The following is a 1153433-nucleotide window of genomic DNA, read 5'->3' as shown; positions in this document are numbered from 1 at the left end:
AGACTGAAGTCTGGAGGGTCGGAGCGACATGTACCTAAACCCTATCTAGTATCTGATGTTTAGGAAACATGTTGATATAAACTAGAAGTCAAGAGGGCAAAGGCTAACAGACACTAAGACTGGAGCATGCATTATTCTACATGTAGTGCGTGATGAAGAATATTAAATGACCATTAAATGCAGTATTTCTCTAACGTGGAGACGTGAAGGCTAGACAATGACGGAAACTATTGATGCAGTTCAGTAGCTTAGGAATGCAGAGAAGGAGGACTGAACTGATAACTGGAATCATAACATATTCTTGGCAGACTCAGAGACTGAGCCAGGCTGGGCCGGGCACTGCGAGGCAGGAAGTAAGTGAAGGGTCGAGGATACAGGTGGGGGCTGTATCGCTCCTCAGCGAGGCTTCAGGAGACAGGAGCTGAATCTGGTGTCCAGGCCCTTTTGAAGCCTAGAAACGGGGACTTTATAATAGAATAACGTGCACACTGAGAAACGTGGCAACGTAGCTTTACATAGGCCTGATATTCGTAGTATTCACGAGGACTGGAAACTGGCATACTAGAGGTGGACACAACTGTAATTGCGTCATTAATCGAACATGGGGAATGCATAGGCATATTTAATCATGCACACATAATATATGATGGATGACACGTAGGGACACAGAACATAGCAAAATTTACTTTTCCACAGTGTGCACGTGCCTAGGTATGTCTATCTAAGTGTGTGTGCTTCATAGTAATAGTCTATGTGTCACTGCATCTTAGACTGTGTGCCACTTTAAGCATGTAACAGTGTGAGGGTATGCACTACTGCGCTTGTGAGTCACGCTGTTTGCGAGTGGGTTTGTACCTGACAATTACTGACCTTGCAGTTGTGTGTGACTCACTCTGTGTCTGTGCCACTTTATGCGTGTGCATTTAACCTTGAGTGCCTGTGTATGTGGAGCGTGATGTACTGCGTGTGTGTGCGCGTGTGTGTACAGCGAGTTACTGTATGTGGCCTATTGTGAGTGTGCGTGTGTGAGCCACTGTGTTTGTGTGCGTGTCCCACGCTGTGCTGTGTATCTATCTATGTTTGTTAGTGTGTGTGTGCTGCTGTGTAGGTACCACTGTATGTGTAAGCGGGTGCTGGAGTGTATAGACAAACACACGTGAATCCTCAGTTTGTATGCAATGTACGTCACACGTAATTTACGGTCCTGTTCCGCTTTATTTTATTTTGATTGCAGTATAAAAAATGCTTGTTTATATTAGACTGGGGAATACAAACAGGAATCTAGTCTTCAAAGGGAGAGCTGCATGCCAATGTAGAACAAGCACCGGCCAGCTTATAACCCTACTCTGCGATGTTCTTGACTCCCATGCCATTGTTCACCATTTGAGTGAAGTCATGACCCCGCCTACCGAGCGGGGTAAGAAATGCTGTTCACAAGTGTGGTTGTAGCTGTCTGGGCACTTAAATATGTTGCAGCTGTCACGTTACTTAAAAACATTGTGAGAGCCTAAGTAAAACTAGAGTGAATTATCGCATGGCATTTTATGTACAGCCCTAATGCTGCTGCGGCAGAATGTCACCATGTCCTGGAAATACAATAACAGAGACCAGAGCGTCTGTAAATGTCCATGAATCGGGCACCACGCTGAGCCAGGGAAACACTCGAACAATAACAAGGAGAAACACGAGAGATGGCCTGCGGCCGTCAAAGTGAAAGTACGGCCGGCGGAGGAGAAATGCGACACGGCGGGCAGGGGAGGGGGCGGAGCGGGGAGAGCGGCATGAGGGTGTGAAGCAGCAGGGGCCTGAGACGAGGCCGCCTTGCCTTTGATGTGGTAATGCGAGGCAAGCGGCTGGTGGCATTGTGCATGCGCTTTCACGTGCACTGGAAGAAATCGCCTGGGAATCGCCTGATCTCGGTAAGCTCTGTTTAAGCTGCAATAGATCGAGCTCCCGATCTCAATGCGCACATGCGCATTGAGATAGGTCGCTCAACCTAAAAAAGAGAGTATAACATTAACAAAGAAGAGTTTCTTGGAGAATGTGAGTGAATGTTCAAAATAAGATTAAAACATGGGGAATAACAGAGAGAAAAAATAGAAAACAGAAAACAAAAAATAACAGAAAAAGATTAATTGAAACAGCAAAGAAATGTAAGTAACATAGAGCCATATCATCAACATAGGCAATAAAAGTTTTGCAGCTTTTATTGGCAGAAATGTGTCGCTAAAGCTGCTTTTGCGGCAGAAAACTGCCATTAAAACTACTTTTGCACCAGTTTTCTGCCAATAAAAACAGCAATAATTTTATTGGCTGTGTTCATAATATGCCCCTTAGTGTGCTTCAACTACACAGAGAAAGCATTATGAACAAATAGTGATACAGTGATCAGTCAAAGACACTAAGAGTAATAGAGACGGAGTGAGTGAACAAGAGTGAGGAACTATGAGAAGAGAGGGACTGAGAAAAAGAGTGGAAGGAGTTGAGTAAGTATGTAATAGAGAAAGGAATGAGGGAAGTAGCAAAGGCAGGAAACTGAGGATTAAAGAAATGAAGCAGTGGAACTAATAGTAGTTCAATGTGATAGAAATGTAACGAAAAGAGTACAAAATATTTACCTTATAATTGTCGTTAAAATACTCACTTTTTGTTTTTATACTTTCAATCTGTGAAAGAGAGAACAAACATTTGAAAAATATTAAAACATGTATTTAAAAATTACAAAAGACAAGGGCAAAGATTGAAGGACAAACAGTTTTTCAACAACTTTGACACTTACAGAAGCTTCTGCTTCTCCAGGCCCCCTACACAGTCCTAAAGATATACATTTTAAACTAACAGTATCTTGATGCAGATGAAGTGAGGCCTATCTTAAAACATGGTGCATATTTTGCATTGCTGTTGTTTCAGAAAAGTGTCGCAAGACACTAAAATTTTAAATAATTGCTTCAGGATGCCAATAAGATGTCTACTATCCAGAGTTTTGTTTCAGGTGAGGCCTACTCAGGGTTGCAGATGAAATTTCGAGTTGTTGAAGAGAATAGAGGACATAATACATGTGAAGGTCTACCAATGAAGTGAGTCATGTCCACTGCACTCTTCAACAAAGTCCAAACCTCCTATGTTTCCCTGGACAGACCTAAACTTGATCTGCACAATGTGATTCGTAATGATAGGAAACACAGGTGATCTAATTGAAATACATGCAATTTATTTTGCTCATTTCTCAATCACATCACTTGCGTTTCCTTTGCTTAGGTATCTCATTGTGCAGATGTAGTCTAGCATATGAAAGAATACGCAGAAGTGCAGCACTGCATGCAACAACTTTGACACTTACAGAAGCCTCACCTTCTCCATGCCTCCTACACAGTTCTACATATACATCATAAATGCAAACAGTACAGAATTAATTATACATGTTAAATGGTTTATTTTTGCTGTTCTCAGAATGTATCAAAATTCACTAAAAACAGTGACTTGAAGGTATTCATCATGTAACAGCGGGGAAAAAAAACCACAATCAAAATGATTGTGTTTAAAAAACCCATACAACATCAGAAATCAAAATTCAGAACTCCTTAAAGTTAACTTACTTTCCATGACGTACAAGGATGTCCTATGAACAGCTTACACTCTTTTGTGCTGTGATTACTTTCAGCCCGCCACTTTCTGAAAGAAAATCTCCATCGTTTTTAAAAACACGTTACATGCAATAAATGACTTCTTGCTCTCTACCACAATTTTCCACAAGGCCAAATCTTGTCAGAGCCATTTATAACTCTTGGATTTCTTGTAAGCCAATCCCGTCATTTGGCATTTCCGCAACTTTCAGAATTAAAATGTTGAAGATCATTTTCACAATCCTGGAATAGTAATATCTTCCCCTTCTTGCTCAGTCATGTTCTACTTTTCCTATGACACTGATACAAGCAGACTTACACTACCTCTATGACTACTACAATTATTTAATTCTCTACATCACTTTTAATCACAAAGCAATGTAAAACAGTAGACAGCATTGCAGACTTACATTCCCTCTACTCCATGTTTTGATTGGCTGCTTCAATTAGTTTATAAAAAGATACAGTTTTTCTGAACTCATTCAAAGTGCACGTATTTCTCCATAATGTCCAGTCCTATGGTTAGAAGTTATGTCTCTGAACTACACTTATCCTCAAGGCCAAATTGTGTAGGAGCCATTAGAACTTCTTGAAATTCCACAGAGCACATCCCGAGATTATTTCCCTAAAATTTTGGTTTTAAAAACACCAGGTAAGAGTTTTTAAGGTCATACGGCAATTTTTTTTTGAAAATTAAAACAGAATCATTGCAGAATGACCAGCCATTTCTAGACTTTAAATAAGCTGTGTAATGTCCTGATGTTATTGAAGGGCCGTCATGATATATAATTGCTGCAGTTACAAAAGTCCTTCCTGATATTGACAACTGCGAAGCTACAAAATTTTTAATTAAAGTTGTCAATTTTGTTCCATCAGGCCTACATCGTTGGAACATTAAAATGACATACTGGCCATATGTTCGTATAAATAATGTGGACATCATTTCAGATTTACATTGGCTACACTCCATGTTGTGATCAGCTGCTTTTACTAGCTTATTAAAGGAGACTGATTTACTGTCTGGCAAAGTTAAATATATAAATCTTTCTGAGTCTACACTAGTAGTACTTGATACCATACAGTTCTCGCAGTCATGCTGCCATTGATAAGAAAGCCCAAACAGCTGATCTACATCTACACCTTCAGCATGTAATACATCAAGCATATACATTAAAAACTCCTGACAATCTTGCTGAATATTTTGAGAGAATTGTGTTTGGCCTGAACATCTGTCTAACAGATTTCGAATTTCAGACACACTTTCTATGTTTCTTCTATCAGTGGTACATTTCTCTAACACAGAATTTAACAAACTGCAAAATCTTTGATCAGAATTGACCACAATCTCTTCTTTTACATTTTTTAGAGAAAATAAAACATTAACCACTACATTAGCATAGCAGTTGACACCAGAACTGTTTTCAAACTGAAAACCAACAACATCTTCAACAGAATCCTTTTTGTTTCTGCTTGTAATTTTAGGTTCATTGACTTTTTGTCTTTTTGCTACAACCTCCCCAGTATTGTTCTCATTTCTTCGTTTCCGGCCTACCACACGTTTCTCAAACAAAGGATACTGAGGCAAATGTGGCGCATACTCTCTTCTTAACCTATTGTATTCCTTAACACAATCTAGATCCGCACAAATGTTTGTGACATCACACTCAATCAAGTACAATCCCGATAAAGTTCTAACTCGTGACAATGCCACATATGCCATACCCTCCTTGAACACAGAACTGCCAATATTCACCAATGCACTGTCTACACTTAAACCTTGCGATTTATGAATTGTCACCGCATATGCCAAGCAAACAGGAAACTGCTTACGGCGAACATATAAGTCTTTTACAAGCAAAAATCTAGCAGAACAACGAGCAATTAGCTGTACTTCCTCAATGCCATCAAATTTAATTTTTAAAAATTCAATTCCATCTCTATTTCTGTATTTCACAAAATCAACAACATTACCCATTGATCCATTTACCAGACCTCTTTCAACATGTAAATTCCTTCTTAAAATTATACGGCAGTTCAAGCACACATTCAGAGTCTTTTCAAAACCTGCAGTTTTAGATATACTCTTCTCTAATGAATCCAATTTTGTTTTCAGATTCTCAGACAAAATAATTGTTGATCCCATATGCTCTACTCTATCAATAGCTTCCAGTTTCACAATCTCTTGCTTTTCTAAATGCAACATTTTGTTGTTAAATTTGGCACATTCTGCAAGAGTTGGCATCAAACATATTCCAGATTTCTTCTCAGTAATTTTCTGAAAAATATTCTCAGGCACAACATCTTGTTCTGGATATAAATTTGACAGTAATCGTGCATGTAAAGCTTCTTTCCCATGCTCGGTCACTTTTCCAATTCTAACATCTTGTAGAATAGTCTTGTAAACTTCATCCTTCGCCTGACGCATATTTTCATGCAGTTCAGCATAATTGAAGTTTAACCATATATTGACGTTGCCAATGCTGCCTAGGCACTTCCTGGTATCTTCATGCGTGAGCATTTTGAACACAGGTTGCCCTTTCACTGGTGTCAGCTGCAGAAGATCTCCGAAAACAATGATGTGTTTGCCACCAAATAACACATCATACTCTGTTTTGAGAACTTCTTGCATCCTCAAATGCACAAACGCAAGCATGACATTGGAAACCATGCTTACTTCGTCAATGATAAGAAGTTTCATTTTCCTCAAGATTCTTGAAACTTCAAAACAAGCATCTCCAGATAGCTTGTGATATTGTAATTTGTTGTCATGCTCCACTGGCAGCATCAGTAAACGATGTAAAGTAATCCCTTTAATGTTATGTGCTGCCAGTCCAGTTGGAGCGGTGACAACACAAGACAGCGATGACTCTGTCCTTTCCTGCAAATAGCATGAAATTGCTTTAATGAGGAAACTTTTTCCAGTTCCCGCTTCTCCACTCACGTACAGTCGGACAGGCTTCAACGACGTACATGAGCACTCTTTCTTGTCATGACTTAATCCATGATCAATTTGCATGGTAACTTCGTCATATATTTTCCTCTGCTCAACGTTGAGTTGTCTTTCCAACTCTTCTAAGTTAACCGCATCCTCCTGAGCATGTGCCATGGCTCTTTCCACTTCATTCATAGCAGTGGCAGCTTCATTTTCAATAACAGGTCCTCCTAGTGGATCCTGACTCAATGAAGCAGAACTCTGACTGTCCTGAGAACTGTCTCTGGCAATCTCGGCTGCAATCGTTGCTTCCTGCTCAATTTCCGCATTCAACATTTCTACATATTTGGGAAAAGCAGGACATTCTATGGTCTCCTTGGCGGCATTGAAAGAGTCTTCGTAACAGAGGAAATCTCCAAGCAGTTCCTCTTCTGCACGCCAAGGCTTGAAAAGTTGCAAAAGTGCTAAATAGAAAAACTCCTTTTTTTCAGGAGATTCACCACTCAATTTTCGATGGTTTACCAAGTGGCATTTTCTTTGCTTGACCAGACATCCCTCACTTCCTATTACAGCATACACTCCTTTCTCAGTATCTTCTTTGATGTTCCTCTTGAATATGTAATTTTGCAGAACCTCATACAGACAAACATTCTCGAGGTGACTGCTTCGATTTGGATAATATGTATCCAACATGTTTGTCTTCAAAATGTTGGTACTGTTTGGCTCCTTTTCCGCCAAATACTCAATTTCCCGCACAGGTTTGAGAACTCGATTACGCGTTGCTGCAAGACCAAGACTCGCCCAAACGATACTCCTGGACTTGGCATAGAGACTTGCTGAAGACAACCGGTCAGAACATTCGTACGCTCCGATTTCTCGATGCGACAACATCTTCAGACTGAAACTGTACAACTTCTTGCTGAGGCTCTTTTCATGGGAAATGTCCTCCCACATATCCTTCAATTCTGTCTTCTCTTTTTTGGTGATGTAAGACGTCACATACCGAGCCACAGCCATACAGTTATCAGCCACAAACTGTATATCCATGTTAGCATTCCACATGGACAAAATCACCGGGTTGTAGTCGTTGATGTACTTGGACTCTTCGTTCCTCTTCAAATTGTAAGTGTTTTTAGGTGATTTCTTCATGACATTGTGTCGCAGCGAAGACATCAAACTGTTTACTCTTCCTTTAGAAATCACCGGTCGTGGAAAGCCGAAACGACATTTAGTGTAGAACTTGTCTTTGTTTCGGAATTTACGACGGCAGTACTTTCCACATCGATGGCTTTGGAAACGCAGAACTTTTTCTCTTAGGTTTTTCTTCTCCTTTGCGTTTGGAAGAGCACACGTAGAATACTGTTGGATGAAACTCATCACTGAGTCTTCTGGATCCGTTCCAAATTTAGGTGCATCCTTGATCCACAGCAACATATGTATATGAGGAGCACCTCTTGCTTGGTACTCTTTTCTCCAGAAGAAATCCAACACCTCTCCAAGAGGTGGATTCTTCTTATTCATGATGAAAGACATCATAGCTTCAAATCTATGATTGAAGTACCTACATACATTGACTGGATCCAAAGAGCACAGTTCTCCGGGTGTCTTGAATTCGATGTTATCTACGTTAGCATTTGCCTCTCGTAGAAATTCAAGTAAGTCTTCCCAGCCATACTCGGCACAGCTCAGAGTGAGGAACCATGTGGGAGTACCTAAGTTCCTCAGCATACATTTTAAATCACCATGACGACGGTACCAGTACTCATTAGTACCACGCTGACACGCCATGAGATTAATCAGGTGAGAATCCAAAATACTATCTTGGACATTGACTTTATCCACAAAGTCACTTGCCGAGATGTTTTGCATGTGTATACCACTTTTCAAGATGTGGTTCACTGCATATGACAGTCCAGACAGATCGCTTTCAAACAGGAGATCAAACAAATAAGGAATGCATTGTCGAAACCTAGCATCTCCTGCATACAATCGCAAAGTCCGGTATTCAGAAGCAGGAATTTGATGAGGTCGCTCATCATATCTTCCTCCCTGACCTGTTGGAAAAAGCTGTGGGAAACACCGAGCTTCCAAACTTTCCTCCCAAACACTAATGGGACTCCCTTTGGCTTGTTTCATTTGAAACAACTCAATAGCATTCCCCATGACTTCCTTGGAATGCAAAGGATGAACACTATAATGTTCATATATTTCTTCACTAGTAGAGGGTTCTACTTTCTCAATTTGACCAGCACACAAATCGCTATCCTCTTCCTCACTTACTTCCTCTTCTGCAACATATACATTCTTATAGTATTTATTATTTTTTTTCAAATACAATGTTGCCTTTTTAACTTTCCTAACATCTACTAAATCTTGCCATATTTTCTTATTCTTTGTCGGAACCCCATTAACTAAGATAACCAGAGGTTCCTCTTCCACTTTTTCTACTCCAATTGTGTTAATGTTTTTCTTCAAATCTAGAGGCAAATAAACAACTCTTCCCTTTAATCCTCTCTGTAAATCTGATGGAGGCAATTTCCCTGTCTTTGGCTCCATTCTTACAATAGCCTGAAAGGGATGGATACTTTGAATCAAAATAGATTCATAAGTATTTAAATCCTTCAATTCAGAAGGAATCTCAACCAATTCCAGATTATTATGAACTGCTCTAGCAGGCATCTGGTTTTGATTTAATTTGCAAGAACAATAAGTACACACACATTGATCCAATCCCAAATCAAAACAATTTTCTACCATCAAGTATGTTGCAAAATCCTTCCATTCACTATTATTTTCCCTTTCACTTTTTGCATATAAATCCACTAACTTAGTCTGATTCTTATAATAAGTGCGTCGACAACACACACAAGTGAAATTCGGCCTCTCACTTGATTTCACCTCAAACGTCGCAATTTCCCTCTGGAAATTATCTGTACTGGAAACCTGTACACTATCTTCCACAAGACCCTCTTCTTCTTGCTCAATTTCAACATTCTCCTCTTTACTTCCAAAGTAACAAAACTCAATTTCTTCACATATGTTCTTCACATCTATTTCAGAACCATGCAAAAGAGCAGCGCATAATTGTTTAAGCATAATTGCTGGACTCTTAGCATAATACAACATTCTAACTAATTTCCTCACTTTGTTATGATGCACTGCTAGCATCCTGAAATGATGAAAAACACTCTGGCATACTCTCCTGGAAAGACAAGCCAGTGAATGTCCATGCAAACCTGTCACTTCTCTTACTCTGCAAGGATCTAATTCTTGCAACAACATCATTTTCTGCTTCAAACTTTTCTTATTAAATGACCGTACAAAATCACAAAGCAAATTGATGGAATCCTGTCGCACACTGCAAATACTACTACACTTCCAGGTGTACACAGGACCCTTAGCACGTCTTCCTAAAACCTCATTACCTAACACCTCTTCTGCCTCTGTTGTCACAAGTTTTTCTTTTTCAACTGGACAACCATCTTTCACTTCATAAGCACGACCACTGGTGTCAACTGCATGCACCAAATCATTATCCTGGAAATAACTCTCCTCATTAAAAAATGCCTCACAGCTTGAACTATGCATCCATTCTCCAGAAAAAACTTCACAAAAATTACTACGATTAACTATTCTCTTCCATCTACTATTTCTTTTGAAATCAAAAATTGCCTTGTTTAGCTTCCTAATTCTATTGATTATCAAAATAAATAACTTACGTTTAATTTCAAATGCCTGATCAATAACTTTCTCAACTTTTTTTTTGTCTTATAAAAAACTAGTTTATGTTGACCTTTCTTAATATTTTTTAACAAATTGCCAATTATCCTGTTCCGGAACATTCGTTTACGAATCTCCCTAAACTGTTGTTTCCTTCTACTATCATGCACAGAGTTATCTCTTGCTCTAGCAGTAACATTTTTCATTGGCCTTTCTTTTCCATTTGATTTCCTTCTCGTTTTATGGACTGAAACATTTTCTGTAGTAATATTTTTTTTATTACACATATTTCTTATAAAGTGTTTTGTGCTCTTACCCGGTGCTTTCTTCGTGACTTGACAAATCTTTTTGTTAGAGGACTGCTGCGTATTATTTTTCACCTGCTGTCTTTGACGTTTTGCAGCCTTTCTCTGTCTTTCTATTGTAGGCATGGTGAAATCTTGAAATGATCTGCAGTTGAATCTGTGGAAAAATATAATAAATAATGTTATTAACCATTATTACCAAACAGTAAATCAGTAACAGTGATAAAAAACTTAACACACTACTTGACATTTTAATTAGAAGATTTTTTAGTCGTTGGCAAATTTACAATACAGAAATACCAGAAAAGAAATGACATTTATATTTATGTTACCTATGCTATTTTATATGTGAATCTGATCTAATTTTATGAGCATATTTTAATATTTTATTGAAGACACTACACATAACCTGCTTTTGAAGGTGTCTTTATTTTTAAATTAAACGGTTTACCTTTTTACTTTTTATTAATTATAAATTTTAAAAATAAATGTTTATATTTCCAAAGGCTCAAGCAGGTCAGCTTCCCATCCTATATCATATAATTCGGACAAATCTGCATCCTCATCACGCTCTTCTTCATCCTCAGGATTTAAATCATCCAATGGATCAACATCCACTGATGTTTCAATTACAAGTTCAATGATGAGGTCAAAATCAACTGATTGCAGATTGTCGCTCATGTTGAGGTTGTCTTTATCTTTAAAGAAAGATAACAACAATGAGATGTTGCAGAGTAAGAGACAAATCTCACAGATTATAATAGTAAAATTGTTTAACAAGAGTAACATTTTGCAGCTATTATTTAGCCATGTCCAGCGATGCTGAGCAGGTGAAGCCTATGTCTAATTTTTCACTGAACAGGACTCATCTGTTCTTAACCTTGGATAAGCCTCACCGACTCTGTGTCCCCTGCACATACTTAAATGTAAAGGGGCAGATTTATGTTAAATGGCACATCCCCAGGCATGCACCAGTTAACGTGCACCACTGCTCTGCCACCCATGGTGTGCCGCATTTACAATCAGATAGGAGAAACCTGTGTCAAAACCCTGCGCCTGCTTGAAGCAGGCATAGGTCTTGACGCAACATTGTGGAGATGGTGCACCCCTGAGCCTTGCTGGAGCTGCATCGCACTTGCGATACAACTCCAGCAATGCGCCACCTTAACGGCACAGATGCGTCAAGCATCTGTGCCGTTTTTGCCCCATGCTGCGCCGCATTGTAAATGCAGCACACCATGGGTGGCGGAACAGCGGCGCAAGATGACTGGCACATCCCTGGTGATGCACCAGTCATCATAAATCTATCCCTAAGCTTCTTATCTTGTTAGAGATGAACTGCCATATGTATCATCAAAATATTTTGCATTTCCTAAATAGCGAATTTTAAGGAATAAATAGCGATTCTTTACCATTCCTAATTTGCGATGAGCAAATTGCTAATTGCAAGTTACCCATTCATTTCCATGGGCTAGGAGGCTCATAGGAATGAAGGTTTATTTTGCGATTAGCAATTTGCTCATCACAAATTAGGAATTTTTCCAAGGGTGCAGGGGTGTCTCAAGAACACCCTGGCGCACCCCTGAAAAAGAAATTTGGGGGCATATGGCACACATACATGCCCTAAGGGCATGTGTTGGCGTCATATGGGACCTTTTGTTTTTTTTAAAAAAAGCTTTTTGAAAAGAATTCACAAATTACCACCAATTTACCACAATAGTTTCCAAATCCTTAATGTCATTTTTTACATATTTTTTGTTTGATACATTGCATTTAAGTAGTCACAAAATTTGCAAATCCTTCAGTGCAATTGCAAAATAAGGAATAGCAAATTTTGCTACTCCTTATTTTGCATCAAACTTGTTTGATACATACCATTTGTCTAATTAACATTCGCAAAGGCCAAAATTCGTAGAATTTTGATCTTTGCGAATGCTAATTAGCTTGATACATATGGCCCCAAGTGAGGCCTGTCTTACGACATGGTGCATCTTTTGCATCACTATTGTATTGGTTTCATGTGGTACGTTTTTTTTACACCATGACATATCTGCCTAAATGCATCAATTTGTAATGTTGTCGCCTCATAGCAAATCTTTTGCACCACCGCTGCATCATAAAAGTGACGCACAGTGGCACAAAAGAGGCATACACCTATCATAAATCTGTCCCTAGCATTTTAAATGATTAATCCAGGATGACGATAAAGTGTGGCCTATCCAGAGGTTTGTTTAAGGTGAGGCCTACTCAGGATTGCAGATTAAAGTTACGCTTGATGAAGAATACAGAGGAGATAATACATGTAAAGGCCTACCAATGAAGTAAGTAATGTGCACTTTATTGCGCCAGTCATCATAAATGTATCCCTAAGCTTCTTATCTTGTTACAGATCAACCACCATATCTACCATCAAACTATTTTGCATTTCCTAAATAGCAAAATTTAAGGAATAAATAGCAATTCTTTACCATTCATAATTTGCAATGAGCAAATTGCTAATTGCAAATTAGCACCGCCGTTGCATCATAAAAGTGACGCACAGTGGCACAAAAGAGGCATACACCTATCATAAATCTGTCCCTACCATTTTAAATGATTAATCCAGGATGACAATAAGGTGTGGCCTATCCAAAAGTTTGTTTAAGTTGAGGCCTACTCAGGATTGCAGATTAAAGTTACGCTTGATGAAGAATACAGAGGAGATAATACATGTAAAGGCCTACCAATGAAGTAAGTAATGTCCACTTTATTGCGCCAGTCATCATAAATGTATCCCTAAGCTTCTTATCTTGTTACAGATGAACCACCATATGTACCATCAAACTATTTTGCATTTCCTAAATAGCAAATTTTAAGGAATAAATAGCAATTCTTTACTATTCCTAATTTGCAATGAGCAAATTGCTAATTGCAAATTACCCATTCATTTCCATGGGCTAGGAGGCTCATAGGAATGAAGGTTGCAATTTGCGATTAGCAATTAGCTCATCACAAAATAGGAATTTTTTCAAGCGTGCAGGGGTATCTCAAGAACACCCTGCTGCACCCCTGAAAAATAAATTTGGGGGCATATGGCACACCTACATGCCCTAAGGGCATGTATGGGCGTCATATGGGACCTTTTGTTTTTTGGAAAAAAATGCTTTTTGAAAAGAATTCGCAAATTACCACAAACTAGAAGTTGGTGGTAGTTTCCAAATCCTTAATATCATTTTTTACATATTTTTTGTTTGATACATTGCATTTAAGGAATCGCACATTTTGAATTAAGGACATTTTAAGTCATTTCCACATGTGCAGTGTTTTCAAATTATGATTTGAAAATCGTTTTTGGGGAAAAGTAATGGTTTGCAAATTTATGACAAGGACATAATGGTGTATGCTTCTCTATAAGGCATTTCAGTGTCTCTGATGTCATTTTTCCCATATTACATTATAAGACCTTTCCCCATGGAGCACATTCCTTGTAAATATGCTCCCACCTGTGCATGGCGAATTTAGATTTTGACTGTTTGAGTCACATAGCCATGTTAAAAGTGACCCAAAAAAATTGCAAACGTTTTAAAAAAACACATTCATGTGTCTTAAGGACATTTTAAGTCATTTCCCCATGGACAATGTTTTCTAAGTGGCGCAAAAGAGGCATACACCTATTATAAATCTGTCCCTAGCATTTTAAATGAGTAATTCAGGACAACAATAAGATGTGGCCTATCCAGAGGTTTGTTTAAAGTGAGGCCTACTCAGGATTGCAGATTAAAGTTACGCTTGATGAAGAATACAGAGGAGATAATACATGTAAAGCTCTACCAATGAAGTAAGTGATTTCTACTTCATTGCGCCAGTCATCATAAATGTATGCCTAAGCTTCTTATCTTGTTAGACATCAACCGCCATATGTATCATATAACTATATTGCATTTCCAAAAAAGCGAATTTTAAGGAATAAATAGCGATTCTTTACCATTCCAAATTTGCGATGAGAAAATTGCTAATTGCAAATTACCCATTCATTTCCATGGGCTAGGAGGCTCATATAAATGAAGTTGCAATTTGTGATTAACAATGTGCTCATCACAAATTAGGAATTTTTCCAAAGCTGCAGGGGTGTCTCAATAACACCCTGCTGCACCCCTGAAAAAGAAATTTGGGGGCATATGGCGCACATAAATTTTAACAACATTCCTTTACCTCAAAAACGATTTTCAAATCATAATTTCAAAACACTACACATGGGAAAATTACTTAAAATGTCCTTAAGACACATAAAAGCGTTTTTTGATTGCCTTTCCTGCATGGTTGGGTCACTTTTAACATGGCTATGTAACACAAACATTCAAAATCTAAATTTTCCATGCACATGTGGGAGCATATTTACAAGCAATTTGCGCCACAGAGAAAGGTCTTACACTAAAATGAGAAAAATAACATCAGGGACAGTCAATTGCCTTATAAAGAAGCATACACCATTATGTCCTTGTCATGAATTTAAAAACAATTCCTTTACCCCAAAAACGATTTTCAAATCATAATTTCAAAACACTGCACATGGGAAAATGACTTAAAATGTCATTAAGACACATGAAAGCGTTTTTTGATTGCCTTTCCTGCATGGTTGGGTCACTTTTAACATGGCTATGTAACACAAACATTCAAAATCTAAATTTTCCATGCACAGGTGGGAGCATATTTACAAGCAATTTGCGCCACATAATTCATAATTTTCTCCTTAAAGCTCACTATTCTCTATCTAAATTAAAGAAATATTTTCTCACCTTAGCAAATACTTTGAGTTTGAAAACAGTCTCAGAAACACACCAATTTGTCTTCAGCAGAGCAAAAGGTATGCACTCCAGAGTCTGCAGCTATCAAAAGCACAGAAATGCTGTAATTCTTCACACATATTTCTCATGTCACCCAATCAAAACTCTTCCCTCACTTTTTTTCAAATGAAAACCCTTCCCCCCTCTGCCCTTTCTGTCTTTTCTGCATGGCAACCACCTCTTGGAAGACTTCTGGTGTTTGCAAGTTCACACAACTTTGTTGCAATTGAACTCTGAACTCTCAGTGCACCTGCATATCCAGTGCATTCTTTCATTTAATGATTTTTTATTGACCATTCAAAATACATCTTTCAAAGAACACATCCGTGCACCCTAACTTTCTGTTTTCAGCAATCAAAATCCACCAATCACTGTTACTGCTTCATGAACACAGAAACTCCACAGTTTTTTTCATTTTAAACTCTCATTTTTTCAACTGCCATTTCATTGCCACACTTCATCTGACTGCAGGAGAACCTTCTCTCACCATGTTTTCTGTCTGGATTGTTGGACATAGTTATATTCACTGGGCTCAAAGGTACGTTGAAAACAGGAAATTACCTAACCTCAATTTACAAGATGTGGAAATTAAGTGGTTTGGCCACAGAGGATTAAAATGTCACCAATTGATACCATTGGTGAAAACCTTTATGCATTTGCCCAAACCTGACCTGTTAATTGTGCACTGTGGAGGTAATGACTTGGGCACTTTGACTGGTGTAGGTCTGGAAATGCTTTTAAAGGACACCTTTGAGCAATTGATGGCACTTTTTCCTCAGACTGCCTTGGTATATTCAAATATATGCCAAAGACAGAAATGGAGGTGGTCAAACCAATTTTGTCCACAAATTGAGAAGTCGAGGAAGCATGTAAACAAATCTGTTTCAGCTTACATGAGAGACCATGGAATGGGCTCCCTGTACAACAATAACTTGCGTTACTACATGCAAGATATCTACAGAGGAGATGGAGTTCACTTCTCAGATGAGGGCAACAGAGTTTTCACTCTGAATTTAAGAATGTGCATTGGTACCTACTTATAAGTACCTAAATGTACCATAAACCCAAAAGCTCTTCTCAGAGCTACCCTACATCTGATCACTCACAATTATTATTTGACTCTAACATTTTTCACTAATTTCCAACAAAGTACGCTCCCTGGGGCGCTACCCGGTACGCGAACCGGGAGCTAACCTCGCGAAATTTTTTTTAAAAATTTTTTTTTTCGCACATATAATCCTCCTCAGCCACCCTCAGAAAACCTAGGGGGTCAAGATAACTCTACCGTGCCCCCTTCTACCCATTCTGAACATTATTTGCCCTCCATCTTGTATCTTAATTCGACCGAAACACAAAATGGTGGACTCCCGTTACGCTTAAGGTTCGCGAACCGGGGCGCTCAACGGTTCGCGTACCGGGTCGCTCCCTGGGAAGCGCACCATCAAAAAAGGTGGGAAAGTAGTTCACAGAAAAGCCACTGGAGACAATTTCACCAAATATAGATTAGCTCATACTACATACCAATCCCTACCATTTTCACAAATTTGATTGGAATTCCATTTAGTCATTTAGCCTGTAGACCTCTCTAAATACCCTGAGGTAAATTACTTCACAAAACACATCTGAAGTGTTGGAATTGACAACCAATGAAAATGTTACTTTCATTTTCTATTTTTTTTACCTGACATTTCATTGGTTATATACCTGAATATATATAAAGGAAGAGAAGAAAACACAGCCATTTTGACTACTACTTCTTGCTGTACATTTCAATAGTATTTTCACTAATTCCTTCAACTTCTTTCTAAAGGTAAGTTTTTATTTTTAAAACTGAAGTATATTGTGCACTATAAGTTAATATGGTAAACTTTTTCTGATAGATATATACTATCCCTCTGTAGTAGTTATAGATTTAGAGAGACTTCTCTGTTATAGTTATGGATGGAGTTAGGCTTCTCTTGTATAATTATGAATTTACTTACGTTAAATCACATACACATTTTTATATTCCTACTTCCACTCTGATACTATACACTGCCCAAAGATAAATTCACTGATAAAAAATGCCTATCTAAAATTATTCCCAACATTGCCCTATCTCTACTAATATATATATTTTTTAATTCAAATTTCAGGCAAAATGGAAGGCGAAAACCAAGTTTCTTTTGAAATGGACCTGCAAGAGAGCAGCCAAGAATTGATTGATACAATTGATCAAATTGACATTGAATTTTTCGATGAAACTTGGGACAATGAACTACTGCAATGTGTACAAGCAGTAGATAACCTCCTTGCAAATGAGGACATTTTACACCCTCAGAGACTACAATGTATATTCCATGATAATTATGAAATTTCTGACAATGAAATGTTAGAAAGTTTAATAAATTATGAAACACAATCACATTAAAAAAAATGCTTAAAAAATAAAAAAAATAAAAAATAATCAACAAAAACAACAATCAATTAACATACAGCATTTGAAAAGTCTATCATTCATTTTTCATTGCAGTACGCTGCCCAGAACGCTTCCCGGTTCGCGGACCGGGCGCTCCCCACGCAAAAAAAAAAAAAATTTTTTTGTTTTTTTTGCCCCGCGGGGCCCTTTTAAAACCTCCACATTAAACCTAGGGGGTCAGGGAGGATCTAGTATGCCCCCTTATGGTCATTTTCGCCTTTGTTTTGGCCTCCTCTTCTCAATCCTACCGAGAGACAAGATGGCGGCCGCTCCGGACTGTTTAGAATGTTGACAGACACCGGAGAGCCAATCAGCTTAGCTACGCGAAGTTCCGGTACGCTTAAGGTCCGCGGACCGGAGCGCTGCCCAGAGCGCGCTTACAGATATATATCTTTTTTTAAACGTTAATTTCTCAAAATCCACTGGAGCACATATATTGAGACCTAGAAAAGGCACATCGGGCTACCAGTCCCTACAATTTTGCCAAGTTTCATGGAAATCCATTCAGCCGTTCGGGCTAAAAGTGAGGCCAACCGCCCTATGGAAAACTCAATGTTAAAAACACGTTTTGGGACCCCCCTTTTTTCTCGGCCCCCTCTTGACGAAACCCCCCCAAATTTCCAAGGGCTGCTCAGAAACAAAATGTTCCATTTTCCAGAAAATTTCAGCCAATTCTGTCCACAAACGCCAAAGTTATTAGACATATCCTAACTATATATACCTACTGGCGACCGCCAGTAGGTAATATATATATATATATATATATATATATATATATATATATATATATATATATATATATATATATTTAATCTAATGTTATTTTTTTAAAGTTGCTAAATGTTTTAAAGCTAATATAGTGTATAAATGTTAAAATTCAATTCAATATACTTAGCCATTTTGTAAATTACATTGTGGTCTTCCATATTGCAATATTCTTCAGACAACCCTGATGCAGAGATGGCAAGGGAACTAGTGCATATGTATTGGAACATCTCCACGTGAGGGATGCCACGTTCAACTGAGGAGAATGAGTAAATCTCCAGTCAAAGCAGAATGCCTTTCCTAGAAGTGGTGGCTAGAAACATCAATAATGGAAAGGGTGTAGAAAGCTCATATGATCCGGGAAGTGTGCCTGGCAGAGGAAAGAGTAAGGGCCTGCATTGTTTTCGAGTGAATATATTTGATTGTGGTTAATGTTCACATAATTTATCTGAGAGTGACATGTTTTTTCATAACTTTATACTCTCACAGCATCATCACTACATATCTGAAATGGCAATTATGAGTTTATTTTTTGCAAGTTCATATAGCACATGTGAAGTGAAATAAAGGTGGCTTAGGGCCTTGTTTTGACTACAGCAGTCCATGGGACCACCGTAGTCGTGGTGGCGGCTCAACCGCCGCCACACTGCGAGACCGCCCGTAGTATTATAAGTGCAGCAATCGGACCGTCACTGAACCGCTGCTACCACCGCCGAGGATATTTTGAGTTGCCTCTCCCCAGCCCTTCTCATGGTCGGTCTCACCACCATGAAAAGAGTGGTGTGAGGCCATTGTGCACAGGGGTGCATGCAGAGGGGAACATGTTGTGCCCCCTATATTATTTCTCCCCCTGTTCCTTCACGGGAAGGAATGCACGACAAGGTTTTGGGGGGGGGGGGGTTACAGAGTTTTATATAGCACGAACTTGACCCGAATGTATTGGGTATCAGAGCGCACTTTACATAGCACCAGTTGCATTACTTGTGGACATATTCTTTTTTGTTAGGCACGGGGAGATTAAGTGATTTGCCCAGATTCACAGGATGTTGAGCCTCATTGCCAAGACTCTAACCCGGTTTCCCAGATTCAAGGTCGACAGCCATAGCCGTTATGCCAGCTCCTCTACCCGTTCATTCCTTCCTGTGCAGGAACATGCACTGGTGGTCTGGTGGCGATGCTGTTTAAAGCACTGCCGCAGGACTGCAATACTGCTCGCTAGGCCACAAAATTACTTGTAATCTGGCGTACAGCAGCAGTAAATTTCAGCGGTTCTGAAGCAGAGAGGTGGTGTGCCGCCCGCTCCAGTATCGCCGAAACTCGTAATCAGGCCTTTAGTGAGCCAATCACTCTGTGATGGCATCCACTGTGATCTGAAATTCGATAGTTTGAATACTAATGCACAGTGTAATTGTAACACCTGCTATTTACAATGCCTAGACATGGCAGAAATACAGTAAGATGTGTTATCTACAAAGCCATAGATTGTGCACTGTGTCATTTTTTAGGTGATTTGGCTTCACCAGCTTTACCAGTTTCTGACTTCATTTAATTCCTTTCTTCTGTAGGGCCTACTACTTCCTGTCCATTGGGTGCACTGATCTCATGTCATCTTCCACTTTCAAGCTCCTTCATATGCTGTGTAACAGGGCATATGTTGTGACTTTTCGGGGTCATCCACAGAGACGATCTGGCCATTCTGTCACTCTGGCATTTCCCCGGTGGGTAGCAGCAGGGGGGCTGCTCTCAGAGCAGCATGGCGCCCATGACCTACACTTGCTTTTCTTGCACCTTTTAAGTCACGGCCTCCTGTAGTGTAGTGTGGGTATGGTTTGAACATTTATCCCTGGGAGTAATTTGGTGATCAATCTGACTACGGTCATTCAGTAGTGCTCATTTTATTTTACGTGGGATTTAAGGATTCCAAGAGTGCACCTCTTCACAAACCCAGTCTGCAGATATGCTGCATGCAATCTCTGTCGCTTTACCTCTCTACAATTCAAACATGATGTCAGTATCCAAGGATGAATGGCACACACAGTGGGGAAACATCCTTTACAGCGAAACTTTTACAACGCAGTGCTTTTACAACGCAGGTTTTACAACGAAAACCATTACAACGCATTGTGCTGGGGGGCGCTCTAGGATAGGGAATAGATTTAATTTACTATCCAACACCTTCCCTAGTGTCCACGGGGACTGGAGTTGGAATAGTAAATTAAACTATTCACTATCCAGCACCCCAAAGCGCTATGCGTTGTAAAGGTTTGCGTTGTAAAAACCGCATTGTAACAGCATGCGTGGTAAAAGCATGTGTTGTAACGTCATACATCCCACACAGTGGCACCTAAATGTGAGAAAGGAAGGCAAGTGTTCAAGCGATTGTAACATGGATTATGTAATAAAATTCATGGCATTCTTATGTGCTAAACCAGCCATCTCCGAGGTGACCTCCCTCAAGGTGAGCACGAAGGACACTACTACGGGAAATTTAGGAATAATGTGCATTTCCAGGACAAGGTGCCACTAAATCAATGAAGATGTTGCCAGATCTGAAGACCAATCTAACGTTCATTGAATGATGGCACGTCCTGTTTTAAACATAGACCTTTTCTGCTGGTGAAGATCAGTGTGTGGGACCGTCCATACAATCAACACCATTTGGAAAATATACGTCATAAAATTTCTCATTGATTTTCTCAAATTCTACATATGTTTCTCAAGCGTCTGTATATTTGTGTTGTTTTTTTTTTTGCAGCAAAGCATGAAGAACAGATTACATGTCTCTGATAAGGCACTTTGGGGTATTGCAATAACGTCAACGATGACTGACCTTCCACACGTGTCCTCTTTATGCTACGGAAATACAGCTGCCAGTTCATCTATAAATTCTCTCGCATGAAGAACCGCCATTGTGAAGCTGTGAATCACCATGGATTTGTCTTTTATAGCCGGCACCTGGTCTCCATCTGTTCTGAGGTGCTTTTAAAAAAAACAAATTGTGACTATTCACAATTTGTGAATTCGTGTCACTCTAGAATTGTGTTACTTTAAAATATGCATGCTTACGTACATTCCTATGCACTGAGTCGTTGATGCCTTATTCTAATGCGTCCTGTGGCCCCAATCTTTAAACTGTTATTGTAGCTTGATGAAATTGGACATTGAAATGAGAAAAGGATAAGACACCCCTTCTCTTTTTATGCTTCCACCGTCTGCAACAATATCCCCCCTTTGTAATCGGTGTACCTTCAGAAGAGACATCAACACCTTCCTCCACTTCTACAGCCATACTCCCTATCTCCCCTTTCTAGTATGTATTCATCGATATTTACTTTAGGGGTGTTCTACACGGGTCCACGAGATCGTGATCCATGCCACATTTCCAGGATATCCGCGACTGTGTCAATGGAGTTCATTCATACTCACTTTATTTAAATGTTATATTAATATAATATATGTGAGCGCCCACTAACCCTGTATAAAAGCCTGGCTCTAAGGGCCTGATTGCGATGTCAGTGAGTCCGACACTGCCGGCTCGTTGGTGGCGGACCCATCGGGCCCTGTGATCCGCCCGGCGCATTACGATGCGGCAGACGGAGGCATCTGGCGGAGAGACTATCCACAGGGCTTCGGTGCATTGGAGGTTCCGTAATCCCTGTAAGGAGTGCGGTGCCTGCTCAAGCACTGCCGTAGGGATTAGAATGTCTCTTCCCGCCTGCCCTTTCATGGCGGTTCACCAGCCATGAAAAGGCAGGCGGAAAGTGACTTTGGTGGCCCCTAGTAGGGCCCCCTCTCCCCCTGGCCCTCCACTATGGGATCTGGGGGGCACCTATGGTGCCCCCCTAAACATCCCTGCACTATGGCAGGCCACACATGGTGCTTGCCACATAGTGTAGGGATGTTTTAAATGTGTTTATTTGCTATTGGGGCGAGTGCTGCAGCCCGCAGCAAACAATGCAATAGGAAATATACACATTGCGACCGCCGTGAAGGTGGTTTCATTCGGGCAGTGGGACCGCTGACTTCTAGTCGGGTGGTCCTGCTTCCTCCACAGGGCAGGTTGGACGAGAGTCCGACCGGCAAAGTAATCAGGCCGCAATTTCCTTATTACAGGCAAACTATGGCGTCTACAGTCATCTGTGATCATGAAATGATGTAGCTGCTGAACTGTAATAAATGATTGCAGTTGAGTTGTAAAGTCATAACGCCTGAGGCCAAAGCCCGCATCCAAGATGAAAGGCAGGTCACGGAGCATCATTACAGCTGCAGTTTAAACAAAACATCGAAATGAAAACTTGATTTTCAGTCTTCTGAGCTTTTTTCTCAAAGGAACAATGAGTATCAGAAAGGAAAATATTTATGGGAACTTTTTTACTTTTATGGACTGGCTTGACAGCGCAGATGTTGCCAGGCAATTATATGAGCATCACTACAGAGGGTCTTTGGCTCTGCCCACTTGTTGGGAGCCAGGAGTACACATTTTCATGAGTAGAAGTTGTGTGCTTCCACAAAAACAGTGCTTGACCTCCACACATCTATGATCATTTTGCTGATTTATCCAGTTGCCAGAGCTTGAACCTTCAAGGTCACACACAAGATGTTGTAAATCTATTACAGTGTTTTAAATAAGTAGATCATTTAGGGTGTTTTTATCTGCAAGTAGCATAGATAGGGAATAGGACAGTCATTAACCTACATGGACTTTTAGGTCTGGCTTAACAGTGCACCTGTCTGACCATTTAACCTATACCAATATTGTTCTACAATTCTTTGCTTCTACACAAATACACAACTATTCCCCTACTTTCTACTCATAATGCTTCACGTTACCATACAGCATTTCTTTAAAGGCAGACTTATTGGCATTGCAAATGCTTGTTTTGTACTTTAAATACCATTATAGGAAAAACAGAATACATCCACATTTATCTACATATTGTGAGATTGCTCATTTTTAAATGTGACATACACTAAATTGATTCTGATATCTTTTTGCAACAAATGACTGTTTTTTGATGTGTTTAATTTCACACTGGAACCTGCTATTTTTCTCCATGTCTGCAAATATACACTTTCATATGAAAGAGCAACACCCAAGGACGATAGCGGTTTGAAGGAAGGAAGGCATGACCATGAATTATAAGGAATAAAATACCCTCTGTTGTACATTTTAAGGATATTACAAGTCATTTTAGAGTTCCATAACCTTATAAAGAAACTTGGCCTTCGGCCTCAATCCTCTATATGGCCAGAACCTCCTCTGTGACTTGCAATATCCTTACAGTGTACAGCATCAGTTATATCCTGAAAATCCAGGTCTCCTCCACTAGGTTAGACACCAATGGCTGATGCTAATGTGCACTAATAAAAATCACATTTCCTCACTGCCATGCACTTCTAAAAGGCCAGCAGTCATGCGAAGGGTGCAGTCACACTTTTAGGAATGTAATTTACAGGAGGCAATTTCCTATACTTTTCTTCTAATGCTTTTCCTCATTAAAAGTGTTTGAAAGGAACAAAGATCTGCTCTGAGGCCCCAGGGTTCATCCTTAGCCATGCAGCTTTTATAAAATCAAAAATGGCAGATTTACTGTAGCTAAATGAAGCAAGTACCTTAGGAGCTGGTTGTCAAAGTGGAAAATACAGTGAGAGTGTCAGACAATCTATGCTGGTAGCACAGTCCTTAAATTATCTAAAATCACCTGACAAACTAGTGCTGCCTAGGCATCTGACGCAAATATACTTTCTGTGCCGCCCTTTTTTTTATAACCATTTGTTGAAAATAGGTCGACAAGGTGTGTAAAAATTGAAATATGCATTAAAAAAAGAAGACAAAAGATAGAAAACTGCATCCACCAAACCGCACCTTGCAGACTCATAAACGGACAATTACAACGCCTACAATAAAATGGCTGCCTAAGAATCCAGCATGGCTGAGAATTGTTAGCAGTGTGCTGAATGGGAGATGCATGCGCAGAAGAATGTGCCAGCTGCCTGAACTGCCAAGTGCCTCAAGTGAAGACACATGGGTGAAGGCCACAATGATCTGTACACTCTTTTCACCGTGCCAACGTACCAGTGTTTGTGGGAAAGTGTCATCACTGTGTGCGATGTGAAAGAGGGACAGGAACTAGACTGATTCCTTTTTGTCGCTTAAATGTTGCACTATTTAATAATTATTGATGGTGACACATATGACTGTATTAAGCCTTAACACTTCCTTTGTTAAAACCGGTATGAGTTGGATTTGCAATGAGAACAGGATGGTGAAACCTCCATGTCCCCTGTGCTAACCAATCACAGTGCGAGATTCTACTGAAACTGCAAGGTTTTTAGTGTAGTCAGCCAAGAATTAGGGTATAAATATTGACCCCTTAGGGGGCGTGTCAAAAGAGAATGGACTTGGACGAGAGATGAGGAGAGGGAGCAGATCTGACCAGACATCATTTGGGTTAGGTACGTGAACGTCACAGGTGCAGCCTGGGAGGAGATTGCGTCCGAGGAAACGAGGGAGGAGGGGCCCTTGCTCACATTTTTTTTTTTTAGAGAGGCGTAGGCAAGCCATGCTCATCATATTTTTGGCAAGGCACATCACATTCTTCTCTAGTCTTGTGAAGGGAGGGCCTTTTCAAGGATCAGCCTCTCTGTCAGACATAGAGAGGGAGAGAGAAAGATGAACAGACCAGGGCATAGAGAGCAGCTGATAGAAAATGTTTAGATTTAGATGCTAAAACTCTAAGTTTATGCTTTGACTAACTAACTAGGTTTGAAAGGATTTATTTGTCTTATGCATTTATTTCTCTTTCTGGGAGATTTTTGCCAATTATTAATTATTGATTAGCCTTGCAATACTCACCCTTGAATTATATTTTCCTGAACTCTTTAAAGAATTCTGACTTATATTTGATGCCTTATTTCTTTCCTTTATGGAATGCCGTGTATTCAATCTGTAATATGTTCTGTATTAATTCTATTTTTCCTATTTTCAATTCTGTAACCTGATTGATATTTGACTAATGAATAAAGGGTCAGAGAACCTTAACTTTTAACAAAAAAAATAAAACCCTTTAAAAATACTCACAACTCTCTTTATTGGTTTAAATACTAATTGCATTTTGATTTTTCATGTTTACTTAAAGTCTCCTGAAGGTGATACACGGTTGCAAAGGTCCATCACCTTTAAAGCAGTAAACTAGAGGTAAATGATGTTTTGCATTGAAAAATTACCGTGAAATTACCGCTGGATCACTTCCATGTCCATGGTGCCCTACGGGGCACAGGGACAACGCCTTGAGTAGCCATTCTTGAGAACAGCTCTGGGGGAGTACTGCGCAAATATATTATGGATCAAAATGTGATTTGCTTCTGTGGCACCAGAATATTACTGGCTGTTGGGCCAGAACCTGAAATATTGAAATATTTCATGGGTTGCGCTTAAGTATTGACTTTTTGCAATATATTTGCCCAATTGTACTGTAAACGCTACCTCTGTTGCCCTTTAAATATGTTCTTGAGGAAGCCCCTCTTAATCCTCCAAGAGACACAGGGCCGTTTCTACAATTAGGCAATACTAGGCGGCCACCTAGGGCGGCAAAAGGGGGAGGGCGGGGCAAAAACATGAGTTTGGGAATCCCCTCGAACTGGGTAACTCGTTCTTCAATTCGACGTGACGTGATGTCACGTTCCTCTACAATTAGACGTGACATAATGTCACGTTTGGCGGTACGGGAGGGGGCCGTGCGTGCCTCTAGCTCTCCCCATGCCCCAACAGTACACTGTTTGCTATACTCCAGGCAGTCTGCCCTCTCCACCCGTCAGAATGAAAATCCTGCTGGAGCGGCTGCTGGTCACCCTGAATGTGCTCTGGGCCTTCGCGCAGGCAGCATGTCGCTGGCTGGTGCGCCCCCGGGAGAAGAGAGTGGCGGGCAAGTTGTGCCTGGTGATAGGTACCGGCGGCAGGGCCGGCTCTTCGCCCTGGAGCTAGCTTGGCATCAGGCTGTGCTGGTGCTGTGGAACATCAACAGCCAGAGTAACAAGGAGACGGCCGAACTGGTTTGGGCCGTGTATCGGGACATCCAGGCCAGCGACGCTGGGTCAGTGGCAAGGTAAGGAAGGGGTTGTGCGCTGGCCTATGTTTTCCACATACCACACTTTTTGTGAAAGGCACACTTGTAACTGCCAGCCTTATGGGACTCTGCCGCAGGGCACACTGCAATGCACTGGCTTTCAAGTGTCACCTGGCAAAAGTAACCCTTGGAGCCGCTTGGGACTCTTCACCTAAGACATACTCCGCCATGCACTGACATGCAAAGTGTGCCACATGACACACCTCCTGGCACAGGGTGCACGAGTAATTCTGCCAGTTTTATCAGACGGCACGCACACTGCTTTGTACACAGGAAGCTTCGCACTAAACGATATGTTCTGCCTTGCACATGCCGACAGTATCACAAAACACACGTATTGCCACATGGCATATTGACACGTGCATGCCAACTTTCACTCACACGACGTTGTTCCAGCACATTAACAACCCACCTGCTGCAGCAATGCTGACTGCTATGCTTAGGTATTCCTTTAATTTCCCAAGGCATAGCAGGTACACAGAGCACTTCTCAATAGGCTGTTGCACTCTACCAGAAACCACAGCATCTGGCAGGGGTCAAACGAGTAACTGCAACCGCTGGAAACTCTGCACCTAAACTACACTGTTGCAGTCACTTACTTGTGCATTGCATAGCGCAACAAAACCGTGATTATAACAGACCACACAAAGGCACTGATGCCTTCATGCCACACTGCAGCACTGGCCTGTTGCACTCTGTACTGAAAGAACACTGGCCTGCAACAATAAACTGTATGCTGCATTGTACAATGTAGGCGCATTGCACAGAAAATGCTTGCTATTTCCACAGCGGCTGCACAAAATCACACCGGAAGCAGGAGAGCTTGTTACTGGCAGTCTGCGCCCACCGTTAAATGTGACCGGCATTATGTGCGATATTTACCACAACTTGCTCTACCAAGCAGAGGGTAAGCTGTGAAGAAGTCACGTTGATTGACATTTGGCACAGACTGACTACTTGTAGTTTGGAGTAACCTATCCAGAACAGAGCACCTCAGAACCAAGTGTTTGGTTCTACAGTGGCTGCTGCTCGGAAGATAGACATGTACGAAATCATCTAATCAGTCACTTAGTTATGTTCCAAGAACTCTTTAGTTTTACGTCACTTCATGCGGCGTTACACCAAATGATGTAGATTTGAAGAAAGACAAACACGCACATTTTCATTGCCATGGTAATAGGCAATGGTGACAAGTGAACGTTTGGGCAATTTGTGAAATTATTTTCACGGCATGCTAGGAACTCCTTTAAATTGTGTTTAACAGGAGTGTAGCGTTCTAGTGGTCCGAGGGTCTCGGCTGAGCCCCGGAACCACTTGCACACATTGTAACACCTTCAGGCCAGGCGTGGCCGGAAGGCTATAAATAAACGGGAGGAAGTCGCTCGGGACTTCCTGTCCAACCAAACTCATAGTTGTGTCAGTTGTCCCTTTTGATTATTGTTCCTCAGCGATAGCCAGCCCCTACATTTTGGCGGACGAGGGCGGGATCGTACATATCCCTACCTGCAGGCGACGTCTGTGGTGAGTCCGGATCCGGAACGACGAGTGGCCCGCGAAGTCCTCCCTGAGGGCGTCGAAGCTGTCCCCACCCGAGACTGTGTGGCGCTCCTCAGCCCACGAAGGAAGAAGGCACGCGAGGAAGACATCCCGGTAAGCAGCGTGAGCGGGAGCTGCGTTAGGCACCGGGCGGAGGAGAAAGCGAGGGAGAGGCTCAGAAACGCCTCAGGAGCCGCGCAGAGCACGCGCATGCGCAGAAGCAAGGTCCGGCGCCCGACTAGGCCCCAAGCACGCAGAAACTGACAGGAACACGAGCGCAGAGCAGCGCTTTCAACAACGAACGGGGAAAAGCATCGGCGAAGCCGATTTCAAGTGGAAAGAAACCCCAGCTGCCCAAAGCACATTACTAGAAGAGGAAAAACTTAAACTTTAAAAAAAAAAAAAAAAAAAAAAAAACATTGGCAAAAACAATAAAGTGAGAAGCAAAACAGACAGTTGGCAGCCATATCTTAAAAAAAAAAGAAAAAAAAAAAAAAAACAACAGAGGGACACATAAATGCCAACAAGCACTAGCAAAACCTACAAACAATCCAACAAGCATTGGCAAAGCATCACACTAAAGCTAAAAGGGACCATCGGCACCCACAATGTCTGACCTACCAGAGGAAAACGTGAGAGGAGGCCCTTCTGGTAATGCAGGTAATGCTGCGCTTCCACAAAATGCAGCAGTGCAGCCTCCACCCCAACAACATGTACCAGCGCCGATACCAACCCAACACTCATCGCATGCGCAAGTGCAAGCATTACCACCATTCAGTGGACTGGCGGACCCGTCGACGGCGGCACCTAGGTGGGCTACATGGCTAGGGAGACTAAATAACTATTTTATAGCCACCAGGGAAAAAGATGAAGAAGTGAAGCGTTCACTACTGCTTCATTTTGGTGGTGAAGAAATATATAAAGTATTTGCACACCTCCCGAACACTGGAGAATCGAACAACTACGATGCCGCAGTGCAAGCTCTAAATGCACACTTTGATCCTCAACTTAACCCACATTATGAGAGATTCAAATTTAGGCAGTCCAGGCAAAGGGAAGGAGAAAGCATGGATGCATTCCACGCCCGCCTACGTGAACTGGTCAGCACGTGCGCAGAGGATGATTCGAATAAGGAAGTCACAGCCCAGCTCATACAAGGGTGCAGAAACAAACCCCTAAGGACGCTGATCCTTCGCCAACCAAAGATCACCTTAGAGGAAATCCTCCTACTGGCAAGATCATATGAGTTGTCGGATGTACGCTCTTCAGCAATGGAAGCAGTCTTGAACGCCAACGCGAACAACGGATCGACAATCAAGGAAGAAAGGGTTGATGCAATCAGCAAATCCAGCCGAGGTGGAAGAGGCAGATGGCCAACCAGAACACAGAGACAACCACAATGTGGCTATTGTGGGCGTGAAGCACATGAAGCAGGGAGTTGCCCAGCACGCGGAAAGACCTGCTCAAACTGCGGGATCCCGAATCATTTCTCCAGCGTATGCCGAGGAAGAGGCCGAGGAAGAGGATCGTTCAGGAGGAAGTCACTATCTGGGGCGATCCGCCAGCTGGAAATTGAACAATCACCACGAAGCGTGAAATCAACATACCAAAGGTGTGACAGGCTCGACGATTCCTCGGAAGATGAAGATGGTGAGTGCTACTTCGTTTCATTCACAAATGAGCTGAAACAAAGACGACGGCCGCAACCCAAGTGTAACATATTCATAGATGGGTCCCCGGCAACCGGGGTGATAGACACAGGCGCTACAGTGAATGTCATGGGCATCCAGCACTATAAAGCTTTAGATCCTAAACCAAAACTGGTTCCATCCAAGGTCCGAATATTCACATACGGCGGGAAAGAGCCACTCCCGTTGCGAGGCAAGATGGTAGTACAGGTAAAAGCGGAAGAACACGAAGTCACCACAACATTCCACGTGGTGGACAAAGAAGCCGACCTCCTAGTTGGAAGCCACACGGCCGAAGACCTACACCTAATTGCATTCGCGAATGCCGTCAAAAGCATCCAAGTTGACGAGTTACTACAGCAATTTCCATCGCTGTTCAAAGGATTGGGCATGATCAAAAGACCGCCAATAAAGTTACATATCGATAAAACAATACAACCCATCGCCCTCAGGCATAGAAGAATACCCTTCCATCTCAGAGCAGCAGTAGAAAAGGAACTGGAAAACCTAGAAAAACAAGACGTAATAGAAAAAGTCACTGGTCCAACCCCATGGGTTTCGCCAATGGTGATCGCCGAAAAGCCTCGTCAGCCTGGGAAGATACGCATATGCATAGACATGCACATGCCGAACAAGGCAATCAAACGAGAGAGGCATATTACACCGACAGTCGATGACATTCTAGCTGACCTCAACGGAGCACAATGGTTTTCTAAGCTCGATTTAAATGCCGGATATCATCAACTCCGGCTAGCGGAGGAAAGCCGCTATATCACAACATTTTCCACGCACCTGGGCCTGCGACGCTACAAACGCCTGAATTTTGGCATCTCGTCAGCTGCCGAGATTTTCCAAAACACTGTTAAAGAGATCTTATCGGGATTGCAAGGCGTATTGAACGTCAGCGATGATATTCTCATCCACTCAAAAACAAGTGAGGAACACCACCAGCGACTACGCGCAACACTCAAACGACTATCGGAGCACGGAGTCACACTCCATCAAGAAAAGTGCAAGTTTTTCCAAAAATCAGTGGAATTCTTTGGATATGTATTCGACAACAACGGAGTAAAGGTGGATCCCCGCAAGTCACACGCTATAAAACATGCACCAGCCCCATCCACAGCGTCAGAGGTGAGGAGTTTTCTAGGGATGGCGCAGTATTGTGCCCGGTTCATCCCTGGCCTAGCCACCATAGCAGAGCCGCTTCGCAACCTGACGAAGAAGGATGCACTTTGGAAATGGAGTACAGAAGAAGAGAACGCATTTACAAAAATCAAGGCAGCTCTGTTAGACACAACAACGCTTGCATATTTTGACACCTCCAGAAAAACGGAGATCCTAGTCGACGCTAGCCCGGTGGGGCTCGGAGCATTATTGACGCAGGAAGCAGAGCCAGGTGTGTGGACCCCGTTGGCGTTTGCCAGCAAAGCGCTAACAGCCACAGAGTCCCGGTACTCACAAATTGAAAGAGAAGCGCTGGCAGTGAAATGGGCCTGCAACCATTTTCATTTATATGTGGCAGGATGTCCATTTCGATTAGTCACTGACCACCAGCCACTGATTCCACTGTTCAGAGGAACCGCTCCACATCCACCACCTAGGATAGAGAGGTGGGCAATTCAAATACAACAGTATCAAATGGACCTAATTTACAGACCTGGTGAAAAGAACCCAGCTGATTTTCTGTCCCGTCACCCAGCTGCAGATGGAATGGTCCCTGAAGAACAAGAGACCCTGTTTGAAGAAGAAATCAATCTCCTGGCTCAGAGCGCATGCCCGCAGGCCATGTCCATCCCAGTGATAATTGAACATTACCTTCAAGACAAAGTGTTACAAAAGGTGGCAAACACCATACGAACAGGAACATGGAATGGATTCTTAAGGGACAACAATGACTGGTCAGAGAATGAGCGTTCTAGGATAGGTCAAATATGGAAAGTTCACAACGAACTAAGCATGGCAAAGAACGGACTGATTCTCAGGGGACGCCGCATAGTAATACCACTCAGCTTGCAAGAACAAGCCACCATGTTAGCGCATGCAGGACACCAAGGAACGCGGCGGATGAAGAGCCGAATGAGAGAGAAAGTGTGGTTCCCAGAGATGGAGGACAGCATCGACACCCTAGTAAAGAACTGCAGACTGTGCCAACTCACCAGCACTCCTGAAAACCCAGCGCCTGTCATCACAGAGGAACATGCCCCTACACCCTGGTCTTGGGTTAGCATGGATTTTGGAAGTTTCCCAGATGGGAGAACAACGGTTGTTCTCATAGACTCATTTTCCAAATATCCCATCGTGGAGTTAGCTGAATCCACCAGCTTCAGAAATGTTCAGCCTATATTGAGCAAAATATTCGCCATGTTTGGTCGTCCCCAGATCCTTAAGACGGACAATGGGCCTCCTTTCCAGGGGAGTGAATTCCATGACTTTATGAGTACATTAGGGATCAGACATCACCGCATAACACCACAGTGGCCGCAAGCCAACGGTGAGGCCGAAAGGTTCATGCGAACCATCAACAAAGCATTAAGGATAGCAAATATTGAGGAAATCGACCCAGAATCAGCACTACAACAGTTCCTAGGAGAATATCGAAGCACGCCACACAGCACAACACAGAGAACACCGTGGTCGTTGATGTTTGCAGGAAATCGGCAAGACAGTCTCCCGATGACAGAAGGCTGGGCACCAGAACCGTACAAGTCCAGTGAGACTAAGCGGAGGAGAAGACTGAACAATGAACGGATCGACAATAGGAGGAGAGCACAGAGTAGAGACCTAGCACCTGGAGATACGGTGCTACTGCGGACACGAAGACCCGGGGGCAAGTTCAAGACACCATATGAGCCCGAACCATGGGTCATCAAGGACACCAAGGGCACTGCAGTCACCGCACACAGAGATGGAGAGGAGGTGACCCGCAATGTATCCTGGTTTAAACGCATCCCAGCGGAATCAGCAGAGGCTGAAGAAAACGCTGAAAGCCACAATGATGACCGGCCAGCGGGACGGCGTGAAGAACAACCCAGGACAACATCACATGAAGGGGAACCGACTCTACCGGCACCAGTATCACCAGTGCAATCACCTGTGCGAACAGCAACGCCAGCGAGAGGAAGACAGATGTACCATCTCCGACCTAACCCTAAGCCAAGTCAGAGACTAGCAGAATATATGTGCTACTCGTGAACCATGTATGAACACAGCAAACAAGGACTAACTTGGGAAGGGATGTAGCGTTCTAGTGGTCCGAGGGTCTCGGCTGAGCCCCGGAACCACTTACACACATTGTAACACCTTCAGGCCAGGCGTGGCCGGAAGGCTATAAATAAACGGGAGGAAGTCGCTCGGGACTTCCTGTCCAACCAAACTCATAGTTGTGTCAGTTGTCCCTTTTGATTATTGTTCCTCAGCGATAGCCAGCCCCTACAAGGAGCTTCTTTTAACTGCTCTGACCACATCCACGGCTCTGTTGTAGGGAGCTCTTCGATCCACAAAGCAGCGCGCCCTGTTTAGACGCATAGGGCTTCTTGCCCCTTCCATCTGCAAGGCAAAGGGCACATAAATCAACTCGGCACTGCCTTCATTAAGTTATGTTGCCTTGCACCGGCACATAAACCATCTTTGCTCTCCGCTGTCTTGCACTAGCTGTGCTGTGCTGCTCTGCATTGTGTCCCATCCCTGAGCTGCATTGCCCGCGGTGCCATTTATAAGCGTTTTGCATTACAAATCCACTTAGCATGTATGCTGACCCTGCTCATATTGCTGCCCACAAACCACAATACTGCAAGGAGAGCGTTATACCACCACCCGCAAGCCTGCATTCTGCCACACATTGTCTGCCCATGAAACAATTAGCACAACTCTGTCCAACCTATTGCATAAACGGGCATCACATGCATACCCGAAGATTGTCATTAAAAAAGGGACACTTCTTGCTTTGATGGGTCATCCATCTTACAAGTTCTTTTAGATCAAATGCATTAATTCTTCTAGCCTGGATGACAGGGGGAGGGAATGATGGTAGTTAAAGGGAGGGGGCGGCATTTTTCAATTCTCGCCTAGGGTGGCAAAACACCTAGAAACGGCCCTGAAGAGACAGGATCGAACTAGCTCCTTGCAATTCGAGACTGGTATTAAAACATTTTCCAGTGCTGCTTTGAACCCCCAGCCTTGTCTGCCTTCTGGAAACTGCAGGAGTTGGGAGGGACTCTCTAGGTTGTACAAAGCCATGTACAGCAGGAACTCAGCAGGGGGTGCACACGTATAAGGTGATGAGAGATACCTAAAGAGGTAATTTCTCCTGTTCCGTAGGTCAAAAAAAACAAGGGCATTCAAGCCTTCAAGTGGGCAGGGTCCTCCGGGTCTCAGACCAGGTAGTATTATACAACGGACATTGAAACGGGTCCCTAAGAGGCCGTTTATTAATTTTCTTAATATTACTGGTAAACACACTGATTTTCTGAAAATAATGTAATAAATGTCCATGTGATCCAAGTGAGTTTATTCCCGTTTTTATTTCACTTCTTTTACTGAACATTTCTCTAAATAAAAGGTTTTTTAGCTGTTCCCAGGATGTTGTGTTTTTGTATTTTTATTTCGTGGAGTAATTACTCTTGTAAAGTGCATGCTTAGACCAGAGTTGCCTCCAGGTGTTTATAACTGGCCCCGCTTGATAGCTCTGGAGTAGGGGCTGAAGGCCGTGCGAGTTTCTCACAGTGCCTGTCAGTGGATCAAAAAGGTGTTCAAAATACATGGTCATCCCATCCTTGGCCTCTCTGCAGATCGCACAGAGACAACTATTGGCAAAGCCAGTAGTCTCGACAGGTTTTAGGTGTCTGTTAGTTGTGGTGTTATTATATCTGGATGCAATAACAGAAAGATCACAGAGACACAGAAATACCGGTCTGGTGGCCCACTATGGGAATCACAGAAATTTAGTTCATGTGGTTAAGCCATGGCTATAACTACATAGGACACGCCCCTTTTAAAAATCCCCTACTTTTCCATCCAACTTAAAGCCCTGAACATGCCAATAGCACTTATCCAGGTGGACAGGCTGACACTATGTCAGCTGTACTCTTGGGCCTGGATTCCACAAAAAGCCAGGTGTAGCCAAAACAACACCATACACCCTTTGACCCCCAATGACATCATATGGTTGACCGTAAAAGCCTACTTCTGCTCAGGCTATAGTATAGAGTGGAAACAACAGAAGGAAATGGGGCTCCTGCATCCATTTTTAGTTTATTTTCCTGTCGCTTCCCTTGTCCTGAAACCAGAGGTAGAAAGGGAGTGCCAAAGGTATCAAAGGGCATGCCAGGGGTAGAAGGTGCTAGGTCTTCTTACCCCCGTTTAACCTCCTTGCCCCTGCTGGCATTCCAACGCCACACACTCCATGATCTCTTTGTAAGGGCCGTACAGCTTCTTTTATCAGTCATTTCTCATTATATTGCATTTTTTTATTGGCACCACCTCTGTTTACTGGCTGTGTGCGTCTTGGCATTTTAAGCTGTAATTGCTGCTATGCTAGTTATTTCGCCGTCACCTCAGTGACATTCATTTGTCAAGTCTGCTTCCAAAATTCTTGGCAGGGTTGGCTTGGCATTCTCCTTATTGGCTGGCAGCGGCACTGCAGTTCTTAATTGTACTTCTTCTTACACACCCACAAGCATTCTTAATTGTCTTTCTTCTAATACATACACACGTATGCACGCACACGCACTTCTATTTTTTTTAGATAAATTGCATGATGAGTGAATGTTTGATTGGGAGTTTGGCAGTGATGAGCTCAATCAATCAATCAGGATGTCTAAACTGCGGCAAATCACCCGTGAGGGTCTCAAGGTGCTGGAGTTGCTAGCTGCTTCAGGGTGCTCTGTTCATTCAAACAGTCAGGTCTTGAGTCCTTTACTGAATTCCCGGAGCGATAAGGCTGTCCTGAGGTGCAAGGGAAGGCTGTTCCAAGATTTGGCCTCCGGGTGTGAGAAGAAGCGCCCGCCACTGATCCGAGGGGTTGTTTGCGAGGAAGAGGGAGGCAGATCGTACATGGCCGGTGGTACTGGTTGAGTGCTGTCGTGAAAGTGGTTTGATCCCATCACTTTGCTGGTGGATCATCCATTTAACAATTGCAACAAAGGTAACAGCAAGTCAAATTATATGTTACTTAAAATAGAGAGCAGCAGGACAGCAAGCATCCCTAGTACAGGCAGATACAATACAAACAACAGTGCCACAAGCTTCCTAAAAGACATAGAACAGATATAGAACAGACAGCAAAGTGCAGCCTTACCTGACACACAGAACTGTTAGAGTGAAGATAACAATAGTGCATGCTTTCCTCACATATACAATCCATACATCAAAGGCAGGTACTTCAGAGCAAGCTTTTCTCACATAAATAACACACACAGCACAGGCAGCAGTCTGGCAAGCTTCTTTATCTCAGAGATTGGGTTTAGCACCTACAGCTGGAGAGCAAGATTCCCTCCACACATAACTTATACAGCCAACAGTAGTTACAGTTTTCCACACACATATGATGGGTATCTCCAACTCAGCATCAGAGAGAGTGAGACACACACACACAGTGGAGAAGTGTGGCTCACTGGTTAGAGGAGGCAGACCCTGATGCAGAGGTCAGACCCGGGACCAGGGTTCAATTCCCTACGCGGCAGGGTCTTGAGCCCAAATGTCCACGGACTCGATAATTCTCGCCTAGGTGCCTACTCGAATCATGGGTTCACACTCTGCAGCTCTGGGCAATAGCTTGCTTAATCTCCACTACGGCCCCCCCGCGGCGGGATGCCTGGTCTTCACCTTGGGGATGCCCAGTAGGGGTAATCTCGCAGGGAAAGCCAGGACGGGTTCCCAAAGCAAGCGCTAAGAGACCTGTCGGTGATTTGGCGCTATATAAATCGAAATTAACATATGGGTACTGGATGTAGGGGAGGGGGTGCTGTACTACCCCAAAAATAACAATGTTGGAGGTCCAAAGAAAAATGAACAATAAAGATGCCTGTGAAACTTGGTTTTAGTTTGTCAAATTTTCTGTGCTTCCAAAGACAGGGATCAAATATCAGACTACGTCTTCTGACAAATTGCTGCTTATTCTTTTAACATAGAACTTGGCATTTTCTTTCTGTGAATTCAAAGTGACAGGATTTTGCAAAATGAACTATATGAGGTTTTTGCTGATGTGAAAGGAAAGACATCATGCAGTATTTTTAGGAACATAAAATAAAATGTAAATACCTATAAATTAACCTAAACCTGATTATCGCTGTACTTTATAGCTCATATAGCACCCAGGTGAACCTTTTCCTACCTTGCATTAGAGACATAACATACCAGTAAGAAACAGATTAGAAAAGAACAAATGAAGCCCTTTTATGTAATTCTAAAGTGTGATGGAGACAAAGATTTGAATGGGAACAAAACAAATCAAGACACGTGGTGATGTGCAAACGACAAATAGTCGCTGAAACCCAAATTTCCACACTTTGTGCACTATACAGTGTTATTGGTACAGCTGCATACCTATGCAAATTTAGAGGCAATTTTAAAGGAGAATGTGATAGCTGTAAATGACAGTAGCTACCACACCATGGTTTAGTAATATATGTGCCATAGTGTGTTCCAAAGTACACCACCAGCTACATCCTACAACCTTACTGCTCTGTTGCTGAATGTGCCTGGCTCATTTGCTATACTTGTTCTTTTGATGATGCTTGGAGAAGTAACTCCACTCCAAAAATTGTTCCAACAACACCACTGACAAACATGCACACACGTTCTCTCTCTCTCTCTCTCTCTCTCTCTCTCTCTCTCTATCACACAGAAAGTAGCAGTGCAAACAGCTGTAGTGAACTCAGTCAGAAAAGCCATCTGAGCTGAAGACTTGTTGAAGTGCTGAATTTGAGCCGGTGGGGCCAATGACACTCATCTTTTTGGAGACCAGCACTTACTTTTGATCATCAATCATTTCCCGAGAGCAAGAGAGGGAAAAACACGCAAATTGTACAGAAAGAGAAAGATGGAAAAGACAGCCACCAAGGGAGAAAGCAAAAACCTGCTGAAGTGAGATAGAGGTAGGTAGTGTCTGGTCGTAGATTAAAGAGTTCTGACGTGGATTCAGGACTACGCAGACTTGGTATTCTGTGCGTTGACATTTAATAATGCTGCCCACTAGCTTGTCATCAGAGCTTTGGGCACTGTAACTCATTATTTGACAAATTAAGGACTGCTCATTGAGAGGTTCAAGCAAAGTTTATAAGTTATGGATAAGTACTGGAAGAGTAGTGCAATGTAAAATAATCTGGAATATTTGGACACTCATGTAGAGCATTCTCAAAGATTTTAAATTGCTGCCATGAATAAGAAGCTTTCATGAATAAGAATTGTAATTGTGTGATTGTGTAGTCTCCACCAGTGCTGTAGGTGAGTTGTAAAAGGTGTGAGGTCTCTAATGCCTGTTTGGATAAGAAGTGTTACAGCAGTACCTTTACATGAGCCTCCATGGGGTAATACACGTGGACAGGAGTCATAAGTTTGATAGGTCCATAAATAGATACTTTGGGGCAGATTTATGTTAACTGGCGCATCCCCAGGGATGCGCCAGTTAATGTGCGCCACAGTGCGCCACAGCTCCGCCACCCATGGTGCGCCGCATTTACAATGCGGCGCACCATGGGGCAATGCGCCACCTTAACGGCACAGATGCGTCACGCATCTGTGCCGTTAAGGTGGCGCATTGCTGGAGTTGCGTCGCAAGCGCGACGCAGCTCCAGCAAGGCTCGGGGGGTGCCCCATCTTAACAATGCTGCGTCAACACCTATGCCTGCGTCAAGCAGGCGCAGGCTTTTGACGCAGCATTGGCCAGAAAGTGACTGAGTGAAATCTTATAGATTTCACTCAGCCACTTTTAGGAGGCGTTCCTGCGCAGGAACGCCCCCCCTGCGCAGGAACGCCTCCTGATGGCGCAGGGCTATGCGTCACGTTGTAAATAGGGCACATTGTTTGCGCCGCCGTTGCGTCAAATAAAGTGACGCAATTGCAGCGCAAAGAGGCGCAAGGGCCTCATAAATCTGCCCCTTTCTTTACAGAAAAAAATAATAGGAAATTATTCACAACAACAACATATTTATTTAACAGTGTTTTTTATCTTGCATGTCCACACTTTACAACTATTTTCTCAGATTAGCCTCATGCATTTGGACTATGACAACTGAGTATATTGGGTGTTCCTCACCACTCAAAGCTCCAGTGAATCTAGAACATGGCCTTCAGGCTGGCATGTGGGCTCTACAAATTTAACAGTATATAGGCATACAGATGGTCCCAGCTCTGGCTTCTGGAGAATCGCAAATACATTTGGTCGCCGGAACCCTTCTGCTGAGCCTGCATGTTCTGAGCTGAAAGTGGGCAAGTGGTGTCTAATTAATGTTCCTCACTTTAATGGTACTCACTTCCGAGGCGGAGCATACCTGGTATCTTTTATTTTTATTTTGTTTTTGCAGTTTTATATAGGGTGAACTCAAACCAATGACATGGGAGCTTTACATGATCACCAGATTACATTACGTAAGGTCTAATTAACTTTTCTATGGACAGGGAGATTACTGATTTGCCCAGTAATGCTAAGCCAGGACTCAAACTTGGTTCCCCAGTTGAAAAGACTGCAGCTCTGGCCATTAGGCCACATCTCCTCCCTAAGGGGCAAGCAACCTAAGATGTGGAATGGTCTGCCCCACAGACTCCATCTTACAGAAAATCATAGTAAATTCTGTAGCAACCTAAAGACTCATTGATTTTCTTAGTCTTATTAGGTCTGCTTTTGACAGGACAGTTATCAAACAGACTTATTGCATATATATATATATATATATATATATATATATATATATATATATATATATATATATATATATATATATATATATATATATATATATATATATATATATATATATGCAAGCACGTTGAAAGAAATATATATATATATATATATATATATATATATATATGTGTATATATAATTAAAAACAAATATTTATATACAATATTTTATATTATATATATATATTTATTTTTTTAAAGAGTGGGCTTTGTGTTCACCCTTTTCAACCACTGGCTTCCTTCATCAAGTCTCTTTCAGCTATTGCCTGGAGACTTTGTCAAATAAATCTTGGCTGGGCTCAGTGGAGTATTCACCTTTCACCTAATGCTATTGGCTGTTTGGATATATCCTTCCACCTCCACTCTAGTGCTTGCATTGAATCACATGAGGGACTGCTTTACAACTGTAGCTTTCTCTGTCTGCTCATGCTGGCTCCCTCTTTAGCCTATCACTCTTTTGTGCTAACATTGCACAATTTAGCACATTAAACCCAGACCTATTGGCTATGTCATACATATTTGTGTACTTGTTTTTTCGTATGTCTTTGTTCATGTTAGTAAACACTGGTATACCTTGCTCTTTAGGGGTGAATTGACCACAACAACAACAACCTATTCTCTTAGATTTTAAAATCTGTACATTTTATTTTAAAAAAGCAGCCTTTTTTTAGTCTTTCATCGCAATTCACTTGAGAGTGGATTTGTTTAATCAATCAGTTAAAAACAAAGTCTCTTATTGTGATAGTAAAGCCCTACACGATCAACTTAATTGTAGGCACACAAATCAGCTCAGAAGATATCATTGCATATTAGCCAAGGAGGAATAGGAAGATTTTATCACCTTAATTACAAGGAGCTCGTGGAGGAGGCCCTTTCTCTAGTTAACAGGTGGAGTTTCTCTCATTACTGATAATGGGACGGGGTTCACTAATAAAAATGTCTGTCCTCGCACTTTTTATCTTTTCAGTCTCTTTTCTTCCAAACGTCTTGCATGCTAAAATGTTCACTCAAGTGAATTCTGCCTTTAGTAACTGTATTTGGAATAATAAATGCCCAAGGCTGGTTCTGAATAACATTTGCATCCAGAAAGAACATGGGAGCCTGGCCTTGCCAAATATCGCATTTTACTAATTTGCAGCCGTTGCAGGTTAATTTAGTCGATAACATTTGTCCGAGGTTTGCTTATATGCGACAAAATCATATTTAACGTAAAGCTAAAAGAAGGGCTGAATATTCACTGTTCTACTAAGACCCCCAGAAACCACAAAAGGGTTAGATACAAGCAGGGCTTAATTTGTAAACAAATAAGTGCCAGGGCTCCTGTCAGGAGGCCACTGCAGCTTGCACCACCCTTTGCCCCTGACATGCTACTAATGATAGTAACAACACAACTACTAACCTTCACATTCCAGGGCCCCAAAGCTATACGAATGGCTTGGGCAGCAGATAATAGTCATTTTGATATATAGTGAAGTTATAATTAACTGTTATTGTGGCCGTCTACAAATTAACCAGACAGCGCCACCTTGTGGTAGACTGTCACAAGTGCCAGTGTTGACAATTAAGTGCTGGTGCTAAGCACCTGAAACCACTGGCTCAAATTAAGCACTGGCCATACAAGACATTATTATGTTTGTTGTGGAAAGAATTGTTATTTTAGGGTTTAAGATTCTGTTTAAAAACTTTGCAACGAGATTAATGACTTGCACTGTTAATTCCCTTTCTTGATCTTACCATTGACAACTTGCTGGGAAAATCATAGAATTGTTTTGCAGATGACTTTCCAAATAGTTAGTGCTCTTAATAGGTCCAGGAACTGCAAGTTACATGATGCAGTAGAGAGCCATCAAATGCTGTTTAGAGAAGGCAAAAAGCGGCATAGGCTTCTGGTACACACATTTCCAGCAAACAGCCAGCTTTAGTGCAAGAGAATAAATTATTAATACATTGATCAAAGAGATGAGAATAGCATTTATTAATTTATGGGAACATATCAGAATTTTGAATTTTTCAACACTCAAGGGCTCAAATCCTCGGAGCATGCATTACCACTGTAAATGTATGCTGTAGGTAACGCCTACTTTTCTCCTAGAAATCGGGGCTAGTAAAGACTCTGGTGCTCAAGAGGTTTGGATAAGGCACTGGGAGTTTGGATTCAAATGTTATGGAACTGTTCCAAGTTAAATAAATATTGGAGCGAGATGTTCAGTTCATTAGTCAGCAGTTGGAACATGTGGTCCAATTAGATTCAGAAATAGCTCTTTTGCGATATCCCATCTTGAAAGGCACGCTCCATTATTAAATCTTTATTGCCATAGCTAGTGACAAATCCGTGATCAAGAGGAAGTCTCCTAGACCGCTTGGTTTGAAGAATAGTTGAAAGAAATAGTTAGTCACTTTTAGCGAGAGCATCTATCCTGAATATACGGGGTGGAAAGACAATATACGTGCCTTTCGTAACACCTTATCTGACGTGATCTAGCCACAGATTTCTTACCTTTGAATTTCCCAGGCATCAGACTGGATCCAGAAGATTTTTCATCGAGCAATACGCTTCCGCGCCATTAGGTAACATCGGTCGGCTACCTGTGATGTCATAGGCAGCGTATCCGCTGTTGTGACATCCGCATCACCAATATAGGCAACCACCTCGACGCTCTGACGTCAGTTACTTTTCACAACTTTCCAATACAGAAGCGCAGAGCCATAAAGTGCACTGACAGTGGGGTGTTTTGAACAACTAGTGCCCTGAAAGGGAACAGCCCTGACCCTAAAAACCTATCTGCTATGCCGGGAGGATGGGTGGGTCGGTATGGAATCTGCAGCTAGAACATGTCTCTACCAGATATGGTATTACGGTAGGTAAGTAACTTGTCCATCTGACAGACACATCCAGAAGCAGATTTCATACCTTTGAATAGATATCCAAGCAAAATCATCCCCGGAGGACGGACTGCGGACAAGTTTAGACCAGGAAGTCCTGCAGGACAGAGCAGCCAAAAAGGCAGTCCCTGTGCACTTGACCGTCCAGGTAGTAGTGTTTGATGTCCATGTGGAGTGTTGTCCAGGTTGCTGCTTGAAAAATGTCGAGGACTGGAACTCCACGTTGCAACTCCATGGTAGCAGCCTTTGCTCCAGTAGAATGAGCTGTATGCTTTCAGGAAGCTGCTGTTTGGCCAGAGCATAGCAGATTTTGATGCAAAGGATGACCCATCGAGTGATCATCCCTTTACTGCACTGCACAACCCCTCTTCTCTGCCGCGTACTCCAAAAAGAGTTGATTGTCCACCCAGAACTCTATTTTGCAGTCATGGTGGAACGGCAATGCTCTTTTTGGGTCCAGATGGTGGAGACTCTCCTCTTCTTTAGAGGCGTGCAGTGAAGCGTGACAGATTGCCCCAAGTGGAATGGTGTAACCACATTCTGTAACAAAGAGGCCCTAGTGCGAAGCACCAACTTATCAGGGAAGATGGTCAGGTAAGGAGGTTCAGATGACAGAGCTTACAAATCGCTCATACTCTTGGCAGAAGTAATAGCCACTAAAGAGGCTGTTTTTGTGGTAAGCAGCCAGAGGGAGCAGTTCTAGAGAGGTTCGAACAGAGCACACTTCAGGAAGGAGAGAGCCAAATTAAGGTCCCACTGAGGCATGGTGAAAGGGGAGGTGGTAACATTTGTACAAGCCCCTTGAGTAATCTAATTACAATAGGCGATGTAAATAAAAAGAGTTGGTCTGGCAGCTTCAAAAAGGTAGACAAGGCAGAAAGGTACCTTTTAAGAGTGGCCAGAGCAGAGCCCGGGTGGGCAAAGGTCGAAATAAAAAGTATGACCTGAGATAAGGAAGCAAAAAGAGAATCAGTAGATCTTTCTGTACAATATTTTACAAATGTTTGCCACTAGCAGGCAAAACACAATCTTGGTAGAGGGACGCCTGGCTGCCAAAATAACATTACAGATTCAGGAGGAAGGTTGAATGATGTCAACTCCAGCCGCTCAATCTCCATGCAAGAAAGCATAGAGAAGACAGGTTCAGGTGGAAGATCCCTCCCTTGCTACTGCGACAGAAGATCAACCCGAAGGTGCAGCCTGATCGTGAAGTACCGGGTTATTTAGAACCCAGCGGTGCCAGGGAACACACCCTAAGACTTCGAGTCCTTCCTGTCCCAGACTACAGAAACACGGAGTCTTCTTGGTGAAGTCAAAGATCGAATTTATTGGCTGCAGCCAGTAACAGGTATCCTAGAAGTACAACACGGTGTATATTCTCAGGAGACTGCTCAATCTTACAAAGCCAGCCATCCCTTTTTATACAAAATAGTATGCTGTAGGCAAACATTCCTTATTTTACAGTTGACCATTCACATATTTCTACGACAATGAAAAAGTAGAGTCATGATGACAAGCCCATATTTTAGTTTGTCCAGCCCACAATCAATTTCCCAGCAAGGCCCACACTTTTCATCAGATATCGGACGGACCCCTAATAAAATCGGGCACCTCCTCATCGTAAAGCAGGTCATAAAGAAAGAAACAGAGACAGGTGTGTGTAAGATTAGGCATAGTTGTGTGCATTGAAGGGTTTATGGTATGCTGTGCCTTGATTCTAATCTCGATCGGCCACTGGGAAAAGAACTGACCGAACAGGTTTGGCTTCGGGCAAGGGAGTCAGCTTGCCCAGGTCACACAGAAGTCAGCCAAAGGTGTACGTGTCCCAAAAGACTCACTCGGCCTTAGTCATCGGCCTATGTGTGGGCAACCACAAAATGACTGCCGCATACAAAATGGAACCCGAAGGTTCAGAACGAAATCTCTGGTTTCATATTGATGTCGTCACTCGAATGTGACGAAAATACTCGTATATAGTATACTCGTCATTCTCGGTCTGCTGATACCAAAATCGTCATGATACGACGATGTTTATGACACGGGTCCAGAATTTCAGTACCACAGACCCTCCTTTTGCCCTTACATAGGCAATTAACCTACACTCACGCTAATCTGAGTCCAGGTCTATATTCATAAAATCATTGAGATGTTGCTGTAGCATCATCCTATTACTTAGCTCATCTCTCGATACAGGTTTCCTTACACATAGTGTAGCGCAGAGGCCACATATAGCAGGAGCACACTGCACGCACAGACAGAACAGGAAAAGAATGGCTAAGATCATCCCAATGACCATCAGAATCTTCCATCCCCGGGCGGATATTAGTTCCCAGAACCATCCCATCAATGACCAATCTCCTTTATCCATGTGAATAGATTCAGAGATCTTATGTAGTTTGGAAATGGCTTGGTACACTGTCGGAGCGTTATCTGGAATGAAAACACAGCAACTTGATTGGATCACTTTACATACCCCACCTCGGTCTGCAAGTATGACATGTAACGCAACTCTATTCTGAAGAGTCATAAGACGATCCGACTGGAGCTCAGCAGTCAAGTTACTAAGGGCACCGGCAGTTTCAACTACGGTGGGCTCAACCACCCTCGTCAATTGCCTTATGTTCCTGCTGTTAACCATTGGTCCCCAGAACGGCAGAAAACCCTTAAAGAAATCTCCTGATTCTTGTCCTGCAGTATCTTCTTTACTGAAAACACCTCTAACTACCCTTGTCTTGTGGTAATCTGCCGCAGCTGTGTAAGTGGGAGGCAACAGGAACGAAACAAAACGTGTGCCCGAGAAGTCAGGGGGCAACCATGTGTAGGCTCTATCATGGCAGATGAAATAGGTACCCTTAGCTGCTAGGAACGAAGGGGAATTCTGAGACGCAAAGACATATGTCTCCATGCAGATACTCTTTCCTAACTGAGCTCTTGGATTCTTGCCATTACCTTGCAGACATAGGTGGCCCTGATGGGGTACAATCCAAATCGGGGAGGATCTTTTTGCTTGCTTGTTCTCATTCAGAGTAACTCCATATCCGGTTACATTCCATCCAATATATGCTAGTGTCTCATCTCTCGGGATAGTCTCATAGGGAGTAGCTTCTCCAATAATGTCTACTATACCCTTAACTAGAGCACTATTCTTTGGATTATCTTTTATAGAACGTAGGGGGTGGACTTCACGAGCATAGATGAACATTGTTCTGTATGCCCACACAGAACCATTATGGCTGAAAGGCAGGACCAGATAAGGAATACCTTTATCAATAGTATGAGGCATAAGACCACACACCCAACAGTTAGTCGTGTTCACTACTAATTGGTGTTGGTGCAGAAGCTGAACGAAGGAGTTATTGATAAAATCTATTCTCCTGACGGTCTCATGTTCAGGTAGGGGGTGAAAAGAATGTGAGGAAACAGTAGAAGTAGGTATGGGCTGTGTAGTGGGTGCAAACACCACTCGAAAATAAAATAAAACATATCCTATTAAAAACATCATTACACTAAACAACATGAAAATGCATATTATCAAAAAACGTTTTCTGGTCATCATTGTACACATTTTGGCTTTAAAGTTCATCTCGTTGGCAGGTCTCTCCATCTTGAAAAACTCCATCCTCTAACGTTGCTACTCGCGGAGGTAGGGTGTTCCGTGCTAAGGAATGTGCCTGTCAGTCCAAGGGAAACGCCCAAGAACCAACCAGAACCGATGACCTTGTGTCTTCGGCTTGCACTCCAAAGACTTGTCGCCCGCGACCCTACAGCTGAACCCGGATGGTGGTTCGAAAAACAAAAATAAAAAAGTTTCTCAGATGGGAGAGTGCACTTTCAAAAATAGCAAAGTATTTATTTGTCCATAGTTCTCGGCCTCAGATTATAACAGCTTTTTCCAGGTAATGTCTGGTCTTGGAACAAGAGTTCAGGCTCGGTAGTGTCCAATCGAATTGACTGTGGCACAGCTTCTTGCAAAATATTGTCACTTTCACGCTCAGAACGTGTTCCTTTTACACGTGCGTCGCTGAAAGGCAAAAAATGAGGCACAGTCTCAGTCTCAGAGTCAGCAATACCCTCCTGGACCCACCGGTCATACGGCAGAGGCAAGGGGACCCTCTTACAGTGTACGCCATGGATCCAGTTCCTTTTTCCTTCCACTCGCACGGCTGATCTCGTTGACAAAAGGACTAGGTGGGGGCCGGTCCAACGGGGCTGATCATTCTTTGTCCGCTGGAAATTCTTAACCAAGATCCACGAACCAGGATCGATAGTGTGTCCTGGAGATTCAGAGACCTGAGGCAGAGTATCGTGAACCTGTTGGTGTAAAACACGCAATTTAGCCGTCAAATCATACAAATAATCAAGCAATACAGGGTGTTCAATCTCACTGAATTTTGTCGGCCTTGGCACTCCCCATATGTTGGCCGGGCGGCCAAACACAATTTCATAAGGACTAAGTCCCACTCGCGAATGCACAGTCATTCTTGTCGATAGAAGTGCTAATGGTAAGGCATCGGGCCATTTAAGGCCAGAGCTTGCTTGTATCTTGGCCAGTTTAAGTTTTAGAGTGCCATTGTAGCACTCTACTAGTCCAGCTGATTAGGGGTGATTTGCAGCGTGAAATTTCTGTTGGATTCCTAGCCCTTCACATACTTTCCTCATCACTCGACCCACAAATTCACTCCCATTATCACTCCAGACCATTCTCGGCAAGCCGAACCTAGGGAAAAACTCTTTGACAAGGGCTTTAGCTGTGGATAGGGCAGTGTTGTCTTTCAGGGGATATGCTTCTATCCATCTCGAAAAGGCACAAACAACAACGAGTACGTATTTCAAGTTGTTGCACCTCTCCATGTGGATGAAATCTAGCTGCAAAACCTCAAACGGATACGTTGGAGGTGCAAAATGACCAGCTGGAGTTGGAGTTCCCCTACCAGGATTGTATTTCAGACAAACCATGCAATTCTTGACCACATTCTCTGCACACTTGGTTATTCCAGCATTTTGCCATACTGGAGCCAACAACTTACAGATCCATTTCACACTGATGTGAGCCATTCCATGCGCCATTGTAACCACTGCAAGCATGTACGCATCGGGTAACAACCATCGCTGATGTTCTGACAACTCAATCCAACAACCATTTGCATCCAATTTACCCGTACTCTCTCTCCACACACTCAACTCTTTCTCGGTAGCTTCGGCTTGAATGGACTTCACACTTTCTATCGTATCTTCACACATTCCAATGTCACCAATCCATCTTGCAGGGCCCGCAACATACATTCGACTCATCACATCCCTTGCTGTCTCTTTTGCGACTTCATCAGCAAACGCATTTCCACGACCAACGTCATCAGTAACCTTATTATGTGCACTGCATTTCACAAACGCGACTTGCAACGGCAAAGTAAGTGACTCAAGAAGCTCGTTCACCAACTGACCATGCTGTATCTTAGCTCCATGCGAAGTCAGAAACCCACGTTCTTTCCACAATCGTCCAAAACTATGGGCCACACCAAACGCGTACTGGCTGTCAGTATATATGGTCACTTTCATTCCTTTTGACAACACACACGCTCTTGTAAGTGCAATCAACTCTGCTGCTTGGGCTGAAGTATGTGGGATTCGTGCAGCTTCAACAATTTTATGCAAAGTCGTAACAGCATATGCCGCAGTCGTATCACCATTCGGAAGCTTGAAGCACGAACCATCCACCCATGAGGTACCATCACACTTCACAAGAGGAGTGTCCCTAAGATCTATTCTCCCTTTCGTTTCTTCTTCTGTCTTAAGAAAGCAGTCATGCTGTTCAGAAACATCTGTCTCTGCTACAATCGGCAACAACGTAGCTGGATTCAACGTGTTGCATCTTTTTATGTGCACATGGCTCGCTAAAAGTGTCAACTCATAACCTGACAATCGAGCACTAGTTAAATGCTGTGTCTTGGTCCTGTTTAGCAAAGTATCCACTGCATGTGGAACCATTACAATCAACGTATTGTTCATTACCAAACCAGCAGACTGTCGAATAGAAACGGCTGCTGCCGCAGTAGCTCTCAAACAACTCGGCAACGCTCTAGCTACCGGATCCAAAGTCGACGAGAAATACGCACATGGGCGCTGCTTGTCCCCAAAAGACTGTGTCAGCACTAACAACGCACAACCTTATTTCTCATGGACATACAGTGTAAAGGGCTTACTGTAGTCGGGGGTACCCAACACAGGAGCCGAACACAACGCATCGCGCAATTCCGAAAAACTTTTCTGACAATCTTCAGACCACGGAAGGGGATTTGGCGTGTCTTTACAGGTCAATGCCACCAAAGGTTTGGCCAGCAGGGAAAAATTCGGTATCCATTGTCTGCAATATGACGTGATACCCAAGAAAGCACGCACTTCTCACTGTGTCCTTGGCACACTCAATTTTGCAATTGCCTGAATTCTTTCTGGGGTCAATCTTCTTCCCTCCTTCGATAAGAGATGACCTAAGTACGTCACTTCTTGTCGACAATACTGTAATTTCGAAAGAGACACTTTGTGATGCAAAGCAGACAAATGACGCAACAACGATAAGATAGCTTCTTTACAAATCTCTTCAGTATCTGCAGCAACTAGCAAATCGTCAACGTACTGAATAAGTGTAGCACCATCAGGTAAAAGAATCGTATCAAGCTGTGTTTTTAAAGCCTGACTATATATTGACGGACTCTCACAGTAGCCTTGAGGAACGCGTTTGAACCGGAAGCTTCGACCTCCTAAACTGAAGCCGAAAATATCCCTACTTTCCTCGGCAATCGGGATGCTGAAGAAGGCATTCTTCAAGTCAATCACCGAGAACCAAGTCGCGGAAGCTGGAATCATAGTCAATAGGGCAGTGATGTCAGGAACAACTGGAAATTGTGGCACAACGATTTTGTTCACCTCTCTAAGATCAATCACAAACCTGTAAACAGGTGGCTGAGAAGGGTCAGTACGTTTCAAAACAGGCAAAACAGGACTATTGCAAACGTTGCCTCTTGTCTCCTCAATTACATCTTTTTCAATCAAATCATAAATGATCGCTAACAACGCCTTTTCGCCTTCACTAGATATCTTATACTGGGGAATTCGTGGCATTTTAACGTTGGCTTTCAATGTCACGACATATGGTGGTATTTCCAAAAGACCCACATCATTAGGACCAGTAGCCCTAAGAATATCAGGAAGAAACGACAATTCTTTCGGTAGTTTATCTTTCGACAAATACATTGGGGAGACCACTTTCTTACCTAGTGTAAGTTGTACTCCTGAAGGAGAACAATACAATGTCGCATACAATCTTTTCAACAGATCCATTCCCAACAAGTTCTCACCACAACCTGTCGTCAGAATAAGGGGTGCTTCGAATTCACATGGTCCAACAGAAAGAGACATAGGACTAGAAATCGGGTTCCTAACCGGGGCGCCAGAAAAACCTACTGAAACATTTGTTTCGCCAGACAAAGGTGCGCCAGGGAGTTTAGAGTGCATAATAGAACTCTTCGTAGCACCAGTATCCAACAGAAAAGGTTCTGACACACCTGATGTAATCACCTCAACATGAGGTCCACTCTGATCTACTGGAACTGAAACAACTCCCTCTCTTTGTCCATGGCTGTCCTAGCAATCATCACCTTCCATATTCTCACCTTCGACATAGTAGTCATCAGCATAGTACTGAGTCGTCCTTCCGGACGTGTTATTTTGCTGATCAAAACTATTCATTGAATTTTGAGGAGGAAATGGACCCGCGTTCTGGGGAAGTTTCCATGTCCTCTACCTCTAGGTGTTTGTGAAACACCTCGACCTCTTGCGCTAGAAACACCATTCATATGTTGTAGCAACACAGGGCAGCTACTCTTAAAATGACCCTCTTCTTTGCAATATGCACACTGATTAGGGCCTACGGGGAAACGCTGTTGAGAAAACTCGAACCTTTGCGAGTTTCTCTGAAACTGCTGGGGTTGCTGATAATCACGCTGACCATTACGAGGCGGATACGCCTGTTGTAAAAGAACCTTCGTCTTTAATTCTTTCGTTTTCTTGTCTGCTCTATCCTTCTCATCCTTATCCCTATTTTCATAATACTGTGCAGTAGCCAGTATCTGTGCTGAAGAGGAAACGGCCCACGAACTCTCCGAATCTTTCAATTTCTTACACAACTCTGGAAGTAAATTGTGCACAAACTTATCAACAAACAACCGTTGGCCACCTTCGGTGCTCATGTCTTGACCACTATGGTCGATAAACGTTTCTTCAAACCTAGTGAAGAAATCAGACACTGTTTCATCTTTCTTCTGCTTACAAGCAGACAATTTATCCCAATTCACACGCATTGCAGGCATTAAAGTCTTCATGTAAGTAACGATCTTACCAGGGAATTCTGCTACTAAAGGCTCAGGTTTAGCACCACCAACTTGTCGTGCATCTGCAGCAGCAATATTAGCCCAAGTATCACCTAACTCTTGCGCATGGTCCATATGACGAATCAAACACCATAAAGGCTGTGGAACCACATTTCCAAACAACATGTCTATATCAGCTAAGTTCATAATGCATGAGTCTGCAGGATGTGATAATTCTTTATAGTACCCTGCAGGATTTTTACGGGGGTCGGGCAAAGTCTGCTTAAGGGCCAAAACTTCAGCTCGCTTCCAAGGAACATGTACCCAAACACACTGAAAGTGTGCCGGTACAGCATCAATGTTAAGACCAGCATCAGCCTGAACTGCTTCTTTCCACACCGGAGGGACTTCTCTCATTGGATATTGTCGCACTTTCCTCCTAACAGAGGGATCAGGCTCAAACAACGACTGAGAAGGGTCCTCTCTTCTAAACGACAACAATGTCGCAACCGCTTTCTCAACATCGGAACCCACTATAGTTCCCTTCGCAAACTCGGACTGTACACGGGACAATTCAGACGGAGTCTGTCCCAAATCACCATCTTCCAATTCCTCACGAAGGAAAGTACACATCTTATCAAAAACATATCTTTGCTTCGGTGCTTCCCATTGATGGAAGACATGCATGACAGAATCTACGTCATATCTTAGAGGGCGAGTAACCCATTTATGCGCCATATGACCCAATACCTCCCGCTCTCTAGAGTCAGGCAGTTGACTACGCAACTGTTTACGCTCTGAAACAGGGGTCATACTTAATGACCCAAAGAAAGGAGACAGAAGACTAGTAACAGTATCCGTCATTCTCTGTCGGACAGAAGGAGAAGTTGACAGAACAGGAGATAAAGCAAATTGAGAAAAAGTTAATGTAGGAGCAGGAACAGGAGAACCAGCGAGAACAGGCGAGAAAGTCGTAGGAAGTAAAGGCGGAGCAGGTATCAAAGTTGGCGGCCCTTGAGGAGGCTGCGCCATAGTAGTAAGAGCCAACTGAAGAGCAGCTGGCGGCTGTGGGAGTGCTGGCTGTGGAAGAATTTGCGGCACAACAACTGGGTGTTGCACAACTATAGGTTGGGGAGGTGCTGTAGCACTCTGCGCATATAGAGGTGGTGAACTCAATAAATGAGACATTAAAGGATCTTTTTCAAGTTCTTTTGCTGCATCTTGCTGGAGGGGCGACAAAGCTGGGTAACATTTATCGATCGCCATTTTACGTTGCCTGTGCAACTGCTCACTTGCTTGTTCTTCTTTGTTATCTTTAAACTGTATAGCAGCTTGCATTATCGAGATACCCTTTTCCCTTTTATTTTTCTTCGCTAATTTAATTTCTCTCTGTTTGGCTTCCTTTCGCCATAGGCGGAAAGAGTCGAACATCGCCGGCCGGGCTTTCTTCTTAAAGAGTCTAACTTCTAGATTATCTAAAATCTCGGTGTCGTAGCTACCATATTGGGGCCACTTCAAAACACCATCCTTCCTAGTGTAGCGGACCCATACTTCATTATTCGTGATGGGGCCCACGCCGTGTTTCACATAGAGTTCATAGGTCGGAGTTCCAACCGGAGGAACCGGACACGAGTCCTCCAATCAGGAATCCCTACTACAACCAAGACAAAACAAATTTCCAAGTCTGCTAAGACCAGGCATCTTCGCTCTCTAGTCTAGCTTCAAACTTCAAAGGATTATCGAATACGATAGTCTCGTGAATACACGAATCCCTCGGCTTTGGTACTTGCAAGTTCCAAATCAAAGATCCCAAGGGGATACCCAAACTAAGAACCAAACTAAGGACTGGTAGACGCTCCACTTATACTTAACTGAGGTATCGATGACGTCACCAGAGGACTCGTCTATCGTTTCGTTCTACAAATCATCAATGGGTCCAAGACAGGGCGATAGTCAGGGCAGCAGTCCTTCGTAGCCGTCGGAAAGCGGGGAACCTCGCAGCAAAGACTTTCGGACCACGAACGACATGCAGGAGTGGATGAAGTGGTTGGCCTTCCTCCAGAATTTTTACACGAAGCTCCTCACGAACCTCTGGTTTGGACCGGTACTGCTGAAATCGCCCCACGTTGGGCGCCAACTGAAGTACCGGGTTATTTAGAACCCAGCGGTGCCAGGGAACACACCCTAAGACTTCGAGTCCTGTCTGTCCCAGACTACAGAAACACGGAGTCTTCTTGGTAAAGTCAAAGATCGAATTTATTGGCTGCAGCCAGTAACAGGTATCCTAGAAGTACAACACGGTGTATATTCTCAGGAGACTGCTCAATCTTACAAAGCCAGCCATCCCTTTTTATACAAAATATTATGCTTTAGGCAAACATTCCTTATTTTACAGTTGACCATTCACATATTTCTACGACAAAGAAAAAGTAGAGTCATGATGACAAGCCCATATTTTAGTTTGTCCAGCCCACAATCAATTTCCCAGCAAGGCCCACACTTTTCATCAGATATCGGACGGACCCCTAATAAAATCGGGCACCTCCTCTTCGTAAAGCAGGTCATAAAGAAAGAAACAGAGACAGGTGTGTGTAAGATTAGGCATAGTTGTGTGCATAGAAGGGTTTATGGTATGCTGTGCCTTGATTCTAATCTCGATCGGCCACTGGGAAAAGAACTGACCGAACAGGTTTGGCTTCGGGCAAGGGAGTCAGCTTGCCCAGGTCACACAGAAGTCAGCCAAAGGTGTACGTGTCCCAAAAGACTCACTCGGCCTTAGTCATCGGCCTATGTGAGGGCAACCACAAAATGGCTGCCGCATACAAAATGGAATCCCGAAGGTTCAGAACGAAATCTCTGGTTTCATATTGATGTCGTCACTCGAATGTGACGAAAATACTCGTATATAGTATACTCATCATTCTCGGTCTGCTGATACCAAAATCGTCATGATACAACGATGTTTATGACACGGGTCCAGAATTTCAGTACCACAATCGGAGGATAGATGCTCATTTGGAGAAGCTCGGGATACCAAACTCTCTATGCCAGTCTGGAGCCACAAGAATAACTTTTGGTGGTTCATTCCTGATCTTCTTGAGCACTCTAGACAGGAATGGTATTGATGGAAAGGCGTACAGGAGACCTGAGCTCCACTTAAGATGAAAAGCGTCGCCGAGTGCTCTCTTGGAAACTGCTGACCTTGCACATTCTTGTCGGAGACAAACAAATCAAACCAAGGCTCTCCCCACTACTGAAAGAGACCATGCGCCATCTCTGGATGGAGCCGCCATTCTTGATCCGCTAGGCATCGATGATTGAGTTTGTCCACCTGGTGTTCAGAGAATCTGCCTGGTGTTAAACCACCAGGGAAATGCCCTGCTGTTCCAGCCACATCCATAGATGCAGGGCTTCTTGAGAAAAGGCCCACAATTCCAACCCACCCTGTTTGTTTCAGTACCACATGGCAGTGGTGTTGTCCATGAACACTTAAACGAAGGAAGAAATGCTTTCATAGACAAGCATATCACTCGAAGCTCCAGCAAGTAGATGTGGAGTCTGGATTCAGCCGGAGACCAGAGTCCTCTGCTCTCTACCTCTCTGAGATGGCCGCCCCATCCCAGGAGTGATGCATCTGTCACAATTGTGTGGTCTGGTTGTGGAAGGGAGAGGGGTCTGCCTCTGACCCAATCGCGTTCTGTTAGCTACCACTGCAGGTCCTGTGCAGTTCTCTCCAATATATGGACCAAATCAGAGAGATTCCCCTGATGCTGCGCCCACTGGTACGTCAAGTCCCACTGCAGGGCACGCATACGCCAACTGGCATGTGTCACTTGCAGGATGCAGGGGACCATGAAGCCCAGCAGCCTCAGAGTCATTCTAAACAAATTCCAGAACAGAGGTTGAAACAGTGTTATCATAGCCTGAATATCCTGGACTCGCCATTCAGGATAGACCTGAAACTGCACCATATTCAGAACAGCTCAGATGAAAAGGAGCATCTGAGAGGGAGTCAAGTGTGACCTCGACACGCTGATAGAGAACCCGAGTGAGTGTAGAAGGTTCCCCCTAGTCTAGCTGACAGCCTAGGGCTAACTCACCTTCAACAGCCCGTCGTCCTGGCTGGCTGATGAGGGGTGAAACCCCAAAACCAGTCCTTGGATGCTTGTTACCGGTCCAGGGAGGACCTGGCTTCACAGTTTGGGCTGGACTGTTCCCATGAGCCCAGGGTCAAAACTGATTTGCATATGGCCAAGTCTAAACTAGGGTGGCATGGTGAGCAAAAGAATGATGGATTAACCCAGACCTCTTAACTGGGGGTGAATGTTTTGATTTGTACTGCATTCCGTCCATCAATTTGTGTCTTTTGCTTCCTTGCCCTAAGTGCGCCTGATATGCCAAGACCTGGGTCCTGGGCTCACTGCGCCACTGGATTCAAGCTATCCTGGCTGATGAGGGGTGAAACCCCAAAACTGGTTCTAGGATGCTTGTTAGTGGTCCAGGGAGGACCTGGCTTGGTGGGACGAGCTGGACTGTTCTCAAGAGGCACAGGGTCAACACTGATTTGCATATGGCCAGGTCTAAACTGGGGTGGCAGCGTAAGCAAAAGAATTATGTAGTTTACCCAGATCTCTTCACTGGGGTGAATGTTTTGATTTGTTCTGCATTCTGTGCATCAATTGTGTGTCTTTTCCTCCCCTTCCCTAAGTGCGCCGGATATGCCCAGATGTGGGTCCCGGGCTCACTGTGCCACTGGATTCAAGCTATCCTGGCTGATGAGGGGTGAAACTCCGAAGCTGGTTCTAGGATGCTTGTTACCGGTCCAGGGAGGACCTGGCTTGGTAGTTCAGGCTGGACTGTTCCCACGAGGCACATGGTCATGACTGATTTGCATATGGCCAGGTGTAAACTGGGGTCGCATGGTGAGCAAAAGAATGATGGATTTAACACTTATCTCTTGACTGGGGTGAATATTTTGAACTGTTCTGCATTCTGTCCATCAATTATATGTATTTTGCTACCTCGCCCTAAGTGCGCCGGATGTGCCCAGATGTGGGTCCCGGGCTCACTGTGCCACTGGATTCAAGCTGTGGTGGCTGATTAGGGGTGAAACCCCAAACCCAGCCCTAGGATGCCTGTTACCGGTCCAGGGAGGACCTGGCTTGGCAGGTCGGTCTGGACTGTTCCCAAGAGGCACAGGGTCACCACAGATCTGCATACGGCCAGGTCTAAACTGGGGTGGCAGCGTGAGCAAAAGAATGATGGATTTAACTCAGATCTCTTCACTGGGGGTGAATGTTTTGATTTGTTCTGCATTTCGTCCATAAAATGTGTGTCTTTTGCTTCCACGCTCTAAGTGCGCCGGATATGCCCTGTCGTGGGTCCCGGGCTCACAGTGCCACTGGATTCAAGCTATCCTGACTGATAAGGGGTGAAACCCCGAAACCGGTCCTAGGATGCGTGTTACCGGTCCAGGGAGGAACTGCCTTGGTAGTTCGGGCTGGACTGTTCCCATGAGGCACAGGGTCAAGACTTATTTGCATATGGCCAGGTCTAAACAAGGGTCGCATGGTGAGCAAAAAATTATGGATTTTTAACCCATTTCTCTTGACTCGGTGTAAATGTTTTGATTTGTTCTGCATTCCATCCATCAATTGTGTGTCTTTTGCTTCCTCACCTTAAGTGCGCCGGATTAGCCCAGACGTGGGTCCCGGTCTCACTGCGCCACTGGATTCAAGCTATCCTGGCTGATAAGGTGTGAAACACCAAAACCGGGCCAGGTCTAAACTGGGGTCGCATGGTGAGCAAAAGAATGATGGATTTGTAACCCAGATCTCTTGAATGGGGTTGTATCTTTTGATTTCTTCTGCATTCCGTCCATCAATTGTGTGTCTTTTGCTTCCTTGCGCTAAGTGCGTCGGATATGCCCAGACGTGGGTCCCGGGCTCACTGTGCCATTGGATTCAAGCTATCCTGGCTGGTGAAGGGTGAAATCCAGAAACCGGTCCTAGGAGGTTTGTTACTGGTGCAGGGAGGCCCTGGCTTGGCAGTTCGGGCTGGACTGTTCCTATGAGGCACAGGGTCAAGACTGAGTTGCATATGGTTAGGTCTAAATTGATGTGGCATGGTGAGCAAAAGAATGATGGATTTAACCCAGATCTCTTGACTGGGGGTGAATGTTTTGATTTGTTCTGCATTCTGTCCATCAATTGTGTGTCTGTTGCCTCCTCGCCCTAGGTGTGCCGAACATGGCCAGAGTTGTGTCCCGGGCTCACTGTGCCACTGGATTCAAGCTATCCTGGCTGATAAGGGGTGAAACACCAAAACCGGTCCTAGGAGGTTTGTTACTGGTGCAGGGAGGCCCTGGCTTGGCAGTTCGGGCTGGACTGTTCCTATGAGGCACAGGGTCAAGACTGATTTGCATTATGGCCAGGTCTAAACTGGGGTTGCATGGTGAGCAAAAGAATGATGGATTTTTAACCCGGATCTCTTGACTGGGGGCGAATGTTTTGATTTGTTCTGCATTCCATCCATCGATGGTGTGTCTTTTGCTTCCTTGACCTAAGTGCATCGGATATTCCCAGATGTGGGTCCCGGGCTTACTGTGCCACTGGATTCAAGCTATCCTGGCTGGTGAGGGGTGAAACCCAGAAATCGGTCCTAGGATGCTTGTTACCGATCCAGGGAGGACCTGGCTTGGCAGTTCGGGCTGGACTGTTCCCTTGAGCACAGGGTCAAGACTGATTTGCAAATGGCCAGGTCTAAACTGGGGTGGCATGTTGAGCAAATGAATGATGGATTTAACCCAGATCTCTTGACTGGGGGTGAATATTTTGATTAATTCTGTATTCCTTTAATCAATTGTGTGTCTTTTGCTTTCTCGCCCCAAGTGCGCCGGATATGCCCAGACTTGTGTCCCGGGCTCAATTGCCACTGGATTCAAGCTATCCTGACTGAACCCGGTGCTAGGATGCTTGTTATAGGTCCAGGGAGAAGCTGGCTTGGCAGTTCTGGCTGGACTGTTCCCATGAGGCACAGGGTCAAGACTGATTTGCATATGGTCAGATCTAAACTGGGGTGGCATGTTAGGCAAAGGGATGATGGATTTAACCCAGATTGCTTGACTGGGGGTGAATGTTTGGATTGGTTCTGTATTCCGTCCATCAATTGTGTGCCTTTCTCTTCCTCGCCCTAAGCGCCCAGGATATGCCCTGACGTTGGTCCCGGGCTCAATATGCCACCGGTTCCAAGTTATCCTGGCTGGAGAGCGGTGAAAACCCGAAACCGGTCCTAGGATGCTTGTTAGCGGTACAGGGAGGACCTGGCTTTACAGTTCAGGCTGGACTATTGCCATGAGGCAAGTCAAGACTGATTTGCAAATGGCCAGGTCTAAACTGGGGTGGCATGTTGAGCAAATGAATGATGGATTTAACCCAGATCTCTTGACTGGGGGTGAATATTTTGATTAATTCTGAATTCCTTTAATCAATTGTGTGTCTTATGTTTGAAAAATCTGCACTCCAAAAGATTTTTGACAAAATGTCAATAAAAACCAAACAGTGACAGGGTAGCTCTCTTCCCGGTATCTGTGCTGGCTAGCGCTGAAAGAAAAGATCAGATGTCAGTGCACTGAGGTGGTGTCTACATAAGTCACGAGGATGTCACAACAGCGTAGGCAATACCAACTATGTCACGTTGAGCTAACTAACGCTACCTAATGGAGCGCAAACGTGGTGCTCGATGAAAAAACTTCTGGATCGAGTCTGATGCCTGGGAAATTCAAAGGTAAGGAATCTACAGCTAGATAAAGGAAAACAAAAATCAAGAGTGAAGCTGCAGGTTACACCACTTCACAACTTTGCACACCTCTTCTCCAGGCATTAAAGTTCGTTGTCCGTATAATAGTTTTTTAAATATGAAATATAACCTTATGTTGCCAACACTTTGGAATGGGAAAGTGGGAAGTGTTGAATAGGGGGAGTGCATTTTCCACATTCACTTATAGTGAGGCTGGATTAATTTTAGGTGAAAGACAGGTAAAAGAAAGCAATTTTTGGCTTCAAAAATTGGGAGTCTTCCGCCCCAATCGAGTCTGTTGGCATGTATTAATAAAGAGCATGTGGTTAGTGACAGAGGACCAGCTATAGCCTTTGGCTATTTAGTTTCCCATTTCCATGCTACTTGCGTGTTTATGTGACATGGGCAATGGCGTTGAAATAACTGATTAATACTCTTCTGTTGCTTGATCTGGCTGCTATTGCCAATTGTCATTTTTGGTATGATAACAGTGCAGGTCCACTTGCCATGCAGCAACCAAGATTTCAATATACTTAGTAGTGTTTAAAATGTGGTGGTACTTAACTGGTTTTCAGTCCTAGAACATCCAAGTTTTCTCATCTCGTGTACTATTTTTTCCCCTTTTTTTTCTTTTTTTTTTAGATCCGAGTGCATCATTCCACAAGAGCTGGCCTGGACTTGCCATTTCGGGCATCGGCTATTTTCCCGGTGAGGGTCAATTTTACTGATCACGGCTGCTGGTTTTGTTGCTGAGGGGCAGTCATGTTTCCTGCCTACATTGCTTTAAAAAAACAAAAAAGCAAAACAAAAAGATTTTAAGAGCGCCCAGCCAGACCACGCTTGGTTGATAACCATTGGTTGCTGGACGTTCGTGTCTTGGGCAGGGTCACCAAGAGCAGCAGTGACCATCAGGGAGAAGTGGCCGAGAGGGCTGCTGCTGCTTCCTCATAGGTGAGCCACTCATATATCTGGAAGTATAATGCAGACACAGAGTCCAGTACACATATGATGAAGACTCTTCAAAGTTGAAACCCAAGAATTTCTTTATAGTGCAATTAATTTCAGTGTAATATTCAAAATGTCACCACTGCATTGAGTAGTGCTTGTTGGAAGTTGTTGGAAGTGATGGATTCTAAACATGAACTTAGAAGCATTCAAGCCCCCAATCCCACTGCCCGAAGACAGTGCTATTAGGGAGCCTAGAGGAAAGGCAGTTGTCTTTTTTCCTCATACCTGGACCTGGGTGTTACTATAAAGGGAGCACTGTTTTAGTCTTTTGTATTTGTGCAACTCACAGCCTGAGCTGACAAATTTCGAGGTGCTCTCATGTGATAAAGGAAAAAGAGGCACAATAAAAAAAGTATTTGACTAGAATCACACAATGTGCTTAAGTGGAAGTGAGGATTGATGTAAGGTTTCCTGGTTTCACTTTATGAAAGCTTAATGCTATCTGTTTAATTCTTTGAGGCTCTACTCAGTACACTATTGAATACATCCGTACTATGCATGTTTCATAAGGATTGCTGGTGGTAGTGATGTTTTAATGCAGAAGCTAAAGTGAAAACTAGAGCCCCCACCCTTTGTCAGTGCATTAAGACAATTTGCTTCACATAACTATGTCTTTATTCCTTGTCATCTATTATTGAATTCATTCATTCGCCCACTTCTCACCAACCCAACTATTCATTCATTCATTGAGCCATCCAGCCATGTCTCTCATCTCTATCCATCCAATGATTTGACAAGGTTCTATAATGAAAAATGTGTTTCAAAACACGCCGTGTTTGCAATTTTTTTCAAAAATGTCTTGAGGGGAGAACGCCCAACCATAATCACCTTGCAATGATTGCACTCTGCACTCGCTAAATGAAATATGAGGACTGGTCTGGCAAAATTGGACAGGGCGGCTTTTGGTTCCCAGCTCGTACCTGCACAAGAGAAGTTGCAAATAACAGAACAGCTATGGGCTGATGTGTGACACATGCTCCCCACCCCCAGCAGGATGCTGGAGCAACACAAAAACAGTGATAAATGCTTTGCTACATTGCTGAAGGCTGGAAAACAGCTACTGTAGAAAAACCATTCAGATATTAAAACCGCTCACTGTCTACTGTGATAAACGTTTCATTTGTTTCTTTTGTGAGCAGCTAGTTTATTGCCTCTCTCCAGTAGCGGGTGTTAATTTTACCATGGAGGGGGACCAAACACGCGGGTACACACACACACACACACACACACACACGCACACACGCACACACACACACACACACACACTCATGCATCCACATACACACCCATTCACAACACTCACTCGCACACACATTAAAACATACATGCACACATGCATCAAACATAAAAAAAAACACATGAAACTTACCTTCACTGTGGAGAGAGAAGCATCGGAGGTCCAAGGAGGGTTGGGACTGCTGCCTTCTGAGGGAAGCAAGCAGCCTCTCACTTGAGTGAGATGAGGTCTGTGAAACTGCTGACCTTATCCCACTCTGTGATGAGGTGGAACTGATTGACACTCGGCCCTGGGCACTTCAGGACTTAAAACTGAAGCACCCAGGTCTGAGGCAATCGGTGACTCTCCCTCTCATCATGAGGGGCAAAGCCTTAAGGCACTTTTGCCAGACCAAGGAGGTCACACCCACAGGTCTGTGAAATCCTCAGCCTGGCAAAATTCAGCTCAGGCAGCCAGGAGCCTGCACTTTTAGCACATGTTATCTCCTGGCTGCCTGCCCTGAATAAGAAGAGTGTCTGTCAGGCTGCCCTTTGTTCAGCCACAGGGACACTCTTCTTGCTGGGTAAAAGGTGAGAGGGCATGGCCCCTCAACCCATATGGATGGGCCGCTGCTGTTTCTCTCTCCCTCCCCCACCCCCAACTCTCTGAAAACCACACAGGCAACAACAGTCCTCCTTTTTTAGGTAGGTCTGCCTTCGTTCAATGCTTTTTTACTTTCACCAGACTTATCTCCTCTACTGCATTTTTCAAAAAGGAAGTAAAAGCGATTCTCATGGCAAAATTCACATGATCATTAATTAAGGAAACTATGAGATCATTAGTACCTTCACCAGTATTCCTTTTATGACATGGGTCCAACTAGAAAACTTAGTCACCACAGTTGCCATTGCCATGTCTCAACGAGACCTTCCTGTTTTGCACCTTTTTGCTTTACGTTGCACACTATGTTATGTATACTTGATCTACCTGCTTTTTTTTTGTTGTATAATGTACATCACTGATTGTAAAGCGCTCTGATATCCGCAAGGGTCTTGTTCGCGCTCTATAAAACTTTCAAAATAAAAAATTAAAATAAAATTAAAATTATTTGTACAATATACTTATAGGACCTTTAGGCAGTCCTCAATGGATAACTTCGGTCTGTTATTGTGCCATATCCATTTTTCTTCCACCCACTACAGCATAGGGAAATGGGTCAGCTCTCTTCAGCCACTGGTTAACTTCACTGTGAGCGACAGCATTCTGCCCTTTCAGAAGGAAACCATCCACACACCAAATAGTACTATTAAGTGCCAGGGAGTACTGTTACATAGAGGTGGGCACACAACTGAAAGCTTAAACCAGGCTAAATCCAGGTGACTGCTCTGGCTGAGCTCAAGGTCTCCGTGAATCCTTGTGCACAAACGGGCGAAGTCTTCATGTGGCTTCTGCCTGCCACTCACCTTCTAACCTCATTGTTTAAAAAATCTTTTTCTTGGATTTTAACACAAGTATAAAAAAAAGATACAAACAGTGATGACTGAGAGTCCAAATGCACCCCATTACATATAGCTTCATTGCCACTCATCGCCTTACGTGGTATACAACGAGAAGAGTAGGTCGAAGCGGCAGCTGGAGAGAACATTCTAACCAATGTTCCCTCTAATTTTTTTTCCCTATGTGGCGGTGAACGGTCTTTGTGCACTGCAGTCAAGGCCATGTGCATCAAAGACATGTGACAACTCACTAACTAAGCGAGTGCACTACCATAATCAGTGGTATTTGCCAGAAGTGAGATCACTCACCCTTTAGCCCAAGATGACACCTCAGGGCTGATCCCTTGTCTGACTCTTAGCCCTTCATCTGTCATCTATTGATGAATCAATAGGGGTTGGAAGGACCAGGAGTGGACACTATGGAAAGTGAACAGATTGTTTATTGAGTATCGTATTGTGATTACATTTATATAGCATTTATTATCCCTAACAAGGTGTTGAAGTGCTTTATGCCAATCAGCACTTTGCTCTGGAACCAAGGTAAGTGGTAAATCCAGTGGGTATTTTTGTAATAGGTTTAGCCTAGTTCTTTCAAGGAGACCATTCCATGTCTCCATGTCCACTCTAGCGTCTTTGAAGTGGATTCAAATTAGCATCAGTTTGGTATCATCCTTAGTGAGGGTGGGTTCATGCAGATGGTTGGTGCAATCAGTAGATGAGATAGAACACATTAGGTATTGCTAGGTTACACTGTCTGATTTCCCATGAAAGGAGCAGTTTCAAGCTTTGAGATGAGGTGTGAGCAATTTGCACAATAACAGAAATTGAGACAAACATGCACATGACTCAGAAGTAAGGCATGCACAAGATGGACAGCAAGGACACGGTCATTCCAATGAAAAAAAGTAGAGGTGACAATTGGAAGTTTTAAGTTGTAAATCAAGGTCAAACTTTTCAGGGAGGGTTTTAGGCACATGGGGCCAGATGTAGGTAGGCTTTTACCGGTCGGTAACGGCCGATTTCGGCCGTTACCGACCGGTAAATGGATTTTGAGATGTAGGGGGCAGAATCGGTAAATTTACCGATCGGTAAATTTACCAATTCTGTAAATTACCGAATCTGTATTTTTACCGATTCGGTAATTTTGAGATGTAGGTGGGACTCTTCTGAGTCCCACAAGCCTTTCCGAATCGGTATTTTACCATCAAATTCAATTTGATGGTAAAATACCGATTCCGGTGTTCATGCACATGTGTGCATGCACACCTGTGCCATATGACAGGCAGACCTGCCCTTAGGGCAGGTATGCCTGCCACATGGCACCCGAACCTGTTTTGGGGGTGCTAGAGGGTGTCAAAGTGACACCCCCTGCACCCTTGTGAAATTCGGTATTTACCGATTCGGTAAATACCGAATCGGTAATGCCAATTCATTCCTATGGGCTTCAAAGCCCATAGGAATGAATGGGCATTACCGGTCGGTATTTACCGAATCGGTAAATACCGACTTTTACAGATTCGGTAAATCCACATCTGGATTTACCTACATCTCTCTCCTAATATTTTACCGATTCATAAATACCGAATCGGTAAAATTCGGTATTTATGAGTCGGTAAAATATATTTACCTACATCTGGCCCATAGAGTAGACATTTGACATAACATGCACTCAAAAGATGCCAAACGGTAAAAAGAAACATCATTATTTACATGTGATATGGTTCTATATTAGCAACTTTTGATAGGCCCTAGAATCAGGTGAACAGTAAGTCCACTTCTAGGCTATTGTTAGACCACTGATTCAGCATGGACAGCAGATCTGCTAAGGGGTTGGAAGTGTAAAATAATGTCTGGAAGCATATATATGGGGAACCATTGAGTAATTTAGGTTATGCTAGAATGATGTAGTTTCCTCCTGAACAAAGCAACATGAGAGAATATACAGGGTAAATGATGCAAACAGAATGGAGAATTTACAAATGCGGGAGCCATGTCTTCTGATGTTTACCCTTAAAATGTGCCTCACAAATGCTTTGCCTAAGTATGAAAGGAAAGCATTTGGATGCCCCTGGTTTGGCATGGCATAGGATTGTGGTGAGAACAGCTCCCCGGACAGTAGAAGTGCAATGCCTGCATTTCTGTAGCTGGAGGGAGGAAACCAAGACACAGAAATGAGGAGGGGGAAGCCAGACTACCTTAATAAATTCAATGGCACTTTTCATTTGACATGAAGATGCAGATTAGTCTACTTGAGCACTGCCATTTGGTGAATGGCAAGGGGAAGAGATTTGACTGTAGTTTTTCAAGGTGAAGAAGTTTCTATGTCAGGTATATCCTTTATCTGCCCCTGATTACAGCTTTGGGAAAGATGATGAAAGCCAGGTGCTGAGATCTCATACTTCCTTGTGCCCATCTTGTAGGTGCTCCAGGTTACAGACCGCTACAGTGCTTCCTGCTGTGAGAAACACTGCTATGGACAGATTATGTTTCTCCGTGGCAGCTGAGTAAGATACGAGAAGTTCCAATTTAGCACAAGGCTCATGTAGGGGAACACGCAATTTGGTGTGCAGATTTAATTGCAGCTCCTAGGAGTGAAATCCTTTACTTGGGCCTACTCAGGTGTGGTACGGGTGCACTGTGAGTGGAGAGGCAAAGACTTTCTGCCTTACCAATCCTCCTGTGAAGAACTTTCTTAAGTTAGTCCTGATCAGTAGTCTGCAAAACAACACTGGGCAAGTTACACACAACTGACACACACACAAACGAGCTCTTTGGAACATACTGTTTTAACTTGTGCATGAGGTGAGTATTGTCAGGGCTGCACTACACTACTTGCATATGGAGAAACAAACTCCAACAGCTATACAGATTACTACATTTTAAGAATGACATCCTCCAGAGGCATTTTTTTCAACATGGTACGTATGCATACAAATCAACCAGTAAATGTTTTTTAAAAATACAAGCAGAATCTGCTTGTTTTAAAATTATTAGTAATATAACCGAGGAGCAGCTTTACGAAGTCATTAGGTCCCAGGAAACGCATCATCCTTTAGTTTTCTAAGCCAAAGTATAAGCAGCCTGCATATCAGTTATGCACAGACACAGATCTATTTGCAGACTAGTGGTGATAAACTTCCCTCTCACAACACAAACATGATGTGTCTTTATGTTCTTAGGAGGGAATAGTTTAAAATGACATTAAAATAATAATGAGGAGATAACTTGTACTTGTACATTTTATTCCCAGAAACTCTAAGGTCAGGCTACTCAGACTCTTTCACACTATTTAGGGTAAACGTGGGTTAGCCAGCATATTAAGAGGTAGAGCAAAACCAGAGCCTAGCCAAGGGTTTGGCTTGGCTCTTAAACTGGGGTGGAGGAGTGAGCTAAAGAATGATGATGGAATAAACCCAGATCAGTTGACAGGGGGTGAGTGCTTACAATGTTCAACACTCCATCCATCGCCCCTTTTGGTTTTGTTTTCTTAAAGACCGTCCACAAGCCAAGCCCTGCAAATGTTTGCTATGTAAATCATACAACAAAAATCTTTAACCTGTGAAAGCTTTGATAAGAATGCATCATATTATAGCAATGCACTGAGAAGTACTTACAAAATTGATCGTTTTTAAACATGAACCACTAGTGAACTAATAGGCAAGACAGTTGTGATGTAAATCCTGTTAGTGACCCAGATTGTTAAAGAACAACATGATTTACTATTAAATCACACACAATAGGTTTTTGTACAACTGGTACTTTGAACTCACATATTTGAAAGTGCTTTAATATGCAATAATGAAGGAAAAGGAGCTTTGGAAAAATATTTGCCTAAAATCACACAAGTTAAACAGGGAGGCTGTGATTTTACTAGGTTTTACTTTGTACAAATCAGCCACTAAATGTGTATCTATTTGTCTTTACTCTTTTATGCTAATGCTTTGATTTGACCGTGTTGTTCATTGTTCTGCTGTTTTTAGCTAGGCAATGGTATTGCAACATTTTTCATGAGCACCAGTTACACTGTTTTTGTAAACATGGGGAGATTAAGTGATTTGTCCAGAATCACAGGAAGTTGTGCAATGCCGAGAATCAAACCTAATTCATCAGCTCCAAAGTCAGCAGCTCTGGTCATAACCAACATGAAAGCTTGCTGACAAGGAATAAGGTTGGAAAGGGGTTGGAAAGGTCTTAAGATCATTTACATAAAAATGCACTTCACAACAGCAGGGGAGCAGGCAGCATTGGTAACAGCTGCCTGCTCCCAAAGTGATCTTTTCCCCTTCCAGAGGCCCCCAATAAAACAGTTATGGAAGAACTTGTGCACTGTCTGTATAAGAGAAGGCTTCCTTTGGCATTAATGATTTGATAAGCTCAGCAAGTCTTTCTCTTGATGCAAGCTTCAGCAGAGGCCACGTGTGCCTGAAAAGAGTATGTGCACTTTACAGGGAAGATAGGGCCTGATTACGAGTGTGGCGCAGTGACGCCAGCTCAACGTTGCCTCTGCTGCGATAAACCCACGCATGGACCGCCGGCTGTATTACGAGTTGCAAAAGCAAAACTCCTAATACAGTCAGCAGTCCTTTGGCCTTTACCATGGTGGTGCCTTGAAAACAGGCACAGCAATTAGCACAGACAAAAAGTTCCAGCACAGCATGGACGGTGATATCCATGCCGTGCTTGAACTGGGGGAATATAGACTGGGGGGGGAGGGCACATGTTCTGCTCCGTTAAATGTATCTCCATGGCGGGATACATTCCTGCGCTGCCAGCCTTTTCATGGCGCGGCTCCACCATGAAAAGGTTGGCGGTCCAGGAACTCAAAATATGCTTAGCAGGACTGCGCCAGACCCTGCTCAGCATAATACTTTGTGGCACTTCTGTGCCACTGCCAAGGAATAACTGTTCCCTGGCGCAGTGGTGGGTCCACTGCGGATACGACTTACAAAGTCGTAAACGGCAAAACAGTAGACCGCCAGTCTTGTGCCACCGCGTGTCTGGCAGTTGCAAGGCCGCCAGACTCGTAATCAGGCCCATAGATTCTAACCTCATGGAGCAAGAATTAAAGACAAATTATTAACCTTTGATTTAAAAAAGAAGAGGAAAAGAGACACCCATCTAGTTGCTGAATTGCACACTGTGAAACCAGACAAACTGAAATCAATCCCAACTTCCCCACTTGACCAAACTGTGTGATGCTATATTATTCCACTAACCTTGGTAAGTTGGGTTTGTGAGGAGCACTCCGCTTTTAGACTCGTGTTTATTTGGTTATCTAATGGTGCTGCGATTATATAGGGTTGTCAATCCTTGAGTCAATAAATGGTTATGATGGGTTTTGTTGCCCACCTAATCGCGCACTGTTCACCTGGTGCTCCGCACCTTGTTTGTTTTATGTTTCTATCACCATGCTTTAGACAAACTGTTTTTCCTTGTTACTAGTTTTATTTTTATTCGTTTTTTCTTTAGCATATCATCTTGTTATTCACAATATTCATAACAATTTGCATTTATATTCTTTTCTTTGTTAATATCACATTTTCTTTAGTACATTGTAACATTATACATGACACATTTGATCAGTTTTCTTTTGATGAGCCCAATGCATTTCGGCACCTATTTGGCGCCTTCATCAGGGGATATTCTGCAAAAGTAAAAGCCATCTTTTTAGTCATTATCACATACGAGAGCACCTTCAAATTCATGAGTTCGGGATGTATGCCTTACTAAAATCGCTTATATTTGTTTTAATAGGCAATAATGTTGCTCCGTGGGTAGTAAGAATCTAGGCCACTTGTAGAGTACATACAACAACTGACTTGCCTCTTAGTGCTCGATTATCATTGCTCTCAGTGGGGGGAAGGAGTGTTTTAAGTACATTTTTAAAACTATCACTCTTAATAAATGCCTCTCAAGGCATGTGAAGACAGCTGATGTACTAAGGTGAAATGCTTTTTATGTTAAAGAAATACATTTTGAATTTTGAAGAACCTATCATATTTTTATATAATATTTGCGGCACTATTTAGATGCCTATTATTTTCATGGCGCGGCTCGTGTATGCACTCCACGAGCTAAACTAGACCCTTGGATCAACTCTTGCTCGACTTTGCTTGCTAATTTGTCGGCTCGCCCACCTTTACAATTGCAATCTGTCATTTTGAGACCCAAAAAATATTTTGGCTTTTAGTCAATTTTTTTCTTTTATAGTGATGAAGGCCCAGCAGCTTCCCAGAGAATTAAGGTTTGTAAAAGCCATAATTAATTTAAACAAGCATTGACAAAGCCAAAAGGGTGCTGGAAATTCCTTAACTATTGGTTTTGCCAATGCTTGTTTGTGAATAAAGTAAAGCGATTTTATTGAGGGAAGCTAGGAATGTGCTTAGGCTTTAATTATGTATCTGTTGGTATTTCCCGGCTGCCTCTCTTTACGAATAGAGGCTTGATTTCAAATTTGCATCTATTCTGCCTTGTTTTAACGCCCGGTTCAGCTTTTATAATTGCTATATTTAAATTCATACATTTTGACTGCACTAGAAGTTTGAACAGCTAGCTTTGTCCTGCTTGTGATGCACAGTTCTGTGCAGCAAGCTGCCTCGGGGCATTTGTCAAGGATTGGAACTTGTTATATGAAATGTATTAGTTAGTAGGTCTGTGAAGCAGTCACATTAACCTTGATATGCAGGTAAATACATTTTACAGTCAGAACATTATGAAGCACAGCTACTTTGCTCTAATGCGGACATGTTACCTGCAGATTGCACAAAACCTCTCTGCAGCAGGCACATTAACCCCATGAGCAGTTTTACAGTGATTGCAATTGCCCAGTTTTATCTGGGCATCTAAGGGAACCAGAATATCGTGGAAGAAAATCAGAAGAAGAAAAGAACAAGGAGGTATAGCTAGCCCGGATCTGTGGGAATACTATAGAGCCTTTTCATTTAAAAATATAAGACCATTGTTGAGAGCTTATCAATATTACCCTGAATATCTTCAAGCAATGACCATGAAAACCGACCACTTCCTGTATAAATTTGGCCACCCAAAATTTTTCAAAAAGGTTAAATTGAAGATTCTGAAGGACGCGGCCAGAACATGGGCTCAGGTCAGAGGGACTCTAAACATCTCATACTATAGCCCTCTGGCTCCCATATGGGACTCCCCAGGCACCCCAGACTGTCTGAAAGATAGCCTGGCAAAACCGCTAAAATTATCAAACATCGAGCACTGGGGCCAGTTACTAACTGGAACATCACTAATTTCATGGGAGGACCTTCAAATCAAGACCAACTTTACTATCTCCAAATTTAAATACTACCAGCTTTCCAGTTGGGCAAATACCCTTACAAAGCAGGAAAATGATACCGAAGAACTGGAGAAAGAAATGCAGAAAGTTATTCCCATAGAAAAAGAGATAGCCAGATGGTATTGGGCTTTAATAACATCAAATGAGGAAGATGCCCTGATTGCAGAACCAATTTGGGGGAAGAACCTCCAAATTCTAAATCTTGAAGAGGTGTGGCTCAAATCAATTGAGAAATGTTGGGCTACATTAAAATCAGCGGCCTTAAAAAGGAATCACATCTTCACGATTCATAGAGCCTACTGGACTCCTAAAAAACTGTCCAAATTCAAGGGAGCCCAAATCAGGAAATGCCCGAAATGTGGTGAGGAGAAGGCAGACGATATTCACATCTTTAAAGAGTGCCCATCCCTTGAAGAGTTCTGGTACGATGTGGGTAAGAATTTAACTTCAGTCCTCCAACAGCAAATAATTGTAAGTACCTCTCTTGTACTTTTTAGGATTAATAGTAATATGGGAGCGGGCAAGCTAACAAAAGAGCAAGAAGATCTAGTTTTTGTGCTGATCCTTCTCGCAAGAAGGGAGATTTGTATTAAATGGGTTGGTCCAGTATCTCCAACGATCGGGGAATGGATGAATTCGGTCATAAAAATAAACAAACTAGATAGAAGGGAAAAGCATACGAAAAGAAATAACTTTTGGGGAATTTGGGAAAATCACTTTAACACTAATTAATGGTCGAGATGGATTGATGAAATGATGATCCTATGATTAAGCGATGGTAACATCTGTTGATGGGTATAATACTCATCGAGTAGTCAATGGTGGCTAGCTCTCCCCGACTTACGAAAAAACAGACAAGTTACATATGTGTTGGTTCCAAAGGGGAGTCCTCTGCTATACCATCGGTAGGGAAACTCCCCTAGCATACTCGCGTTTTGGGGCAGTGCTGGTACACCAATTGAGAGGCTTGAACCCCTAGGATTCCCAAACAAAACATAAAAATCGCAATATGAGGATAAAATAAAATAAAAAAAATAAAAAATAACTCCAGGTGCCTCTCTAGCTGAATTAGGAAAGTGCAACCTACTGGGTACGAACAAACATCTGCAGTAGGTGCATTAACCTCCCATTCGATCACACCCGGATCATTCAGAATGTGTAGCCTTCGGGTCATACACTGCTGCAGTAGGTATATTAACCAAACAATACAAATGGCATTGGAACGCCTGGCCTGCAAGTTATCCACATATTTTAGGCTCAACTCCATGAACACATTTATTGGCCTGTAGAGTTCTACGATCTGCAGATTAACAAGTTTTATAGAGTATGCACTTTATTCACTGATACAAATTCTGGCATACTCCTAACTCGGTTTTATACGACACAGAGGGAGTAAGATGCTTTCACAAATTGTAATGCTTTTTTTACTACTTTGTGGGAAAAATATAAACGGTACTTTAGTCAAGGGCTTGCAGCACAGAGATGAACTAGACAGAATATGTGTAGTGCGAGCGTTGGAAGTGAACTGTACATAATTTGGAAAAAGTAAGTGCCAGGGCTCTCGGCAGGAGGCCACTGCTGCTTGCACTACATATTGCCCCTGCCGTGCTGGCAATGATAGTACCAACACAACTACTAACCATCACACTCCTGCAAGTGTGACAATTGGAACTATTTCAGGCCCCTCAAAGCTATACGAATGGCTTGGGGAGCAGGTATTAGTCATTTTAATGCATATTAAATTAAGAATTAACTGTTGTGGTCATCTCTAAATTAGCCAGACAGCACCACCTTGTGACAGGCTGTCACAAGCGCCGGTGTTGACAATTAAGTGCCGGTGCTGAGCACTGGAAACCACCGGCTCAAATGAAGCACTGGACATCTTATCTACCACTGAAGGATAAAAAACTGAATTGGGTCCTCTGAGATTTTAAAACCTATGAACCTGCTGGGTGCGCAAATCTCTGAGATGTCTTAACCCCATGAGCTATCTTATCAGAAAGAGTAACTTGCTGCAACCGGCTACTTGAATCTATTTGGCCAATGGCATTTTAAGAGTACTGTGAGACATGTCAGTACTGAAGCTTCAGCACACAGTGTAAATTAAGACAGATCTCTATTATATGTACACTGCAGGGCTATATACATGAGTTGTAAGTATTGTGGATATCTCAGTACTGTGAAGAAATATTTGACTTTGTGTTACGGCAAAGTGGTACAGTGAGGGCATAGAAGTCATTTGTAAGGACTCCAAATATATTGGTCCTTGGAGGCTGGTATATTAGAAAAATGAATGTTTTTAAGAAATCTCTAGATTCAGTTCAGTTCAGTAAATCTTTATTCGATGATTAAAAACATCATACAAGTACATATATACAATTTTAAAAGAATTCAATTAAATAACATGTCTAAACTTCATTTAAAATCACCAATACAAATAAAAACTGGTTAACAAGGATTTTATCTGAGACCATTGATTAACCCTGTCCTCTTGTATTTCTTAAACTCACCGAAACTTTAATAAAATTCATAATGCAGCATAGTGTACGCATGTCAGTTGCTCTTTGTAAAAAGAGCAAAGCAGTTTTAGCATGACAGAACTTTGCCTCTTTTAAAATATGTACCAAGAATTTCCGTCTAGGCATTTTATAAAAAGGACATAAAAGTACAAAATGAAGGGTGTCCTGCAGAGACCGATTGTCGCAGCCGCAGGCACCCTTCTGCTCAATTGTTAAAGTAAAACCTGGTGGGTCAGCCAGTATATTCTGTAATAAATTGAGCCTAAAACGACACATTAAAAACCTATCCTGGGAGTTAACCATCCGGTACAAATAAGGTTCCATGCCCTCGCTTTTCTTGATGAGACCATGGGTACTCACTGACCGTTTGGAAAGTTCTATTCCTGCTGATTTAATATTACATTTGGGTTGGTAAAAAGATCCTCCCGGTCTAGATCCTTTAAGGTACTCTTAATGTATTTTAACCATGGGATCTGTAAACCTTTATCCCTACTTAGACAATTCCTCAAGATTAGTCTACCTAGGACTGCCTTAGGGTTTGCCCAAATTCTTAACCATGCCATAATGGGGCTAACCCTGATCTGATCCTCAATAAATGGTCTGCCCAGTTCTCTGTGCGCGGGTGCTCTAGGGGATTTTTAGAATCTTTCACAGGTATTTGTCTTCCTCTAGTTGTAGTTGCTTAGTATCCACAAAGCCCCACACTTCTGAACCATACGTGGCTTTCATAGTGCTTATCAAGCCATATAGGTTCATGACCTGTTCCGGGGACCAACGACCCAGCCTACGGGCAAAATTTGTTATAGCACCATTTGAGGATATCATTCTTGAGCACCGTTCTTCTACCAACGTTTTAAATTTCAAAGCCCCATCAAATAGTAGCCCAAGATAAGAGAAGGACTTTACCTTCGCTAGGGTGTGAGTCCCTACTTTATAAGCAAAGTTCCTACAGGGCTTCGTTCCAGCCAACATCACGAAGGACTTACTCAAATTCACTGATAGATCTAAGGTGCCCATAAAATTTACAAATCCATCGATTAGGCACTGCAAGCCCCTCGGAGTATGGGCAAGCAGGACCGCGTCATCCGCGTACAAAAGCACCGGTACATGGCGCGTTCCTGCTTTTGGGCAATCAGTGTTCAGAGCAATCAGGGATCTCTCCAGAATATTAATGTAGAGTGAGAACAAAAAAGGGGCAAGAATACAACCTTGTCTTACCCCACTGGTACAAGGAAAGGATTCTGTGTTCCCCCCCTCCATGTTATAGCGTACTTTGGCAGTAGTATCCCAATGTAGCTCTCTAAGAATATCGATCAAACCTGGGTCAATTCCCATGTTATTCATCATGACCCAGAGCTTGTTCCTATTTACGTGGTCAAACGCAGCTGCTAGGTCCATAAACCCCAGGCAAATAGCTTCATTGCTGGCTTTCGTGTATTTAGCTACCAGCAAATAAAGGTTAAGACACTGGTCACTGGTTGACCTTCCAGACCTAAAACCATACTGGGTGTCCGAAATAGTATGATGCTCTTCCGTCCAATCCATTAGCCGTTCCGAGATTACCCGGCCCAGGATTTTGGCTGAGACATCAATCAATGATATTGGTCTATAGTATTTGGGGTCGTCCCTATTTCCCTTCTTAAATATAGGGATGATTGTTGCAGTAGACCAGGACCGGGGTAATCCAGTCTTAGTAGCTGCATTTAACACCCTTGTAAGGATGGGAGCCCATAGGCCTACCTTTCTCAAATACAAATCAGGTGGGGTTCCATCAGGTCCTGGGGCTTTATTGCGGGTGAACCCTTGGATCGCCTTAGTTGTTTCTTCCAGAGAGAATTCTTCAACCGCTCTCCGCTTACCATCCCACGCCCCCTTCTGGGCAGAATCCTGGTTATGATTATAAAGGCCCTCAAAGTGTGTCACCCATTGTTCGGGTAAGATGTTCGTTGCAATCACAGGGGCACTACTATCTTGAAAACAAGGCCTGTTAATAATCCTCCAAAATTCTTCCATATCTCTTCTTTCGCCAGCCTGCCTTAGATCTGCCCACACTTCAGCTTGAAGAGAAACCTTTCTCTGCTTCAGCACAGATTTATATATCTGTCTACAGAGGGCTACTCTTAATTTATCCCTGGGATTAGCTTTAAGACTAGATTTTAGGTCTCTCAAAGCTCGAGAGCAGTTGGCATCAAACCATCTAGGCTGTATTATATTTCCCCTAGGACCCTTTACCTTTATTAGCCCCTCTACCAGGCAGGTTATTGATCTAAATGCCTTGACCAGAGAACACCCTTCTATCGTCAAATCAAGGCATTCGTCGAACAATTCTTTGCCCTTAACTATTAGGGATTTATAGTATGCCTCACTGTCAATTTTCGACCACCTCAGCCGTCTTCCCTGATCGGTTGGTCTCAGCTCAGTGCACGGCTGTAAGTTCTTCTTGGGACGACCTCGGTATAGGAATTCCAGGAATAAAGGATTATGGTCGCTAAATACACTCCAATGGATCCCTACCGAACGAATCCAGTTTTTGGAAAAACTCGATACTAGAATGTAATCTATAAAGGCAGAGCATCCTCTTCCTTTAAAAGTTGGTGTGAGAGACCCATCTTTTCCCAAACTAGCCAAATCGATGGTATGTTCTAGGGCATGAGTCTTTAAGAGCTTGTTAAAAGCTGTTCCCTCAGCGGTATGTTCAAAATGTGGACCTTCCTGAATTGGACACCCGGACCAGTCTCTATTTAGGGGAAACAAGCTTGGGCATAGGTGGCAATTTAAATCACCCATAACTAGTACAGTGGGTTCTACAACCCCTTTCCTACAGGCTAGCTCCTGACTGAGTCTATGATCTAGTTCCTGGAATGCAAAGTTATTTCCTTTCGCAGACCCTATGTTGTAAATATTGAAAATGATCAACCTCAGCCCATTACCCGAAAATCTTACCGCCTGGAGAGTATTTGATGACCAGGATGGAAGAGTCCAGACTCCTTCCAGATTAAGATCTACATATAGTGCTAGTCCTCCAATTGCTCTTCCTGATCTAGCATCTTGTGCTGGTACAAAAAAACACTTATAGCCTGCTATTTGAATAGGGGTACTGTTGACCGCCCAGGTCTCCTGTAGACTTATTACCTGAAACCCACTGATATACTTTTGCCATTCATTATTATCAAATTTCCCTGCCAAACCCGCTATGTTCCAGGATAATATTTTCAGACCTCCCTCTATAAATTCTTCCCTATGTGAGACCTCCCTACTCGAAGTCTCAATAACTAGCTCGTCCTCCAATAATGAAGGTACCAATTGTGCCTCCCGTCCCTGCCTCAACGGGAGTACTCTGGCCAGCCCATGCTGGTGTTTCCCTGATGTTTCCTGTGGGTTAATGTTTACATCCTCCTTCTCAATTGAGTTGTCTAAGTGGTCCGACGACCTACTTAGTCAGTCGTTCTCGTCAAGGGACAATAAGGGGCTGAATCTATTTGTCCAGTCCCATAAACCCTGTTCTTTTATCATCAGGTCATCCAATGTGTAGTTCCTAGCCCTGGGGCCATTTAGACCCATTCCCGTTCTACCAAAGGTGTACCTTGGGTCGTGAGTGACACATTGTACAGGGTAAAAGTAACCCAGTGGCAGCGGTCTAATAGTGCTTGTCTGATTTATATTGCCACTATTTAATATGTATTCTACTAAACTGGTATCCCTGAAATTCACAATGATGCAATTGCCCACCGTGTCTTTTCTTGGACTGCCTAACCAGTTGACCCTTCTAACATGTAAAATCTCCCCACTTTTTTTGTCAGGTAGTGGTCTATTCTGGTTAAACCAATTTATTATCTTATTTTTTAATTCTGTATGTGTCTCTTTCTGACCAGACTTCAATTCCAGTACCCCCACGAGTACAGCTACATAGGGGCATGCTTCAGGTGGTAAATTTATCGTTGATACAGGGCTGATAGTTCTTCCATTAATCTCCCGAATGATTTGGTGAATCTCTGCCCGATTAGGAGTTGGGAGCTTTTTATTTTGGAATTGTGGTGTTAACTGACACTGCCCCCTGTCTAAGCCCGTAATTCCTGCTCCCGTCCTATTATCAGCAGCCACTTGTGTAGGAGGGTTAGAAGGAGGTGATACCTGTTTGTCAGTGTGTTGCTTGTTACTAACACAGTTGTTTTGTATAGGGGGCCGGAGGTCCGGACTAGTGACCACCATGTCGCTGTTACATAATACTCTAGTGTTCAGAGTGGTGCCCTTTTTCCTTTCCTGCTTATTTAGTTCATTTATAACTTTGTCTAGCCTGCTAACTAATGGTTTAATGATTTAATCTGGCTAGTAATAAACCGTTCTAAGTGATTTTGTAGGTCTATGCATACTTGGGCCATTCAACTTGGTGGAACTGAATGCTGTGATCCTTGTACTACAATAACCTCATCCTCTATACTTCTTGTCTGTGGGATAGGGGGGCTTAACTTTGTTTTCTTTGTACAGGGCTTCTTGGGGCAAGCTCTTCTCTTTCTACTAATGGGGGCTTTCTTTTCTGCCAAAGGTATAGTATTTTCTATTGTGACGGGCAACTGCGCACAAGAGATATCATGAGCAGGTGATTCCAGAATAACGTGTGGGGAAACTGCCCTTATCTCGATATCATTTACCTGTGAAGAGGCAGATAAATCAGTTACTGGCGTCAGAGATAGGCGTCTCTCTGTGCACTCAATTTCACAGGAAACAGCTCCAATGGCTTTCCTCAGCATGAGGTAAATCGCAGTGGGCTGTACGTTGAGGGGGTGCGAAACATTAGGCTCACGTACTGTTATCCAGGGTGTGAGAGGGATATGAGGTTTGCCCTTTGTTGATCGGGTTTGCGCTTTACTGGCCATATTATCTATGATCAATCTAGTAGGCCAGGGCTAATCCAAATGCCACTCTTGAATACACCAGTATTTTGCCAGTGCCCCCAACGTCTAACCATATAGCATACAAATCAGACCCCCTTCCTGTCCTGAACAATTAGCTTACTTTGTAGAGACCAAGCGTTCAGTCCAGAGTGTCCTATACTCCCCGACGTCTTGCTTTCTGTAATGTCCCAACTACAGCAGGATGTCCAGGTTTCAAAATCCCAATAGGCCAAGGGAGGTGGCCCGGCCTGGCCTCAGTCGGCCTCGGACGGCCACAGACGGCCTGCCCTTTGCCCGGGCTTCTCCCGGGCTACTCCGGCGTGCGTCCCGTGGGACGAGGGTCCAAATGGTCCTTTATGCGCCTCCTGGCGCTTACAGATGGCGTATGCGGCGTCCCCGCCCCAATCAGGGTTGCTGGGAGATGTAGTTCCGGCGGAGCCAAGCCCGGCCAAGCAACGGCGGAGCAAGGCCCGGCCCGTAAATCACCCCAGGGAGGATAGAGGTCTCGCAGGAAGGGACTCGGCGGAGCCAAGCCCGGCCAAGCAGAAGAGCGGAGCAAAGCCCGGCCCGCAGATGCAGCCATGCAGGGGGGGACTCGGCGGAGCCAAGCCCGGCCAAGCAGAGGAGCGGAGCATAGCCCGGCCCGCAGGTACAGCCCAACAGGATATAAGTCTCACCAAGTACTCGGCCCCAAACGGTCCTTTATGCGCCTCCTGGTGCTTACAGATGGTGTGTGCGGCGTCCCCGCCCCAATCAGGGTTGCTGGGAGATGTAGTTCCGGCAGAGCCAAGCCTGGCCAAGCAACGGCGGAGCAAGGCCCGGCCCGTAAATCACCCCAGGGAGGATAGAGGTCTCGCAGGAAGGGACTCGGCGGAGCCAAGCCCGGCCAAGCAGAAGAGCGGAGCAAAGCCCGGCCCGCAGGTACAGCCCAACAGGATATAAGTCTCACCAAGTACTCGCCCCAAACGGTCCTTTTTGCGCCTCCTGGCGCTTACAGATGGCATGTGCGGCGTCCCCGCCCCAATCAGGGTTGCTGGGAGATGTAGTTCCGGCGGAGCCAAGCAACGACGGAGCAAGGCCCGGCCCATAAATCACCCCAGGGAGGATAGAGGTCTCGCAGGAAGGGACTCGGCGGAGCCAAGCCCGGCCAAGCAGAAGAGCGGAGCAAAGCCCGGCCCGCAGATGCAGCCACGCTGGGGGGGACTCGGCGGAGCCAAGCCCGGCCAAGCAGAGGAGCGGAGCAAAGCCCGGCCCACAGGTACAGCCCAACAGGATATAAGTCACTAGATTCATTAACCACAGACTTCTCTGAAAACAGCCTTCCGGAAGGAGTCCATGGCAGTACTCTTGCATGGGTCACACTACTCTTTCGTACCCAGAATTCCCTGCAAATTTCAAACTTTGAATAAAATCATAGTTTTTATTCACATTTTTGTGAAAAGAAAGTTCCTGTATTTATGGAGATCATAAAAGGACATATGACCAACTAATTCCACACTTCTCCAGATAAAAGAGTTACTCCACTTGTGTGGGTGAGCCTATGGACTGGAACAGGAAAAGCCAAAAAATACAACATAGAAACACCAACATTTTCCTTCAAATTTCAGTTATTCAGCTGCGTAACTATGACATTTTGACTTGGGGCTAGCACCCAGAGAATCATGGAAGCCCGGACATTTCTGAAAAATAGACACCTGGGGAGTCCAATGTGGCATGGCTTCCGTAGTTCACTCTAATTTTCCTTCCTCAGAATGCCCTGCAAATATCAAACTTTGGAAAAAATCATAGTTTTTTCCACTCATTTTTGTAAAAGAAAGTTTTTGGAATCATGTGTGGATGGACAAAAGTCCTATCACCCAACATTCGCCCTTTGAATTTCAAACATTCTGAGCACGTCGTAGCTGCTGAATTTAGGGCAGTAGTTAGACAGCACTTAGGGAAACCTACCAAAGCCAGACATTTCTGAAAACTAGACTCCTGTGGGGAGCCCAACGTGGAGTGGGCTCCTTGTATACATTCATACCCAGAATATCCTGTAAATATCAAACTTTGGTGGAATTTCAGATTTTCTTCACCTTTTAATGAGGGAAAGAACCAGAATCAGCATGGATTGACAAAAGTCCAATCACTAATCATACTCACACTTCTGGCAATAAAGCGTACCCCACTCATGCAGGTGGGCCTAGAGTACCAGACAGAAACATATGGAAATTGTGACCCTGAGAAGTCAATGTTGTGTCAATGTGGTCTTTGCATGGTCATAGTTTTGGTAAATTCTTATTACAGACCATAGGCCCACCCTTACATGTGGGGCACCGCTTTCTATTGGGAGTAGTGGGGTGATTTTTAATGATAAGGCTTTGCCATTGCTGTATGTCTCAAGATTTTCTGACCCATACATTTGTGGAAATTGTTTTTTTTATACATATATTGACATTTGCGGGCATTCTGGGTAAGAAAATGTGTAGTGATCCATGTACACCACAATACTGTGGCCTCTCCTAGTTTTATAGTATTTGGAAATACTGGTGGTAAGTGTGATTCCCCAGGGGCCAGCTGACCAAGGCCCAAACACTGCAGCCACCTCCTATGGAAACAGAGAGGAAATCGTTTTTTTAGATAGATATGACATTGGCAGGGTATTCTGGGAAAGAAGACCTAGTGGAATCCATCCAAGCCCGGACTCCCCTAGTTTACCAGAGCAGAAAGGCTTAACCTAGGGCAATATGTAAAGGATTTATGAAGTACCAAAACCATAGCAAAGTAAAAAAAACAAAATACAAATTACAAGCCAAAGTAGAAAATGGAGCAAATGTAAACAAACAAATTACACCAAAATGCCAAAAATCCAATAAGGGGATCCGTAAGTATTATTTTTTAAGTGTTAAGTAAAAATTGCGCTAAAAAGCACTAAGCGCCAAGGATAGTCTGTGGAAGGTGTAGCGCAGATTTCCAGCCGACCGTGATGGAGCACGGGTCGGATGCACCAAGCGTGTTTATCCCAGTCAAAAATGTAACCTTCTGATGTCACTCTCCAATGGCGCCTCTCTTCCAGGATCAGTTGCCTGGAGGGTGGAAGCAGGCCCCAAATGCAGGCTCAATGAAAAAATGGCCCCTAACATTGTCCCTGTTGCTAGGATACCATTTCCCTTCCCTGACTGGGCCTGATCAGCACCCCTGGGAAGAAAAAAGGATATGAATTATTTTGGGCCCTTGAGGGTAGCCCTTGAGCTGAAGTGGGGGGAGGGGTGGGGGGAGTAGCACCCTTTTCAACCAATCGAGGTGGCCAAGTGGAAGGATTCCTGCATGGAGGCTGAGGGCTGGCCACAATCCCCGAGGAGGACTCGTTTTGGAAGGGACACCATTGGAAAAGCCCGCTCCTTTCAAACTGTGCCTCTCCCATGCTAGGGTTGCAGTGCACAAGGGAAGGTTTCTCCCAGATGCGGAACACGAGACCTATCTGTCTCCAATGGTCACGTCTTCCACCCTGGAGCTGATGTTGGTACGCCCCCTGCAGGAGGGGCGCATGCGTGATGAGCAAGAGCATCCGTGCCAGCCCCTGGACGGCAAAAAACTGATTTTTTTACCTATGCCTCTACTGTTTATTTCAAACAGTTAATGCAATCTCGAGAATAAACACAACTTTGTTAGTTTATCCTGACATTTTATTTGTCGTTTTGTTTTTAATTATTTGATACTCTTGATTTATAGTTTGTCAGAGAAAGAACGTCATCAACTCAACGTCTTGCCATACTATGAGTTCCAAAACATAAATCATACAGGAAAACACATAAAGTGAAATGTGAATCAACAAAAATGCAAAAACATGAATTGTAACAATTTATACAAACATTACTAAACAGTTACCAATGGACAATAAAAAAGACAAACAAATATGTATTTCAATTTCTGAGGGATGAGAAGAACTTTTTGCAATCACCCCACAAAGACCCGATCTAATGTCACATTTAATCTTTTATATTAGATCAGGGAGCAAATCTTTATGGCAATGAAATGCCATTAACTTTATTAACGGATGAAAATGCCGTAGCCGACGCGTTTCGAGTCCAGCTGAATTAGTCACAGGACTCTCATCAGGGCTGAGTAAATCGTTTCCTTATGGAACTGTTTAAGATAAAAAAACGAGGACAATTTTTAGCAATCATTCCTCCATCCATTGTGAATTAGTCAAAACATGGGTTGCATCAACAGATGCTTCATACCTTCTATATAGCCAAGGTTGCGCTGATCTTTAGAATGTCGTCAATACTGTGGGTGTCACACTGCAACAGAGTGAAAAACATGGGTCAAAGGGCAATTAAACCCAGTGTGTTTGGCGCCCAAATGCACTTGGAAGACCCAGGTAGTTCTGTTACCTGAATATTATTTGGCTAGGTGACGTGCTGCGTGGTTGTCATCAATTTCAATGGGCTCGGAATGCAGGTTTTAATTCACAGCTCTGAAAGGAATTACAGAGCCTGACATGAGGAACATGCGGGGGGCTGACAGCACTTCTATGCTGGTAAAGTAAATGAGGACTTACTCGTTTGTGGTCGGAGGGAGCGTGGGAATGAATGCCGATTTTTTTTCAACAGTCGTGTTGCCTGTGAATAACAACAGGGAAATTACTCGACCGCTCGGTCAAGCCATGAATAAAAAACAGCGGCGAGTACCGTTCGCGAGTCTCACCTTCAAATTATCAAGCTCTCCGCCTCCACCATGTCATGTCGATCACGGGTGTGTGCAAGCAGCCTGGCCCGTTAATGCAAGATGGAGTTCAACAGTCAGGTACTAATCACGTGGTGTCACTTTAACCAATCGGGACACTATTGCTAATTGCAGTGCATTATGGGAATTGTAGTATCAGCTTAGTGTTTATGCCTCACTGAGTCTGGTTATCATAGAGAGGTCATTAGAAATTGCCACTTATATTGACCACTCGAATAAAGCTGGTCTAAGCCCTATTTACTTCGGTCATGCAATTCAGTCCTTTATTTACACTGTCGAACTTCATAATTAGATATGCCTCTTTGCGCAACAATGCGCTCTCAATGCATGGCGATTGGATTTTAGGGTCAATCCATGTTAGTACTGCCCACTTGAAGTCATTTTCACCATGGTTCTTATTCAAAAAATGTTCAACCATTGGTGCAGACAGAACTTTTTTCTTTATTCACGAGCGGTGCTGTGTAATCCTAACGTTAATAGATTGACAAGTTTTGCCAATATATACTCTGTTGCATGGGCACACCACAGCATAGACCACGTTCTTGGTCTTACAATTTGTGAACATGTCATGTTTCCATTTGACTCCTTCATGGTCGAACACATTTCCTTCAAGTGTCGTAGAGCAGGACACACAATTGCCACATTTATGGTGCCCACATACAGGTTTAAGGTTCCACTGTGCTATCAGGTCGCTCTTCTGTTTAGGGATGTAACTATCCGCCCTCACAAGTTGCTGCCCTATGCTTGTGTTTTTACGCATAGCGAAAATGGGTTTCTGTAGGGGGTGCTCAAGACTTTCCAGTAAGTGCCAGTTTTTCAAGATAATACGTTTGAATTGATTAGTATGTGAACCAAACGTTGTTACACAAACCAATTTGTCTAGCTCCCCCTTCTCTTTTATTTGTAGAAGATTTTCTCTTGGAGTAAATCTATCCTGTTTTTTAGAGTGTTTCAATAATTTTTTGGGGTAGCCCCTTTTATCCATTTCCGTGCAAAATGTTGAGGCATAGGACTCAAAGTCTGCCAAATCTATGCAGTTGCGTCTTATCCGCAATAGTTGCCCATAAGGGAGATTCTCTTTTAAGCACTGTGGGTGGGAACTTCTGTAATGAAGAATAGTGTTTCTGTCTGTTTCTTTTTTGTATATAGTAGATGTCAGCCTTTCTGCGCTGACGCCTACTGTGACGTCAAGGAAGGTCATTTTACTTTTACTGGATTCCATGGAGAATTTAATGTCATTGTGCCGGGAGTTGAGCCATTCATAGAAATCTTCAAGGTCCGTCTGGCTCCCCTGCCACAGGAGCCAGACGTCATCAATGTACCTGAGCCATTTGTTTATATTGCCGCAGAAAGGGTTGTTCTTGTATATGAATCTTTCTTCATATTGTGCCATGTACAGCACTGCCATCTCAGGCGCATAGGGACAACCCATTGCCGTACCCTTTATTTGGACGAAGAAATCATTTTCAAACTTAAAATAATTACTACGTAATGTAATCTCTGCCAATGCTAGAATGAATGAAGTGGGTACCCTGTGTGGTCTAGCCCATTGGTCTAGGTACAATTCCATCACCTGTAGTGTAGTGTAGTTCCTATTATCCCAATAGGCTCTGCGCATTGGAATAATACCTTCAATAGTATAGGCCTAGACCAGACGTTAACTAGGTCTACTACTGTCGATATTAGACTTAAAGTTTTGGGTTTGCCAGCTAGCTCAGAGTTCACTAGAAACTTTCTCGAATAGGCAAGGAGGAGTTGAACCTCCCTAGATAGACAAGAAGGGATTTAGTTTCTGACAACCATAGAACATGACAACTTTGCTCTCCCCTAATCAAGAGTGTATCTCGAGAGTCGTGTGAAAACAAAAGGCAATTTATTTTACTCAGTCAGTACGTGCATTCTTAGTCTCATCAGATTGTAGAGAAAAGGAAGAGACAGGCGTGTTCAATAAAAGATGTTATTTATTGATCAGTCTCTTTTCTCGTACAAGAGAAATGGATCGATATTATTGCAATACTTATGATTAAGTAAAGTGCATACATTAAAAGCAGAAGTATAAAATAATACTGTAAAAACATTGATATGGTTTCTAAGCCATTTGAAGGTTTAAAATGAATAAAATATATTACATACACATATACATTTGACTAATCGTACTCAACTGGTGTTTCTAGCTACGCCTACCCCGTGTACCTGACCTAAGTCTAATGCGTGGGCGGGAATAGAAAGTTACAGTTTAAGTTAAGTTTGTTTTGCCAAGTGACTGAGTAAAGAATTCTCTGTGAGGGGTTATTCAGTTCTGTACCTGGAATCTAGGATGGATGTGGGATGGTATCTCTCGTCTCTGGTCTCGATATTACAGGCTGCCTGCGAGGGCTACCCGGAAGCGCCGGAGCTGGATTTCTCGGCAGGAAAAAAACGGCTTCTCGTTCTCAGCGCGTCAGGAAGGCGGGGCTGCGCCAGCGGGGTCTGCTCTGCTCTGGGCTTCGGCAAGTCTGGCTGCTCCGTCCTCGTCACCACCGCGTGTGTTTGCATAGGGCAATATCGGTAATATTTATACCTTTAAGGTGCCGAGATTGACGTAAGGATGGACATAGATACGTCAATAAGGATGTCATACGACCAGGTCGTTAGCACATTCTTTTGCTGAAGTTCTCGGTGAAATCAAAACAATGGCCGCAGGGTTTTTCCCAAGGTGTCATAGGTTTGATTTGTTATGAGAACTCCGTATGCCTTATCAGGGGCTGGAGGAATATCGCTTGTCTAATTAGATGGCAAGCGTTATGACCTAATCAGATAACACGCTCCTGTGCCGTAGTGTGGCTTTATCAGATAACGGTTCCTGCATCATGGGGGTTTTCTGCCTCATGGGATGGCTGCTAGTTAACTTGTTAGTTTGTTAACCAGAATAGGGTCAGGAATAGGGGGATCGATACAGAACCTATAGGAATACATCACAGTAGTGCCTCGTCCTGGGGGATTTGGGTATATAGCGAGGTGACATCGAGTGTCACCATCACCTGCGTTTCCTCATTGAATGTTTGCCCTTCTATTTTTGTGATGAAATCAGTAGTATCCCTAAGGTACGATTTGACCTCCAGTATGAATGGTTTTAAAAAGAAATCAATATATTTAGAGACTGGCTCTAGGACAGTCACAGCCCGAAACAATTTGTCTGCCTGGGGGTATCTGATCATTTTTATGAATTTTTGGCAGGAAGTACAGGATGGGTGTTCTTGACGATTTTTTATTTAGGTATTCAAACTCCTTGGGACCTAGGAATCCTTCCTCCAATCCCCACTTCGTTATTTTAGCAATATTGTCTTGAATTGCATGCAACGGGTCTTCCTTGACCGGTCTATACCATTCTCGATTGTTCACATGTGATTTGCCTTCATCAAGATACATAGAGCGGGGCCAAATCACCACTGCCCCGCCTTTGTCGGCCTGTTTTATTACATTCGATGTATCTGCTTTGAGATCATGAATTGCAGATGTGAGGCCCTTATTGATGTTATTCTGTGAAAATCCTTTCTTCTTTTCTAGTTTGGTGAGAGAAGATATGACCGCCTGTTCGAATGCAAGGATGTTTTTAGGTACATTTTGTGTGGGGGTAAACCTAGATTTAACCCTGAGTCCAGTCGTTTCCTGGCTTGACGTCACCTCAGCGTCTGCGAAAAAGGCCTTCAACCTGATTTTTTGGCAGACGTCTAATGCCTCTAGCTTAAGTTTAGTAAAATCCGTTCGTTTATTTGGAACAAACTTGAGGCCCAAGTTCAAAACCATTTCCTCATCGTTCGTTAGCTGTTTATTTGAAAGGTTGACTATAGTTGACTTCTCTAGTTCTTGTAGTACTTGTAGTACTTGTTATGTTATGTTATGTTATGTTATTAAGGTATTTGTTAAGCGCGCTATCACCAATTGGTTTCTTGGCGCTGAGATCAACAGTAACATAACGAAGATGAAAGATGGAAGATTATTGGAGTGCTTGTCTGAAGAGCCAGGTCTTCAAGGCTTTCCGGAAAGAGAGGAGTTCCTGGCAGTTCCGAATCTCCAGAGGGAAAGTGTTCCATAAGCAGGGGGCAAGTGTTGCAAATCTACGACCTCCAGCGCGCTTAAGTTTAAAAGAAGGCGTCTGGCGGAGGCCCTGATGGAGTGAGCGTAGGTTGCGGGGTGGTATGTATCTGATGATTAATAGGTCAATGACATTGGGGCTTTTGCAGTGCAAAGACTTGAATATCATACACCCTGTTTTGAATGCACGGCGCTGGGTGACTGGAAGCCAATGCAATTTCCTGAGTAGGGGAGTAGCTGCGTGTCGCCTCGGTTGATTCAGGATTAGCCTCGCGGCATAGTTCTGTACCATCTGGAGACGTTTAAGTAGGTAGTTGGGAAGACCTAGATAGATGGCGTTCGCGTAGTCCAGATGGGACAGAACGGTGGCGATCACGACCTGGGTGATTGCCTCGGGCGTAAGTAGACGCCGAACCTTCCGGACTTTTTTTAACTGGAAGCAGCATTTGGAGACCACCTGGCCCACTTGTGCCTTTAATGAAAGGTCACAGTCCACGATGACTCCAAGTGTTTTGGCCGATGGGGAGGGTGTCGGGGCTTGACCTAACTCCGGAGGCCAGTAGTGGGGGCCCCAGTGCTTGACGCTGTCCCCAGTAAGGACCAGCTCGGTTTTTCCTGGGTTCAACTTCAGCTGGTTTTGGTCCATCCAAGATTTGATGAACCTCATGGTTGACTGGAAATGCAGGATAGAGTTTTCAGTGTTGTCGATAGTAAAGAGTAGCTGTAAGTCATCGGCGTAATTGTAGACCCTCACCTGTTCATCTCTAAGGGTCTGGATCAAAGGAAGTATGTATAGATTGAACAGGTGGGGTGACAGGGAAGAGCCCTGTGGCACTCCGCATGTGATGGACTGTTTAGTGCCAGTTAGATCTCCAAGACATAATGCCTGCGTGCGGTTCTCCAGGAAGGACCTCAGCCAACAAGCCGCCGTGCTCCGTATGCCGGCCTGTCCGACACGGTCGATCAAGATGTTGTGGTCGACTGTGTCAAACGCGGCCGACAGGTCCAGGAGCACCAAGGCCTGTGGGGAGCGTTTGTCAGCGCAATCTCGCAGCGTATCCAGGACTGTGGTGACTACTGCCTCTGTGGAGTGTGCCGGCCGAAACCCAGCCTGGTGGGGATCGAAACAGGAGGAATCCTCAAGGAAATTAGAGAGGCATTTGGCCACGTGGGCCTACAAGACCTTAGCCAGATAGGGCAATAAGGAGATGGGCCGGTAATTAGCCTTACAGGCTGGGTCGGCCCCGGGTTTTTTCAGAAGCGGTATGACCGTGGCTTCTTTGAACGCTGAGGGAACTATACCGGAGGACAGGGAGTCATTTAGGAGTGTGAGGGCGGGGGCCGGGTAGGTGGAGAAACATTCTTTCAAGATATAGGGGGGGGGGGGCAGCAGTCTGAGGGGGCGCCGGATTTTACTCTTGTCAGTAGTTCCAAAAACTGGTCCTGAGTAATAGGCGAGAACCTACTGAGGGTGCTGGGGCTTGATTTGATTGCCATACCAGTAGTGAGTGGGAACGCTGGTTGAGGAATGCTGGTTTTAATATCTGTTATTTTATCGCTAAAGTAGGTGTTGAGTGAGTCGCAAAGTGACTGGGTGGGAGTTATCTTAGGGCGGACATTGTCCAGGTTCGTCAGTTCATTAAGGATAGAAAAAATATCCTTAGATCTATTTGAGGATTCTAGGATTCGGGACGAGAAGTAAGCCACTTTTGCAGCAGAAATGGCAATCATGTAGTCCTTCCTGGCCTTAGTATAATTAATTTTTAGCTCAGGGTCGTATTGACGGCGCCATTGGCGTTCTAACTGCCGTAGGGCCGATTTCCTAGTTTTTAGATCGGGGGCGAACCACCTGTTGGCATCGGCCCGCCGTGACAGTCTGATTTTTTTGTAAGGGGCGTGGAGATCGCTGGCCGCTTGTAGCCAGTCTGTGAGAGAGGATACTGAGGAATTGATCTCACTCTGAGGGAGGGGGGGGGGGGTAGTATTAGCTAATGACTGTAAAAAAGCAGTTTTGTTCATTGCATTCCAATTCCTAGCTAGCCTGCCGGCGGCTGGCGCGGTAATTCTAGCGGGGACGATACATACTTTGAATTTAAGAATAAGGTGGTCTGACCAGAGTCATGGCAGAGTAGTCGGCGTTGTTACACAAGTGGTGTTAGACCACACCTGGTCTAGGATATGACCCTTGCGGTGAGTAGGGGAGGGCACTAAGGGCCAGATGTAGGTAATTTAGATTTACCGACTCTTAATACCGACCCATACCGAATTGGTATTTAAGAGTCAGTAAATTTGAAGGAGGCAGATGTAGGTAAAAAATTACCGATTCTGTAAGAGTCGGTATTTACCGATTCTGTAAATACCGAATCTGTATTTCACATTGATTCCTATGGGCATTGAAGCCCATAGGAATCAATGGGAAATACAGATTCGGTATTTACAGAATGGGTAAATACCGAATCCTGCAAGTGTGCAGGGGGTGTCACTTTGACACCCTCTAGCACCCCAACTACAGGCTTGTGTGCCATGTGGCACACATACATGCCCTAAGGGCATGTCTGTGTGTCACATAGCACAGGTGTGCATGCACAGATGTGCATGCACACCTGAATTCGGTATTTTACCACCCAATAGGATTGGGTGGTAAAATACCGACTCTTAAGGGCCTGTGGCACTCTCAGGAGTGTCATCTACATATGGATTTACAGAATAGGTATGTTTACCGATTTGGTAAAATACCGAAGTGGTAAATTTACCAAATCGGTAAATATACAGATTCTGTAAATTCCGACCCACCTACATCTCAAAAGCCAAATACCGGTCGGTAACGGCCGAAATCGGCCGTTACCGACCGGTATTTGGCTACCTACATCTGGCCCTATGTGGAAAAGTAAATTTTGCCATGTTCTGGGTCCCTACGTGTCCCCCATCTTATGTTATGTGTGCATGATTAATATGCATATGTATCCCCCATGTTCGATTAAAGACGCAATTACAGTTGTGTCCATCTCTAGTATGCTAGTTTCCAGTTCTCGTGAAAGCTACGAGTATTAGGCCTATGTAAAGTTACGTTGCCACGTTTCTTAGTGTGCACGTTATTTCATTGAAAAGTCCCCGTTTCTAGGCCTCAAAAGGGCCCGGACACCAGATTCAGCTCCTGTCTCCTGAGCCCTCGCTGAGGAGCGATACAGCCCCCACCTGTATTCCTGACCCTTCACTTACTTCCTGCCTCGCAGTGCCCGGCTCGGTATGGCTCTGCCCACGAGTCTGCCAAGAGTATGTTATGATTCTAGTTATCAGTCCAGCCTTCCTTCTCTGCATTCCTAAGCTACTGAATCGCATCAATAGTTTCAGTCATCGTCTAGCCTTTACGTCTCCATGTAAGAGAAATACTATATTAATGGTCATTTAATATTCTTCAACACGCACTACATGTAGAATAATGCATGCACCAGTCTTAGAGTCTGTTAGCCTTTACCCCGATAACTTTTAGTTTATATCAACATGTTCTCTAAACATCAGATACTAGATAGTGTTCAGGTACATGTTGCCCTGACTCTCCAGACTTCAGTCTCTGCTCCTAGCGCAGAAGTCATAGCCCCCAGCTTCTCCTAGTAACACGTCATTGTCAGTTTGCGCGCACCACTAGGTTAGAGGTCCCGGCTCCTTAGGTAGCCCCCTCCATGTTTCCGCCCCATTTATGACATATTCTGTTACGTTTACATCACATGTCTATGTATACGCCTCCTGTTACACCTACTTTCACCCTTATCTTTCGCGACTGTTATTGACCACACCCACTGCTCCGCCTATCATATGTATTGTAATGCAACTGTTTTAGTATATATACTTGTGCACTGTTATTAAATGTTACGCCAACGCCGATCCTGCCCCCGGCAGCGCTGCCATCCTATTCCTGTGCAGGTTGTCCTGTTCCTGTCCTTATGCTGTATTAAACCTGCAAACTCCTACTACCTCGAATCTTGACTCTTATTTATTGAGCTATCTGTTATTGCTATGTCCAGTCAAACCTAGATCCGGTATTATTTATTTATATACCACATAATGGCGCCCGAATAGGGACTTGCCCTTTCCCCACGCGCCGGTGAAGCCACGTATGCCCCCTGATCCTCTGCAGCCGTGACGGAACCATACCGTGCACGTGCAGATATTTCTGCTTCAAGTATCCCTCAGGCCCACGGAGGAGACGGAGGTTGCGGTCCAGCATCCAGACGAGGCGGTGGAGGAACGCGGCGAGTCCCGACCAGAGCCCAAGCCGAGAGTCCAAGGTCCGAGGTATCCGGAGGCCCACCCGTAACAGAAGTCCGAAGTGTGTCCGTCCGGCGTCGAAGCAGTCCAGTCCAGTCCGAGGCCTTCCGTTCTTGCTGCCCGGTGAGTACCGTTGCTGGGGTAGTATCTAGACAGGGTCAATCTAATTGACTCTGGTCCGTGGGGTTTGGTGGTACACAAACCCAAAACGAAGTGCCCACTCCGGTGGATGCGGGTCCTGACGTGTCTCTTTATGAGACCGGTAAGTTTCGTACTGTTTCAGCAGTGCATCTAGTCTCTGTTCTAGTCAGTTCTGTTCTCGAGAAAATTCATGTATTCTGTTTCCAGTATTCCAGGTAGTATTTTGTCAGAACTGTTATTTTAAAATGTCATTCATGTATTTTAATGTCGTGGTATGAAAGTGGTGTAATTATCGTGTTCATTGTGTATTGTATTGTGTCTAGATTACAGCCCAGTCATGCCCTTATTTTCCAGACTACGTCAGTTAAGAACTAGAAAAGGTCTGTTAGAAGAAGCAGTTCCTGTCCCGCCTAGGGACAGTCCAGGTCACTTTATGTATCAGAAGCATGGCATAAGTGCCATATTGTATCTAGATTTATGGGTAGAGTACACCAAAGAGTTAGAAGAAAAGTATAGATGGCCCGTATCAGGTACGTGGGATGCCGAGTGCATCATGCGAGTAGAAGAAGCATTATGGAAAAAGAAAGCCAGACAGTCACAGAAAGATGCCATCGAGTTATGGCGCAAAGAATCTCATAAAAGAACTGAAAAAGAAATCAGAAAGTCAGAATTAAGTAGAGAATCCTTAGAAAGAGCGCAAGAAAGGGAACTAATCGAGATAGGTGAACGAGTTAAAACCGAACAGTCAGACAGACAGAGGAATGCCCTTATTAAGGGTATGTACCCTCTTCTCGCCGAGGGCTTGCCAAAAGCAACCCCGGAGGCATCCAGTAATTTTCCGCCACCATTAGTTCCGATCAAGCTACGTCACAAACCGACCGCAGCTGATATTTTTATTTCGTCCTATTTGGACGACACAGTCCCGGAATATGCAAATCCTGTTCCGCCAGTTCCTGTAAATAATGTAAATCCTGCTCCTCCAGTCACCGGAGTGCCTGCTACGGTACCCCCGGTCCAGTCCACATTACAATTTCCCGCCGCACCAGCACGAAGAGTATCAGTCGGCGATTCCAGTATAGGGGCCGCAGGAGGAGGTCCTCCTGGTACCCCGCCGCCACACCAACGTGTAACGTTAGTCGAGTTACATGAACGTGCGTTACAGCGTACGCCCAAATATAAGTCCGTTGCAGACATCCGACGAGCTCTTACTGAATGCCGCTATGATCCAGTCACAGGCGATGATAGTACTGTCATATACTCCATACGTGTAAGACGGGTGACCGGGTATTTGGACACCCTACCGAATATGAAAGAAGATCTAGACAGAATATATCGTTTCATCCGTACAGGGGATGATCCAGAAAGTATTGGCGAAGCCATGTCCCAAAGGAAAGCTGAGATCCAGCTCATGATATTAAAGTTTCTGATTAATTGTTTAATAAGGGAACAAGATTATCCGACCAAAGATCCGGCCGAAATGAGAACACTAACAAGGTGGAGTGATAATATAGCCGAGGGTAAGCACAGAACCATCAGTAGTATAGAGAGTATGTACAAGAAAATTCGTAAAGAAATAATAAGGTTACACGAGAAACGCAAAGAAGCACTAGTAAACGAGAAAGAAAATGACTCTTCTACTGAAGAGGTAGACGAGAATCCCACTAGAATAGCGTATGTAGGTAGAACTAGACTTTCCGACCGACATTCACGTCTAGACTACAAGAAAACTGTTCCTCATCCAGCACCAGAACAAGGTTCTCTAGAACAAGTATTTCAAGCTACCGATCACATTTTGAAATCACGAATCGGTTATAGTGAATTAAGTACTATGCATGAACAAGAACTAGCCCGATCAGCAGTCCGATGGACTACTGATTTTGCCACTTTTCCAGACGAAATAGTGGCACAAATGTTTCTGAAATTGCCCCCAGCCGAGCAGCGACTGGTGGGTATGTATATGATTCAGCACCTCATCACATTGTATGAGGGTCAACATTCTGATCCAGGTCCGTTACATGATGTCCTGAACGAGTTACTCCAGTATAGATGGAAAGGTTTAGGTACCGATTTAATTAGTGTTATTCTAGAACAGCGTCACAAATATAGTATGTTTTTGAACCCGCATTTTGTTCATGTCTCACCTCCAGAAAGTAAACCGTTTTACATAGATAGACAGAATCCGTTACGAGAAGTACACCCAGTCAGGACAGCAGATGGTGAAATGCAACGAGTATTTGTCTACACCCCGATTACAAAGATGGAACTCTTAGAGATGAAGAAATTAATTCCTTGTCACGACAAAGATCCAGCAGGGTTCCACCGAGAATTAAAGGACATGCTCCGTATGGGAGAATATACGTATCCAGATATTATTAAAATGTTAAAAGTCCTGTTGCCCGCAGGCATATATGAGAAACTCAAGGAAAAAGAATGGGAGGTGGGAGAGAAAAAGATCGATTGGGCAGTTCTAGAAGCTGAAGATAAGATACGAGTACCAGGTACCGGTCTTGGAGAGAAATGTAAAGAATTACCAGAACTGTTAATACAAGTTTTGCCCAGATTATTAGCCACTAAAAAGGAAGACTGGGATGCAATCTCAGCCTGTAAACAGAAACAAGATGAAGACACTAGTGATTTCTATTCTAGATTCGAGAAATGTTTCATTATAAACAGTGGCTTGAAGACGAGTAGCGAGTCATACCCTCATCTTTTTGTTACTAAATTAGTCGAGAATTCAAGTCCACAAGTTAAGAATCGAGTTTTGAAAGTCGAAAGTACATGGCAAGCTAGTACCCCGTCCCAAATGTTACAGATGCTTCAGTATCACCAGAATAGAATCAGAGAAGAGCAAGATCATGAGAGAAAACGTATGAAAGACACGAAAATGAAAGTACTAGTTGCACAATCTATTCCACAAGACAGTCAGAAGAGGGGTCCGAATCAAGCCAGTCATCCTGCAGCTCCCGTTAAAGGGACATGCAATTATTGTAAACAGCCAGGTCATTTCATAAACGAGTGTGCAGTTCTGAAACATAATATAGCTACTGGTAAAACTAAAGAAAGACCACGTCCGCCTAGACAAGAACAAGTTTCACAGACTTCTCAGCCACAGAATGCACAACAGACAGTTCCAGCACCGCAGCCTATTGCTGCAACTCAGCATGTTACACAGCAAATGTACCAGTATGCTCAGACAGAGTATCCAGAGTATCAACAGTATTCATGAAACAGCCTAGAGAGGGAGGTAGGCTTGCCTCTCATCGAGATTCCTGTAGATCAAGAGGGTCCCTATGTTCATAGTCAAGTATTAGGGAAAGACAGAAAGTTTCTGATTGATACAGGGGCAAGTAGGACCACTATAAGTCACGCCGAAGTTCCAGGGGCTCCGCTCTCAGGCTCTAGAAATGTTTCCCTTGGATTTTCAGGAAAGCCTATTGCAAACGAGATATCTAAGCCAGTTACTCTAGAAGTAGGTCCATTGTCCCGCACTACAGATCTATTACTTACGAAATCATGTCCAGAAAATTTGTTAGGCATTAAGACACTGAAAGAATTAGGTGCAGTCATTTGCTGTTCCCCCGAGGGAATACGCTTGTGTTTACGTGACTTCAAGGGTCACTATGTATTACGTGATTTTGATCCGAGATTGTCTAATGTTCCGCAGCATCTATGGGCGCAAGGTCCAACTGATGTAGGTTATATGCAAATCACACCCCATCGTGTGACTCTCAAGCAAGGTATAGTCCTGCCACGAATCAGACAGTACAGATTACCACCTGAGGCTGTAGCAGCCTTATCCAAAATTATTGACGAGCTCATGGCTCAAGGTGTAGTTATAGAAACTGACTCCAATGTATGTAATTCTCCGATCATTCCAGTCATGAAACGTACTGATCCAAATGCACCCCCAGTATATCGACTAGTGATTGACCTTCGAGAACTCAATAAATGTATTATTCCCCAGTATCCAGTTGTCCCAGATATCTCTTCCCTATTGACAGCCATCGATTCCGAAGCCTCATTTTTTACAGTCATAGACCTCAAGAACGCGTTTTTCAGTGTCCCCATTCATCCAGATAGCCAGTTTCTTTTCGGTTTTTGTTTAAATGGAAGGAGCTATAAATTCACACGAGCTCCTCAAGGATTCACAGAAAGTCCTAGCATTTATAGTCAAGCACTTAAGAGACAACTAGACAATATTCACATGCCAGCTGACACTGCCCTGCTCCAGTATGTCGATGATCTACTGATCACAGCCCGTTCTGAACGTGCTTGCGAGCGAGCATCCCTTACAGTCTTGTATTTCCTTGCCGAGATGGGGCACAAGGTGTCCCCTTCGAAGCTTCAATTCTGTGTCCAGCAAGTGATCTACTTAGGCCACTTGCTGTCCAAGTGGGGTAGGCAGTTGACACCAGACCGTATCCAGTTAATAGCGAGTCTTCCTCAGCCCAAGACCCAGAAGGAGGTGCGTGCTTTTATCGGCCTCACTTCTTACTGCAGACAATGGATTCCTCAGTATGCATTCCTAGCCAAGCCACTGATACAGTTAACGACACAGGAGGCAGCCGTATCGACTGTCCTCCTTTGGACATCTGAACATACACTTAGTTTCAATGAGTTAAAGAAAGCTTTATGCCAAGCTCCTGTTCTAGCTACACCGAACTACAGTAAGCCTTTTACACTTTTTGTCACAGAACGTGATGGTACAGCATTATCTGTTCTTACACAAGATCAAGCAGGTCAATACAAGCCCTGTGCTTATTTTTCTAGCACATTAGATCCTGTAGCCCAGGCTCTGCCTGCGTGCCTCAAGTCAGTTGCAGCCACAGCACTAGCTATCAGACAAAGTGATTCCATAGTATTAGGACACTCCTTGACAGTACAAGTTCCACACTCCGTGGAAGTTCTTTTAAACCGAACACAGACTCAACACTTGACAATTGCACGTTTAACAGGTTATGAACTGACACTGTTCCAGCCACACATAGAAATCAGACGCTGCAACGTTCTAAATCCTGCTACACTGTTACCGTCAGTTAATTCGAATCCTGCCACACACGACTGTGTGGAAGTAGTTAACACTATGACTAAGCCAAGACAAGATCTGACAGATATTCCATTACCAGATCCCGACCTGACACTTTATGTGGATGGTTCATGTATGAGAACAAATACAGGAGAACTAGTAGCCGCGTATGCAGTGACTACAGACACTGAAGTTATAGAAACACACCGTATTGACACCCTGTCTGCTCAAGCAGCAGAGCTAGTTGCTCTGACACAAGCCTGCATACACGCCAAGAACTTGAAAGTTAATATTTACACAGATTCACGCTACGCATTCGGAGTTGTACACGACTTTGGAGTGCTCTGGCAGGAGAGAGGTTTCATGACTTCTCATGGAACCAAGATTCAGCATGGTCTCCTTATTCAAGCTCTGTTAGATGCCATACATTTACCGACATCTATTGCTATCATGAAATGCAAAGCACATACGAAAGTTACTGACATTATTTCTCAAGGTAATGATCTAGCAGATCGCACAGCCAAGCTTACAGCACAGACTCCAGACATGTCAGTTAATCCGACACAGACACATACTCCAGATCCGACTACCTGTATGACAGTTAAGGACCCTACTCAAGATGTCATAGATATCCAGTTACATGCTACTCCCGATGAAATCAAGAAATGGTCCGAACAAGGAGGGGTCCAGACAGATCAGGGATGGGTGACGAAGGGAAAAGCCACATGGTTTCTCCCCGACTCTATGGTTCAAGTCATTATCAATACTGCACATAGTCCAGCACATTTAGGAGAAAAAGCTATGTTAGATAGTATCCAGAACATTTGGTTCAACAAGCATTTACGAGCTGCAGCCAAGCAGAAGGTCCGTACCTGTATGATATGTTGTCAGTTTAATCCAGGTAAAAGTGTCCCGGTGGAACAAGGTGGATTCCAGCCCCCTGACCACCCTTTTGAAGTCCTCCAGATGGATTATATTCAGATGGAGCGATGTCGAGGTTTCAAGTATGTCCTTGTAGTTGTATGCGCTTTGTCCAGGTGGACAGAAGCATATCCAGTCCCAGATTACACAGCCGCGACCACTGCCAAGCAGTTGGTTCGTGAATTCTTCCCCCGCTATGGACTCCCTAGGGTCGTATATTCTGACAACGGCCAGCCATTCTCATCTGAGCTCATGAAACACATCTCCCTTTTGTTAGGGTACCAGTGGAAGTTCCATTGTGTACGCCATCCTGAAGCAGCCGGTCTCGTAGAGAGACATAATCAGACCCTGAAAATCCGCATCGCCAAAATATGTAAAGAGAAAGGTGTGGACTGGCTAGTAGCTCTGCCAGTCGCTTTGTTTTATATGCGCATGGTCGCACATTCCAGATCAGGTCTGTCCCCGTATGAGGTCGTATTCGGCCGCCCCCCTAATATGTGGGGTACACCTAGACCTCGAAGTATTACAGATGTTTCAAGTAATATGCTGACTGATTACCTAGCTTCCTTGATGTCTGCCCTACACTCTTGTCGTTCACAGGTTGCCGCCGCATTTCCAGACAATACCGAGGTGGCACCGCATGAAATCGTTCCTGGAAATCTGGTTCTCGTAAGGAACTTTGATCGTTCAAGTCCGCTGGAGCCCCGCTGGAAGGAGCCCAAGCAAGTTCTCCTGGCCACCCGTACTGCCGTCAAGCTGGAAGGCAGGAAGGGCTGGGTACATTTGTCTCACGTAAAGAAATTTTATGGACTAAAGACTGTTTCCAAGAACATTTCCCAGGATTTCAAAGACTGCCAAAGTACTATTCTCAAGAACTGTCCCGCAAAAGACAATGATACAGATTCCTCCCTGTCAGAGAAACCTCCGCAGCAGGAGTATAAGTTAAAGTTAAGGTCTAGTAAAATAAGTCAGCCAGTTTGATTGTCTAAGTCCTCCCCTAGGTGAAACGGTTAGACCGGTTTCTGACATGTATATAATAGACCCCCACAGAGAGAGAGTTAGTGAGAACTCTAAAAGTTGCATTATTATTTTATGTTTTCTGCTATATCTCAGCCTTATGATTACCTGCACGAGTTATGCATTGTATTTATATTTTCCAGTTTCTCACGTAAATATGTCCTCTAATGCTACAGTAGAGCATACGTTTAGTGATCTGCCTCCTCATGAACTATCTTATCGTCTTGCTATGCGAAATAATTCCTTTATCCGCATGTTACATTATTCACACCAGACCAGCAATGCCACTAATTGTTGGGTGTGTGGTCGACTCCCCCCTTTCCAGACACCGAAGGGAGTTCTGCCACTCTTTCCTTATCCATTTTCACATAACGGTTCATGTGGAGCATGGTCCACGTTAACGTCATCCTTAACAGATATGTCTTTTCTTAACAGTAAATGTTTTCCAGACAAGCAAGGTCTTCCCCACAGAACAGGGTTAGATCTAGAAAATGAAGTTTATAATTTGGGTAATTATTCTTCGAATTTCATGGTCCTGAATGTTCAGTCTGATACTACTCCAGACTTACCCTCTATGTCAGTATTACCAGTTAAAGGTGAATTATGTGTCAGAAAGAATGGTTCCGTACATGTAGGACATAGTGATTGTACTACTATTGTCAAGTATAGTGACAGTGGGAAATCTATTTTCAAAGCTTCACGTCATTCTTATTTTGTTTGTGGTCAGACCGCATATGTTCGTCTGCCCCTCGATTGGGAGGGAATCTGTTACATTGCCTTCCTACTGCCACCAGTTTTTCTAGCCCCACCTGACTATCATAGGAACTCCCACCTAGTACATACTAGACACAAGAGAGACCTCCCGATTGTTGATTACACTGAAACTGCTCTAGAACAATACATAGATATCAATAAAGGTGTCTTTCCCTACTTAGGTACTGTCGTGAATAGTAAACTGATACGTAGATTAACCAGAACACTTGAAGCAGTAGTGATTGAGACTACCTCTGCCCTAGGTAACTTAACCGAAGAGCAATCTTTTATGAGAATTGTTGTGCTCCAGAATCGTCTCGTCCTTGACGTCATACTGGCCGATAGGGGCGGGGCATGTAGAGTCATCGGATCTAGTTGCTGCATTTTCATTCCTAATAACGCGCCGTCTGTTTATTCAGCTATAACCAGACTCCATAAAATTGCCCATCTGTTACACCAAAATCCAGGCACCTGGACATGGTCCGGTTGGTTCTGGAATATAATTTCCGCCTGGGGATGGAAAGTGTTGTCCTTTCTAGGTATTGCAGTAGCTATCATATTCGGTTGCTGCCTCTGTATACAATGTGGCCCTGCGATTTGCGGCATTTGTGCTACCTCTTGTATTCCTAGCCCCAAGTCCCGTTCTAAATCCAGTTCCAAGACAATTCGAGACGAGCAAATGATACTGTATGAAATGATAGAGGGTATCATGAATATTGATGTTTCCTGATGGAAACGTAGTGACAAGGAGGGAATGTGGAAAAGTAAATTTTGCCATGTTCTGTGTCCCTACGTGTCCCCCATCTTATGTTATGTGTGCATGATTAATATGCATATGTATCCCCCATGTTCGATTAAAGACGCAATTACAGTTGTGTCCATCTCTAGTATGCTAGTTTCCAGTTCTCGTGAAAGCTACGAGTATTAGGCCTATGTAAAGTTACGTTGCCACGTTTCTTAGTGTGCACGTTATTTCATTGAAAAGTCCCCGTTTCTAGGCCTCAAAAGGGCCCGGACACCAGATTCAGCTCCTGTCTCCTGAGCCCTCGCTGAGGAGCGATACAGCCCCCACCTGTATTCCTGACCCTTCACTTACTTCCTGCCTCGCAGTGCCCGGCTCGGTATGGCTCTGCCCACGAGTCTGCCAAGAGTATGTTATGATTCTAGTTATCAGTCCAGCCTTCCTTCTCTGCATTCCTAAGCTACTGAATCGCATCAATAGTTTCAGTCATCGTCTAGCCTTTATGTCTCCATGTAAGAGAAATACTATATTAATGGTCATTTAATATTCTTCAACACGCACTACATGTAGAATAATGCATGCACCAGTCTTAGAGTCTGTTAGCCTTTACCCCGATAACTTTTAGTTTATATCAACATGTTCTCTAAACATCAGATACTAGATAGTGTTCAGGTACATGTTGCCCTGACTCTCCAGACTTCAGTCTCTGCTCCTAGCGCAGAAGTCATAGCCCCCAGCTTCTCCTAGTAACACGTCATTGTCAGTTTGCGCGCACCAATAGGTTAGAGGTCCCGGCTCCTTAGGTAGCCCCCTCCATGTTTCCGCCCCATTTATGACATATTCTGTTACGTTTACATCACATGTCTATGTATACGCCTCCTGTTACACCTACTTTCACCCTTATCTTTCGCGACTGTTATTGACCACACCCACTGCTCCGCCTATCATATGTATTGTAATGCAACTGTTTTAGTATATATACTTGTGCACTGTTATTAAATGTTACGCCAATGCCGATCCTGCCCCCGGCAGCGCTGCCATCCTATTCCTGTGCAGGTTGTCCTGTTCCTGTCCTTATGCTGTATTAAACCTGCAAACTCCTACTACCTCGAATCTTGACTCTTATTTATTGAGCTATCTGTTATTGCTATGTCCAGTCAAACCTAGATCCGGTATTATTTATTTATATACCACACCTCATTGAGTAAAATTTAGATTGGATAAAAGATCAGTCAGTTCGGCCGATTGGGGGCCCTCCAAGGGATCTTTGTACCAGTAGTTAAAGTCACCTACCAGGAAGATCCTGGCGTGGCCGAGTGCTAAATTAGCCACTTGGTCGCTCATGGACATAGGGACCGATGTCATCAAGTTGGGGGGTCTATACAAGAGGACACATGCTATCGTCGTGTGAGAGGTGGCAATCTTTAACACTAGGTTGTCTGTGTTTTCTAACATGAGACAGGTCAAAGTGGTGACGACCAGTTTTGAGCGGATAATTGCCGCCACTCCTCCCCCCCCTTTCCCCGTGGTGCGGTCTGCATGGATAATATAGTAGTTAGGTGGGAGAGACGCAATTATATCGGGGGCAGATTCAGGAGTTAGCCACGTTTCCGTAAGTAGGAGAATGTCCGGTTTCTCCATGTCCAACAGAAGGAAAATGTCCAACTGGTGTTTTACAAGGGAGCGGGTCTTAAGATACAGAATGGTAAGCGAGGGGGAAAGTAGATTAGCCTGTACCTGGTTGATTGAAGGGGTAGTCCGATGACATCCCTGGCTCAGAATGCCATAGTTGCAGAGCCGACTGAGTGTATCCATTGGAAGAAGGCCCTGGGCATTATTTTTGTACTCTATCGGGTCGGCCCTAGGGTAGTGGATAGGACGGGCGGCGTAGTCTGCCCCTAGTCCCGGTTGGTCGCGGACAGGCGCAGACAGGCTTGTCTTTGGCGCGTCTTTGGCGCGCCGTCGACGCGCCCGCTGCGCTCGTTCGCTGCGCTTCCTAGGTGGGGGGACATTTTGTGGCTGTAGAGGTGGGAGGGGCCGAGCGCTGTGCCGCTCGCCTGCTCCTCACCTAAGATGGTGGCTTACGCTCCAGACCCCGGCAGCGCCTAATCGGCTGCGATGGGGCGAGCAGGATTAGTGGGGCGGGAACCGAAGAAATGAAAATGAGTGCCCAGAGTGAGCGATCGGTAAGTTTTAAAATACAAAGTACACAATTACACTTTTAAAAAGTAAATCTTCTAAAAGCAATTCATTAGCAATTCATTCGCTCACTCACGCAGCAGTCCCGGCTTCCGCCTCAGGACCTCAACATCCGCGTGCACACTGTCAATCCGAGTCCGCATCTATCATGGTTGCTTGAAGCGGACCCTTGAACGTCCGCCTCTGTCTAAAAAAGATGCTGCAGGAGCCCCTCGCCTTTTGGAATTATCCTGCCTTGAATCAGAGGAGGAGTCAGAGGAAGTTGTGTCAGAAAAAGTGAGAAACCTATTTCTCGACCTTCCTTGAAATAATGTCAATGCACCCCTTGATTCCCCTGAAGTGTAGAAATCTTCTTTTAGAAAGGGATACACTTGGTCCAACTTGAACGATTTAGAGTCCCTTTCAAATTGAGCTGCTTTGACATTGATAGTGTTATCTTTGAAAAGCTGGATTTCTTTCTCTATCTTTTCTAGGAGTGCCTTAGCTTCTGTCACCGTTTGGTTATCTCTGATGGTCTGAATGAGCTCCTCTATTTCTCTCTCTTCTTGACTACAAATTTGTTGTGCTGTTTCTATAGTGTGCACCATTAAGTCTCTGCTGCACTTCGTGTTTATATGACTGAACCCTTTCTTATATTCTGCATCTTCAGTGAAGATGACCGGAATGTTTTTAACCTGGAGACCCCAGGGGATGGTACCTGCCTTCAGATGTTTAAGTAAAAAATGACCATGAAGCTCAGTTCGTATATGCTTTTTTTGGAGACGGGTCAATTTCTCTGCCTCATTTTGCTGTTTAGCTGAGGCACTCAATGTTATAGTGGAAAATGGAGAGGAATCTATTAAGTTCTGAATATGGCTTTCCATAAAGGATAACGTGTCTTTCTCTGCCATGCTCAGCAGGGGACGAATCCCCTACTGTAGAGTAAATCTGCGTTTTTAGTAACAAGGAAGACACACTGTGTCATTCCCTATCCACTCGGGTAAATACCCGCTCTGAAACTTTTTAGACTGGGGGTGGTTGGGCCCTGTGGGAAAGAGGGTAGGTTGGGCCACTATATACTGCAAAAAACAGATTTTTTACCTATGCCTCTACTGTTTATTTCAAACAATTAATGCAATCTCAAGAATAAACACAACTTTGTTAGTTTATCCTGACATTTTATTTATGTCGTTTTGTTTTTAGAGAAAATCTTCTACAAATAAAAGAGAAGGGTGAGCTAGACAAATTGGTTTGTGTAATAACGTTTGGTTCACATACTAATCAATTCAAACGTATTATCTTGAAAAACTGGCACTTACTGGAAAGTCTTGAGCACCCCCTACAGAAACCCATTTTCGCTATGCGTAAAAACACAAGCATAGGGCAGCAACTTGTGAGGGCGGATAGTTACATCCCTAAACAGAAGAGCGACCTGATAGCACAGTGGAACCTTAAACCTGTATGTGGGCACCATAAATGTGGCAATTGTGTGTCCTGCTCTGCGACACTTGAAGGAAATGTGTTCGACCATGAAGGAGTCAAATGGAAACATGACATGTTCACAAATTGTAAGACCAAGAACGTGGTCTATGCTGTGGTGTGCCCATGCAACAGAGTATATATTGGCAAAACTTGTCAATCTATTAACGTTAGGATTACACAGCACCGCTCGAGAATAAAGAAAAAAGTTCTGTCTGCACCAATGGTTGAACATTTTTTGAATAAGAACCATGGTGAAAATGACTTCAAGTGGACAGTACTAACATGGATTGACCCTAAAATCCAATTGCCATGCATTGAGAGCGCATTGTTGCGCAAAGAGGCATATCTAATTATGAAGTTCGACAGTGTAAATAAAGGACTGAATTGTATGACCGAAGTAAATAGGGCTTAGACCAACATTACTCGAGTGGTCAATATAAGTGGCAATTTCTAATGACCTCTCTATGATAACCAGACTCAGTGAGGCATAAACACTAAGCTGATACTACAATTCCCATAATGCACTGCAATTAGCAATAGTGTCCCGATTGGTTAGAGTGACACCACGTGATTAGTACCTGACTGTTGAACTCCATCTTGCATTAACGGGCCAGGCTGCTTGCACACACCCGTGATCGACATGACATGGTGGAGGCGGAGAGCTTGATAATTTGAAGGTGAGACTCGCGAACGGTACTCGCCACTGTTTTTTATTCATGGCTTGACCGACCGGTCGAGTAATTTCCCTGTTGTTATTCACAGGCAACACGACTGTTGAAAAAAAAGCGGCATTCATTTCCACGCTCCCTCCGACCACAAACGAGTAAGTCCTCATTTACTTTACCAGCATAGAAGTGCTGTCAGCCCCTCGCATGATCCTCATGTCAGGCTCTGTAATTCCTTTCAGAGATGTGAATTAAAACCTGCATTCCGAGCCCATTGAAATTGATGTCGACCACGCAGCACGTCGCCTAGCCAAATAATATTCAGGTAACAGAACTACCTGGGTCTTCCAAGTGCATTTGGGCGCCATACACACTGGGTTTAATTGCCCTTTGACCCATGTTTTTCACTCGGTTGCAGTGTGACACCCACAGTATTGACGACATTCTAAAGATCAGCGCAACCATGGCTATATAGAAGGTATGCAAGATCTGTTGATGCAACCCATGTTTTGACTAATTCACAATGGATAGAGGAATGATTGCAAAAAATTGTCCTAGTTTTTTTTATCTTAAACAGTTCCATACGGAAACGATTTACTCAGCCCTGATGAGAGTCCTGTGACAAATTCAGCTGGACTCAAAACGCGTTGGCTACGGCATTTTCATCCGTTAATAAAGTTAATGGCATTTGATTGCCATAAAGATTCGCTCCCTGATCTAATATAAAAGATTAAATGTGACATTAGATCGGGTCTTTGTGGGGTGTTTGCAAAAAGTTCTTCTCATCCCTCAGGAATTGAAATACATATTTGTTTGTCTTTTTTATTGTCCATTGGTAACTGTTTAGTAATGTTTGTATAAATTGTTACAATTCATGTTTTTGCATTTTTGTTGATTCACATTTCACTTTATGTGTTTTCCTGTATGATTTATGTTTTGGAACTCATAGTATGGCAAGACGTTGAGTTGATGACGTTCTTTCTCTGACAAACTATAAATCAAGAGTATCAAATAATTAAAAACAAAACGACATAAATAAGATGTCAGGATAAACTAACAAAGTTGTGTTTATTCTTGAGATTGCATTATTTGTTTGAAATAAACAGTAGAGGCATAGGTACAAAATCCGTTTTTTGCAGTATATAGTGGCCCAACTTACCCTCTTTCCCACAGGGCCCAACCACCCCCAGTCTAAAAAGTTTCAGAGCGGGTATTTACCCGAGTGGATCGGGAATGACACAGTGTGTCTTCCTTGTTACTAAAAACGCAGATTCACTCTACAGTAGGGGATTCGTCCCCTGCTGAGCATGGCAGAGAAAGACACGTTATCCTTTACGGAAAGCCATATTCAGAACTTAATAGATTCCTCTCCATTTTCCACTATAACATTGAGTGCCTCAGCTAAACAGCAAAATGAGGCAGAGAAATTGACCCGTCTCCAAAAAAAGCATATACGTACTGAGCTTCATGGTCATTTTTTACTTAAACATCTGAAGGCAGGTACCATCCCCTGGGGTCTCCAGGTTAAAAACATTCCGGTCATCTTCACTGAAGATGCAGAATATAAGAAAGGGTTCAGTCATATAAAAACGAAGTGCAGCAGAGACTTAATGGTGCACACTATAGAAACAGCACAACGAATTTGTAGTCAAGAAGAGAGAGAAATAGAGGAGCTCATTCAGACTATCAGAGATAATCAAACAGTGACAGAAGCTAAGGCACTCCTAGAAAAGATAGAGAAAGAAATCCAGCTTTTCAAAGATAACACTATCAATGTCAAAGCAGCTCAATTTGAAAGGGACTCTAAATCGTTCAAGTTGGACCAAGTGTATCCCTTTCTAAAAGAAGATTTCTACACTTCAGGGGAATCAAGGGGTGCATTGACATTATTTCAAGGAAGGTCTAGAAATAGGTTTCTCACTTTTTCCGACACAACCTCCTCTGACTCCTCCTCTGATTTAAGGCAGGATAATTCCAAAAGGCAAGGGGCTCCTGCAGCATCTTTTTTAGACAGAGGCGGACGTTCAAGGGTCCGCTTCAAGCAACCATGGGAGATGCGGACTCGCAACAAGTACTACAAGAACTAGATAACTCAACCATAGTCAACCTTTCAAATAAACAGCTAACGAACGATGAGGAAATGGTTTTGAACTTGGGCCTCAAGTTTGTTCCAAATAAACGAACGGATTTTACTAAACTTAAGCTAGAGGCATTAGACTTCTGCCAAAAAATCAGGTTGAAGGCCTTTTTCGCAGACGCTGAGGTGACGTCAAGCCAGGAAACGACTGGACTCAGGGTTAAATCTAGGTTTACCCCCACACAAAATGTACCTAAAAACACCCTTGCATTCGAACAGGCGGTCATATCTTCTCTCACCAAACTAGAAAAGAAGAAAGGATTTTCACAGAATAACATCAATAAGGGCCTCACATCTGCAATTCATGATCTCAAAGCAGATACATCGAATGTAATAAAACAGGCCGACAAAGGCGGGGCAGTGGTGATTTGGCCCCGCTCTATGTATCTTGATGAAGGCAAATCACATGTGAACACTTGAGAATGGTATAGACCCGTCAAGGAAGACCCGTTGCATGCAATTCAAGACAAGATTGCTAAAATAACGAAGAGGGGATTGGAGGAAGGATTCCTAGGTCCCAAGGAGTTTGAATACCTAAATAAAAAATCGCCATGAACACCCATCCTGTACTTCCTGCCAAAAATTCATAAAAATGATCAGGTACCCCCAGGCAGACCAATTGTTTCGTGCTGTGACTCTGTCCTAGAGCCAGTCTCTAAATATATTGATTTCTTTTTAAAACCATTCATACTGGAGGTCAAATCGTACCTTAGGGATACTGCTGATTTCATCACAAAAATAGAAGGGCAAACATTCAATGAGGAAACGCAGGTGATGGTGACACTCGATGTCACCTCGCTATATACCCAAATCCCCCAGGACGAGGCACTACAGGTGATGGAATTGTACCTAGACCAACGGGCTAGACCACACAGGGTACCCACTTCATTCATTCTAGCATTGGCAGAGATTACATTACGTAGTAATTATTTTAAGTTTGAAAATGATTTCTTCGTCCAAATAAAGGGTACGGCCATGGGTTGTCCCTATGCGCCTGAGATGGCAGTGCTGTACATGGCACAATATGAAGAAAGATTCATATACAAGAACAACCCTTTCTGCGGCAATATAAACAAATGGCTCAGGTACATTGATGACGTCTGGTTCCTGTGGCAGGGGAGCCAGACGGACCTTGAAGATTTCTATGAATGGCTCAACTCCCGGCACAATGACATTAAATTCTCCATGGAATCCAGTAAAAGTAAAATGACCTTCCTTGACGTCACAGTAGGCATCAGCGCAGAAAGGCTGACAACTACTATATACAAAAAAGAAACAGACAGAAACACTATTCTTCATTACAGAAGTTCCCACCCACAGTGCTTAAAAGAGAATCTCCCTTATGGGCAACTATTGCGGATAAGACGCAACTGCACAGATTTGGCAGACTTTGAGTCCTATGCCTCAACATTTTGCACGGAAATGGCTAAAAGGGGCTACCCCAAAAAATTATTGAAACACTCTAAAAAACGGGCTAGATTTACTCCAAGAGAAAATCTTCTACAAATAAAAGAGAAGGGAGAGCTAGACAAATTGGTTTGTGTAACAACGTTTGGTTCACATACTAATCAATTCAAACGTATTATCTTGAAAAACTGGCACTTACTGGAAAGTCTTGAGCACCCCTTACAGAAACCCATTTTCGCTATGCGTAAAAACACAAGCATAGGGCAGCAACTTGTGAGGGCGGATAGTTACGTCCCTAAACAGAAGAGCGACCTGATAGCACAGTGGAACCTTAAACCTGTATGTGGGCACCATAAATGTGGCAATTGTGTGTCCTGCTCTACGACACTTGAAGGAAATGTGTTCGACCATGAAGGAGTCAAATGGAAACATGACATGTTCACAAATTGTAAGACCAAGAACGTGGTCTATGCTGTGGTGTGCCCATGCAACAGAGTATATATTGGCAAAACTTGTCAATCTATTAACGTTAGGATTACACAGCACCGCTCGTGAATAAAGAAAAAAGTTCTGTCTGCACCAATGGTTGAACATTTTTTGAATAAGAACCATGGTGAAAATGACTTCAAGTGGACAGTACTAACATGGATTGACCCTAAAATCCAATCGCCATGCATTGAGAGCGCATTGTTGCGCAAAGAGGCATATCTAATTATGAAGTTCGACAGTGTAAATAAAGGACTGAATTGCATGACCGAAGTAAATAGGGCTTAGACCAGCATTACTCGAGTGGTCAATATAAGTGGCAATTTCTAATGACCTCTCTATGATAACCAGACTCAGTGAGGCATAAACACTAAGCTGATACTACAATTCCCATAATGCACTGCAATTAGCAATAGTGTCCCGATTGGTTAGAGTGACACCACGTGATTAGTACCTGACTGTTGAACTCTATCTTGCATTAACGGGCCAGGCTGCTTGCACACACCCGTGATCGACATGACATGGTGGAGGCGGAGAGCTTGATAATTTGAAGGTGAGACTCGCGAACGGTACTCGCCGCTGTTTTTTATTCATGGCTTGACCGAGCGGTCGAGTAATTTCCCTGTTGTTATTCACAGGCAACACGACTGTTGAAAAAAAAGCGGCATTCATTTCCACGCTCCCTCCGACCACAAACGAGTAAGTCCTCATTTACTTTACCACCATAGAAGTGCTGTCAGCCCCCCGCATGATCCTCATGTCAGGTTCTGTAATTCCTTTCAGAGATGTGAATTCAAACCTGCATTCCGAGCCCATTGAAATTGATGACAACCACGCAGCACGTCGCCTAGCCAAATAATATTCAGGTAACAGAACTACCTGGGTCTTCCAAGTGCATTTGGGCGCCATACACACTGGCAGTATCGAACATTTACATTTACATTTATACACACTGGGTTTAATTGCCCTTTGACCCATGTTTTTCACTCTGTTGCAGTGTGACACCCACAGTATTGACGACATTCTAAAGATCAGCGCAACCTTGGCTATATAGAAGGTATGCAACATCTGTTGATGCAACCCATGTTTTGACTAATTCACAATGGATGGAGGAATGATTGCTAAAAATTGTCCTCGTTTTTTTATCTTAAACAGTTCCATACGGAAACGATTTACTCAGCCCTGATGAGAGTCCTGTGACTAATTCAGCTGGACTCGAAACGCGTCGGCTACGGCATTTTCATCCGTTAATAAAGTTAATGGCATTTGATTGCCATAAAGATTCGCTCCCTGATCTAATATAAAAGATTAAATGTGACATTAGATCGGGTCTTTGTGGGGTGTTTGCAAAAAGTTCTTCTCATCCCTCAGGAATTGAAATACATATTTGTTTGTCTTTTTTATTGTCCATTGGTAACTGTTTAGTAATGTTTGTATAAATTGTTACAATTCATGTTTTTGCATTTTTGTTGATTCACATTTCACTTTATGTGTTTTCCTGTATGATTTATGTTTTGGAACTCATAGTATGGCAAGACGTTGAGTTGATGACTTTCTTTATCTTACAAACTATAAATCAAGAGTTTCAAATAATTAAAAATAAAATGACATAAATAAAATGTCAGGATAAACTAACAAAGTTGTGTTTATTCTTGAGATTGCATTAATTGTTTGAAATAAACAGTAGAGGCATAGGTAAAAAATCCGTTTTTTGCAGTATATAGTGGCCCAACCTACCCTCTTTCCCACAGGGCCCAACCACCCCCAGTCTAAAAAGCCCCTGGACGGGGCATAAAAGGTGAAAACATCGTTTGTAAAGAGAGGAGGCCTCCCCACGATCAAGTCAGAGGAGGTGATGGGACCTTTCTCCACAGTGTAGTTGGTGATTGCCTGTCATTTCCCCCTTTTAAAACATTTGTGCCTAAGATCACCAACACAAGATGGTGTTACTCAACTTCAAACGACCTCAATGTATCCATTAGCTGCTTACTGTAACAAACCCATCCATAGTGGAAATCTGTAGCGTTTATTTTAAAACGCAGTCAAAATGATGTATATAGTTTACTGAACATCAGCGTCACTGCTTTCATTCAGAGTATCAGAATTCTGGAAAGAATAACATAATACAACTTGACGTGCTTTAGATGGGTCGTGTTGAAAGTTGAGTGTGCTGTTGTAAAAAGCAATAGAGTCATCATTTACTACACTTTACCGCTATTTCAAGGCTCTTCTTAGCTGGAATTAGTAAGAGCACTTCCCGCTTAACCTATATACATTCTTCAATGGACTTAATACCATGTGGAGAGACCCCTCCTTCCCCCACCCAAAACAATGTGCCTTTTTATTTCATTTGACATGATTTATTTTATGACAATTTTTCCTATTTTCAGTCTAGCAAAGATTTTCTCATAAGTACAATACTTCAAATTCATGCATACCTTTTTGTTTGAGGGTCATATTAGCTTGATGTCATTTAGGCCTTTTGTGGACGTTCACCCAGCAGGGTATCTTAACGCTGAAACAGATGTTTATTGTTACCCAACTCAATGGTACTCATTTTATCGACCTTAGAAGGATGAAAGGCTGAGTGGACCTGCCGAGATTTTAACCTGTAACCATGAGGTCAAACACAGGCCCCTACAGTGGACAAATTAGTCCATTAAGCCACCATACCTCCTTTACAGGTTGCTGTGGCTATACAGACCAGGTTTGGACTGGCCATAATGGAATCAGTGAAACCTCCTGATAGGCTGAAGGCAGAGGGTTGCTTGTAGAGATGGATGAACCGGCACCAGCAGCTAACCAGCCTGGCAAACAGCCCGGAGGGAACGTGCATTGGTTTCTTGTAGACACATAGACAAATCATCCTAGAGATGGTTAAACACATTCACTACAATCATTCAACAACATTCTTACACACACTCAGTAGTACAGCACAAGCAGCTGCAATGCTAGCCTCCATAATGAGAAGAAAAGGTACTGCATGGGCGCTGCAAGGACATCAATAATGCAAATCCCCTTCTCCTACTGAGTAATACAGCATAGGCAGCTGCACTGCAAGCTTCCCTCATCAGGAGAACAGGTACTTTGTGGGAAGTGCATGGACATCAGCAGCGTGACATTCCTTCACACACTGAACCGTACAGCACAGGCAGCAGAGTGTGTGCAGTGTAGGGTCCAGGAGTCAGTGCAGGAAATGAAGGGGGATCCCGTCGGATCCCAGATCCAGCAGCTGTAATCGAGCAGGATCAGGAAACTGAGCTGGCCCAGTGATACATGCTGAATGTGTCCTGGTGTGATTTGTAGACACCAGAACACATTTAGATGCGCACGTTGTCTTTCTGTTCCGAGCAACAACCTGCACGTGGGGTAGGTCCTTTCATATTTTCACCTCCAGCTGGGACCAAAACAAAAGCCTGATTTAAAGGGCCATCAGCCTTACTTTTGTTCGAGTGTCATCCCTGCTAGGAGCTATCTGGAGTCTAACACATAGATGCTGATGCAATGGAGGGAAACAAAAGCACACCCCGTGATGCCCCTTCACAAGTAATTGAGCTGTCTGTACTATAAGGCATTATTACTAAGCAAAGAACCCTTTTTAGCATCCTTAGAATTATGACAGATTGAGAAATCAAATAATATGGTTCTAAACCCATGGCTTGCAGTTTTAAAATAGCTCCTTAATACCGGCTCATAGCTCACTGTGCTATTGCAACATAAGAATTGCAACATAAGAATTGCCTTTGTGCCAAAAGCAGAAACTCATTCTTCATAAAGTAAAATCTGTGAGACTATGTGTTTTGCAGCAGGCACATTTACACTCTATGGGCCAGATGTATCAACATTGTATTTTGCGAGTCCTTAATAGCAAATTTTACGATTCGCTATTATGGACTCGCAAAATGAAAGTATGTAGGTTTCGCAAATAAAATTGCGATTCCTATGCATTCCTTATTTACGACTTGCAAATTGTGAGTCGCATATAAGGAATGGCTTCCCATTCATTCCTATAGGCCTAGAGGCCAAAAGGAATGATTGGGAATTGCATGCGCAATTTGCAAGTACCCAATAGGTACTCAGAAAATGCGCATGCAATTTCAAGGGTGCCAAATGGACAACCTGTTGCACCCCTGAAATATGCATGTGTGGCCATGTGGTGCACATACATACCTAAGAGCATGTATGTACAGTGAATGTGGCATGTTACAACTCGTGTCTTTACAACGCGGTCGTTACAACAACCGCGTTGTTACCGCGCGTGGCATTATATCGCAAGTCATTTCAACAACTTGCGCTAGGTGGCGCGCAGGACTTAGGAATAGTATAAATTACTATTTCTACTCCAGATAGCGCAACAGCAGGGAAGGCATTGGATTTAAAATCCTACACATTCCCTGGTGTTGCACGCCACCTAGCGCAAGTCGTGAAACGTCTTGCGATGTAATGTTACATGTGGTAACAATGCGGTCATTGTAACAACCTCGTTGTTAACTACCTGCGTGTTATTGACAGCATTGTAAACGCTTTTTCCCATGTACGGCATATGGCACCTACAAGGATACAAAAAAATGAATTTTTCTTGGAATTTGCAAATTACCACCAACTAGAAGTTGAGGGTAATTTGCGATTCCTTAAACCCAGGTCACAATTTTTTTTTGCTTTCTGCATTGCATTGCATTTAAGGAATCGCAAATGTAATCGCAAACATTGCGATTCCCTATTTTGTGAATGCCTTTTGTTATGATACATCCCAAAAGGCTTTTTACCATTCGCAAATCGGCCAATTCTGCAAATTGGCCCGTCTGCGGATGGTAAAACACTTGATACATCTGGCTGTATGTTACTATATAAGTTAAAACTGTGGTTAGGCAAAAAATAGATCTCACCAACAAGTGCAGTAAAGTCTAAAGTTATCATACCATTATCACTATCCTCACAAATATTGCTGGGTACACAAATGTCTCTGCAGAAGGTGCTATAACCCCATAAGAAATTTTAAAATGCAGTTTCTTTGTGACCATTTTAGTACACCAGAGCAAAGTTAATGTCATGTTTCTCTTTGTTGCCAAATTCTGTGCAACAGATTGTTTACAAAATAAGGGCCTCATTGCGATGTCAGTGGGACTGCAACCAACAGGCTGTTGGTGGCGGTCCCACGACAGACAGCCCTTCGGTCCGACTGCGACATTACGATGTCGGCGGTCAGACCATTGATGGATGGGGGACAGACCGCCGCCTCAGTTCAGGATCTACTGATCCAGATGGAGTGGAGATCGGAATCGTGATCCCGAATAGATGCAGTGCCTAATCAGGCACCGCCATCAGGAGTATGATGTCCCTTTCTAACAGCCTTTCGGGGGGACTGACTGCCATGAATAGACTGTCTGAATTGCACTTTTGGGGCCCCAAACAGGGCCCCCACTCCAGTGGGCCACTGTAGAGTGGCCCTGGGGGGACATGTTGTGCCCACACACATCATCCAGGCACTACATGGTGCCTGGTACACGGTGCATGGATGTCCCCAAACCTCTCCTTAACACTGCGGCTTGTGCTGCAGCCCTTTTCCTGGGCCGCTGCTCAAACTGCAGTGTTAAGGAGCACTTTGCAACTGCCAGCACAGAGGTCGCATTGTAATAGGGCAATCAGGCCGCACAGATCATTGTCGGTGGTCTCCTGACTGCCGCAACTGCGGTCCAACTTCTGGGCCATCGTAATGAGGCCCTAATTGTATAAGTGGACCGTCATATTTTGCTTTTCATGATTTCAATCCTTGTAACTCCACCCCCTCCACTGCCACACACTGATTCCCCATTATTGGCTTTCCAGAATACATTTTTCCCAATTCTAGTAGTGCAAGAAATGCTAAGTTCCCTCACACATACAACAGGTACAGCAGAGACAGCAGCTGTCTCATCGTGGGGCACATCAAAGGAAACAACAATGCAAGCTTACCTCAAACATTGAACTGACACAGTAGGTGCAGCACCAGAACACTCACAGCACAAGCAGTAAGAGCTGCTATTGTCTGTGGATTCACCTGGTTGGAACTCTGTGACCAGGAAATGAAACTATTGGAACAATATGTTGAACCTTTAGGCTTTACATTAGAAATAATTTTTTAGGTTTGCCATTAGCCAACAACTTTTGATTTTGCCAGAATAATGTGCATAATTGTACTTAAAGGGCTTTCCAGCCACCTTTCTTCACCCATTGGTCCCATTCCCATTCTGCTTCCGCCCACTACAGCATACAGAATGGGGCAATGTGTCACCCTATTTAAGCCTCTAGTTAACTTCACTCTGAGTAACTGCATTTTACCCTTTCATACGGTGGATGTCCGAAAAAAAGGTAGTTTGCCTGTGGATGTGATAGTAGAATATATTTGGAGTGAGGGCAGGGCACATTCCAGCTTTATCAGTTCTTGTCTCTATACAAAGCTGTTGTAAATTCCTTTTGAAGTGGACAGCTGCTATTTCACAGTATACTATATTGTGTTCCTGGACTAGGTTTCACCAATGGTTGCTGACAAACTTTTACTTTGGAAGAAAATCAAACTTTATCATGTTTGATTTCAGCACACTTGAAACTTTTTTATTTAAACATAGGTGGGGCGTAATTTGCCTTTTAGCAGCTAGAATTATATACTGTGAACCATTTTCTTCCTACTGTCAATCTTCTTTCTTTTCTTCCTTCCTTCCTTCTTTCCTACTTTCTTACTTTTTTGCCCTCTTGTTCCTTTTCACCTTCTTTCTTTTTTACCTTATTTCCTTTTTCATTCCTTTCTTTCTTTTTTCCCTATGTTTTCTTTCATTCATTGTTTTGTTCTATCATTTTAGACTTCTTCCCTTTTGCCTTCTTTCTTTGCATTCTTTGAATTTGCATTTTTTTAAAATATATTTTGTATTTCTTTATTGAAGATACAATATGAACTAAGTTACGTAATACCTTATCTGAAACTATAGTACTCTGTGATTCAATACAGAAATCAATTCTACAACACGTGTTTACTACAGAATTCCATTTTAATTTTCTGACTGCCTACATCTTAAAACAAAACCAGGCACAGGCAGCAAGGAAAGCCTCTGCGAGTCCTCAACCACGAATATTACAAAATCGCAACCAAGGACTCCCAAAAGCCTACAGGCCCATAGGATTGAATCGGAGATTGAAAGCGCAACCCGCGAGCACCAATAGGCACACGCAAACTGCACACACAACTCCAAGGGTGCAAGGGTGTCCAAAGGACACCCTCTTGCAGCCCCGGAACAGCCCCGTGCACTCATGTTGCGCACACACATGCCCAAGGGCATGTGTGTGTGTGCAACCTACAACTTCGAAAAATGCACATTAGTGCATCCTTCCAGTTTTTTGCAAACCACCATCAAGTTCAACTTCATGGCAATTTGCACACCCTAGTAGCAAAATCGCTATTTTAAAGTGGGGCTTGCATTGCATTCAAGGAATCGCAAATTGCGATTCCCCAAATGCAATTGCAACTTGAGAATTCTCAAATGCGAGTGCCTTAAACCTTGATGCATCGTAAATGCCCTTTCCGCGGGAGCAAACGGCCGATTTTTGCGATTCACACCATCTGCGCTCACAAAAATGGTTGATGCATGTGCCTGAACATCTGTTGTCTAAATGAAAAAATAGCATTTGGTATGAGGACCTCAAACGTTCACAGGCAGCCAGATCTCAGCCATCTACCTTCTTTTATTTCGGAAATAAAAAAAAATTCCCAGATTGAAATCTGAATGTTAATAAACCTCTGAAAGGAATTTCTTTGCATTCTTAATTTCTTCCTTTTATGCCTTCTTTCTTTCATTTTTTTTGCATTTTTTGCATTTTCTTTCCTTCTTTCTTTCCTTTATTACTTCTTTCATCTTTGCTTCTTGCTTTCTTTTTTTCCTTCTTTCTTTCACTTTTGCTTACTTTCATTCATTCCTTGCTTCTTGCTTTTTTCCTACTTTCCTTTTTTCTTTCTTCCTTTCCTTCCTTTCTTTCTTTTTTGTCTTCTTTCCTTCTTTTCTTTCTTTCCTGCCTTCTTAACTTTAATGTTCCTTATTTTTGGTTTTCTTTCCCTTTTTGTAGCTTTCTTTTTTGCCCTCTTTACTTTTTCCTTTCTCTCCTTTTTTGCTTTCTATCTTTCCTTCTTTGTTTCTCCATTTCTTGATCTATCTTTCTTGCCTTATTTCCTTTTTCTTTTCTTCTTTCTGCCTTCTTTCATTCAGTTGTTCTTCCTTTTTGCCTTCCTTATTTCCCTTTTTGCCTCACTCCCTTCCTTAATTTGTCCTGCCTTTCTTCCTTCCTCTTTTGCCCTTCTTCCTTCCTTGCCTTTTTGTGTGCCTTCCTTTCTTTCTTCTCTTCTTTCTTTCCATCTTCCTCAAAGGCGAAGCTAGCAGCCACTACTAGACCAATTACTTTTTTTTAAATGTATGTTAGCCAATATCTTTTGATTTAAATAAATGTATGGCCAGAAGAAGAGGTAAGCAGTTCCTATGAGGAGAGGAAGGTGGTAGAGGCTAGGTCGGTTTAACACCCTCACCCTTAGATGGAGACAGGGTGTCTCCCTATTTGGGAAATGGGGACCCTCACACACCTGGCTGGGTGTCATGCTTCATCATAGGGCATACTCCTCATCAGACCGGGGCTGCACCAGAACATGGGTTTCTATGGGAATTCACAAGGGCATATTATCAAGCCCATGATCTCCACTTTAGCTGCAGTTTCCTGCCGCTAAAGTGGCGATAATTTTAACGCCGTTCTTGATAATATACCCCCATGTTTTAAACTGTGCCCAGCCAGACCACGCTTGCTTGATAAACATTGGTTGCTGTACGTTCATTTCTCGGGCAGGGTCACCATCTGGGAGAAGGGGCCGAGAGGTCTGCTGCTGCTTCCTCACAGGTGAGCCACTCATATATCTGGAATTTTAATGCAGACACAGAGTCCAGTACACATATGATGATGACTCTTCAAAGTTGAAACCCAGGAATTTCTTTATAGTGCAATTCATTTCAGTGTAATATACAAAATTTCACCACTGCATTGAGTAGTGCTTGTTAGAAGTTGTTAGACATGATGGATTCAAAACATAAACTTAGAAGCATTCAAGCCCCCAATCCCACTGCCCGAAAACAGTGCTATTAGGGAACCAAGAGGAAAGGTAGTTGTCTTTTTTTCCTCATACCTGGGCCTGGGTGTTACTATAAAGGGAGCACTGTTTTAGTCTTTTGTTTTTGTGCAACCCACAGCCTGAGCTGACAAATTCCGAGGTGCTCTCATGTGATACAGGAAAAAGAGGCACAATAAAAAAAGTATTTGGCTAGGATCACACAATGTGCTTAAGTGGAAGTGAGGATTGATGCAAGGTTTCCTGGTTTCACATTATGCAAGCTTAATGCTATCTGTTTAATTCTTTGAGGCGCTAAATCAGCACACTGTTGAATACATCCGGACTATGCATGTTTCATAAGGATTGCTGGTGGTAGCGATGTTTTAATGAAGAAGCTAACATGAAAACTAGAGCACCCATTCTTTGTCAGTGCATTAAGACAATTTGCTTCACATAACTATGTCTTTATTCCTTGTCATCTATTATTGAATTCATTCATTCGCCCACTTCTCACCAACCCAACTATTCATTCATTCATTGAGCCATCCAGCCATGTCTCTCATCTCTATCCATCCAATGATTTGACAAGGTTCTATAATGAAAAATGTGTTTCAAAACATGCCATGTGTTCAGGGGAGAACCCCCAACCATAATCACCTTGCAATGATTGCACTCTGCACTCACTACATGAAGTATGAGGACTGGTTTGGCAAAATTGGACAAGGCGGCTTTTGGTTCTCAGCTCGAACCTGCACAAGAGAAGTTGCAAATAACAGAACAGCTATGGGCTGATGTGTGACACATGCTCCCCACCCCCAGCAGGATGCTGGAGCAACACAAAAACAGTGATAAATGCTTTGCTACATTGCTGAAGGCTGGAAAACAGCTACTGTAGAAAAACCATTCAGATATTACAACCGCTCACTGTCTACCGTGATAAACGTTTCATTTGTTTCTTTTGTGAGCAGCTAGTTTATTGCCTCTCTCCAGTGGCGGGTGCTAATTTTACCAGGGAGGGGGACCAAACACGCGCGTACACACACACACACACACACACACACACACACACTCATGCATCCACAAACACGCCCATTCACAACACTCACTCACACACACATTTAAAACATACATGCACGCGAGCATCAAACATAAAAAGAAACACATGAAACTTACATTTACTGTAGAGAGAGAAGCATCGGAGGTCCAAGGAGGGTTGGGACTGCTGCCTTCCGATGGAAGCAAGCAGACTCTCACTCGTCACAGAGTGAGATGTGGTCTGTGAAACTGCTGACTCTGTGATGAGGTGGAACTGATTGACACTCGGCCCGGGGCACTTCAGGACTTATAGGAGCTTTTAGACAGTCCTCAATGGATAACATTGGTCTGTTATTGTGCCATATCCATTTTTCTTCCGCCCACTACAGCATAGGGAAATGGGTCAGCTCTCTTCAGCCACTGGTTAACTTCACTGTGAGCGACAGCATTCTGCCCTTCCAGAAGGAACCCATCCACACATGAAATAGTACCATTGAGTGCCAGGGACTACTATTACATAGAGGTAAGCACACAACTGAAACCTTAAACCAGGCTAAGTCCAGGTGCCTGCTTTGGCTGAGCTCAAGTTCTCTGTGAACCCTTGAGCACAAACGGGTGAAGCCTTCATGTGGCTTCTGCCTGCCACTCACATTCTAACCTCATTGCTTAAAAAAACTTTTGTATTGGGTTTTAACACAAGTACAAAATAAGATACAAACAGTGATGACTGGGGAGTCCAAATGCACCCCATTACATATAGCTTCATTACCACTCATCGCCTTACATGGTATACAATGTGAAGCAAAGAGTAGGTCGAAGCGGCAGCTGGAGAGAACATTCTAACCAATGTTCCCTCAAATTTTTTTTCCTATGTGGCAGTGAATGGTCTCTGTGCACTGCAATCAAGGCCATGTGCATCAAAGACATGTGACAACTCACTAACTAAGCGAGTGCACTACCATAATCAGTGGTATTTGCCAGAAGTGAGATCACTCACCCTTTAGCCCAAGATGACACCTCAGGGCTGACCCGTTGTCTGACTCTTAGCCCTACACCGGTCATCTATTGATGAGTCGATAGGGGGTGGAAGCACCAGGACTGGACACTATGGAAAGTGACCAGATTGTATATTGATTATTGTATTGTGATTACATTTAGATAGCACTTATTATCCCTAACACGGTGTTGAAGTGCTTTATGGCAATCAGCACTTTGCTCTGGAGCCAAGACAAGTGGTATATCCAGTGGGTATTTTTGTAAGGGGTTTGGCCTAGTTCTCTCGAGGAGGCCATTCCATGTCTGCATGTCGACTTTAGCGTCTTTGAAGTGGATTCAAATTAGTATCATTTTGGTATGATCCTTGGTGAGGGGGGTTCAAGCAGATGGTCGGTGCAATCAGTAGATGAGCTAGAGCACATTAGGTATTGCTAGGTTACACTGTCTGATTTACCAAGAAAGGAACAGTTTCGAGCTTTGAGATGAGGTGTGGGCCATTTGCACAAATACAATAACAGAGATTGAGGTAAACATGCACATAACTCAGAAGTACAGCATGCAGAGGATGGACCAAAAGGACATGGTCATTCAAATGAAAAAAGGACAGGTGACAATTGGAAGTTTTAAGTTGTAAATCAAGATCAAACTTTTCAGGGAGGGTTTTAGGCACATAGAGTAGATATTTGACATAACATGCACTCAAAGGATGCCAAACAGTAAAAAGAAACATCATTATTTGCATGTGATATGATTCTATACTAGTAAACTTTGATAGGCCCCAGAATCGGGTGAACAGTAAGTCCACTTCTAGGCTATTGTTAGACCACTGCTTCAGCATGGACAGCAGATCTGCTGAGGGGTTGGAAGTATAAAATAATGGCTGTAAGCATATATAGGGAACCATTGAGCAATTTAGGTTATGCTAGAATGATGCAGTTTCCTCATGAGCAAAGCAACATGAGAGAATATACAGGGTAAATAATGCGAACAGAACAGAGAATGTACAAATGCGGGAGCCATGTCTTCTGATGTTTACCCTTAAAATGTGCCTCACAAATGCTTTGCCTAAGTATGAAAGGAAAGCATTTGGATGCCCCTGGTTTGGCATGGCATAGGATGGAGGTGAGAACAGATTACCAGACAGTAGACGTACAATGCCTGCATTCCTGTAGCTGGAGGGAGGAAACAGCTGGAGGGAGGAAACCAAGACACAGAAATGAGGAGGGGGAAGCCTGACTACCTTAATAAATTCAATGGCACTTTTCATTTAACATGAAGATGCAGATTAGTCTACTTGTGCACTGCCATTTGGTGAATGGCAGGGGTAAGAGATTGACTGTAGTTTTTCAAGGTGAAGAAGTTTCTATGTCAGGTGTATCCTTTCTCTTACAGCTTTGTGAAAGATGATAACAGCCAGGTGCTGAGTTCTCATAGGTCCTTGTGCCCATCTTGTAGGTGCTCCAGGTTAGAGACAGCTCCTGTGCTTCCTGCTGTGAGAAACACTGCTATGGACAAATTATGTTTCTCTGTGGCAGCCGAGTAAGATACTAGAAGTCCCAATTTAGCACAAGGCTCATGTAGGGAAACACGCAATTTGGTATGCAGATTTAATTTCAGCTCCTAGGAGTGAAATCCTTTACTTCGGCCTACTAAGGTGTGGCACGGGTGCACTGTGAGTGGAGAGGCAAAGACTTCCTGGGTTACCAATCCTCCTGTGAAGAAGTTTCTTAAGTTACTCGTGATCAGTAGTCTGCAAAACAACACTGGGCAAGTTACACACAACTGACACACACAAATGAGCTCTTTGGAACATACTGTTTTAACTTGTGCATGAGGTGAGTATTGTCAGGGCTGCACTACACTACTTGCATATGGGGAAACAAACTCCAACAGCAATACAGATTACAAAATTTTTTTTTTTTTTTTTTAAACCTTTATTAGCAAAATTATGGAAGTACAGATTCTCGCCTACAACCCTACGGGCCGGCCAGGAAAACATCACAAGGTATAACATAATACACAGCTCATCAGCCGACAACCAGGGGTCCGGCAGCCACGGTAAGAAGATCGTTAAGTTCCAAATGACAGGATACGAGCGGTTTCATTTTATAACATTCAAACAACAAAAGAAACAAGGCTGCACTCCGATCATGATGGTCGTTTCGTGTGTGGCAGGAGGAGGCGGTCAGGAAACAATAAGGGAGACAGGAGATGGTACAGGACAGGAAAAAGAAAGGGAGGGAGGGACAGAACGGGAGCCCAGAGCCGGTGAAAATATTGATAAATCTGTACATGTGGGAGCCGGAGTGTACAGTCAAGGGGAACAAGGAGTATCAGGGGGATCTACGAAGGGGGGTACACAGATGTCCCCACGGAATGCATTCCACTGGTTCCATATCCTACCCCACTTTTGGGGCCTGCCACGGGAAAGGTAGACAATTTTCTCTCTGAACATGCACCAGTCCATGTTGTCTTCCCATCCAGAGACCAAGGGAGCCCTATGAGACCCCCATAACTGCGCAATGTCCCGCTTTGCGATCATGTTGCCTAGAGTCACCCATTGAGTCTGAGCGACATTACAGTCGGTCGGTTCCCACACATTCAAGAGACAGCGCCTAGGTTCAGGTATCAGTCGAACATTCGTGACTTCATTCATCACTTCATGCACTCCCCTCCAGAAGGACTCAACCACTGGGCACTCCCATACAATATGAAGGAAAGTAGCAAGCATACCACAACCCCGCCGACACAGTCCATCATCAGAAAAACCCATATGCATCAGTCGAGGACCAGTGACATAGACACGGTGCAGGACTTTCAGCTGAACAAGTGGCAAGCGCGCCGGAATCGCGACCTCTTTAGGAGAGGACACCGCAGCCTGCCAATCTTCATCGTCTAGCTCCAGCCCATCGGCAGTCCAGGCGTCACGCAAATGGACCAGCAAGTCCGATCGAACATTAATGAGTTTTTTATAAATAAGAGAAATAGTGCTGTCCGGAACATGACCGTCCAGCACCCTATCCTCCAGGGGGGAACTCTCCGGAATATCAGAACCGGCCGGAAAAACCGACCCAACGGCGTGGCGAACCTGAAGATATCGAAAAAATTCAGAGTCATGCAGACCATACTCCTGCTGTAGTTCCGCAAAGGTCTTCACTCTATCCTTAACCCAAAGATCGCTCAATTTACTAATCCCGATGAGATCCCATCTATCGAACCCCTTTGACGTCCATAGTTCACCCAGCCTCTCCGCAGCAAATAAAGGGGTCGCCCTGGTAAGCCTATCTGTCCACCCGGTAGCCGCGGTCGCGCTGCTCCAAACCCGCGCCGCCACTGTCGTGGGACCCGTCAAGTTCCTCCTAGCACTCCTAGAGTAAAATGCCCTATAGTAATCCCCCCCAGGTAAAAGCCATCGGTCCATTTCAAAAGCCGGATTCGGGACAGGACCATACATAGCATGGTTCACGGCACTCAACTGGGATGCCCAATAGTATCGTCGTATGTCAGGTAACGCGATGCCCCCGTCATACCAGGGTAGCGTGAGTTTGGCCAATGCTATACGGGGCCGACCAGCCCACACCAGCTTCCTCTGGAGGCACTCTATTTCACGAAAATAGTCAGCCGGCACCAAATGTAGCGTGTTTTGGACGGCATACAAGAACCGGGGGAGGGACATCATTTTGAACAACGCCGCACGTCCCAAGGGGGATAGGGGCAGATTACACCACGCCGCAACGTCCGACCGGAGCCGAGCGAGCGGAGGCAGCAAATTCCGATCATAACGCAGCACAGGGTCAAGTGAAATATAAATCCCCAAATATTTGAAACCATCAGTGCAGACCGGGATCGGACATATTCGGGGCAGAGAAAGAGGGTCACTAGTAAGCGGAAAGATACAGGATTTAGACCAATTGATAACCAACCCGGAGTTGCGGCCAAAAGAGCGCAATACGTCGATGAGAACTCCCAGCGATTTGCGGGGGGACGTCAGATATAACAGGATGTCATCGGCATAGAGAGAGACTCGGTCTTCAAAATCCGGAGACCAACGAATACCTTTTAGAGAGGGTTCCCACCGAAGCCATGCGGCCAGCGGTTCAAGCGCAAGCGCAAACAACAACGGCGACAAAGGACAGCCCTGCCTCGTGCCACGCCCGAGGGCGAAGGAAGCCAGGCGGCCAGCGGTTCAAGCGCAAGCGCAAACAACAACGGCGACAAAGGACAGCCCTGCCTCGTGCCACGCCCGAGGGCGAAGGGCGCCGAGGCTCTGCCATTAACCACCACCTGCGCAAGCGGCTGTTCATACAGGAGTTTAACCCAGGTGATGAATTTAGGGCCAAAACCGAACTTGGCGAGGGTGGCCCACAAATACGGCCACTCAACCGTGTCAAAGGCCATCGAAGCATCAAGAGAAACCAAGATGGCCGACTCACGAAGAGATCCCGCCCTCGCGATGACGCCATGCAGACGGCGAAGATTGAGAGCAGTATTACGCTGGGGGATAAAACCGGACTGATCTGGGTGAACCAGTCCGCTGATCACCGTGACCAGTCGATTTGCCAGTATTTTTGCCAATATCTTAGGTTCAGCGTTCAGAAGGGAGATTGGACGATACGATGAGCAACGCTCGCGGGGCTTACCATCTTTATGAATGACCACGATGGAAGCCAGCCTCTGGTCCCCGGGAAGAGAGCCAAGATCTCGCGAGGCCGCAAACATACGCAACAAATACGGCGCCATTTTGTCTGGACACAACTTATACAACTCAACCGGTATACCATTAGGGCCCGAAGCCTTCCCCGAACGAAGGGAGCGAATGGCAAGCGCAACCTCATCAGCGGAAAAATCAGCCTCCATTAACACCCCGTCAGACTCCGAGAGACAGGGCAGCGCAAGGTCGCGAAGTAACAAGCACGAGTCCTCCTCCGGGAGGCCCGAAACCGGGGCATAAACGACCCGAAAATGCTGAGCAAACACCTCAACTATCTCCACCGGGTCCACGACTCGCACTCCATCATCTCTCTCAATCACTGGCACCACACGATTCAATCTGTCTCTCCTGTCCAGCCACGCAAGCAACTTCCCGGCCTTATCACCCACATCGTTAAGTCGCCCTTGCTGCATGCGATGCATCGCCTCAGCAGCAGCAGTCACAAGTGCCCTGTATTCAGTTTGCTTAAGAGCCAAAACATGCAGAATCTCAGGCGTCACTCTAGCCTCCAATCGCCCCTCAAGCACCGCAATCTCAGATTCCAAACTCACCACCTCCTCTTGGTTGTGCCGTTTCTCATCGGCCACAAGGGACAAGGTCTGACCTCGGATCACCGTCTTATAGGCCTCCCACAATGAAACAGGGGAGGAGACAGATCCCTCATTTTCTGCAAAATAATAGTCCACACACTTGATCCCCTCGGATCTGAGTCTAGGGTTCTGGAAATGCCACGGATTGATCGGGGCGATACGGCCCCCCGTCCCCAAACAAACGTCTAAGTGAAACCATAACGGGGAATGGTCCGAGATCCCCCTAGCCAAGTGTCTGATTTCACGCACCGAGGCCAACTGCACCATAGGCACGACAATATAATCAAGTCTCGAGAGACTTCCGTGAGCCCCCGAATGAAAGGTATACTGAAGTTGGCCAGGGTGCAGCTGCCTCCAACAATCGGCCAACCCAAAGGCATCAAGGAATTTCCCCAACCACAACTGCGATGCAGGGAGGAGCCGGGGGGGGCTACGATCACTCTCACCATTTGCCACCGAATTGAAGTCGCCGCCCAGTACAAGCAAGCCTTCGGGCAAGCCCAGAATGACCTCGCCCAAGTCAGCGAACGTAGTAGACTGCAGCCCAGGCGGAACATAAATAGACAGTATGGAGATCAATTTCCCCTCCCATCTCCCGGTAATGCCAGCATAGCGGCCCCTATCATCTAACAGTGTGGTATCCACCTCCAAGGGAAGGGAATGCTTGACCAGGATACCAGCCCCTCTCGATCCCGAGGTGAAGCCGGAGTGCGCCACCATACGATAGCCTCTCCTGTGCAAAGCGTGGCACGTGTTGCCCACCAAATGGGTCTCCTGAAGCAGGACCACATCTGGGGAGCACCTCTTCAAGTATTGCAGCACAATCCCACGTTTTATCCTGTCCCCAAGACCATTGACATTCCAGCTCAAAACCCTAAGCCCCCTACCCCCCATCCCTGAAGCAAACCGACCGCACCCCCCACCTCGAAACAGTCAAGTGAAAGCAAGTGAAAAACAGAGCACAGCCTCGAAACAAACAAGAAGAAAAAGGCCCCCCCCACCCCCAAGGAACCCAATAGTAACAAACCCCCCACCCTGCACCCCTGCGGTAGACCCAAAAGCCACCCCAACTTGCAGTGTGCCTGTCGCCCCATTAAACTAACCTACAGAAAGAGAGAAAAAATCCCCAGAGGAGGAAGATCCCTCAGACCCCCCCACACCCCCGGGCATTCACATAATACTCAAAACACAGTCCAGCAGCCCCTGCGATGCATTCCGGCTGGCCAATGCAGACTCACTGCTCCTGGTCCTCCACGCCTCCCTCGGCTCCTCTCGAGTCTTCCGGACCCTCGGTACGCTTCGACAAAGTGTCCAACCAGTCACTCACCACCTCAGGGCGGTCGAAGAAAAAGGCACGCTCAGCATGTTCGATTCTCAGGCGGGCCGGGAAAAGCATGGCATATTTCAGTCCCAGGTCCCTGAGGCGCCTCTTCACGCCCGTAAAGCCCATCCTCTGTTTCTGGACAGCTTGCGTGAAGTCCGGATAGAAACTAATCGAAGCGTTCTCAAATTTAATGGGCCCAGTGGTTCGCGATGCTTGCAGGATAGCGTCTCTATCGCGAAAGTTAAATAGTCTAGCTATAATAGGCCGTGGAGCGGCACCCAGCTTCGGCTTGCCTCCCGGAACACGATGGGCCCTTTCGACCGCAAAAAATTTACTTAGGCCCTTCGCCGCAAGATGCTTCAACACAAGGTCCTCCACCAGGATATCAACAGGCATATCGGCAGAATTCTCCGGGACACCAACGATGCGGACGTTGTTGTGCCTGGCCCGGCCCTCAAAATCCTCCAACCGATTGGCAAATAGGTCACAAGTGGTCCGAAGATTACGGACCGTGGTCTGGAGGTCCGAGACATCCGTGGTCAGACTAGCGGTCTTAAGATCAAGAGACTTGACACGCTCGTTTGTTTTCCCAAGGTCCGCTCTGATGAGGGAAACATCAACCGCCACCGTGTCTATTTTAGCAGCCAGGGTTTCATACTGCTGGCCCATACTGGATTGAATACTCGCAATGGCGCCCATCACGTCTTTCAGAGTAGGCTCCTCGTCATCAGGAGCACCATCCCCAGCTTCCTCCAGGGCACCACTCGATCCGCCCGGGGAGCCCTTAGGTCGAGTAAAGCGATCAATAGTCTGAGAGTGGGTGGCCCCCCCTCGGGACGAACCTCTAGCGCCGCGTCTCTCGACAATTGTCCTGCCCGTCATGACTGGGGAGAAACTCCAACTGGAAGTGCGAAACTCGGGCAAAACAACCTTCGTCGTGGCAGGCACCGAATTGCGAGTGAATAAGGGCACAGCACAAGCACTAGACTGGCAGTTGCAGAGTAAGAACTCCGATCGGGAAGTGGGCTGGCACAAGGAGCAGAAACGAAACCGAAAGCACACCAAGGGCAGAGGGCGTGGCCTACCAGCCGTTGTTGTTCGATTGCCACCTGGGTACCTCGGGGACTTGAGCCCCCGGTTGGCATATGTGGTAGGCCTCAAAGTTCAGGTCGCAGTAAGTTCAGCGTGCGACGGCCAAAACAAGTCCCGAAAAGAGCGCTGGCATCAGCAGGGCGTCAATGAAAAATATCCGTCGTCAGAATCAGGATAGATGACAGGATAGTCGCCGGAGGTGGAAGGGGTCCCGGGAGCTCTTAGCTCACGCATCCATCTTGGAATCGCGCGAAGCTCCTCCTCGATTACAACATTTTAAGAAAGACATCCTACAGAGGTACTTTTTCAACATGGTAAGTATGCATACAAATCAGCCAGTAAATGTTTTTTTAAATCCAACCAGCATCTGCTTGTTTTAAAATTATTAGTAATATAACAGAGGAGCAGCTTTACAAAGTCATTAGATCACAAGAAATTCATCACCCTTTATTTTTCTAAGCCAATGTATAAGCAGCCTGCATATCAGTTAAGCACAGACACAGATCTATTTGCAGACTAGCGGTAATAAAGTTCCCTCTCACAACACAAATATGATGTGTCTTTATGTTCTTAGGAGGGAATAGTTTAAAATGACATTAAAATAATAATGAGAAGATAACTTGTACTTGTAAATTGTATTCCCAGAAACTCTAAGGTCAGGCTACTCAGACTCTTTCACACTATTTAGGGTAAAGGTGGGTTAGCCAACATATTAAGTGGTAGAGCAAAACCACCAGAGCCTAGCCAAGGGTTTGGCTTGGCTCTTAAACTGGGGTGGCGGAGTGAGCTAAAGAATGATGATGGATTAAACCCAGATCAGTTGACTGGGGGTGAGTGCTTGCAATGTTCAACACTCCGTCCATCATCCCCTTTGGTTTTGTTTTCTTAAAGACCGTCCACAAGCCAAGCCCTGCAAATGTTTGCTATGTAAATCATACAACAAAAATCTTTAACGTGAAAACTTTGATAAGAATGCATCATATTATAGCAAGGCACTGAGACGTACTTAAAAAATTGATCGTTTTTAAACATGAACCACTAGTGAACTAATAGGCAAGACAGTTGTTATGTAAATCCTGTAAGTGACCCAGATTGTTAAAGAACAACATTATATACTATTAAATCACACACAATAGGTTTTTGTACAACTGGTACTTTGAACTCACATATTTGAAAGTGCTTTAATAAGCATTAATGAAGGAAAAGGAGTTTTGGTAAAATATTTGCCTAAAATCACACAAGTTGAACAGGGAAGCTGTGATGTTACTGGGTTTTACTTTGTACAAATCAGCCACTAAATGTGTATCCATTTGTCTTTACTCTTTTATGCTAACGCTTTGATTAGACCGTGTTCATTTTTCTGCTGTTTTTAGTTAGGGAATGGTATTGCAACATTTTTCATGAGCACCAGTTACACTGTTTTTGTAAACATTGGGAGATTAAGTGATTTGTCCAGAATCACAGGAAGTTGTGCAATGCCGAGAATCAAACCTAATTCATCAGCTCCAAAGTCAGCAGCTCTGGCCATAACCAACATGAAAGCTTGCTGACAAGGAATAAGGTTGGAAAGGGGTTGGAAAGGTCTTAAGATCATTGACATAACAATGCACTTCACACCAGCAGGGGAGCAGACAGCATTGGTACCAGCTGCCTGCTCCCAAAGTGATATTTTCCCCTTCCAGAGGCCCCCATTAAAACAGTTATGGAAGAGCTTGTGCACTGTCTGTATAAGAGAAGGCTTCCTTTGGCATTAATGATTTGATAAGCTCAGCAAGTCTTTCTCTTGATGCAAGCTCTCGCAGAGGCCACGTGTGCCTGAAAAGTGTATGTGCACTTTACTAGGAACATAGGGCCTGATTACGAGTTTAGCGCAGTGACGCCAGCTCAACGTTGCCTCTGCTGCGATAAACCCGCGCATGGACCGCCGGCTGTATTACGAGTTGCAAAAGCACAACTCCTAATACGGTCAGCAGTCCTTTGGCCTTTACCATGGCGGTGCCTTGAAAACAGGCACCGCAATTAGAACGGACAAAAAGTTCCAGCACAGCATGGACGGTGATGTCCATGCCGTGTTTGAACTGGGGGAATATAGACAGGGGGGGGGGGGCACATGTTCTGCTCCATTAAATGTATCTCCATGACGGGATACATTCCTGCACTTCCAGCCTTTTCATGGCGTGACTCCACCATGAAAAGTTTGGCGGTCCAGGAACACAAAATATGCTGAGCAGGACTGCACGTGTCCCTGCTCAGCATAATACTTTGTGGTACTTCTGTGGCACCACCAAGGAATAACTGTTCCCTGGCGCAGTGGCCGGTCCACTGCTGATACGACTTACAAAGTCGTAAACGGCAAAACAGTGGACAGCCAGTCTTGTGCCACCGCGTGTCTGGCAGTTGCAAGGCCGCCAGACTCGTAATCAGGCCCATAGATTCTAATCTCATGGAGCAAGAATTAAAGACAAATTATTAACCTTTGATTTAAAACAGAAGAGAGAAAGAGACACCCATCTAGTTGCTGAATTGCACACTGTGAAACCAGACAAACTGAAATTAATTCCCACTTCTCCACTTGACCCAACTGTGTGATGCTATATTATTCCACCAAGCCATCTTTTGAGTCATTATCACATACGAGAGCACCTTCAAATTCATGAGTTCGGGATGTATGCCTTACTAAAATCGCTTATATTTGTTTTAATAGGCAATAATGTTGCTCCGTGGGTAGTAAGAATCTAGGCCAATTGTAGAGTACATATAACAACTGACTTGCCTCTTAGTGCTCTAATATCATTGCTGTCAGTGGGGGGAATGAGTGTTTTAAGTACATTTTTAACCCCTTCCAGGCTGATGACGAGCTCAGGTCGTCATGAGCGTAACCTGCCGTGCGCTCATGACGAGCTGAGCTCGTCATGTAACGCGGTATTTTTAAAATTACCACGCACAGTGGGAAAAGTCGCCGCAGCGATGCGGTTAAAACTATCACTTTTAATAAATGCCTCTCAAGGCAGTGAAAACAGCTGATGTACTAAGGTGAAATGCTTTTTATGTTAACGAAATACATTTTGAATTTTGAAGAACATATCATATTTTTATATAATATTTGCTGCACTATTTTGATGCCTAATATTTTCATGGCTCAGCTTGTGTATGCACTCTACGAGCCAAACCGGACCCTTGGATCAACTCTTGCTCGACTTTGCTTGCTAATTTGTTGGCTTGCCCACCTTTACAATTGCAATGTGTCATTTTGAGACCAAAAACATATTTTGGCTTTTAGCCAATTTTTTTCTTTTATATTGATGAAGGTACAGCCGCTTCCCGGAGAATAAAGGTTTGCAAAAGCCACAATGAACCAAAACAAGCATTGACAAAGCCAAAAGGGTGTTGGAAATGCCTTACCTATTGTCTTTGCCAATGCTTGTTTATGAATAAAGTGACGCGATTTTATTGCGGGAAGTCAGGAATGTGCTTAGGCTTTAAGTATGTATCTGTTGGTATTTCCCAGCTTCCTCTCTTTAGGAATTGAGGCTGAAATTCAGATTTGTATCTATTCTGCCTTGCTTTAACGCCCGATTCAGCTTTTAGTATTGCCATATTTAAATTCATACATTTTGTCTGCACTAGAAATTGAACAGCCAGGTTTGCCCTGCTTGGGATGCACAGTTCTGTGCAGCAAGCTGCCTCGGAGCATTTGTCAAGGATTGGAACTTGTTATATGAAATGTATTAGTTAGTAGGTCTGTGAAGCAGTCACATTAACATTGATATGCAGGTAAATACAATCTTACAGTCAGCACATTATGAAGCACAGCTATTTTGCTCTAATGCGGACATGTTACCTGCAGATTGCACACACCTCTCTGCAGCAGGCACATTAACCCCATGAGCAGTTTTACAGTGATTGCAATTGCCCAGTTGCAGCTATGCAACGGTACCTGCCTGCAGGAAATGCATAAATGCAGGAAATGCATAACTCCAGGTTCCTCCCTAGCTGGATTAGGAAAGTGCAACCTACAGGCTACGAACAAACATCTGCAGTAGGTGCATTAACCTCCCATTCGATCACACCCGGATCATTCAGAATGTGTAGCCTTCGGGTTATACACTGCTGCAGTAGGTATATTAACCAAACAATATAAATGGCATTGGAACCCCTGGCCTGCAAGTTATCCACATGTTTTAGGCTCAACTCCATGAACACATTTATTGGCCTGTAGAGTTCTACGATCTGCAGATTAACAACTTTTATAGAGTATGCACTTTATTCACTGATACAAACTCTGGCATACTCCTAACTCGTTTTTATACGACACAGAGGGAGTAAGATGCTTTCACAAATTGAAATGCTGAAAAATATAAACAGTACTTTAGTCAAGGGCTTGCAGCACAGAGATGCACTAGACAGAATATGTGTAGTGCGAGCGTTGGAAGTGAACTGAACATAAATTGGAAAAAGTAAGTGCCAGGGCTCTCGGCAGGAGGCCACTGCAGCTTGCACCACACATTGCCCCTGCCAGGCTGGCAATGATAGAAACAACACAACCCCTAACCATCACACCCCTACAAGTGTGACAATTGGAACTATTCCAGGCCCCCCAAAGCTATAAGAATGGCTTGGGGAGCAGGTATTAGTCATTTTAATGCATATTAAATTAAGAATTAACTGTTGTGGTCATCTCTAAATTAGCTAGACAGCACCACCTTGTGACAGGCTGTCACAAGCGCCGGTGTTGACAATTAAGTGCTGGTGCTGAGCACTGGAAACCACCGGCTCAAATGAAGCACTGGACATCTTATCTACCACTGAAGGATAAAAAAGTGAACTGGGTCCTCTGAGATTGAAACTATGAACTTGCTGGGTGTGCAAATCTCTGAGATTGTCATGTATTCCTATAGGTTCTGAATCGATCCCCCTATTCCTGACCCTATTCTAGTTAAACAAACCAACAAGTTAACTAGCAGTCAGCCCATGAGGCAGAAAACCCCCATGATGCAGATACCATTATCTGACGCAGTCACACTACGGCACAGGAACGTGTTATCTGATTAGGTCATAACGCTTGCGATCTAATTAGACAAGCGATATTCCTCCAGCCCCTGATAAGGCATACGGAGTTCTCATAACAAATCAAACCTATGACAACCTGGGCAAAACCCTGCGGCCATTGTTTTGATTTCACCGAGAACTTTAGTAAAAGAATGTGCTAACGAGCAAGTCGTATGACATCTTTATTGACGTATCTATGTCCATCCTTACGTCAATCTCGGCACCTTAAAGGTATAAATATTACCGATCTTGCCATATGCAAACACACGCGTGGTGACGAGACGGAGCAGCCATACTTGCCGAAGCCAAGAGCAGAGCAGACCCCGCTGGCAGCAGCCCCGCCTTCCTGACGCGCTGAGAGAAGCTGCTTTCTCCTGCCGAGAATCCAGCACCGGCGTTTCCGGGTAGCCCTCGCAGGCAGCCTGGAATATCGAGACCAGAGAGAGAGATACCATTCCTCATTCATCCTAACTTCCAGGTACAGAACTGAATAACCCCTCACAGAGAATTCTTTAGTTATTCACTTGGCAAAAACAAACTTAACTTAAACTGTAACTATCTATTCCCGCCCACGTATTAGACTTAGGTCAGGTACACGGGGTAGGCGTATCTAGAAACACCAGTTGAGTACGTTTAGTCAAATGTATATGTGTATGTAATATATTTTATTCATTTTAAAACATCATATGGCTTAGAAACCATATCAATGTTTTTACAGTATTATTTTATACTGCTGCTCTTAATGTATGCACTTTACTTAACTATAAGTATTGCAATAATATCGATCCATTTCTCTTGTATGAGAAAAGAGACTGATCAATAAATAACACCTTTTTATTGAACACGCCCGTCTCTTCCTTTTCTCTACATTCTGATGAGACTAAGAATGCACGTACTGACTGAGTAAAATAATTTGCCTTTTGTTCACACGACTCTCGAGATTGACTCTTGATTAGGGGAGAGCAAAGTTGTCATGTTCTATGGTTGTCAGAAACTAAATCCCTTCTTGTCTAATCAGGGAAGTTAAGTCCTCCTTGAACATTCCAGAAAGTTTCTAGTGAACTCTGAGCTAAGCTGGCAAACCCAAAACTTTAAGTCTAGTATCGACAGTAGTAGACCTAGTTAACGTCTGGCCTAGGCCTTTACTGCTGTAGGTATTATTCCAATGCGCAGAGCCTATTGGGAAGATAGGAACTACACTACATGGCGCCCAACGCGTTTGGAAAGGGCGATAAAACTAACGTAAGACATTTAGAGTAACTCAGTCGTGCTTTCTCACTCAGACCCCTTTTCCCAAATACTCCAAAGACGTCTGGAGTGGGTGAAAGGTTATATCCGCCAGACCTCGCAGGAGGGAACTCCTATGTATGGTTCTTGGTATAGTCAACGTTGAAGGATAAACAGTTCCAAAATATTGTGCATCTAATCTTTGTTTCCATAAGAAAACTGATCTGCAAACAAACAAAATAACCATCCTGTCGGTAAAATGGCAGACAGTGATGAAGAAAGAGAGGCAGTTAGATTAGCAGCTGACATAGCAGAAGCTGATACTGCACTACAAAATGCAGACCCGGAGATAATACTCATCCCGGTCATTAAAAGAAAATCTATAACCTTAAAACTTATAGAAAATGGACTGACACCTAGAGGTGGTACAGTCATATTCGTAATTGAGGCACACGAATATCGGCAGACAGAGGTATACTATTCATGGATACATTTTCCAGCAGCAAATGCTGTAACAAAGTACTTCCACTATTACAAAATAGAGGAACCTCCTAATGAGTACACTCCTTTCGAGGAGGTGGAAGTACCACTCAAATTCCAAGAGCATTTGCTCTTATTTGATGGCGCCCTAAAACATAACAATCACATCACCAGGCTCGGTCCTTTAGGTAGACCAGGAGCAACGTGGCCGGTCCTAGCCGGATACACACCACACCCAGACATCAATGGGATGTCTGCAGCAGAGCTGTTAACACAGCTAAAACAATTAATAAAAATACATAGACAATTAGTCCAATATGTGATGCGGACTTCAACAATTCAGCCAGCGATTAAACTTCCACAGCTGACCCCTCACCAGGGGAACACAAATAAAATTACACCACAGAACATCCAATCCTGCCTAGGTAAAGTACCGGCTAAACGGGAACAAATACCATTTTGGCTAGCGCAAAAAATCACCCAAATAGAGGCGGTGTTTCCTGACACCACCCCGCTAGAAAAGCACAGGATTCTGACTATCTGTCTCCCAATGGGAATCGCACCACACATTGAGGACTGTGACACTTGGGGTACAGTCTTTGCTTCCATCTACACAAAAACGCACGGTGTTCCATCCATTTCGGTGATACCAGATGTGCTAAAACAAATTCAAGACGAATATGGTCCTGAACCCGCTTTAACTCTTGGTTAACCCTGGGCGAAGAACTACGCTCCGTTCGCGGAGCTTGCGGAGTTTTGGCAACTCCGCGTTCTACGGAGAACGCGAAGCTGTCGATTACTCCGCGATCCGGTGCGTAGCGTAGTTCTCGCGCGCTGAATAACATTATCGCGTACGCCGGGGTAAGTTCGCGCGATATTTGACGCGATCACGCACTTTGGAAATAAGGGAACGCAAGCGGGCGGGACAAACCTCTTGAGTAACTTAGCGCGCTAGCTATCTCGAGCATGCAGGCAGCGCCCCGAACACGTGCACCGCGCTCCCGAAGACGAAAAACGGCACGCGAACGGGTCTAGCAAGCTACTACGCATGTCCGCGGAGCTACGCGAAGGTCGCGGAGTGCAACTGCGTCTTCGCGTAGCTCCGCGGAGTGCGGCTCCGCGAACTACGCCCAGGGTTACTCTTGGTATGAAATTACTGAAAGACTTCAAGCAGGTCTCGGCTATACTATTAGCCAACATAAAAGGTGAAGCAGCAAACGTGGCGATCCGCCAGAGGTTAAAAGAGACAGATATAGCAGACCAACCAGCTGAAATTGCCAGAATCATAGAAAAATCCTATGAGGAACTAGGTAGAGATAGTTTAGGTGGAATACCAGTAAAACCGCAACTGACTGAAAGTCCAGAAAAAATATTTTTTTATAATAATTCACCAAAAAAGAACTGGGATGGAAACAAACAATCCAATCCTAAAGAAAAGAAATTCCAGTCCAGAGAGAAATCTCCGAACCAAAGACACAGGTCACCCCAGAGTGACCCCTCTGGGAAAAGATATAACCTTAGAAATAGGGATAATATTAAAAAGCCTGATAGATATCAAGACATTGATACACGTCCCTCTCAATCTTTTCAGAATTCCTCGCAGAAATCGGAAAGAAGAGGACTATCAGAACAGAGAGAAGAGCACGCCAAGTCCAAAGACAAGGAACCTGCTCAGCTAAAAAAGAAATTACAATTTCCAAAAAAGAAGGTAGCCAGTATCAAGGTAGTTAACAATGCCGAGAATACTGAGGACACAACTGAATAACGGGGAATGGGCTCAGACAATGCTAGACAGCGCAGCAGAAGTGAGCATAGCTCGCAAAGTCCTTATGAATCATCTGGAGACAGTGGACACGAATGAATATCTTCAAGTGGAAACTGCAGACACCAGGGTTAGCAAACCTCACAAGATATACGAGATAACATTACATATAGAGGGAGATAAGACTAGGAAAATAAGGGGACTATTTTGGGATAACCTCTCCAAGGGTTATGACATCCTTCTAGCTGAAAAAGACTGGCCACCAGAGTTTGTCAGGGAGTGCCCTCATGGCGAAGAAGTAATTATGCCTGCCTTCTCAAATCAAATTCCAATTCATAAAAAATACACACTTGCCAGAAAGTGGGCAGTGGCTCTAGCACCTGCTTTATATAAAAATCATGTAGGATGGGATGAGGACTCCCCTCCTCACAAAATCCAGTTAAAATCACAACCTATTGCACAAATGCAGTACCCAATTAAGCAAGAAGCTAAAAAACAGGTAAATGAAATACTAGATCAGCTAGAATACCAGGGGGTGATTGAAACTTGCACCTCACAAATGAACAACCCTTTGTTTCCGGTCTCCAAACCAGACAATTCATATCGTCTAGATTTGGATTACCGACACCTTAACACATGTTGCAAAACTTTTGCAGTGCAAAACTCACACAGTGCTGCACTAATGAATAACATAGTGCGCAAAAAATACAAAACAACATTAGACATCTCTAATGGATTCTTTTGTCAAAACATAGCACCAGAGAGCAGATATTTAACTGCATTCTCAGTAAATGGCACTCAAAAACAATTCTGTCGGTTAGCCCAGGGGTACAAGAACAGCCCGGGGGTATTCTCAGCGAGAGTAACAGAATTACTACAACTATATGATGATGAAGCATTATCTTATGTCGATGACATTTACTTAACAGATGATGACTTGGAGACTCACTTGAAAAGAGTGAACACCATAATACTTGGGTTCGCAGCAGAGGGTTACAAATTCAACTTTAAAAAATCCAGAATTGCCCATCTGACAGTCCTATTCTTAGGATATGAGTTATCAAGTGAAGGTAAAAGCCTGGCTGACAATTTCCTAGAGAAATGTGCCGTAATCCAAGCACCTAGAACACTAAAAAACCTACAGTCGATTCTAGGCTTCCTAAATTTCGGAAGAACATACATTGCAAACTACGCAGAAAGGGTCAAACCCCTTTATGATCTAATTAAACCAGATTTTAAAAAATCCAATTGGACTCAAATACACACAGAAATTTTGAGATCCTTACAAACAGACATGCTAATTAAAACAAAATTAGAAACACGTGATAACACACGCAATCTTGTGATTCGAGTCATCCCAGGGAGATGCGGATTCACATACCTGACCTCTAATGAGGGAGAAAAGGTACCAATTGCATTCAAATCACACTTGTACACAAAAGCTGAACAGAAATTCAGCAACAAAGAAAAAATTGTTCATGCAGTTCAAACCGCAATAGCTAGAGAAAAAGATCAAGCAGACGGTAGACATATCACAGTCAGAACAGCTGAATCAGCCTTTGAGGCATTAACAACACCGTGTAATTTACCAACAACAACATTGGATCCAGAATGGTTACAATGGGTGAATTCAATCACAACGGACAAAGTATACTACTACTTTGATCCAGAACTAGAAGAATTGAAAAATCTAGCATATGAAGAAACATATCCTCTGCCAATCGACATTCTGCCTTTACGACATTACGCCTGTGTAATCTATACAGACGGACATGCTCAACCCTCCGTTTGGGGAGAACAAGCATACAATCCCACATGTGAGATTACAAAAGAAGTGTGGCACGGAGGTAAACTAAAACCTCTATTAACAAAGACACACTCAGTAGAAACTAATTCAGAACAACAAACTGAAATATTAGCTTTGAAAATGGCGCTAGATAATGCGGATCGCGAATTCCCGACACTTATAGTGTCAGATTCATATTACTGCGTCAAAACATATAACAGCGATTTGCAGACACGGATTCAAAACGGTTACAAAGATGACACAGATGCACCAATAAAGCAAAAACTGCTCTGGGAACAAATAGCTCTTTTACAGAAAGAGCTACCAAAGACTCACGTGACACACTCACTGAGTCATCAGCGTGATGGCGTTCACGTTGTAGGGAATTCATTGGCTGAAACAGCCGCAGCGGCAGCCACTAAATCGGCTCCCGTAGTTCGAAAAAAGCGTACATTAAAATACATTGACGGTGAAACAGTGCTGGCGGTGAAAACGTCATCAAAAGGCGACTGCTCAGCGTTACCGATCAACTATCCACTCAATTATACATACATAATCGATGCAAACTCCGTCCCTTTTGCTCGAATCCCTGGAGTGGGGGATAGGGTGATTCTAAACATGGACAGGAGAAACTTGTTAATCGCAGACGCACATATGGGCGAGGGTCTCAGACACCTCAAACTAAAAGATTCTCTGGAAGAATTACAATCACGGTACTGGTGGCCAGGCATGAGCCTGCGTCACACCATGTTTGTAAAAAACTGCCCAAACTGCAACAGAGATCGCAGTGGGGAGAGAAACAGTTTAATACCTCGTCGTTCTACTCCAGGAAAAATCAGGAGTAAAAAGGAAGGGTTGCGATTAACATATACAGGCTAGTTTCCACTTATAATGTAGACCACCAGCACTCGGCTGACGTCCGGACTGTTATACAAAGATTTGCGGGTCTAAATGGCATATACGCTAAGCGCATGCTACGTTTGACTATTGTTTTCACCCAAGCCCTCCAGCCTGGGGGGAAACATGGCCAAATGAGCATAGTCCAGCGGGAATCTTCTCACTTCCTTCCTGAGGGTACGGGACGGTGTAAAGAAAAAACCAAGGCATAAAGCAATCTATAACGGAAAGGATATTAGGTTCGGGAGCTGGGTGGGTCAAACATCTAATAAGTGTCCAACGTAGTCTCAATAACTTGCCAAGAAATTCTCTGAAGGGATTCAGTGCGTACGAATTATTATTTGGAACTAGGATGATGATCTCTGACATTGATAGTCAGACTTCAGTGGTGAAAGAAAAAAGCTTTGATATCAAAGACCGTTTGGCTATTTTGCAGGACTTAAACAAAACAAGAAAAGACCTGAGCAACATAAAGTTGAAACAACAGCCAACAACCACTGAAGAACCACCACCTGTCCCAGCAAGACCTGTCTGGATTCCAAAAGTCGGGGATCTAGTCAGGGAAAAGATTGCGGTAAAGAAGGAATTTGGGCCTTCTTACAGAAAAGCAGTTCCTGTCTTGTCTGTCAACGGGACAAGATCAGTTGTACTACCGCCACTTGCTGGAAAAAAGGAGAACCGAGTTGTATCCATCGACCTGGTAAAACCACAACATGTGGCCGATAACAAACAGTAGGCCAAGTGGACTCCCAATAAGTAGCAGAACACCAAGGTTTGCTACCAGTACAGAGGTCCTAACGAAGAGGCTCATCACATTCGAAACGCCTACAGAAGAACAACAAGGACTATGCAACAATGCAATAGAACTCAGACCTCTGAAAACCCAAATAAAAACATTTAGCAGAGACACACCAATCTATAATGAAGTACCAAGTGAAAATGCAAGAAACAGTAATCCTGAAGCAATTGGAACAATTGACAGAACAGCATCTGGCTACTTCATAAACTTCGATGATTCCTCTGAAGGCTTCAGTGAATCAAAGACACAGCCATCATCAAAAACCTTTAAAGATAAAGCCAAAGAACTTTTGAAACAACTGAAAGAAACATATCTGATTTCCCCATGGATTGAATTTTGGGTGGGTTTTGGTGCATTTATCCTCATGCTTTGGCTCATCATGATACTAACATTGGGACGCTTTATTGAGGGAAAATATGCAAAAATGGACACAGCAAGTCAGAACATCAACTTGATCCTCAAACCACACACATCTTCACACGTCGAGAAAAGAGAACTTTCTTCAGCCAACTTCACAGCCAATCCGATACCTGGTGGGGTAGCTTGGGACAACACTGACTATGAAATTTATGGTCCGGTCGAGATCCTGAAATATCCACACCAAATTAAGATCTCATTGAGTGACTTTGCAAAACCAAACTCATTTGCTGATGATTGGGACTTCGAAAGCATTAATAATATGATGTCTGACTTAGTAATGTCTGCTAAATTTACCAAACATGATTATTTGCAGGGTTCTACAAATTATGACAGTATGTATTGCTATAACCACTATGGTAACCACTTTTTACATAGATCTGCACAACCTAGAAATGTTTTAAATTATAATCAATGGGAACATTGTGCAACACCTCCAAAAGGGAGCTCAAGAACCGTTTACGACAAATATTCATATTTTTCAGGTTTTAACACAAGTAATGCTGAAACATTTTATTTTAAATTGTCAAACAAAACAGGGACCAAGACCATGATAACCAACACAAAATTGTTATATTCAGACTCATTCTTTGAAAAAATGAATAATTTTGGTTTTGAATATTGGGACAAGAATGTTGAATTGAAAAGTGTTTGGGGTACAAAAGAATGGCAAGTACAGGGTATAGAAGCTTTGTTTAGAGCCTGCATGATCCCAGAACAAATGATATTTTTAAATGACACTGTTCAACAAACCACCTGTCTTGGCCTAGCCAAAATCAAAGATTCAAATAAACCGTCTACTCCAAAGCCAACAATGTTTAGCAACACTTCTACAGATGAAGAGATAGACGTAAACCATATATTAAACCAAAACAGAACACATCCTGATTGGAAACAGTGGTTGATCTGGCCCACAGATACTAATAACTGTCAAGACAGATTCCTGAACAAAACACAGGGGTTCAAAATGACCAGGCCAGACCCTAGATATCCTCAAAGACATCACCCAGGGATAATAACCACCTACAGTGTGGGCAAATTATGCCTTCAATGGCTGCAAACTTCCACACTGGCAGAAATTAAGCAACACCTAACTTTACTTACTGATGGTGCTGACTTGCGTGATTTCACTTTGGGACCACGCAAACAGCGTCAAAAGCGTTTCATAGCAGCCTCTGTATATGCAGCATACAATGAGGCCTGGAAGGTTACTCAAATTGAAACAGCAGAGAGAATACGGGAAATTGACCGTATTAATTTGGAAAAATCACTTTCTGTAGTGGACAATGGGTTAATGACTCTGTCCTCCAGAATTTTTTCTTTGGACAGCATTGTGTCGTCAGCAATCGATATATTATTGCAAGACTTACTGTTATTACAACACGGTCAGTCTCAATTGCGTTCTATTGTACAGCTTGGCTGGACGTTACAAAATCTGCGTTCAGGCTATGTGCCTTGGCGTTTAATCAACACAACGTCACTATTCCAAATCTTTAACCTTACTGATAGACAAATCAGTATGGCACAAAAGGGTGCTGATTATACAATCTTGAGCATTGAAAAACTCGAAAGATTACCAGTGACAATGTCAGAACGACCTGTCAGTGAATGGATAATACATGGGATAATAAATATTCCAATCTCAACCTTCAGGTTTCAATACTGCCAAAAATATATACAGGCTGGCATGTACGAGAAATTGGGAAAGGGGTACCTTAAAACAACATGGAGCCTGCCCTATTCACATGCATGTGTCAGTAATAAAGGACAGAAAGTGTTTCTTAGTGGCAACAATTGTGCGATGTCACTAAGTGGCACACTTCTGTGTAACGGAATTAGTTTGCATGGAGCCTGTGAAGGGAATTCATACAACCTTTCATGTCACCAGCAAGGCGCACCTGCAACAGAAATAGAACCATTCTTTCAAAGACTCTATAATGGGAGTTACATTCTTATTGTAGACCGTAGATGTTGTAGTCTTATGCCCGGGACTCCTTATCTAGTAACTACGACTGCGAAGGTCAAGTGCTGTGGACGCTCATTGTTCCCCAGCTCCTTCCCAGACAGGGAGGCAAGGGCATGGCCCGATTTGAAAATTACTTCTATTCGAATAGATACTTTAAGCAGAATGAAAACAGTGCTTCTTCAGACGCCTACCAGGCTCTCGTCATCAAAAGAAACGTATGATCTACAAGTCGCAAGGACGACTGCAGAGATACATACATTATTATCAACTAATTCCCCCGTACATTTCGCGGAAATCCTGAATGAAATCTTAAATATTTCTGATACCAATGGGGTCTCAAAGGTATTTAAGACAGTATTTTCGATGGCATTAACACCATTCAAAGCCATACTGGGTATTTTTCCAGATTTCGTCCATTCGATTTTTGGCGGACTTCCCCTGATCTTGGGACTAATTGCAGGAATCCTATTCTTAGTCCTTATTTTTCGTTATGGCAACCCATGTCACAGACAAAACTCTTGCGACAAGGGAAGAAACAATCCTAGCCATTGGATACCGGGACCGGATATCAAAAATCCTGGGACTCTCCCGGCTTAGAGACCTGAACATGACTTGGTTTCTATCATTTCGACCAATGTGGCAAAGATGTGTTTTACCTGTATTGAGGTGTCTGCTATGCGGAGAAGAATGCGTGTTAGACACCTGTCTGACGCTACAATCGGATGCGCCGATGGATGCAGAAACATTGTTGAGCCCGATCAAGGTTCATGCTTTGTGCTGCCCTCAAAGGCTACCAATCCTGATGACGGCATTCGTGGAAACTTCACCACTGCGATTGATGGGTAGTGAAGTTCAAGATGAAAGCAGCATCGAACAGGTACGACCTTCTGTCAGCAATGCAAATCAGAATGTCAATGGAGACAATCATGCACAAGAATGCATGATTACACCTATTTCCGAGTTAGTGGAACTTTCCCAGGAAGCTGTTGACAGTTTTTTCGAAAGCCTAAATGATATGATGTTCTCACCCGAACAGAAATAGAGACTTTTGAACAAGCCCGCACACGGCGTTCCCTGAATTCGGCCTTCAACTTTAAATAATAAAGTCACATGAACTATTTTTCACTCCAGTTCACGGACAGCAACTCTTTCAGAAGCCCAAATTAATTTTTTCGGTTTTTCGGGACACTTATCTTCTGCTTAAAGTAAGAAACTATTCCTAAAGAACTAAGATTTCTATTTTTTAGATACTTTATAGACTTTAGCTGCCCGCTGGTATGTTCATAAATATTTTATTCTGTGATGGAATGGTCTCGAAACTTTTTTCTGTATTTAAGAAACCATTTCATGTGTAATTCACATATACCATACAAGCAATAATGTATGCAAATGCGATTACTCTGGCATTATTCTACAGCTTGAGTGCATACAATATATATGTCTGCAATTTTTAAGTATATTTGAAAATTTCAAAATGCATTTATGTATTTTGGGGTGGTAAGGTATACACACTACTCTATAGTATGTTGTACTATGTTATACTATGCCTAGATTAGTAAATATGTCCATAGTTAGCGTGGAGTGGGTGTCATGTATTCCTATAGGTTCTGAATCGATCCCCCTATTCCTGACCCTATTCTAGTTAAACAAACCAACAAGTTAACTAGCAGTCAGCCCATGAGGCAGAAAACCCCCATGATGCAGATACCGTTATCTGACGCAGTCACACTACGGCACAGGAACGTGTTATCTGATTAGGTCATAACGCTTGCGATCTAATTAGACAAGCGATATTCCTCCAGCCCCTGATAAGGCATACGGAGTTCTCATAACAAATCAAACCTATGACAACCTGGGCAAAACCCTGCGGCCATTGTTTTGATTTCACCGAGAACTTTAGTAAAAGAATGTGCTAACGAGCAAGTCGTATGACATCTTTATTGACGTATCTATGTCCATCCTTACGTCAATCTCGGCACCTTAAAGGTATAAATATTACCGATCTTGCCATATGCAAACACACGCGTGGTGACGAGACGGAGCAGCCATACTTGCCGAAGCCAAGAGCAGAGCAGACCCCGCTGGCAGCAGCCCCGCCTTCCTGACCCGCTGAGAGAAGCTGCTTTCTCCTGCCGAGAATCCAGCACCGGCGTTTCCGGGTAGCCCTCGCAGGCAGCCTGGAATATCGAGACCAGAGAGAGAGATACCATTCCTCATTCATCCTAACTTCCAGGTACAGAACTGAATAACCCCTCACAGAGAATTCTTTAGTTATTCACTTGGCAAAAACAAACTTAACTTAAACTGTAACTATCTATTCCCGCCCACGTATTAGACTTAGGTCAGGTACACGGGGTAGGCGTATCTAGAAACACCAGTTGAGTACGTTTAGTCAAATGTATATGTGTATGTAATATATTTTATTCATTTTAAAACATCATATGGCTTAGAAACCATATCAATGTTTTTACAGTATTATTTTATACTGCTGCTCTTAATGTATGCACTTTACTTAACTATAAGTATTGCAATAATATCGATCCATTTCTCTTGTATGAGAAAAGAGACTGATCAATAAATAACACCTTTTTATTGAACACGCCCGTCTCTTCCTTTTCTCTACATTCTGATGAGACTAAGAATGCACGTACTGACTGAGTAAAATAATTTGCCTTTTGTTCACACGACTCTCGAGATTGACTCTTGATTAGGGGAGAGCAAAGTTGTCATGTTCTATGGTTGTCAGAAACTAAATCCTTTCTTGTCTAATCAGGGAAGTTAAGTCCTCCTTGAACATTCGAGAAAGTTTCTAGTGAACTCTGAGCTAAGCTGGCAAACCCAAAACTTTAAGTCTAGTATCGACAGTAGTAGACCTAGTTAACGTCTGGCCTAGGCCTTTACTGCTGTAGGTATTATTCCAATGCGCAGAGCCTATTGGGAAGATAGGAACTACACTACAAGATGTCTTAACCCCATGAGCTATCTTATCAGAAAGAGTAACTTGCTTCAACCCGCTACAGGAATGTATTTTGCCAATGGCATTTTAAGAGTACGTTGCGACATGTCAGTACCGAAGCTTCAGCACACAGTGTAAATTAAGACAGATCTCTAGTATAGGTACACTGCAGGGCTATATGCATGCATTGCAAGTGTTGTGGATATCTCAGTACTGTGAAGAAATATTTGACTTTGCATTACAGCAAAGTGGTACTGTGAGGGTTCCGTAGATGACAATGTGTTTTTTACAAATACACTCTATGAGCCAGCATAGAGGTCATTTGTAAGGACTCTGAATATCTTGGTCCATGGAGGCTCGTATATTAGAAAACTGAATGTTTTTATGAAATCTCTAGATTAATTAACCACAGACTTCTCTGAAAACAGCCTTCAGGGAGGAGTCCATGGTGGTACTCTTGCATGGATCACACTACTCTTTCTTACCCAGAATTCCCTGCAAATTTCAAACTTTGAATAAAGTCACAGTTTTTATTCACATTTTTGTGAAAAGAAAGTTATAGTATTTATGGAGATCATAAAAGGACATATGACCTACTAATTCCACACTTCTCCGTATAAAAGCGGCACTCCACTTGTGTGGGTGAGCCTATGGTCTGGAAAAGGAAAAGCCAAAGCATACAACATAGAAACACCAACATTTTTCCTTCAAATTTCAGTAATTCAGCTGCGTAACTATGGCATTTTGACTTGGGGCAGCACCCAGAGAATCCTGGCAGCCCGGACATTTCTGAAAAATAGACACCTGGGGAGTCCAATGTGGCATGGCTTCAGTAATTCACTCTAATTTTCCTTCCTCTGAATGCCCTACAAATATCAAACTTTGGATAAAATCGTATTTTTTTCCTCTCATTTTCGTAAAAGAAAGTTTTTGGAATCATGTGTGGATGGACAAAAGTCCTATCACCCAACATTCTCCCTTTGAATTTCAAACATTCTGAGCAAGCCGTAGCTGCTGAATTTGGGCCAGTGGTCACACAGCGCCTACGGAAACCTACCAAAGCCAGACATTTCTCAAAACTAGACACCTATGGGGAGCCCCATGTGAGTGGTCTTTTTGTATACCTCTGCATTTTCATACCCAGAATGCCCTGTAATCATCAAACGTTGGTGGAATCACCAATTTTCTTCACATTTCAATGAGGGAAAGTACCAGAATCGGTTTGCATTGACAAAAGTCCTATCACTAATCATTCTCAGACTTCTGGCAATACTGGGCACCCCACTCATGAAGGTGGGCCTAGAGTACCAGACAGAAATGTATGAAAATTGTAACCCTGTGAAGTCAATGTTGAATGTGGTCTTTGCATGGTCATAGTTTTGGTAAATTCTTATTACAGACAATAGGCCCACCCTTACATGTGGGACACCGCTTCTATTGGGAATAGTGAGATGGTTTTTAATGATAAGGCTTTGCCAATGCTCTATGTCTCAAGTTTTTCTTACCCATACATTTGTGAAAAATGTTTTTTTCTACATATATTGACATTTAGGAGTGGGGTGGGCGCACACTGCCTCACACTCCAGCACTCCAAGGGTGAAAAACTAAAGCCTGATACCGAAAAAAGTGTTATCATGCACTGCATTTATTATGATGCTTTGGGGCAAACAGTGCTGGAGTGTGGGGCAGTGTAAACCCACCCCCTCCTATATATTGACATTTGCAGGGCATTCTGGGTAAGAAAATATGTAGGGATCCATGTACACCACAATACTGGGGCCTCTCCCAGTTTTATAGTATTTGGAAATAATAGTGGTTAGTGCGGTTCCCCAGGTGCTGGCTGACCGAGGCCCACCTCCTATGGAAACAGAGAGGAAATTGTTTTTTTAAATAGATTTGACATTGGCAGGGTATTCTGGGAAAGAAGACCTAGTGGAATCCATACAAGCCCGGACTCCCCTAGTTTACTAGAGCAGACAGGATTAATCTAGGGCAATATGTAAAGGATTTATGAAGTACCAAAACCATAGCAAACTCAAAAAACTAAATAAAAATAACAAGCCAAAGTAGAAAAATTGAGCAAATGTAAACAAACAAATTACACCAAAATGCCCAAAATCCAATAAGGGGATCCGTAAGTATGATTTTTTAAGTGTTAAGTAAAAATTGTGCTAAAAAGCACTAAGCGCCAAGGATTGTCTGTGGAAGGTGTACCAATTTCCAGCCGACCGTGATGGAGCGCGGGTCGGATGCACCAAGGGTGTTCATCCCAGTCAAAGATTTAACCTTCTGATGTCACCCTCTAATGGTGCCTCTCTTCCAGGATCAGTTGCCTGGAAGGTGGAAGTAGGCCACAAACGCAGGCCTCAATGAAAAAATGGCCCCTAACATTGTCCCTGTTGCTAGGATACCCTTCCCCTTCCCTGACTGGGCCTGATCAGCACCCCTGGGAAGTAAAAAGGATATAAATTATGTTTGGCACTTGAGGGTAGGCCTTGAGCTGAAGTGTGGGGGCAAGGGGGGAGTAGCACCATTTTTAACCAATCCTGGTGGCCAAGTCGAAGGATTCCTGCATGGAGGCTGAGGGCCGGCCACAATCCCTGAGGAGGACTCGTTTTGGAAGGGGCACGGTTGAAAAAGCCAGCTCCTTTCCAACAGTGCCTCTCCCATGCTAGAGTTGCACAAGGGATGGTTTTTCCCAGGTGCGGAACACGAGACCTACCTGTCTCCAATGGTCACGTCGTCCACCCTGGTGCTGATGTTGGTATGCCCCGCTGCAGGAGGGGCGCATGCGTGAGGAGCAAGAGCATCCGTGCCAGCCCCTGGACGGGGCATAAAAGGTGAAAACATCGTTTGTGAAGAGCGGAGGCCTCCCCACGATCCGGTCAGAGGAGGCGATGGGACCTTTCTCCACAATGTAGTTGCTGCTTGCCTGCCATTTTCCCCCTTTAAAACATTTGTGCCTAAGATCACCAACAGAAGATGGTGTTACTCAACTTCATACGACCTCAATGTATCCATTAGCTGCTTACTGTAACAGAAACATCCATAGTGGAAATCTGTAGCGTTTATTTTAAAACGCAGTCAAAATGGTGTATATAGTTTACTGAACATGGAATGGAATGGAATAGGAATTATAGAGCGCATGGATACCCGTACGCGTCCCAGCGCTGAGAAAAGAGATTAGACCCGGGGCTTGCGGAATTGAGGGTACCTCAGGGAAAGAGGAAGGTTTTCAGAAGCTTGCGAAACTTCATCAGTGTCACTGCTTTTATTCAGAGTATCAGAATTCTGGAAAAAATAGCAAAACACAACTTGATGTGCATTAGATGGGTCATATTGAAAGTTGAGTGTGCTGTTGTGAAAAGCAATGGAGTCATCATTTACTACACGTTACCCCTATTTCAAGCTGGATTTAGTAAGAGCACTTCCCGTTTAACCTACATACATTCTTCAATGGACTTAATACCATGTGGAGAGACACCCCCTGCCCCCAAAAATGTGCCTGTTCATTTAATTGACATGATTTATTTTATGACAATTTTTCCTATTTTCACTCTAGCAAAGACTTTCTCATAAGTACAATACTTAAAATTCATGAATACCCTTTTGTTTGAGAGTCATATTAGCTGGATGTCATTTAGGCCTTGTAAATCAATTTAATATACATAAAGGGCATTTGTAAAGCGGGCGTTCACCTAGCGGGGTATCTTGACGCTGAATAACAGATGTTTATTGTAACCCAACTCATTGGTACTCCTTTTATCGACAATCGCAATGGAGCGCACACCGCTAGCCCCTCCTCCGGATCGCCCCTCGGGAATCTGGTACATGGAGTTCTTGAGTGGTTCACCCATGTGGGTGCAAGTAGGTACTTGTAAAACTGATGATCTCTAGACCCGATACATGTCCCGGGTTTTTGGATATCGCCCGAGACATGGCTCGGGTTTCGGGATAACTTCCCTCATCAGTAGAGAAAATGGTTAGGGGTGGAAGAGAAGGCCGCCAAACAACCGTCAATGGCCTCGATGCCCGAACCGGCACGCAGGTGCGTCGTCCAGGAGCCCGTCGGCTCAAAGCTCAAGGGAGCCAATTTGTATAAGCAATCGCAATGGAGCGCACACCGCTAGCCCCTCCTCCGGATCGCCCCTCGGGAATCTGGTACATGGAGTTCTTGAGTGGTTCACCCATGTGGGTGCAAGTAGGTACTTGTAAAACTGATGATCTCTAGACCCGATACATGTCCCGGGTTTTTGGATATCGCCCGAGACATGGCTCGGGTTTCGGGATAACTTCCCTCATCAGTAGAGAAAATGGTTAGGGGTGGAAGAGAAGGCCGCCAAACAACCGTCAATGGCCTCGATGCCCGAACCGGCACGCAGGTGCGTCGTCCAGGAGCCCGTCGGCTCAAAGCTCAAGGGAGCCAATTTGTATAAGCAATCGCAATGGAGCGCACACCGCTAGCCCCTCCTCCGGATCGCCCCTCGGGAATCTGGTACATGGAGTTCTTGAGTGGTTCACCCATGTGGGTGCAAGTAGGTACTTGTAAAACTGATGATCTCTAGACCCGATACATGTCCCGGGTTTTTGGATATCGCCCGAGACATGGCTCGGGTTTCGGGATAACTTCCCTCATCAGTAGAGAAAATGGTTAGGGGTGGAAGAGAAGGCCGCCAAACAACCGTCAATGGCCTCGATGCCCGAACCGGCACGCAGGTGCGTCGTCCAGGAGCCCGTCGGCTCAAAGCTCAAGGGAGCCAATTTGTATAAGCAATCGCAATGGAGCGCACACCGTTAGCCCCTCCTCCGGATCGCCCCTCGGGAATCTGGTACATGGAGTTCTTGAGTGGTTCACCCATGTGGGTGCAAGTAGGTACTTGTAAAACTGATGATCTCTAGACCCGATACATGTCCCGGGTTTTTGGATATCGCCCGAGACATGGCTCGGATTTCGGGATAACTTCCCTCATCAGTAGAGAAAATGGTTAGGGGTGGAAGAGAAGGCCGCCAAACAACCGTCAATGGCCTCGATGCCCGAACCGGCACGCAGGTGCGTCGTCCAGGAGCCCGTCGGCTCAAAGCTCAAGGGAGCCAATTTGTATAAGCAATCGCAATGGAGCGCACACCGCTAGCCCCTCCTCCGGATCGCCCCTCGGGAATCTGGTACATGGAGTTCTTGAGTGGTTCACCCATGTGGATGCAAGTAGGTACTTGTAAAACTGATACAAATTGGCTCCCTTGAGCTTTGAGCCGACGGGCTCCTGGACGACGCACCTGCGTGCCGGTTCGGGCATCGAGGCCATTGACGGTTGTTTGGCGGCCTTCTCTTCCACCCCTAACTATTTTCTCTACTGATGAGGGAAGTTATCCCGAAACCCGAGCCATGTCTCGGGCGATATCCAAAAACCCGGGACATGTATCGGGTCTAGAGATCATCAGTTTTACAAGTACCTACTTGCACCCACATGGGTGAACCACTCAAGAACTCCATGTACCAGATTCCCGAGGGGCGATCCGGAGGAGGGGCTAGCGGTGTGCGCTTCATTGCGATTGCTCCTTTTATCGACCTCAGAAGGATGAAAGGCTGAGTGGACCTGCCGAGATATTAACCTGTAACCATGAGGTCAAACACAGGCCCCTCCAGTGGACGAATTAGTCCAATAAGCCACCATACCCAGTATACCTCCTTTACTGGTTGCTGTGGCTACACAGACCAGGTTTGGACTGGCCATAATGGAATCAGTGAAACCTCCTGATAGGCTGAAGGCAGAGGGTTGCTTGTATAGATGGATGGACAGGCACCAGCAGCTAACCAGCCTGGCAAACAGCCCGGAGGGAACGTGCATTGGTTTCTTGTAGACACATACACAAATGTCCTAGAGATGGTTAAACACATTCACTACAATCATTTAACATTCTTACACACACTCAGTAGTACAGCACAAGCAGCTGCAATGCTAGCCTCCATAATGAGAAGAAAAGGTACTGCATGGGTGCTGCAAGGACATCAATAATGCAAATTCCCTTCTCCTACTGAGCAATACAGCATAGGCAGCTGCACTGCAAGCTTCCCTCATCAGGAGAACAGGTACTTTGTGGGAAGTGCATGGACATCAGTAGCATGACATTCCTTCACACACTGAACCGTACAGCACAGGCAGCAGAGTGTGTACAGTGGAGGGCCCAGGAGTCAGTGCAGGAAATGAAGGGGATCCCGTCGGATCCCAAGATCCAGCAGCTGTAATCGAGCAGGATCGGGGAACTGAGCTGGCCCAGTGATACATGCTGAATGGGTCCTGGTGTGATTTGTAGACACCAGGACACATTTAGATGCGTACATTGTCTTTCTGTTCCGAGCAACAACCTGCACGTGGGGTAGGGCCTTTCATATTTTCACCTCCAGCTGAGACCAAAACAAAAGCCTGATTTAAAGGGCCATCAGCCTTACTTTTGTTCGAGTGTCATCCCTGCTAGGAGCTATCTGGAGTCTAACACCAGGCCCGGACTGGCCATTGCGGGCACCGGGCAATTCCCCGGTCGGCCGCAAGGGTGGGGGCCGTTTTTGGGCCCCTGGGGGCCGTTTTTGTGACAGGGCTGTTTTTGCAGCAAAGCTGCAAAATCGGCCCTGTAACAAATTCGGCGGAAAAGCGGCCCTGGTAAAGAGCTTGGTGGCATCCCCCCCCCTCCCCCAGGGGGAGGAGGGGGGGCTGGCCGAGCACTTTGCCAGGGCCGGTTTTGGTTCCCAGTCCGGCCCTGTCTAACACATAGATGCTGATGCACTGGAGGGAAACAAAAGCACACACTGTGATGCCCCTTTACAAGTAATTGGAGCTGTCTGTACTAATAAGGCATTATTACTAAGCAAAGAACACTTTTTATAGTCCCTACAATAATGACAGATTAAGAAATAAAATAATATGGTTCTAAACCCATGCCTTGCAGTTTTAAAATAGCTCCTTAATACCGGCTCATAGCTCACTGTGCTATATTGGAAGGATTGCAGCATAAAAATTGCCTCTGTGCCAAAAGCAGAAACTCATTCTACATAAAGTAAAATCTGTGAACTGCATGTTAGACTATGTGTTTTGCAGCAGGCACATTAACACTCTATGGGCCAGATGCATCAAAATTGTATTTTGCGAGTCCTTAATAGCAACTTTTACGATTCGCTATTATGGACTCGCAAAATGCAAGTATGGAGGTTTCGCAAATAAAATTGCGATTCCTACGCATTCCTTATTTGCGACTCGCAAATTGTGAGTCGCATATAAGGAATGGCTTCCCATTCATTCCTATCGGCCTAGAGGCCAATAGGAATGATTGGGAATTGCATGCGCAATTTGCGAGTACACAATAGGTACTCAGAAAATGTGCATGTAATTTCAAAGGTGCCAAATGGACACCCTGTTGCACCCCTGAAAACTGCATGTGAGCACCATGTGGCGCACATACATACCGAAGAGCATATGTACAGCGAATGTAGCATGTTACAACACGTGAATTTACAACGCGGTTGTTACAACGACCACGTTGTTACCATGCGTGGCATTCTATCGCAAGTCATTTCAACGACTTACGCTAGGTGGCGCGCAGGACTTAGGAATAGTATAAATGACTATTTCTACTCCAGTTAGCGCAACAGCAGGGAAAGTGTTGGATTTAAAATCCAACACATTCCCTGGTGTTGCACGCCACCTAGCGCAATCCGTTGAAACGTCTTGCGATGTAATGTTACATGTGGTAACAATGCGGTCATTGTAACAATCGCGTTGTTAACTACCTGCGTGTGATTGATAGCATTGTAAACGCTTTTTCCCATGTACGGCATATGGCACCTAGAAGAATACAAGAAAATGAATTTTTCTTGGAATTTGCAAATTACCACCAACTAGAAGATGGGGGTAATTTGCGATTCCTTAAACCCAGGTCACAATTTTTTTTGCTTTCTGCATTGCATTTAAGGAATCGCAAATTGCGATTACTTAAATGCATTTGCAAAATATGTAATCGCAAAATTGCGATTCCCTATTTTGTCAATGCCTTTTGAGATGATACATCCCAAAAGACTTTTTACCGTTCGCAAATGGGCCAATTCTGCAAATTGGCCCGTTTGAGAACGGTAAAACGCTTGATACATCTGGCCGTATGTTACTATATAACTCAAAACTGTGGTTATGCAATAAATAGATCTCGCCAACAAGTGCAGTAAAGTCTAAAGTTATCATACCATTATCACTATCCCCACAAATATTGCTGGGCACACAAATATCTCTGCAGAAGGTGCTATAACCCCATAAGAAATTTTAAAATGCAGTTTCTTTGTGACCATTTTAGTGCACCAGAGCAAAGTTAATGTCATGTTTCTCTTTGTTGCCAATTTCTGTGCAGCAGTTTGTTTACAAAATAAGGGCCTCATTGCGATGTCAGTGGGACCGTTGGTGGCGGTCCCACAGACAGACAGCTCTGCGGTCCGACTGCTGCATTACGATGTCGGCGGTCAGACCATTGACGGATGGGGGACAGACCGTCGCCTCCGTTCAGGAACTACTGATCCAGACGGGGTAGCGATCGGAATCATGATCCCGAATGGATGCAGTGCCTGATCAGGCACCGCCATCAGGAGTATGATGTCCCTTTCTAACAGCCTTTCGTTGGGGGACTGATTGCCATGAAAAGACTGACAGAATTGGTCTTTTGGGGCCCCAAACAGGGCTCCCACTCCAGTGGGCCACTGTAGAGTGGCCCTGGGGGGCACATGTTGTGCCCACACACATCCAGGCACTACATGGTGCCAGGAACACGGTGCATGGATGTCCCCAAACCTCTCCTTAACACTGCGGCTTGTGCTGCGGCCTTTTTCCTGGGCCGCTGCTCAAACTGCAATGTTAAGGAGCACTCTGCCAGCACAGCGGTCGTATTGTAATAGGGCAATCAGGCCGCACAGATCCTTGTCGGTGGTCTCCTGACTGCCGCAACTGCGGTCCGACTGTGGGCCATCGTAATGAGGCCCTAGTTGTATAAGTGGACTGTCATAGTTTGCTTTTCATGATTTCAATCCTTGTAACTCCACCCCCTCCACTGCCACACACTGATTCCCCATTAGTGGCTTTCCAGAATACATTTTCCCAATTCCAGTACTGCAAGAAATACTAACTTCCCTCACACATACAACAGGTACAGCTGTCTCATCGTGGGGCACATCAAAGGAAGCAACAATGCAAGCTTACCTCAAACATTGAACTGACACAGTAGGTGCAGCACCAGAACACTCACAGCACAAGCAGTAAGAGCTGCCATTGTCTGTGGACTCACCTGGTTTGAACTCTGTGACCAGGAAATGAAACTATTGGAACAATATGTTGAACCTTTAGGCTCTCCCGTGAAGAGCAGTGAATGACCCTTATGGTGACTGTTCAGTGCCTAGTACATACCTCAGGCTCCATTCCCATATTGATCAACTCAGCCACTTATCTTTTGAAACTCAATATTATGAGCTTCAACATCCATTGGCTAATAATGCTTCATCATAAAAAGTATTTTGGAAGTCCGCACCGCATAAGAATTAGATTCATATTTTAGTTTTTCTGCTGTATAGTGCCTGCTGCCGTGTCTCATTTCCTTCTTTCTGTAGCATTCCCTCAACTTTAAACAAATGCTTCTGATAATGCACCTTTACAACGCATTAGCTTCAATGCATGGCACTTCTAATGAGTGTTTCAATACATTTACCACTACAACGAAGTAGTGTATAAAGAGGTAGGCTAAAATGCATTATTTAGAACTTATTATTAAAGGTAGGGGTGGGGGTAGGTTTCTTAGGGTTCAAAGATGGGTGGTGTTTAGGGGTAGTAGGGTGTTTTTAGTGCTCGAGGATGCAGGATACAGTTGCTGCTTGGTACTTATAGTCATGACCATGTTTACATAAGAAATAGATTTTTAGGTTTGCCATTAGCCAACAACTATAACAATGTGCATAATTTTCTTACTAAAAGGGGTTTTCAGCCACCTTTCTTCACCCATTGGTCTGTTGTTGTGCCATTCCCATTCTGCTTCCGCCCACTACAGCATACAGCATGGGGCAATATGTCACCCTATTTAAGCCTCTAGTTAACATCACTCTGAGTAACTGCATTTTGCCCTTTCATAAGGTGGATGACCGAAAACAAGGTAGTTTCTTTTAGTGCCAGTGGATGTGATAGTAGAATATATTTGGTGTGAGGGCAGGTCACGTTCCAGCTTCATCAGTTCTTGTCTCTATATAACGCTGTTGTAAATTCCCTTTGAAGTGGACAACTGCTATTTCACAGTATAGTATACTATGTTGTGTCCCTGGACTACGTTTCACCAATGGTTGCTGACAAACTTTTACTTAGGAAGAAAATTCAAACTTTATCATGCTTGATTTGCAGCACACTTGAAACAGTTTTATTTAAACATAGGTAGTGTGTAATTTTCTTTTTAGCAGCTAGAATTATATACTGTGAACCATTTCCTTCCTACTATCCATCTTCATGTTTTCTTCCTTCCTTCCTTCTTTCTTACTTTTTTGTCCTCTTGTTCCTTTTTGCCTTCTTTTTTTCTTTTTTACCTTATTTCCTTTTTCAATTCTTTCTTTCTTTTTTCCCTATCATTTTTTCTTTCATTCATTCTTTTGTTCTATCATTTTAGACTTCTTCCTTTTTGCCTTCTTTCTTTGCTTTCTTAATTTCTTCCTTATTTGCCTCCTTTCATTCGTTTTTTTTTTTGCATTTTCTTTCCTTTCCTTCTTTCTTTCCTTTTTTACTTCTTTCATCTTTCCTTCTATCTTGCTTTTTTCCTACTTTCCTTTTTTCTTTCTTTCTTTCTCCCTTTCCTTCCTTTCTTTCTTTTTTGACTTCTTTCCTTCTTTTCTTTCTTCCTGCCTTCTTTCCTTTATTTCTCATTATTTCCTTTTTTATTTCCCTTTTTGTATCATTCTTTTTTGCCCTCTTTACTTTTTCCTTCTTTATTTCCTTTTCGCCTTATTTCCTTTTTCCTTTCTTTCCTTCTTGTTTGCTTACTATCTTTCCTTCTCTTTCTCCATTTCTTTGTCTTTCTATCTTTCTTGCCTTATTTCCTTTTTCTTTTCTTCTTTCTGCCTTCTTTCATTCAGGTGTTTTCCTTTTTGCCTTCCTTATTTCCCTTTTTGCCTCACTCCCTTCCTTAATTTTTGCCTGCCTGTCTTCCTTCCTCTTTTGCCCTTCTTCCTTCCTTGCCTTTTTGTGTGCCTTCCTTTCTTTCTTCTCTTCTTTCTTTCCATCTTCCTCAAAGGCAAGGCTAGCAGCCACTACTAGACCAATTACTTTTTTTTAATGTGTGTTAGCCAATACCTTTTGATTTAAATAAATGTATGGTAAATAAAATATATTAAAACCCAGAGGCGCCTGTGTCATGTCCTTGCGCTTGAATTGAGAACCATAAGCTCACAACGCAAGGACATGACACAGGCGCCTCTGGGTTTTAATAGTTCAAGGAAAGAAGACTGAACGCTTTATGGGGCTTAATTATTTCGGAATGCCCACATTCAACGTTTAATGTCCCAACACCAGGACGATTTTACTCTTAGCCAGATTTTACGATATTAAATGGATGCATAAAGCTAGCAAATCTCTCTGATATACCACATTTGGATTTGGATAACAATTGATACCCATCAATTTCCGAAAAGCAAACCCTCGGACATCTTTGTTGATATACTACATTATAGAATACATAATTTAGGTGTCAAAAATAGAGTACGAATATACACCCAGTATTGTACGAATCCAATGTCTTACTTTTTTCAGTCTTTTTGTTTCAATTTTGCTGGTCAATATTGAAATTTAAGTGTATCTTTTATTGTCATTTTCTTATTTTAATAAGTGGTGAGTGGTCTCTTTACTGTCCACTTTTTTAATTGTTTGCATTATCAATAAACTGTAAGAATTCTTTTCATACACATGAATCTTGGTATTGTTTTTGACTTTTTAGCTTAAGTGTTACTTTGTCCAGTTTAAGGGAATCTCTCCTTTATTTACGGTTGGTTAACCCTAATTCCCTTAACTTTCGTTTAAGGGGTACCTCTCATTTTCATTCCTTAAATAAATGTATGGCCAGAAGAAGAGGTAAGCAGTTCCTATGAGGAGAGGAAGAAGATCAGTTTAACACCCTCACCCTTAGATGTAGACAGGGTGTCTCCCTATTTTGGGAAATGGGGCCTTCACACACCCGGCTGGGTGTTATGCTTCATCATACGGCATGCTCCTCATCAGACCGGCGCTGCAATGTCTGACAGGCACCCTATGAGGCAGGAAACATATTGACCACCACTTTGTAGCCACCTCTGACCAATATTTCAGCAGTGACACAGCATTGCTGTTTTGAATTGGGACCAGTGAGCTTGTTGATTACATTGATTTTGGAACACCACAGCGCCTCATTCTAGTCTTTCCCATACCATCCCTTCACGCATCCCATCCACAGCTATACCTTTACCTCTCTCTTCTCCTCATAGGAACTGCAGCCTCTTCTTCTGGCCTGACCCTCTGGGGCTCGTATGCTGGACTTACAAGCGCCCCATGTCCCTCTCTTGTTATAGCATTAAATAAATGTATAACATAGTTACACGCAAGGGTTTTCAGCCAGACTTCATCCATCAGTCTGTGAGTGTGCCATTCACATTTTTTTCAACCCACTCCAGCAGGTATCAATGTTGCCTACTTCAGTCATTGACTGACTTCACTATGCCTGCTCCTCTTTCATGGGGAACACATCCTCAAACATCAAACAAGGTGGTTCCCTTCAGTGCGGTGTGTAACATGTTAATGAGTTCTTTTTTGAGACCAGAAAAAAACTTTTGCCTTTAGCCAAATTTCTTTTAGATTCAATGAGGGCCTGGCAGCTTTCTGAACAATAAGGTTTTGCAAAACCCATGACAAAACAAACCAAGAATCGCCAAAAGGCCGGTGGCCAACACCACTCCTATTGCTTTGCCAATGCTTGTTTTGTTTACTAATAACATCTTGGCACCATTTGATAAATCTTCACAAAACTTTCCATAAAAAGTATCATTCACCTCAGCTCCTTCCTGGAAAGTTTTGGGTGATCCATCAAATGGGACCCAAAAAGCAGGAGGGCTCAAAACACGTTTTCACCATGCAATTACATAAGAAAAGTAAACACAGCTGCAGCCAAAACAGCGGAACACAATTACACCAAATTTGACAGAATGATTTGGGTGTAAATCCCTAAATTTGTTTTTGAAAAATTAAAGTTTAAAATGTGTGTGTGTATCTATATATTTTCACCAAATTGCTGCATAAGCAGTTTCCCTTCCTGCGACGTTGCTGCCAGCCAGTGGCAGCAGCAGCCACTTCGTTATCTCCAAGTTTCTTACTCCACAACCCAATGGTAGAAAATCAAGAGGCGGCACACCAGGAAACGGCAAAACAGATTTATTGTGCACCAAACTTAAGGATGAAGCGTTTCGGCGTTGGCCTTTGTCAAGTAACTTCCCATACTTCCATTTCCCTTAGAAATAGGCTTAACAGTTCATGGACATGAAAGAAATCTTTCTGGACATCGTTAAATTCATGCATATTTACATTGTGCAAAACATAACAAATTCATGCCATTCAGGAGGAACGTTAAAACTCTTCTCTCTGAAGGCTGAATGTTACAGCTACCATTCTACAGGCACTTAGTGGCATACTACAAGAATCTAAATCAGGGGTCTTCAAGCTTTTCTGTAATAACAGATACTTATTAGTGACGACAGCTGTCAAATGGGGTGGTGGGGCATGGGCGAATGAGAAAAACGAAGAAAATAACTTATCTGGGTGTAGCGGGCCACCACCTCTCTTCCGTCCTCCTCTTCTTCCTTTCGCAAGTCCCGGTAGCACAGAAGCGCACAGGCTGCCAGACTTCCCTAGCCAATCATGATGCTGCTATCACCAGCATGAAAGCAGCATCGTGATTGGTCTGAGCACCAGGGCCGGCTCTAGGGCAGTGCGACCGGGGTGCTGACTCTTAGAGGAGGCGCTGTGTTTGGAAGTATTTTATTGTTTTAAAAGCACCTGCTGCTGCATTGCTGGCCTCCCAATTTTCATACAACAATAAAAATTACAAGATAACTTGGTGATTAACGTTCTTCCTGGAAAGAGAAGGAGTTTTGTCAAGTGGAAGTTTTAGCTTATTTTATGGAAGCACAGAGGGTTAATGTGCCTGCTGCAAAGAATGTCTACCATGCAGATTACAAAGTGCATATAGTTTAAATACGTCAGTGCTTTTGTCAGAGAGATCCTTTTGTTTTTAGCAGTGTAGATGTTAAAATCCTAACATGGAACAATAAGCTATTAGCTGTTATCAAAGAGCTGCAAGCAGACTGCAAGGTATAGATTAGAGAATTATGATTTTTTTCCTCCGTCTTTCATTATTCTAATGTTTCAAAAAGGGTTCATTTCGATAAAAAACAAATCCTCATTATTAAATGTAACCCCCAGCCTTGGGGTTATGTTTTAAATTCTGAATCTGTGCTTCTCCAGACCAAGCACCATTAAAGTACACTGTCTACTAGTATGAATGACATGTGACTCAGACTCACCTTGTAGTCTTCTGTCTTATGTAACATTTCCTATACACTGATTCACACACATATGATTGATTGTCTCTGTGTAATATGTGTGTGATGTAAAGTGCTCAGACACCCTACACTGGTATAGGTGGCACTATATAACTAATGAAATACATCTGAGAGACAGAGTGGTTATGGAGACTTTTGGGGCCACTGTTAAAGGGTGGTAGTGAGCGAGTCCATTGGGGCGCCACCAATGCTAAAGCCGGCCCTGCTGAGCACTCTAGTTCTAACTAAAGAAAAGAGGATGCCAACGGTATTTTCTTAAGGAAAGTTATTTATAGAGACAGATACTACTAATTATCTGTCTCATCACACCATAAATTGTATAGTATCTATCTATCATCAAATATAACGTTCATCTAGTGGCTATTAACACCAACTTAAAAAAAGGAAAACACACAAACAATAAATCTGATTTGTAATTTTCTTTTAGAAATCCTTTTTCATTTTTTACATCATAAATACAAATCAGCACATCACGCAATATTTAATCTTGTGTGAAAGTACTTTTCAAGATCCAAAAGGCAATATATCTTATTGTTGTGGACCCTTAATCCAAGGGTTGTGTAAGAAGCCCAATAGTTTATATACAAGGAAAATACTGGCAATGTCTTTTCTTGGCCTTATTTCCTTTTCGAACACCAAAGTAACAAGGAGCATAAGAAGCAAAAAACAGTGTCTTTATGGCTTCTAATCACAATAATGCTCCTAGGGATTATATCCAAGCAATTTCCAAATCAAAAGAGGTGTCGAAATTGGTGATAACTGTCGACGCGTTACGGCCTGTCAAACAGTTTCAGGCCTCATCAGGACAAAGGGCAACATAAAATCATACAAGTAATCCACAGAATGGTATTACAAATTTTGAAGCCGTTTTCAACTTGGGTGGTCAGGGGCTGCAGATGTAATACTGGAAATCAATAGCTACAGGCAGGAAGAAATTCCTTTACTAGGCACGCCTGTGCTTATCAGAATTTCTTATGCCTCACCAATCAGGTAATCCAAACACCTTGCTCACTGCTTAAACGAATATTCAAGGCTTAGCTGCGTCCGCCAGAAGATTTGACCAACACCGGTATTCCAAAACGCGCCCGAGTCTTCTACTACTCGGCACTCAGACAGGAGGCTGTGCATGTTCTCCCTCCAGGCTGTACAGCACAGCTGGTTGGAGAACATGCTAAGTGCGCATGACTGTTTGGCTGGCCCAGGACAGCTGGCCAAATGTCATGAGCACTTAGAGAGTGTCACCACTCCTTCCCCCTGTTCTGGCCACTCCAGCCCTGCCCTGCCTGCATAAAACTAATTGAGCCACTGCAGTACAGAAAAATAAAATGCTAATAACGTTGCATTAATATCATTAATAACAGCACCGAGACGCCCTTGGGCATTTGTTCGCGCTATACAAATCGCATAATAAATAAATAAATAAATACATTTTATTTTTCCTTTTTGAAATCCTTGGAGAGCAGTGGGGCGACGCTCCTCCACCATAGCGGAGAAGCCGCTACTGCAAATACTTATGTTCAATGAAAATCATCCTGAGGTACCATTATTAGTCTTGAAATAGTAACCAGGCCAGACCCGATTACATTAGTGCCCACCCCATGCAAGAATACTGGTAGGGGCTACCTCAGTGCGTCCAGTAGATTTGCAATCAGAACTTTAAAAAATAAAGCTTTTTTAATTTGGAATGCCTCTACATGAGTAAAACTTGACATCCACAGTTGCAATGCCCCTAGCAACAAGCTAATGCTATTTGTAACAAGTCTCCCCAACATTGCATGATTTATGACGCAAACATCAGCTTTAAATATATTTTGGAAATCCTTTTTTTTTAAACATCACTTTATAAGCACATGCTTTCATCCTGAATACATGTTTTTCAATTTTAGGATGCATATATTAATTCAACAAAGCGAAGGCTCCTAACTTAATAGCCTGAATTGCATGCAAGAGCGCACTTTGCAGGGAACCAGTGAGCTGCCAGTAGCTCACGAGCTTCTCATTGGAGAAGCCTGACCTAAATAGATAAATATATTTGCTATTGTGCATATAAAAACTATACAAAAGGTGAATTTCCATTGAAATATTATGCTCGTAATTTCCTTCTTGGTTGGGTTTGAATTGAAAATAATCTCACATGGTGAAAGATGAATTTACAATGGCCAGAAAACCTTGGAAGCAGAAATTCTGTGCACCTTGTTAAGGGTGAAAGCTTTGAACTTAAAGCTTTACAGTGAGAAAAAAAAACCTTGCACACAGCGTGTCCATTCAGCACATGCAGGGATCAACAAGGGGTTCTACGAGTGCCCTTGTCAGCGGCGGTACACTGGTGGTGGAAATTAGACTATGCCTTATGCATCATGGCTCCAAAGGCTGGAGAAGAATGAGTCTCATATCGGATGTATGACATCACAACGCATACTTTTACATCGCATGCTTTTACAACGCGGTATTTACAACGAATACCATTACAACGCATAGTGCTTTGGGGCGCTGGATAGTGAATAGTTTAATTTACTATTCCAACTCCAGTCCCCGTGGACACTAGGGAAGGTGTTGGACAGTAAATTAAACTTATTCCCTATCCTAGAGCGCCCCCCCAGCGCAATGCGTTGTAATGGTTTGCGTTGTAAAAGTTGCGTCGTAAAGGCACTGCGTGGTAAAAGTTGCGTTGTAAAGGATGTTTCCCCTCATATCAGACACTAAATGACAAGTGACGGACTCTGCCACCTGGGACCCTCAAATTCACCCTGGGACCCTCACAATCAGTTGCCTAGCCAGTTTATAATGGGCCCTAGTGCAGGGAAGGAAATGGGACCTGGTCGCCGTTTCAACTGTGAAATACAGAAATAAGCAAGGTCGAGTGGGCCCCACAAGCCCATGGGCCCCGGTGCAACTGCATCTGCTGCACTAATGTAAGCTGCTCCCAGTTCAGAAACACCGGCCTGTCTGGAGTTCTCACTCCATAGTTCACCACGTACTGCAGCAGTCTCCTTCCAACCAGCTCTCTGTAGGGTGACCAACTGGCACGGGTACAAATTCAGGACGGTAAGTGTAAATATTCAGGACAAAGGGTCAAAATTCAGGACAACAATTCAGGACTGAAGGTCAAAATTCAGGACAAAACTTTGGGACAAAATGTAAGTTTTACAGACACATTAGAGGAAGTTGCACGATAGTATAAAAGTAACTAAATAGACAACCACTTAAGTACAAGTCAAAATAAGCTCACATTAGGTTGACACAATTGTGCACTTCATGGTTTTTCGGTATGTGCGAAGCTTTGAACAACTGTGCAGGTCTTTTAGCGGTATTTCATATGATAATGATCTATTTATATGCTTACTGCACTGAGTTGTCCAGCTTGATATTTTGTTTACAACTCATGGTCCTGAGCAGGCATGTTTGGTGAGAGAAGTAATCAGGAAGATCTGCTCAGATGGACTTTCTTACTAGCATCTCATGTTTGAGTGCCATTGTGAGATGTAAAGCAGCACGCATAGGTGAACTAAAGGGAGGAGTGCGGTGACGAACCCACTATAGGGAAAGCATTATGGGTGTTTTAGCAAGTGGAACTTAAAATATGGAATCTGACTTTGCTTATGGGGGCTTCACAGAGAGTTGCACTAGCTGACGGCAGTCACGAAAGTGTTTTTCTTGCAGCTTTCTTAAAGAAGGCACTGCTGATACACTATTACATAGTTTATTTTTGACACCTTGCCTATTGCTACAAACACAATATACATCTCAAGCACAGCTCATGGCACTATGAGGCTCTCCCTAAAACCTTACACCTAAAACAAAACATGCAAACATTTACAATTACTAGTGTAACATTCAACTAGCAGTTGGGTGTCATTCAAAATGTCATATACATGATGTATAGATCCCATACATAAGCACACAGCAAATACAGAATAGTAACACATAGGCAAGGGAGCAGCCAGAAAATGTAAATACCTCCCACTTTGAACTAAAGCTCTTACGGCACCAAGAAAGCAAAGTAAGTCATCACAACCCTCCCCAGAAGAGCTCTCTTGCCCAAGTATCTAGCCATTCTTCCTTCCATCAAACCCCTGATATCCACCTTTTCAAATTTACATTCTGTCTTCTATTAATTCTTTCATCCGTCATTCATTCTTTCACCATTTATTCTGTCCTTCCATCTGTATGCCCATACATATTCAAACCTTTACACCCATTTACAAACCTATCCATCATCTATCCTTCCAGCCATCATTTCAGTCATCCATCCCTCCATCCACAGTTTCACTCATCCATCCATCAACCATACACCCTTTTGCCCAATCCATCCTTTCACTCATCCATCCATCCTTTCTCTCATCTATCCATCCTTTTGTCCACCTACCCTTCCTTTCACTCACTCATCCATCCACTCTTCCACCCATCCATCCATTCACTCATCCATCCAACCATTTACCCTTTCACCCATCCTTTCACTTGCTCATCCATCCACCCAGTCACACATCTTTCCACCCATTCAACCTTTTACTCATCCATCCATCCTTTCTTCCAGCTCTCCACCCTCTCTTTCACGTATGTATGCATTCTTTCACTCATCTATCTTAACATTCTTCTTTTCACTCATTCATGCACCCATTCGCCTATCTATTCTGCCAGTCATTCATCCATGCTTTCCCTCATCCATCTGCCCTTTCTCCATTCCCCTTTCACTTAACCACCCATCCTCTAGCCAACTTCACCCATCCACCCACTCATCCACTCATGAGTCCATCAATTGACCCTTTCACTCATCCATCCTTTCACTCATCCATCCATCACTTCTCTCATCAATCCTCCCTTTCTCTCTACATTCCCCTTTCACTTAGCCACCCATTCTTCTATCCAAATTCACCCATCCACCCACTCATCCACTCTTGAGTCCATCCATTGACCCTATCACTCATCCATCCTTTCACTCATCCATTCATCCTTTCTCTCATCCACCCACCCTTTCACTCATCTATCCATCTTTTTGTCCATCTAACCTCCCTTTCGCTCACTTGTCTATCCTTACATCCACCCTTTTACTTATCCATCCATCCATTCAACACTCTTTCACTTATCAATTCATCAATCCATCCATCATTTCTCTCATCCATCCACCCATTCACTCACCCATCATCCACCCTTTAACTCATCCATCCATCCTTTTACTGATCCATCCACCCTTTTACCCTTCCATCGACCTTTCCACCCATACATCCATCTATTTACCCTCATCCATCCTTCCACTCAAGGCATCCATCCATCCTTTCTCTCATTATCCATCCATTCACCCTTTCACTCATCCATTCATCCTTTCACTAATCCATCCAGCCATTAACTCATTCCTTCACTTATTCACTAACCCACATTTTCACATTAATTATGAACAGAGCCTTTGTCCACTGAGTTGCAGACAGAAGAGGCCCATAAAGAACTTCACCCTCTCTGTAGTTCCTATAGCAAGGGGTGAAGGAGGGTACATATGCCCCTGCACAAAGGCAATCTGAAAACTTGGAATTCATGAGTCATGCATGATGATGTTTCCAGGACTTGAAGTGGGATGAAAAAAAACTGGGGGTCTCTCCAAGGGCCTTGCCTGATGTAATTAAGGGTGTGGCCTAAAACACTAAAGCTAAAAATGTTTGCTGAGCATAATGTGCCGCCCGACTGGTATTTTGCTCTTTCTAGCATTGCATCCAGTAACATTAGACCTACAACAAGCCATGACTATTGGCTCTGTCAATGGATATTAGTTGCATAAAATAAATAAAAAAGCAGCAACTATGGCTTTGTTGTCTATAATATTCAAAAAGATTCAGCTCTGAAATTATGAGACTGTGTAAGAACTATAACCTCTTCTTTTTAACTTCTTTCGCCAGCTTCTTTTTATGAACTGGCACATAGCAGCATGGGCGTCTTTGTACATTTGTTTTGTTCATTTCTTCCATCTAACCCTAACAGAATGCCCTGCCCCAGACCATGACAGGAGGAGGTCACCACATGCTGTAAGAGCTCAAACTGGCCCATTGTCATTCTGTATGTGACAATCAGCCGGCATACAGAATGACAATGGGCAGGGTGGGGCTATTCTTGTGCTCCGAAGAGGCGGCCCGATTAGGGAGCTGGGGACTCTCGCAGGGAACCAGCTCTGCTCCCTGCAAGGCCCAAAATTACGGACAAAAGGCATCCGTAAAAGGGATCTTCACGGACAACGGATGTGAGGTCCAAATTACGGACGGTCCGTGAAATTTACAGACGGTTGGTCACCCTAGCTCGCTGTGACACTACATACCAAGGAGCTGTCCAGGGATTCTAGGGGCGCAGTGTGAGCTTTAGAAGCCAGCCATTTCCTTGGAAAATGAACTAATCTAGAAGGTTCCCGTCGTGTGCCTTTCCAGCCACCATCTCATCTGCCAGGGTGCCACCTGTAGCCCAGCTGGCACAAGGTGTTTGGCTGTTGTCTGCTTCGCTCCAACCAGCCAAGCGAAAACGTTCAAAACTTGCTTCAAAATGAAAAATATGAAAGCTGAGAAGCCCTGGGGCCTTGTGAATCTGATGTGCAGATCAGGCAGAATGAGACATGGGCGTCAGTGAGACTGAGCGAGAGAGTGGGCTGGCGCCATCTTCTCAGGGTGAGTCACAAACTACAGGTGTGCATGATCGGTTCCATTATTGCTTTAAGGGTTCAAAGGCATGACGTCAGCGACACTAGACACAAAGCCATGGCTGTAATCCATGATAACCGCACCTCAGTGGTCATCATGCACAAGACAGAGATGTGGCATGAGGGTCAGAGCTGCCGACATTAGAACTGGGAACAGGTTTGAGTCTCAGCATCAGCTCAAAACATCCTGTGATTCTGGGTAAATCACTTATATGGCCAGGGAGGCACCAAAGTCACTGTTTTCAAATTAACGTTCTGCCCCCGTACTCACCCAACGTGAACCAAATGACTTCGCCTGAGACCACCGTATTGTAGTTGAGATCGAAAGTATTTGTATTCATTACATACAAAAGCATTAATGCATATGAAAAAACATATTAAACACCACATCAAATATTTGCACAGTTACCACATTTCCTATTTACATGACTGTTACAAGCTGGGTCTGACCATAACTGAGTCTCTAATACACTGGAATCTCCTAACCCTAACTACTTTGTTCCTTTTGAAACGAAGCGAAAAAACAGTGCCTGAGTGAGATCATGACTGGCCCTGTAAGCCTTCCTTTCCCTTCCCCGACCAGCGGGCAGAACCCTCCTTATCGGAGAGGCCCTTCATCCTGCTCCCTTATAACTCTCGTGCAGGGGGCCCATTTGCCCCTTGGATACCTATCTTGGGCACCCCCTGTACCCAAGTCTTCTCTCCCCCAAAGTGTCAGTACTATGTCGTGCCTCACTGCGCCTGCATAGGAGGTGACAGGTAAGGACTGAGCGTCAGCGATTGACCCCACACCCTGCAACTTCCTTACGCATTGCTGCCAGCACCCATTTGAGGTTCCTCTAACACTGTTGTTTTACCAATTGTTTTGATATAGCAGGATGCCGCAGAGGACCCGAAGAGTCCCCATCAATCATGACCTCACCCGCCACAGGCCAGCATAGTTCATCTACCTGCCCTTCCAACATAGTTTGTTAGGTGAGCCAAGCCAAACAAATTTCCAGAAACATTGTGTTGCCCTCGTTGGACAAGTGCAACCCATTCTGCAAGAAAAAATGCTTGTCTTTCATGCCACCATGAGGTATTGAAGCTAGCCTAGTGGTGTTTAATAGCATACCAACCTTCCTGTTTAGACCTTTTGTAGACTCATTAATGGCCTTTACCTACTTACCACTTCTTCACTGCCTCTTCAACACAATGTGGGACCAGGCTTTCATGGCCTCAGAAAAATTCCTTGACAGCCAACCCACTTTAGAGACTATTAATTCAAATAAATTGTTGCGACCTAAGTTGGTCAGGTCATTGCCTCCCAAATGAATGACTACCACCTCTGAGGTCAGAAGCCTCTGTGGCAACAATCCATCAAGGAACGATCTCCGGTCCACCAAACACAGCCCTCCTTTACCGCAGAAGGTTAGATGAAATCCTGCCTGTCCCGCCCCTATTGTGTAGTCCCCAGCTGCATACCGGACCACTACTTGTGTTACATATGAATGCCCCAACACCAATACTTCTCTAGGGTGCCTTCCCCCTGTATCAAGAGGGGCGTACCGGAAAAAAAGAAGAGCAGAGGAATAATGCCACATCATCATAGCATGTTTAGTCTCACATACCAATTATAGCAATCGGACTTCCATCATATCTTTTGGACTGATTGGCCTCCCAGGCCCAAGCTTGCTGCTGCAGAAGCTGCACCTATCCTAAAGGGGTGAGGACTGTACTCTTTAGGTGCCAAACCAGCCGCAGCCGCAGTCAGTGCCAAGCTGAGGACCTGGGTGAACTAATACCTAGTGAGCCGTGAATCATCTTAGTGTATAAGCAGTGTGCTCGCTGTCCCCTGGATATGTTATGCCATGTAAAACTCCTAGTTGTGTAGCGGGCCACACTAATTTCTTGGTGCCCGATTAATCATGACATGCTCCCCTCTACCTAACTGGTCAGTTTTTGAGCGAGTAATGGTAACTGCCATGGAGCCGTTTGGTCATCCATTATATCCAACTTGAAGACTCCCTTGCACATCTCTCTTGTTACTTGCCACCAGCTCACTTACTTGCAAAGCCCCACAGATTGCGAGAGAGAAAGCTGCTCTGAAAAGGCATACTCCTGCAGTTGACCTGCAGACCTTGGCCATGCTGGCGAGGATCTTCTCCACCTTCAGCGTGTCCATGGGACCCATATTATTCTTTTTATTCCATTCTAGCCTATGCCAGTACTTCAGTGCTTTCTGTACAATTAATACCCTTAGGGAGTCCACGCATTCTGGCACAGAAGGAAATGACAGTCATAAGGTCTAGTAGTCTAGCTCACCAAGCCTCCAGAGTTGCTCTGGGAACAGTGAACGGAGCTCTGCTAATACTAGGTGGTGGTATCTGAAAACCTGTGTCTTATAACGAGACAGAGCATCTACTGCATTGTTTAATACTCCAGGTACATGCTTGGACTTAAAAGTGACATTGAGTTTTAAACATAAGAATGTGATTTATTTTCCAACCTTAGGATTGTTAATGCACTTGACCACTGTCATGTTGTCTGACCAAAATATTTCCGACTTATTGAGAAACCATTTAGACTAAATTGTGAGGACCACTAATATGGGAAACAGCTTCAAGAAACCTATGTTTGCTACAAGTCCTGACTGCACCCATTCTGAGGGCCAAAGGTGCGCACACCAAGAAGTGCCCAAAATGGCCCCAAAATCTACACTGCCTGCCGAGTCTGTAATCAAACCTAGCATGCCATTGGTTTTCGTGGGGCTTGGCCACATCACTGAACCATTGAAGCCCCTCTAGAATTCCTCAGAGATCTTCATGTCGTGCCTCACACTTTGCTTGATAACCTGGTGCTGCTGCTTCAAACCAGATACGGCTTGTGCAATGGACCTGGAGAAGGGGCGGTCTATGGGTATAATGCGCAATGAAAAATTCAGCTGACCCACTACCACCTGAAGCTGATGTAAGGTCACCTTCCTGGCTTCAAGCACTCCTTTAATGCATAAAACTATTATATACACAGCTATTTATGTGGGATATTTCTTCTAGACAAATGTTGATGTTTTGGGCCACAACTTATTTAAAAATATGGAAATGAAGGAACCCGATCTTATTTGGGTTTCAGTTATCATATAGCAGGATCAATACGATATATTTAATTTTGGCACTGCTTAATACTACCAATTATAACTGTATTTGTTCTACACTCATTAGGCGTCCCACTGAGTATATACGGACTACCATAACCATGGGTACTCACCTTAAATCAATATTTAATTAATTTTAACAGTGGGTTGACTGTAATCATGATAGTAATCTGATAATAAATAACGTTTTCTAAGGAATGGGTTTGAAAATGGAGACATATTCATAATATTGAAGCCTCCATATGATGCTTAGATGAATTTGAATGCATAGAGGTATGTGCTTTGACCGTGTTATAAGTAGGTCCATTTGGGTAATGCAGCACTGAGGGCGCAAATGATGCAGTAGGTTAGAGTAAATTATGCAGCAATGAAAGGCAAATTATGCCACAGAATGTGGCATATTCTTTAGGCGTGCTATGTAAATACTGAGCAAAGATGTAATTAATTAGTTTAACACTTGAATAGAACAATTAACAGACGAAAGGTGTTGTTGTAATGAACACAACATAAGTCAGAAATGTTGATAGTAAAAGGAGTTTATTAAAGAAATAACTCCAGAAATATAAACCCACAAAGAAAGGAAAGATCTAGATGCGATGCTGTCCAGTCCAGTGTTCAAATCAGAAAGACTTGACGGCAACTCATCTGGAAAGGAACTCAGAACATGGAATATAGAATTCAGAAGGCATATCAATCTAAGAAATTAAAGACATACAGATACAACATCTCCTTTCCATAAAAAAACAAGTAAATTAATACAAATAATAATAATTAAACTTTGCTGGCATTACAATATTTCTTTGTCCATTAATCAAGTTAGAATTACATTCTGAATTTGAAATGGAGTCCTTTTGGATTTCATTAAACTCATTAACAGAATCATTTGAAACATCTTGTTGATTATGACCATTACTGTCGTTCTCCTGAGTTTCATTTTGAACACTTTGTTCTTCACCATCAGAAATGTCTGTTTGTGTGTTCAAAGACTTTTTACACTTGTTAGATGAATATTCCTCAAAACACAGAAATGATGAACTCTTCAAATTCTCCCTCTCACGTATATTTTTTCAATAATGTCTTCTTGAAATGGTTTAATCTTTATTACGTCACTCTTGTTCCACCAACCTTTATTTTTAATCATCACAGATGAATGTGTAACTCTTACACCTTGTTGTGGAGAACTATATTTAGATTCTCCTTTATTTACTTTTTTAGGTTTTTTAATAATAACCCAATCTCCAGTTGCATAATCATTCTTTACTTCAATAGGAATTTTTGATCCTAGTTTGTACCTTTTCTCAAAATTATTTCTAACACATTCATCAATACATCTTTCAGATTTATATTCTTCAATTTTTTTCAATGAATCAAAACTGTTATCAAACAAAGGTTTTAAAACATTTTTTGCATCTCTACCTTTCAATAAGAAAAAAGACGTAAAACCTGTGATGGAGTGTGGAGTGTTAAGATAACTCCAAACTTTCTCTTTAATATGTCTTCTCACATCCAAACCTGATGATAAAGCTGTTTGAATTCCCTCTTTGAAAAATGTATTAGCTCTTTCTACTAAACCATTTGCAGATGGAAAATATAATGGAGTCTTCTTATGCTTAATATCATACTTTTTAAGAAAATCAACCATTTTTTTAAACAAAATATGTGCCGTTGTCTGAAACCAATTTTTTTAGTAATCCTTCAACACAAAATATCTTATCCAAAAAATCAATTACAACATCAGTTGTTGGAAAACTAACAAAATCATACACAATCCACTTGGAATATTAATCTGTTAAAACAATTAGATATTTTATATCACCATTCAAAATATTATACGGCCCTGAAAAATCTATTGCCAATTTTTCCCAAGGCTGATCTGGCAATGTATTAGTTGATGTAGCATTTGTTTTTGTTTTTCCAATGTTTATCTGATAGTAAACATTCAGGACATTTGTTTACATATTGATCTACATAATAATCCATACTTGGCCACCAGTAATATTTTCTAATTAATGTTTTAGTTCCTGACATACCCAGATGACCAATATGTGCTTTTTTAATCAAACTATCGATAATATTCTTTGGGGGAACAAAAAGTCCACTTCATGTCACAATATCATTTTCAAGACTTAACTCTGAAGACACTTGTTGGTAAGGAACAACATTTTTCTCTAAGTTTCTTAATGATGGCCACACATTTGCAATATCCTTCTTGATTTTAACAAGTACATCATCATTCTTATACCCATTTATCCAATCATTTTCAGAAATCACTCCCATTGAATTTTCCGAAGCATCTATTGCTGAGACAACAACACATTCATCATCATTAAATTCAGATTTTTCTATTGTGTTGTTAACTGGCAATCTAGACAAGCAATCTGCTCTAAAATTCACTCCCCCAGATATATACTTATTATCAAAGTTGTATTCCTGCAACCTTGAAATGATTCTTACCAATCTGGACGATGCTAAACCAGTTCCATTACCATTCATTAAAAATATCAATGGTTTATGATCAGTAAATAGATCAAAATGACTGCCCCATAAATAGCTTTTGAACTTCTCAACAGCCCATGAGCAGGCCAATGCCTCCCTCTCTATGGCCCAGTAGTTTGATTCTGCCTTGCTTAAGGTTCTTGAAATAAATGCAATGGTATTTTCTTTTCCTTTAAAAGCTTGGGTTAGAACACCACCAAGTCCTACAGAACTCGCATCCACAGTGACTGTGCATTTTACTCCACATGTAAAAGGTTGTAAAACTGGTGCATTTTTAATCATTTCTTTTATGTTTTTAAAAGCATCATCATGTTCCATTCTCCAACCAAATTTCTCATTCTTTCGAGTCAAACATCTAAGTGGCTCATCAGCAAATGCATATACATGCACAAAACGTGCATAGTACTCACTAAGTCCTAAAAAAGACTTAAGCGAGTCTTTGTCAAGCCGTGCAGGTGCATTTGTGATCGAATCAATAAGATTTTGTTTAGGTTTGATACCCTCCTTTGTAATAGAATGTCCCAAATACTCCAATTCATTCACTAAAAAATGAAACTTTTTTTTAAACCGTCATACCTTTTTCATTTAAAATACCAAGAACTCTAGCAAGGATTTTATTATGCTCTTCAATGCCTTTTCCAAAGATGAGTATGTCATCTTGGAATGCTTGTACCCCTTTGATGTCTCCAAATAAGGAGGCCATTAGCTTCTGAAAACCACTAGCTGCAGAAGCTAATTCAAATGGGAGTCTCATATATTTGAACGCACCAAAGGGTGTTACAAAGGTAGTGAGATCTTGTGACTTATCTGAAAGAGCAACCTAATGGTAAGTTGATTTTAAGTTAATCAGCGAAAAATGAGTAGATTCTCCAATAGCCATTAAGATTTCTTGGATAAGTGTAAGGGTGGCAATCCACCAAAATGTTCTTATTTAATGAACGTAAATCGGCACACAGGCGCAATTTTCCATTCTTTTTTTTAGCCAAAACAGCCGAAACCCACTCAGAAGAATCAGTGGGTTTGATGATCCCATCTTTACATAGATTTTCTAAGTGTTCTTTCAATTCCTGCCTAATACTAAGTGGAACAGTTCTAACCTTGTGTTTCACAGGTGTTGCACCTTCTTTTAGCTTTATCTCATGCACAACTCCTTTCACACATCCTATCTTGTCCTCAAAAACATCTTTATACTTATTTAAAATCTCATCTAATACACATGGAATCTTGTTGTCAGTGCACAAATCGACTGTTGAAATAGGAATCTCCCCAAGAATTATTGGAGCATTACTCCCAGGTTTAAGCATTGCTCCCATTTTTCCTAAATCACGCCAACCAATTATATCACGTCCTTTTTTTGCTACATAAACTTCAGTTGTTATAGATCTCCCCAAAAGTTCTACCTTTTCATTAAAATATCCTCCCATGTCAATTTCTTGTCCTCCAAATGCCTTAGGATTAACATCTGTAATGAAAAGTTCATTAGAAAATCAATTTTTATAATAAGTAATGTCATCCAAAATAGTTATTGGCGATCCAGAATCTGCCATGACCTTTAATTTTACGTTTTCTATTGTAGCTTCACCTAAAGGTGTTTTGAATGAAATATCAGAATCAATTATATTCACAATTACTACAAGATTATTAATGTCATCTTGCAATTTTTCTATTGCATTTACACGTGTGTGAGATACATTTTTGTATTTGAAATTTGTTTTGCATGAGCTTTCAAAATGACCTACTTTCTTACATTTTGCACATCTTTTCCCATGTGCTGGACAAATTAAATTATTTCCAATATGAGTTTTAGAGCCACATCGATAACAAGTCAAATTTTTCTTAATGTTAAAACTTCCTCTACTTTTACAATTTTCCTGTGCTTTAGATTTGCTTGAGACAGCACATATTGAATCAGAATTAGTCTCACATCCAGATATAACTTTTGTTGAAACTGATGATCTTTCTATTGCAATATCAATGTCACTTAGATATATATCAAGCAGATCCCCAAATTCACATTTAGATGCTAAAATTCGTAAATTTGAAACGTAATCTTCAATGCTTTCATCAGCTAACTGTTTCCTTTTGTTAAAACTGTGTCTTTCAACCATAATGTTTGGCTGTTCATAGAACCTTTTTTCTAATCTTTTAACTGCTTCTGTGTAAACATCCCACGGTATGAATTGTCCAGGTGGAGGTTCACTCTCAGGAATGTTATCAAAAATTTCTCTACCTGCATCTACTAACGAACCATAAAGTACTGCTTTTTTCCTGTCATTAGAATATTCTTTTCCATCTATCGCAATAATGTAGCTTTCAAAAGATTTGAACCACTGTTGCCATTTAACAGGCGGTTTTCCTTAATTCTGCAAAAATTGATTTATTTGATAAGGCTGAATCTGATATGCCATACGTAAATCACTTGTTTTATAATCAAGTACTTTTATGTTACACAAAACAAGTTTTCTTTTTTTAAATAAAATTTCTCTCACCTTTAAAATAAGAAGTTTAACTTTTTCATCCTTAAAATGTAGAATTGTTTCTTAAATTGCTTTTCTTTTATATATTTCCGTGTTTAGTTATCCAAAACTTTGTTAATTGTAAGCTTGCTGACGTAAATTTGTCTTAAATGCTCTTCCTCCGTGTATCGGTGATGGTTGCTAAGGTGTTACTAAGATATACAAAATCTAAGATGGCCACCGCGTCGGGTCACGGTGCGTGACCTAGCGTGATGACGAATCCAATATGCAATCACTCTACACTCGCACTCTTTGCTCCCAGTGCGTCTAAGCGTAATGGCGTTTTAAGTTAGAATCAGCACGGGTACTTTTCCACGAGCACTCTTCTCATGCTTCGCATCTAGAATCCTCTCGCTCATATAAAACTCAACAAGCGGCAACTGTCATCGTCGCGGTCTTCTGAAACATTTAAAAAGGTAACGCAATCTTACCCTATGTTTCTCGTCCGCAACGTTGTTCTTCTGTTGCACAATTGATCTTCGTAATTTTCCATTTTGCTTTAAATAATTTTCATTCTTCGGTGGGTTTTTCAAATATTTGTACGTTATTCTCCTTTAAAGTCCACATCCATAGTCGACAAATTTATGTTGTAATGAACACAACATAAGTCAGAAATGTTGATAGTAAAAGGAGTTTATGAAAGAAATAACTCCAAAAATATAAACCCACAAAGAAAGGAAAGATCCAGATGCGATGCTGTCCAGTCCGGTGTTCAAATCCGAAAGACTTGACGGCAACGCATCTGGAAAGGAACTCAGAACATGGAATATAGAATTCAGAAGGCATATCAATCTAATAAATTAAAGACATACAAGTACAACAGGTGTGCAAGTACACTTTTCAAAGCATCTAGGGTACAAGCACTTTTTGTTGTATCTTTTGCTCCGCTTAAGCTAGAAAAATGTTTTTGTTCTGCCTTGCAAATTTTGTAGCAGGTGGTGAATTATGTGCCTAATCTGATCATTTCTTACTCATGCAGAAAATGTGCAAGCTGCAGAATTGCTTAAAACAGCCAGGTCATAAGTTGCTTCACCTGCATAACCTTGGAGCACATGGAAGCCTTGAAAATTGCCATAGTAAAACACTATATTAAAAAACATGAATTCATGTGCCCCAGGGCACCCCACCATCTGAGGGGAGTATGAATGAATACAACAGTGTCCAGTCCTTCAAATGACAGCAGGTCCGCAGCCCAACGCACTCTCGCAGTCGCCCCCCGAACAGCCAGATATTTGCCCTCCTTGTGCCTCGTTTCCTTTCTTCTTTTCTTTGCCTTTTGTGCCTTTTCCATTACCTTATGCCTTTCACTTTTGTGCCTTCCTGTGCTTTGTTTTTTTCCCTCCTTTATCTCTCGCTTGTTCTGTTCCCTCCCTTATCTCCACCTTGTTTTGCTGCTGTCTATTTTCTGCCTTCCAACAGCCCCACCCACTGCCATCCAGCAGTGTTCAGTCCCAGAGAGAGCTGGGACTGAACACTGCCACTTTTGTGGCCAGGCCTGGGGCAGGAGGGCATTGTTGTCAAGTAATTCACGGCTACAGCCATCTCAATCCCAGCAGAAACAGAAATGACTGTATCAAAGTGGGTGGAAGGCTTAAGAATTTCTTTCATCAATGGTCGGAAGTAGCGGGGGTACCCCTCACGTTGCCCTCAACAAATGTTTCCAGTCTACCTACTGTGGAGGCATTGCAGTAGCAGACATTGAGTCATATTATCTGGCAGCTGACCTCACGATTATAAACAATTGGTGGTTTGATGCACAGGGTGACCCGGTTTATGCATTAGACAAATGGTTGATGGGTACTACTCCACTGATAGCAAACCTGTATGGAGAGGGAAGAGATACTAATCTTTCCCCAGTGATAAGTCATCCTAAATTTACAGCGGTCAACACTTAGATGGAGAAAATGGTAGAGTAGACTAACGGAGCAGATGCAGTTATGGAGTGGAAATCTAATTCTTCATGTGGCTGAGTTAAATGGATTGCAGAAGTGGGATCTCATTGGGCTCTCCAATTTAAGGGACGTTATGCAGGGCACAGCTCTCTAATCATTCCAGACCCATCAGACTGTATTCCAATTACACCAAGGTCAATTTCATAGATATCTCTAGCTCAGCCATGTGTTGACCCCTTACATAATCGCATTATTGGACCGTCTAAAATGTAATCCCCTGAAAGAAAACTTATTATGGTTGTCAATAAAATCACAGAAATCTATCCGACACTCATATCTAATCAACTAGATGTGTTTGGTGCCCTTCGCGCATGCTGGGAGACTGATGAGGGAGAGTTGGAAAATGAAGATTGGACGGAGATCCTGGGCTCATCACGGGAGGCAGCCATAGCATCCCGGCTTCTATTGATTCCATTTAAATACATCCACAGGGTCTATCTTACACGTCAGTAGCTCTGGTGCATGGGTTGGTTGCCTCCCCTGCCTGTCTCCGCTGTGGTACAAAAGAGGGCACTTTCATCCATATGGTATAGAGTTGTCTCGCCTTAGATGGATTTTGGCAAGTGGTGATCACAGGTCTGAGTAGGGTCCCACAAAATCTGAGTTTGGCCCTCCTCCACCCTACAGAAGACTTGGGTGGGAATAGATATAAAATGTCCTTAGTCTACAAACTCAGCAAACTCGATATTGCCAGAGAGTGGAAGGCGGCGGCCCCTCCGTCGTTGACGGTGTGGAAGAAGGGAATAGACCACTGCATGGTAATTGGAGATAGTGGTAAACAAGGCAAGGGGCAGCCCCAAAAACAAGCCAACAATGGAAAAGATCTCAGCCCTATGAGAAAGGAGGTTTCATCATACCTGAATTCGAAACCTATTATGTTGCTGCACAGGCACAGTACGCTTATCACTGGATTAACCCCACGCCCTTTATGCCACAAGTCGCTGCAGAAGACTGGATCGCACGGCCTCTGCCACTTAGTGGCTTGATACTCGGATCGGTGCGGGACATAGACACACCGTTCACTACGGTGACATGGACCATAGACGCTTGGACTCGCATTGCGAGGAATCTTCATGCCACGCAGCTGTATTCACCTGCTATGCCCCTTACGTATCACCCTTGTATACCGCTCCTACAGGAGGCAGGTTTTCAACTGATGTGTAAACGCCTAAAGGTGGCCACGTGGGGAGACATGTTCCTCAAAGGGCAGTTCCGTACCAGGGAACAAATGTTTCAGGCTATTGAGCCCACTCCTCTAGAGGTTTTCTATTACGTCAGGCTTTGGCAGGGGCTTAGAGTGCTCCTACCTGACTTCCCAAAGGAGCCCGATGTGGTCTTGCCACTACACGCCATGCTGATATCCGATGGCCGCCATCTCGTCTCCAGGTTGTACAACAGTATCAGACTACAGCGCCAGGGGCCTGAGAGCTCTGCTCGAAGCCAGTGGAGCGAGGACTTGGGTAGATCTGTCACTGACGCTCAATGGCAATATTGTTGTGCCATCACAGCCAGGATCTCGGCTAGTAGCAGATTGAAGATTATTCATTTCAAATTCTTACAGCGATTTTACTATACGCATGTTAGAAAGCTACGGTTTCGTTTAGCGGACAACGATAGGTGTGAACGCTGCAGGGCGGAGGGAGCAGGATTTGTCCACTTGGCGTGGGAGTGTCCTGGAGTATATGAATATTGGTTGCAGGTACAGGATGCTTTGCAAACTATGACTGGAGAGGGGATCGGCAGCGATCCGTTAATAATGCTGTTGGGATACACACGGGATGTACCTAAGACGGTTCGCAGATTTGTAGAGGTTGCGCTACTACTAGCCAAAAGACGTGTAGCGTGCAGGTGGGGCAGGGGGAGGGCTCCAAAGTTCAAGGAGTGGCTGGAAGATATGGTTTATTGCCAGGATCAAAACAATGTCTATGCCGATTTGCTACCAGTGCACAGCAGGCCAGGTGATATTTGGGGTCCATTGCAGAACTACCTATTGAAGGATGCGGCGGCATCAGCGGACTCGGATAATGGCAGTCGAGAGTAAGGGCTGCAGCAAGTGCCCTGCTAGGGCTGCTGAGGAAACCCCTTAGACTCCTGTATGGGATACTATGTCCATCTATTCCTGGGCACGAGGGCACTCTATCCTAACTGCTGATTGCTCTGTGTGAAGATTGCGGCAGCATACGAGTTGGGATGTGTGGCTTAGACTGATGCGGGTTAAGTCTCGCAAGGAGGCAAGATTGTCGCTAGGCACAGTCTTCCTGACACTTGTTGATTTATAGATATGTTGTTTGATACCCTCCAAAGACGATATACACTGCTGTAATGTCTTACTATTGTATAAGGGATGGGCCATGTGATAAAGAACAGCTTAAGAAATGTTGTATACGTGTATTTGGCCTGTTCGGACTCGCCGGCCGCCGTATTATATTTATGTATATGACTAGGAATGCAATGTGACCATGTGTAACCTACCTGAATGCCGTTCTATCTTGCTGTCTGTCAAGAAAAATTTATAAATAAAGATTTTTAATTTTTTTTTAAAAAAAACAATGGAAAAGATGGGTGGAATGCAGGGGAATAGTATTGGAACTGGTCCGTCCGATACACCAACTAATTGATGAAGAAATGAGGGCATTTCAGGGAGGTGGGAAGATCGCACAGGGATGAGAAGATGAATTATTTTTTGTGTTGAATCCAGGATGTTTTTTTCTGCGTCAGTAGATGGGGGGAGGGGGGAAGCTCAGCAGGACAGTTATATTTCATTCATACTGTTTATTTGTTTGTAATTTTCTTTTACAATATGGGCAGTATTGGAAGTGTTGGAATTCTCAAATGCAACTTAATAAAATGCGTTTAAATGAAAAATGGTCGGAAGTAGTTCAGGACTGTTGCGTCTTGTTGGAGATAAAGGAACGTTACCTCTTGCAGTTCAAGAGTGAACCCCATCAATAGTGTTGAAAATTATAACATAACTAAAAGATCCATTAAAAAGGGACTTGATGTTACATGGCCCCCAAGATCTCATGAGTCCCAAGGAGTCAACAGACTCAGGGATTTTATGCCATTCTTTTTTTGGTGCCAAAACAAGACAATACTTTTTATCTCACCCTGTCCTCAACACCAACACTTTCTGAATGGTTTCACTAGAAACCATAATTCACTTGATTTCAAATGGCAACTATTTAGCAACCTTTAATCTGGAGGACGTTTATTTTTGTGTCCCCACCCACCTGTTTGCAATACAGGACAGCCGCTATCAATTCCATGCACTCCCATTCAGCCTTTGTGTGTCACCCCGAGTATTCATGACGGTTATAGCACCAGTAGTTGCTGCCTTAGAATTGAAGGGGGAATCTATTTTTCCCTGTCTTGATGTTTGGCTCTTATGTGCTTCCTCCTTCTCTATGGTGCAGCAAGACGTGAACATAGTGTGTAGTTTTCTTTCTTCTTGGGCCTAATTATTAACACAAAGAGATCACGCTTGGTGCCTGCATAGCAAGTGACTTTAATAGGGGCTGTTTTTGACACAAGAGCAGGAAAAGCTTGTCCCCCGCAGGAAAGGATTATGCCCCTTCAATCAAACTTAAATCCTCTGTTGAAGTAGCAACAGGCTTCTGCTCGGACTTGGCTGAGAGTACTGAGTTTCTTAGCAGTCACCACAGCTTTGCCCCTTGGGCTTGTTTCCACATAAAACCCCTTGTGAATCATCTTATGAGGTGCTGGGAAGAGACAACCCAGAATTTAGAGTACATGATTCCAATCACACCCAACAAGCCATGAAATTGGCCTGAACGATGATATTCCATGGAATACTCTGAATAGGTTATGATCAGGTTCTAACAATACTTCACTTACTGATTGGACCTAGCCATGTGAAGGGACATGTACAGAGTAACTTATCCACCTGCTCCAAGCAATACTGGTCAATAGAGGAGGGGTTGATACACTTTTTTGACTCTTACTTCCCAAAACCATCTGTCGTGAACACAGTAGTATATTTTAGAAAACACAGGTCCCAGGGTGAATATTTTCAACATACAATGAAATTATAGTCTGGAATCAGTCCTATATGTGATTTTCCAGTACCCAGCTGGGCAAGGAAGTTTTATTCAATATATTTAGCAGTTTTGACGACCGCAAGGGTCAAATATAAACATTTGATAGGGTACAAGCCTGCACCTAACCAAGAGGAAACAACCAAACAGTAACCGTACCAATTACTGGCAGGATTGTGTAATGTCCCTGGTCAATGGTACTGGTACCATTGTGTCCAACGACCCCCGCGATAGAGCCCGACTGTGGAGCACTACCGTCACCCGCAAACTGATCTCAGTAACCGCTGAAGTTATATCGCCCTACGCAGATACCTCATATCGCGAATAACTCACCCAAGGAGGACTGATTCACAAGGAACATCTTGTCCTCAAGCTACCCGTGTCCCAACACGGCCACACGAGGCATCACCACCACTGACCAAGGACATTACACAATCCTGCCAGTAATTGGTACGGTTCCTCGTAATATTTTGGAAACCGCCAGGAGCTTTGTTACCAAAAAAGGCAACTTAACTTTTAAGTCCTGATGATGGTCCCGGTTCATTAGGAGCCAGGGGACCGAAACGTCGACTGTTTAAACAACTCTGTAATATATCCATTGTGACCAATTTTTACAGAGGTTGTGTGTCTGAACTTGCGTTATCATTTACTTATTTTGCAAGAGACATTTGGCTCCCATGTCTTTTTGCCTGATATTGTTTTTCTTCTTCTGATTTCTACCTTTCCCTCTTACTGTTTGGTTGTTTCCTCTTGGTTAGGTGCAGGCTTGTACCCTATCAAATGTTTATATTTGACCCTTGCGGTCGTCAAAACTGCTAAATATATTGAATACAACTTCCTTGCCTGGCTGGGTACTGGAAAATCACATATAGGACTGATTCCAGACTATAATTTCATTGTATGTTGAAAATATTCACCCTGGGACCTGTGTTTTCTAAAATAGATTGTTCACCCATGGTCCTTTGGTATCCATCGGGTGCCCTTGTTATAACTTAAAGACGTGAACACAGTAGTAAGCAAGGACATACCCCTACCCCTGAACAGTCCCCAATAAAAGGTGGGAAGGAGAATATGCATTGAAGCTTTGAGAAGAAATAAATATATAGTGTAGGTAATCCGACCGCTTCCCTCCAGCCTGACCTACACAAACCCTTTCTAGAATCGGAATATCAGGATATAGGCATAGACACCCACCTTCAGCTCGCCCCGGAGAGCTGGAGGTATTTTGTGTTTTTTTATGTCGGTGCAAATACTTTACCAAGGCGGTGGGTGACACGCTTAACACGCATCAACCTATGGTTGCATAAGGGTTAGCGGCCTAGTCTTTTGTGACAGAGACCGGGGCTGGTCTATTACGCACTAACACTCAAGGATTACTGTTTACTGTCTTTCCAAAAATCCACTAACCTAAGATGGCGGAATGGTTAGCACCATAGTCTTTTGAGAGAGGGACCGGGGCAGGTCTGTGACGTATTAACACACGAGGGTTACTGTTCTAGTCTTGCGAGCGTATTCTGCCACACATGTGACACACTCCCGTGACCACGTGGCAGGAAGTGGGTTTCCTTTGAATAAGCCTCAAGCAGAACCGCTTGTTACCTACTCAGTCCCGGGAAGGACATTGAGCCAGAGGCAAACCCACCTTGATGAAGTAAGCGGTGCACTTGACAGGGGGCAGAGAATGAATGCTTTCAGCAGAAGGGCTTAGCTCTTCAGTTCACTATGGGGAGCTGACGCCCAGGGCTAGAGCGTGCATGAAAAACTTAGGGCACGTCCATCGCAAGAGGCACTTGAAATAACTATAAATGCATGAGACGTAAACAGCGAAAGGGGGATAACTTTGTTGTAGATGTGTGTCTCTCTAACTATCTAAACATTACCCCCATTTTTAAATCAGTGGGTGACTAGAGGGTGTCGCCCTCATTCCTGCGCCAGTTCAAGCTGGTACTACAGTGAAACTCTGTAAGATTAACCGAGTTAATAACTTAATGCCCACAAGTTTCCATGAAGAGCACATGTACGTGGTGTTTTCTCTGAGTGATGATCTGCTTGACATAGATGTATATATACAAACAAAAATTATATTGATGATTATTCTTGAAAGGGACCGTAGACTTTACGTCCAATGAAGGGCACTGCTCTGGTAAGCGGCGATTAAAATAGAATGATCAATCAGCTGCATCGCACCAAACAGGTTGAGAGGAACAAAGTAAAGATTTCTTTTTCACGTTAAGGCACATGATGCATTTCAATTGTAATGGCTTTCAGTTTTATCTTAACTTGTGCATATATTTTTTATCACTTACAGATCCTATATGGAGTGTTATTACAGGACATACGTAAAATTGCAGGTGTTGTAATCAATATACAAATTAAGGTAGATAAGAAAGGTAGTAAGAAAAGGGATCTAACAGTCCTGAAGAAAGCTGGAGAAAACACAATATCAGGCTGAAACATGTCAACGTCACTGCAGAGTGGAGGGGTGTATGGTGCATAATCCCCCCGCTTCACCACCATGCACTGGTATTGAGATACCTTTTAGCCCTGACCAGGGAATCCATGAATAAAAAAGATATTGGGATATCCTTGAGTTAGTTTTAATTAATTTGTCTGCCATTATGTCCTTTATGATCCTGACTGTTTCTATATATTTGTATTGTCTCCCTCACCCTATTGCTCCACCTCATGCATTGGTCTGCACAGAGGTGTGTCTAGCAGTCCAATGATGAAGCATGCCACAAATGTTTGTGGGTGAGGACAGTTTTTCAAAGAATTGTACTTTGCCAGTTTTACCTCTCTTAAAAATCTCTCTCAGTGTGTGACTAGATATACCCAGAGGAGGTTGAAGTAGGAGATCTCCTCCGTCCCCTTCTTTGTGTATGGTTCACCCCTAGGTAATGGCAGATCTACAGTGGTGGTTAGTCAACTCCAACCTAGCTAAGGAAGTTTTTTTCAGTCTACTTCTCCCACACATGCTAAGAACCATTGCCAGACTGTGGATTTGGGGTCTGTATGTCAACATCAGGAAGTAAGGGGTCAATGATCAGACATAGAAAGCACTTTCTCAACCAATTGGATGGAGCTGGTAGCAATTTGGCGTTTCAAACTCAATTAGAAGGGGTGAATTTGGTGGTAAAAACCAACAACCGGGTTTCAAGATGCTACCTGAATTGTTGAACAACATCTACTGGCACGGAGGGTGGTATATATTTTGGAGAGAGCAAATTTACAAGGAGATGCACTTAGAGGCAACATACCCTTGTTGGTAACCTTTTATATATCCTGCATTCGTTTCCAGCAGATATGTAAGTAGTTGGTCACCCCAGTCTGGACTTCTTTGCATCAGCATAGTATGCAATGCTTCCACAATTCTGGGCGGAAACATGGTGCTCCGGTATATGCAGTGGATGTCCTATCTATTCCCAGCACACCAGCTGTTGTATATCTTTCCGCTAATTTTCCTCCTTCCAAGGATGCTACATAAGATTTGGGAGAAGAGGTCATGTTAATAACTTAATTCTGGCCAAGGCGCCCAAGTTTTCTCTTTCTAATGCAGATGGCTCTAAAGGAAACTACCTACCTCTTGATTTGCCTCTACAACAATTTCCTAACCTTCCATTAGACTTCTTTAGGACAATACATCTGACAGCCTGGAAGTTGAGAGGCAGGGGTTAGAAGGTTGTTCCAAACAGGTAGCCTCAGTAATCCAAGAATCTAAGAAGCCGGCCACTTTGAATTCGTACCAGAAACAATGGGATCCTTTTAATCGTAGTGCAGAGACAGATCAGCAGTTGCTGATCTGATAAATCCTTTCAAATCATTGAATTCTTGGGAGACCCTTCCTAAAGGGTTCATCTCCGACCCCTCTAGTGACGCACTGGGCAGCACTTACGGCTTTTAGGGGGAATTCAGAGGATTTCTAAAATAATTTCCCCTTGGTTGTCCGTCTTTTTAAGAGTTTTAGATTAAAAAGACTTACCCAACAACCTTTAGTTCTTACCTGGGATTTGTCAGTAATATTGAAGGGGCTACTAGAACCCTCATTTGAACTGCTAGACATTGCCACATTTCAATGGCTAACATCAAAAATTGCATTTTTTGCTGGTAATTACTTCTGCTGGGAGGTTGAATGAGTTGTTCGGATTAGTGATTTCTTATCCATGCCAGTTCTTTAAACGGCTGGTACTGCCCGGTACTGAGTATCAGCACTTTTTTATTTTGAGAGGGAAAGTACCGGCACTTTTCAAGAATGACGTAATACATTTAATTGGAGAGTACCGGCATTTTTCAGAAACAAGTATGTACTCTGGTTCAGAGTAACTACCCTTATGTTTTTCCATTTCAAGCACTGACCCATACCAGATAGAGTAGTTCTCAGACTGGATCCTAAATATATCCAAAAGTTAGTTTTAGATATCATTGTTATCAGGAGTTAGTCCTTCCGGTGTTCCAATTTTCTTCATCCTCTGACGTTCCTTCCGCCATGGATGTGAGAACATGTTGGCAACATACTTAGAGAGAACAAAGTCTCTAGTTCTTTATTTGTTTCTTTTAGGGCAGCTAACAAAGGGGGGAAGTCTCTGCTCCTACCTTGAGAAGGTGAGTGAAAGAGGCTATATAGCAAGTTTATAGATCGACAAATGCTGAGTCCCCACACAATACGCAAGGTTGATCAACAAGATCCATTTCAGTCTCTTGGGCAGAGACCGGTGGTGCATCCTTGTCAGAGATCTGGAGGGCCACGACCTGGTCAACTCTGTAGACATTTGTAAATAACTATGGATTAGATTTACACATTCTGTTGACAAGAATGTTGGTTAAATTGTTATTGACACGGCACTAAAGTAATTGTAATATATTTCATTAAAATGGCTTTCTGTTCAAAAACATCTTAATTGGTGTAGGTGCAAATCACTGTGTTTGTTATATCCTCAACAGTGTGAGGGCTGGGAGGAAGCGGACAGATGATGGGTAATGACACTATTCCTTGCCAGTAATCTTCATAAATCAGAATCACAGTCCTCCGCCCACATTTTTTTTTTTTGCAGATGTATATAGCGCGAACACGACCCTAAGGTATCAGAGCGCGCTTCACATGAGCACCAGTTACGTTACACAAGGACACGTTCATTTTTGGCAGGCACGGGGAGATTAAGTGATTTGCCCAGATACACAGGATGTTGAGCCGACGCCGAGGGTGGAAAGTGGTTCCCCAGCTCCAAAGTCTGCAGCTCTGGCCATAAGGTCACATCCTCTCCCGTCAATTTACCACCCTCCCGCCCTTGTTTTCTCGTTAGTATTCGTTTTTGGTTTGATAATTAACAGGGGTGGGAAGTATGTCACAGGCTATGACAAAAGCCATAGAAACGAGACCCGTGTCCTTTTTTTATTTCTAGCTTTCAGCTGTGTGAGGACTGGCACGAGGAGGACTGAATTCTGGGGTAACGATGATTATCAACAAGTAGTCATTTCATTTTCCGGGCCACTTCTGATGAGGGCCTAAAAGGAGTACACCCCTACTGAGAAGTGCCGGTACCCTCCATTTCAAGTTGCAGGCACATGACTGCACTTGCCCGTTTAAAGCAACAGCTGTGTGCTTCTACCAGGTCATCCGACCTACGGGGACCCGCTCACAGCATCCCTTCACTGCTATGAGCAAGTCACCATTATTCGCACGCTCTGCCTGCAAAGCCCCGCTGAGGAGAGGGGCTTGTCCTTCCAGAGACAATGACGTTGGATGTCTCCTTTTCAAGATGACGGATCAGCCAAGCGCATAAAACATTGTGAATCACTCAGATCAATCCCTCTCGGCGGGTTCTCCATTCTCAGGCAGTCGACGGCAAATATCGAATGTGGCTACTGCTGTGGCAACCGCTGCCAGGCGTGAGCAGGGGCTCCACTTGTGAGCCCCCTCCCTCCTCTCTCTCTCTCTCTCTCTCTCTCCCCCCTCCCTCTCTCTCTCTCCCCTCCCTCTCGCGCGCGCCTCCCTCTCTCACTCTCTCTCTCTCTTTCTCTCTCTCGCGCGCGCCTCCCTCTCTCTCGCGGGCTCTCTCTCTCTCTTTTATTTTGTGCCTCTCCTTTTCATTCAGAAAAGAACCCAAATGATCTAGGTAGAACTTCCCACATCTACAAATCCTCGTTCCACAAACCCAAAGGCTGAGTTATTCTGGGATGCTATATTTCTTGAGGCCTACCCTGATTCAGGAAGATTTTGTTTATGAGTAGATGTGACATACTCTTTTAGTATTCCCTCGTGGCTTACTTCTGGAATCCAGTTATAACCATGTTCTACCACATGAATAAATTACAGCAAAATATTTGTGAAATTGTCCCTTATTCACTGATCTAGAGGCACACAAACTTTATCAGTCTAGGCAAAAATACAATTTTGGTGTTTGAAGGAGGCCCACATTTACTGCATGCCACTGATTCCTTCGACACACATTTAAAATATCATTATAGGTGACAGTACAGCTCCCAACATATACAGATTTTGCTACTTCTATCTATTGGGAGTGTGTGTGTAAATAAAACTTATGACTACATGAGCTGTAATATTTGCAAAAATCTGCGAAGATTGAACAGTTTCTGTATAGGTGGGTTGGGAGCACCCACTACCTGCTCTGGAATTTTTCGGACCAGCACTGCCAGACAGTGTATTGTACAGCACATTGAGCCAATAGTATTCATATAACATGACAGGAGTCAAAGAAAACTTGGAAGGGAAAAGACGTTCCACCTCCTGTGATTCCTGTGGATTTTCCCCGTACAAATAGTGCCAAATGGTGCAGTGAAAGGTATACTTAACAATTAGCATTGCTAAAATATGAGATGATATAGTCTATGCCCACTAAAATTGTAATTACGCTGGCGTAATTTTCTCATTTTGGGAATCTCGTGTTACGATTGTTATATAAAATTCCTGAAATTACACCATATCGCGAGATTAAGCCACATTTTACTTGCGTTTTAGGCAGTGGCAGCAAGTAATTCAAGCAGGGCCGGACTGGGAACGAAAACCGGCCCTGGCAAAGTGCTCAGCCACCTTTCCCCCCCAGACCCTCCCAGTTAGGGTGCGACCGAGCTCTTTGCCGGGGCCAATTTTCGGCCTATGTTGTTACAGGGCCGATTTTGCAGCTATGCTACAAAAACGGTCCTGTAACAAAAACGGCCCCAAGGTGAAAAAAAAACGGCCCCCACCCTTGTGGTGCACCGGGGGATTGCCCGGTGCTCGCAACAGCCAGTCCGGCCCTGAATTCAAGCGGATTGTGGGCGGGCCACACATGCACACTCACTCACACCCATGCATTAACACATGTGCACACATTCACCCACCATTCACAAGTACATACAAATGCTCTCATTCACAGCACACACTCACAAATACACGTACATTCAAACATCCACACACCATTAAAAAACAAGCATTTGCAATGCAATAGGTCTCGCATTATGAAAGTTTGAGCTATTGGTCTTGTAAATGACAATTTCTTTATTTATGTGTTGATTTTGAAAATAGCTAAATTAATAGCTTTGTCATTTTCAATGCCAATAGTTATAACTTCCGCACATGTGACGACTATAGCATTTGTAATGCAACATGTTTTGTATTTACGTGACTTAGATGTATTGATATTACAAATAGCAACGGCTTTTAATTTTTTTAAATAATTAATACTTAAATAAAAGTGATTGTAATTTATATTGGCAATAGCTTAAACTTTTGTAAATAACGTTTGTGAAGATTATGTTCAGTGTATTTTATTGTGATGAAAATCCAAGAACAGAAGTGAAATAACATCTTTTTGTGACATTTGTAATAAAGCTTGAAACATTGAGAGAACATAATTGAACCAGTTGTTGTTGAATGGTTGCACAGATTGATGCTGTGGTGGTGCTGAGTGATGCTGTGGTGGTGCTGAGTGATGCTGTGGTGGTGCTGAGTGATGCTGTGGTGGTGCTGAGTGATGCTGGGATTGCGCTGAGAGGTGCTGTGGTGGTGTTGAGTGGTGCTGTGGTGGTGCTGAGTGATGCTGTGGTGGTGCTGAGTGATGCTGTGGTGCTGCTGAGTGATGCTGTGGTGGTGCTGCTGAGTTCTCTCTGCAACTGCACTCTGCAACTGCACTCTGCAACTGCACTCTGAATCTGCACTCTGCATTCTGAATCTGCACTCTGAATCTGCACTCTGCACTCTGCACTCTGAATCTGCACTCTGCACTCTGCACTCTGAATCTGCACTCTGCACTCTGAATCTGCACTCTGCACTCTGCACTCTGAATCTGCACTCTGCATTCTGAATCTGCACTCTGCACTCTGAATCTGCACTCTGCACTCTGAATCTACACTCTGAATCTGCACTCTGAATCTGCACTCTGAATCTGCACTCTGCACTCTGAATCTGCACTCTGCACTCTGAATCTGCACTTTGCACTCTGAATCTGCATTCTGCACTCTGAATCTGCACTCTGAATCTGCACTCTGAATCTGCACTCCGAATCTGCACTCTGCACTCTGAATCTGCACTCTGCACTCTGAATCTGCACACTGCACTCTGCACTCTGAATCTGCACTCTGAATCTGCACTCTGAATCTGCACTCTGAATCTGCACTCTGCACTCTGAATCTGCACTCTGAATCTGCACTCTGCACTCTGAATCTGCACTCTGAATGTGCACTCTGCACTCTGAATCTGCACTCTGAATCTGCACTCTGCACTCTGAATCTGCACTCTGCACTCTAAATGTGCACTCTGCACTCTGAATCTGCACTCTGCACTCTGAATCTGCACTCTGAATCTGCACTCTAAATGTGCACTCTAAATGTGCACTCTGCACTCTGAATCTGCACTCTAAATGTGCACTCTAAATGTGCACTCTGCACTCTAAATGTGCACTCTGCACTCTGAATCTGCACTCTGAATCTGCACTCTGCACTCTGAATCTGCACTCTGAATCTGCACTCTGCACTCTGAATCTGCACTCTGAATCTGCACTCTGCACTCTGAATCTGCACTCTGAATCTGCACTCTGAATCTGCACTCTGCACTCTGAATCTGCACTCTGAATCTGCACTCTGCACTCTGAATCTGCACTCTGAATCATCCTCTGCACTCTGAATCTGCACTCTGAATCTGTACTCTGCACTCTGCACTCTGAATCTGCACTCTGAATCTGCACTCTGAATCTGCACTCTGCACTCTGAATCTGCACTCTGCACTCTGAATCTGCACTCTGAATCTGCACTCTGCACTCTGCACTCTGAATCTGCACTCTGAATCTGCACTCTGAATCTGCACTCTGCATCTGCACTCTGAATCGGCACTCTGCACTCTGAATCTGCACTCTGAATCTGCACTCTGAATTTGCACTCTGCACTCTGAATCTGCACTCTGAATCTGCACTCTGCACTCTGAATCTGCACTCTGAATCTGCACTCTGAATCTGCACTCTGAATCTGCACTCTGCACTCTGAATCTGCACTCTGAATCTGCACTCTGAATCTGCACTCTGCACTCTGAATCTGCACTCTGAATCTGCACTCTGAATCTGCACTCTGAATCTGCACTCTGCACTCTGAATCTGCACTCTGAATCTGCACTCTGCACTCTGAATCTGCACTCTGAATCTGCACTTTGAATCTGCACTCTGCACTCTGAATCTGCACTCTGAATCTGCACTCTGAATCTGCACTCTGCACTCTGAATCTGCACTCTGAATCTGCACTCTGAATCTGCACTCTGAATCTGCACTCTGCACTCTGAATCTGCACTCTGAATCTGCACTCTGAATCTGCACTCTGCACTCTGAATCTGCACTCTGAATCTGCACTCTGAATCTGCACTCTGAATCTGCACTCCGAATCTGCACTCTGAATCTGCACTCTGCACTCTGAATCGGCAGTCTGAATCTGCACTCTGAATCTGCACTCTGAATCTGCACTCTGAATCTGCACTCTGCACTCTGAATCTGCACTCTGAATCTGCACTCTGAATCTGCACTCTGCACTCTGAATCTGCACTCTGAATCTGCACTCTGAATCTGCACTCTGAATCTGCACTCTGCACTCTGAATCTGCACTCTGCACTCTGAATCTACACTCTGAATCTGCACTCTACACTCTGAATCTGCACTCTGAATCTGCACTCTGAATCTGCACTCTGCACTCTGAATCTGCACTCTGAATCTGCACTCTGAATCTGCACTCTGAATCTGCACTCTGCACTCTGAATCTGCACTCTGCACTCTGAATCTACACTCTGAATCTGCACTCTGCACTCTGAATCTGCACTCTGAATCTGCACTCTGAATCTGCACTCTGAATCTGCACTCTGAATCTGCACTCTGCACTCTCAATCTGCACTCTGAATCTGCACTCTGCACTCTGAATCTGCACTCTGAATCTGCACTCTGAATCTGCACTCTGAATCTGCACTCTGCACTCTGAATCTGCACTCTGAATCTGCACTCTGCACTCTGAATCTGCACTCTGAATCTGCACTCTGAATCTGCACTCTGAATCTGCACTCTGCACTCTGAATCTGCACTCTGCACTCTGAATCTGCACTCTGAATCTGCACTCTGAATCTGCACTCTGAATTGGCACTCTGCACTCTGAATCTGCACTCTGCACTCTGAATCTGCACTCTGCACTCTGAATCTGCACTCTGAATCTGCACTCTAAATCTGCACTCTGAATCTGCACTCTGCACTCACAATCTACACTCTGCACTCACAATCTGCACTCTGAATCTTCACTCTGCACACTGAATCTGCACTCTGCACTCTGAATCTGCACTCTGCACTCTGAATCTGCACTCTGCACTCACAATCTGCACTCTGCACTCACAATCTGCACTCTGCACTCTGAATCTGCACTCTGCACTCTGAATCTGCACTCTGCACTCTGAATCTGCACTCTGCACTCACAATCTGCACTCTGCACTCTGAATCTGCAATCTGCACTCACAATCTGCACTCTGCACTCTGAATCTGCACTCTGAATCTGCACTCTGCACTCTGAATCTGCACTCTGCACTCTGAATCTGCACTCTGAATGTGCACTCTGCACTCTGAATATGCACTCTGAATCTGCACTCTGCACTCTGAATCTGCACTCTGAATCTGCACTCTGCACTCTGAATCTGCACTCTGAATCTGCACTCTGAATCTGCACTCTGCACTCTGCACTCTGAATCTGCACTCTGCACTCTGAATCTGCACTCTGCACTCTGAATCTGCACTCTGAATCTGCACTCTGCACTCTGAATCTGCACTCTGCACTCTGAATCTGCACTCTGCACTCTGAATCTGCACTCTGAATCTGCACTCTGAATCTGCACTCTGAATCTGCACTCTGCACTCTGAATCTGCACTCTGCACTCTGAATCTGCACTCTGCACTCTGAATCTGCACTCTGAATCTGCACTCTGAATCTGCACTCTGAATCTGCACTCTGAATCTACACTCTGAATCTGCACTCTGCACTCTGAATCTGCACTCTGCACTCTGAATCTGAACTCTGCACTCTGAACTCTGCACTCTGAATCTGCACTCTGCACTCTGAATCTGCACTCTGCACTCTGAATCTGCACTCTGAATCTGCACTCTGCACTCTGAATCTGCACTCTGAATCTGCACTCTGCACTCTGAATCTGCACTCTGCACTCTGAATCTGCACTCTGCACTCTGAATCTGCTCTCTGAATCTGCACTCTGCACTCTGAATCTGCACTCTGAATCTGCACTCTGCACTCTGAATCTGCACTCTGCACTCTGAATCTGCACTCTGAATCTGCACTCTGAATCTACACTCTGAATCTGCACTCTGCACTCTGAATCTGCACTCTGCACTCTGAATCTGCACTCTACACTCTGAATCTGCACTCTGCACTCTGAATCTGCACTCTGAATCTGCACTCTGAATCTGCACTCTGAATCTACACTCTGAATCTGCACTCTGAACTCTGAATCTGCACTCTGCACTCTGAATCTGCACTCTGCACTCTGAATCTGCACTCTGAATCTGCACTCTGCACTCACAATCTGCACTCTGCACTCACAATCTGCACTCTGCACTCACAATCAGCACTCTGCACTCACAATCTGCACTCTGCACTCACAATCTGCACTCTAAATCTGCACTCTGCACTCTGAATCTGCACTCTGAATCTGCACTCACAATCTTCACTCACAATCTGCACTCACAATCTGCACTCACAATCTGCACTCACAATCTGCACTCACAATCTGCACTCTGCACACTGCACTCTGAATCTGCACTCTGCACTCTACATATGGTATGTTATGCTTACATACGTTCCATGTATATGCCACATTTAGTTAAGAATATATGTTCTGTTAGTTACATTACTTTGTTTGTATACCCTTTTATGCTCCAGTTGAGGTGCACGTAACCACTACCAGTATGCACTGTTAATAAAAACAAACTTTTTATCAGAACATGGTGTCTCTAATGATGTGGACTCACCTGGTAATGTGTATGCCTTCCGGATGCTTTTAATTCTGTTTGTGAAAATCCAGGTTAGTTCGGGTAATGAAAGGTCTCACTAAAGTTTCAACAAACCGGTTGCGCAGTTTAAAAACAAGACAAGTCTGAGGCATGAAAGGAGCCGAGGCATCGAGCGACCATATGGAGAGGGAGGGGGTGGTGATTAGCGAGCGAGAAGAAAAGCCAGAAACACCAGGGGGGCGGAGAAGCCGAACCCTCTGAAGTAGTTCACGGCCTGGCGCCCGTGAAAAAAAAAGCAATTAGGGGGGAGGAGAAGGGAGGCCAGCACACTGCGCACGCCAGGTAAGCCCTTTGATGTGCTGGGCTGGCCGTGAATGCGCGTGCTTGTTTGCTCACGTGATTCACGTGAACTCTAAGAAAACCTCAGTTTGACGAGGATTTCGAGCACTTGAATTCTCGATCCCTCAATGCGCTTGCGCGCATTGTAGGTCACGAGACCTAATAACACTTACCGGGTCACAGCAATGATCTCGGGTGGCGGAAGAGAAGCCTCAGTAGTTCCTGAGGATTGGGAAGTCAGCCTCTTCTTATTGGTTTACCTTCAGCCAATGAGAAGAGGTGGCAGTCCCTCCGTTGTCACAGAGTGGAATGGGGTCATTGAGACTGCTGACCCTACTCTGTATCGAGCCTCGTTGATAGACACTCGGCCCTGTGCAGTTCAGAGCTTAAAAATGAAGTGTCCATGTCCGACGCTATCAGTGACGCTCCCCATCGTCATGAGGGTGAGGACCACAAGCGCTTTACAAGGATTAGGAGGTCATGCCCACAGGCCTGTGACATCTTCAACCCAGCGATGTTCAGCTCAGGCAGGCACTCGTGCATTTAGCATAAGTACAGCGCATGGATAACTGACCTGAACATGAAGAGTCTCTGCCAGGCTGACCTTTGCTCAGCCTGTCCAGTCAGAGTGGCTCTAGCGATGTCACACAGGAGTTAGTAAACATGCAGAGATTATTAGAGACCATGGAGCAGGCCAATGCGGAAAGAGCGGCTGCCATGACTGCACACCAGCGAGTGGTAGCTGGGTTCCTCAATGACCTCAAGACCATCCTCATGGCATTGCTGCCACAAGGCCAGGCGCTGATGCATGCTGCTGCTACCACTCCATCCACATCTCCGCCCCTGAAGTATCAGTGCCACACAGTGCGGCAGACATTCCACCTCCGGCCACAGAGGTGTCACTGCCACACAGTGCTGGAGAAAGACCAGCACCACCCACACGTGAGGCACATGGAACAACAGAGGACGAAGATGCGGATGAAACCGCCTTCGTGGTAAGAAGGGCGCAGTAGCATGCATATCCGCCATATGGCCGGTTTCAGCTTGGTTCTGCCTTCTGCATCATCACCTTCCACTGTCCCCCGATGCACTCTGCGACACTTACCTTGGACCTCGCAATAGACTGCCATACTCTGTTTGATTGCCATTGACACAGCAATCAGACTGCAGACTGAACTCTTCCTTGTCCTTTGGACTTGTCATTCCCTGAAGGACTCTGGCTGGCCCTCTACGGGCCAACATCGTCAAGTGGGATTTGCATGGCCCTGTACTGCTCCAGATGCAACATTCCACTAAATGTGCATTAAACATTTCAAATCACACAGATGTGTCGTGCCTATGGTCTTTCAAGTGTGGTAGTATGGATGAATGTAGGGTCAGTGAATTCCTCCGACGTCCATGGGGCTCATGTCTTCGGACTTGGGTCACAGGGTGACACATTGCCGAATGTTGTCCGGGTGGCACCGACGCAACAACAGAGGCATACGCATTTGTTACTTCCTTGTCCAGCCCCATATGGAACAACGCCTAGAGCCCCGGGGCCATCGTTTAAACCCTTATGCTGGACTGGCATATGCCAGGCAAGCCCACTACGCTTACGCACATACAGAGGACAACAACGCTACATATGCCAGGACTTCCCTCTAGTGATCTGCTGACCACAGGTCTAGTTGTCAGCATGCCACAGCCACTCCATCACGGCTGGTTTATACCCACAATACATCCATCCAGCACACGTGTCACAGGACATGTGACCCTGCCAATAAAAAGGACCGGGCGCACGTGCTCAACACCATTTCCAACCTCTCTCGGGGTGTATCCGTGTGGTGTGCATGTAGGCATGGGGGCCCAGGGACCTGCAACATTACATTCCGCCAGTCCGGAGGAGACATGATGGCGTCCGCACCACGATGCCCAATCATAGAGAGTCCATGACTTGCAGGTGACAGACTTGGTGGCACCGGATGCACTGCGGCCGGCACAGGCACACTGCCACAGGATAGTGACTTTCGGTGCAGCGAGGTAGGGGCACCTTAAGTGCTGAGCGGGTGTGCAGCCTGCGATGATGCCCTGTCCCGGCGGTTCAGACTGCTCAGGTTTTGTGTGCCCTGCTGGACCACAGTGTAGGCCGGAGCCAGCGGACAGCGCGGGACTACCGCCATTCAGCGCGGCCTTGTTGGTCACAGAGTTAGTGGCACCTCAAGGGCTGAGCAGGTGTGCAGCCTGCAATGATGCCCCGTGCACTGGTATGTCCTCTGCCATGCCAAAATCAAGACACAGCACCAAAAGTGAGACATGGTGGCCTGTGGAACGGGGCTGCATGATGTGGAGGTTGCCATTTCTGCAGGCCCTGGGCTTGGGGTTTGCAGCGGCACATGGTGAGCCCTCTTTTCTACAAGCCGGTGGCTGTGAGCAGTGAGGCCTGGGTGTGCAGGGGTGGGCAGGCACCGCTGGGCAGCGGGAGGGGCTAGGGTGCTTCTGCCTGGGTGCGCAGGGGTGGGCATGCACCGCTGAGCGGTGGGAGGGGCTGGGGTGCATCTGCCTGGGTGCGCAGGTGCAGGCATGCACCGCTGGGCAGCGGAAGGGGCTGGGGTGCAGCTGCCTGGGTGCACAGGGGCGGACAGGTGATTATGTTGTGTGCAATTGTATGTACTGTGCCATTCATGTATCTGGACTCTGTTTCAGATGCCGGGCCTGTCTCAGATGTGGGACCTGGTGAACTGCACTACATACCAGCACGTGATTGGAGACACACTAGTGGCAGCAGGTGTGCAGTGTGGCCTGGGTGCACAGTGTCGGCACTTTCTCTCCCTGTCCAACTCTTCTTTTCTCTGTGTCTCTCTCCCTTCTCTGTCCTTCTATCTAACTCTCCCTCTCTCTGTCTGTCTATCTTGCTCTCCCTCTCTTTCTCTCTTCTTCGCGCTCTCTCAGTCCATCTGTCTCACTCTCTCCCCCTCTCTGTCCATCTAGCTCTCTCTCCCTCTCCCTGTCCATCTATCCCTCTCTCCCTCTCTCCTTCTCTCTCTCTCTCTCCGTCTGTCTCTCTCTTTCCGCCTCTCTGTCCGTCTATCTCGCTCTCCCTCTCTCTGTCCATCTATCTCTCTCTCCCTCTCTTTCTCTCTCTCTCCTTCGCTCTCTCTCTGTCCGTCTGTCTCTTGCTCCCTCTCTTTCTCTCTCTCTCCTTCGCTCTCTCTGTCCCTTGATGTGCACAGAACACACCTTCTCATCATGATTTTTGTCTTGCTGGCTGTGACCTATGGATTGTCCCGAGGGGAGTCCCATGTGTCTTCATTTCTGTTCTGTGATTCTTTTAATACATTTTCATTTGTTGATTCGAAGGTGAATGTGTGTTGCTCATTTTTGTGACGACACATGCATGTCACCAGATGTGATTGTGAGAAATCAGGCGAATTATTTGGTAAATTATTCCGTGTAGTTGATATGGCATGTCTTTGGCCGGGGGGGGGTGCAGGGGGGAGTCCTGGGGTGGTAGCGGTGGGTGTTGTGGCCCTCTTGGATGTCCGGCCTGCAAGATCAACGGCTCCATGGCATCTGTTGCCCATCAGGTGTGGCTCTTATCTTGGCTCCCTTTTCTGGTTCAGGCTGTGGTCCGACTTTACACCAGGTCAGAGCAGGTGTTAGGTACCTGCTGCTAATGCGCCTTATTGCATGTTTTGTGGTCGTATCGCAGATCTGGCTGACCGTTGAGAATGTTGCAGAGTGGTGTTGTCGCGGCTTTTTGCATGGGAACGCCTACTCTGCATTTCATTAGCGATAGTTGCTGGGGTCATCTGTGGCGATGTTTTTTGCGGCTACTATCGCAGGTAAACTGGTGCTCTGGGCTGTTAGCACCAGCTTGTGAATGGGGTGATACATTTTTCGCGACTTTGGCTGCGATAAAGTGCAGTTAACTCAGCGATAACTCCTTGAGAATATGCCCCTCTGTCAGTAACATCAACCAAAACGTGAAGGCATTTTTTTATTTCTTCTGACTCCCAAATGCCATTTTTGTGATAAAAATTGTAAAATTGTGCATTTAAACACATTGGGCAAGTAATGTTGATTAAACCTGGTGTGACTTAAATATGTCTTTACAAAGGTGGTTGGGATTTCTTCTCATTTCCCAGTTGAAGCAGCTGTAGCCATTGTCTACATGTACTGTAGCAAGTAATGCCAGTTGTCACATCACCAGAAGGGGAAAAAACGTTATTGCTGCATGTCTAACAAAAGGTACCTTAATACTAAAATGTATAGGTTTACTACAGAAACTAAATCACTTACTTCAACAGATGCAGTACACTAGTAGTAGCAGTATTTGCTCTGTAAAACAGCATTCTTTTAGTCATTCAAGGACATCCCAGGATCAAAAATAAACAAGTATTCAAAGACACTCGATTAAAAACAAGCATTTGCAATGCAATAGGTCTCGCATTTGTTGGACTTGGAGCTACTGGCATTGTAAATGGAAATGTTTTTTATTTATATTATTTTATTTGTAGCGGAATTATTTTAAGAAACAAAGTGAACACTATATCATATTATAGGTTTTATAGCAACTGTACAGTAAAGCTATGGCTATGTTAACGTAAAGGGGTGTGAATGGATGAATAAAAATACAAAAAAGGATCTTAACATGTAGGATGGAATGTATATGAGGATACAGGGACTACCTGTTTCTTAATAAAAAAAATATTTGGGGCAAAATAAACAAATAAAAATAATATTTACCAAGTGACTTTTTATTTGCCTTAACTAATCCACTTCCATTTCAGAAAATAATGGAACACTACACAGAGTGATTTTGCAGCTTTAACCCTTTCTACCCCACAGCGTTCTCCTTAGTGTCCTGGGTAAAATGATACCTCACTTGTGTGGGTGTCCAATGCAGAATTGGCTAAAAATATGTTTTTTTTTAAATGTAGCGCTTAGAATTCTCAGTGCTATACCCTTAATCCCTATGTTTTGGGCTCTTCCCAGTCACAGGCCCTTGCCCCATCCACACAAGTGAGGTATCACTTTACTCCGGAGACTGAAGGAAACGCTGTGGAGTAGGACATTTGTGACCGTACAGTGATTCCCCACAAAAATATGTGGCAAATTTGTTGTGGTGCGACTGATGACCCTAGTCTGACTAGTGAATGGGAGGGGTGGCTGAGCTCATGAAGGGGCGCACAAACCAGATGTGCCCGGTTTTCCCCCCCACCCTGCACCTTTAGACAAAGGAATTCACTGTATAAAAAGGGGCTGTGTCCCATTACAAAATGTTCTTGTTTCTGACTTGAATCCTGCCAGGGGCGTGCTGCTGCTTGGGCCCAGGGGAAGGATTGCCTCCCTGGGCCCTGCTCAGCCCCTGGATACCTGAAGGACCTGGATGCCTGGAGGATCTTTGCTTTCTTGGGGTCCTCTTTGCTTCACTTTGCCCCCAGGACCTTTTTGTCTTTGAGTGCTGTGTTTTTGGGACCCCTTCAGGTTGTGGGGGTCATTCCTGTGGGCTTGTCGGTGCCCCAGCGCCTTGAGGGCGCTTTAATTCTCATCACTGGGCAGAGCGCTGTCATTTCCCCGAGGAGGGAAGCGCTCCTGCCCTTTCTTTGCCCCCGAGTGTGCAGGTGCCACCCTGCTTCTTGACTCGCATTTATTTTATTTATATAGAGGGTGCCACCCCTTTTGATAGGCGCCTTAACGGGTGCCCACCCTGTTTCTACTTTTATTTCGTGCACCGAGTGTGCCCACCCCTCGGTGCAGCCCCGCGAAGAGAGTGCGCCCGCAGCAGCGGCAAAACCGGATGTCCGGCCCACGCCCGCCTGACTGTGGGCGGGGCCGGGATTGGCTCACTTCCACTTCCCCCTGCCTGGGGAAAGCCGTGGCGTGGTTGCCGGTCTCCCGTAGGGAGAGGGAGACCAGAGATGCTGGCTGCCCCCCACCCCGACGAGAGGAGGAGTGTTGCGGCCTGTTGCGGGGCTCCCCTGTGCCGAGGGAGCCCCACGGTGTCCGGTGAAGTCTGGACCAACGCACACGCGCCGAGAGAAGGGGAGGCAGCATGGAGCTGCTGCCCCGCCGCACGTCGGAGAGCCCGCAAGGAGACCCGCCAGAGCAGCCGGTGAGTGAGACAGGCTGGGGCGGGCTCCGTAGGCTACTGCTGGTGCGGGGGCGGGCGCAGCGTGGAGTACCTTTAGGGCGGCCCCGGATGGCAGCGGGCCGCCCCACCATTGCAGGGAGAATGTTCCCAGAGCCTTCGTGGCTCCCAGCCCGCATTAGTGTTTCTTGAGCCCTGAGAGCTACCAAGGGGGTGAGCAGGGGTTATCTTGGCGTGTGACCCCCTTGCCCTGACTAGAATGGTGGTTTCTGCCTGGTTTTGGCGTAAGCCCTAGCCAACCAGAAAATCCCAGTTTTAACAGGTAGGGTTTCCGCTCTTTGAGGGCTGGCCCCCTCTGTGGCCCCGAGTTTGTTGTTCTTATTCTCAGAAGTTGGCTTCGGATTTATTAACTCAGCTTGCTTCTGTGTCTTGATGGTAAACATTTTCACTGGGGGGACCTGCATTGAAGGTACCATTTTTACAAGGTTTCCAGGTCCATGTGTAACTATTTAGGCCAGTCTGGGCTTGTTTCCTAGAATCTGGGACTCATAGTTGTATACCCACTGAAAACCAAGACTAAAAGCCCCAGAATTCTGAGAAAGGAACAAGCATGACCTAACTTGTTACACTTGGACCTGGGAAACTTGGCAGCTATAATACCCAGATGAAAAGTACTTAAGTATGATAATAGCAAAGAGGACAAGTATAGAATGTTTACTTAGAGCTGCACATTGTTATCTAAAGCCGCCCCAGTCCCCCTTCCCGCCACAGACCTCCGTCGAACCCGCCCCCCCTGCTCATTGGCCGCCCCGCTCCCCCCACCCAGCTGACCCGCCCTCCCGGCTCCTTCTTATGACGCCCCCAGAGCGACCGCGCAGCGGACGCACGCAGCGGGACCACCGATTGAGCGCTGAAGGTGCACCAAAGGTAAGCCCGTCTGCGCCCCTCCGCGCCTGGACCGCGCCCAGCGCCAGGACCCCTGGCCCCCGCAGACACCAGCCCACCCGCCGAACCTACGACGCCGCCGAACTCTACTCACTCAACGCTGGTCGAAGCCCGGCCTGCTATCGAGCCACCCCGAGGCGCACCAACGGACCCTTCGGTTGCCACTCCTGCAAGTTCACCTGCATCCGGACCTGCACTACACCAGCACCGAGCACCAAGACGAACAACAGCAGCAGCCACCTGAAGTGCATCCTGCTCAACACCCGCTCCGTCCACAGACACGCCGTCGAACTCTGGAACCTGCTCGACACCACAGCCCCAGACGTCGCCTTCCTCACGGAAACCTGGATGAACGCCTCCTCAGCGCCCGACATCACCATCGCCATCCCATACGGCTACAAGATCATCCGGAGGGACCGCATCAACCAGACTGGAGGAGGCCTCGCCATCATCCACAGGAACACCATCCGCATCACGACCAACACCGACGACACCCTCGCACCCGCCGAGCACCTGCACTTCCAGATCCACACCAACCCCAAGACCACCCTCAGAGGCACCCTCATCTACAGACCCCCGGGACCACGCACACAATTCAGCGAGGACATCGCCGACTTCGTCAGCCCGCACGCCCTCCCCTCCGCTGACTACATCCTCCTCGGGGACCTCAACTTCCATCTGGAGAACAACAACGACCGCAACACCACCACCCTGCTGGACAACCTCGCTAACCTCGGACTCAAGCAACTGGTGACCACCCCCACCCACTACGCCGGCCACACACTCGACCCCGTCTTCTCCTCCAGCAAGGACATCGCCTTCAGTCACGCCACGGGACTCCACTGGACGGACCACAGCTGCGTCCACTTCAGCTTCAGAAGGACCACGATCCACCACCACCAGCAACATGTCGCACGCAGAAGCTGGAACAAGATCACAGCCGACCAGCTCGCGACTTCCCTGAGCAAGAACCCAACCACCAGCACAACGAACCCCAGCCAAGCGGCCACCAACCTCACGAAGTGGATCAGCAACTGCGCAGATGACCTCGCCCCTCTGAAGACCCCGCCGAGCAGACCCGGCAGCAAGAGAGCCCCATGGTTTAACGACGAACTCAAGAGCTCCAAGAAGAACTGCAGAGCACTCGAGAAAGCCTGGCGCAGAAACCCAACACCGAACAACATGACTGCCCTCAAGCTCGCCACCCGAAAACACCACCAACTGATCCACGCCACCAAGAAAACTGCATTAAAGGAACAACTGGACAACAACGCACACAACAGCAAGGAACTCTTCAACATCGTTAAAGAGCTCTCCAACCCCAACGCCGGAAACAACGACGTCACCCCTTCACAAGACCTCTGCAACTCCCTCGCCTCCTACTTCCACAACAAGATCGCGGACATACACAACAGCTTCAGCACTCAACCAACGCACGCCACGACCGAACCACCGCCCCCCTCCACCACCCTCCACGCCTGGACCCCGGTCAGCACCGAAGACACCGTCCGTACGATGAACTTCACCCACTCCGGATCTCCGACCGACCCCTGCCCTCACCACATCTTCAACAAGGCCGACGTGGTCATCGCACCCCACCTGCGGGACATCATCAACACCTCCTTCGACACCGCCACTTTCCCGGAGAGCTGGAAGCACGCCGAACTCAGCGCTCTACTAAAGAAGCCATCAGCCGACCCCACTGACCTCAAGAACTACCGCCCCATCTTGCTGCTCCCGTTCCCTGCAAAAGTCATCGAGAAGACCGTCAACAAGCAGCTGGCCGCCTTCCTCGAGACGAACGGATCCCTCGACCTCTCGCAGTCTGGCTTCTGGGCCAACCACAGCACCGAGACCGCCTTGATCGCAGCAACCGATGACATCCGAGCCCTGCTCGACAACGGAGAAACAGCAGCCCTCATCCTCCTAGACCTCTCCGCGGCCTTCGACACTGTCTGCCACCGTACCCTAGTGCAGCGCCTCAGCAACGTCGGAATCCGGGAGAAGGCACTGGAGTGGATCTTCTCCTTCCTCGCCGGAAGGTCACAGAGAGTCCGCCTCCCCCCGTTCAGATCAGAAGCCACCGAAGTCATCTGCAGCGTTCCTCAAGGCTCCTCGCTCAGCCCAACACTCTTCAACGTTTACATGAGCCCCCTCGCAGCCATCGCACGCCAGCACAACCACAACATCATCTCCTACGACGACGACACCCAGCTGATCCTCTCCCTCACCAACGACCCCGCCACCGCCAGAGCCAACCTTCTCAAAGCGATGAAAGACGTAGCCGAATGGATGAAGAACAGCCGCCTGAAACTGAACTCGGACAAGACGGAAGTCCTCATCCTGGGATCCTCACCCTCCGCTTGGGACGACTCCTGGTGGCCCCCCGCCCTAGGCAGCGCACCCAAACCAACAGACCACGCACGCAACCTGGGCTTCATCCTGGACTCCTCCCTCTCCATGACCAGACAAGTCAATGCAGTTTCCTCGTCGTGCTTCAACATCCTGCGCATGCTACGTAAGATCTTCCGGTGGATCCCCACCGAGACAAGGAAGACGGTCACCCAGGCCCTCGTCACCAGCCGTCTGGACTACGGCAACTCCCTCTACGCCGGAACCACCGCCAAACTCCAGAAGAGACTCCAGCCGATCCAGAACGCGTCAGCACGACTCATCCTGGACATCCCCCGTCGCAACCACATCTCCAGACACCTGAGAGACCTGCACTGGCTCCCGGTCAACGAGAGAATCACCTTCCGTCTCCTCACCCACGCACACAAAGCCCTACACAACCAAGGCCCAGGATACCTCAACAACCGCCTCAACTTCTACGCTCCCAAACGCCAGCTTCGGTCGACCGGCCACGCCCTCGCCGCTGTCCCCCGCATCCGTAGAGCCACCACAGGGGGAAGGTCCTTCTCCTACCTCGCCGCCAAGACCTGGAACTCCCTCCCGACCCACCTCCGCCTGACCCAGGACCACCTCGCCTTCAGGAAGCAGCTCAAGACCTGGCTGTTCGAGCAGTAGCAGTCCCCCCCCCTAGCGCCTTGAGACCCCCCGGGTGAGTAGTGCGCTATATAAATGCTCCGATTGATTGATTGATTGATTGATTGAAAGGTGATCATTTCAAACAGTGCACAATTGAATGGCACGAAGGCAGACGATGTCTACCAGACTCAGAAGGACACAAATGGGGTGGGACAGCTAGAGGGCAGTGTATAGTAGACTCTACTAAAAGGAGACCAGGGTGGGGATGATTTGAACTAGAGGAAAGTTGGAATTACTGACCAGAGAGAGGTGAAAATGAGGGAAAACTGCAGAGAAGAGAGGCCAGGATTCTGTAGTGGCTGGGGGAGAGGTGTGGCGCCACGGCCAGGGTGACTGACTCCAGAATCTGAGGATCACGGTTCGATCCCTGGGGCCGGCGGCAGATTAGCCTAGCACCATGTGACTCTGGGCAATAGCTTGCCTAATCTTCCCGACAGCCCCCAGCGCCTAGAGACCCTAACGGGTGATGGTTCGCGCTTTACAAATGTGGATTATTATTATTATTATTAGCATGTGTAAAACACATGCAGCACACATATAATGCACCTGTGCATTTTCACGCCTTACCACTTTGAAAAGTCACCATCCGCCACTGTCTGGAGACAATTCCTGCATTGTCGACAAGAGGACAACAGCAACTTAATGAATAATGAAAAAGTTTTTAAAAAGCACTATGACGCAGCCAGCATTGACCACGTAATAGTGTTTTTTGTAATTTTACCGACTGTGCTGCTGTGCGACGTGAAGTGCAAACGCAGGGGGGATTTGGGTCTGACAAACAACACGATTAAGGAAGGTGGGGAACAAAGAATGTGCAGCAGACACACACATTGTATTCCCTGCCATCTGACATGGTGGTCAGACTTTGATATTCTCCCACATCTTCATCCACTGAGTTTGTGCCACACTGGGTGTAAGACGGAAAATTGCAAGCGCACCATGGCTACTTTATTGGGTTGGGGTCACCGTCCTCTTGCACGGACAACAGTATGAGTGCTTCACACTCTGATCAACCAATAGGCATAATATACATGTGGCCTGCATTAGCTCCACCTGCCTAAAACTTGTCACTCACTACCCACAGAGGGGTAGGAAGCGCTATACAAATATCTTAATACAATACAGTGCCTTGGATACTCTGCATAATGGGGGAGCACCTTCCCATGTTGTATTTGTTTGATCCCCCTCTGACTCACACCCTAGCTACATACATGGCCACGCCTTCATGACAGGAGCCTGAATTTTATTGTGTAAGCCCACTCTGTTGCCAAAAAAAACCAGTATTTATCTGTATGATCTCCTGTTGTATCTTCTCACATTGCCTCTGCATACTGATAATCTCTCTATTGGCATTCAATAAAGCACTTCAAAAGAGGGGCAACCTTCCCACTGCTTGCAAATAAGTGTATTGTTTGCAGTGCAGTATGATCACAACACGTTTACTTGAAGTGATTGTGGACATCATATGCAATAAAAACAAGCATTTGCAATGCAATCGGTCTCGCCTTTGGGACCTTATAAGTATTTAGCCATGCACACTCTCTGGCACTGGTAGAAACCATTAGTTTTGACAGGGGGTGAAGGATTTGAGGTAACAACAAGCATTAGCAAAAGCATGCAATAAAGTCACATTTGAAAAGAGACAGCTGCCAGACTGTACTCAGACTTCCTCTCGTTACAGCTCAGGGAGTTAGCACCTGCTGCACAGAACCTGCAGGTCACATGTGCTTATCAGAGGGACTGGACATGTCTTTCATCATTCCAATGTCGCCGAAAGCAGTTTCCTTGATTTAGGCAGTGCTAGTAGCACCTGTGCCTTGCGTGAGAAAGCGCTATGAAATATGGAATTAAGAGTGGCGGTGTGCAGGGAAGTATCAATTAATTGACTTAAGTATGGAGGGGTCAGTGGGGAAGGAAAATAGCACAGGTTTTCCCGGTGGAAGCAGGTTGACAGGGGGGCATGGAGAGTCTGGTGCAAGTGTATGCGCTGCTGGGGGGTGGAGCACAAAGGAGGGCAAGAGGAAGTTTGGGGCTTTGGATCAACACTAGTGGAGATGGCTTGGGGATGCTTGCAGGATTGTGAGAGAGATATTGGAATGCAAGGAAAAGGCAGAATGGAAAAAGAAAGGAAAGAGATGGGAGCGTATGGCGGGGTTTTATTATTGCAATGTTCACAAGTTGAGAGTTTAAGGGAGGGGACATTACAGGAATGTAATGTATTAGTGAGGTTTGGTTGATGATGTCTACTGTAATGTTATGAAGTCAGGTAGTCATAGGCTCCAATAACCAAGTCGGCAGGCAGTATTAGTATCTAGCAGAAGGATCTTTCCAGTGAAAAGAATAGAAACTTGTTGCCACGGTAGGACCGGAAGAGAAGTTGTAACCCTAAAGTGACAGTAGTGGGGCGGGAGCACTGTACAGGTATATTCACTAAGGGAGGGAAGGCTCAAGGAAGGGAAAGAGTTAGTTTTAGGTTTTGAAGCAAAATAGGGGAGTTCACATGAGGGGGGTCGCAGAAGTGTGAAGGAGTCTGGGCAATGAAAGGAAAAGGCTGGCATGGAAAATGAAACGAAAGAGGTAGAAGCATATGGCGGGGTTTTGCAATTGCAATGTTCACAAATTTGGATTAAGGAAGCGGGGAATGGCAGGAATTTAATGTATAAATCAATCGATCAATCAATCAATCAATCAATCAATCCATTTGTAAAGCACACTATATACCCGAAAGGGTGTGACGGGGGGGGGGGGGCTGCTACTGTTTGTAGAGCCAGGTCTTGAGGAGTCTTCTGAAGGTGTGCAGGTCATGGGTCTGCCGCAGGTGGGTAGGGAGGGTGTTCCAGGTCTTGGCGGCGAGGAAGGAGAAGGATCTTCCGCCGATGGTCATTCGTTAAATGCGGGGGACCGAGGCAAGGGCGAGGCTGGCAGAGCGGAGCTGGCGGGTGGGGGTGTAGAAGCTGAGTCGGTTGTTGATGTATGCTGGTCCGGTGTTGTGGAGGACTTTGTGTGCATGGGTGAGTAGCTTGAAGGTGACTTTTTTTTCGACGGGGAGCCAGTGGAGGTCTCTCAGGTGGGGGGTGATGTGGCTGCGGCGTGGGATGTTGAGGATCAGTCGGGCGGAGGCGTTTTGAATGCGTTTTAGTCGTCGCAGGTGATTGGCCGGGATTCCTGCGTAGAGTGCGTTGCCGTAGTCCAGTCTGCTGCTGACAAGGGCCTGGGTGACCGTTCTTCTTGTTTCAGTCGGGATCCACTTGTAGATCCTGCGCAGCATGTGGAGGGTGTTGAAGCAGGAGGTGGAAACGGCGTTGACCTTCTTTGACATGGAGAGGGAGGAGTCGAGGATGATACCCAAGTTGCGTGTGTGGTCAGTGGGTGTTGGTGCTGTTCCCAGCGTGGTCGGCCACCAGGAGTCGTAAGATAAGTAAGAGAGTAAGTAAGATTTGGTAGATAGTGTTCTCTGTAATGTTATGAAGTCATACTACAAACCGATCTTAATCAAGTGCCTTCTTCTGCTAACAAAAGTTGGTGACATATGGGGTTAGCACGTTGTATAACCATGTCACTGGTTCTTGTCAGCACGTCCAGTAATATCTGATCATTCTTCTGTAACATAAGTGACGTCCACATTCCATTACCAACGGGCAGACTTTTGATGATGCAAACGTCTGCCAATGGCTTTGTAACTTAACCCCTTCGGTGCTGATGACGGCTCCCGGGCGTCATGGGTCATGGTGGGCTTGTGCTGATGACGGCCGGGAGCCGTCATGACCACGCCCATGATCAGAATGTCCAGCACCGGCGCGGAACTCCAGCCGCGGCAAAGGTGTTAAGCAGACCAGACAAGGTTGATGCAATACAAAACTTCCCCCTAACCACATCCAGCATACACACTACGTACGATTTCTAGGCAACATCATTGGCGCATTCACAAAATAAATATGGGTGTCTTCAGCCACTGCTGTATCACGAAAAAAACATCACATGTATACGCTTTGTGTCTTACATCGACACGTGCATGTGCAGCACCTATATGCTAACCCCATCAAAGCATCCAAATAAATCAAACTTGATGCTGATTTTCAAAAACACAAAATAGGATCTTACAAAAACACAGAAGTCTTAGCAAACAATGTGATTCAATTATGTAAGCATCAATCATGCAGGCAACAGTGGTGTGAGGAAATACTGAACACAAAGGGACATCCTGCACATCAAACGCAATAAGCACCTCTAGAACCTACGTGATGCTTAAATATCCCGCCTTTGCTTAGTTTCTTTGAACGCCACAAGAGGATGCTTAGGTTTGATCACCTCAGCCGAACCCTCTTAAGAAAGAGTGTAGTGGAAAGGTAACAAACGGAAAGCGACCCTAGAGAATCAGCTTGCGACCCCTTCCTCACTTTATCAAGCTAACTCTATAACTTTCACAGGAACGGATCCCCTTTTGTCGCATGTAGCACCGACGAAAACTCAAGAAAGAGGAAGGAAAGACTATGATGCAGTGCGCTTGAATTTTCTCGCGCCCGCTTGTCATTGGCTCCTGGCATTCAATGGATCCCTTCTACAACACAGGTACAAAGATGGCGTTGGCCTGTCGAAATGGACCGTACTAAAAGAGGACAAGGAGGTAACAAAAAAGCCCAATTGCCAATCACGCACCAGCGTTTAACATAAACGCTGACGCAAGCCAATGAAAAAGAAGGGTGTGGCTTAAAGTCCTTTTCTCAAACTTTATTGATTCCAAAAACCCCTCGCAGAGTAGGCAGCGCATGCGCTGCAACACCAGGCAACACCTAAAAACAGTAGTCTGGGGTGTCAACGACACTAAAATGATGTTCAGCTACAGTACAGTTTGAGAACTCTCGACCTATGGTAATCATGTCAAAGATGCTGATTGCTTCTGTGGCCGGCCCATTTGTGATAAGTAGGAAAACAAGGAATCCACTACACAGGAGCGGCAATCGGAGTGAAAGATGATAATGAGAGCAGCCTTAACTCCGCCCACTCAGGCGTCATGAATAACTGAATCGTCCCACTCCTACCAAAATTAATGTGTCCTTTTGTAACCTATTTCAATACCCAGACAGGAGAAGGGAGGAGGGGCCATCACATGCTGTACAGTGTGATGGCCAACGAAAATGTTCTCTGAGGGAAATCGCCGGAAAGAGAGTGAAGCACACAAAGGAGGGACATTTTCAGAAATGCATCAGTAACAAGCCAGCATTTCTTAATACCACATTAAACATCCAATGGCAAAGGTGGGTGTGCCAACCCACAAATACAGATATAATAGGTCGATCAAAGCTCGACTTAAAAAGCTTGATTCTGTTAAACATTGCAACAACAGCCAAAGATTCACCATGGACCTTTGTGTAGGTAATGAAAAAGGCAATCACATGACAAAAAGGAAAGATTACAAGCACACTTGTGATGTGTAGTGCAATCTTCGAAAGCACCTCCATAATACACACCACTAGAATTAGGTGGTTCTGCGCAGGAGATGTGTGCCGCATAATACAGGATTTATCTCAGTTGCAGCATACTCCACCATCTGCTGCTTAGTTTGCAGATTTCACCAAAAAATGTTTCTAGCTCAACCAGATCAACAGTTGCTGAAAAAAGTGCCGCTGATGCGTGACCGCTTGGAAACTTTAATTGGTCACATTTCAGTTGATGATTGCTTCTTTCAGGTGTTAAAAAGACACTAATTAGGTAAAGCTCTTGCTCTGACATTATTAATATGTGTTAAAAAATACAACACAGTATAATAATACTAACACCGAATGCACATGCATTATGAAGCATAATTTGCATTTCCTTCCCAAATAATGTAGTCGTCTCTGCTACAAATTTTGGTCCTTCAATTAGTATATTTCTAGGGGGACTGTCTATAGAGTACTTAAGGGCATTATTCGTTATCTGTAGCTATTTTTTGAACCTGTCAGTGTTTTTATAATTTACATTACTTGTTGTAAGGAAATAAGTAATTAGTTGTGCGGCCTGCATAAGTAATGATTCCACATGCACTCTCCACTAGGAACCAAACATCCCATTGTAGTGCTTGACGCTCTCAGGGTAGCGAAGCAGAGCAGTCCAAGGCCTACTCAAGGGAGGTGGTGTGAGCTAGTAATCCCCCCATTTGCAGGCACACAATGATAACACTCAACAAATAATTGTCCAGTTTGTGCTTTTTCTTTAGAAAGTTAAAAGTACATTTATTACATACACTACTCAATGCTACGTAGCAATTTACAAATATACAATAAGCTACTGGAAATACCTTTGGCAACATTACATTTGACACCTAACGGGTCATGCCCCCACAATTCACAGTACACCCCCATTCATGTACAATATAGTACATAACTATGTATGGGCGGTGTCAATGTACATTAGGTCAATGTTCTCACATTTCAAGACTAGAATCACATGTCATGGTAATACTTCATTCCATCGCTGACTCCAGTAACCATAATTCCTCTGCATTTATTATGAATTGTCAAGCACTGCAATCATGTGCCCACATTATCAGTAATAAAGCATGACATCTTGCATTATCATAGTATCATATCCACTTCTGAATATATTATAGGCAATCAGGCACTGTAATAAGATGCTCACTTCATCAGTAATAAAATATTGCAGCCGCTCAGCAATATGAATTACTGTCAGCATTAACAGCCCTTTAGATAATGCGTTCTCGTTGACATCTTTGACAAAAGCATTGCTTAACTCATGGTGAATAATACTTCTAAAGAACGCATTGCCAAACGTTCATGAAGAACATTTTTCAATAAAGCATTGTTAAAACCCTTATGACAGCCGTCTATAAGGAAAGCATTTTCCAACATCCACGATGTCTCTGTGTCTTCTTTAACAACCTTTGGCCCACAGAACCTGCAGCCATAGACTCCGTTTTCAGAGGGCGCTGCACCCCCAGCTGTAGAGCTCCAGCCTGGGGAGTGCTTGAAACCTACATAGGAAGCCAATTTGACCCCTCTAACCTTGGGTCTTCTTTGTAAAAGGGCAATTTTAAAAGAGTTATCAATTCCTTGGGATTGGGGACTGCTGCACTCCTGCAGCTCCCCAGTGCTCCATTTCTGTCCTGCCATCCTGAGGATGCCACCAGGAATAGAAAAACCCTGACCAGTAAACACCCCGCAGGGCATCAGTGGAGGCTCCCTCACGGGAGTGTGCATATGAGATGAGCGGCTCTGGCTGCTTTTGTTGACGGTGCCATGCAGCTTGCCTTTTTTTGACATCTTGGGGGTGGCCAGCCCAACCCGGCTCCTCACGTGCTCTCAATGTTGGGGGCATCCTAGGGCGCCCACCCCTAGCTGCTCGCAGGCTCCCGTGAGGCAGCCCCTCTCCTGCTGCCACAGGAGCCGGCAGCTCTTTTCTCCCATGTCTGTTCCTGCGGGCAGGGTGCTTGTGCTGGTCACCCACTCCACCAGACATGGGCACGGGGAGCAGAGCAGGCTCAACATGTGTGGAGGTTGCAGCGGCCCCCCCAGCCTTCCTTTGCTTGTGGGGAGCACGGAGTTGTGGATCCCGGGCCCAGCCTCTCGCCACTGGCGTAACAAAAAGTGAGGGGGCCTCCCTGCACGGTACTTAGGGGGAGCCCCTCTAGGCTCAATTAGGAGCTCTCCCAGGCAGAGTTCAGTGCCGAGGAGGCCCCTTGGAGCTAGGGCCCCCCCCCGCACCGCGTGGGCTGTGGGGGCCTGTGTTACGCCCCTGCCTCTCGCTCTCTGTCTCGTGAGTGTGCAACAACACTCCCCCTTCTTCTTAGGCTATCTGGGGCCCAGAGTTGAGGTCCTAGGCTACAATCTATAATCCAGCCTGGGGCTTTGGGACCCCAGGTCCTCTGAGCACTAGCGAGGGAGCCCCATGCATGCCCCCTACCAGGGATAATATGGGACAGGTCCTTGCAGCGACCCCCCAGGCGCTGGCACACCCTAGGCGTTTGGAATATTCTGATAGCAGAGCTCCACTAGCTCCATGACTGCGCTTGGATGGTCAAGGGTCAAATCAGTTGTCTTTCAATATCTCAGGCCCCGTTTGGCCATTTGGCTCCATCTTTGGCTCATTGTGCTCCTGGTTGTGAGCCCTATTCACCTGAAGCATTCTCACTTAGGCCTCCTGGCCTCCAAGCTGGCAAAATTCACAGCAAGCTGATTCCACTGGCTCTCTGCACCAGCCTTTCTCCTATTCCTCCTGTGGGGCTTCTCTCCTCCTTGGCTTAGAAGTCCAATTCTTCCCACACCTAGTCCTTAGGGAGTATAAGGGGACCAGCTTCCCTGATCCTGGGGAGAGCCCCACTGGTTCAGTGGGCAACTACAGTCAGAGTCCTTAGTACCAATGTGCATTTACCTGCAGATATTGTGTCCCTCAATAAAGTGGCAACAATATCTTGTCCCGTCAATATTTGGGATTTGATATTCAATCGCCTTGACTTGAGAGCTCAAAGAGATACAGTTAAAGCCCCTAAGGCTGAGTTCTTCCCTCAAAAAATCTTGGGTGAAGTTCACCTAGAAGAATGTGGGTTAAATCCTGGATGATTTACAGCTCTGAAACAGAGATGGAGCCCCTTTCAGGTATTCTTCCTAAATAAATATGAAAAGTTTGCCATTAAACAGTAAAAAGGGAAAGAGGTATCACAGGGCACTTCAAACTCACCAATTTGATATTCAAATGCTCTTTTCACAATGGATAAAATAAATAGGGAGAAACTTTGTGGGGTCGGAATAAAAAGTGAGCCATTGACACGACCTACTCTAGCCTTTGTGCTTGACATGAGGTCCTCTGACCCCTGGAGAAGCAGAAAGCAAGGGCCTAAAGTGTAGACTTACATGTTTCCACTCTCTGAAAAAGGGAGTTGAGATAAGTTTATGACTGTAAAGTTACTACAGTCAAAAAGAACCCAAAACATTAGTAAATGTACTCCAGCTCAGACCTCAGAACTACTCATGGCTAACCACTGGCACTGCAACATCCTCCCATAGAAAATAATGAATGAATGAATGACAGAGCTCGTAAAGCACATAGCTACTCGGAGAGTGTCCCGGTGCTGAAGTGTGTGCAGATTGGAAGCTTGAAGTTAGAGGCTGAATAGATGTGTTTTCAATAGTTTGAGAAAAGCGGTCTTGTTTGACATGTTTCTAAGATGAAGTGGAAGTTGTTCTAGATCGTGGCCCAATGGACCAAGAAGGATGAACCACCATGTCTTTATCTTTTGAAGCGAGGGACCACTATCAGTTGAGCCTTTCCCAAGCATAGGGCCCTGCCAGGGAAATAAAGCTGAATAGTGTGGCCCTACAAAGTGCAAATCACGGTGGGAAAGCAATAGGGCTTTAAACATAATTCTCTTATTGACTGGTAACCAGCAATGCTGTTTTAAGTATGATAATATCGGAGTGCGACTAGAGAGACTGAGAAGAAGGTGAGCTGCCATATTCTGCACTACCTGAAGTTGCAGAGTCGAGAAGCCGGTAACCCCAAGTATAAGGCACTGGAGTAGTTCAAAGTAGATAAAATAGAAGCTTGGACAGTTATTATCTGGGCTTCCCAGGGAAGAAAAGTCAGCATTTATTTAAATTCCTTCATTAACCAGAGGCGCACTATCACTACGGAGAAGATTTTGCCATTGAAGGAGAGCTGGCTATCAAATACTACCCCAAGGTTTCTCACAATTTCAGTGGGTGGGGGGTGGGGGCGGGGGCTGAACCATCTCCTGGCCAGCATCCAGACCAACCAGCAGAAGGATTAGGACCAAGGAGAAGAATTTACGTCTTATCCGGATTGCACTGCAAGTAGTTTTCTTTCAGCCAGCTGACGACAGTCCTCATACAAGTAGAAAAGGTTTGAATAGCTGAGTCAGAAGCATCCTCATATGAGAGTAGTAGCTGAATATCATCCGCAAAGGAAATAATTTTGATACCATATGGTTCCACTATGAAGGAGAGAGGGGACATATACATGTTAAACAGCGTGGGGCTCAGTGCTGATCCCTGAAGTACTCCACATTTAAGACTTTTTGTGTTGGAAAAATGACGCTTCACCCACACCAGCTGCTCTCTAGCAGTCAGAAAAGAACCAAGTCACTGCATAGCCACACCACAGAGCCCAATATCTGCAGACCTTGAAGCAGAATATCAAGGGAAACGATGTTGAATGCCACTGATAGGTCTAATAGGATTAGGATTAGGGCAGTATTATGGCCCCGGTCCAAGGTCATCTTAATGGAGTCTGTGATTTCCAGCAAGGCAGTTTCCGTGCTGTGACGGGCACAGTAACTGGATTGGGATGGATGAAGGAGATTATGAGTTTCAACAAACTCAGAGAGTTGTCTGTTGATGATGGATTTAAATATTTTTGAGTGCGCAGAAAGGAGGGAGATCGGTCTGAAATTTGAAAGGACTGTGCTGTCGACTATGTACTGTAAACTAAAACCTGATAGGAAATAATATTAAAATTAATTCATTTATTTCAACTTTTGAAATATATATATATCGCTGTACCCCCTGCACTGACTCTTGACAAACTGTTTCTTGTTCGCCCCGCGCACAATTCCCAAGGGTCTCACTGTTGGATTCTGGGAAATGAAGTCCCTCTACACAACGGGACTCAACCCAGGTGTGGAAATTGGCTGAAAGGGGGAGGAGCGTACCTGCTCCAACAAGGTACATGGGGGTTGAACTCACCACTACGCTGTGAATGCACAGTTGGGACGCTTTGGGCGCTGAGGAAGGCAGTGGTCTGCCGAAATGCATTCGCCAGTTTTTTCATTAAAGTTGCTTCCAACTGCATCCTCCTGGGTCTCTGCCTCGTTCCTCTGGAGGGAGTTTGGTGTTCATTCAACAGGCGTCAGCCAGAGACGCCTTTTCAGAGACCCCTGCCTCGCTTGTGGCTCCAGACCTTACTGGTACTGAACTCGTGCAGTTCGTTTGTTTTCCAACGGTAATTGGTTTGTTTGGAGCTCGCCACGGACACTGGGAGAAGAGACTGCAGTGCTGGGATTATGGATCTCACCTTGGGCGAGTGTGCATTGTCACACCAACCCCTGCTGAAAGGACTCCCAGAATACGTGGCTGAGGTGGTATTGGGGGACCGGAGGAAGCGCATTTCTTGAGGAACTTCAAAGCAGGAAACTTTTCCTTTGTTCCAGTGGTTGGACATTGTTCGCTGTACCCCCTGCACTGACTCTTGACAAACTGTTTCTTGTTCGCCCCGCGCACAATTCCCAAGGGTCTCACTGTTGGATTCTGGGAAATGAAGTCCCTCTACACAACGGGACTCAACGCAGGTGTGGAAATTGGCTGAAAGGGGGAGGAGCGTACCTGCTCCAACAAGGTACATGGGGGTTGAACTCACCACTACGCTGTGAATGCACAGTTGGGACGCTTTGGGCGCTGAGGAAGGCAGTGGTCTGCCGAAATGCATTCGCCAGTTTTTTCATTAAAGTTGCTTCCAACTGCATCCTCCTGGGTCTCTGCCTCGTTCCTTTGGAGGGAGTTTGGTGTTCATATATATATATATATATATATATATATATATATATATATATATATATATATCTTTGAGATGTCATCAGTGATGTCACTGACCATGTCATGGATGATGTAATATGTGACATCATCAGCAGTGCATTGCGGGGGCGCTCGTTATAGTTAGCTCAACTATAACGACCCAATATCCCAGGTTTTGTACGAGTGAAATGTCCAACTAACTATAACGTCCCTGAAACCTATGTTTTTTTCAGTGAATTTCTATGGTTTTTTAAATGCTAATTTTTAACTATAATGTCCCTGAAGCCTATGGTTTTTTCAGTGAATTTCAATGGTTTTTTAAATGCTAATTTCAAACTATAACGTCCCTGAAACCTGTGTTTTTTCAGTGAATTTCTAAGGCTTTTCAAATGCTCATTTCTAACTATGCCTAAGAGGTAGGACATGTGCAGAAAAAAGGAAAAAAGGCGCAGAATGAGGCAACAGAAGTCCACAAAGCAAGGTGCAGAAAGAAGCAAGAGATATGCAGAAAGAACCAACAGAGGTGCAGAAAGAGGCCTTGTTGCAAAGTCTTTCTGTGCCCCCAACTTTTTGCTTGCTGACTGGTACTGGTGGTAACTGACTCTGACTAACCAAAGACACTTAGAATACAGTGAAAACACCTACATACATTAGGGTATACTATGGGTTGGGGTACCCCTGTGATTGGCATGATCTCCCCTGTAAGGCCCTAGTATATAATAGGGCAGAGGGATTTAAACTACCTCTAAGTCAGAGGTGCAGAAAGATGCTTCTTTAAGTAGAAGTCTCATTTGCAGAGTGGTGGAGAAAGGGAGCTGGGCCTCCGACCAGCAGTCATGAATTCCCCTGCTTAGGACAGGAAGTACCAGGAGACTTTTTGGCCCTCAAAGTCCTTCAGGAGAAAAATGGACTTCATCCCCCATCCAGTAGTCTGCCAGGATGTGTGTTTGCAGAGTGGTGGCAAAAAAGTGGCATGGCCTCCGAGGACATCCCTGGGGACCAACTACCCCTCCTATTACTTCCAGTAAGTCCTACACAGCAGGATTGCTAAATTCTTATAGCAGGTCACGTCCCCTTTGCCCACCACTGTACAAACGTGCTCCCTGGCGCGCTCTTGGATGGGGATTGAAGTCCCCATCGCTGCTGGGGGTCTTTTAGGAGCCAACTAGCCTACCTCTTACCTCCAGTAAGCCCGACACTGCGGGATTGCTGAGAGGTGGACACAGTCCACACCCCCTTCTCCACCACTCTGCAGATGCACCTCCTGGCGCGTTCTGGGTTAGGGGATTAAGTCCCCTTGAATCCTTAGGGTCCCTGGGGGCCAACTAGCCCACCAGGTATCTCCAGTAAGTGCCACAGAGCTGCATTGCAGAGAGGTGGTCCAAGGTCACGCCCCTTTTTACACCACTCTGCAAACGCGGCTCCTGGCGCACTGCTGCTCGGAGGATGAAGTCCACTTGTGTCCTGAAGTCCTCAGGACACAAGAGGTCCTCATCGCCCCACAACAGGTGCATTTGCAGAGTGGTGTAAAAAGGGCCGTAGCCTCAGACTGTGGAAAATTAGTACGGTTTGGTAAACATTATCTGCGCCATCTTGCCTTTTTCCCTGATGCCACACTTTTGTCGTGTGCACCCGCCATTTTAGGTGCCTCGGTCAGAACCACCCTCTGCACGCCACTGACCCCCAGCATAGCCCTTCGCCCTCGCAAAGCCCGCACGCTGACAACCCCCCCGCTCTCGCATGCCTTGGGTCATAAACCCCTCTTCAGCGCAGCTCTGCCCCAGAACCCCATCCTGTTCCCAGCGCGACACCTCCCTTCATTCCTTTCATGGTCCCAGGCCCTTTTTTGATACAAACCCCCTTTCCTGTGTGCCCGTTTGTCTTCCTCGTTCCCAAGCCGCCACCTAGCTCTGCGGATACTGTTTATTGCCCCCCCCCCATACAGTAGGAAGCTTCCCTCATCAAAGGACCCTCGAGTTGATCAAAGCCCCCACCCTATGAGATCCGATCAACCCCCCACATCCGGTGAATCGGCGGGATGTCCAGCTGCGCGATAATCATCACCTGTTGTGACCGGGGTGGGGACTTCAACTGTAAATGTGTGTGGGAACGGGCCTGAAGGGGAGATTCAGAGGATGTCCTTTCATACTTCAAAGCATTACAAGAATGTGTTACCTGCAATAAAGATCATGAAAATGTGTATAAGAGGCCAGGCCTCAGAGATGCGGGTAGAGCACCTCGTGACGATACTGGCTGTCCGAACTGATGTGTTCTCCTCCGGAGAAAATAAACCTTGTTTCCTGCCTTCCAGTCTCCAGCGCCTGCCTCTTCATTGATTAATATTTTGTGGGTTAAAGAGGCGATACCGCCGGGCAAATATTGATTGTCCATGACCTAGTTTTTACAATTGGCATCCCAAGCGTGGGGCCCATCAGCGACACGTGGATCCAGTGGGAGAGGTCCTGACGACAGAGTGAACGACTGCAACGATCGGGAGAGCTCTTGCCCAATAGACCCTCGTCTGGCAGCCGATCATCCGAACTTCACTAGTTCCGAACAGACCTCTCTCGAGTGATCTACGGTCCTGACTGGGAACCATCAGGAGTGCTGCGAGGAATACGAGGAAAAGAGGACGATCGGGCGCTGGATTCGGAAGACAAGAAACTGTCCATACGGTCCGGGTAAGGTCGTGTAAACACGACGAATTGCGAAATGATTGTTTAATGGTTCAGAAAATACTAGTATTACTCTTTGTTGACTTATTTGGAGATTCACTGTCTGCACACGGAGAAACAACAGGCTCTTTCTCTTTGCAAACAGTGAAGGATAGGTAACGCAGCCAGCGTGCCTACCTTTCTCCCCCACTGATTGATTATTTGTTCACGAATTGTTTTCGGGAGATTCCCTCTCCCACACTGATTAACTGTTTTTGACCCCGAGCTACTGTTCGCGGATTGTTTTCTGGAGATTCTCTGTCTGCAAACAGGAAAGAACAGGTTCCCCTTTGCAGATAGTGAAAGGGTAGAGGACGCAGACCTTTTGCGGACCTACTTATTCTCCCCACTGGTTGTTTATTAATTGTTTTGATATTGGTTCATGAGGTATTCACTGCCTGCAAACAACGTAGAATAGAAGTATTCTGTCTAGTCTTTGCACGCAGTGATAAGATAGGCAGTGCTGACTTTTTGTCCTCGTTGCGAGCCGTCATGTCTGTCTTCTCCCCACTGGTTGGTAGTTGGTTCAGCCCGGACCGTTTATTAGAGGTGGATCATCTAGCTCCGCTGGAAGGCACCCCTAATAAAGACATGTTCATAAACTATGGATTAGTTACCATAGCCTATAGTAAGCTGTGGCACAGGTATACCAAAGAAAATCAAGAGAAACAGTGGCCACTGATAGGATCCTTCGATCTTGATAAAATAGAAACGTTAGAAATAGCCCTTCGTAATAATAAGACAACACCTATTATGCTCGACAGCCTCGGTATGTGGCGCAAAGAAGCAATGCAACGAAAGAAAAGAGACGAGGACAGAGTAGGTAAAGGAATATATCGACAGGACAACCCCAGGACACAACGACCCGAAAGTAATCCCCCGACACTATGCACAGGACGACCAGACTTAGGGCAAAACCAATGTGCTTTTTGTAAATATGCCGGGCACTGGAAAGCCCAATGCCCGACTCTACTGAACGAGAGTAGGAGCAGAGGGCCGACAGGAATAACAGGCCGGCAGAAAGGGAAAAGGCGCGAGACAAAGATGAATCAGACTGACATGGACAGGCCAGATAGAACCACCACGTTTGATTATGCCCGATGGCACAGATTTCGCCAGGCCGATTTCAGCGACATGTTCGAGTCCTCATAGATCAGACAACGCTAAGACGGGAAACACAGTCTAGCCCTAAATTACCCGGCGGCGAACCCCGTACTACCACTACTGTTCCCTAACAAAAAAAAAAAAAGCCACCCTTTTCGGAGAACCTATAGAAACAATACACAGAGTAGTCTCGGACAGATTAGTATACATTCCATTAATGAACGCAAACTTCGAGTGCAATGGGACTGATTACTCTCTGCTGCCCCCCCACTCTGTAAAAAGAAAGGAGCAACTACAGGCATGCATAGACAACCCCCCCATTACCCAGACATGCCTGTCCAAACAAAATACCTACCCCCACTCCGGAAGTTCCCGAAATGTCGCAGGTCACCGGTCACGCCCATCCGGAAGGTGAACCACACAGCACGTGTGGGGCGGGGCCTGCTGACAACCGTCGATCGAATCGCCAGTGGGATGTCCAGGAGGCACCACGGGCCCGGCATGAAATGGCTGTCCCATCCTCTTCTTCGCGGAGTGGGCTGGGAGGGAGAGGCGACGCGGACGAGCCTCTCCCACCTCCACGGATAGGAGGCTTCCCAGCCCCAGTCCGGCCATCACAAATACCTCCGCTGAAATTAGTCCAGGTTGGGCTGGGAGGGAGAGGCGACGCGGACGAGCCTCTCCCACCTCCTCGGATAGGAGGTTTCCCAGCCCCCGGCCCGGTACCGAAATCCTCCAGTCGGACGGCGCCCATACTTGCGCAGCACCGAACATGCAACGGTGCCCATACTTGCGCAGCACCGAACATGCAGCGGCGCCCATACTTGCGCAGCACCGAACATACAACGGTGCCCATACTTGCGCAGCACCGGACATACAACGGCGGCCATACTTGCGCAGCACAAGACATACGATGGCCCTCAAGAGTACATGTGGAGCACGGGATGTGGAGTGGCCATCATGTATGCCTGTGAGAAGGGGCGGCGTGGGGTGCACTGGGAGAGGGAGACGGCGCGAACGAGTCTCCCTCGCCCCCGAGGTGGGGGCGCCACAGCTGCACCCTAGCCGAACGTCCTGCTCCTACGGCACGGAGTTCCATTTCTTTCACCCCAAAAGGTCTCTTCCACTCTTGCAGACTCGACGAAGGGCGGCTGCTGCAGGGCCTCAAAATGGCGTCTGGACCCCTGGAAGGCGGGTCTAGGCCGCTAGAGTGACTTTGACCAGCAATGTAACTCGGACGCTTGCCCACCGGGGCACGAGCCCCCACCTCCGACAGCACCTCCACGGCCTTGAAGATTCTACAAAAGTCCCCGGAGCCCTCGGCCCCTGCCGGCTTCCAGTGAGGAACAACTTCCTTGGTCGCTAACGAAATAACCACGACATAGCCATCCCTTCTGTTGACATGAATTTTTGAACTGCCGAAAAGGACTCTGGTCCAACCGCCGGTTGTAGGAAACATTTTTTCTGATGCTACTTCCGGACTAACCCGGCCCCGCCCAAAATGGCACCGGAATCAATGAGAACTTACAAACACCTCGTGGTGTTTTTAGCTAAAAAGACTCGATGTTCTGAGATATGTATATGATCCTTTGTACACTTGACGAAAAAGAGGGAGGGTTCACCCGACGAACATGTAAAAGGATCACGTTAAAAATGTTGTTTTCAATGTACGATTTATTATGATATTATTGTAGCTAATACGTAACCTCGCTTGTGACACACGCCCACGGTATGCATATAGCAAATTTGATTACAACTAGCCTGACTGTGCTTCCAATTATGAAATGAATGCCCCTTGATCCCTCACCTATTGATAGACCTTTTTAGTTTCCTGCAGATGACTAAATAAACCCTTTTTAATGTTTTAAATGCTGCAAAATAGCCCCCCCTTACTGTACGTACTTCAGCCATCGCCGTGTCCGGCCAAATACGATTGCACCCTCATATCTACATGCTGAACGATTGTGCAAATAAAGGTTTTCCAAATTATGAACAGGTATTGCATGTTTTTTTATGTGGGATCAGCGGGAGAGTTTTTCTGTGCACCCTGCTTTGCTCTCTCTTTAAGGTTATTAGAAGATGGTTGCTCAGCCCCAGATGGAAGATCGAATCTAAAACACGATACTCTGCCTCCAGGTATGCGACTGGCTTAGGAACTAACGCATGGAGAAGGACCTCGGCTTCTGAGGACGGGTAAAGTGAAGCGGTGTAAATAATAGAATGTTATAAAGGTACGACACTAAAAGGTACTAGGGAGCAGAGTTGGCCGAAGAACTGATATACCTTAGAACATCACAGCGTAGGAAAAGATTTAAGGACCCCGATAGCTAGATACACCTACCAACTAGATACCTCGCACTAAGTGCTTCTGATTTTTAACGTTTCCCTACACACGGCCTATAAGGACACACTGCCCCCCCCTGGCTTCAGAAACCAAGACACCAGGGATTCTACCCCAAGGAGATAAGACGAGTATGAGGTAAGTAAAGGACTTTCGTGCCCATGCATTTGGTATGCTCGAATGTTGTCCCCCTCCCTTCCCCTCTTTTTCCTCCCTCTACAGGTTACATTGGAATCACGACCGAGGTACGGTGAAGATCTGAAGCCTCGCTATGTCTGATACATGAAGCGGACTAACGCTGCAAGGTGGCACCTAAGCACACCCACAAACTGCTCTCGTAACGAAAGAGCCAATGAGTTGTATGATATGATGACACACGGTCACCCCTAATCCGTGTTGCGTGAATGGGCACGTGTCACGTATGTCTGAAACTATGAACAAATGTTTTTGTGCGACTGAGGCGCTGACTTGACTGGTCGAAGGACCGAGAGTGCGAGAAGTGCGATACAATGGTGTCTTCTACTCAATACATGTCCCCTGTACCCGGCCTAATGCTCGTCCGTCCCAAACTGCATGCTTTCGAAATTCTAACACAGACCCGAAATGTCTTATGTTGCGTAAAGCGCTGAATAGCCTATCTTAATACACGGCCACTCCCCACGTCGCACGTGTACTATTTCGCCTATTGTTGCACATCTCTCTCTCTCTCTCTCTCTCTCTCACTCTCTCTCTCTCTCTCTCACTCTCTCTCTCTCTCTCTCTCTCTCTCTCTCTCTCTCCCTCCCCTCCACACTCTCACTCTTCCGAACGATTAGCACCTAATTGGCAAACCGCCACCCCTGGTGCACCACCCAATTGGCTCCAAATACCGCAAGTATTTGCACAAAATTTGTCTTAAATAAAATCACCCTGATGCCGTGTCACTACCTCTCCTTTCTGCTAAAAATTGATGAAACCTAGAATTGGCCAAAAGGGAAAGGACAGGTAAGACGACTGAGGTTCCCTAATCTGACCCGTAATAAGGGAACTACATGTCAGTGGCTTCTATGATAAACAAAAATGCCTCAGATAACGTGACCTTCCCCGTCCCGAATTGTCTCAATACCCAAACAGTAAAGGTGATCGAAACATCCCCATCTTCCCAGAACGCCCCCAGTTTTGTATCAGCTGCCCCAGGCGAGAGTTTTTTAATGTCCCTCACCCTCGGTTGTAAGAGATGTGTCGTCTTACGACTAACACAGGCCAGCCGTTGTTCCTAGAAATGATTTGTCGATGAGCAAGCTACAGAGTTTAGAATTCGAGAAATGTCACTGAACGCTTACCAACTGAACTGTGGCCTTCTGCTAGATAAACGCCCTCATGACACAAAGCAAGACAATAGTCCCTCACCACAGTTTGCTATGTTCCTAGTTGTCTTCCATAAGACCTCGTTTTTTAATGAAGTAGTCAGGTTGTAAGAGACCATGTAGGAATTAGAAGGATATTTGCAAAAGTTAAGATTAGACCAAAATGAAGAAAAATTGTTGCAATAAACCCTGTTAGAAGTAAAATGTTTAGCTGAAAGGTAGGATGCGTTGATCGAATGGAAAATTGTTTAGCCTATGTTCGTTCCTCATTAAGATACCTATCAGACCATGGTGATAGCACGTTGCACTTTTTTCGTAAAATATAAAGCCCTGGAGAACGGTATAGCTTCGTAAGGCTCGTATTAGGAAAGTGGGTCTCTGCCAGAAGAACTGACGTAATTGTAATAAACAAAAGGCAATGAATAGGTACCAGATCTCGTACCACGACAATGAATGTAACACCAACAAACACCAAAGAAATAGTTACGAAGGAAAGTTATAATAAATCCAGCAAGCCCATCGTCAATTATTTATATGTTGGTTGTGAACCCCAAAATAACGGATGTTTCTCATTCACTTGGAGCTGGGAGAGAAATAGACTTATGTGATTACCTTCCTCTGCCAATTCTCTAAAGACTGTCTTTTTAAACTCATTTAAGGGTACCACTGTCGGAGGAGAGAGAGACCGGATGTGGGAGCACGCGGCCTGACTACAGATCGTGGAACATCTGCGACACTGGCCAAGGCGAGACCGCAACAGTAAGGAGTCGCAGGACGAGGCACCGTTTCCGACAAAATAAGAGGAAAGGGCTGACCTGATGCCCCTGCTCGATGTTCAACGTGTGCCGAAAAGTCCCCGCTCTCTGAACTCGGTCATGAGCCCGCCTACCTAAAATTTTCCGTCCCCCTGGTCTGTTCCCGATCTGGCCCTGCTCCATCCCCCTTTTTCTCCGACCTACCCTAAGGACTACTTACACACACTTCTTCCACCTGAACTTTTTGACAATCGACTCAAAGGGACACAGGGCGAAAAGGACCTTTTTGACCAGAAAAGCGAGGAAAAGGTCATGCCCTGCAACGCGGAAACTAGAATAGAGCTGGACCCATAGCTCCACCGTGCCAACAGAAGACGACAAAGAATGCTGAGAACTCGCTAATGATGGTCCATGACAATGGGACCTCCCCTTCGAACAATGACACCCCTGATTATTGTTTTTTACTACGTCTCATTTCTCTCCCAGCCACCATTGTATTGATTATGCTCCCACCAAAAATGAACAGAACTTACATATGTAATAACCTATCAGTTCACATTCCGAATGACTACAAGTATCTATGAAATGTACTCCATGCTCTCACTACAGAATCGTTTTTGCCCGATATTGCATTACTATGACTTTCCTGCAAACGAGTTTATCGATAGACCCGCCTCCTAAGACGAAAGATTTTAAATGTAATGTTTATAGCTCCTTCACCTGGGTTCCTACTTCTTTACTTATGACCGCCACAGTAGACATGGATAGGAAATAGGCCAGCAAGATGTCTTGGATATGTTAAAGGGAGGACTGTGGAAAATTAGTACGGTTTGGTAAACATTATCTGCGCCATCTTGCCTTTTTCCCTGATGCCACACTTTTGTCGTGTGCACCCGCCATTTTAGGTGCCTCGATCAGAACCACCCTCTGCACGCCACTGACCCCCAGCATAGCCCTTCGCACTCGCAAAGCCCGCACGCTGACAACCCCCCCGCTCTCGCATGCCTTGGGTCATAAACCCCTCTTCAGCGCAGCTCTGCCCCAGAACCCCATCCTGTTCCCAGCGCGACACCTCCCTTCATTCCTTTCATGGTCCCAGGCCCTTTTTTGATACAAACCCCCTTTCCTGTGTGCCCGTTTGTCTTCCTCGTTCCCAAGCCGCCACCTAGCTCTGCGGATACTGTTTATTGCCCCCCCCCTTACAGTAGGAAGCTTCCCTCATCAAAGGACCCTCGAGTTGATCAAAGCCCCCACCCTATGAGATCCGATCAACCCCCCACATCCCGTGAATCGGCGGGATTTCCAGCTGCGCGATAATCATCACCTGTTGTGACCGGGGTGGGGACTTCAACTGTAAATGTGTGTGGGAACGGGCCTGAAGGGGAGATTCAGAGGATGTCCTTTCATACTTCAAAGCATTACAAGAATGTGTTACCTGCAATAAAGATCACTAAAATGTGTATAAGAGGCCAGGCCTCAGAGATGCGGGTAGAGCACCTCGTGACGATACTGGCTGTCCGAACTGATGTGTTCTCCTCCGGAGAAAATAAACCTTGTTTCCTGCCTTCCAGTCTCCAGCGCCTGCCTCTTCATTGATTAATATTTTGTGGGTTAAAGAGGCGATACCGCCGGGCAAATATTGATTGTCCATGACCTAGTTTTTACAATACCGCCTCTCTGCAATGCAGCTCTGTGGTGCATACTGGAGGCTGCCTGGCCCCCCTCCTCAGGCCAATTATGGCCCCGGAGACCTCATCCCACATGACCGGCCTTTACGTTTTTTTTTTTCTTTTAATTATGCCCGGGCCCCGGGGACCCCATCCCCCGGGGCCTGGCCTTACCTTTGGGGGCCATGGGGGGAGGCCCCACGGTCCCGCCGGCTCGCTGCGCCCTGCGGGAGCTGGCATTGCTTTTGCACAAGTGGACCTGCTGACATGCAGCTCCCCTTGTGCAAAATCAATTCTGCTTTAGTTTTTGGAAGCAAGAGCAGGTTTCCGGCCATGCTCCCGCGTGGGCCCCCTCCCTTCATTTCAAAGCCCCAGAAGGTGATGGTCCCTTTGAATTGGGGGGCATAACAGAAGCTCCGGGGAGGTGGTGGTCCCCAGGACTTGGTGGGAACTGCAAGGCCCCCTGCCCCTGTTATATAAAAGCCCCGGGGAGGTGGCAGTCCCCAGGGCAGCGTGGGGGGTTGGGACACCCCCATCCATTTATTATTGAAGCCCTGGGGAGGTGGTGATCCCCGGGGCTGCGGAGGCCCCCACGGGCACCTGACAAATTAATTACGCATTGCCCCCGGGACCTGGCCCACCTGGGGGCTTACATACAAGGAAGCGCAGGAGCCCACTCTTAGTTGTTTTGGGCCCTGGGGGTCCCTGAGGGTCAGGGTGGGTCTACCCTTTCCCCTTTTCTTGTTTTTGATCTTTGTTTTACTGTTTTCTTGTGACTCAGTTACCGAGTCACAAGATGGCTGCCAACACTTCCTGGTTTGGAGTGCTGGCAGCCAATTAGAATGAAGCTCGTGCTCGGGAGCAGTCACGACTCCTCGGTGCTCAGATATTGATATTTTTTCTTCTTTTAATGTCTCAGGAACTACTAAACGGATTTGCACCATTTAAAAGAAGGGCGCTTTCTGAATCAAGAGCTACCTTTTTGCCAAGTTTGATGTAATTCCGTTCAGCAGTTCGGGCTGTAGCCTATTCCAAAAGTTTCTATGGAAATCAAAATGGTGAAAACGCGCTTTGGGACCCCCCCTTTTTTCTCAGCCCCCAGCCTGACGAATAACCCCAAAACTTTCAGGACATGAGCTGACCGGAGCGCCCCACCAGTTTTGAAAATTTCGTAAAGATTTGTCAAACGGCTCCAAAGATATTGGCAAAAGAGAAAATGCTTTTTGAATAGAAACGAGGTCCTAACTACAACTACCTACTGGCGACCGCCAGTAGGTAATATATATATCTATCTATATTAGAGATGCGCAAATGGTGGGAGGCACTTCCCTCCAGAGTTATATTGATGTGGACAGAGTGCCACGAGGGTTGCACATCTACACAGTACCTGCCTATGAGAACCCAGACCCCCTCCTTTTGGAGGAATGGGCAGAACATACCGCATGTGTTATATATAGCCATAAGTATGATGAAAACCTCCCAGAATTTAGTGTCACTACAGAAGGACGACGGTCAGAAAACGGCAGAATAAATAAGTGACCGAAGTTAGAGTGACATATCAGAAAAAGGCACGAGTGGCCAATTAGACATTAAAGACTGTGGCAGAGGAAAAGTGTGCAGAGGCAAAAGTATAAAGACACAATGAAACAAGGAGAGGACGATGGAACTAAAGCAGCAACAACCTCCGTGGGAATAGCAACAAGGGGACAGGAGTTGGGACAATGATGAATAAGTTTAACAGTGCACTAAATTTGTCTAAATGCTCACCTTCATCCAAGGAAAGAAGGGATGAAAAAACACGAGTGTAGGAAATTATAGCTACATTTGGATGTTTTGAATCTGGGGCATTATTTCTATCCTGTCAATGATTTTAAGAGCAGAATTGATTATTTTTTTAATTCCATAACATTTTTTAAACCTTACAAGTGGTTTAAACTGAAAGAGAAAAGAACCCCAAGAAATAAGAAACAAATTACACAGAGCAATCTAGACATTGGCGATGTTGACATACCTTTTAACTATGTGGAGCTGGATACAGAAAAAGGCTCCACAGGAGATATGTTTCTAAATCTCGAGATTGTGGGCATAGACTTGAGAAGTAACTGCCCAAGTGACTGCAAGCCTAAATCCCACCTTTAACCCCACTATTTCCTCTGATGCTAAAGATACTTTTGAGGCGCGGGTTATCAGGGATTTCAAAAAGATAAAAAGATGTGCAGGTGCAAAAAACTGACAACTTAACCAAGGATGAGAGACTGGCTATGAGGACCCTTCAGGAGAACAGCAGTATTGTCATCTGGCAATCAGATAAGGGTGGCAATGTTGTTGTTCTCTCGATAGAAGTTTTCTTACAGAAGGGATATCGTCAACTGAATAAAAAAGAATATTATCAATAGGTTTCCAAGAGTGAAATAGCAACATTTAATGCTAAATATTATGGTATACTTGCAGACTGAAAAGGACATGGTCTCCTTAAGTGGGAAGAGTGCTCATTCCCACTCAACAAATTCCCAAGAGTACCACTTCTTTACTAACAACCGAAACTACAAAAAAAATCCTCCAATCCTCCTGGGAGACCAATTGTTTCTTCCACAGGATCTTTATTGGAAAATACATCCAAATATAGCGATAATTTCCTATGCCCATTTTTTTCATCCCTTCCTTCCTATATTGAATTGAATTGAATGGGTTACTTGTAAGGCGCAACTTTCGCCCTGGAAAGAGCCTCCTAGCGCTGAAACGGATAGAGGCAAGCCCAGACTCTGATCGTGAGGCCTAGGAACCTAGATAAGGGCATGACAAAGTTCATCTGAGGCTCCAAAGATCCAGGATTTTAGTGCCTTCCTGAACTGCATTTCTGTCACTAGGAATCTCAATTTGCTTGGCATGAGATTCCAAGCTCTTGCTCCTAACACTGCTGCAGATTTCCCTCACTGCGTTTTAAGTCGGAAACCAGGGAATTTGAGGAGGTTTGCCTATGAGGAGCTAAGTGTCCTTGTTGTTAGAATATGGTTTAAATCTTGCTGAGAGATACACTGATCCCAGTCGGCGAGCTGCCCTGAAGGTGGTGACAGGAAGCTTAAATAAAATTCTCTTATGTAGCGGAAGCCAATGAAGATATTTCAAAAGCAGCTGAGGCCGAGGCCCTATGAGGCAGTTTCAGTACCAGGCGTGTTGAACTACCTGTAGCCTCTTCACTGTAGATTTGTTAGTACCCGCCAGGAGGCTATTACAGTTGTCCAGACATGAGAGTATCAATCCCACCGTGACTGTTTTCCTGGCCGAGAGGGGGATAAGATAAAAGAATTTGTTTTAAGTTTTAATTAAACCAAAGCAGGTCCCAGCTACTTTGAGTACATGCGGCTTAAAAGAAAGAGAGGTATTAAATAAAACTCCCACATTTTTTGCCACGTCCACAATGGAGGGGGGGCTGCTGCCTCCTCTAGCCACCAGGCCTTTGGTTGGAAGGGATTGTCTTTTCCTATCAGCAGGATCTCTGTCTTATCTGTTTTGCAATGTAGGTGGTTGCTTTTCATCCATAGGATAACCTCCTTAAGGCAGAGTTTGAAATTTTCTTCTACACATGTGGAATTGTTAACCAGGGACAGGATCAACTGTGTGTCATCTGCATAGGATGTAATCTCATTCCCAATTGATGCAATGAGGGAAAGGAATGGGGACATATATATATATATATATATATTGAACAGGAGTGGGCTAAGTGAGGAGCCCTGTGGCACTCCTGCTGTGCTGGAGCGTTCGGGGATAGAGAGGTGACCGTGGGAAACTGCTTTGCTCCGGGTGGTCAGGAAAGAATTGATCCAGGCCAGGACAGTGTTGGATATGAAGAAAGATATTAGTCTGGCCAAAGTATGTCGTGACAGATGGTATCAAAGGCAGCAGACAAATCAAGCAAAATCAGTACTGCCTTTCTGCCACTATCTGTAATACATTTGAGAGTGTCTGTTATCTCAAGGAGGGCAGATTCTGTAGAGTGTTTGGGATGGAAACCTGACTGGTGTGGGTGCAAGGTCTGAGAGTTTTCAAAAAAGTTTGAGAGCTCCTTATAGACCATTCTTTCAGTGATTCTGCCCAAAATTGGCAACAAGGATATCGGGCGGAGGTTTTTTGTTTTTTCTTTAGTGGTTTTACTATATCGAGCTTCCACTCGTCAGGCACCTTACCGGAGTCTAGAGAGGAGTTCACAATATGGTTAATCACTGGATTAACCATATCCATAATTTGGTGTAATATCACAGGTGTGCTTGCATTCAGTGGTGAGTCTGATTTACAGGCTATGATTGTGGCTTGTGTGGTCGAGAGTGTGACAGGTTGGAAGGTATGTAGGGAGGGCCTATTGTACGTACCACTTCCTGATCATTAACAGGATCTTGTGGAATAGGTGTTACAAAATCATTTTGGATGTTCTCAACCTTGTCCTCAAAGAATATCGCCATATCATTGCAAAGTGTCTGGGGGGGGAATTACAGAATGTAGCGCTCTGGGGTCAATGAAGGATTTTACGATTGAGAATATCTCGTTTTGATCGTGCTTGGAAAGGACTATTTTGTCAGAAAAATAGTATTTTTTGCTAATTTAATAGCAGTATGATATTCTTATCTGTATGTTTTAAAAACATGGAGATCTGCTTAATCATAGCCTCTTCTCCACCTACGTTCTAGTTGTTTACAACGTAGGTGTTACTTTGCAAAATCTTTTGTAAAGCAAGGGTCACTATGCGATTTTGCTTTACTACTACTCATGGAGTGTTTAGACGGAATTAGTTCCTCACTTATAACTGTCATCCATGTGTGAAAATAAGACGAGTCCTCTATAGGATCACCAGTCAAGACTGGCTTACTTTCTTGGGCAACCCGGGGTTAGGGGCTACCAGATGCCACTTACGCCTAGGCATCGCTATAGTGGATTTCTTATTTGCTAATACAGTGTTAGGCACTGAAATGGTCAGGGGGATAAAGCTAAGATCTGACCCGACCTGGGTGGTGGGAGTGTCTGCAAGGAGTAGAGAAAAGTTGGAGCAGACTCCATCCAACATATGCCCTGCCCGCTGTGTTGGTGCCCTGACTAGTTGACTTAGGCCAAGGGAATTAGTTATTTCCAGAAAGATGGCCGCCCCTGGGTCGTTGCTACAGTCTAGATGGAGATTAATATCACCAAGCCTGGTGAAATTGGCGTATAGTCATGAGAGCAAGGACTTTTTGCGCATAATTTATGATATCCCATGGGAGAGTTATTACTTTTTAATCATTCTCAATGTGAGTAATCTGTACACCAGTATTAGACATAGTGATGAGATACACACATGCAGACACTTTTTGAGGGCACACTCACCTTCTCTATTACTCCATACAGAAATTATCTTCTCCATGATAGAGTTTTGTCTAGGGCATCTTCTTTTTTGACGTACTCAGGGTATATCTATGGGAACGGGTTTTGCTCCCAGTTATGCCAACCTCCTGATGCGGTGGTAGGAGCAGCAGGTGTCTGAAGCCCTGGAGGACTATAACACATATTGTGGACACGCTACAATGACGGACTGTTCCTTAACTGGAATGGTGAGAGGGAACAAGCATCTAATTTCATTGCTAAACTGAATGACAACACACACAATTTAACATTTGAAGGGAACATCAGGAATGTCACGTAGAATTCCTAGACATCAAAGTAATGGTAAATGGCAATAAGCTGATATCTAAGCCACACAGAAAAAGAACAGCAGGCAATACCCTGTTGCATGCACAGAGTTGCCACCCCAGAAACCTGATGAATAGCACCCTCTATGGAGAGTTTCTTATGGCTCGCAGAAATTGTAATTCTGCTGCTACCTTCCAATAGGAATGTAAAGTTATGACTTTTACTTTGAGATTCAGTGAACGTGGTTACAAGGAATCTTATTTTCAATAGGGCACTAGAGAAAGTACAAAATGGCTGTAGAGATAATTCAATAGCCCCCAAACCTGTCTCTAGTTCAGAGACCCCATGGTGGCAAGATTCATTCCAACTTTCAAAAACAAAGTCATAGAAGTGATGAACACTCTTAATCAACCCTGGAAGATTTTGAAAACGGAAAATACTCTCAGATTTATTAGACAGCCACCCTAACATTACTTTTAGGGAAGGGACCTCTTTAAAAGACAGGCTATGTAACAATAAAGTTGTAATGAAAACTAACAAGCCTGGCATAGTAACTGAGGTTTTCTATCAATGTGAAATGTTTATGGCTTTTAAATACAGCCACAATGCGAAACAGCACTTTTCGCCACTAAGTGAGACACAAAAATGCATTGATAATAAGTTTCTTTCTTGCCCGTCTGGTTTTTGTGTATGGGCTCTCGTATGCCCCTGTAAAAAAATATATATAGGGGCACCACACACCCAGTAAAAAAGTCCTGGGAAAGAACACATGTGAGCTATAACACATGGGGACAAGCAAACCCTGTGGTATGCCATTTTGACACACTTCACAAAGGTTTTTTGTCCTTGACAGAATTTCAGTCTCCGTGAGAGGTAGGAACCTTGCACAAAAACTTAAACGGCTGGAGTCAAAGTATATATTAGAACAGGATACTTAGATTCCAAATGGCCTCAACTTGGATAAGGAGATTTTTATTCTTTTGGGTGATTAGTTATGCACTATGTTATGTTAAAAGTACTTTTATAGCGCACTTACACCAAGCGGTTTCATGGCGCTGTGAGCACAGGGTGAGCAAACATTCGACAGTGTAGAAAATGTAAGAAAGGTTAAGAGAGAAAATGCTTATCCATGGGCTTGACAAAACAGTAAGGTTTTCAAAAGGGATCTAAAGTGAGGGTAAGAAGAAGTAAGTCTCAGCTCCAAGGGTAGTGCATTCCACAGGAACGGGGTGAGAGAAGAAAATCTGAGACCACCATGTTTTTTGCGGTTAAAGGTGGGAGTTATAAGTAGGGCCAGGTGAGAAGAGCGAAGATTACGCGAAGGAGAGTAGCGATGAAGAACAGCGGAAATAAAAACGGGGCCAAGGCCAGCCAGGGCTTTAAAAATAATGCAGCCAAGTTTAAATTTGCTGCGTTTAGCCACTGGAAGCCAGTGAAGAGCTTTAAGTAAGGGACGGACATGAAGGTGTCTGGGCTGATGGAAAATTAGTCTCGCGGCCTGATTCTGTACCAGCTGTAGGCGATTTAGCTGGTACACCGGGATGCCAACATAGACTGAGTTGGTATAATCAATCCTAGAGACTACAAGGGCCAACAGAGCCAGGGTCAGGGCCTCCGTGGTTAGAAATCGGGAGATCTTACAGATTTCCCGAAGATGAAAAAAACAAGAGGATACCACGGCGCTAATCTGGGGCTTCATGGAAAGGTCCTTACTAATAATGACTCCTAAGCTTTTTACTGAATTGACAGGGCAGGGGGGGGAACCAAGGTCGGGAGGCCAAAAATTAGAATTCCAGGGATTGGAGGTACCTCCGACCAAGACCAGCTCGGTCTTGTTGGGGTTAAGCTTTAGGTGGTTGTCTTCCATCCAATTACTAATGAGACAAAAGGTAGACTGAAAATTATACATTGATTGATCGGAGGAGTCAATGTCAAAGACCAGCTGGAAGTCATCAGCATAGTTAAGTGCAGTGACATTGCAGCCCTGCAAAGCCCGGATGAGGGGAGTCAGATATAGGTTAAAAAGGTGGGGGGGGGAGGGAGAACCCCTGTGGGACACCACATGTCAGCTTAACTTCATCCGCTGAGTAGTTGGAGAGACGAACAGCCTGATGGCGGTTCCCTAGGAAGGAGCGGATCCAGCCAAGGGCTAGCCCCTGGATGCCGGCGTCTCCGACACGGCCGACCAAAATATCATGGTCGACCGTGTCGAAGGCAGCCGACAAATCCAGGAGCACCAAAGCCTGGCTGATCCCAAGGTCCGCTCCTCTCCTCAGCTCCTCCATTACTGAAAGGATGACTGACTCAGTCGAATGGGCCGGCCTAAAGCCAGCCTGGTGCGGGTCGAGGAACTGGGTGCGTTCGATAAACGAGCTCAAAAAGTTGGTGACATGGGCCTCCAGTACTTTACTAAGGTAGGGGAGCAGGGAGATGGGGCGAAAATTGCTCATTAAAGAGAGGTCCGCATTAGGCTTTTTCAAGATGGGTATCACTTCGGCTGTTTAAAAGGAATCAGGGACCAGGCCAAGCCGGAGGGAATTATTAAGAAGTGCCAGGGGGGGTTTGGGACAAACAGTAAAAGCCTCACGTAAAATATGGGGGGGGGCAGCAATCTGGGGGAGAGCCAGAGCCCACCTTTTTTAATAAGGCAAAGAATTCCTCCTTTAGAAATCGGGGGTATCTGATCCACTGTGTGAGGGTTTCTGGTGTCAGATGTTGTGGCAGGTGTGAGTATGGAGGGTGGTGTGCGAAGGGGAATACTATCTTTAATTTTCGCAATTTTTTCCACAAAAAAGGAATTGAGAGAGTCACAAAGTTCTTGGGAAGGAGGGGGTTTGATGGTAACTCTGTCAGGGTGTGAAAGCTCTTCTACTATAGAGAAAATATCTTTTGCCTTGGTGGCGGAGTCAGTAATCCTCTTAGAGAAGTACAGGGTTTTAGCGTGGAGAATGGATAGTTTATAATCTTTAAGCTGGGCCATGAATAACACTTTTTTCTCTGGGGCGTAGTTGCGCCTCCAGCTACGTTCGGCCTGTCTGAGTGTAAGTTTTTTGATTTTTAATTCATCCGAAAACCATCTCTGGGCATCGTGAGGGCGCTTTAATTTAAGACGTCTAAGTGGCGCCACAATGTTGCTAGCTGATTCAAGCCAGTGCCTCATGCTAGTAGCCTGAGTGTTTAGGGAATCCTGTTCGGCGGGGGAGGAGGCGCTGAGTAAGGAACAAAATTCATCAAGATCAGCCCTGTTCCAGTTCCTGGCCAGGAAGTTCCCCGTAAGTGTTTGACTAGTATGGGGGATAGAGGCCAGGGAAAACGTAATAATAAAATGATCGGACCACGGACAGGGAGAAATAAGGGGTAGGGAGATATCCAGGTTGGACGTCCAGACCTGGTCTAGAACGTGGCCTTTAATATGCGTTGCCGACTGGATATGTTGAATACAATTCATGCCCGCTAGGAGATCCGTGAAGGCAGAAGAGCAAGTGCTCTCCCTAGCGTCTGAGGGCAAATAATTAAAATCGCCGATGATCAACACTTTCGAGTTGTTGATCACCAGTTGGGAAAGCATATCGCCAAATAATGACGGAAAGCCAGGCATGTGTTGGGGGGCGATAAACAAGAACACAAATAAGAGAGGACAAAGAAGAATCAAGTCTTAGGATGAGGCAGTCAACTGATGGAATACTGGCAGCCTCTAGAGACGAAAACCTGATTGGGTGTCTAACAATGGCTGCAACCCCACCAACGGGCTTACCAGAGGATCTATTGGTCTGGAGGATATAGTAGCCCGGGGGCACCGCCGCCAGAATGTCAGGGGTTGACTCCTCATTGAGCCAGGTTTCCGTCACTAAGAGTATGTCAGATTTCTCTGAGTCTAATAAATGGAAGATCTCTAACTGATGTTTAACCAGCGAGCGGGTGTTTAAGTAACTGACAGTCAGGATAGGGCTGGCTACTCTTTTGGCTGGGGGGGTAGAGAATCACGAGGGCCATGCAGGGCAGGAGGGGACCGGGCAACAGGTAGGGAAGATGTGAATTCCTGAAATTCAGACCTGGGACTAAAAATACCCAGTGAACTGAGTCCAGTTAGTAAGGTGGGGGTGAGAGGCCAATGATTATGAAGGCGAATCAATGCCGAGGCCGCATAGGAGATGAAATGGGCAGAATTCCCTGCCCCTGGCCCCAAACGGCCGCGGACGGGCGCAGACGGGCTTGCCTTTGGCGCGCCTTCGGCGCGCATACGGCGCACCCGCTGCGCTCGCCCGCTGCACGTTCATGGTGACATGTACAATATGTAGCCTAGCCCCGCCTCCAGCTAGACCGCAGCCTACGGTCCTGCCGGGCTCAGGGACTGACCAAAGATGGCGCCCTGCCCTCCACACAATCGGCCATGCAGCCGCGATGGGGCAGGGGGAACACACCACACAGCAAGTAAGTAGAAGAATAAAAAATTAGTAAGGAGCAGCTATTTTAACTATGCCCTTACTATACCCTTATCTTCCTGATTATAAATAGGGGTGTCTAGGAGTAGATTGTTTTTAATGGATAGGTAGCTGATTTGTCTGGTGATCTGTGTCAACATCAGAATATTTGATTTTAACACATATGTTTTGTTTTTATGTTAATACAGTTTGGAGACCTCCTTCCTCATCAGCCATCTGCGTGTATGCTGTGTTGGCTTGACCTTGGGGCTGGACTAGTTTCTTCTACTTCATTCCTTCTGAATCCAAGGAGCAAACAAACACAAACGAGCTGAAATACCTTCTCTTTTTTCTCTTTCTCTGCAATTCTACAGTTCTTTCTTCTTTTTGTGGTGTGGGAAGATTTGTATTTTGGTCCACCCCAGGGGGTGATTTTGAATTATCCAGAAGTAGGGGTTATGTCTCCTACAGATTACAGCAGGGATGGTGCATGTGATACTAACATTTTATTATGACACATCCCTTGCTAGTAGGCCACTTCTAATGTAGCACAGACACGTAGCACAGACACGTAGCCCACTGGGGCGTGATATTATAACCGTGGAGATATATTAATTTATGGACGATGTACTTTGTAGAAGTTCCTATGAGACATGTCTCATAGTAGAAGAGACTAGTAATCTTTATCCCACTAGGGCATGACGGCAATGAGAGACTAAGCAATCATATTACACTTACACCCATTAGGAATGCACATAGGAAGATAAATACTGTATTATGCAATATTTGTATGAATCACTGATGATTTGATTGCCCACATGGGCACAATGCTGTTATGAGTTTAAATTATGCTTTGAGAAGGGACGGAATGCTGTCACATAAATGTACTTTCTAACAAAATACCACTTTACCAGATGTTGCTGTGACTTACAAGAACTGTACCACATACACGAATGAGAGTGTTGCCCATTCCATATCATTCTCTTATTAATCTCAGAATAATTATTGCCCACTTGCCCATTTGGGCATTATGTTGGTATTAATGTCCTTTTTTTTATTTGACTCTTTGAGAAAGAACAAGGTGATGTTATATTATTGTATTTTCTAACAATGGGCCGCCATCCCAGTTTTGGCCATGACTCACAAGAACCGAATGAAACACACAAATGAGAATACTGTTTATCTCATTTCATTTTCTGTTATTTCAGGATATGCATATACTGTTATGATATATGAACGGCACGCTCACGCTTGCAACCTCGTTTTTGTACACTGCAAATGTATGCAATAACATGTCAATACTAGCAAGGGCTTTGATAAAATGTTGGTCATGTATTCTGAATTGGTGGTTATACATGTGAATTTAACATGTTCCAATATGGACGACAGCCATCAGACGCATAGAAGTCCTCCTTACCCCCTTTCTATTTTTATTATTATTAAAAAAGCTTATATAGCCCATAAAGCTACCCACTACGGGGTTTCCCAGTGCTAGAGACAGCAGATATGGTCCAGTCATAACTCACTACTCAAACAAGCAGGTCTTCAACAATTTCCGAAAGGAGGACAAAGAAGAGCAGCCTCTCAAAGTTAGCGGAAGACTGTTCCAAAGCTTGGGGCCCATATAGGCAAAGGACCGGCCTCCTGAGCGAGTCGGTTTGACTACAGGAACTACACATAAAGAAAGATCACTGGAGTATAGTGAATGAGTCAGAAGATACGGTTTCACTAGTCCATGGGAATAGCAAGGGCCAACTCTTGATCTAGCAGGGTTCACAAAGCAGAGATGTTTTAATTTGAACACGCTTCTCCACCTTAAGCCAGTGAAATTCCTTCAGGAGAGAAGAGGCAGATGCACTTTTTGGGAGTCTGTAAAGTAGCCTGGCTGATGAGTTTTGCACCATCTGCAACCTTTTTAGAGAGGCTCTATCAGCTCCCAGCTAAAGGGTGTTGCTTTAGTCTAATCTGAATAGAATAAGGGCCTAAAACTGTCCTTTGAAAAGAGAAAGGAGGAATCCAAAGGATTTTTCACAGCAAGTTCAGAACCCCAAAACATGTCAGACCACCATATAAATGCAGACATAAAGGGACATCGTAATCCCTATGGCAGTGCCTGAGAAGATACCACCCTTATTGTAGGGATTACATTCCGACCGCTGGCCCGATGGGCTCCTTGAGCCCGTCAGAACAGCAGCGGTTGGTCCCTCAGCATGCTGACTCAGACCGCCGCATCATAATGCTGGGGGCGGAACGCACGGGCAGATGTCTGTCGGATTGAAACCGACAGGCCTTGGGTTGCGATCCAACCTACATCATAATCAGCCCCTATATTTTTAAGCCTTTTAAATAAAGTACATTTAATTTAATTTTTTAAGATTTATTTATGAAAATCCCACCTAAAAAAGGTTGTATATACTTATTATGTCTTACAAATGTTAAGTCTGGTATAGAATTAATTGAAATTAATGTAATTTGTTTTTTTTAAAAAGGTTACATCTATTTTTAATTTTTAAAAGTTTGATCATAAAATAATATTTTATAAACATATATACTGAACAACAAAAAATGCTCCCTTTGCAGCCTCTCTCCCTCTCAGGAAACTGACATAAACAATCCAATATTATTTTTCTTCCTCCTAAAAGTCCAAAAAAGCGAAGCACACTCAGCGGCTCCAGCAGTGCATAAGTATTTATTCACAGGCAACTTGAGCCTTTGCCTGTGAATAAATACATATACACTGCTTGAGCCGCTGAGTGTGCATCGTTCTTTCTAGACTCCTAGGAGGAAGATATTGTGTGTGCGTGTGTGTGTAAAAAAAAACAAATATTATATGTATATATATATTTATATATATATTCACTGAAAAAACCATAGGTTATAGACCATATATAGTTAGGAATTAGCATTTACAAAACCTTATTTTACTCACACAAAACCATTGAAATTCGCATATATAGTTAGTTGCACTAACTATATATCGCGCACCCGCAATCCACTGCTGATCATGTCACATATTACATCATTCATGACATGGTCAGTGACATCACTGATGACATCACTGATGACATCTCAAATGACATCACTGATGACATCACTGATGACATCTCAAATGACATCACTGAAGACATCACTGATGACATCACTGATGACATCTCATTTGACATTATTGATCACATCACTGATGACATCATTCATGTGATAATACGATGAACCTCTTCAGACTCTAATATAACCTTAGATACACTCAGTGTAAACAGGCACTCACAGACTGTCACTCATCCATGGAGTTACTCACACACCTAGTCAGTCATGCAAAGAATCAATCACACCTCCATTTCCTCAACTATACAGTTATACACACCTTACTTATTCAAACATATACTAACACATATTTACTCTTATACAATCCCTGATACAAGTTCACAATGATCCATACAGCCACTCACACATTCACTGGCTCTTATGCACAGTTATTTATATATGTCAACTCTCACATGTACTGTGTTTTACATATGTACTTACTTTGACATGTAGCACTGAGATATCCATTCACTCACCAATACACTCATGCACACAGTCAACCGCCCATACAGCTGTTTCCACATGCACTTTTGAACTCATACATCTAGTGAATCAACTGCTCACACATCTATGCACAGAGTCATACACCTCCCAGCCACCCACACACACACTTAGTCTCCCATACAAATACTTGGGCAACCAATCAATAACCCATATAGTTACTCATATAGCTACTGATCAACACATGCAGCAGTTTACAGAACAACAGACATAATGATGCACAAATTAAGACAGTTTAGTCACTAACCCATGCACTCAGTGAGACACATTTAATCACTCGCTCATACAGTCAGTCATGCACCTACTAAATCCTTCATCCAGACACTTATACATCCACTCATTCTTCAATATGTAAGACATATTTTAACTTTACAGAAACATACAGTCACTGGATGTTGTCATCAGTGATGTCATTTGAGATGTCATCAGTGATGTCATCAGTGATGTCACTGACCATGTCATGAATGATGTAATATGTGACATCATCAGCAGTGGATTGCGGGTGCGCGATATATAGTTAGTGCAACTAACTATATATGCGAATTTCAATGGTTTTGTGTGAGTAAAATAAGGTTTTGTAAATGCTAATTCCTAACTATATATGGTCTATAACCTATGGTTTTTTCAGTGAATTTTCAAGGTTTTGTAAATGCTAATTCCTAACTATATATGGTCTATAACCTATGGTTTTTTCAGTGAATTTCAATGGTTTTTTAATAGCAAATATCAAAAGCTGTAAAATGTATTCTTCTTTTAAAGGAAAAATATATTTTATATGTATTTAATATAATTTTTTTATGTATATAAATTTTTTGAGGGAACGAATTTATCAACTATCATGCTGAAGAAGAGTGTGGGGAAAAAAAACAAAGAGGAGGACTAAGAGGAAAGAACAATCAGTTCAAAAATACAATTGCTTTAAAGCATGAAGTGCTTTTCCACACATTTACATTTAAATAACCCATATTAGAACATACAAAATATCTACAGAGGAGACGGTGTACATTGAATTTTAGACTCTTCATTGGTACCTACATGTTGGTACTTACATCACCCACACAACACAACAACCGGGACGCTGTCACAGATATATATATTTTTTTGAACGTTAATTTCTCAACATCCACTGGAGCACATATCTTGAGACCTAGCAAAGGCACATCGGGCAAACAGTTTTTACAATTTTGCCAAGTTTCATAGAAATCCATTCAGCCGTTCGAGCTAAAAGTGAGTCCAACCGCCCTATGGAAAACTCAATGTTAAAAACACGTTTTGGGACCCCCCCTTTTTTCTCGGCCCCCGCTTGACGAAACCCCCCCCAAACTTTCAGGGGACGCTCAGAAACAAAATGTGCCATTTTCCTGAAAATTTCAGCCAATTCCGTCCATCAACGCCAAAGTTATTCAACATAGAATTTTCAGGAATCCCTATTCAAAAAAATCCTAACTATATATACCTACTGGCGACCGCCAGTAGGTAATATATATATATATATATATAACATTTCTATGGCAAAATGAAACCCCTCATTTTGTTCCTTTTCAAATTAAATGTATTAAGTGTTACCACTTTAATCCAATCAAGATGACTTCAGGTGTGCCATACTTTTGTCATAAGTAAGACTGTTAGCGTTCTAGTTGTTCTTTAGAACACTCTGGGACATTCTGTCATTGGGCTATAGTTGGGCTACATCTGGCTGATATTTGGGCTACATTTTCTTACAAAACAGCCAGGGTTTGATGGATTCATCCAGGAAAAATTATAATTAATTGATGTAAAATACATATGTATATATAAAAATATAAGGATGTAATTAATCAATGTTAAAAATAATTTATTGTTTTTAAATTGTGATTATGCCAGTACATCGTAAATCAAATCTATACAAACTATTTTTGTTTATGTCTATGATCATGTGACCTGAAAGAGAAATGGCGGGCTAGCACTGCATTATAAAAAAGAAAAAAAGACGTTGAATCTATGCATGTGAACAAGGGCTTTGGCAGCCCGAAACGCGTCTTGCCCTCGCTATTTTCAACCCCCTGCACATTAAACAGCTGTGTATCCAGTTTGTGGTCCGTCTCCTTATTGCCCGGAGGGTTCCGATGTTTAAGGGAACCAGTAGTGGCTGTTTTTGGAGTTTGCGCAGATATATATATATATATATATATATATAACATTTCTATGGCAAAATGAAACCCCTCATTTTGTTCCTTTTCAAATTAAATGTATTAAGTGTTACCACTTTAATCCAATCAAGATGACTTCAGGTGTGCCATACTTTTGTCATAAGTAAGACTGTTAGCGTTCTAGTTGTTCTTTAGAACACTCTGGGACATTCTGTCATTGGGCTATAGTTGGGCTACATCTGGCTGATATTTGGGCTACATTTGTTTTTTTTTTGTCTCTGGTGGCCATCTTTGGGCTACATTGGGCTACATTGGGCTACATTTGGGCTCTAACATATATATAGCCCAATGTATCCCAATATATATTTTTCAAAGTTAATTTTCGTAAAAACCACTGGAGCATATATCTTGAGACATAGCAAAGGCACATCGGGCTACCATTCCCTACAATTTTGCCAAGTTTTGTGGAAATCCATTCAGCCATTCGAGCTAAAAGTGAGTCCAACCGCCCTATGGAAAACTCAATGTTAAAAACACGTTTTGGGACCCCCCTTTTTTCTCGGCCCCCGCTTGACGAAAATGTGCCATTTTCCTGAAAATTTCAGCCAATTCCGTCCATCAACGCCAAAGTTATTCAACATAGAATTTTCAGAAATACCTATTCAAAAAAATCCTAACTATATATACCTACTGGCGACTGCCAGTAGGTAATATATATATATATATCATTCAACTTCTGAACCCTTGGTTAACCAATGTGTTATTATGTTTATACAACCCATGTGAAAATGGTAAGTAAAAGTGCATCCAGGTTGATGCCTGTACCTCTAATTTCTCTCTGGTATTAATTCCTGATGGGGTAGAGGATGATCACATTGTCACAAATTGTACTAGAAGTTAAAGGACGGCATGTTCTGCTTCTGCTTTTGTTTTTGTAAACTATTTACCCATGCTCGGCAAATGTATGTTGTTTGAATAGTCTGCAATTAAGACTATTGCATAAAGGCACTTACACTGATTATTTGATTAGTCCCTTTGCACTTGGTTGCAATATTGTGGGCTCTCCTGGCACTGACTCGCAGTGCCATTGTGTGTAACTAAAGTGTACAATCTGTATTATTTCCAGCCCTGATGAAGCCGTAGTTAAACCCTACCACAGAGAAACGCGTTAGCACTAAGGGATTGGAGTGTGGTCAAAAAAATAAAAATAAAAAAAATCAAGAAAAGAACAACAAGAGCCCCACTGACTTTCTCTGCGGATTTCTTCTTATATTAATGAACTAAGACATGGGCTGTTCTTTGTGTGCTCCAAGGAGTATTGTGCAAATGTTTTCAATCTTTGATTGAATTAAGGGATGAAGGGTGTTCTCTTCCCTACTTTTCTTTGGATGCACCAAACTGATCTGTTTTTCTAGAATCATACTAAGTGATACCGACTATATGAGCGCCCTTGTATCCCATACACCCAAAAGCTTTGTCCAATCTATCCCACCCCACTCCACCCTACCAATCTCCCCCACATCAGTCTACCCCAATCCAATATATCCATTCCAATCTACCCCAGTCTACCATACTCCACTCCAATCCACCCCAATCTGCCACACTCTACTTTGCCCATATCTACCCAACTCCACACCACATTACCCCAATCTGCCCAATTCCATTCCAATCTACTTCACTCATCCCCAAAGTACCCCACTCTACTCCAGTCTATGCCACTCCACTCCATTTTACCCCAATCCACAACACTCCAGTCTACCTCATTCAACTCCACTCCAATCTATCCCACTTTGATCCATTCCCCACAACACTTCAATCTTCCCAAATCTATCCCACTCCACTTCATCCCAAATCTACCCCATTCCACTCCAATCTACCTCAATCTATGCCACTCTCCACTCGACTCCATTCCAATCTACCCCACCCCACCCCAATCTATTCCACTCTAATCTAATCCACTTTAATTTACCCCACTTTAATCTATCCCACGCCAATCTATCTCACTCCACTCCAATCTATCCCATTACCATCTACCCCAATCTACCCTAATCCACTCCAATCTACCCCATTCCACTCTAATCTACCCCAAACTATCCTACCTCACTCTACCCCAGTTAATCTACCCCTCACCAATTTAATCCACTCCAATCTACCCTACTCCAATTTACCCCAATCCACTCCATGCCATTATAAACTACCCCACTCAAATCTACCCCAATCTTTCCCACTCCACTTGATCCCACTTTACCCCATTCCATTCCACCCCACTCTAACTCTATTTAACCTACTCCAATCCACTCAATCAATCTACCCTACTCCACTCCAGTCTACACCACTTAACTCCAATCTAGTCCACTCCAACCTAATCTACCCCAATCCACCACAGTCTATCCCACTCTACTCCAATCTACCCCACTGCAATTTACTCCAATCTACTCCATGCCATCCCAAACTACCCCACTCCCCTCCAATCTACCCCAATCTTCGCTCCCTCTACCCCAGTTTACCCCACTGTATCTTAAATTACTCTACTCCACCCCAGTCTACCCTACCCCACTCCAGTCTATCCCACTTCACGCCAATCAACTCCTCTCCACCCTAATCTACCCCAATCCACCCCAGTCTATCCCACTCTACTCCAATTTACCCCACTCCAATTTACCCCAGTCTACTCCACGCCATCCTAAACTACTCCACTCCCCTCCAATCTACCACAATCTTTGACCCCTCTGCCCCAGTTTACCCCACTTCACCCCACTCTACCTTAATTTACCCTACTCCACTCCACCCCAATCTACCCTACCCCACTCCAATCTATCCCACTACACTCCAATCTAATCCACTCCACCCTAATCTACCCTACCCCACTCCAATCTACCCCACCCCACTCCACTCCAATCTACCCCACACCACTCTACCCCACTCCAATCTACCCCATTGAAATCTGCCCTAATCTACCCCACTCCAGTCTACCCCAATCTTTCCCACTGCACTCTACCCTAATCTACCCCACTCCACTCCAATCCACTCCACTCCACCCCAATCTACCTTAATCTACTCCACTCGACCCCACTCCAATCCACCCTCCACACTCTACCCCACTCCACTCACCACAATCCACTCCATGACATTCTAAACTACCCCACTCCAATCTACCCCAATATTCCCCCCTCCACTCTACCCCACTCTACCTCAATTTAACCTACTCCACTCCACCCCAATTTACCCTACTTCGCTCCAATCTAGTCCACTCCAACCTAATCTACCCCAATCCACCACGGTCTATCCCACTCTACACCAATCTACCCCACTGCAATTTACTCCAATCTACTCCATGCCATCCTAAACTAACCCACTCCCCTCCAATCTACCCCAATCTTCGCCCCCCTTGACCCCAGTTTACCCCACTCTATCTTAATTTACCCTACTCCACCCCAGTCTACCCTACCCACTCCAGTCTATCCCACTTCACTCCAATCAACTCCTCTCCACCCTAATCTACCCCAACCCACCCCAGTCTATCCCACTCTACTCCAATCTACCCCACTCCAATTTACCCCAGCCTACTCCACTCCATCCTAAACTACCCCACTCCCCTCCAATCTACCCCAATCTTTGCCCCCTCTACCCCAGTTTACCCCACTCCACCCCACTCTACCTTAATTTACCCTACTCCACTCCACCCCAATCTACCCTACCCCACTCCAATCTATCGCAATACACTCCAATCTACTCCACTCCACCCTAATCTACCCTACCCACCCCACTCCACGCTACTCCAATCTACCCCATTGAAATCTGCCCTAATCTACCCCACTCCAGTCTACCCTAATCTTTCACACTGCACTCTACCATTAATCTACCCCACTCCACTCCAATCTACTCCACTCCAATCTACCTTAATCTACTCTACTCCACTCAACCCCACTCCAATCCACCCTCCCCACTCTACCCCACTCCACTCACCGCAATCCACTCCATGCCATTCTAAACTACCCCACTCTAATCTACCCCAATATTCCCCCCTCCACTCTACCCCACTTTACCCCATTCCACCCTACTCTACCTCAATTTAACCTACTCCACTCCACCCCAATTTACCCTGCTTCGCTCCAATCTAGTCCACTCCAACCTAATCTACCCCAATCCACCACAGTCTATCCCACTCTACTCCAATCTACTCCATTGCAATTTACTCCAATCTACTCCATGCCATCCTATACTAACCCATTCCCCTCCAATCTACCACAATCTTCGCCCCCCTCTACCCCAGTTTACCCCACTCTATCTTAATTTACCCTACTCCACCCCAGTCTACCCTACCCCACTCCAGTCTATCCCACTTCACGCCAATCAACTCCTCTCCACCCCAATCTACCCCAATCCACCCCAGTCTATCCCACACCATTCCAATCTACCCCACCCCACTCCATGCTACTCCATACAACTCTAGCCCACTCCAATATACCCCATTGGAATCTGCCCCAGTCTACCCCAATCTTCCACACTCCACTCTACCCTAATCTACCCCACTCCACTCCACTCCAATCTACTCCGCTCCACCCCAATCTACCTTAATCTACTCCACTCTACTCAATCCCACTCTAATCTACCCTCCCCACCCTACACCACTCCAAACTACCCCACCACACTCTACCCCATTCCATTCCAAAATACCCCATCCCACTACAATCTCCCTCATTCCACTCCATTCTACCCCACTTCACTTTACTCTAAACCAATTTACACCATTCCACTCCACCCCAATCTACCCTACTACACTCCAGTCTACCACACTTCACTCCAATCTACTCTGCTCCACCCTAATCCACCCCAATCTATCCCACTCCACTCTTATCCACCCCACCTCACTCCACTCTACCACATTCCATTCTACCCAATCTACCCCACTCCACTCCAGTCTACCACAATCTACCACACTCCACTCTCCACCAATCTACCCACCTTCACTCCACTGTACCCAATCTACCCGACTCCACCGCACTCTACCCCACTCCAATCTACCCACCCCACTGTACTCCAGTCCACCCCATTCCAATCTAACCCACTTCAATCTACCCCAATACCCCACTTCACTCCAATCTAGCGCATTCCACTCCACTCTACCCCAATCTACCCTACTCACTCCACTTCAATCTACCTCATTGCACCCCAACCTACCCCACCCCACTCTACCACACTCCAATATATCTACCAGATTCTAACCCACTCCAATCTACTCCACTCCAATATATCCCAATCCAATATATGCCACTACAATCTATCTCAGTCTATCTCACTCAACTCCACATTATCTCATTCCAATTGACCACATTCCACTCCAGTCTACCCCACTTCACTCCACACCCCTCCAACCCACCACACTCCAATCTACCCCACTCCTCTCCATTCTAATCAACCCCACTCATCTTAAACTATCCCACTCCACTCCAATCAATCAATCCACACCATTCTTCCCCACTTCACTTCAATCTATCCCAATCTACCCCACTCCAATGTAGCCCAATCGTTCCCGCTCTACTCCAATCTACTATCTCCACTCAAGGTTTCCCTAGTCTATCCCACTCCACTCCACTCCAATCTACCCCACTCTACTCCAATCTAACTATCTCAACTTAAATCTACCCCATTCAACTATAATATACCCACTCCAATCTACCCCACTCCACCCAAATTTACCCCACTACAATCTAACCCAATCTACCCCAATCTTGCGAACTCCACTCTACTCCAATCTACCCCCCCCCCCCCCGAACCCCACTCCACACCACTTTTAGTCACACTGGTGAACAAGATGGTTAAAACCATTGCCAAAGCCAAAAGCTGTCACATAGGGAAGGCCTATTGGGTTTTCCAATGTGTGTTCTGTTTCTCCTCACCTGATTCAACGTTATAGGTTTCACATCAGTGGTGCCACCCAGTGGTCTCTTTAGGTAAGCTCATCGTGGTTGTTTTCCCATTCCTTGCATGTGGTCAAGGGATAGTTTGCTATGGTGCTGGAAGAATCCTTCCACCTGCATAGCAAAGGGAAAAAAAGAATTCCTCCGGCTAACCTTTCAAGCAAATGGAATCCCCAGAAAAGGAATCCCTCTGCCAGAACGGACTTTAAGCACCAAAGCTTCTTGCACTGGCATGAACTACAGCCTCCAGCCACAAGGATGCCAATAATTGTTTGATTGCCCCTTCCTGGCCATCCAAGCACTCCTGCTACCCCTCCGCTGCATGTGGCACCAAATGACCTCCCTGTACAAAGCACTGTCTCTTACCCACACCCTACAAAGTACTCCTTTTTGGCTTGACCCCTGAGTCCCTAGGCACTAGCACCCGTCTCTCTGCCTGGTTTCCCGAAGTGCTTTAATAAGGATCTCCCTCCTTTGGAGTGTACCGTTCAGGGAGCATCATCTGGGTTGGGAGCACCCGTGGAAGTAGGGAAGACAGCTCAGTAGAAGGAGGTAAGTGTAAAAAAATATTGATGCTTAGCATCTCTGTATGTATGTGAGAATACATGTATGTGATTGTATGAGGTGTGCACGTATATGTTCTGTGTGTGAGCATCTGTGCATGTATGCATGTGTGTGTACATGTATGAAGAGTATGCTTGCACTACTACTCACTTAGGTGGAATTCTGGTCCTTAAAAGGTGATGGAATTTCTTGGCAACAAGTGAGCATCAATTAAATAATGCTCATGGCATGTTTGTAGTAAAGTGTTTGAACCTGCGGGATTGTGTTAATTCTTTTCATCGTTTTTTTTTTTTTTTTGGTAAGCACGGGGAGATCGCGTGATTTGCCCAGAGTCACAGGATGCTGAGCCAGTGCCGAGACTCGAACCTGGTTCCCCAGCTCCAAAGCCGGCAGCTAAGCGACATCCTCTCCCCTACATTAACCGCCCCGCCAAAGCCCCACACCAAAGGCTCAGTAAAAACTAGACACGGGGTTTTAATATTCGGAATTATTGGAACAATGAGCACCGAGGCCCGGGTGAGGCTGGAGAGGGCCGCGCTCGCTTCTCACCGCAGCCGCCTGTGCTGCCTCCCTGCGGCCAGCAGAGGGCGCCCTCTGCCCGTGCTGGGGACGCCTCGCTCTCTCTCGCTCTGCCTGTCCTGCTCCTGCCTGACGTCAGGCCGGTGACTGAACAGATTTCAGCTCCAATCAGCCTCATGTGGTATTTTTTCAGCTGGAGTTGAGGCTGCACTGCCCGGCTGCTTCCCCGGGCAGCCCAGAGCGCGGCAGGAGTCGTGCAGCGCCTTGTATCCAGGACAGGAGCCCCCAGAGCGGGGCGGGAGACCTCTCTCTGCTGCACAGGACACCTTCCGTCCAGGACAGGACACCCCCGGCCGGGCAGGAGACTTCTCTGCGGGATAGAGCGGCACACAAGACCCCCAGCCGTTGGACCGGGCACTTCACACGGGACAGGGGAGAACCCCCCCCCCTTTTCAGGATCGGAGACTAGGAGAGACAGGAGATCACCCCCTCTTCTGCTCAGGGGAGCAGGCGGGGCAGGGGCCCCCTCGCCGGTCAGGAGACCCCCGCCACAGGTGCGAGGAGTACCATGCCAGCATGCACGCCTGCACCCCCCTCCTCCTGGCCTTGACCCTGCAGGTCTGCGCCCTGGACACGGAGACTCCCACAGGTCAGTGCGGGGGGCTCGCATCTGGGGCCGGGGGTGCGGGGGACTTTTAATCTACTTGTTCCCCTCGTGCCTAGTGGAATTCACTGCAGACTCTTGTGCGTAGTAAACATCTTACTTACAACCACTTTGTCCTGACCTCTCACCATCCCCCTCGTAGCCCTTACACCCCCCCCCCCCCCTGTCAACCACGATGGGAGTTTTTGCTGTGATTTAGACACTAGTCTGGGGGGAGGGATGCGAGACCTGCTGGGGGAGGGAACAGGGCAATTAAGTCCACCGAATTGTTATTGCTCGTATTTATCACATAGATAGCACCCAGCCTGGCAGTGCGTCGGTTTCGCAGCGCTTTCGGGAGTCCGGGGAGGACTTTCCGAAGAGTTCAGACCGTCTCCCCAACGGTACCTCGGTGGAGCAGTGCCCGGGAGCGGCGGTCGCCACAAGTCCGTGTGGGGAGCGGACGGTCCATACTGCCGCCCGCACTGTGTCTAGCGGAACACGGGCGGCTGAGCCCACTCCAGGCGCTTTCTGGCTTTGGAAGTGACGGGGTGCCCGATTCTTGATTACGGCAGGTGTTCTTCTCAGCAGGGATGTCCGGGGAGAGGCGTTCGCTGTCTCGGACCCCTGCGAGCATGTCGGGAGCTGTCGGTCCTTGGATGGGAATGGATAGAAGGGACCCCCCTCACGTGTGCTGAGTGCCAGCTGCACTGTAGGTGCGCAGGAGCTGTTCAAAGGCTGGCATGCCTTCATTCCGTGGTCAGGGGTCTTCGGGTGTGCCCGGTCTCTGGGAGGGGGTTGTGGGCTGGCCCAGGAGCACGCCCGTGGTCGGCCCCCTAAAAGCACCGTAGTCTGACCCCTGGGAGCACTGTCCTCAGCCTACCGCATGGAGCCCGTTCATGCTCTTCTCACAGGGGTCGTGTTACAATCTCTGCTCCCTGAGAGCACATTCAACTGTCTGTCGCCCAGGGGCAGGATCCATAGTCTGCCCCCTGGGCTCGGGTTCTACGGTCTGGCCCCTGGGCTCGGGTTCTACGGTCTGGCCCCTGGGCTCGGGGTCTATAGTCTGGCCCCTGGGCTCGGGGTCTATAGTCTGGCCCCTGGGCTCGGGTTCTACGGTCTGGCCCCTGGGCTCGGGTTCTATAGTCTGGCCCCTGGGCTCGGGGTCTATAGTCTGGCCCCTGGGCTCGGGTTCTATAGTCTGGCCCCTGGGCTCGGGGTCTATAGTCTGGCCCCTGGGCTCGGGGTCTATAGTCTGGCCCCTGGGCTCGGGGTCTATAGTCTGGGCTCGGGTTCTATAGTCTGGGCTTGGGTTCTATAGTCTGGCCTCTGGGCCCGGGGTCTATAGTCTGGCCTCTGGGCCCAGGGTCTATAGTCTGGCCTCTGGGCTCGGGGTCTATAGTCTGGGCTCTGGGTCTATAGTCTGGGCTCGGGTTCTATAGTCTGGGCTCTGGGCTCGGGTTCTATAGTCTGGCCTCTGGGCTCGGGTTCTATAGTCTGGCCCCTGGGCTCGGGTCTATAGTCTGGGCTCGGGGTCTATAGTCTGGGCTTGGGTTCTATAGTCTGGCCTCTGGGCTCAGTAGTCTGGCCCCTGGGCTCGGGGTCTATAGTCTGGGCTCGGGTTCTATAGTCTGGCCTCTGGACTCGGGGTCTATAGTCTGGGTTCGGGGTCTATAGTCTGGGCTCAGGTTCTAAAGTCTGGCCCCTGGGCTCGGGGTCTATAGTCTGGCCCCTGGGCTCGGTTTCTACAGTCTGGCCCCTGGTCTCGGGTTCTACGGTCTGGCCCCTGGGCTCGGGTTCTATAGTCTGGCCCCTGGGCTCGGGGTCTATAGTCTGGCCCCTGGGCTCGGGGTCTATAGTCTGGCCCCTGGGCTCGGGGTCTATAGTCTGGGCTCGGGTTCTATAGTATGGGCTTGGGTTCTATAGTCTGGCCTCTGGGCCCGGGGTCTATAGTCTGGCCTCTGGGCCCGGGGTCTATAGTCTGGCCTCTGGGCTCGGGTCTATAGTCTGGCCTCGGGGTCTATAGTCTGGGCTCGGGGTTTATAGTCTGGGCTCGGGTTCTATAGTCTGGCTTCTGGGCTCGGGTTCTATAGTCTGGCCCCTGGGCTCGGGGTCTATAGTCTGGGCTCTATAGTCTGGCCCCTGTGCTCGGGTTCTATAGTCTGGGCTTGGGTTCTATAGTCTGGCCCCTGGGCTCGGGGTCTATAGTCTGGCTTCTGGGCTCGGGGTCTATAGTCTGGGCTCGGGTTCTATAGTCTGGCCCCTGGGCTCGGGGTCTATAGTCTGGGCTCGGGTTCTATAGTCTGGGCTTGGGTTCTATAGTCTGGCCCCTGGGCTCGGGGTCTATAGTCTGGCCTCTGGGCTCGGGGTCTATAGTCTGGGCTCGGGGTCTATAGTCTGGGCTCGGGTTCTATAGTCTGGCCCCTGGGCTCGGGGTCTATAGTCTGGGCTTGGGTTCTATAGTCTGGCCCCTGGGCTCGGGTTCTATAGTCTGGCCTCTGGGCTCGGGGTCTATAGTCTGGGCTCGGGGTCTATAGTCTGGGCTCGGGTTCTATAGTCTGGCCCCTGGGCTCGGGGTCTATAGTCTGGGCTCGGGTTCTATAGTCTGGCCTCTGGACTCGGGGTCTATAGTCTGGGCTCGGGGTCTATAGTCTGGGCTCGGGGTCTATAGTCTGGCCCCTGGGCTCGGGTTCTATAGTCTGGCCCCTGGCCTCGGGTTCTATAGTCTGGCCTCTGGGCTCGGGTTCTATAGTCTGGCCTCTGGGCTCGGGGTCTATAGTCTGGGCTCGGGGTCTATAGTCTGGGCTCGGGTTCTATAGTCTGGCCCCTGGGCTCGGGGTCTATAGTCTGGGCTCGGGTTCTATAGTCTGGCCTCTGGACTCGGGGTCTATAGTCTGTGCTCCGGGTCTATAGTCTGGGCTCAGGTTCTAAAGTCTGGCCCCTGGAGCACATCTCATAGTGTGGCCCTGGTAGGCACCTAGGCGCACGTTCCATGGTCTGGCTCTGGGATCGTGTTCCATAGTGTGACCCCTGAGTGCACAGTTCAGGGCCTGTCACCTGGGGACTGGGGTCATACCCCACAGTGTGGTCCCGCGCCACCTAGAAGCATGTTCCGTTGTCTGCTCCCTGGGTCTGCGTTCCATAGTGTTACCCCCCCTCCCCCGATTGTGTTATAGTTTGGTCCCTGAGAACACAGTCCTCGGTCTGACCCCTGGCAGCGTCGCATAGTGCGCGCCCTGATAACAACCTCTACAGTCCGTCACCGAGGGCACGACTCGTCGGGTGCTGCCTGGGAGCCTGCTGCCTGCCCCATAGTGTGTCCCCAGAGTGCACAGTTCACGGGCTCTCACCTAGGGTCATAGTGTGTCCCGGTAGCCATGTTCCGCGGCCTGCTGCCAGGGTCGTATTGCCCCTATGCCAGTGTTACATGGTGTAGCTCCTTGCAGCGCCGCCCATAGCCTGGTCCCGGGAGAACGCCTCTCCCCGGGCCCCGGGGAGCACAGTTCTCAGCATGTCACCGAGTGCGTGTTCCGAGGTCTGGTGCCTGGGAGCACAGCCGGCTCCCTTAGGTCGCGGCGCATTGTCAGGTCCTTATGCTCTTGTTGCATAGCCTGGAGCACAGTCCACAGCCGGTACCCCGGGGGCATGGTACATAATCCCCGGGAGCACATACCTCGGCGTGGCCGCAGGGAGCACAGCCGGCCCCCTATGTTCGTGCTGCACTCTCAGCTCCCGGGGATGGGGAGCACGGTCCACAGCGGGGTGCCCCGGAGCACAGGCGCGCTATACCGCGCGTTCCGCCTTCACGTCCCCTGGGGCGCGTTGCACAGCGAGTGTCCCGCGAGCCCCTGCTATACGGAGGTCCGTGCAGTGAGTTGTGCGGTGAAGCTCCGTGTGCCCCTGGTGCACAGGTGCCAGCAACCACCGCAGCAGGGACTGCTGGGGGCACTTTACAGCCTGGCACCGTGTGAGCGTGCTCTGCCAATAGGCCCTCTGCACTCGTGTATCGGTGCCCGTGTGAGCCTGCTCTGTCACTAGGCCCCTTCCCAGCCCTCTGCACGTGTGTCCTGTAGCAGCCCGATATGTGGTTGGGTCTTATAAGACATTTGTGTATCGGTGCCAGACTTTGGGGTCTGTATAAGAGTGAATGAAGGCGCCGTGTGTCCGTAGCTCAATGTAGGGTTGCTCTGTGCTGGTGACAGGCTTGGGCATGGACGTGTCTAGGGTCACTGTATCCAGCGCCTCACTCTGGGTCCATATAATCCTGCTCTGTGGTCGGGTGCTGTTTGACACTGCTCTCTGGTGCGTCTGTATGAGTGGGATCTCTGACTGCCCCCCTACACGCCTGCTCTGTGACGGGGAACCAGGTTTCCATTGGCCCTATGGTCACGGGACCCCCGCTGGGCTAAGGGCTGCTTTTCGTATGGGTGTGAGATCACCGTCTACGCAGCCTGGCAAATAGCCCAGTGGAACACGCACCGTGTATGTGTAGAGACGTAAATGCCCCCCGGAAATCCTTCTGGAGATGGTAGGGACCATCGCTCGTGACACCTTGTCCCCCACTGCCGGGTACCTAAGAAACGGGTTCCTTAGTCAAGTTCATTTTAAAACTACTTGGTCTTCGGGTTCCTTACAAGCATCTTCTGTGATCTCCTCCCTTACAAGTGTGCTCGTTTAATGGGGTTTCTCCCAAACATGCTCTGTAATTGGGTTCCTTTGGGTGCCCTGTAGTCGGTCCCTTGCACGCATGCGCTGTTGTCGGGCTCTCCTATAAAAGTGTTCACTATGGAACTGAGCTCCATTTAACGATGGCTGCAGTCCGGTTCTCTGAGCGTGCTGTGTTCTCGAGTTCACCTCTGTGGTCACGTTCCAGTGTGTCTTCTCACCATGCTCTCTAGTCAAGCTCGCCTAAGCTAAAAGCGTTCTAATGCCAAGTTTATTCATGCAGTGCCACCGTATCCCCAAGTGTGCTTTTTAGGTGGGTGCATTAGAAGCCTGCTCTCTGGCCGGGGTCCTTATAAACCTGCTGTGTATTCGGGTTCCATGCACGTATGCTCCCTGGTCTCATGCTTCCGTTTGAGCAGCAGGTGCAGTCGCACCGAAGCCCACCGAACCCTGATGATGGCTGTATTTCACAGCCCAGACCGCTGCCAGGTGGACCGTCTCCTACGCTGCACAAGGGTCAATGACACACACCCCTACAAACGTGCTGTGTATTCGGGTTCCATGCACGCATGCTCCCTGGTCTCATGCTTCCGTTTGTGCAGCAGGTGCAGTCGCACCGAAGCCCATCGAACCCTGATGATGGCTTTTTTTCACAGCCCAGACGAGGGTCAATGCCACGCTGCCTTCCCACTGGCCTGGCTCCCTACAAACGTGCTGCGTGTTCGTATACCCTCCAGCTCGGTTCCTTGTAAACCTGCTCTACGGCCAAGTAACACGTAAACGCGATCCGGGTTCGTGTACAACTGTACACGTTTCTCACTGTAAACCAGTAGCCGTGTTCATCTACGCGGGCTCTGCTTTCGAATTTCGGGGGGCATCAGTGGGTTCCGTAGGGGTGCGACGGATGGCTCTGTATGGATTTGTTCTTACAAAGGGTTGCCTCACACTGAGCTGAGGGTCTTTACCCTTAGGACTCACCAGCCGCGTGTATACAGCGCTCACTCCCAAGAGGGAGCCCCATGTGCTGGGTTAGTGCTCGGTAAGTGCTCCCAGGTCAGGGGTGGGTCTGCATGCGCCCATTCTCGGCTGTTCCTCGGTATTCCCTCGACCCCCCTGTGATCTGTGACGTTCTCACACCTCTTTAGTGCACTCTACTCCGTATAAGGTTATATCCTTTGACACAGTTAGGGTGAACACACGGAGATATCATTTATTTCCTGTAACAGATCAGAATTTACCAAAATCGGATGGCAAACAGTGCCGGAGGGTGCTTGGTCAAGCAAGACAAACGGACTCCGCCTACCCCAACAGGGTAGTAAACTATAACGGAGGTGTAGAAGGTTCCTCTCCCTCATAGGACCCGGTGCTGCAGCACTAATGTTAGCTGCTGCGCACTAGAACCAAGACCGAGCTTTAATCTCGACGCATCCTTGTGCGCTCTGTGTGAAACCTCTGCTTCACACCATGGTCTCCCATGGGAAGTTGTTTTTTAAACCTCTCAAATGTGCACTCTTCCGGTCGGCCCTTTAACGGCGGCCCCAAGCCGGGTCCGCCGAGGCGGGGCCCCCCGGAGCAAAGGCAGGACTTCATTATTTCAAACCCGGCTCAAATCACTCCCTCTGGGCCGTTGGGAGGATGTTTAAACGGGTCTGAAGGGGGAGGGGCGCGAGGGCAGGAATACCGAGGAGGGGCCGGGGTTCAGAGGAGGTGCAGGGGCGGGTGGTGTTCAGAGGAGGGGCTGGAGAACTGGGAGGACAGGGTCGGCTTGGCGACCCCATAACCAGATCCCTCATTGCCACCCCCCCCACCCTCATCTCTTACTAGCCCCCTTTCACATTGATTTAATTTCTTTTATAGCGCTGTTCACCCCAAAGTAGTGAGTCAGAGAGCTTTATATCAACACATATTATAAAGAACAATGAATCATTAAAGTGTGTGAACTAATGTATAAGGCAAGTTATATAAGACATTGAGGGTTGCAAAGGTGCAGGGAATACATAGTCATCCGCCGTACTGATTGGCATATGTTAAGAGTCCTTAGTCTGGAGAAACTCAAACACAGCCCTTTAAATGTAGGGAGATTGAGAACATTAACTGTGCCTTTCGGCGCTGCAGTTTGCAGCAGCTCTGATGCTGCTTCATGGCTCGCTGCCCTATATTGGAAGGATTGGCATTAATAATCTGTAAATAACCAGGATCGCTGTGGCAAAGACAGACTGGGCTTTAAAAAAATGAGATCTGCATGCTGAGGAGTGCTGTGGAGCAGGAACACCAACCCTCTCTGCTACTTTATTATAATGAGTCAAGCTGTGGCTAGGAAAGGCTCGGATCCCTCCAGCAAGCTAATTAATCACCAGCGTTATCTTAACATTTTGTTACGTTCTGACAACGAGCTCTGCCGCAGGTGCCTTAACCTCTGTGAGATATATTCAAATGGAGCTCAGGGTGGAAAATACAGCAGTAATCGAGGTACACTTGGCCCCGGTGCCACTGCACCTACTGCATCAATGTTAGCTAAGCCCCGGTAGAGGGATTTATTCATTTTTCTTTTTAATCAAACCTGATAATTCATGTTTTTACAAGAGAGTGAAAGACTATAGGTTACATTGTAAGCTTTCGTGCACAGGGACGGAAGTAACACCCTTGAAAATACCCAGTAGCCCCAGGCTACCAAAGTCTTATTTACCTTTGGAATTTGAACCATCGGGTGGCTAAGAGCCAGCGTGAACTGTAAGCGTAAATTGTGGTTTGTAGCGCGACAATTGTAACTCGAGTTACCTGATTTTTACTGGTGTGACCAATATTTTAATGTCTTGGTTGGTACAAAACGTACGACAAATCACCTACATTTGTTTTTCCTCAAATCAGTACATGTTTAAAATGTATACAGAAAACACTTTAACATGTGTTCCAGAGCTGCCTTAATGATCCATGACTGATAGATAGTTAAAGTAACAGACAGCAAAGCTTGTTAAAAATGGATACTGACGATTTTATATACCATTCTGCCGAATTTATATAACGTCCTATTAACTATCAAATCTGACCCTTTGCAAAATCTTAAAGATGATTAGCTAGCCGGTATTTTTCTCTGGGAAAGGTGGCAACCCTATTTGAGACCCAAACACAATATATATCACTTATGACACCGAGATATTGAACGTTTATTAGGATGGGTTGGAGGGGTGTGTGTGTGTGTAGGGGGGGGGGGAGTACATGGGCTCAATATCCCTCTCGTGTGCTGTGAGCAAATGCCAAGCTTGACACATCTCCCTGTGTTACCCAGACTCGTCCCTAGCGCACAGAGACTGCCTGTCCTAGCACTCTCCACTAACAGGAGAAGCACCATTCACCTGGAAGAGAATCTCCTCCCCCTCTGCCCCCCCCCCACCCCTAAGTCTTCTGCCGCAGGTACCATTCACCTTGTAGACAGCGTCACATCCCTCTTCCCAGCCTACTAAATTAGATGCTTTGGCTTGGTTGAATTAATAAATGTATACCAAAATAGAAAAGCGTGTATTCAAGATGAAAATGTGTCTAATTTCATAACTCATAAGCTGATGTTTGGAAAAAACATGGTTTACTTTGTTATATATATTAAAAGTTGTTATTGGAGATATTAATCCCGAGACGTTGGGAGACTTATTACTGATATGTTTGGCTTGGTACCAGGGGCATTCCAGCAATGGCTGTTATATGTTACCCATGTCGATTAATTCAAAATTGACAAAGCATGTTTACATTGGTGGAGGCAGTAGGGTAATCACTGCTGATAATTTTGCATGGGTTGGCTACTAATGTAATCTTGTCTGATATGGTCACTGTTACAACAGTAGCTCAGGAGGATATTCCTTCAACATAAGTAGCTCTTATTACAAAAAAGGTTGGAGGCCACTGTTTCAGTCCTTCGTATCAGTGGACCCGGGGATCCTTCATCATGTGCTCAAAGAAAAGCTCGGGATTAATAAGGCTGCAGCTAGCTGACTCGAATAATACCTCTTACAGGTGTCAACGTGCACAAATTGGATTGGAGAATTTCTCTCCAAACCCATCCCTGTAACTTGTGTTGTAAGGCCAGTGTTTCATTTTGGCACTCTTATAGTTCAATATCTCTGCTGAACCCCTTGGGTCACATCTAAATGATCTCGCAATTAAGCATCATCTCAATGCAGTTGTATCTAGTCATACATCAACGTAATCTTAGATTCCAAGCATTCAATCATGTCCTCCTGCTTACTCCTATACAAGGGTGGCTGAAAAGTAGACACTTGAAACTAAATTAATACAGAATTTCTTCTTCTCTCACCTAATTTATTTCCAGATCCCTTTTAATCATATTAGACAAGAAACCTACTTGAAGCCGCATCTAACTTCTGGTAGAAGCGACACATTCCCAACTAAATCTTAGAAACTCTGAACCTGCTGACCTAAAAGTACATTTCAATACCTGTTCCGCTCCTGCCTTAACTAAGTCCATACACTTCTCTCCTGTCTTCCAAATGGCACACTGCTGCATCCAGGTTACTCTCAAATTCCTGTAAATTAGACTACCTCACACAGGTCCTGTATTTCATACAATGATTCCTAATTGAGGCAAAACATTTAAATAAGATTGACTGTTTAACAGGGGAGGTGCTGCACTTAAATCTCCCTAAATGTCTTGTCCAGAAACTGACCATCTCTGACGGATCTCATAGTTAGAAACAGAGGAAATGATTGCCTTCAGATCCAGGGATTTAAGAAAAGATCCTGTCATCTCTCGACCTTTCGCAAGTCACGTGCCTTGCTTTTAGAACTCTTTCTGCCTCCAGTAGGATATTACATGATTTTGAGAAATGTATTTGATCTCATGGCTCATAGGCAATTGATGTATCTTGACAGTCTGTTATTCATTGTTGAAAATGACTTGTGACCCTGAATGATGCAGGTATAGCTTGTTATCTTCAAGACTGTTTCAGTAATCATTTAGAAAAAGGCAAACTCTTGTAATGCCTTTAGAGAAGATGACATCATTTTTAATGAAGGAACCTGCACTTTTATTGTGCACTTTTTTTGTTAAATTCAACCGAAACTACTATATTACCAGTGACTGTGGGAGGTGATTTGTAGTAAATTACGTACCATCAGGTTGCTGCCCTCTTTCATGCCAACCCTTTCTGTTTAGGAGAAAATAAGCATTCCTCTATATGAACAATTGTTACTTACCTGTAAACAGGTGGTTCTCCAGTATTGGTGTCTTTCATAGATTCACATGCTTGAATATCCCCCGTCGTCGGAGTGGGAGTCCCACGGTAAATAAAATAGCAATAATATACTATATATATATATATATATATGTGTAACATAAAACCTGAAATATGTAATAGAAAAAAGGCATAACAAGCCTACACATATTTCTACATAGGAATGCATGGAAAAGGAAAAACCATTTGCAGTCTATCATTGTCATTATGTTGGTCCAAACTACAGCCAATCAGGCGCCAGCAACCCTCTAGAACCTTCTCCTCAGAGCTCAGCACCTCAGATTTTCGTAGCACAAGAGTGACCACAGAGTCTATGAGGAGAAGAGAGCCTCTGAGGGGAGGAGGGTGGGTCGCATGTGAATCTATGAAAGACACCAATACTGGAGAACCACCTGTTTACAGGTAAGTAACAATTGTTCTTCTCCAGTATTAGGGTGTCTTTCATAGATTCACATGCTTGAATATAGAATAGAAAGCAGTAATATCCGAAGAAAACTTCCCAGCATGATACACATGCATAGACTTATAAAACCAAATATGTCTATAGTCATGCAAGACGTACAGTAATAAGGTAAACCATAATGGAGGAGGGAAGACAGAGGCTCGCCTTATTGAAATAGATAGCGAAGCATAGCCTGTCCCACTGCAGGTCTGCTTTGTTAATGGTACCTAGGCAGTAGTGTTTCATAAACATGTGCCTGCTTGACCATATGGCTGCTCTGCAGATCTGATGCGGCGGCACACCGGCAAACAGGGCAGTTGAAGACTACATCGCCCTGGTAGAATGGATCCTCACTGAAGACTGTAGAGGCTTGCCTGCCTGTGGATGGCAGAAAGCAATGGCCGAGGAAACCCCACGAGCAATTGTAGGTTTGGGAACTGGACGCCCTTAGTGGAAACGTCCATAAGCTATGACGGTGGCAAATGTCAGCAGCCGCATAAATCCATCTAGCTATGGTGTGTTTAGACACTGCTTGTCCTAGCTGTATATTTCCATAGGCAATAAGTTGATCGGATTTGAGAATGACAGAGGTCCTTGCAAATAGAAATGTAAAACATCTTCTGATGTCAAGAGTATGTAATGCCCTCTCCGCAGGGGATTGCGGATTAGGAAGAAACGTCTTTCAGATAACTGGTTCTTTCAGGTGAAAATCCGAAGGCACCTTAGGCATACACCTTGGGTTTGTACGTAGCACCACAGAATTGGGCGTGAATCGTAAGAAAGGTGAATTGACAGTGAGAGCTTGAACATCACAGACTCTTCTAGATGAAGTTAATGCTAACAAAGAAAAAAAAACGTTGCATGTTAGGAATTTGAAATACATCCTGAAAATTGGCGCAAATGGGTGGCGCATGAGCTGCGCTAATACTACATTATAATGCCATGATGGAGGCGGATGACGTACAGGAGGAAACATTCTGAGTAGTCCCTTAAAGAACTGTTGTATTCTTGAAGAATAAAGAGAGATGGACCCATCCTGACGTTACCTTGAAATGGCTGCCAAAAAGACCTTCAACGTTGTATGAGATAAGCCTGATCTTGCAGGTGCAAGAAAAAAGGTAATATCTGGTCCGGCATTGCAAGAAATGGGTGAACCCCAGCAGATGAACACCAAATGCAGATTATCATTTATTTATTTATTTATTTATTTATTTTTTTTTTTTTATGATTATTTATTATTATTATTTTTTTTAAACTGTATGTCTTTAGTAGGTGCTCTCGCGTAAGCCAGTACCTCTTTACAATCCGCCGAGATAGTCAGATGAGCTAATACAAGGTGCTCAGGCGCCAAGCTGCTAATTTTAGAGAAGCCGGAATTGATGGCAAATTTGACCATTCTGAATGGAGAGGAGATTAGGAATTGGTCGAAACTATATTGGATCGTACTCTGAGAGGAGAAGAAGTTCGGTGAACCAGTATTGGCGAGGCCACCTGTGGGCGATGAGAATCAAACGATAAGGCTCTTTGTTCATCTGACGGAGAATTCTCGGAACCAACGGTATCGGAGAAAAGGCGTAAGCATATATTTGAGACCAGTTTATCGAAAACGCCTTCCCCTGCGAGTCCCTGTGGGGATGCCAGCTGGCAAAGAAACAGGCATAAGCTGTTCTTTTTTGTCGCAAAGAGGTCCAGATCGGGATGACCCCACTGCTGGAAGATTCGATCCGCCGTTGGCTGATGCAGTTCCTATTCGTGGGTGGACACCTATTGACCTGCTGAGGGTGTCCGCCAGCACATTTGCAACTCCCGGCCATGAACAGTCAAGAGTTTGATCCTGTGCCATATTGTCCAAGCCCATATCTCTTGGGCTTTCTGAGATAGAAGAACCAACCTCGTTCTTCCTTGTTTATTAAAGTAAGGTATACTTAAAGTATTGTCTGTACAAACCAATACTGTGCTGATTGTATAATTTGGCACTTCTGGAAGGAATAACGCACACCCCTTCTACAAATTTCTTTCTTGGACCCACCAACAAAAAGGGGGGGCCTCTTGCATCCGAGGATTGATTTGAATGAGATCTTCTAAGGAACTGGAGACCTGCAACCAACGTAGAAGAACCACCAAGTGGGAGATGCAGGCCCGTCGCTCGTGTGAGACAAACACCTTTGCTAGGTTTGTATTGATTGATGGTCCGAGAAATGTTGATATCGGAGCTAGTACTAGTTGGGACTTGTCATGATTTATTGAAAATCAGGTCTTGAAACAGTGACTGACAAGTCTGGGTGTGCTGGACTGCTTGTAAATAAGAGTGAGCCCTTATTATACAGTTGTCTCAGGAATGAGAAATTTGTATGCCTTGCAGACGTAGATAGGCTGCCACTGGTGCCAGGATGTACGTAAAGACAAGTGAAACTGACCTAAATCCAAGAGGTAGGACTTTTATTGAATAAGTTCTGTACCTATTGTAAAGCGTAGCCACTTCCTATGCTTAGGAAGGATTGGCACATGAAAATAGACATCCTGGAGGTTGAGAGTAGTTATAAACTCGTTCTGGCATAAGAACTATAGGATTTTGTTGAGGGACAACATATGTAAAGTTTGCGCAAAGATCTAAAATTATGCGCTACTTTCCTCATTTGCTTGTTGATGAGGAACTGAGAGTAAACCCTAACGCTGTTGGTGATTCGGAACCACTCCGACGGTCCCTGTTTGTATCCATATAGACACTTGTGAAAACGACACCCGTAGATGAGAAGGAGGAGGTCCCTTTGGAGGTGTAGAAAGAGGGAAATTAGACAAATTCTAAAGTGTGCCCTTGGGCATGACGTTGAAAAAAAAACCCAACGGTCCTCTGTCACCTTTGACCAAGTGGAGTAAAAGTGAGATATTAGAACTCTGACGTTTTTGGAGGGAATAAAGGTGTGTTCCCGGTAATCCATCGTTTCTTAGAAGAGTTTGCCTAGGCTGTACGATGATTGTCTATGTAGGACCTGTTGGTAGTGTGCCTATGTGACTGCGTTTGATTTGAGTAATGCAGTTGGTTCTGATTGTAGGAGCCAAAACTGGATGGAACTCCCTTGAAACAAAGGACGTGGAGCTACGTCCTCGGCACCACGAAAAGGCTGCGATTCTATATCCCGAAGGTGCGGGCAGTATCTGTGTCCTTTAGGATGGTCTGCAGTGCCTCATCAACATGCTGGCCAGAAGGGCTCCTCAATCAAAAGAACAAGTGAAGTATAGAAGTCTGAACCTCCTTGCGAAAGACGCAGCATTGAAGCAAAATTGTCTTTCCCAGACTGCCCCTATAGTGAGCTGTGGAAAACCTGTACACGCAATGTCCGCTTCACAGTGTATCCTTTCTGATGCACTTCTCTCTCTCTCTCTCTCACTCCTGCAGGATCTTCAAAGCGTGAGGCTTGGAGGATTCTGGAATAAGTGCTACTGGCGCCAACATGTCAGAGCACATATGGCGGCATACCTGCCCAACTGTCTTGCAAGATAAACGCTGTGCCGCCTGAATAATGACTGAGTCAGGGTAGGCTGAATAGTGGGGAGCTTCACATTTCTTTTCGAGGCGTGAAAAACAAACCGCCGGCACAGAGTTTGACCTCTGCATGAGTCTAACACCTTCTTGCTAAATAAAGTCTATGATAGGAACTGAACGAACTTGTTTTTGTGGTTTCCCCCGGACGAGGGGAAAAAGGGAAACGCGATTCGCCACTCTCTTCATAAGGAGGGGATAGCCTCCAATATTCACCGGAGGTGAATGCAATAGAGCTCCAGTTTTTAGAAGAAGATATAAAGGCAGGAGTAAAAAGCCATCACGCCATCACGTGGATGTAGCAGAAAGCTGCAGTCGACGAGATAAATCGTCTACCAAAACACATTGTGCATAAAAGACAACCGTGTGTGAAACCAACTGTCGACGGGCTCAACCGTCGACGAATCCAATAGTTGACAGGGTCATCCGTCAACGAAGCTAACTGGCGTCGAGGCTGAATGTTGACGAAGTTCACCGTCTACGGAGCTCACCATCTACGGAGCTCACCGTCTAGGAGCTCACCGTCTACGGAGCTCACCGTCTACGGAGCTCATCGTCTACGGAGCTCACCGTCTACGGAGCTCACCGTCTACGGAGCTCACCGTCTACGGAGCTCACCGTCTACGGAGCTCACCGTCTACAGAGCTCACCGTCTACAGAGCTCACCGTCTACAGAGCTCACCGTCTACAGAGCTCACCGTCTACAGAGCTCACCGTCTACAGAGCTCACCGTCTACAGAGCTCACCGTCTACAGAGCTCACCGTCTACAGAGCTCACCGTCTACAGAGCTCACCGTCTACAGAGCTCACCGTCTACAGAGCTCACCGTCTACAGAGCTCACCGGCTACAGAGCTCACCGGCTACAGAGCTCACCGGCTACGGAGCTCATCGTCTACGGAGCTCACCGTCTACGGAGCTCACCGTCTACGGAGCTCATCGTCTACGGAGCTCACCGTCTACGGAGCTCAGCGTCTACGGAGCTCAGCGTCTACGGAGCTCAGCGTCTACGGAGCTCAGCGTCTACGGAGCACACCGCCTACAGAGATCACCGTCTACGGAGCTCTCCGTCTACTGAGTTCACCGTCTACGGAGCTCATCGTCTACAGAGCTCATCGTCTACAGAGCTCATCGTCTACGGAGCTCATCGTCTACGGAGCTCATCGTCTACGGAGCTCATCGTCTACGGAGCTCATCGTCTACGGAGCTCATCTTCTATGGAGCTCATCGTCTACGGAGCTCACCGTCTACGGAGATCACCGTCTACGGAGATCACCGTCTACGGAGCTCAGCGTCGACGAGCCTACCGTCTACGGGGCTCACCGTCGACGAGCCTGTCGTCTACGGGGCTCACCGTCGACGAGCCTACCGTCGACGAGCCTACCGTCGACGAGCCACCGTCGACGAGCCTACCGTCGACGAGCCTACCGTCGACGCGCCACCGTCGACGAGCCTACTGTCGGCGAGGCCACCGTCGACGAGGCCACCGTCGACGAGCCTACCGTCGACGAGCCACCGTCGACGAGGCCAACTGTCGAAGAAATTACCATCGACAAAACTCCCAGTGGTCTACGAGCCTGTAGTCGACAAGAGGGCACTGTCCTCACTGTCGTCGACGCATGCCTGGAGGCGTTGTCGCTGCAGAGCAACAGTGACGGCAAGATTGTCGTCAGAGGATACATAGACCGTATCGTCGACAAGCTGGCACATTTTCACGTAGAAAAGTGCGCAGTGTGAGTCTAGACGCCTGAGAGTAAATCTCGTGGGCGTAGATGTGGGAGGCAGACTCAAAGAAGGCCAGAGACCCCTTAATTGTGATGTGCTTCAGCTGGTGAAGTAGAGGAGAAGCATCACTTAAACGTGAATGTGCAGGACAAACAACACAAATTCCTCCCACATCAGAAGGGGGGGTACAGTCTAAGCACAAGAACAACCCCTTCTCCTCTTACCATGTCAGAGACAAGCAGAGTGTTTCCATATACTCTTCATGAGGGTTCACAGGAAAAGGTCACAACTTCCTACAAGTGACACAGGGTCTGAAAGTAGACTTCATGTAAGAAGACAGTACAACACTGTGATATTAAGAAGAAGAAATTGAAGAAAATTGAAGAAAATTGAAGCAAATTGAAGAAAATTGAAGAAAACTGAGCAGAGCTCAGGGAGACTCCCTTCACACGACGTGCGGTAGAAAATCTGAGGTGCTGAGCTCTGAGGAGAAGGTTCTAGAGGGTTGCTGGCGCCTGATTGGCTGTAGTTTGGACCAACATAATGATAATGATAGACTGCAAATGGTTTTTCCTTTTCCATGCATTCCTATGTAGAAATATGTGTAGGCTTGTTATGCCTTTTTTCTATTACATATTTCAGGTTTTATGTTACACATATATATATATATATATAGTATATTATTGCTATTTTATTTACCGTGGGACTCCCACTCCGACGACGGGGGATATTCAAGCATGTGAATCTATGAAAGACACCCTAATACTGGAGAATCAGGTCGCTTCTACCAGTAGGAACTTGTTGATCGCCATTGCTCAGTGGTCTACATTTTCTATGTTAGGCACCATTCTTTGAAATTTGCTTAGTTTGAAATCCATTCCCTACATAAAAACCTGGTCTGTGTGATAGTCTCGGAGACCTACTCTTCCCCTAAGATGTAAGATAACTGCCATCAGCTGCATGAATACTGTTGGTCACCTTCGGTTTATAAACTCCAAAACAAAGTCAACATCCAACCTAGGAAGCACTTATTGGTCCCAGATCTTGTGTGCCTTGACAGTAATCTAGCTCCAAGTAGGTCAAGAATTGTGCTTAACCTCGTACCCAGCATGGGCTGTGTCCTGCCGCCTAATTGAACCTCTTGCGGCATTCAATCATGCATGAGCGAAAGGTCCCAGCTAGGTGCAAAATCTTAACCGCCCCTAGGCCAGCACTGTATGGCACAGCACCAACAAATCAAAGAGTGAACACCTCTAAAGCAGTTCGAAGTCCATCTGCCCTCCAGCCCATATGCTCCCTTACTTGGTTCCCCAATCTTTCTGTGTTTTGCCACACACATCTGGAAGAGCATCCCTGTGGAGATCCACCTACGTGCACCTGATGAATCATCTGGGAGTACCTCAAACCCAACTTGACCCCATCAACCCTTTCTTTCTCAACCGGGGGTGAAGTCAGTTGTACGTGCCCACTCTGGTAAATTTATGATTTGACTCCAACGGCCACAGTAGACATGAGATGTAGACGGACACTACCCTGATTTTGTATCTTGACTATTGGTTGACTTGGAGGGAGGGAGGAAACTAGATTAGTGTTGCTGGGAAAAAGATACGCAGAGGGCCACACCAGATGCAGGAGTGGGGATTGTTTCAGAGTGAGGAGCATTGCACAAAGAATCCTCACTCCTCTCTACCTCCCTTCATTGGAACAGGTGGTGAGCACTTTGGTGCTGATTTTTCACTGGCATCATTGTGGGCAAGGTGTCAGCCTGCCGCTTGTTAGTCAGGCAAAGGATAGGTTAGCCACGTACCATGCACTAACTACTGTAGCCTGACTGGCTGCCTCTTGTTAGCCCGGCGTGGGTCAGGCTAGCCCCATGCCATGCTTTGACTGCTGCAGCCTGATTGGCCGCCACTTGTTGGCAACGCAAAGGATAGGTTAGCTGAGTACCATGCATTGACTGCTGAAGCCTGATTGGCTGCCACTTGTTAGTGAGGCAAGGGACAGTTTAGCCCCGTGCTGTGCTTTGACTGCTGAAGCCTGATTGGCCGCCACTTGTTGGCCAAGCAGAGGATAGGTTAGCTCAGTACCATGCATTGACTGTTGAAGCCTGATTGGCTGCCACTTATTAGTGAGGCCAGGGACAGTTTACCCCCATGTCGTGATTTGACTGCTGAACCCTGATTGGCCGCCACTTGTTAGTCACACAAAGGATAGGTTAGCCGAGTACCACGCATTGACTGCTGGGGTCTGATTGGCTGCCACTTGTTATCTGTCAGGCAAGTGATAGGCTAGCCGCATGCTTTGCATTAGCTGCTGGGGCCTCACTGGCACATGCTGTCTAGTCTTAGGTGCTGCCTCGAGTCACGCCTCTCTCAGTATCGAGCTAGTAACTGTGAAGCTGGCTAGTGTGGTCTGAGATCTGTTCTACCGTTCCAAATGTATGCATCCCCATCCACAACACACAGAGCGAGATGCCTTCACGAGACCTGTCAATAACACCCCTCTGGGCGAGAGCATGAGTGCATGTCAATATTACCACTGCTGAAGCTTGACATCGAGTTCTTTCTTCCCCTCGAAAGAAAAGAGCTGGTATTGACTGTGTTTTGTGTCCTTTTCCTCCGGCATTGACGTTCAAAGAACCTGTTGTGCAGTGACTCACAGGCGAAGCTGCACTGTGAAAAGGACGTGAAGTCTTTTTTTGTGTCTTTGCCCTGTGGTTGACCCTCCCTGTTCATATACTATCCATCAGTTTAATATTATCTATACAACGCTGACGCACGAGCTACTGGCATGATGTACATCTAGTGTTCTGTGTTTGGTGGCACCCAATTTATGGGGGCGGGGCATTTATTCAACAAAGGCTGGGTTTGGGCTATTTTCAGGCACTTTGAGTCATATCCATGTGCAACGAGCACTTTTCAGATAAACTAACACAATCATTGGAACCTATTCCTTACCTTTCTTCTCACAGATACCTGTTTTCCAAGCTTGGTGAATTGATGTGGATCTCAGTGCAATGCTGCCATTTGTATTTGTATGTAATGTACTTGTATGCACTGAATCCTCTTGGCTGGTCATGCACAGTTTACCACAAACCACATTGCCACTTGACACTTACATAGCGGTGTTATTGTCCCTGTACCACGTTTTATACATCTCGAATGATGGAAAGACCGATCTTATATATTTGAAAGACCGATCTTATATATTGTGTTCCAGCTGCTTGCTCACAAACAAGTGCATTGACACAAAAATACTTGCTCCTAGAGATACAATAAGACCTTCTTCTAAATTCATGAAAGAGACAACTGCACTTTATCACAGATCTCAATTCAAGCAGAGCTGGCAAGTCATAGGAAATACGTGTGAGATATTCAACTTGATTATACAACACAGGGTATGCCATGTGAAGCAGGGGGACATCAGGAGAAGTGCCAAGAACCTTAAATGCATCTAACTCCTCCTTACCTTGGAGAACAGATCCCCTGCAGGTACAGCTCTTGTCTCTTTAATTAAGCGTTTTGCACTTGCCCAATATTTGCTGTAAAACCCGCAAATTATCCTTTCGAGCCACCATACAGCTCAAGTCTTTTTTAACACGTCGTCCAAGCCTCGTTATCAAATGAAAGGGAGATGGTAAAACATGCAGAGTAGGAGGGTGATCTTGTTCCCTCAAAATGCCTTGTTTATGACCTCAGGTATTACATCACTCATGACATGTTCTATGACACCATTGATGACATCACTGCAACATCTGAAATGACATCATTGATTACAACACTGCATTGTGGGGCGAAAGTCATAGTTACTTTAGAACATGAGTTATAGTTAATTGAAAACTATAGCTGGTGAATTTCATATATATATATATATATATATATATATATATATATATATATATTTACACACACAGAGAGAGAGAGCGAGAGACATACAAATATAGATTAATCCTTCTCGTCTCCTAGGATAGGTGTCATGTCCATTGCTGGACAGAAGAATATGTGTAAAGGTAATAAGTACTAGTGGGTGTTGCTGGGGGCTTGGGCTGAGTAACAGTCCTTTCATTAATAAAAACGCCCAGCACACAAGTTGTCCACTGGCTCCATCTACCTCTCTTTGTATTAATGTAAATCTCTGTTCTCTGAACTGTTTGCTCCTGAGAACCGCTTCGTTGATTAAAAGCTGCAAGAAGGGCCCTCCAACAGGGTGGGGCCCAGGGGGTGCTTCAAAGCAGGACTCTCTCTATGCTGTTCTGTGGTAATTATTCTGGCGCTGGAGACGGGAAACCATGTTCTCCCGAGAAGTCGAGCCAATAAGGGGGGAGTATTTATGGTGGAAACAGCTTGCCTATTTAAACATTTGAAATGAATAGAAGGGATATGCTAGGCTCCAGGGACATGCTCTTTCAGTGCCAGTGAAATGCTTGCGAGGGTGTAGATGACACACAGGCCGGTGTGAGGCCTTCTCTGCAGTGCCAGGTGCCCGACGAAGTAGATGCCAGGGCAGAGCGAGAAATAAATCTATACATATTTATATATATACACACACACACATACACTTAAATACTTCATATGCATTCACTTGATTCTGTTGTTCCACAGTTTTTCTGCTTGCTGTATGTAACATATAATGACAAATGTTATGTCTCTGTCCACACTAATATTGCTTATGTCAATATATTTCTTATGCACATTTTGTATCAGTCCTTATTAAATTACTGGTATCATAGATGTGTTATGGTAGCTCTACCACATATGTATCTAATGCACTGGGAGAGAATGTTACCAAATGTCTGGATGCTGTTCTCCAGTTATTGTTTTTAAGATACTTCTTATGGTTTAGCGACCCTGAGGAGGTGACGTTAACCTGGCAAAACGCGTGTTCGCCTTATGCCTGCTGCACAGCTGAAAAATTCTGAATTATACAGATTAATGGAAAATATACAGAATCTAATTATTTAGGATTTTCAATGAAGAAGTTTTTAAGGAACTTCAAACTCAAGCTGCTGAAATGTGATGTTTGATTTGAACGAATTAGGATGGGCAAACCGGTTTACAAAGAGGGTGTTATGATGTTGGTCAATATAGTTGGTATTTGCCTAATTTATTGTTATAATCCATCTTAAGAAAGCGGTCTCCGCATAACGTGTATTGGCTCCTAATTCTAGAAAATTATGAATGATATGTAGCTTATAATTCTAGAAGTTTGTGAATGACGAGTGATTAACTGTCGACTAGATTTTGGAGATTTGAGCATTAAAAGATCACAATTTAACAAATGAGAAAAAGCTTGTGAAATGTCATCCTCGGACTGATGAAACATGAAATTGACCTGCCCAGAAATGTAAGATTTGTTGGACTATAAAGAAGAAAAGATAAGTGGTGCTTCGCACAAGTTTAAACTATGTATATAAACTGTAACACTGCTGGATGCCAGACAGGTGTAAGTGAATGCACCAGATATAAGCTCCTGGCTATAATCTATTTGCTTCATCCATTGGAATAATACTTTAAAATCTCTGTTGTCAAGAATCATCTTGTGAATGTACATAGCTGGGGATTTCTTTGATTCTTCTGATAGGCTGCTTTGTGTGCCTGTCGGGCCTGATGTTCCAGCTGTGGTGCACTTGACCGCCCATTGTTCTCAGCCAGCACCGCTTATACAAATGGAATTAGATTGTCTGGGAAATGAGGCATAACAGGCCGTAAAGGGGCACATTGCTGTTACTCACACTAAACACGCGGATGCCACAGCCCTGCCAGTGGTGGCACACTGCACCGGGAAACAGACTGGATTGTTTACAGCATCATCTTGTCCTAGCTCAAGCGTAGATGCCAGATCTGGACTCTGGCTTGTTCCTCCTCTTTTCGATCACTATGAGAGTATGAATATGATGGGCAGTGGGCGGAAGGTGGGGGGGGGGGTCAAAGACTGTATTTGGAGAGACCAATATAAAAGTTGCAGGTGAAAGGGGTGACGGTTTGACTTTGGTCAAAGGCTTGCTGTGTCTAGGGAGGGCAGGGGTAATCATTTTAGCAAGGGTCAAGAGATAGGGGTTGGAAGATGAGTTGTATGAAAGGGGTGGAGAAAGTAAAGGGACAGGTTAGAGTCGTGGGTAAGTGGTGTACATGGGGCACTGTGGTAATTTAGGATTGGTTGAGGGCTGGGGTTAAGAATTATAGGTTATGATTTTGGGTACATCATACATGGGGTGCAGATCAGGGTCGGACAGGCCATTTAGGGCAATCAGGCAGTGCCCAGTGAGCAGGTCTTTGCTGGTGGGCCGGTTTTTAATGTTTATTTCACTGATATTAAAACAAACATTGCTACTGCAAACACAAATGCATGTAGTTTCCCATACCTTGCAAAATAAATACCCATGCCCACGTGCCTTTCCAAGTACAAAGCTGGCCTGCTTTCCAAATGTGGAGCATTTTTTTTTAGCTAAATGGTTAGCTTTGGGGGGGCACTTTTTTTCTGAGCCCAGCACTAGTTTTTGTCCCCGTCCGACCCTGGCTTGGGCTGTGAGTGTTTAGATGTGGACTGGGGTTATAGGCTGTGCTCCGGGCTGGATCAAGGAATGAAGGTTGGGGCTAACGGTCGTAGGCTGGGCCTGGGGTAAGAATCATTTTAAATCTGCTGTCGGTGTTCGGTGATTGGTCCCCGCACCCGTCCTGATTGCATCCGCCGCGCACACCTGCTCGCTTGTGTCTTTGCAATAACATGAAAGGGGGCCGGGCACCTCTAATAATGCGTCAGGAGGATAAATGTGGCGCGCGCAGGAGGCGCCTCCGATCCATTCTGTCTGGATTCAAGAGCAGCGCCGAAACGGAAGCTCTGGCGCACATAATTAGGGGTGTGCAACTGCCGAGGCCTCGTGCTCTGAGGAGGATTAATACCTGCTGAAAAGACGGCGCCCGCCAGGCCCAGATGGAGTCGCCGTTGAAAGGCCCCGTGTTTCTCATGTTTGAATTTGAATGATGCTCGTGATGTACAGCAGTGGTTCTTAAACTGGGTTCAGTGGACTCCTGGGGGTCCCCGACTGTAGGGTAAATTTAATAATATATGCACATTAATTAAGTATACATACATAAAAAAAATAAAAGTAACATTGAAACATTTAAATGTTGGGTAAAGGTGATCAATTTTTAAACTGGTGGCTAGAAATTGAGTTGGTATCCTCAGCTTCAATCTTGGGAGAAACACAGGTACAAGAAATAGAATCTAGTATGAACTATTGGTAGCGTCAGCTTAAGCACAGGTAGGCGCTGACACATAAAAAAATACATTAAAAAAGCATGCTTTTGGAGCAAAAAAAGACAAAGTGATACCCAGGAGCGTGGGCATCTTTTAAAAATAAACCCGCATTTTGAAAGCACTAACCTTCCCATTAAAATTGACTTTTCGATGTTCGTACATTTTTTTTTATTTTTATACGAATGCATTAAAATGTTTCACATATTTGTGTAATGGTTTGAAGTATACTTGTATCTGTATATTATTCTGCTGCTCAGACAGACAATGCAAATGGATTGGGCCACAGAAATCAAACGCTTTAGAACTGCTGATGTAGAACACGTAGGAAACGTTGTGACCCGTGGGAGAGCCCAAGCCCACTGTCCTTTTGGGAAGTGGGGGACTGTGGTGGGAGAGGCACTGAATGAATGCAAGGCAACAGCAGGCCCTCTCGCCTTGTAATGGGGTCTGTCTGTCCTATGTACGTCTGTCAGATGTAATTGTAGGGCGTCTATATGTCTGCCATATGTACTGTTGGCCTGCCACTAGTCTGTTTTTATATTTCATAATCTGTAAATCTGTCTCATCGAAGGTGGATATGTCATAGCCTCTACAAGTAAGGCACTGTATGTGTGAATCTATAGGTGGATGTATGGATCTGTGAAAAACGGTAAATCTGTTGCGTGGCATGTGGGGAGATGGCTGGGACAGTGGGGCTGTTTCACACTCTGTAATAAGACGGCAACAAGATGCATGCAAGTCAGGTTTTTGAGCTATTTTCCCAGATAATCACCAGTGCTGTAAAGGAAAATAATTCCCCCTTGCAGAATATGATGACCGAACCCCTCCCCCATATGAGACAAATATCCCTTGGCCATGTGCTGAATGGGCAACCCTGAAGCGCCCCCCCTCTCCCCGACCCAGGGACTTGCTTCGGGCCCCTGATGAGTGAAGGCCATTGCCGACTGGATGAAGATCAGCCGACTGAAGCTGAACTCGGGCAAAACGGAGGTCCTCATCCTCGGCTGAAACCCATCAGCCTGGGACGACTCCTGGTGGCCGACGGCACTGGGGGCAGCCCCGACACCCACCGACCACGGACGCAACCTGGGAATCATCCTCGACTCAACGCTCTCCATGACCAAGCAGGTCAACGCCGTCTCCTCCTCCTGCTTCAACACCCTCTGCATGCTCCGCAAGATCTACAGGTGGATCCCGACAGATACAAGAAGAACAGTCACCCAGGCCCTCGTCAGCAGTAGACTGGACTACGGAAACGCCCTCTACGCAGGAGCCCTGAACAAGCTCATCAAACGACTGCAACGCATCCAAAACGCCTCGGCACGACTGATCCTCGATGTTCCACGCCGCAGCCACATCACCCCCCACCTGAGAAACCTGCACTGTCTCCCCGTCAACAAGAGGATAGCCTTCAAGCTCCTCATCCACGCACACAAGGCACTCCACGAGACCGGCCCAGCCTACCTCAACAGACGACTTTCCTTCTACATCCCTAACCGCCAGCTCCGCTCTGCCGGCCTCGCACTCGCCACCATCCCGCGCATCTGAAGAACAACCACTGGGGGGAGATCCTTCTCCCACCTCGCCGCCAAGACCTGGAACACCATCCCACTGAGCCTGACAGACCCAAGACCTGCTGACCTTCAGGAGACTTCTCAAGACCTGGCTGTTCGATCAGTAGAGGCCCACCCCTCCCCAGCGCCTTGAGACCCTCACGGGTATGTAGTGCGCTCTACAAATGGTTGATTGATTGATTGATTGATAATCATAGATCTGTGGGGCCCCACAGGGTCTGGGCCTGTTGCAGAGTCTGTGGTATAGATAGTATTACGGGTCCTGTTGCTGCTCTGTGTTCGAAGGTCTGTGGAACGTTTGCTGCAACAACAACAAAAATTCGCTCAGGTTCTTAGAGTGCATTCACAAAAGCAACGAGCCTGACTGGTGTAACCACACTTACAAGCAGTCGTATGCACCGACAGGCCGTTGCAGGCTGGCGGTGTATAAATGGTGCATGCACCAGTGGAGAGAGTAACGTTGCAATCATCTTCCCAGTGCGAGAGCCGAGGGGGTGCATGTGCCCCCTCACTGAGCAGTGGAATGGGGTCTCTAGCAGTACGGCAGCTGGAGACCGGTACATGTGCTGCCTGGAAGGGAGGGGGGGTGCATAGACGTCACCTAATGTCACACTCACCTCAGCGAGTGCTTGGTGTGGCCCCCCCAACAGGGCGTGAAAGAAAGGTTAAATGGCGCCTCTCTACTCACGCAGATATCGATTACCGTATATCAATATAGAGTATTATAAGCACTGCTTAGATTGATTGCCGCGTTTGATCTCAGTACAGCCATTCACAATGGCCATTTGTTCTCATAAGAGTGGCGAGCGTGTTCGCCCCGTCTTGGTAAGAGCAAACGCGCCTCCATAAATAACGGTGCTCTAATGAAATGCAAAGCCACACTGTGCATCTCGGGCAATCTGAGGGGAAACGAGTGAGAGACGGAGGAGGGAAGGAGGGAGGGAGCGGCGGCGGGAACGAGGCCAGAGCACGAAAAGAGAAAGGAACAGGTCTGGTGTGTGTGGGGCTTGGGGTAGGAGGGAGGGATAGATAAAGAGAGGACAAGGTCAGAATAGAGAAATAAAGAGAAGGGAGAACGCGTGTAGGATCACAGGATTGAGTGACGACGGTCGCACTTTCAATGCATTATAAAGTGGGCGTGGCTTTCATGACCCAGGAACGGCGGTACGTCTTTGCTATAGGAAGGTGGGCCTTGTGTTTGGTGTGATTGGTTATATGTAGTGTGGGTTGTGAGATTGACGTTCATGGTGAGGGAGGCACGTTTCTTACCTCCAGGGTCAGTGCCCCTCCTCAATGTGCTTCTCTACCACCCGCACATCTTACCGGTCTTCGCTCTCTTTGCCCTCTTGCAGCGAGTGTTAGAGCGATGGTGAAGACATGCGCAAAATGACAGGACCAATGGGCACCGACCTCTACAAAGACAACTGTGGGGGTGAGGGGCTGACTTTCATGATTGGATGGGGTGGATGGTCGGATGGCTTACATCCAATGGCTCCTACTCCCTAAGGCTTTCAGAGGAAGTTTTACACCAACTGAGTACATTTTACCCAAATTTAGTGTCAGCCCGGCACAAAATCAAGTGGGCAGACCTTGACTTTGGTGGACAGGGTACTCCGTTGCCACAGAGTTACGGCAACAGAGTACCCTGTCCATCAAACTTTAACTCCAGAGGCCCACCTAAAGGAAACCAGTACTGACCGCTCCTCACGGGAACTGTCCACCCTGAACCATAATCATCTCACCCATTCACTGTGTCACCTGTTGCTTTTCAAGTTGGGAATTATGTGACTCACAGCCCCCCCCTCACACACACACACACACACACACACACACACACCCACTAAGCCATGCGCTTGGACCCCACTTCAAGTGTAAATAGTCTCAAAAATGTATTTCAGAAAAACTGCAGACACAAACCCTTTACAGACAAACTGCAAATAAAGAGATACAGAGACCCACACACTTATCACAAATACACTGCAGACAGACACTTACAAAATTCACTACAGGCACTGCAAACACCATGAAGCAATTGCAAATACACTTCAGGGAGGCTGTAGTACTAGCCCATAAAATCAACTAGTGTGGACAGAATATGCCACAAGCCTGTTGCAGAAACAGACCAGGCAACCTCAGAAACTCACTTAAAACTTGCAGATCTGGTCTGTCCAACAGACCCACCACAGAAAGACAGCAGGTACTGTACACCAATTACAAAAAGACTTCAGACACAGAATAACCATATAAGTATCTGGACTGACTAACCTTGACTGACATCAAGAAGCAACTCAATCCACCTCAAATGTCACAATCTTCTCGACAACACTCAATCAGGATTCAGAAAGAACAATAGTACCAAAACAGCACTCATCATGCCACAGATGACATTCGAAAAATCCTGTACCGAGGAAAAACCGTCCCTCATCCTTCTCGACCTCTCCACGGCCTTCAACACTGTCTTCCATAACACCCTCATCAGAAGACTCCATGATATTGGCATACAAGGATCTGCTCTCAAATGGACCTGTTCCTTTCTCACAGAAAGAATCCAAGGGGTCAGGCTGCCAACCTTCACATCAGAGAGCAAGAGGTTGATATGCGATTCCCACAGGGATCGCCCCTCAGCCCCACCCTTTTTAGTATATACATGACACAGCTTGCCAACCTCATCCAATCACATCGCTGTTATCTCTTACGCCGATGACCCTCAACTCATCCTTTCCCTGATGGCAAGACAACCAACACCAGGACCAACTTCACCAACTGCATGACTGTTGTAGCATACTGGATGCAAACCAACTGCCTACAGCTAAACTCCAACAAGACAGAAGTACTGGTCTTTGGCAACAAGACCTCCCCATGGGACTCCACCTGGTGGCCCTCGGAGCTAGGACCAACACCCACAAACCACGCAAGTAATCTAGGGATCATCCTAGAAGACAAGCTCAACATTGTGGCTCAAGTCAACACAGTGTACACCTCCTGCTTCCGCATCATTTACATGCCACTAAAGATCTTCAAATGGTCGCCTCACAACACCAGACAGACCGTCACACAAGCACTCATCACCAGCAGGCTGGACTACGGCAACACTCTACGCTGGGATCTCCAAACAACTCCTACAGTCTCTAGTCCATCCAGAACTCCACTGCAAGACTCACACTCAACCTCCTTTGCCGCATCCACATCACCCCACTCCAAGAAGCTTCACTGACGCCCCATTCACAAGCGCAGCAAAATTCAAACTTCTCATGCACACATACAAAGCCCTACACAAAACAGGATCAGAATACTTGACAGATGCATACACTTTCACCAGACATCTATGCTCTGCCCCATTCATACACATTCCACGCATCTGCAAAAGCAAATCCGGAGGTCGCTCATTCTCCTATACCACACCAGGCTTTACCTGCAGTCTCTCAGTCAGTACATCCAGCATCACGCCCAGTCTCTCAGCTGCACACCAGCCTTCACCTTCACTCTCAGCCGGCTCACCAGCCTTCACCTTCACGATCAGCCAGCACACCAGCCTTCATCTTCACTCTCAGCTAGCACACCGACCTTCACCTTCACTCTCAGCCAGCACACCAGCCTTTACCTTCATTCTCAGCAGGCAGACAGCACGCCAAGGCTTGACCTTCAGTCTGTCCCGCTCCTACCCCCACTCCGTGCAGTTACCAAGAGACAGACACACCCTACAACTACAACATGCACAGGCCTTGTCTAAGTTTAGTTGAGGCTTTACAGAAGTGTTCAGGACCTGAGTTATAATCCCCAAAAGGGCCGGTGAGGCCTAGCGATTGAACTTAACACAGCGCCAGAGATGGACTCTCCACAGAGCACTGCAGTATTACTGGGCCCGACACCGGAATGACTGAAAGTGGATCTGAGGAATACAGCTTCAGCCGTAGGGCGGCGGCTCCTCCGCAATGTCGCCCCACTGCCTGGTTCAGAGACAGCAAATGAAAAATAAAACGATGTTCTAGCATCGTTTTATTTTTCATTTGCCGGCTCTGAGCCAGCATTGTTGGGAGGGAGGGGCTGAGGCATGGGAGGGGGAGGAGGAGTGCTATGTGCTCTCCTTAAGTGCGCATATGTGTTTGGCCGGCTGTTTCACGCAAATCCTGACCTCCCTCACAGCTGTCCTCCCTCTGATGGTCGCCGAACCTTCCCCGACAAGTGCGATCTACTCTCGAGCTTACCTCATGCTAACCTGACCAGGCATAAGCAACGAAGCCTGTGCATACAATACCCGGTTATAACCGAGGCCTTGGAAGGGTGATCGTCAGGGGGGAAGCAGTGATACGGGGCTCGCCAGGGAAAGGATTGACACCAGCACAGGCGAAGGAGCACCCCCCTCCCACCCCCCAAAACTAGTGAAACTCGAAGGGCAGCTCCTGTCTCTTAAGCAGTGCAGTCCTGCTGCCGACTGCTGCTTTTCATTGGTTGCACATTAACCATTCAGGGCCTCCAGGTCTGTCTCAATTCTTGGGACTAAAGCTTGTTGTTTAAAAGTTGAGCTGGCACGGGGCACCTTCTGTAATGAAAACCGCATGGCAGGCTCTGGGCGAGAAGCTGCCCTGGGCCCCTCCCGCGGCTGGATCCGTATCTGGGCCCTGAGAGGCGACGTCACCCAGAGACGTGCCAGGGACGGGTGCCCTCTGGGCTCAGTCTGATGGCAGAGGGCTTCTGTCTCCATGCTGACATGTCCGTCGCCGCACACGCTGCTCCTGTTTCTCGCAGCGCACATGGCCCGGCCCTGCCTGCAGCCACTCCAGGCCTTGCACAGCTCTGAGGAACCGAGGGGAGAAATACGAGAATGTTTACATTTACTGCCAGCGTGCGTAGGCGGTGACTCAGAGCGGTGCCTCCGCCCTGAGACGGGTTCCAGGTTTCTCGGGGGTTGTAGGGGTGTTGGGAGTCTCAGAAAGTGCAACTTTAAAAAAAAAAGCATAATAATAATCGGAGACATTCCGTGCTCGCATTGTTCAGACCCTGGAGCAGTGTATTATTATAAGAGGCATGACCGAGTATGCAGAACACCATATACCACTTGTCCCTATAACATATCCTGCTTCATCTCTCTCTGCTTATAATGCAGAGTCTTTAAAACGATTATTTCACCAGGAACAGCTCCGTGGCTTTTCCCTAATAAATAATAACTTGTTTTCAGACATCGCTCCGTAACCCATGTTGTCATCTATAAGTATTCCAAATGACAGCCGTTGTTATTACCCAACGAATGGTGGACCTCGGAGAATGAAAGCTAGAGTTGGTTTTGCTCTGGTGAGCTATACAATACCGTATATGTCTGTGGTGAAGGCCTAACTCACTTAGCCATGTTGTTTCTCATTTCTTCTGGGCCCAGCAGCCTAGTGCAAGGTTCTCCAAAGTCGGTCCTGGAGGGCCTGATCCATGCCAGGTTTTTAAAATAACGACATTTATCTAAATCAGGATATTTAAAAAATCTAGCATGTGTCCGGCCCTCCAGCACTGGCTTTGGAGAACCCTGGCCTAGTGCGTGTGACGCTCAATGGCGGGCGGGATGCTCCATAACGTCTGTTTGTACGCCTGAGATGACAGTTCCCTTCATATGCCATCTTACCTCCTTGCCTTTGCTCCTAGGATGGATGAATGGCTCTGTGAATTGTGCATCACTGCAGCTGCTGTTGATCATGATATGTGCCAGGACAGTTAGAACCCTGCCCTCGGAGACAGGTGCGAATGTGCCTCTTTATTGGGCACAACTATGGGAAACGTCGTTTACTACGCGGTCGTTACATCGCGATGCCATTACATCGCGGTTTTTAGAACGCAAGTCGTTAAAACGACTTGCGCTGGATGGCGCTGTAGGACAAGGAATAGTATAATTTACTATCCAACACCTTCCCTACTGTATGTAGATTGGAGTTGGAATAGTAAATTATACTACTCCTAAGTCCAGCGCCCTCCAACGCAAGTCGTTGTAACGACTTGCGGTGTAAAAACCGCGATGTAATGGCATGCAATGTATTAGCATGCGCTGTAATGTGATACAACTCACAACTATACTTCCTTGCGTGCCCAGATGTGCCACTGTGAGGCACTTCGTGCAGTTAAAATGGCGCGTGCATGCGCTTTTTTTCAGCTGCGACATTTTGCCAACGGTCCTGATTTTCATCTTCACAAAGTTTGCCAGTTGGACTTCTTTGTCAGGTGTGAAATTCTCTTTTCGCATTGCAAGATAATTTTCACTTCATGACGAAGGGATTTTCACACTTATCAAAATCCCGCTGAGCTGCAAAATATATGAGGCTTACTTCTCTGCAAGCTTACCTTTAGCAAAGCTTTTGAATGCACCGTGATAAATGCTTGCCAACTTGGGTCTACAAGTTTACCCTTTGCAGAGTTTGTCTACGCACAGTTGCATTTAAGAGCAGAACCATGTTTCCTTTTCAATATATCTTATGCATGACTATTGCGTTGAAAAAGGATTTATAATAAATTGTTGCAAAATTCATGCGAGTGGAGCTAAGCAAAACAATTGCAACCTTAAAATTGTCAAGATTTCCCTAGAACTTTGTGAAGGTTGTAGAAAAAAACTCTTTTGTTATTAGAAGCTCTTTCGAGCCAGAACTGCTGTCTAGATGCTGATCAGCATTCTCGTATTGTGTTCTCTCCAAGGGTTCAAGAGAGTGATAGGGGACCTGTAGGCTTCACAAGAGGCCAGAGCCTTTGAAAGGCTGGTGCAGAGCCTATCGGTGTTAAGAAATATCTTTAATCAGGATCCAAATAATAATAATGTGGTATTGTCAGTGTTTCTGATCTTGTACATGGATTATTTACTGATGCGGGTGGTTACACCTGTATAATCCAATTGGGTTTGCGGAAGGTGTTAATGAGTCCATATAAGGCACCGTTTATTGTGTGGTGTTTTCTTATCACGAGTGCCTAATTCTTCATGATGTGCAGCGGAGTCCAGTCAGACCAGCCTCCTTAGATGCTACCGAGGGGACTTTAGGGTGTTGGAAAATGCATATTATGTTTTACCAAGTGTTCTGAAGTCAGTCCCCTCGGCAGCATCTAAGAAGGCTAGTCTGACTAGACTCCGTTGCAGCGCAATTACTAATAAATAACTTGGTTTGTATTCTCTACTGCTTCACCGACTCTTCATTTCTTGGAAGGCTGAGAGGTGGTCGCGAGTGATCCAGGTGGCCCAATTCGTGTGACTTCCTTCAGTATCCAGGTCCTATGGTTCTGAGAGCCATTAACAGTGATAAATCCGCACAGGGCAATGGACAAACATGTGACGCGGGGGAGTGAAGACAGGAGGAACGGACGTTTTTGGCTCCTGAAAGCATCAGTTCTGTTTTCATTTCATTCCTTTTCCTCACCTACTAACTCTTTGGAGCCATTCTGCCACCCGCATCTCGCTGAAGCGCAGAGATACCCCTTCGGGGGTCGATTCTAGCGCTATACAAACAAGCAAATAAATAAATAAATTCAGTTTAAGGCAATTTGCTCCTAAACATTGTGTGATCCTGGTCAAGCCAGAGCATAGTTTAGCAAGTAAGACTTTCAAGTGGATACTGCCTGGTGGAACTGGGTGTCATCATCCATGGCCTGTGTGCTTGTGCACAACAAGGACTTTTTAATATTCCCAGTTGTGTCTGTGAGGTAGGCTGATTTTAGGTGTGAATGGGACATAAGGGGACATTGTTGTTTGAACTATAAGGTTTTGTCGCCATGATGTGCATGTGTGAACACTGCGAGGTCAGGCTGGTCTGGCTAAAGTGGTAGGTTGTAAATTTTATAGAGGTATCATTTTCGGAACACATGCACTTTATAAGACTGATGTAATGCATTGAGCTCTATCTTTACTTTGCATCGCCTTGCACTTAAATAGCATGTAATGGATCAGTGCTTAACTTGTAAAACATAATAATAACAATAATAATCATAATCATAAACAAATACAGGTGCTCAGAGTATTTCTGAGGTGTCTTCCCGGTGCTGGGCCTGCCGAATACCAAGGCTGTCTAGTCCTGATGCCACCTCTTGCCTTTTTCTTCCCTCACCCTACCCTTCCTTTCTCTGTCTTTATTTCACTCCTGCAGGTTCTTTTTCACCCCTCCTTTCCTCCTTTCATCCTATCTTCCTCGTTTCCTCCTTTTCTCTTGATCTCTCTCTTGCTCGAGGTCAAACTCTGAGGACGAAGAATACGTTTTTGGTTATAAAAATTGTTTGCTTAGCAACACCAGCAGCAACCGGCACAAATTAAGCACTGGTAGGGTGCTGCCTTTCACAATTGCTTTGTCTTTGATTATAACAATTATATTGTATGTTGTGAACTATCTTTTAGAATGTAGACAGATCAATGCAGAGAGAGAGAGTTGTAGTCTATATAAGGTATATGGTATTAGTGCAGAAAGGGATAGGCAGTTATTAGCCAGGCCTTTCTATATGCATCTAAAAACTGCTGTCGACATAAAGAATCTCCGACGTCCCCCTGGGGGGCTTGTGCAATGTCTGCGTGTCACCAGCTGTCATCTTCTCTCCATCACGTGTGGTGGTGCGACATTGCTCTCTGATGCCAAGAACATGCCAGGAGTGGTGTCGGTAGACAAAGAGATCCCTCCTTGAATTAAAAGGCAGCTCGTGAAACCAGATAGGTTGGGAACCAAGTAACCGGGCCCGGTGTGCGTAATCTCCAGACTCGCTCCTAGGATGGCAGGGTCTCCTCTTTCCAACAGTAATCTGCGCAATATTCACCGTCAACCCAACTGTCGCTCCTGGCGCTCACGTGCGGCTTTGAGAAGGTTCTTTTTTGGCCGCTTCCTTGGAATTCACAGGGCATGCATGGCTCGGAAGCACCTGCTAGAATCTCGATGGAGGCCTCCAATGACTCGTGAGCAGAACCAGGGCCTAATGATGACTTCTGAAAGGGAGAAGTGTGGCTCATCGATTAGAGCGGCAGACCCTGAGGCAGAGGTCTGGCCGGGACCAGGGTTCAATTTCCGACGCGGCAGGGTCTTGGGCTCAATGTCCACGGACTCGATAATTCTCGCCTAGGTGCCTACTCTAATCATGGGTCCCACTCTGCAACTCTGGGCAATAGCTTGCTTAATCTCCACAACAGCCCCGAAAGCGCTAGGATGCCTGGCCTCACCTTGGGGGTGCCCAGTAGGGGGTATCTCACAGGGAAAGCCAGGAAGGGTTCCACAGCGGTATACAGCGCCAGGATGCCTGAAAGGTGATAGTGCGCTTTACAAGTATACATACATTTACATTTACATTTACTTGTTCAGAAATTGCCCCCTCAGACTTCCAAACTGTAGTCCACTCCCTTATACAAACTTGTCATGAGTCTAGAAAGCTATACTCCCCTGGCAGAAAGCAGGAGTCCAATGTTACGCCTCCTGGAGTATGCTCACCCATGTCCCCCCCCCACCCCCCCCACCCCCCCCCTGCAGCAGTACAGTGCTTCCTTTTCCCTGGCTAGAGTCGTAGTCTGGTGTTCGCCTTGTACGAGTCTAGTGGTGTGCAGTGCCCCTGCGGTAGGAGTCCAGGGTCTGGTGTCCTATGTTCCCCGGTGAAAGTCTAGAATCTGTCTGTAGGTGTTTCCCAGCTGAAAGTCTAGGGTTGGGCGTCCAAGGCTCTCTCTCTGGTAGGAGCTGGGTGTCCGGGGTACTCAGCTGGGAGTCTGGCGTAGGGCGTTCCTCCATGGTGTTGTGTGCTGGAGTCTAGTCTCATGTTCTCCCTGCAAGAATTTCATGGCCAAAGCACTCTCAGTAGGAATCCAGTCCCCAATAATCACAGAAAAATACCGACGCCCATAGGGGTCTTGGCCAGTATTATTTTTTCAAGGCTAATCGTATTTGCCGCAAAAAAAAATACATACAACACATTACATAGATCGATGCGCTGCATGTTTTCCTCTTGCATAATTTTTGCTGAAATGGAGTCATTAATAGTGGTTATTCATGAAGTCAGTGGACAGACAAATGACAGGAAATCAATATTTTGTAATGGCTAGATTTAGCGGGAAGTACCAGTGAACAGTCAGTGGGGCCACCAAGAACACGTGCAGTTTATCGATTAAGAATGAATAAATAAAACCTGAGGCGGGCATGCAAAATAGTGCATGTGAAACTGACTATGTAACCTATGAGCACGAGTCTTCATTCCTGCTCCTCAGTTTGACCAACTTGTGTGATCATGTGAAAATGACTTGATCCTGGCTAATATGCTTAAAATTAGTAGCCCTTGCAAACACACTGGACATTATCTCTGTAAAATTCTGAGCATGTACGCTACTTGTCCTCGAGCCACCTGATATAGTGAATGGTGGCTTTGCTGCAGAGGGGGAGTAGCCTGTCTGCATGTTCCTGTTGGCTCTCCTAGGTGTCAGTTATGCGCATGGCCCAGTAGCCCATGGCTAGCAGTAGGAGCTCCTGGTGACAGAAGGGTGGCTGCATGAACTGCATGGCAGGATAGTGTACACAAGAGGAGGGTCTAGGTGGCCACGTGGGTGGATGGTGAGACTCAGACTGTGCATGAATGGATCTTCTGTCAAATGAGTGAGGCATGAGAGAGTGTCTGCATTGGAGGTAGCAGCTCTGGGGCTGGTACATTGACATTTTAAGGGGACTCCTTTTGGGGTCTCTGCAAACAGCCCACGCAGAAGTAGAACAGGGTACATAGTGGGCAACCTAGGCACTGACAAGTCTTCTCCATGTGTGGCCTTGCCCCTCTATGCTCTCAGTAGAAGAAAAAGCCTTGATCCTTTGCACGCTAAGGGGAACAACGTGTTAGGGATCACACTAGGGAACCCTACTCTGGGCAAATGTAGGCACCAGCCAGCGCCCGACTTAAATGGGAATCTGTTCTGGGCCTAGGTCTCTCAGCTGGCCTACAGCTAGCCTTGACTACTTCAAGCCCCCTGGTTTGTTTTCCTACATAACAGAGAAGGAGGTAGAGTTGTGCGCACAGTACACACAGGCACTTGATTATCCAACCTCTCTTCCTACCAGACCCTGGAAGGTCAAGATAGGCCTAGCATCTTTGAAAGGAGACAGGATAGGCTGGGTGGTCTAGATAGACCTAGAAGCTGTTCTCAGTGACACTATCTGAACCCACAGTTGAAGAGGCAGTTGGAGTGCTGGGAATCCTCAGCGTTAATGACTATCTCTTGCATGACCCAGGTCTAGTTATAGTGTGTCTCAACTGGCCCTTCTCAACCCCCATCTCAAATTCAAGAGAATACAAATTTCACCCACTTCAGCAACTAGCCCATTTTCCTGCACTTATTAGGTAGCTTACCAAGCAGATTCGTTCATCTGTGAGGAGAGAAGCATGAAGTGCCAAAAATCTGGATGGAATTGAGTCGTGAAACACACGGCTGGCCAAACACTGAACCAGGCATGCCAAAGTACAGAACACCAACTCTCGGCAATACTCAGTACGCTGTTCTCTGTGCTAACCTGTCCAAGCTCTTCAAAGCGCTGTTCTCTGCATCAGCCTGACCCACCCTTCGAAGCGCTCTTGTCTGCGCTAACCTGTCCCAGCCCTTGGAAGCGCTATTCTCTGCACTGTTCTTTGTGCTTACCTGTCCCAGCTCTTCGAAGCTATGCTCTCTGCGCTCACCTCTCCCAGCCCCTTGAAGCCCTGTTCTCTGATGCCTGCGCTGTACCTGCCTCGACACAGCTTCCCCTTTCGAAGAGCCGACCTGTGGATGCCAGCCTCCCCCCAGCCGGCGACCGGCCGGCGTTCCCTTCTGGGTCACGGGTGACGCACGTCCGGTGCGGGAGAGGGCAGAGACTTGGGCCTATTTAGGCTCTGGGAGTTGTGGTCCCGGTCTCTTTCCTCGCCTGCACCGGACCGGCTGATTCATCCTGGACTGCGCTTTTAGTTTAACTCCCACCCACCCGTCTCTTAGATCAGTAGTCTGGGGGGGGAGCGTTTTGCGGTAAAGAGGCCTTAGAACATTGACATGGACTTACAGAATGTACGGGAGTCCGCCTTGCGTACTCCCTAGGCCAGCTCTGAGGGGAGAGACGGTAAGCTCTCCGCAGGGAGAATGTGGCCACCGGCTGGGGAGGCTAGGGCGCCAGTTTACGAGCCTCCTGGGATCCTGGGCAGCCTGGTGGTCGAGGGGTGGGCCCCGGAGATGGCGGACAAGGACCAGAGGGCAGGGGCCCATCACTCAAGGACGCAGGTGGGTTGCGCCTTGCGTGTGGTGCTCAGATTTGGAGATGTGAGCCAGATGGCCCCTCAGTGCTGGGGGAAAAGTAACTAGTATAACTGAGAACTTTGAATGTCAATATTAAAAATGTGTTATTGATTTTATCAATTTTAATATGTATTGTTTAGTCATGTTTATGAATATTGATAATTAAACATGGCCGTTTTCCACCCACTCTCTCTCTGTGGATGATTTTGAATGTGGGTTGTACCAGCTGTCTTGGCGGGCGGGGAGCATGCTGGGGGGTCCGGGCCCTAGTTAATAATCCTATTCCCAGGCCAGGGAATGGATGCGCTAATGATGGCGCGCGGGCACGCCGCGCGCCAGCCTGGTGCGCGTCCACCTCAGACGCACCTGCTTGGAGCACGTCTCGCCTCGCGGCACTCTGCCACCTGCAGCCAGACTCCATGATTTTATTTTCATTTTTATTAATTGTGTCTTCCAAGAAAGGAAAGAGATTATCGGCTCCCGCGGTGCCTAACAGCCTTATAAACAGACTATTTTGAGAGCTGTTAAAAGTCGCAGAAGCTCGAACAACCTTTCCAAACCATTTAATGTAAAGTTCACTGAGCCACAACTTTGACAGACGCCGTTTGCCTCCATATTTAGAATCTAGAAAGGAGCGTTTTTGTTAAGAATTTACATCAAAATGCTAGCAGTGTGAGGGCGCCTGGAAAGACAATACAGTCTTGCTGTTTGCAGTGAATTATTATTTTTATTTTTTTAAGTTCTACTTTATCCCAAGTAAAAAAGGCCCTGGAAGAGGCCTCTGGGTGTGAACATGTTTGATGAAAGGTAACCAGGATTAAGACATATAGAGCATTTAATGTAGAAGGTGCCTAATGAAGAGATTCTGAAGGGCGATAGTGAAATCGAGCAGACATTAAGAGCTGATAGTTTGCCGCCATGATGTCCACCCCCGCATTCATTTGCAGAATATGGAGGTGCAGCCTGGGGGCATCTGGTAAGTGGTCTGCGCCACCACCTCTGTTTTATCCGAGTTTAATTTGCGCCAGAGACTTCCCATCCACGCCCGCGAGTGTCTGCTTATTGCAGCTCACCCCAAAACACAGGAACAGCTGGGCGTCTCGCGCACACAGGTAGGACAAGAGTTCATGGCCGCAGCCCTGTCAACCGGAAGCTCAGCAGAGGTTATAAAAGTTAAACGGAAATGCCAACCCTTGGGGAACTCGAGTCTAAGAGGGGAGGGCTCAGTGGCTTAGCTAGGATGTCAGGGCCCTTGTGCAGGGAAGGACGTGCCCCCTCTATCTGAACTGTGAAATACAGCACTAATCAGGCCTTTGGGCACCTGCTGTGCCAATAAACGGCAGTCACCACCCTGGAAGGTCAATAAGAGGGAAGGCCACCCTCCAGTACAAAAGAAATGACCCACTTTGGTGCCATGGGTAATCCAGACTTAGAGGATGGGTGTCTTTTGTCTTCTGTTCTAATAACGCCCCCTCCCGCCTTCTCTCCTTCCCGCCCCCCCTCGCCCAGCCTGGTATTTCATAGACTCTACTTCCTCTCCCACAACTTCCTTCTTTGTTCGAAGCGCTACATTTTCTTTTCACCTTACCCTGCGGAGTGCTGCCTGTGATGTGTTGATGCACTGCTGGGCGAGGCGCTGTGCACATAGTTGATGCTTGGTATTTTGTCCCTTGTAGGGGATGCTCAGCTACCCACCATGTTGCTGTTTGTAAAGCGCGTTGACGCTCTTGCCGGCGACTAGGCGCTATAAAAATGCACAATGAAATAAACACGATCAGCGCCTTGAGATTCTGCTGCCATCAAGTTCAGGTGAAGGTTGCACAGAGCAGTAAATAGACCAGACTCTTTGTTAAGGTCATCCAAGGGCACACCTGCTTACTGGTAACACCACACCTGGCCCTTAACATAACCAGCCTTTTATTCTGACACGGTCTGGACACCGAAGGGGTACGCAGGTTCACGTGCATTTAGGGTAGGCTGGGGTGTGATGAGAAGTGTCCGCGTTGGATTCAGTGCACCGCCTTCGAGGTCAGCCTGTTCTGTGCATTGTCTCCGGTGCTGGGAGGCGCCGACTTCCCAGAAGCCACCGGATGCAGCGGAAACATTGTAGGGGAGTCGAAGGACAGTGACGGTCAGCTCAGGGTGCCTCCGGATCCACAGGGGACAGTGTGTGCCAGGCTTTTCCGCCAGGTCCGGGATATGGAAACACATAATGTCCTTCAGCGATTCATTGAGGGTGGTAGTGTGTCTTGGCCTGCTCGGACTCCCGTATGGGCAACAGTGGCATTACGAGTCTTAACCCCACCCCCCCTGCAAAGTACATGGGCGGGGACCCCCACGCTCCACTCCCAGTCAGGAGCTCCTAGGCCAGCGGCCTGCCTCCCATGCACAGTGCTGAAGGGGGCCCCTTGGAGCTCACCCCCCCTTCTGCATCACAAGGGCTGCAGGAACCTATTGTTACATCCAGCCACGGTCTGTGCAGGTAACAACGGTGGGGCCACATTGGGAGGGGGATTTCGAGGGACGATGCCGAGGGAAAATTGGGGAGAAGAATTGGGTTAACGGCTAGGCTGGTCAACCTTAAATCTGGGGAACTGGGTTGGAGTCTCGGCAAAGACGCGCAGTATCCTGTGATTCTGGGCAAATCACGTTATCTCCCTGTGCCTAACAAAAATGAATGTGTCCTCATGTAACCCAGCTGGTGCTAGTGTATAGAGCTCTGATACCTGATACCTTTGGGTCAAGTTTGCACTATATAAATCTCCGTTAAAAAAAAAAAAATCCTCAGCAACGTCCTTCGTAATCCCCCCCAACACCGCCCTACCGCTGTTACCTGCACGGACCGCAGCTGGTTACACCACTGCTGTGCACTTTGAGTCTCTGGCACACACATGGGCCAATATTGCTCTCTGAAGGGTATAGATTTGTTGAACCATGGGGCAGAGGGTGTGGGTCTCTTCTTCTTGCTTTGTAGAGAAGCAACATTGTCTAACAAGATAGATAAACAAGTAAAACAGCAAGTGGCCTGCTTGTTGATGTCAGAGTTGGGGCTGATGTACTTCTTTTGTGGTGTGGCTGCGATGGTTAAAGTTGATGTCCTTGGTGTTTCGAAACCAGGTAATTGCCCTTTTAGGTTGGCCTAGGTTTGCCATATATGAGAGAGGTGAGTGAGAAAGGGATGAGGGAACGGTCAGACCAGTTTACAGGAATGGGATCAGCTGCTGTGAGCAGGTCATCTCTGGAAATAATAAGGTTGAGCATGGAGCCTCTGGGGTGTGTTGGTTTAGGTTTGTGTTGTGTGAGATCATTACTGGAGAGAAATATGGCAAACTGGTTGGCAGCTGAGACGTCCAAAGAACCCCTGGGAAGGTTAACGTCTCCTAGGAGAATCAGTTTATCACTTTGTGAAGTTTGCTCACTTGCAAAGTCAATGAATTCCTCAGTAAAGGCGGAGTTGTCACCAGGCAGGCGACATGTAGTGTTCATTGTGATAGGGGAGTTGTGCTGGACATGGACTTCCAGAGACAGGCATTCGAAAGTAGAGAAGGAGCTATTGGGTAGTTCCCTGCACTGAAGTGTGTTTCTGAACATGGCGGCAACGTCTCCCCCGACTCTACCTAGCCCATCCTTCTTGATAATGGAATAATTAGGGTGGGAGGGAGAAGATCGAAAATTGTGTGAAAAATGTCATCGAACAAGGTCACAATGAGGATCAGCAGATCAAGGTTGTGGCGAGTGCTTGTATCAGCTATTTGTAGCTTGTGTTTAGTTGCAGATCTGCAGTTGTGAAGCATACAGCATAGCTCTGAGGTGAATGTTCTGGTGTAAGGGGTGTCGGGGGGCAGTGGCGTAACTAAGGCCCCCGCAGCCCCTGTGGTGGGGGGGGGCAAGTTCTCATGGGCCACTTCAGCACAATACTCTGGTGGGAGATCTCCTGATCGAGTCCGGAGGGGTCCCCTCCACGTGCCTTGCAGGGTGGGGGGGCTCAAGCTTTGTTACGCCAGTGTGTCAGGGCTTTGGTGTTGGTAGTAATGATGTTTCTGTAAGTCAAAGCCGGATTTGTAGGAGTCTGGCGTTTGGAACGAGTCAAGGAGATGGCGGGAGTAATGCATTGTTCTGTGTTGTCTGAAGAGGGGATGGGTACGGTACGTTGTTTAGGGTTTTCTGGAGAGGAAATGGTTTAGCAAGTCATTTAGTGATGTCACTTGGGGAGAAGTTGGGCACAGCCCTTTTGGGTTCGTGGGAGAACCTTGGGGTTAAATGCTTGTGGCATTGTATTCTTGTCGAGGGCAATATGGAGTCCGCCATAAGGGACATTTTAGAGTTAAAATGAAAGTCGGTGACTTAAAGCTGGGAGATAGTGCCGTCGAGGTGGTCACGTTTGTTCTCAAGGCTATGTATAGTTCATTGGGGAATGTTATAAAATTCGGTACAGGTGGCTGGTTCAGAGGAGGAAACCTCTTGAGAGGCCGAGTGGGCAGGGGAGGGAGGTAGGGTATAGGAGTGAGGGGTGGAGGGTGAGGGGTCGGTTGGTGGTGAGTAGAGATATGTGAGGGAGCTCCTGTGGTGTATATGAAAAACTCAGGGCATTCATTGTGAGAGGTATATGGAAAGTGTGGTCGTTTGGGTGAGCGAGGGATTCTGGGTTAAGACCAGTGAGGTATTCCAGCACTTTGGGGGAAAGTAAGTGCGTCGTACAAGCGGCCTGCCTCTTCATTAATGGGTTACACCAAACCTGGCGAGCAGCCGGGGATGTTACAGTGGGCCATCCCCACCCCTCCCAGGGATTCCTTTCACGACAGGGCCTGGAGTTGTTATGTTATCCTTTGCACGCCTGTTCTCAGCAAGCACAAGAATGTTTGGTATTGTTATTTAAAAAGCCGGTGCCTCGCCCCCCTCCCCGAGTCCCCGCCCCCTGCCTGCACTGATCAGGGCCCGGCCTGTCAAAGGATTCCCATCTCCACAACCCAGGCATGCAGAACCCCACCTCTGCCCCGACACCTTCCATATGTATTTGTCGTTAGCGCCTCCCCCACTCCTTGGAATGTTCCAGCCCCCACCTCATCACTTCCCATCCCCTTTCATCTTCAAGGGAAGCCCCAGGCCTGCTCAGCCCAGGGGCAGCTGCATGAACGGCCCCTGCTACCGTGAGGAAGGGACCGCCACTGATGCAAAAAACAAATCACAAGAGGCCCAGGCAGACCTCGGGGTCCTAAACTCAGACAATATGAACAACACAAGTAGTGGCACTGGAGATAAGGATGCGGAAGCAGCTACAACACCCTCTGGTAACACGGAAAGAGTTCAGAGGCAGAGTAAACACACACCAAACAAACAAGAGGCCCAGGAGGATTTTTTTTTCCTTCAAAGACTGGAAAATGTCACGCAAACTCTTTTGGCAGACTGCTGGCCTTATTTAAACACAGAAATCTGCATTTTATTTACCTTTCTCTGACTGAAAAATGTACCTTAAACACAGCCGTGCTCTAGAGCAGTGTGCGGAAGGAGAATGCCAGGGCAGACCGCAGATTTCCAAACAAGTATATACATAAAGCCATATGTTAGGTTTGCAAACCAGACTTTACAAGTGTTTTCTAAACAACCAGAAGCACGCGGAAAGTCGAGAACAATATAAAACTCTGCTCAATACCTATAAGAAGCTCATTCTGGACACTAAAGCTAAATACTATGAAAATCGTATAAAGCAAGCTGGAAATGTCCAGAAGGAAACCTTCAAAATACTAACTGAATTGAGCAAAAAACCTGAAAATATGGAAATAGATATTAGCTGTGATACCTTCCAAAGCTATTTCCTAGAGAAGGTAGAGACCATTTTACAGGATATTGGGAATGGTAATGTGACTCAATCCATCAAGCCGCAGGCCGCCCAGATTCCGGTAGAAACCTATATCTCAAATTTTCCTCTGATGGATGCGATGACTCTTGAGCAACTCATGAGCAAAGTTAAATCTGGCTCCCCGGCGGACCCATGTCCTCCTAGTGTATTTCGTTTAGCACGTCATATTCTGGAAGACCACATCCTCTCTCTCCTGAATAACTCATTAGTTACAGGACGGCTACCAGCTAGCTTCAAAGAGGCTCGAGTGAAGCCGCTAATGAGGAGCAAACCCTAAGATTCTGAAAAACTATAGGCCAATTTCTCAACTCCCGTTTCTGTCAAAAATCCTTGAGCAACATGTATTGAAGGCCCTGGCCTCGTTCCTGGAGTTACACCACTCTCTCCATGATCTGCAAGCGGGGTTTCGTGCACACCACAGCACCGAGTTGGTGATGCTCTCGGTGCTGGACGAACTTAGAGGGATGGCTGACAGCAAGAAACCGAGCGCCCTAATACTTCTAGATCTATCGGCGGCGTTCGATACTGTCAGCCATACCCTGCTCTTGGATAGACTGGCGAATTTCGGGATTCGAGATACGGCCTACAAGTGGTTGGAATCTTTTCTAGTGGGGAGAACACAGAGGATTCAGCTGGGGGACAAGATATCAGAGGTGGGGAATCTGACATGCGGGGTCCCTCAAGGCTCCGCATTGTCCCCACTCCTTTTCAACTTATACCTGCAGCCACTGATAAGCTCCCTGGCAAAGATGGGATGTCGCGTATTTAACTACGCTGATGACACCCAACTATTGCTGAGTATAGAGAACACAGTGCTGGCACAAACCTATGCACAAGATGTTCTAAGATTTACAGTGAGCTGGATGACTAGGAACCTTTTGAAGATCAACCCTGAAAAAACAGAGGTGCTAGTTATATCATCTACATGTTCCCCATGGAGTGACTTGTATTGGCCCCAGGAATTAGGTCCAACTCCCACACCAGTGGATAAGGTGAAGAGCTTGGGCATAAAGATTGACAGTGAACTTTCAATGTGTAGTCAGATCTCCTCTATAGTAGGTACTTGCAATGGTCTAATTAGACAATTGCGTAAGTTAGTCCCCCTTTTATCCCAGTCCATGCTTCGCACTGTAGTCTCTGCTACGATAATCTCAAGGCTGGACTACGGAAATGCCCTTTATTTGGGCCTTCCAAAAATCCTGATCAACAGACTACAGGTGGTCCTAAATGACGCCGCACGTCTCATTTTTAAGCTCCCAAGAAGATCCCATGCCTCCACACTGTTGCAGAGTCTCCATTGGTTGCCTATTGGGCAAAGGTCTATCTTTAAAAGCTTATGTATAGCCCATAAGGCAATCTATGGACAAGCACCCGTTTACATAAAGGAACGGTTGGAGATATATAAACCGGAACGAAGACTAAGGTCCTCAGATGCACAGCTGTTGGTGTGTCCCCGGTTTAGACTGGCCACAAAAGGGGGGAGATCTTTTTCTGCTCTGATCCCAAAAATCTGGAACAAATTACCTGAAACCCTCCGTAAAGAAGGTAATCTCCTTCGTTTCAGAAAAATTCTAAAAACCGTTCTGTTCAAGGATGTGTTGAGCTCAATCTAAACATGATATTGTTTCTTTCTCTGATAATGATGTAATTGTTGTCTTTCGGTCATAAGCGCCTTGAGACCTGCCGGTGAGTTGGCGCTATAAAAGCTGGAATTAACAATAACAATAACAATAACTAAACATAAATACATTAACTCTTTGGGCGCAATTCACTGGAAATTTCCGCACTTGTAAATTGAATTTGCACACACAGATGGCAGGACCTGTAATTGTAATTTCACTTTTGAAATGTAATAATTCTGGATTTCCACTCATACAGGGTTTTGCTCATGCAGTATTTCCCTAGTATGGCTAAAGAGTATGTTTTCTCACCGGGGAGTGGACATTTAAAGGCCATGTTGTCCAAAATGTTGGGGACACCCATAAATTCACACATTTGTGGTTATTCGAATACTTTGCCTTTACCTATTTGCACACTGGAAACGGTTTAATTTTACCCCAGCCAAGTGCAGGTTTAAATATGTTTCCAGGGCAGAATGGGAAGAGAATACCACCAAATCTGGTGCGAGGGTTGGAGATGGGCTTCCCCATAAGAAAAAATCCAGCGGAAAAAAAGACATTAAACAAATTGATTCACAAGAATTCTATTACAAGTAGGTGTGACTTGGTCTTGTAGTACATCTGGCTTACTCCTGATTTCCAGGAGTACCATGGGAGTATGTCACGGCTCTCAACTCTTAGTCAAATCGTTGTGAATCGTGCATACAATATTGTGTCAAATATAACAGATGTGTCCAATACTGCTGTTTACACATAACTTGGGCCCATTTCGCAACGTTTTCTGTCACCTACTCCTGTAGTATCTCTGGCATATTCATAACAGGCAGCAGCACACGTGCCTTACTCCTGTATTCCAGAAGTAAACCAGAGCTACTATGAGAGTATGTCATAGTTACTCATAGCCAAATCTTTGTAATTCAGGTCCTATGAGTTCCGTGGTAAAACTGATTTTATTGTAAGCTTTTACCACATTAGTGGCAAGGTCAAACTGAATCTCTATCCTCCATTACCATCTGCAAAAGGTAGTGGTTAAAAATGGAAGTAAAAAAAAAATATATATATTTATATATAGATAGAAGCGGGCTATGCTGGTTTAGACGAGTGTGGGGCTTCTAGCAAAAAGCTAAATTGATCGGTCGAGCTCAATGAACATGTTTTTTTTAAATTTTGCTGGCGGTTACAGCTCAGCGCATGAGCAAATTATGTTTTTGTTTTTTTTAATGTTGTGATTTTCGAGACGCCATAATATTTTAGTGTATTGTATGGTATGTAACTTTGTGACCTACAATATGTGTCTTTTCTCTTTTATTGAGGTCTGTGCAGTCTGTAGAGCAGGCGCTTTATCCCACTGAACTACCTTACCGTTAATGGGCCCCTAACCTAAATCTGACCAGGCCCGCTAGAGCGGAACGCATTAACCCCGGCAACTCCAGGGGCTGTAAATAAATCACAAAAGAGCTGCACCTGCGTGCCGCAGTGCGAGGGCTACATTTCAGCTTTTTAAGAGTATAATGTAATCGACATAAAAACGACACTGCTTAACACGTCAAAGAGTTCACACTACAATTACTTTACACGCGGGAACACCTTTACTGTTGGTCAGAAGGCCTCGGTGTGCTTTTAACTTGTCGCGCAAATGTAAACCCTTGCATTCATGTTTTTGATTTATGAATATTGAAAAAAACTGATGTGCGTGAAAAATGCCACGTCATAAACCTTATGTGCAGATGAACAGAGTATCATAAAGAAAATTATTCAAATTGTTCTGGGAGTGGAGGGGCGTCTGGACACATGTTTAATAGATAGCGTAAGGCACACTGGACATATGCATATATAACATGTGCACACACCTGACATACAGAAAGTGCTATATGGAACAAAGCGCTATGCCAATATTGTTGCTATTGACCTCCCCTTCCCCCTCCTCTCTCAACCAAGGAGCCCCTTCGCCCCCGCCCCCCTCAGGAATCCATCTGACTGTCCCCGGAGGGGTGATGGTTTTGTTGGGGGTGCATCTGAGATTGCACTTAGCCTCTCAGACCTGCAGCCCATGGGGGTTACTTCAGAGCCCCTGGTTTAGACATCCTTTTATCTTCAATTCTGTTTCTGTGCCGTGGGGGGAATCCCGCCCCCCACCAGTGGATGGAGGGGCTTAATTGACTTCCCAGGTGGCCGTGGCCAATGTGAGGACGAGGTCAGCGGAGCCGTAGGGAAGCAGAGGGGAGGGGTGGAGGCGAAGGGGTCGTCACCACTTTACAACAAGTTCTCTATCCATCTACACCCATCCGCTCTGTCCAGTCTCTTGCTGCTTCCCCGCTCCTTTCTTAGCACAAAATAAATAAAGTTTCACGAGGGCTGGCCAGTGTCTGACGGGGTCACGTGCAGGCTCGTGCCCTACCTCCATGGCCGGACTGGCCATAGCGAGCACCGGGCAATCCCCCGGTGCGCCGCACGGGTGGGGGCCGGTTTTGGGCCCCTGGGGCCATTTTTGTTACAGGACCGTTTTTGTAGCATAGCTGCAAAATCGGCCCTGCACCAAAATCGGCCGAAAACCTGCCCGGCAAAGAGCTTGGCGGCACCTCCAACCCCCCCCCCCCCCCACCCCCTGAGTGGGGAGGGGGCGGCCGAGCACTTTGCCAGGGCCGGTTGTGGTGCCCTGCCTACCTCCTTGTCCCCTCCCCTTCCCCTGCCTACTGCCCCTCGAGCTCCCTGGAACCTGCCCCTGTCTCTTATCCTTCTCACCTCTCCCTATCTCTTACCCCCTCCGCCTCCACGCGCTGATGTCTCCTTTAACCCCTTGCTCCAATATGGGGTCTCACGGCTAGACTGCCACCTTGGAGCTGGGAAACCAAGGGAGACTCCACAGCTTGTAACTCTGGGCAAATCACTTAATCTCCCCGTGCCTGAACATGTCCTTGTGTAGGGAAACATCCTTTACCACAAAACTTTTACAACGCAGTGCTTTTACAACGCAGGTTTTACAACGAAAACCATTACAACGCATTGCGCTGGGGGGCGCTCTAGTATAGGGAATAGATCTAATTTACTATCCAACACCTTCCCTAGTGTCCACGGGGACTGGAGTTGGAATAGTAAATGAAACTATTCACTATCCAGCACCCCAAAGCACTATGCGTTGTAAAGTTTGCGTTGTAAAAACTGCGTTGTAACAGCATGCGTGGTAAAAGCATGCGTTGTAACGTCATACATCCCCTTGTGTAACATAACCGGTGCTCATGTAAAGCGCTCCAATGCATTCGGGTCTGTTTCACGGTATATAAAGCTGCAACAACAACAAAATAGCCTTTCCCTGCCTCTCCTAGATACCTCCCCGCCCTCGTGGTCTTTTGTCTCTTACCTAATACTTCTCGCATTCCTCCTTTTTTCTGTCACTACTATCTCCTCCTCCTCCTCTCCCCCTTCTGCTCTCTCTTACCCCCTCGTTCTAACCTTCTCCTACACCCCTCTGCTTTTTGATGTGTTTTAGCTCAGCTCTGCGTCTTTTACCCACTTCTCTGTTTCTGTTACCTCCCTGTCCCTTACCACTTGCTCCACCCCACCCCCCTTGGTTTGAGTAGTACATTACAGATTTACAATTTAGGAAAAAGTTATCTGTAATTTAAGTTAATGTTACGGTAATCACATGGGGAGCAGGGGAGGGCGGTGCGGGGAGCGGAACTCCATTTCCAGCACGACGCCTGGGGTGACCTGTAGAATGGCCCTGCTCTTCTCTGATTGGACACCCTCATGCCTGTCACATCTAGAAACAAGATGCGGGCCAGCATCAAACAACAATGAAACGGTGGCTTGCTCGCACAGGTTTAAAATACCTAGAAATAGTTTACATAGATTCCTTTTAGGACGAGGCTTTTTACTTCTCTTGCACATATGTGATAAGAATAGCGAACATAAACTGCATTAGCCTTGTTGTAAAGCGTTGGCAGAGCTTGACTGTGTCTGCTTGTAATAACTTTTCTTCTTTTCCTTGGCATCTTATGTTGATGGGTCAGGGGCAGCACGGACCTTAATTTTCTGACCAGTTGGCAGCTCTGGAGACCTCTTCTTGGATGGTCAAAGAACATACAGCCAGATTCATCAAACAAAAATCCGCTCGCAAAGGGCCAGATTCTGAGAATCTGGCCCTTTGCGAGCGGTATTTTTGCATTTGGCATGCATCATCCCAAATGCAAAAATCGCTAATTAAGAATTCGCTAAATTGCGATTCTTTGCATTTAAGGAATCTCAAATTGAGATTCCTTAAATGCAATGCATGAAAGTGAAAAAATTGCGAATTCCCTATGAGGGCACGCAAATTACCATGAAGTACAACTTCATGGTAATTTGCAAAAAGTTTGAAAAATGCACTAAAGTGCATTTTCAAAGTTTCATGTTTCGCACTCACATGCCCTAAGGGCATGTGTGTGCGCAACATATGTGCACACATCATTTCAGGGGTGCAACAGGGTGTCCTTTGGAAACCCCTGCACTCTTGAAATCGCAATCTCAATTTGCGAATCGCTAATTGCGATTAGCAAATTGAGATTGTCTTCCCCTTCATTCCTATGGGCCTCTTGGCCCATAGGAATGAATGGAGAGATATTCCTTAATTGCGACTCGCAATTTGCGAGTCGCAATTAAGGAATTATTAGAAATCGCTATTTTTTTTTGTGATTTCTTGATGCATAGCATTTTGCTATTCCTTAATAGCGATTCGGTATTTTTCACTATTAAGGATTAGCAAAATGTGTTGTTGATGAATCTGGGGGATAAACTTCGACCTGCTTTTCTCCAAAAACACTTCTTAGCTTTGCCACCTGCACTCTGTTCACCCCTCAGTAAGACAACTCCACCTCAGAGGTCAGGCCTGTGTCTCAGTGCACAGTAATATAGTATGTGTGTCATGTGAAGAGCAGCCAACTAAATGGAGCTGCTTGGCCATATCTAGGGTTATTTTATGTACCCAGTCTTGATAATCTGCTTGGTACTTATCTAAGCTTCTTTTCGGCGCCTAGACATATGCTATGCGTGTTATTGTCATCTGTGTGCTAGTCCATGATCTGAACTGGTATGGAATTTCAGTGTTTTTGTTAGTCCTGGGTTCACCTTACTGACTGTCCAGAATTTTTTAGATTTCCATTACATACTGGAATCTGATTTGCTTAGTTTGTACTGTGTTTTTATTTTTATACACGTTTTACACATGCCCAGCGAGGCCTACACATCTTTCGTAAGTGGTCCCATTGCATTATTTATATACAACATTTTATCAGGATTTTTACAATAGATATGAAATAACAAGACTCCACCCATAGCTATCTCATTTTAAGATAATACAGTTATTATTCATTAAGTCCAAAGTGTTTTAGACGTCCATTCATGCACCCCCGTATCTTATGATGTGTTGTGCTATTCTCCTTGCTTCGTAAATAGGTTCTTCTGGCATTCTGTATCTCTGTCCATTCCCCTTTTCCGTTGTAACTGTTGGGGCACCTCAGCTGCTCTCAATTTTAGCACAATATCTCTCAGCTACTGTCTATCCCAGGCCAAGGAATAGTCGCTTATATCCGTAAATGTCTAATTCGTCCTATAAATTGTCCGGTGATGTCGAGGTGTCAGTGTAACTGCTACGTCTAATTTTTGCAATTTAGTAATATATCCGGTGCAGAGAGTGAACGTGTATTACTCTAAAAGGGGAAACATCCTTTACCACGCAACTTTTACCACGCAGTGCCTTTACAACGCAGGTTTTATAACGAAAACCATTACAACGCATTGCACTGGGGGGCGCTCTAGGATAGGGAATAGTTTTAATTTACTATCCAACACCTTCCCTACTATCCACGGGGACTGGAGTTGGAATAGTAAATTAAACTATTCACTATCCAGCACCCCCCCCCCCCATAAAGCAATGCGTTGTAAAGGCTTGCGTTCTAAAACTTGCGTTGTAACAGCATGCGTGGTAAAAGCATGCGTTGTAACAACGTACATCCCTCTAAAAGTAGTAGATATGATAATTTTTATTGGGTTAATTAAAACTGTACCCCAATCCTCACCATCTAGTGTACTTACAACTGCTTTGCAAGCTTCTCTAAGTTTTGAAAATGTATAAAGGTTGTGTGTAACTTCGGTTGCATTATTTGAATTGCACTTCATACATCAGGAGAGGTCTCCAGGCACTTCAATTTGCAATTGTTTCCTGAGCACCCTTCAGTGTGCATGGTTGAAATGGTTATTTGTGGTATGGCCTATATGGGACTTGATGACAAGGCTTGTGAAGATGTAAATGTGTATGACATGTCAGTTTCAGTGATTTGTGAGTGAATATTCCTTTGTTAGATGGGCCAGACTGGTGGGCAGTGCCATCTTCTAGGATGGTGGGCATGTCCTGTGCCCTGCAGATGGATATGCATGTATGTGCATTGGTTCGGAGTGATGCAGATTGTCGTTATACCCAGCCAATGATATGTTTGGTTCTGTGTTACGCATTATGCATTTTGTCTTGACATGTTCTGTTGAACAGTATGTGGGATCAGTGCTTAATCTGTGACAAAATAAATGCCAAGTCCCTGGGTCAGGAGGCCACTGCAGCTTGGACCCCCCAATATCCCTAACAGCGCTGCCAATTTCAGTACCAGCACAACTACTAAGCATCCCACTCCTATAAGTGTGAAAATTCAGACTATTCCAGGCACCACCAGCTTTAAGAATCGCTTGGGTGGCAGGTATTAGTCATTTTTATTGTCTATTGAATGCATAAACAACTGTTGTTGTGCTTACTTCTAAATTAGAGTGCGCTAAAGAACGGCGATGGATTAAACCCAGATCTTGTGAGTATTTGATTGGTTCAGATGCTCCGTCCATCACCACCCCCTTTTGTACCGCTTTGTTCGCCATAAGTTGGCAGGGTATGCTCAGACGTGAGTCCCTTGCTCACTTTGCCACTGGATTCAAGCAAGCCTGGCTGAAGACGGCTGAAATGCCAGAAACCGGTCCTCGGAAGCTTGTATCCGGTCCAGGGAAGGCATGGGTTGGCAGTTCGGGCTGGACTGTTCCCATGAGGCACAGGGTCAGACTGATTTGCATATGGCCATGTCTGAACTGGGGCGGCAGAGTGGGCTAAAGAACGGTGATGGATTAAACCCAGATCTTTTGACTGGGTGCGAGTGTTTGATTGGTTCAGATGCTCCGTCTATCACCACCCCCTTTTGTACTACCTCTAAATTAGGCAAACAGCGCCACCATGTGACAGACTGTCACACGTGTCAGTGTTGACAATTAAGTGCCAGTGCCAAGCACCGGAAACCACCAGCTCAAATTAAGCACTGGGTGGGATCAATTCATATTTTTATGTTTGTTTAATATTTGTTGCATGGCGCTCATGGCAGTGCTGCCCTCAGTTGGAGCTTGTATTGAGAAGATTACACTGAATACATGACACAGAACGTATCCTGGGCCTTATGTATGTATTCAAGTGATCACATAGACAGGCAGTGAGAGAGGCGGCACCTCTACAGTGAGTCAGGTTCGCCTGCACCATACTGCCTGAGGCTACAAATACCTTGGGACTACATAGAAGGATACTTGCAAAAATGCCTTTACCTGCATATTGTGCCCATCTAATGCCCTCCTGAGGGTTTTACATACCTTGAATTGTGCCTATTTGCTAAGGGATGGAGGTAAGCTGCCCTCTGCCAACTGGAAGACCCCTTGGACGTGGGCAGTTGTGAGGCCTGTGGGCCTGCGTTTACTTCTCTGGAAAGATGAGGAGAAGAAATCTGGAACTGGCCATTTACCGTGGCAAGGGCCTGTCCACACCGCACTACATGTATGTCTTTCTGTGTGTGTCTGTGTTGCTGTGTATGCCTCTGTGGCTGTGTGTGTATATGACTGTTGGAGTGTTTTTCGGTTCTTTGCGTCAGTGTGCATGTTCATGTCTGCTAGTCGTTTGTGTGTTGGGTTTGTGTCTTTGTTGGTATATCTGTCTGGGTGTGTGTCTTTGTGTATGTGTATATTTGTGTCAATCTCTCTGTGTTTGTGTCTGTATATGCTCTCCAAAAGGATAGGAATGGCAAACCCTAGGAGCGGTCCTGATTGGAGACCATCACTTCCGGGTCCAGATTTTTGAATCTAGATTGGCCATGAATGTACTAACAGCGGGTAAGAAATTTATATTTGCAAAGGAGCAAAGGATGAAACAAGCCTCTAGAAAATATGTTTACTTTTATATAGGCACTAAGGTGCATTATGTTTAAAAATTAACCTTAGGGAAAAGAAATGCAGACCTAGATTTACTAAGGCGCTCTACCACCGCAAAGAGATGCCAGGCAACGCAAGTGACACAAAGCATGCAGTGTATGTATTATCTAGTGCAAAGGTTGTTTTGTGCTGGAAAGGTGCCATTTTCTCAATGAAAAAAAGGCTTTGTGTTGCTTTGAATTTTTTTTTACTTTGGGTTCAGTGCAAAATACCCTGAGGTTTACTCAGAAAGCCAGACCAGGATTTAAATGAAAAACTCCTTGAAGGAGGCACAAAAAGGAGAAATGTGCTTATTTGTGTAAAAAACTGATGCACTGTATGGAGGATTCAATGAACAGCCCATATCCAAAATATGTGAACCTTCTGAGTTTGTCTACACATAGGGATTTGTATTGGAAGGGTTCACCTGTACTAGAGATTCTATGCTGCGCAGCGCACATTTACTTCTGCACTCTGATGCGAGGCTGTCCATCACCCAAGGCAGCATGTTTGTGTGCTATCACAGGGAATGACAGCAGCAGCAAGCCAATCGTCGTATATTGCTTGGTTGGAATCTTTCTGAGTGGCGCGTGAACTAGTTCAAACGACCAATCCTTTGATGGTTCTTTAAAAGCAAGGGCTAAATCGATGCTCCAGAGCACGCTGAGCTTTCTTGTAAATTATCAGATATATATATATATATATATATATATATATATATATATATATATATATATATATATATATATATATATATATATATATATAGGCGTTATTGGATACTCAGTTAACTTTTAGGCGACTAAGCAACCTATCTAGTACTTGACCGGTACTCTGAACGAGCTGGGTGATATATTGTCACTTGTAGAAACATCCTGAAATTTAGGACTCTTACCTTATTCTACTGGTGCCTCCTACAAATATTCCGTCCTGATGATGACCCGTTTCTAATTAATTTTGCATATTGGGTCGAAACATCAACAAAAATCGTATTGTGGACTGTTTTAGAAAAAGTTTGACTGTGGTTCTACAACACTTGTACACTTGTACCACAAGTGTCGGTACTAACATTGTAACATCTCAATCAGTCATGACATGTATATATTGCCATTGTAAATAACACTGGTGCACTCAATGCTCACTTGATTCACTTCCACTGCGCCGTCATTTGCTTTATGTTGCTGTTTCAAAATTTAAGTTATTACGCCATAAAGTTTCTAGTTGAACATAAATAAAATGCATGAAAAGCATATAAAACCTTACCATTGAGGAAGGTTACTTATTTCTAGTACTACAAGGGCTACACTTCCCCCGCAAGGACCATTTTTCCATCTTGAAGCAGGCACAAGAAGGATAAATGTGCTTATTTGTCCACAAAATGGATGCATTGTATGGATGATTCAATGCACAGCACTTATCCAATATATAGGAACCTTCTGAGTTTGTCTACACATAGGAATTTGTATTGGAAGCGTATACCTCTAGTACAAATTTTATGCCAGGCATCGCACATTCACTTCTGCACTCTAATGCGAGGCTGTCCATCAAGTAAGGCAGCCTGTTTGTGTGCCAGCGCAGGGGATGGCAGCAGACCAATCTTTGTAGATGTTGCTCTGCACAGTGTTGTCAGTCACCCTTGTGCAATATAGCAGATCGAATTTGGATGCTGCGCTGCGTTGTGTGAAAAATGAGTAAATCGGTGCTTCTGAATTAAACCAGTAGAGCACTTAATATTGTTATGAAGGGCAAAAACTGCATATCACTGAACTGCTCAGGGCCGTTAGTAAGCACATGAAGAACAAAGATTTGGAGGCTTATTGGGTACAGCACAAACTTCAAGCACGGGGAAGGCAAAGATGCAACATCATACGCTCTAATGACCAGAAGTCCTAGAGGTACCTTCACTCCTGCTCACTTGTGCTACCAGGGTCACCCGCAGCTCTTTGCATGCCTGAGGCATTTGAGACCCTTGACTGCCTGACCTACCGTTGCGACTCCTAGGCTTCCTACAACTCTTGGGCTATTACTACCGGTATACACCCGTTACAACGGATCTTTCACTCCGCACTACCATTACAACGCGACTTTTACTCCGCATACCATTACAACGCATTGCGCTGGGGGGCGCTCTAGGATAGGGAATAAGTATAATTTACTATCCAACACCTTCCCTAGGGTCCACGGGGACTGGAGTTAGAATAGTAAATTATACTTACCACTATCCAGCGCCCCAAAGCGCTATGCGTTGTAATGGTATGCGTTGTAATGGTCGCGTTGTAATGGTAGGTAGTTGTAACGGTATGCGGAGTAACGTCATACATCCATTACTACCGAGCCTTGTTCCCGCGGCTGCTCCTGGGATGAGGATTCCCATTAGCCTCAGCCTCAGGAATTATGCAACTGACGAGGGCCAAATTATGTGGCAGGGTTGACTAAATTATGCAGCAAGAAAAGGTAAATTATGTGGCATAAAATCTGCACATTTTGTGACACTAATAGCATATTATTTTGTCATTTTTCAAATGTTACCATTGGGCTAAGGTTCCCCCTGTCTAGTAACAGTTTATCACTCATGTACAGCAATAGGCATTTGAAAGGTGACCGTCAACTTTTGCAAATCTCCATGTTTTTAGTAACTTTTAAGCTAGAACGATTTTTAGGGGAAGGTATATAATTGTATGCAGCAGATAATGTGTGACAATTACAGTGAATCCAAAATTAAGCAGAGGATTTCCTGCAACTCCTGCCGTCGCTGCAGTTTCCTGTCCCCTGCATCACCTTTTTCTCTGTTCGGTGGCATCTAATGCACACCCAGCCTCTTTAAAGCTTCTAGCCAGAGGCATCTCTTCCCATCTGTGAGGCACTGCAGCTCTGGGATTCATTGCTCACCTACATTACACCCTGCAGTTGCTGGTGGTCTTCCTGTAGCTCTTGTAGTGTGAGTATATCTCCTAACACCCACTTCAGCTCCTGGGCTGAGAACTCTCTTCAGCTGTGAGCATCCCTGCAGCTTGTGAGCTAAGGGCTCCCTTCAGCTGTGAGCATCCCTGCAGCTTGTGAGCTAATGAACCTCTTTACTTCTGAGCATCCTTGCAGCTCACAAGCTGAAAACCCTCTCTAGCTCTGAGCATCTCTGCAGCTTGTGAGCTAAGGGCTCCCTCCAGCAGTGAGCATCCCTGCAGCTTGTGAGCTAAGGACTTGCTTTAGCTGTGAGCATCCCTGCAGCTTGTGAGCTCATGTCCTCTTTACTTCTGAGCATCCTTGCAGCTCACAAGCTGAAAACCCTCTCTAGCTCTGAGTATCCCTGCAGCTTGTGAGCTAAGGGCTCCCTTTAGCTGTGAGCATCCCTGCAGCTTGTGAGCTAAGGGCTCCCTTTAGCTGTGAGCATCTCTGCAGCTTGTGAGCTAATGAGCCTCTTTACTTCTGAGCATCCTTGCAGCTCACAAGCTGAGAACCCTCTCTAGCTCTGAGCATCCCTGCAGCTTGTGAGCTAAGGACTCCCTTTAGCTGAGCATCCCTGCAGCTTGTAAGCCAATGACCCTCTTTACTTCTCAGCATCCTTGCAGCTCACAAGCTGAGAACCCTCTCTAGCTCTGAGCATCCCTGCAGCTTGTGAGCTAAGGACTCCCTTTAGCTGAGCATCTCTGCAGCTTGTAAGCCAATGACCCTCTTTACTTCTCAGCATCCTTGCAGCTCACTAGCTGAGAACCCTCTCTAGCTCTGAGCATCCCTGCAGCTTGTGAGCTAAGGGCTCCCTTTAGCTGTGAGCATCCCTGCAGCTTGTGAGCTAAGGGCTCCCTTTAGCTGTGAGCATCTCTGCAACCTGTGAGCTAATGAGCCTCTTTACTTCTGACCATCCTTGCAGCTCACAAGCTGAAAACCCTCTCTAGCTCTGAGCATCTCTGCAGCTTGTGAGCTAAGGACTCCCTCCAGCAGTGAGCATCCCTGCAGCTTGTGAGCTAATGAACCTCTTTACTTCTGAGCATCCTTGCAGCTCACAAGCTGAAAACCTTCTCTAGCTCTGAGCATCTCTGCAGCTTGTGAGGTAAGGACTCCCTCCAGCAGTGAGCATCCCTGCAGCTTGTGAGCTAAGGACTTGCTTTAGCTGTGAGCATCCCTGCAGCTTGTGAGCTCATGTCCTCTTTACTTCTGAGCATCCTTGCAGCTCAAAAGCTGAAAACCCTCTATAGCTCTGAGCATCCCTGCAGCTTGTTAGCTAAGGGCTCCCTTTAGCTGTGAGCATCCCTGCAGCTTGTGAGCTAAGGGCTCCCTTTAGCTGTGAGCATTTCTGCAGCTTGTGAGCTAATGAGCCTCTTTACTTCTGAGCATCCTTGCAGCTCACAAGCTGAGAACCCTCTCTAGCTCTGAGCATCCCTGCAGCTTATGAGCTAAGGACTCCCTTTAGCTGAGCATCCCTGCAGCTTGTAAGCCAATTACCCTCTTTACTTCTCAGCATCCTTGCAGCTCACAAGCTGAGAACCCTCTCTAGCTCTGAGCATCCCTGCAGCTTGTGAGCTAAGGACTCACTTTAGCTGAGCATCTCTGCAGCTTGTAAGCCAATGACCCTCTTTACTTCTCAGCATCCTTGCAGCTCACAAGCTGAGAACCCTCTCTAGCTCTGAGCATCCCTGCAGCTTGTGAGCTAAGGGCTCCCTTTAGCTGTGAGCATCCCTGCAGCTTGTGAGCTAAGGGCTCCCTTTAGCTGTGAGCATCTCTGCAGCTTGTGAGCTAATGAGCCTCTTTACTTCTGAGCATCCTTGCAGCTCACAAGCTGAAAACCCTCTCTAGCTCTGAGCATCTCTGCAGCTTGTGAGCTAAGGACTCCCTCCAGCAGTGAGCATCCCTGCTGCTTGTGAGCTAATGAACCTCTTTACTTCTGAGCATCCTTGCAGCTCACAAGCTGAAAACCTTCTCTAGCTCTGAGCATCTCTGCAGCTTGTGAGGTAAGGACTCCCTCCAGCAGTGAGCATCCCTGCAGCTTGTGAGCTAAGGGCTCCCTTCAGCTGTGAGCATCCCTGCAGCCTGTGAGCTAATGACCCTCTTTACTTCTCAGCATCCTTGCAGCTCACAAGCTGAGAACCCTCTCTAGCTCTGAGCATCCCTGCAGCTTGTGAGCTAAGGACTTGCTATAGCTGTGAGCATCCTTACAGCGGGTGGGCCGAGGGCTTTAGCTCCTGCTGCAGAAACATGCAAGGATATAGATGTACATATGTAGAGATCTGTTGACGTCTATAAACATACGGGGCTCTATACATAATTGTAAACTGCCAGGGCCTGTTCTTAGAAAATACAGGGATCGGTTCACAGAATTATGTACATAGCCAATTACAGGGGCCTATTCACAGATAAAAACATACGGGCACCTTCACATAGAAACTCGCAGAAATGCATTCATAGCTGGAGCGATGTCCACACATAAAATAGATGGCTCTCTCCACTAATGAATTATACAGAAATCTGTATACGGGCTCTGTTCACATGAAGGACCCTACAGGGATCTGCTAATGGGCTAAACATACATTTTCAAAGATGTAAAAATAAAGAGATCTCCTCCTGGATGTAAACACAGAGGGCTCTTATCATGATTGTAAACATACAGGGCTGGATTTGTAGTTGTCATCATACAGGTACCTGTTGGACGAAACATAAAACACATATGTTCATGCATACAATCACACAGGAATCTCTTCATAGATGGAAACAGACAGTGCTTTGGTCACTGACCGAAGCATGTAAGATATGTGAACATATAGGGATCTGTTCAGAGAAACATACAATAATGTGGCCACAGATACACATGGAGGGACCTGTTCCTAGATGGCGGCGTACGGTGACGTGTTTACTGATGGAGACATGTCAAGATGTGTCCATAGGTGTAAAGGTGCAGTGACTCCTGCACCCAGGAAGTTTCACCAGGGGACTCGGGGTGCGGAAAGCGGCTGGAATCACCAGGTGTAACCTCGACGGATTCTGGGAGGAATTGAACCCTAGAGTCACCTAGCGTTGATGCCACCTCGTATCTCTTCCCCCATGATACCACCCTACCTGTCTCTTTATGTCACTCGTGCGGGCCCTTCATCAAGTGCGGAGAAGGGCTGGTATACTCTTAAAGGCAGTACTGGCAATTTCCAGCAGCGCTGCTAGGCTTACCCAGGTCACATAGAATAATTTTGTAAATAGAAGGGCAAATCTTTGATTTTGATCATGTTGGAAGATATACAAACCTGGGAAATTTGTTGTTTTTGAAATTATGTTTTACTCTTCTGTCGTGTAGACACTGGGACCTTTATGTAGTATGGTTGTTTGATGTATGAATGAGGATTGGATGTTTTTGGCCAAATTTGCGGAAGAGGATAGTTGTGTTGGTGTAACGATTGAAGGAAGTTTGGATTGTAATGTATATATTTTTTTGTATATAGTCTGTTTCAAGTATTTTTTATGTATTGTTATGCACAATAAATCACGTCTTTTGCAAAAATAATGAAGGCAAAAAAAGTTGAATAAATCATTGGATGGAGCAATTTAAAAAGCAGACTATTATGTTTTATTCGTCAAGAATCTGAAAAGAATTTCTAGGAGTTATTCTCAGTATTGGCAATTGTTTTGTTCTATAGTTATTTGGCTCAGCCTTACTGAGTCCGAGTCAAGGCCCTTTGCTGTTTTCTAGGCTTACCATAGCAGCGCCTGTACTGGGGAGCAGGGCTGCTGTCCTCGTTACATGCAATACCCGCACCTCCACATTTGCGGTAGGCTAAAGATGGTGGGCCACATTTTCAATGGGTCAGATCCAGCATCTCCTTCCAGGACGTCCTCTGCCCCCTGAATTCAACCCCAGTAACCATACTGAAATGAAGCCACCCTAAAAGATGCAATGCAGCCAATGATATTAAGTGGCCCATGCCAAGCCCATGTAGTGGACAGGTGTCTTCTGGCCATTCCACCTGTGCCACCAAAAGATTATTCTTATGGTTGTCGTCGGTCGCTATCATCGTCATTATTATCATTTGCGTGTGCCGGTGAAAACAATGGCTGCTTCGAATCCAAATTACTATTAGAAAAGCTGGCTTCAGGAAGCAGATACACAAGTGGATTGACCAAGTCATTGAACTCCACAAGCTTGTTGACAAAGGCATTCAAGCAGGTGTTTGTGGAATATGCTCAAGCCCTACACCCCCTACTCCCCCCTTGCCCAGAGGGCACAGGATGTGTGCTCCAGAGGAAGTACTCTTGAGTGTGCAGCTCTCAGCCTCCAAACCCTGTGAGGTGCATGGCTCAGGTTGGACTGGAAACAGGTTTTTGGTTTGGCAAAGGTGATCACACTACCCTACAATCATTCACGCCACCTGCATGAGAGCAGAGCCCCTACCAGGCTTCATCAATGCAGGAATTACCAAGGGCAGGCTCGCCACTCCACAGGCAGGCGTGCCTGCTGCATTCTCCGGTGATGGGCCTGGCAGCCGCTAGACCCCAGCAGCACCCACAATGGGACCTCCCGCTCTCTCTGGAATCCATCCCTGAAACAACTACTGCAAAAAGGGTGATCCTAGGTGTTACGGATTAATGTAAGCACCAGCCTCAGGCCCCCTGCTACGCTGCTAAAGGCTCGGGTGAGTTTACCTATATGGGCTTGTTTCACAAGCTTTTAGTAGACTTTGGCCCATATTACAAGTAGGTTGCAAACTTTTGAACCCTGAAAAAACCTCTGGTTCAGCAGATATTGGAATTATGAGTTGTGTGGAGTCTATCACACTGTGTAACTCCCAGGTATGATCACCTCTACAGTCCACATTATGTTTCAGCAGGTAAAACCTGCCAGAATGTGGCAGAGGTACATAAGAAATAAATAAGACCTGATAATTAATGGAGCACGGGGATGTGCCGCCCTTGTTTCTCCATAGACACAGAATCTGTGAAACCCTTTAACACACCAAGGTGCTGATGTATCAAACACCAACATCCATGTTATGCCCCATTTTCAGGTCAAAACTTGAAATAGGTGCCACAGTCGCACCAATAAATTCCATTACTTTGATCTTCATAGGCATTGGTAAACACGGCTTTTACCTTTTACTGTTGATTTTCAAAATGCAGAAAAGCTTGTTGCTTTAGGTGTGACTCAATGTGATTCTGTAACTAGCTCTCAGAAACAAAATTGCAGGTTTACACCTTTGTGTCTTAACTGTTCCTGTGAAAACGTCTTTTTTTTAGGTCTGTATGACCTGTGCGAGATGCTGCCCGCCCCCCTCTTCTGGGTGCTGCAACCAAGTTAGGTCGAAGCTCAGAAAAAGCTCAACCCTTGACAATTGTTCTTTTACAGTTTAGAATGATTTCCACTCTAGAGTCTAGCAGGGTTCTAGAAGTAATATTACTTTTTTTGTAAGTACAGTTTGTAAAAAGTGAGCAACTTTTGACTTCAGTCATGTTCTGTTCAGTGATGGCCACACATTGTGTTTCAGCTCTGACCTCTCCCCCATTGCTAGCCTTGGAAAGTAACTCAGGTCTGGAATGAGGCACATTGGCAAAGCTCTGTGTTTGAGAACTCTGGATATGACTGAAATACCTCTGCAGAGATAGATGGTGCTTGAGCTAGGGGTACCTGCAGTTCAAGGCAGGGGTGCAGGGTCAGAGATGCGTGCAGGGCCAGGTATATCTCCAATTCAGGACTGGGGGCACTGCCCAGCTGTGTAGAAGAGGTGGTCTCTTCTGGAGGGTGTGTCGGCAGGCGGTTTGGTATGGACTGTTACCAGGAGTGCAGGGTCAGTACTGATTTGTATAAAGTGGGTGGGTATTTTTCTATAAGTAGCATGGTGGGTGGAAAATGATGGAATATGGCCTGAATGACTGCCAGTGGCTGAGGTTAATTCAAGAATACCATCTATTCTATTGTATTGTATTGTAATTGTATTTATATAGCGCTTACTACCCCCGACGAGGAGTCAAAGTGCTTTTCGGTGAGTAGCACGCTACTCTAAAACCCAAAAAGGATTAGTGGTACGTTAGTATAGTCAAATTGTAGTTAATTAGAGTGGTGGACATGTGACTCTGTTAGTTGGATTGAAAAGAAGAATGGAGGGAATGGGGTGGATAGAAGAGGGAAGAGTCTGGAAAGTGTTAATTGGGAGATCATAGTAGTAAGATGAGGTTTGAAATGAGTCGGACAGTGGAGGTGGAGGATATACTGAAAGAAGTATAGGGTGAAATATAAGGGTAGTGCCTTGTTGTTGTTGCAGCTGATGCCCTAAGTGCGACAGGTATGCCCAGACGTGGGTCCTGTGCTTAATGTGGCATAGGAATTAAGCTACACACTACTGACAAGATCCACTTAGGGCAAAACTGGTCTGGGGTTGCTTGTGGCTTCTTTGAAGGGGGCCTCTTCAGGCAGTACGGGATGGATGGTTCCCATGAGAAGCAGGGTGAGTACTGATTTGCGTAAAGTGGACTTTTGTCTGAAGTGGTATGGTGGGTGAAAAACAATGGACTGGAATGTGGATTGCAAGTGGTTCAGATTAATTCATGCATTCCATCTATCGCTTTGTTTTTTTTGTTGCACGTGATGCCCTAAGTGTGGCAGATATGCCCAGGCGTGGGCCCTATGCACACTGTGCCATACGACCCAAGCTACACCCTACTAATGAGTCCGAAGTAGGGTGAAACCATTGTGGGGTTGCTTGTGGTCGCTTCTGGAGGGAGCGTTCCTTTGTGACAGACTGTTACCATAATAGCAGGGTCAGTATTGATTTACAGAAGGTGGGCCTTTTTCTAGAGTGGCATGGTGAGCATAAAAAAAAGAAAAGGGAAGTGAAATGCGCCCGAGTGATTGACAGTGGCTCAGATTAAGTCAAGCATTCCATCCATCCCCTTGTTGCTGAAAAAGGGCCCCCTCAGCCAAGAGGGGGGGCATTGCCAAAGCTGTTAAGAGCAAGGCTGAGACACCAGTCAGGATTAAGGTGTATTGGCTGCTTCAAAGCCTCAGGCCAGGATTGAAGTGCATAGCAAGAACTGCAAGGAAGCAGGGGGATCCAGCCAGTGCTTCATTTGTGCCCTTGTTGGCACATATTTTTGGGGAAGGAGGAGAAAGGTAAGAAAATAGGGACGAAGTGAGAAAGCAGGAATGAAAACCTCTAAGAGTGAGATAAACAGATAGGAAGTGTAGGGTGGTGTAAAGAGCAGGGGGGGAAGTTGAATCAAGACTGTGCAGCTCTGGTGTTCAACAACCCCAGCATTCAGCAGCACCAGCAGATGGCGCTGTCACAATGCTTTAGGCACCAGCAATTTTTGCTTAGAAATTAAGCACTCGGTGCTGTGGCAACAGTGACATGAGCCCCAGGGCGAGCAAGAGAAATGTCACCTACTATGCATAGCAATAATCAGGGTTTAGGGGCCCAGTGCTATTGCATCTGCTGCACAATTGATAGCTATGCCCCTGTATGCAGTGGAAGCCACCCATCAAAATGAAGGTGTGCGCCGAACACGGAAGGCTCCGGGTCATGCCTGAACTGCATGTGTGTAGGGTCATCCTCTGAGCTAAAGTCTGCAGGCCATGGTTGAGGCCCGTTGGCAGAGGTGTGGGAGGGTTTAGGGCAGTGATACGCAAAGTACGGCCCGGGGGCCACTTGCGTACCTCTTGACTTTTACATGCGGCCCTCCTGGCGAACAGCAGCACGAGCTGCTGTTTAGTTGCTGAACACTAACAGGCAAGCATTTATTAACCTGCAAATAAATGCTTGCCTGTTTATTTCACATATTTTAGATTTCCTTACACAATCTCTGACCCACCCAGTCCCCCTATTGCCTCCATGCTGGTATCAGTGCGGCCCTAGGTCACACCACAGACCGTACTTTGTGGCCCCTGGGCAAATGTTTGTGAGCCATGGGGCTTAGGGAGTGCGGCAGCACTAGACTTTGCCGCTGTGAGCTCCACAGCTTGACCTGCTGAGTCCCCACAAACAGTGGTGACACTGTAGGAACACAGCAGTCAGGAGCCAGCCCCCCCCGCAGCTAGACCGCCAATGAAGTAGGCCCAGGCCGTAGATGTAATAATTGACGTAATTGCAAATAAGCTGCTACTCCTGCGCCTCAGCGACAGAGCTAGGGAGCCCCAGGTTTATCCTTGCAGCACCTCCCAAACATGTTGCTGCTGCCCCGTTGGCATCGCTGCCCCTCCGCCATCTTGGTCAGGCCCTATGCTGCGCGGAGTTGACCTTCAAACACTACTGTCATGGGCACCTCGACAAAGCTGCCCGCTGTTCAACCTGGTGTCGATGACGAACAGCACTGTGGCGTCCTGGAAATCCGACAGTGACCGGAAGGTGAGAGAAGGAGCCGAGCGCCCCGGCGTGACGCATCTCGTAAAACACGTTCTTCGGATCTCGACATGTTTCTACCCTATCACCCTCTGTGCTTCGTCAATCATTGTTGCAAACCTTCACAAAACTAAATGTAACTGAAATGTACCTTAAATAAACTACAAAAAGGTCTTGAAAAACTGAGACTATCTTGGCAAATCCAGAAAGCTAGACCACTCTAGAGAGGACACTGTGATATCTCAATGCAGGCAGAACATTATTCCAGCTCTTTTAACTTTGGAAGGAGTGAGAATGTTAAAGAGTGGGCGCTCAGCTTCCCAAAAACATAGCAATCATACACTGAAGAGGGGTAACCCTAAATGTTGTGTGAAAGTTGTTTGTTCCCCAAGTGAGTGAGCTGAATGCAAAACATTTGCTGGGGTCTATATCCTATTGCCAGACATGAAGCTGGGTCTGGTGGTTCAGTGGACTAATGCATCCACTGCAGGGGCCTGTGTTCGACCTCATCGTCACAGGTTCAAATCCCAGTGGGTCCACACAGCCTTTCATCCATTTGAGGTCGATAAAATGAGAACCATTGAGTTGGGTAACAATATACATCTGTTATTTCAGCGCCAAGATCCCCCGTTACTGGGGTGAATGTGCAAATACACATGTTATGTTATATGTCTGTCTGCTGACAAATCCCTGTATTATATATATATATATATAAGTATACTGAACCTACTGTGCTAACTCGCAATGCACTTATTGTGTAAACCAATTAATTTATTGGAATAGTATCACACTGTGGTTCTCTTTCCAGGGAGCTGCCCTTTATTGGCATCAGTGTGTCTAGGTTGGGTCCAGATGTGGCCCACCATTTTATGGGATTGCCTGTAAAGCGCTCAGTGCAACTCTGAGATTGCCTCAAAACACTGGGAGAAGGAGTGGAAAGGTGGGCGGTGGGGACAAATGACCGTCTTCCCTAAGTCCTGGTGAGCTGGAATAATGCAATCATACACTAGAGAGGGGTAACCCTAAATGATGCGTGAATGTTGTTTGTTCCCCAAGCGAGTGGGGGGAATGCACCCAAGTAAATTAGTGCCTGCACCACATTTGCTGGGTTCTGAATCCTATTGGCAGATATGTATGGGTCTGTCTGCTGACAAATCCCTGTATTACATATATTATGTATTATATATATATATATATATATATGTGTGTGTGTGTGTATATATGTATGTATGTATGTATATATATATATATATATATATATATATTCATTCATTCATTCATTCACGCTAGTGCTATACAGTGGAGCCCCCAGAGCCTGTGCCAGATAAATGGATTAAGCATGACAGCTGCGGAATTTGAGGTTGCGGAGCGGGCGGTTTTCGAGACTGCCAGCACGCGAGTCTGTCTTCTAAAGCACGAAATGCCTTACCTGGGATGCTGGCGCCCTTTGGTGACTGGGCACTGTGGATGCTGATGCGGATACTGTGAGGTCTGTCCTGGCATGTCTAGTTCAAAGTTCATCGGTCTCCTCCGACCTCGTTGATGTGCCCATCATGGAATTATATCTCGAACTGCTTGCTGATGAATTTTCTTAGGTGACATTATTCGCACTGCCTCATTACTTGATGACTCACTTTAAACCACCTGTTTTTCGATAGAGTAACCGAATGAGCATTTGAAAATTCGAACTTTTACTAATGGCATTACAAGGCCAACAAAGGGAATTATGGGTCCTCTAGTTAAAAACCGTGGGGACAGCAGCGTTGAAGTACCACGAATATCGGACTACCCTGAATATCATGCCATTAATGTGTTCGTTCTTGTTGATGTTTGCAGGTTGCAATTTAATTTAGTGAGGCTCCATTGTTAACCGGATTAGCTGTTCAGAACAGGATGGTTGTGTCCCGTGTTTTTTATTTAAGGCACAGCGTTTTGTGTTCATTATTTTTTACTAGAATTGCAGCTCAATTGTGTTTACTGTAAATGTTCAGTTTTTTATTATTCATAAGTAGGGCAGCACGCACTGAGAAGAGCGGCTCCATATCAAGTGTTCATATGCCTCCACCCCGGGTAGATGTTATGTCTAGATTGTGTGTCAATACATAGCAGGAGTTTTGAACTTTGTTTTAATCATACAGCAGAGCATGTTGATGGTAAAGAGCATTATGCCGACAATTTTCTCACATCAACTTTGTGCTTATATATACAGTATTGAGGCTGGGTTAATTTTCATTGTGAATGACTAGTGAAATTATGTACATAGTCTTTCTTTTATGTCTACCCATGCTTGATGAAGAAAGGGGTGGGTTATATATACCTTTGAATGTTTGGAGCCATTCAGATTGATAAAGCCTGCTGCGCAGGTGAAACGCGTCTCTCTTTATTGCGGATTCGGGGTGACCTGAAACAACAGTAAATTTGCCCCATACCTCCAGACCTGAGTACCTGAGTACGTGCCTCCTCTTATGGAAGATGGATTGTGGTTGTGGATATATATATATATATATATATATATATATATATATATATATATATATATATATATATAGGCAGTGCGCCTGTGAACTCCCACTGGGGCGGGTCTCACAAAGGATACCAGGTGCTGCATAAAAGTGCAAGGCGCTGCTGAATGACTATCACGCCCATGATTAAGTGCAGGGTTGCACGAAACGTGTCGGACTCTTAAGACTTTTGGATGTGTCCTGAATTCCTGCTGCAGCCTTTCTCAATAAAGCGGTGAAAACATACCTCTTGCGTGTGGCTTCCTTCAACGAGGGCAACCTTCATTTTTGGATATATATATATATATATATATATATATACATATATATATATATATATATATATATATATATATATATATATATATATATATATATATATATACATATATATATATTACATTGTGTTCTGAATAAAACTGCACCGAAACCTGAGGCCACAGCTCCATTGTTATTTCTTTCAAAGGATTGCGGAAAGGATTGCGTTGGTGAAACCGTGTTGATATATGGGGGTGGCTACCCCTGCCGTGTGCCCGCCGAGGAAAGAGACTTGGGAGAGCTACTAACTTTGTGTTGAAATATATATATATATTCACTGAAAAAAACATAGGTTATAGACCATATATAGTTAGGAATTAGCATTTACAAAACCTTGAAAATTCACTGAAAAAACCATAGGTTATAGACCATATATCGTTAGGAATTAGCATTTAAAAAACCTTATTTTACTCACACAAAACCATTGAAATTCCATATATAGTTAGTTGCACTAACTATATATCGCGCACCCGCAATCCACTGCTGATGATGTCACATATTACATCATTCATGACATGGTCAGTGACATCACTGATGACATCTCAAATGACATCAGTGATGACATCACTGATGACATCATCCAGTGATTATGTGTTTCTGTAAAGTTTAAATATGTTTTACATATTGAAGAATGAGTGGATGTATAAGTGTCTGAATGAAGGTTTTAGTAGGTGCGTGATTGACTGTATGAGTGAGTGATTAAATGCGTCTTACTGAATGCACGGGTTAGTGACTAAACTGTCTGAAAGTGTGCATCAGTATGTCTGTTGTTGTGCAAGCTGCTGCATGTGTTGATCAGTAGCTATATGAGTGGCTATATGGGTTATTGATTGGTTGCACAAGTATTTGTATGGGAGACTGAGTGTGTGTATGGCTGGCTGGGAGGTGTGTGACTCTGTACAGATCAATGTGTACTTGTATCAGTGATTGTATAAGAGAGTAAGTATGTGTTAGTATATGTTTCAAAAATGTAAGGTGTTCTGTGTTTAACTGTATAGATGAGAAAATGGAAGTGTGATTGATTCTTTTCACGACTGACTAGGTGTGTGAGTAACTCCATGGATGAGTGGCAGAGTGTGAGTGTCTGTATAGGTGTATGAGTGCATATGATAGTGTTGTAAAGATGAGTGATTGTATGTATGAATGATTGTATGGGTGAATGAGTGAATGTGTGTGTAGACATAGGAATCAGTGAGTGCGTATGTAGTAACTAGTATTGGTGTGTCAATGGTTTCAAAAATTATACTCTGTATTTAACACTGGGTGTAACGGAGGTTATATTAGAGTGTGTGGAGATGCATTGTATTATCACATGAATGATATCATCAGTGATGTGATCATTGATGTCAAATGAGATGTCATCAGTGATGTCATCAGTGATGTCATTTGAGATGTCATCAGTGATGTCATCAGTGATGTCACTGACCATGTCATGAATGATGTAATATGTGACATCATCAGCAGTGGATTGCGGGTGCGCGATATATAGTTAGTGCAACTAACTATATATGGAATTTCAATGGTTTTGTGTGAGTAAAATAAGGTTTTTTAAATGCTAATTCCTAACGATATATGGTCTATAACCTATGGTTTTTTCAGTGAATTTTCAAGGTTTTGTAAATGCTAATTCCTAACTATATATGGTCTATAACCTATGGTTTTTTCAGTGAATTTCAATGGTTTTTTAATAGCAAATATCATAAGCTGTCGAATGTCAAGTACGTGGTAAGTGAAAACATTTTCGTGTTTATGCACACTGACCTGCTTTGAATGGTGCCCCCCCCTCATTTCTATTAGGAGTACTCTCTCTTTGCAGATAGTGAAAGGTAGTTAACGCAGGCCTTTGCCCCCGTTGTAATCCGTCGTGCCTGCTTCTCTCTCCATTTGATTGATTGTTATCCAAGTATTTACTGTTTTAGATTTAGTTCTCTTTGGTTCATTCTCTATTTACAAACAAACACAGAGTCGCAATACTCTGTTTAGTCTTTGCAGATAACGAAAAATCGTGTAAAAAAAAAAGAAAAGGAATCGAGTAAAATCAGTAGGCCACTAATGGGATCTCTTTTTGACCTCGCTAAAATAGAAACATTAGGAACAACCCCTCATGACAAATACAAAACTAGTGAGATGAACTGAACTCCACACAATGATGGCTGCAAAACAGCTCGGCTCCGCCACCCACCCCGCCCAAAATAACGATAAAGAGCGGCTGCCATGATTGGTTGCGGAATGGCCACAACGGAGCTACGAAATGGTGCTGCTCTCATGCTAACCCCAGCTTCAGTCTGAAACATCCAGAAACACTGTAGACTACCAATTCGATCAGTTCCGGTAGCGCCCCAATGTAACCCGGTAGAGAAGAACTAGCCCTCCCCTCTTTGACTGATGGTTCTTGTTGCCTGTCCCTTCTGTTGTCATTTAACAGAACTATTTAGCCTGCTGAAAGGGGTTGTGTTTCGACCGCTGGTTGGTGGAGACATTTTGACTATATTCTGGACCTGCGTTGTCGCGTAATGCGTCATATGACGCGCCGCGTTAGCGCATCCGGAAGTCATCCGGGGCGCGCAGCGCGTAACGTAAGCATAACAAGTCATGTGACTTGTTAATAAAACTTTTCATTGGTTCATTTTACTTTTCTTATTGTAATGATGAAAGGCTTGGTCATATCACCTAAAAATTACGCTTTTAATTACTTCCGAACATTATTTTTTCTTAAATATATGTTATAATGTTCCAGGCTAATGTACTTTCCCGGAAATTTTACAACTGTCCTGCAAGTAAAATATATTCTTTTTTCGAGAAAAAGAGCGTTTCTTCGTCCCATGACGGAGCCGTTGAGCAAAAGAGGGTCGACCTGCTGTCTTAGTCGCCGATACGCCTGAATATGAGATTCTTATCGATCACTTTATGTTGCAGGAATAGAAAACACAACAGCCCTTGACCATTTATCTTTACTGCGTTCCTTCGTATTATACCTTTTACCCTTCATGTAATTGGTCTGCTTTATTTCACTTGCCTTTTAATGATTCTAAAACAGTGACTATTATTAAAAACTTTACCAATGTATATACTACTACCATGTTTTCTTTTAAAAACCTTTATTGTGAAAATTTCATTATACAAATACGAGCCTATAACCACGTGGGCCTGCCACGGAGCAAACTGTAATCGTATATGATGAATAGACATTTACACTGTAGAGGAACGTAACGGGCGGGCCATTAGGTTGCAAGAACTAAGGTGTCTAACAGTTACGGAATCGGTGGACGTACATTTTATAATTAAAATACGACAGGGCCAGTTACAATAAAATTATCTAGATATACATTTGCGGGCAAGTACCATGGGTGACGTTAATTCGAATTTTCAACAGTACAGTAATCAATAACACATCAGAACTTAATATCAATAGGGATGTCGAAATATTCAATCAATTCTCGTCCCCGCCCGCCATGTGCTTCAAATCTGCATACGTATCTCGTGATTTCAAGGTTCTGCAACCAGTACACAACAAGGAGTTACGAGTCCCATTTATTCCGGCGCCATTTTGGGCGAGGACGGGCAGGTCCAGGATATAGTCAAAATGTCTCTACCAACCATCGACTATGATGATGTTCATATGCTGTATTTATTAGAGTAACACTCATCTGTCCACATGAAATTAATTTACCACAATCTAAACATGTCATTTTAATCTTTCCAAAGTTCTTCTAAATATTTGGGACCGTTTCCCTTGCCTCTGAAGCTCTCAGTGCCACTTCTTTGATGAATGTACTAGCAGGTCAGGGGTTCTCCTCCAAATCTCTCTTTTATGCAGCACTATAATTAATTGGTGCCACCTCTCCATATGACGATGCATGGTATAGTTACCACAACTATATATTTTTTCGGTTCCTCTGGAGAGTTCATCGTGGCAGATGAAGCGTGTAACGTACCGGGCATTTACCTTTTTTTGCATGTACAGGAAAGGAAAAAAAAATCGAGCGTCCGAGTTCTAAGGTGTCCCAGGGCCATTTTAGTGGACTAGGCCCAAATCCAAAGACCAGGCCGCCATTTTGAGAGTCCTCTTGCAGCCGCCTGTCGCTGTAGCATCAAGAGCAGCCGAAACTCAGCTGAATGGCAACTGAAATGGTAAAGGGGCGCCCCACTACATTTCAGCATTGTAGGATGACCACACCAGTACAGCAACTTGCTAGACATCACCTCGGTGCCATCCGGATCTCGGCGCCCCACTGCAGATGAAGTGCCTCTCAACTATGAAACCACCACGGTGACATCCGGATCTTGGCGCGTTGTGCTGCCTTCGGCCTATTCGCACATCGGTCCGCTACTGACGCCATCTCACAGGCTAATGGGGCGACCCACGCCGAGTTTCAGCATTGTAGGATGACCACACCAGTACAGCAACTTGCTGGACATCACCTCGGTGCCATCCGAATCTTGGCATCTCAACGCCTAGTGGTATCTTCCATACAGAAAATATTGTTACGCTGCCTTTGGCCCCATTCGCACATCAGTCCGCAACTTAGACATCACCTCGGTGCCATCCGGATCTTGGCATCTCAGCGCCTTGTGGTGTCAGTCAGAAAATATTGTTGCGCTGCCTTTGGCCCCATTCGCACATCAGTCCACTACTGACACCATCTCACAGGCCAATAGGGCGCCCCACGCCGACTTTTACCATTGTACGATGGCCACACCAGTGGCACAACTTGCTAGACATCACCTCGGTGCCATCCGAATCTTGGCATCTCAACGCCTAGTGGTATCTTCCATACAGAAAATCTTGTTACGCTACCTTTGGCCCCATTCGCACATCGGTCCGCAACTTAGACATCACCTCGGTGCCATCCGGATCTTGGCATCTCAGCGCCTTGTGGTGTATTCTCTTCAGAAAATATTGTTGCGCTGCCTTTGGCCCCATTCGCACATCGGTCCGCAACTTAGACATCACCTCGGTGCCATCCGGATCTTGGCATCTCAGCGCCTTGTGGTGTCTTCTACTCCGAAAATATTGTAGAAAATATTGTTGCGCTGCCTTTGGCCCCATTCACACATCAGTCCGCTACTGACACCATCTCACAGGCCAACGGGGCGCCCCACGCCGACTTTCAGCATTGTAGGATGGCCACACCAGTGCGGCAACTTACTAGACACCACCTCGGTGCCATCCGGATCTTGGCGCGTTGTGCTGCCTTCGGCCTATTCGCACATCGGTCCGCTACTGACGCAAACTCACAGGCCAACGGGGCGCCCCACGCCGACTTTCAGCATTGTAGGATGGCCACACCAGTGCGGCAACTTACTAGACACCACCTCGGTGCCATCCGGATCTTGGCGCGTTGTGCTGCCTTCGGCCTATTCGCACATCGGTCCGCTACTGACGCAAACTCACAGGCCAACGGGGCGCCCCACGCCGACTTTCAGCATTGTAGGATGGCCACACCAGTGCACCTTACTAGACACCACCTCGGTGCCATCCGGATCTTGGCGCGTAGTGAAGCTGCAGCAGCTGCAAATAAGCTTCAGACAGTGTTACAACCGCTGCTCAGAACTCTCAACTATGACACCACCTCGGTGCCATCCGGATCTTGGCGCGTTGTATTGCCTTCGGCCTATTCGCACATCGGTCCGCTACTGACGCCGCCTCACGTGCCAACGTATTTTCTCCGCATTTTATACCCTATGCCGCATAACAGGTCATGTGACTTGTTTATAAAACTTTTCATTGGTTCATTTTACTTTTGGTTTCCTAATGATGGAAGGCTTGATCATGTGACCTAAAAACAACACTTTTCATTGGATGAAAACTTTTTTTTTTTCCCAAACGATGAAAGCCCCACCTTGTTTCTGGATGTTTCAGACTGAAGCTGGCGTCAGCATGAGAGCACCACCATCTCGTAGCTCAGTCGTGGTCATTCCGCGAGCAATCATGGCAGCCGCTCCCCACCAGAAGCCTGCAGGAGTCGGAGCCCCCAAAACTTTTGATGAATTCTTAAGGCGGAGGGGACGCTTTCGAGAATGGGGTCCAAGACCTAGCAGACAAGCGTCCGATTTCCAAGGTGTCCCAGGGCCATTTCAGTGGACCAGGCCCAAAAAGGAAACAGCCTGCCGCCATTTTGAGAGTCCTGTGACAGCCGCCTATCGCTGCACCGCAAGACTGGGCGCAACTCAGCTGAATTGCGGCTTTTGACACAGTGGACCAAAAACGGACGGAATAGCAACTGAAACGGTAAAGGGGCGCCCCACTACAACAGATGACACTCCACCTGGAGAGGCCCGTTCACGCCGCCTCCCCCGGGGCGCCCCACGCCGTTATTCGGAGCAGCATTGTAGGATACCAAAACCAGTGCGGCAACTTACTGGACATCACCTTGGTGCCATCGTTCTGCTGCCTTGGAACTATTCGCGCAACAGTTTGCTACTCATGACCCACCCCCCGCGACGCCCCATGCCGTTATTTGCTGGGTGGCAACTTACTAGACATCACTTTCGTGTCATCTAGATTTCAGCGCGTTCTGCTGCCTTGGAACTATTCGCACAACAGTTTGCTACTGATGACCCACCCCCCGCGACGCCCCACGCCGGAAATCTGGACGTTGTGCTGCGTTGGGACTATTCGCACAGCCGACCGCTACTTCGTTGTTTTTCCCTAAAAATGTTTATATGTTATTACTATTTTTGTTTTCTTGTATATATTTATAAATTATTAAAGTTTTATAATCTTACTACTTTGTCGGAGTGCTATATATTTTTAATGTGACACATAATTGTAAAAACTTTGATGTACAAAGAGTCATCCCTGGAATCTTCCGCTTCAGGCTCGGTCCCCTCCCCAATCACAATACAGGATGGTTTTCAGATAATAGCAACGCTTCTGCTGTGACGGATCTCATCGAGTGTGGGCCTTGATCTACTATAACTCCTTTGAAGAGGGGTGATTCTTTACAGCTGTGGCCATAAACTACATCTGCAGGGCTAGCTGATACCCTAGGACCAGCCTGGACAATTGGACACAGAGGAAAAGGAGTGTCAGAGGGTGCGGTAGTGAATAGGGCGAAAGGGAGGTGTCGGGCGGGCACAGGGTGTGATTCTCAGGGAAGAGCAGCGCAGATGGGGGGAGGTTTATTACCCATGCATAAGACAGAGAGCGGGGGTGACCACTGCCTGGGGGAGATGCTTGCGAGGGTGGGGAGCCATGCTAAGGATCGACAGCGTGCACAGAGTGGGTCTGGTCAAGGCATCTAAAATGGCTGCCGTGCACGACAAAAGTGTGGCATTTGAAAAAAGACAAGATGGCGCAGACAATGTTTTTCAACACTTCCTGATTTCCTTCGAATCGAACGTTAACAGACGTTGGGGCATATTACCAAAGTTAAGCGATATTTATCCCTAACGATGCTTAGCAACGATTTTTTTACCGTCAGAAATTATCGCAGATAAACCTTGCTATTATCAAGGTTTATCGGAAATACGATAAAAAACGACCGCAATGCATTAATATCGCTGAAAACTCAGCGATATTCATGCATTACCGAGCTAATGCTCTTAGCCATGTTATCCACCTCCCATTGGATAACATGGCTAAGAACTGCTCAGGGCAGGTGGTAGCTTTTGGAGATATTCGCGCTTATCTCGAATATTTCCAAAAGTTGATAATAGGAGATAGCGATGTTAGCGACTGTTTCCAGTCGCTAACATCTTGGCATGCCCACTTTGCATGTCATTAGTGATAAATATCACTCACATGCAAAGTGGGGCCCAAGATGGTCGCTATCTTCTACTAGCCGTCGCTAACTGGTGTTAGCAACAGCTAGGTAATACACATATAATTTTATCTCCGCGAAGCGGAGCGCTGTTACAGATATATATCTTGTTTTTGAACGTTAATTTCTCAAAATGCACTGAAGCACATATATTGAGACCTAGCAAAGGCACATCGGGCTACCAGTCCCTCATATTTTACCAAGTTTCGTGCAAATCCATTCAGCCGTTCGATTATTATTATTATTATTTTTTTTTGCCCCGCGGGCCCTTTTAAAACCTCCACATCAAACCTAGGGGGTCAGCGAGGATCTACTATGCCCCCTTATGGTCATTTGCCCCTTCGCTTTGGCCTCCTCTTGTCTCTCGATCCTACCGAGAGACAAGATGGCGGCCGCTACGGACTGTTTGGAATGTTTACAGACACCGGAGAGCCAATCAGCTTCGCTTCGCAAAGCTCCGTAACGCGAAAAGTACGCGAAGCGGTGCGCTGTTACAGATATATATCTTTTTTTGAACGTTAATTTCTCAAAATCCACTGGAGCACATATATTGAGATCTAGCAAAGGCACATCGGGCTACCAGTCCCTACAATTTTGCCAAGTTTCGTGCAAATCCATTCAGCTGTTCGATTATTATTATTATTTTTTTTTTTTTGCCACGCGGGCCCTTTTAAAACCTCCACATCAAACCTAAACGGTCAGGGAGGATCTACTATGCCCCCTTATGGTCATTTGCCCCTTCGGTTTGGCCTCCGCTTGTCTCTCGATCCTACCGAGAGACAAGATGGCGGCCGCTACGGACTTTTTGGAATGTTGACAGACGCCAGAGAACCAATCAGCTTCGCTTCACAAAGCTCCGTTGCGCGAAAAGTACGCGTCCTGGGACGCTGCCCGGTCCGCTGTTACAGATATATATCTTTTTTTAAACGTTAATTTCTCAAAATTCACTGGAGCACATATATTGAGACCTACAAAAGGCACATCGGGCTACCAGTCCCTACAATTTTGCCAAGTTTCGTGCAAATCCATTCAGCCGTTCGGGCTAAAAGTGAGGCCAACCGCCCTATGGAAAACTCAATGTTAAAAACACGTTTTGGGACCCCCCTTTTTTCTCGGCCCCCCCTTGACGAACCCCCCCCAAATTTTCAAGGGCTGCTCAGAAACAAAATGTGCCATTTTCCTGAAAATTTCAGCCAATTCCGTCCACAAACGCCAAAGTTATTAGACATAGAATTTTCAAAAATCCCATAGAGAAAAAATCCTAACTATATATACCTACTGGCGACCGCCAGTAGGTAATATATATATATATATATATATATATATATATATATATATATATATATATATATATATATATATATATATATATATATATATATATCCAAAAATGAAGGTTGCCCTCGTTGAAGGAAGCCACACGCAAGAGGTATGTTTTCACCGCTTTATTGAGAAAGGCTGCAGCAGGAATTCAGGACACATCCAAAAGTCTTAAGAGTCCGACACGTTTCGTGCAACCCTGCACTTAATCATGGGCGTGATAGTCATTCAGCAGCGCCTTGCACTTTTATGCAGCACCTGGTATCCTTTGTGAGACCCGCCCCAGTGGGAGTTCACAGGCGCACTGCCTGCTGGCCTCTGTAGTGCTGGTGAGTCCTTCTCATGTGAGCTGCATGGCGCTCCCTCTGTTTCCGACTAATAAACCACAGTGGGTGAGGAAAAGAGTCTTTGAAAATCATGCTGCACTGTACCACTTTCTTCAGCGCTCCCTCAAGCCTCTTCACGGCGGAGCACCCCCAGATGCTGCCACGAGACCAACTTTGTGGCGGAGCTTCCTCACGACTTTGGATATATATATATATATATATATATATATATATATATATATATATATATATATATATATATATATATATATATATATATATATATATTTTACAGGGATTTGTCAGCAGACAGACCCATACGTATCTGGCTATAGGATACAGACCCCAGCAAAGGTGGTGCGAGCACTAATTTACCTGGGTAAACTAGTAATGGGCATACACTTTGTGCAAATTAAACTTGTGATGCGAAATTATCTACGTGAAAACTGTAGACAAAGTATATTAGCCTCACGTACAAAAGTGGTCATGTGAAATACCTACTGAATTTATTTTTCATGCACCTTCTAAAGTCACACGTTGAATGTTGATAGCACAAAGGCACGTGCCGTGACACACATACAGTTTGTGGGAGACATTTCCTACTCAAACCAGTCACCTGCGAGAGAACATTCATTAAGCAAACTTTATGAGCGGAAGAGCAGCAAAAATGTGGCTTCATATCCAATAATCTTGACTTGTATGGCATTTCGCGTGCGAAAACAAAAAGTTTGCTCAGGTGTTATCAAAACATAATGCAAGGTCTTTTGTTGACCACAATGGTGACTTGCATTTGCGGGGCGGTCCCTTGTTCCACCTGTGCATGTTGAGACAGTGGAATCATGGCCGATGATAACATTTATATCAGAAATCGCTTTTTTTAACTGTTTTAAAATAACAAAATATTCGTGGATGTCTCAAGGTCAATAATTAGTGTGGGCAGACTGAGTTCTTGATTTATCAAATATTTCGGCAACGCTTCTGCGTCACAACGCGGTATGTACCTTTTAATATGGCAAATAATTTGAGCCAGTCTTTTGTATGGTATGAATACAATCGCAAAATTTAAATGAGGGTCTTTTTTGGGAGCTCCTTACTCAGCCTTGGAAAAATAGTTTTTTGACTGAGTTCTTCCTGTTGGACCTGAACTCCTTTTTCGGTCCAGGGGGCATGGGCACTGAAATGATGCACCAGGGGAGGATCGCTTTATGCGGCATGGTTGACTAAACTGAGCAAGATCAAAAGGTTTCCTATGCAGCATAATTGGGCATAATTTCTGATTCTATTACATCATAATTTTTACACATGCTAACACTGTCTGTCAAATGGCTTCCCCTCATTAGTACCAAGTTAACTCCCAGATCTAGCAATAAACAACCAAAAAGGTGTCAGTTAACCGGTACAAAGGGACTTTCACTGGACAGCAACATGTTTTGCAGAGTTTTTGTTAACTTTTGATCTATTTAAGATAAAAACAATGTTTGTCTGCTAAAATGTGCAGATTATACGGCGGTTGATGGCTTATTTGGTAAATGCGGCAAATCCATATTTATGCAGATAACAAAGCGGCCGCAAAATTTCATAAGTCCGGTGGCCCTGAAGAGAATTGATATCCGCCAGTGCCTGGTCGGAGGCACTGTAAAAGGAGGACAGGGGGCGGTGGGGGTGGCAGGTAAACTCAGAGGAGGTTGAGGCAAGCACATTGGGTGGCGGCAGCTCTGAGAATGGCCCGCGTAAGACATGACAGGGGGCTTATGCCTTTCACTTGCTTGGGGTTCCTTGACTTGTCCTTTATTTATTTAGTGCAGTTTTATATAGCGCACACTTTACACCTAGGTGTCAGAGCACTTTACAATTGAACCAAGTAAGTTACATAAGGAGATTTACACACTAACAAGTTACATATACAATCAGGATAATTAAAATAAAAGGTGGCAAAATTAGGTTAATACAGGTATAGAATACTTATTTACAAAGTTGAGCTCAAGTGAATGCCAAGCGCCCATGAGGGTTTTGAAATGGGTTGATTATTCCTGGAAGAGTCTTTGGAAGAGAAGAGTTTTAAGATCTGTTTTGAAAGTTAGGATAGAGGCGGTGGTTCGGAGGATTGGAGGAAGCGAGTCCCAAATTCTAGCCACATTGCCTGACAAGGATTGAGCCATACATTTTTCCCTATTGAAAGTAAGAGGCTCGAGCAGTAAGTTTTCAGCATTGCATGAAGGTCTAGAGCGGCCTGAGATTTTGAGTTTATTCACCAGAGTGTGAGGGGTGGATGTGTGAAAGGCTTTGTGGGTGATACAAGCAGTCTTGTAAATTGATCTTGCTTCGATGGGAAGCCAGGGAAGAGAAAACAGTATGGGTGTGATGTGATCATTTTTTTTTGGCCCCATATACGAAACGTGCCGCTGAATGGAGAATGGATTTAAGAGGGGAAAAGCGGGTTTTGGAGAGGCCAGCAAGGAGAGAGTTGCAGTAGTCCAATCTAGAGAGAATCAGTGATTGGACAAAGGTTTTTAGGTCTTGCTCAGGAAAGAAACGCCTAACCCCCCCCCCCCCAAGAAAAGGCGCAGTTGGTAACGCAGGACCCCCCTCACCCCCCCCCCCCCCACCCCCCCCCCACTTACACACCCTCCCCTCGCGGACAGCTGGCAGACCGCGCCAGTCCGGCAGTATTTCTAAAACTTGGGTTCATAATAAGTATTCAAAAATGTCCCCAATTTTTTTGGGGAACCAACTGTTAGGATTTGGCGGCATGAAGGGGGTGAGTCAAAACTCGGCTTTGTCACGAATCTGCAGCTCAGGAGGCATTTAGCGTGGCCTTCTTTCTTTCCTCTTCACGCTCTGATTAGAAACACTTCCTGTTCTCTCCTGTGAAGCTTTTTTTTCTGCAGCAGGTGGGAGGCGATAATTGAAAGTGTCGAGATTTGAACAGCGGGAGCCGTTTGTTCCGTTGGCGGGACCGAGCCTGCCGTGGGCTCTGGGCTCAACAGGACTCTCGCTGCCGCTTCCTAAAGCTCGGCGACGGCAGTTTAAAGCCCGGCTCCAGTCTTGAGCACGAATAAAAAGTGGCTTTGACAAGAGTCCTTTGTAAACAGGGGAGAGTTTAACCCCTTCCACACTCATGACGAGCTGGGCTCGTCATGAAGTAGCCTCCTCGCACGCTCATGACGAGCCCAGCTCGTCATGAATAATGGGAATCAACAAATCTCAGCATAGGAGGGGAATACCATCAGCATTGATGTGGTTAACATTAATCCAGGCCGCAGTTATTTTATGCATAGGCAGTTTTTGCAACTCGTGCTCTAAGCAGGATGAATAAGGTGAGGGGATCTTTGAAAGGGGTGGTAGTATAGGGTGACCAGGCGTCCCTGCTTTCCCAGGACGGTCCCCGTTTTTAACCAGCTGTCCCAGCAAATTTCAAGAAATGTAGCTCATGTCCCTGTTTTTAAAGAGGGTCGACTGAAAACGGTGGGAGGTGTTTTTTATGTTTTACAAAGCAGGGATAGTTAACAGTTGTTTCAAGAAAGATATTTAATTAACAGGCAAGCTACTGGGTTTAAAAATGGCATTTTATGTATGTTCTTACTGCCTGTTTTGTAATTCTCTGCTGAGGAGCGCTCTCATCGCTTGATGTAAAATTGTAGTCCTTCGTCTATTTTTGTGAAATGTCCCGGTTTTTGGCTTTAAAATTCTGGTCACACTACGGTAGTAGGAGTTTTTTCCATGTGGCAAGTTAAAGCATGCGAACTACATCCTGTGCTGCAACCATTTTGCCACCTGACCTGGCCAGTATGCTAGTTTTCTGTCATTGTATCCAGACATATCGCACAACAAACATTCACCTAAAACAAGCCGCGCCTATTGGTCTTGTCAATGCTTGTTAGTTGCATCTAGTGTTTAATTTGTAAAAGAACAAGTGCTGGGGACAAAGTTTTGTTTAGAAGCCAGTGGCTGGCGCTACACAATGCCAGGGTGTCGAATAATGCAATATCGCAAAAAATATGACACAAACTGACTCAAAGTCTTGATAAACTATTACTTTTTTGTTCAAAAAATGTCTAAAAATACCATAAATAACATTTTGCTCTGCTTTGCATAACTTTGTATCAAGGGGCCATTCCATGGATGGCACATGGCCATTTCCATGCTACCATCTATGATTTGTGACGCAAAACCATACTACTAACATTTGTAGACAAGTCTTTGCAAACAAAAATACGCCTCCGAAGGTAGGCAAACAAAGGAGAAAAAAATTATTTTCGCCAAACTTTTCTATCTTAGCACACATGCTGTACCATACAGAACACATACAAAGTAGAAAAAGTTTAAAAGTAAGTCCAAGCATAGTATTTGTACTGGAAGCCTTTCCTTCCAATACAAAACCTATGCTAGACTCCCACAGACGCCTTTGCACAATGGGGCACGGGTGTGCGCAAGGCGATGCACAGTCATAAAGTACGCCTGCGCTCGAAAGGAGAGCAGCGGCACCATATGTTTCTAGATATAGGCCTGTCCTGCCTCTCCCCTTCATGCATGCCGTGCAGCAACCTTGGCTGCTACTGCTACTGCTGGTGGTCAGGGTTCTTGTGAATTGGCTGCGCTGTTAATGGCTGCTAGGGCTGCATCCGGTCAGGTGAGAGATGCTTTAAGACAGCTATGGTGGTTGCCAATATGGGGGCTGTTGCAGGTCAGGCGTGAGGTGCATTGAGAGAATTATAGGTAGCTGTTGGTATTTGTGTATGCAGGACTGCCCCGAAGTACACTGTGAGAGCTGTGGGTGGGTGCCAGTACTGCTGCTCCCACTTGTGAGGGTGCAGATGCATTGGGAGAGCTATGGGTGGTGGCCAGTACTGGTGTATTGAAGAGAGCTGTGGGTGGGTGCCAGTACTTGTGCTCCTACTTGTGAGGGTGCAGATGCATTGGGAGAGCTATGGGCGGCTGTGAGTTGCCAGTACTGGTGCATTGAGAGTGGGTGGGTGAGTGCCAGTACTGCTGCTCCTACTTTTGAGGGTGCAGATGCATTGGGAGAGCTATGGGTGGTGGGCAGTACTGGTGTATTGAGAGCTGTGGGTGGGTGCCAGTACTGCTGCTCCCACTTGTGAGGGTGCAGATGCATTGGGAGAGCTATGGGTGGTGGGCAGTACTGGTGTATTGAGAGCTGTGGGTGGGTGCCAGTACTGCTGCTCCCACTTGTGAGGGTGCAGATGCATTGGGAGAGCTATGGGTGGTGGCCAGTACTTGTGCTCCTACTTGTGAGGGTGCAGATGCATTGAGAGTGGTGGCCAGTACTGGTGCATTGAGAGAGCTGCGGGTGGGTGCCAGTACTTGTGCTCCTACTTGTGAGGGTGCAGATGCATTGGGAGAGCTATGGGCGGCTGTGAGTTGCCAGTACTGGTGCCTTGAGAGAGCTGTGGGTGGGTGCCAGTACTGCTGCTCTCACTTGTGAGGGTGCAGATGCATTGGGAGAGCTATGGGTGGTGGCCAGTACTGGTGCATTGAGAGAGCTGCGGGTGGGTGCCAGTGCTAGTGCTCCTACTTGTGAGGGTGCAGATGCATTGATAGTGGTGGCCAGTACTGGTGCATTGAGAGAGCTGCGGGTGGGTGCCAGTACTAGTGCTCCTACTTGTGAGGGTGCAGATGCATTGAGAGTGGTGGCCAGTACTGGTGCATTGAGAGAGCTGCGGGTGGGTGCCAGTACTAGTGCTCCTACTTGTGAGAGTGCAGATGCATTGAGAGTGGTGGCCAGTACTGGTGAATTGAGAGAGCTGCGGGTGGGTGCCAGTACTAGTGCTCCTACTTGTGAGGGTGCAGATGCATTGAGAGTGGTGGCCAGTACTGGTGCATTGAGAGAGCTGCGGGTGGGTGCCAGTACTTGTGCTCCTACTTGTGATGGTGCAGATGTATTGAGATTGGTGGCCAGTACTGGTGCATTGAGAGAGCTGCGGGTGAGTGCCAGTACTAGTGCTCCTACTTGTGAGGGTGCAGATGCATTGATAGTGGTGGCCAGTACTGGTGCATTGAGAGAGCTGCGGGTGGGTGCCAGTACTAGTGCTCCTACTTGTGAGGGTGCAGATGCATTGAGAGTGGTGGCCAGTACTGGTGCATTGAGAGAGCTGCGGGTGGGTGCCAGTACTAGTGCTCCTACTTGTGAGGGAGCAGATGCATTGAGAGTGGTGGCCAGTACTGGTGCATTGAGAGAGCTGCGGGTGGGTGCCAGTAGTAGTGCTCCTACTTGTGAGGGTGCAAATGTATTGGGAGAGCTATGGGCGGTGGGTGGACAGTACTGGTGCATTGAGAGAGCTGCGGGTGGGTGCCAGTACTTGTGCTCCTACTTGTGATGGTGCAGATGTATTGAGATTGGTGGCCAGTACTGGTGCATTGAGAGAGCTGCGGGTGAGTGCCAGTACTAGTGCTTCTACTTGTGAGGGTGCAGATGCATTGAGAGTGGTGGCCAGTACTGGTGCATTGAGAGAGCTGCGGGTGGGTGCCAGTACTAGTGCTCCTACTTGTGAGGGTGCAGATGCATTGAGAGTGGTGGCCAGTACTGGTGCATTGAGAGAGCTGCGGGTGGGTGCCAGTACTAGTGCTCCTACTTGTGAGGGTGCAGATGCATTGAGAGTGGTGGCCAGTACTGGTGCATTGAGAGAGCTGCGGGTGGGTGCCAGTACTAGTGCTCCTACTTGTGAGGGTGCAGATGCATTGAGAGTGGTGGCCAGTACTGGTGCATTGAGAGAGCTGCGGGTGGGTGCCAGTACTAGCTAGTGCTCCTTCTTGTGAGGGTGCAGATGCATTGGGAGAGCTTTGGGCGGTGGGTGGACAGTACTGGTGCTTTGAGAGAGCTGCGGGTGGGTGCCAGTACTAGTGCTCCTACTTGTGAGGGTGCAGATGCATTGAGAGTGGTGGCCAGTACTGGTGCATTAAGAGAGCTGCGGGTGGGTGCCAGTACTAGTGCTCCTTCTTGTGAGGGTGCAGATGCATTGGGAGAGCTTTGGGCGGTGGGTGGCCAGTACTGGTGCATTGAGAGAGCTGCGGGTGGGTGCCAGTACTGCTGCTCCTACTTGTGAGGGTGCAAATGTATTGGGGGAGCTATGGGCGGACAGTACTGGTGCTTTGAGAGAGCTGCGGGTGGGTGCCAGTACTGCTGCTCCTACTTGTGACGGTGCAGATGCATTGAGAGTGGTGGCCAGTACTGGTGCATTAAGAGAGCTGCGGGTGGGTGCCAGTACTAGTGCTCCTTCTTGTGAGGGTGCAGATGCATTGGGAGAGCTTTGGGCGGTGGGTGGCCAGTACTGGTGCATTGAGAGAGCTGTGGGTGGGTGCCAGTACTTGTGCTCCTACTTGTGAGGGTGCAAATGTATTGGGGGAGCTATGGGCGGACAGTACTGGTGCTTTGAGAGAGCTGCGGGTGGGTGCAGGTACTAGTGCTTCTACTTGTGAGGCTGCAGATGCATTGAGAGTGGTGGCCAGTACTGGTGCATTGAGAGAGCTGCGGGTGGGTGCCAGTACTTGTGCTCCTACTTGTGAGGGTGCAGATGTATTGAGATTGGTGGCCAGTACTGGTGCATTGAGAGAGCTGCGGGTGAGTGCCAGTACTAGTGCTCCTACTTGTGAGGGTGCAGATGCATTGAGAGTGGTGGCCAGTACTGGTGCATTGAGAGAGCTGCGGGTGGGTGCCAGTACTAGTGCTCCTACTTGTGAGGGTGCAGATGCATTGAGAGTGGTGGGCAGTACTGGTGCATTGAGAGAGCTGCGGGTGGGTGCCAGTACTAGTGCTCCTACTTGTGAGGGTGCAGATGCATTGAGAGTGGTGGCCAGTACTGGTGCATTGAGAGAGCTGTGGGTGGTTGATAGTACTAGTGCTGCTGCAGCTCAGGGTGCTATCTTTTCTTCTGATTATAAAGCACGTGACCCTGGACCCTTGTGCAATGTATGCGTGTCCATGTATTCATATATTACAGTGCATCATTTTCATTTATAAATGTGTTTCATTTAGTATCAAATGCACATTTATCATATATTGCTTGATTTATTATAGCTTAATGGTGCGCCAATTGCTCAAATGTCACGTATTACTTCATTATAATATGTAGCATATTTTAGTGAATGTGTAATAGAGCTCCTTCTAATTCTCGCATTTTGCATCATCAATCACATGGTGCAGCATAATAACCACAAAAGGGCATTTAAGTCTGGTTCAGACACATCTTGAGAGGGAAACATCTTCGGCTTTCCTTGGGTGCTTCGTTCGAGGTGTGTCCTGCAAACCTCTTCAGTGAAGGCCAGGCCTTATCTGAATATATTTCACAGCCGGGGAATGGCATAATTTAGATAGACTGTGGCCTTCTCAAAGCCCAGCAGCTGATTGGAAACAGTTTTGGTATTAAGCAATGGTATGTAGGCTAGATGCCATATTAGGGTACGCTAGGGGCTGAAACAGGACGGATTTGATTAATCTGTTTTATTGCTTCTATTTTTTTTCTCATTTACACCCATTCATCAGTGACGGGCAATGGCCCTCGACACTGGAGGGCGTCGAGGGGACTGAGAGCCAAAACCAGCTGGGTCCAAAAATATAATTAAAAAAATTAAAAAATGTACTTACCTACTCTCTCCTCTGTGTTTTCTTCCTTCTTTCTCTTTGGATGCCGTCAGCACCTCATGGAGCCTCAGGCATCCTGCCCCCTTCTGCAAATCTCAACGCTGCTCTAATGCTGCAGATGAGCACCATGAGAGCAGCGCCAGGATTGGCTGCAGCGGGCTGCCTCGATGCTCCAGCAGGCACAGGCTGTGCTTGCTCTCTACTCAGCTGTCTGAGACAGCTAGGTGGAGAGGTTTACACTGCGCATGTCAGGTTGGCCGTCGCAAGACAGCCGAATAAAGTGACATGCGCAGTGTAAACTGGAGTGAGCACCACCCTAATTGGGGGGCGGGACGCTACTGCCATTCATATAATCTGCACTAGTTTAGGGCATTCATGTTTTAACAAAGCCTTCGACATATATAGTGGTCATTTTGTGTGTGTATCCATCCCTGGGAAAAGAGGCTTATGAACTTGCTAATATTAATAATTGTGTAGACTCACAGAACTGATTGTTCCCTTATGTGCACCATCCTCAAGCAGAGTGTCGGAAGTGTGTGGGTTACAGTTGACCAGATTCCCTGTCTTAATTTAGTAAATTAGCTAAACATGCACTTTGCCAGACTGTTTAGAGTGTATGAAGCTGGGCTGTATTTGCTTGCAAGCCTGCAAAAATGCATCAAAAAAGTAATGCATATACAAGTATCCTAAAGATGTCTGTTTGTCATGAGGTTAGCTGACGGGGACATGGGGACAAGAGTTAATGGAGCAAGATGGGTGAGATCTCTTGTTGGGCACTGTTTGCAAGCCTGGATCTCTTTAAGATGGCTGGGGTTTTTTAACATTACATTCTCTCTTCAAGAGGCACCCTCACTAGAGGAAATCTGCCTTTTTTGTGTGATTAGGACAGATTTTCACTGTTTGCTGGACCCTACATTTTGCTGGCTTTAGAACTCTGGACCTTTCCTGCTAACCAGCAATAAAGTGTCTGTGCTCCCCTTTTACATACGGTTGAATTGGCATACTCCTAATTTGTATATTTAACTTGACTATATGTCCCTATTTTATGGTACGTTTATACCCAGAACCTGGAAGATAATTGCCACCACTATTCTGCAACACCTGTTGTGCCATCCACTATGGGGAAATGCAGCCGTGGCTTCAGATCTACCATTGTAGCCTAATCGGAACAATGCAGAACATGCACAGGGACCTGTCAAAATAAACAGTGTTTGACGTCCTTTTAAATATTAATAAGTCATCATTCCTATGTAGGCCTTGTAGCCCACAAGGCAGAGTGCATGGTATTTAAAAGTAGGACATGTAGAAAACTAATAGTAACATGTAACCCCGGGTGGAGAAATGCGTGCGTGCACATGTGCCGTTTTCCCAGACACGGCGATGAAGAGGAGGAGGGCAGCCTAGGGACGCCGCAGCCAAGGCAAGTGGTTTTTATATACTTCAAAGTAGTTTTATTTAAGTTTTCAGCAATTGTTACTAGAGGGGGTGAGAGGCGGGTGGCGTAGTGGAGCTCCACGGAGTTCCACAGAGTTTGTTCTCAACTCCGTCGCCCTCCGCGTAGACTTGCTACGCTCACTACGTCCAGGGTTAGTAACGTCCTTACAGGGACTAGCAATCAAAAGCAGTCATTTTTAATAGTTATTAAAAATCCAATTCAATGGTGAAGTCAGATTTTTTTTTATAAATATTAAGGAAAAGTAACTTTTAGAAAGTTACCCTCTACCTGGGGCCAGAAGGCTAATTAACATAAGCTTGTGCCAGCTGCCAGCCAGTAAGAATCCTTGAAGAGATGTGAAATGTTTCTAGGAGGAAACAATAGGCTGACGTGCATGGGAACAGGTTACTCCTCTGAACACCACAGAATGTGCAGGGTGAGGCTGTGGGCTTCATTTTTGACACTATAGTGTTAAATTCTGCTTGACAGGTCTACTGGGTTCGCATATAACACTCGGGGCACACTTGAAAGGTAAGAAGAGAAAAGGATGTCAAGCAAATTCTTGTGAATCCACTGTTTCGTTTCAGAAGGACTCTGCTTTTGTCCTACCAGATTTCTGTCTGTGGGTTTACATATAAGCCTTGGGACACACTTGAAAGTGGAGAGGGCAGGATGCCAAGACAATTATTGTGGATCCACTGCCTGGTTAATGAAGGACTCTGCGTTTTTCTTACCAGACTTCTGTCTCTAGGTTTATTGTGGGTACAGTGACTGCTTCAAACTGGATATTGGTGTAATATATGGGAGTACACCAGGGTTACTATAGTACACATCTCATACACCCTCAGCCCTCACAGCCCAAGTTCAGTTTGACTGAAGACTTTCACCACCTTGTAAATGCCCTAAGTAGGTGGGGATGGCTCTGGAAACTTTTTCTCCATTTTTCAGGGTGTGCTCAGGAGTCATTCCCATCAGCTAGCTTGTGCAAGGTATACATGCGGCACCACCAGGCACACACTTCAGAGCACTTCCGGGATCTGCAGGGGATTACAAGAGGACTGGACCTGCTGTTTTAGGTCTGAGAGGTGACCTGAAGGACTGTATATGCTCCCTCTTGTACCCTTGACAACAAAGTGGACTCCAAGGGTCATAAGGCTTTCTTACCCGTTCAAGCTATAGGGATACAACACACTACAAGAGGCCTTTTCCATGAAGTACCCAGGTGAGCAGTGGCAGCTGGATCTGGATTAGACCCTGATGTTGCCATCTACCCGACTCCCTGCGAGTCTCTAAGGGCCTTCCCTGAGGTTTGGGGGGCTTTAGAAGTGTACTCCTCATGTGGACAGGGACTTAAGGGATTAAGTCAGAAGTTCAAATCTTTGACCGGAACAAACCTGATTGAGTATCCGATCCACGGTCCATCTCAGTCAGGCTCAATTGCGCCTAGATCCCGATCTAATGTGACCTTTGACATGTTTTGCTTTTTTTGCCCTATTCCTGCTTCGGACTTTAAACATTCATATGTCTGGTTCCCCTTATTGAATTTGTGTCATTGTATGGTCATTTTGTTCATTAAGTTCTGCTCTATTTTCCTATTTTGGTTTGTGATTTTTATTGTTTTGCATGTTGCCATTGTTACTGTTAAAGCCTTTCTGCTCCATGCCATAGCTACCAATGGGTTGAGCACGGTGAAGTTAGAGACTTTGAAGGTTTACCCCGATATGGGTTGTGATTATTCCTTGAGATGGGTAGTCATCCCCCCAAATAATAATCCAATTTCTTACATCCACCATCTAGAACCCACAACTCAATTCCCTACTGGCTGGTGAAATTTAGCTACTGTCACATTTCTGTTGTGGACATTTCTGATAGGTCAGAATTCTGTTAATAATTCAGGTATAAATTGCTGTGTCTCAGAAACATCTCACAGAATCAGGTGTGTGTGAACTAACTCACAGGATCACATTATGTGCAAAAAAACTCACGGGATCAGGTGCGTGTGAAATATCCCATGGGTCAGTTGTGTGTGAAATATCTCGAGGATCAGGGTGTGTGATGTAACTCACGGAATCGGGTGTGTGTGAAATAATTTGTTGAATCGGGTGTGTGTGAAATCCACCATGGCAGTACATGATTCAATTCATTGGATTAGGTGTGTGTTTTGGGGAAGTACCACTTCCGCTGCATAACTCAAGTGCGAGTTGAGTGAAAATTTGACCTGTTCATGTCTCCTTACTCTTCCCTCTACAATATTTGCTATGCACTAGTAATCTTGGATAGAAAGTCAGTTTGAGCTTCTCCCAATCGACCAGCTTTTGACATGAAGCAGGTCCCCAATCGGATAATCAATAGCTACTTACCATTACAATGGTCAGACCGTTCTCTCCTTCAGTTTATCCAGCAGGATTACTTATTCTATAAAAAAAGTTCTGAAAGTCTTCCTTCCCCGCATTCTAGATAAAAAATCTTGCAAACTTGCAAACTAAAGACTTCCTGCACACTCTTCTTAATAAAAAAAGTTGCACCCATCGAGAACATTCGTCCAACAGCTTTGATCACCCACTTTCTTATCACTGGCTGCACTGGACAAGCTTGGGTCTCTAAGTTTAAATCACACAAAGTTAAGAACAACAAATGGTTTTCTCAAGAGCTTCTATACTTAAAAAGAAAAGGTACAACTTTCAAAAGTCACCAGTAAAGTCTTGCCTCTCATCTGATAAAATGTCTTGCTGAATTCACGAAAGAAGCTTCAAAGCCGTCATGGAGTCATAGGCAGAGCAAAAAAAAGCTTACTTCAAGTCTTGTATCATTTAAGCCAACAACACCTCAAATGAACTATACCGGATGTATCAAAAAATGATCTTCAAAGCAGCCATCTAAAAAGCATACTTCCAGCCTCGTGTCTTTTAAGCTGACATCTCCTCAAAAGAACTCTTGAACATTGCAAGAAATGGTCACAATCCCGCACCCAACCTACAAGCGAACCCTTCCCAACATCTTTGTGAGGACCTAATGTCCTTCTTCAATGACAAAACTTTCAGGCTCCTTTTATATGTAAAACTTTCCTTTCCACCAGCGTAAAATTCTAAATCCCTGCCACATGTAGCTCTTCAAGGGTTTCATTCACCCCAGTTATGGCAAAGACTGTCAACAAGATCAACAATGAACTCAAGCTAGTCACCAATCCTTCTGATCGCTGTAAGACAAAGCCCATCAAACATGGGTAATCAACCACTAGATTCGTAAGCACTTCCCTGCCGTCAAAAGTTGTATCCGCCAAACTCAAACTTTCCATCATCACACTGTTACTCAAGAAGACCAGTGATAACTCAAATAATTTAGCTAACATCAGAGCTACTTCTGGTCTTGCGGATATCACCTAAATGATGGAAGCAGTAGTCTCAACTAACTCGCCCTATCTAAATGCCAAAAACGCTCTCAGTGACCTCCAGTCAGGCTTCCGAGGGATGAGAAGTACCAAAACTATCGTTATAAACATCAGTGAAAAATAGCTTTTCGTCAGAGAATGTGGACACAGCTGAGCCTTGATCATCTTAGGTCTGTCATCAGTGTTTGATTTGCTTGACTACAAAACTCTGCTGTCCTGACGTTAGACTACATTTAAGTTTGGAGGTGTTGTGCTCCAGTGATTCAGGCCTCTCCACTCCAACCACATTCACTGGGTGAAACTCATTCTTTTGTTATACAAATTCACGCATATGACTTGCGATTAACTGCCCGCAATCACCGGGTCGCTTACATTCAAGCGGACACACCGGCAGTCTGGAGCATTGTGGAGAAGTGTGGCTCACTGGTTAGAGGAGGCAGACCTGGAAGCAGAGGTCAGCCCGGGACCAGGGTTCAATTCCCGGCTCGGCGGGGTCTTGAGTCCTAAAATGTCCATGGACTCGACAATTCTTGCTCCGGTGCCTACTCGATTCACGGGTTCACACTCTGCGACTCTGGGCAATAGCTTGCTTAATCTCCACAACGGCCCCTCGCGGTGGGATGCCTGGCTTTCACCTTGCGGATACCCTGCCGGGGTTATCTCACAGGGGAATACCAGGACGGGTTCCCTAAGCAAGCGCTTAGAAACCGCTCGGTGATTTGCGCTATATAAATTCCTGTACATTTACATTTACATTTACATGGAGGTCCTCGACCCCACTTGCAGGCAACGCGGTACGTTTGACCGCCTTCCCAATACTAGCTGAATTTAAAAGACTTCTCAAGACTTCAGAGGGATATACCTCCACCCAGAATCAGAGCGCTCGTAACAACTAAGCGTCTCCTTGCCCTGCGGCACATGAAGCTTGCCCGCCCACAACCCCTCCCCCTGTCCTGAAGAAGACCCGCCGTGTAAGGGACATCAACCCTACTTATTTCGGGTCGAAACGTAGACTACTACCTCATTTCCACCTTCTTAATACAAGTGTGATTTGTAACACTAATCAACAGAAGTATGGCCATGTAAACCAATGCAATATATGATATCTTCCCATCTGGCTCCCCGGCGAAGCCAGCAGTAATTATGCTCCGCATACCGAGATTGTATGTTTGACTCTGTCACATTCCTTTATTTTCACAACCTTCAACCACTTCACTACCTTTCCCCCAACCTACCTCTGTGCACTATAATAATTGAAAATGACTTACTAAATGCAATGTACAGTATAATGTTCATAACACTATGTGATTAAATAACATGGTGTTCTCAAATGAAAAATAGAGCACTTTGCATATTTTCAGAAATTTGTTCTTTTGTTCGCTTGTTCTGGACCCTTTCTTTCCATAACAATCAACACCCAGGTCCCAGTGACTATTTGGGTAGACCTCCTCTTTTATGCATGTTTTTCATTGGCTTGTGTCACTGTCCACTGTAAACTGTGGCTGTTCATTGGTCAATAGGCATAGTAGTCCCTTCTTAGTACTGCCTTGTCTCATTTAGTAACCTCCCATGGCGACACCCCCTGCTACGTGTGTTGTTACTCAGTAGGCTTTAATTACAGCCTCTGAGCACTATTTTCTCAGATAGTTTTGTCCTGCTTGCTGTTGCTGAACTCCGAACCCACTAAGGATTCGGCGGCCGAAATCCTACGGGTAACACAAGAGGGTCTGCAACAAGGTTTCCTTACGGATCAGGAATACCAATATCTCAATCTGCAACATCCACGCACCCCCACCATCTACACCTTACCCAAGGTGCATAAAGACATCCAGAATCCCCCAGGGCGACCCATCGTCTCCGGATGTGGTTCCATCCTGGAGCCACTCTGTCGGTATGTGGACTTTTTCTTAAAACCTCTAGCTGAAGGAACTGCGACTTACCTGAGAGACACTACACATGTCATCAACTTGGTAGATGCCAAACCTTTCAACCCTGAAGAGGAACTATTGGTAACTTGCGACATTGTGTCGCTATATACAAGCATTCCCCAAGAGGAGGCACTGATTGTGGCGACTGCAGCCCTTGATAGCCGGCCAGCCCCTGTACAAGTACCGACCAGCTTCATCATCCTTCTGTTAAAAATAGCAATGATGAGGAATTTTTTCACCTTTCAGAATGCATTCTATCTGCAGACAAAGGGCGTGGCAATGGGGGCAGCCTTTGCCCCGGACCTGGCAATTCTGTTCATGTCCTTCTATGAAAATATCTTTGTCATGAACGTCAGCAATCCCTTTCAACAGCAGATACGCATGTGGATGCGATATATTGACGACGTTGTGTTCATTTGGAACGGAAACAAGGAAGATTTGAACCGCTTTCATTCATGGCTCAACCTACAATCCCCTGATATCCAATTCACAATGCATGCCAGCAACACCAGGATTGATTTTTTGGATATTAGTATAATAGCGGAAGAGGGAAAACTGTACACCACACTTTATAGGAAGCCTGCTGAACGCAACTCGCTGTTACTGTATTCAAGCCACCATCCACTTAGTTTAAAGTGATAATTTACCACATGGGCAGTTCCTTCGGGTCAGGAGGAATTGTAGCAGGAAGGAAGACTACATGGCTCAATCGGATGTATTGATGACACGCCTAATCGAAAGAGGCTATCCCAAGCGGTTAATCAAACGATCACGGAAAAGGGCATGGTTCAGCCATCGTGAGATACTTCTTGAACCGTCTTCACGCATGGACCAAAAAAGAAAACGCATGATATGTGTCACCACATTCTCTACAAAAAGTCAAGAAATAAAAAAAACAATCAATAAACACTGGGGCATAGTCGGTAAGGAGTTGGAAATCCCCGAGGTACCCATGCATGCTTTTAAAAAAGCTAGATGCCTGAAGGACTATGTAGTTTCATCCTTTTTGGAATGTCCCAAAGCTCCTACCCTGGCCTCCTGTTGGAAACAACCCCCTATAGTCGGACACTTTAGATGTGGTAGCTGTAAAGCTTGTCCCTCAACCATCCAATCAAAGGACTTCACATTCAAGAACCACCATCACACTTACAAGATCCACACTAACTGTAACACCACTAATGTTATTTAAAGGGATAATCTGCCCGTGCAATTTAATATACGTAGGCCAAACCCAACAACGGGTGAAAGTTAGATTTCTTACACATTGCAGCCGCATAAGATGCAAAACACTGGGAGCACCATTAGTGGAACACTGTAAAAGAGAAAATCATCTCCCCGAAACTCTGAAATGGGCGGTCCTTGAGCATGTGACATTAGGCCCCAGGGGTGGTGATATATCTAGTGTATTGAATGTCAGAGAACTGAAGTGGATTCATATCTTTAATTCTGTATCTGAGGGTTTAAATGAATCTGAAAGCAGTTTCGCACAGTTGGCGAACCTATGAATTGAAAAGTTCTTTTTTGGTTCCTGTTTGAAGCATGGGTTTTCCGCAACCATGTAGGGTAGTGCCTTTCACTAACCTGCGAGCATTGTGCGCATTACCCGATGGTTGCCTCTTTGTCAAAACTGTTGTGACACTGAAACTGTGATGTCTCTACATTATGAATACATGTGTTTCAGTGTATGTGAATTCTTAACATTTGGGGCTATTTTTCCAAACGTCCAGCCCTTGGGAATATGTACAAATACCCGATGGACACTATTAGTATTACAAAAAATACTTAATGGCTAACCCTGTGCATCAATTGCTGTGTAAATGATGCATTATACTGTGTTTGGATGTTGTCTATGTATTTTGAGTAATATGCAATTTGCATCCCCCTTGCATCTACTGCTGGTTAAATGATGCACTGTATTGCTTTTGGATGGTGTCCAAGTATTTTGACTAACATGTAATTTGCACTGCAGATTTTCAACTGCCAATGGCGCCACCAACAAATTTTGTGTACATATATTGCCAAGATTGCCACTGTCTAAATTTATATATACCTATAGTAATCTAGGTTAATGCTATTTCGTGCGTGATAATTTGGGCAACCTTTCGATAAACCCATTTCTAATGTCCCCGCAATTATTTCTGCCCGATGGAATATGCCTTTGTATTTGGGCTCAAATAACAAGCCACTGCTTATTTCACTTGCCGTGTGAGGTAAGAGCAATCTTTTTTCCATTTCTTTTTAAAAAACTCGGGAGAAGGCCCCGCCCACCCCGTTCCAACCAGGAAGTTTCTCTCTACATTGAGCGAACGCTAGTGACTGCGCGACTAAGTCTGGAAGTAGAACCGTTTTGAGCCCCACGGCGGCGGTGTCAGGTGAGAGGCGGCAACACAGTGTGCCAATGATTACGATACCTAGGATTAGGAGCCCGATTATAACACGGGGGTCATTTGATTTTTTGCAGATGGTCACCGCCGATACCCTTTTTTCTGGTGGCGATTAATTGAAGGTGAGCTGCATTCTTGATGCACTATTGAACACGCTATGGCTAGCATACTACGTTTTTGCATCAATAGTTTACCCTTTTTCTGTTATCTCGACCCCTTTAATTTTCAGAATTATACCTCATGGGGATCCATTGATAATACAGCCCATGCGCTATAGGACAAATAATTTTCTGACTTGTTTTCCAGGTGAGACTTTCAGGTTTCCCAGGTTCACTAATGATCACAATGTAATTAAGTAAAGGTAGCCTGTATTTGACTATGTCTCCGTTTTTTAGCAGGGCTCTGTTAAGAACATATAGGAAGATATAAAACCATCACAATTTTTTTAACTCAAGGTGCGGTATATATGTTTGTTGGCCCTTGAAGCAATATGCTTATAAGATGTTCCCTTTAATAAACTACGATAATAACGCTAGTGTGGTTTTTCTTTGGACTAGCAGGCACTTCAGTGAGCCGCCTAATACGATCCTACACTAATCGTGAGCAATATAGTCCACCTGTCCAGTAAAGCCAAGACAGCTCACAATTTAAATTGGATACTCGAGGTACGATTATCTCGGTGTGCATGGTCACAACAATACCGCGGCAATACAGGCATATTGGGGATTGCACGGTGTATTTAGATGCAGTATGATTTGTTTAAAAATCTTTTTTGAATCATACTTCACAATAGGTTGTTGAACAACACGCTGAAGCCCCCGCGGCTGAATTATACTCCGTTTTGAGATACGCACCTGGCAGGCGTATTCCCTCGTCACCGGCATCAGTTTACTCATGGGTAGGTTGGCAATCCCAGCTGGCATAACCCCAGTGATAGCATTTACGTTAAAGTAAACCCAAGAGAGGTGATTGAGAGAGCTTTGGGCCGTCTGTGCATGACCCGTTAATGTTCATGATTTCTTTTATGATCTCCACTTAGGAATACAACCTTAAGTTCTGGGAACCATCAGGATCAAGAATCTAATGTGGTTCATCTCCCTGTGTATGTTAGGTGAGTTCTCACTACACTTTAATTGACTATGGAGGTCGCCTCCAATCGCAGTGTTCCACACTCGATATGTTCAGTGGATAGAAGACAACATGTCCTTCCCCTTCCCCCCCCTTTTTTTAATTATCCACCTGCCTTGTATGTATCAACAAGGTAGCTGTGTACTAAATAATCTTTCAACTGTTTTTTAGGAGGTTGCCCACCCACAACCATCCCGTCCTGAAGAAGACCCCGTTGTAAGGACTAACATCCTACGCGTTTTGTGGGTCGAAACGTAGACGCCAATATCTTCACCAACTCCTACCCCCAAGCTAGACTAAAGCAGCTGAAGGCGAGCTAGGTGGTCTACACCAATTTTATCGTGGACTCTATAAGAGCACAGTATCGTGGACCTTGGATCAAGGAATCACATGAACATTTGTTTTTGAGTTTTGATGAATACGTATCACGAACGAATCTGACCATTTCCCTATTCCTTCTTAAACCTTGGCACTTTCCCTCACTTCACCCCCCTCCTTGTTGTGTATGTGGGCACATATATAAGAATTTTGTATTGTGATGTTGATGAAATTCAACCAATGAATGGTTACAATGCAAATTTGAAATACATTTTTTTGCATTCATTTATCTGTCTTTTTTGGAAATAATTGTTTAAAATTGTAAATATCAGTTCTCTGTCTGGGACCCCTTTCTTATATACCTGCTGTTGCAAGCAGGCAATGCTCTCTCCTAACACTTTGTTAGAAAGTTTTAAAGCTCGGGCGCTGAACGCATTTACAAGGTAATAGGTCTCACATTTACAAGAGTTTAAGCTATTGGCATTGTAAATGACAATGCCTTTTATTTATCTGTTTTAAAAACAACACACAAATAAAAGGCATTGTCATTTACAATGCCAATAGCTCAAACTTTCGTAAATGCAAGACCTATTGCATTGCAAAACCTATCGCATTGCAAATGCTTGTTTCTCGTGCTTCTGCTGCCTTAATGACCCTTGATACAACGGGTAGCAAGGGTAGCACCCAGGGTACCAAAGAGCAGCATTCACACCTGCTACCGGCACAAACAGGTGTCTAGGGATAGGTGCTCGGAGATAATGTTAATTTTACCATTTAGTTAGTGTTAGATCTTGCATAGAGTTTTTGAAAATAACTGAGCACAACAACAGAAAGCGTTGGCTGTTGTCATTTTCGTATTTAGGTAGCACACGTGAGTTCTTCCCACTATCCTAAGGTTGGTATTTGCTTTCTTTAAACCCTGATCATGGTTTTTATAGCATAAAATCGAACTTAGTCTTACGCTTTTGAGCTTTGATATTTTGGCCAGATTTCAGCATCACTCATGCAGGACAATTTGGAGTGGTTTTGGAAGAAATATCTTAAATGTTCAATGCTGGGGTAGTTGGTGACTAGGGTTGAGGTGCTTTAGAAGAGTTCTGCATGGCATTCTGTACTGTGACCTCTGTGGTGTGGGTTTAAGTGCATTAGAAGAGCTTTGTCTGGTGCCCAGCACTGGCCCTGCTGCCATCCACAGGGAGGTGCATTAGAAGCACTATATGTTGTTCCCACTAATGGGGTTGCTACTGGTTGGGATGGAGGTACATTAGGAAAGCCAAGTGTGGCAGTGAGCGTGAGGACTAATGCACTGCAGGTCAGGGTGATGAGGTGTTAGAAGAACTATGTATCGTAGCCCATGGTGTTGATGGCGGCTAGTTTTGGGGTGCCTTATCGAGTGCCAGATGTGGCAACCAGCACAGGGTCTCCTGCAGAATGAGGTTGAGATGCATCAGAAATGCTGTGTGTTGTGGTCAGCACTTGGCATTCCGCAGGTTGGGGTTGGTTTGAACAACCATATGTGACCGCAAGTAGTGGGGCTGCTGTGCGGCAGGTATGGGTGTATGCGCTTTAGAATAGCTATGTGTGGCAACCAATATGGGCCAGACATGGGTATGTGGTGATGGGCGCTAGGACAGCCATTTATCATGCTATAATTGCAGATGGAGCTTCAGTTTAGGAATGAAGGGAAATGACAGAGTAAGATTTGTGAGTATAGTTCTTGGGATAACATAAGTTGCTGGTCGATATCTGGAAGATGCTTGGGCCGCAGCCAGGCTGCAGGACTAACAGTAGAATACAGTAGTTTCTTTGCTTCTGTGTCAGACCAGGAGTTCAAAAGTACCTACAGAGGCTGCAGGGAATGACATAAAAGAATTGTGTGTTTTACTTTTACCGACTGTTTCCAGCTAAGTGCTGCTTATTTGTGTCACGCCTCTTGCAAACTTGTATAAACTCAGCGGCCCTGGCAATAGAACAACTTTAGCTTCTCAGGATGTGCTGAATTCACTGCTGACACCTGGATCATCCCAGGGCTAACCCAGCCAGTGCAATCAATAAACTTGCAACATATGTTCTTATTTGCTAAGAGTTGTCAGTGTCGTTTATTATGCCATTAATCATTGTTTTTTAAGCTCTGACTGTTCCTCACAGGTCCTCCCAGGGCTAGTGGGAGCAATGCTGTCTTTGCATTTGGGCTAGTGAAGGAAAGTCTGTCTGGTCGCCTCTGCTCCTAGCTGTCATTGCTGCAGGCTCTGGCCTCTGTGAATTTTTGGTTAGATCTGTGTTGTCCGCGCTGTATTTCCAGTGTGTGGTCACTTGGTCCTAATATAAACTTGACTTTGGTTTATGTTTCAGACTATTCTCATGTATCCTAAAAGCTTGCTGTCTTCCTATGTTAAATTATGTTATAGTATGTTCTGTTATGTTATGTCAATTTCTATAATCTGGGGGAGTATATTGGCACTTTATGTAGGAGGAAGTTTGGTCTGGCTTAGAACTAAGCTGGGAAGGCCTATTCGAAAAGCCCCATCTTCAGCTTATTGAGGGATATGAGAATGGAAGAGGTGGCTGTTCCTGGCTTGAGGAGAGATTTAGGAGAAAGTCCGAATTCCTTGTCTGGTTCTCTGGATGCGCGGGTTGTGTGTGGAAGTAGGAGTGCGACCGAGCGTAGGCGCCTGGGGAGTTTGTAAAATGTTAAGTGTTTTTTGAGGGTTTAGGTAGGCTAGACCAATATTGTTTTTTCCGTGCTGCGGTTTGGCCTGAATTTGGCCTGAGTGGCATCAAGGAGATGTTTTTTGTTGAGGTGGTTGGTTAGGCGCCTGGTGATTAGAAGGGCGATGGGCCTGTAATTCGCTAAAGTTGCCGGGTCCACTGAGGGCTTCTTGAAGTGGAGGAGCACTGTGGCATGTTTCCAGGTATCCAGGTAGGTTACTTTAGTTAGGGTGGTTCCAGGTAGGTGGCTTCAGTAAGGGTGGTACCAGGTAGGTGGCTTCAGTGAGGGTGGTATCCAGGTAGGTGGCTTTGGGGAGGGTGGTATCCAGGTAGGTGACTTCAGTGAGGGTGGTATCCAGGTAGGTGGCTTTGGGGAGGGTGGTATCCAGGTAGGTGACTTCAGTGAGGGTGGTATCCAGGTAGGTGACTTCAGTGAGGGTGGTATCCAGGTAGGTGACTTCAGTGAGGGTGGTATCCAGGTAGGTGGCTTCAGTGAGGGTGGTATCCAGGTAGGTGGCTTTAGTGAGGGTGGTATCCAGGTAGGTGGCTTCAGTGAGGTTGGTATCCAGGTAGGTTGCTTTAGTGAGGGTGGTATCCAGGTAGGTGGCTTCAGTGAGGGTGGTATCCAGGTAGGTGGCTTTAGTGAGGGTGGTATCCAGGTAGGTGGCTTTAGTGAGGGTGGTATCCAGGTAGCTGGCTTCAGTGGGTATCCAGGTAGGTGGCTTCAATCAGGGTGGTATCCAGGTAGATGGCTTTAGTGAGGGTGGTATCCAGGTATGTGGCTTCAGTGAGGGTGGTATCCAGGTAGGTGGCTTCAGTAAGGGTGGTATCTAGTAGGTGGCTTCAGTGAGGGTGGTATCCAGGTAGGTGGCTTCAGTGAGGGTGGTATCCAGGTAGGTGGCTTCAGTGAGGGTGGTATCAGGTAGGTGGCTTTAGTGAGGGTGGTATCCAGGTAGGTGTCTTCAGTGAGGGTGGTATCCAGGTAGGTGTCTTCAGTGAGGGTGGTATCCAGGTAGGTGGCTTTAGTGAGGGTGGTATCCAGGTAGGTGTCTTCAGTGAGGGTGGTATCCAGGTAGGTGTCTTCAGTGAGGGTGGTATCCAGGTAGGTGGCTTTAGTGAGGGTGGTATCCAGGTAGCTGGCTTCAGTGGGTATCCAGGTAGGTGGCTTCAGTGAGGGTGGTATCCAGGTAGATGGCTTTATTGAGGGTGGTATCCAGGTAGGTGGCTTCAGTGAGGGTGGTATCTAGTAGGTGGCTTCAGTGAGGGTGGTATCCAGGTAGGTGGCTTCAGTGAGGGTGGTATCCAGGTAGGTGGCTTCAGTGAGGGTGGTATCAGGTAGGTGGCTTTAGTGAGGGTGGTATCCAGGTAGGTGTCTTCAGTGAGGGTGGTATCCAGGTAGGTGGCTTTAGTGAGGGTGGTATCCAGGTAGGTTATTTTAGTGAGGGTGGTATCCACGTAGGTGGCTTTGGTGAGGGCGGTATCCAGGTAGGTGGCTTCGGTGAGGGTGGTATCCAGGTAGGTGGCTTCAGTGAGGGTGGAATCCAGGTAGGTGGCTTCAGTAAGGGTGGTATCCAGGTAGGTGACTTAAGTAAGGGTGGTATCCAGGTAGGTGGCTTCAGTGAGCGTGGTATCCAGGTAGGTGACTTCGGTGAGGGTGGTATCCAGGTAGGTGGCTTCAGTAAGGGTGGTATCCAGGTAGGTGACTTAAGTAAGGGTGGTATCCAGGTAGGTGGCTTCAGTGAGGGTGGTATCCAGGTAGGTGGCTTCAGTAAGGGTGGTATCCAGGTAGGTGGCTTCAGTGAGGGTGGTATCAGGTAGGTGGCTTTAGTGAGGGTGGTATCCAGGTAGGTGTCTTCAGTGAGGGTGGTATCCAGGTAGGTGGCTTTAGTGAGGGTGGTATCCAGGTAGGTTATTTTAGTGAGGGTGGTATCCACGTAGGTGGCTTTGGTGAGGGCGGTATCCAGGTAGGTGGCTTCGGTGAGGGTGGTATCCAGGTAGGTGGCTTCAGTGAGGGTGGAATCCAGGTAGGTGGCTTCAGTAAGGGTGGTATCCAGGTAGGTGACTTAAGTAAGGGTGGTATCCAGGTAGGTGGCTTCAGTGAGCGTGGTATCCAGGTAGGTGACTTCGGTGAGGGTGGTATCCAGGTAGGTGGCTTCAGTAAGGGTGGTATCCAGATAGGTGACTTAAGTAAGGGTGGTATCCAGGTATGTGGCTTCAGTGAGGGTGGTATCCAGGTAGGTGGCTTCAGTAAGGGTGGTATCCAGGTAGGTGACTTAAGTAAGGGTGGTATCCAGGTAGGTGGCTTCAGTAAGGGTGGTATCCAGGTAGGTGACTTAAGTAAGGGTGGTATCCAGGTTGGTGGCATCAGTGAGGGTGGTATCCAGGTAGGTGGCTTCAGTGGGGGTGGTATCCAGGTAGGTGGCTTCAGTGAGGGTGGTATCAGGTAGGTGGCTTTAGTGAGGGTGGTATCCAGGTAGGTGTCTTCAGTGAGGGTGGTATCCAGGTAGGTGGCTTTAGTGAGGGTGGTATCCAGGTAGGTTATTTTAGTGAGGGTGGTATCCACGTAGGTGGCTTTGGTGAGGGCGGTATCCAGGTAGGTGGCTTCAGTGAGGGTGGTATCCAGGTAGGTGACTTCGGTGAGGGTGGTATCCAGGTAGGTGGCTTCAGTAAGGGTGGTATCCAGGTAGGTGACTTAAGTAAGGGTGGTATCCAGGTAGGTGGCTTCAGTGAGGGTGGTATCCAGGTAGGTGGCTTCAGTGAGGGTGGTATCCAGGTAGGTGGTTTCAGTAAGGGTGGTATCCAGGTAGGTGACTTAAGTAAGGGTGGTATCCAGGTAGGTGGCTTCAGTAAGGGTGGTATCCAGGTTGGTGGCATCAGTGAGGGTGGTATCCAGGTAGGTGGCTTCAGTGGGGGTGGTATCCAGGATCTGGATGAGCACAGAGCTGAAGGGTTGCAGTCCTTTGATGAAGGCGTGGTGGGGGCAGGAGTCCGAAAGAGGTGGATGGACTCCACTCACTTGGTTGGATTGCCTCAGCTTTGTCCCCAAGCTAGTGAGCAGGGCTGAGGCAGTGGGGCAAGGCAGCAGCTATGAGGCTTTCCTCATGGCCCTACCTATCCTGAAATAACAGAGCAACTTCCTATGAAAACAGCAGTTAAGTGAAAGAATCGGCACGGAGAGTTCCTTAGCTAAAGCCCTCATAAAAATACCGTCTCCGTGGGGTGTGACGTTAATTGCTTGGTCAGGATTACTATAATTGGTATTTATGTGTTTATTTTACTTCCCTGGGGCCCAGGGTCAGGCCTAGGGCTCCCGCAGCTGTAACACAATGTACAACTTCCTGCGAGAGTCCTCGTGCGTCACAAGCAGGAGGCAGACAAGAGAGGCATGTTGCAAATATAGCACTTTATCTTGGCGAGAGGGGCAAAATGGCGCTGATGATCTGTGCGGTGCTCCTGGACTGGCCTGGGCTGTTTTCTGGTGTAATCAAGTTTTTATGCAAAATACATTTTTTAGCACAAAATACATTTTTGCATCAAAAATGAACGAAGAATCTATTACGCACTAATATAAAAAAGATTTTTCGTAATTACGCAAAATAATATTATTCAGGTTTTGTGCACCCCTTATTTTCACCCTTTCATCATATCAGATGCTTCCCATATACTTCTTTACGGTCACTCCCTGTGCAATCTATGTTCCACCCTCTAAAATAATAGTTTCTTATTTGAATTCAGTTGGATCAACCGCCACAAACTGCGTTCTTCACCAGACTTGCGGTCCCAAAAAGTTGAGCTGCCTCAAAGCGCTTTAGCCTTGATTGTTCTGGAACGTCTCTATTTGATATAGTCTCTGGGTTGTTTGTAGCAGGATCTTGTCTTGCTTTAGTTTGCAAAGGGAATCCTAAACTCTGCGTCTCTCTTGCCCCTCTTCACCCACCACACTGCCTAAGCGGTACCACTTCTTAATTTGTAAAATATGAAGTCCAGGTGCTCAAAATTTTTGGGGAGGCCACACCCACTTCCTCCCTGGCTCCACCCACTTTCTCTACTGGCTCCACCCAAAAACTATATTGGCTCCACTCACATCCTCAACTGGCACTGCTGAAAGTCAGATGTAATACCCGATCTGAATTTAAGCAAGGGGGCCACCCCGAAAGTAAGGATTTGATACGAGATTCCCCTGCCCTCTGAACATTTTGAAACCGATTAAATCAAAAGTGCATTTAAAGCACAATTTTGGAATAAATTAGATAAACCAACTAATCCATTGGAAAGAGACACTTGAAACATTCTAGTGCTCTATGTGCATATTTCGGGAAAGAACAATACTGGGGTATTCCATTTTTAACAGAGACTAATTGTATCATGAGTTTGAAGATACAACTATTACATATCTTATGCGACAAAATAAATCAAAATGTTCTAAAAACACTCTAAACAGAAAAATCGGGGAGGGAGCACCACAATTAAGACTGTCTTACCTGCGGACCATGGGACATTTGGCATCCTTGCATTTGGGCACACTACCCTGTTGCAACGCCAGTTGGAGTTAACATAATTCCTCACTTTAATTGTGATTCTATTTGAGTCCAAATATTTTGCGCCATTTTAAACACTGTGCATTTATTAAGCACAGTTTAAGTAATGAAAGACTGCACTCCCTACTTAAAATCGGTTTAAAGCAATCAATGGTGTGTAATAATCTGTTCTAAATACGTGTGTTTCAGTCTACCAGTGCTAAGGTCCCGAGGTGTCAGCGAGGCACCTGCCTTCGAAGCTCCTGTGGAATTCTGTGTGAATGTCAGATGCTGGCCAGTCAGAGTTTCATCGGAGAATCCCTTTACATTTAAATTGCTTTTATTTACACCACCCCGTTTATTTCCTACCGGCCTCTGGAACACTGTAGTAAAAACCCAGCCCAGCACAACGGGGCCCTTAACTAATGTGCCGATGTTATCCTGCATAAAACCTAATTTCGCTGGTACAGCCGTTATTCTGGCTGTAATGAGAGCGCTGTACATGCATACACTATGCTGGAAGTAGGGCTCTTGCGATGCACGCTCCTTTGAGAAGTAGGGTGTTATTTCTGTATTGTGTTAAAGTCCAGACGAGAAGCTGTGTAAGCGTGTGAGTGTGACTGGCTGTGTGTGGAAGTGGACAGTAGCTGAAAGACTCGCAAAGGCTTGTTTTTTCTGTTTGTAAGAGGACGTGTGCTTTCAGTGAGCCCCCACCCAATTCATCCATGTCCTATTGTGTATTTCACATTTTGGCCTACTGAGTGCCCCCCGATCAGCGCGCTGTTACTCAGTCTCAGGCAAGGTCTCAGGGCCAAAGGAATTCCATTGCAGCCTTGGAGCACCGGCCCTGCCTGCTTTCTCCAATCTGGCAGGCACACAGTAATTGCTGAAAGCAGGGCTGCGCAGCCTGCGCTGAAGTAATGGATTATGAAAGGCTGCCTCGGAGCCGGACTGGGCCGGGCCAGGCCTGAGCATTGCACATGTGTCCCGCCGACGCCAGTGGCATGATTGCTCGGGCCTGGGGCGACAGGCCTCTAACTCGGTTCAGGTGACACCACACGCAAAAAAAAGCAGCGGGAGCCCGAGCATCAGATTTTTTATGACATAGATATAAACTTACTGCAGTCGTCAGTCAGTTACTGCTGGACTGGTGGCACAGCACTTAGGACCCGGATCCCCCAGCATGCTCCCCGCTCCCTCCCCATAACTTTACAACCCACATGAAATCAACCACAGAGATTTGTGTGGGTGTAAAACGGCCATGTTTAATATTTTGACATTTCATAAACATGACAAGGCATTTCAAAATTCAATATATACAGTTATCAACACAATTTCATTCTTGACTTCGTGATCTTCTTCCGCCAGGTTAAGATTCTAATCCTCCAACACTAAGGGGGCTTCTAGCTCCCCTATTCCATGCCGTGCATCCGCGCGAGGTGGAACCCACCTGCGCCCCATGAGAAGTGGGCCCCCAACCTCTGATCCTTGTCCGCCTTCTCCGGGGGCCCACCCTCCGACCACCAGGCTGACCAGGAACCCAGGAGGCTCGTAACCTGTCGCCCTAGCCTCCCCAGCCGGGGCCCTATTTCACAGCGGAGAGCTTACCGTCTCCCCCCTCAGTGCTGGCCTAGGGAGTACGCAAGGCGGACTCCCGTCTATTCCGTCGGTCAATTTTATTGTTCCAAGGTCTTCCTACCGCCACAAAGGTGATCCGGGCCCACAGGTCCGTCACCTTCCCCACCTGCGCTCTGAATGAAAGACCCTCATCCTCTAACCCAGCTATGTGTACCGATGTCCAATAACTGCACTCCATCGGTGCGATACCATACGAAAACCATTTGGTGCGGAATGTGATACCAGCGGCCCTTCACTGAGCACATCTTGGCTACTTCCCCCCTGGGCTGCTTCTCGCAGCCCTGTAACTGTACTCCAACCTTGTGATACCTCACCTCACCGGAGACCCTCCGGGTGGAATGTTACACCAGCGGCCCTTTCCTGAGCACAACTTGGGCAATTCCTCCTTGCGCCGCCTCACCGAGACATTCCAGGCTGTCGACTTCTTCCCGGGGCCACCCGTCTCGGGGACAGCCGTCTCGACACAGGAACATTGTTCCCCTCAGGCCTACCGGCCATACCACTCGCCGCTGACATAGTCACCTCGTAGCCTGACGCACGAACGAGTGCCCCGTGCCCCCGCTACCTTCTCGGGCACACTACTGAACAGGAGAGAAATAGAAAAGTCAAGTATGGTCATTGGCAAATCATCAGCATTTCTGACACAACCATTCTGGCCAAATGGGTCTCATACAATCGTTGGACGACCAGCGCCCGACCTATTCCATTGTGCTGTCTGGTACGCCTGCCTCAGCTGTTAGCATTGCCATACCTATCCTGACAGGGAGGGCCGAGTGTCCCAACGCGCTCAGTCCCAGTCCCACTAATGCTAACCCAAACGGCTTACTTTGGTACTGCCACACATAGATGACCCACAACCCGTACCAGCCCAGGCCTGACCCACTCCTGCTGTGCGCCTGGGAAACTGTTCTATACATTCGTATGGAAACGGACAGCCCGTTTTAATTCCGTGTATTCCTAAGACCAACTAAGTGAGCACGAGTGACTGAGAGAAAGGCGGTGTACAACTTCCATGATCATGGGGGCCAGGGCTGTCCTGTTCCGAGGATGCTAAGACTAGGCGGAGATTCAGGTGACCCCGTGCGCTCGCTGATCCCGGCCTTAATGTATACGGAAGGGGGGGAGCATGGAGGCTGTCTGCCTATAAAACCTAGTCTATGATATCCCAACCTGACGGACGAGTATAGGGTATATGGGAACTACCCGCTAATTACAGGTGAGGTCCTATGTTATCAGACAAGGTGACAAGACCAGTGAACTCTCGCTACTTCTTATTAACCCGAATCTGGCCTACTTCCCAGGATGATATTTGACATGAAGTGAATTAATAACGCAGTTCATCTTATGGTTTCCACTCTTGAATTACCAGTACCGTGAAACCGTAAGTACACGATAAGCAAAGTGTAGGCCACTGAGACCACTATGCAAGGTACCCAAATGGCGCTACCCTCATTTTTCTCAAGCACTACCCATAAACCTCTTTACTCGATGGTAAAGAGGGGGGGGGGGCACCTGCCCTCTTTTGATCCAACAAAGCGGTAGCAGTGAAAGCCTGACACGGGCACTTTGTGCCAGAAGAAGGATTATACATGTACACAGTCATTGCGGAGTCCCTTGCAGCTATCCGAACTTCGACTCTTGTATGTTCTGCCCCTACTGATCCCTTTGTTCACCACTACATACCCACTGACAACCAGTATAGACTTGCACCCCCACGAGAGTCTGTTCCCATTACGCTCTTCTCTGGTCTTATCGTGGATCTGCAAACCATATGCACTTACCATCCAAACCCGGCCATCGGGAGCAAGATGTGAACAAAACCATTGCCCTTCATTATATCCAGGTCATCCATGTCCTATTGTGTATTTCACATTTTGGCCTACTGAGTGCCCCCCGATCAGCGCGCTGTTACTCAGTCTCAGGCAAGGTCTCAGGGCCAAAGGAATTCCATTGCAGCCTTGGAGCACCGGCCCTGCCTGCTTTCTCCCATCTGGCAGGCACACAGTAATTGCTGAAAGCAGGGCTGCGCAGCCTGCGCTGAAGTAATGGATTATGAAAGGCTGCCTCGGAGCCGGACTGGGCCGGGCCAGGCCTGAGCATTGCACATGTGTCCCGCCGACGCCAGTGGCATGATTGCTCGGGCCTGGGGCGACAGGCCTCTAACTCGGTTCAGGTGACACCACACGCAAAAAAAAGCAGCGGGAGCACGAGCATCAGATTTTTTATGACATAGATATAAACTTACTGCAGTCGTCAGTCAGTTACTGCTGGACTGGTGGCACAGCACTTTCTTTACTGAGGCCTGGCCTGTTGCGTAGCTGAATACAAGTGCCGAGCTAGTGGTCGTGCTGATTGCTGCTCCTACTCATCCACTGCAGTGCTGTGTGTGCGGGGGCGTGGTCCTCCATCCGTTGAAGGGTAAATGTTACGCTCGGCACACGCAGCCCGCCGCAGCCCCCTACCAGAACCAAATGCAGCCCGCTGCCCAATTTAGTGGCCCGCCCACCGGAAACACTCCATTTAACATTTGCTTTCAATTGCAGTTTTTATCTGGCTGACTGCGCGCGCTCTCAGCTGCACTGCATGTCGTCATTAACACTCTTCTTCTTCAGCGAAGGACTGTCTGGAGACTGTCTCAAACTGTAGCAGAGTGTTGCACAAAACTGCATGCAATAAACCGGCTATTATATTTAATTTTTACTTTCACATGACGTGCAGACTGCAGTTATGTAAGGTGGCAGTGTAGACCCGGCCCTACACCGGCCCCTAAAAAGGTGCCGGTGCTTAGCACCGGCACAAATTAAGCACTGCCTACCATAACACGATAACCGCATCCAGGGGGTCATCACGCATGAAATGGAAGCATTTTTCACATAGGATCAAAAAACAATGAAAACCCCTTCCAACCACAAAACCTACTTGACGTAGGTTGCTGCCCATGTAAGCAAGCGCTTCAGAGCTCCACATAGCGCTATAAATGCTGTAATATGATATACTTTAGCCAGGATGACAACTGTTTCTGTCATATCCTGCCTCTCCCTAGATGCTGCTTTACTGATAAAGTGCAAAAAGGCTTTGCCAGGGTACAGCCATTTCAGTGGCAGGAGCGGCTTGTGTCAGGGTAAAGAGGTAAGGCGGGGAGGGTGGGTGGGGTAGGATAAAAAAATAAAATAAATAAGAACTTACCTGCCGCCTTCCAGCATCGTGTGCTTTTCAGCTCCTCTCCATTGCAGGCACAGGCTTCTAGACTGCCCTGTGGCCAATCCTGAAGCTGCTCTCATGCATGAGAGCAGCTTCAGGATTGACCTGAGCGCCGAGAATTTGTGCTCCCAGACAGACTGGAAGCCTGTGTCTGCTGTCTCCAACCTGGCAACACAGCTCGTTTTGGAGAGAGTTTCAGTGTGCATGAAGTTTTGGCCCTCCTGAGATAGACAGCCAAACAGTCATGCACACTGATAACAGTGCCCACCACAACCCCTCCAGTGCTGTCACCCTCCTGGCCCCGCCCCCATAATAAAACAGACTTTAACCCTTTGGGTGCTCATGACGGTTCCACACCCCCGTCATGAGTCACAGGCGGCGTGTGCTTATGACGGCGTGGAGCCGTCATGCCGCTGCCGCTCTGCCTACGCGGCACTAATTCCCCGCCTGTGCAGGCGAATTAATGAGTGGGCGGGGTCATGGCGGCTCCACGCCGTCATGAGCTCACGCCACCTGTGAGTCATGACGGCATGGAGCCGTCATAAGTACTGGAGCGCCAAGCCCACCCCAACCTGCGCCGCAATTCGCGGTGCCGCGGCTCAGGGAAGGGGTTAAACCTGTTTCATATTAATTTACTTTTCAAGTTTTTGAGGGTGCGGGGGGGGCACGGTCCTGAGTGGGTGAGCTGTTCGGCTGATGTGGATCAGAGCCTTTCTGGTGTTTTGTAGGAGGGCTGCCTCTAGGCCTTTGAAGTACAGAACGAGAACACTGGCCTGGCTGCAGGTGAGTATGAGGGTAGCATGGGGGCAGCCAGGACACCAGAGCGCCTGTTGGAACAGCAGTCAGTACTGCTGCGCCTAAGGAGGGGGCGGGCCATGCCTTTGATCCGCCTGCACTCTGAACTCCTGACATTACTTCCTGCTTTGCCAGAGGCACCTCCCCTTCTAGATGCCCCCAGGCAGCAGCACAGCTGCCAGCAGGGGGCAGACTAATAGGGGGCCTCAGGCCTGTTCAGCAGGGAGTGGGTCACAGGAGCCTTTAATTAGACTCAATAATCTCCTCTCAGTCTTACAGCGCTTTAATTTAACAACAAAAGACATACACGTGTTCCTATTTGCGACAGAGCTCTGGAAATTGCGACAAGGTGTGGATCATAAATGTAAGCTCTTTTTATTAATGTATTCTCATATTCGTGTCATCGAACGCCTCCTGGAGGTGTCTATGAATAGCTCCTCCTTTGAACAGAAGGGGCGTCAAGGCGAGGAGATTCCATTGTTCTTAACAGCGGGCGGTGTTCTTGAAAACTGCTTCTGAGTGTAAGAACAAAGAAATCCTGTAACTTCAGAGCTCAGCTTGGAAAGTTCCAGAAGACGCCGAGCTCTCAGTTTGTTTCATGAACTGCGAGCTCGCGAGTAGCGAGCACTGTCGTCTTTTCTCCTTTGAACTTCTTTGCATTTTGGTACTTGTACTTTCCTTCTTTTACATATAGAGAGTGTCGAAACTCATATGCATTGCTGTATACAAGTAGCAATATCACACTGGAACTAATGCAGCTTCAGAGAGCATTTCTGAGCTGGGTTTCTTTCAGGTTCTGTGTTCAGTAGGGTCCGTGCTGAAGGCATGTAGTATAGTATTTACGTAAATTGGGAAACTGAGTGTTAAGCTCTATTTTGATTCAATTGTAAAAGTGTGTGTTCTAAGTGGCGTTTTGTCCTTTTAGAAATGGGGGCTGTAGTTGGCAGAGGTATGCACCCTGTCCAAGTAGGGACCCACACTCTAGTCAGGGTAAATGTAGCACACACTAAAAGCTTGCATGTGCTCACCCTCTTGGCACAGGCGGTCAGGCTAAACTAAAGAGGAAGTGTGTAACACAGTGAAAACACTACAAAAGTACTCCACACCGGTTTAGAGAAATAGCCAATATTTATCTGAGTAAAATAAGACCAAAACGACAAAATTTCATTATACTCGAGTCAAGATATTAATTTTTAAAGATTAAATAAAAAATGCAGTGCTTAGAAGTATGCAGCTCCCAATGGGGCTACCTGGTTGTGCTTCAATACCTTGGCGGTGGCGAAAACCAAAGATGCAGTGTCGGAAACCAAGGGCATGCCATAAAAAACCAAGATGTAACATTGAGCATTGAAGGTGTCGCGGTTGCAGATGAGGCGTCAGTTCCTTAAGGCAGTGCAGGTTTGGTGAAGCTTTTGCCGCTCCAGGAGAATGCATTGCACTGAGGAGGTGATGTGTCAGTTGCAGGGGTGAGACCTCGGTTCCAGAAGGCAATCGGCAATGTGACATCGAGGCGGCTCCGATGTCAAGAGCATGGAGCATTGATTCCTCTGCATCGAAGTTTAACTGCTGGGCCCAAGGCAATGCGTCGATCGGGAGTCACGTAGGGCTGAGGATGTGCGGCAGTTAGGATTGGGAACCACAGACATCGGTGGCGCAGTGGCGAGACTCACACTGCAGTGATTCTTCAGAGGCACTGCAGCAAGGTTGAGGGTACATTAAAGTCGAGGTTGTGGCATTGCACACCCGGCGAGGGGTATCCACAGCTTTGGTGCAGGCACCGGCGATGCATTGATTTTGCAGCAGGTTGTAGGTTCTTACTGACACTAAGCATAGATGTTCTTGGTTGCATCACCAAATTCACCTCCAAGGGCCCAGGACTGGGTTTGGCACCACGTGGCAGGTCAGGACTTACAGCAGAGGATCCCCAGGTGTTGGTTGCAAGATGCAGGTGAAATCTGTGATGTCTCTGAGATTTCAGCAATAGGAGGCAAGCTCAGTCAAGCCCTTAGAGAACCTTTTAGAAAGCAGGATACAGAGAGCAAAGTCCAGTCCTCTCACTCCCAGGAAAGTGTCCAGAGTCCTAAAACCAGCAAAAACAAAGCCAAAACAGAGGAGGAAGAAGGCAAAATGTTTGGGAGTAACCCCGCAAAAAGGGCCATTCCAGCATGCCCAAGCAGTAAAGTTTATTGAACTGAGGACAAAGTCAGCATTACAAATACCATAGTGAAAAGTAAAGAAGCATTGTGAATTCCAATAGGTCTGACTTTAAAAGAATGTTGTATGGTGATGTGAAGCATTATAAGTAAATAGCATAGGAACAAATATGTATTTGTGAGGAAGCAAAGAACTGTAGAATAATGTTGGTGTGGGTTAAAAGTGCCAGTTGCACTGTCAAGCCAGACCTAAAAATCCATGTAGGTTAATTATTGCCCTCCTCTCACCTGTTCAGCTGCCAGAGAAAAAGACTACACATTATCTATTTTTCTAAGACACTTTAACCTCTTCCACGCTCATGACGAGCTAAGCTCGTCATGAGCCGCGGCGCTCCGGTGCTCATGAAGAGACCAGCTTGTCATGAGCCGTGGAACGCTCGCATGCGGGGATAATTCCCCTGCTGTGCGAGCGTTCCACAGCAGGTAATGCACCTGTGACGAGCTGATCTCGTCATGAGCACAGGAGCGCCGTGCCTCATCGTCATGAGCGTGCGGGCGCTGTGCGCGCCCCCCTTCCACCCCAGCACAGCTGGAAAATACCCCCCCAGCGAAGGGGTTAATACCATTACAAAGTCATGTGTGTGGCTCTGAAAGTTCAAGTTCAGACAGCTGGCAAAATAAACAAAATGATCACAGCTGGCGGAGGGCAAGCACGTTTCCTGTGGAAGTAAACAGCGTCTGCCCAATCATAACATGGCTCCTGACTCCCAACATATGGGCGGAGACGAAGCCCCTCTCTAGTAATGCTAACATAATTGTCTGGCAACAGATGTGCTGTTTACAAACAATGTTAAAAAGAGTTGTGATCTTTTTTGAAATATCATACCCTCATTACCCCAATACTTCGACTGCTCATTGTACAGCACGTTCCCGTCCTGCACCTTCCAACTCCTCTCTTACCGCACATACCTCTCCTGTTTTTTCGTGGTCCCCTAGGGAATGTCTTCCCTTTATCAAGTCTTATCCAGTCACACAACATTCTTAAAGTGTTGACTATTTCCAAGGGCTATGCATTTATACTTTGAAACTTCTCCCACTCTACATTTTTCAGTTTGATCATTACTTTTGTGTGTGAGCATCAGTGTGTATTTACACAACTGCGTGGTCCGAGTACTAGAATGAAAGGGTAGGGGTGGGTCAGGATTGAGGCCAGCCACGGCCGGTGGTAGGTGTAACTGCAGGGCGGTGACGTAGGGAGGGGGAGGGACAGGGTGGGGGGTTGTAATGTATGGATTACGGACTTTAACAGGTAAGTAAACATATAAATAAATAAAACTAATTTTGTTGCGCGCACTGCATCGCATTTGGTGATGCAGTGCACACAACGAAATTCGTTTTATTTATTTATATGTTTACTTACCTGTTAAAGTCTGTAATCCATACATTACAACCCCCCACCCTGCCCCTCCCCCTCCCTACGTCACCGCCCTGCAGTTACACCTACCACCGGCCGTGGCTGATTGAGGCGCATTGGTAGCGCGGCGCTGTTTGTGGTAAATGGAAGTGAAGACAGTGGCAGAAGTGCATTGGTGGAGATGTGTGCCACTGCGAGGCAGCAGGAAGGCAGGTCAGGATAGAGGTGCATCGGTAGGGCTGTGCGGAAGAACAGTGCAATGGAAGTCAGGATTGGATGAGCTTGGGAGTTTGCGGGTCAGGGCAGAGAAGGATCCGCTGATCACTGTGTAGGAGCTGGGGTGCAGATCAGGAGGACTGTGTTATACCGGCACGCCTATGTGTGCCGGAGTAGGTGAGAGAATGCAGGACAGGACTGAAGTGCAGTGGCGGAACTGTGTGATGGGGTAAGGGTACAGATCAGGAATAGGGTGCACATGCAGAGTTGTGTGTATGAGAAGAGGACACACATGACCACTGTGGTCAATTGGCGGATTTGTGTGATGTAGCAGGAACACGCTATTCCAGGTTGAGGTGCATTGGTAAAGCTGTGTGTGAAAGTAGGGTGTAGAACCTGGCCAGGACTGTGATACATTTGCCGAGCTGCGTGTCGGTGTAGTGGAATGCAGCAGTAATGAGTACTGTTGCTCTCTCTGGCTCAGTGTGCTTAAGGGCAGGGTTTGTAAGTCTCTGAGGTTCATTGATAGAGCTCAGCTGTTTGCAAGACTGGGCCACTGGGATCATTCAGCAAGGAAGGGTCAGGTAGACTCAATTGTGCATCAAGGAAATTCAAATTATGCAACATAATGCAACACATTTTATAATTCTATTACTTCATAACTTTGTCGTTTTTTCACGTTAACATTGTCGGGTAAAGGTTTCATCTCATTAGTACCAGTTTCACATCCAAATACAGTAATAATCAACTGAAAGATGACCAGTCAACTTTTCCATTGGGCCATACACTGCACGGTAATGTGTGTTGTTTCAAATGTAGTACAAATTTTAGTAATTGTGATTTCCTAATTGCGATTCTTTGTGAATCACAATTAGGAAATCGCAATTCTTACAGTATGACACCCATTTAGTTTATTTTAGCGATTCTTTATGGATTCGCAGTCAATCTACCTCATGAATATTGATGAGGTAGGTTGCAATTTGCGACCCATTAGGAATCGCTTCCATCACAGGGTTTTGGGCTTGCTTAGGTCAGCAGATCACCATGTCTGTGATTGCTTTTAATAAAGAAAACCTTTTTATTTAAATGCAGCCAGTTTTCCTTAAAGAAAAACATAATGTGTTTAACGAGAAAAAAATAAATTTTGATGTTTTATTTTTTAAGAGTAAGCAGTGGTCCAAACCACTACCTGCTCTTAAAAAATATGTGTTTCAACATTCAAAAATGGGAAGGGGTCCCTTGGGAACCCCTTGCCGTTTGCGAATGATTACCATCACGCATGAGATGTTGTTAAACAATGGATGTTCTGTGACTGTTATTTGGCCACAAGACATTCATACATACCACTGCGATACGGTCTTAGGAAAGGGTGCCCTAAACACGCCCCTTCGAAATACCGAATCGCTGAACACAAATTGTGGTTCTGTAGCATGTTAATGAATTGCAATTTGTGCTCAGTACAAATGGAAAACCATTTTCTGCAAATCTGGACTTTTCCAACCGCAAAAGTGCTTTTGTACATATGCCTCATACCAACGTTTGATGCGTTTGAGCAAAAATTATTTTTTATAGTTAAAATCTGCAAGTTATGCAACAGATGAGTTGTATGCCAAATTTCCTCAATTCCAGCATTATGCGGAAAACGCTGCTGCCACAGAATTGCATAATCTCAGTGACCCTGGTGTAAGTCAGCAGAATGCAGAACGAGCTCATTGTCTCTGCACATTGCCCCTGGGTGTTGAGGAAAGAGGGGTTCGCAGGTCAGGGTAGGGGCGAGTTGGCAGAGCTTTGTTGGGGCAGTGGAATGCGGCAGGAGTGGGTGCAGTTGCTCTCTGTGTCTCAGTGTGGGCTGGAGCAGGGGTTGAGGTGGATTGGCAGAGTAATGTGTCGACTCAGCGCAGTGCAGCTGGGGTGGGCGCCGCAGCACACAGTGACCCCGGTTGTCCGCGAAGGGTTCGCGGATCCGGGTGGAGGTGACTCGGTGGAGCTGTGCGTAGGAACCGTGGTGGAATGCTGCGTGAGCGGACGCCGCAGCTCGGCACAGTGACCCTATTGTGTCTGCAAAGAGAGAATGTTGACGTTGTGTTAAAACATCAGAAAACGCAGGGATCAGCGGGGAGCGATCCGCGCTGCTAAATACCAGCATTAAAGCGAACGCCCCGCTCGGGAGCGGCGTTCATTGCCAGTGCGGGATTCTAGTAATTGCTAGTTATTGTTTTTAATCTGTTATTTACATCGCCCCTTCCTGCTCCTGGCGCTCTCCGCCAGCCTTCTCCCAGTGCAGATGGGGGCACCGCTGGTGCCTGCGGTTTGTGGGCCTCCCCTGTGTAGACAACACTGAATGGCGCACGGCGGCGCGCATTTATGGGCGACGCTGAGGGACGCTCACGCTGCTGCCCTTGCGAAACCCGGGCTTTAGCGTCTAAGCGGCGCTATTACCCGTCTCGTAGGACCTTGAAGGGTGTTGTTTCCTCCACTCTGCCTTAATGAACTTAGCAGATGAAAGTATATTGAGGATACGGCCTCCTTGGTAGTGTACGCACTACACGCTGCCCACGCAATGACCCCACTGCCCCTCAGACCGTTATAGCCCTTTCAAAGGGTCCGGTTGGCCTGTGTACACTAAAGCATCTTTGCAGTGGCTCTCGCTTATTTTATTTTATTGTATGCGATTTTATATAGCGCGAACTTTTCCCGAAGGTGCCAGAACGCTTGACATAAGAACCAGTTGCAAAACATTAGGACTTCGGAATACATGCATTACATAAAAGATACAAACAGACAAAATTGCAAATGTACAAGATGTAAAGTCACACAAGAAAGAGATACAAACAGAAAGAAAAATTGCAAATGTACAAGTAGTAAAGTCACTCAAGGAAGATATACAATTGGATATACTCTAAGAGTCACATAGGAATGGTAGAGTGCACAAAGGTCTACTGCATATGCTAGTGATTAGAGTTATCTCTATATACATAAGGAAGGGATACGAATGGATATGCTCTAAGAGTCACATAGGAATGGTAGAGTGTACAAAGGTCTACTGCATATGCTAGTGATTAGAGTTATCTCTATATACATAGGGAAGAAGGGATACGAATGGATATACTCTAAGACTCACATAGGAATGGGAGAGAGTACAAAGGGCTACTGCATATACTAGTGATCAGAGTTATCCCTATATACATATATATACACATAGTAGATTTTCTCAGGTCAAGACCCCCCCAAAAAAACAGGAGAGCAGAGTTCCATTAAGTGGGGTCGGAGGGGGGACGCAGTCACAGCACCAAGGGAGGGCTTAGCCCCTGTGGGTAGGGGAACACCCTGAAAGTGCCCAGGTGACTAGTACTCGGCAGGGCCTTTTATGATGCGTATTTAGCCCCACGTGCAGGATGGTGTTTTCTCTAAGCTCCACAGCTGCTTCCTTAACACCAGAGCCCGTTCTTGGCCCCTCCAGACGAGTTTTGCAGACACGCCCCTCTTGGGGCGTGTATACCGAGGCTGCTCTGTCCTCAACACTGTAGTGTTTTCACTGTGGCACCCTGCAGAACTGCCTCACTGGCCCCCTGAATGTGAGTGGGGCTTGGGACTGAGCCCACGTGTCCCCTACACTGTCGACGGGGGTCTGCATGCCGTTCCAAGCAGGCTCTTGCAGTTGACGCGGCCTTCTAAAACTGACTAACCTGGCACCTGCTGGTGATTACACCCTCAGAGGGGTATTCAGGGTACCAGCACCACCCTGGGAGAGGCAGTCATGGTTTCTGCTCGCAGCGCCTCTGGCTCTGACCCAGATAGACTGAGGCGCTGCGGGCCTCTGCACACTCTCACAGTAGCCTTTGTATCAGCCCAAACAGGAACCAGTATCCATGATTTTTGTTGAGTAAGGAGCCCGCGACGAGCGGTGTTTGGAAGATGCCTGAAGCTATCACATTATTGTATGGTGACACTTAGTTGTATGTATCGCATTTGAATGCAGCAGAGAGGGCATTGCACCAGGAATGTGTGAAATTCGTTAAATTTATGTAATTACGCCGAATTTCGGAAAAATTACATGAAATGCAAAGCTGCCTCTTGGTGCTATTTTTTTTTTATGTGACATGCATTCCAACGCTCTGGTCATTTGTGTTGTTCCTCTGCATTGGCGCTGCAAGCAATATATAACTATGTGATGTAACATAATATACTTTTGGGAACTTAGCTTTACGTAAAATGTATAAAATTATGCGAAATTACGCCGTTGTAAAGGCAGTTTTGCCCAGGCCTCCATTGGACCCACATGGGCTCAGGCCAATTTTCATGCATTGCCTTACTTGCACTTTAATGACTTCCGAAGCGAATCTAGCTGAGGAGCAGTGGTGCTTTGTGTCTGTTGACGTCAGTAGAGACAGGCCTAGAGCCGGGAACCCAAGTGCTGTCCAGGCTTGAGTCTGCCCTGTGACCAGGCAGATCTTTGATTGGATGTTATTCTAGAGCCTATGTCCATGGCGGGAGCAGGGTTGTTTTCTCATCTTCTCAGTGCTAACTTTGTAAAGAATATGATTGAAAAGGATGTGGCCTAACTGTCAGAGCTGCCGACTTTAGAACTGGGGAACCAGGTTCGAGTCATGGCGCCGGCTCAACATCTTGGGATTCTGGGTAACTCATTTAATCTCCCCGTGCCTACCAAAAAATGATGTGTCCTTTTGTAACGTAACTGGCACTCATGTAAATCGCTCCAATACCTTCGGGTAGAGTTTGTGCTATATATATTTTTTTTTAAAGGATAGCTTATGGGATGGGTTTTTGGGGTGCTGCATATGGCATCGGCATCCATAGGTTTCAGGAGGCGGTTATCTGGGCTAGCTTCTGTTGGGTGACTAGAAGCATAGCCACAGCAACAATGCCATCCTGGCCCCTGCTTTCAGCAGTGGTTGGTGGTAAATACTGTTGAAGGCGGCTAACACATCCAAGAGGTCCCGGAGGCAGGGGCTGCTGCTGTCCCTGACCCACTGTGCACATGTGATTTGAAGTCTGAGTGGTGCAGGAAAGTGCGGTTGTTTCTTTTGTTGTGCTTTATTGATTATCGTGGCAATAGTGGGTAGATGGGTATGTATGGAGGCTGTAAATTTGTGTTTGGTAGCACTATATGCTTGTCAGCGTCACGTGCCATTAGGAGTCCAGGCAGGCGCAGTGTTTGAATGAAAGAGTGGTCCGTGCATTGGCGCCTGCAGTCGTAAGCACTGGTGACTAACTGACTATCTTTTGTTTTCGGTCGTAGTAAATACCTGATACAGGTTTTTTGTTGGGATTGCCTGTTAAGTGACAGATCTCACCCGATCAGGGGTTCTGGAGAGGGCCTGTGCTTCTGGGGACGAGAGACGAGCCTTAGTCCCCTTTCAGCAGACTTGGAACAGTCACGACCAGTCGCAAATCAGTGACGGGACATTTCCTCAGACTTTCCTGGTTCTGAAATGGCGGTGTTTCGGTGTGCGTGTTTGCGGTTCCCGCGGCCTGCATGGCGCGCCCTGGCCTCCTCCGCAGGTGGGTTGCCCCAGCACAGCCTCGGTTCTGAATTACCGGGGACTTTCCACGGGGAACCGATGAATAGAGATGTTTTCCTGGGCAGTGTTGGTGCCTGACAAGATGCGAGCCGTTTCCCTTTCAGCCCGAGAGATCACATTACATAGTCGAGCAGTCAGCGCCGCCTGGTTATTTGTTCGCCGCTCCCCCCCCCTCCAGTTTTGTACGAGAGTAGATAGCTCCTCATTTCCCAGAAACAGCGTCTCTTGTCCGACGTGTTTGGGAGGGAGAGTTTCGACCCTCAGAAGCCACTGGCAGCAGAGCAGAGGGCGCGCGCGATCCGGGGTCGGCCATTTTATTGTATAATCACATACAGCAGCTCGCTTGTTTATAAGCATTCACTGAGGGTAGCTAGAGTTCTAGGTCACAGGCATGACCTCAGGATGTGAGTGTCAGGGTGTGTCAAGCCTCACCTCAGGCTGTCTGTCAGCCATTTCACTCAGGAAGCACACAAGCATCAGGTATTAAAAGTTAACTTGACCTCAGGTTGTCTGTCAGGCCTCTCATAGACATGAACTCAGGAACTATCATGTATGTGAGAACTCTCATGGACATGACATCAAGGTGTGTGTCAGGCCTGTCATAGACGTTATAACAGGCCTTCAGACCCTCATCCACATACAACACCTGACATTGCGTATCAGGCCTTCATCATTCACACACAACCTCATGCAATTGGCCATTTGGTGTATTATTCCGCCCTCCAGGAACTCCTTCCATTGGAATGTATGAGGGGCAATTTTATATCTGAAAAGTACACTTCAATGTCTCACTATTTGTCACATTTAGTTCTTTATCTTTTATATGTGTTCTGTACAGAAAGCAATTATTTTTTGCTGTTTTTCCCCCACCATTGGTAAAGCCACTGGGTCAACAGAATTGGTTTATGCGTAGCATTCAAGAGCATTTGTGCATGCTTATATTTGCTTTCATTAGCACAGGCAAGCCTTAACCAATGGCTTTTGCAGGTGTGTTTTATCTCTCTCCTTTGTCAAACAATCACTATTATCACTATTCAGTAGGAAGACTTGAGGTTGTACTTCAGGACTTTCCTACAAAGCCTATGTGTCCGGCCTCTCGCAGGCATGGCTGGGGGTTGTTAAGACTTTTAAAGCGTTGTATGTCTGAATTTCAAGTTTTAAATATTGTGCTACCAAAATCTTGTAGCAAAAACATAAGTGCAAGTGCAAATAGGTACGAAGGTAGAATACAGCTAAAAATGGCTTGTATCACACACAAAGCGCTTCACTACAATACTTCAAGATACCTTGCCCAGAAAATTGAAATATCTGGAGAAAATAGACCAGCCCGGAGTGCTAAGGAGATGGTTCTGAGACCACCCATCTTCCGGAAGAAGAGAACCTATGATAGGGCGTTCTCAGGAGCAGCACCTAGAATCTGGAACTCTCTTCCACCAAACATTAAAAAAATAACAAACACAGCAACATTTAAGAGGGAAACGAAAATGTTTCTAAGGAGCAAATTCCTCACATAGACAAATCGACTCAGCTTTAGCACCATGTCATAGTCCAGAACAAAACTTTACTCATGGGGAGTGAAAAGAAAGTCGCCGGTGGAGTTGGACATACGCGAGGGCAGTACTACATGTACCAAGACCCAGAGCTGGAGAAGATGGTTTATACAGGAGGAATCAACTGAAATTCTTTCTCACTGAGATGTTGTCTAATTTACCGCCGGTCACTGTGTGTGTACTAACATGTTATTTATAGGACACAACTAGTGGGAGACAGCCTCGTCCAGTACTATACTAATTCCAACACACATATAGTAGAATATAGAACACAGTGGAATATAGCGCAATCAGGAAGGCATAGCTTCCAACATAATGAGTATTATTATAAAGCTGTATCTGACACAGCATATACTGTGTTAACCCTGTAATCGACATTCGTCAATTTGTATTTTCAACTTCGTCATTTAACTGTGTATAGATGTACTATGCAAGACATATCTTTATTCTACCTCATACAATGTAAAGCGCTCTGATACCTAAGGGTCTTGTTCGTGCTATACAAAACTCTTTAAATAAAAAATAAATAAAATAAAAATAAGTATAGAATTACTCTTCTTAACTCCACTTCTAAGTACCTTGACCTCTCTTGCCTGACACCCACCCAATCACTCCTCTCTCTGCACAGTCACTCCTCTCTCCTCTCGCTGCACAGTCACTCCTCTCTCCTCTGGCAGCACAGTCACTTCTCTGTTTCTTCCCAGTCACCCTTCTCTAGCTATACACCCCCCACTTTCTTACAGTCATCCATCGCTTGATGCACATTTCCCCCTCTGTACATTCACCCACTCACTCTTGCACAGATTGCACAGATAGTCATAAACACATCCGCACACGCAGGCTTACAAAGCACACACACACCCCACCCCCTCCTCGCACCGCAGGCAGGCCTCTCCCACAAACTGCCTGAAATGAATCCCTTATGGCCCATCCGAGGGTGGGTTTCATTCTGCCCCCCTCCCTCAGCCCTAGGCAGGTAAGCCTTTATGAGGCTCGCCACCGGAGCTAGGAGGAGACATGCCTGGGGATGCCTCGGATGAACTCCTGACCTTGAAACAGAACAATACAGGGAAGAGGCGCTGCCTGCACCTCCAGTGTGCCCAGACCTGCAGGGAGGCAGGCGCGGCTGTGGCACACAAGCCTCCTTGCCTCACATTTCTTTTCTTGTCCCAGTGTTATTATTTCTCTTCATAGCGGCTGTGTTTCCCCCTTTCTCTCTGAAGCTCTTTCAACGCCCAGGCTTCCGATCTCTGTTCTGCTGTCCCTGCTTCCTCCCGCCTCCCTCGCCCCTCCTCTTCCTCTCTCCTTCTCCTTCTTCCTTTATCATGGCTCACAGGGGCCTCGGCAGCTCTGCAGGCGCAGCAGACACAACAATGGAGACAGGCATCAGCGGCGTCCACTGGAGGCTCTTACATCCAGGGTTTGTATTGTGAGCCTGTTTTGTTATTATGTCTTGCACACCGGGGCCTAACTCACCTTTACTGAGCGGCGGGAGGGTTTCACGTGAATCTAGAAGAGTTTCAAGCTTCAAAACTATCGTTACAGGCAGTAACTGCCTCTTTAAGAAGCAATACTGCTTCCTTTTGTGGGGTCCAAGTTGTTTTGAACTGAAGAACACTTGAACACTTGAAATTTCCAGGCTCAGGTCTTACCTAGATGAGTTGCATAATGTAAGAAGCTGTCGCTATATATAGTGCACTAAAACGAAGTATACTCAGCCGCGGCCCGTGGAGGGAGTTCGGTGGGGCAGGGAGGCCGTGCGGGGGAGGGGCAAGGTGGACATTGGTAAACACCGAATATAGACAATTGCAGGTAAGTAAACAATTAAAAAAATAAAACTAATTTCGTAGCCCGCGCTGCATCGCATTTTGAGAGCACTGGCTCTCACCCCATGAGGTCAGAAACATGTCTGGTGGTGGCAGGCTGGCTAAGACTCGTCAGAGACCACACCAGTGCTTGATGGGTTAGCTGGGAATCCTCCGAGGTGTCTCCTGTGTGCATTTATTAATAAATCCAACACTGGCATCAGTGATGATTTATTAAGATGAGATGTTTGGTACCAAACATTTTAGGGCACAGTGAAGCCATCATGGAGCTTGTAAACTTGTGATCACAAGTATCCAGCCTGTGTATTCTCTATGGCTTCCCTGTGCAATAACAGAATCCAAGAATGGACTTAGATATCATAGGGCCATATCTTCTCATGCAGATATGTCCACACATGGGATATAGTGCACCCTGCCTTAGAGTTGTAAGGCCTGCATTCTGCAGTAGGAGGTGATTTATCTATACCTCGTGCAGTGTATGGGGGCATAGAGCTGGGTGCCATGTTGACTCTTTGGTTTTCTCTGCACCAAGACGCGCAGCCTGCAGTAGCAGTTTGCATAGTCTGGGTGAGGGGTCTCTGGGTGGCACAGTTTGTGCTGCAACCCTAGTGGACCCTTTTTAGTCCCAATGCCCTAGGTACCAGGGGGATTTACAAGAGTTGCTGAAGTTGTGCCAATCGTGGTACACTTTTAGAAAAGCGATCCGGCACTGGGAATCTGGTTAGCAGAGACCCATGCACTTTCAATTCGAAATCACATCATGCACCAGGCAAAAATTGGAGGGCTAACCATGTCAAAAGGGGCACTTTCCTACATATCAGACTTTAGAATTTACTTACATGTGTGTTAGGCTGAGACAGCTGAGCTATCGCAGGCCACAGAACATTAAATTCCAGGACAAGGCAGCGCGTTTTCCAGAGTTACAGATATGCCAGGCTTCCAAGAACAGATTCCCTCTACTTTTCGAGTTCGGGTCGCGGATAGCAGAATCTTCTCTCTAGTTACATATTTTTTTAGGTCCAGCGCTTTTTCAGCAGAGTTATACTTAAGTTTACAAATCAGCAAGGATGTAAAGCTATCTTCGGTTTGCAGATCTTTTAAAAAATGATTTAAGGCATGGGCAAAGTGATCGATTGACTCACCTTCCAATTGCCTCTCTGGGAAAGACAACATTGTCCTTGTCTAGTACACCGGGGGCTAGTTCCATATTTCAACCTCTCTGCCTTCTTCTAGCTCTGAGTCTCTCCCGCTTTTCCTAGTGGCATCTTAAGGAATTTTGTGGGCCCTAAAAAGACGTATTTCAACAGTTTTTCTGTGAACCCTCTTTTTTAAAAGTTTGTTTGACATCAAGCAAGCTTAAATTGGTAGAAAATGGGCAGTTAAATTACGAGCCTGGGCCCCAAACTATGTTTTGCCCAGGGCCCCAAACATTCTTAAGATAACACTGGATCTGTTACACGCAGGCCCCTTCCTGCAGAACTATCCCAAGGCTACAAATGATGAGGTCCCGTCCTCCGACAACAGAGCTTTGCCTTTTGTTACAGATCTGCTATAATGTTGACCTCATGTAGTAGGACGGATGTATTATGATTAGGGTTTACTGGAATTATATGATTCTGCCGCTGCAACGTCTTTTGCATAATTATGGATTTGCCACACTTGCCACATAATCCTTCATCTTCTGCATAATTTGCAGGTTTTGACAAAAAAATGCTTCTAGCTCTAAAGGATCAAAAATGACTAAAATGCTGCCACGCGTATTGCTTGCATGGCTCCTTAGCTGAATTCCCTTTGCTGTACAGCAGCATGTCACATTTCTGTTGCGGATTGCTGTATGAAACAGATACTAATGAGGTGACACCTTTACCCAGGCTGTGTTACCATGTAGAAACATTACTAGCTAGTTAGTGGCAGTGTACTGCCACAACATGTGCCATATTATGCTGCATAATTTGCTTTTTCTTTACATGATTAGGTCCTCCTATGCCACATAATTCAACTGGCTTTGGTTATAAGTGCCTCTAACAGAAGAGTCATACCTCTGTCTACAGATGTGCTAGCATGCAGACCTCGGCAGTAGGGCTATGGTTCTAGTTACGGATCTGCCAGGATCCAGGCCACAGGTAGTAAAGCTATCCAATGATTTACAGATCGGTTAGGACCTTGAAAACTGGTTCCAGTGACTTTTCAGGCTCTGGTCTCACTCTCAGACATTATCCTTCTAGCGACAGATCTGTCAGGTACTGGCTTCAAATAGTAAACATTTTTCTATGGTTAGCAATCTGTAATATAGCGCGGGGGCCTGTGTTACGCCCCTGTATAGACGAGTAATCTGGACTAAGCTCCTAGTTGCTGGGTGTATTTTGATGAATAGCCTCGAGCTGGGCTGTCCAGGTTCCTGGAACTCTTTTTAACAGTTATCTGTTTGAGGAACACTTGAAAGAGATGTTTGGTGAACCCTAGAAAGGGACATTTGACAGGCTCGACCAAGGAAAGGCTGTCCTTTTTGTCGTAAAGTCCCAGCACCGGTGCCAAGCTTCTTTTTTAAGAAATTGCATGGTAGTCTCGCCTTCCTTTGTCTCCAGCTAAAAACACATTTACCTATCCAGTTTCCTAAGAAAAAATACAGAGCCTGGACATAGGTTCGAAACACCCCAGAAGAGAGTTTTTCAATTAGGCCTCACCAGAATTTTAGCCTTTGTGAAAATGTTTTGCTTCCTAAATATCTACACACCTCGTGATAAAGGCAATAGTTCAAACTTCTTTGTGGTGGCAATGTATTATTTAAAAACTCTGTTGTTAATTAACATGGCATAGCTGGGTGAGCTTATATTCGGATTGTCGAAAGGATTCACATCGAAGGGAAGGGACAGGATTAAATCACATTAGCCAAATGCATTACCCATACCTGCTGGTAGATGTTAAAATCTATTTAAAACTCAAATCCATAAAAGCAGGATTATGGGTCTTCATCCTCTGCCTACCAAGTGCACCCACATCTGGGTATCCTCTTTGGAAGTTAGCTTGTCTTTCGAGACCCAAGTACCCCAAATTGCTGAGATCTTTTAGCTTCAATTGAAGATATTGAAGCCACTACACTGCCCTGCCGTCGGCCGATACTACGTTTTCCCACGGATACCACATATGGTGGTACTTAGAACTAGTCACCCACTACCCATCTGGAGCAGAATCACCTTCAAATCTATGACCATCATCCTTGGGGCAATCTATGATACCAAGTTCAAGAGACTTATACCAGGTCATGTTTGCACACCGCCCATCAGTTCTAGCTTTATGTTTACAAACCTTAAGAGACACTTTTACCAAGAGGGCATTTTCAGTGCCTTCAGCAAAAGGGTGGAGTGTGCGCCCCTTTGCCCCATGAGCTGAATTAAGTCTGAAAAGGTTCAGGAAAGGTCTGCAAATCTGGATTTGCAATCCCCTTTCATTATATCTGATTATGTGAGTTTTATAGTTCTAATGTATTTACCTTACTTCAGCCATTAGTTGTGTCATGTGTTGTATTTGCAGTGCTAAGAAGGTTTACGTGCATGTGCTAAATTAATACATATAACATAACACAATGAGCAAGTATCTAATCAGTTTGCATGTCCTGGTGACGATTAATGGAACAGAAATTACGTCTGCCTAAATGATTTTAGTAACTAGGTTGACTCTTTATAAGCAGGGCCACTGGAATTTTGCGGCTGAAGAGGACCATGTTATGCAGCGGGGGTGAACCAACTATGCGGCAAGGAAAAGCCAATTATGCCGCACAATGTGCCACATTTTGTGATAGTATGACTTTAATATTTTGTCATTTTTACACCTGGTAACAGAGTCTTGCGACAAGATCACCTTGTTGGTATCAATTTAACATCCAAATACAGCAATAAGCAACGTAAAGATGATCAGTCTACTTTTGCAAAAAGTGTTTGGTGCGCAGAAACCCGAGTCAACATATTTTTTGTAACTTTGATCCACTTGAGCTAGAAACAATAGTTTTTTTTAAAATCTGGAGATTAAGCAGCAGGTGATGGGTTATGTAACAAATGTAGCAAATCCATAATTATGTGAAAATTGCCACAACCGCATAATTGCATAATTCCAATGGCCCTCTTTATAAGCACCTGCATAGATATCCATACATTTTCACGTTTAAGGCTTCGAGGCTCATCTCTGGGTAACACGGACCATATATGTTCTCACCGCTGACAGCAGAGCTATCTCTTACGGTACTGGGATCTTAAACGTTGGAGATTCTGGCAGCAAAACTGCCTACTTGGCTGATGAGATATTGAATATTTAGGTATTTGGCAGCTGAGCTACCTACCAAATTACATGAATGTTATATGTGAAAACTGTCAAGAGCTATAATACTGGTTGCATGAATTTTCTATGTTCAAGCCACCGTTTCACCTTGGTTTCTCCTCGACTAGAAAGACTGAGTACGTTCTAGCCTCTGACAGCAGAACTATCTCCCAGGATGTAGAAATCTCGACTGTTTAAATCTCTGGTAGCAACACCAGCCCCTCGCTCCAGCGATCTTCTGTGGTCCGGCCTGGATCAGCAAAGTAGTTTCCTGGGTTAAGAAGGTGGTATATTTTCAAACCGCAGGAGTTACAGAGACCGGGTGACAAAGACCTTCATTTCCGGTCTGTGACAGCAGAACTATCCATCGGGATGCAGACCTCCTCTGTGTTCAAGTCTCAGCCATCAGTGCTGTTCTCTGGGTGACGGGGTTGTTCTGCGTTCAAGCAGGGGCGGCTCTAGGCTCATGGCAGCCCTGGGCAGGGAGCGTAGGTAGGGGGCCCTGGAAGCGGGTGTATCCATCCTCAGAGGATTATTATATTAAGGATATATATTGGCGTGGCAGCCCCTGGGGTTTGGCGGCCCTGTGCAGGTGCACAGCTTGCACATGCCTAAGGCCGCCCCTGGTTCAGGCCTCTTGACGCAGTCGTCTTGTGGTTTCGAAGGAACTTCCGTGACCAGGCCTCTCTCTAGCAGCGGATTTTAAAGAGTATACAGGCTCATATTGGAGTACAGCAGAGGCAGAGCTATCCCATAAATTACACAGATCGTATATATTTCAATCCTCCAGCAGTAGATGTCATTGACCTTACAGGTACAGGTTTAAGTGAACGGAGGTAGGCCTCAGTGTGAACACATCCCACAGGTTCTAATAGCAGGCCTAAGACAGCAGAGCTGGCACTCATGCTGCTCAGATCTTGCATGCTCAAAGGCTAGTTCTCAGACAGCAGAGCTATCCCTCAAGCTTCGAACATGTCATTGGTTGCCCGCAGACAGCAGTTCTGTCGCTCATTCTGCGCACATCTTACATGCTCGAGCTTCGCAGATGTCGTAGGTGCTATTAGTTGCCCTCCGACAGCAGAGCTGCCCCTCATGATGCGCAGACCTTACACACTCTTAAGAATAGCTCTCAAACAGCAGAGCTATCTCTCAACCTGCGCAGATCGCATGTGTTCTAGTGGCAGCCCTCGGGGCAGAGTGCGCTGGGAGCATTCCATTCTCTTGCACAGGTGCCACCTTCCTGGCATGTTGGGCCTGGCAGGGCGGGGCAGCTGCCTCGGCTTGAGTTACCCCTGTATGTGGTGATGGCCAAGGGGCCAGGCATGTTCAGCCGCCCCTCCCGTCTGACAGTCTGCTGGGTGTCGCGTGAATCCAGGAAGATGCCCAGATCAGCAGTGTGGATTAATTCAGGCCTCTTCTTGGCTCAGGCGGTGCCTGGAAAGTTGGACAGTGTGCAGAGGAGCGCCCTGGGGGGTCCACAGGACCAGGCTTGTGCGCAAGAAACTGAAACTGACTGCAACTGCAGTTTTCCCTCCCACCTTAGGGTGTTAGTAGTCCCTGTGCCGTCCCTCGATGTCCCCATCACAGCGCCCAGTGTGCACAGGCTTTGGGTAATGTTAGACTGAGCCACAGGCGTCTCACAGCATCTCTTTATTGACAAAGATTCTGGGAATTTAGCGCACACACACCCTGCTTCTCATTTGTGTACCTGTGAAAATGGATCTCAGTGGGGTACTGCAACATCTGAACTTAAGATGCTCACACCTGGCAGGTGTGGGGAATGAGGTGAGCCGGAGACCTCTGCAGACAGGCAGCAGGGGTGAAGGGAGGAGGCGAACCTGCGAAATCTGTGCGCGTGCCGCAAGTGGTAAGAGAGGGATTGAAGCCGCGACCACTGCGTACAGCCACCAAGGGAAAAGACCTGCTAAGCCAACCCTGGCGCCAGCACAAAGACCCGCTCCTCCTGGCTGAGCTGCTGATGCCCCTAACATACCAGCTCTGGTGTTGATCTGGAAACCTCCTAGAAGCCAAGGAGATGTTCTGATGGCCTGGTGGCATCTGCCTTGTGGACCCTGCTGAGCACCTCAAACCCTTCTTGAGGTCCGACTGGAGCTCCGCACGCTCTTCATGAACTGGAGACCTTCTTGAGATCAGAGGGGAGGTCTTCCTCATCACGGGAACTACCGCTGGAGACTTTCTGGTGGTCAGAGGAGAGCTCCTCCTATGTCTGCCGGTGTCTAAACTGTTTATTGGAGCAGGTCGAAGGAACTAAAATATCTCTGTGGGAATCTTGTGTGTAGACAGAGTCTTAATAATCTTTACTTTGTTCAAGGAAAGCGATTGTTGGATCTTTAAACTCTTTTAGGGAACTTTGGAGCTTCAAACCCTCCCATCCCAAGAGTGGATTGGTTCTTGGGGGGCTCGTTGAACATTCCAGGAGAGGGGCACTTTCATCACGGTCAGTAACAGAAATGTGGGGTGCTTAAAAAGAGATGATCCCCAATGAGACGCAGGGACCTGAAGGACCCCGAGTGAGCACGCGGTCCATCAGTCCACACCTCCCTGCCGCTTATTGTTGCTGCCACCGAGCTATTCTTTCAGGCGGGGTGAGGTGCAAGGCTATCTGGCCAAGAACTTATAAGGATGAAAACAAACCAGGAAGCCACAATTGCTTGCACTGCCTGGGCACCCGCTTCTCACCAGGAGCCACAAATATGATAGAGTTATCATTTCTAGGTAACTCATTAGCAAAGATACAATCTGTATTAATCGTCGGGGCGTGCCTCTACTATCTGCACTTTATTTATATAATTAATACTGCTGTATTCTAACTTTTCCTAAAAACTTAAAAACACGTAAACATGGTTAATATAATACACCACAGTTATAATTCAGAAAATATTGCAAAATGTTGTGAGCACGCTATGTCTAAGTTGAACATCCACCTCAATGATCCTCTCTGACAACATGTGTTGGGTCAGTACAAAAAACACCAGGTAATAAGAGACCACATAATTAGGGCCTTATATAGAGTTCTAATGTTTTGTAATCTAAAGGTGGGGCCATTTCTCCTGAGGTCCTAAATATCGTAGAAAAAAAAAACAAAAGGAAAGTCAGCTCAGTTTTACATTTTTTATTTTACAAAAGTTGCAGATGCCCAAAGTTGAATAAATCTCAGTCCACTTTATGAAATCAGTAGGGGACCCGTTGGGAAGGGGTGCCAGGGAGGGTAAAAATGGAGATTTGTTTAATAGGATTTTAGTACCTAAATACTACTTTATGCACTCCAGGTGGGCATTGGAACCCAATGCTGTCTTAAGCATCAACTGTAGTGTGGTTAAAGTGCTACCCTCACATATAATAACTCATTTATATCCCCACCGTCATAAGAATTATCTTTCAATGGAACTATACTTGCATGCCTCTCAATCAACCCTCATCTGGAGGGTGTCACCCTCTATGGACCCACTTTCACCCGCGGTGTTGACATTTAAGTGCCGTGCTGAGCACCGGAAACCACCGGGTCAAATTAAGCACTGCTCCAAACAATGCCAAAACCCTCTCTAGTGCGTCTGGTTTATGGGTCAGCACCACCACACTTTTCTCATTCTGCTTTATGCCACTGTGGGTCGTCACTCAGTCCAAGCCCCAAGTAGTGGAACTCAGATGCCCTCTCCGCTAAAGATGCACCCACGGAAACCCTGGATGTGAACTATTTAAGGGGGGTCAATGACAGCAAGCTGTAAAGAAATGGTTCAATTATGAATGTATGGGTCTACACCGGGAGGAAAAGAGTGGTATGCATGGAAATGGGATGGGGCACGGATTTCATTAATTTCTCAGACTGGAACGATGACAAAATACCTTGAAAATTCACCAAATATAGGACGCAAAGCCTTGACATAGAGATGCACAAGTTGACAAAGTGGGAGCATGCCAGGTGCTGGAAAGGTGGTACCATAATGCCCATATAATGCCCATATAATGAGAAAGTACATTGTAATGAACCGGATGAGCTTCGCCCGCTCCTTCAGTGGGCCTATGGTAGTGGGACATCATCTCACTGCTCTTATTCTAGACCAAGACAAGGGGCTAGCTTCAAACTAGAAATACACTCGACCCCACAGTTATGACGAATGACAAGTTAGAGTTGTGTTGCAGTTATTTTATCAATAGTGGGCTCCTGGGTGGAATACACTGACGTCAAGTATTCTGTCGAATACCGATGTCGTGAAATTACTGCTTGTGTTTTTCTAATAAACTGAATAATACAGTTTAAAAACTGTATTCGGAGATTAAAAGCCATATTTACTTATCATGTATCTATTGATGAATCACCACTTTCGTTGTACCTAATGTTTGTGTGAGGGAATCCTGCATTGCTCCTACTTATGCCTAATATTTGTGTGGGGGAAGCTTGCATTACTCCTACTTGTACCTAATCTTTGTGTGTGGGAAGCTTGCATTGCTCGTACTTGTACCTAATCTTTGTGTGTGGGAAGCTTGCATTGCTCGTACTTATACCTAATCTTTGTGTGTGGGAAGCTTGCATTGCTCCTACTTGTGCATACTCTGTGTGGGGGGAAGCTTGCATTGCTCCTACTTGTACCTAATCTTTGTGTGTGGGAAGCTTGCATTGCTCCTACTTGTACCTAATCTTTGTGTGTGGGAAGCTTGCATTGCTCCTACTTGTACCTAATCTTTGTGTGTGGGAAGCTTGCATTGCTCCTACTTGTACCTAATCTTTGTGTGTGGGAAGCTTGCATTGCTCCTACTTGTGCCTACTCTGTGTGGAGGAAGCTTGCATTGCTCCTCCTTGTGCCTAATCTTTGTGTGTGGGAAGCTTGCATTGCTCCTACTTGTGCATACTCTGTGTGGGGGGAAGCTTGCATTGCTCCTACTTGTACCTAATCTTTGTGTGTGGGAAGCTTGCATTGCTTCTACTTGTGCATACTCTGTGTGGGGGGAAGCTTGCATTGCTCCTACTTGTACCTAATCTTTGTGTGTGGGAAGCTTGCATTGCTCCTACTTGTGCCTACTCTGTGTGGAGGAAGCTTGCATTGCTCCTCCTTGTGCCTAATCTTTGTGTGTGGGAAGCTTGCATTGCTCATACTTGTACCTAATCTTTTTGTGTGGGAAGCTTGCATTGCTCCTACTTGTGCATACTCTGTGTGGGGGAAGCTTGCATTGCTCCTACTTGTACCTAATCTTTGTGTGTGGGAAGCTTGCATTGCTCCTAATTGTGCCTGCTCTGTGTGGGGGAAGCTTGCATTGCTCCTACTTGTGCCTAATCTGTGTGGAGGAAGCTTGCATTGCTCCTACTTGTGCCTACTCTGTGTGGAGGAAGCTTGCATTGCTCCTCCTTGTGCCTAATCTTTGTGTGTGGAGCTTGCATTGCTCCTACTTGTGCCTAATCTGTTTGTGCGGGAAGCTTGCATCGCTCCTACTTGTGCCTACTCTGTGTGGAGGAAGCTTGCATTGCTCCTCCTTGTGCCTACTCTGTGTGGAGGAAGCTTGCATTGCTCCTCCTTGTGCCTAATCTTTGTGTGTGGAGCTTGCATTGCTCCTACTTGTGCCTAATCTGTTTGTGGGGGAAGTTTCTATTTGTACCAAATCTTTGTGCTAGGGAAGCTTGCATTGCTGTTGGGTGTACTTTACCTGTTCTCTTATGTCTGAACTTTACCTATTATGAGTGATTCTTGCATTGCTGCAGCTTGTTCTAGGGCCTGCATAACGAGAAGCTTATGCTGCTGGTGACACACAGTACACATATGTTTTAAGGATCTGCTTTGCTGCTGCTCATGCTTTACTTCCCTGGCTGGTGACTATACTTGAACTGTTCTGTGTGTGTGATGGAAGCTTACACTACCACTGTTCTTTTCGTGTTGTGTGCTGTGAGAATTCTGCCACTGTTCCTGCTGCAGGGGTTGGTGGTGAGTGTGTGGAGTATACTGGTATTGGATCTCTTTTTGTGTGCGGTGGGAGCTCGGATTGTTGCTATCTTTGCTGAGCCTTCTTGCCTTCTCCATGTGTGAGGGAAGCTCCTGCTGGTGGTGCCTTTAGTTTATTCTTTGAGTGAGGAAACACATTTTGCAAGTGATGGATGCACCACTTCTCTGACGGATTGAAGCTTGCATTGATTCTGTTATTCTTTCTATGTCTAGACATTGTTTTGTGGCGGATTTGTCTTTTTTGTATGAGAGGAAAGTTTGCACTTGCACTGCAGGTAATGCACCTCTTCTATGTGTGAGGAAATCTTGCTTGTGATGGGCCCTTTATTGTGTCCAGGGAGCTTGCACTGGTGCTTCGTGAAATGTACCGCTCATGCACTGGAGGAACACTTGCTCTTGAGCTGCCAGTGACAGACCTCTCCTGTGAGTGAGGGAAGCTTGCACTGGTGCTTCGTGGGATGCACCGCTCATGCATTAGAGGAAGGCCTGCTCTCGAGCTGCCAGTGGTGTCACTCCCATGAGTAAGGGAAGCTTGCACTGGTGCTTCATGGAACATCGCTCTCGTGCATTGGCAGAAGGCTTGCTCTTGAGCTGCCAGTGGTGTCACTCCCATGAGTAAGGGAAGCTTGCACTGGTGCTTCATGGAATATCACTTGCATGCGTTGGCGGAACGCTTGCTCTTGAGCTGCCAGTGACAGACCTCTCCTGGGGGTGAGGGAAGCTTGCACTGGTGCTTCATAGGAAGTACCTTGTCTGCATTAGAGGAAGGCTTGCTCTCGAGCTGCGAGTGATATGTCACTCCCATGAGCGAGGGAAGCTTGCACTGGTGCTTCAAGGGATGCACCTCTCATGCATTGGTGGAACGCGTGCTTATGAGCTGCCAGTGACAGAACTCTCCTGTGAGTGAGGGAAGCTTGCACTGGTGCTTCGTGGAATGTACCGCTCATGCACTGGAGGAACACTTGCTCTTGAGCTGCCAGTGACAGACCTCTCCTGTGAGTGAGGGAAGCTCCCACCTCTCATGCATTGGTGGAACGCGTGCTTATGAGCTGCCAGTGACAGAACTCTCCTGTGAGTGAGGGAAGCTTGCACTGGTGCTTCGTGGGATGCACCGCTCATGCATTAGAGGAAGGTCTGCTCTCGAGCTGCCAGTGGTGTCACTCCCATGAGTAAGGGAAGCTTGCACTGGTGCTTCATGGAACATCGCTCTCGTGCATTGGCAGAAGGCTTGCTCTTGAGCTGCCAGTGGTGTCACTCCCATGAGTAAGGGAAGCTTGCACTGGTGCTTCATGGGACGTCCCTCTCATGCATTGGTGGAACGCTTGCTCTTAAGCTGCCAGGTTCAGACCTCTCCTGTGAGTGAGGAAAGCTTGCACTGGTGCTTCATAGGAAGTACCTTGTCTGCATTAGAGGAAGGCTTGCTCTCGAGCTGCGAGTGATATGTCACTCCCATGAGCGAGGGAAGCTTGCACTGGTGCTTCAAGGAATGTAACTCTCATGCATTAGAGGAAGGCCTGCTCTCGAGCTGCCAGTGGTGTCACTCCCATGAGTAAGGGAAGCTTGCACTGGTGCTTCATGGAACATCGCTCTCGTGCATTGGCAGAAGGCTTGCTCTTAAGCTGCCAGGTTCAGACCTCTCCTGTGAGTGAGGAAAGCTTGCACTGGTGCTTCATAGGAAGTACCTTGTCTGCATTAGAGGAAGGCTTGCTCTCGAGCTGCGAGTGATATGTCACTCCCATGAGCGAGGGAAGCTTGCACTGGTGCTTCAAGGAATGTAACTCTCATGCATTAGAGGAAGGCTTGCTCATGAGCTGCCAGTGATATGTCACTCCCATGAGTGAGGGAAGCTCTGGTTCTTCATGGAATATCACTCGCATTCGTTGGCGGAACGCTTGCTCTTGAGCTGCCAGTGACAGACCTCTCCTGTGAGTAAGGGAAGCTTGCACTGGTGCTTCATGGGACGTCCCTCTCATGCATTGGTGGAACGCTTGCTCTTGAGCTGCCAGTGACAGACCTCTCCTGTGAGTGAGGGAAGCTTGCACTGGTGCTTCATAGGAAGTACCTTGTCTGCATTAGAGGAAGGCTTGCTCTTGAGCTGCCAGTGATGTCACTCCCATGAGTAAGGGAAGCTTGCACTGGTGCTTCATGGAATATCACTCGAATTCGTTGGCGTAACGCTTGCTCTTGAGCTACCAGTGACAGACCTCTCCTGTGAGTGAGGGAAGCTTGCACTGGTGCTTCATAGAAAGTACCTTGTCTGCATTAGAGGAAGGCTTGCTCTTGAGCTGCCAGTGATGTCACTCCCATGAGTAAGGGAAGCTTGCACTGGTGCTTAATGGGACGTCCCTCTCATGCATTGGTGGAACGCTTGCTCTTGAGCTGCCAGTGACAGACCTCTCCTGGGGGTGAGGGAAGCTTGCACTGGTGCTTCATAGGAAGTACCTTGTCTGCATTAGAGGAAGGCTTGCTCTCGAGCTGCGAGTGATATGTCACTCCCATGAGCGAGGGAAGCTTGCACTGGTGCTTCAAGGGATGCACCTCTCATGCATTGGTGGAACGCGTGCTTATGAGCTGCCAGTGACAGAACTCTCCTGTGAGTGAGGGAAGCTTGCACTGGTGCTTCGTGGAATGTACCGCTCATGCACTGGAGGAACACTTGCTCTTGAGCTGCCAGTGACAGACCTCTCCTGTGAGTGAGGGAAGCTCCCACATCTCATGCATTGGTGGAACGCGTGCTTATGAGCTGCCAGTGACAGAACTCTCCTGTGAGTGAGGGAAGCTTGCACTGGTGCTTCGTGAAATGTACCGCTCATGCACTGGAGGAACACTTGCTCTTGAGCTGCCAGTGACAGACCTCTCCTGTGAGTGAGGGAAGCTTGCACTGGTGCTTCGTGGGATGCACCGCTCATGCATTAGAGGAAGGCCTGCTCTCGAGCTGCCAGTGGTGTCACTCCCATGAGTAAGGGAAGCTTGCACTGGTGCTTCATGGAACATCGCTCTCGTGCATTGGCAGAAGGCTTGCTCTTGAGCTGCCAGTGGTGTCACTCCCATGAGTAAGGGAAGCTTGCACTGGTGCTTCATGGGACGTCCCTCTCATGCATTGGTGGAACGCTTGCTCTTAAGCTGCCAGTGTCAGACCTCTCCTGTGAGTGAGGAAAGCTTGCACTGGTGCTTCATAGGAAGTACCTTGTCTGCATTAGAGGAAGGCTTGCTCTCGAGCTGCGAGTGATATGTCACTCCCATGAGCGAGGGAAGCTTGCACTGGTGCTTCAAGGGATGTAACTCTCATGCATTAGAGGAAGGCTTGCTCATGAGCTGCCAGTGATATGTCACTCCCATGAGTGAGGGAAGCTCTGGTTCTTCATGGAATATCACTCGCATTCGTTGGCGGAACGCTTGCTCTTGAGCTGCCAGTGACAGACCTCTCCTGTGAGTGAGGGAAGCTTGCACTGGTGCTTCATAGAAAGTACCTTGTCTGCATTAGAGGAAGGCTTGCTCTTGAGCTGCCAGTGATGTCACTCCCATGAGTAAGGGAAGCTTGCACTGGTGCTTCATGGGACGTCCCTCTCATGCATTGGTGGAACGCTTGCTCTTGAGCTGCCAGTGACAGACCTCTCCTGTGAGTGAGGGAAGCTTGCACTGGTGCTTCATAGGAAGTACCTTGTCTGCATTAGAGGAAGGCTTGCTCTTGAGCTGCCAGTGATGTCACTCCCATGAGTAAGGGAAGCTTGCACTGGTGCTTCATGGAATATCACTCGAATTCGTTGGCGTAACGCTTGCTCTTGAGCTGCCAGTGACAGACCTCTCCTGTGAATGAGGGAAGCTTGCACTGGTGCTTCATAGAAAGTACCATGTCTGCATTAGAGGAAGGCTTGCTCTTGAGCTGCCAGTGATGTCACTCCCATGAGTAAGGGAAGCTTGCACTGGTGCTTAATGGGACGTCCCTCTCATGCATTGGTGGAACGCTTGCTCTTGAGCTGCCAGTGACAGACCTCTCCTGTGAGTGAGGGAAGCTTGCACTGGTGCTTCATAGGAAGTACCTTGTCTGCATTAGAGGAAGGCCTGCTCTTGAGCTGCCAGTGATGTCACTCCCATGAGTAAGGGAAGCTTGCACTGGTGCTTCATGGAATATCACTCGAATTCGTTGGCGGGACACTTGCTCTTGAGCTGCCAGTGACAGACCTCTTCTGTGAGTGAGGGAAGCTTGCACTGGTGCTTCATGGGATGCACCGCTCATGCATTGGCGGAACGCTTGCTCTTGAGCTGCAAGTGACAGACCTCTCCTGTGAGTGAGGGAAGCTTGCACTGGTGCTTGGTGGGATGCACCGCTCATGCATTGGTGGAACGCGTGCTTATGAGCTGCCAGTGACAGACCTCTCCTGGGGGTGAGGGAAGCTTGCACTGGTGCTTCATAGGAAGTACCTTGTCTGCATTAGAGGAAGGCTTGCTCTTGAGCTGCCAGTGACAGCCCTTTTCTGTGAGTGAGGGAAGCTTGCACTGGTGCTTCATGGGAAGTACCTTGTCTGTATTAGAGGAAGGCTTGCTCTCGAGCTGCCAGTGATATGTCACTCTCATGAGTGAGGGAAGCTTGCACTGGTGCTTCAAGGGATGTAACTCTCATGCGTTAGAGGAAGGCTTGCTCTTGAGCTGCCAGTGACAGCCCTCTTCTGTGAGTGAGGGAAGCTTGCACTGGTGCTTCAAGGGATGTAACTCTCATGCGTTAGAGGAAGGCTTGCTCTCGAGCTGCCAGTGATATGTCACTCCCATGAGTGAGGGAAACTTGCACAGGTGCTTCATGGGATGTACCTCTCATGCATTATAGGAAGGCTTGCTCTTGAGCTGCCAGTGATGTCACTCCCATGAGTAAGGGAAGCTTGCACTGGTGCTTCATGGAATATCACTTGCATGCGTTGGCGGAACGCTTGCTCTTGAGCTGCCAGTGACAGACCTCTCCTGTGAGTGAGGGAAGCTTGCACTGGTGCTTGGTGGGATGCACCTCTCATGTATTGGTGGAACGCGTGCTTATGAGCTTACCAGTGACAGAACTCTCCTGTGAGTGAGGGAATCTTGCACTGGTGCTTCGTGGGATGTACCGCTCATGCACTGGAGGAACACTTGCTCTTGAGCTGCCAGTGAAACGCCACCACTGTGATTGAGTGAGCTTCATGTGATGGGCCCCTTCTATGTATGAGTAAAGCTGTGTGCATTGATATGGAAGGGGGCCTGAACTGGTGCCGTTTGGGACATACCACTTCTGCATATGAAGGAAATTGCACTGATGCTGTATGCGTTGTGCCTCATCTGGATGCCAGGGACGCTTGCGCTGAAGCTGCCCACGGTGTGCCTCTTCTGGATGCGAGAGAAGCTTGCACTGGTTCTGCATGTGATATCCTTTCTCTGTGCAGAAGAGTCACTGCAGTGGTGCTGCCAGTGATGTGTCTCTCCTGCAAATGATGAAAGCTTGCACTGGTGCTTCATGTGATGGGCCCCTCCTAGGTATGAGTAAAGCTGTGTGCATCAGTATGGAAGGGGCTTGCACTGGTGTTGTTAGTGATGTACCATTTCTGCATGGGAAGGAAGCTTGCACTTGTTCTGCATGTGGTGTGTTATTTCTCGATGTGAGGGAAGCTTGCATTGGTTCTGCATGTGGTGTGTTATGTCTCGATCTGAGGGAAGCTTGCACTGGTTCGGCATGTGGTGTGTTATTTCTCGATATGAGGGAAGCTTGCACTGGTTCTGCATGTGGTGTGTTATTTCTCGATGTGAGGGAAGCATGCATTGGTTCTGCATGTGGTGTGTTATTTCTCTATTTGAGAGCAGCTTGCCCTGGTTCTGTATGTAGTGTGTTATTTCTCAATGTGAGGGAAGCTTGCACTGGTTCTGCATGTGGTGTGTTACTACTCAAAGTGATGACGTTCTGTGCCTCTCCTCTGTGGGGGCCAAGCCAATATTGATGTTTCCGTTGCTGTACGTTTTCTGTCTGTGAGGGGGTTGATGCTGCTTTTGCTTGACGGCTGCGTGTGACTGAAGTGTTCAGTGTTGTTGCGTCTGACACTCCTGTACTGTGTGTGAGGTCGGAGCTCGCCCTGCTGTAATTCTGTCGGAGCAGTCCTGAACCTGCAGCGTGTCACTCACCGCTGCTCTGTGCCGCCGGGAGTCTGTGCCGGCTGTCACATCACGTGCACATTCCGTGTTTTGATGACTGCGAGTGTGTGTGGACAGGAGGCCCCTGGAGGCGCGCCCTAGGGCCAGCAGCCTGCTAGTGTTGCACTCCGGGTGAGCAGGTCGGCTCCCTCGTGCGCGGCTGGTACTGCTTATCTCGTGGAATTGGTTGTTAATTATGTTAATGCGGTGATCTATAATGGATGAATAGGGAGGGCAGAGGAGGCGGCATCAGAAAACGACATCTGTTAACATTATGTATTCATGGAGCGTGCTGCGAGGGGAATCTCGGCTCCCACCTGCCGCCGGTCTGTAGCCGGGCAACAGAAGGCCAAAGGAATGCAGTCAAGTGCCAAAGACCACACGGTGTGCTGGGGCGACCTGAGACTGACTTGACCTTCTGCCTATGAGCGTATCTCTTTCTTCACATAAATGCGTATATTTAGAGGTAATCTCTGCGGCCTATTCCCAGGCCCGCAAAAGATTAATGTCGTTGGATAGCAGTGTTCTCTGGCCCGCTTTCCCTCAGCAAGCTTCTCTGCCAGAAATCGGCCTTTTGACAACGCAACAAAAAAGTAAACACCAATGTTTAATGAATCCATTTCTTTACGCATCTTTAATATTTGCTTTTAATTTTCATGTATACTTTATACTGTTTTGATGCACTGTTATTATATTCCTTTTTATGCCTGGTTTCAATAAACTTGAACTTAAAAAAAAGTAAATATCAATTTCCATGTTAAAAGAATAAGCAGTAATTTGCAGAATACTAACATGACATTTTATCTCTGTCCCTGAATGCACAGCACCTATGACAATACAAAAATATATTAATCTTTAATGCTCATTCGCCTTCGGAACTCCAGCAAGTTTATTTTGGGGGTGCTGCAGCACCCCCGCGTCCCTACTTCCAGCGTCTCTGAAATATTGACCTAATTGTACAGAATGGGCGTCACAATAATCAATGCTTAGAGCAACTCATCTGTGCAGAGAGGGGATGGCTTACAGAAGAGGGTTGTTGGACAAATATGTATTTGTCATAAGGCGCTTCAACGTAGACCTCTTTGTTCGAGGGGACGACCCGGGGACTGCGTTTGCCTATAGAGAAGTAGAATAAATAAAAAGAAAATTTCTTCCCTCATGGTATGTTATATCGCAGTTGAAACTAGTGCAGCAGCAACCAGGGGGGCATTGTAGTGCTTTATGCACAAACTCTTATAAAAACCAATCTAGGAACTACTCGCCCAAGCAGACTGACCCTGCAGTCAGGTACATCACTCTCCCAGGCCCTAGGGAAAAAGAAGTGGCAGCTCGTGATCTTTGGAAGTAGTTGGGCTAAATACTACCCCCGAATTAAAGCAAAGCGAGTGAGTCCGACTTCTTGGAGAGTCTGGGTGGGTGGTATTCCTCTAACTCACTCACTCTCACCCACTCATTATTATTAATTTCCCCTTACTTATTCTCCATCACTCAATTTCACTCACACATACATATATAGATACACATACTCACATGCTGCCTCACATTTTCCCATTGTTGCACTCACATGCTCACACTGTCTCATTCACGCACTATCAGATTCACTATCTCACACGCCCACATACTGTCTCACTCAATGCTCATTCCCTGTGTCTCTCACAGTCTGACTATCTCATTCAGACTGTCTCTCAATCCCACAGTGCTGTGACACACATGCTCACTCTTAGGTTCACTCAGTCTCTCTCACATGCATTCCCACTCTCTCTATCATTCATTCACTCTCACATACGCAGGGGCACCCAATATTTGTGACAACCAGCTGCCTCCAGTGGTCTGCCTCCGGTCCTCAGCTGCTGGTGCGTGAACCCCAAGGCAGATAGGACCCGGATCCCCCAGCATGCTCCCCGCTCCCTCCTGATACCTGACAACCCACATTAGAATCATCGACAGAGATTTGCGTGGGTGTAAAACGGCCATGTTTAATATTTGACATTTCATAAACATGACAAGGCATTTCAAAATTATTATTTACAGTTATCAACACAATTTTATTATTGACTTTCCCAAGGAAGATACTCAGTCTTCTCTCGAATCAGTCTCTGAAGAAGAAGACTGAAAGCTGAAGCCTGTCCAGGAGGTAATAATGAACTGACATACTTTAGCTTTCTGTCTTTTGCTTTTTCACCTCACCCTCTCCCATCCCATCACAGTGCTGCTTCAGGTCAGTAGAGCTCCTGCCTGACTGACTGACTGAAAGCCCCAACCACTGCAAGGCATCAGTCTAAAGTGCTTAGGGCTATATGCATGGCTGATGTTTGGGTCATGCCTAATGGGGTATCGCCTAGGTGTCCAGAACCCCCGAGTCAGCACTGGGCCATCACCAGCCGTGGACCGTCTGTCGCGCGTCCACGTGCATGCTGAAGCCATCAGACAGTCAGTGCCTGAGGCAGCTGATGATCCTTCCTCTCGGCAGGGTCTGGGGAATAATTGGCTATCGTCCACTATTGGTATAATAAGCACTGGGCAGAAAACGGGGAGGGCAGAACCATGACACCCTTAAGAGTGGGCTGTCGCTGCGTAAAACCACGGGCTCCTGCAATGGATACTGGACACTAAATGCTTTAATATTTCCAGGCCAACCCTGAGATAATGCTGGACTGTGTCCAGGTATCAGAGGGATAGAACCACTGGATCTAAGGAGGGATCTAGCTGCCCAGCTCAGAGGGCGGCAAATGCATTGGTTGTTTACAGACCTACCCTGAGAGGATGGTCTGTTCCAAGCTCTTACTGGAGCATCGCCTTGCAGAGCTCAGCCGGTGTACGACGAGATGCTCGGAGTGTGTGTTATCCGTGCTGCGCTCAGTAGGATACAACAGCGCACTTCTTAGTAGGAGTACACTATGCAGTTCTCAGTACACGTCCAACCGTGCACCTCTCAGTAGGAGTGCAGCAGTGTAACTCTTATTATGGATGCAACAATGCAGGGGTGTGGAGCTCCGAGTAGGTGTACTAATGTGCAGCTCTTAGGTTTGCACCATGCAGCTCCTCATAGTTGTACACTGTGCGGCTCTCTCTAGACGTACAACCGTGCAGCTCCCAGTAGGCTTGCTACGTGCAGCTTTCCTTAGGTGTACAATCAAGTAGCTCCCAGTAGGTGTACAACACTACAGCACTCAGAGCGGGGAGAGGTGTTCCATAGAGGTTCACGCAGCAGAAGTTTCCTATAAAGTATGTGTGTATGTGTATGTGTCATGCAGATCTGCAAGTAAATGTCTTTTGATAAACTTTTTTGGCTTCGCCCTTATTTCGGTTCTTTAGATCACAAAAGCATATGAAAACCTTGTGTATAAACAATTAATAGCATTGTCAAGATTTTAGTTTGATAAAATAATTACGATCTTAAAACAATGTTTTAGAAGTAAAAAAGATCAATTAAAACCGGTAAATGCTAAAGGTCCCCATACACAGTCCCCACTGCTTTGAGCAGGTAAGTAATCAAGAAAAGAGCTTAATCTAAAAGAAATAAATATAGCAGCTAACACATTTCCTCTAAAAAGGTACAGTGCTGCATTTGTCAAAACTCATCCACCCTTGGGCCTTCGTGGGACACGTAAGAAAAATAGTTTATAGTAAAAGGAAGTAAACAACCAATCAAAAAGCACATCCTACTTTTTCCTATATAGCCACACTGCGTAGAGGTATTGACTTGACTCCAAATACTACTGCTATGCCTTCACACCCCAAAGTACATAGCAGTTTAATCCATCTCCTGCCTAGGTTTGGCATAGGTAGGGCAGAAAAAGAGAACATGTTCAACATCCTCAATGGCGTGTTTGCAGATATCACAGGTTGGAGAAGTAGTTTTCCGACATTTCCATCTGTGTGTAAAATTATGTATGTGAAGTGTTCCCAGTCTGAACTTAATGTGCAATGTTAGAGCCTTTGATGGATGAATCTGATCAATGTATTCTTCTTTGGCGGGGAGGACTATACAACCCAAGAAGGCTTCTCCCTACCCCCCTGAACTCGCTTTTTTCTGATGATCAGTTATTCTCTTGTCCCAGAAAGCTGCTTTAACTTTACTCTATGTTTCTGCCCCCATTGATGAAGGGGTGCTCCAAAGATTGCTCAAGCCCAGGTCAGATAGATGGAGTTTGACATGCTTTAGCCAAGGGAGAAGGGAGTGTTTCTGTAGCCCATGATGTCTTCCAAAGCTGACCTATAATGGTGAAGCTCTGGAATCGACTACAGCGTCACCCAGTAGAGAAGCGGTTTTAACACTGCTAAATCACCCACCCTTTTTAATCCAGTGTCATAAAAAAGAGGGAGGGTGGTGTGCTCTGCGGGAGGCTTAATAGAGCTGTCAAAAAGTTGTTTTCCTTAGTAATCAGACCTTTGATGTTGGAAGAACCCCAGACTTTAGCCCCATATAGAGCAGCTGCCTGTGCCGTTACCCTATATGCCTCAATAGCTGGGAATGCAGACTTAGGGGTGGTTACCCTGTATTTTTTGTGATGGAGGAGGCAGAATGTAAAAGGACCGCCTCACTCTTTTCCATCTGATCTTTCCATGACCTGCTTTTATTGATGCTAATCCCCAGGTAGTCAAATTCTCCTACCTGGACATTCAGCTGAAAGTTTCCTCTGTTAGATTTGTGTGGGTTAAATCCCATGATCTTGACGTGTCCACCTCCAGGCAACGGATGAGACAAAACCCCTAAAATGTAGTCGAAAGATTTTGGAGCCCAGAAGGAGTGCGAGAGAGCAAAAAGAGTATTGTCTGCAAATAAGAGCTTTGGGGTGGAGCCACTAGCAAGTTTGGGGGAGTCATTTATACACTCGCCTAAAAAGGAAACCACACCGTTAATGTTTTTGGTGAAAAGAGTGGGCGCGAGTACACACCCCTGCTTTCGCAATGCTGCACTGGGATACGATCAGTCAGATCAACATTTACCACTTTCTTTCATATAAATTCTCTGAGAGTTCCTTGACCAAAATCACGTAATCTCCCCGTGCCTAACAAAAATGAATGTGTCTGTCTGTGACGCAACTGGTGCTCATGTAAAGCGCTCTGATACCTTCGGGTCGAGTTTGTGCAATATAAAACTATATATATATATATATATATATATATATATATATATATATATATATATATATATATATATATAATCAATATATATAATATATATATATACACACACACACACATACATACACATATATATATATATATATATAATGCCCATAGCTACGATGAAGTCTTCAAATTATACATCACACATTCGTTGCAGGCTTCAAAGGTTAACTTCTTTATTGGTAAAGAATATTTCAAACGTCTTACAACCAACACGTGTTTCGCAGCCATCGTCGCTTCATCAAGGCTATAGTAAAACAAAAGCGCTATTATGAACAGTCTCAACTCCATATTTCTATATATATTGACACAGCAAAATTACAACTCAAACTGTTGATAACAAGACACATCAGAATACATTTTATACATTTACAACATGGTCTATTGATAACAAAATACATTTAAAAAATGTTTTTATCCATGTGCCACAGTCCTACGTACATTTCACTCTCTGTAGAACAAAACAACCCAGTGGTTTAAATAGCTGCACATCCTCCCATATGTCACCCCTCTTGCCATGATATGGGGATAACTGTTCTGAGACAACAAGAAACTCTAATTAAATTAAGTTGATAAGCATGGCACCAGCACCGTGCCCCTTAGCCTATGTTCCACGGTTCCCTATCAAGTTTGTCTGGGTTGTATGTTCTTACAACGCATTCCGTTGCAACGCATGCCTTTACCACGCATGCGTTACAACGGAATGGAATTTCAACGCATTAGCTTTTCCTCGAATACATGCGTGGTGCCGTCATACGTCTTTAAGAGGAAGCGGAAGTTTTTTTCCGTTTTCTCTTAACGTCGCTGATTATCTGCATATCCGACGTGATTTATGGTGAGTTTTTTTTTGGGGGGGGAGACCCCCCCAACCCCCCTTTTTAGGTCTCGCCTGTCGATGCGCATGCGCATCGAGCTTGCGAGACTATTGGGGCTTAACCACTCTTTAACTAACTTGCAAGGAATCGTGGCGATTCCTTGCAGTGCCCGTGACTTTTAAGCTCAATGCGCATGTGCATTGAGCTTAAAAGCGCGTGCACATCAGTTCCCTCAGCCGCACTCCAGGCCCCTGCTGTTTTCACACCCTCTCCCCGCTCCGCCCCCTCCCCTGCCCGCCGTGTCGCATTTCTCCTTCCCCCTCCCCTTATCTGCCTTTCCCTCCGTCTTGTTTTTTTTTTTACCCGCTCCGCCCCCTCCCCTGCCCGCCGTGTCGCATTTCTTTTCTCCTCTTTGCGCCCCCCCCCCCACCAGGCTCTCCCGCCCCCATCCAGCTTCCCTCCGCGCAGGCATCTGCCTGCCACACTTCTCCCCTCGTTCGCATTCCCTCCCCCCCCCCCCCTCACCCCTCCCCCCCTACGGCTTTCCTGGTCCCCTCTGCTTTTTTTTTTCTTGCTTTCCCGGTTTTAGCTTGTTAAAACATGCATTCCTAGGAGACTGTCCTGCGTCAATACATATTTGATTAAATTGTGTGTATTGTTGCTACAAACGCGGTCGCTTTCACTTTCACATGCTGCGCTTGTTTACATTTCTGTTGCTTTCCTCCCACCCCCCACCCGCTGTTGATGTTCACAATGCTCCCACCCACCTCCCTTCATTCTCCGCATTCCCTTTCTGTGTTTCTCCTTTTACAAAGACGCATTCGTAGGAGACTGCCCTGTGTGGATGTTTAAAGCTAGGCTGTCATTATTCCCCTACTAATGCAAACTTTTATAAGCAGGAACGTAACGTTATATGTTATATGGATAGATACACTGCGGCATCGCGTTCTGCTGTAGTTTTCTGTGGGAAATCAAATGTGCACTACCCTTCCTGTTGCCTCTGCTCTGCTCAAGTATATTTCACGGACAAGCTTGCACTGCTGATGTTCCGGATGTACTTGTGCTATCGGCGTATATGACCCTCGTGTGCACCTCGTCTACCCCTCCCGAGACATGCTCCCCACCCAAGTGTGTGTTCCCCTCCCATGCACATGTCGCGCTCACATGCACCCCTTCTACCCCTCCCATGCGCGTGTTCCTTCTCACCTGCGTGTGTTCCCCCTCCTTATTCCCTTTCCGTGCCCATTTTCCCACTCCCCATGCACCCCGTCTATTAATTCGAAAAACATTTAACCCCTTCGACGCTCATGACGAGCTGGGCTCGTCATGAGGTAGCCTCCTCGCACGCTCATGACGAGCCCAGCTCGTCATGAATAATGGGATTTACAAATTCTCAGCGTGCCAGCTGAATTCCCCAAGCACGCATCAGGTTAAAAAAAAGACCAATAACTGCTGCCCAAGCCATTCGTTTAGCGTTAGGGTCCTAAAATAGTCGGAAATGTCACACATGCAGGAGTGCACTTGTGCTCTTCATGACTGGCACAAGTGAACTATTGACATATATCACGTGCAGGGAAAACATCAATCTATGATCCGTTGGCCTCACAGAAGGAACACAGGCACTCTGCCCCCTTTGCTGTTAATGCGGGTTCATTGCTCCAGCCCACATCAAAGGAGGCCAGGCTGCGGTAGACTATTGCAAGCCGACTCAGCACACGAACGCTGTGGTGAAGGTGGAAGGACGCCATTGCTTTAAAGATGGCTACTTCGCTGATGTCTGACTTTACTTTCTGCTTTATGCAAACGTGCCATTATGCATTGAGCATTTTTGTATTGCCATTGTGCAAGCGCATACAAATGTATTTTATTTTATATATTTTTTTATTCATCACACACCCTCACATCCTCTCACCCTCACAAACCCTCACCCACCGTCACACCCTCACCCACTCTCACACCCCCTCACCCTCACACCCTCACTCACCCCCTCATCCTCACCCCCCTCACAACCCTCTCACCCCCACTCAGCCTCACACCCTCACCCTCACACACTCACCCTCACACCCCCTCACTCACCCTCACACACTCACACACCCACTCACCCTCACACACCCTCACACCACTCAGTGCTACAACACATATGTGTGTGTAGGTGCAAATGCAATGTTCTTGGATTTTCGTCACAATAAAATACACTGAACATAATCTTCACAAACTTTATTTACAAACGTTTAAGCTATTGCCATTATAAATTACAATAACTTTTATTTAGGTATTAATTATTTACAAAATAAAAGCCATTGTTATTTGTAATATCAATACATCTAAGTCACGTAAATACAACACACATTGCATTACAAATGCTATAGGTGTCACATTTGCAAAAGTTAAAACTATTGACATTGTAACTGACAAAGCCTATTAATTTTGCTATTTTCAAAACCAACACATAAATTAAAAAAGTGTCATTTACAATACCAATCGCTCAAACTTTCCTAATGCAAAAAGTTAAAAGTATGGGCATTGTAAATCACAACACAAAAAAATAAAATTTCATTTAGAAAACAAATAGCTCAAACTTTCCTACTGCGAGACCTATTGGCAACGCCAGTGCTTGTTTAATTTTTGCCTTTACTACAAACCTCGTAGTAAAGGTATGCGTGGTAAAGGCTTTCGTGGTAACCACGCATGCGTTGTACTGCATGCGTGGTTAATGTATTCGTGGAAACGGCCGCGTTGTAGTGGCCGTTTCCCGTTTGTCTGCACATAATAACCAATAGGAGCGCATCTCTTCAAACCTAATGCAATCTGACCTTTCAACTTTCCACCTTTGCCTGAATGTCACGAACTTCTGAATCGCACCTTCCTCTTCTGTTTTTCTGCCTCATCCTATCTTTATGGTTTCTATAAGAATGACGTCCCACAGTTAGACTCCACCCCTCTTCTATCACCCATGGCCCTTTTACAAATGGCGCACACACTTACACAAACGTAGTTCCTTTCCGTACCAGGGACTACTAGCACAATGTCTGTTCAATGAGGTCCAAAAATATTGTTTTGCTTTTAGCCAGAATTGTTTTTTTTAATAGAGATGATGACCCAGCAGCTCCCCCAACAAGAACATTTTACAAAACCTATAACAAGCATTGAAAATACCAAAAAAGGCTGGCACTCAACTGGAGGCCTGTTGACTTTTCCAGTCCTTGTTGTTTCATGTTCTGGTCTCACTCTGCACATTTCCACATTAAACATTGTGACTGTTTATCGGTTTTGTGTGTACAATACAAACAGATATTCTCGACCAGCCATCTGTCGAAACCAGGCCACCTCCTTGGCACATGCCCACAGGGCGCCGGGCGCCTGCTGCCTGCCCCTGCTTTGTTTCCATGAGGAGGCCTGAAGGTCAAGCGCCTGCCCTTGGGAGCAGCTCGGTGCCTCACAGTGCTATGCCTGGAAGGGTCTGTTCCTAGATGTAAGACCCCCAGCAGAGGCATGCTCACGACATGAACCGAACAACCAGCTGGCACCTGGCCAGCAGCAGGCCACCATCAGTAAGTCCTATTTCATAAATCCACATTCCCTTTGCATGATGGGACATGTAGGCCTGTGTTCGTAGTGGAAAAGGAGTAAGCACAAACCCCAGAATCGAACATGTTGGGCCCGATTCACAGAACTAAGTTAAGACAAAATCCTAAACTTACTACCATTTTGGTATTCACAGAAAGCACTTACTCATTTTGATATTCACAGAAGGCATTTACTAATTTTGGTATTCACAGAAGTTAGGAGTCCTAACTTTACTACTCCTAAACTGAGAAAAATCCTAACTTTAAGACTTTCGGTATTCACAGAAGGCATTTAGGAGTGCTAAAGTTAGGGGTCCTAACTTTACTACTTCTAAACAGACAAAAATCCTAACTTTAAGACTTTCTGTATTCACAGAAGGCATTTAGGAGTCCTAAAGTTAGGAGTCCTAACTTCTGTGAATACCGAAATTAATAAGTGCCTTCTGTGACTACTAAAATGAGTAAGTGCCTTCTGTGAATACCAAAAAGGTAGTAAGTTTAGGATTTATCTTCAGTTAGTTCTGTGAATCAGGCCCGTTGTCTATAAAGCCAGCACTCTATGAAGGTGCTTTATGACATGGGGCCTGTTAGTAGTGATGCCAGCCAATATGTCAGAGCCTACTGTGTGCGGGCACTGCCAACCTGCACATTACCCGGACTATCAAGTGCAGGCTGGCACCCAGGGCTTAAGACCTGTGAGACAGAAACGCTTCTTGTGGTCGCGAGATGCACTTTTATTGCGCATGATTTATTTATTTTACATGACCTCATTCATATTTGTGTGTTACATATTGGCGTGGCCTCGCAGTGCCGATCGGTTTGGTGTGTAAGCAACATGGAACTGAGCTAATTACAGTGATTTTACAAGGTTTTTTAGGGCAATTATTTCATCTTTGGGTGAATTTGTGACAAGAAGCATTGACGTTTAGTACGACCCCAACTGTGACTGTACCCCGAAAGTCGTGCACCCCGCAGATTCACCCCCACACGTTTCTCCCTTTGGAAAGTAGAACGACGAGTGGTGGCGTAAATAGCATGATTTTTGGCCCTGATGAGTAAAGTGCTTCTGTTCTCCCACCGTCCGCAACACGGTGAAGACACAGTACCCCCCCCCCCCCCCCCCTCCCAGAGCCGAGACATGGCAGCTGTTTGGTGCGTGCCAGCCACCTGTTTGCCCATGTACCAGCTGCCTTATGGAGCGCGTCTTCGTCAGCAGTCCCTGTCAGAAATGTGACTGCTCCGGTACTTTCAAATGGACCAACATGCGTGCAATGCCTGCGCAGCCCTTGCCACTGCGCCAGGATATGACTGTCCCCTCGCAGGGCCAGGCAGCTTCGCCAGGATTTGGCCGCAAAGGACCATGCAGCTGGGCGAGCAGGTAACCTGTTATATTCATGATCAAGCGGCTAGAAGCCGGTGCCCAGGACATGCCAACTGGCCAATCTTCCACCAGCCCAACCATGACACTACCCCAGTTGGTCCTGGGTGCGAGAGGTGTGTCTCACCCAGGAGAAATTGGGCCATGGCTGAAACCCGCAGAAAGAGGCAATGTGGCCACGGTGTGACATGTCACGATGCTGGCGCCATCAACCTACGGTCCCGCCTTTCTTGGAGTCAGTCTGTCGGCGGTGGGGCCCTGGCCGCGAGCGGCATCGCCACCTTGTGGGAAGAAAGTGCAATGTCTAGCCCAATTTTCAAAACATAATGAGATGCCTATTTAACCAATACACTCGTCTTTTGGCACACCTTGGGGCCCGTGGTTTCTGAAGTGTGTCTGCAATAATATTGCCTCGTGTGGAGCTTAATCCAACACCCACTGCTTTCACAAGAACGCCCTTTGGACAGCAGAGCTACCCATCAAGCTACACAGAGCACACAACAAGCTCTATCCCATGGAACACAAAAAAACACACACTCGTATATCTTAATATATTCATCTCTGCGACTCTTAAGATGCATGTCTCATGGAGGCTGAGGCCGCATACAGAAGAGCTACCCGGAAGTGACGCAGAGGGGCTCTCGCACTGCATCGATGTTATAGTCTCAGATCTCATGCAGAGCAGCTATCCCAATGGTTGCATTCATTTTACAACCCCATGCAGCGGATCTGTGAGGCAGGCTGCACATATATTACAACATTAGGCCCAGGGTATGCGTGTGTTACAATAACCACCCCCCAGATCACAGGTATTTCTTAAGTGACCCAGATCTAAGAGGCTGAAGTCTCAGGCCTCAGAGACGTACCTTAGGCAGCACGTCATACAGACTTAGGCCTCGAACGGCAAAGCCACACGCAAGCCACATATATTATACAGGCTGGGATGGCAGAACTGGCTCTCCTGTTACACTGATCATACAGTCTCGGGTATCTAAATGGAGAGCTGGTCCCAGGCTGTGTAGTCACAGCCTTAAAACACACAATTCTTCTTAATTAAACACAGATTGTGTATGCTCATGTCTCGTACAACACAGCTGTTCTCACTGGACATTGATGTTTCGATCTGAGGCGTCAGACAGCAGTGTAGTCTCTCAGTTTACACAGAAGTTACAGGCTCAGACAGCAGACATATCCCTCAGTTTGCAGGCTCAGCTCTGTGATTGTAGAGCTGTCCCTCACCGTAAACCGATCTTACTCTTAGAAATCAGACTGAAGCCCCAGTCCCCAGATCACACGCATGTTCCAGGCACACATACCAACACAATTCCTTCATGGCAAGGTGATCGTAAAGGGCCATGCCTCTGATTGCACTGCTGTCCTTCTGGTTACACAGGTCTCAGTCTCGGATCTCACAGCAGGTCTGCCTCTCGAGTCACATAGATTTGATAGCAGACATAACCATCATTTATTTATTTGTGTATCATTTATATAGCGCAAACTTTACCAGAAAGTGTTAAAGTGCTTTACAATAGAACCAGTTACATTACATAAGGACTTCAGAGTACGTGAATTACAGAAAAAAGATACGAAACAGATAAACTCTAAATTCAAAAAGAATGGTACTAATTACATATGTCTACTACAGATACTTGTGGTTAGGGTTACATATATACAGGTTGCAAATTCCAAAAAGATTACATTTTAAGAAAAGTTGAAGCGATTAGGGTTGGACAAGTATATATTATATATTTACAGAGCATCATTCTGGTTACAGAGAAGTTACAGGCTCAGTCCTCTGCCCGAAGACCTGCCCTTTCCCTTACACAGAGCAGAAGACCCGCTCTCACACAGCAGAGCTATCTCTGAGGTTACACAGATTTTACACGCCTCAGAGCTGTCGAGGACAGTGGGTTTCGGCGCTGCCACGCACCCATCAGCTCCAGTATTTGCTCTCTGAAAATATCCTTCGTGTCTGTTTTTGTGATCCCATTTTTGACATGCGTGGGGGTCACCTAGGGGTTCCATCTCGTTTTCCCGCCGGGGCTTTGATGTGCGTCAGTGGTACCCAAGCGGAGCGCGGCTGGCATCCTCGCCCACACTGACAGGGTCACAGCCGCGCCGCGGCGCTGAGCCTAATCCAGGCTGGCATGGCTTCAGATGAAATGAAATTTGTACTTGTAAAGCGCACTTATACCCCAACTGGGGTGTCCTGGCGCTGTAACGCATACCGCTGTGGAACCCTTCCTGGCTTTTCCCTGTGAAATGTCCACTCCTGGGCACCCCCAAGGTGAAGCCAGGCATCCCAGCGCTGTTGGGGCCATTGTGGAGATTAAGCAAGCTATTGCCCAGAGTTGCAGAGTGGGACCCATGATTAGAATAGGCACCGAGGCGAGAATTATCAGGTCCGAGGAAATTAAGCCCAAGACCCGCTGAGGCGGGAATAGAACCCTGGTCCCGGCCAGACCTCTGCATCAGGGTCTGCCGCTCTAACCATTGAGCCACACTAGATGCCAGCCTTTAACATGTCCTGTACCCTGCGGAGGGCACTGCGTCTCTCGGACACCCCTGGCCCTGTGAGAGAGCAGACTCCCCCGGCGCCTTCACAAACATACACCTGTTCCAGCTAAGGAAAGATAACCGGGTGCCCTTCTCAAAACGCGAGTGGATTCCTGTACCCACATACTCTGCCCCAGGGAGCCCTTTCACCTGTGCCAGGACGGGTGGATTCCTGCACCCACATACTCTGCCCCAGGGAGCCCTTTCACCTGTGCCAGGACGGGTGGATACCTGCACACACATACTCTGCCCCAGGGAGCCCTTTCACATGTGCCAGGACGGGTGGATTCCTGCACTCACATACTCTGCCCCAGGGAGCCCTTTCACCTGTGCCAGGACGGGTGGATTCCTGCACCCACATACTCTGCCCCAGGGAGCCCTTTCACCTGTGCCAGGACGGGTGGATTCCTGCACACATATACTCTGCCCCAGGGAGCCCTTCCACATGTGCCAGGACGGGTGGATTCCTGCACTCACATACTCTTCCCCAGGGAGCCCTTTCACCTGTGCCAGGACGGGTGGATTCCTGCACCCACATACTCTGCCCCAGGGAGCCCTTCCACATGTGCCAGGTCGGGTGGATTCCTGCACTCACATACTCTGCCCCAGGGAGCCCTTCCACATGTGCCAGGACGGGTGGATTCCTGCACTCACATACTCTTCCCCAGGGAGCCCTTTCACCTGTGCCAGGACGGGTGGATTCCTGCACTCACATACTCTGCCCCAGGGAGCCCTTTCACATGTGCCAGGTCGGGTGGATTCCTGCACTCACATACTCTGCCCCAGGGAGCCCTTTCACATGTGCCAGGACGGGTGGATTCCTGCACACATATACTCTGCCCCAGGGAGCCCTTCCACATGTGCCAGGACAGGTGGATAGCTGCTACCCACACACGCTGTGTCCGGATGCGACAGCTGTCCCCTGGGGCCCCTCTCACGACTCCTGTGTCATCATGAGTATACATCTGCCCCTCCACACACCCTCTGTCCCAGGGGAGGGCAGGTTTCTGGACCCGTTGGCTGGCTCTGACGGGATCGACACACAGACAGGGAGAGAACCGCAGCCATGACTTGGTTTCTGAACATGTTGCTTTGCCATAAGCTTAAACTCTTTAAAAAAATATTTTCTGACCAGTTCATTTTCTTCTGTGTTGTTGAATGGCATTCTATCCACACAACATTTAGGAAAAGTTCCCTTCTAAAGTACCATTTGACAGAGCACACGATTTCCCTGTGGTCACCGCCAAGGGGAGTGTGTTCTTCATTCTGAGCACGTGCTGCGTGTAAACATGTTTGTCATGTAAACCTCAGAGGAGGAGAAAGGATGACAGGAGTGCTGGCCTGCATGCGTGGACACGCTAGAGGGGATTACGCGAACTCTATGCAAGCCCAGTTGGGCTCGGGAGGAGTCAGTCTCACTTTGGTCTCGGAGGAGGACTGGCCTACATGTTAACTGGGAGATATTGTGACAGGCTGATCTTTTTGAAAGAAACCGGGGAGAGGGGAAAACTTTGGGGGAGGATGTCTGACAGTTCTTGGTCAGACATCAAAATTTGCACAGTAACCCCATTATTGACATATTGCTTACAAGTGAAAATCTAACCCTAACTGAGACTCTAGTACATGGGATTTACCTAACCATAGCTGGTTTGTTCCTGGGCACTGTGCAACCAATAACGTAACCGTTCCTGAGTGCGATCATGACTGGTTCCGTGACCCTTCCCCTTAAACCCCACATCTGGAGGATGGGTCCCTCCTTATGGGAGGTCCCAACCTTCCCTTTCCCCATCCGGAGCTCTTGTGCACGGAGCCCAGCTGCCCTTAGGATACCTAGCTCGCCCCCTCCCCCCCCCCCACCCTCACCTAAGTCCTTCGCTCTCCAAAGGGCCTGTGCTAGTTTGCACCAACTGTACCTGCGCAGGTGGTGGACAGGTAAGGACCGTTTGTCAGTTACCAACCCCGCACTACTGCAACCTCCTTCCGACTTGCTGCCAGCGCCTCTTTGAGGGTCCAGTGACGCTAACGTTGTTTGCTGATATAAAAAGAATGCCATAGTGGTCCCGAAGTGTCCTCACCAATCATGACCTTACAGGCCAACCTACATAAAGACAACACATATAACATCAAAACATGCTTCAAAAGCTGTGAAGGAAAACATTTTAGCAAATAAATTCAACAACATGACAAACTTTGTAACCATCCTGAGTTCCTGCAATGAAAAATATCAAACAACCAGTTGACCACATTCAAAAGCCTCCTAGTGCTTGCGCACTGCCAAAGCCCCACGCCCTGGGGATGGTGGGTGGGAAAACAAGTACTCAGGCCCTTACGGCTTAGAGAGGGGCCGCGGACAGCGGTGCGGCCTCTAGGTGACTGATGCGGGGCAAGCACCCTCTCCTGGTCTGGGTGGGGGAAGCGATGCTACTTGTGCGGCAAGCGGGAAACAAATAGACCCGCACGGTGCTTTAAAGTGGCGGGGCTCTGTGTCTGTGACCCCACAGCTTTAGTGCTTGAAGGTTGCTCCTGCTGGTGGCCACACCCAGGGCCGGCTCTAGGCTCACGGAGGGAGTGTAGGTAGGGGGCCCGAGGCCGCCAAACCCCTGCCAGGGGCCGCCACGCAAATATGTATCTAAGGATATATATTGGCTTGGCGGCCCCTGGGGTTTGGCAGCCCTGTGCAGGTGCACAGCTTGCACATGCCTTAGGCCGGCCCTGCCACACCTCCCCCTGGGACACCCTCTATGGCCCAGAGCGAGCACCACCAAGTGCCTCATGGCACCCAACACTCCCTCCTTACTGTTAGCTCTTCCGAGTTGAAAGAGCTTATTTAATTATTAACTAGTGTGAAGTACTTGAGAGCAGGTTGCAGCACTTTGGCAGTGGTCATGAAGTCCCCGGGCAGGTGGTTGGAGCATTATGGAAGCCATCATGTAATACTGTTATGCTGGCAGTAGGCACACCATTCTTGAGGCATACTCTGGCAGTGGGCTGCAGCATTTTGGAGGCAGATATGAAATACTCTGGCAGCAGGCAGCAACTTTCTTGGCACAATGCCATTTTTGGAAATGTAACTACTCTAATACCAGTCTCATAATACTCTGGCTGCCGTTTTCAATGAGAAACAGCCTTTACAATGCAGCTCAAGCCACACTGTACCTTTACAGCACGGTCCGAGCCACGTATGCGTCTTTACAATGCATTCCTTTACCACTCAAGTTGTTACAACGACTTGCCTTAGGGAAAGCGTTGTTGGACTGACGTTGGACTTTAAGCAGTGGCGGTTCCTCATCTAAGGCGGAGGAGCGTTGTCCCACTGCTCTTAGAGCGGTGAAAAAGGGACAAAGAAAAGGAGAATAACAATGTTATTATCACTTTTATTTTTTGTTGCTGCGGGGTTGGATTTGGGTGGGGTAGGGCTGGTTAATCAGGGAGGAGGAGTGGACTGTGCACACTAAGTGCTGCGCATGATTGCTTGGCTGGCTCTCTTGAACCGGCCAAACAGTCATGCGCAAGTTGCATATTCCCCACCAGGCTGTAATGGACAGCCTATTATCATTTTTTTGTTGTTGCTGCAGGGTTGGATTTGGGTGGGGTAGGGCTGGTTGATCAAGGAGGAGGAGTGGACTTTGCACATTAAGTGTGCATGACAGCTTGGCTGGCTGTCTTGAACCGGCCAAACAGTCATGTGCAAGTTGCATATTCCCCACCAGGCTGTAATGGATAGCCTGGTAGCGAATATGCACAGGCTACCAGTCTCCATCTGAGTGCCGATCCGCCGCGCTCAGACCAATTGCAACGCTGCATTGCATCATTGGGATTGGCTATGGGGAGCCCTGGTGCTTCCTGGTTCTGGGACTGCAGAGTAGAGACGCAGCAGGTGTTTTAAAAAATATATATTTTTCACCCCCCCGTACCACCTGCCTCACCACCCCAGTCCCTACCATCCGCCACTGACTTTAGTTCCAACACTTTCCCTACTGTTGCACAGACTGGATTTGGAATAGTAAACTATACTATTCCAAAGTCCAGTGGTTTCCCTAAAGCAAGCCGTTGTAACTACTTACGTGGAAAAGGAATGCATTGTAAAGACACATTTGTGGTCCCATGTTGTAAAGGCATGCTTGATTTGAACATACAACTGTTTTGAATACTATGGTAGTAGTGGGTATACAGTGCACGGGTGTCATGTACACAAACATCTGGTAGCACGTATACCACAGGGGCGTAACACAAGCCCCCGCAGCCCACGCGGTGTGGGGGGGGCCCTAGCTCCAAGGGGCTCCCTTGGCACTGAACTCTGGCCGGGAGAGCTCCTGATTGAGCCCGGAGGGGGCCCCCCTAAGTACCGTGCAGGTAGGCCCCCTCACTTTTCGTTACTCCAGTGGTATACCACACTCTAGTACCAGGTGTTCTGTATTCTTGAGACTTCAAGAACTGTAGCAGCCTGTGGTATGATCATTTTGGTGTGATTCCGGTTTTATTAATTCGCTCTTTTGATTATAAACAGTATTTAGCACAGGTGAGTAACTGTTTTTCTGTGTTTAAATTTAGATTTGTTTTGTTCATTTGGAAAACGGTAACTTGCAAAAGGTCGAGCTTGGAAGATGTTAATTAACACTAATTAATCAATTTACGGCAGGAACACTTAAAGAAAGGTGTTACGTTTGATTGTGAAATAAATTACAGTTCATAGAATTCTAATACATTGTGAAAAAGCCTTGAGGGCGAACTGAGTACCATAAAGACGTCACACAGTTTTAAAATGTTGAAACAGAAGCAGATATTTGACAGACAGCTGTGGGTGCTCTGTGAAAGCACGAGAGGACGGATGGGAGTACATTATATAACTTGGAGGCGAATAGTATTGGATTGGCAGGCATACAATGCTCTAGTGCTGCAGGCGTACATACCATGCACAATAGTAGGTGTACAACTCTCTTTGAAGAGCACACTATACTTTGTTAATAGGGGTACAATATTGTAGAGCCCGGATCATGATACTCGTAGGCAATCGTACCGGCGGGTATTCTTATTAAGGGAGGGCACCGTACATGACGTCTTCACAGGACGGAATGTTGGAGTAAGAGTGGAAATCGCTTTCCAGTTTAAGTACGTACAGGTCAGTTCTGAGAACGTAGTAACGCTCAAGAGTAATATGTTGGTTCAGCAAGTTGGTTAAAAACGGCTTAACTATATCGGGCTTGTTTTATGTTTTTTGACAGCTTCCATATTGAGCCAAATCACACACTACGGTCGAAAGCGGCCATCTAAGTGTGATGTTTTTTACATTATCTTGTAGCTCACGGTTTATAAAGGTCGAGCAGGTGACCAATTAAATCTCAGGAGATCACTTCACAAACCACATTGGGTTCTTTTAGTTTTTCACATGTAAGACACGGAAGTCTTAAAAGGGTCACCATACCACATGAGCTTTGTTAGGCTGAATACAAGCATCTAAATACATTTGCTGATTATGTTTGTTTATTTGTTCATTTTGTAGTGTTGTTCCCTGATGAAGGGCTGTTAGGTACGCCCGAAATGCATTGGATCTGAAAATAATAATGTCGCACGCATGAATATATGAAAAACGAAGCAATTGGAATATGTAAACCTACAGACACAACAAAAACTGTGTGAAATAAAATACGGAATAATTTGCAACATAAACTGTGTTCAGAACCCTCATTTTGCACTGAGGAGAAACAGAGTGCCCACAGGGATGCATCTAGTGTTCTACTAGCAGCACGTGTGAAGTTATATATTTGGCGTCCGGTGACGATGGACGTCTCCTGTGGAGCACCTACAATGGATTAATACAATTCATAACATAAGAGAACTAGCTGTGCACCTGCCTCAATATTACACTCGTAGCAGGCAAACAGTACATGTATAGGATCAATCAATCAGGGGTTTGTAAAGCGCGCTTCTCACCCGTGAGGGTCTCAAGGCACTTGAGGGAGATGGGGGGAGGTGCAGCTCAGGGTCAGTTGAAGAGCCAGGTCTTGAGGCTCGTCCTGAAGGTGTGCAGAGTGGGGGAGCATCTGATGTTGACTGGGAGCTCGTTCCAGGTCTTTGCTGCGACGTAGGCGAAGGCTCTTCCGCCTTGAACACAGGAGTCTGCTGTCAAGGACACAACGCTCTGGTATAGGGTTTTGATACAGTGGGAGCAGGCATACAAGACTTTTCTAATAGGTGTGCAATGCTCTGCCATGACTGATACAATATTCTTCGAGCAGGCATGCAGTACTTTAATAGATGGATTCAGTACGATTGTAGCAGTGATTCCGCATTTTGGTAAACTGTGTACGGTACTCTCCTAGCATGTGTCCAATACTCTGGTAGCAGGCTTACATTTCCGGGTAGAAGTTATACAGTACTGTAATGCCAGGCTCACAGTACTCTAACGTACAAAAGGTAATGGGAGGAATGTTTGCAACAAATCTAACCACTGGCCATCACTCGAGCAACATTTCAACCCTTCGTACTTTTGCCCACCGTGCCACCTCAGATGAGACACCTCTCTATGCCAATCAGTCTTGACCCAGCTCCAGTAGGAACAGTCCAGCCTGAAATGCCAAATAAGGTTGTTTCTGAATCGGAACACAAGCAACCCAAGATAGGTTTCGCCCTGAATGGGGCTCTTCACTCGGGCAACTCTCCTAGCAGGCATAGTTGATGTACAATACTCTAACAGTATAAACCCAATACTTTGATTGTATGTGCATAGCAGGAGTACAGAACTCTGGTATGATATACAGTACTCTGGTATGAGGTGTATAAAGCAATATTCTGGTAGTTGATGTACAGCACTCTGACAGTATACACAATACTTTGATTGCATGTATACAGCAGTAGTAGGGTTTCTGGTACGCTATACGATAGTCTGATATTAGGTGTGCAATACAATATATTCTGCTAATTGATGTTCCATACTCAGGTCACTGCGATACAGCACTCTGGTATCTGCACAATACTTAGCCGGAGTACAGTACTATGGTAACAGTAATATAGCACTCAGCTAGCAGTCGTAAAATATTCCTGTACTATGAATACCTGTGATACAATACTAAGGCAACTGGCATACAATATGCTGTCACATGGCCACAGTACATTAGTTGTGTGCATTTTATACACTGCTAGCTGGAGAACAATTCTCTGGTAGATGACGTACTATACTCTGGTCTTTTGTAGTTGGCATGTGCTACTTTTCTAGTTGGTTTCCAGGGCCATGGTAGCTGGCATACAGTTTTCTTTCAGAAGGTGAACAATTCTCTGGTAGAAGGCACACAGATCTGTGGTAGCAGGCATATGCCAGGTCCACATTAACGTGCAAGCAGTTACACAATACTCTACTGGCAGGCATACAATACTGTGGTAGCAGGAGAACAGTACTTCAGTAGCTGGTGTACAGAAATCGGCTAGAAGTACATACCTTTGGTAGCTGCTGTGCAGTACTGCGCTTGCAGCAGTATAATACTTCATGGTTGGTGGACAGTACTATGCTAGCAGGAGTACAGCATTTTGGTAATTGGTGTACAATACTGCGCATGCAGGAGTACAACACATTGGCAGTTGCTATATGCTAGAAATGTGGTCTCAAGTTGGCAGTGGTTTGCACCCTGTCCAATTAGGGACCCTCACTCTAGTCAGGGTAAGTTTTACCCTCAGAATAACCCATGCTCAACTTCTTGTTATCTTGGTAAGAGCAGTCAGACTTATCCCCAGAGGCAAAGTGTAAAGTATTTGTACACACACGGTAACACAGTGAAAAGCCCACAAAAGGAGTCCACAACAGTTTAGAAAAATAGCAAATGTTTATCTGATTAAAACGACCAAAGTGATAAAAATTCAACATACACAAGCCAAGATATACAATTTCGAAGATTAAATTAAGTTATAGCTCTTAGAATCAATGGTTGCGCTTGACTAGGACAAAGTACTTTAGATGCATTAACAATCAAAGACAATGCATGGCACAGGGGAGGTGAGGCAGTTGATGCGTATGTTCCTTACTGCTATGCATGTCGTTGGCACAGTGATACTCAGGAACAGTGTGTTGTGCAGTGGAGGTGATGCATCCCTTGCAGCAAGGGATGCATCGGTTCCTTAAGGCGGTGCAGTGTCGTTGAGCGTCCACGTCCGGGGGCGATGTGTGGCGCATAGGATGTGGTGTGTCATTTGCAGGCACAACACCATGGCTCCCTACTGTGGAGCAGTATCGATGATAAAAATTAGTGCCCAGAGACAACGCGTTGATACTGAATCAAAAATCAGGTCGCCCTGCGTCGATTCCACAGTGTTGAAGCAGGCCCTGCATGGGAGTCGGAGCGGTGCATCATGGACTTCGGTGAAAGCGTTCACAAGACTCATGCAGAGGCATTTCTTTGGAGGTACTGCGGCGAAATGTGGGGGCCTGCATTGTAAGCCGTGGTTGTCACGTCAAGGGGGGACCACGTTTTGGTGCAGGCAGCAGCGATGCATGAATTTTGGCGATGATTCACTGGTTCTGAACGCTTGGAGTCGATGCGTCGATTTTTCTTCTTCTTGCACCATAACTCACTTCTAAATGACCAGAAACTGGATTTGGCACTACTTGGCAGAGTAGAGCTCTCAGCAGAGGGGTCCAGTTGCTGACAGATGAAGTCTTTGATGGCCCTGGGTCTTCAAACATTAAAGTGGCAGTCCCTCCTGGCAGCAACACATCTATTCTTCCTGGCAGAATGTCCTCAATCCAGAAGTATTCTGAGTATATGGTGTCAGAGGTCCAGTACTTATACCCAATTCAGCCTATGAAGTAGGCACATTTCAAAGAAAGGTCCCTGTGGTGCACAAGACCCTGGCCTTCCTTGGCCTGGCTACAGACACACGACAGGGAGTGGAGACCTATTTGTGTGAGGACAGGCACAGCCCTATTCAGGTGTCAATGTCAGGGCCGTCTTAATAGCCTTATAGGTCCCCACGCACAGTAATGTAAGGGCGCTGCCTACGCAACCACTTACAGGAATAAAAATGTTTAACAGAAAAATAGTGTTACATTTTGGTGTGCATGGGGCCCTTATGCTCATCGGTCCCCTGGGTAGCTGTCCAGTGTGCCCATGCGTTAAGACGGCACTGGTCAGTGTCAACACCTCCTACGACTCTAGCTCAGGAAGGCTCATCAGGCTTGTGATGGGCCATCAGGATATGCAGGGCACACCTTAGCTCCCTTTGTGTGACTGTCTAGAGTGACTGCCCAAGACCCCAACTGCCAGCTTGACCCAGACTTGTGTTCAGAGACAGGCAGAGGCACAGAATGGTTAAAGTAAGAAAATGCCAACTTTTCAAAAGTGTCATTTTAAAACCTGCAATTTTAAAACCAACATCACTAAAATATGTATTTTTTAATTCAGAGTCCAGAGACACCAAGCTCCGATTTTCTATTGTCTCACAATTAAAAGATACACTTGTAAAACGTTACAAGGCAACTCCAAATGCTAACCTATGGGAGAGATAGGCCTTGCTGTAGTGAAAAACGAAATTCGCAGTATTTCACTACCAGGACATGTAAAACACAACAGCAGATGCCCTACCTTTTAAATACACTGCACTCTGCCCATGGGGCTACCTTGGGCCTACCAGAGGGGTGCCTTACATGTAATAAAAGGGAAGGTTTGGGCCTGGCAAGTAGGTGCACTTGCCAGGTCGAAATGGCAGTTTAAATCTGCATACACAGGCATTGTAGTGGCAGGTCTGAGACTTGTTTGCAAGGCTACTCAAGTGGGTGGCACAGTCAGTGCTGCAGGCCCACTAGTAGCATTTAATGTGCAGGCCCTGGGAACACCTGGTGCACTTTACTAGGGACTTACTAGTAAATCAAATATGCCAATCAAGAGAGAAGCCAAATAACATTACATATTAGACAGGGAGCACTTGCACCATATCACTGCTCAGCAGTGGTAAAGTGCCCAGAGTCTTAAAGCCAGCAAAAACGAAATGCAGCGCACAGTCAATACCAGATCAGTGGCAATAAAACTGGGGAAACCACGCCAGAGGATGCCAGATCTAACAATAGACAATACCGTGCTAGCAGGAGTACAGCATTTTGGAAGTTGGTGGGCAATACTGTGTTAGCAGGGGTAAAACACTTTGGTGGCTGGTGGACAATAATGTGCTTGCAGGAGTACAACGCTTTGCTAGTTGATGCACAATACTGTGCTAGCAGGAATGCAACAAGTTGGTAGAATACTGTGCTAGTAGTAGTACAACATGTTAGTAGTTGGTGGAGAATAACACTGGGTTTTGGTATACAATACTGCGCTAGCAGGAGTATAACACGTTGGTGGCTGGTGGATAAAACTGTGGTAGCAGGAGCACAAGACTTTGGTAGTTGGTGGGCAATACTGTGCTAGCAGGCGTACGACACTTTGGTAGCTGGTGAAAAGTACTCAGCTAGAAGTCGTACAGTACTCTAGTAGCAGGTACTGTATACTTCTATGATGTATATTGCTGCGGTAACAGGCACGTGGCTCTCTTTCTCGTCGCCTCGCGCACCTTGGGCTCCCAGGCAGTCTCGCTCCCGCTGAATATCCGAAGATATTTCCAGGAACAAAAATCTTCTTTTATTAATGAGGTGGAGCCTGCCGGCGCGCGCCGCTGTTTATCTCGCCAGAGGCCTGGCGCGTGTCCTTTGGATGTTATTGTCTCGCTGAGGTGCCGGCCCGGATCTCATTAGTAGGAGGGGCAGGTGTAGCGTGAACTCCGCAGGCCGCAGATTGATGGACCTGGAGCCCGTCTTCATGCTTTGCAACTGTGAGCGAGCCGCAAAGTTACCCAGAGAGGTGAAAGGTCAAAAGTACAAGTAAAGACGACTGTCTTGCCCTAGTACGAGAAACACTGCTTTAGAACGAACACTCCAATGCCTGTAGTGTTAACCCTCTGATTCGTAAATTAGTACCAATTTCGAAATATTTGAGAGTGGTCCAATTAAAGGGAAATAAGGGAATCATTTTAGGAGGCAAGACAGGTTTGTAAAAATAAGTGAGATCCTGTTGAAGCCTATGGAGGCATGGTGCTTTTTTAAGGGAAGAATAGCTTACTTTAAAAAGATAATGACAGCCTCTAAATGGGGGAGTTGGTTGGTGTGTCCTTGTTGGCAAAACATACCAAGCCCACGGCACTCTGGTAGCTGGTACACAAGACTGTTGTCACCGTCAGCACACACGTCATCCAGTGATGATGAAATATGGCTGTTTGGGAATAGGTACTGCTCTGTTGCCACAAATATCCTTACGCACTCAGTGTGTTGCACTGGCAGTTTATAGGTTGTTTTAATACCAGTTCTGTGATGGAAGCACTGTTGACTTATCGCTCAGGTATTCTCTGCCTCCTGGAACTAAACAGTCATTTCTAGGGGGGAGGGGGGGTCAAAATAAATGGTTTACTGTCCACAAAAGGAGACTTCATGGGGTCCTGACATTAATAGGCTCAATACGGTTAAAAACGAGCACTGAAAAAGCCAGTAAGCTTCGACCTTTTGGCTTTGCCAATGTTTGTTCCCAATGCTGTTCAGCATGGGGAAAACAGAATGAAAAGGCCCAAAATAAACAAGACAAAATGGCCGGCCCCAGCGTGCAGATGTATACTTGCACCTGCATGCACACATATAGGTGATTATGATGCAGTGGCCATTTTGTTTTATTTTAATTTTGCAATTGAGGGCCAAGAGAGGACTAGCGATAGGACAGCAAGAAGACACTTGCACTTCCATGGATTGCTAAAAGAAAAGAAACTGTTTCCGGATGTCAGCCGTGGAGGGATACATGTCTTTGAGCCAAAAAGAAGGCGAAGTAGCTACAGAACAAACATTTGCAGAGGAAAGAAAATAATTGTTTAAGACACCAGCAAATGCAATTTACAAGAAAGCCGACCAAAGCAGACCCAGAGCCCACGCTAAGGATTGACATTGTACATAACAGGTTGTAATCTGTAGTTGAGACCTTAAAAAATGACCGGTAGGCAGAGAAAATAAGCTGTCATTCCGGGACAAACCACTAGTCTAGGTGGGTTTTAAAGTGTTTAAGACACATGTTTGCTTGAATGCCAGGTTTAGTCCAATTGGTCACAGGGCAGCCAATCTGAAACCCCCTAGAGATTAAGCCAATGTAATTTGCCCTTTGTGCAGGCCACTCTGATTGGTAGTAGAGGGGTCAAGCTAAATGACACAAGATCCAGCATCCCTACTGCATGGCGAAAATCAAGTGTAAAAAGAACCTTATTCTGTACAATAAATATTAGCCCCTATCCTGCTGCTAGTACTCCCTTGTGTGTCACATTCACAGCCCACTTGACTCTAGGAACATTTAGTATTATTATCAGGCTGAGACTTTCAGGAAGGGGGTAGGGGACGGAGGCCGTCACATTCTTGCTATGTGACTGCCTCTGCACCATGTACAAATCAGGAGAATCCCAGTAGGCCGGTAGGGCTGAGGGCGATCTGGCAGACCCTAACATGCCACCAACTGACCCGCCAAGCCAGGTTTTCAGAGGTGGTGCCCTCTGTGGCACGTTGCCACCTAGCCCCGTCAGAGCCTCCTAGCTTGGAGATTTCTAGTGTTGTCCTACATCCCCAGCACTGCTGTCCGCGCTGTTTCCTACGTCTGTCGGATGTCTCATGGAGTGCATATTGTGTCTGATCAGTTCTTCTCTCACCACTGTTTGTTCTTCATGCTGAGCTGTCGGTGTCTCAAGGGCTTCCGGGGCTCCCTGCCTCATCTAACGAGGCTGCTACAAGCTGTAGAGGACGCACTGACACAATCTACTTGGTACTGTGCCTCACCGGTCTTAATGACCAGGAGCGCTGCTCATGGGTGTGGCCGTAGCTGTGTGTGCACTGGTGGTGCTGGAACCCAAATGTGCCTCCGATTTTAACTTATGGGGCGCACCAACATCTAGGACCGAGAGCGGTGCAGTCCTGATACGGACTTTGGTGCTAAAATAACAGTTGGGAAGGGACGTCTTCTGCATGTCTCTGGAGAGAGTGCTTTCCTGGCCTTGTGCTGATCGCCAGGCAAGTCACTCAAAAGTTACTGTATGGTTTCTAGATTTCTATCTCTGTGTGCATGGCAATCATACATGTCCACTGAGGGTCTCCCTCTTTACATTGGTTTAGACCCGCGAGCTTGTCTCTGAGGTCGAGGGGAGGCACGCATAGTGCACTCCTGTTTCACAGAGAGTGGCTACTGCCCTCTCTCTGCACAGGCTGTGATAGACTGACAGTGGTGGCAGCAATAAATCTATAGTCAGGGATATCCGTATCCCTGTATTCTTACCAGGGTGGACGAATAGCCACCCTTCTGATAAAGTCTGTGCAGTGTCTCATGCCTGAGTCCTGCTGCCTCTGTCTGCCTGACGTTTGTTTGAGTGTGTACAGGGGAAGGATGGTGAGTAGAGCTATTGTGTGTAATACGAGGGGTTCTGCTGGACATTCCAGCTCTCTTGTGCCACTTCCAATTTTTTGGACAGGCCGGGTGTGCTAAGGATAGACGCACGTGCTTATTTGTGTTTAGCTGTCCTAACCCTTTTAGGAGGCACCTTTTCTGTTAGGAGATGGTTAGGCCCGACGGCCTGGCTGATACAAGGGAAAACAGTAGATTATCCTTTGCATGCTTTGGTCACACAGTGGACATCCAATAAATGTGCCTCGGATTTCGAGGGGCACCCAGGATTCAAAAGTAGGAGACCCTCTGATTGGATCAGCGTATCAATCAGAAGTGATAAAAGTCTGGCCGTAGTGGTCAGTCGTTATTCAATACTGGTGTATGATTCTGAAGAAGCAGCTCACACTGGGTCCATCCAAGGAAGCCAGCCGTGAACCCCCAGTGTGAAGGCGAGATAAGAAGCTTGCTCACCAAATCTGGAACTTGAGGATGTTTTCTCTATGACTGATGGATTGAACAAGGAAATTGCAGGCAGCTGCTCAAGATAAGGAAGCTTGCAGCACATTAACAGAGGGTGACAGGGAAGCTCGTTCCCAGACCTTGAAGGTGAGATCGCTTTGCCTAGACCCCTCCCCTGTGTTGTGGGAGCCTGCATGGTACTTTCAGTCACAAGCGGCAGATGGCAAATAGAGTCCAGTGGAACTTTCTTGCACCTTTCATTATGGCTAGCCACTACCTTCCTACTAGTCCAGTGGCTACTGGACTAGTGGGACTCCAGTAAACTGTGCCCAGACATCAGGCACCTGTGAACAGATCCCCAACGCCACTAGAGCGGTGTCCTCACTATTGACAAGAGGGCACTTCGGTTCCTTTGGGTGGCGGGTATTAGGGCTGATCAAGATCATTTGACTTCATATAAAATGCTGACTCCACCTCATTTCAATACAAGGATTTGTATCATGGCTCTAGCGAAGGAGAGCAACTCTGTGCAATATGGTCTGTAATATGCAATGCTAATGGTGTGTCCACATGTTAACTTTGTTTTTATATTGCTTAGCATATAAGCGCTATAATTCGGTTTGGGGTCAGAACTCTGGCCCAGAGGTTGTAGAGACATCTGATTTTCAATGTTCATCCTAGTTTTATATGTAGTATTTGTCTTGTTTGTATTAAAGTGCTTTTCTTTATAAAAAGTAAAACATTGACTGGACATCGATTTTATCTGCTGGTAGTACGGAGTGAATATCTAACCTCACGTTACCTCCTTGAATAAGCCTTGGACTGCTCTGTCTCGCTACCATCAGAGAGTCAAGTGCTAGAGAGGAGTACTTGGTTATCCAGGTTTGGGTCCACTGATACTGAGGCCCCAAAACACCAGAGGGGAACACTCCATTTGGTGCAATCAGAGCGCAGTAATCAGAGAGTGCCCTGATGTCGAGGAAGCCAGGTCTAACAAAAACCCATGCAATAATGCTGAAACATTCTTGTTAGAATGACATACAAAGGCTCTCGTTTCAATGCTATTTAAAGAATTAATAGGCAAATTATAGAAAAGGCATCAAGAGCCTGTTTAGCAGCAAAGCATATAAGTCATAAGCGCAAAGATCTCAATACAGTTGTAAATGAAATCCGGCATAGAATGGCCTTCTAGAGTGGGGCATAGAGGGTCTCTCTTGCTAGCGAAATCAGCACTATTATCTAGGGCTTTAGACAAAGACTTTCATACATTTTGTGGGACTACATGATTCTCATGGTTTGGACCAATAGGAAACAATTTAGGAGAAACATTTTACTACAGACTACATTTGAGGATTCTATCAAGGCAGCAATATATTGAGATTTCAAACATTCTCACAGTCTTAGCTGTAGAGTGAGGCTGATACACTGTTTCCACATAAACGTGCGACAGTGAGAACCGTCCTTGATTCAGTACAACGAGGACATTTCGCTGACAACACTTTCTGCTTAACCAAGTGAAAACGAGACAAGTGTGATTTAGAACAGGAATCATCAGCAGTTATCACGTGATATATGGTGACATTGTGGCAAGATGAGGATAGTGTAAACGCAATCTAATGTTAGCATAAGCCCAATTCATAATGCTCTTTTGACAGAAAGTCGACGCTCACAGTGGCGTGCGTGGTGCAAGAGTGAGAGACTGTGTGTGTGTGTGTGTGTGTGTGTATCTGTAGTACATGAAGCTCTTATAATCAAGCTAATGTATTTAGTCACTGAATTAATAATTATACAGTTTTATGGTTTGCTACTGAGACTGCTTACTAATCTGCGCTTTAAGAATTCTCAAAAATTCCCTGAAAATCTTCATGTTTAGGGACGAAATTACACAGTCCAAAACCCCCGAAGACATTGACAATTTCAGTTTGTGGGTAGCCACATAAACGAGGCCTGGCGGGACACTGCACAAAACATATTTCCGTTTATAGTGTTAAAGCGTCGTTTTTCACTCTTTTTAGTGAATTTATGAAAAATGCTGAACAGATTCACGTCATGCTAACAAAGAAGGCAAATTGCAGTACTTTATGTCTCCATGCCAGGTATGACTGTTGGCTGTTCTGTGATTTTTAAATTATACAGACAACAGACAGATAGGAAAATGTGTTTTTGAACCTTTGCTCCTCAATGTTGATTTTTTCACCAGTAATTACCGAGCTTGGCACAAACATTTCTAGTTGTCATAGCATTCATTTGGTAAAAAAGTTCTGCAGATTTAAAAGTAAACATTACACTCTAACCAGTACTCCACAGAAATTATGCAATTGCTGTGGATTATACCCATTTAAGAATGGTGGAGCAGCAACATTGGTGATCTTGGTTCATTCTGCAAGGTTTGGCGAAGATGGCACCCATTAAATGTACACAGTTACCTCTGAGGTAGGGTGGGGTCAGTCACAGCAGTGGTAACAAAACTATTCATACCTAAGTAGCAGACATTGTGTCTCGGCGGTCAGTGTTATGTGAAATGAGAGGGTTAATAATTGGGGGTGATATGGGTTCTCATGTGGACATGTTTGCACTATGCTGGCAGGTCCGGTCACATCTGCCCCAATGTTTCAGTCTCAAAGTCATATATGTGATCAAGTTAAGTCACGCTGAACCCACATCACACCACTCCTTTCAGAACTCTACTGGCTCCTGAAACATAAGCGCACACACTTCAAACTCCTTCACCCACACCTACAAAGCACTCCTCAACACAGGCCCTGCCTACCTGAACAGCCGCATTCACTCCTGCCGACCTTCCAGACAGCTCCACACTGCCTGTCTCTTGCTTGCACACATCCCACGCATACACAAAAGCAGAGCCGGGTTCACGCCTTCTCATACCTGGCTCCTAAAGCCTGGAATGGCCTCCCACAGAGCACATCAGAGCCTCTTCCTTTAATTTTGATCGCCACAAGAAGCTGAAGATCTGACTCTTCGAGAAAGCCCTCCAGGGGATGGCGGCACACACCAACTACACAGCACCTGGATACCCTCATGGGTGACAAGCATGTTGTAAAAACACCAAGAACATAACAACATAACATGTTTAACCCTTTCCATGCATGGCGAATTTTCGTGCTGTGCGGGCGTTTTCAAAAGTGGGCGGGATTCGGACGACCCCTGGCCGTCCTTCGCACACGCCCACCATGATGCATGACAGCCAGGGGCCGTCATGAGCATGCAAGGAGTTAAATTGTATTTTATCTTAGGTTTTTATGTCATTCACTACCTCAAATTTCTGAATAGATTGTGTGTGGAGCGGGTGAGTTTGAGTAGGGAGTACATCCATAGTCAATGTAAAATTTGAAAGTCTATCTAAAACAAACCTCAAGGTCCAGCAGTATACCTGAGTGAGGTTGAAAGTTTTGACACAAAAACTAGGATTTCCAGGTGTGAAACTTTCTTAGACTTGGACTAGTGTTCATTTTGGCCATTTCTTATTCTTGGGAATTCGTGTTGTCACCTGTTATCCCATCCTTGTCGCCAATGTTGCAAAGTAAGAATCTTCAGGAAGTCAGGTTGTAAGTTCCAAGTATATCTTTATTTGTAGTTCAATTACAGGAAGCTTAGATAGAGCCAAGATGGTAAATAGGCTATGAAGTATGCCCCCACCAGGAGCAGTACATCCTTACTGCTCAGCCTGCTGACACCAACTGCCTCACCTCATGCACCCAACATTCTATGCAGTCATCACATTCCACACACCACTAGGCTGAACAGCGGGAAAGGGGTAAAGAAAGAAGAAGGGCGTGAAATAACCTCACAACAGGCCCTAGCTATAAACGGTGCAGCAGGTGTAGTGGCTTCACGAATGTTAGAGACCCACCTTGTGTTTTACTTCCCAAGCACTGTAGTGTGGTAATCTCCTTCTTTGTACCTGAGACCGGGCACTTTTGCTACTTCACGGACGCAGTGAGACAGGACAGGTGCATGTGTCCTGTCCAAGGATATTTATCTGGCAAAAAGTCCACCAATGAGAGCTCCGGAAACTAGATCGGATCTGGAGACTTTGTAGCTCAGTTGACTGAACATTTTCGGCCCAGGTCTGTGTAGTGTTCGGGTCACACAGGTTTGACTCTCAGGCAGAAGTCAGTCGGCCTTTCCAGCGTGATACAATTAGTTTCATTTGTAAAGTCATCTTACATGCTAAAAACATTCTCGTTTCTCTAGATGTTACAGCCGTGAGAGGTTGTAGATTAAAGTCGATGCAATATGCACAGCGCTAAAAAGAGAGACAACAATTGCAGTAGGCGCTATATGAAAAGAGCTTGTTACACGGAATGATCGGTGCCCCTAATCTGCTTCTGAAATGCACATTTCTACATACAGGTCCCAATTTGTACAAATGAACGCAGCCTCTGCCAACTCCCGGGGAATGCTGCCTCAATTAGCCAGGGATCCCTGTCCACGCGCCGTCCTCGGATTCGGTGCACACGCGGGCTGCGGGGGGGATGGACCGAAGTTGGTGCGACCAAAGCTTATTAGCTGCAGTCACACCTGACCCCGTGCAGAGAGAGGCCCGTCGGAGCTCCGAGCACAAACGGAGCCCTGGACTGCGCCTGAGCCCGCCCGCGAGGCAGGCACCAATTTCATGGGCGAATCTTCTCATTAAAAATAATAAGATGACATTTTATTCAACACTAGCGAGGGGCAGGCTGCGTGTGGATCTCCGAAGGGATTACTTGCACGGCAAGGAGTGAACGCTGCGCTGTGCATTCAGCCCTTGGCCTTTCTGTTGGAAGGAGGGGACCGTGCCCATTCAGTGCGTGGCCTCTCTGCTGGAAAGATGAGGCCACCCTTGCTCCGTGCACAATTAGTTAAGCCGCTGCATACAGTGTGCAAGCCCTTTAAATCCTTGGCCTTTGTTCTATATGGTGCCCTGTGCAGGCGAAAGGAGTTCAGTCTGGTTGCCCATTCAGTCAATGTCCTCTTGACCGGGAGTGTGGGGGAAGAAAGTGCCAGATTACATACACTGTGAGATCTATCCTTTCAAATCAAGCTTGGAGTTTCTGCAAAGGGGTGATCGTCCTCTGTCTGTAGTGCCATAATCTTAGATACTTTAGCAGCTCTCAACCCTGCCTTTATTCTTCCATCCATCCTTGTTCCAGGCATCATTACTAATCTCTCGAGTTAGCGGTGATGCTGTGCCTTCATACCTGTAGTGCCTAGAGAGCCTTTAAGGTATTAAAACGCTATACATATGGACTTAGTAAATCAGTCATTGTTCCAACCTCCTTCCGTGGTTCACCCGGTGGCACTTTTTTGTTGAGGGCTGTGGCCTAGTGGCTGATCTGTGCCTGTGTAACTTGAACTCGATTCAGGGTCCCCTCACCACACTGTGGGGCAGATGTACGACGGGATTTTTCATGCACAAACGGGGTTGTGACTTGTTTGCGCATGCAAAAAGCCTGTGGGCCATGTACTAACACTATTTTGCGAGTCACAAAAAAATTGCGACTCTCAAAATAGTGTTTAGCGACTCGCTATTAGGAAGGGGGCGTTCCCTTCCTAATAGCGACACCACAAGCCATGTACGATTGTTTTGCGACCGCAATTACGGTTGCAAAATACTCGTCTTCAAGTGGGTGGTAATGCAATCGCAAACGGGAAGGGGTCCCCAGGGACCTCTTCCCCTCTGCAAATGCAGGGAAAAATATTTTTTAGGGGCAGGCAGTGGTCCCAGGGACCACTACCACCCCTTAAAAAATTACACGAAAATGTTTCCTTTTTTAAATTTTTTAAGTGCATTCCGTTGTCCTTTAAGGAAAACGGGCAACATAAAAAAAAAAAAAAAAACTGCTTTATTTAAAAACAGTCCCAGACATGGAGGTCTGCCGAGCCCAGTAGGCCACCATACCTGGGAGGGCCAGCTCTTCTCAATGGGGTCGCAAATTGCGAGTGCCTCATGAATATTGATGAGGCATGCAATTTGCCACCCCATTGAGAATCGCAAACAGTGTCTCTGACACCATTGTACATGCAATTTGCGACTCGCAAATAACATGTTCGTACATCTGGCCCTTTGTGATCTGAAGAAAAGAGCTATAGTTCCCTGAATCTCTCTTCAATCAGCAAGAGGTAAGAGGGCATGACAAGAGCTGACCCCAGTGCAGAGCGCTATAGAACTGTAAGTGTATGTTCTCAGTTCACAGACATGGGTTTTAGGTGCACCTAGACCAGTGATACTCAAAGTATGTATGGCCTGGGCTGCTTGCGGCCCTCTTGCCAAGACGGCTAGGGGACGACGCGCCTATGGCAGGATCCCGGAACTGGCGCAGGGACTGCTGGCGATGGCGGATGACGCTGCCGGCACCAGCCTATAAAATGCGCAGGCATTGGTCGCCAGGCGTGGAGGGACCGTAAGCTTTAATTACTAAGCACAAATATTCTGAAAAAAATATGTTAAATAAACGGACAAGCATTTATTTGCAGATTAACTGAAGTTAAAGAAAGGAAGTAACTTAGGTGCCCTGCACCACTTAAATTTAGGAGTACCTTCATTTTTTAAGACATCTTGCAGCAAATGTGTACAAATAGCATTTTGTTTTTTAAAATTAAAAAAGTGTATTTCAATAACATGCACAAGTGTTTCCCCATACACTGCATTGAGAGGTATATTTTAAGTGATAGTTTTCAAACATGAGTTTAGAAACATTCATGATTCACCACCCCACACTAACAACAATGCCAATAGTGAACTAAGAGACAAGTCAGTTGTCACGTGCACCCTGTGGGTAGCCTAGGTTGCTAATATACGTGGACAACAGGTCCTTTTATATTCCATAATGAAGAAAAAGAGGCAAGCTGAGGAAAAAAATGGTTAGGATCACACAGTTTGGTCAAGGGGAAAGCCAGGATTGAGCCCAGGTTTTCTGGTTTCACCACAGACCATACTTTGTTGCCACTGGGCAAATGTTTGTGAGTACCCATGAACTAGACATTTTGTACCGAATACAATTGACATTTTTATATAGCGCAAACTTGACCCGAAGGTTTCATTTATATTTTATTCCACAATGTGGTGATCCGTGTTTTTCCTGCCTTTCAGTCTCTCCTTGGGGGCAGTTACTGGAATCAATTACACAGGAAATTTAGCCTTAGTGTGTTCTTCCCTTTCACTGCTTCACCTACAATCTTGTTTACCATGTTTAATTACTTGGTAATTGTAGCTTCATAACTGTCTGTAATCCTGGCTGCTCATGGGCCAGTGTTTATCTGCTATGTGTGACCTTGTACATGCCTGCCTTACAGTGTGCAGGGTCAGTCTGGCAGATGTGCTGTCCAGCTGTGTACAGATCCTTTGTAGGAGGAATCTCCTGGCCAGCACTGAGTGGGGAGGAATCTCTACAGGCCATGGCCTGCTTCTTTCAGTGTGTGGGGAGAGTTGTCATGCATGATGTGTGGATTCTGAAAGAGAACCTCCCAAATAGACACATAACACGACTACAGCCCTTCTAAAAGGTGGCAGTGTGCTTCATTTTTGGACCCCAAAAAACTGATTTGCGTAAAAATATTAATTGGCTGCTTTTGAAACCCAGGGCAAAGCTAAAGATTTTAATTCTGGTTTGTAAGTGACTTTATGGAGCTTCCCTCTTTGTAAAAAAAAAAAGACAAGCATTTGCAATGCAATAGGTCTCGCAATTGCGAGATTTTGAGCTATTGCAATTGTAAATGACAGTGCCTTTTATTTATGTGTTTAAGTAACCTGCAACGATAGAATGCATTGTCATTCACAATACCAATAGGTCAAAGTTTCTAAAATACGAGACCTATTGCATAGCAAATGCTTGTTGTTTAAAAGCGCACAATTTTTTGCTTTCAGGTTAAAAGGGGCCACACCACTTTGTTTAGACGAGTCTAAAGTAAGGTCTACAGCCGCTTTTAAAGTGAAAGTGCAGTATGGGGTGCTTTTACAAAAAAAAAAGCATTTGTTTGTCAAGTTGACAAACAAATGCTTTGTTTTGTAAAAGCACCCTGTGAAAGCGCGCTGAATGTTGCAAGTAAGCATTTCGTGCATGCAGTAGGAGAAACTCATTATAAAAATAGTGCTTACAGACTAAAATAAGACGTACCGTGTAACAACCAAAGTAAAAGGGCCAGTCCTCATGGGAGGTTACAAATGAAGATAAGGCAGTACTGAGTAGAGACTAACAAGCCTATTATCGAATCGGAAGCCAGCATTTACGAAGGACAATGACACAAACCAATGACAACTATGGGCGGAGAGTGGGTGAGGCTGTAAGTCCATACTCTAATACAGAATGCCTCGCAGAGCAGCGCACGAGCTGCCAAGGCTCGACCTAAAAATGTACACCATGTATTAGCCAGACATGTAGATTTCACTCCTCTCTCATTCCGATAGCCCCCACCCTCCACCCCCGTAGTACAAATGATTGGACAACAGAGGGTTCCTGTTATTGGACACAAAATCTGGAATAAGCTTCCGTTGAATAATTGGAAAGAGAACCCTTACTGTCCCGTTCCAAAGCCATGAAAACTTGACTTTTTTTTGTTCACTTGTTATTATGACATTTGTGGATACATTTTTTCTCCAAAACTCTTTGATTCCTGACCCATACATACCATTTACTCTGTTTTGTGCGTAGGAAAAATACATACAATTAAATGAAAAAACGTGAACTGTGACTACACTTTAACACAGCACTGCCTTAAGACAAATATGTTTCAATGACAATATACTTAGCTCAATTTCGGAGGCTTTGCTTGATCAACCATACCTCATAGAAGTGTGTGCAGATTATGCTATGCCAAAATTTCCATTACGCAGGCGCAATTTCAAGAATTATGTGTTCTGCTAATTATGCAAAATTCTGGAAATTATGCCATTATACCATTTGGCACACATTTAGTGTGGCAGCACAGAAACGGCGTGAACAATCAGAATGCCAGCAGCTGTTGTTTGTGACACCTGTGTTTCTTGCGCTATTTTCTAAGTGTGAAATGCATGTTCGAGTTTAAAATGGATTAGAGGGCGCATTTCACACTAACATTTAGCACTAAATGCTGGTTTTGCAGTTCGTGTAATTTCACATCATTTTTACAGAATTTTATGTCATTACACAAAAATAATTTACGGGAATTTTGCATACTCTAGTGTAAATGTTGCGCATACCAACCAACCACATAAAATTACAGTCAAATCAATAAAAATAATTAAAATACATGCCAAAGTTAAGCAAAAAGAGATACATTTTTATGAGACAAACAGAAATCATTTTTACTAAGAAATAATTCAAAAAATAGTTTTTATGTCACTTCAATCAGAATGAGTCTGATTTTGGTTCCAAATGTGTCCAATGGTGGAACTGTGTAGATATCCCGTTATGAATGCTAGAACGTCACTTTGTCTGTTGTCCCCAGTCTGCTCTGTACACTTGTTCTTTCTGATGTATCTTATTGGTGACTGTCAGCTCTCTCGAATAAAAGTAGTAGGGGTAGCTTAACATTTAAAGGTGGGCAAAATGATCATTATTCAGTTGAGTAATAGTAGTATTTATTGCCTATTATTGTGGGCTTTGAAGCTGAAGGAGACCCGCATGGTGTATTATATGAAATTGTTATTATTATGATTGTTGTTGTTGTTGTTGTATGTACTGATACTACAGAGCTATTTTACCCACTATCATAAATCCATCGCCCTAAGATTTAACATAGTTACATTTCGACAGCAACCGCTTTATCCATGAGGGAGTACAGCAACGATACCTAGGGGATTGGCCAAGTGCTTCATGACTGATGTGAAATTGGTGAAATGCAAATTCTTCTCTCCAAACACTATATACTTTTTCTGACTTTGCCCATTTAAAGTTTAAAGGGGCGTCCAGTGTGGAGAACAGGCCTCTTTTCCCACACCTGCATCTCTAGCAATCAACAAGATGAAGCCTTCAGGAGTGTTCTTTGATGACGTCTGCTTGGGATTGGAGATCTATAGGGCCATCAGTAACTGGACTGCCCTTTAAAAGGGCTGCAGCGCACACACCTGTTTGATTAGCAGCTGCAGAAAGTCCCAGCCACGTAGGACAGAACAGTACCAGAGGGAGTGTGGGGGTCTGGAGCGTAAGGACCGAGGTTTGAGGATGGAGCTGCTGGGACTTTGAGTAATAAACTTTGATGGGAGTGGTGGAAGGCAACAAGATAGGGCTTGGGCACTGAGAAGAGTAATTCCTAGTGGGATCTGAAGGGCACAGCGCCATTTCACTCATTGCCCCTTTTTGTCAGCTTGTTCCCTTTCCTGCTGCCCCAGAAGCTGCCACTTTTTTCTTACATTTTTTTTAAAATCTGCTCAGGTTTTGCACTTCTCAAACCATATACAGTTTTGAAAAAAGTATCAAAAGTTAGAAGTGCTCGATTTCTCAGTTACTTTAATAGTTATATAGCTAATTGTATTGAAGCATTTGCATAGCACTTACTACCCATATGTGGGCTGCTGAAGCGCTTACGCATGTGATGACCACCAAACTGCGCTTATCGTACTGTGTTTTTGGATGCAGTGCCTAGTGGTGTGATGGCAGTGGCGGCCGCCACAAACAGTGGTGGGGTGGGTGGAGGTGGTGAGGGGTGGAGAAATGTAATAATAGTATTTAAAAAAGAGACTTACCTGAAGCTGCTGGCCGCCTCCCGTGTTGCGCCTTGGTCTTCCTAGTTCCAGCAGCCCTAGGACAGCCATCACAGACTCCCTGTGCAATCCCCGGGCTGCTTTCATTATATGAGAGCAGCGCAGGGATTGGCCTGAGCGTGCTGGTTTGATGCTCCGCTCAGGACAGAGAGTCTGTGCTGTTTCTCCAACCCGGCTGTGCAATGCAGCCGGGTTGGAGAAACCTAAGTGCGCATGTGTGTTTGATTGGCCTAAGATGGCTGGCCAAACACACATGCAAATTTTTAAGTGAACCAACCACTTCTCTCATGGCCCCTGCCCCGCCCTTCCCTACGGCACTGACTCAGAGCTAGCAGCTGAAAAATAACATGATGATAGTATATCGTTTTACTTTCCAGGTCCTGGCTCTGAGCCAGTGGGGCGACACTCCTCTGCCATTGCGGAGGAGCTGCGTTTGTGTGATGGGCGAGGTATGTGAAAGGTAGATGTGCAAATTATAATTGCATTAAGCACTAAAACATATAGGCTGCTGCATAGCACAAAACCAGCCATAGGGACAGTGGGGTATACACTAACAAGGTGGGTAATTGGAAATGGTCCAGTAATCCATACAGCAGAGTGAATTAGTAAAAAGATGCTAAAAGGGCAAGAATAGAAATCGGTGACATGAACAGAAGCCACACGCTATTTAAACTAGCTGACTCCTCGCCTTGGTCCCCCATCCACCTAAGAAGTTGTTTCTCAGTCACTGATGTCTGAATGGTGTCTCCACCACTCTCATGTGGACTTCTTTAGCTTCAGTCTTGGGTGTCCAGCCATGGTGCAGTCTGTGGATGTGATTCTACTAACGTTTGTACCCTCTAAATGTATTTCTCCTATATTCACATCTTGCAAAAAGGCTTCCAACAGCCCCTTACTCTTTTTCTTGGCTGATAAAAGGTTAATAACTTTGTCCCACATCCTCTCCTTGGCCTTGTCATTGCAGGGAAAGCTCTTCTGTAGCTACGAACAAGTCTTCCTTCTAGCTAAATGGGCCAGAAATGCAATCCCAATGCTGCTTTCATGACTAGCTGGCATGTAGTCTGATACCCAGAGCACTTTTCTTGTGGGTTCTGGAAATCACGTGGCCTATCACCTTCCAGCACCATTTTGCGGAAGGAACCCTCTCCTGACGTCAATCTTTGCCCTGATCAGAGATTCTTTTGTATGCACCCAGGATCTGTAACAGCATCCCTGTGTCCATCAGGTCCACCCGAAGGCTGCTCTTCAAAGAAAACAGCATCACAATCCAGTAACAATCCTGTATCCAGCTGCTGCGCCCATCACTCGTTAACTTTATCCCGAACTTTCACCATTTACAGCACTATGCGCTATATAACTACTCAATGCACACATAAAAATAATCTGGTGGGGAGAGAGGGGGGATGGAGGGGGGGAGTCAGTGCTTTTTTTGTGTTTTATCCCTGAAGTGGGCATTGTTCTTGCTTGTGACATTGTATTTTCAGATCGCTTTTACTGTATCATGAAGGAATTTTGTTTTTCTACATTTCCATAGCTACCCAGTACCACGTTCTGGCGAGGCAAGTTTTATTGGAAACTTTATTTTTAAAACAAAAGAAACAATAAAAATGTGAAATAAAAGTTTTGCAGAGTGTGAAGGTAGAGCGAAGAACCAAGCTACAGGGGTCTCGCCTTCCCCAGTGCTTCCTTAATGCAGGGATGTGCAGTGTTGGTCCACGAAGGCCATATCCAAACTAGATGCTCAAGTAATTGGGCCCCATTCGTATTCATTTGATGTAGTAAATAGGTCTTGTCGTGGATCTGACCATCGTGGTCTGACTGACATTGGACATCCGGGCTCTGTAGGTGCTCTTATAGTAACATCTTACTACGAATTCTCATTGCCCGCTTCATACCTGCCAACCTGAACAAAAAAATCTTAGTGTGAGGAGGGGGCCGGGGCTTGGATGGGGCGGGTCCTCGTTCGGGGTCCTCGTTCGGAGAAGGACCTGAAAGACACTTTTGAACCCCACAACCCCTCTAAAAAAAAGCTTGCTGAGGCCGGTTCCGAAGGCCTGGAGTATTTTTGCACCCCTTAATGGACGTCGGCAGTTAAAAGCCTCGGAAAACATGCTGGAAAACCACTATTTACAGTGGTTTTCAGCACGCTTTCCCTGCCATTGTGTGATATCAGCTCCTCACTGGGAGACCGTGTGATGGGAGCCAACAGGGCTGGACTGGCCGTAGAGGGCACCGGGCAATCCCCGGTGCGCCACGCACGGATGGAGGGGGGGCGGTTTTGGGCCCCTGGGGGCCGTTTTTGTTACAGGGCCGTTTTTGCTGCAAAATCGGCAAGCACTTTGCCAGGGCCGGTTTTGGTTCCCAGTCCGGCCCTGGGAGCCAATATCGTGTGTCACATGGTGGCACCGTGTGAGTTGGCAGGTAAGCTGCTTTCACCCCCAGCATTTGCTGAATAACTTCCTTCTGCCCTCACTCTCCCCCCACAGTGCCGGGGCATCTCTCCCGGCCCTCCTTCCAGCTCGGAGGGCCCTGCACGCGCTCAGCCGCCGCCTGTCAAAGCCTGTCAATACACATCACCGCCTCAAAGCTCCAATAACTGCAAACTGGGGAAAGATAGAAAGGCAGGCGGCGAGTCGGGCCTGTCGCAGTGATGGATGGCGCTGGTCACGGCTCCGAGTCCCCGGCGCACTCAGTGACAGCCTAATTTGACGCTATGGGAGTCACTGAGAGAGAGTGGCAGGAGAGAGCCACCTTGGGCGGTCACTGCTCAAAGGGATGTCGTGCCGGAATGAGGCAGTCCCTCTGCCGCATAGGACTCCCTGGCCAAGGTGGAGAGCCTCGTTCCCAAGGCAGTCAGGACACATACTGTCCCACAATGCACAGCAACACCTAAGATGGCCGTCTGGTCTCAGAACCCGTTAGTAGCTGCTACTACAGCAGTAACTAATAGTTGCTGCTTTCTAAGAATCTATCTTTACCTTACTCAGTGCTGTCAGTAGGATGAACTAGGAGGTGGGTCTCTAAGAGGGGGCGTGGCCAAGGAACAATATCCAGGAATTCTTTCCAAGAGGCGTGGCCCATGTAAATAAACCATAGTAAAAAACATGTGAACTAGCACCCTTTTTTTTCTCCTTCACTTATCATGCCCCTGACCGGCTTTTGGGTTCCTCTCGGTGACCTTCCTTCTAATGCATGCTGACATATCGCTCAGCAACCAACGTACACCTACAAGCGAGGCCTATTGGTTTTGCTAGTGCTTGCTACGAGTATTCGATAAATGAGTAACAACTTTTTGGTTGTTAATTAAAATTGAGAATGTTTCATTTTGGAAAATATGAGACTGTGAGGTAAACATTACTAAGGATTGGGAAAAGAGTAAGTGGTCTTCAAAATGTGTCAATTCCTCATGAAATACCCTTCACACCCTTACTTCTCCACTCTCAGTTTGCTAGACACATATTCCCTTTTTCTCCACACATCTTTCTGAAATCCTCCATCACGTCATCACCCTGCGTTTCATCATAGTCTTGTCACTTTGTCCTTTTGCATGTACTTCCTTGCCTTTACCATTCTCTTCTCTTTACCATGCCCTTCCCTTTACCATGCCCTTCCCTTTACCATGCCCTTCCCTTTACCATGCCCTTCCCTTTACCATGCCCTTCCCTTTACCATGCCCTCTCTCTCTCTCTCACACACACACACACACACCCTCTTTCCTCACCTGTAAACACAGCATCTTCTTTTCCTTAGGTTCTGTCAATTTTTCAACAGCATTGCACTCTTTCACACACTTCTACATAACATGACTAGTACCATTGGCCCATATTAACCAACCGCTCTGCAGCGTGGCAAATGATAGGATGAGCATGTAGTCGGAATACCTTTATGACCCAGTGACAGGCAATGTTAGAAATTTGCACCACTTTCAGTTTCACTTCCAGAACTTCCAGGCTTGCCAGTAAGGAACACTCACTGATCATTTGAACCCACCAAGACACGAAGAGGCGACTCAGTTCACAGTATGCCCTAAGCAAGAGTCTTACATTGCACGGAAAAAAATGGAGAAATACAACAGCTGGAAAAAAGCTTACATATTTTGGCAAAGATGAAGTAAAATGTGTAAGGCAAACAGGTACTGCAGCCCTGGCATCGATTACCGAAGAGTTTCTTCCAGTCTTTGTCGAGAACTCGACCAGAGTTTTTTGCTGTAAAGTTAAGGTCAAGAACACAGGGCACAGTAATTACCCGTTTTAAAGTCAGTTTTTAATTACTGCTTGGTCTGAGACCTGGCAGGACCTGCCCCACTTAAGGCCTTGCCTGGTAGCGGGAGGGACAGTAAACTCTAATTGCCACAATACCGAGTTTAGCTGTTATCGAAGGCAGGTAGGTTAACAAGCATCCTTTTAGTACCCTTGGTGACTGCCTACCCAGGGGCATAAAAGAGGTCCCTGCAGTGCGGGGGTCCCCCAGGGTTTCTTGTTTCGGAGGGGCCCCCTCACTCTCTAAGCCACGCCCCTGCATGCCTTGCAGAATGCGGGAAACATCCTTTACAACAAAACTTTTACAACGCAGTGCTTTTACAACGCAGGTTTTACAATGAAAACCATTACAACGCATTGCGCTGGGGGGCGCTCTAGGATAGGGAATATATTTAATTTACTATCCAACACCTTCCCTAGTGTCCACGGGGACTGGAGTTGGAATAGTAAATTAAACTATTCACTATCCAGCACCCCAAAGCGCTATGCGTTGTAAAGGTTTGCGTTGTAAAAACCGCGTTGTAACAGCATGCATGGTAAAAGCATGTGTTGTAACATCATACATCCGCAGAATGCATCCAGTGGTATGGAATAAGAAATAGTTAAACACTCTTTAAAGCCACTCTGCTTTACCTAGCAGACCCTGCAGTGCAGGAGAACCCAAACAGTTCAGAGCCCCCCATTGAGACTATTCTGCAAGGGGGCTCCATCATTTTGTGTTACACCACTGTGCCTACCCTTGGCTCGCCTCTAGGTAGCACAGGCTGAACTACAGGCTGAACTCAGGCAGAGGTGCGGGGAATGAAGTAACCAACAATCACAGTGCAATTACAGCAAGGGATATAGACCTTAAGCCCAAGCCAAATAAGAGTAAAAATGTACTAACCAAGCAGTGCTTAATTTGAGCTGGTGGTTGCCGGTGGTGGCACTGGCACTCTTTTTTACTCATCACTCGAGCAAGAGGGAGAAAACAAATGTTTATAAAGGAGGAAGAGAAAGACGAAAAAAAGTCACCAAGGGAGAAAGCAGGAACCTGCAAGAGTGCAATAAAGAGGTTGGAGGTGTCTGGTGCCAGATTAAAGAGGCCTCAAATAGATTCACGAGTATGGAGCCTTTGTATTTGTGTGTTGACATTTCATAGCACTGGCTGCAGGTTTCAGAGCAGCTCTTTCGGCACTGGCATTCATTATTTTACAACTTTACCCCTGTAATTAAGTACTACTAAAAGAGGTATCCCAGAGTAGGTTCAGGGCGACCAGATCCATGCCAGGTTTTCAGGCTAGTGCACACGAGGTACGTTTATATGTTTACATACAAAAACTTTTCTTGAAATACGTTTTAATAATTTTAACATATTAATCAACACACTTCCTCATATAAAGAAATAATCCTAGCTCTTGACCCGTCACATGGTTTCATGAGATCTTGAAAGCTCCACCCAACCCCCACCTCCCTCAGAGCCGGGTGGTCTGATCTACAGTCGGGTCTTACATCCAACCCATTTTTCGTTGGAGTCTTATATGTGAACCCCTCCATCTTCCTGCCCTTCCCTTCATGGACCCCAAAGGATGAGGCAGGACCACAACGCCCCGGGGAAAGATAACATTTGTGATGACCCCTTTCAATAGCCCCCAACAGTGGATTCCATTTCAGTTGAACTTTGTCTTTCTCCCTGTAGACGTCATGTCAACATTTCCATAGGCATCACTGCCCACGACCTCCGTGCCCCCAGGAAGAGAAGGGGACATAACCCGCTGCCAATTGGCTGTTAACTGCTTGTTTAGGAGCTAGAAACAGATACAATGTCAGCAACCAAACCTTCTTTTTCCCATCCCTCATATGGCGCGGCTTCTGCCCCAGTATCACTCTAGCGGGATTGGTGGGAATAGGACACTACACAATCTTTAGATGTGACACTTCCTTCCAGTATGACTGAATCATCAAGCTCGACAAGGTAGGGCCCTCCTATTCCGCTGATGCCAACACACGCCATCTACTGGACCACTCCAGTAAAACCAGTAAAAAACTGGACCACTCATATGTTTGAGCTTAATCGGCTTTAACCCCTTGTGTGCTCAGGACGGCCCCCGGCCGTCATATGTTACGGTGGGTGTGTGCTCAGGACGGCCGGTGGCCAGCCGCGGCCGGTAGTGGGAGTACCGGCCGGGCGGTGACGTAGGGAGGGGGAGGGGCAGGGTGGGGGGTAGTATTGTATGGATTACGGACTTTAGCGGGTAAGTAAACATAAAAATAAATAAACAAATTTCGTTGCAGGTACTGCATCACATTTGGTGATGCAGTGCACGCAAGGAAATTCTTTACTTACCGGCTAAAGCCCACTACCGGCCGCGGCTGCCGGAGGCCATCCGAACGCCACTGATTCCCTAGCGCGGTGCAAATTCTCCACCTGTGCGGAAGAATTTATTAGTGGGCGGTGTTCGGACGGCCCCTGGCCGTCCTCCGTACACGCCTACAATGACGTAGGATGGCCGGGGGCCGTCCTGAGCACGCAAGGGGATACGCCCCCTAATTAAATCCCCGCACAGCTGCAGAATTTGCGCCGTAGAGAAGGGGGTTAAGTAGCTATTGGGCACCATGTGATACACTGTCTCTCTCTAAGGAGTGCTTCGGGATACTGTGAGATGCCTCTATGAGCAATGATTCTAAATGAATCTCATTGGTTATCTGAAGAAACTATCACAAGTCTGGCCCGCCTGGACAATCATGGACGCCCCTAATCCACAAGACCAGAATGAAAGCTGGGGCAATATGATTAAAAAGGGTATGCTTGCTTTATCACAGATGGGTACGAATATAAAGCATCAAAACAATTGTATCATGATACATTTCTTTTACAAATTGTACTGCACAGCTCAACTGGAAATGAGGGCAACTCATCAGGAGGATGGGCTGCACTAAGAATAGGTGGCCACCAGAGGGCGTAAGAGAGGCTAGAAGAGAGTAGTCATAAGCAGTGGACAGTTCTCCATAACGTGAGCTGCAGCTGAAGAGTGGGTTGAGATCAGCAAGTAGTAGGCTAGGCGCTACTAGAGAATTATATCTAGACAGCTGCACTCAGGCTCTGTGTGATGAAGGTTTTTCTGCCCTCAGGTTTGCCTCAATAAAAAGAAGGACGCTCCAAGCCAACACTTTTGGCTTCTTCTTAATGCTTGAGCCCCATTGATGCTAACCCGGAGTATTGATCCACAGAGGGCAAGATACACTTGGGCACTCCTTGATTGGGTGGTCACACCCAGGTAGGGCACCTGTGCATCAGTCTGGCAGCAGACCTCTAGGGGTTTTTAACATGATCTGCCGCAGGTTTCACCCTTCTCTGGACTGCCAAGGCAACCGTCACCCCTGGCTAGGAGCTCGACTTCACAGATTTTAACTTCTGGCCATGTGTGACGCAGGCAGGCCCCCACAACCGGAGATGAGCCAATCAAACCAGGCTTTACTCATTGTTCATTGTCAGAACCCGCCCAAGGCTGGGCCTGGTGGCTCAGTTTGCATTTCAGAGAGCCTCGGCCAAAGCAGAAGGCGAAGCCCTCATACTGTGACGGTGCCCAATGGGCACAAACTACTGGCAAGGGACCTGTAGGTAATCTGACTAACTAAAGAGTGAGGGCCACTTATCATGGTGAACCTGTGGCTGGTGATTAAATGGATACCCTCATCAGAGAGCTGTTTAATATACAGATAGCGTTCCATACCCGGGTGGTAGAGCTCTGTCTGTATACAAGGGAAGTGGGTGCCATACTGCTTGAGAGATCTCCACACCCAAGAACAGAGCCTCACACTCAGAAGCTACAGCTGAGTATAAATGTGGAACTCCACTACAAAGAGCTGGAGCTCTGACTGCAGAGAGAGAGTTCCATACCGGTAAGGGTAGAGAACTCCATGTAAGCAGTATGGTTTAAAACGACTGGTTACAGCAAACAAATGATGGGCGGAATGCTGACAATGCAAACATTCATCCCCAGTCAAATGATCTGGGTTAAATCCATCGTTCTTTTGCCCACTTCGCCACCCCAGTTTGTACCCAGCCATATGCAAATCAGTCTTGACCCTGTGTCCCATGGGAACAGTCCAGACCAAACACAGAGGTTTTATAAACTGAATTAAGGAAAACACCTGATAAGCCTCACATTCAATTTTTTTCCTCACAACATCAACCAGGTTTTGCAGTGCCTCCAGGAATGGTGCACTCACTTCCCCACCCGGGGAAAACAATGTTGTTCAAAGAGAAACAAGAAAACGAAAGTAGCGCTTCACAGGCAAACTCTGTAAAGTGCCGCTCAATGTGTTTGGATGTGAATAAAACCAATCGGGCCACTTTGTGACCACTCTGTCTACATGTATTTAGTTAGTTCTTTTTCATATTTTTAACCTTCTTATTTCCCCATCCTGAGGCTGCACTTTGAAATACAAAAATATCAGAAAAAGAAGACATTTCCAGCTAAAGTGTTGACATTTCCAGCTAAAGTGTTTCTTTATTTTTGGATCCATTTCACAGGGGAATGAATGAAGGAGAGGAGAGAAAAGGGAGGGTAAGAGCCGTTTCTTGAAGGCACGGTTTTCAACAAGTGAGGAGGAGCGAGAGAGAGAGAGAAACAGAGGGAATAAGAGGAAGAGAGGGGGGCAGCTGACAGTGACAGAGCAGTAGTGGACACTGTCCTTGTCTTCTCTGAGCAAGAAGGATAAGCAGAGTAATTTTCCTTCTCTGCCCACCCCGCCCGTCCCTGAATAGACTTGGCTTACTATCCTGGAACGCCTTTTTAAAATAAAAGAATAGAGGAACAGATTCTATTAAATTGAAAAAGTAGGGGCACGCCATGCCCTGCCGATCCCACCCACTTCGACCACTGCTCACACGCCACAGCAAGCAGCCAAATCCATAGAGGAACAAGGGCTCCCTGTGGAGATGTCTATTGACCTGGATGCTCCGCGCGGAAGCCTTCGACAGTAATAAGGGTGCAGCACAGCTGCCCTTCAATGATTAATCAGCGCGATCCATAGAATAAGAGCTGCATGAAGCACGCTCTGTTCCTCTCGCATGCCTCTACAACCACTGGCATGCATACTGGCAGTGACAAGGTCGCCATAATAGGGCCAAAACCCGTGTCAGGACCTCGTGCATCACACCCAACCCTTCCCACACAGGACAAAATACAACCGCACACTCTGCAACCAAACATGCAGGTCTTGAAGGATATAGTTCCGGACATAGACAAAAGAGCTTCAAAATGAAAGCGTTACAGCGGGAAACATCCTTTACAACGAAACTTTTACAACGCAGTGCTTTTACAACGCAGGTTTTACAACGAAAACCATTACAACGCATTGCACTGGGGGGCGCACTAGGATAGGGAATAGATTTAATTTACTATCCAACACCTTCCCTAGTGTCCACGGGGACTGGAGTTGGAATAGTAAATAAAACTATTCACTATCCAGTACCCCAAAGGGCTATGCGTTGTAAAGGTTTGCGTTGTAATACTTGCGTTGTAACAGCATGCGTGGTAAAAGCATGCGTTGTAACGTCATAAATCCGTTACAGCAAATCAAGCAATAGAGCTTTGTGCTAGGCCTGGGTGAAATTTGAATTACACTGGCGTAAATTGTAGAATTTCACATTACAATTGTTATGAAAAATTCCCCAAATTACGCAACTTTATGTACTTATGCACCATTCGCAATAAAAAATTACAGCAAACTTGCATTTTGTGGTAAAAGTTTACCTGAATTCACAGGAACTACAGCACACGAGCGGCGGTTTTTCGCAGTGCTTTTGTTTAAATGTGCCCTTGCCACAAAAAATGGTCACAAAGACACATTTTGCAGTAACTTGTAGCAGGAAAGTTCTGATATGCATTTTGTGCAATTATGAGCAATTTTACGTAATATTGTTGTAACTTCACATAATTACACATAAGCAGATTACACAAATGGCACTCACCCCCTACTTCATATGCAAGGGATGTAGCTCCCACCCAAAATGTACTCTTGGGTTTATGAGCTCATTCTCCGAGCACTACAGCTCCTTTCCCAATTGTTAGACCTTCATGCCAGTTGAGCACTGCTCTAAACCCACTCAAAATGGGATGTGGGCTCTAGATCAATATTAGCACCCACACGTGAGGAACAGATACTAGAGCAGCCACAGACTTTGATGTAAACACTCACTCAGCCAATGCAAGGATTCTCCCATCCAGGGTCCTTACAGAGTTTGAATAAGGGGCTTAAGATCCGAACCTGTGTCTTTGAGTACACAGAATTCATACAGCTCTGCTAATGCACCTCATTTCTGACCTACGGTCACCTAATATTCCCATACTGGGCCTTTTTTTAGTCATATTTATGCCACTGCATTTCAGCCCTCACCTGCCGTGACCCCTGGGAATAAGAACACGCAGCTCTGTCAGTGCACCTCTGCCTTGACCAGTAGTACCCTTGCCATTTCATTTGTGGGAGCCACACACAGTGGTCTTCCCAAGGGCGTAGCCCGAAAATTGAAATACCCCTCTCTTTGAATTAAAGATCCTGATGGCACCAAGCAAGCGAAGCAAGTGAGCGCAGCTCTATCTGGGAGAGTTCTCCCTCATCTCTTTCATCCAAGCATCTATGCATTCATCCAGTCACCCTTCAATCCACTATTTCACTGTTACATTCATTCAGAAATTCATTCTTTCATCCATCATTCAAATGTTTCCCAGTCGCCCATTATCCATCCAATCTGCCATTCATCCATCTATTTATCCGCCCATCTGTCCATCCACTCTGCCATCGATTCATTCACCCTTTCCATTTGCGTTGTAGCGCGCGCAATGTAATTCGTTTTATTTATTCATTTATTTACTTACCTCCGGTGGGCCGTATGCCGGAGTTTACTACCCCCACCCTGCCCCGCCTCACCGCTCACAGCACTCCCACTGCGAGCTGCTCCTGCTTGCTACCCACAGCCTCTACTCTGACCAGCAGCGCCCTTTTTTTTATTTCAGCATTTGGCGCATCGCCTTTGCGACCTTATAAGTGTTTAGTTATCCAGCACAATATCCTTTGGTGCAACAACATCAACTGTTGCATGGCTAAACACTTATAAGGTCCCAAAGGCGAGACCTATTGGCTATGCCAATGCTTGTTTATTCCAGCATTGGGGCGCACGTTACCCACAGCTGCAGTGCGGCCCCGGCGCGCACCCCCCAGCTGCAGAGCCCGCGCGCCGCGGCCCCCGGGGGCTGCCGGGAGGCCTCGCCCGTGTCCTCAGACGTCGATACTCGCTTTGCATTCGTCCCGCCGTGCTGCGCCTCGCGCCGGTGTGCCTTTCATCTGACGCAGCCCCTGGGATTGAGGTCAGCGGAGAGTGCAATGCGCTGTCCCCGGCCACCAAGCACCACAGAAGCGCGGAGCTGCGGCCTTGTTCACCCCTGAGAAGGGCACGCGGCATCAGGCAGCAAGACAAGGCCAAAGGCCCCCGTCACATGCCGGAAGGAGCTTTGCCCCCCTCAACCCCCGCCTCAGGTACACCTGAAAACTCCCAGCCCTCTCCGATTGCTTCCTTGAACAGACAGGAAGTCTATTGATATTTGACTTTCTAATTTTGCTGGCTGTTGGCGAAATTAATTGCTGATAGTCACAGTAGCGTTGGTAATTTGACATTCTGCTTCTCCAGCAAGTCATGGGGAAGATGGGGGCGTGCAGCAGGCCCCGAGGTGAGGTGAGGGGAGCTGTGTGGCGCTAGATAGAGCTGAGGGGGGGCTGACCCCTGGAGGGGGAGGGGTGCTGCAGCATGGGGCTTCCCCCCAGGGATAGGGTGACCAGGCGTCCCCGTTTTGCCAGGAAGGTCCCAATTTTTAACCAGCTGTCCCAGCAAATTTCAAGAAATTTAGCTCATGTCCCGGTTTTTAAAGAGGGTCGACTGAAAACGGTGGGAGATTTTTTTTATGTTTTAAAAAGCAGGGAGCGTTAGCAGTTGTTTCAAGAAAGCAATTTAATTAACAGGCAAGCAACTGGGTTTAAAAATTGCATTGTATGTATATTCTTACTGCCTGTTCTGTAATTCTCTGCTGAGGAGCGCTCTCATCGCTTAAAGTAAAATTGTAGTCCTTCTATTTTTGTGAAATGTCCCGGTTTTTGGCTTTAAAATACTGGTCTCCCTACTCAGGGAGGACAGAGAGAGGTGGCACACAGAGACTGCTCCCTCCAGAGAGCCCAGGAGGTCAGTGAGGTGTGCGGCACGGAGTGTGCCCCTCCGGGCCAGCGAGAACTGCAGCACGGAGTCAGCTCCCGACAGAGACAGCGAGACCTGCAGCACAAGTATGCCCCCGCCCCAGTGTTTAATTTGTGCTGCCGTGTGCCAGTGATTGGCACCGGCACTTGGTTCTTAACACCAGCACTTTATTATGACAGTCCACCACATGGTGGCGCTCTCTGCCTGTTTTTAGGAGTGCACCAGTTTGGCAATGCATTAGGTACAAAAAAATAGTAACAGCTTTGCTACTGATATTTTGCAGCGGTAGGGGCAGAGGGTGGTGCAAGCTGCGGTTGCATTAACGATACCTTGGCCCCTGGCACTTATTAATTATTATTATTTTTTTCTAGAAAGTAAGCACTGACGCCTCCTTAGCCTTATAAAAATCTACAGTAATCATGTTGCCCCCTAGGGAGGCAAGAGAGCTGCAGCAGGAGGGCTGTGCTATAGGAGTGTCAGAGAAAGCTGCCACAATAATATGTCCCTGCAGTCTCCAGAGAGAGAGCTGCAGCCGTGCTTGTCACCTCTGCATGCTTCAGGGATGGCTGCAGCCTGCTGAATGTAGACTGGCCCCTCCAGCGAGTACGCAGAGAGCTTCAACGTGGAGGGTGTCTCCTGTGAGTTCAGAGATGTACAACTAGAGGGCGGTGCTGTGTAGAGAATCCAGGGTGATCGGTAGCGTGTGGTCACTGCCTTTAGCATGGGGTCACCAGGGTCGGATAGGTAAGGTGGGCACTTGCACAATGGGGCGGTATCTGAGTTGTAGCTGTGGGCTGGGTTTTTTGGCCAGTGTGGTGGCCAACTTGGGCGGTGTCCGTGCTGTTCAGATGCCGCCAGCGGCCCAGTAGGGGAGAGCCGCCTTTCTGAGGCAGATGGGCCCCTATAACCTCCCTTTTACCAATGGGGAGGGACAAAAGTGTCATCCCCAATCTCTGGCAGGGCCGGCCCATTAATGCATGCAGACTGAGCAGGGGTCTGGGGACCTAAGCAGAAGTGACCTCACTTATATTCAGGTGTAGTTCACCCGTGTGAACTAATCTGTGCACTAAGATTCCTGGCAAAATGGGCATTTTCTTTTATCTCACTTGTATCACTAGTCTCCTCTTGGCACAATTTTCACCATTTTCCCAACCATATTAGCCAATTTGCCAACGTCAACTGCAGCATCTGTGCCTCTGGACCCAAGAACTGAGGCATAACAAGAGAGCGGTTTGCTTGCCTTCAGAGAGAGCTGCGGAGAGCTGCAAACCACAATCCCTGGGACTGGTGCTGCAATGGGCAGCGACCATATTGGGATAACTCATCCGGAAATGCTACATAGCTTAGACACATGTTAGCCCATGGCGAGAAACTGAGAAGAAGCCACAGGAAGGCCAGAGATTAGGCACATCTCTTCAAAATCTCCCTGCTGCAAAAGACCCCTGTCATATCCACCATGTGCAAATTTCTTACCCAATTAATGCATTATGCATACACCTCACTGCCTACCCATTCTGTTGATTTTAGACTGTATTCTCAGTCCCCTCAACCCGTCACTCAGTTCCTCGCTTAGGGCCAGATGTAGGTAGGCTTTTACCGGTCGGTAACGGCCGAAAGCCTTTTCCTATGTAGGAGGCTTATTTACCGATTCGGTAAATTCCGAATCGGTATTTACCGATTCGGTAATTGACATTCATTCCTATGGTCCTCCAGGCCCATAGGAATCAAAGGCAAATACCGAATTGGTAAATACCGAATTGGTAAATACCGAATCTTACCGATTCGGTATTTGTTACCGATTTTTTATCTACATTGCAATTACCGATTCGAAAATACCGAATCGGTAAAATTCGGTATTTTCGAATCGGTAATTGTAAATTACTTACATCTAGCCCAAAGTTCCATATTTTTGCATGGCTTATGCTGCTCTTTACCCCTTGCCTCCAAACCTACACTTTGTGTGCAATAGAAAGTGAAGGTAGAGAGACTGGAGACTTGGATGCATGAAAGGAGAATGAGAAGAAAGATTTTCTGTGACAGAATAAGATGTTTCAACCGTGCCAGATTGAGCAGCAGACTGAGGGAAGGGTCCATTTCCCTCATCTTTGCGGTCGTATTTTCCTAAGAGTGTGACTCCATTTGGATGTCTCGCCTAAGTGATGTTTTACTCTAGACAGCATCATCTCTTGGCACCGGGCCATTCTTAATTGACACTGCGAACAAGAGCGGATCAGCGGCGTGCTTAGCCCCACTGTCGCGCGGCGCGGGTGAGTGACTGCACGCCGGTGATGTTTCCCCTGCCTGCCTTCTACTGGCAAATGTTTAAGGTTATGAAGGATAAGCGAGTTATTATGCAAATGTGTTGTATTTGGCAGTTTACCTGCCGGGATGAGATTGGTTGCTGCCGAAGCATCTGAGGAGCCATCATGTCAGCACATTAGCTTTCTCTGAGAACAGATGGGGCCATCAGTGCCGCAAACCAGGGCTTCTATGAGCAAAGGCCATTATGTTTCTATGAAACGTTGTATGTGGGCGGTCCTGGAGACCATTCATCGACAGTCGTAGGTCATCTTGTGTCGAGCACAGATCTTGTTACGGCACCTTGCTGCCCAGCCCACTTGGGCACTGGAAGGTTGGCAGGCTGAAAAGCGAGCGGGCAGTCGTGCATTGCACAGGTTGGCATGCTCCCCTCAAGGGTTGGATGAGGTTTCTGGTGCCTCACTTTGCTCTATTTCAGTCTAGCCCAGCCCACTGACACTTCATTGACCCTGGTATTTCTAGGTGATTCTGTCCCATCCACTATACCCCCATCCCTTTACTCAACCTCTTGTTTGATTCTCCAAACTCACAAAACAGCACAGCTGATCTACAGTGCTCAGGGGTTAGACTCGTCACCAGTGTATGTTTAGTCACAGTGAATACTTGTAAAAACAACCTTCACAGTTTGTGGCGTGCTTCGCCACGAGGCCTGTCTACAGCCTGACAATAATCAGGCGGAGAAGGGCTCAGCCAGTCAAATGGCAGCTCTTGATGTTCTGTGAGAGGGATCAGAGCAGAGGCAGTTCTACAGAAATAGACGAACCTATGTTATGTTATGTTATATATATTTCTATAGCGCTCGGCGGCCCCAGCAAAGGGGCATCCCGGCGCTTCTGCTATTATAGAGAGAGGGTGACTGCAGATGTAGATTGCCACTGTATAACATAAACATTTATTGGCAGAAGAGGTGGGTTTTTAAGGCTTCCTAAAAGACAGAAGGTCATTTAGGCCACGGATCTGGGGAGGTAAGGCATTCCAGAGCTTGGCTGCCAAGTAACGGAAGGAAAGGCCACCCATCCGAGATAGCTTGATACGAGAGACGACTGCAAGGTTTTTATGTGACTAAAATCAAGATGGTCAAAAATTAAGTTCCCCCTTTCATTCACTTATCATTTTTTTAATATTGTCTGGAAAACTCAAAGGCAGTAAATAATTAATGGGCATTTCAGGACAATTGTACTCCTGTAGTTAAAACATTTGTGATTGATATTTTATTGCCAATGAGAAGTAAATAAAATGGGCGTGTCCATCATGGAAGGCTGATCTTATTTCAAAACTGCATCAGTAGCCATTTATGTACAAAGAAATTGAACATTCTTCTTAAGTGGCAAAAACCTCGGCTTTAATTACTCATATACAGAATGATAATGTTAATATGAAACTAGCAATGCTGTTTCATTGCCACGCCAGGGGTAGTAAGCACTGTATACATGCAATTTCAATTCAGTTTCTCATAAAATAGTGTTCACCTAGCATTTATCTTGTTATCTGTAGCAATTTTACCATGGGGGCCGTCAACAAATTCCCTTGTTCAGGTGACTCAGCATCTACCTTGTGTTCTTGGTAGATGCTGAGTCACCTGTACAAGGGAATTTGTTGGCGGCCCCCATGGTAACATTGCTGCACACTATTGCTTTACAAAATCGGAGTGCAAGGTTTGAACAGGAGCTGCCAAAGTCACATTTATTTTTTGCAGTTTTATGGGCACGGGGAGATTCAGTGATTTGCCCAGAATTACAGGATGTTAAACCCAGACTCGAACCTGGTTCCCCAGTTCCAAAGTCGGCAACTCTGGCCGTTATGCCACATCCCCCCCCCCCCTCAACATCCTCCTTCACATGTCACCCACCATGCACGCGTGCATACCCGATGCAAGCCACGCGCATGATAGGTTGCCTGATGTCACTCCTAATGCCCATGTGACACCTGTTTGGGGCACGCCTGTACAGTGGAAGCTTGCATTGCTGGTGCCCAGAAGGTACCCATTCCCTGCGCCTCAGTGACGTTTGAGAAAAGCTTTTCATTCCTCAAAACATGAAACGAGTTGTACTGTCAGCGCTTGACAAATCGTGTGGTCAAAAGTGTATTGCAAACACAACTGCCAAAGCAAGCATCCTCCTGTCATCACTTCGTGTTTCACCTTGCATTCTGTGCTCCTCGCTATGCCATGTACACAAGACACAGTGTATGTGTGCCTCTGGGCGAACATGCTTCCGTTACGTGTCGGTTGAGCAGTCAAGAGACTCAGCCAGTCCGCCACTGGCCATCACGTGATGCAAGCAAAGCAATATGCCCCCCATCCCCTGGTCTGCTAATAAAAAAACACTATAATTGTGGGATGTTGCTGAGGTGAGGGGGTGGGTGTTGTTTAGTGTCAACTACATGGCTTCAGTGATGAGTTGTGTACACGAGGCGTCAGTGTTCAGCCTAAAGCGCTCTGTTTGTGAAAGTCAGGTTATAGGCGCTACTGCAAAGGCACGTGGTGGATATTGGCGGGTCCGAAGTGCTGCTTAGAGGCCCAGGACAGCCGGAGGTGGCGCATCGGGTGTGCCTTAGGCCCTTGTAGTACGATATTGATCCATGTGGAGGTATGTTTAGGGGGCTGTCGGTTATGTCCTGAGTTCCTGATCACCTGCCCGCCCCCTGCAGCTCTGACGGCAGGTGAGATTCAGAGGACAGCATAAAGGGAGGGGGCCGACATTGGGCCCCTGGGCTCCTGAGCACCGTCGCGCCTGTGGTGCAGCTCAGCCTCGGGTTCAGGCGTGCACGTGAGCTGTGCTAGGGTGACCAGAATTGTAAAGCCAAAAAACAGAACATTTCACGAACATAGAAGAAGGACTAGTTTTATTTCAAGCGAGCGCACAGAATGACAGCGCTCATCAGCAGAGAATTGCTGAACAGGCAGCTAGAACATACATAAAGTGCAATTTTTACACCCAGATGCTTGCCTGTTAATTAGATTGCTTTCTTGAAACAACTGCTAACCAGCCCTGCTTTGTAAAACATGAAAAAGCACCTCCCACAGTTTTCAGTTGCCCCTCTCTAAAAACCGGGCCAGGAGCTCAATTTCCTGAAATTTGCCGGGACAGCAGGTGAAAAACAGGGACCGTCCGGGCACCTGGTCACCCTAAGCTGTGCTTCACCCGGCTCCGAGCCCCCAGCCGGCCTCTGCTCTACATCCAGGTGATGGACGCAGGGCCCCGGCCCCTCACTGGCTCAGCCCCGCTCTCTTCTCCCGCCACAGGGTTGAAGAGTGGGCCCGGCGCCCCCCTCCCCGCAGCTCCAGAGCTCGTTGTTATTTTTTGCCGAGTTCACTCCTGCCTCTTTGTCCGAGGGAGGCATTAATGAAACTGCTGATTGCTGAGCCGAAAAGTGCTTGTCTGTATATATTTTTTTATCTCTCGCAGACTGTTCTGGCGCTGGAGGGGGGCTCGGAGTTCACCCGCATCCCTTTATGGGACGGCGGTGCAAGGCGCCGCGATGCCTCATTTGGCGCACATCTTCGGAGAGCGCCTCGCCTGATCCCGAGCACGGGCGGCGGGGCCTGGAGGGGGACGTTTGCTTCAGAGGTAGTTCGGGGACTCGACGTCCCCGTAAATGCTAATTCCTTATCGTTCTGTCTTTTAATTATTGTCGCCACGGCTCTTCTCGTCGCACTTTGAGAGGATGCGAGGGAAGTGAGCTCGGAGATGCCGTGAATGGCAGAGCGGGGGTTTGTCGCCCTGGTCGGTGATTCAAATTCACGTCCTTGAGGGGTCGTGGGCTTTGGGCAGAAAAAAAAAATCGCACAATTATAGTAGGGAAGTGGGCCCTAGGGCTCGCGCCGGTTCTAGAAGTCACAAGGGCTGGGGCCACTGGACACGGTGGGTGGATGTCACTGTATACCCAGATCACACGGGAACTGGATGGTGCAGAACCCAGTGGCCAGGGCCGGGCTGGCTACCAGGCATTTTGGAATGCTCCTGAGCTGGGGGCTGATTTCGTTGATGGGGACCTGCGTGTGCTGAACGAAATGCATGTGCTGAACGAAATTCGTTTTGCTTTGTTCAATTCAAAGCACACGCAGGTCTCCATCAACAAAATCAGCCCCCACCGCAGTGAAATCAGCCCCAGCTCGGCAGCATTCCAAAATGCCCGGTGGTCAGTCTGGCCCTGCCAGTGGCGATAGAAAAGAGCCAGCTCGAGGCCTGCATGATGCAGCTTTGGGCGCACAGCACAATGGGTGATTCTAGGTTAGAGGTGACTGGGTGACCGAGGCCGCTCTGGATCTAAGTGGTAGTTGTAGAAGACTCGTGTGACGATTGCACTGGGAGGTTGAGGCTATAAATATGGCTGATTAAACTTGTCTGCTGTTTTACAATGCAGCATTGTGTCTAGAGTTGGGGGTTTATTTTTCCACAGTGGTTTGATATCACATGGCCTGAGTTATTCCACTTCGTTTTAGATGACAGAGGCCCAAGCAGGGCACAAGTCCTAAAAAAAGAAGTGGGGGGACGCTGACGTCACGAAAGGAAGTGACGTCACGAAAGGTGGCTTGCACCATCAGACTCATTGCCTCCCCTCGCTTACCCCTTAGATACGATTGCATCAGAGAAGCCAGCGAGTGAGCAGCGTTCTGAATGAGCTCCGATCTCGCCCCAGAGAGGCCAAAGAGTGAATGTGTGGCTCCATTTGCTCCAGTTATCGAGCTCCCAATAAAATAAGTGTGGGGACGCCGTCCACCCGCCTGGTACCCCGACTCGAGCCCTGGGCCCAAGGACTCCAAAGGGTGGACTCATGATTGCAGACGGCTTCTAGATCACCGGCTGTGCAGTGGTGCATCCACGGATGGAGTAGGCCAGCGTTTCCCAAACTGTGGTCCGCGGACCCCCAGGGGTCCGTGACACATTCCCAGGGGGTCCGCAGGTCTTGACTGTTCCTGGTGTTTGATGTAAATTCATAGAGATTGCTCTGTTGTGTCCCCTGCCCTAATCAGCAGCTCATTTAAATGATCTGATAGTGATCTGAATGCGTGCGCCACGGAATACACAGGGGGCTGGAGAGGTGGGCGCGGTGGGCAGACCTCAGGTGATGACGCCGCTGCCTTTAGTAAAAGTAAATATTTCCCAAGGGTTTAAAACCCTTCCTTCTCCTATTCACTGCAACCGCTTGAAAGTTCTGTTCATTAGATTTTTATTTTACTTCTCATTTATGGCGCCGGGACTCTGATAAACTCTTTGCTCTGACATCCTGCTGTCAGCACACATACATAAATGTCCATGGATTCCCACACTCTGCTCTCTGACTGAACCCTGAACACTGAGTAGTCATTGCCGCTTGTCCCTCGTCGAGATTTTAGCACGTCATCCAATATTGTTGTTTCATTAATTTTCCATGGCTGCCATTCCTGCCAACATTTCGGGATAAAACAAAGTCTGTAAGATAGTGATTGGCCATCTAATTCTTCAAGCAATAGACGGAGTGGAGATGCAGGGGCTACAAGAAGGGGTGAAAACACAAAAAGCCTGATTAACAAGTAAATGGTCTTTTAAAGACCTTGTGAAGTACTCGGGTGCGGCTGCAATAAGACAGTCGCCAGCCCAGGAAGCTGTCTCTGCCCGGGCTGACACACACAAGGGTGGGTGGGTGGGGGGGGAGTGTCAAGGAGACAAGCTGAAGCCGTTTTGAGGCCCTTATCAGGACCGCCTAATAGACACGGACTTCAAAGAAAAGGGACATAAAGTGGGCCCCCAGATGTAGTGAAGAGGAAGCTAAAACAAACAAGCAATATAGTCAGGAGGCCCGGCCCTTTCTGTGAGTTTTGACTTTGTCAATACTTATTTTGTTCTCTGTAAAACTTTGTTAGGAGGCTACCGGGAGACAATTCGATATTAAAAAAAATCTTTGGTTGGACGCTTTTGTGGCAAGAAAATACACATTTATTACAGTCCCTGGAAATAAGTATTATGTGCAAATTACAGTGTGAGATTAGCTAAAGTGGGCTGGCACACTGACTTGTGAATGGCGTAACCGTCCAACAAAGTATTACTAAAACCAAAATGTTTGCCAAAATCTTTGCAAACGCGAGACCTAGAAGGAATGAAGGACTGCAAGAAAGGGGGGTGGGGGGGGAAGTGAGAGGTAAGTAGGTATTATGAAAGAAGGTCGACTTTGTCAAGAGACGGAAAGGTGGGCGAGTAGTGTCTGGGGAGAAGGGAAACGAGGGCAGAAAGGGACAGGGGGTGAACAGAAGAAGATAATGACGAACACGCGTGGCCGATTTCAGTGTAATTTTGAGTGACATTCAAATACTATGAGTGTCATTTATTTGTGAGCAAAAATCAAGCATTAATAGACTATCATAAGCACTTACCTACTTTAAACTGCAACAGTGGGTGTTCCTGGCGCTGGGTTCCAGCCTCGGGCCATGCCTTCTCCAGTGCACACAGTCAAGTGGACTCCGCTGGGAGAGCTCAAATGCCTTCTGAGAGCATGTGCCTTTATAACGTGTACCTGTGTGCCTTTTGAGCACCAGGCTGCAGCTCAAGCCACTCTCCCCCAGCAGCACAACACAGAGCACTCCGACACAGACATACCATTGTCCAAAAATCAGACGGAAGGGTTGGTATAAATAAGAAAAGCATAGGAGGAGGCATAGAGGCACCTGAGAAAGGAGGCATGTTTTGTCTTTGTGTTTAGAGTCTGCCCGAGCCACAGCAAGATTTCAAAGAAAATGTGATACTTCCTTTCTTTACATTTCAATTGAGCAGGACACTTTTTAAGAAATGCACAGTAAAAACAAAGGCTTTTCCTTCTTTTCATTTCTGCGTGCAAACCTGCTTGTCCTTTCTGCTCAATTGAAAGGATTCAAACACATTGCTGTGCTTGCTGTGGATTTGCTACAAGCAATCGTGAAACTCTTGTTCCTTCCTTCCCCTCTTGGTTACTTTTCATCAAGAGTGGCAGCTGTGTTTTGAGTCTTATTCCCGAGGTGGTGCATGTGACGTCATCTGATTAGCATTAGCATGTGTATTTTTTGCGAATAACTTTTCATTTTTTGAAATTTAAATTGTACAAATTGCTTGGGGGTCCCTGGCTTCCAGTGGTGATTCAGTGGGGGTCCTCAGGAGTCAAAAGTTTGGGAACCACTGGAGTAGGCCATACAGGTAGACTAGTTTTGGCGCAGTTTTAAGATACAGGGGCTTAAATGGGTTATTTCATATTGGTTTGAGGTCACAGGTGGGGGATACTTTAGATTCTTATGACTGGGCGATTAGACATTTGCTAGAAGGGCTACTCCAGAATGGTTCTATATAAAGCGAACATGGTTGGTTAGTTTTCCAACCATTTAGGAAAAATATTCTCTTGTAGGTATAGATCGGTTGATCCTTGAGCTTCACAACACCACTATCACGTTTTATCACTAATTATCACTTTTCACTGGCAGGCTAATTTTAGAGGCCTGGATTCACAATTAATGTCATCGGAAACATCTCTTCTTGATGTTGCCCCTTCCGCACAAATAATGAATGGTTCTGTGTTGGAGGGCGGACCCCAGGACAGCAGGAATCATGATTTTATTCAGAATGCACGACGTCCTGACAGTGTGGATATAGGTGCAGGGTGTGGTGACTGGACCAGAGTAGAATGTAACATGATTCCCATATTGAAGGTGATTGTATGAATTGCATACTCACAATAATGCTTTTCATCGCTGCTTCTGGGCTCTGGGTGTATGCTGGGACAGGGGCAGATGACAAACGGAGGAAGGGCTTGTCTGATAAATCCAGGTCACCATGGAGGTTTGTCCACTGATTCTCTTGGGTTTACTGTCTAGTGGTTGGATAGGACAATTGTGGAAATGAAAATAACTCACCCCCCACCCTCTGGGCTGTTAAAATTTACTGCTTTTGGGACATTTGGAGTTTGGTCCACCATGGGTAGGATTTTGATTCGCTTTACTTTTTGTGGTGTCTGTAAACTTCTTTTAGATACTACTATTATTAATTTGGATCTTATTAAGGGCAGCAAATCACCCTGAAAGAGTTTCATGGCGCCGGTGCGAGACTTCCGGAGGGATATTAACAGTGTTGCTGCGACAGGTTAGAACATCCAAGTTAATAGGGTCTTTTTAAAGTGACTATGATCAGTGCAGACACGAAGCTGTATGGAAAGCTTTTTCCAGTATTGGGTGGGGCTAAATATGAAAATCATCTACCACCATTTTAGGTGGTGCAAGTCCAATGGGGAAGTGACAGATGTTTCCGACAGGACTGTGGAGTCCTAGTCGGAGTGTAACCATTTTGTTTCCTCTGTATATACAGGGGACCAATTCCATATAGAGATTTGTGTGCAAGGCAAAGGAGTTTATATTGAGTATGCTATTGTATTGCATTGTTCATATAGCGCTCACTACTCCACTGTGCGGCACTGAAGTGGTTGCCTACTTGGGCAGCAACATAGCCAGTGTAGGGTGTGTGGTTCGAAGGTGTTGTTTTTGATCCTGTGTGAGAAGTGTCTCCATGTTGTGCTTGATGAGCACGAGGTGCGGTTATTGTGTTTGGGAACACAGCCTTTAGCAGTGTGGCAGATGAAGAGGTCTGAGAGACAGCCAGGCAGTTTATGGTTTTCAGTAAGCTGACCGCTTCGAACAGCTCTGCAGGTCCCCGTATGGTATTTCTTATGACCATAGTCCACTTAGCTGACACTGCAATGGGATGTCCATTCTGAGATATTTTGTTTCTGTTTATGGTCCTCAGCCGGTGCAGGGCTGGCCCTAAATCAGATTGACCGGGAAAGGGCTCTGGGCGGAAAGAACATTAAGTGTTTGTAGGGGTGCAGGTTGTTGCAGTGTGACAGCAGGAGGTGTGAAGAACATGGGAGGGGGGCATGGGGTTGATGGGGTGCTAACAAATACACTGAGGTACATTAAGGGCTGATTACAAAGTCTTTAGCTGGACCCAATTGTGACCAAGTGGGGTGGACGAGTTGCTGGTTGCATTACATTAAGTCAGTCAGCACCCTGCTGCTCCCCTTGTAATACTGGCTCCCAGGGCCTGCGCCCAGCTCGCCCATGTCAAGACCGACCCTGCATAGGTGGAGGGAGAAATGGTGCGGAGATCTGTTGGGATGGGCTTTGCTACTATCATCCCATATTTGAATGTCATTGTGAGATGACCAGAGATGTTGTTAGTGTGTTACTTGTTACTTGCTGTGTATTTCTTAGGAAACGAGAAAGAGAGACAGTGCTTAAACCTATAAGGCTTTGGTGTGTTGGTTGAAAGTGTGGCATGTGATGGAGTGTATTGTGTCATTGGTGAGAGCTACCGCTGTACTGCTCGCAGTGTATGGAAAAAGAATCCTCTCATTCCATGTGTGCTTGTGTCTACCACCCTTGAGAGATGTTGTTCCAGTTCCACACTAGAGGGGGTCATTAAGATAGCGGGTGGATCGCCACCTACCGTGTGGCGGTGGTGATCCGCCCACCAAAAACCACCGCCCGCATATGAATCCCCCCCCCCCACCACATTACCATGGCGGGGGGGACCCGGCGGAAAGGAAGACCGTCCGCCAGTTTTTCGCCAGTAGGCGATCCGCCCGATTGCCTACCGTGCGGAAAAGCCCAGGAATATGGTGGCAGTGTCTGGTAGACACCGCCATCCATATTAGTATGCAGGCGGGTGCATGCCTTTCCGCCACGGAAAGGCATGCAGTCTTCATCAATGGGGGCCCATAGCGGGCCCCCAGGGATTCTAGGGGGTGGGGGTGCACATAGGGGGTACCTATAGTACCCCCCTGCATTTCAGTGTACAACGTGGCAGGTACCGCGCAGTGCCTGTCACGTTGTGCATTGAAAGGCACAACTTGTTTTTGGCATTGCGGCGGGCGGTGCTTTCGGCACCGCCCGCCGCATTCATACAAATGCGCAATGCGCCAGCCAGTTTGGCGGGCGCATCCTAATTGTGGGTGTGGGACCGCCGCAAGCAGTGCGGGCGGTCCGGATTCCTAGGGGAATGGCGGGCTACCAATGCCCCCCTTGGTGTTAGCCTCAGTTCTGTAGTGTGCTTAAACTCCTTGTTGGTGGGCAGTTCTTTCTGATGGGGGTAGGTCCCTCGTCATCTGATAGGAAAGCGCCAGGTCCTTAAAGCCTTCCTGAATTCGAAATGGTCTTAGATGATTCTTCTTTATTTCCAGGATGTAGTTTCACATATTTGCTGCATGAAACTCAAACATAACTAAAGCACTCAGGATCTGTGTGTGTTTCCACACAACCTGGATCTGTCAGCGACCTTTCACAGCATCTAGTGGTACATGAAGGGCAGACCTGGGCACCACTGGGAGAGAGTGGACTCCTGAACAGCTACCAGGAGAGAACCTGGGAAGACTTTCAGGATGTGTTGAATACCCATCATCAAGAAATCAGGACAGCAGAGCTGTCTCTCAGACATACGCTGATCTTATCGCGTGGAGCTCTAGTGCGCATGGGCGCTCACCGCTCAATTAGCCTCAGTTAAAAGGGCATTACTAACTTGCCTACGCAAGAGGAGAAGTACCCCATGGAATACAAATGAGGAGAATCCATTCTCCCCACGTAAAAGGGTAATAGAACATTCATGAAACCTTTATCCACAGGTTAATAATAATAAGGTGAACACGTCACTCCACAGACTAACAGAAACGATGCTAATACTTTATTCCAAAGGGTAATGGAACCGAGATCAGCATTTATCCCATCGGGCAGAGGAAAGTATGTTAATATTTTATTTTCCAGGGTATGAAATTGAGGTAAAAACTTTATTGCAACAGGCTTAAAACTATGCAATGTCACACCCCCTCGTCTAAAATTATTGCACTGGGGCCCTCAAATAACAAAACACTTTTCCTCACAATTATTCTACAAAATATTACCTACTGCTGACAAGCTGAATAATTTTAGTGTGGCGCGAGGATGCATCAGATAATAAATGTAGATGTAAGCCATTTGCAGGAGTGCTTTTCAATTCATCACACTAAATCTAAACAGTGTAAAAGATAGCACACAAACCAAACATTTGAAGTGAGATTGCACGATAGAGGTGCATATTAAAATACTTTCCCAAAAGCAATGTTCTAGCTTACTTTTTCCGTGCAATAAATCCCAGGTCAGAAATTGTAACCTTAGTCTATGCCAGTGGTCTTCAAACTTTTTAATGCAGCGCCCCGTGAAAAAATAAAAGTAATCGGGGGCCCCCCCTCAGAATGTTTCACAATTATTCTACTAAATTGGCAATGTTTAAATGTGTCTTGATTTATTTAAACACACGACTATTTAAACATTGCAGTTAAATTGAGTTACCATTTTAAAAATGCAACAAAATACATGATTCATACTATTCTGGTCAGACAGGCCTTACTAACGTGTAGAAGTATCCACAGTGTGATTATTAGAAATGGGGATGGGGTTTTGAAGAATATTGGGAGTCCTTTCCTTTTTGACACATACTCCCAGATAGGATAAAAATGACAAAAGATGTTAGTGATGGTCCATCATAATGTGGTTACTGATTCTCATTACACCCCGCCTAAAACAAAGCACTGTTTCTTTTGGCCAGAGCCTGGCACCCTTCTGGGTTCACTTGAGGTCCCCATGGGGTGGGGGGAGCCCCCCCCAGTTTCAAGACCCCTGGTCTAAGCTAATGAGCCACAATGTGTGTAGAGTCTTTTGAAAGTGTCAAAGGTATTTTGGCAAAATGTTCATTCATTTTTCCTCTTTTGCCACATTAGTTTCTGTCCGACAAATGGTCCTATGTTGTAGTGGATAACTTGAGCCAGTCCTCGTTTTTATTTTTAGAAAAAAACATTTGGCCTGCTCAAACTTGGCATTTGAGTCCAACCTTGCAACGTTACGATGAAACCACAAGTCCCAAAATGCAATGTGTAGTCGGAAAAACTACCTGGATTGCTTGACGGTGTGGCACAATATGTGGGTCTGCTTATTGGCTCCGAGCATATTAAGAAATGCAAACATTGCAGTTATGTTTAGTTACCCTAGAAGTGTCCACAGCGCAAGTCTTGATGGGAAATGAAGGGGTGAGACATTTTGGGTTATTTGAAGGCCCACCTTTAACACCTACTCCCAGCAGGCAATTAATGCTTAACAGCGTTACAGATGGCCAACTACATTTTTCTTTCACTAAGGGAACAGCAGTGGTTTTAGGATGATGTTTGTATGGGGAAACAGCCTTTACAACGCGGCTGTTACTTCGCAGGCCGTTACGTCGCTTGCGTTACAACGCATGCGACGTAACCACGTGTACACATTACGTCGCGGGCCATTACATCGCATGTGCATTTAAAACGCATGTGATGTAATGGCATTGGAGCACAGACAGCAACGCAGGAACCGGGAGCAGAGACTCGGCGACACTGGGAACGGGAACGGACCACGAGGAAGGAGAGAATTAAGTGGGATTAGGTTTTAGTGTAGTCTCAGGTGGTAGTAGTGTAGGCGCTAGGGCTCAGGGTAGTGCCAGGGGGTTGTAGTGTATGCTAGTGTTTTAGAGTTTAGGGCTTAGGGTAGTGGAAGAGGGTTGTAGTGTATGCTAGTGTTTAAGACTTTAGGGCTTAGGGTAGTGGAAGAGGGTTGTAGTGTATGCTAGTGTTTTGGACTTTAGGTCTTAGGGTAGTGTCAGGGGGTTGAAGTGTATGGTATTGGTTTAGGCTTTAGTGTTGTGTAAGCAGGTCCGGGACAGACTGTACGTAGGGGTAGGATCGTGTTTTGAGTACTGTTTTGGGGTAGTTTTAAATTATGTACTGTAGGGTATTACTTTGGACTGTGTGTTTGTAGGGTAGTGTGTTAGTGTTTGGGGATATTTAGCGATTTATAAACATGCGGGAAAGTTGAGTCCGATGTAAAGGCATATAGCATTTCAAAGGAAATGCGAACTAATGCCATGCGTTGAAAAAACATGCGTTGTGACGGTACATGCGAACTAAAAACCGCGTTGTAAAAGCACCCGTTGTTTTAGTTTGCGATGTATCGTCATACATCCTTTGTATTTGTTGCCCAGACCACAAGCCCCCACCACTTAGGTTTGAAAACCACTGTCTTACTGCATCCAGTAATGGAAATGCTAAACCTTTCATCCACAGGCTAATGAAAATGAGGCGATTCCTTTGTTTCCTAAGGTAATGCAACGAGGTGACATATTTGGTCCTTCGAGGAAATGAGTGGTAATAGTGAGATGAATCTATACCTCTAAAGGTCAATGAGCATGAGCGTGTACCTTTGATTTCATTTCAATTCCAAAGGCTACAATTATGCATTAAACTTTTAATTGCCACTCTTGCAGCATCTTCAAAGAACTAGCAAACAATAAAAACACAATCTAGAACCAGAACCCCATAGTCTATAAAAATTCCCCTCATAAAGCACTCTTCCTCTTTTAAATGCTGCTCCAGGGAAAGATAAGTATCATGAGTGAAGTGTGTTTCTAGTTGAATAACACTGATTTGTATGTATGTTGGGCTTTTAATTTTCAGAAGTAATGTATGTATTAAGTTAGTAGTAAAAACTATGATAAGATATTTAATCTATGAGGTGCTGCTTTTAATAACACAGCATTTTAATTTGTGAGAGAGTAAATTATTTAAGATCACAAGTTTTAAAGGTGCCACGAGTGCGTAGAACTGTTGAGTTATGTAGCACTTTCACTTTCTGCATGATCGGCTTTATGTTAAAAGATATTTTAATTTAAATCCATTCTGGCTTTTGGGGAGCTGTGATTGTTCGTGTGGCCAGGTTGTTTCAGAAACACCACTAGGACAAGGGCAGCTTGTGCAGCTTTCAATCAGGAGGCCGAGTCGATCGCGCGCTAAAAACTATATAAGGTTTCAAAATATTGTTTGGGGAGCAACCACATCAGGAAAGGGAACAAAGAGAATGAAGTTCAACAGAGAAGCATAAATCTGTAGTGGATGTATGACGTTACAACGCATACTTTTACAACGCCTACCTTTACATCGCAAGTTTTACAACGCATACCTTTACAACGCATAGTGCTTTTAGGCGCTGGTTAGTGAATTGTTTAATTTACTATTCCAACTCCAGTCCCCGTGGATAGTAGGGAAGGTGTTGGATAGTACATTAAACCTATTCCCTATCCTAGAGCGCCCCGAGCGCAATGCATTGTAATAGTTTGCGTTGTAAAAGTTGCGTTGTAAAGGCACTGCGTGGTAAAAGTTGCGTTGTAAAGGTTGTTTACCATCTGTAGTAGATTTGCAAATAGATGCCATGCTACAAAAAGGTGCAATACAGACTATAGAAGAAGATTTCAGAAATTATGTAAGCACTCTCTTTTTGGTAAAGAAAAAGGGTGGAGACCAGTTATAAATCAGAGGCCATTAAACAGACACTTAGTGTACAGAAATGTCAAGACGGAAGGAATCCATTTATTGAGAGACATGTTGTTAAGGAATGACTGGTTGTGAAATTGAACCAGAGGAATGCCTATTTTCCAATTCCTATGGGCAGGGCCGGTCCTAGGATTTTCGGGGCCCTGGGCAAAAGGGAATGTGGGAGGCCCCTGAAATCTACATTAGTGACACCTTCTGATCTCAGGGAAGCTGCTTTGTGCAGACTCCACTTGGGCCGCAGCTCCTCTTCTCAGCCACCCCAAGAAACTCTTGTACAGCCCATTTCGAACTGAAAGTGTGAGAATTGCTTGGGAGCTGAGTTAAACCTGTGTGGGCTAAAGTGCTGACAATGGGCGCCCTGCCGAGTCTCTGAACTGGCTGCCTGAGAGGTGTACCCTCCCCTAGGCCTTCTCACACCATCCCTTTGAGGCCCCAGGAAGGGGGGGGGGGGCTCCCATGAGCCCGTGGAAGGCAATTTTCACTCAGCCGACCTCAAACGGGAGGAGTTGTTACAGCGCGGAAGTTTGAATTCGAGTCAATAGAGAACTGAAAGACTGATGTTGGAAGGTGGTTACACCCTGCATTTTTTCTAGCGCAAGGATGTCATTGCAATACGAAAGAACGTAAAACGAGGTGCAAGATAGACGGATACGCGACTATTTTCTTCAAACAAAACAAAAGAACTCACAGTTTTAATCCAGATCATCGACTCTCAGTCATTTGAACGTGCCCAAGTGGTTTCAAAAGGAGGTCATTGTGGACAACAACATCTACTGACACAAGTTATTTGCCCCTGACGAAGGGATCATTCCCGAAATACATTGGGACCGGAAGAGATTATAATTTTGTTTGATATATTTCTGTATTAATTATGGTCTTTGTTTAGATAGATAATTTTATGTCTAAACCAGGGCATTGAGAAGCATTATTCGATTTTCAATTCATAATTTGTGTTGTTGTTTGTGGCAACATGTGTAAATAGAACAAAAAAAGATGAATCAATTAAAACATAGAATGAATAAAAACAAGAAGTACATAACTAGTATCATGTGATTAGTTAAACTTGACAGATGGAGTTCTGTCATTAGCAGTGCGGACAGGGTTGGGTGACTGCGGTCACCTGAGAGTACAGACACATTGTTGAATTCGGGGGTTAGCCCCTCCGTCCCTCCCAGCTCGCCCCTCACAATAGGGACACACGAGTACATAAAAGCAGAAAAATATTTTTGGTACTAACAGGAGTGCGCTGCACAACCCACATCTTCTTTATCAGAATTAGCAGCAGAACTTTGGTATTTTTGTTTAATGCACAAGTTAAAGGTGAAAACAGAGTATTTACCTGGACAATTGAATATGATAGCAGATTGGAATTCACAGAATATAAGGAATTTCAGCAATTGAAAGCTAAATCAGTTGTTTTAAAAAAAAATAGAGAGAGATGGGGTCTTCTGGGAGAAGATCTTTTTGCAGGCAGATTGACATTCCAAATAGAGAGATATTTCAATTGGATTTCAGATCCAGGGGGGCATCTGCAGTGGATGCTTTTCAGCAGATTTGGAAGGGGATGAACGCTTATGCTTTTTCTTCATTTGCTATAATTCAGAGGGTTCTTTTGAAAGTAAGAACAGAGAGGTGTCAATTAGTATTGGTGACTCCATTTTGGGTATCTCAGGTGTGGTTGCCAGCTGTGATGGAATTGGCATGGGCAATTCCTTTTACAATTCTAGCAGCAGATGGTTTACTAATGAATGGGGAAGGAGAAGAGCATCCTTTGGTACAGAGCAGGGTGTTGAACCTTCTTGTATGGAAAGTGTTAGGAGATCTGAATGTTTCAAGGGATTTTCAGACATGGCTGTCTAATTACCAGAGGAGTCCTGGACTATAAAGGATTATGGAGGGTATGGGTTTGTTGGTGCATGTAGAGGAGTTTGGATCCAGTTGAGGCTACTATTGTAGAGGTAGTTAATTTTCTGGTTGAACAGTTTGAGAAAGGTTTGAGTTACAGAACAATGAATTGTTATAGGTAATTGATTTCAACTGGACATGTTCAAGTGGATAGAAATTCAGTGGAAATAAGTATTATGGTGTGTAGAGGTTTAAAGTGTATGAGAGGTTGAGAAGGCCTCTGAGAACTAGAAATTATAATTAATGGGACTTAAATATGGTTCTTAGTTTATGTCCTGGCTAGTGAATACATATTTAGATTTAAAGAAACTAACAACTAAGGTAGTGACATTGCTTTGTTTGGTATCTTGTAGAAGGGTATCATATGTTAAAGCATTGGAGGTAGGTAACAGAATTTATGGTCCAGATGGGGTATCTTTTGAAATTTGGAAACAAACTAAGACAATGCCCCAGTCAGTATTGTATCCTAGTTTTCTTGGTTGTAATAAGTTATGTGTAGTGGAATGGTTGACTGCATATGAGAACAGAGTTATGGAGTACAGAAGAGATGGTAAAAAACAATTGTTGCTATCTTATGTTAGGGCGTATGGTGCTGTAAGTAACCCTACTATTGCCAGATGTGTTACATGGGTGATGGATCTGACAGGTATAGATGTGAAGATTTTTAAAGCACATTCATTAAGAGGTGCTATGGTGAGTAAAGCTTTTTTGTCTGGTGGAAGACTAGAAGAAATTCTGAAGGCAGCTGATTGGTCAAATGCAAGTACTTTTATAAAGCACTACTTTAGACTAGTAAAGCATATGGTGGGGTTGAAGGGCTTTCAACATGCATACTGGTATCCTCTGGTCTTGAAATGAAATAGTAATTCTCCCAATGGACTAAAGAGAGAATAAAGATTTCATTGAAGACACAGAGGTTTGTCCAGGGCCTCCCACATGCCCCTGCGTGGTTGTTTCCACGGTGTGTGTTGGAGGGCCTATTGTGTCGGCCCCCCTCAGGTATGTCATCCTGTTAAGCCAGCTCTCGGAGGTTGCCTTAGAGGTGTCTTTCCATTTGGTGAGGACTATTTTACCGCCGCTGTCAGTAGCAGGTCCACTAGGTCACTGTCTTGTTGAGAGTCTAGCTCTGTAGTTAGGAAAGCGGTTGTGAGAGAGGCGAATTCTAGTTTGAGTGTGCATCCTAGTGTTTTATTTATGAAGGAGAAGACCGTATCCCAGAATTTTCTGACCTTGGGACATTGGTATATAATGTGTGCTAGGTCGTCCCTCCCCTTGTCACAGTTCCAGCAACGGTCGTTTTCTCTGAGACCTAAAGTCCCCAGGCGAGCTGGTGTCCAATAGATCTTCAAATCAGTAACAAGAAATATCAAACTTCTTGTGTTCTTCTTCTCCCTTTTTTCCTTCTCTCTTCTTTCACACCTTCCCCATCCCACTAAGGGGGCAATTGGATAATGGGGTCAGCTTAGCACGGACAAACTGCAATGTGTTACCACCAAACCAGCGAACCTTGGCTGGGAACCCTGTAACAAGTTTGCTAAGATGAATCTGTGTTTTATGTGTTGTGTATGTAAAAAAAAAGGAAATTTTTTGAAATTAAAATAAAAAAAAAGACAGAGGTTAACATTATCCCACCCATCTCTTCCTGTGTAAGAGATAAAGAAAGAAAAAAATAGAAAAGTGGAGGGGGAGAAAAAGATTATGTATATACAAGTAATTCATTTGCTTTAACACATTTTGAAATTCACAGGGAATTCATGCATAGTTATAAGTATGCAATAAAGCATATTACGTGTCAATTGTATTAGGGGCACAATGAAAAGACAATGGAGAAGAGGACAGATGAGAAGTTCAGATTCACGGAGTAGAGAAGAATAAGAGGTCAACAGAGGAGGAGTTTTATCACATTTAAAATAGGAAGAGTGCTCAATGAGAGGAACATTTAAAGACTATGGTGTTCTGGTTTTAGATTGTGTTTTTGTTGTTTGTAAGTGCTTTGAAGGTGTTGCAGGAGTGGCGATTAAAAGTTTAATGGCTAATGTTAGCCTCCGTGTCTTTAATGAAATCTTGATTCAGCGCCCAGATATCCCTAGGGGTGACCGTGCTGCACTTTACAAATGCAGATTTATTGATTCTCTCTTCGTTCCATTTGGAGAATAGCCATACTTCAAGCTAATGACAATGAAATTAATACTTTATTCCTCAGAGGTGGTGAACAAGAAGCAACATATATTATTCTCCAGGGCACTTCAATTGATGTGAATTATTTATTCCTCATGTGAACAAAATTAGTCAAACCATTGGGAGTAGTTGACATGCTAGTGCAGTGTCTAGTTGCTTCCTGTGGAAGCTCATGCACTGTCTTATGTCAACTAGCTGGTGGCTCTTGATGTTGCATCACTGTCTGCTCCCTGTAAAACGTAGGCATTGTATAATACTGTGACCGGCTCCTGGATACCTCCCTGAGCCAGATTCTGCTCTCGGTAGGTATTCCATTACTGTGTCTACATGCCATTGATGCACCAGTGATTTAATTAATAAAACGAATTTCGTAGCGCGCACTGCATCGCAAAATGCGATGCTGTGCGTGCTACAAATTTCGTTTTATTAAATAAATTGTGTACTTACCTGCAATTATCCATATGCCGGTTTTTAGCACCCTCCACTCTCCCCTCCCCGCCTCCCTGCCCCACCGTAACTCCCTCCAAGGGCCGCGGCTGCAGGTTTGCATGGTTCTAGCTGAACTGCAGCCAGTGCCAGACTGTAACTGATATCTGGGTGCCACTGCTACAGAGGTGTTTTTGTTTGTGTGCGTTTTCCAGAGTTTACCCATGCCATAGTGTGAATGGCCACTGGGTGGCACTGCTGCTCCTGTAGCTGGGTGCTCCCTGCAGGTGCTCAGCCTCTGTCATTGTGGGTGCCACTGTTGTAACAATATATGCCTGTTCCCTGAAAGAAATCAAACTGCCCTACTGTGACTGGCCGGTGGGTGTTACTGCTGCACAGACCTGTCTGTTTCTTCAACCGTTAGTCATAAACACTGATGCAGGTTTTAACATCTCACCCACATATGTGTTGTTGAAGACTTATTATGTAAAATACTGATACTTAGAGTGGGTTTTGGGACCGCCATTGCTTATTATTTGTTGGTTTTCTTATCAATCTCATTTACGTGCTTCTTATATGATTGCTTTCCTTCCTCTTCTTCGGTTTGTTCCTTTGCACTTAGCTTCTTTACCATCCATTTGATTGGATGCCTTGTATACGTCCACAGTTCACACCAAGGAACTTATTTATTTATTTGAGCGCACCACAGGATTCATGTGTATTCTTGCTCTCTACCACTTATGCTGCTTCCCGCTCTTACATCCCTACCCCCACCCTTCCTCGCCGTGTTGCTCCGCCTTTCCCCACGGCTTGTCCATAAAAGTCTCAACAGGCATATTTTTTGCCAGGTTTCCCTAAAGAGCATTATTTATTGGGTTGGTTTTCTTTTATCTCCTCCCTCCAACATGTTTCTTGAAAGCAGAGGCCTTGGCACACAAAGGTAGCGTTTATGGTGCTAAGGGATGGGCAGGCTGCCGCACTCAATCAACCTCCTTTTGAGGCAGTAGGTGTTTTAGATTGATTGGAAAGATGTCTCTTCTCCCAGAGTCCCATAAATTTGCTGCACACTGTTCACCAAACGACTGGAGCATTTGTCTCAGTTCCTAGTTCTTTGGAAAGTAAATGGCAAGCCGTTTAGAAACTGTTATATTCTTTTAAGTACCTGCAACTAGTCCTCTTTGTAGTTTTTTAGGTAGATCACATGCAGCTGTTTTTTTAATTCTGTTAAAAAATTCTAGTGTGAAAAACTAAAATGTTTATGCAGATAGAAAATATTGAATTCAGGGTTCAGTTTTGGGAAACCATAAGACATGTTTGCTTTTCTACCAGTGTTTTAAAACGTTTATTTACTTACTATTTATCAATGCTTTACTAACCCTTGTTGGGGTTCCGGGAGGGGGTGGGGGAGTTGGGGGGTATAATGGTGTTGATCTGTGCACTGCACACAGATTATGGGAATGTCTGTATCCTTGTGGGTTTTTGTCCATGCAATGTTATTCTCAAAAACGTCAATACAAATATGTTCTTAAAAAAACATGCTTTACTAGTGTCAATACAAAGTTTATTGCATAGATTACTTAAAACCATGACAATATAAAACATTTAAAAGGCATGTTGTACAAAGGGCCTAAGAAAACGGTGTGTCCCTGCAATACCCTCTAGTGTAACTGGCACATAGTGCCCAAGGGTAAAATTCAAGATGTACAGGCGGCTTTAGTTAAGTTTAGGGTAATTTGGCTATTTAAAGTCTATTATAGGTAAACCGATTAGAATTTTATGTGAAAGAAGTAAAAATAGTTTAAACCCACTACAAATTGGATTAAATACATAGCAAATGTTAGAACTCAATTACAAAGAGGTCAAACTTTGTAATGTCTAATATCCGTGGTGCAGGAGCTAAGAGTTATCAACCCGCGGTCGTGCTTTGTTGTGTGTTTTTAAGTAGGTCCTGCACGGCTTTAAAGAATTTGCCTATTCTTGCCAGTTCAAGTGGAACCATAGTACTAAAAATCCAATTCATTACATTGTTGCATGTTCTTATGCCATGAATTCAAAAAAGTGGCTTTAATAGTGTTTGCCGGACAGCAGCAAAGTAAGTGTAAAATGTTTCAGTTTTGTAGCCGCAAAGTCTTTATGAACAAGAATAGTCAAAGCCAATAATTTAGTACTCATATTATGAATGCGAGGACTATTGGCTTTGCCAGTGCTTGTTTTCTTTCAGTTTCCCACCCCAGCAGACGCAGATTCGGGTACCACAGTAGCCTTCATCAGACCACGAACCTTGCTCTGGAGCACAGCAGGGAGTCGGCATCCATCACTGACTACGCCGTGTATCGGCACATCACTCACTCCATGTGATCCATCTCCGCTTGTCTGAGCACACAACAATCTCACCCTTCTGTCTTACCCCAAAGCCTTCCTCTGTCAAACCATATTTCTTCATGTCCTGCTTGAACGCATATCATAGAACACCCGCTACTCACCTTTGCACCAGGGCACAGTACACTTCTCCTCACATGTGCCAGATAGACACAAAGCTAAGTTAGAAGCCACAAGAAACCTGTTTTACGAAACCTAGTAATAGGAATATATTTGAAATCCCTCTTTGGGTGTTTATTAGAAGCTTGGCCACAAGATGTCCTTGCTTTCCTTACAAATTAAAGGTATCTTTGCAAGACGATAACAAACCATGGAGCTGGCACGGGAGGAAGTCTGTAAATTAGGTTAAATGCAAATGGAGTGATTTGCATATGTCTGCGTGCAGGTTAGATCAACGCTGGGAAGGGAAGAATCCTGAAAAATCTTCTAGGGTACCGCTCGGTAATGGCAAAGTTTAAAAAAATATATATATTAGTGTTTCCTTATATAGTGCTTCTCAACTTAAAGTAGGGCATCAGAGCACTTTCCAATATACAAGTGAGTACAAAATGCAGTAAAAGATCTATGATAAAAGAGCTGAAAGGTGGATCATCATGTAGTACAGAGATTACATCTTTTGGTAAATATAAGACATATATGCTGAAACAAAGAGAGGTAGATTAAAGTGTTCGTTTCATGGTTTGCTTCTGATCAAGCCATGTTTAAGATTAGGATCCATTTTAAAGCAGGATCATTTTGAAGCCATGTGTAAATTTAGACCTGACTAAAGCCCGAACCGCTGAACAGAATTACACCATATTTGTCAGAAAGCTAGCTTGTGGTCTAAAAAGAGTGCTTTTTGTTATTTGGTGTAAATCCATTCAGTAGTTTTCGAGATAGGAAAACCAAATTTGTATACATGGAGATGTGGATCCCAAGCTGATATCTGATTGGCTGCAAGCTTGGGACTCTGCTGCAGTTAAACAAACATTAAAAAAAAAGAAAATGTTGCAGAATCGTGATGGAGTTGCGAATTTGTGGCAGAATAAAAAAAAAAAATACGTGCGGTCTCCCTCGCTGGTTTTCAAAAATGCCCCCATGTGGGCCAGGTGCCGGGGGCATGCAGCAAATTTTTTTTTAAAAAGGAGTGGGGTGCGCGTGGGCCCCATCCTAGGAGCCATTTAAGCCCCGGGGACCACCACCTCCCTGGGGGTTTGTTTAATTTTGGGAGGGGGTCGCGGACCCACCTCCAGGGGCTTTACTATGCCCCAGGGAACACCACTTCCCGTGACTAAATAGAAAGTAATGGGGGAAGAGTGTAAACATCCTTCACAACGCGGTCAAAAACACCGCGGTGCCATTACGACGCGTCTTTTACAACGCAAGTCGTTACCACGACTTGCGCTGGAGGGCGCTCTAGAATAAGGAATAGTAGATTTACTATTCCAACACCTTCCCTACTGTACGTTGGCTGGAGTTGGAATAGTAAATCTTACTATTCCTAAGTCCAGCAACCTACAGCGCAAGTCGTGGTAACGACTTGAGTTGTAAAAGATGCGTTGTGATGTACCGCGATCAATTTGCTCGTGTTGTAACATCATACATCATACATCCGGGGATGAGATGTCATGAGTGATGTCACTGTCCATGTCATGAGTGATGCAATATGTGAGGTCATAAGCAGTGCACTGCGGGGCATAAGTTATAGTTAGGTCAGGTAACTTGAACTAGCAAATTTCACTGATTTTGTATGAGTGAAATCTGATCCTAACAATTACGTTCCTGTAACCTTTGTTTTTTTCAGTGAATTTCTAAGGGGTTTTTAAATTCTTATTTCTGTACTATAATGTCCCTGTAACCTTTGTTTTTTTTGTGAATATATGTATCACTTTTTTTTTAACTGAGTTATTATTCTTGCATAAACCCACTGAGATTCACTATGTACAAAATGAATTCCATAATGCCAGCAGCTGCTGTTGCAGGTAAGCGCAGTTTGGCGGGCGGAGGGGTGGGGTGTCTCCGGACAGAATAGGGAAAATGTATTAATGAAATAAATACATCCTATTCTGTCGTCTGTCGACATACCCCCGCCCCACCCCACCGCCCCACTGTGCTTACCTGCACCAGCCACTGCTGCATAATGCACGTCTGTGCAATGTTTTGCTCTTGCTAGACTGATATTTCTCCTGTGTCATTGGCAAATGGGTGTTTTCTACATGGAAAGTGACATTCGTTTTATTTCTGTATACCACAGATAGTGAATTTCAGTGGTTTGTGAGCCAGTACCACAGTTAAAGTTTTAACTATGTGTTTTTTTATTGCATTTCAAGGATTTTTCAATGAGGCTTTTCATTCCCAACCCCTACTGTGCACGGACTTTGGCTGCGGGTTGCCAAATCCTTTAGTGAACGTCCTTTGGTCATGCACATCGGTGGTTAGTCAGAAGGCCTGGCCTGCAACCAGACTCGACACCTAATCCACCACTGCAGCCACACCGCCGTGTGCCTGTTTCTTGGCCGTGTGCAGTGCGGGTTGTCCACAGAGTACAGCCTGTGCTCAGGCCTTGTAGGTACCTGCTGAGTGCAACCACAACACACTCCCATCGGCTGGGTGCAGTGAGGGTTGGTCGTCGAGCTGAAGCCAACCTGCATTGGCCTGCCGATCCCTGCTGCACACAGCCTTTCGCCAGACCCTGCGCAAAAACCCTGCTGCCTATGACATTTGCCCCTGCTCGGTGTAGGACAGTTACTGGGCCAGGCAGGCCTGTGGCCAAGCCCTGCACCCATCCCACTGAGGGCTTATTGGAGACAAAGCCTTTCTTTGTTTTGTTTTTTCTTTGTAGTTTGTTTTTAAATAAACCCTATCTATTTACATTTTTCAAATTTTAAATTTTTTGCGGAGGTGTTTTCTTAAAAACCTATTTTCAACTTTCATGTCAAACAGCTACTCTAAAAAATGTTTTTACATGTGAGGCTTTTGTAAGTTTTTCTCCACAATCTCCTCTCCAGTTCTCACATTTTGTTCCCCGCACTGCATGTAGGCTCCACACGTCATGCACTATAGAGGAAGAACCCTCAGATGTGAGTGGTCCCCTCTTCCTGACATGTCAGTAGCTCCTGTAGCTGTTTGGAAGCCTGCAACTGTGCTCCACTTCTGCTCTGCTCTGCTCCACTCCACTCCGCTCCACTCCACTCCTGGTGGTACCTCGTGTACTTATTTTCATGTTTTGGCCTCAGATGTCTTTGCAGGGTTGATGTTGATCGTGGCCTTGGCTGATACTCTGCTCACAAAGCTTGCAGGTCACCACCTGGGCATTCAGCTGTTTCCCAGTGGATGGGGGAAGCATTCCCACACCACGGAGTCCTCTGTAGCCGTCGCCACTTCGGGTCCCTGGTGCAGACCCCATCCTCATCAGTATCAGGAGCTGATGATCATCTTGATGGTCCTCCTTGTTGTGAGCTTTGCTCCCAAACACAAGAGCTCAGTTCTTCTGCTCTTCCAAAAAGGGCACTACTTCTGCTTGTTGCACAGGAAGTTCCAGTTTTTCTTGTAAAGTTAATCATCATCGCATAATGGCATTTATAAGAGTTTGTGTACATTCTAAGACATCACAGGAAGTACCGCCCTTGTCATCAGGTGCGCGGAGTCAGACTCAGAGCACTGGTGAAAAAGGTAAAGTGAATATGAACAACTCTCTAATCTTGTAATGCCCACGGCACCCCTCACGGGCACACACGCACACACTTTGTTTTTCATTTTACTAGACAAGATACACCTAAACGGTGGCCATATGTTAAAGCACCGATTTGTGGGGCAGACTAGTTAATGAAAGCAAATTACATTTTCTACCAACTTCCCTTATTACTATTGATATTGATAGATTAGTGTTGGGAGCAAATGAGGTAGGCAGCAGTATTTTATACGTATGTTGTGTTACATCACATTTTAACTTTGGCATAAAAGTAACATCTCCATGTATAACACTCAGCGTATATCGGCAGCCAGAAAACGACTGGGCAAGCAACAAGAACGAGGGTTAAAAACCAGCATTGGCATAGCTAATATGTCAGGCCTTTGGGACCTTATAAGTGTTTAGCCATGCAACAGTTAATGTTGTTGCACCAAGGATATTGTGCTGCATAACTTAATACTGATAAGGTCCCAAAGGCGAGACCTATTGGCATGGTGCACCTAACAGTACCTTACTGCATTTCAGCCCTTGCTACACAATCCTGTTGGAGAGCAGTCAAAAAAGCAAAAGCTACCATCACTGTCGGACAAAAAAAATCAAGTGCAAAAACAAAGTCCCAAATACTTTTTATTTTTTTTTGCCAGAGGAAGTCTTTTTTTTAACCCCATTTTTTTGACTTGCATATGCCCCTTCGGCCACACTGCAATTTCATAATAGCATTAAATAAAATTCTCTACGTATAATGATTAACAAACGCTGAGTGACCAATTCATGTTTACATTTAAAACAAGTATTTGCAATGCAATAGGTCTCGCTTTTAAGTGAGCTGTTGACATTGCAAATAACAATGCCTTTTATTTTTGTTTTTGTTTTTAAAACATAAATAAAAGGCTTTGTCATTTACAATGCCAATAGCTTAAACTCGCATAAATGCGAGACCTATTGCATTGCAATGTTAATGTTAATGTTAAAGGAACTTATAGAGTGCACTAACACCGATTGGTTTCATGGCGCTGTAGAGAAGACAAGGAGCAGGTTCCGGAGGGCTTTAGTTGTGTGCTTAGTTTTAGTGATATGCTTGCTTATAGAGCCAGGTCTGAAGTGCTCTTCTGAATTTCATGAGGTCTGGGCAGGTCCGGATCTCAAGAGGAAAGGAGTTCCACAGGCGAGGGGCTAGTGTCACAAGTCGACAGCCGCCTGTGCGCTTCCGTCTGAAAGAGGGGGTGTAAAGAAGGGCAAGATGGGCTGAGCGCAAATTGCGGGAAGGGTTGTGCTTAATTAACAATTTATCAATGAATTTGGGGCTTTTGCAGTGCAGGGATTTAAAAATCGTGCAACCTGTTTTAAAGGTGCAACGCTGGGCCATGGGGAGCCAATGAAGTTTCATGAGTAGTGGGGTGGCAGATTGCCATCTAGGTTGATTCAGAATCATTCCGGCTGCATAATTCTGGACCATCTGTAGTCGCTTCAGTAGATAGCGAGGTATGCCAAGATATATAGAATTGGCGTAGTCCAGGTGAGACCGCACCATAGCTATCACCACCTGGCTTGTTAAATCTGAGCTGAAAGTATTTCATGACTGTATTAACTTCTGAAATGTAGAGCAGTATACCATTTCTGAAGAAAACGGAAAAAGCAATAATAAAGGCGAAGCGTTCCACAAACACCGGTAAAACACTGTTTCAGTTGATTTTTTTGGCGCGAAAATGAGTAACCACTGAAAAGCACTGTTTTTTTAAGGTATGGAATCACTGGAAAACACTGAAAAAACACCACCAGAATTTATCAAAAATAGAAACTGAAAACAGGAAAGCCTAAGCATGAATAATGGGTCAGGCCACTTTACCTATTGGCTCCCTTCTCTTTTATTGACTGCACAAAGCCTATGTACGTTGTTCACATCCACCAAGAAGTAGTTCCTTTCTCTTCAGTGACAAAGCTGTACTTTTTACTATTATAAAGTGTAAAAATTACATTATATTAACTTTAAATAGCAGCTATTTATTCAGGCTACTCTTTGCACCCAGTCAGATGGAGATTTGTTTTACGTCTCCTCTTTATAGTATCTGTTATGATAATGTAACAATGAAGCTGTCTGTAATTGAAACGTTTGGTTAGATGGTGAGTTATTGTCTCCCTCACAAATAATAATAATAACATGCATGGCATAACTGTAAGCTATGTTATTTAAAAATAGCACTAATAAAACAGCCACATCAGTGAATGTTTTGAAATTAAAAGTTTATATTGCAAGCTTATGGCAGCCACAACTTTAGGTAGCTACATTTTTTAAAATGTTTCTTTTGTGGCATATGCTTACAAAAAAAATAATGACTGTTTCATAAGCTTACCAAGGCCTGACCTCCTTGTCTTTAACCGTGCATGAATGGGATGCACTGGCAAAGCTGTTTGAGGTGCCTGCTATGGAAACATCTTCTGGCAGACAAGTGTGCCAGGGGTCCTCTATTGATATAGCAGTGGATGGGTGAAATGCCTGGCAAGGTTAAAGTGCACAGCTGGGTGTTGGGAGCTCTGCCTTACACTGGCAGATGTATCTGCAAAGTGCCCCCAGCCCTTGGTGTTTTATCATTTTCCTGCAGCCTCACTCCGGTTTTGTCATCTATTTTTAGTGCCGGGGCTCTCATCAGGAGGCAGCTTGCATCAGTCCATTTCTCCTGTCAGCACCGCCTAAAACAGAGCCAACTTCTAACCATGAAAGTGGGGCGAGGATGTGGCGTGATGCCCAGATCTCCGATTTCAGAGCTGGAGAACCAGGTTCGAGTCTCGGCTCAACATCCTGTGATTCCGGGCAAATCACTTAATCTCCCCATGCCTATCATAAATGAATGTGTCCTTAACTGGTGCACATGAAAAGCGCCGGTGTTGATGATTAAGTGCCGGTGCTGAGCACCGGAAACCACTGGCTCAAATTAAGCACTGGTCACACCCATCCTTTTACCCACGCAATACAAGGGAATGTGGGCGCTCATGCCCTAGTCAAGCTCCAGACACGATCTAGGTGTCCATGACTGGAGGTGTAACAACACTTCAGGGGGCACATTATACAAAAGTGCTCTAGAGTGTACAAAACGGTCCCTCCCGTCAGTGGTGGCTCGCAGTGGTAACGCTGTTAGGGCGGTGAGGCAGGGCGGGGCTCGGTGGGGGGGTAGTGGGGTCCGACATGCGACAGCAGATATTTATTTATTTATTTACGTTCACCTTTGCCGTCGTATGTCGCTCTCCACTACCCCACCACACACCCAGCCCAGCCCGCCCCGCCTCACCGTCCCACAACGTTACCTCTGCAAGCCGCCACTACCTCTGACCCCACTGACTCTGGGCTCTCAGACGGTGCAGCGCACACCTGTGCATCCCCTTCTGCATCATGGATCATGCTAACGCCGATCTTCTGCTTGTGTGTCGTCATTTGCAAGATAGCATGCACCTCAATGTTATATTACTTTTATAAAGCACACTGTCAGCCAGGAGGTCTCTAGACTCTAAACTGCAACAAGCAACGTAGCATAAACCAGAAGAACAACAACTATATAGAGAAAAGAGCCGTATTTGGAGCGCGCTCCTGAGTTGTCAGAGCTTGGCAATCAGCGAGGTGTTGAGAGGATGCAAATTACAAATATGTGGGACCTCAGTTGAAAATACTCATTTGCCTGCGGTGAACCTGTGAAAACAAGGAATGACTAAAGAGACTGAGCTGGCAGAGGGAAGAGACCTGGGAGGTGAGTATGTAACAAGGCAGTGAGAGATCGAAGCAGGAACTTTCCTGCATAGAGTGGGGTGCACTATAGGAGTTGTGAAAGTCATACGACTATGGACCGGTCGCTAATGTAGTTTGGGAGGAACGGAAGATGTGCGACAGTGCCAGGGACCATCTGCTCTTTATAGCTTGAAATTTAGAAAATAATCTTTTTTCACCCCTCAGTAAATATTGATGCATTCGTCTTGAGCTATCGGTAATGGGAATTTCTGCCAGAGTAATTTCTAATATTGTTAGGTGGGCGTACAATTTATTGCATGCAGCCCCAGTTATGGCCCGCCAACGTTATATAATCCTAATTCAATTAAAGTATAAGGCATTGTCTGCTCAAGATTTAATTACATTGTGTAACTATCCGGTTAATGAATATGTTTGCCACAATCTGTTAAAGTTCTTTAAAAGCTTATTGAAGCTGTTTTAAATCATAAGCACAATCCGAAGATTTTACCTTATCAAATTCTATCTAATGCTGTTTGAGTAGGTGGTTGAACTTTGCTACTGTACCATCTTGTAGTGAGTCTAAAAAGCAAAAGTGTTTTAGCCAAGCATTTTTATGAGTATCTAAAATTATTTAAATTCTGTATTTGTTGATCTCAGTTGAGGTCTGGATCAAATAAAATGTTACTTACTTTTTACTGATGCAGTGGTCTGCCCACGCTCCTATGATAGCTAATACACAGAGCTGTCTACAATCCTGAGGAAGTATCGGCAAGAGGAAGCAAAGACGATATAAGTGGTAAATATAGGATGAGATCACTGAAGAGATTACCCCTCTGCAATATAGCATCAATGTTGACTCCTAAGCTCTTGACCCAAGATTTCACAGGGGTGCAGGTCACAAAGTGAGCGGGGCAGATGATGAAATGGTGATCGTGTTGGTTTTCACGTTTAACGGGATCTCAGACTTGTCGGTGTTTGATTTTAGCCAATGACCACTCATCCAGCTATGGACAGGCACGAAACCATCTTGGAATCTAGAGGCGTCATTAGCAGATTTGTCCAGTCTAATTAATAGTTAGGAGCCCTGCGCATAAGTATAGATCCTAGCTCCAAAAGAACGAACTAATGATGCTGGACGTCTCAATATGTGGTGCAAGCTATGGAGGCAAGGCAGAACCCTGAGGGACACCACAAGAGTGGTTGGCAGCAGATTAGTGAAACTGACCAAGTGAACCTGTTCAGAGCTCCATCCTTCACGCCGTGTTACAGATGATGGCGCGTGGCAAGCAAACCTCTTGACACCGAGTGATCGTGCCGAAATAATGAAGTTGTGCACAGTTAGAGTGCACCAAGTGCACCTCTTGGGATGTGGTACGTGGTCCTAGGAACCCTACAGGCATCCTAGCAGAGTTAAGCGAAGTCACACACTGCACCCGCCTGCGGTGGATAAAGGCCCCGTTGTCCACGCAGGCCAGTCCCCTTGCACTGAACGGTAGAGTGGCAGTTTCACATCCCATGTCCACCTTTTAACTCTGCCCTATACTAGTGCAGTCTCGACTTGTGCCTGCAGGACAAACACCCTTTTATTTTTAGTAATAAGGCTCACCGTCCTGGTTTGTGTCAAGACATCTGACCACACAGCCCTAACACAGCCATACACCATATCAATATAATGTGGCCCCCAGGAGCCCTTGCCCCTCTGTGACGTGTCTTGCACATGGACCTTAGGGGCCCCCCTGGACACTCTATCCTTCTCTGATCTCACCTCCACAACCACAGCGCTCCCTGCTGGCTCAGATGGGGCACTGTCGTGATCGATAGGCCTTTGAGGCTGATAGAGTTTCTTCTTGGGACAGAATGCTCTGCAGGGAAGGAAGTAACCGGAGCTGCTGAGAAGCCGCCAGCCACAACGGAGTCTGATGCCACCTGTGGCCCTGACTCCCTGTGCTTACACTAAAGCTGATGGACACGTGTCTGGTGCCATCTGTGCCCTAGGCCACAATTTCTCACACTAAAACAGAGGTGACTGATGCCACCTTCAGTTGAGGCCCCCTGCTGTCACTGTAATGCTAAGGGACACGTCTGGAGGAGAACAGCCATTACAACGCGGGGATTACCCAGCACTACCATTATAAAGCGGGGATTACACCGACAGTCGTTACAACGACTTTCGCTGGAGGGCGCTGTTGGATAGGGAATAGTTTAATTTTCTATCCAACACCTTCCCTACTGTCACCGTGGGCTGGAGTTGGAATAGAAAATTAAACTATTCCACTATCCAGCACCCTCCAGTGAAAGTCGTTGTATCGACTTTCGTTGTAAGCCCGCATTGTAATGACATACAACCCGTCGGGAGCTGCTGAGGCGATGTGTCGCTCTTGACTGGTTTGCCCCCAGCCAGGTTCGTGGTCCTGGTTGGTAAGGCGTATGTTTATAGCGTGAGCTATGTGGAAGTATTGGGCTTTGTGCTTGAATCTCAGATGTGGGCTCCAGGGGCGTAGCTTCAGGAGAGTGAGGGGGGTGTTAAGGGCGATACACCCATCCTATTAAATGTATTTTGTAGTAAATAGTTGGGTACAGGAGCTTTAAGTTGGGTATTGTGGTAAATAAATAAATAATACCCTATTTTTGAATGTATAATGAATAACAGATAGCTCAATAAATAAGAGTCAAGATTCGAGGTAGTAGGAGTTTCTTGCAGGTTTAATACAGCATAAGGACAGGAACAGGACCACCTGCACAGAAATAGAATGACAGGGTTGGACTAGCGTGGCCCGGCAGCTGCCGGGGCTGGATCTAGGATGAGCGCGTGCTGATCTTTAATAACAATACATGAGCATATATACATAACACAAACACATAGCATTACATTGCAGTAGGCGTAACAGTGGGTGGAGCAATAGGTGTGACGCGTAGCAGTCGCGAAAGATAAGGGTGAAAAGAGGTGTAACAGGGCGTATACATAGACATGTGATGCAAACGTAACAGAATATGTCATGAATAGGGCGGAAACATTGGAGGGGGCTACCTAAGGAGCCGGGACCTCTAACCTGGTGGTGCGCGCAAACTGGCAATGACGTATTACTAGGAGAAGCTGGGGCTATGAACTCTGTGCTAGGAGCAGAGACTAAAGTCTGGAGAGTCAGAGCGACATGTACCTAAGCAGTATCTAGTATCTGATGTTTAGAGAACATGTTGATATAAACTAGAAGTCAGGAGGGGAAAGGCTAACGGACTCTAAGACTGAAGCATGCATTATTCTACATGTAGTGCGTGATGAGGAATATGAAATGACCATTAAATACAGTATTTCTCTTACATGGAGCCGTATAGGCTAGACAATGACGGAAACTATTGATGCGGTTCAGTAGCTTAGGAATGCAGAGAAGGAGGACTGAACTGATAACTGTAACCATAACATACTCTTGGCAGGCTCAGAGGCAGAGCCAGGCTGAACCGGGCACTGCGAGGCAGGAAGTAAGTGAAGGGTCGAGGATACAGGTGGGGGCTGGATGGCTCCTCAGCGAGGGTTCAGGAGACAGGAGCTGAATCTGATGTCCGGGCCCTTTTGAGGCCTAGAAACGGGGACTTTATAATGAAATAACGTGCACACTGGGAAACGTGGCAACGTAGCTTTACATAGGCCTGATATTCGTAGTATTCACGAAGACTGGACACTGGCATACTAGAGGTGGACACAACTATAATTGCGTCTTTAATCAAACATAGGGGATACATATGCATATTGATCATGCACACATAACATATGATGGAGGAGGCGTAGGGACACAGAACATGGCAGAATTTACTTTTCCACATTCCCTCCTTGTCACTACGTTTCCATCAGGAAACATCAATATTCATGATATCATCTATCATTTCATACAGTATCATTTGCTCATCTCGAATTATCCTGGAACGGGATTTAGAATGGGGCTTGGGACTAGGGATACAAGAGGTAGCACAAATGCCGCAAATCGCAGGGCCACATTGTATACAGAGGCAGCAGCTGAATATGATCGCTACTGCAATACCTAGAAAGGACAATATTTTCCATCCCCATGCGGAAATTATATTCCAGAACCAACCGGACCATGTCCAGGTGCCTGGATCCTGGTGTAACAGATGGGCAATTTTATGAAGTCTGGTTATAGCTGAATAAACAGACGGCGCGTTATTTGGAATGAAAATGCAGCAACTAGATCCGATGACTCTACAGGCCCCGCCCCTATCGGCCAGTATGACGTCAAGGACGAGACGATTTTGCAAAACGACAAATCTCATAGCAGATTGCTCTTCGGTTAAGTTACCTAGAGCAGAGGCAGTCTCATTTACTACAGCTTCAAGGGTTCTTGTTAACCTACGGATCAGTTTACTATTCTGGATAGGTCCTATAAAGAAGAAGAAACCTCTATTGAAATCTGTATATTGTTCTAGAGCAGTTTCAGTATAATCGACAATTGGGGACTCCCTTCTATGTCTAATGTGTACTAGATGTGTGTTTCTGTGATAATCAGATGGGGCTAGAAAAACAGGTGGCAGTAGGAAGGCAATGTAACAGGTTCCCTCCCAATCGAGGGGCAGACGGACATATGCAGTTTGACCACAAATAAAATAAGAATGACGTGAAGCTTTGAAAATAGATTTCCCACTGTCACTATACTTGACAATAGTAGTACAATCACTATGTCCTACATGTACAGAACCATAATTTCGGACACATAATTCACCTTTAGCTGGTAATACTGAAATAGCAGGTAAGTCTGGAGTGGTATCAGACTGAACATTCAGGACCATAAAATTCGACGAATAGTTACCTAAATTATACACTTCATTTTCTAGATCTAAACCTGTTCTGTGGGGGAGACCTTGCTTGTCTGGGAAACATGTACTGTTAAGAAAAGACATATCTGTTGAGGATGACGTTAACGTGGACCATGCTCCACACGAACCATTATGTGAAAAAGGATAAGGAAAGAGTGGCAGAACTCCCTTCGGTGTCTGGAAAGGGGGGAGTCGACCACACACCCAACAATTAGTGGCATTGCTGGTCTGGTGTGAGTAATGTAACATGCGGATGAAGGAATTATTTCGCATAGCGAGGCGGTAAGAGAGTTCATGCGGAGGTAGGTCACTAAACATATGCTCTACTGTAGCATTAGCAGACTTATTTACATGAGGAACTGGAAGATACAGGTAGAATGCATAACTGGTGCAGGAAATCATAAGGCTGAGAAATAATATGAAACTTAGGAAAACGATACATCGGATTGAGTTTTGACTGACTCTCTCACTATGGGGGTCTATTTTATACATGTCAGAAACAGTCTAACCGTTTCACCTAGGGGAGGACTTAGACAATCAAACTGACTGACTTATTTTACTAGACCGGAGTTTCGACTTATACTCCTGTTGCGGAGTTTTCTCTAACAGGGGGGGTGTAGTAACATTGTCTTTTGCGGGACAGTCCTTGAGAACAATGCTTTGGCAATCCTTCAAATCCTGGGAAATGTTCTTTAAGACGGGTTTCAGTCCATTAAACTGTTTTACATGAGAAAGGTGCACCCAGCCTTTGCGACCTTCCAACTTCACGGCTGTACGGGTGGTGAGGAGGACTTGTCGGGGCTCCTTCCAGCGAGGCTCCAGCGGACTTGATCTGTCAAAATTCCTCACCATCACCATGGATCCTGGAACGATTTCATGCGGTGCCACCTCGGTATTGTCTGGAAATGCGGCGGCAACCTGTGAACGACATGAGTTGAGGGCAGACATCAAGGAAGCTAGGTAATCTGTCAGCATATTACTTGAAACATCGGTAATACTTCGGGGTCTAGGAGTACCCCACATATTTGGGGGGCGGCCGAATACGACCTCATACGGGGACAGACCTGATCTGGAATGTGCGACCATGCGCATATAAAACAAAGCAACTGGCAGAGCTACTAGCCAGTCCACACCTTTTTCTTTACATACTTTGGCGATGCGGATTTTCAGAGTCTGATTATGTCTCTCTACGAGACCGGCTGCTTCAGGATGGCGTACACAATGAAACTTCCACTGGTACCCTAACAACAGGGAAACGTGCTTCATCATCTCAGATGAGAATGGCTGGCCGTTATCAGAATATACGACTCTAGGGAGTCCATAACGAGGGAAGAACTCACGAACCAACTGCTTGGCAGTGGTCGCGGCTGTGTAATCTGGGACTGGATATGCTTCTGTCCACCTGGACAAAGCGCATACAACTACAAGGACATACTTGAAACCTCGACATCGCTCCATCTGAATATAATCCATCTGGAGGACTTCAAAAGGGTGGTCAGGAGGCTGGAATCCACCTTGTTCCACCGGGACACTTTTACCTGGATTAAACTGATAACATATCATACAGGTACGGACTTTCTGCTTGGCTGCAGCTCGTAAATGCTTGTTGAACCATATGTTCTGGATACTATCTAACATTGCTTTCTCACCTAAATGTGCAGGACTATGTGCGGTATTAATAATGACTTGAACCATAGAGTCGGGGAGAAACCATGTGGCTCTACCCTTCGTTAACCATCCTTGATCTGTCTGGACCCCTCCTTGTTCGGACCATTTCTTAATTTCTTCAGGAGTAGCATGCAACTGTATGTCTATGACGTCTTGTGTAGGGTCCTTAACTGCCATACATGTAGTCGGATCTGAAGTATGTGTCTGTGTCGGATTAACTTGAATGTCTGGAGTCTGTGCTGTAAGCTTGGCTGTGCGATCTGCTAGATCATTACCTTGGGAAATAATGTCAGTAACTTTCGTATGTGCTTTGCATTTCATGATAGCAATGGATGTCGGTAAATGTATTGCATCTAACAGAGCTTGAATAAGGAGACCATGCTGAATCTTGGTTCCATGAGAAGTCATGAAACCTCTCTCCTGCCAGAGCACTCCGAAGTCGTGGACGACTCCAAATGCGTAGCGTGAATCTGTGTAAACATTAACTTTCTTTTCCTTGGCGTGTATGCAGGCTTGTGTCAGAGCAACTAGCTCTGCTGCTTGAGCGGACAGAGTGTCAATGCGGTGTGTCTCTATAACTTCAGTGTCAGTAGTCACTGCATACGCGGCGACTAGTTCTCCTGTACTAGTTCTCATGCATGAACCATCCACATAAAGTGTCAGGTCGGGATCTGGTAATGGAATATCTGTCAGATCTTGTCTTGGCTTTGTCGTAATGTTAACTACTTCCACACAGTCGTGTGCGGCAGAATTTGAATTATTTGATGGTAACAGTGTAGCAGGATTAAGGATGTTGCAGCGTCTGATTTCTATGTGTGGCTGGAATAGTGTCAGTTCATAACCTGTTAAACGTGCAATTGTCAAGTGCTGAGTTTGTGTTCGGTTTAAAAGAACTTCCACAGAGTGTGGAACTTGTACTGTCAGGGAGTGTCCTAAGACTATGGAATCACTTTGTCTGATAGCTAGTGCTGTGGCTGCAACTGACTTGAGGCACGCAGGCAGAGCCTGGGCTACAGGATCTAATGTGCTCGAAAAATAAGCACATGGCTTGTATTGTCCTGCTTGATCTTGTGTAAGAACAGATAATGCTGTACCTTCGCGTTCAGTAACGAAAAGTGTAAAAGGCTTACTGTAGTTCGGTGTAGCTAGAACTGGAGCTTGACATAAAGCTTTCTTTAACTCATTGAAACTAAGTGTATGTTCAGATGTCCAAGGGAGAACAGTCGATACGGCTGCCTCCTGTGTCGTTAACTGTATCAGTGGTTTGGCTAGAAATGCATACTGAGGAATCCATTGTCTGCAATAAGAAGTAAGGCCAATAAAAGCACGTACCTCCTTCTGGGTCTTGGGCTGAGGAAGACTCGCTATTAACTGGATACGGTCAGGTGTCAACTGCCTACCCCTCTTGGACAGTAAGTGTCCTAAGTATACCACTTGCTGGACACAGAATTGAAGCTTAGAAGGGGACACCTTGTGCCCCATCTCGGCTAGGAAATACAAGACTGTAAGGGATGCTTGCTCGCAAGCACGTTCAGAACGGGCTGTGATCAGTAGATCATCGACATACTGGAGCAGGGCAGTGTCAGTTGGCATGTGAATGTTGTCTAGTTGTCTCTTAAGTGCTTGACTGTAAATACTAGGACTTTCTGTGAAACCTTGAGGAGCTCGTGTGAACATATAGCTTCTTCCGTTTAAACAGAATCCGAAAAGAAACTGGCTGTCTGGATGAATGGGAACACTAAAAAATGCATTCTTAAGGTCGATTACAGTAAAGAACGTGGCTTCGGAATCAATGGCTGTTAATAGGGAAGAGATATCTGGGACAACTGGATACTGAGGAATAATACATTTATTAAGTTCTCGTAGGTCAATCACTAATCGATATACCGGGGGTGCATTTGGATCAGTACGTTTCATGACTGGAATGATCGGAGAATTGCATACATTGGAGTCAGTTTCTACAACTACTCCTTGAGCCATGAGCTCATCAATGATTTTGGATAAGGCTGGTACAGCCTCAGGTGGCAATCTATACTGTCTGATTCGTGGTAAAACCACACCTGGCTTGAGAGTCACACGATAGGGTGTGATTTGCATGTAACCTACATCAGTTGGACCTTGCGCCCATAGATGCTGCGGAACATTAGACAATCTCGGATCAAAATCTCGTAATACATAGTGACCCTTGAAGTCACGTAGGAACAATCGTATTCCCTCTGGGGAACAGCATATAACTGCACCTAATTCTTTCAGTGTCTTAATGCCTAGTAGATTTTCTGGACAGGACTTAGTAAGTAACAGATCAGTAGTGCGGGACAATGGACCTACTTCTAGAGTAACTGGCTTTGAAATCTCATTTACGATAGGTTTTCCTGAGAATCCAAGGGAAACATTTCTTGAGCCTGAGAGCGGAGCCCCTGGAACTTCGGCGTGACTAATTGTGGTCCTACTTGCCCCTGTATCAATCAAAAACTTTCTGTCTTTCCCTAATACTTGACTATGAACATAGGGACCTTCTTGATCTACAGGTATCTCGATGAGAGGCAAGCCTACCTCCCTCTCTAGGCTGTTTCATGAATACTGCTGGTACTCTGGATACTCAGACTGTGCATACTGGTACATCTGCTGTGTGACATGCTGTGTTGCAGCAATAGGCTGTGGTGCTGTAACTGTCTGTTGTGCATTCTGTGGCTGAGGAGTCTGTGAAACTTGTTCTTGTCTAGGTGGACGTGGTCTTTCTTTAGTCTTACCGGTAGCTATGTTGTGTTTCAGAACTGCACACTCGTTTATAAAATGACCTGGCTGTTTACAATAATTGCAGTTCCCTTTAACGGAAGCTGCAGGATGACTGGCTTGATTCGGACCCCTCTTCTGACTGTCTTGAGGAACAGATTGTGCAACTAGTACTTTCATTTTCGTGTCTTTCATACGTTTTCTTTCGTGTTCTTGCTCTTCTCTGATTCTGTTCTGGTGGTATTGGAGCATTTGCAACATCTGGGACGGGGTACTAGCTTGCCAGGTACTTTCGACTTTCAGAACTCGATTTTTAATTGGTGGACTTGAATTCTCGACTAATTTAGTAACAAAAAGGTGAGGGTATGACTCACTACTCGTCTTGAGACCACTGTTCATGCTAAAACATTTCTCAAATCTAGAATAAAAATCACTAATATCTTCATCTTGTTTCTGTTTACAGGCTGAGATTGCATCCCAGTCTTCCTTTTTAGTTGTTAATAATCTGGGTAAAACTTGAATCAATAATTCAGGTAATTCTTTACATTTATCTCCGAGACCGGTACCTGGTACTCGTATCTTATCTTCAGCTTCTAGGACTGCCCAATCGATCTTTTTCTCTCCCACCTCCCAGTCTTTTTCCTTGAGCTTTTCATACACCCCTGCGGGCAACAGAACTTTTAACATTTTAATTATATCTGGATACGTGTATTCTCCCATACGGAGCATGTCTTTTAATTCTCTATGGAACCCTGCTGGATCTTTGTCATGACAGGGAATTAATTTCTTCATCTCTAGAAGTTCCATCTTTGTGATCGGAGTGTATACAAACACTCGCTGCATTTCGCCACCCGTTCCTCTAACTGGGTGGACTTCTCGTAACGGATTCTGTCTGTCTATGTAAAATGGTTTACTTTCTGGGGGTGAGACATGAACGAAATGCGGGTTCAGAAACGTTCTATATTTGTGGCGCTGTTCTAGAATGACACTAATTAAATCGGTACCTAGACCTCTCCATCTATACTGGAGTAACTCGTTCAGGATATCATGTAACGGACCTGGATCAGAATGTTGACCCTCATACAGAGTAATGAGGTGCTGAATCATATACATACCCACCAGTCGCTGCTCGGCTGGGGGCAATTTCAGAAACATCTGTGCCACTATTTCGTCTGGAAAAGTGGTAGAATCAGTAATCCATCGGACTGCTGATCGGGCTAGTTCTTGTTCATGCATAGTACTTAACTCACTATAACCGATTCGTGATTTCAGAATGTGATCGGTAGCTTGAAATACTTGTTCTAGAGAACCTTGATCTGGTACTGGATGATGGAAAGTAGACTTGGGTTCTAGACGTAAATGGCGATCTGGAAATCTATGTTTTCCTACATACGCTATTCTGGCGGAATTCTCGTCGTCTATCTCTTCAGTATCAGAGTTACTTTCTTTCTCGTTTACTTGTGCGGCTTTACGTTGTTCGTGTATCTTTATTATTTCTTTACGGATTTTCTTGTACATACTCTCCATAGCACCGATAGTCTTATGCTTACCCTCGGCTATACTATTACTCCACTTCATCAGGGCTTTCTTTTCGGCCTGATTTTTGGACGGGTAATCTTGTTCTCTTATTAGACAATTAATCAGAAACTTTAATATCATGAGCTGGGTCTCAGCTTTCCTTTGGGACATGACGTCACTAATACTTTCTGGATCTTCCCCTGTACGGATGAAACGATATATTCTGTCTAGATCTTCCTTCATATCTGGTAGGGTGACTAGATACTCAGCCACATTTCTTACGCGTAATGAATATAAAACCATATCATCTTCGCCTGGGACTGGGTCATAACAGCATTCGGCAAGGGATTTTCTTATTTCTGCAACAGACAGTCTGGGCGTACGTTGTGACGCTTGCATATGTAATTCGGCTGCATTTAAACGCTTATGTGGCGGCGGGGTTCGAGGAGGACCTCCTCCTGCGGCCCCTAGACTAGAATCATCAACTGATGCTTTTCGTCCTGGCAGGGTGGGAAATTGGAATGCGGGCTGGACTTGTATGGCGGGCTGAACCGGGGGGACTGCAAAGGGTACCCCGGTGTCTGGAGGAGCGGGAATTACCTGATTTACAGGGACTGGCGGAGCAGGAACAGGATTTGCATATTCTGGGACTGTGTCGTCCAAATAGGACGAGATGAAAATATCAGCTGTTTGTGACGTAACTTGATCGGAACTAATGGTGGCGGAAAATTGCTGGATGTCTCCGGGGTCGCTTTTGGCAAGCCCTCGGCAAGAAGAGGATACATACCCTTAATGAGGGCATTCCTCTGTCTGTCTGATTGCTCAGTTCTAACTCGTTCACCTATCTCGATTAATTCTTTTTCTTGTGCTCGTTCTGAAGATTCTCTACTTAATTCTGACTTTCTGATTTCTTTTTCGGTTCTTTTATGAGCTTCTTTACGCCATAGCTCGATGGCATCCTTCTGTGATTGTCTGGCTTTCTTTTTCCATAATGCCTCTTCTACTCTCATGATGCACTCGGCATCCCACGTACCTGATACGGGCCATCTATACTTTTCTTCTAGCTCCTTGGTATACTCTACCCATTAATCTAGATATAATATGGCGCTTATGCCATGCTTCTGATACATAAAGTGACCTGGACTTTCCCTAGGCGGGACAGGAACTGCTGCTTCCAGCAGACCTTTTCTGGTTTTTAACTGACGTAATTTCGAAAAGAGCGGCATGACTGAACTATAATCTGGACACAATACAATACACAATAAACACGAAAATCACTTCTCACTCATACCACAACATCAAGATACATGAAGAACGTTATAAATAACAGTTCGAACAGAATACCACCTGGAATACTGGCTACAGGAAAACAGAATGCATGAATTTTTCTCGAGAACTGAACTGACTAGAACAGAAACTAGATGCACTGCTGAAACAGTACGAAACTTACCGGTCTCATAAAGAGACACGTCAGGACCCGTATCCACCGAAGTGGACACTTCGTTTGTGTGTCTGGGTAACACCAACCCACGGACCAGAGTCAATTAGATTGACCCTGTCTAGATACTACCCCAGTAATGGTACTCACCGGGCAGCAAGGACGGAAAGCCTCGGACTGGACTGGACTGCTTCGACGACGACGGACTTCGGACTTCAGTTACGGGTGGACCTCCGGATACCTCGGACCTTGGACTCTTGGCTTGGGCTCTGGTCGGGACTCGCCGCATTCCTCCACCGCCTCGTCTGGATGCTGGACCGCCTCCTCCGTTTCCTCCGTGGGCCTGAGGGATACTTGAAGCAGAAATATCTGCATGTGCACGGTATGGTTCCGTCACGGCTGCAGAGGGTCAGGGGGCCGGCGTGGCTTCACCGGCGCGTGGGGAAAGGGCAAGTCCCTATTCGGGCGCCATTATGTGGTAAATAAATAAATAATACCCTATTTTTGAATGTATAATGAATAACAGATAGCTCAATAAATAAGAGTCAAGATTCGAGGTAGTAGGAGTTTCTTGCAGGTTTAATACAGCATAAGGACAGGAACAGGACCACCTGCACAGAAATAGAATGACAGGGTTGGACTAGCGTGGCCCGGCAGCTGCCGGGGCTGGATCTAGGATGAGCGCGTGCTGATCTTTAATAACAATACATGAGCATATATACATAACGCAAACACATAGCATTACATTGCAGTAGGCGTAACAGTGGGTGGAGCAATAGGTGTGACGCGTAGCAGTCGCGAAAGATAAGGGTGAAAAGAGGTGTAACAGGGCGTATACATAGACATGTGATGCAAACGTAACAGAATATGTCATGAATAGGGCGGAAACATTGGAGGGGGCTACCTAAGGAGCCGGGACCTCTAACCTGGTGGTGCGCGCAAACTGGCAATGACGTATTACTAGGAGAAGCTGGGGCTATGAACTCTGTGCTAGGAGCAGAGACTAAAGTCTGGAGAGTCAGAGCGACATGTACCTAAGCAGTATCTAGTATCTGATGTTTAGAGAACATGTTGATATAAACTAGAAGTCAGGAGGGGAAAGGCTAACGGACTCTAAGACTGAAGCATGCATTATTCTACATGTAGTGCGTGATGAGGAATATGAAATGACCATTAAATACAGTATTTCTCTTACATGGAGCCGTATAGGCTAGACAATGACGGAAACTATTGATGCGGTTCAGTAGCTTAGGAATGCAGAGAAGGAGGACTGAACTGATAACTGTAACCATAACATACTCTTGGCAGGCTCAGAGGCAGAGCCAGGCTGAACCGGGCACTGCGAGGCAGGAAGTAAGTGAAGGGTCGAGGATACAGGTGGGGGCTGGATGGCTCCTCAGCGAGGGTTCAGGAGACAGGAGCTGAATCTGATGTCCGGGCCCTTTTGAGGCCTAGAAACGGGGACTTTATAATGAAATAACGTGCACACTGGGAAACGTGGCAACGTAGCTTTACATAGGCCTGATATTCGTAGTATTCACGAAGACTGGACACTGGCATACTAGAGGTGGACACAACTATAATTGCGTCTTTAATCAAACATAGGGGATACATATGCATATTGATCATGCACACATAACATATGATGGAGGAGGCGTAGGGACACAGAACATGGCAGAATTTACTTTTCCACAGTATGCTGAGATGTTTGTTGGATTTTACTTGGGCTTTTTATATACACATGCAGACAAAAACACACACACACTCTTGTCTCTGTTTAAAGGTCTTAAAAATTGTAATTTTTATAAAATATTGAGATGTAAGCAGGGCCACTGGAATTATGCAGCAGGGAAGGGCCAAATTATGCAACAGGATTGAGTAAATTATGCATCAAGAAAAGGCAAATTATGCGAATTAATACAGCACATTTTATGATAGTATTACTTACTTATTTTGTCATTTTTGCACTTGTTAACACTTTCTGAGCAATGCTTGTACCTCATTAGCCCCAGTTTAATATAAAAATACGCAATAAGCAATATAATGGTGACCAGTCAAGCTTGACAAAGGGCCTTCCACTGACCGGTAACATGTGTCACTGCGTTTTTAGTAACTTTTGAACCGTTTGAGCTGGAAACAAACATTTTTTGTCGTTAAAATCTGCAGATTATGCAGCAGCAGATAGATTATGTGGCAAATGAATCCTTATGCAGAAACGCCACGGCTGCACAATTGCGTAATTCCAGCAGCTTTGAATATAAGTACCCCTCACAATCCACACTCCTCTCCCTTCCTACTGCTCCTTAAGGCCCCCCTTCCTGATTTGCTTCTCGTATAACGTATTTTAACCTGAGTGATAGTTGGGAAATCTGAAGCTCCCCCCAGCCACCCCCCACCCAGTCTTACTGACCAAGCTACACCCCTGGTGGGCACCAGTCTAGTCGCTGCCGGTTTGATGCTGTACATAGGCATGTCTGTGATGGAGAGAAGTGCCAGACTGATAGGGTATCATTTTCTTACGCCACACCTCCCTTGGGTGTTGCCTGGCCTCTACCAGTTTCAATGATTTTTGATTAGGTCATTTTCAGTGGAAAAACATACTAATTTAGTGGAACTTTACAATGAAAGAAATTGAGTCTTTGTGGTTTGAAAACACTACCCCAGGTGACTGGGACAAAGTCAACTCGAACAGCTAAAGAATATAGGAATGTCTATTTCTGGCCTGCTATCGAGCTACTAGTCGCCACATTTTATTGATCCATGTGCTTGGATACCCATTACTTCACAGCGCTGTGCAAAGAACTTCCATATCAGCGTAAAACACATGAGGGGCATGAGAGGGCTTGGTGACCTGTAAGTGAGTGGCCTTAGGCGGAGCAGCCCTCAGTGGTTGCGGGTGGCCACTCACGTGGGCATTTTACACCAGGTACTGGTGAGCACATGGCTGAGTGTTTAAGGTGGGTACTGATGGGAACATGGCTGGCTGCTTACAAAGGATGCTGGAGGGCACATGGCAGCAACTTGTCACATGTAGAGATGGACACCGGGGCCGCAAGAGTCTGCAGCTTGTGGAATGAAGTGATGGGTGATGCCGGGTGACTTGAGGTATGGAACAGTGGGTACAGGGCAGGGTGGCTAGAGATGTGCACATTGAGTCAAGTGGTTGGGCAGTGTGGTGCAGGATGTGACATGAAGTGCTGGGCACATAGAAGACCAGCTTGACTCTTAGAGGGGTGGGTGTTGGTGGTGTTATAAAGTGACGGGCAGATGAGTGGGCAGTTTGGGGCGATATTTGTTCGAAAAACAGTAAGATGTGGTGAAAAAATATGGACAAATTGCTCCTTATGTTTTAAGAATTTGTGGCAGCAGCTGGCATGAAGTTATGGTGGGCATGGGGCAGGTATTGCTCCCATGATGCTATGTGAGTCACTGGTCCCAAACGCCCCTCAAGTGCACTGAGAATGATGGAGACCCTAGCAGCTGCTCTGATGTACTCACGTGAAGAACTTACCTAGGAGAGAGAGAGAGAGAGAGAGACTGCTTTCATTGTGTCAGAGGTTTTCACTCGACTAATTACATACAAAAGAAGAAAAAAACGAGACCTGTCACCATCTCTCTCGCAGTGATTGACTCACTGAGAAGAGCTGACTCTCTTGTGGCAGTGCTTAATTTGAGCCAGTGGTTTCCGGTGCTTGGCACCTGTACTTAATTGTCCACACCAGCACTTATGACAGTCTGTCACATGGTGGCAGTATTTCACTAGTTTAGAAATAAGCACATCTACAATTGTTTATTAATTCAATATACATTAAAAATGACTGATGCCTGATGCTCAATCCTTTCTTATAGCTTTGAGGGCCTGGAATAGCCTGAACGGTCACACTTGTGTGATGGTTAGTAGTTGTGTTGGTACTGTCATTGGCAGCGATGTCAGGGCCAATGGGTGGTGCAAGCTGCCGAGGCCTCCTGACTAGGGCTCTGGCTCTTATTTTATTACAAATAAAGCACTGTCTTGTGGGACTATGGAAGGAGCCTGACTATGGCGGAATCTAACAGGGCGGAGGAGGGTTTTTATATCTGCACGCGTCTTCAGCGGTCCTCCATTCCCATCTCCTCCCCTCACCTCTTCTTTTCTCACCTCTCTTTATACCCTTTTTAAATACTCCATTTGGTTTTTTCCATGTTACTGCGCTTTCTAGAATGCTCTTTCATTTGACAGTTTTTTGTGGCTCTTTTTCTCCTCCTTGGCTCTATCTCTTTTTCCTTCTGCTGAAAACCTGTTTTCCCCTCTCTTTCTTTGAGGTGTTGTAACATTTGCCTCGAGGGGGACCTCTAGTGGCGATTTAAAGTGGGTCGAGAGATCCGGTAAATCACCCAGTTACAGTCACTTCGGTAACTGATGGCCAAGCTAGAGTGGCACCAGCGTAAGCCCTGGCTCCCTAGGTCCTCCCACAATTTGATTATTAGGGGAGTGCCACAGTGAGCTATATTCACTGCTTCACCCACTCCTCCTGCCTCTTCCGAATCGATGGGCCTGGATGAAGCAGGACATCATGACCTGGGGAGAGGTGGTGTGACCAGGTGCTCTTTGGTTAGAAGTCTGGTACTTGGCCTGTCATGAGGGGCCTAGACAGAGCTGGAGACTAAGGGGGTTTTTGATTAGAGGCTTGCTACAGGCCTGACTGGATGGGCCTGGCTGGAGCCGGAGACCATGGAGATTTCTGTGTTTAGATGTTTGCTACAGGCCTGACCCGGTGAGCCTGGATAGTGCAGGAGACTAAGGGGCATATTGATGAAATAGTGGCGCTGCGCAGCAAGTCACCTTGCTGTGCTGCACTGCGTTACTGCAAAAGGGCAGAAATGCGCCGCATTTACGGCATACGGTGCATTCTTGACTTCTCACCCTGCGTTAGCTCACAATGGGCTGCCTAGCGCCAACGCAGACACCCTTGCACCATGGTGCAAGAGTGTCTGCGTTGCTTGCAGGATTGTTTTTTGTGATGCGATGGACATCTTCCAGCACAAAACCAATCCTGAGAGGCGTTTTCCTCTTTCCATGTGTGCTGCAGCACACATGGAAAGAGAAAGAAACCAGGAGAAATAAAGATATTTCTCCTGGTTACACCTCTTCTGGGGAGGCGTATCTTTTTGACACATTCCCAAGTTTGCAAGGTTTTGTAAATCTGGGACTGGGGCAAAAACCATGGAAGGTGCATGGGAACACCCAGACAATGCCCATGGAACACCTACCCAGGGCAAAGTAGCGCAACGCAGCGGTATGCGCTGTGTTGCGTTACTCTCGATTTTTGAAGCCGTGCAAAGTGGCTTTGAGTGGCTTCAAAAACCTGACTTAGGTTTGCGTCGCTTGTGCACCAAGTTGCGTGGTGTAAGAGCGATGCAAACCGGGCCATAAATATGGCCCTAAGGACGGAGGGGGTCTGTGGCTAGAAGTCTGCGACAGGCCTGACCTGAATGGAGCCAGACACCAGCAAGAGCGGAGGCGGGACTAGGACTAGAAAGCTGTCCGCCACATGCCTGATTTGGGGAGCATGGAGGGAGCCGGGGAACCAGGGCCTCTGTGGGTAAAAGTCTGCAACAAGCCTTACTCGAAGAGCCGACATAGAGCCAGAGGCCGAGGAGGGGGTGGTCTGTGGTTAGAAGTCTGCTGCGGGTCCGATCGACTGGTCTGGGCATATTTTTCCACATATTTGTTTTCTGTTGAGGTCTGTGGGTTTGTTGGCACCCAAAGAAAGGCAGCAGACCATAAAGCTTGGAAAGTGTTAGTAGCCAGGGCTCGTGTATACTCTGGCTGGCACCAGGATTCTTTCCTTTCAGTGCTTGACAGTCGAAGAAGAACGAAACGTCAGGCCTGCCAATAGCAGCCGCGCACTCCTGGCACGCACAGGCCTCTGGGAGCAAGGCCCGGCTCTTTATGGGGGCTCATTAAATCAACGTACCACACGGCAGCAGGACTCACCCCCTGCCCTGGAGGCAGGAGCTCGACACACTGGCATTCACAGCCGGGCATACCTCTGAGCCTGGCAGGCCGCGTGGCACGGTCAGCTGCGCTTAGGAAGTGCTTTGGTGGCAGGGTCAGAGTGTGATATAAAAAAGTCTCGGGCACCAGAACGGAAGTGATCCCCCCCATTCCTGGTAGCTAAAAAAGTGGCCCACGTTTGCAAATAGTGACGGTTTGAGCTTGTAAAGGCATGACGTGTGGTTGTTTTGCAAGGTACAGGAGACTGCGTGCATTTTTACTTGCTGCAGGCAATATTTGTGGTGATATTAGGGAACTCAACAGTTCAAATTGGCCAGCCACACCATAAAACAGGCCCATAAACAGCCTAAAAACCAGCCCACACACTGACCTGTCAAACTAGCCTTCTGGCAGTGCCAGCTTGCCCTCTAGGTCTGTCCAACTCTGCTAATGAATGCGTAGGAAAGTTAGTGCTTGTTTGTTGGGTAGCAAGGGTGGCATTCCTGGCGCATCTAGCACAGGTTTCACTTGTGGTCTTGGTGCAACGTGTAAGACAAGTGGTGCATGTAGCAAACTATCCTTGCTCGTCCTGGTGTCTTCGGCTCAAGGAATGACAGAAACCAGGGAAAGCGCAGTACCCGTTTCCCATGGTGCACTGGGTTCTAAAGTAACGGGTTAAGTGCGTAAAGAGCACCTGGACAAGTGTACACCCTTAGAGTGAGACTTTTTACGGTTCCCCTCAGAGCTGCAGGTCTGCTCCTTCACAATGGTGGCTGGCAGGGGAGGTGTATTTGAAAGGAAATAAAACACTTACCTTAAATGGCCGCCGTCTCTCCGTTGCGTTACTGTTCTTCTTGGCGTGGTCCCAACCAGGGAGCACCCAGGCTCCCCATAGCCAATCAAAGCGCTGCAATGCAGTGTTATGATTGGTCTGAGCGCTGTGGTTCGGCGCTCAGGCTGGAACTGGGAGCCAGTGCATGTTCCTCACCAGTCTGTGCATTACAGCCTGGTGGAGAAGATGCAAAGTGCGCATGACTGTTTGGCCGTACCATGATGGCCGGCCAAACAGTCATGCCCACTTGGAGGGTGCAAATCACTCCTCCCCCTGTGACCCCATCCCTGCCCACCCTAATCAAGCCCCATAGAAAATAAAAATAAAATGATATTAGCGAGGTTATTATCATTTTATTTTTCCATTTTTTTCTGCTCCGCTAGCAGTGGGGCGACGCTCCTCTGCCTTAGCGGTGGAACCGCCTCTGCTCCTTCCACTCTCTCGCTTGTATCAAGTAGAGGTAGGAAGCAGGACGTAGTCCTGTCAGACACGGAGGGAGGCAGATTTATCAACACTTTGAGCTACAGCAAAGCGGTGCAAAGTCTTGAAAGGGTATTTATTATCTGGTGCAATTTTTCTTTTTACTTTGGAAAAGTGCCCTTTTTTACTTCAAATAGCGCTTTGCGTTGCTTTGGGCCACTTTTCGTCGAGGTGACATTATATCAGTGACACTTGTATGTTCCAGAACACATTTTTGATCCATGCCCTAACTACTAAAATGATCAGACTGGGCTTTGCCTCAAAAAGTAACACCTTCTCCAGGCAGGACCAAAGTTGCAAAAATATCTCTCCAAACAGTTTACATGTTGCTTATGTTCCAAACTGTATAGCACACATCGAATGTGGGAAATGTTTTTAACCCGTTCGATGCTGATGACGGAACCACTCTGTCATCAGCTGCGGTGGCGCTGTGCTGATGCGGAGCGGTTCCGTCATGGCCCGGCCGCCGCGCCTGCGCGGTGCTGATTTCGTGCCTGCGCGGCGCGTTCTATTAAGCGGGCGGTGCCATGACGGAACCGCTCCGTCATGAGCACAGCCCAACCGCGGCTGATGACGGAGCGGTTCCGTCACCCGCATGGGGCCACCGTGCGGCCGCCCCGCCCCCTTAGCGCTGCGGCGGCATAGCCGCCGCAGCGATGCAGTTAAAAGTGTTCCACAGAACAGGGTGCCCCAAGAGTCAAACACTTAGTCCTGATTAATATGGTTCACATCAGGACTATTTTATGTAGCTCAAGCAAGCAGCTTGGACCATTGGTCAGCCCACTTCATGCATTTTCTTCCTTGCACTGTGAGTGGTGCATTTTGACCGATCAAACGTTCTCAGCAGCCTGAAAAAGTGTGCACTTCTTTGCTAGGACTGGTCACCTGTAACAAAAAAACGGCCCCCACCCGTGCAGCGCACCGGGGTTTTGCCCGGTGCCCGCTATGGCCAGTCCGGCCCTGGCTCTGACCCAAGGCTTTGTGGGCAGGTGAACTAGAAATGACAGCAGTGTACCACAGAGGGCAGCAGAGTCCATGATGCGGGCTCATCCCATGGTGCTGTGCGGCACCATGCTGTGAGCTCCGCTCTTGTTGACCAGCAACTGCTGCACATGCTGCCGTGAGCACCAAGCCCCTCTGGCTGATGTTCTGGATCTGTGCGAGCAGAGATAGGACAGATTACCATTGAAATGCATCAAACATGCAAACGGAGATGGGAGGAATGCTTGCAATTAGTCTAACCACTGTTCGAGGTAACATTCCAACCCATCATTCTTTTTCCCACCATGCCACCTCAATTTGAACCAAGCCATATGCAAATCAGTCTTGACCCAGCTCCAGCAGGAACAGTCCAGCCAGAATTGGCGGCCAGGAGGTCCTCACCGAACCCGGAACACAAGGAACCCAAGACAGGTTTTGCCCTGATTGGGATTCTTCAATCTGGTGTAGCTTCTTTCCAGTGACACAGTGTGCAAGGGAAGTACATCTATGCATACCCTTGGCCCCTTGGGGTGTTACATAAAAGACACAAAAGGTGATGGGAGGTCTGCTTGCAATAAGTCTAACGCTGGCAATCACTCCAGGTAAGATTCCATCCTATAGTTCTTTTGCCCACAATGCCACCTCAGTTTGGACTCGGCCAAATGCAAATCCACCTTGACTCTTTTCCAGTAGGAAAATTCCAGCCTGAGTCACCCCCAATCTTACATGGCTGAAAGGAGCACCAGCGTGAATCGTACCCCATAAAGAAAGTGGGAAAGTTGTGTTCTGTGCTTCACCCACCCTTAAGTTGCATAAGGTGGGTCCCCAAACCCACCAAACCACCACTTGTTCAAGACCACAAGGTGTGATGCCCTGTAATATGACCTAATTTCCGGTGCTGCCATGCCCCTATCTAATGCAGATTTAAAACATTTAGTCAGCACGATGCTAGGAGGCCGCCAATTCCAGATAAAACCCCACCATTTTGCATTGAGGCGGCCAAAAAGTCTCCATGGATTTGATATGGAAAGTTTGCCCCAGGCAGAACTTTTTTGGGGGCGGCTGCAAGCCTCTTACCTGCACTGGCTGTCACTGGGCGATAAAAGCTCTAGCTACTCCACTGCACACTGTTCACAAACTGAGATACTAAAGAGAAGTAGGCAAATGAGAGTGACAGGAAAGCCAACCAACGGATGGACCCCATGCCCCTCTGTGTGCTTGGTAAGCCACAGTATATGCTGAATAGTGGCGGCTGGTAGGGAGCGGCAGCGATGGGGTGAGGGGAGGTCGGGGATGGGGTGGAAAATACAAAAATTAACAAAAAATAATAAAACTTACCTGCTGCTCGCACTGCCTGCCGCGGCCTCTCCTCGCAGGTCAAGCCCTCAGATTCCCAGGATCCCTAAGCCAATCACAATGCTGCAATACAGCGTTGTGATTGGTCTAAGTGCCATGGTTCGCCGCTCAGACGGGGACAGGGAGTCTTTGCATGTTCCTCACCAGACTGTGTAATGCAACCTGGTGTGAATATGCAAAATGCGCATGGATGTTTGGCCGGCCCAAGACGTCCGGTCAAACATTCATGCACACTTTCAGTGGGCAAACCACTCATCCCCTGGCCCCTGCTCCTGCCAGGCCCTCCCCTCCCCACACCAAGGAATGGAAAAAGAAAATGATAATAACGCGTTTCGTTATTATCATTTTCCTCTGCACTCCCTTAAAGCAGTGGGGAGACGCTCCTCTGCCTTAGCGTGGGAGCCACCCCTGGTGCTGAATAGTAGTCTCGACCTAAAAAGGCCTACTCTGGCCGCCCATGATGGGCTTAATCCCCACCCTCACCAGGTGGACCTGCTCCTATACCAAGCACACCTGAAGTTGGAGTTCACATCGCATCAGAACTTTGAGACCTAACCATCTTAATTTGCTAGTAGTGCCGAGGGTTAAGCGGTCAAGCATGGGCGGTCGCCAGGTGTCCTTCCATGCAGCTAAATTCTGGAACCAACTTCCCGAGAACATCAGGCTTGAAGCCAACCATCTTGCCTTCAGGAAACGGCTGAAGACTTTCCTGTTTCACTGAATGGTAATGTCTCTGATGTCAGGTCTAAAAGCGCTGGGATGCCTCCGGGTAGCCATGCGCTATACAAGATTGTATTCATTCATTCATTCATCAGAAGAGAAAAATAGAAACGGCAATGGGAGCAATGTTTGAATTAATGCCAGCAGTGGTAGTTACTCTGGGCAACGTTCCACTGCCCCGCTGCTGCCAGGGAGCAATTGTATGCAAATCACTCTTGATCCTGCCTCAATAGGAACAGTCTGGTACGAACTGCTAGACCGTGTCATCTTTCATTGGGAACACTGCAAACCCTGACAAGTTCCAGCCCCTTACATTGTTTTCAAAGCTCCAGGAGGAACATGTCCATGCAAAGACTCCAGAGCATTGCCGTCAGTGGCTCCCATGCCAGTCATGCACTTTCATCCGGAAGCTCAAAGCACCCCGGATCTTGTAGTTTCAGTTTTCCTATTGTACGCCTCTGCCTACAGGCCCAAGACACCCATCAAAAGAGGAGGCTGAAGGTCACCTTTATGCCTTGAGGCCAGTTGAGAGCTGTGACACAGAGGCACTTGGAGTAAGCACGTGTTCAGTAACTGAAAGGTGCATTCATTAAACTATTATGAAATGTTGCCAAAGTAACAAGTTTCTTGGCCATGAAGACCAGAAACTATGGAGCCCAGCGGCCTCTCTCCTCGTTCAAGGCTGCTGTTTTTACAACACAAAGCATAGCATGTGCCTCATGGGTGTCAAGAGACACCATCTCACGTGACAACTTCAGCCACTCCTGCCTTCTTAGTTTAAACGATTGAATTCTGTTATGCCAGCTCAGAAAGCGTGTATGTTACGTCTGGTATAGCGCATTATTCACCTGTGCAGGTATCCAGGCGCTTAAGCAGGTGTGTAGGTGAGTGCCATCTCAGAGTACTTCGAAGAGCCAGGCCTTCAGCTTCTTGTGGAACTCAAAAAGTGAGGAGGAGGCTCTGATTGGTTGGCGGAGGCTGTGCCATGTTTTTAGTGGTATTTATAAGAACTAACAACCTCCTGGACTGCTTTTGAGAATGCGGGGAAGGGGTGTGGGAGTGAATTTGAGCATAGGTGTCTGGAAGGCTGGTGGAAAAGTATGCGGCTATTGAGGTAGCTGGCCCAGTGTTACTCACGGCTTTGTGTGTGTGTGTGCGATGAGTGTGGACCGGCTGCGTTTGGAAATAGGAGCCAGTGGTGCTCTCTCAGGTGGGGCAAGATATGGGTTCCTCGCGGGAAGTTGAATTTGAGTCTTGCATACTGTATTTCGCAGCATCACGGAAGTCCATTACTTTTCAACCCTAGTTTGTTTGATTCTGTCATAGACTGAAGCTGGTTTTATGATTGTAAACATTAGTATATTTGTGGTTCGGATACTGTTTGTATGTCAAGTGTTTTGATTGTTAATAATCTGATGGGTAATACTTTTTGCGCGTTCTATACTTGGTCTTTCCACTTGGGGTGACAAAAGCAAAAAGAACAATTGAGGGACAGAATGTTGAACAATGTCAACTATTTACCCCAGTACAGCGATCTGGGCCTAAATACATTGTTTTTTTGCTCCCCATGCCATTCCAGTTTAAACCCAGCCATATGCAAATCAGTCTTGACCCTGACCCCCATGGGAACAGTCCAACCTGAACTGCCAGGCCAGCAGGGCACGAGTCGGGGACAAACACGGGTGGACAGCGTCCACCCACTTTTTCACAGGGTGGACACCTTCCACCCTGCCAAGAAGTTGGGCCCCACTGAAAAAGTTGTTGAATTCGTCCTGTTGTAATTTCCAAACACCGGGACACTTTCAGCAGCTCCTGCACGTTGTTCTGCTTTTGATCCACAGCAACATGCAGGCGGGGGATGGGGCTCTTATTTCTGACTCCTGCTGGGTCCATAACAAAGGTCGAATCTGAGGGGTCATCAGGTCTCCTTTTGTTCCAGTCTCCTGGCCAGCAGCAGCCAGGAGCCTCACACCTAGGAGCAAATGCAGCAGAGGGGAAACAAAGACTCACATCTTGTTAGTACTTCACACATACTTAAGAGAGGCAGCATTTCATTTTGTTCACTCCCTGTTTAGGAGATATGCATGCACTGTAAGAACTTCAGATGTGTTGATCTTTCCCCAGTATTTGCACAAAATAAAAAGCATTTATATAGCGCTTTCTACCCCTGAAGAGGCGCTGTAATAATTTAACTATCACTATTTTTTCTTTTAAAGCACTATGGCTAGATGAAGCTTTACGCTGACAAAAGGCAACATTGTTTTATGTGTAGCGTACAAAAGTGTGAATCTTCTGCCTAAATCAGGAGGGTTTGCAAATATACTCGAAATGTGCTCAAATATATACATGATTCACCTGCTAAACATATATGTGAGGGCTTACGATCTGATGTAATTTCTTGTGATGCCACTTCCTGTGATGTCACATGCCTCACACGCCCCGATGTCACGCGCTGTGATACCACTTGCATCCTGATTCACTAGGTTAGTCCCCCCACTTCTTTTTTTAGGACTTGTGCCCTGCAGGCCAGGATGCTCGGTTCCGGTCCAGGGAGGACCTGGCTTGGCAGTTTCGGGCTGGACTGTTCCCATGGGGAGCTGGGCCAAACTGATTTGCATATGAATGGGTCTAAACTGGGGGTGTGTAGTGAGGAAAAGAACGATGGATTTAGCCCAGATCTATTGACTGGGGGTGAATGTGTGATTTATTCAGCATTCCATCCATCAATTTGTTTGCATAGCACTTGGTCTTTCCACAGCACACAGATTCGGCCTGTGATGTCTGGCTTTTGCGTGGACTGGCGTGTTGACGTCAGTGCATATGTAGTTATACAATTCTGACTGTACTACCTACATCCCAAGCATGCAATTGGTGCAAAGTTCAGGACTGGCCGCCATTGGCTAGTTCCACGGGTGCGCTCTGCCACTTAATCCAACCTAACGGGGGCGTTTGCGAGTTTCCATTGCCCAATTAGCCGCACAAACACACACCTTCCCGCAAATAGTTAAAAAGAAAAAGTGCTCTGTTTTTTGCTTTCCTTGCAGGAAGTGACAATGGCTGCAGGTGGAGTGCAATTGTTTGCCACTTAAGTGAAATCGATGCCGACAGGTTTATAAATTCATATAAATGAGGCGTTCGGGGGGTTTAAGCCTGACATCAGCAGATGGCGTTCTGCTCGGCGTCCTCTTCTTACCTGCGAGAAATCTCCTGAGCGGGAAGGGCTCGTCCAGGCGGTGTCTCCGTTTGAAGCTTAGTGAAGCGGAGTCTGCTGGTGCGCGCTGCGGGGGGTGCGCTGGTGCTGATGCGAGAGATGGAGTCTGCACCGGAGCGCAGGCCCTGGCTGTGAGGCCTGCACTGCCTCGTGCACTCCAGACCCGACCGTCGGACACAAAGGATCGTGGCGCCCGCACCCCTTCCTTACCGAGCCAGGACATGCAAACTCAGTCAGATATCTTCCCTCTTTTTGTAATGGTTCCTTCCCCACCCAACAAAAGCGACATTCTGTGACGTAGCCAAAGATAAGGCTATCTGCGTGTCAGACTGGGGTGCATTGGTAGAGCTATGTATTGTTGCCAGCGCCAGGATACTGGGGGTTTGATTCAGCACAATAGGGCTGCGTCTGGGTGACAGCTTTAGGACAGCTTGAATGTTCCTGGTCAAGAGCGAGGTGCACCCACAGAGCCAGAGGGGCATTGGGTATGATTGGGTGCATTGGCAAAGGTGTGCAAGGGTTCAAATATTTAAACAGCTGTTCTTTTGTAGTGCAGGATTTGGACCATTTGCTGAGCAATGAGAGGGTCAAGACAGCTATATCAGGAGCGGGCAGAGGGAGACGACCCGGTTTTAGGGGCATTAGCAGATCTCCATGTCAGCTCCAGTGTTGGACAGCAGAGGGCGCTGCAGACCAGCACTGAGGTGCATCAGCAGACCTCTATGTGTAGTTCAATGTTTGAACAGCAGAGGGCGCTGCAGATCGTGACTGAGGTGCATCAGCAGAGCTCCATGTGAGCTCCAGTGTTGGACAGCAGAGGGCGCTGCAGACCAGCACTGAGGTGCATCAGCAGACCTCTATGTGTAGTTCAATGTTGAAACAGCAGAGGGCGCTGCAGATCGCGACTGAGGTGCATCAGCAGAGCTCTATGTTAGGTTCAGTGTTGGAACAGCAGAGGGCACTGCAGACCAGCACTGAGGTGCATCAGCAGACCTCTATGTGTAGTTCAATGTTGGAACAGCAGAGGGCGCTGCAGACCAGCACTGAGGTGCGTCAGCAGAGCTCTACGTGTAGTTCAGTGTTGGAACAGCAGAGGGCGCTGCAGACCAGCACTGAGGTGCATCAGCAGAGCTCTATGTGTAGTTCAGTGTTGGAACAGCAGAGGGCGCTGGAGACCAGCACTGAGGTGCGTCAGCAGAGCTTTATATGTAGTTCAATGTTGGAACAGCAGAGGGCGCTGCAGATCGCGACTGAGATGCATCAGCAGAGCTCCATGTGAGCTCCAGTGTTTGACAGCAGAGGGCACTGCAGACCAGGACTGAGGTGTGTCAGCAGAGCTCTATGTTAGGTTCAGTGTTGGACAGCAGAGGGCGCTGCAGACCAGCACTGAGGTGTGTCAGCAGAGCTCTATGTTAGGTTCAGTGTTGGACAGCAGAGGGCGCTGCAGACCAGCACTGAGGTGTGTCAGCAGAGCTCTATGTTAGGTTCAGTGTTGGACAGCAGAGGGCGCTGCAGACCAGCACTGAGGTGTGTCAGCAGAGCTCTATGTTAGGTTCCGTGTTGGACAGCAGAGGGCGCTGCAGACCAGCACTGAGGTGTGTCAGCAGAGCTCTATGTTAGGTTCAGTGTTGGAACAGCAGAGGGCGCTGCAGACCAGCACTGAGGTGCATCAGCAGAGCTCTATGTGTAGTTCAGTGTTGGAACAGCAGAGGGCGCTGGAGACCAGCACTGAGGTGCGTCAGCAGAGCTCTATGTGTAGTTCAGTGTTGGACAGCAGAGGGCGCTGCAGACCAGCACTGAGGTGTGTCAGCAGAGCTCTATGTTAGGTTCAGTGTTGGAACAGCAGAGGGCGCTGCAGACCAGCACTGAGGTGAGTCAGCAGAGCTCTATGTTAGGTTCAGTGTTGGAACAGCAGAGGGCGCTGCAGACCAGCACTGAGGTGCATCAGCAGAGCTCTATGTGTAGTTCAATGTTGGAACAGCAGGGGGCGCTGCAGATCGCGACTGAGGTGCGTGAGCTGAGCTCTAAGTTAGGTTCAGTGTTGGAACAGCAGAGGGCGCTGCAGATCGCGACTGAGGTGCATCAGCAGAGCTCTACGTGTAGTTCAGTGTTGGAACAGCAGAGGGCGCTGCAGACCAGCACTGAGGTGCATCAGCAGAGCTCTATGTGTAGTTCAGTGTTGGAACAGCAGAGGGCGCTGGAGACCAGCACTGAGGTGCGTCAGCAGAGCTTTATGTGTAGTTCAGTGTTGGAACAGCAGAGGGCGCTGCAGACCAGCACTGAGGTGCATCAGCAGAGCTCTATGTGTAGTTCAGTGTTGGAACAGCAGAGGGCGCTGCAGACCAGCACTGAGGTGCATCAGCAGAGCTCTATGTGTAGTTCAGTGTTGGAACAGCAGAGGGCGCTGGAGACCAGCACTGAGGTGTGTCAGCGGAGCTTTATGTGTAGTTCAATGTTGGAACAGCAGAGGGCGCTGCAGATCGCGACTGATGTGCATCAGCAGAGCTCCATGTGAGCTCCAGTGTTGGACAGCAGAGGGCACTGCAGACCAGGACTGAGGTGTGTCAGCAGAGCTCTATGTTAGGTTCAGTGTTGGACCAGCAGAGGGCGCTGCAGATCGCGACTGAGGTGCGTGAGCTGAGCTCTAAGTTAGGTTCAGTGTTGGAACAGCAGAGGGCGCTGCAGACCAGCACTGAGGTGCATCAGCAGAGCTCTATGTGTAGTTCAGTGTTGGAACAGCAGAGGACGCTGGAGACCAGCACTGAGGTGCGTCAGCAGAGCTCTATGTGTAGTTCAGTGTTGGAACAGCAGAGGGCGCTGCAGATCGCGACTGAGGTGCATCAGCAGAGCTCTTCGTGTAGTTCAGTGTTGGAACAGCAGAGTGCGCTGCCGACCAGCACTGAGGTGCATCAGCAGAGCTCTATGTGTAGTTCAGTGTTGGAACAGCAGAGGGCGCTGCAGACCGGCACTGAGGTGCATCAGCAGAGCTCTATGTGTAGTTCAGTGTTGGAACAGCAGAGGGCGCTGCAGACCAGCACTGAGGTGCATCAGCAGAGCTCTATGTGGATCCCGGGCTGGAGTAATAAGGGGCGCGCTCAAGGTCAATATTTGCTTACACTGGTAGGGTTGTGTGAGGGTTTCAATGCTGCAGGGGTCACGGCGTGAAGTTGCGGTGCACTGTCTGAGGGAGCTGTGCGGGGCAGTCCTGAAACACCTGGTGTGCTCCTAGCTCGGGGTTTTGGTGTGCCGCCCTGCTGTGTGAGGGTCTGATAGAGCAGAAAGTGCTGAGGAACAGGATTGAGGTGCACTGAATCGATAACAATTCGTGCTGTCGTTTGGCACTGTGGCGCACTGACAGGGCTGCGCGTGCGCACCGTCACTGGAACAGCGCACGTGCTGAAGCCAGGTTGAGTGCTGTGATGGAGCTGTGCAGGCTTCCCAGTGCTGATCCTGGCCTCTGGAGACCTCTTGCAAGTATTCAAGGATGCTGGACTGAGGAACAAGGACAGGGCAGAAAGCAACAGAATTAAGGCTCTTGCAAAAAAGAAACACCCACAGCGAGAAACTGAGAGCCTCTGAAAAGCAAGAAGCATTAAATAAACAAAACAGTTTCGAAGATGGATTAAATGACCTTAATAGTAAAAAGCAGGCAACATGTTGAGATACATGATAGCCACCTAGGGATATATTTTGCTTGCAGAATGAATTTGGCACTTTATATCACAGATGTGCTTAGCTTGGAGGAATTTTGTGGTGTTTGCGGAATCTTCTCCTCCATTCTATCTGATGGACCACCATGAATCACCATAGACTGGTCAAATCTTCCTTTTTTGTTTTTTTTGCACATGTGGAAAACTGAGGGAAAAGTTGGGTCGTAGCGCATTTTAAAAATGTGCCCTGGACTGGCCAACCGTACACTGCTTGTTGTGGTTTGCTGCCAGTACTTAAAATGGAAGCAGATCTCCACATGTCCCAGAATCCAACTTGTTTTTTTCTAACAAGCCAGGATTGGAGCAAGAGCCTCGCGTGACATGGGGCAGTTGCTATGCAGCTGTGGCAATGGTGAGTGAGTTGAAGAAAGGTTCAGGGTTTGGCTCAGGACATCCACCATAAAGTCCAGGCCCAGGTGGGGAGTCATTGCGGTGCCTGGGTGAGGCCAGGGCGCGGGTGAAAGCTCCAGTAGTGAGCAGGAGGTGAGGGTTAGGAGCGACTCCTCACTCCATGTCATCGGGAATGTGTTTGCCATCATTTCTGCTGAAAATTATTGCTATCATATGTGTTAGCCTAATAATGCAACGTGGGCAGACTGGGACTACAACACCCACAATGCATTAGGTTTTCATACAAAAGAGCAGGTCTGGAGACATGAAAACCTTGACGACACTGAGTGATATGGCCACCGTACTAAATGCCCACAAGGGACTGTGGTAGTTATTTAGTAGGATTTCCCACCCTGTTGCTTGGTCATTAATTGGGTACTTTCACGTGTGCCATTACCCCTCTGTTGTTAAATGGGCACACATGTCCCTCATATTGCTTTTTTGTGTGACCAGGATCTTGAGCACGAGACATGAGGTCGAGGGTGAGTGAGGTTCTTTTAGGTGGTCGTTCAGTCAGAAGTTGAGTGCTTCCTTAAAGGGTGGGTGAAGAGTGACAGGACAGGTGAGTCATGACGAGGTGAGTGAATGAAAAGGTGGTCTGGTGACAAGAAAAGTGAGTCGCGAGAAGAGTGATAACTCATGAGAGAGTGGGGGAGTGATGACACTGTAACTGAGTCCTGAGAGGAGGGAGTTTTACTTTATGTAACCTTTGCCTCCATGTTGGGGACTGGAAAGGAGGCGTTTCAGCCCTCTGTCAGACAGGCTCTTGGCCTGCGATGCCCTCTTTCTCAGGCACGGTGCAGCGGTGCCCTCCCGGGAGGAGGTAGGCGAGTCCGCCTCCGCCAGCCCGGCCGTGCGAAATCGACAGACAGTCTGCAGTAAAAGACTCAAATGGAGCCTGACTGATTTCATTTGGTGTTTCCATGGCGGCTGAAAGGAAAATGGCTTTTAAATGACAATGGTCTTTGGATCTGCCCCCGGGGCCCCCAATTCTTCCATTCTCCCTGCGTTTATTTGCTCCGTGTCGCTTAATTTTGCGTGGAGAGAAATCAAATTCATTTTTGTGTGTTTTTTGACCCGTACAGCTGGCAAGAGGTACCGCCTGTGCAGAAGTACGGAAGACTCTGTCTCTTCAGCCCTCAAAGTCGGGTGTGCACAGGGACATGTCAACTCAATGCATTCTTTTCCCTCACCTGCTCACTGCTCCATCAATGTCCCTCTGTCATATCCAGAAGAGTTCACAGCAGAAAAGGTGTCAAGAGTCTATGAACTCTTAGAGTCATTTAACGCACGTGGGGACATTGTGACTGCCTAGGAGTGACACTATGTTCAGTAGAGTGACACTCACACTCAATGAGTGTAAGTTAAGTGACTAGCTGAAGGCGGCTCAGTATTAATGCACTTTACCCAGTGCCTTCCCTGTCCAAATTCCACATGGCTGCTTAGTATTACTTGGCACACCAGCAGTCTCTATCAGCTTTGATTTTGCTCCCCAAGGCCAAGCAGCTTACAGTAGTCAAAAGTCTCCCGGGGTGGAATGTATTGAAGGCTGCTGAGAGATCCAGATTGGCAGTGGGCAGGAGCTTCAATACCTGAGTCGGCTACAGGAAGAAGTACCGCCCCTCCCTAAATCATGACCAATAAGTGTTGCGAAGTGTCTTGCTACTGTGGAGTTTGCAGTGGTGGATATCTCAAAGATACTTGTGAGGAACGGAACCTTTGCGACAGGCCTGAAATTGAATAGATCCAAATACCCGTATTCAGCTTTTGAGGCCAACACTCATTTGTCCAACCCCGAAGACAGCTGGTATACAACTCTGTTTTGAGGGAATGTTTATGCAGGGGTGGATATCTTGGTCAGTAAGACTGGGGTGTGTGAGCCAGATTTCCCCAAATGTCACCATGGCATACCCAACTAAACACGTGATGTGACGAGTGGGTGCAAGGGAGGTTAGTTAAAAGGGCATTGAGAAGGTGGATGATTGGACATTTTTAGAGACCGCAGTGGAGGAAAAACAACATTAAATTAACAAAAAAAAAGAAACAACATTTTGTAGACCTTTAAATTTATCCTAGCATTGATGTTATACTGTGCTGTAAAAAAGGAAATTGAAACATTATACAATCTCTCACTGAAAATGTTGCCTCAATTTTAATTTTGGCTCGGAGCGACATTTACTTCCCTCCACCAAGATACTGCCACCTGCCACCCAGTTTGCAATTAGAAGGGAGCAGCAGGTTAGCACCAATCAGATTGCGGTATCCTTGTCGCAAACAGTGGCTTGCCAAACTCCAGCTGTGTGGTCAGGAAATTCCGTGTGCTTTTCTTCTGGCATGCTGTCCATGGGCAGTAGGCCGGAGACATGGCTCCTGCACTGTGGGAATTCCAAGGATTACCTTCAACGGTGTGTGCAAATACTACTTAAGAAAGGGATTCCTAGAGATTCCATTTTCAATACTACATGAGTGCTGGGTACCGGAGAGGAGATTTTCATTTGTCGAGGAGCGGGGATGGGGGGGGGGGGGCAGTGCTTGAGCACCTAGAGAAGGTGAGCTTGGACGCATTCCCCATTGGACTTCTGTACATTCCCAGAATCTTCCAGAGCTTACATTACTGGGCATTTAACACCAGTGGCCATGGAAATGATTGGGTGCTGGAAGGTTTAAGCAGGGGTTGAATGAGTTCCTCTTCCCAGTGCTAAATCAGGCCAGGTGGCCTGCTTTTTACAGGCTTCAGTAGCAAGGAGATGTTTGAGGAGACCAAGGGCCTGATGTAGAGATCGGCAGATGGGTTACTGTGTCTCAAACCTGACGATATCCAGTCCGCCATATTACAAGTGCCATTGGACAAAATGCACGAGATATCCCTCACGTTTGTGATGGTGCAACGCGTCCACTAGACTCTGGATCAGGCTCTTAGAATCTGCAGCAGTTATCTTTGTGGAAACAACAGGCCATTGGTTCCAGCACCAGTAAGGTGGCCTGGTGGATTAATGCACCAGTGTGTGTGTGCGTACAGAAGTTGATATACATAAACACTTCATAGATGCTTTAGTGTTCCTGATCCCCAGTTATATCCGGCACATTCATCACTATGCCCAACTGAGTGTCCCTGGACTCAACCACTACCTACAGAATGTATTTGTTAGGGGGACGAACTACTCTACACCCCCTGCTCCGAAGCCACGCTACTACTTGTGCTATGGGGAACATAGACAGTGAGGCCAAGGTAGACACTCTTTTCCACAGTTTGACCAGTAAGCTTTCATCTGCAGAATAGAGCGGGGGAGCTTTTTCCCTGTGTTTATAGATTGGAGAGATCTGAGGTGTTTATTACCAACGATTAATCTTGGTGGTTGGATTTGGAAATTGAGTGGCTGATGCTGGAGGAGATTATGCCTCTTCAGATGTTAGCTATTTGTTTTACAAGACATTGACATTGAACAGATTTGTCAAGATGAACTGTGTTATCATCATCATTTTAAGATGATAGAATAGGATGTCAGCGCACAGACTATGCGACTATTTAGCACCTACAGGGTGGACCGTGTTAAATCCTTCTTTGACCAGCAATTTGTGGCAGATCTCTTTGGTCATGGCAGGTCTGTCTGGTTAATATTTGGTTATTTATGTATGCTGGTGTGGCCTGTGGTTTTTGCCATCTATGTGCCTTAAGGATTCCCCAGGTCCTTTCCTGCATTATATGCGTGTCCCTTTGACGATGCGGGACGACCAGGTAATGAATTAATACATATCTCTTATGGTGACTTTGATGATATCAAACTGATTCTGTGAGGACCATCATGAAGACTAGATCAGTTATCCTGCATCTCGGGGATAGAGGTAGAAGGTATGGTAGACGTAATTCATTATGACTTTGAAGTGTGTGTGGGATGTGGTTAGAGTACCATATATATCTTTAGGCATAGTGCAGACTTCTGTCATTGATTGCAGAGGCATATCTTATAGTTGGGATGGCCAAGTTAGTATGTTCATCTGTATGGCGAGGTCGTTGCAGGTTGGATGAAGGTCTTCACTTTGGATAGGGAGCCTATGTCTGTCCTCCTGGCGCAGTGTTGGTAGGGATTGTTTGACAGCTCTGGACCATACTTAGAACCTGGAGCAATCATCTCTCCTGTGTGTTTATCTTGGGGTCAGCATCGATGTAATTATCGCGGGACAACTGTGAGCCTGATTTAGAGTTTGGCAGATGGGTTGCTCCGTCACAAACATGATGCATATCTCGTCAGCCTTTCAATAACTGCCATAGGATATAATGCACTTGTAATAAGATGGACATTTGTGACAGATACCGAACTATGCATCAGGCCTTATGTTTTCAACCTTTCTTCTGAACTTTAAATGCTACTAGATGCTTCAATTCTTGGCTGGCGATGACTTATGGCCTCTGTTAGGTGCTGTATAACATGCGCATCTCTGCTGGACCATGCGTGTGCACACATTCCTGTGTGCACTATAGGGTGCAAGTGTGCATATTTACTGTTTTTCAGTCGTCTCTTAGGCTGCCCATAAGGAATCACCCATCTCCTTATTCCCACCAGGGCCAAGCTATGAAGAGGACCTGTTAGCCACCCACATACACATTTCGTGTTCAGTCTTGCTCCCTGGCTTCAATCCAGGCTTGCACCATAGGAGCTCCATTACCTTCATTCACATTGGTGCTCAGGAGTGGCACTGTGTGCGTTAGCAGCACAATCCTATCACTGGTATTGTTCTCAATCTCTGTCTGGCTGATGTGGTCCAAAGTTTCCATGGCAATGCAAGCAGGTTCCTATTTAGAGAGCCCAAGTCAAGCATTCAGCTCTGGGGCTAACAGGTCTGTAGAACAGGTTTCTTGCAGACCAGTGGTGCAATATGTGGTCACTTTCATCCAAGGCAGAGTGCCCTCTCTGGTATTCTGTAAGTTAATTCTTAGATTTCAGAATCGCCAGTCGTTGGCAGTATAGCATTAATACTCAATAACATGGCATTCATAAATGGAGAAGCGGGTATTGTGTTTAGAGACTTCTCTTATGCTATTTTATGTTCTGTGCTTTAAATAGACAGGTACTGTCCTGAGTACCTGCACTTATTTCATTTGAAAGGGAGAGTACCGGCACTTCTCAGCACTGCTGCAATAAATTTCATGGGAGAGTGCTGACCCTTCTCAGGAGAAAACAGGAACTCTAAGTAGTAAGTACCTGCACTTCTGCATTTCCATTGAAAGCACTGGTTATGTTACATGTTGGTATATAGTGCATACCCAGCAGTTACTAGCCCCCTTAATGCTCGTCTCTGCAGATGTATGACTGTCAATGTGCGTTTGCCTCTGGAGAGATGGCCGGACCTAGTGCTTAATTTGAGCTGGTGGTTTCCGGTGCTTGGCACCGGCTCTTAATTGCCAACACTGGCACTTAAGACATTCTGCCACAAGGTGGCTCTGTAGTCTAATACAGAGACGAAGAGGATAATTGTAATTTATTAATTTAATATACATTAAAAATTACTAATATCTGCTGCCCAAGTCACTCGTATAGCTTTGGGGGCCTGGAATAGTCTCAACTATCACTTTTGTAAGAGTGTGATGATTAGTAGTTGTGTTAGTATTGTCATTGGCAGTGCTGGCAGGGGCAATGGGTAGTCGAATCTGCAGTGGCCTCCTGACGAGGGCCCGGGCACTTATTTCTGTAAACATTATGCGCTGGCCAGGCCAGCAAAACGTACAAATATCACCATGATGTGAAAGAGGAGGAAGAGGAGCTTTATGGGTGGTGGGAGAGGCATTAAGATCATTGCTGCTCTTCCACCAATGGAGAGGGCTTGGCCAAGGGAAATGGGCGAGACTTGGAGACCAGACTCTTGAACCTCCCCCTAAAACACTTAGAAAAGATTCTGAGGCTGCTGCTGATGATCCGGGGAGGCAGTTAAAACCCAGATGGGCATCAGCAGTGCAGAACCTCCAGGAAAAGCTGGAACCTACTCTTTTCAAGGAGTTCCAGCTCACCCTGCCTTTCACCATGTGATATCCGCTCTTCACGGCGGAACATTGTGAGTTCGATGGTCTGGATCGCCGTTGCTGACTATAGGGTTTCCCTAAGGATATATTCCAGAGTCGGGGAATGTCACTCCCCTCTCAAGAATACATCTTCAGAGAAACCGTACAGTCAATCTTGCTTTTGTGAAACGATTTGACAGTGGGTAGCTAACCACTTCACTCCTAAACAAAATACCCATTTGTAGAGCCTGGTGATCCCTATCAGCAGTCTCAACAGAGGGGCCAAAGACTGAATGGCTGCAGAGTCGAGGTTTCCATCTGTTCCAGTAGGGTAAGGTTGGCCACCGTGACAAAAGAAGTCAGCACGGCTCTGACACTGCTCTACAGTGCCTTTGGATTGAGCAGTGGACTGGGCCCTACAAGAGTGCCCTTCTATGTGCGCACTTGTGGTTAAGAGAGCGCTGCAATTAGGTCCCACAATATCGAGATTTTGAGCAATTGGCATTGTAAATGACAATGCCTTTTATGTGTGTGTTTAAAAAACCTGCAATAATAAAAGGCACTGTCATTTACAATACCAATAGGTCAAAGTTTCTAAAATGCGAGACCTATTGCATTGCAAATGCTTGTTGTTTACAAGCGCCTCATGCTGTGCTTTCATGTTAATGGAGGCCACACCCCTTTCTTTAGACGAGCTGTGTCTAAAGTGAAAGCGCTCTATTACCCAAAAAAGCATTTGTTTGTCAAGTTGACAAACAAAGGCTTTTTTTTGTAAAAGCACCCTGTGAAAGCACACATGGCTCGCTGAATGCGCTGAAAGCAGGAAAAGACTAAATAAGACGTCCTGTGTAACAACTGAAGTAAAAAGGTCAGTCCTCATGGGAGGTAACAAATGAAGACAAGGTGGTACTAAAGAGGGACTAACAAACATATTAACGATTCAGAAGCCAGCATTTATGAAGGGCAATGATACAAGCCAATGACAAATATGGGCGGCGAGTGGGTGGGACTTCAAGTCCATTCTCCAGTACCACATGCCTCGCAGAGCAGCGCATGTGCTGCCCAGGCTCGACCTAAAAAGAGCCAATCGTTAAGAGCAGTTTTAACAAACCCTGTTGGCATCAGGGTCACAAAGTCGAATCGAAATGGATCGGACTCAGGCTGTCATCCTTCGAGGTGTATAAAACGAGTAAAGTTGAGATGGGTAATAGTTAACACCTGTCATTTACAGTGCTAAAAGTGAGCAAAAATGTGCTGCAAGTGTTTAATAAATAAAACCGTATATGATCCAAAGACTGTCGTAACTGCAACCCTTGACCCCCCCATGCTAACCCTCCCCTGATTCAAAATGTACACGTGCAAAAAGGGCACCTTTTCCTTTTTTAAAGATTGTAAATTCACGGTTGTGATTCACAAAACATGGATTTACGTTTAGAGCCACCACCATAGCTATAATACATTCTCAAATTCCCCAGTTTCTTTACAGGCAGTTCCGGCGTTGCCAGTTTCTCACCAGAGGGTGCAGCTGTCAATGGTGCACGCGGTGCACTGGCATCGGGCAGGGGCGGATCTAGGCTCATGACGGCCCTGGTCAGGGAGTGTAGGTAGAGGGCCCCGGAAGAGGGGGTCCGGGCGGGGCGGAGCGCGGAGGCCAGTGAGGGGGGGGGGGAGGTGTTTGGAAGTGGAACAGAGCCGGAGGCTGCCAAATCCCTGCCAGGGGCCGCCACGCAAATATGTATCCATCCTCAGAGGATTATTATATTAAGGATATATATTGGCGTGGTGGCCCCTGGGGTTTAGTGGCCCTGTGCAGGTGCACAGCTTGCACATGCCTAAGGCCGCCCCTGCATCGGGACCCACTTGACAAGGTAGTAATATACAGGGCACATGTCCCCCTTTGTTTCTTAGAGGTGCTTAACGGAACGCAACAAGGCGCTTTTCCAGGAACAATCCCTTTGTGGAACAGCGCCCTGGCTGGGCTTGTGCCCACGGGGTCGGGGGAGCCCCCCAGCACTCAGCCGTGCCCTTTGTAATCCTCATGTCCTGGAACAATGGGTTTGTGTGTTTAATACACTCCGGCACTGCCAGTTACCGGCGGTTCACTGCCCCTTGGACGCCGCACAACAAACTGAACACAATGTGCTCCGAGGGCGGGGGCTTGTCCCGGCTGCGAGGGAGGGGGCTTGAAACTGTACAAAGATGTGTTTATTCCGCACAAATCCGGGCTGACGTGCTTTGCCGAGCCTAAAGCGAATCCTACACACACATCAAGAGCAGCTTAGCGTGAAACTGTGTACCATACAGAACCAATCCCATAATTCCGCATAAATGAAAAAAAAATTATTATCGCAGGCTGGAACAGTTTTCTTGTGCAATTGTTATTATTTTTGAAAAGCGTACCGAAAAACAGATATGTTTGTAGTAATGCACACACTTCTCAGGGCTGCCTGCTTTGGAACGCCATGTTCCCGTCCTTGGAGTAACATTTACCCATAAAATTGGATATGTGAGCAAGTTTTTTTTTTTTTACCAGTATAAATTCATGCTCAGCAGTATCCAACTTTCAATTTGTGCTCGTAAATTTAGATTTAAATTGCTTGCTCGAACTGAATTTAGGCGTGGAAATTCCTTTTGAATTAAAACATTTGTATTTACCATTGCCCACAAGTATTTGCGGTAAAATCTCGTCCTCCTGTGAACTAAACAATGCGTGATCTGTCCTGAATGGGAGTGAGGGGGTAATTGGTGGGGCTATTTGCCTTAATTGTATTATTGAATTATATCATTTATATAGCGCCTTCCTACCACAGGTGTGGGCCTCTAGCACTGTGCCTTACCTGCCCATCAACACCTCCTTAAATGCCTGGTCGGGACTCGGGAGTCGATCAGTGTGTCCTCAGAGTGACGTGGGAAGTGTTGGGTGTCATGCACGAGGGCCAGAGAGCTGCTACAGTCTTGTGGCTACTGACGCTGTGCTGCTCTTGGGCATGTATGTAGTGCAGAAGAGTGCAGTGGTGATAGGGAGTGACACGCGTGGCTTATTAGTGGGGCCCACAGTGGTGTGAGGGGGGCACTGAATCAATGGAAAGAGGGTCAGACGAGGAGCAGCGAGATTTGTTTTGTTCTGTAGCATTCCAAATCCAGGCCAATATTCAGATTTCTAATCCATGCTTGGAGAAAGTTGGAGAGTTTTGCCATCTGATCTGTACGCTGATGGATGTACTGCTTACTGATTAGTTGGTCCGTCCATCACCACCCCCTTTTGTACCGCTTTGTTCGCCATAAATTGGCAGGGTATGCTCAGACGTGAGTCCCTTGCTCACTTTGCCACTGGATTCAAGCAAGCCTGGCTGAAGACGGCTGAAATGCCAGAAACCGGTCCTAGGAAGCTTGTTTCCGTTCCAGGGAAGGCATGGCTTGGTAGTTCGGGCTGGACTGTTCCCATGAGGCACAGGGTCAGACTGATTTGCATATGGCCATGTCTGAACTGGGGTGGCAGAGTGGGCTAAAGAACGGTGATGGATTAAACCCAGATCTTTTGACTGGGTGTGTGTTTGATTGGTTCAGATGCTCCGTCCATCACCACCCCCTTTTGTACCGTACTGATTAGTTGCATCACAAGTATTTTTTTTAATATGGGACAGACAAACGAAAAATATGCACATTAGTCTTTTTTATCTTGGCTGTCTTCGTTAGCCATCCAGGCTGGAAAACTGCATTCTCCTCCTGAAGCAGTCCCATGCATTCAATGGTCACACCGAAACACGCTGTCTTTCTTTGAAGAGCACATGAAAATGGCATCAGATTTTAACATTTGTTGTTATAGTTTGACTTATTTCTCAAGCTTTTTTCTTCACACCCCATTACGGCAGGTAGGTAGCGCAGTGGGCTGAGCACTGGTTGCTGAGCCTTGTGTGCAACATGTTGGTGACAGATTCTAATCCTGCCATAACCTAATATTCTTCTTACCTCAGATGAGTAGCATAGTACTGAATAATACAATCTCATGTAGGTGCTAAGAAGCAATCCAGCACACACTGTGAGCTACATGGACGATTAACATGATTGCAAGAGGGCTCTTTGGCATCCTTCTCTGCTTCAGAAGGGCAGCCGGAAGTGCCAGGTGCACCAGGTGCTGGCGGGTAGAGCGGAAGCCCGACAGGTACTGGCAACCAACGTCTGTAAACAACACTGCTCTGATAAGGCGCCAGCACAAACAAAACAAGGGCACTGTTCACGAGCCCAGCTGCAAACAAACCGAAGACGACTTGTGGGCGTCAACGCGTTTTATTCGACAGTCTGGGTTCCCAAAGGTCGAGAGTTTTTCATGATTTTTAACAAGTGGTTGTCAACTTGTTGTCTCCGGATTCAGCGTTATTTGTTTAAGGTGCATATTTTGTATGAAACGAGGTTTCACCTACTTCACAGCGCTGTGATACCCTACAGACGCTGAGCATTAATCCTAAAAATATAGAAGATTATGTTGCCACCAAAGGCAAAATTCTCGGACGATTACATCTCTGAAAATGTAAGCAATCTCAGGGTGTTCACAATATTTGTTCTTCATACCAATGGAATCAGACTGACGTTTGTGACACGCTCTCCACGAAAATGGGATTTGGGTGTTATTATAAAAAAAGAAAATGTTCGAAACAAAGAGGCATATTCACCAAGTTATCCTTTAAAAATGTATTGTATACTAGCTAGGTGTTTTCAGTAAACAGATGTAACTTCCTTTTTGTGTTGTAATTGTAATTTTGGCGTTTGTAGAAAAAAGTGTCAGCTGTGGCTTGGAAGTAGAAGGCCTGTTTTGAACAACATATATTGGCAAAACCAGTAGGTCTCGACTTTGAGAATTGTTGGCTTTGTCAATGTTTGTTAGCCATGATGTAAAGCATCCCCAGCATTGAGCTGCATCACTAAATATGACGTGGGGGAAAACACCAATGACTGTGTCTGACATAACATAACGTGTATTTGTAAAGTGCACATTCATCCGTAGGCATCTTGGCACTGAATAAGAGATGTTTATTGTTACCCAACTCAATGGTCCTCATTTTATCTACCTCAGATGGATGAAAGGCTGAGTGGATCCTCTGGGATTTAAACCTGTGACCATGAGGTCGAACATAGGCCCCTGCAGTGTACGCATTAGTCCACTGGGCCACCAGACACTGCATGTGCATGTCTGCAATATGACGCAACTACTTTTAAACATTTTTTATTGCCTATCTGATATGGATCGCCAAGGAAAAACTAAAAAATCTCCAAAAGCATTTTTGAAAAGAAGGGTGGGGGTGAGCAACCTGGAGGGTGTGGGGGGATGGCTACAGAGATCACGGGTGGGGGAAGGAATGAGATGGTGAGGAGAAGCAACGAGCGACAGAGAAGGAGCGTATGGCTGATCAGGGAGCACCATGGAGGGTGGGGGTGGAGAAACACGGAGATCACTGGTAGGGGAAGCAATGAGGTGGGGAGAAGAAGCAAAGGGTGACAGAAAAGAAGCGTGTGTGTGAGAGGAGGGAGCAACATGGAGGGTGGGTGTGAAGAAGCAAAATAATGGGTGAGAGGGGAAGCATCGTTTACAACACGGTGTTTACGCTGCACTACCTTTATAACGATACCATTACAACGCAAGTCATTACTACGACTTGCACTGGATGGCGCTGTTGGATAAGGAATATTGTAATTTTATATTCCAACACCTTCCCTACTGTTACGTGGCCTGGTGTTGGAATATAAAATTATAATAATACTCAATCCGTGCACACCAACGCAAGTCGTTGTAACGACTTGCGTTGTAATGACAGCGTTGTAAAGTACTGCGATCTAAAAGATCGTGTTGTACTGACGTACATCCGGTGCGAGAGCAACTTGGAGCGGGTGGGGCAGAAGCACACTGCTGACTGAGAAACCAATGGGGGGAGGACATGAGAGTGAGACGAACAGGGATGGGGTGAGGAGAAGCATACGAGTAACAGAAAGCAAAACAGAGTCCGGGGAAGAAGAAGTAAACAAGAGAGGCAAGCAGGAAAACACATGCATTCTCATGGTGTGCTTAAATCAAAAACAAAAATAGTGCTTGAACAGCAAGCAGTGGAAGCACAGAAGCCAGCCGATCAAATAAGATGGTAAAGAGGCTGTGCTCCATGGGAGGGACAAATACAACATTGACAAGCCAGGACATGATTTGGAAGCAGGCAAGTGAGAGTGATAGGTAAGTCAACTAATGGTAAGCAATGGGCAGGTTTCAAACCCCTTTATGCTTCTGGTAAGCCCACAATATGTCTTTCACCACGCTTTCTGGTGAGCTCAGCCTAAATCCAACAACAAGGAGCTCAGAGGGAATTGGGGTCATAGGTCGCCCTCCACTCGACAACTTTTCAGAAAAAAGAACCTATCCCCTAGGCACTAATCATTTTGTAGCTTAATGGTGTATCATGTGTCGCAAAACATTACAACAGACCTCCCTACTTTCAATGAATGGGGTAGGAGATACACTCACACTGTGCCAATTAAAATGTGCCCAGTCCCTATTCATAAAATAACAACAGAAGTGAGACAACAGACAACACACACCAAGGTGTCACGTTAGGACAAAAGAAAAAAGGGTGTGTGAGCGAGATGGCACCTCACGGGCGAACCACCAACGGGAACCTGGCAGGTACTCACCAGGATTGCCCTGCTCTCATCATTGGTACCATCAAGCTCGAAAGTATATGTGTCCAAAAAAACAAACCAATAAAGTGTTTGTAAATACATGCAGTGTAAACAGACAGAAGATGACAAAACTTGAAGTCAATACAACATAGAAACCACAAGCAACACGGATATCCAATTTGTATTCTTTCTCCTTAGTGTTGGTTGTGGAATATTAAAAAAGTGAGTGTGGTTACTACTTATCCAACCATACTCCACTTGCCTGTGGTTTCTATGTTGTAATGACTTCAAGTTTTGTCATCTTCTGTCTGTTTACACTGCATGTATTTACAAACACTTTATTGGTTTGTTTTTTTGGACCCATATACTTTCGAGCTTGATGGTACCAATGATGAGAACAGGGCAATCCTGGTGAGTACCTGCCAGGTTCCCGTTGGTGGTTCGCCCCGTGAGGTGCCATCTCGCTCACACACCCTTTTTTCTTTTGTCCTAACGTGACACCTTGGTGTGTGTTGTCTGTTGTCTCACTTCTGTTGTTATTTTATGAATAGGGACTGGGCACATTTTAATTGGCACAGTGTGAGTGTATCTCCTACCCCATTCATTGAAAGTAGAGAGGTCTGTTGTAATGTTTTGCGACACATGATACACCATTAAGCTACAAAATGATTAGTGCCTAGGGGATAGGTTTTTTTCTGAAAAATGAAGAGCTGAGCCTAAAGACAGCAAATCGAGATTCCTTGCTATAGTAGTGAGTGGCTAATGCAGACCTGCCTATGGGTAAAAAATGTCCGCCTCTTCTTCTGTTGAAGCGCCATCTTGCAGCCTTTTTCAGCTTCTTGACTGCTCTATCAGCCAGGCCCCTGTACTAGAATTACAAGTGTTGACATTTGGCCACAATGTACGACAGAGGAACGGTAAGGTGTGTTCAAAGCATGCTTAATTAAAACACTGTCTCTTTGATGACTGAGTTTACTTGTTGTGGTAATGAGAGCCCACAGTGTTAAACACTTCCTGCTCCGTAACTGTACCCAGTGGTTCAGCGATATATGCCACTGGACGAGGAACTCTTTGAAGTGTTGCTTAACCATGTAATCTCAGCTTTAGTCAGCCACCGGGAGGATGCTCTTTCATCCAAGGGTAGGTGGGTTCATGGCCCATCTCACCAAAAAAAGGTGGGGGTAGTATTAATAGTTTGTGGTGTCTGTTAACCTCGTTTACCCACAACATATGCATAACACGCCTTTGCTCTTTAACCCCTTCCCTGCGCCGGGAATTCCGCCGCGGTGCGGGTTGGCTAGGGGGTGAGTGCTGCGATTCAGGGCTCATGACGGCTCCACGCCGTCATGAGTCATGGGCGGCGTGTGCTGAGGGCATGGTTCCGTCATGACAACGCCCGCTCATTAATTCGCCCGCACAGGCGGGGAATTAGTGCCACGCGGGAGGAGCGGCGGCGGCATAACAGCTCCAAGCCGTCATGAGCACACGCCGCCCGTAGCTCATGATGGCGTGGAGCCATCATGAGCATGCAAGGGGTTAATATGAAATCTAACCTTGTTGCCCATTTTACCTGCTCCAGGTATAACCTTTACATTTTCTCATTCATTCATTCATTTATTCATTCAGCTCCTATAGAACAAGGCTCTCATACGTTTTCTGTAATAAGAGATACTTGTGCTCAATAAAAAGTATCCCAAGCTACTAATATTAATACATCACAAAGCATTTTATTAGTTTGACGCCACATGCAAGACACGAGCAGTGAGCACCTCAGTTTGGCAAAAATAGTTGCCATCAGTAATGTAAAAAAAGGCTTATATGATTAATACACCACGGATATGGATGTGGTGCCCCTTGCTCTAAGGTAAATATCTTAGTAATTGGTCTTCCCAATGCAGCATCAAATATCAGCTTTAAATATATTTTGACATTTTAATCAGTCTTTTTGCTAAACATAAACTCATAAGTTATGAAAATGCACACATTTACGTCCCAAATTCACGATTTTCCATTTTGGTATACATATACAAATTCAGCCAAGCAAAAATATCTGATATAGTAGTCTAGGCTGTACACAGAAGAGCTACCAGTAGCTCACGTGCTACACGGAGAAGCCTGTTGTTATAAGTGGATTTTAATATTTAATTTTTTTGATTGCACAGGTGTTTTCCCCCGAAATAAATGTAAATATAGTTAAGCAAATATAACTAAGGCTCCCTGTTTTCCGTTTTTACTGATTATTACAGATAAATACAGATAGAAAACCATTTATTTTCTTGTCTGTATTTATTTTTAAATGTGGATAAAAACGGAAATTTGGTGCTTTTTTGAGTGATTCTAAATACACTTTGCCATGACTTCCAGGCCAATAACTGTGTGGATTGATGGGTACGGGGGTTAAAAAAGAAAGGAATTTTAGTAAAGAGGCTTGAACAGCAGTAGATATGCACAAGGCTGATACTCAAATGTGCATATTTTCATATAAGTCCATTATTTATCTTCTGCGGGTGTTCATATCATTGAAGCTTGCCAGGCATTCAAGTATGACTGCATATTTATTGGTTAAATAAATGTGGAAATATACCAGTTTTAGCTTTACTTTTTTCACAAAACCCATAATAAATATGGATAAATACAGATAAAGATGACAAAAAATAAATATGGATAAATACAGACCGAAATGATAAAAAAATAAATACCATAAAACCGGGAGCCCTAAATATAACCCATTCATTAGTCAATTGATTGTATTAAATTTGGGTGTCGGTAGTTAGGCATATATCGTTGTAATTCGATTAACCGCGACAGCCAAATGCACTGAGCTGCCTCAAGATAATACAGGGGTAAACTAGAGATATTTAACATTTCTCTGTTATGGATGAGGTAGTCTTCATCGGTCTTACAGTGCGACCAAGTCAGTCTTATACAATAACAACGGGATGCAGGAAAATGTCTCTTTGCATTCTCTAGCCCATTCGTTAACCTCCTTTATTCTCCCAGCAGACTCTGACCCTCAAGCTTTTCTGTCTGCTCTGTCGTCTTGATTAGAAACCTCTCTGAACAGCTTACATCCAATAAAGATGGTGCGACTCCATGAAAAGAAAGGCCAGGACAAGTGGCCTTCTAATGAACTGTTAAAGGGGAATGAACAGGTTGGCCACTTGGAGCAGCTCTGGAGGAGGGACTGCACTGGCGACTTGAAAATGCAATGTTAGATGCAGTTTCGTATTCAGAAATCATCACTCAAACCACTAAATCAGCTGCTTTGCTTAATCGAATCTGTAGCTTATATAATATAGCCTTAGAGCTGGACGTAGCGGGCTCTACAGGCCATTAAAGGCGCGCTCAGCATTAAATCGGCTTGGGCCTTTAACTAGGGAGTGGGCCTTTAGTGGCCAGTAGAGCCCGCTATGGTGGGCTCTAAGGCTATTAGAACATTCCACCCCTAGAGAGCAGAATGTTCTCATTTGTAAAATAAAGGCCTCGCAGAGCCCGAGAGGGTTGAAATCCCCTCGGGCTCCGTGAAGCCTTCGTTCACAGCAAGAGCTGTAAAGAAACATTGGAAAACCGGAGCACTCCATTCTCTTCAATGGAGCGCTCAACATTCCAATGTTCTAATGTGGCTTGAGGAACTGTGCTCTTCTGAGCCGACTAACACTTCTCAAGGATATTTTGAGCATGGTAATTCTTGGGGAATTTTTCTTCTCCTAGATTCAGTATATTACCAGTGATGTGGTGATGCACCGAACTCCTCTATCTCTTGGGGGGCGCGTCATTAAATCCTGTATGCATTTTATGACCATCTGCCAGAAGGTGTCGTTTTGGACATAGAGTGAAAAGGCCCGGATATCTTTTCTATGGCAAACTCTACATACTTCTCATATGGGTAAAGGCATTTGGAAACTCATGAATTTCTTGCGGTAAAATGGCCTGATCTCTGCCCCTGTTAAATCAGCAATCCTGGCTCCTTTTTAGGTGCGCACCTACCAGACAGCACAGCTATCCGATTGAAAAAGATTTTTACAGATTTTACAGTGAGCTGACAGCCTGCCAATTAATTGCCATTGGTTGGCTTTTTTGTCACTCATTTGCTTGCTTCTTATTTAATGACTTGTCTTGTTCATCTTGTGTTTGTCCATTCCCTAGAGCATAGCCTCTTTACTTGTGTCCCTCCATAGCTCCCTTTTAGAGAACTACTTTTTCCTTTTTGCTTAAGCAGTCCACAAGTGTACATGTTTTCCAGCTGTCTCCCTTGTTTGCTTCTTTCTCCCCTCCCGCTCTGTGTCACTCTCTCTCATCCATCTGCTTTTTCCCCTCTGTACTGGCCTCTCTCATTTCCTTTTGTTTAAGCATTTCACGAGTGCATGGGTTTTCCAGCTGTCTTCCTTGTGTGTCTCCCTCCCATCTTTGTGGTTTTCTCTCCGTGTGTGCTTCTCTCTCCACCACATTGCTCTCTCTTGTCCATGTGCTTCTCTCCCTTACCCTCTGTGTTGCCTCTCTTGCCTGTGAGCTTCTGTGGAGTTCTTTCCCCTTTTGCATTTCCTCCCCAGCCTTCTGTGTGCTGTTTTACCCTTTATCCTGCTCCTCTGTAATCCCTTACCCTCCATCACCTAAATAATCTCTATGTTTTTACAGATCCAACTGGTATTCGCCACCTTGCATCGGTAAATAAAAGATTAAAGCAAATGACGCTTGCGTCATTCCGGTGGCACACACATGTGTGCTGGCGCATGTCTGAGTCAGTGGAATTACGCGACCACCACTGCATCGTTTATTTTTTATTTTGAGGATGGTGCATAGCTTCACAAGGCTGTACAGCACCACCAGAATCAAATGTCAAAATGAATCGATCCCAAAGGCGAGACCCCATTGGCTTTGCCAGTGCTTGCTTAAAGAAACAGACTCTAAATCAAACAACCTAGGATATCTGTATTCCATGTTCACCACTCCCCTAGCTCTTTTGATCATTGTTTGTCACCAGCTTCACAAATTTGTGATGCCCAGTAATTTATTGAGGTGTTACAAGCTAGGTTTCGTCCAGGCCTGGGGCAACGTCTGTAGTACTGTTTCCCGCCCTGGATGAGCTACAACGCTGATCTGTTGTGGTGGATACTGCATTTCATCTAGGTCCAGTCCCTCCAGCTTAGTTATACCTTTCTCAGCGGTAGACTATCTTCATTGAACCTGTGTTATCATCCAATATCTTTTTCTCCTACTGTTTCTCATGCGCTTTTTTAAAATTGTACCTCAATTTAACAAAATATTATGCTTTTCACTTACTTAATTTTACTAATATTGTGGCTGTTCAAGCGTTAAAAGCATAGATAATAGTAACAGCCTGCGGCTGAGAATCTGAAAGTAAGTTCATGTCTTACTTTTGGAAAATGTCAGTAATCATTTTTCCTGGTAAGTGCTTTTTGAGCCGCACGGGGCTTTCATTTTTTTGCCTTCTTGATGCACCAGTTTTATCCTGCAGACATATGAGTATGTGGTGTTCTTTCTTGTCCTGGAGTAGTGCTTTGGGTGAAGGCCTCAGTCCCTTTGCCAAGTCTAAACCTTAACAGTCTGTCATGTGGTATGCTATGTGTTGTGAGCTTATTTCACGCTCTTCTTCTTTCTTTGCCCTTTCCTCCTGTTCAGCCTAGTTGTGCATGGAACCTGATGACTGCATTGAATGTTGGGTGCTTGAGGTTAGGCAGTTGGTGTGAGCAGGCTGAGCAGTAAGGATATACTGCTCCTGGTGGGGCGTACTTTATAGCCTAATTACCATCTTGGCTTACCTTAAGCTTCCTGTAACTTACCTACAAATAAAGTTACTACTTGGAATCAACTACCTGACTTCTTGAAGATTCTTACTTTGTAAGACTATGTTTTATTTTTCCGCCACCTTATGGTCTTCCTTTGACAATGAAATTGATGCAGAGCCCTTTAAACTATCTTGAGAATCAGCTTGAAAACCCTGTTTGAGTGTAGGAGACATGGTCTTAAAGCTATTTACCTACTATTGTTCTGCAGATGTCATAAAGCTTTTTAACAACAAATAAACAAGTGCGGCTAGAAGAGCAATATCTGTTAGCCATTATAATCGATTACTCTTTTTTAAGACTGTATGTTTATCTTCATAAGTCTTCAGACTAGGCTTGTGTGGTCCTGAAAGTTAGCGAACTCAGCACAGCTGCTTTATTATAATATCTACTACGTGAGATTGTATGTTTTGATTTTACGTATTTTATAGCAACAAACTGCCCATATTGTCCGAAAAATGTGAATCTTTTAAAATCATTAAACGTGGCCATCTGTGTTTACCTTAGGTTTATTTTGGTACTTGGGACCGCAATGGACCAAGCAAACACCTATATAGTTCTAGTTCATCGAAATAGATTTTTGGAAGACTAATTGTTATCAATAATGTAAAATGAATATTGTGTTGACTTTGGTTATGCCCAGTGGCATTTTTTGACGTACGTCATTCTATATACTTCTTGTTGTTCCATTCCTATGGATTACTTGCATTGTGATGCAGGAGGGACCTTTTTGCATCTCTAAAGTCTTTTTGTTTTATTTTGCTGCAGACTACTTTTTTCTCAATATTTTAGCAAGGACTCAAAATGTAAGACTGAACTATTGGTTTTGCCACTGCTTGTTGAATATTGCACTTTTGACAAGAGCAGAATGACTACTGTATATAGAGCTGATTGCATGTTACACATAATAGTGTTATCCTCCTTTAGAACAAATATGGTCCATAATTTTGTGCGTAAAATACTGTTTCAGGCTCCGCAGTCAAAATGTGAACTTTTAACACGTATGTACTTTTAACACATATGTACATCAACTGTTAAACAACTTGATATATACTGTATTTGTGAATTACACACCAACCAGTTAAACGTTCCTCTGCCTCTGAGCTCAGGTCTTTGGACACCAGAAAAGTGCCAGGTTATTTCTGTGACTTCATACTACAGTTTTAGACGGATGTATGTCGTTACAACGCATGCTTTTTCCACGCATGCCTTTACAACGCAGATTTTACAACGCAAGTCGTTGAGGGCGCTGGATAGTGAATAGTTTAATTTACTATTCCAACTCCAGTCCCCGTGGATTGTAGGGAAGGTTTTGGATAGTAAATTAAACTATTCCCTATCCTACAGCGCCCTCCAGCGCAAGTCAATTCCTGCGTTGTAAAGGTACTGCGTGGAAAAAGTTTTGTTGTAAAGGATGTTTACCGTTTTAGACTTACAGTTTATTGTAACAACATGCTTCTTCAAACCCTACCCCTTCCCCCCCTCTCCCCCCAAAAAATATCCAAACAAAAGGCATACTAACATTTTTCAGGAATTCATCACATCTTTTACCAGTCCTACCTTCTTGGCAGAAAATCATTAGACTTGCAGTTTCGCTTTTCACCCCATGATGTCTGAGCTCAAAATGGGAGGGGGTGCAACCCTTCACCACTTCTCCACCCTCAACACTTCAGGGGTGGCCAGAAAAGCATCCCACCACATGGCCAATGGTTATCTGTGAGATATGAGAGGTTCAATTGGGCCTCTCTATATTACTCGGGAGGGGATTCATCATTTTAGGACGTGGGGCCATTTCGCTGCCATTGATTGTAATTTAGTATGTAATACCCAGTTTTTTTAGTACTGTTTCTTTTCTAACACATCCTTGTGGGGGACAGGGGGAGGGGGGTGTTGGGAGGAGGTTGTCTTGGTTTCCCTGCGTTGTTGAGTACATTTAGTATCTTGCTCGGAGGCCGCGTTTGTCAGGACCTTCAGTGCAGCTGCCTCGAAAACAACTCCATTTCCATACAGGGACAGGAACAAAACACGACAGAGGGCATAACTGTCCAAAAGAATCAAAATAAAGCGGCAGGCCTCTCTATTTTTAAAGCTCGAACTGTCGGGGCGGGGGATGACAACGAGGAGATTCTTTGCAGAGAATCAGTAGAGTTGCTGCCTTTTCCCCCGCCATCACTTTCCCGCGCGTGGATAGAAAAAAGGTGGAGTAGAAAGTTTGGCTTAGTGAAGGTAGACACTGCAGTGCTGCCCTCTGCGCGTGTTTCTTCTCCGAAGGCAGATATCCGGAACATTCCTTGGCACCCTGCACAAGAGGCCTGCTGCTCTCCCGGGCCTGGGCTAGTAAGTTGTTGGTTTTTTTTCTAAGTCCACTAACCCCTTAAAGAGCCGCTGGCTGCGCTCTGCCTTTGGCCGCCCGCCACCTCTGATCTCTGCCGAGATTTCTCGGTGTTTACTCTCCTGCCGAGTATGCAGGTGGTGAGGCTGCGCCCCCTGCTGGCCAGTATAGTGCTCAGCACCTTTGAATGTCAGTGATGTACAGATGTACTCTGCTGCTTCCGAAGGGGCCCAAAGTGAGTGGATTAGGATGGAGTACTGTGCTCTACTCAGGTGGGTTAGACTGCAGGGTATCAGGGGAAAGTACTGTGCTTATACCCAGGTGTGCTAGCCTGCTGAGTGCAAGGGAGAAGCTTTGTGTTGCTACGCATTCGGGCCAGTTTTCTGCATATCCGGGGAAAGATCGGCGCTGCTACCCCCTGTGGGTCACACTGAGAGTACCACAGAGAAGTACTGTGCGGCTACTCTTCTGGCTCCGACTGCTGAGTATCGGAGATAAAGGATGTGCTAGTCCAGACCATAAGGGGCTGGGTTTCTGAGTATAAGGAAAAAGCAGTCAGCTCGTTTCCATGCAGGCAAGACTGCTGAGCATCAGAGCGAAGTACTGTGCTGCTACCCACGTGGGCTAGACTGCTGAGCATCAGAGAGAGGTACTGTGCTGCTACCCACGTGGGTTAGACTGCTGAGCGTCAGAGAGAGGTACTGTGCTGCTACCCACGTGGGTTAGACTGCTGAGCGTCAGAGAGAGGTACTGTGCTGCTACGCACGTGGGCTAGACTGCTGAGCATCAGAGAGAAGTACTGTGCTGCTACTTAACTGGGTCAGACTCGGGAGCATCAAGGAGAAGTACCATGCTGCTTCCCATGTGGGCTGGGCTACAGAGTACCAGGGGCAAGTACTGTACAACCCTGCAAGAGGGAGAGACAGCTGAGTATCACTGGGAAAAGTCGTTACCCGTATGAGCCCAATCTCTGAGTATCATGGAGAAGTACTCTGCAACTAACCACGTGGGCTAGATTGCTGAGTATCAGAGAGAAGTACTGTGTTGTTACCCAAGAGGGCGAGACTGCTGAACATAAGGTTGAAGTACTCGGCTGCTACCCATGTTGGTGAGAGATGTACCGCACTGCTATCCATGGGGGCCGGGCCGTTGACTATTAGGGTCAAGTACTGCCCTGTACTCAAGTAGGCTAGACTGGAGTGTTAAGGGGTAGTACCATGCTACTACCCATGTAGGCTAGGTTGCAGAGTAGCATGGAGCAGTACTCTGCTGCGACACAAGAGGATGAGTCTGCTGAGTATCATAGGGAGAGGTCCTTTACTGTCCCCCATGTAGGCAACACGGCTGAGTATCCGGTAGAAATACTGTGCTGTTACCTAAGCGGGATGGGCTGCTGATTAACAGGCAGAAGTACTGAGCCGCTATGGATGTGGGACAGTCTGCTGAGCATCAGAGAAAAGTATTGTGCTGCTACCTGTGTGTGCCAGGCTGCTCAGTATGAGAGAGAAGTACTGTGCGGCCACCCATCTGCACCAGGCGGATGAGTATTAGAGAGGTGCTGTGCTGCTTACCACGTGGACTCGACTACTGAGTATCAGAGAGAAGCACTGTGCAGTGCCCTAAGAGGGTAAGATTGGCAAGTATCAGGAGAAGGTACTCTGCTTCTACCCATGAGGGCAGCATTGGTGAGTATCAGAGATAAGTACTGCGCTGCTAGCCGTGTGGGCCAGACTGCTAATAATTTGTGTGAAGTACTGTGCTGCTACTCGAGTGGGTCAGACTGTGAAGTGTCGGGGAGTAGCACTGTGCTGTGCTACCTATGTGGGCCATGCTGCTGAGTATCAGGATGAAATACTAAGTTGATACACAAAAGGGCAAGCTTGCTGAGTATCAAAGGGGCTCTGTGCTGTGGCTCATAAGAGCCCGGTTGGTGAGTACCAGAGGGAAGTACTGTGCTGTGCTTCTACCCAACTTTAGAGTGCTGGGTACCAAAGAGAAGTACTGTGCTGCTATCCACAAGGGCCCAACTACTGAGTATCACAGAGATCTATCCTGCTGTTACTCAAGCGTTCAAGACTGCTTAGTATCAGGATGAAGCACTGTACTGCTACCCTTGTGGTCCTGAGAGCTGAGCTGAGCTGTGGGTGAAGCTTTTGGGTAACAGAGGTAAGGCTCTTCTGCTACCCTTTGAATTGTAATTGTAATTGCATTTATATAGCGCTTACTACCCCATACAAGGCGTCAAAGAGTTTTTTCGGCGAGTAGCACGCTACTCCGGACCCCAAACATGATTAGTTGGGAATTAGTATAAGAGGAATATGAAATTAATTTGAGTAGTGGACATGTAAGTTTGTTATTTTCATTGAAAAAGGATAGTGGAGGGAGAGAAGAGGGAAGGATTTGCATTTATATAGCGCTTGCTACCCCTGATGTGGTGCTGACAGCTGAGCTCAGAGTGGGTGAGACTTCTGGGTAACAGAGTGAAGGCTCTTCTTCTGATCAAATGACCCGAAATTCTGAATTTCAGGAAGAAACCGCTTATTAGGAGGTGATGCAATTGACTGCTATGCATGCTGGACACACTGCTGAATTTCAAGGTGGTGTACTTCCATATCCCTCTGTGAGCCATACTACTGAATTTTAGAATGTCAGGCTATACTGCTCCCCTTCCCAATTCCTCCATGTGTCACTTCTGGAGGCAAATTGGGCTACTTATCCTCTGGGTCAGAATGAGGCGTATAAGAGTGGCATACAGCGCTACTATTCATGTGAATGAGACTATTGGCTTTGTGTAAGTTTGACATTATTCATTAAGGTTTTTTAAATAGTAAATAAGAGCATCGATGAATTAGATGCATAAATATAATGATACAAACGAATTAAAAAATTTAATGGGAGGAAATAAAAGAAGTATTTGATAGCCAATCTTAAAATGCTTAAACTTTACATCCTTAGAATCTTAATAAAAATGTATCTTGAAATTATTAAAACAGATAAAAATTATATGTTATGTTGTTGCACACTGGAATGATGTAATAAAAATTAACTAGAAGCTGTAAGTTCAAGAGAGAAAGGCAGAGGAACACAAGAAAAGCAAAACGGAAGAAAAAGAAGGGTAAAGAAAAAAACAGGATCAAATTAGAAGCAAACCTTGTCATTAAAGTAAGTTTAATATAGTTGGACGATGAGAGTTAAGACAATAATAAAGTGAGAAAAAGAGGTTAATATCAATAAGAGGTTTCACAGAGTCAGTCTTTCATATTGCTTTTCACATTCTCATATATAAGGCTCTTGGGCCCTGTTGTATGGAGTTTCCATTGCCAAAAAGTGGTTGCAAATTGCACACTGACTTTTTGCGAATGGAAAGGAAGTTTGTGAGCCGGCCTATGTACTAATAGGTCGGTCCAGTAAATTTGGAAACCCTATTGGGTCGCAAACCAATCTACATTGACAATATTAATGAGGTAGGTTCTAAATTATGACTCACTACGATTGGATGGACTCACAGGCATGGTGGCCTGCAGAGGTAAGCCGACAATCTGTAAACGCATTTTAAATAAAGGCAACTTTTTTAAAGTGCAGTATGTTTTCCTTAAGTGAAACAAGGCTTCCTTTGAAAAGAAAAGCTTTTTTTTGTTTGAGAGCTGGCAGTGGTCCACTTGAACAGTGCCTTCTCCCCAACAAACGTTCTTTTTAACATTCACGAAGGTGACCATTTGCAAATGGGTTAACGCCTCCTTTGAGGTGTCAATAACATTTCAATGCTTTGCAACTGGATTTCAATTGCAAAACTTTGATACCGAAGGTATGCTATAAACATGTCTCTTCTAAATAGACATTCATGTATTTCTACCCAAATTATCCCTTTTTTTAGCAATATTAGGTTAATGAAAACTGGGGGAAAACATAACGCTCTAACCTATACTCTGCAGTTTTCTTACAGCTCTTAGGTGACAGTTCATAGCTCAATGTGCTATACTAAGGCTGTAATTTATGAACGGCAAGTAGCAAAATGATCTCTGTGACAAAAGCAGTAGCCAACTGAACGAGCAACATAAAATACAGTTTGGAACACATTCTTTGCAGCAGGCATATTAACCCTCTGCACTGCTTTACCATGAGTGGAAACTGCTACTAGACAGAACTCTGATCTCTATCCAGCAGGAACATTATTCACCAGAGTTATCTGAACAGTTTTATTGTTTCCTGAAAACTGCTGGACACACAATGAACTCTGCTTTTTAAACCTGTGCTATTTCTAAGCAGGGGGCCTCTCGAAGACAATGGCAGGTGCCCTTGCACAGTTTGCACCACCCTAGAGCCTACCTCATTTGTTACCATTGGTTGCCTTTCACTTCAATCTCATTAGTTTGCTTCTTATTCAATGTTCTTTCCCCGCCTTGTTATTGTCCCTCTCCTGGAGCATAGCTTCTTTACCATCCTTTTGACCTGGTTATTTTTAGGTTTCGTAACCTGGCGAGGGGCGAAGCCCCTCCCAGATCGAAATCTGTTGTTTTTAATAGTGAGGTTAGGACAGCCTCTGTTTCCAATTGGCTAGCTCCATAAATGGAGGCTAGCCATTGGGAGGCAGAGGCTGTCAATCGCGTTTTCTCTCGAAAACGCGATTCGGGGGCGTTTCTGGTGCTTTTTTTAAGCCCCGCCCCTTTGTCCCGGGCCGCGCTGCCATTGGCTGCCGGCCCGGGACACCCCGTGACGTCATTCCAGGGCCGCGCTGTGATTGGCTGCCGGCCCGGGACACCCCCGTGACGTCAGCCAATCACAGCGCGGCCCGGGACCTGACTTGTTTCATTTCCTATTGAATTGTCTGCCTTAGTACCACCACGTCCCAGCAAAAATACACACTAACGCAAGGCTAAAGCTTAAAGCTATTTCACCTCTTCTGAGGCCGACAACGAATGATACAGTCAAGGGTACACGTCAGGAAATACAAACCGAAACCGCACATCAGAGACCTGACTTTTATGGGTGTGTTAGTGAAGCTTCTCGCGCGTTTTACATTTTTAGCAGCAACCAATAGACTGCAGGCTTTCAGCCAATCCGAACAGGCACGTTTTATGAGGCTTGTGAATGCGCAAGTCTTCATGGCTAGTGTTTCTTTCTTGAGATTGCTTGGCGAGAGAGCCCCCTCCAATGCGACCGATGCTAGTCTGCTGCCTCCGGCGTCCCCGTCTCGCCTTCTCCGCACCCAACCAGCAGCCCAGGGGCGTAACACAAGCCCCCGCAACCCCCGCGTTGCGGGGGGGCCTCGCGCTCCAGGGGGCCCCGCCGGGGCCCCTCAATCATGATTGATTTAAAAATTATGGACGGTCCCGGCCGGGGCCCCGTGGACGGTCCTGGCCGGACCGGGCCCCGTGAGGCTGGCAGTGGCAGCAGGAATGGTGCAGGGCCCCGGCCGGAGCCCGTGAGGCTGGCAGCAGGTTGAATGGTGCAGGGCCCCGGCCGGGGCCCGTGAGGCTGGCAGCAGGATGAATGGTGCGGGGTCCCGGCCGGGGCCCGTGAGGCTGGCAGCGGCTGCCGCTGAGGGCGGCTGAGAGGCTCTGACACTGCTGCTCTGACTTGAGCCTGCCTGACTGAAATGGGGGGGGGGGCTGGCACTGCAGCAGGAATGGTGCGGGCAGCGGGCCCCTTAGACTGGCAGCGGCTGAGGCTGAGCGGGACTACTGACTTCTTGAGCTGCGCACTGAGGAATGGTGCGGGGCCCCGGCTGGGGCCCGTGTGAGAGAGGCTGGCAGCACAGCGCTGCACGAATGGTGCGGGGCCCCGGCCGGGGCCCGTGAGTGAGGCTAGCAGCACTGCAGGAATGGTGCGGGGCCCGGCGGGGGCCCGTGAGTGAGGCTGGCAGCACAGCGCTGCACGAATGGTGCGGGGCCCCGGCCGGGGCCCGTGAGTGAGGCTAGCAGCACTGCAGGAATGGTGCGGGGGCCCGGCGGGGGCCCGTGAGTGAGGCTGGCAGCACAGCGCTGCACGAATGGTGCGGGGCCCCGGCCGGGGCCCGTGAGTGAGGCTAGCAGCACTGCAGGAATGGTGCGGGGGCCCGGCGGGGGCCCGTGAGTGAGGCTGGCAGCACAGCGCTGCACGAATGGTGCGGGGCCCCGGCCGGGGCCCGTGAGTGAGGCTAGCAGCACTGCAGGAATGGTGCGGGGCCCCGGCGGGGGCCCGTGTGAGAGAGGCTGGCAGCACAGCGCTGCACGAATGGTGCGGGGCCCCGGCCGGGGCCCGTGAGTGAGGCTAGCAGCACTGCAGGAATGGTGCGGGCCCCGGCGGGGGCCCGTGTGAGAGAGGCTGGCAGCACAGCGCTGCACGAATGGTGCGGGGCCCCGGCCGGGGCCCGTGAGTGAGGCTAGCAGCACTGCAGGAATGGTGCGGGGCCCCGGCGGGGGCCCGTGAGTGAGGCTGGCAGCACAGCGCTGCACGAATGGTGCGGGGCCCCGGCCGGGGCCCGTGAGTGAGGCTAGCAGCACTGCAGGAATGGTGCGGGGCCCCGGCGGGGGCCCGTGTGAGAGAGGCTGGCAGCACAGCGCTGCACGAATGGTGCGGGGCCCCGGCCGGGGCCCGTGAGTGAGGCTAGCAGCACTGCAGGAATGGTGCGGGGCCCCGGCGGGGGCCCGTGTGAGAGAGGCTGGCAGCACAGCGCTGCACGAATGGTGCGGGGCCCCGGCCGGGGCCCGTGAGTGAGGCTAGCAGCACTGCAGGAATGGTGCGGGGCCCCGGCGGGGGCCCGTGTGAGAGAGGCTGGCAGCACAGCGCTGCACGAATGGTGCGGGGCCCCGGCCGGGGCCCGTGAGTGAGGCTAGCAGCACTGCAGGAATGGTGCGGGGCCCCGGCCGGGGCCCGTGAGTGAGGCTAGCAGCACTGCAGGAATGGTGCGGGGCCCCGGCGGGGGCCCGTGAGTGAGGCTGGCAGCACGCAAGAATGGTGCAGGCTGGCAGTGGCAGCAGCTGCAGCATTGTGCAGGAATGGTGCGGGGGCCCGTGAGTGAGGCTGGCAGCACGCAAGAATGGTGCAGGCTGGCAGTGGCAGCAGCTGCAGCATTGTGCAGGAATGGTGCGGGGCCCCGGCCGGGGCCCGCCGTGGGGCTGGCAGCGGCTGAGACTGAGCGGCTCTCTGCCTCTGACTTACTTGAGCACTGCAACCTCAGAAATGGTGCGGGGCCCCGGCCGGGCCCGGGACCCGTGAGTGAGACGACTGCACACTGCAGCAGGATTGCAGGAATGGTATGGGGCCCCGGCCGGGGCCCGCCGCCCGTGATGAGGCTGACAGCGCAGTTGAGGCTGAGCCAGGGGCTCTCTGCCTCAGCCTCTTGAAGTGAGTAGAGCCTGTGAGGAATGGTGCGTGCGGGGTCCCGGCCGGGGCCCCTGAAATTGATACAAATGGATAGGCGGGCCCTGGCCGGGTGACACGGTGTGTGTGACTGACAGTGACTACTACTAGTAGTAGTCTTAATGGTGGGTGGATCAATGGCGGCGGGACAGGGTTGTTTACTCCTCACTCCGAGTCCTGCTCCTGACTTTCACTTTCCTTTCCGCCCCGGCCTTCCGGGACGCGTATGTGCGCCGCAGGGGCACTGGGCAGGGGGGCTGGCTGGTGACCAATGCCCTCATTACATTTGGGGGGGGGGGGAAGGGACAACACATGCGCATTGCGCAATGAGCTCATATTGCCACACAAAATAAGCGCATTATTGGTTACGGTAAGGTGTGGCATCGACAGGGGCGTGCAGCAGAGAAGACAAAGCCAGGCTCAGGTCAGGACTCATCACCAGCGGGGCCTTTATTTGCAAATTGCAATCATTTAAATTGCCCGGCCCCTACCTGGCTAGCCTTGAGGCTTCCGCTGCCCCCCCCCCCCCAGCTGCGCTGCCCCCTCCCCCTCAGCTGCCCTGCCTGCCTTCTGCCCATCCGCTTCAGCTTGCCTTCGAACGCCAGGCCCAGCAGGCCCCCAGCCCTCTCAGGTCATGTGAGTGCGTTCTCCACACCAGGTTGTACAAAAGCAATCCCTGTTGTCGAAATGTCGACTGAAGCCCTCTGAGGATTCAAGTTTTTGCATATAGGAAGGAATCGGTAGGTTGGAACTAGCCTTGAAATCGATAGTCTCCCAAATTGGGAGGGTAAGGTTTGCATGTATGCTGTAAGGGGACGGTGTTATTATGCTGTCTCCTTTGCAACGGGTGTGTATCTTCATTGCCTCTTAGTACTTACGCTGTCCGTCTCCACTCATCTCAGGTTTAATTGAAGAGGCTGTGAACTTTGTGTATTCTGTAACTGTCACAGGTGTTGAATTTGACTCTCCCGATTGAATGGTAGGTAACAACTCTTTGCGAGTTTGCGACAGACTAGGCAGTCCTGCATTAGTTTAATTCTTCAAGTAATTCCAGCTACTGAGAATTACTCTATGATGCATTCCAGTCCCACATTTGTTTTTACTCACAGTGCTATTCCAGACAGGGGCACAATTTATGCAAATATGCCTTGTTATTGCTCCAACAGCATCAGTCCATCCTAAACTGCCAGGCTACGTTCTCAACCGGAGTAAAAGCAAGCCCAAATTAGTATCTACTTTTCTAGGCTTCATCAGTTAGGTGCAGCTTTAGTCGTGTGGCTTAGCTGGCCGATGCACCACACCCATCCATACCTATCACACTTCGAGAATCCAGCTAAGAAAAAAAGTGAGTAATCCAATGAATTAAAGTCGGTCAGAGATAATTATTCTAGGCCGCATTCCGGTCCATTGTATTTTGCTTATGGTGTCAATCTAATCGTTTGCAAATCAGCCTTCCTCCTTCTCCATTAAGAACAAATCAGTGCAGCTGCAAGGCCATATCCCTCTTAATGGCAATAAAGCAACCAAGGTTGGTTTTAGCCTTTTTGATGTAATCAATGAAGTGCAGTTTAATTCCTAAGGTTTGTGTTCCCGTTCAGAGACATGCCGTAACAGTTTGAACCATTTTAGGACAGGGTGAAGACTGATTGCATTTGCTTGGTAACCATTTGTAAAGGCGGATACATAGCTGATATTAATTCTAGCAATCCACATATCTCTTATTGTGTAAAGGGACAAGTATGAGAGTTGTATATAAAATAAAGTGAGTCGTGTGAAGCCCACATGTAGCATAACTTTGCGTAAAGTATTATACTGGAAATGTAGTCAGTGCCAATCCCCCTAAAGCCCACCTACCTGGAAAAATTGTGACATCATACTTTCTTGTCACTTGTGTCTGGCACTGTGGCTAATATTGGGATTTCTTGCACATTAAGGAAGAGCCCAAGACTGGAGTGTCACAAAGCAATTTTGCGCGACCAACTGTTGCAGGGTCGGTCTATGCAATTATTTTTTTATTGGTCAGTGCAATTGTTAAAGCAAAATTGCCCCACACAGGTTTAGCTGTATGCAGTTTGACACCTGTTTTGTCTTTTTGGGTTTATAATATGTAAAGTTTGCACTGGGGCAATCACTATCAGCCTACACTGCACCAATGTGATGATTGTGTAATAAATGGAACAAACAGATTTTGGTGCATGCCATATAACCATAATAGTTTTGCATCAGAGCAAATAAGGAGCAAATGGATTTGCGGTCTATGTTCGCTGCTTATACAATAATAAATGAAGCAGAGATAATTTTCCTCAGTATGTCATGAATAAAACATAGCAACATGCATTTTCTCTTATTAGGTAAGCATCAGAGTCCAAAAACAATTTGCTTCAGTAGTGTAATTGAAGATGATGGGACATTTGATGTGTATTCCCATAAATTCACTAATTCTGATTGCCTCACAAACGTACAAAGACTTGGAGCTCAAAGAGGGCCCTTGAAAAATGGTGACCTCTTGCACTGTAGGGGTTGCAGTAGCCCACATCACGCCCCTTATGTGATCTTATTCTGACATGATGCAAACCGTATGCTATTTGGTTAAGGCTGAGTTTAAAAGAAAGCCTGCTAGCCCAATTCCCTTTAATACATGCAGCAAAAATTGTGTAAAAAGGGTTTGGCTCATGCTAGGCTCTGTTACACATTTCATGTAGTAATGCTCCCACTGTTACGCTTGCAGATGCCCTTAATCCGCATTAAGAAATGGCAGTAGGTGGTGCACGCCCATAATGTTATTGATGACAAATGGCGGATTTGACGTTTCTGTATTCCAGTGTACTTGGAACAGGCGTTTCTGTCTCAAATGGGCTATGTAGAAAGAGATTGAGTGCCCTGCCCTCCCTGAAATGCTTAGTACTGTTAAATACACTAGAACTTATAGAACTTACAGAAAGACAATATAGAGCCATTTCATTTAAATGTTGGAGGTTTCAAATCAAAATATGCTAGATTTCTGGGTGGTAGGGCAAAGTGGTACATGGTGGGCCGCACCGCCGGGGGGGGGGGGGGGGGGGGGCCTCTATGTGCTTTGCAGGGGGGCCCCCTCAAGTTTCGTTACGCCACTGCAGCAGCCCCTGCAGTGGGACTCGCTCCTGAAGCTACCACTCGTATATCCCAGTAGCCTCTCCCTGGGAAGCCTTGCCTGCCTGGCCGGGGTCAGGGCTGCGCACTTTTCCTGGGCCTTCGGGCTCACAGTGTGCTAGGGATCGAGGGTACAGGTGCACCGGCAGCCACGCTTCAGACCCCTGGCCTCTCTGACGCGTGCCCTACTCGCTGACAGCTGGTCATGGTTATACTGAACTTTAGGACATTGCGCTGATTATTCTCTCTATATATTTCATTAATTGTGTTCCTCATTGCTTTCCATTTCAAATTTTGTTTAACCGTTAATAAGATACCGCATCTCTTTCCCGACAGAAAGACTGCCTTTCCGCCCGCCTCTTCCCAGGTAAGTTTACTGAACCTGTACCAAAAGAAAGGTGTTTTTTATGAAACTGGTTAACGTTTAATATTCAGTACGGGAAGGGCTCTTCGCATCCTTTTAAATTCTGAAGAGAAGTTGCAAACATCTTTCAGACCGAGAGGGGGAAACCATGCCACGGCGGTTTTGGGAAAGAAAACGAATTATTTGTCGGATATACACTTTGCCTGAATTGGTGGCTCCAACTTGCAAATGACTTCCTTCTCTGGCAGATCAATACTTGGTGGAATATGTTTTAAATATTTACACATTCATAGTGAGTGTACGTCGTTTTGAGTTATATAGTGGCTGTGAGCTGGCATCAAGCCAGCGTTATTTATAGGGACTGCATTTTTTTGCTTTGCCGGGTAAAGAATACTTTTTTTACTTCTTGTGTAAGGTGTCGGGCAGCGTTCGTTCCAACCTGCAGCACATTTCACACCCAGAAGGGAATCATTTGAAGGTAGGTTTCGTGGTATTCTTGGACAGTAGAACGGCTGCGGCCCGGGCAGAACTATATTTACGGCTCCGGCCACTAGTGCTATTTCTGTACTTTTTAGAGCGTGCATAAAACCCCAAAGCACGTTTAGTGCAATCTTCAGCATCCCTGCATGTCAATAGTAGACTGCTCAAGTTCAGTTCTTTACAGATCGGTCTTTTTACTCGTTTATTTTTGGTGCTCTACTTTTTAAGTTATCTTATAAACTGGAACAAATAATTATCCCGCCCGCTATCAATGGGGAAATATTGTTCGCATCCAAGTGTACTTACATTTTTTTTATATGTACAGTGTAATGCATACTCTCTTTTTTGTTATTTTAAGTTTTTTGAGAGGGATACCAGCATGAAAAGTTCAGTAAGCAAAGTAGGTACACGCACGCCTCACCTATATCTATCAATGCGCTGTGCTGAGGTGGTTACATGAATCCCACTAACTATTATTCTATCGCTGATTTATACCACTGTTCCTCGTGTTAATGATAAGCACCCTCCTGACAATTTCAAATGTACTTCTTTCGTACGGTGAGTTGTTTTTGGCTTGCTTCTTCTTTAACACCTTTGGTCGAATACTAGCCATATTTGGTAGTTTGCCCCACGTTACTACTAGCTTCTTGTTTTCATGAATTTTTGATGACCTCGGTCGTTTCGGACTTTGATTTACATGGGGTACCCATTCACGGCTATTTTTCAGTGTTTGGACTACTTTTTGGTGATGATCACGTTACAACAATTGTAATTTATATCAAACAGTTGGCATGAATCCTTTTACTGCCACTTAAATACTACTCACAGACCTATCAGTACCGCTGAGAAGTTTAAATACCGCCGGCAGCGCTCTTTGCGTGACGCTGCCCCTCAGAGCTGGCGGCTATTCAATGAACCCTATTCTCTCTGCATTGAAGATTTCACACACCTTTACAGCCCTGGTGTTCGCCGAAAGGCTGCGCAGCGCTGCAGGGCTCTGTGTGGGTGGGTGAGGCGGGGCTCGCAGTGTGTGTGGGGGCTCTGTGTGGGTGTGTGGGGGCTCTGTGTGGGTGTGTGGGGGGGGGCTCTGTGTGGGTGTGTGGGGGGGGCTCTGTGTAGGTGTGTGGGGGGCTCTGTGTGGGTATGTGTGGGAGGCTCTGTGTGGGTGTGTGTGGGGAGCCTCTGTGTGTGTGTTTAGGTGGGGCTCTGTGTGGAGGGGCTCTCTGTGGGTGTGTGGGTGGCATTTGCGAGAGATTAAGCCAAGCCATTGTAAATAACAATGCCATTTATTTATCTGTTTTCAAAACCAACACATAAATAAAATGTTGTCATTTACAATGCCAATAGCTTTAACTTTTGCAAAGGCGAAACCGTTGCATTGTAAATGCTTGTTTTTATCTCTCAACTACTTCACATCATGGGACTACTTTTTATCTACCAGCATTTCATGGGAGCACGTGTCTTCTTACTCTCTCCACTGTGTGCGGCTTCTCTCATAGCATCCTACCCTCTTGTGCTCTACATGTTACCTCCTCCCAAATCTCCTGTTGCTTTCAAACCCCCTCCCACACTGCTTTGATGTTTCTGGTCTTTTTTATTTTAGCGCCTCTCTTGTTTCTCCCTCTCTGCTTCCCATTGTACACTCCACTGGACAGCTTTAACTACTGCTCCCCTTCTCGCCTGCTCTACCATTGATCCCCTGCCTCTTCCCGTTGAGTTCTTTTTTTTCTTTCAGAAATTATTTTTTTTCCCTTTTTTTTGGCTGGCTTTGCAGCTGCAGTTTTCTCTACATAAGGTAACTACTTTTTGCTTTGCCTTTCAGCACTCCATATGAATGTATGTGTTTAGTTGCTCTTTCTCACATCCCCACTCCATGGGCATCTCGCATCTTCAATGGGACATAAAAAAAAACCTGGTTGTCTCAGCATCACAACGGTTATGCGCGCAGGCGTGGTGGTTGAGTGTGCATGTATACATCCTGCTAGGGCCACTGTGGCGTTACGACACATGTATGCACATTCATCCTTAAGCTGGGGCTTTCATGTTTATTCATTTAGTTTTGCTGAGGCTGTTCAGCTTTGGCAAGACCTTTTTTTTCTCTTCGCCGATGCAGTTTTGGCAAAGCTAAACTCCAAAGCTAATTGGCTTTGCCAGTGCTTGTTTTGTTATCGGGGAAGGAGGGGGATTAAGCTTTATTTTTTATCATCAGGCTTTGACTCAAAGAAAGAGAGAGAAAAGCAGAAAAGTGATAAGAAAGAGGAAGAGAAAGATAGGAAAACTGTGACAGGGAAACAGCAGGAATAAACAAGCACTGGCAAAGCCTACAGGTCTCGCTTGTAGGACTCCTTCGTTTTGCTAGTGAATTTAGTAATATATTATTGTATATGCATTGCATATTTTATTAAGTAAAGACTTGACTATCTTAACAGTTTTAAACTCTGTTTGCTTTATTGGAATTATGTATCGTAGTTGTAATTTACTTTACTAAGTATTGACAAAGCCAAGAGCTCTCTGTTATAAAATGCCTAACTCCTGGGTATTCTAATGCTTGTATGGTACATGTGAGCTGTCGTATTTAGGTGTCTGGGTAAGTTCTAGTTGTGGGAGGGTGTTCATAAAGGGGCACGGTTGTGAGCTCTAGAGCTGAGGCTGAAGAAAGTGTGAGCCAGTGGGCCATAACAGTGTTCAGATTACATGCTCATCCTATTGTTGGCCTCTCTTCAGTGCGCAGATAGTGATGATCACATATGTACCATTTGTAATTACCAATTCTCATAGTGTTAATTCTTTACAACAAAACCATTGTTTTTACTCATTTATATCAAAATGCTAACAAGCACTCACAAAGCCAATAGGTCTGGTTTGTTTTAGGCATACGTTTGTTGTTGCATGGTATGTCTGGATGCAATTGCAGAAAACTCACAGACAGGCACTTAAATGCTGGTTTGGCAGCATGCTGTATAAAACAGAGGATTGTTGTTCACACGTTTTTAGCCACATCATGAATTACTTAGGCAAGCCCTTTTAGAGACCCTCAAAGCCCTGTGATCCACAATAGGATTTGTGCCTTAGCCGAGACCTAAAAATTGTGGGGATGAAAAACTCTGTAGTCGTTGGAGTGAAGTAGAAAGAAGGAGCATCCGCTTTGCTCCTCTGCGGTGCTCACTCAGCAGCGTCTCTGGGAGAGCAGGAGCACAGCTGGTGTTAGGTGCCAGTGGGGAGGTTGTGCACTTCAGTGAAAGAAAGCTGAGGGCCAGACCTCCTCCACTGTGACACCACAGGCCTTGATTATAGGTCCCAGGGCTCTTGGTGCCACTACGCTCCTATAGAAGTGGAGCTGCAGTATTTGTTCCCGGGTGCAGGTGAAGTTGATCCCAAAATCATACGTGCCATTTGCTCCCTGGTGAAGCACATCCAAATATCCTTAGCTAATCTGGGAGTAAAGCTCAAAGAGAGAAACGGAGCGAGAGATAGCAACATGGAGAGTGGGGCAGGGGGTCGAAACAAACTCGGGGAAAGCAACTAAGGGGCTGGTGGAAGCAAAACAGAGGGCAGAGTGGTGAAACAGTATGGGGGGTGCCTTGGTGATGACCCAACATGCAGGACGTGGGGAGGGAAGCTAACGGAGAGAGATCAACATAGATAAATATTAAGCAGGCAAGAGAGAAATTGGGTGGGCAGTGGAGAAGCACATGGACAAGAGCGAGAAAGTGCAACACGGAGTGCGGGAGGGAGAAGAAAAGCACACTAGGGGAGACAGCCAGAAAACACATGCACTCTTGTGGAGTGCTTAAACAAAAAGAAGAAATCAGCACCTGAAAAATAAGCAGTGGTAGGACACAAGTAATGAGTCCTTGCTCCAGGAGATGGACAAACACAAGTAAAGAAAGTATAACAAACACAAGCTAATGAATAAGCAAGCAAATGGGTGTGACAGTGAAGCCAGCCAACGGTATGTAATGGGAGGGCTCTAAAACCACTGTAAGCTAACAATATATCTCACGACAGACAGCATATGCACTGTCTAGTAGGCCAGACCTAAAAAAAACATGGAAGAGTGAGATAAAGAGACCAAAAGTAGAGGGTGGGTGAGGAAAGTGTCATTGAAATTTGAGCCCTGGTATTCAGCAACTGGTGGCAGTCCCCAAGAAAAAGTTTGCCCTGCTGCATTTATGTATTTTTTTGTTTTACAGATTTAGCAATGGCACCAATACGATGTAACAAAAATGTATTTATGAACCCTAGATAGAAGACTAAATTGGTTTTATTTCTCCCACTAGGGGCCCTTCAACTAATGTTAAAGCATGTTTCAGCAAAGATGAGGCACTGTTTTGTTGATTTGAGCTTTGGTCAGAGGTTGATGGAAGGTGCCCTGCAGCTGAGTGTAACCACAATTCAGAATTGTAGGGTACAGAGCCCCCATGATGCTGCAGCAGACTAAGCAACCGCTCTTCCCGATGTAGGAAGGGCCTGGTTAGAAAGTAGAGCTGATCTATGAGCTGCAGCTCGGCTGCTGTAATAGACGCCCATCCAGAATATGTATTACTCCTTGTATTTGTGAGTTCTTACATCAGAGGAATAGAGTTGACACAGCTGTTAAGGTTTCCGAGTCCATGCTTGACGCGCTCGTCTAGTTTAGGAGTTTGCTTTAAATTCTGGGACTTGTAGTCCTATTTGTATAATGAACTAAACAATACTACCGTTTAATTATAATGAAAAGGACAGTTAAAATCGAGAAACGATGCTAACGGTGAGGCGCCTGCCTCCCAAGCCTTCGAATCCTGTGTCGTAATAATGCCCCACCAGCCAATCACCTTGTTCAGAACATTTCAACGTCCCATTATGATGTCACGGCGCAGCGTCTGCCCTCACAGCTTCCAAGGGCACCAAGCAACAGTTCCTGGCAGCCATTTACTTCAGCTGCAGCCCCAGCGAGTGTCTGAAGCCGGCCCCTCTTAGCGAGCTCCTTCAAACAGGCTCTGACCAGAGGAAGCTTGGCCTAGGCCAAGCAGGGAAGTTTCCCATCAGCTTCTCATCAGAGCTGTGCCCATTAACGTGCACTCGGTTAGACGCCAGGTAAGCCCCAGCCCTGTCGGCTTTCCAATGCCAATGGTCCCCACGGAAATCTCCGGATTCTTCCCGAATGTGATCTGTTCTTGCTCTTTTAAAAAAAAAGTTGGTTCCTCATCCACCCATACTTCGTTTTCCCTCTTTCTTTCCCCCATGGTCTTAGCAATCATCCCTTCTTCATTTGTGCCACCACGTGAATTTTGCGTTGTCTTCATACTTCCTTTTTGTCTTTCTCTTTCCTTTGTTCTTCCTTCCCTCCTACACTACATCTTCACCACACGTCCTGCTGCCCAGACACACAGAAAAACCGGCCCTTAATGTGAGGATCCTCTGACCGATCTCTCCTAATGTTTCCCCAATTTCCAAGACTGTCTTCTCCCGTTTGTTTGCACCCCAAACTTCCCTTTTGTTTCCCTCTTCCTATTTCACCTTCGCATTCTCTTTTCCTTGTTATCCCTTTTCTCTCCCTGTCTTTATATCACCGCTTCTCTTTCACCCATCCACCTTTCCTTTCCTGACCTCTTCCCATCTTATGTCTGTTTGACAAACTCCGCCTCCGATGTATGCTATGTCTCTTTCCCTACAGCCATCTCATCCGCTTTCTCCTTTCCTCTTCCCTCCTCTACTTTCACTTCATCCCTCTATCCTTATCCGTACGTATCTTCCCTTCCCTTTACCCTTGTCCCGTTTCCTCCATCGCCCCTCTTCTCTACAGTTTTTCTCTCTCACACTTACCCTCCTTTCTATATAGTTTTCCTTCATGTTCTCTTCACCACCACTACATCATGTGTCTAACCGTCCAGCTGTCTCCATTCTCCCTAATTCCCTTTAACTTGACCCTTTTCTCTCCCTCAACTCTTCATTGTCATAAACATAAGGTCAAGATGGCAGTAGATGAAAGCACCCATGTAGTAGTATGTCCATCACCACCCCCTTTTGTACCGCTTTGGCCGCCATAAGTGTGGCAGAGTATGCTCAGACGTGAGTCCCTTGCTCACTTTGCCACTGGATTCAAGCACGCCGGGCTGAAGACGGCTGTAATGCCAGAAACCGGTCCTCGGCAGCTTGTTTCCGGTCCAGGGAAGGCATGGCTTGGCAGTTCGGGCTGGACTGTTCCCATGAGGCACTGGGTCAGACTGATTTGCATATGGCCATGTCTGAACTGGGGTGGGAGAGTGGGCTAAAGAACGGTGATGGATTAAACCCAGATTTTTTGACTGGGTGTGAGCGTTTGATTGGTTCAGATGCTCCGTCCATCACCACCCCCTTTTGTACCACTTTGGCCGCCATAAGTTGGCAGGATATGCTCAGACGTGAGTCCCTTGCTCACTTTGCCACTGGATTCAAGCAGGCCTGGCTGAAGACGGCTGTCATGCCAGAAACCGGTCCTAGGAAGCTTGAATCCGGTCCAGGGAAGGCATGGCTTGGCAGTTCGGGCTGGACTGTTCCCATGAGGCACAGGGTCAGACTGATTTGCATATGGCCATGTCTGAACTGGGGTGGCTGAGTGGGCTAAAGAACGGATTAAACCCAGATCTGTTGACTGGGTGTGAGTTTTTGATTGCTTCAGATGCTCCGTCCATCACCACCCTCTTTTGTACCACTTTCGCCGCCATAAGTTGGCAGGGTATGCTCAGATGTGAGTCCCTTGCTCACTTTGCCACTGGATTCAAGCAGGCCTGGCTGAAGACGGCTGTAATGCCAGAAACTAGTCCTAGGAAGCTTGAATCCGGTCCAGGGAAGGCATGGTTTGGCAGTTCGGGCTGGACTGTTCCCATGAGGCACAGGGTCAGACTGATTTGCATATGGCCATGTCTGAACTGGGGTGGCAGAGTGGGCTAAAGAACGGTGATGGATTAAACCCAGATCTGTTGACTGGGTGTGAGTGTTTGATTGCTTCAGATGCTCCGTCCATCACCACCCCCTTTTGTACCCTCATATAGTCGGCATCTACTTAATACAGTTCTCATACTGCGTTATCCTCAAAGGTTTCAGAGTTACTGCCACCCCCGAAACTGAAGAACCAGGACACCATTCCAGGTGCATGCTGAGGTCTCTTGTTAGGATTATGTGAAGCCCGGTGCTGCCCCAGCAGCTCCAATCACCTTATCTCTCCTTCTGTCAACTTGTCCAAATTGGTAGACACCAATGGAGCTCAGAGACTGACACGTAGCTGGTCCACCAACAGAAGGATTCGCCCTGGTTCTGAGGCTATCCCTGCAGAAAAGTGCAAGGGGAGAACTTGAGTCATCCATGGTGCAAAGCAGCCAAAGACGTCCCTTGTGCATTTATTAGCATTGACCACAAAAGGATAGATTTAGCCTCTGAGTTTCTTGTGAGTGCTGTAACCATTCTTTTTTTTACACCTTGTTCTGTGCCATAACTTTGCAGTGGTTCAGACTGGAACCCCCACACCCCCCTTGGTGTTCATTTAAAAGCTTAATTCTTGCGGCATTTAATTTTGTTATTTACTGAAAGAAATGCTTCAATTACTTCCTATCAACAATGGAGGCAGGCACCTCGCTGCATATCGAAAAGAAAAAATATTTAAACTCATCCGCTAAAATTGTGCCTATAAAGGACCACCTCTACCATGAAACTCCCCTCAGTCAACTAGCAAATCAGCCCAGCAGGCAGCGATTGAAGCTGGGCACACAGCAGGTACACTTCCGCATCCCAGTCCTTCAGTCATAAGGATACACGAAAGGAGACAGGACTGGCATTGATCTCCCACCACGGTAGCCTGCCAGAAGGAACAACGTCCAGAACCAAAAAGTCAACAACAAAAAAGTGCCTATGTTAAAAGAATCAAACAGAGGCTAAAAGGCAAACTGCCCAACCAGTGCACCCAAAATAGCCAGGACCTCACTTTAAGGAGCACCTCATTGGTGGGAATATCAGGAACCCTACCACTAGGATGGGGAGGGATATGGTAACGCCAAAGAATGCGGCACAGGAGACAGTTTCCCAAAATAAACCCAACCTCAAGCACCATTGAGCGCACAAGAGAAAGGCCACAAACGGGCACAATGCCACACCTCAATGGCACGAGCATATCGAGGCAAGCAAGTTACAAAGGGAAACCAATGGAGAAGCCAATCGCAGGGCCGATAGTTGCCTTGTTGGCAACTGTCGGCCCTGCTTTTGGCTTCTCCATTGGTTTTCCTTTGGTAACTTGTCTGACTCAATGTGCTCTCATGCCGTTGTGGTGTCATTGTTTTAAACTTGCATCACACACAGTATAAGAGAGGCTTCTGTAAAATGCTCGAAAAAAATTGAGTCGGATAAAAATATGGATTAAAAATATAGAGTTTAGTAACGCAGTCAGGCAGTACCTAGTGCAGACATTTTTGTAAGTGCGCATTAATAGCACAGCACTCCAGAACTCAGCTGGTAACCCCCTTGCATTACCTCTCAAAACGAATAAATCATTGCCCTCATGAAGCTTCAAGTGGCTCCATCAATTAAAGCCAATACTCTCTTCCAATATTCCTTTACATTTACAGATTAATCAATTACATAAATTGACATTTCTTTCAGGAAGCTGGCACCCTGGTGGGCAGCCTTATTTCTTTTTTAGCTCTGGCCCTCCCTGGCTTCACAGCACTGGAGACCTCCTCCTCTCCCTTTTCAGCCGAAGCATCTGAACAGTAGAATTTAACCATTGAGGGACTGTTGTCTTTCAACAAGTAGTACAGAAAATGTGTTTGTTAAATTTAAAAAAGTATGGGCACGTCATTCCCCACAGATCCTACCCACCTCGACCTCTGGAGATATGTAGACATTACACTTTTGTAGGCTGAACGACAGCTATAGCATCTGAGAGATGGCATTGGGATGCAAAGATCTTCACCTGTATGCATGGTCTGAGGGCACTGCCACCAGGAGACATGGACTTAAATCTCCAAAGATTTATAGGCTCCCGGGAAGGCACATATCTATAGACCTTCCGGGCGGCGGCAGTGAACGGAGTAGGTTAATGGTGGCGAGTCGCTACGAGTGAATAACCGTAGCGTGAAGAGTGCCCCTCCCGCTAAGCCCATGATGACAGCACCTTAGGATCGTGCTATTGTGGCCCCTGAAAAATTGGGATAGCCGACGGAAAAATCCGGTATTTTAATTGTATTTTCTTTTCACACATTATATCCACCTGGGATGGACGCGCCTTAGCGAGCGTGGACCACTGGGGATATTCACTTTTTATGGTCCTGAAGAAAGCTGCATTAATATTTTTTGGACAGCTGAAACATGTCGACCGAGATTCTATAAGGATACAAGTGGTTAATAATATTACCCTTATCAGTATCCAACACATTGGTTTTAACAATATTAGCTGACCACTGAATAAAATTGGTTCTGGTACAGCTGATATTTTTTAACTTCACTAATCACTTTCACATAATACAAAATTAAAAAAAATGTTTTCACAACAACCAGCTCTGCTGTAATTCAGGCGTTGAAGCACACTGGAGGGACATTCGGTTCCTCCAGTGGGAACCCTATGATGAAGCATGTCACCACTAGGGTGAGTGAGGGTTGAAAATATTTTTTCTCTCTCTTTGTATGTTGTCCACTCATTCTGTGTTTTTTTCGTGGTTAACACTTCGTCACTGACGGTTTGATTTTCTGTTGGTGGCCTGGCTTTCAAAAAATCTTTTCTGCCACAGCACAGACCAGTTACTCTTTAGTTGTTTTCTGCATATATTACTAGGGATACATGAGTGACCTGTGATTATCCTTACTCTCTTGTTGTTAGTACATATCTATAGAACCCTTTCTCTTTTGAGCCAGGTTGGGCTCAGAAGATTGGCACGGAAACATAAAGCCATTCTCCTCTTTTATGGGTGGACTCGGGCATTGGCACAAAGACACAAAACTGATGAAGTCACAGGGTGCAGTAGTATAGAGGATGGAGATGCAGGGGCTTGGGAAACTGGCATAGACAAAGAGATAATGTAATCTCTAAGGAGGCATGGGATCAGGCGTCTGACGCATGGATAGAGTGTAATGCGCATAAGATGGATCCAGAGAGATGACAATTTTCACCTCTATTGCAAAATGGGTTCACCAAAATGTGGCATGGGGCTCAAAGACCCTCATTTTGAGTTATGCATGGACCCAGAGGATTGCTGCAGAGAGAACTTCATCTCTAGGGACACTTAAGCTCCGTGGCTTGACAGGGATTGAAATCGTTTCCCCTTGAGGGATGCATGTGCTTAAGGGATTGGCACAGGGGTTTACAAACCTTCCCCTATAGGGCTTGCATGGGTTCAGGAGCTTGTCACAGGTATTTAAATCCTTTCCCTCAAATGATGCATGGGTTCATGAGAGTGGCACATGAGATGAACACACTTTCACCTATAAGGGGGAATGGGTCTATGGGATTAGCACTGGGATTTAAATCCCAACCCCTCACAGGATAGATGGGCTCAGAAGATTGGCAAATAGATGCAAACTTTCATCTGTAATGATACAGGAACTCAGGGGATTGGCGCAGTGGTTTAAGAGGGGGGGGCGGGGTTGAGTGAGGATGAAGATGGTAAATAGCAATCTGCAGAGAGGAAGAAAAGGAGTGAGAGGGAGTCATGTACATTATATGATCTTAAATAAAAGGCTATTATGTCTCCGGATCAAGTCATGATTGTGAATATCCAGGCTTAGGAGGGCTGACTAGCAGATAAGGAGAGAGGACACTGGAGAGGAAATAGGGAGGGGAGCAGGGGAGGCTAGAGGGATCTTGAGAAGGAAAGAGCTGGAAGTCAGATGGAGTTTAGGGGAGACAGAAGAGTCCCATATGAAAGAGAGTTGGAGATACAGAGACAGGGCAGAGATTGACCCCGTCTCTTCTTCGGCTCAGAGGAAGGAGGGGGCAAGAGGATCCGACCTTCCCTCACCCATCCCTGGACCATGCTGCTGCCTTTATGCCCAGAATAGAGAAGGCTTCTCTGAACTCCTGCAGTGCCAATGCTTTTGCCTGTGGAGTTGCTGCCCATGCTCACATGCCACACTCACCCCACCCAGTCGTCCATGATCTGGGACAATCGGTTTCATGAGGAAAAAGCAACTTCTTACTGTTGCGCCGTCCTGACCCTGGCCCTCTTGTGCACTTTTGCGACCAACAGCCCACTGGTTTGGCTACCATGCTGCTGCTGCAGCTCTCGCTGCACCCTGCCCCCGCCAGCCCGAATGTTTGGACCGCCCCTCTGCCCCATAGTTCAATAAGTCCCTCCATGATGAAAGAAAAAACCTGAGATACCAGGAGAAGAAATGGAGGCATTTCCCCCTCCATCACTAATCACTCAAATCTCCGATATGTAAGATCGTGCTATCACAAACACATTGTTTGCAAAAAAGCAAATCACTTTAGAACCCTCCTTGAGTCTGCCAAAAAGATACCAAAAAAGGTCTTTGACCCAATCAAATCTATTAGCAACCCTGCCTCATCTCCAGCCATCAAATATGATGACCTTCCTAAGAAAGCAGCGGAATTTTCTCAATTCTTCGATGCAAAAGTGAAATCGCACCTTGACTATGTTGCTCCCTTCCTGATGCCCTCAAAAACAGGTCAGTTGACCCCACTTGTAAAGAAACCCTCCGCGGATGTGAATACCGTAACAGTTTCCAGCCTCTCACCAACCTCTCTTTTCTTGCTAAAATCATTGAAAGATGGGTGGTAGTGCAGCTCTCCCAACATATCATGGACAACTACTTTCTGGATGAATTTCAATCCAGCTTCAATAAAAGCTGCAAGTTATTGACAATACCTTATGAGTACTTGACTCCGGCAGCAGCTGTCTCCTGATCCTTCTGGACCTCTCTGCAGCCTTTGACACTGTAGACCATAACACACTTCTTAACACACTAAATCAAAGAATGGGATTTAAAGGAGTGGTGTTGAAATTGTTTGAAGCATACTTCATGGTAAGATTTTAGATGATAAAAATTGAAAACTCTCTCTCTACATCAAAGGCTCTGGACCAGGGAGTTCCTCAAGGCTCAATCCTCACGCCCACTTCTTCAATCTGTACATGGAACCGCTGGGAAATCCTACTAAATATAAAATAGGTAAGGGATGTATTACCACCTCTATGCTGATGACACTCAACTTTACCTAAAGGTGTCTTCTGCACACATTTCAGTCCTCGCCACCATCCTCAACTCCATCCAAGAATGGATGACATCTCATCATCTAACTCTGAATCTCTATAAAACTGAATTCTTTCTTATCTCAACCTCAAACTCCCCATCCTGTTCAATCATGGATGGATAATCTGAACATTATTAACTGCAAACCTAGCATAATTGACAGTGATCAGCAATTATTTCACCATTGCAAGATGGGCGAGGACCATCAAACAAGAACCAACGTGGGCCATTTGTCAGGGTGGATACTTCAGAAGAAACTACCTCCAATGTTGATGCCCATTTAGCCTAATGGTTGTGCAATGCTCTATAAACCCAGCAGTCCCTCATTTGGCATGCCCTTGGTTTCTCAGGGTTAGGTTGCATAGACTCGCTGGTTCATTGGGGGCAAACTGGGCTGGTAACTGCTTGGGCCATCCTTGTTTACCCAAATTACCCGTACACTTAAATACAAGTGTAGTGCTCCAGTAAATATTATGCCATATGAAGACTAAAACATCAATGAAGTGCGATCCCTAAGCTTCCCTTCTTGTTTTTATTACTGTAGTGTGTGCACGGTTTGTGTCAGTTGTGATTCAAAAAGTTTTGTGGCTGCTCGAAAGATGGACTCTCCTCTCTCTCCTAACAGCAAATCAGATTTCGAGACCATATGTTGGAATCTGTCACATTGTTTTGTGGCTTTTAATTGTATACCATAAGCAGTGCTTAATTTGAGCCGGTGGTTGCTGGAGGGGGCCACTGTCACTCATTTTTGGGGACCGGTACTTATTCTCCCCATTAGCCATTGAGTGAGAGGGAAAAACACACAACGCGGAAAGACAGAGGTTAGAGTAAGACTGAAAAATGGGATCAAAGGGAAGAAGGTGAAACCTGCCAAAGTGAGATGGGGGGAGGGTCTGGTAGTGAAGTATAGATGCCTGAGGTGAATTCAGGACTATGTAGCCTTGGTATTCAGTGCATTGGCATTTCATTGCACTAGCTGCAGGCTTCTGAGAAGAGCTTCAGGCACACCTTCTATTGCAAACTAAGCACCGAAGAAGGATTATTATCTTGATGGAGTGTTGCAGCAAACAAATGATGGACGGAATGCTGACAATGCAAACATTCTCCCCCAGTCAAAAGATCTGGGTTAAATCCATCGTTCTTTTGCCGACTACGCCACCCCATTGTGGACCCAGCCATATGCAAATCAGTCTTGACCCTGTGCCCCATGGGAACAGTCCAGACCGAAATGCCAAGCCAGGTCCTCCCTGGACCGGAAACAAGCATCCTGGGACTGGTTTCAGAGTATGTCTATGTCACCCTTCTTCAGACAGGCTAGCTTGAATCCAGTGGCACAGTGAGCAAGGGACCCACATCTGGGCACACCCATCTCACTTAGGGCGAAAAGTGTTACAGCAAGTGGAGTGGTGGCAACATTTAGTGTAGAAGGTTTATAAAAGAATGATAATATACTTTGTCAGTCAAGAGCTCCTCAAATATATTTAACTGTAAAAGAAGTATACATTACTAGGCACCCCTGATGTTGCACATCAAGTTAGACCCTTCCAACATGTTAAACAATAGCTGCTGCGGCCAAAACAAAAATGTTGGCCTTCCACCTCTCATCCCGGTTCTGAAAGAGTTATTGTTGATTGTGGGCTTGCCTTTCCATGGCCTGTGTCTATGTTTAGGTTTGGCGTTAGTCAAGACCTTTAGATTTTACTAAAATGATATGTATAATATACTTAGGTATGGGGCTTTGTTAGCCCTCTTAATCCACAGCTCTGTTATTATTGTGTGTTTCACGTTTTTGTTCTTCCTGCTTCAGCATACAATATGAAACAGTGTTCAATTGACTAACTTCACTGTGAGTGACGGCATTCTGTCCTTTGGCTAGAAGCATATTCACACAAACTTTAATTCCCTTAAATGCCAGGGACCACTATGGCAATGTGTGCTTTTTAAGACCAAAAAATATTTTTGCTTTTAGTCAGTGATTATTGTTTTTGGATTGAATAGGGCTCAACAGCTTCCTCAATAAAGTTGTACTAAAACCATAACAAAAAAAGCACTGACAAAGCAAAAAGGGTGACTCCCAATGCCAGACCTATTGAATTTGCCAAAGCCTGTTTCATATGCAGATGGTGCCAGTATGCAAATCATTGTAATGTCATGTAATCTAGATGTGTTCCCATTTCGAACAGCAGGTTCAATGTCCTCTGGGGAACAGCCTACCCAGTCTATCACTCCGCCATTTTCCCTGAGTGATATGGGATAGAAGACTGGCTTCTGAGCTGGATGGGCTGCCATAACTCAACCATAAACTTCCCCATAGCCCCATTCTTTTCGTGATCTCATGCAGTGTGGGGCCTATTTTGGTTCTATTGTGGCCCTGCTTTCTTCCCTTGGTGTGCGCCATTTCAGATTTTTTTTTCTGTATTTTGCCCTCGAACCCTTTTGCCCTGCTGATTTCTTTCCCTGCTTCCTCCTACAGCCGGCTGCACCTTCGAACAGGACGGAGACACCACCCAGTGTGAATACAGCCAGGGCGAGGATGACGACTTCGAGTGGGAACTGGTGCGCAACTACGGCATGCCGCATGTGGCTTCTGACCTTCCTCACGGTAAGCTAACTCTTCACTCCTCTCTCGCACGAGCCAAACCTCTCTGTAGAAGTCAGCCTTTCTTATATCACCTTAAAAGAAGCCTCCATTCCTATCTCACCTAAGCAGGAACCAACTCCTCCTACACCACACTGGTGGAATCAACCCTTCTTACTTCACCCTAGCAGAAGCCAGCCCTGCCTACAACATTCTGGTGGAGGTCAACCCCCCTTCCTACCGCTCCATAGCTGATGCCAACCCTGCCTCTCCCTGATGCCATTTGTTCCTACCCAATCCTAGCAGAAGCCAGCCCTACCTACTCCATGGTATTGGACGCCAGCCCTTCCTACCTCACTTTAGCAGAAGCCAGCTCTGCCTGCTCCGTGGTGGTGGTAGTCAGCCCTTCCTACTTTATAGTAGTAGCCGGTCCTACTTTAATCCATGTCATTCGAAGCCAGCCCTTCTACCTCTCTTTACTGTAAGCCAGCCTTGCCTACTCCATGCTGATGGGAGCCAGTACTTCTTAACCAGCCTTAGTAGAAGCCCCCCTCTTCAGCAGAAGATATCTGTTCCTACTCCACCCTGGTGAAAGTCAGCCCTTCAGATCCCACTTCTGAAATGATACACAGAGCTCATAGGCTCAGCCTGTAGACAGAAGAATTGTCCTTAGTGTTAGACAGCCCTTAGAGGCTACTATTGCTTTTACGGAAACCTACAGGTCCTAATAGCAGAGGTATCGCTTCGTTAAAGGACTCCTACAGTCTTAGGCTGCAGTAGTGATGAGAACATAACTAGCATATCAGGTTTAAATATAGTTTGGAAAGGCACTTATTTTGCTAAAGCATTAAGGTGGTGCATTCTTAAAATATCCACCATTTTCCTCATGAAAGCACATTTAATATTTGGTAAATTGATTCATTTTCTATCCAATATCGGTTTGCCATTGCCTTAAAATATATCAGTTTTACTAATGAGGTTCCAGGTGTTCACTTTGGGTACTGTATATAAATTAACTTCACCCAAGGAAACCATGTGTTCGAGGCATATGAGCTGCAGATTACACACTGTGCATAGATCACCACCTAGTGTTGTACCCGAATGTTTGCAGTTGTTTTTGTCCTGAAAAGTCTTTGGAAGTCACGAGATAGGTGACTCTTCCTTTGGATTACAGTGCTCATGGGCATCTGCTCCATCCTTAAATTGTTTTTTTCTGCCATCGGGCTCGGATGTGTTTCCTGTGCTCCGGGTTGGAACCGATTCTCCTTCGGCGCGCAATCCTCACCATTTTCTACGGTATTGTTTCGAACGCGTTTCCAATCAACGCTACTCTTCAACTTCGAAGTCTTCGATTCCGGTGGTCGAGGAAGGCCTTTGGGCCTACCTAGGCCTCGTCTTCCAGCGGATGTATGTCGTTTCAAAGCATGCTTTTACCACGCATGCCTTTACAACGCGCGGATTACAAAGCAAGTCGTTACAACGACTTGCGTTGGGGGGCGCTGGATAGTGGAATAGTTTAATTTTCTATTCCAACTCCAGTCCCCGTGGATAGTAGGGAAGGTGTTGGATAGAAAATTAAACTATTTCCTATCCAACAGCGCCCTCCAGCGAAAGTTGTTGTAATGACTTTCATTGTAATTCCTGCGTTGTAATGGTAGTGCGGGGCAAAAGTTTCGTTGTAAACGATGTTCCCCCTTCCAGCTCATGGAAAGGACGCCATTTAAGAAATGTCCTCAATGTGGGTCGAAGTTTCCCCACACCGATCTCCATGAGGTGTGCAACCTTTGCCTCTCACCGGAGCACGAGGCCAGAGACTGTTCCGTTTGTGTCTCCTTCTGCTCCAAGAAGACGATTCGAGACCGACGAGCTCGAAGAACAATAGCTCGCTCGTCCGCTTCGATCCCAGACGACATCTTCCAACAGGGCGTTGACGTGCCGGAACAGGAGCAAGAACATGGCATCGACAGCAACTCCGAGGCCGACGACCCAGACATCGAGGACATCACTCCAGCACAGCGGGTCGTGAGTACACATGTCGACCCCCACCCTTCCTCGACACCCTCTAAAAAGGCTTCGGTCACACCCTCGCCTTCGGGCCCGGGTGCACACAAAGAGACTGATTCCCATGCCCCGCCTTCGAGCTCGGCAAAGAAGCCTAATAAGCCTTTAGGAGGCGTGGGCCCGAGTCAACCTGCCCCCTGTGCCGCCGCACACCTACCGGCAATGAAAAAGAAGCCATATTCTTCCTCCACGCCAGATGCTTCCACATCTAGGCACTCTGTGCCGAAGACTGGCACCTCCTCCTCGGCACCAAAACCACACATGCGGAGCCGAGCAAAAAATTGCCACTGAAAGTACCCGACTACCATGCCTCGGAGCCAAAAAAAGCCTCAGATCCGAAAAAACCACACGTTCCACCGGCTAAAGACACTGCAAAAGAACATGTTTCAAAGCAGAAAGATGCTACCAGTTCGGTGCTGAAAAAGCCTATGGACGAAAGCCCTCGGGACCGAAGGATCTACCTCCCACAGAGGAACTATTTAATCCAGATCCTATACAGAAGACTCTTGTAAAAGATCCCAAAACTGGTCGATTGACTCTTAGTTCTAAAAAACGACCATTAGACACGCTTGCACCGGCTCCTCATCCTAAGAAAAAGGACAATGCAACCTCTCCTCTAAGGATACCTTCTCCTCCTCCTCCTCTTCCCCCTACTCCTCCACCACCTCCTCCCCTACCACATCACTCCCCTACACCATCTCCTACTCCATTAGAAGGGGATGATAACGGGAATGACACCTCTGATGACACAGGGGTTGGTGCAGATAATGAGCCACTAGATAATCCTAGTCTTCCTGGCTCACCTGACCCTTGGGTTGATTATAGCACCCCAGACTTCCCTAACATCCCACAAGACGACATATACCCCTCCAAGTCTTCCCCACCAGAGAACACTATGAGATTTAACAAACTTGTCCATAGGGCTGCCCAATACCATGGGGTTGACCTACAGACTGACCCAGTAGAGGAGGATTTCCTTATGGATACCTTTGACACCACACAAAGGTCCACCTCAATCTTACCCATGCTTAAATAGGTCATTAAGCATGCGCCAGAGGTCTTCAAAGATCCAGTTAGGGCTCGAATAATCAACTCCCGAATTGAGAAGAAGTATAAGGTGGCCCCCTCAGATCCAGCCTACATTAAAGGGCCTGTACCACTAAACTCCCTTGTAGTCTCCAACGCACGCAAAAGAGCCAATTCACAAACATCAGGCGAGGCTCCCCCACCAGATAAAGAGTCTAAGCTTCTTGACGCCTCAGGCAAAAGAACAGCATCACAGGCAGCAAATATATGACGTATTGCCAATACTCAAGCACTTCTAGCAAGATACGACAGGGCAAATTATGATGAGTTAGAATCCATAGTGCAGCACCTTCCAGATAAATACAAAAATAGGGCCAATGAGCTTTTACAAGAGGGTAAAACCATCACCAATACCTCTAGTCGTTGTGCCCTAGATGCAGCAGATACTGCTTCAAGGGCGATTAATACCAGTGTCCTTTTGCGTAGGCATGCCTGGCTACGCATTTCAGGTTTCAAACCTGAAGTACAAGGTGCATTTCAATCAACCGTTTGATGACCGACACTTATTTGGGCCTAATGTGGACGTATCCCTTGAGAAAATTAAAAAGGATACGGACACAGCTAAATCTATGGGAGCCTTGCAGTCGCAAGCTCCCAGACGCTCCTTTTGTCTCTCATCCTACAGAAGCACCACCAGAGGCTACTCCTCAGATAGTCCCTCTACTTCATACAAAGCCCCTACCCAATTCACCTACAGTAGGGCTACCAACGAGGGGGTTACAGGGGTAACCACAACAAAGGCAGAGGCAAAACTAAGAATTCCCGCTCTGCCTCTACCCCTGCCCAATGACTTCCCTCCACTTCCCCCACCACATTCCACTCCAGTTGGGGGAAGACTACAACAATTCCTTCCTGCCTGGACCAACATCACATCAGACAGGTGGGTGCGACAAATAATTCAATCAGGTTACTGTCTCGAACTAACATCTACCGCCCCAAACATACCACCCAAACAGCGCCCAATGTCACAAGAACATCTGCTTCTGCTAAGGCATGAGGTAATATCCCTCCTACAAAAAAGCGCAATAGAATTAGTTCCACCACATCAACAAAACAAGGGAGTTTACTCCCTGTTCTTTCTTATCCCAAAAAAGGACGGCTCTCTAAGGCCTATTGTAGACCTCAGACCACTAAACCTGTACATACAATCAGACCACTTCCATATGGTCACACTCCAGCAGGTCCTTCCTCTCCTTTTACAAAACGACTTTCTTGCCACTATAGATCTCAAGGACGCCTATTTCCACATTCCCATTCACACAGCTCACAGAAAGTATCTCAGATTTGTACTGGACGGTCAGCACTATCAATTCAAGGTACTCCCATTCGGAGTCACAACAGCACCAAGAGTGTTTACCAAGTGCCTAGCAGTAGTAGCAGCACACTTAAGAAGACAGCACATTCACGTATTCCCATATCTTGACGAATGGCTCATAAAAGCCAGCTCACACAGTCAAGTGTGTACAACATACTCACATCACCATCCAGTTACTTCACGACTTGGGGTTCACAGTAAACCACACCAAGTCTCATTTGCAACCGTCCCACGTACAACAATATCTCTGTGCCACAATAAACACCTCAATAGCACTAGCTTATCCCTCTCCTGCCAGGATAACAAATATGCAAGCTCTTTTAACAAAATTCCAACCACAACACTCTCTTCCAGCTCCAGTGTTCATACAACTCATAGGAATGATGGCCTCTTGCATATTCATAGTGCCTCATGCAAGACTACAAATGCGTCCTCTTCAAGAGTGCTTAGCACGACAATGGAACCAGGCTCAAGGTCAATTAACAGACCTAGTGTTGGTAGACGGTCGTACTCACCGCTCTCTGCAATGGTGGAACACCAAAAACCTTTCCAAGTGCCGACCGTTCCTAGAGCCAGTTCATCAAATAGTCATGACAGCGGACGCATCGCTCTCCGGCTGGGAAGCTCACCTACTACCACACACCATGCAGGGCAGGTGGACGCCGCAACAAAAGTTACTCCACATCAACTATCTGGAGTTACTAGCCATATGTCTAGCCCAAAAGCATTCCAAAAGCAAATATTTGGCAAAGCTGTCAGTCTGCACAGACAACATGACAGCTATGTACTACATAAACAAACAAGGGAGGACACACTCCCTGCAACTCTCTCAGTTAGCGCAGCAGATATGGAGATGGGCTATACCTCTAAACCTCTTCCTCTTAGCCCAGCATGTTCCAGGGGTACAAAACACCATAGCTCCACGGGGTACAAAACACCATAGCAGATCTGTTAAGACGTCAGACACAACAGATCCTCTAGTAGGAACTTCATCCACAAGTTCTTCAACCGTTCTTTCAAATGTGGGGACAACCTCAGATAGACCTCTTCGCCACCCACGAAAGCGTCAAATGCCCAAGCTTCGCCGCCAGATATCCACACCCGCTGTCCAAAGGCAATGCGATATGGAGGAACTGGTCTGGCAAATTTGCGTACGCTTTTCGACCTCTCCCACTGCTTCCACTAGTGGTACGCAAACTACAGCAACATTCCCTGACTCTCATCCTAATTGCTCCAACTTGGGCCAGACAACCGTGGAACACCACACTGCTGCAACTTTCTGTGATACCGCACCGAAAGCTAAACCTGTCCCCACGCTTCCTAACCTAGAACCATGGAGAGATCAGACACCCGGACCCAGCTCAGCTCAACCTAGCGATCTGGCTCCCGAGGTCCTAGAGTTCGGTTACCTTAACCTTTCCCCAGACTGTGTGAACGTTCTTAAAGAAGCTAGACGTCCCACCACGAGGGCATATTATGCAGCCAAGTGGAAACGTTTTGTAATATACTGTCATAACAACAACATCAACTCTTTAGAGGTGTCTATTCAACACATCATAGGATACTTACTACAAACTAAACAACGAGCTACTGTGGGCCAGGCTGTAATCAAAACACTGTTTCAAACTACTGCAACAGATTCGGGTGGTCACCGCTAACAGTGGGTACTGCTATACAATCTGTGCACAGTGTTTAATCTGCAGCTCATATGCCTCGAACGGAAATTGCTACTTAACAGTATGCATCTGTTCTTGGCATGTAGAACTGCAGAGTTACACATGCCCACCCGCCTCCCCGGCTACTGTTATCTGTTCCAGTATTATCTTAATTAGATACAGCTTACATGAGCATCCTTCCTGTTTCTTACGAAACTCCATCATTTCCCTGCTGGTGAAAAACAATCTAAGGATGGAGCCGATGCCCAATGCGCAGTGTAATCCAAAGGAGGAGTCACCTATCTCATGACTTCCAAAGACTTTGCACAGTGTGTAACTTTGCAGCTCTACATGCCAAGAACAGATGCATACTGGTAAGTAGCATTTTTCCTTTTTTTGACCGGAAATTCCTCCTCACTCCCACCCCAATAACAACTTTTTATGTGTATTAAATGTGTTCCTTTGACACCCAATATTTGATTCATCCTGCCTTGGATAAAAATGTATCATCATCACATGCCAAAGTGTGTCACCATGTACCAGGATTGTCCATAATATGCCAAGGATGTTCACCCTATGCGGGAGCAGGCCACCAGAGTCGATAGATGGACATTATATACTATTGGTGATAAAATGCCAGGAATGCCCATTTGATTCCAGAAATAAACAGTGTAGTATTGGAGGTTACAGTACTGATGCCCATCATAATGCTGTGGATGCCCACTAGTGTGCCATTATTACCCACCATTGTAGCTTGTAGCAATGGATGTCACCCGATACCATGCATGGCCATCATGCTTTAGGAGTAGGGACCAGATGCCAGTTTTCCCCGGAATACCGCTAGGAATTTCCCCATGCTATGGAAAGCAGCCCTGGAAGTTCACCCCCCCATACACATAACACATTCACTCACTGTAAGCAGTGCATTTATTTTTTCACCCTGTCAATATTTTGACAACTGTGTCCCTCCTTTACACACTTTTGCCTAGAATCACAATTGGCATACACAACTGTTGCTCTGTTCACTCTGCAGAGAGGCCAAGGATTGGATGAGCATGTATTCCGAACCCTTTTATAAGCCAGTGACAGTTACTCCTAAGACACTCGAACCCCCTCAGCTTGACCTCGAGAGCTCTCAAATACGCCCTGTCCTAAACACCCACTCACAAGCTCACATCACACAGACACCTAGAGGCGACTCTGTTCACAGCAAGCTTGTACAAGGCTGCACGGAAACAAAATACAGAAATACTATATCTTGGTAACAGCAAACACTGATGGGGACTGCAGCATTGGGTAAAACAAGTGAAGCATTAACAGGGGCCGCATCACTGATGAGGATTAACTTACTGGTTTTTAATGTCATTGTTTAAAAATCAATCTGTGTATTGGCTGCAAATTTAAAGATGTGAACATAGGGACCCCTTTCAATGTCAAATTTTAATTACTGCTGGGTGTCTGGGATTCTCAGACCCTCCAAATCAAGGAGATGCAAGAAAGCACATGCAGGAGAGAGTGATAAGTGGGTGCTGGAGAAGAAAGAAATGAGTTGTTCAGATAGAGGATTTTAGAAAGGTATGTGGAGAAAACCGTTGTAAGTGTCAAAGAGAGTTACTTCTGAGGAAAATGGTGTGAATGGAAGATGGGTGTAATTGAGACTCTGAAGACAGCTGACCCCTTCCGCAGACCTTAGTAATGTTTAATTCTCAGTCTCATATTTTCGGAATTGAATCTGTTCCAGTTCTACTTATTCACAGCTAAGTCATTGTTACTCATTTATCTTGTACAGCTAACCTGCATTGGCAAAGCCAATAGTTTCAGCTTGTGTCTGGTGTATGTCAGCTTTTGACTTGTATGTCTGGATACAGTAATATAAAACTAACAAAGAGAAACTCATGGAAATAAGAGTGCTAGTTTTCTTGGTTTAAGCAATGCTGTTAGTTACATAGCCACACAACTTAGAAATTATTCTTAATTATGCTTCTCAGAGACCTCCCACTTTTTCATCCCACTTAAAGCCTTCCCAACCCTGAATGGCAGAACCAAGTCAATATATTCTATTGTATCATAACATTTATATTGTGTTTACTACCCCTATTCGGGGCTCTGAAGCGCTTGCCTACATGGGTAGCACACTATACCCTGTATGGTGTGCAGGTGGAAGTATGTTGTCTTTGTTTTGATCCCAAATGGAAAGTATTTCCATGTTGTGCGTGATGCCACCTGAGCTGCAGTTACCATGTTATGGAACGCAGTGTGATGGGAAAAGAAGTGTGAGAGTTAGGCGTACAGCTTATGGTTTGCAGTAAACTGGTATATTTGAGCAACTCTGCAGGTCCCTTATGGTATTTCTTATTGTCATAGTCCACTTTGCTGGTTACTGCACTGGGTTGTCCATTCTGAGATATCTTGTTTAAAGTTTATGGTCCTGAGTAAGCATAGGTTGGAGGAAGACATAGTTGAGAGATCTGCTTGGATGGTAATAACATCCCATATCTGATTGCCTTTGTGATAAGTCAAAAGTGGTCATAGTATGTAGCTAGTTGGGACCCGCTTCAGTGGGCTAAATTAAAGTCCTCGGCATGTGGCAGAACTTTTCAGTTATTGCTTGCCTGTTCAGTCGGAGATGTGTTGCTTAATGATGTGCATACTGGGTGATGGATATAGCAGCTTTGTCTTATGTGAGTGTGAGAGTGTCAAGCAGGATAAGGACATTATTATGCAGCCTTACGAACTGAAATCGACTGCCCACCTTCTGTTTTTTTATTGAATGAGTAAAACTGAGGCTGGAGGGTTCTATATTGTATTGTTTTGCAACTGCATTTATATAGCCCTTACTACCACTAAAGCTGTATTAAACCACTTTATGCCTGGAAGCACGCTGTTCCAGAACACAGAGTTAGTGTTTTGGGGGGGTTATTGTAGGTCATTGGAATTAGTCTTGTGCTCTTAAAGAAACATGCCATGCTTTTACTCCATTTTTATATGGTATATTAAATTAATAGGAGTTGGGTATGATCTGTGGTATGTGAATTCATCCATTGGTTGGCGATATTATTAGATGAGTTACAGGAGGTTAGGTGTTGTTAGGTTACAGGGTATGACTTTTAAAGGAGAAGTTGTCATTTATTTTAATGAATAGTGGGCAATTTGTAGGGATACAATAATATGGCTTAAGGCAAACATGCACGTGACTTAGGGTAGGCTATGTACAGAGTAAGGAGGCATGCAGAAGATGTAAAAGAAGGAGAGAGTCATTCCAAGAGAAAAGGAGAGTCAAGAATTGGAAGTTGTAAGGCATTTAATGCAGGGTTTTATTAATATTGAGGAGGGCTTTGGAGAAAGCATGCAACCCCGTAGAAAGAAATAACACCCACCACAGCCCTTTCCAAGACCTGCCCAGTGTAAGCAAACCCTTTGTAGAGCAGCTCATTGCGAATGGTACACTTATGCCGCGTCACCACTAGATGATAAACTCGGAAGCTTCGTTCTGCATCGCGAAGGTGGTTCGTCTGGAGACTATGAGCGAGAGCCATCTGTTTCTCTCCCCGATAAGCTATTTAAAAAGAACACGAGGGGAAACCTGGACAACACTTTTTTTCAAAATAGTTATAATCACTTTTTAATTGCCTGAGAACATTGCATCCTGAGTTCCCGCACACGGCGCAGGTGAGTAATTTGGAGGCGCGAGGAAGCGTCTGACGATGACGTCAAGAAGCTGCTGATAGGTGGGCCGAGAGCGCGCCTGGCGAGGTGGCGCGCGGGAGCTGCCACAGCCGCAGGTGGCACGTGGGCTGATGACACAGGGCCGGCTTTGGCACGAGCCCGCTGTTCGCTTCTAGGAGCGGCTGAGCGCAATTGCTTTCCACCTGTGTCCTCCGCAGATGCCTCATGTAGACGGGCGCTCGCACCTGACGCCCAGGGCCCGTGCTGCTGCCCTCGCGCCCACATCCATGCTATAGCGCTCCGAGCCCTGACTTACGGGTGGGTGGCGGAGGAGGCTGCGTTTGTTCGAAAATTGTGGCCTTGATGTGGTGAGCACGAATGTGGCAGTTTACCGTACTCCATGTGCCAGACTTGTAATTGCTTGACTGTGTGTTGGCGCTGAGTAGACTTCACCTATTCCCCGTCGTTCCCCTTATTATTATTTTTTTAATTAATTATTACTGTGCTCCTTCTCTCATTCATAGCCCCTCCCTTCTTCCCTTAACCCTCTTTCATCATTCTTTCCTATTTTTACCGCCCTTGGTTTCGTTCCACTCCTTTCTCATACCCATCTTCTTTTCTCTTCCTGTTTCTACTTCTTTCTCCCTTCCTCCCTCTATGTCCCCTTCCTCCCTACAGTCCCATTCATTGCTTACCCTGACTTCCACTTTTTTTACTAATATTCCTTTATTAATTCCTCCAACTCTCTCCTTCTCGTCTCTTTTTCCTCCCGCCCACTGCCTTCCTCCACCCTTTCTCATCCTTTTCCTCTCCCCTTGCTCTCCACACTATTCATTCCTCTCGCCCTACCGTCTATCACTTTTCCATTTTCCGCATACTTAGGTCCTTTATTCTGAGTGGAGCAGATGAGGAAAAGGTATTGACCGAACCTGTTAAACATTGATACTGTGCTGGGCTCGAGTCTGGGTACCACGGGGGTGGACGGCGTCCCCCCACTTATTTTAACTTATTTTACCAGGTGGACGCCGTCCCCCCTGCAAAGATGCCCTTGCTGAGGAATAAAGTGTATTCTTGCCATTAACGGCATGCAAAAACATACCCAATATAAAGACACTAATCTCCCATAAGCCTTTTTAAAAGCAAACTACTCACAGCAGACGGTGCACAGAAGATGAGTGCATGCTACTGCTACCTCTGCAACAGAGGGCAGACTTTGGGCCAGTACGCAAGACTCTTAAGAAGCGTGCGTCACAGCTGCCTTGGACAGTCACTACCAGCCCCAATGCACCTCCATTAATAGAAGTCTATGTTTTTTACCTTTCGTGACATCACTTCCAGTTGTGACGTCACTCCATGTCTTTGAGCGTCCACCCACTTCTATGTTTTACCTTTCGTGACGTCACTTACTGTTGTGACGTCACTTCCAGTCTTTGAGCGTCCCCCCCACTTCTTTATTTAGGATTTGTGCCCTGATACTGTGGTACAATTCAGCAGGGAGTGGATATTTTACAGGCCACTTGAATTCTGGATGTGAGAGTTCTGCTGAACCTACCAAGTAATGCATCGTTTGCCAAAGATTCTGATTAATTCGGCACAATACGATGCGAAGAACTCAAATGGATCAAAAAATGCAACAAATGTTTCATGTGAAATGCAGTGCAGCTCCCGACGTTGCTGGGGTTCCATTCCCACTTTTTGCTTGTTGGTTGCTGCATTCAGAATTGAAAGAAGAAAAGTACCTCAGATGGAGTTAATAGCCCCGATATGTCTCCTGGTAGGTTGGTTAAAACTACTTTGTATTCTAAATATTAGTTATTTAAGTTCTACAAAGGACTAAACCTCTTCATGTTTAAACACACTTAAGACAAGGCAGATGGTACACAGGGGGGTGACTTATCTGCCTGGCTCATGACGCGCAAGCCCCTACCCTTATGGGTCGGTGAAAGACAGGAGCCTGTCTGGAAATCTTGTGGTGTCCCTCACAGAAGCGACCATGTCTCGTAGGCTAATAAGAAAAGCTGATCACTTCATCATCCCATGGAAAGAATTTGCTTTAAAGCAAGAAAGCACCTTCGATTTAGATAACTTCTTCAAGGCAAATTTAACAAGAAATCATTTGGCTAAGTCTTCCTCCATCCCCTCCAGCCGCCATGATTGGATAGTGGTGGTTGACTTGTCCTTCTTGCCTCTGGAGGCTTGTTGTTTACTTTCACAGTTTTATTTCACTCTCTTTTTTTCGTGTATACATCAGCGCACTAAGGTTACCTTGAGAGCACAACTAGTGCTTCTCAAATCACATAAAATACAAACAGCAGCTATATCGCAGAGCGCAAATATTTCAGTGGGTTTTGGGTGACTTGACACTGATGATGAAAGACGGAGAAGTAGGGACCGAGTTAAGTTAATGCAAATAACGTACCAACATCAGTAGCCACAAAAGACTTCTACATAGTGCTAACTACGGCTTTGCAACTACGGAAGAAACCAAACCCAAATAAAGATCGTGGAAATAAATGTTATGAGTTAATTAATTAAAATGACATAGTGCAAATTAATTCAAGTCACTGAGTGCAAATTAATTCAAGTCTCTGAGTGCACATTTCAGGCACTCAAGTGTTTCCTAAAATGAAACTCCTCTATAATGCAAAAATTGTTTAAAAAAAATCAGAAAATGTATTATGGATAATTTTAGCAATAGAAAAGCACTTACGTGTAAAATAATACCTCTAGTTATGTGGTTAAATGGTCTTGTGTGAAAAGAGTAACTTGGGGAGCAGTGCGCTACATTTAAATCTACCAAATGAGCATTATAGGGACTTATGGAAGTGCTGGCATAGCGGAATGGGATCTGAGGAGTGGTGATGTATTGGGTAGAAATAAGACCAACTTCAGAAGGGTTTTGTATTGGAGTTTGAGGTCGATATTGCATAAAGGAAGCCGTTTGTAGGTTTAAATGTATAAATGGCTCCCTGGCAGGATGGGGACTGGTAGGCAGGCCACTCCTGGGCCACCATAGGAACATTCTGGCCAGAGCCGTTCAAGATGTTGAACCGTGCCTCTTTGGGCAGATTTCAGTAAGGTAAAGCGTTCTAGTCCAAGGTTTCTCTAAATCCCTATAGATGTGAATGTATGTGCTATTATTAGCCCAAGTCTATAAGTGCCATGACCCCGATAGCTCAGCTTTCAACATTCCTATTGGTTGTGACTTACAGTTAGTTGATGGATGAGGGCTAAAAATATAACTCTATCATAGACAATCCCACCGTAGTCACCATGCATGGGTTCGGGAAACGCTAGTAACTGTAATCTCCAGCTGTGGTTAATGCACTCCATTTCACTTTAAGTGGGTGGGATTTCAACACTAGCATTAGAATTCCTTCTTGGCGGAAACCTGTCAGTGACAAAATTTGAGATGCTGTCTGTGTAAAGGTGTAGAGTTAGTTTTAGGGTGGAATAGGGGTGAGCCAACCCTGCGACACCCAAAGAACCTTTTGGGGTAAAAAAAAAACCTTGTGATGTCCCAAACCCAGTTTTAGTGGGCTATAGTGTGAACCTACACTATGTGTGTGAACAGAAACAAGGTACAACGATGGTTACCGGTAAGAAGCGTCTTCCATTGGAAGTACATTGGCGAGGTTAGAGTGGTGATGGTGTTGGAGTTGGACTGTTGTAATTTCCTTGCTGAACTTTATATAATCAGCTTGTTGTCTTTATTGGGGTTTGCGGAGTTCCTGGCTGCTGAACCTGAGTCGGAGGAACTTATTCCATCGCTGGAATCAGTGTTCACGTGCTCTTTATAGATCTCGGTTTGGGGTTGTTTTGGAAACAGTTTTCAGAGATAACAAGAGATGTGTACGAGTAGGAGGTTGTTAAATGCGGTTCCGTTTTGTGGTGAGCAAGCAGAGACCAAGGAAAGTCGAGTTCGATGAGATTTTCTAAGGGCTAGTTTTACAGTCAAGCGGAGTTCCTCTTGAACTGCTGCATAACAAGCTCCTGCCTGTGTCCTACTTCTGTGTCTGGCACATAACGGCTAGTGTAGCCTGTAGTGAAGGGTTGGAATGGCAATGCCGTCTGAACATTCTGCACATTGAAGGAATGACCCTCCTAACTGAAATAAGGAAATGCATAGATTAAAGATTTATGGGCTGGGGCATATAGCTTAGTCCAGCACTTTGAGATCTCTGCCACTCCATCTCCCAGCTGCTTCCACCGTTCAAGTGTTCTAGTACTCCACAATCTGTGTGCGGGTTCTTTTACCAAAGTTTACTTGTTTATAAATGTGGGAGGACAGGTGTACCATGGGTTCTGTGAGCAACTCATTTTTCCAGTGATTCTTGTCTATTGGTGTATCCACGGAATATTATTTTTCTGCTTCTGCTCATGGGGTAGAATAGTGCATTACTGACTGTTAATGCCTTATTTCCGAGTAAAGCGATTGGCTTAGCTTATCCTGAGCAGTCCATTACAATTTATTATTTCATTTTTTTGTTCCAGTGCATTTTATCTAAGTATGGAAAGGGCAGCCCATTGTTCCCAGGTTCACTTGTCTATGGTCGTGAGATAACACGCCATTACTTCCAGTTAATGCCCTCTCTCTGGGCGAGTCTATCAGCCTGCTCAGCTTGAACATTGAATCGCAAATAGCACCTTATTCCAGGGTTTTTCTATGAGCAACGTTGTGTTCCCAGGTTCACTTGTCGGTGAGCGGGGGAGGACAGGCACTTCCTTCATTCGTGATTATCCCGGGGTTGCTATTAGTTCTGCAGCCTCGGTGATTGGCGTGCCCTGTTATTTTGCTTTCTTGGCTTATTTCATTAAATGTTTCATTACAGAGCAAAGGCCCGCTGAGATGCTAACATCAGATTCACAGCAGTAGCTAACTCCATAGCTGGCAGCCGTGGCAAGTAAGATGCTAACCAGCTAATGAGCAAAGGAGTGTGTGGGTGCGGGGAGGGCTGAGGGAAGATTGGCATAGAATGTGGCAGAGAGGGCAGCTGGGCAGAGAGCATGTGGCTAAGGAGTGAGCTCCGTGGCAGAGAAAGGAACCAAGGGTAGTGTTGCAGAAAAGCAAACTGGGCTTACAGAGACTGGAAGATCAGGGTCCTGGTCTCAAGAAGGTCAGTGGCATAGTCAGTGTGAGTGAGTCATGGGCCCTAGTGCAAAGTATGAAATGGCCCCCATGGCTGCTGTTTTAACTGTGAAATGTTCACTCTGTACTTTTTGGCACTCGCCTATCTTGGTTTCTAAACTTTCCTGTTGTGCTGTTCTTAGTTGGACTGGAGTACATTTAAGCCCGATAACATCAGTTTATTCTCCAAGATGCCTGTTTGGTTAGCGCTCTAGTTAGCTCTATGATCACCAATTTAAGATGGCCTCATGTGCGGCCATGCCACCGGCGCAACAAAGTCAAACCTGTCTGTACCCGTCCACTCTCCTGTTGCACATAGTGTCAGCACGCTTCCAGTTTGGGGAGCGAGATATCACCGGCAGAGGTGGAATCCCCCAAATAAGTTTTTTAAGATACTCAAGGGTGAGGGCAAACTACTTTAGGTTCTGCTACGTTATCTGACTGACAGCGGGTACCTAAGAGATGGATTTCCTTTGCTCTACAGTGACCACCATTTATTTGTACCTGTATTTTTATGATCTTTTTATTTCGCTATTACACTTTACAAGGAGTGATTTAAATAGTCCTGATGAATGCACCCTACACCTCTATGAAGGGTAATTTTAGGGAAGAAACATGTTGATCATTAAGATACAGACAGGGATGATCTCCTCCCTGCTTCACTCAATTGTTTTTAATCCTGTCCCTTGTAGACAAAAATAACGTTGTAGGGTCTGACCAACCGATAGTTTTATTTTTACCACACTTCACTCTCTACATTCTGCACAGCTCACCCACACCATTTACTCTCAAAGAGTGGATTAAAAACGCTGTAGCCCACACCACAACACACTGTTGTGAGGAGGAACCCTATGAGGAAGCATACCACCTTGGGGTGGGTGAGGGTTCTCATCTTCTATCAGAAACATTGACTTTCGGCAAATTCCTCAACATTTGATTTAGATTCTAGTTGTTAGACCCAGGTACAATGTTGCGACTCCTATCTGGAATCTCAGTTCTCTGAGGGAATTTCCTCAGGCAGAATTGTTTGCGTTCTTCCAAAGTATTACAGCTTCTAGTTACACTGCTGAGTTTAGTCTGTCACAGGCTTCCTGGTCCCTCTACAAAATTTGTAGAAGCCTAGGCACACTTCATCTCTCCATTAATTTTATCGCATGCAACCTTCTTCATTTTAGGGGACTTTAATATAGGGCCTTACACCTTGTCTAACTCACTTACTACGAATGTTATTAATTCTGTGGTGGCTATGGTCCTCCAGCAATTAGTTTCTGGCCCACACATGAAGAGGCCAAACTCTGGATGTAATCTTTGCCCCTCCTGGAATAAACTCCATAATCCCCGAGTAATCGCTAATTTTTTTCCTGATTAAGGTTATTGAGACTACCAGTATGATACAGTTGAGGAAACATCATCAAGTTAATTCGGCTCTCCCTTGGACTTAGTTATCTCAAAGGGCGTTTTCCAACTCATTCTCCCCACCTCCCCCCGAATTCACAATCTCGTCTCTCAGTGGAGAAGTATGCAAACGACCGAAGGTGGATCATAGAGACCCCCTGATACAGTCCTTCCATAAAAACAAGAGTTCAACCCCAGCTTGCTTTGGCAACTTGGTACAGTGATATTCTAAGAGTAGTCAAGCGAGATTGCAACAACAACAAAAAGACTGGCAGGCTAACTACTCCTTGGAGTTTAAAGTTCAGCAAAAGTTAAATTTAAAGGAACATAAAAAGCTTACTAGGCTGCAAAAGCTGAATAACTTGCTAAATACATTTTAGAAGGTCCTAATGTGTTCAATAAAATCTTTGCTGTTGCCTGTTTACTAACAAACACTTCCTGCATGTCTCAATCTATTATCTGTTCACAAACGCTTTGCGACAATCTGGCAGGTTACTTTGAGGATAAAGTTTTGAGTATTTCCACTTTAAACCAGCAGATTTCTTCAAATGAAAGCTTAGTAATTTCTTCTTCAGGGACAACCACCACCATAAATATTGGCTCCTATCCACCAATTTTGAACCATTTGGCCCAGATGTCAGATGAGATATTTTTGGAAATGTAATTTCTATTTCATCTAGGTCTCCTCTTGACTCTGCACCTACGATGGTTTGGAAGCAGTTGTGAGAATGTCTCGCCCCTAAGCTAAAGATTATATGTAACCATTTTTTTGCCTCAGGCATTGTACCTATAGAATGGAAAACAGCTCTGGTGGTGTATCGCTTTAAAAAATCCACTGCTAGCCTTACCAATCTGAGCAATTTTCGACCAATCCCTGTTATGTCCTCTCCAGGGAAGATAATGGAAAAATAGGTCAATAAATTACTCTCAGAATTTTTGGAATGTCATTCTTTTTTGGCTCCATCACATCTTCATAGCACCGAATCAGTGCGCATCTCTATTAGATAATGTACGAATGGCAGTAGATAATGGCCATTTGTTGGCCTGTGTCTTATTTGAGCAATCTGCCACCTTCGACAGAGTCAGCCGCAACATCTTAATCAGCGGGTTAATTGAGGTTGGTGTCGGAGGCATGGCATTGAACTGGTGCAAATCCTGTCTCCCAGATAGAGTTCAAGCAGTCTATCTCCAGCCTTTCTGTTCCAACTTTTAGCTCAGTAAGACAGGGAGTACCGCAGGGCTCCTCTCTGAGCCAGACATCACTCATCACCTACTTTTGATCGTTAGCATGCTTGATCAGATCCCATGGCAACAAACTCATGAATCATGCTGCTGACCCTCTGCCTATTTTTACTATTGTACATCAAATAGATCAGCACCCACTATTTAGTGTTATATCAAATCTTATCTTTCCTAATCCGAAAAATATTCAACAATTACAACTTTCAATTTAAGTCCAAATGGGTCCTTCATTAATTCACTGAGCCTTCACAGTCTCCGGGTTGCGAGTCGCTGGAGCCCGGTACTACTGGACACGCTTCACAAATGGTAGCTGTACCCCTGCAATAGGGTAACAAGCCTGCAGGGCAGAGAGAATGGCAGCTACTCCTCAAGGGAACCTTGCACAGAGAGCCTGGCAAGGTGGTTGCTGGCACATGGAGGATATATGGATAGGGTGCCAGGTAAACCTTGTGGCAAACTAGAGGGAGTGGCGGGCAGGGGCCAGATAGCCTGGCATTGAACTTGACAGGGTAGGAAACGAGGGACACAGGCATAGAAAGTGTGGCGCAGCAGGGAACGGGGTTGACACTGAATGACAAAGTAAAAAGCAAAGAAGCTGGGCTTAAGGAGACTTGTAGGGAACTGGGTCCCGAGAGTGGCAGAGAAGCGGGCTGAACCCTGGGCAGGAGTGAAGGAGCCATGCAGAGAGAATGTGGCAAATTAAGAAGCCACCTCCAGAATGTGGCCATGAAGGGAGAAGACAGATTGGGGAAGTTGTCAAAGAATGTGGCATGGTATGGAGCAATGGAGGTAGGAACAGAGAGCGGGGCGGGGTAGGGAGCTGAGAAGTCAGGTGATTGGAGAAGACAGCAAAGCAGCAAGGCACCAACAGACTAACAGGTTGGGGAGAACCCGCAACAGAGTATGGTGGTGATGATACCGTAACGAGAGAGAATGACCAGATTGGGTGCAAGAGACCTTAGCGACCAAGAGAGCTGACAGCGATGCTGGGCGGGGTAGAGAGTATAAGAGGGTAAGAGTCCTAAGAGACCAGAGTATAAGTGAAGCCGGGTAGGGAGTAAGGTAGGCAAGCATACAGAGCGTGGCAGGGAGCCAGGCAATGAAGGTGGCACTTGGGTGTGTGGCAGGGCAGAGATTATGAGAGGAAGGCGTGGAAAGTAAGACTTGATAGGAAGAACTAAAAGAGCAGAGTGTACATAGAACCTGAGAGTGAAGGGAGCAGGTGTTGAGAGGTAGCTGGTAAAAGTGGCACGCATAAGCGATCATGCCATAGGACAAAAAGAGGAGGAGGGCATTGGCACCGTGGCAGGAAGAGGAGGTAGGCTGATGGGGAAAAAAGTGAAAGAAAAGACGAGGCAGATTTAAAAAGAAAGATGAAAAGGGTGAGGTTGTGAAAGAGAAGAATGTTAGAAGAGAGAAGGAGAACAAGCATTGCAAATGCAATAGGTCTCGCATTAGAAAAGTTGGAGTTATTGGTCTTGTAAATGACATATTTTATTTATTTGTTGGTTTTTAAAATTGCTAAATTGATGGCTTTGTCATTTACAATGCCAATAGTTATAACTTTCGCGAATGTGACACCTATAGCATTTGGAATGCAACATGTTTTATATTTACGTGACTTAGATGGCAGCTCTGGTCGTTAGGCCACATCTCTAGAGAGCAGGAGAGTGCAGCAGGGAAGAGAAGCACAGCAATGCAATAGGTCTCGCATTAGGAAAGTTTGAGCTATTGGTATTGTAAAGGACACATTTTTTATTTATGTGCTTGTTTTGAAAATAGCGAAATTAATAGCTTTGTTATTTACAATGCCAATAGTTTTATCTTTCGCAAATGTGACACCTATTGTAGCACAATATGTGTTGTGAGGGCGAGTGAGGGTGAGGGGTTTAGGGTGAAAGAGGGTGAGGGGTTGAGGGTGAGTGAGGGTGAGGGGTTGAGGGTGAGTGAGGGTGAGTGAGGGTGAGGGTGAGGGTGAGTGAGGGTGAGGGGTTGAGGGTGAGTGAGGGGTTGAGGGTGAGTGAGGGTGAGGGTGAGTGAGGGTGAGGGTGAGGGGGTGAGTGAGGGTGAGGGTGAGGGTGGGTGAGGGTGAGGGGTTGAGGGTGAGTGAGGGTGAGTGAGGGTGAGGGTGAGGGGTTGAGGGTGAGTGAGGGTGAGTGAGGGGTTGAGGGTGAGGGGGTGAGGGTGAGTGAGGGTGAGGGTGAGGGTGAGGGGTTGAGGGTGAGTGAGGGGTTGAGGGTGAGTGAGGGTGAGGGAGGGTGAGGGTGAGTGAGGGTGAGTGAGGGTGAGTGAGGGTGAGGGTGAGTGAGGGTGAGGGAGGGTGAGTGAGGGTGAGGGTGAGTGAGGGTGAGTGAGGGTGAGGGTGAGTGAGGGTGAGGGTGAGTGAGGGTGAGGGTGAGTGAGGGTGAGGGTGAGTGAGGGTGAGGGTGAGTGAGGGTGAGGGGTTGAGGGTGAGGGGTTGAGGGTGAGTGAGGGTGAGGGGTTGAGGGTGAGTGAGGGTGAGGGGTTGAGGGTGAGTGAGGGTGAGGGGTTGAGGGTGAGTGAGGGTGAGGGGTTGAGGGTGAGTGAGGGTGAGTGAGGGTGAGGGGTTGAGGGTGAGTGAGGGTGAGTGAGGGTGAGGGGTTGAGGGTGAGTGAGGGTGAGGGGTTGAGGGTGAGGGGTTGAGGGTGAGTGAGGGTGAGGGGTTGAGGGTGAGTGAGGGTGAGTGAGGGGTTGAGGTTGAGGGTGAGTGAGGGTGAGGGGTTGAGGGTGAGTGAGGGTGAGGGGTTGAGGGTGAGTGAGGGTGAGTGAGGGTGAGGGGTTGAGGGTGAGTGAGGGTGAGTGAGGGTGAGGGGTTGAGGGTGAGTGAGGGTGAGTGAGGGGTTGAGGGTGAGGGGTTGAGGGTGAGTGAGGGTGAGGGGTTGAGGGTGAGTGAGGGTGAGGGGTTGAGGGTGAGTGAGGGTGAGGGTGGGTGAGGGTGGGTGAGGGTGAGTGAGGGTGAGGGGTTGAGGGTGAGTGAGGGTGAGTGAGGGTGAGGGGTTGAGGGTGAGTGAGGGTGAGTGAGGGTGAGGGTGAGTGAGGGTGAGGGTGAGTGAGGGTGAGGTTGAGTGAGGGTGAGGTTGAGTGAGGGTGAGGGTGAGTGAGGGTGAGGGTGAGTGAGGGTGAGGGTGAGGGGTTGAGGGCGAGTGAGGGTGAGGGTGGGTGAGGGTGGGGGTGAGTGAGGGTGAGGGGTTGAGGGTGAGTGAGGGTGAGGGGTTGAGGGTGAGTGAGGGTGAGGGGTTGAGGGTGAGTGAGGGTGAGGGGGTGAGGGTGAGGGTGAGTGAGGGTGAGGGTGAGTGAGGGTGAGTGAGGGAGGGTGAGGGTGAGGGTGAGGGTGAGTGAGGGTGAGGGTGAGTGAGGGTGAGTGAGGGTGAGGGGTTGAGGGTGAGTGAGGGTGAGGGGTTGAGGGAGGGTGAGGGTGAGGGGTTGAGGGTGAGTGAGGGTGAGGGTGAGTGAGGGTGAGGGGTTGAGGGTGAGTGAGGGTGAGTGAGGGTGAGTGAGGGTGAGGGTGAGTGAGGGTGAGTGAGGGTGAGTGAGAGTGAGGGGTTGAGGGTGAGTGAGGGTGAGGGTGAGTGAGGGTGAGGGTGAGGGTGAGGGGTTGAGGGTGAGTGAGGGTGAGTGAGGGTGAGGGTGAGTGAGGGTGAGGGTGAGTGAGGGTGAGGGTGAGTGAGGGTGAGTGAGGGTGAGGGTGAGGGTGAGTGAGGGTGAGGGGTTGAGGGTGAGTGAGGGTGAGTGAGGGTGAGGGGTTGAGGGTGAGTGAGGGGTTGAGGGTGAGTGAGGGTGAGGGGTTGAGGGTGAGTGAGGGTGAGGGTGAGTGAGGGTGAGGGGTTGAGGGTGAGGGGTTGAGGGTGAGTGAGGGTGAGGGTGAGGGGTTGAGGGTGAGTGAGGGTGAGGGGTTGAGGGTGAGTGAGGTAACCTGGCATGGTAACCTGAAAAAAATGTGGGTGTGAGCCATGTGAAGGGGTCTGCGGTGAGTGTGAGACCCGAAAAGGCAGAAGTCGGGAAGGAGAGGCTGCGGGTAAGGGTGTGCACGAAAGTGAATATGCACAAATGGGGCCATGCGGTGGGCGACCAAAGCAGAAGCGGCTGGCAGAATAAGCGGGCCAAGGCCGAGAGTCCACTGGGTGCACGCGTCCTACCCGGAAATGACTGGGGGATAGGTGGGGAATGGCATGGTAACCTGAAAAAAAGGTGGGTGTGAGCCATGTGAAGGGGTCTGCGGTGAGCGCGAGACCCGAAAAGGCAGAAGTGGGGAAGGAGAGGCTGCGGGTAAGGGTATGCACGAAAGTAGACCCCGAAAAGGCAGAAGTGGGGAAGGAGAGGCTGCGAGTAAGGGTATGCACGAAAGTAAAATGTGCACAAATAGGGCCATGTGGTGGGCGAACAAAGCAGAAGCGTCTGGCAGGATGGTGGTGCCGGAATAAGCTGTGCACATGTCAGGCCATGCTTCGGGTAACTTATAGAGATGCGGCTGACAGGATAGTAGGGTTGAGAGCAAAAGAGCCGAAGGGGCGCCTGTGTATATGCTGCTAATAATTAAAAAATGCATATGAGAACTGTATTATCGCAAATGATGGAAAAGATATCTCACCTGAAAGAAAAACAAGAAAGGAAACAAGACGGAGGGCATTGCTGTGGGGAGGGGGGGGAGGAGAAATGCACACGGCGGGCAGGGGAGGGGGCGGAGCGGGGAGAGCGGCATGAGGGTGTGAAGCAGCCGGGCCTTTGAAGTGAAGCTAAGCTTCACTTCAAAGGTGTGGGAGGAGTGCGGCTGAGGGAACAGACGGCGATTTGGTGATGTGCACGCGCATTTTAGGTCAATGCGCTTGCGCATTGACCTAAAAGCCACGGGCACAGCACCAAATCGCCGCAGTTAGGTAAACTTTGTTTAAAGCCCTATAGTCTCGCTTCTCTCAATGCGCATGCGCATTGATAGGTCACGAGACCTAAAAAATGAAAGCTGACAGAACTGAAACAGTAAGGCAGTGATGAATATGGAAAAAGATGAGAGGCTGAGCATGATAACAAGAAAAGCACAGACTAAGAAGAAGCTGCAGAACATTCTGCCTGGGACTCTGGAATGTCATGCGTGGGCTACTTACAGCTTACTTATTATTCTGAGTATGTTAAGGAATTCGGAGAAAACCATGTCATTTGTCAAAAGCCAAAACTATTGGCTTTGTCACTGTTTGGTGCAACTACATTACCAGTTGCCATAATGATTCAAAGGCCTTGTTGTTCTATCTTTCATCCATTCTGTCCCTAACCTTTTCACTTTCCTTGCTCCTCATTGTACATCTTTCTTCTTTGCTGTTATTTTCCGCACATATTTCGTTTGGCCTTCGCCCATCTTTTATTTTTTAATTCCATCCGTCTTGCTTTATCTCCCTTTCCTGCTCTAATTGTGTTTCTCTGGATCTGTGTTTCACTTTAGTTCTTTAATTTGCCTTTGTTTTCTTTTGTCATCCTTTATTTTATTTTATCCTTTTCGCTCCTTTTAGGTCCAATATGTAATATTGCCAGCGCTATTCGTTAGATCTAAGCGGAATAAGTGGCTTGGGTCGTTCCTGGTGAACATACTGGATTCTATACATACTTGAATGAGTTTTCGTTCAGCCACCTTCATACTGCCTTATTTGGCTCTGAGGCCTTCAACCTTTATTTGAAATATTATCAATCACACCTTGATTCTGCCCACTGTGGTGTTTTAGTCCTACCTTCTTTGTATTGGCTGTTTGATGTATTTATCCACCTTTATTGAAAGGCATAAGGGAGTACTTTTAAATGAAAAGAAAACTGTGATCACGCATTTAATATTTTTTATCCATGCATTGTATAAACAAAACCACCCATTCATTGTTTTTTTTCTTCATTATAATTATTTTGCACTACAAATGGCATTCGTTATTGCTTTTGACAATGCTAGAGTTCGAGTCTCGAACCTAAAGGCAGTGTCAACCAACGCCTGTTCTTTCTTCATCCGACCGTTTCCCATCCCTTGTCTCCGTCTCCTTCTGTAGTTTACCTTTCTACCCCCTCCTCTTCCTCTCTATGATCTGCTTTCCTCAATCACTTCCTATCTTTAGCACTCTATGTCAGCTTGCCTTGTCCTATCATTTTATCAGGGACTTACAACTTGCGTTTTCTCACCTTCTCTCTTCCACCTGTACCGGCCAAACCCGCCCTCCCCCCCCGACACACACACACCTTCCACACACTTTACTGACTGCCCTCTGACCCCCCCCCCCCCTTTCTGCTCCCCTCTCTCTGCCCCCTCTCTCTCTGCAGCACCTGCACACGCTGAATAGTTTGCGCCAGATGTCGGATGCTGATGGTGCTGAGGGGGACGGGGAACCCCCTCCCCCTTCCAGTAAATAATTGCTGTTTAAAAGAAACTCCTCCAGAAGCCCCTCTTGTAATCTTATCGCCTGGCGGCAGCCCGCTCGCACGGCTGGCTGCGAGGAGCACTCCATCTTCGCCTCCACCTCTCCAAGGAACACTTTGCATGCAAGGCCCGCGCTCTGAAATGAAAATGAGTTTTCATTGGAGGCCCGCCAGTGCCAGGCAGCCGGGATCCAGGTGAGACTGCACTGGCGGCCGGCCAATGAGCTGCCTTGCTCGGGCTGTGCCTGAGCTCGAGGACTTCTTCAAATACTGGTAGGCCCGATTCACATAGGCAGCACGAGGTGTCTGGAGTGCTGGCGTCAGGGCGTACTCTGGCGCCGCTATCAGCAGTGAAGTAGGTGGAATGGTGTCCAGGTGTGGCAAGAGCCCACTTCACCGCATTCGTGACCATCTTTTACTGATTAACTAGAGAGCAGTGGGCGCTGGGTGTGGGTCGGCCCATTTGCCAATGTTCTACTGATCAACAAAGGAGCTGAGGGGGCCATTTTCATTGTTTACATTAGGGTCTATGGGAGGCCTTCCTAATATATGAAACGGCTTTCTAGGGAATATCCTTCCGAAAGAACCTATACTGTGGGGTTTGTAAGGGTTAGGGCCCTGGGCCGTCATGCAGAACTAATAATGACGGGGACATGTGGTGCAGTTTGGAACTGGCCCATGGCACGTGCACCCAACCCCTCTTGTTAACAGGGTCACTTGATCAGTGACACCTGTGATAGATGGGTGTGGGGTGAGTGTGGAAGCCAGCCCTCAAAGAGTGGCTGGTGGAAACACAGGATTTTATAAACACTAGAACGTGGCCAGCCGGACTCTGCATTCCTCCCAAACTTGATTGAAAATGGAGAACGAGTCCATCCTGTGGGAGAGAACAAAATGACGAAACAAAAACTTCAGAGTCTTTTCAGTTTGTTTGCAGGACAGGATGAGGGGACTGGTGCAGCTGGGAGCACATGACATCACAACACCTCTGTAATTTCACCAGACTACTCTGGGCATGAACAGCAGTGTGGATGAAGTCCGTCCATGTTGTCACAGTCTTCCTAGGCACTGTGGGTCACTGTGTGGAAGTCTATTTACCAAGTTCATTTGACTGTGTGCATCTGGAGCAGTGGCGGAGACAGCTGCTAATATTTCTTCAAAGGCGCCCTGGCTCCATGGATAGCAAGCCTCCAAAGACAGATGATATCATTGCAAGGGTTGAAGAGTCGTCCTCGGATGCCGCAGTGCTTCCCGGTGCCTGTTGGTTGAGCATCTTTAGGCTTCCCCCTCTTTCCAGGATTCCCCTCTCACGGGACATCGGCTTTCACAGGAATGTCTGGACTGCGAGGTATGTCTCACTGGCTGCGCAAAGTAGCCACTGGGGAACCGCCTGCAGCAACACATATAAGTCAGTTGTTCTGTCGTAAGGGTGGTTGTTCTAGGATCTATATTCTCTTGCTATCCGGACTCTGGTGCGCAAGCATCTACCAGATATTCTTTGGGATGACCCAGTATCCATACACGCTTTCCATGCTTCCCGATACCTGTCGTGAAGTGGCTGCAGACACGTCTCTCTTGATAGGATTCCCCTCTCACGGGAATCCCTTGAGGGCCTTGCCCCTGGATTGCCATTGGACTGCATGGGCTGTGCAGGGCCTCTCATAGGCCATGCCATGTGGTTACTGAGGAACTCCCAACAGGGCCACGTCCAAACCTTTCGTACAGTCCCAAGGGTGGATGGTGGATAGTGCCCCCCCTTTGGCAGGTGTTAGGTTCACTGGAGCACACAGATGGTTTCTGGGCGGCCAGCCCCCATGGCACCAAAGATGCCTTGTTGACCTCTGGGTGTTTCACAGGCACAGTGCTCCACTCTAGATGTCCGGTGCTCCTTAGATGGCCTTAGTGATGCAGTCTGGCAGGTGTCTAGTTCACACCTTTCTCGTCTTCCTGCATGTTCTTTGCTCTCTAGTGCTGTAGCCTCATGCCACTCTCTTCCATTCCTTTTCCATCTTTTTTTTCTTCCCTTCTTCTCTTCTTCCTTTTGACCAGGCCTCTCTATGTGATGTGCACTTCATTTGGACCTTCCTGGTTACGTCCCACCCCCTTGGACTGACTTTTTTCTTTGTCTCTCCTGACTAGGCCTCTTGCTATGATCATCACAGGAGCCTCCCTGGTCATGCCCTGCCCTCTATGTAGGACTAAACTCTTTTCGTGGTGGACCTTTCACAGGTCTTCTCGTGGTGGACCTTTCACAGGTCTTCTCGTCGTGGACCTTCACAGGTCTTCTCGTTGTGGACCTTTCACAGGTCTTCTTGTCGTGGACCTCTCATAGGTCCTGTCCCTTCCCTGAGGGATCTTTTTGGTGCTCCACTCCCTGACTGGAGATTCACCTTTCCTCTTTCACCTCTTCATCTTCACTTGAGGACGCACTCCTTGTGCCTGAAAGCTACTCTGTGGAGGCACTTGGTCCTGCCCAAGTGCGGGCATGCTTCTCAATATCGGTCCCTCCATGTGACACATTTGGTGGGCCAATAGAGGCCATACACTACAGAAGTGGCCAACTTGGGCGGCTTCTGCTTTTCATTTTCTTCTTTCCTTTCTCTGGGGCTCTCTCTCTCCTCCAGGTCTGGCACAGTCTCTGACAGCGAGTGGCCTCTTCTCTCACAGGATCTCTTTCATGGGCACTTGGCATCACTACCTCAGCAGTATTTCACTGGTCTGCTGCTGCCTTGGTTCCAATCAGATTACTTTCACTGTCCTCTTGGCAGATTTCTTGGCTGGGGCTTCTTTGAGCACCTCCCTCTACTGGGGTGCACAGTCTTCCCCTCTCTCTACACTGCAGCTGAAAGGGGCCGTGCTGCTCCCTTACCAGTCTCTTTTCTTGGCAGTGCTTGCCAGTTGATCCTGCCAACACTTTCAACACGGCCACTGCAGCCTTCTTAGCGCTGCAGGCCGTATTTCTGTATCTCTTTTACCTACAACCAGTGCAGGGACCACCCATAGCTACTAGGTGCCACTGTAACATTGTCCAGAGGTCACCGCAGCTTTTCTCCACTGTGCCGCAACTCCTCCCATGTGCAACAGTATTTTATGATCAACCTCCTTTCAGTCTGACAGTGAAAGTTCCATTACACAGGCTGCGTGGGGGCTATAATTGCATGCTGACACATAGGTCAGTGCTGCCACACTCTCTTCCTGCTGGTACACTACTCACATTAATTGTAGGCCCCAGCAGCCTTCCCTGTGCTGCGGGCCATTACACTGTTCACTGACTGTCCTCTTTACACCATTTCTGCAGGTTGCTGTGCCTCACGTGACCTATAGGTGGCGCTGTCACCACTTCTCTAACCCTGCAGGAGGGATCTCAGCCGGCATTCTCCTCACTGGGCTGCTGCCACGAGCTTGTCCTGCAGAGTTGACGGGCTGCCCTCTTTTGTCAGCTCACTGTAGGCGCTTACAAAACAGGCTGTTGGCTGTGTCGATGATCGCTGGGGGCACTCAATGCCAGTGCAGACAGTCTCCCATGGAGTTGACGGCACCCTAATGCCACAGGTTACTTTGCCCACAAGGGCCCCACCAGAGCAGATGCAAAGAAGGCCACTGCCGCACAGGCACGGCCCTGTCCATCCCTCGCTCTAGGGTAATTCATACTCCTTTTCAACGAGGATGCCGTAGCCCACATATCACATATTGAGAGCCTGGGGCAGCCTCGGGCTAGTTTGCTACGCTCTCTCTTGGCATTGACAGGACTTAAGACTGTCTTCAGGAGCGGCTCCTCCATGTGGGCGGAGGAGCGTCGGCCCACTGCTTTCTTGCAGTGCGAGAAGCAGAAACATAAAATGGTGTTATAAAAAGCAGAAGGGTTTGGTTGGGGGCGGGCAGGCCTGCTCTAGGGCAAGGAAGGAGTGGCTTGCCCATTGTTGTGGGCACTGACTGTTTGGTCGACCCTCTGGGGCCGACCAAACCAGTCATACACACTCTGCATTTTCTCCATGTAGGCTGCATGCAATCTACATGGAGAAAATGGCCTCCTCATAGACGCCTGTGTAGTCGGCGTCCCAACCAATCACAATGCTGCAATGGCTTAGCAAAGGGGAGGGAGGCTGCCTGCGGCTGCTTCCTGTTGCAGAGAAGACGATGCAGGACCAGGCCGGCCTAAGTAATGTCATAGGCGCCGGGAAACCCTTGTTGGGTAGCTGAGCACCATACACATGGAAAAAATAAATAAATAAATAAATAAGTTAACTTTCATTTTATTTTAAATTACCCCCCCCCCCCCACTGGCTACCCCCCCCCTCCCACCTGCGAGTCATGCCGGCTGCGACGGATGGGCATGCCAGAGGAAGGGGAGAGGCAAAGTCACTCCATTTAAATTAAAGAAAACTATTTCTTAAGGAGCTCATCCTGTTCTAGCAAACGAGGAATGAAAACAGCAGGAAGCAGAAAAAGATGAAAGAAAAATATTGATACTTATCACCAGGAAGACTGTGCTAACAAACCACAGCAAAGGATATTAAAAACACTAGTCTGCGGCAATAGCAGAATACATTATTGCTTTTTTGTAGGCACTATCAGAAGAAAATCTTCCTATTCAATAAACAGGTATGGACTTGCGAGACACAGCGCCAAAGGTCACCCGCACACTATTATTTATAAAGTAGATTTGGTCTCGTTTCCAGAGGCTAATTAAACATTTATGGCTATCTCGGGGTATCTTTTTGGTCTCATAGCTGGAGACACATGGCCTATCATTAATGACTCGGATACAGAGCGACGCATATTGAACCCTGGCCTGACTGGTGTTGAATTCAAACACCTCTCCATCTGGTCCTCAGTCCCTGTCCGGCACACATAGATGAAAATGCTCAGGTATTGTAAAATTGTGTAGTGCTTACTACAGATGGGGACCAGTGACAACTCGGCATGGTTCATGTGGCCGAGGGGCTTAGGAAGTCCACCTTCCGAAATGACCCTCTGTTTGTTCTGAGAAGCAGACCAGGAAAACCATACAAAAACACTGAATGCCTTTGTAATGTCCTACAGTTGGAACCGTGGATGCAACATCCCCTTAAATGCTTCACAACGTTACATGCTCAAAATCTAGAGTTTTGGCATGAAAATATACAAAACTGTGAACAACCACGCTCGGAGAATGGTTAGTGGTGTTCAGCTCAGTAGAAAGCTATACTGGATGCATTTGACTAGCTCTGCAGTTACATAACCGAATGGACTAGTTCTCAAAAATACAAACGCGGGTTTTTGCTGTCCATGTTTTTACTTTTGTAGGATTTCTCAACCAAATTGCTTTCGCTGTCAGCTACTTTTGAACTTTTGTACATGCAGTTACAGAAATACCAGAGCTGGGCTTCCAAATAGTGCAAACAATTTAGAAAAATTGATCTTACGATCATTGCAGCACGATTCAGAGCAAAATTGGGACATCTTTTGCAATTTGGGTTCCACTCCGAACATAGGACCATGCTCATAAAGTGAGATGATGTGTTAGACCGTTTTTGAAATGAAAATATAACCGTGATGGTACTTACTATGGAATTGTATTTGTTTGTTACTCAAAGAATCACTACTCTCCCATTAAAATTATTCCATCATTTTTTGAGGAACACTAGTACTCTCCTCTGGAAATAGGCCATCTCTTTTTCTTGATTCTGTCATAGTTCCCCACTCTATGCTCCTGTGCATCACAAGCAGAAAAGCACTACAAAAAGCGCTCTCCAGCTCCCTCCACTCACTCATGACAATGCTATACTGTGTAGGTCATGTCAGTGGGGAGGCACCGGACTACCATGAACCTCTCATTGCTAATCCCCAGCAGCAGTTGCCAATGATATAATACCTACCCAATGCCTGATCTCTTACAGTGGTCGTGCCATGGTCTCTGCCTCCTCCCTAACCCTGTGTAATATAACCCTGATAGTTTCTATGCAAAAGGACATACTCTCACCTCACTTTCCTGGGCAGGTAATACACAACTGAGTTGTACTGCCATAAGTACAGAGCCCACAAACTGGAACAACGTATTGTGATATCACAACTAAATCAGGCCATGGAATGCTGATGTTCAAAAGTTGTAATCAGCCATCGCTGGGATGTACGTTACAGTAGATTGGCAGAATGCAATATATTTCACACTCAATATCCAGGCTTAAAACCTATTTGAGAAAAAAATATAAGTGTTGCAAAATCAACTAAGGGCACTTTTCTGTTAAAATCACTGCTTCTCTTTTTCGTTATAAAACAATTCAGATTAAGTAAAAGGTGAAGATGTCGGGTACTTGGCTACCTAAAGTTCCCACGTTTAGTTCCCATATTGATGCCACGGTTAAGTTAAAGCGCTTTAGTCTAAAATATCCTACAATCTGAACTCACTCCTCCTGGAGCACTTTTAAAAAAGTGTGGCAACTAAATAGCTTTTGAGTTAAAGATTCCCTAATCTGACATCAACCCCCTCTCTTTAAAATTCGAAAACTATCTTTCACAATTTAGAATCTTTAGTGTGGAAAATGCCATGATTTGCAGACGCCTCCAACTATACGAAAGATTGAAGAATATCAGTTATAAAGAAGGAACCATAAAGTACAAGGTTGCACAATGTGAAATCATCTCCCTCTCTTTTTAAAATTAAAACCTGGAAAATATATGTACCATTTCTGGAAATGTTTTAAGTGCTTCTTGTGTAGAGAACTGGTCTAAAAATGTATACTTAGAACCCGAAGCAGGCAGTAATCTTCTAGCAGCTTTTGACTGCCACCCACATGGTCCACCTGGCCCACAACCTGCGCCCACATACGACTGGCAGAAGTCGCATATGTTGCAGCTGGCACAGCAGCATGGATATAGAATCAACTTCAATTCTCATCTGTATTGAAATGACGCTTTGAAACATCTGGTGGTTTACACGAGTTCTCGGCACAGTTAAAAGTAAAGCTGAACATATTAACACATCAAATCTGTTCATTCGGAATCAGACGTATTTAATATTTTCTTTAACATTTTCACATTAGGGGGGTGTGATGCTGATGCTGCTGAAAAACATCTGATTGATAGAGCTGGGAACAGAGGTGTGCTGTCTATCAACAGGTTGATGGCAGTACACATGCTTATCTCAGACACACACTATCCCCTTTAATTACCAGAGCCAACATTTGAAAAATTGGGCCTTCATTTAATTTTCCCGGCTAATTCATCTTCGGAAGTGTGTTTTCCAATTTCAGCATTATCAATTTATTTGCTTAACAAGGGGACTAAAATGTGGATGAATTCACTTTGAATTGACCATTTTAAGGACATTCTGTGAGCCAGGATACACATTGATCAAGCACCTTCAAACCAGTTCCAGAAACGAGTTTCGCCTAGTTTTGTTAAATTCGAGGAACATAGTTTCACATGTTGGGAAAAAAACTAAACGTGTTACTCCAATTGATTCCTGCAAATTAACATATTTTTATGACCAATGTGTATGCCTTATGTGTTGTCTCTCCTTTCATTGTGTATCTCTGATATATATTTCAATTATTTTTATTATCTGATTTTAGATTGCTTTTGCTTGATGAACTTATTGAATATATTATTTTTTATATTAAGTTTGATTACTGAGAATTGTCTTTTTGGTTCCTTTGAAGACGTGTGTATGAGTGTGTGACACTTTAAGGTTATGAACAACAGAGGTGCTTGAATTCAGGTCTCCAAGAGAATGTATTTGTGACTTTTAAGTCTTATATGGAACCCTGTCATTTGGAGTAGCAGGGCCCCTCTCTCTTGCATTTACACCCAAAAACGAAGGCACCTGGGTTTGTCTGGTATCTGATAACGTCCTGTTTCAGGATCCTTCTAAAGCCTCGGCGTGAACTGGGACTTTTCTAGCAGAGTGGTTCAGAAAAATCCACCTGAACTCTGTAGTTGGGGGCTGGTCATGTTTACAGTGTTTATAAAATCCTGTGTTTCCATCAGCCACTTGTTGAGTGCTGGCTTCCACACTCACCCCACACCCATCCATCACAGGTGCAACTGGTCTGATGACCCTGCTAATAAAAGGGGTCTGGCGCATGTGACCTGGGCCAGTCCCAGAACGTACCTTCTTGTGTCCACGTCATTAGTTCTGCATGAAGCCTCGTGCGCCAACACTTACAATGGCGATGAGTGGGTTGGATCTGCGTCTGAGATTGCAGCAAGCCTAAGGTTTAGTGAAGGGGCAGTGTAGCCCAAGCATAAGCCACCCCTTCCTGCACGATGCATCCGGTGGGAGAGGACGAAGGTTCCTGCACATGAGTGAACACCTGCAGAGAGCCGGGACTGGGTAGAGAGCAGGTACTGCCCTCTCTTCCCAGGCTGTGGTAGACTGGCAGTGGTGACAGCAATACATCTATAGTCAGGAGGGGTGGGTTGCTAACCACCCTCCTGATCAAGTCTGTGCAGTCTCCCTCTTGCTTGGGGTCCTGTTGCCTTTGTCTACCTGACGTGTGTTTGAGAGCCAGTGGGAGTACTGGGGAAGGATGGTGAGTGGAGCCATTGTGTGCAATGCGAGGTGTTCTGCTGGACATTCCAGCTCCCCCAGGAATCTCCCAATTCCTTGGACAGGCCTTGTGGGCTGGGGCAGACACTCTGCTCATATATGGGTTTAGTTGTACTACCTCAGCTAAGAGGGACCCCCCATCTCAGTGCCTCCTGGTCTGGAGCTAGTTAAAATTCCTCTCTTGTGAAAAGCCCAAGTTGGTACAAGGGAAGACAGTAGGTCATCCTTTGCATGCTCTGGTCACGCAGTGAACACGCCATAAATGTGCCTCGGGTTTCGAGGGGCACCCAGGATTCAAAAGTAGCAGACCCTCTGATTGGATCAGCCTACCATTCAAGATAGTACAAGTCTGGCTTTAGCGGTCAGTGGTTGTTCAAGACTGATCTATGATTCTGAAGAGGCGGCTCACACCGGGTTCGTCCAAGGAAGCCATCTGGGACCCGCAGTGTGACATAAGGAGCTTGCTTAATGCTTCTGGAACTTGAGGAAGTTTTTTCTATAACTGATGGAATATGCTGCAAAGGAATGTACCAGTTTGACGAGGGGCAAGGGCATCAGCAGCATCGATCAGAAAACCAGCTGTTCCTGTGAGGCTTGAGAAGCTGGAGCTTTGAACAAGCTGTTTGCAAACACCTGCTCAAGATTAAGGAAAAGAAGCTTGCAGCACATCAAGGGAGACAGAGACAGGGAAGCTTGATCACATTCCTTGAAGGTGAGATCGCTTTGCCAAGACCCCTCCCCTGCGCGAGCCTGTGTGGTACTTCCAGTTACAAGCGGTAGCTGGGCAATAGAGTCCAGTGGAACAGCCCGTGGCTACTGGACTAGTGGAACTCCAGTAAACTGTGCCAAGACATGAGGCACCTGTGATCAGATCCCTGACGCCACTAGAGCAGTGTCCTCACTCAGGACGGGAGAGCACTTCTTTGACTTTGGGTGGGGGTTTTGGGGCTGATCAAGAACCTTTGACTTCGCATCATATGTTGAAACTAAAGCATTTCAATATAAAGATTGGTATCATGGCTCTAGTGAATGAGAGCAACCCTATGCAACATGATCTGGAAGATGCAATGCTAATTGTCTGTCTTCATGTGAACAGTGTTTTTATAGTGCTTAGCATCTAGGCGCTAGAATACTGGGCCAGAACACGGGCCCGCAGGGTTGTAGAGACATCTGGTTTTCACTGTTTAACCTAGTTTTATGTGTAGTATAATTCTGTGTTTTAAAGTACTTTTCTTTTTATAAAAAGTAAAGCACAAACTCAACATTGATTTTATCAACTGGTAGTTCGGTGTGCACTGTATTTTGAATGTCTAACCCCATGTTACCTCCTTGAGTAAGACTTGGACTGCTCTGTCTTGCTACCATGAGAGAGTCAAGTGCTGAAGAGGAGTACTTGGTGGTCCAGTTTTGGGTCCACTAGTACTAAGGCCCTAGGACTCCAACGGGGAACATTCCAGTTGATGCGATTGGAGCACACTAACCCCTGAGTGTCCTGGTGCCCAGGAAGCCGGGTCTAACAGGTTAAAAGACTTCCCTCTCTCCGATGTGACCAATTGTGGTTTTATGTGACTATAGAATCCAAATTTGTACACTAACACGCTTGTCCGTTCTTTCAGCTCAGGCGAAGAGTTGGAGGCAAGAGCTCCTCTCTTCTTGATAGAATGTATGGAAATTCCTTACTTTTTGGCTAAAGAATAGCATCAGATTTTTTGTAGGAGCACCCCCAAGGCACAGCTCTTTGCTTGGCTTTCATGAACCCACTTCCTTTGAGACTGTGCGGAGCTCCTTCAGATGGCCGAGGATTGCTGTGGGATGGTGTAGATATCAGTTTAATGATTATGATATACTTGAGGGATTTTCCTGTAAATGTGCATACAGAACCTTCCAGAAAGACAGTCATCTTGATTCAGAGGAAGATTCATCTCTTCACCAGTGGCTCTTGGCATGATTGGATTTTGCTAAACATTGATCTTTCCGGTTTTCCAGCGCGTCCACAACTCACTGAATGAACCGTCATATATTTTCACATTATTCTATTTTTTAGCTTCCTTCATATTGGTTTGGTTTTATTTTTTAATTCGACTTTAACCTATTTTGAGCGTAATTTGATCCTGGTGTTGTGAAGGCCCATTTGTTTCAAGCACCAATGCCCATAAGGTGCACTAACTATTATTCAACTCCAAAGAGGACTGGAAAAATTAGCATCCTAAAGGCCAAATTGCTCTATTTCTGATTTTCTTGTTGACAGGCTGAGAGTTTCATCCAAAGGAAAATTCCAGTCTAAAAGCCAGAACCTTGGAGGTGGGGGACCAGAGCCAGCGTCATGTTGGTGCCATCTTGGAATTTGAGCTTGGGTAGGAGCCAAAACACACAAGCTCGGCAGAGAGAATTGCAATACTGTACTTTTTTAGCTCTAGCTGTCTTTCAGAGGCCACGTGATAGAAAACAATGAATATAGAGTAAATGCTGTGAGGGGCTTTCATTATGGATCGGCCTCAGTTGTACAGTGTGCATTGGTAACAGATGAAAAAGTAGTCGGTCTGCGATGCCAAAGCCAGCAGAGGCAGTTTACAAATGCCAATTTTTTAAAACTGTCTACCATGAGCATTTATAATTACTATATATAATTTAGAAATACTTAACTAGAACTGAAGCGCTTCTGAAATAATAAGAAAAACGTATTCAGTCTTTAGTCCTTGCCATGCTTGTGAGGGACACCCTGGTGGTGGTGTGTGTCTTTCCTGGGATTTCTGATCCTGCCATGATTGTTAGAGACACTCCTAAAATACCAAGCCTGAAAGTGTACGTGATCGAGTTTGGATAATTAATGCATTTAATTTATAACTAACTTTAACTTAAGACAAGAAGTTTTGGATTTTTATAACAATTAAAGTCCTTTTTTATTGCTTAATGATTTTGTGTGGGTTTGTGGATTGAGTGGGTTAATGGGAAAGTGGGTCAAAGCATGGATGAGTGTATGAATGAGTAAGTGATTGGGTCGATCAGTTTTGTGTGGGTTTGTGGATTGAATGTGTTAATGTTTAAGTGGGTCACACCATAGATGAGTGTATGAATAGGTAAGTGATTGGATGGATCAGTTTTGCATGGGTTTGTGGATTGAGTGGGTTAATATGAAAGTGGGTCAAAGCATGGATGAGTGTATGAATGGGTAAGTGATTGGGTCGATCAGGTTTGTGTGGGTTTGACATTTGAGTGGGTTAATGTGAAAGTGGGTCACAGCATAGATGAGTGTATGAATAGGTAAGTGATTGGATGGATCAGTTTTGCATGGGTTTATGGATTGAGTGGGTTAATGTGAAAGTGGGTAAAAGCATGGATGAGTGTTTGAATATGTAAGTTATTGTTTGGATCCGTTTTGTGTGTGTTTGTGGATTGAGTGGGTTAATGTGAAAGTGGATCAAAGCATGGATGAGCGTATGAATAGGTAAGTGATTGGATGGACCAGTTTTGTGTGGGTTTGTGGATTGAGTGGGTTAATGTGAAAGTGGGTCAAAGCATGAATGAGTGTTTGAATGGGTAAGTGATTGGATGAATCAGTTTTGCATGGGTTTGTGGCTTGAGTGGGTTAATGTGAAAGTGGGAAGCATGGATGAGGGTATGAATAGGTTAAGTGATTGGATGGATCAGTTGGTGCAGATCAGCAAATGTCCATATGAATTGGAGAGTGAAAGCATGGTCAGATGACTTGATGGCTAGATGGGTGCATTGATAGGATACTGAGCCCATAGGTACGACCATGAGTGAGTGCATGGCTTGTCACATTCATGTTCATGGTGCGAGGCTGTAATCCTGCCCTGCGCCTGTTACCCACTCCTTTAGCTCACTTATTCATCAATGAAGTCACACATTCATTGATGTTTGGCATGTACATCGTGCATCAAACATTATACAAAATTATGATAAAGTTACTTGAAAATACTCAAAAGTGTATCTGCGAAAGCGTTTCACCTTCGTGCACCAATTTATATTACGGAAATTATAGTTTTTAAATAGGAACTAGAAATATTATTGTCTTTCCCTGCTCTGAAGACAATGCCGTATTAAACTAAGAGTCAAGCTTGTTGTCATGCGCACCATATATGTGGCCTAGATTCATGGATACATGGAGCAACAGTATAGCCCACCTTTAATCCACGGTTCCCCACATTTACTCACTCGCATAACCTTGTGTGTTCACTAACTCTTCATCTACACAACTCCACAATACATGCACTCACTTTCCCTTGAGTCACCCAGCACTTTGACTAAAAAAGAACCAGGCCTAATCGTTTTGTTAATGCTTTGTGTACTTGTCTTGGACAAAAATCTACCCAGGAAAGGTATAAAAGAGGACTGTTCAGTAGGCAGAGAATTCTCTTGGCTACAGTCCACAAATCTTTAAAAGTTACATTGACTTGTGCAGAATGCTTCAAATAATCTAACCTACTGACAATTGCTGGGGCTGATTTCCAGAACATGGAGTTGGCGTTTTTTATATGTAGTCTTTTTTATATAGTGCAAACTAGATCCAGAGGTATCAGTGCACTTTACATGAGCACCAGCTACATTCCAGACGGACACATTCATTTTTGTTAGGCACGGGGAGATTGTGATTTGCCCAGAATCACAGAATGTTGAGCGTCCCTGCCGAGTCTCGAACCTGGTTGCCCAGATCCAAGGTTGGCCAGCCTTGCCGCTAGGCCACATTCTCTCGCCATTAGTTGAACAAGATCCCGGAGTACGGCCATATGATGGCCAACTCAAGAAAGAGGAGGACTCTTGAGTTGCTTTATTTCAAAATGTCAGCCACTTGTGACTTTGGCAAACTGAATTTTTAATGTGAGGCAACCCTCTAAAAATACCCCCAAGCATGATTTGCAGGGATGGACCGTTAAACCCATGTATGATGGCAGTCTAAGTGATCTCTATTTGGGAAGATCGTTTCTGGTGAGAAGAATACCTGGTTTTGATGGATTCAACATGGAAACGTTGGTTCACATCCACCACTGGATCAAAGAAAGCACCTCTGTCATGTTCTGGTATATTTTATGACCCCCAATTTGACCTGCCTGTGAAGCGCCAGAGATGAATTGTAACCCCTCATTATCTATATGAAAAATGCTACCGTCTCTGATGTTACAACTTATGGACGCATATGACTATTCTTGCCTTTGGAGAACAGTGTTGGGAACATCTGCCAAGGTTTTCATTGATTTTTAGCGCGAGAGAAGGGACGTGGCCTACCACAGAGGAATGAAACCCCTGAAATAGGCAGGCAATCTGTTGATATTGTTGTCTGATACTTGCATAGCACAGTGCTGCCACTCACATGGCCTCATAGCGCTGATCCATGTCTATTTCATTGCGGGCCTAAATATTCAGCTCAGTCGATCTGTGTGCGGCTTCAGTTTGGACTATGAAGGAAGAGCTTCTTGTCAAATGTGAGCTTCTGAGCAGTCTCCAAATTGTGTATGTTGGTTCTGTACCTTACTGTTGATGTGTTGGGAGGAGTTTCAGCTTATAAGTACCACGTTCATACAGACTTTTTCGTCTTGTTACTGGCCATCTTGTTACTAGAGGAGTTTCAGAATCCAGGTTCGGTCTTTATGTAGTTTGTCCTGAGAAAGAATGTTATTGACTACTCATCTTAATGTTGGTTGGCTGGCTTAACTCTTCCACTCAGGTAGTAGAGACTAAAGTTGAGTTCACTGGTAAGCTGTAGTAGCTTGTTTTAAAGAGGAGCAGTCAATTGGTAAAAGGAAGAGTAGTGAAAATAAGGGTGTCCACATTTTGTTTCTTCTGTGTATAGGGAATGAACATGTAAGACTGAATGCATCCTTTGATCTGTACTTTTTAGAGCTGGCCAACAGACATCTGAAGCGGTTTCTTCAGCCTCATTTGCTCAATAAATCATGAATAAAAATCCATATTTGTACATACATAGAGGCAGTGCTTAATTTGAGCAGATGGTTTCCGGTGCTCCGCTCCGGCACTTAATCATCAACACCTTTGCTTTTCACGAGCACCAGTTAAGGACACATTCATTTACAGGGAAATTAAGTGATTTGGGCCCAATCACGGGTTGTTGAGCCAACGCCGAGGCTCGAACCTGGTTCTCTAGCTCCGAAGTCAGCAGCTCTGGCGATTATGCCAAATCCTCTCCCCACTTTCATGGTTCGATGTTGGTACTGTTTTAGTCGGCGCTAACAGAAGAAATGGGCTGGTACAAGCTGCCTCCTGACCAGTGGCGGCTCCTCGAGGGAGTGCTGCGGGATGGTGATGCGGGGTGGGTGAGAGGCAGGGTGGGGGGTAGTAAACTCCGGGAATCAGCCGAACCGAGTTAGGTACATAAATAAATAAATAAAATGAATTACATTGCACGTGCTGCAACCCAATCGGCGATGCAGCGCACACAATGTAATTCGTTATGTTTATTAATTTATGTACTTAACTTGGTTCGGCCGTATGCCGGAGTTTACTACCCCGCACCCTGCACCTCCCCCGTCCCGCCTCACCGCCCACAGCACTCCCTAGAGGAGCCGCCACTGCTCCCGACGAGAGCCCCCGCACATATATATATATATATATTTTTTTTTTACAAATTAAGCACTGCATAGAGCTGCTGTGGGTCTTCCCTCTTCATCTATTAGTCTGTTGAACTGTTAACATTTTGCTTCCACCCACAGTAGCACACAGCGTGGGTCAGTCCACTTTACCATTTCCTGTATTGTACTGAGTGACATCGTTTTTCCTAATCACATGTGCATATATCCATCTTAAAAGTCTGTGCTGCAAACGTGCGTTTTCTACCTTTTTTTTCTTTGAAAGAACGTGTCTGTGACCTTTAGATGGCATCGTTTTAAGTTTACATTTTGTCACATTCACTGAATGCACTTGCTCAAAATATTTAACTAAAATATAGCACGTTTTCTAAGGCCAGACCTGGCTTTAAGGTACGAAATGCTGCACTGGCATCAGCTAGGCCTTTCCCCTGTGCGTGTTTTGTGCCAACAGTTTTATAGGCACAATCTCACACCCCCATCCGTGTTTTCTGTGTGTTTATTTGCTGCAGGCATTTTGATGAGTAAAGAGAGGGTCCCAGATGTGTGGCTGTCGCCTGGCTGCCAGGTTTTGCAGATAAATATTTTGATGTATGCCTGGGAGAGTGACGGATGCCAGAGCCATGGTGGCTGTGCCTTCTGCATGGTGGTGGGGCGTCTTATTTTCTCACTGAGGGGGCTTGGCTGCCAGTTCCGTGCAGCTGACACCACATGGCATAGGTTGGCACTATTATGAGTTGAATTTGGGACACAGTCTGCTCTCTCAAACGGCCAGTGATGTTTCAGCCGATCAATGCTGATTTCGATGTATTGAAACAGAATTTCTAGTAGGAATTTTATATTTTTGTTTAAAAAGATCCCCTAATAAACGTGATTATTTTTCTAGTATAGCTGAAGAAAGGGTTAGCTTCTTTTTCTCTTTTTCCCTTTTCTTAATATCATATTTAAAAGATACTGCTAAAATAAGGGCTGAATTATACTATCTTTAAAAGAGAAAACAAAAATACCAACATGAATGAATTGCATATATTTAAGCAACTGCAGCGGGCGGCATTGCTTGCTGTTTGGGGGGAGGGCGCGAGGGGTCGCAGGGGGTATTGTGGTGGGAGGGGGTGGGATTCGCTGGGGGTTCGCGCGTAAATAAAATAAAACTTCCAACAGGAACAGGAAGCAGGCAGTAAGGCTTCCTCCCCTAAGCCAATAACAGCCCTGCAAGCACTCCTCCCCTGCTCAGAGACCAATGCAGCCCCGCCCGCCCGCAATGTGTAAAGCAAATATAAAATGGTAATATCTGCAAGGTATTATCATTTTATGTTTTGGCTCTCTCGCACTGTGAGAAAGCAGTGGGGCAACACTCCTCCGCCCTAGTGAAGCAGCCGCCCATGCGAAAACCGCATACAAAGCAGACTCAGGATTGCAAACTGCATACCATGAGTTTTGATGTCTGGTCGACGAATCCCTCCTTTGCATGGGTTTCTTCCTCTGCCAGGAGAAAATAGTGCATTGTTAAGCACCCTGGAACTGATAATTACATTTTAATAATGGACAGTAGCAGCGCCCCCCCCTACCGCCTTGAGACCCTCACGGGTGAGTAGCGCGCTCTATAAATGGAAATGATTGATTGATTGATTGACAGGCAACAGCTACATTTCGTAGGGGGCGACAGGGGATGCAACATAGGGGACATTGCAATGAGAATGGGTTATTTTTAAAAGTCTATTAAATTGTCAACAAGAGCATGCTTCTCATGAGAGCAGCTGTATTTCTTGTCATACAAAGCTAAACTGTCTTTGATGGTCAACTCTGATAACTAGGCCCATCAGGTCCTTCCAAAACCCTGCTTGCTGCATTACTGCACATATTATCGGTGTGACCATTTTTACACTGTGTCTGAGTTGATTGGAAATTGTGTGGGCTACTTGGTTTTTGTGGCATTTCCTCCCTCCTCCAGCAAAGTTGAACGCTAAACAGTGCTCTAAGTGGGCCAGGGTCTCCCAGGTAGCTCTCGGACCAAGCAAAACAAGCATTTGCAATGCAATAGCTCTCGAATTTACGAGAGTTTAAGCTATTGGCATTGTAAATGACAATGCATTTTATTTATATGTTGTTTTTAAAGCAGATACATAAAAGCCAATGTCATTTACAATGCTAGTAGCTCAAACTCTCGCAAATGCGAGACCCATCGCATTGCAAATGCGTTTGGCGCCCATGCAATTAAGATTTTTTTTTTTAATTATTAGGAGAGATAGAAGAGAGCGTGTCCTGCCTGCAACAACAGGCCAAACAAAGCTATTTGAGAAAATTGGGCCCGATTCACAAAAGTTATCTGAGACAAAATCCTAACTTTACGACTCTTGGTATTCACAAAGGGCATTTTAGGAGCAGTAAAGTTAGGAATCCTAACTTTACTACTCCTAAATGCACTTTTTTGAATACCAAAAGTTGTAAAGTTAGGATTTTGTCTCAGATAACTTTTGTGAATCGGGCCCATAGTGCTCGGAGGCTATAATTAAAGATTACAGAGTAACAATACACGTAACAGGAGGTGTCCTCATGGGAGGTTACAAAATAAGACAAGGCGGTACTAAGGAGGGACTACGAAGCCTATTGACCAATGAAAAGCCACAGTTTACAGTGGACAATGACACAAGCCAATGAAAAATATGGGGGGAGGGTGGGCGGAGCTTCAAATCCATACCTGAATGCAGCATGCCTCGCAGAGCTGTGCATGGGCTGACCAGGCTCGGCCTAAAAATGTACATTAAATCTGAACTATGAGGGCTCTAATTCAGTCATTCATTCACCGACTTTAGGAAAAAAGCCTTTACCTTCTTGCCTGTCTCGGGTTACTGCTACAAAGCAATGTCAACAAGAGTCCTTTTTTGTGTGACAGTAATTAACCCCTTCGCTGCGGCGGCTATTCCGCCGCAGCGCTAAGGGGGAAGCGGGGCCGCGTGGCGCTCCCGTACTGGTGACAGAACCGCTCCGTCACGGCCCTCGGGTGAGCTGTGCTTGTGACGGAACGGCTCCGTCACAGCCCCGCCCGTTCCTTAGAACGTCAGCGCAGGCGCGGAATTCGCACCGCGAGCGGATCATGACGGAACCGTTCCGTCACCAGCACAGCCCACCCGAGGCTTGTGACGGAACGGTTCCGTCACGAGCATGGGAGGGGTTAAGGGACAGTTGTACTTTGTTTACCACCATTTTTTAACATTATTTCATTTCAACTGAATAACTTGCATATTGCCACTTATTTTAAACTTTTTCAAGTTCTTCTATTGCTTTTAGCCCTGGATGAAGGGGATTTATAAACTGTTAAGTAAGATATTCTGCGGATTGTGATTATGCCTTGTCCAGTGAGAGCCCATTTCTGAGTTTGTCAACCATAGGATACTATTTCACATGCATTAATCACATAGGTAACGTCTCATGTATAGGATTCTCAAACCACACCCGTTTTAGGGCCCCCACCATCCTTTTATCCCACTTAGAGTTATAGTTTAGCATTTGCTGGATGAGGTGGCACACCGTAAATAGCATTTTTGTTTATGCTTTCACCAAATGAGTTATTTTGAAAAACGCAGGATGTTCTTTCGTTATGTACTCTTCTACTATTTTTGTGTGTGCATTTCCTCCAAAGGCTTTGTGCTCATTGGGTGTTCATTATAAATAGTCACCCTATTGGCTTTGTCAATGCTGGTTTGGCTCTCGCTCTTTCAGATAGACGGTTCTGAGCAAGGATTCCCTTGGGTGCCTATGGCCTCCTTGCAAACCGTGCTCGTGCCATCGCAGCCCAATTATTTAATGCCCGCCGGCATGTGCACGTGCGCAGAGGTCTCCTTACTCTTCAGTCATGCCAGGCCAGCTGTTCACCTCACACAGAAGTGAGCTCTGAATGTTAATTGCTGGGGGCAATTTTAATAGTACGGCACACAAACCACCCACCAGTTATTGTAATGAGACGCTGACAGCGGTTTTCTCATCACCCCTACCCAACTTTAGGCAGGCTTTGCCATAATAAAACCTGCGTGCGTTAGACATTTTTCTGGGATTTTATCTGTAGGTTTTTACATAGTGTGTGAAAAGCCAACAAGGCACCGGAGGGCTTTACATGCGGTAATGAATAAAAGGCGCCATTTAATGAATGATTCCACTAGACTCTCAAAGCACAAGTTGACTCAAGCTGACCTCATCAAAAAAATATTCTAGAATGCCTATTGCGATCGTTAGCAGCGCGGGCCCGGGCAAAGAGAACTGCCTTCTCACTTACGCTGGATGGCCCCATTAAAATGCATATAATCCGTAATAAAGCTTATTAACGAATGATAAGTATAAAATTAAATGGAGAAAAATTGCAGACCAGCAGAGCACCGAGCTCTAAACGGCAATCAGTGGGAGAGGCAGGAGGGATGGAAAAAAATGTGCAGGTAATCAAATTAGTATATAATAAAAGAATGTGAGTGTCGAAGTCGCAGCAACCGTGAATAAAAATACAGGTGTGATCCTCTCAATGACAGGAGGGCTAAATCCTTAGAAACAAGAGAGACCGTGACAATTTCAATAAGCTGTACCCACTAGAGCTTGAAAATCGTACTGGACTAGAAGAGCTTCCTGTTCCATATTGTAAGGGGTGGTAGCTTTTCACACACTTTCCCCAAGGAAGTATTAGCGAAGGTGTGATTTTTACATCCGGTCTATATAGAGATTGGGCCCCAGTGGACCCAAAGCAGCTTGGGTAAAGACTCTGTGAATTCATGCTGCCTTAAAACACACTTCTCTCCATTTGTAAAGGATGTCCACATTAGCAGGCAGGTACGTACCTTTCAGAAGTGCATCAGGTACAATGGCACCACAAACGTGTCTGTTTTTAAAAAGAAACTAAGGGATGGGGACCATTTTTCTTGTTTGTATTAGGTAGGGTCCATTGCACCTTGGCTACACCACTAGCCATTTTTTTTCTCCCGAAAAATATTCCACCTACAAATACCTTAACCACATAAAATACAATCAATGCACAGCACTGTGAGGCCTGTTCAATGGTTGCTTGGGTATTCACTGGTTACTGAGAGGTATCCCTTAGACTCCAAGAATTATACTGCTTCACAGAGGACATCTCGCCATCGCTTGTAAGGAAATGGTAAAGCCCTTCTTTAATACACTAGACCATTTGTTTTGCTGTGGAAAACTGTCGAGCCTACGTAACCACAGAAAAGGCCCCTTGGCAGTAGAGAGAAGATCCATTGCATGACATGTGCCATGCGGAGGCAGATGGCTTTGAGAGTGCGCCAGTAAATGAGATGTGCCGCTAGATGATCTGCTACAACAGACAGCATTTGTAAAAGTTAGGACTGCTTAAATTAGGGATTCCAGCAGATCCTATTGTCCTTCGTGGTTGCCAGGCAGTAAGTTCCTGAGGGCTGAAGCTAGGAACTATTCCATATGTTGCCTTTTGAGAGTGATCTAGAGAGACATGCACATGCACAGTGACGCAGGGTCTGTTTTACATGCTGCACTGTGAGTCACAAAAACTCTCTCTCTCCCTCTCTCTCACTCCCTCTCTCTCATTGTGTTTCTCCCCCCCCCCCCACCTCCCCCAAATGTCATCCCATCTGCAAGAGGCAGTCAATGCAACGACGTAGGAGGTTCATGTAGATGCATGGTCCTGCACCTCAGCCTTATCGCGAGTCCCAGTGACACATTATGAAGTTTGTGCAGTGAGTGTCTAGAAGCCCATAATTAAGTTTCAGTTTTGTGGGTTGGGGGAGGGTGGTGTCCCTCTAGGAAGTTAAGACCCGATCAGTAATTTGCAGTTAAAAATCCTTAATTTTGACCATGTGTTCTTTTCAGAAATAAGTGGTTGAGTGTCTGCTCTTACCCACAGATTTCATTTACCTTTCAAGCAGATGTTGGGGGGTGTTCCTAGCTGTGAAGCTCTTCTTTCCATTGGCCTTGCATGGCCTGTCTACGTACCATTCTGCTTGGTTTTATTTTAAGCGGTGTGAGAAGTTGGCCTGGTATATGATGCTCACTAGTTCTAGTGATCACCTTGTACCATGCCAAGCAACCCTTATGGTGCAGGTTGTAAAGTCAACCTTATAGACAAGCTATCCTAGGGGTAGCATGGACTAAGCAGTCTTAGGCTAAACTCTGTAAAGGCATGTGAAGCAAGCTGTTTTACCATACACAATCCCTTGAATACCAAATGAAAGGACACCACACAGATATATATTGAAAATATATATAGATTTATTTCTACAAATAACCCTGATACTCTTTATGAGCACAGAAGCAAATGCGTTAAAACAAAACACAGTTTAAATATACAAAAGTTGCACAATTATGGATGAGCCCTAGGGGCCACCTAAACCATATACTAAAATAGTGGTATAAGAACCACTATGGGGAAAGTGAAGAGGCCTAGGGCCTGGGGAATCGCTGGAGCTGTTCGGGACTAGCAGTGAAGAAGTCGGGAAAGGCCCGCGGGACTCGGGTGCAGTGCGGAAAGTGCACGCTTTACCAATGCAATGTCAATGGTGCGTAAAAGTTACAACGTTAGTTATTAAGGAACCTTCCGAGTGACCTAGAAGGATGAAACTTTAGACACAGACACTAGAGGTGTATACCAGAGTGGGAACACTGGCGATGCTGAGTTACCTCACCCACAGGAAGCTGGTGCACAGGGTCGAAGTAGTGTCGGGTTTCGTCACGCAGGTCGATGGTGCTTGGAGCTGAAGATGCTGCAGGCGGCTCGATGTGAAGAGTTCCGGTGGATCCAAGGGTGGATCTGAAGGGGTGAAGACCTGAAAGCAGAGGGGACAATGTTCAAAGTCACTAGCCAGTGACTACCGTGGAACCAGGAAGGAACCAGGCGATGTCGGGCGCAAACAGGTGATGTCGTGAAGATTGTCTCTGCAGCCACGTGGACACGAAGAGGTCAAGGACGTCCAGGAGTCGGTCACGAGCTGTCCCACGTAGGCTCTCGCTGATGGCGGTGTCGACAACTTGATTGAAGCAAACAGGCCTTGGCTAAAGCAAGCCACGCAGGAAGTGATTCAAGCTTCTCACTCGGACCAGCAAGGTCAGAGCGGGTGCTCCTTTTCAGGGGAGCAAGGGCCAATCTGGAGCAACCAGACCAGCGGTGTAGTTTGTCGTTTTCGTCGCCAAGATGGCCGCTAGCCACGTGGCAAGTGGCCGGGATGGCGCGTCGAGTGGCACAGTGCAAAAGGGCCCCACGCAGATCGTGGAGATGCTGGGGGGCTGATCTTCGGTGCAAGTGCTGCTCGAGGTTGGGGCTTCTCAAACCCCAAAGCACAGTGTCGAGGGTGCCTCGGTTGCTGCGCAGTCAGCTTCTCGGGGGTCTTTCAAGAGGTCCGGTCCCACGTCTCTCGGTGCCTTCACGGGTCCCTTCTTTGCAGGGACTGTGGATCGGGCTGTGAGAAGTCTGGGAGTCTGGGTCTTGTCAGGCTCTGGGCTCGGGCTCCGGCGGGAGGCGGCGGCAAAGCAGACGTCGAGTTGCTGGATGGTGCCTGTGTTCACAGGGTGGCCACTCCTAGGCCACAAGGGAGATGCTCTTCAGTCTTCTGTGCAGCAGAATGTCGAAGTCCAGTCGTCGTCTTAGTTTCAAGTTGATTCAGGATGATCTGAAGTCTCAGGACACAGCTCCCACTCTTATTCGAATCTGGGGGGCCGGATCACCTACTAGGTCCCTCCTCTGGGTGGGACCAGGAAGGGGGGTGGTTACACCCCCTTTCCTATGTCCAGTTTCGCGCCAGGACTGGGGCTGGAAAGCCCCAGCACAGGTTTGAACTGGCCTATGCACAGGGACACCTTGTGTGCCCCAGGCATGTCTGATTCTATTCAGCTCTGTCCTACCCAATACACAAAATCCTGTCTGGGGTGGTGCTAGCACCTCCCAAGGCAGGAAACCCTTTGTCCAAGCTGCCCTCGCTGGAAGGACTGCCAGCAGCAGGAGGTCAGACTTGTGTCTGTGGTGGCAGCATCCATTTTGTGATGCTAAGGCTCTGGTTAACTTTAACCGGGGTTCAGGTTAGGTACATGTCGTGTCCCTCTAGAAGGGTGGAATGCTACCCCCGTCGCCAGAACTGGCGAGGGGGTAGTATTCCAATTCGTATGACACCTTACTCGACATGTTTTGATAAAGCCAAACCAAAGATAGCATTTAACCGCGACGTTCATAATGCACTTAAGAGTATATGGTATGGCAGTATCATGAAACAGCTAAAGGACATGGTTCCGAAAGCTGCAGACAGGCTCAGCTCATGCCAGAGCACTATCTCACATATTCCCAAGCACTCTGCCTCCAGGATTGATGAGGCCTTCCATAGGAGTGGCTGATAGGGACATATGTGTCAATTTTAGGTTAGGTATAGGCATACTACACCTAAGTAAGGGGTGGTTACACCGACTTACCCCAGCTGAGTGATCAGCCAGTTGTGTCAAATATGGAGGCCAGGCCAGGGGTGGCACAATACATGCTGCAGCCCCTGGTAGGCCTTGGAACCACCTATTCCCTGGGTACCTAGGGTACACTGTTACAGGGGCCAATAAGGTGAACCAGTTCCAATTGGTAATATACCTAAGGTACATGGAGTCCATTTTAAGGAGAGAGCAATTAGCCTGGGTCCCTGAATAGCAGGATCCCAGGCCAACTAAGTCAAAAACCAGCTAAACACTAGGCAAAAAGTTTTGGGGTAACCATAGTCAGATATCCACCTTCCTACAAGCGGTACAAAAGGGGGTGGTGATGGACGGAGCATCTGAATCAATCAAACACTCACACCAAGTCAACAGATCTGGATTTAATCCATCACCGTTCTTTAGCCCACTCTGCCACACCAGTTCAGACATGGCCATATGCAAATCAGTCTGACCGTGTGCCTCATGGGAACAGTCCAGCCCGAACTGCCAAGCCATGCCTTCCCTGGACCAGAAACAAGCTTCCTAGGACCGGTTTCTGGCATTCCAGCCGTCTTCAGCCAGGCTTGCTTGAATCCAGTGGCAAAGTGAGCAAGGGACTCACGTCTGAGCATACCCTGCCAACCTATGGCGAACAAAGCGGTACAAAAGGGGGTGGTGATGGACGGAGCATCTGAATCAATCAAACACTCACACCAAGTCAACAGATCTGGATTTAATCCATCACCGTTCTTTAGCCCACTCTGCCACCCCAGTTCAGACATGGCCATATGCAAATCAGTCTGACCGTGTGCCTCATGGGAACAGTCCAGCCCGAACTGCCAAGCCATGCCTTCCCTGGACCAGAAACAAGCTTCCTAGGACCGGTTTCTGGCATTCCAGCCGTCTTCAGCCAGGCTTGCTTGAATCCAGTGGCAAAGTGAGCAAGGGACTCACGTCTGAGCATACCCTGCCAACCTATGGCGAACAAAGCGGTACAAAAGGGGGTGGTGATGGACGGAGCATCTGAATCAATCAAACACTCACACCCAGTCAACAGATCTGGGTTTAATCCATCACCGTTCTTTAGCCCACTCTGCCACCCCAGTTCAGACATGGCCATATGCAAATCAGTCTGACCGTGTGCCTCATGGGAACAGTCCAGCCCGAACTGCCAAGCCATGCCTTCCCTGGACCGGAAACAAGCTTCCTAGGACCGGTTTCTGGCATTCCAGCCGTCTTCAGCCAGGCTTGCTTGAATCCAGAGGCAAAGTGAGCAAGGGACTCACGTCTGAGCATACCCTGCCAACCTATGGCGAACAAAGCGGTACAAAAGGTGGTGGTGATGGACGGAGCATCTGAATAAATCAAACACTCACACCCAGTCAACAGATCTGGGTTTAATCCATCACCGTTCTTTAGCCCACTCTGCCACTCCAGTTCAGACATGGCCATATGCAAATCAGTCTGACCCTGTGCCTCATGGGAACAGTCCAGCCCGAACTGCCAAGCCATGCCTTCCCTGGACCAGAAACAAGCTTCCTTGGACAGGTTTCTGGCATTCCAGCCGTCTTCAGTCAGGCTTGCTTGAATCCAGTGGCAAAGTGAGCAAGGGACTCACGTCTGAGCATACCCTGCCAACCTATGGTGAACAAAGCGGTACAAAAGGGGGTGGTGATGGAATGAGCATCTGAATCAATCAAACACTCACACCCAGTCAACAGATCTGGGTTTAATCCATCACCGTTCTTTAGCCCACTCTGCCACCCCAGTTCAGACATGGCCATATGCAAATCAGTCTGACCCTGTGCCTCATGGGAACAGTCCAGCCCGAACTGCCAAGCCATGCCTTCCCTGGACCGGAAACAAGCTTCCTAGGACCGGTTTCTGGCATTCCAGCCGTCTTCAGCCAGGCTTGCTTGAATCCAGTGGCAAAGTGAGCAAGGGACTCGCGTCTGAGCATACCCTGCCAACCTATGGCGAACAAAGCGGTACAAAAGGGGGTGGTGATGGACGGAGCATCGGAATCAATCAAACACTCATACCCAGTCAACAGATCTGGGTTTAATCCATCACCGTTCTTTAGCCCACTCTGCCACCCCAGTTCAGACATGGCCATATGCAAATCAGTCTGACCCTGTGCCTCATGGGAACAGTCCAGCCCGAACTGCCAAGCCATGCCTTCCCTGGACCGGAAACAAGCTTGCTAGGACCGGTTTCTGCCATTTCAGCCGTCTTCAGCCAGGCTTGCTTGAATCCAGTGGCAAAGTGAGCAAGGAACTCACGTCTGAGCATACCCTGCCAACCTATGGCGAACAAAGCTCCTCGCGCTGAAGGTTTTTTTTTTTTTAAAAAAGGCGTACAGGCTCAGGCTGCAGCGGGAGAGAGAGGCGGAGGAGTGCACCCACGAGTGGTGCGCGCGCGCAGGGAGAGCTGTCTGCTCTTTTTCGAAGCACATACTCTTGCTTGTGGCGCGCCCCTGCGCGCACCCGCAAGGTGTATACCGCTACAAGCACGAGTATGTGCTTCGAAAAAGAGCTCCACGACGGCTAAAGGTCTCCTACCCAGCGCGCATGGCGAGACTGTGGGGCCTTGTGTTGAGATCTACATATGAGGTATGTCTGCACCTCATGGTACCAACCTTCCTGTTGCAAAATAAAACTTTTTGAGTCTGGTGTTGATGGCCTGGATATTTTCACAATCCTTAATAAACATCGACTCTTCAGTGCCTCAGTAGACGAGCTAGAAACTCACTCTGTGCAGTGATTTGTAGCTTGTCTTCCGTGCCACTTTGTGATATCTGCTCCTCACCGGGTGCCTGTGTGAAGGGAGCTCATATTGTGCGTCACACGGTAGGACCATGTGAGCTGGCGGGTCTGAGAGTGGTTGTGTTCTCTAACTCTCTTTCGTGCTGCTCCATCCCCACCCCCCAAATTTCATCCGCTATGTTGTGTTGCCCCCCACAGTTGGTAAAACCAAGGCAACCAGGATATTTTTGCTGGGGTTTGTGTCTGATTTTCTTTTATCTCCTGCATTCCACTTATTGCATGAAAGCACAAGCTTTGGCACACTAAGGCTTTTATGGCATTGGGGAAGAACCATCTGTTATACTCACTAAACTGCTGTCTGAGGCGGAAGGTTTACTGCGCATGATACTTCTACTGCAGGCTCATAAATGTGTTCCCTGGGCTACTACAGGTGACCAAATGGCTGGATCCTGTTGAATGAACGTTGGGCATTGCCAAGCCTTTACCTTACATTCTGACACATCTATATTCTATTTAAATTCTGACCAAAGTTTCCTAATTGAAATGTGTTTGAAATATAAAACCCTACCATTTATGAAACTTGAAAACATTGAGTTTGGTGTTTACTTTTGAGATACCATAAGATATGTTTTTGCGTTTACTCCAATATTTGAAACAATACCCTACTGACAAAAAATTGACAAAGCAAAGAGCACAGCACTCACACTATAAAGAAGAGACACAGTGTATTTGCCAATGCTTGTTTGTTTTGAGGTGCAATATTCATTTTACAGTGTGGGAGAGCTGTTTGTTATATTATGGTATCTTCTATTATTAGGTTATATAGGGCACAGCCTACACCCGATGGTTATCTTAGCTGTAACACACATCACTGCAGCTACATTAAAAAAAATACATTTAATCCTGTTTAAACTGTATGAGGAAAAACCCAAGCTTTTATGGATTTTCTAAATTTCAGCAAATTGTTTTTTTTACACAAATTGAACTTTAAAGAGAATTCCACTTGAAGGCAGGTGCAACACAAAACGACCTGCCAGCTGCCACCAATTGTAGCACGCCTTATCCTAGAGACGTTGGTTTGGGGAAGGTGACCTGGAGTCATAAAGACACAATGCTTTTAAAAGGATCCGACCCTTCAGAGGGTGCAAGTGCAGAGAAACACGTGCCACAGAAATATGCCAGAGAAATATTGTACCTCTGCCTCAAAATTGTTACCAGCTTGGCAGCAACGTTTTAAATTAAATGGAGTTTTTGAATAGAATAAAGTGGGATGTCTGATTATTCCACATTACAGTAAACAAGGGAAGTGGAAATGAAGGCATTCAAGCTAGAACATTAAGGGAGAAGTTGACGAGAGACGGGATCCATTTCTGAGTTGAAGAAGACATGATTGCACTACTGCATTCATTTGATTAGATGAGTATCAATTTTCATACTTGCGTTTTTATAGAGATCAGTCCTGGACTCCGAAAGGAAGCTCCCAGAAGGGGTTGATTTCAAAGACTGCAAAATTTCTATCTCGTCTCCTTCAGTTTTAATTGGTTGAATCATATTCAGCACCGATTGTGTGTTGTCTGAGTACATGAAGACAGAGAAGCCAAAAGACTGAATGAAAATGGGCCAAAGGTTGGTTGCGCCTGGAAAGTTTCGGAGTGATCCGTCAAGCGGGGCAGAGAAAGAAAAAGAAAAGGAGTGTAGAGCAAAACACTTTACCCATGCAATATCCATAGGAAAACTGAACAGAGATACTGCAAAAATAGCTACCCAGAATGACACCAAATTTGGAGGAAAGCTTGATCTTCGTCAAGAAAGCATGCTTTTTGAGATTTGGTTGAAATCCTTACAGTATTTTCTAAGAAATTAAGATTCAAATTGTGTGTATATATAGGGCCATGGACCCAACAGATCCGAAGTAAGGTCTAAATGGCTACCACCTATTCAACAAAGATGTGGTGGCAGCAATTTTAGGACTCAGGGACTCATTTGACTGTCCTGGGAAAAGGTTAAAAAAAACGTATATTAGAACAGGGATACCTTGACCCCCTAAGCCTGGTGGACTCCCAGGGCTAAATATATATAGATATGTTTTTTTTTTTTAAATACTGAGGATCCACTGTACCATTTAAAAAAAATTAAATACAAAACGGGCTCCCACCCATTTTTAAAAATAAGCCCCCTCCAGTACCCGGAGGATCAGCACAAGCATTTTCTTTTTTGGGGGGGAGGGGGGGGGGGGGGGCACGACCAGCATCCTGAGCCATTTTAGACACTAGCTAATCGATCCCCTGGGACCAATAAAGTTATTTATGGGGAGGGGAACATATAGCTCCCCAGCTATAAATATATTAGCCCCTGGGACCCCATGGGCTAATATATTTATAGCTGGGGAGGGGGCTGTGCGACCTCCTCTCCTGAGCTGTTGAATGGTATTGGAGACCCCATTATCTGGGGCCGCAACGAAAAATGCAGTGGGTGCCACGGTCCCTCCTGGGACACCAACAGCAATTGCAGGCCACGGGGGCAGCCCAGGTTCTGTGCCACTTCTGCCTGCTCCCCTTCTTGCACCAATCTCGGGTGCAGCGGGAGCTGGCTACGTTTGTTTTCTCCCACCAGTTTGGAGTAGCTTTTCTCTGCTCTTGTCAGGCGGGAGCAAACCTTTGCTCCCTGCCCTCAAGAGCTCAGGCAGAAAGTTGAAGTTCTCCCTGACCATGCTGTTGCAGACAGGGAACAGCGGTGTCCCAAAAAATGGGGTCCCCAGGACACTGCTTCAATCAGGCTGCAGGGATTGGGTCCCCAGGTCAGTGGTTGTTGAGGAGGGTGCCACTAGTCTACCTACCCACAAAAAATAATTCGGCCCTGGGGGATCAGGCCCCTGCGACTATTCTGAGGTTTTGGGAAGGGGTGCCCACGCCCCTCCACAAAAAAAAAAACTTCTCCTCCGGGACAATGTGGTCCTGCGGCCTTCAGTAGGCTCGGGGAGGGAGTCTCATAAAAATAAATAAAGAGATCAGCCCATGGAATAGGGTCATTTGGCCATTTTGTTGGTCCAGGTGGGGGGGCGCACATCTCCCTCTGCTTTATTATTTTTTAAAACGGGTGACTCGTCCCGTCACACATTAGATGTTGTTAAAATTAACACGGAGTGACGATTTTTATTATTTTTAAAAAGCACAACTGTTGCTCTTATTATTATTTATTTTTTATCCCTGGGAGTACACATTGACTTGTTAAGTGAAGCTGTGCGTTCCTTTGTGCCGAAGCACACGCGTGTCATCTTTATTTAATCTCCAATACATTGTGTTCCATTTGTGAGGTAGATATTTTTTCGTTGAACTCTGCAATTTATGCAGCAGATGGAGTAAAATGAGGCGGGGTTAAAACCATAATTACATGGGAAGAAATCGTAGATGCGGAATTGCAGAATTCCAGTGCTCATGCAGGTATTTTAAAATGCAATTACCTTAATTCATTAAGATGTTCCTGTTACCAAGGAGTCTGGGTCACTGAAACATCTGAAGTTAATGGCAGGGGCATCTCCTGTGATTGGGGGGCCCTCTCCGTCATTTATGTAATCTGTCCCTCCAATTCCATCCATGGAATGTGTTGTCACTTTCAATAGGAGGAAGGAAGGTTGAGCTTAATGAGAGAAGCATTCAGTGTTTTTGTCTCTGTAAATACTAATCACATTTGCTCTAAAGTAAAATAATACATTAAAAACGCAGTACAATACTGCATAAAGATGCACAGGGGGAAATCGTACAGATCTGTATGTGCTACGAATGCTGTGCCGTCATTGGCTGCACTCGCTCTTAAAAACGAGGTGCAATTCCAGCGCTTTAGTGTTGCCACACTGCAAACGCAAATGAACGGTCTCGTCTATGAGATTTACACTGCAGGCATACCCACATGACACATTTCTATGCGGAGAGAACCACCCAGTGTTAAGCCTGGTAAAATGTCTACTTCTGGAAACATAACACTTGTTGTGCATGGAAGGATCAGATGATATTCGGCTTGCCTATCGTTTGCTTTACTGCTAGATTTCCACATAAGGCAAGTTTATGATACTTTACTAGCTGGGGCTTTGCATGGAACCCTAGGGGTGTTGCACGGTTCCTGCTCTTTATGCCTACTTTGCATAGATCGTGATGGCTTTGTACTACATGACACATGGACACAGTGAATTGGTAAGTGAAGCTGTGGATTCCTTAGAGCTGAAGCACACAGCCTATGTTCTGCCACACCGAAGTCTGTGTTGTGGACCCACTCGCAGGCTATTTTGATGTTTATTATTATTATTATTATTATGCGTTCTTATATAGCGCTCGATTACCCGTAGGCATCTCGGCGCTTGCCTTGGGAACCCGTCCTGGCTTCCCCAAGGTGAAAGCCAGGCATCCCGCCGCGGGGGGGCCGTAGTGGAGATTAAGCAGGCTAATGCCCAGAGCTGCAGAGTGTGAACCCGTGATTCGAGTAGGCACCGAAACGAGAATTATCGAGTCCATGGATATTTGGGCTCAAGACCCTGCCGCGTCGGGAATTGAACCCTGGTCCCGGGTCTGACCTCTGCTTCAGGGTCTGCCTCCTCTAACCAGTGAGCCACACTTCTCCACAATGTTTCTGCCTCCCCAGACTTTTTTTCATAGTTTGTGCCAGCACAAGGCTGTGCTCTGGTTTGTGTCTTCTCACAGGTTAGTTGGTTGTGGTTAGCATATGCTCACCGATTACGTTGTGGTTTAACACTGAACAAGGCTGTGTAAGGGTTTTGGGGTGCACGCACGCAGGCTGTGGCCCCAAGTATTTAACCTGTGCTTTGTTCCCATTCACAGGCTGTTTTTTGTACTCCCACTTAGGCTTCATGTGGTTCGAGCCTGCAAGCTGATGTTCTGTGACCACACGTAGGGAGTGTATGGTTTGCATGTACACAGAGACCGTGTTGTGGGTCCATAGCCTCTTCTCGAGGAAGTGACTGTTGTGTTTTATGTTAATGGTGATTTGTGCTCCATGCCCAAATTTAGTTCTGCGATGCTTCTTAGGAGAAGCAAATATGTATTTCACTCTGCTTCTGCGGGTAAATTCATGAGTCTGAAAGTACATTTTCACTAATGATATATGTGCCACTTATGTGTCTTTTATAGTTCAGTCTAGTTTTTCGTTATCACGTTTGACAGCACTTCCAAAAATGAATTCAGACTACAAGTTATACAAAAAGAACACTTTAAATAAGTACTTTTCAATGCAGTGCTATATTATGCCTATTAGTGTCAAATCTTACACTTTAAAGAGCAGTAGATGTTGTAACACCCATGTTAATGTGCCGCATGGCTAATACTTATAAGGTTCCAAAGGCGGCCAATGCAAAGAGCGCTAGTGGTTTAATTGGACTGGCTCATTTCCCCATGTGGTAAATTGTTTCCATACCTGTTCTAACATCTAAGTACACCTGCCTGGTCAGACACCCCCCTTCATTATTCGAATGGAACATCTTTATTGCAAGCCTTTGATTCTCACGCTCCGAAGCATTTTCTCTCTTTTTCTTTTCGTGACTGTGTGAATGTGGGACAAGTGAAAGACTAAGGGCGAAAGTTCAGGTTGTAACGCTGTGAGAACAGCATGGCCTAAAATTATGCCAATTAGAGATGGTTATTGAGTTAAAAGGCCTTTAAGTGAAGAATTTTAACTAACAGAATTGTTCTACAGACTGCTATTCATGTCTGTCTTAAACATACGGCTAAAAAAAATCACATTAACAACGCCGAAAGCGCGGACCTCGGCCATTGCCGAGACCTATTGGCTTTTACAATGCTTTTTAGGCCTCGCCTACGCAACGCGCATGTGCTGTGTAGGAAAAAGACCTATAGAATTCGCTTAGGTTTATCAGCCAAAAACGTGCATGCATCGCATTGCTTTCAATGTCGATGCGTGCACGTTTGGTGATTCCCTTGCGGGAGCGAGCTTTGGCAACATATGTTTGCAAGGGAATTGCTGTGTGTTCTCTCGCACTTCCCCCACCCCTCCCACTTGTTAGCCCAGAGAAGCGGAATGCTGCAGCTGCATGCGCGGCCGCGCTTGTTTGTTATTGTTAAATGAAACTATAAATGGAGGGGTTGTGCATCAGACTGACGCACAGAAGTTTATAAACATTCCACCCAAAACGGCAAAATAAGGGTCGAAACCAGTATTGTTACTGGGTGAAGATTATGTGGCTACACTAGTAAACAAACAGTGTAACCAAACATCCTTTAATCCTTTCACCTGACACTCACCTGCAATCCCACTACCGAAGGACCAGCAAAAGCGGCGCCAACACAGACCCGGATGTTTCTTAGCTGAATCACTGTGCCACTTTACAAAGTACGCTGCAGACCAAAAGCTGGCGCCAGGAAAGAACTAAGTGTGCCCAGAGAGGACAAACTAGAGCCGTACAACACCTATGCGAAAGCAAGTTCCCAAAGAGAAAAGGCACAACTGATGTTAAATGTGGGTTTAAAGAGCGGTAAACCGAGGGCAGCAGATGAATGGAAAAGTTACGATCTGTCCGCTATGTGTCTTTTTACTATTCTGCCTCAAAAGCAGTAAATTATGGTCACCCGCGCTGTATTCACAACCAGTGGAAACTTATCTTGTTCACTGTCAGAAAGCGTGATACTTTAGGATTGGTTATGGAAACCTTTATCATCTAATTGGCAAAGGAACCTAATGTCAGGCTATCATTGGCGCTGCAACTCCTCTAAATCGTTGATTCCAGTAGGATATAGACAAGCTTGCCGTTTGCTCATTGGGCGATTGAACGCGTACTTGCCCCGGCACAATAATATTTAGCTTCAGCATGTCGTCCCCTTTACGTACAGCAGTGTTAGTGAGTTTCGAGTGACGTCAATTGAGAGGGCATTCTTTACCGGTTAAACACTTGATTACCTATTCAAACTGTGCTCTCAAAGGCTATACATACATTTCTGTGACTTTTTTTTGTTAGCAGATTTATATAGCGTGTACTCGATCGAACGTACGAGAGCGCTTTACATGAGCACCAGTTGCATCACAATTGACTTCTGTGAAACAAAGGGAATCTATCTATTCAATACGTACTTACCCAATGTTGGTTCACTTTAACTGCGACCCCCAAGCTGATTTCCTAGGCGCACTGGATTGCTTCCAAACACCTGATGTGTAATATTAGCGTTTCATACCCGACTTCCGCAGCGTTTAGCAATGCTAAATTAGCATGTTTTCGGAACCTTCACACATGCATGTCAACAGACTCGATTAAATCAGGAGATTCCCGATTTATAAAGCCAAAATGGTTTAGGTTGCCGCCTCCCACTTAAAAAAATTCCGTTTCAATGTTCTTGTGTAATGTAACTGGTGCTCATGTAAAGCGATCAACAAAAACAAACATGTTAGTCAACTGGGAAACTTATATGCTCCCCCATTTATTTTTCTCTTTCTTCCACTCCTATTTCGTTTTAAAATGTTGGCATGTATGCAGTGCTTGAAATGGAAAAAAAGAAGTGCCGTTACTCAGTACCAGAGTGCATGCTTGTTTCTGAGAAGTGTCAATTAAAGTTTTACATTTCACATGAGAAGTGCTGGTACTCTCCCTCCTAAAATAAACAAGCATTGGAATAGCCAATAGGTCTCGCCTTTGGGACCTTATAAGAGTTTAGCCATGCAACAGTATATGTTGCTGCACCAAAGATATTGTGCTGGATAACTAAAGGCGAGACCTATTGGCTATGCCAATGCTTGTTGTTTCATTCTTCCGTCTTCACTTTTTTCTGACTGTCCTCCCACTTCTTAAACTCGGGCCTCTTCTTTTCCCTTGCTTTATTTTCCATTACCAGACTTCATAGCCTCTTACCCACGTAATCTCCCTTCCTTTATTTTCCCTGCCTCCCTTTCAACCACCTGTTCTCTTTCTTGTACTTTCTCATTTCATGACATACCCTCTTTTCTTTTCCCTTTCTTAAACTTATCGCCCCCTTTCTGTCCTCCTTTCATACTGCGTTGCCTGCATCCTTCTCCCTTCTTTGCTTTCATGTTTTATTCTTGCAGGCCTTCTTCCCTTCAATTCATCCTTGCCCCCCTCCACACACACATACACTTTCACTCTTCTTCCTATCCCATCCTTCTATTGTTCTTTTCTTTCCTGAATTTCTCCCTCGCGCGTCTTCAGTCTCCTCTTTCACTTTCATCTGCGTTCATTTTCCGAGTCTTCATAATCTTGTGTTGTTCCTGCGTCCAGTATGAAGCCGGTCTCGCTCGCGCCTTGTTTAGCTGGGGGGTGGTTGGGATAAAGATCAGACCCCCCCCCCCCCCCCCCCCGCCTTCTCTGCAGTTCTCTCTGATTCTCCCCATCCGCCAGTCTCTCTTTCTCTCTTGCTGCTGTGTTTCATTTTCGAGGCTGCTTTGATCTGCTCATAGTCATACCAATCCCCAGCTCCCAGACTTCCTATGGCCCCTTACGCCTAATTAACCTCTTTGTAATGATAGTGCTTGGCGACAGAGATGCGCTGTCACTCCTGTTGTGCGCTTTATGTCCTCATAGTGTGTTTGCAAGGGCCTCGGCAGGTGTCTGGCTTAGAAAGGTTCACATGAAGCTTATAGAAAGTGGACATTTTAACTTACAATATCAATGCAAAATAAAGGAAATACGATCACAGAGAAACACTCTATATAAAACTGCTTCTTTGTGCATATAAGCAGTATAGCAGCAATGCCTTGGGTCCTGGAACCCATGAGGGCCAGTCACTCGACGTCCTAAGCAGCAAAGGGCGCACAGGGCGCACAGCGAAGGACCGGGCTTTTCAAGCAATCCTTAAAACTCACACACGATCTCAGATGTCTTTTCTGAAACGAATATGTCTCAATGTGTCAGATATTTCACATCTGGGTTGACCTCATCAATATCTTCCTAGGAAGTGATTTCCTGGTAGCATACATTAAAATTGGCAGGTGGGTTGACCTAAAAAACAATTTTGTAGGAGGTGATTTGTCCACACTTCTGCTAAATCACACCTGGGTTCCTGAGAACCGATTCGTTCCTGAGAGATGCCAAACCATTCTGTTCCATGTATTTCACTTCAGGGTTACCGAACACATATCTTCTTGAGACCGACTAACTCTCTCCATGCCTAGTAAACCAGGAAGCACTGATAAATATTTTCCTCTGAACTGAGTTACCTATAGTTGCTACTTTTTTTTTTTTGCAGAGTTTTATATAGCGCGAACTAGAACCGAACCGAATCAGTTATCAGAGCGCTTTACATAGCACCAGTTACCTTACATGAGGACACACTTTCATTTTAGGCACGGGGAGATTAAGTGATTTGCCTAGAATCACAGGAGGTTTTTGGCGTCGTTACCGAGACTCGAACCCAGATCCCCAGGTCCGAGGTCGAGCGCCTTAGCCGTTAGGCCAACCCCTCTCCCCTGGTTGAAACACCGACTACACAGGCGTCTAGGAGGAGGCCATTTTCTCCATGTAGACTGCATGCAGCCTACATGGAGAAAATGCAGAGTGCGTATGACTGGTTTGGTCGGCCCCAGAGGGTCGACCACTCACAGGTTAAGAAGGTAGTTCAGTGGCTCGGCCTCTCTGCCCTTATTTCTGATTCTCCTGTCTGGAGACTCCTAGCTCCACCCCACCTTACTGCTCTATTCTAGTGGCATATCCTTGGCTGGGTCAGTCGCATTGAAATAACTAAATGGCGCAAAATTCCAGAACCTGTTTCAGGACTCAACAAGTATAATGACACTTTAGTAGGGTTGGGTTGGGATAAAAATCGGCCCGGCACACCAAAAAAAGTGGCTCCCATTTGCGTATTGCCATTCCGCATAACACTGCTTCAGCGAAGTTTTATGAAAAGAAAGGGGTTGGGGGCACGTTTTATTAACTTCACTTAGATAAAAAAAAATGCACAGATTAGTTCACACTGCTGAACCACACATGAATGCAAGTGAGACCACTTCTGCTCAGGCCCCCTGCTCCTGCTCAATCAGCATCCATTAATGGGCCGCCCAGCGAGAGAAAGGGATTGACACCTCTGCCCATCTGCCTCTATAAAGGCCACTCAGACACACACTGGGCCGCTGGTGGCATCCCAACAACACAGACAGGCCCCAGGCTGCCTAAAAAAGCAGCCCACAGCTGGAACTTGACTACCGGACCTTCAGCCTTACCAATTCGACCCTGCACTTTAGTGTGAAAATGGGCCAGGGGCTTCCACCGGTGTGCAAAGTGCCAGGGTCTCAACACACCTGCGGCACCAAGAAATTCTCTGTGCTCTAGGATTGGTTGGGGTAGCCATGGCAAACTTGGCTTTCCAGGCTCAAAACCAGAAACCTGGGAACTGTGATCTAGGTGGCCAGGAGGGGCTGGATGGATTCTACTTCAAGGGAGAGAGACAACCAACTACTTGGGAGGGACAGGGGCGAGGGAGGTGCTGCTCGAAGAAGAGGGGCTTTCGAGGACCCGAGGTGAAGAAGAGGAGAACAAGTATTCTGTGCACCAGGAAGGGGCCTGCATTGCTCCATGAGAGGGAGGCCATATAGTCCTCAAATTCATCACAGCCTATCAAAGTTGTGTGCCTCTGGGATTAGAAAATTGTTTGGAACTCGTCGGTCCAAAGTCCCTCAACATGAGCTGAACAGTGTAAACCCACACAGTGCTAAGGGATTGTTGGCTGCCGCACCTAGTCTATCTAGAAGATATGCAAAAATACCAAAGTAGAGCTGCATCAGCAGAGGACCTGACATCTGGAGGTAAGTACTCACTAGAGGTGGGCCCCTGCGGCCTCCGCATATCGGAGTACCTCCGCTGTAACTACCAAGTTCGCAGCAGCCAGGGTGAGGTCTCTGCTGGTTGTGATCTTAAGCCTGTGCAGTGCACACCTTAGGGCATGGGTCTTGAAACTGGGGGCGACACCCCTAGGGGAGTCTCGAGTTATCCCAGGGGGGACGCAAGGCTCGAAACCAAAAGAAGCATTATGCTGATAACATTGCTTTGTTTTAAGCTGAAAAAATGAGCGGCAGTAAGCCACTCTGTTATGGGGCATCACTAGCATCTTTTGTCATTTATATCCTAGCTGGGAGTATGTGTCAAAAGGGAAGGGACTCCGAATATTCTTCAAAACACCCACCTCCAATTGTAATAATAACACTGTGGATACTTCTACACGCAAGTAAGACCTGCCTGACCAGAATAGTATGTTTGGCAATCATGTATTTGATTACATTTTTAAATGGTAAGAGAACTTCACTGCAATGTTTAAGTAAGTCTATACATAGTCAAACATTACCAACTGAATGGCATAATTGTGAAAAATTCTGAGGAGGGGGACCCGTATATATTTTTTTCCACTGGGGATGCAGCACTAAAAGTTTGATGACCACTGCCTTAGGGTATTGTGCACCAGCTGCCACACCTGAAAGCCGCAGGCAGGACGGTGCCACAAACTGACTGACAACCAAAGATACAGTTTACACTAAGAGAACCTGAGGAGGAAAGAGCAATGTTTGCACTGCCAGAAGGGGAACAACAGTAAACACGGGTACCCTGGCTTAGACGATCTCCCATAGGAAACTTCCCAGACTGCTTTAATTACTATAAAGGGAGCCTGAGACTATGTTGGAACGATGGCATGAGAAACATTTTTACAAGATTGTCCCTATGGAGCTGCTAGTGCTACTTCCCTCTATAATCACAGCACGGCGGTTATAAATACCCGTTGCTATTTGTAACTGCTATTTCTGAAATGGTTATGCACATTGTTTGGTTCTACTTTTTAAAAAAAACTAAGCGCTGATTAAGCATTCACACATTAAAGTGTGTAGGGGAGTTTGTGTAGTCTCTAACACCACACTAACCTCCCTGGGTAAGACACAAGCTGCTTGACATCACTACCCTGAGGGTTAGATGCTAAAGAGGTCCGCTTGGTGCTTAGTTTTGGTTCAATACTAAGGTTAATCCCCAGGTCACCAGACCACCACATTGGCTTCTACACCTGTTTGTACTTATATAAGTTTCCTGTCTGTGGCTGATATGGGCACTTTAAATTGTGATGTCTGGTATTGTCCAGGATGTCACACTGGAGTAGTGCTTGCAGTTGTCATACAGACCTTAGAGTCGATCCATGGCTTTGCTCGGGACACAATCCCAAAGAAGTAATCCTTGCTTGCCAGGGGGTCCAGAAAAAGTTATCACGGTGACCAAACTGTATCTCACATTATACTTTTAAATTGGAATTGGAATTGGAAATGGATTTGTAGAGCGCGTGGCTACCCAGGGGCGTCCCAGCGCTGAACTCGAAGAATGTAGCTAGGGAACAGATGTGCCCTAGGGGAAGAGCCAGGTTTTTAGGAGAAATGTAACCTTTCATTTCTTTGGGGGAGAGTGGTGAGATTGTAACATTAAAATTATGTGGTCGTGTGTTTCCGTAAATCCAGTTACATTCTTAGGGTCACGAGGGTAGATGCGGATGTATGACATTACAACGCATGCCTTTACCACGCATGCCTTTACAACGCGGTTTTTACAACGCAAACCTTTACAACGCATAGCGCTTTGGGGTGCTGGATAGTGACTAGTTTAATTTACTATTCCAACTCCAGTCCCCGTGGACACTAGGGAAGGTGTTGGATAGTAAATTAAACTTATTCCCTATCCTAGAGCGCCCCCAGCGCAATGCGTTGTAATGGTTTGCGTTGTAAAAGTTGCGTCGTAAAGGCACTGCGTGGTAAAAGTTGCGTTGTAAAGGATGTTTCCCGTAGATGCTATTGTCGTGCTCCATTTACAAGAGGACCAGAAATCCGAGTAGTTTCACTTGGTGACTGGAGTATGACGGAGATGGATGGATGGATGGTTTGCTGGGAATGTTCAGTTGAAACTTTGTTTCCTTGACCACCACGTTGATTGGAGAAGAGAACAGTAACTAAAGAAGTTAGGAGGTGGACGTCCACCTACTGGCCCATTGGGAGTAAGTGTAGGATTGCAAACTTGAAAGCATTATATTGTTTTATTGTTTAAGCTTGTGAGTTGAACACTAGAAGTGAAGAAAACACTTCCCCTCTCTCTCCAGTCGATATTTAGGGCTTAGAACTTGGAGCTTTGAGGATGCAGAGGTATGTTCTAGTTGCAAAGTGACGGGGTTTGCCTATTCATTTTGTTGTATATAGTGCCAACAGATAATTTTACGACTAATTCAGCCTATGTTCAGAGCGAGGGAGAAGAGAATAAGGTGGTGAGAGATTGAATAATGATGAAGAACAAAGAAGCCATACATCTATAAATAGGTGACCAAGTGAAAGTGCTGGAGTTCAGATAGGGAGAGCATGTGAAGAGGATGACAGTGCAATAGGGGAGAGTGATTAAGGAGTTAGCTAGTGAGTTGGTATCCAGAGAACAAAGAGAGGTTTGACGTAAGGAGCCAACAACAGTAGCTATATTTTGATGGCTGATATTTATTTTACATTTAAAAGCCTTCAAGTATTGGCATGTTCTAGTGCTTATTTTATTGAGTGTTTGGCTGGAAGTGAAGATCGATTTGGATTTGAGTTCATATCAAATACGTATCTCTAAAGGCGATCTGAAGCAAAGGGGGAAAGAAGTCTCGAAATTAACTGACTTAGGTTACCTAACTAAGAAAAAATCTTTGGCACATATGCTAAATGCGTGGCCCCAGGAAAACTGGTTCCCATATCTCGATAGACTACCCAATCGTGGCCTCAGGCAAGAGATACTGAGGCTTCGAATTGGTATCAACCCATGGGTAACAAACAGAGACCTCAATATAAGAATGCTAGATGAGGAAGGTCACTGTAGGTGTAACTTGGGAACCAAGGGTGACCTGATGCATTTCCTGTTAGACTGTGCAGTACTCTTAGAATATAGGAAAAGGTGGCTGCGCCCAGTATTTCTAAAATATGAGGTAAAAACAAGGTTTCAGGCGGCCAGCCTCCTATTTGAAATCCCATACTTGGATATTGTAATAGCCCTCGGGAAGTTCTTAAAGGAGGCCCTGGGTGCGCAGAGGGCCAAAGAATAACTTGCATTACTGTATTTTTATCTTAGCGGAAGGTATTCTTGGAGTGATAAGAATGTGTATAGGTTTTAACATTTGTATATATTTTTTGTATTTTTGATAATGGTGTGTATGATATTTTAATGGACACGTTTTTAAAAATAATAAGTGTACGATTTTATGACGCATACTCCACTCGGCGTTTTACTCACTGTATTGTTTAAAGACTAAGGTCATAATAAACATATATTTTGACTTTGACTTTGACTTTGGAAGTGAAGAATCTTGCTCAATGCTCAGTGTTGGTTCTTTCATCTATTGGTTTCCCTTTAGGAGACTTAAAGTTACAGCTTCTCAAGGTGCATGTAACTATTTACTTTCTGGTAACTAAGCCAATGGGATAAGAATTAAAAGTCTAATAATATTGATGTGTTCAACTTAATGTCTCAATTTGTGGTCTGTTGTCTATTAAAGTACTAGTGCTTTACTGGTTACTTTTCTGTGTAGAGTTAAAGATCTGTGTAGAACTGTGCAGTAGTGATGAGATCTCTGCGTAGAGTTATAGATATAATCTAGTAGGAGTGATCTAGTGGTTAGGTATCTGTTTAAAAGCGTAATTGGGAAGAGGCAAGGGCATGCACACTCTTACTTTTACTTCATCTATGAAATGGCCTCCCACCATTCCCTAGTGTTGTAAAAGATTGCATCAGAGATCTTGGTACACATTCTCGTCTATTGGATAGACAGGTTCAAAAGCTTGAACCTGTCGGGCAATGTCCTGCCTCACTGTAGCCTCATCATTGTTGGTGGCCTTATCAGTTTCTTTCCCTTTTATCCATCTTTTGTCCAGTTGAGAAGGCTCAGTCTCTCTGGTTTATAAAAGAAATCCCCAATACCAAAGACATGCAGTTTAAAGATAATTATAAAATGTTTTGTGCCCTTCATCCACGGCCGGACTGGGAGCCCAAAGCAGCCTTGGCAATTTTAATAGGACCAGCTCGGGGGGCGGGGGGGGGGAGGGGGTGGAGCGTAAGTGTGAAGCACTACTGCTTTTGGTAATGGGGGCCTGCTGCAAAAACACCTCATGCCCCAGTAACAAAAAAATGGCCCACACCGTTCCGTCTTCCCGGGAAAATGTCCGATGCCCGCTACGGCCAGTCCGGCCCTGCCCTCATCTGAACTTTGTATCGCTGAGGTTGGGAGAGTGTAGTGCATTTGACCAGCAGAAGCCATAGCTTTGTCTTTTCGAAACCTGTCTTTTCCATAGCCTCTCTAGAGCTCCACCCGAGACACTGGAATGACTGGCCACTCTTTTTAGGTCGAGCCTGGGCAGCCCATTTGCTGCTCTGCAATGCATGCTGTATTCAGGTATGGACTTGAAGCTCCGCCCACTCCCCGCCTATCTTTTTAATTGGCTCCTGTAACTGTCATTTGTAAATGTTGGCTTTTGATTTGTTATTAGGCTTTTTAGTCCCTCATTAGAACCTCCCTGTCCTCATTTGTTACCTCTCATCAGGACTGAACCTTTTATTGTGCCCTTTCTGTATAGCTTGCATTAGCCCTTTGAGAGAATATTTGCTTAATTAATCTGCACTGGTGAGATGCCAGCTTTAGCAATGGTGGGCACTTTTTATTTTTTTAATGCACCACACGCTTTATGTTTTTGTCTCAAATGCGAGGCACCTTCAGGTTTGAGAATGCCGCCCGCGGCTCGCAGCCACTCATCGCTGTCCCGCCCCCCCAGGCACTATGCTTTAAGTGTCAGGGTGGGGCCGGCTTTTATATTAATAGCACGGGCGGCGCTCTTAATATTTTAGCTGGTGCACACTTTTATGATTGTTTATTTTTCTTATTTGCATGGCGCCCGCTTTACTGGCCGCCATAAGGGTTACGTTTACCTGCGCGGGCTCCGTGCTTTATATTTCAGCACGGTGCCCGCTTTTTGTTACTGTGCGGCGTATCTCGCCAGTCTTCTGATTTAGGGACTTTCCAGTGAGGCAACATTCTGTAACCAGTGTCCGTCCGTTGAAGCTCCCTGTCTTTGTGCCCCTTCTTTTGTTTGTAACTGGCTCTACAGGTTGCAAACCTGAGAGAGCGCAAACTGACCTAAATGTATGAGTGCATCACACTTACCTGTAGTAAGCACAAATCATGAGGAGAAATGCCATGAGTGCTAATAGTATCTGCAATTATATTCTGAATGTATAGCTAATGTAGAGATTTAAGTAGAAGTGGAACTAATACAGAAAATGTGTGACACTATATGATTTTATTAGATGTGATTATTCCTGAATCCATGTCGTGTAGCTGTTAAAATGTAAGATGGCATGTGGTTAAACGCAGAATGTGGTAGGCCTCAGGGCCAGAGCTAGAAGGGAAGGGGAAGGTGTTTCTTTTCACGACATAGATTGTACTAATGTTTTGGTCATTGCATTAATGGGCCATGATTTATAGATGTGTTTACTGAATAATAGAATAAGAGTATTAACATGCTTTAATTAATGAAGAAGTTGAATGCTATAATCATTATGAGAAATATTGTAGGCCTGAAATGTTTTAACGTTAGTTTACACGTACATGTCTGGGCCAAGAAATGTTGCGAACCTTTTTGGAAGTCTATGAGAGTTGGGATCTTGGCTGCAGATGTCTGTCTGCAAGAGAAAAGGGGGAATCCAATTATAAATAAAATGAATAGAGGTCTGTTCAGTAGACGGCCCAGACATGGAGGAGGGTTCCGGAATGTTTAAGGGGTATCAGCGGGCCGGAGAAGAGTCTGAGAAGCAAGGTCAACTCCAACGTATGAGGCCCAACACAAAGCAGCATGGAAAAAGCCAGAAGCTACACCACGTGAGGGGCGTCTCGCGAGGGGCGTCTCAAATGTTGTTGACTGTTTTGTATTAGGGACAGCACCCTTGGGTGGAGTTAGAGCAGATACCTGAGGACCCTTTAGAGAGCGGATGGGTAGGCAGAGAGGGGTCATGACTGGAGAACTATAGGTTTTCACCAAGAGACTAAGAGTGAGTGACTTCCCTTGGGGGTCATTCACTGCTGACACCTTTGTTAGGTTGGGACTTGGTTAAGTAGGGATACCATCTAGAGCAGGGTAGGGACAGCCTAACCTGTGCGTTTTCCTCCAACTTAAATGAAGGAGAGATATGCGTCAATGCTGATAGCTTTATTATTCTTAGAACTTGTGTTAGTAATTTCCGTTGCTCGTCTGAGGGCTTTCAGAGAGCACATGTATGTAGTTGGACCTGTGTATCTCGTGAATCTCATTCTGAGATGCCTGTATTTGCAGCTTATCCTATCCTTACAATAAACTTTTGAAAGCTAGAAGTTGTATGTGATCTTTGGGAGCGAAGTCCTTTATTGGGTGAACTAGCTTGGTAATAGATGCACTTTCTTCCTCAAAGACAGGCAACAAAGGTTCAGTCGACCAGATCGAGGTTTAGGTCAATAGTGATAAGGTATCGATCAAAATCTCGCCCTTCCAGTTGGTAGCAGAGGATGGTTGCCTTCTTGAGGACGGTGACCTAGGCCAGGTTAGCTTACCCCAAGGCCCCTAGAAATCGATGATCGGAAGAACCGGCCGCTGAAGAAGATCCGGATGACGTAAGACAGAAAAAGCAGCAGTATCGGTCGAGAGTGAGTATAAAGGGTCATGCGTGTTAGATTGCGGTGTTTTTGTATTGTATCTATGTTGTAATGTCTGGCGGAGTTGAATGTCTGTAGAGTGACTGTGGAACAGGTTGTGAGCGCGCGCAACCGGTGGAAATCTTAAGTTCAAGGAGAGCTTAAGTGGTTCGGGTGTATCGGACACCCAGAGTAATTGTTAACTAGTGTGAAGGGGGTCATGAGGTACCATTGATCACCCGAAAGACCGAGATAGGGGGAACGTAAGAGTGAGTGCGTGAGTAACGGACGCTGGTCGGAGGTTACTGTGTGTGTAAGCAACCTATCAGAGAGACGATAGACATTTCGTCAGTTGTGTTGACAATTACATATAGACTGTGGACGTACAGTCGAGGGAAGTGACCGCTTGGTCGGAAGTAGTCATTTTTCGGTGTATGAATGGGACGCATGCATGACCGGGAGACGAGTTGAGAAAGGAGGGGTGCTGCTGCGAAGCGGAGAAAAGTGACGTCAGGAAGTGTCGCGCAGTGATTGGCTGACCGGAGAAAGACCGCGCTGTGATAGGCCAGCTAGCAAAGACGTCAGAAAGTGTCGCGACGTGATTGGCCGACCGGAGAAAGACCGCGCTGCGATAGGCCAAGTTAGCAAAGCCGCGACAGGATTGGTGGATTGTCATCAGGAAGTAAACAGAGTAGCGAGGCTGGATATTGTGCGCATAATTATGAAGTGTTTTAAATGGCTGAGAGCGGCGTTTAAAAAAGAGAAGCGGGGATCGTATGAAGGGGAAGAAGCCCCGCCGGAGGGTACGCCGGCTCGTTACATGGCAGTGAATGTTGGGTTGCATACGATCCTTTGGATATCAGAGTGGAGTAAGATTACGGAAGGAAATGAGGAACTGACGTTCCCGAAGTACGGGACGTTCAGATTAGAGGTGTTACATCGATTAAAATCAGTCATGACCTCAATGAGACCCTTGCCTAGACCGACCCAGTTTGAAGCCCTTGATGCATGGATTAGGGCAGCGCATGAAAAGAATATGAACAGACGACAAGAAAGGGTGAAACGATCGGTAAGGGCAGTGCAGGATGCCAGGTGGGATGCGGATGCTAAAAGATGGAGAGTGCATAACATGGAAGTCAATAAACTGTACCCAGTGTTAGAGGTGCCCGGTAATAAAAGCCCCCTAGAAGAAGATGATGAGAGCGAAACAGAGGATAGCCTGATAAACAGATTATTGACAGACAGGCCACCCCCGTATAATAGAGCAGGGGGAGAGGTCGAGCATAGTGAAGGAGAAAAGGGGGGCAATGCAGGAGAGCATGGACCGCTTCCCAGTTCAGAGTGGGATCCTGAGGCAAAGAAAGAGCTGTCCCAGCCTAGTCAGGTGCAACAGGTGGTCGGGAGGTTTGTGGTACAAAGAGCGCCGGAAACGGAGAGCGCCACATCCTACGCATTACCAGATGCACTACAGGTACCTGTTACCATAGGTCCTATAATATCGATATATGACCAAGAGAGAGCAAGAGGGGAAGAACGGGTACGGAAGGACAGAGAAAGAGCAGGGACGGCAAGGAGGAACGATACGATTAATTCCCCAAGTCAGATGCCGATACCAAGAGAGTGGAGCACCCCGATGCACACAGCAGGGGATCCTGGGGGCCCTAGATGGCCAGCGGATCTGAGGGGATGTGGACGAAAATCCTTTCAAGAGCTAAATAAGTACATGAAGAAGTGGGATGAGGCAGTGGAGGCTCACAAGAGCATCATAGCTGCAGAAGCTGAAAGGGAAAGTCAGGACAGCAGAGCTCGGACTCACTGCGGGGCTGGGGAGAGCAGCCCGGAGTGGGACTGTAGAGAGAGAGATAGTAGGGGAGTCACCCATTGGGCCCGGAGTGGAGATAGAACAGACCTGGAAAACGGGGGCCCCGGGAGTGGAGGGGTGGCGCGCCCAATACTCAGTGAAGGGGAGAGGAGAGCGCAAGAGTACAGAAACAGCTTTAAGTGTCCACACTGTGTGCCCGGCACCAGAGAACTGAATGGGAGTTGTGAGAGGTCGCACCATAGTCCCTGTGATGACGGAAATGAGCGCAGCCCAGGGAATATGGGGAACCAGGAAGGATCGTATCGGATACTGAGTGATACTAGGCAAAGGGAGAGTAGCGACCAGAGGGAAAATAACAGAGAGGCGTACGGTGAAAGGAGAGGAGAAGAAGAGAGTGGGCAGAGCAAGAGTGGGGGTAACAGGCCCATGTTCCATCACCTTCCAAGATCGGATGGCCGAGCATGGGACCTGGAGAGATGGGAGCAAGGGAGAGCACTCATTAACTCTTCCGAGCCCAAACGTAGAGCTCGGAGTTGGGATGGTAGGGAGACCAGTGAGCCCCCTTCGAAAGACATATTGCGAGCTGAGATAAAAGCCAAGAGACTCGATGTCGCCAGCTTAAGGTCAGACCTGGATGACATGATAGATGGTACCCTGCCTTTAGAAAGAATGGAAATGTATGAGCAAGATGAAATACTGTATATGGCAAAGGACATTACTCGAAAGGCGAGAGCAATCCATGAGAAGTTAGTCGAACTAGCAGGCAAATATATGGTGGACCTGTCAAGAACCAAAGCATTACAGGGTAACCACAGGCTACATTACACAGATCGAGACCTAGATGAGAGGAGAACGATTGGGCTGAAAACGCACATAAGGGAACTGATCACTGGAATAAGGACATGGAGGGCTCTAGATAAGTGGGAAGAGAGGTGGTCCAAGAAAGGGACCGTCAGGAGAAGCACGCTTGGTATGACACCAGGAGGACTGCAGGGAATAGAAGCTTACCCTTTGCGTGAAGTCGCAAATGGGAACTATGTGCATGTCCCTTGGAGTAGGGGAGATTTAGCTGCTTTTACCACCTCCTTCCCCAAATTGCGGGAAAACCCAGTGGAGTGGTACAAGCAAGTCGAGAGATTTGTAAAAATCTCAAAGGTCCTATGGATAGATCTGAACACGCTGTTTGACATTGTAGTACCAGGAGATCTGTGGACAGCATGCAAGGTTAGCGCTGAGTGGCCCACAACGGAGCCAGAGAGAGATGCTAAGACTAATGGGCCGTCCGAGATTGTGATGGCAAAATTCGAGAGAGTGATGACTTGGCTGAAAGAGAAAGTGCCAATGCAAGACATAGATTGGGTCAGAATAGACCGAACCAGACAGGAACCTAAAGAGACAGTCCACGAATATTACGAGAGATTGCTGAAGGCGTTTAAACAGTATAGCGGCTTGGATGTAATGGATCCAAAAGACATAGGGCAATTCGTGTCCAAGTTCGTCCTGGGACTGAGACCGGATATTAGTTTAATGATTCAGCAACACTCGATTTGTTGGCAAAGTAAACCCCTAGACGAAATACTGAGGTATGCCAGGTACTGCTGTGATGAGATAGACTCCAAGGCTAAGAAACTAAAAGAAAAGTTGATGGTGGTACAGATGCAGGCAGCAGGAAAGGGGGGACAGCAGCAACAGCAGCAAGGAACAGGTACAGGAGGAAAGAAGCAGTACAGTCAGAACAAGGGCAATGAGGAGAGTTCCACCTTTAGACCCAGATTAGACATAGCTGCCTTGAAGAAAACGACTAGGTGCCACCAGTGTAACGAGGTGGGGCATTGGAAACGCGAGTGTCCCTACAATGTAGAGATAGGAGAACAAGAGATAGAGGAGGAAGAGGTCCAGAGCGCGCCTACAGGAGGGGTGACGCCATACCAGGGAAAGGTGCTCAAAGGGGGGGGGGCTCCTCCCCGAGCCCAGTTCCCGCAACCTCCTCGAGTAGGGACTATGGGTAAGACCTATAGACAGATGCCCCTGTTTGTAGAAGGAGAAGAGTGCTATTATGTGGACCCATTAACCGGATAGAGAGTGGAAAGAGAAGACTGCACCCTCGGGGCAGCCTTGGAGGTGGACCAGAGGGGACCCTATGTCGAAGCAGAAGTAGCAGGGTGCCCTACGACATTTCTGGTGGACACAGGAGCCACTAGATCCACGATCAGATCAGCTGCAGTTCCAGACCTGCCTATGTCTGGAGAGACCATACAAGTGGTGGGGGTCGCAAACAGGAGAATAACCAGCCAATTGACAGAACCGGTACAGGTGAAAATAGGGAAGTACAGCGATGAGCACCAGTTTGTGGTTTGCGATTCAAGTCCTGTGTGTCTGCTAGGGAGAGACCTGTTGTGTAAATTGAATTGTACTATATACTGTACACCTCAGGGAGTGGAGGTATTGACCAATGATGATGACGCAGACTTCAAAGTTGCAAACTCAAGAATATGCGTGGAGCTGTACCCTACTTTGACAGTAGATGAGCTCCCCTGGGACTTGAGAGAGACAGTGGCACCAGAAGTATGGGATTTCACTGGGGAAGAGATAGGATTGGTCAAAGGGGTGGACCCAGTGAAAATTGTAGTGAAACCGCATGCTGAGTTCCCAAGAACACCCCAATATAAATTGACTCCAGAAACGATTGCAGGCATAAAACCCGTGATTGAGTCCATGATTAAACAGGGAATACTGAAAGAAATCGTGGGTAGTCCATGCAACTCCCCGATTATGGGTCTGCAGAAACCAAATGGGAAATTTCGGATAGTGCAGGACCTCCGAAAGATTAATAACATAGTCGTTTCGTGTTGTCCAGTGGTGCCGAATCCATCAGTGATACTGTTTCAGATTCCATTCCAAGCTGAGTGGTTCACTGTGATCGATCTTTGTCAGGCTTTCTTTTCGATCCCTCTGGACGAAGAAAGCCATTTTCTTTTCGCATTTAAGCTGGAAGGTCGCGTCCTAACATGGTGTCGCATTCCTCAGGGGTATACAGAGAGCCCATCGATCTTTAACCAGCTTTTGAAGAAAAATCTTGAAAGTCTAGTGCTGCCCCAGAAGTCAGTTCTGGTCCAGTACATAGACGACCTCCTCGTGGCGTCAGAAACAGAAGAAGCTTGCAGGGAGGACTCCATTGCTTTGTTAAATCACCTAGCTGCCAATGGGCACAAGGTGTCCCCGGGAAAATTGCAGTACTGCCTGACAGAAGTGCAGTACTTGGGACACAGAATAGAGAAAGGCAAACGAAAGGTGTCACCAGACAGGATAGAGGCGATCATGAAAATGAATGCGCCTAAGACACAGAGAGAGGTCAGGATGTTCCTAGGGATGGTGGGTTATTGCCGACAGTGGATCGCGAACTTTTCACTGAAAGCAAAGCCCTTGCAAAAACTGACGCACAAGGAGGTGAGCGATCCGGTACCATGGGACAAAGACTGTTTGATGGCATTCCTACAGCTGCGAGAGGACCTGTGTCGTGCTCCGGCATTGGGAATGCCTGATTACAATAAACCATTTTTGCTTTACTGTTGTGAGAGAGAAGGTTGCGCGTTGTCTGTGTTAGTCCAAATCCATGGGAATGCCCGTAGACCAGTTGCTTATTTCTCGGCTACTTTAGACCCAGTAGCCGCAGCGTTGCCCGGATGTCTCAAATCCGTTGCTGCAACGGGTGTCAGCATTGAGAGATGTGAAAATATCGTCATGGGGCACCCGTTAGAGGTGTGCGTGCCCCATTCTGTTGAACTGTTGATGACCAGGACCAAAACACAGCATCTGACCAACAGCAGGCTCACGCGCTATGAGCAAGTTATTCTTGCTGCAGAGAATGTGACCCTCAAGAGATGCTCTGTTTTGAACCCTGCCACCTTGATGCCACTCCCAAATGGTATCGAGGATGATGATGAATGTACAGACCATGACTGCCTCGATGTGACTGAACTATGCACCAAACCCAGACCCGACATCGTAGATGAGCCACTGACCGACCCAGACGAAATTTTCTTTGTCGATGGCTCATGTGTAAGAGACGAAGTTGGGCAGTTGAGAGCAGCTTATGCTGTTTGTACAATTACTGGAGTTGTGGAAGCTGGGTGCCTGGAAGGAGTACACTCCGCTCAGGTAGCCGAGATTATTGCCTTGACACGTGCTTGCTTGGCAAGCAATCAAATTCGAGTCACCATATACACCGACAGCCAATATGGTTATGGGGTGGTTCATGATTACGGGCAGTTATGGTCTCAAAGAGGGTTCATGACCTCTTCAGGCTCTCCCATTCGCAATGGAGAGTTTGTGCGCCTGTTGTTAGAGGCGTTGCAATGCCCAGCAGGTATCGCAGTTGTAAAGTGCACCGCACATACCAGAAATGAGGACTTCGTTTCGAAAGGCAATAGATATGCTGATGAAGTTGCGCGGTATTGCGCGGAGCAAGGGTACTCTTTCACAGAGGTGGAAGTGGGTGGAATAAATGTAAGGACTGAATTAGCCATGATATTGGAAACTGTTGATACTTGGGATGAACTGTCAAACATGCAAGAAAATGCTCCTGATTTTGAAAAAGAAACATGGGAAAAGGCAGGATGTGTAATGGGTGAGTCCCATTTTTGGGTCTCAGCAGACGGCAGAGCAGTGTTGCCCAATGAGATGGTGAGTCCAATGGCCAGACTCATACATGGTCCCGTACACTTAGGGAGAGATGCTATGCTGAGAGTGTTTAGACAGACCTGGTACAATCCTAAGTTTAGAATAGCAGCAGAAGCAGTGTGCCAGCGTTGTGTGACCTGTCAGCAGCTGAACGTAGGAAAAAGAACACCAGTTGCACTGAGTCACATAGGAAGGTCTGGAGGTCCATTCAATCGAATGCAGATAGATTTCATTGAAATGCCGAGGTGCAACCGCCTCCGCTATGTCCTGGTGGTTGTTTGTGTATTCTCCAGATGGGTTGAGGCATACCCTACACGTAGGTGCGACACCCTCACAGTGGCCAAGTTACTGCTTAGGGAACTCATTCCGCGCTTCGGGGTGCCGGCCTTTTTGGAATCAGATAGGGGAACGCATTTCAACAGCGAGCTTGTGAAGATGATTTGTGCGGCTCTGAACATAGATCAGAAATTGCATTGCAGTTACCGACCAGAAGCCTCAGGAATTGTGGAGCAGATCAATGGCACGATCAAGGCCAGAATTGCCAAAGTGTGTTCCTCAACGACCCTGAGTTGGCCTGACGCCCTGCCATTGGTCCTCATGAGCCTTCGTAGTACCCCAGACAGAAGAACGGGGTTGTCACCGCATGAGGTGTTAATGGGGAGAGCAATGAGGCTGCCATCTGTCCCAACTACTGCACTGTTAAATATCACAGATGATATGATCCTGGACTATTGTAAGGGGCTGTCTGACGCCATTCATTCTGTGTCCCTTCAGGTGCAGGCTGCCGAGGTTCCATCGTGCCAGGGCCCGTGTCATGACCTGTATCCTGGGGACTGGGTCCTGGTGAAAAAACATGTGAGAAGAAGCTGCTTGGATATTCGTTAGCGTGGGCCCTTCCAGATCATCCTGATCACGAACACGGCTGTGAAGGTGGGAGGCCTGCCCAATTGGATCCACGCGTCACATACGCGAAGGGTTCCAGCACCTCTGGAAGAAACAGCTCCTCTCTCGGATAGACGTCCAGTAGAGGACCGAGAAGCCATAGAGGGGGCTAGCCAAGCTGTAGAGGTGCCAGCGGAAGCAGGGAACGAGTCTGACCAAGCTGAGGACGGTCAGTACAACAGCGAAACAGACGACGCTACAGAAGGAGAAAGTAGCTGGGAGTACGAGTCAGACACTGACAGGTCTGACAGAGAGCGAGAACAGACAAGAAGGAGAAGGAGTAGAAGGGCACGTGGAGAAGCTAATTGGCCGCAAAGAAGGAGCTCTAGCCTGAGGTCAACTCCAGAGGTAACCCTTCCTCCGATATCAGAAGACTCAGACCCGGAAGAAGGTGCTCAGGGCGCTGAAGCACCGGACCGAAGAAGGTCAAGAAGAGTGCGTGTGCCTAACAGAAGATACTCCACACCTGAGTGGACATATCTGGCGACAAATGTCTGTGAAACAGGAGACAGGGAGGATCCGAGCGGTGGTGGTGTCCAGTTCTGAGCCCATCGTCACCGTGGAAATACGACTGTTGGTACCCGGAGTCGAACAAGAAGGGTCACTAACATTCATGCTCCCCAGACCTCCCCGCCTCAGCAAGTTAAAACACATGTTTCTCTCAGAATTGCAATTCCCCGACTTTGGTACAACGATAACAGCACATGAAGAGCACAATCTTCGTTTGGAAATACTGAACTTTGCTATCGAAGCTGCAGGCACAAACTTGATAGTAGATGCTTAAAGGACTTTGTAAATAAAGCGAGCAGAAAAAGAAGATTACCTAGCGCCCAGGAAGCAGAGAATATTAGGGAACTTCCCTTGAGTTGATGGAGAAGGGCTAGGGTTGTCTTTATTGAACTGTTAAAGGACTTTTGCGAAGAAGGTTGTCAGCTTCCAGTTGTGTGGATTCTAAAGACAAAAGGATTAAAAAGAGACTGTAAAGGAACGAGAAGAAAAGAACTTTTTGCTAAGATAAGAGAGAGCCATATTGTCTGACGAAATGGAAGCCGGCACCCAGAACCGCAGAGCTAAATGTATAATAGGTACACTAATAGTAGGAGTGATAATATTGATAGCTTTAGTGGTAACAATTTCTTATGTAAAGGGACATGAGGAAGAGGCGAAGGTAACTGATGTGAAATCTGTAGAAACGCTTACACCCACTGTTGCTGGTGAGAAAAGGGAAAACACTCAAGAGAAAGCGTTATTAGCTGCAGAAGCCCGCAGGTTACACGTAGATGAGTCCCAAGGAGACTTTAGGTCAAATGCTTATGCTAAACTCTTATATGAATACGTGGATGCCATGGAGGTTAAGGACTGTTACGTCTGCATGCAGTTGCCGGCGTCTGTAGATGAAGGCATTAGATATCATCACCTCCCGCTGACATATGGCATTACATGCAGCTTATTGCTTAGTATATTTTATGAGAGAGATAGTTTTGAATACTATTTCTCCAACTATGATTCAGTGTTGCCAGAAGTCCCAAATTATAAGAAGATGAACAAATGGGACTACTGGAAGAGTGAAGACAGATTGGCCAAGTTCTTCATTCCTTGGATTACCTTAGATACTTCACATGCCCGTAGAAATAACCTGACATGCAAGGTGTCAGAAGTCGAGAAGAAGTTCATAGGGCAGGTGGATGATCGTTACAGGAGACAAAAGATTTTGAAAAAATCAGGACAATGGAAAACAGATTGGACCGAGGAAGAGAAGGCACACAAGAGAAAGGGTAGTAGTGGTCCAATAGCTTTAGATAAGACGCAGAGAGGAAAGCTATGTCTTCACCGAGCCAAAACGTATTATGAAAATGTATACGTGGGAGAAGTCGACTGTGAACATGCTTTCAATATAGAGTACTATACTAAAGATTTCCTGAAGGGAATGCAAGTGATTCCAAATGTGTATTTTGTATGTGGAAGAAATGCCTACGTGAGACTACCTGACAACTGGTATGGATCATGTTACCTAGCAATTGTCTTCCCCAAAATATATCATGCACAAGACTTAGAGATCATTGAGGGCAAGACATCATCGAGGGGAAGGAGAGATATAGGAGATGCAGAAATGGTTGGAGATGTCTTTGGAGCTATGTTCCCTCTTTTGGGACTAATCCTTAATGATGTTAAAATTAGACGACTGGCAACAGTCGTCGACAGGTTGTCTGCCAGCACTGCTCAGTCCTTAATGCTGGTAGAAGGAGAGATGCAATCGATAAGGGCTATGGTTCTTCAGAACCGTCTTGCGTTAGATGTCCTACTAGCAAAAGAGGGCGGAGTCTGTAAGGCTTTGAAGGTCCAGGAATGTTGTACTTACATTCCAGACAATTCAAAGCCCCTTGAGAAAGTTATTAGGAACATAACTGATATTCACAAAGAGATCGAAGACTTGAGTAGAGAAAATGTCTGGGAAAAGGTGGGCCACGGAATGAGTGAAGTTGGAGGGTGGATTTCCACCCTAGGCAAAAGCTTTGTGTGGTATATACTAAAACCTGTCATCATAATATTGATCTGTGGGATCATATTGTGGGGATTGGTGAGGGTATTCAAATGGTACAGAGCAAGAAGGTCAGAAAGGGCCCAAAGAGAGCAGCTGCAGAGATTGGCTGCCATACAAGATAATCAGTACAGGAGTCTGAGGGCTCTGGAAACGCAGAGACAAGTTATGCTAGCAATAACTGCAGTTTAAATGTTAGTGATGACCCCGAGAGGTCATCAAAGGGGGGAACTGAGAGAGCGCAAACTGACCTAAATGTATGAGTGCATCACACTTACCTGTAGTAAGCACAAATCATGAGGAGAAATGCCATGAGTGCTAATAGTATCTGCAATTATATTCTGAATGTATAGCTAATGTAGAGATTTAAGTAGAAGTGGAACTAATACAGAAAATGTGTGACACTATATGATTTTATTAGATGTGATTATTCCTGAATCCATGTCGTGTAGCTGTTAAAATGTAAGATGGCATGTGGTTAAACGCAGAATGTGGTAGGCCTCAGGGCCAGAGCTAGAAGGGAAGGGGAAGGTGTTTCTTTTCACGACATAGATTGTACTAATGTTTTGGTCATTGCATTAATGGGCCATGATTTATAGATGTGTTTACTGAATAATAGAATAAGAGTATTAACATGCTTTAATTAATGAAGAAGTTGAATGCTATAATCATTATGAGAAATATTGTAGGCCTGAAATGTTTTAACGTTAGTTTACACGTACATGTCTGGGCCAAGAAATGTTGCGAACCTTTTTGGAAGTCTATGAGAGTTGGGATCTTGGCTGCAGATGTCTGTCTGCAAGAGAAAAGGGGGAATCCAATTATAAATAAAATGAATAGAGGTCTGTTCAGTAGACGGCCCAGACATGGAGGAGGGTTCCGGAATGTTTAAGGGGTATCAGCGGGCCGGAGAAGAGTCTGAGAAGCAAGGTCAACTCCAACGTATGAGGCCCAACACAAAGCAGCATGGAAAAAGCCAGAAGCTACACCACGTGAGGGGCGTCTCGCGAGGGGCGTCTCAAATGTTGTTGACTGTTTTGTATTAGGGACAGCACCCTTGGGTGGAGTTAGAGCAGATACCTGAGGACCCTTTAGAGAGCGGATGGGTAGGCAGAGAGGGGTCATGACTGGAGAACTATAGGTTTTCACCAAGAGACTAAGAGTGAGTGACTTCCCTTGGGGGTCATTCACTGCTGACACCTTTGTTAGGTTGGGACTTGGTTAAGTAGGGATACCATCTAGAGCAGGGTAGGGACAGCCTAACCTGTGCGTTTTCCTCCAACTTAAATGAAGGAGAGATATGCGTCAATGCTGATAGCTTTATTATTCTTAGAACTTGTGTTAGTAATTTCCGTTGCTCGTCTGAGGGCTTTCAGAGAGCACATGTATGTAGTTGGACCTGTGTATCTCGTGAATCTCATTCTGAGATGCCTGTATTTGCAGCTTATCCTATCCTTACAATAAACTTTTGAAAGCTAGAAGTTGTATGTGATCTTTGGGAGCGAAGTCCTTTATTGGGTGAACTAGCTTGGTAATAGATGCACTTTCTTCCTCAAAGACAGGCAACAAAGGTTCAGTCGACCAGATCGAGGTTTAGGTCAATAGTGATAAGGTATCGATCAAAATCTCGCCCTTCCACAATCATGATGAAGAAAGTAGAATAAGGACTGCACCCTCTGCTTTCAGGTTTTTGTTGCCAGAGAGCCCTCACCTTCAAAACTGCCTGAACTGGTGTGAGTAGGGCATAGTTGGGTCTGAGACAGAGTTCACTGTAAGCTGGGCTTCACAACGCCTTTTCTTTTTTTGCAGTCTTCTCTGATACCTGTGTTGTTGCTTTATCTTAGTTACCTAGAAACTGTTAGGTTGCAATGTAATAGGTCTCACATTTGCAAGAGTTTAACCTATTGGCATTGTAAATGACAATGCCTTAACATTATCTGTTTTGAAAACCAACACACAAATAAAAGGCATTGTCATTTACAATGCCAGTAGCTGAAACCCTCGCAAATGCGAGACCTATTGCATTGCAAATGCTTGTTTAACATTGGCTTTGATTAGGTTGGGGCACGATTAAAGCTGCAATTAAACTGCTTTCCGACCCTGGCGGCTTAGTGTCTGCCTTGGATAAACTGTTTCCCAAATGATCTCTAATGCAGTAAATGCAAAAAGACGCCATTACGAGTGGCGTATATCAGAGGAGATTTCACATTAAGTCTACGGCAAACTGTGCGTTAAATGAAGCAGCGAACATAGAAATGAAAAAGATTTCCCTGACATTCCAAAGAGTTTTGGCAGAGGTAGTGAAGGCAGTGACCTTGCACCGAGGCATTGACCTTGGAATTTAAGGATCAAAATTACCCCCGGCCTTGTAAGAGCGAGATGAGGGTCCGTACTTTCCAGTCCATGAGCCAGTTACTCCCCATGGAGAAACTCTGTCTAGAGCAGGGGTCTCCAACCTTTTCTGTATTAAGAGTTACTTTTGATCAATGAAGATCATCCCGACCGAACATTATGAATGGTGTAATAGTGACACCATCAGACAAGTTTCCACCATTTGCAAGGTTACCAGCAGTGATCCCCTCAGTTCGTCAGGCGTGGTTGAAAGCAGTAATGTATAGAGTCCTTGTTATTGTGGAATGCCTCTTGGGGAGTAATACACAACTGTCATAGCTGCAATGTCCTAGAACAAAGGTGGTAATATTAGCAATAAGTCTCCCCATTGCCTCATGGTGTATTACTAAAATATTAGCTTTAAATATATTTTGAAAATTCAGTAATTTTTCTTCAAACAGCAGCTATTGAGCTTCTGGAAGTACACACATTCTCGTCTTGAATCTTAGTGTTCATAATTCAACCAACTAATAACTTCTAAATTAGAAGCCTTGGCTGCGCCCAGGAGAGCAACTTAAAGGCAGTTAGAGAGCTACCAGTAGCTCACAAGCTTTTTGTTGGAGTAGCCTGGTCTATCGACTACAGGAAGTTTGCAACTGGCTCCTTCGGCAGTCGGTCACATGAGCTTGACCCACCAGAGACAGCAACCTGTTGCAGAATCTCCAGTCTTCCCTGTCAGACATTTCTCACATCCTTCATATCTCATTATCCGAGGATCTCCATACTCAAGGGCTCTTCCTTCAGCGCCTTTCCACCAGCCGTGGCCAGTGCAGGTAAGAGCAGTGGGGCCATGTGAGGGGGATTTCGATGGACGATGACGAGGGAAAATGATTTATTTAATTTTCCCTCGTCATCTTCTGTCGAAATCCCCCCTCACCCGGCCCTACCGCTCTTACCTGCACAGGCCGCGACTGCTTTCCGCCAACCCATGCCTGTCAAGTATCACGCATCGTGTGTGACACTAACGCATTTCAGTGTGGTGATCCGCATCACCGCACTGAAATGCATTGTCACGCATTTTTAATCATGCCAGTCTGAAACTGAGTGCCTGTAGCATATCCTGTGCCCCGGCTCTGCTGCGTCCCACAAACGTGCGTTGCCAGCAGTGCTCTGGCTCAGTAAGTAAATAGTTAAATACTGACTGCTCAGCTCTGGTGTCAGAGCGCTACAATGTTACAATCTGCCTCGCTGTATTTCATTTCCTGCGCGCTGCTTTCAGACGCCACTGACTCGCACTCATCAGACCCGGGGAGGCCGGGGCCTGGCACCAGCAGTGATTGCTACTGGTAGCTGTGCGGCACCGTGGGGACCCCGAGCTTGGGACCTCGTGCCTCGTCACGTCCTGGAGGAGCCAAGACGAAGTGAGGTAAGGTCAGAGAAACGGCGGGGTATTCAATAGTCGGCGAGTTCTGGTAATGGTTCTCAGCTGAGCTGTCTCCCAATAAAACCCGCGTTGGACCGGCAGGAGTCGGCCAGCATGGAGTGACTTGAGTAGTCACTCACATGAGTTCAGAGTTTTATGGCCGCCATCAACATCAGTGGTGATGATCACCGAGGCGCAAACTAAGAAGTGCGGGCGGCTACAGTTAAATTAAACTCGTGGCAGGCTGCATGCAATGGCCGCGCTGCCTCGCAGCATGACAAAGTTGTGCAATGGTTATTTATGAAACAGGCAACAGGCCCGACCAGCGGCTGAGCTAAGACCCCCGCACAGACCGGGGCAGCCATTGGAGTTGCAGCCACACCATCATGCCCTGGCCAGTGTTTGCTATGGCAGGAGTCGTTAGGCAAGGTGCGGCGATCCCACCTGCACCAGTCAGCCAAAGACCGGGCCAGAGAGGCAGGCTCACGAGTCAGGGTCACCGAGGCAGCGCCGGGGGAGGGGGGGGCAGTCTGCAGCTGCTGTGTATAGATTGTTATTAAAGTTTTTAGCGGTCAGTGTAATATTGGCTACTTCCGTTTCTTATTTCCTCCAGCTGCCTGTGCCCCAGCCCAGGGCCCTCACTAAGTGTTGCTGTCGACACGCCTGGCAATTTTAGAACTCTGCACTGAGTCCAGAGAGAGGCTGAGCTGGCGGTGTTTAGTGCAGGCGCTTTTCACATTGGCAGAGCTGTGCCACCGTGACCAGTTTTTTTTCATTCAGAGCTCCTCACCAGCGTCGTGACTGCGGGCAGAATATCTTCGGCACTGGCTGAGCCAGTGAGTGTAACAGACATAAACACTGATCTTAAGGACATCGGCACCTGCATTATTATCCCCCCACCCCCACCTAGGTGCACTAGTGTATTGTTGTCACTTTACTAGAGACAGAAGTATTTATTATACATTTAACGCTACCACAGTGATTTTGGACTGTTGAAAGCACTTGACAGTACCAATGATGCACTGCATATTCCTCCCAAAAACTAAGATCAGTTTACAAGTGCACTAAGTTAGTGCCCTTTCATTTCTGTGATTTCGGGCAGTTTTAAGATTTTCTCAGAGTTTTTTGTTGCTCAAATGGGTGTCATTTCTTATGTTTATAAATTTCCCTCGTCATTACTGCTTGATTTTGCTCGGCGAGAAAAGGGTCACTCATAGTGGTTGAAATGTCACTCATAATTACACTGAAATTCTAAAAATGTCACACATAGCAATCTGAAACCTTGGCAGCTATGCCAACCATTTCTCTCTGGTGCACAAATTAACGTCTTAAGGCCGCCAACTGGCAGTGGTGGGATGAGACAAATTGTTAAGCTCTCCTGAAATATTTATTATATTTTTGTGGAATGCTGAATATTTTAATGGAGTACAACATTGCAGTCTACTCGAGGGAAACCCCATCATCGAAAATAGTACAGACATCAGGAGCAATCACTACAGCACTCCTGGACTAAACACCTCATGCATACACCCTGCACTCCTGGAAGTAACTTCAAATGAATAGTGTGTTATTACCTCAAGTCTTCTATTTCCAAGCACTGTAAATAGCATGCTTCTATTATCCACTCATGGTTATCAATTTACCTTCCTTAGGGGGTGGGATTGCAAGCAGCTCTGATCCTGTGAGATGCTGGGAGAAATGCAAGCAGTGGAAAGGTTTCGATATGCTTGGAGTGCAGGCAGTGCAAAGCCTGCCAGATTTTGGGAGTGCAGACAGTGCAGAGCCTGCAATACGATGGGAGTGCACACAATTCAGGAGCTGTGAGGTGCTGAGAGCGCAAGCAGCTCAGAGGCTGTGAGGGGCTGAGGGTGCGAGCATCTCCGAGACTGAGATAGAGTGCAAGCAGCTCAGAGGCGGTGAGGTACAGAGGTTGGGAGTGCAAGCATTCCTGCGCCTGCGATATGCTAAGGGTGCAATCCAGCGGTGGTCTGTCATTATGGATGGAGGGGACGCCTTTTCAAAGCATATTGAGTGTCTGTCAGGCTTAACAAAGGTCAGCCTGACAAGACACTCAACTTGTTCAGAAATGTTACATATTGGGCACCTGGCGGCCTGAGCAAATCTTTGTGGGGCTGAAGATTTCACAGCCCTAAGGGGGTGACCTCATCACCCCGGCAAAGTCTTTTGGAGCCTCCCTTCATTATGAAGGGGAGCATCACTGATAGCTTCCGACCCGAGCGCTTCAGTTTTACCCTGAAGTAGCCAGGGCCGAGTGTCTATCATGACACCTCGTCATAGAGTGGGCTGGGGTCAGCAACTCTCACTGATCCCATCACACTCAGGTCTGCCAATGAGAGGAGGCTGCGGGATTATCCTGTTTCCCCATTACCCCCACAAAGCGTTCAGCTCCTTTTGGTGCCTTCTGCTTCCTCTCCCACGACCCACTAGACCCGCTGTCACCCAGTAAGTATATTTAAAAAAAATGTTAGGGTCCATGCATGAATGTATATGTATATGTGCATGTGTGCTGTGAATGGTGTGTGCATGTGTATGTGCTTATGAACGAGATTTATGTATGCGTGCTTGCGAATGGATGGGTGTGAGATAGTATGCATGTGGTGAATGTGTGTGCCCTCCCCACCGCCACCTCACATTATGGGCCACCACTGGTACAATTAGCTGTGAGTCTGAGATGCTGGAGTGCAGGCAGATCTTAGGGTTTGAGATGCTGGGAGTGCATAAAGAGCAGAGGCTGAGAGTGCAAGCAGTTATGTGCCTGCGAGATGCTGAGGGGGCAGTCAGGTTTGAGTCTAAGAGATGCTGGAGGGTAAGCAGCTAGCAGGCTACGGGAGAACAAGCTTACGAGGAAATGATCTACGTGGGCAGATATGAAGTCGAGTCACAAACTCTGCATTGAGTTGATGTATGCAAATGTGAGACCATGTGTACCACTGGTGTGGGGATGCCTGAAAAATGTGCGTGTGAGGGAGTGTAGTGCTTACTTGCACTATGTTGAGGGGAGATTCATTACTTCATTATTCAATATTTAATAGTTTTTGTTGAGTGTTAAACTAGTCCAGAAGCCCCTTGTCCCCGAATAGAGAAAGCCAGCTTCTTGGAAGCAAAACAAATCATGCAAGATAAAATAAAATATTAATCGTGCTACAGAGCGCCTCTGTAGGTACCCGACACGGCGGAAAGGAAACACGATCATACACAGGAGATGCCGGCAGAGAAGGGGAGGTCTGGAGACTCACATTAGTGTTACATAGGGAAACCTGGGAGAGGCCCTGGAGCAGTGGGGGAGATTAGCGCCGAGAGCTAACTAGAGCAGATAAAGCCCGATAGTGCAGTTAAAGCAGGGCCGGACTGGTTGTAGCGGGCACCGGGCATTTCCCCAGTGGGCCGGAGGGGTGGGGGCTGGTTTGTGCCCATAGGGCCCACTTTTGTTACTGTGGCCGGTTTTGCAGCAGTACTGCAATATCGGCCCCCTGCTTCTTGCTAGCACCCTCCACTCCCAGGGCCGGTTGAGCAGCAACATGCCAGGGCTGGTTGCTGTTCCTAGTCCGGCCCTGAGTTAAAGCCCAGTTGGGGCAGGAAGCCTGGCACTGGAGTTAAAGCCTGAGTAGGGCAGAGACCCGGGAAGTGCAGTTAAACTTGTTCTTGGCTCACACTGGCACAAGCAGTACAATGGGATCTTAAGGTAGGGGTGAGACATGTTTGTGGCGTGAAGTGGAAGAGCCTAGTGGTGTCTCTGGGTTGGGGGGGATAGCAGATGGGCTCCATGTTTCACCTGTGTCTTGGGCCCTTCTTGTGCCCTACTATCCCAGCTACAGAATGTGCCAGGAGGCAACACAGTAAAAATAGACACTGCACCCTGACACACATTTGTCCAACCACCTATCAGTGTAAAGCAGTGTTTGCTTAAAATGTTTTAATCTTTCTTTTTTTGTGTATGTATACTAAGCTATGTCCGGCTTCTCCAACGAGTTGGATGTGTGCTACAAATAGCTCTCCAGCTGCCTGTGAGTAGCACTCCTGTGTGCAGCCCTGCCTACTAAAATAGAAGCTTTTGATTGGTTGATTTAGTATATGTATACTAACATTTAAAAGTGTGTGTTTAATCTGAAAATGTATGTATTTTCAGAACACATCATTTCCAAAATCTTTTTAATGCTAATATTTGAATGAAAAATCATGCAATCTTGGGAGACTGGTTACTAATATTACCTTGGTGCCGGGGGCACTGCATCTGCAACTGTTATGTAGTATTCTTGTAAAGGCTTTCCAAATTTGTCTCCTCTCTTTACATTACTTCTGGTAAACCTGCATGGGTGGCTACTAATGTGATCCTGTCTGTGTACAACACCAATATTATTTAGGGCCACTGGAATTATGCGACAGGGAGGCCCAAGTTATGCGGCATGGTTGAGTACAATTTGCAGCAAGAAAAAGAAAAAATTAGGCATAATGTGGCACATTTTGTGATAGTATTTGTTAGATTTGGCATCTTGTGGTGTGTTCACCCCTGTCTTTTTGCCTCTGACCTTCTGTTTTTGATTGTGTGCCTCATTTAGTTTTTTCTGGTTTTAGGACTCGAGCACTTTACCACTGCTGACCAGTTCTAAAGTGCAAGTGCTCCCTGTGTAAATGGTATTGGTGATTGGTTCATCCATGATTCACATATTCGATTTACTAATAAGTCCTTAGTAATATTTACCAGGTATATCCTGAGCCTGTAAATCAAACGCTACTAGTGGGCCTACAGCACTCTTTGTGCCACCAAGATGAGTAGCCCTGTAAACAGCTTTCAGACCTGCCACTGCAGTGTCTGTGTGAGCAGTTTTAAACTGTCATGTTGACCTGGCAGGTGCACTTACTTGCCAGGTTCAAACCTTCCCTTTTATTGCATGTTCGGCACCCCTAAGCTAGGCCAAAGGTAGCCCCATGGGCAGGGTGCAATGTATTTAAAAGATAGGACATGTACTGTTGTGTTTTAAATGTCCAGGTAGGGAAATACTGCTAATTTAGTTTTTCACTTCAGCCAGGCATAGCTCTCCCATAGGTTAGCATTGGAGCTGCCTTGTAACCTCTTACAAGTGTCTCTTCCAATTAGAAATAGCTAGAGATTTGCAATTTGGGGTCTCTGATCACACAATGTAAAAATACATCTTATGGTAATGTTTGTTGTTAAATTGCTGTTCTGACAATGCCACTGTTTGAAAGGGGGGATGTTCATGCTTAACCATTCTGTGCCTCTGCCTGTCTGATGAATAGATGTCAGTGTTTGGATGACAGTTGGGGTGTTTGTGCACTGACTCTAGACAACCACACAAAGGGAGATAAGGTGTGTTTACCAGATTCCCTAGCACACGTGAATTTCAAGTTAATAACAATGTAACAACAGTAACAATTTAAATCCAGAAAAACATAGGTCCACAACACAAAGTAAGTTGCTTAGAATCTTAAGTCTTTAATTCTTTTGATGAATCCTCTTATTATGTCAATCATGTGACTGGTCGAAAGCCCAAAGCCAACACGTGTTTCGTCGCCTTTTGTTAAATGTACATGCAACTTTTTCAAGGCTTGATTATCTTTTCTTTATAACTATTCGTGTGTGGTGATATTTCCAACCCACACGATCCTCCGGCGTGGGTTATATCTCTCGTAGGGGTGGTAAGTTCTAACGTGCTTTGTCCTGTGTTTTGTTTTCCAAACGTTATATAGTGTAAAGTTTCTCAAGTCCACAGCCCCCTCATGCCGGCGTCCTCGAGTACGAGATGAGGTGTGCCCTGCATAGGCTGATGGGTCTTAGTGAATTAGAGTGGTGGAAGGAGTTGACACTGACACCTGAATATGGCTGTGCCTATCCTCACACTAAGCCATCTCCACCCCGCCATACTGTGTCTGGAGCCAGAGCAGGCACAGGCACTTTTGGGTTGAGGACATTCTGCCAGGAAGAAAAGCTGTGTTGCTTCAGGAGAGGTTGACGCTTTGCTGGAGGCTTTGCTGTGCTAGCTTGTTACTTGCTGCTTCTGTCCTGGGAGTGAAAGGACTGAACGTTGCTTTCTACCTCATACTTCCAAGGTTCTCCAAGGGCTTGTGTCTGCTTGCCTCCTGTTAAAAAGTCTCAGGGCCTTCAAAGACTTCAGTTGCCAGTTCTGCTGAGAGTCCTGACTTGCCAAGTGGTGCCAGATGTAGTTCCTGGACACTTGGATGTGAAATCTGGTGATCTTAAGGGGAAAATCACAACATTGAGTGATTCGACGCCATGCTGTACAGATCGATGCATCACCCCTGCCTGTACCGCAGTGTGGTTCCCGCTTGCCGCATCCACCACTGCCTTCACCACAAGACTCAGCTTGCTGTTGCAGCGCGTCAAAAGGATCGTCGTTGCGTGAATCTTGAGTACTGTTGGAACTCGCACGGTCTGGTTAGCTGAGGCGACGCCCTGGCCAGGCAGAACCTATCACTCCCATCAGGGGTGGGTGATTACACTCACTGTATAACCTGCTCTCAACCCTGGGGTAGCTTGGCACTGAGCAGTCACGCTTATCAGAGAAACAATGTTTAAAGCATTGGCACAGCACTCTCACACAATAAATACACTGAGCGTCACAAAAGAGACCACACGTGGTGTATGTAAATAAAGTTTGTATTCAACACACACATTAATTAACACAACATGAACATCATGTATTTCTGGGCATAAATCACATTCAGAAACTTCATTTGCAGTACTAGGCCCAACCTTGTTAGAGTGACATCAGTACTATGAATACTACTGGAGAAAGACCCTATTTTACACCCTGTCCAATATCCTTTTGCAGTGTGAAATTTCAAAACGAGGCCCACCCAGACAATTATTATAATTCAATACCACACATTTATAGGGTGTACCCCAGATCACAAGGATATCAGAAATGTGTACACACAGAAAATTACCACACTTTTTAACAGCACTGTGGACCAAGGCTGCATGGGTAAAAAACAATGTCAAACGTAGTATTCTTTTGACAAGCAATCTACGTGTAAAGCAACACCACAGTGCCGTGTAATTAATCACAGGCAGTCACTTCCACACACTCACTGAGCACTGATACACAATGCCATGGATATCAGGCAGGTCTGTATGGACTGGCACATAGCACCATAATGCTGTGCAACTGATATCCTGCAGGTCAGTTGATTGTGCACATGCAGACCCCGTTGGCTCCAAGCTCTTCTCCTAATCCCGACTATCCTACACCCCAGGCTGGAAATAAAGAAAACCTTCCCCCGATGCTAGGCCAATCGCGGCCGGCAGCCCACTTAGACAGGGTCCCAGAGAAGAAGGTGGGGGTAGGCACCAGGACTAATTCGGCAGCAGTCGACAAATTGAGGTTTGGCTACTACTTGGAAGTTCACCTATGGCATGCGGAGCAGAAGCAGGCTGAGGGTAATAGTTGCTCATTCAAAGGATTCTGGCACCAGCCCAGTTCTGTGAAGCATGGTTGGGGACAGTCTCTTTACCTGCTTCCGATTAAAGGGTAAAGAAAAGACGTGTGTTACCTTGGGAACAACTTGTATGCCATGCGCTCTACCACTGGTGCCGAAGATCATTTCCTCTGTCATTCTTTTATATTTGAAACCCATTAAGTTGATACCCAAGGGCATATCAAAGGAAACTATAATACATTTACATAAGGTTCATGGTTTTGTCAAATTTGTGTTACCACTTTGATATTGCCTCCTGATTGTCTCACAGGTTTAAGACTTCAGGGCGGCCTTCGTGGCTCTGGACATCCTGGGATAAAAGACAATAGGGGTCCATCTCAGGGTCAGGCTTGTCCTTGAACACTGACAACAATGGAAGCATTGCATGCGGCAGAAATAATTAAGAAAATAATTTTTGTACAGGAGGTATTTATGATGTATTCCTGTCTCTTTCACCTTTTTGTTATATCTTTCCATAATACTTACTGTAAATAATATGCCTCTGTTCTTCTATTGCATGATTGGTTGTGTGGACTAAAGCTACTACTTTGAACAAGGATTACAATAGTTACTTGACCTTAAATGAACATTTATAATCTACGATGAACTACAAAGGTACTAGTGGGTCTCAAGGTAGCTAAATGAACGCAGGACAGTAACAAACAGGAAATCAACCTATCATCCCTCGTGTACGGTCCACCCACAGTCACCCTTCACCACAACCCTCATAGTGGTCAGGAAAGTCCGAGACAATCAAGACATTACAAATTGTCTAGATGTGTGTTGGTGACCCCAACACACATCTAGACAATTTGTAATGTCTTGATTGTCTCTGACTACTTTTTAGGGCTCGGACTCCTCCCCAGTGAAACTGGGAGGAGTTTCGAGAACTAATGTTAAAGGAGAAAAAAAAGAAGTATCTCCTAGGGCCTTGGAGAGAGAAATTCCACACATTCCTTACCGTTTTCTGTCATCTGGTCAGTGATTCGTCTTCCTTGTGTTTTCGTTTTAATAGGCTTGAAGTGATAGGGTAAATGTAGTTTTGTTCCGCCATTTTGGGCATATTTCGTGCGTGCTTGCGCAAAGAAGTACATAAATTATAATTAGGAGCTGTCAGGGTGCCTCCGTTAGTGAATCCAGATGGCCGGGCGCGTTCACAATTCTGCAGCGCTCAGCGCGCAGCTTCCTTGTTCTTGTTTATTATTTGAGAAGAAGGATCGACTTCCCTTGTAGTGGATCGGGAAAGACAGGGAAAGAGATTTATAACAATACATGGGTGCACTGAATTAGAAACGACAGCTCCTGGCCCTCTCCTCCCTTGCGCCCACCGCAAAGATGTCTCAGCTGCGCTGAATTAAAAGTGCATGATGTTTTGAACATTTTTTTTCTACGCGCTCAGTTTCTTTTGACAACCTTCCCTGACTGCATCAAGGGAATGCTTTGTAGCCGGGGGGTGACAACTGCTACCAGCGCCAGTTCACGGCCGATGCATAGAACTGCAGTAAAATGTCACATCTGACATTTGAATCACTGCCCCAGAGCCTTTGTACAGTCAGAGCTGCCGTGTGGTATTTCTAGCTGTTGCATTCATATAGATTCTGCCCCGCCTCTCTCCTCTTCCGCTAACATTTCTGAGCTGATTCCAGGTAGACTCAAAAACACTTATCACGTCAAACAAATCTACTCCCTAAACCACGTCATGCGCACTTTATTTACAATAAATGCACATCCGCAAGGTGTTTAATGATGTATTTGTGACGCTGACGTTTATTCTTCGTCAAATCAGTTTGTGGTTTGCTTAAAGAGACCGTGTTGGTTAAGGATAAGTGACTCGCATTCTGTAGTTTGTTATCAACTGGCAACTACATCTTTTCTGAATGGATTAGCCAAAGTGTTTTTTCTAACAAATACTTCCGACTTAATTTGTTTTGTCACTTTGTATAAAAACCCTGTTTGTAAAATCTTTAGAGAAAAGAAAATCACCGCAAAAAAAGGGTGGCAGACAGTTTTCAGCCCAACAGATGGCTAACTTCTAGAAGCAACTACGTGATAATAAAAATAAATGAAAGTTAACTAACATTAGCGCATGGAAAGACGGCAACCGACTTGTAAAGCAACCTTTCAGGAGTAAAAGACTTGATTCGCGTTCCTAGTTTCCTTGTAAATAAACAGGAACTACGTTGTGGCCCCATTTTAAGGCAGGCAGGTCGGTGTTCAGCCATTCCCAGGAAATGATGAGGCAGATGGGGCGCGCCCGGCAATGGTTGTTCTCACATTCAGTAACTAGAAATGCTTGTGAGGAGTGTCACTATCAACAATGGTCCCCAGCTGCAACTCATTGTAAAGGGCCACATCCACTAATAAGGTTCATCACGATGCGTATCTATGGCAACAGACAATAGTAAATAGAACTGGGGTGCCCTCTGGTTTACCGATAGAGCTGCAACTGTTCCTTTTCATCTACCAATAATCTGATAAAATCACGTGATTGGGTTCTTTTCAGGTTACTTCTTGTTTACCGTTTTTCCCACCATTGAAAACGCAAAAAATGGCATCATTTAAGGTTTCTAAGAATTACTTACGTTTTAACGTAGTATATTCCAGTGATGCTGTCTTCCTTATGCTCTTTATACACTGTGAACCTTCGTTCTTAGGCTCTATCAGAAACCGTCAATTTCACAACATCACCTTAATACAAAGTTACAAAAATGTAAAAAAAAATACATTGTATAATATTTCTAAAAATGGATGCCAAGTCTGTGCATGTAACATGTTATATTTTCATAATGCAGTTTTGAGGTGATATTGATATTTTTAAAAGGCAGTGTTCAATCTTGGGTCAATCAGAAACCCTCAATAGCTTGATAAGCCCATATAACACACAGTTTAGCTGGCTGTTAACACGTACTGTAACTATCATGGCTGTACACAACAGACAATGTTTCATAAAACAGAAAGTCTTCACAGATATAATCTATTTCACCCAAATGTGCCACAGTTCCAAAAGAAAGGCCTTAGTGACAACGAAGTGCAGAGTGCAGTTTGAGAGTGGAGAGTGCAGTTTGAGAGTGCAGTTTGAGAGTGCAGTTTGAGAGTGCAGTTTGAGAGTGCAGATTGAGAGTGCAGTTTGAGAGTGCAGTTTGAGAGTGCAGTTTGAGAGTGCAGTATGAGACTTGAGAGTGCAGATTGAGAGTGCAGATTGATAGTGCAGATTGAGAGTGCAGAATCAGAGTGCAGAGTGCAGATTGCAGTTTGAGAGTGCAGTTTGAGAGTGCAGTTTGAGAGTGCAGAGTGCAGTTTGAGAGTAGAGAGTGCAGTTTGAGAGTGCAGATTGAGAGTGCAGTTTGAGAGTGCAGTTTGAGAGTGCAGTTTGAGAGTGTAGTTTGAGAGTGCAGTATGAGAGTTGAGAGTGCAGTTTGAGAGTGCAGTTTGAGAGTGCAGTATGAGACTCGAGAGTGCAGATTGAGAGTGCAGATTGATAGTGCAGATTGAGAGTGCAGAATCAGATTGCAGAGTGCAGATTGCAGTTTGAGAGTGCAGTTTGAGAGTGCAGAGTGCAGATTGAGAGTGGAGAGTGCAGTTTGAGAGTGCAGTTTGAGAGTGCAGATTGAGAGTGCAGTTTGAGAGTGCAGATTGAGAGTGCAGAGTGGCAGTGAGTGCAGACTGAGTGCAGAGTGACAGTGAGTGCAGACTGAGTGCAGACTGAGTGCAGAGTGACAGTGAGTGCAGAGTGACAGTGAGTGCAGAGTGACAGTGAGTGCAGAGTGAGTGCAGAGTGAGTGCAGAGTGAGTGCAGAGTGAGTGCAGAGTGAGTGCAGAGTGAGTGCAGAGTGCAGAGTGAGTGCAGAGTGACAGCGAGTGCAGAGTGACAGCGAGTGCAGAGTGACAGCGAGTGCAGAGTGACAGCGAGTGCAGAGTGACAGCGAGTGCAGAGTGACAATGAGTGCAGAGTGACAGTTATTGCAGAGTGACAGCAGAGTGACAGTGACAGCAGAGTGACAGTGAGTGCAGAGTGACAATGAGTGACAGTGAGTGCAGAGTGACAGTGAGTGCAGAGTGACAGTGAGTGCAGAGTGACAGTGAGTGCAGAGTGACTGCAGAGACAGTGTGTCAGGGTGCACATTGTGTGAGTGTGCAGAATGAGTGTGCAGGGTAAACAGTGTGTGACTATGCAGGGTGACATTGGGAGTGTGCGGGTGAGCAGTGTGTGAATGTGTAGGGGCAGTGTGTGAGTGTGCAGAAAACACCACACACACATACACCACACACACATAACGCACACACAAACCACACACCTCAGTCTCTCAACACCACACACTTGTCACCACTCAACACAACACACTCACCACCACACTCACTCCCCAGGCTCACCCCCACAGACTCACCACCACACACTCACCAGCACACAGAAAACAACACACACAACAACACACCCCCAGCCGTCAATGAATGCTTTCACCATGCACAAACACCAACAACCATCATCCATCTGTGCACGCTTTTACCAAGCACACACCCACCAGCCGTCAGTGCACCCTTCCACCAGGCACACACACCTCCAGCCGGCAGTGCACTTTTCCACCAAGCAATCGCAGTATGGTACACTTTACTTTTAAACATATTCATATAAAGCACAGCATGCCACCATTGGTAAAATTACAATTCAACCAAGATACTTCCACTACACACCACATGCACACACTCCATAACACATGGCAAAAAGACATTGGCATTTACAATGCCATTAGCTCAAACTCAAATAAATCCGAGCCCGATTGCATTTCTAATGCTTGTTAATATTGGCATAGTGGGTAACAACAGAATAAAGTTATCAGTGCCCACTAATCCAATTTTAATGCACTTTTTTCTTTCTCTTTTTCTCACACACTTTTTTGCACTGCAACATCAGTCCCGGCCACTTCTACATTCTCACAATGAGTTACAGGACCACACAAGATCTGTCTGAACGATTGTAGACTTGTTCTAACATCTGGGCCCTCGTCGTGCAAGACGAGTGGCACCCTTCGTGGTGGTCTTAAAAGAAACCCAAATGATGAAGGGCGGTTTCGTGTGGTGACTGATGGGCATCCTTTCCTGCCCACTATGAGGGTTGTGGTGAAGGGTGACTGTGGGTGGACCGTACACGAGGGATGATAGGTTGATTTCCTGTTTGTTACTGTCCTGCGTTCATTTAGCTACCTTGAGACCCTCTAGTACCTTTGTAGTTCATTGTATAGTTGGGGCTTACTAGAGCCTGTTCTTTAAATCCCCACCCAGACCCTAATCAATTTGTTTTTGTCATTTATAATCTACATCTTTGAAGAACCAAGTTGGTATCTCGTGTGTATTGTTAAAAAGCTAATAATACACATTGAGCTCACAGGAAATTAAAGTGTGAGGATTCAGTTTACTTTGATGATTTAACATAATCCCAAATTCAGTGCAATGTTTGCGGATGGTTACATTCCTACAGCCAATTACATTCATACTGCCAATAGCATGAGGCAAGAGAGGTAAGCCCTCTAAGTGGAACCGAAGCCCACTCTATATGTAACATATTGGAAGCAATGGGTTAGGCAGATCTAACCATTGTGGTTTCTCACTGATTAAATACAATGTGCTGGACTTGTTCTTTTTTTGATTGTAGATGTTGATGCGCATGTAAGCATGAGGGATAATTGTCGATGACGACCATAAACGTGACCCTCAATACCAACCTTAAAGCAATGCTCATCATTCCACTTAACCCCTTTGTACGTTTTTGGGGGAATCAGCACCCTGATTATACTCCATCCGGCGACCAAACATGGAGTTTTCTTTTTACTGTCCTTGTAGTGAAGCTATCTTTCGGTGCCATTTTATCTTTACTGAGCATGTGGCTGCATGATGCCCATATCTGACAGTTCATTTATTAAAGTATTTGAGGACGAAAGTTAGAATATCAAATGATCCCGACCTCCAATATTTGGTCTTTTGGGCCCACACCATCCTCGTTTGATGGGAAGCATTGAAATTTAGTGACTTCTGGGAGGCACCGAAATGTGGGAAGACTCAAATCTGTCAGAGCGCCAGAATGCCTGACCTCGATTCACAAAGCCTAAGACCTAAAACAGGGTCCTCTCCTCCATATATAGAAAGGCACCAGCTCTCTAAACACCATAGCGAGACACTGTTCACTTGCGTCCAACCGGCACCATTTTTGGGTTCATTCGCAGACCCTCAGATGGGAATTGATTTCCAAGATAAGCATACCCGTAGTAAACTGCTTGATGGTTTCACTGAAGATGCCAGAACTGGCGGTATATGTACATCCAGATAGAAATGTCTGCAGTCGGAGAGCAATAGCTTGTGAGTGGCCATTTATGGTAACCCCCATGGTAGCCAGTAGAGGGATATAGGAAGAGCTATGCAGTGTATTCTATCAGTATGTGATGGTGGACAGTGCTCCGAGGATACTGAGGCCTTGTGGTTTCTGTGTATCAAGAAAAGGCCAGACATTTGGGCAGTTGCAGTTAATCTGGAGGGCATGATTATTCGTGATAATCTGCGCCTCCATGAATGAGTTGCATTCAGGTCACAGCGTGAGTGAACATGCACTTTAGTAAAGCAAGCAAGAGTTATTTGGGCCATAGTGTGAGTGGATACTGCACTTTAAGAGAGTCAGTGACCGCTGCGTGGCTATCACGTGATGGAATACTATACTTCTGGAGAGTCAATGGCAGGTCATTTGATTGGATCCTACATTTGGAAGACCCAATAGCAGAGCTGTGAGGTTATGGTGAGAAAGGATTTGTTTGTGGTGTGATCGGATATTGCACTTTAGTAGACCAAATGGTTCAGCTCTACGGCTATAGTGTGCTTAAGGACAGCTAATACCAACCCCAGACCATTGCGGGTTTGATATTGACACAGGGAGTGGCCATTTGCCATATGCTACTTTTGATTGGATACTACACCCAAAGAGTGCATATAGCAGACTAGTGTGAGTTCTAGTTTGACAGGATACCGCACTTTACTGTGTGGATTTTAGTATGGTTATATGGTACAATTTGTTTATGTGATAAGTTCTCTTTAGTCCCACATGTCGGCTTTTGGTCAGTTCAGGACACCTTGCAATGTGGCTGCTCACACAACAAAGACTAGCAATGGTGAGATAGCTAGATTAGGGGAGAATGTTTGGGGAATGTAGCAGCAAGGCCATCACAAGAGGGTAAAGGTCAGAAGGGGGCATTATGTCCAAGGATTTGCTCTTTCCAGAGTCCAGCTTACTTCAGCAACATATATTCAAAGATTGGCTGTAACGAAACTTTCTGTCTACAAAAATATTGAGTAATTTTACATCAGAAACGACTAGATGGCGACGTGTTCTTTAATACTTAGAAACCAGTGCTTATACCACCTGACAAAAACGAGAGAAGCCGCCTGAGGGCCTCGCATTATGTTTTGGCCCCAAAACTCATAAAACGTATGACAAGCCTAACTAGTAGGTTTAAGGAGTGGTGGGAGGGGGGGTGTTTGAGGCTTGGCTTTGTCCATAGTTCTTATCCGCTCTATGCCACTTAAAAGCTTCCTGTAAAATATCTGGGGTCATCTTCATTCTGAAGATGAGTGAGTGCGGATAGGCTCTCGAGCCTGCCCCATTGCTCTGGTCCGAGTACACCGAGGGCCCAGTCAGTCCGCATGTTTTGGAACATTTGTTGACAAATAGGTTTCAAATCGGTTGCTTGGAGGATCCTAATAAGAGATCGTCTTCTGAAGGGAACCATGACCCGGTTACAGAAAGCTCTACAAATGAACTGAATCCCGGATGCCGCAGAGAGCCAGCGCTGTGCGTTCTGAGCAGGTTTGATGTCATTCACTTTAGGGTATGCTGCTGTGGGTGTTCAGGCAACACAGGGTGATTGTGTAGTTGGATCTGGGAGATTAGGATAGAGGTGCTTCGGCTGCACAATAAAGGGTTATAGTAGGATTCTTGTCGGGCAGTGCAGGGTAGCGGTGGTTTACGGAGTCCTTGGCAGGTCATTGTTTACGACAGAAATCCAAGCAACATGCTGAATGTGGGTGATACACTGATAGAAGCTGAAGGTGAGTGACAGAGACATGCTGAAGGTGGGTGATATAGTGTGACAGATGTTGCGGGTGAGTGATACAGTGACCGATGTTGCGGGTGAGTGATACAGTGACCGATGTTGCGGGTGAGTGACACAGTGCAGGCTAATAGCAGCAGGACGCCCGAGATCACAGTGGGCGCAGTGAGATTCTTTTATTTCCATGGAGTTTCTTGACAGTGGGCTGCCGGTGTTGGGTGTAAAAATGCTTCATCGTCTCTGTTTTTGTGGTTATATCACCGTGAAGTGGTAGATTGCATGGTTATACAGAGTTTTCTTCACTAGGCTGATGGTGCTGTAAGGCAGCACAATGTTTCTAGTTGGATGCTGGAAGTCTGGGTAGAGGTGCTCCTGCGGCGCCGCGTGCTCCAGTCGTTCCGGGTCCACCTTCCCCCGGTCCACGCTCTCGGGCCTCAGGTCCTTGCAGCGGCGGTGCTTGTGGTCCACCTTCCACCGGTCTATGCTCTCTGGGCCTCAGGTCCTGGCAGCGGCAGTGCTCGGGGTCCACCTTCCCCCTGTCCACGCTCTCCGGCCTTAGGTCCTGGCAGTGGCGGTGCTCGGGGTCCACCTTCCCCCGGTCCACGCTCTCCGGCCTTAGGTCCTGGCAGTGGCGGTGCTCGGGGTCCACCTTCCCCCAGTCCACGCTCTCCGGCCTTAGGTCCTGGCAGTGGCGGTGCTCGGAGTCCACCATCCCCCGGTCCACGCTCTCTGGCCTTAGGTCCTGGCAGTGGCGGTGCTCGGGGTCCACCTTCCCCCGGTCCACGCTCTCGGGGCCTCCGGTTCTTGCAGCGGCGGTGCTCGGGTCCCCCAGTCCACGTCCTCGGGGCCTCCAGTTCTGACAGTGGCGGTGCTCGGGGTCCACCTTTCCCTGGTCTACGCTCTCTGGGCCTCTGGTCCTGGCACTGGCGTTGCTCAGGATCTACCTTCCCCCGGTCCACGCTCTTGGGGCCTCCCGTTCTGGCAGCGGCGGTGCTCGGTGTCCCCCCTTCCCATGGTCCAAGCTCTCGGGGACTCAGGTCCTGGCAGTGGCAGTGCTTGTGGTCCACTTTCCCCGGTCCACGCTCTCGGGGCCTCCGGTCCTGGCAGCGGCGATGCTCAGGGTTCACCTTCCCCCGGTTCACGCTCTCGGGGCCTCTGTTTTTGGCAGTGGCGGTGCTCGGGGTCCACCTTCCTCCGATTCACGCTCTCGGGCCTCCGGTTCTGGCAGCGGCGGTCCTATGGGTCCACCTTACCCCGGTCCAGCTCTCGGGACCTCTGGTTCTGGCAGCGGCGGTGCTCAGGGTCCACCTTCCCCCGGTCTACACTCTCTGGGGCACCTGTCCTGGCAGCGGCAGTGCTTGGGGACAGGGTCCACCTTCCCCCGATCCACGCTCTCAGGGCCTCCGGTCCTGGCAGCGGCGGTGCTCAGGGTCCACCTTCCTCCGGTCCATGCTCTTGGGGCATCCGGTTCTGGCAGAGGTGGTGCTCGGGGTCCACCGTCCCGTGGTCCACGCTCTCGGGGCCTCAGGTCCTGGCAGTGGCGGTGCTTGGGGTCCACCTTCCCCCGGTCCACGCTCTCTGGGGCTCCGGTTCTGGGTAGTGTCGGTGCTTGGGGGCCACCTTCCCCTGGTCCACGCTCTCGGGGCCTCAGGTTCTGGCAGTGGCGGTGCTCGGGGTCCACCTTCCCCCGGTCCACGCTCTCGGGGGCTCCGGTTTTGGGTAGTGTCGGTGCTTGGGGTCCACCTTCCCCCGGTCCACGCTCTCGGGGGCTCCGGTTCTGGGTGGTGTCGGTGCTTGGGGTCCACCTTCCCCCGGTCCACGTTCTCGGGGGCTCCGGTTCTGGGTGGTGTCGGTGCTTGGGGTCCACCTTCCCCCGGTCCACGTTCTCTGGGCCTCCAGTTCTGACAGCGGCGGTACTCATCTGAGTAGCAGGGCGGAACTTCGCTTATTCTCAGCCCGTCTGCTCCATCCGCGCCGGCGAGCGGCGAGCAGCGGGTGGCGTGATTGCTGCGATAAAGAATAAGAACAGCTCCCAGGGTTGAAAATTGCAGAATATGGAAGTGAGCGGCTCGCCTGCGGCCCGGGAAGCAGAGAATGAAATATCAGCATCGCGTTTCAGCGCTGGGGGGCCCCGGCGGCGAGACCCGAGCACAAGCATCCGTCGAGCGCTGCTAGTTAACGGGGAAAGGGCTGCAGTCACTGGGCCCGAAGCTGGGCTTCACCTGCTCATGTCTAGGGTGACATGAAAAGGGCCCAACGTAGGCCAATTATCCATCCCTCTGCGGCGGCTAATGCTGGCGGCTAGCGAGAAGCTTTCTTGGGGGCCGGGGCAAAAACGAGTTGGGAGGCCTGCCCCAAAGAATCTGGTTTCAATCCCGCTTGACGAACTGTGTGACCCTGGGCAGTTCTTTATCTTTTCCTTGACTCCTTTTCGACGCTTATCACATCTGAGAGCACATGAAATTAATTAAGTTAAGGATGTGCAGTGTACAAAAACTTCTCACATGTATGGTTTACCATAATGTTGCTCTTTCATTAAAAAGATTGAGGCTGGTATAGGAATTACAGAACTACCGACCTGCTTCTTTAGTGACCAATACAAAAAAAATCCTCACCACACAAGGGGATGTTTTACTATCAGTTGTATAAAAGGGCTTTCAATGCGATGATATAATATGCTGAAGTGAAACAATTCAAAACTTTACAGAATACACCTTTCTAATTTAAACATGGATACATCCGGCTTAGTGGCCATCAGTGACTCTTGAAGGGCTGGAGGTCACGTCTGAGGTAAGAACTGGTTGAATTGGTTCCTCAGTCTCTGTTAAATTCCTGCAGGCAGGAATCCCGTCACTAGATGGAACAAAGTTGGGCCCGCTGAAGAGAATTATGGGACTCACGTAATCATCGCTATCACTCCCCATTGAAGCTTAGAGGCGGGAGAATCTTGGGTGTTGAGCGCGCAGTGCAGGGCCTAAGCGCGCGCATCCAGTCAGCAGTGAGCGCAGCTTGCCTGACTTTCTGCCTGCTTTGCCCATAGTGTTGGCCACCTGTGAGAGCAGGGCATAGGGAACAATGTGACGTCTGCCCCCTTCTGATAGCATTAAATGCTGGCATCGGCGAGAATGCTTCCTGGTCCTCTGGATACACGCCAACAGTGGTGGCAGCAAGAACATTCCCAGAGCTTTACCCCTTGCGCCAACCTGGCCAATGCCAGTGGAAAGCAGAACACACCTGGGGTCCTCATCGCCTGTTCCATCGAATGCCAGAGGCAATAGGTTGTTCCCTGGCCTTTGCCTCAAGCATATTAGACCTCATGGACATTTACAAAACCATCGCAGAGTTGGAAAGAGATGAAAAGTAACAAGCACTGGCAAAGCCAATAGGGTTCGCCTATGCGAAATGTATTAGCTTTGTCAGTGTTTGTTTACATGTTGCACAGCAGTGGGAGCTGCTGTGCAACATGGCTTAAAGAAAAGAAAAAAAGCACTATGACGCACCTTACACGGACTGCATCATATTGCTTCCCCCCCCCCTTAAAGCATGTTGTCCAGCAGTCTGTGTTGCTGTGCAACATTTAAAAAGCAGTTTGGGAATTGGGGGTGAAGCAACACTGGGGAGGAGGGTATGTAGAAGTAAGTAATGAGTGGGCTCTACGCCCCTTTTACAAGTTTTTTTTTTATTCAAGTTTCAACTCAGCTTTTGTTGCCATATCTTGACAGTGGTGGGTTAAACATGTATGCAAACAGATGATTAATTGTGAACTGCACACTTTTTTCGATTTAAAGAAGTCAAAAGATATGCTGTAACTAAAGTAATGCCGTATTTAAGCCACCTGTAAAGGTTTGGTTGCATTTTGAGCCATCCAGAATTATACAAAAAAAAGTGATGTATGGAATGCTTGAATTAATATCAGCCATTGGTAATTACCCAGACCGCATCCCAGTCCATCATTTTGCACACCATGCCACCTCAGTTTGGATCCAGCTAAGTGCAAATTAGTCTTGATCCTGCTATCTCCCCCATAGAGCCTTAAAAAAAACCCTATGTGCTACAAAACACGGGTTAACCCAAGAAGTCACTGGGACCTGGGCGAAAGGTTGATACAGACAAAATGGTCCCAGCTGAATACACACTTAACTCAACTATGACATCAAAAATTTACATACACAAATGTTCATAACAACATTGTTTTTAATCACAACGTGTATCAAAAATTAATTCATAAGAAGATACACAAAATATAAAGCCCCTGAATGTTGGAAAGGGAAGGGTAGTGTTGGGATGGTGAAAGTAAAGAAAAAATAGCAATAAATCACATGGAACCGAATACAACAAAATTGGTACTGAATTAATATAAAAGAACAAATGATTCGTCAATTTAATTGAACAACCATGCCTCAAATAAAATCACAAATGATGAATCAGGGAAGAGGCTGAACACAGGAGGGAGTGTCGACGTTTCGACCCAAATTGATGCAGGCGTGGTGTGGACCTTGCTAGAGGGTCTTCATCAGGACAGGGGTTGTAGAAAATGGGGCAATGATTCTTACAATGGTATTATGCTACAGCGATCTGAATTTGATAGTAGAGTCTTAGGAGTGAGGTAATGTATATTCATGAGTATTGATGACAACGCATATAAATGTATAACGTTGTGATCACTGTCTAGTCGTGTTCACAGAGGATCGTGGTTGGACACAGGGTCTGCCAAACGCAGGAATCCAGCAGAGAAATGGAAAATTCCGCTGTGATTGTAGATGCCGGCGTATGTTAGTCACCATTAGTTATTATACAGGGGCATACGTGGTCCATTCGCAATATCGAGTCTGGTGAGGGCAGGAATACCACGAAGCGTGGAAGTTAAAATATCACTGCGGTGGAAAGACCAAAGTCCGACGTATAATTCCTCAGTCACTGAGGATTCCACTAGTGATTCACGATCGCCTTTGGCACACGATTTTGGTCTTGTCCAGAACACGTTACAAGTTGCAGAATTATACGTCGGACTTTGGTCTTTCCACCGCAGTGATATTTTAACTTCCACGCTTTGTGGTATTCCTGCCCTCACCAGACTCGATATTGCGAATGGACCACGTATGCCCCGGTACAATAACTAATGGTGACTAACATACGCCGGCATCTACAATCACAGTGGAATTTTCCATTTCTCTGCTGGATTCCTGCGTTTGGCAGACCCTGTGTCCAACCACGATCCTCTGTGAACACGACTAGACAGTGATCACAACGTTATACATTTATATGCGGTGTCATCGATACTCATGAATATACATAACCTCACTCCTAAGACTCTACTATCAAATTCAGATCGCTGTAGCATAATACCATTGTAAGAATCATTGCCCCATTTTCTACAACCCCTGTCCTGATGAAGACCCTCTAGCAAGGTCCACACCACGCCTGCATCAATTTGGGTCGAAACGTCGACACTCCCTCCTGTGTTCAGCCTCTTCCCTGATTCATCATTTGTGATTTTATTTGAGGCATGGTTGTTCAATTAAATTGACGAATCATTTGTTCTTTTATACTAATTCAGTACTAATTTTGTTGTATTCGGTTCCATGTGATTTATTGCTATTTTTTCTTTACTTTCACCATCCCAACACTACCCTTCCCTTTCCAACCTTCAGGGGCTTTATATTTTGTGTATCTTCTTATGAATGAGTTTTTGATACACGTTGTGATTAAAAACAATGTTGTTATGAACATTTGTGTATGTAAATTTTTGATGTTATAGTTGAGTTAAGTGTGTATTCAGCTGGGACCATTTTGTCCTTAAAAAAACCCTAGGCCTGTGCACCTTCAAGGGGACGAAACGTGTTGTTGGCTGTGTAATCCAGCTGCTGTATTCAATGAACATTGACACAAGTAACCATCATAACCTCTGAAATGGAATATACAACATTTGATCGAGTAGCGATCAAGTGCATACGATCTTGTGCCGCTCTCTTTTTCTACATCCAGTTCTCTTTTGTTTTTATTTACAACAAAAGAAGATATTGATGCTACTAAACAACACTAAATATTTGTGAATAGGTGCTCAGATATGTCCGGTATTCGATTCAGGAATTACTAATAGTTCGAGCCTACATGTTAAACACAAATTATATTTAACATTTAATATTTCTTCATGGTAAAAGAAAATATTGCATATTACCATAATTATTTCTCTAAAAGACTGCACATTTTTATGTGTGGGAAACATTCTGTAAGACTTCCACCTGCTCCCTTGTCATACGCGTGCAACCTTCACCCAGCAGTGCCTGGACAGCCAACACCTTAAAATGTAAGGACTTGCAGGCCTTATACTGGCAAATGTGAACCCCGTTTACTAAAGGTCACTGAATATGTCCTATGAGGCGTGGTGCCACATGGCATCACTATGAGGCACATAAGGTATTCCTCGCTGCCCTTTTCTTTGAGAAGTTCAATTACATTTTGCTCCCACATAGCTGCCATGAAGCAGCACGCTATGCATGCATTCTGGGACTATTTCCTGCTTTATCCATAATACAATTCCCTGAATGCAGTGTGGTTTGTGGAAAAGCCAAGACTGGCAAGAGCAGTGTCTGATTGCAAAGGCGAGCAGTCGGGCAATGGGTCGGTGCCTAAGGGTAACCTGTGGGCTTTTTTTTAAGCGCCTCTGCTTCATTCTTCCTCTGCTAGGCCATCACACTTCAGGCTATGGTGGGCTGGGGAGGGGGTGAGTCTGATAATCTGCCACCCTGGGGGCTAGGTGTTGCTCTGGCTGTTGGACCATTCTCACCTTGCCTTGCCTCTTCCCCCATGAGGCCTGCTTGGCCCAGAAGCAATGTGTTTCCCCTCGCCAGACTATCACATTAGGACAGTGATGGGTGGGTAAGAGTGGGGGTTGCAGGGGCCTCGTGGGGGCAGGGGGGGGGCAAAATATTTCTTGCCCATGATCCATCTATACTTTAGCCTGCCCCCTCCATCCCCAGAGCAGCAGTAGCTAGTGTTTTTTCTTGACCCCTCCCCAGCCAGATCATTGCCCTGAGGCTATGGTAGGCTGATGAAGGGGTGAAGTAACTGAAGCAGGCTCGGCCTTGCTGGTGCCAGGTATTATTGTCACCTCGCAATGTCTTTCAGGCCTTCCTGGAGGGTGTGAGTCTTTGCAGTGGCCTCAATATGGAGCTAACTTTATTAAGCCTCTATTAACCTAGAGAGGAGGTGGAGTTACCCGCCAAACCTGCAGACTTTGTAACTAGCCATTCACCGCCACGAGAGGATCGATTAGGACGTCTTCTTGATAGCTCACGCAGTGATCGCCCGTGCGACGCTCCATATTTACTTCACCGGCTGGTGAAGCCAACTATATTCATCCATTGGAAGATCAATTCAAAGAAACCGAAGATAAGTGTCGGCTGACACCTTGATAGCATCAAGCCAACGCTATTACTTCCTTCAATTCCAGGCTGTCCGGCCTTCTTTGTCCTGATGAAAACCCGCCCCGGATGCAATAACTGTGCACCACTTCCAAGGGTCGAAACGTCGACGTTACTTACATCAATCTGTCCAAGAAAAGTTACAGCACTTTGAACAAAAGAATACATTCTGTTGTGACCAATGTAACACATATTGACAGATGATTTTCTATGTTCTCCAGTATTGTTTATATCATGTGTTTTGATCCTTGTATAAACCACGTTTCACGCATCACTTCCAGTCACTGAAACTGTTTCACTATATGTACGATTCCCTATCGTTGTTTTTGTTTTGGACAGCTAAATCATACATGATATTAATACCTGCAAAATAACTAAAAGTACTTATTTTCTACAAAATAGTGTTTTGTCTTTATGATCTATGCGTAGAATTTTTTTCTATAATTTATGAAGTCTTTCACTATTGATATAGACACACAAAGAAATTGCCTGAATTCCCAACTGAGGCTATGGTGGGCTGATGAGGGGTGAAGTAAGTGAAGCTGGCTCGGCCTTGCTGGGGCCAGGTATTATTGTCACCTCGCAATGTCTTTCAGGCCTTCCTGGAGGGTGTGAGTCTTTGCAGTGGCTTCAATATAGAGCTAACTTTATTAAGCCTCTATTAACCTAGAGAGGATGTGGAGTTACCGCCAAACCTGCAGACTTTGTAACTAGGAAACCAGGCTCCAGTCCTTGTCTGCTCAACATCTTGTGATTCTGCACAAATCACTTAATCTCCCAAGGCCTAAAGTAAAAATGAATTTGATCTTGTGTGGTGTAACTGCTGCTTGTGTGAATCACTCCAGTATCCTTGCACCTTGTTATCCCTATATAAAACTTCAAAAAAGCAATTTAAAAAATGGCAAATTATTCATGTTTTAAGATTCTGCAAAGGCCGCAGGCTGATAATTAAAGAGCACTCTTTATATAAAGACATCCATTTTCTTTTCTTTTTAACATGGCTTTTCTGTCTTTTTTTAGTTTAACTATTAGCCACGGATGAATAAAGCAGCTTTAGAACACATTTTTAAAGTACTTTACATGCATACAGATCTGAGGAAAAATTACCAGTTTTGGGTAATTTTCTTCATTTTCGTACCGGCCAGGATATTAAAATACTGGTCATGCCAGCGAAAAAAAACAGCCAGGTGGCAACCCTAGCCCTATCAAGTATTGTGCCGTTCAACCATTTTATTTCACTTCGCTTGCCAGGCCAAAATGCAGTGCAATCTTACTGGTTCTTTAGGCTTTAAAATGCTTAAGTTACCAGACATTTTTCTAAAAATGAGTCCAATGAGACTAACCAAATGATGTTTCATGAAAGGGCACGATCCGCGAATGTGGGTCACTTTTTTGACGGCTACCTGGTCCGAACTGCGATTCCAATCAGACCCTGGTCTGATCGTGTCATTCATTTCCTAGAGCCACTTGGTGGCTAAACTACTGTCTAAACTAAAATTCTCTCGCTGCAAACTGTGATGGAGAGATGAGCTGGCAATGGGTGCAGCCGTCTATGGCCATGTAAGCAGTGCCTGGCTCTCTGCACGACCAGACACAACCAAGCCGTGCAGTGAGGGTGTTGCTGGCAGCCTGCCACTGCTTTTTCATTATCACTTGTGGATGGCTCTTTGTTTTCGCCAGAACCACTTCCAGTAAATGAGCGGTGCTGCCCAAGAACTATGGGAAAGCAAACTGAAAACAATCTTTTCTTTCTCTCCACTTTCACACGATCAGTGCACCTTACTTGCCTACTTGTTCCTATTTCTCATGATTTTTTGTTTGATTTCTGTGTGTTTTTCCATTTCATCCTCTCACTCACTCCACGAGCTCCATTTAGTTCCTTTCTTCCTGCCAACCTTTATTCCTCCATTCACCACTTCCTTTCTTCTGATCCCTCCCTCCCTTTGTTTCTAGCCCATTGTCTCCCTCCCTCTGGCCGGCTTTCCTTCTTCTTCCCTTAACTCCCTCTCTTCTTCCTTGCTATCCCTCCCTTCTTTCCACCGTATCCCCTCTCTCCCACCCTCCTTTCCACCTTTTACCCTCCTCTCCACCTTTTACCCTCCTCTCCTTCCTTCCTCCCTTCCTTTGCACCCCCTTCCCTTGTTCTTGTCCGCCTCCCTTCCACCATATCGTCTTCCGTCTACAATTTCTCTCCTGAAGCCTATCCCGCACTCCTTTTCCCCACCTCTCCTTCCTTTACTTCGAGCACCCTTCCATCGTTGTTTTCCTCCTCCCTTTCACTTTCCTCCATTCCCAGCACCTCTCTTCTTGCCTTGCAATCCCAATTCCCACCTCTAGAGCTCTGTTTTCCCAGCTCCATGCGTGAGTATCTCCTCCAGTGCAGTTTTAAATTTGCATTTTGGCACGTGTAATCCTGATTATTCCATTACAAACTACAAGTTCCAAAATTCAAAATAAGATCCTGGATGTGTTGAGCTACACCTGTAAGGACTCTGGAAACGTCAGAGCTCGAAACCACCTTTCCTTCCTACCTTCTTTCATCTGTTCCTTCCTCCACCCTCTCTCTTACCCTCCCTTTCAGCCTTTGTTCGTTATTTTCCTCTTGCCATTCCTTACTCTTACTATTCCTCATGTTTCTTCTTTTTCCATTTTTTTTCTACATTGCTCTTTGTTCCTATCTCTGTTTTGCTTTTTTCTATCTTTTTTGTCTTTTCAGCTCTCGTTCTCCATTTCCTTGTCTTTTACAACCTCTTTTTCAATATTTTCTTTTTTTTATTACCCATCCTTCAACTTGAATTCTATGTTCACTACGTCTCCTCATTGCAATAATCTCCTTCCCATTACACTGTCACCTCTAGCACCGTCTGCCTCTTTGTCTCAATCTTATCCAGGTTTCCCAACTCGTTTCTCTCTGTCACTTCTCGTATCTCTCTTTGATCTATTTTCTTCGCCTCTCCTCTCTCCATCTTAGAAGAGCTGGACCATTAATCTCCCATGATCATTTATGGTAAATATTGACCCGTGTCACACTCCCCCTTCCACCCCTAACTATTCAGACTAAAACCTGTCCATCAGCATGTATGTAAGAGAGTATTGGAATATTCTTCCTAAACTCGCCTTCCATGTCAAGCTTTGCTGCTTTAACCCTTCTCGTGCTGCTCGAGCTCTCATGAAGCGTTGATGAAGGCTGTATTCGGTCACAGAGCAAATGTTAGTCTGACATGTTGATTCTGCGGATTTGATAGTTTCACGTGAAAATGTAGGACCCGATTCACAATCTTATTTACATTCCTAAATCTACATCCATGTCAGCTTAGTAACAGAGTCCTACATTATTTTAGGACAGTGGTCTTTAAACCTTTTAATGCCGCACCCCCTAGTGGGGAAAAAAAGTGGTGCCCCCCGTACCTCCCCCCTCCCCCCCCGGAATTTTCCACAATCATTCTATTAAATTGGCAATGTTTGAATATGTCTAGACTCACTTAAGCATTGCATTTAAATTCTGTTACCGTTTAAAAAATGCAAACTGATGCATGATTGCCAAACCTACTATTCTGATCAGGGATGCCTTACTAATGTGTAAAGGTATCCACTTTGTGATTATTAGAACTGGGGGTGGGGTTTTTGGAAAATATTGGGAGTCCCTTCCTTTTTGACACATGCTCCCCGCTAGGATATATATGACAAAAGGTGTTAGTGATGGCCCATTATAGAGCAGATTACTGCCACTCATTTTTTCTGCTTAAAACAAAGCATGTGTCATTTGGTCAAAGGCCCTCCGACCCCCCAGTTTGAAGACCCCTGCTCTAGGAAAAGCCCAAGGCTGTTTTGAGTTCACCTAAGGGTGACTTAAAATGCTTAAAAGTTCCCTGAACTTCATGTGATTGGCATCAAACCTCCAAATGGTGCCAACAGTGTTCCAGAGTTTGGTCCTTGAGCTCCCAGAGATCTGTCTTCTTGTTCCATCCTCTTAAAGATTGCCGGTTCATTAGTTGAGTCCAAAAAGGTCATAGTGAGGAGCTGTCTCCTATTGGTTTTCAGGATCTTTTGTACAGTAGTCTTTGTGGATGCAGTATAGGTTCTAATTCTTATATGTGCAAAGTACTCACAAGAGGATACCCTGCTCTTGTAAAGCCATTTATTCCTATGAGATAATGCCCAAATAAAGACTGTTACTGCAGAGATTTGCATCGGATTTATGACATTACAACGCATGCTTTTACCACGCATGCCTTTACAACGCGGTATTTACAACGCATGCCTTTAAAATGCATAGCGCTTTGGGGTGCTGGATAGTGAATAGTTTAATTTACTATTCCAACTCCAGTCCCCGTGGATAGTAGGGAAGGTGTTGGATAGTAAATTAAATCTATTCCCTATCCTAGAGCGCCCCCCAGCGCAATGCGTTGTAATGGTTTGCTTTGTAAAAGTTGCGCCGTAAAGGCACTGCGTGGTAAAAGTTGCGTTGTAAAGGATGTTTCCCTTTGCATCACATGCAAGGGGTGGGGTGTGGGCAGGTAAAGGCATATTGCCCCTGACATTATGTGAGTGCCCACAATTATGCAAGTTTTTGACATTCACAAATCTCGGTTTCATAGACTCCTTTTTTCTTGCTGGTGATTCAGATTGCAATGCATGTTGTGTACTTATGTCTCATACAGGAGTAATGACCTTTGCTTTTTCCTCTCCCTCCTGCCTTGTTTAGGTTCCTACCTGATGGTGAACTCTTCCCAGCATGCACCGGGCCAGCGGGCACACATCCTCTTCCAGACCCTCAGTGAGAATGACACCCACTGCTTGCAGTTCAGCTACTTCATGTACAGCCGGGATGGACACAGTCCTGGCGTTCTCAACATCTACGTCAAGGTCAATGGTGGCCCGTTGGGCAGTGCTGTCTGGAATGTGTCTGGGTCCCATGGGCGGCAGTGGCACCAGGCGGAACTGGCCATCAGCACTTTCTGGCCGAATGAGTACCAGGTACATAGCATGATACCATGGGTGAAGGATGGTGTGACTAGCAAAAGAGACTGAGGAACTATGGGTCGGATGTATGTACATTAGATTCACTGAAAGTGGTTGTAATTACTTCCGCTGACATTTAGCAAATCCAACAGTATTTTGCAAACCGGTCTATTTAGTAACAGGTCAGTTCACAAAATATCGAATTGTCTGGGTCCCAATCCAACCTACCACATGAAATTTAGTGAGGTAGGTCTCAAATTACAACCCATCACGATTTGCTGCCATCACTGGGTTGGTTGTTTGCTAGGGTCAGAAAACCACCTTATCTGTGACTGCTTTTAAATGAAGCAATCTTTTTTTTTTTTTTTTTTTTTTTAAATCGCAGCCCCTTTTTCTTGAAGGCCCTAAACTTGGCCCTTCCAAATTGCGATTACTTCTAATTTCGTAAGCCCATGTTACGGAATTGCTAAATAGGTTTACTACATTCAAAAAGCAAATTTTCTTGTTGCAAACCCTGCGGTTTATAGAATTTAGAACTGTAGAACAGATGTTAGTACATCGGTTCCTATGATTCAGTGTAGACAAATTGTACATAAACACAAAATACAAATCGAAAAGAGAAAACACCTTTCTTTGGATCTAGCACCCTTGTAGTACTAAGGGTGTTTCAAAACAATCTTTTGGTGCTCCTTATGTTGATAAACAGGGATTATTAAGAGCGACACACGTGGCTTAATTTGCTAATATCATTTGTAAATTGATCAGACAACGGGAACTAGATATCAGGTCATAAGGATTACAGTTGTCACCCTTTGCGTTTTCTAAACTAACCATTTGTGATCTGCACAATGAACCTCTGCATGTGGGTAGAGCTCTTTATGCCCCAGCTTCTATCGTGGCGATATTCTGCTTTTAAGCAAATGTCACTTTAAGTCTTTTGATTCCTTTTCCGGAATTTATAGCTGGCCTTGACATACAGCCTTGCCTTCTAAAAGACTTAAAGCTGGTAGCAAATTTGAAAGCACAATTCACCGAGATACATTTTCCTAGTTTCCTGCTTTTACTTTATGGTTCTGCTAAGTCTTTGGCCTAACCAGGCCAGCCTAACTCTGTCTGTGCAAAATGCACTCCATGTTGGTGTTTCAAAAAGCCTCTACGCCCAGGCCTTTTAGAGAGACGCACATCTGCTCAAGATAGTGGGAGATTTCGATGGACAGACACCTAACTTTGGGGGTTCTAGCTTGAAAGATGAGGTGGTGGAGTCAACGTTGAAGGTGTGTTCCTCATTGGGTTATTCAGGTACATGTAATTGCTACTGAAGGATAAATATTGTGCCCACATGGCAGCATATTTTGTAATCTTCTGACAAGCCAAAGTGCACCGCTGCTGCCATGCACGGGAAACATCATTTACCACGAAGGCATTACCACTACTAACATTTACCACGTGACACTTACCACGCAGGGTGCCTTCCACGCAGGGTGCCTTCCACGACGTCTTTACCACGGGCTGGGGGGGGAGATGTGGTATTCCTTCGAGTCGTTCTGCGTGGGCTTGGGGGGCAGAGGGGGGCTGGGGGGGGTCTCCCCCCCCAAAAATAACAAGCGGGGGGCAGAGGGGGGCTGGGGGGGGTCTCCCCCCCAAAAAATAACAAGCAGTTTACTTTAAAAAAAAAAACGAACATAATTTTAAAAGAAAAAGGAAAGAGCCTCCCCCAAAGACGTGCCGTGTACGTCAAAAAAACAGTCCTTTTTTTATTTTGGTATACGTGTTTTGACGCTTGTTTCAATGGAGGATGGAAGTAAGGGCTCGTAGAGAAAGACGTGCAGGTAAGACGTTTCTAGGCGTAGTAAAATCCTACGTTGTAAATACCAGCGTGGTAAAGCCACTTGCGATGTAAAATTCGCGTGGTAAAGCCATGCGTGGTAATTGAAATCGTGGTATAATCATATATTCGCCATGCACAGTGATTGCTTTGCCAGCAGATGGCAGGACTGAGACAATCACTGTTCTTGTTTTATTCGCTGGTTATAGTCGTAGTGGGCCCTGTAAGGAGGTACCATGGGTTGAGCTGTAGAAAGCTTGCTCTTTACCCAGAATGCTTAGCGATCAGTAACACATCTGCATGGTTAGTTACCTCATAACATTGCTTTTTGAGGAAATAAGTACAGCTGGATGTAATGTGCCTGCACTTGTTATCTAGCAGATGACTCTTTCTGAAATGTTCGTAGCATTACTGATGGTGTTTAATTAATGATAAAAGCACCCCATCCATGCTATGTTAATGTGCCCTGTGGGTGCCTATGTGAATATCTACACCTGAATATCATCTCACAAAGTATTGCGTCTTAAATGTCCTTTACAAAAATATCACCTCTTTGCAGTTAATAACAGAAGCTCAGCACCCAATGGTGCAATATTTTTGCAAACAGTAACTTAGGCCATTTTTTTTGTTGGGCATATGTTGGCTAGCAATAATCTGATTTAGATTTCTAGCTGCAGATTTTACACGTTTGAATTTCTCAGGTGTTAGACTGAATCTGTAAACTTTTGCATGAGCAATACCCCTGTGCACTGCAGAGTGGCTCCGTTCTGCTCCACATGGCTGCATTGTTGGCGCCGGATCTGACGTTGCCGTCACCTATATAGGCACCACGAGGCGCGCGGACGTCAGTTATTTTTTTTCTGTGCCAGTTAGCGCTGATCCGGAGAAGATCTACCCCTGTGTCTCTTTTTGGCAGACTTTTTTCTTTTTTTCTGGTCAAAATTATTGTTTATTTTCAAATAAGAAGTGAATAACAATCAAATACAATACACAGGGTGGCATTATCCTCAGCCCAGTGAAGTGGCTATTTCCAGTGTTACAGTGATCCTCCATTGAGAAGTAGAGATATCCGAGTCGAAACAATGTTCACAAAGTAAATCCCCCCCCAACCAGTCGTATATCGCCTCCCCCACCAATCCCCCACTCCATAATAACAAAAATAAAAGTACTGTAGTACATTTGGGAATAGATTGTGCTTAGAGACGGAGCCATATACCGATAAGATGTCTCAGTATTATTTTTGCGGTAGCATTAGTCGCTCATATCCCCCACAGACTGGTACAATCAAAATTGAAACAAGTGGAGCACCCTAGTTACTCCAGTATTGGAACTTTCATAGATTCCCATTGCTTGTATCATTCCCCGTCGTCGGACTGGGAGCCTCGGTAATAATAAATATATATATATATAAATATATACTTAGGTAAATACACCCTAATAGGTGTAAAAAGTAAAAAATTAGGCCTAGGCCTCATTATATTTTGTAGCCTATAGGTGTCCTTATGTAAAAGGACCCAAACTCACATTAGCACCCAATCAGATTAGCCTCACCCTGTGGAACCTTCCTGAGAAAGCTCAGAGCCTCAGATTTTCTACCGCATCGTTGATGACAGGGAGTCTCTTTAGAGCTCTGCTCTAACTTCTACGTTGAGGTACTATTTAAGCTGTTTTTTGACAGGATTCCTTTAAATTCTTACTATGGCTGATAAGGAAAAGAAGAGCCTTTTCAGGCCTTGTGCCACTTGTGGCAAAAAACGACTTTATACTGAGGATAAACATAAGGATTGTATATACTGTTTATACCCTGACCACAAGCCAGAGGGTTGTAAGATATGCAGGATGATGTCTGTTAAGACTCTTCGAGATCGTGAAGGTCGGTTACTTCTTTGGCTGAGAAAGTTGGAAAAGAAGGAAGAAGTGGTTTCTAGTGATGATGAAGATGCCAGATCATCATCTTCCAAGACATCTTTGAAGAGGGGTGTACCATCTGAGGAAGTTTCATCTGAACCCCCCTCAAAGGCTTTGCGTGGGACCTCTGATAGGTCTGGCAAGCCCGGGCCTAGCGAATCTCCTCACGTGAGTGTAAAGGAGAGGGAAAGGCTAGCACCTCAGGTGCTGAAGGCAAAACTGGATGAGGGCTCGGCTGGGCCTTCACATCAGGAGAAAGTTTCTAAGTCCTTCAAGAAACCAACTGTAGAGGCTTCAACAGTGGTCAAAAAAGGCGCCAAAGCCTCTGTGGTGACTTTGTCTCCTCATACATCGACGAGCCATCCATCGACGACGAGGATGACGACGACGACAGCGTCGACGAGGACTTCGACGACGATGCCGTCGACGAAGACTGGGTCGACTACAGCGTCGACGACGATGACTACGTCGACGGTTACCACCTCGTCGACGAAGACAATTCCGTCGACGATGACTATCCCGTCGACGGTGGCAATCTCGTCGACGACGACGATCTCGTCGACGAGGGTGAGCCCGTCGACGATGGCAGTTCCGTCGACGATGACGAACCCGTCGACGATGACGAGCCCGTCGACGATGGCGATCCCGTCGACGGTGAAGTTTGTCTCGTCGACGGTCCCGTCGACGACGGTTCAGACTATGGAGATGCCGTCGACGGCAGGTGATAGAGGCACCAGGAAGAGGAGAATAACGCCGGATATGACTTCACCTAGAAAGGTGTCATCATTACCCCCAGCCCTGTTGTTGGATGAGGATGAGTACTCGGAGAATGAGATGTATGGGGATGCATATAGCCCATCTCAGTTGCATCTGAAATACCACGATTCTGACCAGGATGATGAGTACTATTATGGGCAGGAGCAGCGACATCAACAACAGGTCGCATACCAGGAAACTCAGGCACAACAGGGCACGGTTACAATGCCTATGAGTCTTTTGACGGACTTGAGAGCAATGCTGGAGGAGTATAGAAGCAGGCAAGGGTCGCGACCAGTGGAAGGTCAGGCGCATGTTCAGCCTCAGGTGATGGCAGTTCAGTCTGTGGCCCCTTCACAGGGGGAAGAGGAGAGGGAATATCCTCGGCAGACACAGGTCCAGGATGATACCTCGGATGAGGATGAACAGAACCAGGATCAGAATCCTGATAACGAATGGAACCAGTATATAGCACAGGATCCGGCTTCTCCGGTGCCGGACCCGGTAGATTCACCTCCGGCGGATGTGGGAGGTTTCTTCAGCTTGATGGAAAGAGCCACGGCACGCTTTAAGCTAGCCATGCCGGCAACATCTACGGATTGTTTTTTGTATGATTTTAAAGAGGCATACCGTAAGACAGTGCGTTCGATTCCCATTGTAGAGCACATTTGGGATGAAGGAAAGAAGGTGATGCAGTCTCCAGCGACAGTCATTCCAACACTTCCACGCTTGGAGAAAAAGTATAAAGCTCCGGATGACAGTCCCGCCTGCTTGATTGGACAACCTAGACCAGACTCAGTCATATCGCAGGCGGCGCAGAAGAAATCACGGAATCCTTCGGCCACCCTCACAACTCCACCGGACAAGGAGGGTAGAAGGTTAGACAACGCTGGAAAGCGATTTTCTTCTATGGCTAGTTTGTTGGTCAGGGCGGCCAATGCCTTGGCGATTCTAGCAAGATATGACCGCCAGATGTGGAGTGATGTTGCGCACTATGTGGAATTACTGGCGGATGACCCTAGAGCTGAAGCTCGGAAACTTCTGGAAGAAGGACAACGGTCTTCTTCTGAGATGATTGATTGTGCGATGGACATCGCCACCGTTTCTTTCCGTGCTCTGGGCAGCGCGGCTGTTCTTCGACGGCAGGGGTGGCTACGAGCGACCTATTTTCGACCAGAGGTCCAAAATAAGATTCTGGACTTGCCCTTTGATGGGGACATGTTATTTGGGAAACATGTCGATGACACCCTACAGGGAATAAAGAAGGACACAGAGACAGCAAGGGCTCTGGGGAACCTACAATATAGAAAGACACCATTCCGTGGAGCGAGAGGAAGAGGCTTCACTTCTCCAAGAGGTGGTTATCAACAACAGCGATACTCGCAGCAGTCGCAGTCGTACAGACCACAGTACGGCAATCAATATTATCAGAGACAGTCACAGTCTCAATCGTTCTCTCGTCAGAACGCTCGTGGACGTCAGGGGCGTCAGGGCAAAGACGCTGGCAAGCGTCAATAGCGGCCTCCTGACTCTGCCAACTGTTCCTCCGCCTCTGGTATCTCCAGTGGGCGGCAGGATATCTCAACATCTGAGCAGCTGGGAAGAAATAACATCGGATCAGTGGGTATTGAACATCATCCGACATGGGCATACTCTAGAATTCCAGGAGTTTCCACCTACAAGAGCTCCCCACGCCACTACTTCAAAACATCTAAACCTTCTGCAATTGGAAGTTCAACAAATGCTTCGGAAGGGGGCGATCCAACGTGTTCCCCTATCACAAAGAGGAGAAGGTTTCTATTCAAGATTTTTTCTGATCCGAAAAACGAAACTAAAGTGGCGTCCGATCCTGGACTTAAGGGAGCTCAATACCTATCTCGTGAAGCTGTCGTTTCGGATGATTTCACTCCAGGACATATTGCGCCTCTTGAATCCAGGCGATTTCATGGCTACACTAGACCTGGAAGATGCCTATTTTCATATCCCGATCCATCCGGCTCACAGACGTTATCTTCGCTTCACAGTGGGCAAGAGTCACTTCCAGTTCATGGTGCTCCCATTTGGATTAAAATCCGCTCCTCGGATATTCACAAAGGTGCTGGCCCCGGTAGCAGCTTTTCTGAGAAGACAGTCGCTGGAAGTATTCCCGTACTTAGACGACTGGCTGCTGAAGGCACCAAGCTTCCAAGAGGCAACAGAAGCAGTGGACACAGGCTTGAGCCTCTTCATTCATCTGGGTTTGCAACTCAACAGAGAGAAATCGGTTCTTCAACCGTCAGGTATGGTGAAGTTCTTGGGAGCGATCCTCGATACTCAGTTGTGCAAAGCCTTCCCATCGGAAGAGAGACAGTTGAAACTCATGTCTTCAGCCGCTCGGCTGCAGAGGAAAACTTGGATGACAGTCAGGATGTACAAATCTCTTCTAGGGTCGATTTCATCCTGTATTCAATTGATTCCGCACTGCAGGCTGCGAATGCGCCCCTTGCAGGAGGAACTGGACCTTCAGTGGAGACAAGTGGAAGGGTCGTTCGACGACAAGGTAACGGTCACCCAGCAGATGAAACGGACGGTTTCATGGTGGATGAAGAAATCTCACCTCGCAGTGGGTCTCAGTTTCAGAGCGGCACCGGCTCCTCGCGTCATTACCACAGACGCCTCCCTTCAGGGTTGGGGAGCGGTCATGCAAGATCTCCAGGTCAGTGGCCATTGGACACCATTAGAACGTCGCTTGCATATCAACGTTCTGGAGCTAAGGGCTATTCGATTGGCAATGTTGGCGTTCCTTCCAAGGATTTCAAATTCGGCCATCCTGGTGCGTACGGACAACACCACCGCAATGCATTACGTCAACAAGCAGGGCGGCACAAGATCACAACTGCTTTCTCAGGAAGCCCAGTTGCTGTGGGAGTGGGTGATCTCACAGAACATCACGCTCGTGGTGGAACACCTTCCAGGAGTATGCAACACGAAGGCAGATACGCTAAGCCGCTTGAGGGCAGTCTCACACGAGTGGGAACTGGACAACACAGTGGTCAAGGACATCTTCTCCCGTTGGGGAACCCCAGCGATCGACCTGTTTGCAACACCGAGGAACAAGAAATGCCGGTGTTATGCGAGCAGGGAACACCATCGAGGGTCACTGGGGAATGCCCTTTTGATGTCTTTGTCCGGCGCATTTGTTTACGCCTTTCCGCCATTTCCCCTGATTCCTCGTGTCCTCAAGAAGCTCAAGCTGGACAAGTGCAGGATGATACTAATAGCGCCTGCCTGGGCTCGCCAGTTCTGGTTCACGGAGTTGCTTCTTCTATCGGAAAAGCGGCCCATTCATCTGCACCCCAACCAGACCCTTCTATCAATGTACAACGGCCAGGTTCTCCACCCGAACCCGAGCTCGCTTCAGTTGACAGCTTGGCTCCTGAACACAGAGAGTTTAAGGATTTAGACATTTCAGAAGAATGCAGGAACATTTTGTCACAGGCACGAGCTCCTAGCACTAATAAGACATATAGAGCGAAATGGAAAAGGTTCTATTTATGGTGCCAGAGGGATGGAGTGCATCCATTCTCATCAGCTCCGCATCAGCTCTTGCCATACATTCTATCTTTGGCACGGGCAGGTCTGGCTCATGCTTCCATCAAGGTCCACTTGGCAGCTATTTCCAGGTACAGAAGGACAAGATCGGGCCCTTCTTTACTATCAGCAAGGGTAATTAAGCAATTCCTGAAAGGGCTGTTTAGAGTTTTTCCGCCAGTCAGGCCCCCACCTCCGGTTTGGCACTTGAATGTGGTCCTGGCTCAACTGATGAGATCGCCATTTGAGCCTATTCATAGGGTTGAACTGAAGTTCCTATCATGGAAAGTGGCGCTTCTTCTGGCACTCACATCTGCAAGGAGAGTAGGGGAACTACAGGCTTTAACTATCAAAGAACCTTTCTTGCAGTTCAAGAATGATACATTGATCCTACGAATGAACCCCAAATTCATTCCGAAGGTACCGACAGACTTTCATCTGAATGAACCGGTGGTTCTGAATTCTTTTTTTTTTCCTCGGCCTTCCACTCAGGCTGAGAGGACACTTCATTCTCTGGACGTTCAGAGATGTCTGAAATTTTATCTGCAACGCACAGCTGGATTTCGGAAGACGCCCCAGCTGTTTGTGGCCTTCGGGGCCCCAAGAAAAGGATTTCCTTTGTCAAAGCAGGGAATTTCCAGATGGATATCAAGTGCGATCCGTTTCTGCCACCAGGCGGCAGGCAAACCGTTGGAAGGACAGGTGAAGGCGCACTCCACAAGATCGATCTCATCGTCAACAGCGCTGTTTGCTGGAGTATCGATAAAGGATATTTGCAGAGCGGCCACCTGGAGCAGTACTCACTCATTCACGAGGCACTACTGCCTGGAGGCGGCTGCAAAGGGGGATTCGGCTGTTGGACAAGCAGTCCTGAGAAATCTCTTCCAGTAAGAGGTGAGCTTTCCTCTCTTCCCTCCTCCTGTTTTTTCAAACATTTCGTTTATTATGATATGGTTACTGATTTATATGTTGTTATGATGTATAATATCATTGGTTTATAATGGTTCTATAACTATGCACGAAATGTTTGAGGTATGCTAACTGCTATCTACTCTGATACAAGCAATGGGAATCTATGAAAGTTCCAATACTGGAGTAAGAAACAAGTTACTTACCTGTAACTTTAGTTCTCCAGTATTGGTAACTTTCATAGATTCCCATGCGCCCACCCGCCTCCCCTGGGAAAGCTCACTTCTGGGCTAGGTGATTATGTGGCAAAGCAACGGCTACGAAAATCTGAGGCTCTGAGCTTTCTCAGGAAGGTTCCACAGGGTGAGGCTAATCTGATTGGGTGCTAATGTGAGTTTGGGTCCTTTTACATAAGGACACCTATAGGCTACAAAATATAATGAGGCCTAGGCCTAATTTTTTACTTTTTACACCTATTAGGGTGTATTTACCTAAGTATATATTTATATATATATATATTTATTATTACCGAGGCTCCCAGTCCGACGACGGGGAATGATACAAGCAATGGGAATCTATGAAAGTTACCAATACTGGAGAACTAAAGTTACAGGTAAGTAACTTGTTTCTTCTGGCGGGACAGGCACATAGAGGTAAAACCTTTGAAAGATATGATACCAGTGGACTCCAAATATACTCAAAAGTTTTGTAGGAGTCTGCCAGGACATCCGCCAGCCATTCTATCGTTATTGCCTTCCATAGCCTGGCATGCCATTGGGTCAGCGAGGGGGCCTCCACATTTTTCCATGCCGCTGCCATTGCCATTTTGGCCTCTCCGAAGCAGAGCCACATAATGGATCTGTCCCCATGTGTTTGGTTTTGCAGAGAATCATTCCGTAGGCCCAAGAGTGCAAACTCTGGCTCCTCTGACAGAGGGTATCCTAAAATTTCTTAACGTTGACTGAGTATTTCTGATCAGAAGGGTTGGATTGTGGGACAATCCCACCAGATATGTTGAAAATCATCCAATACCCCACAACCCCTCGAACCACGGTCTGACGTATGGGGAAATATTTTCTTGAGTTCAGCAGGATAAAGAAACAAATCAAATAATACATTATAATGCACCTCCTGAAGCCCCATGGAATGGTTGAAATTGGGGATATCCCTCACCACCCCTGCCCATTGAGCTTCCGTAATGGAGCCATCTAGAACTCTCTCCCAGTGGCCTTTATATAAGGGCCAGGGTGTGTGCAAAGTATCCAACAATAGATTGTATAGAAAGGAGATAGTGCCCTTTGTACCGCTACTGCACTTCACAAACTTCTCAAGGGGTGTGAGCTCGCTTGTGGCTGCTCCCCGCATGTTCGGGTGAGATATCCAGTGTACCGGTAGCGTTCTCTGGAGGGGAGAGGAGAGTCCTGGGCGTAGTTTTCAAAAGTTCATACCTCCCAATTATGAAATAGGTCTGAGACCGTTAAGCACCCCACCCCCCCCTCCTTTCTATGCCTCAAAGGGGCCAAGTTGCAGCACGGGTGGGAATGCCGGGCTGAAATGTATATTGGTAAGTGGAGAAGGAAAGTTATTTAGCCCGTCAGCCCCAGTGACCCTGTCCCACACACGAAGAGTGGTGCGCGTGCGTGAGCTCAAGTAAGCTTTCAGCAGACGGTCTGCTTTAGGCTTCCATAATGCGTCCTAAATGTACTTCCCCATAACTGCCCTATCCATATGGAGCCAGTGCTTGTCTGACTCTTGGGCTGACCATTCTGGGATCACCCGCAACTGTGCCGCTTTATAGTATAAATTAAAATCTGGTAATGCCAAGCCTCCCTTAGCTTCCGACAATCGCAGCACCTTGTAAGAGAGTCGTGCCTTCCCTCCTTGCCAAATAAACTGTGTTATCTTAGTACGTAAGTTCGAGAAGAAGCTGCACTCGACTTCGATTGGAAGCCTTTGGAACAGATAGAGCAGTCTGGGAAGGGCTGACATTTTAATGGCGTGCATCCTCCCCAACCAGGATAGATTTAGGGGCGCAGACTTTTTTCAATGTTTTGTCGAAGATTTAATATTGTGTGCCAAGGGAATGTCCTCTAGGAAGATAGGGTTTAAGCCGTTTGGCGCCTGTCACTGCACCATGTCAGTTACCGACCCGCACCTTGTGTGTATATGGTGTCACGAGCGTGACAATGACACAAAGTCATGCTCGGACTGCCAGGCCATGGCACCGAAGGCTTTGAGGGAGAGGTCCCTAAAGCTGCTTGCGGCCCGGCAGTCGAGGTCATCTAGCATAACTCCTAGGAGGTCTTGGTCCCAATCCAGGTAAAGAAGATCACAGGACAGCTCCAGGAGCCCTAAGTCCTGTTCATCACACTCTAGGTCCTTGGGACACTCAGGGAAGAAGCTCAAGAAGAAGAAGTCTAAACTTACTTCAACTTCACCTCGTCCATCGAGGATTGACGATGCAAGTGAGGAACATTGACGTTCTAGGTACGGTTCTACAGAGCCGTTGCCAGATCAGACTCCATGCATCCCCTCGTTTACAGGAGCCGGAGCGACTTCCGCTCAAATAAAAGAGTTTTACGATGTCATGCGCCAAGTAGTTGAGTGGGTGACCCATCCAGTGCACCTTCGGGCCCGGGGGGCCGAGGAGGCCTCATCAGGTTCTGCTCCGACTGCGTGTCGCATGGATCCGATCCCATATACAGATCGGCGCTGGTTGTGCCAACATAACCTTCTCCATGGCAGGTCTTGACATTGAAGGTCTCGGTACCGCAAATGCCTGCACCAGCCCAATTCTTATCCCTGATAACACAGTCGGAATGGCATCGATTCCAGCGCCGATGAATCCCAGTGGCTCTGGGTCATCTCCTGAGCATTTTGAGGAACATGCAGGCATAGGGGAGGAGTGGGAGTGGTCACTGGACCCTTTAGAACACTAACTATACACACCTGGTAAGGATTTAGACTGGGATGAGGAACTAGCAGAGGCCAGTGGACTGGACACCTCTCCAAACACTGGTATGCTCTCTCCACATTCCATGGCTACAGAGGAGGGAGCATCTTATGCAATGGGGGTGAAGATGGCATTAGAGGTCCCAGGCCTGAAACTGCCTTTGGTGCAGGTCAAGACTAACCTCTTGACTGAAGTGCTTCAGTATTGGACTTCCTTATCTGAGTCCCTTTAGTCCCGTGCTACACATAGTACGGCCTGCGGGCTGCCAGCGGCCCGGCAGTCCTTAATTGGCGGCCCGCGGGCCTTGCCTTAACGTTTCTATATTTCCAGTGAGGTCGGCAGTAAACACAGAAGATAACCGCAGGAGCATACGTAGTGAATACTTATTAAATACGTATTCACTACGTATGCTCCTGCGGCCATCTTCTGTGTTTACTGCCAGCCTCTGTGACATCATACACAGCACCGTCGGAAAGTTTCCAAAAGGCCCTTTAAAAGTCAGCTGTAAGCGCTTTTACAGCTGACTTTTTAAGGGCCTTTTGGGAAGCCTCCTGTTTCGTGTTGCTGATGACTACCTCTTCTTCCGCAGCAGCTTCATCTTCGAGTCCCTATACCTGAACAGTAGATGTAAGCACATTCAGAATTTTGACAATTGCACCTAGAGAGAGAGACAGACAGACAGAGAGAGAGAGACAGAGAGACATACAGACAGAGAGAGAGAGACAGAGAGAGAGACCGAGAGAGAGAGAGACAGATAGAGAGACAGAGAGAGAGAGAGACGGAGACAAACAGACACAGATAGACAGACACAGAGAGAGAGGCAGACAGACAGACAGACAGACAGAGACAGACAGACAAAGACAGACAGAGACAAAGACAGTTAGAGACAGATAGAGATAGAGACAGATAGATAGATACAGAGACGAGACAGATAGAGATAGAGACAGAGACAGATAGAGACAGCGACAGATAGACAGAGACAGAGAGACAGATAGACAGAGATAGAGAGGGAAACGGCCTTTACAACGAAGCCGTTTCCACGTAATCTTTAACCACGCATGCAGTACAACGCATGCGTGGTTACCACTAATGCCTTTACCACGCATGCCTTTACTACGATGTTTGTAGTAAAGGCATATGTGGTAAAGGTAAAAAAAATAAAGTGGGGGCTTGGGGGGGGTCTCCCCCCCAAATAAAACAACTCACCATAAGTCACGTCGGCATCATAGTCGTTTAAGAGAAATCGGGAAAAAAATGCCGTTTTCTCTTAACGACGTATGACGTCACCACGCTAATAGTCGAGGAAATGTTTATGCGTGGTAAACGAATTCCGTTGTAACGCATGCGTGGTAAAGGCATGCGTTGCAACGGAATTCGTTGTATCATCATATATTCAGATAGAGACAGAGATAGAGACAGATAGAGATAGAGACAGATAGAGACAGATAGAGATAGAGATAGAGACAGATAGAGATAGAGACAGATAGAGATAGAGACAGATAGAGATAGATAGAGATAAAGACAGATAGAGATAGAGACAGATAAATACAGAGGCAGATAGAGATAGAGACGGATAGAGACCGAGACAGATAGAGACAGAGGAGATAGAGAGAGAGAGAGAGATAGATGTGTGTATACCGGGTCTGGTGGCTCAGTGGACTAATGAGTCCGCTGCAGGGGCCTGTCTTCGACCTCATGGTCACAGGTTTTATTTTTTTTTACTCTAGCCCCGCCCCCACTAACCCTGCCCACACCGGTATGGCCCTCGGCCACAAACCACACTGTAAATTTGGCCCCCGAGAGAAAGTTTGTGAGTAACCATGCTTTAGTCATTGAATGAAGGACTGACGGATGTCCTTCTAGGCACTTGGTCCAAGCCTAGCATAGGGACTCCTGTGAATAGGACAATAACAAACCACCATGAACATTGCCAGAGGGATTCTAGCTTCCTTGGCCAATAGCCCACCCCTGAGAGTTTGGTGGTCCAAGCCTCAACATCCCATGGTGCTTTTCTGCTGCTCCCCCGAATAGGGAAACCAAGAGGCTGGACGCACTTGAGAAGATGTTTTCTTCCACCAGTCTAGCGTTGCGGTCAGTGAACACTGCATGCCTTTTGGGCCATTTCTCCCTTACCCTATAGGAGATGGTTGCGCAAATGCAGCCACAGGTCCCATAGGAGGCCCGGTCCTTCCTCTCCCAAGCAGAGATGCAGCAAAGTTCACCATTAGGTGTAGCCTGTATATGACTGACTCACTGGGCTGAGCGGTTTCGTCGATCGTGACCTTGTTGCACCACACCTGGCTGAAAACAGCTGGCTTTTTGGGGGATGTCCAGGTCAACTCTTTGATGGGACTCATCTCTTCGGAGAGAAGGCAGACTCAGAGCTGGAGCACATCAAGGACTCAAGCTGACCTAGTCCTTAGGCCTCTCGGTGACACAACACACCAGTCTACCTTTCTCGCCTTTCATTGCTATGGAAGGGGCTTTTAGCTGCACCAGCCATACCCCAATCTCCATCCTACGCAGGCTTCCCATGTTGTGCAAGGACGTGTAAACGGTGCATTCCGATCACGTGGGAATGTGAGCCAGAAGTCATCTGCCACAAACTTGACATCTGCAGTCTCAAAGCCTTCATAGTTTGGTTCTGCAAGACCATGGAAGCCCAGTTGGAGGGAGAATCTAACATCATCTCCGCCACTGGCAGTTCATAACATCGAACAACTGGGTCTTGCAGATCATTCCGAGGGGTTATGCCCTCCCATTTCAATCTTCCCATCCCCCTTTGCTGCCATCTCACAGACAGTTGGTGGAGGATCATCTTATCTTGCTCCGAGAGAAAGTTACACTCTCCTAGCCAAGAGGGCTATAGAAAGGGTTCCGATAACAGAAGTAGGCAGTAGTTGTTGTTCCTGCTACTTTCAGATACCCAAAAAGAACAAAGGTCTTCGTCCTATTCTAGACCTCCAAGCCTTCAATCTCTTCATCAAAAAGGAGAAATTCAAGATGCTCATTTTGGCTCAGATCTTGTCTGCCCTAGACCAAGAAGATCGGCTGGTAGCATTGGACTTGCAGGATGCATATTTTCACATTCCCATCCTGCTAGCCCACAGGCGTTGCCTGCAGTTCAAGGTAGGTCATGAGCACATTGAGTTCACGGTGCTCCCCTTTGGCCTTACCAGCACCCCTCAGGTGTTCACCAAGGTGAACGACTAGCTGTTGAAAGCAGACTCGCACCCAGACTGTTTTTTCCCACCTCCAGACTACTGCGGACCTTCAGCATTTTCTTTGGTTCACTATAAACATGCCGAAGTCACGCCTGACTCCTTCTCAAACACTCCCTTTCATCTGAGCTGTTCTGGACAAAGTGCAGTTTCGAGCTTATCCTCCCGAGCAGCAAGTCCAGGTTATTCAGGTTATGATACCAATGTTTTAGCCTCTACCCTATATTTTGGTAAGAATGACTTTGAGGCTGCTGGGCCTCATGGCCTCCTGTTGGTAAATCATGCCAGATGGCATATGCAGGCTCTGCAGTGGTATTCGAAGTTCCAGTGGGCGCAGCATCAGGGAAACCTCTCCAATGTGGGCCAGGTCTCGGAGGGAACTGCAAGGACCTGCATTTGGGGTTAACAAACCATGATTGTATCAGAGGCAGGCCCTCTCCCTTCCACAACCAAATCTCACAGTAGTGACAGATGCATCTCTTAGGGGTTAGGGTGGTCTTCTGGGAGAGGTGACAAAGGTCTCTTTCAGCAGTGTGGACAACCTTAGTTAGATCTGTTCTCCGTGATAATGTGCAATGTCAGCAGTTCTGCGTGTTGGAGTTTCCAAGGTGGCTATCGCTGGGCGACGTTTTTCATCACGAGTGGGGCTCAGGTCTCTTGTATGCCTTTCCGACTCTACCACTCCTGCCCAGAGTTCTCAAGAAGATTAGGAGTGGAGTGATAATTCTGGAAATTATATTTAGGCCACAATATTTAATTCAGGGACATTTTTGTTGCAGATATTCTGATGTCAGACTTGCCAGCTCACAAGATGCCACAGTGTATAACACGATATAGGCTCCTTCACACAGTCACACGGTGAGAAGCCAATATCACATAGTGGCATGGAAAACAAACTGGAAACCACTGCAAAGAGTGGATTTCCAGCTTGTTGGAGGCTTTTGAAAGCCGATGTCAATTAAGGGGTGTGAAAACACCCCATGATCTCGGCACCAGTCAGAGCAAGTGTCTTTTTTATTTTTTGAAGACAGGGTTTGCTGGGGTAATGGGGCAGAAGTGCTACTTATGTAGTTCTCTGCACGAGGGCCTCCACCCTCCAAGGTCATGCCCCTCCTCACAAGGTGAAATTGTTTTTTTTTAGTTGGCAGGTCTTTGACATACCGTCCAGGTCGCTTACTAGTGCTCCTTGCTCCCTGGCACCGGTCTGTGTCTGTCCTCTGGTAGGTTCCAAAGGCGGAGTTCTCCCATCACTCTTCACTTTCACCATGGTGTGTACCGCTCTCCTCTGCTCTTTTATCTGTCAAATTAGGTTATTCCGTTTAGGTTTGATGTTTCCTTGAGGTTATCTCCAGGCTGGTGCTACACCTTTTTAAAATGTTTTTTTATTTATTTGAATTTTGTGCAGACATAAACATAGTACAACTTATATTGTAGTTTTGTGTCTTGCAATCCGTTAAAGGATTTGTATCCACCCATGGCCACTTTACATATGGCAAACAACTTATATCACATTGCATCATGCAGAACTATAAATGAATAACATACAGTGTTCACTTGACCCACAAAAGCATCGGTTTATAAAATTATTGATTAGAGGTTGGCTTTTTGGTCTTGAAACAGTTAAGGGCGGTGTTTACAATATTAGTAAAGATTGTGACAGTTTCCTGATACAGAATACTTGCACCGTGTATTACCTTCACAACCAAACCCGTGCAGGGGAGGCGACCCTAGTCTATTCCAAGTCAGAACAGCAGATAGTGTACATTTGGTGTTTAAGGGATTAGTGATCCATGCTGGGCTGCCAGTACCAGGCTCTTCATTTTCTTTAAGCCAGGATACAAAGGGTTCCCAGATGTCTTTAGGGCGAGAAGCCATGGGCATCAGGTCCCAGAAAGCGGCAAGCTGCTCCTGGCAGTAAACAATGTCCTGTATCCAAAATCCCAGTGTATGGCTACTCTACGCTTTGAAAGTAAGAGCATCATTTCAATAACCAGCGCTTCTCTGGCGGGGCTGCCTCAACGTACCCCAGAAGAGCCACGAGTGGCGTGCAGTCAAGTGTAGTCCCCTTGACTTCCCCAATGGTGACATATACCTCCTCCCAGAATCTAGCTATCACAGGACACACCCACGCCAGGTGTAGGACTTCCAACATCTAGAGTCCTGCTGCAATCCTAGTGAGGGGGTGCGGTACACTCTATGAAGGAACTTGAAGTGAATTAGTCTCAGTTTATAGGCTGGTGCTACATCTTGATTGTGAACCAGTGCGTACCTTACCTGTTCACATATTGCACCTCTGATGGTGAATTATGTTGTGTGCATCATACCTTGAAAGATACACTGGCATAGATATTTCTTTCTTTTGGGAAGATGGAATGTGTAGGTATAAGATTTACGCAGTCATACTGGGGTTGGGAAATTTTCCAGAGTGTGGAGCATGGATCTTTATGGGGGTTTATCCTACGATAATTTCCAGATTTCGATAGCCTTTTTACAGAAGTCAGTTCTTCCTTTGGGATTTCATGCCCCTGCTCATAGAGTCACCGAAAGCTGCAATGATACAGTATTTGCAGATTTGTTTTAGCTTTAGCTGTGATGACATGTCTCCAAACACTACAAAGACGGGATTATTTGTAGAACAGCATTAGTGTGGTACTTGGACCCATTCAGTATTGGTGAGTGTGCTATAGAATATTTATGTTGTCGTAAACTACCTCTAGTCCTTGTGGAACAGGCATAGCTGGACAGATTTTCGTTATGAAAAGCGGCCTGTGCTTTCCGAGGGAGCCAATCTAGCCCGTCGAGGCTCTCATTTGCCTTTTGAGAGTTGACGAGTACACCTCTTAAAGTGCATCCATTTTGACTTGTAGTGGTGGATGGTGTCCACTAAAGTGTGTCCTCCATTTTGGCAGTCTTTTAAGTTACGAGTATTTGCAACCAGGTTACTTAGGTGGACGCAATTTAAGATTGTTTTTGGCTCGTGAAGGGGACTTGGGTCGCCAGGGTCCTGACGTAACCCCACCTGAGTCCTCTGGGGCTGAGACATCAATCTGGCCCCTGTGGGGTTTCAGGCATACACCTAGTCCCTTTAGGACAAAGGCATATACCTTAATCACTGGACGTGTGACCCTCTGGGAACGAGGCATAATTTGTATTTTCCATGTTCTTTCATTATGTGTCTAACTGCAACCATTCCTAGCTTTTGCTTTATGGGTCTTGAACTTCCAGGGGTGACGAGGTTTAATGAAAAAGATTGGTGGTAGTGTTTCTCTAATAAAAGAGAAAACGTCCGCACGTAATGTTAGTACATATCTCAACAAGGACTATTCTACGCAGAGTATGTTATATACAGTTATGTAAGTGTAATCCAACGAGGTGCTATTATGACCTGATATACACCCACCACCTGGGGTGTCAAACAGCACAAAGTGCCAATATCAAGAAGAAGAGAAACCGGTCAATGCAGCACTCTCAAGGCCTATTATATTAAATCTATTAGTATAGAATGTCATGGACTCATATCGTGGAAAAAAATCATGTATTCTGGATCAGTTCCCACTCATTGATATAAAATGTTCAATTGTTAGCAGCAGACTCCAAATTATGGATCCAGACCAGATATTGTACTTCCAATTCTTTATTTTCATAGACATAAAAAACTTTCCAGCTCACACCGCCGACACGTGTTTCGTCTCATGGAGACTTTTTCAAGGCAAAGGTATTCACTGTGGAGACACGATCTTGGGTATTCTGGTCAGACGACCCGTGTCTCTCAATAATAAGTAAATTAGTTCCGGTAGTCTCATACACTTCCTAGGTGGATTTCCACAATTATAGAAGGATATCGTAGTCAAATCAGGCTACCACAAGTCACCTACTGGATATCAGCTTCATGTAAGAAAGAAGGGTTCAATATTCTCTTAGTAAGTAAAAAAATTATTACTGCGTGGAGGTTATTCTTCTGTTTTAGTTCTGCATTCCAAGACCCTGATAAGTCTCTCCTGATAAGCCGACCGTCACGGACCTCCACTGCCGGTAGCTTTTGAGAATTGACGAGTACACCTCTTAAAGTGCATCCATTTTGACTTGTAGTGGTGGATGGTGTCCACTAAAGTGTGTCCTCCATTTTGGCAGTCTTTTAAGTTACGAGTATTTACAACCAGGTTACTTAGGTGGACGCAATTTAAGATTGTTTTTGGCTCGTGAAGGGGGCTTGGGTCGCCAGGGTCCTGACGTAGCCCCACCGGAGTCCTCTGGGGCTGAGACATCAATCTGGCCCCTGTGGGGTTTCAGGCATACACCTAGTCCCTTTAGGACAAAGGCATATACCTTAATCACTGGACGTCTGACCCTCTGGGAACGAGGCATAATTTGTATTTTCCATATTCTTTCATTAGGTGTCTTAACTGCAACCATTCCTAGCTTTTGCTTTATGGGTCTTGAACTTCCAGGGGTGACGTGGCCTGCTGGTATATTTGGACATTTTCTCAGTAGCCACAACATTAAAGGGAAACAGGACAGCATCATTTAATCACAAAGTAGATGTCTCTGACATATGACTGACTCAATGCAATGACTATTGGACATAACAAGTGTCGCCATGTTGGGCTGTTGCCCATAGACTCACCTGACTCTTGCACAACATACATTTCTGTCCTAGTTGGCCGCCATATTGGAAATCTTATGATCTCTGCTAACTGTTCTTAGTAGGCAATACCCACGCCAATGATGTCATCCGAAATAAACAATGCACACCAGATGTCCTCTCTGGTTCCAATCTGATCATTTCCACATACAATGTAGAATGGCACACATTTGTGGGGGACGATCTATCGATGCCCAAAGAATGCTGTTGTGGGAAGATGGATTTTGAAGGACATGGTAGTTAGATAACATTAGTCTGCTACTGAATATTTTGTGATGCCTTCATGGTTGCATTAAAACAGATTATGTTGACAAAGATTTGAAGTAATATACATTTGATGCATAACTTTGTTTCCAACCCCCTACCCAGGTGCTTTTTGAAGCCATGGTATCCAGCAGTCGGAAAGGCTATTTTGGGCTCGATGACATCTTGCTTTTGAACTACCCCTGTTGTAAGTATTGTACACATTTTTAATGTGTGTTATATTCTTCAATTCTTTATGCTCACAACAGTTTATTTCTAACTCTTATTTGTGTGCAAACAATACACTATTACTATTTGCGTTGTACCTGCTCTGTTGTGAGTGATGCGTCTGAGGAATGTACTTGGGTCCTGGGAACGTAAATGGTTACTCACCACAATACTGTTGTTCACCACTGGCCTACAAGGGCCACCAACATTACTGCACAACAACTGAATAACCCCTTTACTCCCTTTGCGCACTTGAATCTCTGTGGGTAGCGAAGCCAGGCAGTCAAGGCTTACTCTAGGAAGTGGTTGTGGATTCGAACGTCTGCTAAAGCGTGGCACACTAAATAACACACAATAAACTTAAGCTAAAGCTTCAAAGCAAAACAGGGTTTTATTTACAGTTAATTAAACAGAGCGGTTAAAATGTATTTGATTTAATTTTGTAAAGCACTTGAATGCCCAGAAGTGTCTCCTGCCTAATTGTTCAGAAACGGAGAGGGGGAGGGGCGATTGACTAAAGTGCCTACTGTGTGAATAGCCAGGTCGTTATTAATTTCCGAAAAGTCAAGAAATCAGAACATTTTCTTATATTAATTGGCAGGTCATTCCATAACTTGGTGGCTCTTAGCAAAATGCTCCCCCCCGCAAGTTGCACGCTTTGTTCTTGTTCTCGTAGCATCACATCTGAAGATCTGAGCTTTCTCTGTGGAGACTACCAGACAAATTTCGAGTGAAAATAGCTCGGTCCAATGTTGTGCAGTGCTTTAAAAGTAATGCAGAAAGTTTTAAAATCCAAAAGTCTGGCTATAGGGAGGCAAAGCAATTTAAGCCTGGGCCGCTGACTTATGTTTGGAGATTATTGTTAGGAGTCGAGCCGTAGCGTTTTGCAGCATTTAAAGTTTTTGCAGAGACTTTTTTCGGATGCCGATAAAAAGGGTGTTTCCATAGTCAGTCTTGGCAAGAACTAGAGTGGTGACTACTTTTTTTTTTAAGGTCATGGGGGATGTCAGGACACATCTTCCTTATTATTTTCAGTGTATAAAATACTGAAGATGTGAGTGAATTTACTTGATGTTCAAAGTTGAGTTTATCATCAAAGATAACTCCTAAATTCCTTCCTTTTTGTACTAGTGTTGGTAAAGGTCCCATATTCTGTGGCCACCAAATTGGTAACCAGAGGGATTTATCTTTCCTGAACAGTAGGACCTCTGTTTTCCATGCATTTAGCTGTAAGCAGTGTGCTTGCATCCATTGATCTATTTGGGTCATGCAGGAGTTGAACCTATGTGCAACTTTCACATGATCTTTAAAGATTGATACCACAATTTGGGTCTCGTCAGCGTAGGACACCACAGGGAAACCCAAGGTCTTTATCAATTTAACCAGAGGGGCAACATATAGGTTGAAAAGGGTGAGGCTCAGTGAAGATCCCTGAGGTACCCTATGAGGCAAGCATAATTGCTTTGAGGTAAAGTCACCCATTCCTACATGGTTTGTTCTGTTTGTTAGAGAGGCTTTTACTAGCTTCAGATGCACCTCTTATTTCTAGCCCTGCCAATCGGTCAATCAGGATGGTATGGTTGACCGTGTCAATGGCAGCGGAGAGATCAAGCAGTATCAATACGGCCTGGCCTCCATTATCCATGTCCCATCTTAGTTCTTCTGAAGCAGTTAGCAGAGCTGTGCTGCGTGCCTTCCTAAATCCATATTGCGAGGGATCCAGTACATGATTGCAGTTGATGTATGACATGAGTTCATTATGGGTCGAGATCCCTTTTTTCAAACAAGGAAGGGTTGATTCTAACTTTCATTCAAAGTGGATATATCCTGTGCTAATAACTTTATTTCGGATTTTTTTCAACTGGGCTCCAAAAATCCTAGGCGACACGTGTTCAAGGTTTGGAGGGCAAGGATCTAGTGGGTATCCTGAATTGATCAACTTCAACAGTTTCAAAACCTGCTCCTCTTTCAATGGTGTGAACCTATCCAGAATTGTGTTTGATGGTGGTGAACTATTCATTTAGGATTTTAGTCCTTCTTGATGATTTAAAGTAAAAGAGTCGAAGACCTCTGTTACTTTATTTTGAAAAACGTTTGCGAGAGTGTCAGAGAAGGTACTATTACCAATGTTGCCAATTGAAAGATGGTCATCTATGATACTTTTTTTTACTGTGCTAAAAAGTTCTTCAGCTGAGGTTTCTGCTTGGTGAATTTTATCTGTGAAATACTTTATTTTTTCTCTTTGAATGAGTTTTTATATTCTGCGATTGTTCTTTTGTAAACCTCTCTCTCATGAAGATCATATTTGGATCTCCACACTTGCTCCTGCTTTCTGCATGACTTTTTCTGAGACTACAAGCACTCAGAAAACCAGGGGTCAGAGGGGGTACTGCAACAATTTTTGCGCACCTTTCCGGGTGCTAGAGTGTCCATAGCCTTTTCTACCCATATTGTGTACCTCTGTGGGGCTGTCTCAGCGTTTTGGTTAGGATCATCACTAATTATAGGTAATGAATTTCGCATGGTCCTCTCGAGGTCTGCGGTATCAATTCTTCCCCACGCTATGATTTTTTGGGTACATGAAGGTGCATCTACCACTGATTTTTGTGGCTATGGCAAAACGACTGAGAAAAACACAGCCTTATGGTCTGACCACACCAAAGGAAGAATGTTTGTTAGTTTCAGATGCGAGTTATTTGAAAAAATCCCATCCAATGTATGTCTTGCTAAGTGAGTGGGACCCTCAGCTCTCTAGTGCAGCCCTAGGGTTTCCATGATCTCCACCAGTTGGATGGTATCACTGTCCTCCAGATTATCTAGATGAAAGTTGAAATCACCTAAAACTAAATATTCCGACATAGTGATGCTGTGCTCTCAGTGTACTTATCTTTGATATCTTTGAGTAATGTTCCTCTCAAAGCGTAATTTTTGGTTAACTCGATTTGGAAGGAAACGTTTTTGCAAATTGCGTCATTTGTTCCTGATGTGTATTTGATGACCATTTGGTCCTGAGTGACGATAGCTAGCCCACCTCCTCAGCTTTCTATCAATCTGCGCCATTTTGTATCCTAATGGTATAGCTTGGATCAGATCTGGGCCTGAGGTTTCATTCGCCTGGGTTTCTGTGATCAATATTATATCTATTTTATGGGTATCAACGAAGAATGCGAATTCCAATTAGGACAGTTCACCGTAGAGGTAAGTAGATTACTTCACTTCCCCATGACAATAATTTAGGGAGGGGTGGGGGGTAGTGCAGTTTGGTAGATGGCAATTCTCTCTCTTAATTTCTCTTGGTAAAGATTTTGCGTCAGAGCAGATGACAAGGGAAGAGCGCTTTCACTTTTGAGCAAGAAGAATTGAAAAATGTGAAAAAACTGAACAAAATGAGTGTTAAATATGATGCAGTTTGTCACTTGTCTGAATGCTTCCAAAGTGTTGAGGCTGTACCAAAAAAAAGAGTTTGTATATACATTGGCTATTAGAGCTTTATTTAAATATAGGATGTATGTAGGGCCGATCGTCCAGAGCTGAAGGTACTAGCTGTCCCATACCATATGTCTTTATCTTGAGAAATATCCAACCTGTGGCTGCCCCAAGTCTGAGAGACTACCAAGATACCAGGTGTAGTGATCTCCAGAGCTCAAAGCTGATGGTAACATAAAATAACATGCGTATTTGTAAAGCACACGTTCACTTCGAAGGGTATCTTGGCACTGAATAACAAATGGTTATTGTCACCCAACTCAATGGTACTAATTTGATAGACCGTAGAAGGATGAAAGGCTGAGTGGACCGCCAGTATTTGAACTTGTGACCATGAGGTCAAACACTGATCCCTACAGTGGACACATAAATCCACTAAGCCACCAGGCCGTAGGAGCAGGAGTGGACTTTGGGCATCCTGGCATTTCCCCTGTAGACTGCAAGTTAGGTGGCTGCTTTCAGGACCTGATGGGCTGTCCAGTCCTGAAAGTGCTTAGCTAATATATTTGAAAAAATTGTGCTTTAATGTGCACCACCTGGACCTATTTTTAGTAAATGTTTTTGTGGGAGGACACCTTTTACGTACAGTCTACAGAGCTAGGTGTACTAGTTATGTTAGTGCACACAATCAATTTTGGCGCTGATTAAAAAGAAAATAATAATCCAGGTTTGATCTTTGTTTCCAGTCCGAGGTAGGTGAATGGGCCGCCTCAAAGTGTTCTCTCGGCTTGCCCTCACGGGACTGCTATCTCTTGACCACTTCCATAGTGGTTGTCTGGCTGGTATCACCATTTTGTGTATTAAGTAGCACAGCCTTCTTTGCTGTACTCCATTGGAAAGGTTTACTGATGCCTGACAAAAAATATATGCAACCCTCATAATGAAGACGTGGTGTCCCCAACTTAGGTGCAGAGAGAAGTGTGTGCATTAAACGCAGGTGCTCTGTATGCTTTACAGTTCCAGTATGGCGTATGGATGGCTGCTGCTGTGGGCATGGCCATCTACAAGTCCCTCTCATTGTCCTCTGTATTCTCTAGCTGACCTTGCTTTTGGTGTGAAAAGGGGTGTACAGGAAACTTATGGGCCTACTAGCCCTATCTAGATTCTACTATAAGAAGCCCACAAAAATATTGCTTTTTATATACGATCCCTCCTCGTTTTCCATAGAATGTCTGTGTTGGGGGTGAAATCCACATCCTGATGCTTTCCAGGTCTGTTCCATCAGCTCTCCAGGGGAAACATTCTGTGTGTCAGCTTCTGTTCCCACCGCACAATATCTCAGCGCCTAAACTTTGAATGTAATTTCTAACCTGGCTGGTGCTGGTCTTGGGTACATTAACATCAAACACACAAAAAGTAACAGGAGGAATGTTTGCAATTTATCTAACCACTGGCAATTGTACGGGTTAGCATTCCAACCCATTGTTCTTTTAACCACTGTACATCCTCAGTTTAGACCCAGTTTAAATGCAGGATGAAATCTGGCTTAGGTTGTGATGTAAATCTGGTCCGGGTGTAGTAATCGCACACACATGTTCCTATCCGCAGAGCATCGTCAGTTAAAGGCAAATGCAACCTCACACCTCTGCCAACCATTTAGTTATTATTTATTTAAGAAATCTACATAACATGGATCTAGCGACAGAGGCAACAGATGGCTTCAGAAGTAACAGAAAACAAAGAGCAAAAATACCGATTTTTGTCTGGGAATGGGAACTGTAACAATATTTACAGAAATGGCCAAGTCTGGCTTGCTAGGTGGAGACTGAAAAGGTGGGTTTTAGGGCCTTTTGAAACAACAGCAGGTTGAGGATACGTATTAGATTAGCTGAGAGTTAGTTCCAGTTTTTTGGTAGTTGGCATGAGAATACTTGTTTTATTGTCTTTTGCGGTTGGGAATCTCCAACCGGAGGCATTTTGGACTGGCTTGGATGTACTCACTGAATAAATGATGAAAATTCTGTTTTTGTTGAATTTAGTTTTAGGGAAAATGAACTCATCCAGTCCAGTCAGTTTTCAAGAATGGATTTTCAAGGCTATAAAGTCAAATATGCGAAGTACTTTAAATAATTTTGTATCTTCTGCAAGCCGTTTCCACATAGAGATTGAATAGTGAAGGGGAAATGATGGTACTTCTGAGGTAGAAAATCTGAAGGAACTTATTTTAACAAAGCAAACCCTTGTAGTACTTGACCCTTAATTCCCATTCAGGAGGATAGTATGGAGGAAAGTATGCCATGGCCAGTGCTGTCAAATGCAGAGACAGTTCTAGGTTCTAGTACTACCAGCAGGCGTGCGTCAGTGTTTCTTGTTGTATGGAGACTATCAACCGCTATTTGGATAGTTGGTGTCTCATGCTGAATTTAGGTCGGAATCCTGGTTGATGTGGGTTTAAGAGGTCCTTGTGGGAGATGTGAGGCAGTAATTGCAGATACTAATTTTGAATGATTGTTTATAGAAAGGGAGTTTGGAGGCCAGACTTGCGTCTAGGAACTCCACTGGGTCTCGGTTAGGCTTTTTGTGTAGTAGATCTGGCCAGATGTTAGTGCTGATGGGGCAGTTCCTTCTTCTAAAGAGGCATTTTGTATTTGGACTATTAATGGGCCAATAGCTTGAGCAAAACGTTTTAGAACCTTTGGTCATCCACCAACAAGGAGGTGTTAGTTGGTGCCGTAATATGATGTCTTGGGTGTCAGTTTTTTTAGGATGACTGGTGTTTAATGCTGGTGTGTAGAATTTTCAGATTGGCTTTTCTATTTCGATTTGTATTTTTTCATTTTTAAGATTATGTGGTCCTGAGCATTGGATGATTGTGTTTAATTGTTTGGAGGAATATTCTGGGTCTATGTGAAGCTTTCTGAATCTGTTTCTTAAAGTAATTGGTTTTAATAGCAATACACTTATTCCCTGCAGTATTTTTTGTCGTATTTTCACCACCTCTAGAGTTTCAGGAGTTTGCATCTTGTGCTAGGTTTTTGCAAGTTCCCTGCTGTTACTTTTGTAGCTCTTTTGAATAGCAGGAATCTGCGTGTTTTTCTTGTTTTGATTTTAGAGATGGGGTCTAATTTGTTGAGGGTGTTTATATATGATGAATTGCAGATGTTGGTAATATTTTAAGTTGATAGTAACATGTTCTCATATTGTGCCAAGGAATTTAAATAGTCTGAGAGTTGCAGATTAGAGATGTTGTTTAAAGGTCTTATCCAAAGTTTTACTGGCTTAGGTTGACCAAATGTAAAGATCTGAAAGTATGTGTTATGAAATGGGCCTGCACAATGGTCCATCCTGTCGAGGAGCAAGGGTTATTCTGAGCTTGTGAGGTTTCTTAGTTTAGGGACAAATGGGTTTTCGTTGATATTCCAATGGATGTTTAAGATCCCCAGGAGCATATTAGTTGAATAACAATAAGTGATCGGGATGATGAAGAGCTTGAGGAAGGCGAGACTGTGTCCTGGGGACATCAGATGATGCGCAAACCAATAGTTTTCTTGCATGTCAGGTTGTCTGTTCCTAGCATGAGTTCAAGAGTTGTATGATTGAGATCTGTGTGTGTACATTTCAGGCTGATTTATGTATGACTGTGATGCACACTCATGCTCTGTGTGTTCTTTCTTGGTGCACAATATTTTGAACAGGGTTTCAAATGAGACTGGGGGGATGTGGAAAAGCAAGTCTCCATCCGAAAAATCAGTTTAAGAGTTATTATGAGGTCAGTGATCAAAGGTGGATGTGCTTGAGCAGACTTAATTAATAAATATGAATTGTATGTTAATGTTTAGGGTTGCAGTGTTAAGTTGCTTTAGTTAAGTTTTTATTTGAACTAGGTTTATTTTTAGGACAGCCTCCAATGGATTCTGAGACCTGTGTTTTTGTGTTGTTAAATATGAGGATGGGGTTTCCTAAGAGTTCGGATTTGCGCATTAGTTACAATATGGCTTCTGTGCAGTACGAGGGAATGCGGTGCAAGGAAGAGAATCAAAAAGGCAAAAGAGGAAAAGTAAAGGTGTTCCATCTTAAGACAATTTACAGCTACAGAAAAATTGAAGGAAAATAAAACTTTTCTCATTTACAAACCTGCTTCAGAGCCATATCTTTTTTATGGAATATTGTATCATTAATAAATGGTTTGATTGGCTGCCTTCATATATCCTAAGGACCTAATGTGGATACTACTGTCAATCCCAGCAAAGAGCATAATACACTGCCCGAACAGTAATTGTATGATTAGGCAGTATGGCAAGTAGTTCAATTCCTCTGCCCTCCTCCAATCCCAAACACTGTGTTTAATGCCTGCCTCCCTCCCCTGCGTATGCTTCAAAGATCAGACCACTAATCCATTTATAGGACTGCAAATACCATCAGCACTAGCATAATCCCATGTATGATCACACAAAGCCAAGCTGAGGGTGGCGCAGGGAGGAACCGCAGGACATCTGGAGCCTGTGGATTTTCATGGTGGACAAGAATCACTCCGTATTTAATTAAACTCACGGCCCGTAATATCAGTAGGCCAACCGCTGTCCATCTGGCCAACTATAAAATGTTGAGGGGGTGGGAGCTGGTGGATGATCAGCGATTTAGAAGCGATCTCGGTCTCCCCAGTAGGTTGGAATGATTTATTTTTCATTCCATGTAAGAAGAAACAAATTCGAACTGAATCAGCCTTTTTTGAGGATCTACTTGTGCCTACCATAGGCTGTGCTTTCTGTGATGGAATTGTAGTCAAAAAAGGATATAACAAGGGTACCTATGAATAAAAGAGAGGGGCAGACTTATCATTCTTTCATGCAGCGCAATGCAGCAACACAACTTGCTGTCCTGTGCTGTGTGAAAGGGAAAGGGCAGGAATGCACCGTATTTACTGTTCTATGACACTTTCCTGTTCTATCCTAGCGCTGGCGCACTTACAGCTACTCGTCATGTTGCAAGGGTGCCTGCGTTGTAGGCAGGATTGTTTTTGTGCATGAAGGGACACCTTCCTGCACAAAACAATCCTCAGGCATTGTCCTTGTTGCAGATGTGCTGCTAAATCCAGCACCCTTAGAAAGAGATGCAACGAGGAGAAATAAAGATATTTTTCCTCATTGCCCCTCTGGTGGGGAGGCGTACAATTCCGATACATTGCCAAGTCTACTAATGTTGGTACAACTGGGAATGTGTCAGAATCCATGGGTTGATGTGTGGGAACACCCACGCTCTATCCATGGAACGCCTCCTTACCGTAGAGTAATGCAGGCAGCGATTTGCTCTGCTTTGGGTTACTTTAGATTTATCAAGCCACTCAGGGCCACACAAGGCAACTTTGCGTGCCTTGATGAATCTCATTTAGGTTTTGCATCGCCCTTCAACACAAAACCTTTAATAAATATGCCCCTAAATCTTTTGGGCAATAGCCTTAGGTATTTTTAAATATTACATCCTAACCCCTGCGATTGTCCTAAAAAAGAATATATATAAGAACTCCCTTTTTGGTCGAGCTCTGATGTGGCGGGTTGCCCAGGATGAAGTATGCCATGATAATTTGTTGGTGAGGCGAACTCTCCAATCTCTTTTTTGATCCCCTATTGACTCAGTGTGTAAACTTCATCATAGTCTATTTAGCACTCAAGCATTTTTTTTGTGATTTCTCAGAATGCTATATGGCTTTGACCCAAAGAGGGCAGGTATTCTCTGTGGCCCTTACACTGCAGTCTGGATAAGTTTTGCCTTTGACCCCGTCTCCGTACGGGCTTGAGTGCACCTGGTTGTCTCACTGACCCCAAGGGACAGGTTGCAGTCCTTGATTCGTTGCGTCATATGCTTATGATATGTTAAGGAGTCGCGTGTGAGGCTGAAGGCCCAGTACCGGTGCAGGTCACCCTGCTTGGTGGTACCTTTGGGTAAAAGTCAGCATTACTTCACTGGTTCTGTCCCTTAGGCCTACACGATGTCTACGTGGGTATTTGACTCTTCCCAGTGCGCTTCATTAGGACTCATCTGTGAGCACAGTTCGCTCCGAGAGCCGCAGTCCTGTATGAAAGTGTCGATTTTTCACTCTCACTTATGGGGCAAACGTATTTTTATTCCAAAGAGAAAATACCATTAAAATGCAAAGCGCCTTCTTTTTCCTCTCTGTGAAGCAGAAAACCGCAAACAAGATTGGACGCCGGACCTGGCTGTCAGCTCGCCGCGATGAAGGCAAGTCGGCCAGCGGGTGCTGTGCCCATCTCCCGTGCTGTGATTCAAGATAATTTGGGCAAATGGGGCTGTGGGGCCAGCCGTGTGTAGGCCAATTGGTGTCTGAGAACTACCCATTAGTGCCACTTTGCCCGGTGTATACATCTAGTGTCTGGGAGCTATACATCTATGCAGAAGGACTGGCGCAGCTAACAGTTGCCCTAGCTCTATACAGCCACTGTATGGGAGCTATAGGTACATGCACGAGAAGTGGTCTCTTCAACAAGGACTGGCACGGCTGACATCTGCCATGTCTATTCGGCCGCTGCTTGGGATCTATAGATCCATGCCATGGAGGACTGGAAGAGGTAGGATCTGCCCTGCCTGGGGGCTATATATCCATGCAAAACAAGAGGTATTTTCACAGAAGACTGGCATAGCTGGGATCTTCCCTATGGACAGCCGCGGTCTAGGAGCTATACATCCATGCAAGTGAAGCGGTCTCTTCTTCAAGAACTGGCACAATTGCAGTGTTCGCGCACCCTGTGTACAGCCAATTTCAGGAAGCCATGGGCCCATGAGGAGAGAGGGATTCCCCATGAAGCGGTAAAGATGCCATGAAAAGGGTTGCTGACATTAAAGTAAGGGGCCCTAACAAGACCCCTGCCGCTTCTGGGCCTGGGGGTGCATGCAGGGAGGCACATGTTTTGCCCCCCCTGGAATTGCACCCCTGTTCCTGCGTAGTATGGCATGCACGACATGGTGCATGCCATGATGTGCGGGAATGTGCTGCAGATGCTGTCACGGCGGCTGTCTGCTGTTAAGGCTCTCCTGTGAGCAATAAGCAACCGTCGCCATGAGACTGCCTCAGCACCACTCGCCCGCCATGGATTAGAGTCGTAATCTGGCAGGCTGGTGCACAATGGGCTTGGCAGTCCTCCTGTTGGGTGCGGCTGTGGCGGGTCGAGAGGAGGACGGCCAAACTCCTAATAAGGCCATTAGTCTTTACACTTGAAGCTGTATTCCGGTATGTATTCTTTAGCCTATACATTTGAGGGTTGTGCTCCAATCGGAATGCTTTAGTCCAGGGCTTGCCAAACCTTTTAGAACTACCACTCATTTTTTAGAAAGAAAAAAATTCACTACACACCTAGCTTCAATGAACATGAAGCTGGGGCAATTATTTAACATAATCACATTTGCTTGCAAACTCCACAACCTTGACCAAGCCTGTTGATGTTGGATTGTGGCCAAGATTTTGACCTGCCCATAAAAATGGCAGATGTTGAACTGCACTGGAGTCTGGAGCTGGAACACTTGTCGTAGTGGGGGGCTGGCCTGTGGAATCCGTTCACTAAAAATCACAAGGCTTCTGAAACATATCGGTGTTGATGCAAGAGATGTTAGCTACTTTGAGAAACCTCTTCTACAGCACAGTATGGCCTCTTATCCATGTCTTTTTCGTCAATAAGACCCAGCAGTGTATTTTTGTATATATACATACCCAAGTCTATGGCCAAAACACGTCGGTGAGGTTATAATTAAATGGTGATTCACATATCCAGAAGTGTCTGAGTCATCCTTTACTAGAGAGGATTGTGTTCTTTGATATATATAAAACTGCAGTTTTATATTGTGCGAACACAGCCCAAGTGTATTGGAGCACTTTGCAGAGGACCAGATTGCATTACAGAAGGTCAGATTCATTTTATGATAAGTGCAAGAGATTAAGTAGTATGCCCAGAATCAAAGGATGTTGAGCCAATGCCAGGTCTCGAACCTGGTTCCCCAGATCCAAAGTCAGCCGTCCTGGCCATTAAGCTATATCCATATGTCTCAGTTTGGGTGAAAAGCATACACAAGTTGTATGGGTGTGTATGATCACATATAGTGAGCACATTCTCTGTCGATATGACTTTGTGAGGTAAAAAGACTGCTGCAACAAATGCTAGAAGGTTCACCCAGAGTCTTGCTTGGAAATACTTGCAAGGGTTTGTGTCAAAACTGGACTTAGTAACATTGCTTCAGCACATTTGCACTGCTGCACCAACAGATCTAATCATTTGAAATATTACTTATATATGGAGCAGGACCAACCAAAAATTGGCTTGCGACTCACCAGTGGGCCCCAACCCATATCGTAGACCACTGCACTCCCACAGAATTGTTTGTTGTGTACATTGGAGAGCTATAATTCCACAGGAACAGTTTAGTTCATACTGTACTTGTACATTCCAAGAGGAATGGTTTAGTCTATATATTTAGAGCTGTACTCCCATTTGAATGGTTCAGTCCAAACATTACAGGGCTGCATTCCCATAGAAATGGTTTAGCCCATACATTATAGGACAACGCTCCCATTGGAGTGGTTTAGTGCTTACCCTAGATAGACTACTCATAGGCATTGCATCTGCGTTCCTACAGAAATTGTTTGGCAATAAAAAAACAAAGGTATAATTGCAAATCATTGTTTGCCAGCATAAAGCCATTTCTGAGTGTTTATTTTTTAGCCACTGCATTATAGGGCTCTACTCTTATGAAAAACGTTTAGCCCAATGCTGACAAGCTCAGGTGCAATAGGAGAGGGGATCCATGCCATTTTTTTAGGACATCCACAAAAGATTCAATTTCCATCCAAGTACAGTCGTAATCATGCTGTAACTTATGTAATTAAACACTCGAGGGAGTTTAGATTATTACACCAATATTACACAAGATAGTAGTGGCCACTGCACTTACTGCACTATTGATGGCTAAGTGTCTGTAGTATATGCTGTACAGCTGTAATTGAAAGGATTTTGTCCCCAAGATTAGCCAATCTGGGATAACCATGATAGTACAGTACTCATACCGTCTTCTACCCTGATGTGGAAGTCCCCAGCTATAGACAGTGCTTACAAGCAACATGAGGACCTGGGTTGTTTGAAGAGGCTCACAGACTGTGTAGCGTGTAGTGATCGTCTAGACAGCAGGAGTGTTTTGATGGATCAAGTGCTACAGGAGTCCAGAAGTGTGCGGGGTGGGGATAGAGGAGGGCCTGGTTGCTTTAGATCAAGGGTCTCCAAACCGGTCCTGGAGGGCCGGATCCATGCCAGATTTTTTGGATATCCCCATTGAGATACATGTAGTTATTTTAAAAATCTGGCATGGATCCGGCCCTCCAGGACCAGTTTGGAGACCCCTGCTTCAGATAAAGGTCACTGCTGGGAGATCATTGCCCTTGTCCTTGATGGTATTTTCATATAGATGTTTTTGACCAGCAGAGGCTGATAATTATATAATAGTTGTAAAATTGGTGCATGTTTATTTATGTTAGGAAAACATTGATTAATTATTGTAAATAAATAATGGTATATAAGAATTATTTTTTAAACCCTGTATAGACTAAATAATAAGAAATATATTTATCTATATTGACTCAAGTGGAAATCATTTGCATAGTGACTGGTTAGCATGGAAATCTGGCATATATTCAATGGTCATGGACCAACATTACCCACCCCTTGTTTGTGCCCAACATTAGCGGGTGGACTCCTTCAAGAAGGACTATGACCAAAGAGGTTCTTAGTCTGATCTTTTTGGTTTGTTGATGGTTTCATAGTCCTGATCATTTGTCTTCTTCCACAGCGAGAGCACCTCACTTTTCCCGCCTCGGGGAGGTTGAAGTCAACGCTGGCCAAAATGCCACCTTCCAGTGTGTCGCGGCAGGGAAGGCCACGGAGGCTGAGAGGTTCCTGATGCAGGTAAATTGCTCTTGGGTGAAGAGATGTAAATGAAGTGTTTTGGGGGGGATACATTACTTCTTGCAGGAGGCTAGATCATGGCTGAGAGATGTGCCAGGGCTTGTTTAAACAGGCCCTATTCATGGGGGTACCACTGTGCAGGTTTTGCAATTTGTAGATGCTGCCTGTACTTAGTCATTCAGTATGTTCCAGCTGCCACCCCTTCCTTTTTAGCAGCTTTCTTACAGAATTTGCAAAAGTTATATGTGCAGCCAGATCTCGTACTCAAAGGACACCGGGGAATTAGTCACCGCTAGAAGAACCCCTAGTTCTCATTCTGGTATCCTGAGGTGTTTAGGGAAGTTCCGGAGGCGAGCCTAGATTTCTGGCCAGGGGCACAGCATTGTCAAATTGTTGTATTGTCTTCGGCACAGGCCATAAAAGCATAGCTGATAATATGGCCGCCTCAGAGTCATTCCATTGAGCCACTGACAGCTGAAGATGGATCTTTCTAGGACGGTTTTGGGCTCCAGACCTTCAGCTCATTCCAAATAGGTCTTCCATACAGTCCTTCTGACACTAAAAGTTCACAAGGAAACATCCTTTGTGGCTGTCCCTTGTGAGGAGGCCTTCTAGATGTCTTGGCCAAGAGCATATCTCATGTGGATGTTTGCTTGAATGACTTTGTGCAGCTTCCTTTTGACAGATGAAGCTACGGGTACACATTCCTAAAGGCCTGCAGTAGTAAGAAAGCAGTGGCTACTAAAAGGCGCTATTAATGCTGTGTCTCTCTTTTCGCAGCGGCAGAATGGCGACATCATTCCGGTAGCATCAGTGAAGCACATCAGCCACCGTCGGTTTCAGGCGTCTTTCCGGCTGGAGGAGGCCACCAAAGAAGAGCAAGACCTGTACCGCTGCGTGACGCAGTCCGGACGGGGCTCAGGGGTCTCCAACTTTGCAGAGCTGATAGTGAAAGGTGAGTCTCGGAACCCTCCCCCTCAGTGAGGATCCTCGAAAGCGGTGACCAGTCAACCATGTTGGTGCCACCAAGTTTTTATGAAGGGCTGAAGTGGGTGAACAGTAGATGCAGGCCTCATCATGCCTACGTTATCGATACCGTTCCACATCCATGCTTCTCCTCTTATGCTGCATAGCCCACTGTCTTCAGACTTTATCTTCACCTTTAGCCAGACTTTGCTGCCCTTTGTCTTTGTACAGTCCTTATTAACCTCATTAACTCACAAAGCTTTTCCCAATCTTACTGGACACACAAATGGCTAAACCATCGATCTAAAGTCAAGGGTAAAGATGATCTTTGCCACAATGGTTTCTTATATCTTCTCTGCTGGTTTGATTACTTGTAAAAATTAAAAAGGGCTGAAGGATGTGCAATCAATCGATTATGGTCTATATAAAAGCTCTTCTGAAATGATGTTGAATTTATTTGATTGATGTTCTGCTCTGTGGTCATTTCTTGTAGAATTTTCTCTGTGAACTGGTGATTTAGAAATATATGTTGCAATGTCTATTAATATTTTTTCAGATTACAACATTACACTATGGAATCGACAGAGAATGTTGCCACATCACTCTCATGTCACCGGTCTCCTGCACGCGGGTGGTAGCGGCTCAGTGATAGCAACCAGGCCCTCCTCTATCTCCACCCCACTCAATTTTAGACTCCTTGTGGCATTTACAGATACCTGTAGCACTTGATCCATCAAAACACTCCTGCTGTTCAGGCGACCGCTACACGGAGTCTGTGAGCTTCTTCAAACAACCCAGGTCCTCATGTTGCTTGTAAGCACTGTCTATAGCTTGGGGGCTTCCACAGACACTCCAGGCCCGCGTTACCTGTACACACTGGTAAGAGCTGTGTGTGCTACACAGACAGACCTGGCTCACATCCAATGTGTAACCACTGCTAGCAGCTCTGTGCCTTCCACAGACAGCCCTGGCCCATGTGTGGCCTGCAAACACATACAATCAGACACTGCCAGCGTGCGTGAGACATTTAAAAACTACCCTAGTCAACTGGTGATGATAAGTAGCCAAATATACATACACTGTTAGTAGCTGCAGTGCTTACTTTGCAAAATATGAAGTGCAGGCGCTGAAATGTTTTTCGGAGGCCACACCCACATTTTCAGGCTCCACCCACTCTCTCCACTGGCTCCACCCAGTTACTCTATTAGCTCCACCCACATCTTCAAGTGGCACTGCTAAAAGTCAAATATAATACCTGATCTGAATTTCAGAAAGGGAGCCTTCGTAAGGTTTTGATAGGAGGTTCCCCGTGAACCATTTTGAAAAAGATTAAATCAAATGTGCATTTAAAGCACAAGTTTGGAATAAATTAGCTAAAACCACTAATGCATTGAAATGGACAATTTCAGTGCTCTTTGTGCTGATTTGGGGAAAGGATAATACTGGGGGTAGGCCGTAGGGCATGCCATTTTTAACAGAGTCTATGATTTCGAAGGTACAACTTTGACATAGATTAAGTTATGTGACAAAATAAAACAAAATGTTGTGAAAACACTAGTCCAAACAGATAAACTGAATAAAATCATGCAATACACTTGAATGAGTCAGCCACTGTCACTTCCAGTGGGCGAAGGGGTAAGGGGTTAATCAGTATAGTGGAATATTCCGTTAAAGCGACTGCTTTAGAGAAACAAAAACAAAAAAAGGATGATTACCAATTGGGCTTGTTACTATAACTTACTTCCCTGGAGCTATATGTGCATTTATTAGACATTCAGAATAGTAAAAAAGAAAAACATGGAACTACGTAGTTCTGTATAACACAGGCAACACAGATTAGAAAAGAGGCATATGTTCAAAATATGACTTTTTAATTAAAGATTTGTAGCTTAAGATAAAGCTAAGAAAAATGTGATCTCCACCAAAATGTGGTTCGCGCTATATAAAACTTTATAAATAAATACCTAGGCCAAAGGAATAGGTAGTGGCTGGGCAGTTTGAATTTGACCGTATCTTGAATAAGTCATACCTATTAGTGCAAAATAACCAGGCATAGTGCCATACAAAATGTAATTATATATAGATAAACTAACACAAAATAAAATATATGAATACAAATAAATACATGTCCTAAAATTAAAAACAAAACAGCAAGTTAAGTGTTATAAAAACGAAATAAATTAAATATATTAAATAGAACAATAAATATAACATCCAAACAAGGAATTCCCATAAATATAACAAAATATTAAATAAATTGACACTGTGAACAAAGTGGTATAAATGCAAATAAATAACCTATATAAACTAGAACAACTAAATATCCTAACACAGTAAAGCCTAACTTGTCCAAAACATTGCAATGACACACATTTTGTCAGCTGGAATGGGCTACATCTATTTTTCTAGAAACCCCCAGAAACAGTCTAAATTGCTTGTGCCTTCCATGCCCTCCTCTTTCCTTGCTTTACTCCTAGTGTCATCAGCTGATCTTCGTCCTTTTGCAAGCCAGGACTGAACATAGGGTAATGGGTTGAATCTCCTAAATGGTGGACCAACAAGATTTAAAAACATTAAAGAAGATATTGTTTGAGTCACCAATGATGCTCTTGTGGATGTGCATATCCGATTCATTTGAGAAAAGCCCCGCTCACATTCTGCAGTACTGATAGCAATAGTGTGTATGGCCATCAAAAGTTCCTTGAACTGCCTTTTAAATTCTTTGTCTCCAGATTCCTTATACTCTCTGTAAGCACGTATGGTTTCTCGCCTGGCAATGTTGAATCTTTTACACAGAGACTCAATATCACTTTCACCATAAAGAACAGGTAGCTCATCAGGCCAGTACTGTTTGTATAAAACTTTCACTTTGCTAATCAGTGTATCATAGTCAGCCTTTTTGTCAGCAGAATTAATTCCTCCTGTAGACAACAAACGATGTCTTGGATTTTCTGCAAGGCTACGAAAAAATTGACCCTGTTCAATGATTTTGTCCGTGGTCTTTCCTTTGTGCAGCACCACACCTTGGAATATATTTTCTTCCATGGCCTTTTTACATAGTGAGAAATGGTTCCCTTGCCTGTCTACCATTGCCTCAAACACTGCTATTTGCCGACAAATAGCTCGAGGAGAATTAATGATTGTAGAATCACGTTTCTGTAACTCGAGTGCTAACTCGGATAACTCCTGAAGAGCATCATACATGAGGCCAAGATTAGCAACAAACTGTATAGATGATAGCCGCCTTCCTAGGCCTGTGTACATATTTCGTGTTGAACTGTCACTGGAACCATCATCAGCTGCACTATTAAAGTGCTTGTAGAGAGCGGGGTAAGCATTCCAAATAGCCTCCACTGTTCTGAAGCTTGATGCAACCCAACGAGTATCTAACACTCTATCTATTCTGCAAAGCTGAACGTCAAGAGCTTCAGCACATTTCTTAAGCTCCAAACGGGTTTTAACAGAGGTGGAAAATAGAGAATACAGCTTATCGAGTACAATTTTTAAATGATTTGTAGCACCAATATCTTTCATGACATCATGAACGGCAAGTTCCAGGCGATGTGCTGAGCAGTACCAGGCTACAATATTGGAAGAGATTTTTTCTTGCAACCTCTTTACAACACCACTGTAGCGATCAAACATCACTGAAGCTCCATCACAGGCAACTGAAACCAGGCATTTGGAGAGAAAGTCCTCACTTATATTGACTGGATTTTTTTAGTGCAGACAGTAAACTGTTTACTATGCCATCAGCTGACAAATCACTCAGCTCAATGAGGTCAACAAACATAGTAGCTGGGGAGTCCATGCCAGGTAGATGCATTCGCATGTACAAAATTAAAGAACTTTTCCTATTTAACGCAGTGGCTTCATCTAGTAAAAGACTTACTTATGGGGAAAGCTCAATAATTTTGGCAAATATCTTCCTCTTCATTTCTAAGGATATGTGGCGTTGTATGTTTGAATAAGCTACATTGGAGTGTAAAATTCGACCCATATCTAGTCCATTCAACTGGTGGCAGTCTATCTCCATTTCAAAACTATAGGCTGGCCTGTTTCGCTTTGTTTCCTTATAAGCTACACAGAATATTCTGGCTGTTGCTGACATTTGTACAGATTGCACTTTTGCAGTTACTTGCAATAAATGATATCTCTTAGCGTTTTCTAAGATTTTTAAAGTTGCAACATGAGCCTTGCTTAGTGCATGTTTTCCAATCTTTTTCCTCAATGACTTCTGCTGCTGTTCTATATCGGTGCCATATGCCTTCACAGTAGACTCAGTCCATTCTTTGGACAATTTCATTCCCCTGGATTTCTCAGCACCAAGATCACGGACTTGGCAACACACAGAACAGCCAAGGTTAGGGCCTTTAACAATTAACCATGGATGCTTGCGTTGGAAATATATTTTTTGGTCATGTTTCCAACCTTTAGGAAGAATACCTTTCCTAAAAACTCTGTCTGAATGTGGTTTCAGTGATAATATGTCAGACTGTTTGCTAGTGCTTGGAGTTTCCTCCATCTTTACAGCGATCTCCACAGCATGATGCTGCTCATCTCTAAGAGGACTATCTTGTGTCTTTTCTTCTGTATGGGTGATGATAACGCTGCTGCTAGTAGTGGTGTCACTCATCATCTAGTGCCTTCTCTCACACTTCACCTTCCTTGTTCCCTTCTTCCACTGTAAGTGCATGGTCTTTTTTAGCAAATTTGCTAGCAGGCTCCTCATCAATCTTGGGCTTAAATTTTGTGATGTAGCTTTAAATCTTCTTCTGTCCACTCTGTGACATTCTAGGGAATCAAAGTGAAAGAAAACACGCTAGACATGTGTGAAGTGTGATGTCAATTCATCAAAGTAACATGCACAAATAATATTTATTTGCAGGTTGCACCAAAGACATTTCTGCATCTGCACATATTTAACATCCATGTGGATTAGCTCCCAGACATCGCTAGTTGTTATTTGTTAATGATGTGTGTAGGTCTTAGGCTAGCTCTTGAAACAGCTGTAAAGATTCAAGATGGCTCGACATAGGTCTCTGAAGCAAAGTAAATCCTGTGAGGAAGACAGGTTGTATAGGGACCCTACTCCTGCTGTAACATTTGCTATGGTACCTCTAGGGCTTGGCACTTTAACTTCAGGCAATCTCAGGCTCAGGAATGGGCGAGTGAGGTGAGCTGGCATCCCTCGAAATGGGGGAAACTCACTTACCCAGATAGGAAAAGCAGACCTGTGCCTGGGTTAAGCAAGGCCTCGAGGGCACTTTGCAGGCAGCATGTAGTCCAGGCCTGTGTTTAATGGTAAGAAGAGTGAAACTGCAAGCTACCCCGATTCTCGAGCCTATCACAGAGATGCTGTGCTGGCAGGGATTCTTTGTTGAGCTTCCTGCAACAGCTGTGTGTTGTAGCAATTATTAGGTGTGTATCAGTGAGGGATAACTTACATCTATGTTCTGGCGTGAGCACCTGTGCTGACTTATTTAAGATATCAAACTTACACATTTTAAAAATAAACCTCAATGTATTGACATTCGGGAGTAGTAGGAATCCAATGCCTAAAGTATTATAGATAATTTGGACTAGAGTTTTGTTGCATGCCACACTAGAGAAATATTATTTCTATGCAGCAAAATAGTCAATTTTCAACACAACCTTGTTGTCCTAAAATAATTTAGAAACATCGCTCAAAGTTGTTGAACAATCACTGACGTGTAACACCCTGGTTTGGAGCATAATGTAGCAGAGTCCTCAGTATTCTTTCTCTCCCTTACTCATTTCTATTTTTCTCTCTAACCCCCCTGTGTACCTCTAACTCTGATTGTCGTTCTTTTCTCTCTATCTCCCTCCCCTCAACACCCTGTCTTTCTATATATCTTTCCTACTCTCCTCAGAGTCCTCACCCATCTGATGCTCCGTCATCTCATCACTCTCTCTCTCTCTCTTGCTATCTGACCTCACGGCTCACGCTCACCCCTCTTTACCTTGGACTCTATCTCTCTCTGCTGCCTACCCTTTCCTCAGTGATATTGGGTGATTTTATGTTGTGGTGGGGGCGGGCAGGAAACCATAGTACACCCAATCGGGGTATCCTGGTTGTCTAACCGTTGTGAAGGTCTAACCATCCCAGCAGGCGTGAGGGGAGCAAACAAATAAGACACCTCAGAAGGTGCATGGGCAAGAGGTTGAAAGTTATGAAAACTGTGTGGCCTGGTATAGGTGGCTACATGGATGAAGAGGAAGTAGGGCTTGACTGATAGATGTTATAAGTTGCATTTGGGTGTGAGACGGACGGTTTGCTACACCACGAGTTTCAAGAGTATATGGTAATGAGTTTATTAATAGGAGCACAATTTGTTTTGTAAGTGAAGTGGGGTATTTTATTGTTGTTATGGAGTTATTGTGTTACATTGCAGACCTCTACTAATAACTAATAAGGCAGTCTTTCTGGTATTTTTGGATTCTATGGAAATGTTCTGCTTCTCGCCTTATATACTACTATTGTCTTACAGCTAAACACTTTAAGGTCCCAAAGGCGAGACCTAGTGGCTATGTCAATGCTTGTTCTAGATAGGCATGTCACATTTCCTATTTTGATTCTTACCCAAGTCACAGGTGTTAGTATACAACACTTGAATCTGCCTTAGTAACTAACGGTGGTGGTATTTTTCAACTGGCTACTTTTCCTCACAGTTTCTCCCACTGCACGCAATTGAATGCTGCTTTAGTCTACAAAGCCTAGGTGTAGAGATGTTTGTTTTCTCAGTTGTTGATCAATTGAGGGTGAGAGCGCCAAGGCGTTTGTGGAACTATCTACACCTTGGCAAAAGCCTACTTGATATTGTGGTATTACATCCTCACTATGCCCTGTTGTCAAGTCTTGCAGCACTAGAGAGGCATGATACTTAGCCTCGTTATCCAACAAGAAAATTAATCGGTAGTTCTCGGGTGATGTCCTACTGGTCACCCCCTTTATGTATTTGTGTGATCACCGAACCCCTACATGGGTCCGGTATCACTTCATTCCGGAGGGTAAAGTTATAAACAACACTCAGTTGAGCTGTCCAGTTCTCTAATTTTGGTCTTATAAATTACTTGCCTTTTGGTCCCGGCGCTCCTTCACAGGGGTAATTATATTTGTGATTTTGCAGGTGAGGGTTGTTTTTTCGACTTTGCGAAACACACTCTCTGGACTATGCTGTTCTATTGCCATACAGTCTGTTAGCGTTAGCGTCCCTGCTGTTCCCGCATTCCCTGACTTCCCATCGTGCACATTTCATTATCTTGGCCTTGGTTACTCTCATTTATGCTGAAATGTTTTTTTAAAAAGATTACCCATGCCTCCTCTGGGATGTTTGACATGCAAAAATGTGCAGACTATTTGTGCTTTATCTCTGTGCAACCTGTCTCTATTTGTGCTTCCTTTGTATGTGCCTTATATTTTATTCCCCAGGCTTACAATACTACTTTTTTGATACCTTAAGGGGGGGGGTGCAGACAGTGCTAGTCAGTGTTAAGCAGCAACACTAACTAGGGGAATATACAACAGGGCACAGACATATGATTTGTAGCAAGAGGCAGATTGCACAGAACAAATAGTGTGCATGCTTTTACAGTCTTTCACATACTCAAGATCACAGGAAAATATTTGTGAGCTCAGCTGCCACAACTTTTTTACAATTATATTTTATTTATGGGTTAAAATAAACTGCATACACACACTGTACATCATTTGTATACACGGCAAACGTGCACAGTTAGGTTTCAAAGAACAGGGTTACTCATATTAAAGTCATAAAAAAGAGAAATTACTTTCAGGGCAGAAATCCATTTGTACAAATAACCTGCTCGATTAAAATATATCAACACATTTAATAACAAGCATTTGCAATGCAATAGGTCTCGCATTTATACAAGTTTGAGCTGTTGACATTGCAAATGACAATGCCTTTTATTTTTGTTTTTAAAACATAAATAAAAGGCATTGTCATTTACAATGCCAATAGCTTAAGTCGCGTAAATGCGAGACCTATTGCATTGCAAATGCTTTTTATTAAATGTGTTGATATATTTTAATCGAGCAGGTTATTTGTACAAATGGATTTCTGCCCTGAAAGTAATTTCTCATTTTTATGACTGTAATATGAGTAACCCTGTTCTTTGAAACCTAACTGTGTACGTTTGCCGTGTATACAAATTATGTACAGTGGGTGTATGCAGTTTATTTTAACCCATAAATAAAATATAATTGTAAAAAAGTTGTGGCAGCTGAGCTCACGAATGTTTTCCTGTGATCTTGAGTATGTGAAAGACTGTAAAAGCATGCACACTATTTGTTCTGTGCAATCTGCCTCTTGCTACAAATCATATGTCTGTGCATTGTTGTATATTCCCCTAGTTAGTGGTGCTGCATAACACTGACTAGCACTGTCTGCACCCCCCCCCCCCCTTAAGGTATCAAAAAAGTAGTATTGTAAGCCTGGGGAATAAAATACAAGGCACATACAAAGGAAGCACAAATAGAGACAGGTTGCACAGAGATAAAGCACAAATAGTCTGCACATTTTTGCATGTCAAACATCCCAGAGGAGGCATGGGTAATCTTTTTAAAAAAACATTTCAGCATAAATGAGAGTAACCAAGGCCAAGATAATGAAATGTGCACGATGGGAAGTCAGGGAATGCGGGAACAGCAGGGACGCTAACGCTAACAGACTGTATGGCAAAAGAGCAGCATAGTCCAGAGAGTGTGTTTCGCAAAGTCGAAAAAACAACGCTCACCTGCAAAATCACAAATATAATTACCCCTGTGAAGGAGCGCCGGGAGCAAAAGGCAAGTAATTTATAAGACCAAAATTAGAGAACTGGACAGCTCAACTGAGTGTTGTTTATAACTTTACCCTCCGGAATGAAGTGATACCGGACCCATGTAGGGGTTCGGTGATCACACAAATATATAAAGGGGGTGACCAGTAGGACATCACCTGAGAACTACCGATTAATTTTCTTGTTGGATAACGAGGCTAAGTATTTTGCCTCTAGTGCTGCAAGACTTGACAACAGGGCATAGTGAGGAGGTAATACCACTATATCAAGTAGGCTTTTGCCAAGGTGTGGATAGTTCCACAAATGCCTTGGCACTCTCACCCTCAATTGATCAACAACTGAGAAAACAAACATCTGTACACCTAGGCTTTGTAGACTAAAGCAGCATTCAATTGCGTGCAGTGGGAGAAACTGTGGGGAAAAGTAGCCAGTTGAAAAATACCACCACCATTAGTTACTAAGGCAGATTCAATTGTTGTATACTAACACCTGTGACTTGGGTAAGAATCAAAATAGGAAATGGGACATGCCTATCTAGAACAAGCATTCTCATAGCCAATAGGTCTCCCCTTTGGGACCTTAAAGTGTTTAGCTGTAAGACAATAGTAGTATATCAGGCGAGAAGCAGAAAATTTCCATAGAATCCAAAAATACCAAAAAGACTGCCTTATTAGTTATTAGTAGAGGTCTGCAATGTAACACAATAACTCCAAAACAACAATAAAATACCCCACTTCACTTACACAACAAATTGTGCTCCTATTAATAAACTTATTAACCACATACTCTTGAAACTTGTGGTGTTGCAAACCGTCCGTCTCCCACCCAAATGCAACTTATAACATCTATCAGTCAAGCCCTACTTCCTCTTCATCCATGTAGCCACCTATACCAGGCCACACAGTTTTCATAACTTTCAACCTCTTGCCCATGCTCCTTCTGAGGTGTCTTGTTTGTTTGCTCCCCTCACGCCTGCTGGGATGGTTAGACCTTCACAATGGTTAGACAACCAGGATACCCCGATTGGGTGTACTATGTTTTCCTGCCCGCCCCCACCACAATATAAAATCACCCAACATCACTGAGGAAAGGGTAGGCAGCAGAGAGAGAGAGTCCAAGGTAAAGAGGGGTGAGCGTGAGCCATGAGGTCAGATAGCAAGAGAGAGAGAGAGAGAGATGAGATGACGGAGCATCAGATGGGTGAGGACTCTGAGGAGAGTAGGAAAGATATATAGAAAGACAGGGTGTTGAGGGGAGGGAGATAGAGAGATAAGAAGGACAATCAGAGTTAGAAGTACACAGGGGGGTTAGAGAGAAAAATAGAAGCGAGTAAGGGAGAGAAAGAATACTGAGTACTCTGCTATATTATGCTCCCAAACAGGGCTTTACACGTCTGTGATTGGTTAACAACTTTGAGTGAAGTTTCTTATTTTTTAGAACAACAAGGTTGTGTTGAAAATGTGCTCTATTTTGCTGCATAGAAATAATATTTCTCTAGTTTGGCATGAAACAAAACTCTAGTCCAAATTATCTATAATACTTTAGGCATTGGATTCCTACTACTCCCGAATGTCAATTCATTTAGGTTTATTTTTCAAATGTGTAAGTTTGATGTCTTAAATAAGTCAGCACAGGTGCTCACGCCAGAACATAGATGTAAGTTATCTCTCACTGATACACACCTAATAGTGGCTACAACACATAGCTGTTGCAGGAAGCTCAACAAAGAATCCCTGCCAGCACAGCATCTCTGTGATAGGCTTGAGAATCGGGGTAGCTTGCAGTTTCACTCTTCTTACCATTAAACACAGGCCTGGCCTACATGCTGGCTGCAAAGTGCCCTTGAGGCCTTGCTTAACCCAGGCACAGGTCTACTTTTCCTATCTGGGTAACTGAGTTTCCCCCATTTCAAGGGATGCCAGCTCACCTCACTTGCCCTTCCTGAGCCTGAGATTGCCTGAAGTTAATGTGTCAAGCCCTAGAGGTACCATAGCAAATGTGACAGCAGGAGTAGGGTCCCTATACAACCTGTCTTCCTCACAGGATTTACTTTGCTTCAGAGACCTATGTCGAGCCATCTTGAATCTTTACAGCTGTTTCAAAGGCTAGCCTATGGCCTACACACATCATTAACAAATAACAACTAGCGATGTCTGGGAGCTAATCCACATGGATGTTAAATATGTGCAGATGCAGAAATGTCTTTGGTGCAACCTGCAAATAAATATTATTTGTGCATGTTACTTTGATGAATTGACATCACACTTCACACATGTCTAGCGTGTTTTCTTTCACTTTGATTCCCTAGAATGTCACAGAGTGGACAGAAGAAGATTTCAAGCTACTTCACAAAATTGAAGCCCAAGATTGATGAGGAGCCTGCTAGCAAACTTGCTAAAAAAGACCATGCACTTACAGTGGAAGAAGGGAACAAGGAAGGTGAAGTGTGAGAGAAGGCACTAGATGATGATTGACACCACTACTAGCAGCAGCATTATCATCACCCCTACAGAAGAAAAGACACAAGATAGTCCTCTTAGAGATGAGCAGCATCATGCTGTGGAGATTGCTGTGGAGATTGCTGTAGAGATGGAGGAAACTCCAAGCACTAGCAAACAGTCTGACATATTATCACTGAAACCACATTCAGACAGAGTTTTTAGGAAAGGCATTCTTCCTAAAGGTTGGAAACATGACCAAAAAATATAATTCCAACGCAAGCATCCATGGTTAATTGTTAAAGGCCCTAACCTTGGCTGTTCTGTGTGTCACCAAGTCCGTGATCTTGGTGCTGAGAAATCCAGGGGAATGAAATTGTCCAAAGAATGGACTGAGTCTACTGTGAAGGCATATGGCACCGATATAGAACAGCAGCAGAAGTCATTGAGGAAAAAGATTGGAAAACATGCACTAAGCAAGGCTCATGTTGCAACTTTAAAAATCTTAGAAAATGCTAAGAGAGATCCTTTATTGCAAGTAACTGCAAAAGCGCAATCTGTACAAATGTCAGCAATAGCCAGAATATTCTGTGTAGCTTATAAGGAAGCAACGCAAAACCGGCCAGCCTATGGTTTTGAAATGGAGATAGACTGCCACCAGTTGAATGGACTAGATATGGGTCGAATTTTGCACTCCATTGTAGCTTGTTCAAACATACAACGCCACATATCCTTAGAAATGAAGAGGAAGATATTTGCCAAAATGATTGAGCTTTCCTCATAAGTAAGTCGCTTACTAGATGAAGCCACTGCGTTAAATAGGAAAAGTTCTTCAATTTTGTGCATGCGAATGCAGCTACCTGGCATGGACTCCCCAGCTAATATGTTTGTTGACCTCATTGAGCTGAGTGATTTGTCAGCTGATGGCATAGTAAACAGTTTACTGTCTGCACTAAAAAAAGATCTAGTTAATATAAGTGAGGACTTTCTCTCCAAATGCCTGGTTTCAGTTGCCTGTGATGGAGCTTCAGTGATGTTTGATCGCTACAGTGGTGTTGTAAAGAGGTTGCAAGAAAAAATCTCTTCCAATATTGTAGCCTGGCACTGCTCAGCACATCGCCAGGAACTTGCCGTTCATGATGTCATGAAAGATATTGGTGCTACAAATCATTTCAAAAACATACTCTCTAAGCTGTATTCTCTATTTTCCACCTCTGTTAAAAACCGTTTGGAGCTTAAGGAATGTGCTGAAGCTCTTGACGTTCAGCTTTGCAGAATAGGTAGAGTGTTAGATACTCGTTGGGTTGAATCAAGCTTCAGAACAGTGGGTATTTGGAATGCTTATCCTGCTCTCTACAAGCACTTTAATAGTGCAGCTAATGATGGTTCCCGTGACAGTTCAACACGAAATATGTACACAGGCCTAGGAAGGTGGTTATCATCTATACAGTTTGTTGCTAATCTTGGCCTCATGTATGATGCTCTTCAGGAGTTATCTGAGTTATCACTCGAGTTACAGAAACGTGATTCTACAATCATTGATTTTCATCTGGTTATTTGTCGGCAAATAGCAGTGTTTGAGGCAATGGTAGACCGGCAAGGGAACCATTTATCACTATGTAAAAAGGCCATGGAAGAAAATATATTCCAAGGTGTGGTGCTGCACAAAGGAAAGACCACGGACAAAATCATTGAACAGGGTCAGTTTTTTCGTAGCCTTGCAGAAAATCTAAGACATTGTTTGTTGTCTACAGGAGGAACGAATTCTGCTGACAAAAAGGCTGAGTATGATACAATGATTAGCGAAGTGAATGTTTTATACAAACAGTACTGGCCTGATAAGCTACCTGTTCTTTATGGTGAAAGTGATATTGAGTCTCTGTGTAAAAGATTCAACATTGCCAGCCGAGAAACCATACGTGTTTACAGAGAGTATAAGGAATCTGGAGGCAAAGAAATTAAAAGGCAGTTCAAGGAACTTTTGCTGGCCATACACACTATTGCTATCAGTACTGCAGAATGTGAGCGGGGCTTTTCTCAAATGAATCTGATATGCACATCCACAAGAGCATCATTGGTGACTCAAACAATATCTTCTTTAATGTTTTTAAATCTTGTTGGTCCACCATTTAGGAGATTCAACCCATTACCCTATGTTCAGTCCTGGCTTGCAAAAGGACGAAGATCAGCTGATGACACTAGGAGTAAAGCAAGGAAAGAGGAGGGCATGGAAGGCACAAGCAATTTAGACTGTTTCTGGGGGTTTCTAGAAAAATAGATGTAGCCCATTCCAACTGACAAAATGTGTGTCATTGCAATGTTTTGGAAAAGTTAGGCTTTACTGGGTTAGGATATTTAGTCGTTCTAGTTTATATAGGTTATTTATTTGCATTTATACCACTTTGTTGACAGTGTCAATTTATTTAATATTTTGTTATATTTAAGGGTCTTCCTTGTTTGGATGTTATATTTATTGTTCTATTTAATATATTTTATTTATTTTGTGTTTATAACACTTAACTTGCTTTTTTGTTTTTCATTTTAGGACATGTATTTATTTGTATTCATATATTTAATTTTTTGTTAGTTTGTCTGTATATAATTACATTTTGTATGGCACTATGCCTGGTTATTTTGCACTAATAGGTATGACTTATTCAAGATACGGTCAAATTCAAACTGCCCAGCTACTACCTATTCCTTTGGCCTAGGTATTTAATTATAAAGTTTTATATAGCGCGAACTACATTTTGGTGGAGATCACATTTTTCTTTCCTTTATCTTAAGCTACAAATCTTTAATTAAAAAGTCATATTTTGAACATATGCCTATTTTCTAATCTGTGTTGCATGTGTCATACAGAACTATATAGTTCCATGTTTTTCTTTTTTACTATTCTGAATGTCTAATAAATGCACATATAGCTCCAGGGAAGTAAGTTATAGTAACAAGCCCAATTGGTAATCATCCTTTTTTTTTTGTTTCTCTAAAGCAGTAGCTTTAACGGAATATTCCACTATACTGATTAACCCCATACCCATTCGCCCACTGGAAGTAACAGTGGCTGACTCATTCAAGTGTATTGCATGATTTTATTCAGTTTATCTATTTAGACTAGTGTTTTCACAACATTTTGGTTTATTTTCTCACATAACTTAAGCTATGTCAAAGTTGTACCTTTAAAATCATAAAACTCTGTCAAAAATGGCATGCCCTACGGCCTACCCACAGTATTGTCCTTTCCCCAAATCAGAACAAAGAGCACTGAAATTCTCCATTTCAATGTATTAGTGGTTTTAGCTAATTTATTCCAAACTTGTGCTTTAAATGCACATTTGCTTTAATCTTTTTCAAAATGGTTCACGGGGAACCTCCTATCAAAACCTTACGAAGGCTCCCTTTCTGAAATTCAGATCAGGTATTATATTTGACTTTTAGCAGTTCCACTTGAAGATGTGGGGGGAGCTAATAGAGTAAGTAAGTGGGTGGAGCCAGTGGAGAGAGTGAGTGGAGCCTGAAAAAAGTGGGTGTGGCCTCCGAAAAACATTTCAGCACCTGCACTTCATATTTTACAAATTAAGCACTGAGTGTAAACTTATGGGAGGGATGCCAAGCAAGGAAAGAGCGGCGAGAGGAGTAAAGTAATAAGGAAGGAGGGGCAAAAGCTTAAGAGCCCACCACTTGTCCTCAACTGCACTCAGTCCCGATCGGAGAGAGCCACTCAGCAGCCACTGTGTATGGTCACTGAGCTGCGCTGCGTCTGTGGTTGCGCGGGAAAGGTTCGGACTGGAGTCCGACTCTGACTGTGCATTTCTGTTTCTTTCTGATAGTAAGATATATCATACAAGGCGGCAAGGCCTGCTGTGGAGGTTTAATAAAAATACATTTCCTGGGGGACAGTTTATAAAAGAGATACTGCTAGTGCTTTCATACAGAGACTTTGAGGCATAGCCCTTGGTGCATACACCGGTGGCGCGCGTAACGCTAAAGGATTCCCCCCTGGGCCCCCGACAGAGTTTGAAATTGGAGTGTATGAATAGAATGCTGCCTGCCCCCTTATCATTGAAATGAAACTTATATTCGGCACCTCCCCCCCCCACCCTTTCTCCGTCCACCGGAATAAAACAAAGTGTGGGAGATCAGTAAGCTGACCGACCGGGTCAGCTTAACTCAAAACTTTAAGGGCTTCAGTACTTTGCTTAGCTTAATTTGTAGCTTCTTCTTACCGTTATTCGTGGTGGGGCCGGTCGGCAGGCAAGGACACACACAGTACTGGCTGGCTGCAGTGCCACAACGCCATGCCACCAGGCACGGTGACCGTCACGCCACCAGACATAGTTGCACAGCAGAACAACAGCCCAGCTCTCGTCGTCGTACTCGTTGGTCGGGCCGCCGGGCTAACTTAATGGAGGATGACTCGTGGTGGTGGCTTGGGGAGCTGCCAGTGTAACTGCGCAGTGCGGTTATGCTGGGGCGTGGCTGCAAGTTGCAACTGGTGGCAGTGGCAGAGCCAAAGTGAAACAAATCTGCGCGCGCTACCGCGCGCACAGCCCGCAAATGGCCACTACCCCCATCAGAACCTCCAGGCTCCAGCCTGGCCCCCACCAACAGAACTTCCGCGGCCCGCCCACCCACTGGCAAAACAGAAACTGTCAACAACTCTGTGGCCGCCGCCCGCCATGATGATGAAAAATGAAACTTCACACATATTATTTTTTAATTATTTATATATTTTTTATTTATAATTCAATATTATTTTTTACTCTTGGACTTGGCCTTGGAGCATGGGCAGGCAGCAGGGCTGGAGCTGTGAGTCGCGGCCCGGACCGCGGCGGGCCGGCGGCACTGACTCGCGACGTCACGCAAGTCGCAACAACTTGCAAGTGTGAAGAGAAGACGCCGGTGAGTGTTGATTGACACAGTCTGACACAGTATGATGAGACTTGGGCTCGGCGGCCGGCGGCGGGATATATACTTATACTAGTAGTGATCCATGAATGAACACAACACGCACGCTGTGGGGCGGGCCTGTGGCTGCACAGAGACAGAGAGAGTACAATAAAGAACAAGCAGGTATATTTATGAACAAAAACAAATCATCAATGTGGGTGTGCGGCGTGCGCACAGCAGATGATTCATAGACCCAGCCCTGATCTTTAAGTGTCGGTGCTAAGCACCAGATAGCAACGGCACAAATTAAGCACTGAGTAGCTGTGTGACCCTTCACAAACAATCCGTGTACACAAGTGGCCTATACACAACCAAACATTATGCACATACAGATAGGTGTGATAGCACTTCGGAGAGTGAGCAATGAAGGACCCGTGGCCCCTACACCTTGTACCCCTCACTGTCTTATAAAGCACATCCTGCACGTTGATTAACACGCTTATATGATTTATTGTCAATGTATAATGTGCACGTGATGTAAAGCGATCTGACACCCTGCATTGGGATGAGAAGCTCTATAAAAGAAATAAAACAAAATAATGATAGGTCCAGACAGTACATGCAGATGTCAGATACAGGCACTGAAAAATGTCAATGAATGCCCTTCTTGTACTTGTACAAAGCTGTGTGCCTTTGTTTCCCCTCCATTGCCTCAAAGTGCGAGATTCTAGATTGCTCCCAGCCAGAATACTCGAGCACACGGAGTCCTGATGGTCCCTTAACTTTGGCCTTTGTTTCGGGCCCAGCTGGATTTTAAAATAACTAGGGCACCTCACCACCTGCACCAAGGAAAGCAGACAATGTGCAAGCTGCTGAAAGTGTCCTGGTGTCTGAAAATGACACAAGAAGAGTTCAGTATATTTCATTGGGGCCCAGGTTCGACAGCGTCCACCCTGTAAAAATAGTGGGTACCAGCGCTTACTTTCATACTCTCCTCCTTACTCATTCTTTTCTTTAGGTCTATTGCCTTCTTAACTTTATTGCTTTATTTTCCCACCCTCACTCTGCCCTGTAACCTTGCTGTTTTTGAGCCCCCCTCCTGCCTTTCACCGGTTCCTCTCTCTCGTCTGTTGCCTTCTCTTGCCCCTTGCTACTCATCACACGCTCTCTCGCTTTCCATCTCGTTCCTTCTTTTCTTCTTTCTTGCCCTCTTTCCAACGCCCCTCATTTTTTTTCTTTTATTGTTTATGCCGGAGACGGCAAGTAATTAATGTGTTTCACGCTGGAGAAAGGAGAACAGCGACCCGGCGGGAAACAAAGCCCGTTGGAATTAATCCGCTTTGACGGACGGAGCCCCAGCAGGGGCCGGACCCCGATGCCCGGTTGGTAATTTTCAGTTTCAGAACCAGACTCGCTGCTCAGAGAGACTGAGGCCCAGAGAACGAGTCTGTGTGCCCGCCCGTGACCCCCCACGGGCGCGGGGATTGGATTTCGGCAGGATTAACAAGCATTAACGGAGTCCCTCTATTGTTCCTGCTCGGGGAAGTCGAAGATTTTAATTTCGGCTCTTAATGACCGGGTACTCTGGATCTTCCTGTCCTTCTGCCAGGTTTAAATGCCCCCTCCACCCTGTGTTTTGGTCATGCCTGCGGCGCGTCAGCGCCCCCTGAAGGCGAAGTCTGAAATATAACCCTTTTTTGAAACACTTTCACCCCTCTCATTTCTTGATCTTGGTGAGGCACTCTTTTCGCCTCCTCATTCGGACCCGTTCCATCTCTAATTGCTACCCGACGCTGTGAGGGAGTCCGGCTCTGATGTGAGTGATCACGGGAACACCACTGGTTGGTTTGACTCTGACTTTTTTTGGTGTCCCCTGCTAGGACTTTACCCCATGGCTTTCCTGCTGAGACCTGATCTGCATTCAAAACCCCTTTACTTTTTCCCCCATTACCCTCCTTGCTCCATTGCATTGGTCTTGTTTTCTATGTTATTTAATGCTCTAGTAACGGATATAATAGTAACTGATGTAACGATGTAACACTGTTTAACCTCATGTAAAGCGCTCTGATACCCCCCTCCCGGGTCTAGCCAGCGCTATATAAAACTTATCAAATAAATAAAATAACCGTCTCCAGGTATTGAGTAATAGGGAGTGGATTTGCTGCTGGTGAAATGGCTAGCTAGAGGTAACTGCAGTATAGAGATGTACCCAGCAGTGCCAGTCCCGCAGTGTGTCACTCTAGGGTGTGTTCCTCTTGGTGCTCATCAGTGGAAGCTTATCCCACTTATCACCAGTGCCAGCTTCGCCTAGTGAAAGCACATGTGGAGTGGTGTGGCTCGCTGGTTAGAGGCGGCAGACCCGGAAGCAGAGGACGGCCCAGGACCAGGGTTTAATTCCCGACGCGGCAGGGTCGTGGACCAGGGTCAGCTGACTCGATAATTCTCTCTCGGTGCCTACTCTAACCAGGGATCACACTCGGCAACTCTGGGCATTAGCTTGCCTCATCTCCACAACTGCCCCCCACATACACCGGGGATGCCTGGTTTCACCTTGGAGATACCCAGCAGGGATCATCTCACAGGGAAAGCCAGGACGGGTTCCCCAGTGGTCTACAGCGCTGGGACGCCCCATTGCTGGGGTAGCCATGCGCTTTACAAGACAACATAACATAACATAACATGCGCGTCTACTCAGAGTTTTCAGTACTTTGAAAAAAGTGGGGGTCTATCAAGGGGGCGTGGCTTAAACAAAATGACACAATTATTTTTAAAAAATCACACAGCTACAGTTACTGTGCTGCGTGATAGGGAAAGGGCAGGAATGCGCTGCTTTTGAAAAAACATTATATAGCGCATTCCCATATTTCGCTTGCGTTGGCGAACAATGTGCTGTGTAGCGCCAATGCAGTCACCCTTACACCATGGTGCAAGGGAGCCTGCATGGTAAACAGGATTGTTTTTGTGCAGAATAGGGCATCTTCTTGCACACAAAAAAAAACGAGGCATTTTTCTTTTTCTTCTGCAGCACACATAGAAATAGGAAAAACAAGGAGAAATAAAGATATTTCTCCTTGTTATACCTCACCTGAGGAGGCGTAGCATTTTGACGCATTCCCAAGTTTACCATTATTGGTAAACTGGGGAATGCACCAAAATCCATGGGTGGATGCGTGTGAAAGCCTCCCTGGGGCAGAGTAACATGACGCATCGATGTGCGCTGCGTTGCATTACTCTAGACTTATTAAGCCCCGCAGGGTCACACCAATTGGCCTCGTGTGGCTTGATAAATCTTACTTAGTGGTTGCGTTGCCCTTGCGCCTCATTGCATGACGCAAGGGCAGTTGCTGCTTAATAAATCTGCCCCTCCATTTCGGTCATTCCCTCAATGTGCCACCCGACCAGTATTTTTGTTCCTCTCTGAGGTTTCTCTTAATGCATCTGGATAGGACACAACAACTGACATACTAAAACCAGCCATGACTGGTGGCTTTGTCAGTGATAGTTAGCTGGTGAAGATAAATGAGTAACAGCAATTATTTTATTGCAAATAATATTGAAAATATTAAAATTATTAAATTATGAGACTGTGAATTAAACAATCCTGAGGCCCGTTGAAGGGGTATTGTTCTTCGGAGTGTCTCAATCACTTCTGCTATGTTCACTCTGTTAACCTGGTATGTCCTTTTTCTCTCGACATCTCATCCATCTGTATATCTTACACCTCAACTCTTTCCTTTCAGCACTGTTCTTTCACTTTCTTGAATGCACTTCCTTGCATCTCCTTCACTTCATCACCCCCAAACATTCATTCACCGGTAAACACTACATGTTTTTTTTACTGTCACCTAGTCAATAATTTGACATGTTTGTGCCTCTTTCACGTATATTTGCACAGAATCCAAATTGCAACTGGAATACATTAACATTATCCTGTAAGTTCTGCAGAGGGGCCAAGGATTGGATGAACATGTATTCTGAACACCTTTTTGACACACAGAAAGGCACTGCAACAAACACGCACTGCCTTCAGCCCCAAATCCAGAGCTGTCAATTTGGGTCCATTTTAAACACCTGGAGGCGACTCAGTTCAAAGTATCCCAGAAATATCTTACTTAAACTTGCAATCTGAAGAATGTTAAACATGTGAAATATAAGCAGACTAGATCACTACATGGATTACCTTATCTTTATTTACATTCATTGTTCGGGAGTCAGTCAGTGGTTTTTTTTGGCCGTAAAGTTAAGGACATAAATATAGGGCCTGATATGGAGCTTTTTCGATGTCTGTTTTTGAATACTAGCGGGTCTATGACCCGGAGAGATCCGGCCCACTTAATACCCTTCATCTACTCTAACTAGTTTCACCTCCTCACCGTCCCCACCAGCGTCCGCTTGTTTCTCTTGTGGGAAGTGAGGTTACTCACCATTTCTAGTGCCTCTTGCTGTCCACCAGCAGCAGCTTCTCACCTATAATGTTGACCAGCTTTGAACCTGCAATTTCAGAGTTACAGTTGCAGGTTGTGTAACCCTGTGCTTAATTTAATGTAGATCCATAAATTAATAAATCTAAAAAAAAAAAAAAAACTAACGTGCAGGAGCTTAATGTTCTCCTTAAGAGCCAGGGCAACCAAAAGTCATGGTCACCAAATACCAAGGCTGCCTAGTCTCGATTCCACCTCCATTCCTCTTTCTTGCACCCTCTTACACTCCTTTTCTCTTTAGCTATATATTGCAGGTTTTTTCATCCATGCCACCTCCTTACCACTGTTTCCTATATTTCTCTTCCTCATTTCCCCCTCTTCTACCTTTCTGTGTCTTACTTTTGTCCAAAGTCCTATGATCAAAATAAACTCCTGGTTCCCAAAAATGAGTGTCGATGGACACCACCTGCACAGATGAAGCAATTGGTAACCCTGTGACAGCCACGAAGCCTAGAGTTTTCTTAGGTGAAGTTCATCCATACGCGTCGACTCCCCGCTCAGCTTGAAACATTGCATGGATCCACTCTCTGATGGCCGTTGGCCTTATGACCATCTGACCCTCAGCCCTCCAGTTGTCCATCTTCCTTCAGACTCTTGCCAATGCGCTAGGCTTCTCTCTCCCATTTTCAGCTTGATGTGCCCACCATGGAAAGCCTTTGTGTGAAGTAATCGTTGGAGAAAGCTAGCTTGTGATATAGTTGGAACCCTGTTAATGATTTCATCGGTAAAAAAAAGCCAGTATGCCATAATTTCTCCTTGTGATGTCATTGGTGGAGAAAAGAGCTTGACATGGCGTTGACCGTCTGTTTGTGATGTCATCAATGGAAAAGGCCAGTTTGTGAGGTTCATTAGCTGAAAGCGTGTTTGGGACCAGAGCAGAGAATTCCGGTGCATGACGTCATCCCTCCAGAAAGCCTGTTTCCGACAACATTCGTGGAAAAGGCTGGCTTGTGGTGTTATTTGTGTAAAACCTGTTTGTGATGTCTTTACTGGAGTAGATATGTTGTGGTATTATTAGGCACTTTTGCGACATCAATAGTTAATACTGGTGTATGTCATCAAAGGAGAAAGACTTTGTGAATGTCATTGGCTGAAAAAGCCTGCTATCATCAGTGAGAGAGTGGATTAGTGGTGTCATTAACAGGAAGCCTGTTTGCGATGTCTTCAGTCAAAAAAGCAGGCCTGTGATGCTATCAAGCACGTATGTGACATCAGCAGAGAAATACAGTTGCATGTCCTCAGCGGAAAGAGCTGGTTTGTGGTGTCAGTAGCGAAAAACCTGTTTATATGGCATCATTAGTGGAAAGCCTGTTTTTAGTGTCATCAGCAATAAGTGCCTGGTTCTGGTTTCATCAGAAGGGTAACTGGTATGATCTGCAGGGAAACCCAGTTTGCGATGCCATCAGTGGAGAAAGCTGGTTTGTGGTGTCAATAGCGTAAACCCAGTTTGTGATGTCATCGGGGAGAAAGCTGGTTTGTGGTGTCAATAGCGTAAACCCAGTTTGTGATGTCATAGGGGAGAAAGCTGGTTTCTGGCGTCAATAGTGTAAACCCAGTTTGTGATGTCATCAGGGGAGAAAGCTGGTTTGTGGTGTCAATAGCGTAAACCCAGTTTGTGATGTCATCAGGGGAGAAAGCTGGTTTGAGGTGTCAATAGCGTAAACCCAGTTTGTGATGTCATCAGGGGAGAAAGCTGGTTTGTGGTGTCAGTCGCGTTAACCCAGTTTGTAATCTCATTAGTGGAGAATGCAGTTTTATGGTGTAAATATTTGAAACCTTGCTTGTTTGTGGTGTCATTAGCTGAAAGCCACTTTGTGATGTCTTCAGCAAGAAATCCCTGCTTCTGGTGTCATCAACAGGGGAAGCCTGTCTCTGATGCCATCAAAAGGGGAAGCCTTTTTCGATCCCCAGACTCTCCTGTCCTAACAAACCCATGTCACAGACAAGAAACCAAAACAAGTTCTTTCTTTGGGTTATGGGTCATACAATCCCAAGCCATATTTATTCACACATATACACAAAACACACCTGCGTTTTATTTATGCACAGTAATCCAGAATTGTACATTTTCATTTACAAGGATTATTACCTAGCCTTAACAGAGACACTAATACATGGCATTCACCTAACCATAACTAAACATTATTCCTGTGCATCCTGCAAAGTACTTTTGCGAGTGAGATCATGACTGATCACAGTGTCCCTTCCTCTTACTCCTTGTCCAATAAAATGTACATGGGTGGATCCCTCCTTAGGGGAGGACCCCCGTCCTCCCCTACTGGGGTACTCATGTACAAGGGTTCTGTTTACCTGCTAGGATACCTACCTCAGGCAAGTCTTACACCCATCACCCTAATGGGATACTCCTGTGCAAAGGGCCCGTCTGCCTGCTAGGATACCTCCTACGGACACCCCTCATTTATACCCCCCCCCCCCCCAGGGCCTGCGCTAGCTTGCGCCTAGTGTGCTTACGCAGGTGGACTGCATGTCAACGACTGCCTCCAACCCCGTGCCCTTAACACCTCCTTTCAACTTGCTGCCAGCACCCAAGTTCCCCCAGAATAATCGTAATACTAAACAGAAATGCTTTATGCTGGGCATACGCTTTGTCTGTAGGCCACTTCCTACCGGGAGGCAGGGCAGGTATCTGAGGAGACTAAGGGAAGAGGCCAGTAACTCCCATTATTAAAAATACACTTCTCATGGGGAAGATGTTGGACACTGAACTACCGTGGCCCCAAATGTACCCAAGAACTCTGCCGGAGGAGCTCTCAAATGTGAAGGTCTTAGGTCAGCCATTTTTCCCCAAAAAGCCTACCATACTGTTTGTGAGAAATTGACGTCGTGATATTGTCAAGACAGACTGTTTTGTAAAATGTTCTTAAGAAACCCATGCACCTGAATGTGTCGGGCCGAGCTTGAAATTAGCAGGCTTTCTCCCTGCTGCCAGAAAGCATCCACCTGCACCCACTAATGCACTCTGACCCCAGCACCAGGCACGGCTGTGAAAGGCGAAACTTGTGAAAAACAAAAAACCTGGATGCCACCAGGGCTGGACTGTGAACAGCAACCAGCCCTGGCAGGTTGCTGCTAGATTGTCCCTGGGAGCAGGGGGGGGGGGGGGGGGGGGGGGGGATGCAGGTAGCACTGCTCCCGCTTTCCGGTCTCCTGTAGGAAAATCAGTCCCGCGCCCACAAAGCATCCCCCCGTCTCTGCGGCCGACCAGAGATATGGCCGGTGCCAGCTACAGCCAGTCCACCCCTGGATGTCACCTTGAAAGTGAAAAAAAATGGGCCACGTCTTGGTGCTTAGCCAGATTCAAATTGGCAGCTGAATTATTTACAGCCCCAAGCTTGCCACTGAGAGTCGGTGAGAAGCTACACCGCACTGCAACTCTTCCTCCAAGTAGGTGCTCGCAGCGCTGACACCCTGCTGAGAGCGCAGTTAATAAAAGTGCTCTTTCAGAGAACTATGGCACGGCCAGAGGTGGCCAGTCCCCCAAAATAATGGTTTGAGGAACCATAAAGCTAGGCCTTGCTGATATTGCAAGTGTTTTTATTAAAATGATACCCTGCCACGTTCAATAATGTAAATGCTGTTTTCCAGTATTCCTACACACGCATTCCTGTATCGGGTAGTGACCAATTCAAGGCAGAGTTATTTCGCAGGCAGTACGCTGAACGATTGTACTCCTTAATACATAGAAAGCTCATTATGCCATGTAACACCTTTAATAAGCTTCAGAATATTGTGTTTTGGGGCTGCCCATTGTTTATTTGTGCGCACAAGCTCAATTCCCATCCTTAAAATTGGGAAGGATCGCACATACCACAAAGCCTCCGCCAAACTGACCTGCTACTATGGATCCATGTGCTTGTGCATCAGAGGCAGCACTACTTCGATGTAAAGTTACTAATGCAGGGTGAAGGTAGGAAAGGTTCGAACCTGTAGAAATCCACTGCACCCAAAGGGACAGGTCAGCATGGTCCGCGAAGTGTTAAGATGCCTGCACACTCTACCAGGACTGAGGACCACAGAGGAATTACCTTCCTCGTGACTGCCCCCCAGGGTATGAGAACTACATGCACCTGCTTCCAAAAGTTAATGCGACTTAAGTAAACCCTTCAGTAACTGCAGTGTCGCTGCGGATATTGTAACATGCATACCTTAGTCCAGGGAGAGGCTGAGCCACCCAAGGCATGGCTATGCCCTGAGCTACAATTATAAAGGGGCAATAGCCAGGGCCGGATTGGCCATAGCGGGCATCGGGCGTTTCCCCAGGAGGCTGGAACAGTGGGGGCCCGTTTGAAGCGGTTGGGCCGGTTTTGTTACTGGGGGGCCAGTTTTGCTGCAGTGTTGCAATATCGGCCCTCAGTAACAAAAGCAGCAGTGCTGGGGTCGGGTTAAGCAGCAGTGCTTCACTCTTGCACCCTCGGACCATGCGGCCACCACAGGCTCTAGCCAGTCTCACACTGTGCATGTGGACAGGGAAGGCCATTTTACACTTACGCATGCAGTCAGGCCCTTGTCAGTCTCAATCTCTTGGTACAGGACAAAAAAAGCAAATTGAAGGAGATGCGACGAGGTTCCACCCCTCGAGGCCATGTGCATCCTATCCAAGGTGGCGAGTGGGAAAAGAGATCAGCTGGTCGCCTCTGGGCTGCCACATCGTTGGAACGACCCCAGATGCACTTTAGTACCTACGGGGGTCACGCCCTAGTTAGCCAATCATGCCCGCTCCTCCCCAAAGGGTCACGGCACATCACTCTGCAACCCCGAGTTTGGCTATGGCTCACCACCATTTTGGCAGCTTCCTCGAATTTGGGCAGCCTTTGTCATATTTTCTTAACCCCTTCGCTGCGGGGGTTATTCCCCTGCAGCGCTGGGGGGCGCGCACAGCGCCCGCACAGCGCCCGCACGCTCATGACGAGCTGAGCTCGTCATGAGGCACGGCGCTCCTGTGCTCATGACGATCTGAGCTCGTCACAGGTGCATTACCTGCCGTGGAACGCTCGCACAGCAAGGGAATTATCTCCGCATGCGAGTGTTCCACGGCTCATGACGAGCTCCGGAGCGCCGTGGCTCATGACGAGCTTAGCTCGTCAGGAGCATGGGAGGGGTTAAGGATATTCTCTGCATTCTTGAGTGCGTAAATTTGTCAGTTATACCTGTAAGCTTATATCTGTTAATTCTGCTGTATTCTGTTACGCTGCATAGTGCATTTCGAGCATTCAAACTGTTCAGCACTAGCATTACCTTGATGTGGTATACGCTTTACAAAATTTCAATAAAAGAAAAAAAGTTTGTTTTCAGGAACTCTGCTGGGAGACCTCTGTCATCTGGATTCACATGCCAACCTCTGAGATGACCCAGAGTGCCCAGCTTCAGTCTCAGCAGCGAGATATCCAATTCTTTTTCTCATAATAGAACCCAAGACACCATAGTTGTGTCCCAGGTGAGGTAGGGAGCTATCAGTGGTAAAAAGACAGTCCTCCAGCCTGATTAACAAACAAATGCAAAAATACGTTCAGAGATATCCGTCCCGTTTGAACTCACCTTTGCACTTTTGTGGAATTCAGACCTTCCCACTTACATGCCTGTACTGTACAGGTGCTCTAATTGCAGCTTTATTTCTCTTTTACTGGGAAAGCCATGTGAGTTTTCTTTGTAGTAGTATTTCCACAATCTGTAACTGCGTACACAGTACTAGTGCAAATTATGGGAAGCCTCCACCTGTGTGCAAATGTTCATTTTTATTTTTTGCACAGGGAAAACATTTTTTTTTAATAATGGAGGAGAACCCCTCCTCTGCATTCCCAACCAGGTTTTGGGGTATCTTGTCCCTTTACCGCCATGGAAAGGGAGTTAGTCCAGCCCTTTTCAAAAGCAAACCTCTTTACCATTTACAGGATTTGAAATTGCTCACAAACTCTTGAGTTTGTGGGCTTTCACAAACCTACAGGGTAAAATATGCATTGTAATAATGCCAACTTCCCACCCCTTGCACAGAGTTTACACCTGTATCATTATATGCGGTCATTGCGCACAATTATGCAGCTATAATATGTATTTACACGTGCTAGGAATCCTTTTGTGAATACCCAACAGTCTTAAATTCAGCTATTTATAGCTGTACATGTATGCTAATTAAGTAGCATGCCTCCGAGTTTCACAACTCCATCTGCTGCAGGTAGCTGTTCGCATAATTCACAGCTCCTGCTGTCTATTCAGGTTTTCTGCAGCTTTGTGTGTGGAGCTGGGCGCTGTCATTGTTTGCCGGGCATCCATGCACGCATATTGCATTGTTGCATTTGTATAGTGCCTCACACCACCGAAGAAGCCCAGAATGGCTCTGAGGTCATGTTTGTTGGGTATTTTTTTTAGAGTGTGGATTTCTGGAGTGACCAATGCGGGAAACATTCAGTGCAGGACACAGTGCTTAATTTGAGCCGGTAGTTTCTGGTGCTCAGCACTAGCACTTAATTGATTCCAGTGCTCTGCACTGGACTTAATCATCAGCACCGCACGTGATAGTCTGCCACATGGTGGCACTGCTCATCTAATTTAGAGATGAGCAGAACAAGATAATTTATGAATACAATACATATTAAAAACAAGCATTGGCATAGCCAATAGGTCTCGCTTTTTGGACCCTATAAGTATTTAGTTATGCAGCAGAATATCCTTGGTGCAACAACACCAACTCTTGCATGGCTAAACACTTATAAGGTCCCAAATGCGAGACCTATTGGCTATGCCAATGCTTGGTTTAGTAAGGTTTTCTTGCATATATACAAGAAGAAATGTGTGCCTTGTGAATTCAGCAGATTTATGTACCTTCAGAGTGTGGACAGAGATGCACTGCTGATGTAATGCCTTGGCTCTAGGGTGGGAGGATACAATATGGTAGTGTCACAGCATTGAAGACAGGACAGATTGACACTGTTCTGCTCAGTGCAATTTTTCAAATGCCGTGCCTTTCCTTACATTACTCTCTTTCAATTCTCATAAAACAGCCCTTATCTATTTGTCCGGGGTAATCCATGAGGTCTTCTTGTTAACCAGCTAAACTGAAACTGTGTTGTTGTCGCCATCAGTGACTCGACCCCGGTGCTCCGTGAGTGATTTTTATGACCACAAAATACATGATCAGTTCGGACCTCCTCCCTGCGTTTGGGCGCTGTAGTATCTATCCCCCGTCTCTAGTGGAGCAGGTCCATCAAGGCCTAATAAACAAACCGACGTTTCAAACACCAACTTCTAAAGGAGCGCGCCGTGAATGAACTCTTGCAAGAGACTGTAAGAGGGGACAGGCCGACACTAAGTGAAGCGCTGGTTCCAGACCCCGAAGCACCCGGTGCCCAGACACTGATTTGCTCTGGCTATGCAACCTGCAGGGCCTAGAACTTAGAAGCTAGGCAGAAAAGTAGGCCTGTGGATTTCATGTATTTAATTTTAGGAAAGCTATACTGTCCTTTAACCCCATACCTATAAACTGACAGAAACAGCAAAGCGCAGACCATTCCGAGCACCATTTCACTTCTCATGGCAGGAGGGGAGAGTTGGAGACGGGCTTGATGTCGGGTCACAGAGGGACCAGTCTATCTCCAGCTCACCCCTCCAAGTTTCCAGGGCAAGCACATATATGTCTTCAAAAGCTTTTCAAATTACACTGATTTGTATTTTTGATTTTTTTTTATATAATCAAAAGGTCAGCAGTCAAACCGCAACAAAAGGCAACCCCGCCCAGAGATTGGGCGTAAGATTTTAACGCCTCCGGCCTGTGCTGAACTTGCAAACCTGCTGTTCCTCTGGGGTGACACCTACTCTGTCCACGGCAGGTTTCCATTCATTCACAGTGAAGACAGGAAGGAGCGCCGCACACGCCCACCTACCAAGCTTGGCATCTCCCTGAACTCGGACAAGAGGGGAGGAGGAGAAAACAAAATCATCAACAGCAAAGAAAACTACCCTGCCCAGAAGCAACGCTATGGCTGACAAATGCGATTATAAGTGGTGCTCAATGTCAGACTCCCCTCCCACTATTAACAAGCGAGCGCCTCGCGCTACAAGTGGGAGGGGTGGGGGAGTGCAAGAGCACAAAAAGCGTTTCCCTTGCGGGAGTGAGTCAGGGGCACCATGTGTTTGTAAGTTAATTACAAACATATGGTGTCAAGCTCGCTCCCGCAATGGAATCGCCAGACGTGCACGTGTTGCCATTCAAGGCAATGGAACGCATGCACGTTTTTAGGGCAAAAGCTGCATCGATGGCTAAAGGTCTTTTCCAAGCAGCGCATGCATGCTGTTAGGCGAGACCCTATGACTAATGCCTGCTTCCTCAATCATTCCTTTAGCTTTGGGGACCTCGATCAACCTGAACTGCCGCACATGCAGGCAAGGGAGATGGTTAGTAGTTGTGTGACCGTCATTGGCAGCCATGACGCAGCAATGGGTGGTGCAAGCTGCAGTGGCCGCCTGGTCAGGGCCCTGGGACTTATTATTTTACAAATTAAGCACTGGCTGTATATGAGGTTTGGAAGGGTCCTCCAATCACGGTGCTGGGGACTGGCGTCTTCCCTTAACCTTGAAGTGAAGCAGAGTGCTGTAGGCGAGGACGAGCTGTACTTACTGATACTTTCCATTCTCATGAAAGTTCTCTGGGTGAGGACAGGACGCTCTTTTGTCGCTGTGCAGACTGTTGATAGGTTAATGTGTACAGGAAACAGAAAAGGGTAATGGAGATGGAAAATGAATTAGGAGGGCAGAGAGACACGGCTTAAACTGTAAATAAAGAACATCAAAATGTCAGAACAGCAGGAGCATAATATTTATTCAAGCCGAGGAAATGAATCCTCGACGGTGGCTGAAAAATGAGAAACCAAATGAATTCTGTGTTTGAAACATCCAGAGCTGCACCAATCCTAATTCTAATTGTGTGGTTACAGTTAACATCTATTGGTTTATACAGTGTATGACATCACAGTGTTAGACCTAACCTCCCCTTTGACCTCTTTCAGAACCACCGACCCCCATAGCTCCCCCACAGCTGCTCCGCGCCGGCTCCACCTACCTGATCATTCAGCTCAACACCAATTCCATCACCGGCGATGGGCCAATCGTGCGCAAGGAGATCGAGTACCGGCTGACGTCAGGGGCATGGTCCGAGATCCATGTGGTCAACATGCAGACCTACAAACTGTGGCACCTGGATCCGGACTCGGAGTACGAGATCAGCGTGCTGCTGACCCGGCCAGGCGAAGGGGGCACTGGACGGCCAGGACCACCCTTGGTTAGCAGGACCAAGTGTGCAGGTAGGCTTGATTGCTATCTATGTGCTGTGTATATGTGTAAGGTGTTTGTGTTGGGTAGTGCATTGGAACCAGTCTCACTATGGGCAACACTGCGTCTCCATAGCCCTTGTGATGTCCTGTGGTTGTACATATGTGGAAACACCATCAGTATAAACTTTATTTCGATCACAAAGATCATAAAAGTACATCATAAATTAATTTTAGACAAAAATGTACATACAAACATAATAAAATGAATCGCAAATGCAAGTGTGTAACAAGAAAAAAAGCTTTGCAGGCAACCACACAAAAAGATTAAAGTCAGATCGTGTTAGCAACAGAATAAAAGTGCACTAGAGATGCTCTATTCCTGGCCTATACCTTAAGGTGATCCAACTCATGGGTAAAAAGGGGCACACGCCAGAATGCATAGTAAGTCCGTGGAAAACAGTACCAGCATACAATATGTTGTCTCAATAAAAAATGGGCTGTGCAATTACAGTTTGCATCAATTCTTGGCACAAGCCTTTCGAACAGCACATACAATAAATAATTTCAATATAAAGTGATCCATGCAGATACAAAATCTTTTGATCAATAATGCACGCCTTTCAGTCAAAGTATATATAAAGTCCATTAAAGACAAAAGCAGCACACTTTGATTAGCTCTACATAAAGTGACCCATGCGATTACAACTTGTTTCAATCAATGAACTCAGGAGGAAAACAAATAGCTTTGCAATCCCCAGGGCCTTGTTCTAACACGTTTGAACCACTAAAAAGCAATAAAAACAAACATTAAAATTATCTCAGCGTAAAGTAAACCTGCATTTGCATCATAAGTTTGCCATAAACCACAAAAAGAGGTGTAATTAGAAAGGTTAGACCCATATCAGAGAATTACATCCATCCAACTCATTGCTTTAAGAGGATAGATGCCTTACAAAAGGAATTGATAAAATCCATGGAAACAGAAGCGGCATACTTTGAATGATTTCTATACAAGATGGCCCACACAATTACAACGTAAGACAATTGATGAGCCGGGAAGGAACACTGGTTATTTCACAATCCCCAGTTTATTGTACCGATTCATTTCAACTCCTAGGGGACGTGTATGCAGGGACATATTCACAGGTACTGCACACTCCTTGTTCCCACATATGACTTTTAAACATAATTATCAATTGGTCTCCTTTGTGAGCACTTAGAGGGCCTAATCGAAAAAGCCATCAAGAATTTAGCCATACAAAAAACACTACTCTACTCGTGTCACTGCTTAGTAATCTATAGGCTTCTAAGTGGCGTCTAGTGCCCATGTTCCTGCATAGGGGGCTATCCACTTTGCCCATAGGTTAAGATAACATGGACGGGAAAATCAAATGTGGATCGGTGTTTCAGGCCCCCTAGGCATTCAGGGCAAACATTGTCAGCTATTTTATTCACTTGCCAAATGCTACAGAACGTTTTAATGGGAAGAGTTCTAGACCTAAATTCGAGAAACAGTTTTCGTTCAGGAGAAGGAGTGTTATCCTCAATTGATGGTTTGTATCTTGGGCAATGTTTGGTGTCTATATATTCCAATTAAACTGTTACCTTGCACGAGTCACAGTTTCCACAGCTTTATGGACATTGATCAAGAATTTTTTGCAACACATGCAGATACCATAAGATCTCTTAGACCCACCCGATAAAGTTTGAGTGCTTGCGAAGATCACAAATGGTGCCAGAAAGTTTAGATTCTACATTTAGATTTTTGGGATACCCTTCTTTGGGCCAAGTCCAAATAAACAGAGGTCAGAGGAGTACTCACAGGAAAATTCGAGAGGGATCTAATAAACCAGAGTTCAATTGTTGAAACGCTAGTAGTACATTCATCCAGACAGTATGGCCCCATACAATACAGCCCCCACAGCCTTGATGTTATAAAGCTCCATGGCTCGTGCGACCCTTCTGGACAATATCCGTCTGTAGATCTTAGCTATGCTTGCTGTCTGCCGAATTAATGACATGTGTCTTTTCAAGTTGGGTGTTCAATTCAGATTGGACGTCAATCTTGCACCTAGATAATCACATTTTTTCACCAGATGAATGGGGTTTTGCTTACTAACATGCGTCACTTACGATGCTTCTCTTCTCGATAGCTAAAAACCATAAATTGTGTCTTGGAGCGGTTAAACTCCAACTCCTGCTCATCGCAAAAATAATAATAAATTGTATAGCAGCTGTTGAAGACCCTGGGATGATTATCAGCTCAATAGGGTTTCGTAAGCGCAGAGGAGTGCCAGCAACCTCCTCCCCTGACTTTTGGTTCATCACACCCATCCCTGTTCAAATAATCTACTACCCTTTTGATATATAATATAAACAGTGTAGGGGCGAGAACACACCTCTGCCTGACTCAACGGTTAACCCTAATGGGCTCAGTCCGTTGCCCATCACCCCCCGACCATCGTACTTGGGCAAAATTATCCGGGTGCAATCGCATCAAGAGGTCCCAAAAAAGTACGAGAATGCCCATTGTTTCCAGTACCCCCCAAAGCTTACTGCTAGGAACCAAGTCAAAAGCAGCCTGTAAATCAACAAAGGCAACAAGAAGTTTGCCTTTTGTTGATTAATACTGCCTTCCAAAATATGCAAATAAATCAAAAGACCTGGTCGATGGTGCCGATATTGCTTTTAAAACCGACCTCCAAATCTGACAAAACACTCCTGGAGATGATCAGGTGTACCATTTTGCAAAAAAATCTTATGCAAGGAGTCGATCAGGCTGATGGCCTATAATTCCTAGGATTGCTCCGATCCCCCCTTCTTGAAAATCCGCATGATCTACGTTAATTTCCCAGATACTGGGATGTCCTTACCAGAAAGCATTGCATTTGACAAGAGATTAATTTATGGACCCCAGACTTATGGATTTGCCTTATATAATTTATTAGGGATCCTATCCGGAACTGGAGCTCACATGTGGAAACCTACCTGGCTTATGATCTGAACCGTTGCAATGACTTTCAGTTCCACTTTACCTATCCTGGGAGCCCTCTGGCATGACACGGCCAGTTCATCATTGGTCATTCTAACGCCACCCATGGGCGATGTCCAGGTGTAAAACGTTTTTTTTTTATCAAAGATTATTTGTGGACACAAGTACAGGATGACTGAAAAATATACGGTATAAGAATCTAGAAAAGCATCAAGCACGTGGGAGCCCTTGATGTAAGAAGCCCAGGACTTTAAGCGGGATGATAACATTGGGGGTCTCTAAAAGGGGCCAGGCACACCTTTTAAAGGGGCGTGGCCAACTCAATTAAGGGTGCGGCCTAAACTATGACTATCAAGGCATTTTGAATAGTTTGGAAAAATGCATGAGGTTGTAATATGTCGGGCTTACCAACTTAGAATTCCCCTGCTGTATAGCACTGAGTGATGACAAAATTAGCGTATCCTCCCTGGATGCGGTTGTGGACTCAGGGAGTGGTCAGATCGACAGTGGTCGATCTGACTTTGCAATGAATGCCTAGAAGGCAGTATAATCACAGACTGCACCAGCAGGTGTTACTAGTAACCTTTCAAAGGTAGGCCCGAGTTTTCTCTGCATAGACAGTATACATTCCTGTGCACATGCATGCTAGCCTTTGAGGCAATGTTAAAAATAAAAACAGATTATTTTGTACAAAGTTTTAGTTCAGTATCATGCCCAGACCTTTGCACAAAATTAAAATGTTAACAAGTGGACGGTATTTGTCTCTCGGAAAGATGTGAAAACTTTGGGATAGTAGGTTTGCTGCAATCTGTGTAAAGCGCTTTAAGTTTAAGGACATATTGTGTGTTCGGTCATTGCAGGACACAAATGACGATTAGGTTTTATACACATTATAATTCCATCACTGACTGACATTGCATTTATTCCAAATTCTTTCTTGAGGAGCAGTGTGTACCACTTCATACCAGGCCACAAATCCCAGAGGCCTGGCCCACGGACAGCTCGTGGAGTGTGAAGTAAATGGAACAAACAGATCAACAGTTTTACAAACTGGACGCAGGCGCACAATACGCTGACAATGTTGCTGTAGGGTTGCCACTGTCACTGGGTAACTTTCTAGGTTCGACTCCAACTCCGCCTTAGGTCCTCCTGAGGCTGAAGGTGGCTGAGATGGGTAAAGGCAGCCGCTATCATGTGCGCGCCCAGTGCCGGAGCAAAGGTGCTCTGTGTGCTTGTGCGAGCGTGGGAATGGAAGAGTGGATTTCCCTGGAGGACGGCGAGTGACACACATTCCTCGTGTCATGAGCTTTTATGTTCCACTGCCAGGCCAGAGACACCACTAGCTGCACTAGTGCTTAATTTGTAAAACAAAAAAAATGTAAGTGCCAGGGCCCTGTTCAGGAGGCCACTGCAGTTTGCACCGCCCATCCCTGTGCCAGCACTCCCAATGGCAGTTCCTGTGTGTAAGTTTGAAAATTCAGGCTACTTGAGGCCCCAAAAACTATAAAAATGGCTTAAACAGCTGATATTAGTTATTTTTATTGTAAATTGAATTAATAAAGAACTGTTGATCTCCTCATCTCTAAATAACACAAACAGCGCCCCATGTGGCAGCTGTCATACGTGACAGTGTTGACAATTAAGTGCCAGTGCCAAGCACGGACACCACTGGCTCAAATTAGGCACGGATCTGCAGACTCCTGTGCCCCCAGGCAGGCATCCGATGGACACCACCTCCATCCTTTCATTCTGAGCGGAGTGCCTTCATGCGATGGCAAAAAACAACAAGTGATGGACTGAATGTGGATCAATGTCACACACTCCCCCAGTCAAAAGATCTGGGCCCAAATCCATCGTTTTTTTGCACTCCACACCACCCTGGGTCAGATAATGGCTTTATGCAAATCAGCTCTGACCCTGTTGCCCCATGGGAACAGTCCAGTCCGAACTACAACAGCCATATCTTTCCCAGACCGGAATCAAGCATCCGAGGACCGGACCGGTTTCGAGGTAACACCTCTCTTCAGCCCGGCTAGCTTGACTCCAAGTGGTGTGGAGTGCCTGGGACCCACGTCTGGGCATCCCCAGCGCACTTAGGGCGGCAATTGCAAAAAACAACAAGTGATGGACTGAATGTGGATCAATGTCACACACTCCCCCAGTCAAAAGATCTGGGCCCAAATCCATCGTTTTTTTGCACTCCACACCACCCTGGGTCAGATAATGGCTTTATGCAAATCAGCTCTGACCCTGTTGCCCCATGGGAACAGTCCAGTCCGAACTACAACAGCCATATCTTTCCCAGACCGGAATCAAGCATCCGAGGACCGGACCGGTTTCGAGGTAACACCTCTCTTCAGCCCGGCTAGCTTGACTCCAAGTGGTGTGGAGTGCCTGGGACCCACGTCTGGGCATCCCCAGCGCACTTAGGGCGGCAATTGCAAAAAACAACAAGTGATGGACTGAATGTGGATCAATGTCACACACTCCCCCAGTCAAAAGATCTGGGCCCAAATCCATCGTTTTTTTGCACTCCACACCACCCTGGGTCAGATAATGGCTTTATGCAAATCAGCTCTGACCCTGTTGCCCCATGGGAACAGTCCAGTCCGAACTACAACAGCCATATCTTTCCCAGACCGGAATCAAGCATCCGAGGACCGGACCGGTTTCGAAGTAACACCTCTCTTCAGCCCGGCTAGCTTGACTCCAAGTGGTGTGGAGTGCCTGGGACCCACGTCTGGGCATCCCCAGTGCACTTAGGGCGGCAATTGCAAAAAACAACAAGTGATGGACTGAATGTGGATCAATGTCACACACTCCCCCAGTCAAAAGATCTGGGCCCAAATCCATCGTTTTTTTGCACTCCACACCACCCTGGGTCAGATAATGGCTTTATGCAAATCAGCTCTGACCCTGTTGCCCCATGGGAACAGTCCAGTCCGAACTACAACAGCCATATCTTTCCCAGACCGGAATCAAGCATCCGAGGACCGGACCGGTTTCGAGGTAACACCTCTCTTCAGCCCGGCTAGCTTGACTCCAAGTGGTGTGGAGTGCCTGGGACCCACGTCTGGGCATCCCCAGCGCACTTAGGGCGGCAATTGCAAAAAACAACAAGTGATGGACTGAATGTGGATCAATGTCACACACTCCCCCAGTCAAAAGATCTGGGCCCAAATCCATCGTTTTTTTGCACTCCACACCACCCTGGGTCAGATAATGGCTTTATGCAAATCAGCTCTGACCCTGTTGCCCCATGGGAACAGTCCAGTCCGAACTACAACAGCCATATCTTTCCCAGACCGGAATCAAGCATCCGAGGACCGGACCGGTTTCGAGGTAACACCTCTCTTCAGCCCGGCTAGCTTGACTCCAAGTGGTGTGAAGTGCCTGGGACCCACGTCTGGGCATCCCCAGCGCACTTAGGGCGGCAATTGCAAAAAACAACAAGTGATGGACTGAATGTGGATCAATGTCACACACTCCCCCAGTCAAAAGATCTGGGCCCAAATCCATCGTTTTTTTGCACTCCACACCACCCTGGGTCAGATAATGGCTTTATGCAAATCAGCTCTGACCCTGTTGCCCCATGGGAACAGTCCAGTCCGAACTACAACAGCCATATCTTTCCCAGACCGGAATCAAGCATCCGAGGACCGGACCGGTTTCGAGGTAACACCTCTCTTCAGCTCGGCTAGCTTGACTCCAAGTGGTGTGGAGTGCCTGGGACCCACGTCTGGGCATCCCCAGCGCACTTAGGGCGGCAATTGCAAAAAACAACAAGTGATGGACTGAATGTGGATCAATGTCACACACTCCCCCAGTCAAAAGATCTGGGCCCAAATCCATCGTTTTTTTGCACTCCACACCACCCTGGGTCAGATAATGGCTTTATGCAAATCAGCTCTGACCCTGTTGCCCCATGGGAACAGTCCAGTCCGAACTACAACAGCCATATCTTTCTGTGGAGTGCCTGGGACCCACGTCTGGGCATCCCCAGCGCACTTAGGGCGGCAATTGCAAAAAACAACAAGTGATGGACTGAATGTGAATCAATGTCACACACTCCCCCAGTCAAAAGATCTGGGCCCAAATCCATCGTTTTTTTGCACTCCACACCACCCTGGGTCAGATAATGGCTTTATGCAAATCAGCTCTGACCCTGTTGCCCCATGGGAACAGTCCAGTCCGAACTACAACAGCCATATCTTTCTTACTGGACTGTTCCCATGGGGCAACAGGGTCAGAGCTGATTTGCATATCGCCATTGTCTAACCCAGGGTGGTGTGGAGTGCAAAAAAACGATGGATTTGGGCCCAGATCTTTTGACTGGGGGAGTGTGTGACATTGATCCACATTCAGTCCATCACTTGTTGTTTTTGCAATTTCATGCGATGGGCCTTGTTGAAAGACTTTACCGAATCACAGAGATGCAAAGGCACCAACATGCAATGACATAGCCAGTGGGTCATGGGCAGAAAAACAGAGCCCGATAGACACCTGTTTCGATAACCCCTTTTAATAACTGCCAGTGCTGAGCTACGGCAGGACCCGGCCCATTTAAAGCCCTGGAGAAGACCTTCATAAACCTGGGAGCATCCCCCCTCCCGGAGTATGATGTTGCCTGCTCATCATGAGTCCGATTGCCTCCATCTGTGGCCGTTGTCCAACAATAATACTTTTGTTCATAGGCCTGGGATCCCTCGAGGGGGATACATATACCAGTTCTCATACATAGGATTTCTCTGTAAAATGGCTAGTCCATACACTCAGGAGCCCACAAGGGTGACCAAGCCTGCACAGGGGCCCTCAGCTGTGCTACTGCCAGCTCACGCAGCTTGGAGTCCATTGGTAAGACGCAACTCTGTCCGTTAGGCGGGTAGGTTTTTGGTCAGTTCTGTCCCTTTCATCGAGGCCAGAAGTTCTCTGGTCACATGTAGCTCAGAGTGAGCTTGGGGGCTTTTGAGTCTGAGATAGTTGTACAGTAGAGTAGCTCTTGAGTCAGGTGGCAGACTGAGGAACGCATGGGAGCTTTGCGCCAGGTATAGCTCCGTTTGCGCATCTTGGCTGTTCTCGGGCAGATATTGCTCTGTTCCCACAATTTGTGAGCTCTCAGGTCAGGTGTTAAAGCTCAGTTGGTACAGCTTTGAGCTCCCAGTTCTAGCTCACTTTAAACAATCTGGAAACTCCCTGTCCAGATACACCTCCCTTCAGACAGCATGGGAGCTGCCTGGTCGGATAAAGCTCCGTAGGCTTCTGGGAGCTCATTTACCAGGACTGACTCAATTCGCAAATTCGTACAAAATGGCCTCCTGGGATAACACCTGTTCCCAGTCAGGCAAATAAGCAATCTCAGGTCAGACGTTATAGTGGACTGCAGATCCCAGAGTGCAGTGGGTTATAGGTAAAAGAAATTTAGGGTTTAGAGAGAAAGGAACTGGAGCAACCAGCAGAACTAGATTTGGGATTATAACAGCTGGGACTTTAACTACCGTACTCTGGAGGAAACTCAACCAGACATTCTGCGTAGGTGCCGAAGGCCCAGGCGCGAGCTGTCGACACCCAGGGCAACATGGCGCCATTGTAGACCCGTATGACCATATGTCATCCTACACGAGGAGCCACGACAAGGATGAATAAACAAAATGCCCTCGCTGATAGAAAGATAAAACGAGGGACGTTTGTGTCAGTCTTCTGTGGGAGATAAAATGCTGGCCGGTTTTCAGCCTTATCACTTCTATGCGGGAGATAAATTGAAGGACTTTTGTCCGCCTTTCATCACCTCTGTGGGATATAAAACGGGATGCGTTTGCCATTATTCCATCAGCCTTCTGAGAGAAGAAGCGAGCCCATATTTTCATTTTCCGCCCTACGTGTGAGAGGAAATGAAGACTGTTTGTCATCCGTCCGCTATGTTAGAGGGGAGATAAAATGTATGTCCTCTATCCACACACGATGTTGATGAAAAGTGTGGTTTGTTTGCTCAACGGCTCGGATTCGCGGTTCCGGCTGATGGTGTTGACGTACATGGTACATTAACAGTGGTTATTGATGGTTCACGTTGAACAAGTCGTGCACCGAGAAACGAGCCGGCGCACAGGAGACCTCCTGGCACCTGGCTGCAGACACCACCATTTAAATCCCCGAAAGAAAGCTAATTAAGGTGACAAACTATCGATGCCTTGAGCCAAACAGAAAATCCCCTGGTAGTGGAAACCAGTATATGTTCCAGGGCTTCCGGCGCGGCCGGCGGATAAATAACAGAGCATCAGGAGGGAGGCTTCGCATCCCAGCGCTGGCCAGGCAGAGCCACCGGAGCGGCTAATTCAGATAAATAGCCCCGGCTCCCGAGCCACGGGGTTTACGGTGGTGACGTGTCTCCCCAGGGCCTTCTTTCTGTAGCAAGAAGCCTTGTGGCATTTCTTCCACTGGCCTAGAGCTGAAGCATGCCAGTGCCTGGTGGCCCCAGGCGTGTTTTAAAGTCGGTGTTAAATTGATACCACACCCCACCCCACCCTTTACAGTTGGTAGGAAGTATTTCACAATGGTTCGAATAGCGAGATTTTCTGATAGATACATCTGCCAGTGGATTCCTCACCTTGTGAAGATCCCCCTGCGTCAGCAGCATCCGGAAATTCTTTTTGTAGCTTCGCGCCGACGTGGACCGACGTCACAGAGGCATGGCACCGCGCGCGACTCCGCTGACGTCACCGACCCCATATTAGGCCCACGCCGGCGTGATGACATCAGTTCCCTTTTTTCCGCGTCGTCGATGCTAACGGTTTTCTAGGGATCGTCCGTAGCTTTTGCTGTAACTTTGTTACTTTGTATTATTCGTGTTTCATTGTCTTCTCTTTTGACATGTCTTCGAAGAAGACCGTGTTTAAAGCCTGTGGGGAATGTCGCAAAACCATGTCCATTACGGATCCACATGAATGCTGCTTATGGTGTCTAAGCTCCGACCACGACGTCGAAGACTGCCAGTCTTGTAGGAAGATGACACCTAAGGCCCTCCGGGAGAGAGAAGCTAAGCTTCTTGTGGCGAAGTTTAAAGGAAGTAAGGAGAAGAAAAAATCAAGGTCGCGGACTCGACGTTCGAGGTCAAGGTCTCGTTCGAGGTCGCGATCGGACTCGTCCTATGCTTCGAGATCTTCTAAAAAGAAGCATAAGAAGAGGACCCATGAATCCCGACATCGCTCGAGGAAGGGCTCGGGTTCTAAGCCGAAGTCGCAGGTGAAGCTGGTTGAGAAGGTGGTGGTATCTTCGGCTTCGGAAGAACAGGACGCCGAGGGTGAGGCGTCGCATGCGAATTCGCCAGGTTCACCGAAGCAGACAGCAAATCCATCTCCGGTTCCATTCCATCCTTCAGGTCGGTAGGATGAAGGTGAGGAGGAGGTGGTTGGAGAGGGAGAGGCTCAGTTGCCCGAGGGTCTGTCGACTCCGGTGCACCAGCCCTAAGAGGAAGTCGACGTTGTTTCGACTCCACGCCCTCAAGAGCAGCCTGGGGGTTCGTACCCAGCCTTCCCGGCTCCTGGTCAGGATCCGACACATTTCCTAAATGCAATGTTTGGTATATATTCCAGGGCTATGTACCCCTCTGGGGCTCCTGCTGGTCCCACGGGTCCGATGGCGTTTGGTCTGGGTGTTCCCCAAACATATGCAGCTGCGCCTTTTATGCCCTTTATGCCGGCTCTGGCGCCGCATTGGCATTTTCTGATGCCGGAGAGGCCTTCGACTCCGAAGCCATCGACGCCGAATTCTTCTACGCCGATTCCATCAACCCTGATGCCGAACCCTGAGCGACATCGTGGGATTCTTCCTCGTCCGACGTCGGGATCGGCGCCGGCACCGGCTCCGTTGGAGTCGACAGTGGATCCGTCGGCTTCGAATGTGAAGCACAGGTCGAGGCGTGAAGCCCAGAGGCTGATGGAGGAAGAGAGGTTTCGTGAGGAGAATCTGGAGGAGGGTGAGCTGCAGGAGTCTGAGGACCCATTTGAGGACCTGACAGTGACTAGTGGCCTTGAAATGTCCCCTGAGTGGGATTTAGTTTCAGTGTCGGATGAACCCTCTAATGATGTGGCTCCTTACCATGTCGTGATAAAGAAGGCTGCAAGTTTATTGAACATTGCTCTACCTACTGCTGAGTTTAAATCAAATCTTCTCACAGAGGTCCTTCACTCACCATCTTCAGTGACTGAACCATTGCTGCCTTTTAATGATGCCCTTAAAGAACCAATTTAAGAAGTTTGGAAGAATCCTGCGTCAGCTCCTGCTGTGTCTAGGGCTGTGGCCAGGAGGTACAGAGCTGCTCCTGATGACCCAGAATTTTTGTCCACTCACCCTCTGCCTGAGAGTTTGGATGTGCAGGTGGCCTGTTCCAAAAGATCAACGGGAGCTTTTCCACAGGTTCCAGCAGAAAAGGAGTCAAGGAAACAGGATCAGGCTGCTAAAAAGGTTTTCTCCTCCACCAGTATGGCACTGAAGTCCACAAACGTGACCTGCCTGATGGGGCGTTATATCCACGCCCTGACGGACACTGTAAAACAGTTGGTGCCCAAGATACGGGAGGATGATAGAAAAGACTTCCAGGAGGTAATCTCGGATACTCAGGCTGCAGCAAGGCAGGTGATTCAGAGTGGATTGGACACGGCAGACTCTGTGGCGAGGGTCATGGGCTCTTCCGTGGCAACGAGGAGAGCTGCGTGGCTAAAATCGAGTGAGTTTTCGACAGATGTCCAGTCTGCATTGATGGATCTTCCATTCGACGGGTCTGGTTTATTTGACAAATAGGCAGACGCTGCTTTAGAACGCTTTAAAGACAGCAGGGCGACAGCTAAGTCGTTGGGCCTTCAGACCAGGGGCACCTTTGGGAGACGTTCTAGAGGATTTAGCAGATCTTCTTTTCGATCCTACAAGTCAACACAGCAGCAGCCGCAGCAGCAGCAAAACATGCTGTACAGGTCATATAGGGGCAAGCAAAGAGCCCGTTCTCGAGGCCGTCAAGATTCCTCCTCTTCCCCATCCCAGCCCCCTGCCAACGCAGCAAAGCAGCCCTAGATCCGCCATTCCGGATCATGTGGGCCCAGTGGGGGGTCGGCTTACCCATTTCCTACGAGATTGGAAATTGATTACATCGGATCTTTGGGTTCTCAATCTCGTGGGGAATGGGTATGCTCTTCCCTTTCGGGAATTTCCCCCAAATTACCCTCCTTGCCAGGGTTTTTGTTTGGAGGACCACCTGCTTCTCCTGCAGGAGGAAGTCCTGGCGCTGTTCAGAAAAGGTGCAATAGTGGTGGTTCCGGAGCAGGAGAGGGGTCAGGGATGCTACTCCCGGTATTTTCTGATCCCCAAGAAGGATGGCAGGCTTCGGCCAATCCTGGATCTCAGGATTTTGAACCTTTACCTGAAACAGGAAATGTTCAAGATGCTCACCCTTGCTCAGGTTCTTCAAGCGCTGTTGGAAGAAGACTGGATGGTGTCGATCGATTTGCAGGAGGCCTATTTTCATATTCCCATCCTGAAGTCGCATAGAAAGTATCTCTGTTTCACGGTTGGGTCGCAACACTACCAGTTTGTGGTCTTTCCGTTTGGTCTTACTACTGCGCCTCGAGTCTTCACCAAGGTGATGGCAGTGGTGGCAGCTCATCTCAGGAGGTCGGGGGTACCGGTATTCCCGTATCTGGACGACTGGCTGATCAAAGCAGAGTCGCCGGGGAAGGTGCTCCATCATCTGCAAGAGACAACTCAGTTGTTGCACAGGTTGGGTTTTTCGATAAATGTACCCAAATCTCACCTGGTGCCCTCCCAGCGCAACCTGTTCATAGGTGCGGTACTGGACACTACTGTATGCCGTGCATTCCCTCCTCCTCAAAGGATTCGCGACATACAGGAGATGATTCCTTTATTCTACAATGGAGCGGTTGTTCCGGTCCTGAAGGTCCTACGTCTGCTCGGTCTGATGGATTCTTGCATTCTGTTGGTCAACCATGCACGCTGGCACATGAGGGCACTCCAGTGGTGCCTCCGCAGGCAGTGGTATCAGCACAACGGAGATCTCAGGGAGTCAGTGAGGATCTCCAGAGAAACTGCAGTGGATCTGTCTTGGTGGAACGTGGAAGGCAATCTGTCACAAGGAAAGCCTTTTCAACTTCCTCCATCGGTGGCCACAGTGATAACGGATGCATCCACTCTAGGGTGGGGTGCTCATCAGGGGGACCTGGAAGTCAAGGGTCTTTGGTCTCCAGAGGAAAGGTTGCTTCACATCAACCTTCTGGAATTGCGGGCGATACGTCTGACGCTCAAGGCCTTCCTTCCTTCCCTTCGGTCAGTCAGTTCAGGTCCTGACGGACAACACGACCGCGATGTGGTATGTCAACAAGCAGGGAGGAGTAGGGTCGCAGTGTCTCTGCAGAGAGGCTCTGCGTCTCTGGTCCTGGGTTCAGGACCATCAGATTTATCTGATGGCAAATCATCTGGCCGGGGGTTCTGAACGTTTGTGCAGACAGTCTCAGTCGGCAGCTCTCTGCCGGCCACGAGTGGAGGCTTCATCCAGAGGTAGTTCGTCACGTCTTTCGGACGTGGGGAACTCCTCAGGTGGACCTGTTTGCCACTCACGAGAATGCTCACTGCCCGTCATTCTGCAGCCTCCAGTTTCCATTGCAGGGAGCCTTGGGGGACGCGTTTCAGTTGAGTTGGGACTCGCAACTCCTTTACGCGTTTCCTCCCATACCCTTGATTCCTCGGGTTCTGAGGAAGATTCGCCAAGACCGGGCCCAAGTTATTTTGATCGCCCCGGATTGGCCAAGAAGGGTGTGGTACACAGACCTTCTCCACCTCTCCTCTCACCCGCCGCTCTGTCTCCCTCACAGGGCAGATCTCCTCTCCCAGATGGAGGGGCAGGTTCTACACCCCCACCTCCAGACCTTACACCTGCATGCCTGGAGATTGAACGGGGCAACCTGAGTTCCTTTTCTCTCCCACACGATGTGGTGGATGTCATTTTGTCAGCCAGGCGTGACTCCACTAAGTCCATTTATTCCTATAGATGGACAAAGTTCGTTGCTTGGTGTGGGGAGAAGTCCATTGACCCTTTAAGGGCTCGTTTGTCCAATATTCTTCAATTTGCTCTTTTCTTGGCCCAGCAGGGTTTTGCGGTGGCAACTATTAAGGGTTATTTGTCGGCCTTATCGGCTTTTCTTTGTTTGCCTGACCAGCCCTCTTTGTTTAAGTCACCTATTGTTTTACGATTCATCAGGGGCCTTACCAATAAATTTCCTTCCACTCCTTTTATTGTACCTCAATGGGACTTGAACCTTGTTCTTACATTTTTGATGGGTTCACCTTTTGAACCTTTACACTCATGTCCCTTGAGACTTTTGTCTTTCAAGACAGTCTTCCTTGTAGCAATTACCTCGGCAAGGAGGGTAAGTGAGCTTCAAGCTCTTAGTTTAAAGCCCCCGTTTTTATCCATTCATGCTGATCGAATGGTTCTTAGGACCAGGGCTGCTTTACTGCCGAAGGTGGTAACTCCTTTCCACCTGGGGTAATTCGTTACCCTTCCTACCTTCTATCCTCCCCCTCACCCTTCCAAGGAGGAGGAGCGGCTTCATCGCATGGACCCTAAGAGGGCGGTGAGCTTCTACCTGGACAGGACAAGAGAGTTCAGGTTGGATGACCAGCTGTTCATTGGATTTGCTGGTTGCAGGAAAGGAAGATCTGTGCACAAGCGCACGCTCTCAAGATGGATAATTTTATGCATCAAGATCTGCTACTCCCTGGCGGGTAAGGAACCTCCAGAGGGTAGAAGGGCTCATTCTACTAGAGCTAAGTCTGCAACATCTGCTCTTTCTAGAGGTGTGCCTGTAGAGGACATTTGCAGAGCCGCGACTTGGGCCTCCCTCCACACTTTCGCGAAGCATTACTGCTTGGATACCGAGGTGAGGAGGGACGGCCACTTTGCGCGTTCTGTCCTCCAAGATTTCTTGGTATAGAAGAGTGGACACCCTTCTCCGGGAGTGGGGACTGCTGTGGGAATCTATTCACAAGGTGAGGAATCCACTGGCAGATGTATCTATCAGAAGAACAAGTTACTTACCTTCGGTAACGCTTTTTCTGGTAGATACAGTATCTGCCTGTGGATTCCACACTGACCCACCCGCCTCCCCGTTGTCCACTCTTATATACCTTACTTATTGTATGTATATATATATATATATATATATATATATACATATATATATATATATATATATATATTTTTTTTTTTTATATTGTCAAAGGAAATGTTTATTACAATTTGCTTTCCTGCATTGGTTTCACACTGTGTGTGTTATCTGTACATTGTGTACTGTGTATACTATGTATATTTCTACTGTCATTGGTCCGTCCGTGTGCCTCGAAGGCACGGAAAAAAGGGCGGAACTGATGTCATCACGCCGGCGTGGGCCTAATATGGGGTCGGTGACGTCAGCGGAGTCGCGCACGATGCCGTGCCTCTGTGATGTCGGTCCACGTCGGCGCGAAGCTACAAAAAGAATTTCCGGATGCTGCTGACGCAGGGGGATATTCACAAGGTGAGGAATTCACAGGCAGATACTGTATCTACCAGAAAAAGCGTTACCGAAGGTAAGTAACTTGTTCGTCTGGTCACAAGGAAGTCGCAAACAGTCTCCAACAGCTATTCTGATTATCTAACAACCGATCAGAATGGTCCTAACACGGAGCCCTATTGGACTAATCAGCAAATTCAGATTGCAATGCTTCCAGCCATTTAGAATAGGTTCCTGTGTTAGGACCAGATTGGATACTGGCAAGCCAATCAGAACAGCTGTGGGTAGGCCTCACCTTTTTGGATTACATCTAAGGCAGTGTATCTGTGGAGTATGTTTGCTTCTCAAAAGTGGTGGTACTCTCCCATTAAATGTATGGCAGCAGCAGAGGCGCAACTAGAGCCAAATTTCGGGGGAGGGTAGGGGAGGGGGGGCTGAATCTTCAAGCAATAGGCAGGGTGGAGCTGCAGGGGCTCTAAGAAGGGGTGAAAAACAACAGATTCTCATTAGCAAGCAAATGGTCTTTTAAAGACCTGTGAAGTACTCGGGTGTGGCTGTGTGTGCAGGTACTTAGTACCGGACAGTACACGATCTTTTAAATCACTGATCCAAGGAGACCCCATCAGTCCAAACACAGGTGTTTTGCTAAGTTCAGAGGCAGATTTGGCCGTTTTACCAAATGAATTCTATGCCTTTTTGATATGTAGGTCTTTCACTGAAAAATTTCGCATAGGCACAGTCAGTCACGGAGTAATTTGCTTGCACTACATAGCAATACTGACCATGCTAGCAAGATTAATGTTCCACGGTCAAGTCTTGTAGCCCTGAAATCCACCCGCCCACTGTTCGACTCCTCCCTGCATTCAAAGCTATCTGACAAATCCAGACTGACAAATCTCAATTTTAATGAAATTTCAAATTGACAAAAAAATGGGTGAAAATCTGACAATGCTCATTCACACATTCACATCACACTTTGTTGAATCCTGGGATTATGGACATTTTTTTTAAAGTAGGAAAACAAACACTTACTTCAAAATAAATATCTAGAAAAATGTTATGTTTTTCAAGTTCTTTTACAACCCCAAAAGGAAGAGTAGAGTTCGGGGCTAAAGAAAAAGAAGTGAGGTGTAATAAGGTTGGGCAGAAAGAGTGAAGATTGGCACATGTGAGAAGATAGGGTGGTTGAGATTTTGGGGCTTATAGAACTTTAGGGTGAAAACAAAGAGCAAAATTTAAGGGGGGGGTGGCTGAAGAAAGGAAAAAAGTACGTTTTGTGGTAGAGTCAGAAAGGGAACGCCTCTCACACACAAAAAATGGTAGAAGCTGAACAAAGAGGAAGTAGGAAGAGCGTTTTTACTGTAGCTGGTGGGTTTAGAACAAAAGGAAGAGTATCAGAATATGAGGAGAGGGCCAAGGTTGGAGAGATCATGAAAAAGGGTGTATAGGAGGTCATGACTCGAGATCTCGAAAAGATACTGTGTCCTTACAAAACTGGACAGGCTCCCACATTAGTACCCCTAGATAGGAAGGGAGAAACAAGGACCCTAAAATAGGGACGATTTCTGGGGTCACTGTATGAACAACCAGTATGGGGGAATCGAAGTAATCAATGTCAAAAGCCAATTTAGCAACCCATTATTACCAGGAAAAGCCTTCATCAGGTCTAATTGAAGAAAAAGTTGGAGGGCATGGACGCTGTCTGAGCAGGTGGATAAGTGTGAGTGGGTCCTCCAGTATGGGGGAGTTGGAGAGGTGCAGGAAGGATGAGGTTTGGGGAAGATAGCGCCTAAAAGGGGAATGTTAGCTGCTCCCCCATACCTTGGCAGAGGGTCAGCGTGGCTGCAGAACGGGTCTGGGTGCAGGAATACTGAGCAAGTCTTCATCCATCAGGCAGGACGGGATTCCACTCAGGAGCTCTGCCCTGCCTGACTTATAGTAAGGCATGAAGTGTCAGAACTGAGGTCTACCCAGTATCTGAACACTGCACAGTAATTTGAGGAGCTAGAAGGTTCTAAAGCTAAATTCATCCAATGAGAGAATTTGGTAGACACGAGAGCCTGGAGGGTAGCCGGTAACTTGGCCTGCGTGTCTTTGCAACTGCACCTGCCCTGGCCAGCATGTTACATACCTGCGAGTCGTGTTCAGCACTTCCTTTTCACCAGTCCTGCAGTTGGCCCCCTCTAAGGGCAGAGGCAGGGAGGAGATAGGTCAATGATTACAGTGGATCGCCCCTGCTTAATTTCTGATGGTAGTTGCAGGTGGTGCACACCACACACTTTTTTGGGACCAGGAATTAGTTTTAATTTTTATATTCTGATCCAGACAAAGAGAGAAGAACCCAAAATGAAGGGAGAGAAAGCTGTGAAAACTGACAAATGGAGTAAGCAGAGATGAAAAAGAATCTTTAACAGTGAGATCAAGAAGTACAAAGTCTAGGGTGGTTGAAGAAAGGCATAAAGTGGGATAAATATTGGGTAAGCTTGGCTCCGATTGCAATACGTAACCAGACCGGCTGAGACGCGTGTATTCTGAAGCCAGGACAGATGCCAGCTTAAGAAGATCTGAAATATTAAACTTGTTTGGATTATGGAATCTGGATCAGACATTATCTCTCCGCATTTAAGGAGAGATTAGGCCCTGAAGAAGAGATCAATTTGTGAAACATGTGTTGGCTGTTTCTTAAGTGAGTTATATACTCTCCTGCTTTCATGCGAAGGAAACGTTACGTCTGAATGGCAGGAGTGAATTGGATCAGCCAGCATATCCAAGCTGGGCAGCAGGTAAACCTACTGATATAAACAACTATAATTGGAAAGATCAGAAAGCAACCATGAACCTCAATCTATGGAACTAATTCTAATGTAGGCATATATAAATATAAAGACACATTTGGCAATTGAATGACCACCACCTATTGAGTTTGAAATAAATCATAATTTCTGAAAAAAATGAAAAATGTTTGTAGTGCCAGCCAGGCTGATGATAGACTGCCCATGTTGTGCGAGGCTTTGTTTACCTCCCTTCTATCTTCACCTGCCCGAGGAAAGACTGAGGGTACGAAGTAGGGAGCCAAAAAGTATTCCTCTAGCGGCATGCCGAAGACTCAGTCAGCTATCACCATTATCTGGGAGCATAAATGCTGAAAAATAGAATGTCATATGATGGATCTATTTCATCCATAATGACAAAGTGTAAAAAAAAAATGTATTGGGGGGTTGGGGGGGGGGGGAGTATAGAAAATGAGGCTGGTCACCATCCAATCAAGTGGCAGTAAAGTATTTTGTTTAGTTGGGTAATGACTGGCACGCCATGATGTAAGAGGCAGTAGGACATTATTATCAGTTGATGACTGAAAGGCACGTATCATACAGTTGTATGGGGCACTAGGCAGTGGTAGCCAAATGTACTAATAGCAGTGAATAAGCGCCAGGCCATCCTATTTGAATACGAGTACCAAGCACACGGTTGCTGCATGCAAAACCCTAAAGGAGTTGGTTGGCCCACATCTAGTTTTTAGGTCCTGCCCCAGATGGTGGCACTCGACAGTGCTGCATTGTAGAGTTTCAACAGGTAAGTCCCCATTAACCTTAAGAGGTGGTGTAAAGAGGCTCCATGGTGAATCCTGATAGCACGTTCCTAGCTAAGCTAAATCTCCTGCAAAACTGTTTCCTCGGATATTGCTTCATCAGCTGAAACGGTGAGTGCAAAGAGCTAAGGTTGCCCTTCTGACTCGAAGTGGTTTTCACAAGAATCTCTCTGCTATGCACTGTGTGCTGAAAGACTGCTAAAGAACATCTCACACACCAATCCAAGTACGAGGGTTTATTAAAAGAAAATGAAGTTTGTGAATTACAGTCAAGCGGCCAAAGTTTCCGCTAGCGTAGGGCAAAGGAGCAAGCTGCCCGAGCAACAGCAAAGCACACATTTATACACTAATGTGCGTGTGCTTCTTAATAAGGTCATCGGATTAATTCTTAATAAAAACTTAAGCAGGGGTTTAGACTGAGCTCATGAGTTTAAGTGAAACAACCTTTAACTAGTAACGATAATATGCAAACATTGTGGCCGAGCAAGATACTCTTCATTGTTATGTCTCAGAAAAAAGAGGTGGAGCTCGGTGCCTTGGATGGACACTTCCTGTCAGCATTGTTAGTGTGAGCAAGAAAATATGTCTGATGCAGCTTCTACATGATTCACAAGAACCTTATCATTCCGGCTGTTCAGAGCCCTGGGAGTGACTTTTTCTGTTGTACTGTGCATTTGTGGATTACTCATCAGTCTGACACTGTGGATATAGATATAGCCTGTTTGGAAGAAAAGTTATTGAAAATGGCAGCACCTTCAGAGATTGGTGAGAAGATGTATAATCAAGCTAGGAGACCTGGGGGAGATTAAGGTGATTCAGCGCTCGAGAGGCAGTACACAAAATATTATGGTGTGTTATATCAGTGCGGTGCTACAAGAGAAGGGATGGCATCCCTGACATAAAGGTAAATTGACTGAAATCAAGTCCCCTAGCACACGCTGTCTTGTAGAAACACAAATAAAGTCATCCCATCATCTCAGTGTTTCAGTGTATTCTTCTGCCACCCAACACGTGTTTCGTCAACAGGTGTGTTACCCTGCGACTTCCTTGGGGCTCTAATCATAGTCTTGTTCTCAGATTGGCCTGATAGCTCATGTATAAGATACATTTTTAATTTAGCTGTATAATGTAGAGCTATAATTCTGCCTATAAATATTATCAACTGGTCTTCTGTACCAGTGTACAGGCCAACGATCACCACCTGTCAGTCAGCTGCACCTGGGTGTTCTGGCCGTCTCCCGACTGTGCTGGCGGTATCAGTATCCCCATTTAAAAGTATGTGCTGTAATACTGAACTAAATTGCGTCTGAAAAGGGAGAAGGCCAGAACATCCAGGTAAAGCCGAATGGCAGGTGGTGATCAGTGGCCCATACACGGGTACCGAAGACCAGTTGATAATATTTTATAGGCGGAATTATAGCGCTACATTATACAGATAAATTAGATATTCATCGTATACATGACCTATCAAGCCAATTTGAGAAAAAGACTATGGATTAGAGCCCCGAAGAAGTTGCAGGGTAACACACCCGTTGACGAAACACGTGTTGTCTGGCAGAAGAATGAACTGAAACACTGAAGAACGCTAAGAAGGGATGACATTATTTGTGTTTATACAAGACTGCGTGTGTTAGGGGACTTGATTTCATTTAATCAAGCTATACAAATAGGGGGGAAATAAAAGTGACTCAAATAATTGGGTGGGTTGATACAATCTAGGTGTGGAGTTAGACGGTGGTATTGCCCCTGCTGTTTCAGATATATGTGTGATCTGCATGGTAAATTCTGCTTAGGCTCCCTGTTACCGCCTAAATTGGGGTCAAATAAATAGCTGAATCCTTGGGAATGCAATACTTTATAGATGAAACCATAGTCTCGTTGTACACTGAATATTTGTTATTCCCTTATGGTCTACCTAGAAAACCCAGATAATGAGCTTTGGCAAAGCCACTAAACAAAGAAGATGGAGACTGAATGACAGCAGGCTTCTGGGTGTTAAAAGTTATAGGTATATATCGACCTTTTAATTGATATTAAGTTTTACTCTCATAAATTGCGTGAGAAAAAAAAGTACAGAGACCATCGGGAGCTGTTTTAGCACACTTCATTGGAAATTATAGTGCCCTTACAGCGAAGCTATTGGTTAAGAACTGTGGCACTGAAGTGCTATGGATGATTGACTAGGGCACACCAATAAGGTTTACATACTGTATACATTCACTAGGTGAGAGTTGTACAAATACTTTTTCATCTACACATTATTGGGGGTTCCAAAACCTTCAGATTTCTTCCTCCACTTTTGCAGGTTCATGCAATCTTAGCAAGCAACCTACAATTATCCCATGTCCTGCTCAGAGCAGATGCCAGCCTGACCACCTCATGAAAATGTGATCACCACACAAGCTCCATTGGCTACCATTAAACAGATAAAATCCAAACGATGCTGCCCTGCATGCAGAACTGGTCGCCAAAACATCCCTCACTATGTATGAGCCTCATACGTGAAATCTCCCTAGATCTTGAGAGCACCAAATTCGAAACACCCCTACCCTAAAATAAGCCCTTCACTGGTGCCATGATCACTGCTTTGAATTCCTTCCCTCTGAGCCAGAGCAGTGTGACCACACTGTTGTCCTTCATGAAGCAACTGACGTACATCTCTTTCACCTCTTATGCTGAATGCCTGTCCTGTCCACAAATCTACATTGTACTCCAATCGGTTCGGTTCATAAAACGTTATTCGGCTAGTTTTTAAAACAGCCAGAAAACTACATAAAACATATAATAAAAACAATATAAAACATCATGGTGACCACATAAAAATCCATCACCTCCATATACCCATTATATGATTTAGAATCGAAGACCCGCTTCCAATCATTTCAAGTTGTCGTCTTCCTCCACAACGGCTCATTTCTACCCAGTTCTCAGATGAAGGTCTCATAGTTTTTTTATTTATTTCATTGTTACCGAGTTTTAATTTGCCCTGTATGTAAGGTGCCCCAATATTTTATTGGTGCAGGAGTGCTATTTAAGATTGATAAACCCCTCTTCTGCAGTCTTTGAGAAAGTCCCCGAAGAGTTGGCTTAAGATCACAAGCAAATAGCAGATGGGATGTTAGAGTTTTAGTATTGACCCAAATGTCACACCAAAGATTATATTATCAAATTAAGAGGATTATCGGATCCGGGGAAGGATTATTGTATGCTGTATGTATGGATTGAATTAAACTGCCAGATTATGAGCCCGTTTACAATAATCAAGCAATCCCCAAGAATGCATGAGAACAAGAGCTGGGCATCAGATTGCATGCATTAGGGAGTAGGTCTGCTGATGAGGCTTTCTTCTTGAAGAAAGCCTATAAAATGTATAGTAAATTAAAACCTTTTGAGAAACGCCCGGCCTTCGAACTGATTATAGATCCTATGATCACAAAACAAACCGAAGATGTGAGACTCGTTGGCCCCTGACGGTGCTTAAGAACTCAGGGGATGTAGGAAAAGAAAGTCGCCTGTAGAGAGGAAAATAAAAACACAAACAAGTGCCTTATTGTGGTTCTCCAATTCTAGTAGTAATGTAGGAATCATAATTCGGTCCATTTCTGATTCGTGATATTTACAGAGGAAACGTATTGTGCAGTACTTGATTGGAAGGAATTTATGGGCTCACATCAAATTTGCTAGAGTTTTAGGCCCCGTTTGGATGTATTTTTTAAGAAGAAAAAAAATTCTGTACTTGCAAATATTGACAATTATTGTTTGGCAGTTCATGTAACCCTTGTAAATAGGATTACTTTGATATGTTTTTAAGGTTGATGTTTGATAAAATATATAAGGAATGTTCAAGAATGAATGTAAGGAGTATACTACGTTTTATGTAAATCATGTATACATTATTACAAATGTTGAACACAACTGGCTGTGGCCCTTAGGTGATCCCACCAATAACTGTGGGGTTCTTTTCTCTTCAATCCTTAAAGAAACTATTTCCAAGCCTGGACCGACCCCAGTTCACACAGCTATCTAACTAGTACTTTCTAGATTTGATTATGCCAATAGTATTCGTCTTGATTACTCTACCGGCCCAAACGACTCTATACGCAGCAAGCAAAGCAGTATCAACGACACTACTGCCATGTTGTATTTAGCTGATGGCGCTCCATCTACATTGGCTTATGTACCAGTCCTGCTTGCTAAAGCCCATGCTCCTCTTAACGTCCCATTACGTGTGGGTGCTGAAGGTCTGTAGTCTTCGGTTTCGCCTCGTACTCCGCTACTTTTTTGGCAACACTGCCCACTTTCTCACACCAGGCAAGTGCATTGGAGTTAACATCAACTTTACCTGCCGTTGTGAGTCCGTACGGAAGTCAGAACGCCCATGTATTTCCCGCTGCATGTGAACACTGGGGGCAAGATCCCCTTTTTCCTATGGCACCAATGTCTTTGAATCTGTACTTTTTCACCATGGGATTGCCTCCCATATTCAAACAAGCTTTGGCAGTGCCAATTGGTCTGACTTTAAAGGAATGTTGTATGGTAATTTGAAGCTTTACAAGTAAATAGCATGGGAATGGATATATAGTTGTGTGGAAGCAAAGAACTGTAGGATAATACTGGTGTGGGTTAAAGGGTCAGGTGACAGTTGCACCATCAAGTCAGACCTAAAAGTCTGTGTAGGGTAATTACTTGCCTCCTCCCATCTGTGTTCCTATCAGAAAAAAAGAACAAAAATGATCTTAACTAAGACAGTTTAATATCATTGCATTGTTATATGTGTGGTCCTGAAAGTTCAAACTTAGGTTGCTGGATTAATAAACAAAATCATCCAAGCTGTGTGGAGGCCACATACTATTTTTGTGAAAGCACACAACTTCTTCCCCTTCACAACATGTACTCGTGACTCCCAACATGTGGCGGAACCAAAGCCCCTCTCTAGTGATGCTAACATAATTGTCTGGTGACAGCTGCGCTATCAAGCCAGACCATAAAAATGTTGACTATCTCTGCGCACAAGTAAGATCCTGAAACTTTCATGTTTCTCCAGCCAATCAAGTCAAAGGAAACCTGCTTAAAAACCATTTACTGTCTGTTCAATTATCCAAAACGTTCAATCAGCAGTCGATTTGGCAGCGGCACACCACTTCCATACTCCTGGAATCAGTGCTTCTCTGTGATTTCTACAGTGCTTGTGTACATGCATCTACGCCTCGTATTTCTTATGATGTCCCTGTAATTGATTCAATGGTGTCTGTTACCCAACAAACCTTCATCCTGGAGACCATGATGCCTTGTATACCCAGTAGTTAGTACCTTGGCCTGGACTCAATTGTTGCAGGTTTTCCCCATTTTACTGTAGCCCCAAAGCTAATAATTAATTTCCTGTGTTGCCTGGGATACCCATTATGGAATCTATACTACTCTGTTTCACATGGTACTTATGTAGACAAGTTAATGCCTGTGAATGCACCATTGATATCGGTGAACTGAAAGAACCCCCCCTGCATTTCTCATGGTAACTGTGTACTGATACCACTGCTGCCTCTTTTCCCAGTAATAGCTGTGTTCGGGAGTCAACAGAACTGTGTATTTCTGATTGTACCAATGCACTAGAGAAAAAACATCTACTTCCCATAAGTTTCCCCTGATAACCGTGTATTGGAGTAACACTTCCCCTTAATTTCTCTGTGGGCTTGGAGTACTTGTGTGAATTCTTCCTGTAAACTTCATGGTACCTGTGTACTGAAGAAATTGCCCTCCGTATTCTCCATACTGCCTGTTCAATTGTAGTCAATACCCACTATCATTTCCATGGTACCTGTGCACTAATGTCAGTATCCATGGTAACAGTGTACGGAAGTCAATATGATCTGTGTTCTCCTTGGGAAGTCAATGCCCTCCTTTCCCCACCTCATAGTACCTGTGATATGAAAACATCACAGTTTTCGCCAGACACCGGTGTACTGATGTCAGTACCCCCTTCAATTCCCCATGGTACCTATTTACTGAAGTCAATGCACGCCTGTATTCACCATAGTACGTGTGTACAGCAGTCACAGCCGGCATGACTCACGGGTAGGAGGGACGAAGGGAGGTTTAATTTATAATTAAAATAAAAATGTTAACCTGCGTGGTCTCAAATCGTCTCTGCTCCTCTCCTGAACAGGAAGCAGGCAGCCTCCCTCCCCTAAGCCAATCACAGCGCTGCAATGGCAGCGTTGTGATCGGTCGGGACGCCGCCAGCCAGGCGTCTAAGGGGAGGCCATTTTCTCCATGTAGGCTTCATGCAGCCTACATGGAGAAAAGGCAGAGTGCGCATAGACTGGTTTGGTCGGCCCCAGAGGGCCGACCAAACACTCGGTGTCATCAGCAGACTCCTCCCCTACCCTAGAACAGAACCGCCCGACCCCAACCAAACACTTCTGCTTTCTCGCATTTCGAGAAGCCGAAACATAAAATGTTATTTATAAAACCATTTTATGTTTCTGCATCTCGCACTGCGAGAAAGCAGTAGGGCGATGCGCCTCCGCCACATGGAGGAGCCACCCCTGGTGTACAGGAATCAGTACTCTCCTGTATTCCCGATGGTACGCGTGTACTCCACGTCAAAACACCTAGCATCTCAGATGACACCTGTTTACTGTGATCGGTACTCCCTTTGTATACTACCTTTATATGCCAATCGGCGATTCAATGTATTCTTGTTGATGCCAATACCACCATGGTACCTGTGTACTGGAGTAGATGCCCGTCCTGATAGTACCTCTGCTCTGAAAAGACAACCTCTATTCCCCATAGTACCTCTGTACTGAAATCAATATCCCTTGATACCACACTTTTCAATGCAGGTTCGTCCCTTTCTGGGGGTGCAAACCTCCACCCCTCACCCCAACCCGCCACCCTCCCATCACCATCATCACAGATCCGAGCGGTGACTTTTCACGTGGGCTGTAAGTAATTGAAAATCATTGAATATTCGGTGCAGAAGTGAATTCACATAAGTGAGCAGTGCTGCTTGCCACCGACTCCCAATTACTGCTCGACTCTAACTTTTTGTAAATTTGTTTCCATGTAGCGGGTAAGCCACCAATGATTTGTGTTTAAGTTATTGGTGTAAATCTTTGTGCGAATGCTCCCTACCACCTTCTACCTATTATTCCCCAGATCCCCCATTTTTGACTGGAATATAAGTATATGGTAAGACGCACCCAGTAAAAGAAGGCAGAAGCTAGTGTATGGATTCATCCAGACAGCAGGTTCGAGGTCTATTCATAACATACCAAAACATGGTGCCTTTGTGATCTTTGAAAGTGGTGGGGAATAACACTGTCCCCGAATTCCATTGAGGGAGTGAAGTGAGGCTCATGCGTTTTTGGTTGGTGTGATGGCGGAGAAGGGTTCTCCCCTCAGAATAGTGCATTATTTTAAAAAAATCATATAAACTTGCTAAAAAGCCAGAGGGCTCTTGAGAAGCATTCCATTACATCCATGGTGTGCTAATGAAGCCTAAAACTTTCTACTAGTTTGTCCCATTATTTTCTCCAAAGTTTGCGATGCCCCTACCCCCTCTATTTGTTTCAATTACATCCAGTGTGCCATTGGCAGTATTTTGTCATGGTTTCGTGCATATGCCATAGGTGCCATATTATGTCAAGAACTATGTACAATATGCTTGTTGCTGATTTTTTAGGTCTCGCCTCTCAATGCGCATGCGCATTGAGCGGAGCGAGACTATAGGGGTTTAAACAGACTTTACCTAGACTGGCGATTTGATGCTGTGCCCGTGCGCTTTTAGGTCAATGCGCAAGCGCATTGACCTAAAATGCGCGTGCACAGCATCAAATCGCCAGCCATCTGTTCCCCAGCAGCTCTTCCCGCTCCGCCCCACAAGCTTCCCCAAGCGTGCGCTCAGCCGCACTCCTCCCACACCTTTGAAGTGAAGCTTAGCTTCACTTCAAAGGCCCCTGCTGCTTCACACTATTCACGGCCGCCAGGCCGTGAATAGTGTCGCATTTCTCCTCCCCCCTCCCCACAGCAATGCCCTCCGTCTTGTTCTTTCAAGATGAACATCTACAGCCACTTGGAAATATTTAGTTGACTTGAAAAAGTTTACATGGTATATATTTATTGAGGCAAATTAACACGAATTTGTACGCACAGTGTTCTTTGGTAAAATAAACGTATCATTTCCATCAGGGACATTTGCTTAGTTCAGTTTCTGCTCACGCTGCCTGTGCGTTGAACGGCCCGGGAGGTTTATTCGTATTGATGATGATGAGAAGGCTGGGGATGCGCTATTTTAAAAGTCGTTATCTGTTGCAACCAGAGGGTTTCCTCTCGTCATGTGCCCAAGTCGCAGATGGAGCTGCCAATCGCATGCGAGAAGTCCAGAGGCAGCGGCTCACGACCACCACTCTTATGAATGCTGGCAGAATCAATGAAAATAGCAGGCCACATCCGCATACCAAGCACGACCTGAAGACCAGGCTATTATTATTATTTTTTTAACAGAAGCTGCCGCAGCCGTCCTCTTTCCGACCATTGCAGGAGCTGCACTTGCACAGTGTACCTGCTGCCAGGCTTCCAAAAAGCATGCCCGGACGTTCACCTCCAGGGTGTCAGCTGTCCCTCAAAGCTAAAGGTATGTGCTGTGCTGTTTTTCGTTTTGTTCCTTTCTCATCCGCTTCGTGGTAGAACAGGTGAATATTAACCACACAGCCAAGGTTCGCTAAAGTCCCTTTAGGGAGGGGTTCCAAAATGCTGTGTACATTCACGACAACTTGCTCCTTGTTTCAGCACTGCTGTCTGCCTTCTTAGTGTGCGTTATCAGACACCCACGTGGAAGCTGGAGGTGGGGGAAACTTTGGAGAGCCTTTAACACCGCACAATGGGCTGTCCCTAGAGAAGTAGTCTATCATGGTGTTTACACACAATTACACACCTTACTAACTAGTGGAATAAAGTGCAAGGCAAATTCCTTGTTTCTGAAGGGCGCTGTGTGCATTACAGTTATGCCAGCCGCAGCAGCCATCCCATCTTGCTCCAGGCTCGTCATAGTCCCTGCCTGTTTTGTCTGGTTGCCAGTTTAAAATGTTTTTAATCTCTCATTACCATAGGACGGGCGATGTTTTTACACTACTTTAGCCCCCTTCCTTGCCCTCCCTTTGCCCTCTGACCCCTGCTGGCACACATCAACAAAACCATCATCTGCGTGGAGGCAGCTAAGTGATTTAGAGGAGCTGAGGGAGGTCCGGGGATGTTTGTGTTCAGGGGTCAATCCTTGCTCATGCAGATACTGACCAGTGAACCCAAAAGCACCCCCTGCTGCCCGATATCATTCGCTACCGTCTGCAAGGGTGCCAGATTTCTCTTCGCCCTCGGCCTTAGCAAAACCGGCTCTGCTGATAGGGCATGCCATGGATGTTGCAGGAGCCGGTTCCAGCACAGGGTGCACCCCACCCATACACAAAGAGGTGCACAGAAGTGTGCGCTTGTTCTCTTTTTACACCCACCCATTCTCACCTGCCCTCCGCAGCACACAGCATGTTTCCTTTCATCAACCGGGCGCCTGCTGTGTTTTATCTTTTCAAATGGCAGCCGTGCATTTTCTCACAGCTCTCACCAGTGCAGGAGTGGATTTGTGCCCTTCACCCTCCTAGCTGTGTCTCTTCCGGGAACCCAACTGCCTCGCGGCGCACCGCAGCTCCCCTTCCCACTTGCTTTTTAAAGTTTCTTGTTTGTTGCACAGGCATTAAATATGTAGGCACAAAGAAAATTCAACGCTGCCTATGTGGAGCTTACAGCGGGAAGGCTTTGGCAAGGGGCTGGGAAGATGGTAAAACTCACTTTCATGCCGGACAAACATGGGGGCTCCATAACAGGGAAGTTTCCAGCAACTGATAAAAGACGCAATAACATGGCTATCAAGTCAAGCACAAATGCCTCATAAATCATATGCTTGTCTCCAGGAAGTGCATACCTTAGCTGCCCTCGAACCAAGGACTGGTTAGAAAGGTGCAAATAAAAAAGGTTGAGAATTTTTTTTAAAAGGCTTTTTGAAAAGTGAAAAATAACTCTCCCCCCTCCCATCTTCCCTCTCTCCTCAACCTCCCCTCCCCCCTCTCTTCTCACTCACCCCTCATTCTCTCCCCTTTCTCCCCTCGCCTCTCCCCTCTCTCCCCTCGCCTCTCCCCTCTCTCCCCTCGCCTCTCCCCTCTCTCCCCTCCCTCTCTCAAATCCCACTCTCTCCTCACTCACCCCTCTCTCCCCTCTCCTCACTCACCCCTCTCCCCATCTCTCCTCTCACCACTCACCACTACACTCCCTCTCCAATCCCTCTCTCTCTCCTCACTCACCCCTCTCTCGCCTCTCTCCCCTCTCCACACTCACCCCTCTCCTCACTCTCTCCAGGCCTGACTCTCTCCTCCCCTCTCACCACTCTCCCCTCTCACCACCACTCTCCCCTCTCACCACCACTCTCCCTCTCACCACCACTCTCCCCTCTCTGCCCTCTCACCACTCTGCCCTCTCACCACTCTGCCCTCTCACCACTCTCCCCTCACCACTCTCCCCTATAACAACTATCTCCTCATCCCACCTCACCAGTATGCACTCACCACTCTCCCCTCTCACCATCACTCTCCCCTCCCTTCTCTTTTCCCCCTCGCTCTCCCATCACTTTCCCCTCCCCCTCTACCCTCCCTCTCACCACTCTCCTCCCTCTCACCACTCTCCACCCTCTCATCACTCTCCTCTCCTCACTCTCCCCTCCCCTCTACCATCTCTCCTCAAGGTACACACGATTGTCAATGAGCACTAACACAGCATCATTTATACCATTTCGGCATTAGTCAACACCACTAGTTTTTCCCTGTTGTTCTCATCTTCATCTCCCCCATGGTTACTCCTTTCCCAGGTCTATCTTCATTGCTCTGCCTTCCACCTCTCATGCCTCTCTCCCAAACTCATCTTCTCCCTTTCTATACTCAACTCTCTCCCTTTCTATACTCTGACTCCCTCTCCTGCTTCTCTCTCTTGCTTCGCTCTTGGGCTCCCTGTCCGTACTTCTCGCCCCCTGATACACTCTGTCTCCCTCTCCATGCTTCTGTCCCCTGCTGCACTCTCAGGCTCCCTGTCCGTGCATCTCACCCTTGCTACACTCTTGGGCTCCCTCTCCGTGCTTCTCTTCCTTGCTGCACTCTCTGCTCCCTCTCTGTGCTTCTCTCCCCTGCTGCACTCTCGTGCTCTCTAGAGATGTGGCCTAACGACCAGAGCTGCCATCTAAGTCACGTAAATACAAAACATGTTGCATTCCAAATGCTATAGGTGTCACATTCGCGAAAGTTATAACTATTGGCATTGTAAATGACAAAGCTATCCATTTAGCTATTTTAAAAACCAACACATAAATAAAATAATTGTCATTTACAAGACCAATAGCTCCAACTTTTCTAATGCGAGACCTATTGCATTTCCAATGCTTGTATTTTATTGATGCTTCCTTATACATGGGTGAGCCATATGTAAAAGAATACCTCCAGGATGTCAGCACCAATATTTTCTCATGGTACCCCCACACCGCCCTCACAGAATGTCACAGTTACCGTCATTAAGGCCAAGAATTAACCGCAGTATGTCAGCACTAGCACATTTTGTCATAGGTGCCCCAAATAATCCGCCACTAACTCTTTGCGTTCCAGAGTAGCGTGCTATTCTCCGTAAAGTGATAGAATGCCTCGTCAGGGATAGTAAGCTCTATATAATTATAATATACCAAGAATTGTTTCCAGTTTGCCAGGGCTCTGCCTTTTGTTATGGTGCTTCCATAAGCAAAGACTTTATCCTAAGTATGCCATGACCACTAGCTGATTCACAAGCCTAATTAATACACACATACACTCTCTCAAACTCCTCACTCACATTGCCCACGCACTCACTACCTTGCTCTAACTCACATTACTCATTCTCACTCACACTCCTCCCCTCACTCTCACAGATTGTCTCTTTTTTTTATCAGTTTTATTGGGTAATAAAGGCCAAAATGACAGTCGTACTTTGAATATTGTACAATGCGACCCTCATCCACCCAGTAACACATCAGAGGGCCAGCAATCGGTCCTGAACAGACCTTTCTGATAACAGGAGATTCAACGTGCATGGCAAGATTTAAATCTCAGCTTTTCAAAGCCGCTTTTAACCTCTTGTAGTGAGTTTGTTGTAGGGTGATGCCACCCCCATGAGTAATGCCCCGGTTACTTACCGGTAATCTTCATTACTCCGAGTATAGTCTTCCTCGCCACGAGTTCCCATCCCTCCCTCCCTGTCTGGCTATCGGCTTCATGTTTGTGCTTGGTGGTTTCAGGCTGATGGGTTGGGCCGGCCCGCCTCTTATAGAGGTCAGGTGGTAATGGGTCGGCCATCTTGGGAAGGCATGGGAGGCTAACTTTTTGCTTTGGAGGGTTCTGGTGTGGAGCTGAAGCTCACTATGTAAGTCATGTGGCGAGGAAGACTAACGAGGAGGTAATTGTGCACATTAGTGCCAAGAAGCTGTGGCGACCGTTGTGATTCAGAATTACCTATAGCACAACATCCATAATTTTGTGAAATTTTCATGAATTTTACAATATTTCAGGAAAAAAATTTAATTTTGCACACTCTTAGCCCGAGAGCCACATAGACACCGAACGTATGGAGCATTCGGAGCCAGTAGCAGTAGGCGCCTTTGGTGTGTAAAAATAATATGTAGGGCAGCTTTATTTTCGTGTTGACGATCATCACGCAGAATGTTGACAGGAGCGTCGCCACCAGAACGATGGATCCTTCCGAGTGCGGAAATAGCTGCGCCTTTCATCATCGCATCAACCACTCAAGCTGACCTCATTCTCGTTTGAGAGACGGCCCAGTCCCCCGGGGGCACGATTGCGAATGTCTGAGAAAGCATGGTCAAAGAGGATCCTTTTCAAATATTTATGAAGTCCAGCAGCCAAATCATGCGCCCCAGACACCTGATGTTATTTAGAGGAAGACACAGGAAAAAAGAAACACACGGGTCCAAAGTAGGAAAATCACACGATTAACAGATTTCTCTTTTTGCGTCGCCTATGGGAGGCAAGGAGGACTGCTGGACTTTGGGGCGTTGTTTGCTAGACGATGCTGTAGAAAAATATTCGACTACAAATATGTGCTAGACAAAATATTGATCGGCAATATTAAGGTAAGTATATGTAGGAACGCGTAGATTTACAACTGTTGAAGGCACATCTGTTTACATTTATGAGGTACATAAACGTACGCATCGATTCTCAGCTCTAAACACACTCACAAGGAAATACTGGCAACCACATAGACGTGTGTGTAGATGTAAGAAAACCAGGAATCTCTGCATAATGTGGGTAGGCCCATAATCAGAAACTTGGCACACACCTACTTGCATAGTGCGGCCCTAGGGACTGCATAGCCTCAGGTTTAGATGCATCCAGGCCAGGGCTGCATTGAGGCCCCAGCACAAGTGGCTCAAATGATGCCCTTCGAACGCTAGTTTACTCAACAGCGTGCGTCAGTTGGGGACCAGGACTGTCGTGAGTCCTCATCCGTTCGTACAGAGGCATATTCTTGGCATGTGTGGCAGTGCTTAATTTGAGCCGGTGGTTAATGTCAACACCGAGTCTTATGACAGTCTGACACATGGCGGCGCTGTTTGTGTGTTTTACAAATGAACACAACAGTGGCGTATTAATTTATTACACATTGAAATGACTAATATCGGCCACCAAAGCCATTCTTATAGTTTTGGGGGTCTGCAATAGTCTGAAGTTCAACACTTGAAGGAGTTTGATGTTTGTAGGGGTGTTTGTCTGTCACCGGTAGCGCTTGCCGGGGGGGGGGGGGGGGGGGGGGGGGGATGGGTGGTGCAAACTGCAGAGGTCTCCTTGCAACAGTCCCGACACTTATTTATTCACAAATTAAGCGCTCACGTGTGGGTACTTGTAACTTGCAGAGTGTGACATGGGCAGCTCGGTATTCTGTTACAACAAAGTGTAGGAAATGCACTCGCCCAAAAATATACCGAAATTACGGCCAGATTCATCAAGCCAAAAACGGCACGCAAAGGGCCAGATTCTGAGAATCTGGACCTTTGCGAGCGCTATTTTTGCATTTGAGATTCATCATCCCAAATGCAAAAATCGCATTTCTAGAAATCGCTAAATTGCGAATAATTGCGTTTAAGGAATCTCAATTTGAGATTCCTTAAATGCAATTCATGAACCATTTTAAATTTGCAAATTCGCAATCTGAGGCCGCTATTTACCGCGAAGTCTGACTACGTGGTAAATAGCGAAAACTTAGAAAAATGCACTTTTGTGCATTTTTCTAAGTTGTATGTTACACACACACACACATGTCCTTTGATCATGTGTGTGCGCAACACCAGTGTACATTCCCATTTCAGGGGTGCTACAGGGTGTCCTTTGGACACCCTGGCACCCTTGAAATCGCTTCCTTATTTGCAATTCGCTAATTGCTAATCGCAAATAAGGAATGACTCCCCATTCATTCCTATGGAAAGGCCCATAGGAATTAATGGGAAAGCCATTCCTTATTTGCGATTAGCAATTAGCGAATCGCAAATAAGGAGGCAGTAGAAATCGCTATAATTATTGTGATTTCTACATGAATCCAGTTTGCGAGTCTTTAATAGCGATTCCTTAAAAATCGCTATTAAAGACTCGCAAAACATGACAATGATGAATCTGGGGGTTAGTCTTTTTCGTTTGCGCACATTTCTGACCTTGCCTGAAGTATATTTTGTCCAAACCCTTATTTGCCCAGTGCTATGTAATAGTGAATAAAACTGCAGTATGCCGTCATGTCATACATTACTTGCCTCCTCTTCTGTTATTGCCAATGTAGAGGTCTATGAAGCTGCCAAGAATAACACCTGCTAATTTCTCACATTTTTGTAAAACTTTGCAAGCGCCACGGAACATGAAACTTGCAAAGTTGTTTTTGTGATAAAGAAGGGTACTTTCGCGGCTTTTCCCACTCTAACGAAATGCCATGCAGGCAGTGGGTGGACTGTACCACCCAGCACCAGTTCCCATCCAATGGCGATGCCAGGGTGTAAAGGGCCCTAATGCAAGCAAGGAAACTGCCCCCGCCTGGTTGGTTTTCAAATATTGACATGAGTGAGGTTCATTAGACCCATCGCATTTTGGTCTCCAGTATCACTGCACGTGTTTCACCAATTATAGCCACCCCCACCCCCAGTTTACAGCTTCTTCATTCCACCAGTCTTTCCTTCTCGCCTCTGTCTGCATCCCTCTCATTTCCTTCATCCGTCAGTTTCCTCCCTATCCCCTTCCTCTGTCTTTTCTCTCCCCTCTTCTGTCTCTCACTCATCCTCATATCCTTCCTCCTTCTCTCTCGACATCCCTATTTCTGGCCTCTTTTTCTTCCTCTTCCCACGCCCAATTTGCCCATCCTTATTTCCTTCTCCCTTTCCATCACTTTTTCCTGTCCTCGTCTCTTTCATCCTCTCCTTTTCTTTCATGACAAGGGGGCCATAAAGAGGAGGGCCCCTTGTCATCTTTACCCCCCTCCCTTCCACTCTTCCTGAAGAGAAAACAGGGAGCAAGGCCACAGGCATGCTATGTGGTGAAAGGCTATGAATAGGAATGAGCTAAAGATAGATACCCCAGCCACTGGCGCACAAAATGATGTGCATGGAAACTTGTCAACTGGCAGCAAAATATCAACATTTTCCAAGAGTAAAAATGTGTGAGTTTCAAAGCACACACAAGCCAGTTTCTGAGAAAAACTTTGAGAGTTTATCTAGCTCTATCTGATGTGCTGTGAAACACTGAAGAAGCAATTGCAAAGCCAATAGGGCTCGCCTATGGGAGAACTATTGCCTTTATCAATGTATTGTAGCCAAGTTATACAACAGCGTGGCTGCTTGGCAATATGGCTAAAAATCAGAAATATATGTGCTCTGGTCGCACCATAGCAGTCTTTTTTTCTGGTGGGAGCTGTGGTGGAGGGGGAGCAAGCAACAATGGATGGAAGAGACAAACACTGCATGCGCCACGACGCAGCAAGCGCTGGCTGCCGTCATGGTGCTTTTTTCTGACAGGAGGTAAGGGGTGCAAGCAACGACAGTGCGAAGGGGAACGTAGGGAGAGGCAAGCAGCGAAAATGGGAGGAGGAGTGAGGGGAGGAAAGCAATGACAGCAGGAGGAGGTGCAAACAGCAGTGACGGAAAGGCAAGCAGCGATGACTAGAGAGGGAAGGGAGGCAAGCAGCAATGACAGGAGGGGGTGAAAACAACACAAGGGCAAGCAGCAATAATGAGTGAGGAGGGAAGAAAGCAGCAACAAGAGGGGAGATGGAGGGTAAACATGAAAAAGAAACAAGCATTGGCATAGCCAATAGGTCTCGCTTTTGGGACTGTATAAGTACTTAGTTATGCAGCACAATATCCTTGGTGCAACGACATTAACTGTTGCATGGTTAAACACTTATAAGGTCCCAAAGGCGAGACCTATTGGCTATGCCAATGCTTGTTATGTGATGCTGTCGCCCATCACTGAGCAAACTGCAAAGCGTCAGTAAAGTAGTTCAGTGCTAGTGAAGTGTCCCTGGCGCACTTGGGGCTGACAATAAGCCAGCCTGTTATCAGGCCGATAGAGCCAAGAGGCTGCAGATTAAATAGGGGGCAGGCAGGGTGTCCCGAACTCAAAGGCAGATAAGGGCCGGCTTCCGAGGCTGTCCTGATCAGAGTTAAAGGTTGATGACGGAAAATCAGCCTCTGCTCCCAAGTCATTGTTATCTTTCTGGGTTATTTACAAGTCTGGCCAGCCTTTGAATGCACTAAATAAAACAAGAAAACAACTTCCTCCGTTTGGAATAGCTAGAAGTGCCCTGGGAGAACATGTTGTTTTGGGCTTCTTGGGGCCAAAGGGGCTCTGTTTGTGGAGTGTCCTCCTGAAGCCTTTTATACTGACATTTACTGCACTCTGTGTGGAGTAAATCTAGCTCACTAAAAGCTCCTGGAACCGAGAGCATGGCAGTTGATGAATGGAAGCATCGTAAACATAAACAAGAGATAAGCGGAGACTGGAAATGGGGGAGGAGGCAAACGAGAGAAAAAGAAATGCAGAAAACGTGACAATGGGAGAGTTGAGACACGCTGATGCGGTGGGAGTAAATCTAGCTCACTAAAAGCTCCTGGAACCGAGAGCATGGCAGTTGATGAATGGAAGCATCGTAAACATAAACAAGAGATAAGCGGAGACTGGAAATGGGGGAGGAGGCAAACGAGAGAAAAAGAAATGCAGAAAACGTGACAATGGGAGAGTTGAGACACGCTGATGCGGTGTAAAGGGAAAACATTTGCAAGGAGAGGTGGAATTTTTAACGGGCATCAGAAGCAAAAAAAAAGACGCTGCGAGGCAAAGAGAGAAAGGGACGCGGGACAGATAGAGAAAAGAAGAAACGGGTAAAACAAGACGGAGGGCATTGCTGTGGGGAGGGGGAGTAGAAATGCGACACGGCGGGCAGGGGAGGGGGCTGAGCGGGGAGAGCGGCATGAGGGTGTGAAGCAGCAGGGGCCTGAGACGCGGCCGCCTTTGATGTGGTAATGCGAGGCAGGCAGGCAGGCAGCTGGTGGCATTGTGCACGCGCTTTTTAAGGCTTGCGCTTGCGCAATGACCTAAAAAGCACATGCACTGCATGGGATCGCCAGTGGAATCGCCAGTTAGGTAAACTCTCGATAAGCCCCTATATATCTCGCTCCCGCTCAATGCGCATGCGCATTGAGATAGGTAGCTCGACCTAAAAAAAAGTGCCTTAATTTAAGCATGAGCAGCGGAAGGACACTCATACAGCAATTAATCAGTACTTGGTCTTTGCTCTGGGGAAGGGACAAACACACAAAGAGAAAGTGAAACTGGCACATACTGTCTAATGAGAAGCACGGACATGATACTTGCAATGAAGCAAACTAATTGTAAGCAATAAGAGGGCTCCAAGCTGCTCCTAATTACCAACATGTGTCACAAGTTACAGCGCATGCGCAGTCTCAGATGAGACCTAAAAATCAAAGACAAGTAGAAAGCTTTTTAAAATGTGCTCTAGAGCTGCGTTGATGATCTCCATCTGTTATTTAAAGTAAGCAGAGAGAAATGCCATGTTAAAAATGAATTAAGGCTATTTAATATAACGTCCTATTTAAGTATTATGTCCAGGCCTTTACAGAATCTTAAAACATGAACAAATGGCCGAAATTTTTCTCTGGGAAAGATGGCAGCTCTAATTGGCCATCAGAGGTGTCCTGCTGTGAGAGTCTTTTTCATCCTGCTAGTATTCTTCTGTGGATGTTCTTGCCAAGCGACACCTTTGGGAGCCACTGCAACCCTCGCCTGTGACCAGATTGCACTTGAGTGGATTTTTCTTGACATGACATGAGTATGCTGTAGCAGAACTGTCTAATATTGTCACTCCATTTGTAATCTCTAAAGCCTCTTCCTTCGTCCTCCCACCAGAATTTGTTTTCTGCTCTCTCTGCCTATTTTGTTATTCACATTAACTCTTTTGTTTAATAAACTCTTACTTCCCTTTAAAATGCGAATCTATAAAACTCAAAACGTTAGATGTTGTATATAGTGAACTTAATTTTAATTTTTTTGTATTTCTGCTATGCATTGTTCATTATCCTCCCTTGTAATTTAGTTTTGACTCGAGTATTAAAGCGCTCTGCCCCATGTTGTGGGTCTACTTGGCTCTGTATCAAAAACGAATTAAATAGAAATAAAACATCCTGATTTAGAATGATGCTGTAATGCAAAATCTGAAAATTCCCTGTGGCTGCAGTATATCCGCTGTAAATGGGATGTGTGCCTGCAGCTTTTGTGGTGGTAGAATTGGTGCATTTTGCTTTATCTGTTGGTGGGATGCTTGCCAGCATCAATTATGACATCCCCACTATGATTGATTTTCTACATCCACTGGGACTCTGCACTACCACAAATCCCTAAATCAGGGCATGCACCAAGATTGGTGTTGCCACTGCTAGGGTGACCTGATATTAAAAACTGGAACTTTCTGCAAACCTAGATGTCGGGCTACAATGTTGCATGGATAGCTGGTTACGAAATTAATTGAGTGTGTTCATCAACATAGAAATCACAGACACTGAGACACTAAGGGGAATTAAATGCAACTTTTACTCACAGTATTACTTGTATTAACTCAATTTCTTGCTGCTATGTAATTCTGCACTGCTTCAAGTGAAAACTTGCCTCCCTCTAAGTTTTGTCGTCTCTTTCTGAAAAGTAGTGTGTGTGTGTGCTAAATTCACAGAAGTTTGCTGGGACAGATAGTGAAAAATCAGGATTGTACTGGTCACACAAGGGCACTTGGTCACCGGGCACACTGTCCGCATCTATACTACCTCCATAAACACTGTGGTAATTTTTATGGTGGGCTTCGCACATCGTATTCTCCTCGAGATATTGTGCATGTGCAACGGATCCTTTGTTAGATTATTTTGTTATGCCATCGGGCTCGGATAGACTGTGTCGGAGCTTTACAGTTTTGAATCCCATGCGGCCTTTGGATGAAAAAACAGAGATCCGCCCGATCAAAGATCGACAAAGAACAACAACATACAACTCTGATACACGCTGGAATCGTGAACAGATTCAGTGCTCACACCGGGCTTACGCGTCCCCAACACCTACACCCATCGAAAAAGTCTGTCTCTGGGTAATGGAGGCGAACAAAGAAAGCTTATTTTGACGGTGCCCTCGGTACAGGGGCAAATACGCCTATTCGGATACTCATAAGTTTTGTAACCTGTGTTCATCATCGGAACACGAGGAACAAGACTGTGCAGCATGCAACCTCTTCAAAATAAGGAAGACATTGCGAAGAAGAAGAGATCGAAGCCTAGTGCATACCATGGTGATGCCCCCACTGTGTCGCCTCTGACGAATCCAGTGAGGAAGAGGAGTCGCAGGTCGAGGATCCCACACCAAATTTCAGAGTACCTGGGTCAGGACTGAAAACAAAGACAACATACATCAAGGGCTGTAAGTACTATGGACTCACCCTGTGCAAAGAAAATCTTACATACATCTCCCCCTCCACACCACAGTGTGCCAAAGCCCTCGGGCTCTGGTCGACATTGCAAGCATGCCTCGGAATCGAGAACGGACAAGACTGGTCTTGATCTGAATCAGGCAACAAGGTAAAAACATGGAAATGGCACCAACACCACTTCGGGACTGAAGCATTCGTCATCGACATGTGTGTCGCAACTGAAGAAGATAAGCCCTGCTTCGACACCGGACAAGTCATCGGATCCAAAAAACTCAACGTCAAGAATCTTGACATACATCGGCTCTGACAAAAGAAAAAGTACATGGTCAATCTTCGTCAAAGAAAACCCATGTTCCCACAAAGGCCAAGTCAAAGACACCTTCCTCTGCCATACCAACAGTACCGGGGAAGAAGGCAAAGTCACCACAAAAACAAGTGCCACAAGAAGAAGAGGGCAACGTTTTTGAAGGACTGCACAAATATATGCAAAAAGGCATAAAGACTTCCAAAAGACAGGCACAGGATTTGGAAGGCGCACACCCACCACCAAAGGAAACAGCTACTGAACACAGGGCCACAAGCCCCATGGTATTTAGTCAACCACAATCTCCAGAATCAAGATCACCCTCACCTACACAGGAAGAGGAGGGTGGGAATACACCTCAACAGGACTATGACTCAGATTGACTGGGGAGAACCCACCACAGCCCAGAACCTCGGGACTATTATGATGTGGTTCAGCCTGACAATGATATGGTACCACCAATTTCTAGCAAAGCCTCAGCACCTGATGGCACTTCATCTTACCATAGCGTCATACCGGGGGCTGCAGATGATCATAAACTTCCTATGCAGAGCACAGAGAAAGAGACAGATTTCTTAGATGAAACACTGTCCCGCACGGAGCGTATACTGCAATATCTGCCTATAATTGGCTCAATGTTAAATGTCTCAAAAGACATCTTTAAAGACCCGGTAAAATCTAGGGTGCTTATGCCACGTATTAAAATAAAATACAGGCTTTCATCTTCAGACCCAATATAAATCAGGGGTCACCCTCCAGCAGACTCCCTAGTGGAATGGAAGGAAAAGCATCTCAGGGCACAGGGAAAGCACTGGCTCCTGACAAGGAGAGTAAGCGTATTGACGTGGCTGCGAAAAGGGTGGCCACAGGACACAACAAACATTGACCGATTGCAAACTCAGTGGATCTACTCTCTTGATTTAACAGGGCTACTTGGAATGAAATGCAAGATCTCACGCAACATCTCCCAGAACAATATAAAAAAACAAGAGAAGAGTTACTAGGTGAGGGAAAACAAATCTCCATTGTAACCATCTGGATAATGCAGACCCCAAGGCAAGATTCATTACCAGCTCTGATAAGCTGTGCAGGCATGCATAGCTACACATATCCGGCTTCAAGCAACAGCTTTAAGTGCAAAAGCACATTCTTAAACTCCCCTCCAATGGAGAGTATCTCTTTGAGCCAGAGGCATACACGCAATTAGAGAAAATTAAAAAAAAGACACATATAGCCTCCTGGAGGCAGCAGTTGTATGAGTTCAATACATATGGGGCTCCGGACTTGCCACTGAGCAGGGCAAATAGGATACATGAGGGTGCATGCTGGGAGTGGTTGATGGGGTCACCTAGTGTGGATTCCACGGATGCATAGGTAGGCTAGGCTTGCGGACTTGGTGTATATATATATTACTACTTTATTTGTACAGCCTTTGTTTTTTTTCCTTTTTATGGGGGAGAGAAGACATCAGATATACTGATTGTACGGGTTGTTAGGCAATGACCTGTTTCGAAAATGCAAAATAAATCTTTATTTAAAAAAAAAAAAAAGCCACAGCTACAGCTAAATCAATGGGGTCTTTGCAATCTACACCACAAAAACAGCAGCCCTTTCGCTGCTACGTAGGGAGAGGGGACTCCGAAACTGCCACCACATAGACCGCCACGTACTAACGTCACCAACATCATCATCAACAGACAAGCCGAGTATATTATAGTGGTGGCTACAAATCTGAAGGAAAAGGTAGAGGCACACCTTCAAAGGGAGACTCTACCACCAAATAGTGACTCCCCAAGACTCCTCCCCCAATCACAAGCCACCCGTCAGGCGAGGCTACAACAATTCCATCAGTTGTGGCCAGAAATACCATCAGATCAATGGTAGACATAGTCAGTCAGGGATATTACTTAGAACTTAAACAACAACTGCCAAGTATCCCAACAAAAAGACACATACTAAATCCAAATCTGCTAAAGGAAGTATAAACATTACCACAAAAGGGGGCCAGAGAACCTGTCCCACTCAAACATCACAACAGGGGGGTATATTCCTTCTACTTCCTAATACCGAAAAAGGAGAGGTCGTGAGTTTTCATAAAATGGCTAGCTATACTAACTGCAAAACTAATAAGGGAAAACATACATGTGTTTCCCTATCTAGATGACTGGCTGATCAAGAGTTCCAGCAAACCGAAATGTCTGCAGGACACACAAAACATCAACCACCTATTAAACAATTTGGGATTCACAATCAGTGCCACCAGGTCCCATCTACAACCGCTCCAATTACATCAGTTTCTTTGAGCCATACTCCAATCGAATACAGAAAAAGCATACCCCAATCCACAGAGGGTTCTCAATCTCTAGAACCAACTGGCTCTTTTTCAGCCACATCATCGCATAATAGTAAAAATAGTGATGCTCCTTCCAGGTATGATGGCCTCTTGCATTGTGATAGTTTCACATGCAAGATTACATATGAGACCCCTACAGGAGTATTAAGCATCACAGTGGTCACAAGCAGGGAGCAGAATGGAGGAAATATTGTAGGTTTCACCGAAGGTCCACCAGGCACTACAATAGTGGAACCCGAAAAACACATAAATAGGAAGAGACTTCTGGGACCCAGTACTGCAGGTAACAATTACAACGGATGCATCACTCTTGGGTTGGGGCGCTCATATGGAGGATATTATGGCACAAGGACATTGGTCTCCACAACAACAGACATTGTACATCAATATATTAGAGATGCTAGCCATTCAATTGGCTCTCAAAGCGTTCCCACTCAACATAGCATGGAAAAATGTCTTTCTACGAATAAACAATATGACAGCAGTGTACTACATTCAGAAACAAGGAGAGACCCGTTCACTGCAACTATCTCAACTAGCACAAGTGATAAGGAAATGGGCCAAAAAACACACAGTCCACCTCCGACTACATTACATACCAGGAGTGGACAACTCACTAGCAGAGCTACTAAGCTGAATGCTACAGCAGTTACAAGAGTGGGAAATCCACACTCAGACACCACAAACTTACTTCCAACAATGAGAGACACCAACTGTTGATCTCTTCTCTGCTGTAGATGATGCAAAATGCCAAAACTTTGCATCTAGACACCCACAATCCAAGGGCAATGCTCTGTGGATGAACTGGTCAGGGATCTTTGTGTACACCATTCCGCCTCTCCCACTCATTCCTTACATATTCAAGAAACTCAGACAGACTTCAGTAACTGCGATACTCATAGCTCCAACATGGGCATGAGAAGCTACCCAACATTCCATATCTTCTCACTCGCAGTGGAGGCAGAGTCAGACACCCCAATGTTCAACACAGTCTTGCAATCTGGCTACTGAGGTTATAGAATTTGGGTATCTAGATTTGCCTCAGGAATGTATGAGCATTCTAAAGGAAGCCAGAAGACCAACCACAAGGGCTTCTAATGCAGCAAAATGGAAGAGGTTTGTCATACACATCTATACAATCGTAACCTACTTACAAAACAGAAAACACCAATCTCATTTCCGTATACCTGTCATAAAAGCATTCATGGAGTCACAGCCAGCCATTAACAGAGACACACAGTCCATTTCTTGCACAAAGGCACTTAGCTTTTGTTCATACATGCAATGGTGTAGTTGGCATGATTTAAATAAGTTACAAATACCTCAAGAAAACTATAAACAAATAATATCCGAAAGATACCATTTTGTTGTGACCATTCACATTTCAAGAGCCAGTACCTAGACCACTAGAGGTTGAAACAGGTTCTCAGGGATTCAGTGGGAGCCAGTGGAGGTTCTGTTGGGTGTCAGCTAGAGTAGGTTGATCCAGTAGCCATGGATAAGTGAAAACACAACAGAGCGACATGAAAAGAGAGAGAGAAAGAGACGTAGAGAGGGTGTTGATATCATTATGCATTACATTCAGTCTGCCCATTGGTGATGTATTCACAATACCAAGATGCTTTTCTAAACCTGACCACTAGATGGCAGAATGGTGCACAACCTGTTAATTTTAACAACTTCAATCCCAGAAACTATTGTTCCAGGTAACGTTTGAGGCGATGAACAGGGCTGGAGAAGTCGTTTTTTTTTTTTTAAAGAAACTATAAGGTCACAACAGCATAAGTGGTTTATGGTTCAGGATAACGTTCAAAGTGTTTTAAACTCTCCCTCCTAATCAGCCCTGGTTCTTTAGTGAGATGACAAACTACTCGTGTCCTTGACTTCTCTAGCTCCTGCCCCCGCCCCCCAACTAAGCCGTTTTTTTTGTGTCGAGCAGTTTGCAGTCTACTTGCCTCGAGCGGGTGGTACCTACGGGCTCCTCACACTTGATGAGAAAGCGTGGGAAGGTCAGAGAGAAAAGTGGTGCTTTTAGAAGCTGTCTGCACAGCATGTCTCCGTTATGGCTTTCACAAAACGTGAACAAGCAGGGCTGTGATTGTGGGGTCGGCATGATTCCTGAGCCCCTCCCACTATGCCTGATTAGCCAAGTGGGAAAGTACCTGTAGGCCCAAGGGGGCCTTCACTACTGCTTGAACCGTCTCCGCATGCCTTATTACCCAAGCATTATAGCCACCCAACAGGCCTTATTACACTCCTGTGGTTGGTTATTAAGGACAGGTGGATAGCATCTCTCTGCAGACCCACGTCTGTGTCTTCCTCGCTCCCATATGCTTTGATTAGCAGCTCTTACGGAGTCGGTGGCTTCGGTACTGCGCATTCCGGGGAGTCTGCAATCACAAGCGCCTCTCTGGGAGCGGAAGTGCTCTGACCCCTCTGCAGTCTGAGAATGTAGGCTCTCGGAGCCGACTGTCCCCGCGGGCCAATCATCCGAGCAGACATAGATCCCCACTAACCTTCTCGCCAACCCTCTTCCAAACTTAGACTCTTGTCTTTCACTCTCCTTTCATTCCTGTCAAAGCACACCACCTTTGTGGCGCGCGCACCTGCTTCCCGCTCTAATGATTTGTTGTCCCCTCGAACTGCAAGTAACGCGCGAGACCCGGTACATCCGGGGAGGGGATTGAGAGGGCGGGTTCAAAGGATGGAGGCCTGCAGAGACGGAAGAGAGAGGCAGAGTGGGGATAGGCGGCATCCTTAATTATCTCTTGCGGAGCCGAGGATTGATCGGGAGGGCATGAAACGATTTCCTGTCTTGCGTTTGTCGGGCTCCACGGGGTTGTCAGTGGGCGGGGCTGTTATTTTGGACCGGCTGCTTTGATATCTCGAGGGTGCCTTTAAAGAAGAGAACAAGGTTGTCATTTCCGGAAACAGTTATTGGATTCTGTTAGTGCCCGCTTACTAAAGATCTGCAGACAAAGGCTTGTGTACATTAAAACTTCAGTGAAGTTACAAACATCTTAATATGTTTTGCTCACTATTTCAGTGGCGAATTGTTTTAATTTAGTCTGAAGTTTGTGTGTGGTATGCTCGCCTGAAAAACTGGAAGTATGCTAGCATTAGCAGCCATTTTTGACACAGATGAAACACGTTTAAAAAAACACCAGCATTTGGCAAATAAATAAACAAGAGCCCATCTATAAAATGAACACAAGATATGTAAGGACTTTTAATAATCAGGTTGAACGATTTAAAGTCATTCAGGAGTTCCTGAAAAGTTGGAAGGGTTCATCAAAAAGTTAAAACAGATGCCTATAATTCTTTGTCTTGCAGAGTGCAAGAAGAAAACGAATACAGACAATAATAACTGCAACTAGAAATCATTTGGCCGAAAGAGACCTCAGTGAGCCTCCAGAGGGGAAACAGTCACAACCCCTAATGGCTCTTTCAACAACTGAAATCCTCATACTTTAGAAGACTTGCTAGGATATAAGACAAGATCATCATAGAAATGCTACCCCAAAATCTACCCAAACTCTTGCAGGTGAGAAGTGGGGATAGATGTATCAACAGGGCAACCAAACAAAGATGTACTAGATTGCTCGAAACACTTTAATAAAGTCTTCAAGGAATTTTGACCCCGTATTGGTCAAATCCCAAATATTTATTGTATTACGTTCTACGACCAACCATCTGATCAAAAACAGATACAATATCATTATCACCAGTGTGCACAAACCCTTTCTCTATGAACTCAAGACGACTCGGGAATAACATGCTGGTGTCACTTCATCCGAAAGTGGGATCCGAAGTCATTAGATTGCAGGACATTCAAGAGGTACATAGGGCCAACACCATTGGATGGTGCACCCAAAATACCATGGATTGCATCATTGTGGGACTGGGAAAAGTAATATCCCCTCTTTCTGGTGTGAAAACTACAAACTCCTAACCCAGATATCATATCTGCTAGTCATCCTCGAGCTCTGCTAGGAGAGTGAAATAAATCGTAGTTCGCATTTCAGTCTACGAGGCCAAAATCCAAATAAGGCAGATACATTCTGAGTAACTTGTTGCCAACTCAGCCCGCACAATTGCACCAAAAACCATTGCTCATGCTTCATAGGTTGATTGATCTATTTGTCCCACAGTCGAGTTTTTGTGCGCTCACCAGTTTTATTTGACTTACTAGGCTGGCATCCAGGGAAGATTTAAATTCCATTGGTCTGTTGTTTTGGCTACAGAGACTCAAATGTCATTTCTGGGCAGTTTTCAGATCATTGCTTTTTTACCATGTAGGCTATGGGGATACATCTGGTCGCCGTGCTAGAAGTGGAGAAAGTATTTCAGAATGTGAGAGTGCCACACAGGGCCAAGCACTGGTTGGACAAGAGTTTCAATATCCTTAATTCAATAACCAAAAATCGACTTCCTATATCAATTTTAGATGGTTATCTTTAATCGCCTCAAGATGTATCCAGTGTTTATTAATCATTAGGGCTCCCAGATTCCTAAAAATTGTTAGGCTTATGTGTACTATCTATCTGGAATTATCCCGAAGCTCAAGTTAGTCTGTGGTGCTTAAGGAGGTGGGTTCTAAATTAATTAAGGGACTTACATGGTTAAGGAGAATCTCCAAACTCAAGTTTAAGACAGAGGCAAGACTCCCTAAGATACCGGTATTCTGGCAGCCTATGTTGAGCCTGAATTCCTTAAAACAGTAAATGTGCCAAAACTGGAAATCTACATGGAAATGCACCAAACATTTTTAGTTTCTTACAGCACTTCATGCTTAGCTATTACAATACTATCTGAATCGTTGCCTTCAGGTCTCAGGCAATGCAAGGTATGAAGGAAAAACAAAGTAGACGACCAAGCCATATCCTTACTGGTTGGAAGCCTCCAAAAATAGTTTTCAGAATGATTTCTATAGTCAGTTCAGAGTTTCATTCTGTTTATTATTTATTTGTATAGTATTTTAGATAGGGTGTCCTAGCAGCAACTACTATGCTGGACTAAGTAATGGCTATGTTAAATACTGAAAAGCCAAAAGGCAAGGTGATTGGTCCATTGCCATGGACAACAGGTAGCCGGTTTCTCAGTTTAGCAGTGAGGTAGGGGAAAGACCAGCCTCTAAATAAGGTTTTTCTGATCCTTGGCACATAGACATTTTGCTGAGGACGAGCAAAGAGCTCTGGACAAAGCAAATAATAGAACACTGCTTGGAGATAGTTGGGTCTTCTGCCATTGAGAGCATTGTGGTAGATGTGGTGCTCTTAAAGACAATCCTGCTAGATTTCGGGAGCTAGGGTAGCCTGGCAACATGACCTGAAATGAACACGTCTGGTGAAACACAGTAAAATTGTTATGCTATGTTTTAAACTAATGCAAACTGTGAATCAGATAGTTGGGCTGCTCGAGATATAAGACATTGGAGTAGCGCAGACAAGATCCAGTTATTACCTGTATTACTGTACAGAAAAGGAGCACGGCTAAGATTCTTTTAAACATATGTAAATATATATAAAAAAACAACAAATAGAGATGATCCTAATAACCTGTAGAATCAGTGACAGAGTGATCAAAGAGAAAGGCAACATTATGCACTGAGTCAGCCGGGACCAGAAGAGGGCAAGCCTGGCACCTCCATTTAGTTGACCAAAGTGAGAATTGCCATTTTGTCAGAGTATTTTAGCGACCATGTAGGCTATGGGGCTACATCTGGTCGCTGTGCTAGAAGTGGAGAAAGTATTTCAGAATGTGAGAGTGCCACACAGGGCCAAGCACTGCTTGGACAAGAGCTTCAATATCCTTAATTCAATACCACAAAATTCTACTTCCCATATCAATCCTATTTCCTAATGGGAAAATCAAACATACAGACGGAAGGGGATTTGAGCAATTTATATGTTAAAAAGAGCAAGGATGGCATAGGGCCCCCATGGCAAATTAAAGGCGGGTGACTAAGAAGAGAATTGGGATGGAGGAGGAGTAATAGTTTGCTTGCTATTGCTAAGGAAGGATGACAGCCATTTCAGAGGTTTTACTTGACTCTCGTATTACCATTCTGAGTGCTGAGTTCTCCTGAGAGATCGTGTCAAAAGCTGCTAAGAGATTTAGTATGGTCAGGGCAGCTGCTCCTCTAAAGTCAGTCATTGTTTAAAGTTGGTCCAGAATGGATACTAATAAAACCTCAGTTCCATGCATTGCCCAAAACTCTGATTGATGACAGCGGATAGTGCACCCTGCATTGTGATTTGCTTAGAGTGGGTGAGGCAGTCCGCTTCAGTGTGCTCAATTGCTGCAGCTGACAGGAGAGATCTGAATAAAATCAAGAGTTATGTAAAGCTCTAAGGTGAAAGGACTGTATTTGTTTAATTCTTTCTATAAAGAAAAGTGAAAGATAATCACACAGTGGGGGAGGACAGAGTAGCAATGAGCAGTGGGCAGATTGCACCAGACTCTTTTAGATGAAGATTACTTCTTGAGAAGATTTAGTGATAGGTTATAGGCTTGTGTCATAATAATTGGTCCAAGATTCTTTAATTTTCCTTTTTTATATATTAGGGCTGCTTTGTAAGTCTCTTTCAGGGCCATCATAGGTTGGCTGCCGACTATGTTATATGTCTTTTCATTCTTGCTTGGCCTCAAAACCATCGAGCCACATGGCCACCCACAGAAGGAAGAGATGCTCCTCTCAGGGGCAACAGAATTTAGAGCAGCGAAAGCTAGGTTCTTACATTCCTGCAGTTGGTTTCTGTGCATTTGCCAAGATCATATGTGCTTGCCTCAAATAGTGTTTGAATTTTATACTTTTTGTTTTTTGCCCATCTGTGTTTATTAATGATGTTTGTGGGAGGTTTATTGGTAATACATGAACCCAAAAGACATATCAAAGTTGAACAAATAATGTGATTAGACCACACCATCGAGAAGGATGGATACTAGACTCAATTTGTTGGGAAGGAAATTGGATCAACAATGTCCCCAGCACACTGTGCACTAGATGTAACCAATTAGCTGAGCCATGCATGGTGAATGTGTCAAAGAGATCTTTGGGGTGCAGAAGTTCAGGGCATCTAACCCCATACTAAAGTTATAGAGAACTACTAGGTTAGAGTCTTCAAGTGCAAGAGGTGCGGTGCCGTTGAGCTGAGTGACAGGAATAGGAGCAATAAGGAGAGTGTTTAGGGTCCTTTTCTATATCCTATTGAGATTGTGAATTTTATATTGATCTGTATTAATAACAGAAATGTCTGGAATACAATGGTCCTGGAGTCAGGTTCCAGTTATAACCCAGGAGATCATACTGATATTCCCATATTAGATTTGATATTTTGGTGGAATTTCATTGCAGTTTACACAATTTTACTGCGTACTCTTGGCTCCCCAAGTAATTGTTGTCCCCAGTTTATTTTCAGACATTATAAAGCAAACACAACTTCTGTAATGTGTTTCACTCTCATTAGATGTCATCAAAGGAGTATAGCAAGCAGGGGCGGCTCCTCTGCTATGTTGGAGGAGTGTCGCCCCACTGCTTTTAATCAGTGCAGAGTAAAGGGTGCTGGTATCCTAAAGATGCCTGTACATGTGTTATGATGTTTATTTCATATAGCTATTTTCCACTTTAATATTATCTGAAAGTGCTATGGGTAAGAGGAGGGGTGGAATGTTGGTCCCAGTAGAGAAGGAAGGTGGGAACAGAATACAGGGAATGAGGGTTTCAACACTCGGTTTAGGGCTTGGACACCTCAGGGCAGCTATCGCGCTCTATAAAACCCCTTTTCATTTAATTCATTCATTTCATTCAGGGTGAAGCCTCATGGAAAGAATGGTCTGCTAAAAAACACTCATATCTCTCTGAAAGGACACTGTTACCTGTGCTGTAAGATTGTCAATTAGATCTGCAAGATGGAGCTTGGTTTCTTAATAACACACGAAAACGGGCTGTGTTCCCTGATTGACAAGACCGGAATATCTATGTAAATACATGCACTTGAATTCTTTTGTTCTTGAAGGTTGCTTCTCCTCTCTCACAGTGTGATCTCACGGGGGCAAAGATACATCTGTTGAGGTACAGAGAGGGGCACCCATATCTGCCATAGTGCCAGGTATGTTCATCACTCTGTGCCACAGTGACAGATATGAAAGTCCATCTCTGTGACAAATTGTGATATGTTGATACCATAGAGAGGAATGTCCAGATCTGGCACACCGCCGTGTGGCAGTGGCAGGTGTGGAAGCCATTTTCTTTGTGGTGCGTAATATGGTGTGTAGAGGGGCAGAATGTATCTCAGTAGTACAGTGTTAAGTCCACTTGTTGCCTATATTGATGTTACACATGTTTTGAGATAGAATGCCATGTGAATGAGCTGCTCCATAGGTCCTGGTTGGCACTTTGTATGGCGTCATTCCCCTTGGGTTCCTCTTAATGCTTTGTACTGATCCTGGTGCTGATCAGGAAATGGATGACACATGAGTGCGAGCAGTGGCAGCACTAATCAGAAGGATATATGCAGCTACAATATTGCCTGTGGTGCCCGCGCTAGGTCATCCACTGGCAATCTGCGCTCATACGCGCCTTGAGATGCCCTGGGGTCCGAGCTGCCTGTTTCCTGCTTATAATGAAGATACAGCAGAATATTAATGACAGTGTGTGTGATCCTGGTCTCCCGTCTTGCATTATCCGGCGGCACCTCCACGGGCATTGATGAAAACGCAGGCATAGTCTAGTAGCTAGTTTTATACTTGCTCTAAATGATGTTTGGGCCTGTTGTCTGCCTCGCTTCTGCCATAGATATTGCTGCAGTAGCATCACCGCAGGCTATATATTGAGGGTGGGGGAGCGGGTGCCGAAATTGATGCATTAGCAGCACAGTCCCAACATTTGTGGTGGGGGGAGAGCCAGTTATTGAAGCAGTAGCAGCAAACCACCACAGCCATGACATTTTGGAAGCAGGAAATTGATGCGATGTAGGAGGATTGACGCGATGTAGGAGGATTGACGCTGTTGCACCAGGGCAGCACAGGTCCGATACTTGGTATTGGAAGGGTGAATTGACACAGATGCTGTGGAGCAGCACAGGTGGCCAATTGAGAGTGAGGCGAGGGGAGCCAGGCAGTTGCAGGAGGGCAGCATATTCCTGCTTCTTTTTTGGATTGAGCATGCCAGACCACAAAGCTGTCTTGTTGCCAAAGACCTATTGTCAGCTTACCGAGAACTTATCTGATGGCTTAAAGCCCACCCATTGTTTACCAAAAGTTGACTTTTTATTGTCATTCTCATTTGCTGGCTTCTTATTTGATGGTTTGCGGTGTACATCTTGTATAAGTTTGCCTTCTTCTTCCGTGTTTGTCTGTCTCCTGGAGCATAGACCTTGTACTTGCGGTTTTCCACTGCTCACTTTTAGGCAGCTACTTTTTTTGCTTTTTACTTAAGCACTCCATGAATGCATGTGTTTTCCAGCTGTCTCCCTCAAGTGCCTTTCTTCCCCTCCCACTCCATGTTGCTCTTTTTTGTCTGTGTTCTTCTCTCCTTTTGGGCTGCTCTCCCATCCATGTGCTTCTCTCCCCTTACCCAGCGCTCTGTGTTGTTCGTGGAGAAGCGTGGCTCAATGGTTAGGGTGGCAGACTCTGATGCAGAGGACTGGCCCGGGACCAGGGTTCAATTCCCGCCTCGGCGGCTCTTGGACTCAATCTCCCCGGACCTGATAATTCTCGCCTCGGTGCCTAGTCTAATCATGGGTCCCACTCTGTGACTCTGGGCAATAGCTTGCTTAATCTCCACAACGGCCCCAGCAGCGCTTGGATGCCTGGCTTCACCTTGGGGGTGCCCAAGAGTGGACATTTCACATGGAAAAGCCAGGAAGGGTTCTACAGCGGTATGAGTGCAGCGCCGGGACGCCCCGTCTCGCGGGCAGCCGTGCGCTTTACAAATACAACACATTTACATTTACATTCTCCCTCTTATGTGTTCTTCATTCGTGTTCTCTCCCTCGTGTGCTTCTTCCCCAGCCCTCCATAGGCAGCTTAAACCTTCTTCCCCTCACCAGCTTCCAGGTCATCCCCTGCTACCCAAGAACTGGATTCCTTTGAATAAATAAATAAATAAATAGTGCTTTTGTGCTAAAAGAATCTTTATTTTATAGCTACCATTGAAAGTGCTGCCCTCTATCTTGGATCTGTAAATAAAAAGTTAAAGCAAATGGCGCCTGCGCGTTCCTGTAGCGCTCATGTGTTCTGACGTATGCATGTATTAATGGAATGATGCAACTGCCATCTCGCCTTTTTTTTTTTTTTTTTGGTCATGTTGCTCAGTGTCCCGAAGCTGTATCGGGTGACTAAAAGCAATTGGCAAAGCCAATAGGTCTGAAAGGCTTTGCCAATGCTTTTTGGGCAGGGGACAAAAGAATCGCATGATAAAAATAACATGATCTAAGTTTGCTCCATTGTGATTTCCATTGGCCATTGCAAATGGTCTTTGCCACTGCTGTACACTCTTTTTCCTCAAAGATGGGTCACGCCTGCGCACTGACGCCCTGTGTCCTTGAGCGCGCGCCTTGTGGTGCTCTGTGGTTCCGTTGAGCCTACAGCAGCACCGGCCACAAACACCTCTTAACAGCTCAATGCGCAGCTCAATCGTAAACATCCAGAGCACTCGGTTTACCATATTTGTCTTGCATTATTGATGCGATTTAGACATGCAAGCTTGCAAAAACTCCCCCTGCTGAGCTGCGCCATCACCGCAGATCCTGATCAGAGCGGATGCTTCGGTGCCGCGTCCCCTTAGAACGCAGCACCTGCTCCGGATTGATCCAACCAATGTACGACCACAGCATGGAGCCTTCGGAGAGGCCCGCGAGGGAGCAAGGAGGGAGGCCATCAAAGCTTGTTATTCAATTAGCGACACACCTCACAGAGACCATCTGTAGGTTAGACCACGCCCACACGGGGCCTGGAAAACTACTGTGGGAATTGGAAGCCCTCAACCGCAGACCTGAAATGTAGTAAGAGGCGCAAGGGGGCCAAGTAGTTGCCACATATGCACTACATAGAAAAAATGGGAACATAATTTAACAGAAATAAAAACTAAGTTCCGTCGAGCGAGTGACTTTTTATTTTATAGTTTTTTGGGATGAATATGGTATACAGAAAACAGTTCATGCTGTTGCTCCAAAAATGTGTAGTGCTGCATTACAAAATAGCTGAGGACTACACGTTTTGCACCTCTGACTGTTTGCTCTGGAGCTCGAACTGTTTGCGTGAGTTTACAGTTTCACAGCACTATTGGTTTCACTTGGGAGAAGTGTGACTCACTGGTTAGAGGAGGCAGACCTGGAAGCAGAGGTGAGCCCGGGACCAGGGTTCAATTCCCGGCTCGGCGGGGTCTTGAGTCCTAAAATGTCCATGGACTCGACAATTCTCACTCTGGTATTCACGGGTTCACACTCTGCGACTCTGGGCAATAGCTTGCTTAATCTCCACAACGGCCCCTCGCGGCAGGATGCCTGGCTTCCACCTTGCGGATAACCTGCCAGGGTTATCTCACAGGGGAATACCAGGACGGGTTCCCTAAGCAAGCGCTTAGAAACCGCTCGGTGATTTGCGCTATATAAATTCCTGTACATTTACATTTACATTTGGGGCTGCCGTCCCAGAGCACTGCCTGCTTGCCTAAAGTTACATTTCCACTTTGCTTACTCTTCATTAGGGCTGCAGTGTAAGGGTGCTGCCTGTTCACTTAAGCCTACAGTTCCAGGGTCTGACTTTTCGCAAGGGCCTTCTACCAAAGGAGGTAGACGTTCATGGGCAGTGTATCTACTCCAGTACATATCGTAATGGGCCTGTTCCATACGTGTGGATTATTCTGTGGATTTTTTTCGTTACTGGGGACAAATCGCCACATTTTTTGTTCAACAGCAGAGTGAAGTTGGTTTTCGTTCGAGCTTCATCATCAAAGCGTGCCAGTCTCACCACACTGGAAGACACAATCAGTCAGAACCCTTCTTTAATTGAAGCAGCTTTGAGATGATAACATCACCCAACATTTACTTAGCATTACTGAACCTAAAACTGAATGTTATCTAAGGAATATCTGCAAATGCAACATTTCTGATTGTGAGCTGCTGCTCCTCATTAAAAGGTGTCAGTAAGTTGTGAGATGTTCGGAGTTAATGGTTCTGCTTCCCACCACAGCGGTGTTTACTTAGGGCTGACTTTTGGATTGATGCAACAATTGCAGTGTGATGACTCTTTGATTGAGGATACAGTTCTAGAGCATTGACAGACCCTTGGGCTTGTAGTTATGCAGCGGCGACTACAGTTCTGAAGTGCCGACTGTGTACTTGGGCTCTCTCATACAGGATTTTTCCAATAGACCTCAAAATTGGTAAGGAACTTAGTGGGAAGCAGACCGGACCTGTGGGTTGGAGCCCGGCAGGACTGGCCTTTAGCATGGTCGAGTTGTCCCCACGCCTGAGGCGATGACCTTCACAGGAACTCAGAGGCAGCGTGCAGCAGTCTCCCTACAACCTGGCTCTAAAGAAAAATGTCGTAAACATTGTTCTGAAGTCTGTTTCTCCTTTCTCCTTTTCCCCTTCACCTTCTACCTACACCCCCCGTTTCCCCAACACACTGACAATTAGAGATGACAAGTGGGAGGAGGGGCACCAAATTGTGTCTCACCAATGGCGCTATGCGAGGAAAGGCCGGCTCTGAAGTCACGAGAGCCAACTTTGAGGCTTAACTGAGCTTTACCGGTGTAAACCCACTCTCACTGGGTGACGGATGATCAACAATCACAGAATTTGAGCTCTGTAAATATAAACACGTCAAATCTCGCTCTTTAGGTGAAAGTCTCACTGCTTGGAGAATAGCTTCCCCACTGAGTCATACTCATCAGTTGTGAGAGACACTTGCTCTGATATTTATTATTTGCTCCTCTCCAATCTCAGTGACACATCAGTATAAATACATTTTCCCTCTTTGGTCCTATTTTCTCTGGTAACACACAAACATTTAGCCACATATTCAGAAATTTGAAACCTATAGATTCCTGGCAATTAAGATGTGTTTTAATCCTGAAATCAAAGAAGTGGGATTTTGAGGGCAAAGAGGCAAAACTCTTAATCTATAGTTTACTTGAAACGAGGCAAGGGTGTGCTTTGTAAAGAGAAAGAAGCACAGAGTATTTATAATTTAAAGTTGAGATTCCCCTTCCCTATTAAAGAGGGAGTGTTGGTCAATCTGTTATTGTCTTTCTAAAGTGTTTCCGGTCTGCCATGGAACGGACAGCATCAGGGCTGGTCCCCAATCCTGTGCACTGGGGTAGAAGCTCAGCGTGCCAATGGGAAGACGTGGGCAAGGAAGATCAGAGCCTACCTTATCGATGACATGTCGAGCTTGCTCTACTACAGGGATGGTGCACACGGCCCAACAAGGGAAGAGTTTAATTAGTTATCATAATTAGACACCCATACCAGATGTTGCAGTTAATGAGGAACATGAACCCTCTGCCAATAAGCTGCAAGGCTCTCAGGCGAGATCATGATGAGCTAATGAAGATGAGGCTGCAGCTACCCTTTAGCTTGGAGAGGGAGGCGAGAGAGGTGTGAAGAAATAAAAACTGCCTCCTGAATCAGAAACAATCTCAAAGATATCATAAATTACAAAAATGTGAAAAATCAGTCCGCTGTGGTGGGAAGCAGAACCATTAACTCCGAACATCTCACAACTTACTGCCACCTTTTAATGAGGCGGAGCAGCCCACAATCAGAAATGTTGCATTTGCAGATATTCCTTAGATAACATTCAGTTTTAGGTTCAGTAATGCGAAGTAAATGTTTGGTGATGTTATTATCTCAAAACTGCTTCAATTAAAGAAGGGTTCTGACTGATTGTATCTTCCAGTGTGGTGAGACTGGCACGCTTTGATGATGAAGTTCGAACGAAAACCAACTTCACTCTGCTGTTGAACAAAAAATGTGGCGATTTGTCCCCTGTAACGTGTAACGAAAAAAATCCCCAGAATAATCCACACGCATGGAACAGGCCTATTACGATATGTACTGGAGTAGATACACTGCCCATGAACGTCTACCTCCATGAAATCACCTCCATACGACAGCATAGGTCTGGTGAGGATTGTCTCTTTAGCACCTTTCTTGTCAAATGAATAGGAGACAGTTGCGTTTCATGGCCTATGAGACATAGGTTGGAAGGTGATGTCCCCCGGGATCCCAGATCTAGTCCCCATGCTTTCCACTGATCTGACAGATATTAAAACACCCTCAAGTTTCTTTAAAAAGAATATAGGTTCGTGTTTAGCTCAAGAATATTAAATATGTTGATTCTCCGGGTTGCCATTAAACGTCATTACTTGTACAAAAAAATACTGGTTTGCAAAAGTTCATGTGACTAATATTCACGCAAAAATTTTATAGGGTTAGCCCGCTCTTTCGTAGTCTCCATGAAATCCATTTTCAAGGTATTGTGTTTTACCACTGCCCGCCCCATAGCATCACAGATTCAATTCATGTGTTTGCTTATGAGCGAAAGGCACACTTTGACCTACCGCATGTTTTCATTTGTGGAGTATTTGCACACCCTCCCAGGATGCTGAAATACCATTTCATCGCTCAAGAAAATTGAGGAAGTGCTTTCTGACCTTGCACCCCCGTTGATATTGAAGCCATAGATTTTATGATTTGAAAGAGTTAATTGAATTTGGGTCAAAAACATGTCGGAGCAGCGGTCCAATAATATCACGTGTCGGAGAGCATTTGCGTCATCTGTACACGCCACATTACTTTATTATCTTTTTATGGCTCATACACCATATCTACAAACGGGAGATGGGGCTATGAAGTATATGAGTTTTTAAGATCTCAAGGGATCCGCCTTTTTATCCCGAGAGACCTCTTCGAATCAAACACGGCCTCTTGTCTGTACCAACACAAAGAACATATATTTGAATCATTTCAACTATATCTCGCAGGATTAGCAGAAAAGAGGAAACTGCAGTGATGTTGTCTATTTGTTGTTCTTGGCAGGGCCCTGTAGCTTGGGAATCTTGGCACAGCGAGCAATGGATCCACGTTTGTCTGCACCCCGTCAAACAGAGCAAGAGTCTTAAATGGGATGGAAATACTGGAGCCAGTGCTCCTTATGCACTGGGGTTAATACCTGTAATTCCTTGGAACAGTCTTTCTTTGTTCTTTTTTTACCTTTGTTATTATAATACATTGCTATCAATAAGGGTTCTTATAGAGTGCGGCTAATCACCCGTTAAGGTCTCAAGGCTTGGAGGTGGGGGGGGGAGTAAAGGGGAGGGGGTCTGAAGTTCATTCGAAGAGCCGGGTCTTGAGGTCCATCCTGAATTGAGGCAGTGAAGGTGATTGTCTGAGATGTAGAGGTATGAAAGCAGCCCATCTGCCCTGCTACCCATCTGTCGGTGCTTGCTGGCTCATTCTGAGGCCAGGTCTAGCCCATTTGCCTGGGCAGCTGCTTCTATGCTGAGAGTGAACTGAGCTGCATAATGTATTTTCCCCTCTGTAACAAAAACTAGCTCCCTTATAAGGGAACACAGTTGCAGGCGTTGTGTAGAGAGAAGGCACTATGCGTCTCTAGAATAGCTCTGGGACATTAGAGCACGAGTACGGGAGGAGAGTACGCGGGCTATACGTGATTCAGCAGTGCAACTCATTTGAGACGACCTGCTCTGGAGAAACTCTACCCTCGACCCTGCTTCATGAAGTGTTTGTACAAGAATAGCTTTCTCAGAGGGTCAAATCAATTTTAGAAAATGCCCTCATGTCAGTTTTTCCTGCGGTCTTTTTTTTTTGCAGGATCACATAGTTTTTGTCCTATTTTCATCCTGTCGTCATTGCTGATCATATACCCTGTCCATTTCTTCCCCTGTGTCTCGCTGTTGTTTTCTTGTTACCCCTATCCTTTGTCCCTACCAATTCTCTTGTGCCTGCACCCGACTTATACTCTAGTTTCGATAACATCTCTGTGCACTGTGGTATCTCCCAGCTTTAGCCTAGCGCCTTAATCTCTGCCTTTACCCCTGTATCTCTACCCTAACCTATACCCTTGTATATTTACCCCAATTTAGACCATGGCACCCCAGGCCTAGCATATACCCCATTATCCTAATCCTACCTCCACCTATACATTAGCACCTGAAATCCTATGTTATCTCTACCATAGCACCACTAGAAGTCTGTAACCCAGTTTACCTTCTCTTCCCTATACCATTGTATGTCTCTCCCTTCATATATATGCCCTGATGCTTCTTTCTCAGGCTATATTCCTGTACTTCACAGCTGCCTATATCCTTCAACCCCTATCCATCTATACCCTTATACCACTAGACTTGTCTAAAGCTTAGTATATCATAACTACACCCTAGATTCCAGTTGTTACCATGTGCTTCTACCATTAATTTTACTGCAGTGTACCTATACCTACCTGAACGCTACATTGCCTAGACCTTATTACTTTTACAACTACATACACCACTTTACTGCTACTCACATCTGTTCCCTGTGACTTTACACTTGGTACTCCCTGGTTCTTCTGTCCTTGCCTGTACCCTGGTTCCTTGACAGTTACCTGTATGCTAGTTCCTCTAGCCCCATTTATACCATAGTACATCGAATCAGATCTACAGCTCATTGCCTTTAATATTGCTGATTTTTTTCCCCATTCTTTTCTTGTCATTTTCTTGTCGCTTTGCCCCCTTCTCTTATATTCCATGAAATGCACTTTGACCAGCCTGAGGTAGTCATGTGGTATTCTTCATTTTAGATTATTCTCAACTGATGTATAGCTGAGTACTCCTATGCATGTGCTCTGAAAACAGTAGCTATGCACAGACTCCACGTTTTCTGTCATTTTTGTAAAGGGCAACAGCCACCTTGTTCATATTCCACCATGAGAGCGCCCTTACCTGCCCTACATGATTCAGATATGGCTGCATAGGACATAGGGGATGAGCTCTGGGATGCATTCTGCTACATCGGTTAAATCTGAGCCCCGTCATGTATTGTATTGTATTGTAATTGCATTTATATAGAGCTTACTACCCCTGACGAGGCGTTAAAGTGATTTTTCAGTGAGTAACACGCTACTGAATTAGTATTTGAATTAGTATAGTGAAAAACGAAAGTAAAAGTAATTTGAGCGGTGGACATATTAGTCCGTTATTTGGATTGAAAAGGATAGTGGAGTGACACTGGGTGCCACATAAGTACGCTACACGACTACTACAGCAAAGAGGCACTGAGGGTTAGTGGCACAAGTGGAAATGCTGCTTTTCTGGCACACATTGATGAAAGTCCTGCTCCCTCCCAAGGAGAGGCGCATCATGAGTACCAAACATTCATGGCAAACACAAGGAGATGATGGACGGAGCGCTGAAACTTTTCACACTCACCCCCAGTCACACATCTCTGTGAATCCATCATCATTCTTTAGCTCAGTCCGCCACCTCAGTTCAGACCCAGCTATATGCAAATCAGTCTTGACCCTGTGCCTCATGGGAACAGTCCAGCCCGAACTGCCAAGCCAGGTCTTCCCTGAACCAGAAACAAGCATCCTGGGACCGGTTTATGGGTAACACCATTCATCAGCCAGGCTAAATTGAATCCAGGGGCAAAGTGAGCAAGGGACCCACATCTGGACATACCCTGCCAAATTAGATCGAACAAAGCAAACACAAGGTGATGAAAGGGTAGTTCGGGCTGGACTGTTCCCATTGGGTGCAGGGTCAGGACTGATTTGCATATGGCTGGGTCCAAACTGGAATGGCATGGTGAGCAAACAAACAATGGATTTAGGCCCAGATCTCTGTACTGGGGTGAATGTATGACATTGTTCTGCATTCTGTCTATCAAGTGTTCTTTTTGCATTTGTCACCCAGAGTGGGACGGGGATGCCCAGACGTGGGTCCTGTGCTCTCCATGCCACTGGAGACAAGCTATCCTGGCTGATGAAGGCTGAAAGCACGAAACTGGTCCTAGGATGCTTGTCTCCAGTCCAGGGAGGACCTGACCTAGCAGTTTGGGCTGGACTGTTCCCATGGGCGCAGGGTCAAGACTGATTTGCATATGGCTGGGTCCAAACTGGAATGGCATGGCTCGCAAAAAAACGATGGATTTAGGCCCAGATCTCTGCACTGGGGTGAATGTATGACATTGTTCTGCATTCTGTCCATCAATTGTTCTTTTTGCATTTACCAAACATTCATGCACCGGAGTAGATCAGGCAGCCACATGTGATAGGCGCACTATTCAGAGTCCTTTTGTAGGACCACTCCTGTGCTACTCTGGAAGAACCTCTGACACAGTGACAAAACTCAAGTCAGGTGCACACCATGAAGTTCTTTGAGATTATTGAGGGTCCGACTGATCTAAAAACAACTGGATTTTTGCTAAATTTCAAATTGGAACATGGCATCAATTTGGATTGTACTACTTCAATTCCATGAACATGATACTAAATGTGGTAGCCCCCTCCAACAAAGAGAGTCTCCACAAAAGATTCTAAGCCTTGGTACGATGGAAGACTCAATGAGGACAGAAGATCCCTAAGATTATCTGAACAAAGATGGAAAGCAGCTCCATCTGCTAATCACCTCAAGATACTAAGAAAGAAAAGAAACGTATACTATAGAAAGATCAAGGGTGCTAACGCAGACTTCTTTAGCCACCAATTAGACCAGGCAAAAAAACGCCCCCAAAAACTTTTTGAGTTAATCAAAACTCAATCTAAGGATGCACCGCACTGGCCTCAAGGACCACGACCTAACGGTGATGAATGTGCTTCCTTCGTCACTCAGAAGACCGATACCATAAAGAAGAAGCTTCTCAATGATCTTATCACGCACTCTGCCGCAAATACGAACCCCTCATCTTCCCCTCTAAATTCCCCACATCGAATCTCTTCAAACTTCGACTTAAAAAGTAAGGCATCGTGGACATCCTTCTCTACCTACAGTGAGGAATCCATTCTCAAAATGCTTACTACCTTAAATCCTGCCAAACACTTCGCCGACCCCCTTCCAGCAAACTATGTAAAAGACTTCACCCCGCTACTGCTGCCTCTCTGGACCAAGATCATTAATAACTCCTTATGCCAAGGTTCCATCCCTGACACCCACAAGGCCGGGCAGGTATCTCCCATTCTAAAGAAACCTACGGCTGACACTGTGGATTTAAATAATTACCGTCCTATATCCAACATCCCTACCTAGATCAAAATGGAGCATGCCTACTCATTTTGCTACAAAAGGGGGTACTGATGGACGGAGCATCTGAACCAATCAAACACTCACACCCAGTCAAAAGATCTGGGTTTAATCCATCACCGTTCTTTAGCCCACTCTGCCACCCCAGTTCAGACATGGCCATATGCAAATCAGTCTGACCCTGTGCCTCATGGGAACAGTCCAGCCGAACTGCCAAGCCATGCCTTCCCTGGACCGGAAACAAGCTTCCGAGGACCTGTGTCTGGCATTACAGCCGTCTTCAGCCCGGCTTGCTTGAATCCAGTGGCAAAGTGAGCAAGGGACTCACGTCTGAGCATACCCTGCCACACTTATGGCGAACAAAGCAGTACAAAACGGGGTGGTGATGGACGGAGCATTTTGCTAGACCTGTCCTCGACCTTTATTACTGTCAAACACGATAACCTGATTGACCTTCTGAAACACAGAATGGGATTAGCCGGTTCAGTTCTAAGCTGGTTTACTTCGTTCCTACAAGATAGATCACAACAAATCAAGGTCAATCACTCCCTGCCCAAACCCGTCTCAGTCACTTTAGGAGTCCCACAAGGATCTGAATTATCTTTGACACAGTTCAATCTTTTCATGGAACCGCTCACTAAAATTCTCTACTCGTCGAACGTGTAATATCACTTGTACGCTGATGACACACAGCTATATCTCAAGATCCATACCCTTGAAGACATCAAATTGCTTAACACCACTCTCTGGAAAACTCAAACATGGCTGGCAGAAAATCATCTAAAACTGAATGCCCTTAAAACCGAATTCCTCCTCATCGCTCCCCCCGCCAAAGTACCCATATTGCAAGACTGGATCAAACACCTTACTGCACTCAACTGTCAACCTTTCATCGTTGATTCAGCAAAATCGTTGGGAATATCTCTGGACAGAAACCTCAGTATGCAAACACACATCAGCAATGCAACAAAGGGAGCAAACTTTCAGATAAATACTTTGAGAAAATTGAAACCTTTCCTGCCGGAAAAAGACTTCAAGCTGGCAGTACAAGCTCTAGTCATCCCAAGAGTGGATTACGGAAGTATTGCTCTCTGTGGCCTACCCAGAGCTGCAACGGCTCCTCTGAGAGCCTCAATTAACACCGCAGCGAGACTTATCACTGGCTCCAAAAGAAGCTCCCATATATCCCCTGACCTAAAATCCCTTAATTGGTTACCCTTTGAAGCCAGAATTCATCTGAAAATAGCTTGTATGACGCATAAAGCCATCCATCACAATACACCCAGCTATCTGGCACAGAAACTGGTGCCCTCTTATGGTGTCAGATCCTCAAGAAGTTCTATCAACCTTCTACTGAAACCGCAAAGATTCAACAAGAAGAAAACATACAGGCGATCCTTTTCAGGGATGGCACCCAGAATTTGGAATGCTCCACCCCCAGAAACCAGACATAATCCCTCTACTGCATCTTTCAAAAAAGAAGTGAAGGCGCTTCTCATGGCTAAACTTACTTGAGCAGGGACTACTGTTATTCTCTGACCCAATGTATCCTCTACTCGGAACCTTACAAGGTCCTCTGCCCAGCCAGAGACCCTAGATATTTATCTTTATCTATATTATGCTTGAAACACATTGTACGTTTTTTGTTATGTTTCGTATACCGCGTGTCAAAGACAGAGCGATTATACTAGCACTGTCTATCTGTGATCTCTATGCCATTTACCTTGTTTCTATGTAACTAAGACTCTACCTTGTAAAGCGCTCTGATACCCACAAGGGTCTCGTTCGCGCTGTATAAAACTCTCAAAATAAAAAATAAAATAAATAAAATGTGTTGGCATGGTTAATTAATACACAACAGGCAAACCGTCCTTTAATGAAGAAGGTGAGGGTGCCTGTGAGGTCTTTCCAGAGCGGGAGGAAGGTTTTTTGTGTTGTTGAATGCGAATGCATTGTTTTGGAAATATTTGACTCCAAAACAATAGAACCTGTAGCCCTGACCCAGGATGTAGAAAACCGATGGCCGTATGTAAATATGATTAAGTAATTCTCCTGGTAAAACTGTAGCCTGGTCAGGGAAGAAAGCAGCGACTGGTGGTATCAGAAATGGTCCTGTTTATTTGAAGTTGGTTTTCCTCCAGTTGAGCACATGGGTATAGGATCCCAGTGCTGTGGTTTATGGGATACTGCCCGCAGAAGGCAAAAAAATGGGGTCTTAAGAGTAAAATGAATTCTAAAACAGATGCTCACCATACATGCGCCTTGTTCGCCATCCATCCAAAGCAAAGAAAATAACATTTAATGTCGCAGTAAGTAGTTAGGATTGTTGGTTACTGGGAATAAATTATTTGTTAAAAATCATCATTACAAGTTCAATAATACCCTACGGCACCCTACCATGAGACTAGAAGAGCTAGGTAAATGCACCAATACAAGAAAATATACTAACAAATATAGAAAACCTGTCACGTTCCTAACGAGTATGAACTATGGAGGAGGGAATACTTGTAAAGGTTACCACCATTGGGGTTCTCTTATAGTTGAAGATTAGACATGAATGACCCGAGTAATGCATTATATAAATGTGATTGAGCTGTCCATTACACACCTTATGATTTCCCTCAATGGATAAATATATTAGTCACGTGAAGTAAGAGCCGAGGGTCCTTCTGCTTGCCATATATCAGTGCCCTAAGAAATAAATGGTTCCATCCAATAGTTAAAGAACATGGTCTGAGCATTTCACCTAGATTGTTTCTATCCTTGGTTAACTTTTCATATACGACCATCTGTTTGTGTAGGTGCTTAAAACACCCGACAAAGAAAAAAATATACCTTATGAACTGAACTGTGAACTTATTGATGTTTTCATGTTTTACGATTTCACATTAATATTGGACACCTTCTTAAAAAATGCTTCCAACCCTAAAAATTAAAAATGTCTTTTAAAGTGACAGACCACTGTTAGTGCTGACAGTTTTTAGGTGCCAAATTAAGATAAAGTTTCAACAGTATTTGTGTTCACTGTAAGCTTCTACTACGCCGTAGTGGACAGGTCTTCCCCTTGAATGGGCTGATCCTTCACTTCGTTAGGTGGATCTTCGCCTTCAGTGGGTTGATCCTCCCCTTCAGATGGCCAATATATTGCACATTGGGTGTGTCATCCTCCTGAAATGAAAATCAAGTGTTTATGTCAGAGGATGACTTGGTCTTCCACTGTGTTCTAACCCTTTTACCTTTCCGCTTTCTTTTTTTTTCATCCCCAACAGAGCCAATGAGAGCCCCAAAAGACCTGGGCTTTGCTGAGATCCAGCCACGGCAACTGACCTTGCAATGGGAGCCGCTAGGGTACAATGTGACCCGCTGCCACAGCTACAGTGTCTCCCTCTGCTACCGCTACTACCTAGGCAACCCCGGACGCAACCAGACAGTGCGGGAATGTGTCAAAATAGAACGGAGCCTGAACCGCTACACACTCAAGAACCTGCGTCCCTATCGCAATGTGCATGTCAAGTTGGTGCTCGCTAACCCAGAAGGACGCAAGGAGGGCAAAGAGCTGACCTTCCAGACCGACGAAGATAGTAAGAACTTATTCTTTTATAATGTGATTGCTATATTATTTTTGGTGTCTCCTAGCTCTGTTTATAACAGCTGATTTTATTTCTCAATGTAATGGTGCTCAATTTATTGACATCAGATGGGTAAGAACTTGGCTTGGAGAGTACTGAACATTTAGTAAGGACCCTCGTGGTCAAAAGTGGTGCACCACAGTATCGTAATGTTATTGCTACAGGAAATTTCGCCTCTGGGTTTTAGATTGTCATCTGATTTATGTATTTATATATGTATAGAGCGCAACATTCATCTCAGGGGATATCACGGCCCTGAGGATTACGGTGAAGAGTAGGGTCTGTGAGTTTGATGGATCAGATATCAGTCTTTGGGGAATAAGTGTGCTTTAAGTTTTCTCCTGAAGACGTTGTATTCTTTGGTTAGCCTGAGTTCGACTGGGAGCTTGTTCAAGTGCCCTGCTGCCAGATGTGAGAAGCTGTGGCCTCCTGTTCTAGATTTATTTATCTTTTTTGTTTCGGCAAGAGCGAGAGTTGCGTTCTTAGTGATCTGGTAGGAGTGTAGAAGCATATTTTGTTCTGGAGGATCATGGGGCCTGTGTCGTGGAGTGTCCTGTGGGCATGTCCAAGGAGCTTGAAGCAGGCTCTTTTGACGCATGGGCAGCCAGTGGAGTTGTTTTAGGCAGTCCTTTGCTGAGTTGTATTTGTCTTTGTTGCACACTAGTTTTGCTGCAGCATTCTACACCACATGTAGTCGTTTGAATAGGTAATCTGGCATGACCACGAAAAGGGCATTGCCATAGTCCAGCCTGCTGACCAGCAGGACCTGTGTGACTGTTTTCCTGCTTTCCACGGGGATCCATGGGAATAGCCTTTTTAGAAGTTTCAAGGTGGCAAAACTTTTCCCACATAAAGTTCTTATGTGGGCCTGTGTACATAGTGTGTCATCAATAGGTACGCCTACGTTTTTGGCGTAGTGCTTGGGTGCAGGGGCGTCTCCCAAGGAAGAGGGCCACCAGGAAGTGACCCAGGTATGTTTGGCTTCTCCGAGGAGCAGGATCTCAGTTTTGTCTGCATTTAGCTTTAGGCAGTGATCTGCCATCCAATTAGCTATTTTGGTAAGGCATCTGGTAAGTTTCGTTTTGGTGTCTTCCTGCCCCTTCCCTATAGTGATTGTAAGTTGCGTGTCATCTGCGTAGGAGCATACACCCAAACCCCATTTTGTCCTAATTTGTGCCAGGGGTGAAACATAGGCATTGAACAGCGTGGGGCTGACGGATGCTCCCTGCGGGACACCGCATTTCAGTTGTTTAGGTTTGGATGAGAAGGCTCCTAGCTGTACAGTTTGGGTTCTGTTGCATAGGAAGGAACTGAGCCATTCAAGGGCTTTTCCGTTTATTCCCTTCTCATGTAAGTTTTCTAGTAGAAGGTGGTGAGAGACCCTGTTGAACGCTGCCGACAGGTCTAACAGGATCAGGGCCTTGGTCCAGAGAATTTCTGATATTGTCCGTGACGGCCAGCAGTGTAGCCTATGTGCTATTGGTGGCCCTGAATCCCGTTTGGGAGGGGTCCAATAGGTTGTTATCTTCTAGGTATTTGGACAGCTGTCTATAAATCAACTTCTCCAACACTTTGGAGAGATACGGAAGTTGAGAAATAGGTCTATAGTTGATCAGGTTCGCCACATCTGTGCCTGCTTTTTTTAATAGTGGGGTTACTATGGCATGTTTCCATGTCTCCAGGAAGATAGCTGCTTCTAGGAAGTTATTAAAAAGCTGCGCGACAGCTGAGGTGAGGGTGGGTAGGATCTGTCTAAAAATAAAATGTGGGTAGGGATCTAGGGGGGTTCCACATTTGATTTCATTTATGGTTCTGGCAACTTCTGCTTTTGAAATTGGGGCGAAGCTATTCAGTTTGGCATGGTGATTGGAAGAAGGATCTGATTCTCCCTTGCTAGTGGGGACCACAGGGGTGTTTAGGTTAAATGTTGAGTTGATTTTCTCTACTTTGTATGTGAAAAAGTTACTAATCATTTCACAGTTCTCTGTTGAAGGGTGCAACGTTTGGGACATGCAGGTAGGTTTACACAGTTCTTTTATGATTTTGTATAGCTTTTTGGTTGAGTTGCCATTTTCATTTATTCTTTGTGCATAGTGTGTCTTTTTGGCATTTTTTATGGCATGATTGTAAATTTTGAGAACAGTTTTGTAGGCTAGCTTGTCGGCATCTAGTTGGGACATTCTCCAAGTGTGTTCCCTAGTTTTGCATTTCTTTTTTAGTGCTTTAATTTCTGGAGTATACCATTTTTCAGAGGTGGTCTTTTTATGGATTTCGATTTAATTTTGGGGACACATAAGTTCAAAGTGTGGATGATCTCTGTTTCGGGATTCAGAGCGCCTTTGTTGGTGTGGGGAGTACCTAGATTTTCTAGGTTGATGTTTTTTGGCCAGTGGAGTTTAAATGTTTCCGGGGTGACAAGTTTCCAGGGTCTGTAAAATTCGGGCATAAGTAGGGATGGTCTGGTGGGTAATGCAGGCTCGGCAAATGAGAAGAAGATTAGGGAGTGGTCTGTCCATGTCACAGGTTGAATCTCCTCAGTCGAAATGGTATCAATATTGGGGAACAGTAGATCCAGTGTGTGGCCTGCATTGTGTGTGGGGCCTTGGATCCATTGTTTGAGTTGGAGAATTTGCATGTCATTGTTTAGATGTGTGGCCACTAGGTGGTCTGATTTATCAAAGTGAATATTAAAATCTCCGATCACCAGGAAGTTTTTATATTTGAGGCAGGCGGGGAATAGTTGTGTGAGCTTCGCGCTGAAATCGGCATGGTAGCCGGGGGGGGGGTTGTAGATCACTGCTCACCCTAGTAGGGTGTGATTGCCTTTAGATACTTGTGCTAGAATGCTAGTAATTTATGTTCATCAAACTGGGCTGCTGTAATGGGGAGGCAGTTGAGGTTGTCCTTAAATATTATGGCAAGTCCCCCTCCTCTTTTCCCTTGCCTATCCTGTCGTTCAATTTTATATTTTGGGGGAAGTGCGTTGGCTATATCAGGGCAGTTCTTCTCATCTAGCCAGGTTTCGGTTATAAAAACTAGGTCGGGGTTCATTTCGTTAATAGTGTCCCAGATCTCAAAGGAGTGTTTAGGGTAAGGATCTGGCGTTGAAGTATAGGCATTTGGTTTTTAGGTCATTTTTCCCCGTTTTGGATGTTAGTTCTATGTGTGCTAGGCTGCACCATTTGCATTTTAAGCATGTGAATGGTCCTTTGATGTGTTCAGGAGAGGCTTTATTGCATTTTGCATGGTTGTTTGGGGCAGGTCTGTTGAGCTCTATGAGGGCGTTTCTGGAGTAAGTTAGTGAGTTTCTGAGGTCCGTGCCGCAAGTGGCAGGGGTCCTGGCCCCTGGTCCCGGTCGGGAGCGGACGGACTTGCTTTAGGGGCGCCTTCAGCGTGCCAGCGGTGCGTCCGCTGCGCGCACACTGACACATCGGTTTAAGTAGCGTGTGAGGTGGAGGGACAGCTCCGCCCCCTCCACCACCGGAAACGCCCTGCATGTGCTAGTGTTTGGCCTCCACGCCCGCCACACAAACAGCAATCAGCTGCAGGGACCGAGGCGGGAGCCGGAAAGAGCAATGTGCAAGTAAGCAAGTGTAAACAGCCTGAGTGTTTAAAAATCGCCACAAAGCTTTGTTTAAAAAGCAGTTTTTTAAAAACACTTTATCACATCAATATTTTACCCAAAGAATTAACTAGTGAGGTCAGGCAGCCGCCTACTCACCGCGATCCTTTGAGCGCACACTGGCACATCCCAGTGAAATGTTGCAAATCTAACTTATCTATAACTGCTATCGTACACATGAGCAAGCTTTTGGAAAACTTTGCAAGGAATACTTTTCGTAAGATACAATGGGAAGATGTTTCAGTGAGTGAACAACAATTGGAATGTGAGTAGTGACTATGTAGCCATTACAGTGATACCGACCTTTAACCATGCCACTGCATCACTGCAACCATGACACTAGAAGAGCTCTGCCAGGTGCACGGTTATATGGCAATGCATGAGAACTTTCGTTTCTGGACCTTCACACCTATAGCAGAAGGTCTCCCATCAAATGATCAATGGAATACTCCTTCCCAAATTGGTTAATTGCCACATTTGACCAGTGCTATGTGAGCCCACATTTTACACTTCAGGGCACTTTAAAAGTCAGATTGTCATCTCTTATCAAACGTACATCTCTAGAGGTTTCTAGTGGTGGAACAAGCAGGAAAGTGGATTATATCTTCTGCCCGTCACAGACAGGCTTTTGTGTGTTGATGACTTTACAATCCTGTCAGCTCTACTGAGCCATGGTATCACTCAGTGGTTACCTTTTATTTCCTTATTTATCAATTATACATTGTGCCTCATCATTCACTCTTGCAGTCAATGGGTATTGGCTTCCATACATAAGCTGATGACTCTCAAATGGTCTATTACCGACCAAGAGGTCCCGCTAAAGATATCAAGGTAGGGGAGAAAGTGTTCCTGGTAATCAAAGCCTGGATGAATACGAAATGGTTCAGTCTGAAAGAATTGAAGATGGAGTTCTTGATGTTGGAACAAGAGGATCCTTAAAGAATGTGCATTCTCTAGGCCTGCAAATTAAGAGTGGGAAATACAGTACTTGGGTCCAAAGATAAGACCTTTGGAGTATTCTTCAGTTCCCAAATGACTGTACGGCAAACTAAATGTGATCATTTCTTCATCAAATTCCTGCTTGAAATGTCTGAGAACAGTTTGTTGATTACTGAAAGAAAAGGATAGAGCAAAGATTGCTAAATTAAGTGCAGATTTGAAAATTGATTTGTTTGCAACCTATTGGTTAAAGGCATAACTAAGAATAATTTTCAAAAGTTAAGGTCATTCCAGAATTCAGTGACTTGGTCAGTAACACATTTATCTAAAACGATGTACAGCAGGCCAGCCATAATTAGAATACATTGGCTCTCCGCACAAGCAAGCGTTAATTCACACTTGAGGAGTGTACCACTTGGCTCATACTGTTAAGAAAAGCAAGTTAAAGATTTGCCAGCTTTTTTGAATATTAAAATTCGAGGGTGAGAATATCTTCATTCTGGTTATGATTGAGACACAAAAAATGAGGGGCAATTGAAAGCTACAAAGTTGTGCCAGAATTTTTCTTTTATTCTATGCTTTCTTCTCAAGACAGACAGACACGCAGCCAATGTGTTTCGTCCAACCCATAGGCTTCTTCAGGGCAGTGCCATTCAGATAGCAATATTAATGTATTGGATGAATGATCGCGTCGCGCCGAGGTTTAAAACGTATGTTCCACGCTAATTGAGAAACCCTTGAAACAAAAAGATGTCAGTAACTATAGAGTGTCCAAAAATCATGATTCTTTCGAACAATCCTTGTTGGTGTGTTTTGGTACTTTAATGCAGTACGTCGTGTTCGGCAACAAAGTCATCCATGCCACATCAGTGTCCCCCGCATGGAGAGTGGAACATAGGTTTTAAACCTTGGTGTGATGTGGCCATTCACAGAATACACGACTATTGCTATCTGAATTGCACTGCCCTGATGAAGCCTATGTGTTGGACAAAACGTCTCAATATGTCTAATGTGTAACCATTTGGGAACTGGTTATTTGAGGTGGGCAGTGACTATGCAGTGTTAAACGTGTGATTACCTTAGGTGGTGCAGTAACTGCGTTCCCTAGCTGCCAACTCTTTTTCAGTTCTGGTTCAGATTAAATGAGTTCCAGTAGGTAGTCTAACATATCCATCCAGGCCCATGCATTGTGTATCACATTGTTAGAACATCTGATAGGTATTTAGTTGCCTCTTCAGTCTCCATACATTTTTCTCTTCTGCGAAATGATGGCCTCACTCGCACAGAGCTTGAAGGCCGGACCCTCAAATTTGTTGAATGCTTTACAAATGTGATAATGGTAAAGAGAATGCCCAAAGATGTGACAACCTTCCTTGGGAGGGTCAAAGAAATGTGATCACTTGTTGGTATCGACGTGGTCTTCAGAAATTCTGCTACTCTGTTATGCCCTCGTTTTTGAGCCTCTCTGGCACTACATCACTTTTTTGTTGCTCCTACAGAATGCAGAACTTCCAGCGCCCAAGACAATAGATCGATCGGCCTGCTCTGTGTTTTCACAATTTGGATCTGTGAGGTTCCACCTATAGATCAGTTCTGATTTAACTTTCCAGCAAGATAAGTTGGGTGTGAACAATGCTTCTTGAACAAACTGTTATCTCCTCACGCAGGCTGGCTGAGAAGTAAAGTCCACATTTGTAAAGCGCACAATCACCCGTAAGGGTCTCTAGGCGCTGGGGGCTGTCGGGAAGATTAAGCGAGCTATTGCCCAGAGTCACATGGTGCTGGGCTAACCTGCCGCCGGAGCCGGGGATCGAACCGTGGTCCCCAGATTCCAGCGTCAGTCGCCCTGGCCGCGGCGCCACACCTCTCCCTTCTGGTGAGTTCAGGTGCTGCGCTTCAGCACCACTCCAGCTTAAGCGGAGCATGGATAGGGCAACCATGTAACTTGTATTTTGTTGGGGGCATTTATACAGCAGTGCGCACTTCCAAGGTGCAGTGGAGTGCTTGACGGAGTATTGGGAGAATGAGGCAGTCTTTTGTTGTTAGAGGTTGTGAGCCGGTTGATGGATAGTGGGTACAGGAATAAAATAACAGAATGGGCTTGGGTCCGTCCCATTCGACCCTTGGCATTATTCAACAGGTGTGAAACATTAATCAATCACCATCTGACTCAACACATGGGAATAGTCATCTTGCACCTAATGCTATTGTCTGTTTGGGGATATCCTTATGCCTCCTCACCAGGGCTTGCATTTAACTGCATGATGGACTGCTTTACAACATAGGAGCAGGGCTTTAAGTGGGGGGAAAAAACTGGTGGTGCTCTACAAGGGGCGTGGCAAATTTCTTAAATGGGTGTGGCCTATCCGAGTAGGGCCGTGGTCTGAATCCTCAGTGGTGCGTTAATCCACACGGTGCTCGAGGGACTAGATCCTGGGATAGATCACGCTTGAGGCAGAGCAGGCCTCACGACCTTACGCCCCAGCTGTGTGCCGATGAGCACACAGAGACAGATTTCACAAGGGACAGCTTCACGAATGCACAGTGCAGAGACCCACACAACAGTTGGAAGGGTGGGTGCTGGAGAACTTTTGTATCCCTGAGTTCCCAGCTCTTCTCAGGCCCTTGGAGATAGGCAGGCTTCAGAGGGGCAAAGCACACAGCACAGCTCCTCTTCAAGTTAGGGGGACACAGCACACAGCAGACTGTCCCTTGGTCCTCTTCCTCAGCAATCACAGCAACCGTAGATCAGCTCCCAGACACTCAGCACGGATTCCTTCTTGATCATGAAGTTTCCTAATCTATTTTTACTGGGGCTCCATTCCTACTTTTATACCCCAAAAGTCTTTGTTCTTCTTGCGTGAGGGGTCCTGGACCCAATCTAAACCAGTTCTGGGTGCACTCTCTTCTTCCTTTGTGAGTGTGGGCCATGGCCATCAGACGCACCGCAGAGGGGGAGCCAGCATTAAGGCAGGCAGGCACAGCCCTATTGAGACCCAGGTGCTACTCCTCCCACCACTCTACATGCAGATGGGTCTATTCAGCCTTGTGCCGACTCAGCCAGCCTCCTGGAGCCGCCCCCGGCCCCTGTCACTCACAACCCAGACAGTCAATACACAACCAGGCAGAGGCACACAGAAAGGTTGAACAGGAACATAGCCACTTTGAAAAAAGTGCTATTTCCAAACTTAGAATTTAAAAACCATCTTCACTAAAGGATCTGTTATTAAATTCTGAGTTCAGGGATACCAGATTCCATATGTCTATATTGCCGTTATGGGAAGATATGCAGGTAAACATGTTACACAGCATTCCCCATGTTATCCTTTGTGCAAGATAACCTTTCAATAGTGAAAAACGATATTGGTAGTATTTCACTATCAAGACATGTTACTAACACTAGTAACACCAAACAAAAACCGGGATGTCTGGTCACCCTACCTTTGAGGCCCGAATATAGAGCCTCCTAGAGCCCCCTTTTGAGGCCCCCCACAAAAAAACTGGGGGGCTCAGACTCCCACAGACCCCCCCACCCCACTTAAAGCCCTGCATAGGAGTCTTAAAAAAAGGCCTCTTTGTCAGACCTTAATGCACTTGTTCTGTTTGCGTTGGAACATAGACATCGACCTCTTGGCTTTGCCTTCAGTAACCTTGCAGGACCAGAGATCCTGGGTTAGTTCATGTATTCTCTTGGAGCCCGGTGAAGAACCTCGTCTCGTTGTTTGTTTAATCATGCTTTGTGGATTTTTCCCTGAGTTTCAATGCGATGTAGCGCAGTGTTTGCAGGAGCCTTCACCTGCCCTGTCAGCCTTTGAAAATCACCAGCCGCCTTCAAAAGCTGAGATTTCCCATCAGAACCCCTTGCCTTTGCACCGAAATGTGAAGATTGTAAGTTATCCCCCAAGAAATGGGGAATATCTCGTGGACCCGGGTATACCTGGTGTATTTTCACGTGTTTTTCACCATTCCAGGGGAAATTACGTGCCCACATCCTTGAAGCAACTGGTAAATGTGTTGGGGTCCTTTTCTTTCGGGAGTGGTGCAGGGCTGGGGGGGTTGCACTAGAGCAGAACCGGTATACTTTCAGCTGGACGGAGCTTTTTCTGGGTCCCTTCTGTTGCTCCAGCATACGGGCTTGTTGTCTCATAACCCAGGAGACCTGTCTCTGTCTGTGTAGCCAAAAATCTCCCATTTGAAGACATCAGTGAACTAAGAATGCCCAGACCCTCCAGTTTATCGCGATTTCGCGATTCACGAAAAAATCGCGAAATCGGCAGATTACCGCGATGGCCGCGATAAAAACCATATTGGCCGCGATATTAACAAGTGAGACAGCAAAACAAAGAATGCCTGGCTGTGCGCGCCACCCCCCCCCCCCCCCCCCCCACTCGTGTGTGTCAGCAGCTTCCCGGGACACACACAGAGAGTTAGACTAAGCCTCATTAACAAGTGAAAGGTCTTTAAATGACCTGTGAAGTACTCGGGTGTGGCTGGCAGTTCAAAACTGCCAGCCGCACCCGAGTACTTCACAGGTCATTTAAAGACCTTTCACTTGTTAATGAGGCTTAGTTTTTCACGCCCCCGCCTGTTATCCTCGGCTCTGGCAGGTGTCAGGGGATTGCGGTGGTGCAAGCTTTCATCAGACAGTCGGCTTCCTGCACGGAGGATCACAGACCGGAGGGAGAGAGAAAGAGGGGTTGGAGGTACGTGTGAGGAGAAGAAAGGGGTGAAAGAAAGGAGGAGTGGCTGGGGGCACATGTGTGAGGAAAGGGGTGAAAGCAAGGGAGAGTGGGGCGTTTAGAAGGAAAGGGAAGGGGTAAAAGAAAATGGGAGGATAAAGGTGAAAGGTGGAGCGCAAAGGTAAAGAGGAGGAGCAAGAATGAAAACTGAGGGTATGGGGCAGGTGAGACGAGAAAGAAGGGGTGAAAGAGAGGGGGGGTGAGCAAAGAAGTCATAGAGGTGGGAAAGAAGGAAAGGGTAGTATGGGGTGAGAGAAACTGGGCGAATGAAACTGAAAGGTGGAGAAAAGTAGAGAGGAGTGAGCAGGAGAGAAAGAGGGAGGGTGAATGCGCGAGAAAGAGGGCGAGAGAGGAAGGGGAAGAAAGACAGTGTCTGGAAGAACGAAAGTATGAGAGTTAGAGAGAGAAGAGAGGGCGAGGAAGGGAGAGAGGGAGACAAGAGAGAACTAGAGAGGCAGGGTGCTAGAGAGATCCGAAGATGGAAAGAGAGAGGGACAGGGGATAAGAGACTGGGCTGATGAGAGAGATATCGATAAGGAGAGAAAGATGTGTGTGTGTGAGAGAGGATGAGTGAATGAGGCACAGAAAGGAGGGGGCATGAGAAATAGAAAGCTGAATGGGACAGTGGAAAGAGTGTAACAGGAAGGAAGATAGAGGAGCTAAAAGCGGCAAAACACAACTAAGAGAGGGAGAAATGGGAGGCAGAAAGAGTGTAAGGAAGGACGGGTGACAAATGGGGTCACTGGAGGCCGCTTTATCAAGGTCCAGGGCCAAATAAATGCCGCAAAATTGCCGCTAAATTTCCATTTTTGTGCCGCTAAATTTCCATTTTTGGGCCGCTAAATTTGCTAATCCATGCCGCTATATCCTGGGGGGTCTGAATGCCCTTCAGCTTTTTCCCCGGAGTGAGGTTGATACCTCTCCATACCTCTTGTAACCAGGCCCTGAAAGTGACTGACTTTCAATGGTGGTTCCTCCAATCCTGGAGCTGCTCTCATCATGATGAGCAGCTCCACGATTTGTTGTATTGGTGTCCACTGAGCAGGAAGGAAGTATTTCCCTTTCCTGCTCGTGGACGCTGATTGGGAGAGAGGTGCGCCACTGCTGGCTCTTAGCTCTGCTTTGGGACGTGCTGCATACCTTAGTTTCCTCTCATAATGTGACTGCACTTGGGCTTAAATCGCTATCTATTTGTCACATAGGTCCGCATATACAGCATCTACTGCTGTGATTTGTGTGTCACCTGCAGTACTCACTCCGGGCAACTAGGTAATAATGTCATTTGATCTGTTGGGCCTACTGTGGTGATTATCACAGGCTAGTCACATTGGCTATCGCTTTCTTGGACTATGCAGGGTAACATGCAGCACAGGTGACTGTTTGGATCTTCGGCTTAGTACGGCGTTCCGTGCATCGTGGCATCCATCATACGTGGATTTCATGGCCTTTGAACTATGATTTTCATCATTCGTGGCTCTCGTTGACTCCACTGCTTCACCGTGCAGAATGCCACTCGTGGGATGCCATTTGTGGACTTGGCAAGCTGCACGGTGCTTCATGACAACCATCACTGGCAGTGGAAGTGGGCTCCAGGGCATCCACCACATGGGTCACTGATGGGCTGGGGGTGAGTCCCGGTGCAGTGTTCCGCCCATCAGTGGTGCTTCGTGTGGTTTCATTTTGATGCATTGAGTTCTACAATATGGCAGCCGTCGGAGGCTACTATGGCGAGCTGTGCAGTGTACGTCATAGCACCCATCATATGTGGTTGCAAATTGTGACCTTGTACAGGCGGAGGGTTGTGATGTGTGGGCTTACTGTCAAACGCTTTTATGAGGCTTAGGGCAAAAACCTTTTGCGAGCCCCTCTTGGGTTTATGTAAGGAGCCTCCGAATTATAAAAAAAAATGTTGACTCGCATCACTAAATGGCATGGCAGATATAGCTGCATCGTGAAGCAGTCTGTCGGGCCTGCTTTTTACCATTATTTCAATATATTTTGCCATGGGAGCACAGGGTCTACAAAGCACGGGCCAGGGATTAAGAGCTCTGAAAGCTCTCAGCTTGTGACATACCTGCATGACACTCGTCACTTATGTTGAATGAGCATTTTACGACCCTGGATGCGACACTAAAATATTGGCAAGTCCCTCTTCTACGGGGTTTGGGAGGTGGAGGGAGGGGTTGCCCTATTACATGTTCCATGACCACCTTGCACTTCGTGGTCTTATGCATGCTCAGTCAATTATACACGACTTATAGCCCTGCTCAAAATATAGTATACCATCCACTCCTCGATATTCGCTGCGATAGAGCATGGCACAGTCTTGTGCACTTAGGCTTTATGCACACAGTACGCCCCTGCTGGCTTATCAACACTAGGGGCCGTATTACAGAAGGTGCCCCAGGGGGAGGCACAACGGGCGTTAGCGCCCGCTTTGCACGCCCCCCCGGCACACTTTGGTATTATAGAAGGCGAGGAAGATGCTTGTGCGTCTCCTACTATAATACTGATAGCGCTGGCGCACTTAAAGCGCCAGGGCTATTAACAGAGGGCGTTCCCTCATTTGCATAGGGGCGTGCCCTATGCAAATGAGGGAATTCCTTTGAGTCTGCACCTATGCCGTATTACAGAAGCTGGTGCAGAGTCAAAGGAGCCCTCAGGCGGCGCACTGACAGTGCACCATTTAAAAGGTGGCGCACTGTCAGTGCGCCTCCTGGCAGCAGCCCTCTGCAGGTGGTAGAGGGGGTCCCATGGACCCCTCAAACATCCCCTTGCAGGCGGGTGCAGTCACTGACTGCACCCGCCTGCAAGTTGATCTCTAAACACCTGTGAAAACACAGAGCGGCTGCTCCGTTTTTTAGGGCTCGGACTCCTCCCCACTGAAAGTGGGAGGAGTTTCGAGATCCTAATGTTAAAGAAGAGAAAAAAGAAGTATCTCCTAGGGCTTTGGCAAGACAAATTCCACACATTCCTTAGCGTGTTCTGTCATCTGGCCAGTGATTCGTCTTCGTTGTGTTGTCGTTTTAATAGGCTTGAAGTGATAGGGTAAATGTAGTTTTGTTCCGCCATCTTGGGCATTTTTCGTTCGTGCTCGCGCAAAGAAGTACATTAATTATAATTAGGAGCTGTCAGGGTGCCTCCGTAAGTGAATCCAGATGGCCGGGCGCGTTCACCATTCAGCAGCGCTCAGCGCGCAGCTTCCTTGTTCTTGCATGTTATGACTACGTTGCGTTGTATGAATAAATGGGGATACGGTCATGGCGCCGCTTTAATTTCTTTCGTATGTCACTGAGGTCCAGACATGCCGATCATTGCGGTGGTCTCCGGGGCTTGTTTACATTTGGGCACCGGAAATATGGGGTACGAAGCAGAGTCGTCATTTCATCAGGACTTGTCATTTGCTGGTTTGTGCACACCGTTGCAGCTTCTGCCGCTCTCAGAGCTCTCTATCTTTGTCGAAGTTTAAACCCTGCTTCCTCCGTTTGTGTGTCTTTTACTTGCCGCGGGTTGTGTGCAGAATTACGCTGCAGCTGATGTCCAGAAGAAAGCGGAAAGAAAACTGCGGCGCATCGCTGCTCTCCGGCTGATTGGCTATATTATATACTTATAACGCCCAAGAATTGCTCTTTCTCTGTATTCGTTCCTGCGGTTTCTTATGTCAAGGTTGAAATGTGTCCCCTGTGCTGACGGACTGAAAAGGCTCCGGACCAGCACTGCACAGTCAAGGTCAAACTGTCAGTGTGCAGTAAGAATGCCTCCATTGTCTGCAACGTAGGAAGCTGCCAAACAACTTCTGTCCGCGTTTCTAATTATGCGGTGGTGAGACGGCTACTGTACATTTGAAGACCCAACTGCACACTTATGTATAGGATCCACGTTAGAATGGCGTCGTTCTATAGGTGTGTCTATGATCTATTAACTGTGCATTTATTGTATTATTTTGTTGTGTAGCTGTATGCATGTTATATATCAAAAGCCAGATGGGCCCACAAAGGGGGTTGTAATTGGGTATTTTACGTCTGTTTTCCGCCCCCTCTTTTCTCACTACCACCGAGGGAGGCGAGGAAGGTATTCCATTTCAGGAAGGGTCAATCTGGGTCTGCCCCGCTCACTGAGGGTGGGTGGCTAGAGTTCCATCCGACCCAGGGCTCTAGTCGGGGTACCACGCAGGTGGACGGCGTCCCCCAACTTATTTTAATGGGAGCTCGATAACTGGAGCAAATGGAGCCACACATTCACTCTTTGGCCTCTCTGGGGCGAGATCGGAGCTCATTCAGAACGCTGCTCACGAGTGGCGGTGCAGAGTGGCGGTGCAGAGTGGCGAGTGGCGGTGCAGAGTGGGGGTGCAGAGTGGGGGTGCAGAGTGGGTGTGCAGAGTGGGGGTGCAGAGTGGGGGTGCAGAGTGACAGTGAGTGCAGAGTGACAGTGAGTGCAGAGTGAGTGCTGAGTGACAGTGAGTGCAGAGTGACAGTGAGTGCAGAGTGACAGTGAGTGCAGAGTGACAGTGAGTGCAGAGTGACAGTGAGTGCAGAGTGAGTGCAGAGTGACAGTGAGTGCAGAGTGACAGTGAGTGCAGAGTGACAGTGAGTGCAGAGTGACAGCAGAGTGCAGAGTGACAGCAGAGTGACAGTGAGTGCAGAGTGACAGCAGAGTGACAGTGAGTGCAGAGTGACAGCAGAGTGACAGTGAGTGCAGAGTGACAGCAGAGTGACAGTGAGTGCAGAGTGACAGCAGAGTGACAGTGAGTGCAGAGTGACAGTGAGTGCAGAGTGACAGTGAGTGCAGAGTGACATTGAGAGCAGAGTGACAGTGAGTGCAGAGTGACAGCAGAGTGACAGTGAGTGCAGAGTGACAGCAGAGTGACAGTGAGTGCAGAGTGACAGCAGAGTGACAGTGAGTGCAGAGTGACAGTGAGTGCAGAGTGACAGTGAGTGCAGAGTGACAGTAGAGTGACAGTGAGTGCAGAGTGACAGTAGAGTGACAGTGAGTGCAGAGTGACAGTAGAGTGCAGAGTGACAGTAGAGTGACAGTGAGTGCAGAGTGACAGTGAGTGCAGAGTGACAGTGAGTGCAGAGTGACAGTGAGTGCAGAGTGACAGTGAGTGCAGAGTGACAGTGAGTGCAGAGTGACAGTAGAGTGACAGTGAGTGCAGAGTGACAGTAGAGTGACAGTGAGTGCAGAGTGACAGTGAGTGCAGAGTGACAGTGAGTGCAGAGTGACTGAGTGCAGAGTGACAGTGAGTGCAGAGTGACAGTGAGTGCAGAGTGACAGTAGAGTGACAGTGAGTGCAGAGTGACAGTAGAGTGACAGTGAGTGCAGAGTGACAGTGAGTGCAGAGTGACAGTGAGTGCAGAGACAGTGAGTGCAGAGTGACAGTGAGTGCAGAGTGACAGTGAGTGCAGAGTGACAGTGAGTGCAGAGTGACAGTAGAGTGACAGTGAGTGCAGAGTGACAGTGAGTGCAGAGTGACAGTAGAGTGACAGTGAGTGCAGAGTGACAGTGAGTGCAGAGTGACAGTGAGTGCAGAGTGACAGTGAGTGCAGAGTGACAGTGAGTGCAGAGTGACAGTGAGTGCAGAGTGACTGCAGAGACAGTGTGTCAGGGTGCACATTGTGTGAGTGTGCAGAATGAGTGTGCAGGGTAAACAGTGTGTGACTATGCAGGGTGACATTGGGAGTGTGCGGGTGAGCAGTGTGTGAATGTTACGGGGCAGTGTGTGAGTGTGCAGAAAACACCACACACACATACACCACACACACATAACGCACACACAAACCACACACCTCAGTCTCTCAACACCACACACTTGTCACCACTCAACACAACACACTCACCACCACACTCACTCCCCAGGCTCACCCCCACAGACTCACCAGCACACACTCACCAGCACACAGAAAACAACACACACAACAACACACCCCCAGCCGTCAATGAATGCTTTCACCATGCACAAACACCAACAACCATCATCCATCTGTGCACGCTTTTACCAAGCACACACCCACCAGCCGTCAGTGCACCCTTCCACCAGGCACACACACCTCCAGCCGGCAGTGCACTTTTCCACCAAGCAATCGCAGTATGGTACACTTTACTTTTAAACATATTCATATAAAGCACAGCATGCCACCATTGGTAAAATTACAATTCAACCAACATACTTCCACTACACACCACATGCACACACTCCATAACACATGGCAAAAAGACATTGGCATTTACAATGCCATTAGCTCAAACTCAAATAAATCCGAGCCCGATTGCATTTCTAATGCTTGTTTTCCACATGTATGCGCTGGCCTGGGGGCAGCGCGAGTTCGCGGCGGCCCTCGGGGCAGCGCATGCACCATAATGGGCGCAATATCACTGTTTGCGCCGGTGCACCTTATGAAAGATGCGCCGAGCGCAAACAGTGATAATGTGTAATGCAGCCCCATATTGCCACTATCTCTCAGAAAGCTGAACAATCTCCTCTCCTTTAGGAAGGAGCTTAAGACGTGGTTGTTTGTGCAGTAATTGTGTGCTCTCTCTCGCTCTCTGTTCAGCCACTGCAGGTCTCTTTTTAGCGCCGGGACACGCTGCCCGAGTAGCCGAGCGCTCTACAAGACTATTTTTAACATAACATATGTATTCCGGTTGGCCTCCGCTGGGCTTAGAATGTCTGGTTTTACAATGCAGTACTTGAAACTATTTATTGTATACGGTATAGCTCCATCTCACGTGTCAGCTGAGTCCACTTCATGTCCAATCAATCAATGCGCGGAATCACAGCTTTGCCTATAATGTTGCACATTATTTAGAACACGCGCACTATGTTCTCTTGTACACAGCACGTCCCTGCACATACGTTAATAGCTAATGTGGTCAGGCTGACTCCCTGCGGGTTTTAAGTGTCCGGTTTTTACATTGTAATATCAGATTTGTTAAACATTGTACATTATTTACTTGATGAGATTTGGCACGATAGCACATAGCCCAATTTCGTGCACCATGGTCTTTTGTACGGGCTTTAAACGTCGGTTTTAAACTGTAATAGTTGCATTTAGCTACTCGATTTTTAAGGTTGCTTTACTGACGTCCTTTTGTAAATGAGTGTAAGTAATTATACAATAAAGGCTACTGACTTCATTTGTGGTTAGCATGGCCTCAGCTTGATGTACTGTGCAGTGCGGCGCCAACTGGCAGATGCCACATTTTAGTGTGTTGTAAGTGGATGTGCTGTGCAATGTGACTGTCATCTGAGTTTACTCACTTGGGCTGGCCATGACTCTCTGTGCAGCATGCCAGAATGGCAGCCATCGCTGGCGGGCCTCACTTTCCTCAGTGGGAAGCACTGTGCATCTTGGTACCCTCTGTAGATGGCTTTTGTGGTGCTAGTGTACCATAATATGTAATGTGGTAACCATTGGAGGTAACCTTCATTTGGTTTTTGTGTACTTCTTAAGCAGTCTAATCTCTCACCCCCCGTAAAGATATAAGTGTAGGTGCCCAAAGCTTTTCTCAGGAGCCTGCCACCAGCTTTCATCTCTGATGCCGCCCAGGTCCACCACTGACACCACCCACTCACCAAATTAAAGTGAATGAGAGAATGTAACAATGCTTCCTTCGTCAGAGGCCTAGTGGAAAGGAGGAGGGCTCCCCAATGTCACCATCTAACAAATATCTCTCAAATTGGTACAACAGTCACAGTGCCCGTAAAGACCTTGATGGAGACATAGGTGACATACTCTTAACATGCTTGTGGGCTGGTTAATACTGAGGGACCCTCAGTGTGAAGACATCATAGAAAAGACACCATGAACTTGAGAATCAGATCTGAGATTCTGATGCACTAAACAGAGGTTGTTTTTTGTTTTTTTTCACTTTTGCATACTGGGCCGGGCTGGTCTATAGGACAGTCTGACAGCGCCAGAGGGCTGGTCTAATAGGTCAGTGTGTGGGACTTATTTTGGCTATATGTGGGCATGTTTTATGGTGTGGTGGGTTGGCTTTTACAAATTATTTCCCTGACGTTACCACAAACGTTGGCTGCAGCAAGCACACATACAGACAGGCTCCCACACCTTGCAAAACACCTATACAGAGTGTGTCTGGACACGTTCAAAACTGCCGTAATTAGCAAATGTGGGTCACTGTTAGATATGTTTTCTGTCCCAGCCCGACCCTGCTTTTGCAACAAAAGACCCAAGCATTTTGTCAAAAAGAGACACTCTTGAATTGTGGCCTGTGCCAAGAATTCACTTTACACAGTAATCGGATCCAGGCAATTTACGTAAGAGGCCCTCAGCGGGCGGGTTGTTATCAGTAGTATCAAAGCCTACAGATTCAATGGTGTTCAAAACACACAAAACTTGCCTTCTAACCGAATTTGGATCTTCTCGCAATAGATACTGAATTTGAAGAGAAGACATTTTAAAAGCAGAAATACAAAAAGTTAGGTTTCCTATTGGGTGCAGCGTTTGAAGTACTTCTATCAACTTCTGTTACACCAGTGCAAGACACAAGACCCGAGTGTCTTTGGAAATGTATTCATGTCTCCGGGTGCCAGACTACTGAGAGGAATGACTCTGACCCAGGAGCTAATCAAAAGCAAAAATACGACCATTGTAATATTCCTCTGATCTCTTATTACTCGCTTCCTGCTCTCCCCAGTAACAGGCTCTACAGTTTTGTAGACTGACTAGTCAACACAAGATAGGTAAACAAGTGGACATTTCATCTTTTACACCACAGGTTAGTCACTCAAGTGACACTGCATCGCCTGTTGCTTCCACTCTGATCCCCTTAAACTTTTTGCCCGGTATCGCCAACCAGACAAACTGAAGAAAAAGCAACACTGAAATCTTCCTTCATCAGATCTCAATGTAAGTGGGTTTTTTTCTTCGGCGTTTTATATAGCGCAAACTTGACCCGAAGGTATCAGAGCCTTTACACGAACACCAGTTGTATTACACAAAGACACTTTCATTTTTGTTAGGCACGGGGAGATTACATGATTTGCCCAGAATCACAGGATGCTGAGCATCATTGCCGAGACATGAACCCGGATCCTCAGATTTGAGGTTGACTGCCCTAGCCGTCAGGCCACATCCTTTCCCCAAGTGCTAACACCATACTCATGCACGGGACTAAAATCAGGTGTTGGCGTATATGGGCCTATCACTAAGGGGCATACTAGAAGCTGCATGGTTATTGGCCAGTGTGATACAGGCCTATGTTATTAGTCCAATTTACTTCTAATGAAACGAGGACCCAGCAGTGAAAGTACTTCTACGTCCTTTCACAGGTGCTGAGATTGAGCAGTCTCAGAACATGCATAATGGATACATGTAAGAACATGTAATGTAAGTGATATTTAGTCAAGGGGACGAGACCTGAGTTGGTCACCATGAACAGGGAGTTGAACCTGCTCCGCCTCTTTGAGGCCTCTTGGCTGTGTCACTTATGGATGCACCCTCAACCTCGTTCAGTGCCTTGTGCTAAGTCAGTGCTGGGGATTGCCGATGCTGGCCATATTAATTATGAGCAAACTCTGGCTGACTCAAAAGTGACCACAAGCACAAAAAGGAGAAAAAGAGGCTGGGAAAGGCCCCGCCTCTGCCTCTGGTATACACTCATAACACAAAAATGGCGTGATGCCTTGTTTGGGAGCATTGGGGAAACAATACTCCCAATGCTTGTTATGTACTCCTACCTCCCTAATGCTATCATCCCTATTTATCAGATCTAGCATTTCCAAAAATTGGACAAGGTGGGCTCACCCACATAATGTGACATCCTTCATAATAGCCCACTTTGTCTCCCATCCTGGTGAGATAGTACTACCAGGGCTAATTCAACCTCAAGTTGGAATGGCTTAAGGGAGTTCTTAAAAATATTTTTTTTCTCTGGAAAGAATACTTGGATCCAGTTAAGTGTTGAATTGCCTTAGGGTATACCACAAAGTATCCTTTATCACGGTGGTACTCTAGGCCTGACTAAAAATACCCTGAGGTATTGTCAGAGGATGTTAGTGGTTACAATTACCCTTAAGTACCTCTGCAGTGTCGTGCCAACATGTTTCTCTCCTTTTAATAAAGCCTAAAGAGGTCTTGGGCATTTTGTCAGGGCTGAATGTATGTAACCTCTAAGACTCAAATTTAAGTGAGGGAAACAAGTGAGGCAAATAAGTGTAAATGTAAAGAGAACCTACCTCTCTTCAAGCAATCACCAGGTCATAGTACCTAGCGCCAGGGGGCACTTTGCCTCATGGTCTGTTCTGGTTGGACACCTCCAGTGGGCTAGTAGGTGGCTGTTCTGTTAAGTAGGGTAAGGGTGCATCTCTTTAACGAATGGGTGACTATAGGAGGCGCCCATTCCGAACAGACTATGAGGCAAAGTGCCCCCTGGCACTAGGTACTGTGACCTTTGCTTGAAGAGAGGTAGGTCCTCTCTAAATTTAGACAAACAAAAAGGATACACTGTTCCCCACAAAGAAAAATAGGCGGAAAGAACCAAGCAAAGGTGGAAAAAGTGGAAACGAAGGGGGGAAACCCCCTTTCGGAACTAAAACCCTCACACACCCAGCAAGCTAGGTGTCATGCTTCATCATCTGGGTTTTGCTCCTCGTCAGACTGGCGCTGCAATGTCTGACGGGCACCCGCGAAGGGGCTCTTTATCGGAGATCTTTTGTTCCTGCCAGTTGGTGCATGTGGGTGAGAGGGCTTAAGTGGAGTGTAGGCGTGGGGGGAGATGGAGATACTTAAAAAAGGTTAGGTAATCCACAAGAAATTTTAATAGTGTGGTTAGCTACCTTATTTAAAAACGAGAAGGAGAAAATACACACCGGTACAGAGATCCGGTCATGTGTGATCGGTCGACATGCTTCATGCTTCATTAGCAATTCATCAGGACCTAATTAAGAAAAACTGTACTACACGTGAGTGGTCGGGGCAATTACTACCTTCCACAGAAGATTCCACGGCTGACCAGGGGGTCCTGCTGTATTCTAATGGGACCCTACTGGGGATAAGATATGGCGCAACGGACTTCTCTCATGCGTAGGCACCACTGTTGTTGGTACCCTGTCCGCAGGACGGACATTGAATCTGAACCTACCCACACGCGATTGGGGGAGGGGAGAAGCCTCTCTACATTTACCCTTATATGCCTCACTTAAATTCTCTTAAACATTCTAAATGTAGCACTAAGGCTGAGAGTGATCAGTTAAGGACAATACCCTTCAAGCCACAGACAACACAGAGTCCTGATTAATCTTTGCACTTGTTGTAGAACGGTTTGTTGCCATTTATCATAAAGCCCTCATCAGCACATGCTGTTTTTGTATGAGATTATACTAAACATTGTTACTTGTGCTAATCCAAGCCTGGCTGCTGAGTGCCTACCTCAAACTGAATAGGACAGAAACTGAGCTTATCAGCACCCCACACCCTAAAATCCTGGATTGGCTTTGAAGAGAAACTGTTATGGTTAATATAACTATTGGTTGTTTTTCTGGAAAAGTCACATTATTTTAAGTTTATTACGCTTTATTAAGTCATAAAATTCAATAACATACATTAAAGGACTAAAGCATAACAATGCATAGGATATCTTGTAAGCAAAATAGAGTAGGCAACAAATCATAGTAGAAAGCTATTTACATTTTGGGAAAATAAGGGAAAGGAAAGAGGGGGAAGGGAAAAGATGGGGTATAAAATATATTTATAAACATAATCACTAAATAGACGACAATGCTATGCATCTAAAAATCGTAAAATATAAAGAACAAATAACTGTTGAGTAAAAACTTTGCTAAATAGTAGAAGAAGAGGAAAGATAAACCAAAGAGGAAGGAATTCAAGGGGGTTGAACATTTTCAGAACGATAATGAGAAGCATTATTAATTGAAACCATATTTAAATAAGTAGTTAATGGCATCCAAAATACATCTTTATTTACATGTGTATTGCATTGGGAGGCATAAGCAACATCTAACCTATGGTATTGGCATACAGTATTCCACCATGACTTAATTGAAAGTTTGGTCAAACATTTCCAGTTCATCTTAATTTGTTGAAACACTAAAGCCAACATAAGATCAAACAACCCTCTTTCATAGGAAGGTAAAGGAATAGATTCTGATAGACTTCCCATAAAGAGAAGAATATTGGACATATGTGTGTGGATCCGAAATCTTTTATATAAACGAGCCCAGATTTGTGTCCAAAAATAAATAACAGGGAAATACTTTCTGTTTCATGTTGAATTTTAAAAATACATTTTTCCTTTATTTCTATACATTTTGCAAACTATTTCGGTTCTTAATTCAGTATTTTAAATCCACTTTGGCTATAGCTTGCCAAAATTTGAGTTGTACAAAGGAATTCAACTCTAAAAGGGTTTGAGGGGTTGAGCCTTTTCGTCAGGAGACCATCATTCTTATAGTTGCTTTCCTCCGCCACCTTTCTCACCAGGGTTCAGCATGGCTTGCCAGTATGAAGGTGGGCAGATTCACAATCCAACTCTCATCAAGCGTTATATCACCCAGATTCATCATCAACACCGACCTCTCCTTCAAACCCATAACTAAGACAACTTCATACCAGATGCCTTCTGCACATAGTAAAACATTCCATTCCAGATCTGGAATGCAGAATAACCATCCAAGCGAGGGGATGCCCAAATTATTAGCATCCAAACCTCACTCTGGCTCACCGTGGAATGTCTTGCTTTCCCTTGTCAACCCCACCTAAGAACTAAAGAAGTCTTGACCACATCACTTTCCAATGCACGACCGTATAGACCTCCCTTCCAAACCTGCATCAACTGTGAGACCTGTTGGGTCACATACAAGGCAATAACAACCAGACCCACCACTGCTTCCAACAGAAAGGCCCCAGAAGGCCAGTTTAACACAAAAAGGCATGCCATTGCAAATCAGGAAATCAAGGAGGCAAGGAAAGAAAAAGACCATAAAACAAGATTACGTTAGGAACATATCAACGTTTTAGAACATCTCTCCACAACAGACTTGCCCCATCACTCCTGCATTTCACACCTGTAAATAAAAGAATTGTTGAGTCGTATATGTTACTGTATCATACTGTATATGAGTCTGTATACCTCCCCACCTTTTAGAGAAAGCCTGGACTGCTTGCTACTTATGAGTTAAGTGTCCTAAGATACTAAATTAGTTATCCAATTTTAGAGTACACCAGTGTTGCAGCCAGTGGAGCAGTGGTGCAAATGATAGTGCTTGCACATGATTACAGACTCTGTGCCACTGTCAAGTTCGCACAGAAGTTATTCCATTGTCTGAAGTCTGATGAAGCTCCTTCTGTCTCGTACATAGGTGTTTATTCCATACCTGCCAACTCACATAGTGCCACAGTGTGACGCACGATATCGGGTCCCATCACGCGGTCACCCGGTGAGGAGCCGATATCAGACGGTGGCAGGGAAACTGAGCTGAAAACTACTGTAAATAGTGGTTTTACAGCTTGTTTTCGAGAGGCTTTAAACTGCCGACATACATTACGGGGTGTGTAAACAGCCCAGTACATCAGCATCGGCATCAGCATCAGAAAGATTTTCTTTTTTTGGCAATGAGGGGTTAAAAAGTGGCTCCTCGGTATTCCTCGGCACGAGTCCTCGCCCCTTCACACTGTGAGATTGTTCTTCAAGTTGGCAGGTATGTTATTCCTTGTGTGATGTACTGGGAGGTTATTCCATTGTCTGAAACATGAGAAGGTTAATCCTTCTCTGATTTACCTGGAGGATGTTACTTTTTCTGATTTGAAGTAAACAATAAGAGTCCTTTACTTTAAATACAGGGCAATTGTCCAGCATCTTGCCTTAGGGCTCTTCCTGAAAGAATTGTGCCCTGAACAATGGACGGTCATGTAGCATTTAGTATTAGCTTTTGTTTCTTCTTTTACAAAACACAAACTCCATGAAATGAGCATCCCAGCTGCCACCAAATATATTTCTCAAAGAGTTGGCTGATAAATTCTGTGTTCTGCTCCTGTCCTCACAGCCCATGTATGAAGACGAGGATAGCAGATCTCTGCGTTAAACCTACAATAATCCGGAGAATCAAGTTCAAGTCCTGGTCTGCTATTGCCTAATTTATTTATTTATTTATTTATTTTCAAAGTTTTATATAGCGCGAACAAGATCCTTACAGATATCTGAGCGCTTTACATAAATATGGGATATAAAGACAAACAAATACTTAACAGGCGTTTTGTGCACAGAAGAGCAGCAGGTTATCAATAGAGAACAGTGCAAGGTAACAAAGGTGCATAGGTAGTTAGGCCAGTCATTGTAATAAAAAGGAGAAATAACGAGTCTCAAGATTTCCTCAGCCTATATTCATGTGAATTTAGCCAAGAGGATCGATTTAACTTCTTTTTTTGAAGGATGCTGTAGATGAGATAAGTCTGGTTTCTGGAGGGAGGGCATTCCAGATCCTGGGTGCCATCCCTGAGAAGGAGCGTTTGTATGTTTTTTTCTTGTGGAATCTTTGTGGTTTCAAAAGGAGAGTTTCTGCGCTTCATGTGGCTCTTGAGCCACCCGAAATTGTCAATTTCCGAGCAAGGTAACTGGGCGAATTGTGGTGTAAAGCCTTATGTGTATTGCACGCAATTTTCAGGTGTGTTCAGGCTTCCTATGGTAGCCAACTCAGGGATTTTAAGTCAGGAGAGATGTGTCAGCGTTTTTTTGATCCAGTGATGAGTCTCGCTGCAGCATTAATAGAGGCTCTTAGGGGTGCGGTTGTCGATAAGGGGAGGCCGCAGAGGGCGACACTTCCATAATCTACCCGAGGGATAACTAGGGCTTGGACTGCAATCCTGAAGTCATTGGCTGGGAGGAAGGGTTTCAGCTTCCTCAAGGTATTGATTTGGAAATTAGCTTCCTTCGTTGCATTGCTGATATGATGTTGCGTATTGAGATTGCAGTCGAGGGTTATGCCTAAAGATTTTGCTGAATCCACGATGATAGATTGAACGTTGAGTGCAGTGAGATGTTTAAGCCAATCCTGAGTGATGGAGACTTTGGCGGGAGGTGCTATTAGGAGGAATTCCGTTTTTTAGAGCATTAAGTTTGAGATGGTTCTCGGCCAGCCATGTCTGTGTGTTCAGCGTTGAGTTGAGTAGTTTGATGTCTTCAGGGGTTTGTAGTTTACGGTAGAGTTGGGTATCGTCTGCATACATGTGAAATTGCACATTAGATGCTTGAAGCAGTGCGGTGAGTGGTTCCATGACTAGATTGAACAATGTTGGGGATAGGGAGGATCCTTGTGGGACACCTAGTGTTACTGGAATGGGTGTGAACATAGTGTTGTTAATCTTGAATTTCTGGGTCCGGTTATGAAGAAAGGAGGTAAACCACTTGAGTACTGTCCCTTAAAGACCCATTCTGATTTTCATCAGATCGAGTAAGTTCTCGTGTTTGACCGTGTTGAAGGCTGATGAGAGGTCGAGTAGGATGAGGAGGCAAGTACCATTCTGATCAAGAATTTGAGGCGCGTCATAAATTATGTGTGTCATAGCTGATTCCGTGCTGTGGCCTGCTCGGAAGCCTGACTGGTGTGAGTTGAGGAGGTCAATGTGCTCGATGTGTTTTGTCAGTTGTAGGTGAACACATTTTTCTAACAATTTGGCCATGGTAGGGATATTGGAGATAGGGCGATAGTTGTTTGTGTCGGTATTGTCTGCTGTGGGTTTCTTTAGTATGGGCGATACTTGTCCCACTTTGAGGGAGTCCGGATGCATCCTTGTTGAAGTGAACTGTTAATGATTTTGGTCCAGAGCGGGAGAAGCAGTGGGATAAAGTCCTTCACAGTGTTTGCAGGTAGAGGGTCAGAGAGGTGATTGGAGGGCTTCAGGGTACTGAGGATCTTGCCTATGGTTTCTTCCGTGTAAGTATCAAAGGACGACCATGTAGCCTTGTTTTTTAGTTCAATGGGTGTTTTGCTGAGGGGGCTGGAGTATAGGCTTAGATCAGTGAGGAGATCATTCTTGATGTTCTCTGTTTTTAGGTTAAAGAAAGGTTAAAGAAAGTAGAGATTTCTTCACACCACAGTAGAGTGCTAGTTGTGTTATGTAGTCGTTGAGGGTCTTCCTTGGATTTAGTTTTGATTAACTCGAATAGTTTTTTTGGCGGTTTTTTTTTTTGCTAGGTCTAGTTGGTGGCTAAAGAAATCTGCTTTTGAGCGTTTGATCTTTTTTAAAGTAAGCTTTTCTCTTTTTCTTTAGTGTTTTAAGGTGCATAGCCAAAGGGCCTGATCTCCAAGTGCGTTCCGCCAGTCTCATAGCTCGTCTGTCTTCGTTAAGCAGACCGTCGTACCATGGTTTTGAGTTTTTAGAGGAGACTCTCTTTAACTGAAGGGGGGCAACTTCATTGACTATCGTGGTCATTGACTTGAGGTAGTGGTCGGTGAGAACCTGAACATCGGAGGTGCCGGTAGGGAGTAGGAGAAGATTGTAACTGGGAGAAGGTAAAGAGTTGGAATTGAGTTTCTTCAGGTCTCTTTTCCAGACCTTGAGTTTGGTGGATTGAACCGGGCTGAGTTTCATGTTTTCATTGTAGAATGTGATAATGTGGGGGTCAGACCAGTCACAGGGTTGGATTGAGTCGAGTTGGGTGGCGTCACCTTTGGAGATGATTAGATCGAGGATAGAGCCTTTGTCGTGAGTAGGTCTGTTGCAGATTTGGGTGAGGTCTAGAGCGCTGAGGAAGTTTTTGAGACTATTGACCACAGAGTCTTTGTGATCATTCCAATGAAGGTTGAAATCACCAAGGAATATTTGTGTGTTTTGTCGACCAGAGTTCGTTGTGATCATGTCCATGAGGTGTTCAGTGAAGGTGAGGTTGTCTCCTGGTGGGTGGTAGATAATATGCAGAGAGCATACTGGATTTCCCTCACTGTTGACGTCGAGGCAGATGTGTTCACAGGAGGAGAATATAAGGGAGATGGCTCTAGTTACTGAGAGGTTCCTCCAGTGAATACATGCGATTCCACCTCCTGTCTTGCCAGTCCTATCCAATCTGATGATGTGATAGTTAGGGGGTTCTAGAATGTCAATGAGTGGGGAGGAAGATTCTGTTAACCAGGTTTCGGTGAGTATGGTCAGGTCAAGGTCAAGTGCGATAATGAGGTCGGCTATGTCAGATGCGTGTATAGGGTCAGATCTACAGTTTAGTAGTGTGCATTTGAGCCGCGGAGTGACGAGGGAGGAGGAGGGGTCCAGAGTGAGGGTGACTTTTAAGATTATTGGAGACGGTATCTCTACTGTTTTGTGTGGGGGACCTGTGAGGGTTGGGGTGGATAGTAGGGATGGGAAGGTGTGTGGTGGCTATGTGGGTCATGGGAGCGGGATCATAAGAGTGTAGGAGGGGATGTATGTCGTACCTCGAAGTCTTTGTCACTTCCCTGTGTATCCCTGCACCTCAGTTTCCAAAGCTTTAAATTAGCATCTCTGAAATGCTGTGGCATTGAAGAAAGAGCAGTGTACATTACATTTGGGATAAAGTAACCCCTACTGTACATTACAAGAACATTGCAATTCTCAGGGACTTCTGTAATGATAGAGCAGTACACTGCAGAAGGCTATGTTCCTTTATAAGGTCATGAATCCCCAAGGTGACTTGCAATATCCTTAAATTATATAATGCAAGGGGGTACTTTAGTCATCATAATGCATTGTCACACCATAATCAGTCTCATAAACCACTTATATCATGTGTGGTGCTTTTTCATATGAATGAGATAGGATGTTTTTAAACATGAAGAATACAAATTGAATCTTTGACATGAACAAATAAACAAGTTGCCACAGCTATCAAACTTCTGCTCATCACTGTTCATGTAGGAAAATAGAGCAGAAGAAGAAAAAGCCACATTTCATTTTTCTTCTTTAAAATGCAGTTTTATTTATGCTCCATGTCCTGAGATTATCTTTAGCTGCTGGCTCTGACAACAGGAATTGGGTCATCAGAATTCAACTGTAATAAGTTATTACAATTGAACAGCTATATAATTTCTTTACTACATGTGACTAGGGACATCACAAGTCGCTTGTAATAAGGGAATTAGAGACAAGATTTTATTCAGTGTTTGCAGGCTCCCAGGCATTATATACGCAACCAGCATTTTGTCAAGTCTTCGAACCATTAGAGAGTAGAAGGAAGTGTCAGTGCTGGAACTGCTTTTTCTTTTCTATCTCTCAGATTGCTAGATACTGTTCCTTGAATATCCAAGACTCTCTGAATTTTCTTCGTTTTCCAGTGGTAGCTCTTGTTGAGCAATCAAGGCCTACTCAGTATAGGTCACAGGAAGGTTTACCACTTATGCAATATGGCAGATTATCACAATAAAAGAAATAAATGTCAGTAGTATTTCCTTGACGAGAAATATGTTATGTTATGTAATATGCATTTGATTCATCCCTTACTACAATTTCTAGGGTACTACACCTTGGACACTCAGAAGCACTTGGGGCTCTGGAGAATCATTGTTTTGTTTACTAACAGCCAGACGATCATCGTTGCACTGGGTTCAAGGCGAGTTTGGCACTAGAATCGCAGGTTACCTAGTAAGGATTCAGGTTAGCTCAGCAGGTTTGACTGATTTCGAGGAGTTGGGCTGACAATCCAAAAGGGACAAATTATAAGGGCAAACTCTGTAGGGGAACTAGGTTTTTAGAAAGTGTTTGTAGGAAAAATGTGTCAATATTTTCCAGTGTCATTGAGCCTGCTTGTACTGTTGATTGTGGCTACCTGTCTGGCAAAAGGGGGCGCTAACCCTAGATTTTCCAGTTATAGCAGTCTTTCCAAGCTGCTGCCAGCTTAGTGGAACTTTGAAGTCATGGCTCAGGATATACAACCACAGGATCACTTTCATTGTCCAGTCTGATTGGGGACTTGTCTGGTAGAAGTTATAGGTTTCATAGCTCAGGTATCCTAGTGGTGAATACTTTTGGGGCTTCAAGCAAAGGACTGGTGATATCTGTAAATCTACCTGTCACAGTAAAAAAAAAAAGAGATTGCTGGTTGAACTCCTCCGGTCAGAAACGCCCACTGTAGGAAGTTGCCCGTTTGGGTCACCTGGGTCACTCACAACCACCTCTCAGCCTTCTATACCAAATGGAGAGTTGATCAGACAGTGGAGAATACAAACCAATATCTGTTTATTTAATTACACTCGGAGTGGAGCCCAGCCTGCCCAGTCGCATGGGAGTGCTGTAGAGGGACTGACATCAACAAGCATAAAGATACATTATGTACGTTTCCGAACCAACAATGGAATTTTCCAAGCAAATGCAGCAAAACAGTAAAATACAAAAAATTAAGTTTTGATTCTGAGGCCTGACACACACTATCTACTATTCAAGGTCGTTCTTCAAATGCCCACCACTAAACAAGGAGGAGAAGGCCTCTATCTAGAAGGAAAGGTATGCGCTAATAAGAACAGTGTATTCATTAGTGGAACAAAACCTAACCTTGGAGAAACAGTACCGAACAGAGGCCTTTTCTCGGAAATAGCAGAGTATAAGTTTTGATTATAACACAAAATGACGCTGGCATATAAAATGGCGCAGTGAATGCTAACATACATAGAACAATACGTAAACATGAATTTTCTATTCTAACACTATGAAAAGGATTTGGGGGCTTCAGGAAGAAAATGGTGAGTATCTTTACTGCCTCACATTTTAAGTGCTGTGCACAGTGCCACATTATTCAGCCAAAGCACACACACTGGATTCTCAACTAACAATAAAGAAAATCAACTGCTGCCCTAATATATGCAACCAAAAAGAATAGCATCAGAAAAACAATCTTCATCTAAGTCATCCTTTCAAGAAATTACAACTTCAGAATTTGAAGACCTGGTAAAAGCCAGCAAACCAGCTGGCTGCCCATCAGTTCTTTGCCCTACACCCGTTTTCAAAAAGATTCTTCTTTCGACTGCAGTTATCCTAGTCAGAAATGTTATCAATAACTCCTTAAACATGTGAATTTCCCAGAGAAATTGAAGAAATCATGCATACGTTCATCACTTACAAAGAAAAGCCTGGACCCAGAAGAACTTAACGGCTACAGTTCAGTCTCTAATGTACCTTTCATTGGCAAATGTTTGGTGGGAGCTGAATTTCTCCAGTTCTCAGAATTCACACAAGAAAGCCAACTACCCTCAGATTGGCAAATAGCCCTGGAAGATGTTCCGAATAAGCCCCATTCTCATTTTGATATGATTTATAAAGCACATTCTATAAAATAGTGTAACTATATTTCTACTTCTGCAACTTTCAGCGTCTTTTGGCACAGTACTCCATGATATCTTAATTCTTAGACTCAAGTAGCCAACATTGACACCATCACTCTTATTTGTATTTCCTCTTAACTAAACATACCCTGTTTCTTCAAACTATTTCTGAATACAAGTGAAAGCTCCACGAGGATCTATCATCTTAACACTGCTTTACAACCTAGACCTGGAACCACTTCTAAACCTCATCAATGGTTTTGATCTCACCCGACTCAACTAAACAGATTACACATCTTTGTAGTTTGATTTGTTGATATGGGGGCCAGCTCCAGTCACTGCTGAGGCTTAATTTGAGTTTCTGGTGGGCAATCTTTCAGGAGCAGGGATTGCTTTGCTGGGTTTCTGCTGAGGTGGACACAAGTGAAATTGATTTGAATGGGGGATGAAGGTGTATAATTCTGAAATTGGAAAACCTTAAGGACATTGAAACATTGAAACTCAACACCTGCCTCACAAGTTGTAGATCAATTAATGATGTGGAAGCACCTCAAGTTAAATGCCTCAAAAATTGAAATACTGCTCTGTGATGAATGGGAAAGTAATATTCTATCTTTATAGCTGAATGAAATTAGACAGCTGCCAAGAAGAGATAAAGAAGTATGAAATGTTGGAATTGTCTTTGGCTTTTCATGAATGCTCGAGTGGGCAGGCTGTCTCAATTGATGATCTGCACAATGAAGCACTCACTCCCAATTGCAATAAGGTCCTCTTTCAAGGTTGCATGCATCATTCATTGAGTGGTAAACGGCAAAGGACCAAATTCCTTCAAATAAAAATCACCAAATACCCCCACATTTGGAACTTGCATTCCAGGGTGACACCACATTTAACAGTTCCTGCTTAAATGAAGGAAAGCTTTGGTGGCACTTCTCTCTCCATTCAGGTGCCAAACTATGGAATTTCCTGCTGGTGAAAATTAGAGCCACTGACAATCACTAAGGGCATAGAAAAACAGGTAATACCTGGTTAATCATAGAATGTATATGAACTAGTTCCCATTAACAAGTACAATCACAAATTCTGGCCTCTCTGACTACAGGCAAAACCGGACTATACCATCAAATGGAACAGTGCAAGAACATATATCACCTACTCCAACCCTTTTTTCAACAGATTCTACATTCTCAGATTGCTTGCTGTCTCCAAAGGCCTCCTCCGAATATATTCCGAAAAGCCTGCATGAAATTTGACTTACTATTGATTGTTCATAATCCTCCTCTTCTATCACAAGCCCCTTCATCCTCTACAGGCCTTAATGCGCGACTATAGCCTTCTGTGTTGCAAGCCTGTTCCTCTTTCTCACTACTATGTTTCTGCAAGCTGCCCATACGAGTTCTCATAAATCACAAACTCTCCTTGTCTGTAACCATTCCTCACAGTCTAACAATATCTAACCTCCTCTACTCAACCCACCTTCCATTGGTGTGAGCGCACTCTGAGCTGATCCAGCTCCAGTTAACTTTATTCTTTCACACAAAAAAACCTGGAGGAAATGCATGGAACAGCTTTCTGAGACCACAAGACTAATCCCAGTAGCCACTGGATGTATCACTAACATTGTATTCTAGAGTAGTGTTCTACTTGCCAGAAAGCATTTCAATGCAGTACAGCTGTGTAGAAGGCACATGGGTTGGGTGGGGTGATAGGCCGTGCATGCACATGTACTTAAAATGTTTGCATACTAAATATAACCGAACTGCCACCAGCCAGGCAGTCACCATCTTCATCGGTCAGGTTACTCACTGCGGATGGAAAGAGGAGCTCTCTGGGTACTCCTAGGCCTAGTACATTATTACCCTGCCTGGCGGCACACTAGAGCAGGTGCCTGGTGCGCTGCTTGACACACAAGGCACCAGATGAAATCATGAACTAGAGAATGTTCATGGAAAAGCCCCTATGACCGAGGGCGTCTCATTGGACTTGCATCTTCATAATAGGATACAATACTATGCTGGGCTCTGGTCCACATGACGATGTGCTACTCTTGTTGGCTAGTAAAGTCATCTTTTTCTAGCCCACCCTGTAGGGCTGCCACCTGGCTGCTTTTCTACCGGCCCCACTGGTATTTTTTAATTGTCCGGCTGGTTCGAAAATAAGCAAAATCACCAAAAGCAGGTATTTTTTTGCCCTTAACTATACAACATCTATCAGTCAGAAAATATAAAGAGGAAACACTTTTAAAACTTGTCTAGAGCTGGGTTAACGACCCATGACTAATTCAAGTAAACAAGGGCAGAAAGTCATGTTACAAATAGATTTTGGATAAAGCCCTATTTCGTATCACGTCCCGACCTTTGCAGAGTCTTAAAACAAGAACAATATGGCCAGTGTTTTTCTCTAGGAAAGGTGGCGGCCCTACCACCCTGCTGCTCCCAGCTGTTGAGTGTCGAGTGGAGCGCGCACGCACTCCATCTCCCGCCTTCCGCCTTGGTGGGCAGAACTGCGCGTCCCGCTTAAATGAAAAGCCGGGCCCGGGAGCCCAAGGCGGACCCCTGTCCGCTCATGACTCAGATCTCTGTCAGCCGCGCCAATTGCCTCTTGTGTTCTCCTTAATAACAAGCGCGGGATGAGCACGCTCTGGGCGCGCGCGGCGGACGTTGATCCTAATGGCATCCGTCTTGTTGACAGTCGTCATTTTCCGAAGCTCTAATCTTTAATGGTGTCGCTCTGCCGCGGCATCTCACGTGTTCCCTCCCCACGGCCACCACTGTCGAGCACGCCAGGGTGATTTGGCATTGTAGATTACATCGATCCGGTTGCCACATTTCGTGTGTGTGTTTGGGGTGGGGGCAGGGGTGAAACAAGCAGGCCCTCCAGCTCAGAAGTGTTTGGAAACCTCGGTACATCAATGCACAGGAAGCGGCGGGAGAGTCATTTTGTAAACCCCATCCCCCCCACCTGCCCCCCATCATTTCCGCCCTCAGACCCACTCTTTTCCATTGATGCAGTTCGTTCTTACTTTTAAACTTTGTGAAAATGAGGTACATTGTTTGCACCTTTCATTCAGAACCGGCGTTTCCACAGGGAGCGACTGCCTCTCCTGACGATATTAAACACAACAACGTCGAAAACAGCGGACCATTTTAGAACATTTTAGAGCTGCAACAGGCTAAACTCCCCAATTGCGGCTCAATAATGGTAATTTAACGTGTTATTAAAAGCTCACAGCGTGCTAATTCATCTTTTGCGTTTTTTAAAATTACATGAATCTATTTTCGACTGCCCTTCGTTTTTCCCCCACGCCATACCAATTGCGAATGGTGAAGTCGTCAATGTATTTCTGGTGGTTAGTCTCTTTCAAATGGCTGCTCGCTAGTTTATAGCATTTATTTGACGATTCCAAATGGTTGGTTATTATTGCATCAAATATGTCCTCCGCTGTGTCTTCCGATTGCAATGGCGAGGACACACAATGCTTCAAATGCTCATGAAAGTACATTTTACACGAGCACCCTATTTTTATTCACTGAAAACAGAGCACTAGCCGAGGGTGCACGCGAATACATGGCGTCTACCCACTCTTTTCATAGGGTGGACGCCGTCTACCCTACAAAGAGGTTGAGCCCCACAGAAATATGCTAAACTTGCCCTGATGTAATTTTAAGACACCAAGACACATTCGGTAGCACCTGTTGTGGCTGGGAGCTATCTGGAGCCTCACACCTAAATGCAAGGGAGGGGAAACAAATGCTCACTTCTTATCGCTTGCAGGTACTTAAGAGAGGCATGCTTTTGACTTGGTTTAACCCTTCATATAAGAGACATACACACACTGTATGAATGTCAGATGTGTTGGTATGTCTCAGTATTTACATAAATAACAATTTAAATACCACTATCTTGTTTTATTTCTTTTATAGCGCTACTCATCCCAATGCAGGGTGTCATCACACGCACACATTATACATTGAATATAAATATTTGTGTAAATCATTGTGTGTGCAAGGTTACAAGGTGTAGGAAACACATATCCTTCATAGCTCACTGTGCAATATTAGAAGGATTACAATTTATGAACAAAAGGATCTCTGTGTTAAAAGCAGTAACCCACTTATCAATTTACATAAAATAAAAATCTTTCATCTGCGTATTACATAATGTGCTTTCTTTGGAGTTATCTTACTTTTATATTCCCTGAGATTTAGTTGGCACTCAAAGATCTCAGCAGCCGGTGCCTTAACTCCAAACGATATTTTAAAATGCAGACTTTGCAACCAATGAAGCAGAACAGATTTACTGCCACGTTTCTCATTGTTGCCAATTTCTTTGTGGCAGGGTTTTGAAAAATTAAATGTATACGTTGAGGCCCAGGTTTTGCATCAAGGTTGCCCCACTTTTTTGGTGCAATCTGATTCAAAATCTAATTTGCTAAATATTGTAATGCACTCAAATGTACTCATGATAGACCTGCTAAATATGTGTGAGGTCTTAAGATCTGATGTTACTTCTTGTGATGCCGCGTCCTGTGAGGTCGTGGGTTGTGATGCCACTTCCTGTGATGCCATGTGCATTTTCTCATGCTGTGGGGTCCTGCTCTGCGATGTTGCACCACAATGCCACTTGCATACTGCCTAACATGGATAGCCCCCTTCCCACTTACTTTTTTAGGACTTGTGCCCTGACTGCAAGACTAGATTCTTCCAAAGCAATTGAATTTTCTAAACCCCATTCTAACTGCTTTTCAAACGACCGAGACCAGAATTAGAATCTCTGCTGACTTTCTGTTCGCACGCCCGTTCCACTTCCTTAATTCCCCCCCCCCATCCCATCATTCCAAAATGTACCTGCATCTACTACAGAGGCAAATTATCTTTCCTTATGTCCAGGACAAGAGCATCCTGAAAGCCATTGTCGTGCCACAGCCAGTAAAACGTTTTTCAGAGCAAATCGTAATAGGGTAGGATCACCGGATCCCATCTTAAATAAATACAAGCACCAGCTCTCTTCTGCTGTGGGGATCATAGATCTTGCCTCCCTCTGTAAAATATGACACAATTTAGCGGGGACCCAGACAAAATTTCAGCTGCTCGGTCTATTTTTGGAAATATATGGCAACTCCAGTGTCCCTTTCCGGTTTTTAATAAGTGTGTGATTTAATCAAATATAGGGGAATGCAGTTCAGACACACCAGTACCATCCTTTGTGATTTTCAAATGGGAGCATGGTGTTTTTATGGACTAATTCACTCTGTAAATTCTACACTTAACTCTGAACTGCAGCCTGTGATTCAGCAATGGAAAATGTTCAATTCAGGTCAGATTAAACGAAGAAGCACAGTGGGAAGTTGATCCAGGCCTTTGCGATCAGACGCCACTAACTCGTAATCTCCCAAGTCTGGCAGAGAACAAAAAAAATGGAAATGTCTCCCCGAAAGAGCTTCACAACCCTACCTCAGAATTCCTGGGACTAATATTTTCCTCAGATAAACATTGGTAAAGCCAATAGGTTTGGCGTTGGTCATCAGTCTTGTGGCTCGTTCAGTGCTTGTTGAGATTTGCCATGGTTTTGGCAAACACTTTATTGTTGGGGAAGCTCAGGGCCCCCACCAATAAAAATGGCTAAAAGCAAAAAAAACAATGTGTATCATTCAGTGAAGTTAGCCAATAGCTGATGTGGGCTGACCTGTTTCCACATGCTGTAGTGGGCGGAAGTAAAACACGAATGACACAATAAAAGACCAGTGGATGAAGAGGGCTGGCTGGAAGCGTCCATCAGTAAATATATACATTTTGTAAAATCAAAAGGTCTTACCTAAAGTTAAATCTAAAAATGAGTATAGAGTGCAGAGTGACCACTGATGAGGCCCAGACCTAATTAACCATTATGAGATTCCTGACTCACTACAGACATGGTTCCTTCTGCTCTTGGATTGGGTTATCCTTCGTCAGTTGTAGCAGTGCTATGAAGTGCCATCCATTACAAGCCAAAGAGACAGAGATAATGGATGGAATGCAGAGCAAATCAAACATTCACCACCAGTCAATAGATCTGGGTTAAATCCATTGTTCTTTTGCTCACCATGCCACCCCAGTTTAGACCCAGCCATATGCAAATCAGTCTTGCCTCTGTGCCTCATGGGAACAGTCCAGCCCGAACTGCCAAGCCCTGGACCGGAAACCAGCATTCTGGGACCGGTTTCGGGGCATCGCCCCTCATAAGCCAGGTGAGCTTGAATCCAGTGACACAGTGAGCCCACGACCCACTTCTGGGCATACCCGGCGCACTTAGGGTGAGAAAGCAAAAGACACACAGATGATGGACGGAATGCAGAGCAAATCAAACATTCACCCACAGTCGCTAGATCTGTGTCAGTCCATCATTTTTTTGTTCACCATGCTACCCCAGTTTAGACCCAGCCATATGCATACTGTGGGCTTACCAAGAACATGCAGCGGCTTGCAACACACCCACTGCTTACCATTGGAAGGATTTACTGTCACTCATTTGTTTGCGGTCTGTTGGATGGCTTTCCTTGTTTCAGCCTGTCCATCTTGTGTTCGTCCCTTCCTTGTAGCATAGAATCTTTACCATCTCTCTGGTTGGCAGTCTTCTATGTTTACTTTGCTTGCTTTTAGGGAACTACTTTTTACTTTTTGTTAAAGCACTCCATGAGAGTCCATGTGTTTTCCCGTTGTCTCCCTCATGTGCTATTCTCACCCTTCTATTTTGCTGTCTGTCTCCAATGTGCAGCTCTCCCCACACTCACTCGTGTTGCTCCCTGTAAGAAATTGGTTTATTGGATGAGGCTGTTGAAGCTCTACTCAGGCAACAACCACAATCCTTATCAGGTCGACCACAAAAGTCACTAAGTTAACCTGTGCTTAACCCTCTGGTAGATTGGCACAAAGCAGTCAGGCTTAATTTAGAGGAAATTTATAAATATATATGCAGCACACAAACAGTAACAACGTAAAAACACGACACAAGAGAAATCCCAAACCAATTAGAAAAATATAGAACATTTTAGTAAATAAAATGATACCAGATCATCAAAAATCCAATCAGTAGAACCTGATATACTTAATTAAAATTTTTCGAATGAAAATAGGGCCTACAAGCACAAAGTGACACTCATGGTCCTACAGTCAGGATAGACCTGGGTAAAGTCACAATTTCAGGCTGACTGCGAATGAGCATGGGTTGGATACAGGGACTGGGTTAGTCCAGCTGAAAAGTTAACTTCAAGTTCCGTTCGCGATAAAGGCGGCCATGAGGAGCAGGTAGAGCATCGTGGATGGTCATCGCTGTATCACGAAGAGCAGGCTGAAGTGGAGTGGGCTGTTGTGTCTGTGGTGCAAAGGGCTAGTCCGGCACTGCAGATGGTTATGGCTGTAGCTTCGTGTTCGCGGTCACTATGGGCTGTCATTGCTGTAGCGTGACATGCAGCTCTCACGTTGCTGATCGTCGCTGTAGTGTGAAGAGCAGATTTCACTAGAACTCTACATTGGCGATCATCGTGGGTGGCTGAATCCTGACACAAAATGGGCAGTTTGCAGTTGTGATGAGCCAAACTTCAAGATTTTCACAACTTCCTGGGGAGGAGTACACTGACGTCAGCCAAGGGTTCCAGGACCAGTGGAGGGAACCGCTTGAGAATCAGGGACTCAGCCCAGCAGAAGCCAGCAGGGCTCAGGCAGGTCCAGTTGCTGGCCCAGGCAGGTCCATTTGCGGCAGGCCAGGTAGACAGTTTCAGGGAGGCCTCTGAAGATTGTTGTGTCCCCTTAGCCTACACAGGAGGGCAGATCAAGCACTAGCAGAGAATCTCCCGTAACTGCAGCCGGGACATACTTTCCGACCCCCGAAGATGTCCTAACGAGTTTCTTTTAAGGTACTATTGACCTAATCTTCACAGTGGGCTAATATTAACCCGGCTGACAAGTGCAATACAAATCGTATCTGCACAGATACACTTCCTCTGGTTGTCCTGAAGAAAGCCCCCTAGACCCGGCTGTGCAAACGGGGCTGAAACATGTCGACCGTATATATGGTCTTTTAAGTGTGTTAGACAAAGTAACATGGTCTAAAAGCACACGCTCACCCTTTTAATTTCTTTTAACTCCCACCCACCAATAAATATTTGCATTCATGTGGGGTTGCATTCATGTGGGGATGTTGAAGAATTTTAATTTCACTTCGTCTTAAGCACATTTTAAATTTTTTGTCTCTGGACACTACTGCAGATACCAGTGGATAACCTCTGGGTGGAGGTCAGCATACCTAACAAAATCCTATGACTATGCTGTCACGCTACTTATAGGCAGAGAACCAAGGTATACTGCCCCTCTCCTTTTCCAGCTACATACCTGTATGAGGGTTTTTAAAGAAGGCACCACTAACTAACAAACTCTTTTAAAGTGGTTCCCCTGTTGATTTTTTGCATTACGTTTGGAAGGTGAATGGATCATCGCTTCCCTTCTCTCTCCCTCCCCCTACATGATTTAGCAGAGTTCAGCCAACTGATCCTTGGAACCTCTCTGGTTAGCTTGGGATGAAGGTAAGTATGTCCATTCTTCCTTCTCAGACAGCAAGGCAGTCCTTCAAGCAGTAGAGCGGTACTCTGACAGAAGGGCACCCCTTCTTCTGTAACTTCCACTGGTACAGGTATATTTCTTATGAGTGGCTCTGGAGGGCCAATATTCATACCCAAGGGGGTGGAGGGAATTCCTCCACATCTGGTTTTGGAAAATTCTTCCCCTGTAAAGGCTCCTAACTGTCTGGTAGTGACAAAGGGCAAGGTAAGCCTGGTGTCAGGTTCCTTTGTGTGTGCAGGAGGCAAAGCTCTTGAAAGTGTTAGTGGAGGTGGGTACAGCCCTCCCAGTCATCTTGCCAGGATGGCCCGTCCTATCCACATCTAGGCCTCCTTTGTGTTACTGATTGGAAGCAATACACAAACACCACCAGCAGAGCCATTCACATTCATGTGACCCAGGACACTGGTAAAAGACACAAATGGTTGGGACAAGAAAATGGCAACTTTCTAAAAGTGCCATCCTCCAGATTCTAACTTAAAATCTGACTTTACAGTTAAGGAGAATTTTAAATTACAATCTATTTGAGTGTAAACAGCATAGCTGTATTCGCTCCCAATCCAAAGTTAGCACTTAATAAATGTAATAAGGTCATCCAGTGTTAGTGTGAGAGACAGGCCTTGCAGTGAAAAACAACTTTTGTTTTTCACTGCCAGGACCTGTAAATATGTCCTACTTTTTCAATGTAATGTACCCTGTCATATGAGCTTTTAATAAACATCAGAAAGGAAGGCTTAAGCCTGACTAAAGGTTAATTTTGCCAGGTCGAAATGGCAGTTTAAATCTGCACTGCAGGCTGCAGTGGCAAACCTAAGACATGTTTTAAAAGGACACTTTAGTGGGTGGCACAATGAATGCTGTAGGCCCACTAGTAGCATTTAATTTACAGGGCCTGGATATGTGTAGTGAAATTTACTAGGGACTCACAAGGAAATTAAATGTACCAATCAGGAAGATACCAATTGTGCCATGTTTTTGCAGTGAGAGCTCAAGCACTTTACCACTAGTTAGCAGGGGAAAAATGTGCATGAAGTCCTAATACCAACTAAAACTGGGGAAGACCTTGCAAAAAGGGTCAGGCCGAACACTCTCTCTAGCTGGTGTGCTTCCCCTGTGCTCCACATTGCTCTTTCACCTCTGTTCTCTCCCTTGTGTTACTTCTCCCATGCCCACTATGTAGCTTCATCTGTGTTGCTTCACCCTCTGCCCGTCTTGCTTCATTCACCATCCCCCTACCCAACGCTCTTCCACAACCCACTCATCTATATATATATATATATTTTTTTTTTAAGCACTATGGTGCTACTTATTTTCCTATTTACCAATCCATTTTGCAAACGTTGACTGGCACAATGAATAAGATTGTGCGCATTTTTAACTTAGCTGGCAAAGTCAGACATTTTAGCATCACTCAATGTGCATTACCTGCAGCCGCATGTCCTGTGGGATATGTAGCTGCAGGAACTGGTTTCCTTGCTGTCACTCAGTGTAGTGGGGCTGAGAAGGTTGAGGCTATGTAAAAAGAATTGAGCCTTCATGGGGAGGTTAAGGGTTAAGAGGAGATAATGGGGGGCTGAGGGAGAGGAGTGCAGTGGAAGGTGGGGCGCAGGAGAGCCTTTCAATGGGCTGCAGGGTCCACAGGGGGCACAAAAACGTGTGAGGGGGGTTGCAGAGTAATTGCTCAGGAGGGCGCAAGGTGCATTTCAAAGGCAGGCGACAGAGGAATTTAACATCTTTGCTGCCTGATGGCCTGTTGCTCACCCTCCCTTTACTAGCTCAGTGGCAGCACAGAGCCAGTAAAGAGAGAGTGAACGCCAGTTTTTTTAAAACCTATTTTGCGGGCACTTTTGTAAAAATTGCAGGATTTTTACAAAAGGTGCTGATTTCGTAATTTTTTTTACAAATTGCAAAAATCCTGTGGGTCTTTAAAGAGGGGCAGGCTCTCAGTCCTGTGTGGCAGTAAGCACATTCCCATTGCAACACAAGGGAGCATATGTACAAGGAGTTAACGCAACCAGAACATCACTTATTTAGACGTTCTGATGACTTTAACTCCTTCGCCTTATTTACAGGGCAGGGTTAAGGCACTTTTTGTGGGTTGCAAATAATGCCCCTATTCACGCAGCACTTAGCATGCAATGGGTGTTACAGTGGGCGTTGCGCCGCAACACCCATTGCTTTTTGGCGCTGCCCCATATTTACAAGGTATGGGACAGCACCAAAAACAGGCGATACGAGGAGAAATGTTTTATTTCTCCTGGTATATTGCTCTTTCCATGTGGGCTGCATTCTGCAGCCCACATGGACAGTGCAAATTGCCTGTTAAGATTGTCTAGTTGCAGGAAAGTGTACCTTCCTGGCAATAAACAAACGCCACTGCAGCACATGCCACCCTAGCAAAATGGCGCTAGGCAGCTTTTTTTAGTGCCAGCACTAGGAAAAATGCAGGGGTGCACCGTACTTTTGTAAAAACTGCGCATTCCTTCATTTTAAAACTGTTGGAGCGCGGCATTGCCAATTTTGGAGTAACACAGCGCTCTGCTAGTTTATTGCAAATATGCCCCAAGGTCTTTTGTGAAGTGCAAGCTAGCAACGTTTAAAAACACAGGTAGGCAAAGTAGCGAGTTATGAATAGCCAATCCTTGCAACTTTACACAAATGAAAACCTGCAAAAGCAAGTTGCATTTTTTGTTTTCTTCGAAAACACAGTATTTGTTGGCCTGTTCCCAACATTTTTAAAAATCTGCCTTCCCTTTAAATGTCATCACAACAATTTCAAGCATTGTACAGCTGCTGACTAATGGGATCAGCAGGGAATTAAAAAAAGAAAAAGTATTTCGACAACAACTGAACTTTCACAATGACTCTATGATTTATTCTCTTTTACCTTTTCAGGAAAATGATCTGTTTTGAAGAAAAAATATTCACCTCTCTGCCGGGAAATAAAGAATCATAATAACATGACTTTTAAATGTCATTCTCCACAAGCTGATTTTTTTTTCTGAGTGGTTCTGTAAAAGATGCTCTGTTTCCCAGTTGCCCTAAAAACCAATCCCACTCTTGGTGTTCACACCTATCGAGGGCTGCGTTTGGCTTTAAGAGGAGCTCTTCCTCAACACAGATACAGCCCAGGTGCAAATTCCAGCAGTTTCTTCTAGATCCTGTTGTGTATGGTTTGGATACTGACCGTCCAATGCCCAGTGGAAAAAAGCTAGTGGTAATACACTGATTAGTTACAACCTTGTCCTCGAACCGGATGACTCACAGAACTGGTTCCTTATACATTTAAAAAATGTCCTACCAACTGACCGTAGGCGTGGACTAACATTTCCACCAGGACCATCCTGTTAATAAGTCCCTACTCCAGAGGACAAAACACTTTTATTGCAGATTCTCCTGTATTGCTGTTGTGGGTGAGGTGTCATCTTTTTCAGGCTGCTGGTGTTTACTCCTCCTTTTTAGTTCCAGGTGCTATTTTGGGCCATCACAGCCCTTGGGCTTTTGTTGGAGTTAGGGAGACTATGGCCTGTTTAGACAGGCAGCAGCATGAAGAATGCATCCTTGTTGGTTATGTTAGGTTTTATCATCATATTATATCCTGGGACTTTTAGTATGGCAATGAAGTGTTTTCTTGAAACCTGGGTGCCAGTTTCATATGGTTTTGTTTTACATCGATGTATTGAGTCTGGCTGTTGCTCTGCTTGATTGGTAGAGCTTTGTAAAGTGTCTACTTTACAAATAGCCATTGTTAATTAATGTAAAAGTAGCATGAGGCTGATCCTGCTAAATGTCTTTGTAGTGATGGATAAACTTTTATATTTTCATTGAGCTCAGTCGCCCATTTGTTGTTTATAGCCTAGCCAATGCAGATTATATTGTACACAGTTTTCTCAGCTAGGTAAATAGATTTGATGCAATGTTCGAGATTGTGTTATATCTTGTTTTGTAAGAGACTGAATTTATTATAAGGCCATTCAGACTGAATGGGTCATAAGCACATTGAGGTATTTCAGCAGGACAGGACTTCTGAAAAAAAAGGAGGGCTGGGGCAGGGTAAGTCACTAATGAGTATCTGCCTATTTTACTATGAACAATTCTCCTGTTGGGTTTATGCCGGAGTATAGTCTAGTTCAGAAGGTCATAGCTGGACAGTTGTATCTATTTCCTCTAAGCAAATGTGACGGTATTCGATCCCGTGAAGAAGGCCACCATTAGAGTATAGAAATTCACTAAAAGCCAAAGGTTAAAGTAACATTATAGTTAGGTGAATATGTCCGTAATAATATTAACGTTTGAGGCAACAAAAACCATAGAAATTCACCAGTTATAGTTAGCATAGCCAACTACAACTTGCGTCCCCTTCATGCACTGCTTATGACCTGACATATTACATCACTCGTGACATGTTCCATGACTTCACTCATGATAACACTGATGACATCAGTCAATGAGTATTCTAGTTTATTTTATACTTAACATAATGGTAGGTAACTACCTTATTTTGTGCAGCCAGTGTCAAGCTAATGGGTGCAAGTGTTTACAAAACACATTTGCTTCTAATGCACCATAGGTGTGTAGAGGTATTGAATAAATTTCTTTGAATTGAAGAGTAACTCTGTGTGGAGATGACAGTTGATGATTTTTGAATATATGTTCCACTCAAGATTTACGGTTCTGCAGAAAAAGTTTCTAAGAGGGCATAGATTCTACGTAGTAGATACTAAGTATTGTAAACAGCCTTGAATAACTAGACAGAATCGTCTCAGCATAAAAATATCTACATAACATAGAAGACTGTCCGCACTGGGCACTAAGTTATGTACATGTGCCACTTTTTTTCATAAGATGGGCTATATGTAAAGTTTTACCACATTCTGAAGGCTGTAGGTAGTATGATCTTTAGCACCTTTAGATCTTGGTTACTTTAAGTGAATAGTGTCCTTTTTGACAGGTTTTGCATAGAGTGTACACTGCTCTTAGTAGATACATTTTAATACTTTGGTGTATTTGTCATGAACGTTTCACTGTCTTTAAACTGTGTTGCAGAGTAAACTCTCTCTCCAGAGAGTTAACACTGTTTACTGGACCCACTTTTCTACTCTTATCAACTTCATTTCTCAAAGTAGGTTCGGTGACCCAGAGGTTTTATACAGATAAAATGTATCGGTAGTAGGGCATTAAATTTAGATCAGACATTGAGTATCTTGAGGAACTTGTTTTTCTCCAAACAGTTGTATACAGATTGAACACAATTTGGAGTAGGGGTTGTTCATCTATCTGTGGTTGACTGCTAGACTATCCATGAAGTGTATGTTATATGGTCAATGTTGAACATAACACCTGCTTGCTACACCTAAGGGAGTTGTGTCTGTGATGGCATCAATAAACCCTCATATTATTCTGAGTAATTTTTGATTACTTTCAGGCCTCTAATACCATACTAGTTTAAAAAGCATTTTGTGCATAAGAAGCTTGGATGATTTTATCAGTGGTGTCATCAATGATGTAATTTGAGATGCAATCAGTGATGTCATAAATAATATCATAGAACATGTAATGAATGATGTAATATTTGAGATCATAAACAGAGACTGGCTTGGCGCAAGTTATTGTTAGCTCTGCTAACTATAACTAGTGAATTTCCGTGTTTTTGTTTAGTACATTAATGTTATCACTGACTTATTCACCTAAGTAAAATGTTACTTTACCTTTGGGGTTTTTTCAGTGGACACACACACACACACACGTGTGGTCACACTCCTACCCACCCACACAAGTGCACACACACACACACGCACACACACACACCTGCAAGGATGAAGGAAACTATATAGGTCCCTAAATGTGACATTAAGAGCAGTAAATATGTATATACATATGTACTTACCTTCATTCCTATAGCGAGATATTTTTGGTCACCATATTCTGACATACAAACAGCAGAAGGGTCTTAAGCAGATTGGATGAGTACTGATGCCATTTTTTTGCTTTCAGTGCCCATGTATCTAAGTGTTTCCCTGCCTGCTTGTTCTCTCTGGGAGGGAGCTACTAATAAATCTGGCACAAGAAATCCATGCATAGCAGACAGCGTGTCGTTAATCACCGTCATAGCTGCAGCAACCATGCTGTCAACGCTCTGTAATGAGAAAGGCAAAATGATTCTAAAGCTAGGGGGCTTTGGTACGAGGGAGCAGAACCATGGAAATTGTGGTCATCCAGTGGAGACCTCCTTTCAAGCAGGGTTGCATGAAACAAAACTGTTACAGGAAGCTTTAAAGGCCTGACATAGAACAGAGGCACGAAAAAAGTATCCTGGAGCAGACTGACCAATGCCTGTTCCTCAAGCTGCAGCAAAGCATCCAGCACTGCCTGCCTCCTATTTCAGGACCTTTTCATTGCAGGCAATCACCCCTGGAACTCACACGGTGACACTATGTGTCACACAATATGGGATTCCTTCACACGATCATCCAATGGGGAGCCAATATCACACTGTGGCAGGGAAGATGAGCTGGAAATCAAGCTCATCCTTTGAGGTTTTGAACACCTGTAGTCCATTAATGGATGTGAAGCCACCCAAGGCCACTGACACCATCCTCAGCAAGATGTTTTTTTTGGGGGGGGGGGGGCAACGGTGGCTCTTAGGTACTTCTCGTAATGAAGCCCACCCCTTCGAACAGGTGAGATATGTTTTTTGTCGTTTTTTTAGTTGGCAGCTCCGCACTCCCCGTCCTTTCTCACATAGCCATGGGCTTGATCCAGTAGTGTGTTGTCCTCTACCTGTCCTAAAGATTCAAATGCTAGCAAGGAATCTTGTTTGGATATTGAGCGGAGGTGGTGTCATGGAAGGCAAAGAGTCCTCAGGCAGGTACAGGGTCACTATATCACATGACAAATATATTGTAACCACTAAATTAACCCAACCTCCACATCGCATAGAAAGCCTTGTATAAGTGAACGTGAAACTAAGAACAGTTTTTATCTGCTTACCCAGCGATATAATAGATGCTTTTTCTTTTTTGTGTATCGACATTCGCACCCTGGATATAGTGACACAACCCTCAAAAGGGGGGGGTACGGGGTAGGCGCCGCTATTACAGATCACTTTTCTAGTTTGAGAAACTGCATGTGAAGGAAAAGGCTGCAGCGCTAAGTCCTGTATTTTTGTGGTTTTAGGGACAGAGGTCCCAAGTATAACGTACAAGTGCTGTGCGGCACAGCACTGTGCATTTATCTAGCCTGCTTTACATTTGTCTCCACAGTAAACTCAACAACCTGCTAACCCGCTGGAGGTGCTTCACAGTTCAAAGGAGGTTCTTGATAGAAGAGCTGAGGTTCTGCTGAATGGTTTACCCACCCTCTGTTGAGGTTGACTACCAACCTCTCAAACCTTCCTATGAGGTGGATGGTGACAAGTGATCGTAGTTTAATAGGTAGACATCTTTTCCCTGATGTCAAAGCTGTTTACTTGCCATGTCCTCAAAAATCCTATCAGTCCTCCATACCCTGGCAAACAAAAAGCAGCTCTGGCAAAAATGCTCAATCCAACCCGCTTCCTTTGTCTTCTCACTTAAACTCTCTAGCCATCCATCCATTATTTCTGGTCTTGTGCTTCACCCTCTCTGATAACTTTCTACCTCCCCACTCCCGCTCTTTCTGTCTCTTGAGCCCTCACCATGCCTTCTGCAATTAACTTAAGTGAGCTGGGAAAAGTGGCGAAGGCATCAGAAGTGGCCATGGGCTTTCAAAACCAGCCTCCAATGGCTCCAGCCCATCGGGGAAATGCTTGTTGGAATAAATCCTGTCTGGCCAGCCCTGATTCATGCCTTTTCTTGAATGTTTGTTTCACGTGCTGTGGATCAGATGTCTATGTGGGAGTCGCACAAGAGGGTGGTTCCTCTGAAGGATGCTGTTGCCCACAGTGGACCTGAACTCGGCCTACTACCAAGCGGTCTCTCCCACCACAAAATAAATTTAATTCCTCAATTAAAACATTTAGAAAGTTGCAATGCCATACCAATGGCACATTGTGCATTAAATACATGCTGCTCTTTGTTTAATGCCCAGCTCTCTCTGACACTATCACTGTGGACAGCTGGGGGCAAACACTGTCCCTTTCCTGTACAACCTGACCCTCTGTTCTCCACTCAAGCCTATCTCTTTCATGGTTGTTTCATGGCAACTGCCTGGCAACTAGAGCATTGTGACTCACACTGGCAGGAATCTTCAACACTAGGCCAGTTCTGACAAGCCTGATTCAAGAAAAGCTGGGGAAGGACAGGACACAAACATTACTAATGTCCTCCTGATTGAAGGATACCTTTGAATTAAAAAGAAATCTGCACTTTGGCTGGTTCGTCTTCATATTTTCTCCAGACCAAGATACATTTAGGTCTCTGGCCCAAAAGTTTTGTTTTCATCTCGACTTCTAAAAATACTTCATCACACGTACACACTGAGTGATGGTTTACCAGATATAGCCCTACAGCTGTTGCCCTTTAGGGGCTAGGGGCAAGCACGTTTCAGTGGTCTGTTGTAAGCAGAAGATACTGAACTACCCAGAGAGAAGAGGAGCCTGTCCCTAATCAGGAAGAAGACCATCACAAGGCCCATTTGTGAATTCATATGTGAAGGTCGTTATGAGGAAGAGGTGCCCAGGTGCCACAGGGACATTTTGAGGACTACCCAGAGGCAACAGAAGGTACAAGAGCTGCAGATACCCGTTACAGGATTTGTAACTTCGGTTGGTCTTCATTATCCATGACCTGGTCTGGAATGCGAAAGAACTCTAGTTTGTCCCATCCATCTTCTGCGGGACCTGGGCCCAGACATACTAATGCTTTGTGATGCAAACTCAGGACAGGCTGTTAAGGTGAGATTTACTATCCAACGGAAATCGGGACTTGGGTTAGATAGTATCCCAAAGTTGCACTTTGTCCTGCGTTGCTTTACATTGCGTCAAGTGGGGGGGCGAGGGGGGGAGGGGTCCATTGGTGTTGTTGGCTGCCACCCATGTGGTTTGACACGTTTTCTACAAACATTGGTAGACTGGGATTTGCACCAAAATCGTACGCCTCCTTGAGGAAGGTATGACAAGGAAGAATGTTTTTATTCCTCCATGTTTTTCGAAATTTGCATGTGTGCTGCACTCATACAGCCTGGTAAAAGACTTAAAGCATAGTATGTGTACTGCAAGGTGCCCCTTGAGGTTTGGTGCCCTCAGTGGACATTTATGGGGCTATGCTCACTGTCAAGAAACCATTCTCCTTACAAAGACTTGAGGCTAATGGAGACTCTAGTTGGCCTCCCGCATTTCCCCACCCCCTGCTTCCAGCACACCCCACCAATGACCAAAACCCTGCCTACCTAATGAAAGACTTCATGTGAATGGATCTTTGGCTCAGTGAATTATGTGACGTGGGTGGAACCCATGCTTCATTTTGCCTGGTGGAATTCTAAGTCTTTTTGACTTTCGAGACTCAGTGGTATGGTCTCCAAGCACCTGAATTGCCCAGCGTAGCACTCGGAATCTCACAGCAACCTGAGTGGAAGTCCAGACATATTCACACTAGATAGATGGCATTGTGTTTTTTATGGCCCCTCTTCCCCCTTAACTAGGTAAATTAAGCAAACTCTTGTAAACCCAGCTAAAGTTCTATTGGAAAACACAGATTGCAAAACTATATTTCCCAAATACGCATCGTCCATACTCCATCTTAAATAAATATCTATCTACACAAATATTGAGTATCCTAATGTATGTGGCAAGTAAGCTTGGCTATAAATGTAGATATTAAATAGGAGCTGGCATTTTGTAGGAAAATATTTATATGAGGTGGGCGAAAACACAAACTTTATTCTCCGGAAATTTCAAAATATTTCATGCAAGTTCGCAAAATAACTTTACTGCCAAAATCTTCTGTGACTTTTTAAGTTCTTAAAAATTACGCAAATTGTATAATGCAAAAATTTCTCATAATACAAAGTGATGGATTTCACAAATTTCACAAGCAGAATAAAAATGTCACTAAGGTGAAAAATGTATGTACAACAAGGATTATGGGCCATGTATGTGTACATATGTTTTGCGATTCACAACCCATTGAAAACTTTGTTTGTGAACTGCAAAACATCATAATATGATATGCAAAGCCATTCAATAAAAAAACAATTAGCTTTGTTAATTGTAAAATGTGAATGAAAAATTGTGGATACCAAATTTACAGCTCCACAATAGGGCCATATGCATCAACACATTTTCCCATAGACACAGAATGGGCAAAACCCTTTGATGCATCTGGCCCGTATTCTCAAATAGCGAATTTTCAAAAATTACACTGACAAAATACCATGAAATTAAACGGATGGAAATTATGTGCAAAATTGTAAAATTCATGTAAATGCATTGAACCATCACACTGAAATAACAATCTGATGTGTTAAAAGATGATGATGATTTTGTGTGGACATCGTAGACAAACAAGAGTCCTAAATAAATTAACATTTTGCTTTTAATCACAGCAGGGTTTGTGAATGCTAATTAGAAGATGCAACATATAAAGGTTGCCCCTCATGTATCTGAAGTCTGCGCTTTGTAATCACGACTCGATGGCTACAATGCGTCTACACATTTCTGTTGTATGGTACACCAAGGCAAATGCTTTTTACTTAAATCGTGCCGCTCTATTCTATGCAATATATTGCAAACCAACCACATTAATATTATTAAATATTTTCATAAACGAAGGGAACTGACTTTCCCATACCCTTTGATCTTAAGTAGTAATGTGCCCTCCACTGCAGTGTGGGCTGTCATTTTGCACAGCAAAGATTCCCTATAATGGCCAATAGTGCAATGGTGAGAATCCAGTCAGGGTATATCAGAAGATTTCAATGAAACGTTCCCTGAATGGGGATATATAACAACATTTGAATACAATATACAAGCAGTGTTTATTACTACTATATAACAGAGATTATTGAGCATCAAAAGTACATGTCATTCTACTGAAACATCCTCACAACCCCACTGAACTGGTGGTCCTAACGCATTACACATTTATGACAGTACCTACCATTGATACTGCCAAGTAACCACTGACTGCTCCAAGGTGCCAAAAGCAGACCAATAGTGTCATTACCATGAATAAGAATGCTGTGGTTGTTGGTAGTGACAATGCAAATTCCTCTGTGGTAGGTGTAGGTCGATATGGCGTTGATGTTTGGTGTCATGAATGAAAATGCTGTGTCAGTCTGTACAATAAATGATAATGCCGCTACATAGTGCTAGAGAGTTGAGCCTGGGTTTTTCAATGGGTGGTCACCTTGTCTTATTTGCTTTTTTCCAGTTCCAGGTGGCATTGCCGCAGAGTCGCTTACCTTTACGCCGCTGGAGGACATGATATTCCTGAAGTGGGAAGAGCCGGTAGAGCCCAACGGACTCATCACACAATATGAGGTAAAAGACGAGGATTAGGCAGAAGATGATGACTCCTACATTGTTAAGCACAGGGTCTCTCGTGGTTACTTTGTCAGTTGTGTAAGCAATAGACCTGATTTCCAATACCCTCTTGACCAACGTGCGTAATTTTGGGTAAGACATCTTAGCGTTGTGTACATTCCTGTATCTGACCAAATTGTCTATGTACAAATTGGTTATTCCTTAAGTAGGGGAAGCAGCAAACATGCCGCCCCCAAATCTAGGGCACAGTCTGCCTCTCCAATTACTAGGAAGTATGGCTGGAGAAGGTGCTTAGGTTCAATGGAACTTATTGTAGGGAGCCCTCCTCCCACCTTTCCTTTTGGGCCCCACCTTGGAAACCCTACAGTGAAGATCAGAATCCTTATGGATACGGTCAAAAACGCCTGGATCAACAGGGCGATCCTAGGATCCAATAGTTGGATGGTTGCTGCGTAACACATAACAAAATGGATACCACGCTTTCAGAGGCTGTTGCATTTATGCATTTTAGCTCCCATTTTGTGGTAAACACATGACCATAGGAAATCAAGCACACCATAGCCTGCTTGTAAGCTTCTAGAAAATTACAAAAAGGCTACTTCTGCTGTTCTCTAGCTCACTCCTTGCTGGTACTTGTTGCTTTATTTTGGTGTGGAGAAAAGGCAGCACTGTGTTTGTATTAACCCAGTACTAAGGGATCAGGTACCAGCCTTAGTCTTTGGTTCACTGATTATTAAACCATACTGCTGTGGGAACGCTGCTCAACATCTTCCCTGGCAGCAGCTACCATGCTACCTTTGTGTTCTTTCTTAGGGACACCACTGCTGCAGACAAATGATCTGACGTCCCACTGAATAACTTTACAAGTTTAGCTTGCCGATAGGATAAATAAGGGCTGCGGCTTTCTATTTAAACTTTCTCCTCAGCACCCGCTTTTTGTTCTTACTAATCTTCCTCAGTTCTTTGCTGCCTTATTTCCCTCTTCCACAGCTCAACCCCCTTTTATTTTATTAGGCCTGACATGGTATAAGTTTGGTTTTGTATATGGAGGAGACGGATGAGCCATGTCAAGGAGGGGTCTCTAAGTATATTGCCCTTACTCTTCCTTCCTGCCTCCTTCCCCAGAAACACGTCCTGCGTGCATTGATCTCTTTTCACTGTGCCCTTTCCTCGTGGTGCTCTAAAAGTGTCTCTGAGCACCTTTGAAGCACCTCTCCTCACAGGTCAATTACCATAGAACACCTCAGCCCACCGTTTTACCTATATCCCATGCACTATGGATTCTCTTCCAGTTACTGCAGCCACTCCTGCCCGGAAAGCCTCACTCCACCAGAACCTCATCTTACTCCCAACTCCATATCAACAGCAATATGTGCTTCCAGGTACCCTTGCCTGCCCATGGCACAATTGTACTCTACACATCTACACATTCCTTTCTACCTATAAATCACCCCTCCCCTGGTACAACCCCCTTCTCTCCACAATTTATTTGTACTATTCCTTCGCCCAGGACTGCATCAACCTTTTTTCCTCACAGAGGCAATCCAGCGTACTCCTCTGGTGTGACGCTAGCCAACAGTCTAGTCTTGTATTCCCCCAGAATTAGCCCAAGTTGTACCTTACCCGATGAAAGATGGCCTTTGGCACCCTTTTGGCAGCTCTCCCACTTGGAAAGCCAGAGAGATTAGCAGTCTTGCATCCCTGTTTTCCAATAATAGGTCCTCTCCTCTCACCCCACAGGTGTCCCTGTCCTCTACTCCATTATCCCAGCTCCAGCAGCTTGGGTCTTGTCCCTCTCTTTAGGCACAAACAGTTGGATATGAGACGTCTATTTATATCCCACCACTATCCTTCTCAATCCAAATAACTGACTAATATATCCACCACTCAAATTACTTTCATATTTTACTATACTAGTTCACCACTAATTCTTTATGGGTTCCAGAGTAGCGTGCTACTCGCCGGGACAGCACATCAATCATCAGGGGTAGCAAGCCTTATAAGATGCAGAACCGTTTCCCTCTTCTATCTCTCTGATGTCCTTCTCAATCCAAATAACTGACTAACATATCCACCACTCAAATTAATTTCATATTTTACTATACTAGTTCACCACTAATCCTTTATGGGAACAGCACATCAATCATCAGGGGTAGCAAGCGTTATATGATGCAGACCCTTTTCCCTCCTCTATCTCTCCGCTGTCCTTCTCAATCCAAATAACTGACTAACATATCCACCACTCAAATCGCTTTCATATTTCACTATACTAATTCACCACTAATCCTTTGTGGGTTTTACGGCATAGAGTGCTACTCGCCGAAAAAAGCGCTTTGACACCTCGTCGTGGGTAGTAAGCGCTATATAAAAGCAATTACAATACAATAGAATACTCCTAAACCCCAGCTGGTAGGAGCTAAGGAGTTTTTCACTGTCAACGTGGCCATCCTATGCCCCTCACACGTTTGCCAAAAGACCTGCTGCAGCAGTGCCCCTATTCCAGCTCACCTAAAGGTGTTATTGAATCTGCTCGAGGCACCTGCCCCCTACTCCGTCATTCTCCTCCACACTATTCAAAATAAGCCCTTCCCACGTGCTAATGGATTGACCTGTCACATAACCACCCCCAGGTGCAGAAACCCACCCCACATGCTTCACCTGCCAGCATGCCCTTTCATAAACCATCATAAGTTCCATGCCACTCCACTGCGCCTTCGTCCTCGCCTCCCACAACAAGATGCCTCCTGCTGGGAATACCGGATGTAAATGACATGCAAGCGCGGGCTGTGATTGCTTCCTTCTACAGGTGACACACGTGAACCCCGGGACGCCACTTAGAGGCTCCTCGCAGCCATGGCAGCACCCTGGATATGCCACTTTACCAGGCCTGCCGCAGGCATTTCCACTCTTTTCGTTGTCTCTGTTGTTCCAACACGTTTCCAATTAAAATCTGAGGCAGATCGGATGCCAGCCCCCATCTCCCCGTTCACCCATTTGATTTATGGCGGCTGTCGCCTCTGATCACCTCCGCCCCCTCGTGCTTTTCTCTTCATTATGAGCCATGGGTAGTGGCAGCTTTGGAACAGAGTGCGGCGCGCGCCCCGGATTTGCATCCGATTACGGTGGCTTGTTAGGTTCAGGAAGTGTGAACCGCTACATTAATCTCGCACTACAGGCTCGCCAAGCCGACATTTTATAGGTCAGCAGCTCATAATTATTCCAAAAATCGCGAGTCTCCTGATTGAGTAAGCCGACATGGCTCATGATATCTCCCTCAAGTGGTATGCAGCAGCACAGCTCTGTACAGCTCGGCTTCTGTGCCGCACAAGGAGAGAAGGCGGAGCATAGGACATGCAGGCGCCACTTGTTAACTAACAGGGTTACTAGGAATTGCACTGATGCGTATAAGGCCCTGCAGGGTGACAAGGGGAGCGTGCACGGTGTTGCAGTAGAAAGGTTGGTAAACAGTTCGCGAAAGCCAGGCAATTCTTTTCAGTTAAAAAACAGAGCACGTGACAAATGAATTTTGTCTGACTGTGTCCTTTCTCTCTTCCAATTTTATCTACCTTAAGGCTTTCGGAATTCCAGCAAGTGCTAAGATTTCTTTCAAAGTTTAAAGCATTTACTGTTCAGGTCGCAGCCCTCCATATTTCATTGTGATGATTGTCCTGGTAGGTTGAGTTCAAGAATTGTATCATAAGCTACGTTCCTGATGGCGAATAGGACAGGCGCACCCTGCCTATGCAAGTTCCAGAATGTGATTGTGTGGAAGAGGTTTCCAGAAGCACCTACTTACTACTGCTTTTAATGTCAACAAACAGCCATGAAAAAGCTTGTCAGGGGCTGCTGATCTTTAACTAAAAAGAAAGGGCAGGTCAATGCAGGCCCTGCCATAGCTCCACTGCAGCCATGCTGCAAAAGTCTACTCTCTGCCAGAGGTAAAACTAAGTTTCTTCACTTTCTGGAGCTATGGGTTCTGCTAATTTGCAAAATTGTACGCTTTTCCACGTTTCTGTGGATATCAAGACTTTTTCAACAGGTTATGTCGCATAAGGGAAACAGGGAGGAAAAAATCCTGCATATATTTTGGATTATGCATGGAAAAGCTCTGAAAAAGTTAAACCTGCAGTGAAAACGTTTGCCTATGTCTTCCATCTTGAAAAAAAAAATGAGCTAACATTATCTTGCAATGCAGTGAAAATTATCGAACAGTGCCTAGGAAACTTTGAATGTTTCCCCTACTAACACATGGAAACTGCTCAAGGCGAGTGTTCTCAAGAGGTGGGTAGGTTCTATGACATACAGGGTACTGGAGATCACTTATGGACGCTGTTTTGACTTTTAATCCCCACTAAATGTGTTGCAGCCATGCAACCTTTCAAGGTTTCTTGCTTGTGCACATTTTGCTCACTGCAAACCCCGGCAAATTCCACCTGGTCTCCCTCCAATAGCAGACATTGCAGGATTTTCTGCAGTGGCTACAATAGGAGTGCTACGATCTCCATTCCCTGAGAAGGATCGGAGTTGCCTTTAATCAGCAAATTGCTGAGCTGTTCCAATTGATTTGTCTGGACTTCAAAGGTCAGACCAACCATTCCAATTCAGAAGATAGGCATATTTCTTTCTGAATTAAATAGTTATTGTATGTTTGTGGCTTGCAACTGGCACATTCAAATATTTTAGACCAGATACGAAGGTGGAAGGTTTCCTAGTGTGACAGTGGGGTGTAGGGGAGTAAGTCATGACCACTGATTCTGGCCCCAGTCCTATCGGCCTTTGAAGAGCTCAAGCATGTGTACAATACCCTGCTTTTTCAACAGGCCTGTTTTTTTCTATCTGCCCGTGTTTGGTTACTATTTTGATTCCTGTATTTGAAGCCTGTTAGGTAAAAATCATGCTTCTGTATCTGTGCTACTGTACAATGTTGTGGACTAGAGCCACAGCTGCAGTCTAATCCCTCTCTGGAGAATACTCACTGTAAGAAATTGGGTTGTTGGTTGGCTGGGCGGTGAGCCCTGGTGAAGCAGCAAAGGCAGTCCTTGTCAGGGTGAGGCTCAAGCCAACCCTAAATTAAGCTGTCCTCAATCCTCTGGTAGCTGGGCACAGAGCAGGCAGGCCTAATTCAGAGGCAATGTGCAAAGTATTTGTGCAACACTTCAAACATCAATACATTGAATAACCCACACAAAAAAGGATCCCACACCAAGTTAGAAAAATAGAGTGATCTTTAATAAATAAAACAAGACCAATACCACAAAAATCCAATCAGTAGAACCGGAGATATGGAATTTTAAAGATTTCAGTTACAAATAGCACCAAAAAGCACAACCTGCCAACTGTGGCGATCTGGTCGCACCTGAACGGGACAAAATTACAAGTTCAGGCTGACAGCAATGGAGCGTGGGCTGGCTTAGGGGACCCAGTTAGGTCCGCTGAACAGAGTGCCTTAAATTTTGGTTTGCAGAGCATTGCGATGATCCGCGGCGAAGATGTGTCAATCAGCTGAAGCAATATATCGGTTCTGAGATGTGGCAAAGCTGCAATACGATGGCCGCATTGCCGTCTAGCATCCCAGCGATGTGGCTTGCAATGTGAAGTCTGGCATTGAGAATGCGACGTGCATTTGGGGCGATAAGTCAATTCTGAGGAGCTGTGAGGCTGTGTTGTGGAGTCCGCCATCGAGGCTGCCATCAACAAGGGATGCTAGGGCCTTCACTGAGGATGTGTAACACAGCAGCGGTTCGGAATGCTTTTCGGGCTGTGGAAGCGATGCAGGTCTTTACGACGGGTCCAACCCATGCAGCAGCAGAGATGATCCAATTCTTCTTGGGGTTGTACCACGCAGCAGAGGAGATGCCTCAGTTCTGCTGGGTTCATGGGGACTGGCAGAGCACCTAAATCCCACTTCCAAGGGTCCAGGGCTGAGATGGCACCACTTAGCAGGTAGACTCACAGATGGCAGAGTCCAGGTACAGGTGCAAGGTGTAAGGTTGTTGGAAGCCTGTTGTATCCCTGAGGCTTCAGATCAGGAGGCCAGCCAACTAGCCCTTGGTGTCACTCTGGGTTCTGGGTTCTAGAGATGCAAGTCCAGCCCTTCTCACCCAGGCAAGAGGGTATCTGGTCAGCACAGAAGGGCAGGAATCCTCCAGAGTGGCAGTCTTTTCAGCAGCACATCAGTCCTTCTTAGCAGAGTATCCACAGGTCCTTAAGTGTACTAAAGTGGTGGTGTCTTAGGTCCAGTATTTATACCCGCCGATATATATATAACCGCCGAACACCTTCACTTCCAGATACACACCGACCCCAAGACCACACTTAGAGGCACCCTCATCTACAGACCACCAGGACCCCGCACACAATTCAGCGAAGACATCACTGACTTAATCAGCCCACACGCCCTCCCCTCCGAGGACTACATTCTCCGAGGAGACCTCAACTTCCACCTGGAAAAGAACAACAACAGCAACACCACCACCCTTCTGGACAACCTCGCCAATCTCGGACTCAAACAAGTGGTAAACACCCCCACCCACTACGCCGGACACACGCTTGACCCAATCTTCTCCAGCAAGCACATCTCCTTCAATCACGCCACAGGACTCCACTGGGCGGACCACAGCTGCGTCCATTTCAACTTCAGAAAGACCACGACCCACCACCACCCACAACAAGTCCCCCGCAGAAACTGGAACAAAATCACCACCGACCAGCTCACTACATCGCTAAACCAAAACCCTCCCGCCAAATCATCGGACCCAAATCAAGCAGCCATCAATCTCGCACAATGGATCACCCACTGCGCTGACGAATTAGCGCCCTTGAAAAACCATCACAACAAGCCAGTTAGCAAAAAAGCCTCCTGGTTCAATGACGACCTCAAGAACTCCAAAAAGAACTGCCGCACCCTCGAGAAAGCCTGGCGAAAAAACCCAACCACAGACAAGATGACCGCCCTCAAGGACGCCACCCGCAAACACCACCAGCTGATTCGATCCTCCAAGAAATCAGCATTCAAGGATCGACTCGACAACAACGCCCACAACAGCAAGGAACTCTTCAGCATCGTCAAAGAGCTTACCAATCCCAGCGGCGGCACCAACGACATCACTCCCTCTCAAGACCTCTGCGACTCTCTAGCCTCGTTCTTCCACAGCAAAATCGCTGACATACATAACAGCTTCGGCGACCAGTCCACCCCCCTCACCACCGATCTGAAGCACCCCACCACCACCCTCTGCTCCTGGAACCCGATCAGCACCGAAGACACCCTCCGCTTGATGAGCTCTATTCACTCCGGATCACCAACTGACCCATGCCCCCACCACATCTTCAACAAGGCCGACTCCATCGTCGCACCCTATCTCCGTGATATCATCAACTGCTCCCTCAACACCGCTACCTTCCCGGAAAGCTGGAAACATGCCGAACTCAGTGCCCTCCTGAAGAAACCTACAGCAGGCCCCACTGAACTTAAGAACTACCGCCCCATCTCGCTTCTCCCTTTCCCCGCCAAAGTCATAGAGAAGACCGTCAACAATCAGCTCGCCGCCTTCCTCGAGTCTAACGGCTCCCTCGACCCCACACAGTCCGGCTTCCGGAAATACCCTCTATGCCGGAACCACAGCCAAATTACAGAAAAAACTCCAACGCATTCAGAACGCCTCCGCCCGACTCATCCTAGACATACCTCGCCACAATCACATATCCGATCACCTGAGAGACCTTCACTGGCTCCCCGTCAACAAGAGAATAACGTTCCGTCTCCTCACCCACGCACACAAATCCCTCTACAACCTAGGACCCAAATACCTCAACACGCGCATGACCTTTTACACCCCCACCCGCCAACTACGTCCAATCAAGCCCTCGCCACAATTCCACGCATCCGAAGAGCCACCATGGGAGGAAGATCATTCTCCTACTTAGCGGCCAAAACCTGGAATTCTCTTCCCACTCACCTCCGCATCACACAGAACCACCTCTCCTTCAGAAAACAACTCAAAACCTGGCTATTTGATAAGTAACTAACCCCCCCACCACAAGCGCCTTGAGACCCTCTGGGTGAGTAGTGCGCTATACAAATTTTTTGACTTGACTTGACATACCCAGTTTTGCCTTTGAAGTGGGGAGAAGCTTCCTGAGACATTCCTTTGAAGTGCACAAGCACCCTGCCTTCATGCCCTGATCCAGACTAACTACAGGGGGTATGCAGCCCTTTGTGTAGAGAAATGACAAAGCCTATTCAAGTGAAAATGGGGCTAGGTCTAGCTCCTCCCTGCCAGCGATGGCTCATCCAGTCACAACTAAGCTTCTTCATTGTGTTTGGCTGTCTAGGGGGAATACACAAAGCCCAGCTGTCAGCTACACCCAGTCATGTGAACCAGAGACTGGCTGCTGGCTCTAAGTGGCTAAGGCAGGAAAAAAAAACCTTTCTAAATGTAACATTTTTTAAGTTGTAAATAAAAATCCAGCTTTACCATAGGTTACTGTTTTACATTACAATTCCAAAGACACCAAACATGAACTGATTACCATTTTGAAATTACATTCATAAATTGTAATAAGGTAACTCCAATGTTATCCTACGGGTGATGTAGGCCTTGCAGTAGTGAAAAACTGCTGTCGGCTTTTTCACTACTAGGACATGTACAAAGTAAAAGTACATGTCTACCTTTTTAAATACACTGCACCCTTCCCTCTGGGCTGTTCAGGGCCTACTCTAGGGGTGACATATGTATTAAAAAGGAAGATTTAGGCCTTGCAAAAGGTTTATTTTGCCAGGTCAACATAGCAGCTTAAAACTGTACATACAGGCTGAGACATGTTTAAAGAGCTACTTAAGTGGGTGTCACAATCAGGGCTGCAGGTCCACTAATACATTATCATTTCCCGGCCCTTGGCACAGGTAATGCCACACAGGGACTTGCAACTAAATTAAATCTACCAATTGGTTAGAAGCCAATTCCACCATGTTTTAAGGCAAGAGCACAAACACTTTAGTACTGGTTAGTAGTTGTAAAGTGCACAGAGTCCTAAGGCCAGTAAAAATGAAGTCAGCAAAAAGAGTAGTTTGAAGGCAACAAGTTAGGGGGAAAACCACGCAGAGGATGCCAGGTCTAACACTCACCAATCCTACACCGCAAGAATTCATTATAATTTGAAATTAACTTTCTTTAGACAGCATTTTTATTTGTTAGGTTTTCTTCCACACGTGATGTCACATTTGGATTAACCTTCCGTTATTTTAGTTGGTTTCCGGTATATTTTAAGAAAGGGGGTAACAGTTGCATTTTTTTTCTGACGATAACCAAAATTCCCTGTTTCATTCAAGAGGATACCTCCTTTATATTATAGTGGTCACAGGACGCCTTGTGCGACCAAAGGCGGAGCTGTATGCTAAGCTAGAAGAAAAATGAAATGATATGAGGGCTCTGGGGGGGTCCTACTTCCACTATAAGACAAAAACTGTTGAAACTTCCCAGGATTGTGATACACAGCCCAAAAAACAGAATGTGGAGAGTTCAGCTTTTTTCCCAATTATCTTGGGCAACAACAAAATGCCCTTCACACTACTTGACCCAGAGTGACCTGAAACCTATAATGTCTCACAGCCAGTTTGAGTGGTTATAAACCATCATCTCAGGTTTCGGCGCATTGCCTCGTGCACATCGGGGGGTGGGGGGGGGGGGGGGTAGGAGCTTATTTGGGTGCCATGTTGATCGGATGAAAGTTAAGATGTGGGATTCTGGCCCCAAGTTTCACAGTTCTAATTCGCCAATTCCAGCAAATGTCTTTCTTAAACATATTTTTGTTTTTTGAGACTTTAATTTTTACTGTTTCAAATTAAGTTTTCTTATTTACACTCTGACCATGCCCGGTGCCTCATCACTCTGTATTCCAGCAGTGCAGCCTTTTGGCGGCAGATTCTCACAGGCCATCCTCCTGGGAACGCAATCTGTTGCCCTCCCTCTCAGCGGAATATTTCAGTGATACATTTGTAGGGGTCTATTGGCCTGCTTTATACAATTTAGGAAGGTTTATCTGAATGATTGGTATGACTGTAAAATGGTTAGTGGTAGTTCAGGTAGAAACTGATATCTGACTGGCTTTGCTCCAGTCCTGTGGGCCTATGGGCTCTTGTTCATTTCATATCTTTAAAAATTATAAAAAGCTAAGATTTAGTTACACATACTACCATAGAGTATCTTTCCCCTGTTTATCATGTATAGCTGTTGCCCAGGGTGATGAGTGTCTGTGTGTATGGGGGGAGGGGTGGGATGGAGTTGATTGGTGTAACTCAGGTTGTGTTTTTTGTGAGCCTACACCTCTTTTGAGTAGAGTTGAAGAGGCAATGAGAACGGGCAGTCCTTTGTGGTATTTATCTTGCTGGCGCAAGGTAGTCTGAAATGGTTGGTTTATCTGGGAGAGAGGTGACAATGATGGGACAGCTATGGCCAGCTAGAATTATGGTGCTAAAGTAGTCTGTGTTCAAATCCCCATCTCCGCAGATCAGCTACCAGAGCATTGAGTCAACAGACCCAGCAGTGAACGTGCCAGGACCTCGACGCACCGTGTCCAAGCTACGCAATGAGACCTACCATGTCTTCTCTAACCTGCACCCGGGCACCACCTACCTCTTCTCTGTGCGAGCCAGGACTGGCAAAGGCTTTGGGCAAACAGCATTAACGGAAGTCACCACCAATATATCAGGTATGCGCAGTAATCAGTGGAGCCATGCCCGGTGTTTACAGTTAACTGAGGGCTCAAACGATACAAATAGAAGCATATTGTTCAAGAGCCGTCATGAATCTTGGGAGGGCGGTGCAAGCCCTTCCACGACCGTGGCTAGCTCCACTTGTGGGGTTGAGTGTAACACCAAGACTACATTATGGAGATCTTTGTGCAGGGGCGGGGTTGAACTCTGTGAAAAGAAGTGCTGCTGAAATGAGCACTGGAAATGAGACAAAAGTTGACAAGGCATCTCTCATGTGAGAGTCCAGATTTTAGATACTAGTTTGAAGGACTATGAATAACACCCCTGCAGCCTGTAGCATCGAATTGATGTGTTTTGATGGCCATTGAAGGTATTTGAATGTCCCCTCTGTCCCACCCGGTCTTCACCGATGGTCCATCCATACTTATACCCACTCATGCAGTCACTGCACTACAGAAGTAGTTGTTTTGCATATTTTCTCTAGAGTCAGCACACATCCCTTATGCTGCCTGTTAGACTACGGGTAAACGAGTAAACCTTCATCAGGCGCACAACACAACTGTAAGCCAAATAGTGCGCAAATCACTGCCACCTCAACGTCATATCCACATCATCTCACCAATCTACATAGCAACCATCAGAAAAGTGAACTTAAATTTACCATACACCAGTGCAGATAGCACCGCACCAAAGACGCATACATGAAACCCTGAAGTCAAGTGATGGACAACCGTCCATCCCAGCAGAAAAGCACGAAAAGCAGTGTCCTTCAGCATAAGCATCCTAGCACTTAAATCAAAACAAGATCTAGCCCTTCTCTGTCAAATGTGACAAATAATACACTAGCTCGTCTTACCCTCGCCAGACACTTTTCAGTATGACTCTGAACTAAACAAAAAGAAACACAACCGAATACAAGGCCAACAGACCACCTTGAGCCCAGTCAGTGCGAATCCTAGACCTGTGAATGGCATTCACATTCCGAAAGCATTAGGCATCATGGAATCTGTAGTAAATCTCAGTTCAAATGCTACATAACACAACATAGTAGCTTAATTGGATAAAATAACATTAAGCCTCTTCTATTGATTGCCTCTAGCTGTTTGTGATGAAAAACGCATTTGAAAAGGAGAGCTGTGTATTAGTTGTTTCTCAGAGACCCTTCTTTTCAGGCTCTTAAGACATTGATGGTCCCTGAGGAAGCCGGTAGAATTGCTGCTCTCAACAGTAGTGTCAAGCACTACTAATTACTCGTAGCCTCAGCCATTAGAGACCACAGAAGGTTATTGCTTTTACAAAAAATAACTTACATGGAGGGTTTAAGAGATTACATGACAGAAATAACACAATTAGTTGATTGCCTTGTGAGGCCAGTGGGTCTGAGCTTAACATAGACAGCACCACACGATGATTCCTCAGCAAAAAATACCAGTACAGTTAAAAATGAGAAGCAGTACTGCAGAGTCCACAAGAGTCTCAAAGGCATTGTACGCACATACAACGGGAAGGGTGGTAAATCCAATCAGAGGGTGCAGAAACAGGGATCCATTTTGAATGGTGGATCACAGCAAACTTGAGTTGTTTCTCGTTTAGTGCCAGCAACTTAGAAGTGCCTCAACTGCTTCAGGTAAGGCTGCCGCTCGAGACTACCATGCGATGGCTTCCCGCTAGTCTGAACTCCCTGGACCTTGCGATCCCACTGCAAAAGTTTGTTAGGCAAAGAATGACGTAGTCTCAAATTGATGAAGCCCTTACTGACGTTCAGAAGGGTACTGTAAAGTTTCCGCAGATGCCTCTTCTCTTCTTGATGCTTGTGAAACCCCCCGCGCCGCGGTGCGGCGGGTTTAATGAGTGGGCGGGGCCGCGTCAGCCAACGGACGTGCTCAGCACTACAAAGGTAGTGCGCGCGATGGCCGTTGGCCGACAGAAGCACGCAAGGGGTTAAGTAGTGCAGTAACGCTACTCATGCTTTTGCAGAGGCCGCCGCACCCGCCCGAAGGGTGGGGGAGGCTCGAAGGCCGGCGCCATAACCCTCGTGGTGCCACCAGCGGGGAAGAACTGGTTCTGGGCGCTTTGATGCGCACAGGAACCAGCGGAAGAGGGGTGCGCACCAGCCACCCGACCGGAAGTGACCTGTTGACCCGGCGCCCCCAAGGGGCGTCCAATGGTCAACCTGGCTTTGTTTGAACCCCCCAATCAGGGGGACTCACCTGAGACCTGCATGGAGGGCTCAGGAGGATTTAAGCGACGCCGCCCTCCCAGCAGAAGCACATCGCATTCGAGGAGCTGGGAGAACGGCGCGACGGCAACAACGACTGAAGGCGACTCGGCGAGGGACGAAGCGGGAAGACGACGAGGCGCTGGTAGAAGATCCAGGTCATCACCACCGAGGACGCTGTACGGAGCGCGGCGCGCCGTGCCAGCTCCCCCGAAGCAACAACAGGTAAAAACCGCGACAAGCTCGGGTCACGGGTTAAGCACACGCAGTCTGCTGTGCCCCCCAGCAGACGGCCTGACGCAGACGCGAGAAACTGAGAAGCCACACACAAGTGCGCAGAGAATCACGACATGTCGGAAGGCCAGCCGGACGAGATGGCGGAGGTACTGAGGAAGATCCGCGAGTTATCGGCCATCCACGGCGACGATTGGCTTCACCCTCACCTGGGCAAAGGGAAAGAGAACAGACCGGTGGAACAGGCGGACGAAGAACCAGGGCCTTCCGCACCCAAGAAACCGAAAAACACGCCGATGAAGAGAACGTCGAAGAGGAACCCTCCGAGGAAAGTGCGTCAGAAACCTCTTCCGCCGAGGCCAGAGGGCAGCGAACAGGGCGAGACGACCGGCAAAAAGAAAAAGGGTGAGCATATTAGCAACATCGTAAAAGAATGTCTAAAATCGCTGGCGCCGGGGCTACTTAATGGCACAGGGCAAGGGGTACCGGGGCCTAGGGAGCAGCGCACGGAGGAAGCGGCAGGGCTCACGTGGCACATGGTCGACCCGGGGTGGGCCCGTCAGACAAGAGTGCAGGAGCAGTTAAGCTTGTCCGCCCAGGGGGAACAGATTTCCCCGCTACCCGGTTGGGGCTACGGCCCCGTTGCTGGGAGCCCACCTCCGAGTGGGGTAGTCAGCGATCAGTACATCAGGCCATCCCCCGGCCCGGCGTCCCTGACTACGAAAGCCACCGGCTTAGCATGTCTCATCCCCCTAGCGGTAAAAGAGAGGATATGGCGCAAAGAATTCATAGACATATTTTCGCTGCTTGAAATACAGCTAGAGGGCCTCGATCTAACCACGTGCGACAAGAAAGAGGAGGACAGGAGAGAAAGGCGTGGGGCCAGAAAAGAGCGCACGTTCGACAATTGGTTAGACGCCTTCAGAATAATGGCGTGCATTATAGTGGAGAGGTTCCCCCATTGCGCGGCGGATCTGTGGCTGTACGAGGCCAATATCCACCTAGCACAGAGGCAGTTCCCGGGCGATGCTTGGCTAGAGTACGATAAAGGGTTTAGATTAAAAATGCAGAGGCACCCCGAGATGGAGTGGAATGAGGAGGATGTCTCCGGCTTCATCCACAAGATGCTCACAGCCAAAGACGTTAGGGCCTGGGCCGGGAAAGGCGACCAGCCCTTTCGGAGCTCATACCAAAAAGGGAAGAGTGGTGCTTATCAGAGGCGGTCGAACGGGAGATCATACTCCCCAACCGCAACTAAGGCGATCTGTTGGAAATACGAGGCGGGGGACTGCTCATGGGGTTCGTCTTGTAAGTTCCAACATGCATGCGCTAGCTGCGGGGGCAAGCATACCACCGCCGCATGCAGAGGTTCCAAACACGAAGCAAAAAGAGAGAAGAGGGAAAAGAGCAAGAAGCGTTAGCCCCAGCGCAGGGGAAAGGAGGGGACTGATGGACATTTGTAGGCGCCAGCTGGCCAGATCCCCCATTATTACTCAACAGCTGCGCAGATTAACAAACAAATACCCGAACAAAGCAGAGGCCAGGTCACTGGTCGAGGGCTTCGAGCAAGGATTTGTTATTCCATTTCATGGCCCGCTCCCCTCGGCGGGGGCGAGCAACCTGAAGTCAGCAAGCCAACACCCCGAAGTGGTTAGCGCCAAGATAGAGAAAGAGGTGAAACTGGGTAGAGTGGAGGGCCCTCTCCCAAAGGAAGTACAAGGAGGCATAGTCATCTCCCCGCTAGGCGTGGTCCCCAAGAAAGAACAAGGCCAATTCAGGCTGATACACCACCTGTCGTTTCCGGAAGGTTCCTCCGTGAACGACGGTATCGACCCCGAAGCTTGCTCAGTGGGCTATGCGTCAGTCGACGACGCAATTGAGCTGGTGAAGGCGACAGGCAGAGGGACCCTCATGGCGAAAGCTGATATTGAATCCGCGTTCCGACTATTGCCGGTCCACCCTTCCAGTTTCCACTTATTGGGTTTCCAATGGGGTGAGGACGTGTTTATAGACAAAGCCATGCCCATGGGATGCGCCATATCATGCGCATATTTCGAGCAGTTCGCCACTTTCTTAGAATGGGCGCTGCATGATCGGCACCAGGAAGGTGGAAAACTGCACTACTTAGACGATTTTCTGTTCACGGGCCCGGCAGGTTCCGCAGTATGCGCAAACACATTGGCAGCCTTCGAGGAGCTAGCCAGGTCCCTAGGGGTCCCCCTCGCAAAGGAAAAAACTACAACCCCGACCACAAGTCTAACGTTCCTGGGCATAGAGTTGGACTCTATAGCGGGAACGGCTAGGCTGCCCCCAGGCAAAGTGAAGGAATTCCGTGAGGAAGTGTCGAAACTACGGGGTCGGAACAAGGCCACCCTGAGGGAGATCCAAGGAATGATAGGTAGGCTCAACTTCGCGGCTCGGGTAATCCCGCCCGCCAGGGTATTTTCTAGGCGCCTAACAGGGCTAACGGCCGGCGTCACCCACAAGCACCACCGCATCAGGCTGAGCGCAGGCGTGAAACAGGACCTGCGGGTGTGGGACGAGTTCCTACAAGATTTCAACGGGGTGCTGATTTGGAGAGCAGGTTGGGTAACGGCCGAACAGATAGCCCTGTACACAGACGCGGCCGGAAGCCTTGGCTTCGGCGCGGTCCTAGGAAACAGCTGGTGCGCCAGCCAGTGGCCAGACGAGTGGCATGCGCAGGGGCTCACCAGGAACATCACGTTTCTCGAGCTGTTTCCGATCATTGTGGCACTGACCATTTGGAGCGAGAAAATAAAAAACCTGAAACTCACCCTTTGGTCAGATAACATGGGAGTGGTGCAGGCCATTAACAGAGGCGCAGCGAGATGCCCGGACATGCTGAGGCTAATGCGACGGTTAATTAAATTACAGCTGGAAGGGAACCTGGAGCTGAAAGCACGCCACGTGCCAGGGGCAGAGAACGCAGCAGCAGACGCACTCTCACGGTCCCAAATGAAGCGTTTCAGAGAACTGGTGCCCGGGGCGGACAAGGAAATGACCCCCTTTCCATCGTCCCTCTGGGACCTGGGGGAGTAGACTTATCATGGCTAGTAGGGCAGTCCCTTACCGCAGAAGCTAACAAAAGATACAGGACATACGCGGGCACAGTAATGAGAGTTGGGGGCCTAAAATCGCTGGAAGACGGGGCAAAGACTCGCACAGCAGTCGAAAAATTCGTGCAATGGGCATTTGAGGCGAAAAAAACGAGATCATGGGCCCAGGCGCATTTGTCCGCCATTGCCCATTTTTCAAGGCTTTACACAGGCGAGGATCCCACTACCTCGGCCTATCTAAAGACGGCATTGAAAGGCTGGAGGAGGGTTGAAGGTAAAAAGAAGGACAACAGGCGTCCCATCGATTTTGCCAAACTGGGGCAGCTCCTTGGAGCCCTCACAGGCTTAATATCGGATAAATACGAGCTGCTGCTATTTAGGGCGGCTTTCACGACGGCGTTCTTCGGAGCATTCCGGGTCAGCGAATTGGTAGCCCCCAGCAAGTCGGGCCCAGCGCAGCAATGCCTGCAGGCAAGAGACATTAAGCCAATGGAGAGGGCAGTGGAGTTAACACTGAGGCAGTCCAAAACGGACAGGGCAAGGAGGGGGACGACGATACGTCTCCATTGTATCCCAGAGTCGGGGCTCTGCGCGGTATGCTGGTTGTTCAGGTACATGGGGGCTCGACCAGCTGGGGAGGGCCCTCTCTTCATACATAAGGACGGGAAGAACCTGAGTAAGTTCCAGTTTACAGCCATAATGCGCCAAGGCCTGGGGAAAGCCGGGTATTGCGCGGCTTCGTTTGCCTCTCACTCTTTCAGGATCGGCGCTGCGACCTCGGCATCGCAGCATGGCATGCCGGAGGACAGGATCCAGGCAGTGGGCAGATGGCGCTCCAGGGCGTACAAGTCGTACATACGCCCTCACCTCGTATAAAAAAAAAAAAAAAAAAAACGGGGGAAGAAGACAAATGAGAGAGAAAGCCCTGAAGGGGGGGGGGGGGGGGGGGAGGGGGAGAAGGGGAGGGAGTTGCCTTGGGATGCCGCACGGCGGGGTGACAACACCCCCCCGCCCACTCTTAAATGCACACGGTGCGCAGTAAAAGCCACCTAACGGAATACTTTCTCTCGACAGGGGGTCGCCCGCAGCTGGTCTGGGTGGTGGGGCACTCATTCGTGTCCCGGATGGAGTCTTGGTGGCGGCAGGAGGGCCGCAGCATAAACAGGCCCAAGGCGACGTACATCCGGTGGATAGGGCAGCCAGGTATGAGATGGGAGCAGCTACTGCCGACGCTGGACGGCCTCATGGCAGATTCGGCCTGGTTGCCCGACGTCCTGATCATCCACCTCGGGGGCAATGACCTGACCCGGCTAGGGCGAAAAGCAGTCGGGCAAGCCATCCAAAGGGACCTCACCAAGGCAGCTGCGTGGCTGGGACCCACGACGGTGGTCTGGTCCGAAATGATCAGCAGGAAACATTGGAGAGGTGCCGATTCCAACAAGGCCGTCGACAACGCAAGAAGGAAGCTAAACGTGGCAATGCACAAGTTCTGCCTCGCCAATGGCCTGGAATCAGTTCGGCACGGCCTCATTCACCCGGGTCGCCCAGAGCTCTACGGGCTAGACGGGGTACACCTATCAGAAAAGGGGATGAAGGTGTTTTGGGATAACTTGTGGGGTGCAATGTCACTTGCAGGTTGCAACTAAAAAAAAAAAAAATATATATATATATATATAAAATAAGAGCAAAGATGGAGAAAGGTGGGACCCACGAACCAGGTGCAGGGGGGGGGGAGCCGCAGTGAGACGTGGGCCTCCCTGCGGCGTGGCGGAAATCCTACACTGGTTGGCTAAGAAAACACACCGGCGGGCGGTGTGTAAGAGGATGGCCACTCACTTTTGAATGCCGCACGGCAGGGTGACGTGGCGGCATAAAGGAGGGGAGTAACAGGGGGAGACGGCACTCGCGGCCCAGACCCGGCCGGACGGCAGGGCGCAATTTGGTAGCGAGCTGGGGACCTAACTCCCGACTGGAAAGCTCCCCTCCACAACACGCAGAAGGCGTGGGCAACCAACCACTGGAGCACCAATAGACTGGCAACAAACTGGTTGCGTGCAAGCCCCATTTTCGAACTAAAGAGGGCACAAAGAGACTGACACCGGCTACTAGAAGAGGGTGTCATAATGTGTAATATGCCAATTATGATTGATGAGTAATGTTCGAAAAATGGAAGATTGCTTGACACCAGTTTGTGTTATTAATATGTCTTTGGTTATTAATAAACTGCGGCCAACAACGTCCACTACTGATACCAGGCTTTGTTGGCTGACATTATTTCCCACCTTTGGCAGCAGCAGGATGCGGGGGCCGGTAAGTATGGAGACTAGGGGTCTCCGCAGAATAGGCACATGCGAGGGTTATTGCAGAGGCCGCCGCACCCGCCCGAAGGGTGGGGGAGGCTCGAAGGCCGGCGCCATAACCCTCGTGGTGCCACCAGCGGGGAAGAACTGGTTCTGGGCGCTTTGATGCGCACAGGAACCAGCGGAAGAGGGGTGCGCACCAGCCACCCGACCGGAAGTGACCTGTTGACCCGGCGCCCCCAAGGGGCGTCCAATGGTCAACCTGGCTTTGTTTGAACCCCCCAATCAGGGGGACTCACCTGAGACCTGCATGGAGGGCTCAGGAGGATTTAAGCGACGCCGCCCTCCCAGCAGAAGCACATCGCATTCGAGGAGCTGGGAGAACGGCGCGACGGCAACAACGACTGAAGCCCACCCACCCACACCTAAGGAGCAGCAAAAGTCGCAGTGCTGGACAAGGGAAGGGGCGTTAGCGGAAATCCTACACTGGTTGGCTAAGAAAACACACCGGCGGGCGGTGTGTAAGAGGATGGCCACTCACTTTTGAATGCCGCACGGCAGGGTGACGTGGCGGCATAAAGGAGGGGAGTAACAGGGGGAGACGGCACTCGCGGCCCAGACCCGGCCGGACGGCAGGGCGCAATTTGGTAGCGAGCTGGGGACCTAACTCCCGACTGGAAAGCTCCCCTCCACAACACGCAGAAGGCGTGGGCAACCAACCACTGGAGCACCAATAGACTGGCAACAAACTGGTTGCGTGCAAGCCCCATTTTCGAACTAAAGAGGGCACAAAGAGACTGACACCGGCTACTAGAAGAGGGTGTCATAATGTGTAATATGCCAATTATGATTGATGAGTAATGTTCGAAAAATGGAAGATTGCTTGACACCAGTTTGTGTTATTAATATGTCTTTGGTTATTAATAAACTGCGGCCAACAACGTCCACTACTGATACCAGGCTTTGTTGGCTGACATTATTTCCCACCTTTGGCAGCAGCAGGATGCGGGGGCCGGTAAGTATGGAGACTAGGGGTCTCCGCAGAATAGGCACATGCGAGGGTTATGACACTCCTGCTCAAACATGGGATTGCAGATGTAGTGTCAAGATTATTGTCTTGGAGGCTACTAACATAGGAGCTGAAAAATATAAATTCACCAGACCACTCAGCTCCCTGTCCACTTCACCATTTTCCTTCACATGCTTACCCGCCTTCTGTGGCGTAACGTAAAATTTAGGCCCCCCCCCCTGCAGAATGTGAAGTGGGGCTCTCCAGTCTACCGTTTCTCACAGATATTCATTGAGCTATTGCTGCGTGGGGATGAGGGCTTTGACGATTTGGTAGCCCCCCTGAAGCTGCTCCCCACACCGCAGTAAATGCAGGAGTTTGTGTTACGCTCCTTCCACCTCACCCTCCCCCTCTATCCACCTCTAGCCTCACCCCCCACACTTTCACCCCCTCTGTTAATATCAGCATATCCCCGGGGATTTCATTAGCTGACCTCGGACCTCAGTGGCAGTGTGGTTAGCTGCTGCCAGTTCAGCTCAGAGGCAAGAACTACCACCGTGCAGGGCTCTTGGGGACTCTAAGATTTTAGAAAATACAGCACCACGCCTTGCAGAAAAGAAAAAAGAGCCAAGAGCATACCACATGAGTTTACCAAAGCTAATCACATTTACTCCCTAATCACCCAATTCTCTTCAGTGTCCTAACCTGTAAATACATAAGATAGTTTTCCTGTTAAGGGAATGCAAACCTGTTGACTTGCATGGAGTACCTCGGTGTCAGTCAAAGGGGCCAATAAAAGTTAAATAGTTCCGGTGGGAACCAGTCGGTGGCTGGTGTACACAAAGCTGCCTTCTATCTCATAGTTAAAGTGACAGTCTTATCCCTTTTTCTTTAAAATAAGAAAATGTCTTTGCCGATCGCATCGACTTCTTCCAGAGTACGTGTCTAGTTTCTTGTTCGCCATCCTGCGTTGTTCCTCTGGTGCTTTGTCTTTGATTTTACGTCACATTTTAACCTGAAAACGGCCTTATCGTCTAGATTCCGCTTCTAAACATAATATTTGCTTAGAACCCCGTTAACAGAAAAAAAATAGTATGAGGGTGTAGTAGTTCTACAGTACGTTGAAAGTTTCGTGTAAATGTCATACATAGAAAAATGTAGTTTGAAAGTCTGTTTAAGGCCCATAGATAAGATTAGAAAAACAAGCTGCAATTTTCTAATCCCCATCTTAAAATGGTGGGATTATGCATGGCATGTCTACCCAAGTGGCAAACTTCAAAAATATGGTTACAGAGAAGTCATATTTTCCTTTTATGTCCTGCCCAAGATAAATAGTAACTGTTTGCATTTCTAGCAAGCACAGAAGGTGCCCCGAAGTCCTTCTTTTATCTCATTGATTGCGTGCCCGCATACTGAGGAGAAAAAGTGGTCATAATACCGGTTACCTTAATATGGTGAATGTAAGTATACATAAGGAAGCACAAGGTATTCTTAACCCACATGTACTGACCCTGAGGAAAAACAATACACACACACATATATATCTATATACATACATATATTGTCATATATAAGGCACGTATATGCAGAGTTAAGAATTGTAGGTGTATACTTATATATACTTAACTTGGTCAAATTGTGGTAGTCCATATTTTGGTTGCCAGTATTTGGTAGTCAATATTAAAATCTATACATTCAGATAGAGTATCATCTCATTGCTCTCTAAATTGGCTATTACTATCAAGGCTAAACGCCCTTTTTTTCCTAAAGTAAGGCTTGGGGCAGTGAGATAATTATATGGGCTTGGGTTGAAGTTGCTGCAAATTGTGTGTATGTATGTGACTCACAAAGTACAAAACTAACTGCAGGGGAGAGCTGTGCACAATTGATTTTTTTACAGTCGGTAATGCAGCATCGTCTAGGAATTTACAGTGGAGAGGCAAGGGTAACTTTTGCACAGAGGGCAGGGGCAAAGCTGTCGGTTGGGAAGGAAGGGGTGGATCTCAAAACTCTTCAATGGGGATCCAGGATTTAGGTAATTATTTAGTGATGAGGTCTTACTTGAGAGCTGGAATTTTAGATCTTTGTGAAAGTGTGGAATGGGTGAACCCTGGTGGAGAAAGGTGTTTCAAATCCTAGGATTCCACATTTGTTGTGTGTCTAATGGGTCTGACTTGAATATGTTTCATGATCAAATGTATGTTGGTCAAACTCATAATGCACTTAGACATCGTGGACCATTTTGGAGGGATTGATCCAAGTGTTTATTAACTAACTGGTGTATGATCACTGTGAGTATGACTTATAGGAATTTTGGAACAGGAACTGTGTTGACAACTTGTCTAAAAATGTGAAAGGTCTCTTTTTCTTGAATTTTGTTAATATGTGAGTTATTAAGTGAAATCTGATTTCTTCAATTAATAAAGATGTGTATTGATAGTTTCTAATTACAATGACCATGTTTTGAAACTATTTACTTCAGATGTTAGATGTATTGAATACATTTTCATTAGTTATGTTTCTCATTTGACTGGCTACATCTTTCTAATTTTAAATTTGATATTTAAAATGATTGTTATTCCATGGCTATCATGTTTGATTAAAATCCATAAGAGAGAATACTGAATATAGATTACTTAAAAAAAAATATATGTGGGAAAGAGTTTGTTGACATTGGTATGTTATTGAACCCTAGCTTCCCTGGAATAGGTTCTCCCTTTTTCAACCTCTACCTTCATTCCAAAGAATGCCTCCTACTGTGTCCCTCAAGTCCTATTGTACGTTGTTCCACACTCATGTGTAATGGACCCTAAACCTTTGCCATTTTTTAGTGTCACTGTTTTGTGCTGCTCTTTTGCTTGCTATGCCAATGTCAGAGCTCATTGTTTCCATTCTCTTTCCAAGCTCCCACTTTTGATTACGGAGATATGCCGCCGCCCTTGGGGGAGTCTGAGAGCACTATCACAGTACTGCTGAGGCCGGCCCTGGGCCGCGGAGCCCCCATCAGGTATAAAGAATGCCAAATACTGTTTTATTGGTACCTCGAGGAGCTATTGACTTCTGTCTGTGTCTGTAAAAAGGAAGAGGCAAGTGCCACTAGGGAATGGGCAAGTATGCCCGAGGACAAAGGCATCTTGTTAAGACACTGTTGACAGTAACTGAGAGAGACTAAAAGGGAACACGCTCTCAGGCAAAGCAAATGGACTGAAGGTAAGAGATAAGTCATGGTTTATTGCTAGGACCTGTTGTCTGATCTGCAGGTTTGAGCTTCATTTGAGAAGTAGGCCAGTCCTAGCCTTCAACTGATGGTGGCTGTCCAAAAACATTGCATTGGCAAATGTCAATGTTCAACAACTATCTACAGTTTGACGTATGTATATTTCTGCAAAAACAGCCTTTGTAATATGTTGTATTGTGTGTGTCTTTCCTCATCGCCATATGGAGATATATTCTCCCCTGACTTGTTAATTTTCCTGCATATGAGAACAGAGCAGAGAGCTGTAAATCTGAGAACTTAGCACATGAGCAGATGTAATGATTTGAAGCACAACATTGAGAGAAAGAAAACCCGGAATATAAGGTTGGATCAGAAGGGCCTAATCCATGCCATGTTCAGAATATCCACTTCTATAAAGTGTATACACAGAAATTCATCATGGAAATAATTTCCATAAAATTTGGTTATTTTGAAAACCTGACATGAATCTGGGCCTTAGGGACCAACTGTGGACGCTTCTGCCTTATATATGATCTCAAGTGGGCTGTTAAAGGTGTAGCCCTGCTTGCCTGGGCTCCAACCACCAGGTGAATGGAACTTTTGACAGAAAGACAGTCATTTTTCTTAAAAATGTGGAGATATTTTTCCATGCTTGAAATGCCTCATATGCAACAACAACCACACTGCTTCATGTAAAGGCAGATTTTTCAAATAGTTTTCTTTATTCTGTCACCCCCATTTTTTTATTAAACGTTTACCAAACGATTACCAACAAAATGTTTTTTTTTTTGCAAAAAAACATTTTAAACATAGGTAGTTAGCAAATAGATTTTTGGAAAATGTATTAAAAGTAGTTTATCATTTGTCATTAAACAATCCTTAGTGAAAGGTCTCAGTTTTGTTTTGAGGTTTGAACTGAAGAAATATTACTTAATATCTTAAAATTTTTAGGGGGGTACACTGTAACATTTAGTGAGAAAAACAATGCCACCCTTATTCATAAAGTTATTATTCTGTTGATACACAATTGCAAATTGTGATATGTGGTTTAGTCCATCTTCTATGTGTGCTGCAAAGGTGGCAGTGCAAAAATAATTACAAAAAAAAAAGCTCTTTTGCTCATCCGTACTATAAAATGTGGAACATTAATATCGTTTGCAACACTAATACGTACTTTCCCTAATTATTTGATCATACTTGTTTAATTAATGGTAATTACAAAGCGTACACCTAGCAAAGGAGTCAATGAATCACTTTACCTAGCAAGTTGACGTATAAACCTTGCAGTGACTGGTTGTATAAGTCGGTCAGGTTCATTCACTTTAAGTTCGCATAGGTCATCAGTGCTTGAAGGTGGATTATGACTGACATAAGTTGAGTGCGGTGTAAGAATGAGGCAGCAATGGGGTTAGCCCGGGTAGATTTTGTCCTACTCGATTAGTTGGTGCATCTTAGCACTTTGTGCATTTTTCTATCCACAGCCCTTTCTCTGTGAGAGTGAGGCTTACCCTAAGGAAAGGCAACTTCTTTGCTCCTTCAAGAAAAAGAATGTTCTTCAGAACTTCAATAAAACCTTTTCCCCATTGAGCTCCAACCCCTTGTTGCTGCACTTGCAAACATGTATCATGCTGCATGGGCGTAGAGTATTTTGGATAGCCAGTGGCAGGGTTCCCATTGATTCATGCTGCTGTAGTGGATGGCCTCGGGTCTGACAGCAGTTTCCCTAGTGTGGAAGTCTGTGTCTACCTCTGCTCATGTGGGGGTGTGGCACAAAGTAGCCGGAGCATGCTGGACATATGTTGGCTTGCATGCCCCTCATCCAGGAGTATTTGTACTGCTCTTGTGGTCACCATGGTCAGGAGACTGAGCTAATAGTACTACTGATTCCGCAGGTCATATCAGTTGCATTCTGGTACATTCGTTGTTTCTATGCTCCCTGTTGCCCTCAGTGTGGCCGATGTTTCTATGCAAAGGTGGCCCACATTTTGCTGTTCAGGTTAATGTCTTTTTGTGTTATCACTCTGGACTGTTCTTGCAGGGCTTTGTAGCTCCATGTCTTGTGGTGAGCAGGTTTGTGCATAGGGACTAATTTATGTTCTTTTTAGATTCACTCACGATTTGGTCTCCACAGTTTTTTTGTGGTGGTGGCGCTGTTCTTTCTCGTTTTTCACCTGGTGAAAGTGAATCATTGGCTGTTGGTGGTGTCTCTGCCTCTTGAGACTGGGGTACAGACTTGGCTGTTGCATTGGTTGCCTCTTTCATTTAGAGGTCGTTTGTGTGTTTGCATAATCTATCAACTGAGGACACTACCGATAGTTGTTATCAAGGTGATGTCTGTATTTTGGGCTGTATGTACCCTTCTATTGTATTATGTTATAATATAAGTCAAAGCGCATACTACAACTGTTGGGTTTTTGATGTGCTTTGTGGATGACAGCATGCTACTCCTTGGAGCCAATGTTAGTAGTTTAGTTTGACACCCCGGGGACGAGATTGTTGTGTTGTTCCCATGCACTGTTGTGCAGTTTGTGAAGGTTTTCATACAAATTATTCAGGTTAGAGTAGGTTTTCAAAGTTTGATGTTAGATTCCATGTACACGGCCAGTCGCCCTGTGTGCTGCCTGTGGGCCGTGGGCATGCAGTGTTACCATAGTTCCAGAGTTTTTAGTAGATCATGACCCTTGCTGGCACAGTTGGTTATGGTAGGTGACCTGCGTTTGAGGCATACACACATTGCAGGCAGACCATGCAGGTAACAGTCTTGTGAGAAAGGTCCCATTTTTAGATCTGATTAAGGACCCTTGGTTGTTCGTGTGTGTCTGTTCTTTTTTATGCCTGCTTGTTTCTTCTCTTTGCATCTCATAATGCTTCCACATTTTTGACCGAGTAATTTGCTAACTGCATTGCTGGTAACCTTGAATGAGGTAGCCATCTTGACTGTTGTGGGCACAGTCACACTAGTAATAGTAGTAGCTCGTTACGATTTCCATTGAACAGAACTAGCTCCTATTGTAGAAAAAGTTGGAAACCCCAGCCTATAGTCAGAGTAATAAAAGTTACCTGTAAATAATCTTGGAATTACTACATGATTCGTCATCACCTTCACTCTTTGGGGATCTACCAAGCCCCCAAGTCTTTCATCATGCAATAAATGCCAAAACAGCCAGAGTATTGTGCCAGGCATTGATGCACCCCTCAATTTCCCAGAACTTCTTCAGTAGACTCCATGTTGTGCCCTCCTACTCAGCTTGTCTGTTGCTTCCCCACCATACGTAGGTTAATGTCATAACAAATGCTGAACAGCATCAGCAACAAGCATTGGCAATTTGAAAAAAATTTCAATTGCGTATTTAACTAAGCCATGCAGCAAGTAGCTGCAAAAGAGCACCACGCCCCTTCTTCCTGTGCAGGACAAGCAAGACAATGCAATGTAGCACAACAGCACTGAAAGGAATGGATGGGTAGAGTGCAAGACTTACAAGAGGAAGGCCTAGACTGCAGGCTTCTCCAGCGAGTAACTTGGAGCATGCAGAAGTGCTGGGAAATTGATGGGTGCTCAGCGCAAAAAGGAGACAGCAAAAAAACTCATGCACTCCATTGGACTGTTCAAAGAAAAGGTACAAGTGCCTCCTTGAATGCAGGCAGAGGAAGGACACAAGTAATCCTGCCGGAACACTGTAAAGAAGTAATGCTCCAAAGGTGGGACAAAGAGAATAGCGAGGAAAGCCAATGAATAAGAGAGGAAATGATATAGACAAGAAAGCCAACCAATCACGAGCAAGAGGCTGAACCAGTGACCCAGTAAATACATGTGTATATTTTAATATACTAGTCAAAATAGGATCTTTGACAACAGACAGGCTAAGGCGATCTGTAAGAGTGACCTAAAAATGGTGATGAATTATTCTTAAGTGAGAATGTTCTTTTTTTATTGGGAGTGGAAAGTAGCTGCTGTCTGCAGGGTGAAACTCGCCCTGGTAAAGTAACTGTGCAGAGGAAGATCTAATGTATAAACCTCGAATAGGACCCTGGAAAGATGAAAGGCTGTCTCGGATCTGCAAGGGACCTGCATTGATTTATTCTAAAGGTTCTTACGAGCAGCTCTCTCCCTCCCGCCCCCACTAGTAGAAAGGACCGGAGCCGTGCGTGTCTGTTCGGATCTGCACAGCGCCTCCTCGCACGCACAATAAAAGGCATTAGCCCGGGTAGGGCCTCTGCCCATCCCAGACACTGTTCAACTGTCTCGCGTCAGCTCTAAGGCCCCCTTAGGACACGACAGAAATCCAATCTCAGGCCTGGCTGCTCTCGTGCTCGGGCCGGTAATGGGCCGTAGTATCACCCCCCGGGGGCCGTGCCCGGCTGCGCGCGTGAGGAGCCTCCGCCGGCAGGTGTGAGCGGTTCCCATGACCTGGCGGCCGAGATAAGGTCGCATTGCAGCCGAGTGAAAACAGGTGCGGTACTTATTTATAATCACGCGCACCTGCCTCGGTATTCCAGGGCGCGCGCCCGTGACTCGCTAAACAAGAGAGTGTCGCAGTTTTCTTGGAATAAGTCCCTCGTAGATAGGTTTTGCGACATCTACTGATGCTTTCCTAAGACACCCCTCGAAAGGGGGATTCTTTCAATGGAATAAGATATTAACTAGTCCCCATGCACAGTGCTTTCCGGGCTCTTTCTGCCAGGCGTCTACATGGTAGGGCCGCAGAGTGGTCACCAGCAGGAAGACGGCGGTGCAGCCTGCTTCGGACTGCCCCCTTCGGCCCAATCCGCCGCTGCTGCCTACGCCATCATGAAAACTACGTTCCTTCCAATAGCTCTCTGAATGAGCACGGTGGACATGCCGTTTCCACTCTTCTCTCTCAGATGCCCTCTGTCTTTTTTATGGAGCTCAGTCCTGTCCAGGTTCACTGATTGGCTGCCACTGGAGGGTTCTGTGGCGCTAGAAGCTCTGGGGGAGATCAGACAAGAAATGAGGCTAGAATAGTTGTATCGTTCTGGACCACAGGGCAGCTTTTTCCCAGCCTCTGGGGTAAAGCGCAACTGATGTTCACATTACTTTCATGGGGTTTCCTTAACACTCTTAGGTCTCTGCAGCCTTTTATGCAGCTGAACCCAAGTCCTTGAAACGGCTTCAGGAGCAGTGGCTAATGACCATGGTACCATGTTTCACACTTGTCCTGTGTCAAGAAGCAGTGTGCGATCAGCTCTTTCCTACATGGTTGTTTTAGTCAGTGCCGTGATACTGGTGATACTGGGTGGGACTCAAGGTGCTGGGATTAACTTTCAGGGTCCTTTTCCTCTCCAGCATGAGTTTGGCGTGGAACAGCCAGCTGCTTCTTCTGTGGCTTCCTGCTTTAGGCATGAACAGCAGAGCACAGCTCTGGCCCGGAACAGCAGGATGTCCCTAGTTTCTGAGAGCCCCGAGCAGTCTTCCTTAGATGTGGTGAGCCTTTTCATCAGGACATACTCCTGGTGCTGGGAAAAATAGTAACTCTGAATTGGATCCAATTATAGGGGTGCACAGAAAGGATCTATATTAAAAAAAAAGAAAACTGGTAAGGTGATACATTACATTCTCGGTTCTCCCCCCTCCTACTCCCTCCTCAACAGACTCATGGCCCCACCCACAAAGGTGGTATGTCTGCAGCGCAGTAATTCTGCTCTGTCTAATTGGGATTGCACTAGCCTTATAACTTGGGCTTTAGAAATACGTTTAACATAATTTTCAAACAGATGCCACATTATGAAGCACATAAGTTTCACACAGAGCTGTAGACAGGGCAGAAATCTAAAGTAGGCCTCGTGCCACCTACAGCGTCTAGTGGCTGACATCCACTTTGACTCACTGTCGTTGGATAGTTTTGGGCCTAAGAGGCAAATTAACAGAAATAGTTGTGGCTTGTCTTCATTACAGCATATGAGAGGCGCTTCATTTTTATATACTACAATACAACGCACCCTATCGATTACATGAGCGTCCATGGATGGATGGATCTCGACCTGTAGCTGAAGACCAGAAGCCTTAATTCTTCTCATCGGCTCACCTTTGAAATGAAATGATACAAATATTTTGAAGAGGAATCGATGTGACAGGGTCATGATAACGATTAGTTCTAGTAAAGCCGGGCCCTCAGAAAGGCGACTATGGGAGTTATTGGTCGAGATAACCATGTGAATTGGCCGGGCAGGTATTGTGGGATTCCCCACAGGATACCTGAGGCTGTAAACAGGTTCCCACAATCCACTGTAGAGTAGGGAGGAGCCAAACCCAAGGAGAGATTTGTAGATCAGCCTCAACATTGCTGTGCTTATCGGACTTATGGTAAAATAACCTTCTCGCTCCTCATCCCCCACTATATCAGATCCTGAAAATGCTGCTAGGGAGGGGAATTGCTTTGTAAGTCGCAGAAGACCATCTGTTTCCCGCTGTCACCAGACGAGGTGAAGATGCTCGGCCTGGATTTATTTGCAGTTATTACAGAGATGGGCTCACAGATTCCTGCTTTTATTTACCCCCACAAGGCACGTCTGGCTGGTGCAGGGAGCGATGGGCATATCTTGATGTGCTTTGACCGCTGATACAGGCTGAGTAATGGGAGCGCCAACGAGTTATGACGTACGTTAGCCGAGTCTCCGTGGCATCTTCGACGGCTCGACGCCAAGGGCAGACTGCTGGTGGATTACAGTCCATCCTTTATGCAAGACAGCCCTTTACTGACCTCAGCCAACTGCCTCCTTCTGAAATGCAAGCGTACTCGTATTCACTTCTTTTGAATTAGAAAGGGGACCTCCTTGGCGCAATCTTGTCATAGGGTCCTCATAGGCCCATTAAGTAGAGGGTGAGAGGTTGAAGACACCATGAGGCGGTCAATAATGATGGTGTAAAAAACTGCCAGCGGTAAGCATCAAAGAAAGGAGTTAGACAGTCAAGGGGAAATGAATGCATGGATGAAAACAGTAAAGTGCTACCACAGCAAAACTTCTAATCAGAAAATCAAGTGGAATCACAAGGGGTTGGGTGAGACACTGAAGTGGAGCAGTGAGGGAAACAATGAGACAATGTGGTGGAACTGGAAGGTTAGAGCGTAAGGCAATAGTGGAGGAGGTAAAGTGCATGAGGAATGGGTTTTCCAATGATGGGAAAGAGTGCGGGATGGTACTGATTGAAGGCGCAATACAATGAAGCAGAGCGTGTGGTTTCATATTTAGCATATAGAGACAGGCAAGGGAGCTGGTTCGGTAGGACTGCTTTGAGCCAGTGATGGAAGATCGGTGAGATGGTGCTGAGATACGGGGCCAGTGAAGGATAATGGAAGGGATGGTATTAATATATAGGTGAAGGTGAGTAGGTTGAGATGGTATTCCCGTATAGAAGACTGTGATAAAGAGTGGAACGAGAATGTATTGACCAACGGCTACAGCAAAGGGAGTCGCATGGGACTGTATCGTGAGGCTGGAGCAAGACTGAATGCCGGGTACCAGAAGACAGAAAATGGCTGTATATATTTTTGTCTCCAACATTTATATTAATGTTGTGTACTTTTTTTTATTTTGCAACATGTTGATAAATCTTTTTGGAGTTCTAGCAGGTTTGTAATGATTTTTGTTTTTTATAAATCACTTGTCATGTTTTGTGATGGTGTCATATGGATGTCCAATTCGGAGATAGTGTCATATTGATATCCAATTTGGATAGAGAAGCACTTCACCTATCATAAACATAAGAATGATAACGAAAAAACGCAGACATTAGATTCAGAAGGGGCCATTCGTAGATGTTGCTATGTAATCGTTCCCTCTTGAAAGTCACTTTGACAGAAACACGTTTGTGTACTTTCCCAGGAAGGGTAAATACTTACAAGGGATACATGAATACCAACAACTATTAAGTTTAAAGAATTACCTAACCCCCAAAAACCCCACAATATTCTAAACTTCAGAAAGTGGTAATTTCGCTGGTGGTATTTCCATATTTTTAACTACACTTTCCGAAAAGAAAATTCCACCAATTCTTCTTGTGAACCAGGATTTGAAATGTGTTCTTAAAAGGTTTTTGTACACTGTAAATGTACATAGTGGAAGTGTGCTATATGGTATTTGAATCTGGTTGTCTGTTCTTTTGACAAATATACATATTTTTCATTTTCTAGATTACCACAAAAGCCATTTGATCATAAGTTTGTCTCAGAGTAGTCATGTTGGGCCTTCTGTTATCGATGTTTGTTATTAGATAGTCATTCTGGAGCCTACAGCCTGTCTCTTGAAGGCTAGGACGTTTAATGGCCTTTGTGTTCTTCAATTCAACATCTGCTGTTTTGTTTTGTCTCTGTTAAGTACTTACCAGGTCGTGGTGGAGGAAGACCGTCCCAGGAAGGTGAAGCGTGAGATGGGGAGCCATGAGTGCTTTTTGGTGCCACTGACCTACGATGATTCTATGGCCAAAGGCACTCCGCACTACTTTGGGGCTGAGCTCCCACCCAGCAGTCTCCCTGAAGCCACACCCTTCATCGTAGGCGATAATCAGACCTACAGTGGCTACTGGAACCCACCACTGGAGCCCAAAAAGGCCTACCTCATCTACTTCCAGGCCCGGAGCCACTTGAAAGGGGTAAGAGTGCTCTATGCAGCGCCCTGTCGGCCAGCTATTGCAGCTGCCTTGGTAGATATTGAAATATTGCATCTATAAATGCGACTTGTTTCGTTCACTAAATAGAATACCCAATGATGTTACCTAATCATCTATCCATTTGCTTCCTATTTATTCAGCTACTCACAATCACATATATCTTCTGAGCCTATTACCCACTCATTATTTGTGCCCTGTGTTTGGAGCTTACAGTTCACCAACCCATTCATCAACTCACTCATCCTTCTACTAACACATAAATTGACTTAGCCATACCTACATTTTTGTTTGTATGACAATTGATGATACATCTAATTCAATAAGCTTATTGCTTCCTGCTATCAACTGCCCTAAAGCAAAAATGATCTGAAAATATGTCTGTAGAGTCTATATGTACTCTGTTCAATCACTATTCAGGACAACATCCTACCAAGACTTCCCCAGTTATTTATAAAATGTGCCAGACTGTGAAAGCACTTCTCCAAGGCCAGAACATCTTGAAGCTATTTTGTTTCTGATGGATACACCTGCCAGTGGATTTCTCACCTTGTGAATATCCCCCTGCATCAGCAACATTCGGAAATTATTTTTGGAGCTTCGCGCCGACGTGGAACGACTTCACAGAAGCACGGCATCGCGCGCGGCTCCGCTGACGTCACCGACACCATAATAGGCCCACGTCGACGCGATGACATCAGTTCCCTTTTTTCCCCGTCGTCGACGCTAACGGTTTTCGAGGGTTCCTCTGTAGCTTGATAGTAACTTTGTTACTGTTTATTGGTTATCGAGTTTCTTGGTCTTTACAGTCGACATGTCTTCGAAAAAGACCGGATTCAAGCCGTGTGGTGAATGCGGTAAGATGATGTCGATTACTGACCCGCATGAGGACTGCGTTTGGTGCCTGAGCTCGGACCATGATGTTCAGGGGTGTTCTTCTTATAAGAAGATGAACCCCAAGGCCTTTCTTGAGAGAGAGGCGAAGCTCCTGGTTGCCAAGCTGAAAAATAAAGACAGGAAGAGCTTGAGGTCGCGGTCTCGACGATCGAGGTCTCGTTCGAAGTCGCACTCGAGGTCGTCTTCGGGCATGCTTCAAGATCAGCTAAGAAGAAGCACAAGAAAAGAAAGCATGGGTTATGACATCATTCTGGTAAGGAGTCGGATTCGAGACCGAAGTCGCTGGTGAGAAGACATCGTAAAGATGAGATTTCTCATTCTCCAGAAGTTCAGGACTCTGAGGGCGAACCTTCGCCTGTGGAGTCGCTGGAGCATTCACCGGCTCCGGTGTCGAATCCTTCTCTGGTTCCTTCTCATTCACCGGCTCGGAAGGAAGAAGAGGCTCCATTGCCAGAGGGTTCGACGACCCCGGTGCACCAACCCGAGGTAGAGGTCGAGATGACTCCGGTTCCTCGAGAGCAGCCTGTGGGTACTTACCCTCCTTTTCCGGCTCCAGGCCAAGACCCTACTCAGTTTTTGAATGCGATGTATTGAAATCTGCACATTCGTTCATTCGTTTATGCGTGCACTCATTCACCACTTTAATTTTTGTTCACCCATCTGACCGTTAAAACCATTTCATTAACTCATCTTTGGAGACACTGGTTATCAGAGCCGTAGCCACGGGAATGGGTGGATTTGAGAGCCGGGCCAGCCCGTAATCATCTTTGGCCTCCCCTAAACAACCGAGGCAGCTGGCCACAGTAGGTGCGAGTGTTCAGAAGGTGAATGAGCACTAAAAGAGTTGTTTTGATCTTGTTACTTTTTCTACGTGTTCCAAGACAGGTTAAACTTCAGGCCATATCTTCTCACACATTGCTGCTTATTCTTTTAATGTGGAGATGTTGTTTACTTTTCTTACTTTGACTCCAAACTGAGAAGACTCTGTAAAGTGAATTATGTGACAGTCTCTCTGTGCTACAGACAGCCACTGGAATGAGGATGACTATATTATGCAGCAATGTTGACCAAATTATGTGGCAAAAAAACACAATTTATACTGATTAATGTGGCACATTTTCTAACAGTATCACTTCATTATGTTGTAATGTTTACATGTTAGCACTGTCTGGGCAAAGGATTCACTTCTTTAGTACCAGTACCACATCAAAATAAAGTGGTAAGTGACAGAAAGCTGACCAGCTAACCTTTGAGAAGGAGCCTCAACTGCACAGCAGCACCTGTTGCAGCATTGTTAGAAACATTTGATCTGTTTGAGCTAGAAAAAATATATTTTTTGTTAAAATCTGCAGATTATTCAACAGATGATGGATTATGTGGCAAATGCAGTAAATTCATAATTATTCAAAAAACGCGTGGCTGCAGAATCACATCATTCCACGACCACCAAATTGCATAATTCCAGTGGACTTGCATACAGGGAGTGCCAAAAAGAAATACTGTAGGATATCAATTCATATCTAATGTATTTCAACATACACCAGCAGTTATGAAATCACAAATGAAGCAAATTTTGTTTTATAATTTTTAAATATAATGGAAACTGAGATTTTAATAGGATCAAAACAAATCGTGGTGATGCACAAGTGATAAATATTATATTGTATTGCATGTTTGTATACATCTTACTACCTCTATGTGTGGCATGGAAGCACTTACCTACTTGGGCAGCAAGTTACACTATATAGGGTGGTGTCTGGTTAGAAGGGTGTTGCCTTTGTTTTGTGTTCTTATGTGGGAAGTGTTTCCATGTCGTGCATGATGACCACCAAGGTGCAGTTGTCGTATTATGAGGAGCTTAGCATTGTGGTGGATGATGAGGTATGAGAGATAAACGGTTATTAGTTTTCAGTACACTGACAGTTTTGGACAGCTCTGCAAGTCCCATTATGGTATTTCTTATGATTATAATCAGCCTAGCTCGTTACTGCACTGGGTTGTCCTATCAGAAATTTGGTGGCAGATTTACTTACATTTCCTGCAACGTAGCAAGGTAACTAGCTGCGTTGCGTGAAAGGCTGACAGCAGAAATGTGCCACATTTACAAAGTTAAGGCACTTTTCTGCTGTCTCCTAGAGATGGCACACTGCGTGCTGCCTAGCACCAATGAAGGCACCCTTGCGCCATGGTGCAAGGATGACTGTGTTACTGACATGATTGTTTTTATGCATGAAGGGACAACTTCCTGCACAAAAACAATCCTTAGATGCATATTCCTATTCCTACTTGTGCTGCAAAGTGTAGCACAAATAGAATGAGAAAGTAACAAGGAGAAGAAAATAAATTACTTACCTGTAACTGTGGTTCTAGAGTATTTTTTAAAATTCTTTTTATTGAATACAGGTTCATCTTCCCACAACATGGTGGTTCTCCAGTATTGGCATCTTTCATAAATTCACATGCTTGAATCATTCCCCATTGTCGAACTGGGAGTCCCATTGTACATATAAAAGCAGTATAGGTCATACATAGCCCTTAAGGGCAACAAGAAACATTCACCTCATTACTTATCTCCGTGATAACAAAAGAGCAAAACTCCAGCAAATCAGTGACAGCACCCTCTAGAACACTCCTCACAAAGGATACGCTCGCTCAGATTTTCAAGCACTAGTGATAAACTGAACACGTAGGAAGATGGTATGCCTCCTAAGTGAGGAGGGTGAGTCGCATGTGAATTGAATACTGGAAAACCTCAGTTACTGGTCAGTAACTTATCTTCTTCTTAAATATTGGGCCTTTCATAGATTTTCTAAATTGCTACAACCGATGCAAATAGAATTTTAGACATCTTTTACTGAGTGTTGCATGTTTTCAGCTATGGTCTGAGGATTTAGAAAGAATGTTTTGAGTACAATTGGCTCCTTAAGATAAGTCTGTGGGCACCTTTGGAATGCATTTGGGGTTCCTTCATAATATCACTATCCTCTTTGAATTGTTAAAAGGGTTCTTTAACTGTGAATGCTTGAATTGTACTTATTCTACTTGAAGACGTTAAGGCTAGTAACAAATCTATTCTATGCAGATTTGTAAAGTGATTGGCTATACTAAGGCAACCCAGCGCTAACATCTGTAACACAGACTGACAATGCGCAACATCGGAAGCAACAGTCGGAAAGGCAAATTACCAAAAACTCACGTTTTCAAGTGCTTCCTAAACAAAAGTTGATTCTCAATGAGACATTCAGTATTAGTCAGAGAGTTCCTTGGTTTAACAACAGTATAAGCTTAAGGAGGGCCCTCCAATTATCATTCTCCGGACATGGGGAACTCTTACAAGTCGAGCCTTGGTGGACCTTAGAGCCCTAACAGAGTGTAATGTAAAATTAACGATTGTAAGAAAAGTGTACCTTTTGCCTGAAGTGCTCAGTGTGTAATTCAGAGAGCCTCGAATGTCACCCGCTGGTCTACTGGAAGCCAATGTAGGGTGACTAGGGCCTTCTGAACTGATTGATGTCTTTGGATATTCAGCTGCCTTCAATGAGCGCATTTTAGATCAGCTCTGTCAATGGGCTTGAATGGAGCCTTCGTCAGCTGTGATAGGACTAAATTAAACTGCCAAGATGGAGGAGGTTGCTTTATTGGTGGAAAGACTCGAAAAGTCCTTTAATCTATTTCACCACAAAGAAGATGAACCAGATCATCTCCTAAATCTGGATAAAGTGGCTAAGTGCACTTTAATTGAATTATGACCCAAGCCTGCTTTAGCTGGATGTGAATATGTTCTGGTGGAGCTGGAAGAAGTTGATACTGTGATTTCTGGCACCACAAACAAAAGTGTTTCCACTTGAGCTTGAGCTTATAAGTCTTGTTAGTAGAGTCAGCTCTAGCAAGAATTTCTTTATCGTCTTGCGGGACATTTAGGCTCACAAATTTATTGTGTTCAGGAGCCATGCTGACAAGTTCAAGGGCACTGGATTTATATGAAGTATCTGGTTGTGATTCATTGACAATAAAGTTGGCATTGGCTTAAGTTGAATATGGTGTTTCTCAGAGAGCAGGATCAGTTCGGTGAACTAATACTGCCTGGGTTATTTCAGGACCAGAATTATCCTGCGTGGTTCATGCTTCATTTTGTTGAGAATTCTTGGGATTAAGGGCATCGGGGGAAAAGCATAAGAAAAGATCCCTGACCATCTTATCAAAAATACATTCCCCCACTATTCTGGTTGTGAAACTCCACTTGCGTAAAACTGGCATTTTCAATTCTAACGAGTTGCAAATAGAACTACAGTTGGTTTGCTCCAAAGCTGGAAGGCATTGTCCAGAGTAAACTTGATTGAGCTCCCAGTCTACTCTCTCTTTCACTCACTTACTAATATACTCACTTATCTTATCACCTTCATTTGATTAATAAACACTAAATAGCCCTGTCCACAATGCAGGACTGCCCAGAGTCTAAGAATTGACTAAGTATACCCTTGATAGAGAAATGGTGTTATAGGTAACATTTTCAACCTTTGACTCACCCATTCATTTATGCACATTTTCATCCACTCATGCCAATTTCTCAAAAAGTTTTTGGGGTAGAAATACATTTGTATTCGTAAAGTCAACCTTAACCACTGTGTTACATTCTGAATCCTGTGTTTGTGCTTCTCCAGACAAAGCGCTCTTAAAACAGTGCCTACCAGTATAGATGACATGTGAATCCTATACCTTGTAGCCCCCTTCGTATTATGTACCATTTTCTATACACTGATTTACACATGTAGGATTCATTGTCTCTGTATGTGTGTACGAGGTGTAAAATGCTCTGACATCCTACACTGGTTATGAGAGGCACTATAAAACAAATGCAATACATGTGAGAGAGTGGCTATGGAGAGAAGGCGGCACTGTTGGAAGGTGATAGTGAAGGAATAATTGACAAGCCCCAATAATGATTGCTTTATCTTGATGCACTATAAGGTCATCATTTATTATGCTTTAAAAACGAATATAATTGAATATATAATGAAAAATGTATTGTAGACTGCACCATTTTTGCCATTTTTTCCTAAAGTTTCTTGGGGAGAGAATACCCCCCAATCCTCCTGGTAGAGGTCAGGCTTGCTCAATATGCACCGTATGGGGGCTGGTCTGACAATTTTTGCCAGGGCTGCATTGGGTTCTCAGCCCTGCCCTGCATTTGAATAGTGGTAACATGGTGCTGCATGGCCTCCCAGACCTCACACTAGCATCTCTTAATGTCATCCTACACACCACAGTACGCCTCTCCAGGGCCGGAAGGAGTATGATCACATCACCCCATCCATTGGCTTCTCTTACCGGTCCACACCATTGTCAAACGAGCTGTATCCTTTACAAAGCTATGGTGACCACCACCCCCATTTATCCTGCAGACAAGCTCACCTTCTTTGGCGGTTCTTGACACACCCAGAGCCAGGACACTATCGAACTGAAGACTAAAAAGTGTAAAAAAAAATTTAAAAAAAGAAGAAACAAGGCAGCAAACTTTTTCCATCTGTGCACCCAGGATCTGGAACAGCATTTCTGTTTCCCCCTGGTCTGCCTCATGGGTTCTGTAATTTAGGAAAGAGATGAAGACACACCGCTTTATAGAATTCTACATCGCAATGCATTAACCATCCATAACGCCCATGTCCACGACCTCTCCTATCGCTCTTTGACTTTAGGCTTGTCTTTGACCTTGTACAGTGCTTCTTTTCTTTTTCGCTAGATTTGCACTATTTGAAGTACCATATGCATATGTACATACATAGTGACTTGTACTATGTAAGCAGCCTTTCTGAATTTCTCTAACTCTCCCATCCATCTACCTATTTCTGCACTCATTCAGCAGTTATTAGTGAGATCACCAGGCTTTCGCTCTGTATGTGTTCTTTGGCAGATGTCTTGGACCATCATGAGAGTGCTGATGTCACCAATTTTGAATCCTGTTAGGTACTCTGTCGCTGATCACTAGCACCAGCAAGTGATTATTTCTAATATCACTAGATGTTTGACCTGGGTATGCACAAATGCAGCTCACTATTGAGGACAGAGGATCTGTGTAGAGACCGCCACACTTTTGTAATGTAGGTAATCTACTGCAGATCACTAGCATGGAAATGGGATAAGTGCTGGGATCATCAGCTATTTGTCCAAGTAGCTGAATTAAAACAGATCATTAATAACGTCAACTTCCTACACCAGAGTCATAATGCCCTTATGGGAAGCCAGGAGATTCTCCAACAAACTGAAGGCACTGAAAGAAGAAGAGGGCTAGGGAATCATCAACCACATATCAAGCTCTTTGTGTCAGAAAGCATTCAAGTCTGGGGCAATGTTAACCCTGTGTTAGGACTTGTGTCTTTTAATGCTAGGTGACTGTACTCACATGTCATTCAGTGTCTCTGCCTCTATAGTGTTAGGACAAGAGCAGTGTTAATGGTATGGTACCAGAATATTGAGGCCTAAATATTGTCACTAAAAATATTGTGGCCTAAAGATAGTTTACAAAAATATTTCTACATTAGAATTAAACGTAGAAAATCTACACCCCTTCGAGCAATATTTCTGGAAATCATAATTGGACCATGATATTTAAGACATACAATATTTCTATTTTCAGTATTCTGACACTAAGCCGACCTGAGTGTAGTCATTCGGAGAGTCGACCAAAGCGTAATGCAAATTCACCATGTTCAGACCATTAATATTGAAAAACAAACTCCTGTTCTTTTTTTCGCATCAGATTTTTTGGGTTTTAGCAATAGATCCAGGCCACTACGGCCTACATACAAAAATAAGAAGTTATAGGGTGAATTCCCATGAACAACAATAGCACAAAAACTTGTGGAGTCAATCCCCGGCCACACCACACATTTCACCAAGAGAACCATAATCCAAATACATCACTGAACCCCATCTCAGTTTCCTGTGTCTTGGCACCATAATGTTGTATTTCCGCTTCCAGTTGGGACTCCACAGTGTGAACTGGGGCAAAGGCTATACCTCTATAATCGACTCAGCGTTGCTCTATCTTTGGGTGTTTTTGTGGGCATACCCTACCCGGAACACTGCAGCCTCCAGCCCCATATAGTGATCCATCCCTCTCTTCCAGGTTCCTACTGATGGTGATGTATCTGCTTTCCACAGTCTGGTTGTATCTCTTTTCACTAGCGTGAGACCCAGGAACAACACGTGTTTTTTATGCCACTTGCCTCATATTCCCTCTATGCTATGAAGCAGGATTACTTTAGGGTCCAGTGGGATTTCCCAGGACAGGACCTCCCAAAGACAGGACGTCACCCCGGTCAGAAGCACGTCAAAGCCATGCAGCTCCACACGGTGTGCAGGAAGGTGCCCTCCTATACCCCACACCTTAGACACAAGGAGGAGCTAATTACACCCAAGCACCATAAACGTTGTCTAGTATAATATGGTCTGTGTAAATATTTTAACGGAATCAGGCAAAGACGGGATGAAATGGCCGCCCCTCCGGGGCCTCCAGGGCCTCTGCCCAGTCAACCTTATCTATTGTGTCTATATCCCCCTCCCATGCTGCGCCAAGGGCAGGCAGTGGAACGATTTGTGATCAATGACTGATACATTTGTGTTATCCTATGAGTGCCCAAGTTGCCCATTAACATGCCCTCTAATGGGTCAAACTATGGCAAAACTTAAAAGTCTCGCAAATAGGGGGATATGGCATGACGTAGCTGCAGGTATCTGTAGAACTGGCTATGGTGTAATTGATAATCACTCTGTAACTTCTAAAATGATTTTAGCACCGTGCCCCGCATGAAGTCTCCTAACATGGATTTCCTTATGTCATCCCACCTCTGGAAACTACTCAATAAGGCCACCTGCCGAAGAACACTGCCCTCCCACAGAGGCATTCCCTGAGTCAGTCTCCCCTACCGCCCCATCCACCCGACGGACCGTCTCCATGTTAGTAAGACAACCTGGGTCACCACGGGAAGGGGACCCATCCCCTTTCATTGTATACGAAGTCTAGCAAAGATGTGTTCAGATGCCCATCACCCATCTCTCTGTTGCGTACACTGGATCATCTTGCACACCATACCACCAATCATTGATAATCAATAAGTGGGAGGCAGCATAGTAGAATTGCAAATCTGCAGTGGCAATGCCTCCACAATTTGTGGACTGTAAGCATGTCCAGGGTGCAATGCGCGTCCCATCCCCACTCTTCCCCTCCCCCCAGTAGGAACTGAGTTAAAACTGCATTTACCTGTCAGAACCACATGGAGGGAATAGTGAAAGGATAATTCTGGAGTTGGTATAGCATGCTGGGTAACAAAGCCATCTTAAAGATTTCTGATCGACCTAGCAGGGATAATGGCAGCGGGGACCAGGTCTTTACTTCCTCTTTAACGTGCGATAACATTGGGGCCATATTGCGGGTCTATGATACGGCAGAATCTGGAGAAATAAACACTCCTTGAATCCATTTATAACCAATGTTAACCCCGATGCCCACTCCATGTCGCAGGTGTCCCCGTTTACCGGGAACACCACTGATTTTGTGACGTTAATACATAACCGGAGGTCTCGCCAAATACCTGCATGATCTGTAAGATCCAAGGGCCAGAAGTCCTCTGAACTGAAATGAAGAATAGAACATCATCTGCAACTGTCACAGAAGAATCCTTCACCGAACCTCAGCTGGGGCCCAGAAGAGAGCATCACCAACGGATCCCCATGTCCCTTTTCCAACTAATTGTCCTCACTAGGGAAACTTAAATCATGTTACTCTAGGGGTGCAGTCTAATAACCATTGCCCACATTACATGAAAATATAAGGGATCTGCCACTGAGGCACTGCAGAAAGTACTGGCCCTGTTTAGATTCGCTGCAGTACTCATGAGGTCCACCATACTATCAGTCAGCTTCTAATGTTCATTGTCTTCTTGCCTGTTCCTCCAGGATGATCGGGACCAATCACGACAGTGGAATGTTTGGGATGATTGTGCCTGTTGCTCAGGGATGAGCCTGAGTCCGTACATGGAAAGTGTAGGGCTTCATCGAAACCCTCATCTGCCCATTCAAACACCTCTGTCGAAGAGTAGGGTCCAGGAATTGAAGACCACCCTCAAGCGAGCAGTATATAACAACATGTATTGAATTTTTAGATCGCTCAGTCTTTGTTTTATCGCCATGAATGATTGCGCTGGTGTTGAACCATCTTTATATAGTCCGGTATCATCATCATGTGGTGTGATTCAAACATAATCTTTTCTTGGTGCCGGGCGTGCTTGAGAATTGCATCCCTAGCTAAATAGTTGAGGATCTTGACAATTACTGGTTGAGTCCTCGCGCCTGGGGGAGGCTTCTTCACCAATGCTCTATAAGCTCTCGCTACCATGAAGCAGGATGAGAGGCACTCCACGGGCACTATTAATTTGAGCCATTGTGTTAAAAAAATGTCCATAGAGCAACCCTCGCACCCTGTGGGGAAGCCCACAAAACACAAGTTGTTACTCCGGGTGCACCCTTCTGCATCTTTCAAGCATGCTGTCAATTCCTTCCTTACGCCTGTCAGTGTAGTATTGTCCTTCTGTTGGAGAGCTGCCACAGAATCCTCGACACCCTGGTCTCTGCCTCTGTGATGTTATCTACCACCTTCCGGAGGTCCTGGTGCATCAGAACCAACTGCTCCTTTGTTGGCATCCAGCATGTTGCAGAATTGTGAAATGGCTGCCAGCAGCTTTGTATTTTCTGGGCTAAGCCCCGAGCCCCAACAGAATCCTCAGCAATCACACTAGTCTGGCAAATTGATCCATAGTGCTCTGCTTGGCCGGCCCACCGAGATGTTTGTCTTTACTCATGCCACAGCTACAGTCCTGCCGCCAGTCCAGGATGCTATATTGAAGTCTTCAATTTGCATGACCCCCCAAGCCCCCTAATGTATCTCCCAGGGGCGACACGAGCTTCTGCGCCACCCACAGCAGATGGGAGCAGCTAGGGACCCCTGCACAAGATCCCAACAGAGACACCAACCTTGGCCAGTCCCCGGCCACCAGCTGCACGAGGGCCTGGCCTGCCGCTTCCACAACCAGGGGACTGGCTGCAACTCAGCCCCCTAGCGGAGTCCTGCACTAAGGAAAACAGGTTTTTTTTCTCACATTCTCTACCTAGCACAACTTTAACCTTGATCATTGCTTGCTGTTAGCTGTTACATAAACATAACATGCCTCATTTCACGTGCTCTTTATTTATCACACCTGTTGGGATGGAAAAGTCCCTTTCATGGTGATGGATGTGCACCCCTGCACTGGCTGCCACAACTATGATGTCTGAATCCATGATGTTGATTTTTGTTGTGGGCAAACATGGATTATGTGTGTGCACAGTGACATAGACCTGTCTCATGGATTGTGGTCTTTTTGGACTAGGATCAGTACCCAAACCGCCACCCTCACCGTGATGAAAGGCCACTGCCTTTGCCAAGAGTTAAGCAGCACAAACGCAGTGGTGACAGCATATTGTGTAGTGGACAGTAGGAGTGAACACACTTTTTTATCCGTGTCACTGGAGTAAGGCCTAGAGGCACACCCATTTTAAATTCTGTTACCGTGTTCTTTACTCACCCTTTACCTACATCTGTTTAGTGTGTTGTGTTGCTCAGTGTGTGTGATATTTACTTGTGGTGGGTGTATGTGTGCCTGAGAATTGTACATACAGGGACGATGCAGGTGTGTGTGTGCTTGTGTATGTGTTGTTACTGTGAATGGTACAACACATGGAAAATTCTGTGTTCCATTTTGGGAGATCCAGGGCTAACCGGAGGAAAATGAGGAGGTAGAGGAATTTCCCCCAGGGGCCAGACGCTTCAGTATACTTGAAAGGATGCTCTTTTATTCAGACAGAATTCACTGGAAAGGGGCCTGGGCATATTTCAGGTCGGAGATGGGATTGATAGGGGCAACCTTTTGATACACATATACACATCATACTCCTCACTGTGCCTGACATTTAGGTGTCAACTTCTAGTCACTCTTATGACATGTGTTGTGGGGCAGCTTAGAAGTTGCTCCTGCTGTCACAGACTGCTTTCTGGAGGGAGGGAAGAGGAGAGGGGCTTCAAAAGGAAGCAGACCCCATACATAACTTCAAAGACCCAGGCTCTATATCACATTTGGTGTCTGAAAGTGGATTATTAGAAGAGCCCCCAAAAATGTCAACTGTCAAGCAGCCAGTCGAGCTGTGTGATGAAGAAAAGCTGTGAAAATCTTCAGCCTGTGACCAGGACTGGGATTTAAGGCCTGCTATACTCCCACCTGGGTGAGAAAATATTGCCCAGGGAATCCAAGGCCACCTGCTCCTAGAGCACAAATACCTGTCTGCTTGGCAAGACCAGTGTGCCATATGAGGAAGAGGAGAGCGCTGGAGGACCAGAGGTCCAGGTAGAGGATCCTTGTGATTGGATCCCGGTAAAGTGGTGTGAGGAGACTGCTATTACACTGATTGGGTTATTGTCCATGTGCAAAGATAATTCTGCAACCCCAGAGGAGAGGGGCTGTGAAGTGAGCTGTGAACTTTGCTGCACCGATCTGTTGCAGGAGTGAATTTGGTGGCCCTGTATACCAGGTGTAGCTGTCATGAAGATAATTGACGTTTAGATCAGGCCGTAGCCCAAGTGTTGACAGTGACCCAGTATGGTGAGGGTTACAAAAAGGGGGTGGTGGTGATGATGAACGGAGCATCTGAACCAATCAAACACTCACACCCAGTCTAAAGATCTGGGTTTAATCCATCACCGTTCTTTAGCCCACTCTGACACCCCAGTTCAGACATGGCCATATGCAAATCAGTCTGACCCTGTGCCTCATGGGAACAGTCCAGCCCGAACTGCCAAGCCATGCCTTCCCTGGACCGGAAACAAGCTTCCTAGGACCTGTTTCTGGCATTTCAGCTGTCTTCAGCCAGGCTTGCTTGAATCCAGTGGCAAAGTGAGCAAGGGACTCACGTCTGAGCATACCCTGCCAACTTATGGCGAATAAAGCGGTACAAAAAGGGGGTGGTGATGAATGGAGCATCTGAACCAATCAAACACTCACACCCAGTCAAAAGATCTGGGTTTAATCCATCACAGTTCTTTAGCCCACTCTGCCACCCCAGTTCAGACATGGCCATATGCAAATCAGTCTGACCCTGTGCCTCATGGGAACAGTCCAGCCCGAACTGCCAAGCCATGCCTTCCCTGGATCGGAAACAAGCTTCCTATGACCGGTTTCTGGCATTTCAGCCGTCTTCAGCCAGGCTTGCTTGAATCCAGTGGCAAAGTGAGCAAGGGACTCACGTCTGAGCATACCCTTCCAAATTATGGCGAACAAAGCGGTACAATCTCTGGCCCCGACTTAGGAAAAGCACGAGGAAAGTCGCCAGTACCTTATGTGGTCCTCGCCTTATCGCATCCTAACCGCAAAGACTGAAGGAGCTTATTACTAAATCAGCCCAAGAACACGCACCCCAATGGTAACTGTGCAGATTAAGCTGCAGCCTCCTACATTAAATGTAGGCACTAGTCACCGTCACTCGCTAGCTTATTCTGTGGCAGCAACCTGTGTTTCCTCTAGGAAAATGATGAACATTTATTAGTCTTTCCAGGATGGAGACTGAAGCTCTTACTAGACCTGAAAGCCTATAGTTTACGGCTGCCATCTTGGTGTGGGTAGTGAAGCATGCTGCCTGTTCGATGACCGGTCCTGCCGCCATCCTAGTGTGGGTAGGGGCAGCGTGTCTGCTGGATTTTACCTTCTTCTGAATATCATGCTTCCGGGATATCGCTGATAACTGTTGGCAATGGACAATCACATGCGTACATGGCGCTGCATTATTTGCAGATGTTGGTGACCGCAGCTGCACTAGTGTGGCATTAAGCAGTTTATTTGACACCATGCTTTGAATTCGCATTGGAGGTCTCTAACTCGTCGTATCAGCCGTGTCCCAGAGCGACGCTCTAAGTGGGGGCAGGGAAAAGAGCCAGGAACGGCCGTGCCACGCACTCGGGCACAGCGCCTCTGCTCAACAAGCAGCTGGGCGTTCTGCGTGAGTTTTGATCAACGTACAGGCGCGCGGCGCCCTGTGTTCAACAGCGGCTCCGGCACTTTTACTGTCACCGTGGGGCTCGAGGGGGGTAGGGGGGGGGGGGGGGCGCCCCCGCCGAGCAGTAAATCTGTTTATTTCTATAGACCCAAGGTGAGACGCAACCTTTTCAACCTGTTAATCGACTGCGGCGTGTTTTCTCCTCTTTTAATGGCCATCTGCTCCCGCCTCAGTTCAGTGGATAATTTGTGGCTTGCCATAGACTGAGGGCAGGCGGCGCGCGGGCGTCCCACCGCGCGCGTGCTGCCACGGCCTCAGCGCGCGGTTACTCTTGTGTATGATCTATGGGTAGTGCGGCTGTGCGCATTATTGATTGGAGGGCAGCGGGCTTGGCGTCCAACTTCGGAGAGAAGTCAATGTGACGTGCACTCTGTTGTTTAATAAGCGAGTGATAAAGTATCTCCGGCTAGACTGCACGTTTATAAGGATATTGCAAAGCACCGAGTAGTTCTGTGAGCATATAGGAGTGAGCTGCTTAATCAGTTATTTCAAATTACATCATATGCCGTCTTGTGGATTCGGACTGTGAGCTCAAGGTGAGTTCAATGTCCTTTTCATTCATGGTAAGGCTGAATTTATCAATAAAAGTGCATCGCCACCTTAATTCAGCCTTTCATTGCTCTCTGGAATACACTCTCTGCTATAGGGCCTACCATGAAGAAAGTGACCATCTCACAAGACCAGTGCAGAACAAGAAGCCGCAACCTCACCAGACTTAAAATCAGGACGTGCAAATAGAAGAAAAAAACAGAAGGCAATCCTTCTAGAACTACACACAAAGTGTGCTTCATGGTTGAAGAAGCCCTAGGTCCACCAGCCCTTCGAGCCCAGCAACAAAGAGCCTTTGTTGCTCTCTTCTTGCAGTTCTCCTAAAATCCTGTTTGAAGCAATGGGGAGCCTCACACCTAGATGCAAGGGAGGGGAAACAAAGGCTCTCAACTTTCCATCACTTCACAGGTACTTAAGAGAGGCATGCTTTTGACTTTGTTCAGTCCCTGTATGTAAGAAGATATGCATACACTGTAAGAATGTCAGATATGTCCCTCTGTCCCAGTATTTACACAAATAACAATTGAAATGCCACTTATTTATTTCATAGTGCTTTAGCACTACTCATTTCAATGCAGGATGTCAGAGCGCTTTACATCACACCAACACATTTTACATTGACATTACATCATATGTGTGTAAATCAATGCACAGGATGTGTTACAAAATACAGTGAGGATTACAAGGTGTAGGAGCCACATGTCCTTCATACCGCACTGCGCTCTATTAGAAGGATTACAATTTATGAACTGCTAGTGACAAAAGGATCTCTGTCTTAAAATCAGTAACCCGCTTGACATTTACATATTTAAAAAAATCGGTCATCTGTGTGTTACAAAATATGTTTTGCATGAGACACATTAACCCTCTATACTACTTTAATTCAAGACTGGGACTAGACAAAGAACAGATCTCTCCAGCGAATACGTTATCTTCCAGAGTTATCTTACCATTATTAGTATTATTCCCTGAGATTTAGCTGGCACAGAAAGATATCTGCAGCAGGTGCCTTAACCTTATAAGATATTTTAATATGCAGACTTTGCAACAAATTAAGCAGGACAGATTTACTGCCACATTTCTTCTTGTAGCCAATTTCTTTGTGACCGGGTTTAAAAAAATAAATGTATAAGTTGAGGCCCAGATTTTGCGTCAGTGTTGCGTCAATTTTTTGGCAAAATCTAATTTGTTAAATTTTGTAATGCTCTCAAATGTATTCATGATGGATCTGCAAAGCATGTGAGGTCTTAAGTCCTGATGTCACCTCCCGGGAAGTCAGCGGTTGTGATGCGATTTCCTGTGATGCCACGTACACTGTCACGCGCTGTGATGTCACTTGCATACTGCCTAACTTGGTTAGTCCTCCCACTTCCTTTTAGGTCTCGCCGCGCGAAGCGCTGCTGTCGCCAGCGACAAGTATTGTTACGGAGTTGCCTCTCATGCGAGACAAGAGATAGGCACACGCAAGAAACAGACTGTAAACGTGGATGCGCACGTGAACAGGAGATGTTAACGTGCGTAGGGCTCAGCTCGCTCCCTCGCTCCCCCCTGTCTACGCCCACGCAGGACAGGAGATATGCACGGGTCATCGCGCACTTTTACTCCCTCCCCCCTCGGGTCCACGGAGAAAGCTTAGATATGCACGCGGGCATCGCACGCTTTCACTCTCTCCCCCGTCGGCTCCACGGAGAAAGCTTAGATATACACGCGGGCAGTGCGCGCTTTCACTCCCTCCCCCCGTCGGCTCCACAGAGAAAGCTTGTTGTTGTTGCAGGAATCATGTATTCTGTTATTTCGGAATCATGAGGTGGCCTCGCAGTCGGTGTTTGTAAATTACGTAGGTAATGCACGATGGAAGATACTAAGGAAGATGCTGTGAAAAAGAAGGAGGACTTCAGTCCCGTAGAACCTGCAACGCCTACTCCCGATGTTGACAATAGTAACACTGAGGATGTGGCTGTACCAGTCGTCGTAAAAGAGGAGAACTCACCTGCTATGCTTTCCATCAAGCGCGAGGAAAATGAAGAAGAAAGCGATGTAAGTAATTGCTTTTTTTGTGTGATCTTATACTATACCATTATAACTTTCGCGGGACACGAGCCTGTAGCAGGCATTTTTAACTAAGTTGGGGAGAGCATGACTTTTATCATAGCCCCAAACATTGATTTAGGGGCCATGGGCGGACAAACTGCTATTGCTGAGCCTTAGCTGTGTTAGTTAACATAATTTGCCTCTGGTGTCTCCAGGACAGGCCTACGATGACTGCAAACTTTGCCAAGTACAATACTTTTCTACTTGGCTGTAATGTAAGGGTGACGTCGGCAGGCAGTCAAACGTTTCTTAGGGAGGTAGTGTTGGGTGCTTGATCTCAGAACACAAACAACAGACAAAGTAACTTTACTGTGAAGCTCAGTGTTAGTTTTAGAAGGGAAATGAAGTTAATTTAAATACACAGCTGTTCTGATATCTACACAATTCAATTGGTTATTCATGTTTCCCATATCAAATGCCCAGTTCATGATTGTTTTCGAGTCTCCCCCCATCCCCTTTTGGTATAATGGGTGGGTGGCTGTTTCTCACCACTCTTGAGCAATGTAGCTGGCCGTATGTTGTGTGTGTACTGCCTGCTACCCACAATTAACAAGCATTTGCAATGCAATAGGTCTCGCATTTATGTGAGTCTGAGCTATTGACATTGCAAATAACAATGCCTTTTATTTTTGTTTTTGAAACATAAATAAAAGGCATTGTCATTTATAATGCCAATAGCTTAAACTTGTTTTTTTAGGACTTGTGGCCTGGACTAAACCAACATAAAATAGCCTGAAATTTGTGGGGAACAAATGCTTTAATCAGTAAAATGTAGGCCCTTTCATAGTCGGGATGGACTGTTCCCATGAGGCACAGGGTCAAGACTGATTTGCATATTGCTGGGTCTGAACTGAGGTGGCGTAGTGAGCTAAAGAACGATGATGGATTCAACCCAAATCTGTGACTGGGGGTGAGTGTCTGTAAAGTTTCAGCGCTCCGTCCATCGTCCCTTTTCATAGTCGGCTGACTGTTCAGTTTGACTCAGTATGTATAAGGCTTGCTGTTTGCCTAAACGTCCCTTTGCAAGACAGAGGGGACATTGAATGTGTTCTGATCATCTAAAGATAGTAAAGTAGTTAGAGGGTGTTCACTTGAGAGGAATCTGAAAAGAGAATAGAACATTTCCTCCGATATTTAAAGAGTATAACATTTCCTTAAATATTTAACCATAGGGAAATTATGATTGGACTCATTTAAAAGTCGTCCATGACAGACCTAATTGAAATCACGCAAAGTAGGGGTGATAGGCCGTTCGGAGCCCCAGTCATAACTTTTTCAAAGTCCAAGGCCTGTGATTCGGCAGTGCCACAACACAAAACACACAAAGGTGTAGGAATGAAGAAATTAGAGGATGCAAAATAAAGGGATTAAGCAAGTGTAAGGGGAAATAGAATAAAGGAATGACAATAAACCTAAACAAGGAAAGAGTAATCAAGTGCAAAAAAGTGATGGAAGGATGGCCTGCAGACAAAAACAAACACGAACGTGAAAGAGGGACACTAAAGGAGAGGAAAGGGAAAAGAGTGAATGTATTACCAAATGTAGCAGGAGAAGCAGATCGATATGTCTGTTAAAGCTTAAAACGTGAGTGAAATATGCAAAACCTCATGGGTTTACTGTACCTCACTCAGAGTCCTGTTTAACAAGCAGTTTATTGGTTCATATCATTGTAAAAAAAGTTCATTTGGTTTATATAGTGACTCTGAGGATATATGTGTAATATCAGGTCACAGGCTCTAAACCAAGTCAGTAATAGCTAGGTAAATGCACATACCCTCAACTCATCTGTGGCCTTTGAGAAACATAGAGGTGTTGGGCAGTTGACAAACTTACTACTGAGATTTTTATGAAGTGTATTGGTCACAGGTTCCCATTGTAGTGAGCTAGACTAGTGGGCTACTGTCAAGACCTGTGTGCAGCCTGTAGGCCACAGGTACCAGTCCAAGTGAGGTATTACTGATCACTGAGCTCAAGATCAGAACAGTCAGTCTTACAAAGAGAAAACAGGTCAACTAAATATCATTATTTTCTCCTAAAATCCAATAGTTTTGCACCTAAGACCATATTAAATTCTGATCATCCTGATTCCCAACTATTTACACTCGCACCTAGTGCCACCCGTTGGTCTTGCTTACGGATCCTCTGCTTCGTGTCTACAGCAGGATATTCTTGACACCACAACACAACTATGCTGATTTCCTACAGGTTGTCTCCTATTTTTTTTTTTTTTTAATGCCTGACCTCTTCTGTGATAGGCTATTCCCGGCTGCTTCTGAAGTCACATGTAATGTGATACTACTATGTGAGCAGTATTGGATTCTTGTAAAAAAATATCAGCCAAATATGTAGTCCAAGCCAAAGTGAAGTGTCTTTGGCGCTTACATGTGTGGGTATCACAATTAATCAATTCAGAAGGGGTGGTTTTTATTAATTATGGGATTATACGAGGCAGGAGGCAGTGTGCGCTGAGCTAGGATTCAAATCTGTAATTTTCTGGTTGCTAACAACTGGTGTCTGTAGCAGTTTTACTAACAAACTGAACTATTCCCAGTTATACCGAGTACCTAGGCTGAACGGATCAGGGGCGTCAGTGTATTGCCATGTCTTAAATGCCAAATGAAAAACATGGAATGTACTGATTTGTTGTGAGCTGCCATGTTGGTCTGTTTTTTGAAGCTGTCTAGTGTGGTTGATTATAAATCTCTCACACAGACATTCCCGAGCACCGTGCTCAGTTCACCACTGCCAAGTAGAAAGATTTAAAAAGGTTTGTATTGTGAGGCAGGAGATGTAGTGTGGGGTGTTGTCGCCCTCTTTATAGAGCGTCAGCTGGTGGAAGAGGTTGGTTACAGACCCCTTGAAGTAGGGATACCCACTCAGTCAGGCGTTGATGTGTTAGTCTGTCTGACAGCATGTCTTTGAATGTAGGGATACCAGTAACGGATGACTCCTAACACTGAGCACACCTTCCAGTTTCGGGATTTACCTTCACAAAACCTTGTAATCTGGTACTTTATTTCAGTTGGAAAAGGGCAACTTCCTGTGTTCACCTCACAGGTAAATGAAGGTCCAGGACTGGATTCTTGTATTCCTGTAACATGGAGTCATCTGGTAACCCCACTACACCAGTGCCAGAGAGTATTGTACAATCCAATGAAATAAATAATGCCCCAGTCTGGACTAGGATGTTTTTATAGTGATTTCATATTTCCCTATTTCTTTTCTTCTGTAGGAGACCCGTCTGAATTGTGTCCGGATCGCCAGGAAAGGTGAGATGCACTCGAGTGACTGATGGGTAAATGAGTTTGCATTTGTGAAAATAGGAGCCCAAGTGCAAAGGTGGAAAACCTTCGTAACGTGGGGAGGGTCCAGACAGGCCAGTGGCTCCGAAGGCCAGCGGAGATAGGTTGTGGTCAGGCTAGTCAATATGTGTGTGCATCCGATCGGTTTACTGTCAAATGAGTGAATCCGATTGCTCAAGTGTATGTGGGACGGAGTGTGCCTCCATCTAGAGTGCACATGCTAGAGAGTGCCAATAAGTCAAGGCTGGAGCAAGTCTTTGTGTATTACCGAGATTTAGTCTGAGTAGTGACTGTCATAAATGGGTCTGTGATTGACTGTAGAAGTGAGTGTCCTTGCTTCAGTGGGAGGCAGACTTAGTATGAGTGATAGTCAGGGTGTAATGATGAGCCATAGTTTGTTGTTCCGGAAGATACAGGTCTGAGTATTGATAGCGTATGTGGTTAGGTATGTGTCTTACCAGATGAGTTAAAATTAGAGCATGGTTTGGACCCCTCTGCTACCTAGCCCACACGGCCTCTTTGGCTGTTCCATCCATACATCTGCAGCAGAGGTACTGCTCATAAACAATAAGCGATAACACAGACAATAGGTAGGAGTGGCAATGGCATAATAGATTGTTTTAGCCATACCGACGCGAACCAAAGCAGCCACAGCCAGATGGCATCTCTGTCGGCACTAGAACAGCAACTGTCCACAGAGCAAAACAACCAACAGCAGGCCCCAACCACTAACTCCACAGTCAAAAGAAAATACATCAGCCACCGCCAGGCAGGACTGCCTAAAGCAATAGCAATGAAAGCAGGATAATGTACCATTATAGAGTAGTCTACTCATACTACCACTAACCCTCCTCCGGCCCTGTATCAGACACCACCAACAGAAGACACTTCCTGGGCCACAGAGCAACACCACTGACAATAAGTCAAAGTACTGTTATTGGCTTTTGTATGGTTATTGGCATACTAACCCTCCTTTAGCACCAGAACTGCCATCTACCCTAGAATGTCCACCCCCAGATGGCGTCTCTGCCCACACCATAACCACCACCATGAGGTGGCACTACCTGACTCACAGAAAAATGCCACCAACAGTATCCCATGGTATGGTAATAGTCCCACAAATAACTTCCTACCCCAACTTTCAATGATAGATGGGAAGCAGTGGTTCCGGTACCTTGTGACATGCAGTGGGATTGAAAGTACTATTTAAGCATGTTGTGCTTGGCGATGGGGGTGATTGGTAATAATGGATGGGGAAGTCCCATTGTGTGATCGAACCTACCTTTTCCCCTTAGCAAGGGCTCCGTACAGGCTGGTTCACAGCAGGGGCAGACGCCCTGTGACATTAAGAACTAGCACACAGCATTACATCTGAAGCCTTTCCAATCAAATTGTTATTTTGCCTGGCTCCATCCAAAGCATTAACACAATTGGTGCTTGTGATTTCTTGCTCATGCCATGACTGATATTTTAACTGCCCCTGTTCTCTTATTCTCCGTCCCACCCAGCGGCCTGCAAGGAGACCAAACGCGCCATGGAAGTCACGCAGCACTCGGAGGAGATGGGGCTGATCCTGGGTATTTGTGCCGGCGGGCTCGTGGTCCTCATCATCCTTCTTGGAGCCATCATCGTGGCCATCCGCAAGGGGTAAGAAGTGGAACCATGGCAGGGGTGAAGTTGTCCTCCCTGGTGATGTCAATGTTAAGGGGAAAGTGGAGATGCAGATATTCCTTTGGAAAGAGCTCTATTTGGGAAGCCTCGCTCCACCGACGTGCAGTGAGAATTCGTACATAAACCCTTTGGCAGTGCACTGTCCGTGACATGCAGAGAGTGGACAGCTCAGTGTGACATGCAATATCGCCCCTCTGATAGTGAAGAGTGTGGAGGATGCTGTGGTCTGACAGGAGTCTAACACCCCTCCCCACCCCTACGCCAGCAATGATGTCTAGAGAATGTTGAGAGCAGGCAGTGGTTTAAGAACCCCTAGGATGCTGAGGTTTTACAGGTGAAAAATGCCCCTGGCAGTTAATTTCAGACTGCACTTGGGTAGAGTCTAATATATTGGCAGTGAAGTATAAGACATATTTATTTATTGTTTGGTGACTTTATATAGCGCGAGCATGGCTCATAGGCATCAGAGCGCTTTACAAACAAACAGAACGTATCAATAACAAATAGAAATTATACATGTAACATTAAGGGTGGAGAGAACACCAGGTTAGCCTTCCCGTGAGGGAGAGCACATAGCACATTTTCGTTGTACAACATTGCAGTGACAAACTGTAGAGTACCACGAGCTGGACCACAATCGTTTGTTGGTCCAGCAAGGTTAGTCTGTAGGGCGGGCTTTAGGGCAGTGCGACCTGTACGCCCGCACTGGGCGCTGACCTGTAGGGTGGGGTGCTGTGTTTAGCAATAACATACGATTTAAAAGCAGCTGATGCAGAGCTTCTTGTGTTTCCAGATCGCTGGCAGCAATAAAAATGTCAAGCTAACTCTTGTGATTAATGTTCCTGCTTGAGAGAGATCAGAGTTTTGTCTAGTGGGCGTTTTGACTCTCAATAAAGTAGTGCAGAGGCCTGCTGCAAAGAACATATCTGTATTTAAAGTGGAAAGCTGAGTGGTTTAGTAAACCCAGCCTCTACCAGCACTTTAAAACAAATGAAAAGTATGCGAGAGAGGGGCTATGGAGAAATGAGGGGCACTTTTGCTGGGTGGTAGTGAGGGAATCTGAGGAGGAAGTCATGGAGGTGGATACTAAAAAAGATTGCCGCACCAGCGCTAATGCCGACCCTGTTAATCTGCAGTTTGCGGGAGCATGAAGGGGATAGGAACAGGTTAGGTCCAGTGACGTTCAAAACATTGCAGTCTGTCCTACTGGCAGTGGAGTGAGTCTAGATGATTATAAATGCAGGCAGGAGCCCAAGACTTGGGAGTGAAGTCTAGAAAAAAATGGTGGATTGGCATAGCCTAACTTCGACTTGGGCTGGGAGCAGCGGCGGATTGGTAACGTGGGCACTCGGGCAATGCCCGAGGGGCCGGTGTCTGAGCTGCAGCTGTGGGCTGCTTTTTTGAGCAGCCTGGGGGCCGTTTTAGGCAGTTTCTGTGTTGTCAGGATGCCGCCAGCAGCCCAGCGGGTGCCTGCGTGGCCTTTCTAGGGGCAGATGGGCGTCCATTACCTCCCTTGCATCAACGGGCAGAAGTGTCACTCCCTTTTTCTCCCTCAGCCGGTTGATTAATATATGCAGATTTGATTGAGCGGGGGCAGGGGGCCTGAGCAAAATTGTCCTAACTTTTTTAAGGTGTGGTTCAACAGTGTAAACTAATCGGTGTATTTTTTGTAACCCCTCCCATCCCCCTTTTTAAAAAATTTCGCTGGAGCAGTGTTGTGGGGAAAGGAAATATGCAAATGTGGGCCACTTTTGTTAGCGTGCCCGGGCCGATTTTGAATCCCAATCCAACCCTGGCTGGGAGTGTGGTGTCTATACCCATCATGCCCCAGGGCTGGGGTTCTGCTTCCCAGAGCCGTTAAGGGCATTTCACACAATTCAAAAGAAGCCCGCTTGGCGCACAGGGTGGCACGCGCGTGGCTTGCACCACTCCTTTTTCTCAAAACAAGAGAGTTTCCCAAGGACCAGAAAGGACTGGGTCAATAGATAAAAACAAAGAAAAATTCCTTTCTGGGTAATTATTTCACCAGGTGACCATGAGGCCTATCCGTAGCATTTAGCTATATTTAACATTTGAAATTGACAAATTTAAAAAGTCAAGATTTAAGTCTCCACACTAGGTTATTTATACTTTTTTCTCAAAGTTTATTTTATAGAAATTCATATTAAGGCATACGTTTTAAATACACATTATAATTTAGCACTGTGGTGGTACTCTGGTACAAATATATGTCTAATGACTAACAGTTCCGTGTTACGGTTATCTAACACAGAGTCACCACTGTTATAGTATACATTCGATGTTTAAAATACAATGATACAATGAATCAAAATAAAAAACATTTTTTCACAATTTAAAATGGTCCAAAAAGTCGACGCGTTTCGGTGCGTATGTTATACTTGGTGCACCTTCATCAGGACAAAATAACTTAAAAACAGGATTAACATCTTCTTTTTTCAAATTAAGAAAATGGTGTCCTTCTAGTGGTTTTCTCGGACGTGTTGTTCTTTAGTTTATCTGGTAGCACGTGTTTATCAATTCACGGCCGTCAGTGATTTGTATAGTTTATTAAAAACATATAATCAATAATGATGTCATCTCCAAGTGCCGAACTTTTCACAAGGTCTGTGCTCCTCTATGTAGTCACATGACAATACTCAATCTTGTAAATCGTGTCAGTTTTCAAGGCTTTTTGCTCATTTAGTTGGTAGTCCTGACGTTTCTAGAGTATTTTCACTGTGCTTGTTTGCCTGAAAACAGCCTCGCTCCTTATTTTTGATTGTTGAGACCTCTATTCCGGCTCGTAGTCCTTCGTGTGGTTGGCGTCCGCTTTACTGGAAATGACCACTCCCCCAGTGTCACGCCACTCACCCAGGCACATTGCGGCGAAGCGCATTACCTGACCATTTTTTTTACCAGGGCTACATAGATCCACGGCTTTGTGGCTGCAGGAAGAACGGAAAGAGTATGTTGAATGTGTCCGTGTAATTGCTTCCCTTTCACGATCCATTAGCCCCATGCCCCCTCTGATATCTCGCAGACTGGGCCCATCACCTGCATAGCTGCCAAGGTTTCAGAATGCCATGTGTGCCATTTTCATCAATTCAGTTTAATTATGTGTAACATTTCAACAACTAAGAGTGATACTTTCTTGCAACCAAAATCCAGCAATGAAAACCAGGAAAACATATAAATATCAGCTGTTACACCCATTTGAGCATCAAGACATTCTAAGAAGATGTCAAAACTGATGGAAAGCCCCAGAAACTGAAGCACCTTTGTTCTCTTCTAAGCTGATCGTACTGTTAAACAAAATGAATACTCAGATCTGCACCACTCATTGACTATGTGCACCGCGCCACTACAAACAAAAAAATTTTTCTGTAAATTTTAGCGGTCAGTTATTGTATTACGGTCAGATTATCTATTGCAAAAACTGGCGCAGTATGCTTGCCACTTGCTCATCTCGAGTACAGAGGATAACAAGCTTTACCTAATCTCTTTCTTGACTGCTCGGCCACTATAAATCTGGCCAATAAAATGAGCAGAGGGACATCACTTTGCTTTAAGAGCATAGTTTTAGGAGTTCACAGTTTATAAATTCACTTACTTGAATTTGAGGCAGGCAAAGAGAGCAACAGGCGCCTCCCCCCGGGCTGGACATGCTCTCAGAGCTGCAGTGCAGGCAGCACGGCTCCGGTCGTGCCTGAGTTCTGGACCCCTTGTCCAGACCACGGAATCATGACTCTACCACTCCGCACATTGCACTGCACAGAGCAGGCACCGAGCGGGCCGAAATTGGCAAGCAGCACCTAGCTTTGCTACAGGGCAGCAGCAGGCTCACAACTGAGTCAGCTGCCGCCAACGCTGCTTGAGCCGGGTGAGCCTCAAAGAGGCCGAGGCAAGCGGTGGTGCGAGTGGTCACAGAAGCTTGCAATAACCTCGGCTGCCTCTGCCGAGACTCAGCAACCCATCTCACTGTCCAGTTGAATGCCGGCGCGCATACAGAGGAGGCACCAAAATAATTATCGCGCAATAAACAGACCACGCAGTGTCAGCGTAAAAGGCCATTTTATTAGACCAGAAACTGCGTACTCTGTACAAAAACAGTAAACATAAACAGGTAATAACATCAAACCCCCACTCACACTCCCCTCTCACTCGTTTCACTCGTTCCACCTCATCACAAAGCCCTAGAGGCTCCATACCATGCTTTCTTCCTGCCCCTCAATCATTTGTCATCCAGCCCACTCATTGCGTCCTGCCATTCCCGCTTCTATCCCCCCTAAGAACTCCCTCCCCCCCCCCCAAGGGATGGGTGTGCCCGCTCTTGACCCCCTTGTCCCTTCAAGTACCGCCTAACGCAGCTCTGGCCTAAACTGGCAACGCCATCGACCAGCCCAACAAACCACCTCCAACTGCCGGGTGGGTGGGCGGCCTTTCGTGACCCTCCCGATGGTGCCAGGCGCAGGAAGAGGAAGTTCCCTTCCTCCCCTGCGTCTATATCCCCCACCCCCTAACTCCTCCCTTTCCCCTACCTGGCCTATCAGCGCGAATGACCCCGGGGGAAGACTAGTCTGCGACTGTGCTTCCCCCGGGCCCCGGCATCGCGCAATAAATAGACCACTCAGTGTCAGCGTAAAAGGCCATTTTATTAGACCAGAAACTGCGTACTCTGTACAAAAACAGTAAACATAAACAGGTAATAACATCAAACCCCCACTCACACTCCCCTCTTACTCGTTTCACTCGTTCCACCTCATCACAAAGCCCTAGAGGCTCCATACCATGCTTTCTTCCTGCCCCTCAATCATTTGTCATCCAGCCCACTCATTGCGTCCTGCCATTCCCGCTTCTATCCCCCCTAAGAACTCCCCCCCCCCCCCCCCAAGGGATGGGTGTGCCCGCTCTTGACCCCCTTGTCCCTTCAAGTACCGCCAACCAGTGAACCCCCTGTAGGGCGGTTCACTGCCCCACCCCCCTCCAAGGGGCCCCGGTCCGCCACACTCACCAGCATTCACACCCTGGGACACCAGATAGCCTCATTCCACAATTTGCTCACCACATCTCTCATCTCCATCATATAATAAGCATTGCCCAGCTGTGACAAGTGCACCCCGTCGTCCCTAAAAACTAACGGCTCCGCAAGTCGAATCCCCTCATGTGCAATTACTTTAATGTCATTGTCACCACAGTAAAGTCTCATAGCCCTGTTGAGCTTCCTTCGTGCCTTTTCGATCGCCCAATGCTTCATTGCCCCTCTCCACACTTTCCTGGGGACCAATTCTGTCCAGGCAATGCAGGTACCCGCAAGCCTGCCTTTCAACACATCCAGGTCCCGTTGCATGAGTTGCAAAAGTGCCAAACCGGACAGCTGCACCAGGTCGTTCTCCCCCAGATGTATTATCAACAAATCAGGGCATCCCCTCTGCGGGACCATCTTCGCGAGCCAGGGCAGTAGTGCCCCCCATCGCATGCCACCTTTGCCCCACCATTGTACCTCGTGCAAGTGTCCTTTCAGTCCCAGGTTACGGCCGTAAACCTGTCGCTCCGCATATTTGGATGCCCAATGCACGAAGGAGTGCCCAACAATCCATGTCACCGTCTTACTGCCCGGTCCACCCACGCAACCTACGAAGAAAAAGATGTTAGAACAGAAACGCAACAACATGACTCAACAACAACCCACCCGGGAACCTCACTTCCTCACATACTTCTCGCAATAGCGGGACTTCCAACGCCCAATCCTCCTTATCCTGTCCCAGGACCACCCCAACCTGGCCGCAGCTGTCGCAGCCCCAATCCTGAAAGAGTGAGTCCCGAACCCAGACGCCCCCAGGCCCAGCCTCCGCAAAGCCTTGCGCAACACTGCCAACAACTGGCCCGCCGTCACTCTCGCGCCAGACGCATGAACAAAAATCTCCCCACGCGCCACACTCACTGTCCCCAAGAAAGCCCGCCACTCAACCACAGGGCACACCGCCCCGCCCTCCGTCTCATTCAGCCACACCGACTTACCCCTGCCCAACTGGTCAGTCTTCGAGCACCGTAACCAAATTCCCAGGCGACCGCCATCCACCCGTATCTCCTCAAACAACCTGCCAGCCATTCTCCTGGAACCCAACAACTCCGACACCCGGAAAGCCCCGAAAAACATCCACACCATACACAAACGGAAAAGGCCAGCCTCGACCAGGTCGTAACAACAATCCGGCAACACCCCAACCAGCCGGACCAACAACTCAAAAGTAATTGCTTCCCGCAGCCTGCCCCCCCCACTCCCGCGCTCCCTGCCCCAACCCCGTAACATCCTGCTCACTATCACATCTTTGGTCGGATCAAACCCCAGAAACAGGACACAGTAAAAGGAAATCCCCGCCAATTTACCAGAGATCGTAGCCGCAGACAAACCCTTGTCAACACAAACCAACACAAAACGTCTCAGCCCCTGTCTCACATCAGACTCAGCACACACCACACTATCCACAGTCCAGCCCATGAAAGCACTATATTCCGACCATGCCAAACGATAAGTCCTTCTCGTGGTTTCAGCCAGCGAACCTTCCACCAGTCCAATCATCCTCACTCCCCCAAGGCCCAGATGCCGGCCGGCAGCTCGGTCTTGCAAGTATCCGCTCCCGGTGCCAGGCGTCGAAACCGCTGCCACTGCGAACGAGACAAAGCATCCGCAATGTCATTATTCGCTCCAGGGACACGCTTAGCCCGAAACACCACATTCAACCGCAGACACGCCAACATGAAATACCGCAACAGCCGCAGCACTCTCAGGTCCCGTGCCCTCTGATGATTCACCAACTCCACAACAGTCATGTTGTCCACATGGAAGAGCACAGACCTGTTCTGAAATTCCTCCCCCCAGACCTCCAGTGCAACCAGCAAAGGGAAGAACTCCAAGAAAGCAATGCTTCTCCCCTGTTTTAGCCATGGGGCCGGCCAGTCCTCCGCACACCACCTCCCGTCCCAGAAAACACCAAACCCCGCCGACCCCGCTGCATCAGAGTAAATTTGGCATTGCCAGACCGCCCTCTCCTCATCAAAATCCAGGGACACACCGTTAAATTCTTGCAAGAAAGTAATCCAGGTCCTCAAGTCTGCCCTCACTCCCATGGAAATCCTGACTCTGTGATGTGGAAGCACTGCCCCCGACATGGCCATGCCGAGCCGCCTGCAGGACGTCCGCCCTGCCCGCACCACTCTACACGCAACGTTGAGGAAGCCTAGGAGTTTCTGAACTGCCCGCAAAGGAATCCGCTTTTCCCCAACCGCCCAGTCCAGGCATGCCAGTATCTCCGCCACTTTGGCCGCAGGGAGGCGCGCCATCGACTGCACCGAGTGCAGTTCAATCCCCAGGAATGTGAGGCAACAGCTGGGGCCAGCCGTCTTCTCCGGCGCCAAAGGCACCCCAAACTGAAGGGCCATGTCCTGGAAATGCGACAGGGCCCTGCCGCATTCCCCGGAGTCCGCCCTCCCCAGGAAGAGGAAATCATCCAAGTAGTGAGTAACCTCACGACACCCGCTGACTCGCATCATGACCCACTGCAGGAAAGTGCTAAACAGCTCAAAGAGAGCACAGGAAACGGCGCACCCCATGGGCAAAACCTTGTCCACGTAGATGGCCCCCCCAAACTGCATGCCCAAGAGCGAGAAATCCGCCGGGTGAATAGGCAGTAAACGGAAGGCTGATTTGATGTCGCATTTCGCCAACTCCGCCCCCGTTCCACAAACCCTCACCAAGCGGATCGCATCGTCCACTGACGCATAGAGCACCCTAGAATCTTCCTCCGCAATAAAGTCATTCACTGACTGGCCCTCCGGCCATGACAGGTGGTGTATCAACCTGAACTCCCCTTCCTCCTTCTTCGGCACCACCCCCAACGGAGAGACAATCAAATCACTCAAAGGCCAGTCAGTAAACGGGCCAGCCACCCTACCTTCCACAACCTCCTTTCGCAGCTTGGCAGCCACTACACTCGGCAACTCCTTTGCAGATCTCAAATTGTCGGCCCAGTGTCGCTCCCTAGGACCCTGATAGCCCACTCTAAAACCCTCCGTGAACCCCCAGAAAAGCCGCGCCGCGGCCTCCCTATCCGGTAACAAGAGAGCCAAGGGGCCATCGCCTCCACCCTAACCGGTGTAGGCGCCCTTCTGTCCAGGGTGTCCCCGACCCCTAGCATTCCTCCACTGCTCCGAGGGCGTGGTGAGGGTAAGGCACTGAGTAAGGGGATGCTTCCCACCACATTTGGAACACTCATGTTTGAATTTACAGGGGTACCGCGAACCGTACCCTCTGCTGTAACTCCAACAAACTCCCGTGGAAACACCTCCCGGCTTGGACTGTTGCCCAGAGACGATGGTGCTGGGCACCGAGCCTCCTCCCGCCCCACCTTGGGCGGGACACGGCGGAAAGGACCGATACACCACCGGCAGGCCACTGGCAGTATGTGTGGACGCAGTGGAGTGCGTCGACGCCATCCACTGCACCCAGAGCTCCTGATCCACTTCCCCCCAGCTCTTCTCCGTATTCGCACTGACCCTGGCTCGAAACTCCTCATCGTAGCTCAGCCATGCAAACCCCCCGAACTGCATCTGGGCCTTACGAATGATATCCATGTATTTGAACAGCGCAATCGCCCTATCCAAATACTTCTGGCAGTAGACACTGGCAAAGATTAAGAACGCCGACGTCCAATTCTCCATAGTCACCGGCACCCTAGGGCGCCTAGTCAGCTCCCACTCCTCCTCTTTGGACCCTTCCTTCGCCTGCACCTCCCTGTGTAGCAACTTAAAGACGTCCACAAACTCATGCCTCCAAATCCTTTCCTTCAATTTCTCCGACAGGTGGGACCCCAGCGGCATAGCCAGCCCCATGTATGGCAGCCTCTTCGGTACCTTCACTCCCTTCTCCTCTTTTCCCCCCACCTTGTCCGTCTGCACCCCCAACGTCACCAACTTACCGTCCACCTGTTCACCATCCTCAGGAGGACTGCCCGATGGCTTCTCCCCCTCCCTCACTGACCCCTCCCCAACTCCCACAGACCTACAAGCCCTCTTGCGCCCTTCCCCACTCCGGGGACCGTCATCCCAGGCAGCCCACCATGCACCCTCACCTGTGAGTGTCTCCGTCCTCTCCTTGGGCCGTCCCCTGGGCACCGCCACCTGGACCACCGTCGTCTGTGCCTTAATCCTCGTCGATGCCGGGGCCTGTAAAACACCAAGGTCGCCGTTGTCCGCAGCGCCCCCTAAGCCTACCAAGTCATCCCGCACCTCCCCGTCCTCCAGGTCATCACTCTCCGCACCATAATCCAACTCAAGCACCGGTTCCTGATCCACACGCACATTCTCCACCTCCTTCACCGCTCTCTTCACACCTTTCTGGACACCCTTCTGCACACGCACGCCCACTTCCACACGCGCCGCAGGGGCCCGAGCCCTCGGAGGAGGGACAGCCGCCGCAGACTGCCCTGCTACTTCAGTCCTGCGTTTCGGAGCCGTCTTGCACCACCGGGCTCTGCCAGCAGCCGCCGGCTTGGATCCCCTCCCACCCCTCAGGTCGCTCCAGCCTGAGTGGGCCCCGGCACCATCGGGCCTCAAAGCCGTCCTGGCCGTCCCTACGCCTACCATGACTCTCTGCGGAGGGGGGTCCTCCACAGACTTCTTGGCCCTGGCCCTCCTGAGCTCATCCTCCTTCTCTGCCTCCCGTTCCTCCTCAGAGGTCGGTGAAGGGCACTCGTCAAAATCCCGGTGCCAAACTGCACTCACCCTGGGCCCGGACTGTTCAGCCCGCCGGGCCTCCCGTATCTGCTCCAAGATCCTCTCCCCCCTAGCTCTCTCCTCCCAGGAAGCCGCACCCCAAATCTGGGGGGGTGGGCGCGGGCCATAAAAGTCAGCCCCCGGAGGGAAGAAACCCACCTGAGAGAACCCCGGGGCCCACCCGGGCCCTCCAGCCATCGGAAACAGCAAGTGCCGCCCAGCCCCACCCCCCGAGGCCCCTACCGCCGCCTGACCCGCCGGGGCGGGGGTGCCCGCCCTGGAACTGGTGGACAGGTCGAGGGGGGAAACCTCCTCCTGACCCCTGACCTCCCCGGAGATGCCCCCTGTCAGGCCAACCCCAGGAGTGTTAGCAGCAGCCTGCTCCCCGGACCCAGACGTCCCAGCCCCACCCGGGGCTACCCCCACCTCCGGAGTAGGCCCAGAAGGGGTATCCTCCTGCCCCGCCTCCTGCTCGGCGCCGGCCGGCACCAGCAGGGGGTCCATAAGTGTAAACGCGGGGGGCGCAGGCCCCACAGCGGCCCCTGTCGCCCCGGCACGAATTCTATTTGGGGGTAAGTACGGGGGGCAGGGTCTTGCGCTTCCCGCCCCTCGCCGTGTCCCTGTGCACTCCTCCCCCCCCCCCTCGCTCCAGAAACAAGTCCTCCGTGTCAGGCTCGTCGTCCTGACACGCCACCACCGCGGCCGAGACCCCGGCCGAGGCAGCGCGTGTTCCACTGGTGGCCCCCACCCACGCTTGGCCCAAAACCCCCGGGCGGAGCAGGTCGTCCCGCCCGGCCCGCGCGAGCAACATCAAGGCCTCCCGGACCTCCTGTGCCGTGACACCCAACATCGTGCCGATTTGCACGCTTCCGGCATGTCAAAACTGACCCGGCTGCCGTGTAACAGCCCCCGGCGCTCACTGAGCTGACCCCAAAGACCACCCAACTACTCTAACCCAAACCACTAAGCTACCACTAACCTCCCTTTCGTGACCCTCCCGATGGTGCCAGGCGCAGGAAGAGGAAGTTCCCTTCCTCCCCTGCGCCTATATCCCCCACCCCCTAACTCCTCCCTTTCCGCTACCTGGCCTATCAGCGCGAATGACCCCGGGGGAAGACTAGTCTGCGACTGTGCTTCCCCCGGGGCCCGGCATTGCGGCGTGGTGGGCAGCGTCAAACTAAAAAATTGCTGCACAACGCACACTCAGATAGTTATGGATACATTGTTTGTTGCAATCACGTGACCTCACCGAGTCACGTGATTGCCATGCCCGGGCCGGCCCGCAGCAGGTGTGCTCTAATGAAAGTTCATTCGTAGCAGCAATGAGCCACCGGGTAGACACGACACTCTTGACCTGCCATATAGTTAACACACTTGAGACTAACTATTGGAAGAAACTCTGCCAGAGCAGCAGGCGGTCCGCTGCGTGCTGTCATCAGAAGTGTTTGCCGGCAGGGCAGCAATTTTGGGCCTGCTTGTCTCTTCCTTTGCACCCGCGGTGGTGTCAAAGAGGCGCTACAAATGCGTGACCTGACATTTGAGTGCGGTGATGCGGACCAGCGCACAAAAATGTACACTGCATGCTCAGGCCACGATTGTGGTCCAGGGAAGCTCTGTGCGGCCTCGCGCCACTCTTCACTACCACTGGCCACAGCGATTGGCATCAAATCACTCACCTTAACCAGCAGCAGAGGATCCGTGTTTGCACTTCCGGTGTTTATGTCACCGCTTCCAAGATTACGTGTGATTAATCACCACAGAGGACCCCGCCACACCAGCCTAACTCTGATCCAAATTTCATATTCGACTCATCAGGCATCTTTGCTCCATTAGGATTCGCTATTTAACATGGAAATAGGCCAACCATCTTTTGAAGGTTTGTAGATTTTAATCACGAAAAGAGCCAAGGAGGGAACAGTCATAGAAACTGGACTCCGCTGTGCCCATGCCACGGTGTTAAGGTGACCAGATGTCGGATTTCCCCTGGACAGACCCAGTTTTCAAAGGACTCTCCCGGTGTCAAGACGCTTTCCTTAATTTTAAGCTTATGTCCCGGTTGTTGGGACAAAGATCAAGTCGCCCTGAAAGGTGTGCTCTCCTTAAGTACATTGTGGAATTGTTTCTTTCAGGCAGCGCAGCAGGTTGGCTGCAACAGATGGGGAGACAGTGGGTATGGAGGGCAGGGGGGTTTAGAGCACTGAGGGTAGAGGTTGTAACATAGCTAATGGTGTGTATGTGTGTGTTTGTGTGTGTGTGTATATATATATATATATGATGAGGCAAATCCGCCGAAACGCGTCATGCCAAACTAATAAATGGTGAATCCTCAGCCCCGCTGTGTCCCCTTATCTTCTTTTCACGAAGCGGATTGTTTTTGCATATATATATATATATTCATGTGTGTCTCTGTGTGTACCAATTTACAAGTCTACACCACAAAATCGGGACAGGCCAGACATAAAAGTAAAGCTACCGGCTTTAGTCCTACTTTTATGTCTAGCCTGTCCCGGTTTTCTCTTCTCAAAATCTGGTCACCCTACAGCAGAGGTCTTCAAACTGTTGGGCGCGCCCCCCTGGGTGTCAGTGGATGTTTTCTAAGGGGGGTGTGAATGTCTCTGGACTAGCCTGTCCCGGTTTTCTCTTCTCAAAATCTGGTCACCCTACAGCAGAGGTCTTCAAACTGTTGGGCGCGCCCCCCTGGGTGTCAGTGGATGTTTTCTAAGGGGGGTGTGAATGTCTCTGGACTAGCCTGTCCCGGTTTTCTCTTCTCAAAATCTGGTCACCCTACAGCAGAGGTCTTCAAACTGTTGGGCGCGCCCCCCTGGGTGTCAGTGGATGTTTTCCAAAGGGGGTGTGAATGTCTCAGGACTCACATGTAAATGAAGATGGCCTGGAACTGTGTCCTTATTTATTTGCTGCATTTCCTGGCTGTCTTCATTTACACGTAGCCTAGAGTGCCGTGAAGTGAGGTCACTGAGTTTCAAGAAGTTGGCTAAAAGAAAATAACAAACTAGTCTTAAGTATTATTTGTGCTGTCTATAACGGCATGTAAAATAATGAGCAAACAGATTCATTGAAAAATAAAATCAAGTTGCATTACACACATTCTAACATCGGCTGCTGCAAATTGATGCAGTGTTTGGAAAAAAAACACTTCCTAAAAAATGTAGCTTTTAGTAATAAGTGATCTTACTGTACCTATTGTACGCATTTTTATAAGTATAAGATATCATTAGCTCTAAAAAAATATCTTTGTCACTTTGATGCATTAAGCAGTGCCACTGGAATTATGTGGCAAGAGAAGACCAAATTATGCAAAAAGGGTTGATTAAATTATGGAAAAAGAAAAGGTAAATAATGCAGCATAGTTTGACACATTTTGTGGTTAGCTTTATTTAATTTATTTTTCAGTTTTAGTCATAGTGACACGGTCGTATTTTATACCTCATTAGTACCAATTTAACACCCAAATACATCTATAAGCAACTGTAAAATGACCAATCAACGTTTATGAAGGGCCTTCTACTGCTCTGGAACACCTGTCACCAGCCACGCTTTATGTTCTTTTTTATCAATTTGAATATGAATCACATTTTTTTGTTAAAATCTGCAGATTATGCAACAGATGATGGATTATATAGCAAATGCGGTAAATCCATAACAAAGCAAAAAACGCTTCTGCCTCAGAGACTCATAATTTCAGTGGCCCTGGTTTTAAGTGACTAATCAATTAATGAGGATGTAGTGTAACAGCCATAGTGGCCACCTTGAAGCTGTGGAACAAGGTTCAAGTCTTGGCGGGTGGCTCAGGCATCCTGTGATTCTGGGCAAATCACTTAATCTCCCTGAACCTGAAAAAAATGAACATGCCTGTCTGTAATGCAACTGGTGCTCATGTAAAGTGCTCTGATACCTTCAGGTCGAGTACGCGCTATATAAAAATGCACACCAAAAAAGCCTGGTTTCTTTTTTAACTGTTTACACTATCACCCCACCCTTGCTTTGAAGCAAAGCCAACTCAAAGTCAGCACTAACCACTTAGAGGCAGTTGTTTTTGTAAAAGATGAGTCCAGGGGGTAGCAGGGAGGAAGTCAGCAGAGTTCCATTGAGATGCAGAGCTCTGGCCCTCTGGATCCCTAGGATCTCAGAGTAATGGTTCAGGAAAGGAGTGAGATTCTTACATATAGTCAACGAGATGGCCCAGAGGAGAAAGCACTGTGTGGGGGCCTCATTTTTATAGTTTCAGAGGGCCAGATACTGCTTCCTCAGAGAGATACTCCAAGGTAGAGGACGATACAAAGGAGCCTTCTTTATATATAAAAGGCCATCCATTAGTGCGGTAAGTAATGCTGTTAGGTGTGTAAGTGGCTACTGCTGCTCAATTATGGCCTTCTTCCCGTGGAGTGGAAGCCTATTTTCCTTGCTAGTATCAGAGCCCAGGTCACCCTTGCTGCTTTTTAATATAAAGGGGCAGAAAGAATCACTGATACTGCACGTACAGTGGCACCAGGAACCAGAGGTATTAGGAGCCAGCTAAACCTTAAATGTGGCTGTTTACTATCCTTCCTTCTTCGCATTAGAGCCCACTGTACACTTGCTAGTGTTGATTTGGGCCTCAGAGCAATAGCCCACGAGAGGGGAAAAATTAATGCAGTAGGAACACCTTTGTTTGACATCAGAGAGATGCCAGAGAAGGGTCTGTGGCTAGATGGGAGTCCATGTTTTTAACAAAGGGCAGAGGAGACGCTCCTCTTTGCAAGGCAGTAGCTAACATTAGTGAAGCAGGTTCAGCAGCACTGGGGCCTAGGGGTCACTGGGGCCCACTGCATCATAATTATGACTATCTTACTTTAAAAAAGGAAGATGGGATCTTATTTCTGACATTAGGACCAAGGGAACCATTGCAGATAAAGGAAGACAATATGTGGGAGCTAATTTTTTCTGAAAGGGCTTATTTTAAGATTAGAGATAGCCTGCTACTCACAACAGAAGTTATTATTTGTGCAGCAAGTGTAGTTGCGTTGAGGACCAGTAGTGCGAGGGGATCACAACACCTCAATTATAGAGGGCAGTATTTTTGGGTCAGTAACTGTTTTTGTTTGATTCATTTGCTGTTTTTGAAGACTCATATTTAGTGTGGTTTATGAGCTATAGAAAAAGTACTCCTGAAATGATCTCATGAGCCATGCCTCCTGCACTCAGCCCTCACCCAATCTTTGCCAGTAATTTTTAATTTTTGGGGGAGGTGGGGGGGAGTTAGCTTGACATTGAAACATTTTGCTTAGGGGGCTCGGAGCAAAAAAGTTTGAAGACCTCTGCCCTACAGTGTGTGCTGATTGTGTCAGTGAGAGGGCTTGTGGTACGTGTGTTTATTGTGCCCATGAGATTGTGCCCATGCCAGTAGAGGTGAGCGAGCCATTGAAAGCTCGAGGCAGATGCCTGGCTCTGGTTCAGCTCAAAGTCTGCTAGGAACCTTGAGCACCATGAAACCGTTGGTGAACGTGCGCGGTACAAATACTTTTAACGTAACGTAACCTGGAGCCCAAAAGCTACAGCTTCCGACCATGCATCATTGGGAGCCGGGTTCAAGTCAAAGCCTTGGTTCAACATCTTGTGAAAACTGGCACATCTCCCTGTGGTAAAAAACAAACAAGAATGTGAAGTGGCCCGTCTCTGTTGTAAAGCGTTCTGTCCTTGAGTAAGGCGAGTGATATGTTAAAGTGCTAAAATAAAAGTTACAGTGTGCCTCTCACCTACGCTGTATCTCATCCTCAAATAATTAATGACAAAGCATTCATCTTTGAAGGCAGAAAGAGATATCCTTCTAGTGGCTGAATGGCACAGTGTGAACGTGGCAACTGGCGTCTAGTCCAGTTTCCCTGCCTGACTAAATTGTGAGATCCCTGGCAAATACTTAATTTCACCGACCATCTTTTTTGCTCATTACCACGTATAAGACTATCTTCAAATACTTGTGTTCAGGGTCTGTGTTGCACAAAAAAACCTGTCTTGTTTTTGATTAAATCAGGAATCAAACTTCCATCCCTAAGGCAGCCAACCTAGTAGCATCCAAGACCCTGTGTGAAAACTTTGCTAGTTTCTTCAATGAAAAAATCGCCAAAATTGATCGATCATTCAGAACGAATCCTACACCCAACCTCAACCCCCCAGTAACCCTGTCTATCCGCTGGTCATCCTTCCAGCCGATTAAGGAAGAATTGATAAGCAATCTTATCGCTGCCGCTAAACCCTCATCTCATTCCCTCGATCAACTGCCCTCGAGACTGACAAAGGATATGAAACTCACCTAGCCCCAATCTGGGCCAAGATCATCAACAGCTCCTTGAAAGAGGGCTTCATCCCCGACTGCCTCAAACTAGGGCAAGTCACACCTCTTCTAAAAAAACCTGGCCTTGATCTCACTGACCTGAACAACTTCCGCCCGGTCTCAAACCTTCCGTTCCTAGCCAAAATTCTTGAAAGATGCGTGCGTGCACAATTAACCCAACATCATTCCCTCCTACTTAATGTCCTCCGAGAGAGAGCGGGCATCGAAAAGACAGTCTTAAAATGGTTCTCCTCTTTTCTTAACAACCGCACCCAAAAAATAAAGATCAACAGCTTCGAATCTGACCCCCTCCCCGTCAGCAGAGGAGTCCCCCAAAGGTCAGTACTCTCTCCACAACTCTTCAACATCTACATGGAACCCCTCACCTCACTTCTAAGGAACTCCAACATCCCATTCGACCTCTACGCAGATGACACACAACTATATCTGAAAACCACCTCGATAGCAGACATTCACAGACTAAATGCAACACTCATGGAGGTCCAACAGTGGCTCACAGCCAACCACCTCAAACTGAATGAAGAAAAAAACTGAAGTTCTCCTAATATCCAACAAAGATGAAAACCCATAAATAGTGGAATGGCTCAAAGCCTTAAATGCTCTCAATGTCTCTCTGACACCAACAAACTCCGCAAAATCCTTAGGAATCACCCTCGACTCCAAACTGGACATGAACAAACACATCTCTAAAACCGCCAAAAGCGCATTCCTGAACCTGAAACTTCTATACAAAATTAAACCCTTCCTCCCCCCCAAAGACCTGAAACAGGCCACCCAGGCACTTGTGCTTTCCAGAATAGACTATGGCATCGCAGTGCTGACGGGAACTGCCAAGGCGCACCTGGGACCTCTCACCTCCACCCTCAACGCAGCACCAAGAATGGTCACAGGAACAAAGAAATTTGACCACATCTCCCCAGCACTCAAAGAACTGAAATGGCTCCCGATTGTCCAACGAGCCAACTTCCACACAGCTTGCCGCACTCATAAAGCCCTGCATACAGGCAAACCGGAATACCTGGCTTCCAAACTCAAAAGGGCGGGTCAGTCCAGGAACCTCAGAAGCTCCAACACACTTTTACTCATCCCTCTGAAATCACAGAAACGAAAAACCTCAAATAAATCCTTTGCGGGGAATGCCCCCAGGATCTGGAACTCCACCCCCCCCCCCTCCCCCCCATATCAGAATGACTGCCTCCTTCCCGCAATTCAAATCGCTACTCAAAGCCTTCTTCCTTGAACACTCTGGTGCCTAAGGAGAACCTCATACGTGACGGTGGAAGTCCGCTTTCTATCGGAACCCAGAACCGGTTGATTCACTCCAGATCACTGTCCCTTATTCCGCTCAAGTTACTGTCGCACAGACTCTATTTCCTGATTGTTGTTGTTTTATCTGTATTTGCTGTGAAGCGCTCTGATACCTCCGGGTCCAGCTAGCGCTATACAAAACTTCAATAAATTAAATAAATAAATAGCAGATAAGGTTGCACTGTCTATAATAAGAATTAAGGCCACCTACAGTGTATATATGACATCTGACTTGCCTCTTAGTTCACTGATAGTATTGTCATCAGGCGAAGGCAGGAATGTTTCTCAGTTCATGTTTAAAAACTCCCACTTTTAGTAAATAATTCTTCTGTGTGTTGAAGAAATACACTTTGTTAAATTACGAAGCGAATTTATACTCTAATTTAGTGATATTCAATGTATGGCCGAGGGGCCGCATGCAGCCCTCCTGACCTTTACATGCAGCCCCCAGGTGAACACCAGCACTGGGCTGCTGATTTGAGGAAGCACTAATATTCCGAAAGATGTTAACTAAAGGGGCAAGCATTTTATTTCCAACTATACTAACCTATTAACTAAAGTGAGCGAACAGAAGTAAAGGTGTCCTGCACCACTAACTTTAGAAACACATTCTTTTTCGAACATATCTTGAAACAAACGTGAACAAAATGTGAAAGTTTCAACAAAAATTTAAAAAAGTGCCTTTCTTTAACATGCAGAAGTGTTTCACCTTAGTACATAAGTGCACTGAGAAGTACTTTTTTTAAAGTGATAGTTTGCAAACATGAATTTAGAAGCATAAAAGCTACAATAGAAATAGTGAACTAATGTTAGCATAAAACAATGTTTACATGCCTTTACAGATATGTGTTTGTGTCTAAATCCATTGGTGGAGACACAGGAACGCCCTTGCTTCACCCACAGAGCCACGCCTCCCTGACACACAGTAATGCAAGGGAAAGCAATGTGCTGTGCTACTTTTTTACTTTTTTTTTGTTTACAAAGCAACACAAAAATAATAATAGTTCAACTTTACTTGTCAAAGTCATGAATCACAGAACAGTTCCACCACTACACAAATATAAAACCACAATACACTCACAAAATGGCTGCATTCAGTGAAAAAAATATTAGTATCCAGAAGATTGCTGCATTCTGCAAATGCTACCAGGACATAAAATTGGATGGATCATAAATTGCAAATGCTGCTAAGAAAAAGAGAGAAAGGCCCATTTCGGAACCTAAAAAACCAGACCTCATCAAAAAAGGCCATTCTGAGACCCAGAACTTAACTGGCCCTCATCCAACAATGGGGCATTCCACAATTTCAAAACGCAGTCAGACATTATCCAACAAACAACATCCTAGAACCTAAAACACAGATGTCATTGAAAGAGGGACACGCTCTAATACACTCAACCATACATCATTCTCTCTTTCTTCCCCCCCTCCCATACTAGTCACTAACTGCCCTGTCATGAGGTGGTGTTCCTACCTCCTTGAGTCACTCTTTAGGGTACATGACCAAATTATGTAAGGGATAAAGTACCCCTTCTGTATATTATAATGATATTGCAAGTCATAGAGGAATTCTGTAAACATATAGAGGAACCAAGCTGAACGCAGAGTTTCTTTGTAAGGTTATGGAACTCCGAAGTGACTTGCAATATCCTTATCATACATGTTAGGTGGTACTTTTCCCCATATGACACATGGTCACACAATCACTTTCCCCACAAACCACTTACAACTTTGGTGCGTAGCTCATGCATATGAAAGAGTGAGCATGTTTGTAAACATGAAGAAAAAAAATAAAACCTCTGGTGCAAAATTAAACAAATCAAAAACCCGTTAGATATTTGTTGCATACTGATATTAGAAATAATGCAATACAAGCCAGTTAAAAAAAGCTGCAGTAGTTCTGAATGTGTAGAAGCATGCAGAAAGATTCCAGCTTTTCTCCATGTAAGGAATTAGAAAAATAAATATTGTGTTTGCTGGTCATTGTGCGATAATAAAATGGGGCAGTCGAAAGAAGAGCAACATTTTGTTTTTGTTGCTTTAAGCAGATGCTTCAATTATGCTCCGCGAAATGACTTGCCTTTCACCTAGGCTAATGGCAGCAGGCATTGTGATGTCAGAACTCAACTGTAATAACTTATAATAGTCTAGTTCTGACATCTTTTCTTTATAATCGGCGAGTGGGTGCATCACAAGTTGCTGATTTATAAAGAAATTGGAGACTGCCATTCATACAGGGATTACAGAATCCCATGTATTAAAATATCATATTATAGCCGAACCATCAAGATACAGGTCATTTCTTAGAAAGCTTAATGAGCAGTGAGAGAAGCTAGCATAGAATATTGTCTTGTGTTCTCTATTGCGAGTGCCAATGAGAGTTCTTTCAGTTGGCCCTATGAATCATGGCACCGCCCACTGTTCAGGATTTTGCTACTGCGCATGTTTTTTGGTGAGAGGTTGCTCTTAGTGTAGGCACAAAGAGTCACATAAGTATATTAGGGGCGCAGTGCTTAGTTTGTAAAAGAATCAGTACCAAGGCCCAAAGTTTTAATCAGAAGCCCATAGCGGGTAATATCGAATGTCGGGGAGGTTGTTGGTGCTGGTTACCAAGGCAGCGTAGCCTTGATTCCACCTCATGCCTCTTTCATCCACCACCAGACATCCCTGCCCCTTTATTCACTCTTCCAAGTTCTTTTTTCTTCTTTGCTTTCTTTTTCTGTCTTTCTCTTCCTCCGTTCATGCTTTTGTTTTGTGCATCTCTCTCTTGCTCTTGGTCAAAGGCTTTTGAGGAAAAATAATTGCAGTCCGAGGGGTGATTTTTTAGGAGATGCCTAAACAGGTGGTTGTGCCGATAATAAAAGGTATACACCTATGTTGATATACAGTGATGCACAACTAAGCATTTCAACGCCTAGTCCGGGGTAGTAAGTGTAAAATAAATGTCATTACAACACAATGCACAGCGTGGATTTCCAAACTGTGGAAGTAGGTTGATAATGCAGCCAAAAGGTGGAAGGAGAGGCCAGACAGACCGTTTTGTGTCAAGCACTTTGGGGCAATTCTGCTCTTCTGCCTCTGAAGTAGGGCGCTGATTCAGCTTCTGCTCTTTTTTCTTTCCACGCTGGCCAGGAGGAACCGCTATTCCTACTCCTATTACCCGTGAGTATTTCACTCTGCTCGCCTTCTCGCGTTCAAGTCTATGCTCGCACGCGCTCTCTTTTATTCACACTTTCATTTTTCCTCTTCTTATTATTTTAGTTTTCTCGCCTCCCTATTCCCTTTTTTTGCTTACCCCAACATTCCTTTGTTCCAGCCCTCCTAACTCCCCTTCAGCCTCTTCTGAAGCATCTTCCTTCTGTCTTTCTGTCCCATTTTTTGCTTTGTTCTTTCCTCTCTTCTTTATCCTCTCAGTCTCCCTTTTTTCTCTCCCTTTTACCTATTTTTTAAATTCAACTTCGCCTGTCTTAGTTTTTCTTACTCTATATTCAGTTTCTTATAGTGCAAGCTTCACCAACACACAGAACAGGTACAACATATACTGCTGCAGTGAAATCTCTGCTCACACACAGACCAGCTTCAGCATGTCCAGCAGCAATCTAAGCTTTGCTTACAAAAAGCAGCGGAACAGGTTAGCAGAACTGCTAGGTCCCTCACTTACATTCTGGTGCAAGCTTCCTTCACACACACAGAGTAGGTCTGGCAATCACAGTGCCTGATTAAGAGTTAAGGCATTATCCCCCCAGATAAATAATGATACCATCAGGTACGTTATATATTGGATGCAATAAATAACACCTATTACGAGTTCATAGGGAATAACATTCAGATTTTGGTGTTTAACACACCACAATGTGCATGATATGCTAAGTACCATATCTTTTCCCCTGTTAAATGTTGGCAGGCTTTTGACCTGCTAAAATTTAACGAACGTTGAGTTATTGAACACACCCCATAATTATCGGATGCATTAAATACCTTCACACTCATAACTCTAACCCATGAGTAAGCAGGAGTTTACACATGGGTCGAATGTGTCGAGCAATTTGTAATCAGGCCCTGAGAATCTAATTTCGCAAATACAATAGGTGCATGACGGGCATCACCCAGAACATTTTCTTCCCTCTTACATATAACAGGAAAACAAGGCAACAGCAGCAGTGCCTGCATTCCTTAAATATGGAATGCATTCAACACAGGCAGAAGCTTGGGAGGCATTCCTCAGACACAAAGAACAAGTTATGGGCAGGCAATGGCAGCAGTCCAGGCTTCCTTCATACACAGAACATCCACAGCAAAGACGGCAGTAGAGCAAGCAGCCTTGATATACAGGACAGGCACTGTGCAAAGAGCTGCAGTGCAAGCATCCCTCGCACACAACTGGTGGGGCACATCGAGTACACAAACAGTAGTACAGCACATACATAACAAGTGCAACACAGACAGCAGCGGTGCAAGTGTCCCTGCCTCGCACACAGAAGGCACAGCACATCGACCAACTATGCATGTTCCCAGCATACAAACAGCCCTAGAGCACAGACAGAACAGTTACAACACACTAGAAGTGCTCGCCTTCCTTACACATGACATACTTAGTACATACTACAAGTGGTAAAGGGCCTGCATACTCAGAACAGGTTGGTGTAAGTTCCAACACAGACAGCCCAATTCCACATGGTGCAGTAGTAAACAGTAGTAAAATATTCCCTCGCCTCTCTCCTTATACAAAAGACGCAGGTACGGTGCAGGCTTCCCTCAGACACAGCTTAAGAGAGGCACTGACAATAGTATTCTTCCTTCAGTAATTATGGGTAGCAGAAGTTACATCTCTCCCCTTTGACATTACAGAAAATGACATCTCATGGCCTCTGAACTCAGTGTAATGGGTCTGTGTTCTTTAATTTTGTGAGCATCGATCCTAAGTGCAAGGTCAAGGATAAAGCTGTTAATAAGTTGATTTTGATGAGACACATTCATCCAGTTAAAGGCGCTAATACTTTTAAAAGATGCGGATCGGGTCGGGCTACCGAACCAGGTCTGTAGAATAGGCCACAGGGGGAGGAAACTGCAATATTGGGGTAGCGAATCTTGCTCCATTTGTTACCAAATGGCCCGTCAGCAGATCAAAGGAGGGGTGGACACATTGCTACGTCACTTTGGGCCTCCGCTGTTAGGTTCATCCAGAGAGACCTCTGGGGACAGTTCTAAATGGTGCTTTAAGACTGGGACCTCCTAATGTTACACAATGACCATCATTACTCATTTCTGTGACCTCGGGCGAGCCATGATACCGAAAAGGATTTGCTTTGATTAGTTGGTGCTTAGACCAAACACTTCCCCACCCAAGCCACAAAGCATACACAACATTTTCCGTAACAAATAGTTGCTTTATTTCTTTCTTCATATATGTTTCTTTTCCCATATCATGTGTCTTAGTTTGGGAAAACTCAATGGACTTTAAGTGCATTTTGTGCCTCTTAAAAAGTGTGCACCTTTTATTCTCCACTCAGTTTTTAATAAATTAACTCCGTCTACATATGCGGGTTTGTAGAATGGGTTCATACCATGTATTTTTGCTTGATGTACAGTTTTCTAAAATGGAAGGACAATGCAGTTGGTTAGGTATACTCGTAAGCACCGTTGGGGCTTACTTTTGAAGACCTACTGTTGCTCACTCACCAAAAGATTCAGAAAAGTGTACTACCCTGCTCCTGCCCATTGCCCTTACCTGCTGAGCTTTGGTTCTTTTACTTAAAAGGACTGGTATATGAGGATAGACTTCCTTAGACCAGTCCCTCTGGAAAACTGATAGGTCTGGGCAGAGAACATTAATTATTTATCTAATTTTTCCCTCGTAGACGTCTGTCGAATCCCCCATCCCACCGCTCTTACCTTCATGGGCCGCTCTTCAGCAAACTCACTGGCCCATCAGACAAGACTGTTCGATTCACACTTTCCAGTCATACTCACATGTCAATTAAAGTACGAAACTGGTTCAGTAGAGACTAAATAAGAGAGTAAATATTAAAAGATGTCTTCCCTTGGTGAGGGAGAAACTTCACAAAGTCTGTGAAGTCAGGTATGTTTTGATCCTACCACATTGTGGAAAGAAATCTCAAAAATTCTGAATTTGCAGATTTTTTTTCAGCTATATGCTTAAAGACAGATTAACTAACATTTCCCACAGCAAGGCAAGGCAACTTGCTGCGCGGCTTTGCATAAAAAGGAGACCTCAGAAATGTGCTACATCTTTGTAAAAATGTGCTGCCTGCGCTGGTACACTGTCTGCTGCCAAGACACAAAGCAGGCACCTTTGCACCTTAGTGCAAGGGTGCCTGGGTTGTTAGCAGGATTGTTTTGCATGAAAACAATCCTTAGAGGTATAGTCCTCTTTCTGTGTGTGCTACAGAACACAGCACACAGGGAAGAGGAAGTAATGAGGAGAAATAAATCTTTTTCTCCTCGTTACGCCTGGTTCTGGGAGGCGTACCATTTTAACACATTTCCAGGTTTACAAGTCTTTGCAAATATAGGAATGCTGCAATGCTGAATGCTGCAGATCTGGGAACACCCACACTCCAGCCATCAACTGGCTCCCTGCTACAAGTTAACAATTAAGTCACATGCGCTGCATTGTGCTACCTTGGATTTACTAAGCCACACAAGGTGGCTTTATGTGGTTTTGTAAATCCCACTTAAGGGCTTGTGTTGCCTTGCGTCGCCTTGTATGACAAAAGGGCACCGCAAGCCCTTAGTCAATCTGCCCTTAGTTTCTGCTCTAAGATGAGCCGTATTTTTTGCCCGTAACTGACATTGAATCTTAAATACGTTCCGTAATTTACAATTGCAATGTTTCGCGAATAACTTCAATTGAGGCATAGTGGAGTGGTAGAATTAGAGAACGTTCTGGTGTATTATAGAGAATAAAGTACCCCCAATGTGTGCTTCATTCAGGGTGCAAAAATGTACTAGTTGGATTAACCTTACCTCTGGTGGATTGCATGCAATCCTTGGGTGACATTATACTCTACGACGGTGAATCATTAAATAGACATATATATCAACAGTTACAACTTTTACACAGTAACAAGTGAAAAGCAAATGATGCGCCTGTTCTTATGAAACGTTAGTTTTTTTTAATCATGCATGGCGAGAAGTCTGATAACAAAGACTTGCTGATTCTTTTTTTTATATTTCTTTTTATTGAAGTAAAAAACAAATGAACATGTAAGAAAAAACAATGCAAGGCGTACGTACATAAATGTGTCACATCAATGCGAGGATAGGGACATACAGATGCAATTCAATCGACATATTCACGGGAGAGGCAAGGGAGAGGAAACTGTCACAGGAGAAATGCTTAAAGGGTTGCGGAGGGAACATCAGGTTGGGAGGGTAGCAGTTCAGTGTCTAAGTCCGCTTGGGGGGGGGGAGTACATATCTCACCACGATACGAATTGACTTGCTGATTCTTATTGTAAATCAGCTTGCAGAAATGAGGCTGTGCATTGAGGAATTTTTTATTAGGTCTTTTGGTGGAACCTTTTTGTGAAACTAAAGGTAGATTCTTAACGGAACATTAAGTAAGATTAGACAGCCGCCATTGGAATGCAAGGCATTACCCCAAAACCATTCCTCGGATATAGCTACCTCATGGGCTCTCCAGTGCCGAGACAGGCACTAGTGTCCAATATGGCTACTGCTAAACTTGGAATAATAAATTAACCAGGGAAGTGAAAAAGTGTGTATGGAAATGGCCCGGTCCCTAAATCAAAGTTAACATTGCCATTCTCGTTTGTCTATGCTTCGCTCTTGGGCTATATGATCACTTGGGAAGAATTACCCCGGGGAAGTTACAACAACAGTAATACAAGAAGCTCAACCTACCTAATTTCCTTTGCAACTTTTCCACATGTTTATCCCATGATCAGCAACTGCGCGAGTGATGCTGGCAGTTCTGTTCCGAAAAGCAAAAAGAATATAATATGGGCAGGTAGCAAAGCATGTGCAATGGAGAGAGATGGCAGCTGATACAATTGATACGCGAGTGGAACATCATGAAGAGGGTATTTCCTGGAGGGTCGCTAGAGGTAGGGGCATGGAGAGGTGCAGTATGGGAAATAGGGAGTGGTCCTAACATTACTTATGTAGGGTACTTGACAGTGGAGACCAATAGGTCGTTTTGAGTAGCCAGAGATCGCTGAGGAGCGTAGCCACACTCCTGCTTGAAACTCAAGCCTTAAAAAAGGGAACACATGGAAACATTTCCCAGGAATGCCTTGTTACCCTCCTGCACCCCAGAACACAGCTTACCTCCCAAAGCTAAAAGAAGAAACTGAAAGCCCTAATGTTACAACATTGCCTCAATACCTTTAGACACATAACTATTGTCCAAGCACACAATTATATATCGTCCCTTGAAAACTGTTTTTGATTCCCCTGTTGAGACATTTGAACATTAGAAGCTGTAGATCCGTGTTGTGTTACAACTTCTACATTTGAAGTTTATTTGTCTGATGGTTTATAAATATGTATCTACTGCAACCGGTCTGAGGAAGGTGGTGGGGAAGTAAATAATTGTTTTGTGATATTTTGGTAACTGGAGCTGTTGAACATTGATAGGCTGTACCGTGTTTACTGAGCAAAGTCTAAAATTTGATGTTTAAATTCCACTAAGCACTTTTTTTTGTATATTTGAAGTTTGAGATTGAGGCTCTGTAAGGACTTTTTGGGATTTGATAACTTGACTCTTATGCCAGTTTTACTCTGTTTGGAATTTTTAATTGATTTTAACATATTTTATTGATGTATACTGTTATGGTTATAATTTTTTATATACCGAATAAAGATTATACGGTTGATAGTCCAATCACACCAAACAAATTTCAGCCGATTCACTGTTCAAGCAAATGTGATTGGATAACTTGAATCACTCTAGTTTTAGAATTATTGCTTTTGTCGACTAATTTAATATGTTACTTTCAATGTTTGTATGAAGTAACAATGAACAGTCGCATTCACTTCTGTAATGCGCTCTGTCACCTTTTTAGACCTAGCTCGCTACGTAAAATGACAAATAAACTAAATAAATAATGGCACTAAATGTGAATGTGGGGGAAAATTTAACTTTGCAAAAAGAGGGGATGAGAGGGGTATAATCAGTGGTCAAGTTAGAACAATGACCCAGAAAGGCAAACATTGTCTTGAAAAGCAAAATATGAATTTCTGTTGACTTTCTTGCGCTTTAAAATAGACTTAAATGTCAAATAAAGAGTTGTTAGTAAGACACAGTGTGAAGGCTGGATAACTATGCCTCTTCCATGCACTTTGGAAGAGAAAAGATAGCAAAGCAGTGGGCCAGGAATAATATGGAGAGTATGGGAAATTAATAGAATATCTCTGTCTTGTTTCAAATAGAACTATTTTCCTGTATTTGGTTTTCAACTAACACTTAATTTACATAAACATGCATTAGTTATTGTAACACACTTCGCCAATTTATGTATTTAGCTACTTCAAGGAATTTAGCCAGAAACGGTGTAGACTCTGGCTTTACAGAAAGTCCCCTGAGTGCTGGTCAAAGCGGAGCCAGCAACATTTAGAGAACACCTTGATTGCTTAAGAACATAAGGAATCTAGCAAGATTTAGTGGAGGTTTAATAGCACAAGGACCTTGAGGGACCTAACATGATTTGGAGAAAGTATTTAACATTCAAACACATTGTTGGACCCAACTGGATTCATAAAAATATTTGAGAGTTATACGACATTTGAGGTGGTAACAAGTTTTAGAGAATGTTTTGGGAGGTAAAGGACAATGTGGGAGAGATCACATTTTAGAATACACTTTGATTGGTTACAGTCGATGGATGAGGGATGTAACATTTAGAAAATGCCTAGAAGGTTCCACATCATTGAGCGATCTAGCAATATTTAAATCGTTTTCAGGGACATCGAAGGAGCTAGCAAATTTAGAGAAGGCCTTGAGAGTTTGTGGATATTAGGGGAGATAACTAGATTTAGAGAAATTGTTCGAGATTTCAGGAATGTAGGTAGAGCTAGAAAGGTTTAGAGAGGGCTTTGAGAGTTAAGCAACTATAGATGACCTGAGAACATTGCTGAAGCATTGAAGGACACTCGTGAACTAAGCATATTTTCATGAAAGCCTGTGGATTCAAGGACACTAGTACCCTTGCAAAGCTAAATCATGGCTGAACGGTGCCATGTCAGCTAACACCCTCACACCATTTCGAGTTGCATATTCATTGAGTTGCTCACACATTTGCACTTTTATATTGAGTGCCTAACCATCTACAAATAACTCATTTTTTTCATGATACGTTGATTTAAAGTATGCTTAATAATAGCGAAATATCACATACGATTTATAAATATTTAAAAAATTTATCTATTTTAACAACATTTTCCCTATTTTTTTAAGCCATAAGTACAGTTTTAAGCATCCACAAGATTTACCGATTAGTACTGCTTCTTTAGCGGCCTAGGGGGCTCAAAGTGGCACACACGCAATGCTGACATCTTGTGTGATCTCTAAGTCAGAAGGTTCTCTCCTGGATGTGCCAACTCTGCCTTTCGTGCTTTTGGATATAAATTGAGTGCCATTAAATTGGATAATAGCAACAATTGTGATGTACAGTATTATATTAAAACACATTATTATTACTATACAACATGCAGATAATTTTACCTGCATGTCTCCATTGTCTTGAACACGTCTCATAAAGCAATGTTTTATTTTATTATTAGATTATTTGGACTAAAGCGACTTTGTAGAGGTATGATGATATATGGAGACTCCTGTCAGCTCTGAGACATCAATGAAGCAAGTTGTCTACATTAGGGAAAAAAATTCCTGGAAGATTGAACAGCTATTGTCAAAACTGTCAAGGTTTAGGATGTGTTTGCTTTTTTACAATGCATTATTTATTTATTTTGAGAGCACAGAGGGACTGCTTAAGCACAAACATATGAAATTGCTAGTATATTAGTACTAAAAAGAGCACAACTGAATTATTAAATATACTGCTCAGTTGCCCCTTTAAGAGGTCTAGGCACCATGGCAGAAGGTCTGGCAGAGAAATGCTGCGGTGATTTGACCTGGAATGCTTATGTCTCCTCCCTAGGAAGCCTGTCACCATGACAAAGACTGCCATCAACTATCGCCATGAGAAGACACACATGATGACGGCCGTGGACCGGAGCTTCACTGACCAGAGTACACTGCAGGATGATGAGCGGCATGGCCTCTCTTTCATGGAAGCACACAACTACAGCACCAGGGGTAAGTAGCATGATAGCCAACATCCGACTGATCTCATTTCCAGAATACCAAGAGCAGTAGCACTGTGCGTATCCCACCACTTTTGGTTAAGGTGGACATGCAAAGGCGACCACTTCTACCTACTTCCTTGACCAAAGTATTTTGGAGGAGAATGACTGGCAAGTGCTTTCCTACTATTCTAAAATAAAGGGAGAGGCATGCAGCTCACAGGTACAGCTTACTTCCTTCTACAAGAGGGCGATGGCTAAGTCCTGCCCTAAAACTTGGGGCAAGATGAGAGTCTGCCTTGCCCCTGGATCTGTTGCCCTTCATCTTGACAAAAGTACACTGTCGCTGTCCTAACACAGGCCCCGTGGGAAATATTTTTCGTCTTTTCATTAATTTTGTCCTCAGCGGCGGCTTTTCAATTTGGGCGGAGGACCATCTCCTCTCCCATGCTGAGGATGCTGAAAAAGTGAAAAAAAAAATTGTAATGAAATTACTTTATTATCATTTTATTTATCCTCTACGAGCCCGAGCTGATTGTGAGGGTGGAGCAGGGACATTGCTGCTGAGCAGCAGCAGGGAGGATTGGTGGCTGACTGCAGCAGTGTAAAGTGTGCATGTGACTTTGGCCTGCTGTCTTGCGGCAACCAGCCTGACTTGTGCACTTTAAACTTCTCCAACTTGATCTGTCTTAGACAGCTGAGTGGAGAGCAGGCACAGGCCTCCGGTGCTTTTAGGAGCGCTGTGACAGCCCGATCGAACCAATCCTGGCGTTTCTCTCATGCTGGCTATCAGCTGAGACTTGTTAGGGGAGTTGGCTATGGCTCACCCTGGACAACTGGAGAAAAACATCACGATCGGAGAGGTGCAGTCAGGTAAGTGAATATATCGATTTACATTTTTGTAATCACTGTAAACTAAGTCACTGACATGTATTACATTCATGTTTTAAAGTTAAGTATTTTACCTTTAAAACATTATTGTAAAGCATGCCGACAATTTAGTTAGAGTTTATTGCATGTCAAGGTTTCATTTTCCCTTAGTACGCACTTTTTTGACCCATTTGCAAGTCCTACCACTTTCAAGTGTTGCCAGCTGCCACTGGTTGTTCTTCACCATGTCATACGATTCAGTTTTTGTTAAACATATTTTAATGCTTTAACCCAAAAACAGTCCCTCCTGTAATAACCAGTTATTTGGGGTGCCGTCTAAAATCCTTTTCCTTTCCCTCATCTCCCCCTTGTAGCTACCTCAACTTCTTTTAATGGGTTCTAGAACTTGGAACACTCTGACATCCAGGGGTTTCCAGCAACATTAAAATATGGTGGGACATGATGCTAAAAAAACTCACCCTGTATGTTTGCACTTGCTGGCACGCAGGATCTAGTTGTGGTCTCTATATTCGTCCTGTTGCTCTTCTCGTCGGTGACTCGGGCAGAAAGGGAAGGAATTCCTCCCTTGTGCAATGCAAAACAAACCAATCGGATTGGTTGGAGCAGGTTAACCCAGCACTCATTCTGAGACTGGGTGCCTGTGGCTGCAATCTCTTGTCTTTTTCTCAGCCCTTGGATTGCTAACTCTGAAGTGCGCGTATCAGATTGGCTGGCTCTAGACAGCCGGCCAATATGACATCCGCACTGGCAGGGGCTGAAGTAATAGTGCAATTTCACTAATCAGCCCTCACACTTCCCCACGCACTGTAACAGCACGAGCCTGTGACACATTATGATAAAATTGTATTTTTTACTATTTTATTAATGTGTGTGCCATGGCAATGCTCCTCCGACATAATGGAAGAGCTGCTGCTGCTGACATCATTACTCTGTCTACAAGTCTCATTAGTGTAAATTAAAATAGGTGCGGACAGACCAGGCTGTTCATTAAATATTTAGTGTTTATGTAGACGCATACTCAGAAGTGGGAAAAGTTGCAATGAATAAATGGTTGAAGTCCTTGTTTTTTCACCTGTGCCGTGGCACAATATTTGGGCTGTCTTGCCTCTCATAGAAGAATGTGTTGAGGGCTTGATCTGGCACCCACACCCTTTACTGATTTGAAATTCGATGTAGACTGGAACAGAAATATCTTCCGTCGCCACAGAGTCTGTCATTTCCTGAGCAGCGTTTCAATTTTTGACTGAATTGCTTCCCTTCAAAGGTATTTTCTGAACACGGTGAAGCTGATGGGTTACACAGCTCACTCAGAGGCAGTCTCCCACCAGAATAAACTACTACTGTCAGGTATTCTCTTGTGTGTGTTGGAACCCAGATCTCACCAGGACATTCACTTAAAGACCAAACAAATTGCTATTTGTACTCACATGTAATCAGTTTTGTACCTGGTTGAGGCATGAGATCCAAATGACTAGCGTTCCAGTGTACAAAAGGGCTAAAATACGTTTCCTGAAAGCGAAAGGGTCACATGCTTACTGTGTGTTCCTGCTTTAGAAGAGGTAAGGATGCATAAAGCCTAGTCTGGCTAACATGTGCATCCTTATTTCTGCTTCAGATGAGGATTTGTGCTGTTTGCTGCTCATCCACTACCTCAAATGCATTATGTCAGTATAAGGAGAATGCCACTGCCACTACATAGCCTGTCCCTATAAGAAGAAAACAGATGGGTACTTATGGTTGGGGCTCGGTTACAGACAAAGGGTAATGTTCAGTTACTCCAGTATTGGAGCTTTCATAGATTCACATACCTGAATCATTTCCCCGTCGTCGAGACGGGAGTCTCCGGTATATAAAAAGCAATGCTTAGCAGTATAGCTAACTGAAAAAAGGCCTAGGCCCATTTCCCTTTTCTAACCCATAACCTTTGTTATGTAAAAAAGGACCAAACTTTTCCCTTAACCAATCAAAGCTCCTCACCCTCTAGAACCCTCCTGAGAGAACCTTTTGCCCCTCAGATTTTCTACCGGCACGTTGTGCTAGGGAGTCTCCTTTGAGCTCTGCTCAAACTCTGGATTTCCAACTTTGTAGAAGATTGATTTCATTCTATTTTCTTGTGGATTTGATAATCTTGTGGCCTGTTTCTCATCTACATCCTGTAGAATGTCTGGAAAAGAGAAAAAGGTTCTTTTTAGAGCCTGTGACACCTGCTCTAAAAAGAGACTCTAGGAGGAGGAGCCTAGCCCGCAACCATGATGGCCGCCTGAACCCTCGGCTCCGCCGACCCTCTCGCTTTCCTCCCGTGTTGCTACCTATCCTGCACGTTATCCTGCTTCTGCACCGACTTTTCGGATCCGGGAGGTGACCCTGATTTCAACGCTGTGCTTCCCGGTGTGTTCTCAGCGGGGGAAGCGAAACGGCGCCCTTACCTCCTCCTTTGCGTTTCATGGCGGCGACCGGGTCCCTCTTCCTCGGGGACGGTCGACCCTGATACAACGCCAGCGGCCATTGTGGCTGGAGCGGTGCCGAACGGTGGATCGTAGCTGCTACACTGTGCTGTCCGCTGCACTTATCCTGCTTGCTCCGCAGCGCTCAATGCTCCGAGATTCAGACGGCCGTGAGTGCTACAAAGTATCCTCTCCCACGGCTTGTAGGAGATCATCCCAGCTTTCTTGCTGCCCAGTGCTGTGGTGGGTGCCATTTTGTATCGGCCACTTGGCATTTGCAAGTGACGGCCCCGGGCTGCTCCCGAGTATACGAGCGTGCCCCGTTTCTCCGCGGGACTCGTGTGGGTGTTGGTATGGAACCTGCTGCCCCTGTGCCCCCGGCCCGGCTCTACTGTGCGGAGTGGCCACGAGAGGCTCGGCTGTCCGCAGGGGAAGTCGGCGGCCGGTCTCGAGGTTGCCTCCATGTTTGCGTGCCGGGCGTGCAGGGAGCTGCCGCATCCCCTTTTCCTGGTGAACCGCTGCGGACTGGCGACGTTCTAGGGGCGCTGGGCGAATTGTGTGCTGTCCTATGTGTCAATGCCCATAAACTGGGGGACCGATTGGACGCCCTTTTGTCCGCTATGCCCTCGTCTGGCCATGTTTGCTGTCGGGTGCGGGACACTGCGCCACACCCTATGATTACATGCCGTGAGTTGCCCATTCAGATGTCCACGGAGGCATTGATGGTACAAGAGCCTGACTTAGCCGCGGAATTGCCTGTTGTGGCTGGGGCGAGCCCTGAGGTTCGTGGACTTCTGTGCTGGCTAAGGAATCGTCTCTGGACATCCTGTTCGGCGGCTCCTTTGTGGTCTGTTCGCATGACTCATTATCTTCTCCTGGGACTGCCAATACTGCTTTGTCTGGCCTCTCTCGGAGGATTGTTGCGCTGTGTTTTTTCCTTCTGTGTTAACGTGACACACTTGCTTTTGGGTTGTGCAGACTTTGGTGGACAGTCTCTTATTCTGTTGTACTCCTCCCGTCCGCTCGCTCTGTTCATGATGGCCATTATCCAGCTGGACCTTGTCGACACATCGGACCGTAAGGGGCAGGGTTGATAAAGTTTTCTCCTTTTGCTTGCTCGCGCTTGTATTGTGGGGACTGTACTGTACACACGGGGTGGTTACACATTGCCTTTAATGTCGGGTTGGGGGTCCGGGGATGGCGGCCATGATTACACGAGTTGTTTATTCTGAGTATATTTGTTTGGCCCTCCTCCGGTTCGATATGCTTCCTCCTTTTTTTCTTCTCGCTTTCCTGTCTCTTCTATATTTCGGGTACTCTTTTTGGGGCGACAGACACACTGTTGGGGGGGGGGGTAGGCCATAGCCTCTGCATGTGTGTAGGGTGGGTGGTGAGGGCGGGGGGGTTTCTTTTGTCCGTTTTTGTTTCTATGGGCCTTCTTTCTTTTTGCGTTCTTCCTTCTCTTCTTTTTTGCTTTTTCTGGGTCAGTGGGCTCGGTTGGGATTAGGTGGGTAGCGCTTGGCGTGCTATGTGTTTTGTGCCGGTTTATCCTTTTGTTCTGTTCTTATGCCGCCATTTTGATTTATCATTGCTTGCTCGCAATTCTTCTGAGGTACGTTGCCCACTCATGTCGTTGGTGGCTTATATGTATTCTGATCCTTCCTGTTTCGTATGCTTTCCTATAATTTACTTATGAAAACCTTTAAAAATGAACCTTGCATTCTCCTGTTTTCTCGGTAGTATTTGCATATCCGGTGTAATCTAAATTGATTGTTCTTCTGTACTCTGTGCTACTGAGTTGCGATATAGCTTGCTATAATGCTCGTAAATGTGTCTCGGCCGGCCAGATGGTTGTAGGCCCGTATTTGTTTCTTGATACTGTGCAATAAAGGTTTTTAAAAAAAAATAAAAAAAATAAAAAATAAAAAGAGACTCTACACTGATGACCCACATGAAAACTGCATTTATTGTCTTTATCCGGACCACCGAGCAAAGGATTGCAAGGTATGTCGCACTTTCTCTAGCAAGACCCTTAGAGATCGTGAGGGATGCCTTTTAATTTGGCTTCAGAAGATCAAGGCCAGAAAGGAGGTGGTTTCTAGTGATAGTGACCAAGAATCCTCCTCTTCGACTAGGAGATCTAAAAAAAGAACAAGATCTCATCAGGCTCATTCCTCAGGGGAACGTCCTGAGAAGGCCCTAAAAAAGATCACTCAAGGGTCTTCAGGGTGTAGCCCTTCCAAATCTCCTCAGCCAAGAGAAAAGGAGAGCAAAGGACACACTTCTAAGGAAAAAATATCCAAGAGAGCCTCTTCTGAGCCTTCAAAGACACCACCTTTGGTTCAAGAGTCCTTCAAGAAGACATTCTCTAGTATTCCTGAGGAGAAAAGCAAAAAATCGACATCGTCGACGAGAGTGTCGACGAAGAAGTCATCGTCTACGGCGACGACCACAGAGGTACAGAAGCTACCATTGATTGTAACAGTGTCGACAGCATCAGCGTCGACGGGAGCGTCAACGCCAGTAACATCGACGCCGGAACATCCACATCGTCGACGACGACAGAATCGTCGTTGACGGTGATGACAAAGGGGTCGTCGACGGGAACGTCGACAATGATTACTATGTCATTGGTGAGGAATGGTTCCAGTGCAGTGTCGACGACGACAACACCGTCGACGGTAGTGTCGATGGCGATCTCGTCGATGAGAAAAACTCCAGAAAAAGATCACACCAGCTGTGACTTCCCCGAGTAAGATTTCTTCTCTGGTTCCATCGCACCTTTTGGAGGAGGAAGAGTCGGATGAGGAGGAGGATGACGGACCCTTCGGGTATGCCAGTAGTCCATCGCAACTCCATGTAAAATGTCAGGAGGATGATGATGAAGAGGGTTATGAAGAATATCATAGCCTCTCACAGCTTCGTTACCAGCAAGGACCTCAGGAGGAGATGGTCGCTATGCCATCCTCAATTATGATAGACTTGCAGTTCATGTTGCAAGATTATAAGAAGGGGTTTCCTGCATCAGTAATCCCTCAAGAAGTTCCTCTTTCACGTCCCCTTTCTATTCCGGCTACTCCAGTCCACAGCAGAGAATCGCTACTGGACGCTACTCCACAGACGCCTCAGGTCCAACAGCACAAGGATCCGGTTACCACGGATGACGAGGACCATGAGGAGGGGGAGCTAACGGAACCCCACAAAGAATGGGATGACTATCTAATCCCATCTCCACCATCACCTATTCAAGTACCGGTGGATTCTCCACCAGTGGATATTGGTGGATTCCACAACTTGATGGAAAGGGCTGCAAAAAGATTTCAGCTGCCTATGAAGACAACTCAGGCAGAATGTTTTCTTTATTACTTTAAAGAGCCCTATCAAAAATCGGTCAGATCCATACCAATCATCGACCATGTATGGAAGGAAGGTTTACAAGTGATGACACCCCAGTGACGGTTACACCTGTGCTGGCTAGGTTGGACAAGAAGTATAAGGCGCAATCGGCGTGCTTGATGGGCCATCCAAAACCGGACTCTTATCATTTGGCAGGCAGCGCAACAAAAACCGAAGAACCCGTAAGTACCTATTTCTGCACCTCCGGACAGGGAGGGACGGCGTTTAAACAATGCAGGTAAAAGATTCTCCTCAATGTCAGCTCTCCTAGTCGGAGCAGCTAATGCCCTTGCCATCCTGGGCAGGTATGACAGGCAGATGTGGTGCAATATAGCACCATATGTTGACCTCCTTCCGAAAGACAGTAAACAGGAGGCGAAGAAGATTCTGCAGGAAGGTGAGATGGCTTCAGCTGAAGTCATCTAGTGTGCCATGGACATAGCTACCACAGCCTTTCGTTCTCTAGGAGGAGCAGTAGTTTTACGGCGCCAGGGTTGGCTGAGGGCCACTGCCTTTAGATTGGAGGTCCAGAATAAGATTCTGGTTCTACCTTTGATGTGGAGGATTTATTTGGACGTCTGGTAAATGAGACCCTGCAGAGTATTAAAAAGGACACGGATATGGCGAAGGCCTTGGGTACGTTGCAGTATCGGAAGGTGCCCTTTCGAGGCGCCCGTGGAAGAGGAAAACCATCTTATAGAGGTGGATACCAACAAGGAAGATACACCTATTCTTCCTCATCACAGCACTACCGGCAGCAATACGGCCAGAGGCTGTCTGGAAACTACTCTAAGTCCGCTCCCAGAGGACAAGGACATCGTCCAGGTAAAGACAACAACAAAAGACAATGACAGCCTTCAAACTCCAGATTTTTATCCTCCTACCCCGTCAAATGTTCCCCTGGGTGGAAGAGTAACTTATTATTTACATCAGTGGCAGAGAATAACATCGGACAAATCGGTCCTCCACATAGTAAAATTCGGACATACTCTAGAATTTCTACACTTCCCTCCTCTCACACCACCTACGTATCAAGAAGTCAAACACCTACCTCAAATGCGTCGGGAGATTCGGGCAATGCTCCGAAAGGGAGCAATAGAACCGGTACCGAACTCCCAAAGAGGGAAAGGGTTTTATTCCTGTTTCTTCTTGATCCGGAAGGGTGCTATCAAGTGGCGTCCGATCCTGGACCTACAGTCTCTAAATACCTATCTCAAGAAACAGTCTTTCAGAATGGTGACCCTCCAATATTCTGCTACTCTTAAACCCAGGAGATCAGATGACCTCCCTAGATTTACAGGATGCATACTTCCATATCCCCATCCATCCTTCCCACAGAAAATACCTTTGATTTACAGTGGCAAAAAAATATTACCAGTTCGAAGTCCTGCCATTCGGCCTCAAATCTGCCCTGAGAATTTTTACAAAATGTCTGGCACAGGTGGCAGTGTATCTGTGAAGACAAAAACACCAAATGTTCCCATACTTAGACGACTGGTTGATAAAGGCACTACCACAGAAGGAGGCTCAAGCTTCAACTTTGGCTTGCATGGACTTGTTTGCAGATCTGGGTCTGACTTTAAATGTAGAAAAATCGTCTCTTCATCCATCCAGAAGGATCACGTTTCTGGGTGCAATCCTAGATATGTCTCAAAACAAGGCATTCCCATCCATAGAAAGACAATTGGGACTCGTCTCTCTGGCCAAAGAGTTCAGGAGAAGAAAGTGTCTTTCAGTCCAAAAATACAAATCACTTCTGGGGACGATGTCTTCATGCATACCACTCATTCCCCTGTGTCGATTGAGAATGCGTCCGTTACAAGAGGCGCTAGATCTACAGTGGTGCCAAGCAAAGGGATCCTTCGAGGACAAGGTCAAAGTCACGCAACCAATGTTGCAGGCAATAGCGTGGTGGACTCGCAGAAGCAATATCTCGGTGGGTCTTCCCTTCCTGACCGAACCAGCTCCACTCGTGGTTACCACGGATGCCTTTCTCGAAGGATGGGGAGCAGTCCTCCAAGAGTTACAAGTCAGCGACCGATGGAAACAAAAGGAACAACACCTTCACATAAACCTGTTGGAGTTAAGGACAATAGGATTGGCATTGTTGGCCTTCAGCCCAGAACAAGAAATGCCAATTCTTTGCAAGCTGGCATCACCAAAGGGGATCGTGGGGGAATGCGTTTTCGATGGCATGGTCAGGCGTCTTTGCCTACGCTTTTCCGCCTATTCCCCTCCTGCCGCGAGTACTCACGAAGATGAAGAAGGAACCGTGCAGGATAATACTAATAGCCCCTTGGTGGCCCAGGCAGCACTGGTTCACGGAACTGCTCCTTTTACAAGAAACAGAGCCAATACGTCTACAGCCAATACCAGAACTATTGACTATGGCTCAGGGACAAGTGCGGCATCCAGACCCAACATCACTGCAATTAGCAGCCTGGCTCCTGAGTACAGAGAATTTCATCGATTAAATATTCCGACAGAATGTAGAGAGATCCTGGCAAAGGTGAGGGCTGAAAGCACTAATAAGACATATAGGATGAAATGGAAAAGATTCTGCTTGTGGTGTCAGGAGAACGACTTACATCCTTTGCAAGCAGAGGCACATCAAATCATCCCATATTTACTAAGGCTAGCAAAGTCTGGATTGGCCCATGCCTCTATTAAAGTGCATTTGGCGGCGATCTCTAGATACTGGAGAAGTTCAACGGGCCCATCTCTGTGGTCGGAGAGGATGAAAGTGCAGTACCTCAGACTTTTCCCCAGTGAGCTTTGGGTAGTTCCTTCCCATCCATCCAGCTACTGCTGTCATTCAGTGGTTGAAATTATTTACAGTAGCTTCCCTATCTTCATAATTGGCACGATCAGCTGAGCATGATTGGCTTTCGTGACCACTTGTATCCCAAAGGAATAAATCATTTTGCCACAGGTGAGACGAACAGGTTAAAAAGCTCTGGGCTTAAAGATGAGCGCTCTGAGGCACCCCACAAGGCAGAGAAAAGGGTCTGATCGATAGTGGTTCACCACCACCCTCTGAGAACTGTCCTTGAGGAAAGAAGGCAGTAGTTACAGAGCCCTGCCTGAGACACCCAGTTCCTGTAGGCAGTCGATCAGCAGAGATGGGGAGATGGTATCAAAGGCCACGGACAGATCCAACATGATCTGCCTTCGCACCTTGCCCCATATCTACAAGCCACCTAACACTGTCCGTAGCCAACACCAAGGCTGTTTCTGTTCCATGATCTTTCAGGAACCCGCACTGTGACACACATTCAACCACCTCTGTTCTTTCCCATATGCCATCAAGTGGCTGTTGAGATGTTATTCCAAGATCTTAGCAGGAACTGGGAGAAGAGCTATAAGTCGGGAGTTTTTAAGGTTGTTGGGGTCCAGGTTAATACACTTACTTTTGTACTTAAACCAAGTTCAATGCAGTGGCACTTTCAGTAAAGGGATGTTCAGCATTGTATTGTTTTTTAATTTTTTTTTAACTTTTGTTATTTATAGCAAAAATATTTTTTACTAAATGAAAAAGCAACCTGCATAGATCCTGTTATGTAAATGCGATATTCATAATTCATTATAAATTTTAAGTCTATGAAACTGTCATTCAAAACCGTACAGATATTTATAATGCACAATTCACCAAGAAAGAAAACTTAATAAAAGCAATTAGAAAGAACCAAAAAGATCAATTATGATTTAGTGCTGCAGGTACAACATACAAAAATAGGTGCTCATGAAATACTAAAAAGCTCAAGACCTGTTCAATATAAGTAGTAATACTTATAAAACTCATAAATTGTAGTGACATTAAAATTAAATAATGCATAGTTAGAAGTTAGTTACAAAACAATTCAATTAAAAAATTGCCAGATTCTATCAAGTTTGGCAGAAGAGCCTAAACTCTTAACGTACAATGTTTCTCGTTTGAGAACTCTCTGCATTTTTTTAAGCCATTGATGGGCCGTCGGAACCCCCTTGGATTTCCAGTTTGCTAAAATAAAAGATCTTGCAGTTAGTGTTGCAATAAAACGAAATTGACGTTGACCTAAGGTCCAGTCTTCTCTCATCTAAATTCTGACAAAGAGGGTAGTTAAAGGGCAAGGAGGAAGATTGATTTCCAATTTTTTACTGATTTCAGAAAAATCATCCTGCCCAAAAATCTTTAGGTGGTGGCATGTAAACCCAACGTGAAGCCAATCCCCAGTTGTAAGTCCACATCTAAAGCACCTAGGATCAACAGTGGGGAACATTTGGTGGAGCCGATCAGGAATATAGTAGATCATCCATTTGCTAAACCATGCCATCCTTCTTAGGTTGGCAGCCCTGACTGTTTTGTAGCTAATTTTGTTACTCTTCAAGACTTTTATAGAAACAAAAGGTTTCTTTCCTGGCAGCAAGTACTAAACCACAAGAGTAATATAAGTAGTCTCCTGAAGTTCAGCTATGCACAGGTTAAGCAGTTCTGTGTAGGCCTAACCTTCAAAAAAGATTGTCCAGGCGCTCTCCTTGGGAATGCACATTTTATCTCCAAAACTGGTACATACTACTCAAATTAGTGGAGAGTAAACAGGTGATCCTTGACCACCTGGAGAAGATTAGCTCGACTACCGATTGCACCTTCAACTTGCAACAATGGCAGAATTATAACAAAATGTGCAGCATTGTTACTTCAATGCAGTTCCTGGGTATTAGTGACACCTTGATATAGTAACATTCCCTGTAGTGACCTACACCTGTGCTATGGCTGTGAGAAGAATGCATTTCCCAGCTGGAACCCTTTCAGGGCATGTAAGTGATGGCATATTCTGCACTCTTGAATTATTCAGAGCCTGTGTGCATTTAACATTTTTGGAAAGGGAAAAAACTGTGCCCTGGTTAAAAAAATAACATTTTCAGAATATTGTAATCTTCTAGATGTGCCTGCCAGGTGAATTCAAATAAACAAGTGAGAGGCACTGAGCTGGATGTGAGAAGGATGGAGTAACTGACTGATCACATCATCAGAGCGGGAGGTGCAGAGAGCCTGAACATTTGGCAATGGCGGTATAAAATCTCTCTTTAACTCTATGCATGTGGCTCTGCTACTGCCTGTAGGTTCACAGATGAGCCCCCACACTCCTACACAGTGCAGCTTGTCTCAACAGGGTCCAAGTGCTCACGTCATTAGGAGCTGGCTGTGTCCAAGCTGCCTACATGTGCTCCAGTATGCCAACATATGGGCTTGCAGTGCTTCAGGGAGATATTGTACTTTTCTTTCCTCTGAAAGAAAGTGGAAAGAACAGGCACTTTGGGAAAAAATAGCAAATAATGAGAGAAAACAGAATTAGCGAGTCGTCAAGCTTGCAGAAGCTGCCTACATTGTGTCCTACTTATATAGGGTCAGACATATCAGGCAGTATGTGTTTGGAGGCTTTGTTTAAATTTTAGGGGTCTCTTCTTTGAAGCTGTCATGTCCGTAGCATTCGTGACTGTAGTTAAATATTGTTTGCATACGCCTTCCATCTGGTGTTGAGTCCTTACATCACAAGTTGTTTTTCTTCAAAGAAGTTTCAAGTCACAGGATGTAAAGTGACTCCTCCCTTAGTCCACAATGTGCATGGGCTTTGACTCCACCTTTGGATGTAGAAAGCAACAGCTCTGATAACAAAGTGGTTGCTCGTGGTGATTTTGGGCCCTTCGATAGTTTCTCATTTTTGGAAGAAAATAAGTCACCTTCCCTCAGATCTGCGCGGTTGGCTCCAGAGACTGCACTTGATCTGGTCTCAATCCAGGCATCGAGGACCTGACCTCGGAGAATGTTGTCAGATGATTGTACCCACATTGTAACGCTAAACACCCGCCATCCAATCAGCACGAGGTCTATAAGCTCTGCCTCTCCCCTGAACACTAGGAGTCCGACTCCAACTTCTGCCTGGCTTTAGGTGCAAAAAGGCACTCAGGTACTGAAGAGAGACAGAGAGAGGCTGGGTGCATTTGAGAATGCAGCATGAATGCCTGTCGATCATTCCAGAGCAATTTGGGGGACAGGATCCCCTCATCATTGAGGAAGAATTGTTGGGGTCTTTGGAGGCACCAGTCGCAGGAGTGCACACCCAGCCTAAGAACAATGTTGTCAAAGGTCTTCATCGAAGAACACCACAACCCTCTGGAGTTGGAGCAGGCGGGAATGCCTTTAAGGAAGATGGTGAGGTCTGTGAGGACTGACCAAAGGCATGGGGAAAAAAAACATAATCACAAGAGACCATGTGACGGGAAAAAATCACTGCTTCCGAGGGCGTTGGCTATCCAGCCTGAAACCAGGAAAAAAGCTGCAAGCCCACTAACCATCCTCAAGCCCTGATCAGAGCGAAGAGAAGGTTTAAGTGCCAAGGCAGTAGCCATGTACCATGTCAATCTCATCCTGCTTTAAAGGCCCAAATCCTTCATCCTCAGAGCTGAAAACTTAGCAGACAAGGTCAGCGCCAAAGTCGAGGCCGGAAATCTCTTCAACACCATGCTTGTAAAGTTCAGAGGCTCCCCATTGTTGAAAGACTGGCGGAGGATCTTGAAGGCAGATATAAATGCCTCTTTATTCACCTCGACAGGGGAACAATCTTGGCAAAACCTCTGACTTAAAGGTAGAGAAAGCTCACATGCAACAAAAAAACTTGTATGTGACGCACCTTGCCACCTAAGGCATAAGAAGTGCAAGAAGCAGAGAACACCTCCTCAGCCGCCATCTCTGTCTACCATACCAAAACAGGGACCACACACTGCACCCTTGACTCTACCACCTTCTTCACCAGTCTTACACACTACCGCCATCTCCACCACTTAGTGCAGTCTCACCACTGCCTCCTGGTCCTCCAGCAGAGTGTCCAGTGGGGGTGTGTTCAGTCTTTCTGAGACCCATGCAGTTTGTGTGGGAAATGTGACCATATAAGCAACCCACTACAATGTCAATCCTCTCTGAGGATCATAAAATACAGCCTTACACAGAAAAGCCATCTCCACCAGACCTCATCATAGCATATCATGTTGTAATACAGAGAGCAGTTTGACTTCACAAAGTGTTGATGCACATTGTTGAGGAAGACTGTTTCCTGGTCGAGACGCTCTTTAAAACTGAACATAGCATTCAGTTCACCATGCAACAGTATGCTGAAGTCAGCCCTTTGCAACTTTAAAGGTCCACGGTAGTAACACCCCATATAGAGAAGAAATACAAGACCTCTCCCGAAGACCCATTTTACCTCAGAGGACAGGTTACCCCATACGGTCTGGTGGTGTACATGGCAGAAAGAGGACATTAGCACAAGACACTGTGGATGCTCCACACCCCGATAAAGAAAGCAAGTGCATAGTCGCTGGTAGGTCCCACCAGTCAGTGGCACTTTGTAAACTCTCTGGCGCTACTGTCAAGATGTGATGCATTCCATTGGGCGGAAATGAAGGCACTAATGCAACATCTCAGGGAGCCATGCAGGAAGAGCGATGAGAAACTTGTTGCGTAGGGCAAGTGATCTCCAGTGCGACTATCAACTTTGCACTAAATGTATCAGACACTGCTTCGCATTGTGTGAATACCAGCGTATTGCTCTATAGGCATGCTTGCCTTAGTGTATCAGGTTTTAAACCTGAGGTGCAACAACATCTCTCCTACCTTCCCTTTGATGGGTGTAAGGAAACAGGCAATTAGTTGTGTGGCCTGCACAAGTTTCACCTCTTCACTGGGTACCAAACACCCCATTGTAGCGCTTGACCCTCTCAGGGTAGGGAAGCAGAGCAGTCCAAGGCCTACCCCAAGGAGGTGGTGTAGGCCAACCATCGCCATTCACAGGCAAGCAATAATAACACTCAATAAATGATTGTCCAGTCTGTGTATTTTCTATGAAAAAGAAAACAAAAATGTATAACACAAACACCAATTAATACTATGCATTAATCTACAAATATACATAAGGCTGGTTGAAATACCTTTGCCAACATTACATTTTCCCCCTAAAGTGGCATGCCCCCAAAATCATAGTTACCCCCCTCCATGTACAATATAGCACATATTTATATAATTGGATGTCACTTTACATCAGGTGAATGTTACCACACTTAAAGACCAGACGTTACCACATGTTAGAATGCTTCATCCCATCACTGACTTAAGTAACCATAATCCACTGCAGTTATTAGGAGTTATAAAGCATTGCCACCATGTTAACACATTATCATTAAAAAATCATTGCAGTCGTTCAGAAATATTCAGTACTATCATCAATACAACACCTTTAAATAAAATGTTGTGAATAACACCTTTAAATAAAGTAATGTTCAAACTGGTAGCAATACAACACTTTTAATTAAAGCATTGTTTGAACATAAACCATGTGGCTGTGTCTTTTTTAAACACCTTTAGGCAACATAAACTACAGCCATAAGAACAGCCTCTCGAGGGCACTGCTCTCCCAGCTGTAGAGCTAAAGCTCCAGCCTAGGAGTGCTTGCAAAACCAGGAAAAAATCCTAGGGTGGGTGGTCATCTTTGTTTAGACCCTCCAATCTTGGGGTCAGCATTTGGGTAAAGTTTCTTTGAGTGGAGCTGCTGTGCCCCCTGTAGCCCTTACCCCAACACTTTCTATGTATTGTTGTTGTACCCCCTGCCAGCTTGTTTGTAAGACTTTGGGCTGAGTAGCACCCCGTAGGGCATTATGTGGCGTTGCCTTCCAGGAAGTTGTATAGTTTATTTGCAACTTGGCCGCATGCTTTTCATCTGTCGCTTGACCTCAAGTAGAGCTTCTTTTTCTTGGGGGTCTCACTTGGGGCATGCTGCATGTTTTTACCATTGGGGGCAGATGAGGAGCCCAGCTCTGTCTGGCTCCCCAACCCCGCCAGCAGTCTCCTTTGCTGCCGGCTCAAATCCTACCATATATTGTATTCTATTTATTCCACAAGTATCTCATATTATTGCTGCTGTGATAGCTCTGTGTGAGTGATCTGTAAATCGCTCTGATACCTTCGGGTCTAGTTCGCGCTATATAAAACTTGATAAATAAATATATGTGTATGTGTGTGTATATATGTATGTATATATATGTGTGTGTATATATGTATATATGTATGAATTTTGTATGTGTATATATAAATATATATATGTGTGTGTGTTTGTGTGTAGGTTTGGTAAATTCATTATTATGTGGAATAATCGGCAACCACTGAATTGCACAAATACACGGCCTATCATCGTTGTCCATGGTTTTATCAAAAAACTATTCATGAAAGCTAAATGAACCTACATATTGTAGTTGTAATCTGTGCCCATTATTAGCCACACTTTGAAGAAAAGAGCCTTTTCACGCTAACTACTCCCAAAACTACGTAATGAGTAATTGTGCAATACAGACCAGTATTGCCATCTCTGCCTTCTGGTGCCATTTACAAGCCTTTGACCTCCTGGTTTATGATGTCACCAAAACCCCTCAATAGCAATATTCGACCATATAACACGATCAACAGTTATGTATTTCCTTCCCCTCCGCCTCCCCCATTTCGGGCAGTATCAAAAATTTGAAAAATAGTCACTGCTGATTGGCTGTAGAACTTTCACTCCTTTGACCTAATTGCTGTTATATGGAGAAGGAAACAATGTACTGAAACGATCTGATTTGCTCATCGCAACATTGAAGGAAATGCATAATTGGAACCTGTCAGGATTGTGCATAAGTCCTGGCTGGAGGCTCCCCCGCGCACCCCCCAACACACTGCTGCACACTGCCAAGACATTTGGGGTGTCCTTAATGATGTCATAGATTGTCACTTATGTTATAACTGCTGTATTATGTGCGGTCATAAGCATCGCTTGATGAGAGCACATGTTAATTAATCGGTGAATTTCTGTGGGTTTCATTTTTTAACTGCAAGTTCTTATCTAATTTCAATACTTAAATAGAATGTCACTTTAACCTTACCTTTTTTCAGTGAATTCCTAGTTTTTTTAAAACAGATATTAAGATCTTATTATCATACCAAACGATGTCACTATATATATATATATATATATGTGTGTATATATATATATATATATATATATATATGTGTGTGTGTATATTACCTACTGGCGGTCGCCAGTAGGTATATATAGTTAGGATTTTTTCTCTATGGGATTTTTGAAAATTCTATGTCTAATAACTTTGGCGTTTGTGGACGGAATTGGCTGAAATTTTCAGGAAAATTGAACATTTTGTTTCTGAGCTGCCACTGAAAATTTGTGGGGGGTTCGTCAAGGGGGGGCCGAGAAAAAAGGGGGGTCCCAAAACGCGTTTTTCCCATGTTAATTTCCATAGGGCGGTTGGCCTCACTTTTAGCCCGAACGGCTGAATGGATTTGCACGAAACTTGGCAAAATTGTAGGGACTGTTAACCCGATGTGCCTTTGCTAGGTCTCAATATATGTGCTCCAGTGGATTTTGAGAAATTAACGTTCCAAAAAAGATATATATCTGTGACAGCGCTCCGGGTAGCGCTCCGGTTCGCGTACTTGACGCGTAACGGAACTTCGCGAAGCGAAGCTGATTGGCTCTCCGGTGTCTGTCAACATTCTAAACAGTCCGGAGCGGCCGCCATCTTGTCTCTCGGTAGGATCGAGAGACAAGAGGAGGCCAAAACAAAGGGGGAAATGACCATAAGGGGGTATAGTAGATCCTCCCTGACCCCCTAGGTTTGATGTGGAGGCTTTAAAAGAGCCCCGCGGGGCAAAAAAAAAAAAAAAAAATTCGTTTTTTTTCGTGGGGTGCGCCCGGTACGCGTAACGGAAAGCGGACTGGGGAGCGTACTGCAAGGAAACAAGAATGATTGACTTTTAACTTATTGTATGTTTATAGACTTTTTTTTTGTTTTGTTTTTTTGCTGAGTGACATCTCGGCCTATCTCCACGGGATGCAGTCCCTACCATCTCGGCGTTTAAGCCCAGGGGGACCGGTAGTGTGGGAGAGATAACGTCTGTTAACGTTCGATTCGAAGGAAATCAGGAAGTGTTGATAAACATTGTCTGCGCCATCTTGCCTTTTTTCAAATGCCACACTTTTGTCGTGCACGGCAGCCATTTTAGATGCCTTGACCAGACCCACTCTCTGCACGCTGTCGATCCTTAGCATGGCTCCCCACCCTCGCAAGCATCTCCCTCAGGCACTGGTCACCCCCGCTCTCTGTCTTATGCATGGGCAATAAACCTCCCCCCATCTGCGCTGCTCTTCCTTGAGAATCACACCCTGTGCCCGCCCGACACCTCCCTTTCGCCCTATTCACTACCGCACCCTCTGACACTCCTCTTCCTCTGTGTCCGATTGTCCAGGCCGGTCCCAGGCTATCACCTAGCCCTGCAGATGTAGTTTATGACCCCAGCTGTAAAGAATCACCCCTCTTCAAAGGAGTTACAGTAGATCAAGGCCCCCACCCGATGAGATCCGTCACACCACATGCGTTCCTACTATCTTAAAACCATCCTGTATTGTGATTGGGGAGGGGACCGAGCCTGAAGCGGAAGATTCCAGGGATGCCTCTTTGTACATCAAAGTTTTTACAATTATGTGTCACATTAAAAATATATAGCACTCCAACAAAGTAGTAGGATTATAAAACTTTAATAACTTATAAATATATACAACGCAACAAAAACAGTAAATACATTTAAAAAAAATTTTGAAAAAAGAAGCAACAATGGTCAGTAGCTGTGTTTTGTGCGAATAGTCCCAAGGCAGCACAACGTGCTGAGTTCTGAACGGCACCCAGGTGATGTTACCTGGGTGCCGCACTGGTTTTTGGTATCCTACAATGCAGCTCCGAAAAACGGCGTGGGGCGTCCCGGGGGGTGCGGGGGGAGGCCTCGTCAGTAGCGGTCTGTTGTGCGAATAGTCCCAAGGCAGCAGAACGCGCTGAGATGTGGATGGCACCCAGGTGATGTCCAGTAAGTTGCCGCACTGGTTTCGGTATCCTACAATGCTGCTCCGAATAACGGCGTGGGGCGCCCGGGGGGGGGGGGGGGGGGTGAGGCGGCGTGAACGGGCCTCCCCAGGTGGAGGCTCGTATGCTGTAGTGGGGCGCCCCTTTGTCCGAAAAACGGCGTGGGGCGTCCCGGGGGGTGCGGGGGGAGGCCTCATCAGTAGCGGTCTATTGTGCGAATAGTCCCAAGGCAGCAGAACGCGCTGAGATGTGGATGGCACCCAGGTGATGTCCAGTAAGTTGCTGCACTGGTTTTGGTATCCTACAATGCTGCTCCGAATAACGGCGTGGGGCGCCCCGGGGGGGGGTGAGGCGGCTTGAACGGGCCTCCCCAGGTGGAGGCTCGTCTGCTGTAGTGGGGCGCCCCTTTACCGTTTCAGTTGCCATTCCGCCCGCTTTTGGTACACTGTGCCAAAATCCGCCATTCAGCTGAGTTGTGCCCACTCTTGCGGTGCAGCGATAGGCGGCTGCCACAGGACTCTCAAATTGGCGGCAGGCTCTTTCCTTTTTGGGCCTGGTCCACTGAAATGGCCCTGGGACACCTTGGAACTCGGACGCTTGTCTGCTAGGTCTTGGACCCCATTCTCGAAAGCGTCCCCTCAGCCTTGAAGATTCTACAAAAGTCTTGGGGGCCCCCGACTCCCGCAGGCTTCTGGTGGGGAGCGGCTGCCATGATTGCTCGCGGAATGACCACGACAGAGCCACGAGATGGTGGTGCTTTCATGCTGACTCCAGCTTCAGTCTGAAACATCCAGAAACACTGTAGACTACCAATTCGATCAGTTCCGGTAGCGCCCCAACGTGACCCGGTAGAGAAGAACTTGCCCTCCCCTCTTTGACTGATGGTTCTTGTTGCCTGTCCCTCCTGTTGTCATTTAACAGAACTATTTAGCCTGCTGAAAGGGGTTGTGTTCCGACCGCTGGTTGGTGGAGACATTTTGACTATATTCTGGACCTGCGTTGTCGCGTAATGCGTCATATGACGCGCCGCGTTAGCGCATCCGGAAGTGCTCCGGGGCGCGGCGCGCAGCGCGTAACGTAAGCATAACAGGTCATGTGACTTGTTAATAAAACTTTTCATTGGTTCATTTTACTTTTCTTATTCTAATGATGAAAGGCTTGGTCATATGACCTAAAAATTACACTTTTTATTACTTTCGAACATTATTTTTTCTTAAACATATATGTTATAATATTCCAGGCTAATGTACTTTCCCGGAAAATTTACAACTGTCCTGCAAGTAAAATATATTCCTTTTTCGAGAAAAAGGGCGTTTCTTCGTCCCATGACGGAGCCGTTGAGCAAAAGAGGCTCGGCCTGCTGTCTTAGTCGCCGATACGCCTGAATATCAGATTCTTATCGATCACTTTATGTTGCAGGAGTAGAAAACACAACAGCCCTTGACCATTTATCTTTACTGCGTTCCTGCGTATTATACCTTTTACCCTTCATGTAATTGGACTGCTTTATTTCACTTGCCTTTTACTGATTCGAAAACAGTGACTATTATTAAAAACTTTACCAATGTAAATACTACTACCATGTTTTCTTTTAAAAACCTTTATTGTGAAAATGTCAGTATACAAATACGGGCCTATAACCACGTGGGCCGGCCACGGAGCAAACTGTAATCGTATATGATGAGGAGACATTTACACTGTAGAGGAACGTAACGGGCGGGCCATTAGGTTGCAAGAACTAAGGTGTCTAACAGTTGCGGAATCGGTGGACGTACATTTTATAATTAAATCCACTCATTCTTCAATATGTAAGACATATTTTAACTTTACAGAAACATACAGTCACTGGATGTTGTCATCAGTGATGTCATCAGTGATGTCATTTGAGATGTCATCAGTGATGTCATCAGTGATGTCACTGACCATGTCATGAATGATGTAATATGTGACATGATCAGCAGTGGATTGCGGGTGCGCGATATATAGTTAGTACAACTAACTATATATGGAATTTCAATGGTTTTGTGTCAGTAAAAAAAGGTTTTTTAAATGCTAATTCCTAACTATATATGGTCTATAACCTATGGTTTTTTCAGTGAAGTTTCAAGGTTTTGTAAATGCTAATTCCTAACTATATATGGTCTCTAACCTATGGTTTTTTCAGTGAATATATATATATATATATATCAATCAATTCGTAGCATGTGTTGTAGGTGCACATGCTTTGCATACAAGAGTATGCATCTAGTGTTTGGGGTGAAGGTTTGCATACTGTTTTTTCTTAGAAGTCCTTCATGTCATGAGGTATAGTGACTCCTCCCTTAGCTGCCAATGTGCATGGGCATCGACTCCATGTTATATTGTTTTCGGCTCAGCTGGTGAAAGTAGCATGCAGTTGTGAGTGAACAGTAAATGATGCACATGTGCATAGAACAAACAGAAGAGTGATTTGAGGATAAAGATCTGTAATCAGAGCCACACGCGTTCGGCGAGGACGGTGTGCGCACGTGTGAACATACATCCCTACACACCACAAACAGATGCTTACAGCGTAAGTAACATTTTCCATTCATAGCATGTGTTGCTGTAGATACACATGATATGCATAGACTGTAAAGTAGAAGCCTCCAGAAGCGGTGACTAGTGTGTGGCTGATGCAGATATCTGGAATACATTTTATAGAACCTTCTGGCCAACCAATGCCTGTTTTCTGGTCAGAACATTCACATAGTAGTGCTTAGTAAATGTGTCTGGGAATGAATATGCTGCCGCCTTGCATATGTCAGCTAGGGGAATATTCCATGAGGCCAATTGTAGTTTCCTACCTTCTACTTTCAAGAGGAGTGGGCCTAGAAATAATGGGGAGGGTTCTCTTGGCGTTGGGATAACAAGTCTGGGCACACTTATCTATCCGTAACCGGCTGGCCAAAATAAACACAGTAGGGTCAAAGGGTGCTTGATAAGGTATTTATTGATTTTAAATATTTTTAGAAATGTAGTTAATATAGGACTGCCTCAAGCCATCCAAACATAACACTGGGAAGAATGCTTCTGTGGAATTGCTTCACTCAGAGCTTCTTGACCCTCTATAAAGGTCCCTTCGTGTGGTTTCCCTTTCTGCTGTGCATAAGCTCTGGGGAGAAAACAAGACACATTTAGCCAGTCTGTTTTTAGTGTGCTCTTTTCATGCAAAAATGGCGTCTCCCTCATCCCCAGTGAAGTCACTGCAATTCTAGGTCTCTGACCTAGCCCTTCACAACACCCAGGCAGGGCGCTGTGAATGTGTATCCAATTACCAATTAACACACATGTAAAAGACAACTTGCCGTGGGCTATGGCTTGCCTCCTGAGCCGTAGCGGCATCAGCGGCATCTCCCTCTGGACTGCTGGGCGAGCATGAAAATGTCATCCGCGGTAGTCACTGGTTTGGGTTTCGTCTTGCAGCAAGGTTCCATCCTCCGCTCTTACGGTCAGCTGCAGTCATGAAGCCCTCGATCTTCCATGTCGCTTCTTTGTGGTTGCGTTCTCCTCTTCTCCTTTGGCGTCTCCGAACCTTTATTCCTATTCCCTCAAGACACCTCGCATTGGATAACTCCTTTATTTGGTTCGTCATCTCTTGATCCGCGGCAGATGTGCTCTCATCCGTTACTAGATCTGCGGTTTCCTTATATTGAGGGCAAAGCGCAGCTTCCATGTTGGAATTCCCGCTCTTGTGAATGACAGCCCTTTCACACTATCCTTTTAGCAATTCCTGCTTTGGAAGTACGAAGCCCTTTTGAGACTTTACAAAGGCCACAAACAAATGTTTTAATTCTGTTAATGTAATACATTAGTGTGTGCTTCTGGTCTAGGGTACCAATCCTGTGCAGTAAGGCAAGTCTTAGTGCACCAAACTAAGCTCAATTCCATTCTGTGATACCTTGGCGAGGTGCCTTGGGATCTGAAGCCTGATCATCAATGGAGTGTCTAGAAAGATGGGTTCCAGTGTGATCAAACATGGGCGGTTCCTTGAACTCTTTAGTTTTGGTGTCATAGTAGGTTGTTATCCCTGGTTCTAGGATGTAAGTCTTCTCTGGGAGAATTAAGGTTATACAAGGTGAACCTTGTTGTCTTCTGCCTTACCAGTCACTGAGCTGCACATTGTACAGCGTCACATGGGCAACCTACTCTAGGTCAGCTAGTTGATATTTGGAGACACTAGTCTTGTTACATCCTTTTTCCCACCTCACAGTCCACCTCTCCTACTTCGTCTTAACTCTAGAATTTTAATTATAGCATTCAATAGTGTGTGCATGCGCTCGCAGTCAGCAGGTGGATGCTCTTATTAATATTGCTAACAATATTTTAGTTTAAAATGTTCATCGTCATTTCTATTACTATTTTAATTTTTTATGATTTGGATTTATTATGATTCGTTTTTATTTATTATCTTTTTTTGTTAGTTTCATTTCTGTATTACTGTTTGTATTTATGGTATACTATTGTTCATTTATTATTTTTGTTTTTTTCAATTAATATTACAGCTAATATATTAGGTCTCACCTACAGATGGCTTTAGATGTCTGTTGTTGGCAGATTTACTCTCTCTAACACTTAAACATATTCAGCACAAGGCTAACAAACATGCACTTGGAGTGGGCTTTGGGTCTGCCGCTCTTTACCATTGGCTTTGTGTTTTTCCTCTTGCAGCCTTGACTTGAGACATTATCAATCACATAATAGATTAGGCCACAGACAATGGGTTCCCTTAACTCATTATGTTCCTTGCTTCTGTGTCCTTCCTCCTGTTATTTATTTATTTTTATTTTATTAAAAAAGGTTTTATATAACGCTAGCTAGACCCGAAGGTATCACAGCGCTTAACATAAGATGCAGATCATTCAATTGAAGTAAACACATATATACAGATCAAGAAAAACTTTGTATAGTCAGGGTAAATACAATATGAGGCCAATTAGCGCATCACAAGATAGTGGCGAGAAGGAAATAAAAGAAGACTCAGCAATCAAATGACCTCCTTAAAGGATCAGGAAGGATTGGGAGTGAACTTTAGAAACATAACGCAGATTGTTTGGGATTTAAGGAATTTGTTAAGCAGTAGGTTTTTAAGGTCCCGTTTTAAGCAGGAAAAGGATGAGTTGCAGCGGAGATCTCTAGGGAGTGAGTTCCAGATCCTGGGAGCATTACAAGAGAAACAGCGGTTCTGCGAAGATTTCTTTTTCAGTTTGGGTGGAATGAGAAGAAGTGCGTTGGAGCTTCTCAGAGCCCTAGCTCTCCTGCTTTGGAAAGTTTGGAACCAAGGTAGATTGGGTTGTGAGTGTGCAGGGCTTTATGTGTAAGGCAAGCAGTTTTGTAGATATATCGTCCTTCAATGGGAAGCCAGTTGAGGCTCTTGAGGGCCGATGAGATGTTCTCAAATAGTTTAACACCTGTTAAAAGTCGTGCGGCTGAGTTAAGAACAGTTGTAAGGGGGGAAAGGTGGGATTTCGGAGTTCCTGTGAGGATGGTGTTGCCATAATCCAATTTTGAGAGGACAAGAGACTGCACTACCACCTTTAAATCATTGGATGGAATAAAAGGTTTGATTTTTTTTTTTAGGTATTTAAGAGTTCACAGTGCCCCTTTGGCAGAATTGTTGATGTGGTCTTTCAAAGACAAATCTTTGTTCATAGTGATGCCTAAGGACTTTACGGAGTTGGATAGTGTAAGAGAACAATTTAGTGCATCAAGTTTCGAGAGCCAGACTTGTATTGGTAGAGGGTGGTTTGCGGTGAGAAAAGTAGTAGTTCAGTTTTATTGGGGTTCAACTTTTAAGTGATTGTTGTTAAGCCAGGTTTGTAACTCGATTAGTGTTTCGTTCAGATGTATGATGTCATTCAGTGATTTAATATTGTAGTACAGTTGAGTGTCATTGGCCTGTAGGTGACATTTGACCACTGCTTGGTTCAGATTAACAGTCTGGGGCTGTTATCGACTTTCTGCATTCCAGTACATGAGGGACTATTTTTTCACCTACCCTCTCTCTCGCTCTCCTTGCTTGCTGCTGCTTTTATACTTGTCACTGATCTCCCATCTTTCTCTCTTCTTCCCCCTTTCTATGCTTTTTTTTAATCAAGGGCCTCACAGCTGTGCGTAGCTACCTGGCTGCTCACACACTCTATCACCCACATTTATCTTTCGAAAATTTCCAGACAGTGATCATAAAACAATAAATGAATAATTAAGTATAACAAAAAAAAAACATGATCATGTGTGCGTTTGCTAATGCAACAGCCATCTTTAAATTACTTTCGTTATACTTTAACACAAAAAACACTTTCATGTTAGCAGTCCTCTTTGCACATGTTTATTTACCAGCAGCAACAGTATTGAAGTATTTTTGGACAAAGTATAAAAACTGTTACTGTTTTATCGTTTCTAATACGTTTATAGGACTTCGGTCTGTGGTTGTGAGGAGGATGTGTGAATTTATTCCAAAATCTAGGGGCCGATTAGGATTGCGGTGAATCCGCATCCTCCGGGCCGGCGGAAGCCACCACCGGCCCGGAGGATGCGGATTCACCGTGCGGTGATTGAAAAGACCCCCCGCCAGATTAGGATGGCAGGGGGGTCATCTGCGGACGGGAAGACCGTCCGCCGCCTTTCCGCCGCGGTCGCCTTCCAACCGTGGCGGAAAAGCTCTAATATGGTGGCGGTGTCTATCAGACAACGCCAGCCATATTAGGATGCATGCGGAAACATGCTTTTCCTCGGCGGGTTTTCCGCCGTGGAAAAGCATGTGGTCTTTTGTGTTTGGGGGCCCGTTGCGGGCCCCCAGGAGTGATAGGGGGTGGGGGGTGCACATGGGGGTACCTATGGTACCCCCCTGCCTTTGCATGCACAAAGCGGCAGGCACCGCGAGGTGCCTGCCGCTTTGTGCATGCAAAGGGAAAACATGCATATTTAACATTGCGGAGGGTGCTGCTTCAAGCAGCACCCACCGCAATGTTAACTATACGGGATGTGACCGCCAGGGTGGCGGTCACATCCTAATTCCGAGGGAGGGAACGCCGCTGGCCCCGCGGACGGTCCCTTCACCTCGGGGGTGGCGGACGGACGCAGGTCCGTCCGCCATCCTAATAGGCCCCTTAGTTTGGTGTGGGTGGGTGAACTAAAAACTTTGAGGCATCCTTCCCGATGTTAGTGTTGGGTCTTGCGATTTGCAACATAACCATTGCGAGTGCGTAGTGTTTACTTGTTTATCTTTTGATGCTGGTTTGCATTGGGGGTTTGGTACTTGGTGTCCCTTCATCTAGCCCATGTCAGCTGATATTACCATGATGCATGTTCTGTTAAGATAGCCCTCTTGTGTCTAGCCGGTGTTGTAGTGTTGTAATTTCTATTTGCAGCTTCACTGGTTGTTATATAGTAGTGGCTCTTCTAGCTGTTGTAGTATTCTGTCGTTATTATTGTTAGAAAGGCTATTGTGTCATTTAGTTGGCAGTTATCCTCGTTATGTCTTTTCCCTGCTATCCACCTCAGAACCCATCACAGTTCTCTGTCCTCTCGCTCTTTAGTTTCGGAGCCTCCTGCTGCCTGCCACCCTCACAGTTTCATGGGACACAGAGGCCTTTTAGGCCCTCCTCAGCCACAGCTGAGCTTTCCCACCCCCCAATGTGTAACACAGCGCCTTTGATGGCACTTAAATGCCTCTTTTATCTTCCGTGTGCCCAGCACAGAAAGCCCTCTCTGAATGGCCCAGGAAGCTGCTTGGCACAGAAGCCAGTGATCGTATTCACACGGACTGAAGAGACCCTCTGAGACGGAGCGCCATTTGCTGTGGAGACTTTGACAGGACACTTTCTTCAGAGGCACTCTAGCCTCCTCTGGGTCCTCTCTCTGGTCTCAGCGTTCGACTAAACGTGCCAACGAGACAGCCTCCCAGCCCCCACCCCTGGCATCTTGATGTAAACTACAGTGTGCTTATAATTTTTAATTGAGCCTGGTTCGCTTTCTAGATACTACAAGCCGCACTTTTTAAATCTGAACTAAGTTACTCCCATTCCTGGGACCCTCATGGGAGAGGCCAGTGATGGTATGGGCTACCCGGAGTTTGAGCTGCCCTCTCAACCTGAACATGAGTCAAAATTGTATTGGGGATTCACTGCTTCTTCTACTCGACCGGTTGGGGAGGGAAGAGTGGGGGCGGATGTGTGATTGTGAATTGTGCCTCTGTTTATAAGCGACCGCGTCCTGTACTCATGGCCATTGGAATAATGCGAATGTGCGGCTGTAACGTTTTTCGCATGATTATAGCAATCCTGGCTGATGAGGGGTAAAACCCCGAAACCGGTCCTAGGATGCTTGTTTCCAGCCCAGGGAGAACATGGCTTGGTAGGTCAGGCTGGACTATTCCTATTGGGCACAGGATCACGACTTATTTGCATATGGTTGGGTTCAAACTGGAATGGCATGGGGAGCAAAAAAGCTATGGATTTAGGCCCAGATCTCTGTACTGGGGTGAATGTATGACATTGTTCTGCATTCTGTCCATCAATTGTTCTTTGTGCATTTGTCACCCAGAGTGGGACGGGTATACTTTTCCTAGAAGTCCTGAATAATCATGTATCTTGCAGTTCATTCTGTGTTTGTAAAGTTTTACCTTGGGCCCAAAAGTCCACCGCTGTAAATCCAGAAAGAGCTAAATAGGTCAGCAACCACATCTCTGCCTCTTCAACTTGACTGTTGGTTTCCACTCTATGTGCAAAGAAAGGTGCGTCTTTTGCAAGAGGTGTTCAGTGAAATTCAGTCCTTTTTGCAGACCTTTCTTTCGTAATGTTCTACCCAGACAGAGCAGTCATCTGGACTAATCCTCATTTTTTGGCAATGATGTAGTCTCACTTTCATCTAAACCAGTCAGTTTTGCTTTCCACACAGCTTTGATGTGAAAATTCAACTCCACAACTTATCTGTTAAATTGGATTTGTTTTTTCGTTTAAAAGTACAAAGTAATTTTGTTTGACGAAATAATGCTTGTGGGACTGCAAGGTGGAGTCCACATATATCTAATTTCAAATAAAGCAATTTCCAGGTGCCTTCTAGTCCGAAATGAACCTCTCTTACAGTAAATTATTCTACAAAAGGAGAAATATACCAATATCGGTAGAAAAATTTGATTTTGTTAGGAACAGTGAAGTTCAGGATTGTGTCGGGTGATAATAGTAGTGGGGGAAGCGCCCTACCGTTTACGTGCATCAGGTGAATTAACTTTTTTAATGTTGCAGTTTGAGTTATTTTACTCTGATAGACCATGTATGTGTGTATATATTAGTACTTGTATTGTGCAAAGCGAGCAGGTGAGCAACGAAGAGCTGAACAAGTGAGCAATGTTTGACTATTTAACGAGGGGTTATAGAAAAAATACTGAAAGCGAAATTGACTAGCCATAGGGAGGGAAATGTTCATTTCCTGTTGTTTGTAGTGCAGCGGGTTTCCTGTGTTAAAAAAAAATGTTTGATATGGAAAGTAGTCCTGAATATTGGTGCACCGTCAAAATATTTTTAATTAAAATGTAATTTCTTTTTATATTATAAAAATGTCCTTTCATGTTAGCATTTAGATTACTTTTTAGAACAATTAATTTCACATCAAATATTGCTTTTCATTAGAGTCTGTGGGGCAAAAATGTATTTCAAACAAATGATTTGAGAACAAAAAAATCAAGCAGATGCCTAATAGAACAGATGATTTCACACTAAATATTGTTCACCAAAGTCTACAAAATTGAAGTCAGGATTGCCTGTTCAAAGATTGCTCATCTGTTACATGTCTCCTTGGCCAAGGAGTGGCTATCGGGTCTCCTTCTTCTGCTCGTTCGTTACTTCCCCTGAACTGCACCCTCAGGGCAGCAGTGGGTGTGGTGTACACTGGAAGGTCAAAATTACTATTCTTACTCCAGACCTAGAATATGTGGGTGAAAAGCAACTTCCCGCCAAATATTCCGGGAGGCTTATTTAGTATCCCAGCTCCAGTCCTGCAATATTTTGGGGAAAGTTCTACATTCCCCAAGTATTTTAAGGAATGGTTTAAAACTAGTCATTTTGAATGACAGAAAGTGCTGACCTAAGGGCTCAGCTCAGAGCGAAAAACTAGGAATACCCCTTCAGCCAGACCCCCTCTTAAAGTTAGATCCTGATTGCATTAATTAAAATTTCAGCTTCTGGCCCCATTTTAGAGATGCAATTTCCCTCTAAGGGCATGAGACCAGAGTGGGACTAAAGTCTATCATTCCAGCCAGACCACAGTCCGGATGTGACGGATAGATGGGTCTCATGGATTGCAAACAGAAACTGTTGTAGAAGTAACATTGCTACCACAATCTGAGCAACTTGGTGAATTTGTAGTTAGTAACTGGTTCTCCCGTGTGAGATGGTTCTGAGCCTATCCTTGGTGGGGGTTCTAGCTGAAACGGTCTCTGAAATCCCTTTCTCAGGCCTCCCATTTTTGCAGTGACAGCAGCTAAGCATCTCTCATTGACACATAGAGTGATAACCTACCTAGATTTCTCATCTGTGGTGGTATCTACAGTGGCGGGCAGTTAACCTCAACACTGGAGCGCCGTTAAGAGCCAAACCCAGTGGGGTCCAAAAAGATTTGTTAAAATTTACTTACCAGTGTTCCGCTCGCCTCTGTCTTTTTCTTCTTTCTCAGCGTGACAGCACCTCGTGAAGCCTCAGTTAATCCTCTTCTGTAAATCCCAACCCTGCTCTCATGCTGCAGGTGAGCAGCATGAAAGCAGTGCCAGGATTGGCTGTAGCGAGCTGCCTCGACGCTCCAGCAGGCATGGGAGCCCTGTGCCTGCTCTCCACCCAACTGTCTGAGGCAGCTAGGTGAAGAGGTTCACACTGCGCATGTCAGGCTGACCGTCGCAAGACGCCCTGCCATAGTGAGTTGTGCAGTGTAAACTGGTGGAGTGAGCACCACTCCCGTGCTACCAGTCAGTGGCAGCCGTGCCCCAGACACTGCTCGGGCTGGGAAAAGTGAAAAACAAAAGGGTTATTCATTTTATTACTGTTTTATTTTTCACTTTTGCTGCACTGTAGGGGGAGAGGGGCGGCAATGCTCCTCTGCCCTAATGAGGCGGCTGCCCCTGGGGGTATCTACCGTAACAAGATCGGATCTGTCTCAGTAGTGGAACAGTTTGATATGTTTGTTGGGTGAAAGGTGTGCACTTACCATACAGCACGTTCAGTTACTTATGTTACATTGGTCTGTACCCCTTTTGAGCCTGAGGGCGAGTTTTTGAAGTTCATAATTTATGTGCTTGACATCCTTCAGAGTTTGCACTTGGCAGCCTCTTGGGGCCATGCCTCGGAGTGCTAGGCTCGGAAAGGGTTACTGGTAAGCTGCAGCAGCCCATCCCAGCTCTCCTGCTTCCTGGACGCACCTGTCTGCTGATAACACCAGGCAGTAATTCTCCCCCGGCTCGCCCTTCTTAAGCCTTATGCTAATGGCATCTGTTCTGGCATCTTCCTGCGCTGCTTTATCAAATCTCGGCAGCGCAGAGTCCCGGATTAATCCAGTTACCAGCAGTCATTGTCTTGTAGACAGCAGCAGCCCAGAGGGCAAAGCTATTCTTTTTTCCTTATCCTACTTTTTGTTACATTTTTAGTCATTATCGCTGAGAGTGTTTTCGCCTGCTGCTGCCGACAGCTGCCCATCAGCCATTAATTGTCTTCGGCTTAAAAGGACGGCCCTAAAATGGCTGCTGTATTTTTACAACCTCCCCCCCCCTCAGCTATGTCCTCCTTTTTTTCTTTTAGTGTGTCTTCTCTCTAGTAATCCGCCTCTCCTTCTCGGCGTCTTGCTCTTTCTTTTGCATTTCTTCCTGCTATGCTTCATCAATGCTTGATTTGCACATCCACTGTTTGTCCGACTTGTTTCAACGCTATCTTCCTGCCTTGTGCGAGCCTCCTTCTTGAATTGCTCCAATTTTTTCATTAATTTCTTACTTACACCCACCCCTCTTTCTTTCCTTCGTGCCTTCCTTTTCTGTATTCTTCTTTGTTTCTTTCCTTCTATTCGTCCCTCCCTTCCTCTGTTTCTACCCTCCTTTCTTCTTTGGTCGTTACTCCTTTCATTTTCTTCCTTCAACCCTTCAATTTCATACTTCCTTCATCACTCCCCCTTCCTTGTTTCCTTCCCTCCATCATTCCATATCTGTGCTTCCTGTTTTTCCTTACATACTTGTTCACCCCTTCTTTCTCCATTACATATTCTCTTCATTCTTTCCCATCCTTCCTTCATCCTGCTGTTTTTCTGTAATTCCTTTCTCAACACCTACTTCCTAGTCTTCACTTACTTCACTTTCTCTTTTTACTTTCTTCCAGTTTTTCAATTCATGCCACCTTCTTTGAGTCATCTTTTATTTTGCTCAATTCCCTGCCTTCCTTCCATTCACGTTCCCTCTGTTAACATTTCATTTTGCCTACTTTCCACACTTACTCTGCCCCTTCTTCAATTACTTCCTAGCTCCACCCCACTTCCCTGCTTACTTCCATCCCTTATTTAATCTCTTTCACCCTTAATTCCTTTCTTTTATTTTCCATTGTCTTCTCTCGGTTGCTTGTCATCCCTATCTAACTTTCTCTTAAGTTGTAGTAACTGTTAAAAACAATTCCATCTGGAAGTTCATTGTTTGATTGTATTGATTGCCCACCCGCTCTACCTTCTAGCTTGAATCGTCCTTGCTTGCAGTGATGACAGAACTGCTATCAATGTGTTACTAATCCTTTTAAGAGCCCATTTACAAAGGTTAACTTGCACATGAGTAAATTTACATGTGCGAGTTTACTCTTGCACTTTTGAGTAGCTTTACTACTTTGGCTACTCACCATTTATGTGTGTAAAATTAGTAAAAAGTGTAGACTTGCATGTCTCCATCCTCTGAAATGAGGTGGAGCCAAATTTACGAGTGTTAAGTTAATACAGACAAACAGGAGCACTATCAAGTCCAGCACCACACACAGCCAACGACTAGTACTGCAGCACCCTCCCATAGAAAATAATAGAGGCAGAGACTTAATATAGAACCCCATAAGAAATAATGTTAAATGAAAAATAATTTGTAGCGACTTTTTAAAAATATATATATATATATGTATGTATATAAACTTTCTATGTAAACATTTTGATAATATGCTCCATAAGGTGAGGTTTTTTTAATTAACTGTTCGCCAAATTGATGGTATCATTTTGTGACTAACTGGCTTTCCACTCTAAGATTCATACCAATGACGCATGTTTTAATCAACCATCCTAGGACTATTCACATGAACTCACCTATTCACTGTCGCTCTCCCTTGTGCCCTACCAATGTTAAAATCTAAGATGAAATTCTATGGTCTTCCCTATCAATGTTAACAACTAAGGGCCTGATTTATCACATGGCAGGGAGAGGTTAAATCAATAAGGGCAACGGAGTATATTCCCCTGTTGCCCTGCCGTAGGACCTCCTGCCAAATTTAGAAATGACCACCATGCTGATGGTCATTTCTAAACCTTTGGCAGAAACCGATCTCAAGGCAATTCCTGTCAATGCTTTTACAAGTTTGACACGTGGTTCTGTCAACATGACAGAGTCGTCTGTCAAAGTTTCTTGTTTTTGGTTTTTTGAAAAGAAAATCCAGTGGTAGTATTTTCTTTTTCAAAATAAAAAACAATGTACCCATGCCATGGGATTTATCTCACCTGGCGAGGGGGCATTTTTAGTTAATTACTCTCCGTTACTGCCAGGATTTTCCTGACTGACGGGCAGAAAAAAATGGCTGTTTGTCCACCCATCTAAATTGGCCAGGAGGATATGTAGCCATTTGGCCAGCGGCCCTTACCCTGTAGCGCCGTTGAAGAAATTTGGCCACAGTGCAGACTGAGTACTCTCTGCTGTTGCCAGACTATGATCCGCCAGCATTTAAATTCGGTGGGCTGACCTTTATATTGGCATCGTGATGGAGTATCCTTACCACCAATATATAAATAAAGTTCTAAGAAGCTACTCCAGGTCCCTGCCTACCATTGCTAACAACTATATTGCTATTCCAGTCCCAGCTATTCATGCTATTACCTATTCAACGACCCATGCTATCTATCTTATCAACTGAGACCGTATTCTGTGACTGAAACTATTAATGCAAACCAGAGCAAGTTTTCCGGGAGTGATGCTGTCATTGCACCAACTAAGATGCTACTCTCAGTCCTTGCTTATCATGCTCCAACTGAGATTGAGCTCAAAGGCCTCATTAGTTCATGTTAACAATATGAGCCTCTACTCAGGTTCCTTAGGTATTGCTGCTTGGAAATGAGAGATTGTCTAAAGACCACGCCACAGGAGCCATGCTATCTGTTAAGAAGCACATACCCAGTTTTCATATATAAGTAATGTTTTGCAGTCTTTGTCAGTGAGTGGTACTGGTTGGTAATTTGGCTAGTATAGAGGACCTGTGATTACGTTTTGTATTGAAGTTAACATTTCTTGAAGGGGAAGCTCCCAAGGTGTCGCCATTTTCTAGACGTTTTCTTTAATAATTCTCATAGCATAGCTGCAACTGCAGTGGGAAAGTACCAACTGAGATGGGATGTGGTAAACAAGCATTTGCAATGCAATAGGTCTCGCATTTACGCAAGTTTGAGCTATTGACATTGTAAATGACAATGCCTTTTATTTTTGTTTTTAAAACATAAATAAAAGGCATTGTCATTTACAATGCCAATAGCTTAAACTTGCGTATATGCGAGACCTATTGCATTGCAAATGCTTTTTTTTTTTCTAATACACTTTTTTGCCCCAGTGTGTTATCGGCTCCAGTAACAGTAATGGATACATTATAGTGACCTATATCTGATATTGTGCGGTTAAATACGTTGACATCTGCAGTCTATACGTACGGCTAAATGTACCTGTTTAAATATATTTATTGTCTTATTACTGTTAAATTAATTGGTAGAAGTAAGCTTACGTGTATAATGTGGTATTTTTTAACTAATTGATTAATTTTGGACTAAAATAAAGGCCGCATATTACAATATACAGTATTTCGGATTCAGCCAGTGACGCACACGGCGTCAAAAGGTAACTCAGGTGGTTCATGTCAACGCTCCACCCGCCTGCCAGGAGTTGTTACTAAGAGCCCCCAGAATCCCAGAGGTACAGAGCCCTTACACCCAAGCACACAGCGCTTTATGTCTGCATTAACCCCGGCGCAACTCTTGTCTTTGAGGGCGAAATACATCAGCGGGTTACTGCGCCTACTGCAGCAGCCTGGAAGCAGTTGCTTCGGCAGACCTTGCCACCATACAATTTATAGAGATCACCGTTTTCATTTATTTAAATGTTATCACACTTAGGGAGAGCTTTGGCCTGAAGGGGGATCCAGCAAGAGCTTTATAGCCACAACACATTAACACATTCTGTGCCCGGCAGACGGTGAGTGAAGGGCCAGCTGCTGAAACAGGGGCTCCCAGTATGCACTTGACGTCATGGAACGTTACGGGAACTGTGGGTGTGTGGTAAATAAAATAATTACCCTGGCATAATTTCTAGGCATTAACAATTAGCATGTATCAAATGAGAGGCAGAGAGTCTGTGGTGTCCAAGTTAAAAGGGCTTTATTCCAATAACTCGAGTTAAGGGAGAATCAGTTCCATCACCACTGAGGTTCAGGAAGGGTCTTCTAACATTTAATAACAATGAACAACATATATACATTTTGTCTTGTACATAGGGCGTAGGAAGGAACGCTCGAGGCAGAGCAGAGAAAGAAAACAGATAAGAGCATGTGGGCGTACATGTGGGTGTACACTTTATGAGTCATAGGTAGGTGATAGGTGGGTGTCATAGGTGGGTGGTACACAGAGGAGGAGTTTGCATGACCAGCTGGAACTTTGCCCTACTTATGTGCAACTTGGTCATGACGTGCAATTGACGTGTAACTGGGAGGAGAGCTGACTTTCAGTCTAGTAGAGAGATCTTTAGTGTCAAGGCGACCAGCACATCTGGTACTAACTGATATCTTAAGTCGGGGGATGTATTATCTGAAGCAAAAGTTGCTCGTCACTAGGAATCAGAAAAAGCATATATTTCTTCGTTCATTGCGTGGGGGCTGTGAGCAAGCACTGTGATTTACTTCAATGGAGACAGAGTGGCTAGGCCCTATCTCAGCAGACGGGTTCTGTTTACCTTTTTCACCGGGCATGCAGATAACTGTTAAGCAAAATATACTGTCTTGGCAGCCCTTGCTGGATTTCTTTCGGCTGAGCTAGAAGCATGCGAGGTCAGAGATACGTAATTGCAGCTTTCAGTGTGTCAGGAGTCATGAAAAACCCTTATTTCAGAAAGTGGCTCAGCTGAACCACAAAAAAGGTTTCATCGTGATTTATTTAAAAGTGCACAATGCAAATACATGGGCCTTCATGTTAGCTTAATATTTCTTACATGGGAGACTTGATTTCTGGCATCCTAAAGCAGGACGTGATTGCAGAGGCCTCTTTGTTCAGGCCACTGAAAGAAATATGCATGGGTGACATGCACATATATGTAACACACATGTAACATAGGGTACACGTAGGGGACATCTTGGTCAGGCAAAATTTCATTTTCCTCATTCCCTCCTTGTCCCCTACGTAACCCTTTAGGATACATCTATATTCATGAGACCGTATAGTTGATCATACAGCATCATTTTTCGTCCTTAACCCTTTGTATACTTGGATGTGGAATACATGCAGTTGCACACAGGCCGCAAATGGCCGGGCCACACTGCAGACAGAGACAGCAACCAAATATCATAAGTAGGATCATTCCTAGGAAGGACAACACTTTCCATCCCCAAGCAGATATCACACCCCAGAGCCAACTGGACCAAGTCCATGTGCCTGGGTCTTGATGTATACCATGAGCAATCTTGTGGAGCCTTGTTATCGCTGCATACACAGATGGCGCGTTATTTGGGATGAAAACGCAACAACTAGATCGGATCACGCTACAAGCTCCGCCCCTATCCGCCAAGATGACGTCTAGAACGAGGCGATTTTGAAGAACGACAAGTCTAATGGCAGACTGCTCCTGGGTCAAGTTCGCCAGGGCAGATGCAGTCACATTCACTACTGCTTCAAGAGTCCTTGTTAACTTGCGTATCAGTTTACTGTTTTGGACGGGACCTATGAAGAAGAAGAATGCTTTGTTGAAATCTGTATATTGCTCTCAAGCTGTTTCAGTCTGATCAATCCCTGAGGCATCTGTCTCTCTCCTTACTCTAACATGTTCTAGTCGTGAATCTCTATGATAATGGGATGGGGCCAAGAATACAGGTGGCAATAAGAATGCTATATAACAAGTCCCACCCCAGTCTAAGGGCAGATGTACATAGGCTGTCTGACCGCAAATGAAATAGGTATGGCGTGATGTTTTGAAAGAAGAAAGTCCTTCATCATTAAACTCTACTACAACTTTACACTCGCTGTGTCCCATATGTACTGAGCCTTGCTTTTTAACACATAAATCACCTTTTGCTGGTAGAACTGAAATAAACGGTGGACCTGTATTTTTCTTGGGCTGAACATTTAACATTATAAAATTAACGGATGCATTTCCCTGCTCGTACTCTGTATTCTCTAGATCGGTTCCCTTCCTTTGGGGGAATCCGTCTTTGTCTGGAAAACAAGCTTCATTCATTACTTTATTCAGGTTTCCATATATCCAGCCACCTGGATAAGCTATGTACTTTCTATCTATTGAGGTCATTAAGGCAAACCATGCTCCACATGAACCATTGTGTGAGAACGGTAGAGGATAGAAGGGCAGAACTCCCTTCGCCTTTTGATAAGGTGGCAGTTGGCCACATACCCAGCAATTAGTCGCATTGCTGGTCTGATGAGAATGGTGTAACATTTGAATAAAAGTATTGTTACGCAATGCAAGTCGATATGACAATTCATGGGGTGGTAGTTCACTAAACGTATGCTCTATGGTGCTGTTACTGGAAGAGTGTATATGTGAGGCAAGAGGAAAGAAAACATGTAGTAATAAACTGACACAGATTATAACAATGCACAGAATAAAAAGAATGATCAAAGTAACTATACATCTACTGCGTAATAACTTGCAGTACTTTTCTCTCATTTTTCTCTTCTTACTATTCTCGTATGTGATCTTATACATGTCAGAAATCTAGTCTAACCGATTCACCACCAAGTGGACTTAGTCAATTAAACTACGTCTGACTTACTAGATCTTAACTTAGATTTATACTCCTGCTGTGGAGTCTTTTCTAGTAAAAGCGGCGCTAGCGGCGCAAAGTCTGTATTTATTTTTTAATGTTTTAGTATCTGTATCAGATTGTCCAAAGTGTCTTTTATAGTGTTGAGCGTGAAGTTTCCCTTGCGTCCTTCGACTTTCAGCGCGGTCCTCGTGGTCAGTAGCACCAACTTCGGCGTCTTCCAACGTGGCTCAAGGGGGCTTGATCGATCAAAGTTCCGGACACAAAAAAAGGAGGTCCCCAGGGACTATGGCGTGTTCCTTGACCTGGGTGTTGTCAGGGAAGGCGGCAGCAACCTGTGAATGACAAGAGAGTAGTGCAGACATCAAGGAAGCCAGGTAATCTGTCAGCATGTTACTGTCAACATCAGTTATTTATTCATTTATTTTTTTGGCATAGGCGTACCCCACATATTTGGCGGTCTACCGAAGACTACTTCATACGGAGATAGGCCTGTTCTGGAATGAGCTACCATTCGCATGTAAAAGAGGGCAACCGGTAAAGCTACCATCCAATCCACGCCTTTTTCTGCACATATCTTGGCAAGCTTTGTTTTGATTGTCTGATTATGTCTTTCTACAAGGCCTGTTGCTTCAGGGTGTCTTACACAATGGAATTTCCAAGTATATCCTAACAGAAGAGACACTTGTTTCATTAATTCAGAGGAGAATGGCTGACCGTTATCGGAATATACGACCCGAGGCAATCCATACCTGGGGAAGTACTCGCGCACTAATTGCCTGGCTGTTGTCACAGCAGTATAATCTGGAACTGGATATGCTTCTGTCCATCTAGATAGTGCACACACAACTACCAAGACATACTTGTAACCTCTACATCTGTTCATTTGGATATAATCCATCTGGAGGACCTCAAAAAGGGTGGTCAGGAGGATGAAATCCGCCTTGTTCCACCTGAATGCCTTTACCTAGATTGAACTGGCAACAGATCATACTTGTCTATCATTGCCTTTTCTCCCAAGTGTGCTGGACTATGTGCTGTGTTTATGATTACTTGTACCATAGAATCTGGAAGAAACCATGTACCTTTTCCCTTAGTCATCCAACCTTGTTCAGTCTGGACCCCTCCTTGTTCAGTCCATTTCTTTATCTCATCTGCAGTGGCATGTGTCTGTATGTCGAGTACATCTTGAGTGGGATCCCTGACTGTCATACATGTTGTCAGTAATGGTACCTCTGTCCTTGTCGTGTCTGTTGGTGTCTGGGCTGTCTGGGCTGTAAGTTTAGCTGTTCGGTCTGCCAGGTCATTACCCTGGGAAATGGTGTCTGTAACTTTGGTGTGAGCTTTGCACTTCAGGATAGAAATGGCTGTAGGTAAATGTATTGCTTCTAACAAGGCTTGAATAAGCGGGCCGTGCTGAATCTTGTTCCCATGGGAGGTCAAGAAACCTCTTTCCCTCCAAAGTACCCCGAAATCATGAACTATGCCAAAGGCATATTGTGAATCGGTATAAATGTTTACTTTCAAGTGCTTAGCTCTTATACAGGCTTGTGTCAGAGCGATGAGCTCTGCTACTTGTGCTGATAGTGTGTCTATTTTCTGTGTCTCTATGACTTTAGTAGCAGTGGTCACAGCATAGGCTGCTACTAATTCTCCTGCACTTGTTCTCATGCATGATCCATCTACATAGAGCGTTAAGTCTGGGTCTGGAAGTGCAATATCTGTCAGGTCTTGTCTTGGTTTTGTCACAATATTCATTACTTCCACACAGTCATGTGGTGGTGCATTTACTGTACTTGAGGGCAAAAGTGTTGCAGGATTCAGAATATTACAACGTCTGATCTCTATGTGTGGTTGAAATAATGTCAGTTCATATCCTGTCAGTCTTGCTACAGTCAAATGTTGTGTCTGTGTCCTGTTTAAGAGAACTTCCACTGCATGTGGTACACTAAAAAATAAAAACTGGCGCTTGAGATAATGCTCTTATTAATTCCTCAAATGCCAAGGTATGTTCTTGTGTCCTGTGTTGTCAATTGTATGAGTGATTTGGCTAGATAGGCATACTGGGGAATCCATTGCCTACAGTATGAAGTGAGGCCAATGAAGGCCCGTACTTCCTTTTGTGTCTTGGGCTGTGAAAGGGTAGAAATTAACTGAATGAAAGGTTTGTGTTAGCTGTATACCCTCCTTGGAAAGTAAGTGTCCAAGGTACACCGCTTGCTTTTCACAGAATTGCAACTTGGAAGGGGACACCCTGTGCCCCTTGTCAGCCAGAAAGTGTATAACTGTCAGTGATGCATTTGCGCATTCTGGTTCTGAACGTGCTGTAATTAGGATGTCATCTACGTACTGTAGTAGGGCAGTGTTGGGAGGCATATAAATACTGCCTGCGTAATGAGACTGAGCGTGTGTGAGACCGCACTACAGGACGCACGGCTCTAACTGAGTGAGCTGCAGAGCGGGGGGGCGAGACTGATGCACCTCACACAGGGCTCTAACTGAGACTGAGCTCCAGGGCTGAAGGGTGTGTGAGACTGGGCTGCAGGGCCCTGGCTGTCTTTTTAATGCCTGACTGTAAATGCTAGGACTCATTGCAAGAGCGAAACTCCTGCCAATTATTCTGTTTACACTACTAGCGAAAAACTATTCATTTGCAAGCATGCTCTTATCTGAAGTCAATGAAGCTTTCAGTGCTGGCTGTAAGGAAGAGCAACTTGACCCCCACCTTTTATAAACATTTTCTCCGCGGCTCATCAAGTTTTTTCTCTACACTGCCTTCCCCTTCACCATGATGTCACCCACAGGGCGGTTCCTCCACCCTTTCAAAACTCGGAGAGCTAAGAACAGCTGCCAAGTTACTGACGAGAGACCTTAGTCAAATTGCAAGCATTCTTTATCTGCATGCGAAGGAAGCCTGAGTCAGTTGGAGGACTGCCAATAACTGTCCGCGGAAGAGAATTGGGGAATGGCCAATAATAACAAGACAGGCACTGCTCGGTGCTCCAAGAGGGAAAAGCCCTCCCTTTACAAAATATCTTTCCCTGCGAGTCAGGCAACTTCAAGGTCGAAAAACACATTCTCTGTAATTCAAAACATATCTGTACCCAGGCCAGGTAGCTAACCAACATTCTCTAACTTAACTGAAGCAATTTTTAAAACGTGATAAAAAGCATCCTAAAATCAGTAATTAATAAGGACATATTATTATTTTTTTGTAACCTAGACACATGCTAGCATTTGAAAATAGTTATATCATAAAATATTATTACTAGCTGCAAAGGAAAAAAAAAAGGAAACAGAACATGACATGGAAACACATCACATTTTACTTTTTGAAAATAACATGTGAAAACCCCATAATTTTGCATTGCAGAACCAAGATTTTCATAATTAAGTGTGCAAGCTCTTCTATACTACCTATTAAAAGGGCCAGATTCATTATTTTACAAAGAACCATGTTTTCAAATTGAGTGGATTAACTGTCACACGCTATTCTAAAGGGCAGCTTGCATTGGGAAATAATAATGTATATTTCGTAGAACAAATGTTAATTTAAAAAAAACAACACGGTTGCATTACATTAATTAAAAGCACATTCTAAGATGGGTCTGTTTTATATTTCCTTCTCAACCGTGAAAACATTAAAGCACCCTCCGTGCAAACCCTTATCTCAATCCGACTGGTTTACTTTCCATGCAAGATGTTCCCATTCAGTCAGCAAACTGACAAAGCACATAGGCAGACCCATCAACCAATGAAAAAAGTTAAATCAACCCATCAAACACTGACTTTTAGTGTCAGCTCACATAACCATGCATGTGAGCTACACAGCCATGAAATCGTGCCAAAACGCACTTCCAAAATACGCCAAAAATACACCTTCCGCCCAAGCCAAAAAATCCCCAAAATTCAGCACATCTGGCCATCCACCTCCTCTACCGCTGATCCAACCCCCGGGCCCCTAGCGCACCTGGAACACCCCCAAAATAATTTCTCAATTTTCAGAAATACGCCCATTGGATAACATGGCAAATCGCACCTCCGCACAAAACATGCTTTTTCCACCACTTCCACAGCTCAGATCCTTTTCAAATTTGGCATCACAGTAGTCCAAGCGATTCCCTAAATCCTCACAAAAAAGCAACCAAATCCATCCACTGGAACGGGTACGAATTTCCGCTCAAAAAACGCCCCCCGCAAACACCAAAAAACACCAAAATCCCTCAACACCTTGTTAAACAGCATGTTAAAACAAATACTGCCCTCTCAATACAAGACACCAACTCTTTGGCAGCTGAACGTAGACACTGAAGGCTGAAGCACAATCATTCCCCAATGACTGCAGTACATGGGAAAGTCATGAACTCATCTCTCCACGTTATCACATAACACGTACGCACATCTTCAAAACGTTTTCTCCAAGCACTTGAAAGAGATCCAGCTCTCTCCTGCCTAACGTAATGATAACAAGCTCTGCACAAACCATAACCACATGGCGCTATTCACAAGCCATATTCACAAGAAACTCAACAAGTTATAATAATGACATGCTCTTCATAAACCATATTTACAAGGAGCTATTTACAAGGAACTCTGATGCTGTCAGCTTCTTTCTACATACTCTAAAGGGTACAGGTGGTGGCGTTCGCGACCTACTGGGTGTTTCTGAGGAGGTCACTCTAGCTAGTTCTTTTTCTTTCGCTTTTTCCGTTGCTTGTTTAGTTCTCTCTACTTTATTAAATTCTTTCTCTATTCTCCTATGTGACTCTTTGCGCCACAATTCAATGGCATCTTTCTGAGAGGGTCTTGATTTCTTTTTCCATAGCGCTTCCTCTACTCTCATAATGCATTCTGAATCCCATGTTCCTGAGATAGGCCATCTATACTTTTCCTCCAGGTCTTTTGTATAGTCTACCCATAAATCTAAAAACAAAATGGCGTCTAATCCATGCTTATTATACATATAATGACCAGGTGTGTCTCTAGGCGGGATGTTAACTGACTCTTCTAGTATACCTTTTCTGGTCCCTATCTGACGTAATTTCGAAAACAGTGGCATGTTGAAACCAACACAATGGAAATACAATACACAAAAATAGACTGAAACAATCAACAATCATTCACACTAAAACATCATAACATTAAAACAAACATGATCTAAACCAATACAGAGAACTAAACATGTACTTGAAAAACTATATGCACTGGAATACAGTACAACCATACCGGTCTCAAAAATGAGACACGTCTTTACCGTGCCCACGTTTACCATGGACCCGTCTTGACCGTGAACATGTGAATGGACACGTCTTGACCGTGCTCATATAAATGAGACACGTCTTTACCGTTTTCACGAATAACGTGAACCCGTCTTGACCGTTTCCACGAATAACGTGGATCCGTCTTGACCGTGTTCATATAAAATGAACACGTCTTGAAACTTTATGCATTCCCCATAGTGGTACTCACCGGGAAGCAGAACTTGAAGGCCTCGGAAACTTGATACTGGATACTTATACTTCTACGCATGCGCCTTGGAACAGGTGGACCTCTGGAGACCTCGGACCTTGCTCTCTCACGGGTTGGGCTCTGGTTGGGATGATCCGTGATCCTCACCGCCACGTGTGGACGCCTGGTCGCAGTCCGTCTCCTCCGTGGGCCTGAGGGAGTAAGCAGGAAATCCCGCTGCGTGCACTTCGGAGTCCGTCACGGCTGTAGAAGGGGGCAAAAGCTGGACCTACGTCGCCGGCGCGTGGGGAAAGGGATAGTTCCTGTTCGGGCGCCAAATTAATGTGGTAAATAAAATAATCACCCTGGCATAATTTCTAGGCATTAACAATTAGCATGTATCAAATGAGAGGCAGAGAGTCCGTGGTGTTCAAGTTAAAAGGGCTTTATTCCAATAACTCGAGTTAAGGGAGAATCAGTTCCATCACCACTGAGGTTCAGGAAGGGTCTTCTAACATTTAATAACAATGAACAACATATATACATTTTGTCTTGTACATAGGGCGTAGGAAGGAACGCTCGAGGCAGAGCAGAGAAAGAAAACAGATAAGAGCATGTGGGCGTACATGTGGGTGTACACTTTATGAGTCATAGGTAGGTGATAGGTGGGTGTCATAGGTGGGTGGTACACAGAGGAGGAGTTTGCATGACCAGCTGGAACTTTGCCCTACTTGTGTGCAACTTGGTCATGACGTGCAATTGACGTGTAACTGGGAGGAGAGCTGACTTTCAGTCTAGTAGAGAGATCTTTAGTGTCAAGGCGACCAGCACAACTGGTACTAACTGATATCTTAAGTCGGGGGATGTATTATCTGAAGCAAAAGTTGCTTGTCACTAGGAATCAGAAAAAGCATATATTTCTTCGTTCATTGCGTGGGGGCTGTGAGCAAGCACTGTGATTTACTTCAATGGAGACAGAGTGGCTAGGCCCTATCTCAGCAGACGGGTTCTGTTTACCTTTTTCACCGGGCATGCAGATAACTGTTAAGCAAAATATACTGTCTTGGCAGCCCTTGCTGGATTTCTTTCGGCTGAGCTAGAAGCATGCGAGGTCAGAGATACGTAATTGCAGCTTTCAGTGTGTCAGGAGTCATGAAAAACCCTTATTTCAGAAAGTGGCTCAGCTGAACCACAAAAAAGGTTTCATCGTGATTTATTTAAAAGTGCACAATGCAAATACATGGGCCTTCATGTTAGCTTAATATTTCTTACATGGGAGACTTGATTTCTGGCATCCTAAAGCAGGACGTGATTGCAGAGGCCTCTTTGTTCAGGCCACTGAAAGAAATATGCATGGGTGACATGCACATATATGTAACACACATGTAACATAGGGTACACGTAGGGGACATCTTGGTCAGGCAAAATTTCATTTTCCTCATTCCCTCCTTGTCCCCTACGTAACCCTTTAGGATACATCTATATTCATGAGACCGTATAGTTGATCATACAGCATCATTTGTTCGTCCTTAACCCTTTGTATACTTGGATGTGGAATACATGCAGTTGCACACAGGCCGCAAATGGCCGGGCCACACTGCAGACAGAGACAGCAACCAAATATCATAAGTAGGATCATTCCTAGGAAGGACAACACTTTCCATCCCCAAGCAGATATCACACCCCAGAGCCAACTGGACCAAGTCCATGTGCCTGGGTCTTGATGTATACCATGAGCAATCTTGTGGAGCCTTGTTATCGCTGCATACACAGATGGCGCGTTATTTGGGATGAAAACGCAACAACTAGATCGGATCACGCTACAAGCTCCGCCCCTATCCGCCAAGATGACGTCTAGAACGAGGCGATTTTGAAGAACGACAAGTCTAATGGCAGACTGCTCCTGGGTCAAGTTCGCCAGGGCAGATGCAGTCACATTCACTACTGCTTCAAGAGTCCTTGTTAACTTGCGTATCAGTTTACTGTTTTGGACGGGACCTATGAAGAAGAAGAATCCTTTGTTGAAATCTGTATATTGCTCTCAAGCTGTTTCAGTCTGATCAATCCCTGAGGCATCTGTCTCTCTCCTTACTCTAACATGTTCTAGTCGTGAATCTCTATGATAATGGGATGGGGCCAAGAATACAGGTGGCAATAAGAATGCTATATAACAAGTCCCACCCCAGTCTAAGGGCAGATGTACATAGGCTGTCTGACCGCAAATGAAATAGGTATGGCGTGATGTTTTGAAAGAAGAAAGTCCTTCATCATTAAACTCTACTACAACTTTACACTCGCTGTGTCCCATATGTACTGAGCCTTGCTTTTTAACACATAAATCACCTTTTGCTGGTAGAACTGAAATAAACGGTGGACCTGTATTTTTCTTGGGCTGAACATTTAACATTATAAAATTAACGGATGCATTTCCCTGCTCGTACTCTTCATTCTCTAGATCGGTTCCCTTCCTTTGGGGGAATCCGTCTTTGTCTGGAAAACAAGCTTCATTCATTACTTTATTCAGGTTTCCATATATCCAGCCACCTGGATAAGCTATGTACTTTCTATCTATTGAGGTCATTAAGGCAAACCATGCTCCACATGAACCATTGTGTGAGAACGGTAGAGGATAGAAGGGCAGAACTCCCTTCGCCTTTTGATAAGGTGGCAGTTGGCCACATACCCAGCAATTAGTCGCATTGCTGGTCTGATGAGAATGGTGTAACATTTGAATAAAAGTATTGTTACGCAATGCAAGTCGATATGACAATTCATGGGGTGGTAGTTCACTAAACGTATGCTCTATGGTGCTGTTACTGGAAGAGTGTATATGTGAGGCAAGAGGAAAGAAAACATGTAGTAATAAACTGACACAGATTATAACAATGCACAGAATAAAAAGAATGATCAAAGTAACTATACATCTACTGCGTAATAACTTGCAGTACTTTTCTCTCATTTTTCTCTTCTTACTATTCTCGTATGTGATCTTATACATGTCAGAAATCTAGTCTAACCGATTCACCACCAAGTGGACTTAGACAATTAAACTACGTCTGACTTACTAGATCTTAACTTAGATTTATACTCCTGCTGTGGAGTCTTTTCTAGTAAAAGCGGCGCTAGCGGCGCAAAGTCTGTATTTATTTTTTAATGTTTTAGTATCTGTATCAGATTGTCCAAAGTGTCTTTTATAGTGTTGAGCGTGAAGTTTCCCTTGCGTCCTTCGACTTTCAGCGCGGTCCTCGTGGTCAGTAGCACCAACTTCGGCGTCTTCCAACGTGGCTCAAGGGGGCTTGATCGATCAAAGTTCCGGACACAAAAAAACGAGGTCCCCAGGGACTATGGCGTGTTCCTTGACCTGGGTGTTGTCAGGGAAGGCGGCAGCAACCTGTGAATGACAAGAGAGTAGTGCAGACATCAAGGAAGCCAGGTAATCTGTCAGCATGTTACTGTCAACATCAGTTATTTATTTATTTATTTTTTTGGCATAGGCGTACCCCACATATTTGGCGGTCTACCGAAGACTACTTCATACGGAGATAGGCCTGTTCTGGAATGAGCTACCATTCGCATGTAAAAGAGGGCAACCGGTAAAGCTACCATCCAATCCACGCCTTTTTCTGCACATATCTTGGCAAGCTTTGTTTTGATTGTCTGATTATGTCTTTCTACAAGGCCTGTTGCTTCAGGGTGTCTTACACAATGGAATTTCCAAGTATATCCTAACAGAAGAGACACTTGTTTCATTAATTCAGAGGAGAATGGCTGACCGTTATCGGAATATACGACCCGAGGCAATCCATACCTGGGGAAGTACTCGCGCACTAATTGCCTGGCTGTTGTCACAGCAGTATAATCTGGAACTGGATATGCTTCTGTCCATCTAGATAGTGCACACACAACTACCAAGACATACTTGTAACCTCTACATCTGTTCATTTGGATATAATCCATCTGGAGGACCTCAAAAAGGGTGGTCAGGAGGATGAAATCCGCCTTGTTCCACCTGAATGCCTTTACCTAGATTGAACTGGCAACAGATCATACTTGTCTATCATTGCCTTTTCTCCCAAGTGTGCTGGACTATGTGCTGTGTTTATGATTACTTGTACCATAGAATCTGGAAGAAACCATGTACCTTTTCCCTTAGTCATCCAACCTTGTTCAGTCTGGACCCCTCCTTGTTCAGTCCATTTCTTTATCTCATCTGCAGTGGCATGTGTCTGTATGTCGAGTACATCTTGAGTGGGATCCCTGACTGTCATACATGTTGTCAGTAATGGTACCTCTGTCCTTGTCGTGTCTGTTGGTGTCTGGGCTGTCTGGGCTGTAAGTTTAGCTGTTCGGTCTGCCAGGTCATTACCCTGGGAAATGGTGTCTGTAACTTTGGTGTGAGCTTTGCACTTCAGGATAGAAATGGCTGTAGGTAAATGTATTGCTTCTAACAAGGCTTGAATAAGCGGGCCGTGCTGAATCTTGTTCCCATGGGAGGTCAAGAAACCTCTTTCCCTCCAAAGTACCCCGAAATCATGAACTATGCCAAAGGCATATTGTGAATCGGTATAAATGTTTACTTTCAAGTGCTTAGCTCTTATACAGGCTTGTGTCAGAGCGATGAGCTCTGCTACTTGTGCTGATAGTGTGTCTATTTTCTGTGTCTCTATGACTTTAGTAGCAGTGGTCACAGCATAGGCTGCTACTAATTCTCCTGCACTTGTTCTCATGCATGATCCATCTACATAGAGCGTTAAGTCTGGGTCTGGAAGTGCAATATCTGTCAGGTCTTGTCTTGGTTTTGTCACAATATTCATTACTTCCACACAGTCATGTGGTGGTGCATTTACTGTACTTGAGGGCAAAAGTGTTGCAGGATTCAGAATATTACAACGTCTGATCTCTATGTGTGGTTGAAATAATGTCAGTTCATATCCTGTCAGTCTTGCTACAGTCAAATGTTGTGTCTGTGTCCTGTTTAAGAGAACTTCCACTGCATGTGGTACACTAAAAAATAAAAACTGGCGCTTGAGATAATGCTCTTATTAATTCCTCAAATGCCAAGGTATGTTCTTGTGTCCTGTGTTGTCAATTGTATGAGTGATTTGGCTAGATAGGCATACTGGGGAATCCATTGCCTACAGTATGAAGTGAGGCCAATGAAGGCCCGTACTTCCTTTTGTGTCTTGGGCTGTGAAAGGGTAGAAATTAACTGAATGAAAGGTTTGTGTTAGCTGTATACCCTCCTTGGAAAGTAAGTGTCCAAGGTACACCGCTTGCTTTTCACAGAATTGCAACTTGGAAGGGGACACCCTGTGCCCCTTGTCAGCCAGAAAGTGTATAACTGTCAGTGATGCATTTGCGCATTCTGGTTCTGAACGTGCTGTAATTAGGATGTCATCTACGTACTGTAGTAGGGCAGTATTGGGAGGCATATAAATACTGCCTGCGTAATGAGACTGAGCGTGTGTGAGACCGCACTACAGGACGCACGGCTCTAACTGAGTGAGCTGCAGAGCGGGGGGGGCGAGACTGATGCACCTCACACAGGGCTCTAACTGAGACTGAGCTCCAGGGCTGAAGGGTGTGTGAGACTGGGCTGCAGGGCCCTGGCTGTCTTTTTAATGCCTGACTGTAAATGCTAGGACTCATTGCAAGAGCGAAACTCCTGCCAATTATTCTGTTTACACTACTAGGGAAAAACTATTCATTTGCAAGCATGCTCTTATCTGAAGTCAATGAAGCTTTCAGTGCTGGCTGTAAGGAAGAGCAACTTGACCCCCACCTTTTATAAACATTTTCTCCGCGGCTCATCAAGTTTTTTCTCTACACTGCCTTCCCCTTCACCATGATGTCACCCACAGGGCGGTTCCTCCACCCTTTCAAAACTCGGAGAGCTAAGAACAGCTGCCAAGTTACTGACGAGAGACCTAAGTCAAATTGCAAGCATTCTTTATCTGCATGCGAAGGAAGCCTGAGTCAGTTGGAGGACTGCCAATAACTGTCCGCGGAAGAGAATTGGGGAATGGCCAATAATAACAAGACAGGCACTGCTCGGTGCTCCAAGAGGGAAAAGCCCTCCCTTTACAAAATATCTTTCCCTGCGAGTCAGGCAACTTCAAGGTCGAAAAACACATTCTCTGTAATTCAAAACATATCTGTACCCAGGCCAGGTAGCTAACCAACATTCTCTAACTTAACTGAAGCAATTTTTAAAACGTGATAAAAAGCATCCTAAAATCAGTAATTAATAAGGACATATTATTATTTTTTTGTAACCTAGACACATGCTAGCATTTGAAAATAGTTATATCATAAAATATTGTTACTAGCTGCAAAGGAAAAAAAAAAGGAAACAGAACATGACATGGAAACACATCACATTTTACTTTTTGAAAATAACATGTGAAAACCCCATAATTTTGCATTGCAGAACCAAGATTTTCATAATTAAGTGTGCAAGCTCTTCTATACTACCTATTAAAAGGGCCAGATTCATTATTTTACAAAGAACCATGTTTTCTAATTGAGTGGATTAACTGTCACACGCTATTCTAAAGGGCAGCTTGCATTGGGAAATAATAATGTATATTTCGTAGAACAAATGTTAATTTAAAAAAAACAACACGGTTGCATTACACTAATTAAAAGCACATTCTAAGATGGGTCTGTTTTATATTTCCTTCTCAACCGTGAAAACATTAAAGCACCCTCCGTGCAAACCCTTATCTCAATCCGACTGGTTTACTTTCCATGCAAGATGTTCCCATTCAGTCAGCAAACTGACAAAGCACATAGGCAGACCCATCAACCAATGAAAAAAGTTAAATCAACCCATCAAACACTGACTTTTAGTGTCAGCTCACATAACCATGCATGTGAGCTACACAGCCATGAAATCGTGCCAAAACGCACTTCCAAACTACGCCAAAAATACACCTTCCGCCCAAGCCAAAAAATCCCCAAAATTCAGCACATCTGGCCATCCACCTCCTCTACCGCTGATCCAACCCCCGGGCCCCTAGCGCACCTGGAACACCCCCAAAATAATTTCTCAATTTTCAGAAATACGCCCATTGGATAACATGGCAAATCGCACCTCCGCACAAAACATGCTTTTTCCACCACTTCCACAGCTCAGATCCTTTTCAAATTTGGCATCACAGTAGTCCAAGCGATTCCCTAAATCCTCACAAAAAAGCAACCAAATCCATCCACTGGAACGGGTACGAATTTCCGCTCAAAAAACGCCCCCCGCAAACACCAAAAAACGCCAAAATCCCTCAACACCTTGTTAACCTCTTGGATGCTATGGAAATTCCCCTGCTGTGCTGGGATTTCGTGATCCTCATTGGTTTATGACGAGCTGGGCTCGTCATGAGCGTGCGAGGAGGCTACTGCATGACGAGCCCAGCTCGTCATGAGCGTGGAAGGGGTTAAACAGCATGTTAAAACAAATACTGCCCTCTCAATACAAGACACCAACTCTTTGGCAGCTGAACGTAGACACTGAAGGCTGAAGCACAATCATTCCCCAATGACTGCAGTACATGGGAAAGTCATGAACTCATCTCTCCACGTTATCACATAACACGTACGCACATCTTCAAAACGTTTTCTCCAAGCACTTGAAAGAGATCCAGCTCTCTCCTGCCTAACGTAATGATAACAAGCTCTGCACAAACCATAACCACATGGCGCTATTCACAAGCCATATTCACAAGAAACTCAACAAGTTATAATAATGACATGCTCTTCATAAACCATATTTACAAGGAGCTATTTACAAGGAACTCTGATGCTGTCAGCTTCTTTCTACATACTCTAAAGGGTACAGGTGGTGGCGTTCGCGACCTACTGGGTGTTTCTGAGGAGGTCACTCTAGCTAGTTCTTTTTCTTTCGCTTTTTCCGTTGCTTGTTTAGTTCTCTCTACTTTATTAAATTCTTTCTCTATTCTCCTATGTGACTCTTTGCGCCACAATTCAATGGCATCTTTCTGAGAGGGTCTTGATTTCTTTTTCCATAGCGCTTCCTCTACTCTCATAATGCATTCTGAATCCCATGTTCCTGAGATAGGCCATCTATACTTTTCCTCCAGGTCTTTTGTATAGGCTACCCATAAATCTAAAAACAAAATGGCGTCTAATCCATGCTTATTATACATATAATGACCAGGTGTGTCTCTAGGCGGGATGTTAACTGACTCTTCTAGTATACCTTTTCTGGTCCCTATCTGACGTAATTTCGAAAACAGTGGCATGTTGAAACCAACACAATGGAAATACAATACACAAAAATAGACTGAAACAATCAACAATCATTCACACTAAAACATCATAACATTAAAACAAACATGATCTAAACCAATACAGAGAACTAAACATGTACTTGAAAAACTATATGCACTGGAATACAGTACAACCATACCGGTCTCAAAAATGAGACACGTCTTTACCGTGCCCACGTTTACCATGGACCCGTCTTGACCGTGAACATGTGAATGGACACGTCTTGACCGTGCTCATATAAATGAGACACGTCTTTACCGTTTTCACGAATAACGTGAACCCGTCTTGACCGTTTCCACGAATAACGTGGATCCGTCTTGACCGTGTTCATATAAAATGAACACGTCTTGAAACTTTATGCATTCCCCATAGTGGTACTCACCGGGAAGCAGAACTTGAAGGCCTTGGAAACTTGATACTGGATACTTATACTTCTACGCATGCGCCTTGGAACAGGTGGACCTCTGGAGACCTCGGACCTTGCTCTCTCAGGGGTTGGGCTCTGGTTGGGATGATCCGTGATCCTCACCGCCTCGTGTGGACGCCTGGTCGCAGTCCGTCTCCTCCGTGGGCCTGAGGGAGTAAGCAGGAAATCCCGCTGCGTGCACTTCGGAGTCCGTCACGGCTGTAGAAGGGGGCAAAAGCTGGACCTACGTCGCCGGCGCGTGGGGAAAGGGATAGTTCCTGTTCGGGCGCCAAATTAATGTGGTAAATAAAATAATCACCCTGGCATAATTTCTAGGCATTAACAATTAGCATGTATCAAATGAGAGGCAGAGAGTCCGTGGTGTTCAAGTTAAAAGGGCTTTATTCCAATAACTCGAGTTAAGGGAGAATCAGTTCCATCACCACTGAGGTTCAGGAAGGGTCTTCTAACATTTAATAACAATGAACAACATATATACATTTTGTCTTGTACATAGGGCGTAGGAAGGAACGCTCGAGGCAGAGCAGAGAAAGAAAACAGATAAGAGCATGTGGGCGTACATGTGGGTGTACACTTTATGAGTCATAGGTAGGTGATAGGTGGGTGTCATAGGTGGGTGGTACACAGAGGAGGAGTTTGCATGACCAGCTGGAACTTTGCCCTACTTGTGTGCAACTTGGTCATGACGTGCAATTGACGTGTAACTGGGAGGAGAGCTGACTTTCAGTCTAGTAGAGAGATCTTTAGTGTCAAGGCGACCAGCACAACTGGTACTAACTGATATCTTAAGTCGGGGGATGTATTATCTGAAGCAAAAGTTGCTCGTCACTAGGAATCAGAAAAAGCATATATTTCTTCGTTCATTGCGTGGGGGCTGTGAGCAAGCACTGTGATTTACTTCAATGGAGACAGAGTGGCTAGGCCCTATCTCAGCAGACGGGTTCTGTTTACCTTTTTCACCGGGCATGCAGATAACTGTTAAGCAAAATATACTGTCTTGGCAGCCCTTGCTGGATTTCTTTCGGCTGAGCTAGAAGCATGCGAGGTCAGAGATACGTAATTGCAGCTTTCAGTGTGTCAGGAGTCATGAAAAACCCTTATTTCAGAAAGTGGCTCAGCTGAACCACAAAAAAGGTTTCATCGTGATTTATTTAAAAGTGCACAATGCAAATACATGGGCCTTCATGTTAGCTTAATATTTCTTACATGGGAGACTTGATTTCTGGCATCCTAAAGCAGGACGTGATTGCAGAGGCCTCTTTGTTCAGGCCACTGAAAGAAATATGCATGGGTGACATGCACATATATGTAACACACATGTAACATAGGGTACACAAAGGGGACATCTTGGTCAGGCAAAATTTCATGTTCGAGGCATGTGGGCTGCTAAATTCATATCTTAGCATTAGATCGCCGCCTAGTGTTGGGTCCGGATGATCGCACATTGTTGTCCTGGAAGAGTCTTCGAAGTATCCTGAGATAGGTGGCTCCTCCCCTGGACTACAGTGCGCATGGGCATCGGCTCCATCCCCAGATTGTTTTTTTCCGCCATTGGGTTCGGATGCGGTCTCGACTTCTCTCTGTCGGAACCGAGTAAAACTAACTTTTTAAGGCCAAAAGGCCTTGTACTCATAGCGTCGGTATTGTTTGCGCACGGTCTCGAGTTCTTCCGTCTCTTGGAGTCGGATTCAGCGGAGTTTTTTCACTCTTCGGACATCGAGGCCTTCTCATCGCGACACGACCGCAACTTTTCAACATGGAGCGGAGTCCGTTTAAGTTCTGTCCGCTCTGTGGGTCGAAGTACCCACATATAGACCTGCACCCGGTCTGTAACAAATGCCTTTCACCGGACCATGACGACGGCAAGTGCAAGGCCTGCGCACAATTCAGGTCTAAAAAGACTCTCAAGCTTCGGCGCGCGGTGTGCCTAGAGGCCAGACAAGCGGCCCCGGATCCAGAAAACATCTTCGGCGACCAAGAAGAAGATGAACAGGGTCATCGTCTCCAAATTTCCCCACCCGAAACGGAGGTCGAGGCGGATCCGGTAGACGACGACGGAGTCGTGGGTCAAGGCCTTGAATACGACGACGAGGTAGGGGACGTCGAAGAGATTTATGGGGCCGCGGCAGATAGCTCAGGGGACGAGCTATGCCCCGAAGGTTTCGAAGATCACGATCGGGTCACGGGATCGCCAGTTGGCCTTACCCAAGACCCCGTGCCGCAAGCCACGGCCCCGCCTTCAGGCCCGGCCACGGACATACTTGCTGGGCAGGCTGGATCGAAACCGAAACCGAAACCTACGGTATCGACCACACCTAAAATGGCCGACCCGAAAACGAAACCGAAACTTATGGACTCGAACGTCCCTAAAATGGCGGCCGGGCCACAGAAAACTACTGCACCCGCTGCCGCATCGGCTCCGTCGGCCTCCGGTCCACAGAAGTCGAAGAAATCGGTCGATTCCACAGGGTCAAAATCGGCGCCAGAGGAGGGCTCCTCTAAAAAGGGTGGTCGGCACGGATCGACCGCTGCGACACCGTCCAAGCACGCCAAGGCCAGCGGCACAGCTCCGGTTCCGACTGGGACTCCGTTAGTCGGTCGCGTAGTGGAGACGGAGGCGACACAAGCACACGGATCGAAGGCTGGCACGTCTGCGCATCGATCCAAGGACTCTGGGTCGGCGGCGACTGCATCAGCGTCCAAGACTCAGAAAGGCCACCATGAAGTCGGATCCGAGGGGAAGGTCAAGACATCCTCGTCAGCGCCGAAATCCACTGTATGTGATGCGTCCCTCATCGCCGCTTCGCTACAAAGAATCAGGGAAAAGGACGCTGCTACGTCAGCTCCGATGCCGTCGCCTCAGACGCCGAAGGACACTCCGGCAAAGCCTAAGAGTAAGCTTCTCTTCCTTCTGCCGCCGAAAGAGGCTCCGAAAGCCTTTTCTACGAAATCGACGCCAAAGCCGTCGGATTCTTCTACGGCAGGGGTACCTTCAAGTCGAGTACTCGAATCAGGGGACGATTCTGAGCACTTCATCGACGCAAACACGGGCAAATTAACCCTATACAAGAGGAGGATCAATTCAGAGCCTGTGGACTCCTATGTCATCCCACTAAAGAAGAAAAGGGTTCCTCAGGACGCTTCTAGCCTCATAGAACCTACCCAGCCTCCTCCAAGAAGGAGCCCTACTCCCTCACCAGAACACTCTGAGGGTGAGGGATATGATGAAGATGACCAATACACCTTCCCCATCAATGAACCAGATGCACATCCAGATTCATATGATGACATTGGTGACCAAGGCACCCAAAGTGTGGGGCAAGACCCACAGCTTTTCAGTGCTCGTGCATCCCCAACGGAGGATTCTGCAGGTTTTCATGCACTCATTGAAAGGGCAGCTGCTAATCATGATGTGGACATGCATGCTGACCCAGTGGAAGAGGACTTTCTCTTTGACACTTTTTCAGTCTCTGAAAGAACTGTGAAAACGCTGCCTATGCTCAAGGGAGTCCTCAAGCATGCAGCTGACATCTTTAAAGAACCTACCAGAGCGAGAGTGGTCAATCCACGTATCGAGAAAAAGTACAGACCAGCACCTGCGGACCCTGCATACATTCGGGGACAGTTGCCACTGGACTCTCTTGTGGTCGCAAATGCCAGAAAACGGGCCAACTCACAGACGACGGGTGAAGCTCCTCCCCCAGACAAGGAGTCCAAGGTGCTAGAGGCAGGGGGCAAACGAGTAGCTGCGCAAGCTGCCAACTTTTGGCGTATTGCTAATACACAAGCACTCTTAGCACGTTACGATAGGGCGCACTACGACACCCTAGAGCAAATTGTACAACACCTGCCTCCGCAGTTTCAAGAGGCCACCAAACTGCTTATAGAGGAAGGGAAACTGATATCCAACGCAGCCATCAAGTGTGCACTTGACGCCGCAGACACAGCAGCTAGGGCGATCAACACTAGCGTCATGCTGAGACGACAAGCTTGGCTCCGCATATCAGGGTTTAAACCTGATATTCAGACAACCATACTTAATCAGCCAGTCAATCCTGACAGACTGTTTGGTCCAGATGTTGACACCACCCTCGAAAAGATAAAGAAAGACACAGAAACTGCTAAGTCCATGGGAGCCCTACAATCACAACAGTTTCGTGGCAATAATTTTCGTCGCTCAGGTGCACGTGGAGTCACCAGAGGACAAATGGGTCAACGATCGCAATTCTCCAGAGGTGGAGCACAATCCTCGTTCACAAAACAGAACAAGGGAGGTTACAGAAATAACAGCAACAGAGGTCGCGGCAGAGGAAACAACAACTCCCGCTCCTCTACCCCAAGCAAACAGTGACTCTCTGTCACTGCCCCCCACCACTTAACACCTGTCGGGGGGAGACTGCAGCAGTTCCTGCCCGTCTGGAGAAACATCACCACAGACAGGTGGGTGCGACAACTAGTCCAGTATGGTTATTGCCTAGAGTTGAAATCCACTCCACCCAACATTCCACCAAGGCAAAGGCCTATGTCCGCAGAGCACTTGCACTTATTGCAGCAGGAAGTAGTGGCGATGCTGCACAAAGGCGCAATCGAGCTCGTGCCGGTGGGAGAGGAAGGCACAGGGGTATATTCCCTGTACTTCCTTATTCCAAAGAAGGACAGATCTCTCAGACCCATTCTAGATCTGCGTCCCCTCAACCTGTACATACTATCAGAACATTTCCATATGCTTACACTGCAACAGATTCTTCCCTTGTTAAACCAAGGGGACTTCTTAGCAACCTTAGATCTCAAGGATGCTTATTTCCACATTCCACTACTCCCGTCCCACAGGAAATACCTCAGGTTCACTATCCAAGGCAAGCATTACCAGTTCAAGGTCCTACCCTTCGGAGTCACCACTGCCCCAAGAGTGTTTACCAAGTGTCTGGCGACAGTAGCAGCGCACCTCAGGAGGCGGAACATCCATGTCTACCCCTACCTGGACGACTGGCTCGTTCAAGCCAAGTCGGAACAACAGTGCGCCGCGGACATGTCGACCACCATTCACCTCCTTCACAATCTAGGTTTCTCGTTGAACTACCCAAAGTCGCATCTTCAGCCGGCACATGTCCGGCAGTTTCTAGGTGCGACGATCAATACCCTGACGGCCATGGCTCAACCAAACCAAGTCAGGATAGACAGCATGCAGTCTCTAATCCAGAAGTTCAGACCACAACACTCGCTTCCAGCGAGAGTGTTCATGCAATTGATAGGCATGATGGCCTCCTGCATCTTCATAGTCCCTCACGCACGGTTACAAATGCGCCCGCTCCAGGAGTGCTTAGCAAATCAGTGGACACAGGCTCAGGGAAATTTAACAGACCTAGTGTTGGTTACCAGTCGGGCATTCGACTCTCTGCATTGGTGGACTCCACACAACCTTTGCAACGGCCGACTGTTCCAAGAGCCAGTGCCACAGATTATCCTGACAACGGACGCATCTCTCCAGGGATGGGGAGCTCATCTGCTCACTTACACAGTGCAGGGACTATGGACAACGCAGCAACAGAAGATGCACATCAACTATCTGGAACTGATGGCAATCTTCATGGCGATCAAGTCCTTCATCGTACATCTGTGCAACAAGGTAGTGTTAGTCCGGACGGACAACATGACCGCGATGTACTACATTCAAAAGCAGGGAGGCACCCACTCGCCACAGCTGTCTCATCTGGCTCAGAGCATGTGGAAGTGGGCCATTCAGAGGAACATTTTCCTCATGGCAGAGCACCTCCCGGGAAAGGACAATCAGATGGCGGATCTGCTCAGCAGATACAGCCATCAAATGCACGAGTGGGAGTTACACCCATCTGTACTCCACCCGTACTTCCAGCAGTGGGGTCATCCGGAGATAGACCTGTTTGCCACAAACGAAAACGCAAAATGCCAACACTTTGCCGCCAGGTTCCCTCACCCACAGTCGCAGGGGAATGCGATATGGATGAACTGGTCAGGCAAATTTGCGTACGCTTTTCCGCCAGCCCCTCTGATACCGCTGGTGGCAAGAAAGCTAAGGCAGCACGCGATGACTCTCATCCTGGTTGCTCCAACGTGGGCTCGCCAAGCATGGTACACCACGTTCCTCGAACTCTCGGTGGTGCCGCATCAAAGACTGCGCCTCACGCCCAGACTTTTGACGCAGAACCATGGAGAAATTCAGCATCCAGATCCGCAACAGCTCAACCTGGCGATCTGGCTCCTGAAGTCCTAGAGTTTGGATACCTTAACCTACCTCCGGAATGCATGAACATCATCAAGGAGGCAAGGAAGCCAACTACCAGAGCATGCTATGCTGCGAAATGGAAGCGTTTTGTCATTTACTGTACAGCCAATGACATCAACCCGCTAGATGCATCTATCCCTGACATCATTTGCTATCTGTTGCATCTTTACAAGTGCAATCTAGCGTACACTTCAATTCGGATACATCTATCCGCCATAGCGGCTTATCTTGAGAACAGGCAGCATCTCTCTGTCTTCAGAGTGCCTGCCATTAAAGCTTTCCTTGAAGGTCTGAAACGAGTCATTCCCCCAAGAACACCACCAGCTCCGGTGTGGAACCTCAATGTGGTCCTCACCAGACTGATGGGACCACCTTTTGAGCCACTGCACTCGTGTGAACTCCAGTTCCTAACGTGGAAAGTAGCTTTCCTAATAGCTATTACGTCGCTAAGGCGTGTTAGTGAGCTACAAGCGCTCACAATCCAAGAGCCTTTCATTCAAATTCATCCAAATAGAGTAGTGCTACGCACTGACCCCAAATTCCTTCCGAAGGTGGTGTCACAGTTTCATCTCAACCAAACTATTGACTTACCGGCATTCTTTCAAAACCCACAAACAGTGGCGGAAAGAATGCTCCATACCTTAGACGTACGGAGGGCGTTGATGTACTACATAGACAGGACACAACCCTTTAGAAAAACAAAACAACTTTTTGTTGCCTTCGCACCACAACACAAAGGCAACCCTATTTCCAAAGCAGGAATAGCCAGGTGGATTGTTAAGTGCATCCAAATATGTTATCAAAAGGCCAAGCGCACTCTAACGATACCCCCAAGGGCGCACTCCACACGCAAATTGGGGGCGTCCATGGCTTTCCTAGGGAACATTCCTTTAGAGGACATTTGCAGAGCAGCCACGTGGGTTACACCACATACCTTTACAAAACACTACTGTGTTGATGTGCATTCCAAGCAGCAAGCTGCTGTAGGACAGGCTGTTCTCAAGACACTCTTTCAGGTTTCTGCAGCTGGCACGGGCAACCGCCGCTGATGGAGGGACTGCTATGTATTCTATGCTAAGATATGAATTTAGCAGCCCACATGCCTCGAACTGAATATGCTACTTACCAGTATGCATCTGTTCTTGGCATGTAGGGCTGCTAACATTCATATCGCCCACCCTCCTCCCCGGTGCCTGTTGCAGCTGCAGATATACTATTGTATTCAGACATTAGCATGGACATCCTTTACACTTTTCACTCCATCTTCTGCCACAATGGCGAAAAACAATCTGGGGATGAAGCCGATGCCCATGCGCACTGTAGTCCAGGGGAGGAGCCACCTATCTCAGGATACTTCGAAGACTCTTCCAGGACAACAATGTGCGATCATCCGGACCCAACACTAGGCGGCGATCTAATGCTAAGATATGAATGTTAGCAGCCCTACATGCCAAGAACAGATGCATACTGGTAAGTAGCATATTCATTTCCTCAGGCGTGCGGCCTGCTTTTTCAAGACTCAGCGTTGAGGCGCTGAACCGGCAGTAGAGACATGCAACATAGGTTTCCATGATTCCGGTTCTACTGGTTTTGAGATCTAGATTCAGACAACCGTCTATTTATCTGTCTCTCTTTTTGTAAAAGAAACAAAATAAAATCGTGCTTCCTTTGAGCGATTCTGATGACTTATCGTGACTGCCAGGCCAACAGCTGTGCTCTGTTAAAGCATAGGGCGTGCAAAAAAAAACAATGTTTCCTTAAGAAGTTTAAATAGCCAGTGACGCTCCGAGCTTGCACTACAATGCTATTTTCACAGGGGCGAGTAGTTGTATTTTAAGTAACCCCAAAATCCACCACGAGCATTTGTCGGTAAATACATGCGGACATGTACTGCCTTCAGTATTGTTTCATAAAACAGCTAAATATTTACACATGCACATGAAAAGAAACAAGTAAAAGACACATGGGCATTAATTTCCTGCCGTGGGGAAGAGTTGTGGCAACATCAGGCATGACTTATCAGTCAGCACTGTCCGCCCAAAGAAAGTGTTTTCTGTTCCCGCATGCGCACTATGCAAAAGTAAGGGCATGCGCATTAGAAACATCTAAAGGCATGGGTAGTCAGCGCTGATCGTTGCCCCTAACCACGAGGCAGGCACCTACGGAATGACTTACCTTTTCGTAAGGGTAACACTAGGTACAAATCCCCAACGTGCTGCACAAATACAGGACGACAGAGCTGGTAAAATTTGAAGGGCGGATCTGCGTCGTCTCCCGTATACTGTGCGCGCGGACCAGCCAATAAGGGTCACCAGTAGACGTAGAAAACGGACTTTTCAGTAGAAATGGAAAAGAGAACGAGGACTAGCAGTGAGGGAAGTCGCTGGAGACGCCTGTACGAGCCGGACGAGCCAGTTCCTTTGGGCGGGACTTCCGGCTTCAGAAGTCCCGCGCACGCACCCACGGAGTGCCTGAGAGCGGGGCTCCCATGCCCGAGGGAGAGCCCCTGCTACAGAAGTTCCGAATGGCGGTAAGTGGGGCTTAGTTGTATGGGGGGGGGTGCGCTTGTGTGTGTGTATATGTGCGATGGCGGCGGTGGGGGGGGAGGGGGGTCTCTGTATGTGTGCGTGCGTGTGTGTGTGTGTGGGGGGGTCTCTGCGTGTGTGTAGGTGCGCTAGTGTGTGTGTGTGTAGGTGCGGTGGCGAGGGGGGGGTGCGTGTGTGTATGCAGTGTGTGTTTGCCTGTGTATGGCTGTGTATGTGCGCATGCGTGACTGTAACTGTGTGAGTGCAGGAGAGGGGGACGTGCGCGCCCACAAGCTACAATCTCCGGCAGGAGAAGCGCGTGACAGTCTGCTGTCCACATTCCCCCAAAAGTGATAACATAAGTTGTCTCGCTTCGCTTTTGCCTAGGCGAGACCTAAAAATGACCGGATTCGGGATGTAGTAAAAAATGACCGGATTCTGGCACATGGTCTTTTTAAATGTATGAAATACTGATTCCTACTGTTCTACAGATCTTTCAGTCCAATAATTTCTCAATGATCTCATATTTTTGTCTATTAGTAAAGGGTTTAGAATAACTAGTATATAGTTTGATTTAAATAAGAGTGCTTTAGTGATTTCTCTGAAGACATTAAGATATAATCCAGCAACTCTGTGCCCAGCCAGTTGTAAACTTTGCCAGAAGCCATTTTACAAATGTTCAATTTAGCACTCAGAACCTGGGAGTACTGGAAGAAGAAAATCATTCTAGGTTTGTTATATCTGTGAAAGAGTATGTAACATTGAGAATATAAAATATAAGCCAGTTTTACGTTGGCTTACAGACATATATCCAAAGTACTGTATTCGGAGCTGGTAAAAATTGTTTGTTAATCTTAGCTACTGGTAATCACTCTGGACCACAATCCAGGCCATTGTGTTTTTTAGACCATCTGTGTACTAGAGAGAGGGAGCAATCATATGAAAATATGTTTTGGCCTGGTATCGGTGTTGACCCCCAAAGGGATGAAACCGGTCTGGGTGTTCTTGGCTTGCCATCCAGAGTGTAAATGGTCCGTCAATTCCGTCCTTTCTGACTTTCTTATGGTTATTCCCTGTGTGTAATGATACAAAGAAGCTAAAAAACCCAGATTAGAATGTGGTCCGAGTTACTACAGGGAGCAGAGATTAATTCAAGTATCCCACCTATCACTTACTTTATTGTCCACACAGGTCTGTGGCAACTTCGTATAGTAACCTGGGACTCTGTACTGCCCAAGTGCGATGGTTCTCTTGCTCTAATATCCTTGCCTGAGATTTGTGACTCTGGCGGATTGTATTAGGCCATACCTGGAGACTAAGGGCCAGATGTACGACCCTAAATTGCATGCGCCAGCGGGTTTGCCACCCGTTTGCGCATGCAATATGTTACAGGGCCATGTACAATTCCTAATTACCGAGTTGCAATTTATTTGTGACTTGCTAATTAGGAATTGCAAGTCGCTATTAGGAAGGGGCGTGCCAATGGCGTCCCTTACTATTAGCAAGTTGCTACCCTATGTAAGAATGTTTTGGGATCGCAATTGCGGTCTCAAAACTCTTGCAAATTACCGCCCTCTTCAAGAGGGTGGTAATGAAGTCGCAAATAGGAAGGGATCCCCACAGGACCCCTTTCCCTTTGTGACTGGCTCAAAAATATTTTTTAAGGGCAGGAAAACAGGATGCATTAAAAAAACTGCTTTATTGAAAAGCAATCCCAGACAGGCCTTCATCCCTGGGAGGACCAGCTATTCCCAATGGGGTAGCTCATTGTGAGTGGCTCATTAATATTCATCAGCCTCGCATTTTGTGACCCCATTGGGAATCGCTAACAGTGTCTCTGACACTGTTGTACATTGGTTTTTGCGATATGCAATTTTTCGCAATTTGCGAGTCGCAAAAGCAAATGGTTGTACAACTGGCCCCAAGTGTGACTCTGTTACTTTTGTGACTGATTTAAATCTTGGCGGTTGGGCCTTTTTCCATCAGGGCAATGTAGTAAATTTCTTTGTTGCCCTGGCGAGGTCCCTACCGCCAAATTTAGAAATGTCCGGTGGGCCAATGGGCACTATGAGCATTTACAGGAACTGCCGTTAAGGTGGATCCTGGGAATGCAATGTTAACTATGCCCTACGGCTTTGTCAAATATTACAGAGCTGTAAGGCAAAGTTTCCAAAGTTATCCTTTTTTTTTTAGTACAAAAACCCAAAGTGGACTTTTGTGTTTGAAGAAAATAAAAACAATGCCCCAAACCATGGGAGTCCTCTTTCCATGGCAAGGAGGAAGTGGAGGGAATTTTTTGTTTTGTACTGCGCCTTGCCGCGAGGGTTTGTCTGGCAGTGATGGGCAGTAAAAACAGCTATATATCCTCCCATTCCAATGGGACATATGGACATATAGCCAATTCTCCAACTACCCTTAATCCGTCGGGCTGTCAGAGAAGGTTGGCCATGGCAGAGACTGAGTGGTCTCCGCGGTGGTAAAACTGTGATCCGCCCACTTTTCAGTTCAGTAGGTGGACCATCATGTTGCTGGTAAGGACACTGCGAACAGAGAATGCTTACCACCAATATTTAAATAGGACCCGTTATCACTTATGAGTGTCCAGCTCCAACCCAGTGCCTATGGCCTACTTTATTGTCCAGAACAGCTCCATTGTAACCCCCGGGACCTGAAAGTGTTCAATCACAAGCGACCAGAGAAGCCATTATCTTGTGGCCACAAATTGTGAATCCAAAAACTGGAAGAAGGTGACCAAAGCTTATCATGAAGAGATGCATTGTTTGCTAACAAAGCCCAAGGGTTGGCTTTGTATTACCATTGCAACCTGGACCTATTTCAAACCTTACATTCTGATAGTCTATAAGAACTGATGTGGTAAAAACTAGAGTTGCCCAACCTTACTCAGTGAAAGCCCATTGTCCCAAATAGGACCTGATTACCAGTTGGGTGGTGTGGGGGGCTAGAGATAACAGGACTGGAATTGCAAATTGTTCTCCACCGCACTATCCAATTATGAGTTAATCCAATGGGAATGTGAAGAATAGATGCAGACTCTGATATACCAGGTAAAAATACACATGTGGGCCCCCTTTCAATGTGGAATAATGGGCCCTTTTCCACTCCCATTCACCATCATCTTTTCATAACCTCAGAATGATGACAACGATAGCAAGGGGGTATACTTTATTGAACCTCTCTGTCCCCTTTAACACCATTGACCACTTCATTCTTCTACATCATTTTGAAATTCTATTAGGGGGACAGCTTAAAATGGATATCTTCATGTTTGTTAGATAGGTCACTGTAAATGAACAACACCTTACATCTCAGCTTCACTCCCATGCATGGGAGGTATCGCAGGCATTAATGTTGTCTCTACTTCTTTTTCATCTTTATCCATTGTCTCTTCTGCTGTAGAATTTGCAAATCAAAACATATCATTATGCTGACAATATACAATTTGTGTTTACATTACCTGGCAACCTTAACGACACACAAAGCACCGTCAACTCAATTCTAGCCACATCCCAGAAGTAGATGACAGATAACTGTGTAGTGTTAAACCCCCCAAACACAGTGGTCGTGCCTGTATAAAAATATTATCCAGACAGACTAATTCCTTTTGGCTCCCCTCCATGGGCAAGGCCCAGTGCTGATTTATTCCGCTCACATTTTTACTAAAGCTCTAAAATGCCCTTTGAGCCTCAAATTGATTCTGTTACTAATGCGTGATTCTTTCAGATCAGAATTCTCAAGAGCATACTTCTTTTTTTAAATTACTCTTGCAAAGTAGTTTTAGACAATGCTTATATTCAACCTAAACATGCCATTTACGTAGGCCTGCCCCCCAATTTTTTACTTCAGCACATCCAAAATTCAATCCGCAAAATGGTATACAACTTATAACTGGATAGACAACACTTTATTGGTTACCTGTCCAAAAGTATATGTAATTCAATGCTGCTTGTATGCTGTACAGAAATTACAATCCATATAGCCCTTGCTTTCCCACCAGTAAACTTCAGAAATATGTCCCTCTGTCCTCTTTCCATTCAGCGTATAAACCTGAATTTGTCACCCTAAGGTCTAAATCAGAGAAATGGGAGTCTGGTCTTTCTCTGTCTTTGGCTCAAAACTTGGAACTCCCTCCTAATAAGCCAGGGAGCTGAAACCAAACTTTAAAAATTCAGACAGCATCTGAAAATGTGGCTTTTCGCTTAATAAATTAGGTGTGATGGCGTGTATCAAGAATAAATAAAATAAATGAACAACAAAATAATGAGAAAAAAGATAACAGTAACTGCCATATTGGTCTGTGCACCAATATGGTTTCTTGTTCACATCTCTCCCCAAGCTTCAGAGCTTAAGGCTTCACGTTTGTGAAACTTAATGACTTACGTCCTTTGCTAATGTTAGTGGCTTATGTCTGTTCCAGCAGATTGATTCTTTATCATCCCAGGACCCTTTGCCGTCCTGATCCACCTATTTTCAAGTCTATATCACATGCTGTAGATTGAATGTCAATTTGTTTATTTATGCTATTAATTGCTTGCATAATTTGTGCCTTTAAATGTATATACATTTGTCAACTATGCCCTTTGCTACTTGGTTCCTGACTTAGAATATATGCAAATAAATTAAACTATGAAACTAATGGAACTGCTTTAAACAATGAAACAAAAATAACACTTTAAAACCATATTTTAAAGAGCCTGAGAAATGGATATTATTGGCACCCCCGCCGATTCAACTTAATGTTGATTAAATACACCGGGGAGTGATAACCCCATATTCTAAAAGAGCGGTCTAAAAAAGAACTTGTCTTGTATTGCTGCTCTTGCTCATACCCTAGGGCCAGAAGTGAATGGCACAGAAGGATCGCTGGGCAAGTTGGGAATGAGCCGCCCCACTTTGTTAGCCCTAGGTGAGGCCATCCAGTGTGAGGGAAGGAACCTTTGTTAGAGACTGAGAATGGATTCATGCTTGTGAAAATCCACTATGACCTTCAGCCTGGTCCCTGTCCCGCTAACGTCTACAAGATGGTTCTTATTGGTATTGATATTTAAGGCTTGTAATGCTGTCTTCATCTCATCCAAAGATTACATATCTTTTTCTTGTCATATTACACTGCAATACTTACCTTACGCTTTTCATAAGTAGTTTTTGGTTTGGCTTTCTACTACTTTATGACTAGTTCATGCTGATGCTGTGTGCCTCATCTTCATTAAAATGACAGGTGTCCACAAACGCTCCCAACCTGGAAACACAGCCAAGGAGTACAACAGCTAGTAGTATAATGGACGAGGGCACGGGGCATCAGATGTCTAGGGGCCATTCAGACCAAGTTGAACTAGATAGATGCTGTGGAATATACTGGGAGGTTGAGTCTTTAAGCAACCCGTGGGCATTTCTTTATTACCGTGGTGTTTCCGTTTACTTGGCAATATTACAGAGTATCACCTATAGTGGTGCTTATCAAGTATCAGCATGTGAAGAGCAAGGGTGCTTACCGAGTACTATTTTATTGGTTTACATAGGCTTGCTTTTATTTAGGGCACCTCAGTGATTTCCATATGGGCAGATATTCCTCTATTACTCGCCAATCACTGTCACCTGGGAATCCTCCATAGTTCCTTATTGGCCATTTGTGTGTGCAAACTCTGGTCTGCTTTTCCACTATCTTTTGCATCTCACTTCATGATTAAGGCTGATGCATGACATTGTGGCATGTTTTTTTGCACGCCTGTGAATCTCATGCAGGACACCAAAGACTAATAGATTACACATCAACCAACACTCATCTGATCATACCCAATAAAGAAGCTACTTACACGACCAACCAGAAAGAACCTTGGGGCCTAGGTAGGGGTAGGATAGTGCTATACAAATGCTACAATGCATTACAGTGTGGGAGCTAGCTCTACTTTCTGTACCATGAGCTATGATATGAGCAGTGTTGGCCGAGTGTCACTGGAGGCACTCTCCTGGAGTTATTCACCGCTGAATCTACACTGCCAGGATTGCTTTCACCTCCCTGTAGTTTTGCAAGGCCTCCTGCTAACTTCAAAGTCATACATGACAAAACTAAAATACATCAGTTTAATCAGTACAAGTTGTAAGTTTGTATTTTGTTGATGTTGAAAATTAATAGTCTTCCCATCTGCTCAAGAAGCTACACTCTTGTGCCTGTCATCACAGCAGAGTGGAGTGTCCTGGGCAGAGTTCCATGGCCTCTCCTCATCTGTTAATGAGTCAACTCCAGATGTCTGCACTGTATGCGAGCTGGAGAAAGGCAAGAACGGCATGAACTCTGCAGCTAAAGCTACTTGACTCGTCACTGGGCACAGGTTCAGTGATCTGCCATGACACTCAGCCTGTTTTTCACATAGCTGCCAGCTGATCATATCTTATGAGGGCCACGTGTAGCCCCACTCAGCTAAAGATAAACTTTGAATTTTGGTAGTTGATTATTTAGTGACTGTAAATATAGTTTTTTCCTACATATCCCAGTATCCGTTTTTCTGTTTGCTAAAAGGCGAGAAGTTCATGAAGGTTGACCTGGTTGCTTGAGACCAGTTATCAGCTATGTATATATTTATAGGTCAAGTTATGGCACTCCCAAAAGTAGAATGGCGGGGAAGTTTGCAGGGCTTTTTTGCCTTTATTTTCCTTATTTTATTACATGTTTGCAGGGCCGGACTGGGAACCCAAAGCAGCCCTGGCAATATTGTTGAACCAGTGTGTGTTTGGGGGATCAAGGATGCAAGTATGAAGCACTGCTACTTTTGTTACTGGGGGCCGATATTGCAGCACTGCTGAAACTCCGCTCCCTCCCCCCCTGTAACAAACCCGGTCCCCAAGGCTTCCAAACCAGCCCCCAGTCTTCTGGAGAAAACACTGGATGCCCACTATGGCCAGTGCGACCCTGCATGTGTGGCAAATATGGGCGTGGCTCCTTTAGCACATTAGGCATGTGTTGTTTTTGTTAATACCCATGCATTGTCAAAGGTGCATCAGTATGCTCGTTTTAAAGTAGAAGGGCCGCAGCTGCAGGCCAACAGTGTGTTGGCCCAACCACATAATGGTTTCAGAGGTGAAATAGCTTATCGCTCTGCAGAACCTGATCTAAGTGCATTGGCAGATCTGTATGGGCCTCAGTACTTGTATTGCAGGTGATTGAGGGAATTCTTGCAGGTTTAGATAGGAAACAATGTCGGGTCTTATGTAGAATCATAGACCTAGGTTGTGTTGTATGTGTTGATTGTCAGTATATGTCCAGTTCATGCCTGGAGACAATTTTTGAACATTTAAGTGTGTATTTTTTTTTTACAACAAATTTTATTAGGTTATTTTGAACTAGGAAGGGCAATAGCCCTACAAATACCTGTAAGGGAGAAAGGATGTTATTCGTTCTAATAAGCACATTTCTGTCATTTAACGATACCCGCCAAACATGCAGGTGAAACAATATTAACAATATGCAGACAGTTCTCGATCTCCACATTAGTATATACGGCATACCAGTCTCGATGTACACAAATAAACAGGACAGCAATATTCTATAAAGAGAAAGTAGAGGGCAATAAGTAGCAGGGATCGAGGGGCACCAGTTAGGGATCCATACCCGGCAGAGGGGGAAGGTCAATTCCTCGATATGTCTCCCACTGGGTCCAAATCTTGCCGTGCTTTGCAGGGCATCCCCGGGCATCGAAAACAGCAATCCCGGCCCCCATACATTTGTCTAACTCAGCCTTCCATTTACCTAGGGTGGGGGGAGAAGTCGCCGTTCCACAATTGCACTATGTCCCACTTGGCTATAGTGAAGGCTAGAAACAATAGACGATATTTGTGTCGGTTCCCCCCGATATAATCAGTAGAATGTAACAGGAAAAGTCATTGATTGAGTGGGAGCTCCAATGACAAAACCTCATTGAGGCATGACCTAATCCTACACCAAAAGGGCTGCAACGCCGTACAGCTCCCGACCGTATGTAGGAATGACCCCTCTTCCCGGCCACACCTCAGGCATGTAGGGGACTGGATAACACCCATCCGCCAGAGACGAACTCTTGTATAGTACACCCTATGTAGGTATTTGAACTGGATGAGCCAATAGCGTGTAGAGACCGCCGCACCCCTCGGCGATTGCTTCGGCTCAGTCGTCATCAGTTTAAGTGTGTATTTTAATGCGATCGGTAGTTCCGAGAAACTCATCTTACTTGGTTTAACAGACATTATGTCTTTCAACACCATTTATACTTGTGTGAGTTCGGTTTGCTGGTATTCCTGTCATTGGTGGTTGGTGGTTTCTTTGACTGTGGTGCTATTATGGTGCTTTTGTCTTACTCCACAGGAGATCCACGTAGCAGTGTCGTCAATGAATCTAGCAGTCTTTTGGGTGGCTCTCCTCGCCGACCATGTGGACGCAAGGGGTCCCCCTATCATACAGGCCAGTTGCACCCTGCAGTCCGAGTGGCAGATCTGCTGCAACACATCAACCAAATGAAGACAGCAGAGGGCTATGGGTTCAAGCAGGAGTATGAGGTAAGGACTCCTGTGAGAGGCTTGTATTATTCGGGACTCTCAAGTACAAAATTACGCATTAAATGCAGCTCGTAGAAGACACATAGTCTGTCAAACTAAATCTGATATTTGCAAATTTGACTTCAAATAGGACTAACATGAACAACACTAGACTAGCCCTTATTAATTGCAGAAGGAGAACAATAATGCCCATGAATGACACAAAAACATTGAACGCGGTTGTGCAAGTCCCATATAGGACAGTGGGAAGCATTGCACTTTCAGTATGCTCCTGTCAAATAAAATAAACCATATTTCATATCAGTGACCCAGCTGCTGCTTTTCCATTATTAATGGGTAGCCACACATTTGCTGTATCCATCAAGGGAACAAATCACTTTCCAGATTCAAAACATGTATCTTAGTACCAGCAATATGAGAACACTTCAGTCTCCTTTCCTTTGCCAACAGTTAAAGTTTATCTTTTTTCTTCACTAGTGTCCTATCAATTTCTTTCCTGAAACAATACAAAAACGACATGCTATTAAACGTTTGCATGGGTTTTGGGAAATAAGGTGTCTTTAATTTAACTTAATTTGATTTACACTGAACACACCAGGAGTACTTGGTTGTCACAAAACTAAGGATTTTCTTATTGTAGCAGCATTTCTAGTGTTGTACAGGTAAAAGTCTTGTTTTTATCTAGCATTCAATACCTTTATTTATCCGAGCATTAAGCACTCATATTTTTGACACAGTGGGAAAGGTCCAGGGTGATTATTTGCCGAGGTTCATAGGTCTTAGTCAAGCAAGGAACATATGCTCCCATTGTCAACAACTGGTATCTACTTCAAACTAAACTTACTACATACCGTTAATTTCAATGCGGCATTTTCGAATTCTAATTTTCTTCTATTTAGTTTAACGGTTTGTTTTAAATAAAGTGAACATTTTTTATAAGAGTAGTTTGTTGTACAGCTACTGTTTCAATGTCACTGGCATTCAATATCGAATATTTCAAAAACATCTGGATTACGTTTTTGTTTCACTTTTAGGAAAATATTTTAATTTAATGGATTTTACATTAAATTTAGTTATAGTAATTGCATGAAGATTTAGCACCACATGTAAATTGCACTTGAATTAGGTTTAGTTTCAGCCTTCATGCACAAAGTGGAATTAATATATGGCACAGTGTTCTGTTGGCAGTCAAATTTGGTTTTGAGTAAACTGGATTTGAATACAATCACTGATCTGTTTTAGTAGCCTAATTGCTTTTATGTTTTTGGTTTGCTTTTTAATCAGTCAATCAATCAGGGACTTGTAAGCGCACCACTCACCCGTGATGGTCTCAAGGCGCTTGGGTGAGGGGGTGGGGGGGGGAGGGGGGAGTAGCAGCTCCGATCGGTCAAAGAGCCAGGTTTTGAGAGCCTTTCTGAAGGTGTTCAGGAAAGGGGAGTGTCTGATGTTGATAGGGAGCTCGTTCCAGGTATTGGCCGCGATGTAGGAGAAGGCTCTTCCCCTGTCCTGACTCTGCAGATGTGTGGGGTTTTGGGGAGAGCGAGGTTGGCGGAGGGAGGTTTCTTTTGGGGACGTGGAAGGCAATTTTTTTGTTGAGGTAGTGGGGTCCTGTGTTGTGTAGGCATTTGTAGGCGTGGGTGAGTAACTTGAATGTGACCCTCTTCTTGACGGGGAGCCAGTGGAAGTTCCATAGGTGTTGGCTGATGTGCTTGTGTCGGGGGATGCCGAGGACAAGTCTGGCTGCTGTGTGCTGTATCGTCTGGAGTTTGCTGAGTAGGGGCTTGTTGATGCCGGCATAGAGGGCATTTCCGTAGTCCAGTCGACTGGTTATGAGTATGTGGGTAACTATCTTCCTTGACTGGGGGGGGGGGGATCCATTTGAAGGTCTTCCTGAGTATGCAGAGGGTGTTGAAGTAGCTGGAAACGATGAAGTTGACATGCTTGTTCATGGAGAGGGAGGCGTTGAGTACGTTGCCGAGGTTTCTGGCGTGGTCCGTGGGGTTCGGAGGGCTGCCGAGGGTGGCGGACCACCAGGTGTTATTCCATGCTGACGGGTGGTTCCGAGTACGAGGACTTTGTTTAATAATTAAAACATTTTCTTGTTTGAGGTAGTATTCAGATAATATGCGTGTAGCTCTATTTCACCTTGTGTGCTGAAGGCAAACAATTTATTTTGATACATATACTAATTCAAATATATTTTGTTTTGGCTTTAGAAGAAAAAAAACACTTTTCGTTGTAATTTCTGAATTAGCAGCCTCACGATTTGGGGTGTCCATGTGACATTTGTGTTAGCCTGTCCTTCATGCTTTAGTAGACTTCTTTTCATCAGTTGTATTTCCTTTTTCTATTTAAAACTCAAATAGTGCCAAGTTCAATTTAATCTGGAGATTCATTTTACACTTCATCTTTTGTGTCAGGGTGGTACTGCACTCTGATTATTCACCTTACATAGTATTCTACTTAAGGCATTTTGTACATTGTTTCTGAATTTGATTATTTTTTAGTTTAATTAACCAAAGTGCATCAAAAACCCTTTAGTTTCTAATCTACTTTTTCAACGACATTCAAGTTAGAATTTGTTTTAGAGGATTTGCTATGCTGTTAGGTGTTTTCTGAGTTTTAACAAGGAATTCAAATATCTTTTTTTAACCAAGCTTGGTAAACGTGTTTGTTTCAGTTGGAGTAGCAATATTTAAGTCCCGTATCTTGGGTGTCGGATTAATGAGCCTGCAATGTTAGTTGCAAAGTTTTATTTAATTTTTCTTCGTAATCTAAAGACCTTAAAGTTTGTAGTAGCGTTTGATTAAGGTGTTCATTCTCTTGAGTTTATTTTCATGCTCCATGAATGTCCATTGTGGTTTTGGTCCTTGATTACTGTTTGTCTTGGATTTTATTTTGGTGTAATAAAGAATTCATATCGAATGGCCATATCTTTTTAGAGTGCTGCGCGCTTTTGGGTTGGGTGAGGGATTCGTGGCCTGGACGGAGATACTGTATAAGGACTCCACTGCAAGGGTGCGCACGAGGGGCGTGATCTTAGAGGCCTATACTGTAGGCAGGGGCATGAGACAAGGATACCCGCTCTCTCCCCTCCTGTTCGTGTTGGCGATTGAGCCGTTAGCTGTACATGCGCGAGCAGGACGGTACAAACGGGGCCTTGACGGGATGGCAGAATCCCAGTTTATCGCTGTGTACGCGGACGATCTCTTAATTTTCCTAGCCAACTCTGCAGGAGATCTGCTAGGTGCTAGGGAACTGTTGAACCAGTTGGGACGTGTGGGGGGCCTCAAGGTCAACTGGAATAAGACGTGCCTCTTTCCGGTTCTAAGTGGTAGGGATGATCCACCAGATGCGCTTGATGTGGCGTGGGAAAGTAGATGCCTGACTTATTTGGGAGTTCATATTTACCACACGGCCCCTGATTTGCTGGAAGGTAATGTTGGTCGGGGATTACGCACTACTAGCAGTAACTTTTTTTTATTTTATTTTTTTATTTCTTTTTATTAAATCAAAACCAACAGAAAAAGCAGAGACATCCGGGGATACAGTTCAGAGTAATATCGGACATTAACAAACATTACATACCATCAAAATATTGTACGGATATAACTGTGAATGGATCAAGGGGACATGTGCGCTTCAATTTCCTCGGGCCCTGTCGGGTGGGTACAGATATCGCCTCTATAGTGATTCCAGGACCCCCAGAACTTACACCACTTTCCCGGGCAGCCCCTGGTGAAATACACTGCCCTTTCCCTGAACATACACCAGTTCAAATCCTCCCTCCACTTTTCCACCCCAGGCGGCTGGCGAGCACCCCATAGTTGAGCAATATTGCGCTTCGCAATCATGAATGCCAGTGTCGCCCATTGCTTCTTGTACGAATTAAGATCGGTTGGTGCCCATATATTCAGAATACAGCTCCATGCTTCCAACTGCATTTCCGTACCTAGGACTGTGCGCAACGTGCCATGGACCCCACCCCAATACTCCTGCACTCTCGTACAATGCCACAGGATATGCATAAAGGTTCCCCCGTTCCCCACAACCCCTCCTGCATTCCCCGGTGTCTGAGCGGCCCATATGGAACAATCGGGGACCCTTGACGTACGATCCATGTTAGATCTTTAGTTGCACCAGTCGGAGCCGCATCGGAATTGCCACAACCTTCGGGGACAACATCGCCTCCTGCCAATCCTCATCATCATGCTCCAGCCCATCGTCCTGCCAGCGCCGTCTTAGATCTGCCAGCGGGTTTTCCATATTATTAACAAGCTTCTTATATATCAAGGAGATAGCCTTCTTAGGGAGATGGCAGTCTAACATGCTGTCTTCAAGGGGAGTGGCCTCAGGCAGTGCCGTGCCCCCAGGGACGTGAGTGAGCAATGCATGCCGTACCTGCAAATAACAGAAATATTCACCGTCACTCACGTGATATTGCAGCTTAAGAGAAGCAAACGGGAGTATTGCGCCTTCCCCCCATATGTCCCGCACATGCGTGATTCCAATAAGGTCCCACCTGTCAAAGCCTTTCGACTTCCACAAGCTACCCAACTTCTCTGAGCTCCATAATGAAGGGGCGAGTGTAAACCTCCCTTCCCATTTAAGATGCCCATTAGCTGCATGCCATACCTGGATGGCATGCGCCATAGGCCCCGTCAGGGGGAATCTGTGGGGTTTAGCATAAAGTGCCCTAGTGTAGTCACCTCCTGGCATTAACCAGCGGTCCATGGCGTACCCAGGGTCATTCAAGGCGCCATATATCCCGTGGTTTACTGCCGCCAGCTGTGAGGCCCAGTAGTATTTCCTGAGGTCTGGCAAGCATATGCCCCCGTCTTACCAGGGAAGGGTAAGTTTACGAAACGCAATGCGGGTATACCATCCCAGAGTAACTGCCTTTGAAGGGATTCTATCTCCCTGAAATAAGTCGCTGGAACGGGGTCCATAGCATTGTACAGTGCATACAAGAACCGGGGCAAGGCCAACATTTTAAAGAGCATCGCCCTCCCTAGAAGGGAGAGTGGGAGCGCCTTCCATCGCGCCACATCATTTCTGAATCGAATGAGCAGGGGAATCAGGTTCCGGGCATAACGGAGTTTAGGATCTAAGGTGATATAGATCCCAAGATACTTGAAACCTTCCGTGGCGACCTCTATCGGGCAAGCGCTCGGAACATCTGGCAGGTCCCCGGTAAGAACAAAGAAGACCGACTTAGACCAATTAATGGCAAAGCCCGAGTATCATCCGAATATGGCCAGCACATCCAAGAAACAGCTCAGGGACCACTTCGGGTTGGTGAGGTAAAGAAGGATATCGTCAGCGTAGAGTGAGATTTTATCCTCCCACTCCAAGGACCATCTCATCCCACGTATTGAAAGGTCCTGTCAGACCCATGCCGCCAATGGCTCCAAGGCCAACGCGAATAAAAGTGGAGACAAGGGGCATCCCTGTCTGGTCCCCCTGCTTAAAGCAAAATCGGGAGACTACTAGGAGTAACTTTGAATTCTGGGGGACTCTTCTGCTATCTGTGGCGGAACGGGTAGCGCTGCTAAAGATGATCACTTTACCACAGCTACTCTACTATTTTGGCACACTCCCGCTATGGATACCGCAAAAATTCTTCACCCAACTTAACACTATGGTTACAGGATTCTTATGGGGATTTGGGAGGCGTAGGGTTGTGCTCACCTCCATGATGAGACCCCAGAGGGAGGGAGGATTTGCGGTGCCCGACTTCGAGGCCTACTACCATGCCGCCCAGATACAGTGGTTTACAAAATGGATGGCGCGGAGACTTCAGAATGGGGAAGCTCACAGGGGTATGGACTCGGACCTACGACAGCTTTCTCGAGTTCTACTCCGGCTCCCCTTGAGTGAAAGAGAGGCCTCGCGGGACCTGTGGGTGGTGGGTCAATGTTGGAACAGGGCTAGTAAAAGGACCAAACAGGGGCCTGCATATGCACCCGAGATTCCGTTGCTGGTTTGCGAGGTACTGCCACATGGGGGGGACTGGCACGGATTACGGGACTGGGAAGAGGAGGGAATTTCCACCATCGGGGTCCTATATGAGGACAACACCGTGCTACACCCTGGCGGAGGCTGTCGACTCCCTTGCGCCAGCCCTGCAACACTATTCTGCCAGGAAACTGCCTTCGGCACCCTGGTTCTCAGAATCCCTTAGGATTCTTAGACAAGGATGCAGGAGGCAGGAAAGGCTTTGGAGGGCACACTTGGACCCCATAGAGAAGGATAAACATAAAATCCTTCTCAAAGGCTATAGAGCTGCGTGCTGACAGAAAAACAGGTGTAATTACCGGCCTCGCTCAAGTCACCTAGGGATTTGTTCAAAATAGTTGATAACCTTTCCCTCATTCAGACACCTGACCCTATAGCAGCCTCCCAAGTTCTGTGTGACCAAATCTCCACGTTCTTCCATATGAAGATCCTGGATATTTACACAGACCTGGAAGCCCTCAATTCCAATTCTCCATCTTCTACCCTTCCAACTCTTATTCCTGAAACTCAAACGCCTGCCCCCTCTCACTCCCTCTCCCAGTTTCCCCCCTCACTCTTGATCATCTCAGTACGTTGCTGGACAAGCTAAAGTCCGGGTCACCGCTTGACCCCTGCCCTTTAAAGGTTCTTAAAGATTGCAGACAGACTATTCGTGCCCCCCTTGGTGGAGGTAATGAATCTGGCCATTTCAGAGGAAATTGGCCATTGTCAAGCCCCTATTGAAAAAATCTACTCTGGATCCTGAGATATTAAAGAACTTTCGTCCCATTTCTCTCCTTCCGGCCCCTGCTAAACTCTTGGAGGCACACCTTAACCTTCATTTGAGTGCCTTCCTCGACAGTACTAACTCCCTGGATCCCTCACAGCACAGCTTTCGTAGGACTCACAGCACTGAGTCGGCGCTCACAGTGGTTGTCGATAGCATTCGGTCCAAGGTCGACACCGGCCAGACCACCTTACTGGTGCTATTAGACCTAACGGCGGCCTTCGACACCCTGTCCCCTACCATTCCGGCTAGCCGACTCAGCGAGCTGGGAGTCAAGGGTCCTGCACTCAGCCTCTTAGCCGCTACCGCGCTAGCGGGTTTTCCCGCTGTGCGCTGATTTTTGAAAAACGCGCGGTTTGTGACAAAGCCAGCTCGTCATCCGCGTAGCGCAGGTAACGCCCATGACGAGCTGGCTTTGTCATCCGCATTGAAGGGGTTAACATCCTTCCTTGACCAACGGAAGCAAAGGGTTAAGCTATGCGATTATATGTCACCCATCAAGCCTGTGAAGTGTGGGGTCCCTCAGGGCTCCTCTTTGAGCCCGACGCTTTTTAACGTCTATGTCGCCCCACTCGCCAGGCTCATAAGATCTTTTGGGCTAGAAGTTCTTTCCTACGCCGACGACACGCAGATTAGGGTCTCCATATCTCAATCTGTGAGCATAACCGCTCATAACTTAAAAAAATTTATGGAGTTGGTCGCTGGATGGATGGTTAAGAACTTCCTTAAGTTGAATGGGGAGAAAACGGAGGTCCTCATTTTTGGGGGCAAAAGTGAGATCTGGTCAATGGACTGGTGGTCTCCCGTCCTTGGCGCCTGCTCCTTGCCGTCCCTCTTTGCCCGCAATCTTGGGGTCATTCTGGACACTACTCTCTCGCTTGACAAACAAGTCAGCAGGACTGTGTCCACCTGCTGTAATGCTCTGAGGATCCTAAGGAAAATTGTTCATTATCTTTCCCCTGATGCATGCAAACAGGTTGCAGTTGCGCTTATTGCATCCAGGCTGGACTATTGCAATGTGCTGTATTTGGGCATTAGCAATGGTCTGGTCCAGCGCCTTCAGACTGTGCAGAATGCGGCTGCCCGGTTTGTTGTGGATGCCCCTAAACGCTCTTCGGGCACGGCTATCAGAAAAAACCTGCACTGGCTCCCCATGCAGGCGAGGAATAACTTTAAGGCTCTCTGCCTCACGCATCGTGCCCTTAATGGGACTGGGCCTGAAGCCATCCGTGCTCTTGTGGCCTATTATACCCCTGGTAAGGCACTTCGCTCTTCCAGTAAAAACCTGCTGGCTGTCCCCCGAATATCCAAGGTCAGATGGGGTGGAAGGGCCTTTCGCTTCCTTGCGCCTAGACTCTGGAACACGCTCCCCAATGACCTCAAGGGGATCCCATCCCATGCCCTGTTCCGTAAATCACTCAAGACTTGGTTATTTCAAGAAGCTTATCTGTAACTCATCCCTTGGCGACTCCTGAGCATTTAGTTTACCATCTTTCAGCGCCTTGACGCCTACGGGTTTAGTTGCGCTTTATAAATTTCAATTAATAATAATAATACCCTTTGATGACCTCCTAGAGATGTATGATCTCCCTAGGCGGGACTTCCTCTTGCATGCCGCAGTGACAGCAGCCATCCGTAAACACTGGAAGAAAGGGATGGCAGAACCACCGGCCTCTTTGGCATTCCAATATGTGGTGTGTCAGCAGCTGGGACGATCAAGGCGGGTCACCTGCCTCGACAGGCGGCTCACCCAGGAGCTCAGGCGCCCCTTGGAGAACCTGCGTGACAAATGGGAAATGAACCTTGGCATACCTATAGAAGAGAAGCCATGGGAGGAGATGGTAGAAAGGACATGGAAGTGTTCCAGAAACGCGAGATTCCAGCTAATCCAGTTCTTTGTCCTCCACAGAGCATATCTCACCCCGCACAAGATGAACAAATATTTTGGGACCCGTACACTTTGCCTGCGATGTCAGTTGGAAAACGCTGAATTTTTGCATATGTTCTGGGAGTGCCCGCTTCTGGGGCGTTCTGGAGAGCAGTGACGACTAAATTAGGAGACATAACGGATAGAGAAACTCACTGACCCCGTATATTGCTTATTACACTGGTTCCCCCACACTGCCCGCAATAAAGTGACCAGCAAATTCATTGAACTGGGCTTAGTCCTAGCTAAGCGAGAAATTACCACTCACTGGAAGGTGGCCAATGCACCTAATATCTCACGATGGCTGCGAGAATTCACAAAGTAGGCAGACTGTGAGGGGATTTTTAGATTACAGATGGCACAGAGAACAAGTAATGAAAAAACACTGGCGACAGCGAGAGCATGGATGGCACTGGTAGATTTACTCAAGCACCCGACTGATGATGCAGCCCCACCCTCAGAGTAAGGAGACTTGTGGGTAGAGATTGAATTGCGACCTTGCCTGAGCGCGCCGCTAGGGGATTGCCATGCATGTACTATATAGTGGCTCCCTCTCTGTGGTCACCCCACTACTAGAATAATGGAACCAGATGCATGTCATGCTTAGATACTAAAACCCACTGGGAACTACATGATGGAGCGACTTGCCTGAAGGGGGGGGGGGTATAGGGGATGAGGGGGAGGGGTTTGTTTACCTATTTGTTGTTGAAATAGTTATGCGTGAAGATGAGAACAGACAACTGAGATGTTGATCTCTGGCATAGGGATATTGAATGCAATACTGTGGAAGTTGCTAGGAACAGAGAGCGCAGTTGCCCCCAAGGTGATGGCTACAGGTGGTGAGGAGCAGGAATGTATAGCTACAACCATGATTGTTGATAACCACTGTTTATGATATGATGGGACTCATTGTACTAACACTACCTGATGTGCTGAAAGTGAATAAAAATCTGTTTACAAATAATCATATTCAAATGTGTGGCTTCCAGTACATTCTTCTTATGACATTCCCATTTGTTGTGTTTCCAAAGTAGATCTGTATTTGTACTAAAGTTGAAGAAAACCAATCTTTGCATTTGCACTCATGTTTTTTTGGTGTAGCATCCTGACCAATCCTCCATTTGATTTTACATACACATTGGATTATAACCCTTTATCTGTAATACGATGCAATTACATTTCAATCAGCTACTGACTGCAGTTATCCATATTTCTTTTTGTTCGACACTTATTTTTCAATCAAACTATCTAAATATGTTCCACTTTAGTAGATGAACTACTGTCTAGTGGTGTATGATTTTTTTTGTTGCAATTGATGCTGGTTTGATTTAGTTTTTCAGGTTGGCCATGCATTTAGTTGTGTTTTTTAGGTCTCGCCTCTCAATGCGCATGCGCATTGAGCGGAGCAAGACTATAGGGGCTTAAACAGACCTTACCTAGACTGGCGATTTGATGCTGTGCCCGTGCGCTTTTAGGTCAATGCGCAAGCGCATTGACCTAAAATGCGCGTGCACAGCATCAAATCGCCAGCCATCTGTTGCCCAGCTTGGTGCCGCTCCACCCCCTGCAGCATCAAAGGCTTTCACGGCCAGCCGGCCGCGCTTTCCGTTTCACGGCCGGCCGTGTCTCCTTATTTAACTTGTGCCGCTTTCTCTTCATTACCCTTCTCTCTTCTTGTAACATTAGATCCATCTGCCTTCCCTCTTGCCTATGGGTCCATCCTCACGCGCTTTCTACTTAACTTCTTTCTCTCCGCCCAACTATCTCTCCAGCTCTTTCTCTGTGCTTCTCTGCCCCCCTCCTCTTTCTTTCTTCCGCCTCTCTCTCTTTCACATCTGTCTGTCTATCTCTTTGTCGTTCTCCCCCAAACCCTCCCCCTCCCCGCCAGCCCCCCTGTCTCCTTCAGTCAACTCACGGCCGGCCGGCAGTGTCTGCCCAGCTTGGTGCCGTTCCACCCCCTGCAGCATCAAAGGCTTTCACGGCCGGCTGGCCGTGCTTTCAGTTTCCCGGCCGGCCGTTTCTCCTTATTTAACTTGTTTTACAATGTAAAGCAGTCTCGCCTGTTGACATTTTCCCTCTTTCACTTGAGAAAAAAACCCAGTGAAAACATATCCTTTCCTGTCAGTGTCAGGTGTTGCTTCTTATTTTTCTATCGTTCATCCCCCTTTGTCTCTTTCTCTCTCATAGTCACTGTTTAACGCTCTCTCTCTCTCTCTCGCTTTATTTATGTTCATACCTCTCATTTAGTTTCAAGGCAAGTTGTTTAAAGGGTAAGTCACCTGTAATGGAGCCCGGAAAAAGATCTAATCCTAGCTCCGCCACTTAACCACATTATGATCCTGGGCAAATCACACTTAACTTGCATCTTTCATATTATGGCCCTGGTTCACTCAAGCTTAAGGTACCTCGCCTATGTCTGCCACATGCTAGGTGTAACTAGAAACAGTTTTAACCACCCGTTGACTTATACATTCCCTTTTACCGTTTTTTTATTCCTTTATACTTTTCGACCATCGCCCTTTGTACCCAGGAACTTCTTGACCTCCCAGCCCCCTTCATTTCCTCCATCGGCCCTTTACTCCTTCCTCCTATTCATGCTGTTTTTTTCTCACCGTTCGTTGTTCCTGCAGTTTTCTTCGACTCTTCTTTCTTTCGTTCTCTTCCCCCGCCTTCAAATTTCCTGTTTTCTTTTATCTGCTTCACTTCAATCTTTCTGTCTAAAGTACCCTCCCATCCTTTTCCACACTCCCTTCCTCCATCATTTCCTTTCCCTTCCTCTTACCCTCCCTTACTCCTTCCCACCCCCCGTTCTTGCCTCCCACCCACCTCCCTTCCTTTTATTTTGCATTATGTTTATTCAACTCAGTGTATGGTTCTTATAACAGTCATGATTAAAGTGCTATGACTTTATATGTTTTCGCTCAAATACTGTTCATCACATATTATCTCACTGACTCTTGATATATTTTCTGCAACATTGCCCCTTTATCATTCTTTAACGCAAAAGAAACTATCAAAAAGTCAGCTATCATATTAAACAAGCATTTGCAATGCAATAGGTCTCGCATTTACGCGAGTTTTAGCTATTGGCATTGTAAATAACAATGCATTTTATTTGTGTTGCGTTTTAAAACATAAATAAAAGGCATTATCATTTATAATGCCAATAGCTTAAACTCGCGTAAATGCGAGACCTAATGCATTGCAAATGCTATAGGTGTCACATTTGCGAAAGTTATAACTATTGGCATTGTAAATGACAAAGCTATTAATTTAGGTATTTTCAAAAACAACACATAAATAAAAAAAAAAATCATTTATAAGACCAATAGCTCAAACTTTCCTAATGCGAGACCTATTGCATTTCCAATGCTTGTGTTATACAATAGTTTCATTCTTATTTGTTATGGTAGTCAGTTAGTACTTGAAATTCATGTAGTTCCATGTCATACGTTTGGTACAGTAACCCAATTTGTATACAGCTTTGGTAAGCATAAGGACTTGTCTGCTTTCTGTCTTCTATTTTAATCACTGTCTTGCATATATTGCTGCACATGTAAGACTAATATTTGTGTTCTAATACAGGTATTTTCACATTTGTTACTGAAAAAATATTTAGATCTTTGGAAGTACCTAGTCTTTTAATTTATTCCAGTATTTTGAAAGCTGTCGGTACACAAACAATTTCTGGCTTTCAAACTAAAAGGCTGTTTACATTCATGTTTGGCAAAATGTCAAAACTCATACATTCAAGTTGCTTGATATTTTGGTGCACTGTTGGCCACCATGTTTGTTTTGTATGTGATATAAATATTGTCTAATTGAGCAATTGCAAACACAGGTTTATATTGGTTTTTAATTGTGAATTGCTGCAATATCTATATTTATAGTAAGCATTTACATTCAGATAATTTTGTTTTCTGAACTGGGTGTCGCGTAGCACTAACGTTTGATTTTTCATGTGAAAGGGATTTACACTGTTGTATTGCAAATGTATGATATTTGGATTCTAATTAGTCTTATGTTGGATTTACTATAGTAAGGCTGCTTCTTTTACCTTTAATTAAAATATATTTTGTTCATTTGAATAGATTAATTGCATTCACTTAATCTCCCAAATGTGTTGAACTATGTTTCTTGTTGGGAGAGTTTGTTTTTTTTATAAATATGTAATCCTCTTTTTACTATCCTAACTACTTTTCAATTTTTGTGCATCATCTATGTTTCAGTTATATTTTCTTTCTATTATAACTCCATTTAATACATTTTCCAGTCAAGTGTTGCAATAGTCTTAAAGTTTTTAATAGAGTCCAATTTTAATCTGAATTGTTTGATTTCAGTTTCAGGATATATTTGCATTCCATTGATTTTGGTTTAAAATACACAGCAATTACAGTTTTCAGACTTTAGTACATGGATACTAAGTAAATGTGAATATGTTCCAAGGTTTTGTCACACATTTACTTTATGCATTCTGTTTGGGTTTTCATTTAGTGGTACTCTCACTTATGTTTGTTCTTTGAGCAGGATTCTGTAGTATAGATTACCATGCTGTGCTTATTTGTGATGTCTAATGGTTGATTGAAAAAGTAAAATGTCTATTTCCTCAAAGCTTTCCTGTATGGCTTTTGCAATCGAAATGTTAATAGGTAGATTCTGGGACAATGTTAAGCATGGTTTTGAAGCTAAAATATTTATGGATTCACATGCTGTGCATTTTCTGTCATTTAGTGGTTGATTAGATAAGCACATTTGTTTTTCTTGAAAATTCTTTACTGTGAACTTCAACAGCGGGCTTTTTTGTAATGAGATCCCAGTATGAGTTCAGATAGTACTCCTCAATGTCCCATGCATCACTGCCCTCATTTGATTAGTTTCTACCTTTTGTAATGCAAACTAGATTAATAGCTACATTTATTTTCCATTTTTCGATAGAACTTGCATTTTACTTAGTGTGATAATTGACTTTGGTCTAAAGGCATCTACTTTTGTTTGTTTATATTAATTATATGGATTATATTTTATTACACTGGTAGGATAATAATATGCAATCTAATTAGCTTAATTTCAGATGGTGTCCTAAAGCCATCTTGATTTGTTTGCAATTAAATTGAATTTTGATCCAGTTAAAACAGATTATTCCATACTATGGTTTCATGTTTTGCATTCTTATGTCATGAAGTTTATTTCAATGCAGTTTGTGTAGATTTTGTTTCAGCAAATGTTCTTCAAATGTGATTTAATTTGCCATGTTATAAGCAGGTGCAGTTTCACATAATTTGTTTGGCAATTATTTTTCATTAACTAAGTGGATTGAAATGCATTTTTTGTCAGCTGCCCATGCTGATACTGGCATTAGATTTGAGTATAATGCATGTTATTCAAAATAATAATCTAAACTCTGTTTCATTGAGTTTGGAGCAGCTAACCTAGAGTTTAAGTGTTTATTTTAATCAGTCACTTTGTCTTATATTCTAAGTTGTTTTTGTAAATGTAAATTCAGTTTCAGTTTTATTCAAATTCATTGAATTTTGCTAAATTAGATGTGCAATACTACTACTGTTTATTGCTATCTATTACCAAAAGAGGAGCCTGCTCCACTCAGCAACAGGCCGCTGAGGCCAGAACACCCTTGGCTACAGCTCATAATTGATTGAGCTCTTTCATTTCAGCAGAAAATATGGTACCTTTTTCCAGAGTTGGACTGGGACTGTAAAGAGACCTGGTCACCAGAATAAGTAGCCCCTATTAGAGAATTGGGTAGCTAAAAACGTGGCCTATGTTTTCAACCTGGGGAAAATGTTTAACTGCATGGATTTTGAGCTTGCTGCAGGCAATAGTTTTTTAATATCCTGGAAATCAACATTAAAAACCGGCCCACCAGACCATAAAACAGGCCCACAAATAGACAGAAACCGGCCCACACACTGACATGTCAGATCAGCCTATCAGACACTGCCTGATTGCCCTACAGGCCAGTCGGACGCTGCCTTTTTTCCATATTAATTCCCTCATTCATATACTAGATATACCTCTTACTCTGATATTGTATTTCTTACACTCCTTATACAAACGTACTGTACCACACACCCATATTCTGTCTCACACCTTTACTGTAGTTATTGTAGCAGTCCCAGTCACTTGCTGCCATGCGCTCTTACATCTTTTATCCCACTTTCGTTTACTGTACCTATCACATCCTTAACTTACTTTGTAAGAATATACTATACCTCTTAAAACTATACAGTGCTTTGTGCATGCATACTTAGCCAATTGCATCCAGACTGCACGGGTTGAACCCATACGTTTGGCTTTCACTTCTCCTACAACTTTCACTCACACTATACCAACTACACACATATTGTATCTTCCACGTCTATACTGTACCAACTTCTTGCAGTCATACTGTACCTCAAATCCCACGCTCCACTGCCCGTACAGTACAGTGACTTGCATACTGTGGCACACACCTTTCACATCACCACTCAACCTCTCACATACTATGCTCACATAATACCTATATGCGTAAATACACACATTGTACCTCTCATACAGATAATGGATGGAGTGTTCTGAAACTGCAACTGTAATTCTATAGATTTTATACACATTCTGCACCTCTCATATGATGTATCCTTCATACAATTTCTGGATATCTTTTGCGTCAAGATTTATGTATGAATTAGCAATTTCGGCAATGTGGTGTTTGAGTGAAAGGATGAAACACCCCCTTGCATTTAAGAGAATGTAAAGCAGGTCATATTCCATAATGAGTCATTAGTCTGAGGGGGGATGACCCACTTTTCCGATAGGCCAGTAGGCCTAGGGTAAGGTCAACAACAGGTGAGATGGAGTCTTTCATTGGCATCTACTTGATGGGAAATTAGGAGATGTCAGTCAGGACTGGTTGACCTCAGAAGTATGCTCGTTTCCGCTCACTTTTTGTAATTCTAAACACTAATACTTTTTTAGCCAATACTCGTTTTACATTACTTCTCTATACTGTCTCTTTTCTCAAATTGCCATTTTAGAAGTCAGGCAGCTCATTCCACATCCTATGATGCTTTCCTGCAGTAGCAAATATTCGGTTTTCTTTAAGGTCCTGATCTGTTGCTCTACCCTGTGCTTTCTCTGGGGCCTTGCAGCCTCGGGGGCTTTGCAGCCACTGACCCTCATAGGATCACATAAAGGTGAATTTGCTGGTAGACTCTTGGGACAGTGGATGATAGAAGGTATTAATACCCACTTCCTGCACTCAGGCCTGACCCACACATTGGGAGTTAGCAAGAGTCCATAAAAGAGACCTTTGAGGTGGGGAGCGTGAATGGCAGCTACTCTTGACAATTGTGTATGCGAGCAGGTGTTTGAGCAAATTCACCTTGTCTAACAGCTAGCCCTTTTGATAAAGCTCACCCCTTACTGAGAATATCATTCTTTTTGTTTAGTGCAGATTGTCCATTGTGACAACAGACAGGAATGCATATGTACACACACAAGGCTTCCTGGTCCTCCGTATAGAGGCTTTTAAGGGAATTTGTTCTGTTTTGCTCCAGATAAAGTGTGTAAAAGGATGTAATGGGTTGCATACCCGAACAGTAATATCTTTAAATAGAATATTTGCCTCCCCGTCTCCAGTTTCCCTAGATTTCAGATATGGGGATTGAATATTGGCTGCCCTGTGGAAGGCCCGTTGACTGTGTCGCACTGAAACACACATCGGCACCCAAAGGCTTTCTGACAAACAGTTGACACCTAAAAGGGCTCTCACAGATATTAATTATCACAGTATTATGATGTTGGCACCAAGCAGGTGCTTTTACAGATTAAATTATTGTATATCTGAATATCGTTATTGGGTACATAAAATGGTAGTCAGTAAAGGAGAAGTGTAAAGATATTTGTCTGAAATGCTGACGTGATGGAGTACAAAGAGACCACTCGCTCTCTATTCCAATGTTCAGAACCTTAGGCTATGTTTTACTTTTCATTTTAAACAGTGGATATGTGAGTTGTGGTTTGAATGAAGGTGAATAATTGTTATGGGTAACTATTGAATGGTATGGAAGGTGGGGTTGGCATGTATTTCTGTGTATGTTACACACTTAAATATGTCTTATATAATGATATTGAGAAAGTATGTTCATATCGTTATATGAACGTCCGTTTAATATTGAATATATACATCTGAACGGCATTTCAATAAATATCATTTTGAGTTTTTTTGGGCTCTGCATTTGATATTGGATATATTATAACTTTTTGACCTATTGACACATGTATGGTATATAAAAGGGGGTTGGCGGTTTTCCTTAGTAGTGCCACCTGAATGTGCCTCCTTGGTGCCAACTAAATTAAGGCCAGTGACAAACTGCGAATAAACTTGTGCTGCTCCCCTTTTCGACAGCAGAAGGGAGTGCCTAACACACATGGCATAGGCTTAGAAATCCAACAGTTAGACGGTTATGCTTAGGATCAGCTTTTTCGTGTCACTGTAATCCATAATTTCACTGGAATTGCTCCATCTGCACCCTCTTCCTACAAACCACCACCCACACAAGCCTTCCATGCTTTTTTTGTTCTGGTGCTCAACTTCCATTCTTCCGCCCCAGGTTTGTTTCAGCAGCAGTACCATGACAGCCGTTCACATCAGCATTGGTAACCGGTGACCGGTCCACATTCGGTCAGGCAGTCTTCCTCTTTGTTGTGTTACTTTAAGTACAAAATCAAATAGTGAAGGCTTGAAAGTCCACTGAGTGGGTTTCAGACTAAGGATTGGTGAGCCACAGAAAAGAAGACCAAGGAATTAATACTTTTAGTGTAGTTGAGTAGAAGAAAGGGCCCTGCTCTTATGAGCTTGCGGAGATAAAGCATAACTCATTCAGTGGCAGGAGGTAGCCATAGTACATGTTAAAAGACCCTCTGTCAGTATTACTCCCGGGAGCAGAACCAACCTAATTGTGGTATTTCCGTCAGTGTAAGAAATGGTCAGAGTCCTTGTTATGGATAATCAAGTATATTACGCAGACACATTTGATTTTACCTAATGCCCCTGTTAGAGGGCATCCAGGGCCCCCTTTTCACAAGACTTGTGTTCTTCATTGCAGAGTTTCTTCGAAGGCTGGGATGTGTCGAAGAAAAAAGAGAAAGTCAAAGGCAGACAGGACACCATGCAGAACTGTAAGTTACCCAATAAAGCTATCAATACCAATCAGTGATAGTTAGAGCTCATGCAGATATGTGGGAGGCGTGGGAAACTAAAAACAATGGTCTTTTGCTATATTTTAGCGTATTAGAAATATCAAGAGCATCATCCCCCATCATCTGTAAATCAATGTTTTACGTGAATAAATAACTCTGATTGGCTCCTAAGTGCTGATGTACTAACAGCAGGGTCTTCCGATTACCTGAATTATGCATGTACTGGAGAACGTTTGATTAAATGCAGTCCCTTTCTGGTAAAACACTTGTAACAGTTACTACTGTATTTCATTCGGGAGATTTGAAACTCGTATAATAAGTGTCACCTTCCCTTAGATATGAGAACATTAATATTGGTCCAATCCGAGATACAGCCGATGAAAATTCTGAGCATTTGGTGGAAAGGTGATGGGCCTTAGCCCACATGTTTTTTTTCAACCCTGAAGATAAAGGGGATTTATTTGGCCACTGGATGGAATATATCTGTAGAAATGTACACGATCTGAAGAGGGATTTCCCCTTATAGTGCTCGAAAGATAAGGATATCAGCTTGTACATATAATTCTCAAGCATTGGAATATGCCTTTGTATCAAACACTATGGGGTCTATTATAATAGCAGGCGGATCGCCACCGCCCGTATGGCAGTGATGATCCGCCCGCCATTATCTATCGCCCGCCTCCCATTTCCCCCGCCATATTACGATGGCGGGGGGACCCCGGCGGATTGAAAGACCGTCCGCCGGTTCTCTGCCCGTCAACGAGTCGACCAGGCAGAAAAGGGGCTGAATATGGGGGCGTTGTCTGCCAGATACCACCATCCATATTACAATACAGGCGGAGAAGTGCCTTTCCATGGCGTCATTGCCACCATGTAAAGGCATGTGGTTCCTAAATGTAGGGGCCCGTTGCGGGCTCCCAGGGTGTTGGGGGCATCGGGGGTGCACATGGGGGATACCATAGGCAGGTACCACGCGGTGCCTGCCACATTGTGCAAGCACATGCACAAGGTGCATCCACAGCATTGTGGCAGCAGTGCTTTGAGCACCGCCCGCCACAGTGTTGTGGATGGGGGATGACACCCCCCCCTATGGCGGTGGCATCCTAATTACCAGTGCATGACCGCCGCACCACTGGCGGGTGGTCCCAGCACCGCTAGGGTGGCGGGCAGACGAAGGTCCACCCACCATCCTAATAGACCCCTTTGTACTCAAATGCCATTTGACTGACTGAATGGCTGTCTTTGTCCCAAGGCAGTAGTGTTTTTGAAATGTGTCCGTCAGTTTCAGGACTTTAAATCCCACTGATAGCTTTATTCCAGGCTACAATCACTGTTTTTCTGTTTGCCTTGCTACGTGTGCCTCCATTATGGCAGAGGTGTGACAGTGATGTGCATACTTTCAGCAATGTGGGACTGAAACCATAGCACATCAAGCCTCTTCCCAATTGTAGTGAGAAGAAACCCTACAGCAGTGTTGTCCTCTTGTTTCCTGGTGGCGTTGGTCTCTTTTATTTAGATAGAATCAGCCTCTTTATTCTAGGTTAACACCTTGACTGCGGTGTGAATTCCGCTGCAGTGCTGGAACTCTAATCAGTGGGCGGGGTTCGGACGGCCCTCGGCCGTCCTCCGCACACGCCCACCATCACGTGGGACGGCCGCGGGCCGTCCGCAGCCTCGAAGGGGTTAAGTTGCTCAACTTTTGGTAGAATGTCTGTATCTTTCTTTTGAGCTGAGCCACTCTCTTATCTTCTATGTAATACTGGCCTTTTTCATCTTGGTACAATCAACATTTTCATGCAGGTTGAGTTGGCCTCTTTCTTCCCCGTTGAGTCAGCTCGTTTCTGCCCCAAGGATTTGGTACTTTCCTTCCAGGTAGGGTTGTCCTCTTTCTTCTAGCACTCTTCTTCTCTCTAATTGCGCAGTATTTTTGGCTGCTATGCTGCGTGAGAATTTGGTAAATGGACCCCTGAGTGAGAGAAGCCTTTCATCCCCCACTTACAAAGTTTAGAGGAAGGCAGTTGCCTGCCAACATGTATTCCCATGTTACTGCCTAGCCTGTAATCCCAAAGTCATGATGGCATCAGTGGTTTCCTTCAGCACACTGATATGAATCTTTGTATGTTTCAGAAGGTTACTTTGCTATCATTTTACTGACACGTAGCCCTTCTGCAGCATTGGCGTCAAATATGGCTCTGGAATTACTCGTTCTCTGGGGGCAAAATGGTTTGAAATGGCTGTGTTGGGATAGGGAAAGCAATTAACTGCTGTCTGAACGTTGCTTAGTAATTATTTGCATTGGACATCCAATGGAAGAATATCAATGTTTGGAAACTGGCGTCAGAGATAAACAAATATTGTCCAACATCAGATTTTTCATGGGTTCATTGTTTTTTTGTATATTCCACAATGTAACTTTGCATTTTTCCCTTTTGTAGACGATCGTCATCGAGTGAAACTGCACCCCATGCAGGGGGATCCAAATGCAGACTACATCAATGCCAACTACATAGACGTGAGTACCACACACGAAAGGTGTGAAGAGAGACTATTCTACTGATTTCAAAGTGCATTCTGCTGTCTGTGCTGTTGCACTCTGTGAATAGGTTCCTATATCTCCTGCTGTCTTTTGAGCATCTGTTTTCTCCTCAAAGCTCTCCTCTAACTTTCCTTGTCTCTGCTCTTCTCTTTCTCCTCCTGACTTGCCCGATTTTGGGGTCACACAGATCCGGATAAACCGAGAAGTAAGTATCCCTCTGCTTTGACAAAATACCCATCCCATCTCTGGCTAAGCCTGTGTCTGTGAGAATTCCTAAATATGTCGGAGGTCTTGGTGTCAGACAGTACAGTTCAGTGTGCATTCTCTTCCCATGATGCATTGTTGGTTGGGTCTGGGACTAGGACAGTGCTCTTGGCCATGTGCATGGTACTACACGTTCGGAAGAGCAGCAGTGATGGTCTTTGCTAAGGCTAATGACCTCTTGCATCATCCTCTGGCCGTGCAGTTGTGTACAGACACACACCTCTGGGTCAGATGAGAGGGTGAGCCATAGATATGGTTATGATTAGGCGGCTGCACTCATACTTGAGGGGAAAGGGCAGAATCTTTGTCTTGGGATCTTCCTCAAGCCCAAAGCTCAAGCCGACCACCCAAACAAGGAAAGAGCCCACTGCAGGTTGGAGCAGAGATCTTGTTAATGTCATGAAAGGCTGACTGCAATTGTGAATCCTATTGTAGTGCCAAGATGCCACAGGCATGGTTTATTCTGGTCTGCCTAACCTGCTTATCACTGTAGCAATGTTTCATAGCACCAAATCGTCACAGCGCTTCTTGGTTAATTCTTTCTTCCAGCGGCACTCCCACCACCTCCTTTCGCTTTCTTTAAGGCTCTTTGGACCATGAGGGAGACTTCATAAGCCCTAGATTCAAGTTCAGCTTTGAAGAACAGGGAGCTCTTGCACCGGGTGCACTGCAGGGAACCCCAGGTCACAAGCCTCACCAAATGGTCTGGCGATTAGGGGCCAGATGTACGACCATTGGAATTTGCGACTCCCAAATTGCGAGAAGCAATTTGTGGGTCGTAAAATACAATGTACAGCAGTGTCTGAGACACTGTTTGCGATTCAAGATGGGATCACAAATTGCATGCCTCGCGAATATTAATGAGGCTGTCGCAATTTGCGACCCCATTGGGAATGGCTAGCACTCCCAGTGATGAGGGCCTGTTGGGGTCAGTAGACCATCGTGTCTGGGACTGCTTTTAAATAGAGCCGTTTTTTTTAAAATGCACCCCGTTTTCCTTAAAGGAAAACCGGCTGCATTTAAAAAAGAAAATTTAAACTCTTCATATTAATTTTTTAAGGGCAGGCAGTGGTCCCCGGGACGACTATCTGCCCTTAAAAAATATTTTTGCATCCATTCACAAAGAGGAAGGGGATCCCTTCCTGTGTGCAAGTGGTTTACAACCGCAATTGCGGTTGCAAAACATTCATACATGGGTTTTTGAGTTGGTATTTGGAAGGGACGCCCTTGGCACGCCCCTTCCTAATAGCGAGTCACTAACCCTATTTTGCAAGTCGCTAATTGATTAGCGACTCGCAAATTAGGGTTAGTACATTGGCCTGACCAATTTTGCGTTCGCAAAGAGGCTGAAATCCCCTTTGCGACAGCAAATATTGGTCGTACATCTGGCCCGAAGTGTCTTCTCTGGGGTACAGCAGACCAATTTCAGTTCTCCCTGTACGGCTCCTCACAACCTTCCTTTTCTAGGCAGATTGTTTGTTGTGCAAAGGTACCTCCATAACTCCTCCGCAGCTGTCTGTTGGCTTCTTCTTTCAAAGTAGCCCTAACCTGGCAAGCTTGAGCTTTTATGGTAGGTGTGTTTCCTTGTCATGTGTGATGACCACGAGATGTGGATATCATGTTATGGGATGCAGTGCTTGGCAGTGTGATTGATGAGGAAGTGTGAGAGGTAGACATGCATTTTTACTATATGTGTTAAGATGTCAGTTCTGATGAGCTCTACCCGCTCCTTTTTATTGTGTAAGAAATCTTTCTTTTATGTTCTCTAGATTCTTTCCCATGTTGGTGTCTTGAGAGGTTATTGATCTTCTTTATAGGGTTGCCATTATGAGATGTCCACTGCGGAGGTTTTCCAAGATGGAGTGTGTTATTGTCATCTTTTTTGTCATAGAATGATATCTAAGTTCAGAGTATGTGACCATTGGGAAATGCGTGGTGGGATATGTTAGTCTTACGTTGATCATCTGTTTGTGGCAGATCTCTTTGGTCTTGGCAGGCTTGTCTGATTAGTATCAAGTTATTGTTAAATGTGCTGCTATAAACTGTTTCTGTGCTGTCCAGTTCCCCGCAGCGTGGCACAAGTCCTTCAATACAGTATATCCCTATTCCATTTCCGATTTGAGAACAGATAATGAATTGGGATATGATATTATATGGATATGATATCATGACATGGCTCATATCAAATAGATACTGAGAAGGTGGTCATAAGTACCAAATTAATTGTACTCCATCTTCTGGTATTAGGTAGAATGTGGGGTAGGTATAATATACGATCTCTGTGAAGTCTGGGCTGTAGTGGGCTATGGTTAGAATTACATATGTCATTAGGGAGCTTGCATTCTTCAGCGGCAGAGTTTTGCAGCAAGTACTTCCAATGTTGTTTGAGGAGGCATAGTGAATATAGTTGATCCGTATTTCAATATCATTGTGAAGTAATGTTGAATGAAGTTCCTCAATATGGGGTGGCTGCCCCTGTCGGTCCTATTGGTATAATGTGCTGGTCTGTACTTTTCAGTAGCTCTATTAACCCCTCGGCTGCGCCGCTGATTTTGCGCAAAACGACTGGGGCCGCGTCGGCCATTGGCCGACGCCAGCACCAGCGAGGTAGTGCAGCCGTCGGCCAATGGCCGACGGCAGCATGGAAGGGGTTAATATTAGAATTATCATTCTAGATTCTAGCAATTTTATATTTATATTCATCATAAGAACAAAAGTGTTTTCAGCTCTTTTCCGAACTTTAAATGCCCCTGGATGTATTGACTTCAAGTGGGCAATGAGTTTCAGAGCTTGGTGGCCTGTACCAAGAAAGTAGATCCCTATACGGATTTCTTATTGTACGGTGGTATGACTGTCCGTGGTGCTAGCCTGGAGCACTGTGTCCTATTTTGTTTGTATTGTTTGAATGTATTTTGAAGGTATACTGGCCCTTTCCCTTGGGAGGCTCTGGGTATTATGCAAAGTGCTTTGCAATTTGAAGGCCCAACACCAGCTAGCCAGTGAAGTATTTACAGGACTGGCGCCATGTCTTTTCTGGTGAAAGTGAAGGAATCTTGCTGTAGATTTTTGAATTCATTCAATTTAGCATTTTATGAAGCATGGGTCACCAAGATTTAAGCTACTGGCTTAGTTTGTGCTTTGAGTTCACAAGAGTGCAGATAGTTTGCAGTTTGTGTTGGTATTTGAGGAATGGCAAGCTGCATCGCTGTGTTTTCATTGTGTAGAAGGTGCTCCTTAGCATGTGGTGTTAGGAACAGATCTTAGGCCGTATTTGCCCCTAATTTCTCCCTTCACCTAATCTAGCTGGCAGGGTGTCCAGTTCCTTAGGCCATATGTCCGTAGACTGGTGTTTGTGCCATTGTCCACATGTCATGATCTCTATCTTATCAGTGTTGTGCTGAATCGCCATCCATCGGTGTATGACTCCTGGTATTGATCAAGGAGAAATCCTTTACTTGGGATTTCTGCCTTATATTTATTCCACGTTTAAGAAAGACATTGTGTCATTCACAGGTCTAGATCATGATCAGTTTTAGGCAGTTCCTGACTTGTCTATTCCTCCCACACTGGTAAAACCACCGTCTGTCTTCCAGAGTCAGCAGGAAGGAGGGTTCAGGCTGGGAACACCCTCTAAGTGGAGATCAAAACAAAGGCACAAAAGAAGGTCTTTCCTACTCTGCTATCTCTCAACCTCTTGGGGTGGCACCTGTGGTAAAGACTGGAGTAGGAAGAGGGCAAGGGTTGTCCATCAAAGTGGATACTCTGTCTCCTATCCTCCACACCCTAGAGTTTGGTCCACTACAAAGGACCTCGGGAATGCTTTGGTGGAACCCTGCAATTCACATCCATTGCTGTCTGAAAGGCTCCCTCAAACTCCATCCTGTTTACCACTCACAGGAGATCAAAAATGGATTCTGCAGTTGTAACAGCCAGGGGCAGCAGACACCCAATATAACTAGGATAACCTTACACGTGCCATCCATGTCTCAGGAAAAGCCAATAGCAAGCAACAAGTAAAAATCTGCTACCACTGTCTTTGTGCCGCAGCTGGGTGAACTGACAGTAGACACATTCAGTACAGGTGGGGCACACACAGACTAGAGAGCCTTCCTCCATGTCGTATTCTGTGCCACAATGTGGCTGCAGCATTTACATCTAATTGTCTAATTTATAATATTTAGAGACTCGCTGTGGGGCTCTCTCCAGCGCCGTGCAGGCCACCCTTTACATCTCAACCTACCTGTTCATGTGAGTCAGTGTGTGTGGATGTGAGTACAAATATTTATTATTGTGTTAATGTGTGCACGTGTACATGTGTGAAATGTGTGCAGATATGTGTGCACAGGTGCATGGTGGTGCATGTGTCCATGTAAAAAAAAAAGTGTCTGTGTTTGCAACATATCTAGGACTGGCGGATGTTTCCCATGGCAGAAGTAGAGACTGTTGGTCGTGCACGCCAACGCTTGCTATGCTTTTGTGTGCTGAAGTCACAGAACTGCTTTAAATGTAAATGGATATATTTTTTCTCCTTTTTTGATCGAGCTTTCATCCTGGCTCGCTACATTTTCTAAATTGTTTTCCTTTTAAAGGTAGGTACATTTACATCATGTACAAAGTGCACCTTTTAGTCTGGAATGTTCCCAGAATTTTACAATCTGTTTCTCCAGCTGGGTTTGAATTACTCATACGTTGTTTATCTGAAGCTAGCACAATAGTTTGACCCCAGAAACCGGCCCAGCAGCCTTGTGTAGTAACCTTCTGATGTTTTAAAGTGGTGGAATTTCAGGAAGCTTAGACCACAAGTTGAGCGCTAAGCATTCGAGAAAAAATCCGCCACCATGCCTCCGTCTACTGTGTATTTTGCACTCAATTGTTCCTTTCTGGTTCCACTGCTGCACAGAAACTTTTCCTAGGAATACTAATATCCACAAATACCAATGAAATAGTGCCATGGGATAAGGGGTTGCATGGGTCGAAGTAAGCAGGAGCCTATATATGCTTAGCTTCTTCTGCTAATATAAAAGTACCTGGTAACCATGCTGCTGCAAGTCACTGTTAGAAGTTAAATTTGACTCTCTAAAGCAGTGGTTCTTGCACCTTGGCCTTCTTTGCACCCCTCCTGAATAACTACAGGAAGCCGAGGAGCCTGGCCTAGGTAATTTCTAGCTTTTGAAACTCAAAGCAATATACAAAAATACAGAAACAAGAAAACAGATTATAAAATATTGTATTAAATTTACATGTAAAACTAAAAAAAAGATTTTTTTTAATTTTAATGGGAAGATTGAAGCTTTTCAAAATGTGGGTTTATTTCTAAAATGCAGAGCGATATGCAGTGTATCACTTTGTATTTTTTTGCTGCTAGTTCTTCATTTGAACCACCAAACGTTCATACTAGATGCCTCCTTGCTCGCCTTGCGCTACTCCAGTAATCAACCTAGGGACTCTAACTTATTTTTTGTCACAAGTTTAACATTTCCTTGCATTCACAGTGCTTTTTTAAAAAAAATTAAATGTTGCAGTTTTTTTTTACATAACTATACATTTTATTAAACTTTTAACATTTAATTTTCTAAATAGTTGTGCACCCACAAACCCTAGGTTAAGAACCACTGCCATATAGCAACAGGCGCTCTTTCTTTTCACCTGGAATTCACATGAAGCTATTCACAGTTCCTATATAAGTTACCTTTTCTCTGTTTTAAAACAAGAGAGTTGTCGTACAGAAAGAATGAAGAAGCATTTTCAAAGAGTTAATAACATAGTAATTCAACATGGAGTGAAAATAAACAAAATCCAGACTTGCCTTGCAGACATTAGTTTTGGGAGTGTCGCGGTGTATATTTTTAAGAACTCCTTTAGATTCTTTTTTTCATGTGATTTGACAGGACAGTGTAACACTTAAGAACATCCTAAAAGGTAATCAGAAAAATGCTGGTGATACAATAAAATAAAATGAGATAAACTTGTTACATTATTAAATGGAATTTGATTTTTGACAGGCTCATTTATTTGAAAAGCTCCTTGATCAGTGAATATAGTCCCTGGAAGAATGTTCAATGCCCAGACGAAACTTCAAGAGGCTACTTTCCAATTCTACCTTCCCTGTTGCTTTGGAGGTATTTTTAAAATAATGATAAAGAATCAATCGAAATAGGAACGTTTGTCTCAGAATAAGAGGATGACAATGAATTTGCCCATTCTGTCACTGATCGTGATATTTCTGCAGCCACATTTTCATTTTTAAAACTACTTATCCTTGCAGCATTCCCACAATAATTTTCCAGACGGTTTTTAAAATATAAGTTACACATTATTTTTAGTTAATGTGTTCCTTCATGATAAAACACCGACGTTTTTCCATGTTATTATCATGCCTTGCAGTGCTGTGCTATTTGATGCACCATATACTTTAAATGTGGCTGCCAAGCCATGCGCATTGGAACAGGAAAATCGCAGTACAAATATCAGTGTTTCTTCTACAGAAGTTTTACATTTCCTACAGACTGAAAGAAAATGTACAGAATGGATTGAGAGGAACGTTGCTGAGAGATGCAAGTGCATACATGTCAGGAGTTCCTGCTTAAAGCACCATGAATCAGTGCTGAATGCCCACTCCCAAGTGTGTTTTGCCACCTGTCATAGAATAAAGCTCTATTGCAGTTTCTTTAATCAAATAGTTGCTGTGTTCATAAACATGTTAGGGCAACTTTAACCCGAAGAGAGAGTACTTTCTAGTGTGCATTATTAGTTTTTGCTTACTGAGTAGTGGCAATGAACATGTGTAGCGCCATCACGAGGAGCACCCTGCTGCATAGTGGGTAGTCCACACATTCTTCTTGAATTTGGGCCCTTCGAGAGCTCCTTTGCTTGGCTTTTTTTAATACATTTAGTACATGGTTAAATGTTTGGCTTTCATATGGCTATTGGTTCCTCAGTGCAGATATTGCTGGTTGAGGTTAACAATCAGTGGAGGGTGCTTTAGGCTTTAGAGTACATCATTTTTGTTGTAATTCAAGTGTTCTGTTCAGTGGGAGTGTCAAGTGGTGCAGGTAGGTATTTTCCCCAACCAAAGTACAGAAATTGAGTTGTCTCGTTGCAGAAATTATTCTCACCGTGACAGGTGGTTTTAGAGGTGGCTTTAGTATTGCTACATGTCTGATCATTTTATTAATCATTTTTCATGTCCTAAGGAAGGTGTTATTGGAAAGTTGAACTTTGTGGCCGATAACCTAAAGAGCAAGCTACAACTTTCAACACTTTTTTTCTTCTTGCAGGGCTATCACCGGTCCAATCACTTCATTGCCACTCAAGGTAAGGCTGTGCTTTTAATATACTACATGCATCCTTTGGGTGAAATAACTATGCTATCTCCTCTTTCTCCTGTCACATGTCCATGGTAGCCAGTTAACTAGGTTATCTGGTGCAATATGGCCAAAAATAGCAGAGATCCTTGCTAGCTTAGTCTGTCTCTGCACCGTCAGGATATGATTCCCACATCTGCCTTTACTTTTCATGAAGATGGGTGCTTGCTGTATCTCCCATTTTGGGATCTAAAATAATAATTCTCCATTCTTTGCCTTCCCACCACCCGAAAGATCAGTGTTCACTGTGCTAACTCCAGTTACTTCCTAGGAAGGTCAGTGTTAATTCTGTTTAAGATAATTGTGCCAACTCTATTTGTCTTCACATGGCCAGTGCTAGCTCTATCCATCTTTACACTGCAGGGAGTTCTGAGCTTTCGAATGTATGGCACAATATTGAGTAACAAAATATCACCAAAAAAAATATTGACTACAGCGACTACCACAATAATAAAGGTAAAATTATATAGATTTACTATTCTTAACTCCACTTCTAAGTATTATATATATATTACCTACTGGCGGTCACCAGTAGGTAGAGTTAGGACAATGTTTCCATAGAAAGTGTTTTCAACTTGCCTAAAACTTTAGCATCGTTTCATGAATCTTCACGAAATTTTCTCAAAAAAGTGTCATAGTGAGTCGTCTTGTGCATGGAAGGTTTTGGGGTGATCTAACAAGCAGGGGCTGAGAAAAAGGGGTGTAAAAAAATAAGGTTTTCCCATGTTAATTCCCTCAGGACCTTTAAACACGCTTGCAGCCTGAACCGCTGGACAGAATTACATACAATTTGGCAGAAAGCTAGCTTTTGGACTACAGATTGTGCTTTTTATTTGATGTAAATCCTTTCAGTAGTTGTTGAGAAATGTAAGAGAATCCAGTTCTCATATAATAAAAATAAGAGGGGCACACGGGCCCCCCTCCTAGGGATTTTGAAAGCCCCGGGACCACCACCTCCCTGGCCGTTGTATGTTTGTATGCACGTGGTATCCCCGCACCATGCCCTGGGGACCGACATCTTCCCGGGGCAAATGTTTATTAAGTAATGGGAGCACGTGCAGCCCCCCCCCCCCCTCCGCAGCACTGGGGACCGCCAGCTCCCCAAGGCACTCTACAATAAGTATGCTGGGCCCGCCACCTCCACGGGCTAGACATCAAATTAATGAAGGAGCCCTGCAAGGTGCCCCAGAGCCCCGGTGACCGCCACCTCCCCGGGGCTCAATATCAAAATAATACTGGGGGCCTGCAGGGCACCCCTGCAGCCACAGGTACCGCCACCTCCCCGGAGCTAAATGTCAATTTACTGTGGGGGGCCCACAGTGCACCCCTGCAGCCCTGGGGACCGCCACCTCTGAGGACCTGCTCCTGCTATGTCCTGGGGTACCTCCCCTCTCGGGACATAGTTGTTTGCTGTGGCTTGCCAGGAGCTTTAATGACTCCCACCAGTCCACAGCAAACACACTGGTTTCAGCAAGCAAGAGCATTGAAAATGCTCTCATTTACTGAAAGCAGACCATTTGTCTGTTTCCATGCCTGCTCTCAAGCAGGCAGGGAAACAGACAAATTGTTTTCACACACAGAGAGCTGCATGTTCAGCAGCTCCCTGTGTGTAAGTGCAATGCCAGCTCCTGCAGGAGGTGTGAAGCCAGCAGGGACTGCGGGAGCCTTGCGGTTCCCCCCACCACTGTCCCAATGAAGAGTGGGTTCCCTGGGGGCACCCCCGAAACCATGGCTGGACCCCGAGGAATGGGGTCCATAAGGCCAAAATCGGTCCGGGAGGGCAGCCGCAAGGTCCCACTCCCCCATTGCAAAAAGGTCAGATGCCAGGGAATGGGTGTCCCCGGGGCTGAAATCGACTGGGTGGATGGGGGGCCACACAGCACACTCCCCTATTAGAAAAATAATAAAAAGGCCCCTCGGAGATGGGTTCCTGGGGCAGAAATCGAGCCCGGGGAGGGGGGCTGTGTGGTCCCCCTCCCTATACTTCAACAAAGCAAGTGCCCAAGTTTAAGCACCACTTATGCTGAGTACTAATCATCCTAACTTAGTGATCATGGCCAAGGCAAAGTAAGTATGTTTTCTCTGCATTTCCACTGTGGAAATGTATCTGTAATACTTGATGGAGGTGTTTGTATCCTTGCTTATCTCAAGCGCAAAATCTCATATGGTGTTTGTGATGAGTGGGTTCTTTTTTACATCTGCTCCTGAATCAAGAGATCATGTTCTAAACTTTTATAAGCTAGAAGTATGTAAACTTTCCCACAAGCCCCGTCCGTTTGGCCCCACCCTATATACATTAGCGGTTTGCAAAGTCTCTTTGCCCTTTTCTCAGGATGATGGACATCTTACTAAAAGAACCCCACAGCACCTTACCCTCCCATTTTGGAGACTTTTTCCTCGTGCCTAGGAATACAATTGCATCTCCCCGAAACAAAGAAGCACTTCTGCAAAGTACAAATCATCCAAGTGTGTTTTGTCTGCAGTTCTATTTTCTAAAAATATCTGATGAAGACGCTCGAGGAACAATCACATTGGCCAAGTTACAAACACACAAGGTCAGTAGAGACATTTTATTGATGTCCTTTACGTAGTTGTAGTGTAGGAGATGCAGCATACATTTACCCAATGTGGTAGCACTTAGGAGTTAGCCAGTAGAAAGTACTCCAGTTGGGTAGAGGTGTTGCAGAAAATGGTGGTGTCTTCTTGGATAAATACGTAGGGCAGGATTCATTCTTCCATGATGCACATTTCACAGAAATTAAACCTCAACTGGTTACAGTTAAGAAATAGAGTTTAAAAAATCCTTAGCAATTCAATGAAAAAAACAAAGGTTACAGGGAGGTTATAGTTAAGAAATATAATTTAAACAAAACCTTAAAAATTCACTGGAAAAACCAACGGTTGCATGGATGTTCTAGTTAGGCTCACATTTCACTTGTACAACGCATTTAGCAGTTCTAGTTACCTGCGCTTACTATAACTTACGCCCCCGCAATGTACTGCCTGTCATGAGTGGTGTAATATGTGAGGTCATAAGCAGTGCATTGCAAGGTCGTGAGTTATAGTTAGCTTAGGTAACTATAACTGCCGAATTTCACTGGTTTTGTACGAGTGAAATCTGCCCCAAACTATAACATCCCTGTAACCTTTGGGTTTTTATTCAGTGAACTTCTAAGGTTTTTAAAAAGCTCATTCCTAACTATAACGTCCCTGTAACCTTTGGTTTTTCAATGCACTTGCTTCCATGAAGCGGAGCAAAGTTTGCTATAGCTTGGCGGGAGCACTCGGGTACAGTGCTCCCGCCTAGCCAGAGCAAACTGCACTGTCACGGGGGTGGCCACCCCGGGACATTGCTGGAGCTAGCTCTGGGGAGTAGCAGTCTCCAGGGCCATCTCCTGCTCCACGAGGGGAGCCGCGCGGCCCTCCTCCAACAAAAATGTTCCCCGGGGAGGTTGTGGTCCCCGGAGCTGCGGGCAACGTGGCCCCCTTATATAATTTAGAATACAGTTTCTCCGGGGAGGTGGCGATTCGGGGGGACTGCGTGGGGAGCTGAGTGTGCCCCCCCGCATTTCAGTGAATTACCCCAAGGAGGTGGCTGGTGAATTTCAGTGGTTTGTTTTTTATTTAAAATGTTTTTTTAACAGACATTTTAACCCACCTGTAACGTCACTTTAACCACCTTAACCTTTATTTTATTTCAGTGAATTTTATATTAATAATATAAATATGTGCGTGTGTGTATATATATATATGTATATATATATATATATATATGTGTGTGTATATATAATAAATATATATATATACATATATATATATATGATACATAATACACATACATGCTTACGCACCCACACATCTTTTTACATCTGAGTACCTTGAAGACATATATAGGTCCTTATTTGGTGTTAAAAATACTAATAAAAATACCTTGAAATTAAAAAAGAATAGTAACCCTATATATGTTGACACTGTGATATAATATTACTCAATATTCTGGACATTATGTTTTTGCAGGTTGATATCCTTCACACGATATTGTGGTACATCGCCATTCCCTCTCACTTTGACAAAGTTCAATGCTGTATCTGCCTTCAAATGGCTGAAATGCTTGTGCTAGTTCTAGCTGCCGTCACATGGTCATAAAGATGTGTGCTGCCTCCAATTGCCTTCACGTGCCTGGGGAGGCCAGCGGCAGCTTGTCTGTCTTCAGATGGCCTAGAAAGAAGGTGTTAGCTTTGCCTCTGTCAGTGGCAGAACTTGCTCTGCACCTTCACTTAACTAAACCCAGTATTAGCGTTGTGTTATAGATTCGCACGGACTACTTGCATGGAGGTACAAGTAAGGGAACGGGAAATATGTATTGATGGAGGGAGAGACGTTGAATGGCATATGATCCCCATGAAGAGAGTGGCCTTTTAACACCTTGACCGCGGCACGAATTCCGCCACGGTGATGGCATTCTAATCAGTGGGCGGGGTTCGGAAGGCCCCCGGCCGTCCTCCGCACACGCCCACCATCATGTGAGATGACCGGGGGCCGTCCGCAGCATCGAAGGGGTTAAGGACGGTTATAAGAGGTAGTTCCAAACTTGACCTATGTCTTCTTCACCCGCAGGTCCAAAGCAGGAGATGGTCTACGACTTCTGGAGGATGGTGTGGCAGGAGCACTGCTCCAGCATTGTGATGATAACGAAGTTGGTGGAGGTGGGCAGGGTACGTTCCTGAGTTTATTCTTGGAGGAGAGGGATGCCAGGGACTGGATGGAAGCCTCTCGGGACAGACAGCATGCTTGTGAGAGGGAGGGATCAGCAGTGCAAGAGACAGAGACATACTTTGAGAACAGGAAGAGACTGTTGCAGCTGATAAAAAAGACAGGAAGCTGTTTATCAGAAATCTGAACTACTGTGTTTGGGAATAGAACGAGTAAAAACGAGTCCAGCCGCTGCGAGGCAAGGCTCAAAATGTACCTCGGAGCAGAGAGAAAGGGTGGGGCCTAATGGCTAGAGCGGTCGATCTCAAATCTGGGGAACTGGGTTCGAGTCTGGCAATGACACTCAACATAGTGTGATTCTGGGCAAATCACGTAATCTCCCCGTGCGTAACTAAAACAATGAATGTGTCCGTGTGTAAGCAACTGGTACTCATGTAAAGCGCTCTCCTGATACCTTGACGTTCGCGCTATATAAAACTCTGGGGTGGAAATGAAGAGGAAATTACATATTGAAGAAAACATAGAAAGCTTCCAATAGTTGTGTGGGGGTGGGCGACTAGTACAGAAAAAAGATATTCAGATGTGTATCAGTACTAGAACTGGAAACCCCAGATGATAACCCTCATAACAGTGAGAGACCAATGTTTGTTGAGAGCGTGCGCCTATATGCACCATCCAGGGAGAGAGAGGCATGGCCTGGCCTGCAGAAGAGGTGGGGATGAGGCAAAAAGGAGGAAAAGAGATGCCATGCCCAGTGCCCTTGCTCATAGCCTGCCCTCCACGCGGAGGCGTGTGCATCTGATCCACACTGAGCTTGGGTACAGGGGTCCAAGTGCCAGCAGCACGCTGACCCTCTTTATCTTTCAGGTGAAGTGCTCGAAGTACTGGCCGGAGAGCTCCGAACTCTACGGCGACATCAAGATCACGCTGCTAGAAACAGAGGCCATGGCGGAGTATGAAGTCCGGACCTTCTCAATGGAGCGGGTACATTGTGCTTGTGTTTCCCTGTGTGTGATTGGCAGGAATGGCCCTTCTTGCATGAAAGCTAGATTTAGGTTGTCCTCCATGGCTTTCACGGAGTTTCATTGATGGATAATTAATTGCCTGTTGGTTGATTGAATACATTTTTGCCTAAACTATGGGTGTGGCGCCTGTCTATGTGAATAAATTATGCAGCACAGGTAGTGAATCACCTCGCCCCAAAACATTTTCATTTTGGGGGGGTATGTTTTATCTCTGTTTCTCTTCTAAGAGCAATTGCTTTGTAAGTTAAGAAATACAGGGCCTTCGCTCCAATTCTATAGGGACATTGTCTATGGGAGGCAAGTCTCCTATCTAAATCTGTGGAGACGTTATCCATAGTAGACTAGCCTCAGTCCCTTCTGTGAGGACATTTTCCAGAATAGTCTGAACTTTTGTCTAAATCTGCAGGGGCATTGACTATGGGTGACTGACTATTTGCCCATATCTACTTACTGATTCATACTTATTTTCAATCTTAATTTCTTACTTTCTTTTTCAGTTTGCCATTTGATGTTTCTTATATTTGATGTTTCTTTTATTACTCTTTCTTTATGGTGTTCTTTCTTTTGTCATTTGCCTCTTTCTCCAGTCGGGAGTTGCTAATTGTTTTCTCTCTTCTTTGTTTTAGTATCTTTATTTTGCTGTGTTTTTTCTATATTTTTTCTATATTTCTTTTTCCTCTCAACTTTTTATCCATTGTTTCTTTCTTTGTTACCATTTTCTTTATTTTTTACAGTAATTGGTGCATCATAATTTACTCCCAACATTGTTTTTTCTTTCAGCTTCAACCTTTTTTGCTCTTAAATATGTTTTTTTTAATTTAGCTTCCCTTTTTTACATCCTTATGTTGTGTTGTTGGACGCCCAAATTCATTTAATCCGCTTTTCTTTTTCTTCTTTTATGATCTCCCTTCTTTTGTTGCTCCTAGATGTTTTTTCAGTATTTTGTTTTCCTTTTTCCTTTCTATTCGTTTTCCGTGCCTCTTCTGCCCTTGTGCCTATCCTTTTTTCCTCCCTCACCACCTGGACGCTTTCCTTTTTCTCCCTGCACTCCTCTTCGTTTATCTAACCTCACTCATGTTTTCTGTCTCTTAACAGAGGGGTTATCCAGCCAGGCATGAGGTAAAGCAGTTTCACTTCACGTCGTGGCCAGAACACGGGGTGCCTTACCATGCCACGGGCCTTTTGGCCTTCATTCGCCGAGTTAAGGCCTCAACACCTCCAGATGCGGGGCCTGTTGTCGTCCACTGCAGGTAAAATCTATTCAGGGGCTTCCAGAAGCCTACGTTATAGCTATAAAAAAAATTCTAACTCGTGCATACTAAGCCTGGAGGAATTTTTTCACTGTTTCCATTATTGTATTAGTAGTTGTGAACTGTTGGTACCACTTCCCATTATAACGCAGTACTCAATGTAAGTAGTTTAGCCAGGTGCCTCCTTTATGCAGACCCTGCTGAAGACCCCCACCAGCCACAACCTTCATGCCAGCCTCAACTTAAGAGGTATCCTCATGAATGACCTTCATCCCAGCCCCAATACGTATTGGTAGTCAGAATGTTGATATAAACCGGATAAAGAGCTTAAAACAACCACCACATTTAAGCCATCCCCACCTAAAAGTGATACATGCCATGATTCTCTTTTTGAGATATATACAGAGAGGTCTACAGTCGTTATAACCTTGCTGCAGAGTTCTAGCTCTACGTCGGCTTTCTTTAGAAAGTCACGAGTGTCCTTTGTTCTGTGCTGGCAGCGATTAGCAAATTCTACTGAAATAAACAGCTAATCCTCTATGGGTCTGTGTGAGAGCAGCGGCAGTGGTGGGGTATCTCAAAAAGACTTTTAAGATATCCTTAAGCTACTCTAACCAGCATCCTCCTCTCTTCACAGCGCTGGTACTGGACGGACAGGATGCTACATCGTGCTGGACGTGATGTTGGACATGGCTGAGTGTGAAGGCGTGGTGGACATTTACAACTGCGTCAAGACACTCTGCTCCCGGAGGATCAATATGATCCAGACAGAGGTGAGTGGAGCTCATCGAGTTGGGCAGGAAGAGAGGCGGTGTGTGATCGATCATGTCCATGTCTTTCCTCCGAAAAGGGTTATCAGCTGTCCAGAAATTTCTAGCAGTGTTTTGCAACCTTGAAGAACAACTATATGGATCTCACTGACCTGTTAGGTTGTGGGCGAGAAGCACACCTTGACTTTAGAAGAATATCAGTAAATTCACCAGCTTGGTATATATCCTGCTAATGGGGCAGCGTGGTCAACTCTGATCAGTAGAAATGTTCAAGAAATGCAAATCTTAAAACAAAATAACCCCTATATGTGAGGGCCATTGTTACAGGAAGTAACACATTCCTCCCTCCACTTTTTTGTTTTTGTTTTCCAGAAATACAAACTTGGAATACTCTCCAAGTCCCTTAACCAAAGCAATAGATGATTCTACCATTCTAACTGTGTACATCTAAGAACTATATCCACCCTTGCTGGAGTCCTGAAGGTGTAGCATTGAACATAATTAAGTGGCTAGTCATTTCATACGAAAGAGAATTTGAAATGAATGGAAAGCCCGCAGTAGAGAACCTCTTGAGTCAGAGATCCGAGTAATACACAGGAGGCGGCTCGGGAGTATTGAAGTATCTTGAAACAGTGGCATAATACACGATACAGCTGAAGTCAATTCATAGTCTGAATTTGAGGAGCACGCTGGGACCAGGGCCAGCATCGTGACTTTTGCTTCAGAAAACGCACTCTGTGACTACTGGGTGAAGAACTACTGAGGCTGCTACCATGATCGATTGTCAACAGATTTGTTTTTTTGCTTTTCCACTGCGAGCTGCTAACCGCAGCTGCTTGATTCTCATGGTTTTCAATGAAGGAATATTACATATTTTTAGCATTTTTAGCTGAAGTGGCGGAGTAATTTTAAGGACCATTTTCGAATAGATTTCCATCTCCCTTCCATGCAAATGTATACATCCATGCCCTGGTTGCGTTATCTTCTAAACTGACAGTTCTCAGATAACTCATGAATCCCCACCAAAAACAAGTTGTAAAGTAACTTGCTTTTAATATACATCGAAATGTGTTATTCCATAGCTGCGTTTTATCAGTTCCCCAATTTTGGGGAGCCTTCTTAGCAGACACCACCTTCCATGTCGTGAGCCCATGGTTATGTATGTGCAGCCTTCACACGTCTTATCAGCAGGTGTATGTGGCAATGACATAGTTCTGCCCATATTGTACACTGCTGCCTGCTCTGTGCCAATTCTGATTGAGAAGCTTTTAATCTTGCTGTACATGCTGCCTGTGCTGTGCCTATTCTACGCATGCGAGAGAAGCCCGTTTTGTTGCTTTATGAAGATAACCGAAGCTTGCCACAATACCTTCTCTATTAATTCTGTGCCTATGAGGAAATACATGTTGTTAAAAATTGTGTAAAAAGCAGGAGCTCAGAATGAAAGGCATAGCTCTTGTATAGCATACATCTTGTGTGTGTGTGTGTGTATATATATATATATATATATATATATATATGTGTGTGTGTCTATGTGTGTGTGTATATATATACATATATATATCACTTTCCATTTTATTAGGGGTGGGGCCAAGTGAAGTGGATGTACCTTTGCTGCCTGCTAGCCTGCCGGTGTCTGAGAAGAGTGTTTGTATTGCCTCTGCCTGTACCCTTGCCTGTGTTTTAGAGAAGTGTTTGTACTTCTCCTGCCTTTTCATCTGCCTATGTCTTAGGAAAGTATTTGTACTGCTCCTGATACCTGTGCTGTGCCTAGTCTGCTTGTGAGGGAAGTTTTTGTAACTCTGCTGTCTGCTCGCCTGCCTAGGTCTGAGAGGAGTGTTTGCTTTGCTGCTGCCTGTACGCCTGCCTGTGTCTGAGGGAAGTGTTTGTACTGCTCCTGATACCTGTGCTGTGCCTCATCTGCTTGTGATAGAAGTGTTTGTAGCTCTGCTGTATCATGCTCCCCTGCCTGTGTCTGAGGGAAGTGTTTGTACTGCTGCTGTCTAGTCTGCTTGCGTTGGAAGTGTTTGTAGCTCTGTTGTCTGCTCGCCTGCCATGCCTGAGGGCCGCTGCTGCCGGTGCTGTGCTTAGTCTGCTCGTGAGGGAAGTGCTTGTAACTGCGTCTGCTCGCCTGCCTGTGTCTGAGGGAAGTGTTTGTACTGCTGCTGCCTAGTCTGCTTGCGTTGGAAGTGTTTGTAGCTCTGCTGTATCATGCTCGCCTGCCTGTGTCTAAGGGAAGTGCTTTTGTACTGTGCCTACCTAGTCTGCTTGTGAGGGAAGTCTTTGTAGCTCTGCTGTCTGCTCACCTGCCTGTGTCCGAGGGAAGTGTTTTTTGTACTGTGCATAGTCTGCCTGTGCCTGAGGGCCGCTGCTGCCGGTGTTGTGCTTAGTCTGCTTGTGAGGGAAGTGTTTGTAACTGCTGTCTGCTCACCTGCCTGTGTCTGAGGGAAGAGTTTGTAATGCTGCTGCCTAGTCTGCTTGCTTTGGAAGTGTTTGTAGATCTGTTGTCTGCTCGCCTGCCTGTGTCTGAGGGAAGAGTTTGTACTGCTGCTGCCTAGTCTGCTTGCGTTGGAAGTGTTTGTAGCTCTGTTGTCTGCTCGCCTGCCATGCCTGAGGGCCGCTGCTGCTGTGCTTAGTCTGCTTGTGAGGGAAGTGTTTGTAACTGCTGTCTGCTCGCCTGCCTGTGTCTGAGGGAAGTGTTTGTACTGCTTCTGCCTAGTCTGCTTGTCAGGGAAGTCTTTGTAGCTCTGCTGTCTGCTCGCCTGCCTGTGTCTGAGGGAAGTGTTGGTACTGCTGCTGCCTAGTCTGCTTGCATTGGAAGTGTTTGTAGCTCTGTTGTCTGCTCGCCTGCCATGCCTGAGGGCCGCTGCTGCTGGTGCTGTGCTTAGTCTGCTTGTGAGGGAAGTGTTTGTAACTGCTGTCTGCTCGCCTGCCTGTGTCTGAGGGAAGAGTATGTACTGCTCCTGCCTAGTCTGCTTGTGAGGGAAGACTTTGTAGCTCTGCTGTCTGCTCGCCTGCCTGTGTCTGAGGGAAGTGTCTTTTGTACTGTGCCTACCTAGTCTGCTTGTGAGGGAAGTCTTTGTAGTTCTGCTCACCTGCCTGTGTCTGAGGGAAGTGTTTTTTGTACTGTGCATAGTCTGCATGTGAGGGAAGCCTTTGTAGCTCTGCTGTCTGCTCGCCTGCTATGCCTGTGTCTGAGGGAAGTGTTTGTACTGCTGCTGCCTAGCCTGCTTGTGTTGGAAGTGTTTGTAGCTCTACTGTATCATGCTCGCCTGCCTGTGTCTGAGGGAAGTGTTTGTACTGCTGCTGTCTAGTCTGCTTGCGTTGGAAGTGTTTGTAGCTCAGTTATCTGCTCGCCTGCCATGCCTGAGGGCCGCTGCTGCCGGTGCTGTGCTTAGTCTGCTTGTTAGGGAAGTGTTTGTAACTGCTTTCTGCTCGCCTGCCTGTGTCTGAGGGAAGAGTTTGTACTGCTGCTGCCTAGTCTGCCTGCTTTGGAAGTGTTTGTAGCTCTGTTGTCTGCTCGCCTGCCATGCCTGAGGGCCGCTGCTGCTGTGCTTAGTCTGCTTGTGAGGGAAGTGTTTGTAACTGCTGTCTGCTCGCCTGCATGTGTCTGAGGGAAGTGTTTGTACTGCTTCTGCCTAGTCTGCTTGTCAGGGAAGTCTTTGTAGCTCTGCTGTCTGCTCACCTACCTGTGCCTGAGGGCCGCTGCTGCTGTGCTTAGTCTGCTTGTGAGGGAAGTGTTTGTAACTGCTGTCTGCTCGCCTGCATGTGTCTGAGGGAAGTGTTTGTACTGCTTCTGCCTAGTCTGCTTGTCAGGGAAGTCTTTGTAGCTCTGCTGTCTGCTTGCCTGCCTGTGTCTGAGGGAAGTGTTTGTACTGCTTCTGCCTAGTCTGCTTGTCAGGGAAGTCTTTGTAGCTCTGCTGTCTGCTCGCCTGCCTGTGCCTGAGGGCCGCTGCTGCTGTGCTTAGTCTGCTTGTGAGGGAAGTGTTTGTAACTGCTGTCTGCTCACCTGCCTGTGTCCGAGGGAAGAGTTTGTATTGCTGCTCCCTTGTCTGCTTGTGAGGGAAGTATTTGTAGCTCTGCTGTCTGCTCGCCTGCCTGTGTCTGAGGGAAGTGTCTTTTGTACTGTGCCTACCTAGTCTGCATGTGAGGGAAGTCTGTGTAGCTCTGCTGTCTGCTCACCTGCCTGTGTCTGAGGGAAGTGTTTTTTGTACTGTGCATAGTCTGCTTGTGAGGGAAGTCTTTGTAGCTCTGCTGTCTGCTCGCCTGCCTGTGTCTGAGGGACGTGTTTTTTGTACTGTGCATAGTCTGCTGTTGAGGGAGGTCTTTGTAGCTCTGCTGTCTGTGTTTTTTGTACTGTGCATAGTCTGCTGTCGAGGGAGGTCTTTGTAGCTCTGCTGTCTGTTCACCTGCCTGTGTCTGAGGGAAGTGTTTTTTGTACTGTGCATAGTCTGCTGTTGAGGGAAGTCTTTGTAGTTCTGCTGTCTGCACGCCTGCCTATGCCTGTGTCTGAGGGGAGTGTCCGCGCGCTGCTGTGGGCTCCTTACCCGGATGCTGGCCGGCGCGCTCCTCCTTTGGAGAAGGCCGCGCGCTCAGGTGCTTGCGCGCGCGCAGGTGGCGCTGCTGTCCGAGGCCCGGCTTGGAGGCAGTCACAGCTGTGCTCGTCTGGTGATTAATGCGGCCGCTTGCTGGGGGTGGCGGAGGGATAAGGGTGAGAGGGCCTACTTCTGGCCAAGGTAGCGAGCAATTACTCCAGAGTAATGTGTTCATTAACTTAAAGCACAGGCACTAACCCTTGGCGGCTGGCATCGTCGAACGTCCCACTGCCTGCAGGAGCGCGCGCCGGTGATTCATGGCGGAGATGAGCGGAAGACGCGCCGTCTCCAGCGGGGATTCCTTTATCTCCGCACCCGATACACGTGTGTGCGGAGACAGCAGCTCACGGAGCGCGAGAGCTTAAGTCTCCCATTTTTCGTTATTATTATTTTTTGTATTGCATTTTGATTGTCCCCAACATACTCGACTCATTGTGTTCTATCCAGCCATTACTTGTTGAGCCTGCGCCTTTATACTCACACGATCTGCTGGCTCCAGAAATCGACTATGGAAGGCAATGATGAGATTTTTGAACGGCCCATTACCTCGCCTGACGTGCCTGACTGTCCCAAACCTATCTATCACCTGTGAGATGAAATCGCTATTCACGTATTTTCAGATCTACCCCGTAGCCCATTCTAGAAAAGAATCCCATTATCTAAAACTTCATTGTCTGGGGCGTTATATTCAGAGCCAATGCAATTGTGTGGCCACGGCTTTTCCGCACATTTATGAATTTGTCGCATTTACTGTATAATTCATCATCTACTGCATACTTTGCAGCTTTTAACAAAAATAAGTTGTATCGATTAGATGTTACTAACAATGGCCAGCCCTTTGTTGTACTGGGGCAGGTCAATTTTAGTTGTGGGTTGGGGTGTTAACCTGATATTAATGAGGGGAAACTTTTTCCCAGACAGAGTAAACGTGTAAAAAAAAAGACTACATTGTGATATATTAGTGCCGCAAAAATCGCCACACTATGCTGCATAATGTTCTTTTTTTACGCATAATTTAGTCCTCTCCTGCCTCATAATTCTAGTGAGCGTGGTTATATTTGAGTCAGTTATTAAACTGGACTGGTGCAGGGCCTTGTCAGCATTACTTTCTACCCTACAAGTAATGAGTAACTGTGTAGCACCCTAGACTCGTCATCGGGACGTTAAATCCAAAAAGATTTGAATAGGACTGTGTATCTCTCTGCAAGCAATCATAAATTGACTTTCAATCCTACGCCGCTTAAATAGAACTGTGTACCGCAGTAACAGATAGAAAGGACATTAAATGTGCCGAACCTCCCAGTACACATACTGAAACCAGTACATTTCAAAAAGCCTGTGATGCACAGGGGAGCAGGCAAACGGAGAGAAGGATAAAGCAAGTTAAATAGTGGGAGGATTTTTTTGGGTTCAACTTTGATATCTATCTTTCATTTAGCTTGGAGATATGGTTGCCGAGTTTTAGAGGTTTTTTAAGCAGAAATGGCTATGTAAAGCCAAGCCTCAACTTGACAGGCCAAATCTTTGCTGTAACAACTTCGATACAATCAAAGATGGTTTGAAGAAATGTACGTAGCTCCTGCAAGGCTCTCTAGCCCAGCTTCAGTGTATCAAGAAATCTGTGGCGCGACTGCTGATGGAGGCAAACAAACTTGCTCTGGCAATTCCTTTGCTTTGAAGCCTTCACGGATGCCCTGTTATAGCTTGTATCATGTTTTCATCATTGTCCATTGCTCATTGCAGTCATTGGCTCCTTCACAGCTCGTGCCATTCTTGAATCAGTCTGCATCATTCGTCGCTCCATCGCTTCTGTTGCAGATCATATCATGTTCACATCAACGTTTATTGTTCATCACTTCTATTCACGCCTTGTATCATCTTTACTTCACTGTTTAGTGCCCCCATTTTGCAGCTCGTATCAGGTTTACATCGTCATGAATTGTTCATTACGTCCCCTGGCCCCTTGTCACAGCTCATATCATATTCACATCAATATGCTTTTTCATTCCCTTCATGGGCTCCCTGCACAGTTCGTATCTGTTCTTTTATGATGCCAGTTATGGCAAAGCTCCCATGTAGCTAAGCAACAAGCTCTTTAGGAGGTCTCCCAACCCTGACCCTGTGATCTGCGTTCCGCGAGGAAACACAGAAGTTATTGAGTCCTTCCTATTGCAGTTTTGTCCAACTGGAATGGCTGTCAGACCACCTCTGCGCCACCGTCAATGGCTTCAGGTTGAGAACACAACTAAAAACATGTCTTTCTCACGGAGTGCTGTGCATGTTTTAATCTGAGGGCACATGTAATGTTAGTACTCAGTGACTGACCCCAACAAGTCCTCCTGGGTGCAGGTACACACTACTAGAGGTATCCTTTACTCTACTGCTGTGCAAACTAGCCTGAACATCACAGAAACTTTTCTCCCACAGACTGATTGCAAAACTATTCTCACTCACATGCTGAAAGGTGCAGACACCGCATTTTCTCAGTGTCAAGTCACGTTTTCTGGAACTTTCCTGCTGCTATCCGTCCTCATCTTGCCAAATTGCCTCAACTCACACCTAGCTATTTCGTACATCTTTTTGCCATAAAGTTGATTCATGAGAACTGGCCCCAGAAAGCCAATGTGCTGACGGAGTGTTGCACTCATTTCCTTCAATAGAATATTTCAGAGTTTAGTAAACACTTATCAAATTCTTTTTAAGGGGACTCTTAAAAAAAAAAAAAAAGCACAGATTGTTGCTGTACTCCAATAAAATGGTCACTGGACAACATATAGTTGCAGATTAGGAACCTTTCTCTCAAGCCCTGGTTCTAATGCCTATTTAGCTCTTCACTTTTTTAGTAAGCGGTCTCAAAAGTGTTCAGGTTGGAAATAAAGACATGCGAACTTGCAAGGCACTAACTCAGGTAATTTATTGTGGGTTCAAAAGAAGCCTCTGGGCCACATGTACGTGGTTGTCTGTACAGTGGATGGGAAGTTGTGCATGGCGGTTGGTACTTTCCTCGTAGGGGAATATATTTAGAGTTCGGCAGATGTCAGGCATCCTCTAACTCTAAATTACCTTGTAAGTGGTCTATTTCTCCGATAGTGTCTCTTTCAGATATGTTCATGAGGCAAGTCCTTAATGTGGGCATGAAATCGTTCTCAGCTCTCTATTGCCTGTACCCATGAGGCTCAAGTGTTTTAGGGACAAAATGCTGCCATCTCACATCTGTTCGTAAGCCTTTGTTAAATGAGTTGGCAGGAGTCGACCCATGGACAGGTGTCTTCATCACTAAAAACCAGTCTCGCTTAATTTAGCGTTCGCAGCGGAGATGCCAACATTATAATGGGCTTGGATGATGGTGTCCCTGGGATATGGATGATCGTACGTCGAAAAAAACGTAGTTGAACGGGTCACGAAGGCTGAACTGTTCCGTCCCTAGAGGAGCGTCATCAGCCAGAGAAACAAGTCCAAATAATTTCATCTTGCTAGAGAAATTAAAGATATATAGTCTAACCAATTGAACATCTTTCTGCAGACACAGCAGAGTTAATGCAATACTGGTACAGAGGCAGATGAACTCTAGGAAACTTTCACCAGTTTCCTCAAATAAGTCAAACGGGTCTTACTGTTGAGAGCCTTTCCCCCTCTCCTGGAGAGGACCTGGCATTGTTGTGACATCTAGCTTCCTCTACAAAGGCAGTTCTGGGGTTATAGTGAATATGTGAACACTTAAATGTGCAGAATCCGAATCTGCATAAAAACGAAACTGTCCTAACTCCACAGAGGGAAGATCTCTAGTTTGCGACCAGAGGCTGAATACGCACATAAACTCTATCCACCACTAAGTTTAGGGGGAACTCAGTAGACCGCGCCCAAAGATTTGATGGTTATTCAGACTGGACTCTACCCCTGACCATAGAGAGGAACTCTACAGGGACCCCCCAAAGGTTGGATGGGAGCTATGACTAACGTACTTGGAAACGCATCAGGCAGGGACAAAGATTACGATGAGTGTCAGACATTCCGTCCCATCAGGCCCCAGAGGTGCCTTCTCAAGACTAAAGCCAAGGGTGCGTTGATTGCAAGAAGTGAGTTGGCCTGCTAGCCCAGGAGGTAAATTTTCCAGACTGTAGGGAGGATTAAACTGAGGTTATTTTACAGCTAGCACCCCAGAGGCCATCTCCCTGGCATAGGGATAGTGTCAGTCAGGGGCGGTTCTAGGCTCATGGCGGCCCTGGGCAGGGAGCATAGGTAGGGTGCCCCGGAAGAGGGGGTCCGGGCGGGGCGGAGCGCTGAGGCCAGTGAAGGGGGGTCAGGGTGTTTGGAAGTGGAACAGAGCCGGAGGCCGCCAAATCCCTGCCAGGGGCCACCACGCAAATATGTATCCATCCTCAGAGGATTACTATATTAAGGATATATATTGGCGTGGTGCCCCCTGGGGTTTGGTGGCCCTGTGCAGGTGCACAGATTGCACATGCCTAAGGCCGCCCCTGTGTCAGTTATCAGCAATGTTGAGCCAGTTCAGCCGTAGACCCCCCTTCCTGGGACGGAAGTCTCTGATAATCTCACACTGCTGAGTTCAGCAAAGGTTTCAAATTTGTTGTGATTCTCTGCAGCAAATTAACCGTTACAATTCATCATTCATTTAAAGTTTGTTTTCTTCCAGTGGCGTGACTCCAAAACTTTCCCTAGCCTGTAAATGCACACCTAAAAAAAAACAACAGTAACAAGAACGAGTAAAAATTCCAGGAAAAATTGACAGCAAAGCCTGAGTCAAGTTCAAGAACCGTTCTCGACCGTTTAGGAACCTCGCCCTGGTCCCTTGGCTGTGAAGACACACCGGTAGCCTCACAGCTCCGAGTGCGAGAGATGTCCCGGGGTGGGCCTGCTAATGGAGCCGGCTCTGTATCGTCAGCAGGGTGTAAACGCCTCGCTCCGAGATCGGCGCGAGCCCCCGGGGCGCTTCCATAATGAATGATTTGGCACAAGGCGTCTTGGCCGCCTTTGCGCTTCATTATCTCTCTGAAGTGCTTTTTCCTACCGTGCAGCTGACATTTCGCGTTGGCATCAAAAGGAGCCTGTCTTCTGCAATCTGTCCTACGTTTTTCTCACTCACTCTCAAGAGTCTTTGAATAAACTGCCCGGAGTTGTACAAAATCACGAACGCAAATGACGTTCAAGTTCTTAAAGTTTAGCGAATGCCATGGTAAGCCAGAGCCGACTAATTCACTATTCGGAAGCCAGCTGAGGTTTGTAATGAAGAGGGGGGCTATGCTCTCACGTGTGCAGACTCGTCTCCATGACACCCAGGGCACAAGCCCAAAAAAAGAGGTGGGGGACTAACCAAGTCGGGTAGTATGCAAGTGACATCATAGTGCGTGGCATCACAGGAAGTAACATTGCAACCTATGACCTCACAGGGAGTGACATCACAAGAAGTGAAAGCAGATCCTAAGACCCCACACATGTTTAGCAGGGACAGATCAATAAATCTGACATTCGTACAGTGCCTGCATGTGTATGCAGGGACTGAAAAAAGTAAAAAAGAATGCCTCTCTTAAGTACCCTTGAAGCAATAACAAGCTGTGTGCCTTTTGATTGCATTTGCATCTAGGTGTGAGGCTCCAGACAGCTCCCAACCAGGATCACCTCCCAGCCAGGATATTCAATCAAAAAGATGCCCCTTAACATTGGCTTTTGTTAATGGCCCAGCTGGAACTTGATAAGACCCCTGGCCTGCACTTGCTGTTCGGAATGAAAGCAGACAACGTGCAGGCTCTCCTGAATCTCTCCACTGGCGTAACAAAACTTGAGGGCCCCCCCCTGCAAGGTACGTGGAGGGGCAACCTCCTTACTCAATCAGGGTCTCTCCGGGCAGAGTGTTGTGCTGAGGGGGTGCCCTGGAGCTTGGGGGCCCCCTCACCCTGAGGGCTGCGGGGCCTGTGTTACACTACTGATATGTGTCCCGGTGTCACTCGGACAAGTTCGGCATGTTCCTGTGTGTCCCAACTTCTTGGCAGGAGAGATTGCCTCTACCCTGTGAAAAGAGTGGGTAGACGTCGCCCACCCTCAACTGGTGCCCGGATCACAACCCATTTTGCTAAGCTGCCCTATAGCCAGGGCTTTAAGTTGGTCAGGTCTCCCCGGTGCTGAGCACCAGCAGTTTTTTAAAGGGGGCTTGGAAACGGGTCTCTATCAGGCTCTGTTTTGTGCCCTGGCACAGGCGGTCCATTTTTTTCCGAACTGCAGTGACAGGAGGCACATCGATGTGCGCAGTCTCACACTGCTCACTTCTCACTAGCAGAGAAGTTACGGCAAGACGTCATGCCAGGTGAGCCTTGTATGGGAAGGCGAACCCATTAAAGAGACTCATTCTCTCTCTGGATTTCCCTTCTCTTTTTGAAACTCAGGAGCAGCAACATTGTCGTGGTGTCACCAGGGCTTCAAGCGGAAGCTTTTTCAATATTATATAATAGTCATAGTTGCTGTTTATTTATCTTATGTTACTAACAACCATTGAAAAAGCCAATTGTCCTGACTTGTAGGTATGATGATATTTGTTGTATCGTATATCTGGATGCCATTACAGAAACAGCAAAATACAAGTCGGGTGGCACACTATGCTAAGCACAGATTTTTAGCTTACGTGTTTTTAAGCCACCCCCTTAATTACATTGGCCACGCCCCTTTGAGAGACCCCCAGTTTTTTATCTCACTTGAAGCGCTGCCTATAGCTCTCTATGGTGGGACGCCGGAGTAGTGGACTCTAATAAACATAAACAGTGACGCCCATCTTGGAATGAGAACTTGTGTCAGACATACAAGCAAACATTTGGTAAAAGAAAGAGGAAGATTTTGAAAAAAGACTAGAGACGTATTTTCAACATTGACGTATAATGAAGCAAAAGCAGGTTCAGGCGGGAGACAGATAAAAATTAAGGCATTTTGTGCTAAAAAAATTAATGGTAAGTCTCCCGCCTGAAATGGTTTTGTTGGAGTGTTTCCTTAGGCATGACTTGGCGAGCTTAGAACTCCTCACAGGCACGCAACGCATAATGGGCTGGTGCGCAGGGGGAGGGGGGCGTTAGTTTGCCCCTCTCCTCAGTATCTTTGGTTATCTCGGCAAGCATGAGAGCTGCTTATTGCATCCCACCTCCAGCGACAAATGGACGGTAAGAGAAGGCTACGGCACTATAGCTGCAACAATGACAGACTGAAAGCCACATAAGGATGTCTTTAAGGAAGCGAGGTTCAGCCATAGGACAGAAACAGGTGGATTTTTTCATTCCTAGGGAAAAGTATACCAAGCATTTGCAATGCAATTGTGGTAATGCAATAGCTTAAACTCTCCCAAATGCGAAACCTATTGCACTGCATATTACTAGCGCCCATGCGCCCCTTTCACATTCATGAAGACCGCACCCCTTTCTTTGGACAAGCTGTGTCTAAAGAAAGGGACGTATCTGACATTAAAGTGAAACCGCGGCATGGGGGCCATGAAGAAGTCCACTGTGTGGACGAAACGCATTGGATTTAACTTCTGGATTATGGAAATAAAAGAACATTTTGGAAAAATATGAATACAGGATGAAATATGGAAAATTGAATTAGTCAAGGGGACTTTGTTTCGTTTTGAGATTGATACAATTTTAGGTGCACCACTATATAATATTTCAAAATACCCACAGTACTGACCTAGGTCTTTGCCAAACTCTACTTTAAAGATTCTAGTGATGGTATTATGCAGTGCCTATGGGTCGCCTGATAGTCATTGGAGATGAAGGAATGAAATGTTGGGACGATAGGGAGCACTCAGCATCCCTATTGGTTTCTATATTTCCCCCTCTGATCTCACTAAATTGAAAGAAACAGTCCCTTCTAGGCAAATCTCGGGAGGTGTTTTTTAATAATGACCACCTTTTTGATTTGCGATTGTGATTTGCATTGTCTCTTCTCCCTCCTCCAGGAACAGTACATATTTATTCACGATGCCATCCTAGAGGCGTGTCTGTGTGGGGACACCTCAGTCCCGGTGAGTGAGCTCAAACTGGCATACAAGGAAATGCTGAGAGTGGACCCACAAAGCAACTCCTCGCAGCTCCGGGAGGAGTTTCAGGTGAGGACGGGTGGTGGTGGAGGTGGTGTGGGTGGGATTCGTATAGAATGTGGATGTGCCATTCACGGTCATTAAAGAGGACGCTGATAGGGTGCCAGATCGTTCTTTAGTTTGCTAGACACAGTCTAGGATGTTTCACCTCACAACAGTGTTATGATCTGGTAAAAACGGTAGTGCCATGGCAGTTCTGCTTGTTAGGCGCTGGAGGTTTCATTCCTACTTTAGGTAGCCAGAAAATGGACCACAAGCAAGGTGTGAGATGACCTAGCTTTGCATTCTGGTACTTGTAGTTTTACTTTGTGCCGTTATAAATACATGACTATGGGACTACGTCGATGTGAGTTTAAAAGCGAGAACTGGCTTAGCATCCCATACTTGCAACAAGGTAATGATCAAAGTATAAGACGTGGAGAGACTACTGTGGTGAGTTAGGGTAGGCCCATGCAAAAGCTGTGCTTCTGTTATTGGTCGCTGCCCTCTCGTGATTTCTTCTGATCCACATTCATAAAAGAGGAAGTTACACTCAACACATTTAGAGCAAAGAATGGCCCACAACTCAGAAGCATCTTGTCATTTTAATTATTGCAATGTAATGTCTGCCACGTTTTCAACTTTAGCTGTTGAAAGTTAGTGCCTAGTAGCAGCCGTCTTTCTCTCTGACACATTTCAAGTAAAAGGGTGGCAGTTTTTACTTTAGTTGGATTGGTCACGCCACAGCATCTATATAAAGTAATAAACGTGCCTTTGCCTTTTAAATTGTGTAAAGAACAGAAAAGAGGGGAGAGATGGTAGCTGCCAATTGCCATCTTTCGCTATTGCAGATAGAAGACTGACTGATATTGTGTATTGTGGGCCATTTAATGCCATAAAACATGCTGGGCGTAAACCCGCCCCTCCACCCCCTTTATGGCCGGCGTTTGATAGCAGTTGTGGTGTACTCAAATTAACCAGTGCCCAAAAAACTTTTAACATGCACAACAAAGGCCTGTTCCCATGCTAGCCTTTTAAGGCATCTCGGGAAAAGATGTGTACCTTTCAACAGTCCGTAATGGATTATGAAACCCAAGTTCATGGTACAAAAGTAACCCACAGGGCACCACGACCTCGGTTGTGGCCTCCTTTATTCATCTCAAGCAGAAAAAGATACTGTTGTGTAGCAGTTGACGTGGTATTGGCATATGGCCCTGAGGAAGTGCAGCCATCTTGTAGGCCCTTTCTCAGATAGCCTTCATAGGTAGATAAGCTCTTGGGACCCTCCTCCCTATTTTATTGACAGAGTCCGCATCCAATGACCCACCGAGAATTAAGCTTTCTGATTCGGCGCATTGCAGTAGTTTAAAATAATGGATTATGTGGCAAACTCCTGAAGCTGAATTGTGGTGCTGCATCTGCTCTTTTTGTTGATTTGTTTACCATGTGCACGCTCTCTCTGCTGCAGACGCTGAACTCCGTCACAGCCCAGCTCGATGTGGAGGAGTGCAGCATCGCCCTGCTGCCCCGGAACCGCGAGAAGAACCGCAGCATGGATGTCCTGCCCCCCGACCGCTGCCTGCCCTTCCTCATCTCCATGGACGGTGACAGCAACAACTACATCAATGCAGCACTGACTGACGTGAGTTACTCGGGGGGGGGGGGGCGTGCGTTGAGCAGGGGCCTCCGTACTACCTGTGTGAGTGACGGAGGCCACTTAAGAGACAGGGTCCTGCCATAGTCCCTTGCAGCCACGGCCGGCAGTGGGAGTACCGGCAGGGTGGTGACGTGGGGAGGGGGAGGGGCAGGGTGGGGGTAATAATGTATGGATTACAGAGTTTTACAGGTAAGTAAACATTTAAATAAATAAAACCTCCTCGTCAGCCCTCCCCGTCCCAGTCCTTACCAATGAGCATAGCTCCTCCCACCAGAAACTCCCAAGCAACTAAAAACCCATCCCTTCCCTCCAGGCCACACCCACACCCTAAGGCATATAACCATGTGACCCGCCCATCCACATCCTGTTTGTTTTTTCTGCGGAATTCATTTCCTGGCAACTTCGTTGTGGGGAGGTGCTGGACCGGTGCCTCCTTTCGGGTGAGTGTGAATCGGCCTGCTGGGCGGCCGTTTGTTCCCCTGGTGTCCCTGTTTTTTTTCCATGTACTTTCGAGTCCCTGCTTTAGCGGGACCCTGGGGTTGGGGGGCCGTGACGGCCTGGTGTGGGCTGGTGTCTCCCTGCTGCGGCCTCCCCTCTTCCGGGTATGTTTCCTGCCCTAGCGGGTACACCCGGGGAGGGGGGGGAGGTGTGTTGGGCGCGGCTGGCCTCTCTGCTCGCCTGTGGCGTGGCGGTTTGGCTTGGTGGTGTGTTTGGAGGCTGGGTGCTCGTATCGGGCCCGGGTTTCCCACTGTATGCTGCCATTGGTTTGTCCGGGAGTTCGGGGGAAAGGATATGGTGTCCCATGCAATGCTTTGGACTCGGTTACCCGGGTTCGGGTATTGGCGTTGCTTCAACCTCGTTTGGTTCTAAGCGTATCGCATTTCCTCCCCCGCCTACGAAACATAATCATGAGTCCTTCTGTGATATGACTGGTGCTCGTGAAAAGCGCACCGATACGTTTTACAATGTTCCCGTGTCTGTTTGGAGGCAGGTTCGTTTGCAGGTGGAATCTACTCTCTCTTTGTGTCCTATTTAGGTCTACCTGTTCTTTCTCCTGTGCATTCCGTTTGTCTTTACAATTGGGGGTGCCCTGGTGTTCTGAATGTGTTGGGCTGCGCCTTGTGTCACATGCCTGGGGCCGGTACTTTGGGGGGTCGGGACTCAATGTGCTGTGGGTCCTTGGTTTCTCCCCTGGTCTCTTTCTCCTGCCGTGGGTCGCTCTCTGCCCCTTTTTGAGGGGCATTGCTTTTGTTTCTGGCGGGGATCCGTGGTGGTGGCACGACTTGTCTTCCTGCTGGGGCCTCCCCTCTTCCGGGTTGGTTCCCTGCCCTAGCGGGTTCGCCCGGGGTGGGATTGGAGGTGTGTTGTGCATGGCTGGCTTCTCTGCACGCCTGTGGCGTGGCGGTCTGGCCTCCTTCCCGGTAGGTGTGTGACGGTCTGCTTGGCGGCTGTTTTTTGTTCCCCTTGGATACCTGTTGTTTCATGTGCATTTGAGTCCCTGCATTGGCGGGAGCATGGTATTTGGGGTGGTCCGGGACTCCCTCTTTGTGTCATGTTTGGGCTGGCCTACTGTCCTGTTGGGGTGTGGCGTTCCCTGTTTGGCCCTTGTGGATCTTGCATTGCTTGGTCTGGGCGCTACTTTCTCTGTTCTGTTCCCCTAATGGAGATGTGTAGTTTGGGCTCCGCTGAAACAGGGAGGTGGTGGTCGCTGGGTCTTCCGCTGCTCCTTCACTGTTGTCATGTGCCGGATGCCTTTGCTGTCATGGCTCCAGACGTGGTTTCGGGTGAGGCCTATGGGCAGGCTTCACGGTGTTCTGCTGCGTGTTTCAGACGGTTTGGGGTTCCCTTGGCCCTTGGGAGGTGGGAAGTCTGTAGACTTTTCCCCCTTTTTCCAGTTGATGGGGCTTGTAGGCCTCCATCTTTCTGTACTCTGTGAGCGGTGTGCTTGATGGGGGGTGGAAAGATGTTGTCACACTTGTTTTTCCCCTGGCTCTGGCGGCGGGGTGTCCTTTACAGTGGTTGGCTGTGATATCCTGGCTGTGGTGATGGTCGTTCCCTGCTAGCTGGTGTGCCATCTTGGTGCCTGTTGGTATCAGTGGGTGCCGTTCCTTCTTGTTCTGTGGTCCTGCTTGTTGCGAGGCCTTGGATCCGTCTTTTACTGCCTCTGGTCTTACAGTTCAGTCTGTACCTTGCCCCTGCTTTTGAGTTTGGTTGCTTCTGTACGGCTGTCGGGGTTTTCTGTGCAGCCTACGGCCTTACCACCCTGAATTCACCTGCTCTTGTCTGATCTCAGGAGTTAGGCGAGGTCGGGCCTGGTTAGTGCCTGGATGGAAGGCCACCTTGGACTACTGGGTGCTGTAGGCCAAGATCCCTCTGATTCTTTTTTTCCGTGTTGGGACTGCTGTTGCGTTTCCTGGCGGATTTGTCCTTCGGTTCCCTTGGTACGGCGGCGGCTTGGTCCTCTGTGGCTTTTCGATGGCTATTGTGCTTTTAGCCTTGGGAGGCGGTGCTGCTTGAGGGGCTGCTGTGATGGGGCTTTCCTTCGGGGGCTCTATCCAGTTTGGGATTCCGTTGGTGGCCTTGTTCGGTTTGGCGGCTGAGGTCGTTTCTTGTTGGCTCCAGTCCGATTTCTCGGTGTGGGAAGTTTACTGGTTGTGAGCGGGCTTTTGGTCTGCCTTTCGTTCAATTTGATTGCCCAACCCTTTTGTGGTGTGGTACGCGGCCGGTGGGTCCCTTCCTTCCACATGTCCCGGGGTTTTCTGAGTGCTTCCTCTTCTTCTGGTCCCTCCTTGTTGGGCTGGGCTACTGGATGTGTTCTGCGCTGCCCCTGTTCCTGGTTCTCTGGCGATGAGTCGGGCTTTCTTTCTCGGTATTCGGGGCTTCGTTTCTGTTGGGCCTGTGTGGTACCCTCTTCATTCCTTCATGATGGTGTCTCTTCGGTTGTTTCTTCCCTTCCTGTTGGTGGGGTTTCCTGGCTTCCCTGGTTCTTTGGGACGCCTGCTTTCGTATGGCACTACACGCGGCTTCATGGTGGTTCCTACGTTCGGTGGGGGTGTTGTTCGTTTCCGTTTTTTGGGGCTGCCTTTTGGATGGTCTGCGTCTCCTGGTGTGTTTGCTGACCTTTGGCTCCTCGGGTGGTTTTGTTGCCTGCCTGGGGTTCCGGGTGTTCCCATCCTTAGACGGTTGGTTGATTCTTCCTCTTCTTTCCTTCCGGCTCCGTCCCTTTCACTGGGTGTTTGCTGGCTCCTGAGTCAGATTGGGTGGATTCTGATCTCGGAGTCGTCCATTCTTTGCGCCACTCGGGTGCTGCTGTTCGTTGGGTGGTTTCGGCGCCTCGGTTGGTGAGGTCTTCCTGCCAGTGCCCTGCGGGCTGGCTCTGTTGTGAGGACTGCGGTGGTTGTTGGGGGCTCAGTCTTCCACTTCTCCCCGGCGGCTCCTTGTTCGGCGGCTGTTGTCTGCTGCTGTGGGGTTTGTTCCTTGGGCCCGTTGGCACTTGTTCCCCCCTGGTGTGTCTTGCTCTGGGGCTTTGGGTTCCGGCTTCTATGGGCTGTCTGCTGTTGTTTCCGGGGGGTGTGGCCATTGGCCGCGTGTGGTCCTGTTGGCTGGTGGTTCACTCCTCTTGCGTGGCTGCCCTTTTGTGTCCCGTGAGCGGTTGCTTCTGTGACTGTCTTGGGCTTGTTGGGCGTTGATTGTCCTTGGACCTATTACTCTATGGTATGTCTTGTGCCTCTGCTGCCGCGGGCTCACACAGGAGATGGGTTCATATCCTGCCTCTGCTTTTGTGGTGTCCCTTGGTGGTTTTGGTTCTTGTGGTGCTTTCATTTTGACCGGAGAGCTTTGGCTCGATGGTTTGTCTTGTGCCTCTGGTGGCGCAGGCTCGCACTGGTGTGGGTTTGGGTCCTTCCTCTGCTTTCTTATTCTCCTGTGGTCGGTTCGGTTGGCCTGGCCTCTTTCTGCCTTGGGTCCTCCTCAGGTTCGTATCGGTCTGGTCGGACTGTGTGGTGGTACCTTGGAGCTTTGGCTAGTAGGTGTATCTAGTACCTTTGGTGGTGCCCGCCCTCGGAGGCCTGGGTTCGAATCCTGCCAATGCTGTGAATGTGTCCCCTGGTGGTACTTTTTGAAATTCCCTTTGGGCTTTCTGTCTGCCGGGGGTTTTGTTCTTGTGGCGACTCACCTGCGTGGGGTGTTTCCCTCCCTGTCCGTGTTGAGCCTTTTGCTGACCAGGTTCGGGGTTCCGTTGTTGGTCCTGTTTTGCATCTCCGAGGATCGCCTTGGGTTGAGGTTGTTCTCTGGTTTGTTCCGGCACTGTCTGGGGTGTGGTTGCCCTGTCCTTCGGTTGGGCGGGGGCCTGCTGTGTGCCTTTCCTCGACTCGGGAGCCCTTCGCCTCTCCTGTCCTATGCCGGTCGTGGGGTTTTCCTTCCTGGATTGCTGTCCGACACGGGGTGTGTCTGCATTGGATTCCGGTGCGTGTCTTGGATTTCTGGGCGGTTGGCTTCGACTTGAGTCAGGCTGTGTCCTCCCTGCGAGCTCTGTGGGCGGATGTGTTGGCCTTTCAGGGTTCGGGCGTTGGGCCGGTGCGCCCCTTGGTGTCCGGGTGGTTTTGGATGGTTCCTCCTGGCGCCGTTCTTTCGTTCCTTTGCTCCTTGTTGGAGTTTCTGGTTCTGCCTGTTTTCTGTCCTGTTCCTCTTTCTGGGGTTTAGGTGCAGCTACTCTGTTTGACGGTTGTGCGGGCTCTGGAGGTGTTCCTCCTTCCTGCTGTGCCTTTTTTATGGGGTGGTTTTCCCTTTTTGTTGCCTTTGGGCTGGCTGGTCGTGTTCTGCGGCCTTCTGTGGCTGCTCTCCGTCGGTGGCTGTGTTGGCTGTGCGGCCTGCTGTTGAGCTTGTGGTGTGTTGGCACCTGGGTCGGTTCGAGGTTCCTCGCCTTGGGGGTGGCTGCTTATTGGGCTTGCTTCCGGGGGGCCTCCCTGGCCGTGTTCTGCGTGATTGCTGCTGGGTGTTCTCCTCAAACTTTTATCTTCTCTAGTCGTTGAGTGATTTGTGGGACTGTGTCTCCTGGGCTTGGGGACGCAGGGTTGCGTTCTGCTCGGGTTGTGTACCTTTCTGCCTGTGCGGCTTGAGTCTGTTTTGCTACTGTGTGAAGCCGATTCTTGCTTTGGTATCTGCTCATTGGTAAGGACTGGGACGGGGAGGGCTGACGAGGAGGTAATGACCGGTTACTCACCCGTAATATTCATTACTCCGAGTCGTAGCCCTCCCCGTCCCAGTCCTGGTTCCCATCCCTCCCTCCCTGTTCGGCTTCTTGTGCTTGGTAGTACAGGATGTGGATGGGCGGGTCACATGGTTATATGCCTTAGGGTGTGGGTGTGGCCTGGAGGGAAGGGATGGGTTTTTTAGTTGCTTGGGAGTTTCTGGTGGGAGGAGCTATGCTCATTGGTAAGGACTGGGACGGGGAGGGCTACGACTCGGAGTAATGAATATTACTGGTGAGTAACCGGTCATTACAGAGTTTTACAGGTAAGTAAACATTTAAATAAATAAAACGAATTTCGTTGCGCGCACTGATACCATGCATACTATATAGGCCTCGAAAAATCTACTTGCCCACTTGCTATGGAGAGTCAGATTTTATCATGTCTAACTGTATTTAGGACCCACACACCCTCTCACTGTTCTGGCGAGTTGTCAAAGAGCAAGTGTTCTGTTCAGTTAGAAAGGAAAGGACCAATAAAGATGCCTTTAAATCTTGTTTTTAATATTGTCACATTTGCTCTGTGTTTAGAGACAGAGTTCCAAAGTCAGTTTACAATTACTTTTCCATCTCAAACACAGAGTTTCAGGATTTTTTAAAGTGAACTGTCTGACCTGCTGTCCAAAGTGTGAAATGAAAGGCTGTAGGGTATCAGGTTTTTCCTAACATACATTTAAATAGCTAATATTTCAACTGTACAAACATTTCAATATATATTTCAGTAGTTGTGAGAACCCATTTTTTGTACTTCTGTGTGATGAAACAAATATTTTAATAGGATGAAAAACAAATCAGAACACTTTACTTGGTGATGTGCAAATGATAAATATGTTTTCTGAAACCTAATTTTCACAGATTATTGTTAATGCACTATACCATTTCATCAGTAAAGCTGCAGAGTAGTGGGAAGGTTTTTGGCCATTTCTTTGAAATTTACTGTTTGTAAATGTCAGTGCGCTACCTCATCATGTTTTAGTGGTATATTTATTAACAGTGAGTGTTTAAACATGAACTGAGAAACACTCCTGCCCTGCCCCAATGGCAATGCTATTGGTAAACTGAGAGGCAAGTAAGGGATCATGTCTACCATATATGTGGGCAAGATTCTTAATACACATAGAGCAAACGTTTAGTCTATTTAATCAAACAAAAGAGTTTTGTTTTGTACAGCAGAAATGCTGAACTCACTTATTTGAAGGTGCACACATGTGAGAATTACGAATAAGGCGACAATGTAAAATAAAATATTTGCCAATGATCACACAATCTGAAGCGTTAGGTAAAATAATTTATTCAAGTTACTCGACCTGCAGGGCTTGTAACATTTTATTGATCTTTCAAGGCCTGCTATATAATGACAGACCATATCATACATACATTACAATAACCAGCCATACCATACTATACAATGATAGGCATACCATTCTGTACAGTGACAGGCCATACCATGCTAGCAGTCCATACCATATAAAACAATGACAGGCCAACCATTCCATACCCGGCAATGACAGACAATACCATACTATACAATTACAGCCCATACCATACAAAGACATCCTATATAATGCCAAGCCGTACCATACTATGATCGGCCATACAGTACAATACTATACAATGATAGGCCATACGCTATCATACTATACAATGACTGTCCATATAATATCATACAGTACAATTACAATCCAAAACATACTATGCAGTGACGGACCATACCATACAAATAACATCCATACCATACTGCACAATGACAAGACAAGCCATACCATACCATAATATACAATGGCAGACCATACCATATAATACCATAAAATACGAGGGGCCATATCATTCTTTACAATGACAGGCCATACTATACCTTCCTAATCAGTGGCAGATCATACAATACTATAAAATGACAAACCATATCATTCAATCGTTGACTATATAATGACAGGACATACTACACTTGTCCACCATACAAAACTATACAATGACAGTCCATATCATTCATTGACATACCATACTATACAAAGTCAGGCTATACCATACAATATCATCAAATGAAAGGCCATACCACATAATACAATGACAGTCCATACCATACTAGACAATGAAAGGCCATACCATACTATACTTTACAATGTCGGACCATGCCATACTAAATGATAGCAGGCTATACCATGCCATACCATACAATGAATTGCCCATAAAATGCAATGGTGGGACATTCCATACAATGGCATGCTATATCATACCATACAACACAATGATATGCCATACCATACCATAGTAATACAATGTGATGCCATACCATGCAATGCTATACAATGACAGGCCATGGCATACTATACTACAGAATGACAAGCCATTCCTCTGCATACCATACTATACGACGAGCAGCCTTAATACTACATACCATACTATAGAGTAACAGGCCATACTATACAACGATGGGCCCTACCATACTATAAAATGATACACCAGACCATAACATACCATAAAATGACAAGCCATACCGTACTGTAAAATACAATGACAGGCCAAACCACACTATGCAGTGACAGTCAATGCAATACCTTTCCTTAAAATGAGAGGCCATACCATACCACAATACACTACAGGCCATACCATCCCACACTATACAATGACAGGCCATACCATACTATACAATGAGAGACTATTACATACTATACAATGACAGATCATACCATATCATTTCATACAATACAATGACTAGCCATCCCATACTTTGCAATGTCAGGCCATACCATGACATACCATACAATGACTGGCCATAACATACCATGCAATGCAATGACAACCATACTATACTATACAAAGACTATACCGTACTGTACCATACTATACTATACCATAAGAGGCCATATAATACCATAAATACAATTACAGGCAAAGCTATACTGTACAACGACAAACCATACTAAACCATACAATGACCGGTCATATCATACTACTCAAAGACAGGCCATAGCGTGACATAATGTACATTGACAGGAAGTGGATAGGAGCGTCCAAAGATGCAACAAAGTACTTCTCAATATGCTATTATTTTCTCACTAGAATGTTGTGTTCAACCCGTAATCATGGGCACATAAACCAATTTGAAGCATGGCCTGTTTCTGCACAAAACTTTTTAATCATTCCAAAGACATCATATAAATCATGAAACATGTATCAAAAAAGTACTTTGTTACAAATGAAATGAGTGATTACTTAATAGCAATAGCACAAAACCAAATAATATATTTTGAAATCATTGTTAAAAGCGAACCTAAGAATCAGTGGCCTGCTGATGGTATATTGCGCCAACAGTATACCTTCTAGGAGGAGAAGGGTAGAGGATGAAAAGTAAAACAAACTCGGAAAACGAGCAGTGAAAGCAGCAGCACAAGCGAAACCACGAGCAAGACAACCTAAATGCACTTATAGTCTATGAAGTTGAAAAAAAAATAGGCAGATGCAGGAAGTGGAAGCAGCAGAAGAATACTCTCCAAAAAAGGGAGGCCATCACTAGGTGCGCCAGAAAAACATTCAAACTAAAAGTGAAGCCAGCATGCGTTGACCAAACAGTAGCCACCACATAAAACTGACAATGAACCCAATGAATGGTAAGCATTGGCGGTCTCTAAGCCCCCTGCATGTAAACAAAATGTCCATCAAGCAACAGCACATGCTCTGCCTCGGGCGAGACCTAAAAATGGTTGCTCCTTATGCTGAATAGCATAGGCAACAACACCAAAAGCCAAACTGGCCAGCCCCAGTGTGATGATGTAGCCACAGTCCGGTGCTGGCACACATGCACTCCTATTTTATTTGTTTTACTTTTAATTTATAGTGCCAAGATAGTGAGTGCCTATCTTTGAGTGATATATTTTAAAAGTTTATAAATGCGCAAGAACATTTTATAGGGAAAGCAATAGTTCGGTAGCAAATTGTAGCTGCCAAGCCGTCTGAAAAAACAATATATATTTTAGAATATTAAAAACAAGATGAGGAGGGTTGGGCCAACAGTGGAGCAGAGGGGCAGCAAATAAATGCCAATGAGTAGCAGGAAGCAATGGTAAACAGGTTGTGGGTTAACAATGGAGGAGCTGGAGAGGGTAGAACAAAAAAATCCTCCAAAATAGTGTACTAGAGAGCATCGGGAAAGCAGCAGATCAGAGGGAGGGGGCGAGCAACAGGGAGAGTGTGGGGAGGCTGTGGGTGGGATTACTGATGCAGTACCAGGGAGAAGATAGCAAGACAACACATACACTCCCATGTGGTTCTGAAAGAAAAAGAAAATAGTAGATGTCAGATGTCAGCCGAGGAAGGATGCAAATCACCAAATGAAAAGGATGGTAAGGCCCCAGGCGAGGAACAGAAAGAAGGAAAGCCATGGAAAAGGAAGCAAGCACATGGCATTAACAAGAAATCGAGCTAGTACTAAGCGATGAGCTGATCCAAAGCCCACTGTAACTATTGGCAGTTTACAAACAGGTTTTTGACAAATCTGTCTGCGAGATATTAATACTAATAGAAGCAATTACTCATGACAAAAAACACTGAAAATTAAAGAAAAAATGTAGACTTTGTTTTTTCTGTAAGATTTAATTTTTGAAAACTCTGTTTAACCTTAATTGAATGAACAGGCCGGCCTATACGTAATTGACAGGTAATAGTAATCAGATAGTCATCACCATATCTTGTGCACTAGGAATTTTTTTTTATTTCTCCCAAATGTTTTTTTGTTGAAATTTGTAACACATACACACACTCTCTACACACACACACACTACGTCACACTCTATACACATATACGCACACGCACACACACACACTCCTTGGCTTGACAGAGTGTGAATATGTGGGAGAGCATTGGACACTGCTTAGCTATGGACTTTAGGTGGGACGGGTCCATCCAGTGGTCCGACCCAGCAGTAATTAACACCTGATTTTGAAATGGGTCACTAATGGGCCCTATAAATATGTCCTTAATTTTAAAGGCAAAAACATGGATTGATTTCTCAACAACAAGATATTCAAAGTCAGACACTCTAACCTGTTCACACATCACGTTTTACTTCATCTTGCAATCCCTAAAAGTATTTGGGAGCACATTTACTATTTTTTCATGAAAAGCAGCGAAGCAAAAGAACTTGCTGTGCTGCCTTGCGTGAAAGAGAGAGAGCATAAATGCTTTACAAAGATACAGAGCATTTGTGCTCTATCTTTGCACTGGTGCACTCTGTGCTGCCTAGGGCCAATGTAAGGACCTTGCAGCATAGTCCTTAGTGCAAGGGTGCCTGAGTTACAGTCAGGACTGTGTTTTTGAAGTCCATCTGGTAGAGGATGGAAAAAACATTTCCAACACTTGCCTAAAATCAGCCCTAGATCATGCAGATACTTCGAGCAGACAAATGATGATTGGCATTACAGAAAGAAGACATGCCTGGCTATGCATTTCAGGTTTCAAACCGGAAGTCCAGAATAACATCTTAAATGCACCATTTAGCAGGAGACAGCTGTTCTAAAGTGCAGTAGATGACACTCTGAACCAGTTGAAAAAGGATAATGAGATGGCAAAATCAATTGTGGCATTACAGTTCAGAGGCAATATACGTAGGGGAACCACGACATCAAGAAGACCTTTCGGAAGAGGGACTTTCCATCAGGCAACATTCCATCAAACCTACTAACAAACATTTCTGGGAGGAAATCAGTCACCAGCAACAATAACAACAAAGTTGGCAGTACCAGCTAGGAGGGGGTCCTTTTGCGGATGTCCACGTGGAAGAGGATAAAGACAAAGGGGAGGACACCCCCTGCAAGCAAGTAAATTACGAGCAAGTACATTATACACTCCAATCAGATCAAGGACTGTTAGCAAGGGAGGAGAAAGAACAAGCACACACCTACAATGCCAAGCATTCCTACATCCGACACCAGTAGAAGGCAGGATGAAAACTTTCCTTCAGGAGTGGAGGAAGATCGCTTCAGACAAATGGGTTTTGCACATAGTACAATCCAGATATTGCATAGCATTAGAAAAAACACCTCCAGGCAAGGGGCCAGGCGGAAAAATACACTTCAAGGAAGAAACAACACGACTACACAAAGTAGTAGAAGAGTTGTTGGCTAAAGATGCAATAGAATTGGTGCCAAAGAAAGCAATAAAAATTGGAAATTACTCAGCATATTTCATAATTCCAAAGGTAGACAGGACACTATGCCTTATCCTGGACCTAAGGTTTCTGTACAAATTCATAAAAACGCAAAAATTCAAGTTGACAACTCTGCAAGAGGTAATACTACAACTACAAGTAGCGGATTATATGGCAACAATCAACTTAAAGGACGCTTATTTACATTTCCCTATGAACAAAACCACAAAATATTCCTCAGATTTGTAGGTAGACAAAAGACACTCTCTATTCGGACTGCCAGCATTCGCAATAAAGTCAGCACCTATAGTATTCACAAAGCAGCAGTAGCAGAACACCTTCAAAGGCATGGCATATATGTTAATGTATACCTGGATGACTGGCTGGTAAGGGCAAACTCATACAAGAGATCCAAATATCATATTCAACGAGTAACAAGAACTCTACACCAGTTAGGAGTCTCAATAAACGTTGGAGAAGCCTTCTCCAGAACAAGAGAAAATGTTCTTTGGGGCCAGAATAAATTCAATTCAGGTGAAAGTTTTCCCCAGCAAGAAAAGATCAGTAGCGCTGTTGAAGGGGACACAGCTTTACCGAAATGGGCAATCTCTGACAGTGAGTACATTGGGGAAGCTTCTAGGAATTATGGATTTCTTCATCCCTTTGATACCAAACATAAGACTCCACATGAGACAATTTCAGGAATGGCTACAAGTTCAATGGTCACATGCAACGGGGCGATTGGAAGATTTAGTGTTTGTCACACAAAAGATACAGGAGGGGATAGCATGGTGGAACAGGTCAAATAAAATGCAAGGAAGAATATTTACACAACCAACTCCAACTGTAACCATAACAACGGACTCTTCACAGATGTGATGAGGAGCGCACATGAACAATCTCAAAGTAAGGGGAGTCTGGAATGATCAGGATGCAGTACAACACATTACCATACTGGAACTAAAACGGTATTCTTAGCCTTAAGAGCCTTTCAGAAAGAGCTATGGGGAAAAACCGATAACACAGCCACAGTGTTTTATATAAACAAACCAGGCGGTACACAGTCTCTACCACTGTCAAGACTGGCTCAAGAGATGTGGAATTTGGCTCTTCAAAGGAAAATTAAGTTCTTAGCAGTCCACCTGTCAGGGAAGGACAATGTCGAAGCAGATAGACAGAGCAGACAAGCGTCATGGTCTCACAAATGGGAACTGTACCAATCAATGCTCGCAAAAATCTTTCAGAAATGGGGAATACCAGAGATAGATCTGTTTGCAACACCTCAGAACGTGAAATACCAATGCTTTGCATCCAGACGATATTGGCACCAGTCCGTGGGGAATGCACTGTGGATAAATTGGTTAAGGACATTTTCGTACACTTGTTCCCTGATGCCACTATTTCACAAAGTGAGCAACAAGGCAAAATTAGCAGCAGGACTCTAATACTAACTACACCACAGTGTGCACGACAAACATGGTTATCAGAATTATAGAACTATCTCTGGGAATGATACACAAATTCCCAAACAGACATGGTCTGTTTTCAATGCAAGAATGAAGGGTGCTTCATCCAGAACCAGAGTCTTTAAGCCTGGCAGCATGGCTTTTCAAGACTTAGAATTTGGGCACCTAAAGTTACCAGGAAAAACAATGGCGGGCTTAAGAGAAGCAAGAAGGCGACTACTAGAAAATGTTATATAGCTAAATGGAAAATATACTCATTTATTGAAAAAGATCATAAAAGATAAAACAGTATTGAGCTACTTAACACATCTTCTTGACTGCAAATTGACTTATGCATCCTTGAAGGTTCATTTAGCAGCAATAGTTTCTTCACGTCACCAGTCAATAAGTGGCACCTAGAAGGAGCAAAAAGAATTGCACCTCCAAAGAAGGTACCCGTTACCCACATGGAATTTAAATATTGTGCTCACACAATTGATGAAAGCTCCATTTGAACTGTTACATAAGGCTACATTTACAAATGCTCACACTAAAGACTGCATTTAGTGGCCATAACATCACTACGCAGAGTTAGTGAATTACAGGCACTTACCTTACAGGAACCTTAAATTTCAAATTCACCAAAGACAGAATTACCATGAGAACCAACCTGAAATTCATGCCAAAGGTGATCTCACAGTTTCACATGAACTAAAGTATACAGATATCAAGTTTCTTTTCAAAACCAAAAACTCATGCAGAAACGACATTACATACTCTGGACGCTAACCATGCAGTAATGTATTACATCGAAAGGAAAAGAAAACAGCTCTTTGTATTATTTGCTAAGTGTTTTCTAGGAAGACCAGTTACCAAGAACACAATTGCAAGATGGATTGCGTAAACTATTCAGTTGTGCCATAAGAATGAAGGAGAGACCTTACAAAAGACCCCAAAAGCGCATTCAACAAGAAAAAAAAGGAGAAACCTTTGCCTTGTTAGCAAATACACTATTGCAAGACATTTGTATGGCAGCAACATGGTTATCAGTGCACAAGTTCACAAAGCACTATTGTGTAGATATTCAGATGAACAAGGAAGCTCAAGTAGGACAAAAGTTCTTACAACATCTGTTTTCATATCCACACACATCTTCAACCCGACCACCACTGAATCAACAAACCCCTACAGAATCGATGCACAGCATGTGAATTCTGAAAAGATTCACACTGTTAAATGTATAGTTTTTTACCTGTCAGTGTAGTTTTGGAGCTTGAAGAATGTTCAGGATTCACAAGCAATCCCACACTCCTCTGCCAATGAAGATGATGGGAGAAAAGGATTTTTTTTTTTTATAATAATCTGAAGATGGCGACTAAAGGTGGGAGCTTCCAGACTAAGCATGACAATGTCACCAGGGGACACCAAATGGAAGTACGTCTACACCCACAAAAAACAAAAGGTGTAGAAAGACAATACGTATTTTAGAAGAATTCCAGCCCCAACCACTAGATGGTGGAATAATGCACAGAATGTAAATCCAGAAAATTCTTTAAGCTGCAAAACTACCTTTTCTGGCCCTTGTCGCATTTGGGTTGTGGTGAATGTGTGTGGTGAATGGGTGTAGTGTGAGAAAATTAAAATTGCCTATAGATAGCCAGTATGTAGGACTTTTATTCTCTAAAGGGAATCTATGGCAAGATTAAAATATCGATCAGACCAATTGAACATCAGTTATTCTGTGGTCCTTTGTGTGATCAACATGTTTCATGCCTTGCTGCCCAGCTCGATCACGTGCCGTTTCTTTAGGACCTTTATATATAACCCTACTATTTTCTTATGTAGCCCTTTCTCTGTCGTTAAAGGCTGTGTCAAATTTTTCGATTTTGTATGCATGAGTGCAAACCCCTAGAAACTGTGTCCTGCATTTTGAGAGATCTTGTGCTCCTAACTCAATGAACCTATAAAACAAAACAGCACGTATATGTACAAAGATAGACACCTATATAAAACTCTGTTACTGCTATATGACTATTCAGTCAGATTCATATTATCACAACCACACTGTTAAAAGCTGTGAGCACCCTTTGCATACTCGGCATGCATTATATTGTGGGCACAGCAAAACGCGAGCCGCAATTCTGTCAGTGCTTTTTAACACATATTAAGATATATATCTTGTTCATAGGATACACTCTATTTGGTACTGGATCTTACTCGTGTTATAGATGGTCAGATCTTCCCATGGAATGTGAGAGACTTGGCGCCCTCTCAGTACACTGGCCTGTCACGGTAGAGTGTGTGAGATTGTTGATAGAGTAGTTCAACAGTGTAACATAGCTGTTACAGCACTGTGCTGTACACACTGTACGTAGTAGGCGTGCCTTCGCAGACCTTTTTACAGAGGCCTGCTGGGTATTAAACCGCCCACCCACCATGAAGCACGGCCCGATGATGCTCACCACCTAGGTGGGTGGAGGTCTGTGCATCCCGGAAAGGATACTCCTGGTGATATTTGTAAATGAACATACATAGGAATTCTTTTACTTTTGGTTTTATCCTCAATGGGAAAATAAAACATTACATTTTTCTGTAAGCTGTTAAGTCAGGGGTGGATATATGACAGACTGTTAACACCCTCCCATTCCCCCTTCTGATTTGTACTTCAGGCTACATGCTCATCTGATACTTGGCCTTTCTCCAAAGTGCACAGAGCCAAGGACGATTACGTGTGAAATGTAATTACCATGCTGAAGGAAAGTGGGTGAAGGAGGTGTACACAGCTGTTGAAATGTTCACAGCACCAAAAAAAAAAGATTATGTGGAAGGGAGTCGATGAATGGAAGTACATGTAGGAGGACAGAGCTACTAAACAGTGATGAAGAGGAAGGAGATGAAATATATGCAAACAGGAGTAATTAAAAAAAATAGATGTGTATAGAAAAGAGAGTACTTGATTAGTACCTAACAGAGTGAGAGATTGCAGAGGAAAGTCTTGTGAAGGGGAGAACAGGAGTGATTGAAAAAAAAAACGAAAAGGCCACCCCCTCTTCCACAGGCCTTTGTATGTTTAATACAGCCTGTAAATTTTAAAATTGAAAGATTTTCAATTCAAGTTATTCACAGCAATATCACTATTGTTACTCTTTTATCTGATAGTGGGTAAAAAGCAGTGCTGACAAGCTGTGGCAAATCCAATAAGTGTGGCTTGCGTTAGGTGTATGTGCTCTTTGATGTGTGATGTGTAAATACACTAAAAGACAGCACATACAGACGCACCCAAACACGAGTCACTTGTTCTGCTGTGTCAAGCACGGGAGTCTAGCTCGCGTTTTCAAGGCCTTGCCCTTAATTACAAAGGCCACACCTCTTGTAAATGAATCCTAGCGCTCTTAATGAGACGCCCATTCTTTCTCAACCTTCTTAAAGCATTAAATAAAGTGACCAATATAAAAAAAGCAGATCTTTCAGATCTGCCCTAACTTGGCTCAGGCGTTTGCGTATATTCTCTCTCACAGGCACACATTCACACGCACACTCGGACAGACACCCTCCCAATCCTGTTGGGTACCGTTTGACAGTCCACTATAATCAGAGCTGCTCTGATAACATTTGCATGTGAGGGATAATGTTTCACAAACGCACAAGTGCACCACACAAAAGTCACCCAGGGCTGTTGGACACCACTGGACTGGACACTCTAATCAGAGCTGGTCAATTAGAATGTGTACATGTGAGAGAGCCTTGGACATGCCCTTCCTCCTCTTGTGATTTTGGACAGCGCTAGACTGACCGCTATGAAGTAGTCTGATAGAGTTTTCCTACAGAGAATAGCCTTATACACACACAAAACACCTACTCTTCCTGTGCTGTTGGACACTACTCGACTGACCCCTACTATCATTGCCGGTCTGGTAGAGTTTGCACATGTGAAAGAAGCTCGTACACACATTACCTCGTCCCGTGCTGTTGGACACCCCTATACTGACCACTAAATTCAGAGCTGGTCTTGTTCAGGTTGCATGTATGGAAGAATATGACCGCAACGATTGTGAATTTCCTAATGCCAAAGAAGAGACACATCCCAGTAAAATGTAAAGCTCCTTCCATTTTGTAAGAGCCATTTTAGGTTGAGGCTATCCAACAACTTGTAGCTGTCTGTAGGCAAATGACTCTTTTGCACCACTCTAAAAACGGCCAGTGGGCTTAGTCTGACCATTGCTTACTTTTGTTTGGCTTTATTGTCACTCTCATTTGCTTGTGTATTAAATGGCTTGTCTTCCTCTTGTCTCTTTCCTCCCCTGAACCATAACCTATTATCAATCCTTTTGATTGATTGACCTGTAGTGTTCCTCTGCTTACTTTCAGGGAACTACCTTTTCTGTTTCTTTCAATGTTCCATGAGGGTACACATGATTTCTAGCTCTTCCCTTCATGTGTGCTGCATGCTCCGCCTGCATCCAGCACATGGTCCTTGTTGCTTCCTCATCACTCTCCAAAGCGTGTCCATTGCATTCACCCCCCCTCTCTAGCTTTAAAAAAAATATATTTTGAACCACAACCATCTCCATTCCTCTCTCACCACATCCACTCCCTGTTGGTTACCCCCCTTAGATTCTTCCAGCCGCCCACAGTCCTTTAATATATGTATATAGTAGCTGCCATTTGCTGCCAGGCCATTCCACCTTACAAAAATCGCTATCACATCAGTCACATAAATTTTTTTAATTTACCAATCCTAGAGACTTCTGCCATCTTGAATTTGCAAATAAAAAATGGTGCACGCTTCAAATTGTTGGTGTGTGCAAATGTGGGGATGGATGTGCACACCTACGAAATAATGCTCCCCCAGCAGTGACCGTGCCCTCTCGTCTTTTTTTTAATTTATTTTGGAAGATGTTACACAGCATCAAACAAAACACTTTTTGCCAGTACTGCACACCATTGACAAATTGCACTGCAAAACAAGTAGTTCCAAAAAGGTGAGACCTGTTGGCTTGGCCAGTGCCTTTTTTAGGTTTCGCCTGGGGCACGGAGCTTTAGCTCCGCCCCCAGGAGAAATCTTATGTCTCTACAGTGTACTGCTTAGTCCCGCCCTCTGTTCCATTGGCTAGCTCCATAAATGGAGCTAGCCATTGGAACAGAGATCTGTCCGTCATGGCCGGACCAGATTCGTGGGCGTTCCTGCCTTTTTTTCGCTCTCCACCCTTTTTGCATCGTCATTGGGCGGTGGGCGGAGTTTCGTTTTTTTTTTTTGGGGTGTTTGTTTTCCTCAATAAATGCCGACCACGGTACCGGAAGAAGTCCAGGTGAGTGCGTTCCTTCCCCCCCCCCCCCTCCCGCTGTCCGTGTCTTTCCCGCCCCCCCTGTCCGTGTCTTTCCCGCCCCCCCCTCCCGCTTCCGTGTCTTTCCCGCCCCCCTCCCGCTGTCCGTTCCTTTCAGGAAGGGAGCAGCAAAAAATAGGCCCATTACAGAGTGGACCTTGAGGGCCACAAATAAATTGAATACATAAAAGCATTAATTTCCATATAAAGAGGTTAGAAGAATCTGCAATTGTGGTTGCATGCATAGAGTGACCTGATCCTTCGTGCAAGATTCTCATTGGATCATTGAAAACTTGCCAAAAAGACTAGCACGCAACCTTCCTGAAAAGCCTCATTTGATCTCACGAAACGTTCGGCCATGCTTGAAAGGCGACACTGTTCAATCATTTCATTGTGATACCCTCAAAGATGTATCATTGGTATAATAGAAAATGTTTTACTTTTTAATATTGCACATATATTCATGGAAAATGTGTAACACACTCGGCATTCTTTTATGAAGTGTTTTTTAAATTTCCCTTTAATTTAATGTTTAAAATAAAAATTATTATAGATTTCAGTGGATCAATAACATACAAATTCGACTAAAATATGGATTCAAGTGACAAGCCTTTTCCCAACCAATGGCCGTGCGGTGTTTCTAACATGGCGGCGCTATGCTCTGCTGAGGCACCGCCATGTGGTGTATCGTCTCTGTTGATGAGACGGGGTGACGCGCCTCGCGCGCGCTGAAGCAGCTGTTGCGGAGGCCGGGTGCTAGCGGTGCAGGATGTCCTCCTGCAGCCCCGCCATGTCTCTGGAGAGATGCCGGGCGGACTGGGGGGAGTTGGAGGACGAGTTCCAGCAGCTGCAGGTAAAGTCCCTGTCGAGGTTGGGTGGGGGGCAGTGCGGTGCCCCTTGGAATCCGCAATAGCACCAGCAAAGCAGCTGAGTGCTTATGAAACCCAAGCAAAGCATTTAGTTTTTGAAGACGTCATGAGTGACACTGGTATAGGCTGTCATCGTTGTTGTGGTAGGTGACATCACCTGATAAGCACCTAGATCGAGACTGGCCAGCTTTCTTGCAGCTCTGAAAATATTGCCATGTTAGGTAGGACATGAGCGATCGCCTCTGGCTTGCAGACAGTGCATAGCAAAACACTGCATTATTTTGCTTTCAACATCTTTATACCAGTATCCCCTTGCCTGCTATATAGTTCCTGATTTTTTTTGTTTGCATGTTAGTTTGTCTGTCTAGAGCAATGCTGGTATTATGTAGTCACTAACAACATGTCGCAATTGCCTGATGAGTGCTTTGGTTGTACAGAAGCATTTCTGCCCCCGCTTTATGTCATGTTCAGGTAATCTGGTTGCGCATGTGCACAATAGAGTGGGCATAAGGCAGTGTTTCTAGGTGGACTCCATATGTTTGGCAGCTTCTCATGTTTGTTGATATTTCATTAAGAGCCGTGGGACTGTTTGCTTAACTGTGTTTTAGCCTTCTAACCATAACAAATAGAAAATGTGTGTGTGTGTGCAAATGCAATACGTCTCGCATTTGCGACAGAGTAAGCTATTGGCATTGTAAATGACAATGCCATTTATTTATCTGTTTTCAAAACCAACACATAAATAAAAAGTTTGTCATTTACAATGCCAATAGCTCTAACTTTTCCGAAGGCGAAACCGTTGCATTGTAAATGCTTGTTTCCATCTGTGGCCTAACCTCAGAATCGAAACAAAATCATGCAACGCAGTGTTACTCGGGGCACACGTCTGCTGTCCAGTTTTCTGTCTTCGTCATCACAACAGAAATCAGTTTCATCATTGTCCGAACACATCGTCATTTCCAGAGCTCACCGTCGTCTACGCAGCATTGAAGCCTCATTCAGTCAGTTCCTGGTGTTAGATATTCAGTCCACGATAAGCTGCTCTTCAGAGAAGGGTATACTGGCATGGCGATTTTGGAGTGGTTTTTTAGAATACTGAAAGTAAGAAGTTGCACTTAAACTAATTCGCACAATACACGATATGCCAGTTTGTCTTAAACTCCACGCTTGACCCAGCTCTCTGCAAGAAATTGTACCCAGTAACTCCACTCCCTGGCGTTACCGGTATCCCGGGTGCCGTTAACTCTGAGGACTGGATATTAGAAGTAAGTCTGATCCTGATTCCCCTGGTTATTCCTCATTTCATGCCCAGTATTTTCACCCTAATGTTTCAGCTGCTTGCAGCAGCCAGGTCTCCTGGTGCAGTATACCGGGGGTGGACCTTGTTATTCCGATGGGGCAGTTACTGCTCAATTGGAATAACAGCCTTTACCAACAATGCCAAAGTCTATTGAGTGATTATGTGCCAATCACAAGTGGTGTCCTGCACCAATGCCCTCTTTTGGTGAGCCTATGGGAAATGTGAGTGCTTGCTTTGTTACCACATGGAGGCCCAGATTCAGTCCTATTCATAAATTCAACTGTGGCTTATACTAAAAACTATCTGCTCTAACCAAATGTTTTATACACTCTACATTACCCGGCCATGAAACCCTGGTTTTCACAGTCCGTATACTATATGTCGTGCTAAAATGGCCCGGTACAGAGTAATAGCACTTTTTTTTTTGCGAGGGAGAGTATGAGCACTTCTCAAGAGAGAAGGAGGGAATACTTTTAATTGGAGAGTACCGGCACTCCTCAGAAACAACCTTGTACTCTGCTACAGAGTACCTGCACTTCTATTTTTCTATTTCACGCACTGAGTCAGAATGTAAGGCTATTTTCTCTTTTTTATAGGTAAAAGAAAAATGGATTCGCTGTCAGGCACAGTCGTCTAGAGTCACTAAATGAACTTTGAGGCATACACCGATCTCTCACTTCTTTCTCCTTTTACATGCCTGGGCAGGGTAAGGGCACCACTCTGGTCACTCGTGCACAACCTCGACATGCCTCCCACACAGGCCACCCTTCAAACCCACATTCTGGCCTTTCCCTTCAATGCATGTACTTCAGGTTTACCTCTGTGCTTCAGTGCCTCATCAGAGGAATGACACGCTGTATGCATTTAACTCCGGTACAATACAATAACAGTTCATGAAAAACATTGCTGGTAATAATTTTATTGATAGGTAATTAGATCCACGTAATAAAAGAAATCACAATTCTAGGCATAAGTGAAGTTACAATCAGTGGCCGCTGGTGGCTTTTGAAAGTGGTGAGGCGGAAAAGTCGTCTTCAACTGTCACTGAGTGAACAAAGCGAGTGGCGCCAACTGACCCAAGGGGGTTTCAGGCTAAAGGAGATTGTCTTCACATTCACTACACAGGCAAATGTTTGCAAATGGGCTTTACATTAGCCTAATACCAAAACATAACTCTGAAGGGGTGGGAAGGCAAATTAAAATTACTGTATTAAAGAACTTAGGTAAATGATGGATACCATTTATTTTGTTTTGTCATAATTTGTCCAGGTACTACATGCACAGAATAGTATCCTTTCACTTGCACAGTCCTTGTAGAATAGCCTGGCATTTTAAAACCGTGTTCATACATCTTCTAAATCTGATAATGAGCAAGTCTTTGCTACCTCCAAATCACAATAAATTTAAAATTGCCTATTACTAGTCAAAATATGTTCTGTATTGGCCATTTCTGTCCTGCCCAAGGTAGATTTTTCTCTTAGTTTGGCATGGTTTCCATATAGTCTTAGTTAATGGTTCGGGTCTCACCCAGCCATACCCTCCTTGTTCTCTCTTTAATATCTACAAGTGGCCCCACACAGTCCCAGATCTGGCCTCCATGTGGATGGTTCTCAAAATATTTTGTCCTACTTGAAGTTGTCTGTATTCAGTAGCTCCTTTAAACAGTTGTTTTTGGTTTCAGAAGACCACGTGAGCGGTAGTCATTGTGTCTTTTGTTCACCCGTAGGAGCTGTGGTGCTTGTGTCTTCCTTTCTGTAGCCCATATAAGCAGTGATATTTGTGTCTTCATTTTAGAAGTCCATATACGTGGTGGCAGTATTGTGTCCCTTTCATTAGTCTACATGAGTGATGGCAGTTGTGTCTTTTAAAAAGCCTTATAAGTGTGGTGATTTGCTTTTTGCAGTAGCCTGTATTAGGGGTTATGGTTGTGTCTTCCTTTCTGTAGCTCTAAGAGAAGTGGCATTTCTGTCTTCATTTCAGAAGCCATACACACTTTAATGGCTGGATCTTCCTTTCAATAGCCCATGTGAGCTGTGCCAAGTGTGTCTTCGTTTCAGAAGCCTGTATGAACGGTGGCCATTGTGTCTTCTTTCAGTAGCCTACATGAATAATGGTTGTGTCTTCCTTTCAGGAGTTCTTTAAGTGGTGTTGGGTGAGTCAGTAGCCTGTATGAGCTGTCTTGGTTTCAGTAGCACATATGAGCAGTGGTGGTTGCGTCTTTAAAAGCCTGTATGAGCTGGGCCGGTTGCATCTTCCTTTCCGCAGCCCATATGAGTGGTGGTGGTTGTCTTGTTGTTTCAGTAGCCTTTGTGAGGGGTTGTGCTTGTGTCTTGTGTCTTCCTTGTGTGAATGGTGGCCTTCATATTTTTTTAGTAGCACATATGAGGAGTGGCGGTTATGTCTTTATTTAGGAAGTCTGTATGAGCTGTGCCTGTTGCATCTTCCTTTCCGCAGCCCATATGAGTGGTGGTGGTTGTCTTGTTGTTTCAGTAGCCTTTGTGAGGGCTTGTGCTTGTGTCTTGTGTCTTCCTTGTGTGAATGGTGGCCTTCATATTTTTTTTAGTAGTACATATGAGGAGTGGCGGTTATGTCTTTATTTAGGAAGTCTGTATGAGCTGTGCCTGTTGCGTCTTCCTTTCAGTAGCCCATATGAGTGGTGGTGGTTGTCTTGTTCTTTCAGTAGCCGTTGTGAGGGGTTGTGCTTGTGTCTTGTGTCTTCCTTGTGTGTATGGTGGCCTTCATATTTTTTTTTAGTAGCACATATGAGGAGTGGCGGTTATGTCTTTATTTAGGAAGTCTGTATGAGCTGTGCCTGTTGCGTCTTCCTTGAGTGGTTGTGGTTGTCTCGTTCTTTCAGTAGCCTTTGTGGGGGGTGGAGCTTGTGTCTTCCTTTCAGTAGCCCATATAAGTGGTGGTGGTTGTCTCGTTCTTTCAGTAGCCTGTGTGAAGGGCTGTACTTGCATCTCCTTCCTGTAGCCTGTGTGAATGGTGGCCTTCATATTTTTCTTTCAGTAGCACACTTGCGAAGTGGCTGCTGTGTCTCAGTTTCAGAAGCCCAGGTTAGCCGTTTTGGTTGTCTTCCTTTCAGCAGCCTGTACGAGTGGTGGCGCCCGCGACTTCCTTCCAGTCTCCCTTATCGACGGTGGCTGTGTGTCTTCATTTCAGTAGCCCCTTTGAGAGCTGACGGTTGCTTCTGTAAATGCGAAAGGATTCGTTGCTCTGAAGCATTTGACACCAGAGAACTTTCCCCATTTCCGGGGATCAATAGCATACTTAGAGCTTTTCTTGTGAGTGAGTGTTTACTGAGTCTAATTAGCTCATTAGCGAGATAAGAGTCGTTCCTCTTAGATAATGTTGTGTGGATATTACAAAGATATTTTAATTGGGTAAAGTATCTTAATGGAAACGTCAGTAGCGAGCGAGGGAAGAGGATGTTAACCCAGAGTCGAAGATAATTGGAAGAATGCCGAGCAGTGGGCGGAGAGAAGAGGAAAGCAGGAAAGCAAATGAAAAGTGGAGGAGGGAGAGAGAGAGAGGCGCAGGAGAGGAGGCAGATGCTGTGTGGTGCGTTCAAGGTCAGGAAGTGATGCCAAAGACAGACATGCAAATGAGAATGTAGTGGCCTATAAAAAGCAAAGGAAATATTTGTGTGTTTCGGCGAAGAAGCATAATTAGACGCCAGGGGGAAATATCTGTCACTGTACAATACTTAATTTGTAAAAAAAAATAAAAAATACAACTATTATTAAGTGTAGTGTTTCGTATGAGCCCGCCAGCAGCTCTGCCAAAGTCCAGGGTTATTGAATATCACAGCTGCTCACTCTGAATCCCCCTTGTACCTCTTCCACCACCCAACAGGCCCCGTCTCTTTAGCATTTACTTTCATGTTTTTTCATCCCTGCTTTCTCCCTAGATCACTGTTTTACTATCTATCTCTTCACCCTTTTCCCCCTTTTCTGCTTGTGTTGCTCTTGCCTGGGGTCAAAGTCTGATGTTAATAAAGAATGAACGCCGGTACTTACCACCTGAATCCACCAGAACAAATTAAGTACTGCCTGTGTACTAAAATTCAGTAACTTCAGTGAATCAGGAGGGAGCGAATGTCATCAGCACAGCTAATTCTTTGAGTGAGAAGAGGTAAACTGTCCTAAAAGTGGGAATATTTCAAAAAAGCAAATTTGAAAACACAGCGTAGAGCACCCAAGATGTGCGGTTACCCAAGGTCAGGTCGGTGCCAACAACCAACAGAAGCAGGGAATGAAGGAGAAACGATTGGTGTGGCTTGGGCCGATGATGCCTCTTCATAAAAGGAGCAGCAGATAGCAGTGGATGTCTGGGGAAAGCAGAATGTGATCCAGGCTTCTCAAGAGCTTGAAGAGAAGAAGAAAGTGGATGGTGGGTGGCGAGTGGGGAGGAGGACTTTCAAGCATCAACGGCAGAAGCAGTTTCCAGAATGGAAATGTCAAGAGTGATAGTTTGCAAATAGTGTAAGGTGGCAAGAGAGGCGTTCAAGAGACAGTGTGGGACTGCAGGTGGGTCAGGGCAGTGAAGGAGAGCAGAGGAGCATCAAAGGTAGAAGCGATTGAGGAGCGCGCGGAAAAGTAAGCGAAAGATAAGTTTGCGAAAATGATGAAAAGGAAATGAGTTACACAGTTACAACCTGTATTCAGCAGACACTCGTCCATGACCACATTGAATAGCCCGATAGATTTTCATTGACGGTGCACCTCATTTCCCAAGTGTCCTCCAGTTTCAGTCATCTCTCCCTCACTTCCATCCGCTCTGGTCCAATTCCCCCTAATGGAGACTCAAAACTTACTGCGAGTCTCAGAATTCACTGACGTCCCAGATTCAGCCGCAGTGTTTGAACTATTTTAAGCCCCCCTAGTTCACTGAATTGGCCAAGAGATGTCCATGGGCCCTCAACCATCCTCAACTGCCCTGTAAATGTAAGTGGCGATTCACTCCAGTCCGGTCATGTGCACCTCTTTGACTGAACAGACTTGCAAGCATGGAAAGCAGCCTCCGATATCAGTCTGAGCGGCCTAATTACATTTAATTAAGAACCCCCACTACCTGCTACAGGACCCCCAACATCAATCATGGATATCCACGATTCCCTGTTAAATCATAATATTCCGGGTAGTATGTTTCTATGTTGAGGTCGACAATATTGATCTACTAAAATATTGCATCCTCTACATTCCCTACCACTAGCCCATCAGGGTATTTTGTATTTCTTGGTCTTAACATCTACTACAATGTATTGGGAGACGATTTAGTGGATGCAATATTTTTGCCATGTGATATAGTGCCCCTTCCCTATTCCCTGATCTTTGGAAAATTTTCTCAAGAAACAATTCTTTGCATGTCTTACCTAGTTTCTCAGACACTTTATTCTTCCCCCTGCAGAGTTACACCAAGAGCTCCACGTTCATTGTTACCCTCCACCCCCTGCAGAACACCATCACAGATTTCTGGAGGCTGGTGTACGACTATGGCTGCACCACCATCGTCATGCTGAACCAGCTCAACCAGTCCAACTCCGCCTGGGTACGTATCCAACGCTGAATAGCCGGAAGCATGCTTTACCTGAATCAGCAACGTCTGTTGTGTTAGACAAAATACACTATTTTAGATCAATTCGTTTGTATGAGGTGGAGTGGGGTGGGACTTCTTAGGGCTAAGGCATCTCTTTATAAACAGACCATTGCTTATCACTCTGGCATGCTTCTCAGAGCCCACTGTGACGATGTTGAAATTCTGCGCACACCCTTACAAGGAAGCAGATCATTGTTGCCCAGATCTCATAATGGACATTGTCTATTGCTGATCTACTGAAAGAACCTACCACTGGTGGAAATACCAGTTTACAGCTTCCAAGTCATTTTGTATTCGCTCCAGCTGTAGCATATAGAATTGCATATACATCTGGAAATGGTTGCCTAATTCCATTATTTTCTTTGGTGTTTCAAAGGGTAGTATTTATTTAATTCGAATCGTATTTGGATGGTTAATCTTAGGTAGCCCAAAGCTCAAAACCTCCTATGAATTCAGTAAAGACCACATGTATCTGGTCAGTGGGGATTTCCATGAGGGAAGTGGACTCAGCCACAATCCATTGAGACGGGGGAATATTGACAAGAAGGCACGTAGGAATTGTCCACTTCATTATCTACTGTCGAGTCGTGGAATGCTTAATGATCACTGTAAATCACTGAACACACGACTCACCCGGTCATTTCAGTGATCACCCCTGGGTGGACGTTGCTGCAAGCTGAAGCTGTTGACAGAGAAAGGGAAGCGATGTTGCCTCATCTGAGACCATTATGCACACACTACGACTGAAAGTAAGGGGGAGAACCAGTGAGTCCCAATAAATCAGGTGATCTGTATTTTTGTCTTGAGTTCCGGAGGCAGATTATTATCTCCTTCGGATATGAACATCCATTTGTAAACCCCTGAGGTTAGGAAGATCCGTGCCAGAGAGACTGAAGTGGATTATTCTCCATTAAGACTGTGCAGATCTCTCCCTGAAACGTTGATGTGAATTATTACTCCGATGTGACGAAAGTATACTTCTGTAGTAGAGTATTTACTCCTGAGATGGGGTCTGGTATGTGTTTGAGATCACAACATCATGTATTATTAACCCCGTAGGTTAGTTATGTTTCCCCCTGACTTCTTGAGGTGAATTATTAATCCATTTCTTAAGGAAGGTCTGTGCCTTGGACCCTGGAGTGGAATATTAACCCCAGTGGTTAGAAATCCGGTCTGGGGCCCAGAAGTAAACTTGTAACCCATGGGATTAGGAGGCTCTGTGAATATGTAGGCTTGTTAATCAGTAAAGTCTACCTTTTACAATGAGCTTGATTATCAACGTCCAAGTTTGTGGGGTCTGTGACCACGTAATTGAACAATCTGATGGAGACTTGTAGCTACAGATTCTGTCAGGCTGGATTCAGAAACTTTTGCTGAGCAATACCACTTGCGGGGGTAACGAGTGGGTCCATTCGGCTCCGCCTGACGTCTTGCATGTCGGCAGCATCGGATATGATGCCACGGTGCCTATAGAGGCAGGTTGGGAAGTTCAGTGATAGAATATGCACTTGCTGAAGTTGGGAATCTCAGTGATAGAATATGCACTTTATGAGGTTGGGAAGCTCAGTGATAGAATATGCACTTGTTGAGGTTGGGATGCTCAGTGAAAGAATGTGCACTTTATGAGGTCGGGAAGCTCAGTCATAGAATATGCACTCCCTGAAGTTGGGAAACTCAGTGATAGAATATACACTTTGTGAGGTTGGAAAGCTCAGTGATAGAATATGCACTCGTTGAGGTTGGGATGCTCAGTGATAGAATATACACTATGTGAGGTTGGGAAACTCAGTGATAGAATATGCTCTCGGTGAAGTTGGGAAGCTCAGAGATAGAATATGCACTTTATGAGGTTGGGAAGCTCAGTGATAGAATATGCCCTCCCTGAAGTTGGGAAACTCAGTGATAGAATATACACTTTGTGAGGTTGGAAAGCTCAGTGATAGAATATGCACTCGTTGAGGTTGGGATGCTCAGTGAAAGAATGTGCACTTTATGAGGTCGGGAAGCTCAATGATAGAATATGCACTCCCTGAAGTTGGGAAACTCAGTGACAGAATATACACTTTGTGAGGTTGGGAAGCTCAGTGATAGAATATGCACTCGTTGAGGTTGGGATGCTCAGTGAAAGAATGTGCACTTTATGAGGTCGGGAAGCTCAGTGATAGAATATGCACTCCCTGAAGTTGGGAAACTCAGTGATAGAATATACACTTTGTGAGGTTGGAAAGCTCAGTGATAGAATATGCACTTGTTGAGGTTGGGATGCTCAGTGATAGAATATACACTTTGTGAGGTTGGGAAACTCAGTGATAGAATATGCTCTCGCTGAAGTTGGGAAGCTCAGAGATAGAATATGCACTTTATGAGGTTGGGAAGCTCAGTGATAGAATATGCACTTGTTTAGGTTGGGATGCTCAGTGAAAGAATGTGCACTTTATGAGGTTGGGAAGCTCAGTGATAGAATATGCACTCCCTGAAGTTGGGAAACTCAGTGATAGAATATTCTCTCGCTGAAGTTGGCAAGCTCAGAGATAGAATATGAACTTTATGAGGTTGGATTGCTTAGTCATAGAATATGCACTTTGTGAGGTTGGGAAGCTCAGTGATAGATACACACTTTGTGAGGTTGAGAAGCTCAGTGATAGAATATGCACTTTGTGAGTATGAGAAGCTCAGCGATAGAATATGCACTTTATGAGGTTGGGGTGCTCTGTGACCGGAGATGCTGTATTGGGAGTTGGGAAGCCCGATGATGCAACATGCGCGCTCTTATGGTGGGAAGCTTGAGGATGGGAACTGGGCGCTCAGAAGTCCGGAAACGCTCTGATATAATACGCATTTCCTGATATACCGAGCTCTGTCGTATAACATGCCCATCCTACGGTCGGACACGCACTGCCTGAGACCGGAAGCTTTGTGACAGAATATGTACTCTGTGATTAGAAAGCCCTGAGATGGAGTAAGCACCGAAAGAGGTTGGGGAGCTCCCTTATAGACTAAGAACTCCCTGAGGTTGTGAAGCTCTATGATGGAGGGACCCCCGTGAGCCTGGGAGGCTCAAGGATGGAACCTGTGCTCCTCAGCAGAGGGAAGCTCCGAGGGGATACTCTGCCTAGGCTAGGAGATACTTCCTCCAGCAGGGTCCCCACGGTTTGCGTTTAGGGAGAGGAGTCGGTTATTTCCTTTGGTTCCTTCATATTCCATTGGTCAAGGGTTTGTGTTTTCTTTAGAACGGGGGCCACTGGTAAACAGAGGCCCAGCCCCCCGGCAGCATTGGGTTTTATGGACTTTACTGCTTTCTAATACTCCCCCACCTCGAGGACGAATGGTAGAGGCTTCCTGCGGACGGTGCCCCGGGCGGGAGAGGCCCGGGAGGGGGCAGTGTGGCCGCTGAGAGCGGACCATCAGATGACGCCTTTGGCCGCTGGAAGGTTCGATGCCTCGTGAGATTTATTACTCCGTTTAAGATCCAATTATTCGTAGAATGCCTCTGTCACGGGGCGCCTGAGATGCTGCCTGTCCTGTTAATGGCTGCTGACAGCCCGCGTCTCGGCTCAGTAGCGTGGATTACAGCAGGCCGGCCTGATCTTTCAGGCTGTCTACCGAGTGGTTTCTGCATCGGTATAGCGCTTTCTATCAGTACTGCGGCACCACAATGATTTCTTTCAGTGCCTTCTATGGAATGTTTTCAGCACCTGAATAGCGCTTTTTCTATCAGTAGTGCGGCACCCAGTGCTTTCTATGGAATGTTTTCAGCACCCGGATAGCGCTTTCTATCAGTAGTACAGCACCCAGTGCTTTCTATGGAATATTTTCAGCATCTGGATAGTGCTTTCTGTCAGTATTACGGCACCCAGTGCCATCTATGGAATATTTTCAGCATCTGGATAGCGCTTTCTGTCAGCAGTACGGCACCCAGTGCTTTCTATGGATTGTTTTCAGCACCCGGATAGCGCTTTCTATCAGTAGTACAACACCCAGTGCTTTCTATGGAATGTTTTCAGCATCTGGATAGCGCTTTCTGTCAGTATTACGGCACCCAGTGCCTTCTATGGAATATTTTCAGCATCTGGACACCGCTTTCTGTCAGTAGTGCGGCACCACAATGATTTCTATGGTATGTTTTCAGCATCTGGATAGTTCTTTCTGTCAGTAGTACGGCACCCAGTGCTTTCTATGGAATGTTTTCAGCATCTGGATAGCGCTTTCTGTCAGTAGTGCGGCACCACAATGATTTCTATGGTATGTTTTCAGCATCTGGATAGTTCTTTCTGTCAGTAGTACGGCACCCAGTGCTTTCTATGGAATGTTTTCAGCATCTGGATAGCGCTTTCTGTCAGTAGTACGGCATCCAGTGCTTTCTATGGAATGTTTTCAGCACCTGGATAGCGCTTTCTATCAGTAGTAGGGCACCCAGTGCTTTCTATGGAATATTTTCAGCATCTGGATAGCGTTTTCTGTCAGTAGTATGGCACCCATTGCTTTCTATGGAATGTTTTCAGCATCTGAATAGCGCTTTCTGTCAGTAGTGCGGCACCACAATGATTTCTATGGTATGTTTTCAGCATCTGGATAGTTCTTTCTGTCAGTAGTACGGCACCCAGTGCTTTCTATGGAATGTTTTCAGCATCTGGATAGCGCTTTCTGTCAGTAGTACGGCATCCAGTGCTTTCTATGGAATGTTTTCAGCACCTGGATAGCGCTTTCTATCAGTAGTACAGCACCCAGTGCTTTCTATGGAATATTTTCAGCATCTGGATAGTGCTTTCTGTCAGTAGTACGGTACCCAGTGCTTTCTATGGAATGTTTTCAGCATCTGGATAGAGCTTTCTGTCAGTAGTGCGGCACCACAATGATTTCTATGGCATGTTTTTAGCATCTGGATTGTTCTTTCTATCCATAGTACTGCACCCAGTGCTTTCTATGGAATGTTTTCAGCACCCGGATAGCGCTTTCTATCAGTAGTACATCACCCAGTGCTTTCTATGGAATGCTTTCAGCGCCTGGATAGCGCTTTCTATCAGTAGTGCGAACGAGTGAACAAAACTGGATGCCAGTACTGTGCAACAAATTATCCTTTCTCGCATAAATGAGCTAGCAATCGCTCATCTAAACAGACCACTCTTTCCGTCGAATGTCTTATGAAAATATATCAATTTATTCAATTTTCAATTTTTTGTTCAAAATTCATCCATTGTTATACATTTCAGGATATTGATTTGATTTATTTCTACAACGTGCTCATGGAATTTTTAAAGAGTATAAAACAGTGGAGGAGGGTGATTTAGGTGCTTTGCTCAAGGAAAACCTACATCACAAAGACATTAAACATTGTGACATACAACATATATTGACACACAACTATTGGACACACATGAATGACAAGACATGGGGAAAGGGTGGGTGATGGGATTGCAGTGGAAGGTATAAATGGCTTTTTTGGTTTTTTTTGGCAAGAGAACTTGTCACTCAGTTCTTCTCAAAAAAGGCTATTAACTAGTGCTAATTATGATTCTCATTGAATCCAGATACTTTTCATAAAGGTTCAGTATTCCTATAACCTTATCATCATCTAGACCATCAATATTTCATGGGTTTATAATCACAATTTTGAATTTGAAATAACAGTGATTGGTCTAGGTACTCCAAAATATATACCAAACTCTACAACCACAAATAACAAAAAATTGGTCGACGCGTTTCGAATCCTTTTGTTGGCCAGCTGCAATATAAATTCGGTTGAGATTTTACACGGACTTTCCCTTTTGTTCAGGTAGATTTCAAGTACCTCTAGGGCTTGGTCTTGTGGAATTTGAGTATATAAGGATACTATATCCATACTCACCAACAAGTGGTGGTTTTCTTCAAATGGACATTGTTCCAATTTATTCAAGAAGTCAGTTGTGTCACGGAGAAAAGATTTGACAGTTGATGTAAAGGGCTTCAAAAAGAAATCAATAAATTTCGAAACTGGCTCGAATAGAGAATCACACCCCGAGATAATGGGTCGTCCTGGTGGTGCTTTTTCATCCTTATGTACTTTCGGAAATACGTAGAACAATGGTGTTCGTGGATGCTTGTTGACCAAGTAATTGTATTCATTCTTTCCAAGCATCCCTTGTTCAAGACCGCTTGTCAGAATTATTCCTAATTCCATTTGTAATTCATTAGTTGGATCCTTATTGATCTTGCGATAACATTCTTGGTCACTAAGTTGTCTGTTCACCTCCGAAATGTATTCATTCGTTCCCCAGACTACAATCGAACCGCCTTTATCGGCCTGTTTCACAATGATGTTTTCGTCATTTTTAATAGATAGTAGAGCCTGTTTTTGTTCTTTTGATAAGTTGGATTTCACATATCTTTTGCTTTTTTTCTCTTGTGCCGCCAGGGCGGAGAGCACTGTTTTTTCAAAATACATCACCTCTTTCGGTATTTTAAATGCTGGTGGGCAAAAATTGGATTTCCTTTTTAGTCCAGTTGTTTCGATTTGTGGTGGAGATTCTTTGTCTGCAAAGAATGTAATTAGGCGAATCTTCCGACAAAATTCAATGAACTCTAGTTTTAAACGAACAAAGTCTGTCAATTTAGATGGTACAAAGGACAGTCCTTTTTCTAAAACACTTATTTCCATTGGGGTAAGGCATTTGTTGGAAAGATTATAGATTGAAGATTTTTTCGATATTGCTAATTCTTGTAGTTCTGCCTCCTTGTTGACATCTCCCATGGTTGCTGAAATCTCGTTTTGCCTCGGGCTTTTTGTTGGCCCTGTCCTAAAAAAGGTTGTTGTTGTTGTTGATTGGTGGGTTGGTAGTTTGATGGATATTGTTGTTGGTAATTTTGGTATCCTCCTCTCCGATTATACTGAGGGCGAGAAGTCCCTTGATCAGAGTCACTGACACCGGAGGACGAAGTATCTGAAAAAGCCAAATACTTATTGCGTGATCTACCCTGGTTATCCGGGAGATACCGTCGTGCTTCTGGTCGTGAATAGAAATCTTGCTGAAGATACGGGTAAGCTTTTTCAATAGTGAAATTCCGCTTATCTCGTTCAAAGTTACTGTCTTTTTGTTGGATGGTAAAGTCTTTGAAATCTAGTAAATCTTTCTCTACTTTGTCCAGTAAGGTTTTTGAATCCTGAATTAACGGGTTTGATTTAATCTCAGTTTCTAATGTCTCAATTTCTTCCAATTGGGTTTTAGAGAGGCGTTGTGCAGTTTCGATGGTTAGGACCATCAGGTCCCTGCTACATTTCGTCTCAATGAAACTGAAACCTTTTTTATAAATACTATCCTCCGTGAAAACAACTGGTATATTCTTGATAATCAGTCCTGATGGTATTGTTCCAGACCTAAGGTGCTGGAGTAGGTAGTGGCCATGTAGGTCAGTGCGAATTTGCTTCTTTTTGAGGCGTACAAGTTTTTCTCACAGAATAAAAATACGATTTGACAAACTGTGGACATCGCGACCAAGGAGACTGAGTTTCCCTTACGGGGCGAGTTTGAAATACCTCTATGTGAGTATCAGACCTCAACACTCCCGCAGACTTGTAATTACAACAGATTGAAAGTACAATTTGAATATAACAGAGGCTCCCCTCTTTCTACTTGCAGTGAACTGAGCTCCAACCTTTTCATGTGACACAGGTAATTAAAGAGAGTGTGAGGCTGACCGAATGAAAGTTGAGAGTGCCTCTAGACAAAAGACTGACAGCATGTTATTAATTTTGTGTCTTGCAGATTCATTGTGTGTGGTCCTGATGAGAATCCTTCGATTCCAAAAGGATTCGAAACGCGTCGACCAATTTTTTGTTATTTGTGGTTGTAGAGTTTGGTATATATTTTGGAGTACCTAGACCAATCACTGTTATTTCAAATTCAAAATTGTGATTATAAACCCATGAAATATTGATGGTCTAGATGATGATAAGGTTATAGGAATACTGAACCTTTATGAAAAGTATCTGGATTCAATGAGAATCATAATTAGCACTAGTTAATAGCCTTTTTTGAGAAGAACTGAGTGACAAGTTCTCTTGCCAAAAAAACCCCAAAAAGCCATTTATACCTTCCACTGCAATCCCATCACCCACCCTTTCCCCATGTCTTGTCATTCATGTGTGTCCAATAGTTGTGTGTCAATATATGTTGTATGTCACAATGTTTAATGTCTTTGTGATGTAGGTTTTCCTTGAGCAAAGCACCTAAATCACCCTCCTCCACTGTTTTATACTCTTTAAAAATTCCATGAGCACGTTGTAGAAATAAATCAAATCAATATCCTGAAATGTATAACAATGGATGAATTTTGAACAAAAAATTGAAAATTGAATAAATTGATATATTTTCATAAGACATTCGACGGAAAGAGTGGTCTGTTTAGATGAGCGATTGCTAGCTCATTTATGCGAGAAAGGATAATTTGTTGCACAGTACTGGCATCCAGTTTTGTTCACTCTGATATTGGCACAGCCTTACTGTGCTTGAAGCCAAAACCCTCGTTGTTATATTCTATCAGTAGTGCGGCACCCAGTGCTTTCTGTGGAATATTTTCAGCATCTGGATAGCGCTTTCTGTCAGTAGTGCGACACCACAATGATTTCTATGGTATGTTTTCAGCATCTGGATAGTTATTTCTGTCAGTAGTACAGCACCCAGTGCTTTCTATGGAATGTTTTCAGCACCTGGATAGCGCTTTCTATCAGTAGTACGGCATTCAGTGCTTTCTATGGAATGTTTTCAGCACCTGGATAGCGCTTTCTATCAGTAGTAGGGCACCCAGTACTTTCTATGGAATATTTTCAGCATCTGGATAGCGTTTTCTGTCAGTAGTACGGCACCCAGTGCTTTCTATGGAATGTTTTCAGCATCTGGATAGCGCTTTCTGTCAGTAGTGCGGCACCAGAATGATTTCTATGGTATTGTTTCAGCATCTGGATAGTTCTTTCTGTCAGTAGTACGGCACCCAGTGCTTTCTATGGAATGATTTCAGCATCTGGATAGCGCTTTCTGTCAGTAGTAGGGCACCCAGTGCTTTCTATGGAATATTTTCAGCATCTGGATAGCGCTTTCTGTCAGTAGTACGGTACCCAGTGCTTTCGATGGAATGTTTTCAGCATCTGGATAGCGCTTTCTGTCAGTAGTGCGGCACCACAATGATTTCTATGGTATGTTTTCAGCATCTGGATTCTTCTTTCTATCCGTAGTACATCACCCAGTGCTTTCTATGGAATGTTTTCAGCACCCGGATAGCGCTTTCTATCAGTAGTGCGGCACCCAGTGCTTTCTATGGAATGTTTTCAGCACCTGGATAGCGCTTTCTATCAGTAGTAGGGCGCCCAGTGCTTTCTATGGAATGTTTTCAGCACCCGGATAACGCTTTCTATCAGTACTGCAGCACCACAGTGCTTTCAATGGAATGTGGCCAGCATCTGCACAGCGCCTTTTGCCATTAGTATTTACCCCCCCCCCCCTCCCACACTCTCACTCGGTCTCTTATCATCCTTCTCTTCATACATCACCCGCCCCATTGTGCTATCAGTCTATATATGTGTCGGTCGCTCCCTTGCCATGTGTCCAGTGACTGAGATAAGCTCCCACATTTTTTGATGAAAATCTTCTTTGTCTTTCGTGCAGACTTTCAATGTATGGTGTAGTCGAGTTCTAGTTCCATTCCGTTCAGTGTATGATCTTGGGCAATTGAAGACAGGGTGGGTAGTATTTGTTAGTTTTATTACGTTTAAATGAAAATAGGAGCAGACACGCCTCCTCTTCAAGACCTGCTGAATTGTGTATGTTTACATTCACGGTGAGCCGCAGAGATTCACAGGCGGCATTAATGTGTTTTGCTCTTTCGTTACAGCCCTGCTTTCAGTACTGGCCTGAGCCCGGACTCCAGCAGTATGGCCCAATGGAGGTGGAATTTGTTTCAGGGTCTGCGGATGAGGACCTTGTGGCAAGACTTTTCCGGGTCCAAAATCTTACCAGGGTAAGAGTTTATTTACAGGAGAGTGCTGTTACCAAGGACCACAAAAAAGGCATGTTACTGCCCATGCAACCATAGAGTCATATACACAGAGGCCTAGAGTGCCTCTCTCACTGCCAGAGAGACCTACATATTACCCAGAAGGCTGGGCAGTACGAGGCTAGCCACTTACTGACCATAGAGATATGCCCACTAACTGCTGAAGAGGAGCCTTTCACTGACCATTGCTATAGATTCACGACTTGTAGATAGGAGGGTCTCACTGACCATAGGAAGGTATACACCGACAGCTTGAGAGATGTCCTTACTGAACACAAGACTCTCGCTGACCATAGGAGATTGTCTTTGCAAGACATGGACATACAGACATGGATATGAAGCAAAAAAGACACAGGCAGGGCCACTTCAAATGTACTGGCGCAAGAGAGCCTGAAAACTTGAGACTTGGGTACTAGTAGACGGGGAGACAGAGAGACATAGGAATGGAGAGACCGGGACACTGAGAGTGACAGTCACGAGTAGACAGAACTGAAGGACACTGATATAAATAAATCCATGTAGACGCTCAACAGCACACCAAGGCATTGAAGAGAGCCCCCCTTGAAGAGGCCATTGCAGAGGCAACAGGTGAACTTTGTAAATACCTACTTACATAATAGACACCAGCATCACCTTTCTATGCAGGCCAGATAAGCACAGTGACATTTAGTGCAGCACACCCTTGACACTGGCTCTTCATAGTGCAAGGGACTGTGACTAGCTCTCAAGCTGAGAGACAAGTGAAGGCAGTTTATGCAAGGGAGATTTTGAGAGTATAGGGGGGCGATGGAGCTCCACTTCCTCAGACACATTTGAAAAATAGGGACAAACAAAACCTTTTAAAAGACAGTTTTCCAAATATATTACTTAGAACCAGAGGCTCTGAGGTTTTCTTAAGGGTTACTCTACGAATCATTGAACACCCGAGTGTCTACCATTAGCGGCAGACGCACTAATCGGACATGTGGGGGGGAGGGTGCAGGAGGAAGAAGGTATAAAAAATATAATGAAAACATACGTTCTCACTGCGTCTCCCCTCTGTAGTCCTCCCGCACTCTGCCTTAACAGGAAGCACATCCACACTCTCAGTCAGCCAATCACAACCCTGCGTTAGCAGCCTTGTGATTGGTCTCAGCACCGTGTTTCAGTGCTCAGCCAGAGAAGGGTGGTACAAAAGGGGGTGGTGATGGACGGAGCATCTGAATCAATCAAACACTCACACCCAGTCAAAAGATCTGGGTTTAATCCATCACCGTTCTTTAGCCTACTCTACCACCCCAGTTCAGACATGGCTATATGCAAATCAGTCTGACCCTGTGCCTCATGGGAACAGTCCAGCCCGAACTGCCAAGCCATATCTTCCCTGGACCGGAAACAAGCTTCCGAGGACTGGTTTCTGGCATTCCACGTGTCTTCAGCCAGGCTTGCTTGAATCCAGTGGCAAAGTGAGCAAGGGACTCACGTCTGAGCATACCCTGCCACACTTATGGCGGCCAAAAGCGGTACAAAAGGGGGTGGTGATGGACGGAGCATCTGAATCAATCAAACACTCACACCCAGTCAAAAGATCTGGGTTTAATCCATCACCGTTCTTTAGCCCACTCTACCACCCCAGTTCAGACATGGCTATATACAAATCAGTCTGACCCTGTGCCTCATGGGAACAGTCCAGCCAGAGAAGGGTAGCTTGGGCATGTTCTCCACATAGGTTGTACTGCAGCATGCATGGAGAACATGCGAAGTGCGCAAGACTGTTTTGAACAGCCCAAGAGGGCCAGCAAAGCAGTCATTGCGCACTTAGGATGGTGCTACAACTCCTCCCTTGCCTGTCCAGTGGAACCAATTGATTCGCATAGAATAATGTTTGGAAAAGTTGCACCGCTGACAAAATTGGGCTGCTTGGTTTGGTGTCTCCTGTAAGGCGATGGCTTAAGGCTTCCACCCAGCAACAGCAAATGATAGTCTGATTAGATAGTGGTGGTAAGGAACAATACCCACCCTGCTGGACACGGAAAGTCTACCCCCCTTTACTTTTCCACATCCCATCAGGTCAAAGGACAGCTGCCGGGTGTGAATCACCATTTATCACTTTCGATCTGGCCAGAGGTTGTCTGGAGGCCAGAAGGTGAAAATCCCAAAAAAGATCTAGCAGTAGTGAAGAATTGAATCCTCGGGGTGAGGAGATAACCACAAATCACAGAACCGAAATTCAGTCACCTCTTCTCACCCATACTGATGAAGATTGTAAATTCATCACTAGAACAAGGTATCTTCCCAGACTACATCAAGGCTGGACAAGTTACATCCCTACTGAAAAAAGTGGGAGCAGCCCTACAATATGGAGCAACCTTTACCCATTGTCGAACATCCCCTTTCTGGCCAAGTTATTGGAAAAATGTGTGCACAATCAATTAAGTCAACACATTGATCAATGCAACCTTCTCGACAAATTTCAATCAGGATTTAGACCAGGGCACAGCACTGAATCAGCCATGGTTCACATAATTGTTGACACCCTTAAGATGCTAGACAATGACTCCTACCTACTCATCCTTCTGGACCACTCATCGGTGTTCAACTTGGTCAACCACAACAACCTAATAAAACTGTTAAAAAACATAATGGGGCTGTTCCTGGAAAGTGCTTTCCTGGTTCGCATCCTTCCTGCAAAACCGCTCACAATGAACCAAATTAGGCAGCTCTTTCTCAGGGGCCACACCAGTGAGTTGCAGAGTCTCAAAAGGACTGACCCCTTCCCCCACACTCTTTAATCTTCATGCAGGGACACTGACGGAAACTTCAAAGAATCGTATGTCGCATACCACATTTATGCAGATGGCACACAATTATACTTAAAGATTTTCTCCCTAGAGGATTTTGTCCAACTAAATAACACTCAAGTCAAAACTCAGCCCTGGCTAGCCCAAAACAACCTCAAGCTGAAATCTCTGAAAACAGAATTCCTACTTTTTTCTCCTTGCAAAAGCCCCAAATGCATTTGAGAGTGGCTCAATCATCTTGAAGCTCTCAAGTGGAAATCCACCATTATTGATTTCTCCAAGTCCCTTAGAATAACACTGGAGAAGACTCTGAATATGCTAGCACATATCCGTGCAATCACTCACAGAGTGTCATTCCAACTCAATCTACTGAAGAAAGTAAAACCATTTCTGCCATCACGAGACTTCAAACAAGCAGTACAATCATTAGTGGTCTCAAGACTAGAGTATGGATCTTCCGCCCTTTCAGGTCTTCTTAAATCGAGAACGGCTCCACTTAAAGTAAACCCTCAATGCAGGAGCTAGATTGGTAACCAGCAGAAGACGATTTTCCCACATCTCTCCATCACTTAGATCACTGAACTGGCTCCCTCTAGAGGCCAGAACTCAACTGAAAATTGCATGTATAAAGCCTTACAATATAACAGCCAGGGTACCTGGCAGAAAAGATTTGAATTTCGGGAGGCAACCACTCCCTCAGAAGTGCAAACTCTCTCAAGCTAGAATCACCCCCTTCCCCCTCATATTCATGAAACAAAAAACATACACACACTCCGTTTCTGAATTGACTTCAAGGATTTGGAACTCGCTACCACCCAAGGTTCGGTCTAACCCATCAACCCACATCTTCAAAAGAGAGGAGAAAAAGACCCTAATGAACACATTCCTCTCTTAAAATTAGGATGAGCCTATCCATTGGGCACAATAACCAGCATAATGACACTACTACCAGTACAGGGTAGAACCACACCCACCCCAGTAGAACCCACACAAACATTGCCGACCGGGAACGGACAAAAAGCGGTCTCATGAAAAATAATTATGGAGAAGCCATCCCAATGACTCATAAACGAATGGTGATCGTTTCAACAATAACTTTGTGATATCATAACTTAGCTTAACGAAGTTGGTCTATGTTTTTGCTAGATGTATTTTTTTCTGATTTCAGCTCTTTGTTTCTGTACATCATTAATTTGTACAGTGTTTCTACACGCAGCTTACACTCATTAGAAGCCTTACATGTAGCTTACACTTGTCAGAAGCCTTAAACGCAGCGTGCACTCATTAGGAGCCTTACAAGCAGCATACACTCTTTAGGAGCTTTACACACCGTTTACACTCGTCAGGAGCCTTACACTCAGCAGGAGCTTTACACTCAGCTTACACTCATCAGAAGCCTTACATGCAGCTTACACTCATCAGAAGCCTTACACGCAGCATACACTCATTAGGAGCCTTACATGCAACTTACACTCATTAGGAGCCTTACAATAATTGTACACTCTTTAGGAGCTTTACATGCAGCTTACACTCGTCAGGAGCCTTACACTCACCATACACTCATCAGGATCTTTATACGCAGCTTACACTCATCAGAAGCCTTACACGCAGCATACACTCATTAGGAGCTTTACATGCAGCTTACACTTGTCAGGAGCCTTACACTCATCAGGATCTTTACACGCAGCTTACACTCATTAGAAGCCTTACACACAGCTTACACTCATCAGAAGCCTTACATGCATCATACACTCATTAGGAGCCTTACACTCAGCATACACTCATCAGGAGCTTTACACGCAGCTTTCACTCATCAGAAGTCTTACACGCAGCTTACACTCATCAGAGGCCTCACATCAGAAGCCGTACATGCAGATTACACTCATCAGAAGCCTTACACGCATATTACACTCGTCAGAAGCCTCACATCAGAAGTCTTACACGCTGCATACACTCATTAGGAGATATACATGCAGTTTACACTCATTAGGAGCCTTACACGCAGCATACATTCATCAGGAGCTTTACACGCAGCTTACACTCATCAGAAGTCTTACACACAGCATACACTCATTAGGAGATATACATGCAGTTTACACTCATTAGGAGCCTTACACGCAGCATACATTCATCAGGAGCTTTACACGTAGCTTACACTCATCAGAAGCTTTCTACGCAGCTTACACTCATTAGGAGCCTTACACGCAGCTTTCACTCATCAGAAGCCTTACACGCAGCTTACACTCATCAGAGGACTCACATCAGAAGCCTTACATGCAGCTTACACTCATCAGAGGCCTCACATCAGAAGCCTTACACGCAGATTACACTCGTCAGAAGCCTCACATCAGAAGCCTTACACGCAGCATACATTCATCAGGAGCTTTACACGTAGCTTACACTCATCAGAAGCCTTATACGCAGCTTACACTCATTAGGAGCCTTAAACGCAGCTTTCACTCATCAGAAGCCTTACACGCAGCTTACACTCCTCAGAGGCCTTACATCAGAAGCCTTACACGCAGATTACACTCGTCAGAAGCCTCACATCAGAAGTCTTACACGCAGCATACACTCATTAGGAGATATACATGCAGTTTACACTCATTAGGAGCCTTACACGCAGCTTACACTCATCAGAAGTCTCACATCAGAAGCCTTACACGAAGATTACACTCATCAGAAGCCTTACACGGAGCTTATACTCATTAGGAGCCTTACATGCAGTTTACACTCATTAGGAGCCTTACGCGCAGCTTACACTCATTAGGAGCCTTACGCGCAGCTTACACTCATTAGGAGCCTTACGCACAGCTTACACTCATTAGGAGCCTTACACGCAGCTTACACTCATTAGGAGCCTTACACGCAGATTACACTCATCAGAAGCCTTACACGGAGCTTACACTCATTAGGAGCCGTACATGCAGTTTACACTCATTAGGAGCCTTACAAGCAGCATACACTCTTTAGGAGCTTTACACACAGCTTACACTTGTCAGGAGCCTTACACTCAGCATACACTCATCAGGAGCTTTACATGCAGCTTTCACTCATCAGAAGTCTTACACACAGCATACACTCATTAGGAGATATACATGCAGCTTACACTCATTAGGAGCTTTACACGCAGCTTTCACTCATCAGAAGCCTTACACGCAGCTTACACTCATCAGAGGACTCTCATCAGAAGCCTTACATGCAGCTTACACTCATCAGAGGCCTCACATCAGAAGCCTTACACGCAGATTACACTCGTCAGAAGCCTCACATCAGAAGCCTTACACGCAGCATACATTCATCAGGAGCTTTACACGTAGCTTACACTCATCAGAAGCCTTATACGCAGCTTACACTCATTAGGAGCCTTACACGCAGCTTTCACTCATCAGAAGCCTTACACACAGCTTACACTCCTCAGAGGCCTCACATCAGAAGCCTTACACGCAGCTTACACTCATCAAAGGCCTCACATCAGCAGCCTTACACGCAGATTACACTCGTCAGAAGCCTCACATCAGAAGTCTTACACGCAGCATACACTCATTAGGAGATATACATGCAGTTTACACTCATTAGGAGCCTTACACGCAGCTTACACTCATCAGAAGCCTCACATCAGAAGCCTTACACGCAGATTACACTCATCAGAAGCCTTACACGGAGCTTACACTCATTAGGAGCCTTACATGCAGTTTACACTCATTAGGAGCCTTACGCGCAGCTTACACTCATTAGGAGCCTTACACACAGCTTACACTCATTAGGAGCCTTACACGCAGATTACACTCATCAGAAGCCTTACACGGAGCTTACACTCATTAGGAGCCTTACATGCAGTTTACACTCATTAGGAGCCTTACAAGCAGCATACACTCTTTAGGAGCTTTACACACAGCTTACACTTGTCAGGAGCCTTACACTCAGCATACACTCATCAGGAGCTTTACATGCAGCTTACACTCATCAGAACTCTTACACACAGCATACACTCATTAGGAGATATACATGTAGCTTACACTCATTAGGAGCTTTAAACGCAGCTTTCACTCATCAGAAGTCTTACACGCAGCTTACACTCATCAGAGGCCTCACATCAGAAGCCTTACATGCAGATTACACTCATCAGAAGCCTTACACGCATATTACACTCGTCAGAAGCCTCACATCAGAAGTCTTACACGCAGCATACACTCATTAGGAGATATACATGCAGTTTACACTCATTAGGAGCCTTACACGCAGGATACATTCATCAGGAGCTTTACACGCAGCGTACACTCATCAAACCCTTACACGCAGCTTACACTCATTAGGAGCTTTACACGCAGCTTTCACTCATCAGAAGTCTTACACACAGCATACACTCATTAGGAGATATACATGCAGTTTACTCTCATTAGGAGCCTTACACGCAGCATACATTCATCAGGAGCTTTACACGTAGCTTACACTCATCAGAAGCCTTATACGCAGCTTACACTCATTAGGAGCCTTACACGCAGCTTTCACTCATCAGAAGCCTTACACGCAGCTTACACTCCTCAGAGGCCTCACATCAGAAGCCTTACACGCAGCTTACACTCATCAGAGGCCTCACATCAGCAGCCTTACACGCAGATTACACTCATCATAAGCCTCACATCAGAAGTCTTACACGCAGCATACACTCATTAGGAGATATACATGCAGTTTACACTCATTAGGAGCCTTACACGCAGCATACATTCATCAGGAGCTTTACACGCAGATTACACTAATCAGAAGCCTTACGCGCAGTTTACACTCATTAGGAGCCTTACACGCAGCTTACACTCATCAGAAGCCTCACATCAGAAGCCTTACACGCAGATTACAGTCATCAGAAGCCTTACACGGAGCTTACACTCATTAGGAGCCTTACATGCAGTTTACACTCATTAGGAGCCTTACGCGCAGCTTACACTCAATAGAAGCCTTACGCGCAGCTTTCACTCATTAGGAGCCTTACGCACAGCTTACACTCATTAGGAGCCTTACACGCAGCTTACACTCATTAGGAGCCTTACACGCAGATTACACTCATCAGAAGCCTTATACGGGGCTTACACTCATTAGGAGCCTTACACGCAGCTTACACTCATTAGGAGCCTTACACGCAGATTACACTCATCAGAAGCCTTACACGGGGCTTACACTCATTAGGAGCCTTACACGCAGCTTACACTCATTAGGAGCCTTACACGCAGATTACACTCATCAGAAGCCTTACACGGGGCTTACACTCATTAGGAGCCTTACACGCAGCTTACACTCATTAGGAGCTTTACACGCAGATTACACTCATCAGAAGCCTTACACGGAGCTTACACTCATTAGGAGCCTTACATGCAGTTTACACTCATTAGGAGCCTTACAACCAGCTTACACTCATTAGGAGGCTGTGGTTCTTTTAGCTAAGACAGGCCGTGTGGCTCCACGTACTTGGCAAAGAGAGGGAGGCAGGAAATGATCAGACTGGGTTCACGAATGCTTTACTTTTCTGAAGATTACCGGGGTTGGCATGCGCAGCAGTTTTTTGTTTTTTTAAGTGCAAGTTGCATATTTATGTGTAATAATCACAGCGTCATGTGAGTATATGACAACCCAGGGTGGATGGTACACATTCCAGTTCGTGGCCGTGTTTGGAGATGTACCCCACACTGTTGTGTGCTAAGGCTGAACAAACATCAAATTTGTATATGTATTCTTAGGGCCCAGCCGAACTGAGGCGCTCTTGTTTAGCTTAAACGGGTATTCATGTTATGGTGGTCTTTATTTGCTTAGTACAGTTTATTCTTGAAAATGTGCTTAGTTTTACATACAACGTTTTCTGTATTTACAAAGCCAGTTCTATGCCGTGTTTGTGTCACACTCCTCCTGCTGATGGTACTTGCTGAAGCAGTATCATTAAGTAGAAAGTGTGCGCATGCGCCTCACTCACTGATGCCTCACTGTTTGCCCCCAGCTGCAGGAAGGGCACCTTATGGTGAGGCATTTCCAGTTCCTGAGGTGGTCGGCGTACCGGGAGATCCCCGATTCCAAGAAGGCCTTCGTGCACCTGCTGGCACAGGTGGAGAAGTGGCAGGAGGAGAGCGGCGAGGGCCGGACCATTGTGCACTGCCTGTGAGTACCCCGAGCTAGGAATGTGTCAGTGAATGAATGAATGATCAGACGAGTGAGGTTTTATGAAGGCCAGTGGCGATGCTTTCCCGCTTCCTTGAGTCTGAGAGCGTACCATGCATTGAAGCCACAAGGAGCGAATCTCACTCCAGAAATCGAATTCCTGCTTGAGTCGTGCCGGAGAATAATCTAGAACCTCATAAACTGTCATGGCGGAGCAGCCCTGTCTCCTCTGCCTCCTCTGTCTCCGATGCCTCGAGTCTCACTCGCTGAGTGTGAACCTGACTGACCGCTTGAATGTTGGCAAGAGAGCCGCGCGTGCTCCCCTGATGAGCGTCAGCAAGGAGTCTATTGGATCTGGGAATGCTTGCTACACCGTCCCTGTGCACTGGTGCTGATGGCACTGTAGAGACCTCTGCAATATAAGAAAACAGCAGAGTCCATGAAAAACAACGCCTGAAAACAAAGGGCTCATTTGCAGTTTGGTGAGACGGAACAGCCATAGACCTGCGGCACTCACGACCCCGCCAAAGTCACCTCCTTCTGAGGCAGGACAATCTCGAGTGCCTGCAGATGAGGCTAATCAAAGCAGCGACCAGTCCACCACAGGGCTGCTAGATTTCATACATGAGATTGGTCTGCCCTTCATGCATCATTTCAATGCCCTGGTGTGAACCCAGCAGGGACAGACAAACAATAAATAGCTAGACACAAAAGCCCCTTGCACGTCAGGGCCAGTGCCATTTTGTTTCTCAGACTTGACGTTTAAGAGTTTGTGTAAGAACATTGACTACCATGAGGGCCACCCCAGTAAGGCTTTTTTTTCCATCAGCATGCTGCATTACTGGGAAATCACGTGTCACATCCGAAGATGTACTTTCTACAAAGAAATCCCCACCGGAGCAAGAGGGGATCTCTCAAAATGCCAGGTAGTCCTCCACTGGGAAGCAAAGGCAAGGGAGCCATTATGCTAGGTTGCAGCTCCCTAAAGTATAAACAAGCATTGGAAATGCAATAGGTCTCGCAGCATTAGAGTTAGTGCTTTTAGAATTGTTTATGGTTTTTTTTTGTAAATCTTTAGCATTTTTGTTTCCTGTAGCCAATGCTAAAGAATTACAAAAAAAAAAAGCCATAAACATTTCTAAAAGCTCTAACTCAAATGCTCCGAGACCTATTGCACTGTGTGAGGGTGAGGGGTTGAGGGTGAGTGAGGGTGAGGGTGAGTGAGGGTGAGTGAGTGGTTGAGGGTGAGTGAGGGTGAGGGGTTGAGGGTGAGTGAGAGTGAGGGTGAGTGAGGGTGAGGGTGGGTGAGGGTGAGTGAGGGGTTGATGTTGAGGGTGAGGGGTTGAGGGTGAGTGAGGGGTTGAGGGTGAGTGAGGGTGAGGGGTTGAGGGTGAGTTAGGGTGAGGGGTTGAGGGTACAGAGGGATATTTGTAAGAGAATGGATCATACTACACCGTGGCCCGGGACCGTGGGGGTCGGTCCTAGGCTAGCTTGTGGGTTGGTGATGGGCGGAGTAGGGGCAAGGGGTCTTGTGCTGCACGCAGGCAAGGACATCGCGGCGTGGCAAGTAATTGTGAAAGTTACCGTTTAAAGGGAAGGACGAGGCGGATATTACATGTGTAGCAACATCATATTGTTGGAGGTCACTGGTTGGTGAAGAGGCACGCAAGGTATACTGGAGGGATTAGGCATATATTTGTGAGTACGGAGCTGGTGGGGGCTCCAAGCAGAGGCGACCAGTAAATGGAGCGATTAAGGCATAGAATGTTATTAAGAGCGGTCCCAGTGAAATGTACGGGTGGTTGGGCTCGGGGTGATAGCAGGGTGCAAAAGAGAAACTGTGGTAGAAGGAAAGGGCGCCAAAGGGATTGGGGGGATGGGGCACCAACGCAGGCAGCCACAGAAGACCCGGCGTAAGGGGTAAGTGGTAGGAAAAAGGGGTCGGCAGAGTAAAGGAATTGGTAAGACAAGGAGAATAGGGAGGGCGCATCAGCTGCGGGGTGCGAAGGTTAGGGGCTCTGCTGGGAGGGAGGGGGGGCTCCGGGAGGGACGAAGGGGTGGGGGGGCAGGACAGGCAGCGATACGGAAGGAATGGAGGAAGCTTGGGCATAGAGGGGTCCAGCGGGCATAGAGGGGCCCAACGAGGCTACCAAAGAGCAGAGGCATGCCTGGCATACACAGGCCGTCAGAGAGTGACTGACGAGAGCACAAGCAGTGGGCCGGAAAGTGAAGGGTGCGGGGCGTCGGAGAACCTCGAGTAGGGAAGGCAGATAAGGGGAGGGGGGAGGAGAAATGCGACACGGCGGGCAGGGGAGGGGGCGAGGGGGGAGAGGGGAGGAGAAATGCGACGTGCGTGTGAGGGAAATGGCTGATGACATGGGAGAGTGCGCTGAAACTTTCGAGAGGATCGAGTGCTCAGGCAGTTGTGAGCAAAAAGTACGGGAAGACGGAGGGCATTTCTGTGGGTAGGGGGGGAGGAGAAATGCGACACGGCGGGCAGGGGAGGGAGCGGGATGTATACAGTGTTGGAAATATAAATATAAAAGCACAGCTACTCACTACCCCAGACTGCCCGTTTGCTACAGAGAAGCGGAGGTACTCTGAGTCCAATTAAAAGAACCGAACCTCTGGTGAGAAGTGCTGGTGCTCTCCCTTGCAAGTTAGAGGGGCGCAGGTACTCCGTGCTCGAGGGTACCGGCCCATTCAAAGCATGGGTTATACCCCCTGTGGCAAAGCCACATACGTTTCGGTAACCTTTGTGTCAACGCCAGGGATGCAACTACCACGTTATTTACCCACCTGACAGGAATAGGAGCGCGTCATTACAGACTGCATAACAACGGCGTGCCACTTGTGTGTGTTACCAGCAGTCATAAGAGTGTAATCGAGCATGTTATGTGTTTAAGTATCACTATGAAATTGTGACTTTACGTTGTATAATCAAAGTTCTCTGATGTATCAGAAAGTCATGGACGAGACTTTTGTTAAGGAAAATTGTGGTTTTCTACTAACATTTTTAGAATAAAGCAAACAAATCTCCAGTTTAAGACCACAACTTAAATCTTCTGAAATTGACCAAATATTTTGAGCTAACTCCTCACTCCCAGAATGCAAGACTCTTGAGCTCACATGTGATGTCACAGATGACCACACCATTGGCACCGCCCAAGATACTACATCAGCAAAACTGACACAGCATTGTCAGTTTACAGATAATCCTGCATCGGATCCATACATAAACACGTGTGCCATTGAAGTGAAACATATTGCAAATAGCAATTTTATCTGGGAGAATGCGCGCATCACCTTCATTCACATGTAAATGGTCACACACGGGTATATTGTCTGTAGCTTCATTTGTAACCCCGGTGTTGTCATGCACAGTGCCTAACGTCATTTGTGTGTTGTGTGGTCGGGGGGGGGGGGGCCTGGAGTGCGAGGGGTTTCAACATATGGCTGGGGAGTTGCAAAGACCGTAAGACGGCGGGCAGGGGAGGGGGCGGAGAGGGGAGAGGTGCGACACGGCAGGCAGGGGAGGAGAGTAGGAGGAGGAGGGGGGAGGAGAGTAGGGGAGGCACGGCCTAGCGGCCGTGCAATCAAGAAGTGAGGGGGCGGAGCGGGGAGAGGGGAGAGGTGCGACACGGCAGGCAGGGGAGGAGAGTAGGAGGAGGAGGGGGGAGGAGAGTAGGGGAGGCACGGCCTAGCGGCCGTGCAATCAAGAAGTGAGGGGGCGGAGCTGGGGGAGGCTGTGAGAGAGAGTAGGCAAGGCAGGCGGCTGGGGGCATGTGCACGCGCTTTTAAGCTCAATGCGCATGCGCATTGAGCTTAAATTTCTCGTGCACTGCAAGGAATCGCCACGATTCCTTGCAAGTTGGTTCAAGAGTGGATAAGCCCCCATAGTCTCGCAAGCTCGATGCGCATGCGCATCGACAGGCGAGACCTAACAACCCCACCTAAATTGTATGTAAACGTAACAGCAACTTATTGATTCTATCTCTGTAACAAACCATGGAACGATGTCAGATGTCCTTGTTCTTAACAAAAATCAATAAAGAAAAGAAAAGTTGAATTAATATTGTAGAAACAAGGCTTCATAACCTGTAATAGACGACAAAGGAGACCTTCCTGTTCAGAAGTGGCATGGGAGTCCCTTTTAGAATCGAGTATAGCGGTCTATTCAAAGTTGTGGATAGTAAAAGTGTTGATACAAATGAAAAGTTCTCCTCAAACCAAATCGTCTGCCAGGCCTCCAAGCCCCTGACATTCAGACAGGTGTAAGGCTCCAGAAGTTAAGTGATTGCTTCTCTCCCTACCCTATGCTGCTTTCAGAAGCACAGATCTCTCTGAGATGGGCCAGGATGCCTTTTTTGAAAATGGGTTGTTCGGTAATACAAGCATGCTGTTACACACAGAGTCCAGAGACTTCGGACACTGCCTTCAGAGGTGGGAGCTCTCAATTCCTCACGCGATCCCGTTGCCTTGTGGACATTTCCAAAGGGAAGTCAAACCCGCTGGTCCACTGGATGTAAGGCACATCAAATTGTATGAGACAGCAGGCGAGCACAAAATAAAAAATTAATTCCATCCCTGCTGCTCTGAATTATCAGAAGAATTTCCACGCTCAATTCAGAGGGCTTTTCTTGTTCTATCCCTTAGATCTGTTGGGCAAGGTCTGTCTGCAACAAGAGTGGATCATCGCATGAGGTTTTAGAAGTTGGACACAGTTACAGCAGGCAGAGCTTGACTTTGATGGTGTGTAAAGCAAGGTTCTTGCTGTGCTTGTGCCTCCTGGTATGCATCAGTTCTGCGGGAGAGCCGCGTCATATTCATCTCATCTCAGTAAGACGGCTACATTGGGCGATTGCTGAATAGATGTGCCAGGCACTGAACACCTCTCTGGAGCTAACCACAAATAATAAACTAGGACGAGGATGCATGTGTCATGTTGATATTGAAAGAGAGGGGATGTGACGTCATCACCAAGGCAAAGGAAGAGGCATGCTGTGCAGCCGATGGGAGATGCCTCCTTTGTATCGCCTGGAAAGGAGTGGTGGCAAGCTTTGAATGCTGAAGTGTGAGGGGGAGCAGAGGAGAGCCATGGCAAGGGAAGAAAAGGGGATGGGAAAGCAATAGGAGTAGTGCCAGGCTTAGGATGACAAGAGAGGTGCCCTCTTTAGGATGTCAGATAAAGAAAGTGTCAGTCTTAGGATGCTAACCCTACAGTGATCTTTAGGTGTGTAACTACGCCCTGAAAAAGCTAAAGGGAGACTATCCCATTAGACGAAACACTAGTTGGCTAGAGGAACCCAGAAAGAAATATAAAGGATATGTTTCATTTTTGTAATTCTTTTGTTAATATCTTATTCCTATGAATTGATTACGTACAATACATGCTGACTCAATTATTGGTGAGCGGGATTCCATATGTGTCCTCATTAGAATGTTATGCTAGGGAAGGTGACCTCATTAACACTTGTAGCATCACTTGCTCCCTTAGTGAAATCTCATCTTCAGGTGCTGGGTTCTTGCTTCGCCAGCAGTTTTCCCGCTCCATCCTCTGGTTCACTGTGTACTTTTACTTCCCTGCAGGAATGGTGGTGGACGCAGCGGTACTTTCTGTGCCTCAGCCATGATTCTGGAAATGATACGCTGCCATCAGATGGTTGATGTCTTTTTTGCTGTTAAAACTCTCCGTAACTACAAGCCAAATATGGTCGAGTCCTTAGTAAGTATTCTGTGTGCTTATGACTGGTGCCAATATGTAATAGTGTGAGTGCCCCTCTGTTGTCCTTCTATCCCTCATTCCCCACTTGTGCACCTAATGCCGGCAGAATGAAGAGCCAATGCTCTTCTAAAACAAGCATTGGCAATGCCAATAGGTCTTGCCTATGCAAGTGTTATTGGCTTTGACAATATGTTGTACACCTATGTGGCTGCTGTTCAGCAGGGCTAAATGTTAGTGGTGTGGGGTGCATTGGGGTAGATTGAGTTGGGTGGAGTGGGGTGGATTGGAGTAGAGTTGGGTAGAGTGTTGTAGATTGCACTAAAGTGATGTAGATTGTAGGAGGTGGATTGGAGTGGGGATGAGGGTAGAGTGGGGTAGAATGGAGTAGTTTTTATTGAGTTAGAATAGGGTAGATTGGGGAGGAGTGGTCTAGATTGAAGGGGGATAGATTGCGGTGGTGTAGATTGAAGTGGGGTAGATTGGGTTAGACTGGAGGGGGGTAGATTGGGGTAGCGTGGAGTAGAATAGAGTGGGATAGAATACAGTGGAGTGGGGTAGATTAGAGTTAGGTAAATTGTGGTAGAGTGGAGTGGATTAGATTGGGGCGTAGTGGGGTAGATTAGGGTAGAGTGGAGTGGGGTAAATTGTGTAGAGTGGAGTGGGGTAGATTAGATTGTGAAGGAGTGGGGTAGATTATAGAGGCGTATGGTGGAGTAGAGTAGATTGGGGTAGAGTGGAGTGGGGTAGATTGGGGTAGAATGGAGTGGGGTAGTTTCGGGCAGCAGTAGACTATGGTAGATTGGAGTGGGGTAGATTGGAGTGGAGTGTGGTAGATTGTAGTGGGGTAGATTGGGTTAGAGTGGAGCGGGTAGATTGGGGTATGCTAGAGTTAGCTAGAGTGGGGGTAGTGTTGGGTAGAATGGGGTAGTATGGAGTAGAATAGAGTGGTAGAATGTAGTGAGGTGGGGTAGATTGTGGTAGAGTGGAGTGGGTTAGACTGGGGCCGGGGGAGTGGGGTGGCATAGATTGTGTAGAGTGGAGGGGGTTAGATTAGATTGGGGTAGATTGTAGGGGAGTGGGGTATATTAAGGTTGACTGAGTGGGGGAGATATAGGAGTAGAGTGGGATAGATTGGGCTAGAGTGGAGTGAGTTAGATTGGGGTAGAGTGGAGTGGGGTAAAATGGGATAGATTTGTACATTGGAGTGGGGTAGAGTTTGGGTTGATTGGAGTGGGGTAGACATGTAGATTGGAGTGGGGTCGATTGCGGTGGAGTGGGGTAGATTGGGTTACATTGTAGTGGAGTAGATTTGGGTACCTTGGGTAAGGTAGATTGTAGTGGGGTAGATTGTAGTCATTTGGAGTGGGGTAGATTGGATTAGATTTGAGTGGGGTAGATTGGGTAGACATGTAGATTGGAGTGGGGTCGATTGAGGTGGAGTGGGGTAGATTAGGGTATATTGCAGTGGAGTAGATTTGGGTAGTTTGGGGTGAGGTAGATTGGAGTGGGGTGGATTGCAGTGGGGTGAATAGGGTTAGATATGAGTGGGGTCGATTGAAGTGAGGTGGGGTGAATTGTAGTGGATTAGTTTGAGGTGATTGGAGTGGGGGAGATTGGAGTAGAGTGGAATGAGGGATAATAGGGTAGAGTGGGGTGGGGTTGATTGGGGTAGTTGAGTGGGGTCGACTTGCGTAAAGTGGGGTAGATTGGTTAGAGTGGATTAGATTGATGTGGAGTGGGATAGATTGGCGTAAAGATGGAGTGGGGTAGAGTGAAGTAGGGGATTCTGATGTAGGGTTAGGTACATTGGAATGGAGTAGTTTGGGGTAGAGTTGGGTAGATTGGAGTGGGGTAGATTGAGGTTGAGTGGGGTAGATTCGAGTGGGGTAAATGTGGGTAGATTGGATTGGGGTAGAGTGGGTAAATTGGAATGGGGTTGATTGGGATGGAGGGGGGTAGATTGGGTTACATTGTAGTGGAGTAGATTTGGGTAGTTTGAGTAAGGTAGATTGGAGTGGGGTAGATTGGATTAGATTTGAGTGGGGTAGATTGGAGTGTGGTAGATTGGGGTAGAGTGGAGTGTCCAGTTTTGGCTAGCTTGGTATGGGGTAGGGTGGAATGGTGTTAATTGGAGTACATTTTAATGGAGTGGGGTAGATTGGGGAGGGTTGAGTGAGATATAGTGGGGTCTAATGGGGAGAGTAGGGTAGGGTGAGGTGGGGTAGATTGGGGTATAGTGGGTTGGGATAGAATGGGGTAGAGAGGGTTAGATTGTAGTGGGATAGATTGTTGTGGATTGGAGTGGTGTAGATTGGAGTGGGGTAGAGTGAAGTGTAGTAGACTAGAGTCGGGTAGAGTGGGATGACGTAGATTGTAGTAGAAAGGCATTGGGTAGATTAGTGAGGGGTAGATTAGGGTAGAGTGGAAGAGATAGTTTGGGGTAGAGTGGAGTAGAGTCTATTATGGAGGGGAGTAGTGCAAACAATTATGAGAGGAGGTATTAAATTGTTCAAGGCTTGATTAGTTGTGCTTTTTAAAAGAAAAAAAGCTCTATGGAGGGAGCAGCAGCCAGTCTGAGCAGAGGGAAGGAAGAAATAGTACCATTTCATCTGGAGCCTCGAACAGCACTGATTACGTTTGAGGATTCCGTGCTTGGTCCCTGCTCCACAGAAAGGGTTGGAAATGACGTGTGGCCAGCATTGGCCAAATAAGGTGGCTGCAATGAAGAGGTACGCTGCAGCTAAGAAATTGTAAGCAATGGAAGGGAAGCCATTTTTGTAAACAACTGTGTCGCGCAAGCAAGACGCTAGCGCATGTACTCGCAGGTTAGACGCTAAAAACATACTGTAGCTTTAAGAATGCCAAAGGTGGCCTTTTGTGGCCGGAAGTCTTGGCCTGCCTATATGAATCCCTACGTTCCGTCCCCTCTTCCCCTCCACCAGCACATAACCTCAGATTCTGTGTTTTTCCCCAAAGCCAATGCTTAATTTGAGCCGGTCGTTTGCGGTGCTCGGCACCAGCACTTAATTGTGAACACCGGCACTATAACAGTCTGCCGCATAGTGGCACTGTCTGTAATTTAGAGATGAGAAGAACAACATCTGTTTATTAATTCGATATACATTAAAAACACCCAAGCTATTCTCATAGCCTCGGGTCCCTGGAATAGTCTGAATAATCACACTTGTAGCAGTGTTATGGTTGGTAGTTGCATAGGTATTGTCGTTGGCAGAGCTAGGAAGGCAATGGACGGCTAAAGCTGCAGAGTCCTCCTGGCGAGTGCCCTGGCACATATTTTATGAAAAATTAAGCACTGCCCAAAGCTGCACAGAAGCACCAGCTCTTTGTGACCATTTTGTTCCAATGTTACTTTAAAGTTATTAGTGATTTTTGTTTTGTGAACCGGGCACCATAAAAACAATTTTCGGTTTACTTCCAGAAAGTCCCTCGTCCTTCCCTTTCAGTAAATGGTGTGGAGACAGATGCAAGTGGCTGGACTGAATAGAGCCCCCATCTTTCCCTGGGGGACTTTGCCCCCATGGCTTTTTCTCCTTTCTATAATCGAACTGCATATTTGTCCTGTTCTTGTTCTTGAAACATACAGACCGCTGGTGCCACAAGTTACCACTGATCTCGTAGCTCTGCCAGAAAAGAACCTGGAAAACAGATTAAGGACGAGTGACAGGCATCGTTAGTAGGCTGGCAGTCTGCGAAGTGTTTCAGTACCAGTGTGACAGGCACTTACAGGGTTCAGGGTGTTCGACTGCCGTGACTGCATATGGAACATACTCTGTCACAAAGCTGAGAGAGTCCATCCCTCCCCGAGCAGGCTGCTACTGCACTGATAAGGCTTTGTGGCAGCTAGAACAGCCTTTGATACAAGATGTGATTTCACTCCAACTAACTCCCCTGATGAGGTTAATCAGGCCATAACCGAAGCGGTTTACTTTGATCCAGCCTCGCTCTCCCAGAATCCTGCTACCAAACTATCCATTACTTGTCATCGAGGGTCGGTCAGCCTGGCTAATTCTTTCTAGAGAGTGACTCTTCCCATGGCTGTCCGACAGGGTGTTGGACAAAGTTTCTGCAAGACATCTGGGGCCTTATTTATGAAGGGTTGCGTCACTTTTGTGCTGCCATTGCGTCACTTTTAGTGACGCAGCGGCGGTGTAACTAATGCTGCTCCATATTTAAGAAGTGACACACTAGGCAGATGCGTCACTTCGTAAACCCCTGTGCTACATTATACCTGCAGAAAGGGCCATAGGAGTGGTACAGTAAAAGCTATAAGATATCACAGCCCCACTTCTAGGATGCCATTGAGTCAAAACCTTATGCCTGCCTCATGGCAGGCGTAAGGGTGATGCAGGCCCGTTCACTGCTGGAGTTGCATCACGCTTCTGACACAACTCCATCAATGCATCAGTTTTGAGCTGGCAAATACGTCAGTAATACTGGCGTATCTGTCATTCCTTGTGACATGATGTGTCATACACTAAATATGATGCATCAATGGTGTTGCAAGAAGGGCGCACAGAGAAGTGTTTCATTGCTGCTGCTTTCACTCAGCAATGCAACACTTCTCATAAATGAAGCCCCTGGTGTCGAGCTAGGCAACAAGACCTTCCTAGCCCGCAGATGTTAAACAAGCACAAAGGATCATAAAACACTGTTTCAGAGTGTCCCTGCCCCTAAATCTGGCACAAACTCTGGTTCTGAATTGAGACTATCCAGTGACTGGAGAAGGCAGCTCTTGTTCTTCTGATGCTTGATCCATTTGAGCTGATCACTAGATCACAGAAGGTCTAGAAGCTTTAGAGAGTGTGGACACACAAGACCGTTATTGTTTCATTAATTTGTCTATTTTGTACAGTGTCACGTGCCCCTATCAGGCAACTGTAGGGGACACTGATGTATAAGGCAAGCAGGTCGAAGGGCACAAGGGAGAACTAAATCAGGGATCTTTGGGGAGCCTTTCCCTGAACCAGATCTAAGGGCTTTGCCTCCCGATTTCAAAACTGGCGTCCCCTGAGAGCTGCTACTCTCAAATAAGAAGGCTCCCCTTGCCACCCTGTTATTCATTCAGCTGCATTGTCCTAAGCCACTGACCACTGCCCCCCTGGAGTGCCATTAAATGAGGACAGTATGTGTACATCCTCCTGCACAGAAGGACCATAGATGTTGACTTCACTGTTGTTCCTCGGTACTTCCTGGCATGCCGGCTTTTGGGCACCTTTCTCTCAGATGCTCAGTCAGGTCTGGTCTATCGTTTGCCATCTTCTCTGTCTTGGGATGCGGCCTCTTCAGCTCTGGGTCATTTATCTGCAGAGACCAGAGACCGCGCAGGCAATGAGAACCTGAAAAATGTTTCTGTGGAACTATCTGTACTCACCTAAGCCTGGCAGGCATCTTGGTGCAAGCGGTTTGGTCAGGGCAGGTCCAACAAAATATTCCAGAACAGCTGAGAGAAGATCAGGAGCAGCATACCCTAGTTTGCGAGCCCCATCCTATGTACCTGAGCTGGCACAACCTCAACCCCTTTCTCCATTGACACTACTTCTCACTGCTGCATTTTCTGGTCCATCCGTCCCGACATGTGCACCCTTGGAAAAGCCTGGATGACTCCTCAGTACGCACCTCCATGGGAGCGCGCCACTCCCACTGTTTACACCAGCATTGGTGGGAGTACATAAGCAGTCGCTGCTGGGATAGAGAGTAGAGCCCTTGTAGATGCAGAGGTTTCTGGAATACATATGGTTCTTTGGAAGGCTGAAGGCACAACATGCAGGACTCCAAACGATAAGCAAATTATTGTAGCAGGAAATGTCTCCACACACTGATACCCCAGAGAGGAAACGAGTCTGCTTCTTAGATTTGTGTGAAATTGTTATAGGCTTATAATTATTCAAGAACCCCTTGCGCCGCCTGTGCGTCACTTTTAATGTGGGAAAAAGTGACGTACCTGCGTTGCAAGAGGCTTATAAATAAGCCCCTTAGACTTTATCACCTAGAATGACTGAATCCGAGAAAAAAAGCATGCACTGGAGAAGTTCCACGATTTTCACTGGCTCAAATTTTGAAATAATGCACCAACCTCGGAATTTGTCAGCTTTTTTATCCAAACATTTATCACTCAGGTTTTTATTGTTATAACATTTTACTTTGCAATTGCATCTGTTTAGAAATGCCTTAAATAATGTTTGTATTTTTATAAAATGTCTGGAGTCTTTGTTCAAAAAACATGTTTCTTTTGCTAAAAAAAAATATCTGCTAATTCTACCTCTCCAAAGTGTAGCCCCCAGAAGTGAAGTCAGATGTCCACATGTATATGTTATCTTGATCCAGGGCTTTAAGTGGGCCGGGTCCAGGCGGTGCTCAGCAACGGCAGTTCTAAAAAGCAGCTGCTGAGACGGGTCCCTAATAGGCTCTCCTTTTTTGCCCTCATCCTCAGGATGAAAAAAAATCTCAACTCTGCAGCACACCCTTTACTGCCTTTGATGTAACTTCAAAGAGATTCTTTATAGCTCTTTCAAAGACTCATAATTTCAGAACTGAGGCATTTTTAATATCCTATACAACGAAGCCAAAGTTGTTGCTTAATAATCTTAAGCAACTAAAAACTATTGGCAAAGCCAATAGTCCTGGCTTGTTCTAGCTGGAAAGTTATTTGTTGTGATATTTATCTGGATGCAATGACAGAAGTTGCAAACTATCAGTTGGGCGGCACCCTATGCTAAGCACAGATTTTTTAGTTTACGTGTTCTTAAGCCACACCCTTACTTACATCGCCAAGCTCCTTTGAGAGACCCCCGCCCCATTGTTTCATCCCACTTAAAGCCCTGCCTTGATTGTTAAACAATTTATTTGGAACACCATGGCGTGAAATGAACGGTATGCCCCATTTTGTAAAAATAGATAGCTAGATGATTTTTTGAGGAGGGCCCTAAAAACTCCTTGGGGTCTTCTTCGCTCTGAGTTTGCTCCCTGCCGTAGGAGACAGTACTAAACGTTGAGCAGGGTTGCTTTTTGCTCTCAATTCTTGGGAGCACGCGGTCTCTATTACCGACTGTGCGGTGGCTACAGTTGCCTCACTGCAGGAGTGTCCGGCGGCGAGGGAGCTTCCTGACTGCGGTGCATTGTGGGACCTCACCGACACTATTATCTGTCCAGGCACGCGCGACGCAGAAGCTCCTCCTCAGGGAAGCTTTCTGACAGCGGTGCACCATGGGAGCTCACTGGCAGTACTGACTGTGCTGTGACTACTGTTGTCCCAGTAAAGAAGCCCTGCCTGCTTTAGGACCTACAAGGTCCACTTCAGATGGGCAGAGCTTGTTCTTCCTCTCCCGACCTGGCTCTTCAGTGGTGCAAGAGCCAAATGCCAGACTTCTTTTACCCCTGCGGCTTTGCGCCCCTTCTGGCAGGCCCTAAGCCCAAGGTTTACAATAGAATCTGACACAGAGTTACAAAAGTGTCCCACAACACAACGCAACATCCAAAGTTGCTGCGCTACATTGTGCGAGAGGGATAGAGTAGGAAAACTTCATATCTACTCAGATATAGCATTATCCTGTTCTCCTCCTAGGGCTGGCACATAATCAGGCACACACCTGTAGTGCGAAGGTATCACAGCATGTCTAGCATTGGTTTTGTGCTAGAAGGATATCTTTCCAGTACAAAATACTACGCCTAGACAACTGTTAAAACTTTTCCTACTTTGGATATGCAGTGCAGCACACATACAAATTCAGAAAAGTTAGGAGGAATAAAAACATTTCTCCTTTCACACCGGCCTTGAAGAGGTATTATTTTGTGCGGCAACCTGTCTGCTATTGCTAGTAGATTAGGTTTTGTCTCAAAAGCCATGGGTGGTTGCGTGGGAATGGTAATGTACCACCTATTTGTCACCAATTGATGCAAACGAATGCAAAACGCTGCTTTGTATTACTTTCAGGCAGCTTTCCAGCTCAAAGCATGATCTGCCATGGAAAGTAAATTCTAAACATAAATTTTGTGCCAGTTTACATCACTTTTGTGCAGCAAACCCGGCGCAAAATGTTAGTAATTCTGCCCCTTAGTTTCACCAAAATGCTAAATAAACTAGTCCTATATATCCAATCATGCTATACGCATAACCAATTACAATTATAGTGCATTTGTGAACATTATTTCCAAACTTGACGTTTCCATCCACCAGGTCCACATTTTGAATTAAACCTCAAACACCTTTGCACGCATTTGTGTAGCGCAAACCTATCTGTGAGACAGCGGTGCGCTCTACAAGGAGACAGGATACATTCAGGGTGGAGTAAGTGAAATCTTTTTGTGGGAGGAAGAGTATAATAGCCGGGTCAGTGAGTGGAAGATCTGTTGTGTATTTCTATAGGTTCTGAATCGATCCCCCTATTCCTGACCCTATTCTGGTTAAACTACCTAGCTAGTTAACTAACAGTCAGCCCATGAGGCAAGAAATCCCCCATGATGCAGATACCGTTATCTGACGCAGTCACACTACGGCACAGGAACGTGTTATCTGATTAGGTCATAACGCTTGAGATCTAATTAGACAAGCGACATTCCTCCAGCCCCTGATAAGGCATACGACGTTCTCATAACAAATCAAACCTATGACAACCTGGATAATCCGTGCGGCCATTGTTTTGATTTCACAGAGAACTTTAGTAAAGAATGTGCTAACGAGCAAGTCGTATGACATCTTTATTGACGTACCTATGTCCATCCTTACGTCAATCCCGGCACCTTTAAGGTATAAATATTGCCGACCTTGCCCTATGCAAACACACGCGTGGTGACAAGACGGAGCAGCCATACTTGCCGAAGCCGAGAGCAGAAGCAGACCCCGCAGGCAGCAGCCCCGCCTTCCTGACGCGCTGAGAGACGCGCTGCTATCTCAAGCCGAGAGACCCAGCACCGGCGCTTCCGGGTAGCCCTCGCAGGCAGCCTGGAATATCGAGAGCAGAGAAAGAGATACCATTCCTCATTCATCCTAAATTCCAGGTACAGAACTGAATAACCCCTCCTAGAGAATTCTTTAGTTATTCACTTGGCAAAAACAAACTTAACTTAAACTGTAACTTTCTATTCCCGCCCACGTATTAGACTTAGGTCAGGTACACGGGGTAGGCGTATTTAGAAACACCAGTTGAGCACGTTTAGTCAAATGTATATGTGTATGTAAATATATTTTAATCATTTTAAAACATCATATGGCTCAGAAACCATATCAATGTTTTTACAGTATTATTTTATACTATTGCTTTTAATGTATGCACTTTACTTAACTATAAGTATTGCAATAATATCGATCCATTTCTCTTGTACGAGAAAAGAGACTGATCAATAAATAACATCTTTTATTGAACACGCCCGTCTCTTCCTTTTCTCTACATTCTGATGAGACTAAGAATGCACGTACTGACTGAGTAAAATAATTGCCTTGTGCTCACACGACTCTTGAGATTGACTCTTGATTAGGGGAGAGCAAAGTTGTCATGTTCTATGGTTGTCAGAAACTAAATCCCTTCTTGTCTAATCAGGGGAGTTAATCCTTCCTTGAACATTCGAGAAAGTTTCTAGCGAACTCTGAGCTTAGCTGGCAAACCCAAAAATTAAGTCTAGCATCGACAGTAGTAGACCTATTTAACGTCTGGCCTAGGCCTTTACTGCTGTAGGTACTATTCCAATGCGCAGAGCCTATTGGGAAAATAGGAGCTACACTACATGGCGCCCAACGTGTTTGGAAAGGGCGATAAAACTAACGTAAGACATTTAGAGTAACTCAGTCGTGCTTTCTCACTCAGACCCCTTTTCCCAAATACTCCAAAGACGTCTGGAGTGGGTGAAAGGTTATAATATCCTCCAAAACCTCGCAGGAGGGAACTCCTATGTATGGTTCTTGGTCTAGTCAACGTTGAAGGATAAACAGTGTTCCAAAATATTGTGCATCTAATCTCTGTTTCCATAAAGAAACCTGATCTGCAAATAAACATAATACCATCCTGTCAGCAAAATGGACAGCGATGAAGAACGAGAGGTTACTAGATTAGCTACTGAAATAGCAGATGCTGATGCTACCATGCAAGCAGCAGACGCGGATATAATACTCATTCCGGTCGCCAAAAGGAGATCTATAACCTTAAAACTTATAGAAAATGGACTGACACCTAGAGGTGGCACAGTCATATTCGTAATCGAGGCACACGAATATCGGCAGACAGAGGTATACTATACATGGATACATTTTCCAGCAGCTAATACTATAACAAAGTACTTCCACTATTACAAAGTAGAGGAACCTCCAAATGAGTACACTCCTTTCGAGGAGGTGGAAGTACCACTCAAATTCCAAGAGCATTTGCTCTTATTTGATGGCGCCCTAAAACATAATAATCACATTACAAGGCTCGGTCCTTTAGGTAGACCAGGAGCAACGTGGCCGGTCTTAGCCGGATACACACCACATCCAGACATCGAAAGAATGCCTGCAGCAGAGCTGTTAATACAGCTAAAACAACTGCTAAAAATTCACAGACAATTAGTTCAGTATGTAATGCGGACTTCAACAATTCAGCCAGCGATTAAACTTCCACAGCTGACCCCTCACCAGGGGAACACAAATAAAATTACACCACAGAACATCCAATCCTGCCTAGGTAAAGTTCCAGCTAAACGGGAACAAATACCATTCTGGTTGGCACAGAAAATTACCCAAATAGAGGCGGTGTTTCCTGACACCACCCCATTAGAAAAACACAGGATTCTGACTATATGTCTCCCAATGGGTATCGCACCACACATTGAGGACTGTGACACTTGGGGTACAGTCTTTGCTTCCATCTACACAAAAACGCACGGTGTTCCATCCATTTCGGTAATACCAGATGTGCTAAAACAAATTCAAGATGAATACGGTCCAGAACCTGCTTTAACTCTTGGTATGAAATTACTAAAAGACTTCAAGCAGGTCTCGGCTATATTACTAGCCAACATAAAGGGTGAAGCAGCAAACGTGGCGATCCGCCAGAGGTTAAAAGAGACAGATATAGCAGACCAACCAGCTGAAATTGCCAGAATCATAGAAAAATCCTATGAAGAACTAGGCAGAGATAGTCTAGGTGGAATACCAGTAAAACCGCAACTGACTACAAGTCCAGAAAAAATGTTTTTTAATAATAATAACAATTCACCAAAAAAGAACTGGGATGGAAACAAACAATCCAATCCTAAAGAAAAGAAATTCCAGTCCAGAGGAAGGTCTCCTAGGCGAAGAGAGAAATCTCCAAACCCGAGACAAAGGTCACCCCAGAGTGAACCCTCTGGGAATAGATATAACCTTAGAAATAGGGATAATATTAAAAAACCTGATAGATATCAAGACATTGATACACGTCCCTCTCAATCTTTTCAGAATTCCTCGCAGAAATCGGAAAGAAGAGGACGATCAGAAGAGCACGCCAAGTCCAAAGACAAGGAACCTGCTCAACTGAAAAAGAAATCACAATTTCCAAAAAAGAAGGTAGCCAGTATCAAGGTAGTTAACAATGCCGAGAATACTGAGGACACAACTGAAAAACGGAGAGTGGGCTCAGACAATGCTAGACAGCGCAGCAGAGGTGAGCATAGCTCGCAAAGTCCTTATGAATCATCTGGAGACAGTGGACACGAATGAATACCTTCAAGTGGAAACTGCAGATACCAGAGTTAGCAAGCCCCACAAAATATACGAGATAACATTACGTATAGAGGGAGATAAGACTAGGAAAATAAGGGGACTATTTTGGGATAACCTCTCAAAGGGTTATGACATCCTTTTAGCTGAAAAAGACTGGCCACCAGAGTTTGTCAGGGAGTGCCCTCATGGCGAAGAAGTAATTATGCCTGCCTTCTCGAATCAAATCCCGATTCATAAAAAATACACACTTGCTAGAAAGTGGGCAGTGGCCTTAGCACCTGCTTTATATAAAAATCATGTAGGATGGGATGAGGATTCTCCTCCTCACAAAGTCCAGTTAAAATCACAACCAACTGCACAAAGGCAGTACCCAATTAAGCAAGAAGCTAAAAAACAAGTAAATGAAATACTAGATCAGCTAGAATACCAGGGGGTGATTGAAACTTGCACCTCACAAATGAACAATCCTTTGTTTCCGGTCTCCAAACCAGACAATTCATATCGTCTAGTTTTGGATTACCGACACCTTAACACATTTTGCAAAACTTTTGCAGTGCAAAATTCACACAGTGCTGCACTAATGAATAACATAGTGCGCAAAAAATACAAAACAACCTTGGACATCTCCAATGGATTCTTTTGTCAAAACATAGCACCAGAGAGCAGATATTTAACAGCTTTCTCAGTAAATGGCACTCAAAAACAATTCTGTCGGTTAGCCCAGGGGTACAAGAACAGCCCGGGGGTATTCTCAGCAAGAGTAACAGAATTACTACAACTATATGATGATGAAGCATTATCTTATGTCGATGACATTTACTTAACAGATTATGACTTGGAAACTCACTTGAAAAGAGTGAACACCATAATACTTGGTTTCGCTGCAGAGGGTTACAAATTCAACTTCAAAAAATCCAGAATTGCCCATCTGACAGTCCTATTCTTAGGATATGAGTTATCAAGTGAAGGCAAAAGCCTGGCAGACAATTTCCTAGAGAAATGTGCCGTAATCCAAGCTCCTAAAACACTAAAAAACCTACAGTCAATTCTAGGCTTCCTAAATTTCGGAAGAACTTACATTGCAAATTACGCAGAAAGGGTCAAACCCCTTTACGATCTAATTAAACCAGATTTTAAAAGATCAAGTTGGACTCAAACACACACAGACATTTTGAGATCCTTACAAACAGACATGCTAATTAAGACAAAATTAGAAACACGTGATAATACACGCAACCTTGTGATCCGAGTCATCCCAGGGAGATGCGGATTCACATACCTGACCTCTAATGAGGGAGAAAAGGTACCAATTGCATTCAGATCACACTTGTACACAAAAGCTGAACAGAGATTCAGCAACAAAGGAAAAATTGTTCAAGCAGTTCAAACCGCAATAGCTAGAGAAAAAGACATAGCTGACGGTAGACATATCACAGTCAGAACAGCTGAATCAGCCTTTGAGGCATTAACAACACCGTGTAATTTACCAACAACAACATTGGATCCAGAATGGTTACAATGGGTAAATTCAATCACAACGGACAAAGTATACTACTTCTTTGATCCAGAACTAGAAGAATTAAAAAATCTAAAATATGAAAAGACGTACCCTCTGCCAATCGACATTCTGCCTCTACGACATTACGCCTGTGTAATCTATACAGACGGACATGCTCAACCCTCCGTTTGGGGAGAACATGCATACAATCCCACATGTGAGATCACAAAAGAAGTGTGGCGCGGAGGTAAACTAAGACCTCTATTAACAAAATCACACTCAGTAGAAACTAATTCAGAACTGCAAACTGAAATAATAGCTTTGAAAATGGCGCTAGATAATGCGGATCGCGAATTCCCGACACTTATAGTGTCAGATTCATATTTCTGCGTAAAAGCATATAACAAGGATTTGCAGACATGGATTCAGAACGGTTACAAAGATGACACAGATGCACCAATAAAGCAGAGACTTCTCTGGGAACAAGTAGCTCTTTTGAAGAAAGAACTACCAAAGACTCACGTGACTCACTCACTGAGTCATCAACGTGATGGCGTTCACGTTGTGGGGAATTCATTGGCTGAGACAGCCGCAGCGGCAGCCACTAAATCGGCTCCCGTAGATCGAAAAAAGCGTACATTAAAATACATTGACGGTGAAACATTGCTGGCGGTGAAAACGTCATCAAAAGGCGACTGCTCAGCGTTACCGATCAACTATCCACTCAATTATACATACATAATCGATGCAAACTCCGTCCCTTTTGCTCGAATCCCTGGAGTGGGGGATAGAGTGATTCCAAACATGGACAGGAGAAACTTGTTAATCGCAGACGCACACATGGGCGAGGGTCACAGACACCTTAAATGAAAAGATTCTCTGGAAGATTTACAATCACGGTACTGGTGGCCAGGCATGAGCCTCCATCTTACCATCTTTGTAAAAAACTGCCCAAACTGCAACAGAGATCGCAGTGGGGAGAGAAGCAGTTTAATACCTCGTCGTATCAAGGCAGATAATATTACCAGCAAAAAGAATGGCTTGCGATTAACATATACAGGCTAGTTCCCACTTATAATGTAGATCCACAGCACTCAGCTGACGTCCGGACTGTTAACATATACAGGCTAGTTCCCACTTATAATGTAGATCCACAGCACTCAGCTGACGTCCGGACTGTTATACAAGATTTGCGAGTCTAAATGGCATATACGCTAAGAGCATGCTACGTTCGACCATTTTTTTTTCTTTTTCTCAGGCAATCCAGCCTGGGGGGGGGAAGAATGGCCAAATGAGCACAGCCCAGCGGGAATCTTCTCACTTCCTTCCTGAGGGTATGGGATGGTGTAAAGAAAAAACCAAGACAGAAAGCAATCTATAATAGAAAGGATATTAGGTTCGGGAGCTGGGTGGGTCAAACATCTAATAAGTGTCCAACGTAGTCTAAATAACTTGCCAAGAAATTCTCTGAAGGGATTCAGTCCGTACGAATTATTATTCGGAACTAGGATGTTGATCTCTGACCTTGATAGTCAGACTTCAGTGGTAACAGAAAAAAGCTTTGATGTCAAAGACCGTTTGGCTATTTTGCAGGACTTAAACAAAACAAGAAAAGACCTGAGCAACATACAGTTGAAACAACAGCCAACAACCACTGAAGAATCACCACCTGTCCCAGCAAGACCTGTCTGGATTCCAAAAATCGGGGATCTAGTCAGGGAGAAGATCGCGGTAAAGAAGGAATTTGGGCCTTCTTACAGAAAAGCAGTTCCTGTCTTGTCTGTCAACGGGACAAGATCAGTTGTACTACCGCCACTTGCTGGAAAAAAGGAGAACCGAGTTGTATCCATCGACCTGGTAAAACCACAACATGTGGCCGATAACAAACAGTAGGCCAAGTGGGCTCCCAATAAGTAGCAGAACACCAAGGTTTGCTACCAGTACAGAGGTCCTAACAAAGAGGCTCATCACATTCGAAACGCCTACAGAAGAACAACAAGGACTATGCAACAATGCAATAGAACTTAGACCTCTGAAAACCCAAATAAAGACATTTAGCAGAGAGACACCAATCTATACTGAAGTACCAAGTGAAAATGCAAAAAACAAAAATCCTGAACCAATTGGAACAATTGATAGAACTGCATCTGGTTACTTCATCAACTTCGATGATTCCTCGGACGGCTTCAGCGAACAAAAGACACAGCCATCATCAAAATCCTTTAAAGACAAAGCGAAGGAACTTTTGAAACAACTAAAAGAAACATATCTGATTTCTCCATGGATTGAATTTTGGGTGGGTTTTGGTGCATTTATCCTCATACTTTGGCTCATCATGGTATTTACTTTGGGACGCTTCATTGAGGGAAAATATGCTAAAATGGACACAGCAAGTCAGAACATCAACTTGGTCCTCAAACCACACACATCTTCACACGTCGAGAAAAGAGAACTTTCTTCAGAACTTTCTTCAGCCAAATTCACAGCAATTCCAATACCTGGTGGGGTAGCCTGGGACAACACTGACTATGAAATTTATGGTCCGGTCGAGATCCTGAAATATCCACACCAAATTAAGATCTCTTTGAGTGACTTTGCAAAACCAAACTCATTTGCTGATGATTGGGACTTTGAAAGTATAAACAATATGATGTCTGACTTAGTAATGTCTGCTAAATTTACAAAACATGATTATTTGCAAGGTTCTACAAATTATGATAGTATGTATTGCTATAACCACTATGGTAACCATTTCTTGCATAAATCTGCACAACCTAGAAATGTTTTAAATTTTAATCAATGGGAACATTGTGCTACACCTCCAAAAGGGAGCTCTAGAACCGTTTATGACAAATATTCATACTTTCAAGGTTTTAACACTAGTAATGCTGAAACATTTTATTATAAATTGTCAAACAAGACAGGGACCGAAACCATGATAACCAACACAAAATTGATTTATTCTGATTCATTCTTTGAAAAAATGAATACTTTTGGATTCGATTATTGGGACAAAAATGTTGATTTGAAAAGTGTTTGGGGTACAAAAGAATGGCAAGTACAGGGTATAGAAGCTTTGTTTAGAGCCTGCATGATCCCAGAACAAATGATATTTTTAAATGACACTGTTCAACAAACCAACTGTCTTGGCTTAGCCAAAATCAAAGATTTAAATAACCCGTCTATTCCAAAGCCAACAATGTTTAGCAATAACTCTGATACAGATGAAGGAATAGACATAAACCATATACTTAACCAAAACAGAACACATCCTGATTGGAAACAATGGTTGATCTGGCCCACAGATACAAATAACTGTCAAGATAGATTCCTGAATAAAACACAGGGTTTCAAAATGACCAGGCCAGACCCTAGATATCCCCAAAGACATCACCCAGGGATAATAACAACCTACAGTGTGGGCAAATTATGCCTTCAATGGCTACAGTCTTCCACACTGCCTGAAATTAAGCAACACCTAACTTTACTTACTGATGGTGCTGACTTGCGTGATTTCATAATGGGACCACGCAAACAGCGTCAAAAGCGTTTCATAGCAGCCTCTGTATATGCAGCATACAATGAGGCCTGGAAGGTTACTCAAATTGAGACAGCAGAGAGAATACGTGAAATTGATCGTATTAATTTGGAAAAATCACTTTCTGTAGTGGACAATGGGTTAATGACTCTGTCCTCCAGAATTTTTTCATTGGACAGCATTGTGTCTTCAGCAATCGATATATTATCGCAAGACTTACTGTTATTACAACATGGTCAGTCACAATTGCGTTCTATTGTACAGCTTGGCTGGACGTTACAAAATCTGCGTTCAGGCTACGTGCCTTGGCGTTTAATCAACACAACGTCACTATTCCAAATCTTTAACCTTACTGATAGACAAATCGGTATGGCGCAGAAGGGTGCTGATTATACAATCTTGAGCATTGAAAAACTAGAAAGATTACCGTTGACAATGTCAGAACGACCTGTCAGTGAATGGATAATCCACGGAATCATAAATATTCCAATCTCAACCTTCAGGTTTCAATACTGCCAAAAATATATACAGGCTGGCATGTACGAGAAATTGGGAAAGGGGTACCTTAAAACAACTTGGAACCTGCCCTATTCACATGCATGTGTCAGTAACAAAGGACAGAAAGTGTTTCTTAGTGGCAACAATTGTGCTATGTCACTAAGCGGCACGCTTCTGTGTAACGGTATTAGTTTGCACGGAGCCTGTGAAGGGAATTCATACAACCTTTCATGTCACCAGCAAGGCGCACCTGCAACTGAAATAGAACCATTCTTTCAAAGACTCTGTAATGGGAGTTACATTCTTATTGTAGACCGCAGATGTTGTAGTCTTATGCCCGGGACTCCTTATCTCGTCACTACGACGGCGAAGGTCAAGTGCTGTGGACGTTCTTTGTTCCCCAGCTCCTTTCTAGACAGGGAGGCAAGGGCATGGCCCGGTTTGAAAATTACTTCTATTCGAATAGACACTTTAAGCAGAATGAAAACAGTGCTTCTTCAGACGCCTACAAGGCTCACGTCATCAAAAGAAACGTATGATCTACAAGTCGCAAGGACGACTGCAGAGATACATACATTATTATCAACTAATTCCCCCGTACATTTCGCGGAAATCCTGAGCGAAATCTTAAATATTTCTGATACCACAGGGGTCTCAAAGGTATTTAAGACAGTATTTTCGATGGCATTAACACCATTCAAAGCCATACTGGGTATTTTTCCAGATTTCGTCCATTCGATTTTTGGCGGACTTCCCCTGATCCTGGGACTAATTGCAGGAATCCTATTCCTAGTCCTTATTTTTCGTTATGGCAACCCATGTCACAGAACAAACTCTCACGACAATGGAAGATACGATCCTAGCCATTGGATACCGGGACCGGATATCAAAAATCCTGGGACTCTCCCGGCTTAGAGACCTAAACATGACTTGGTTTCTATCATTTCGACCAATGTGGCAAAGGTGTGTTTTACCTGTACTAAGGTGTCTGCTATGCGGAGAAGAATGCGTGTTAGACACCTGTCTGACGCTACAATCGGATGCGCCGGTGGATGCAGATACACTGCTGGTTCCTACCAAGGTTCACGCTTTGTGCTGCCCTCAAAGGCTGCCAATTCTGATGACGGCATTCCTGGAATCTTCACCACTGCGATTGAAGAGTAGTGAAGTTCAAGATGAAAGCAACATCGAACAGGTACGACCTTCTGTCAGCAATGCAAATCAGAATGTCAATGCAGACAATCATGCGCATGAATGCATGGTTACCCCTATTTCCGACTTAGTGGAACTTTCCCATGAAGCTGTTGACAGTTTTTTCGAAAGCCTGAATGATATGATGTTCTCTCCGGAACAGAAATAGAGACTTTTGAGTAAACTCGCACACGGCGTTCCCTGAATTCGGCCTTCAACTTTTAAAAAATAAAGTCACATGAACAATTACAATCCAGTTCACGGACAGCAACCTTTTTCAGCAAGCCCTTAAAATATTTTTCTATATATTTTTCCCCGGGACACTGACCTTCTGCTTAAAGTAAGAAACTATTCCTAGAGAACTAAGATTTCTATTTTTTTAGATACTTTATAGACTTTATATAGACTTTAGCTGCCCGCTGGTATGTTCACAATATATTTTATGTGATGAAATGGTTTCGACTTTTTTTCTGTATAGCCATATTAAGAGCCATTTCATGTGTATTTCTCATATACCAACAAGCAATAATGCATAACAATGCGTGTTTACTTTTGCATTTAATTCATAGCTTAAGTGCATACAATATATATGACTGCAATTTTTCAGTATATTTGAAAATTTCAAAATGCATTTATGTATTTTGGGGTGGTAAGGTATACACTATACTCTATAGTATGTTGTACTATGTTATACTATGCATAGATTAGTAGATATGACCATAGTTAGCGTGGAGTGGGTGTCGTGTATTTCTATAGGTTCTGAATCGATCCCCCTATTCCTGACCCTATTCTGGTTAAACTACCTAGCTAGTTAACTAACAGTCAGCCCATGAGGCAAGAAATCCCCCATGATGCAGATACCGTTATCTGACGCAGTCACACTACGGCACAGGAACGTGTTATCTGATTAGGTCATAACGCTTGAGATCTAATTAGACAAGCGACATTCCTCCAGCCCCTGATAAGGCATACGACGTTCTCATAACAAATCAAACCTATGACAACCTGGATAATCCGTGCGGCCATTGTTTTGATTTCACAGAGAACTTTAGTAAAGAATGTGCTAACGAGCAAGTCGTATGACATCTTTATTGACGTACCTATGTCCATCCTTACGTCAATCCCGGCACCTTTAAGGTATAAATATTGCCGACCTTGCCCTATGCAAACACACGCGTGGTGACAAGACGGAGCAGCCATACTTGCCGAAGCCGAGAGCAGAAGCAGACCCCGCAGGCAGCAGCCCCGCCTTCCTGACGCGCTGAGAGACGCGCTGCTATCTCAAGCCGAGAGACCCAGCACCGGCGCTTCCGGGTAGCCCTCGCAGGCAGCCTGGAATATCGAGAGCAGAGAAAGAGATACCATTCCTCATTCATCCTAAATTCCAGGTACAGAACTGAATAACCCCTCCTAGAGAATTCTTTAGTTATTCACTTGGCAAAAACAAACTTAACTTAAACTGTAACTTTCTATTCCCGCCCACGTATTAGACTTAGGTCAGGTACACGGGGTAGGCGTATTTAGAAACACCAGTTGAGCACGTTTAGTCAAATGTATATGTGTATGTAAATATATTTTAATCATTTTAAAACATCATATGGCTCAGAAACCATATCAATGTTTTTACAGTATTATTTTATACTATTGCTTTTAATGTATGCACTTTACTTAACTATAAGTATTGCAATAATATCGATCCATTTCTCTCGTACGAGAAAAGAGACTGATCAATAAATAACATCTTTTATTGAACACGCCCGTCTCTTCCTTTTCTCTACATTCTGATGAGACTAAGAATGCACGTACTGACTGAGTAAAATAATTGCCTTGTGCTCACACGACTCTTGCGATTGACTCTTGATTAGGGGAGAGCAAAGTTGTCATGTTCTATGGTTGTCAGAAACTAAATCCCTTCTTGTCTAATCAGGGGAGTTAATCCTTCCTTGAACATTCGAGAAAGTTTCTAGCGAACTCTGAGCTTAGCTGGCAAACCCAAAAATTAAGTCTAGCATCGACAGTAGTAGACCTAGTTAACGTCTGGCCTAGGCCTTTACTGCTGTAGGTACTATTCCAATGCGCAGAGCCTATTGGGAAAATAGGAGTTACACTACAGATCAGTTTACTTCAGAAGCTTTTCTCTCAATCGGAGAAGCCCTTAGTTGCTCCAGCCATCAGCCCGACTGCGTAATAATCAAAGACCCCAAAAATGAGTGGGCTTGGCCTCCTTGAGCGAACCTTGTCTCCTTCAAGTGTGTTCCTACAACAGTGTGCATCCACTGCAGGTGGTAGATTTTCCCACTTCCTCCACCAGTGGACATTGTTTGTCCACCATCTCTAGGTACAAACATCATCAAAGAAGCTCTTTCCTTACTTTGATACCGTCTCTTCTGCTTCAGAAATACCCCCGACATCTCTCTCCAGAGGACTGCTGTAGAGAACAAAATGTACACACCAAAGGATGCCCCCTTCTCACACTACTTGCAATATGACTTACTCTACAACCGAATACACAAATTCGTTGAATCCGGTTTGGTATGTTTATTTATACCTTCTATTCATTTTGTTTTTTTAGAAAAAAGTTTTTGGGATTAGCCAAGAAGAATACACATATCAGGAGTTATTTACATTCATAATCCATTTACACAATACATATAACATTACCATATACAAAACATATATATACAACTGACGCAAACAAATTTTTTTTCAAAAACATCCAACTATACAACACATAATCATTTTGGAATTTACACAAAGCAATAAATCAATTGTTGAGTTCCAAGTCCTAAACAGAAACGTATTTCGTAACAAGAGCTACAATGTCCATTTCATTCAATCAACATGGGCATAGAATGCGATCCTTGGCTCTTGGTAGATATGCCGACGCGTTTCAAGTTCGGGTCGAAAGTACCCAAACCGTCATCAGGGCTCTGTTAATTATCTGTTAAGGATGCAGAAAAACATGAAGTTTTAATGACCCTTCACTTACTTCAGTCCCCTGCTATCTCGTTTGGACACGTTATCTGATTACCTGCAATATTCTGAGGGTGAATGCTGATGGCTGTTGATACTTCCTGCACTCCTATCTTCAATTACGGAGGAGTATCTAGGGATCAATAACATAATTTCTTTATTTATACTCTGTGCGTATCAACTGATAGAACATCTTTTACCGTTCTATCTAATCAATATTGGAAATTGGAAAAATTCATACCTCCGTCCACGCGGGCTGGCGCTACCGGAGGAGTTGGTGAAATTTTCTGTCTCAGCTTGTCTTTTCTTTCCTGATTATAAAAGCACATTTGTCTTACAGCTACATTCTGGTTTATGTTTAACGTACTGCGTTGGTATATACTCGCTAAGCGACCCCTACCTTAAAATTCTTCCGCTTTCGTGCCGAAGCCAAACTGTTGTCTCTATTTTTGGACAAACCGGTCCTTCTCACCTAGTTCGAAAAAACAGAAATTAGGTCCATTGTTTATGTACCTTTGCGATATTTACAAGCGCCAGTACTTTGTGTTTGCCCCCATATCTAGGTCAGATGTGCCTACCTGTTTCTTCTTCAGTCGGTGATAACAGTGGTCGAGCCCTTTGCTCCAAGCTCCCCGCCGGGACTCGGTTAACGACCAACTGCTCTGACAACAAAAACCAAGAGTGCGCGGTGAATTATAAACCGCGTTCCCTGCTTGCTGCACCTGCACCAGAAACTAGCGCTTTCTCGGTCGCAACATACCTAATTCACTCAGTTTGCTCCGCTCGGTAGGACCAGTGTGGCTTGCTTCCTCGCTACGCGCTTCTGACTGTGAGCGCCATTTTGAATTCATCAAAACAAACACGTGTGATGCATTGTGGGAATCGTAGTTGTAAAGTGACCAAGCTACATGGAAAAGATATTCTCACTCATTTCGATCTTTCTTCAAGTCTTATTGGAGTTCATACTTAGAGCTGGAACATCTGCAATACAGCCCCAAAACAGTAATTTTGTCAAAAATGAATTTTAAAAGCATACATCGTTCCCCACAATGCATCATCTACGCATCAGTTGTGCGAAATAATTCTGAATTACTAACGGCAGTTCTAATGTCAGAACTTTTTGTTTTGGTAGAGCTCACTGTATAATTTAGTTTATTTACTCCACAACGCCATTCTATGTACAACTTAATACCATAAACCAAAGCATCTACGATGGAGCAGTATGACAAAAAGACTCAAATTCTTGACAGTTCTGACATGCTATTCAATCCTGTCAGTGTACAGTTAAATTTTAAAATCAAATATGCTTCCTTTTCAAGGAGCATCTTGTCAATATCGGCAGAGCGCTGCACGTTATTCATAGTGTGTAGTACTGACCATTTAAAGTCGTTCTCATTATGGGACATTTCCACAAAGTGCTCGACCATAGGGGCAGTGAGTACCTTTTTTTAAATTCTGGACCTATGTTGGCCTATGCGGAGGAATTGAATTCCAACACCAGGGAGTGAAATGGAAGCACCTGGTTTTTTCCAACTGCAAAACAAGAAACGTAATCTACGTAGTCATTTGCCCTTGTAGTAGAATCTACATCGGCAAGACAAACCAACAGGTCAACCTCCGCATAGGCCAACATAGGTCCAGAATTAAAAAAAAGGTACTCACTGCCCCTATGGTCGAGCACTTTGTGGAAATGTCCCATAATGAGAACGACTTTAAATGGTCAGTACTACACACTATGATTAACGTGCAGCGCTCTGCCGATATTGACAAGATGCTCCTTGAAAAGGAAGCATATTTGATTTTAAAATTTAACTGTACACTGACAGGATTGAATAGCATGTCAGAACTGTCAAGAATTTGAGTCTTTTTGTCATACTGCTCCATCGTAGATGCTTTGGTTTATGGTATTAAGTTGTACCTAGAATGGCGTTGTGGAGTAAATAAACTAAATTATACAGTGAGCTCTACCAAAACAAAAAGTTCTGACATTAGAACTGCCGTTAGTAATTCAGAATTATTTCGCACAACTGATGCGTAGATGATGCATTGTGGGGAACGATGTATGCTTTTAAAATTCATTTTTGACAAAATTACTGTTTTGGGGCTGTATTGCAGATGTTCCAGCTCTAAGTATGAACTCCAATAAGACTTGAAGAAAGATCGAAATGAGTGAGAATATCTTTTCCATGTAGCTTGGTCACTTTACAACTACGATTCCCACAATGCATCACACGTGTTTGTTTTGATGAATTCAAAATGGCGCTCACAGTCAGAAGCAAGCCACACTGGTCCTACCGAGCGGAGCAAACTGAGTGAATTAGGTATGTTGCGACCGAGAAAGCGCTAGTTTCTGGTGCAGGTGCAGCAAGCAGGGAACGCGGTTTATAATTCACCGCGCACTCTTGGTTTTTGTTGTCAGAGCAGTTGGTCGTTAACCGAGTCCCGGCGGGGAGCTTGGAGCAAAGGGCTCGACCACTGTTATCACCGACTGAAGAAGAAACAGGTAGGCACATCTGACCTAGATATGGGGGCAAACACAAAGTACTGGTGCTTGTAAATATCGCAAAGGTACATAAACAATGGACCTAATTGCCGTTTTTTCGAACTAGGTGAGAAGGACCGGTTTGTCCAAAAATAGAGAAAACAGTTTGGCTTCGGCGCGAAAGCGGAAGAATTTTAAGGTAGGGGTCGCTTAGCGAGTATATACCAACGCAATACGTTAAACATAACCCAGAATGTAGCTGTAAGACAAATGTGCTTTTATAATCAGGAAAGAAAAGACAAGCTGAGACAGAAAATTTCACCAACTCCTCCGGTAGCGCCAGCCCGCGTGGACGGAGGTATGAATTTTTTCAATTTCCAATATTGATTAGATAGAGCGGTAAAAGATGTTCTATCAGTTGATACACACAGAGTATAAATAAGGAAATTATGTTATTGATCCCTAGATACTCCTCCGTAATTGAAGATAGGAGTGCAGGAAGTAACAACAGCCATCAGCATTCACCCTCAGAATATTGCAGGTAATCAGATAACTTGTCCAAACGAGATAGCAGGGGACTGAAGTAAGTGAAGGGTCATTAAAACTTCATGTTTTTCTGCATCCTTAACAGATAATTAACAGAGCCCTGATGATGGTTTGGGTACTTTCGACCCGAACTTGAAACGCGTCGGCATATCTACCAAGAGCCAAGGATCGCATTCTATGCCCATGTTGATTGAATGAAATGGACATTGTAGCTCTTGTTACGAAATAAGTTTCTGTTTAGGACTTGGAACTCAACAATTGATTTATTGCTTTGTGTAAATTCCAAAATGATTATGTGTTGTATAGTTGGATGTTTTTGAAAAAAAGTTTTTTTGCGTCAATTGTATATATATGTTTTGTATATGGTAATGTTATATGTATTGCGTAAATGGATTATGAATGTAAATAACTCCTGATATGTGTATTCTTCTTGGCTAATCCCAAAAACTTTTTTCTAAAAAACCAAAATGAATAGAAGGTATAAATAAACATACCAAACCGGATTCAACGAATTTGTGTATTCGGTTGTAGAGTAAGTCATATTGCAAGTAGTGTGAGAAGGGGGCATCCTTTGGTTTGTATGTTGTATAACGGTCCAGCCCTCTCTCAGCCCCACCAAGGACCTAACTCCTCTTTTGCGCTGTAGAGAACAAAATGTGCAGGATTTCTACAGTTTATTGTTGTGCCTGTGGGTTGGTAGGGTGGTGAAGACCAACCTAAGCATTGATCTTCTTAATCAGTTCCTTGCTGAAATTGTCTATGACCTTGTGAATAGGTGGGCCGATATTCTGAATGCATGCTTCCACATTCAGGCACTCACAAGAAATCCTGCCTTCTTGATATCAAAGACCCAACACTACCATCAGCCAAAATTCTGCCCGGATAGCTACTTCCCCAGCGTATCAAGATGTGACCCTCGGACATGATCTTTATCTTGCAAGGGTCCTTTTCCCATTTCTCTCTTGGTGTCTGCAGGGAGGATTGACAGTGCGCCAGTAGTGTAGAGTATTTTAAGGATATAGCATGTCTGTGCAAGGATGTTCCCAGCACCCTATACTCCAGCGGGGTCTTGTTGCCAGTCTATCTGGTATGAAGTATTGACCAGATTTTCATGAAGCTTATGAACTGACCCTGGGATAGGTCGTATTTTATTGTAATTCTGCAAATGCCAACCATTTCTCTGTGCTCTTCAGGTCCCCAAGTTTTGTAATACCCAGGTTATCCCTTTGTCAGTACTCTGCCACTCTGTGCAGTGCTGTTATCATGCTGGACTCCCATAGTGGTGTCTCTAAGGTCATCCCGTCCATGCCTGTTTCCAGATCTGGATCACCACAGCCATGGGTTCTGGGAGGTTCAAGCCCCTTTCCAAACCATACAGTTGTCGCACTAAGCCCCATGGGTGTACCCTTTGGTCTGTCAATAGGAGAGCTCCCTTTGGTCGACAAAGGACCAATCATTTATCACCAACAGCTGGGTCACCCAATAGTAGAGTCGCAGGCCTGGAAGTGCAATGCTAAATACGTCACATTCATGACCTTTCCCTTTCTCCTCGTCTAATCTAACCTTAAATCCATGACGGGCCTGCATGATCAGTGTTCGCATATGACCAAAAATGTAAACATGGGGCATTTCTGTTATCTCCCTTTCACACAATGCAGCACAGCAACTTTGCTTAGTTAATATGCCCATATGTGTTTGTGCGATGCTGTTGTTAACATATCTTATAGCCAATTTTCACAAGGCATCAGGGAAAACTGATTCCAGCTTCATCGGAAATACATTTTGCTAATGCAATAGCTGTATCTAGCCATTGCTGAAGGTGGCGAGTCAAACTGGACATTTACGATGTATCATACTAGAACCAGCTTCATAGAAAAGTGTTAAGCTTTAGTTCTGTTGGCATTCATTGTGCTTGTAACTTTCTGCCAAATTGTTCCTAGAGTGGAATAGTACCATGGCAAATGAACCATAGCCTCATCTGGTTCCCTGCAGCACCTACAATATGATGAAGTAGCCATGTTAGCTTGCCGAAGTTTCTGAGGCGACCAGTGCCAATCATGCAATATTTTAAAGAAACTGGAAGTTAGTCTAGCTTCTTGCTGTGCACTGTCATGATCTGCTCGAAGAGAGGACCTGGCTTTATCAGTGCATTCAGTGGGCACCGGGCAATCCCCCTGTGCGCCGCATGGGTGGGGGCTGGTTTTAGATACCTGGGGGCCGTTTTTGTTACAGGGCCATTTTGCAGCAGGGGGGGCCGGCCAAGCACTTTGCCAGGGCCAGGTGTGGTTCCCAGTCCGGCATTGGCTACGGTAGTCTGCCATCTGTCCTTCAGTGGTTTATGTAGGGGCTTTGAGTGAATTTGCTCTGTCAAAGAGGGGTGCAATTCAGAGACAACACCTTTGAAAGTGCTCCAACGTTTCAATTATACATTTATAGGAGAGTCGCATAATGGTAATGATACAGAATTGCGTTTCAAACGTAGACAGTGCTTAATGTGTATTTTCATATTTGCTCCTTTTCAATTTGGAATTCCATTTCTAGTGTTTGAATAGTTTTAATGTTGTTGCCATCTAACAGTTGGTCAAGCTGATGTATCCCTTGGTCAGACCACTCTTTCCAAAACATTGCCTGACCTTAATGAGATGTGCTGCATTGTTCCAAATCTATGCCAGTCTCAGAAGCCATTCATTCATAGATGTTTGTAAGCACTGACTCCTATAAGTTCAGGTTCTTAAAGCAGGGGATCCCAAAGACAGTGACGTCACGTGTACACCCGTGCAATGCCGTTGGTGTTACCTTTCAGATGCCTTTTTATGCTTAACCAGTCCGGAGTCTCAAGTTGTGTGGAAAAGAAGTATCCAAAGTGTGCTAAGTGATGAGCTTTATAGTGCAGGTTCACATGGGGGAGTCTGAGGCCTCCAGAAGTGTCTGCAGTTTTGACACAGCTGTTGTGACCCCCATACATAGTCTTTGATGACTTTGTCTCCGTATTGAATTGTAGATTTTGGAAAGGGCAGGGGAAGCATGCTGAAAGCATAGTTGAATCATGGTACCACCTGTGTTTTTATTGTTTGCACCCTACCCCAGAGGGAGAGTTGAAGCTTTGACCAGTTTAAAAAGTCGTTATTGGTTTTGTCAATCAAATGAGTAAGGTTTTAAGAACATTAGCTTTGACATCACTTCTAATATGGCCATCGAAAGAGATGCTCTTCAATTGAAGATGCCATGGTGTTGTGTTGTTTACAAAAAGTGGTTCTTAGTCTCATTACCTTTTCGAGGAGATCAGAGAGTATCACCAACCTTCTTGCCCATCATTCCTTACACTAGGAGTGTCCACCCTGTACTGTTGCTCTGCTCATTAAGAAAACATGGACACATAAAAGTCAATGTCGAGCACAAAAGACTTCACACATGCCAAGACCCAATAAGGTTGTATGTTTTTTCAACGAACTCCGTTGTAACGCATGCCTTTACCACGCATGGGTTACAACGGAATGCTATTTTCACGCCTATCTTTTTCCACGTATTTTAGCGTGGTGACGTCACAAGTTAAAAAAAACGTCCGTTTCCTTCCTCTGCGATGCCGATTATCACGTCTAAAGGTGAGTGTTTTTTTGGGGGGGGAAGCCCCCCAACCCCCCTTTTTTATATGTACCCTTTACCACACATGCCTTTACTATGTACCTCGTAGTAAAAGTATGCGTGGTAAAGGCTGTCGTTGTAACCACGCATGCGTTGTAATGCATGCGTGGTTAAAGTTTTCGTTGAAACGGCCTCGTTGTAGTGGCCGTTTCCCCCCAATAACATCAGCTTGTTGACCCTTTCTCCTGCTTTTAGCTACTCACAGCCCACTAACTGCTGAGTTGCCTTTGGGTGTGCAAAGAGTGCAAACTAAAGTAAAGTAGAAAGTAAACCGGCTACATGGGTGGCTCATCAGTCTTCCAGAGACATTACTTGCTTCACACTCCCTCTCGGTAAATAATAGGCCAGGATGTCCAATGCAATGAATAAGGTTGACCATTTATCCTACATTTGGTCTCTCTTTCACCTGGTGGGCTCACCCTATGAAATCTGTCCATACTTGTCGGGAAGATGTTTGAGCCGGAGGTTAAAGTAATGACAATTCCCAGTCATAGGGATTCGGGCTTAACCAGTCCTTGAACCACCACCTCCCCACCCCATCAGAAGCCCTTCCCAGCAGTCCTCACTAGCATTTGTTCTTCTCCTGTTAGGGAATAAAAAGTATTGCAATTGTGGAAACTACAGAGAGTTTGACTTGAAGAGGCTTCATTGGGTAGAGGGTAGAGTGCACCAGAGATGATTTTAAAAACCTGAAAGCCACAGCATCTCTTTAGTTTAAAGAACATATCTGCTTCTGGATTCCATCCAACCGTGAAGAAGAGCAAAAAAACTAAATGAACGTGGCTGTCACGAATACAGTTTTTTAATAAACTTTCGTTCACATGCAGGTGTCTGTTAAAATGTTAAAGTGTTACATTCACAAACCGGTTCAGTGCTGTAGTCTGTCTGTATTATTGTATAATTGTTTTTTTTTGTTATTTGTATTTCTGTGTGTCTTTGATTCCAGTACTACCCTGTCCTTTTGCCTTGCTGCTGTGGCTTCGCCATAGTGCCTCACTATCTTTTTCTCTCTCTACTTTTCTCTGAGGTATCATGCCCTCTCTGAACTTTCTACCCTTGGCCATTATTGTGTTTAAAGCTTTTCTTGTCTCTTTCCCTTTCCCTCTCCCACCACCAGGAGCAGTATCGCTTCTGCTACGAGGCCGCGTTGGAGTACCTGGAGGCGTTGGATGCCAGATAGCACTTTGCCAAATGGGATGTGGTGGATGATGGCACTTGCTTTGAAAGGACGCGGCGACCTTCTTGGTTGCATTTGAACTGTGACTCAGCGCCACCCGTTACACACGCCAAGAAAGGAGAACTCTCATACAGCCCCCAAAAGCTGAAAGAAGAAAATGGCTGCTGGGTGGCCGAAGGTTGCAAGCTCCATGCCTCGGGCTGTCTTTTACCTGCACAACGCAGTGGCTTGTGCTCATTTCTGTTGGGGAATGTAAGCTCGTCTTGGTGGCTTCTGTGCAACAAATCCATACCCCCTGCCAAAAAAACAGCTATTCCATGATCATCACTCCCCATTGTAACTGTATTTTGCATTTTAACTTTTCTTCGGTTTTCTGGTTTCTGCTTGGAATGTATTCATGCAGAACCCCAAGAATTCCTTCCAAAGTTCCTTATATCAGCTGTGGCTTTGAAATCTCCCTTGGATGTATCTGGGCAGTGGGGCAGCTGGCATGTCCTTACTTTCCCTTCAGTTGGTCCCTCACAGCTAGAAAGCACGTTTGCATTGTTGGGGGTCCAGAGACCATTCTTCGAGCCAAATGCATTTGAGATCGGTGTTCAAAATGAGACGGGGCTTGCAAAGTTTTTCAGGAGCCATTGTTTCATCTCAGAGACACTTAAGATGGGCAGATGTTCAACAGCAGTATACCTTTCTTCAGTTTTCTGACCGGTTTCTAGAAGTCCCAGCTGGGGAGTGGGATATTTTGCTTTTGGGACTACCACAGTCGCCCAGTCACCTTATGATGTCAGCATCCTAAAAGGTCCCTATACCTTGCGGCACAACATGCTGGGCCTGTCTTCAGACATTCAACAGTCACCTTTGGACTTATTGTTGCATGGTACATGTAACAGCCTTCCTCCACTTCTCACCACAGTCTTGCTTTCATACTAACACGTACCAGGGCTCGCTCTCTGCTGCAAGCACTTTAGATGCTGTAGTAGATGGGGCACGGCTGGCACTATAGTGCCAAATAAAGTGACAGTGGTTTACAAATCAGCCAATAGAGTTCTCACATAGCTCAACCACTAGGGATGTGATTGGTCCAACACCGCCATCCATGGTGGCCTGTGCTGCAATGTATTCTGGGACTTGTACGTCTTTTTTGTGATTGCCAATGGGGACGTTTTGGCGGGCCACGTATTGCCAAGGTTTTTGAGGTGAAAAGTCCATGCATAGTTGAACGTGATGTAGTATGTCTTTACAACCTCTGAACCCTTACTTCGTGTTTTCAAATGAACTGTTTTGTGAATGGAGGGTGGAAGTATTGGCCAAATCTAGAATGCCTTCTCTCTTTAATTGCTGCTTCTTCAATGATCTGGAAAGTTAAGCTCAGACAGAAATGGAGGCATGTACAAAGAAAGCGTCATGTAAGCACACGATGAGGAGAGGCTGTGAAGTTCATTGAAAAAGGGGGCTTTGAGATGCAGCTAAGAGGATGTGGGCAGTGTGTATTAATGTAGAAATGGACAAACATTCGGCACTAACATTCTTCGATAGGAAGCAGTGTACCTGCAAGGTCCCTGTGCCTTGTCAGGAGGGCAGATAGGCGTCTGGTGCAGGTAGAGGAGATGTTCCCATCAGACTACAAAGAACACCCAGATGGTAGATGCTCTGTGTTTCCACTCAACATCCCTTTGTTGCGTGTGTCGATTGCTGGTCACACCGGAGCAAGACAGGGAGCTGAGCTTACCAAAAGAATTCACACGGGATGAAAAATCACCTTTTAAGGTGAGAAGTATCCTCGGACCTGTTGGAATATGTGGAGACTAAAACATTTGTAGGACAACTAGGATTTCTCTATATGAAAGCTGGACCATTGAACGAATCTTGATGCTCCAAATAGTTCCTGGCACAGATTTAGCTGCCCCGTATTTTTGAGAGATTCGTCCCTCTTCACAGTTCACAGACAAAGATTTGCAAGATAGAGAAAAAATATCTTGATGTTTTGTGGCTTCTGTTTCCATAGAATGATTGGTGCATTAAGATCACTTGGCTTCACAGAATCCCTCTCTGTGGCTGGTAATCTGCATCAGCATTCCCTATGAGTAATCGTGTATAATGCTAGTGTGCTCTAAGGCGTGAGAGCATGGGGTAAATATAACACCATCTTTAATGAGAATGCCGTTACGAGGTAATGTTCATAGAAGCGACAGTCAGTAGCACAAGTATCAGGATGTGTTTCTGTAGTGCAACCACTGACCTAGAAATCTTCCACTGCTGTCCACCAAACGTGTGTCTGTGCCTCTGGCTGTCTATTAGAAGCCGCCGTTGAGTTTGGCAGTACTACAGTGCACTCATTTGAGTAAGGTGTTTATGCTGTGCTAATCGCAAACAGTGCTAATACAATGCGACTACTGTGTCACACTACAATGGGCCAAGGTTTGCCTCAATTACTTTCCTAATGGCATAGAGGGCTTCTTGAAGGATATTTGGCACTCTATGCAAAGACAATATTTGGTGCCACTCCACCCTTTGATGTTTGTTGGTGCAATCTGTAGACACCCTACCCTTGCTGGTACCCCTATAGTCTTTCTCCTCGACTTCCCCTGATCTGGTTGTAGATGGAGAAGTAGTCTCAGCCATAACAGGTTACCACAGTATAGGAAAGTGAGAGCGATGTCAGTAGAGCAGGCAATCAAGATGGTGCTGCAATGGAAGTCTAAAGAGAGAGAATCTTTCAAAATGGGCCCGAGACAGACACACCCGCGACGTGTGAACTCCTGACCAATAGAATGGATCCACTATCTTCTTATATTAAATTGTTCATGAACTCAAGCAATTCGCAATCAATGAACAGATAACTGATACCAAATATGCCCACTATTCCTGCTTTTGTTTTTAATCCCAGCTGTGAGCTATGTAATTCTCTTTATACCTTAGAAACTGCTAGTTCTTTCAACTAAGCATTTTTACTGCATCGAATGGAAAATAGTTCCTCTCCAACTGGGCATCCATTCAGAGAGACATGACCAGCTACTTATATTTTTAAACTACTTATACATATAGGGAAATGTCCAGCTTTTTACATAATGCCCAATACTGGTTTATTGGCTTGTTTTATGTTATCCTACTTTTAATGAAATTTAGCACAGGGCGATCAAAAGAATTTGGCTAGATCACATAATTTTGCTACGTCGAGAAGATAGGATTAGACCCCATGTCTTCCCCAGTGAGCCAATGCAGCCTTAAACCACATTTTCCCCTTCTATATTTGCGGCAATAACTGTCAATTAAAAGAATCTGGGGACAGATTTACTACGCCGTTGCACCGCTCTTAATGTTGCGCAAGGCAATGCAAGGGCTTAAGTAGGATTTACTTAGCCACGCAAAGCCATCTTGCGTGGCTTAGTACATCCAGAGTAATACAAGGTAGAGTAAATCGCTGCCTTGCGTTACTGTACGTTAGGAAGGCGTTCCATGGGTGGAGCATGCGTGTTCCTACGCCTCCACCTATGGATTTTGATGCAATCCCAGATGTTTAAGGGCATTAAACCTGGTATTGAGTCAAAATGGTGTGTCTTCCCACCAGAGGCGTAACAAGGAGAAATATATTAATTTCTGTTTATTTCCTCTTTCTACTTGTGCTGCATTCTGCAGCACACATAGAAATAGGAAAATGCCTGTAAGGATTGTTTTTGTGCAGGAAGGTGTCCCTTCTTGCACACACACAATCCTGCCAGTTACGCAGGCATCCTTGCTCCATGGGGCAATGGTGCCAGAATGTGCGCTAGGTTGCACTCGGTGCACCAGCGCAGGGAGAGAACAGGAATGCATTGTATCTAAATAGATAGGGTGCATTCCTGCTCTCTTCCTGTTACGCAGCGCAGCAAGTTGTCCTGCTGTGTTGTGTGAAATTTTGATAAATCTGGTCCCTGCTCTCTATGGTTCTCAATCACAATTGGTACAAAAGGGGGTGGTGATGGACGGAGCATCTGAGCCAATCAAACACTCACACCCAGTCAACAGATCTGGGTTTAATCCATCACCGTTCTTTAGCCCACTCTGCCACCCCAGTTCAGACATGGCCATATGCAAATCAGTCTGACCCTGTGCCTTATGGGAACAGTCCAGCCCGAACTGCCAAGCCATGCCTTAACTGGACTGGAAACAAGCTTCCGAGGACCGGTTTCTGGCATTTCAGCCGTCTTCAGCCCGGCTTGCTTGAAACCAGTGGCAAAGTGAGCAAGGGACTCACGTCTGAGCATACCCTGCCAACTTATGGCGAACAAAGTGGTACAATTGCCCATTGCACACAAAATCTTAGGATTATACTGAGTCAAAGAGAGGTGCTCTGCGAGGTGAAGGTCACCAAGCTCAGAGAAGTGGTGTCCTGCCTTTTAAGAGGGAAGATTACCTGCATGTTTCTTTAACACTCAAAGATTCTTAGGTGTTCTATGTTCTACATAAAGCATATCACAGTTATGTATTATGTAAGTTCAAGTCGGGATGAGAGTAATACTTGGTCGAACCTCCCCAAGGTTCAGCCCGTTGTTGGCTATGGCAGACGGAGTGCCATCAAAGACAATAATCAGGGGGTACCAGCTAATATATTCATGAAGAGTGGCTGCAAGAGAGCAACAGGTAACCTCAGGAAAAAAGGATTGAGGGTGAATCAGTGAATATGTGGGAGCCACAAAACAGTGGTGGGACTGTAGGTGGATCCCAAGAGCTCTGAGTGGTGGATTCCACCCAATGGAACCAGCAGTTCCTGCCCGCTAGCACTGGTGTCTCACTGATACGCAACACGACGACGATCCTGCCCGGTAGGACAGTTCAGATTAAATGTGTTGTATGTGCAATATTTAATAGTCATGGGCTACCAAACAATCCTGTACACTAGCATGAGGGTGAAGTCACTCGCAGTGTGTATAATGTTTTTGGAAATCAGAGATATCGAACACCAGGCAACCCTGTGTGCAACCATTCGGGTGATATTACCAGGACTGTTCGTGAGGGATTCATAGATAGGGCACACTAGGCAACCCCCGACTGCTTGCATTGGGGTGCATTCCAGCACTGTTTAGGGGGGAATAATAAAGAGAGTAGTGGGTGATTTGTACCTGCTAGTGTTGGTGTGCTTCAACAGAGAGGTGTGGGGGAATTGCTAAATATAGTACCATAGGCAAACCTGTCCACCAGCGCTGGGTGTATCTGAGAACCTGTGGGTGGGGGGTTTGAGTAGTGGGGTACTAGGGACAACCTTCTGCAAGATCTGATATGCCAGAATTTGAGTGTGAAACACAATGGTGTACTGCCAGTCGACATAGGCAAATGTTTTTGGGCCACACGGAAGCCTAATGTTGTGATGCTCTTGCTGAACACATGAAAGGGGCTGAGTCAACCTTCAGTGTGTGGTCTGCCGGCCACATACACAAAGAAGTGCTACTTTGAGATGAGTAGGGCCTATGTACATATGTCATATCAAACTGTAAATTGAACATAAAGTGCTCAAATGTTTATCTCCTCGAGTGAGTGAGAGAGACTATGTTGTATAATCGGGGATGTACATAAGGTGTATATTTATATATGCATATATGCATGTATGTGTTGCGATCTATGCATACATGTTCATATATGTATATGTTTATGTATAGACACGCCTGTCTGTCTATGCATAAATATATATGCTGTTCTTAATATGGATAATGTTTATCAGTATTAAAGATGCGGTGGTGCTTTTTTTGGAAATAAAAGAACGATACATTAAAAGAAGATTGTGTCTGCTTATGAACAAAAGGGAAACAGATCTGGAATACAAAGTGAGCCGCCATTAGTGGACATAGCAGGGTGGATGCGTCATCGGCGCTGCAGACTCGCAGTCCATTGACGCAGGGAACCCATCGACCTTGATTGAGGGGGCTTTTAAGAATAGCTTTCTTGGGATACGAGGGGAGTAAGAGCAGCAATGAATGACCACATTGCCGGACGCCTTTATAAATCCTGAATTCAGCCAGGTGGAGAAAGCCCAACAGAGGCGCACGCAAATGTCTGAGGCACAGGGTCATCGAGTGCGCCAAGCTTAGCACGCTGGTAGAAACAACAGGACCAGCGTTGTTTCGCTGCTCACCCGGCTTCCAGCAGGGGACAAGGGTTGCAATTGCAGGCGTGTATTCGGTGGTATTCCATTAGCCATATATAGGGGACCATTGATTGAAGTTTGGGTCTTTTTAGGTCTCGGCCTGCGTAGGCTGCGTTTGCGCAGTCTTGCTGGCGAGATTTTATGTTTCTAGTAGCAGGGCTTGAACCCGCCCCTCTTCTCCATTGGCTGGCTTCCTAAACGGCGGCCAGCCATTGGAGAAGAGGTTTGTCTTTCCATTTAAGCCCCGTCTTTTCCAGATTGAGGGGTGTGTTTTTTCGGTCCTTTCTCTCTGTGACGTCTTCAGTCAATCAACAGAAAGAAAGTCTAAAAACACGCCCCCCCAGTCTGAAAATGACGGTGCTTACAGACAAGGCGAGCGCTTGTTATGGTTACTCTCGTGTTGTCACGCATCGGCACGATTCCCTTCATTTTTTGCTATAACACTCCATTTATTTTGGTACACTTCATAGTTGTTTGCTTATCGGACACTTTCTATTTGGTACCTTTACATGTTCAGCCACGTTTTTAGGATTGACTTTCATGTAACTTTATGCATGTGTTTTTCTTTGGGCACAAAGCACCCACAGTCTTTCTTCTATGATCACTTTATTATGCTCTGTCACGCCTACCCGGGTTATTCAACATCACTTTGCGATGGCATTGTTGTAATTCAGCTCGGTCTCCCGTATCACGCTTACGGTAAGCGCTCCACTCCCACTTAACTTTTGGTATCGCACTACATGCGCAATTGTTTAATCTACCGTTTTTCAGATTGAGTGGTGTGTTTTTTCGGTCTTTCTCTCTGTGACGTCTTTAGTCAATCAACAGAAAGAAAGTCTAAAAACATGCCCCCCATTCTGAAAATGACGGGGCTTACAGACATGGCGAGCGCTTGTTATAGTTACTCTCGTGTTGTCACGCATCGGCACGATTCCCTTCATTTTTTGCTATAACACTCCATTTATTTTGGTACACTTCATAGTTGTTTGCTTATCAGACACTTTCTATTTGGTACCTTTACATGTTCAGCCCCATTCTTTGGTTTTTAGGATTGACTTTAACGTAACTTTATGCATGTGTTTTTCTTTGGACACAAAGCACCCATAGCCTTTCTTCTATGATCACTTTATTACACTCTGTCATGCCTACCCGGGTTATTCAACATCACTTTGCGATGATATTGTTGGAATTGAGCTCGGTCTCCCATATCACGCTTACGGTAAGTGCTCCATACCCACTTAACTTTTGGTATCGCACTACGAGCGCAATTGTTTAATCTACCGTTCACACGGATGTTGAATATACCCTTCACTGACCGCACTCACTGTGTTCAGTTCCCGAATCACTTGAAAGCTTATCTTCTGTGACGAAACTGGTGCTCATGTAAAGCCCTCTGATACCTGATGTTTCCGGTCTAGCTTGCGCTATATAAAAATAAAATAAAAAGAGCTGTTTGTTACATGTAGGGTTTCTGCCCCTAACATGCATGTCCTAGCTTCAACTTCATGCTCTTTAATTGAAATATCTTTCCGTGTCACACGCGTTTGTCACTCTCTTTCTAGTTTAATGCAGGAGCCTATGACCTATGCCCTTTGCAACACTCCCATTCCTTGTCTCATGTAACGTTCGTGTGTTTTTGTGCTCGGAAGCACACAAGTGCTTCACACCCTTCTGGATGGAAGGAAACGCCAGCGGGTGGCGTCCTGGCAAATAGTCACTGTGCAGGCGCCTCTGATCAGCAGCTCACCTCTGACATTACTTTCAGTCTCCCATCCTTCTGTTTGCAACCCCTGACCGTCTGCCTCTATTTTCTGCCCATCTCTCTTCTCTCTGCCCTTCCATCTCCCTCCCTTGAACTCTACACTCTCATCCCACTTACATTCTCTCTGCCTTTGCGCTCTCACTTCTATATTTCTGCACTGCGCTTCTTATCTATCCTCATTTGACTTTTTTATTCTCTCTTTTTCCTCACTTCTCTCTCTCTACCTCCTTCCTGCACTTTCTTATTCTCTTCACTATGCCCAGTCGTGCTCTTTGCCTTCTACATTTTGTCTACGTTGTCATCTTACATGCATGCCTTTTTCCAGGTAACAGTGGTTATGCTTTCATTCTCAGACACATTTTAATGATTTGTTTTGTAGTTTCGGATGTTTGCTCAGTACCAGAATCTCAAGATAAGTCATTGCTTTGGCCTGTTAGTCTCATCCAAAGGCCTCGTTCTCTTAGTCCTTGCAGCATGCATGGGATGTCTCCTCTTCCACTTGTCTGTGGCAAACCCAGCTGCGAGCCTGGGCAGGCCTGGCCCCCTGATCATCACCAACACCTTTAGACCTGAGCTCTATTTCGAGGAAACCTGTATGTCTGCTTTAAAAATAAAAAAATGCAGTACCTAATTCTTTAGGTCTCACCTAGACAATAATGTCTTATTGGCTATACATAAGATAACAAAAATATGAATAACCCTTTTTTATTGGGAGAGGTGTGGCGCCGCGGCCAGGGCGACTGACGCTGGAATCTGGGGACCACGGTTCGATCCCCGGCTCCGGCGGCAGGTTAGCCCAGCACCATGTGACTCTGGGCAATAGCTCGCTTAATCTTCCCGACGGCCCCCAGCGCCTAGAGACCCTTACGGGTGATTGTGCGCTTTACAAATGTGGAATTTACTTTACTTTATTATAACTTTTTTAACATGCTGCACAGCACCCATGCTGCTCTACAACATAGCTTAAAGACATTGGCAAAGCCAATTGCTCTGGCTAAAGACTTATAAGGTCCAACAATATCCACCACCACCACCACATCCACCACCACCGCCACATCCACCACCACCACATCCACCACATCATCCACCACATCATCCACCACCTCCACCACCACATCCACCACCACCACATACACCACATCCATCACCAACACATCCACCACCACCACCATACCCACCACCACCACATCTACCACCACCACATCATCCACCACCTCATCATCCACCACCACATCATCCAGCACATCCACCACCACATCCACCACCACCACCAACACCCATCCATCACCATCACATCCACCACCATCACATCCACCACCATCACATCCACCACCACCGCATCCACCACCACCACCACATCCACCACCACATCCAACTCCACCACCACCACATCCACCAGATCCACCACCGCCACATCCACCACATTTATGTGTGTGGCTGTGTGTGTGTGTGTGTGGCTCTGTGTCTGTGTGTGTGGGTGCAAATGCAATAGGTCTCGCATTTGCGAAAGATTAAGCTATTGGCATTGTAAATGACAATGCCATTTATCTGTTTTCAAAACCAACACATAAATAAAAAAATTGTCATTTACAATGCCAATAGCTCTAACTTTTGCAAAGGCGAGACCGTTGCATTGTAAATTCTTGTTTGTCATTGTGTGGCTGTCTCGGGGGTTGAAATGCTAGTAATAGCAGTGCATTATGGCTTCAGCACGCAGGCTCTGATTAGGAGCTAGGAATTATTGTCTGATCGCTGTGCTTGCAGGAGTTTGGGCATTGATTGAAAGTCCGAGTTTTGCAATACTTGTAAGACCCTATCTGTTTTTACCGTAACAAATGTCAGAAATTCAAATCAGCTGAAATATATCAGGCCAAGGCATGGAAAAAAGACAAACCATTCATAATTAAGTGTGTTAAACACTGGGGGCCAGAGGCAATTCTTTTTCCCGCACAGAGCAAGACAACTGGATATCAAGATTTCGTGTGTTCCTGTCCTCTGCACTCATACCACAGTCTGCAGTCTAGCATCAACGTTGGCACCCTTACACCATGGGTGTCTGTGTTTTGGGTGGCCAACTGGCAAGCGTGCAAATTCAGGATAGTGAGTGTAAAAATTCAGGACAAAGATGCAGGGCAAAAGGTACGTTTTACACACATCAGAGGAGGTCGCACAATAATATATAAGTAAGTAAATAGACAACCAAAATACGTTTTTTATGTTCCAGAGGAACACAGAACAAAAATAACTTCCGATTTACAGGGTTTCTATTTTGACTAACTGATTTGTAAATAGTTTATCAGACTTGGAAGGATGAATAGCTGAGTGAACCCTGACAGAATTCAGACCTGTTTTTTGTAGGATGTATGGGAGTCCGCAACGGGAATTTGACTCACTAAGTCAGCTTACAGTTAAAGGTGCTATTGCACACTTTTCCTTACTATTTCATAAAGTAGAAAATGTATACTTAGAGGACCATATTCTCTTTGCTAAACTCCGAGGTGGCTGTCCCACGGCTTGCAATACAGCAGTTGAAAATACATCGCACATCAGCTGGTATTTAGCAGTTCGATCTCTGTACCATTTTATTTCTCAAGTTTGCTTTATTCTTCCCTCTGTTGCTTGAACTCCTCTTTCACAGCTTGCTCTGTCCTAGTCTCTTGGTCTTTCAATGGATTCATGAATTCCGACTACTAACTGTACCTCGTAAAAACAAAATATAGTGTCATCAGGAAGCTCCAAGGATTGCAGCAATGAATGGGGAAACGGCCACTACAACGCGGTCGTTTCCACGGAAACATTAACCACGCATGCATTACAACGCATGCGTGGTTACCACGAAAGGCTTTACTACGCATACCTTTACTACGACGTACGTAGTAAAGGCATGTGTGGTAAAGGCTAACATTAAAAAAGGGGGCTTGGGGGAGTCTCCCCCCCAAATAAAAAAGAAACTCACCTAAAGTCTCTCAGCGTCGTTTAAGAGGAAACGGAAAGAAACCCTTTTCCTCTTAACGACGTATGACGTCACCACGAACAATTAGAGGAAAAGGTTGTTCGTTGAAATAGCATTCCGTTGTAACGCATGCGTGGTAAAGGCATGCGTTGCAACTGAATTCGTTGTAATAACATACAACCCAATGAATGCCTCCCAAGCCGCATTTCACATATTGGCATTTCTTTGGGGAAGCAAACCCCTTGGGCTTATTTCTTTTCAGCCGTCTACCCCTCTCTCCGGAATGAGCATAGGAGACTCCCGTGCAGTGTAGCTGGGGAATCTACATTGTGTAAATAAACCTTTGTACTTTAGTCGAGAGGCTGGAATTATGTACAAATGCTGTCCATGAAGACATTCATAATGGACAATAGACTTAAGAGCTAATTTACGGACTGTCCATGAAAATTACGGGTGGTTGGTCACCCTACCTGTGTTGCAGACAGGATTGTTGATATTTAGGAAGGGACACTTTCTTGCAAACAAACACCGTTATCTAGGTGTTTTGCAGAATGCAGCAGACTTAGAGGAAACAACCAGGAGAACTAATCATATTTCTCTTCAATGTGTCTGGTGCGAAGGTGGAACACCCGTGCTCCACACAGCTTGGGCAACTTGGCTGCCTTGCTTGAATCCAGATTTACCAAGCCAAGCAAGCTTGGGCTTAAAAGTGTAGGAGTGCTCCCAACCCTCACAATCTGGTGGGCAGCCTTGGCGTGTGCTGTCTTAAAGGAAGTGGGTTTAGTCATGGTCCATGAAGTTCGTACCATGCAGATGTTTATGAAATTTATATTGTATACATTCTCCTACAATCAACCTTAGTGTCAGTGTTTAGCTGGAAAATCTCATGGATTCGTCCCTCTGGGATATATGTTTTACAACCCTGACTGAAGGGGTCACCATCTCTGTACTTAGTATCCAATTTATAGGTCTGGTCTCCCAGTGGCTCCCTAATTCAGTGAGATTATAGTAATGTGCCTCGTCTTTGGGTACAAGTGAGCTGGCTTTACATAGCGGGACTGCTTGATAAATCATATGTGTGTGTGTTATTTCTTATGATGTGAAAAATCAACAACCGCTAAAGCCCAAATTTCCTAAGATTTGCTTCAGGGTTGCATTACTATTGTGGGGCAACCCCAATGCAAAATCCTTTTGGCATTTACTAAGCCACGCAAAGTCGATTTGCATGGTTTAGTAAATACAAATAAACGCAACGTAGCGCATACCGCTGCCTTGCGTTACTTTGCGTTGGGTAGGCACATGGGCAGAGCACGGGCATTCCCATGCATCTCCTCATGTATTTTGACACAAACCTACATGAACAAAGGCTTGTTAACCTGGCTTTGTACCAAAATGGTGCTTGTACCCAAAAGAGCCGTAACGAGGCGAAATATATAGATTTATCCAGTATTAGGGGTGTCTTTCATAGATTCACATGCCTGAATCATTCCCCGTCGTAGGAATGGGAGTACCCGGTATATAAATAAAGTAATGTCCCATAGACATATAGATAAATAGACCAAAAGGCCTCAAATTAGTAACCTATCCCTGTCCTTTTGTAGAAAGGACCAAACTCTAGAAAAGAGCCAATCAGCTGTCACCTCCCTCTAGAACCCTCCTGGAAGGAGCCTCAGTCCCTCAGATTTTCTACTGCACGTTGTGCTAAGGGATACCTTTTCCACTAAAACCCTCAAAGACCGTGAAGGACGCCTTTTAATCTGGCTCCAGAGGATGAGAGATAGGGACCACCTTGAATCTTCTGAGGAAAGTGAAGGTTCTTCAGTCTCTTCAAGAGCTTCTCTAAAGAGACCAAGGGTGGCTTCTCCTAGCCCTACGGCTCCTCCTCAAAAGAAGACATCAAAGAAGTCTTCAGAGGTTCTATCCAAGGCAACTTCTGTGAAGGTTTCCTCTCAGGAAGTTCACACCTTCAAAAAGCCTGCATCGTCGAGAAAAGCTGTGTCTACTGCTTCACATGTATCTACGTCGACGACGACTGTTTCTACGTCGACGGCATCGTCATCATTATCCTCGTCGACGACTACGACCCCATCGTCGACGGCAGATAAGACTTTGTCGTCGACGATAGCCATCAAGAAAACACAGTCGACGTCGAAGACACCGGTGACGCTGACCTCGCCGTCGACTGGATCGGCGACAACCTCAACGACGAAGCCAATACCGTCGATGGCGCCGTCGACGAAGGCACCGTCGATGAAGATACCGTCGAGGAAGACATCACCTTCTACGACACCCGTCAACGTTCCACCGTCGACGACCGTGCCGTCGACAGCCTTGTCGACGATGATGGATTCTGGCCTTCAAACCACATGTGTACGCCTAAGAATCACGAAAAAGGCACTCACGCCGGCTTTAACATCGCCAAGCAGATTTTAACCACTGCCTCCAGCATGTCTTCTTCAAGAGGAGGATTCAGATGAAGGGGACATGTTTCAGACGGCAACAAGTCCTTCGGAACTTAATGTAAAATGCCAAAGTTCGGATGAAGATGAGGATCAGGAGGAGGAATATCATCCGCCATCTCAACCTATGGTTTGCCTGCCAGCCTCTTTAGTTACTGACTTAAGGTACCTCATTCAAGACTACAAGCAGAGCTTTCCAGAGTCACCTGCTCCACCACCTACCACAGTATCTCCTTCACCAAGACCACGGCCTGACCTTTAAATATTCAGCCTGAGCGGTTTGATCTCCCGCATCCTCCGACTTCTGATGAGGAAGAGGAAGAACAGCAGGAAGAGGGAGAACTGCAAGATGCCCAATCTATGCATGATGACTGGGATGACTGTCATTCCCTGTCCCGCGTCTCCAGTGCCTGCGCCTGCAGATTCTCCACCAGGCGACATTGGAGGGTTCCATAACGTAGTTGTGAGGGCCGCTCAACGTTTTAAAATAGCAATGGTCTCTCAAGAACAAGACTGTTTCTTGTATGATTTTAAAGAACCTTTCAAAAAAAGCAGTGAGATCAATACCCATTATTGATTATTTATGGACTCAGGGTGTTAAAGTCATGCAGAACCCTTCCTCCGTACCTCCGGTGGTACCTCGATTGGATAAAAAGTATAGAGCACCTGATACTGCACCAGCTTGTTTGATAGGACACCCCAAACCGGACTCAGTGGTTACCCAGGCGGCACAGAAAAATTCCAGAAATCCTTCTGCCCCATTATCGGCACCTCCGGATAAGGAAGGCAGGAGGTTAGACAACATTGGGAAGTGGTTCTCCTCAATGTCTGTAATGGAGGTGAAGGCAGCCAATGCCTTAGCGCTCTTGGGACGCTACAATAGACAATTATGGGCAGATATAGCCCCATATCTATCGGAATTACCAGATACATCCAAAGAGGAGGTAAAGAAAATTTTAATAGAAGGTGAAACCTCGGCGTCAGAAATAATAGACAGTGCGATGGATATCGCTAAAACTGGTTTCCGACAGCGGGCTGGAGCAGCAGTCTTGCGACGGCAAGGGTGGCTAAGAGCAACTTCCTTTCGTCCCAAGGTGCAAGCGAAAATATTGGATATGCCCAATGATGGCCAATTGCTCTTCGCCTCCAAAATTGATGAAGCACTACAGAATATAAAGAAGGACACGGACACTGCTAGGGCTCTGGGTACTCTCCAGTACAAGAACCAGTCCTTTTGTGGGAAGAGGACAGTCCTCTTATAGAGGAAACTATCAATACAGGTCTTCATACTCTTGAGGCCAGAGTCAACCCCAATATCAGCAACGCCAGCAACATGGACAACAATCTTCTTATGGCAAGTCGTCTTTTTGTGGTAAAGGACAGCGGAAAAACAATGGGCGTAGACAATGACATGTCTCTTCAGCCAGTCCCAGATTTGTTTCCCTCATCAAAAATTGGAGGAAGGATTTCCCATTTCTTAACAAATTGGAGAAAGATTACCATGGACCGTTGGGTCCTTTAATTGATTCAATTCGGCCATTCTCTGGAATTCACGCATATTCCACCCCAAACTCCTCCCCGCCCAATGAATCACAAAAATCTACGCCTGCTTCTCCGAGAAGTCTCTCTTATGCTCCAGAAAGGGGCAATAGAAAAGGTACCTCCGTCTCAACGAGGAAGGGGATTTTACTCCCGCTTCTTTCTAATTTGGAAAAAAGAGAAGAAGTGGAGACCAATTTTGGACCTCAGGGCCCTCAGCAAATTCCTGAAGAAGCAGTCGTTTTGCATGGTGACGATCCAGGAGGTCTTACAACTGCTGGAAGAGGAAGATTTCATGATGTCCCTGGACCTTCAGGACGCTTACTTCCATATCCCGATTCACAGAAATCACAAAAAATATTTAAGGTTTGCAGTGGCAGGCAGACATTTTCAATTTTGCGTCCTGCCCTTCGGGCTCAAGTCTGCACCTCACATCTTCACAAAATGTCTTTCCCCAGTTGCTGCATATCTCAGGCAGCGCCATCATCAAGTCTTTCCGTATCTGGACCACTGGCTGATCAAGGCTCCATCTTTAGAAGGCGTGTCCAGGTCTTCCAACGCTTGTCTGCAACTTTTCAATCATTTAGGACTCACACTCAATCGGGAGAAATCAGTCCTCCTACCTTCTCAGCGCATCAATTTTCTAGGTGCAACTCTCGACACACGACTAAAGAAAGCCTTCCCATCTCAAGAGAGAGAGAACAGGCTTTTGACACTGGCGATGCTCGTGACTTCAAAGAAGACCTTAACAGTCCGACTTCTCAAATCCCTACGGGGAATGATGTCGTCATGTATCCTCTTGATACCTCACTGCAGGCTACACATGCGCCCCCTCCAGGAGGCACTCGCAAAACAATGGGTCCAATGCACAGGGTCTTTCGAGGATCGCATAACGGTCACTCCTCAAATGATCAAGGCCCTTCAATGGCGGATATCGGTTCGAAACCTTTCTCAAGGCTTACCATTCCTGGTTCCGGCTACACCACATGTCATCGCGACAGACACCTCCTTGGAAGGTTGGGGAGCTTTCCTCCAAGAGCTACAGATAAGCTGGAAGTGGTCCCCCTCAGAAAAGGGGCTCCATATCAATCTCCTGGAACTACGGGCAGTCTTCCTCGCCCTGCAAGCTTTCCTTCCAAGAAACAAAAATTCCCTTGTGCTCGTCCGTACAGACAACACTACGACGATGCACTACCTCAACAAACAAGGAGGGACTCGCTCAATGACACTCTTTCACGAGTCTCATAAAATTTGGAACTGGGTAATCGGACACAATATATCTCTTCGGGCGGAGTATGTTCCAGGCATGGACAATGCGCTCGCCGATTCCCTAAGCAGACAGAGAACAACGTCTCATGAGTGGGAACTGGATCAAGGAATCCTCAATCAAATTTTCTCGAGATGGGGTACTCCTCAGATCGACCTGTTCGCCACAAGGTCCAACACCAAATGCCCACACTTCGCAAGTTGGCATCCCCAGAAAGGGTCCTTAGGGAATGCATTTTCGATCGCATGGTGCAACGTCTTTGCGTACGCCTTTCCACCGTTTCCAATGATTCCCAGGGTCCTCAGAAAGCTGAAGGCGGAGCCTTGTACTCTCATCCTGGTAGCCCCAACTTGGCCACGCCAACATTGGTTCACGGAACTTCTCTGTCTATCTCTGGAACCGCTGATGCGTTTGAAGAAGTTCCCATCTCTCCTCACGATGTGCAACCAGCAAGTCCAGCATCCGAATGTGGCCTCACTCAAATTAGCCGCTTGGCTCCTGAGTTCAGAGAATTTCAAAGCTTGACTATCCCACCAGAATGTAGAGCAATCTTGGCTCGGGCTCGGGCTGATAGCACCAATAAAACATACTCTTTGAAATGGAAGAGATTTTGCATCTGGTGTAGAGATCAAGGTATACATCCTTTCTCTTCCTCTCCGGAACAAATATTGCCTTATCTTCTCCATCTGGCAAACTCAGGCCTGGCTCATGCGTCCATCAGGGTCCATTTGGCGGCGATATCCCGTTACAGAAGATCTCCTACTGGCCCTTCTCTTAGGTCTAACAGATTGGTCAAACAGTTTTTAAAAGGACTCTACAGGACCTTTCCCCTGTGAGAATTTTGCCACCTACCTGGCACCTGAACACAGTCCTTAACCAGCTTATGAAGCATCCCTTTGAACCGGTACACAAGGCTGACCTGAAATACCTCTCTTGGAAGACAGCCCTTCTACTTGGTCTCACCTCCGCAAGACGGGTGAGTGAGCTTCAAGCTTTATCAATTCAAGAGCCTTTCCTGCAATTCAAGCAGGATAGAGTAATCTTGCGGACAAACCCAAAGTTTATTCCAAAAGTCCCGTCGGACTTCCATCTCAACTAGCCAGTGGTCTTACGCTCTTTCTTCCCGAATCCCACGACGGCAGCGGAAAGGTCATTGCACTCTCTAGATCTTAAGCACTGCCTTAAATTCTATGTTGAAAAGACAAAAACCTTCAGGAAGTCTCATCAGCTATTTGTAGCTTACAGTAGGCCCAGGAAGGGCCTTCCACTCACCAAACAAAGTATTTCCCGCTGATTTCGGCAGCGATTTCATTTTGTCATGAACAAGCAGGGCAACCCCTGCAATCTAAAGTGAGAGCCGACTCTACCACGGCAATATCTACATCCATGGTGCTTTTTGCAGGAGTGCCGGTTATAGACATTTGTAGTGCGGAAACATGGAAGTCGCCACATAACTTCACTAGGCATTACTGCCTGGATACAGAACTCACGAAAGATGTTGCGGTGGTACAAGCAGTACTTCGTCATCTGTTTCAGTAGAGGTGAGCCTTCTTTTCATACCTCCATCCTTCTCATGTATGCACATTTCTCTGATGTATAATTTGGTGGTATTTCTTGCTTGCGAATGCATGTTTCTATTAGTCGTTTAATATGTTGGTATCTAATGACTTGTATATCCTATACCATCCGAAATGTGCTTTGTTCATTGCTTGCTACTCTGATTCAGGCATGAGAATCTATGAAAGACACCCCTAATACTGGATAAGAAATGTGTTACTTACCTGTAACTGCAGTTATCCAGTATTGGTGTCTTTCATAGATTCACATGCAACCCTCCCGCCTCCCCTGGAAGGGCTCACCTACTTCTCTCAGTAATACGCCTACTTAGCTTTGTGCGTACGAAAATCTGAGGGACTGAGGCTCCTACCAGGAGGGTTCTAGAGGGAGGTGACAGCTGATTGGCTCTTTTCTAGAGTTTGGTCCTTTCTACAAAAGGACAGGGCTAGGTTACTAATGTGAGGCCTTTAGGCCTATTTATCTATATGTCTATGGGACATTACTTTATTTATATACCGGGGACTCTCATTCCGACGACGGGGAATGATTCAGGCATGTGAATCTATGAAAGACACCAATACTGGATAACTGCAGTTACAGGTAAGTAACGCATTTCTTCTCCTTGTTACGTCCTCTTTCCATGTGTGCTGCAAGGGATATCTTCCTGCACAAAAACAATCCTGCCCATAACACAGGCACCATAGTACAAGGGTGCTTGCATTGGTGCTAGGCAGCACACAGTGTGCCAGCACAGAGAGAGAGCAGAAGTGCTATGTATCTTCATAGATGTGGCGCATTTCTGTTTTCTTCCTTTCACACAATACAGTGCAGCAAGTTGCCGTGTTGTGTGAAAGAAAAATAAATCTGAGGTCACGTCCCAAACTTGAGGCCAAAATGAAGAGAATTACATGTTCGAGGCATATGAGCTGCAGATCTCCCACTGAGCATTAAATCGCCACCTGGTGTTTGGCTCGGATGATTGCATGTTGTTGTCGTCTTGGAAGAAGTCTTTGTAGTCATGAGATAGGTGACTCCTCCCTTGGACGATAGTGCTTATGGGCATCGACTCCATCGTTAGATTGTTTTTTTCCGTCACGGGGTTCGGATGCAACTTTTTCGCTCCGGTTTGAAATCTACTTTTCAAGTAGTTTGACGCGTAAAAACTTTACCAAACAACTTTTGATATCAACAACTATCAACTCGACTTCATCAGATCGATTCCGGTCGTCGACGCGGGCCGTTGGACCTATCCACGCCATGAGGCCTACAACTCTTGGAAAGGACGCCATTCAAAAGATGCCCGAGTGTAGAGCAAAATTCCCACACAGTGACCATCACGAGGTGTGTAACCTGTGCTTATCGCCAGAACATGACAAGTCGAGCTGTACAGCCTGCGCATTCCTTCGATCCAAAAAGACCATTCGAGATCGGAGGGCCGGTCGACATGATATGCAGAGATCAGCTCCTGAACCGGTGGATATCTTCGACGAAGGTCCATGCGTCCCAGAGGAAGATTCCGATGATCTCCAAATCGTATCTGAGACAGACGACTCCGATGACTCCATACCTTCAGGTCAACGCGTGAGTACTACTGACCCTGCCCCAGCCCCAACACCTAAATCGAAGGCAAAGGTCAAAACTCTGCCTGTGGGGCCCAGTCTCAACCGAAACACTGCTTCGAAAGCCCCTCCATCAAGCCCGGCTCCGAAGAAAATATTAAAGCCTTCCGGTAGCTCCATACCGAGCAAACCGCACATGCCGATACTCCCAGCTCCGAAACCGAAAGAAGTCCCTTTTCCGAAACACATTCAGAAACCATCGACTCCTAAAGACAAGATGGCTCCGAAAGCAATGAAGCCTGTTTCCAACGCTTCCAAGCCGACCAAAACAGCTTCCAGCCCCAAATCTTCGGTGCCAAAACCTACAAAGCCTGCTTTCGATGCTTCCAAGCCTACGAAACAGGCCTCGACTCCAAAGACAATATCTTCGGTGCCGAAACCTACGGCAAAGGACTCTATAACAGCTCCTAAGGCTAAAGATAAGCTACAACCAGGCCCGGACCCGGAAAAATCGGCACCAAAAGCGGTTCCTCAAGAAGAGGAGCTTTTTCAACCTGATGCTTTGCAAAAAAGGATCTACATTGATCCACAAACAGGACATGTTTCTACTATGCCACACAGAAAGAGGAAGTTAGATACAGCACCTACACCTCCAGTGCCTGTGAAGAAGGATTCTGCCACATCACCTTTGCACCCTTCTTCTCCTGTACCTTCTCCTTCACCCCCTCTTCCTTCAAACCTTTCACCTCAAAATTCTCCTCCTCATTCTTCACCACCACATACACCTCCTCAGAATCATGATGAGTATAACCTAGAGGAAGGGGGAGACCCAGATGAGCCTTTTCCCTACCCAAGTGATACACCAGACTGGGAGTACCAAAACCCACAAGATGTACCAGACATCCCTCACCCACATGCATATCCATCCAAACCATCTCCTCCAGAAGATAATATTGGCTTCAAACACTTACTCAAAAGGGCTGCCATGGTGTCACAATCACTCAGATGAGGATGAAGAAGAATTTTAACTAGATACTTTTGAACACTCATAAAAGTCAGTTCAAATACTACCTATTATTAAACAGGTCATTAAGCATGCACCAGAAGTGTTTAAAGATCCTGTACGAGCTAGGATCACAAACTCAAGAATAGAAAAAAAGTACAGGCCTGCTCCTGGGGATCCTGCCTACATTAAGGGACAGCTACCCTTAGAATCCCTAGTCGTTTCAAATGCCAGAAAACGAGAAAACTCCCAAACATCAGGTGAAGCACCACCTCCTGATAAGGAATCAAAAATAATAGACGCTTCAGGCAAGAAAATGGCTGCCCAAGCTAGCAATATATGGCGCATAGCTAACACACAAGCCCTCCTTGCAAGATACGACAGGGCTCACTATGATCAGTTAGAAACACTTAACATCTACCTGGCCAATATAAAGCACAGGCAAATGACCTATCCAAGAGGGTAAGCTAATCTCAAATGCCTCAATCAAGTGCGCACTTGATGTAGCAGACACTGCATCTAGAGCAATAAATACTAGTGTCCTACTTAGACGACATGCATGGCTACGCATTTCAGGATTTAAACAGGAAGTGCAAACAACCATCTTAAATCAGCCATTCAACCAACAACAATTGTTTGGTCCAGAGGTAGACACTGCACTTGAAAAAATGAAGAAAGACACTGATGCAGCCAAATCTATGGGAGCTCTGCAGTCCACCCAAGCACGAGGCTCCTTTCGTCGCTCCTTTTACAGAGGAGGCTCCAAACAAGCTGGAGCAGACAATTCAGCTTCCTTTAAAACCAATACACAAACATCCTCCAATAGAGGATATTTTAAAGGAGGCTATAGAGGCAACAACAACAAGGGAAGAGGTCGAGGAAATAACAATAATCAAACCTCTCCCAACACAAAACAGTGACTTCCTTCTGCTTCCCCAACAGCATTCCACTCCTGTAGGGGGCAGACTAACACAGTTCCTACCTGTCTGGAATTCCATCACAACAAACAAGTGGTAAGACAGATTATCCAGTATCGCTACTGCCTAGAACTTACAGCTACCCCTCCACATATACCACCCAGACAGCGTCCAATGTCTACAGAACATCTAACACTACTCAAACAAGAGGTTCTATCATTGCTTCTAAAAAACACAATAGAAATAGTTCTGTAGTAGGGGATCTCTGTGTATAGTCATAATCTAGTGAATAGTCCCGAACATGTGCGCGGAGCCCGGAAAAATCAAAAATAATCTCTTAAATTGTCAAAAAATGCAGAACTGCACAGACACTTAAGAGAGAATTTAAAGACAGATAATGCAGCCTATATCCACAGGCTACACTGTCCAGTACTTCAACTAGAAATTCCACCAAAAATCCACAAACAGCACAGCCTGTCCAGGTTTTTCCACATAGAAAAACTTGCTTTTACCAGCAAAACCCCGAGGAATGATAGAGAGGAAGAAGTGGACAGACAAGCCCCATAGGCTGCCATTATGTGGCTCATAACAGGATACTGTGCCTTTAAGAGAACCTTCCAGAACTCTCCCAGTATCCCAGAATGCACTGCAGGTCCCTTTTACTTCCAGTTCTTTTTTCCGGCTCCTGCTAGCAGGACCCTGGAGCATTGAGCTCTCCCTTTTTAGGGTTTATTTAGTGATTTTTCACTTTTTGAAGTGTTTCGAGTACTTTCTTTCGAAGTGCTTTGGTGTTTTCTTCCTGTGTGTTTCTGAGCACTCTTTTATTTGTCAAAATGCCTGCTTTGTTTGACAAATGCCCAGAGTGTTCTAGGAAGAAGGCCAAGTCTGACCCACACGAGGTGTGCATCATCTGCCTTCCCTCATCTCATGTCCCAGAGGAGTGTGACATTTGCCAGGGATTCTCTTCCAGGACCCTGAGGGATAGGATGAAGATCAGGCTCCAAGGCCTGGAAGACAGAAGACTGAAAGCACAAGGTGGGTCTGGGCAGACTTCCTCCGCCCATGCTGAGGCCTCTGGGGGGCTCCCCAGGGGCAGGAAGACCAGCAAGCGTCCCCATTCTCCGTCAGCGTCGATAGCACCGACGACGGCGTCAAGAGGGATGACTACAGTCTGTTCCCTGTCTCCCCAGGGCTCTGGGTCGAAGCGGCGTCGACGCTCGGCGTCGAGGGAACTGAATAGACCGCCGTCGAGATCTCCAGTGACGATTTCATCGGCGTCGAGTTTTCGACGTCGAGAGGTGGCCTGGCGTCTGCGCTCGCCGTCCAGGTGACACCGCCGTTCGCCGTTGGCAAAGAAGAGGAGGTCGGCGTCGTGGGGATCCATGACGTCGAAGTCTCGCAGACGTTCGGCGTCGAAGAGCCACTCGTCGTCGAGGCGAAGGCGGTCGCCTTCGAGGCACAGGCGATCCCCATCGAGGCGAAGGCGTTCGCCGTCGAGAACGGGACGCTCGCCGTCGCGAAGGAGGCGTTCGCCGTCGAGAAGGAGGCGTTCGCCGTCGAGAAGGGGGAGTTCGCCGTCGAGGGACCGACGGTCGCCGTCGGGGCGGCGTTCTTCGACGCCAAAGAGGCGCAGAAGGAGTTCTGGCACTAGGAGTCATTCTAGCCGGCGGCATGTGCCAGTAGGGGACATCCCCTCTCCTGAGAAGAAGGGAGAGTCACCGGGCTCGGTGTACTCTGAGGTATATACACCTCCTAAGCCGAGGTCAACTCCACCTCCTCCCCCCTTGCCCAAGGAACCTCCTCTGTGGACTCCCCCCCACCTCCGCTTCCACCTCCTCATCAACTTCATCCTCAGCCTCAGCCTCAACCTCAGCCTCTTCCTCGACTTCCTACTGAGGTCAGTTTCGCTGCCGCAATACCCGTTTCAACCTAAGGGGACTCCTCAGCCGAGGCCCCCAGTCAGGCCACGGTCGCCTGCTCCAGTGAGGCCGGAGGAACGTCCGAAGCCAAGGAGTTCGCGCTCTCGTTCCGGTCGGAGGGGGAGATCGCGGATTCGTCACAGGTCGTCAACGCCACAGGAGGTGCAGATCACGTTCCCACACGACTTCTGGGACCAGATCCTACTCACCGACTTTGTCGGAATCCCCTGGGACAAGGGTGTCGCCGGTGGACGACATCGACACGTTCCAGGATGTTCTACTGAGGGGTGCAGCTAAGTTGGGCATCACGGTGACAGTGCCTACTCCCACGTCGTCCGTGATTTTCGAGACGCTCCATAAGAAGCACCTGTCTCGACCATTACTGCCTCTAGTACCAGGATTGGTAGAGCCCGCTGAGGAGTTGTTCTTTACTCCCGCAGTGACGAAGGCTGTTCCTTCCAGGCTCCTTAAGAAGTACCGGGCCCCGGATTCTGACCCGTTTTTTCTTCGGATGGATCCGACACCGGACTCTGTCATAGTGACGGCAGCTAGGAAGCAGCATGCCACCTCCCTGTCTTCAACCGTACCTCCTGATAAGGAGAGCCGATGGATAGACTCGGCAGGCAGAAAGGTCTGTGGGATGGCATCTACTGCCATGAAGGCGGCTAGTGCTGCGGCAATGTTAGGGCGATACGATCGTGCCCTATGGGAGTCCCTCCAGCAATTCACTGAGTCCCTTCCTCGTGAGAAGAAAGAGGACTTTCAAAAGATTCTGAAGGAGGGGATGCTGGTGTCGAACCAGCTTATCAGCGTGCCTGCTGATGTGTCTCTTCTGGCGGCACATGGGTACTGTCATGGTGTTAACCAACGGCGCCACGCTTGGCTTTGACTTACATCGCTCAAGCTGGAGGCTCAGCAGCGGGTGGCCAATCTGCCTTTCTCTGGGGAAACCCTGTTTGGAAAGCATGCGGATGACGAGATGGCCTGCATGAAGGCGGAGGCCGAGACCCTGACAGCTGTCGGGTTGGAGAAGCCCAAGGAGAAGAAGACTTCCCGCCCATTCCAGAGACGGTTTGGGGCGCAGGGCAGAGGGCGTGGACAGACTTCAGGGCAGCAGCAACAACAGCAGCAGCAGTTCCGGAGGCCCTTCCAGAAGCGCCAGAAGGGCAGAGGCGGCCAGCAATCCGCAGCAGCGAACAAAGGCCCGGCTGGGTCTCGACCCTGAGCTGTTACTTCCCCTACATCCGTTACCCGCTCCGGTGGGGGGAAGCATTTAATTTTTTCTGGCGGAGTGGAGAAAAATTACTCAGGACAAGTGGGTGCTGAATATTGTTTGCAATGGATACAGTCTTCGGTTCACCAGCCCGCCTCCATCAATTCCACCGGTCAGCTCGCAGTTTCAGCTGCGCGAGCTCCAGGTGGAGGCCGATACTCTATTATGGAAAAGGGCGATAGAAGACGTACCTCTGTCTCAAAGGGGAAGAGGTCTGTACTCACGGTTCTTTCTGGTTCGCAAGAAGGACAAGAACGAGTTCAGGCCCATTCTGAATTTGCGACAAGCAAACATGTGGATTCGCAGAGAGAAGTTTCGCATGCTGTCGTTGCATCAGATTTACCCTCAGCTGCAACAGGGAGACTGGCTATGTGCTATAGACCTACAGGATGCGTACTTCCATGTGCCCATTGCACACAAACACAGGAAGTTCCTGCGATTCCAAGTCGGCGCCAATCGTTATCAGTACACAGTACTGCCATTCGGGCTGAAATCTGCACCCAGGACATTCTCAAAGTGCATGGCAGTGGTAGCTGCATACCTGAGAAAGAACAAGGTGTTTGTCTACCCGTACCTGAACGATTGGTTGATCAAGGCCTCCTCCTTCTCGGAAGCTCAAGCGCACTTCCAGAAGACGTGCGTTCTCTTGAACAAGCTGGGTTTGCACATCAACATGTCCAAGTCTGTCCCAACTCCGGTCCAGTGCATTCAGTACTTGGGAGCCTCCATCAATACGCTGTCAGCAAGCGTGTCTCCTTCGGAGGAGAGACGATTATCACTCCTTCGGAAGGCTCAGGCTCTTATGACTGCTCCATCAACAACAGTGAGGACGGTGTCTTCTCTACTGGGGTCTATGGCCTCTTGTATCTTCCTCACACCACACGCACGTCTGCACATGAGACCATTGCAGGAGTGCTTGGAGGATCATTGAGATCAGAGGAAAGGTTCTTGGGACGACAAGATACGACTGTCTCTGCATGCTCTTCAGTCTATGAAGTGGTGGTGTTCAGCGGAGAATCTCCTCAGAGGGGTGCCCTTCCACAAGGACATTCCCACACAGACTATTGTGAAGGATGCGTCTCTCCACGGCTGGGGGGCGCACTCCGGAGACTTGCATATACAGGGAACGTGGTTCCCGACGGAGTCGTCGTATCCCATCAATTTCCTGGAACTCAGAGCTGTTCACTTGGCACTGAAGGCCTTTCATCCGTCCTTCCAGACCAACTCTCTGCTTGTGCAGATGGACAATACACCCACGATGTATTACCTCAACAAGCAGGGGGGCTCGAGATCGCGCACTCTGTCGCAGGAGGCGCAGGCGATCTGGCACTGGCTTCTTGCCAGAGGACTGATGATAACGGCTACTCATCTGCCAGGTGTGCAGAATGTTCAGGCAGACGCACTGAGCAGACTGATTCAGGAAAACCACGAATGGGTCATAAACGACGAAGTACTAGGAGAAGTCTTCGCAAAGTGGGGGACTCCAGACGTAGATCTGTTCGCCACTGCCGAAAACAGCAAATGTCGAGACTTCGCCTCCAGGTACTACCAGCAGGGGACGCTAGGGAATGCGTTCTGGATCAACTGGTCGAACAGCTTTCTGTACGCTTTTCCACCCATTCCCCTGATTCCGGCGGTGCTCATCAAGCTGTCCCAGTCCAGGGCGCGGATGATCCTGATTGCCCCGGAATGGCCCAGGCAGTGGTGGTTCACGGACCTGCTTCACCGGTCTCTCCTTCCTCACATACGACTGCCGTGCCGGCCGGACCTTCTCACGAAGTTCGGGAGGCAGATGGTTCACCCCAACCTCTCGTCTTTGAGTTTGGCGGAATGGCTCCTGAGATAGTGCAATAAGGCCATTTGAATCTACCAGAAGATTGTATGGACATGCTGAAGGAGGCTAAGCGACATTCCTCTAGGACTTCCTATGCTTACAAGTGGAAGAGATTTTGCATCTGGTGCAAGTCCAAGAACTATGACCCAACGACGTGTAAGAAGATGTCATCCTTCCGTATCTTCTACATTTGGCGCAGTCTGGCCTTAATGTCCATTCCATTAAGGTTCATCTCGCTGCGCTGACTGCCTACAGGAAATGTCCTTCACAGACTTCCTTCTTCCAGATCCCTGGGATCAAAGACTTTTTGGAAGGCTTGAAGAAAGTGTTCCCTCCTGTCAGGCTTCCTTCGCCTTCATGGGAATTGAACGTGGTGCTGTCTAGATTGATGAAAGAGCCTGTTGAACTTATTCATAAGGCTTCGTTGCAGCACCTGTCCTGGAAGGCGGCGTTCCTTGTGGCCATTAAGGGGTAGGGTGAGTGAAATTCAGGCGTTGTGTTGCCAAGAACCTTATACTGTATTTCATGCTGCTAAGGTTGTTATGCGTACACATCCTAAATTTCTTCCTAAGGTTATCTCTGATTTCCATGTGAACCAGACCATAACGTTGCCTACGTTTTTTTCAGAATACTTCATCTCCAGCGGAAAGGTCTCTGCATTCCCTGGATGTTAGGAGCGTATTGAAATTTGATCTGGATAAAACCAAAGATATTCGTAGGTCAGACCAATTGTTTATCAATTATGGATCAGTCAGGACCGGTCTTGCTACCTCGAAACAGTCCATCTCCAGGTGGATTGTGTCCTGTATACAGTTGTGTTACCAAAAGGCTAATAAGACCTTAGGGGGTAAGCCTAAGGCTCATACCACCAGGGGCAAAGCTGCCACGACGGCTTTGCTTCGTAATGTTCCTATTGCAGAAATCTGCAAGGCGGCCACTTGGAAGTCGGTCCATACCTTTGCTAAGCATTACTGTCTGGACACTGATGCCAGGACAGACGCTCAGGTTGGGCAGGCTTCGCTGCGAAATCTGTTCGCACAGTAGTGGTGTTATTCTTTTTCTCCACCGCCGCTTGGGTGTGGGGATGGGCTTGCCATTCTATTTACTAGATTATGACTATACACAGAGATCCCCTACTACAGAAGGAGTAGTTTCTGTCCTGTAACTCCAGTTCTGTAGTAGGGGTATCTCTGTTATAGTCATAAGCGCCCGCCCTCCTCCCGGTGGAGAGAGATGTATATCCATGTAAGGAATGCTACAGGTCTGGCGTGTTACGCCTTCAAAAAGAACTGAAAGTAAAAGGGACCTGCAGTGCATTCTGGGATACTGGGAGAGTTCTGGAAGGTTCTCTTAATGGCACAGTATCCTGTTCTGAGCCACATAATGGCAGCCTATGGGGCTTGTCTGTCCACTTCATCCTCTCTATCATTCCTGAGGGTTTTGCTGGTAAAAGCAAGTTTTTCTATGTGGAAAAACCTGGACAGGCTGTGCTGTTTGTGGATTTTTGGTGGAATTTCTAGTTGAAATACTGGACAGTGTAGCCTGTGGATATAGGCTGCATTATCTGTCTTTAAATTCTCTCTTAAGTGTCTGTGCAGTTCTGCATTTTTTGACAACTTAAGAGATTATTTTTAATTGCTCCGGGGTCCGCGCACATGGGCGGGACTATTCACTAGATTATGACTATAACAGAGATACCCCTACTACAGAACTGGAGTTACAGGACAGAAACTACTCCTTCCATTACAACATCAAGGGACAGGGGTTTTCTCGCTGTATTTCCTAATACCCAAGAAGGACGGGACACTAAGACCAATTCGCGACCTCTGGCCCCTCAACCCTGTATATACACTCAGATCATTTTCATATGATCACTTTACAACAAGTGCTTCTATTGTTGCAACAAGGTGATTTCCTTACTACACTAGATCTCAAGGACGCCTACTTCCACATTCCCATACATCCTTCTTACAGGAAGTATCTAAGGTTTGTACTAGAAGGACAACACTATCAGTTCAAAGTCCTTCCATTCGGAGTCACAACTGCACCAAGAGTGTTTACAAAGTGCCTAGCAGTAGTAGCAGCATATCTCAGAAGACAACACATCCATGTCTTCCCATACCTAGACGATTGGCTCATAAAAGCCAAGTCATTCAATCAGTGTGCCCAACATTAATTACAAACGATTCAAACATTGCACAACTTAGGGTTCACAATCAACTACACCAAGTCACATCTTCAGCCCTCTCATGTACATCAATACCTAGGGGCTACAATAAATACATCTACAGCTCTATCTTATCCCAGTCCAGCCAGGATACAGAGCATTCAAGCCTTAGTCACAAAGTTTCAAACACAACGCTCTCTCCCAGCCAAAGTGTTCATGCAACTAATAGGCATGATGGCATCATGCATTTTTATTGTTCCATATGCAAGACTTCAAATGCGCCCATTGCAAGTATGTCTAGCACATCAGTGGAACCAGGCCCAAGGAGAACTTACAGACCTGGTGTTAGTAGACAGCTGCACACATCACTCTCTGCAGTGGTGGAACACCAAAAACTTGTCCGGAGGGCTATTTGTGGAACAAGCCTGTTCCACAAATAGTACTTACAACAGACGCATCCCTAACAGGATGGGAAGCCCATCTCCTACACCATACAACTCAAGGGAAATGGACCACTCAGCAAAGAGTGCTCCACATCAATCACCTAGAGCTGCTAGCAATATTCCTAGCACTCAAGTCCTTCCAAATACATATACAGAACAACAACAACACTACGATCAGATGGGACCCAAGGGAATATTTAAAGACCAAGCTCTGGGAACATTCCCAACAGATACATAACAACAAAAGAGTGCCAGAGGGTCTATAGAAAAAGTGAGTTTACAATGTGAGCAACCACTCAACAAAAAACTTTCTAACTGACTTCAAATGTGACAATAAGAAGCCAGATATAGGGACTGAGTCGGTTCAGATGCCGGCTTAGAAGTACCGACGGATAGAGCGGTGCTTCACTCTACTCCTGAGCCACTGCCAGGTGGGGTGAGGTCGTCACTTCTTACAAGTTATGTGAAATACATGACCAGTAAGAACAGACAAGACTCATCACCTAGAAACTGCAGGTGATCTCTGTACTTGTCCCTATATCTGGCTTCTTATTGTCACTTTTCACTTAATATTTCTTTTTATGATTGCAGTAGCAATATTTGTTGTTGGGTCCTGAAGAAAGCAAGGACAACCTTGTCCATTAATTGCTGAAACATGTCGACCTGGTACCACATCTAGACAGCTAATTCTTTCAAACTGTCTTAACAAATTTTTAATATTGGTGGAGCGAGTATCATCCGAATAAATTTTGTTCATTACTCCCTCATCCAATTTTAACACACTTCTTCCTTTTTTCTTCTTCCTTCTTCCTTCTTCCTTCTTCTTTCTTTTTTCACTCAGTTATTTGCACTGCACCCCACTAGTCACTTCACACTCTACCACTCACTAGTACAGAGGAGTGGCATACCATACTACTTGTTATTTCAGTTAAAGGGACCATTTACCACCTTGGTCTCCCTTTTTTCTGAGAATAATACATCTGGGTAGATGGTCTTAAAGGAATCCCAAATGATGAAGGGCGGTTCCGAGTGGTGACTGATGGGTAGCTTTGACCATCTGTTAGGGTGTCATTGATTACCATCATTTGAAGTCAGTTAGAAAGTTTTTTGTTGAGTGGTTGCTCACATTGTAAACTCACTTTTTCTATAGACCCTCTGGCACTCTTTTGTTGTTACATATACAGAACAAGACTGTCCTGATCCGGACGGAGAACATGACAGCCATGTACTACATTCAAAAACAGGGGGGGGGGCACACTCTCTGCAACTGTCCCAGCTTGCACAGAACATTTGGAGATGGGCCATTCCACAAAAAATATATCTGCTAGCATAACACCTTCCAGGAGTTCACAATCAGATAGCAGATCTGTTAAGTCGGCAGACACAACAGATTCAAGAATGGGAACTACATCAGCAAGTACTCATACCATTCTTTCATTCATTCAATCTTTATTTCGGCCATTGGCCATCAAAGATATACCATAAAACATATATAATCACTATAAAATCGACATGCATGATCAATCACAATGTAAAACCTTGAAGTTACGTACACATAAAACTACGTTAAAAACTGTAAACCTTAAAATTACGAGGGAGCCTGCATCTTCAGAATACGGGTACGAGTGTGCCAGACATTGGTGAGGAATTTTGCTAATACAAACACAGTTAAACTGGAGGCATCAGTTTTTAAAATTCTATACATTGGGAGGTACTCCCTACAACCCAGATTTCTGATCAATGGTAGGAGCCAATGTTTCCTCGCTGCCTTGTAAGCTGGGCAGAACAGGACCACGTGTAAATCGCTTTCCTCCGCGGCTGCGCAAGCCGGGCACTGCTTGGTGGAGGGAGGTGATGACCAGGAGCTGGTAAAGGATCGTAGGGGCAATGTGCCATATCTCCATTGGAGAAACAGCTTCCTGGCTAGCACGGGGGAGATGGCATCTAGGACCCACTCCTGCCTATACGAGTCCTTGCTCTGCGTGAAAACAAAAGTTAGTGACCCTTCACACTGGCTATCTATGGCCGTAGCTAATTTTTGTTCGTGATAGGCGGTGGCCAGAGCTCTCTTTGAGATATTTAATGAGGCATTAGCAGGGTTAGACCAAAGGTCGGGGAGCCCCAATACCATACAGGAGTTTCGGATATATTTATCCAGGGTATCATTAGCACTTTCGGGTGGGTCAATAGCTCCATTAGTTCCGCCCTATAGGCAAGAAGTTCGTCGCTACTCCACAGCCTTCGCCAGAAGGCTATGGGTCTCAAGCCTAATTCTTCAGCTATGGGACGCAACCCCAGATCTAGCCTCAGGGGGAGGAGCGGGGTGCTGGGCGGAAGTGCAACTATCTGTCTGATGAATTTATTCTCTGTTAAGGACAGACTGCGACAAGATGTGTGTCCCCACAATTCCGCTCCATACATAGTAGCACCCCTGGCCTGCGCCTTGTAGATCTGGATGAGCGACCCCAGTGGTCGGTATGTGGAGCCATTCAACATCCGCGCGATACCCCCTGTAGTCTGTACCAGTTTTAGATTGGCCCTGCTCTGGTGTGATCCCCAAGACATAGTTTCATTAAGAGTTACACCAAGGTAATCGAAGGTGGAAACTCTCTCGAGCCGCGAGGCTCCCAATCGCGGATTTGGCCGCAATTTATGACTTGGGTTCAGAACCATAAACTTAGTTTTGGCCGCGTTAATTTCTAAGCCCCTATCGGTGCAAAAGGCCACAAACGAATCGAGGATCCTCTGTATCCCCATTGGGGTTTTGGACAGCAGCAGGGTGTCGTCTGCAAACATAATTGCAGGCACCCTACTACCGTTCAATTTGGGGGCGTCAGTGTATTCAGTGACATTTAGGTGGGCAATCACCCCGTTGACAAAGAGGCAGAACAGGGTCGGTGCCAACACACAACCCTGTCTTACCCCTCGGTCAACGGGGAATCTATCCGTCAGAGCCCCGGACCTCCCGCACCTCACTCGAGCATAGTTTTTGTCATGTAATCTCTGCAAGATTATCAGGATGTCCGGGGGGACGCCCATCTCAGCCAAGGCGCTCCACAATTTCCCTCTGGGCACCAGGTCGAAAGCGGCCCACAGATCCACAAAAATTGTGTATAGGCTGCCGCCCTCGAATATCGCTGCCCTCCAGTAGATAATATTCAATCGAAAAACCTGGTCCACTGTGGAAACTCCCTTCCTAAATCCCGCCTGGTACGGGCTAAGGACGCCCGACTCTTCTGCCCAATCTTGGAGCCGGTTCAACAATACCCTGCCAAACAGCTTCTGTGCCACATCGATTAGACTGATTGGTCTGTAGTTGGCTGGGAGAAGTGGCGAGCCCTTTTTAAAAATAGGGACCACCTCCGCCCCCAGCCAAGTACTGGGGATTTCCATGCCGTTAAGAACTCCATTAAACAGCGCGGCAAGGTAGGGCGCCCAGACATTGGGCTCCTGCTTAAACAGGTCCCCGGGTAGGCCGTCCAACCCTGGCGCCTTCCCCGAGGTGAGTCCTGCTATTGCAACCCTAACCTCGCCCAGTGTTATTGGATCTCCCTTGTAGTCAGGCCAACCAGCACCGGTGTCGATGGTGGATTCTCCCGGTTCAGAGCTGTAGAGAGATTGAAAATGTGCCTGCCACACCTCTGGTGCAATGTTTGGCTCAATTGCCGAATGGAGGTTCCCCGACCCCCCGCTCACTATTCTCCAAAACATTCGGTGATCTTTTGTCGCGAGGGACTTAGTGAGCTCTTCCCATTGATTCTCTTCCCATTCAATTTTGGCGTGGGCAATGAGTTTTTTATATGCCCATCTGCGTTCTCTTAGCTGTTCCCTGCTTAAACCCTCCTTGATCGCTCTAAGGAGTTCCCCCTTTGCCCTTCTACAGGCTGTGTTATACCATGAGGATTTATATGGCTGCCCCCTCCTCAAATTCTGCACGTTACTAAAGAGGACGGGAGCCGCAGCCTTTACAAGGTCCTCGTGAGCCTGATATAGTTTGACCTGTGAGTCTTTGTTACCCACCTCTGTAGCCAAGTCTCCCACAGATTCCAGAATGGGGATTATTCCTGCATAAAGCCTCGGGAGTTTCTCCTCACTTGAGGCCAGTTGTTCCCACCTGATTCTTCTCCTGTTGTTTTCCAGTAGGAGTTCGGGTTTAGTCCCCTCCCCAGACGTTGTGCAGGTTCGACGGCCGGGGTGAATGAGGTCAAGTTCAAGGGCATTGTTATCACTGTCTAGCCTTTCCGTAACCCTAAAGTCCCGAATAGCTGGCCAGTTCGCTATCTGTACCAGGACATAATCCAAGCGAGATTCCCTTCCCACTCTATTATATGTGGTTCTGCTGGGTATGTCAGATCTAATACGCCCACTACAGGCTCTAATTCCAAACTTTAGGGTAAGGGCTGTGATCTGCAATGCTACAGGAGTCCATGCCCTCGGGGGAGGAGCTTCTACCGAGGGCACTGACCACCTAACCTCTTCTTCCATTGGGAAACCCTCTAATAGGCCTGGCAATGGCTCAAAATGGGAATTTAAATCCCCTCCCACTACATAGGGTAGATCTCTTGGTAGTTCAGATAGATAATCCGAAAGTTCGTCTATGGTGGACGCTTCCCTGGCAATTCCAACTGGCCTAGAGTAAATATTTATTAGGGCAAGTTTCGCTTGGTTTGGCCAAGACAGAAGGACCACAAGGATGTCGTTGGAAGGGGCCGGTAACCGTGTAGCCTCACAGCCTAGGTGGGATGCCACCCAGGTTGTGTGCCCGCCTGATGGCCGTCCTTTGCCCTCCCACCTGGCCGGGATAAAAAATGACTGATAACCTCGGTGTCCATATTCTTCCCTTGCCCAAGTCTCCTGGAACATGCAAACATCCCCAGTCTCAATATAAGTTTCCCAATCTTGAGCAGCCAACTGGTTAGCTAATCCAGCCACATTCCACCAAATTAGTCTCAAATGTTCAATGGTTGGAGTTGTCGGGATAGGAGAGTGGGAGGTGACAGTTCCAGGTGTTGCACCAGTTATTACATCGGGAACATTGTCCACTGCGGTTTCAGATAACTCAGGGAGATTACAGGAACCATTGGCCAGGAACGCTAAATTATTGGTGGACAGTCAATCAACCCCGTCAAGCCCACTCAGGCAGTTGAAGCGGTTGAAATGGAAATAGGGTGTTTCAGGAGGCTGGTAATTTGGACGTCGGACATATTCTTTGTATCTTGGTCTCCGTTCCACCCTTGTCCAGTTTCCTTGTGGCCGGTCATCATACATGCAGGTCGGTGGAAAAAAGAAGGAGACTGGCAAGGTCTGTATAGTGGAATCCAATGATCTGTTTGAGCCAGCGCAGATATGTGAAACAGTACCAGGGTCCCTGAAGGTCACCATTATACAGTCCCCCATAATTGTTTTCCTCGTCTTCCCCAGCCATGGCACCCTTCTAACCATAATGATCTCATTATTAAAATGTGGTGGTAGGGGTCTATTCCAATTAAGCCATTTAATGACTTTCTTCTTAAGGGATTGGAAGTCTTCGTTTTCACCCCTTTGTAGAGAGGGGGCACCCGCTAAAACCACCATAAGAGTATTGACTTCCGGTGGCAGATCTGGTCTCCGCGATCTTTGAGCGGGTTGGCCAAGAGGGGGAGAGGGAATACTAGCAATGGAAGGAAACCCATGATTTATGCCAGGCTCTAAATTGGGGAGGGCCGGGACTATTGACTGAGGAGGCATGATATTAGAGATACCTCGTGGGGTCGGGACTGGAATAGCCATAAGTGACTGCAAAGGGGGGGCAGTGGTTGCACCCTGTGGGGCTCCCACATTGGCGCCCTGTTAGTCTCCTATATTAGAAGGGGGATTTTGTTTATTAGGCAAAGTTCCTGTAGGTGGATTGGGCCCAATAGTTCTAGTCTGCTTGCTAACCGAGGTGTTCAGGGTAGTTAGAGTTGCCTCTAGGATGGTAAGCCTGATATCTACTTTTTTCAGGCTTTCACTGATGGGCTGCAGTAGTGAGCGGAGTAGAAATTCTATACTCCCTATAGATGTAAGAGTGGGAGCTTCATTAGGTAGATTAGCCCCTGAATCACTTCTAGTAGCAGCAGTGTTAGCACTTGTATCCTTAATAGGAATAGTGGTGCTCACATTGTCTCTAACCCTAACAGGGGTAAGTGCAGGCTTGTGTTTTTTACCAAAATCTAAGTGGGAAATTTTTGTTTTCCCCTGTCCCTTCCTCATCTGTCTTCTACGTTTGTTAGGTGGAGGGCCATGGAGTTCCGCCACAACAATGTGCTTAGGTTTATTTTTCTTGGTTTTATTTAGAGGGGGGGTTTGGGTAACCAGGTTAACAGCCATGTTGGTAGAGTTTAGAGATGGAATAACCTCCGTGAACTCATCGGACAATGTACCCTGCGTGGTAATACTATCCCTTAACAGTAGGGGGACTCCATCTTGAGTTAGTGGATCCTGACTATCTTTAGGGGTACCTTCCTCTTGGGAGATGGAATAGGGAATTATCTCGCTAAGTGGTCTACTTTTCATGGTTTCGATGGAGCGGCTGCGCTCTGCCCTGCGCTTCTCCAAAGAGCTATCTTTACCCCCTTCTCCCTTGGCGGATTTAAAGTAGTTGTCCAGAGTCCCGGTGTTGCCCCCCCCCCCGCCCTTGATGGAGTTTCACATAGTGCAGGTGAGGGCATGTTCGTGATCTATTCCTTAGGTTGGCTAATATCGGGAGATACGGGCGGGAGAGAGTGAGCCCAGCCCAGCCTCCTTCAGCCCCGGACGGCCACAGACGGTCCCGCCCTTGTCCCGGGCTTCTCCCGGCGCCCTCCCGCGCGCTCCCGCGCCGCGGGACTCTTCAGTTAATAAAATACTGTCTGGGGAGGAAAGGGAGGAGCCTGCAGGGAGAGCGTCCCAGCTGGTCATGATTGGGAGTTGTGGGCGCTCCTGGGACTCGTAGTCCTGCGCCCACAACACGCTCGCAGCCCTGCAGGTCCCAACAGCCAGAGTCAAGTTCCAATGGTAGCGCTGCAGGGGGGGTGGCCTCAGGCGAAGCGGGACCCGCACAGCGCGTTCCGCGAGCGGTAAACAGGAGAAGCAAAGCAAGCTTCAAGCCACAGCCAACCCAGCGTGAAGACAACAGGCAAAAAAACAGGGAAATCCGCCGATGCAGGTGAGGAGGCGGCTTATTACCGCAGTTGGAAACCAGGGAGGAGCCTGCAGGGAGAGCGTCCCAGCTGGTCACGATTGGGAGTTGTGGGCGCTCCTGGGACTCGTAGTCCTGCGCCCACAACACGCTCGCAGCCCTGCAGGTCCCAACAGCCAGAGTCAAGTTCCAATGGTAGCGCTGCAGGGGGGGTGGCCTCAGGCGAAGCGGGACCCGCGCAGCGGGTTCCGCGAGCGGTAAACAGGAGAAGCAAAGCAAGCTTCAAGCCACAGCCAACCCAGCGTGAAGACAACAGGCAAAAAAACAGGGAAATCCCCTTTCACAAGTGGGGTCATCCAGACATCGATCTGTTCGACACACACGAAAACGCAAAATGCCCAACCTTCGCCGCCAGGTTTCCCCACCTGTTGTCCAAAGGCAATGTGATATGGATAAACTGGTCAGGTAGATTTGCGTACGCTTTTCCGCCACTCCCACTACTACCACTAGTACTACGCAAGCTAAGACAACAGTCTCTCAAAATGATCCTAGTAGCTCCCACATGGGCACGACAACCGTGGTTCACAATGCTGCTAGAACTCTCGATAGTTCCATACTAAAAACTGTGTCTGACACCATCCATGCTAACACAGAACCATGGAGACATCAGACATCCAGATCCAAATCAACTGAATCTAGCAATCTGGCTCCTAAAGTCTTAGAGTTTGGTTACCTTAACCTACCACCAGACTGTATGAATATCATTAAGGAAGCCAGAAGACCTACTACTAGAGCTAGCTATGTAGCAAAATGGAAGAGATTTGCCATTTACTGCAACAATAATCAAATTGATCCAAAGGATGCTTCTATCCAGAATATTATCTGCTACCTTCTACACTTACATAGATGTAATCTAGCATATTCATCTATAAGGCTTCACCTTGCAGCCATGCTGCGTACCTACAAAATAGACAACATCTGTCAATATTTAGAGTACCTGCAATTAAAGCATTTATGGAAGGGTTGAAAAGAATCATTCCTCCTAGGTTACCACCCTCTCCGAAGTGGAACCTAAACATTGTTCTTACCAGGCTCATGGGACCCCCTTTTGAAACTTTACACAAATGTGGACTGCAATTCCTCACATGGAAAAACAGATTTCCTTATTGCTATTACCTCTCTCAGAAGAGTAAGTGAAATTCAGGCTTTCACTATACAAGAACCATTTTTACAACTACACCGTAACAAAGTGGTCCTGAGAACAAATCCGAAATTCCTTCCTAAAGCCATTACTCCATTTCATCTAAACCAATCAGTAGAGTTGCCAGTGTTTTTCCAAAACCCAGACTCTGTAGCAGAAAGAGATCTTCACACCCTAGACGTAAAAAGAGCCCTTCTCTGTTACATTGATAGGACCAAAACCTTTCAAAACACAAAACTAATGTTTGTAGCTTTCTCACCACCACATAAAGGCAACCCCATCTCTAAAGCTGGAATTGCTAGGTGGATTGTGAAATGCATACAAGTATACTATCAAAAATCAGGCAAACTAGGAGCCTCTATCGCCTTCTTAGGGAACATTCCTCTAAAAGACCTATGCAAAGCAGCAACATGGTCTACAATACATACCTTCACTAAACACTATTGTGTTGATGTGCAAGCAAAGCAGCAAGCTGCAGTAGGCCAAGCTGTCCTCAAAACTCTCTTTCAAAGTACTGCAACAGATACAGGCGACCACCGCTAGGGGAAACTCTTCTCTATAATCAATGCTCAGTGTGAGATCTGCAGCTCATATGCCTCGAACGGTAAATGCTACTTACCAGTATGCATCTGTTCTTGGCATGTAGAGCTGCAGAGTCTCACACGCCCACCCGCCTCCCCGGGACCTGTATCTGTTCCAGTTCTATCTTAATTAGATATACACACATGGACATCCCTTTTTCTATTTCTACTAACTCCATCATTTCCCATCACGGCGCAAAACAATCTAAGGATGGAGTCGATGCCCATGCGTGCTATCGTCCAAGGGAGGAGTCACCTATCTCGTGACTACAGAGACTTCTTCCAAGACGACAACAACATGCAATCATCCGAGCCCAACACCAGGTGGCGATCTAATGCTCAGTGTGAGACTCTGCAGCTCTACATGCCAAGAACAGATGCATACTGGTAAGTAGCATTTACCTTTTCCTCTTGGGAGGTGTTGATTTAAAATGTTGTGTTCCCTTTGAAGGAAAGGGTACAAGGCTCACTGTCAGTCAAACTTCCACCCACAACTTCATGTAGTTTACTCATCTTTCTTCTGTTTGGGACGTAGCCTACAAGAATAAGTTACTAACCTTCAGTAACGCCTTATCTAGTAGAGACAGGATCTAGCTGCAGATTCCTTAACTTAGAATTCTACCCAGGTGCCAGACTGGATCCAGAAACCTTTATACAGCAGTACCTCTGCACGTCAGTAGAGGGCATCAAGCAACTCCTAGCGATGCTGTCCTCCGGATGTGATGTCAACTGAGTCCATAGAAGCCCTCCCTGATGCACTGATGTCAGTTTTTTCTGTGACTATTTTTCACGCAAACACAATACCTCTTTGTGTCAAACAATTACAAAGTCCTAAAAAAGGGCATCAGAATGCCAAGAAAGCAATCTTGAAGGCAACAGGACTAGTAGTTCACAGAGCGGGAAGGATGGGTGGGTCGTTAAGGAATCTACAGTTAGATCCTGTCTCTACCAGATAAGGCATTACCGAAGGTGAGGAACTTATTCATCTGATAGAGACATCTAGCCACAGATTCCTTATCTTAGAATTAGATACCCAAGCAACACCATCCTTGGTAGTGGGTCTGTCAACTGAACTGTCGAAAGAAGATCCCTTAAAAAAACTAGCTAGTCATTGTAACTCAGCTGTCTAAAGAATCACAGGTCAAGCAAAGAAAATGTTCCACCAGAAGTACTGTGGGAAACACGCATGCGAAATCATGTAGACAACCATACCCACATAAGAGGGTTAATGAAATGTTGGAGAAACCCTTCATAGAAACCATAACACTATGTAGCCCCACCCAGGATTATCAACTGATGACCGAACAAGGTTAAGCGGTCAAGGACATCAACACATACCCTGAATTAGAGCATCAGCTCCTTATTGTGGAAACTAGAATGTGATCTATCCGTGTCCTGTGACAGAGAGGAAACAGAATCTCAGTGCAGACCCATGATAGAGAGAGACACCCCAACAATGTTGAACAAAAGGTAGAACACAACAATGGTCGGTAGAGAACGCTCTCAGATGGAGAAAGCCCTCCGGGAGAGAAGACAACTCTCCAGGACTATGTAACGTAGAAGCCCAGGGGAGAAAGGAAAAGAAAAAGGCATAAGCAACACCCAATTCAAGGTCGAACTAGAGCTTCTGTAGCACCACAGCTACAAAAGCAGATATGTACTCTCCATGGACATACTTACATTAATACCAATACCTGTACATACGTAAACAATATATATATGTCCATATGGATATATACTCCTACACACAAGACTATTAGAATACACCACCAGTATTATCATCCCCATCAGCGAAGCAAAACCCCCAGTCAGCCTCTTCAAGCAGGTGGACAGACCAGTAACAAGATACCCCTGTATAATAGAGGTATCCACTGAAAGATGGATGTAAATACCAACATGTATTGGTAATAAACCAAAGATGCGACAGCAACAGAGTGAAAATTCTAGATATACAGATATTATCACCAAGCTAGAATGCCAGCAACCTTAATTCTATATAAGAGGAGTGAGGGAGTGGTAGGAACACCACCCAACCAGAAAAACAAAGGCAACCGCCCGAGAGTCAATCTTACTGCCTCACAAGGCTACCAATAAGTGGCTAACCAGAAATAAAAAGAAGACAACAGGCGTGAAAACTTCTGCTTTGAAGGGAATAAAGACTACCACTGAGGTCCATCCAGAGCCATAGTCGAAACAAAGGCCAAAACATATAAGGCCCCAACAGATAACAGTTCCCATCCAACAAACCTATATTTATATATATCAGGTAGCAACACCTGACTGACGTTTCTTTATAAGAGATGAAGCATCACACCTGTGATGGGATCAAGTCCGGTGAAATGGAACCAACGAAAACAATGGATGGAGGTGCATATAAGCACAACAAGGATTGAGGTCAGAAAGAAATGTCAAACCCTGAGACGCATTCATGACTAAAAAAGGGAATACTCCAAAGGGAGTAAAAAAGGGAATACGCCAAAGAAAAAGTTAAAAAAAAATCCTCCAATCAGACAAAATCCCTACCCCATCATATGGGAGTTTTTCGCAACTCTGCGTGCTCCGCGGAGCATGGAGTGTGGAAAACTCTGCGTGCCATGCAGGAAACTTTGCTGCCAATGCAGAATAAAATATGAACAGCAAGAAATGCTATGCACCATAAAAAGTCTTGGGTGCTGGCTAAAATCCTTCTCTGTCCACGGATCCTGCCCCCTTTCCAATACCTCCTCTATGGAAAGAAAGCTACATAATAGCTACGGGGGAGGAGAAATTAACATGTCACTGGTGTGCTGCGAAAGCCACAAACCCTTTGTGATCAAACACAGTACTATAACCCCTATTAGAAATATTAGAGAGATTAAACATTCAGAGGAAAAACTTAAAATGCTCCCAAGGCATACCGATGATAGTCCCTGTAGAAAAGGGAACAGTGCCACAGTGCATCCACACAATGCAAATAAAATACCCACAATAGAATATGTACTGTTGTAGAAACTCGAGTTCCAGCAAGAAACCTGTGAGCACATGTGTACGTAAAGTCACAAAATAACATAAGTCCCAGATCACTGGAAACTTAACCTGTCACTGACAGAATAAAAAGAACAAAAGTACCTACAGCAAGGAAGAATATCTCACCGGGTATGCCCCTGAAAAGTCAGAAAAGAAAAGCCAATAGGCATCGCCCTGTGAATGGCTCATATGCAAACGGGAGGACTATTATGAGAGAAATGAGAAGCAGTCAGCAGAGTTAAGAATCTGCTCCACCCGACTGTCTCTAAATCTCCGCAAAGCAGAGTCAGCATGTGTGCTGAATAGACAGGCACCATCAAAAGGCATATCAATTAAATTGGACTGAACTGCGTCTGAAAACCCAGGGGTGCGCAACCATGCACGGCGATGGAGTGCTACTGAAGAGGCCATAGCCTGACCTACAGAATCAGTGGTGTCCATACCACAGCGAGTAATCAGTTTAGCTACCTGTTGCACGACCTGTACTCATGGGTCAAGAACATTGCATTTCTCTTCCAGAAGGGAGGTCAGCAGGCACTCCAACGATTCCCATAATGCATTTGAGAAGCGTCCAAGGGCACAAGAAGTGTTGAGCGAGGCTGCAGTGCAGTACTAGTGGAGGCGAAAATATGTCTGCCCCAGGTGTCTCATTTCCTGTCCTCTCTTTCTGGGAGTATAGCAGGGAGCATATCAATATTTTAGGTGGCGGAGGCAGCCTGAACCACAAAATAATGATGAGTCGGATGCCTAAGGAGACATGTTGGATATCTATGATGTTTATCTAATGGCTTGTAAATATCTCCTTTTTTACGTTTTACTGTTTTTATCTGTACTCTTTTATGACCTGGATGGTCGAAATAAAGAATTTTTGAATTGAATTGATATCGAAGGGCCGGCCATTGTCTGTGAAAAACAGTCAAACACTCACACCCTGTCAACAGATCTGGGTTTAATCCATCACCGTTCTTTAGGTGTGAGTGTTTGATTGGTTCAGATGCTCCATCCATCACCACCCCCTTTTGTACCGCTTTGTTCGCCATAAGTTGGCAGGGTATGCTCAGACGTGAGTCCCTTGCTCACTTTGCCACTGGATTCAAGCAAGCCGGGCTGAAGACGGCTGAAATGCCAGAAACCGGTCCTCGGAAGCTTGTTTCCGGTCCTGGGAAGGCATGGCTTGCCGGTACGGGCTGAACTGTTCCCATGAGGCACAGGGTCAGACTTATTTCCATATGGCCATGTCTGAACTGGGATGGCAGAGTGGGCTAAAGAACGGTGATGGATTAAACTCAGATCTGTGGACTGGGTGTGAGTGTTTGATTGGTTCAGATGCTCCGTCCTTCACCACCCCCATTTGTACCGCTTTGTTCGCCATAAGTTGGCAGGGTATGCTCAGACGTGAGTCCCTTGCTCACTTTGCCACTGGATTCAAGCAAGCCGGGCTGAAGACGGCTGAAATGCCAGAAACCGGTCCTCGGAAGCTTGTTTCCGGTCCAGGGAAGTCATGGCTTGACAGTTTGGGCTGGACTGTTCCCATGAGGCACAGGGTCAGAATGATTTGCATATGGCCATGTCTGAACTGGGGTGGCAGAGTGGGCTAAAGAACGGTGATGGATTAAACCCAGATCTGTTGACTTGGTGTGAGTGTTTGATTGGTTCAAATGCTCCGTCCATCACCACCCCCATTTGTACCGCTCTGTCCTTTAAGTAGCATTGGAGGGTTGATTGAGTGAACTTGGCTAAATGTCACATTCAGTACGTGTCTGATGGGCCAAGAACGAGGACATAATTAGTGTAGCTGTCACAAATATGAACTAGGTCCTCTCTCAATACCAACTTGAAAGTCTCTCTGTTCCTGCAGGGGATGGGGGAATAGGGTTGCCTCCTCCAGAATACTAATTGGGGTTATATATTACCCCCAAACACACGGTATGGTTTTGCCTGGTGTCAGAGATATAATTGAAACATGTACGGACATGCTCAACATTTGTGTACTTCTCACAATAAATTGGAAGGGTGAAGGGATTAGAATTTACCCCAAATGTTCACACTGCCTTCCCATGGGAGGTTGTATTAA

General features: G+C 45.6%; 1 protein-coding gene across 2 annotated transcripts; it reads left to right on the top strand.

Annotated features, from left to right (window-relative positions):
* The first annotated feature begins 246362 nt into the window (after nucleotides 1–246362).
* PTPRU (protein tyrosine phosphatase receptor type U) lies at nucleotides 246363–1116414 on the top strand. 2 transcript variants are annotated; one of them, XM_078682520.1, is made up of 31 exons: nucleotides 246363–246805; nucleotides 541938–542066; nucleotides 651349–651620; nucleotides 671759–671840; nucleotides 685130–685245; nucleotides 686026–686200; nucleotides 715864–716157; nucleotides 780535–780846; nucleotides 830394–830503; nucleotides 841015–841216; nucleotides 852963–853065; nucleotides 861610–861883; nucleotides 881805–881841; nucleotides 883383–883521; nucleotides 912118–912275; nucleotides 980480–980670; nucleotides 998486–998558; nucleotides 1001015–1001091; nucleotides 1001303–1001320; nucleotides 1008657–1008693; nucleotides 1013361–1013458; nucleotides 1014324–1014440; nucleotides 1015577–1015731; nucleotides 1016369–1016504; nucleotides 1029051–1029200; nucleotides 1030639–1030812; nucleotides 1056569–1056709; nucleotides 1066619–1066744; nucleotides 1075547–1075704; nucleotides 1081294–1081429; nucleotides 1110604–1116414. In XM_078682520.1, exons 1-31 carry the CDS (start codon nucleotides 246733–246735, stop codon nucleotides 1110664–1110666), a joined length of 4326 nt encoding a protein of 1441 aa, XP_078538646.1. In that variant the 5' UTR covers nucleotides 246363–246732; the 3' UTR covers nucleotides 1110667–1116414. The 2 variants fall into 2 exon arrangements, with proteins under 2 accessions (XP_078538646.1, XP_078538647.1); XM_078682521.1 differs by lacking the exon at nucleotides 1001303–1001320.
* The last annotated feature ends 37019 nt before the right edge of the window (nucleotides 1116415–1153433 follow it).

This window comes from Lissotriton helveticus, chromosome 3_1 (genome assembly GCF_964261635.1).
Source record: "Lissotriton helveticus chromosome 3_1, aLisHel1.1, whole genome shotgun sequence".
Taxonomy (NCBI): Eukaryota; Metazoa; Chordata; class Amphibia; order Caudata; family Salamandridae; genus Lissotriton; species Lissotriton helveticus.
This window is presented reverse-complemented; position numbering and strand designations above follow the sequence as displayed.

Bases quoted from the DNA above. Each gene is read 5' to 3' on its own strand.
- PTPRU (XM_078682520.1), top strand. From the start codon at position 246,733: ATGCACGCCTGCACCCCCCTCCTCCTGGCCTTGACCCTGCAGGTCTGC. The intron at 542,067-651,348 runs GTAAGCTAACTC...TGCCTTGTTTAG, and splicing joins GGCTTCTGACCTTCCTCACG to GTTCCTACCTGATGGTGAAC. The intron at 1,014,441-1,015,576 runs GTACATTGTGCT...GTCTCTTAACAG, and splicing joins GGACCTTCTCAATGGAGCGG to AGGGGTTATCCAGCCAGGCA.